The sequence below is a fragment of the Mixophyes fleayi genome, chromosome 6 (assembly GCF_038048845.1).
Source record: "Mixophyes fleayi isolate aMixFle1 chromosome 6, aMixFle1.hap1, whole genome shotgun sequence".
Lineage (NCBI taxonomy): Eukaryota > Metazoa > Chordata > Amphibia > Anura > Limnodynastidae > Mixophyes > Mixophyes fleayi.
In genome coordinates, this window is record NC_134407.1 from 102430119 (window position 1) to 103260118 (window position 830000).

At 41.5% G+C, this 830000-nt stretch overlaps 4 protein-coding genes across 4 annotated transcripts in view; all 4 read left to right on the top strand.

The window, feature by feature from the left end:
* Positions 1 to 3005: 3005 nt before the first annotated feature.
* On the top strand, positions 3006 to 57903 carry BMS1 (BMS1 ribosome biogenesis factor). Its single transcript, XM_075217137.1, has 22 exons — positions 3006 to 3197; positions 8447 to 8637; positions 13838 to 13917; positions 14848 to 15036; positions 15683 to 15825; positions 17593 to 17714; positions 18102 to 18298; positions 22024 to 22163; positions 22281 to 22984; positions 23113 to 23214; positions 23992 to 24149; positions 24809 to 24890; positions 27068 to 27144; positions 27306 to 27482; positions 28546 to 28734; positions 36851 to 37031; positions 37448 to 37506; positions 37708 to 37830; positions 38104 to 38251; positions 56614 to 56789; positions 56874 to 57035; positions 57206 to 57903. Exons 1-22 carry the CDS (start codon positions 3022 to 3024, stop codon positions 57434 to 57436), a joined length of 3807 nt encoding a protein of 1268 aa, XP_075073238.1. The 5' UTR covers positions 3006 to 3021; the 3' UTR covers positions 57437 to 57903.
* A 20101-nt stretch (positions 57904 to 78004) lies between these two features.
* Positions 78005 to 667716, top strand: LOC142095347 (heparan-alpha-glucosaminide N-acetyltransferase-like). Its single transcript, XM_075178300.1, has 20 exons — positions 78005 to 78071; positions 82802 to 82896; positions 95656 to 95792; positions 110854 to 110981; positions 160022 to 160091; positions 183221 to 183307; positions 185312 to 185464; positions 187356 to 187404; positions 195631 to 195713; positions 352882 to 352958; positions 354508 to 354538; positions 364169 to 364329; positions 457962 to 458074; positions 460087 to 460211; positions 462213 to 462339; positions 469334 to 469420; positions 546897 to 546974; positions 640835 to 640905; positions 665199 to 665311; positions 666625 to 667716. Exons 1-20 carry the CDS (start codon positions 78005 to 78007, stop codon positions 666804 to 666806), a joined length of 2034 nt encoding a protein of 677 aa, XP_075034401.1. The 3' UTR covers positions 666807 to 667716.
* An 18654-nt stretch (positions 667717 to 686370) lies between these two features.
* RET (ret proto-oncogene) lies at positions 686371 to 766848 on the top strand. The gene is made up of 20 exons (XM_075217138.1): positions 686371 to 687051; positions 717805 to 718032; positions 718792 to 719073; positions 720351 to 720592; positions 723676 to 723877; positions 726680 to 726879; positions 727902 to 728157; positions 728436 to 728561; positions 730190 to 730300; positions 733189 to 733305; positions 733430 to 733686; positions 734094 to 734241; positions 743626 to 743733; positions 745442 to 745656; positions 757394 to 757516; positions 758193 to 758263; positions 760169 to 760306; positions 760822 to 760921; positions 762734 to 762881; positions 766412 to 766848. The coding sequence occupies exons 1-20, from the start codon at positions 687006 to 687008 to the stop codon at positions 766567 to 766569; spliced, it is 3276 nt and encodes a 1091-aa protein (XP_075073239.1). The 5' UTR covers positions 686371 to 687005; the 3' UTR covers positions 766570 to 766848.
* Positions 766849 to 821597: 54749 nt separating this feature from the next.
* The window catches only part of CSGALNACT2 (chondroitin sulfate N-acetylgalactosaminyltransferase 2), an 81088-nt gene continuing 72685 nt past the window's right edge, over positions 821598 to 830000 (top strand). The window contains exon 1 of the mRNA XM_075217139.1: positions 821598 to 821824. The gene's annotated coding sequence lies outside the window, so the exon portion shown is untranslated. The remainder of the gene's footprint in view (positions 821825 to 830000) is intronic.

Genomic DNA, 830000 nt, shown 5'->3' on the forward strand with positions numbered 1-830000 from the left:
TAATGTTTTTGACTCATGATTTAATTTATAAAACTTGTTAGTTCTTAATTAGCCATCGCATTTTGCATCCCTTTTCCATCCATATCACTTGGCATTTATATGCAGTTTCTTAGCTCATCTCATGGTTCTTCAGTTTATTGACTGTTATAAAATCCCAAAAAGCTGGAAAGACAATCTGTTACCAAACATTCGCCCTATGTTTTCTGGCCATTCTTGAAACATCTACATAGGTGTATTTTGCTGACTTTTTAATATGTAACACATGTTTTTTTTAATATAAAGTGTAGTATGAGTGAATAGTAAAAGGAGATTAGGAGTATGGGGCAATAAACCCAGACAAGTCGCACAGCCATTACTTGTTCACTAATTTTAGAGATTTCATCTTTTACTATACCTTGCTTTTTCCTTTTTCATACATGTCTCTAACAACTTTTTATTTTTTGCTTTTGCATACACAGGCGTATTTGTAAAGTATATTTATATGCATTTATTTTCCTTTCAGTAGATACACATATTCGCTGGTTTCTTAACCTCTTCATGACCAGACCAATTTTCAGTGTTGCTATGAGTTAGCTTAATTGAGATTTTTTTTTTATAGCTGTGGTGTGTATGGTAGATGCACGTAAGTTTCACATATTGATTTTCTAGACAGAAATTAATAACATATTTCTAAAAAAATGCACCTTTCCATGTCTCTTTCCATAGTTACTTTTAGTTCAAACCTAGAAATATACCAAACATCAATCATCTAATTCTCCTGATTATAGGAATACCAATTATACACTATATCAGGCCTGGCCAACCTGCGGCCCTCCAGGTGTTGTGAAACTACATGTCCCAGCATGCCCTTCCAGCTATCAACTAGTTGTCTACTGGCAAAGCATGCTGGGACTTGTAGTTTCACAACACCTGGCGGGCCGCAGGTTGGACAGGCCTGCACTATATGGAGAAAAGTTTTTGGTCGCTTGACCATTACAGCAACAGGGACTGTAATGACATTGTATTCAAATACATATACTTTAATATGGAGTTGGTCTCCCTTTTTAGCGATAACAGCTTCTAGTCTTCTTGGAAGGCTTTCCACAAGATGTTGGATTGTTTCTGTGGGAATTTGTGCCCATTCATTATGTAGAGCATTTATGAGGTCAGGCATTGATGTTGGACGAGAAGGTTTGGTTCGCCATCTCTGTTCCAGTTCATCCTAAACGTGTTTGATGGGGTTGAGGTCAGGGCCCTGTGCAGACCAGTCAAGTTCTTCTACACAGAACTCATGAAACGATGTCTTTGTAGTCCGTGCTTTGAGCACTGGGACACAGTCATGTTGGAATAGAAAAGGGCCTTCCCCAAGCTGTTGCCACAAAGTTGGAAGCATAGCATTGTCCAAAATGACTTTGTATGCTGAAGCATTAAGATTGCTCTTCACTGGAGATAAGGGGATGAGCCCAAACGCTGAAAAACAGCCCCATACCATTATTCCTCCTCCACCAAACTTCACAGTTGGCATAATGCAGTCAGATAGGTAACGTTCTCCTGGCATCCGCCAAACCCAGACCCGCCCACCTGACTGCCAAACAAAGAAGCATGATTCGTCACTCCACAGAACACGTTTCCACTGCTCCACAGTCCTGTGTCGGTGTGCTTTACACAACTCCATTCGATGCGCAGCATTGGTCTTTGTGATGTTGGGCTTGCATGCAGCTGCTCGACCATGGAAACCCATTCCAATAAGCTCCCGCCGCCCAGTTTTTGTGCTTACATTAAAGCCAGTAGAAGTTTGGAACTCTTCAGCTATGGAATCAACAGACCGTTGGCGACCTTTGCACACCATGCGCATTAGCATTTGTTAACCCTGCTCTGAGATTTTACAGGGGGGGGGGGGGGGTAGGTATTGATGACCCTAATAACGACAATAAGGACACCGACCTAAAAATCGCGACGAGCACGAAGGCGACAGTCCATAAATATCTACATACCAATATTTAGATGAACTGTCTTTCCAGCACACATTATATCCGTCAGCTGTCAGTTGCAAAGAGAGATTATTCCGGCCACTGCTAACCCCGTCATTTACACAGGTTATAGTGCGATTGACGCTTTTAAGGCGGCAATGGGTGGACCCGACGGCTGTATAATGTATTCTAGCGCAGGGTCCACCCATTGCCGCCTTAAAAGCACCAATCGCTCTGTTGTCTTCTTACCATAGTGCATCCTGGTGCAATCTCTTCCCCGAATGACGCACGCACACCTGGTTGTCCACAAAGAAAATGTGATACATCAGATCAGGCCACCTTCTTCCATTGCTCCAGGGTCCAGTTCTGGTGCTCACATGCCCGTTGTAGGCGCTTTTTGTGATGGACAGGGGTCAGAATGGGTATTGCAACTGGTCTGCGGCTACGCAGCCCCTTACACAGCAAGCTTCTATGCACTGCGTGTTCTGACACCTTTTTATCATTTGTGCTACGGTAACTGTTCTGTGTGATTTGTACCAGACGAGCTAGCCTTCACTCCCACATGCATCAGTGATCCTTGGGTGCCCATGACCCTGTCGCTGGTTCAACGGTTGTCCATTCTTGGGTCACTTTTGGTAGGTTCTAACCACTGCATACCGGGAACTCCCCACAAGACCTGCAGTTTTAGAGATGCTCTGACCCAGTCACTGATTGTTCACTTACTGCCTAATATATCCCACCTCTTGTCAGGTGCCATTGTAACAATATAATCAATATTATTCACTTCACTTGTCAGTGGCTTTAATGTTGTGGCTGATCGGTGTATATAAAAAGTAATGTCCTTCTATAAGCTTAGTCTCTGGACGTCCAAGAAAGTCAATTCATTTTATCAAAATAAAAATAACAGAACATAGTCCTATTTGGCCATTCCTGCCCACTTAAATGTTATGGTTTATTTATTTTGCTTAACATTGATTTTAATTCTACTTAATTTAATCCATTCATGAATAGATTTATACAAACTAATTGTGCGACTATTCTTTATCCCATAGGTGTGAACAACTAAATAAAGATGGAGGAAAAAGACAAAAAAGCACATCGTAAGAAAAACAGTGGAGCAAAAGCAAACAAGAAGCGGAATCGACAGCAGGCAGACGGTGGATTCGGTACTGAGGAAGATGCAAGGAAAAGAAATCCCAAAGCATTTGCAGTGCAGTCTGCTGTGCGCATGGCAAGAAATTTTCACAGGTAATATAACTATTGCTATGCATTTTTTTTCTATTCGAATCTGAGAATTTCTTGACATCTATTGTTCTATTTACATTTACATCTATAGTCAGTATTTTTTACACGTGTCGCATAATTGAATCTGTATCCAATGAGCTATGAAGCTTTCAGAATCTGGATGAGCAGTTTCCAAAAAATAACGTAAATGCGCCAAAAAAGAGGCCGTGTCATAAACTGGTTTTGAAAGTCAATGGGGCCAATTGAATAAGTTCTGCGGTTCTGCAGCAATTACGGTATTTAAAACTTTGCTAAGTTTTCGCTCAACACCGCTATGAGCTGTGAGCAGAAATGAGACAAGATGTATAACATCTCAATGTAACATAGCCACAGGGTTACCATAGAACATTGTGGATAATTGAATCCGCCCCATTATTTATTATGCTTGGGAAGCATCAAGGAATATAATCTTGTTAGAATGCAATTATTTATTAACAGCAAAGCATCGTTTGTTTAACATGAATTAATGTAATTTTCCTTGTTTTTGAACATCTATAGTGTGCTTGCAATGTGAATCGTAATACTTTTTGATAGATACATTGTAGCACCATCATTTAGTTACAAAGTCCCCGGTATTGATACATATTATTTGGCTCTGTAACTGCTGCTAAATAACTAGTGCTCTTTAGTTTAGTATTGCTGCAGATGTGTTGTAGGGATGTGAAGACAATGACATTTCTCTATCCTTCTTTGGGGCACATCGGGGACATTGGGGTATAGAGTAGGAACAGGGTGAACTGGCACTTTAAAACTTCTGTTATCTAAGCCCTAGCTCCTCCCTCTCTATACCCCACTTCCTGTTAAACTCAGTCTAGTTTAAGTGCCCGGCGAACAGGCTATTTTATTTTACTTTCTTTTGCAATCTGAGGTGTCTGTCTCCTGCCATGTGACAGCCGACAGCTGTTAGAACCGCTGCCGTAGATCACTGCTGACAGCTTGCCCAGTTGGTGCGGTCTCAGTCTGTGGGCGGTCCTTCTGCTAATCCCCCTTCCTCTGTGGTTAGTGAAGTGGATGCTGGTTCGCTAAGTCAAGGTCCGGCTGAACCTGTGGCAGCGGATTCTGTGGAACCGGCCTGGGCACGGGGGCTGACGTCCTCAGTACAATATTTAGTTTGTTTCCTCCTCTTTAGAGCGGATGTTGCAATCTGCTGCACCGTTGTCCTCACGTAAGCGCAATCGGGTAGTCGCACCCCTGCACGGAAATCAGTCAGATTCTGACTGTTCTTCCCATTAGGAGGACAAATTACCGGTGGATTCTGACATGGACTCTGCTTCTGTGGTGGAGGAGGTTGATTCTGTTCATCAGTGTGTGGAGGAATTAATGCAGACTGTGCGTCATGTGCTTGATATTTCTGAGAAGACTGTTCCTGACGCGGCAGAGCCTTCTCTTTTTGCGCGATGGACAAAAAAATTCTTTCTTTCCCCGCTTCTTCTCCAATTGGAAGTTTTGTTGGCTGAACCTTGGGCTTCCCCCAAATCGGAAGTTCCAGGTGTCTCGGCAGCTGCAGTCATGTATCCCTTTCCTCCTGAAGTTCTTGCTAAATGGGAAGCGCCTTCATGTGTGGATGCTCCTGTTGCACGGTTGTCCAAAGTGACCACTATCCCTCTTCCCAATGCAGCCACTCTTAGGGATGGTGCAAGCTGTAAGGTTGAGGCCGTTCTTAAGTCTATTTTCGTCTCTGCGGCCCGCCATTGTGTCGGCGTGGGTCAACAAAGCTGTAGAAACCTGGTCAAAATAGCTGTCTGAAGGTTTGTTGACAGGGAGATGGTCTTCGGAACTGTTTCCGTTCATGGAGCAAATTCAGAGGGCAACAGATTTTTGAGGGGAGGCAGCCCTGGATGCGGGACCGATGGGGGCACGAGTATCTGCCTCTGCTTTTAGGCTCGTCTGAATCTCTGGCTTAAGTCTTTGGAGGCAGATGTTGAGTCTAAAAAGGCTCTTGAGACATTCCTTTCTCCAGGGTTGTTTTGTTTGGCCCTCAGCTTGACTCCATTATCAGTCAAGCAACAGGAGGAAAGAGCTCTTTTCTTCCTGTTAATGCTCCCAAACAAAGAATGTCCAGGTTCCGTTTCTTTCGGTCTTCAGGCAGGTCTCGGGCCAATCCTCCAGAGATCAGTTGTCTGCCCCCAGGGGTGGTTTGAAGCGTGGCCGTCGGGTCTGGTCTTCTCGACGTCCAAAAGCCAAGTCTGCAGACAAAAAGTCTGCGTGACAGGCATTTTGCCCCTCTGCGTTCATCAGTGGTGGGAGCCTGTCTTCTCTTATTCAGGGATCGGTGGTTTCAGTCTACCACGGATGCCTGGGTACAGGGTGTGGTGGACTGGGGGTACAGGATCGATCTGCTTGGTCATCCTCCAAAACGGTTCTTTACCACAGGGCTTCCCATATGCCCACGAAAGCCACTGTCTTTACGAGAAGCGATCCAATCCCTTATTTCTTCCGGAGTGATTATTCCGGGGCAAGATTCACAAAAAGGTTTGGGATTTTATTCTAACCTTTTTCTGGTGCCAAAACCAGATGGGTCATTCAGACCTATTCTGAATTTAAAATAATTGAAAACCCAGATCAGAGAGCCTTGAGGTTCCCAGTTCGGTCAGAGCACTTCCAATTTCAGGCTCTGCCCTTTGGCCCAGCGAGTCTTCATCTAGACCATGGCCATGGTGGTTTTGCTAAGGTCTAGGGGGATTACAATCATCCCTTACCTAGATGATCTTCTTTTAAAGGCAGAGTCTCCGGAGATACTTCAGTCTCATATCCAAGTAGTGATTCAGACTTTAGAATCCAACAGTTGGATTTTCAATATCACAAAGTCCAAGTTGATCCCATCCCAGCAGATGATCTTTTTGGGACTTTTAATCAACACCTAACAGCGGGTGTGCTTACCTCTAAACAACATTATTGCCTTGCAGAAGATGGTGAAATCTCTGACGGCAAAGCATACATCGGCATGAGAGTTCTGGGCAAGATGGTATCTACTTTCGAGGTGATTCAGTTTGCTCAGTTTCATACATGGGAGTTCCAATTGAAAAAAATCCCATCTGAATCTGTCGGGCCAGGTATTCCACCTGTCTCCGCATGTGCGTCAGTCGCTTCTTTGGCGGTTGCAGAAACAAAATCTCTGCAGGGATTGGACCTTGATCACAACAGACGCCAGCCTCTGGGGTTGGGGGGCCGTCTGTCTTCACACTCGCTTTCAAGGTCATTAGACTCTGAAGGAGTCCAAGCTTCGAATCAATGTATTGGAACTGCGGGCAGTGTTCCGTGCTTTAATAAGCGTGCAACATTTTCTGCAGGGAAGGGCGGTGGAGATTCAGTCGTATGTCACAGCGGTGGCATACCTAAATCACCAGGGCGGCACCAAGAGTCCCTTAGCCATCCGAGAGACGCACAAGATCTTTTAGTGGGCCGAAATTTGAGTTTCGGCGGTTATGGCCATCTTTATTCCCGGAATAGAAAATTGGGAAGCGGATTTCCTAAGCAGGCAGACTATGCATTCGGGCGAATGGTCCCTTCATCCGGAGGTGTTTCGCCAGTTGGTGGACAGGTGCGGTTAGCCGGACGTCTACATGATGGCGTCTTGATTGAACCACAAGGTCCACCTCTTCTGCTCCCGCTCAAGAGATCCTGTGGCTGTCTCAGACGCCATGTCTGTTTCTTGGAGGTACCGCTTAGTGTACCTTTTCCCACCGGTATCCATGCTTCTACGAGTTTTGAAAAAAGGTAAAGAGAGAGGGTATTCCAGTCCATCTAGTAGCACCGTATTGGCCTCGGAGGACCTGGCACACAGACGTGCTCTCCATGGCAGGAAGTTGGTCATGGCATCTGCCGTTACGCCCAGAACTTTTTGTCATCTAGGTTTCGAAAGTCTGGCTTTAATGGCGTGGCTGTTGAAGCCATGATCTTGCGAGCTAAAGGTTTTTCCGAACGTGTGGTCCAAACCATACTTCGGGCTCGTAAACCGGGTTCATCAAATATTTATCATAGAGTCTGGACGACATATATTGTCTGGTGTGAAAATAAGGGGTATCCTACCTCTTCTTTTCGTTTATCCAGGTTACTGATGTATTTGCAGGATGGGCTGGATGCAGGTTTGCGCCTTAGTTCTCTTAAAGGTTCGGTGTCAGCCCTTTCGGTTTTCTTTCAAAGAAGGTTCACTGTCATGCCTGATGTGCACACTTTTATTCAGGGGGTGCTCCATGTGCATCCTCCAAATATTCCTCTGGTATCACTATGGGATTTAAATTTGTTGAATGCTTTACAGCATTCGCCTTTTGAACCCTTGAATTCAGTGTAATTCAGTTTTCTGACCTGGAAGACTGTATTCGTTTTGGCCATCTATTCGGCCAGAAGAGTTTCAGAGCTTGCTGCTTTATCTCCTCCTCTTGTTTTTCATGAGGATAGGGCAGTTTTTCGAACCAAGCCTTCCTTTCTCCCTCAAGTAGTGTCTAGATTTAGTACTAAGCATGTGCGCAAGACTGATACACACAAGAGAGACTGACCAGCTTCCAAGGTGACTATTGCTCGGTAGATTGCGGCTGTAATCCGTCAGGCTTATAGTGGGATTGGGCAGCCTCTTCCAGATAATCTTTGGGCGCATTCTTCAAGGTCTCTTGAGTGCATCCTGGGCGGCACACCATGGTGCCACGAGTGAACAGCTGTGTAGGGCGGCCACGTGGTCTTCTGTACACACATTCACTCGGTTTTATAAGTTTAATGTGTTTGCATCCAAGGATGCAAGTTTTGGAAGAAAGGTACTTTGTGCCATTTCTTCTGAGCGTTCCCTCCCATGATGCGGCTTAGGGATGTCCCCAGCTTCCCCCAAAGGAGTATAAAGAAAATTGGATTTTTACACTTATGTAAAATCTGTTTCTCTTAGTCCATTGGGAGACAACGGGAGCCCACCCTTAACTCTTTGGTTTCTCTTACTGTTTCACATGTCTTGTTGTGAGAGAATGTTGTTTTTCTCTGTTCTTGTTTTCTCTACCTCCTGGTGCCAAAACCAGATGGGCTTGGTTAAACATAGACTGAGGCTAACAGGAAGTGGGGTATAGAGAGGAAGGCGCTAGGGCTTAGTTAACAGAAGTTTTAAAGTGCCAGTTCACCCTGTCCCTACTCTATACCCCAATGTTCCCAGTGTCCCCCAATGGACTAAGAGAAACGGATTTTACATAAGTATAAAAATCCAATTATTGTGACTAAATACTTTCTCTTCACAGAACACAGGATCTTAAGACAAAAAAGCATCACATCCCGGTGGTTGATCGCACACCCTTAGAACCACCTCCTGTGGTTGTGGTTGTTGTTGGACCCCCAAAAGTTGGAAAGAGCACCCTGATCCGTTGCTTGATTAAAAATTTCACCAAGCAGAAGCTGAGTGAGATCCGTGGCCCTGTGACTATTGTTTCTGGTAAGACTTGAAAGTGTTTAATTCATGTTTACACTTAATTTTGTAGAATTAAAGATAGGCTTTCTCTTTATAAATATTCTTATTAAACATTGTAATTTTGTCTTTTCTTTAATACTAAACTTGTTTCACAGATAGCTGCAGACAAACTTGTCCTAGTTGAAGTACTGCCCAGTGTTTTTAATTATTACCATTTTCATAACCATTGTAATGTTATGTTGATCTTAAGTTTTTCTGCATCTAATCGTGCATTGATTAACAAATCTACTGGTAGTGTAGCTTCAGATCACTACGAGGTGGTCCTGGATGCGGAACTCATTGGGACGAGGATCTCTGCCTCTGTGGACTCTGCATGTCCTCTGCTTAAGGCCTAGGAGGCTAATATGGAGTATTAGACTGGTGGTAGTCATTCCAGCAAACAGCATCATTCCGACACCACTTACAGCGACAGGAAAATTCCAAATGCTCTAATTCCGGGATGGAGTAAATTCAGACTTGATAAAAAAAGTGACTGAAGAGAATTCTGGCATTAGTACATATTGCCAGTGGGATTCACGTCACTCCAAATGGCGACAGTTACATTGATGCTATTAAGGGGGAAATGCGAGGCCCCACTGGGTGTCTACTGTCCAGGCCTTCATAAAAAAACATTGCACCCCCCTCCCCTCCTGGTCCTCGCTTTGCCCCCTTAATAGCATCAATGTAACAGTCGCCATTTGTTGTGACGTGAATCTCACTGGCTGTGTGTTCTGATGCCGGAATTCTCAGTCACTTTTTTTTTTTTATCAAGTCTGAATTTACTCCATTACGTAATTGGAGCATTCCGAATTTTCCTGTCTCTGCAAGTGGTGTTAGAATGATCGTCTTCACAAAATTGTACCCACCCTCTGGAGTAGCTTCCTTTTTAAGGGGGTGTATTGTTTGGTCCTGAGCTTGATACCATTATTAGTCAGGCAACAGGAGGAAAATGTGCTTTCCTTCCTGTTAATGTTTCCTTATGTTCTTACAGGAACGGCTGGATGCCAGTTTGTGCCTTAGCTCTCTTAAGATTCAGGTTTCAGCTCTTTCGGTCTTCTTTCGAAGAAGACTAGCTCTAATGCACAGACATTTTGCATGGGGTACTTCATGTACAACCTCCTTATGTCCCTCCAGTGGCTCCTTGGTATCTGAATTTGGTCTTAAATGCTTGCATCATTCTTCTTTTGAACCCTTGGACTTTTGATATGCCTTACTTAAAAACTGTATTCCTTTTGGACATTTATTTTCTTCAGAGCTAGCAACCTTGTCCTGAAAAATCGCGTCTCCTAGTTCTCCAGACCAAACCTTCCTTCCCACCTAAAGTATTGTAAAGATTACATATTAATCAGCACATTGTCATCCCAGCTCTGGTCGAATAGGTGTTCAGAGGAAAAGTGCTCTTTGTTCTCTGCATGTTGTCGGAGCTTTGCGAACTTATATGCTCAGGACTGAGGATTTTTATGGTCCTCTATGGTCCTCTAAGAGGGGCTTATCCATTGCTAGATGGATAACAACTATGATCCGTCAGGCTTATAGAGGAGAGGGGCAGCCCGTTCCATAGAACCTTCGGCTCACTCCACCAAGTTGATGAATACTTCTTGGGTGGCATGGTGCCTCAACTGAGGAGCTGCATTGGGTGACTACTTGGTCCTCTGTTCACACACTTACCAGATTCTGCCTGTTTAATGTGTTTGCATCCAAAAATGCCAGTTTTTGGTAAAAGATACTTTGCGCTGTTCTGAGTGTACCCATCCATGATGGTTACATTGGGACATTCCCAATGGATGCCGGAGAAAATAGGATTTCTCTTTCCTACCATTGGGGGACACTGTGAGACATTGGGGTATAGTAGGTGGGACTAGGAGTTTAGGCACTTATAGACTTGTTTGTTCCTCATCATTTAGGGGACAGTAGGTGCCCACTCTTAACGCTCTTATGTTTTAAAGTGTCTGGATCCTACACTGCACCCCAATCAATGTACCTGGTCTCCCCCAAGAGAAAAAGGATTTAATGTAAGTCTAAAAATCCTATTTTTGAGATTCAATTTGGCTTCAAGAGGAATTCTGAGTGCAGATATCTGAACTTTGAGTAGAAAGTAACAGATCTTTATCAAAAACATCTTTAAAAATGCCAAAATAATTTGGATACTGGCTGACGTGGGATTCTCTATCCTCCTTTTAGGCCTCAGAATTAATCTTTTCCAGACTCTGCAAAAAATGCAGCATTTTCAACAGAAAATAATGCCAGCGGGGTTGCATTAAGAAGTCGCCAGGTGGGGACAGTTGTAATACTATGCAATAATATTGAAAATTTTTGGAGGTTATTGGCCACACCTGCCAGACTGGTGGTCAGTGATCTAACACACACTGCTGGCTGTGGTGCTCACATAGTGCCTGCTCTAATAGGAGAAACAATGGTTTATTCTATTATAATATGACTTGTTGGACTCCCAAGTGCCGGGTGGCAAGTAAAAATAGTCGGACGGAGCACCCGGGAAATAGATGCTGTGGAGAACACTGAAATGATAGAAGAATTACTTTCTTACTTGAACTAATATTCTAATAACTTCATCAGAGACACCCTTGTGTTTTATAAGGGCCTGTGTAATCTCCAATTTCCATGCTATCAAAGAGATGGAGTCTGGATTTTGACAAAGAAATGGTCTCTGATGTAGAAGATCCAGGGGTAAATGTATCAAGCTGCGAGTTTCCGGCTGGTTTGTAAAGTGTATATGGAGCCCATAGCAACCAATCAGATTCTAGCTATCATTTTGTAGAAACTCGCAGCTTGGTATATTTACCCGGTGGACTGCATGGTAGAGGCAAAAGTTGTTCTCGAAGCATCCTCCAAGCTACTACAAATCAAGGACTGCAAGGCCATAATGGGAGGATTGCTACTCCACATTGCCTCTTTATTGATTTTATTCAGAATAAGAGCAATGATGGGAATAGGAGGGAACACATAACCCTGTTTGAATTTCCATGGTACTGATAGAGCATCTATTCCAAATGCCCTGTTGTACATATGACGGGGAAAAATTGAAACAGCTTGGCTTTCTGGACTGTTGCCATGAGATCTTCTGTATATCGGGGACACTGAACTTCAAAACCAGCAGGTAAAAGACGCCTTTGTGTAATGCCGTTTCTCCTGGATAGATCCGACACCTGCTGAGATAATCTGCTATGACATTTTATTTGCCTGCTACATTAAGAGCCAAGAGGTCTGTTTGTTTTCTGCCCATGACATCAGAGCTGTCACCTCTTACATCATTGTTTTGCTTTTGGTGATTCATTGATTGTTTATGAAAACAATTAATGTTCTGTTGTCGGAAAATATCTTTAGATATTTGTGCTGTGGGAAGGACCAAAAATGTTGGAATAGCCAAACTGCTCTCATTTCTAGATCACTCCATTGGAGATGTCTTTTGTTTTTTTTAGCCATGTGTCTTGTTTGTTTATGTATGCAGATGAGCTCACCAATCCACAGAACCTGAATATGTTGTAAGCACTATTCACTCTGGTTCTGAAGGAGTCGTAACTTGATTTTAATGTTTTACTCTTGATGTAGCCACAAGTCGAGTACTACGTTGTGATCCTTGAAAGACTCAAAATAAGGTCTAAAGAATCTGCGTTGTGATCCCATTTTGCAAGTAGATCCAATTTAAGGTCTCGCATATGCCATCCTGCCCCTGGAAGAATACCTATGGCTGAAGAAAACATCCCTAACAGGTTGAGAGAAGTCCTTACTGAAACTTGTCTTTGAGATTGGCCTTGGTGTGACAGGAATTGAATCTTGACAAGTCTTTCCTGTGTCCATTACAATATTTATCCAGAAACTGGAGTTCCTGTGAAGGCACAAGGTTATTTGCTATGTTGATCATTAAGCCATGTTGCTGTAGAAAAAGGATCACCTGAGATGCCATTCTTTGGGCAACATATTCAGAATTTGCTATGACCAGGATGTTGTAGATAAAGCCACAGGGTGATGCAGTGTTTTCTGAGAGCGGCCATAAGGACAACCAACACTTTGGTGAAGGTTCTTTGAGATATGGAAAGGCAGATGAACAAGAAGTAACAACACTGGACAAAGCATCTTGAAAACCGATGGTGCTGGATTGCAATAGGTAAGTGGAAGAATACATCCTAGCTCCCACACCTATTGCATTGACAATGAAGTTGACTGACTCAATTTGGAAATGCCTTGCGTGCTCAAATCGATTGAGAACCTGTAAGCCCAAAACAGCTATGAAAGCTAATGATTTTTGAAATAGGAAACATTTAAAAAAAATAATCCCAAAAAACCTGTGTTTTTATGACAGTAATAATGACTTTTGCTTTCAACAGGTTCTGAAGGTTTTCTTTTAAAGCTTGTATCTCCAGTAAGGAAGATGGATTTTTGGACACAATGGGGGGTATTCAATTGTTAGCGTTAACGGAAAAAAACGAGCGCTCAAAAAATATTACCGTTTATATGATCATTATCATCAGCTATTTATATAGTGCCACTAATTCCGCAGAGCTGTACAGAGAACTCACAACAGTCCCTGTCCCATTGAAGGTTTACAGTCTAAACTCCCTAACATATACACAGAGAGAGAGAGAGAGAGTAAGGTCAATTTGATAGCAGCCAATTAACCTACTAGTAGGTTTTTGGAGTGTGGGAGGAAACACAGGGAGAACATACAAACTCCACACAGGTAAGGCCATGGAATCGAACCCATGACCCAAGTGCTGTAAAGCAGAAGTACCAACCACTACAACACACACTTGATAGTCCAGCAGCCTCTTTAATATGTGTTCATTTTGCACCAGAAATCAGCAGAAAAGTTAATAACTTCTTATTTTCTTATTGTCTGGTTTTAATACCTTTTAGGAAAAGAGAGAGGTTGTGTTGAACCCCCCCTTAATTTACTGCAAATGCTGTAATACTTTTTTATTGGCCACCAGATGGCAATCTTCTATTTTACTCCATGGAACAAGCAACCACATAGCATCTACTCAATATTAGTAGAGTAATGTATACATGAGTGCGTTTGTTTCATGTCCATTTGATTTTATTGAACAGATATAGAAAGTTAGAGGAGTTTAAACATGGCATACTTGCAAGCATGAACGATAGTGTGGACAGATGTTAGTGTTTCTATAACCACTCTCTCACTCCCTCTGACGTTACATCCTTCCTTTAGGAAAGAAGCGACGGCTTACCATCATAGAATGCGGGTGTGACATCAATACAATGATTGATCTGGCCAAAGTTGCAGACCTGGTAAGGAAAAATGTTTCTGGACTTTTGGGGAGTAAAGTTAAAATGTTTTCTATGCAGCTGCTGCTTTTATCTTGGCAACAATACCTGTTTTTTAATGAACACAAACTAATTTCATGCAAATATTGCAGTAAAGCTAGATATTGTCACAAAGATAAATGCAGGGTAACTTGCTAAAGTCTAAATTTGCAGAAATGGAATTTACATGATCACTTTCTAGTCCCCACCACATGAAGCAATACCAGTTATGGAAAGAGGACACCAGATAAATCGCACATGGACAAGTTTGATGAGGATAACAGAGATTAGGGGAATTATGCAAAGTATTTTATACAGCCTGAATGCTGAACTAGCATAGCCAGCTACTGTCCCCACATTAGCCCAGGATAATATAGCAGACAGTGTCTCCTTATCCCTCCAGTGTGCATAGCTAAGTGCATTTCCCTACCCCACTAGTTAATATAGCAGTCAGTGTGCATGTTTCTTCACTTTACAATATGTTTAACAGTCAGTGCCCCTTACTGTAGTATAGCAGAAAGCGACTTCCCTATTCCTTACAGTATGTATAGCAGCCAGCAGCGTCCTTTCCCTTCACAGTGTTGGTCTCTGTCCTCCATTCACAGAAGCACATGCATCATCATAAGATTGGCGCAGGCACACAGTCCATGTAACGAGCTGCCCCTTCTATCCCTTAAGAACAACTGGTCAGCATCATTGAGTCTCTTGGTGACATCAAGTGGTTAAATAACTGCTAACTTGCTTTTCTTAACTGCTAGCAGCAGCTATGCGTGGCTGCTAGTTACATTTTAGCACTAGTGCATCATTGTGCCAACATGCTTCCAACTTCAGTGCCAAGATCCATTTTTCAGTTATGGCCACCTGGTTGACATCTCTTGGAATGTCCCCACACTAACCATCTATCTCCTCACCCAGGTCCTCATGCTCATAGACGCAAGTTTTGGATTTGAGATGGAGACCTTTGAGTTTCTGAACATCTGCCAGGTCCACGGTTTCCCGAAAATAATGGGGGTCCTAACCCACCTGGACTCCTTCAAGAACAACAAGCAGCTACGTAAGGTCAAGAAAAGACTGAAGCACAGATTCTGGACTGAAGTCTATCAGGTGCTTTTACATTTATCAGTTAAAAAGCAATGTAACCATTAAACTACAGAGACCACAGATTGTACATCCAAAACTCTGTGTTACAGTATTCTTTAATTGCGGCATAAAGTTTTTCAGACACGTTTAATGTATTTTGGGAACCTGGAACACAGAGAGATAGACAAAAGCATTTCAATAACTTTTAATAGAAAATACTGTACAGTAAGAAGGAAAGTTTAGTAATACGTTGTATAGATGCATCTGCAAGAATTTAAGTCACTATTTTCCTAATGTCCCCTTTAAGTAAACCACATGTATAATGTTGTGAAGATATTAAGCAATGGAAACGCATTTAGGGATTCTCTAGATAATAAGCAAGCTTAAATCGCTTGCACTTCTGAACCAACACGTTGGTGTATACTAGTTTTCTTCTTTCTCGCATAAAAATTGACTACAGAAAGAAAGTTGGATTCCCATCTTGCAGTGTCATGGTTTATGTAGATTTCAAATTAGCCATGTATGTAATTGACATTGGACATAATCACATCTGTTGCATTATATTTTGTACTTTGCCTTTCAGGCTTTACTGCTTACTGTAGAATCTGCTGTAAAATCAATGAATGGTCATTTTGTACCAGTCTAAAACAGGGATTTATTTGGTTTACAGGGTGCCAAGCTGTTCTACTTGTCTGGAATGGTGTATGCAGAATATCAGAAACAAGAAATTCGCAATCTGGGGAGATTCATCTCGGTCATGAAATTTCGCCCTCTGGTTTGGCAGACATCACATCCTTACGTTCTTGCAGACAGGTGAGGACCAGGTTCTTCACCCTCAGAAGGTCTTGATGTTTGCTGGGAAAAAACTGCCTGTAAAGGAACACCAGCTGCAATTTAGTGGCAGGCCACTAAATCCTGTTTTTCTATGTCAAGATTATCCCGTGCCAGGGAATTTCAGGTCCTCTTACAACCCCTGTGCCAAAGTCCCAAGATCATTAAGAAGGAGGGGAACAACATAACTGAAAAAGTTGAACTTGTTGTGCTGCTAAATAATTAAACTTCTATGCAGAGGTTGAGAGATGATATATAAAATGATTTGCTTTTTATTTTGAGTAGTACATATCCAAAAGTTACATTTTGCTTTAACAACATTAGGCTCTAATTAACAAACTTTTTTTATTTTTTTTTTTATTTTTTATAAAGGGTCTTTACACCACTACTGTACTGTGATGAGGTGACCCCTAACAAAAATCAGCTTGTCGGTATGAACCAAATCGGAGATAAACAGATAAACCTTTGTCTAGATTTTAAAAATACAAAAACTTGTTTGAATAAAATGAAGCTCTGAGTCCTGCCTAGGAGAAAGCATAAAGAAGTATACGGACTGCATGTTTTGTGTATGGGCACCAGTTTTGTTTTTTGTTTTTTTTAAATAAATTCATAAAGGAAAGCTCATCATTTTATATAGAGCTTTGTGCACTAAGGGTAGTGATGCCTAATGGCCCACATCAACAGCGGTCTGGTCACCCATTCACCATATGGAATTGGACCCTGGTAACCATGGGCGCCGGGTTTAAAGGCTTGGGGGCCGGTTACCCTTCAGTAGCATTTTCAATATCATTGGACTCCAGTGAAGACTGTAGATCTGATCAGAGCTCAGCCCATCCCGTGAGGAAGGGAGGTAAGAATTTATGCCAACAGGACTTAGGAGGTGTGCCGGACAGATGACCTTCTGTTTCTCTACGACACCCAAATGAGGGGCTGGCCAGCCTTCAAACATTGCCAGGTGGATTATGTTGGTAATCCTCTAGGTATACGCAAGGGTGGGTTGTTAGCCGATCCCCGAGAATGTGAGGGCTAATTCTGCACGATCTGTGGGTGACTCCTGGGCAGTGCTTCTAAGCAGCTCTGCAGGGCAGCCACATGGTCTTCGGTGCACACATTTATGGAATTCTACAGGTTTAACACTTCTGCGTCCATAGATGCAGTGCTCTGCACCAGAGCATACCTTCCCTGAGGGACAGCTTTGGGGAAGTCCTCTTGGTACTCCTGTATCCCCATTTGATTACGAAAGTAGGATTTTTACACTTATGTTAAATCCTTTCCTCTGAATCCATGGGGGACATCGGACCCTCTCCCTTCTTCTCGTTCTGTTTTTTTCCCTGTTCTGTTTCTTGGCATAGCTAGACAACAGTTGTTTGTTTCAATTCCACTACTCCTTGTTGGGGCTTTGTTAGTTGAAAGAATTTTTTTTTTTTTTTTAAACATTGGTATAGAAGGGCAGAAGCTTAAGCTTTTGGCTGTTATTTTAAAGTGTCCAAGCTCCCTTTTACCACACTGTATACCTCATTGTATGCCAGTGTCCCCCATGGATTCAGAGAAGGAGGATTTGACATCCAAAAAATGCTTTAGTCATTATGCTTGTGATTTATTTTGTTCAGCAACATCCTTTGTTTACATTTTTTTGAAACTAATCATTTGTCTCTGGCCATGGTTGTGCCCACACGTTGCTTTATGTAGTTTAGTAAACACTTGCCTTTGAAAGCTTATTTTACACTGCATTTGTCTTTTGATTCTTAGGATGGAAGATTTGACTAATCCTGAAGACATTAGACTGAATCCTAAGTGTGACCGTAAAGTATCACTGTATGGCTATCTGCGGGGGGCCCATATAAAGAATAAAAGCCAAGTTCACATACCAGGTTATTCCTTCACTCTACAATATATTAGCTATGTAGTAGTCTAGCTTGTTTGTTTTTATGTTTTAATTTTGATTGTTTTTGTTTTAAACTTTTTATATCCTACTGTTCGATGTAACTGATTGTATCCTTTCTGCTTTTCATTCTTTGATACAATACATCATCACAAAGTCTACATTAAGGAGCATATTCATTTGTCCGCGTTACTCGCAAAAGTAACACGGCTTGTGCACTATTACCATTATTTTGCGCGTAATTACCATTATTACGGTACCTTTAACGCCGAATTTCAGTTACGGTAATACTTTCAACGGTGCGTTACTTTTGCGAGTAGCATGGTCAATTGAATATGCCCCTAAGATGTCTAGTTTTTTTTTTTTTTTTTCTTAGGCATGGGGGATTTTGCACTCTCTGAGGTGAGCTTCCTTCCTGACCCATGTCCGCTCCCATCCCAACTGAAAAAGCGTTCTCTGAATGAGAAGGAAAAAATGATTTACGCTCCTCTCTCAGGTGTGGGAGGAGTTGTATATGATAAAGATGCTGTTTACATTGACCTGGGGCCACACCATATCCAACAGCAGCAGCAGGTAAGGGATAAAAGCACTGTCAAATGTAGAAAGCAACTGTAAAATAGCTTACTTAGAAAGTTGATTACATAATCTGCCTGCCAGCATCTCTAAATTTTGTTAGCCTATATCTGTACTTGTTTTTCTTTTGAGGGCAGTCATGACCATTTCTCTTTCTTGCTATTTGGGTGACATTGCTATCATTTGGATATAGAGGCTGGCACAGGAGCTAGACACGTGTCTACAAAGTCTGAAACTCCTCTCCACTATAGTTCCTCAATCACGGAACTACTCTAGTTTAAAAAAAAAAAAAGTGCTTGGATGCTATGTTATTGGAATACCTATGGCAGCCAACTTAGAGTATTTATATTTTATTTGTATTGTTGTTTTTTGCACAGCTGCATCTTAGTCTCACTCCCATACTGGAGCAGGTGACCCTGGGTTTGGCTTGACACCTCTCTCATATTGATCGAGGAGAGTGCACTACGGGATTCCTCCTCACTGACTTTGTAACATGTGACATTAGACTAGCATCGAATGGCGCTAGTTTTAAAATGGTGGCCATGCTTTATTGTCTCGATGCAGACTCTAGTAATTCACTGCTCCTTATAGGAGCTTTTGGAAGACATTTTAAGCTTCTCTCTATGCTTCCTCCTTGTAGCGCCATGTGGGTCCATATAAAGTAAGAGACGATTGGCTTTGTTTTTATGGCCTTGTTTGTCATTTTACTCTGCTAGATTAGGGTCTTCATAATTTGCAGGACTTTAACATTTGTTTCTGTTTATGCTATTCATAGCGTTGGTGGCGCTTTGATAATTTGCAATTATATTGCTGTTTATATATTCCTGTGGTTTTATACCAGTGACTTACTGATTCTTACAATTTGTCATTTTGCCCGATATGTTTCCAGTTAGAGTGTACACACTTACTAAAGTCTATAGATCATTTTAAGTTGATGTATACATGTTTTAATTGTTTTAATAAATTAGTCTTATTGGAAATTATATCTTAACCAAACTCTGATCAAATTCTAGTCTTTATTCAATTGAGCGCCTCTATATTCATTTTTAATCAGAGTACTTGGGCAGACAAGTAATTGTCTGATTGGATCAGGAATCTCTGCCCTAGCAGTGGTTGCTTGGCTTGCACTTTGCTCAGATCCTGGGGATGTGAATGTGGAATCCAAAAGGACTCTGGAATCCCTGCCCTTTTGAAGGTAGTGTGATTTTTGGACCAGAACTTGACAAGCAAATCTGTCAAGCTACAGGGCGAAAGAGCTCTTTCCTACCAGGATTGAGGTATTATCTTTTTGCTTTCCACTTAAGTATAACAGTTCTGCCCCTAGAGGTCAGTCCTTTACTCCATGCTGCAGATAGCATAGGGGAACGTAGGCATGGACAGCTAAGCACTCAGGACCTCTTATTAGCAAAATGCATGACAGGGTTTTTCCCCACCAAGCCTTGTCTGTGGTGGACTAATGGATAGCCTCCTGTTCCAATATGAGGGTAAGAGGCTTAATAGAGAGGTGTTATATACTAGACCTCCAGGGGCCTCCACCCAGAAGTTTTTTTTTTTTGTTTTTTTTTTGTACCCTAGTCTTCCTGTGAAAGAATCAAAAGAGTGGCTCTTAGGTAGACCACTTGTTTCCTACTGTTATCAGGAGTAATTGGCCCAGAAGATCAGAAGGCCCAGGGTTTTATTCAAACATTTTACTTGTTGAAAAATCCAACGAGACTTATAGACTGTTCAGCCTGAATTTCCTAAACACTAGGCTTCGGGTGGACAGGTTCAGTATGAAGCACAACACATTTAATTTCTAAATGGAAATGAAAGATTCATCTCTTCTCATTTCGGTCTTGGAGTGACATCATAGCCTCCTCAGATTTTCAGTTCAGGACTTAGATTTTCAATTTAGGGCTCTTCCCTTTGGTGAACTTTGGAGTTGTGGCTATCCCAAAGTCATGGTGATGAAGACTGTTCTGTTAAGATCAAGGGAAATCACTGTAGTACCTTATTTGGACAGTGTATCCATCAAGGCGGATTTAGATTTTCCTCCTCAAATTTAGCTCAGTTGGTGTCCCATGGGTGGATCATAATTGATCAGAAATTGAATCTGAATCTAGCCCAGTGTATGGTGTTTCTGGGTCTACTATTCAACACCATACTGCAAAGCATCAGAGGATAAGTTAAAAAAATTAGTTAAAACCATCTTAAACCTCAAAAGAAAATCTGTCCTTAACTGCATGAATTTAATGGGGAAGATGGTCTCCAACTTTGAAGCATTGCAGTATGCCCTTTTTCACCTTTTTCCATTTTGGACTCGACTATTGTAACAAAGGATGCCAGTCTTCAGAGATGGGGAATGGTGACCTTTCATCTTTTGTTTGCAAGGTCTATGATCCTGAGAGGAATTAAAACTCCCCATCAGCTTTCTAGAGCTCAGAGCAGTGGCAAGTGCTTTAACAATACTTCAGTCTTTTCTGAAGGAGCAGGGTCGCATATCCCTAGACAGCTGCATTTCAGATCAAGAAATTGACTGCTATTAATATATAGTTTTAGTTTTTAGTTTGTTTTTTTTAGAACACTGGGTCTTATACCAACTGTCATTTACTATTTTAGCTAATTAAATACGGTGCGCCAATTGGATCTATTGTTGGGAATTTACAATTTTGTTTTCTGAAGCACAGGCTGGTCCAGATTCAATTGGACAGTGCCAAAGCTGTAGCATATAAAAATCATCACCAGGAGCAATGATGGAGTCTTCCAGAATCATGAGATGGGGTGGAATTGTATGCCCCAGCAATATCTGTGGTATACATGCTGGGGGTCGAGAATTGTGAGGTGGATGGTGTCTCCACCCAGAAGTTGTTTCTAGTGGACGACGTGACTTTACCATGGAATTATTTGTTGATGTATCCGTTCCGCCAATAGCCATGGTTCCTTGTATACTTAAAAAGGCCAGAACCTCTAATGTTCGGAAGACTTCCTCTCATCTAGTTCTTTACGACACACAGGGAGGAAATGTGTCATTCCCTGGCAAATTGAATTACCCCCCATAGAAGAGAGGTTGACCAGCAACAAAACAAATTATTGCCAGGTGGATTAGAGCAGCTATTCATCATGGTTGCATCTATTCAGGGATCGGCTCACTGTACCATATTAGTGAATGCTTGTTGGGAAGTGCAGCATGGAGCCTCGGCCAAGCAACTACTGTATGTCAGGCAGCCACCTGGTCCTCTGTCCATACTTTTACCAGAGTTTGCTGTTTTAATATTTGTACATCCCAGGAGGCTAGCTTTGGTTGAAAGTTTATGCACACTTTGAACATACCCTTCCCTAGTGAACGTCCCCATGGTAGTGGTGGCCCACAAATTGGAAGAAAGAGAAAAGAGGATTTTTGTTCTTAAGCTTAAAGCTTTTTCTCTGATTCCATTGGTTGGAACACTACATATCACACTTTACGCACAGTTTCTATATGTTGTTAGAGAGTGAGGTTTTTGCTCTCTGTTTATTTTTACCCTATCCTTTATGGCTTTGTAAGTTATAAACTGGAGTAGTTCCTGTGGGGTACTATAGATGGGAGGAGCTTAATACTTTGTAGATATTTAACCCCAAAGTTTACAACTCGTATGCCAGCCTCTATATCCCCATGGTAGCAGTGTCCCCTAAATGGAATCAGAGAAATGGATTTAACAAAGTATAAAAATCCCAAAAAGACAAAGCAGTTGTGTGTTTTCTGCTTACAGAGAGCAGCAAAGCCCTCTCATGAACTGGTCCAGAGCCTTATTTCCACCAATATCACCATTGATTCAAAGATGTCCACCAGCAAAGTATCATTATTCACAGACTCCAAACCTCTGGGCATCGAGGATGTTGAAAAAAAAGAGTAAGTTCCAATGTGTTGTGCTATCTGCTTAATAATCATTTTTATCCATTGTTTTCTGTGGCTATTTGAGCTTTGACTTAACGCTTAACAATTTTTGTTTGTTATAATGGAAATTAGGTTTGAAATGCCCACTGAGGAGAAAGTGGTGGATGCTAAAACTGGTCGCATACGTCGCAGAGCAGTATTTAGAGGAGTCCAGGATGAAGTGTCTGGGGAGGAAGATGGGGATGATACTATTGGGGAAGGTGATGACGACGATGATGATGATGAAAATGAAGATATTGATGAGGAAGGTGAGGATGCTGAAACATCAGCTGGGGAGAGTGATGGTGAAGAAGAACCTGTAGAGCACCACCCAACTCCAACTGCTAAAAGAGTAAAAATAGAATTAAATAAACCTCCCATGTTAGAGATGCCAGCCTTTGCTGACAGTGATGATGACCTTGAGCACAGTGGAGATGAAAAGAATGCCATGGCGGAAGATTACGATGATGAAGAGGAGGAAGAAAATACTTCTGATAGTGATGAGGAAGCTGGTGTAAGTGTTGTGAAAAACAGTGGTTCTACAAAACAAGCACAGAGAGGGGATATTGGTAGGAAATCAACACCAGCACTGGACAGTGGGAATTGCACTGGAGAGGATGGGCTGTCTACTGATTCTGATGAAGTAGAAGACATGGACGCCGATGAAGAGTCTTCTAAAGAAAAGGAAGATGAATCTGGGGGGGATACATCTGAAGAGAAGAGTGGTGATGAAGAAGATTTACTAAAGGAAGATGATGAGTTTAATGAAGATTATGATTCCTCTGAAAACACAGCAGGTGAGTTATCCCACTGATTGCATAAAATAGTCTTTACTCAGCATCTTGCAAAGTGATTATTTTGATATTGTCCCAGAGCAGTCATAGAATTTTATAAATAATATTTATGATATATTTGCTATTTTCAGGTGCTTTAAAATGGAAGGAAGATTTGAAAAAGAAGGCTGCTGAGGTTTTCATTCGGCAACAACAATCTGTGCCTAATCTTCGAAAATTTGTGTATGGAACAGGTAAATAGTTGGTGCAGACACTGTTCAATAGATTTATTTTTAATATACGGTACAATGTATAGAAAATATGCAATATTATCCTTTATATAACTCCAACCTATTAAACAATACTTTATGATCATATAAAGTAGTATTTAGTATTAGTAATTTAGTAATTTTTAGCATATTTAGTAATTCACATCAGTTACTGCCCCAGTGGAACTTCAAATCTGCTTCACTTCCACAGACACACAAACTTTAGTAAGCATCAGATACCAACCTGGGATGATTTCATCCCAAGGCCCCACTTCAGGATGGCAGCAATGCTGACCACTGTGCCACTATTAAAGCATAATTAATTTTAGATGTTTGTTTATTGCATAGTATGTCTTGTAAACGATACTATTGAAATACATGCAATGTCTTTTTTTTTTTTTTCTTTCTATTTTTATGTTCCTGCTTCATTGCTTGGTGTGTAATTATATTTTTGCTTTAAATGACAAATGTTCCCTAATTATGGGGCAGTACATTGTAACAGCCTGTATTCACTAACACTTTGCTATCCAAAGAATGTTTTTCTGCTGTCAGTATAACCATTATACCTGCATGTTAATTGTACTATTACACATACTGTAGTGGGAAGATTAGCAAGAGACAAATAATCAAACCGTAGCAGTTTTTTTGCCATTACAATATTTTATGAAAGATTCTCTCATTAACAAAACTTTTTCCCCCTCATGTTACTCCCTTTATGTTAATGTAGTTACTGTTATAACGTTGTCTATATTGCACCCACAGTGGCTGAGACTGAGGTGCATGAGGTAGAAGATACTGGAGAAGAGCTGGGTGGCTTGTTCCACGTTAGTCGTCCAGACAAGGAATCTAAGAGAGCAGCTAATGCATTGGACTGCTCCAAGTTTGTGGTTGATAGTCCTCAGAACTGGGATGATGAAGAGGTATTCAGAAAGAGAAGGGTGCTGAGTTTCCTTGACCGTTTTGCTTCATTTTGTAAATGCTGCTTGAGGCAGATGAGAATGTTATCAAATAAGCACTTACATAACTCTTACATGTTTGTTTTGTTTAAGTATCTTAAGTACAGTTCTTCATGCAGAATAAAAATGTGGGCACTTCCTTTCTTAATGGGACGCCTCATTCTAAACATATTACTCTTGTCAGCCCCTCTACTCTGCCTTTGTCATGAAAATTTAGCTACTGGGGCAATTTTTCCTTTGAACTATATGGATGAGATTTAATTTCACCTCAATGGAGCAATCATCATGGCGGGAATTGCTCATTATAGTGAGCCTATGCAGGCAGACGATTTAAGAGCTGAAACCATATCGAGGAAAATAGTTTTTTAGTTCATGTCGGACCAGTAGCCAGGTAGGGAATTCCAAAGGTTGGTAGGGGCATGTGAAAAGTCTTGAAACAGGTTATCGGGGATGGGGCGAGGGGCAGATCAGACCTAAGGTGGCATAAGGAGAGAGCATTTCGGGATGATGGTTGAAAAGTATGAAGTGGTCATGAGGGCTGAGCAAATTGACAAGGTAAGCACAATGCAGCTTCTGATTTGTTCTGTAACAATTATGTTTTTATTTTCATGTTTGTTTCTTAGGTTATGGATTACATCCGTGATTGCTTTGTCACTGGAAAATGGGAGTCTGATAAAGATGCAGAGAAACTCCTACAAGATGATGGTGAAAATATCTTTTACTCTGAATAAAACACTTACACTTGCTGTTAATCTATCATGTTGGCACACCAAATGACCTGTTGTGGATTTATATAAAAGGGGAAGGATCACCCTTTTTAGTTGACTTATTTAATCAATGATCCTCCGATAGCTGAGAAATTCATCTTTCGGTTACCAAATCTGTAGAATCTATTTGTGTGCACTATAGGATCTGCCAATAATGGGCAACTTGAGTGAGCCGTTTTAGGTAGCTGCAAAATTAAGAGAAACCATTAAAATTTTATTGCATTTGAGTTGCTAATGCTACAGACATTTACTGTAACAAAACATGTACTACATGTCCCTACATTACATTTTACTATGTCTTAGCCCAACATATGTCTATTTGCATTTCATAAAAGAAAAGTAAATTAAAATGAAGGGTTGAAATAATCCCAGATGTAAAGAAAGCTAAGCTAAGGATATTGAGCTAAAATTAGTTTGAAATACCCTCTGGTATTGCCTGAGTACCTAGCTTTAGTAAGTGGTCAATCTCCTGCTGGCTGGTCCTATACCCAGTGGGATCCTGTTCTCCCAGCTTATTATGAGAAAGCTGCTTATGTAACTCTCATTTACGAGGTATGTCTATTAAATAACAAAACTGATTCCACCTAGTAAACAAAGCAGTCAGAACCGGTTTTAACTGCATACGTAGTAACCTTGAACCTGCATGACAAGTTGCTACACTCTATGACGTTCAGTTGATTGTGAGTCGCCATTTAGTTTGGTTGTGTTTTCTGTAGAGTGCTGAAAAAAAATGCTAAGTTTGAAAGTTGAACAACGTGGCAATTTGAATTTTTTGGAAAGTTGCACAAAACACCAACAGAATGTTTTCAAATGCTTACTATAGCCTATGGGAATGACTGCCTGTCTCGTGCTCGTGTGTGACACAAAAGTGACACAAAATATTTAGCAAGGAATGTGAAAATGTCGAAGATGATGAACGCCCTGGACGACCTTGCACTTCAAGAACCCCGAAGAAAATGTAGAAAATAATCAGATTGCTCGAAAACACCGCTGACTCTGTTCAAATGATAGCTGAATCCGTGAACATTGACAAAGACACCGTATGGAAAATTTTGCTTGAGGATCTTAACGTGACGAAAGTTTGTGCAAAGATGGTCCCAAGGGTTCTCACACCAGAGCAAAAAGAACGTCGCAAGGAATGTTGTGTTGACATTCTGCAGCAACTTGACACGGATCCAAACCTGTTTCATAAAGTAATCCCTTGTGATGGGACCTGGATCTTCCAGTACGATCCTGAAACCAAAAGACAGTCAATGCACTGGAAAACACCGTCATCATCAAGAATGAAAAAAGCTTGTCAAAGCAAGTCAAAATTCAAAGCAATTGTTTTTTTGATATCAAGAGTGTAATTTTGGAAGAATGGGTTCCAGAAGGCAACCGATTTAATCAGCATTATTATAAGGAAGTTTTGCAAAAGCTGAGAGAGAGAGAGAGAGAGTCAGAAAGAAACGGCCACAACTGTGGAAAAATGGTTTCTTTCTTCACCAGGACAATGCACTGCTCACACAGCACTTTTTGTGATGCAGTTTCTGACCGACAAACACATTACTACGCTTGAACATCCTCAATATTCGCCCGATTTAGCACCTTGTGATTTTTATATTTTCCCAGAAGTTAAATCGGTGCTTAAAGGGACATATTTTGAGTCAGTTGATGCTGTAAAGAAGAATACGGCAGATATGTTGAAACTAGTGACAGAAATTGATTTGCTCCATGCCTTCAACCAGTGGAAAACAAGACTACAGCGATGTATTAGTGCAAATGGGGAGTATATTAAAGGGGACAAACATTAAATTTGTAATACCGATAAATAAAGGCGAGTTATTTAGTCTCATTATTTAATAGACATACCTCGTATATCAATAAATAAACCATTTGCAGTGCAAATTGATCAGGACTGCCAGAAAATCTAGTTAGCCAATGATCATGACCTTATTGTGTACTAACCTCAGTAACTGGGCTGCTGCGTGTCAAACAACTGGCTCTATCTAGTTTGGAGACACAGTTTTGTAGATCACCTTTATCTGTATTTTAGGAAAATTGTTGTTTTAGTGAGACATTATGAAGTGTAGCCATTGAGATTAATGTTTATGTATTTGTACTGTGTGTTCTCAGAGGAGCTGTATGGTGATTTTGAAGATATGGAGACAGGGCAGGTACTCAAGGGCAAGCCTGAGTCCCAGGAAAAGGAGGTAATTATAGTAAGCGTTCTATTGTATTGCTGTTGCAGCAACTCTTGAAGAATCCAGCCTAGCTGGCTGCTGGAGACCAAACTTTGGTGTATATTAGTAAGATGAGGCCATGTTGAGTTCTTATTGGTCAACTTTTTTATTTTATTTATCGTATTATGTAGTCTGATGGTGAGGAGGAGGAAGTAGGAGAGATTGCTCCCGCAGAGGAAGATGAAAAGAAGCAGCGGCTGGAGAAGAAGCGGAAGCTGAAGGAGCGGTTTGACACGGAGTATGATGACGGAGATGCTGATGCTACGTATTTTGATGACCTTAAGGGAGAAATGCAGAGGCAGGCGGAGGTCAGGAATCATTTAGCACATCAGTGCATTTTTCATGTATTTTCCTCCTACCTTATATTATTTACAAGCTTTAAGTGTTGTGTTTTTTATTAACAATAAAACAAAATTCTTGGGGCAAAAATGGAAATAAGGACAAATGTCTACTGCTCGGGGTCTGCGTCCCTGTCAATAAAATAATATAACAAATAAAAAATGCAGTAGTACTAATAAGCCCTTCAAATACCAGCAAATGCAATGTGGATATTAAAAATTATTTAATACATATTTTAAAAATACAAATACATGATCATGTGCATTCCTATAATAACCCAAGGAAACTCATACATTAGGTGCACCTATGTAATAACAGCGTTTCCTGAATATATGATATCGTACATATGAATATTAATTCATGTGAGCTCACAACATTAATAGAACCTCTTAGTGACGGAATAGATCCGTACTATACTGGATATATATGGATTCACGATGTCTCCGTGGCTACACGCTTTTTGGTCCTCAATTTGAATAATAGCATAAGTGAAACAGCGTTGACAGAACCTCTTAATAACGGAATAGATCCATATTCAACTAGATATATGTATATATATCCAGTATAGTACGGATCTATTCCGTCACTAAGAGGTTCTATTAATGTTGTGCGCTCACATGAATTAATATTCATATGTATGATATCCTATATTCAGGAAACGCTATTACATAGGTGCACCTAATGTATGAGTTTCCTGCATGCACAGGATCATGTGTTTGTATTTTTAAAATATGTATTAAATAATTTTAATATCCACATTGCATTTGCTGGTATTTGACGGTCTTATTAGTACTACTGTATTTATTTGTTATATTGTGTTTTTTATTACCTTTCACACAAATTTACTTGTATATGAAGCACAGTGCACTTACTGTTTTTTTTTTTTGTCTGAAAAAACGTGTTTCAGTTTATTTTTGCTCATTTCATTATCTTAATAGCTGTTTAGTTGATTATTATGTACTCTTTGAACCATTTGTATGGAGCTAGCCTTATACTACTACTATATTCCCATACAATGACTTTCTCTCCTAGCTAAACCGTGCAGAATTTGAAGACCAGGATGATGAAATTCGTGTACAGTATGAAGGCTTTAGGCCTGGCATGTACCTCCGCATGGAGATTGAGAATGCCCCCTGTGAGTTTGTTGTGAACTTTGACCCCCATTACCCAATGATCCTTGGTGGGCTGGGCAACAGCGAGGGAAATGTTGGCTATATCCAGGTAAAGCAAAAGCACCAAGCAATGTGAAATCATTTATGGATTAAACTGTTTCTACTTGCTTTTATTTTTTGTTTACAATATTTGTATATGCCACATATAATTTTTACAACTTTACTCAAAACTGTACACAAAACTTGTTAATTACAGTTTTCCTGTTCAATAAAGGTCATAATATAATTTTCTCTCCAGGAGGTAGGACACTGGGAAAAGAAAATTCTTCTATCTCCCTCACTGCTACTCCTCACATAATTTCTAATGGACTGCGTGAGATTGGTGTTTTTAAGTGGTCGGACCCGCTGCCTGTATAATGTAATCCAGGCGGCGGGTCCTACCATTGCTGCCTTAAAACCAATCTTATTCTGTCCATTAGAAGTGATGTCATTACTACTGGAGAGATTTTACACGGTTGAAATTGACATGTGCTGTCCATATAGCCTGTGAACATTGTGGTATGTCTATTATCTAGTAAGTCTAGATTTACACACTCTCGCTTTTATGCTCCTCGGAATTCTCACATTGCTCAGACTTGTGTCGGTATTAGTGTTGCCTAAAAAATGACTACCACCAGAATATCACAGTTGCATAATCAACTACAAGAAGTCCCAAAGCATGGTCTTTCTGCAACTGCTGTCACCGGTCAGTAGAGGGTGTTTTTACCCCTGGAAGAAATCTTCTCCTTACAGGGAATTGTGAAGTCACCGTTAACTTGCAGAATGATATTTGTTCACTGTTGCAAGATGTGTTCCATTTTCGTGGTGGAGCAGTTTGCATTGTTTCACTTTGAGGGAGTTCCACATCGAAATTATTTTGAAATGCAAGAAATCTTAATCGTTTGACCAGACAGTTCATCAGGCCCTCTACTGAGGGCTAAGTGGTGACAACTTCAACAGGGGACACCACTTAACCATTTGGGAATGGACTCTGATGACTATGGACGCCTTTGGGGTTTGGGGGCTGTCACTCTTCTGTTGCGTTTCTAGGGTCTTCAAGTCAAAGCACTCGATAAATGTACTAGAACTACTCAGAGCTCAACCATTCTTTTGAGAAGAGATCCAGTCAGACAATTCCATGGTGGTAGCATACATCATTCAGTGAGGCACCACGGATGCCCTAGCCATGAAAGAAACCAGCAGGCACATACTGGTTAGAAATGTTCCAGCCATCGCAGCAGTCTTCATCCCAGAGTTGGAGAACTGGAAAGCAGATTTTCTCAGCAGGCAAGCCTTAACTCTGGAATGGTCCGTTCACCTGGATGTCTTCCAGCAGATAGTGGACAGGTGGGGTCAGCCAGATGTTGACCTGATTGCATCTTTGAACCACAAGGTGGAGTCCTCTTGCTCCATGTAAATGGATCCAAAGGCGTTATTGGTAGACCACATGTCGGTATCTTGGGAATTCATCTACCTCTAAGACTATGGTCACGTACAGAATGCTGGCTTATGCTAGAACTATCACAGGTTCTGTTAGTCCTACATCTCCTGGTGTGAATGGAAGGGGTTTCCTACATCGTCTTTTTATTTGGCCCATTTCCTTCACTTCTTGCTGGAGGGTCTGGATGGGAGCTTGAGTCTTTGTGCTTTAGAGGTTCAGGTTTCTGTCCTATTTGTTTTCGTTCAGCGAAAACTGGCACTTTTACCAGCAGAGCAAACTTTCTTGCAGAGGCATGCATGTGCAGCCTCCATACATCCCCAACCCCCCCAAAAAAATAAATATAAAAGCTTTGCAGCACCCTCCTTTTGAACCCTTGTTAATTCTCCAGGCTTACGTTGGGACCGTACAGCCGGTTTCTGAAAATGTGACTGCACATTCTACCAGATTGGAGGGAGCAGTTTTGCTAGGTGGGCACCTGGTCTTTGGTACACACAGTCACAAAATTCTACAGAATCAACATTTTTGTTCACAAAGATTTCAGTAATGGATGCAAGGTACTGCACTGAGTGTAGCCCCCAATAGGGATTGCTTTGAGATGTCCCAATGATTCCAATGGATAAAAGAAATGCGAATTTTATGCTTAAAGTAAATCCTGTTTCTTTGAGTCCAATGGTGAACACTAGACGCCCAGCCCACACTCTTGTTCTTGCTTCTGTTCTTCCTTGTCCTTCACTGTTCTTCTGGTTAGGTTCTCTTTCATGTTGATGGAGAACCCAGTTCCCTCCCCTCGTGTTCTATACTTGTGGTTCTGTTCTTTGGGCTTTGTTAGAAATATACTGAAGTCCCGGCAGCTTATAGAGAGAGGGAGGGGGGGGGGGTGAGTTAGCTTTTGTAGGGCGCCTCTATGCCCAATGTTTCCAGTGTCTCGCATTGGACTTGGAAGAAAATGAGTTGGTGCTATAGAAAATTGAATTTCTCCTTCATCATTCATCTCCAAAGACACTGTTTCATGCAAGTATAAAAAAAAGGGTTTTTTATACTTACGATAAACCCCTTTCTCTGATTCCATCTGGGGGACACTGGTACCATGGGGTTGTAGCTGGGGAGTGTGGAGTTGGCACTTAACTAGTTAAACTGTGGCTACTGACAGACTCCTCCTCTCTGCAACCCCCTGTAGCTAGTCAGTGTAGTCTAAGTGCCCAAGGAGTTGGGCAGACCTTTATTTTGCTGCTGTTTACTTTATTTCTATTGGCCGTTTTTCTTTCTAGGTTATTGTAGAAAGAAGATAGGAAGACTGGGACAGCAAGGCTGCATTACTGACGGGAGCTACAGCGCTGCCAGGTCATGAGAGTGGCGGCTCTCACAGAAACCGCCTGTCTTCTTTGTATGATGCTAGCACGCAAGAGCGGGGAGAAGATGTGGCCGCATAATTTCCTGGGGACCGGCGTTGCTCTGTGGAGAGGGGGAGGGTGGAGCTACATTGGATAATGCATTTAATGCATTAAGAAAGAGGCAGTCTGCAGGCTTAATAGGAGAAGCGCCGCAAACAAACTCTTGCAAGCACTCGGGAGGCCCGCTGGACGCTGCAGACAGGGAGGAGTTATAATAGAGCTCCCCCTTTCTTAATTGGCAAGTTGGTTTATTCAACAGGGCCAAAGCATCACCTTGGGTAGAAAACTTTGCAGTCAAACTCGGACAGACTTGGCTGCTGCTGGGCTCCCTCCTGCCTGCTCAAGATTAGCCTGGATAGGCTAAGTATTGTTCATTCTCTAGAATACACTGTACTTGCTATACAAGAGTAAGTATATTTTGTTTTACAAGAAATATAGTGTCGTTACATAATTGAATATATTGTTTTCTACTCACTAAAAAGAATACATATATAATTTGTTTATAAAAAAAAGAAAAGAATCTGAGATACTACTGGTGACTCTGTCAGGGATTAGTAGTATTGTTAGGGGTCGCTCTGTGCCTGCGTGTTTGTATACTATACTTTCTACCTATGTTGTTCCTATTCAGTAACTATGTCTGATAGGGGGAAATCTACCAAAGCTAAATTTTATAATTGTTCAAAATGTAAAATAAAATTACCTGTGCGGGCTGTGAGGCGGGGTCCCAGGCCGTGCAGGCTCAGGTTTTGGCTCCTATAGCCATGGAGGAACAGAGGTGGGCAATGTCTTTACAACAGTAAGTAGGTTCTCTGGTACAGCTTCTGAGCCGCTCGAAAGGGATTTCAGTGGCTGAACACCCTTCTACCTTGTTAGTAGGGGTAGTCCAAATGGAGATATTGTCCTAACAAGAGGAGAATGCAGGGGTAGGTCCAAGTGGCCTTCCATCTTCATTAACTCCTTCAGACCTTTCCCAGGGAGAACTGGCCTGGTCCAGTGCTTTGGTTAGCGGTATAGATAAATTAAACCTGTTTTTAGATTACCCAGGACCATCGGGCTCTAGAAACAAGAGACAGAGTGAGCCATCCTCTCGACCTGGAAGACTCCTATCAGAAACCAGGGTATTGACGACCTGGTTCTGGCAGTACGGCGTGCTTTAGACCTGGTAGATACTGACAAGCCTCGACCAGGTAACCAGGGGTTATTCAAAAAAGGTTAAAAAAACAAACAAACCATAATTTATTTTCTCCCTTATACAGAATTAAGAGAGATTGCTAAATCGGACTGGTCCCAGCCCGAGCGCAAAATGGTGGTTCCACGTAGGTTCATGACCCTGTCCCCATTACAGCCAGATGACCTAGCACACAGGTTCCTAGAGTGGATACTCTGGTGGCACGACTGGTGAGCCACACTACACTTCCAGTTCCGGGCACCGCCAGCCTTCATGATGTCGCTGATCGCAAGGTGGAAGGATTTTTAAAATCCATTGTAGATTAGCGGTGCCTCATTTAGACCCATGCTGTCTTCTGCATGGGTTGCTAGGGCGATGGAATCTTGGGCTGACCGACTGGCAGAGGGATTGCAGGATTCGGAACTTCTTCCCCTAGCTTTACACCTGATGGAAGCTTCAGGGTATCTGGCAGCGCAGAACACAGAATCCTTGTCATCTTCTATGTCAGCTGCTGTGGTGGCGGCTAGAAGAACTCTCTTGCTTCGGTCCTGGGAAGCTGACCTAGACTCTAAAAGGGCCTTGGAGGCTCTTACTTATTCGGGCTTGGTACTTTTTGGACCAGAGTTAGATAACGTTATCTGCCAGGTGACATGGGGGAAGAGTTCTTTCCTTCCCGTTAATTTGTAAAAGCCCCGTACTCCGAGGTTTAGCTCGTTTCGTCAGCCCTTTCAGGGAGGCCCCGCCTTTAGAGGTCAGACAAGCAGAGGTATGTCTTCTGGGTTTAGAGGTCTCTCTCCCACAGAGGAAGGTCCTCATCTGGCAGCAGGCCAGACTACCGGGAAAACAGGCAGTCTGACTTGCACCCTCCTCTCCTCGCGGCGGCAAGAGTGGGGAGGAGCGTCTGCGACTGTTAACAGAACAGTGGATCAAATCCTCTACAGATTCCTGCATTCAGGGGATCATGGCAAGGGGATATGTTCTAGATCTTAAGTTAAGCCTCTCATTGTTTTTTTTGCAACTGCCCTGCCCCTGGACCAGAACAGAAGGCAAGCGATGTTGTACTGTGTAGATTATCTTCTTTTAGCAGGAGTAATCTGCCCAGTCCCAGAGAATCAGAGACGCCAGGGATTCCATTCAAAAAAAATTTCTGGTCTCCAAGCCGGACGGTTCTTTCCGTCCCATTTTGATCTTAAAGTACCTAAATCTACATCTAAGAATACAGGCTTCGAATGGAGTCTCTTCGTTCAGTGATAAATGGATTGGAAGGGGGAGAATTCCTGGCGTCCATAGATATTCGGGACGCATATCTTCATGTACCTACCTGGGAAGGGCACCAACCATTGCTCCGCTTCACGGTAGGAGCAGACCATTACCAATTCAGGGTGCTTCCTTTTGGCCTGGCCACAGCTGCTTATCTCCGTTCTATGGGGGTGAGCATAGTGCCCTATCTCGAAGACTTGCTGATAAAATCCCCCTCAGATCTGCTTCTTCGTCAGCATTTACACCTCACTATAGAGACCATGCAGCTTCATGGTTGCTTGATAAATGTCCAGAAGTCCCAGTTAATACTGGTCCAGAGGATGATTTTCTTAGGGCTCATAACGGACACCAGAAGGCAGAAAATTTTCCGTCCACAGATTAAGGTATGCTCAGTACAAGACCTAGCGACAAGTCACAAACCTTCCATGCTTCTTTGCATGAGGTTACTGGGCAAGATGGTCTCGACTTTTGAGTCAATCCCCTATGGAAGGTTTCACTCGTGATGTTTCCAGGAGGATCTCCTAAAGAAGTGGTCAGGTTCAGTGGTCAGGTGGTGGAAGGGTCAAGAACACCTAAGCATGGGTAGATCCTATGCCCTGTGCTCCTGAATCATCATAACAGCGGATGCCAGTCTAAATGGCTGGGGTGCAATGGCACTACATGTGCACCTTCAGGGTTTTTGGTCGGAACAAGAAAGTTCCCTTCCAATAAATATCCTGGAGCTGAAGGCCATGTTTATTGCCCTAAAAGGGGCTCCGTCCCTAATTCAGGGTTTACCAGTACGATTGCAATCTGATAATGCCACGGCGGTGGCATATGTCAACAAACGGGGGGAACAAGAAGTCCAAGGGCAATGGGCATAGCAGCCCAGATATTTGCTTGGGCAAAACAGTTTGTCCCATATCTGTCAGCCGTATTCATTCCAGGTATTCTAAATTGAGAAGCCGACTCCCTAAGTAGTCATACAGCAATGCCAGGAGAATGGTCACTCCATCCAGATGTTTTTCAGATATTCGTCTGGAAGTGGGGCCATATGGATCTGATGGCACCCAGACACAATGTCAGGTTCCCAGGTTCTGTGCAAGAGCAAGGGACCTGGTGGCGGTGGACATAATGACAGTGCACTGGAGTTTTCGGGTATCTTTTCTAGGGGTATCTTTTCCCTCACATTCAAATGCTCCCTCGGGTACTGCAGAGGGTCAAGCAGGGAGGTCTCCCAGTTATACTGGTGGATCCCCATTGGCCCTGCAGGGTATTGTATGCAGACATCCTTTTCATGGTAATGGGACAAGGACTTCGTCTGCCTCTTCGCAACAACCTCCTTCTGCAAGGTCCCTTTCCGCATCAGGACCTGTCTCGGCTGGCTTTGACGGCATGGCTGTTAAAGCCAGCCTCTGGTGGTCAAAAGGGTTTTCCTCCAGGGTGGTGAATACCCTGTTACGGGCTAGAAAGCCAGTGTCAGCCCGCATTAACTATAGAATCTGGCGCATTTACATTAAATGGTGTGAAGACAAGGCACTCAATACAAGTACATTTCACTTGCCCCGGCTGCTAAGTTTAGTTACAAACGGTCTTGATGTAGGGCTCCACAGAGGTTTCTTAAAGGTCCAGGTCTTGGCCCTTTTCATCTCCTTGCAGAGGCGTCTGGTGGACCTTCCAGAAATCCGTACTTTTTTTCCGGGGGTTCTGCACATTCAACCTTCCTTTGTTCCTCCCATGGCACCCTGGGATCTGAAATTGGTACTATCTATGCTTCAGGAACCTCCTTTTGAACCCTTAGTCATCTGACCTTAGATTTCTGACATGTAAGGTGGTGGTCCTGCTGGCCATAGCGTCGGTCAGACGGGTGTCGGAGCTTGGGGCTCTTTCCTGTAGGGATCCTTTCCTGGTCTTCCATGATGGCAGGACTGCTTCGGGCTTTCCCTTCCTTTCAACCGAAAGTAGTTTCCAGATTTCACACCAATCAGAAAATGGTGGTTCCAGTGTTCCAGGATGCTTCTGCAGGTTCTTCCTTAGCATAATTAGATGTGGTCAGGGCAATAAGTATTTATGTTCAAGGAACTTCAGATATCCGACATAGGGACTCTTTTTGTCCTAATTGATTGCCAAAGAAGAGGCTGGCCAGCTTCCAAGCAAACCATTGCTAGATGGCTTTACCTTTACAGTAAAACAGGCATATCTTATGGCTAACCGGACTGTGCGTACCCACGTCATGGCACACACCTCTAGGTCTGTGGGAGCTTCCTGGGCTGCGCATAATGGGACCTCAGCTTATCAGCTATGCCGAGCAGCCACATGGTCTTCGGTCCACATATTCACCAAACTTTATCAGTTCAGTGAGTTCGCGCCCTCGGATGCTAGCTTCGGCCATAGCATGCTACGAGCTGGGCTTCCAGGACGGTCCCTCTCTTAGGGGGACTGCTTTGGTACGTCTCCCAGATCGGAAGAAGAAGAAAAAAGGATTTTTATACTTACGATACAAAGATACTTTCTCTGATTCCTTCTGGGGGACACTGCGTTCCCTCCCTTCTGTTCTTCTGCTATTTGCTTCTTGGTTGTTCGACTCCCTTTCCTTTATGGCTTTAGAATTACACTGACTAACTACAGAGGGTTGCAGAGAGGAGGAGTCTGTCAGTAGCCACAGTTTAACTAGTTAAGCCAACTCCACACTCCCCAGCTACAACCCCATGGTACCAGTGTCCCCCAGGTGGAATCAGAGAAAGGGGTTTATTGTAAGTATAAAAATCCCTTTTTTTTCTTTTTTTTTTTTTTTATATACTTGCATGATAGTGTCTTTGGACATTGCGTGAAACATTAAAAATTCTAGTGTCCTCTATTTTTTGCCAACAAGATTGGAGTGAGGCTACTCATCTTTAGTGAAGAGTCCTTGTTACCATTGCAAAGTATTCTTGGTCTGTATCCCTAGATGCGGCTGAAGAAGCACCGTTGGCACAAGAGAATTCTGAAGACAAGAGACCCTTTGATCTTTTCCCTTGGTTGGAGGCGCTTCCAGACTATCCCCCTATATTACATTGAGGATCACAATGGACGTCATCGGCTCCTAAAGTACACACCTGAACATATGCACTGTGGGGCCACTATTTGGGGTGAGCGCGTAAACCTTTATCTATACTGTGACTTATTGCCATTAAAGCGAAGGACTACCTCTATATACCTACAATGTCTTGCAGTTTATAACAGTTCTGTTAATGGGCTTAAGAAACTTCAGGAATTGCTCATGATTTATTAGACTATTAAGTAGCAATTGTCATGCCAATTCCCTACTAATTTGTTCACTCATCTAAATTTAATGTTGCATTACTATCTAGGAAACGTTTTATCCAAAGGGGACCTCACCCCTAGCCAGAGCTATGGGGGCTGACACATACATTTTGTTACCCAACATTAAATGGGTGGTGGTGGAAAAGAGCATGACTAAGAAACAAGCTATTAAAAGCCTTGTTTATACCACTTAATAATCTATGTATAATGTGGATAACCCATTTTTCTTGTTTCTATACAGGACCCATCACTCCTCAAGGAACGGGCTTCCTGGCTGTTCAGTCTGTTAGCAGCACCACAGTGAGTGAATGCCTGTATATGTAGGGATGTTAAATTACCACTGATTTACTATTAAGGGGGTAAATTATGCACAGATGTTTATTTTTCCAAGTTTACTTAATTATGTATGAAGTAATTCAACCTTTTTTGACCTTTCACTTCTAGGATTCGTAAACTTTTGTTGCCATTTGCAATCAATCAAGTTTTTGTTTACTCCCATAGGCAGATTTTCGGATAGCTGCTACAGGTGTTGTTCTAGATCTGGACAAATCTATCTCTGCAGTGAAAAAGTTAAAACTGATCGGTTATCCCTGCAAAATCTACAAGAATACTGCTTTTATTAAGGTAATAATTTATTTTACTACTTCTATAACGACTCATGTTTGATGCCTGCTTGGTGTAAAATTAGGTGGAATCTAAAACTCCTACTTGTTTTATGCGATATAAACAACTTTGTCATCCAGTATACATATAAAATGACCACAAAGTTGTGAATTTTAATTCATACTGTTTATATACATATTCACAGTGAAAATACACTTGGATCTCTGCTTTCCCTCACACTAAATGTATGTTTTAAACTTAATTACATATTTATTCTTTGAACTCCCTCTCCAGGGGATGTTTTCCTCTGTCCTGGAAGTGGCCAAGTTTGAAGGAGCCTCAGTGCGCACAGTTAGCGGCATCCGTGGTCAGATAAAGAAAGCCCTAAGGACACCTGAGGGGGCATTTCGAGCAACATTCGAAGACAAACTACTAATGAGTGGTGAGTAGCTAATGCTTCTGAGATAGCTTCACTGTGATCTGCCACACTCACATTTTGGACACAAATTATGCTAAATGAGCTTCCCCATCTCTTCATTCTGTGTATTAAATGTACCCTGTTTTATTATTCATGTATTTGAGCTAAAGGCCACCATCATCATCTTGGGTTGCTTTAGTTTTCACAACAAATGAACTGTTAATGGATCAGAAGGGAAAACCACATGTGATCTTTATTATCTGTTCTTGCATTATCAATACAGACTATTTAATTTGGTATAAATGAGCGTTTTTTTTCACAAATAACTACAAAGCTAAAGGCGCAATTGTTAATACTTTAGTACCAAGACATTTAAATCATGTAAATTTTCCAAAGTGATGTTTTTTTTGTTTTTTTTAAATATACCAGGAGTATTAATATTTTCTATTAAAGTACTGTCATTGGGTGACACTGTAGCAATGGGGGTATTATATGGTGGAAATGGAGCCCGGGCACTTTAATACTAAACATGTTGATGATAACTCCTTCCCTATTATTACCCTTTCCACCCCCCAATCATCCAGAGTCCTATTCCGTTTTAGTTAAGTGCCCGTGGAAATAGGGCACTTTTATTTTTATTTTTCTCTGTCTTACATATTACGGGGACACCTTCCCAGAGAGTGAATAACGTGTAAGCTTCTTTCACTTTGGCTCCTTTCTCCTGGGTGTGTAGCCGCTAGGCTTCTCTCCCTTCAGGTTGTTTGACAGGGCTCAAAAATGTAGTTTGGCAAAGAGTAGTTAACCTTAAAGAAGGGTACAGACCAGTCAGGGGATGTGCTGCCAGAGAAGAAACCCTGTGTAGGAGAGAAAAGTTTGGGTGGCCAAGGCAACAGATAACAGTGAATAATGGCAACAGAGGGGGACGGATCAGTTGAGGGAGCACCTCCTAGCCAGGAGTGTTATAATTGCGAGGGGGGTGCTTGTGTTCTTTCCTCTAGGGCTTGGTGGGATTTTTTCTAGGCGGGCGTGCTATTTTTTCTCAGTCATTACTCCAGTTGCTAGGTTCTCCTTGCTGTGCTCCTCTCATTCAGTGCAGTTTTCACTGTTGCTTGCCTGCAATTGATGACTAACTCGCACTGTACTTTTGTGTAGTCATTTGTGTATAGCCATACACTTTGTGACTTTATCGACTGTATTGCTTTTATAGCCTCAAGCTTCTCTATAGCACTTTCAGTGTTGCAGAATCCTTTTAGATCAAAAATATAGCTTCTTATACTTCTTTGGGTTGCTATAGTAAGTGGTGCCTTACATTGTTATTTCTTTCTCTGGTGTGTGTGTATGTGTTCATTCATATTTTATCACTATTTCTGAAAAATGGACTTCCAAGGTAAAAGGGCCCACTGGCAGGTCTGTGCAACAACATACTTGTACCAAATTTAATTTCAAATTACTTTGTGGGCATTGTGACCCGGTAGAGGACAGTGAGCATTGCTACTGGGCAGGTTCACTGGCAGCCATAGAAGAGCCGGTCTTGGCTAAGTCACTGGTGATCTCATTAGCTGAGCTTACTCGTGTTATGACTCAGGCTTAAGAGGTCTGTGAATGGAAAGCTGGTACGTGATTTGGAAGGGGAGGGTGACACTCGTAATGCTGAGGGGGCTTCCAGAACACAGTGTATTGAACTTTAGTCTTGGGAGTGCACAGACTTTAGGGTTTGCGGAACCTGATATTGCAGAGTTTTCTGATTTTTCTCTTTTTAGAAAACAGAAAAAGCAGTTAGTCTGTTTTATTCCATCGCCTTAACTCTTACAGATGGCTTCAGAGGGTTTGCAAAAACCGGACAAAAAATTCCAGCTGTGGGTAAATTTAGATCTTTTACCCATTACCGGAGGAAGAGTGTAACAAATGGGAAATTTCTCATACTGTTGGTCGCTTATCCAGGAACACCACTATTCTGGTGCTGGGAGTGGCCTTGCTCATAACATAACACACAACACATACAAGTAGTTGGGGACCTTGCTGTCTGTGTTTGAGGCGGTGCCTTTTGTAGTTTCACTCCAGAACGCTTCAGCGGGAAATTCTCAGAAAGTCTTCCCTTCAGCTGGGCAGGCAGAATCATTACTCTGTCCACAGCCACACAGCAGTTGCTGACTTGGTGGTTGATAAATAACAGTCTGGCCATAGGCCAGTCCTTCCAGAGCTGAGTTTGGACCTTTGTCACCATGGACGCCAGTCTGTCTGGGTGGGGGTGTGGTCATGGGTCATCTCTGGTTTCAGGGCCTCTGGTCTCATCAGGAGTCTTTATTGTCAATCAATGTCCTGGAATTGAAAGTGATATACAGGACGCTCTTAAAGGGTCTAGTCTTCTACCTTGAAGGTCCCGACAATATCGGCCACAATTATTCCTGGAGAGGAGAACTGGGAGGTTAATTTTCTCAACCGTAACAGTATCCACCTGGGAGAATGGTCCCTCCTCCCAGAGGTCTTTTATCAGCTGGTGCAGTGCTGGTGTCGGCCAGAGGTAAATCTCACAGCATCTCTTCTGAATTTCAAGGTACATTGTTTCTGCTTGAGGGCCAGGGAACCCAGAACAATTCACATGCCATATCGATCCCATGGAACTTTCACCTGGTGTACTTATTTCCCTCTTTTCTTTGCTTTCTGGAATGTTAAAGAAACTTAAAAGAGGGTATATGGCAGTCATACTAGTGGCTCCAGACCGGCCATGCAGACCATGGTACTCGGACATTCTGGGAATGATGGGTACCTTACCTGTTGCCCCTTCCTCCAGATCTTCTGTCAAAAGACCCACTTCTGTGCTGTTTTTTCAAGTCATCTAGATTTGACGGAATGTCTACCGCGATCATGAATCTTCTGGCTAGGGGGTCCCTTGATTGATACGAACTAGAAAGACTTCATTCTCTGCAAATTCCAGATATGGAAAATTTACATTCATTGGTGTGAGTGAATTTACTTTTACCTTATGTGCAGACTTTCTTGCAGGGCGTTCTACATGTTCAGCCTCCTTCATACATCCCTTAGAACCTTAGGATCTCAACTTACTGCTCAGGGTGCTTACCAAGACTCCTCAGTGGAAGGTAGTGTTTTTCCTGGCCATTTCTTCGGTTCTGCGAGTGCATGAATTCAGTTGTGTGCTGCAAACCGCCTTTTCTGTTTTTTTCACTTGGACAGGAATGTTCTTTGTACAAAAACTACTCTCTCTTTCACCCATCTGGGGGACACTGCTTACCATGGGGTTGTGTGAGGGGAGGAGGAGTTTGGCACTTAACTGGTTAACTTTGTGAGCTGCCGACAGACTCCTCTCCCTGCAACCCCCCCGGTAGTCCCAGTTTCTGTTGAGTGCCCAAAGGAGTTGGGCTTACTTTTGTGGTGCAGTGAATTAGTTCACTGTTTATAAGTTAATTTTTCTTTTATTCTTTTATTTCTTTTACTTTGTTACAGAGTGTGCTCTGTTCTACACAGAGCACGCTCGTTCATAGAAGCAGCTGTCAGACTGAGAGCCGGACGGCTCTCTGACAGCTGGAAGCTTTTTTTGTTTTTAAAGGATTGCTTCTAAGCAGTGGGACAGGCGGCTTATATAAGCCACTGTCACACTGATTATTTTCAGATTACCGGCGCTGCCACGGAGGCAGAGAGCGCCGGTAGTAACCGCAGCGGCGGCTGTCATATTGAATTCTTCCAAGTCCCCTCCTCAGAAAAAGAGGGGGGGGGGGGGCTTTGTTTTGAACCGCAGCGTTGGAAGGCACTGGTATGAGATCGGGGGTGATTACTGCTTAGAAATAAAGCAGTAAAATCGCCTTTGGCAGCCCCTTTTTGCTTATGAATGCAGCTAATGCAGGACGGGGAGAGCTAAGATAATAGAGCTCCCCCGTCTGCAGAGGAAGAGTAAACCTGCCCAGAGGCGCCAAATCTGCATGGAAAAAAGACATCAGCTCCTTCCGAAGATAGCAGAGCTGCTGACGGACTTTTCCTAAGTACCAAAAATCCTTTTCTATATACTCCCTATTCTATAGTTAGAGATGTATTAGAAAGCTAATGTATGCACATAAATATATTGGGGCATAGTATATTGCATGTGCTTTTGTTCTTACATATAACTTTTGACTCGGGGATACTATCTTTTGACCTTGTCATAGATCAGTTAGTATCTTCTGCTAATTTCTTGTGTGGCTGCCTGTTCACACTTTTGTGCTGTACTCTGTTTACCTCAAAATGTCTGATAAGGGAAAAGCACCTCGTGCTAAATATTATGCTTGTTCAAAGTGCAAGGCTAAATTACCTAGCGAACAGCAGGACCCAGGGGCGCTCTGTGCTGACTGCGGTGGGGCTTGCATGGCGGAACAACCACAGACTAATGCATTTGCCATAACAGAAACACCAGTGTGGGCGGCTGCCCTGACGCAGGGGGGTTACTACATTGGTACACCTGCTTTCTAAACCCACAAAAATTCCAGCGGTTGTGGCGGTACTCCCTTCAGCCTCTGGAACAATAGCCCTTCTTTATTCAGGGGTGACCACGGAGACTACAGAGTCCGTTGCTTCAGGACTAGCGGGATATCCCTCTGCATTACCATCTCAAGCTCCCCTTATGGGAGAGCCGGTTTGGTCTACATCGTTGGTCAGGGGTCTGGATTGGTTAAACCAGTTTTTGGAGACCCCAAGACATTTACCTAGAAAGAGGAGACATTCTCTAACCCCCTTTTTTCCAGAGGAGGATGGTGAGGTTTTGGAAGATTTCGATTCCGCACAGGCGGACCCAGAGGAGTCTTCCAGGTCTCAGGGGATTGATGACCTGGTGGTAGCAGTGCGTCAGGCCCTGGGACTTCTGGACATAGTGGAGACTAGATCTACAGATCGTAGTCTATTTAAAAAGGTCACAAACCGCGCAATCCTTTTCCCTCCATCTGTGGAATTGAAAGAGACCGCAGAAGCATCTTGGAAACAACCTGACCGTAGGTTTGTTCTTCCAAAAATGTACCTGTCTTTAAATCCTTTACAGGAGGAGGATGATATCCGTTGGGAACAGGTCCCAAGGGTACACCAGTGGCACGTTTAGATCGCAAGAGTACACTTACTGTTCCAGGAACAGCTTCCTTGCAGGACCCCACTGACCACAAGATAGAGGCTTTCTTAAAGTCCATCTACACGGCAGCAGATACTTCATTTAGACCCACGTTTTCATCAGCATGGGTCGCCAGAGCTATGGAAACATGGGCTGACCAGTTGGCTACAGCTTTGCAGGATTCTGACTTGCTTCCTGTTGCCCTGCACCTCAAGGAGGCTTCAGGGTACATTTATGAGGCTTCTCAGAACGCAGCTTCCATTTCCTCCTCTGTCTCTGGAACAGCTATGGCGGCTAGGAGGGCCTTGTGGCAGAGGTCCTGGGATGCAGACTCTGAATCTAAAAAGTCTTTGGAATCCCTCCCTTATTCAACGGAGTGTTATTTGGATTCCGTAATTTCCCAGGCTACAGGAGGCAAGATTACTTTGTTTTGCCTGTCAATGTTTCAAGGCCTAGGACTCCCAGGTTTGGTTAATTTAGACAACCCTTTTGAGGGGGCCTATCTGGCAGAAGCTAGACACCCAGGTTCAGATCTTCTGGCGCCAGGGGACACTCGCTGCGAGGTAGGTCTTTCTCCTCCTCCTCCACAAGCCGTCCCTCCTCTAAGCTCCCGGATAAGCCGTCAGCATGACGCTCCGCTACCCCCCCCTCCCCATTGGCAGCGACGGGTGTGGGGGGGGACGGTCTGCTACTGTTCAGGGATCAGTGGGCAGAGTCCTTGAACGACAATTGGATTTGCGGGATCATGACAAGAGGTTACATAATAGACCCTCGAAGCTTCTTTGCAAACAGCTTGCCCCGTCATCCACAAAGAAGACAAGCAACACTGTGTTGCTTCTCTTCTTTCAGCAGGAGTTATCATAGAAGTTCCGGAAGTCCAAAGGAGACAAGGGTTCTACTCTAATCTCTTTTTGGTCCAAAAGCCGGATGGCTCTTTCCGGCCCATCTTAAACCTACAGCAGTTGAACCTTCACCTTCAGGTGGTCAGATTTCGAATGGAGTCCCTGAGGTTTGTTATCAACAGACTGGAGGCAAATCAGTTCATGGTGTCAATAGATATCAAAGACGCCTACCTCCATGTCCCTATCTGGAAGACTCATCAGGCTCTTCTCAGATTCATGGTAGGATCTGTTCACTACCAGTTCAGGGCTCTTCCATTTGCCTTGCATCCGCATCAAGGGTGTTTACAAAAATTATGGCGGTAATGGCAGCTTACCTTCATTCCAGTGGTGTGCAATTAGTGCCCTATCTGGACGATTTACTACTCAAGGCTGCCTCGGGTCTCCTGCTTGAGAAACACCTTCAGCTTACCATCAGGATTCTGGAGAGTCATAGCTGGCTCATAAACTGCCCGAAATCCCAGTTAAATCCTTGCAGAGAATGACTTTTCTGGGAGTAATAATGTATAACAACAGTAAGAGAGTTTTCCTTCCAGAGGACAAGATAAGGTCCCTGCGGGACTCGACGAATCGAGTTTTGTCTTTGTCGGTCCTCCTGTGCATGCACTTGCAAGGAAAGATGGTGTCGACCTTTTGAGACTCTCCCTTATGGTCGAATTCATTCTCTGTGCTTTCAATGGGACCTCCTAAGAAAATGCTCAGGATCCCATCGGAAGTTAAAATGTCAGCTGATTTATTTGTCACCGGAAGCGAAAAAATCCCTGTTATGGTGGATAGTCTGAGACAACTTGCTAGTCGGCAGATCCTTTGCCCCTTGGCTTTTGATCTTAGTATCCACGGATGCCAGCCTTTGGGGATGGGGGGCTGTGGCTCTTCATCTGAGACTTCAGGGGCTCTGGTCCGCTCATAAAACCTCTCTCCCCATAAATATATTGGAACTAAAAGCCATGTTAAGGGCCTTGCAGGGAGCACAGTTCATCCTTCAAGGCTTGCCGGTCCGTGTTCAGTCCGACAACACCACGGCAGTGTTGTACGTCAACAGACAGGAAGGCACCAGGAGTGCAGGAGCAGTGGAGGTGACGACTTAGATTTTCACCTGGGCTGAAAATCACGTCCCCGCCATTTCAGCAGTCTTTATTCCGGGCATCCAGAACTGGCAAGCAGACGATGTAAGCCGGCATGCAATTCTGCCGGGGGAATGGGCTTTTCATCCGGAAGTTTTTCAGTCCCTAGTTGCCCGGTGGGGGGTTCTGGACCGAGATCTGATGGCGTCGCGCCACAACAGAAAGGTCCTACAGTTTTGCTCAAGGGCAAGAGATCCCTTGGCAGTAGACGTAATGACGATACCATGGGACTTCAGGTTGGGCTACCTGTTCCCTCCCATTTCCATGATTCCCTGGGTCCTTCGGAGTGTCAAGCAGAGAGGCCTGCCAGTCATTCTGGTGGCTCCAGCTTGGCCGTGAAGGGTCCGGTATCCAGAGATTCTGTTGATGGTGGTAGGTCCAGGTCTTCGGTTACTTCTTCACAAAGGCCTTCTACTTCAAGGACCATTCCTACATCAGGATTTACCGTGGCTGAATTTAACGGCATGGCTGTCGAAGCCATCCTTTGGAAATCCAGAGGGTTCTCTTCACGAGTAGTGGATACCCTCCTTAAAGCTAGAAAACCAGTCTCTGCTCGGATATACCACAGTGTCTGACTTACATATATTAAATGGTGTGAGAACCGGGCCTGCCACTCTGAATTTTGCCAATTCTCTAGGTTTCTCCAGGATGGCCTGATTGGGGGTCATCGCCAAGGATCCTTAAAAGTGCAGGTTTTGGCGCTTTCAGTGTTTTTTCACAGACATCGGACAGACATACCGGATGTCAGGACTTTCCTACAGGGTGTCCTACATATTCAGCCTTCATGTATACTGCCCACGGCTCCCTGGTATCTTAATTTGGTCCTTAATATGGTTCAGGAGCCTCCTTTTGAACAGTTGCAGATGGCAGAGTTACGGTTCTTAACATGTAAAGTTGTTTTCCCCCTTGCAATTGCCTCAGTCCGTAGAGCTTTCGAGCTGGGGGCATTAACTTGTCGAGAACCTTATCTGTCAAATGCCTGCTCTGGCCAAAGGCCCAGCAGGGGGTCGTTACTGTGAGGCCTTTTGTCACAGTGTTCAAACCTTTCTGAACATTGTAAACAGCATGTGATGCACAACACCACAGGGTCTTTAGAATTTCATAGATAAGTGTAAATATTGTTGGCTTTGCAATACATGTAAATCCATGTTTGTGTAAACACATTGCTTCCTGATTCTAAAAATAGCTTGTGTCCAAACTGTATAAAAGGCACTGGCTTGTATTGAAAAGTTGTTCTTCTTGTTTCTGACCTGATCACTGGTACCTCCAACCAGTGTGAGAGCAAATAAACATCTTGCTTCAAAGACCTGCTTGGAAACATCTTTAGTATTGCGGTGACCTGCAGATTAGACCCTAAATCTAATCCGTTCTCCGGCTGTTTTTAAGGTTGGACCCAGCTTTTCCAGTACCACTGCTCTGCCTGCTACCCTGCAGCCCTGGTCAGTGTGATAGGCCAGGGGGGATCAATCCACAGCATCCCTGATCTATAGGAAGGCGGTCAGGAGTACCAGCCCAGGGACACCAGCAACGAGATACGCTAGCAGCGTGAGTTACCCAGAAGAAACCCGGTTCTGGATGCCGGTATAGGAGTCCAGTGGTGGCAGCATTTGTAAGCCCCTCCTACTGCGGCAAGAGGGCGCATTTGGTATAACGAAAGGGAACGGTGACAAAGTAAGCCAGAATGCAAGTTTAAATTGCAAGATCGTGTGCCCAGCTGTTTTAGAATGATCCCACCCTTAGTCCACTTTGGAATGTCCCCCAGTGGCAGGAAAGAGAAAAGAGGGCTTTTTTTTACTTGCCATAAAATCCATTTTTCTGAGTCCATTGGGGGACACTGCGCTCCCTCCCCTCACTCTGCCTGTTCTGTTTATGTCATACTTTTTATAGTTATTCTGTTGTTACTTCTAATTAGGCACTTCTTTCTGGGCTCTTATAAAACTGAAGATGGCTCTGGATGGGGGTGCATAGTAGGAGATGAGCTACCTTCAACATGTTTACTATTAAAGTGCCCTGGCTTCATTTCCACCTACTATACCCCCATTGTCACAGTGACCCGCAATTGGACTCAGAGAAATGGATTTTATGGTGAGTGAGAAAAAGTATTTTTTTAATCATCCACTCTGGGGGCCACTGCTACCATACGGTTGTATGAGGGTGCATGGAGTTGGCACTTAAATAGTTACAGCTAAACTTGCTGCTGACTCCTCCCCTCTGCATCCCCTACAAGCATCAGTTTAATTTAAGTGCCAAAGGAGTTGGGCTGTATAGGTACTGCTCTGCAGTACTTGCTATAGTTAATAGTTTATTTTCTTGTTTTAAATGTTATTTTTATTTGTTGTTCAGGAGATTTAAATGCTGCTGGCAGCACTTATATCTATAGGCTAAACGGAGCAGCGTTCCGTTTTTCTTTCTACAAAGAGTCAGCATGAGCTGACAGGAAAATCTATGTAAACGATGGATGACAGTGACAACCGTATGGGTTGCGGCTGTCGCTTACTGCTCCCGACTGGTCTGCGCTACCATTGGCATAGAGTGTTGAGTCCCAGTCATGTGATCTGCTATGTTGAGAGATACCAAGTCCCACCCACACTGAGGCATAGGGTGGATTTGGATCTTATGCGTCCATACAAGGGAAAAGGAGGAGCAGTGTGTGTGTGCTGTAGAGACACACTGGGCAACTGTGGTTTGATCTATACAGGCCGGTAAAGGGGTGATTCAGAGAAGATTTTGCTGGGGACTAGGTACCAAATAGACTTCCCCCACACATCTTGGTATCAGCTGGAGCAAGAAAATATGCGCCAGTGCAGTGCAACAGAGATTTGGCACAGAAGCCGGGACCCTGCCAAACTGGCAGTTGTGGGCTGACTCCCTTCCTCTTATCCTCCTGCAAATCCTACAGGATCCTACATATATGCATAGATAGTAGTAATAGTCTATTCCATCTTATTAGTACTTAAGAGTTTTACTGTTAGTAATAAAACTATCCTAAAAGTGCTTAAAGAATCCTAAGTGCTCAGTCTTAAATAATTCTCTAACAGAGTTTGGTATATTACTGTTTTGGAGCTACTAGCCAGGGCCAATCTAGTAATTGTAGTCTGTTTTTGTTCTCCCTGTGGGTGATTGTACTCTACTCTGTCTATTTCCTCCAAAAAAAAATATTTTTTTTTTATATCTGTTCTGTGTGTGCTGCAAAACTTCCTGTGGCTCAGCAAGACCACAGTGCTGTTTGCACACAATGTGCGGGCACTAATGGCACGCAGACCTCGTGGAGTACCTAGATAACAGTGTATCCTTGCTGGCACAGGCATACTCACTAAAATGATTACCAGACAGGCAGAGACCACAGCTATGACTGCGTGCCCCTCTACAAGTACCATCCCAAGGGCCTGAGTCGAGGTGGGGGTGACAGATTCACAGGGAAATGGAGACCTGATTCAGTCCGGATTTCCCTTCTCTGAACCCACACTGGCAGAATCCGCTTGGTCGTCTTCCCTAGGGAAGCGCTTAGACTGTTCAAATAGGTTCCTGTATTCCCTTAGAATGATTTCACCTAGGGCTAAGCGACCACGGACCTCTCACCTGTTGCTGGCCTACAGCCAGGCTACAAGATTCAGCGCTACTGCCATTAGCGTTGCACTTGAAAGAAGCTTTTGGCTATTCATAAGAAGCTGCCCAAAATGCAGCGTCTATTTCTTCTGCCGTATCGGCAGTAGCTGCCAGGAGAACTCTCCGGCTTCGGCGGAGTCTAAAATGTCTCTGGAAGCCCTACCTTATTCCCGGTCTGTTCTATTTCGGACAGAATTGGATACCATGATTAGTCGGGGCATAGGGGGAAAGAATACTTTCCTTCCAGTGAACGTTCCAAGAGTGCAGACTCCGAGATTTGGCTCCTTCTGGCAGTCCTTTTGTGGGAACCCATAGAGGCAGGCCTTTGGCGTACAGGGGACAGGCCCATAAAGGGAGATGGTCTCACTTCAAGAGACATCTGACATCCAAGAGCTCGGACAAACAGTCAGCATGACGGGAGTCCCTTGCGGCGGCGGGGGTCGCCTACTACTGTTCCGAGAACAGTGGGCAGCGTCCTCTTGGGACTTATGGATCCTGGGGATTATGACCAGGGGTTATGTCATAGATTTGGCAGGACCTGCTTCTTTTCGGTTCTTCATCTCATTACCGCAAGATCGGGAGAAAAGGCAGACGATGCTTCAGTCAGTCGCTTTCCTTCTCTCAGCAGATGTGATATGCAGTGTTCCAGAGTCTCAAAGGGGCCAGTGATTGTACTCAAAGTCTTTTCTTGGTTCCCTATCCTGTATCTACAGGGACTAAATCAATGTCTCAGAGTGGACAAGTTCCAACTGGAATCAGTCCGCTCAGTAATCAACGGTCTGGAACCCCGAGAGTTTATGGCGTTTATAGAGATCAGGGACGCTTATCTACATGTCCCCATTTGGGAGGAACATCAAGCCCTCCTTCAGTTCACAGTGGGAAGCGCTCATTTACAGTTCAGAACACTACCTTTCAGACTGTCAACCGCTCCGACAGTTTTTACAAAAATTATGGCGGTCATGGATGCACTCCTGAGGAACATGGGAATAAATATTTTTCCTTACTTGGATAACCTTCTCCTCAAGGCCTTGTCAAGCAGCCAACTGGAGCAGCATCTGTCTCTGACCATTCAAATCCTGGAGAGAACAATATGGATAATCAATACTCCTTCCAAGTCTCAATTTGTTCCTTGCCAAAGGATGAACTTCTTAGGTCTCCTAATGGACACCATTCATCAGAGATTCTTACTTCCTGAACCCAAGGCTCACACAATGTGGGAGGCGGTAAGGAGAATGCGAGTTCATCTTGGAAGACTTCTGGTCATTCTAGTGGCACCAAAGTGGCCCAGGCGAGCTTGGTATGCCAATATTCTCCAGATGGCAGACAGACCGGGTTGGGCCCTGCCCCTTCGACCCAACCTGCTTAGGCAAGGACCATTTCATTACCCGAGCTTACCTCATCTAGCTTTAATGGCGTGGCTGTTGAAACCGGCCTCTGGCAATTCAAGGGATTCTCTCGCAGAATAATGGAGACGCTGATGCGGAAGCCATTTTCAACGCGGATCTATCACAGGGTTTGGTGAGCTTATGTTAGCTGGTGTGAGAGTCGCTTGCTCAGGGCAGAATCCTTCAAGCTTTCTCGTTTTCTTGCTTTCCTGCAAACAGGTTTGGAAGCAGGACTTAGATTAAGTTCAATGAAGGTTCAGGTATCTGCTCTCTGTGTTCTTCCGTTGTAAGCTAGCAATATTATCTGATGTTCGTACGTTTCTTAAGGCTCAGGCTCACTTTCTTCTGTAGTTTGTGTGCTGCTTGTTATCTGTATTGTGTATATTTCTCTGTACTGTATTTGTCCCATCTGTTAACATGTCAGAGGGAAAAATCTATGCGTGGTAGGGTTGGTGCTACTATGCTAAGTTTCACCTGTGCTGTCTGTCACGTTAAGCTACCGTCTGGGCAGCCAGGCGCGCAGGCTCTGTGCGTATCCTGTCGGCCCGCGGAGACTACTCCTGTTGAAACAGCTGCCGCTTGTTCAAACACTGAGGAGCCTGCCTGGGCTCAGTCTCTCTTTAATACGGTGGAACTGCTTGCTCAGAAAATACAGTCTCAAGCTGCTCAAATCTCAGATTCAGCTTCCTCAGCTCAGGTTTTGCCTGTTTCTGCTCCGGTGGAGTCTGCAGAACCAGCCTGGGTACAGGGTTTTGCATCCTTGGTACAAGGTTTGGTGGCGGTTTCTTCCTCCTTAGAGAGGATGATTAAATCGGCCGCACCGTCTTCCTCAGGTAAGCGGAAGAGGGTGGCGGCATCTCTTCAGGGACATGTGTTTGATTCTGATTGTGGTTCCGAGGAAGGGGGTGAGTTACTGCTGGATTCTGACATAGATGCTACTTCTCTGGTGGAGGAGGTTCATACTGATCGTCAGAGTGTGGAGGAGTTAATTCAGGCTGTCCGCCAGGTACTTGATATTCCTGAGGAGCAAGTGCCTGAGGCTGTTGAATCTTCTCTTTTTGTAAAGCGCAAGATAAAGGAGTTTTCTTTTCCTGCCTCTTCCCATTTGGAAGATTTGCTGTCTGAAACTTGGGCTTCCCCAGACAGGAAGTTCCAAGTGTCTAAGTGACTGCAGTCATGTTATCCATTTCCCCCTGAAGTTCTCGCTAAATAGGAGACGCCTCCTCAAGTGGATGCGGCTGTGACAAGGTTGGCAAAGGTGACTACTATTCCTCTTCCTAACAGGCCACTCTTAAGGATGGTACAGACCGGAAGGTCGAGACCGTTCTTAAGTCCATTTTTGTGGCAGCGGGTGCTTCTTTGAGGCCTGCGTTGGCATCAGCGTGGGTTAACAAAGCTGTTGAACGCTGGTCGGAACAACTGTTTGAAGGTTTGTTGGCAGGCAGGCCGTCCTCTGAACTGCTTCCTTTAGTGGAGCAGATTGAGAGAGCGACAGATTATTTAGGAGAGGCTGCTATGTAAGCGGGGCTGATTGGAGCGAGCATTTCTGCCTCGGCAGTTGCAGCGCGTCGGACTCTTTGGCTAAAGTCCTGGGAGGCTGATGTAGAGTGCAAAAAGTCTCTTGAGTCCATTCCTTTTTCTGGAGGTGTTTTGTTTGGACCTCAGCTTGACTCCTTTATTAGTCAGGCAACAGGAGGTAAGAGCACTTTCCTACCTGTCAGTGCTCCCAAGCAGAGGATGTCCTTTCGTTCCGCAGGAAGATTTCAAGGACAATATTCCTCAGGCCAATCTTCTAAAGGTCAGTAATCTGCCCCTAGAGGTGGTTTGCAGCGGGGACATCAGGCCTGGTCTGCGCGACGTCCAGCTGCAAAGCCTGCAGACACTCGGTCTGCATGACAGGCTTTTTGCTCCTCCGCTGTCGTCGATGGTAGGAGCCCGTCTTCTGCGGTTCAGGGATCGGTGGTGTCAGTCCACTACCGATGTCTGGATTCGGGGAGTGGTGAACAAGATCGATCTGCTCGGTCTTTCTCCCAGACGGTTCTTCGCCACAGGGCTTCTGTCTTGTCTGAGGAAACGATTGGTTTTAACAGAAGCGAATCAATCCCTTGATGTGATTATTCTGGTTCCTCATTCTCAGAGGTTTGGGGTTTTATTCCAATCTTTTTCTTGTGACAAAACCAGACGGCTCCTTCAGACCGATTCTCAATCTAAAGGATTTACGCTCGGTCATTCTCGGCATGGAACAGGGAGAATTTATGGTGGCTCTAGACAGGATGCATATCTCCATGTGCCTATTTGGAAGGGTCATCAGTCCCTGTTGAGGTTTGCAGTTCGGTCAGAGCACTTCCAATTTCAGGCTCTCCTGTTCGGTCTCGCCACAGCTCCACCAAGATCATGGCGGTTATGGCTACTCTGCTAAGGGCCAAGGGCATTACAATCATCCCTTACCTGGACGATCTACTTTTAAAGGCAGATTCTTCAGAGAGGCTTCTTTTGCATATTTAGGTAGTAATCCAGACCCTGGAGTCGCACGGTTGGATTATCAACTTCAAAAAATCCAGGTTGATCCCATCCCAACGGATGGTGTTTCTAGGTCTCTTATTCGATACCCATCTGAGACGGGTGTTCTTTCCTCAGGACAAGATCCTAGCCTTACAGAGGATGGTGAAATCCCTGTTGGTGGCAAGGAGACCTTCCATTCATTTTGCAGTGAGACTTCTGGGCAAGATGGTATCGTCATTCAAAACGATCCAGTTTGCTCAGTTCCATGCACGACCGTTTCAATTGGAACTCCTGTCGCAATGGAACAAATCTCATCGGAATCTGGCGAGTCATGTTTTTCGCCTGTCTCCGCAGACGCGTCAGTTGCTGATCTGGTGCTTACACAGGCAGAATCTCTCCAGGGGACGCTTGTTCTCAATTTGGAATTTGATTCTGATAACAACAGATGCTAGCCTTCGGGGTTGGGGGGCTGTCTGTCTTCAGGCTCGGTTTCAGGGGCTTTGGACTCAGAAGGAATCCAAACTTCCAATAAATGTCTTAGAACGGCATGCAGTGTTTCATGCTCTGAGTGCACAACACTTGCTGCAGGGAAAGCCAGTAAAGATTCAATCGGACAATGTCACAGCAGTGGCATATCTCAACCATCAGGGCGGCACCTGGAGTCCTTTGGCCATGAGGGAGACTCGCAGGATATTTCTGTGGGCCGAAGCTCCCGTTTCCGCACTCGTGGCCATCTTCATTCCCGGAATAGAAAATTGGGAAGCAGACTTCCGAAGCAGGCAGACTCTGCATCCGGGAGAATGGTCTCTCCATCTGGAGGTGTTTCAACAGTTAGTGGTGAAATGGGGTCAGCCGGATGTCGACATGATGGTATCTCGGTTGAATGACAAGGTTCCCCGCTACTGTTCCCGTGCAAGAGATCACGGGGCAGTCGCGGTATACGCTATGTCCGTCCCTTGGAGGTACCGCTTAGTGTACCTTTTTCCTCCGATAGCCATGCTTCCACGAGTACTGAAAAAGGTGAAGAGAGAGGGTGTTCCAGTGCTTCTAGTGGCGCTGAATTGGCCGCGCAGGGCCTGGTACACCGGCGTACTTTTCATGGCAGGAGGTCGGTCGTGGCGGTTGCCAATACGCCCAGACCTGCTAACTCAGGGTCCCTTTTGTCATCAAAGTTTGCAATGTCTGGCTTTAACGGCGTGGCTGTTGAGGCCAGGATCCTAAGAGCGAAGGGCTTTTCGAATCGGGTGGTGCAGACCATGCTCCGTGCTCGAATAAAGGCTTCCGCCAAAATATATCATCGAGTATGGAAGACATATATTAGTTGGTGCGAAAAGAAGGGATATCCTACGTCTTCTTTAAGTCTGGCGAGGTTACTGAGGTTCTTGCAGGATGGCCTGGATGCAGGTTTGCATCTTAGTTCTCTTAAGGGTCAGGTGTCGGCTCTTTCGATCTTCTTTCAAAGAAAACTTGCTGTCATACCTGATGTACAAACTTTCATTCAAGGTGTTCTCCATGTTCAACCTCCTTATATTCCTCCGATTCCGCCATGGGATTTGAATTTGGTTTTGAGGGCTTTTTAGCATCAACCGTTTGAACCCTTGAATACGGTGGATTTCAAATTTCTAACTTTGAAAACGTTTTTTCTTTTGCCCATTTCTACGGCACGCAGAGTTTGAGCTTGCTGCTTTGTCTTGCAAGCCTCCTCTGTTGGTTTTTCATGAGGATAGGGCAGTTCTTCGAACCAAGACCTCCTTCCTTCATAAAGTTGTATCTTAGTTTCATTTGAATCAGGATATTGTTATTCCGGCTCTATCGGATTCCTCTTCTTCCGATAACGATAAGTCTATTCGTTATGTAGATGTTGTTCGTGCCTTGCGAATTTATGTTAAAAGATCTCAGAAGTTATGCAAAACTGAGGATCTTTTGATTCTTTATGATGCTCACAAAAGAAGAGGCTGGCCAGCTTCTAAGGTGACCATTGTTAGGTGGATTACGGCTGTTACCTGTCAGGCTTACAATGGAGCTTTCTTTGGAGCCTGTCCCAGATAATCTACGGGCGCATTCTACAAGATCTGTAAGTGCTTCCTGGGCGGTCCGCCATGGGGCCTCCAGTGAACAGTTGTGTAAAGCAACCACGTGGCCTTCTGTACACACTTTCACAAAGTTTTACAGATTTAATGTGTTTGCATCTAGGGATGCAAGTTTTGGGAGAAAGGTGCTTGGGGCCGTTTTTTCTGAGCGTTCCCTCCCGTGAGACAGCTTTGGGATGTCCCCAAGGTCCCGGTGTCACCCAAGGAATGTGAGAGAAAATGGGATTTTTATACTTACGTAAAATCCGTTTCTCTTAATCCATTGGGGGACACCGAGCGCCCACCCTTAATGCTCTGGTTTCTCCTTCTGTTCGACATGTTGTCTGGTTGTTAAGAGAATGATGTGTTATTAAGTTTATTCTCTTTTCTTTGGTTTCTCTCGATCTCCCTTTCTGCGGGCTTGGTTAAACATAGACTGGCCTCTAGCAGGAGGTGGGGTATAGAGGGGGTGGAGCCAGAGCTTTGTTTAACTAAAGTTAAAGTGCCAGTGTTCGCCTGTCCCTACTCTATACCTAAGGTCCCGGTGTCCCCCAATGGATTAAGAGAAAGTGATTTTACGTAAGTATAAAAATCCCATTTTAAACCACTTGGTTCCGCAGAACTACGTCTTTTGACATGGAAGGTGGTTCTTCTGCTGGCCACAGCGTCGGCACGCAGTGTGTCAGAACTTAGAATCTTGTCATGCTGAACACCGTACCTGGTGTTCCATGAAGATAGGGTGGTCCTTAGGACGGTCCCTTCTTTTCTTCCGAAGGTGGTCTCTGATTTCCACAAAAATCAAGACATTGTGGTTCTGGCCTTTTAGGGAAGGGTCGTCCTCAGTGGGTACTTCCTCCTCTGCTTCCTTGGATGTAGTTAGAGCTCTGTGGATCTATGTGGATAGGACTACGTCTTGTAGAAAGACAGATTCCCCTTTTGTCCTCTGACTCCCAGAAAGGGGCTGGCTGGCCACCAAGCAAACTATTGCTCGTTGGATAAGGGCTTTGATAAAACACACTTAGGAGTATGATCCGACCTGTGCCAGACATACTCACTGCTCATTCCATGCGTTCGGTGGGTGTCTCTTGGGCTGTGTTTCTGGGGCTCAGCTTTGCCAGGCAGCCACCTGGTCCTGTCTGCATACATTCACAAAATTTTATCAGGTTAATGTTTTTGCATCCTCAAACGCTGGTTTTTGCGGCAGTGTTTTGCGGGCTGAGCTATCAGAGCGGTTGCTCCTTTAGGGGGCTGCTTTAGAAAGTTCCCATGGTAGCAGTTTTCCCAGGAGTGGATGATGGAGATAAGAAGATTTATATTAAAATCTTTCTCTGAATCCATCTGGGGGACACTGCGTTCCCTCTCCTGCTCTTCTGCTGTGTGGTCTTGGTTATTTGACACTCTTCTTTGGATCTTTAGTATTATACGGAGGCTTGTATGGGTTGCAGAGGGAAGGAGTCAGCAGCATGTTTAGTTAACTATTTAAGTGCCAACTCTATGCGCCCTATTACAACCCCATGGTAGCAGTGTCCCTCAGATGGATTCAGAGAGATTTAACGTAAGTACATAAATCTTAAGGTTTTGTTGTGTTTTTTTGTTTTTTTTGTAAAATGAAGTATACAATACACTGTGTTAAAAACTATTTCGTTTATAAATGTTTACTGTTAGGTTTCTGGGATTCACCTTTACAATTCATGTGTTTTTTCCACTGTTCTTTTCAGATATTGTGTTTCTGCGCACCTGGTGCCCAGTTACTGTGCCCACCTTCTATAACCCAGTTACCTCGCTGCTGAAACCTGTGGGACAGAAAGACACCTGGACTGGCATGAAAACTGTGGGGCAACTGAGGCACGAGCTTGGTATCAGACAGAAGCCGCGCAAAGATTCCCTGTACAAGGTATATATAAACAATAATACATTCAATAAAATATTTTTTTTTTTTTTTTGTTCTTTTTGTAATGAAATATGTGCTTCCTTGCAGCCTATTGTCAGACAAGAAAGACACTTTAATCCAATCCACATCCCAAAAGCTCTGCAGAAAGCATTGCCATTTAAGAGTAAGCCCAAAATGATGGAGAAGAAGGGCAAGGTGACAAGAGACAGGAAGCGGCCAGCTGTTATTCGGGAACCCCATGAGCGGAAGGTAGGTGCAATTTCTTTGTGGGCGTTGTTCCATAGAAAAAAAAATGAGAATTCCACCTTTCTTATCAGTGCAGAAGCCAGTTAATTCTTAATGTAAGTATGGTACAGTGTTTTGTGTGAGAACATAACCGTTTTTCAGTATCTAATTTCTTAATATTTGGCATCCCACAGATATCTGCTCTTCTCACTGCTCTGGGCACAGTAAATAATTACAAGAAATTGAAGGCCAAGACAAAGCACAAACAGCAGCGTCAGGCGTTTCTACACCACAAGCAGAAAGAGGAAGAGGAGAAGCTGAAGAAACAGAAGGAAGCAAAGAAAAAGCTATTCCGTGCAATTGGACAAAAAGAGAAGAAAAAGCAGAAGTCGAGTCTCAAAGGCAGCGAGGAGCAAAGTTTATAGCACTGACCTCTGCAGATGTACAGGTGCAAAGTTACTTGGTACACACTTCAGGTTTTTTTTTTTGTCAGGCAGATAGCTTCTTTTAAACCCAAAATGATTTCAGGGGAAAAACAAACAAACAACCGAACACAGCTTCTTTTTACATGACTCCTAATTTGGGATCTGGTTTCTTTAAATTATTTTCTATTTTTTAGGAAATTTTTTATTTTCTGCAAGTTAAATTGCGTGGACATTTGCGAGAAGCTGCTGCAGCTTGTTAAGACTTCTACGGATCCATATGTGCAGCAATTAATGTGCTCTATTCTTCTCTCATTTCCGCTATGGAGGCTATTTAAAAGACTGAAGATGTGTGATGTTTCTGTTTTATTATATTTTTTTTGTCCAGCACACACACAGTGCTGATGGTGTTAAAATGTTGAATACGCCATGTGTAAACAAATATTAAATATTATGAATTACTTTGTTAATGGTCTATGGCTCTTTTACTACTTTTAATATATCTGGAAATATTATATGGTGGCGTTTGTCAAAATAAAAAAAAAAAATGCTTTTCCAGTAGTAAGGGAAATAAATTGTTTAAATCGGACCCATGACAAAAGCAAAAGTCCAATTAGACTTCCTGTCTAACTTGTGTTCATGGCAAAGGATTGTTTCACATTGCAGTCTTTTTATAGTTCGGTCTTGTTTCTCTAATATGTTCATGATAAAAATAATAGAGAGCTGTATATTTTTTTTGCTATGGACTTCATGTTCAGTAGATCACCAAAGGTTAGAAAAGTGGCAAGCCATGAACTTCTTCCACCTATGTATTTTTTTTTTTATTATTATTATTAAATGGTTTCATTGAACATTTTTTCACTGCTGTTGACTGCCCATCAGAGAAGTATGATATAGTAATTTTATGGACTTGAAGCGTACATTACACTAGTTGCGACTCAAGGCCTAATGTAGAATTGGAATGCAGGTCCAATTTTATTTACTTAAAATATGCATTTCACAACTGTGCTTCAAAAATGCGTAGGAATAACTTGCTGTGTAGGCTCAGACACATGTTACACTTACTAGTCTATGTATTTAGAGAGATGGCACAGAGAAGGAATGTTAGGTCAAGTACAGTAAAGTTGTGTTCGAGAAAGCTGCAGATGTGCCTGTCTGGAGGCCTATCTGTTGTAGGTGCTCGACCCCTGGCGCAAGATACTTGCAGATGTTGATGGTCATCATATACTGGAGTCCCATGGTAGGAGGAGTCTCAATTACCAGGTTCCTACCAACAGACCAGTTTTTCTTGGTCTGCTCTGAGATACTTAACCACAGAGGTAATTTCTTCCTGGGGACAATTAAAAATCAGAGACTAGTAAAGTGTCTGTTTGCAGGTGGACGTCTTTTCTTTTCTGTATGAAAGTTTTTGAAATTATCTAGATCAAGCTCATCTCGAAATGGGACAAGTCTCGCTGTCATCGAACAAGACATCAAATTGATCTGTCTCCAAGAATACATTGGTCACTCCACTGGTGGTTGAGTGAGGACAACCATAACAGGAGGAAGCAGATTACATCAGCAAGTATGTCTAATCGTGGTCTCTCAATCCAGAAATCTTATAGCAGATTGTGGAGAGTTGGGGTTAGCCTGATAGCAACATGATGGCATCATGGTTGCATCGCTAAGGGCAGCGATTATTCTACAGGACAAGGGACCCACAGGCATTCCTTGTCAACGCTATATTGATACCATGGAATTTCCACCTGATTTATCTGTTTTCTCCTGTGGTGATGATTCCACACATTCTCAGGTAAAAAGGGAGAGGTCCCAGGGCACCAGACTGACCAAGGAGTTCATGGCACAGACATTCTCAGGCTGTTGATGGGTCCCGTTGTCTTCTCAAAGGAAGGATCTGTTCACTCAGTGACGGTTTTACCATAAGTGCTTAATGAGACTTGCTGGTAAGGTAGTCAAGATCATGCTCAGAGATGGAAGACCTGTTTCTGCAAGAAATTATCATAAGTTCTGGAAGACTTATGTTTCTTGGTGGGAGAGGAAGGAGTTGCCAGCTACTTTTTTTACTTAGTTTGTTTTTCCTGTTTCTGCGGGATGTCTTGGATAACCAATTAAAGTGAAGGTCCTTAAAGTTTCAAAAGTCTTATTTCCAGAAAAGGTTGGTGCTCTTACCGGAAGTGCAGACCTTTTTCCAGGGAGTGATGTATTTGAGACCAACATTTAGTCTTCCTTTAGGATTTGAAATTAGGACTCTCTTTGAACCACTTGGATTGGTGGAGGGGAAGTATCTCCTGTGGAAAACAAGATCAGTGAGCGTTTTGTGGGCGACACAGCATGGAGCTGAATCAGGCAGCCATATGGTCCTTGCTGCATAATTTTACAAAACTTTACAAGGTCAATGTTTTTGCAACCAAGGTCGCCAGTTTTGGTTGGAAGGTGTTGCACACTGCAACTGAGCATACCTACCTGAATAAGCAACTTTGGGGACATCCCATGGTATGAGGATATAAGAGGAAATTAGATTTTTATACTAATGTTTAAATTGTTTTCTCTGAATTCATTGAGGGACACTGAACTCCCACCGTTCTTACGCTCTAGTTTACCTGTAAAAAGTTTACCATAGTCAAATGTTTTTTTTGAGGGGTGATCTCTCTCTCGGTTATGAGTTCCCTGCAATATGTTGATATAGAAGAGGGACGAGCACAAGCAGATTGAATGAATTAGTTGTGTATTGAGTGCCAAGTCCTAATGAATTGTCTTCTATCCCCATGGTCCCAATGGATTCAGAGAAAAGGATTTAATATAGCTATAATAGTTTTTTTAGTACAGTCTTTATTTAGGAGATTTTGTAAGGAAGGATGTGGATATACCTAAGTAAAAAGGAGATAAGAGGCATAAAGAATGGTTGGTGTGGCCACATCCAAAAAGTGCATCAGTATACAGAAATTGTGTATTATAGAGAGAACTTTTTAGAAAGGGTATATATTTTCATTTTGGTAATTGTAATGGGACACTAGTTTAACACTGCAGGGTCAAAAAACATGTTCTGTATTCTACAATCTGTGGGATATATTTTCCATAAGCTAAAATTCCTGGATAGATAGAAACTTCTTCCACATGCTCAGGACGTCAGCAGACCTCCAGTGTCTCGGTATCAAAATCGTGGCATCTTTTAGTGTGGTGTAAAACACTTTATTATGTAAAACAGTGGCGTGTGTGCAATGGGAATGGGCAAAATTGCATGATTAATCTAAACACAGAACTTGTTTTGACTATTAATATTCCAATCTACGATCTTAGCAGGGGTTTCAGCTTGAAATATATTTATCTGACCAAATGTGGGACCTCCATACCACCTTGACTTAGAGCAGGGGTAGGCAACCTGCGGCTCTCCAGGTGTTGTGAAACTACAAGTCCCAGCATGCTTTGCCAGTAGATAACCAGCAGAGAGGTGGCAAGGCATGCTGGGATTTGTAGTTTCACAACACCTGGAGAGCCACAGGTTCCCTACCCCTGACTTAGAGGATGCTTGCAGGCCTAAATACATTTTGTTTGAGTGAAATTGGATGGGGGCAGGTGAACATGGCCTGTTTAAGATGTATTCTTCTGTATGTGTTAATACGAATTTGGAGACAATAGAACCTTTGAAGTGTATCTGCATTGTAAGAGGAATCATAATAGTGTTTTCCCCAGAAAATTTTGCTAGCGAGGTGGCATTAAGTAGATGGGTGGGGGCAGTTGTAATACTTTTTGGAGGTTAGTGCCCACACCTGCCAGGACTGGTGGTCAGTGGTCTAACACACACTGCTGGCTGTAGGGCTCACATAGTGCCTGTTCTAATAAGAGAAACAGTGGTTTATTCTATTATAGTAGGACTCTGCTGGGCTTCAAAAGCCAGATAGCAAGAGAAAACTGCTGGGTAGAGCATCTGGAAAATAGGTGCTGGGGAGAACACTGATGTAACATAGACTTGAATTACTATTAACACATTTTTTTTATTCAAATCTATATTGTATGTGCAACTGTTTTGAAGGCAGAATTTGCTACACAATATCACCTTTGATTTACGAACACATCATATAGTTCATTTCACTTTAACCTATGTTTTGCAGTAGTGGAAGCTCAATTATAATTCTGTATATTTGTAGAAGTGTGAATATGACAGTACTCCGGAGCACTTGAGAAGTTTTTTTATTTTTAAGAAGTGTCTGATATTCCAGAGCAAATTAATTAGCTGGATCAATCGGGATTAATGTGGGAGTGTTGCCATTTGATAGGGAATGTTTTAGCTATGTTCTCTGCGAGTTGTGGGGATAGTGTTTTGCTCCGAACCTTAGACTTCATAAAATTTTGACATTTTAATTTTGGCTAAACTTCTTTGGTTACTTATGCATTTCTCTTTCATCCTATCTGGAGGACACTGCTACCATGGGGTTGTATGAGAGAAGTGGAATTTGGCACTTTACTAGTAAACTTGTTAATGTATCATGTGGACAACCCATCTGTAGCCTCTCCAGTTTTAGTTGAGTGCCCAAGGGAGTTGGGTTTACTTATGCTAGGTGGTTATTTCTTATAGTTATAATTTATTTTATTTAACTATTTTTTTTACTATTTATTTATATTCCTGTAAAGGAGTGCGCTCTGTCCCATACAGAGCACACTAGTTCTGTGAAAGGGGGCAGCTGTCAGACAGTGAGAGCCAGCGGCTTTAACTGACAGCAGAAGAATTTTGTTTCATCTCTCCTTTCTCAGTGTGAAAGATGGCTTATAAGCCTCTGTTACACTGATCTTTACCCAATTACTGGCACTACCACGAGTGGTAGAGAGCGCCGGTAATCGGCGTCGGAGGCTGCCATTATGGAAGATACCAAGTCCCCTCCTCAGAAAAAGGAGGGGGGAATCTTGATTAACGATTACAGCAGCCGCAACAGTGTCCAGTGCAATAAAGAATTTAGCAATTACTGCCTACTGAAGAGGCAGTAAATCTCCTGTGCCGGCATTCTACAAAAAAAAAAAAAGGCAGAGGTGCAGGACGGAGAGAGCTAAGTAATGGCCATTTTTCCTCCTTTGCAAAGGGAAAGGAGGAAAAATGGGAAAAGGGGAAACAGCTCCGCACCAGGTAGTTAACAACCTCACTTTCAGTATTAATTAATTATAGTTTAAGTGAGGGGGTGCTTATGTCAACACAAATAATCACATGATAAGAGAAGACAAAAAGAAGTTGACAAAAGACAGCACTCCAGGTATAGACAGCTACAAAATCTTATAAATAAAATTTTACATTTTATTGATACGTTCATTAAAAAGGTTGTTTGAGTATTCGACCAAAAAAAGGGGAGAGCGAAATATTAACAATAAAGTTTTGAATACAGAGAAGAATTAAAATGAAGACGACCCTGTGGTGGAACTTAATTTTGAATAGATATCGCTACAAGTGTTGAGCCTACTAATGATGTGCCTACCATAGCATACAGACAGAACTATGTCTTATATAAAGTTTCTAAGTAATAGTCTGTCATATACTGCCTCTAATAACTATAAGCAGATCTATGTCTTGTTTGTATTATTATCAATCAGATGTTTGTAAATTTTGTAAATATCCTTATTGCATGTAGTTTATGATTAGCAACACTGTTGTACAATAGCAACAATGTTGCATTACATCTTGAGCAGAGATATGAGTCTTATGGTGGTATTGTTCACATACTGACTCTAGATGGTGGCAAAGCAGGTAATCCTTTAGGCTGCTTGTATTTATTAGCAATGGCTCCTCATAAAGCTTTTTCTATATAATTACTTTGAGATGACTCCTCATTAATGTTTTCCTGCATAAGGGGCACACTAATGTTCAAAGCGCCTACCTGTGGTAAATAGATTGTATTCAGCTTAATGGAAAGGATTATCGGTGCTTGAACGATTATGATATTAGGAAGGTTGAATGCCACTTAGTCTGAAGTGCATAGTTAGACAAAGTATCTTGCGGTCAAACGCCGCGATTAGCTCCACCTACTTCCGGGTCTGACGTCACCTATCGTGACGTCGGCCCGGCGTACGTTTCGCCCTGAGGCTTAGTCATGGGAATTACTGGACTGCTAACAAGGGGTCAGTTTTATACCGCATGTAGCCAATCGGTGTACTCAGAATTTGGTTGATATATGTTTCAACCAATCGTTGTCAACTCAGTATGAAATTGCAGAGTAAACATACCGTGCAGCTAAAATCTCATGTAGATTTATTATGTATGGTCCTGGTGGACGTGTTTCAACTAGAGATGGGCGGGTCCGGTTCTCCGAGAACCGAACCCACCCGAACTTTGGGTATCCGAGTACCGAGCTGAGCAGCTCGGTACTCTCCCGCCCGTTCCAAATCCAAATCGAGGCCGAACGTCATCGTGACGTCGTCGGATCTCGGGGCTCGGTTCTCGCGATACTTCAACTTTATAAATACACGCCTCCACAGCAATCCATTGCCATTTGACAGGGGGAGAGAGCAGAGTGTAGTCATAGGCTAATTAGAGCAGGGACAGAGAATACAATATTGTTCTTGCAATTGCTCTAACCAAAATCGCTAGTGCAGAGAGGAGGCTAGAGGTTTATTATTTTTTCTTAATATTTGGCACTCCCCAGCGCTTTTGGGGTGTCCCCCATAATTGTGCATAAATATTTCTGGCTGTCAAAAGTCATATCTGTCAGCAGTATCTACTAAATAATTTTTAGCACTCAGTGCTTTTGGGGTGTCCTCCCTAATTGTGCATTAATATTTCTGGCTGTCAAAAGTCATATCTGTCAGCAGTATCTACTAAATAATTTTTAGCACTCCTCAGTGCTTTTGGAGTGTCCTCCCTAATTGTGCATTAATATTTCTGGCTGTCAAAAGTCATATCTGTCAGCAGTATCTACTAAATAATTTTTAGCACTCCTCAGTGCTTTTGGGGTGTCCTCCCTAATTGTGCATTAATATTTCTGGCTGTCAAAAGTCATATCTGTCAGCAGTATCTACTAAATAATTTTTAGCACTCCCCAGTGGTTTGCGCTCAGAATGGATTCAAAGCAGTCCACATATGATCTGAATGAGCAACCAGGTTCTGTCACCAGTCCTGATGTTAGTGTTCCCAGTACGTCATCTGGCCAAGGCGATGTCAAACAGAGTGTTTCCAAATTAGTGCAAAAAAAAACAAAAACCCCCAAAAAATTTACTGTATTGAAGCGAAAAAGAAGTGTAACTGAGCAAAAGTTAAGTGACGATAAAAAAAAAATTGCAAGCATGCCATTCTACACACGCAGTGGCAAAGAGAGATTAGTGGCAGATCCCAAAAAGTTACCCAGCCTACAATTGGTGCACTTAGTCATACTTATTGGTAAAAGTGGTACATATAGTAAAATGAGGTTAAAAATAGAGTAAAATAATCCAACCATAAGGTACACTGATGTGTAACTTGATATAAATAGTACAGGCTAAAATAGTTCAATTGCGGATGGTGTGGCAAATGTCCTGATATTTTTACAGTCCAACTTGTCCTGGCTATTGTGAAGTGGAACACCTGATCGAAAATAGCGACCAGTATACTTGCGCTTGGTAGCGTTCAGAGGTGAATCGGCGAGTCCAGACAGGTCCAGATGTCGTCCTAAACCGCGGGTGAGTGTCCTTAGTAGGGAGTATAGATGGTACTAGTAGTTGTGCACTATCGCGGGGGTTTACGGAGGTCTGTTGAGGGACGGTGATCCAACCGCCCAGTGTACTGTTGGCGTGCGTTCCACCTTGGAGCGCACTGTTACCGGATATGACAAAGCGGATATGGAAAGACTGGATGTAGCTCGTCATTTGCCACACCATCCGCAATTGAACTATTTTAGCCTGTACTATTTATATCAAGTTACACATCAGTGTACCTTATGGTTGGATTATTTTACTCTATTTTTAACCTCATTTTACTATATGTACCACTTTTACCAATAAGTATGCCTAAATGTTAGATAAATTGATTAGTTACAGCATATATGCGGTTTTACAAAAATCAATGTATACATCCATGTGTATAAATTTATATGAGTTTGTACTATTTTATTAATCACTGTGTATCTTTATGTATTAATGTGCCTATATAAAATTATTTTGTAACACGTGCTTCCTCCAATCAGATCAACACATAACCATTATTTAGGTTTAGCGCAGAATATTTCTGTGTATTTATGTGTTAACAGGTTGGACTTCCCTGATATTCCGCTGCTGACCTATTTATCCTGTAGTGCGCTTCCCTTCCCTGTAATCTACAATTGGTGCACAACTACTGTTACACGTCAAAGCCGAGCTGCAAGATAACAGTGAGGCATTACAGGAGAATATTTGCTCTGATTCACAAATGACAACAATCCCTGTGGAGAGTCCATCCAACAGTGGGATGTCTAAACGTGAGCATTCTGCTGATGTGTGCCTTAATAGCCCGAGTGTAGCTGGTGATACCCAAATTGAGGATGCCACTTTGGAATTAGAAGAGGATGAGGGGGAGATTTGTGTAGGCGACGAGGGTGCTAATGAGGATGTTGATGAGGTTGTTTGTGTAAGTCCTGCACCAGTGGCAGCAGTTCTGGCACGTGACAAGAAAAAGGCCATTGTCATGCCTGGGCATAAAACCAAAAAATCCACTTCTTATGTGTGGAATTATTTCTACCCAAATCCAGACAACAATTGTATAGCCATTTGTAGTGTATGTCAAGCCACAGTCAGTCGAGGGAGGGACCTTAACCATCTTGGAACCTCGTCTATGTTACGCCATTTAACGAGAGTTCATGGCAAAGTGTTGGGAAAAGCTGAAAGTTCTTCCCAAAAGAATACAAGCACTCCCTCATCAGCTAAGACCCTCCGCATACCGACGGCTACAAAATACACCCACCACACCATCCTCATCAATATCCTCAGTAGCGCTCGGAGTTAGCCCGGCATCCCACTTATTAAGGCTGCATGACTACTGCACTATTATTGATTCCTCTGAAGAAAGCGTTAGTCCTGCTGCTGCTGCTGCTGCTGCTGCTGAATCGTCATCCCAGAGGCAGGTTAATAAAATGAGCAGTACTACATTTCAGCAATTAATTGTGAAACAATAATTTGCGAGGGGAAGCAAATATGACAGCAGTCACCCAGACGCCAAGCGAATCACAGACGCCATGGCTGCAATGTTAGTGTTAGATCTGCGTCCAATCTCCACAATAAACGCAGCTGGTTTTTCACAGTTAATTGAGGTTTTGTGTCCGCGTTACAGAATTCCATCGCGACACCATTTCTCCCGTAAAGCTATTCCACATCTATACCAAAAAGTGTGTAAAAATGTAGAGATTGCGCTGAAAATGCCATTCTGCCCACTGTTCACTTAACCACAGATATGTGGACAAGTGGAAGTGGCCAAACCAAAGACTATATGACTGTGACAGCCCACTGGGTTGGTCATTCACCTTCACCAGCAGGAACAGCAGCAGCATGTACACCACTACGTAACATTTGTCACAGGCAGGCCACTCTTTGTATCACCGGCTTCACTAACAGGCATACGGCTGACAATTTGTTATGCAAACTGAGAGATGTGATTGATGCATGGCTTATACCACTCGGACTCTCCCCAGGGTATGTCATTTCAGATAACGCCAACAATATAGTGCGAGCATTACAGCTGGCTGATTTCCAACATATTCCCTGTTTTGCTCACACCATCAACTTGGTGATGCAGAGCTTCCTACGAAATAACCGTGAGGTGCAGGAGATGCTTTCGGTGGCCCGTAAAATTTCAGGCCATTTCAGGCATTCAGCCACAGCATGTAGGAGATTACAGCAGCTCCAAGAGCAGTTTAACTTGCCCTGCCACCAACTTAAGCAAGAGGTGGTAACTCGGTGGAATTCCACCCTGTACATGCTTCAGAGGATGGAGGAACAGCGCAAAGCCATCCAAGCATATTGCACAAGCCATGACATTGGGAAAGGAGGGGGGATGTATTTCACTCTTGCACAGTGGGGAATCCTTTCAGTGCTGTGCAAGGTGCTGAAACCATTTGAAGTTGTGATGTGTGAGGTTAGTGCAGACTCTGCTAGTTTGAGCCAAGTCATTCCTTTAATTAGACTATTGGAAAAGCAGATTGAGAAAATGAAGGAGGAGCTGAAAGCAAGCAATTCAGCAAAGTATGTTGGCCTTGTCAATCAAGTACTTAATTCGCTTCACAATGATCCTCAAGTTATTAAGATCTTGAACTCGGATCAGTACATTTTGGCCACTGTGCTTGATCCAAGGTTTAAAACCTACATTGAGTCTTTACTTGTAAATGAGCGAGATGTGAACTTTTGCAAGGAGCTATTGCTCAGCAAGTTGGCCGCTGAACTGGGCCTCGGCTTGGCGACGTGTCCTCCTTCACTTTCTCAAGCTGTTGCTCGTAAAAAATTAAATTTACAAAAAAGAAGCAGGGAAGACGCAGGGGGCAGACCAGAACAATTTAACATCTGGGCTGGTTTGAAGGATTTTTCAAAAAAATGTGTCACTTTGCCCATAACTCCATCCAATATGAGTATAAACATGCAAAGGATGGCGGAGGATTACTTTCAAGAGGTAGTTGATATGGAAATATCAGACAGTCCCTTTCCTTACTGGGAAGAAAAGCAGGCCATTTGGAAACCCATGTACAAACTTGCTTTGCAATACCTAAGCTGCACACCCTCCAGTGTGCACTCTGAACGAGTGTTCAGCACAGCCAGGAACTTAGTCAGTGATCGCCGTAGAAGGTTACTTCCCAAAAATGTGGAGAAAATGATGTTTATAAAAATGAACTACCTCTTCCACGAGGAAGGCCTTCACCATCCAAGACATCCAAGCACTGACTGTTCTCTAATGGCGGATTCAAGCTGCGATGAATTGATAGTCTGTGATGACGTACACACGGATGAGGGTGAGGATTAAGCTGAAGATGATGCCGATAACATCTTTTTAAAACTTTCTATGTAAGTGTAGGGTGCAATCTACCCCCAAAGAGGAAAGGGACTTGTGGCATTTCCATATCACATACCATCTTGAAAGGCTGCTGTTAGGGCAATTTATCCTTAAGGGTAGGGTGTCATAGACAGAGTGACCCTAAACTGGCTTTGTCCATTTTTCATAATATTGTACAGTCTATAATGGCTGAATTTTTGGGTATTTTATACAAGTGGAGGGGAGCCTAGAGAGACAGAAACCAAACTGGCTTTCTCCATGTCAATTAATATTGTACAGTCTATAATGGCTGAATTTTTTGGTATTTTATACAAGTGGAGGGGGGCCTAGAGAGTCAGAAACTAAACTGTCTTTCTCCATGTCAATTAATATTGTACAGTCTATAATGGCTGAATTTTTGGGTATTTTATACAAGTGGAGGGGGGCCTTGAGAGACAGAAACCAAACTGGCTTTTTCCATTTTTTTACATATTTAACTATAAGTGTAGGGTGTAATATACATTCAAAGACGATGGCTGCATTGCCAATATGCATAGATGGAGAGGAAGACAATCTGTTTTGTGTGTAGAATAGGCCTACCAACGAAGAATTAAACTGTTTTTTTGGATGATTTATTACATCAACAATTAGATTACTTGTCTCTAAAACAGTTGGAGCACTAAATTGGGTTAATTTAGGCCCAAAAACATGGATTTTCCAAAAAAATAACAAAACCAAACAAAACCAAAACCAAAACACGCAATGGCGGTTTTGCAAAACCAAAACCAAAACACGACGGTAATCCAGATCCAAAACCGAATCCAAAACCAAAACACGGGGGTCAGTGACCATCTCTAGTTTCAACACTATATCAATTCAATATGTTGGTATTCAAGTATTACCTCATTGTGTCTTAATCTGTCTTTAATGGCACATATATTTCTGTCTTCCTATTGACATCCTTTTAGTTTACAATTCTTATAGTTATATCAGATATTACATTGTATGTTTATTATTCATCAAAGAAAAGGATATTGTTGGATTATATTGATATCAATTGTATATGCATATATCAGTGTTGGATTTTATATATTAATGTTTGTTTAGAGTTTGTTAATGTTCTCAATAACAACCCAAATAATCTACGCTTAACATATGAAATGCATCAGGAAAGTGTTAACTTTCTGGATTTGACCATCACGAAAATGCATGATGGTAAAATAACCACTGACTTATTTCGTAAGAAGACAGCTACCAACAGCATACTTCATAATGACAGCTCTCACTTTCCACCTGTAATTAACAAGATCCCCAAAGGGAGAATTACTGAGATTAAAACGTAACTGCTCGAATGAATCTGACCTTAAGAGGAAATCTGAGGAACTGAGCACGAGACTTTTACAACGAGGCTACAGTAAAAGACTCATTAAAAAAAGCTTTAAGTCAGGGAAATATGAAAGACAAGTGAATTAGTGTACGGCAAAATTAAACCGATAAATGATAATAAGAATAGAATTGTTGGGGACTTTTGTCAAGAGTGGAGAAAAATCCAGAGTATAGTACAATGACATTGGTCTATTCTCTTATTGGATGTGGATCTCTCGAAGTTTGGGTGTAAGACTCGACATTAGTTGGCGCATGTCGCCTAATTTAGGAGACAAATTGGTGAGAAGTCCTTTCTCCATGAGTAATACAATGGTATCAGTAAAGGGATCTTATAAATGTGGCCATTGCAAGGCATGCCCACACCTGATCAAAACCATAGATCTCATTGATAGATATGGTCATAAACATCATTGATCATTTTATCAACGCAGCTTCTATCTCCTTCTATGTTTCCACAAGGGCAGTTGCGGCCAGGAGAAACCTATGGCTGAAGCCCTGGGATGCAGACCCTGCATCAAAGAATTCTTTGGAGTCCCTCCCTTGTTAAGGTGGAGTACTATTTGAGCCTGAATTGGACAGCATAATTTGCCAGGCAACAGGAGGCAAAAGTACCTTCCTATCGGTCAATATCCCGAAGCCTAGGACCCCCAGGCTTGTCTAATTTAGACAGCCCTTTTGGGGGGAGGGGGCGCGCGCCTCATCTGGTCGGGGACAGACACACAGGTCCAGACCATCTGGCACTATAGGACACTCGCACCACTGTAGTTCTTCCTCCTACTCCACGAACCATCCGTCTTCCAATGACAGTTTGTTTGCTTCTGTTCAAAGATCAATGGGCAGAGTCCTCGGAGGACAGTTGGATTTTCAGGAGGGGCACTGGTCGTCACAGAGAAAGAAAGAAAAAGAGAACACACTTCTCTTTATCCACACATTTCCTTACCGTTAACCTTCCCTTTCCCTTTTTAAGAAGAGAAACAAATAAATAGAAAAGGGTAAAAAAAAAAAAAAGGATTCGAAGGCGGTTACTACCTAGGTACTCTGGGAAGGGAGACAGCATCAAGAGTCAGGCCACCTATGAACATAGGGAGTTCTTCTTAGGAGGAAGGAGTTGGTACAAGAGGTATGGGGTTATAATTAAAGCCAAGGAGCCCAAATCTGGTGAAATTTATCATCCTTATCATGCAGGTGGTATGTAATCTGTTCCATCTGGGTAATAAACCAAATATAGGATCGCAGGGCCGCCATAGTGGAGGGTTCAACCTGTTTCCAAGACTTAGCTACTAGACATCGCGCAGCAGCAAGGACATGGGAAGCCAATTTCGGAGACTGTCTATCATCTTCAATCAGAGGATAACAGAAGAAAAGACCATGGGTCTTTCCGGACAGGGCATTAGTCTCAGCTTTCTAAAGACACCGTTGCACCTCTCCCACCTCCCGGGGGATTTTTTCAATCACCATTTGCATGTTGTCTGAATTACTACCCAATTCTACTATGTGACCTAACTTTTCTGTGGAGCATCACACAGACCCAATTTTATTATTAATAGATCCCCTATGAATTTGTCCATCTTTTAATACCAGACAGGCCGAGATACAGTGTCTTAGTAGAGCTTACCCTAATTTCCTTAACTTCTCTGTGTGGCAGAATGCTTAATTTGGCATATGAGCTGCCCTTCAACATGCTATTGAGGAAAATGTGGTTGATCACTACTTTTATTAATTTTAAATGACATATTTTAAAATTGATTTCTTTTGTCTATATAAAATTATAGCCAAGTCAGTACATGGTCTCTTTGAGCCAGACACCCTGCTGAGCGGTTCCTAAAAGTTTATTCCGGTGTCCAAAAGCTAACTTGTGTCAGGATATAGCTCACAGCAGGGGCTTTTAGCAGTGTCACCTGTGGCAGCTTCAATCTTCTCACACTGGGGTGTGCAGAGCCATCAATTACACATACAAAAGACTTTCTGACTTCACATTTTACACTTTAGTAGCTCAATGGATTCAATTGATATACCATATTTACACTGCAGTTATGATTTAGGCCTTATTCCCCACAATTATGTGATGTGTTAACCCTTATAAATAACTGTAAGTTCTCTATGTTCATGACACCTCCCCTTTTTAAGAGATGGCATGGGGATTGACTGACAGGTCATTGCCCAGGCCAACTCCCACAGATTTCCTCTGGTTCAACTGGGATAGCTGTTAGCTGGGTCTCACTACGGTCCGTGGTGAGAAGGGTTAAGAAGGGGTTAAATACATCATTCAGCTGGGACTTCTGGTCCTTCAATAGCTGTGGGCTAACCTCTGCATTCTTAGCTACTCTTTCTGTACCTCTCACTGACTGCGTCTCTTTGTGGATGCTGCCTTTGAGAACGCCTCCCTCCTACAAAAACTCCTGTAAGTGGGAACCCCTTAATTCTGGCACAGCAGAATACCTACTTCCAATCTGCCCTGCTTCCCAGTTACGTAATTCCCTGTCAGTGGGACACACTAGGTAATTCTTATCCGGAGGGCTATTGGACAGGACTCTCCCCTCACCCTTGGACTCATCTATATGGGGGTGTAGTATAACAGGGAGTAATACATTTGCAAGCATATTATCTGATACCCCTACATCTCTTAGACCTCTTCCAGCACCCCATTCAAGGTAAACCTTGGCCACAGGCACAGTAAGGTGAATTCCACCCATCCCTTGCACAGTAATACACTTTCCTGGAGTGAAGTCCTCTAACCCTACCAGTTCTGATCGCACTAATGTAACATCCGCACCAGTGTCTCTTAACCCCACAGTTACCTTGTCACCCACAGTGACTGTTTGCAGGTTGTCTTTCCGGCCCCCTTGTGGTCCAGCAACACACAGGACAGCTAGAGCAGATTGCAGGGAAGGTACCCCCCCAGAGGAGGGTGAAGTGGTCTTCTTTTCTGGACAGACAGTATTGATGTGCCCTACCTGGTTGCACACAAAACATCGGCGGGTGACTCCCAAAACAGGCTTTGCTCAACCCGCCCAAAAGATGAATAAACAGTGGGTGATGATGTTGAGGGGGGTGGCGTTGATCATCCTGACGTCCCCCTTTCCAGGCAGACTGCCCTGGCATAAAAGTCCCTTTTTTAGCTGCAGGTAACCGAGTGACAGTATACTATGAGAATCATCCGAAATTAACAGTCCCTGGTTTTGAGCAATATCCACAGTCAGGTTTGCTTCTGACTTCTGGCTCTGCCCTTCCTGGGACACATCTCCAAGTTGATATGCTGATTTCTCTGCACAAGAGCTTCAATCAATTGCTCCTTACTTTTGCCACTAGTGGGAATTCCTCCATCCTCACAATGTGAAATCAGCGTCTCCTTTGTCATGCGTTTATATGCTGCAGCCATCTCCTCAGTTACGTTGCAAAATAAAAGATAGGAAAGAAAAAACAGAGAGGAAAGGCAACTGCTTTGCACCTATGTCTTAAAAAAAAATAATCATGATAATAAGCCCTGAGTCTTGTCCTTGTAAAACGATTGTATTCCTTGCACGGTTACAATCAGTTTATAAGTGCAAGGGTTAATTGCTTAAACCATGCACTTAATACTCTAAGGAATTAAATAATCCCACCACCATGCCACCAATTTGCCACAAACACGATCCCAGCTGCCATGACTTTGTGAGTGTTTGCTATATGAGGTCACACGATTCCAGCCTGCAGTCTCTCTTTAACTATCACACAGATTATAGACCTATTGCATCTCCCCCAAACAGCACTCTCACTCCCACACACTTCAGATTTTCCACCACCTATTGAATACGGGCAATAGGACCCCAATATACTGTCCTACACTGGCACACAAGGCTTCTAGCTATCCACAGACTAGCAAGACCCACAGCCAGCAAGCAAAGGGTTAACTCTTCACACCTCCAGACTGTTACACAAATGTAAATGCAAGCACACACTAAGCTTGTTAATCAAATGTATCAACAAATCACACACTGGCATTCCAAGGGTTAACTTGGTTGAGCTATTTCTTCTTATCAGGCTAATGGATTCGTTAGAATATCAAGGATGCAACATATTAAATTATATATTTAATATACAAAAGTACAGGGCATACAGATATAAAAAGATAATTAATAAACAATTATTAGATTGACATAACAAGCAAAACAGTTTAAAATAAAAGGAGTTACATTCAGAATAGCACTTACATGAATTGCATTCTGGCCAAGGGAAATTTGGCTTGGAAGATGGACAACTTATCAATGTGAATTCATTTCCCCAAAAGTCTGACACCTTCCCTTTCCCAACACATATTTTTTAAGCAAAATCAAATGGGACTGTCTTCACAGGGACAGGATAAATGCTAATAGGGGGGCAGGGATGTCCCCTGGGTGTCACTGTAGTTTGCCCACAAATATTCCCAAAGTCTTGACCTTTGGATGATTCTTCACAGACATCCCAATCCCAGAGACATAACTTCCCCTTTAATAAACCGATCATAACCTCCCGCACATTTAAATACCAAACATGATGGAATTATGACAATGTGACATTCCTTTTCCAAATATATGTGATTATAGCTGTTCCCGGATATGTCCGGTACCTGTCATTCACAACCCTGGTGGGATATCTGCTCCTCAGTATGGAGTGGCACACAGATTTCCCAAAATATAAAATTTGAAGACATCTTCTTTGAAGTTCATATTTATATATGCTTGTATATGCCTTCACATGCTTTCCTTGGCTGCAAAATTTTCACCTAGGCTGTCTCGCTAATTCACACATAATGGTTCTATGGTGTTTATACTACCTAATGAAAGGAAGTCAATTAGGATGGGGAATACAGGGTCAAACACAATGGATGTCTGTGATATGCATATTTTAAGCAGGTCTACTCACAAAAGGGTTTGCTCAACCTAATTACCTCCTACTGGGCTAATTGTTTCCTTTTTGGTCAAACATTTATCTGAGTTGAAAATCAGGTTCATTTATGTATCAATGCAATATTTTATTTGGGCCCTGACATTCAATGTTCTATTTCATCATATCGGATTTGTGCTCTCTTCCTGACAATGGGTATAGCAGAATTAACCTTCAATGTTGGCAATTAATTTAGCTAGTGAAGACAAAGTGAAACTTGTTTAACCCATGGGTGGACATTCCAGCTGTAGTTTTAATAGCATGACCAGAACTTAAATGATGTATGTGTATAAAAGCAAAGAATCATGTCACTCCTTCAGATGAAGAAGAGCATCAAGGCAGTAGTTGAAGCCATCTTGATTGTTTTATTGTAAAACAAACTAAAAAAAGGGGCTGACTTTTTTTTTTTAATGCTTTTGTTTAAAAATTTGATATAAAGAAAAAAAAAAAAAAAGACCAAAAGAAGAGAATTATATGTGCCTTAAAATTGAAAATCAAGTGGTATGCGGACATTGTTCTGTTCATTGTATAATTTGTATTATTTTGTGTATGGGTTTTACATCATCGAACATCCTATTCTGCTGACTTTTTTATTCTTTGTACACATTCTTTGTCATTTTAAAATAAAGTGTTTTAAAAAAAAAGAAAAGAAAAAAAGAGAAATATTGTTATGGGCAACCCTTGACAAAGCATAGAAGAAGGGTTAATAAGTAGGTTTTTATTTTAATAACATTTTTAAATGGGGGCATTCCATCTTCAGATACATTTTATTTTTATCTTACAAATGCCCTTTGTAACTGTTATTAATACATTGTTTTATTTTTCTGCTCTCCTTTTGTGTATTTTAACCATAGCAGACAGAGTAGTTTATATGCATTGTCCTGGGATAGAACACAAAGTAGCTCTCTGTATATAACTTCATCATACGCAGAGAGTACAAGGCTGTGTCTTATTCCAGGGCAACAAACAAACAGCTACCTGCTCATATAAGTATGTTGCTGAAAAACACATAATTGTGTTAAATATTAACGAGGAGATGCTTCTTTAACAGCTTGACAGACTTCCCGTACAGAAACACACTATGTGGAATTGGTATTTCATACACATGGACTTGTCCAGTGATGTCATAGTAACTAAAATGCCTGCAAGATCAGTTCTTTGACCTGTCTGTGATCCCATCAGTGCACTTTCCCAAAGATGTTGGTGAAACTCATCCCATCTGTACTAAAGTAATACTTTAGTATTTAACACAGCTGTGGTAGAAAGTCCAATAACACTGAATATTGTATTTAATATTTTTCTTATCTGAAAATTGCAATTTTGCGATTTAATAATCCTTTAAAGTATTTTGATTGTTGTGGTTTTGTTTTCTATTTTTTCCCTGCCAAAGTTTACTAATCAAAAACAATCTACCTAAACCTATAGCAATAGCCTATATCTGACTAGTTAATGGGAAGAACCCCTTAGGACTAGTTGCCATCTCTTGAGGCTTCATTTCATTATTTCCTAGCCCCACATTGCACAAAGGGGGTGGGATGGAATAATAGTACTGGTGGAAAGTTTAGTATTGTCTCACTCACATTTTGTGCCCTGTCTTCTATATAAATTGGTAGGGGCTGATGTATTTATGCATCACTGCAGACAAGGCCAAGAAGGCTTTGTGCAACATCTCTGGCTTATCAGTAATATTTACTTGCTGAACCTTGATTACTAGTGTATGAAGGAAAGGCACCAGATTCATAATGTATAATATTTATTATTCCCTGACTCCCAGGGGCTTTTTTTTACTGTTATAACAGTACCTGCTAAAAACTGCTTCTTGAACCTTAGGCCAGCTCCTGACTAATGTGCCCTATTTTGTTACTTAGCCAAACCCTACAACCAGGTATGCAGTACTGCACCACTTTTTATAAATGTCCTTCAGCAAATGCCCCATTGACTGTGCACAATTCAGCTTCTTTTCTTTAATTTCCCTCTCACACTTGTGCATTACCAGCTGCTAATCAGCATTCCAGTATATATTCAGCTATAATTATGCAGATATATATGGGGATTAGTAGCTATGCAGTATGCTTGCTATTAGTCAGCTATAATTCAAAGGACTCTAAATTAAAGTTCAAGTAGGCCTATGGAAAAACGTTACTGATAACATTCACAAATATATATGAAAAAGTTTCAGGAACTTATCAGAATAGTAGCTGTTTAAAATATGTTCTGATTGTGACCGAAATCTTTCATTTAATCTCTCAGGTCTCCAAAAATAATATCTCTCCTTTCCCCAGATATGGCTTTACTTCATCTGTATCCTAAACATCTCCAGCGACACAATCATTATGTCACTGGACATATTCTCATTGCAGCAAGAGCTGCAATAGCCCAGAACTGGAAATCACCTCTAATTCCAGTACTCCCTAAAATTATTAACAAGATCCAACATAGCTACAAAATGGAAACCATAGGTTTTAATCTGTCTACAGGGGCTTCCTCCCCGCTTGTTAAGTGGTTTATATGGTATGAGTACTTTACGAATCACAGCTCAATCTTTGATCCGTGAGTACTGTGGAATGGTTTTTGAGTTAAGTTGGGTACTTGGGCTAGACCCACTGGTACACTTTCTATAACCTGATAGTCTCTTGTCTTGTCTTGTCCCCCCCCTCCCCCCCTTTATCCGTCTGTTTTTCTTGTCTGTTCTCTTTGCCGTCTTCGGCTTATGTATACTGGGTCATAAGATGTGTTGTTGTCTGTACCAATATTTTTTCTCATTTTTATTTACTTGTTTGATTATTTATCTAAGCAGTGTGGATTGTTCAATATAACTGATCTGCTGTATGTACTCTGCAACCACTGCTGTTTGTAATATGCTTTTCAAAAAAATGCAATAAAAACCTTTTGAGTTAAAGAAAAATAAAAAAATGTTCTGATTGTGAAAGGATATATGTTTCTACACAAACCATATTTCCTGTCTGCTACTCCATTGAAGGGCACTGCAGTCAGACTCTTTTCACCACATTTAGCCAAAAAAGGCTGATAAGAATAGCGAGCGTTTAGCTGCAGAAAAAAAAGTTTTAACATTATGGGCCTGATTCATAAAGGAAAGTAAAGATACTACATTTTTTGCCTTACTTTCCTTAATGGATCAGGACCTTTATGAAGACTTTTCCCTGTTTATTTGTGGATGCAGCACAACAAAGTAAAATGTGTTAATTACTGGACTTCAACCCGGGATTATCATCTGGCATCCATAAACCTTGTTATGCTAAGTGATGATACAGCATTTATTCCATGTTCAGGACACATTGAGGTTCAGGCACCAGAGGGTACAAAGCTCAGTAACAGTTGTGAGAATGGGAGCTGTACGCAATAGCAACCTACTTCTTGTCCTTGGGGTGTCTGTGCTGTGCCTTACTACAGGTATGGCTAATTACTTTAATATGTAGTCATTTTTGTTGTAAATGTTTGTGGTCAGTGATACTGACTTTATATGTGGAAGAGTGTTAATGTAGTCTGTTTACACGCTGTATTGGCGGTTCATTTTGATTGCATGCAGTGTTTATGGCAACTATGTGCCCTCCAATTAACTACAACTAAGCAGATATGAACTGACACATTACAAAGGCATACATTGATAACGACTGTTAAATGCCACCCTGCTTTTTTCTTACATAGTCATATATATATATATGACTGTCACATAAACTAGGCATCACATAAAGGAGTGGAGTAGTTTTTCTTTTGGATACATCTTGGCTGTAGATATGAACTGTTCCTGTTAGTGTCTGACAAGAAGGGCCCACTGGGGGAATGCAGTAGTAGGGGCCCAAGAAATATTGTTTGTCCGCTAACCTCAAAGCAGGAGAGCACCACTAAAGGGAGTGGCCGACACAAAATAAATGTTGTTGTTTTTTTCTTTTGTCAATTGTTAATCATACAAATGCTACTGTACCTCCTCAGTGCTGCACAGCTTTTTCCACTTGAACTGCTTTTTTCAAATCCCCCTCTGCCGGTGAGTCAAGGTTTGAAAATACCAGCTCAAGTGCAAGTAGCAGCAAGACGCTTGCAAGCTATAGTGACATCCATATAATTAACAAAAAAACTATACTTTATTCAATTAAATAAGTTGAAAAAAACATTTTATATTAGTTATTCGCCGATCAGCCACAAAAATAAAACCACTGTCAAGTGAAGTGTAGTGAACAGTCATGTCTTGAAAGCAGGAAAAATGGGCAAGTATAAAGGATCTGAGTCTTTCGGCTAACGGTCTTATCATAAACCAGTAGAACCAGATGGAGAGGTCTTCATCTATAGCAGCCGCCTTTCCCGTAGAGCTCATTATGCTCACAGGTACTCGGATGTCCCTAGGTCTTATACTCAAAGTAGTACAGGTTTATGAAATACTGTAGCGCAGAGTAGCGGGGTGTACAATAAGCGTAGTCAGGAAGCAGGCCAAGGTCGTATGTCCGAAGCAGGTAACGTGGTCAGAAACAGGCAAGATGTCAGGGCTGGCAGCGATCAAGGGAGGTCCGGGTCCCAAAGCTAAGGTCAGGGCAACGAGCAATCAATCAAGGTCCAGGTTCCAGGCAGAGGGTCAAAAACACAGAAGTAAATCCAAAGATCAGCAAACAGCACAGGAGCAGGCAAGCAGATAAGATACTGAGCGCTATAACCAGTAGAGAGGCTAATCCCTCCCTGCCTTAAATACTTTGATGGGCAAATCAGAAAGGAGGAGGACAGGGCTGACAATCAGCCTCAGGAGGCTGCTAATTAATTACTAGCTTATAACTAGCATAGGTAATATCATAAACCAAGAACATGTATAAATATATAAATGAACAAATTAAAATCATACGAGAGCTCCCCCTGGAGTTGGAGGATGTCCCTACACCCTCCTACTCTATGCCACAAAGATAACCCCAAAGAATAATAACCGTGCATTGTAACTAATGCACGTGCCCTGCTGCTAGATCACGCCAGGATGTGGCGTACCGCCGCGCCTCGTGATACTGAGAGACTTTGAATAGAGCCAAATTGTGATGCCTAGACGACTGGGTGTTGACATGGCCTCCAAATTCTGAAGATGTTAATCCAATCGAGCTGCTGTGGGATGTGCTGGAAAAACAAGTGCAAGCCATGGAGTCCCCACCTTGCAACTTACAGGAATTAAAAAGGATCTGCTGCTAATGTCCTGGTGCCAGATACGACAGGACATCTTCAGAGGGCTTTTGGAGTCCATGCCTCGACGGGTCAGAGCTGTTTTATGGCACGAGGGGGATCTACATAATGTTAGGCAGGTGGTTTTAAGGTTGTGGCTGAAAGACTACTTTTTAACTCTAAAAAATAAAACCATATTATCTTTATAATAGTAATATATTAAATTACTATACAGTCATGGCCAAAAGTTTTGAAAATGACACAAGTATTGGTTTTCATAAAGTTTGCTGCTTCAGTGTTTTTAGACCTTTTTGTTAGATGTTGCTATGGTAAAATTACAAGCATTTCATAAGTGTCAAAAGCTTTTATTTACAATTACATTAAGTTTATGCAAACAGTCAATATTTGCAGTGTTGACCCTTCTTTTTGAAGACCTCTGCAATTCGCCCTGGCATGCTGTCAATCTACTTCTGGGCCACATACTGACTGATGGCCGCCCATTCTTACCTAATCAATGCTTGGAGTTTGTCAGAATTTGTGGGTTTTTGTTTGTCCACTCGCCTCTTGAGGATTGATCACAAGTTCTCAATGGGATTAAGTTCTGGGAAGTTTCCTGGCCATTGACCCAAAATGTCGATGTTTTGATCCCCGAGCCACTTGGTTATCACTTTTGCCTTATGCCAAGGTGCTCCATCATGCTGGAAAAGGCATTGTTCGCCACCAAACTGTTCTTGGATGTTTTTTGAGAAGTTGTTCTTGGAGGATGTTTTGGTACCATTCTTTATTCATGGCTGTGTTCTCAGGCAAAATTGTGAGTAAGGCCATTCCCTTGGCTGCGAAGCAACCCCACCCATGAATGGTCTCAGGATGCTTCACTGTTTGCATGACACAGGACTGATGGTAGCACTCACCTGTCCTTCTCCGGACAAGCGTTTTTCCAGATGCCCCAAACAATCTGAAAGGGAATTCATCAGAGAAAATGACTTTACCCCTGTCCTCAGCAGTCCAATCCCTGTACCTTTTGCAGAATATCAGTCTGTCCCTGCCATTCCTGAGCAAGCTCTGCACTGGTGGTGCCCCGATCCCGCAGATGAATCAACTTCAGGAGACAGTCCTGGCGCTTGCTGGATGTTCTTGGGCACCCTGAAGCCTTCCTCACAACTATTGAACCTCTCTCCTTAAAGTTCTTGATGATCCAATAAATGGTTCATTTACGTGCAATCTTACTAGCAGCAATATCCTTTCCTGTGAAGCCCTTTTTGTGCAAAGCAATGATGACTGCAAGTGTTTCCTTGCAGATAACCATGGTTAACAGAGGAAGAACAATAATTTCACCCTCCTTTTAAAGCTTCCAGTCTATTATCCTAACTCAATTAGCATGACAGAGTGATCGCCAGCCTTGTCCTCAACTCTGTCATCTGTGTTAACGAGAGAATCACTGACTTGATGTCAGCTGGTCCTTTTGTGGCCGGGCTGAAATGCAGTGGAAATGTTTTTGGGACAAAGTTCATTGTCATGGCAAAGAGAGACTTTGAAATTAATTGCAATTTATCTAAACACTCTTCGTGATATTCTGGAGTATATGCAAATTATCATCATAAAAACTGAGGCAGCAGACTTTGTGAAAAATAATATTTGTGTCATTCTCAAAACTTTTGGCCATGACTGTACATGCACTTACCTATAAAAACATTATTGGGATTCTCTCTCTCGTCTTCTTTTTTTCTGTTGTCTCTCTTTTGATGCCTACAGTTCAGCTATGAAAGTGTTATATGGAGACCAGCCTAAAGTCCGTAAGGAAAATTTGTGGCTAGTGAGGTACAGCAGCAGGGAATGTCTTGCAGAAGGGAGGAGCAATGTGTTTGTGGGGCCAGTGGTGGCATGGGGTGGCCAGCAATAAATAAATAGGGAGAGTGTGGCAGTTGGGGTGTCTGACAGCAGGGAGGGGTAGTGTGGCAGATGGCATCTCTGGCAGCAGAAAGGGGGTATGATGCGGGTAGGGTGTTGGGTAGAAGACAGGGGGAGTGTGGAATTTGCTTTGACTGGCAGCAGGAAGGGAGAGAATGACAGATGGGGTGGCTGGCAGAAGGAGTCAGTAGAGTGGCAGATGGGGTGCTGGCAGCAGGGAGGGGGGAGTATGGCAGGTGGTGTGTCTAGCAGCAGGTAAGAGGCCTATTATGCAATGCTTGCCTCACACTCCCTCTCATGCACATTGATTCAAACTCTCTCTCATATACACAGACACGTAAACTCCCTTACACTCACCTCTTCCTTTCTGCTTACGCTGTGGCTCTGGTATTGTGAGTAGGGGCATGTCTATGTTTCGATTGATTGAGTGAGTTTGTGATGTCACTCAGCCAATCAGAGCACAGCAGAGCTACTTTTCTGCCTGAGCAGGAAACTCCCAAGTTCTACAGAGCAACGGATGCTTCTCCTCTTACTTATCCCGAGCACAGGACGCTCCTCCATTAACTCCGCCTGGGCTCTAAGTGCATGCTTTTTTAGGGAAAGGTACCCTGGTGAGCCAGTCCAACACTGGTTCCTGTGATTAGGAGCTTTCATCATTTTGAAACAGAAAGCAAGGATAACCATATGACATGAGTTGTGTTTAGCTTATATCCCTACAGACTATCTTGTCAGATGCAGATATAGGATCTAATACCAACTAATCCTGACAAACCTTATGCTCAAAAAGTTTGAAGAAGTTTTTAATTTAGGATGTTGTTTTACCTATAATTCATTGATTTGAGTGCCTGGAGTAACAGTGCAGTTTCTTCAAGGTGGTTTCTATCCTAATGTGTCCTAAGCAAAATCTAATAAAACACGCTTGTCTAAATGAGCCCATATTGTTGTTACAGAGATACAATTTCCAGTGCCCATGAGAACCAGTATTAAAAGTTTCTGCAATCCTGTTTATTGTGCGCCATGTAAAACAAAAAGTACAAATAAATGCAAACAAGTCATACAATTCATTTTATATTTTTTTGTCTTAGCTTTTGAATTGAAGTTTGACGAAGCTTTATTAACCGTGAACAATAATCTTTCTGAACCCATAACTCTGGTCTATGTCTCTGATTACTGCTATCAGGTAAGGTAATGTTTCTGCTTCTAGGCATGACACCCAATTGTCTTTTCTTCCTTTGTTCTTCTTACAACTCCGCAACATCGGCCGCATCCGTCCCTTCATATCTCAAGATGCCACCAAAACTATCATCCACGCGCTCATCATCTCCCGCCTCGATTACTGCAACCTCCTCCTTACTGGTCTCCCCCACTTCCACCTCGCCCCCCTCCACTCTATACTCAATGCGGCTGCAAGACTCATCTTCCTCTCACGCCGCTCCTCCTCTGCCTCCCCTCTCTGTCTTGCCTTACACTGGCTCCCCTTCCCCTACATAATCCTTTTCAAACTCCTTACCACCACATACAAGGCTCTCTCCCAGTCTACTGCCCCTTATATCTCTAGCCTCCTCTCCATTCACACTCTTGTCCGCTCCCTGCGCTCGGCCAATGACCGCCACCTCTCCTCCACTCTCATTACCACTTCCCACTCCAGAATCCAAGACTTCTCCCGCGCGGTCCCCCTTCACTGGAACGACCTCCCTCGCTCCATCCGTCTCTCTCCTAACCTGTGCTCCTTCAAACAAGCACTCAAAACTCACCTGTTCCTCAAAGCCTACCAACCATCCACTTAACCCCCTCATCTTCTCTGCTCGTTCTCCCTTTTCTCCCCCATACTTCAACTGCCTCACCTTGTGCCTGTTTTGTTTAACCTCCCTTAGGATGTAAGCTCATATGAGCAGGGTCCCCTTCCCTCTTGTCTCCACTCCTGTTCTTCTGCTCCGCCTCTACTGCATTAGCCTGCCAGAGTTTCTAAAGTATTGGTATTTTTTGTTTATTATTCTGTACTGTCTCTCCCTGTATAGTCTACTGTTTGTTCTGTGTACGGCGCTGCGGAAATCTTGTGGCGCCTAACAAATAAACGATAATAATAATAATAATAAATTTGTTTTGATTTGTTCATTTCTCTTTTTTTCCCTCCAATTCACTTTTTTTTTTAAATACTATTAGGGCTAGATTTACTAAACTGCGGGTTTGAAAAAGTGGAGATGTTGCCTATAGCAACCAATCAGATTCTAGCTATCATTTTGTAGAATGTAACAAATAAGTGACAGAGAGAATCTGATTGGTTGCTATAGGCAACATCTCCACTTTTTCAAACCCGCCGTTAGGTAAATCTAGCCCTTAGTCTATGTAGAGAATGACACTACCTGCTAGACTCCTATTGCTGTTGATTTACTAATGGTATAGTTAAAAACTAATGGAATGCCTGTTCTGATCAGGGGTTGAACTGCTGATGCTAAGTCCCTGACACTGAATTGACAGTATTATAGCCTATATACGACAAATGCTACAATAGCGAATGACAGCATTGTGGGTAACAGGACGAACGCTGACACGCCCTGAGAAAACTATGTATGCAAAACATGCGTTGGTGTTCGCTCTGTTACTTACAATAGGAGTCTAACAGATAGTGTCCTTTTCTGAATAGGCTAGTAGCATACCCTAATTATTGCGTTAAGAGATAAGAATAATATATCTGTCCATTTGAGATCTTGTTTTCCAACCTATTTGTGTGAAAGTACACCATTAAGGAAATTAGCTGGATGCCAGAATGCTATATATGGTATCTCAATGAATTAGTCTGCAGTATGATCTGCACTTGCAGTAACTTTAAGTATTAGGTAATAAGAGTGTTCCTTGTGACTTTATACCTTGTCCTTATATATGAGTACCACTGTGACAGACCCGGACTTATATTGGGAATATCATGCCAACCCGGTCTGTCATCAGTAGGCCAATTGAACAACCATGGTCCACCCTGTTATTAAATGCCGCCTGGTGGCCAGATCTGTTATTGCTGTGGTGTCTGGAGAGGGAAGGGGGAGGCAGCACACAGGAAGTGTGAAACAGTTGTGGACCCTGTGACATCAAAAAAGAGTGGAAGGGGTTAAAAAAAGGAGGGACAGGACCTTATCTAAAATCAGAAGGTGGACTCTCCCTGTTTGGTAACTATTGTGCCAACAACTCTTCAACACAGTCTGAATGGCACCATCACCGCAGGTGGAAGACCACTATGTCATGCTCTACTTCCACTCCTGTTACCACCCAAACTCTTCGCACCACCAATCACAAGAGGACAAGGAGCGGGGGGTTGACCCAGGGAAGTGGCCAGGATCAGGTGTCTTGTGAGAAGGGACAAAAAGGAGATGTCTGGGTTGGGGAGGTGGTTGGAGAATCTTGAGACAGCAAGGACTTTGACTGATTGAGAGTAACCGTATTCTCTCAGGGCCAGAAAGAAATGCTTGAAGCAGGAGCTTCTTGAGACAGATTGGACAGTGTACCTCTAGGACTGATTCTGTCACCACTCCATCGGGAGACACTCACAGATTCTGGGGAATTGGTGAGCCTATATCGCTAGGGAGACTAATACCCAGGGTCCCACCAAGTTGGTGGAGAGTTGGTAGAGCAGCAGGAATCAGCAAGATACACAGACCCACCTTATGGTTCAGAACCCCTGGCCAGGGCCTGATTAAGGGTCACAGCCGCCCTAGGCTACTACACTGGTTACCGCCCCCCCCACTCCCCCGCACCAATGTGTGGGTAAATAAAAAAATAAATAATAAAAAATATATATATATATATATATATATATATATATAGATAGATATAGATATATGTAAACAAAATTGTAAAACATTAATTAATACATAAAACATACTTCATTATGCATGTCCTCTCTTACCTGATCTTGCAGCGTAGACTACCTGGTGTTCTCTTTTGCTTGTTCTTGGAGCGTTGTCCGTTGCCTGGCTTCTGAAAACTTGAGAGTCCTGTATTTAAAATGTGCAAAAATTGTATTATAGTGCCAAAATTTAACAAACCCTGAATGATACAAAACAACCCCCTAGTACAGACATAGACAATAAAATATATGAAATTTATTTACACTCATATAGTAACATTTACCAGCCCTGTCTATCTAGTATTTAGTATTCTAGTGACCGCTGAAACCACAGTCAGCATCCACATCACCGCCACACAATACAGAGATCCTCAAGCTATTTCATCACCTCCCCCACCAGCCAATTCATCCCCCCTATCAACCCGCACCAGACAGTGTATGACCCCCCTATCCAATTCATTAACCTCCCCTTGTAGCCAGTTCATTACCTCCCTATTGCCATTTCATTAATCCCCTCCCCTAGCCATTTCATAAACCCGCTCCATCCAATTCATAAACCCCCCCTATCCAATCTATAAGCTCCCCCTCTAGTCAGTTCATTAATCCCCATTTGCACTTCATTAATCCCCCCTAGCCATTCCATTAATCCCCCCATCCAATTCATAAGCCCCACCCTCTAACCAGTTCATTACCTCACCATTTTCACTCCATTAATCCCCCTATCCAATCCATACTAGTTAGTTCATTAATCCCCCCATATCCAATTTATAAGAGCCCCCCTCGTTAGCCACATTAGGCAGTTTATTGATCCCCCCCATTCATCCCCCCCCCCTCCACATCCGATGTGTCTCCTCCCCCCTGATATTTAACAAGCTGCACTTACCTTGCTGTCTTTTGTTCCTCCTCTCACCAACCGGCGCTTCTGTCATCTTCACAGCTAACAGCATCCGACGCTGTTAGCTGCACTGTCACTGTGGGCGCGCTCTCTGTGATTAGTGTGGTCACATGAGATGTGAGATCTCACGTGACCACACTAAGCAATACACTGACTAACAGCATCAGATGCTGTTAGCTGCGTGATTGGGTATAGGAACATGCGGGACTGCCCCCTTGTGGCCAGGGGCGGCCCCATCAGAGGAGAAAGAAGCCGATCGCCGGTATTTGAAGAAAAAAACAAAAAAATAAACAGCTTGCTAGTGTGCCGCGCTGCGCCCCCCAGGACTCAGCGCCCCAGGCTGCAGCCTGGTCAGCCTAGTGGTTGATCAGGCCCTGCCCCTGGCCCACTTTGATTGTCAGCTGTGGATTTTATTACCAGTAGATTGGGCCTGCTAGGACTCTGTGCTGGTAGGTAACCTGCTGGGGACTTTGTTGGGGAGTTTTTACTTGCACTGGTGATTTTCTGACATTTGTTATATTTGGTGGGTGAACAAGTTTCTCCTTGGGGAGCACTGTTGTATTTTACTAAGTGTGTACACTTTGTCTAATAAAAGGGATTATTATCTCTTTCCTGTCTCCTTACCTGTGTGACCTGTGAACCTGTAGGGCCCGGTATCTAGTGAGCTTTGGTTCCAATCCAGGTGTCCTCACAACCACTATTGACAAATCAAAAATATTTAAGAGTTTTGCTTGTAACTAATTAATAGAAATATCTTACAATAACTGATAGCAATTTAAGAAAGACACAAATATAAGTCTATATATGAAATCATTTGGAAAAACAGGGCCAGTGCAGTTGATCTGCAATTTTTATCTTTCACCATATCGCTATGTTTCTTTTAACAGAAAGTTGTTTTATTGTTTTAGAATGTAAGTTTTAAAATTACAGATATATTGTACAATAGCAACAATGTTGCACTGATTGATTGAACACAGTTATATAAATCTTATAATTCTGTTGTACACATACAGACTCTAAATGGCAGCAGTGGGTAATGTATTTCACCACTTTAATTATATGCTAAAATATGATCTTCATTAGTGGGGTTTGTGTATTACGTAAATAGAAGCACGATAAAATGATAAATATCTGTAACTAGGGCACTTAAATGATAAGAACGCTATAAGGATACAGATAATTCTATATGGATTATCTGTAAGCAGCTCTCTACTTATATATCACCATCTTTATTTATAATACAAGACATTAAGTCCTGTTTATATATCTTAAGGGGGTAAATCATCAGTAGGTTTAATATCTGAGGCATCATATATGTAAGATCATTTCCACCACACGGTCCACTATATTTTAATTTCTCTCTTTATTCAACACTTTATTTTAAATAATTCGCTCTTCCATTACCATGGTTGAATATCTGTATACCCACTTTTAGTCAATTACTAATAAAGTTTAATGTATTAAATACACCTCATAGCTAATTGTTCATACCTGGAGTGCTATTTTGGTCAACTTCTTCTTTTTTCTTTTGATCTATACACTTATTTTCTACTTTGTGCAATTTATTAAGTGATAGGGTGCACCTCTCAGGAAAATCAAATACAAATGTCATAACTCACAAATGAGTTATGAGATTCATGTGGATAGATTTATTAAGGAGATGGTTAAATATGTATCATACCTAGTGCAGTTGTTACATAACCTATTGCTCTATGATGAGTTGTTCATAAATCTCCAATCTGACTCCATGAGCCAGTGAAAACCTACAGTGCAGACTCTCCATGGCAAAAGCTTGGTCAAACCTGGGCTACAATCCAGTACTACTTCAAAAACTAAAGATGGGATATGGCTATGAAGCAATGCATTGTGACAAAGGTTTTCCACAAGCCTCCAAGAGAGAAATCGGCTATTTGGCTGACAGTCTGCAGGTAAAGGCTGCAGACAGGGTTACACACATATATAGCAGTGCACCTAGGTTAGGTATACAGGTGTAAGACATAAATGACAAAGTAAAAGTATAAAGTGTGATTTAACTTGTATGCTTTGAAAGTGTATTTTCCACGGCTACGGCAGGCTGACAGGGTGTGTCTGCGGTGAAGAGTTTTTACAGAGCATACACATGGAACTCCTTTGTAAAGGCAAGGTGGGAGTGTCGCCTGTCCATCAAGCTAGGACTGTGGGAGGAGTCTCAACTATATAAACCTGTTTTGTGAACTTATGCTTTTTGACCAATGTCAAATAGTGGCCGGTGTCTAGACAGGAGGATTATGTCTAGCCAGTGATAGGTTGCCTAGTGTCATCCTGATGGAAATATATCCTGTCTTACTGTGATGGAACAATAAAGGCACGGTTTTCAACAAGAAGTAGTTTGTGTGTGAACATGTCACAAGGGTGTCATCGTGGGATCGCAAAGGACAGCCAAAGCAAAGCTGTCCACCCAGCCAACCAAATGCAATGGCGGTGAGTGAAAAGAATTGAATACCACTATCACACACCAAGCTATTTATAAAGCTGTCACTTGCAGTGGGGAGATTGCTGTATTACAGAACAAGCAAATATTTTGTCTGTGGAGAGACATATAGGAGCAATATAACTATGAACTGTTCAGCACCTGTTTTTGTTTTTCAAAGAAAGTAAAAGTTTTAAAAATGGCTGGTTCTTGTAGTGCCACACCATGGTTATTCACAAAGCTGGGAGTTGGGTGTGGTCCTTACAAAAACCATGTGCACAGAAGTTGTTTGCCTGTGTGGGATGCTAAAGCACCTGTTTGTTTTTCTATCTGCATGCGGAAAGTGCTGGATATATGTATAAAGATCAAGTATTATAAAGGCTGCAAAAGAACAAGAGTAAAATGCTGCCAGTACAAATTTTCTTTACTTTGGCCAATATGGAAAAGAGAATAAAATGTTGTCAAAAAGAAAGTTTACAGACACGTGTGTCTGAAATTCAGTCCCATCTGGAAAATTTGGAAAACCTACACAGGAGTTTGCAGAGTGTAGATGAAGTTGAGAAATATCATGCTCTCTGCACAAACCTGGTGTTACCGGTACCAGATAGTGTGGCCAGGGAAGAGTATGATTGCTTGTAGAAATGTTTACAGAAGAAAACTGCTGTCTTGTAAAAGAAGTGTGGAAGTTCAACCAACAGTGTGCTGAAAAGATTAAAACCCAAGAAACTGTTTCTGAGTCCCTGAGAAATGGATTACATATGTTGCAAGACTTGTATGAAAAAAGGAGGACAGCAGTAGAGGCTCTTAAAAGCTTGTCATGGTTCTGCAAGAGGTGCAAACATCAAGAGAGTCTGTAAAGGAAATTGTGGAGTGCAAACTAGAGAGGCTTCAGCTAGCTGTAGAGTGCGAAAAGCTTATACAATTTGAAAAAGACTCTTTCTCTTAAGTATGCCGAGTAACTGTGAATGAGAGTGTCCAATTGTGTAAACCTGAAGTCCCAGTCCCCAAGGAGATGACTCATAGAACTGTTCAGCCCGAGGTGCCTCCCAGCGCTGTTCGGCCCGGGGTGCCTCCCAGCGCTATTTTTTCAGTGGTGCCTCTCAGCGCTGTTCGGTAAATGGTGTCTCCCAATGCTATTAATAGTATAGGTCCAGCTGTCAGGGTGTCTGACCGGAGGTGTTTTGAGTTTGGAGAGCTTGGACACTAGAAAGCCAAGTGCACTAGACCCCAAACTGCCAAGGATGGTTCACTAGCTTAAATTTGGCCTAACTTGCGAAGTTGCTTTTCCAGGTGTTTCGCAATCAGTGGACCCGCTTTAACTAATGAGACTTTGCGAGTGAATAACAAGATTGTCCAGGCAGTCGTGGGCTCTGGAAGTAAACCTAAACTGATCTCCAGCTGTGTCCTGGCTGGAGTCAAGATCTTGCAGTTGTCCAGAGTAAAATTGCGCTGCACATGGGGAAACCAAGCCGTTAAAAAAGACACTTTTGGCAATTGGATATAAAGCCCAAACTGCCCAAAGCACCCTATGCTGCCGTATCTTCATGTTCTGGGGAGGAGACTATGTAAAGTGGTCCTCAGTGAGCAAGTTCGGCCAGATATGCCGGCATCTGATACAATGGTCGGAAGTCCGGTCCTAAAGGATCTGTTTTAGGAACCACAACATCTGGACCTCGACCTTTGAAGGTGCCCAAACCGGAATGTTAGCCTGGAGGTCACGGCAAGACCTTCATGGAAACCTAGACAGATGAAGTCAGCATTGGCTGGTGATGTCGCGGAGGTGCCTGCCTCACCTTTTGGTGAGGTTATAGACTGGTCTGATTATCCAGAACTGTTGGGTGTGCACATAGCCAGATAAATGATGTGGCTTTACAGCATGTAAGTTGCCTGGTAATGTTAGAGATTTTACAAGACCTGTCAACATGGCAGGCTGTATGCCATCATATGTGGTCAAAAATAATGCATTGTTTTGAGTTGGTACTGTGAAGGGGAGGAAGATAGAACAATATACCCTTAGTGCTAGGAGCTGCACACACCCAGGTGGGCAGTAGACACTTAGGGGAAGGTAAAATGAGGGAACAAGTTCTATGCAGGTTTCACTGGCACGGAGTCTACGATGCTGTAAAAAGGTTTTGTAGGGCTTGTCCTGGATGCCAGAAAACCTAACCCATTGTTGCAGTACCACTATTCGTAAGAGCTCATAAGCTTCCTTTTACAAAAATAAGGGGCTTTGAGTGGAGAGAGAGGACCATCTGTTTCAGAATGGGGTTCTCAGGTGGTGTAAAGATAAGATCCATGTTAGTGCACTGGTAGGCGTGATTGTGAGGACATTTAAAAAGGCAGTAGAACATTCCTTATCTCAAGCCCTAAAAAATCAGGTGGACAAAACGATCACAGAGGCTCTCTTTCACAGAGATGCACTCCTCGTGAAGTCCGCGCCACCCTACTTGGTGATGCTAGGGGAAAGGATATACGACAAAGGGAATGGTTTTCCACAGGCCTCCAAGAGAGGAATCAGCTATTCAGCTGAGAGTCTGCAGGTAAAGGCTGCAGACCAGAGTAGGTGTACATGTGTGAGACATACACTGTTAGGACAAAAATAGTTGGCCACTCCTGTTAATTTTTGAATTAAGGTGTTTCAATCAGACCCATTGCCAGAGGTGTATAAAATTAAGTACCTGTCCATGCAGTCTTCATTTGCAAATATTTGTGATACAAAATGGGTCGTTCTGACAAACTCAGTGACTTCGAGTGTGGTACTGTGATAGGATGCCACCTTTGCAATAACACGGTTCATGAAATTTCATCGCTGCTGGATATTCCATGGTCAACTGTAAGTGATATTATTAGAAGGTGGAAACGTTTAGGAACAATAGCAATTCAGCCACGAATCAGAAGACTACGTAAATTCACAGAGTGGGGTCAACAACTGCTAAGGCGCATGGTGTGTTAAAGTCGCCAACGCCCTGCTGATTCCATAGCTGAAGAGTTCCAAACTATTACTGGCATTAATGTAAGCACAAACACTGTGCGGTGGGACTTTAATGGAATGGGTTTCCATGGCCAAGAAGCATGCAAGCCTCACCTTACCAAGACCAATGCCAAGCGTTCAATGGAGTGGTTTAAAGCACATCGAGACTGGACTGTGGAGCAGTGGAAACGTGTTCTGTGGAGTGACGAATCACGCTTCTCTGTTTGGCAGTCAGATGGGTGAGTCTGGGTTTGGAGGATGCCAGGAGAACAGTACCGTCTGATTGCATTATGCCAACTGTGAAGTTTGGTGGAGGAGAAATAATGGTATGGGGCTGTTTTTCAGGGTTTGGGGTAGGCCCCTTATCTCCAGTGAAGGTCAATCTTAATGCTTCAGCATACCAAGTCATTTTGGACAATGCTATGCTTCCAACTTTGTACCAACAGTTTGGGGAAGGCCCTTTTCTATTCTAACATGACTGTGTCCCAGTGCACACAGCAAGGACTACAAAGACATGATTTGATGGGTTCGGTGTGTGGAAGAACTTGACTGGCCCACACAGAGCCCTGACCTCAACCCCATTGAAACATTTGGGATGAACTGGAACGGAAATTGTAAACCAGGCCTTTTCGTCCAATATCAGTGCCTGACCTCAAAAATGCTCTACAGAATGAATGGGCACAAATTCCCACAAAAACAATCCAACATCTTGTGGAAAGCCTTCCAAGAAGAGTGGAAGCTGTTATCGCTGCAAAAGGAGGACCAACTCCATATTAAAGTATATGTATTTGAATACAATGTCATTACAGTCCCTGTTGGTGTAATAGTCAAGCGTCAGAATACTTTTGTCAATATAGTGTATGTGACAATGTAAAAGTATAAGATGTGATTTAACTTGCATGCTTTGAAAGTGTCTTTTCCACAGCAGGCTGACAGGGTGTGTCTGCGGTGAAGAGCGGTTACTGAGCATCTGCAGGAAACTCCTTTGTAAAGGCAAGCAGGGCTGCAAAGAGGAATTCAGGGCCCCGGTACAACAATTTCATGGGGCCCCCCTTATAGTCGAGCATGCTAAAAAAATTTGTGTGGCGGCGCAAAATTTGGTGTGGCCATACTATTGGGGCGTGGCTCTGCTTCATTGAGGCGTAGCTAGCAGGTGAAAAGTGCTAGGCCACCCTCTTACAGAAAAAAACCCTGCATTGATGTGTACACCATTGACACAAGGGTGCAGTGCCTGCTTGCCGGAGCGTGACATATGACCCAGAACTCCTGACTTTCAGGACATCTAGCACCATAGTGTAGTATAGAAAGAATGCAGTGTGTACATAAAGAGTTCACAGTCTTGGCCTGCCCTTTACATTGGGCAGAACACTCACCAAAAATTGGGATTGTCCCACTAGAATCACAACATTTCACAGACTCTCCTGCTCTCTCCTACCTGTTCTTCTCACTTTCACCACCTGTGGCTGCTGCTTACTTTAGTTGCGGTTTGTCTGGATCCTGGAATGTTGGGGGCCCTATTTGGAAAAAAAATGGGTACATTTAAAAAATTACAACCAGCCCCGGTGTTAAATCAATAGCACCCACAAATAATAATTAGGCCTTCCTACAGCCCCAACATTAAAATAATAGTATTCCCATTTAATAAATAAACCAATTTCCCTCCCTGCAAATTAATTCCCCAGCAATGAATTAATAGTATTTACATTTCATAAATATACCTATTTCCCGCAACATCACTGCCATTAAATAATTCATAGTCACATTTAATAAATAGACCTCATTATTATCATTATTATTATTATTATCATTTATTTGTTAGGCGCCACAAGGTAACCGCAGCACCGCACACAGTACGAACAGTAGACTATACAGGGTGAAACCATACGGAACAATGAACAAAAAATACCAATACTTCAGAGACTCCAGGCAGGCTACAACGGAGCAGAAGAATGGGTGAGGAGCGGGGAGGGAAGAGGGCCCTGCTCATGCGAGCTTACATCCTAAGGGAGGGCAAACAGACCAGGCACAAGAGGAGCCAGTTGAGGCAAGGGGAGAGAAGGGAGGACGAGCTGAAGGGAGGAGATGGGGTTAAGTGGATGGTTGGTAGGCTTTGAGGAAGAGGTGAGTTTTGAGTGCACGTTTGAAGGAGCACAGAGTAGGAAAGAGACGGATGGAATGAGGGAGGTCATTCCAGAGAAGGGGGGCTGCACAGGAAAAGTCTTGGATTCTGGAGTGGGAAGAGGTGATATGAGTGGAGGAGAGGCGGCGGTCATTGGCCGAGCGCAGGGAGCGGACAGGAGTGTGAGTGGAGAGGAGGCTAGAGATATAAGGGGCAGTAGAGTGGGAGAAAGCCTTGTAAGTGGTGGTGAGGAGTTTGAAAAGAGTTCTGTAGGGGAAGGGGAGCCAGTGTAAGGCAGGGCAGAGAGGGGAGGCGGAGGAGGAGCGGCGTGAGAGGAAGATGAGTCTTGCGGCCGCATTGAGTATAGAGCAGAGGGGGGAGAGACGGGAGTGGGGGAGGCCAGTGAGGAGGAGGTTACAATAATCGAGGTGGGAGATTCTCCCCAAACTCACCCCCACATTCAATTAATAGCCCCCAAACCACCCCATCTTAAATTAATAGTCCCCACTATTAAATTGCCTCACCATCACCCCACAAACAAAATAGCACCCATTAATTAGCCACCACCTACCTCTCACACACACTACATTGCAACAAGCCCCCTGTGCCATCACACACACACACACACACACACACACACACACACATACACATTACTGTGCCCCTTCATCACAACTACTCTGTGCCCCCTCATGATCACACTGTGCCTCTCTCCCCCTTATTTATCACTCTGTGCCTCTCTTCCCCCTTATTTATCACTCTGTGCCTTCCCCCCTTCTTTATTACTCTGTGCCTCCCCCCCTTCTTTATCACTCTGTGCCTCTCCCTTCTTCTTTATCACTCTGTGCCTCTCCCCCCTTCTTTATCACTTGGTGTCCCCCCCCCCCTTTTCTATCACTCTGGGCCTCTTCCCCCCCTTCTTTAACACTCTGGCCTCTCCCCCCCTTCGTTATCACTCTGTGCCTCTCTTCCCCTCATCTTTATCACACTGTCCCTTTCTGCTTTCCTCCCCTTGCCTCTCTGTTCCTTTTACTTACCTTTTGTTAGCTTCTTTCTTCTCTTCTTTTTTCTTGCTGGGTCCTCTCTGCGCCGCTCCTCCATAAATGTAGGGCATGACTTGATGATGTCACGCCCAACATTCAGTGTGAACGGAGCAGAGAGGAGGGACGCCGGCGCCGCGATCACGTGAGTATGTTACTTTTTTTTTTCTTTTTATCTATCCAGCTCCCCCCACCAACAAACGGGTCGGAGACGAGAGAAAAAAAAATGCTATTAAGAAAAGTGTAACATTTTTTTTTAAAAAAAATATCAGAAGTGAGGTCCCGGCCCGGGGCCCATGGCATGGCCGGGCCCGTGGCCCATGGCATGGCCGGGCCCGGGTAAGTAGTACCCCCCTCGGCGGCTCTGAAGGCAAGGTGGGAGTGTCGCCTGTCCAATAAGCTAAGTCTGTGGGAGGAGTCTCAACTATATAAACCTGATGCCAAACATACCGGTGTAACAATAAAAGCACTGTTTATTTTTAAGTTGTTCATCTATGAATCACCTAAGGGTGCCTGTGCCACAGTATATTATATTCATAATATATTCATATATTGTTGGCACACATTTGTGAGTGCTCTAGTAATACAGTACATCATAAATTTATGTTTTCACCTTTTTCTTTGCAGTGCCTTTTACAGCCACTCCTGACTTTGCCAGCTGCCAACAACTCCCAGTCAATAAACAATACAGTCGTTATCAGCACACACTTCACACTCACTATGCAGGTAGTGAAAGGAGGTGGAAATGCCGACCCACTGTGCAGGTAATTTGCAAAGCAAGCTAGTGCAATTGGTGTGCGATTTAAATAAAACAGTGGTGACGCCAGGGTGAACAATAGTCAAGGCCAAAATGAATAATAATCAAAAATGGCTTGCACATCCCAACAGGTCCGATTTCCGTCAGCTGAAATGGGTGTGGCCTACTCTAAAGGGGTGTCGTCTCAACCAAAATATCTGACACATCAGGGACATGGCCTAAATTATCCTGCTTTTGCGATCAGAAATGTTGCCGGCTATGGATTAATACTATAAAAGTTATTTTGAAAGGACACATTTGAATGTTGTTATAAGAGAATGGATTGTTCAAATAAATTTCTCTTCTAGGGAGCATTCTCATTGGGCCTCATTCCTTTAAATAGCAGGGAACGCTTATTCTCCCTGACAGTTACAGCATTGTGTCTGCACCTCGTTTACCTGTTTACCAGTGTTGCTGATTGCCTGGCTGATTTATTACCTGTTGCCAGCCCTTCTGCCTGCTCCTGGATATTCTTTGTTTGCTGCCCGTCTCGTCCTCTTGGCTTTGTTTACTGGGCTTCTCTTGTTCTATGCCTGCCCCAAGTCAGTTTGTCTCCATTTGTCCTTGTACACGCCTGCCTCGACCATTGCTTTCCCTCCGCTTACCCCCTTGTCTACCATCATGTCTATCTTCTCAGTTCGTTCAGTCCTCTACAGAAAAGGCGGCTTACTATAGGTGAAGAACTCTCATAGTCTGGATCTAAGAATTTATCCTGTTAAATGGTAGCCATTACAATCCCAGGAAGGTATATAATGTGATATATAATCTTCTTTTCCTTCCTTTTCTTTTTTTCCTGCTCTTTACAAGCCGAGTAAGGCAGTGGCAGAGTAGCTAGTTTTTTTTACATGGTCTTTGGATGCTTCCCCTGCAGGCAGATAACTTAATCTCCAGCATGCAGTGGGGAGGAAGAGCTTGTGAAGGAGCAGTTACAAATGGCAGTTAGTATTCTGAGAGAGACTCAGGGAGACAGACATCATGAGGGAGTCCTTTGCAGCAAGACAACTGGAGAGCTGTACCGAGGTCTGAGTGAATGTGAGACCCCAGAGAGGGAGAGACTCAGAGGGAGAGTGGAAAAGACTTACTACTGATAGAGCTTAGCGGACATCTGATCAGAGAGGAGCCATCTTGGATGCAGATACTGGAGACCAGTGGGGATAAGTAACCCACCTTATTATTGATTTGCTTGGACTGAATATTGTGTTACTAGTCAGGTAGTGAACAGGTGGGGAGACCTGAAGAATATTGTATAATACCCTTTTGCAGGACTGTGATATAATAACAAGGGTGACATGTAGGGACAGACAGTTAAGGGACAGAGACTTTAAAACTAAGAAAAAAACTGCACAGAACTCTTTGGCATTATCTGCTATTTGTGGGAAAGCCTGTAATTGTGTGTTGAGGAACCAGCTTTTATAAAAAAGTGAATGTATGCTTATGTCTAAGAAGAAAAGAGAGCAAGGGGGGGTAAATTGCATTCTACATTTGTGTTAAATTGGCGGAAAGATGGATAAGGGTGTGTGTTTTTTTTTCAAATCACCTGGGAAAGAGAAGAAGTGATCTGTATTTGAACTGCTTATTAACAAATACTGCATGATTGTATAGATTTGTCTAATATTCACTTACATTTGTGTAATATGTGTTAGCAAAGTTAAAGTAACAGTGATTGAGTTTAATGTATGTTACTAGTGATAGTTGTCGTGTTTATATAGATATATTAAAATAGTCATTAGAATGGATAGAGGTACATCTTAGTAGTTTAAAATTGTGTAAATTGTGTATGTATATTAGTATTGTTCTCAAGTTACCCTTAAACATTGTTTGAGCCAAAGAGATATTTTTGATATGCACATTTACAAACACTTTAGGAGTCCACGCCTCATTAATAAATGTGCCAGTGTGTCTTCTAAAGACCAATGTAATGTGATTATATATCCTTTGTGTGTGCCTGTGGTTCAGTGTAGGGTGGCAGAGGATTCCTTGGTCTCTCTGGTGTTTCTAACTCCAGGACACAACCCCACAAAGAGCCTACAGTACTTAGACCAAGGTGGAGGCACTGCACAATACAGAATACAAAGTAAAGAGTCCATTTACAAACAGGACACACACAGACTAGTACACACACCCTAGCTGAGGAAAGGAGGTGTTACATTATTTTATTCAGGATATAGCTTACTAGCTAGGTAGGTATCTTAGGTCCTTGTTCTATTTCCTTCTCAGTACTCTCACAGAGCCTGTGAAAGGAAAGACAAGATTGGGAAATTACATAACCATGTTTGTGGAGCTTGTGATAAACAGTTATCCAATTATTACAATGAATGTATTCCTAAGGGAAACAGTCTTGTACAACCCCCAGGCCAGTTTAAGGAATTAATATATTGGATGAAGAAAAACGTGAAGAAGACTTTCAGGCAACTCAAGAGATTAAAAGGATAAGATCCCAAATGGGCTTTGACAGGAATTATCTTCAGATGAATCTAGATTCATGTGGGGAAAGCTCAACTGATACTGAAGAAGGGGAAGCTAAAGCAGAATCGGAGAGATAAAATCCAGAAGTAGTGAATACATTAATCAAGCATGTCTAGAAGACTATAAGCATACAGGAGTCATTGTCTCCATCTACCTTGCAGGATAACTTATATTAAAGTATTTTCATCGTTTTCCAATAAGCATTGTCTAAGCGATTTCTTGTGGTTCCAAAGCACAATCGATTTATTTAGCAAAATCAAAAGTTTAGCGGTTCAATACATAATTATAATACAGTACAGCCGATACCAAATACATACATACCACTGCGCCCTTTGCTGCGCTCCGCTGGTACTAGCTACAGTACTTTACTCCAGAAGACTGTGGTCAGAGATGACTGAAGCTGGTCCCAGCAAAGCTGTATTATATACACTCAGTGTTACAGGGAAAACAATACAGATGATGTGGCTTGCTTCTATAGGTCCAGACTTCAGGAGGGTCCAGTGTAAGGCAGGTCATAGGCCAGTTCAAACAACCTCCTCCAAGGGTGGGGGTCAACATTCCAGATGATTCTCCCGCCCAGAAACCAGTTTAAGCTAGTCTATTTACAATACACAGTTAGTAACACTTTAAACATTTATTCCCTAACATCGCTAACTAGAGTATGCAATGTGCGATCCCTTCGGTGAATGAACCAGACAACTGCGGACACATAGAGGATTAAAATGATACTAAACATGACATGTTTCCTGTAACCTGAACCTTAAATTTCACTAAAGTGTACATATAACCTTAATATATATAACTATAAACTAAATACCATCTACTCATAAACGACTGTGGAATGGAACTTTTATAAATATGAAATATATCAATAAATGAATGCGAGTGTATGCGTGTGTATTTTATCGTCCGATCGCGCCATGCCACGTTTTACGTGTGTACTGATCGCAATCGCACGGTAAAACAGTATTAACCAATATACTTTCGTTCATCCAATTATACGACTTCGACACTTATTTGGAGAAAAACAACATAATCGCAGGGTTTTCATAGTACATAGCAGAATTAAGGAGTTGCTGGATAAAGAATAGAATCAGTTGGAAAAACAACATGTTAATATGAAAAGATTATACAGTATGTATCATTTTCAGAAAGATGAGACCAATAAACGTAATTCTGCTCACAATCTCTGTAAACGGAAGCATAATGCTCCCCTGTGCATCAAACACTGTTGGAGTAAGAAGTAAGTTGTCCAGTATCTAATAACAAGATGGGAATAGCCTTTTACTCCAAACTCAAGACATTTACACATGGAGACTGTAAGCTCTATTCTCAGAAAAGTAGAAAGAGTTTTCTTGACAATAAATTTACAGGTTGCCTTTCATCACATTCCAATTGCAAATCAACATCATTGTTTGCACAGATTCTTCAGTATGGGACACTATTTCCAGTTTACATGTCTAGCCCTTGACCACTCAACTTCTCCCAGAACATTCAAAAAGGTGCTTGTGGTCTTTATGGCTGCTTGCCTCAAATAGGGACTTGCAGTATTGCCATTTCTGAATAAGTTTCTAGTAATAGGAGATTGAAACACCGTGCCAAAATCAATACACTCAAAGTACTTCTGTTTTTAGAGTGGCATGGCTGGATGATAAACTTCAACAAAAGTCATCTTTTGCCGTCACAACATCTGCAATTCATCGAAGTACAGATAGATACAGCATAAGACAAAGTATCAGTGTCACAAGAGAGAATACTAAAAATTCAATATTTGACTTATCTAATTCAAGCTCAGCAAAAGTCTTCTGTGAGGGAATGTCTAAGGCTCCTAGGAATGTTTTCATCAACCATGGTAATTCTCCCATGGGTGAACTGACAAATAAGGAGCCTACAGCTAGTGATACTCAAACAATGGGATTGCAATCCAGAATCATCAGATCTCTAAGACTTACACAGTACACCAAACTGGTATGTGGACTGGTGGCAAAATTCAAAATTAAAGTGTAGGGACATTACCACTCTCTGGACCAGATTGGCCTGGGGTAACAACAGATTCAAGCTCCAAAGATGGGGGGGCTCATCAGATCACAGAAGTAGTGCATGGAGTCAAAAGGAAAAGAGACTACATGCAAATATTATGGAAGCACGAGCAGTGTGGCATGCAATACAAAGCTTTATACTTCAATTGAAATACCAACATCTAAGAATCTTGTCAGACAAACGGACAGTGGTATCCTTTATAAACAGACAATGAGGCACCAAAAAGCAAACACAAGATGGAAGAGATATCAACAGTCATAGAATTTTTTGTTAAAGAAAACAATTTAAAGGTGACCGATTATCTCAGTTTTTATCAGATCCATCAAGGAGAATTGGCAGAGAACAAAATGTTTTAGCAAATAATAAAGAAGTTTGGGATCCCACATGTTAACTAAGATTTTACCAAGCAGTATGAAGTGAAAGTCATAAGCCAAAGATCCAAATGAGTCTGAGGCTGAACATCAAATAACACATTTACACAGTCTTCTATACCTTTCTTGTTACTGGGCAGATTTCAGTAACACTCCTTGTTTTAGGACTCCCCTCCACATCTGGATTCATCTAGTTCTCTCACAATTTGTACAGTCAGGCACAAAAAAATGTGCGTTATCTCTTTCTTTCTTAGGCATTAGTTGAATAGACTATTCCTTCTGCATACTATGAACTCTTATTAACGCTTTAAACATAAGTATATGTACAAATGTATTATTTGAATTCATCCAAGTTCTATTAAATATATGACAGACAGATAGGTTTGTTGATAGATTTGTTGGTGACAAACCAAAACACCAAGGTTAAAAAGCTTCTATTCTTGTTACAAGGACTTAATAGATGCTCTATATTATAAAATTTTGGAAATTAAATATGGGGTGTTTATTCTTTTCACTGTATGTGCAATTAGAGGAACAGAAGGAAACAAAGAAGCAGCGGAAGTAATATCAATACTTCATTTCGGCCTCACAGACTGTGGTTCACATGGTAGATGCTCTTAGAACAACCATAGCATCTACCATCTCGGCCAGACCTTTTATATTAGGGTCCAGTTCTTTACTCAAATCCAGATAGTCTCTCTTTGATGGTGTGGACTCACTGTTGAAGAGTAAAGTTATCTCTGACAAAGTGGTTAAAGTATTACTACAGGCAAGAAAGAATATTTTTATAGTATATTATAGAGGGTGGAAAACCTTTATAGATTGGTGCAGGTCCAAGTCAATTACTGCTCCAAATGCTAGCATACATCAGATACTGGACTTTCATCAAGAAGGTTTATAGAAAGGACTTGCTCTTAGTACATTGAAGGTACAGATGTCAGCACTGAATGTATTCCTGGACACAAGATTAATATCAGACAATCTAATCAAGAGGTTCTTTCAAGCAGCAAAGAGAATTCATTCTTGTATGAAATAATTTGTGGCACCTTGAGATCTCAATCTTGTTTTGGCTCTAACATCAGAACCCTTTGAATCCCTACAGGAATGTATATATTTTATAGCTATCACAACTGCTAGAAGAGTGTGAGAGCAGTACAAAGAACCATTTCTGATAATACATTCAGATAAAGTGGTACTACAAACAAATACTACATTTTTACCAAAAGTAGTTTCATATTTTCATGTTAACAAGAAAAAATTGTACTTCCAGTCCTGTGTTCAGTGTCAACTAACGGAAAAAAGAGAAAATTGTGTAGATTGGATGTAGCCAGAGAAGTATATCTCCAGAACAAAGGATGCCAGAAAAACAGATCATATCGTTATCTGGGAGGTCCAAGGCAAGGTTAAGCTCCTTCCAAAAGCACACTTGCAAGATGGATTATAGAAGTTATTTAATTGGATTATAAGAGGAAAAGATATGAGGTGCCAAAAATATTGAAGGCACATAACACAAGAGCCAGTAGCTACCTCTCGGGCTCCCAGGGTGCAGGCTACAGCAGAAGATCTTTGCAAAGCAGCAGGATGGTCATCGATTCATACATTCTCCAGACACTATCTTCTGGATCCAGCAGTTGATCAACAAAATCTATATTATTTGCATGAATTGATCAGTGTTTGGTTGATTTATGCTGTTTTAACTACCCCATCCCCCATATATTTTGCTTGCTTGGGTATATGCCATTTGTGCCAAGAACTAATTAATAATTTTAATTAACTAAATCAATTTCAAAATTAATTTGTCAAAAGCTGTGAACTTAACCACAGCTCTCTCGATAGTTGAAAGCTTAGAGAATAGATTCCCATTTATCTGGCATCAATCTCATCTTAATTATCTTAGAATTCAATTGTTCAAAGACCTTTCCCAACTCTTTTATTCCAACTTCTCGACTATCATTTGGTCTTTAAAGACTGACTAAAAGTGGCATTTTAAATGACTATCATAGATTGGTAGAGTTAACATTATTAAAATGAACACACTGGCTAAAATCCTCTATAAAATGCAAAATCTTCTAATCCATATCCCCTGCAAAATGGTTCCAAGACATTCAAGGTTTAATCAGACATTTTTTGGGGGGGGGGGGGGGGGGGGGGTTAAAATCCTCATCGCATTCAACAAGAAGTTTTATTGAGATGAAAATACTTATGAAGACTTCAACTCCCAACACATATCTAGTTATTATAACGACATTATGCTAGATAGGATCTTGGAATGGACTAGGTCCAAAGATAAGCAGCAATGGGTCTCTATCAAGGAAGAATTGTACCTTGGTTGTGGGGCCTATCCTCAGTTGCTCATCCAACTATTTCACCTACTTTGAATTGTTTGAAGCAATTTCGAACCTTACCATATTGAAGGCACATAACATAACACAAATTTCCACACTTACCTTCTTAGCAAATCAAGTTTTCCTTACAGGTACTCACCTTCCCTCTTATAAAAATTGGTATCAGGCTGTTGTCTTCAGGTTGGGACAGTTGATGCTTACGAAAAGTCCTCTGTCCATTTACTGATATCAAAAACAAATGGGATATACTTAATGCTAACATTATTATTATTATTATTATTTTTATTATTATTATCATCGTAGACTTGTAAGGTGCCACAGTGCTCTACAGCTCTGTACAGTAGGGAAAACAGTAAATACATAAAACAGGGACATACAAGGTAGACAAAATAAATGCAGACATTAGAGAGCTTACATTCTAAGTGGAAGAGGGCACAGCTGAAACAAGAGGAGCTAGTGTGACTTAGAGTGGAGATTTGGATAGTTGTGAGGGTGCATTAGTGTGAATAGTGTTATCGAGCATAAGGTTACCTCTATAAAAAAAAAAGATGGGTTTTCAAAAAACTTCTAATGATTTGAAGGCTGTGGAAAAGTCTGATTGAGTGGGGATCAGCATGAGAGAAATCTTGTAGGTGCGAGTGAGAGGTGGTTATCAGAGATGTGACAAGGCGAAGATCAGAGGTAGATCTAAGAGGGCGGGAGGGAGAGTATTTTGATGTGAGATTTGAGATGTATGCAGGGGTAGTGTTGTTGAGGGCTTTGTAGGTAAGGGTGAGTAATTTTAATTTGATTCTGGAGGACACAGGGAGCCAGTATAGGGATTTGAATAGTGGTACAGCGGATGTGGAGCGGTGAGAGAGGAAGATCAGTCTTGCAGCAGCATTTAGGAATGGATTGAACTGTAGATATATGGATGCCAGGAATGCCAGATAGCAGGAAGTTGCAATAGTCAAGACGGGAGATGATGAGAGAATGGATAAGAGTTTTGGTAACATGTGGAGTAAGAAAAAGATGTATTCTGGCAATGTTTTTAAAGTGAGGTCGACAGAAATGGGAGAGAGTCTGGATGTGAGGAATAAAGCAGAGGGCGGAGTCAAGTGTGACACCAAGGCAGTGTGCTTTGGAGACTGAGGAAATTGTGGTGTTATTGACAGTGAAGGAGATTTGAGGGCAGGTGGTGACTCTGGCTGGAGGGAAGATAATAAGTTATGTTTTGGACATGTTGAGCTTTAGGTAGCATTGGGACATCCATGTGGAGATAGCAGAAAGACAGTTGATTAGATGAGATAGTACAGAAGAGGTCAGGGGAAGAGATATAGATTTGGGTGTCATCATCTTAGAAGGGTATTGGAGGCCGAATGAGCGAATTAGTGCCTCAAGAGAAGAGGTGTGCAATGAAAAATAGTAAAGGGCCAAGAACAGAGCATTGTGGGGACCCCTACAAATACTGTGAGTGGAGGGGAGGATGTGCCAGAGGTAGAAACACTAAAGAAGCGGTTTGATAGGAAGGAAGTGAGTCAGGAAGGAACTGTGTCACGAAGGCCAATGGAGTGAAGGGTGTTTAGGAGAAGAGTGTGATCAACAGTATCAAAAGTAACAGAGAGGTCCAGGAGAATGAGTATGGAGAAATTACCCTTAGATTTTGCAGTAAGCAAATCATTGGTCACTTTTGTGAGAGCAGTATCAGTGGAATGTTGATGAAGCCTGATTGCAGAGAGTCGAGGATGGAATGAGAGGAGAGAAAGTGAGACAGGTGTTTGTACACTAATCGCTCAAGTAGTTTGGAGGCAAAGGGTAGAAGAGAAATAGGACGGCGGTAGTTGGAGAGAGAGCTTGGATCGAGAGATGGTTTCTTTAGAATAGGTGAGGTGAGCGCATGTTTAAAGGAGGATGGAAATGGGCCAGTGGAGAGAGACAGGTGTGAGCGGTGAGATAGAGGTGGGCATGCAGCGGAGTAGAGGGAGCAGAGAAGTTGGGAGGGAATAGGGTCGAGTGGACAGGTTGTAGGGTGAAATGATAAAATGAGTGCAGAGACTTCATCTTCAGTTACTGGAGAAAATTAATTAAGGGTGGATTGGGGAATGTAGGTAAAGGTGAGTAGAGTGAGTGGAATTTGGCATGAGGAAATATCTCGTCGAATGGTGTCAATTTTGTCTTTGAAATAGGTGGCAAAATCATGGGCAGTGAGGAACGAAGGAGAAGGAGGTGCAGGTGGGCAGAGAAGTAAGTTGAAGGTGGCAAAGAGGTGACGTGGGTTAGACGACTGGGTGGATATTAGACATAATAGATGTTGTATGTATCACTAAAACCATTCTAAATTACGATCCAGCCTTCTGGCTCATCAATTTGTTTAAAATTCCAATAAACAAATTTAAAAAATCACTGCTATGCCATCTAAGCATCACAGTTTAGGCTGTAATCCCTACTACACTGGTGGAAATGTTCTAATCCACCAACACTTAAAGATTAGTATTCCAAAACAGACTACTCTATGTTAATGGATGATTTACTCTCATCTGAGACTGAGAAAATGTCAGAATTTACTACTACTTGGTTCTCCTGGTTAGAATTCAAGACTATTGACTGATATAAAGAATAAATGTTTGTGGCAAATAAAGACAATTAATATATATTTATCACATATATGCAGGATGTACCTTACCTTATCTTGCTACTTAACATCCTTCGATAAAATCCACATATACACAAGATTTATATTCATCTATTAATTATGAATAGACCTCCTCCTCTCTTCCTTCCCCCCTCGCTCCCTTCCCTTTTCCTCTCAGTCCCACTTTTTTTCTTCTGATAAGTTTCTATACTTCCTATTTTTAATTTTTCTTTATATTTCTTTATTACTATGAAAATTAAAGCTTTGTATCTTGTTACGTCAACACTGATTACATGTTTTTATTTCGTTATGAGCTTTCAATAAACAGAGTTTAAAACAAAACAAGACATTTCTGCCATGGAGTCTGAAAAGGAAATATGAAAATGATGTTTACATGATCATTTATTTTTCCTGAAGACCTCCATGGCAGCCCAAATATTTCTATCCAATGTTTCTTTGGATATATTCTTTAGAGATAGTGTAGAAAGTCACTCAAAAGACAAGGAAGGAAAGGAGGAGTTACATTATCTACCTTCTGGTGATATAAATGTGTTTCCTCTCTACTTACCCGAATAAAGATTACACATTCAAAAGGGCTGCCAGGACAACAAATTCTCAGGTAAACATAATTTGCAGATTGTTTTCCTTATTTCATTAAAATTAATCACTTGTCTCTATAAAGTCTCTTATTATATAAGTGTCACTCAAAGTAAACATCATCATTATCTCCAGACACTGAACAAAATACCTAGCAATAGTAACCAAATTAGCAGTAAACTTGATTGAAAATATACTTGTAAGTGATGTGTAAAGAGAAGTCATAAAAAAAGGTTGATCATCTACATTTGATAATTTGAGAGACCAGTGAAATATATTTTTGAAAATAATTGTATAAGTATATGTGCTGGCAGATAAAAAATAAATAAATCATGATGAAGTTATTACAATGATAGCCATTACAAAGTACGACCATAGTAGCTGTACCCCATGGGACTAAGCTTTTGGTGTGTTCAAATGGACAGTCGTCCTAATCTAACCTTTTCAGTCAGAATTCCAATCCATAAACTATTGTCGGCACTTAAATAATGTTAAAAAGACCCACATAATAAATTATTTGCTCTATGACAAATCTGTGAACATTGTGCATAAACATAGTGGTGGTTGAATATTTAAATATAAACAAACTCGCACCATTTATATATTTTTACTAGGATTGTATGTGCTCAACCTATCACACCAACCTCTTAAAGACATATGAGTCTGCAATAGGATATATTGCTGCTAAAATGTGTCTCTGGTGTCTTGACACTTCATTAATTACATGACAGTATTAATGTTCTCTGTTTATCATTTATTTGGTCTAGCTAGAAATTCTGTATAAGCTCATTTGTAGATCTTTGTAGGTCAATTGCATCAGTGTTGTATTAGGCTTCAATTTTGTGAACATCATTAATTTTAGGAACTGTGTTATGGAAGGAGATTTAGATTAGGTATATGATTTTATTGTGTTTAGAGTATATCGGCTACCTTAAAACTATTTGTACATTAATTATTTATGTCTGTGGCCAATTCCAGTGACTATTGATTGTGTTATTGCAAAAGGCTGTTTTCGAGCTGATTACATTGTATATCTTCCCTGGGTAATCAATACACTCAATTTTTGCTTCTTTTGCAGTGTCAGATATAGAAAATTATTTATGGGATGTTTCACATGGGCCTTAACTAAATGCATTATTACAAACAGTCACAAGATGGCACTGTATAGCTGCCACTTTGAGTACTGTAATAAATCCATATACTCACTGTATATAACCTGCCCACCAATGTGATAAAACTTCTTAAAGTAATGTATGCATAATGGTTTCTGGTCATTTATGATTAATTATACAATTGAAATCACTAAATATAAATTATGAATTATTAACAACTAACATTACTGGTATAGGTGTGAACACTATTCTTACTATGATAATGGTAGTTGTTCTAATTATTTAAGAGCTCATATTTGACCTGGAATCTGGTATACATTGCAGGCTTGCTCACTAATTATAGTGCAGCCGTTTTAGATACAATTGAATACAGTACTGACAAAATCACTGATACTAGTATGGTTTTGCTTCCTTCGGTTTAATTTGGTTGATTTGTGAACTGCTAAGAATCAAATGGGCCATACCCCAGATTATTTATTTTGGAATGTGTCCAACCCTTGGTAAAAAACATTATAGAGCCGCCGGGTCCTCACATTGCCCACTTAATAGCACCAAAGTAACTGTCGACATTTTAAATTATGTAAATCTCAGTGCCGGCATGTTGTCCTGTTACGCTTTATTGCAGGCTTGTCAGAATTCTTCCCTGTCACTTTTGCCTCAAGTCTGCATTTCATAGATGTCGCAATTACAGCAATCGACATTTTACTCTCGCTGTAACTGTTGTTGGAATTCCCATTGTCGCACCAAGGACTTCCGCCATTGTATCTAGTCAAACTAAATCTTACAAATTATTTTAAAGAAGCACTTTTAATTAATATCACTTTATTGCAGAAACCTTTAAATGTAAAATGGAGATATCCTGCAGACTATATAGAAGCATAATTCACAGTGGATAGAGTGCATTGAATAGCAAATCAAATATAAATAACCAAAACTTTTGTAATGCTATGAACTTCTAACTTATAAGTTTCTTTATTTTTATCCAATATTCCAAATTTAGTTGAGGTACAACATTTTATTTGTTAAACTATACTGCTAAAAAATACATTTGTTTTACCAAGATAAGATAGCGTGTTGGTAAATTGATAGATTTCTCTCCAGAAATTTTGAATAATCCATACAATTGTAATGTATCCTGACATGTTCCACGTTCCATTGATTGAAGCTGATGTTACGGTTATTTTCTTTAAAGAAAATACGCAGGTGGTCAGCTGACCTACCCCTGACTGACCCACCCACCAGTGCTTTAGTTATGACTCTTTACATAGAAGTTGAAACTCACCTCAAAGGACCTATTGTGGTGAGCTAGGTGAAAGGTCACTGCCCAGAAATAAGACATTTTCTGAATGGAATAAAGTGGACAGCCGACAATAATCATACAATAGAGTAGACAAGTTTTATTCCCAGGATATTCCTTTCTGGACACTAAATAGAAGTTCCTACAAAGTTCAACTTGCTTCTGATTCCTGATATTTAAAGAGGAACTTCACCCAAAGTTTGATTAATTTCCTCTGAAAAAAGCATTGTTTCTCGCCTTAATTCCCTTTTGCTTTGTACTTATATCTTTTATTGTTAAAAATCTATTTCTGTCTTGGGGGTATTATATGGTATCATTGCTTAAATAGATAAAAAATGCATACATATGTTTTCAGAATTTATTTCCCTTTGATTTTTAATTTCTACTATTTTAAATGTGGATTGTCTACAGACCTATTCAAGTATTCTGCTTACTATGGTGGCTCTAAGGTCTCATTCAGACAAGTATATGCAAAAAATGGAAGTAAGAATGAGAGAAACTGCTAAGAAAATACTGCTGCAGCTGTAAAAAAGGCAACAGTGTAAAGTCATGAGCACATGCATTGTTATACCTGTGGTTGATGAAGGTCCCCAAATGAAGAACAGACATGTGCAGACACCAGGAACAATGCTATCATTACAGTATTTTCTTTTGGAGGGCGAACTGAGGGATGAAGGGGTGGTCAAACGCAAAAGCGAGTTTGCATAATTAAGATTGAGATATAACCACATGGAGATATAGTTACTCCTACCAGTAGCTGTATCACTAATGGATGCCTGAGGGCTGATGCAAATACACACTAATGGCGATGAGGATTGCCAGCACTTGCTAGCAGCTTCTGATGGGCTAATTACGGATTGATCTCTGAATCTGATAGTGCTTTCTTTATTGCTTGTGCCTATATTATGTGATTTTGTTGGTGTGATTTAGAATTCATATTTTGTTACTTAAATTTTTACACAAAAAGGTAGGTTACACCTGTTGTATTATAGAATTTTGTTTATTTATTTAAATCATCTATTTAAACCAATTGCATTTTGTGCTATTAAAGCCAATCTTAAAAAAGTAAAACATTTCATGTGCATATGACCTGATTGGGCGTAAGTGTTTCTGATGTATACTTGACATAAACCTGGCAAATATGCTACTGGTGGAGAGCTGGATGTATCTTGAGTTACATTCAGCATATGAGCTTAAATACTCTTGCATCAGCCTCAGTTTGATTTTAAATTGTACTGTACATTTCTGTGGGATTACTAGCTCAGTAAAAATGGTAATTGGTAAGAACATGAAAAACATTTTTTTTTAAGACTTGTATCTAATTCTGCCAATAAAATAATATATCCAAACAAAACTAAATGTTATTTATATAAAACTTTACCCATAGAAAGCCTTATCTACCATAAAAAACACACATAAAACAAGCTATTCTCGATTAAAGAAATCCTCTCATGTGGAAGTATAAAGTACCCTCAGTCATTGAGGGGTTAAATGACCATCTTCATTATTGACAACAAACAATGGATGGCAGCACTGGCATACTATGATGGTACCCAGTGCAATGTCTGCAACTCTATTAACTCCTGTATAATTTCATAGACCTGTGGACAGCAAAACATAGGAAGGCACAAGATCGGCTAGAGCTTATATAGCTTTAATATTTTTTTAACACAAGGACCATGTAGTTTCCTTTCCCTTGGATATTTATTCTATTTTTATATATAATGTTTTTTAATCCAATAGAAAATAATGTGCTTAATTAACAGATATTAAAACACATTCTGCATCAATTAATTCAGTGCAGGTTAAATAGTTTGTAAATAAGTGTGAAAAACATATGTTGTGGTGGAATAAATCAAATGCATGGTGTGAGTCTGCATATTCAGAACTACCGGTGGCTAACCTGCATCTGACCTGATTTGTAACCGGACACGTATTCGAGAACACATGCCTAATTCGAATTAAAACAGATACATACATCTCAATAAATTGTAATGCAACATGTATGTTTCTTTGCTAACTTGGAAACTGTATGATCACTGATTGTTCAAAGGATTTGTATCTCATCTCATTATATGTATGCCTGATTATTTCTTATTATGGACTAGGAAAAACTTTAGAAATTTGGGAAATCACAGTGTTGGGGTTAATTTAATTACTGATAAACTCCTGTCTGTTTACACCTGACAGATGGAAACAGTTATATGGAGAACATGGCCATTACATAGTTTCTGTTCATTCATTGCTCAAGATGCAGGACAAGGAAGCAGTGCAGTGTGACCACTTTGTGAGCAGAACGCCCTCAAACTGCTATCTACGTAAGTTCATCTGTTTGATTTCTACTTAGGCTATGTCAATGGTCCAGCAAGTAAATAAAACTTGTAGAAGTTTGAAGCTTATGTAGGTCCAAGTGCATTGGTTACATTTGGGTACTAGCTGGTTCTTGCTCGTATATGTTTGTTCCTGGTACACTGGTCATATTAAACAGTAATCTGTTAAAATATACTGTTAGATATCACATATAATATAATTTGTTTTTTTTTTGTATAATTGATTTTGCTGTACTTTTAGGGAAGAACACAAACATGGAATGCTTATTTCCAGGGATGTGCGGCCCACAGTCAATCAAAACAAAGTCTAATTTTAGTTTACACAGCCAACTCAAACTAAAATAAACACATGCTCTTCTGAGCCTCTAACTAAACCTTAGATAAAACCCTGACTGTAACTGGTATGAAAAATAGAAAGAGAGATAGGAAGAGCAGGAGTCAGACAGCTTGGATGAACTGATCAATCTGATTTCCCAAATAAAACCAGTTCCAGTTCAGATTTTATAAAAAACATGTCATCTTCCCCAAAACACACACTGCTGCTTTCTATTGCACATAGGTAAGAAACTTACGGGCCACATAGTGTCCTTCCATTACCCTCCTGACTGTCACCTGACACATTCCAGGAACATCTTTGGGGGATTACTTTTAGCCATCAGACAGTGCCATCTATATTCCCTTGTTGTCTCCCTGGTCTATGCTCAACCTAGAACTTAATATTTCGTAAAATCATAACCACCTAGCTACTCTGGTATTCCTATCCTTATTTTGAGACATCCACTTAAGGGGGAGTGATGAGTGATTAACTTGAAACTAGCACCCCAGTAAGTTGTATATTAATAACTCTGGAGACCACTTTATGGCAAGATGTATTCTTTATACAATAGCATATTTTAATTACTCTGGTACTACATTTTGGCTATGGCACATGACTTGCTGTTTTCCCCATTAACTATTTAGGATATAACTGCTCCAAGACCTAAATTCTAAAGTCTAAACCAAACAATATATTTTTTTAATATTAGGGTAACCAAGACACTACTTTCACAGAATTGCCTTGAGTGCTTGAAAAGTTTTCGCTACTTCTAGGGACAATTTTATCATGGTGAATGTTGTCCCTTTGGTATAATTGCTGCCCCTCCTTACTGCTCTTATCACAGTTGGGAAAGAACCTTCTGTAATATTCCACTATTTCAATTAATTAATGGTGAAGTGCGCTAATTTATATAATTGCAGATGTACTGATTTTTGATATTGTGTTGTATTTTTGTATTGGAAATGTGATATGCCATGTTGGAAGAAATTCGTCTTTTGTAATTTTACTAAAAGGAAGTCTCATGCTAATTAGACCTTTTCATCTGTGAGTGTCCAACACTTTTTTAGCCTGAATACACAGCAGAGTGTAATTTCCTGTTATAAAGATAGACGAACTACAGGGTTAATGTAAACAGATTGATGTAAGTTTTGTTAAAGTTAAAATTGCATTATCTCAAGTTTAGAGGATATTACATCCTGAGGGTATATATCTGATGTATTATCTCAGACTTGTGGTGCCAGCTAGGAAGAGGGCTGCTTTACCTTGTGTCAGTTTATGTGTCGAAATCTGTATAAAAAAAGCCCTGTTTCACCATGTTATGTATTATACCACCTGAGATTCTGGAGATCGCTAGTACCGTAAACTAGCATTTAACTGTCCTTATTGAGCAATAAAACATCACTGCTTGAAGATGCTGCCTATGCCTATTGTCTGCTATATCCTGTGAACCAACAGATAAGAAATTACACTCTTATCCGATCCATGGCATTTGCCATCGGTTTGTGTCTGTATTTCCTTATTGTCACCGCTACATCATTTTTTGTGTCTAGAGTCTATTGCGACAGATCGTATAGAGCAGATTTTACTTTGTCAAAACTACGCAAACATATAGGGGCAGATTCAATTCGGCCACGTTAGTCTAGGATTAACGCAGCGTTAGTAGTATTACCTTTAATACTGTAATTTTAACCCAGATTTTTACTTGCGGCCCAAGAGGTGCTAGCAAAAATCAGCAGTAAAATTACTGTACTAACGGTAATACTGCGCACTTTTACCATACTAACGATAATAGTGCGCAGGCCGCGTTATTCCTAGAATAACATAGCCGAATTAAATTGGCCCCATAGGGGAGGAATTCAATTGGCCGCGTTACTTACAAAAGTAACGCGGCCTGCACACTAGTAATAGTGCGCATAAATACTGTTATTACGGTAGTTTTAACGACGGCTTTTAGCTCGCAGCTCCCTGATCTGCGAGCAGAAAGCCGGCTTAATATTACCATAATAACAGTAGTAGTTTTTACACAGCGGAACTTCGGGGGGAATTGAATTCCCCCCATAAAATCCATGTGTGATAAAGTAAGTGCACCCAATGATTAAGAACCACATTTAGCAGCAATAACTTAAAGTAATTGTATTCTGTATGAGCTTATTAGTCTCCTTGTATTATATTTGAGGAATGTTATCCAACTTCTCCTTACAACACTGCTACAGTTAATTGCTATTTGAGGGCTTTCATTCAATGGAGGTGAGGTCTGGACTTTGAGTTAACCATTTCAAAATCCTGATTTAATTTTCAGGTGTGTTTCGGAATCACTGTTCAGTTGCATAACTCATTTTCATCAAAGCTTTTGAAGGGGTCCTTTGTGCAGCATGTAATCAACAGCCCCCTGAGCAAGTTAAGGAGCTTTGATGAGTAAATCATTTGTGTGCATGCTATTCAGGGGAAGAAGTTAGCAAGGTCCCAGACAAGTATGGATTTAGAGGACACGTTTCTCCAGTCAGAGTTCTATTCTTTGGAAGATGTGGATGAATAATAATAATAGTCAAGAAAGTATCCAGATTATTTCATTTGGATAATGTGGAGATTCTGTTCAAGTATATATATATATATATATATATATATATATATATATATATAAATTAATGGGGATTAATGAAACACCTACCTCGGTGGTACTCGCTATTGCGACTCTGTGAAGCCTGACAATGAGGATATGGATACAAAAGATTTGATAACAATAACATAGACATTCTTTAAAAGTAGACTTACATTAACATACATAGAGGACATTTCCGACAGCACAGTAATGCAGACTGCTATCAATTGCGAACTGTCTGAAAGCCGGAACTTAACTTTCACATCATTAAAGAGGGCCACATTGACATTTTGGGATTTAAAATGGCAATGGCAGGACCTGGCAACTGGACAATATAATCTAAGGGTTGGGGTTAGGCGTCGGGTCCTGCCATTGCAAATATTTTAGGAAGTTCATGTGATCTCTCTTATTCCTCCAGCACAGCACAGGCTATTATTCCAGACTCTTTCTGGCTTTTCATGTTGCTATAGATTTAAAGAGACTAAATCAGTTTATCCATACAAGGCATTTCCGTATGGAGTCTGTAAATACAGTACTTACTGCTATAAGCAAAGGGAATTTTCTCTCATTCATATGTAACACCCCTTTCCTCGGCTAGGGTGTGTGTACTAGTCTTTGTGTGTCCTGTCTGCAAATGGGCTCTTTACCTTGTATTCAGTTTTGCGCAGTGCCGCCACCTTGATCTAAGTTAGGTAGGCTCTTTGTGGGGTAGTATTCTGGAATTAGAACACCAGAAACAGACCAAGGAACCCTCCGCCCCCCTATACTATACCACAGGCACACACAAAGGAAATATTATCACACCAAATTGGTCTTTAGAAGCCACAATGGTACGTTTATTAGTGAGGAATGGACCTCCTAAAGGATTTTTTTAGTAGATTTTATATAAAAAATGTACCCAGACTGGGTTGTGTCTCTGGAGTTAGGCTGGTGACTACATACACAAAGCTGGGTGGCCTGATTATGTTCCTTTACATGTAGTTGAAGGGACAGGAACAGGTGGTGATGAACTAGCATAGAAGACCTGACAGGAACTGAATTGCTAAACCTGGAATGGAACTGGAATGTTGGAACCGGAATGCAGACTGCACTGTCTGAATTGGAGCAATAGAAAGGATTGCAGACTGCTGGGAACCAGGGTGGCATTTGAAATAACAATGTTGAACTGGCAACAGATAAGGGCTCCAGGAAGTCCTTTTATAGTTGTTGGTTTTCCTGATTGGAGACTGTGGCCAGCTGGGCAGAAGCAGCACTCTGAATTGCTGAGATGGATCATGTGACTATATCCAAGATGGCAGCTCCCAGGAACTGGTTTTGGAGGGAAACCTGGAATGGAGGCTGCTAGCCCCTGATTGTCTGAGAGGAATCATGTGACTGAATCCAAGATGGCAGTGACCATACCATACCCTGATTCTGGAGGGATCACTGGAGTGGAGACAGACCGGGCAGCATCTTGCAGAGAGATCTGAAATCAGACTGAGGATTGCAGGCACAGCTCGGAAAGACAGCTTACAGGTAAGTGACAGGACCTGAGAGCCTGGTGTGTGACACACAGATAATTTGAAACAATACTTATTAGTATCTAATATATACTCTACACAGTCCTCACTAGTTTGATGTAGCTAAGAGGTACCTCTATAGCTTCTAATAACGATATTTCAATATCTCTCTCTAACAACGATAACTATCAATAACAATATACACTAAACTCTATCACAGCTGCTTTAACTTTGTAAACACATAGCATACAAGTACATTTGGATGTTAAACAGAGGTATATGGGTATGCATCATCATCATCATCACCATTTATTTATATGCAGTCTCTATACAGTGGCAGTTTAAACGTAGTTCACTTCCTCTCTTTCACAGTTCAAACAAACATTCAGTGGCAAATAGCATAGCGCAACGTCACAGCTCCCTGTATTCCTTAGTTTGAATTTAGCACTGATAATCCCATTCAGTGGAACTTTGCAATATTACTCTCCTCCAATGAACAGTTACTTTCTTCCAGGCAATTTGACAAAGCACGCTTCTTTGTTATCCCAATTACACACGAATGCAAAACACATTGTACAACCCCGCTGTGGTTTATATTCCTCTTAGCTGTAAGCATAGAGTCACTTTAATAAAAGCTGGCACCTTGCAGTTATATGGCTTTCTCATAGAGAGCAGATAATGCCAAAGTTAGTGCAGTTTCTCATGGTTTAAACTCAGTCTCATTCCACTAGCTGATTGTCTCTGCATTTCACCCTTATTATTACAGTCCAGGGCAGCACAGTGGCTAAGTGGTTAGCACTTCTGCCTCACAGCACTGGGGTCATGAGTTTAATTCCCGACCATGGCCTTATCTGTGTGGAGTTTATATGTTCTCCCTGTGTTTGCCTGAGTTTCCTCCGGGTGCTTCAGTTTTCTCCCACACTCCAAAAACATACTGGTAGGTTAATTGGTTGCTAACAAAATTGATCTCTCTCTCTGCCTGCAGGGGAGGTATCTAAAGCGCTCTACACATAGATCTTCAGGGTATGCTGTCCATGGCTAGACATTCATTTGGTTAACATTCAGAAAGTTGACAACATAAGTTGATATTTTAAATGTCGACAATATTATTAGGTTGACCGTTCACATGGTTGACCGTATTGTTATGTGGACACTTCGAAAGTAGACAGTTTTATTAAGTCGACAATTGACCCTTAAATAGGGAAGAGACAGGCTTGATTGGCTTGGGGGATTATTCGGACGGTCAGAGCATCCCTGATCGCTGATACTTAATCTTAAAGAACGTCCTGTTGCCTACCAACAGGATGTGGCGCCTTCTACGCGTGTCTCAGCGGAGAGCTAGGCCAGGGTGAGAAGGGGAGAGTCCCATTGCTGGGTAATGGGACACACCTAGCGGAAGAGGCAGGTAGCCGCCCCCGACACACAGCAGCAGTACAGGGATGGCACCTGACACCTTCATTACTCTGTGCCCTCCTTCATTATCCTGTGCCCCTCAATCACAATGTGCCCTCCTTCATCACTCTGTTTCCCCTGCTGTCCCTCTCTGTTTCCACTTACCTTTCTATGACCTTCTTTTTTCTGTCTCCTCTAATTCCTTTATTCTCTTTCTTCTGTTTCTAGCTCCTCTCTGCGTTGCTGATGACGTAACGCCTGACACTGTTAGCAAGAATGGACCAGAGAGGAGTAGAGAGCTGCTGTCGGATGCAGCTGTGATGGACAAGTGGGGAAGGCGAGTGGAGCACCTCTCCGGCATGGTGCTCCCCCGCCTTGCTTTCCCAGCTAACTGTTGACCCTGGATGCTCGTGAAGTGGGGCTGAGAAGTGTCGGTATTTCATACCAGCACAAACCGCTTCACTTCAAGCATTGGTTAGGGATATTTTTGTCGACTTAATAATACTGTCTAAATGTGAATTGTCGACCTAATAATACTGTCTACATTCGAATTGTCGACTTAACAATACTATCGACCATGTGAATTGTTGACCTAACAATACTGTTGATGTCATTATTGTCGACTTTCCAACCCTGTCTATTAATATTAACCCTGTAAATGTCGATCGTGTAACTGTCGAACATATGTATAACACCCATCTTCAGGATGCCTACTTCCATATTCCTGTTGCAGGTCATCCCTAGAGATTTCTCAGATTCTGCAGTTCACCTGTCTTTTCTTTGGTCTGGCAATGTCCCCAATTGCTTTCATCAAGGTATTAATAACACTGGTGGCATGGTTACGGGCAAAGGTAATCACTCTCTGGCCCTATCTTGATAACCTCTCAATGTCAGGAAAGTCAGAGCACATTGACAGGTCCAGGATAGCTCAAGTAACGGCCTTTAAGCAGGAGCATGGCTGGATTATAAACAAGGCAAAGAGTCGTCTTGTGCCATGGCAGCAGATAGATACAATATCTGGGAGTCCAAATAGACACTGTACAGAACAAAGTAATTCCACCAAAGGAGAGATTCATCAAGATTCGGTCATTGGCTTGCCAACTACACGGTCAACACCAGATTACAATATGAACTAGGAATGCTTTCCCTCACCATAGTAATATTTCATACTCTATTCAAAACCTACAGTTAGGCTTACTGTGTCAAGAACCACCAAGGAATCTCTCAACTGGTGGCAGAGTCCAAAACTAAGAGAATGGTGAGTGTCTCTTTCAGAACCAGATTGTATAAAACTTGCAACAGACTCTACATTACAGACATTACCACTGGATTGGGGGCTCATCTGCTTTTAAAAGTAGAACAGGGTCACAGAATGAAAATAAATTACACACAGATATTCTGGAATTGCAGGAAGTTTGGAATGCTATTAAGTCCTTTCATCCTCTCTTACAGTGAAAGTGTCTGAAGGTATTTTTAGACAACAGGACCGTAGTCGCCTTCAAAAATTGTAAAGGCGGTGCCAGGAGCAGGACCATGATGGCAAAAGTAACAAAAGTCATGTCACGGACAGAGAGAAACTAAGGTTTGTCTTGGTACGCAGACATGTGCAAGGCAGACAGGATATTACAGCTGAATATCTCGGCCAAAAACAAGCTCTTGAGAGTAAATTCTGCACCAATAAATATTCCACTTGCTAACAAGAAAGTTCGGCCTTTATTAAATATACATAGCAGTGACAAGTCAGAACACCAAAATACCCTAATTTTTCTCTTGCCACAGAGTTCCAGGAACAGAAGGGATAAATGCTCTGGCAATCCGATGATATTTCCAATTAGGGTATTTAAAAAAGATAAAAAAAAGTCATGGCAAAGCTACCATTCTGGTCCCAACGCCCATGGTTTGCAGTAGCTTGGGAGATACTTCAGGATCAACCATGGCCTCTACCCCTTCGACCAGACCTACACCAAGGTCCAATTATTCATCCCAATCAAGAAGGACTATTGTTGATGTCATGGAGATTGAACAGTTACTCGGAGGAGTTGATACTTCTACAGGCACAAAAAGAAATTCTTCTATTGTAAAATTGGGAAGAAGTTCACCATGTGGTGGGACCCTAAAGTGGGTCCAGCTTTGACTACTATTATATATATTCTTGATTTTCTTCAAGATGGCATTAGCAAAGATCTCATCCTCACAACTCAAAGTACAGGGATCTTGCTACATACCAAGTTTGCTTCAAAATACCTTATTATTTGGTTATTTCAAGCAGTGAAGATAATTCAACCTCGTTTTAAGTCTTTTGTGGCACCATGGGATTCCATTGTAGTTCTCAACACTCTGATAGGAAAAAGGGATGTATGGGTGAGGCCGCGCTTCCTGATATGTAGGGGTGCTGCCACAAATGGACCTATATGATGTTTGAGGGGAGTCCCCACCCTCCAAAAGAAATAATAAATGCAAAATTGGGTTAGGTACCTGGGCGCAGGGCAATATGTACATAAAGCTTTGAAAGGTTAAATACCAAAATTTTACGTTTTATTACATAATATGTCATTAACAGGTTCTGGCCGCAACAATAAAAACAATGATGAGGAAAAATATTGAAACATGCAAGGTGTATAATATTCAGCTGCAACAAGGTAAGTCCTGTATTGGTTGCAGATATAACAAGGAGCAAATGTACATTCAGCTGCAACAAAGTATATCTTGTATTAGTTGCAGATATGTCCAAGAGCAATTATGGTTCTAATGGCTCCAATACTGTGAACGATGGTAGAAAAGCAATGGCAAGTCTATATGAATTCCAAATGTGTCCAGTTTGTGTGTTTGGAGAAACATTAAAGTACATTAGAAAACTCACAATTGTGTAGCGTCGTAGTTCTGTCAGCTAGGGGTGTCCTTCTCATGCAAATCGGGAATCCAATTACTCATCCTGATCCGGGAAGATGTTTTCGTCGGTCCCGCTGTGAAGTGTAATAGACGGGTGGCGCATACACGTTCAGATCACCCGGACGCTGAGTGCGACTCTTCCGGTATTCTGAAAAAGTACTTGTAATGCAGAGGATATGGCTAGCATGCTAGCGGACCGGGACCCGCAGTTGTTGTAATTGAGCAGAATATTGAATGGTATTGTGAGAGTGAATGAATATTGGGGGGGAGGGGGGAAAATATATATATATATATATATTTTTTAAAAAAAAAATAATAATAATAATAAATAAATTAAATGTTAGAATGGAAATTAAATATAGGTCTAACCAATGCGTTTCACCTGTGGTATGTAACTGTGGGCTTCCTCAGGGGTTTCTAAAGGCATATTGGTAACCCTAGCCAGTATTTGTAGGTTTCAGTCATTGTTTGCACTAGATAAGAGTTATTGCCTGACAATTGAAAAATGTAATAAAGTGCTACATGAGTGAGAGAATAGTGTGGACAGTGTGAAGAATAAATTAGTAAAAATAAATAGTAAAGCCACATTTTCATTATAAAATGTAATTTAAAAAAACACAAGTTTCCCCTTTAAAAATTAACGGGAAAATGTTCTCTCTCGCACTAGTCCAAATGTAAATGTCAATTAAGTAATGCAAAGTCGCAACTTCATATAATATAGCAACCACACTAATGAACTACTATCAGTTGGAAGGGTCAATAACCAAACAGACAATCAGAAGTCACTAGTGTTGCAGATAGTCCTCCTCATTGCAAATCATTGTACAAGGAGTACCTGCAAGAGACAGGTCTTGTTATCTGCAGATATATCTACATCTAATTGTGTCACAATTACGGGAACATGCCCTTATTGTACTTTTTCTACATTTCCCCACCCCCTGAATGGGTATAAGGAGATGCAAGTCTTCACTATACACAGATATATGGGTTACATATCTGGTGCACATATGCAGTACAGAAATGTGTATCTTACAGGGAAAAGAAAAAACAGACAAATGTCTGTGTATTCAGCATTTCAGGTATGTAAAACACGTACACGTAAAAGGTCTTGACACAAACCCCCGGCACTGACTCACTGGATAAAACACAACTGTATCATCTGTTCTAGATAGCAGTGACTGTATACTAGGTCATTCTAAACAAACATTCCAAGAGGTGGACATCACCGAACATCACAGTGCTGCACTAGAACTTACTAAAACCTTAAAACACTAAGCATCTTTAATACTCATAGTAAACATTAAACTTTCTTTTTACCTTCTACTGAAGTCACAACACTATTATTGGTAAACACTACTTTGCGGTCTGCATCAGTCCTTCATATATGCATTTTCCAAACACTCTTCCAAATCATATTCCCATCCAAGTATTCACGAGAGAGTCTTCATCACACTGTGCCATGCTGCTCCCCCCTTCTTCCTCACACTGTGCCATGCTGCTCCCCCCTTCTTCATCTCACTGTGCCTTCCCCCCCCCTTCTTCATCACACTGTGCTATTCTGCTTCCTCCCCTTGTCTCCGTTCCTTTACTTACCTTTGTATTGGCTTCTTTCATCTATTTTCTTTTCTTTCTGTCTTCTTGCTTCTTGCTTCTTGTTGGGTCCTCTCTGCGCCACTCCTCACCGAATGTCAAGCGTGACTTGATGCAGTAATCATGTGAGTATTGTATACTCACATAATCCCGGCGCCGGCACCCCCCCTCCCCCGCGCAACAAAAAACCCACAAAAAAGTTAGGTTAAAAAACCCCACGTAAAAACGTTGTCAGTGAGGGCATGGGCCGAGCCCCCTGGCATGCCCAGGTAATTGGTACCCTCCTCTCTCGGCGCCCCTGAATATAATACTGTAATAAAGTCATATTTACCTTGTAAAATATAATTAAATACAGGCACAAATACAAAATAAAAGTAGAAATAAGGTTAACTACAAACATCTGTTAGTTTCATATTTCAGAATCACATGACAATCTTTTTTCCTGCTGTAGGACAAATGGATAGATCAATTAAGTAATGCAAACAGCAGCTTCATATAAAATTTCAGCCACACTAATTAAGTACTGTCAGTAGCAGAGGTCAAGACGCAATCAGCTAATCAGAGGCGGGTAGCTAATGCTGATGATCATCATCAGTGCATATATTTGCACCAGGTTTTCTGCACCCTCCTGAAAGGCATAAATGTGTCAATGTCCAGGTCTAGCTCAGTCGCATTTATGAGAACACGCCCTTACTGTATTTGGTCTTCATTTGCCTAACTGATTCCTCCATCTATTCTGCCCCTGTAAGCACAAGAAATCGTAAGTGTATGAAGGGATCGAATCTGCATAAAGACATAAGCATACACATTTTTATTGTGAATGTATGGAACTGTGTATCTAAAGAAAGCATACAAAAAAAACATCCAATTAGAATAAAATCATACTATATAGCATACCTTTCAACTGTCCTGATTTCAGCAACACAGTCCAGATTTTAGGGACTGTGTTGTCCCGTGGGTGGGAATATTGGGGGAACGAAGGTATATAATGGGCAGTCTAGTGATTTACAACACTAGGAAGCCGCTTCGGACATAGCTATGACCCTGTTGTGTCATGACCATGCTTTTTCGTGGTTTGGCCTCGCTCCAAGCCCCACTGCTGGGGATGGACATGGTGGGAGGTATAATATAGGGGTATTTTTATTTTGCAGAATAGATTTGTAAATACAAGACATTACAGGGAGCATAGATAGTAAGGTTTTCAGATGACTGAGAGTGTGCTAAAAAACTATGTGCAGCATGTATAGGTGTGGAGGTGTTCAATTGCTATACCTGAGTTTGTCTACCTGTAGCTACAATATAGTGCTGGCATATTAGATGCTGTTCTACATGGTATATCCTGCAATAAGAACATATCTCAGAATGCTTTCATTATCAACAAAATTAGTTTAGTTTAGGTTTTTTTGGAATAGGTGGAAATAATTTAAACTGTAAGTTCATGACATTCATGTGTGTATGAAATTTTGTAGCAGTAAATCTAATTATACCAAATAGGTATGACTTGAAAAATAAAGTCAGACAGAACTAGTGGTCTTTCAATGACCCATGAATCCCGTAGAGTCCCTTATTCAATATCTCCTGTCAAATACGATAGCAGCCGTTGACAAGTGTGTGATATGATCCTGAAACATCTGACCTCAATCAAGGGCCTTTCACTTTTCAAACCTGAAGCTGTCAGACCATACTTAGAATATGTAGATGGGTAGTCCCAATAGAGAAAGCCTTGGCAACAACTGATGCCCCTTTCATTTACAATATGTGCATGATGTTGTGTTTGGGAGTGTACACATCCAAAATCAGAATAAGTTATTGCTCAAAAAATCCTATGCTTTGGCCATCAGACAGGACGAGACACTTTTTTTTTTAACATATTATACAGTTGTTAATTGTCTACATAATAGCCTTCCTATTTATTAACTTGTGTATACTACTGACATGATTATTGGAAGTTGCTTGACCTCATCTAAGACCACCCAATTTTTGTTTCACTCCTACTCATCTGCAATAGACTATAGTAATCTTTTAGTACAGGTCTGAATGTAGTGGTCTGCTCTGGATTTTTTTTTTTTTTCCAAAGGTTTACCCTCAGGGGCAGAACAGTGTATCATCGGGCACATTGCAAAATTTGCCCCAGTGGTGCGGTTCCTCTCTGTTCTCTCTTGTAGTTATACTCAAATCAACCTCCCTTCAGGTTTTTGTACCAATCCTCCTTGCTCAAAATCCATGTGACAACCTCCACCCTCTCCAGCTGAACCCCATGTGCTCCCCACAATCTCAATGGTCCACTGCTAGCAGCAACAATAGCCTACCTCTGCTTCAAACCCTACACACACTCATTGTGACAGGATGGACCGCCTATGCCTCCATTTCTGTTGTTGCTGGGAACTGGCTGGGCTTACTTTGCCACTGTTCCCTTTTTTTATCCCAATTGCATCCTCGCTGTAGTAGGAGGGGCTTACAATGCTGCCACCACTGGACTCCTAAACGGCATCCAAAACCGCGTTCCTTCTGGATAACTGTCGCTGCTAGTGTACACCCTTGCTGGTGCACTCATGCTGGTACCCCTGACCTCTTCCTATAGATCAGGGTTGCTGTGGATGGATCCCCCCTGGCCTATCACAATGGCCAGAGAAGCTGGACAGCGGGCAGAGCAGTGGTACTGGAGAGCTGGGTCCAAACCTCAGAACAGCCGGAAATGGATTAGATTTGGGTCTAATCTGTAGGTCACAAGAAATACAGCAGGGAAGAATTTGTCAAAGCCGGATCTTGAAGCAACTGATGTTTATTAGTCCAGTGTCCTGATAAGGACAGTTCACACTGATTGAAGGTACCAGTGATCAGAAAGTCAGATGGAACAATAATAATACATTTCAGTACAAACCAGTGCTGTTTTATACAGTTTTGGACACAGTCTAGCAGGGGGTAAGCCAGCCTCCTGCACTCTTTGCTGGCTCCAAGAAGTCTGAGTTATTTTTAGTACCACAACATGGATTTAAATGCAATGCAAAGTTAACAAATCTTACACTAGTTTGCTATATTCCAAAACCTTCTGTGTGCATTATTCGACAGGATCTGAGATGCAGGATTCAAGCCACACAGACAGAGAGGCAGCGGCGCCCCCTTGCTGTGTATACAGGTCGAACAGATGTGTTGGCCACTGAGATGAATAGGTCTACTCAACATGAGGGACATTCTTTAGAAAAGTTATATAAATCCACTTATGACATCCTGTCTTAGAAGTTACAAATCAATATCTCAGAAATTAATGTATTTCGTATACAAAGTGCCACACAATATTATAAAATCAGTACAGTTGCAATGATATAAATATGTGCCCTGCGCTGTTTACTTTAAATAAATTTATACAATTATTTATATGTGATCCAGCCACACTCATCAAGCTGTGTTAACACGTTTCCTCAAGCATCATATGACAGACAACATTTTGTATAGCACCAGAACTTGTCATTGGAGCAGATGTCTTTGTATGTACTGTGCACTCCAACCCATGTTTGTATATGTACTAGATTATCTCCTTCATGGGCTTGGTCACCCACCACAGGGGAGTGACCAGTGCCAGAGTAGCTTGGCCAGCCACTAAAAGAGGCATGGCTAGCCCTAGCACATAGTGTAGTATATCATACTTGTCAAGTCTCTCGGAATGTCCGGCAGACTCCCGGATTCCGGGTACGTCTCCTGGACTCCCGGCAGAGTATTGCAGCCTCCCGCATCTGCCCACATCCTAGTGAAGTGGGCAGAATTAGATAAAAAATGCCGCGATTCTCATGGAATCGCTGCATTTGGCCCCCCCTCCCGCTGTTAAATGATGCGGTTGTGTCATTACGTCATGGGGGCGGTGCCAAAATAGCATGATATGCATAGCCCCACCCCCGAAATGCCCACCTCCCGAACACCGATGTTTGAAAGTCGCCAAGTATGTAGTATATAAATAATGCAGTGCATATAAAGAGAGCACAGTCTTGGCCCCATCCACTAGACCAGTACAATGTCCTCACTGCGTGGACTGTCCTGCTCTATTCTACCTGTTTCTGCTTGTATCTTAATTTCAGTTGCTGCTTGTCTGGATCCTGGTTAACCCATTTGTCATGATAGTGTTTTACTACCTGAAAGTAATAGAGTTAATTAATCATGTAGCTGCAGTAATTGCATAACCTCACAACAAACTGGGTGACAGAGAGACTATTAGCATAAACCACATACATTACATACAAAACTCAGTGTGAGATTGTTTGTGAGAGTTATAAAAAGGTGTAAATAATGATCAGGATACACTCAGTAAACTTGTTTGATGTCCCTTGCAAACATGATGCTGGAAGAATTGTTGACAAGATGTTTGGAGAGTAGATTGAGAGGTAAAGTGAGTGAGCATATATCACTGTATTTGTGCTTATCTTGTACAGGGGAGATTGGACCATAATTTAAAGTGCATTAAGAATCCACTTAACTGAAGAATTGATGGTAGTTAAAAGCCAAGTTTATGCAGGTCTGGCATTACTCAGAGCCCCTCTATCACAGGTGAGGAGGGGCGGCACTCAAAGACATCCGTGTGTCAGCTCACTGAGGGTTCTACAGATGACAAACACCCCTCTCAATTCAATCTTTAACTCAGTGAATATATTTCAAAACCCCACTCCTACTGAATTGACTGAATGGATTCTGATGATACAGTGTGAACTGGGTATAAAGGCATTAAATATAACTGGAGTGTTGTAATGCATATACATTTTGTTGTTTAAATGATAAAACCAGCCAGTAAAATATAGATGGCATTTCAAATTCCTGACCAAAATGTATCAAGGTCCGATTTTTTCAGTGTGTTAAAATCGCGACAAATTTGGTCTATTTATAGTATTAGGGGATTTTCCCATGCTGTCGTGGGAAACCCCTAATATTATAAATAGACCTAGCGCATGAACTAAGTTCATTGCATATTGGAGCTTCTACACTGTAGAAGCTGTTTGCGGCGGCTCGCCTCTTTTTATTTCAAGCAAGCTTGTTCCAGAGTGGATATTACAAACTGGGGCCCTCCTGGCTGAAGAGAAGAAGACTTCTATCAACCTTTTGAGGCTCCTATTCAAAAATATGTCTTGTATCTGCAATATCTAAGGGGACTCTTCTATTCAAAAACGATTCAATTATATGCTGAAGATGTTTTAACATTAATATACATATATATAAACAACAGAATATTTCTAAAGATACCTTTTGAGGCTTTTAATTCAAGAATATATCCTGTAAGTGGAACACCTAAGGAGGCTCCTTCATTAGAAAATGATTTTGTTTCATGCTGAAGAAGCTTCAACATTAATACACATTTTGAATTTTATTTATCAAGAATATATTTTCACTATAAAATTTAGATAATTTGTTTGTGAATTTACAGTTCCAGAACCTTTATTGCATATTTAAATTGATTGTATCACAGTATCACGCTATGTATGCTTTTTTTGTTTTTATTTCCATGAGTGAATATTCTTTTTCCAACGTTGGAGGAAAAGTCGTAATTGAACATAAGTATCAATATTATTTTGAGTGTATCATGTGCACATTATTGGTTTTATATCACAATCTTCCATGAGAGGTTAAACAGTGCTGGGTAGTATCATATTTTTTGTCACATTAGTTATTTTTACTTGTGTAAATTGCAAGTAAAACATACAGAAATATGACATATTGTGTCTTTAGTGCAATCTATATAAAATATGGATAAAATGCATTAAAAACAACATTCTCACTGTGTGTCACGTCTTGTACTGTGTACATATGTACTGTCTGTAGAAACAGGTGGGATAAATATTGACCCAGGAAAATAGATTAACTCACATTAACTGTTGGCAGCTCTTGAGGACTGACTTTGGGCATCTCAGACCTAAAGTCACTAAGACTTACTCTGGCAGTGTGATATATTAAATTGTAAACAATGAATAAAATATATATTTTACTATCAAGATTTCCCAATAGATAAACACAGAAATGACAGACTCCCACTCCTAGATCAATCAGTTATAAAATTGTCTACTTGTGAGATAATGCTTACTCAAATTGGTGATTTCCAATACCCATTAAGAATGAAGTATCTGAAATGAGGTTGTGGAAAATCATATCTACTTGTTATTTACCTCTTTGAAATGCAGTAGCATCCTGTTCCTTCTGTAAAAAAAGCTCAGTAATACATGTTGGTCATATAAAATAATACTGTAAATGTGTGATGAGTTCTCTTTTACGTCATTGTAACCATAGAGCAGGTTACACTGACGACCAGAAAGTCTCCAATCTGTCTGAGTTTGTTGACTTAGCAGCGGACTTGTCAAAAGATGTAGCACAGGTGAGATAAACAGACTACCTAACAGTGTTTAACAAGAACTCAGTGACAAAGTACAAAGATATACTCACATGCAATGTAGCATACATGAATAATGTTAATAGTGTGATGCATTATTATATTTATTATTATTATTATTATTATTTTTGTAGATTTGTAAGGCGCCACAGTACTCCCCAGCATTGTACAGTAGAGAAAACAATACATACATAAAACAGGGACATACAAAGTAGACAAAATAAACACAGACATGAAAACAAAGGGTATGGAAGACCCTGCTCATTAGAGAGCTTACATTGTAAGTGGAAGAGGGCACAGCTGAAACAAGAGGAGCAAATGTGAATTATATCAATTATATTACTTAATGCGGTGGTAGTCATTTCTGCGGTGCTGAAATGACTGACACAAGTATCTGCGACAAAATAATTCTGATGGCTCTAATGGAGACAGTTTGGAAATAGCAACTTACACAGAAAGTGACACACACCAATTCCAGCAACCGCGCTGTGAAGCCCGACTGTAGAAGAAGCCGGAAGGCAGAGTGACGTCACTTTACAGGGCGACAGCTATACTCGTAGTTTTAAGGGGGCAATGTGACGACCCGCTGGCTCTATAATTTTTTTTACAAAGCCTTTCACATTATAGAGCCTACGTGTCCACACATTGCCTCCTAAATACTACGAATGTAACAGTCGCCCTGTAAACTGACATGCCGGCATCTTCTACAGTCGGCCTTCGCATCGCCCTTGCTGGAATTGGTGTGTGTCACTTTCTATGTAAGTCGCTATTTCCAAACTGTCTCTATAAGAGCCATCGGAATTATTTTGTCACAGACACTTGTATTGGACATTTCACCATCGCTGTGGCGTACCTCACCCAGTTTATAGACCAATATGTTCAATAATATTCTTATATTTTTGCTCTGAGCAATGATGTACAGCCGCATGCAGTCCATGGTAAGCAAGACATATACAGCAGTATATTTGTTATTTCTGTCCAGGTTCCCCCAGTATCTGTCCTGTACTGGGTCTCACTGTGTTGGCCTCCCCCTCTACCTGCAGTGAGACTCTGCTATTCGTCAGTGAGGCCTGAGAGTGAATCACAATGAATGATCTGTTCTCTGATTCGTTGCATATTGTCACTGTACCACTGCAGAGCTTATTCTCATGAATCAGACATAATCAAGGCCTCACCTTGTGACTAAATTCTGATTCTTGGTAAACTTCTACAAGTAATATGCAGGGTATGCAGGGCCGGATTAAGGGAATGGAGGCCCCTGGGCTAAGGGGGCCTCCTTTCCCCCGTGAGGGCCCCCCCTGTGATCCGAGCTGCCCGCTATCCCTCCCTCTACCCCCCCCCGGCACTTACCTTCTTCTCCGGCGCGCTGTACTCTCTTTACTGAGGAGATCTTGTGAGAGTGACTCACGAGATCTCCTCAGTAAGGAGACTACAGCGCGCCGGAGAAGGACCGCAGTGAAAGTGTTCAGCAGCAGTGATTGCGCCGGGGGCGCCCCCGACCGACCAATACTGCTGCTGAGCACTTTCAAGGGCCCCCTGGATGCCATAGGCCCCTGGGCTGTAGCCCAATTAGCCCTATGGTTAATCCGGCCCTGAGGGTATGTGAAGGGGCCGAGGAAGAAATGTGTTGTTACAGAGATAGGGGGCAGGTGGAAATGCATTATGAGGAAGTCATTGAAAGAAATAAGCCAGTACATGGGTGAGGGTAAATGTGTTGCAGAGAAGTGGTGGAGGGTACAAATGTGTTGCTACAGGGGTGGGATGTGTTACAGGCAGGACCGGACTGGGACTAAAAATCAGCACTGGCATTTATAGCACACAGGACCACCTGTTGTGGGCTTCATGCACTATATTGTTGCACACTGATGCTGGCGCAGTGTGCGTTGCTGGTGCAGTACAACATGATGTAGCATGAGTGTGTGTCTGTGGGGGGTATTTATTTCTCCTAATGACCCTCAACATTACATTGTTAGCACCCATATTACATCAATAAATACCATGACAATACATTATTAGTACCCAAATTACAGCAATAAATAATCCGCCACACACACTCATACTACATCGATACCCACCCACATTACAGCAACCCGCATCACCCCCACATTACAGCAATCGGCATCACCCTCCACATTACAGCAACCGACATCACCCCCATTCCAGCAACCAGCATCACCCCCCACATTCCAGCAACCAGCATCACCCCCCCATTCCAGCAACCAGCATCACCCCCCACATTCCAGCAACCGGCATCACCCCCCACATTCCAGCAACCGGCATTACCCCTCACATTACAGCAACTGGCATCACCACTCACATTACAGCAACCGGCATCACCACTCACATTACAGCAACCGGCATCACCCCTCACATTACAGCAACTGGCATCACCACTCACATTACAGCAACCGGCATCACCACTCACATTACAGCAACCGGCATCACCACTCACATTACAGCAACCGGCATCACCCCTCACATTACAGCAACCGGCATCAGCCCCCACATAACAGCAACCAGCATCACCCCCACATTACAGCAATACCCTATCATACTTGTTAGCAATACTAAGGCCCAAACATACTACAACATTGCCACCACCACGCCACCCCATACTACAGCAATACCACCAATTATACAGGCGCCACTGTAGGAAACCAATGTTTTGCTTTTGTCAAATCTCCCACAAAATAGCAACAAACAGAGTACTTACACACACATATAGATAACAGGTACCCTTTTCCCTCAATTAAATAGTAATGGCAGAATTTTCATGAATCATTCCACATGAAATAAAACTAACAAATATATCAGAAAAAACATAACTATTGAATGATCATTTGAACCCACATGGCCGCATTACAAGTATTTCCATCTACAGCAAAATGTCAGAGAAAAATATTTTTTATACTACAGTAACTGGATATGCGTCTTTTCTATTCATTTTAAATAACACAGTATATTAATTAAGGGGGATAGAGGAGGTGAGTGAGAGATAATTGGATGTGATAGAAAATATTTAATTATTTACCTGGAGACATCTACCCCCTTGACTGACAGGGAGGGCCGACAAGAGAAATTTTGGGCCCAAGTACAGCAACTTCTTTGGGCCCCCGTTATATTCAACAATGAGAGACTTGCCTTTGGCAGAAGTTCATATTATGCCACACTGTAGTGCCCCCAGGTCATATTATGCCACACCGTAGTGCTCCCAGTTCATATTATGCCACATAATATTACCCTCAATTCATATTTGGCCATGCAGTAGTACCCACAAATCATATACCATACAGTAGTGCCCCTTAAATAACATTATGCCATAGAGTAGTGCCCCCGAATAACATTGTGCCATACAGTAGTGCCCCAAAATAACATTATGCCATACAGTAGTGCCCAGACAAAAAACTCATTCACAAATAAAAATTGGTACAGCATATCAGATACTGAGAATGTGAGTCCCTGGAGTAGCTTAATACACCATTTACAATGCAAACAAAAATAGATATATTGACACAATCACAGATAAAATTTATGACAAGCAGTGTTTTTTCCTCTTAATTAAAAGTCTCTGTACAGATAAATATGCAAGAAACATTACAGTGCAATAATGAGCAATGCATAGTGTTTTAAACGTCATTGGATACACAGTAGTGCCCCCAGTTCAACAAAGGATTGTTAAAAACACATTGCACACGCGAAAATATATGAACTTACCTGATTATGGCATTCTGTGTTCAGTTCTCCTACTGGGCGCGCTGGGCGATGAGGGATTAGCAGCTGTCAGCTCACACAGCCAGTCGGGAGCAGGGACCGAGGGCAGTGGTCAAAGTGGAAATTTAGAAGTGGGGGTATGGAAAATATAAGTGAATGGAGTATGAAGGCTTGATTTTTTATTTCTTTTAACACTTGTCCCCTCTGTGCACTCCCATTCTTCATTACTACTTGTGTTTTATGATGACTGCTTCCCTGACATTCCTATTCTTAAGATATCTCTCCCTTTACACTTTCTTTTACTTATGCCCCTGCACCATCTTCTCCTTTGTCCCTCTCACTTAACCCCCTGCACCCCCTTCCCCCCCTGGCTCTCTCACCCCTCTTTCTGCACCCCCTTCCCCCTGGCTCTCACCCCTCTTCCAGAACCCCCCCCTCCTGGCTCTCTCACCCCTCTTCCCGCACCCCCTTCCCCCCTGGCTCTCTTACCCCTCCTCCAGCACCCCCTTCCCCCCTGGCTCTCTTACCCCTCCTCCAGCACCCCCTTACCCCCTGGCTCTCACCCCTCTTCCTGCACCCCCTTCCCCCCTGGCTCTCTCACCCCTCTTCCTGCACCCCCTTCCTGCACCCCCTTCCCCCCTAAATCTCTCACCCCTCTTCCAGCACCCCCTTCCCCATGGCTCTTTCACCCCTCTTCCAGCACCCCCTTCCCCCATGGCTCTCTCACCCCGCTTCCAGCACCACCTTCCCCTCTGAGAAATGTTTTAGAGGTGAGAAATGGCAATTGTTTTACATGGAAAGGGGTGTGGCATGCACCTTGTGTGTCATGCCCATCCCCTCTCCTGCACTGCCACTAAATGGCAGCGCTACACAATTCTGTCCCCATAATCAAATACATAAGCCTCATTTCCTGTAATACATTCAACATACATTTTAACATAACTTAAGGTTTATTGCAGCTCCTTCAAATGACTTTAATCTCCCAATATACCTCTCAGCCCAAAAAAGATTGTACACCCTGCCCTGTAGTAAAAGATGAATTATGCGGATAATAATGAAATAATTAGGAACATATGATAAGAAAAGTGTAAAAGATCTTGTGCTTACTTATACATGGACCACTGATTTCTATGCCCATTGGGTAGGACAGGGTTTTTGCTCTTATTTTCCTTGTAGGAGACAAATCTCTCTATCCTTTGTAATTTGTGGTCATTCTAATACCAGGTACAAATTCGTACTTAATTGTAAAAAAAAATAATAAAACAATGATTTAGTACTATGCAGTTTAGGATTAAGAGTTAATTTTGTGTACTGCCCAACAATGTAACATATAGGATTTAAGGCAGTGATGGGCGCTTCATCTGCGGCCCCCTGCTCCTTCCTGCTTTTAACATTTCTTTAAAAAGCCTGCTGATGTGTTATTACAGATAGGTGTCCTTCCTTCATTACATGTACTTATTACTGAGATTAAGGCTAATGTGCTGCACTTTTGAAGATTAGAGGGGCACACCTGTAGTGATCTAAGGACTTGTTTTCACGAGAATTTGGTCCGCCATCATTGGCTAGTTGTCATGTGCTACATTCACAGGGAGATGAAGGCAGTGTTGGCTGTCCTCCAAAATAGTGTGGGGTAAGTAGGTGCAGTAATACTTGCAAATGTGCAATAACTACATGCGAGATTCACAGAAACAATATTTTATTTTTAGCAGGACAAACCTGCATATTTATCAATATGCCATTTCTCTGGTGATTATTACAGCAATAAACAAAAATCCTGTATTGCTGTGATTTACCTAAAAAATATTGTCTGGACGATTCTCTGCTGCCCCCAATCTACAGGCCTGGAGCAGATGTGTAGAATTACATTTTTATCAGTTCCACTAAAATAAAATAAAATAAATAAATAAAAAAAAGATTAAAAATGATTTTCATAGCAGAAGAGAATTTGTGGTGATAACAAGTACCACCACAATATTTCAAAGGCATGATGGAGCCATGGTCGGCAAATCATACCACCAGGCCAAGTTCATGTATTTGGTGAAGCAAGAAAAGACTCCCGGCAATAGAGCTTTCTTCCAATTGATAAATCAGCCTCTTGATATTTCAATGATCTAGCAGGGACTAGAATTATATGTATTTGTCTATATATTAAGCAACTACTGATTTTTAGGGATGCTCAGGCTCAGTTTTCTAAAAACCGAGCCACCCCGAACATCTCCAATCTGAGTACACAGAAACAAGAGGGGTAGTAGCTCTCCAGTCTCTAGTGCCATTGCTCTGTGCCATTGCTTACACAGAAACAGGAGGGATGACAGTGTTCTTGTCACTTTCTAGTGCCATTGCTCAGTGCAATTGCTCACACAGAAACAGAAGGGGTAGAAGTGTTCTTGTCCCTCTCCAGTGCCATTGCTCAGTGCCATCGATATGGATCATAATCAGTCGACAGAAGAGCAGGTGCACCAACTAGCTGCAGACAACAGTCATGATGATACTAGTCCTTCTACTTCATCTACTAAAGCCCATGGTCAAGGGCATAGTGGGTTTAAGTCAGGGAAACTGAAATCCAAAAACAAGCTTTTAAATTGATAAAGAAAAAAAAACCTCTCTTATAAAGGGAAAGTTAACTGTTGAAAAACATAAAATTGCCAACATACCATTTTACTCAGAAAGAAATAAGACTCCCGGCAATAGAGCTTTCTTCCAATTGATAAATCAGCCTCTTGATACTTAAATGATCTAGCAGGGACTAGAATTATGTCTATATACAAAGCAGCTACTAATTTTTAAGGATGCTCAGGCTCAGTTTTCTAAAAACCGAGCCCCCCCCCCGAACATCCCAAATCCGAGTACACAGAAACAAGAGGGATAGTACCATTCTTGTTACTATCCAGCCTCCAGTGCCATTGCTCACACAGAAACAGGAGGGGTGGCAGTGTTCTTGTCACTCTCCAGTGCCATTGCTAAAACAGAAACAGGAGGGGTGTCTGTGTTCTTGTCACTTTTCAGTGCCATTGCTTACACAGAAACAGAAAAGATAGTAGTGTTCTTTTCACTCTACAGTGCCATTGTTCACACTGAAACAGAAGGGGTTCTTGTCACACTCCATTCTCTAGTGCCATTGCTCAGTGCCATCGATATGGATCATGATCAGTCGACAGAAGAGCAGGAGCACCAACAAGCTGCTGACAGCAGTCATGATTATACTAGTCCTTCTACGTCATCTACTAAAGCCTATGCTCAAGGGCATAGTGGGTTTAAGTCAGGGAAACTGAAATCCAAAAACAAGGTTTTACATTGGTAATGAAAAAAACACCTCTCTAATAAAGGGAAAGTTAACTGTAAAAAAGCATACAATTGCCAAGATGCCATTCTACCCAAAATATCATCAAGCAGTCCAGCATCAGCTAGTTCCCTTCTTTCAGCAAGATCCCAGCACATGCAATCTACACTGTCATCATCCTCACCCTCATCCTCACTCTCATCGGTGTGTACATCATTCGCACACAATATTAATTCATCCCCGTTGGAATCCACCATTACAGAAGTCTCTGTACTTTGATGTAATCGCCGGTAAAGGCCTTCCTCGTGGAATTTGTAGTTCATTTTATGGCAAAGCTGTCACAATTTTTGGGCAAGTCTTTAAACCAGACCAGATGTCAAAATATTGTGCTGGCTCATCTGCATCAACACTGGGTGTCTTGGGAATGCTTGGGTATTTTTTCGAGCAGCTGTTGCTTGAGAAACTGAAGGAGGAGACGTTGTTGTCTCATGCACCACTTTAGTTGTCAACTTGCTCACAAGGAGCTCGTTGCATATCTTGAGATCTGGGTCATTTGGAAAGAAAAAGAAGACATAGCTCTTAATCCTAGAATCAAGCACAGTCGCCAAAATGTAGTAATGCGTTTTCAAGATGTTGATAACGCTTGAATTCTGACAAAGCTAATAAAGTACTTGATCTACAAGTCCGACATACTTAGCAGAATTGCTTTGGTTCATCTCCTCCTTCAATTTCTCAAGTTACTTTTCCAAAAGTCTAATTAAGGAAAACACTTGATTCAAGCTAGCAGTGTCTGAATTCACTTCACAGGTGACTACTTCGAATGGTTGCACAACACGGAAAGTATTCTCCACTGCGCTGGACTAAAGTACATTCCTCCTCCTTTCTCAATTTCATGGCTTGTGAGTAAGAGTGGATAGCTTTTCGCTGTTCCTCCATGCTCTGAAGTATAAAGGGTGGAATTCCTCCTTGTTATCACCTCTTGCTTCAGTTGGTGGCAGGGGAAATTCTATTCTTCTTGCAGCTGCTGCAATCTCCTACATAATATTGCAGAATGTCAAAAATGTCCTGAAATATTTTGGGACACAGACAGCATCTCCTGCATGTCACTGTCATTTTTTAAAAAGCCACCAAGTTGATTATGTGAGCAAAACAGGGAATGGGATGGAATTCACCCTGCTGTAATGCTCTCACAATAGTGGTGGCGCTATCAGAAATCACATATCCTGAGGAGAATCCAAGCGGGATAAGCCATGTTGCAAGACATCCCTTAGTTTTTCGAACACGTTGTCAGCGATATGCCACTTAGTGAAGCCGGTGATACACAGAGTATCCTGCCTCTGAAAGATCTGTCATTGTTTGTTAGATGCTGCTGCTGAAGGCAATTCACCAACCCAGTGAACTGTCACAGTCATATGATCTTTAGTTTGACCAGTTCTGCTTGTCCACATATCTGTGGTTAAGTGTACAGTGTGTAGAATGGCATTTTGTAGCCCATAAATTATGTTTTTTTGTAACCTCCTGGTACAGGTGAGGAATTGCTTGTCTAGTAAAATGGTGTCGAGATGGTATTTGGAAACGGGAGACAGGACCTCAGTTAACTGTCTGAAATCTGCTGCATTAATGGTGGATATTGGATGCAGATCTAATACTAGCATACTCGCCATGGCGCCTGTGATCCGTTGTGTGACTGAGTGACAGCTGTCATACTTGCTTCCTCTTGCAAAGGATTGTTTAACAGTCAGTTGTTGTTTTAAACTACTAGTAGTCTTCTTCGTGGTCTGCTTCTGGGATGAAAAGCCACCCCCAGCATGCTGCGGGCCTAACGCTCAAGGATTCTTCTGAGGAATCCTGGATAGGGGAGGAATCATCTAGCCTTAGCAGCTTGGATGCACAACTAACTCTGATCACTTGTGAGGATATTGATGATGAAGGGGTTGGCGGTGTAGATTGCAGGTGCTGGGATCTGAAAGAAAGGAGCTAGCTGATGCTGGACTGCTTGTCATCTTTTTAGCATAAGTTTCTGATTTTCCAAAAAGCTTGCCATGAACTTGCTTCAAATGCCATAAACATGGATGAGGTTCCTAGATGGTTAAGGTCCAGGCATGACGATGGCCTTCTTCTAATCACTAGCAAGAACTGCCCCACTGATGCATGATTTTCCACTGTAGAGTTCATTTGCAGCACTGTTGGGCTTACGACAGCTAAGCTATTGGTAGCCTGTTTTGTGAGAGCCCAAGGAAACCAAGCACTTCAGCCACAAAAGTTGCAGTCCTTGTTGCTGAAGTGCTTTGTTTGTTAAAGTGTACATGTCCTTTTTAATTTCTAACATAAGGGTGCATGGGAGGGCCCAAGGACAATTCTATATTGCACTACTTTTTTTTCTGCCATTGCTGTGTATAAATGTTTCCTACATGTTCTATGAACTGCCGTGTGTTTGTGCCGTTGCTCTCTCGATAAGTAACCAGCCAGCTCGCTGCAGTCTTAAAGTTCATTGGTTTATTACACTGTACCTGCTACCCCTCCTGTTTCTGTGTGAGTTTGTTAAACCTTTTTATCATATAAGGACAATTCCATTTTGCACTGTTTGATGTTTTGGCCTTGGTTTATCAGCTTGTTTAATAGTAGACAATTCAAGTGTCAACAAAATTATTAGGTCGCCGATTCACATGGTGGACATTATGATTATGTAGACCAGTGTTTCTCAACTCCAGTCCTCAGGACCCACTAACAGTGCAGGATTGCCAGGTGACCAGTGAAATAATTATACCACCTGCTACACTGTGTCAGTCAGTAATGAATACACCTGTGCTCCAGCAAGGAGATATGGAAAACATGTACAGCTAGGGGGCCCTGAGGCCTGGAGTTGAGAAACACTGATGTAGACTATTCAAATGTGGACAATATTATTATAAGGCTAAGGATACAGTTAAGGACAAGTCTAGGGATAAGGACAAGGACAGGTTTAGGGACAGATCTATAGATAGGGACAGGATTAGAGTTAGGGATAATATTGTCTACATTTGATTTGTCAACCTAATAAATACTATCTACATTTCAATTGTTGTCCTAATAACACTGTCAATGTTATTATATTGTTGACTTTATAGCCGTGTCTAGTCTGCTGACAATCATGTTATGTTGGACACTGCTGTATGGCAATGTTTCCTAGATGTGCTATGAACTGCCATGTGTTTGAGCCATTGCGCAGTCGATTAGTAACCAGTCAGCTCTCTGCAGTCTTAGAGTTTATTGAGAGCAATGTTAGTTTAGCTGCCTTAAACCCATTGGTAGCTTGCTTTGTGGGGGCCCAAACAAACCAAGCACTTCAGCCACAAAAGTGGCACTCCTTGTCGCTGAAGTGCTTGGTTTGTTAAAGTGTACATTTCTTTTTTAATATCCAACATACGGGTTTCTGCTACTGATGTGTGGCAATGTTTCATATGTGTGCTATAAACTGCTGTGTGCTTTGCAAAACTTAGCTTTCCTAAGAGACCCAGGGGTGATGCAGATGAGTCAGCACAACATTTTGACAGCTGGTGTGGTCTAAAATAATTGCCCAAAATTTGTGACAGCTCTGCCGTAACTCTACCTGATCCTACTATCAACATCCAAAGAATGGTGGAGGATTATTTTAATGACAGCGTACAAATAGATACATCAGGCAGTCGCTTTACATACTGGGAGCAAAAAATTTGGAGACCCATGTACAAACTCACTTTGCCATGCCTAAGCAGGCCACCCTCTAGTGTATACCCAGAAAGAGTTTTCAGCACAGTCTTGTCAGAGATCGGTGTAGGAGGCTACTTCCTAAAAAGGTGGAAAAGATGATGTTCATCAAAAGGAACTTCTAACTCCACGAGGAAGGCTTTTACCGGCAATTACATCAAAGTACACAGACTTCTGTAATGGTGGATTCCAGCAGGAATGAATTAATATTGTGTGAGGATGATGTATACACTGATGAGGGTGAGGATGATGACAACAACATCTTGCCACTGTAGAGGTTTTGCTCACAGACTTTTTCAAGGCCTTGATCAAACCTGTGAGAGAAACACGCGTTGGCTCACAGGCTTTTTCAGGGCTTTGAAAAAGCTTGTGAGCAAAACGCGCTTTGCTGTCTTTTGCTCTGCTACCTCCACAATTACCCGCTGCTTATGCTACTTCACCTGACTTTTTGATCGCTCACGAGTTTATTATAGACGGGGACTTTTCACATATCCAGGTGATATGATTTTGAGGCTATTATTTAACCATCTACTCTTTGGTGCCTGCAATATAGAATATCTGGTGTTTTGTTTTTGGATATTTTAGCCTTCTTGTATGGTGCCACAAGTCACCTATTGCTATTTAGAGACTTCCCTACTTCCAGATCGCTCCCCAGCTTACTGTATATCAGGCAGGGATCCTTCACATACATTGCGATCTAGGAGACTAAATTAGGAGAGCAGGTTATTTAATATAGACCTATTTTGTGATTACAATTGGCTACCCAGTTAAATCTCTGCTTCCATCAGAGAGTAAAATTAATATATCTTTTAGAAGCATTATATTATCACCATATTTACTATTACCAGCGGAGTGCACATATACCCTATTACAGAAATATTTTTTTGAATTGAATAGAGGTAGCAAAGCCAAGCAATTTTACTTAGCATTTTTAATTCACAACTAACACATTTTTATCTCTTATGTTTTTAACTATTTCGCTCCTGAAATCTGACACTTCTTAATTTTAATGTATAACTAATAAAAATAATTTTTTTATGAATTGTTATCTCGGAGTGCCCCAAAGTTACACACACTTTGTCTTGCTACTATGTATCTTTTTGTGTTTAGGGCGCACCCTTCAGGACTATATTGATGTTATATCCTAAATAGTCACACATTTGGATCTACTAAGGGATCTTAACTATTTAATGTACCTGGTGCGGTTGTCTTCCTTTCTTTTGCTCACTTAAAATTGTATTTATATTTTTTATCAACCAATTTACTTTATAAGTTACTGTTTACCACGATCACTATTGTTTCTGGCTAACTGATGCTGAATGGTCTCTATACACAATGGGAGAAATATATCAGTGTTTTATGGCTGCGTCCATTTGCTTTAGGTGTTTATGTGAAAATTCTGGAGTAATCCTATTTTAAGGTCAGACTAAATGCTGGTGTAAAGGGTTAATAAAACGTAGAACATTTTTTAATGAGTGTCATCTCTTCTCCATAGTTAACAAGTTCGGGCTACCAACAGGATGTTATACTGTTTGCTCTCTCTGAGTCATCAGCTTGCAGTTGCTTACTTTTCCATCCTGTTGTGAATATTTCATACAGCAGAGAAATGAGAGGCTAGGATATGAAGTCCTTGCTAACACTGTGCATGCTGGCTAAATGCGCTGCACATGCACACTTCATAATATTTTCCTAATATCATAGAGACAGAACAGTTAATAGTAGTTAAAAAGCAACCCACTGTGTACACATAGTGCAAATGTCCCTAGTTTAATGCTTTTGTCTAACAAGGGATTTATACCCACCAATCACAAGGGGCCCGAGGAGAGGCACAAAATGGACATAATTTACACACAAAAACAATTGTGCAAAAAAGTAGCATATCTACACCTGTATGAGGGCTCGCAAATTTTAGCCTGGAGGACAAGACTCGACTTAGCCTGTTAGGAACATTTTGAAGGAAAAAGACTGCAGGTGGCCCAGTGAGCCAGCCCCAGGTAGCCCACTATGGGGCCCCTGGGCCCCCAGCCCAGCCTGCCTCTGTCTGTGCCTACTGGCTCTTTTTGATCTTAAGATCCATGTTAATCTTCATATAAGTGTGCAGGGCCGCCCATATGAATTGGCAAATTTTGATCCTGGTCCCACCTCTCTTTGAGAGATGAGTTTATTTCCAAAACATCAAGCCAAGGTCCATGGTATGTACTTTGACTCTATGAGCTGCATGCAGAGTTATGATGGTTAAATGCCGGCAGCATTCTTGAATTCTTCTGTGCCCCAAAAAATTAGTTATAGTCGCAAGGCCCTGTTGTTTGCCCCCTAACATGTGTCCCCCTGACCCCCTTATGGGCAGCCTTGTACATCTGTATCAGTACGCCAGTCATCATCAGCTTGATTATCAAGACTGGTTTTAAATATAATTTAATTAAAAAAAATTATATGCCGCTCCCAAAAGTATTGCCAGCACTAGAGCTCATAGCCTAGGGTTGTAGTTGTCAATTGTCCCTAATATCCAGTGATAATGCCAGATTTTACAGATTTGTCAAAATGGTTGATCTATCATTAGTCTTTGGATTTGATTTGGCATATTCAATTAGCTTTGCGGTCCACGATTATGCGGCTGCTGCTCTTTACTCAAAGTAATACGTTACCGCATTACTGCAGATATCCCTTCACAACCCTATGGAGTACAAAAGAAAAACCACCGTATTGCGGTACCGCGTATTACTGTCACTGGCCATTCCGGCACATAATCGTGGACCACTAAGCTAATTGAATATGCCCCTATAAGTTAATATTTACTGAAGAAAAGTATTTAAAATGGAAAAAGTATGTTATAATCAAGTTCGGTAAACCTGACATAATGGGGATTGTAGTGCACCAACTTTCTCCAAGACTGCGCGTGACCTGATTGAGTTCAGAAGCAAAGTATTCCTGGAAAAAGGGACCTATTAAATACTCCATTTTTACTGGAGGAAAAGGTTATTGTGTGCAAAAGTGACATTCACACTCTCCTTATTCAATTACCTGACTTTTCATTTATGCACAGGAGAAAAATAGTATTTTTGCATGCATAGCCTCTGCATTAGCGACATATACTGCATAATTAAGAACTTACTCAGTTGCTGTTTCTTTCTCTTAAACTGAGAGTCAATAGAGGATAAGACATCCAGATGATAACTAGCAAAACTATGGGTAGAGTTACATCCAGCTGACTTGCCATGGTCTTTTGCTGAAACCTGAACTCTTCTTACCAGTTGTGTTGAATGGGACCTCAGAATCTCTGGCACCTTACCCCCAGGGCAAGTACAAGGTTTATCTGTGCCCTAGGCAAAGCTTCACCCTACCCCCACTCCTCCCTCCAATTCCCACTTTCTAGTCTCTCACACACTTGACATTTGTAAAATAAAAACAGTAACTATTACCTTCTCCTGACTGACTGTCAAGGCTGCAGTCCTGATGCACTGATGTCCAGATGTACTGATGTTCAGTGTCAGACTGGGACATGAAGGGCCCACTGGGGGTATGCAGTGGTAGGGGTCCACTACATTGGCCAACTGTAAGAGTGTGTGGTCAGCCCATGGATTACAACGTGTAGTGTGGTCCATAAAGAAAAAGTGGATATGGAAAATAAGGATAATTTCACATATATCATGTAAAAGAACTAGAAATGAAATGCGTATAATGTTTTCTAGTACGGTTTTTATTGTATTATTATTTGTGCACTAACTAGATTTTTTATTATGTCAGAATTCCCCTATCCCCCATTAACAGTATATAGTGTTATGTTTACTGGTAGTGCTTCTTTATGTCAGACATTTGAGGAGAGAAACAAGTGCTCAAGCTTTCTGGAGTCAAAGCGAAGTGTGAAAGAGATAACTCTATAGAGGATTTAATTATATAGTGCTAGGCCTGGCAACCTTTTTCTATCAGTGCGCCTGCTAATATCTAGTCAAACCCAGCTCCAGGTGTGCGCGCATGTGTACATATCTAATATTTCTTATTTTATGCTTGCTAATATCAAGATAATATTAATAGTAATGAGATCAAAAATAAACATTCATGTCATGCCACACAGTAGTGCCCCTAATTCATATTACCGCACAGTAATGCCCCCAGTTCACATTGTGCCACAGTAATACCCCCAGTTCATTTTATGCCACACATAAGTACCCTCAGTTCACATTATGCCTCACATAAGCACCTAAAATAAATATTGTGCCATACATAAGTGCCCCCAATTAATATAATGCCTCATGAGTTAGCTGTGTGTGCGACTCACCTCACGAGTCATCTGTTCTGCAATGAGGCTTGAGAGGAACTGCTGCGCATGCGTAGCAGTTCAGTTTTAGCGTTGTCCTGCAGTGACAGTCAGCCCTAGACTACAGAGTGCTGCCTGCCATGTCTGGCACGTATGCCGGTGGTTGCCGACCCATGGCATAGACTGTACAATACTTATATTTTGATAGGATACAAACACAGTATATGTATATGGGTAGCTCTAAATGTTAGATTTAAGAACAAAGCAAAAAAAAACTTGACATCACTCACCTTTTACATACTGACATGTCGCCTGCTGGCCACCAGCTTTTCTCACACACACACACCCTGCCTACCAGCTATTCTTACACATGCCACCAATACCCATCAACTTTTGTCACACATTCCCAATGCCAAACAGCTTTTTTCTCACATGTTGTCTTGCCCACCAGAGTTTAATAATTAAACATCTTAATGCTGTATCTATTTCATGGAGACTACCTTGTTTATGTGTTAATGTATTCTGCAGATATAAAATGAATTATACTAACATATAGCAGGTAACAGGTAAAAGGTGAGAGCCAAATAGTAGGCCAATGCTGAAAAAACAAAAATGTGCAACTCCTGGTGATTCCTGAACGTAACCCTCCCCTGCCCTCATTTTCTCAAACCATCTCTCTCCGTTATTTCTCCCGCTCCCTCCCCCCCATTTTTTGTAGCCCGCTTCCCCTGTTTTCTCAAGCCCTCTCCTCCCCTTTCTCTGGCAACTCCTCTACACGTTTTCTCCAGCCCTCTCTCCTCCATTTTCTCCAGCCATCTCTTCCCCCCCGCTTTCTCTAGCCCCTCTCCCTCCTTATTCTCTAGCCTCCTCTCCCTCTGTTTTCCATGTTGTAATGCAATTACCTTCTCTTCTTGTACTCTTCTTCCTTCTTCTATGCTTCCTGGACACTCTCAGCTCCACTCCGCTTATAGCGTTGTGACGTCACGATGCTGCCGGGAGCCAGGCAATTGAGGGCTACTGTCCTGTGGCAGCACTGTCTTTATTTATACCTAAGGACTGTGGCATGGGGAAATAGCAGACATTGCAGCACCCCGGCAACCTGCTATTAATGTCTCATTCAGAGACATTGTTAGTGTGTGTACCTACCACTGTGCCTCCCCCCTCCTCAGAGTCCAGCACACTAGGCAGCTCCCTAAACAGTGGGAGGGAGGGGGCTGCCTATACCAATCTATAGGGAGAGAGGGGGGCTGCCTATATTAATCTATAGGAAGAGAGGGTGGTGCATGCCTGTACTAAACTACAGGGATAGAGGGAGGAAGCCTGCCTATATTAAACTATAGGAAGGGGGTGAGTGGTTACCTATGCTAAACTATAGGGCGGCGGGGTTTGCCTATACTAAACTATAGGGAGGAGATGGGGTATGCCTAACTATAGGGAGGGGGGCTGCACAAAGAAAAGTATAGGGAAGGGAGCTATAATCTGTGAGGGCATGGGTGGGGTCTTAATAGTAAATGGGTGGAAGGTAGGCTATTAATGTAATGGTAGAGTTTATGTGGGGTGATAGTGGGGCAATTTAATTTATTTGTGGGGAAATTTACTTTATTGGTGGGGCTATTAAATTAAGATGGGGTGATGGGACCTTTAATTTAATGCTGGGGAGGTTTGGGTCTATAATTGAATATGGGGCTGAGTTTGGGGAGGAGGGCTATTTATTAAATTTGAATATTAATTATTTAATGGCGGGGTTGGTTGTGGGAAATGGTATATTAAATGTAAATGCTATTAATTTATTGCTGGGGCTGTTTAGGGGGAGGGTATTAGGTTTATTTATTAAATGGGAATACTATTAATTTAATGTTGGGATCGGTTGGAGGGAAATAGATCTATTTATCAAATGTGAGTACTATTACTTTGATTTTGGGGCTGGAGAGAGGCCTAATTATTAAATGTGGGTGCTGTTGATTTAATGGATGGGGATGGGGATGGTTGGAGTTTTCTAAATTTCATATACCTGTTGTTTTTTTTTAAATAGGGCCTCCAAAGATCCAGACAAGCAGCAACTGAATTAAAGAAACCAGCAGCCACAGGTGCTGAAAGTGACAAGACAGGTAGGAGAGAGCAGGAAAGTCTGCCAACTGTCCTGAATCTGGTGAGACAGTCCCCAATTTGGGTGACTGTCTTGCTTGGTCAGGAAATGGTCCTACTACAAGGACAGTTGGGAGGTATGTCCTGCTTCACACTGTACTGCTGGTGAAGGCAGAGCTGCATGCAACTAACAGTAGTGCACACAGTTTTGCCTGTGTATTTGTCTAAAATTTGCCTAAAATAATAACCCCCTGTCTTAAGTGCACCCGGCTCCCCAACACACCATTTGCAGTGCTACATGGTATTAGGTGGGCCCAAGTTAATGGTTTCCCCCGTGGGCCCTTCATGCCCCAGTCCGACACTGCATGACTCTAGTCCTTTCTAGCTATCTCTCAGGCGACCCCCATCTTCAAGAGGGATATCTATTCTAACCAAGCTCCACTTCTCATCACTGAATGGATAAATACATCTAATCTCTGAGTTAGACTGATGCCTATCCCGTATTAATAAGTTCTTACATCACTTGTGTTATACTTTGATCTCCTTCATTCCTTCCACAGGCCCTACAAGAGTACTAAAAGAACAGGATATTACTGACATTTAACTAATTACAGTAGAATACATGTACAATAAAGCTAAATTAGGATCTTGCCTAAAGTGAATACCCTTCAACTGTTTGGGGTTGCATTCTGCTGCAGATAACCGACTGCTGTACGCTCACAATGAAGGTATAGTCCTTTTTCCTCCAATACCAAGAACATTTAAGAGTGGTTCCGAGTTCTCTCTTTACTTAGTCCTTCATTTTGGTGCCCTTTGACCTGTAGTGCAGCACATGCATACACTGTCGAAATCCATGAACTGGCATGAAATTTTAATTATTACATCAGATCTGCTCCTACAAGTAGCATACTGGTGTTCCCCGAGTAGCCAGCCCAGTCCTCAGCTTGCACTATGGATTGTGCGCCGCTGGGACCACAATGAGAGTAAGCCGATGCACTACAGAAAATAACAAACACTACCTAACCTACCTAATTAGACACAGGAAAAAAACAGGGAATTAGGAGGAACTGCCTTATATACTGTCTGGGGGCTTTTTATATAATTTCTTTCTTCCAAAATTAGAAAGGGACTTGCCCATTGTAATGGCTGCCATGGAGGATTGAAAAGGAACATTCTTTTTCGGGTTTTTTTTTTATATTATTTTTTTAACAAGTGAAACCAAAATATGGAAAGTTAGTTATCTGCAAAGACTGGCTCGGTGAAGAGGTAAGTTAAGTTTCCCTCAGCTGTTCTGAAGATTTATTTATTTTTTGTGATAATTTGTGACAATAAGGTATTTTGTTTTTGTCATAAGCGTCAATAAATCATTTTGCATATTGCCATAGCACTATGAATGGGCTCTTGATAGGCCATTAAGAATTGACTCTAGTGCAATGTCTGTTTAATACCCTTCCTTAAACAGAGCTGGAAAGAGATTCATATGGCTGAATAATTATGTGAGTAAACAGAACCAGAATTGGGAAGTGAAGTAGTTTACAAAATGAGGGCATGTCTCCAGCAGCCATATTGGACTGAAGTGAAGTTCAGGACAGATTTAAAGCACCTTCATAAATGCAAAATAGGAAATCTACATGGAATTCCCAGGTGTTCTATATCTGTGTTAATCACTCACACTTAACTCATACTTGCCTACTCTCCCGAAATTTCCGGGAGGCTGACAAATTTTGGGGAGTCCTCCCGGACTCCTGGAAGAGTAGGCACAACTCCCGGATCCTAAAAAATGCAGAAATTAATGCATTGAATACCAGGGGGAGGGGCTTAATTGCATCATTAAGCCCCACCCCCGCTATTCAATGCCGTGAATGTCGGCATTTTATAGTGGAGGTGGGGCCAAAGTGATGCATTTTTCAATTTCCATCCCCGCACGCCCACATCTTCCCTCCCAGCTCCCGGAAGCCAGCTTCAAATGGTTGGCATGTATGACTTAACTGTACTGCTGCAGGATAGTCAACATGGTTTTTGAACCAGAAAGGGAATGTAGGACAATATAAAGATTTATAAATTGCAAGTCACCATTGTGACCTTTCTTAACACAAAGGCGGTAGTTATGTTATGTTTTTCTTATGGCACTGTAAGGGTTAAACTAGTACTAATGAACTGGAGGTTAGTTACAGAGTGGAGCAGTAATTAAAATATTGTATTACAAAGTGAGAATTTCAGTCTCTTTGTGTAATCAATAAGTATGGTGTCAGACAGCTGATATCAGCTTGGGATTAAGCCCCTTTTCTTTTCAAAAGGACTATTACACCCCCTTAACGGAATCAATGGGTGACATAGAGGAGGGATACTGCATTACTCTCTGGTCTGACAGGGGTCTTTTACCATACTGTCTGTCACTGCTGTTACATCCCCAGAATGGAGCTTTATTTTAGTATAGCTAATACATCAGTACAAAGCATTATCATTCCCTCGCTCTGACTGTTCGCACAACTGGCTTTATGTATAAAATACACTCTGAAAGTACATACGTTACTACACAACTCTGGAGTTTGTTCGACAGTCTACAAAGAAAAATATGTACTGCCACCACAACTCATCAGCAGTATCTTAATGTATATACCATGCATAATACGCAAGGTTAATAATGCCTTAATTTTTGCAATTATTATTATTTGTAATAAGAGATGTGTAACATCTGCTCTGTGCATGTTCAATGAGGAGTGACATCAAAGGAGGACAGGGCACTTTTCACTTTCACAGCAATAAAAGGTTATGGGTAATCATGTAGTTCAGTCGGGAATTATTCCAACTCCGAGAACAGGGTGGATGACTAATATATTCTTACTATCTGTGGGGCGGCAAACAAAAATAATTAATTTACATGATTGCCAAGCATAGTCCCAGGTCTTGAAGATTTGTCCTTGGAAATATCCTTTTTCAATATTGACCAACAATACAGTGCTCTTATTCTGTATGCCTTATGCATTAACAGTTATTGAACAACATTGTTTAAAACACACAAAAATATTGAATTGAAGGTCAGTAAACATGACATGATGGTGATTGTAGTTCATGGAGGTCCACATAGATTAAACCGTGTGTAATGTGCGGACATGCACATTTTTCAGCAAAGTGTGCCTGGAAATTATTTTAAAATTTGGGCATGTCTTTTCTGCTTCTATTAGCTGATGATACCGTATTTCCCCAAGTATAAGACGCACCCGTGTCTAAGACGCACCTTAATTTTGGAGCCCAAAATTTGAAAAAAGATGTATTACGCAAAGTTATTCCCGAGAGTTGCTGTGTTTTGTAAGCTCACCTTCCCAAACTCATTCGCATCTTGTGTAGGCAGTGCAAAGCTCTCCCTCGCTGAACACACCGAGCAGGAGGTGCCTGAAGGACCTTTGTTCTTTTAGAATACTGAAACTAGGAAACAAAAAAGGAGTTTGTTCACAGAGTGAGCTGATCGATTCTGCGGGTACAAGTACCAGGGTGAGTGAACGCTCTTACTTGTCTTGGACGAATTGCAGGCAGTAGAGCGGACAACACCATGTAGGACCCAGGCCATGTAAATCCCTTCGCTTCCTGTGAGGTGGCAGTGGCGGGGAGGCGACTCCTCTCTCTTATACTCACACCGCGATCAGCGCTCAGGTGCAGTGATCGACACACCGCGGAGACCCGAAAAGGTGTGTGGGAGAGGAAACTGTTAGATTGAGTAGTATTTATAGGGTGTATTGGGTACTCTTCTGTACCGGATCCATGTCACTGCAGGCGGAGAGTGGTGGGATCATTGTCCCGTTATTCCACTGTGGGTGGGGGTAGTAAGTGGTGCTAGTCCAACAGGGGTCTTCTTCTTCTTCATTCTGGAGGGAGGTAAATAGAGCTGGCACTGCGTCTTTTACATGGGGAAATACGATACATCACCAAATCAAGGTCCAGCCCTATACACGTATAGGTTATTCAGAACAATACAGAAATCTGGAAAACCTCAAAAATATCACCTGTCTCCCATCTCTTTCAAAGTTCTTTAAATGGGCTCTATGGAATGCACACTCAACCTCAACCTTCTGGCAATAACAGGAACATGGCTAAACAAACATATTTCATATATCTAATTTCTGCTCACGCTTTTAACCCCAAAAGCCTTTTTATACATTTATATATCTTTTCAAGTAACTGGCCCAGAATCTTGCTTCCTACTGCAAGGACAAGATTGATGAGTTCCAACTTGAAATGGTATCTTCTTCTTTGACAATCAACCAGCTCAATTCCTTCACAGCACCCTCTCTTCTTTTGATCCCACAAATGAAAATGAAGTAACTACTTCCATCTTATCTTTCTATTCTACTACCTGTCCTCTTGAACCTATACCCTCACAAAGCAATAGATCTCTGTCTTCTGTACTCATATGAACCTTAACTAAAATCTGTAATCTATCTCTCTCTCTCTCTCCTGGTATTTTTCTGTCATTATTCAATAATACGTAATATGCATAATATGCAGGTATAGATTCAATTGTCCAGTATATATATATTTCTATTGAGCCACTATACCATCATATATTTACTAAGAACAATCCCTTTTATTACACGGAGTTACCAGTATACTATAACCCCATGATAAATTGGGAGTATAGGGCCAATATAGCAGACTACAAAAAACAGAACGATAACACTTTGTAATATACATAGGAAAACAGCAGATATGATATATCGTGTTCAAGAATAACATTAGACAAAAAGTGACCAGAATTTATAGGTTAAAGAGCAATAGTAATAGTAGGTAATGGAAACAAGAAAGATGGGGGGGTTGGGGGTGGAACACCACGGCATTAAGCAATGTGAAAATTCAGAGGACAATCAGGGTATAAAGACCCAGGAGCAGTGGGGAGGGTGTATATCAGGGGAGGATATGGTCATCAGGCTAGGGTAATGGATGGTAGAGGCGGAAATGTGTGTTCCGCGTTTAGCCATGGGGTCCATACTTGGTTGAAAGCATGGCCTCTATCATGAAGGTAATATGTAATCTCCATGGTGGCCATGTGCCAGATCTGCTTTTTGAGGGCCGATAAAGACGGGAACAAGGTGTTTTTCCAATTGAGGACTATGAGTGACTTGGCCGCTGTCAGGATGTGGGCAGTTCGTTTTGGGAAAATTTGTCTAAGTCTTGGGGAGGATAACACAGAAGGAATATGCAGGGATCCTTCGGGACTGGGGCTTCGAATAGGGTGTTTAAGAATCTATGGACTGAGTCCCAGAAGGAGGTGATTGTTGGGCAGGTCCACCAAATATGAAGCCCTGAGGCCACAGCCCCGCCAACAGTAGGGCGAGGAAGAGGGAAATATTCTATGAAGTCTAGAGGAGGTGTAATACCAGTGGTAATACATTTTGTAGGAAGTTTCCTTGAGTTTAATTAAAATGGAGCTTTTAGCTATCCCCGGTCTCATGTCCTCCCAAGCCTCTTCATCCGGGGGAGGACCCAGGTCTTTATCCCAATCGCCCTCATATGGGTTTGGAGAGGGAAGGGCCGACGTGAGAAGAATACTGTAAATTTGGGAAATCATGCCCCTGTCCATGGAGTGTCGTCTACAAAGCGTTTAGAAGGGAGGGAGATCCCCTAGAACATAAGATGGTGGAAGGGATCGTAGGAAATGGCTCATTTGAAAAAAATCAAAAGGGCTGAGGATTTGGGACGGGGATTGGAGTTGGAGTTGGGGCAGCACAGTGGCCTAGTGGTTAGCACTTGCGCTTCGCAGCACTGGGGTCATGAGTTCGATTCCCGACCTGTGTGGAGTTTGTATGTTCTCCCTGTGTTTGCGTGGGTTTCCTCCGGGTGCTCCTGTTTCCTCCCACACTCCAAAAACATACTGGTAGGTTAATTGGCTGCTATCAAAAATTGACCCTAGTCTCTACCTCTCTGTCTGTATGTATCTGTCTATGTGTGTGTGTGTGAGTGTGTGTCTATATTAGGGAATTTAGACTGTAAGCTCCAATGCGGCAGGGACTGATGTGAATGAGTTCTCTGTACAGCGCTGCGGAATTAGTGGCGCTATATAAATAAATGATGATGATGATGATGATGATGGAGTTCTGCTAACGGAAGCCAGCTACCCTGTTTGGAAAAATCCACTGGAATTTTCAAACCTGCGTGGGTCTAGTTGCGGTGTTTCGTAGTGGAGGATCCAGGAGGGAACACATAGTTATGCCAAATAGGAGTTGAGGGGGATATCGCAGAGGAGAGTTTTAACTTGGAGCAGTGGTAATCCCAGAGCATGGTATCAAATTTGAAGGAGGGGAGCAGTTTGGCAATGGCGGGACGATGATTAGGAGCCACTCCTTTTTTAATTTATTTATTGATGACCTTGGTGATGGTTTAGAGAGCAAAGTTTCCATTTTTACAGATCATCATCCAACACATCTCCATCTATACATGTACTCTATTACAAGTTAAAAATTTGTCCTGTTAATTTTACAGAATATGGTCTTTCAAATGCATTGTCAAGACATGTTTTGGGCAACTAAGTCTGCATCAATGTGAGTATTATAAATATTTACATGTGTGGGAAGGGCAACTATAGGCTTATCTGTCTCTTTTACATAATTCTTCAATGTCATTAATAGAACATATAAATATTATTTATTTACATTCCATATTTATATACATGGGTCTTGGGGACCACCTTTGCTGTAAGTCTCAGGTAGTCCCCTTTACCTTGGGGTTGGATGAAATTTCCACTGGGGGGAATGATTTTTCAGCCCTTGCTACTCATAAATATATACAAACACCCTGGTAATGATGTTTCACCTCGTTTTGAGAACCGAGTTTGACAAGAGAAACCGAGTCACAACTCATTTTCACTCGGATCCCCGTTAGATTTCACTTAATCCGAACCAGTCATCTCTAATTATCAGTCATCAATATTAGAGCTACAATTTGCAATTGGCATTTCTGTGCAGCTACAGTTGTGATATGGTTTGACAGTGAAAGGTGGAGACATGAAAGATGAACCAGTCACAGTAGGAAAGTCAAAACAGTCAGCTGATGGCAACCATAACTGTCTTTCTCATTGATCTCACTGAACCTTCTTCCTGTTGTGTAAAACAACTTTCCCCCTTGTGCTGCATGGGTACTTTTGTGGTCATCTATCAGCCTAAGGTAGCTGAGTGCCCGGTATTTTTCTTTGCCATCATGGTCACTGCTGGACACAAAGCCAGAACACTTGTTTCTCATGTATGCAGATGCTGTGGCGGTAGTTATTGTCACAAAAGATGTCCGAAGAGCGCCAAAGGAAGAACAGATTTGCATACCTTACAACATTTAGAATCACGAAAGCTGGACAAAATAAACTCCACCTCTGTTCCGATCATACCCTGCCCACAATTGCTCATGTTTAGGGTAAATCCCACAACTTTTGCAGCCCGTGAGTCGGGCTGTACTGCTAAAATCTGGACATTTCAGAGGTATGGATATCGCAACAGCAAGGACAGTTAAGCTTGCTGGGTACAGGATTTGAATTGATATTCTGATATTCCAGTAGAGCGACAAAACAACCCTATCCTTAGGGAAGGGGTGGGGGTTAAGCTCTTTGGTACCTTGTAACTTCCAGTGGCCTTCACAAATATTTAACAGTTTTATATTTGTGAGAAGTTGCTTATATGGGAGTTATCGCACAGTAAACACACACTTTAGTACAAGTAGAATGCTTTATTAACCTATGCAATCTTCTTTGGCACTGAGCTTTAGATCAGCTACTGAGCTGATCTAAAGCTCAGTCAACTCTAATTGCCCTCTGTATGCCATGAAATCTATAATAATCTACCTCAACTAATAACAAGGGGTGGGGGGGGGGGGTTAATCCAGTGAAGGGGTTTTTGAATTGGGATTACATGACTATTGAGTTAATTCATAAACATTGTAAATAACAAATTGTGTGCTAGGAATGTGTGTTTTAAATCTTTTTCTCATCCACTAGAGTACCAAAAAAGCTTGCAGAGGTTAATAAAGCATTTATTTGTACTAAAGTGTGTGTTTACTACTGGGTGTCTGAGCAAGAAAGAAGATACTAAGTTATTTAAACACTTCACAGCACGCTCAGGTTACTAGCATCCATATTAGAGTTTAGGTTTTTTAGACACCTTACCTACTGCTCCAAAGTGGGTTTATACTAGAGATGGGCGGGCTCGGTTCCCCGAGATCCGAATCCATCCAAATTTCGCCTATCCGAGTACCGAGCCGAGCAGGCCCTTTCGGAATCGAAATCGAGGCAAATCGTCATCGCGACATATTTGTATTTCTGAGCTCGGTTCTCGCGAGATTTGAAAAGCATAAATACCAGCCTCCTCAGCAATCCATCGCCATTTGACAGAGGGAGAGAGCAGGGTTAGGTCACAGGCTATATTAGCGCAGGGACAGAGCAATAATTGTACACATTATTGTTTCAATTCTATTCTATACAATTCTATTATTATTAATACCAATTATATTAGCAATTGTTAGAGCAGGATGAGAGGCTTTTTTTTTATTTTTTGCACTACAAGTGCTTTGGGGTCTCCCATATTCCCCAGTGTTTTAGACTAATTTTTCAGGCTGTCAAAAGTCATATTTGTCAGCAGTATTTCTAAAATCTTTTTGCACTACAAGTGCTTTGGGGTGTCCCATATTCCCCAGTGTGAAACAATAATTTTTCTGGCTGTCAAAAGTCCTATTTATCAGCAGTATTTCTACAATTTTTTGCACTACAAATGCTTTGGGCTCATTAAAATGGATTCAAAGCAGTCGACATATAAGCAGGATCAGCAAGCAGGTTCTGGCCCCAGTCCTGATGGTAGTGTTCCCAGTACGTCATCTGGTAAAGCCTATGTAAAAGTACATAGTCTTTTTAAATCAGGGAAAAAAACACACACCAAAATTTTTTTTACCGTGTTGAAGCGAAAAAGAAGTATAACTGAGAAAAAGTTAAATGCCGATTAAATTTTTTTTTGCCAACATGCCATTCTACACACGCAGTGGCAAAGAAAGAATGAGGCCTTCGCCTTTCTCTATTACTGGCAGATCAAAAAATGTTACCGAGCCTTCTTCTTGTACGGTCACTTGTGACCAAGCAAGACCAAGTAATTTGGAGTCTAAAAGTGGTGCACAACTACTGTTACACGTGAAAGCCGAGCTGCAAGAAAACAGTAAGGCATTAGAGGATAATGTATGCTCTGAATCAGAAATGACACCAATCCCTGTGGAGAGTCCATCCACCAGTGGTATGTCTAATCGTGAGCATTCTGTTAGTGTACCCATAAAGGAGGGCCCTTTCAGCAGTTCTGCTGTTGTGTACCTGAACAGCCCGAGTGTAGCCGGTGATACACAAATTGAGGATGCCACTTTGGAATTAGAAGAGGATGAGGGGGAGATTTCTGTAGGCGACGAGGGCGCTAATGAGGATGTGGATGAGGTTGTTTATGTAAGTCCTGCACCAGTGGCAGCATTTCTGGCACGTGACAAGAAAAAGGCCATTATCATGCCTCGGCATAAAACAAAAAAATCCACTTCTTATGTGTGGAATTATTTCTACCCAAATCCAGACAACAATTGTATAGCCATTTGTAGTGTATGTCAAGCCACAGTCAGTCGAGGGAGGGACCTTAACCGTCTTGGAACCTCGTCTATGTTATCCCATTTAACGAGAGTTCATGGCAAAGTGTTGGGAAAAGCTGAAAGTCCTTCCCAAAAAAATACAAGCACTCCATCATCAGCTAGGACCCTCCGGTCACCGACATCCCGACGGCTACAAAATACACCCACAACACCATCCTCATCAATATCCTCAGTAGCGCTCGGAGTTAGCCCTGCATCCCACTTATTAAGGCTGCATGACTACTGCACTATTATTGATTCCTCTGAAGAAAGCGTTAGTCCCATTGCTGCTGCTGTTGCTGCTGCTGGGGGTGAATCGTGAGCCCAGAGGAAGGCCAAGAAAAAGAGCAGACCTACATTTCAACAATTAACTGTGAAACAATCATTTGCTAGGGGAAGCAAATATGACAGCAGTCACCCAGTCGCCAAGCGAATCACAGACGCCATGGCTGCCATGTTAGTGTTAGATCTGCGTCCAATATCCACAATAAACGCAGCTGGTTTTTCACAGTTAATTGAGGTTTTGTGTCCGCATTACAGAATTCCATTGCGACACCATTTCTCCCGTAAAGCTATTTCACAACTATACCAAAAAGTGTGTACAAATGTAGAGATTGCGCTGAAAAATGCCATTCTGCCCACTGTCCACTTAACCACAGATATGTGGACAAGTGGAAGTGGCCAAACCAAAGACTATATGACTGTGACAGCCCACTGGGTTGGTCATTCACCTTCACCAGCAGGAACAGCAGCAGCATGTACACCACTACGTAACATTTGTCACAGGCAGGCCACTCTTTGTATCACCGGCTTCACCAGCAGGCACACAGCTGACAATTTGTTACGCAAACTAAGAAATGTGATTGATATATGGCTTATACCACTTGGACTCTCCCCAGGATATGTCATTTCTGATAACGCCAACAATATAGTGCGAGCATTACAGCTGGGTGAATTCCATCACATTCCCTGTTTTGCTCACACCATAAACTTGTTGGTGCAGAGCTTCCTACGAAATAACCGCGAGGTGCAGGAGATGCTTTTGGTGGCCCGTAAAATTTCTGCCCATTTCAGGCATTCTGCCACAGCATGTATGAGATTGCAGCAGCTCCAAGAATAGTTTAACTTGCTCTGCCACCAACTTAAGCAAAAGGTTGTAACTACATGGAATTCCACCCTGTACATGCTTCAGAGGATGGAGGAACAGCGAAAAGCCATCCAAGCGTATTGCACAAGCCATGACATTGGGAAAGGAGGGGGGATGTATTTCACTCTTGCACAGTGGGGAATCCTTTCTGTGCTGTGCAAGGTGCTGAAACCATTTGAAGTTGTGACGTGTGAAGTGAGTGCAGATTGTGCTAGTTTGAGCCAAGTCATTCCTTTAATTAGACTATTGGAAAAGCAGCTTGAGAAACTGAAGGAGGAGATGAAAGCAAGCAATTCCGCAAAGTATGTTGGCCTTGTAGATCAAGTACTTAATTCGCTTCACAATGATCCTCGAGTTTTAAGATCTTGAGCTCGGATCAGTACGTTTTGGCCACTGTGCTTGATCCAAGGTTTAAGACCTACATTGAGTATTTGCTTCAAATTGAACGAGATGTGAACTTTTGCAAGGAGCTATTGCTCAGCAAGTTGTCCGCTGAACTGGGCCTTGGCTTGACGACGTTTCCTCCTTCAGTTTCTCAAGCAGCTGCTGCTCGTAAAAAATTAAATGTTCAAAAAAGAAGCAGGGAAGACACAGGGGGCAGACCAGAACAGTTTAACATCTGGGCTGGTTTGAAGGATTTATCAAAAAAAATTTGTGACCTTGCCCATAACCCATCCAATATGGGTATTAACATGCAAAGGATGGTGGAGGATTATTTTCAAGAGCTAATTGATATGGAAATGTCAGACAGTCCCTTTCCCTTACTGGGAAGAAAAGCAGGCCATTTTGAAACCCATGTACAAACTTGCTTTGCAATACCTAAGCTGCCCACCCTCCAGTGTGTACTCTGAACGAGTGTTCAGCACAGCCGGGAACTTAGTCAGTGATCGCCGTAGAAGGTTACTTCCCAAAAATGTGGAGAAAATGATGTTTATAAAAATGAACTACATCTTCCACGAGGAAGGCCTTCACCATCAAAGACATCCAAGCACTGACTGTTCTCTAATGGCGGATTCAAGCTGCGATGAATTGATAGTCTGTGATGATGACGTACACACTGATGAAGGTGAGGATGAAGCTCAAGATGATGACGATAACATCTTTTTAAAACTTTCTATTTAAGTGTAGGGTGCAATCTACCCCCAAAGAGGAAAGGGACTTGGGGCATTTCTATATCACGTACTGTCTTGAAAGGCTGCTGTTTGGGCAATTTCTCATTAAGGGTAGGGTGTCATACACAGACTGACCCCAAACTGGATTTGTATTGTACAGTCTATAACAGCTGAATTTTTTGGTATTTTCTACAAGTGGAGGGGGGCCTAGAGAGACAGAAACCAAACTGTCTTTGTCCATTTCAATTAATATTGTACAGTCTATAACAGCTGAATTTTTGAGTATTTTCTAGAATTGGAGGGAGCCCTAGAGAGACAGAAACCAAACTGCCTTTTTCCATTTCTTTAAATATTTAACTATAAGTGTAGGGTGTAATATACATCTAAAGATGATGGCTGCATTGCCAATATGCATAGATGGAGAGGAAAACAATCTGGTTTGTGTGTAGAATTAATGAAGGTCTACCAGGAATTAAACTGTTTTTTTGATAATTTATTAGCTTTACAATTACATTACTTATCCAAGAAACAGGTGGAGCACTAAATTTGGTTACTTTATGCCCCAAAACATTGATTTTTAAACAAAATAGCAAAACAAAACCAAACAAAACCAAAAACAAAACACACAATGGCGGTTTGGCAAAACCAAAACACAACGGTAATCCAGATCCAAAACCAAAAACCAAAACCAAAACACGGGGGTCAGTGAGCATCTCTAGTTTATACCAAGTATGGGATGAATATTACTATTGTGGAAACTCCAAAAACATACTAGTAGGTTAATTGGTTGCTATCAAAATTGACCCTAGTCTGTCTCTGTCTGTGTGTCTGTGTGTGTGTGTTAGGGAATTTAGACTGTAAGCTCCAATGGGGCAGGGACTGATGTGAATGAGTTCTCTGTACAGCGCTGTGGAATCATTGACGCTATATAAATAAATGGTGTAGATGATGGTGATGGATTCTGTGTACTTCCACTGGAACCAGTGAACCACAGTAGTAATATTCATTAATTTCTTGATAGAGACCTGGTTTGGTTGAGATGCACTATTAAACTTTTAATTTATTATTACACAGATGAGATACTCAAAGGTGACATGAGACCCATATAGGTCTCCCTTATTTCCAGCACAAGTAAATACTTTGTAGTATGGACCAGTTTATAATATATAGAGCAGGTTTTAAACTTATACATGAATCTATTAAAGCTGTCTGATAGAGGAGTCCTGATTTAAATGTCCCCCGTATCTCCCTGGTTAGACCTCCAATAGGGAAATTCTCTGTGACATCACATGCTGACATCACATTTTTTCTGTAATGCAGAACCACCTAGTGCTTCTGCATTAGCTGTTTAGTTTTGTCACTAGTATTTTAGGTTACCATTGAAAGCTAGGGTCCATGGATGGCATAGTGCCTGGTTGCTATCCTTTACTGGACTTTTATAACATCCAATACAGATGATATTGGTCTACTATGGATGTCCATTTGCCAGTAGGATTAAAGTATCACTAAATCTAAACTACAGAAATCTTCATGTATAATTTACAAACCTATATATATATATTTCCAATGTCATGAACTAGAGATATTGATAAGGTATTTACAAGCCATCGTTCTCTACATGCTAGACAAAAAAATGGATTGTGCAGCTTGGCAAGAATGAGAACATTTTGTCTGCATCATTTTCTCATGGTCACCTTCATGTTTCTGATTCCACATAGAAATCAGCTGGTTTCTGTGTTGCACCATTTGTTCAACTGGTTTTCTCACTTGCCTTACGTTTAGAATGCAGTAAGTGAGACCACTCACCTGGGCAAGTAGCTGACTTAAGTGTCCTTTAATTACTATCAGTGTATATAAATAAATATATTCCCAGACTATCAAGTCTTTATTGTAAATATATTAATTTCTGTTAATCTCTGGAATCTTATATATGCATGTATAGCTCTTTTATATAAGCTAAACAGTATGTTAAGTTTCATGGCCATTAAGATCAGACAAGATGCTGTCTCACAGGATATTTTATACACTGACTGATAAAACGTTCATGGTGACCTTTTCAGATGTTTATCTGATTTTGAAGTAGAACTTGGGGTTGAGACATTGACAGTCCATAGCCTGAAAACAAATCTAGCTCTGAAGAGGCAATCTTGTCTTGGCATCATTGATTTTTAATTAAACATCTACAAGCAGCTTAATCTCATTATGGAACGTTAATTGACATTCTACTTTACAATGAAAAAATAACACATTTGAAGCTTGGCTGCTCTCCTGTTGAACACAATCGATAGATTGTCAAATACATGTTGTAGATATTATAATAAGTCCACTCTTTAATCAAGAAGTAGTATAAAACCTGGGGGTAAATGTATTAATGTCCGGATTCTTCAACTCCGGCGTATCCAGCGTCTTCGGCGATTAAATTTAAAGCGGCGCTACATTGTAAAGGGAAGGTTCCCTTTACAATGCAGCGCCGCTTTAAATTTAATCACCGAAGACGCTGAACACGCCGGAGTTGAAGAATCCAGGCATTAATACATTTACCCCCTGGTCTCTGAGGCAATGTTAACTAAAAATGTCTCTTATGCTTGGTTTCAGGTGTTTGATAACAGGCAGCTAAGGACTGCTGTCCATTTTTTTTTACGAGTTCCTTTAGCTTGCTTACATTCCTAGCTACATGTAATGCATATTAAACTAGATTTAAGACCAGATATGTATGAAACGGGGTGACTCAACTTGTTGCTGTGGCCCTTTTATTCCCCTCCCAATTTATAGGGAGAACCCAATATGCTATAGACCTTTTCATAACAGGAATCAGGTGTCTCTTCTGGGTATTGTAGAAAGATTTGTCTATAATTGTTTTTTTTTTATTAAAAAGCACACTTGGAGTTTGTGCTTGGCTATGATGTCACAGCCAAACATCACACTCCCAGTTTAAGTTGCTGCACCCTCCTCCCATGTGGGCGCTACCTAGATTTCAAGAATGCAAAAAGGAGGCTGAGGCTGTATACCATATAAGCCATCTAGGCACATGCCTAAAACAGCACTATTTAGAAATATTTATATATTTATGTTAATTGTTGTTTATTTTTTTTATTTTTTTTTATTGCCACTTTGTCCTTGCCAACCTGTTTTCCCATTAAATGTAATGGAACGGGTGTTGGCCACAGCATTATAAGCATGTGGGGTTCACAATAACTAAGGACAAACTCACTCATAGCTAGGGCATCATTGACTCTTAAAACAGCCCCAGTTCAGCCCAACACAAGTATAATATTCCCGGCTGACATATTATTATTTTTTTAAATTGTCCCACATTGATTTGGTTTGTATAAATGTGTCATTGCATACTTGCAATGCATAATGTATAAGTATTTTACTTAATTTAAGTATTTTATGTACTTGGATAGAAGCCAAATGAAAAAAAAATGTTTTTCCTTTGCAGCCTTGCTGGTGGCATTTGTCTGTCTGCTATGTATCTGTGGATTATATTATTTTACATCATACATCTTCAGGTATGTTCAATGTTTTTTGCAGTTTACCAGGCAATTCTTCTATATGTATGTTTATATTTCTTCTATATTTCCTAATCCTACATGGCCGGCATTACAATGGGTAAGTTCCCTTATAGTTTAGGCTGACAGAGAAAAAACAAGAAATGCCCCCAGAGTGTATAAAATTTCTCTGCATCTTTTCCTGTCTCTCGTTAGGTAGTTCAGGTAGTGTTTTTTTTTCTTCTGTAGAGTAGTAGCTAGGCTTGCTTTGTGGGTCCTGGCTAGGCACCATCTGTGGTGCAAGATGAGGACTGGGTTGGCTACCTAGCTAATGCCAGTCTGCAGCCCTCGGGAGCAGATTTGATTGGTAATTCAGTTCATGAGCCAGTACTCCCACGTTGGGGTTCTGTGCATTCTCGCAATGCATATGATGTCACATAACACCAAGATGGAAAACCAGGCGGGAATTAGACTCAGAACTGCTCTTACCATTCCTGGAGGAAAGAGGGCTGTTATCCTCACTGTGTTATTGTACAGCAGCCAATACTGAACATGACTGAGCTTAAATGTAACCCCAAACAGTCAAAGAGTACTAGCTCTCAATAAGCCCCTAATTTATGGGCGTTTTATTATTCTTGTAGCTAGCTGTTCATAACAACCTATTATTTTAGTAATCAGTAAGATCATATGGAAGTAAAAGAAAGCAAAGTATAATCACAGAGTTTGTGGAGCATGTGATAAACCTGATAAACAACTGAACCTGAACAGGTCTTATGTAAAATATGTAATTCTCATACTAAAGGAAAAACTCAGCCCCTTGGCAGTCTTAAGAACTTATATCATAGATAAAGGAGGATGGGACCTTCAAACGAATATTTTTGGTTGATAACCATACACGATCTCCGATTTTAAGTGCTGGAATAGCCCGTCTCTTTTTATCTGCAAAAGACTTATATCTGGCAGATGTCTTCTTTAAACAGGTTTTGACCTGAGACCAAATATTTTTGAAGGTCTGACAAACAGTCTCTACAGCAGGAACTTGGGTGGGAGGGAGGGCAGGAAATTCCGGAAAAGACGGATGGTGACCGTAAACCACAAAGAATGGAGTTTTAGAAGATGATTCATGATACATGTTGTTATGAGCGAATTCAGCCCATGGAAGCAAATCTACCCAGTTGTCTTGGTTGGCTGAAGAGAACATCCTTATAAAAGTCTCAAGATCTTGATTGACCCTTTCGGTTTGTGCGTTTGATTGAGGATGGTAGGAGGATGAGAGTGATAATCAGATACCCAAGGTCTTACAAAGGGCCCGCCAGAATCTGGAAACGAATTGCACTCCTCTATCTGAAACAATCTCGGAAGGACATCCATGAATACGGACGATTTCTTTGGTGAAATAATCAGCCAGAGTAGATGAAGAAGGTAAACCGGTCAAAGGAACGAAATGTGCCATCTTGGAAAATCTATCCACCACTACCCAAATAGTATTGCACTTTTTACTAGATGGAAGATCAGTAACAAAGTCCATACTAATATGGGTCCACGGCTTGGAAGGAATGGGTAGTGGTTGAAGCAAACCCGCTGGAGTTCTGCGGGGAGTCTTGAACTGGGAACACAATTCACAAGCAGCCACAAAATCTTTGACATCTCTCCTCATAGAAGGCCACCAGTAACTTCGAGAAAGAATTTCAAAAGTCTTGCATTCACCAGAATGTCCAGAAAAACGAGAAGAGTGAAACCACGAAAGGATTTTCTTCCTAAGAGCAGGAGGCACGAGGGTTCTCCCAAATGGTAGCACCTTAGTGGAAGCAGCCAGAGAAACACATTTGGGTTCTAATATAGAGTGGTTAGGACCATCTTCAACGTCTGAGGACGTCACAAAAGCTCGAGATAGGGCGTCTGCTTTTTTATTTTTTGCACCTGGTTTGAAGGTTATGATTAGTTCAAAACGAGAAAAGAAAAGAGACTATCTTGCTTGACGAGGATTCAAACATTGCGCAGACTGTAAATATGACAAATTTTTATGATCAGTAAAAATTGTCACAGGATGACGAGCTCCTTCCAACAAATATCTCCATTCCTCTAATGCTACTTTTATAGCCAGCAACTCCTTGTCCCCGATGGTATAATTCTTCTCTGCAGGCAGAAGACCCCGAGAGTAAAAGGCAAAAGGATGGAATTTTTGTTGCTCCGATCTTTGGGAGAGAATGGCTCCTAAGCCAACATTAGAGGCATCTACCTCTAGGAAGAAGGGAAGCGTCACATCAGGCTGTCGAAGAACAGGAGCGGAGGAGAAGGACTCTTTGAGAAACTGGAAAGCTTGAAGGGCCTCAGAGGACCATTGTTTAGTATTGGCCCCTTTACGAGTTAGGGCCACAATAGGAGATGCAATCGAGGAAAAATATTGAGTGAAGCGTCTATAGTAATTGGCAAAACCTAAAAGACGCTGAATTGCACGAAGAGTAATTGGCTAAGGCCAATGTAATACAGCATTCACCTTTTCTGGATCCATCTGAAGACCAACTCCGGAGACAATATATCCCAGAAATGGAATCTGGGGCAACTCGAATGAACATTTTTCTAACTTGCAGAATAATGAATTTTTTAGGAGTCTGGATAGGACCTCTGCCACATGTTGATGATGAGAAGGCAGGTCCTGAGAAAAGATTAATATGTCGTCCAGATAAACGACGACACAAACATATAACAAGTCCCGGAAGATCTCATTAAAGAAACCCTGGAAAACAGCAGGGGCGTTGCATAACCCGAAGGGCATTACTAAATATTCATAATGCCCTGTCTCTGGTGTTGAAAGCTGTCTTCCATTCGTCACCGGACATGATTCAAATTAAATTATAGGCACCACGAAGATCCAACTTGGTAAAGATCCGGGCTCCCTTGATACGATCAAATAACTCAGTAATTAATGGAATGGGATACCAATTTTTGATAGTTATGGCGTTAAGTCCATGGAAATCTATGCAAGGATTTAATGACCCATCCTTCTTTTTTACGAAGAAAAAACCTGCTCCAGCGGGAGAGGTAGAAGGTCGAATAAATCCTCGCTGGAGATTCTCTTTGATGTACTCAGATGTGGCTTGAGTTTCAGGTAACGAAAGTGGATACACACGACCCCTGGGAGGAGTCTTGCCCGGTTGAAGATCAATTGGACAGTCCCACGAACGATGAGGAGGAAGATGTTCAGACTGACGTTTATCAAATACATCGGCAAAAGAAGCATACTGAGGAGGAAGTCCCGGTGAACAAGGTGAAATGGAGGATTGCTGTATCTTGAGAGGAACGACTTGAGAGAGGCAACGATGATGGCACTCAGACCCCCAAGATGTAACTTGAGGATTGTGCCAGTCAATCTGGGGAGAATGACGTTGAAGCCATGGAAGGCCTAATACAATCAGACTGGTAGTAACAGGAAGAATTAAAAATGAAATTTCCTCCTGGTGTAATACTTTAATAATAATTTAAAGGGTTACTGGAGACGTACTCTGGGTGATGAGACCATTAATAATGCGTGATCCATCGATAGCAGTCACAGTAATTGGTATTTTCAAAGTAATCACTGGTAGGGACCATTGATTCACGAGGGATTTAGAAATAAAATTTCCTGCAGCTCCAGAGTCAATAAGTGCTTGGGACATGAAAGATTTGGTAGCAAAGGAAACCGTAACATCAAAAGCACCAACTTTTAATTTCGTAGAACATGGAGAGGACTCCAGGGACCCTAACTTCACCTCTCCAGAACAGGTTAGGGCCTGGCATTTCCCGATTTTTTAGGGCATGATTTGAGCATATGAGTAGAATCAGCACAATAGATACAAAGTCTATTTTTTACTCTTCGGTCCCTCTCCTCAGAAGTTAATTTGGAGCGACCTTTCTCCATAGGTACTACCGGAGATGAAACTTGGCGAACTTGAGGACTTGAGCGAAGAGGTGCTTTATATGAAGTTGTTTTTTCAGACTCTCTTTCACGAAATCTCATGTCTACACGATGGCAAAGAGAAATCAAATCTTCTAGAGAAGTAGGTAATTCTTGAGTAGTCAGTGCATCTTTAATTTTATCAGAAAGCCCCTGCCAGAAGGCGGCAATTAAAGCTTCAGTGTTCCACTGAAGTTCAGAGGCTAATATCCGAAATTGAATGACGTACTGGGCTACAGTACGAGAACCCTGACGTAGACGGAGGATGCTGGATGCAGCGGAAATAACACGACCAGGTTCATCAAATACACTTCAAAACGTGGAAATAAATTTGGCACTATCTTGTAATAATGGATCGTTTCTTTCCCACAAAGGGGAAGCCCATGCGAGAGCTTGTCCGGAAAACAAAGAAATGAGATAGGCCACTCTGGAACGATGAGTAGAGAAATTGTGAGGTTGAAGCTCAAAATGAACTGAGCATTGATTTAGAAAACCCCTGCATGTTTTGGGGTCTCCATCATATTTTGAAGGAGTAGGCAGGTGTAGCGTGGAAGCAGTAGACACCTGGGATGGCTCTGGGGAAACGGATGAAGGCACAGGAGAATCAACAGTAGCTGTGATATTTTGCGCAGAAGTTCCTTGTGAGGCTAACGCCTGGCAACATTGCAGCAATTGTTGGCGAACATCCTGTTGTTCAATACGGGTAACCAGATACTGCAGCATCTCTTTAGCTGTAGGTTCCGATCCTGGGTCTGTCATGGCCTGATCTTACTGTCACGGGCACTAGGAGTCTTTGCCCAGGATATCACCAGATGATGTTCTTACCAGAGTAATATAGCTGGTACTATGGTCCTCTGGTATCAGGGTGACAACGGAACAGGAGATTCAGCAGATGGTGAGAGAATGCTCAAGGAAAGTCTATGACTAGCAGCAACTGGTAATGACTTAGATGTATGAACACGAGGAACCAGATGGACAAGTAAACGTGAGGAGAGTCAGTGGTCTGCGTACAGCAAGTTGTACCACTGCTATAGTGAGGAGGAATGTCCAGGAGTAGAGAGGAGGTAGTGAAAGTCAGTGGTCTGCGTATAGCAAGTTGTACCACAATCTATAGTGAAGGAATGGGTTCCAGGTGCAAGTAGGTAACGGGGAAGTCAGTGGTCTGCGTACAGCAAGTTGTACCACTGCTTATGTGAGAGGATACTTGAAAACTGGTGCCAATGGGAAACAGGAGTTAGTGGTCTGCGTTCAGCAAGTTGTACCACTGCTATATATATGTGAGGAGGGGCACGAGGAGATGAATGGAATACAGAGGATACACGGGCGGCACACGGAACTTGATCCCACGATGATAACCACAATACAATAATAACTGACAAGCGCTGCTTGAAGTATGCAAAGTCACTATAGAGATCCAGGTAATAGGAAACAAAGTCAATAGTAACAATAGCTTCAGTAGATGGAAGACTCCGGGGATGAACACAACACAGTCCAGACGGATATGCAATACAAATGCATACCGCAGTTCAGGAGAGCAGGCTGTCGAGGAGAAGTGCAGGGATACCTGAACGGCTGAACGCCGGCAGGAGGAGAGACCACTGGAGGATGGAAGCGGTAATCAGGTTGGTGCAGCGCACGAAAGGTAACCGGTAATCAAAGGAGCAATACTCAGGAAGCAGTAGTAAGTAAAACTGGAAACATGATGAACACGGGAGAGTTGAGGCGGTCTGGAATCCGGCAGCAGTAGCGGAGGCAGTGGAGGGGAGACACGCTGAACACAGGAGAGTAGAGGCGGTCTGGAATCCGGCAGTAGTAGCGAAGGCAGCGGAGGGGAGACACGCTGAACACCGGAGAGTAGAGACGGTCTGGAATCCGGCAGCAGTAGCAGATAGGAATCAGTGGAGAGCTGACACGATGAACACAGGTGAGTTGAGACGGTCTGGAACCCGGCAGTAGTAACGGAGGCAGCGGAGAGCAGACACGCTGAACACAGGAGAGTTGAGGCGGTCTGGAATCCGGCAGCAGTAGCAGATAGGAATCAACTGAGTGCAGACACGATGAACACAGGAGAGTTGAAGTGGTCTGGAAACCACAATCGTAGTAGACAGGAATCAGCTGGAGCTGAATACACGAGGAAACACAGGAACACCTTCAGAGGCTCATGGGGAATGAGACTCCAAGATCAGGCAACTAGGTAATGATCACAGGTGGTTTAAATAGGGAGGGTTGCCTGATCATCCAATTAATTAAAAGCAACAGGTACTGAAGGTTTCATAAGGGCTGCACATGCGCAGACCCTCGGGATGGCGGACGGCCACGGTTCCTGAACACAGGAGAAATGGCACTCACAGTCCGGTGAGTGACAGATACGCTCAGTCAGATTTGTTGTTATTAATAATAATACTTTTTATTTGTAAGGCGCCACAAAGTGTCTGCAGCGCTGTACAGGAACAAACATTAGGACAGTACAAGGTACAACATTATGGTACAATAAACAAGCAGCACAATAACTCGGAGGTGGCTCGGAGCACAGCTAATGAGTGCAGTGAAAAGCAGGAGTGGAGTCAGTGGGCAGGAGGCTAAAGAAGAAGGTAGACAGAGTAGTTGTAGAGCAGAGTTAAAAGTGGTGGAAACAGGAGGGGAGAGGAACCTGCTCAGAGGAGCTTACAATCTAAGGGGAAGGGCGGAGAAACCAAAAACACAGGGAAGGTGAAATGGGGACAGGGTTAAATGGAGCGAGAAGGAGGAAGGGAAGAGAGGGAGCGGTAACCAACAGGTGGGTAGTTAGGCAGGTGACTAAAAGGCTTTTAAGAGGAGGTGGGTTTTAAATGCCTGTATGAAACTGCTAAGATTGGGGGAGGTTCTAATAGTACGAGGGAGATCATTCCAATGGAGGGGGACAGCACAGGAGAAGTCTTGAATACGTGCGTGAGAAGAGGTAATCAGAGTGACGGAGAGGCGACGATTGCTGGCGGATCGCAGTGGGCGGGAAGGAGTGTGAATAAAGAGGAGGTTGGAGATGTAGGAAGCAGTGGAGTTGGTGAGTGCTTTGTAAGTAAGGGTGAGGAGCTTGAAGAGAATTCTGTAGGGGAAGGGGAGCCAGTGAAAGACATGGTAGAGGGGGGAGACGGATGTGGAGCGATAAGAAAGGAAGACGAGTCTAGAAGTGGCATTTAGTACAGAACAAAGAGGAATAAGATGAGAGTGGGGGAGGCCAGTGAGAAGAAGGTTACAGTAGTCCAATCGATAGATGATCAGTGAATGGATGAGAGATTTGGGCAGAAGAAGGGCCGGATGCAAGCAATGTTGCGGAAGTGAAAATGGCAGGATTTGGCAAGAGAATGGATGTGAGGTGGCAAAGGAGAGAGAGGAATCAAGGGTGACACCAAGGCAGCAAAGTTGGGGAACAGATGAGATAGTGGAGTTGTCAACAGTGATAGAGAGGTCTGAGGTGGAGGGGGTTCTAGATAGAGGGAAGACAATAAGTTCGGTTTTAACAATGTTAAGTTTTAGAAATCTGGAGGACATCCAGGAGATGATGCAGATAGGCAGGTGGACACTCTAGAGAGGAGGGGTAGAGAGACGTCAGGAGATGAGCGGCATAAAGGTGGTACTGGAGGCCGAAGGCCCTAATGAGATCACCCGGGTAGGAGGTGTATAGAGAAAAGAGTAGAGGGCCAAGAACAGAGCCCTGTGGGACCCCAACTGGAAGGGTGGAAGGGGGGAGACGGAGCCAGAGGTTAAAACAGAGAAGGAGCGGTCGGCAAGGAGGAAGTAACCCAGGAAAGGCTTGTGCCAGGGAGACCAAAGGGCTGGAGGGTTTGAAGTAGGAGGGGGTGGTCAGTGGTATCGAATGCTGCTGAAAGGTCCAGGAGGGTAAGAAGGGAGAAATGACCCCTGGTTTTAGCTGCGAAGAGGTCATTGATGACTTTAGCCAGGGCAGTTTCAGTGGAGTTGAGGGGGCGGAAGCCAGATTGAAGGGGATCAAGGAAGGAGTGTTCAGAAAAGTAAGTGGTGAGACAATTGCAGACAAGCCTCTAAAGTATTTTGGAGGCAAAGGGGAGAAGAGATATGGGGCGGTAGTTGTGGATTTATGCCTCCCTCCCTCAGCCCCCCTTTGCTGGTCATTGATGTTGCTGTTCCTGATATTGTTGTTCTCATTTGTTACACCTATTACTTTTCCTGTTTCCTGGGACTACTGCAATCTGCTAGCTTATATCCCTGTTCTTGGTTTTATTCTCCTCTGCCTATTCACCTGCACCAGCTGGATTCTCTGGGCCTGATTCATTGAGGAACTTAGGCAAGAAATTCTTACTTAAGTCTCTTGGACAAAGCCATGTTAAAATGCAAGGGGTGAAAATGAGTTTTCTATTTTGCCCATAAGTTACATACTGTCTGTTTTTTCATGTAGCAGACAAATACTTAATAGCTTATTCGAACACTGAAATTTAAAGTTGATATTTGCGTGCTTTGAGCCTCACCCAGAGATCCATTGTTCAATCTCAGCTATATTCAGTTTGTACCTTTTCCTGCACTATTTTGGACCATGTCTGCTCAATAAATATTGTTATGGTTTCACTATTTTCCATTCTTTAGCCTAGAAGTGTGCCAGTTATAAATCTGGAGAGATTAAGTAAGCATATAGAATGTTTAATATAGATAATGTGGACATTTTACTCAGACATCTTTTTTGAAGATTGCAGTTTTCTCAGTGAATCAAGTTGTGAAAGAACTTATTCATAAGGAATGGACAGGGGTGAAAAAACATCCATCTAACTCAGAGATTAGAATGTATGCATGTTCAAGAAAAGGTGAAGAGATGTTCAAGATAAATGAACAGACAATATCTGAAAAGTATTGAGAAAATTTAATTTTTGTGCGAAACATCTTTGGACACAATTGATTTTTCAGTGAGGTTGATGGCATCAGCAACAGTGGCTAGGTGAGTCCTCCGGTGGCACCCTCGAGCAGTAGACACTGGGTCTAGCCAATATTCTATTTGAAGGATACATGCGCTTTGGAGACAAATTAAATTTGATGTTAAGGAAATCTGATGGGTGTAAATGTAAATGCTTGCCACAGCATTAGAGGTCAAATTTTTCGTGTTTCATCACCATTTCAAAGATGTGAGTAGTAATAGGCCAGGAAGGACAGAATATTCCTTATATATCAAAACAGTCCTTTCTAGTGTTCAAACATAAGGAGGAGTGAACAACCACCTTAGGATTCCACAATGACTATTATCAGGATCAGTCCTGATTAATACTGGTAAGGTAAAATCAGACAATATGCGGAAACATGAACACATTCTATCACATATCAATGGGCTTTGTACATTGTAAAAATATAGAGCTAGAGTTCTAAGTTTCCCAGGGGAAACTTCTTTGTCTGATCCATTAGCACAAACAGTCTGCAAACTTTAATGAAAGTTAGCAGTTTCTCTTATTCTCTCAAATCAAGAGGGCACAGGTTTTAACCGAAAATCTTCAGGATCCTTTTGCAGTTTTGTGGACTTGAGGAGACTCAACAGGTTTGTCTGTGCCAGGGATTTTCATATGGAATCTGTGAATTCTATCCTCCTGGCCACAGAACATTCCTCAGGTTGGGGTCATGGGGCAACACTTTCAGTTTACCTGCCTGCCCTTTGACTTGGCAATGTACCCAAAAACTTTTACCAAAATATCCGTTACCCTGGTGGCAGAATTAAGGAAGTGAGGTGTCATGACCTAGCCCTGTATGGTTGACATTCTTGTGATGGGGAGTTCTGAACGCTTGGTTAATTACAGAACAGCTCAAAAGATAACCTTTCTAAAAGAACATGGCTTGATTGTCCCATCACAACAAATACCAAATACAGTTTCTGGGGGTACAGATAAAGAGAAAAATTATATCTCTGTCAGTAGAATGGTGTATCAGGATTCAGTTCCTGGCACATCAACTACAGATTTATCACCAAACAAAGATAAGGGGATTGTCTTTCTTCACCATAGGGGTCATCCAATGGGCAATTTGGCACATGCAGAATCTCCAAATGGAACTACTGATCCAACGAGATCATAAGCAGATTTCTCTGAATTGTGCCATAAAAATGCCAAGAACCTTCAAATAGTCTTATCTGGTGATGAAGTGCAAAATTAAAAGTAAGAGGAGTTTCACTTTTAGACCTAGAGTAGATTACAGAATTGCAGGCTGAGATGCCCACCTGCTGGCACAAATAGCACAAAGGACATCACAAAATCACGTAAATGTCTTGGAAATGAGAGCTGTGTGGAAGGCTATTCAGCTCTTTAATCCTCAAATAAAAAGAAGGAACCTTAGAATATTTTCAGATAATAAGATGGCCATAGCCTCCATAAATTGCCAAGGGGATACCAGAAAAAGAACCATGATGGTGGAAGTAGTAAAACCATGTCCTGAGCAGAGAAAATTCTAACATCGCTCCCAGTACTGCATGTGGCAGCCTAACAGAGCATAATAACTATTTACCTCAGCCAAAAACAAATTTACAATCTGCATCAGGAAATATTCCAGTTACTAATGGAGAGATTCCTCAAGTGGACTTTATGGCAACAAATAAGAATACCAGGTTTTCTCTCAGCACACAATTTCGGGGACAGAGGGAATAGATGCCTTGACATTTCTGTGGATATTTTATCTGGGTTATGTCTTGCACTTAGCTTGCATTCTAAAAAATATTCAAAGTGAGAAAGCAGAAGTGATGGTGATCCTTCCATTTCAGCCACCCCATCTGTGGTTTCCTGCAGCCAATGGAGATGGTCTGGGTACAACCATAGCTTCTAGCTCTTGCGCCAGGTCGCCTGTACCAAGGCACAATTTTTCATCTAAGTTTTAATGGCTTGGATATAGAGGGAACTCTGAGCCAGCGAAATTGGAAAAAGTTAATCATGTGGTTTGATTCTAAATTCAATCCAAGCTATTACACAGATCCTGCTGGATGGATTCAGCAAGGGTCTTGCCCTGTCTAGGCAAAGTATAAGTAACTAATTCTTACAAGCAGTGAAGAGGATCTGTACCTCTAATAGGTCCTTTGTGGTTGTGTGTAACCTCAATTTAGTTCTCCACACTCTATCTGACCCTTTTGAAACTGTTAGAAGAGATTTCTCTGTGATGAATGTTAAAAAAGTGGTTTTCCTGAAGGCAGCTACTATTGCCAACAGGGTTGAAAAATTACAAGCATTGTGGTTCAAGGAACCTTTTCTCAATAACTATGCAGCTAATGAAAGCCAATCCAGTGTTTCTGCCAAAAGTAGTATCTACATTCCACGTTAATCAGGATGTCATATCACTGTCCTTTTGTACACAACCTGTTCATGAAAAGAAAGTTGGACTTTGTTAGAGCAATTTCCGTATGTTTATCCAGGACAGAAAGATTTAGAAGCACAGAACAACTTTTCATGAAACTTACAGGACCTCAGAAAGGGTATGCTCCTTCTAAACAAGCTATTTCCAGATGGATCTGGGAGGATTCCCAATATAAAACAATGGAAAGAACGTTATGAATGAAATGGTTTTTATTAAACATACAAAAGGTTTCAAGATGCAGTACGGTAGGGTATGGCAGAAATGGTAAAATAATTCAGTAAATAACATATGCAGAAGGCAGTGGTTTGCAGGACTTTTAACGCAATAGTGAAGATGACACACTAGGTGTGATGGTCTGCGGAGCAAGGCACTGACGATATCGGACACAGGGTGCGATGATCTGCAGGATTTTACCACAAAGTAGTGAAGGTGATGTACCAGGTGTGACCGTCTGCAGAGCAAGGCACTGAAGATAACTGACACAGGATGGGATGGTGATGATCTGCAGATAGATGTGCAGCAGACTCAGAGAACAGGTAGCAATAATCTGCAGAGCGTTACCACAGGATACTGGAGTAGATACAGTGACTGAGATGATATGCAGATAGATGTGCTGGAGACTCAAAGAACAGGTAGCAAACAGGAGCCAGGGAACAGGACATCTGAACAGGAGAGTAGACCAGAAGATCAATCAGGATAAGACATGGGAACAGGCACAGCAACACAGGAAATGCAACAGATGATCTGGCAAAGGTTGCTGGGACAGGCAGGCCTTTATATACCAGAAGCAGGTGTTTAAGCTTCCAGGAATAAAGAGGCAGCTCTGGCAGATGAGAGAGCAGGCTGAGTACCACAGTGGCCCCTTTGGCGGAACATGGTACTACAGGCAGGAACAGGCCCGGCGCTACCATTAGGCAGCGTTAGGCCGGGCTCTAGAGGGCGCCACTGGTGTCCGCCTCTGCTCTGTTATCCTGTGCAGGGGGAGCTGAACTGAAGCTGCTACAGCCCCTGCACAGCTTCAGATCCATGGTGGGTGGGGCGAGTGATCGCGCCCCGCCCGCACTCTGCCGATAGGAGGCTGTGAGAGTCTCATCTCTCAGTTTCATTCACCCTTCCCCCCCCCCTCACTGCCTGTCAGCATGACTTCATCACGTCCCGACAGGGACAGTGAGAAATGCAGCACAGAGGAGCAGCTGTGAAAAAGAGATGACAGGTAAGTAAAGAATGCTAGGGGGGAGGGTCAGTGTGAAGGAGAGAGGACAGTATTAAGCAAGTAGAGGCAGTGTGAAGGAGAGGGGACAGTTTGATACAAGGGGAGGCAGTGTGAAGCAGGAAAGGGAACAGTGATGGAGGGGGGGGGGGGTGTGAGGCAGGAGGGGGAGTGTAATGGATGGGGGACACTGATGAAGAGGGGGGGCAGTGTGCTGGATGGGGCACATTATGAAGCAAGGGGGGACAGTGTGCTGGATAGTGGACATTTTGATGCAAGGGGGGGTCAGTGTGCTCCAGGGGGGGACATGGTCATCAGGGGGGCAGTGTGCTGCGGGGATGAGGACATGGTGCTGCAGGGGAGAGGACATGGTGCTGCGGGGGGGCATGGTCAAGCAAGGGGGCAGTGTGCTGCAGGGGGGTACATGGTCAAGCAGGGGGGTAGTGTGCTGCAGGGGGGGACATGGTCAAGCAGGAGGGGCAGTGTGCTGCAGGGGGAATATGGTCATGCAGGAGGGGCAGTGTGCTGCAGGGGGAACATGGTCAAGCAGGGGGGCAGTGTGCTGCAGGGGGTGACATGGTCAAGCAGCGGGGGGCAGTGTGCTGCAGGGGGGACATGGTCAAGCAGGGGGGGTAGTGTGCTTCAGGGGGGGACATGGTCAAGCAGGAGGGGCAGTGTGCTGCAGGGGGGGGGCATGGTCAAGCAGGAGGGGCTGTGTGCTGCAGGGGGGACATGGTCAAGCAGGAGGGGCAGTGTGCTGCAGGGGGGACATGGTCAAGCAGGGGGGCAGTGGGCTGCAGGGGGGTACATGGTCAAGCAGAGGGCGTGGTGTGCTGCGGGGGGACATTGTAAAGGGGGGACGGGGCACTGTGAGGGGGCATGGTCAAGCAGGGGGGGGCAGTGTGCTGCAGGGGGAGCAGTGTGATAGGTAATTCTCAAAAGTTTTTGATCCCACATCTAACACTTGATTACTTCCCCTATAGTAATCCTGTGCCCCTGGACAGCAGTGGAGTCTGGACAGCGTTCTACATAAAACATCACTGCATCCAGACCGCTGGAGGAGGTAAGGCTCATCTTTTTTTTTTTTAGAACAAAAGTGAAGTGTGTGAGGGTCTGGGAAGTGGGTATTTGGTGTGTCGTGGCAGGAGGGGGGGTTAGTTTGAAATTTTGCCTAGGGTGCCGAGAAACCTTGCACCGGCCCTGGGCAGGATACATCAATATACAAAGTTCAAAGAACCATGAACTGTCAAAAAGGTCAAAGTCATAGTTCAAATGATGCAGAGACACCGAAGCCCCTATCCTCTACTTCTTTTCACCTCTCTTTTTACGGCTCTTAGAGAGATGCTGGAAATGGATTGAAGCAAAAGACAATTTCATGGTTGGGGTAACTGGGGGTAAAGAAGATGATTTAGGAGAAGTGCTGGAGGTAGGATTGGTGAGTGGTGGAGAAAATTCTTCAACCACAGCATCCATAAAAAGTTGAAAGCTTGAGAGAATGAGATCTCTAGTTTCAATAAGAGAATTTGCCCATTTCAACGCTCTCCCTTTAAAATTGTATAGCAAGAAAAGGACTTGCTTGTATTGGTTGTTCAAAAGTTTTTGTATGGAGGGAAAATAGTCTAAGCAGAACTTTACAAGTGCAAAAAATTATCCTATGTCCCCATTGAAGGTAGGTGGTGGGTATTCAAAAACACAAGAGCAGTCAGCAGTCCTGGCGACTTCAGATGATGGGGTAATGGGAACATTGGGGAGGGATTTGGACTGAGAACAAGGATCCCCGACTTGGACGGTAGGAAGACTCACTAATTTTTCTTTAGAAGAAGTGAGCAAGTTTGGCTCGGGCTGAGCATATGTATCTGGGGACTCGGGCAGAACCACATTAATTGGCAATATCTCTGGAGCGGACTGGAGGGACGGGGCCCTCTCTGGAGTTGACTGGAGGGACGGGGCCCTCTCTGGAGTTGACAATGTCTCCCGAGCAGGAGACGGAGGCTGGCACCTTGGAGCAGGAGACGGAGGCTGGCACCACGGAGCAGGTGGCTGAAAGAATAAGGAGGAGACTAAACTGGAGACAGTTCTATAGAATGTCGTGGTCTACGGAGTGGACAGTCTTGTAAAAAATGTACATCGCTGGAGCAGTAAAGACATAGTTTATTGGTCTTTCTGCTCCATTGCTCTTCTTCGGACAGGTGGGGCCGTGGAGCACCTAAGAACCTGGTGTTTGCTACACTATGGCTCCTTGTTGCTTGCAAACCTGTAGAAACATTAGTGAGAGGTGCTGCTTGCACAGATACATTTGGTTGTTCACTGGGTGGATCCAATTCTGGGCAAATATATCTTGCTTCCACTTTCATACTAGGTACAGATTCTGGAGAATGTAATGCAGTGATGACTTTCTCCCTGAAAAAATAATTTGTTACTCCAGAACTGGTATTGGAGCATCAAGTATCTGCAATGGAGACTGGAAGTTGTTTAAGTACCTTACTAAGCAAAGAAGAAACTTGAGAAATTTGAGATCAGGAGCCAGGGAACAGGACATCTGAACAAGAGAGTAGACCATAAGCTCAATCAGGATAAGACATGGGAACAGGTACAGCAACACAGGAAATGCAACAGGTGATCTGGCAAAGGTTGGTGGGACAGGCAGGCCTTTATAGGCCAGAAGCAGGTGTTTGAGCTTCCAGGAATAACGAGGCAGGTCTGGCAGATGAGAGAGAAGTCTGAGTACCACAGTGGCCACTTTGGTGGAACATGGTACTACAGGTAGGATACATCAATATACAAAGGTCCAACAAAGGTCCTGGCAGACAGGAGCTGCAGGATGCAGATCATGACAGGATCACAGACGAGGAATGGGAGTAAGATGCCAGAAATAGTGAGAACCTACTCATCACAAACAGTAACAACATCTTGGGTAAGAAAGGGTCAGGCTTCAGCGACAGAGCTTTGCAAAGCAGCATGATGGACATCTATCATCTTAATGTCTCTTCTGTTGACTCAGTTGAGACCTGTTTTCCACGCAGCCACTGATTAAATTCTTAAATATGCTGCATACATAACTGATCTGCTCTGTGGTAGCCCTCCATTCAATTGATTGGTTATATCCCATTGTAATAGCAGCCATTGAGAATTGAAGAGGAAAAATATCCAATTATAATTACTTCAAAATACTCCTTGGCAACTTATTTTTTCTGAGACCACTTGCGAAGTTACTCAAATTCACACAGTTTGAAGAAGAGCAGCTATAATAGAAAATAGTATAAGAAAAATGTGAGATTTAAATAATTATTCCAACAGCTCTTAAAATTTACTATTTTTAATATCCTCTTCCAATTGTCATTAGAGATCATACATTTCCATCTATATCTAACTATCCATTGTATCATAAATGATATTAAACTGTAAATAACCAAAGTCAATCCCTTCTTAATCAAATTCAAGTGAATTATTGTTTCAAAAACAGTAGGCGGTGAAGGGCATACATTTCATTAGCATATATATTAACAATATGGTTATAAATATTTAGTGCTCACTAACACTTTAAATTAACATTTAATGTCTTTATATGATAATTATAATTTCCATAATAGTTTCCTTTGAGCAGATACAAAATACTTGACATAGTAAAGCCCACTAGATTTGACCAATGCTGCACAATATGTATCTTATGATGCATGATCTAAAGCAAAAAAAGGCTAACACGTATGAATAATATGCAAGAAGCTCTGTTTACAATCTCTCATAAGGTTACATTTCTCTTTCTGATAAATAAGGTACATTGACAAATTCCCCCAGCACACTGCTATAGCCAGCAACAGATCTGCTATTTCTACTGTAGATAAAAATGCAAAAGTCTCAGTTGCACACATTTGCAAATGTATGTTGAAGCCACCCACCACGCCAAGGTGCTTTTGCTAATAGGGTGGTCCTACTCTAAACAGTGAGAGACCCATATATTTGGGCCATACATATGTGTTTTTAAATTGAGAGCTAACTTACCAAAGAGGTACCCCAGAGACCTCCAAATAGCAATCCAATGTCAGTACTCCCCCTCAGCTACTGACACCAACATGCCTCTCAGACAAATAAAGGGCTGGTAGTTGCTCAAATCAATTTATAGGCTATAACAGGTGCATGAAAGGGTGGGGTTATCCTAAATAAGGTACATTTACAGCATATTCTGTAACAGCAATGCATTTACTGTAGTCCGTTGCAACAGTTTAAACTTTTATTATATAAACCAAGTCATACATTTTACAATGTACAGTTTTAACTTTTTTTTGACCATGTCAACCCAACATTGAAGCCCATATGGTCCACAAGTGAGTTGACCTGCCTGATCAAATCAAACTAGATTTGACTGGATGTCAGAAAACAAAACCAGAGTGTATGTGGCCTTTGTATTATCAGAATTAATATGTTGTTTGCAGTGTGGTTGTTTCAAACCCTTAACAACCAAATCTCTCAATGTTATGGCACTCTGTGATCATGCCACACCCAGTGGTGGGATTCAGCCAGTTCTCATCGGTTCGCCAGAACCGATACCTAATTTGAGTCTCGGTTCAGCGAACCGGTGACTAGAGCATGAGTCCGCCATTACATTGGTGGGGAGAATCAGGCAGACTCCTTAAAAAAAAAAATTAAAAAAAAATTCACCTCCCCACGGCATTGGCGCCTCCTCCTCTCTGTACGTCCGCTCTGAATGTCGGGCGTGATGTCATCACGTCATGCCTGACATTCCGTGAGGAGCGGCGCAGAGAGGAGTCTTCTAGCAAGCAAGAAGAAGAAGAAGAAGAAGAAGACAGCAGAAGACAAGACAAGAAGAGAAGAAAAGAAAGAAGGAAGCCAATAGATAAGGTAAGTGAAGGAACGGAGCAAGGGAAGCAAAGGAAGGCAGCATGATAGTATTCTTGAGAATGCAGCCACGATCTTAATATGATCTGGGGCATTTTACTTTGGCCTAACATAATCTGGGGGCATTTTACTCTGGCCTAATATGATCCGGGGGCATTTTACTGTGGCCTAATATGATCTGGGGACATTTTACTGTGGCCTAATATGATCTGGGGACATTTTACTGTGGCCTAATATGATCTGGGGACATTTTACTGTGGCCTAATATGATCTGGGGGCATTTTACTGTGGCCTAATATGATCTGGTGGCATTTTACTGTGGCCTAATTTGATCTGGGAGCATTTTACTCTGGCCTAATATGAAATGGGGGCATTTTACTCTGGCCTAATATGATCTGGGGGCAGTTTACTCTGGCCTAACATGAACTGTGGGCATTTACATTTACATCCTACAGTGAAAAGATGGTTAAGGATAAATTACACAGCCGTTGATGCTCGGATAAAAGCAAAGAAATTTGCAAGTGGGGGCGCCAATCAAGAAGCAATATGGAAATATCTTAAATAGCAGATTTTTGTCAGGTAAGGTATTCTTTAATATTTTTTCTTTTGTTATAACAATGTAGTTTTGGGTATCTCTTTTATTGTTCTTATTTGAGTATTAAATGCATGAAATATTAGAGTAGCTTTCGGTATATATTTTTGTATACTTTAAATGGTCATTAGGGCAGAAAACTGGTTGTTAATTTATTTGAATCCCACCACTGCCCATATGGCCATATTAACTTGCCCTATGCTGATCAAAGATGATGACATAATAGGCATTATTGGCAACTATAACATGGTGCAGCTTACCTATTATTAAATAAAGGCTAAAGAATGCTGTCAGATTCCAGTAAAATGAACAATTCCTAAATAAATAAAAAAACTAAAGAGGAGGGATGGTAAATCAGTTGTGTCAAGTGATTCTTTACTAGTTTAGAGTAATGAAGGAACTAGCATTACTATTCATACTGAGGGATATTTCTCAAAATTGGTGCACAGGAATGAGTTGCTGTAACCATAGCCACACTAATGAGATGTGCGTTATTTTTTTGGACCATAAAAATGACATCTGTTGAAATGGATTACATCATCTTTTTGTGTCTGCTTAAATATACAACATTGATATTCTACATTTACAAGTGTAAAGTTGTGTTTGTCTACTGTTGTGGTTATGCAAATGCATAAATTTCTAATTGAAACAGTAACTGTAGAACTGGCTAGCCTATATTAAATGAAGTTACAGGTTTTGTGTCATCTTTGTTTTATGCACAATTGAGTTATACATTCAAAGATAGGTGTACCAATCCATGTGCTGTATGTGTTGTATGAGTATGTACAATATTATCAGTGATGGATTAAGATTATCCAACGCTCCAGCCCCTGACACACCTTATGCCTTTCAGTAGTCACATACTGTATGACCCCTCTACTCTCCCTTTGTCACATATGACCTCCCCCACTCTTCCTTCCATTGAGACATATCATTGAGCTAGCTGAACCATCAAGGAGGAGAAGTGGATAAGTCCCCTGCCCTAACTGGCTGTGCACCATTTCGGACTACCTAGGCTTGCAGAATGGGAACTGAGCATATCAGTTGAGGGGATTGTCCCTGTTGTCAGTAGCAGGACCTTTAATATGGTAAATAGTCCATGGGGAATGGCCAGCCATAATTACTGGCTAGACCAAGACCACTGGCCTCTACCACCATTGCAAGTAACAAAGAAAGTTTAAAAACAGAAAGGAAAATAAAACCCCACAAATAAGTCAAAATAAGTGGCAAATGGGCCACAAACCATGAACCCTCCATTGCCCTTGGTGACTCTAAAAAATACCACTATCATGGGGACAAAACCCTACATGTTTAGTTCTCGAACTTTATCAGGGGTATAATTTGTCCTCACAAAGGTTATTATATGAACCAATCATATGTCACTTCCTTACTTTTAATTACTTTTAATTACTCCATTGCTGTTACTTTTCATTAATTGACTAATCAGATACTATGAATCTATTTGCACAGTGCTCCATAAATATATTTTCCCAATAAACAATTGTATATAAATGTTAATTGTGTTGTTATCAGGTAGGCATAAAGAAATCTATATCTAAATCTACTCGTAGTTAAGGTATCCATCTCAATACTTTCTCATACCTCTAAAAATAAATACAATAATGTATATAAACAATACAATAACTTTTCTTAAAGTAACAATCCATATACACTTCCAATAAATCCTTTTGAGACCCAACACCATACTATTCCTCAAGTGTTAATAGTTACACACTTACCAAAAATATATACACATAAGCACCTATTATTTCTATTGTATTGTAAACTGATGACTTTAAATTTAACTTAATTTTTCAGGTTGGGCTGCACTCGAAGGTTCATTCAACGCTTTAAAAGTAAGACATCACATGTGAGTACAAAACAACTTAATGAAACCTACATGCCTTCTCTCTTGTTATCAGCTTCTGGACCTATAACATCTTGTATGTGTTATTAAGATTTTGCAGTGTTACAGAGAACAATAACAAAACAAGTAAAAATAGGAAACAAAAATTAATATTACTTAAGCAAATCAATATTTTAGGAGATCACAACTATTGGGCTCCACACCAGATCAAATTAAGGATATCATATACATAAGAGAAAAGAAAACAGTACAGTGGAGTCAAGTATGCATATTTCACATCAAACAATAAACATTGGTTTAAAATAAGGGGTGCCATTTTCCACAACATAACATGACATTCATAGCAGCATATATGTATTGACAAGATATGTTCATATTTGATTTTGCAGTTCCTGCTGGTGTAAACAAAACACATTGACCGGTGTCACACACTTATGGAGGCTAGCTCTGTCCGTGGTCACCCAAGATCTCAAAAAAATTACTTTAGCCAGCAAGCATACTTTTATAATATTCTGACATAATGTGTATCCTACCCACTTATTCAGGGTGTGGCAAAGAGGGTCACAGGTAAGCACGTCCTCTATATACATTATGGCAACGTAAAACCCCTGTATTTTCAGGCACTCCCACAAAAGAGTCAAAAAAGATCCCACTTCACAGTCACACTTGAGTCAACCTGGTCTTGGTATCCTTCTTGAACTTAAAAGAGTGGAGATTTACACACACACACACACACACACACACACACACACACACACACACACACACACGGCAGAGTACAGCAGTTTGAGGCAGGTAGTGAAATTGGTACCAAGTGACATAACCATTGCCTCATCATAACCATGTGTGGTCTGCAAATGAATTAACGGACACCTAATATTAGTGTTGTAGCATAGGAACATCCATGTGGAGATAGCTGAAGACAGTTGGTTACACAAGATAGTACAGAAGAGGAAGAAATATAGATTTGGTTGTCATCATGCCCCAAGAGAAGAAGTATACAATGACAACAGTAAAAGGGCCAAGAACAGAGCCTTGTGGGACCCAAACAGATAGTGGGAGTGAAAAAGAGGATAAGCCAGAGGTGGGAACACTAAAGGAACGTTTCGATAGGTAGGAAGTGAACCAGGAACTGTGTCACAAAGGCTAATGGAGTGAAGGGTGTGTAGAAGAGGGTGATCAACAGTGTGAAAAGCAGCAGAAAGGTGCAGGAGAATGAGTATGGAGTAATGATGATGATGATGATGACCTTTAGACTTTGCAGTAAGTAGATCATTGATCACTTTTGTGAGAGTAGATGTCCCAACCAGTAGGGTCAGAGGAGTGCCCGTACAGTCTGCTCACGTTGGTACTACTTCTTAGAAGGCGCGGAGTCTAATGGAGAGGGAGGTTTTCGCCAGAGGCTCCAGCAAAGGAGTTTGAACTCCGCAGCTCCAAGAACACAGGTCGTGTTTCTCCTAGGAGCTGATGAGCGAAACTGTAATGAGAACCGAGACTATAACTGAGGATGCCATGGATGAGAAGTATCTGAATAGTTGAGAGACTAGGAGACGGTCCCCCAGGGAAACAGTAGGGCTGATATACTGGGAGCCAGGATCAGGAGAGCTGTAGGCTGGTTACACAGGAAGCAGGTAGCGATGGTCAGCAGAGCGATTACCACAAGGATAGTGGAGTAGACACAGAGGCTGTGATGATCTGCGGATTGATGTGCTGGAGACTCAGAGAACAGGTGGCAATAAACTGCAGAGCGTTTACCACAAGCATAGTGGAGTAGACACAGAGGCTGTGATGATCAGCGGATTGTCGCGCTGGAGACTCAGAGAACAGGTAGCAGTCAAGAGCCAGGGAACAGGACGTCTGAACAGGAGGAGAGACCTGAAGACCTGGCAACTAACACAGGTAAGAGGCATGCTTAAATAGTGAAGTCTTGCATCTGATTGACTGAAAGGAATGAATGGGGAGATTGCCGGTTCACGCATGCTCAGATCAGCTGAGATGATGGCGCTCCACCAGGAGAGCCGCGGTGTCCGTTCTGGAGCAGTACAACTGCCAGAAAGAGAGTGAGTAATAGCGGGGAGTCCGTCGATCAGTGGGTCTGATGTGTGACAGTACCCCCCCCCCCACCTGTTTAAAGGTGGATACTGAACACCTAACAATGGGCTTGTTAGGGTTTCTGGAATGGAATCTCTTCACCAGGATGGGATCATAAACGTCAGAAGAATCAATTCACGTGTGTTCAGGACCAAAGCCCTTCCAATCCACAAGATACTTAAGCCAGATCCTGGACAATAAGATTTCTCGTGGCAAGCTTATCTGAAATTCTTCACAATGTGTAGCAGGAAGAGGTGCTGGAAATGACCTAATGGGAGAGAACTGATTAATGATGAGAGGTTTGAGTAAGGACATGTGAAAGGTGTTGGAAATCCATGGAGCAGCAGGCAACTTCAATTTTACCAAAGCATGATTGATGACTTGAAGTATCTTGAATGGACCGTTAAATCGGGGTGCAAACTTCATGCATGGCACTCTAAGTCGGAAGTTCTTAGTGGACAGCCACACCTTATCGCCAATTTTTAAATGAGGAATGGTCCGACGTTTCTTATCGGCAAAATGTTTGTACCGGGGAGGAAGATTTCCAGAAACATTTAAGAGTTTGGGCCCAGATGGAGACAAACTCTGATGTGCCTTATTAACCACAGGCATCTGGGTGGGTCAGAGGGAAGCAAACCTAGGAAGGTTCGGATGTTGCCCTTGAGTAATAAAAAATGGAGTAGAAGAGGTAGATTCGTGGAAAAGGTTATTGTGTGCAAATTCTGCCCACGGCAGGAGATCAGACAAGTTGTCTTGAGAGGCTGAAGAATAGATTGAATAAACGTCTCCAATTCCTGGTTCACTCACTCAGTTTGTCCGTTAGATTGCGGGTAATAGGATGAAGACAAGTTGAGTTGAATATTAAGAAGTTTGCACAGGGATCTCCATAATTTGGGCGTAAATTGAACTCCTCAGTTAGATACAATCTCCAAGGGACACCCGTGTAGACAAAAATTTTCCTTCACAAATAACCGGGCCAGCTGGCAGCCAAGGGTAGACCAATAAGAGGTACAAAGTAAGCCATTTTAGAAAAGCGGTCTACGACTACCCAGACGGTGTTGAACCCTTTACTTGAAGGGAGATCTGTAATAAAGTCCATGGAGATGTATAGTCAAGGCCTGGTAGGTAGAGGCAAAGGGACTAGAGGACCAGCTAGTCTTACATGAGTAGTCTTTTACTGTGCACAGTGATTGCAGGCAGTTACAAACTGTTTTGTATCGGTACAAAGGGGAGGCCACCAGTAATTTCTGGAAATGAGCTGTCTTTCTTCGGATTCCAGCATAACCAGTGAAGCTCGAAGGCATGATATCATTGGAGTAATTTCTTCTGAAGAGTCTGAGGAACACAAGTTTTCTCAGGCGGTGGCGTAGGTGAAAAGGAAACTGATGTGGCCAACAGACAGGATCTAGAATAGGGCGCAACAAAAGTTCTGCTGGTTCGGATTCATGGGAAAAGACTTGAGAAAGGGCGTCAATCTTCTTATTTTGAGAACTCGGTTTAAAGGTGATGTGCAGGTTGAAGCGGGAGAAAAAGAGGGACCTGGCGTACCTGACTAGGATTTAAGTACTGGACTGTGTGGAGATAGAGCAGATTCTTGTGATCGATAATGATGTTAACCGGAAACTGTGAACCCTCCATTCAGTTTCCAGGTACCTCCATTCAGATAGAGCGAGTTTCATAGCTAAGAGCTCCTTATCACCAATAGCATAGTTTTTCTCTGCTGGTAAAAGTTTCTGAGAAAAGAAGATACAAGGATGGAACTTTTTCTCTGGTGGGAAATACTGTGAGAGCACAGCACCTACTCCGACCGTCGAGGCATCAACCTCAACAAGGAAGGGCAGAGAGGGGTTAGGTTGTCTGAGAATAGGAACTGTTGAGAAAGCCTTCTTAAGGATATTGAATGCTTCAATAGCATCTGGAGGCCAAGTTCTTGTTTCAGCTCCCTTTCGAGTGAGTGCCACGATTGGGGCTACAAGAGTGGCATATCCTCGTATAAATTGACGATAATAATTGGCGAACCCTAGAAGACGCTGTATAGCTTTAAGTTCAATTAAAAGGGGCCAATCCAGGACAGCCTGAACTTTATCTGGGTCCATCTGTAAGCAGTAGCCCAAGACGCTGTATCCCAGGAAGGTCGTCTGGGAAGTCTCAAAAGAGCATTTCTTGAGCTTACAGAATAGATGATTTCTTCGCAGACGGGTAAGTACCTCAGGTATTTGGAGATGAGGAGTAGTTAGATCTCAGGAGAATATCAAAATATCATCTAGGTACACCACTACACAGGAGTAAAGTAAATTCCTAAAGATCTCGTTCACGAAGCTCTGAAATACTGCTGGGGCATTACATAGCCCAAAGGGCATTACTAGGTACTCATAGCGACCATCCCTTGTATTGAAAGCTGCCTTCCATTTGTCCCCCTTACGAATACAGATTAAATTGTAGGCTCCTCGGAGATCTAGCCTGGTGAAAATCTGTGCTCCTTTTATGCGGACGAAAAGAGTGGAATAGGGTACCAATTCTTGACTGTGTTGGCATTTAAACTCCTATAATCAATGCCAGCATGTAAAGTCCCATCCTTCTTCTTCACAAAGTAAAACCCTGCACCTTCTTGGGTAGGTTGAAGGTCGAATGCAGCAGCGCAGAAGGTTTTCTTTCACATATTCAGCCATAGCTTGGGTCTCGGTTATGGATAACGGGTACACCCGACTTCTGGGAGGTGTTTTACCCGGTTGGAGGTCAAGCACGATGAGGTGGCAGGATCTCGGAATGGACTTTATCGAAGACATTGGAGAAGGGTTTGAGATGAGGAGGCAGGAGTATCCCAGGATCTACAGACTGAGTTGAAGCAGCCAGTAGGGTTTTGACCTGGACCAAGCAGCGGGAACGGCAGGAAGCTCCTCCCCAAGCCAAAATCTGAGAGGAAGACCAGTCAATATGAGGAGAATGCCGTTGGAGCCAGGGAAGGCCCAGAATAATTTGACTAGTGACCTGGGAGAGAATAAGGAAGGAGATGGTTCTGTTAGCAATACGATTGCCATCAATAGCAGTGATGGTAATGGGCTGAGGCAGACGTTCAGTAGGTATTGATAAGTTCTTGACTATAGTGGAGGAAATGAAATTCCCTGCAGCCCCTGAATCCAAAACGGCATAGGAATTGAACGGGACTGAGGATCCATGAATGGTCACACGACGAGAACACACAGAAGTTTTTTGAAAATTTGGAGAGGATTTTGATGTCCCCAGCCTGACCTCTCCAGAGCAGGTTAGGGCTTGGCGTTTTCCTGATGTTTAGGACATGAGACTATAAGATGACCGGACTCACCACAGTAGATGCAGAGATTATTGGTAATTCTTCTCTGCCTCTCTTCAGGAGAAAGTCTGGAGCGACCCAGTTGCATAGGTTCCTCAGGAGTGCTGGGTGGCCGGAACCAGAGAGCCAGTTTGATCGCGGACTGTCGGGTAGTGACTTTCCCGAAAGCGGGTGTCCACTTGATGGCAGAGAGAAATCAGAGTATCAAGGGAGGTAGGTAATTCCTGGGAAGCGAGGACATCCCTTAAACGGTCTGAGAGACCTTGCCGGAAAATAGCGACCAGGGCTTTGTTGTTCTATTGGAGTTCTGATGAAAGAGTACGGAATTGTATTACGTATTGAGAAACAGACTGAGAATCCTGGCGAAGTCTGAGGATACTTGAAGCTGCTGATAACACCCGGCCTTGTTCATCAAAGATTTTCCGGAAGACCGAAATAAAGGCTTTGCTATCCCAGAGAATGGGGTCATCTTTTTCCCAAAGAGGAGACGCCCACGCCAGAGCCTGTCCAGGCGTAGAGAAATAAGGAAGCTATCCTTCGGGCCGTCCGGAACCCTGACAATTCTGCTCATCTAGACAATCTTCAGTTGTTTCGTGATCTCTCCCTGACAACCATCAATTAAAGACGATCTTTTAAACAGATTACAGCTGCCCTACAAGCTCATGATTTTCCGTATCAATGGGGTTTTCCAGTCAAGCATTTGGTTCATCGAGAAGGTTCCACATACGTTGGTCTGAAACTCCTGGCTGAATGGAAGATGTCCCCTCCTGCGGGTCCTGAGCTACAGCACAAACCTCTTTTTTCAGATTGGGCTCAAGTCTCAAGAGACTAATCACTATTATGTTTCTCTCCAGGTCTATCCATGCTCCTGACTTGACCTGGTTTGCTCTGCCTGTTTATTAAACCATGTTTCTGGGGTCTGTTGGATTGACAATATATTCAATATTTTGTATACACTAGATATGGTCCAGATCTCCCGTATTACCTGCTTTGTCCCTCCTGCGGGTGTTGGGGGTGTGGGTTGATTTCTCCTACCCTCCTCCCTAGTGAAGGGGGGGGGTCGAGCTGTAGCTCTCTAGGTGGGCTTGTGAGTTTTGGCAGGTTATTTTTTGTTATAATGTTTTAGTTGCTATTTCTATGCAATAGTATACTATTTTTTTTCTCCCTTTACATTCCAAAAGTTCCACTTTTATTTGTTGAAATGGGAATGTTTATATACTTTTAGGTTAAATATTGCTTCTCTCCATTGACTGTATTACATATGTTCAATGTTAACTCGTCACATGGGTGGGGCCCCCACATGTAACCCATTTTGCCACTTCCTCTCCTCTGTGGAAAATGCTCTAACCCTATTCCTCGGGCTAGTTTTGTTTGTCCCCCTTTATTTTTCTTTATCTCCCCTCCTCCCACCCCTTCCCTCCTCCAATGGTTGCTCGTGAGAATCACCTTTTTGATCGATTACTTTCATAGCCATCTCTGTGATATACTGAATCCATAGTTAAATTTTTCTCTCTGAATGTTAGGGGTCTGAATTCTCCTAACAAACGCAGGCTAGCACTTACAATATTCCACAAATGCAGAGCAGGCGTAGTAGCTCTACAGGAAACCCATTTTTCTTCCCACTCCCCCCTCCTGAGTTTTGTGACTCTAGAATCCCCACAGTTTACTCTGCCAGTGGCCCTTTCAAGAGAAATGCGATCTCCATTTTATTTAGCACACATGTCGGTTTTTCCCTACAGACGAAGATAGAAGATAAATCTGGTAATTACTTGATTCTTGTGGGGCTACTGGACGAGAAAAAAGTAACTATTGTCTCATATGTCCCTAACTCCCACCAGATCTCCTTCCTAAAATTACTATGTAAGGAGATGTCCAGAGTCCAACAGGGCCATTTGATCATAATGTGACATTTTAATTTAACTCTCGATTCTAAATTGGATAAATCACAAACCTTGACCTCAAGTAGCACAAGGACCAACTTGGGACCCTCATTTGCATTCCGCAAATTACTGTCGGAATATGACCTCTATGATATATGGCAGGTTTTTTCACCAGGGGCCAGGCAATACACTTACCACTCAGCTGTTCATAATTCTTATTCCAGGATTGACATGATTATGACTAATAAGTGGACCTTACAGCACAACGGTTTGGTAAAAATTTGCCAATTACATGGTCTGACTACACCCATGTTGACTGGTCCTGGGACCTCCACCAAACTAGGATTTCCCCTAGGCCTTGGAGAATGCCTTCATACCTTCTCTCCTCCCTTGAACAGAGATCTGCTCTCACGGAGGCCCTATTGCTTTACACCCAGACTAATAGTCCAGAAGATACGTCCTTATCTACACATTGGTGTGCCTTAAAAGCAGATCTCAGGGATAAAGCTATAGAAATAGGCACCCACATGAAAAAACAATATCTTAATCTTCAAAAAAAACACTTGAGTCTCAACTAGCTACCCTAGAGGCTCAAAACCAGTCACACTCCTATAAATTTCTATAGAAGGAATTGAACAATGTAAGGAAACAACTAAACACCCTTTTTATTTCCCGCATGAATACTGCCTTAACTAAATTACGTAAAAAATTCTATGTTCCAGGGAATAGGGCAAGTAGGTTGTTAGCTTGTAGGTTAAGAGGGAAACAGGCTCGCAATAGAATTAAAGCTCTCCACGATTCTCGAACTACGAAATCTCATAACCCCGCTGAGATTGCAACTCTTTGTGGATTATTACACTAAACTATATAACCTGAGTGATGATAGCAGCACTCCCCAACCTACTCCTGATTTAATTTCTGCCTTTTTGGCTCATTAAAATCTCCCCATCTTAGATAATGATAGCCTGACATCTCTTAACCTCCCTTTTTCTCATCAAGAAGTGGAAGCAGTCATAAAAAGTCTCCCGAAAGATAAGGCCCCTGGTCCGGACGGATTCACTAATACCTTCTAGTCCACCTTCCCGGAAACCCTTGTTCCTCTTCTCACCTCTCTATGAAATAGTGTGATGGAAGGAGGCAGCTTCCCGGCAGAAATGCTGGAATCCCAGCTTATCACGATCCCGAAACCGGGTAAAGACCCCTCAGATTACAAAAATTATAAGCCCATAGCCCTATTGAGGTCCGACCTGAAGATTTTTGCCAAACTCCTAGCTACTCAACGAAACCTTTCCTTTCCTTTCTCACCTTATCCACCCGGACCAGGTAGGTTTGATTTCGGTCCGTCAGGCATCTGATAACACTAGACATATCTTGAATGTGCTGGACTCTATACAGTCTACCCCAGACAAACTGGTACTGCTCTCCATAGACATGGAGAAAGCCTTTGATAGGCTCCACTGACTTTATTTGTGGGAGTCTGAGTCAAATTTAGTTTCCAAGGCAATATTCTCCACTCAATATTTACATTATACCAGGATCCAACAGCTAGGATTTTTAGTAACGGTTTCCTGCCCTCCTCCTCTCCATCTTTAATGGAACTCGACAGGGGTGTCCTCTGTCCCCCCTTATTGTTTGCCCTTGCCATTGAACCCCTGGCCCAAACAATACGTTCTGCACCTGACGTTCCAAGGATCACGCTTTACTCAACTTCCCATAAATGATGCTTGTTTGCAGATGATGTATTTCTATTTGTCACCAGCCCGGAGACCTCGTTGGTGGCATTGTAACTCATCTTAGATCGATATAGTGCTGCTTCTTTTTATAAATTGAATGTCACTAAATCAGAAGCATTGCCTGTTAATATCCTCCCTCTTCCTTGCATCTTTGCAGCAAAGGTTTCCTTTTGTGTGGGTTCAGAAATCCATACCATATCTGGGTATCCAGGTTACCACTAAGATTGCTGATATCTTTGAAGCCAATTATTCCCCATTACTCCAACATCTGTCGTTACTAACTAAGAACTGGATCAACTACAAGGTTTCCTAGCTGGGCCCCTCCTGGCTTACCAACGTATGACTCTCCCCAAGCAACGGGGAGGATTGGCACTTCCCAACCTAGTCCTATACCAAGAGTCTTGTATTTTAACTTACCTTAGAGATTGGTTCCTCTCTCTTAATGCAAAGCCAGATCTAGAATGGGGCTCCTATTCGACCTTTCCCTTAGTAGACCTGGGGGTAAATGTATGAACCTCCGGATTCTTCAACTCCGGCGAGTTCAGCGTCAACAACAATGGGGGGGGGGGATTTACTATTTACTATTTACTTTACTTCACACCACATATCTAAGTGCATAAATCACACAGAGATGCACGTTTAATTGGTTAACAGATTATACCTCACCCCGGCCAGGCTCCATGTTATATGGCCCACCCAGACAAAATTATGCTGGCGTCAATGCGACCAAACAGCCAATATATTTCATGTCCTTTGGGCATGTCTTATCATACATCCTCTCTGGCTAGAGGTCTTTGATTTTTGTTCTTCTGTTATGGGTGGTCCTATCGACATGGATCCAGTCCTGGCACTACTTCATTTATTTCCCTCTTCTGTTTCTAAACATGACAGGGGCCATATCCTGATAGCAACCAGAGCAGTGATAGCATAAAACTGGAAGGTTGCTACTCCCCCTACGCTATCTAGAATCATTTCTAAAATTCAGCATAGTTTCGAGATGGAGCCGATCGATATGCCTTATTCTACCTCCGCTTCGACCCCCATCATGAAGTGGCTAAAGTGGCACATATATGTTACAAAAGGAGCCGGAGCGTCTGGTAGACCTCCTACCCCCTCTCCTACCCATTCACCACAAGCTCTACTTGAAGTCCCACAGGTCAATTAGTAGGTTAATGGTTCCATTTTCTCCCATCGGAAGGTTACTACTTCCTCATTTGGCTATGCTATGTCTATTCTTGTTACTCAGGTCAAATAATGTTTTTTCTTTAAAACTGTTTATTTTCATTAGCATATTATGTTATGTTACAATACTCATTGAGCAACTATTTCCCCTCCCTCCTTGTGGGGGGACTCTGTGGATCCCACCTCCCCCCTTCCCCTGTTAATTGTTTAACTCCCTTTTCTATGTTCTGTACCCCATATCTATGCAAAAATATTGTTCAATAAAAGCTTCATTGATGATAAAACATGATTACTAAGTACAATATTAGTAGCACACAATTGGTTTTCTAAGACATCCATGCGTAAGGGTCATAAAATAATAGGTCCTGCTGTATGACAGGCAAACACTACTATATATTTTACATAAGATGTGCTTGTTCAGTAGAATTATTTATCCTGTGGCAGCAAAACTATGAAATCTCCAAAATAAATTTATTTTATGGAAAAGTCTTGTATATTATATTTGGAACACCAGCAGAAATTATGTGCTTAGGAGGTTCTAGTCTACAGTTATGAACTGAATGTCTCCACAAAGACAAATGAGACCCCAACTCTGAAAGGCGGGCAGAAAGATGCAGCCCAGCTGGCCCGGAGAGTGTAATAATGATGAAATGAAATCAAGCTGCTTGCCAGCAAGCATCTGTCATTCATCACAGGTGGCAGGAATTGAGTTTACTGATGTGCGCAATGTGGATGCTAGTCTAAGTCTCTTAACCCTTTTAGGACAAATATTCCCATTCAAAGGGGATTAAAATGGCATTTTCTGTGCAAGCTATGTTCAAGATATACTGAGACACTTTTTTTTTGCTATTTGTCTTTGAACAGTTGTTGGCATAAGTGAATGATATGGTTTTTGTAAAGGAAGTATAGTAATCACCCGGAGAATAAAAAGAGTACAACCTTTTCTACTGATCTCGCAACTCAATAAATCGGTTAGTTCAGTGTTTCCCATACCCAGTCCTCAGGGACCCCTAACAGTGTATGTTTTCCATATTGCCTTGTTGGAGCACAGGTGCACTCATTACTGACTGACATTTAAAAGATCACAGGTGGTATAAATTATTTCACTTGTAACCTGGAAAACCTGCACTGTTGGGGCTCCCTGAAGACTGGATTTGGGAAACACTGGGTAATTCTATACATTTTAATTTACAATATTGAACATTTTCCATTTTCAATCTCCCATAGGTTTCTAATCCGCATGCTCTCAACTTCCAATTCGCACATAGAAAAGATTTATATGGTCTCTGAGCTATCATCCTCTCAAAGATTATCAAATATACCCATGACACTTGATTTTTCTCTTTCCTCCCCTTTGCTCAAACTCTTAGAGCACACTCTCCTCCCTCTCTTGATTTCCCCATACCCCTCCTCCTAGTCATTACAAACACTTAATAAAAAAGGGAGCATTACATGAGCATTTTCTCTCTCTGTTTTAATAAATTAAGGAAATAGAATATTTTTAAAAACCATTTCAAACATTTAACAGATGGCTTGTACTTACACTGATGCATTTTTTTTCTGCACATTGTATAATATGCTAGAAAAGGGGTAGTTAAAAGTGGAAGTTCATTAAAAATCTTATTTATTTTGCTTAATGATAAAGAACAATTAACCCCAAATTTTCAGCAAGTTTGACCAACAGGTGCTGATATTTTTGTTGTTGTTAGGAAATGGGCTTTTGTATCTGCACCAGTTCCTATCAATCTCTTGTGTATTGCTCTGCTGTCTGTATTTATCATCCAATCAGAACACTGCTGTCAACTGTATAATCTTTGAAGTCCTTTGGGCCAGCAAACACCCATTACTCACAAAAGACCCTTAATCCTGTTTGGGAGATAAGAGTCAATTTCCTGAAGTGCTCTCTTCATCCCCTGCAGTTCTAGGAATAGACAATCATCCATTTGCAATTCTTTCCTGGCTTGGAAGAGAAACGTTTAGGGTATTTTTTGCCATTGGGTGGTACAGATTTGCTCATACTTAGCTTTAAATGTAGCAGCTAAAGCGTTTAAACTGTATTGCAATATATAGTCTATGCGAGGGATACAATATACTACAGATCCTATACTACACTAGTTCTAAATGTGAAGTTGTGTTTTTTTTCTTGTGGGCTTTCAGCTGCTGTAGAATGGAATTCCCATCATGATATATTTTTCTCAGAAATGTTGATTTTTTTTTGTATGATTTTTTTATTTCCCAACACCATAAAATAATAGCTGTCTGTATAATCCAAGGACAGTCCTGATTTTTTGTAAATTTATATCCATGAACATGTCCTGTGTTTCATTATTGACCAATTGCACATTAATTATCTTTTATTTTATGCAAAACCACTTTAAAAAAAAATAATTGGATAGCCTTATGTTTATTTACTTGCAACCTACTAATCCCTGTAATCTGTCAGATTTCTTGATAAATCCTTGCATTATCCTAGCAGTACTGGTTTTAGAATATCTTTATATATTCATATATTCATATGATACAGGTGCACTGACCAGTGTCTGTCATTCTGTCTGTACCATATACTCTAGTGACAAGCATACTAGCCCTTTTCAGGAGATTCCAAGTTTTCTAGTGATTCTATGGGGCATATTCAATTGTCGGCGGGATTGCCGAAAATCCCGCGGTCCGCGCACGATTACCGTAATAACGGTAATTGTGCGCGGAAAAAATGTTAATACAGTAATTTTCTCGCTGGATTTCAGCTCACAGCTCCCTGAGCCGCAAGCTGAAATCCAGCTACAAATTACCGTATTACCTGTAGTTGTTTTTCCGCAGCGCGGAATATGAATATGCCCCTATGTATTGAAGACTTTCCTCCCTATCAGTGGTTAATATGATGTTTCCATGAGATTGATAATTATGTTAATATTTCAAGAATTTGGTGTCTCTACAAATGCATACTGCAAACATAATCAAAGCTAAATAAAAGGGAGTTATGCTTGTTGCTATTTGTCTCCTAACAGATGAGGATCAGCTTGCCAGTTTAGCTCCAGCTATCAGGCATCTGGGAATGACATGTAGATCCATCACAGGGAATTAGACAGAGCATCCTTCCTGCTCTGTTTACATAGTAATTCAATCTTTGCTGAGGCCCAGCAGTGTCTCAGGGTGAAAAGCCGCCTCATCTAATGAAGACTCTGCTTTATATGCTCTCATGCAAACATTAATAGTCAAACTTCCTGGGAAAGGAATGATGAGTAGTGCACCCAAAAATAAGATGAGATTTGATAGGTTTTAACCTTTTTTCTGGATACGGTGGATGAGGTTTTTCTGCCTTTTAGGGCTGTTTGCTCTCAGATTGCACCATCCAACTCATGCGTATTCTATTGGAAATACGTGTGTGTGTGTGTGTGTTTCGGAATATATATTTGTAGGTGCTTTACTTCAAAGAGGAAACACATTAACCTGTTGGACAATGTTGTATTAGAAAACCCTGATTGCAAAACCTCTGTGTACACTATTCTAAATTATGACATAAGAGCACAAGTGTTACATACTGTACCTAACTGAAAAAAATCCACAGTTAATGACTTCAAATCAAACTTAGAGTAGTACACACACCTTGCTGCACTACTAAAACAATATTTTTACTTTACTGCAATTCATAGCAAGCACATAGTACTGCAAAAATGCATTGTTGGCACTAGTGGGTTTACAGTAGTGGATATATATAAATTGCTATGTATAATATGGTAAAACAGCACATTGGTATGCATGTCTTTTAAAAATTTCTGTGAGCAGTACATCCAGTTGTCCAGGAAATTTTATTGTCTCATGTGTCTCCCATACAAAGACCACCTCATCATCATCATTTTTTATTCATATAGTGCCAGATTAGGTAGCGCTTTTACCCTATATAATTCCATACTCGTTACAACACACAGTATGGTATAACCACCATGTATAGTTCCATACACATGACTTGCAATCCAGTACCCACCATGTACACCCAGGGCTGCCAAGAGGAATTCAGGGCCCCGGTACAGCAACTTCATGGGGCCCCCCATTGTAGTGGAGCAGTGAAAAAAAAATTTGCGCCGCCGGAGTGGTCATGCAAGGTGGGAGTGGTCATACAATTGGGGGCGTGGCTACCATGTTAAAAGTGGTAGCCCACCCTCCTACCGAAAAACCCCTGCATTGCTGCGTACACCATTGGCAAAAGGGTACAGTGCCCGCTTGCCGGAGTATTACATATGTCCCAGCAGTCCTGACTTTCGGGACAGTGACCTAAAAACAGCTTGCTTTGTAGAGAATGTGTCAAGGAGCCTTATTGCCTCCAATCTGCTCCATTCTCACTTGTCAGCGACTTATTGCAAATCAAAGCAGGACATCTGAGACAGACAAAAGTGTGTGTGTGCCACCTTCTGTGGGGTCATTGTTCTGGGCCGTAACACAACCTGCACAACTTCTGCATTCTGTAAATGTGTGGGGCTGAGGGGACAGGAGCCTGCTCACCCTGGTAATGAGGGATAAGGTGAAGGGTCTACAGACTGAGGCTGCGATTCACAGCTCTGGTTCTGTGTATTATACAAATGTTTATTTGTCTTCAGACCACTTTCCTACACATAAACCTAGTTTTACACGTTACACCTGGTGAAATAGCTGTGCACAACATTGTTCAGTTTTACTCACATCAGCAGATGATCATGTCCCCAGCTGCAGCCTGCACCGAAAGCCAGCCTCATGACTCGCGCTCCTTATAGGCGCGGTCACAGGCTGCAGTAACCAAGCAGGAACACAAAGTCACACGAGGCACAGCAAGGCCCTCTCGCGTGACGTCATCGCATTGGCGGACCTGCAAGAAGGACATGGCGCCGCGGCCGGCAGAACCACAGCCTCCCCTCCCCGCCCAGGCACATTTAAAAAAAAAAAAAAAGTTTAATTTTTTTTTTACAATAGTCGGCAGTGCAGCCCCCTGTCAAACCCGGGCCCGGGTAAATAGTACCCGCTCCCCCCACCTATTGGCGGCCCTGTGTACACCCCAATGACTCAAATATATAGACTCCATAGATCAATATAACTATCAACCCAATATATGCAACTACATGCTGCCATAATAACCACATGATTCCAACATTACAGTCCAATACCCATCATATACAGTCCCATGCTAGCATATACAACATCGTCATCATTTATTTATGTAGCACCACGTATTTACTAATATACAGTCCCTTACCACTATAATCATCCCGTAATAAACCAGCAGTGTTCAGCCCTGGGTTGGCACACCTTTGATACTGCTTTAATAGAGAACAATCTCATTGTCATTGGTTACAGTGGAAAAAATGTTGTTTCTACATAGTAAATTCTGATTGCATGACTGGATTTCACTATATGAAGTGCTCTATCCAAACCTGGCTTAAAAGTTGATCCCTTCTAGTGTTTGTAAAGTTAACTCAGTGCAAAGCTATATTGTAGGTCCATTGAACGCGAGTTTAACTGACAGAAGTCCAGGAGACTTAATGCTTACTTGCTGTCTTATGTGCTAACATCTAATTTTACAAATACATAAGCATCTTCCTCTTTTATTTCAATATAGGACTCAGATGCAGCTGTTAACACAGAACAAAATGCCAATGTTTCCAAATGCAGACGCTTGCTCTCACTGGATACATTTCGGGGGTAATGTAGAATCAATCATTCATTGTACATATTTAAAGTCTATGCTTTTGGGTTGCTGAACAGAAAGCGTACCTGTAAACCCTGCTGACTGATTACTGCATGAAACAGCAAGGTCTATTTTAAGCTGATTCAGTGCCTTATACAACATTTGCCTTAGTGCTACTCTCTCCCTTGTCTCCCCTGCACTTACCTGGTCCATAGGACTTACACAAATATTTGCACAAATGCCAATCTGAAATCTTGGTGCCTGACTTGCATTCGGTCTTGTGGAAGTCATATATATATATATATATATATTATATATATATATATAGAAAATGATGCGTTGCATTTCAGGGGAGTTTGCAAAGTGCATAAAGTGCGAAACTGAGAGCAACCAATCAGTCACTTGCTTTCATTCTTAAAGTAAATCAGATTCACAAAAAAATATTACTTATTTGCTACTATAGAATACTGCACATTAACAAAAAACCTTTGAGAGTTGCACATCGGCAACAACACACCCTTATGATACAAGCTAATTTGAGAAAAGCAATTTACTTCTCAATACTGTAGAACAGCTATGCAATAGGAGCAAAGTCATTATTTTGGCTGTGAATAAGAACTGCACTCACGAATAAGATCTGGTGGCCAAAAAAATCTGCTTTTATGAATATTCATGTTCTCCAGTTATTTTATACTGCAGTTATGTACAGAAAGTTACATCTTCAGCTAAATGGACTGTAGAGGTGAAGGAGACAGTGTTCTGTGTTTTGCATTTTGTGTTTTCTGCAGAGCTCATTTATCTAGCATGATGCTGAGAAATGTATATGCTTTTTTTTAATAGTTTGCTGCAGAGATTTTCTGTCCAGTCATGGCACAGAGACTGTCAGCCAGGCTGCAGGAACTGCAGTTAACGTGGGACAGTGCCCTGTGCCAGCCTGGATGCAGAGCTCACTGTCTTATTCAGCTGGATAATGAAAGTTAAGAAGAAAATGTGGTTCATGTACATTTAGTGATCTATTTAACAAAAACAAGTGACAGTAGAGATACAAATCTTCTATAACAGCTATTTATCATTCAAAGGTTGCTGGGTAGCTGAGCATCACTAGCTAGCAGCCATGAGCAGAGGCTAACCTTTACTCTGGCCAGTTTTGTGCATTTGGAACATTTCTTGGTCTCGGGCTTCAAGTGGCAAATTCAAAGAAAATAAAAAATGAATAATCCTGATATGACAATTGCAATTAGTGGATTGCAATGGTACAGTTACCACTGCAAACCATCTTATATAGGCTCCCCCATGCCCAATTACAGGAGTTGGCTGGCAAAGGCAATCGCCGGTGATACCCGACAATAGCTGTCTCTGGCTTTTGGGGCTTGGTAAATAGGGAGAAGAGAAAATACAGGTAATATAGGTAAAGCATTATTGATATAACATAATAGCCTTTGCTTTCAGCATTTACAGCAAATTACTGCTTAACTTGAGAAAATGAGCATGGCAGCTCCCTGTCAGCAGAAGCTGAACGTCGCCAATCTTTTTGCTTATTGTCAGTTATCAGTATAAAAATATGCTTACAAAACCCCCTTTGAAAGGATCATGCTTCCTACACATGGAAAGTGCTTGTAGCAGGAATTTTACTGTAGATGAGAGAAATTTGCTAGGCCAAGACACTGATGGCTTTTCAAGCACAGTAATACTGTCAAAATTAGAAAGGCTTTTAAGATATGGAATAATTCCTAGGTATGTGTAAGTAATGTTTTATATAGTCATTTTTAATTGTTTCACATTGGAAGCATTTGATAAAAACAAACAGTCCTTTCCTTCTAAACTTAACCATTGCTCTTATATTCAATTAAATATTGACCACTCCCACTATTTTATTTATGGGTACTATATATTAGAGATGAGCGGGCTCGGATTTCGCTAATCCGAGCCCACCCGAACAGTGCGGATCCAACGGGATCCGAGCACTGTTCGGGAACTTCCGGGCGCCAAATGAAGCCAAACCGAGGCAATGACATCCAAGTCTCGACTCGGATCTCATAAATGCCCCGCTTGCGGCTGCCATCTTCATTCTCCCTGTGGTTAGTGAAGAGGGAGGTTGATGTGCTCTGTCCTGCTGATAACTTTACTAAAGTGGTGCTTTGTCCTGCTGAGTGCAGTAGTACTTTTTCCAGTGCTCTGTCCTGCTGATTCCAGTGGTGCTTTGGCCAGTGTCTGTGCTGCTGAGTCCAGTGGTGATTTTGTCCTGTATTTGTTTCTGATAAGTCCATAGCAATTTGTTAATCAGCAAAAAATCTTTTTAAAAAAATAAAAAAAAACCTCTAAAATATAAAAAAAAAAGCTTAAAAAAATAATTGAAAAAATATAAAAAATATTACAGAGCAATATATTCTTGCAGTCCAAAAAAAGAGGACCTGCCATTTCTATTACTACGTTCATTATTTCTGTAGTTCCAAAAAATAGGAACTGCCAGTTCTATTACTACAGTCATTGTTTGTGTAGTTCCAAAAAATAGGAACTGCCAGCTCTATTACTACATTCATTGTTTCTGTAGTTCCCAAAAAGAGGAACTGCCATTTCTATTACTACGTTCATTATTTCTGTAGTTCCAAAAAATAGGAACTGCCAGTTCTATTACTACGGTCATTGTTTCTGTAGTTCCCAAAAAGAGGAACTGCCATTTCTATTACTACGTTTATTATTTCTGTAGTTCCAAAAAATAGGAACTGCCAGTTCTAATACTACATTCATTGTTTGTGTAGTTCCCAAAAAGAGGAACTGCCATTTCTATTACTACGTTCATTATTTCTGTAGTTCCAAAAAATAGGAACTGCCAGTTCTATTACTACGGTCATTGTTTCTGTAGTTCCCAAAAAGAGGAACTGCCATTTCTATTACTACGTTCTTTGTTTTTATAGTTCCAAAAAAGAGGAACTGCCATTTCTATTGCTACGTTCTTTGTTTCTGTAGTTCCCAAAAAGAGGAACTGCCATTTCTATTACTATGTTCTTTGTTTTTATAGTTCCAAAAAAGAGGAACTGCCATTTCTATTACTATGTTCTTTGTTTTTATAGTTCCAAAAAAGAGGAACTGCCATTTCTATTACTACGTTAATGGTTTGTGCAGTCCCAAAAAAGAGGAACTGCGGCCTTAACAGCTATGTTGGTGTTAGACGTCCATCCAGTGTCCGCCATCTGTGCAGTGGAATTTAGACCAGTTGGAGGAGGTAGGAGCAGACATCTGTGCAGTGGAATTCAGATCAGTTAGAGGAGGTATTGTGGCCCCGGTACCAAATTGGGTACCGGGGCCACTCCACTACGCAGTCCAGATAGCTGCGTATCAGATATTAAACTACATTCAGTGTTGGGGCCAAATCCAAAAATAATTAAAATGCACTGTCATGATCGAAAACAAGAGGTATTGACACGCTAGAACTCCACCCTCTATATGCTGCAGAGGATGGAGGAGCAGCCATATGTGCAGTGGAATTGAGACCAGTTGGAGGCGGTATTGTGGCCCCGGTACCAAATTGGGTACCGGGGCCACTTCACTACGCAGTCCAGAAAGCTACCTCGGTGCAATGTTTTGGACTAAAAACAATATTGTGAGGTGTTCAGAATAGACTGGAAATTAGTGGAAATGACTGTTAGTGAATGTTATTGAGGTTAATAGCGTAGGAGTGTAAAAAAAACAAAAAACTTGATTTTAGTGGTTTTTTAAAAATAAATCAGAACCCAAAACCCTAAATCAGAACCAAAACCTTTTGTCGGGTGTTTTGGCAAAACAAATCAGAATCCAAAACCTCAAGCTAATCAGAACACAAAACACTAAAAGTGGCCGGTGCACACCCCTACTATATATGTTTGCATGGGTTTCCTCCCACACTGCAACGATATATTGGTTAATTGGCTTCTGACAGAATTAAGCCTAGTGTGTGTCTGTGGTGTTTATAATAAAAATATTATCTGTAAAGCACTGTGTAATATGTTGGAGATATATATATATATATATATATATAATTATATCTAGAACTGTAAATATATTACCCTTTAATAACTATTGATAAATAACTTAAATTATTTACCCTTTATTACCATTTTTCTTAATTTATTGTAATAACAGGCTAGATGGCGCTATTTGGCCACATTCAGTTATTGGAATGTAGGATCCAAAGGATTGAAAAGAGGTGTGACCACACCTATGGGCAGCTTGCATGTTAAGTATAGGCCTACATGAAGAATTAGCCAGTGTGTGTCCTGCAGGTGGCAGGAAACCTTAGGAGTTGGCTTAAAAACAAAGTTACTGTGCAGTACTGAAAAGCGCATTTTGCGCTTCAGAGTTGGACTCTGCATGAGGCCCATTGTGTCTAAACAAAAAATGATTTTATCAAGCAATTACAAAAATACACTAGGAATCCACAGATAGCACAAAATAATTGATCATTGCATACCTTTATTAACAGATGTCAATGTCTCGATACCAGACTTTGTACCTTGATGTGTGCTTTTGTCTATATGGTTTGTATAGAATTACAGTTTTCTCAGTTCAATCCTTCTGGGGTATGGTTCCATTCATATACCTTGTAGTTGTTTACTATCCTGAAATGTCCGAGTGACGCGCAGTTAGGGTGAGACCTCCCTGATTCCCAGAGAGGACGACATTCTCATGGAAAAGCTCTTGCCTGCCTGCAAGGTGGATGAGGACAGCCTCGGACTGGCCTGCCGGCCAGCCGGGCTAAACTCCGGTAGGCCCCGCCGCGATTAAGCTCCGCCCCCTCCGACGTTAGGGCGGAGCTTCCAGCGATCACTTGACTGCCCGACGTCTGCGGGCCTCGGCGGCAGTGTCAGTAATAAACACACTACCGCGCAGGTGCAGAGAGCCTGTCTTGGCTCTCTGCACCTGCGCGGTAGTGTGTTTTCAACTTCAGCAGGGAAGGAGGAGTTGTGTTTCTGTTGCAGCCGCCCAGAGGAGCAGCATGCCGGACCTTTTCAGAATCAGGTAAGTGGCTCTCTGGCATTACTCCATCATTGGCTGAGTCCTATATAAATGTACATATGTCCACTATGTTCCTTTTAAACTTATCTGATGCCTGCAGTAGGGGTCTATATAATTTATTTGTTTATGGAATATCATTATTTCTTTTTATCACTTGAACCATTCTTTTTAAAACAAAACTTTTATTGGATATAATATTAAAATAATATAATAATATATAATCGCAAAATATAAAATATCAATATAATTAATAAAATCAAAATTATGATAAAACTGGATGCACTGTGTATCTATACCTATATATCCAAACCAAATAATATATGGTAAGGAGGCTTATATGAATAATCAAAACCACCAGATATATTACCATAGTCGTCCTTATTAATCCTATTGAAGTGGTGGTTTTGATTATTCATATCAGTGGATGATAACTGACCACTGATCCCACAATGGTATATCTGCATATTAGCAATACTTATACAGCCTCCTTACCATATATCCTTTGGTTTGGATATATAGGTATAGATACACAGTGCATCCAGTTTTGATTTTATTAATAATATTGATTTAAAACGATGGTTCAAGTGATAACAATAAATGATATAGGTCCATAGTGCACCTTGTTGAAAAAAAAACTACTGTTCTTTCTTTTCTCTATCAAGTTATCCTCTAGTTTTTGCTTGCACCCCAGTTATAAAATAAGATTTTATCAATACTTATAAAATCCTAGAAGGGAGTGAAAGAATTATTCCTAGAGATAGATTATAAATAATCTTGCTGTCTTTACCCCTTTATATTATCTTTTCTATCAGCCTTCCTTCCTTATTCACTTTCTTTGTCAGCAAATTTTTATTTTCTTTATGTGATAGCAAGCACTGCATGGTAATTAGTGTTAAACTCATTTGCACAAGTACAGTTAATTGGCTCCAGCAATTAATTAATGTGTTGAAAATTTGGCACCAGAAAATAATTTTTTTTGTGATAAAACAAAGTGAAATGAGAGTGTCCAACATCATGTCTAGTCTGGGTCTGGAATATACCCCCAGTGTCCCTGAGGGATGAAAGGGGGAAATGGGGAGAGCCCTGAGGGATGAAATGGGGAGAGCCCTGAGGGATGAAATGGGGAGAGCCCTGAGGGATGAAATGGGGAGAGCCCTGAGGGATGAAAGGGGGAAATGGGGAGAGCCCTGAGGGATGAGGGATGGAAGAGGGAAATCGGGAGAGCCCTGAGGGATGAGGGATGGAAGAGGGAAATCGGGAGAGCTCTGAGGCAAAAGCATTTGTGATAAAATGTTCTTGTATATTACAATACAGAAAACACACTGGGCCCCATTTGAAAACTGGAAGATAATCAGAAAAACCTGACCAATCTTGAATTGAGCTGCACCCAGATTGAGAATCCAGGATCAATCAAAACTAAAAATACTCATTATTTACAGGTAGGAAAACATTTGTCCATACTAATCTTTAGAATGTTTCTAAATATTTGATTTTAGCCAGCCACTCTGAAAATGTAAACTATGTTTGCATGACATGATGAAAATGGCTTAGTTTATGGAATATCATGATTTACAGATTATATAATGTTCCTAATTATGTGATCATTGCATATAATTAGTATATTTTGAGGGAATGGCATGTTGAAGGGCATGGCATGATTATAACGAAGTAGAATGGCATGTATATGGTTGACAGAGGCTTGCATGATTCTAATGAAGTTGGATGGCATGATTATATTGCGGTGGCATGCCTTTAATAATGTGTATTTTGTCTTGCTAGGGTGGCATGATAATAAGTAAGATAGGCGTGTCTTTATAATACTGTGTATGTGTTAATAATAGTTATATATGATGGCGTAATTATATGGAGATCTTGCTAATTGTGCTATCTTATCATGTTGGCATGATTATATATGAGGTTGTTTATAATGAAGAGATTGTAGGACAGCATGATAAAGGATGATATTCAAGAAATTGTTATGCATGATTGAGGAAAACAGAGTTGGAACTATCTGCAGTCAGGGCATCAAGCAATCTTCAGTGGGCATCATTGATGTCCAAAATATTGTTTGTTATTGCTAGGCACTACAAAATGTCTTCAAAAAGAAGTGCAGTTTCCGAAGACAAAAGCCAAGCAGAAGTGCCTAAAAAGAAGAAATATAGTAGTGGCTCAGCAAAGAGATTGCAGGCGTCACAAAAGAGCCTGAGAGACGCAGGAAATGCACCAGGCCAACAAAAGCTATGGAAGTCTAAGGATGTTACTGTAGAACCAAAGGACTTAAGCCTTCAACATGTTTCTGAAAGCACAGTACAGAAGGATGCTGCAGCATCAGTGTCTAGTGCAGACGAAGGTCCGTCCGTTGTATTAAGTGAACCGGAAGGCTCAGGAGAAAATATTTGTGGGCTTGGCCTCACCGAGACCCATGGTCAAGATACGGACGGTTCTGCAGAAAGTGAGATCTTGTTTTCACCTATTCCATCTGTATCTGAAAAATGTAATGTTTTTGTTGCACCAGAAGCATTATGCAGTATTTCAGCCAAATTACATTTTATGAAAGCTCACCCTGTACAGCCACCTTCAGATGCTACTCATGCTTTGCCTTTTCAAGCTCATAGAGTCTACTTTCGACCGGTACCCGGTGGAAGTGCCATTCAGAGGAAATGGCTTTCTTACTGTGTTGAAAGTCAAAAAATATTTTGTTCAACTTGTATGGCATTTTGTAGCAATCGTAAAAGTAATTTTATTTTTGGATGGCAAGTTAATAAACACCATGTGTATGACAGAGTAAGGGAACATGAAGAATCTAGCCAACATCAAGTAGCTGTCAGTGCATATTTGCATGCAGAAAGGAAAAGTGATATAGAAACTTTAATCAATGTAAATTTAGTAAACAAACATAGAGAAGAAGTGCAGCACAATCGCATGGTAATTAGTCGCCTTATTGCTATTATACTCTACATTGCAAAGCAAGCGCTTGCTTACAGAGGGCAGGATGAGGCTGCTCATACTTTACTCAATAGTGACCTCAACCACGGTAACTTTCTGGGGTTAGTTCTGCTTCTGAGTAAATTTGATGGTGTACTGCAAAAACACATAGAGCAAGCAGTAGAAAAAAGTGAGGCCAGGAAAAGACGCCATCAGAAGAGTAAAGGAAGGGGTGGAATGGTGACATTTTTAAGCAAAACAACTGTTAACAAGCTGATAATAATAATGGGAAATATGGTAAAACAGAAAATAAGCCAGGAGGTGAAAGATGCTGTGAAATTTAGTGTAGAAATGGACAGTACACAGGATATTGGTGTTGTGGAACAATGTAGCATCATTTTAAGGTATACCAAAGACAGCATGGTTTTTGAAAGACTCTTCAGTCTTGTTGATGTCAGAAGCACTACTGGGGAAGCTCTGTTTTCCGTTCTGAAGGAACGACTTGAAATGTTCTCTCTGAGCATAAGTAACATTATTGGTTGCTCTTTTGATGGTGCTGCAAACATGAGTGGGCACTACAGTGGAGTACAGGCCTACATAAGAAAAGAGTCCTGTAATTCAGTGTACACTTGGTGTTATGCTCATATTCTCAATTTGGTCATTGTAGATATCAAACAGTGTATTACTCCAGTAAAGTCTTTATTTGGGCTTTTAGAAAAAACAGCATGTTTTTTTTCAGAGTCTTACAAGAGATCATCTGTGTGGGCAGAACATGTCTCCAACCAGCGTCAAGGGCAGGAAAAACTTTCTCGACTAAAGAAAATTAGTGACACACGCTGGTGGAGCAAACCAAGAGCATTAAGTACAATTTTTGGATCATCTTCTGAACAATCCAATGAATTGTACAGCACCTTGCTTTCTTGCCTGGAGTATATTTCAGTGTCACCACAGTTTGACAGTAAAATCATTAGTGAGGCAAAGTACTTACTCCATGCCTGGACAAGATACGAAACACTACTTGTATCATTTATGTTCATGCAGATCTTTGAAATTGCAACTCCAGTTTCTGATTATCTGCAGACTGCTGGCTTGGACATATTACAGGCATGGCGAATGGTTGATATTGCCAAGGGTCTGCTTCAGAAGCTTAGACCTTCATTTTCGAAATTAATTGAATTAGTGAATTCATTTATTGACAAAGTAGAGAGTTCACTTGAAGAGCATTCTGTAACTGCTGAAGTCCAAAAAAGTCTACCCGAAAAAAGGACAGCAAGGAAAAAAAAGATGCCTGGTGAGTTCTCAGGATGAGCCAATTGAGGACTCTCTAGAAGCTTTCAAAATACAGACATACTATGTTGTACTTGATCAAGCAGTGGAGAGTATTGATAGAAGGTTTTCGAAAAATGAAAGCCTCATTCAGAATTTAACCTACTTTGACCCAAGGCAGTTTAACCGAATGATGACCGATCAGTGTGAGATACCAACAGAGGCTCTGAGAACTGTTGCAGATTTGGCTGAGGTAGACATTGTCCAGCTTAAAGCAGAGCTTCTAAATTTTGTGCAGAATTATTCTGTGCTTAAAAAGCCATATTCTCTTCCGAGCACAAGTGTTAGTGTAGAAGAAACAAACATTGAAGAAACAATGTCCAGTCATATAAAAATGAGAGCCTGTGAAAACTGCCTGACCTGCTGCTACCGGCTCCTATATGATCACAATTTACACTCTGCTGCATATACCAATCTGTTTGCTGTGTACAAAACTCTTCTTACATTAGCTTGTACTCAGGTATCTTGCGAAAGAGTTTTTTCAAAGCTTAAAATTGTAAAAAATAGATTGAGATCAATGATTGGCCAAGAATTGTTAGAATCATTTCTGCTTCTCAATATAGAAAGGGATATTGTTGGAAATTTCATATTTGATGACATAATTGATACATTTGCACATTCATCTTCTCTTTTACAAAGATTGCTTCTGTAACAGCTTAATTGCTGTTAATGATAATGCTTCTTCAATACCACTCCAAAAAATTGAAGGAGGTTATATATGCGGGTATATTGCACTGTCTGTGATAAACACATTCTAAACATGTTTACGTTAAGTGATTGGAAAATCACTACTGTGTGATGTTGGAATATTAAGGAATGTTATTTATATTTTATTGCGTTGTTGTGTCAGATGTTCTCAGTGTTACACTAAATAGTTTTGTTTAAATTTTCTAATTTTCTAGTTCTAATTTATATTTTTGTATTCATACATATGTTTATTACTATTAATAAAGGTTATTTATTGATTGATAAACAATTTGTCTATAGTTTTGTGTACATGATATATGTGAAACTCGTCTAATTTGCAATGTACACTTTGTTCTTTAAGGACCACACTATAGTGCTATAAGTTGTCCTCCTTGGGCTGACCACACCCCCTTGACTGGCCACACCCACTCTTACAGTTGGCCACACCCCAACGTAGTGGGCCCCTATCACTGCATTCCCCTGGTGGGCCCTTCATACCCCAGTCCGACACTGGATGAGGATATGCAGAAATTAAGCAGATTGCATCATCACGCCCCATCCACCTCCGTAGAAACACTGGGTGGGCAGGGGTGTGATAACATAATTAGCATCATCTTACGTTTTTCAACTTTATAACCTGATTACATCTAGTTGCACCCACTTTTTTTTTCCATTCATCGCATCCATATTTCCAGGAACTAAGGCAGATATGAGCTACCTATCTGTCCTTACTGAGATTAACTTTTGCTTCGTTACATCCTTATCCCTTTGAACATTTTCCAAGCTCATCTGTTCTCATTTTATTTTCATGTTTATACTGGTTGTTCTGGTTTTCTCATTTCATCCATATGGACTTCAGTTGCAAGTCTCCTTTTTTTGTTTTCTGCATCTTTTCAATTCTCCAAGCTTTGAAGCAGGTGGAATTGCTGCAATATTCCATCTCGCTGCCACCATGACACATTATTGCAGTATATTCCTCATAAAAACCCAGGTGTATGTGTTTAACAAGGCTGAACATATCCTGGGCTACATTAAAAACACAGTTCCTAGACAAAGCCTTCAGGATAAATTAACTGCATTCCTGAAATCTGACGTTTAGCGTTTTTTTTCTGCCTTTTTTTTTTCTGCATCTGGTTTTCTCATAATGTTGGACAGCTCCTGATTTAAATGTCACAATAACCTGGCACTTTCTGGAAGGTTTTGCACTTTACTGTATCAACATTCTGCCTGTTATATAGTCACTAAACCCAGATTGCAAAATACCAGATACTTGTAATTTTCTCAAAAATGTATGTAACGCCCAAAGGTATTCAAAATTGGGTTGTGATTGTGGAAAAAAGTCAGGTTGAAAACAATTATTCTGCTAGTAGTGTGTTAAATATGTATCTTTTTTAGAGATGGTCACTGACCCCCATGTTTTGGTTTTGGATTCGGTTTTGGATCTGGATTACCGTCGTGTTTTGGTTTTGCAAAACCGCCCTTGCGTGTTTTGGTTTTGGTTTTGTTTTGCTATTTTTGAAAAAAATAAATTTTTTTTGGTCTAAAATAACCTAATTTAGTGCTCCACCAGTTTCTTAGATAAGTGAGGTAATTCTAAAGCTAATAAATTATGAAAAAAACAGTTTAATCTCTCGTAGGCCGTCCTTAATGCGAACACTTGTCTGCAAATTATACAGTCAAACCTGGTTGTCTACCTCCTCCATCTTTGATTATTGGCAATGTAGCCATCGTCTTTGGGTGTATATTACACCCTACACTTGCAGTTGAATATTAAAAAAGCAGCCTGCACAGACTGTGGAGCTAGAAAGTGAAATTAAATGGACCACGGTACTTTGGTGGCTATCTATGCCCCCCCCCCCCCGCCCTCCACTTGTAGTTGAATATAAAAAAAAGCAGCCTGCATAGACTGTAGTACTAGAAATTTGAATATACAAAGAAATGGACAAAGGCAGTTTGGTATCTGTCTGCATCAGACCCCCCCATCCACGTGTAGTAAAATAGAAAAAAAAGCAGCCTGCATAGACTGTAGAACTAGAAATTCGACTATACAAAGAAATGGACAAAGGCAGTTTGGTATCTGTCTGCATCAGATCCCCTCTCCACTAGGAGTAAAATAGAAAACCATTCAGCCGTTATATAATCTAGAATATAAATAGAAATTGAGAAAGGCAATTTGGTATCTGTCTGCATCATAATCATCAACATCCTCATTAGCGCCCTCGTCACCTCCATAAATCTCCCCCTCATCCTCTTCTCTTTCCAAAGTGGCATCCTCAATTTGTGTATCAACGGCTACACTCGGGCTGTTCAGGTACACATCAGCAGAACTGCTGAAAGGGCCCTTCTTTATGGGTACACTAACAGAATGCTCACGATTAGACATCCCACTGTTGGATTGACTCTCCACAGGGATTGGTGTCATTTGTGAATCAGAGCAAACATTATCCTCTAATGCCTTACTGTTATCTTGCAGCTCGGCTTTGACGCGTAACAGTAGTTGTGCACCAATTGTAGGCTCTGTAACTTTTTGGGATCTGCCACTAATAGCCAAAGGTGAAGGCCTCATTCTCTCTTTGCCACTTCGTGTGTAGAATGGCATGTTGGCAATTTTTTTTTTTATCGGCAGTTAACTTTTGCTCAGTAACACTTCTTTTTCGCTTCAACACTTGTAGTGGTAAAATTTTTTGGGTAAGATACTGCTGACAAATATGACTTTTGACAGCCAGAAATATTTATGCACAATTATGGGGGACACCCCAAAAGCACTGGGGAGTGCCAAATATTAAAAAAATAAATAAATAAACCTCTATCCTCCTCTCTTCTCTAGCGATTTTTGTTAGAGCAATTGCAAGAAGAATAATGGATTCTCTGTCCCTGCTCTAATCTGCCTGTGACTACACCCTGCTCTTTCCCTCTGTCAAATGGCAATGAATTGCTGTGGAGGCGTGTATTTATAATCTTGAAGTATCGCGAGAACCGAGCCCCGAGATCCGACGACGTCACGATAACGTTCGGCCTCAATTTGGATTCAGAATGGGCGGGGGAGTACCGAGCTACTCAGCTCGGTACTCGGATAGGCAAAGTTCGGACCTGCCTATATCTAATCTTTTTAGAAGTCAATCCCCCTTTAAAGGGCCTTTACAAAAAAAAAAAAGGTTCTTTCCACATAAGGACACACACATACACAGAAATATGTGTTTAAGTTGCATTAACTTGACAGGACTTGATAAACTTTACATTGTATACTTAATTTTAAATTGTGCTTTAAAAAACTGACCAGACACAGGCAAATCTGGTGACTTAGCCTGATAGGCTCATAAATTCATTAGTCTTGGCGGTTTCATCTAATACAATAAATTTACCCATTATATTCACTGTTTGCATAGACAGTGTACAGACAAGTGTGATGTTCTTGGGACAAAATTCTGCATACACACTTCTGTGATGCACAATTGATGGATTAAAAAAGACTATAAATCCATTGAAAATGTTTGGATGTGGGAAAAACGGCTTACAATCCCAAACTTCATGTAAAATCTCCCACTACACTCTGGACCTTCAGCTGATCCTCAACATCTTATGGGGCATCACGGTGGCTTAGTGGTTAGCACTTCTGCCTTACAGCACTGGGGTCATGAGTTCGATTCCTGACCATGGCCTCATCTGTGGATTTGTATGTTTTCCCAGAGCCGTAACTAGAAATTTTAGCGCCCTGGGCTAGAGAGAGCATTGGTGCCCCCCATCTTGCAGGTGTAGGTGGGCTCTGGCAGCTGTGACGAAAGCTCGGCATTGAGCCCTGGGAGGTCACTGCCCTAGCTACAGCCCAATGTTTATAATAAATAAAAACAAAACAAGAAAAAAAGTTTCTAACAACTAGTAATGGCTATCACACAGCAAGCCTGCACAACCGGTGGCTCATCTCACTGATGACAGTTCCACAAGTGTATTATGTGGCTGGCTGGATACAGTGTGGCATCTGGCTCTCCAGCTTTTTTCGAACGACAAGTTCCAGCTTGCCCTCTGGTAGGGCATGCTGTGCTTTGTAATTCCACAATACTGAAGAGCCAGAGGCACTGATAAGTCATTGACTGAAGGCCCACTTACCTTGCAGGTGGTATTCTAGCTTGTCTACTTCTCCTTTGTAGCTTCTCTGGAGCAGTGCAGGGGAGCGGAGTCCATCCATATGAGGAGCTTATATCGCTATGCAAAGTAAATAATGTTATGTAATCACAATCCTGATATTTTAAGGTCTCTCACTATATTAAAAAAGACCCCTGTCAAAAGATCAACACTTAAAACAATGTTTATTGATTATTTGTGTTTTTAAATCAACATAATATTGATAAGGCTAGCCTAAACTAGCATTATCAAATGGCCAGGGAGCTTGAATTTTATTTCTGTAAAAAGCAATAAAGATCCAATTGAAAAATATCGGGGCCCCTTCATGGCAATGTGTAAAATAAAAATTTAAATGACACTTATTACGGTGATAAAAAAAATCCCTTATCGCTAAAATTTATCAATACAGCAGCTAGTCTGCTAATCTAAAATATTATGTAAAAAGCTGGCGCATCTTACCACTGTCAGGTTTATCGCTGGTAATAAACCTTTGAAGTTGAAGGTGAAACAAAAAAAAAAAACCTATCGCCAGCGAAAATTCCCATTTTCGCTGGTAATAGGACTTTTCATCCTTAAATAAATCTGCCCTTCAGTATATGCAACTTCAATGAGGAATCCCTGTCTTAGAAGTGCATGTGCTATAGGGGTTATGAAAGCAAAGGGTGGGCAAAGAAACACAGAGTTGCACAAAATTAAAGACAGACACGAAGTGGGGGAAAGAGATGCACAGACACAGACAGATAAGACAGAGATACAAAGACATACATACAAAATTGCAGATGGAGAGGAAAACACAACAGGGGAGAAGAGACAGGGCAGGGGACACATAGAGTTTAACAAAATTAAAGACAGATACAAAGTGGGGGTAACAAAGAGAGACAGAGACAGACACAGAGAGTTGCACAGACACACAAAGGGTGGGGTGGCAGAGCAAAACATACAAAATTGCAGAGAGGAAAACACAAGAGGGGGGGGGGGGGGGAGAGGGTGGAAGCCTGCCGACAGCAGGGGAATCTTTGCAGGAACCTGCATCATGTGACGAGGAGCAGAGAGGTCAAGGGGCGAACCTGTGCAGTGCACATGAAGTGGCCACGCCCCCTGTGTGATGAGAGTGGTCGCATGCTGCCTCTATACAGGAACAGGCAGCATGCGGCCAATTGTACAGAGATACGGGGAGGGGGGGTGCGATCTTGCTAGCAGGGCATATTTTATAGTTTTTAGTAGTATAAATTGCAGGCGTCCGTAGCACCCCCTTGGCGTTGCGCAATGGACGGTCGCACCGGCCGCACCGCCCTCGTTATGGCTCTGTGCTCTCCCCGTCTTTGCGTGGGTTTCCTCCGGGTGATCCAATTTCCTCCCCCACTCCAAAAATATACTGGTAGGTTAATTGGCCGCTATCAAATTGACCCTAGTTTCTTTCTCTCCGTGTGTGTGTTAGGGAATTTAGACTGTAAGCTCCAATGGGGCAGAGACTGATGTGAGTGTGTTCTCTGTACAGCGCTGCAGAATTAGTGACGCTATATAAATAGCTGCTGATGATGATCTTCAAGTCTTCAGCCATCAATAATCGTGAGAGTGGAAGTGCTGGTATGGGTACAAATATCTACAGCTGTGAGGGTTCTGGGTGTGGAAGCTGCATAGTTGTACTATTGTGGGAAGATTTACATGACATTCTCATTAAAGATAAGTAGTCAATTGTTTATGGAAACAATCCTTTCCCCACAACATAATACATGTTTAACCCACTACAAGCAGAACAATTATTCTTTCCCTGGCTTTTTAGTTTTGAATTATGATAACTGTCACTTTAGAGCAAATATTGTTAAAGAACAGCACCAGACCAAGTGCCCTTCTATTGTGAGTACCTCTAAATCAAGGGTGGGGAACGTCCGGACGGTGAGCCGTATAAGGCCCACAAAATGAATTGGTGTGGCTCTCTGCCATCCCCCGCTTCGCCGCTGCAAAACATATAAAATAAATAAATGAATGAAAAATCTAACAGACCAGACTGGTGCACTCCTCCTCTCTCGGCGCAAAAAATGTCGGGCGTGACGTTATCACGCCCAACAGTTTCAGTGAGGAACCACAGCATGCGAAGAACACAGAGGAGGAGAAGAAGAGAGTTTGAAGAAAAGAAGAGAAGAGAATAAAGAAGGTAATCGAAAGGTACGTGAAGGGGAGAAAAAGAGCATGAGAGAGGAGGAAAAAAAAAAGAGCATAAAGGGCACTGCATATAAGTGGGGTGCTTGACTGTTGCATAGCTTGCCATATTCCAGAGCCCACGTGTATTCAGTGTCTTTGTCAACATAGACGATAACTCCAATCCAACCTTTATCCACACGTCCACGATCAATAATCCTTTAAGTGGTGTGACATCCTACAAGTGGTGACTACAAAGAAAAGAAAAGTTTATGTAGAGTGTCAATCTTACCAAGAGAAATGGACAAATGATTATTTTTATTTTTTTGTTGAAGTTAAAAGCAAACCTCTATGCTTAGTTTGTGGCGATGTGTGGGCAGTAATGAAAAAAGCCAAGCTGGAGCATCAAACAGTTCAAAACATGTTAACTCATTAAATTTGGAGGCCAAATCGCCAAGAGTCTGCTGCGCTGCAGACTGACCAGCGCAAACCTGGAAAAGCATTTGCAAGTAGCAACATCATAAATACCAGCTAACATCACATGCCTCCCCAAAGAGAAGCCGTTCCAGCCATTACATTAAGGAGGAGTTAATTAAATGTTTGATCAAATATAGCAGGCTAATTTTTAAGTTGATAATTTTAAATGGTCCCGAATGATGTTATAAATATCCAAATGGCCCTTGGCAGAAAAAAGGTTCTCCACCCCTGCTCTAAATGTTAGTCTCAGCTACTCACCTCCTTCTTGAGCACCTGGTAAATTTGTAATTCTTAGGTGTGCTGGTGTCTGTCATTGTACTGTAATCTATTTTTGTTTAGCAGAGGAGGTAGTGAAAACTATTTAAGTTAATTACTAGGACTAATTTAGGTTACTGATCATATAAGAGTGTTATATATTATGATCAGGAATAGACAAAATAAAGTTAGGAATAATTTAAGGAGGCAAGAGAGGTACAATTATTAACTGTAGAACATAAACTAGAGGCACCATTACACACTGTGTCCTGAGATATTTCCAGCCTGCAAAAATAACATATAAAAGTTACAAGGATAGGTAGGAGGACAACTTAATAAAATATTAGTTCCTTATTGTAGTATTAAGTATTTTAAAATAATGCTGCAACACAATTGCTTCCTTGTTTTCAATTTAGCTTTATTTTTCTCCTGTCAAATCTTTATTTTTATTACTACTATCCTTTCTTTATGAATAGCTGACAAATTATGTAACTATGTGCGTTAGAGAGTAAACCTTAATATGAGAGACTTACATTAATATACAGATATAGTAGGTGGTAGGGACACTTCTCACAAGGGCTTAATTGCTGGGTTGCATTTCCTACAACCCCACAAGGCATTGACAAACCCCTGTTGTCTGCATAGTACAGAGCAGGGCCGGATTTACCACTAGGCAACCTAGGCAATTGCCTAGGGCCCAGCGGTCCCCAGAGGGCCCTCCCAGGGCCAGCGGTGAGACCAACCTTTAAAAATGGGCCGTTACTTATGGGCCAGTGCTATGTGCTTTCCCTCCTGGGCTAAAGTCTGCCAGCCAGCCCCTGAATAGGGATACATGTTATGCTAAAAACTATAGTGCTATGGATTTTTTTCAGGGAGGGGGCCCCAAACCAGTATCTTGCCTAGGGCCCCATGAGGTCTAAATCTGGCTCTGGTACAGAGTATAATCATGGGTTCAAGGGCGCACCCAGGGGGGGTTTCCTAGTCCCCAGAAACCCCTATCCTACCTGTGATGCTGTATGATTACAGTGGCCCCCTTTCCGGGACCAGCCACTACTGCTTGTAGCTTAGGAGGATCGTCTCCCAGTCAGTCCCCTGCTGTGTGAGCACAGCTTTCTGCCGGCAGTTTGGCCCCGCCCCTTCCTCCCACGCAGCCAGCATGGGAGTAATGCAGGAGGCAGCAGAAGAAGGTAAGAATGTGTGTATGTGTCTGTGTATATGGCAGTTTACATATCTGTGTTTGTGTGAGTCTGTGTTTATCTGTGTATATGGCAGTTTACATATCTGTGTTTGTGTGAGTCTGTGTTTATCTGTGTATATGGCAGTTTACATATCTGTGTTTGATCCTGTGTGTGTTTGTGTATGTGTGTCAGTCTGTGTTTGTCTGTGTATATGACAGCTTACATGTCTGTGTTTGATCCTGTCTGTGTTTATCTGTGCTTATCTGTGCTTATCTGTGTATTTGGCAGTTTACATGTCTGTGTGTTTGATCCTGTGTTTGTTTGTGTATGTGTGTGTCTGTGATTATCTGTTTATATGACAGTTTACATGTCTGTGTGTTTGATCCTGTGTGTGTTTGTGTATGTGTGTAACTGTGTATGTGGCAGTTTACATGTCTACATATTTGTGTATATGTGAGTCTGTGTATGGAACAATTTACATGTCTGTGTGTTTGACCTGATGTGCGTTTGTAGCCACGCCCCTACACATGCTGGTCACGCCCACTGGTATTGTGGCGTGGAAACCCCCCTCATCGAATCCTGCGTTTGCCCCTGGGGTTCTAGAGAACCCAACTGCGTAGGAAATTGATTGGCCACAGATTAAAAGGCTGTGGCAAATGGTTCCCTTTCACAGATTCCACTTTCTGCTTATTGGGCATGTGCAGCACTGTCTAATAATGGGTTCAAACAGTTATGTATACTTGCATATGCAATAAATGTCAATATTAAAACCACTAGCTCTCTGCTTTGAATTTAATGCGATGATCGAGGGAGCAAATAATAGTTTAAAAAGGAGGCAGAGAGGTCACAAACAGGTTACAAGCCAATTTATGCATATCCAGCAGGTTTCCTGAGACACAGCATGCTAACACAATGAGCTTTTGATGCCATTGATTTAACTTTCCCTTAAACTTAATTGAGCATGTTAGACCTTTAACTTTTTCAGTACCAGAGAGATCCCTGTGACACATTAAAGTCCACTGTGTTCCAAAGCTCTGTGGCAACAGAATAAACTGAATTCTACACCTACATAGTATTTTAACCTACATAGAAGAGATTTCTATGTGTGTAGAAGTGGTTAGAGGCTGCCGAGTTCATTGACTGGCTTTTGCAAGGCCTTGAAAGTTATAAGAATCTGCCATGTAAGGGCAAAATTTGCTGAAGAACTGGAGGCATTTTAAAATATTGGTCTGTGACCTTCTACTGTGCCCCCTGAACTTATAACTGTCATTAGTCAATCTAGAAGTTAAGTGAATTATTTGCAAAAAAAACCCACTAAATGCTTGTTAGCAGGGTCAAGTCTGATAGTGATGTTCTGCTTTTTCGATCTTATTTCTAAAGACAATAACATGTAAGAAAAACACATAGGGCTAGATTTACTAAGCTGCGGGTTTGAAAAAGTGGGGATGTTGCCTATAGCAACCAATCAGATTCTAGCTTTCATTTATTTAGTACCTTCTACAAAATGATAGCTAGAATCTGATTGGTTGCTATAGGCAACATCCCCACTTTTTCAAACCCGCAGCTTAGTAAATCTAGCCCATAGTCTCCTTGGAAAGATAGAATTGTTGTCCAGAGTGTTGGGAGGATTGTGTGGTGGAGAGACACCCTCTTTTTAGGAACTATTTGTAGCATTATGATTGTTGCAAGGCAGTACTGCTTTGTACTACACAGTTGTGCTTCAAGGTGAAATTTAAATTTATCATTGTTGAAATAAAACCTTAAAGGCTAATGTGCAGGTGACTGCAAAATTAAAGCAGTTGTCTGCCTAGTGCAAAAATCCTTGTATACTGCATATGGTCAGTACATTTTAAAATGATAAGGTTTTCCTTAAACTCTATTGAAACATTGACTCCTTAGTAAAAATGAAGGGCACTTTCTTAAAGCAAAATTTGGGAATTGCCTTGATACTGGAGAATGAATAGTTAAAAACCATATATTTGCAGTCAGTCAATTGTACTGACAAACTGATCAGTCAATTGCATTAAAGTCCCTTTAATGGGTCACAAGTCAGATATTTCAGGAAAAAGGAAGCAGGAGGTCACAATTGCTGACCTAATAAAAACTAGTCTAATTTTTGCCACAGCACCCCCTCCCCTTAAATTCAATTTGTCTACATCCACAGTTAATGTTGTCTAAGATTTTAAAGCAATGCCCCTATGCTTTCTAGGCAAATTTTCTCTTTGGATCGGATTTATACATTGGCTATTAAAAGTATTCATCCCCTTTTCATATTTTTAACATTTTATTATCTTACACCATTGTCTCAAAATTGAATTCTTAACACTGCTCAGCAAATAATAATCTGTAATGTAAAATTATTATCGTAGATTTGTAAGAAGCCACAGTACTCTGCAGCGCTGTATGGTAGGGAAAACAAGGACATATATAAAACAAGGACATACAAGGCAGAAAAAATAAAAAAGATTTTTAGAGAACCTCTACAGATTTGAAGGCTGTGGGAAAGCCTAATTGGGCGTGGTATGAAATTCCATAAGTGAGGAGCAGCACGGGAGAAGTCGTGTAGGTGCAATTGAGAGATGGTTACCAGAGATGAGGCAAGGTGCAGGTCAGAAGTAGATCTAAGAGTGTGGGAGGGAGAATATTTTGATATGAGATTTGAGATGTATGAAGGGATGGTGTTGTTGAGGGCTTTTGTAGGTAAAGGTGAGTAATTCAAATTTGATTCTGTAGGACACAGGGAGCTAGTGTAGGGATTTGCAAAGTGGTGCAGCAGATGTGGAGCGGTGAGAGAGGTAGATCAGTCTTGCAGCAGCATTTAGGGTGGATTGAAGTGTGCATATATGGGTGTCGGGAATGCCAGATAGCAGGAGGTTGCAATAGTAAAGACAGAGATGATAAGAAAATAGATAAGAGTTTTGGTGGCATATTGAGTATGAAAAAGGTGTGTTCTGGCAATGTTTTTAAGGTGAAATCACCAGGACTGGTAGAGAGTCTAAATATAAGGACCAAGGCAGTGGGATGGAAGACTGTTGTTAACAGTAAGAGAGATTTGAGGGGAGGTGGTGATTTCAGCAGGAGGGTAGATTTTAAGCTCTGTTTTGGATATGTTGAGCTTTAGGCAGCATTGGGACATGCATGTGGAGATGGCTGAAAGACGGTTGGTTACACAAGATAGTACAGAAGGAGAGAGGTCAGGGGAAGAGATTTGGGTGTTTTTAGCATAGCTGTGGTACTGGAGGTCGAATGAGCGAATTAGTGCTCCAAGAGAAGATTTGTACAATGAAAAAAGTAATGAGCCAAGAACAGAGCCTTGTGGGACCCCAACAGATAGTGGGAGTGAAGGGGAAGATGTGCCAGAGGTAGAAACACTAAAGGAGCGGTTTGATAGGTAGGAAGCGAACCAGGAAAAAACTGTGTTACGAAGTGAAGGAGTGAAGGATGTGTAGGAGAAGAGGGTGATCAACAGTGTCAAAAGCAGCAGAAAGGTGCAGGAGAATGAGTATGGAGTAATGAACCTTAGATGTTGCAGTAAGTAGATCATTGTTCACTTTTGTTTCAGTGGATTGTTTGGGAAGGAAGCCTAATTGCAGAGAGTCGAGAATGGAATCAGAGGAGAGAAAGTGAGACAGGGCTTTGCTAAAGTAGTTTGGAGACAATGGAGGAGAGGAATAATGCAGCTTTTGGAGAGAAAGACTGGATCATTGATTTTTTTAGAATTGGTGAGATGAGCATATGTTTAAAGTAGGATGGAAATGTGCCAGTGGAGAGAGACAGGTTGAAGAGGAGAGATTATTCCTTTTCCAACTGTGAATCATTGATTATACCATAGTAATAAATACCTTATATTAATTAATCTCTGGTGTGGCTGATTATTATGCATCAAAACAGTTTATGTGTGCAGACTGTCACGGCAATAGGGTTTCAGGGATCCGTCTCGGGACTAGCTGTGGCAAGGATGAAGTGGAAACTAGGAGGTCGGATGAAGGTCTTGCTCATGGAGGATACTCTACTTCTGTACGCCAGATCTTAGGAGAAGGAATGCTGGGCTGGACTCTGTACTGAAATAAACAACTGGAACCTGGATGCAGGAAAAGAGGAACTGAACCGATGGCCACATACTCAGTACCTCCAAGAATCCAGAAATTCAGACGAATATAGTACTAAGACTAGGACTGGGAAGGCTTAAAACTCAGGCAGATGACTATCCGGGGTGACTACCTCCTGATCTGTATAAGGCTGGAACTGGCCCGGGCAACTCAGAATCTGAAACAAGCCTGGAACTGAAAGCCAGTACCCAGAGACACAGAGATGGCTTCAGAAGTTGGAAGACTCAGAGCAACCTTCTACCCCAAATAGCCTATTGGTGAGACAGGAATAGGCTGAAGAGAGCTGGATCCACACGAGGGGTGACAGCTGGAATCTGTACAGCAGCAGATAGAATGAATCTGAATCCACAAGAAGGGTTAATGGCTGAAATCTGTACAGCAGCAGGCAGAATTAAGCAGCAAAAAAACAGCAACAGTGGTAAGCTGAAACGGAAAGTGTTGCACTGGCAATTAGCTGAGTGTAGGAGGTGACATTTTTAGTCTGCAGAGGGAGCTAATTGGTAGATGAAGTAAGGTGCTCAGAATAAACAGGATGTAGCAAAATGTCTCACCCAAGATGGCAGCCTCCAGTACAGCAGACAGAAGTCACGCGTTCTCAGGATTTAGAATGCTGCATTCTGACGGGAGGAAGATGCATGGTGATCTGATACCACCGACTGGCATAAACAAGGCTAAAACCCAGATTCATGACACAGACTAGTGAGAAGGGAATAAGTGAAGGGGGAATCATAATAAGGAAGGGAGAAATAGGATGATGGAGAAAGGAGATTGAAGAGAAGTGTGGTGATAGCAAATAGGGGAGAGTGTAAATTGAGTAGGTGCATGACGGAAAATAAAACTAGTGCTTTTTCTTAATTAAATACAAATAAAAAATGGTATTTGAATGCAGAAATATTCAACCCTCTTGGTTAGATACTTCGTAGAATCACCTTACTCTTCAATTACAACTGTTTATGTGGGGTCTCCATCAGTTTTTTACATCTGCGCTGTGACTGGATTACTTATAAATAACTTATGGTTTATTTAAAGGAAATAGCGCAGGGCGCTTATATATATAATTGCACATGCACTTATTTTTTATATACTGTATATTTTGGTAAGGGAAATCTTTAATTTCTAAATCCAGGGGGAGAAAATTTGTTTTTTCTGTTTTATCCTTTCTAGAGGAAATGTATTATTTCTTAAGGTATATATCTGATACAATAAGCCTTTGTGAATGGAAGTCTTTTGTGTATTGTGATGTGGGGAAATGACTTGTTTGGGGTTTGTGACGTTCTGTGGAAATGTGTATTCTGAACTGTCTGAAAAAAGGCCCCATATGTTAGATCTTTTGATGTGTGAAGGTCCAACATTGAAGACAGGAAGGTTTAACTAAGACTGGCTCCTAGATTTTTTGCGTCTGAAAACCAGATGCAGGACATCACAGCATTTCTAGAATTTCATAGATAAGTGTAAATATTGTTGGCTTTGCAATGCATGTAATCACATGACATCCTGATTCTAAAAATAGCTCAATGAGGCTGTGTCCAAACTGTATAAAAAGCACTGGCTTGTATTGAAAAATTGTTCTTCTGATTTCATCTGACCTTAACACTGGTACCTCCAATCAGTGTGACTGCAAATAAACATCATTTGCTTTTAAGACCTGCTGGAAAATATCTTCCATGCTGAAAATCCTGTGACCTACACATTAGACCCTAAATCTAATCCATTCTCCGGCTGTTTCTGAGGTTGGACCCAGCTTTTCTGGTACCACCGCTCTGCCTGCTACCCTGCAGCTCTGGTCAGTGTCATAGGCCAGGGATTATCCATCCGCAACACCCCTGATCCATTGCAAGAGATCGGGAGTACCAGCCCAGGTACACCAGTAACTGGGTACATTTGCAGCGTCCGTTACCCAGAAGAAAACCGGTACTGGATGCTGGTAAGAATTCCAGTGGTGGCAGCATTTGTAAGCCCCTCCAACTGCGGCAAGAAGGCGCATTTTTGATAACGAAAGGGAACAGTGGCAAAGTAAGCCCAGCCGGTTCCCAGCAACAACAGACAGGGTGGCATAGGCGGTCCATTCTGTCACAATTACCCTCAACAAACTCCTTGCAAAAGGTAGTTTCTGGTTTAACCCAAATGCAATTACTTTTCTGTGCAACTCAACGCAAGATGGATAATGTAAACTAATAACTCATGTGAATACAAATTCCAACACAACCTAAACATAAATCCTTATAACTTCATTCTTATCACATACAACCACAATCTATACATATTCCATTAAAGCTCCATTTCAGTTCCTCATTATAAATAGTGCAAACTCTGTAATCTCAGCCATACTCTAACATAAACATATCAAAGTTCATTGAATATGGAAATACTAGTTGCTTCTCGGTCCAATACTGGTTCTACCACCTATATATAACACTGCCAATATGGCTGTTTCTAAAGCCAATATGCTAGAAAATATCCTTATCAGCCAGGAACCCCTACAAGGAGGTATGGTATTTGCTGCTAACTCCACGCAGGCTTTCGTGCAGGTACCAGGCAATAATGACAAGTAGTGAAGGAACCAAAGTCAGAAGAGGAGAATAGAATTGATACTGTAAGCTGATACCAAGAGCAAGACTGGAGCAGTTACATGGAGTACCGAAACTAATACCAAGAATGCAGGAACACTGATGCTGATACCAGGAATGATGCTGGAACAGATACTAGCAATGATGCCAGAATAGATATAGGAACCATGCAGAGACTCCAATATCTGGCACCATGTTTCCAGAGAAATGGGTTTAAATAACCTAGAGAATGAGGAGGCGGAGGTCCAGCTGAGATTGCAGTCATGTGACCGCATTTTCCAAAGGACAGCCGTGCTCGCTTCTATATGCAATATGGTGACCAGCAGAAGAGGAATTTGACATATGCCAGAAGACCCCCCCTTAACTCCTCCCACAACTGTCACAACTACACGCCAGACCCTATTAAGTACAGTGGATAGTCTGGCATGTCACATAAATGGATTTTGATACCTTGATGTAAGAAAGCTAAAATGTGAACCATACCAAAGTGAATATCTTTATGCACAAACTACTTTATTAATTCTCAAGTGTGTACTTGGTTCCAAAATGTATAATAACACCCCCGTTGTGGTCTAGGGAGATTGTTCCGAGGCAGGTCTTGTCACTTCCGTCTGTTTTTCTTTATTCGATTCAGGTATGCGCACTCTTGATGAATGCAGAATTCTTGCAGGAAGATGAGCAGTTTGGAAAATACAAAGTATTTGCAGAAAGTTGAGCAGTTTGAGAAGTGCAGGGTGTTTTGCAGAAAGATGATAACTAGGCAATGCAGAGCACTTGCAGAAAGATGTGCACTTTGGAAATGCAGAATATGTGCAGAGAGAGGATCACTAGCTAATGCAGAATACTTGTAGAAAGATGATCGCTTGGAACTACAGGGTGTACAGGAACAGTGCTGGAAACAACTGGCACCTGGAGCCAAATCCTGTTCTCCGGAGAAAACATATGTTGTTCTAGCAATGAGCAGATCTAAGCAGCAGGTTACATAGGGTGTTTCTTATAGATATTGGTTGCAAAGATCATGTCATCACAGCTGCTGAATATGTTAGTCTAGAAAGATCACTTGACTGAATCCAAGATGGCCACACCCATGCAGCAGAACAAACAGTATGGGCTATATTTACTAAACTGCAGGTTTGAAAAAGTGGAGATGTTGCCTATAGCAACCAATCAGATTCTAGCTGTCATTTTGTAGAATGTACTAAATAAATGATATCTGATTGGTTGCTATAGGCAACATCTCCACTTTTCAAACCTGCAGTTTAGTAAATCTAGCCTTATGTGTTTGTTTACAAATGAAGATGTGGTGGTCAGGAATTCTGCAGGCGACCAGGAGGGGCCCGGATAGCCTTGAGATGACAAACTAGTCCAGACTTTGTAAGCCTTGTACACACAAACATTAATTTTGAGTGTTTAATGTACTTTCTTAAAGCCTATTAAATATGCTTTGGCACAAACACACATATGGTGAACCGAGCACACCCGAATTTCGCTGATTCAAGTACAGAGCCAAGCCAACTCAGTACTATCGCGTGCCCTCAGAAGTGAAAATAAGGCAAAACATCATCAGTGTGTCGTCAAATCTTATGAGTTTTGGTTTCTATAAGTACCGCCCTCCACGGCGATCCAGCACCATTTCAGAGAGAGACACAGAAGGGGTAGCAGGCTTCTTGGCTGTCACTAGTGTAGTTCGGCAGCGTCCTATCTAAAACATAAAGAGGAGGGGTGAAAGTTTTCTTAAAAGTCTCCAGTGACATTCTACTGAGTTATAGCTCACACAGAAAAAGGAGAGGTCCATTGCTAATTGTCATTGCTGAAATCGAAATAATGGGGCTGCCCGTGTTCTTCAAAATCTGCAGTCACATTGTACTGTGCCATAGCTCACCCAGAAATAGGAGAGGTGGCAGAATTTAGTGCTGAAATTCAAATATTAGGGCTGGCAGTGTTTTTAAAAGTCTCCAGTGACATTCTACTGTGCAATAGCTCATACAGAAACTGGAAGGGTGGCAGTGTCCTTGTCACTCTCCAGTCTTCAGTAACATTGTTCTTGTCACTCTCCAGTCTCAGTGCCGTTAGTCACACAGAAACAGGGTATCAGTGTTCTTGTCATTCTCCAGTCTCAGTCATGATGATACTAATCCTTCTATGTCATGTGCTTAATTCTATGTTTAAGCGCACAGTAGTTTTAAGTCAGGGCAACAAAAATGTTTAAAAAAAGCTTTTTTAAAGAAAAAAACACCTCTCTAATAAAAGTGAAAGTTTACTGTAGAAAAACTTAAAATTGCCAACATGCCATTCTACCCAAATTATTGACAAGCATACCAACATCAGGTAGCTCCCTTCTCTCAGCTAGATCCCAGCACCTGCAATCTACACTGTCGTCATTCTCACTGTCATCAGTGTGTACATCATCCTCACACAATACTAATTCATCCCCGCTGGAATCTACCATTACAGAAGTACTATGATGTAATTGCTGGTAATGATCTTTCCATGAAATTTGTAGTTCATTTTGCGACTGAGCTATCACGATTTTTGGCCAATTCTTTTACACCAGACCAAATGTCAAAATGTTGTGCTGACTCACCTGGGCGCATCAGCTGGGTGAAATCAATCACATTCCCTGTTTTGTTTACACAATCTACTTGGTGGTACAGAGCTTTTTGAAAAATGACATGGACGTGCAGGAGATGCTGTGTGTGGCCTGAATAATTTTGGGACATTTTCAGTATTCTGCAACAGCATGTTGGAAATTGCAGCAGCTGCAAGAACAATTTATTTTTCCCTGCCACCAACTGAAGCAAGTGTGGATGGAGGTACAGCGAAAAGCCATCCACACTTACTTTACAAGCCATGACATTGGGAAAGGCGGGGGAATGTATTTTAGTCCAACGCAGTGGAGAATACGTTCCGTATTGTGCAAGGTGCTGAAACAATTCGAAGTAGTCACCTGTGAACTGAGTTCAGACACTGATAACTTAAGCAAAGTGATTCCCTTAATTAGACTTTTGGAAAAGCACCTTGAAAAATTGAAGGAGGAGATGAAACAAAGATATTACATTAAGTATGTTGATGAAGTACTTTAATCGCTAGGATCGAAGAGTTATCAACTTCTGAAAATCATATCACTACATTTTGGCGAATATGCTTGATCCTAGGTTTAAGAGCTATGTCTTCTCTTTATTTTCCACTGTCCCTGATCACAAGAGATGCAATGAGCTCCTGGTGAGTAAGTTGACAGCTGAAGTGGTACCTGACACAACGCTGTCCCCTCCTTCAGTTTCTCAGGCTACTGCTGTTAGGAAAAATATTAAGCTTTTCTAAGAGACCGAAGGATGATGCAGATGATTTAGCAGAACATTTTGACATTTGGTCTGGTCTAATGGAATTGCCCAAAAATCGTGACTGCTCTGTCATAAAATGAACTACAAATTCCACGAGGAAAGCCTTTACTGGCATTTAGATCAAAGTACAGAGACTTCTGTAATGGTGGATTCCAGCCGGGATTAATTAGTATTGAGTGATGATCATGTCATCATTCTCACCCTCATCAGTGTGTACAATATAGATTGCAGGTGCTGGGATCTAGCTGAGATAAGAAAGCTAGCTGATGCTGGAATGCTTATTAATATTTGGGTAAAATGACATGTTGGCAATTTTATGAGTTTCTACAGTAAAGTTTCACCTTTGTTAGAGATGTGTTTTTTTTTCTTTAAAAAGGTAAAAGCTTTTTTGTTTTGTTTTTGACATTTATTTTACAGAGACTTTTGTAATGGTGGTTTCATGCGGGGTTGAATTAATATTGCATTAGGATGAAGTTTGTTTTCAATCATCCTTTCAATTGCTTCTCTCTCGTACGTGTGACAACATACTTTGTTTTTCACTGGGATCACCATCTCCAAGCCGCCGGGGCCCCCCGGATTGGTCTTGGTCTGATAAATGCACACATCCCGGGGGTCAGCGCTCGTCGCCATGTATTAGCTGTAGAATTACCACAGTTATCCAAGTAACGGGTAAAGCGATCAAAGGAACCATAACTGCTTTAATGAGCCATTCGCAGTTTCACTGTATCGGCTGCGTGCTCTGAAGTTTGCTTTCAATCATCCTTTCAGTTGCTTCTCTCTCATACGTGTGACCACATACTTTGTTTTTGGGTTCATCTCCAGCTGTATTATAGGAGTGCTCTGGGTGACGTCGATCTCCTTGTCTTTATCTTCCAAATCTTCGCCTGCAGGGGCCGGTGACACACCCATTTGTTTTCTCAGGTGTCTTAGCTGTACTTTAAACTGGACATATTTAGCATCCTGCCTCAGGGCCCCCTTTGTATTATTCTTCTGAAGCGCAGTGTATCTCTTAAATCCGGGATCTCATCCGGTGGGTCACGTTTTAATTTAAGTACGATCTCCTCAACTGCATCTATATATTAGTTTAAATCTCTGTTCAATGAAGCGTATACCAACATGCTGCCCAAATGTTCCGTGTCACAGTCTGTCTGAAGCAGATGTAATTAGGGATGTGCACCGGCGACTTTTGAGGTCTCGTGTTTTGTGTTTTGGATCCGGATTTTCGTTATTTTTGGGGTTCGGATTTGTCTCGCAAAACACTTGACGAAAGGTCTCGGTTCGGATTTAAGGTTTTGGATTCGGATTTTTTTTGAAAAAAACATAAAAAGTTTAAAAATCAAGTTTTTGGGCTTATTTTCACTCCTAGGCTATTATTAACCTCAATAACATTCAATAACAAGCATTTCCACTAATTTACAGTGTATTCTGAACACCTCACAATATAGTTATTAGTCCAAAACGTTGCAACAAGGTATCTTTCTGGACTGCGTAGAGGAGTGGGTCACCACAATATATATTAAAAACCCTGAACTTTTATGATTCGCACCAATAAATGTACCTGGACTGCGTAGAGGAGTGGGTCACCACAATATATATTAAAAACCCTGAACTTTTATGAATCGCACCAATAAATGTACCTGGACTGCGTAGAGGAGTGGGTCACCACAATATATATAATAAGAAAACCATCAACTTGTTTGATTCGCACCAATAAATGTACCTGGACTGCGTAGAGGAGTGGGTCACCACAATATATTAAAAACCCTGAACTTTTATGAATCGCACCAATAAATGTACCTGGACTGCCTAGAGGAGTGGGTCACCACAATATATATGATAAGAAAACCATCAACTTGTTTGATTCGCACCAATAAATGTACCTGGACTGCGTAGAGGAGTGGGTCACCACAATATATTAAAAACCCTGAACTTTTATGAATCGCACCAATAAATGTACCTGGACGGCCTAGAGGAGTGGGCACTGGGCACCACAATAAAATATATAAAAAACCTTCAACAGGTCTGCATTACACTACACATACGGCTGCTCCTCCATCCTCTCCATCATATACATGTTGGAGTTTTAGCGTTTGACAACCTCTTGTTTTTGATAATGTCAGTGCATTTTGAATATTTTTCAATTTGCCCCACACCACTGAATGTACTTTATCTATGATACGCATCTATCTATCTTGACTGCGTAGTGTGGTGGCCCCGGTACACAATTTGGTACCGAGGCCACAATATAATTAAAAAACCCTCCACGTGTCAGAATTCCACCAAACAAGTATCTGGACTGCGTAGTGGGGTGGCCCCGGTACCCAATTTGATACCGGGGCCACAATAAAATAAATACACCCTCCACGTGTCAGAATTCCACCAAACAAGTATCTGGACTGCGTAGTGGGGTGGCCCCGGTACCCAATTTGATACCGGGGCTACAATACCTCCTCCAAACATGGTACAGACAATTCGTCATTGAGATCCCATCAAGTATGTTAAAGACAGACAGGGTCCAAGTGTTATTGGTTGACTTTGTAAACCAAAAAACTGTCCCTGTTGCACATAGTCGTGCAATGAAGACTGACTTTTTCATTTAAAGGCACCATCTTTCAAGTGTAGTGTTTGTAAGTCTAAGTCATATTATACTTTTGGTAAAATTGGTTTATTTTGTTCCTCTTTATGGTAACTACTAATAGAATTAAAGTATTAAATAGAAGCGGCAGTTACTCTTTATGGTAATTAGTAATAGAATTAAAGTATTAAATAGAATTAAAGTATGAAATAGAATTAAAGTATTAAATAGAATTAAAGTATGAAATAGAATTAAAGTATTAAATAGAATTAAAGTATGAAATAGAGTGGTATAGAGTTGTAGTGTGGTATAGATAGAGTGGTCCCCACAATATAATAATAAAACCCTCAACTGGTCTGAATTCCACCAAACAAGTATCTGGACTGCGTAGTGTGGTGGCCCCGGTACACAATTTGGTACCGAGGCCACAATATAATTAAAAAACCCTCCACGTGTCAGAATTCCACCAAACAAGTATCTGGACTGCGTAGTGTGGTGGCCCCGGTACACAATTTGGTACCGAGGCCACAATATAATTAAAAAATTGGGCATCAACTGTCACCGTTGTTTAATATCTGATACACCTAAATATGGACTGCACAGTGGAGTGGCCCCGGTAGTAAATTTGGTGCCGGGGCCACAATACCTCCTCCAACTTCCAAGTGTAGTGTTTATAAAGACAGACAGCGTCGAAGTGTTATTAGTTGACTTTCTTAACCCTAAAATTGTCCCTGTTGCAAATATTCGTGCAATGGACAGTTACTTTTTTATTGAAAGACTCAAGCTTTCAAGTGTAGTGTTTATAAAATATAAACAACAATACAGTAGTTTTAGAGCACGTCAATACCTCTTGTTTTAAATTATGACACGGTATTTTACTTTTGGTTTAATTTCTTGAATTTTTTAAAATTTGGTTTTACTTTTTGAACATGGCAAACGACTGTTGATTGGTCATATAATGCAAAAAAAAAAGTTCCAAGATGGAATTGTCCTTGGGCCCTCACACCCACCCTTATGTTGTTGAAATAGGACATGCACACTTTAACAAACCAATCATTTCAGCGACAGGGCCTACCAAACAACTTTGGCTGAAATGATTGGTTTGTTTGGGCCCCCACACCAAAAAAGCTATTCATCTCTCCCTGTACAGACTAAACAGGCTCTACTGAGGCAAGATGTCGTCCTCATCCTCAACCTCTGATTCCTCTCCCCCTACAGTGTGTACTTCCTCCTCATCACACATTATCAATTCGTCCCCGCTGGACTCCACAACCACAGGTCCCTCTGTAGTATCTGGAGGGCAGTGCTGTACTTCATTGAGGAATTGATTATTCATTTTAATAAACATCATTTTTTCAACGTTGTGAGGAAGCAACCTCCTTCGCCGCTCACTGACCAGGTTCCCCGCTGCACTAAAAACTCTTTCCGAGTACACACTGGAGGGGGGACAACTCAGGTAAAATAGAGCCAGTTTGTACAGGGGCTTCCAAACTGCCTTTTTTTCCTGCCAGTAACAATATGGACTGTCTGACATGTCTACTTGGATGGTGTCAGCAAAGTAATCATCCACAATTTTTTCTATTGTGACAGCATCCAATGCAGCGAGAGTAGACATGTCTGCAATGGTTGGCAGGTCCTTCAGTCCGGACCAGATGTTATCAGCATCCCCGCCAGTGCCTCTTTTGGGAAAACTGAGCTTTTTCCTCGCAGCCATAGATGTGGAAGAAAATGAGGGTGGAGCTGTTGGCATGTCACGGTCCTCTTCAGAGGACAATCTCCTGACCAGCAGGTCTTTGCACCGCTGTAGACTTGTGTCCGCCGGAAACAGAGACACAACATACGCTTTAAACCGAGGATCGAGCACGGTGGCCAGAATGTATTCCTCTGACTTTAAAAGAGTGACCACCCTCGGATCCTGGCAAAGCGTACGAAGGGCTACATCCACAAGAGCTACATGCTTGGTGTAATCGCAATGGCTTACCAGCTCCTCCCTCACTTTCTCCAGCTTCTTCTGCAACAGCCTGATCAGGGGAATGACCTGACTCAAGCTGGCAGTGTCGGAACTGACTTCTCGTGTGGCAAGTTCAAATGGCTGCAGAACCTTGCACAACACGGAAATCAGTCTCCACTGCGCTTGACTGAGGCGCATCCCCACTCCTTTGCCTATGTCGTAGGTGGCTGTGTAGGCCTGAATGGCCTTTTGCTGCTCCTCCATCCTCTGCAGCATATAGAGGGTGGAGTTCCAGCGCGTCACAACCTCTTGTTTGAGGTGATGGCAGGGCAGGTTCATGCTTTTTTGATGTGCCTCTAGTCTGCGGTAGGCACTGGCTGAATGCCAAAAGTGTCCAGCAATTTTGCGCGCCACCGCAAGCATCTCCTGCACACCCCTGTCACTCTTGAGGTAATGCTGCACCACCAAATTAATGGTGTGGGCAAAACATGGGACGTGCTGGAAATTGCCCATATTTAATGCCCGCACAATGTTACTGGCATTGTCTGACACCACAAATCCCCATGAGAGTCTAAGTGGGGTAAGCCACTGGGAGATAATTTCCCTCATTTTCTCTAATATGTTGTCAGCGTTGTGCCTCTTATTAAAGCCTGTAATACACAATGTTGCCTGCCTTTGCATGAGCAGCCATTTTGTAGATGCTGCTACTGATGCAGCTGTTGCTGTTGCTGCGGAAGGGGATGCATCTACCCAGTGGGCTGTCACAGTCATATAGTCCTTCGTTTGCCCAGAACCACTTGTCCACATGTCCGTGGTTAAGTGGACAGTGGGTACAACCGCATTTTTAAGAGCACTGAGGACACTTGATCGTACTTCTCTGTACATTTTTGGTATCGCCTGCCTAGTGAAGTGGAATCTCGAGGGGATTTGGTACCGGGGACACAATACCTCCATCAACCCTCTAAATCCCACTCCACTGATGGCGGACACCGGGCGCACGTCTAACACCAACATTGCAGTTACAGCCGCAGTTATACGCTTTGCAATAGGGTGACTACTATCGTATTTTGTGGTCATGGCAAACGACTGTTGGACGGTCAATTGTTTTGTGAAAGACTTAGCGGTCTTACGACTTCCCCTCTGGGAAGATGACCGACTAACAGCAGCAACAGCAGCAGTGGCAGTAGTAGGCGTACCGCTGCAGGATTCCTCGGATGAATCCCGTATTGAGGAGGACTCAGTCTGGCTGCTGACTTGGGCTGCAGGACTGAATCTGATGGAGATTGTGGAGGAAGTTGACGAGGAGGGTGTTGCTGGTGTGTATCCAACTGGACCACGGGATTTAGGTGTCCCTGTACCGATGAGGGTCCTAGCCCCAGTTCCTGAACTAACCACTGAACTATGAAGGTTATTCAGGTGACGTATAAGGGAGGATGTTCCTAGGTGGGCAAGATCCTTACCCCTGCTTATTTGAGCTTTACATAAGCTACATATGGCCATACATTGGTTGTCTGGATTTGGATAAAAATAACTCCAGACCGAAGAGGTGCATTTTTTGGTCTTCTGACCAGGCATGACGATGGGCTTTTTCATCCCATGGACATCAGCTGTTTCCCCCCCTGGTGCCTCATTTACAATAACCACATCACCATCCTCATCATCAAGTTCCTCCACAGCGCCAGCTACATCATCAATAGCCTCCTCCCGAGCCACCTCTTCCCGTACAGTGATGGGAAGGTCAGGCTTGACAACCACCAACATCCTTGGACTCGCCTTGTGGATTTGTGATAATTTCTCTTTAGAAGGCAGAGTTGTTTGCTGTTTTGTTGCTGACAGCATAACTCTCTTCAATTTTTTGTAGGGGGGGAGGAGGAGGAGGGCTAAGATCCGTGGGTGAAGCTGAACCACTAGTCATGAACACGGGCCAGGGCCTAAGCCGTTCCTTGCCACTCCGCGTCGTAAATGGCATATTGGCAACTTTACGTTTCTCCTCAGATGATTTTAAGTTTCTCTTTTTGCTACTTTTTCTTAACTTGGGCTTTTTGGATTTTACATGCCCGGTACTACGAGATTGGGCATCGGGCTTGGAAGACGACGTTGATGGCATTTCATCGTCTATGTCATGACTAGTGGCAGCAGCTTCAGCATTAGGAGGAAGTGGGTCTTGATCTTTCCCTACTTTATCCTCCAAATTTTTGGTCTCCACTATATGTAGCACAAGATACTGCAGAATGTGTGAACTTGGTAATATTGCAGTACCAATGGACTTATACTGCTGGATTGGTTTTGCAAATTTGGTTATAATTATTATATATATTTTTTTTTTTACATTTTTTATTTTTTTTTACTTTTTTTTATTTTTTAAAAACTTGGGAATAGTGGGGAAATAACTATGCCCTTAGAAGCACAGAGCACAGGACACAGCACCACTGGACTGAACAGGACACGGCACAGGACCCAGCAGCACTACGGAACTCAGCAGGACAGAGCACAGGACACAGCACCACTGGACTGATACTGCAGAATGTGTGAACTTTGTAATATTGCAGTACCAATGGACTTATACTGCTGGATTGGTTTTGCAAATTTGGTTATAATTATTATATATATTTTTTTTTTTTTAATTTTTTATTTTTTTTTACTTTTTTTTATTTTTTAAAAACTTGGGAATAATGGGGAAATAACTATGCCCTTAGAAGCACAGAGCACAGGACACAGCACCACTGGACTGAACAGGACACAGCACAGGACCCAGCAGCACTACGGAACTCAGCAGGACAGAGCACAGGACACAGCACCACTGGACTGATACTGCAGAATGTGTAAACTTTGTAATATTGCAGTACCACTGGACTTTTACTGCTGAATGTGTGAACTTGGTAATATTGCAGTACCAATGGGCTTATACTGCAGGATTGGTTGTGCAAATTTTGTGGTAATTAAAAAAAATTAAAGTAGTTTTTGGTATTTTTTTTAAAAAACTTTTTTTTATTTTTTTAAACACAGGGGAATATTGGGGAAATAACTATGCCCTTAGAAGCACAGAGCACAGGACACAGCACCACTGGACTGAACAGGACACAGCACAGGACCCAGCAGCACCACTGACCTCAGAAGGACAGAGCACAGCACACAGCACCACTGGACTGATACTGCAGAACACAGCACAGCACAGCACAGCACAGCACAGCACAGAACTAAACAGCACAGCACAGAACTAAACAGCACAGCACGAGATCTACCAGGACAGAGGACCACCTAACACACCCTCCCTCTACCCTGATCAATGCCCGAGTGAAGATGGCGGCGACTAGCGGGGAATTTATAGGATCTGAGTATCGCGAGATCCGACAACGGGATTATGAGTCAGAGCCTCAGTTTCACATTTGAATTTGGCGCCAATACCCGGATCTGTCTCGGATCCGACTCGGATCCGCAACGTTCGGGTGGGCTCGGATTTCATAAATCCGAGTGCGCTCATCCCTAGATGTAATGCCACTCCAGTTGTAATATCCATTCCTGTGTCTACATAAGTTTGGCAGTTCTTCAGGGATGCGAGGGAGGTATCCAGAGAGGAGAAAGAGATTAAAGATGCAACATGAGCAGACATGGTTTAATAATGTAGAGTTCATTGACAGCACTGTTGGACTTAAGGCAGCTAAGCTATTGGTAGCTTGTTTTGTGGGGGCCCAAACAAACCAAGCACTTCAGCCACAGAAGTGCCACTCCTTGTCGCTGGAGTGTTTGCTTTGTTAAAATGTACATGTCCTTTTTAATATCTTACATAAGAGTGGGTGGGAGGGCTCAAGGACAATACCATCTTGCACCACTTTTCTTTTCTGCAACTGCTGTGTGGGTATGTTTTATAGATGTGCTATTAACTGCCATGTGTTTGCGTCGTTGCTCTGTTGCTTAGCAACCATCCAGGTCGCTGTAGTCTTTGTCCAAAACTGGATGAAAATAATATAGTGACCTGTGAGGTGGTCAAAATTGACTGCAAATGACTGGAAATTAGTGTTATTGAGGTTAATAATATTGTAGGGGGAAAAAAGAGCAAAATTATGCGATTTTAGCATATTTTAACTATTTTTCTAAAAGATACAGATCCAAAACACAAACTTAATCCAGATCCAAAACCAAAACATGGGGTTAGCAAACATCTCTATTTTAAAGTAAGGTAATGGCATGTACATATACAATTTCTGCCAGCCATACACTCTGCTTTGTGACAGTTTTGATGTTGCTCTTAATAAACATGCTTCTGTCATTCTGCTAAAGCCAGGACGAAGTACAAGGTTTTGTGTACACTTTAACTCGGCGGTTCCCAAACTGTGCGCCGCGGCTCCCAGGGGTGCCGCGGTGCTGTCACTGGGGTGCCGCGGGCCAGACATAAAAAAAAACCATAACACAGAAACTTACTAATCCGCCGGACGCCGGGACCCAGCAGCCTCCTCTCTCCTGCAGCTGTCACTGAATATCAACGTCAGTAACAAGCTGCAGGAGAGAGGAGGTTGCTGGGTCCCGGAGCCCGACGGATTGGTAAGTTTCTGTGGGTTTTTTTTTTTATGGCTGGCACCTGGCGCGGGGCAGAGTGAGAGGGATCGTGGCAGAGGAGGGGGACAGAGGATGGTGACAGCGGGACAGAGGAGGAGAGCTGAGGATGGTGACAGCGGGACAGAGGTTGGTGACAGGATGGTGACAGCGGGACAGGAGGAGAGCAGAGGATGGTGACAGCGGGACAGAGGAGGGGGACAGAGGATGGTGACAGCGGGACAGAGGAGGAGAGCAGAGGATGGTGACAGCGGGACAGAGGAGGAGAGCAGAGGATGGTGACAGCGGGACAGAGGAGGAGAGCAGAGGATGGTGACAGCGGGACAGAGGAGGGGGACAGAGGATGGTGACAGTGGGACAGAGGAGGAGAGCAGAGGATGGTGACAGCGGGACAGAGGTTGGTGACAGCGGGACAGAGGACGAGAGCAGAGGATGGTGACAGTGGGACAGAGGAGGGGGACAGAGGATGGTGACAGCGGGACAGAGGAGGAGAGCAGAGGATGGTGACAGCGGGACAGAGGAGGGGGACAGAGGATGGTGACAGCGGGACAGAGGAGGAGAGCAGAGGATGGTGACAGCGGGACAGAGGAGGAGAGCAGAGGATGGTGACAGCGGGACAGAGGAGGAGAGCAGAGGATGGTGACAGCGGGACAGAGGAGGGGGACAGAGGATGGTGACAGAGGAGGAGAGCAGAGGATAGTGACAGCGGGACAGAGGTTGGTGACAGGATGGTGACAGCGGGACAGAGGAGGAGAGCAGAGGATGGTGACAGTGGGACAGAGGAGGGGGACAGCGGGACAGAGGAGGAGAGCAGAGGATGGTGACAGCGGGACAAAGGTTGGTGACAGGATGGTGACAGCGGGACAGAGGAGGAGAGCAGAGGATGGTGACAGCGGGACAGAGGTTGGTGACAGCGGGACAGAGGAGGAGAGCAGAAGATGGTGACAGCGGGACAGAGGTTGGTAACAGCAGGACAGAGGAGTGGCACAGAGGGTGGTGACAGCGGGAGAGAGGAGGGGGACAGCGGGGCAGAGGATGGTGACAGCGGGGCAGAGGAAGGGGACAGAGAGCAGAGGATGGTGACAGCAGGGCAGAGGAGGGGGACAGAGAGCAGAGGAGGGGGGCAGAGGAGGGGGACAGAGAGCAGAGGATGGGGACAGAGAGCAGAGGATGGGGACAGCAGGGCAGAGAAGGGGGACAGAGAGCAGAGGAGGGGCACAGTGGGGCAGAGGAGAGGCACAGCGGGGCAGAGGAGGGGGACACAGCGTGAGAGGGGCAGTGGAGGGGGACACAGCATGAGAGGGCAGAGGAGGGGGACACATCATGAGAGGGCAGAGGAGGGGACAGCGTGTGAGAGGGCAGAGGAGGGGACATTGTGAGAGAGGGCAGAGGAGGGGGGACAGCGTGACAGAGCAGAGGAGGGGGGACAGCGTGACAGAGGGCAGAGGGGGCAGTGTGAGAGAGGGTAGTGTGTCTGGATGCAGAGGGGGCAGTGTGTCTGGATGCAGAGTGCCTGAGGGCTGAGTGTCTGGATGCAGAGGGGGCATTTTTGCATACAACTAAATAAGTATTTATGTCCTGACCTAAATACTTATTACAATTTTTTGACCCAACTACTTCTAAAACAGGACTGCTCAATAATTATTTTGGAGGGGTGCCTTGAAAAAATTTGGAGTCTCTAAGGGTGCCGCGAACTGCAAAAGTTTGGGAACCACTGCTTTAACTGATACTGGTTTTCAATGCCTGTACGATTCCTATAGCTGCAACATGGTTAGCCACATTTATAGGATCTATTGAACTGTATGTAACCAAGTAATGCAGTAGCCTAATGATTAAATTAACCCCCCCCCCCCCCCCCTCACTGTGGTAAAGTAGCAGAGCCAATGGTTGGTATAAATTAAGTTTGCTGAACTAAACAGTAAGATAAGGATGAATAATGGAAGGGAACACTTTGCTGTTGTCTGAGGCACAATAGATCAATAGTGAAACAAAATGCTCTCACCTTACACAATGATGCTGTTTGCATGTGATTTTTGTTTAGAAGTCCAGATATTTTATTCAACCAAATATAATCTGTACAAACATGTATGGCCAATAGTTCCCTGATACCATCAGCTTTGTAAACATAGACGGAAAGTTGTGGAGTCTTAGATAAATAAATATAATATGCCTTTGGAAGAAGGCATAAAGGCATAGCCATTGTAAACACTTTCATCATTATTGTTTATTTGTATGGTTCCCCTGATTCTGTAGCTAGTAACATAATTTACATGGATGGTATTCATGAAACAAAAGCATAATGGCATGGGAACAGTTGATCATAAATGCATGCAATTAACTGAACAAATCACAGGCACACAGAAAGATTGAGCATTAGACATGGGTAGAGTTTAGCAAAATAATAAACACATGGATGCAATTTACAGAGCAAATTGCATGGTTTATGAATTGCAGACAGATGTTAGACAAACTTTCTATTGGTAAATAGTGCTTGAGCAGTTTGTTAAAGTAATCACAATATGGTGTTGATAGCATGCGGTTATGAGGGAGTCCAGCCGGAGAGAAGGTAGGAAACTTGCGTAGTGGAGTGAAGACCTGAGCATTTTATGGAGTCCTGGAGCATGATGCAGAGTGATTCAGTGCTGAGCATTTAAGAGATCAGTAGGTGAATATGTGGCCAAGTATATCCGCAGCATTGGGCAATGCAGTCGACTGTTTGTGCGTAGGAGGCTGGACGGTGAGTGGACGACACGATAGATGGTTAGTCAGGTTTACACAGGCTAAATGCTGAGTATGATCTGACACCAAAGTTGAGGAGACTGGTTTAAATGGTTGTGTAGAGCAGCCAAGAAATGGAGACTCCTGAGCTGGTGGTAGGCTGTGAGAATGTTTGTGCTTCAGGCCCAAGTTGGCTATAGATGGTTTAATTCTCAGATGATGGAGACACCGGAGGAGATTAGGCACAAAAGTATGTGTGGTGCAGTGAAAGCACTAAGAAACAGTTTATATCAAATCAAATTTGCATTCTTTTAACTGAAGTACATTGCTGAAATGAAGCATATGATTCCTTCAGGAGATCTTTCAAAACTCATACATGCGTTTGTGTTCGCACACTTGTATGACTTTTGACAACTGTAATGCATCACTTGTAAGTGGCTCAAAATGCAACAGCCATGCTGTTAAGTAAACAGCCAGATTTCTCACACATTACACATGCTCTTCATACCCTTCACTAGCTGCCTGTAAGATGGCAAATCTATTTCACTGCCTCATAAAGTCAGCAATATCTCCACTCTTAAACAGGCTAAAGACTTACCTGTTTACTCAAGCATTTCACAAATGCCTCTTTATTTTCTAAAAAAAAAATGCAAATGCTTGGCTCTCTTCTGTATACTCTGTTAAACCTTTTCCTTTTTATGTTTATTTTGTATGATATGTTTTTTAATATGCAAATGTAAAGCGCTTTTTGGAGAACTGCTATTTTAAATGTAGTATTATTATTATTATTATTATTATTATTATTATTATTACTACTGTATATCACTTATATACTTGCATATCACTATTATATATCACAATGATATATTCCTAAATATCATATTTTCTTATTAACATTTATTTATATAGCACCAGCATATTGTGTAGCGCTTTACAATTGGGAACAACACAATAATAAAATGAGACTGGGCATTACAGACAGAGGTAAGAGGGCCCTGCTTGCAAGCTTACACTGTATAGAACAAGAGGGGTTTGGTATATGAGGTTAAGTGCTACAAATTGCATATTAGTCCAGCCAGATTGCAAAGGTAGAAAGTGCTTAGTGGGCTATATGATCAGGTCACACAGCAATGTTGGTCAGGGGTCAACGGGTAGATTGAGTTTAGAGAGAACACTTGCAAGTCTTATGTGAACTGCGTAGAGGTTCGTAATAGGGTACTCTAGGGAGGTTAAGAGGTTGGTTGATGAATTTTATAAGCTATCCCGAAGACATGGATTTTCAGAGAATGTTTCTAGACTAGTGGAAAGTTTTGTTGTGCGAGGAGTGAATTCCACAGTGAATGCAACCAAAAAAAGTTTTGTAACTGGGAATGAGTAGATGAGAGATACAGATCTTGTGAAAAATGGAGGTGTTGAGTTTCGAGATATTTTAAGACAAGTTAAGAGAATGAAGTTGGTGCAGTTTTGGTGATGGCCTTGCATGTTAATAGGACTGAGCCTTGTGATAACTGATAAAGGAAGAGGAGAGGAGGTTAATCCAGAAAAATGAACAGAGCCATTAGATAGTGTGAAAAAAGGAGATGTTTGCCACATGCTTCTAAAGAAGGAGACAGGTATTTAGCTGGCTATCTGCAGAGAAAGGCTGCAAACAGAGTTACGCATTTGTTCAGTAGTTCACCTAAGTTAAAGAGAAGCATGTGGAGGATATATGTGTGATAAAATAATAGTAAAGAGTCTGATTTTAATTGCATATTTTGAAGTGGTTTGAAAAAAACATATTTTCTACAGCAAGCAGCAGCCTGACACGGTGTGTCTGTAATCAAACAGAGCACCTGCAACAAACTCCCTTTTACAGGCAAGGTGGAAGTGTCATCTGTCCATCAAGTTAGGGCTGTGGGAGGAGAGTAAACTATTGAAATCTGTCTGTTTCATTGCTCGGTTATGACCGATGCTATATAGTGGTCGGTGGCTAGGGAGTTGGGCTCTATCTAGCTTTAGGGACACAAGAAATAGTGTGGAACTCTGCTGTCAATTTACTTTACCATACTTACAAAAGAAGTAAAGTAAAAAAAAAGCAAGAAGGTGTTCATGTGTCCATTACCTGAACTGTGCCCGTTTCACAATAAGTAATATGAGAACAAGCTTAGGACAATGTCCTAGGAATTGCAGCGTTTGAATATTCAAGCACGCATTGATTACTCCTATTTTGAAAAAAACAAAATTCTGACACAAACGCTCTGTCAAATTACTACCCCATCTCTCAGCTCCCATGCTCCTCCAAGCTTCTTGAGAGAATTGCCTACACTCGCCTTACACACTTTTTTACAGCAAATACTGGATTCTATTCAGTCAGGCTGTCGCTCTTAACACTCCACAGAGACTGCTGTGACCAAGGTTGTCAATGATTTGATCACAGCAAAAGCTGAAGGTCATTACTTTTCCAATTCTCCTGGATCTCTCTGCTGCACTTGACACTGTTGACCACTTTCTCCTCATACAAAAGCTACAATCCCTAGGTCTTGAAGGCACTGTCCTATCCTGGTTCTCATCCTACCTATCTAATTGCTCTTTCAGTGTTAATTTCTCTGGATCCACCTCTGCTCTGCTTCCTTTGTCAGTTAGAGTATGACAAGGCTCAGTCCTAGCAACTCTGCTATTCTCTATCTACACCTCTTCTCTTGAAGCTCCTTTTGGATTTCAGTATCATCTCTGTGTGAATGATACCCAAATCTATTTATCCTCTCCTGATCTCTCACCATCTATGTTGTCTCGTGTTACTGACTGTCTTTTTGCCATTTCATCTTGGATGCTTGTTCGCCAACTCAAACTCAAACTTTCAAAAACAGAATTAATAATATTCTCACCCAAAAACAGAAGCTTCCTGCCTGACATTTCTATTTCTGTTGATAACATCACCATAAATCCCACCCCGCAAGCTTGCTGCCTAGGTGTAATCTTTGACTAGATTGTAAGCTTGCAAGCAGGGCCCTCTCTGTGTGTATGTATTACCCAGTATTGTTTTATTAATGTTTGTTCCCAATTGTAAAGTGCTACGTAATTTGCTGGCACCATTTAAATAAATGATGATGATGGGACAAAAGTGAGAACAGCCTCAAATGCAGCAGACATATCCAGGAGAATAAGACATGAGTAATGACCTTTTAGAGTTAGTTCTGACTAAAGGTTGTCAATGATTTGATCGCTGCTATCTCTGGAATGTTGGAAACGAAAGCTTGACTGAAGAGACAATTGGAGGGGTATGGGAGCTGAGAGGTGGGACAGTAACTGAATATAGAGATTGTGGCAAATTTTGTTTTTTCCCAATAGGAGAGATCACTGTATGATTGAATAATGACTGAAAGATACCAGTAGAGTGGGGGAGATTACAAATTTTAGTTAAGGTTTGCATGAGCATAGGAGACAGATTTGTGAGCGTATAAGATCAAGAGGACAAGTAATAGAGTGGGAAGATAAGTGTCACACGCTGCTCATTTGGCTTCCACAGACAAAGACTGAGACACTCACAGGTGTCTCATTAACAGACTTCAAACCTCTAAGTTCTGATCTGCACAGGTGCAGACTGATTACCTGTCTACTTCTAATCAAGATTCCTATTGGTTCCTGCATTGGCTCCAGACTTGAAAAGGCACTTCCTCCCTTTCCTCTGGGCCTGTTGATCAAGTTACCAGTCTGATTAGGTTCCTACCTATTCTGTGAGCTCTCACCTGGATCGTCAGTGCCTTGCTGTGTTGCTGTTAAAGACCATACAGATCAAACTGCAACTGTCTCTGCTGTGTACTATTCCACAGACTATTCAGCTCATGCTGCAACTATCTCTGCTGTGTGACACTCCACAGGTCGTATCATCAAGCTGCTTGTTGTTCTTTTCTCTGGCTGAACTGTTCATGTATTATTGAAAGCATTAAGGCATTATTTGGTTCCTGATTCCTGCCGCATCTATTGTGCATATACTGCTACCTGGACAGTTAATCTCTCCTCTGATGTGGGCTGCTCTACTGTGATACCATATACCTGCTGCCTTATTCTTTCCACCTTATTGCTGGACTGTGCATTCAAAACCATATCTAATTACATGCTGATTGTTCATATTGCATATGATATTGCCGGTGGCTCCGCCCACCTTGTACTACGCTCCTAGTGTGTGTGTGTATATATATATATATATATATATATATATATATATATATATATATATACATATATCAAGACTTTCCTGTATATTCATCCAGTCATCATTAAACCACTGATTGTACTTTTATCCTGCATCTGGCATCTATTGAACCTCGGGTTATCATTACCACTTACCAGTGTACTACCATATTCTCACTCCCCGAGGATCTGTTCCCACAACATCTATGAACAGATCCAGAGTCCAAAATACCAAACCGTGACAATAAGAGAGTAGATGCTTCATGCACATTTGTGGAATCAAATGAAGAGAAGGTGTCAAAGGGAGCGGGGAAGGATATTGCCGGTGGCTCCGCCCACCTTGTACTACGCTCCTAGTGTGTGTGTATATGTATGTATATATATATATATATATATATATATATATATATATATATATATATATATATATATATATATACATATATCAAGACTTTCCTGTATATTCATCCAGTCATCATTAAACCACTGATTGTACTTTTATCCTGCATCTGGCATCTATTGAACCTCAGGTTATCATTACCACTTACCAGTGTACTACCATATTCTCACTCCCCGAGGATCTGTTCCCACAACATCTATGAACAGATCCAGAGTCCAAAATACCAAACCGTGACAATAAGAGAGTAGATGCTTCATGCACATTTGTGGAATCAAATGAAGAGAAGGTGTCAAAGGGAGTGGGGAAGGAATTGTGCTGGTTGTTTGCCGATGAAGGTGATAACATTTTATAAGTTCTCATTAATCTCATCCTTGAAGTAATAAGCAAGATCTTGGGCACTGATAGTAATGAGAGGGTTTGAGGAGAGAGGGCCAAGAAGAGATTTAAATGTATTAGCAAAAGCATTTGGAGTTCTATGCCAGTGTTCTGCTTTGCAAGGTTTTTGAAGATATTATGTTCCTTTAGTGTGCCGCGGCTGACATATTAGTCTACACAGAGTGTGAAGAATAGCTGGAGCCACTTGATCAAAGACTGGTTCTAGAGTTTGGTTAAGATGTGCTACTGCTAGATCAGGAGAGGCAAATGTAGAAATTGTGGAGAGAAGGTGTTGCAGAGAGGTGGAAAGCTGTTGAAAATGAATAGTTTCTGTGAAGATAAGAAGGATATTAGAGTTTTATTGCAGAAGCCAATAAGTTGATAGTCGGAGAGGGGAAAAGGAGTGTTAAGGAAATCAGAAAATGAGCATAGTCTAGAGCGGCGGTTCCCAAACTGTGCGCCGCAGCTCCCAGGGGTGCCGTGGCGCTGTCACTGGGGTGCAGGTAGGGGCAGGGTAGGCATCTGGGTTTGGGGCCTGTGGGACTGGCAAAAATTCAAACATTGTACACACACCCGACTGCCAGAGTTAGAGTTAAAGGAGATCTATCAGAACCTGTTAAAATAGCCAACGGAACAAGACAAGGCTGCCCCCTCTCTCCCTTGATTTTTGTGTATGGAGGCACTCACGCGGTCAATTAGAGCAAACCCGGATATCTCTGGAGTCCGGATGGGAGGGTGAGAATTTAAATTAGCACTCTTCGCGGATGATCTTCTTGCTATCCTCACAAACCCAATTGTCTCTATTCCGAACTTAGTTTCGGAATTCCAGACTTTCGGAGAGCTATCTAATTTTAAAATTGACTTCTCAAAGTCAGTGATTTCCTCTCCACCTCACGTAATTGAAGGCTTGAAGTTGGCTTTCCCCTTTGCCTGGCACCCCACACATATTAAGTATTTGGGAGTGATCATAAATAAAGATAACTCGAAGATTTTTGCAGATAACTTCCTACCCATTACTGCAACTATACGCTCCAACTTGAGAGACTGGCTCCAGAAGGACTTTTCCCTGATAGGTAGAGTTAATATTGTAAAAATGAACCTACTCCCGAGAGTTCTATATCTCCTTCACACACTCCCAATACATCTCCCCACTTCATGGTTCAATGATCTACATAAGGCAATTAAACATTTTGTGTGGAGGGGCAGGAGACCTCGTTTCAAGCATGACATACTATATAGGCGCAAATGTGACGGTGGTCTTCAGCTGCCACATTTTTCAACATATTATGATGCTGTTATGATGAACAGGGTTCTTGACTGGAAAAGAGGAGGAGGAGACAGACAATGGGTTTGGATTGAAGATTATGTATTAGACACAGCTATAGATCTTCTCCCATGGCGGTCTTCTCTTCCCACGAGTGGTGAATACTTTACGTGTTGTGCAAGGTGTTAAAACCATTCGAAGTAGTCACCTGTGAAGTGAGTTCAGACACTGCGAGCTTGAGTAAAGTTATTCCCTTAAATAGTCTATTGGAAAAGCAGTTTGAGAATCTGAAGGAGGAGTAAAAAAAAAAAGTAATTCCGCTAAGTATGTCGGTAGATCAAGTACTTTATTCACTTAGCCAGGATCCAAGAGTTATCAAAATCTTGAAATCGGATCACTACATTTTGGCGACTATGCTTGATCCTCGGTTTAAGTCCTATGTCTTCTCTTTGATTCCAACTGACCCAGATCTGAAGAGATGCAAGGAGTTCCTGGTGAGCAAGATGACAGCTCAAGTGTTACGTGACAGGATGGCTCCTCCTCCTTCAGTTTTTCACTCAACTGCTGCTAGGAATAAACTTAACTTTCCAAAGAGACCCAGGGATGATGCAGATGAGTCTGCACCAAATTTTCACGTCTGGTCTAAAAGAATTGACCAAAAAATGTGAAACCTCTGCCGTAACTCCACCTGATCCTACTATCAACATCCAAAGGATGGTGAAGGATTATTTTCACAATGGCATCGAAATAGATACTTTAGACAGTCCCTTTACATACTGGGAGGAAAAAAAGGGAAATTGGAGACCCGTGTAGCAACTCACTTTGCAGTGCCTAAGCTGCCCACCCTTCAGTGTGTACTCGGAAAGAGTTTTCAGCACAGCCGGGAACCTTGTCAGCGATTGGCGTAGAAGGCTACTTCCTCAAAATGTGGAAAAGATGATGTTCATAAAAATGAACTTCAAGTTCCACGAGGAATGCCTTTCCCGCCAGTTGCTTCAAAATACTGAGACTTCTGTAACGGTGGATTCCAGCAGTGATGAATTTAATAATGTGTGAGGATTATGTACACACTGATGAGGGGGAGTATGAGGCTGAGGATGATGACAACATCTTGCCACAGTAGAGTTAATTAACAGCACTGTTACCTTAGATGGCTTAAGGCCATTGTTACCTTGCTTTGTGGGGGCCCAAACAAACCAAGCACTTCAGCCACAAGGAGCGGCACTTTTGTGACTGAAGTGCTTGGTTTGTTAAACTGTGCATGTCCTTTTAAAGATCCAATATAAGGGTGGGTGGGAGGGCCCAAGAACAATTCCATCTTCCACCATTTTTCCTTTCAGCTACCGGTGTGTCCCAATGTTACCTACATGTGCTATATATTGTTGTGTGCTTAGCAAAAATCTTAGACACCCATTGATGATGCAGTTGATTCGGCACAACATTTTGACATCTGGGGGTAAATGTATGAAAGTCTTTTTTTTTTTTTCAACTCGCCGGAAATCAGCGACTTTGCAGCTAAAATTTAAAGCGGCGATGGCTTGTAAAGCCATCAACGCTTTCAATTTTAGCTGCAAAGTCGCCGATTTCCAGCGAGTTGAAAAAAACGGACTTTCATACATTTACCCCCTAGTCTTGTCTACTGTAAAAGTATTGACCAGAATTAGTGACACCTGTGCTGTAACTCCATCTGATCCTACTATCAACATCCAAAGAATGGTGGAGGATTATTTTTAATTTTTTTGAAAGACAGCAGTTTTATTAACAAAGAACAATGTTGCTTGCAGAAGTAATGTAAGCATGGATGTCTAAATAGACGTGTATTTGTATTACCTTCCACTTTTCTGCTGGTTCAGAAAGTGTTTGTAATATGCACTTTATATCCAAGGTACTTAACTAGATTATAATGTTGTGGAAATTGGGGCTGATTTGAAGCTCACTGATGAACTTGCTTTTTGCTGGGAATTACAATGTCTCTTTTTAGTGCATTGTCTGGCACCCTGGATTGGTGTGTCTGATAAAAGCATGCATCCCGGGGGGTCAGCGATTGTTGCCATGTATTAGCTGTAGAATTACCTCACTTATCCAAGAAACACGTGGAACGATCAAATTAACCATAACTGGTTTCATGATCCAAGGACAATTCCATCTTGCCCCACTTTTCTTTTCTGCCACTGTTGTGTGGCAATGTGTCCTACATGTGGTAGGAACTGCCGTGTGTTTGATTCATTGCTCTGTCACTTACCATCCAGCCAGACTGCTGCAGTCTTTTTCCAAAAGTGTATGAAAATAATTTTGTGACCTGTGAGGAGGTCAAAATTGACTGCAAATGACTTGAAATTAGTGTTAGTGAGGTTAATAATAATGTAGGAACAAAAAACAAGCACAATTATGTGATTCTAGCATATTTTAGCAATTTTTCCCAAAAAATACAGATCCAAAACCATAACCAAAACACACAAGGGTGGTTTTGCCAAAACCAAAACACAAAGCTAGTCCAGATCCAAAACCAAAACCACTTCATGAGGGTCAGTGAGTATCTCAACTAGATGGGTTTCCAAAGTGCATATAAAAGGAGTTATTTTGTTGGCTCTATCTGATTCTTCAAAGACATGTATTTATTTTCTTTAGGTAATATTGTGATTACTGCTTTTAAAAGCAATTGGTTTGGAAGAAGTTTCCAAAAGGAGGACATTAAGGGGCAGATTCAAGTTGACCACGTTAGTGTAGGATTAACGTGGCGCTAGTACTATTACCTTTAATATGGTAATTTTAACCCGGATTTTTACTCGCGGTCAAGAGAGGTGCGAGCAAAAATCAGCGTTAAAATTACTGTACTAACGGTAATACTGGGCACTTTTACCATACTAACGGTAATAGTGCGCAATTGAATTCGGCCACGTTATTCTAGGAATAACGCAGCCAAACTGAATTGGTCCCTAAGTATGAGAGGGATCGTGCTCTCCAGTCCTGATTGGTTTTTCTATAGTTTGGCGCATTACTACTACAGAAAAATACATTCTAACATTACCCATCTCAATATACACCTCGCCTAGTATTCCCTGAAGCCTTTCCTTCTAATACAAAAGTGATTTAAAAGTGACTTAAGAGAAGGCGCTTAGTAATCATATCTGCATGTATGACATTATTATTAAGCTACAGCAGAGATGTGTTAAAGGTGGTACTGTGTTCTTGGTTTATTTTATGCTGGGTTTTTGATTGTCGCCAGGTCAAGAAGCATGTCAAATTTCTACACCTGGGGTATATTTCCTACAATGTGGGTTTTAAAAAGAAGGAATGTTGCCTATAGCAACCAATCAGATTCTAGTTATTTATTTAGTACATTCTACAAAATGACAGCTAGAATTTGATTGGTTGCTGTAGGCAACACCTCCACTTGGGAAGAAAACAAAAACAAACTTCTATTATGTTTCTGAGTATTTTTTTTTCAAAATTCTATTTAAGCAAATGTAGAGACAGTTTAGATATATTTTTGACACTTCAACCCCTTCCCTGATACTCCCATCAAGATATAACCTAATCTAAAAGCATTCGCTTTTTATAGTTAGGGGTTATCACTTTACGGTTCTTATTCTGCAATGAGAAATTATTCTCCTGTATAGCTAAATGTGTTAATGACTTAGGACAGTTATGGGGATCTGTTTATTAGTAGAACCCTGACACTGGCTATAAGATATATATATATATATATATATATATATATATATATATATATATACACACACACAATAATAAAAATGTTTGCTTTTCATTTTAACTAATGTGGGAAATATATAGTTTATAAACTGATTTTATTAATTTTACAAATTTATATATATTTTAAAACTTTCACGGATTAAAAATGTTTATCCTGAGAATAAAGCATCTTTTTTAATGTTTTTACTTGTTCCTGATATGGGAATAACAGAACAAGTATTGAGATGGTACAAGCAGTGTTATATCTGGCGGTAACCCCTTCCTTACTTGGGCTGAACACAAGCCCCATTCTGTATTTTCATTATCAGTAGTGGTCTTTGCCCAGACTGGGAGACTGGGCTGGGGGGGCAGGAGGGGCATCTGTCCCTCGGGCTGGTCCCATAGAATACCTTGGGCTGGGATACTGGGCCACCTGCCTTTTTGTTTTCCTTTAAAATGTTCCTAATAGGCTGCTGTGTTTCGGGTCTTTTCCCCCTGGGCTAAAATTTGCCAGCCCTCCCCTCTCTTTGCCTTTTGATAAATGTTTCATTATTTTGTCCCTTTAATAATATAGAAAAAATAACTGATTGCTTGTTTCTCCTCTGTGGCTTTTTGTTGCTATTGAGTTAATGAGTGCTATGTAGATTGTACTTACAGTCATCCTGCATTATCACAATCATCAGCTCCCTTGCTTGATATAATTTATGCCTCTTCATGAATGTGCAGCTGACAGGCCACCAGTATTTAATAAAAACATGGCCTGTTTATGACTGGGAAGACTAAAAGGTGACAGTATGAATCATTTATTCTCCTCTATACCTTAATGTACAGCATGCATGATATGGTAATGACCATCATAACTGTTTTAAAGATGTATAATTATTAAAGTTAGATTTTAATATGTACCAGTCCTTTTCAGATGCATTTAGTTTCTACAGGTTACTACTTTGGTGGTTATTGCTGTTACACTTTACTAAACATGTATTGTTTTCACAAACTCTTTTAAATGGAGGCCTTCAGGATGCTGTAGAAATGACAAAATATTAATTTATAGTAGAGATGAGCGCACTCGGATTTTGTGAATCCGAGCCCACCCGAACCTTTCCGATCCGAGTCGGATCCGAGACAGATCCGGGTATTGGCGCCAAATGAAAACTTGAAACCGAGGCTCTGAGTCATAATCCCACTGTCGGATCTCGCGATACTCGGATCCTATAAATTCCCCGCTAGTCGCCGCCATCTTCACTCGGGCATTGATCAGGGTAGAGGGAGGGTGTGTTAGGTGGTCCTTTGTCCTGGTAGATCTCGTGCTGTGCTGTTTAGTTCTGTGCTGTGCTGTGCTGTGCTGTGTTCTGCAGTATCAGTCCAGTGGTGCTGTGTGCTGTGCTCTGTCAATTTTGAGTTCAGTGGTGCTGCTGGGTCCTGTGCTGTGTCCTGTTCAGTCCAGTGGTGCTGTGTCCTGTGCTCTGTGCTTCTAAGGGCATAGCTATTTCCCCATTATTCCCAAGTGTTTTAAAAAATAAAAAAAAGTTATACAAAAAAATACAAAAAAATAATTAAAAAAAAAATTAATTACAACAAAATTTGCAAAACCAATCCTGCAGTATAAGCCCATTGGTACTGCAATATTATATTACCAAGTTCACTGATTCAGCAGTATAAGTCCAGTGGTACTGCTATTACAAGGTTCACTGATTCAGCAGTGTATAAGTCCAGTGGTACTGCTATTACAAAGTTCACTGATTCAGCAGTATAAGTCCAGTGGTAATGCTATTACAAAGTTCACTGATTCAGCAGTATAAGTCCAGTGGTACTGCTATTACAAAGTTCACTGATTCAGCAGTATAAGTCCAGTGGTACTGCTATTACAAAGTTCACTGATTCAGCAGTATAAGTCCAGTGCTACTCTCCTGTGCCGCATATAATTTTTAAAGGCTTTGCCGAGTGTGTGTGACTTAGGGGTACGCTCTCTTGTGCTACATATAATGGAAAACCAAAATTTGGAGGATAAAGTAGGGAAAGATCAAGACCCACTTCCTCCTAATGCTGAAGCTGCTGCCACTAGTCATGACATAGACGATGAAATGCCATCAACATCGTCTGGCAAGCCCGATGCCCAATCTCCTAGTACAGGGCATGTAAAATCCAAAAAGCCCAAGTTCTCAAAAAATAGCAAAAAGAGAAACTTAAAATCATCTGAGGAGAAACGTAAAGTTGGCAATATGCCATTTACGACACGTAGTGGCAAGGAACGGCTTAGGCCCTGGCCCATGTTCATGACTAGTGGTCCAGCTTCACCCAAGGATCTAAGCCCTCCTCCTCCCCCCCCCCCCCTACAAAAAATTTAAGAGAGTTAAGCTGTCAGCAACAACAACAAAACAGCAAAGAACTCTGCCTTCTAAACAGATGACATCACAAATCCCCAAGGCGAGTCCAAGGGTATTGTTGGTTGTGAACCCTGACCTTCCCATCACTGTAAGGGAAGAGGTGACTCCATCCAGCATTTGCAGCACACCCTCTGCATATGCTGGAAGGATCACCCACAGTCCAGTTACAGATTTGGCTAATGAAGGTGTGAATGTTGTACACTGGGAGGAGGATATTGATGTAGCTGGCGCTGAGGAGGATGTTGATGATTATGATGCAGACAGATACCAAATTGCCTTTCTCAATTTCTATTCATATTCTAGATTATATAACGGCTGAATAGTTTTCTATTTTACTCCTAGTAGAGAGGGGATCTGATGCAGACAGATACCAAACTGCCTTTGTCCATTTCTTTGTATATTTGAATTTCTAGTTCTACAGTCTATGCAGGCTGCTTTATTTATATTCAAAGTATTTATATTTACAAGCCTTGCAATCTAAATTAACTAGAGGCAGTGACGTGGTAGAACTCCAAAAGTCAGTTTGAAAGCCCCTGTACAAACTGGCTCTATTTTTTAACTGAGTTGTCCCCCCTCCAGTGTGTACTCGGAAAGAGTTTTTAGTGCAGCGTGGAACCTGGTCAGTGAGCGGCGAAGGAGGTTGCTTCCTCACAACGTTGAAAAAATGATGTTTATAAAAATGAATAATCAATTCCTCAATGAAGTACAGCACTGCCCTCCAGACAGTACAGAGGGACCTGTGGTTGTGGAGTCCAGCGGGGACGAATTGATAATGTGTGAGGAGGAGGAAGTACACACTGTAGGGGGAGAGGAATCAGAGGTTGAGGATGAGGACGACATCTTTCCTCAGTAGAGCCTGTTAAGTTTGTACAGGGAGAGATGAATTGTTTTATTGGTGTGGGGGCCCAAACAAACCAATCATTTCAGCCACAGTTGTTTGGTAGGCCCTGTCGCTGAAATGATTGGTTTGTTAAAGTGTGCATGTCCTATTTCAACAACATAAGGGTGGGTGGGTGGGTGGAAGGGCCCAAGGACAATTCCATCTTGCAACTATTTTTTTGGCATTATGTGACCATTCAACAGTCGTTTGCCATGTTCAAAAAGTAAAAGAAAATGCCAACAAATTCAATAAATTAAATCAAAAGTTAAATGCCCTGTCATTATTTAAAACAAGAGGTTTTGACGTGCTAGAATTAGTGTAGTGTTAATATGTTATAAACACTACACTTGGAACTTGGAGGCGGTATTGTGGCCCCGGTATCAAATTGGGTACCGGGGCCACCCCACTACACAGTCTAGATACTTGTTTGGTGGAATTCTGACCCGTTGAGGGTTTTATTATTATATTGTGGGGACCACTCTATACCACACTACCACTCTATACCACTCTATTTAATACTTTAATTCTATTTAATACTTTAATTCTATTACTAATTCCCATAAAGAGGAACTGCCGCTTCTATTTAATACTTTAATTAATTAGTAGTTACCATAAAGAGGAACAAATTAAGCAAATTTTACCAAAAGTATAATATGACTTACAAACACTACACTTGAAAGATGGTTCCTTTAAATGAAAAAGTCAGTCTTCATTGCACGACTATGTGCAACAGGGACAGTTTTTTGGTTTACAAAGTCAACCAATAACACTTCGACCCTGTCTGTCTTTAACATACTTGATGGGATCTCAATGATGAATGGTCTGTGCCATGGTTGGAGGAGGTATTGTGGCCCCGTGTCACGGGCACTAGGAGTCTTTACCCAGGGATCACCAGGTGATGGACTTACCAGAGCAATATAGGTGGTAATATGGTACTCTGGTAGCGGGGTGATCACGGAACAGGAGACAGCAGATGGTAGAGAATGCTCGTGGAAAGTCTATGACTAGCAGCACTGGTAATATATAGGTAATAGTACACGAGGAACTGAATGGACAAAGGAAACGTGAGGGTAGTCAGTGGTCTGCAGATAGCAAGTTGTATCACTGCTATAGTGAGGAGGAATGTCCAGAAATAACGAGGAGGTGATGAGAGTCAGCGGTCTGCGTTTAGCAAGTTGTACCGCTGTCTATGTGAAGGAATGGAATCCAAGTGGAGGTATCCGGAGAGTCAGTGGTCTGCGTTAGCAAGTTGTACCACTGCTATGTGGAAGGATACTGGAAACAGGTGACACACGGAAACCGGAATCAGTGGTCTGCCTCTAGCAAGTTGTACCACTGAAATATATATGTGAGGAGGAGCACGGGGAGATAAATGTAATGCAGAGTATACACAGGCACACTGAACTTGATCCCACGATGATATGCACAAAGTATTAATAACTGAGCAGCACTGCACAAATATACAAAGTCACAGGAATTATCCAGACTACAAGGTAACACAGTCAAATGATGGCAATAGTCTCAGTGGATAGGCAACTCCAGAGAAGAATAACTCAGTCCAGCAAGGTATGCAATACACGAGCACAGTCAATGATAAGTATGCATACCGTGGTTCAGAAGTGCAGGCTGTCAGAAAGGAGTGCAGGGATACCTGAGCGGCAGGAGGCCGGCAGGATGCGAAGTCCCAGGGAAATGGAAGCGGAATCCAAGTAGGTGCAGCGCACAGGTAGGTAGACCAGCAACGATGGAAACAATACTCAGGAAGCAGTAGTATATAGGACTGGTCGCCTGGAGATCACTGAAGAGTAGAAGTGGTAAGGCAGAGAAGACAGCAGCGGAGCGTTGATCCAATGCAGACAGGCGAGTTGACACAGGCGGGAACACTGTAGAAGCACGGAGAGCGGATCAGCTGGCTGCAGGCACGAGGAGTACTGGAGAGTAGCGATAAGCAGGACACTGCAGATACACGGAGGTAGCGGATAGGAATCAGCAGGTGCAGTCACGATGAAACACGAGAGAGTTGAGGTAAGCTGGAACTGTTGAACACGGAGACAGCGGATAGGAATCAGCTGGTGCAGTCTTGATGAAACACGGGAGAGTTGAAGTGAGCTGGTAACTGTAGTGCACGGAGGCAGTGGATAGGAATCAGCTGGAGTAGTCACGATGAAACACAGGAGAGTTGAAGTGGTCTGGAAACCACAAGGGAGTTGAAGTGGTCTGGAAACCACAGGAATCAGCTGGGCTGAATACACGAGGAAACACAGGAACACCTTCAGAGGCTCATGGGGAATGAGACTCCAAGATCAGGCCACGAGGTATAGACAGCAGGTGCTTTAAATAGGGAGTGTTGCCTGATCAGCCAATTAAGTTAAAGGAACAGGTACTGAAGGTTTGAAAGGGCTGCACATGCGCAGACCCTCAGGATGGTGGACGGCCACGGTTCCTAAACATACGGGAAGAAGCACTCACAGTCTGGTGAGTGACACCCCGATACCAAATTGGGTACCGGGGCCACTCCACTATGCAGTCCAGATAGAGGTGTATCAGATATTAAACAACGTTGACTGTTGCTGCAAAATTTTTAAATAATATTGGGGGGAACACTACACTACGCAGTCCATAAACTTTTTGGGTGGAATTCAGACCCGTGGAGGGTTTTTTAATTATATTGTGGTGACCCACTCCTCTGCGCAGTCCAGGTACATTATTGGTGCGAATCATACAAGTTCAGAGTTTTTAATTTATATTGTGGTGACCCACTCCTCTACGCAGTCCAGGTACATTATTGGTGCGAATCATACAAGTTCAGGGTTTTTAAATTATATTGTGGTGACCCACTCCTCTACGCAGTCCAGGTACATTTTTTGGTGCGATTAAGACCAGTTAATGGTTTTCTTATTATAATGTGGGGACCACTCCACTACGCAGTCCAGAAAGATACCTCGTTGCAACGTTTTGGACTAATAACTATATTGTGAGGTGTTCAGAATACACGGTAAATTAGTGGAAATGCTTGTTATTGAATGTCATTGAGGTTAATAATAGCGTAGGAGTGAAAATAAGCCCAAAAACTTGATTTTTGAACTTTTTATGCTTTTTTCAAAAAAAATCCGAATCCAAAACCTTAAATCCAAACCAAAACCTTTCGGCAGGTGTTTTGCGAAACAAATCCGAACCCAAAACATCGCGGAAATCCGAATCCAAAACACAAAACACGAGACACCAAAAGTCGCCGGTGCACATCTCTAATTTATAGAGACATAAAGATGAAGACATTTTGGAGGGCCCTCTTAAGAACATCTTGGGCCCCCGGGCACAGCAGGGCACTGGGGCCCCTATATATACAAAAAAATAATAATGATTATATATATATAGGCCCTGCAGCCCAGAGGGGCCTGTCGGAGGCAGCAAAAAAAAAAAACAACCTGGAAAAAAAAAAAAGACAATACTTACCTTGCGGTCAGCTGGTGATCCGGCTCCCTCCATGTTCTCCTCCTCCGTCGCGCTCCGCAATGGATGTCGGGCTGGCGTCATGACATCACGCCCGACATGCACTGCGAGCGCCACACGGAGCAATGGTAAGTATTGTCTTTTTCTTTTTTTTCAGGTTGTTTTTTTTTTTTGCTGCCTCCGTCGGGCCCCCCTGGGCTGCAGGTGTGGTAGTTTTGAACATTGCAATTTCACCTTGCTTATCTTCCGTATCTGGCCGTGGTATGGCTTATTTTATGTATGAATCATTCAGAAATGACCTGTGTTTTATTCACAAGGGATTTAAATACGATAAAATGGCACTGGCTAGGGGTCCCTATATTATGCCACTTTTGTTTATAAAGAATAAATGGAGGGAGAGCACTGTAAAGGAAAAAAGTTCAGAGAGTGCTGCAGAAGGATAAAGTCTCAGATCAAGCGAGTTCACAGTTTTATTAATAGAAACAAAAGATTGCACTTACAACCATACCTTTCTTACCTTGCTTCTTTGCCAGGTGAAATTCCAGTGATTTAATCATCAAGGGTTTTATTGTACTTTTTCCATTATTCTACCAAAATAAATTCATTTTTCTATGTGTCTCAGAAAAAGACAATTTAAATTGGGTTAAATAAATAAGTCCTCTGAAATCAAAGCATGGTATATGTGTGGACATTTTCTTCTTGACACAAAGTGATTTAATATAACTTATACTTTCTTGATGATTCCCTTTCAGTCAATTATAATCAAATTATTACTATTTTTATTACATGACGTGAGAACCACCCCCCCCATATTCAGTGGAGCAAACTTTAAAATGTAGGTAACACTGTATGTTCTTTGTCAGTAGTAACAGATTTTTCAAGCATGATGGGTTACATTAATAAATCTGGTCAGGTAAGAAACACTTCCAGGGTCTAACAAAAAATAAAAATCGGCAATAGGAAATCTTAATAAATGTACATTCTGGAATGTGCTATCATCCTGGTTTGTGGCTAAGACTTGTCTGACATTCTGTGACCTTTTCACACCTTATAATAAGTGTCTCTGTGAAGAGGCAGCTATGGAAGAGCCTGAAGAATTATAAAGAATGCCATTGGGGAGAGCAGCAAGCAGGTCTGGGATAGAGTGACCTCTCTACCATGTCATCTTCAATTGCACGCCATGCTCTGCTTTGGGGCATTAGTCACAACACTTCCAGAGTTACATTTTGTGACGTAAGTTAATGGAAAAGATGAATCAGGCACTGAATTAAGTCTATTTGCATTAACCTTGTAATTGCTGGGTACATTTTAAAAGTGTAGCTGCTAATTTTCTTGTTTTGTCTAAGACAAATATGTCCAAGACCAACATTGTTACTGTACCCTATGTACCTAGATTTAGATTATAAATGGGTCTCCCTCAATAATTGTATGTTTGCATAGTGTAGCAAGAGGCCATAGAATGGCCACTGGGCATTTTGTCCTCAGATTTGTGCTCTGAATAAGGGATTTCCCATTAATACAAAACACTTTCTTCACAAAATGAAGGCTAACCAGAATAAGCAAACTTGTTACATAATACAATTTGCAATAAAGCAAAGCACTAAATCTGACAGGGGGGGTTACTGTATTAAGCATTTTGTAGAATGTACTAAATAAATGATAACTAGAATCTGATTGGTTGCTATAGGCAACATCTCCACTTTTCAAACCCGCCGGAAACTCACTGCTTGATATATTTACCCCAGGTTTTTTTTCTAGTAACTCCTTAATACCTTGTGACCACTGCTGAGAAACCATTGTCAGTGTGTTTAGATCATACTTAACAATTTTATTTTTCTCCCAGAGTGGGAGCCTGACCAGGGGCAGGCTGGGCTGAGGGGCAGGGGGCATCTGCCCCCTGGGCCACTCTCATAGTGTGCTAACTTGGGCTGGGTTACTGGGCCACCTGCATTTCTTTCACTTAAAATAGGCTGCTGAGTTGAGTCTTGCCCCCCGGCCTAAAATTTGCCAACCCTCCCCTGAGCAGGGCACATAATTTTGGCCCCGCAATGCAATGGTGCAAATGCATCATATTGCCACAGGGGGTGAGTCAAAATGACACGATTTGTAGAAAATCACATGGATACCCTGATCCCGCCCACTTCACTAGGAAGTTGGCAGGATGCGGAAGAATGGCCTGTTCTTCCAGGATTCTGGGACATTATACAAAGAATTCGGGAGTCAAGTATGGTTTAGATGGCAAGTTAGTATGCTGTATATGACAAATACGAGGGCGCAGATATCTTAAAAGGCTAAAGGCCTATTGCTAGCTAAAACAGGTGTTTTTGCTGCAGAGGACACCATTTTATCTAAATGTGTAGACATCGCTCCCATCAGAAACTGTGGGACCCAGTACTAATTAATCTGTCAGTGTCCCCGTCCCTTTTCGACGCACATACGCCCCCCCCTCCCACATCACAGTAAATGCCTACCTCCACTTCATCCTTACAGTAAATGCTTCACTTTCTTGCTAGTCATTTTATTATGTTGAGCCAGTGGTGGATCCAGGGGGGGGGGGGGGGCGATCGGGGCGATCACCCCCCCTAGCAGGGGCTTGCTGCCGGCGGCTGCACAATATGTGCAGGTCCGCTCGGCAGTGACAGTGTGCTGCCCGGCTGCTCTGATTGTTAAAACACAATCAGAGCAGCCGGGCGGCACATTGTCACTGCCGAGCGGACCTGCACATATTGTGCAGCTTCCGGCAGCCTTGAAGTCAAAAAGGGGGCGGGGCCTAAATCGCCCCCCCCAAAATCGCCCCGGGTAGGATACTTTTCTAGATCCGCCCCTGTGTTGTGCATGGGACCTGTAGGTTGATCGAAATCAGAGCTTTGTATATGTCAGTCTACTAATGGTCAAAATAAAAAGTACCTACACTGTACAAGAAAGTTTATCTAACCACCATTGCCTACAAAGTCCACAAAGGTTTTACCCTTTAAAAATGCAACTTCAAACTCGCATGTATAGAGGGGTTACCATAACTATGAGTCTCTTCTTCTGCCTTGGTTGAACCCTTAAAAACTGTGTATCAAATGTTGGTGCTGGTGTAGAGAATTAAGACATCTCAGGATTACGCATCACTTCAACCAGGTCTGTTTATCGACTCCTCCTTTGTAGATATCCAATTTCTTAGTGGTTTGTTGTGCATAGAAGAAAGATTGCAGGGGAAGCACCCTGACTAAACTGCTAGGGGAACTGGGCACTGCATTACTAAACATTATGGGAATGTGTACATGTGCTTTTAAGGTTATGTATTTCATGTCACATGTGAATATGGAGAGTGTGGCTGACCTCCTGATGCTGTGTTCTCCCTGGGCAAAAAAGGCCTTTATTGCTAAAACCCTCAAATAGATTGCAATGTAAAATACCTATATATTACATAAAGTGCATACATGTGAAACAACAGGGAATTCAGTCATTGTAGAAAATTAGTATGAAGACTTTCACATATCAGTCTGCTATGGACAAGTACACACAGCACATGTTGAGTTTAACCTAACAGATGGCATGGTTAGTGCCTGCACATTCTTTCCAATTCAAAGGCTTTTTTGACTGCTGAATACTCTTATACGTCCAACATTCTATTGGAGCTGAATTTCTAAATATGCTAAAAGAAGCAATCAGTACATTCCACCATGACACACAACACCAGATTTAACTGTCTTACCTCATAATAGATCATGTTTACTATATGCTGTGATCACATGAGATCAGCACACTGAGCAGTACAGTGATATTGGGGAATCACATTTCATCATAAGACTATGAGCGATGTTACTTGTGCCAATATGACCTGCTTTACTTTAAAGTATTTAACCCCACAGTCCTAAGAGAGGCATGTAACGCCTTACATAGTACTGATGGAAATAATCTAGTTCACTTAACTTGCTGCCCGATCGCCTGTCTTCTGTCCCCCTCCGCGATGTGGTGGCTCCCAGTCACTGATAGGCTTAGAGCTTGCCGTACAGTCATGACGTCACCCGCCACACGCTCCCAGCCTATCAGTGTCTAGGAGCCAATTTCTCCGATGTTATTCCTTTGTTAAATAAAAAATAGAGGCGAAAGAGCTTATGCCTCTCCAACGCTTCTTAAATATAGCCCTATAGTAAATTTTGGACGTGTCCTTCAAGTGAAATAAACTGTATAGATAAATATTATGGAGCCTCTTTATTAAAGGACGAAAAGTCCTATCTCTGGCAAAACAGGTGTTTTTGCTGGAGATAGGGCTTTGACTAATACATCAAGGGGTCACTTAACAAGCACCTCCACAATCGTTCTTCTTGATCACCCTCTCATGGTAACAGAAGAGAACAAATGGAAAAAATACTTTACTCTTTGACTAAAGCATTTTTTTCACAGGATAAACGTTTTCAAATATATCATTTATTTATTATTTTAAAATATATTTTTAATTTATTTTTTTAATTTACAAAAAGGAACTGAAAACCCTAGGGTTTTCAGTTCCGCTGCACATTGCATGAACTGGTTAGCCAGGTCATTGATAAGATTGTGGCAATAGAAAATCAGCCTTATTGCTGAATTTTAGTAAATAGACCCTTATATGTATTTCCCCTGCTAACAAAACATGTGGCTGTTTTTTTTTATATATACTTACTCCCCTTGCTTTCAGTTTAATTATAAGCACTTACAGTGACATATTACAGGGTCTGTCAGAAATTGCAAATATGTGCAGCACACAATTTCCGCATAACACTCCTGCGTGCATCATAAAACAGCCCAGATGGCAATATTTACAGGTAAAAACTCATTTGTTCTTTGTGCTTAAAATTGACATCAGTACACAGTAAGGTAGTTAAATTGAACTCTAAGTGGAGGAAAATGGAAAAACAGCTCAGATTGAACCAAAATAATTTTAAGTTTTGATGAAGTAAAAGTGACAGAGCCCTCAGGTTACCCACACTCTGTACAGTGTGTGCAAGGTGTGAAGGAGTATTGAAAATGAAGAGTCCTGAGCCTCTGCTAATTGGAAGAGAAGGATTAAATGTAATTTTGGTGTACCAACAGCCACTGCAGGGGACCTGAACTCCTCCTCCTTGTGCAATAATATACATACAGCAAACAAAATCACACTAGCCCGTATCTAATTTGATAACCGCTTTACAAAAAAAAAATGTAATTACATAGAGTACCAGTATACCATATACAGTCAACTCCAGAATTATTGACACTCTTTATGGAAATAAGCTAAAATCAATATATGAAATAAACCACATATCTTATGAGTGATATTTCTGGCATAAAAAAAGGTGGTAAGCTGCATAGCTTTTATTTTCCCACTGTGTCTTGTAACCCAAAAAATATTTTCTTTGGTAACACCTTTAAAAACCCTAACATACCCCCATTATTATAAATTGATAAAGCATCCCCTGGAATGAATAACAGCACTGAGTCACTTTCTGTAATGCTTTACAAGGTTGGAGAACATTTGTTGAGGGATCTTGGACCACTCCTCCATGCAGAACATTTCCAGTTACTTGATAATATTGGGTCATCAATTGTGGACTGCCCTCTTCAATGCACACCACAGGTTTTCAATTGGGTTCAAATCTGGAGGGGTCCATTGCAAAATCTTGATTTTGTGTTCACATGTGTGTGCATTTTGATTTGTGTTTAGGGTCATTCTCTTATCTTCTTTGACCAAGTTTCAGCCATCTTGCAGAGGCAGACAGGTTTTGGCTCAAAATCTGCAGGTATAGAGTGGATTTCCTAATGCCATTGGCCCCTGGACCCTTAGCAACAAAATGGCCTCAAAGCATCAATGATCTACCACCATGTTTGACAGTGGTTATGCATGGCCAAAACATTACATTTTTATCTCATCTAGACACATCTTGTGATTCCATTTGTAGTTCCAATTACATATTTTGCAAAGTGCATGTTATGCCTTTTGTGTCTTGCTAGTAGGAAAGTCTTCTTTTGTGGAACACTTTTTCAAAAGCTTCTGGCCATGGAGATAGTGTCTGATAGTGGATTCAAGATTCAACTAACAGTGCAGTTCTGAAGCTGTGATCTTTGGGTTCAACTTTGCCCCTCTTAATAACCACCTCACTGTATATAGGGGCAGTAGGCTCATGGGTCCTCTTCAAGGCAATTTTTCAACTGTTGGATGCATTCCTTGCTTATTAATTACTGTCCTTAATGGTAATTTGGCAATTTACAACTGTGTAATAATTTTTTTTATAACCATTTCCTAATCTGTACAGGTCCACAACATTCTGTCTTATTTGAGATGCCACCTCTTTGGTTTTAGCCATGTTGATGAATGACAAATGGATTTTACATGTGTGTAAAATAAAGTGTTTTTGCACTAAGATGCACTTTGGTTTTAATTAAAATATTTTTTAGGGGTGCCAAAATTTTTGCCCTATGTTTTTGTAAGAATACATTATTCTTAAAATAAAACACTCTTTTAGGATTGATGTATGTTCTACACTGATTATTCACAATAATAAAACCACAGACAAGTGAAGTGAATAACATTGATTATCTTGTTACAATGGCACCTGTTAAAGGGTGGGATGTATTATGCAGCAAGTGAACAGTCAGTTCTTAAAGTTGATATACTGAAAGCAAATATGGGCAAGTTTAAGGACCTGAGCGACTTTGACAATGGTCAAATTATGATGGCTAGACAACTGTGTCAGAGCATCTTCAAAATGGCAGGTCTTGTGGGGTGTTTCTGATATGCAGTAGTTAGTTCCTACCAAAACTAGTCCAAGGAAGGACAGCAGGTGAACCCGCAACAGGGTCATGGGCACCCAAGGCTCATTGATGTGTGTTGGCAGCGAAGGCTAGCCATCTGGTCCAATACAACAGAAGAGTTACTGTAGCACAAATTGCTGAAAAAGGTAATGCTGGCTATGATAGAAAGGTGTCAGAACACACAGTATATGGGGCTATGTAGCTGCAGACCAGTCAGATTGCCCATGCTGACACCTCTCCACCACTGAAATTGTCTACAATGAGCACCAGAACTGGACCATGGAGCAATGGAAGAAAGTGGCCTGGTCTGATAAATTCACATTTTCATGTGGACAGACAGGTGCATGTGCATTGCTTACCCGGAGAATAGATGAAAGCATGATGCACTGGTAGGAAGACAAGCTGGTGGAGGCAATGTGATGCTCTGGGCAATGTTTTGCTGGGAAAAATTGTGTCCTCGCATTCATGTGGATGTTACTTTGATGCGGACCACCTACTTAAACATTGCTGCAGACCAAGTGCACCCCTTAATACTAACAGTATTTGCTGATGACAGTGGCCTCTTTGAGCAGGGTAATGCTCCCAAAAGTTGTTCAGGAATGATTTTAGGAACATGATAGTGTTCAAGGTGTTGATTTAGCCTCCAAATTCCCCAGATCTCAATCTGATCGAGCATCTGTGAGATGTGCTGGGCAAAGAAGTCTGAGCATGGACACCCAACCTTGCAAACTTACAGAACTTAAAGGATCTGCTGGTAATGTCTTGGTGCCAGATACCACAAGACTCCTTCAGAGGTCTTGTGCAGTCCATGATGGGTCAGAGCTGTTTTGGTGGCACGAGGGAGACCTACACTATTTTAAAGTTCTGGCTGATTACTGTATAAATGGGAAGCAATTTCTCTTAATTTTGAGAAACATTTGAATCATCATGTATTGTTTGCTTTTACCCAATTTCTTTATGGGTGCAAATAATTCTGGAGTTGACTGTACATAAACACAGACCCAACCTGCCAAGAATCTTTAGCCTGCATATATCTCAGGTTAGTGCTATCATTCGATGCAGGCTTGTAATACAATTAATTACCTTTCCAGTAAGTAGCAAATTCACTCAGTTGGATGCCTCTGTCACTTTCAACTGGCACTGGAAGGTAGATTAGGCAGAGTGTAGTCTCAGGCTGTTAGTGACAAAATGTCTGGTGTTATAGCAGAGCACAATTACAATGTATATGTATATATATATATATATATATATATATATATATATATATATATATATATATATATAATTATATATAATAATATTTCCCAAATATACTCACTAACAGGCATTGTCTCTTGACTATATAGTGAGAACCTGGCATTATAATAATAATAATAATAATTATTGCAGCTCTGTACATTGTTGGATCATGACAAGAAAACAACAAGTTACATACATTGACATGAAATGGAAGGTAAAGATGGCTCTGCCCAAATCATCTTACAATCTAAGAGGTGGTGAACACTTGATAAATATGTTGGCAGAATAACAATTGTAGCTGTTAGTTGAGAAAGTGTGTTGTTATAATCTGCCTAGTGGTTGATAACTTTTATGTTTAACATTATTTTACTTACCAACAGTTATTTTACTACTATGAAATAAAGACACAAGACACTTGTTTAGCGAATGAAAAGTCACAAATTTTATTGAAAATTTAATTGAAAGGGTGGCAAATAGAAGCAGGACCAATCAGCCTTCAGCCATATCCATAAACTGTAAACTTTGAACTAATTATTAGGACTCTTTTAGGCGGTGGAGCCCAACTCTATTTTGGTTCATTAACTGAGTCCTGCCTGACTAAGTGGTGCCCAATAAATCTCCCAAGGGGTAGTCTAACTAACTGCCTATTCTTGTTGAGTGGCATGCCCAACATGCTTCTCGAATGTGTCATTAATGCCGCTGATTTGACTGCTTTTCACCACAACTAGGTTCCCCAACACCAGGAACCTAAGCCTGACTCAAAAGTGACCTCTCAAAGCCAAACAAGAGAAAAAAATATCTGCTCCACAAAATAAACAACATCAACATCAGACAAGTGCACCCTTCTGCCCTATAGAATTGTGTGAAACAGGCTTTAATGGCTGGGTAGCTGTTTACGTCACCTTTTAAACTTTTTACTAATTTTTTCATGGCTCTGTTAATATTAGAATGAGCCTTGTCAATGTGAGCTGGGTTAGCAACCCCTTTCCAATTTATTCTGGGAATGATGTCTGACCAAATAAATGTATTGATGGTCATTGGAATTTAATGATCTCCACATCTGATTTGATATGGGCAGGCAATGAGATCCAGCCCCTTCAGCTTTCCCAAATCACTATCCCCCTAAGTGAATAACCAAAGTTCCTGGATGCCCAAATGAATCCTTTCTATGAAAGAGTATACCTAACAGTGAGTGTATGGGCAATTATGCTCAAGCTGCAAGCAGGACCACTTTTACTGGCCCAAAATATAAATGAATGGCCTACCAGCGACACCATCTTGACGTCCCGGCATGAACCTGTAATATGGAGGTAGAGTAGATGTGAGACAACATCCAAAGCAAACATATGAACAACACAGCCATGAGATATGCATGTGCAGGAGGTAAAACTGAAATACTCCAGGTGCCACCAGCCAATCAGGCCACCATTAGAGGAAAAAATAAGGAAAATCCCTCCTTTGAACAAAACAAGCGATGCATGTGATGGGTCAGCCTTTCTGGGAGCATTAAAACAGCTTAGGGCACTACAGACTGCCAAATATACTTTTTGAAATTCCCTGACTTCCATCTACCCATAGCCATGATATTCTGCACAGAACAACCTTCTGAAGCCGCTACTGTAGCTGCACCAATTCTAAATAAATGAGTCCCATAATCATAAAGTTCAAACCACGTTCAAATTCTCTTATTATCTCCCGTTTTGACTACTACAACCTTCTACTATCTGGCTTTCCTCTCACTTATCTTTACCCTCTACAATCCATCCTAAATGCTGCAGCAAGACTGATCTTCCTCTCTATCCACCCTTTATCACCACTGCACCCGTTAGCAAATCCTTACACTGGCTCCCTCCAGAATTCAATTCAAGATTCTCATGCTTCTCCTGCTCCCCTTCACAGTCCTCATTAACTCTTCTCCTTCATACATCTCTGAACTTCTCATATGATGCACTCTGTATTGCCCTCTTCGATCTGCCTCTCAACTATGCCTCTCCTCCTCTCTAGTAACCACATCTCCCTCCAACCTCCAAGGCTTCTCCCATGCTGTTCTCCATAGGAACTCCATAACCTGTTGACCAGACTATTCACCTTCAATCCTTCAAGCACTCACTCAAAACTCCCCTCTTCTCTATAGCCTATCCTACCTGATACTACTATCTCTGCCAGCTACAGTCCATTGTCCACTTCTATCCTACTAGCTTCTATTAGCTCAGTATTTCCCTTGCTCTCTAGACCAGTGAAAGCAACATGATGCACTTCAGGAGCTGAATGGACAGCCCTCTAACCTTCAAAAGGGCTGTACATTACATTTCCTTTAAATAATAAGTTAAAACAATACATTCAATGAAAGAAAGCGACACCTACCTGTAGCAAGGAGTTACAAATGAAGGCTTTGAGGGTCATATGCGGCCCATCACAGTTTTAGACTGTTTGCAACTCTTTTGTCAACATCATCTGTAATTCTGTTTTTATGTGCGATTAGTGTTTCATATGATATGTAACGCAAATTAAATGGCCAACACTGCAGAGTTTTGTGGTGCCTTACAAATGATGATGATTATTGACGTGACACATCACAATGGACATGGCCCTTGGAGCATCTAGTTCTTCTGAAATGCATCAGAGGCATCTGCCTCTGGCGTGGGATCCACCCATTCACCCTGGTGAGTGGGGACATACCTATTAGCTTCCTGCAAGTCAGGACAAACATGCTGACCAGGTTACTTAGGCAATATCATCATAATCATCCTTTATTTATATAGTGCCACCAATTTCATAGCCATGTGCAAAACATATTTTGTCATTCACATCACTCGCTGCCCCATTGGAGTTTACAGTCTAATCTAATAATATGTTTTTGGAGTGTGGGAGGAAACCGGAATATCTGGAGGAAACCCACACAAACAAGGGGAGAAGATACTTATCTTTTTACACCACTAACACCATTATCCTGCTCCCTCCACTATGCTCACTCTAACTACTGAAACCCCTATCAATTTGGAATGAGAGGGGGGTGCAGACTTGGAGTGGGGAGGTATGTGTATAGTTTTACACTGTGCGAAGGGGACTCCCTGTGTGCCTAGCGTTTCTGAAGGGCAAAGCTGCCACCAATTCCCTTCCACTGAAAGCATTAGTGCATGCAGTGTAATAGTGTTTCACTGGAAGGAAGAGGGCTAGGGGCGGCCTAGCACTTCAGAGATGCTGGACACACCTTCATTGGGAGCACACCATGCCCTATTCTTGAGATGGCCATGCTTCTGTCAAAATTTTATATATTGGGAGGTGTGCTAGTGGTCAGCGCTGGACAATGATTATGATATTAGTATGGCTGGTCTGTAGTACTAAAATACAGAACACTCTTTTTTTTAGAAATTTAAAGAAAACAAAGTTCTGTAAAAAATTGTGTACACAATGAACGAGGGAAGCACAGGCTCAGTTTTCTAAACACTGAGCACTCCCTCAAACATTAAATACATTTTGGTGACTGTGCTTGATCCTAGATTTAAGAGCTATGTCTTCTCTTTCTTTCCAACTGACCCAGATCTGAAGAGATGTAATGAACTCCTGGTAAGCTAGTTGACAGCTCAAGTGGTACATGACATGACAATGTCTATCACTTCAAGGACAAGATTGATAAGCTCAGAATAGAAATGTTATCCTCTTCCTCGACAAGCAATCAGCTCAATTCCTTCCCACTACCCACTGACACCCTCTCTTTATTTGACCCCACAAATGAAGAGGAAATTTCTACGCTCTTCTTATCATCCTACTCTACCTTCTGTCCTCTTGATCCTGTTCCCTCGCAAATTGGTAGATCCCTGTCTCCTGCGCTCATTTCTCCTCTAACTAAAATCTGAAATCTCTCACTCTCTACTGGCATCTTTCCATCACTATACAAGCACGCAGTGATTACTCCTATTCTAAAAAGACAAGATTCCGACCCAAACTCTCTCTCAAATTAACGTCCCATATCTCACCTCCCGTGCCCCTCCAAGCTTCTAGAGAGACTTGCCTACACTCACCTCACACACTTCCTTTCCACAAAAAACCTGTTGGATCCTCTTCAGTCTGGCTTTCATTTCTCAACACTCCACAGAGACTGCGTTGACGAAGGTTGTCAATGATCTGATCACTGCTAAAACTGAACGCCATTACTCTCTCCTAATTCTTCTGGATCTCTCAGCTGCAATTGACACCGTTGACCACTCTCTTCTCATACAAACTCTGCAATCCCTTGGTCCTCATCCTACCTTTCTAATCGCTCTTTCACTGTTAATTTCTCTGGGGCCACCTCTGCTCTGCTTCCTTTATCAGTTGGAGTACCGCAAGGCTCAGTGCTAGGTCCACTGCTGTTCTCCGTCTATACTGCTTCTCTTGGAAATCTAATAAGTTCCTTTGGATTTCAGTATCATCATGCGGATGATACCCAAATTTATCCTCTCCTGATATCTCGACATCTGTGATGTCACGTGTAACTGATTGTCTTTCTGCCATTTCATCTTGGATATCCTCTCGCCAACTTAATCTTTCTAAAACAGAGTTAATAATATTCCCACCCACCAACAAGAGCATACCTGACATTTCTATCTCTGTTGTTAACATGACCATAAATCCCACCCCACAAGCTTGCTGCCTAGGTGTAATCCTTGACTCACACCTATCCTTTGTTCTCCACATTGACTCTATATCTAAATCATGTTACATACATCTAAAAAACATTTCCAGAATTCGCACATATCTCACACAAGACACTGCAAAAACCTTAATTCATGCACTTATCATTTCCCGCATTGACTATTGCAATTCCCTCCTTACTGGTCTTCCCCAAAACAGACTCAAACCCCTACAATCTATTTTGCACGCTGCGGCAAGATTGGTTTTCCTTGCAAATCGTTATTGCTCTGTTGAATCACTCTGTGTGTCTCTACACAGGTTGCCTGTTTTCTACCGAATCCAATATAAAATACTTTTACTAACCTACAACAAAGCTGCACCAACATACATCTCCTCTCTTGTCTCAAAATATCTCCCAACTTGACAACTCCGTTCTGCACAAGATCTGCGTCTCTCATTCACACTCATTACATCTTCCCATTCCCGGTTACAGAACTTTTTTTTAGGGCTGCACCCACTCTATGGAATTCTCTCCCTCGCACACTAAGACTCTCCTCTGTTCTACTAGCTTTCAAGCGTTCTCTGAAAACTCACATTTTCAGACAAGCTTATAATATTCCTCAACCAACCTCTTAACCGGACTACATTACCCTATTACCACCCGTTATACAACTACCCCTTGACCAACATTCTTGTGTGACAGGATCATTTAGCTTATGAGTCACTTTTACCTTTGCAGTCTGGCTGGGCCGACTGCAAATGTAGACTTAACCTTATGTGTCAAACTCCCATTGTCCAATAGATTGTAAACTTGCGAGCAGGGCCTTCTCACCTCTTTGTCTGTTTTACCCAGTTTGTTTATTAGTTTACTATGTTTGTCCCCAATTGTAAAGCGCTACGGAATATGTTGGCGCTATATAAATAAATGATGATGATGATGATGGGTTTGGTTCGAAAGTACGACTACGAAAATTGCAACAAGAATTACAGTGACATTAAAATGCAGAATTTTGCAATCCCGATATATCAAAAATGGAGACTTAATGAAATAGTTATAGAACATTTCCGGCAAGGTTGCTATAAACGCAGACAGCAGAACAAGCCAGCAGTGTGATGGTCGTCACTTAAAATGACGACAGGTACATTGCTGGTATTAAGGGGGCAATGCAAGGACCTGGCGCCTGTACAATGTGTAAGCCTTAGTAAAAAAACATTATACAGGCGCTGGGTCCTCACACCGCCCCCTTAATACTAGCAGTGCACCAGTTGCCATTTTAAGTGACCGCTATCACACTGCTGGCTTGTTCTGCTGTATGCGTTTAGAGGAGAAGAGGCGAGGAGAGAAGAAGGAGCATGGAGGAGAGAAGAGGAAACTAATGAGCAAGGGCTACTGTGGTGATGAGAGAGACCACCCCTGTTTAGGCAGAGGAGAATGCTATAACTGTAGACACTGTAAGCTGGGCTGCTGTGAGAGGTCTGACCAGCGGAGCAAAGAGAGAAAGAGAGAGTCTGATAAGTACCAATGTTTCTTATCTTGTTCAAGTGATTGGACTGAGACATATTTGTTAGTTAGATAGGGTTGTGGTGGGAAGCCCTGAAGAAAATTAACTTAAACCTTTTTGCTGGACTTAGTTAATATCAACAAGCAATTAGTGCAGGGACAGGTAGTTAGGGAGCAGACAGAGCCGGATTTAGACGTCATGGGGTCCTAGGCAAGATACTGGTTAGGGCCCCCCCTCTCTTAAAAAATCCATAGCACTATATTTTTTTAGCATACCATATACTTCTACAGTTAAGTAGAAGGGTAAGCTATGTGCCGCCGCACATCACGCTGCTCCCCCTGCATCACACTTCGGCCCCACATTACTGTCGATCTAATCACACTGTGCCCTCCTTTATCATTACATTGCATCACACTGTGGTCCCTGCAGTTAAGAATAATATTTTGTCAAAGGATCTAGCTGAATTTTTAATTATACTTGTCATATACTCCATATGATGAATATTAAGCTCAGTGGTGAAAGTTGAAAAGTTGAAATTTAGAAGTGGCTGTATGAAAAATGTAGTGGGAATGTAAATAATTTAATGTAATGTGATAATTTTACAATGAAGGCAGTATGAGAAGTAGCAGTATGGCATACTACCATATACACGCCACTTCCACCACTGGTTACTTTTCAATTCACACAAATTGTACCTTATCCTTAACTAAACTTAGGTATTAATCATAACATGTCAAGAAGCTAAAGTTCAGGGTTAACAAGCCCAGTAATAAAAAAAAATAGCAGTCTCCTATCGCTACCACAGCAATTCCTACCACATCTAGGACACATTGGCACACAGCAGTGGCAGGAAAAAAAGTGGTGCAAGATGGAATTATCCTTGGATTATGAAATCCGTTATGGTTCATTTGATCGCTCCACCTGTTTCTTGGATAAGTGAGATAATTCTACAGCAAATACATGGCAACGAGCGCTGACGTCCCCGGGATGCGTGCTTTTATCAGACACAGACTGATTTTTTTGTTTTTGTTTATTATGCCGACGGACAGAGGGGGGTGGCAGGCGGAGGGGAGCGCCCCTCCTCCTTGCCTACCCCACTCACCGTCGGCCCTGGGGGGGCCCACTGGGGACCACTGGACCTAGGCAGTTGCCTAGTGGTAAATGCAGCCCTGGGAGCAGATATGTGTGTATATATATATATATATATATATATATATATATAAGTTAACCCGTGCATGATACTCATGCATTCTAGTCAAATCAAGATACTTAAGGTCTTAAAAAGGTTCTTGTCATGCATTTGGGCCTAGCCCAGGCCTCCTCAGGGGAAGATCGTTACTTCCCGACGCAAGCGCCCTTTTTAATGTGTGTTCATGAGGTAAAATTACCTCACGAAAATGAGTTTGACCTCTCAACTCGTAAATTTAGCCTTTACTACCCCTCCCACGGGGGGAAGGGGGGATGATGGAAGTTAACTGACTTGACTATTCTAATTTTTTTGTCAAATAATGTCTGTATACCAAATTTCAGGTCAATTGGATGAGCCCTTTCTGAGAAAATCGTTTTTTCCACACACACACACACACACACACACACACACACACTAACGCTCGCCTCTACACGTGTGTTCATGAGGTAAAATTACCTCACGAAAATGAGTTTGAGCCCTACCAAATTTCAGCCCTTTTTGAATTTTTTTTCCCACACACACTAAGAATTTAGTAGGTCAGTGTATAACTCTGCCCAGCAGGTGGCGCTGCAACTTGGTTTTTTTTTTCACACACACACAGATGCCACTAAGCATTTATATATTAGATATATATATATATATATATCTGAGAAACTGCACAGACTACCTCACTATCCTTACAGCCACATATAAGTGAAATTCATAAACCTGCGGTGTGAGGAACCTATGATATTCAAGTGACTATATGGTCAATTAGAGACATGGGGGAGACTCATATTGAAGCTACCTTCTAAAAAAAAAAATCTGCATTATCATTTATGTTTATTTATACTTTTGAACGTATCTCATGCTAGTTGTTGGATATTAGTTATATTTGGCAGATAATCATAAATAAAAGAGATATACCTCTTAGTTGTGGGATAATAAAGTGGAAATAATTAATATGTATGATACTATAGGTATTAGATAGTAGTATTTATCAATTATATACAATTGTTTGTTTAAGCAATAAATTATATTTTAGATTCAAAATATTAGAAAATATTTTTAGAAGCTCATACATCACTAATAAATGTGCCATTGTGGCTTCTAAGACCAGTTTGGTGTGATAATGTGTTCCTGTGGTCCAGTGTAGGGGGTGGGAGGGTTCCTTGATCTCTCTGTGGTGTTGCCAACTCCAGAACACTACCCCACAAAGAGCTTACTTAGACCAAGGTGAGGGCACTGCGCGAAACAGAATATATGGTAAAGACTCCATTTACAGACAGGACACACAAAGGGGTATATTTACTAAACTGTGGGTTTGAAAAAGTGGAGATGTTGCCTATAGCAACCAATCAGATTCTAGCTGTCATTTTGTAGAATGCACTAAATTAATGAAAGCTAGAATCTGATTAGTTGCAATAGGCAACATCTCCACTTTTTCAAACCGACAGTTTAGTAAATCTAGCCCAAAGACTAGTATACACAAACTAGCCAAGGTAAGGGGGTGTTACATAGCGACTTAGTGTAACAGGATGGCCTTAATTTAACACCCAGTGTTGGTCTTTGGAGAGGGAGGTCATACAGAGTATATCTGGGTTTTATTCTTACCAGTAATAACTAGAGATGTTCACTGATCCCCCGTGTTTTGGTTTTGGTCTTGGTTTTGGATCCAGATTAAGTTTGTGTTTTGGTTTTAGATTTGATTTTCCAAAACCACCCTCGTGTGTTTTGGTTTCGGTTTTGGATCTGTATATTTTAGGAAAAAAGCAACGAAAATATGCTAAAGTCACATAATATTGCTCTTTTTTTGTTCCTACATTATTATTAACCTCAATAAAACTAATTTCCAGTCCTTTCCAGTCAATTTTGACCACCTCACAGGTCACTATATTATTTTCTTCCACTTTCGGACAAAGACTGCAGTGACCTGGCTGGATGCTAAGCGACAGAGCAATGATACAAACACATGGCTGTTCATAGCACATCTAGAAAAAACATTGCCTCACACAGCAGAGCAGAAAAGAAAAGTGGTGCAAGATGGAATTGTCCTTTGGCCCTCCCTTCCACCCTTATGTAAGATATTGAAAAGGACAAAGGACATTTTAACAAAGCAAGCCCTCCAGCGACAAAGAGTGCTACTTTTGTAGCTGAAGTTCTTGGTTTATTAGTGCCCCCACAAAACAAGCTACCAATAGCTTAGCTGCCTTAAGCCCAACAGTGCTGTCAATGAACTCTACATTATTAAACCATGTCTGCTCGTGCTGCATATTTAATCTCCTTCTCCTCTCTGGATACCTCCCGCTCATCCATGAAGAACTGCCAAACTCATGTAGACACAGGAATGGATATTACAAATGGAGTGGCATTACATTTGCTTCAGACAGACTATGAAACAGAACATGTGGGCAGCATGGAATCCGTCATCTTGGAATACGCTGCATTGAATAGAGATTTAAAACAACATATAGACGCAGTTGAGGAGACTGTACTTAAGTTAAAACTTGACCCACCGGATGAGATCCCGTATTTAGGAGAGCTTACACACGAGAGATACACTGCGCTTCAGAAGAATAATACAGAGGTGTCCCTGAGACAGGACGATAAATATGTCCAGTTTAAAAAAACAGCGAAGAGACCTGAGAAAACAAATGGGTGTGTCACGTGCTCCTGCAGACAAAGCTTTGGAAGATGAAGACGAGGAGATCAACGTCACCCAGAGCCAGGGGCGGATTGGGAACTTAGAGTGGTCCTAGAAAAAAATCTGGAAGTGGCTGCACATGGGCGGGACCAAACTGTGGGCTGGTCCAACACAAAAGTAGGCGGGATTGACTCAATTATTCATAACCACATCAGTTATCAGTGGCAGGTGAGGCTAACAGAACACGCAGTGGTAGGCGGAGTCACAGTAAGCAGACACAAAGAAAGGTTATAAAGTATTGTGCTACACCCCAAGTATTTATTAATATAGAACTGAAAACTGCCATGTAAGAGGAGTGTGACTATATTGTGTAATCAAAAATACATTTGACACACCGCACAGACAGGCCATGCCAGCTTCCTATCTATAAGAAAGTCATTCATTCAGAGGTCCCTCTCCCCTTCCTATACCATCAAGCATTGAATTCTGACTAAATTGCTCCTCACGTGTGCGAGTATGTGGTAGGTAAATTATATTGTAATCTACACAGGGACTGATATGCATGAATAAAATGCTGGTGTTTCATACAGATGTACAACATGTTCATAATATTTAAACTATATATTGTAAGCTTGCGAGCAGGGCCTTCCATATATTGTAAGCTTGCGAGCAGGGCCTTCCATATATTGTAAACTTGCGAGCAGGGCCTTCCATATATTGTAAACTTGCGAGCAGGGCCTTCCATATATTGTAAGCTTGCGAGCAGGGCCTTCCATATATTGTAAACTTGCGAGCAGGGCCTTCTCACCTCTTTGTCTGTTTTACCCAGTTTGTTTATTACTGTGTTTGCCCCCAATTGTAAAGCGCTATGGAATATGTTGGCGCTATATAAATAAATAAATGATGATGATGATAAGGAGTTGAAATAATAAGTAAATGCTCTGCGGAAAGGAACTGTGAGTTTCCAAATTTGCAGGATAATCCATTCAATACCTAATGAATTTACTTACAGTACCTGCTTAAAAGTGACCAGGTAGAGAAATAAAAGAAAGATGCCAGTGCTGGAATATTGCAAGGACAGCAGCACTGTCAGATGTGAGAGTACCACTGTTCTGCAGTAGACTCAGATCATAAACGTGTAACATGGTCTCATAACAAGAATAAAATCCTTAAATGCTACCAAATAATGAGGATGAAATACAATTTTGGATGTTATAAGACATAGAAAGATGACGTAGTAGGCTGGCAAGCAGATTTATGAATGATCTGATATTAGCTCAGCACTCTCTCAGAGTGTTCAGTTCAGGTCACTTACCCATAGGAGTGCGCAGAACACTTTATTAGGGTGTGCACCCAGGGACACTGAGCGAGGGATACTATGTGCCGCAGCTTGCTGCCGGAAGGGCGTGTACAGCAATGTCTAGGGGTAGGGTGCCTAATAGTGCCCCCAGTTCATATAATGCCAAACAATAGTGCCTCCAGTTCATATTACACCAAACAATAGTGCCTTCAGTTCATATAACACCAAACAACAGTCCCTTCAGTTCATATAACACCAAACAATACTGCCACCAAAATAAATCACATTACACCAAACAAGTGCCCCCGGAACATATTATGCCAATCAATACTGCCCCCAGATGATAATATGCCACACAGTAGTGTCCCCAGATAATATTATGCCAAGTAGTGCACCCCAGATGATAATATGCCACACAGTAGTGCCCCAGTTGATAATATGCCACACAATAGTGCCCCCAGATATTATGCCACACAGTAGTGCCCCAATTCAAATTGTGACACATACTACAAACACTAAAAACTGCTCTGTAGCCCTATATGTGAGTCAACTCACCTCTCACACTGATGTTGTCTGTTCCTCATTGGGTAATAGAAGAGTTGTGAGCAGCCTATCTGAGCTCCAGGATGTTGAGCTACATGGGATTTCTCTCCCTCCTGCTTGTGCTGACCCTGCAGCCCACCCTCAGTGAAAAGCAGCCTGGTGATTTACTTCCAGCACTGCTTCACTGTCGGCCGTCGGGGCGCCCCCTTGTAGATCGGAGTAAAAACAACATGCATAAAAAACAAACAAATGAATGAATGAAAATGAAAATATAAGATAGCAGGCGGCCTCAGTAGTGCCAATTGATGTGTAAGTTCCGTCCCGGGTAGCAAGCTCACGATCCACGCTTGGTGAAATAACAGGAACTACAGGGAGGGAATCCTTGTCTAGTGCGCCTGACGTTACTCACCCCATCTGCCGACGCATTTCGATTGATGAATCTTTATCAAGGCATTAAAGCTAACAATGGTCTTTAGGCACCTAAGCTAACATCGCTGTTAACTCTACTGTGGCAAGATGTTGTTGTCATCATCCGCAGCCTCATCCCTCGCAGGTTAACTGTTTCAACAGTTAACCTGCGGGGTCACGACATTGCCGCTTTAAATTAACATTTATTTAGGTCGCACTGTTAACTGACGTGAAACTGAACTGCCGGAAAGGTGTGTATTTGGAATGAGTTGCTGTCAGCATGCGTGGATTGGAAATGTGCAGATTCGGTTTTAGGCAAGTCTGTTTATATTCCAGTCATATTTTTGGCAATCAGATTTTATTTGTAGGGATCCTGTTTGTCAGGTTTGTGGTAATCGTGAAAATGATTACCACTGGTTGTGGGTGTAGATTGCAGGTGCTGGGATCTAGCTGAGAAAAGGGACCTAGCTGATGCTGGACTGCTTGTTGTTATTTTTTAGCAAAAGTTTCAGATTTCTCCACAGCTTGCCTTGAACTTGCTTCAAATGGCGTAACATAGATGAGGTTTCAAGATGGTTAAGGTCCCTACCTCTACTGACTGTGGCTTTACAAATGGCTAGACAACTATTGTCAGGATTTGTGTAAAAATAATTCCACACATAAGAGGTAGATTTTTTGGTCTTATGCCCAGGCATGACAATAGCCTTTTTCTTATCTTTAAAGAACTTCTTCCACTGGTGCAGGATTTACACAAACATAATCATCTTCATCAACATCCTCATTAGCGCCGTCGTCAGCTACACAAATATCCCCGTCATCCTGTTACAATTCCTAAATGGCATCCTCAATTTGTGTATCACTGGCTACACTTGGACTGCTCATCCACACATCTGCAGAAATGCTGAAAGAGGCCTTCTTTATGGGTACAGTATCAGAAAGGTCAGGCTTACACATCACACTCGTGGATAGACTCTCCTCAGGGATTTGTGTAATTTCTGAATCTGAACATACATTTTCTTCTAATGCCTTACAGTTTTCTTCCAGCTCGGCTTTACATGTAAAAGTATTTGAGCACCACTTTTTGATTCAGAATGACAAAGTCTTGCTTGGTCATGACTCATGACTGACCTTATAAGAAGATGCCTCAGTGACAGTTGTAGAAGTAGCACTCATAGAGAAAGGCAAAGGCCTGATTCTATTAATGCCACTGCGTGTGTAGAATGGCATGTTGACAATTTTTTATTTTTTTCTGTTAACTTTGCCTGGATTACAGGTCTTTTTTTCTTTACCAAGGTAAAAAGTGTTTTTTTGCATTTTTGTTTCCCCAACTTAAAAACACTATGCACTTTAACATACGTTTTAGCAGATGACGTAGATGGATTAATATCATGACTGGTGCCAGCAGCTGCTTGGTGCTCCTGGTCTTCTGTGTACTGCTTTGAATCCATTTTGATAACACAGTACAATGTGACTGCAGATTTTGAAGAACACTGACAACCCTATTGTTTCCATTTCATCAATGATAATTAGCAATGGAGCAATGCCTGGCTGGCAACAACACTGGGACCCCTCCTGTTCAATGTGACTGCAGATTTTGAAGAATACTTACAGCCCTAATATTTCTACTTCAGCAATGATAATTAGCAATGGATCTCTCCTGTTTCTGTGTGAGCTATAACTCAGTAGAATGTCACTGGAGACTTTTAAGAAAACTGCCACCCCTTTCTGTTTTAGATGGTGCTGCCCAACTGCACTAGAGACTGCAAAGAACCGTGCTACCTCTTCTGTATCTCTCTGTGAAATAGCTCCGGATCGCCGTGGAGGGCAGTACTAATAGAATCCAAAACTCACGAGATCCAATGATGAAATGATGTGTTACCTCGTTTTCACTTCCAAGGACGCGCCAAATTACCGAGCCGGCTTGGCTCTCGGAACGGCGAAGTTCGGGTGGGCTGGGTTATCGGAGAACCAAGCCTGAGCATCTCTAGTAATAACCAGCTATTACTGACCATACTTACTGGGGTTACCTGCCACCAGACACTGGCTGACTGCGAATGCCAACTCCACACTAGTTGTAGGAGGATAGTACTGCCACCACCAGGCTCCATCACCAATACCTGGATCCCCTTACATCTGGGTGGTTGGTATAACTACATAAACAGGATGACCAAATTCTTCTTGCGGTTATTCACACAACAAATATACAGCCTTTTCTTTCAACTTATGTGCTTAGAAGATTAAATCTTGATTACTTGCGTTGTATGTTGGCACAAACTCACACTCTGCTCCAGTATTGACATCAATAGAGAATACACTTCCACCATAATGGATATTTGGAAAAAGGATTTAGAACTTTATATTGTTTTACCACTTTAATTACAAGATGTATAAAATACATAAATGAAACCATATTAAAAACATACATAAAAATCCCTAATTTTAAGGGAAAATGCCCGTACCAGAAGTCCAGATTTCAATGGAATGTAAGGAATACAGCCAGTGAAATCTGCACTTCTGGTACGGGCATTTTTTTGTAAGCACATAAGTTGTATATTCACTGTCCTCTTGGGAACTTTGTTGCCTATTGTTTGTGGTGAAGGATACTAATTTGTACAAATCTACTGCACCATATTAGTCTCCTTTGATTAGTACTTTTCCATGTATCTATATTGGTTGTGTTAATAACCGCAAGAAGAATTTGGTCATCCTGTTTATGTGGATAGCCATGAGCACTTTTGTACGTATAATTTTGCATATCTATTTATATGTTGGGATTGGTGGTTATTCTACGTATATGTTTGGGCAGTCTCTGAAAGTGCGCTATACTTATACCTACCATCTCTTTTATTGGTTGGTGTCACGAACATGCTCCCAGGTGCCGTGACTTTGGGGGTGTTTGCTGTGTGAGGTCACAAGCAAAGGGTTAACTCTTCACACCTCCAGACAGTTACACAAATATAAATACAAGCACGCACAGCTTGTTAATCAAATGTATCAACAAATCACACACTAGCATTCAAAGGATTAACTTGGTCGACCTATATTCTTCTTAACAGGCTAATGGAATTGTTAGAGTATCAAGGATGCCACATATTAAATTATAGATTTAATATACAAAAGTACAGGGCATTCAGATATAAAGAAAAATAATGAATAAACAATTAATAGATTGACATACACAAGCAAAAGGAATTGAATTCAGAGCATAACTTACAGATAAGTGATATATTCTGGCCAAGGGAAATTGGCTTGGAAGATGGACAGCTTATCAATGTGAATTGATTTCCCGAAAGTTTAACAATTTGTTGTAACTGGTCTAAGTTTTTTAAAGACACACCTGTCCCCGCCCCCAGGGATTGTGTCTGTGATACTTTTTCAATCACCATTTGCATGATTCCTGATTTACTACCCAATTCTACTATGTGACCTAACTTTTCTGTGGAGCGTCACACAGACCCAATTTCATTATTAATAAATCCCCTATGAATTTGTCCATCATTTGATGTCAAACATGATGGAATTATGACAAAGTGACATAACTTTTCCAAAGATATGTGATTATAACGGTTCCCAGATACTGCCAGTACCTGTCATTTACAACCCTAGTGTGATTTCTGCTCCTTGGTATGGAGTGACATCCAGATTTCCCAAAATATGAACTATGAAGACATTTTTCTTTGAAGCCCATATCTCTATATACCTGTATAGGCTTTCAAATGTGGCCTTTGTCTCCAAGATTCTCACCTAGGCATCTGGCTCTCTCATTTACATTTAGTGGTTCCTTGTGTTTACACTACTTATTGAAAGGAAGTCAATTTAGGAAGTGGAATACATAATCAAAAACAATGGATGTTTGTGATCTGCATATTTTAAGCAGGTCTCCTCACAAAAGGGTTTGCTCAACCTAATTACATCCTACTCGGTTAATTGTTTCCTTTTAAAAAACATTTGGTCAAACATTTATCTGAGTTGAAAATCAGGTCAATTTATGTATCAAAGCAATATTTTATTTGGGCCCTGGCATGTAATATTATATTTCATCATATCAGATTTATGCTCTCATCCTGACAGTTGGTATAACTGCTGTAATGTATTTTCTGAGGGCTGGCTGGTTCCTCCTGACTGCTTGCTATGGATCAGAACTGCTGGGTAGCATGCAGAGCATTGACAAAGAAATGCTGGGTCAACACATGACAACTAGGGAATGGATTAGAGTGTAAGATTTTATCTGTTGGTCACAGGGTACAACAGGCAATAGACGTTGGGTAGAATTTTGAAGCAGTGATGGTTTATTGCGCTTAAACTGTCCTCAGCCTACTATCCATCCTTGGTGCCACTAATCTAGCACAGGAGATTTATTCTTTACAATTTCACACTTAAAAATACGTCTGGGGACTGGCTCCTCTGTGTAGTTGAATTTGGCTCCAACATTGTGGACAGTCACACTCTTCAAGCTCCAGTATGCTTCTTTGCATGCTGGGTTCCTTAGCTTGCCTGCATATCTTGTATTCAATTGAATCAAATAGGTGCCTTTGAAAGCCCCTCCAGCAGTTACTGCACTGAGGCTGCTGGTGGGGCTGGCTCCAGGACTGCTCCTGCAGCCCCGACTCAACCACCAGGAATGAGGAACACCACTGGTACCCCAGAGCTCCAGTCCCCAGGAACGGAAACTGGAGCAGAAGCACACACACACCAGCGGAGCTCTAATCCCCACTGGACCACCAGGGAATAATTGAAGTAATTTATTTTGTTAAAATACATTTTCTTTTTACTAAATACACTTTTTACACATTTTACTTAAAATAGGCACACTTACCATATATTTACACTCCCGGTGCATAGCGCCAGCATGTAACCTTTTCAGCGGCTGAGCATTTTCATTAAATACATTTCAATTAATAAAAAAATGATTTAACCTAACAGTGAAACTCATTGTTGCACCCCAAGCTCATGGGTTAACCCATACGGCGCCACAGCATCGGGTGTTAAGCCTTGTAATGCTGCAATTGCCATCTTTACACCACATGGGTGTTGAGATGGGATTGAGGGGGTCTGACCACACCTGGCTACAGTGAGAAGTTGAGATTGGAAGCACCAGCAGTTCTTATAATCATTGAACCTTGGGATTTTCTTTTAAAATCCCCATCTCTTTTGAACTGAGGATGGTGGTGCGGGTTCATGGAAAAGCAGAAACTGCGAGTAGATATATTCAATAAAGGGATGTTTAAACATTGCCATCGCTATTTATTATTTTTGTTTTATAAAAAAGTTATAGAAGCTAAAGAGCCCAATTAGGCATCCTGGGAGGGCCTGTGTATACACTGATTCCTGTACTTTTTGAGTCTAATATTCTTTCTTTGGGACCTATTGCTAAGGACATCTTGTTTGTCTTTCAGGGTCTCAAGCTTGCACGAATGGTAGTCCAATCAATGTTTGTGGCTACTTGAGATCGGCACATTTCAAAAGTTTTGATTCCATGGATGTCTGTCCTGATGCCGAATGCCTGAGTTACCCTTTAGAAACATTATTATATTCCTATTGAAGTGGGCTGGGCTGTCAGTATTATGGCTTAAAACTGGAGATTGGACATATGAAGAAAAGCTCCATGGATTTCTCAGTAAGAAAAGTAGACAGATAAAGTGCAGCAGGCAGTAGTGGCGTCTCCTTGAGGCTGTTTCTTGAGCAGGGTGGACTAATATGGTTAGAGGAAATTGGAGGATCTGGTGAAGATGGGTGTTGGGATGGTATTTAGGCCCTCCAATGGCAGACTATGTATGCAATAGGCATTGTCAAGTAAGCAGGCCCTCATATTGGGCAAATGCAGTGTACTTTGCTATCCAGAGATAAAGCTACTAAAAAAAGTTAATACAACCTATCTTCGGTCTCACTGAGCACAATGCCTGATTTCAGAGTATGAAATTCCCAGTGTTTTATTCTAGCAGCACATTTATAAAATCAGCCAATCATACAGTAGCCTTGCATTCAGGCTGCAAGAATCTAAGACTTTGCTGTTTGCAGCAGTGTGGACAGTGACCTGAAGACCCAGAGGTGATGATTTGCAGAGCAACATAGTGCTGGGGTCACCCATATAGGGTGATACAGTTCAGCAGCTTAGTTATAACTGCTTCGCAGCATCCACATTAATGTCTGGTGGGGCGGGAAGGTGTACAGAAGCCCCAGATTCTTTGATCTGTACTGGGCCTTCCAGAATTTTGTCAAACAGGGTGAAAATTGGGTAGCAGTCAGGTGTTCAGGAAATTAGTGCTGTCTCCAGCAAGTGTACTTGGATGAATCTGTGTAGGGCCCCCGAAGAACTACACTCCACCGGATGAAAAGAACAGGAAAAGCAGGAGACCATGCAAGGCCTGTACTCATGGATCTTCTATGTGGTATTAAAGTTATGCCCCGATGGGAAAATTCAGATGTCAGCGTAGCCACTGATGGGGGTGCTCTAAAAACGAGGTAGTGATATGACTGGTAAGCGAAAGCCCACAGAAGGTCTTTATATGGAGAAGCTATGGAGAGACTTTTCCCAAGTGTGTGAGCCACTTGCCTTGTGCTGCTACTTCTTGGCTTTTCAGTCTCTCAGCATCCACATGGTTGAGATGTGGGATACACGTGGACCTTGGGGGCCTACTGGCCACACTAGGTAGACTTGGAAATTCTTTAAAAAGAGCCAAACTTGAGTGCTCACAAGGTGTACAAATGGTGGAGAAAGCTCTTCAGGTTGTGTTAGGGAATCTAAAACCCTGATTGAAGTAGTTGGAAATAGAAGCTAGAAGGACACTTGACCTGTCATATTGGCAAGCAAAGGCAAACATACTCGACTTCAAGAGGTTGATGTTGCTTTCACTCTGCTACAAGGAGCAACATTTTGCTTTGATCAAAAATGATTTGTTCAACTGCAAATATACACTGTTAATGAGGCAGAGAGATGCATAAGATATATTTGGCAATATAGCCAATTGCTGAATACACAGATATTAGTAAATGGAAAGTATCAAAACTCATATGTGAGCCTATTGCAGCATTTGGCTTACACTACAGATATCTTCTTACCAATATCTTAATCTTTACAGATCATTGCTCCTATTCCTACTCAGACTTTCTGTCCTTCAGCAACTCCTGACAACTGTTTAATCATATTAGTGCTACCCTAAGCTGTTACACTGTAAATAGGAGTCATGTAATATGTATATGAAACAAAAATAAACTAACCACCAACACCTTATTTTTCCTGTACTGTCACAATACATTGTATTCACTGTAGTTTAAAGCTGGCCTTACACACACACACACACACACACACACACGTGTTTCTTCTGCCCAATCCAGCACACAGGGCTATCTAATTTTAAAACATCAAATTGTTTACAAATTATTATTATTATTATTATTATTATTATTATCATTTATTTGTTAGGCGCCACAAGGTTTCCGCAGCGCCGCACATAGTACAAACAGTAGACTATACAGGGTATAACAGTACAGAACAATAAACAAAAGTACCAATACTTCAGAAACTCCAGGCAGGCAGATGCAATAGACACGGAGCAGAAGAACGGGTAAGGAGACAGGAGGGAAGAGGGCCCTGCTCAAGCGAGCTTACATCCTAAGGGAGGGTTAAACAGACCAGGCACAAGAGGAGCCAGTTGAGGGAATGGGAGAGAGGGGAGAATGAGTGGAGGAGATGGGGGTTAAGAGGATGGTTGGTAGGCTTTGAGAAAGAGGTGAGTTTTGAGTGCACGTTTGAAGGAGCACAGAGTAGGAGAGAGGCGGATGGAGCGAGGGAGGTCATTCCAGTGAAGGGGGGCTGCACGGGAAAAGTCCTGGATTCTGGAATGGGAAGAGGTGATCAGAGTGGAGGAGAGGCGGCGGTCATTGGCCGAGCGCAGGGAGCGGGTGGGAGTGTGAATGGAGAGGAGGTTAGAGATATAAGGGGCAGTAGAGTGGGAGAGAGCCTTGTAAGTGGTGGTCAGATCGTTTATTCAGAAATAATACATTAGAGACTACAATTTTATTTTGGGGGCCCTTTTGTTGAATCACATGATTATCAATCACAATTGTTTGATTACAATACATTTCTAACTAGGGATGAGCGCACTCGGATTTCTGAAATCCGAGCCCACCCGAACGTTGCGGATCCGAGTCGGATCCGAGACAGATCCGGGTATTGGCGCCAAATTCAAAAGTGAAACTGAGGCTCTGACTCATAATCCCATTGTCGGATCTCGCGATACTCGGATCCTATAAATTCCCCGCTAGTCGCCGCCATCTTCACTCGGGCATTGATCAGGGTAGAGGGAGGGTGTGTTAGGTGGTCCTCTGTGCTGTTTAGTTCTGTGCTGTTTAGTTCTGTGCTGTTTAGTTCTGTGCTGTTTAGTTCTGTGCTGTTTAGTTCTGTGCTGTTTAGTGCTGTGCTGTGCTGTGCTGTGCTGTGCTGTGCTGTGCTGTGCTGTGTTCTGCAGTATCAGTCCAGTGGTGCTGTGTGCTGTGCTCTGTCCTTCTGAGGTCAGTGGTGCTGCTGGGTCCTGTGCTGTGTCCTGTTCAGTCCAGTGGTGCTGTGTCCTGTGCTCTGTGCTTCTAAGGGCATAGTTATTTCCCCAATATTCCCCTGTGTTTAAAAAAATAAAAAAAAGTTTTTTTAAAAAATACCAAAAACTACTTTAATATTTTTTAATTACCACAAAATTTTCACAACCAATCCTGCAGTATAAGCCCATTGGTACTGCAATATTACCAAGTTCACACATTCAGCAGTAAAAGTCCAGTGGTACTGCAATATTACAAAGTTTACACATTCTGCAGTATCAGTCCAGTGGTGCTGTGTCCTGTGCTCTGTCCTGCTGAGTTCCGTAGTGCTGCTGGGTCCTGTGCCGTGTCCTGTTCAGTCCAGTGGTGCTGTGTCCTGTGCTCTGTGCTTCTAAGGGCATAGTTATTTCCCCATTATTCCCAAGTTTTTAAAAAATAAAAAAAAAGTAAAAAATAATAAAAAATTTAAAAAAAAAAAAATATATAATAATTATAACCAAATTTGCAAAACCAATCCAGCATTATAAGTCCATTGGTACTGCAATATTACCAAGTTCACACATTCTGCAGTATCAGTCCAGTGGTGCTGTGTCCTGTGCTCTGTCCTGCTGAGTTCCGTAGTGCTGCTGGGTCCTGTGCCGTGTCCTCTTCAGTCCAGTGGTGCTGTGTCCTGTGCTCTGTGCTTCTAAGGGCATAGTTATTTCCCCACTATTCCCAAGTTTTTTAAAAATAAAAAAAAAGTAAAAAAAAATAAAAAAATAAAAAAAATAAATAAATATAATAATTATAACCAAATTTGCAAAACCAATCCAGCATTATAAGTCCATTGGTACTGCAATATTACCAAGTTCACACATTCTGCAGTATCAGTCCAGTGGTGCTGTGTCCTGTGCTCTGTCCTGCTGAGTTCCGTAGTGCTGCTGGGTCCTGTGCCGTGTCCTGTTCAGTCCAGTGGTGCTGTGTCCTGTGCTCTGTGCTTCTAAGGGCATAGTTATTTCCCCACTATTCCCAAGTTTTTTAAAAATAAAAAAAAAGTAAAAAACAAAAAAAAAATAAAAAATATAATAATTATAACCAAATTTGCAAAACCAATCCAGCAGTATAAGTCCATTGGTACTGCAATATTACCAAGTTCACACATTCTGCAGTATCTTGTGCTACATATAATGGAGACCAAAAATTTGGAGGATAAAGTAGGGAAAGATCAAGACCCACTTCCTCCTAATGCTGAAGCTGCTGCCACTAGTCATGACATAGACGATGAAATGCCATCAACGTCGTCTTCCAAGCCCGATGCCCAATCTCGTAGTACCGGGCATGTAAAATCCAAAAAGCCCAAGTTAAGAAAAAGTAGCAAAAAGAGAAACTTAAAATCATCTGAGGAGAAACGTAAAGTTGCCAATATGCCATTTACGACACGGAGTGGCAAGGAACGGCTTAGGCCCTGGCCCGTGTTCATGACTAGTGGTTCAGCTTCACCCACGGATCTTAGCCCTCCTCCTCCTCCCCCCCCCTACAAAAAATTGAAGAGAGTTATGCTGTCAGCAACAAAACAGCAAACAACTCTGCCTTCTAAAGAGAAATTATCACAAATCCCCAAGGCGAGTCCAAGGGTGTTGGTGGTTGTCAAGCCTGACCTTCCCATCACTGTACGGGAAGAGGTGGCTCGGGAGGAGGCTATTGATGATGTAGCTGGCGCTGTGGAGGAACTTGATGATGAGGATGGTGATGTGGTTATTGTAAATGAGGCACCAGGGGGGGAAACAGCTGATGTCCATGGGATGAAAAAGCCCATCGTCATGCCTGGTCAGAAGACCAAAAAATGCACCTCTTCGGTCTGGAGTTATTTTTATCCAAATCCAGACAACCAATGTATGGCCATATGTAGCTTATGTAAAGCTCAAATAAGCAGGGGTAAGGATCTTGCCCACCTAGGAACATCCTCCCTTATACGTCACCTGAATAACCTTCATAGTTCAGTGGTTAGTTCAGGAACTGGGGCTAGGACCCTCATCGGTACAGGGACACCTAAATCCCGTGGTCCAGTTGGATACACACCAGCAACACCCTCCTCATCAACTTCCTCCACAATCTCCATCAGATTCAGTCCTGCAGCCCAAGTCAGCAGCCAGACTGAGTCCTCCTCAATACGGGATTCATCCGAGGAATCCTGCAGCGGTACGCCTACTACTGCCACTGCTGCTGTTGCTGCTGTTAGTCGGTCATCTTCCCAGAGGGGAAGTCGTAAGACCGCTAAGTCTTTCACCAAACAATTGACCGTTCAACAGTCGTTTGCCATGACCACCAAATACGATAGTAGTCACCCTATTGCAAAGCGTATAACTGCGGCTGTAACTGCAATGTTGGTGTTAGACGTGCGCCCGGTGTCCGCCATCAGTGGAGTGGGATTTAGAGGGTTGATGGAGGTATTGTGTCCCCGGTACCAAATCCCCTCGAGATTCCACTTCACTAGGCAGGCGATACCAAAAATGTACAGAGAAGTACGATCAAGTGTCCTCAGTGCTCTTAAAAATGCGGTTGTACCCACTGTCCACTTAACCACGGACATGTGGACAAGTGGTTCTGGGCAAACGAAGGACTATATGACTGTGACAGCCCACTGGGTAGATGCATCCCCTTCCGCAGCAACAGCAACAGCTGCATCAGTAGCAGCATCTACAAAATGGCTGCTCATGCAAAGGCAGGCAACATTGTGCATTACAGGCTTTAATAAGAGGCACAACGCTGACAACATATTAGAGAAAATGAGGGAAATTATCTCCCAGTGGCTTACCCCACTTAGACTCTCATGGGGATTTGTGGTGTCAGACAATGCCAGTAACATTGTGCGGGCATTAAATATGGGCAATTTCCAGCACGTCCCATGTTTTGCCCACACCATTAATTTGGTGGTGCAGCATTACCTCAAGAGTGACAGGGGTGTGCAGGAGATGCTTGCGGTGGCCCGCAAAATTGCTGGACACTTTCGGCATTCAGCCAGTGCCTACCGCAGACTAGAGGCACATCAAAAAAGCTTGAACCTGCCCTGCCATCACCTCAAACAAGAGGTTGTGACGCGCTGGAACTCCACCCTCTATATGCTGCAGAGGATGGAGGAGCAGCAAAAGGCCATTCAGGCCTACACAGCCACCTACGACATAGGCAAAGGAGTGGGGATGCGCCTGAGTCAAGCGCAGTGGAGACTGATTTCCGTGTTGTGCAAGGTTCTGCAGCCATTTGAACTTGCCACACGAGAAGTCAGTTCCGACACTGCCAGCTTGAGTCAGGTCATTCCCCTGATCAGGCTGTTGCAGAAGCAGCTGGAGAAAGTGAGGGAGGAGCTGGTAAGCCATTGCGATTACAGCAAGCATGTAGCTCTTGTGGATGTAGCCCTTCGTACGCTTTGCCAGGATCCGAGGGTGGTCACTCTTTTAAAGTCAGAGGAATACATTCTGGCCACCGTGCTCGATCCTCGGTTTAAAGCGTATGTTGTGTCTCTGTTTCCGGCGGACACAAATCTACAGCGGTGCAAAGACCTGCTGGTCAGGAGATTGTCCTCTGAAGAGGACCGTGACATGCCAACAGCTCCACCCTCATTTTCTTCCACATCTATGGCTGCGAGGAAAAAGCTCAGTTTTCCCAAAAGAGGCACTGGCGGGGATGCTGATAACATCTGGTCCGGACTGAAGGACCTGCCAACCATTGCAGACATGTCTACTCTCGCTGCATTGGATGCTGTGACAATAGAAAAAATTGTGGATGATTACTTTGCTGACACCATCCAAGTAGACATGTCAGACAGTCCATATTGTTACTGGCAGGAAAAAAAGGCAGTTTGGAAGCCCCTGTACAAACTGGCTCTATTTTACCTGAGTTGTCCCCCCTCCAGTGTGTACTCGGAAAGAGTTTTTAGTGCAGCGGGGAACCTGGTCAGTGAGCGGCGAAGGAGGTTGCTTCCTCACAACGTTGAAAAAATGATGTTTATAAAAATGAATAATCAATTCCTCAATGAAGTACAGCACTGCCCTCCAGATACTACAGAGGGACCTGTGGTTGTGGAGTCCAGCGGGGACGAATTGATAATGTGTGATGAGGAGGAAGTACACACTGTAGGGGGAGAGGAATCAGAGGTTGAGGATGAGGACGACATCTTGCCTCAGTAGAGCCTGTTTAGTCTGTACAGGGAGAGATGAATAGCTTTTTTGGTGTGGGGGCCCAAACAAACCAATCATTTCAGTCAAAGTTGTTTGGTAGGCCCTGTCGCTGAAATGATTGGTTTGTTAAAGTGTGCATGTCCTATTTCAACAACAGACCTCTCAACTGCAGCTCATCCCTCCTCTGCGGGGATAATGTCTCCTGTGCTCTGACACGTCACTCTGTGTACTCTCAGCCTCAGGATCTGACACTACAGCTACCATGCCTCTTGTAGCAGCCCTCACTCCAGGGCCTCTTCCATGTGCAGTGTCCCCCTCTCTCTTGGGTTCACTATAGTGGCATGGAGTTCTCCCCCTCATCCAGGGCACACATTCCTTGCCCTGGCTCAGTCACCACGCTCAGACTTCCAGGCAATGCTGGGGGAGCCTGGGAGCTTCCACCCCAGGTCCCCAGCTACAACTCTCCTCTCCTGTGTCTTCTCTCTCTTTCTGACACTTTAAAGATCGTGAAATGAAAAAGTCAGTCTTCATTGCACGACTATGTGCAAGTGCAACAGGGACATTTTTTTGGGTTTACAAAGTCAAACAATAACACTACGACCCTGTCTGTCTGGGGTCTGTCAATGACGAATTGTCTGGAGCATGTTTGGAGGAGGTATTGTGGCCCCGGTATCAAATTGGGTACCGGGGCCACCCCACTATGCAGTCCAGATACTTGTTTGGTGGAATTCCGACACGTGGAGGGTTTTTAAATTATATTGTGGCCTCGGTACCAAATTGTGTACCGGGGCCACCACACTACGCAGTCAAGATACTTGTTTGGTGGAATTCAGACCAGTTGAGGGTTTTATTATTATATTGTGTGGACCACTCTATCTATACCACACTACAACTCTATACCACTCTATTTCCTACTTTAATTCTATTTAATTCTATTTCCTACTTTAATTCTATTACTAATTAATTACCATAAAGAGGAACAAAAAAAACCAATTTTACCAAAAGTATAATATGACTTAGACTTACAAACACTACACTTTAAAGATCGTGCCTTTAAATGAAAAAGTCAGTCTTCATTGCACGACTATGTGCAACAGGGACATTTTTTTGGGTTTACAAAGTCAAACAATAACACTACGACCCTGTCTGTCTGGGGTCTGTCAATGACGAATTGTCTGGAGCATGTTTGGTGGAGGTATTGTGGCCCCGGTATCAAATTGGGTACCGGGGCCACCCCACTATGCAGTCCAGATACTTGTTTGGTGGAATTCCGACACGTGGAGGGTTTTTAAATTATATTGTGGCCTCGGTACCAAATTGTGTACCGGGGCCACCACACTACGCAGTCAAGATAGATAGATGCGTATTGCGTATCATAGATAAAGTACATTCAGTGGTGTGGGGCAAATTGAAAAATATTCCAAATGCACTGACATTATCAAAAACAAGAGGTTGTCACACGCTAAAACTCCAACATGTATATGATGGAGAGGATGGAGGAGCAGCCGTATGTGTAGTGTAATGCAGATCTGTTGAAGGTTTTTTATATATTTTATTGTGGTGCCCAGTGCCCACTCCTCTACGCAGTCCAGATACATTTATTGGTGCGAATCATAAAAGTTCAGGGTTTTTAATATATATTGTGGTGACCCACTCCTCTACGCAGTCCAGGTACATTTATTGGTGCGAATCATAAAAGTTCAGGGTTTTTAATATATATTGTGGTGACCCACTCCTCTACGCAGTCCAGGTACATTTATTGGTGCGAATCATAAAAGTTCAGGGTTTTTAATAGATATTGTGGTGACCCACTCCTCTACGCAGTCCAGATACATTTATTGGTGCGAATCATAAAAGTTCAGGGTTTTTAATATATATTGTGGTGACCCACTCCTCTACGCAGTCCAGGTACATTTATTGGTGCGATTCATAAAAGTTCAGGGTTTTTAATATATATTGTGGTGACCCACTCCTCTACGCAGTCCAGGTACATTTATTGGTGCGAATCATAAAAGTTCAGGGTTTTTAATAGATATTGTGGTGACCCACTCCTCTACGCAGTCCAGGTACAATTATTGGTGCGAATCATAAAAGTTCAGGGTTTTTAAGATATTGTGGTGACCCACTCCTCTACGCAGTCCAGGTACAATTATTGGTGCGAATCATAAAAGTTCAGGGTTTTTAAGATATTGTGGTGACCCACTCCTCTACGCAGTCCAGGTACAATTATTGGTGCGAATCATAAAAGTTCAGGGTTTTTAAGATATTGTGGTGACCCACTCCTCTACGCAGTCCAGAAAGATACCTTGTTGCAACGTTTTGGACTAATAACTATATTGTGAGGTGTTCACAATACACTGTAAATTAGTGGAAATGCTTGTTATTGAATGTTATTGAGGTTAATAATAGCCTAGGAGTGAAAATAAGCCCAAAAACTTGATTTTTAAACTTTTTATGTTTTTTTCAAAAAAAATCCGAATCCAATACCTTAAATCCGAACCGAGACCTTTCGTCAAGTGTTTTGCGAGACAAATCCGAACCTCAAAAATAACGAAAATCCGGATCCAAAACACAAGACCTCAAAAGTCGCCGGTGCACATCCCTATTTCTAACTCAGTCAATTCATTTTACATATGCATTTTTGTTACCCAACTACATTGTATATGTATCTGACATAAGAAAAGATAATCAATCATTCTAATAAAAAACTGCTGTTGAACAACTACATTTGTACACGTGGACAGCCTTATGGAAAGGCCACACTCTGAACTGCTGAACTAAACACTGACTACCCATATAAAAATGATTTTTCAATTAATTATTATAAAAATCAACATGATTTGTGCAGTTAGGTAAAAACTAATTAGGATAATATGCCTTTAAATATATATTTAAATCTGAATAGACCAAAAGTTAATTGTTCATGAAAAAAAAGCATTGGAGAATTATCACATATATAGTTTTGGCAAAGACGCTGAAGTGCTTCCGCACACTGAGCAAAGATGGCTGCTGCATTCCAGCACAAGGAAATCCAAGATGGTCAAAAGCTCCTCAGAGACTGATTCAAGATGTCAGCCACAAAGCCAGAGAGACTGATTCCAGATAGCATTAGTGGTAAGTAAGCTTCTGCATCTAATATGAAGCTTACTAATGCTCTTGCAGGCTGTCAGCAGCTCTATGCCTGTGTTTAATTCCTTGTTTCAATAAAATGAGGAGTGACAGTTAGAACATTTAGATAAATACTTTAGGACCCTGTGTTATATCCATTACAGAGCTTGCACAGCATAAACCAGGTCAATTCAACAAGTATTATTTTTTTGTGCTCATTTCCTAAAGACAATATATAAAACAAAAAGTGCACTTAAGGTAAGAATGTCACAGGAATTAATATTCGTTACTTTAAAAAACTTCTTTCCCTCCACCGATATTTACTTGCATTTTACAAACAATTGCCCTTTTTTCTGGCTTAAACTTTATAGCATTATAATCCATTACAATGGTTTTCTTCATTTCTAGACAACATTTCATTGCAATAATGACAATCCTACAGGAGAGGTTTTTTTTGATATGTTGGTTACAAGAACAGGTCAGAAGATTCAATTCATTGTAGGGATGTTCACTGACCCTGTGTTTTGGTTTTGGCTTTGGCAAAACCGCCCTCACATATTTTGGTTCTGTATTTTTTTGCAAAAATTGCTAAAAAATGCTAAAAATCACATGATTTGACTGCTTTTTTGTTTGTCACGTTTTTTCACTAAGAATATCACTGACTGGTATTTGGGCTACTAACCTGAGAGGCGCGGAGTCTAACACACCACCGGTGTTCACCAGGGACCCCCGCAAGGAGGTTTGGGCTTTGCTGCGTGTGATGTGCAGGTCGCGGTTCTCCCAAGAAGTCACCAGTGCAGCGAATGGAGGGTAGTCAGACAGGCCGAGTCGAAACCAAAGAAGCGAGGTACCACGAAGAGAAGACAAGAGTAGTCAGGGACGGTCCAAAGGTCAATACCAGTGCGGGCAGCGAAGTACAAAGGAGATCCGGGAGAGAGGTCACACAAGCCAAGGAGTCAATACACAGGAGATCAGGAACAGTAATAATAATGCTAATGCTGGAGCTGGATAGAACCAGTACTCTGGCACCCTAATGGTGCCAGAGTGAAGTTTAAATAGGGGCAGACAGGAAGCCCTGGAGAGAGGAAGTTCCGGCGATCAGTCTCAGCTGAACACCGGGAAGCGTCTGGGTTGCCTAGCAACCAAAGCGGCGCATCGCGCATGCTTGAGCGCCGCGATCATGTGATCTCGTCCCGTTGCCTAGCAACGGGACGTATCTTGCGGCCAGAGGGTGTCTGTCTCCGGCACCCAGCGGAGGTGCGGAGACGGCGCCTGACATTGTTCCTACATTATTATTAACCTCAATAACATAAATTTCCAGTCATTTTCAGTCAATTTTGACCACCTCACAGGACACAATATTATTTTCATCCAGTTTAGGCCAAAGACTGCAGCGAGCTGGCTGGTTACTAAAAGACAGAGCAACGGCACAAACACATGTCAGTTTATAGCACATATATGAAACATTGCCACACTGCCAGCGCCGGTGCAAGGGTCCTTGGCGCCCTAGGCACACTGTGAAAATCGGCGCGCCCCCCCGCAGGCACACTTTAAATATCGGCGCCCCCCGCCGCAGGCACCCTGTCAAAACCGGCGCTTCTCTCCCCTCCCCACGTCTTTCTTTATCTTACCTGCATTAAGCTGCTCCTCTCTGCTCTGTCTTCTCCCCTCCACTCACAGACGCTGTCGGGCCGTGATGATGATGCCACGCCCAACAGTCAGTGAGCGGAGGGGTGGAGACAGAGCACAGAGGAGCAGCTTAATGCAGGTAAGATTCATAGCCCCTTCCCCCCTCCCCTCCTTGTGGATTTCTCGTAATCGGTGCGGCGGCCGCCGCACAGTTTTAAACGACAATAGTCAATGTTTTTTAATTTTGAGGCGCCCTGCAGAGCCCGCACACTGCAGTGGCAGAAAAGAAAAGTCGTGTAAGATGGAATTGTCCTTCAGACCTCCCACCCACCCATATGTTGTATTGACAGAATATGATTGATGGGCAGCAGACTAGACAAGGTTATAAAGTTGACAATATAATCATCATTCATTTATATAGCGCCAGCAAATTCCGTAGCGCTTTACAATTGGGATATAATGACATCAAAAATATTATTAGGACAACAATTGAAATGTAGACAGTATTTGTTAGGTTGACAATTCAAAAGTAGACAGTATTATCCCTAACTCTAATCCTGTCCTTATCTCTAGACCTATCCCTATCCCTAACCCTGTCCTTAACCATAACCCTATCCCTATAATAATACTGCCCACATTTGAATAGTCTACCTAATCATACTGTCCACCATGTGAATTGGCGACTTAATAAATACTGTAGACAACAGAATTGTCGACTGTTACACAAGCTGATAGACCAAGGCCAAAATATCCAACAGTGCAAGATGGAAATGTCCTTGAAAATATGTTAAAAGGACATGTACTGTTTAACAAACCAAGCACTTTAGTGACAAGGACTGACACTTTTATGGTTGAAGTGCTTGGTTTGTTTGGGGCCCCCACAAAATAAGCTAACAATGGGCTTAAGGCAGCTAAGCTACAAGTGCTGTCAATGAACTCTACAGTGGCAAGATGTTGTTGAAATCATCCTCATTCTTTTCCTTATCAGTGTTTACATCAACCTCACACAATATTAATTCATCCCCATTGAAATCCATCATTACAGAAGTCTGTGTACTTTGATTTAATTGCCAGTAAAGGCTTTCCTCGTGGAATTTGTAGTTCACTTTGATGAACATCACCTTTTCCACATTTTTAGGAAGTAGGCTGGTTCCCGGCAGTGCTGAAAACTCTTTCTGAGTACACACTGGAGGGTGGGCAGCTTAGGTATTGCAAAGCAAATTTCTACATAGGTCTTCAAATTGCCTTTTTCCCTCCCAGTATGTAAAGGTACTGTCTGACATGCCTATTTGTATTCTGTTATTAAAATAATCCTCCACCATTCTTTGGATGTTGATAGTAGGATCAGGTGGAGTTACAGCAGAGGTGTCATGATTTTTGGCAAATTCGTTTAGACCAGACCAGATGTCAAAATGTTGTGCTGACTCATCTACATCATCCCTGGATCTCTTGGAAAAGCCAAGTTCTTTTTCTAGCAGCAGAGGAGGAGACATCATCATCATCATTTATTTATATAGCGCCAACATATTCCGTAGCACTTTACAATTGGGGACAAACATAGTAAACTAATAAAAAAAACTGTGTAAAACAGACAGAGTTGAGAAGGCCCTACTCGCAAGCTTACAATCTATGGGACAATGGGAGTTTGACACATAAGCCTAAGGCTAAGTCTACATTTTGCTTTTTGGCCCAGCCAGGCTGCAAAGGTAAAAAGTGACTCCTAAGCTAAATGATCCTGTCACACAACAATGTTGGTCAGGGGGTAGTTGCCTTGAGTGAAATTGTGTAATGAGTGGTAATAGGGTATTGTAGTGAGGTTAAGAGTGTGGTTGAGGAATACTATAAGCTTGTCTGAAGAGGTGGGTTTTCAGAGAACTCTTGAAGGTTTGTAGACCAGAGGAGAGTCTTATTGTGCGAGGGAGAGAATTCCATAGAGTGGGTGCAGCCCTAAAAAAAAGTTCTGTAACCGGGAATGGGAAGATGTAATGAGTGTGAATGAGAGACGCAGATCTTGTGCAGAACGGAGTTGTCAAGTTGGGAGATATTTTGAGACAAGAGAGGAGATGTATGTTGGTGCAGCTTTGTTGTAGGTTAGTAAAAGTATTTTATATTGGATTCGGTAGAAAACAGGCAACCAGTGTAGAGACACACAGAGTGATTCAACAGAGCAATAACGATTTGCAAGGAAAACCAATCTTGCCGCAGCGTGCAAAATAGATTGTAGGGGTTTGAGTCTGTTTTGGGGAAGACCAGTAAGGAGGGAATTGCAATAGTCAATGCGGGAAATGATAAGTGCATGAATTAAGGTTTTTGCAGTGTCTTGTGTGAGATATGTGCGAATTCTGGAAATGTTTTTTAGATGTATGTAACATGATTTAGATATAGAGTCAATGTGGAGAACAAAGGATAGGTGTGAGTCAAGGATTACACCTAGGCAGCAAGCTTGTGGGGTGGGATTTATGGTCATGTTAACAACAGAGATAGAAATGTCAGGTATGCTCTTGTTGGTGGGTGGGAATATTATTAACTCTGTTTTAGAAAGATTAAGTTGGCGAGAGGATATCCAAGATGAAATGGCAGAAAGACAATCAGTTACACGTGACATCACAGATGTCGAGATATCAGAAGAGGATAAATTTGGGTATCATCCGCATGATGATACTGAAATCCAAAGGAACTTATTAGATTTCCAAGAGAAGCAGTATAGATAGAGAACAGCAGTGGACCTAGCACTGAGCCTTGCGGTACTCCAACTGATAAAGGAAGCGGAGCAGAGGTGGCCCCAGAGAAATTAACAGTGAAAGAGTGATTAGAAAGGTAGCATGAGAACCAGGATAGAACAGTGTCTTGAGGACCAAGGGATTGCAGAGTTTGTATGAGAAGGACTTATTAGATTTCCAAGAGAAGTGGTGTAGATAGAGAATAGCAGTGGACCTAGCACTGAGCCTTGCGGTACTCCAACTGATAATGGAAGCGGAGCAGAGGTGGCCTCAGAGAAATTAACAGTGAACGAGCGATTAGAAAGGTAGGATGAGAATCAGGATAAAACATCTAGATCCTTTGACAAAATATTATTCTTTATCTTCTAAGGATCAATTTTAGTGACATCTTTATGAAGCAAGCAAAAAACAGGATTGAGCAGCATCCAAAAATAACAATTACTTCTTTAACAGTCTTTTTTCACCAAAGTAATTTTTAAATTGGGGAGAGGCAGTCTCCGTGACCTATTTATGAAGTGTGCAAAGAAAAGAGGTTTTGTGCTTGACTGTGAGCAGCAGTGTAGCTGCCAGGGGAGGGCTGGTATTTTTTAGCCAAGGGGTCAAGACTCGACTCAATAGCCTATTTTAAAGGCAAAATAATGTAGGTGACCCAGCCCAAGATTGCCCAGTATGCCCCCTGCGTCCAAACCCCCTCTGGCCCAGTCAGCCCCGGGTAGCAGCACCCCCCCAAAAACAATATATATTTCTTTCTTCTAAAATCTAAAGTTTTCACTTTTGTACTCAAAATAAATTTTGTCATAGGCAGTTAGTGACATCTTTATTAAGCGGGCAAAAAACAAACCCTAACTCCTAACTCCTAACCTAACTCCTAACCCTAAAACCCCTAACCCCCGAAATAATACTGACGCTATATGAATGCCAGCTGGGTCCGTCCCTCGCTGCTTTAAAAGGAAACTTGTTTTCACACAATATCATTTTGCACAGTCGGCAAGACAACGATTCATCACATAAAGTCATCTGGATCATGGTAAGTCGTTTTTCTTTTCAGGTCCGGGTTGTAGTTCTTCAGAATCCTCATGTCGTAGTACTCCATGTCGGGATAGTCAGTATCGTTAAAATAACTACCACCGATCCTGAAGTGGTACATTTTAATTAATATCAAAATGTGTGGCTATATAAAATTAGGATTACAGTTGAATGTATCGCTGTGCCAAACATCATAACTTTGGTCTATTAAAAACATACTGCATTCAGGTATGCCCTTGCTTTCCTATCAGTTTTCATTACAAATGATACACATAATAAATTTCTAAAAATGTTAGTGTGTGGTGGTCATTTCTTTTTATTACATATAATCGAGCTGCCAACACAACAAGATTGTCTTTTTAGTGCTAGTCTGCTGAAAATGTTGAAAATAGAGTTGAATTAGATTGGCCAACCCAAATAACAACTTAGGCGATTTATTGGTTCGACTCTAAGCTCATTCATACTTTTGAATTTTTATGAGTTTCATTATGTATATCCTGGAGTGTTACGTTGTAACCAAATTTTACACATTTGTGATCTATTGTGCTAATTATGTTTTGTATCAAATAATATGCATGCATTCTCTAACGTTAAAAGAGTTTTAATTCTTTGTGAGTGGGTTACTTACAGGGTGATGAGTTTCGCATATTTCCTCATAAGCTGTTTGATTATGTTACATGTAAAATAAATTGATATGTAAGAAAAAATATGTATTTTATATTTTACAGGAGATAAGAGGGTACTTTTATCCCCTTAACCGACCAACAAAAACTAAAATCTTTTGTTTCTTAAACAGAGCGTCTCTGTTTAAAATATATCAAATTTTTTTTTATGTCAATGAAGAAACGTGATTTGAGCTTTTACCACCTTTTTAAATTTGATCATCATTTGATGATTAATATGAGTCATAGATTATTGAGCTATGTTTGCATTGGTCACTGTCTCTTATGAAACCGAAACAGATAAGACCTGGTTTATTCAGTTGAAAATAAATTGTACTTAAACTACATATCGGTAAATGTTTGCATGTTACAAATGAATAGATTATTAATTGTATCATACACCTGTGTTTATTAAGTTTCATGTTTAAATCTCTTATGTAATGCTCCGAGTCATCCTTCCTGGTGAATTTCAATGACAAGGAGAATGTAGCATTTCTTTAATATGTTTGGTTGTATGCAATTTATGGTATGTGTCCATTTTTAAAGATTTTTGCAATAAATAGAAAAACATTTCTTCACCTTTCTTTTTTTTTTGGATATACATAATGCTTTTCTTTGTTTCCTCTCGCTCTCTCTCTCGCTCTCTCGCTTGCTCTCTCCTCTCTTGCTTGCTCTCTTCTTTTCTCTCTCTCCTCTCTTTCCTTCTCTTACTATTCACAATGATGTAAAGCAGTCTTGTCTGATATTAACCTTTTGCCTCCTAAATCCTAAATCATGTGACTGATGCTAAACTCTACACGTCGAGCTGCCACATGCTTACAAGCGCACTCTAATGAGCATGTTGCTTGCATGACCTTTTTGAGGACAGCCAAATATAATGAATGTAATTTCATTCACCCTGTTTATTGAATCCCATTGTCCATGGAACTAAAATAAAATGTTTTAATTAAAGGGATTGCCAATAATTTAGTAAAATGCTGTAATTTTCACTGGTTTCTTTCTAGCAAATGACTTAACCTTTGCCACTGTTGCTACAGTAACTAATGGATATAATTACACTACTGTGTGCTAAAGTTCCTCTTTAAGTAACTGCGATTAGCGGAGCTGCAAGATTAAAATCTTGTATGACACAGTCAAAATGTGTCCAAGAGATGTTTTGTGTCTTGTTTGTAGATTTTGATTGTGCTAACTGTTTTGGGGGTGGTCATTAAGAATCTTATGAAAATGTAACATTTTGCTGTCAGGAAGTCATATTGGGCTTGACAAGTAGGCCACAGTTTTAATCTGTAAATTGCACTAGGCAGGCCTGCTGGGACTCCCTATAATGTGTTTTGATGAGATCTTCCTTCTGAATTCACCCTGAAACCCTAGGATAGAACAAGCAATTATCAATTAGCTCATCAAACTTGGCTTACTGCCTGCTGCACTTCCAACAACTCTGTTCAGAAAAAAAACAAACCCTCTGTAAATCTTCTGGTATACACCAAAATCCTGCAATAGCTAAACATTTTTGGATAGAGAGCATGAATTAAATGTTAGCACATAATTGCCCTAATGTAAAAAGGAAAAAAAAATAATCTTTTTTTGAAAACACTATTAGACCTTTTTTTTGTAAATAACACATTTCTGTACTGCGCATGCGTACAGAAATGCATATCCATATGTCTGTATGATGATTTGGCTGCATCTTACACTGACGACTCCTTATAGAACGGTAGCATGGGAGAGGGAAGGGGTGTTCAAGTGTCAGCCACGTACAGTGGTGTATTCACATTGTGAAATTGAATGGAGTCTGACCTTGACACAGCTGCAGATAAACCTGTCTCCAGGCGTTTCTGTTCCAGACGCCCACTTCTCCCCCCAAACATTTTTTTTCTAAGCACCAGCACTAATATCCTGGGCTGGTTGCTGCTTTTATTGGATGAACAGTATGGAGTCCTCTCCACAATAGCAACAACCAGCACCAGGCTATGACAGGCTAGGCTGGTCACACAATAACAGGGGAATCCTAAGTGTGGGGTCACTCTGTCATAAGGTGACACAGCTTTAGCCTGTTAAGCTGGGAGCAAAATTCCCCAGGGCAATTGTTCGGGCCCACTAAAAAAAGCTGAAAACACGGGGGCTCCACCCAACATCTGTCAGCGAGTGTTGGGGTAATAGAGAGTTATTGTCAGAGAATAGCTGTCACAAACCACACCCACCTGAGCCTGCGTGACGAGTATGTGACATTGGGAAGATCACTATTAGACCACTTGGTCTGTCTAAAAAGTATCCAATAATACTTCACACTCTCTTTTTTTTAATCCAAAACTGCCACCACCAAGATTTGGTTTCAAAGATCACACTTTGGGGGAGTCTTGAATTATTCCCTTAACTCAAAAAACCATCACAATTTATATCCCAATACAATTAAACGTTAAATCAAGCAGAGTTATCGTTAACCAAGAAATCCCCTGTATTTCAGTTATATAGCCCTTTACTAATCAATCTATCTTAGCACATTCATTTGTTAAGAACACAAAGGCAGAACACTATTACATGGAATTTAACATAATAAATAACAAAATAGCCCCAATGGTTAAGGTATACAAAAAAATCAATAATATGACACACAGCATTATAAAATTATGAAGTGAGTTTCTTACAAATTTGAAAAACAGAAATAAAAAATAGAAAAAATATGAATGTAATTTTCCTCAAGTGGTGGGGTCAAAAGGCTCAATGAATTTATGACCCTGGCAGGGGGGGTGGGGGGGGGGTATTGGGGAGAGTCTCTTTTTGTTCCAAACCCTTTAGTCAAGGTCTTTTTAGATTTTTTTGTCTTTGGAACAACATAAAAAATCATTTTACCTTCAATGAAATGAGCATAAATGTACACAAAAATAGCTACCAACCTTGAATATGACATCCTAATAATTTTATACAATATTTAATTTCTATATATTAAGCTGATCTCTATTTTCAATATATATCATAAGCCTAATTGTACTGTGTATAAATGCATACAGAGCCCAAAGTAAATATGAATTATGACCACTATTTTTTTTGATGTATACATTTCTTATGTCATTCATGAGGACATGACTTCGAGTGATCACAGTCCTGTGACTACAAAGGGAATTTATAGCTTAGGGCATTTGGTCAGTTCACTAAACGCTATCTACCAGGCTGATATAATCTTATACTGGAGACATCAAGTCTGGCTGAATATGAAACCCAATGCTATGTAGCAAGATATTGGTATTACGAGAGAGCATATGGGTAGTATCCCCTCCTGCACTTGCCCAAAGTGAGTTACTGCAATTCATCTTTTATATTTTTATCCCTGACTATCATAACCACAACCACAGAACTTGTGTACATGGCACTATCGATCCCAGTAAGCCCGGCAGCCAGAAATTGCTTGGGAATGCTGGTGCTTATGGAGCCACAAATGGTAGCATACCATGCCAGAGTATGCTTACACTTTTAGGTGTCCAAAAAAAAAAATACTGTTTAAATAAAGTGCAAAAAAATCCTTTTAATTTAATCCAATCACTCTTTCACCAATTTATTATTCATGTTGTCTTTTTTTTATTCTCTTCAGGCCTTTAATCCACAGGGACATTTTTTTATTAAATACTTTTTATTAATAACATTGAGTTATAAGAATACAAAAATTCAAGAGAAGTCCAGCAACTACATGTGAACAAATATGGGACATGTAGCATTCCAAAGCGTATTCTATACAATGTCCGTAATAACCACTCCCCAATGGCGCTTTTTCATTATAAAATCAGCTGTGTGTGGGTCTTGTACTGTATTAATGTTATGTTTAACATTTTAACCAGGAAGGCAAGGGGCTATAGAGTGGAGAGTAAAAAGAGGAAAAGTACAAGGTTGAAGGGGGGGAAGGAGGTGAAAGGTGAAGGAAAGAAAGTTCACGCAATGAAAATGTAGAGATGTTCTAGGTTAGGAATCCAATCACAGGTTCGGCTCCAGTCAGAATTGGAACAGAGGTTATCATAGGAAGCCCAAGGGGACCAAATTTTGTACAAAGATACAGAGGAGTCCCTCAAGATCAGGGGTGGGCAAACCTGTCCTCAAGGGTCATATCCAGTTCATGTTTTTAGGATTTCTGTCTGTAGAAACAGGTGGGATAATTACTGACCCAGCCAAATAGATTAACTCAGTTGTACATGATTAAAGAAATCCTAAAAACATGAACTGGATATGGCCCTTGAGGACAGGTTTGCCCACCCCTGCTCAGGATGCTGGTGATATGCTCCAACTGGTAGGTGTGCTAAGTCCGACCGCAAACCATTTAAGGTGCCAGTGGCATGGGGTTCTTCCAAAAGGCAGTGATTTGGCAGGTCGCCTCACTAACAATATGTCTAAAATGTTTCTGAGCGTGAGATGCATTCTTCCAATGAATAGATTGTATCAATGTAGTCCATTGCGGCTTCCATTGGGTAAAGATGACTGACATCTCTATCTCTTCATGATATGCTCAGAGCTCATGATTCGCTTAGAGTGTAAGATACCATTAGTATATATATATGAGTCACAAATAGCCACCTCTAGCTACTCCCTGATTTAATATCTTATCATATGTTCACACAGTAAAACAATTTATCACCTCTAATTTGTCAGGAAACTGCTCCTGACCGCCTTTATCTGTCACAAACTGCACATGTGACTTAGACGCTTACTGTAAGGGAACACACAAGATTTAAGCCTAAACCTCACTCTCACCTATCTCTTAGGCTACAGATTTAGCTGGTACCTTTCCCAACACAGACACACGCTTCCACACTGCTCCGCAACTGCCACCAGCTACGTATAAGGCCAGTAGCAAACCTATGACTTCATCACCCAATTGCACACACTCATTGCTCTGGTAGCTAAACAGTTGACCCCTGACAAACTGATATCTAAAGAGTTAACCCAGCCAAGCAATCACGCTCTTCTAAACAGGCAGTAAATTTGTTTAGAGCAATAAACATCACTATTACATTTTTAGTTTTAATATACAAAAAGTACAATGCTTACATTTTATAAAAACAAGATGACATGACATAACCAAATAGAATAATTAAAAATGAAATTAAAGGAATTAAATTCAGAGTATAACTTACAGACAAGTGGTATATTCTATGCCAAGGGAAATTGGCTTGAAGATGGACAGCTTATCAATGATTGATTTCCCAAAAGACTGACAATTTCTTGTAATTGGTCTCAGCTTTTTAAAGACACAATTACACCTTACTCCACCTCCAGGAGTCGTGGTCTGTGAAACTTTTTACAATCACTATTTGCATGTTGCCTGCTTTACTACCCAATTCTACTATGTGACCCAACTTTCCTGTAGAGTGTCACACAGACTCAATTTTATTAATAGTTCCACTATGAATTTGCCAACTTATTGATGCAAAACAGGCCTATGTCCAGCATGTTTGTTGAGCTTGTACTCATTTCCTCAACTCCTCTGTGTGGCAAAATGCTTTGACATATGGGCTGCCCTTCATCATGCTATTGAGGAATATGTGGTTGATCACTACTGTTCTTGATTTTAAGTTGCATTTTGGAAAATTAATTATGTTTATCATCCTTGTGTAAGGCCAAAAGCTGTGATCGGCTCCTTAGTGTCTCTCTCAGTGTCAAATAACTCTCTGATGTCAAGTGCTGGCTCACCCCAGGGCCTTTTAAGCTGCTCAACATTCTCTGAAATTGTTGCTGTTATCTTTTAACATAGAGGTGGGCAGAATCACCAGGTAAACACAAACCAGAATCTCTGACTTCACACTTTACACCTTCATAGCTCAATTTATCAATGGATTTATTTGATATAACATATTTACACTGCAGTTATGATTAGGCCTTATTCCCCACAATTATGTTATTGGTTAATCCTTAACTGTAACTGTAATTCATCTCTGTTCACTATAATATAATATGCTTTAATTGCAGCAGACACATTTAAGATAGTATGTTGAGTCACACATTGGTTAGTAGGAGAAACTGTGATATTTCTCCTGTTGGAATATCAGGTCGAATTTAATGACTCTAAAAGCCTTGAGTAGGTGGATAAGAGATTGAAAGGGAGAGAGGGGGATGAGTTGTGTCATGTCCGGGTTCCAATGTTCAATAAAAGCAGAAGGCTTTCTTCCCAATTTTATGAAAATAGAAGAATGGGTCAATGTCTTGGCAGGCATTAATAGCAGATGCATTATGGAGCCAGGGGCTTAACAAGGGCTGTGTGAGAGGGGCATATATTATAAATAATATATTACATTAGTTTGGCTACAATTAGGGGTTTTGGGGACAACAAATTTCCTTCTTGCCCTAGTCGCTAACATTTCTAGTTACAACTAGCTTGAAGCTGCTCCTGAACCTAATGTCAGAATATTCTGCTATCCTGGGATTTATCCAACCTCAAAGTATATCAAATTAACTTGCGCTGTGTACACGACAATACCCTTTCTGCAAGCTCACAAATGACCTGGTATACTTATAAACTGAGTACTAACCCCTGGCCTAGAGCACATATTTACTTTGCTTACCCTATTTCTAGGGGTTTTTCCATCATACCAGCTCTCTAGGAGCCAGGGTCAGGGCCCACTTAAGACCATATTGGGCCCCCGGGCACAGCAGTGCACCGGGGCCCCTATAGATACAAAAAAACCTGGAAAAAGAAAAGAAGAAAATACTTACCGTGCTGTCAGCTGGCGATCCGGCTCCCTCCCTTGTCTCCTCTTCCGTCGCGCTCCGCAATGGATGTTGGACGGGCGTGATGACGTCACGCCCGACATGCACTGCGAGCGCGACAGAGGAGGAGACCAGGGAGGGAGCCAGATCGCCAGCTGACAGCACGGTAAGTATTTTCGTCTTTTCTTTTTCCAGGTTTTTTTTTTTTTGGCTTCCTCCGAAGGGCCCCCCTTTGCTGCAGGGCCACCGGGCACCTGCCCATTGTGCCCTATGGAAAAGACGGCCCTGGCCAGGGTATCACCCAGACCACCATAGAAATGGCTCTTTATGATTTGTTAGCCTGGTCTAGAGCCAGCCACCATGGCAGTCCAAAATTGAATTGGCTGCCATCTACCATCTAAACCAGTACAGGTGGCCCTGATCACTGGTATATACTGCAGAAGACCATTGGATTATTTGTAGTGGGATTCTATTCCTGGGAAGAATCTTAATTTCCTCCACATGAGACAAGCCTCGAAACTCCTGCCCCTGTCAGCTAGTGGTATGCTCCCACACATACCGCTCAACACCTTCTTCTCTCAATTATAACAAAATTGAGAAACAACAAAGTGTGCCTCATTTTTGAAGCTGCAACTAGTCACTGAGTACCTCAGAAGCACCTCTCAGAGAATTTGTAAAAACATCAGGGCTCCCTATCCGCAAAGGGGCTAAAAATTCCCAGACACTCTCTGTTAAAATTATATTCAGATGGAGCTGAATAACCGCCATGGCTCCCAATCTTCACCTCAGGACTGGAATTGGTCACAGGACACTCAGTGCTAAGACCTGCATCCCGCTACAGGGAACTCAGAGCTGGAACAATCCACAGGAGACTCAGAACTGACACCTGGCGAAGCAACGAAAGGGAGACTGAACCGACAAGTGCGTGAAATTTATGCAGGAGGATGATGCTGTGGCCAGGACCATAGGCATTTGGTACTGCTGACAGGGGACACCGCAGGCTTGAACAGAGCACTTGGTAATGCTGGTATCACGCATTTCACCAGTTTCGCCCCGTGTGGTTCACTGTGTGCGTTGGTTTCCCTTGGATACCGCTATCTGCTGTTCAGCCTGGTGTTCATCTATCATCGGATGCCATCTTGCCTAGAGGTCTGCACATGTGTTTCCTTGGGAACCTTCAAAACCTCTGCCCCGCAGTGATTGGATCATCTGCAGCCAGTTCCCTTTATAAGGACCCTCCTCCCTTTAATGGGTGTCAGATCATCATGGGTCTCTACCTTATAGGAAGCATTTCCTCTGACTCCTGTTGTTCCTGACATCGTGGATGGTGCAGCCTGTTGCCACTCAGAATACCTCTGCTGCTCACTGATTCACAGCAATTACCTGTGCAGCTCATCTCTACTCAGCAATACCTGTGCTGTTCACTGATTCTCAGCATTACCTGTGCAGCTCAGAATTCCTGTGCTGCTCACTGCTTCTCAGTAACTACCTGTGCAGCTCATCCCTACTCAGCAACACCTGTGCAGCTCATCACTTCTCAGCAGTTATCTCTGCAGCTCATTGCTTCCCAGAATTATCACCGCAGAGCATCGCTCATCATTGGTCCTGTTCCAGTGTTATAACACCTGTGTGGATCTCAGTGCTATTGCTCTCTGCAGCTCATTGCTTCCCAGCATTACCACCGCAGAGCATCGCTCATCATTGGTCCTGTTCCAGCGTTATAACACCTGTGTGGATCTCTGTGCTATTGCTTTCTGCAGCTCATCACTTCACCTCCATATTGGTTCAGCTTCCCTCACAGTCAAGATCTGTAGAGTCACTGCAGAGCATTGATCCTCACCGGTTCTGTTCCAGAGTTATACGCCTGTGTGGACCTCAGCGCTCTAGCTCTCTGCCGTTCATCTCTTCACCACTACAATGGTTCTGCCTAACAACTACTTGGTGGTTCTGCGTATTCTCTGCTCTGCGCCCCCTAGAGGACCGCGACGTGCGGTGGAGAGCAGCCAAGGCCATATTCCCTTGCGGGAATCCCTGGTAAACACCTCTTCAACGCACCACTCTGGGGGTAAGCTATCACTCTAGCAGCGATCAGGACCATTCCCATTATCTGGCTTTCGTGACAGCTGGTAGAAGGTACTTCAGACAGGAACAGATCACTTGGTAATCAGGTGAAACCGCCGGACCAGGTAAGTGGAGCTAAGACCCCAATGTGTGACACCCCCTTTATTTGTCTCTTGTACACCTGGGCTGGTATACTTGACCTCTTGCATTCAGATCAGGGTTGCTGTTGATGGCCTATGACCCTGGCCAGAGCTGCAGGTAGTGGGCAAAACGTTGGTACTGAAATGCTGGGTCATCCTCAGAACAGCGGATTAGATTTGGGTCTAATCTGTAGGTCACAGGAATTTACAGCAGGGTTAAGTATTTGTCAAAGCAGGTTCTTGAAGCAAAATTATGTTTTATTAGCTCACGTAGTCCTATCAAGAACCGTTCACAGTCACTAGTTGAAGTGACATCCAGAAAAGTACAGATTGTATGAACATTACATGCTCAAACAGCCCACTTTTTATACAGAACTGACATAACTCCTGTCAGGGGGTAACGCCGCCCCCTGATCCTCCCCTGACCCCAACACATCCAAGTTATTTTTAGTATGACTATACAATATGTTTTCCCAAACATGGATTTACATGCAATGCAAAGTTAACATTATTTACACCACTCTGTTACATGCTAAAACTTGCTGCTTGCATTTTCGGAGATGCAGCTACACCAAACAGGAAGGCAGCGGCCCCCTGTTGTGTATACAGGCTAAACAGACGTTTTGGTCACTGAGTGATAAACAGGGCTAATGAGCATGAGTTCACCTGTCTCTGGACAGTTTCAAAAACACATCCCCTCCATTCTATTGCTAACTTGGGAATTCTCAAAGAAAAGTTACAACCCCAAACAAGGTAACACAATCAATGCATATTCATTGGTGCCTGCACCATTAATTGAATTACATTTCAACAATACATTATTTCTACAAGAGCCATTCACAAATAAGTTATTTATAAGTGATCCAGCCTCACTATGGCTTATTGTTTATCCCTTGGAAAAAGACGGGAGGGAATGGTTATATTTGGAGGGGACTCTGGGAATTGGCTGTGTGGCATATCTGAAAGTTTCGATGCAATAGAATGGGTTATTACATACCGGTTTATACATGACCCTTGGTTTGGTTAGTAAGCATAGTTTTGTAGCCCTTGGGGGCACTTGGCTGCCCGGTATGCCCCTCTCCTTAAGTGTATGGTGAAATAAATAAATAATAATAATAAATAGATAGTCCATGTGTCACTTTCACAATTGTTTTTCAGACATATTTCTCTTAACAATGCACTCTTATTTTTCTATATTTTTGTATATGCATCTTTATGAAAATTATAGAGGCCCAATAATAGCTGCTCATTTCAGTGAACAGTTTTACATTCCAAGAAGGATATTGCAGAATATATATTGTATTCCTTAAACATTTATTAAATATTTGAAAATTATACACCTTGGGTCTGAGTCAGTAAGGCACGCATACATAAGGAGAGCAAATCATAAAAAAAGGAGTAACTTTGCACATGGCTAAAACCATGTTGCATTGGAGGAGGAAGTACATTTAAAATGTGGAGACAGATTTATAGTTGGGGTACGGGATATCCTAGATCTACTTTAAATTCCAGTGTAAAAATAAAGTTATCAAGTATTTGTGTGCTACATGAAAAAACAGCCAGTATTTAACTTATGTGCAAAATAATAAACAAATTTGCACCCCTTGCATTGTAACATGCTTTGTCCCGGAGTACATTTACTCTTTTTTTTTTTTTGCCTTACTTTTCTTAATGACTCAGGCGCACTGAGCGCAACATGTGTTTGTTATAAAATGCACTTAAATTGTCTCAGCATACTACCAAATTCATCAAGGAGTGAATGTGAAGATGCATGTGGTGGTGACTACAGGTGTAGCTTTACTGTGCTCTACTAGACAAGATACTGGAAGATACTATAATACCTATGTAGAATATAAACTCACTAAAGAACGCACAGAAAAGAAAAAAAAAAATGTGTGTTAGGATATAATATAGGCATTAGTGATAGAACATGTTAAAAAGTGTTTTAATTTTTTCCCCCAATTAAAAACATTTATTAGGATGATATTAATGTCTACTGACCACAAAATACATTTTTACAGTTGCTCCTGATTGCAGACACATGTTAGAGCATTCATACAATACCGACATAACTAGGACTCAGAACTTAAACTACCCCTGTAGCTGGAGCAAGAGACGGCAGAAAAACAAATAACTTTGATAAGTCCAGAGTTTGATTAACACGTGGCTGCACATGCTCGAGCTTTGCACGCCCTTACTGTAAATTGACTAATGCCAAACATACCTTCCCAGTCACTCTCTGAAATTGTAGGTTGTAATAAGTGTCCTTTGTGTGTCACGAGCCGCAGCGGTACTCACAGCCGCCGCGGCTCGCTTCTGGCCCCCTCTGGTGTATCTGGTATTGTTGTCTGCTGCCGGCCCCTGACCTCTGCTTGGATTCCACTCCGCTTGCCTGGGTTCTCCCCAGCCGGTACACACTTCACGACCCTCTGTCAGTCTGCAGCCCAGTCTGTCCCCACCATCAGGGGCTCCAGTGAACACCTGACTGGCAGAGTAGACTCCGGGTTGTGTTGTGCCGGCTGGAGGGGTTCCTAAGATTGTGTACGAAGACAGAGCAGACAGGGCTGCATTTACTGGAGTATGGTCCGATTCTGGGCATGCGCAGATTTATTTTGCGTACAGTACGCTCAAAATCGTCAGATTTGTGTCTTGATGACTCGGGTCCGTTGTGTTGAGTCTCACCAGTTAAAAGAAGTCTAGATAATACTTTGTGAAACAGTACATACGAGTCTGATAGAGGTGGGAAAGTATATTGTATATTAGAACCAAGACTGGGTGTTAAACCGTAACCTTAATTTGATTAATTGTTCAATTAAATCTGCTAGTAGATATTTATGTACCACTTTTGCTATTTAAAATCTCACATTTCCCCAGGTTCACTTGTGGTTATAATTATCAAAGCGGAACATTTCAGCTGGTAATCTCAGTGGTAATCAATACACCAATGCTTGGGATACTGATACCGAATACACCTACAAAAGGAACTTGAACCCTTAAATCAATGACCTAATTAAAATGTACACTTACCTTCTCACCAACGGAGGACATTACCGGAACAACTGGTATGCGACTGCTGCAAAATCCGAAGATGTTGGATGCCGGCGCTTCATTGTGAAATCACTGAAGACAGCAACATCTACATTTAAACAGGTATGATAACATTTAGGGTTAGGGGTTAAATGTTAGGAATAGTGCTAGGCTGCGACTGCGAGAAACGTCGCTGTCGTCGGTGACGTCCCAATGAAGCGCCGGACTCCAGCATCTTCGGACTTTGCAGCAGTCGCATACCAGTTGTTTCAGTAAATTTCCTTGGTCGCTGAGAAGATAAGTGTAGATTTTAATAGGTCGTTGATTTAAGAGTTTGGGTTTCTTTTGTAGGTGTATTTGGTGTCGGTATCCCAAGCATCAGGATACCGTACCCAACCCAGCTGGCCATACATTATCTCAGGTGCAAGACACATTACCAAATGCTGTTCTTCCGTAAGACAGCTGCAGCAATTGGTGGTTTGAAACTGGCGGTCTGTCTTACTTGGTGAACAGATGTACAAAATCAGTCACCAGAATAATATCAGTGAATCAGTCAAACAACAATTTGCATATGTATTTTACAGGTAACCACTAAAACTTAGGAAACACCTCAGTAATTTAGGGATACAACTTATTGTAAGCATAGATGTGCTTCTTGGGCTACCTAAGCAATCAATATCCCATCATTGTTATAGAGTAAAACACAGGGCATGCCACATTGCCAAATATTTTGACTACAATAGAGAAAAAGACCTCAGTGACTTAAAAAAGAAATGTTATTGTTGGAAGAAATTCAGCTGAAATTACAGTGAGAATGTATGCTAAATATGCTTATGTATTACCAGGAAAAGTGGTCAAGGTTTCATCAGAGTGTAAGTCCGAGGGAAAGATATCAGTTGGGACAATGAAAATTCTCGAGAGGTACTTACACTTGGGCCTCACAAGCGGTATGCAAAACACACTTTTCCGTACTGTACATGTGCAGTTAAATATTGTATGTTTAATCCGTATGCTGATGTAGATATATCTGGTCGAGTACAGAGGTAGAACAGGGGAGTGAAGGAAGGGAGTGAGGATTGCATAGCCCGAATAAAATAAGGGAGTTAGATGTGCATTACTTAGTATGTAGAGGTGGAAGGAGGTGCAGAAAGCCTCTTAGGATGTGTATCTGTTGCGGCTGCTTCCTCATTGGTCTAAGATCCTTGCTGATGTTCATGATTATCATCCTCACCTTGCCCCTCCTGTAAAAAATAACTTAATAAATGGAGGGGGGGAGAACAAGCTGCCCTCCCCAACCCCAAAAACCTGAAAACAGTGCTGCCAGCTAGGCTGGAAGTGGCAAAATCAGTAGAACAAAATTCTGGATTACCTCCAAAAATGCCAATGCCAGCACTAGGCTATGCTAGTCAGGGTTGATGGCACTATAGTGTGCAAACCCGCTGAGATAGTACCAGCCAGCATTAGGCCAGTCATCATGAGGCTGAATTTCCCAGAGGGATCGGGCCTGCAACCCAGAATAACCCTGACTTCAGAGCGTGGGACCCAGCATATAAATATGACTGCCTGTATTTTTGGCACAAATTGTATCCAATGCTGCACAGGGCCCCTTATATTTTGGTTTCCTTTAGTTTATCAGTTATCTGTTTGTACCATATAGCTGTGTGTAATAAAGTTTAAAGACAAGGAATGTTTTTAGTTCTATGATTCTATGATTTGACACAAGCGCATTTCCTGACTGACTATTCTCTGAGAGAGAATATTAGCTATTGTAGAAAAAACACCACTGATACACAGCTCCCTGAGCATTATAATTCTCCAGTTACACATTGTTACATCTAATTTGAGGTTGTCCACCAACTGAAGATTTACAGGGAGTACTTCAATTCTTCAAGTCTCTTCTTTATGTCTGCTAAATATTTCAAGAACTCTACAGTTGTGTTACTCTATTTATTAATATAGTTTAAAAATGATTTTCTCCTGGGGGAGCCTGGGAGGCGCCATATTGGGCAAATGTCTGGGATGTGAGCTCCATGCTTAGGACCGCCCCTTCTGTATCCTCCTATCCCTGGCTTCATCTTCCTATTCAAACCTTGCTCTGGCGCCATTAGGGTGCCAGAGTAACAGGTTCCTGTCTCCAGCATTGTTCTCATTCTATGTGTATTATTGGATTCTGACCTGACTCCTGACTACTCTCCTGGATTGTGCTTCCCTGTTGTAACCCGGCTTGTCGACCATTCTTCTGCATTCTGCCCCATTTTGTTCCTGCGATCTTGGCCTGTTTGACTACCCGTTTGGATCTCCCTTTTCTACCACGCATTGCTGATTGTCTTCTGACCCAGACCGTCTGACCTTCCTTACCACTACACCGGCAACTGGCTAGTAGGAACGGGACCTGGTTGTCGAGGATTCTTAAACCAATAATCTATCCAATTTGAACTCGCCTCGGAACTAGGTGGCCTACGTCATCTCTCTCCTCACCGGACAGGCTCTGGCTTGGGCCTCCTCTCTATGGGAACGGAATGATGTGTCTCTTCACAATTCTTTTACCTTTTATAGAAGTTTTTTCTCAAAGTGTTTGATGAGCCTGGTTGAGTGTCCTCTGCTGCCTCTAGTCTGCTCGCTCTCCGGCAAGGATCTCTCTCTGCAGGGCAATATGCCGTCCAATTCCAGACTTTTGCCTCTGAGCTAAGATGGAATGATGAATCATTGACAGCTACCTTTTGGCAGGGTTTGTCCGACTCTATTAAGGATGCACTAGCCACCTGAGAGCTTCCCTCAAAACTGGATGAATTGATTTCCCTTAGCATCAAATTGGACATTTGCCAACAAGAACATTCTTTGGAGAGGGACCAATGCCGCTGTTTCTTCCGGCTACCTCCTCGCTTTCAGTATCAGGTTCCTCCGGCCGAGGAGCCTATGCAGATCGGACACTCTCGTCTCTCCCGGGATGAACGAGAACACCGGATTAAAAACCATCTTTGCCTTTATTGTGGTTAGCCCGGTCATCTGTTGTCAGCGTGTTCCAAGTGGCCGGGAAACTCCACCTCCTGGGCGATAAAGGGGAGGTTGTCCTAGGATCTAGTTTCCATACTCATGTTCTCTCAAGGATGCCAACTTCTTGATGCCATTATGTTATCCTTAAAACTACGGGTGTCTCCCTGGAATGTTCTGCCTTAGTGGATTCTGGATCCGCAGGGAACTTCATATCCCCTGCTCTCGTGTCCAAACTTCAAATACCCTTCCATCTGTTGCCTCAACCTTTGGTACTAACCGCAGTGGATGGTAATCGCGTCAGTAAGGGTTCCATCATCTGTATCACCAGTCCGGTCCGGTTGCAGGTAGGGGTTCTTCATCACCAGTGGATCAAGTTCCTGGTTATTCCACAATCCGTCAATTCTATCATTTTGGGTTTGCCCTGGCTGAGAACTCACTCTCCTCAATTTCATTGGCATCATGCCCAGGTATCCTCCTGGGGTGCTTCCTGCTTTTCTAGCTGTCTCTCTAAAGTTTGTCTGCCTACTCACCTGCCTTGTCTCTCACTCTCCTCCCAGACTACGCTTCCGGAACATAACTTGGATTTCCTTGATGTATTGAGTAAATCGGCTGCAGAGAGTCTGCCTCCGCACCGTACTTGGGACTGTCCCATCGAGCTCATTTCTGAAAAGACCATCCCTAACGGTAGGGTATATCCTCTATCTTTACCGGAGACTGGAGCCATGTCCCAGTACATTTATGAAATTCTCCAACGGGGCTTTATTCGAAAATCCTCTTCTAATTACAGAATTATTTGACCGCATCCATGTAGTATTTAGTGATGCCTTTTGGGCTCTGTAACGCCTCCGCAGTTTTCCTGGAGTTTGTCAACAAGATTTTCAGAGATCTCCTTTATCAGTTTGTGATCGTCTATCTGGATGACATCCTGGTGTTCTCCCATCGCAGCCATATTAGGATTGTCCTCTCCAGACTCTGGGATCACTCCCTGTATTGCAAACTTGACAAATGTCTCTTTGAACATTCTCAAGTGCCTTTCCTCGGCTACCTTGTCTCCGGAACCGGTCTCCAAATGGACCCTCTAAAGGTGGAAGCAACCCTTAACTGGCCACAACCATGTGGTCTAAAGGCTGCTAAGCGGTTCATCGGGTTTGCCAATTATTACCGCCAGTTTATTAAGGGGTTCTCATCTATCATCGGTCCTATTATGGCCTTGACACGTAAAGGAGCTTGCTGTATGACCTGACCTCTGGACGCCGTTGCTGCCTTCAAAACCCTCAAGGAGGCTTTCATTTCTGCTCCCATTCTCAAACAACCCGATCAGGGGAGATCCTTCTTTCTCGAGGTGGACGCCTCCTCCGTGGGAACAGGGGCTGTCCTGTCTCAAAAGTCTTCTTCTGGTTCCTTTGAGACATGTGGATTCCTCTCTAAGAAATTCTCCAGTTGTGAAAGGAACTATGGGATTGGGGACAAAGAGCTCCTAGCTATCAAGATTGCGCTAGAGGAGTGGCGTTACCTTCTGGAGGGGGCCCTACATCCCGTGACGGTGATGACCGACCACAAGAACTTAACATATCTTCAGGAAACACAGTGCCTCAATTCTCGCCAGGCCCGCTGGTCACTTTTTTTTCCCCGCTTCCAACTAATACTCACCTTTCTTTGGGAGAGAGAAGGGGAGGGGGTACTGTCAGGCGCCGTCCCTGCTATTCCTCTGCTGTGCAGGGAGGGACACCTGATAAGTCTCGGTTGGGGCACCCTGCTGCCTAGCAACAGGCATGCAGCATCCCCGGCCATCTTCCTGCTGTCGGGCGTGTGCGCTCTGACTCGTCCAGTTGCTAGGCAACGGGACGCCTCTATTCGGCGGTCAGCGTGTCTGACCACCCCTTCTGTATCCTCCTATCCCTGGCTACCTCTTCCTATTTAAACCTTGCTCTGGCGCCATTAGGGAGCCAGTGTAACAGGTTCCTGTCTCCAGCATTGTTCTCATGCTATGTGTATTATTGGATTCTGACCCGGCGCTCCTGACTACTCTCCTGGATTGTGCTTCTCTGTTGTGACCCGGCTTGTCGACCATTATTCTGCCCCATTCTGTTCCTGCGATCTTGGCCTGTTTGACTACCCGTTCGGATCTCCCTTTTGTAGCATGCATTCCTGATTGGCTTCTGACCCCGACCGTCTGACCTTCCTTACCACTACACTGGAAACTGGCTAGTAGGATCCGCGGACTGGGTTCCCTGAGCAGCGATGTCCAAACCTTCTTGCGGGGTCCCTGGTGAACACCAGGGGCACGTAAGACTCCACATCTGCTAGTTCAGTTGTGCTAATACCGGTTAGTGGCCCTCTACACTCAAGTCTACGGCCGAAGCCTGACAAGAGTGACTTGAGAGAAAGATAAGTCTTGCTACAGTATTAAGGAGATTTTGAGAAGGGGAGAGGCAGTGAGGGGAGGCCAGTTAGAAGAAAGTTGCAGTTGTCAAGGTGAGAGATGATGAAAGAGTGGATTAATGTTCTTGTGGCATCAATAGAGAAAGATAGAAATGACAGGGTTGGATGTGTACTGAATGAACGAGAAGAGTCAAGGATAACACCAAGGCAGTGGGTTTGAGGAACTGAGAATATGTTTGTGTTGTCAACAGTAAGAGAGAGTTGGGGATGGGTAGTGACTGGTGAAAGATGATAATGAGCTTTGTTTTGGACACATTTAGCGTGAAAAAGCATTGTGACATCCAGGTGGAGGTGGTGCAGAGAACAAGAAAAATCTGCAAGAGGAGGTCAGGAGAGGACTTTAGACAGAGAGTTATTAGCACACCAAGTGAAGAGGTGTAGAATGAGAACAGCAATGGGCCAAGGATAGAGTCTTGATGGACCCCATTTGGAAGTGGGTCAAGGGGGAAGGAAGAGGTGGAGGTAGAGACAGAGAAGGATCAGTTAAAAAAATAAAAGGTAAACCAAGAGAGGGCAGTGTTACAAAAGCCAAGGGAGTCAAGGGTATGAATAGAATAGGAGGGTCCACTGAATCAAAAGCTGCAGAAAGATCCACAAGTCTAAGCACAGAATAATTACCCTTCAATATAGCGTTAAGAAGATCATTGGTGACTTTGGTCTGGGTGGTTTCTGTGGAGTGGAGGGGGCGCAAGCCAGATTGAAAAGTAATAATGAGGAAGTTGTCAGAAAGGAGTGTGACATGGTGGGAGAAGATGTGCCTTTCAATTATTTTTGAAGGGGACAAAGAGACGATGAGCAGTAGTTTGGCAGTCAGGTGGGGTTAAGACTAGGTTTTTTTTTTAGAATGAGTTAGATGAGGTTGGTTTTAAAAGAAGAGGAGAAGATGCCGATGGATTGGGCAAGGTGGAGGCAGATGTTAGGGGAGAGGGAGTGGAGAAGATAGAATAGTATGGACTTCAAGTGCCATGGTAGGGAGGAAGGGGCTCAATGTAGAACAGCTAGAATGGGGGAGGATGGAGGGACAGGATGGGCTTGGCTAAGATAAAATCCAATCTGTTTCTGTTTTTGTGGTGAAGAAGATAGCAAAGTCAAGAGTGGTGAGGAAAAAAGGGTGGTAGATGAGAATTGTAGGAGAAGAGAATGAATTTAGAGTGAAGAAAGTTTGATAAAAATGTATGACTTTTTCATTTAGCATCAGGCCATTGAATGAGCCAATCTCTGTAGGTACCTAGTTAGTTTCGAGTACCATTTTTGGGGTTTGGAGTGCCAGAGGCTCACTGAGTGGTAGAAGTGAGAGTATCATGTGCAAAGTGACAGCCTGGTCAAGGCAGACCACGGTGGTAATAAGAGAAAAGGTAGCAGGGTTGAAGATTTTGAGATTGTTTGTGGATTTGAGTAACAGGGAGGATACAAGAGCAAGGGAAGCGTGAAGGAGAGGAGGTGGTGATAAGAGTGTGGGAAAGGAGTGTTGGAAAAGTTAGACATGGTGCAAAAAATAGAGAAAACAAGGAAAAAAAAAAGAAATTAGTGTCACCTGTTAATAATATAGTCAAAATATTAAGAAATGAATAAAACATTTTTTTCCATCCCTCCTCCCCAATAATATACATTTATTAGGATGTTATTACTGTCTATAGTACATAAAATGCATTTTTATAGTTGCTTCTGATTGCAAACACATGTTCTAGGTCACATTCGCCACAGTCATCATTAGTAATCGGCACTTACACCTGCCCTGTAGCTGGTGCAAGTGATATGACAGCAAAACACATATATTTGAGATGCCCAAAGATTGAATTGGATGCTGCTGAGTGCGCTCGAGCTTGTCACGCCGTTACTGTACATTGACTACTTGTATACGTCCATTCCCCTCCCCGTTCTGCCCCTGAAATTGTAGACTATAGTAAGGGTCCTTTGCGCTCAAAGACGAATTGGTTGTTTGGTTGGTTTGTTTCTGGGCATGCACAAAGTTCTTTTGCACAAAATACAGCACTTATCGGCATTTACATGAATTAATGAATCAGACCCTTGTTTAAACCATTGCACATGACTTTTTATGGGTGATCATTTCTCTTTTCAGTCAAACCTCTACTTCTCTGAACTCTGAAGCTATGGGAATGCTGTATTGCAAATGTGCAATCTGACATTTCATCATCATCATTATCATCAACATTTATTTATATAGTACCAGCAAATTCCGTAGTGCTTTACAATTCAGGACAAACACAGTAATAAACAATATTGGGTAAAACAGACAAAAATGTTAGAAGATCCTGCTCGAAAACTTACAATCTATGGGTCAATGGGTCAGATACATGAGGTTAAAGCAACATATTGCATTTCAGTCCAGCCAGATTGCAAAGTTAAAATGTGATTCATATGCCATATGATCCAGTCACACAGCAATGTTGGTCCGGTGGTCAGAGGGTTGTTGTTTTGTGTGAATTGTGTAAAGGGTGATAATAGGATAGCCTAGTGAGGTTAGGAGGGTGGTTGAAGAATATTATAGGCTTGAACACTTGAAGGTTTGGAGACCAGAGAAAAAGTCTTATCGTGCGATTGAGGGAATTCCATGCAGTGGGTGCAGCTCGAATAAAAGCCTGGGAATGTGAGGATGTAATGAGAGTGGATGAGAGACACAGATCTTTTCCAGAACGCAGTTGTCGAATTGGGAGATATTTTGAGACAAATGAGGAGATGTACAGTCATGGCCAAAAGTTTTGAGAATAACACAAATATTGGTTTTCACAAAGTTTGCTGCTTCAATGTTTTTAGACCTTTATGTCAGATGTTGCTATGGTATACTGAAGTAAAATTACAAGCATTTCATAAGTGTCAATGTAATGCTCAATAAAAGCCTTTGATTTTATGCAACAAGTCAATATTTCCAGTGTTGACCCTTCTTTTTGAATACCTCTGCAATTCACCCTGACATGCTGCCATTCAATTTCTGGGCCACATGCAGGACTAACGGCCATCCGTTCTTGCCAGAATTTGTGGGCTTTTGTTTGTCCACCCGCCTCTTAAGAATTGACCACAAGTTCTCAATGGGATTAAGGTCTGGGGAGTTTCCTGGCCGTGGACCCAAAATTTTGATGTTTTGTTCTGCGAGTCACTTGGCTATCACTTTTGCCTTATGGCAAAGTGTTCCATCATGCTGAAAAGGCTACCATCAGTCCTGTGTCATGACAACAGTATGGCATCCTGAGACCATTCCTGTGTGGAGTTACTTCTCAGCCAAGGGAGTGGCTCACTCCAATTTTGCCTAAGAACACAGTCATGAGTAAAAAATGGTTCCAAAACATCCTCCAAGAGCAACTTCTCCCAACCATCCAAGAACAGTTTGGTGATGAACAATGCCTTTTCCAGCATGATGGAGCACCTTGCCATAAAGCAACAATGATAACTAAATGGCTCGGGGATCAAAACATCAAAATACATGGCCAGGAGACTCCCCAGACCTTAATCCCATTGAGAACTTGTGATCAATCCTCAAGAGGCGGGTGGACAAACAAAAGCCCACCAATTCTGACAAACTCCAAGCATTGATTAGGCAAGAATGGGCAGACATCAGGCAGTATGTGGCCCCCAAAGTTGATTGACAGCATGCCAGGGTGAATTGCAGAGGTCTTCAAAAAGAAGGGTCAACACTGCAAATATTGACTCTTTGCATAAACTTAATGTAGTTGTCAACTAAAGCCTTTGACACTTATGAAATGCTTGTAATTTTACTTCAGTATACCATAGCAACATCTGAGAAAAAAGGTCTAAAAACACTGAAGCAGCAAACTTTGTGACATTTGTGTCATTCTCAAAACTTTTGGCCATCAATGTAGCGACTCACAGAGTGGCTGTCACACTGGGGTGTGAAGCTACTTGCTGGTGTTAGCACTGCTGAAATTGGATGCGCGGAGTGTAACGTGCCCCTGGTCTTCACCAGGGACCCATGCAAGGAGGCTTGGATTTGGCTGTAGGGAATGCGCAGGTCATGCTTCTCCAATACAGCTGCGAGCAAAACAGAAGCAGAATGGTCAGGCAGTCTGAGTCAGAACCAGGCAGACAGAGGCGGTGCTAATACATGATCCAACAAAAGAGTCAGGAAACAAGCAGAGAGCAGGGAAGAAGGGGCAGGCAGGGAACAATCAGAGAGGAGTCAGAAACAGGCCGAAATCAAATACCAGGAGTCAATATGATGTACAGGAAACACTGGAGTAGAGGTGGGACCTGATACTTTGGCAGCCATAGGGTAATTAGTGTTGGTCCAGATCCTAGTTACCGGCGGCGGTAAGGTTCAAGATCACGTCCCATTGCCTAACATTGGGGAGCGCATGCGCGGTTCTGCAGGCTGGGTGGCCAGAAGCATGGCATCTGATTGCTATGCATCCAGCTGCAGGAGGAGCAGCGGCAGGTGGGCATTCCAGGGCAGCCATAGAGGGACAGCGCCTGACAGTGGCTCAGCAGAGAAAGTATGATTTGGAAGAAAAATCAGTCTAGCCGCTATGGGGAAAATAGATAGTAGGGGTGAGAGTCTGTTTAGGAGAAGACCAGTTAAGAGGGAATTGCAATAGTCAATGTGGGAGATGATGAGTGCATGAATTAAAGTTTTTGCAGTGTCTTGTTTTTAGATGAATAACATGATTTAAATATAGAGTCAATGTGGGGAACAAAGGATAGTTCAGAGTAAAGGATCACACTTAGGCAGCGAGCTTGCAGGGTGGGATTTAAGGTCATGTTGTCAGCAGCAACATAAATGTCTGGTAGGTAACTTCTGTTGGCAGGAGGGAATATTATTAACTCTGTTTTTGAGAGATTGAGCTTGAGTTGGCGAGAGAACATCCAAGATGAAATGGCAGAAAGACAGTCAGTAACGCAGTACAACACAGATGGCAAGAGATCAGGAGAGGTTAGATAAATTTGGGTATCATCCACATAGAGATGATATTGAAATCCAAAGGAGCTTATTGGTTTTCCAAGAGATTGGTATAAATAGGGAACAACAGAGGACCTAGTACTGAGCCTTGTGGTAACCAAACTGATGTGGGAAATGAAGCAGAGGTGGATCCAGAGAAATTAACACTGAAAGAGCGATTAGAAAGGTAAGAACCAGGATAGCACAGTATCTTCAAGATCTAGGGATTCTAGTGTTTGTATGAGAATGGAGTGGTCAACAGTGTTGAATGCAGCAGAGATCCAGGAGAATTAGCATTGAGTAATGGCCTTTGGTTTTAGTAGAGATGAGTAATTGACAACCTTAGTCAACACAGTCTCTGTAGAGTGTTGAGAGCGAAAGCCTAACTGAAGAGGATCTAATAGGTTGCTTTACAGAAATGTGTGAGGCGACTGTAGGGTAGTCTCTATAGAAGCTTGGAGGGGCATGAAGCTGAGAGATGGGACGGTAATGTGAGAGATAGTTTGGGTCAGAATTTTATTTTTTCAGAATAGGAGTCATTACTGCATGCTTGTATAATGACGGGAAGATACCAGTAGAGAGAGAGATTACAGATTTTAGTTAGAGGTGGAATGAGCACAGGAGATAGGGATTAGGGAGGGTATGGGATCTATAGGACAGGAGGTAGAGTAGGAAGATAAGAAGAGAGTAGATACTTCATCTTCATTTATAATATAAAATGAAGAGAGGGTGTCAGAGGGTGCTAGGAAGGAATGGAGCCGATTGCTTGTCAAAGAAAATGATGCCATTTCTAGTCTGATCTTATAAATCTTGCCCTTGAAGTAGGAAGCAAGATCTTTGGCATTTATAGTAGTAGGATGGTTTAGGGTGGGAGGGTTGAGAAGAGATTTAAATGTGTTAAACAGGCATTTGGGGTTACAAGCCTGAGCATAGATAAAATCTTGGTAGTATATTTGTTTTGCAGTGTTTAGAGCATTTGAATAGAAGTGGTAGATTTATTTGAGAGAAAAAGTATTTAGAAGTACTTTAGTAGAAGTATTTGCGAGAAAATCATTAGAGGTACAAGTATTTACATCAGGGACGTTCTGCTTTACGGGAAGTTTTTTCATGATATTTCAGTGTGCCACAACTGACATCGAAGTCGACAAGTATGAATATTTGCAGGAGCCACTTGATCAAGGGCAGTTGCTAGAGTATGGTGAAAATGAGTTGCTGTCATACTGCTATAAGGTGTTGGAGAGAGGTGGAAAACTGTTGAAAACTAATAGAGTTAAGATTTCTGCAGGTATGAGGAGGCTTGGTAGAGTTTGACAACATAGAGGTTAAAATAGTGGGGGTGAGCATGTAGCTGATAAGGTGATGATCAGAGAGAGCGAAAGGCATGGTAAGGAAATCGTAAACGTAAGTGATGGAACATTTGGTAGAACTGTGAATGTGCACTGAAATGGAGGCCATCATGTAAACAGGCTGCAGATGAGGCAGTGTCTGTGTAAGCCGGGTTTCAGTTATTGCCAGAAGGTTGAGGTTGTTTGAGAGGAAGAGGTCATGTATGAAGGCAAGTTTGTTATAAACAGAACGTGTATCCCAAAGGGCACATTTAATGTACTTTGGAAGAGAAGGGAGACAGGTGATGCATTTGAGGTTTGCTGTATTTTGGTAGCATTCTGATATATGTGTATACTCCTCCATGGGAGGAGTGTGGGAGAACATTTCCAGAATACGCACATATCTGACACAAGACACCACAAAAACATTAATTCATGCACTCATCATCTCCCGCATCCACTATTGCAATTCCCTCCTTACTGGTCTTCCCAAAGTCAGACTTGAACCCCTACAATCTATTTTGCACGCAGTGGCTAGATTGATTTTCCTTACTAACCGTTATTTCTCTGCTGAGCCACTCTGTCAATCTCTACATTCGCTGCCTGTATTTCAACGAATCCAATATAAAATTCTTCTACTAACATACAAGGCCATCAACAAAATTGCATCGACATACATTTCCTCACTTGTCTGAAAATATCTCCCAACTCGACACCTCCGTTCTGCACAAGATCTGCATCTCTCTTCCCCTCTCATCACATCCTCCCACTCTCGGTTACAGGACTTTTTTCAGGCTGCTCCCACTTTGTGGAATTCCCTCCCTCGAACAGTAAGACTTTTCTCTAGTCTTCAAACCTTCAAGCGTTCACTGAAAACCCACCTCTTCAGACAAGGTTATGATATTCCTCAGCCACCATCTTAATTTCCCTAGATTACCATATTACCATCCTCTACACTGCTAACGCAAGACAACAACCCTCTGACCAACATTGCAACACACACAGCCCACTCAATACTTTTACCTTTAGGTTCTAACTGGTCCAGTGTGCAATATGATGTAGCACATGCCCTTGTGTTTCTAACTCCCATTGTCATAAAGATTGTAAGCTTGTGAGCAGGGTTCTCTTACCTCTCTGTCTGTATGTATTACCCAGTATTGTCTTATCAATGTTTGTTCCCAATTGTAAAGCGCTACGGAATTTGCTGGCGCTATATAAATAAATGATGGTGATGATGATGGTGGATTAGGTGATATATCACCAGCTAATAGAAGCAGAGAGAGAGATATATAGGTAGGAGTATTGTAAAATGTGTGACCTTTTATATTCTGGCGAGAGAAGAAGGTTGTTCCAGTTAGAGAAAGTAAATAGGATAAAAGTTCATGAGTGTTGATGAGTGGTGAGTGGAGTAATAAAGGGGCAATGTGAGCAAATGTTTGTGTTGCAGTAAGGGTGAAGGATGATATAGTCCTTAGGATTATGCCATGAAAGGAAAGTAACAAAAGCAATCTGTTAAACATTGTGATTTAAGAGTAGAAGGCCACAAAGTTAATGGAGTTTAAAGAAATACCTAGTTGCAATGTTCAGTGCAGTTAATGAAGTGCAGAGGTAGGCTGCAGCAGATGTAAGTTACTCCTGGAAGTCTTCAGATGTTGTCCATTTTTTTTTCAACTGTGCATTTCCAAACACTTTGTGAGAAACAGACAGTCCAGAAAAAACACGTCTGACCCCTACTGTATCCCTTTAAACTGAATACTAAGATATAGTGAGGTTGATTTCAGGATACACTACATCTGTGCTCAGGGCCGGACTGGGACTAAAAATCAGCCCTGGCATCTAAAGTACACAGGCCCACCTCAGTTCCAGCAGGAAAGAAACTTTGTGCCGCCGCCCTGTAAAGGGTGTGGCATCATTGTGTTGTGGGTGTGGCCTACATTGGGGCAATGATACATACATTAAAATAAAACATTACATTTATCACGTCATCTCCCCAGGCACATTATGACACCCCCAGCCCACTGTACTTATCTATGCTTTTGGTGCTGCTGACATCCATCAGGGTGGGAACTTCCTGTAGAGTGAGCAGGGAAGATCTTTGTCTCATGAGATTACCAAATCTTGTGAGACTTAGAGGTCCTCGGCTTTCTCTGCAGTCTGTGTCCTATCCAGAGACTTGGAGCAGCTATCCGCTCCCTCCTGCTAACCAGAGATGGATTAACGCTTGGGGGGCCTGAGATATTTAAGACAGGGGGCCCCTATTATGTAACATGGTTATCATTTTAGACAAACGTTAGACAAATACACAGGCAATACTGTGTGCCCTACTGTTAGTTGCATGCAGCTCTGCCTTCACAAGCAGTGCAGTGTGAAGTGGGACATACCTCCCAACTGTCCTTGTAGTCAGACCAAATCTCACTAATCTCACCAAAACTCGGGACTTCTCCACAGATTCAGGACAGTTGGCAGACTGTCCTGCTCTCTCCTACCTGTCTTGTTACTTTCACCACCTGTGGCTGCTGGTGTCTTTAGTTCAGTTGCTGCTTGTCTGGATACTGGAATGTTGGAGGCCCTATTTGGAAAAGAAATGGGTCCATGTAATTTAGAAAACTACAACCAGCCCTGGCGTTTAATCAATTCAACCCATGTTTTATATTTAGGCCTCCCTCCAGCCCCAACATTAAAATACTAGTATTCACATTTAATATAAATAGCTGCTGCTTATGATAAATAAACCTATTTCCATCCCTCCAAACAACCCCAGCAATAAATTAAATAGCATTTATGTTTAATAAATATACCTATTTCCCGCAACCAACACTGTCATTAAATAATTCATATTCACATATAATAAATATAATTTTTTTCCCAAACAGCCCCACTTTCAATTAATAGCCCCCAAACCACCCCAGCAATAAATTAAAGGTACAATCACCCCATCTTAAATTGCTAGGCCCCAATATTAAATTAACCCAGATCACCCCACAAATAAAATATCACCAATTAAATAATTAGCCCCCATCTAAACTCCACCATTAAATTAATAGCCTACCTCCCACATTATATTAACATTCTCCTCCTTCCCTCATGCCTGAGTACATGCCCCCAACATTATACCACACAGTAGTGCCCCAAAATCATATTATGCCACACAGTAGTGCCCCAAAATCGTTATGCAACACAGTAGTGCCCCAAAATTATATTATACCACACAGTAGTGCCCCAAAATCATATTACACCACACAGTAGTACCCCCAAATCATATTATACCACACAGTAGTGCCCCCCAAATCATATTATACCACACAGCAGTGCCCCTAGTTGATATTATGCCCCAATAGTGCCCGCAGTTGATATTATGCCCCAATAGTGCCCCCAGTTGATATTATGCCCCAATAGTGCCCCAAGTTGATATTATGCCCCAATAGTGCCCCCAGTTGATATTATGCCACAAAAGTGCCCCAGGTTGATATTATGCCCCAATAGAGTCCCCAGTTGATATTATCCTCCAATAATGCCCCCAAGTCATATAATGCTACACAGTAGTAGGCCAAATCATATTATCACCCCCCCCTCCCCCCCACCATTACCAGTGAGGCACCCTTTCTCTTATCCTCCGTCTTGTGTCTGGCACCGTTTCTCTCCCCCCCCTCCCCCTCCCATTTTCTGTGTGGCACCCTTTCTCTTCTCCACCCCCCCTCCCCCCCCCCGCCGGTTTGTGTACTTACCTTCGCAGCTTCTTGTCTGTCTGCTTCTCTTCGCTCTTCATCAGCTGCCTTCCAGGACCTGTACTGGTCACATGTGACCATCGGTCCTTCTGGCATTTGCCAGACGTGCCAGATTACCAGTCTGGCTCTGTCTGTGCTAATTGACTAGCTAATCAGAGAATTTGCTTTTAATTATTGTGATGTTACTGTTTGAAAACTTTTTTTAATATAACACATTTTTTATATATTATGAAATTTTTCAAAACGTCTAAAATTATTTTGAAGAACAGTTCTTGATTTTAAACTTACTGTAATTTAGACACATTAGTTCACAAACTGTATTTATCTGAGTTTCAAATGCTGCAGTGCAGCGTAGAGGATATGAATCATAGCAGGGACTTAAAACCTATAAATACTAATAACAGAAGAGTGAAATAAAATAGTGTCTGAACAATAAGGAGCATTCACTTATGTTCCATATGTTGTGGGATTTTAATAAAAATAATTAAAATGAATAAACATTTGCATCTGTTTGCCTGAGGAACAAATGACTTGCATGTTGAAATTTAGGTGCAAATAGAAGTTATTGCATTGCAATTACAGCGACCAGGAAAAATATATGAGACATTTTCCAAAGAGCAGTCATAAATCTGGGATCGATTTCATTATGTATCGCAACTTCTCTCAGCTTATTGGGAAAATGGAATGGTTTATGATGAAAAATAATTAGAAAACAAAACCTTGATTTGCACATTTCCATTTGTGCAAATTGCTCATCTTAACCCTTCTGCTGCTTGTTTTCTTAATCTTGATGATATAGAAACTTATTAGTGACTTGGTACCTTATGAATCTTGTATTATTATAAAGTATTATTACAGGTCCTTATATTTTCATGTTTTTTAAGGATGGACACTATTATTTTATGGATGGACACTATTATGTCACTTCTAACCCTTTGTATGCCAGCAATGCAAATATTCCATACTTGCCTACTTTTGAAGGCAGCTGTCCAGTAGGGGGTCCGTTGAGGAGGGCGTGGCCATGCATGGTGCGCCGTTAGGCACCACCCCTGTAAATCTTAGGCAATTTTAGCCAATCGCAGTAGGGGACGGGGCCATGATGGCGCGTTTAGCCCTGCCCCCACCATCTTCAACAACGGCGACAGCTGGATCCGGGATTTTTGTCTGCTCTCTCGGGAGAACTCCCAAAAATTCGGGAGTCTCCCGGACATTCCGGGAGAGTTGGCAACTATGAAATATTCAGACATTATTTTTAGGATTTTAGACCAAACAATGCCTGCAGAAAATTAGTTCAATTTGTTTTTTTTTTTTTGTTTATACAATTTCTATTTCAGTCATTCCAAAATATACCATTCAGAATAAAGAGAGAGCAAAATAAAAGGGGAAATAATACACAGTAAGAGGATCAAAAAGATTAGGACACTGATCTTGAAGCATCTATGTATATAAATAAGAATCTACTTTGTCTGTGGTGATAGACCCAAGTGTGCAGTTGTAATGAAAAGTAACTAGCTTTCAGACTCTTTTTAGCAGTAGAAAATCTGTTAGTGCATTTGAGATGGTAACTCAGATGTCAAAAGTTGTTAAGGAAGGTTGCTAAATCTGTCTTTAAGGGACTACAAATCAGTATATGTTGTAAGCAGATGCTATCTCCAGCATCCTGTAAACTAGAAGATGTTAACATGTAATATCTGTTCTTGCTTAGAAATTATACATACATTTGTGTTCAATAAAAAGAGCCATGTGTTAAAAAGTGTAGAAATATGTAAACTAAATATAAATATATAAAATATAGTTCAACATCCATTATAACTTGCTTTTTTCTAATTCATTAAATATTATGCAAATGTTATCTGCTTGCTTTTTTCTAATTCATTAAATATTATGCAAATGTTATCTGTACTCCCAACTATAAATCTCATTAAAAAAAGCAATGTTTCTGAATATTTTTTTTTAGCTTATACCCAGATATGCAGAAAATGTTTACAAAGTGCCCTCCGATGTGATTTATGCTGCATATCCCCTGATATAAGTACATTTAAATTAATAACCCTTGATGGGTAAATTAGTTTTGATTACCTCTATAATGTATCAAAATATATATGAAATGATGACTCATTTGTCTAAATATTTTTTTTAACATACCTCCTTTAAATTTTATATGTATTTATCTATAACTAATACAATAAAATGTTAGATTAGTATTAGATAGATTTAGAGGGCTGATTTTTCTTCTCAAATGAAGTGTGTACTACAGGCTAAGGAAGGCAATTTTTTTGTTAAACTAATACTTTACTCATTTTGTTAATATTTAGTGCATACTTGCCTACTTCCAGTAGGTGACATCCGGGAGAGGGGCGTGGCTAGAGGGCGGGAGGGGGTGGGGCGCCTTGAATCGTGTCATTTTGGCCCTGCCCCCTCGAGTAAAATTCTTATTTTTGGCGGGGTGGGGGTGGTGAGCCAAAATGGCTCGATTCCCGGTGAATCGCGTCATTTTAGCAAGTTAATTTCGGGATGCGGGAGAAATGCGGGAGTCTCTCAGACTTTCCGGGACAGTTGGCAAGTATATGATTTAGTGGTGACTTTTAGCTAACTTCAGGTTTTATAATAAATTCTGTTTTTGCACTGTGTTTCAGTTAACATTTTGTTGTAGTATAATCTTAGTAGTTTACCCATTATCATGCTCCGGGTGCAGGCAGCGCACCCGACAGACTCACCTAGCTCCGGCGCTCCGCTTCCCACTGGGCGCCGCCATCTTGGATCCGGGTCTGCGCATGCGCAGACTCGGCGGTGACACTAATCTCCCTGCCTGCAGCTGATTGGTCCTTCTCCTTGGCGGCAACTTTAAAAGGCACCTCCTCCCTATCTTCAGTGCCTGTTCTTTGAGTCACCTCCTGGTGATAGAAGTGGCTTCCTGTTACCTCCAAGCTATTTACATCCATTCTGGACTGCAGAGCTGACGCTCATCTCGGGACAACTACTCTACATTTGTCTGCAGAGCTGACGCTCATTCTCCTGAACTTTACACCACATAGTGGTCTGCAGAGCTGACGCTCACTCTACTGAACTCTCTGCCACATAGTGGTCTGCAGAGCTGACGCTCACTCTACTGAACTCTCCGCCACATAGTGGTCTGCAGAGCTGACGCTCACTCTATTGTACTCTCCGCCACATAGTGGTCTGCAGAGCTGACGCTCATCTCCGGACATCTCCTCTACATTTGTCTTCAGAGCTGACGCTCATTCTCCTGAACTTTACACCACATAGTGGTCTGCAGAGCTGACGCTCACTCTACTGAACTCTCCGCCACATAGTGGTCTGCAGAGCTGACGCTCATCCCCGGACATCTCCTCTATATTTGTCTTCAGAGCTGACGCTCATTCTCCTGAACTTTACACCACATAGTGGTCTGCAGAGTTACACCGATCTGCATCATCTTCATTACCATCACTTATTGTATTGACCGCCCTTCCTACGGTACTACTGCCTGTAGTCTTCCCAGGGACTTCCGTACAGTGCTCTAGTAGGGACCGCGACCTGCGAGGTAGACGCGGCTAAGCCCATACCGCTTTGCGGCAGTTCCTGGTGAACACCGTCTCCTCGTTAGACTCCGCTCCCTGTTGGAGTAGGGTCAAACTGTGCAAATCTCTTGGGTTCGCTACATCTGCCGAGTTTCCTCGTAAGAACCGTGACAATAAGAACAGGCCATAAACGTTGTCATTAATATGACGGAACCTAACGTGGAACCCTCTGCTAAGGACATGCTTCAGCACTTGCTCAACCGGGTAGAGCAACAAGATGCGATGCAACGACAGCTATTACAAGGCTTCCAGAGTCTTGCGGCTCGTTTTGACTCACTACAAGCATCACCTCCTGTTCAAGCAGCTAGTCCGCCGGCACCTGTTCCTGCAGCTGCTTCCACTTCAACTCTTCGGATTCCAACTCCTTCCAAATTCGATGGAGATCCTGCAACTTGCTGAGGTTTCTTGAACCAGTGTTCAATACAATTTGAACTTCAACCACAGAATTTCCCAACCCAGCGCTCTAAAGTGGCATACCTGATATCCTTACTTTCCGGTCAAGCCTTAGCCTGGGCCTCACCCCTCTGGGAGCTGGATGACCCAATCCTGGCCGACAGTGCTGCCTTCATTACTGCTTTTTGCAGAATATTTGACGTACCAGGAAGAGTCACCTAAGCAGCATCTAGCATTCTCCGCCTGCGTCAAGGTTCCCGCTCAGTGGCTCAGTATGTTATTCAGTTTCAAACTTTGTCGGCAGAATTACGTTGGAACAACGAAGCGTTGGTAGCGACTTTCTGGCAGGGCCTATCTGACAAAATCAAGGATGCGTTGGCCTCCCAAGATCTTCCCACTACATTAGATGCCATGATCTCACTATGTAACCGCGTGGATCTACATTTCCGCGAACGATCTTCAGAGAAGGATTCCTCCCGGCGCAGTTCTGCCAGACTCGCGCCTCGCTTTACTCATCCGGTGACAATGGAAGAGCCCATGCAAATTGGGTGCTCTCGATTAACTCCAGAGGAACGTGATAGAAGACTAAGGAATAAATTGTGCCTTTATTGTGCGGATCCAGATCATCTATTGAATGCCTGTCCTAAGAGGTCGGGAAATGCCAGACCCTAACCTGCTCTGGAGAGGTCAGATTAGGGCTTTCTAAAACCTCTCCCTCCTTCGGTATCCATAATGTGTGCTCCTTCCCTATTATCCTTCACGGCCCGTGTGGTCCCGTTCACACTTCTGCTATGTTGGATTCTGGAGCAGCCGGGAATTTTATCTCTTTCTCTTTAATTTCGCAGGTTTCTATACCAACGGTATCGCTGGAAATTCCGGTCTCTATTACGGCTATTGACAGCTCCCGTATAGCCAATGGTACTGTGAAAACCCGGACTGAACCCATTGTCCTCCAAATAGGAGCCTTACATCGTGAAGTCATTACCTTCCACGTGCTACCATCTACTACTACTCCCGTCATTCTGGGCTTACCATGGCTCCAGCAGCACTCCCCTCAACTTGACTGGTCCACCTCGCAGATTCTGTCCTGGGGTTCTACTTGTTTCCGGGAATGTTTGACTCGTGTCCAACCCCTTGGCTCCATTTCCACTACTCCTAATAACACAGTCTCCGTTTTGCCCAAGCAATATCATTCCCTTTTAGATGTATTTGACAAGGTTCGCTCTGAGCATCTGCCGCCTCATCGCCCGTGGGACTGTCCTATCGAACTACAGTCGGGTAAAATACCTCCTCGGGGTCGAGTGTATCCCCTCTCCATACCCGAGACCTCTTCCATGTTAGAATATGTTAAAGAAAACCTATCCCGAGGCTTTATCAGACCGTCCTCATCACCGGCGGGAGTGGGGTTTTTCTTTGTTAAAAAAAAGGATGGATCGTTAAGACCATGCATTGATTATTGTGGGTTAAATGCTATTACGGTCCAAAACCGATACCCCATTCCGCTCATCACCGAACTGTTTGATCGCATCAAGGGAGCAAAGATCTTCACCAAATTAGACCTACGGGGCGCATATAATCTCATTAGGATTAGGGCAGGAGACGAATGGAAGACGGCTTTTAATACCCGTGAAGGGCATTACGAATATCTTGTAATGCCCTTTGGTCTGTGCAACGCCCCGGCCGTCTTTCAGAGTTTTATCAATGAGATATTTAGAGATCTACTTTACCTCTGTGTCGTGGTGTACCTAGACTATATTCTGGTGTTCTCTCCTGACATCACCTCCCACCGTAGGCATGTGAAGGAGGTTCTTTCCAGATTACGACACCATCAACTCTTTTGCAAACTGGAGAAGTTCCTCTTCGAGCTCCCTCAGATGCCATTCCTGGGCTACATCGTATCCGGATCCGGGCTACAAATGGACCCAGACAAAGTCAAAGCAATTTTAGAATGGCCTTTTCCCATTGGGCTGAAACCTATTCAGCGATTCCTCAGTTTCGCCAACTACTACAGGCGCTTCATCCAGGGTTACTCCACCATTGTGGCTCTAACTCGAAAAGGTTCCAACCCTAAGTCCTGGTCTTCAGCTGCTGTCGAGGCCTTTGAGTTTTTGAAAAAAGCTTTTATCTCTGCACCTATCCTCCAACAACCAGATGTCTCATCCCCATTCTTTCTGGAGATTGATGCCTCCAATGTGGGCATCGGGGCCGTCCTTTCACAGAAATCTCCCCTGGCCCAATTCCATCCGTGTGCCTTTTTCTCTAGAAAATTCCTCCCTGCTGAGAAGAACTACACCATAGGGGATAAGGAGTTGTTGGCAATCAAAGCAGCATTAGCGGAATGGTGATATCTCCTCGAGGGAGCACTGCATCCAGTGACTATCTTCACGGATCACAAAAACTTACTTTACCTCCAAACCGCCCAATGCTTGAATCCCAGACAAGCACGCTGGCCATTATTCTTTTATCGCTTCGAACTTCGCATTACTTTCAAACCTGGCATTAGGAATAAGAGGACCGACGCTCTTTCTCGTGCATTTTCTACTCTGGAAGTCACGGAGGAAGATCCTGTTCATCCCATTCTGGACCCAAAATGTCTAGTTTCAGCAACTCAGCTTAAAGTCTCTAAACCCCCCACCGGGGAGAAGCCTGGTCTCCCCTAATCTTCGCCACAAACTGCTGAGACATTATCACTCCACCATCTTCGTTGGACATACCGGCGTCCGCAAGACCATTGAATTGATCTCCAGAAACTATTGGTGGCCCAGTCTTCATACTGACGTAAGGGACTTCGTCTCCTCCTGTAATGTTTGTTCTCAGAATAAATCCACACATCAGTCGCCTGCGGGCTTACTACTTCCATTGCCCATACCTCATGAACCATGGACCCATATAAGTATGGATTTTATCACCGATCTCTCACCTAGTAAAAATTGCACTGTTATATGGGATGTAGTGGATCGATTTTCTAAAATGGCACATTTCACGGCACTTCCGGGTCTTCCATACTCTCCAGTCCTGGCATCCTATTTTGTCAGGGAGATATTCCGCCTACATGGCTGTCCGCTGAACATAGTGTCCGATCGAGGTGTCCAATTCGTTTCCAAGTTCTGGAGGTCCCTCTGCAAATTACTGGGTATCAAACTGAGTTTATCATCTGGATATCATCCTCAATCCAATGGACAGACCGAAAGAGTGAACCAGGATTTGGAGACTTACCTCAGAATGTTCTCTTCTACCAACCAGGATAACTGGGTTGATCTTCTACCTTGGGCGGAATTTGTCCACAACAATGTCTTCCACGAGTCCTCTTCTAAATCTCCTTTCTTGGTGGTCTATGGACATCATCCGTCCCTTCCTGAATTTTCACCTCTCCCCCCACCCAGGTGCCTGCAGCCAATTCTCTATATAACAAATTCCTCACCATTTGGAGACAAGTAAGGTCTTGCCTTAAGAAAACTTCTACACGCTACAAACTGGCCGCAGATAGGAAGCGTAGATTTCTTCCCATCTTCAAGGTTGGTGATAGAGTGTGGCTCTCCACCAAGAACATACGTCTCAGAGTTCCCTGTATGAAGTTGGCCCCGCGATTAATTGGCCCATACAGCATCTCTGGAGTCATTAACCCAGTCTGCTTTAAATTACGATTACCAGCATCTCTTCGTATTGTTAACTCTTTCCATGTGTCGTTATTAAAACCTCTGAGGATTAATCGGTTTACTTCTGTAGCTCCATCAAGAGGAGGAGTGCGAACTCAAACAAATCTTGGACTCAAAAAGTTGTAAAGGCGGCCTAAAATACCTGGTTGATTGAAAGGGCTTCGGTCCCGAAGAACGCTCTTGGGTTCGTGCCTCCGACATCCACGCCCCCTACCTGCTGGATAGATTCCACAAGAAGTTTCCCTTGAAACCTGGCAGTAGACGTGCGGTGCCCGTCTTTAAAGGGGGGGTACTATCACGCGCCGGGTGCAGGCAGCGCACCCGACAGACTCACCTAGCTCCGGCGCTCCGCTTCCCGCTGGGCGCCGCCATCTTGGATCCGGGTCTGCGCATGCGGTGACACTAATCTCCCTGCCTGCAGCTGATTGGTCCTTCTCCTTGGCGGCAACTTTAAAAGGCACCTCCTCCCTATCTTCAGTGCCTGTTCTTTGAGTCACCTCCTGGTGATAGAAGGGGCTTCCTGTTACCTCCCAGCTATTTACATCCATTCTGGACTACAGAGCTGACGCTCATCTCGGGACAACTACTCTACATTTGTCTGCAGAGCTGACGCTCATTCTCCTGAACTTTACACCACATAGTGGTCTGCAGAGCTGACGCTCACTCTACTGAACTCTCCGTCACATAGTGGTCTGCAGAGCTGACGCTCACTCTATTGTACTCTCCGCCACATAGTGGTCTGCAGAGCTGACGCTCATCTCCGGACATCTCCTCTACATTTGTCTTCAGAGCTGACGCTCATTCTCCTGAACTTTACACCACATGGTGGTCTGCAGAGCTGACGCTCACTCTACTGAACTCTCCGCCACATAGTGGTCTGCAGAGCTGACGCTCACTCTATTGTACTCTCCGCCACATAGTGGTCTGCAGAGCTGACGCTCATCTCCGGACATCTCCTCTACATTTGTCTTCAGAGCTGACGCTCATTCTCCTGAACTTTACACCACATAGTGGTCTGCAGAGCTGACGCTCACTCTACTGAACTCTCCACCACATAGTGGTCTGCAGAGCTGACGCTCATCCCCGGACATCTCCTCTACATTTGTCTTCAGAGCTGACGCTCATTCTCCTGAACTTTACACCACATAGTGGTCTGCAGAGTTACACCGATCTGCATCATCTTCATTACCATCACTTATTGTATTGACCGCCCTTCCTACGGTACTACTGCCTGTAGTCTTCCCAGGGACTTCCATACAGTGCTCTAGTAGGGACCGCGACCTGCGAGGTAGACGCGGCTAAGCCCATACCGCTTTGTGGCGGTTCCTGGTGAACACCGTCTCCTCGTTAGACTCAAATCTCTTGGGTTCGCTACATCTGCCGAGTTTCTTCGTAAGAACCGTGACACCCATACACTGGACTCTATGGGCAAAAAGCTCAGTTGATGTTAGTTTTTATAAAGAGTGTATATAAAGAGTACACAGTCTTGACCTGCCCCTTAGATTGGGCAGAACAGTCACCAAAAATAGGGATTGTTCCACTAGACCAGGCTTGGATAAGCTGTGGCACTCCAGGTGTTGTGAACCTACAAGCCCTAGCATGCTTTGCCAATATATAGCAGCTTATTGCTGGAAGGGTATGCTGGGCTTGTTGCCCTGTGCTATGCTGCTTTTGCTCCCCCCTTCTCCTGGCGCCTCTTCATCACCCTGTGCCATGCTGCTTTGGCCCCCCTTTCACACTCTGCCATGCTGCTTTGGCCCCCCTTTCACACTCTGGCATGCTGCTCTGGCCCCCCTTTCACACTCTGCCATGCTGTCTGTGTTCCCCCTTTTCACTCTCTGCCATGCTGTCTGTGCTCCCCCTTTTCACTCTCTGTCATGCTGTCTGTGCTCCCCCTTTTCACTCTCTGCCATGCTGTCTGGGCTCCCCCTTTTCACTCTCTGCCGTGCTCCCCCCTTTCACTCTCTGCCGTGCTTCCCCTTTTCACTCTCTGCCGTGCTCCCCCCTCACTCTGCCATGCTCCCCCCTCACTCCCCCTTGCTTCCGTTCCTTCACTTACCTTTTCTATCGGCTTTTCTTTCTTCTCTTCTTCTGTCTTCTGTCTTCTACTCTCTGAGGCGCTCCTCACTGAAGGTGGGGTGTGATGACGTCACGCCCGACATTCAGTGCGAACGGAGCAGAGAGGAGTCGTGGAGCAACGCGGTCACGTGAGTATTCTTTTTTTTTTTTTTTAAGTTTCCTGCTCCCCCAACCAACGACGAGCGGGGCGTTTTAGGGTCGGGGCCTACCAGTCGATAGCCCGGTCCCCCGGCGGACCAGTCCGACCCTGGCCACTAGGTTTCCACAGTGCTATGTAAAATACAGACTACAGTACAAACAATACTTCAATAGTGCCACACATTGCAAGTACAGTGACGTAGAAAAAGTAATGGTATTAAGTCAAAGGGGAAGAGGGCCCTGTTCATAAGAGCTTACATACCAAAAGAGAGAGGAAACAGACATCAGGCACAAGAGTAGTTGGTGGAAGAAATCAAGTGCAAGAGGAGACATAAAGGACATTTATAGCCCAACTCTCTAGAGGGTCCAGCCGATGTAAAATCCCTTTGAAATTATACACATAACATTAGCTATAAATAACAGAATGTCTTGTATGGTAATATAGTAAAAGGGATACGTCAAAGAAGTAATGTTCATAATTCATACTGGCATCAATGTCTGCATGTGTGTATCATTAGTGATGAAATGTATCCACCACATGTCAAAATTAAATACTGATTCCTTAGCAAAATTATTGTAATAACATATAGCCCCTAAAAATATCCCTAATATTGTCATATTTCATATGTATCTTTGTGTAAATTTGTGATCGGTTGATTAGAGATAAAATCATATTCCTATGATGTGCATACCAAGGAATGTGTCTTTTTATTTTTATACTTCCCCCTGAATTGCTGACAGAGCCACACTTATTAAGAGACCATTGTGTTCAAGATAGTTCCTTAATATGTAGCAAAATGTTTAATTGGTAAATTAGTGTATTTTTACTAAGTCCCCTGTGTGTATATGCAGATATGCGAATACAACGTGTCTGCTCCAATTAGAGATGGGCGGGTTCGGTTCCCCGAGAACCGAACCCACCCGAACAGCAGGCTCGGTACTCTCCCACCCGCTCGGAATCCAAATCGAGGCCGAACGTCATCGCGACGTCGTTGGATCTCAGACCTCGGTTCTCGCGATACTTGAAAATGATAAATACCTGCCTCCACAGCAAGCCATCGCCATTTGACAGAGGGAGAGAGCAGGGTGTAGTCACAGGCTGATTAGAGCAGGGACAGACAATACAATTTTGATTCCAATTCTGCTACCAATCGATATAGAAGAAAGGAGGATAGAGGAGTCTTTTTTTATTCAATATTTGGCCCTACAAGTGCTTTGGGGTGTCCCCCATTCTTTTGCATCAATATTTCTGGCTGTCAAAAGTACTATCTGTCAGCCGATATAAAAAATAATTTGTAGCACTCCAAGTGCTTTGGGGTGTCCCCCATTCTTTTGCATTAATATTTCTGGCTGTCAAAAGTACTATATGTCAGCAGATTGAAAAAAAAAATTGTAGCACTCCAAAGTGCTTTTGGGGTGTCCCCCATTCTTTTGCATTAATATTTCTGACTGTCAAAAGTACTATCTGTCAGCAGATTTAAAGAATAATTTTTAACACTCACAAGTGCTTTTGGGGTGTCCCCCATTCTTTTGCATTAATATTTCTGGCTGTCAAAAGTAGTATCTGTTAGCAGATTTAAAAAATAATTTGTAGCACTCCCAAGTGCTTTTGGGTTGTCCCCCATTCTTTTGCATTAATATTTCTGGCTGTCAAAGTAGTATCTGTCAGCAGATTTAAAAAATAATTTGTAGCACTCCCAAGTGCTTTTGGGGTGTCCACCATTCTTTTGCATTAATATTTCTGGCTGTCAAAAGTACTGTCAGCAGTATCTAAAACAATTTGTAGCACTACAAGTGCGTTGGGCTCAGAAAAAAGTTAAAGCAGTCCACATATGAGCAGAATGAGCAACCAGGTTCTGTCACCAGTCCTGATGGTAATGTTCCCAGTACGTCATCTGGGCAAGGTGATGTCAAAGTACACAGTCTTTCGAAATCAGTCAAAAAAACACACACCAAATTTTTTTTTACTGTGTTGAAGCAAAAACGAAGTGTAAATGAGGAAAAGTTAAGTGCCGATAAAAAGAAAAATTGCCAACATGCCATTCTACACACGCAGTGGCAAAGAGAGAATGAGGCCTTCACCTTTCTCTATTAGTGGCAGATCCAAAAATGTTACCGAGCCTACAAGTGGTGCACAACTACTGTTACGCGTCAAAGCCGAGCTGCAAGATAACAGTAAGGCATTAGAGGATAATGTTTGCTCTGATTCACAAATGACACCAATCCCTGTGGAGAGTCCATCCAACAGTGGGATGTCTAATTGTGAGCATTTTGTTAGTGTACCCATAAAGACTGACCCTTTCAGCAGTTCTGCTGATGTGTGCCTGAACAGCCCGAGTGTAGCCGGTGATACACAAATTAAGGATGCCACTATGGAAATAGAAGAGGATGAGTGGGAGATTTGTGTAGGTGACGAGGGCGCTAATGAGGATGTTGATGAGGATGAGGTTGTTTGTGTCAGTCCTGCACCAGTGGCAGCAGTTCTGGCACGTGACAAGAAAAAGGCCATTGTCATGCCAGTCCATAAAACCAAAAAATCCACTTCTTATGTGTGGAATTATTTCTACCCCAATCCAGATAACAACTGTATAGCCATTTGTAGTGTATGTCAAGCCACAGTCAGTCGAGGGAGGGACCTTAACCATCTTGGAACCTTGTCTATGTTACGCCATTTGACGAGAGTTCATGGAAAAGTGTTGGGAAAAGCTAAAAGTTCTTCCAAAAAAATTAAAAGCACTCCATCATCAGCTAGGACCCTCCGCTCACCGACATCCCGACGGCTACAAAATACACCCACCACACCATCCTCATCAATATTCTCAGTAGCGCTCGGAGTTAGCCCTGCATCCCAATTATTAAGGCTGGATGACTCCTGCACTATTATTGATTCCTCTGAAGAAAGCGTTAGTCCCACTGCTGCTGCTGTTGCTGCTGCTGGGGGTGAATCGTCAGCCCAGAAGAAGGCTAAGAAAAAGAGCATTCCTACATTTCAACAATTAACTGTGAAACAAACATTTGCTAGGGGAATCAAATATGACAGCAGTCACCCAGTCGCCAAGCGAATCACAGTGTTTCGGTTCAGGTACCTTAGTCAGTATTTTCGCAGGCTTACCTAGTGCGTGGAGTCTAACGGCCTCTCGATCTTCACCAAGAACCACCGCAAGGTAGGATGGGTTTTGCTGCCGGAGAACCGCAGGTCGCGGCCCCCAGGTTAGCCTACTGACGTAAGGAGAAAGTACTATGTGATGGATAGGCAGGGAAAAATATGACAGGTGGGTGCAAGTAATTTAAGCACACTAACCGTGGAATCCGGGGAATGGTAGTCTAGAACGGAAGCGGGTTCGGTACACGGTATCTGTCGTATGCGAAGTACTGGGCATGAGTCCAAGGGGTAGTCAGGTACACAGCCGGGTCAGTAGACAGGAGATGGTTCAATATGCGGTGCCAGGGAAGAGTCCAGAGGATAGCCAGAAACACTGCTGGGTCGGAACACAGGAATCGGTCCAATACGCGGTGCCAGGGATTAAGCCAACGGATAGTCAGAACACAGCCGGGTCGGTACACTAGAATCTGGAACAATGCAGGAGCACACAGGAAGCAGGAACACAAGGATCAGGTACAAAGGAGAGGGAGCTAGAAACAGGAAACACATTGCTCTGACACAGATAGTGTGTCAGAGCAGAGGAGATATAGAGTTTGAATTCCCCGCCCAGCAGTCACATGACCTGCTGCTGAGAGAACCCGGAAGTGCAGGGGCGTGAACAGAGGAAAGCTCTGACCCGCTGGAGAAGAGACAGCTGCCAGACATCGTTGACAGAGCAGCGGAGCGGGGAACAGGTAAGTTCATGACACACAGACGCCATGGCTGCCATGTTAGTGTTAGATCTGCGTCCAATATCCACAATAAACACAGCTGGTTTTGCACAGTTATTTGAGGTTTTGTGTCCGCATTACAGAATTCCATTGCAACACCATTTTTCCCGTAAATCTATTCCACAACTATACCAAAAAGTGTGTACAAATGTAGAGATTGCGCTGAAAAATGCCATTCTGCCCACTGTCCACTTAACCACAGTTATGTGGACAAGTGGAAGTGGTCAAGCCAAAGACTATATGACTGTGACAGCCCACTGGGTCGGTCATTCACCTTCACCAGCAGGAACAGCAGCAGCATGTACACCACTACGTAACATTTGTCACAGGCAGGCCACTCTTTGTATCACCGGCTTCACTAACAGGCATACAGCTGACAATTTGTTACGCAAACTAAGAGATGTGATTGATACATGGCTTATACCACTTGTACTCTCCCCAGGATATGTCATTTCTGTTAACGCCAACAATATAGTGCGAGCATTACAGCTGGGTGATTTCCAGCACATTCCCTGTTTTGCTCACACCATCAACTTGGTGGTGCAGAGCTTCCTACGAAATAACCGTGAGGGGTAGAAGATGCTTTCGGTGGCCCGTAAGATTTCAGGCCATTTCAGGCATTCGGCCACAGCATGTAGGAGATTGCAGCACCTCCAAGAGCAGTTTAACTTGCCCTGTCACCAACTTAAGCAGGAGGTGGTAACTAAGTGGAATTCCACCCTGTACATGCTGCAGAGGATGGAGGAACAGCGCAAAGCCATCCAAGCGTATTGCACAAGCCATGACATTGGGAAAGGAGGGGGCATGTATTTCAGTCTTGCACAGTGGGGAATCCTTTCAGTGCTTTGCAAGGTGCTGAAACCATTTGAATTTGTGACGTGTGAATTGAGTGCAGATTGTGCTAGTTTGAGCCAAGTCATTCCTTTAATTAGACTATTGGAAAAGCAGCATGAGAAACTGAGGGAGGAGATGAAAGCAAGCAATTCTGCAAAGTATGTTGGCCTTGTCGATCAAGTACTTAATTCGCTTCACAATGATCCTCGAGTTATTAAGATCTTGAGCTCGGATCATTACGTTTTGGCCACTGTGCTTGATTTAAGGTTTAAGACCTACATTGAGTCTTTGCTTCAAAATGTACGAGATGTGAACTTTTGCAAGGAGCTATTGCTCAGCAAGTTGTCTGCTGAATTGGGCCTTGGCTTGACGACATGTCCTCCTTCAGTTTCTCAAGCAGCTGCTGCTCATAAAAAATTGAATTTTCCCAAAAAAAGCAGGGAGGACGCAGAGGGCAGACCAGAACAGTTTAACATCTGGGCTGGTTTGAAGGATTTTTACAAAAAATGTGTCACTTTGCCCATAACTCTATCCTATATAAGTATTAACATGCAAAGGATGGTGGAGGATTACTTTCAAGAGGTAATTGTTATGGAAATGTCAGACACAGAGCCGTAACTAGGGTGGTGTGGGCGGTGCAGTCGACCAGGGCGCAAGCCCCAGGGGGCGCAGCAGCTGCCCACTACCTAGCCCTATCTTCTGCCTTTTGCCTCCGCAGTGGTGACTGCGGCGACACAGAGTATGTGAAAGAACTACAACTCCAGTCCGCGATTTAAAGCGGGTCTCTCCCCGCCAGCCTAACATCCATAATGAGTCCATGCCGGGGAGTGGAGAATTATTCCCTGCAACCACCGGGGTCCATAATCGCGCCGCGGAGGATCACGGGAGATGTAGTTCCGGCTGCAGCGCGTTGTCCGAGTGTTGTGTTGAATACACAAAACTTTAGTGTTCCCGTGCACAGCAAGCGGGGTCGGAGAGCCGGCTGGTGTCTCTGCAGCTGTCTTGTGTCAAAGTGATCATGAGGAGCTTGCCCGACGTCTCCTGCATCAACCAGGACGCGCTGATCCTCACCACCAATGCCACGGTACCCGGGGATGACGTCATTATACGATGTTATATGAATGTGTAATGGGACAGGTCATGTAATGTCACCGGGTGGAAGGGGTAGTATGAGGATTGGGCAAGTAATGTGATGTTCCCCTTCATAAAAAAAATAGTACCATAGTTATCCTAACAATAACAAGTTACTATGGCAAACAACCAAAATACAGTGGTACTAGTATTGTCAGTGCCAGGATGGGGCATGTTATGTCATATTGCCCAGTACATAAGATAGGGGTGGGGATAAATTATTTATTCTGCCTAGACTGTGTTCTATTTCTACATGCAGACAAAAATTGTCCCCCTAGAATTTTTTTTTAGGAGGGGGGTTATTTGGGCTACTACCCCTTTTTTGCTAAGAGTAGCAGTGGGCATCCAGTGGCAGCTTACTATACCCGTGTTACCGGTGGCTGACAAGCAGGCACAGTATGCTGCTCGGTCGCGTTGATTGTGTTAAAACACTAATCAGAGCGTCCAGACAGGATTCTCTGCCTGCCTGTCAGCCCCAGGGACCATGAGTATAGTGAGAAGAGTCGTAACTAGGGTGGTGCGGGCGGTGCCGTCGCCCAGGGCGCAAGCCCAAGGGGGCGCAGCAGCTGCCCGCTACCTAGCCCTATCTTCTGCCTTTTACCTCCGCAGTGGAAGTGATTGTTGATGAAGGTCGGTTTGCCCTTCCATACAGTCATCAATAAAGTTAATTTATTTGAATCCCACCACAATATATGTGTGTGTGTGTGTATATATATATATATATATATATATATATATATATATATATTTATATATAAAATCATGCATTTGCAAATATGTGTAACAGAATTCTTCCAGTAAAGTACTAGCCACACCCCCACATTAGGCTGGCCACACCCACTTGTCAAATGCCACTCCCACTTAGATGGGGGGCGCCGGTGCCCTGTCTCGCCCAGGGCACTAAAATGTCTAGTTACGGCACTGGTCAGACAGTCCCTTTCCTTACTGGGAAGAAAAGCAGGCCATTTGGAAACCCATGTACAAACTTGCTTTGCAATACTTAAGCTGCCCACCCTCCAGTGTGTACTCTGAACGAGTGTTCAGCACAGCAGGGAACTTAGTCAGTAATCGCAGTAGAAGCTTACTCCCCAAAAATGTGGAGAAAATGATGTTTATAAAAATGAACTACATCTTCCACGAGGAAGGCCTTCACCATCCAAGACATCCAAACACTGACTGTTCTCTAATGGCGGATTCAAGCGGCGATGAATTGATAGTCTGTGATGATGACATACACACTGATGAGGGTGAGGATGAAGCTCCAGATGATGACGATAACATCTTTTTAAAACTTTCTATGTAAGTGTAGGGTGCAATCTACCCCCAAAGAGGAAAGGGACTTGGGGCATTTCCATATCACGTACCATCTTGAAAGTCTGCTGTTTGGCCAATTTCTCCTTAAGGGTAGGGTGTAATACACAGAGTGACCCCAAACTGTATTTGTTCATTCCAATTAATATTGTACAGTCTATAACGGCTGAATTTTTTGGTATTTTATACAAGTGGAGGGGTTCCTAGAGAGACAGAAACCAAACTGGCTTTCTCTATTTCAATTAATATTGTACAGTCTATAACGGCTGAATTTTTTGGTATTTTATACAAGTGGAGGGGGGCCTAGAGAGACAGAAACCAAACTGGCTTTCTCCATTTCAATTAATATTGTACAGTCTATAACGGCTGAATTTTTTTGTATTTACAACAACTGGAGGGGGGCCTAGAGAGACAGAAACCAAACTGCCTTTGTCCATTTCTATTAATATTGTACAGTCTATAACGGCTGAATTTTTTTGTATTTACAACAACTGGAGGGGGGCCTAGAGAGACAGAAACCAAACTGCCTTTGTCCATTTCTTTACATATTTAAGTATAAGTGTAGGGTGTAATATACATCCAAAGACGATGGCTGCATTGCCAATATTCATAGATGGAGAGGAAGACAATCTGGTTTGTGTGTAGAATTAATGAAGGCCTACCAGGAATGAAACTGTTTTTTGGATAATTCATTAGCTTTACAATTACATTACTTATCCTAGAAACAGGTGGAGCACTAAATTTGGTTATTTTAGGCCCAAATACATTGATTTTTAATCAAAATAGCAAAACAAAACCAAACAAAACCAAAACCAAAACACGAAGGTAATCCAGATCCAAAACCAAAACACGGGGGTCAGTGAGCATCTCTAGCTCCAATAATTAGCTATCTGCAGATCTGCTTTTAATCTGATCACACACATCCCATTGTTTCTACCCCTTATCAGACTTTAACACCTTTTATGTGGTCAATAGTGTGACTGTGGTATAAAGTATGAAGAGGACATCTGAGCAGGATCAGCAGATTCCTCAGTGAGGAAAGTCCTTGCTGTAGGACGCCATGTGTCTGCTGCTCGTGTTAATTTGCAATAGGATCACGTACCTTCTCAACTCAATATTGGCAGTGCAGAGTCTCAGGCAGGGCTGCCATCAGAAACTGTGGGGACCAGTACGAATCAATTTAGCAGCCCCCCCATACATGCCCCCTCCTTCTTTGCCGTACATGCGTCCTCTCCCTCTTCGCCGTACATGCGCCACCTTCATTAATGTAAATGCTCCAATTCCCCCTTCACCATCCCATCACAGTAAATATTCAGCTCCCCCCATTGCATCCCAGTAATTATTCTCCTTTTCTCCCCCAATCACAGTAAAAGTTCATCGCTTCCTGCCCCAATCACAGTAAATGATCCCCTCCCCAATCATAGTAAATGTTCCCCTCTTCTTTCCCAATCACAGTATTTTTTTCCTCTCCTCTACCCTCCACATCACTGAAAACGTTCCTCTCTCTCCTATCATAATTAAATGAATTTACTCTTTTCTTGAAGCGATGCGGCAGGTCACAGTCACTGATAGACTGGGACCGTGGTGCACAGTAATGACATCACCATGCTGTGCGCTCCCAGCCTATCACTGTCTGGAAACCACTGCATCGATGAAGCAAAGGGGGAGGTCAGTCAGACTAAGGAGCCTGGAAATTCGAGGGAACCTGGACAGATGGAGAGGTCTGTCTGGGCCAGCTAGTCTGTCCGGGCCCCTTACATCTGTACTGGCCATGCCAGGCCAGGGGGTAAATGTATCAAGGTGCGATTTTGCAAAATCAGCGATTTTCTCGGGAGAGTTGAAACTCGCAGATGTATGAAGCTGAGATTTCATGTAAAATCGCCAGAGTTGTGCTTCTGTCAAAATCGCTATTTGCAAAATCGCTAGAGATCAAACTCCCGACTGTTTGCCACTGCAGCTATTCAAGTCTCAAATGTATGAAGCTGCGATTAAGCAAACTCAGGAGAGTTTGCTTTCAAACACGCCAGGTACAACACGCTGCTTGCTAGCAGCCTGTTGTATAAACACATCACTGTTACACTGTTCTGCAATAAAGCTGAAGCTCCTGCAGCTGTCAAAACTGTAAAGAATAGATCAAAGTTTAAAAAAAAAAAAGCGCGTGGGGTCCCCCCTCTATTCAGTCTTAACCCTAGTGCTGCCTGACTACTGCTGGTTCCGTGAAAATTGGGGAAAAATTTTGCGTGGGATCCCCCCAATTTTCATGGAACCAGCACTAGGCAAACCAGCCGGGGTTGAAGGCACTATAGAGGAGGACACTCGGCAGGGGTCCCCCTGCCATAATGACTTACCAACCCCAGACTGTTCAGCGCTGGGCTGGATTCCCTAGGGTGTGGGGTCCGCCAAAAAAAACAAGTAGGCCTGCCCCTAGGGACACCAAGCCCAGTGCTGATAGCACTATGGCCCTTCCTACACCCCTGGGCGGTGGGTGTAGGGCAATAATGGTGAAATAAGAGTTTAAAAAAACACACACGCCATGTTGTTTTGTGGAACTACAAGTGCCAGTCAGCCAGGTTGCCCTAAATAGTGTGGGCATGCTGCTACTTGTATAACTACAAGCACCAGCATACCCACGGCAGCCAGGGCATGTTGGCACTTGGAGAACCACAAGTGCCAACATGCCCTGACACCCACAGCTGGCTGGGACCTGTAGTTCCACAAAACAAAATGTTTACAAATCCACAACACCCTCGTTAAAACCACTAACATTTATTAAAAATAATAAATACCTTATACTCACCAATGAAGTTTTCTTCTTTTGTCAGCAGCTTTCAATCCAAAAATGGCTGTCACTAATGTCCAAAATAAATTTGTATCCAAAGTCCGGCTTGCCCCTGTCCCAAATAAATTTGTACTTCCAAAAGTCCGTCTTGCCCCTGTCCCAAAGAAATTTGTACTTCCAAAAGTCCGGCTTGCCCCTGTCCCAAAGAAATTTGTATTTCCAAAAGTCCATGCTTGTAATTATCCCAAAGAAATTTGTGTTTCCAAATGTCCATGCTTGTAATCTGTTCACTTCTTCTTCCCAGGGGGAAACCATTGTTGCTTGAAGTCTTCAGTTCTTTGCCCAGGGGGGGGGGGCCCATATTTGTAAGATCCACGATTCTTCTTGCTTGCTTGAAGAGAAATAAAAAACGTAGGAGCCGCCGCAAACAGCTCCTACCTAGTAGGAGCTCCGATACGCAATGAGCTTAGCTCATTGCGCTAGGTCTATTTACAGTATTAGGGGATTTTCCCACGCTAGTGGGAAAATCCCCTAATACTATAAATAAACCTAATGCAATGAACTAAGTTCATTACGTATCGGAGCTTCTACACAGTAGGAGCTCCGATGCGCAATGACAGTGATGTGTTTATACAACTCACTGCTGCCACACAGGAGAGTTAGCTATAACGGGAGTGTTTTACATGGCAGCAAATCACCAGAGATGACCAGCGATTTTGAAGATCAGGGTGAAAATCGCAGCTTGATACATTTCAGAAAATTTTGACTAAAATCGCGGGTTATCACCCGTAATTTGCCGCGATTTTAACACGCTGAAAAAATCGCACCTTGATACATTTACCCCCAGGACTCCAGTATGACAGGCGATGGGAGTTCCTAATTTAACATGTCAGCATGCTAGCGATTTTCTAATTGGATATCAACTATTCTTTGGAATGCCGGAGTGACATTACTCTAATACTGTAAAAGAAACTCATTCTATATTGTCTGGTCTGTTTTGGTACATTAGATATGGTCTAGGATGCTTATGTTCTGCTTCCCGTGACTATCTCCGCTGTATTTGTAAAACAGAGAATTGATTGATTGACCAATTACTATTCATACTCTCGTGTTAAGTGATGTATACTTAATATAACATAATACAACATTGGACATTGATGCTTTTGAATTAACATTTAGAATTAATAGCGCATCAGATCATCATCATCATCATTTATTTATATAGCGCCAACATATTCCGTAGCGCTTTACAATTGGGGACAAACATAATAAACTAATAAACAAACAAAGAGGTGAGAAGGCCCTGCTCGCAAGCTTACAATTTATGGGACAATGGGAGATTGACACATGAGGTTAAGTCTACATTTTGCATTTTGGCCTAGCCAGAATGCAAAAGTAAAAGTGACTCATAAGCTAAATGATCCTATCACACAACAATGTTGGTCAGGGGGTAGTTGTCTTGTGTGAAATTGTGTAACAGGGGGTAACAGGCTAAAGGCGGTGAGGTTGAGAGGGTGGTTGAGGAATATTATAAGCTTGTCTGAATAGGTAGGTTTTCAGAGAACGCTTGAAAGTTTGTAGACCAGAGGAGAGTCTTATTGTGCGAGGGAGAGAATTCCATAGAGTGGGTGCAGCCCGAAAAAAGTCCTGTAACCGGGAATGGGAGGATGTAATGGATGAGAGACGCAGATCTTGTGTAGAACGGAGTTTTCGAGTTGGGAGATATTTTGAGACGAGAGGAGATGTATGTTGGTGCAGCTTTGCTGATGGCCTTATAGGTTAGTTAAAGTATTTTGTATTGGATTCAGTAGAAGACAGGCAGCCAGTGTAGAGACATACAGAGTGATTCATCAGAGGAATAACGATTTGCAAGGAAAATCAGTTTGGCCGCAGCATGCAAAATAGATTGTAGGGGTTTGAGTCTGTTTTTGGGAAGACCAGTAAGGAGGGAATTGCAATAATCAATGCGGGAGATGATAAGTGCATGGATTAAGGTTTTTGCAGTATCTTGCGTGAGACATGTGCGAATTCTGGAAATGTTCTTTAGATGTATGTAGCATGAATTCATTATAGAGCCAATGTGGGAAACAAAGGATAGGTGTGAGTCAAGGATTACACCTAGGCAGCGAGCTTGTGGGGTGGGATTTATGGTCATGTTATCAACATAGAAATGTCAGGTATGCTCTTGTTGGTGGGTGGGAATAATATTAACACTGTTTTAGAAAGACAAAGTTTGAGTTGGCGAGAGGACATCCAAGATGATATGGCAGAAAGACAGTCAGTTACACGTGACAACACAGATGTCGAGAGATCAGGAGAGGATAGATAGATTTGGGTATCATCTGCATAGAGATGATACTGAAAGCCAAAGGAACTTATTAGATTTCCAAGAGAAGCAGTATAGATAGAGAACAGCAGAGGACCTAGCACTGAGCCTTGTGGTACTCCAACTGATAGGGGAAGCGGAGCAGAGGTGGCTCCAGAGAAATTAACAATGAAAGAGCGATTAGAGAGGTAGGATGAGAACTTGGATAGATCAGTGTCTTGAAGACCTAGGGATTGCACTGTTTGTATGAGAAGAGAGTGGTCAACGGTGTCAAATGCAGCCGAGAGATCCAGGAGAATTAGGAGAGAGTAGTGGCGTTCAGTTTTAGCAGTGATCAGATCATTGACAACCTTGGTCAACGCAGTCTCTGTGGAGTGTTGAGAACGAAAGCCAGACTGAAGAGGGTCCAACAGGTTGTTAGCGGAAAGAAAGCGTGTTAGGCGAGTGTAGGCAAGTCTCTCTAGAAGCTTGGAGGGGCAAGGGAGCTGAGAGATGGGACGGTAATTTGAGAGAGCGTTTGGGTCGGAGTTTTGTTTTTTTAAAATAGGAGTAATCACTGCGTGCTTGTATAGTGATGGAAAGATGCCAGTAGAGAGTGAGAGATTACAGATTTGAGTTAGAGGTGAAATGAGCGCAGGAGACAGGGATCTACCAATTTGCGAGGGAATAGGATCAAGAGGACAGGAGGTAAAGTAGGAAGATAAGAGCGTAGAAATTTCCTCTTCATTTGTGGGGTCAAATGAAGAGAGGGTGTCAGAGGGGATTGGGAAGGAATTGAGTGGATTGCTTGTCGAGGAAGAGGATACCATTTCTAGTCTGATCTTATCAATCTTGTCCTTGAAGTAGGAATCAAGATCCTGAGCACTGATAGTAGATGCAGGGTTTGGGGTGGGAGGATTGAGAAGATGTTTAAATGTATTGAAAAGGCGTTTGGGGTTAGAAGCCTGAGCATAGATAAGAGATTGGAAGTATGTTTGTTTTGCCGTGTCCAGAACATTTCGATAGGAGTGGTAGACAGAAGTATATGTGAAGAAGTCTTTAGAGGTGCGAGATTTACGCCAGTGACGTTCTGCTTTACGGGACAGTTTTTGAAGATTGCGTGTTGCTTTCGTGTGCCACGGTTGACATCGAAGTCGACGTGTAGTATGTAGTGTCGCTGGAGCCACTTGATCAAGGGCCGTTGCTAAGGTTAGGTGAAAATGAGGTACTGCAATCTCAGGGGATGAGAATGTAGAGATAGGGGAGAGAAGGTGTTGGAGAGAGGTGGAAAATTGTTGAAGATTAATAGAATTCAGATTTCTGCGGGTATGAGGAGGCTTGGTAGAGTTAGACAGTAGAGAGGATAGAGCAGTGGGGGTGAGTGAGTAGCTGATAAGGTGATGATCCGAGAGGGGGAAGGGTGTGTTAAGAAAATTAGAAACTGAGCATAGTCTAGAGAAAACAAGATCAAGGCAGTGGCCATACTTATGAGTAGATGATTCAATCCACTGGGAGAGGTCAAGTGAGGAGGCTAAAGAGAGTAGTTTGGAAGCAGCTTTGGAAGGTGGGTTAGGAATGGGGATGTTGAAATCACCCATGATGATGGTGGGGATGTCTGAAGATAAGAAGTGAGGGAGCCATGCAGACAAATCCTCAATAAATTGTTGGTGTGCTCCAGGGGGACGATAGATCACCGCAACACGAAGAGAGAATGGATTACAAATGCGAATAGCATGTATTTCAAAAGATGTGAACGTGAGTGATGGGACATTTGGTAGAACTGTAAACGTGCACTGTGGGGAGAGAAGTAATCCAACCCCACCTCCTTGTCTGCCTTCAGGTCTGGAGGTGTGGGTGAGATGGAGGCCACCATGTGAAAGTGCTGCAGGTGAGGCAGTGTCTGATTGCATGAGCCATGTTTCTGTTATTGCCAGAAGGTTGAGGTTTTTTGAGAGAAAGAGATCATGAATGGAGGTAAGTTTGTTACAAACAGAGTGTGCATTCCAAAGGGCACATTTAAAGGACTTTGGAAGAGAGAGGAGACAGGTGATGTGTTTGATGTTTGCTATAGAGCGGTAGTGCTCTGATGTATGTGTGTGTGAGGAGTGTGGGGGACCTGGATTAGGTGATATATCAGCAGCTAATAGAAGCAGAGTGAGAGAAAGATAGGCAAGGGGATTGTAAGATGTGTGACTTTTTATTTTATGGCAACAGGTGGAGGTTGTACTTCTTAGAGTTAATAAATAGGACAGCAGTTCATGGGTGTTAACTAGAGGTGAGTGGAGTAATGCAGGTGCAATATGAACAAATGTTTGTGTTGGTGGAGGGGTGAAAGATGACACAGTCCTAAAGATCATGCCATGAAAAGAGACTAAGAAAAGCAGTTTGTTATACATTGTGATAAAAGGAGTTAAAGGCAAAAGTTTAGGGGATTAAAAGAATTACCTATTTGCAGTGTTCCCTATAGATAGACAAGTAATGCAGAAATAGGCTGTGGCAGATGTAGATTCTTGCTGGAAGTAAAATCAAGTCAAATGTAGTCCAATGTTTGTCCAACTGTGTTGTCTAACTGTGCATTTTCGTCCACTTTGTGAGAAAATCCCACTTAGTGTAGAAATCACACACGTCTACCACGACATACGTCTCCCCATAGACTAGATGACTTATGAAGAACATAATTGTCAGGGTAATAAGATCGGACATTTACAACCCTCTGATTTAACAGAGATATGTAGATGACAGCAAGTGATGAACTCCAAAATTGGATCTTGCAGCAGGATGATATAATCATATTGGATGCATTTGATCCCCTTCTCCTCTGCCTGTCATCCAATTCCCTTCTCCTCTGCCTGTCCTCCGATTCCCTTCTCCTCTACCTGTCATCCGATCCCCTTCTCCTTTGCCTGTCATCCGATTCCCTTCTCCTCTGCCTGTCATCTGATCCCCTTCTCCTCTGCCTGTCATCCGATCCCCCCCCTCCCTACCCACAGCAGTATATGTGTGATCCCTTCCCCCACCAGCACTGTGTTTACGATCCAGATCCCCCTCCCTCCCCACAGCAGTGTATTTGTGATCCCTTCCCCCCAGCACTGTGTTTGTGATCCCGATACCACCCTTCCTCCCCACAGCAGTGTATTTGTGATCCCTTCCCCCCACTACTGTGTTTGAAATCCCGATCCCCCCCTTCCTCCCCACAGCAAATTTGGTGCACAGGGGTGACGTGAAAGAAAAGCTGGTGCGCAAGGTATGATATGTGAAAGAAAAGCTGGTGCAGAAGTGGTGATGTGAGATAAAATCTGGTGCATAGGCAGTGACAAGTGAGAGAAAAGCTAGTGTGAAGGGGATTGACGTGAGTGAAAAGCTGGTGCGCAGGGGTTGACATGAGAATAAAGCTGGTGCACTTGGCAATGGCATGTGTGCATGCGATCACAAAGCTGGTGGGCATTGGGGTATGTGTGAGAGAAAGCCATGCACTGGAAATGGAGGGTGCTAGGTTTAGAGGAAATCTTAGGAAAAATTACTTTATTAAAACTGTAGTGGATAGGTGGGACAGTCATCCAAGAGAGGTGGTAGAGGTTAGTATAATAAAGCAATATTAAAACTCTTGTTTTTTAGGGATTAAGAAAACTAGTGGAAATTAAATTGGCCAAGTTATTTTTAAAGGCTGTAAATTTTTAGGCTTATAAATTTATTATCAATATTTTTACTTTACAAAAAGCCATGAAATTCCATAGACAAAAACCTTACGGTTTAACATGTCCGATTAAGGTTCCTTACACACCATCTAAAATGTAAGAAAACTATTGAAACTCTTCCACTCAAACTCCAGAGGAAGGAATGCTCTGCAGGATTCTTTTGGGAGCAGATACTGTTTGGTGATGAGTTATGTACTGCAGGTATCTTCTAGGAGCATGCACAGTCTTGGAAGGAGGAATGCTCTACAGGGGTATGTCAGGAGCAAGTATTGTGTTTCGGGAGGAGGGATATTCTGCAGGGATCTGTTGGGAGCAGGTACAGTGTTGGTGGGAGGAATACTATGCAGGGATCTCTTAGGAGGGGTTAGTATGTTGAGTGGAAGGATGCTCTGCAGTGGTCTGTCAGCTGTGGGGAATGTTTTGGGTGGAGGGATGCTTTGCAGGGAGCAGATACTGTTTGTTGATGAGCTATGTTCTGCAGGTATCTTCTAGAAGCAGGCACAGTCTTGGATTGAGAAATGCTCTGCAGGGTTTTTGTAGTTCTACTTTTTTATGAAGTTGCTCTACTGTCTCTTTCAAAGACACGCAGGCCCTAAACTACGATAAAGCTAAACTAAGAAAAAGTAATAGTACTGCATGTGTGTATTCCAGTGAACACACAAATCTGTAAATTAGCAGCTCCACCATTTTGTGAGTGACAGCAATCTCACTCCATGATAATGCTGAATCTGGAGGTAACCACAGGATGTGATGGCAAACCATGTCTGTATTGCTCAAGTAACACGTCCATTAAGGTTTTAGCCTTAATCGTCGTAATTTCATTGCTTTTTGGAGGAGTTTCAATAGTTTTCTTACATTTTAGATGGTGTGTAAGGAACCTTAATCGGACATGTTAAAGCGTAAGGTTTTTGTCTATGGAATATATGTATATATATATATATATAATGTATGGACCGCTTATGCCAGCTAATGCCCTCTCTGTTGTTGCTGGGAACCTGCTGTGCTTACTTTGCCACAGTTCCCCTTGTTTATCCCAGTCGCGCTCTCTTACAGAAGTAGGAGGGGCTGCTGCCCCCACTGGACTGACTCCTTCATGGCATCCAGAACTGCGTTCCTTCTGGGTAACTGTCGCTGCTGGTGTACCCTCTTGCTGGTTCACCTGGGCTGGTACCCCTGACCTCTTCCTATAGATCAGGGGTGCTGTGGATGCATCCCCCCTGGCCTATCATACTGGCCAGAGCTGCTGGGTTGTTGGCAGAGTGGTGGTACTGGAAACCTAGGTCCAAACCTCAGAACAGCTGGAAACGGATTAAATTTGGGTCTAATGTGTAGGTCACAGAAAATTACAGCAGGGAAGAAGTTGTCAAGCAGGTCTTGAAGCAAGTTATGTTTTTTCGCTCAAGTGCCCTGATAAGGACAGTTCACCCTGGTTGAAGGTACCAGTGATCAGATTGAACAATAATGATACATTTCAGTACAAACCAGTGCTGTTTTATACAGTTTTGGAGACAGCCTAGCATGGGGTAAGCCTGCCCACTGAACTCTTTGCTGGACCCAAGAAATCTGAGTTATATTTAGCATCAGGATGCAATAGATTTCCCCAAACATGGATTCAAATGCAAATTATAGTTAACAAAATTTACAATTATTTGTGATATCCTACGTCATGTGCCTTTTATAATGTTCAAATATTTCCTTTCTCTTTATCCAGGCAGGATACAGGTAATGACTCCCTGTTGTGTATTCAAGTGTTGGTCACTCACATTGAATAGACTTAATTCGCCTTAATGAGGACTTCCTCTCGAAGTTACAGAAAGGACTTCTCAAACAATTGCTCATTGCTTCAGACATATACCTCAGAAATGAATGCAATTCATACACAGAAATATAACACAATATAATAAAATAAGTACATTCCTAATACACAGTATCAAGAATCAGTACATTTGCAATGATATAAATTGGCACACTGTGCTAATATTTTAAATATATTATTACAATAAGTTTTTTATAGGTGATCCAGCCACATATGTTTTGGTGTGTGTTAATTTTGTGTGTCATTGGAATCACACACCTGTGATTATTACAGTGTGTTCAAGTTTTGCATTGAATTGCATGAGTGAATAGGTTTCTTGTCTGTAGTCAATCAATATTGGAATATTATAACTTTAGACACCTACTAACATATAAAATGTTAGTATATTATTAAACATATTTTTGTTGTGACAGGATGGACCTTCTATGCTACCCTGTCTGTGCTGCTGGGGACTGGCTTGGTTTGCCTTATCACCGTCCCCTTTCTTTATCCCAAATTGCACCCATCTAAATGCAGTAGGAGGGGCTTCATACTGCCTCCACCTGACCTCTTCCTTTAGGACAGGGTTGCTGTGGGTATTTCCCCCTGGCCTTTCAAACTTGCCAAAGTTGCAGAGTAGCAGGCAGAGCGTCGGTACTGGATGCTGGGTGCCAGCCTCAGAACAGCTGGATAATCGATTATATTGGTCTAATCTGTAGGTCACAAGAATTACAGCATAGGTAAGTAGTTGTCAAAGCAGGATCTTGAAGCGGTGATGTTTTATTAGCTAACATAGTCCTAATAAGGACAGTTATACGCCAGTTTGTGATACTAGTGATCTTTCCAGAACTTACAGATAGAATGATACATTACATGATAAAACAGGGCTCTTTTTATAAAGATTCTGACACATGTTGGCAGGGTGTAGCCCAGCCCACTGATCCTAGTTGATACTACAGATAATTTAACATCAGGATGTGATTTTTCTCTACACTTGGAGTTAACACAATTATAAGCTTTAACAAAATTTACATCAATTTGTGAATGAATTGCCGGTTGCATTATTTATGTACTTTGTCTATCTTTTTAGCAAAACAGGATAACAACCTCTTGCTAGGCATTCATGCTAAAGCATGTGTTTGTCACTTCTGAGATGAAGACTTACTTAGCACTTCCTGCCTTCAGCAAAACAGATTTCCTCTAACCTGGCACAATATATTACAAATCAGTACATTTCTACTACAGAAATATAACACAGTATAAAAAAACCAGTACATTTGCAATTATATAAATTGGCGCCTGCACCACTAATTGAAATACCTTTCTTCAATAAATAATTTCTACGTGATCCAGCCGCATTTGATTATATACTTATTTTTTTTAATAATGGAAAATTTTCCGCTGCCTTCATAGTATTAAAACTCAAATGTGGTTCTATGCTTTTTAATATCCATAGATTCCAATGATGAATAAGTGTATATTTGGAGAGGTATATTTACTAAACTGTGGGTTTAAAAAAGTGAAGCTGTTGCCTATAGTTATCATTTATTTAGTACATTCTGCAAAATGACAGTTGGAATCTTATTGGTTGCTATAGGCAACATCTCTACTTATTCAAACTCGCAGCTTAGTAAATATACCACTGAGTGTCATTAAGTCACTAATACTGAGATAGGGATATATGTTGATTTCTACATTTAATCTAAGAATAGTTCTCTATTTGTTTCCTTTTAACTACTGAATATATCTTATATAGTGCTTGTCTGTTGTATATTATTTACAAATTATTCAGTTATTGCTTTTCTTTACTTTTTTCAGATATGTGCAAATAGAATCAAATAATCAGTAACTCATACCTACTCTCCTATGATTGGTCAGTGTGACTTTTTGTCTATTAATACTTGCTGTCGATCTGTGCTAAGTCTGACTCCTGATCAAGTTCTTTTCTGGCAAAATGCGTTGTGATGTGGCTTGGCCTTATACAAGTTTGTGGATGCCTTATAATAATTGCACGTTTTACTGCAAGCAAATGCACAATTAATATGTATTTGTATTTGCTGAATTGTACAGACTGAAAATAATACTTGAGGGAACCTATTTATGAAGCCTTAAGTCATGTTGAAACTACTTTTTCTGTATGGTTTAGGCATTTTTAAGTAAAATGGTAATTCAAGAAAAGCAGGAGATATTGGAGCTATCTACTGCATTGCACAAAGTACCGCACAATCCAGTTAAGTTTCCATAATACTAGGGGCCAATTTTAGCTTTTCGGAGCTCGACCAAGAAGTCTAACACCAGCTGAAGATGACATTAGCCATTCAATACTATGGGGAGGACATCGCAGGAGAGGGATACTCGGATACATCTCCGGCAGCCTCGCTGATCTCCCATGCGCTGGTTAACGGCAACTGAGCATTCACAACCCTATGTTGCACATGTGCAGTAAAGACTCCGGGCCAGAATCCAGAGTCTTCATTAGAAAAGATTCATCACCGGTACAGCACTGTCCCAACATGACTTTTATAGTAAATTGCCCCCCAAAAAATTATCTTTCATGGGAAAAATCTGAAAATTCCTGGTCAAGATAATTCCAGAGTTGAATAATCACTCTTTCCATTCGAATCTCTCAGGATGTTGTGCCTACTTTTAACAACCATGGTCTCCTATAAGCTGCTTATTGAGCACTTGAAAATAAAGATAACATCTGTTTTTTTACAAAAAAGAGAAATGCTTTAAAAAAATAGCTAAATTCCACAGTCATAAACATAATTTGGTAACAAAAATTATGGGGACTGTCATATGCAGAAAGGTTTAACTAACTCCAAAGTAACGGTCCACAGTACAATGCTGCTTGCACAGAAATCATATGCATGAGAGAGTTGTTAGATTTGGAACAAAAGGCTGTGTACTTGTGTAACAAACAATCTTCTTTATATCCACAACTACAAAAGATACTTGTGAAGAAAAACAAGTGTACAATTTAATACCTTTTCCAACCATTAAGCATGGGGATCTTGTATGCTTTGGATTTGTGTGGCAGCCAGAGGCACAGGAAAAAATGCCTGGGTAGAAGGAAGAATATCAACACATTCTAGAAGCCAATGTCCCATATAGTCAGTATGGAAATGACAAAAACTGTTGGAAGCTGTGATTTCTGTCAACTGAGATGTTACTAGAACCTGACCTTTTAGGGTGTCCAAACCTTTGCATGTGCCACATTCACTGTTTTGTTTTTTGGATTTGTTATATTCCACATGTGGATGGTAATTATGCATTAAATAGCAGATATATATCATATTCAGACTTGCACCCCGCACATGATGTATTCATTTATTTTCAGTTAGAGATTCAGTAAAACATGCAATTTGAACAGGGGTGGCCAAAATTTTGCATGTAACTAAATATGCGTGTATTGAAAAATATGCAAGTTATGATTATGTAAATATATGCTTTTATTTGGTGAGTAGTACTGTAATCTTTTATATTAGGAGAGTATTGATTTCACCCCTGTAAAATATAGCTTGTATTCGGAGAGTATCACTTCTCATTTGCAAGTGTTCCATGATGAAATAATTAACTCCCTAGTGTAAAATAAGAAGGAAAGTAGAAGTCACCTCGAAAAGGACTGCAACTCATCATTTTATATTCTCACTGAATTACTTTTTGGCTTCTATGTAATAGGGGGTACATTATTCTATACATGTTTGATTTCTACAGTGAACTATCTGGAAAAAAAAATGTCAATGTTCTTTTGTTTCTCAACAGCTTCTCCCTGACTTTAATGGTGTTTGTCAACTATGGAGGGGGTGGTTATTGGTTCTTCCAGCATGCTCCTTGGAATGGTAAGCAAAAAGTCTCATAAAAAAATAAGCAAAGCAGCACCTGCATCTAAAAACCTTTTAAGCAAATCAGCAATCTTCTTATTGATCCATAAGAGAAAAGGAATTAATATGGACCACCATCTGCTTAGTAGGTAGGGGTATATAACAATGAACTGTGCTGTAACTTCATAAAAGCCACTTCAACAAATCAGCAGGACCATATTGATCTTGAAATAAGCTGGAGATTGCTAAATGTATTTTCTCACTACACTGTGGACCATTATTTTTTTTGATTAGGAATTTATTTGTTTAACCCTTCCAGTGCCCTGACACCCGTTAAACAACAAAACTGCTTCTGTCAGTTAAGATCGGGGCACTGCTGAAGCCTCCTTAGAGAAAATAGTTAAACAAAACCATAAACTGCATGTTGCTGTTCATGAAATTCCTTATATTTAAGTGATTGTTTTAGTTTCTACTGAATTAATAGGTTTCATTTTCACAAAGACTTGTGAAAGCTGCCCTACCACCATATCGAAAAGATTTTACTAATGTAATGCTCTCCTCAGCTGGGGCTACTACATGCAGCAGTTTTTCCTGGGGCTCCTCCATTTTTCTTACAGCCCTGGCCAAAGATTCGGAGGCGGAGGTGTTAGCAGGAGGGCCACTCACAAGCCGCAATAAAGAGGTTGCTCTTGTCCACCATCAGTTTAAAGTGGCAAACAAAATTAATTTGCCAGTTATGAATTATTACCCAGGAGCTGCTACATGCAGCTATCTTACCTGAGGCACATTGGTAAAATATTTTTAGGTGTTATTGCAGCTTTAAGTAAAAAATGTACTATATATATATATATATATATATATATATATATATATATATATATATTATTTTTTTTTGCGGCAAAGAGGCCTATTTGCCATACCTCTCCTGCATAGGGACAGGTGAAGTCCATGGGAATCTGCAGCTTAAGGCTGCAGACCAGGTAACACAGGTATAGCAGTTCAATTGGGTTCCGTTATGTACAGGTCTGAGACATGTGACTAAGTAAAGGTAAAAATGTGATTCTTTTACTTGCATGCTTTGAAGTGTTTTATTTCCACAGCGAACAGCAGAGCTAATAAGGGGTGTCTGAACTGAATAGGAGTTACAGAGCACCTGTGGAGACTTCCTTTAAAGGCAAAGTAGGAGTGTCACCTGTCGTTCACCCCAAGGCTGTAGGAAGAGTCACAACTATAAGACTGCATTGTGCATATGTGCATTGCAACCGACGCCAGTTAGTGGCCGTCTGGTAGTGAGTGAAACTGCTGTATAGCCAGATGTAGGTTGCCTGGTGACAAAGTTGTTTGCTGATGTGGTGATGCAAATCAAAAAGCGCTTTATTGTTGTATGTATGTATATCATTTGTTTACACAATGAAAGTTTTACAAATATGCAAATATTACAATGCATCCTATCATATTGGAACAACCTGTACTCTTTGCTGTAATTTTAATCCTTTGACATTATTGGCAGTAGATCCCTTCCATACCTCTGTGTTTGAAAGCAGTTCTATCATTTGTTTTGTTGCAGGTCTAACAGTGGCAGATTTGGTTATGCCCTGGTAAGTAGTTTATTTGCCCTATGGGATTTAACTTCTATTGCTAAACTGCACAAAGAAAGAGATTGCTTTTACTATTGCTATATGAGATTGCAACATGACTCAGAAGGGCTATTTAGCATTTGACTTGCATATGGTTGATATATGCACTTTTGACAACTTCTGTTTTTATATTATATTCAAGTAAAACATACATTAATAAAAACTGCAACTGTTTAAACCCACATTTTTGTTCATGAAATGAGTTGAGGTGAAAAAAACCTGCATTTTACCTCTTAAACAATTGCAAGTTTTTGAGGGACAATATGATACATAATAGCTATATTTGCAGATTGTGTATGAACCACAATTCCATTCTAATGTTTTCTGCTTGGGAAACTGTAAAATATTATATAGAACAGCTAATCTTACCACTGATGGGGGTGATTCGTTGATGCATAAGGTGAAGCCATATTGCCCATGAAAACACCTTTGGGGTAAATTTATCAAGCTATGGGTTTGAAAAAGTGGAGATGTTGCCTATAGCAAACATTCAGAATCTAGGTGTCATTTTGTAGAATGTGCTAAATAAATTATAACTAGAATCTGATTGGTTGCCATAACATCTCCACTTTTTCCCACAGCTTGATAAATTTACCCCCCTGTTTTTTTAACAATTATTTTTGCCCTAGGAGTGCCCCTTTTAAATTTACTTACATGACATCTGAGTTTTAAGTGATATATGTGATCCAGTCCTGGTCCTTCACAAGTACTCCACACGTTACTGTGATGGCGACTCACAGCAGATACAGTTGTAGTTACAGGTGGCCCCTCCCTTCTTAGTTCCTATATACTCTCAGTCAAGTAAGACTGAGCACTAGAAGCCCTTGCTGCTCTTTCATTGTAGCCGATGCGTCTGCAGCCTGTGTCCTTCCAATAACTCTTCAGATGCTGGACTGGAAGTGCAATACTCATTCCAGAACACCCTTCTTTAATATAATTGTTATTTTTTATTAAAAAAAAAAAAAGCATGTGGCAGATGGACCCCTTAGAACCCAAAAGTCCCTAGGTGGCCATCTGCACTACCTAATGGATAGCCTGGTCCTGAATTGGCTTATAAACAATTAGTTTATATTAACTATGCACATTACATTTAACATTAGCTGGGGGCCCAGATAAACATTTTTTGCCCCTTGGTCCCAACCTTGACCATGTTTCAAACACAATTTGCCTGATTCATTAAGAAAAATCAGTAAATTTGTTCCTGGACAAACCATGTTACAATGCAAGGGGTGCAAATTAGTTTATTATTTTGCATGTAGCACACAAATAATTGATAGCTTTATATTTTACACTGAAATTTAAAGTTGATCTAGGACATGCCCTACTCCAACTATAAATCTGTCCCCACATTTTAAATTTACCTTCCCCTTCAATGCAACATGGTTTTGCCAGGGTGCAAAGTTACTCATTTGTTTGCTTTACTTTCCTTAATGAATGTTTAATTTTTATACTAGTAAATATTAGAAAAAAAAACATGATGGGGGAACATACACCGATTCCTCCCATGGTCTGTACCTATTTATTATTTCCACAAATGTATACATGGTAGCAGTTAAAACCTACATTTGACTGAAAGGAAAGGCCATAAGGGAGGATATGCCTACCTGTTGGCATCCAGCAGAAAGTAACAAACCCATTTTCTGAAATAAAAACGCACAGGCTGGTGTTAGTGTTAGTCCACTCAATACTATCCCTTCACTTCCTGTCCCTGCAAGTTTTTAACTTCCCCCACTTGATTTTCCTAGTAAGTCTCTTACTGGCCTTCTTAGTCCCCAGGTGTGAAAGAGCGACATGCCTCCCTGTCCGTCCTGTCCCCTTCCTGCTGCCTGTGTACGTGTTTCAATCCTCCTTATCAGTGCCAGTATGAGCACTCTGCCCCTTTTTTGCCAAGTTTAACAAATATATTAATTCCATCTTCTATGCAGTCAGTTTTATTTATTCCTTCATATTGTCATGACAAGACATTGCAACTTCTATTACTTGTAGATATGTATGGCCACTGAGGGAAATCTGCAAGTAGAAGTCAGTCTGTGGTTGTGCTCTGCATAATAGCACATGCTCAACCTTTGGTCATTACCAATTCTCTCGGGAACCCAGAAATCTGCTTGGAAATGTAGCTGGGAAGCCTGCCAGTCATTTGGGTGTAGCAGGATGAAGGTTAGATCAGAAGAATGCCAAAAATGCAGAGCTTTCATCTTCTACCTTAATGATCACTACCAAATATGACACAATAGATGAGTCCTTTCAGTGTGATTGCAGTTGTGCAATAAACAGCATTAAGTCAATAATGTGATTGCTGTTGATTGAATGGGTCAGTCAGAAAATTATTACCCACTTTACAACCCATTAACATCCAGGCACACATTACAGGGACAGGCCTGCCAATCTAGAAAGTTGCTTACTTCAATGCAATTTAGAGACATTTAACATCTTCTGGTATGGCATGCACTTTGTACTGTTCTGTCTCTGACATGGATGTGTTGTACATGAAGCCAACAAGCTATTTCTGCTTTTATTAGCCTGTGTTTTCAGTCTTATGTTGGCCATTTGATTTTAATCTAATCACAAATATTTTACTCAAATAAGAAAAAAAAACCATAAGAATCATGGCCCTCTTTCCAATATAATAATTATTTGGTATGTTTCTTTTTTAAAGTAGACAAACATTAAAAAAATCAATATTGGGGGGAAAGGAGAGATGACAATGTGCATTGACTGCAGAAAATACACAGATATTGCTGGGCATGACATGCCCCATATCATAATGATAGTCCCTAGTGCATTATTCTCATGAATATTGCTGGCTTTCGAAATTTAGCATGGACAACAAGCACATAGCACTGGCCCATGAGCAGCTGCCCATCCTTAATAAGTGGCTTATTTATTACCTGCAAAAATCCTTTTTGCTGGAGAAAACAGGTGTGTTGGCCAGCAATAAGGCTTTATCTTGTTTCACCTTACACAACAAAGGATTACCACTAGCTGTGTCACTGCTAAGATTTAGAAACTTTTACGTAGGTGTAATGGTATCCTGGAAGGGTGTGTCAACTGGCTAGTAGAACGAACCTATTTTTCTTGTAGGTTGTACCTGTTGTCCTTGAAGGTTCTGTTGGTGTTGTCCTTGTAGCTGGTGGGGGTTTTCCTGTGGAGGGGAGAGTAGAGTAGGGTGGGGTGTTGGGAAGGTAGTGTAGAGGGAGTGGCGGATATAGAGAAAAGAAACTGACAGCCCTGAGGGGTTAGTTACTGAGATGAATTCATACAGTTTATATCATTTTTAGCCCTGAATAGGGCAATAGGTAGAATATAGCTTAAGGTAAATGCATAAAGCCCAGTATAGAGTGACTCAGATCATATAAGCCAGCCAGGGTAGGTGGGAGTCTCTCTTAGTGATGTCCTGACTGTGGCAGTCAGGTGTGTAGCTATATTGGTTATATGAATGTTTACAACTGTTTACGGTGCTCTTAAAAGAGCAATTGAATGCAGTGCAGCTTGCTGTAGCCTTTGGTCTTCTTAAACTGTGTAGCTTAATAGAGGGGGCCCATTAGTCATGCCCCTCTCCCGGACGTCGCCTACTGAAAGTAGGTAAGTATGGTATAGCCTTTCACAATTACGCAGTATGTACTGCAAGTAAATGTGATCAGTGCAAGTCAACTCTAAAACCCTTTGCTGAATGTCTACTGCCATTGTGAGGCCTTCTGATTGGGCAGTACTATGCTATATAGTCTGTATGCAAAGACATTTCTTTTATAAAACAAATGCTATACTGTTACTCGGTGTACTATAAAAACTGTCATTTGCAAATGGATAAGAGAAGTTGAAAAATCTCAAAGGGCTATTTATTAGTTAGTTGCTTCACTTTGAAAATGGCAGAATGACAGCATGTGAGGACAAGATACTACATGCTAAGAGGGTTGAAGGTCTGTATTACAATTTTTTCAGTTTACTTACTTTTTGCACCCTGTTTATACTTGCACGTTTTCATACAGCAATTCTTTGGAGACGGTTAAATAATATTCTCACAGACCTCCTACCTTCTCCTATTCTGCGCCTTAGTCGCATATGCGCAATAGCTACCGAGGGTCACTTCCTCCTTTCACGGGCAGCCTTAGGTTTCCTGTGAAAAAGGTTTTGTGCTTCTTTAGGAGGGGTGATTTTTGGCAGGACTCGCCAATGAGCCCTGGCATGGTAAATAACACCTTTTACTATATTTTGCATAATTGCTACATGCAGCAAAACCAATTTTTTTTTTTTTTAAATATATTTTTATTCAGATTTTTGTCAAAAAGAAGCGGTACAGCATATGTTATGATCATACAACTCATAACAGTATAAACATTAAGAATTTATAATACAGGAGAAGCAAAGAACTCAGGACCATCGCAGACGGACTGGTCCTCAAAATTAAAACAACATACGGGTAGACAGGAATCAACAGAGTTATGGTTATGAGATATCCGGAGTACCATGAAGGGAAAATGGAGAGAGGAAGAGGAAATAAGAGAAAGGGAAAACCGAGGGGAGGGGACAGCTTGTAAGGGGGGGGGGGGGGGAGGGTGAGTTAGTAGGGGTAAAAGTAGAAAGGGAGGAGGGGGGAACAGGACCTAGCGAGACTCAGCGCAAACACTTACTGAAGTATCGGTATTTTCATTTTTCAAGAAGAGGAATTTGAAGCAGGGAAGTATTCTTGCCACCTATGCCATGTGGATAGAAATTTGTAGGGGTGATTATTAACTACACTAGTCATGTGCTCTAGGTTATATATATATGCCAAACACTTTGAATTAGTTCCGAAACAGAAGGGCTCTCTAATTGTTTCCACTTCTTGGCTATTAAGCATCTGGCTGCGGTAAGAATATGGCCTGGGAGCAACCACATTATTTTGTGGGTGTCAGGAGGTAGCCGAGGGAGGAGAAAGTAAGTAAGTAAGATAGATGGAATGGAGATCTTAGATTAGTTATTTTATAAATAAGGTCAGCTACCTCCTTCCAGAAGGGGATAATTTTTGGGCAGCTCCACCAGATGTGGGACAGGGAGCCGCGCTGGCCACAATTGCGTCAGCAGAGGTCAGAGGCTGTCGGGTAGATTGTTTTCAATCTGGATGGGACTAAATACCAACGGAATAAGAGTTTGTAGAAGTTTTCTTTTATCTGTGTACAGATAGAGGATTTAGTGACTGCCTTGCGAATCTTCATCCATTCCTCAGGATCCAAAGATTCAGCCATCTCCTCCTCCCAGCGGAGCTCATGAGCCTCCTTGTCAGGTAAATTGTGACTCATTAGCAGTGAATAGAAAGTGGATATTAAACCCTTAGAAGACGTTTTGTTTTTACAAAAGGATTTTAGGGGGGAGGGATTATGAGGAGCGCGAGGGTCTATTAAGGTGGCAAATTTGTAGATATTGATAGAACACAGAGGACGGGAGATGAAGACGCTCACGGAGATCAGCAAAGGTCGGAAAGAAACCCATTGGGACAATATCGGAAAGAAACAAGATATTCCGTTTTGTCCAATGGAGGAAAGATTTGGGGTTGACCCCTGGAGGGAATGAGGGGTTATGCCAGAGAGGGAACATCCGCTTGTGATTAGACAAAAGTTTAAAAGCGCGGGTGCAATATTTCCATATTTCTATAGAAAAGCGAACTGTTGGGGGGAGGGATTGCAGAGGGGGAAGGTCCTTAGGATCTAGCCAGAACTAAATACTAGGGGATAGCATCTGGAGGAGGTCCGCCTCAGTGTTGACCCAAAGCCTAGTTTGGGGGAGAGAATGAGAAAGAACGGCTTGGGTGAGGCGAGACGCCAGGTAGTATTTATGGAGGCACGGTAGCCCCAATCCACCATTACGGGCGTGGCAAAAAGAACTTTAAGGCGCACTCTAGGACACCGGCCGGACCATATAAATTGTGAGATGCTAGCCTGAAGATCTTTAAATAAAAGTGAAGGGACTCATACAGAAAGGGCCTGGAAGAGGTACAGAATCCTTGGTAGAATATTCATCTTAACTGAGGCCACTCTACCAATCCAAGAAATATACTTAGGGGACCAGGATTTGAGATCAAGTTTCAGGGTGATTGCTAGTGGAGGAAAGTTGGCAGCAAATAGACAATCATATGTTTTGGTGAGATTGACACCTAAGTATTTAATGTGATGTGGCTGCCAATGAAATTTGAAGGTGTCCTGTAAATGAGTTTGGGTGTTCGAAGAGAGATTGAGGGCGAGAGCCTCAGTCTTATCAGAGTTAATTTTAAAATTTGAAAGGAGACCATACTCGTTAATTTCTGCAAAAACAGATAGGACAGAGACATGGGGGTTTGTAAGGGTGAGCAGAACGTCATCTGCGTACAAGGCTAGTTTGGCCGATCTAACGCCTGTGGTTATACCAGAGATATTAGGGTTGAGACGAATTCTGGAGCAAAAGTTCCATCATTAGGGCAAAAAGGAGGGGAGAGAGAGGGCAACCCTGTCTGGTGCCATTCCGAATTGAGAGAGCCGCTGAAAAACATCCATTAGCCAAGACCGTTGCTGAAGGGTTGAAATAAAGAGAGGCGATTCCATTGAGAAATGGACCTTGTATGTTTGATGCTTTGAGAACCTCGCGCATGAAGGGCCATGACACCCTGTCAAAGGCTTTTTCAGCGTCCAACGCGAGCACTAGAGCCAGAGTTTTAAGCTTATTCGAAGCATAAATCAAGCTGATGACTTTCCTTGTATTATCGGCATCTTGCCGATTGGGGATGAACCCCACCTAGTCGGAGTGGACCAAGGAGGGGATCACACCGGCCAAGCGATTTGCTAAAATCTTAGCGAAGAGTTTTAGGTCTGTGTTTAGTAATGATATTGGGCGATAACTTGCACAAAGACTAGGATCCTTTCCCTCCTTCAGAATCACCACTATGTTAGCTCTGGTGGTGGTGCTGTCAAACTTTCGACCCTTGAGGACAGAGTTGAAAAGGTCTAGAAGCATGAGTGAGAGGACAGGAAGCAACTTTTTGTAATATATGGTCGTGAGGCCGTCCGGGCCCGGTGCGGAGGTATTTCTCTGTCACGGTCTCAAGCGATAGCAGGTCTTTACAATGCGTATCCTAGGGTCTGCTCAGTTTAGCGCTACACCAACAGGGCGCGGAGTCTAACGAGCAGACGGTGTTCGCCAGGAACTGTCGCAAGGCAGTATGGTCTTAGCTGCGTCTTGCTCGCAGGTCGCGGCCCCTGCTAGAGTACTGCGCGAGGCCTTCTTGGGAAGTTTGGAACCCAGCAGGTAGAATAGCAGGTATTAGAATAGAATGTCAGCCTTGCAGACGAGTAGTAGCAGGTACGAGAGTAGAGTGTCAGCTTTGCAGACTAGTGGAATAGATGGTTGGTACCTGAACGGAGTTTCAGCTTGCAGACGAGTATAGTAGCAGGTACGTGAGTAGAGTGTCAGCTTTGCAGACTAGTAGAATATATGGTTGGTACCTGAACGGAGTGTCAGCTTTGCAGACGAGTAGCAGGTACGTGAGTAGAGTGTCAGCTTTGCAGACTAGTAGAATAGATGGTTGGTACCTGAACGGAGTGTCAGCTTTGCAGACGAGTATAGTAGCAGGTACGTGAGTAGAGTGTCAGCTTTGCAGACTAGTAGAATAGATGGTTGGTACCTGAACGGAGTGACAGCTTTGCAGACGAGTAGCAGGTACGTGAGTAGAGTGTCAGCTTTGCAGACTAGTAGAATAGTTGGTTGGTACCTGAACAGAGTGTCAGCTTTGCAGACGAGTATAGAAGCAGAGTAGCCAAGTCTAAGGTACCCAAAAGGTAACTGAGGAACAGGCACTGAGGGTTTGGAGGAAGTGCCTTTTCTATTTGGCGCCAGGATTGCCTGGCCAATAGGAGGACAGGCATAGATTTCATAATTTGCGAGTCTGCGCATGCGCAGACCCGAATCCCAGATGGCGGCACCCGGGACGGAGCGGACCGCCGGAGGCAGGTAAGTTTGCCGGGGGTCGGGTGAGCTGCCCGATACCCCGGCGGGTGACATTCTCAAAGATTTAATCGTATGTTTCAATTCCTCAGCAGATATATCTTGACTAAGTGAGGACAATTGCGACTCGCTAAGCGCGGGTAGACGACAAGTATTTAAGAATGTTTTAATTCGAAGTCTGAGGTCTCTAGGTGGGGGCATGTCAGATTGAAGATCGTACAATTTAGCGTAAAATTCCTGGAACTGGTTTGCTATTTTCTGTGGGTCAAATTGCTTACAGGAGGAGGCATCTTGGATATGAATAATTCTGTTGCGGGTCCGTTTGGCGCGTAAACTACGAGCTAAAAAGGTGTCAGCTTTGTTTCCTTTGTCTTAGAATTTTTGACGGAGCCATTTCAGCGTGCTGGCCACTTTATTAGATAAAAGTTGCTGTAACTGAGCTTTTACAGCCAGAATTTTGAGATAGGTTTTGCGTTTTAGGTACCGTTGATGCTTCTTGGTAAGGGAATCAAGCTCCGATTCGAGATCTTGAATCCGAGCTAAATGGATTTTTTTCTGGGCTGACGACATGCTAATTAAAAGGCCTCGGATGGTTGCTTTATGAGGCTCCCATAAAACAGAATACGAGATATCTGGGGAGGAGTTGAAGATCTTGAATTCCTCGATTGCCTGCGACACTTTCTGTAAGTTTTCCGGTTTGGAGACAAGGGTGTCGTGCATGCACCAAGACCGATGAGGGCGGACTGCGGGAAGGATATCCACATTAAGAGAAACTGGGATTATATCCGCAGAGCGTAGGAAAGAAGTGGAGGATTTATCTGTGAAAATCATGTCAATGCATGTATGGACGTTGTGAGGAACGGAAAAGTGTGTGTAAGCACGAGCAGAAGAGTTCAAGACTCGCCAAGAGTCATAGAGATCATACAGCTTGATTAGGGAGCAAAGATGACGAGAGTCTCTAGAGGTCCGCAAAGAGGAGGGAGACGGCGGAGAACGGTCTAGCTTGGAATCCAACGTGACATTAAAGTCCCCACCTAGAATGACGTGTCCCTTAGCTGATTGAAAAAGTTTAGCGAAGAAATCCGAAAAGAAGGATCACTGTCCCACATTAGGAGCATAGAGAGTCGCTATGGTTATGGGCGTTTGGGAAATAGAGCCAATCAGTATTGTATATCTGCCTTGGTCGTCTGTTATTGTGGAATGTACAGTTAATGGAACTGACTGATGGACTAGGATAGTAGTGCCACTAGTTTTGCGAGGAGAGGAGGAATAGAATGCATGTGGGAAGGTTCTATTTGTAAGGCTTGGGTGCGAGTGCGTGAAATGTGTTTCTTGCAGAAGGACTATGTGAGTCTTAAGGCGTTTAAATTCTTGAAGCGCCATGGTGCGTTTCTGTGGGGCATTCAGGCCATTAACATTTAAAGATATTATCTTGATAGTCATGGTGGGTGAGGCAAGGGAAAGCTTAATGAGACGAGTCTGCAAGCTAGTAAAACCAAATTTAAGTGTTTGCGCCCACTGCTCACCAATGGTAAATAGACCCCTTAATTTTGAATATATTTTATTTTACTAAGTTGTCTACTTGAGAACCATATAGTTAAAATAATCTGCAGATGTGTATGCATAATTATATATTTTCTTCAGGTTTGTCTTCATCATTGGCACATCAGTAGCTTTAGCTTTCAGCTCCATGCTGAAGAGGGGAATCCATCGTTCCCAGCTCCTACGTAAGCTGATATGGAGGACATGCATTCTTATGGCCATCGGAGTTTTCTTCCTCAATTATGGACCAGCTGACGGTCCATGTAAGTATGTTTGCTGTAAGGCTGATTGTGTTATTACAGTTCTCAAATGATTACTCAATTCCCATGATAGACATTCAAGAGTACTGCACACTTTCCTACTGTAAAATATTTAAAGAAAATATATCTCCACAAAAACAAAAACATGCATGCAATGACAAATCAAGGGACATTATGGTGCTTTTTTTCCTTGTTTTTAGAAATGTTTTGGATAATTTTATTTTAATTGTGTATTTATCTAAGCATAGCTCGTGATTGTATTACGGAGCTTGGACTTTTTATTGTTACATGTGTGTTCGAGTGATGAAAAAATTATTTCCTCAAAATCTAATGCTGTTAGTGGCCCTGATAACTTTATTTAATGATGCCCATTACAGCAGTCATTTATGTGTTTTGGTAAACGGGTCATATTAACCCAGAATGCAAAAGCTCTCATGTTATGTTACAAACTGCAAGATTAAGCAAAGTGAATTAGTCTATTACAATGCATGCAGAATTTCCCATGTGTATGGCAGTTTCAAGCCTTCTTTATAGTGACTGCCACAATTGAACCAATCTTCTGTAAGTTTGGGTACCTGGATCGCAGCCTCCCTCTCTGTAGGGCTGGCCACAATCGTCCATCCAGTAAATATGTCAATTTCTTAGCTTCTCTCTCATTCCAGTGCTATTGGTCTTTTCAATCAGTTATATCATCCTGTAGCTCACCAAACTTAAAAAGGACAACTAACTGTCTCAGTTCAGCAATATAGTGGTGAATTATCTGTACCTCCACCTAACAGCATCTGGAAAATCTGACTCTAGCCAAAGTCATATTCACATATTTGTAAATTCTAAATGTTGATCAAGAGGAACTATTTTTAGTGTTAGGTTAAACAATATTGTTATTGACTGATCATAACTACAGGCAAGGGTGAAATTACAGCCATTTCCGCAGGGTAGAGTTGCTATGGGGTCCAAAGATAGGAGTGGCCTGGCATTGTTGGTTCATCTACTGCCGATGCGCCCACATTCTCCTCTTCTGAGCATCTACCAAAGGCCCAAACAGGGCTTCGCTGTGAATGTGCCATTCCACAGGCATGCTAATACGTTCATAGCAGGGGGGTTTTCTAGAGGATGGTAAGCATCACTTGCACCCCCTAACATTTTGCTATGGGGCAGGCAATGGAATGTTATGCCTCTTGCTACAAGAACCATTGTACATCATCTGGCAGGCCAGTTTGGTTGCATTTAGGAACATAATCATATTAGGGGGTGTCAGGGATAAGCCCCTCTAGCTACTCCCTGATTAGATATCTTATCTTATATTCTAACAGTCATACAATATATCACCTCTATTCTTTCAGGAAACCGCTCCTGAACCCCTTTTTCAGTCACGAACCTCACTCTGCGCACTTGTGACTTGGAAGCTTACTGTAAGGGAACACAGGATTCCAGACCCAAATCTAACACTCACCTCTTTCTCTAAGGCTACAGATTTCGCTGGTCCCGTCCCAACACAAACGCAGGCATCACACCTCTTGACAACTGCCACCAGCTACGAATAAGACCCGTAGCAAGCCTATGACTTAATCACCCAATTGCGCACACTCTGTGCACCGGTAGCTAAATAGTTAACTCTTCTCACTCTTGTATCTAAAGCCTTAATCCAGCCAAGCAATCCGTCTCTTCTAAACAGGCAATGGATTCGTTTAGAGCAATAAGCACAGAACTATTAAATTTTAGATTTAATATACAAAAGATAATAAAAACAATTAGATAAAGATTTGACATACAAATAAGAAATTGCAGCTATAAAAACAAATTGGATGAAAGTACAGAGCATTACTTACAAATAATAATCTGGATGCCTGGGACGGCCAGAAAAGATGGACAGTCCTTCAATTAGATTGATCCCAAAGAAGCTGACACTTTGTCCCTCCAGAACACAGATTTTTAAGCAAACTCAAATGGGACGGCATTCACAAGGGCAGTGTGAATGCTAATGTGGGGGTGGAAATGTCCCCTGGGTGTCACCTAAGGTTTGCTCAAACTATTCCTAAGTTTTGACCGGTCTTCGCTTTACTCAGATATCTCCCAGAGACATAACTTTCCCTTCAATGAACCAATCATAATTTCCCGCACATTTGAATACCAAATATGATGAGATTACAACAATATCCAATCTCATCCTGAAATACATGTGACTGTGGCTGTTCCCTGTGTAGTTGCTATCTATGTTTTAAGTAGAGATGGGCGGGCTTGGTTCCACTTCTGCTGCTGCTGTTGCTGCTGCTGGGGGTGAATCGTCAGCCCAGAGGCAGGTCAAGAAAATGAGCAGTCCTACATTTCATCAATTAACTGTGAAACAATCATTTGCTAGGGGAAGCAAATATGACTGCAGTCACCCAGTCGCCAAGAGAATCACATGGCTGCAATGTTAGTTTTAGATCTGCGTCCAATCTCCACAATAAACGCAGCTGATTTTTCACAGTTAATTGAGGTTTTGTGTCCGCGTTACAGAATTCCATCGCGACACCATTTCTCCCGTAAAGCAATTCCACAACTATACCAAAAAGTGTGTTAAAATGTAGAGATTGCGCTGAAAAATGCCATTCTGCCCAATGTCCACTTAACCACAGATATGTGGACAAGTGGAAGTGGGCAAACCAAAGATTATATGACTACGACAACCCACTGTGGTGATTTGCCTTCACCAGCAGGAACAGCAGCAGCATGTACCCAAGTACGTCTCATTTTTCAGAGGCAGGCTACTTTGTGTATCACTGGCTTCACTAAGAGGCATATAGCTGACAATCTGTTACAAAAATTAAGGGAAGTCATTGCAACATAGCTCTCCTCAGGATATACTTTTTTTCGCTTTGCAAGAATCCAAGAATTATCAAAACTGGGTTGGTCATTCACCTTCACCAGCAGGAACAGCAGCAGCATGTACACCACTACATAACATTTGTCACAGGCAGGCCACTCTTTGTATCACCGGCTTCACTAACAGGCATACAGCTGACAATTTGTTACGCAAACTGAGAGATGTGATTGATACATGGCTTATACCACTTGAACTCTCCCCAGGGTATGTCATTTCTGATAACACCAACAATATAGTGCGAGCATTACAGCTGGGTGATTTCCGACACATTACCTGTTTTGCTCACACCATCAACTTGGTGGTGCAGAGCTTCCTACGAAATAACCGTGAGGTGCAGGAGATGCTTTCGGTGGCCCGTAAAATTTCAGGCCATTTCAGGCATTCAGCCACAGCATGTAGGAGATTACAGCAGCTCCAAGAGCAGTTTAACTTGCCCTGCCACCAACTTAAGCAAGAGGTGGTAACTAGGTGGAATTCCACCCTGTACATGCTTCAGAGGATGGAGGAACAGCGCAAAGCCATCCAAGCATATTGCACAAGCCATGACATTGGGAAAGTGGGGGGGATGTATTTCACTCTTGCACAGTGGGCAATCCTTTCAGTGCTGTGCAAGGTGCTGAAACCATTTAAAATTGTGACGTGTGAGGTGAGTGCTAGTTTGAGCCAAGTCATTTCTTTAATTAGACTATTGGAAAAGCAGCTTGAGAAAAAAAAGGAGGAGCTGAAAGCAAGCAATTCAGCAAAGTATGTTGGCCTTGTCGATCAAGTACTTAATTCGCTTCACAATGATCCTCGAGTTATTAAGATCTTGAACTCGGATCAGTACTTTTTAGCCACTGTGCTTGATCCAAGGTTTAAGACCTACATTGAGTCTTTACTTGTAAATGAGCGAGATGTGTACTTTTGCAAGAAGCTATTGCTCAGCAAGTTGTCCGCTGAACTGGACCTCGGCTTGACGACGTGTCCTCCTTCACTTTCTCAAGCTGCTGCTGCTCATAAAAAATAAAATTTCCCAAAAAGAAGCAGGGAAGATGCAGGGGGCAGACCAGAACAATTTAACATCTGGGCTGGTTTGAAGGATTTTTCAAAAAAATGTGTCACTTTGCCCATAACTCCATCCAATATGAGTATAAATATGCAAAGGATGGTGGAGAATTACTTTCAAGAGGTAGTTGATATGGAAATGTCAGACAGTCCCTTTCCTTACTGGGAAGAAAAGCAGGCCATTTGGAAACCCATGTACAAAATTGCTTTGCAATATTTAAGCTGCCCACCCTCCAGTGTGTACTCTGAACAAGTGTTCAACACAGCAGGGACCTTAGTCAGTGATCGCCGTAGAAGGTTACTTCCCAAAAATGTGGAGAAAATGATGTTTATAAAAATGAACTACATCTTCCACGAGGAAGGCCTTCACCATCCAAGACATCCAAGCACTGACTGTTCTCTAATGGCGGATTCAAGCGGCGATGAATTGATAGTCTGTGATGATGACGTACACACTGATGAGGGTGAGGATGAAGCTGAAGATGATGACGATAACATCTTTTTAAAACTTTCTATGTAAGTGTAGGGTGCAATCTACCCCCAAAGAGGAAAGGGACTTGTGGCATTTCCATATCATGTACCGTCTTGAAAGGCTGCTCTTTGGGCAATTTCTCCTTAAGGGTAGGGTGTCATAGACAGAGTGACCCCAAACTGACTATGTCCATTTCTCTTAATATTGTACAGTCTATAACGGCTGAATTTTTTTGTATTTTCGACAAGTGGAGGGGGGCCTAGAGAGCTAGAAACCAAACTGGCTTTGTCCATTTTAATTAATATTGTACAGTCTATAACAGCTGAATTTTTTGTTTTTTTCAACAAGTGGAGGGGAGCCTATAGAAACTGCCTTTTTCCATTTCTTTACATATTTAACTATAAGTGTAGGGTGTAATATACATCCAAAGACGATGGCTGCATTGCCAATTATTATTATTACTATCATTTATTTGTTAGGCACCACAAGGTATCCGCAGTACTAACAGTAGACTATACAGGGTGAAACCATACAGAACAATGAACAAAAAGTACCAATACTTCAGAAACTCCGGCTAGTCATATGCAGTAAAGACGGAGCGAGAGAACAGGTATGGAGAAAGGAGGGGAGGGGGCCCTGCTCATATGAGCTTACATCCTAAGGGAGGGCAAACAGACCAGGCACAAGAGGAGCCAGTTGAGGCAAGAGGAGAGAAGGGAGGACGAGCAAAGGGAGGAGATGGGGGTTAAGTAGATAGTTGTTAGGCTTTGAGGAAGAGGTGAGTTTTGAGTGCACGTTTGAAGGAGCACAGAGTAGGAGAGAGACGGATGGAACGAGGGAGGTGATTCCAGAGAAGGAGGGCTGCACGAGAAAAGTCTTGGATTCTGGAGTGGGAAGAGGTGATAACGGTGGAAGAGAGGCGGCGTTTGTTGGCCGAGCGCAGGGAGCAGGCAGGAGTGTGAATGGAGAGGAGGTTAGAGATATAAGGGGCAGTAGAGTTGGAGAGAGCCTTGTAAGTGGTGGTGAGGAGTTTGAAAAGGATTCTGTATGGGAAGGGGAGCCAGTGTAAGGCAAGGCAGAGAGGGGAGGCAGAGGAGGAGCGGCGTGAGAGGAAGATGAGTCTTGTGGCCGCATTGAGTATATAGCGGAGGGGGGAGAGACAGGAGTGGGGGAGGCCAGTAAGGAGGAGGTTACAATAATCAAGGCGGGAGATGATGAGTGCGTGGATGATAGTTTTGGTGGCATCCTGAGAGAGAAAAGGACGGATGCGGGCGATGTTGCGTAGTTGGAAGCGACAGTCTTGGGCAAGGGAATGAATGTGGGGGGCAAAAGAGAGAGAGGAGTCGAGGGTGACACCCAGGCAGCGAAGTTGGGTGACAGAGGAGATGGTGGTGTTGTTGACGACAATAGAGAGGTCATCGTGGGATGGGAGTCTGGGCGGAGGAAAGACAATGAGTTCAGTTTTAGAGATACTGATTTTGAGAAAGCGCTCGAACATCCAGGAGGAGATGGCGGAGAGGCAGTCGGATACCCGAGCGAGAAGGAGGAAAGATCAGGAGAGGAGATATAGAGTTGAATGTCATCAGCATAAAGGTGATACTGAAGACCGAAGGAGGAGATGAGAGCACCAAGGGAGGAAGTGTAGAGTGAAAAGAAATGATGACACCTAAGGTAGAAGCCTTCACGGATGTGTTCCTTGCGCAATACAGACTTGGAATGCCATCACATCCTGTGGTTAGCTGCAGATTCAGCATTAACATGGAGTGAGATTGCTGTCACTCACAAAATGGTGGAGTTACTAATTCACAGATTTGTCTGTTCACTGGAATACAAACACACAGTCTATGAAGGTCTGAGTAGCTATGTGGGAAAAATAATAAGCCTTACAGCGCTAAAAAATGAGTGTATATAGTACTGGCTCCAATGAATGATGTAAAACTGGGAATGGTATATCCGATAATTTAATAAACATCAATTGACAACGTTGGTAAATCAAATACATATAAAACAACTAATAATCAAGAGACCGGTCTCCTATCAATAATAAAACAAAAATGAAAAGTAAAAAAGGTATTTTCTGATAAACACATTCACAAGAGTAAATATAGTCTCAAAGATAATATTTAACCAATTTAAAAAAAATCATTTTCCCATTGCATACTCCAGCCATAACATATAGCATTTTATTCAAATACTGAGAATAAATTTGGATTTATTGCTCTGACATTTTTTTACCTTCCGTTACACTTTGAGAGGATACATTAATTTAACCTGATTATTTTTATTACTTGCTACGCTTGTACGAAATACATTAACTTTTTTTAAAATTGGTTAAATATTATCTTTGAGACTATATTTACTCTTGTGAATGTGTTTCAGAGAATACCTTTTTTACTTTTACTAACGTTGTCATTTGATGTTTATTAAATTATCGGATATATACCATTTTACATCATTCATTGGATCTGCAGAGCCAGTAGTATATGCACCCATTTTTTAGCGCTGTAAGGCTTATCTTTTTTCCTATGGTTTTTATCTAGGGTTTGGCATCTACCCTATATCTTATTCAGCTGCTTATATTTACCTACGGCTCTTTTCAATAGCTCAGTGCAGGATTTTTTTGCTGTTTTTCTGAGTAGCTATGTAGCACAAAAGATAGTAAGTGTAGGAAGCCTTAATCGGACATGTTAAACCATAAGGTTTTTTGTCTATGGAATTTCATAGCTTTTTGTAAAGTTAAAATATTTATGATATCGAATTCAGAAACATGAACACCAAAAGTTTACGGAAGATAAGAACAACTTGGCTCATCTAGATTTCACTATTTTTTTAATCCCTACTAAGCTAGTGTTTTTAAATTGCTCTATTATATTAACCTCTACTACCTCTGTTGGATGCCTATCCCGCCTATCCACTACCGTTTCGGTAAAGTATTTTTTCCTCAGATTTTCTCCAAACCTAATACCCTCCAGTTCCAGTGTATGTCTTCTTCTCACACATACCCGACTGTTCACCAACATTGTGATTGCATACACACATGCAACCGCCAAGTGCACAGCTTTTTTTCCACGTCTCTTCCTGCATACCAGTCTTTCTCTCACATTAAACCCCATTCTCATCATCATTTATTTCATATGTAACCTCCCTGCACACCATCTTTATTTTCACTTGTCACCATTTTCGCACCAGCTTTTCTTTACATGTCAGCCCTGCACACCAGATTTTGTCACACGTCACCCAATATGTCAACCAACATTTCTCACACATGCCATCCAATATGCCCACCATCTTTCTTGTCATGTGCCATCCCATATGTCTGAGCTTTTCTCTCACATGCTATTTCAGTCTGAAATCTCTGTCCGTTCACAGACCAGACAGTTTTTATCAGTAACCAAAAGTAGGTTATTTTACAATTCACAAATGTCATATTACAATTGGCTGAGATGGCATATAGGCGTGTCTTGGTCCTTTTTGCTCCCCTGGATTCAATGGAGATTTTGGAGAAATTCTTGCAAGTCTTTGTGCACCATCTCTGATTAGAAACATCTGTTCTTTGAATTAACTCCTTCATTCCTGTTCATATCACTCTCATCAGCTCACACACAAGGATCCAATTGACATAATAAAACCACATCAAATCTAAATGATATACTAAAATAAGATAAAACAATGTAAATATTTTCATATTAATATATTGTCTTCATCCAAAATAAAACCTCTGTAACACTACCCTGTATGCCCACAACCATATCTAATGTGCCACACTGAGTGGTACAGTATGTATGTCCTGGCAGTAGTAAGATGCAGTATGTATGTATGTTCTGACAGGCAGCAGTGGGGTGCAGTATGATCTGAATGTAATGGGTGCATTATGTATGTGCCAGCATCAGTGAGGCACTGTATATATGTTTGTAGCATACTATGCGTACATTTACCAAAGTGAAACAGTGTTGCACCTTGAAGTTTAGGAATTTACCAGAGTGGCAGTGGCATTGGCATTGCTCTATGTCCAGCATGGAGGAAAAAGACCAAAAAAATGAGATTTTCAACTTTAGATTATTCCTGATGTGGAATTGTTTATTATTTTTCTGAAATTTGGCATGCAGCACTCATAGATGGTTCTCCATTGGCATGCAAAATTTCAGCTTAATACTTTTTAAAATGTAGCACCTCAAACACCACGACCCCTCTCACAAAATTAACATGCTGAAATGTGATTTATTAGAGTCAACCTTAATATAAGGGCACGACTGCCCTTATATATGCATACACAAGCACACACACACACACACACACACACACACACACACACACACACACACACACACACACATACACAAATCTAATATCTTCTATATGTACAGGCTAATGCCAGGTCCCCCACATGTACAACAATTCAGTGATACTAACGGCTGTAAGAGGAGACTGACAGCAATACCTACGGGAAAGAGGGGCACCTGAGGAGACAGGCTGCCAAGTGTAGGAGTCACAGTGAAGAGGAGAGATTGCCTCCAGAGAACCCATAACCAGCAGAGAGAGTACATGTTTGCTCTGGATGTAGGAAGTGTTTTGCCTGCAGTCCACCACCTGTCAGAGACCCGAGGAATAATAAGCTTTTAGAATAATGATTTTATCAAAATACAGTGCAGGAAAAATAACTGAAGTAGTCACCGGAGAGAAGCTGTGCGTGGGATCTCTCATGTTGTGTGCAAACCCTCTCAGCGATTTCCCCACATCCAACAATGTGCCAGGTGGAAAACATGCAGTTTTGTGCATAGTGGTTGCAGTAATATCAGTATGATGTTTGTCCCCTCTCACTGCCTGGTAGTGACTCACTACAGACCCCCAGCCGATATACTCTCTGTTAATGTACTTGGATCACTGCTCTGAGCAGACTGATCCCTGGGCTTTGAGCTGCACTTTTACAGCTCAACTGCAGAATGGAGACACTGTCTGGATGAATCTCACTCCCAGATGATTCCCCTAATGCTATGTGCTGGGATGGGTTATATGCTGTTAAATGTATCAGTGCTCGAAGTGGAGGTCTTTATGATGGTATGCCATATCGCCACTTCTCTTACTGCCTTCATTGCAAAACTATGAAATTCTATTCACTTACGTTTTCCATACCGCCACTTCTAACTTTACACTTTGACCACTGATATGGATTATACATTATCCCACATGCTCCTTTCTTGCCACTGCAGGGGCAGATTGGGAATTTATAGCAGCCCTGGAAAATATTCCCAAAAATGGCCTCAAGGGATAAGAGTGGCCAAATTGTTAGAGGACAGAGTTAGATCAACAGGAGTTGTGTCACCGGAGTAAAACCAGATGTGGGAGTAACCAGCATGCAAGGGGTTTACTTTCAATTTCTCCTCCAATCACATTCCCTTCAAACACCCTGGCAACGCTGTACACACCACTTCTAGGTGCATTTGGACGCTCCTAAAGCACACCAGCATGAAGAGGGACGTACCTCCCTGCATTTGGGACAAATTCCTATGTAGGAGACAGTCTCACCATAAGTGGGACAGTACCTCTCCTTGTTCTTGCAGCTTATTAGCCCAAGTATCTTCATATTACAGCCTACCCCCAGTCCCTCCACATTAAAGCACAACCCCCCAGTCCCTCCATATTACAGCAGGACCCCTGGTCCTTTCATATTACAGCACCACCTCCCAGTCCTCCACATTATAGCACAAACCCCCAGTCCCTCCAAATAACAGGACGACCCCCAGTCCCTCCAAATTACAGGACGACCCCCAGTCCCTCCACATTACAGGACGACCCAGCAGGTCCTCCACATTATAGGACTACACCCCAGTCCCTCCATATTACAGAACTTCCCCCAGCCCTTCCACATTGCAACTGTCACTCACCGGATCGCTGATTCCTCAGGCTCAAGATCTAGATCTCTATCTGCTCTGCCGGTCCCCGTGTTGCGGCTCGGCCGTCCACCTTCTTAGCGATGTGTCTGCGCATGTGCAGACCTGGGGACTGGTAAAACCTTCTCCCTCTCCTCATTGGTTGATTAATTGCCTCTCACTATTTAAGACACCCTCTGTCTTACTACCTTTGCCTGTTCTTGGTCCTCATTCCTCTGAGGTAACCAAGGAGTCCAGTGCTCCCGGATCGTGTTACCTGCCTGCCATGGAAGCCTCCTGTATGCCAGTGGTAATACCTGTCAGCCGCAGACCGCTCCATGCTACCTTGTATTATACCTGCTACTTGGACAAGTCTCTACTCCACGCCAGTGGAGTAGTGAGCTGAAATAAAAACTTGGTCTGAAGGTATAAAGCCAGATGTCGCTACATTTTTGTTTTTTATGTACAAATCATACTTCAACAATACGAGACCATAAAAGAAAAGGGCAATACCGGCTACAGCTGAGAATGCTTCATTATGACTAAAGGCACGGTTTTAAAAGCAATTTAGTAAGAGCATTGTAAAGAGGCCGCTTATTAAGAGAACCCACTTGTGGTGCATAAATGTATCCATAGCACACTCTCTGAGTACTCACTCTACCATTATATTGAGGGTTATTTGGTGTTAGAGTGTGTTTAATATATTTTTAATTGGCTACACTATTTGGTTGTTTTCTTATATTTTTGTTTTACATATCTGCAGCTACACCATTGGAGATCCTTACTTCGGAGTCATTACTCTATTTCCATGATGAACGTTTGATCGTTTTTTGATAGTTAGGGATCTATGGTATGCACCTGTGTTATACACATTTGCTTATTTTATTCTATTATATGTATTTTTGGACCAGGTGGTACCCTTATTGGTATTCAATAAGGCAGCAATCTGTAAGAAAGCGCTTTCAATAAGTTCACTTCTGTATATTTAGAGAACATGGTTTTGGGCTATACTGAGACTATCGGGTATCTGTCAATACCCCTTTGTGAGGTCTAAAGTGGTCAAATATCCAGCTAAGATCTCTACCAACTCATCTATTTGTGGAATGGGATAATTGTCAAACTTGGTGACCTTATTTAAATGTTTAAAATTATTGCAAAAGTGTATTATTCCATTTGGTTTCAGGACTAGTACAACAGAACTATTCCACTCGCTGGTGTATTCTTCCATAACGTCTAGTTGAATCATGATTTCAACTTCCAGCTGTGGGTATACGCTACTTACCTACTACCCCAGGGGGTGTGATTTTGTTATGTTCTATAAGAATGCTACACCCAGCAATAGGAGTAAATACATCCCTGTTTTGTGCTACCATTTACACCTTCTGCTGCAGTGTTAAGGAGGACTCAATGGGCACCTCTCAGTCCTCTGCTTTAAAACACAGTATTTTCCTTGTGCCAAGGTTTTAGTAAATCGACATGATAAATTTGTTCTTCCCACCTTCTACCCACTGGCGGACTCTTTAGTTAACTGGCCCCACGTCCTCTATGACCTCATAAGAAGATCCCTGCCAGTGTGCAAAGAGTTTACTTTCTTGAGTGGGGACAAGAACTAACACTTTGTTGCTCAGGTTGAAAGAATGATCTACTGCCCTAGTGTCATAATGCCTTTTCTAATGGTCCCTCAGTAAACAGTACTTCACACAACCATTTCTGTTAATTGTAGGGGAAGAAATTAAGCATCTTGAGGAGAGAGCAGCCCAACATCACACTGCAAGGAGCACACATCCACAACCTGGTCATTTGATCATGAATTACAGATCTGCATTCAACTTTTCTGTCACTGCAACTACAGGACAGGTTATGCTCTGTAGTCCCAGTTTTCCTGTAAGCCTCTTCCTCTCCGTTTTTCATAGTATGGGTTCTTGTGGCTGGTATTTTCCAGAAAGTTCCCCTGGTAGACAGCGTCTAAGATCAGCTCTGTCTAACAGTTGGTTGGGGGTTTTTTTCTGTGAAATTGATCCTCTACTGTTAACCAGCACAGCAGGATTTGATGGACTTGTCAAGTCCTCTGCTGTGTCTAAATCTATCACACTGTACAGGCTTGTGTAGGCCAGTCCATGCAATTGCCTGTGCATCTTACAACAATGCCCAGCACATGGAAGATGAATAAGTTAAAACTTTTGATGGTACCAACCTCCATTTTTGCCCCAACAACATGCACATTTTTATGTTAGTCTTTAGTCTAGCTTAGTCCTCTAAATTGTGAGTGTTTACATGGACAGGTGCACCTGCACGTTCAGGCTTAGCGACAAGTTAGCTGAGCAACCACAGGCAGCCTTTTCCTAGCGTGTGCTATGATTTATATAGCCTCCACACAACCACTGCACCTAAAGTACGTCTCCTCTTCTACCACATTTCTTATGACAAGAACTTCAAAGGGAGCAGCCAGAGTGTAAACTAAATATTATCTAAGTAAAATGTTATTGGTCAGTTCTATGGTTGATTTAAGCAAACATTTAGCAGTTTGGGCCTAAATTTCTTTCCTATTCTCAATCTACAAAGTCCTGTTAAATCAACTTCTCCTTGGGTTATATATTGCAAGCTGTTGAGTCATGGTTTATTACAGAGATAATGTGAGATGCTACACCCATGTGTTTGCTCTCTGTATAACTGCATCTTTCAGAAGCAAAGTAATTTGCAGAAACTGACATTTAATGGATATTAGTCTTCTGAGTGAGATGAGACACTATGTCCGGAATGCACTAGAGGGAGGATAAATATTATTACTGGTAATGTATTTACTGTAATATTCTCTGTTTTCAATTGGTGTCTTATTATTCCCTTGTATTGCTTTCTCTATTTTTTTCCCCTGAATTAGTCTGAAAGCTCTTGCAATTTTTAATTAACTTTTAAATTTTCCATGTGATGAACATGTATTGAAATAATTGGCACTTCCAATGTATTTCTTGGCTCCAGTTTTGAGGTAGCTGTTTTTGAAGCAGGATAGCTTTAATAAGGGGGACCACACACTGGGGTTCCTTCTGCCACAATAATGCCAATCAGCCATGTTTGTGTGGCACACAGAGCTGATAATGAAGTCTAAAAGGGCAAGAGGGAAAATGCTCGTCTGTTTTATTTATTTGTAAATGTGAGCAGACAGACACTCTGCACTTATAAACCATAAAAGAATGCATGCATTTATACATGCATTCCAGATTAATTTAGGTGCAATCTCCTAAACCTGTTTACATTTGCTTGAAAGTTGCATTCCCCACACACTGAATGCTGCCCAGTATCCTAAGGTGAGATTCATTGTTTCAGTGTGATTGCACAATGCTATTTTGAGGTGAGATTGGCATGTTAATTGCATAACACAGGTTTGATGAGGAAATAATTGAAGTTTTCATTTCCTGCAGGCTAAAGACTTATACCCTCTGGTGTTAATTATATGCATTTTACTAATATTTATAATACTAGTAGATCTCCCCTCGATCATTCTCGGTGACTTTCATATCCCCATCGACAACCCCACCTACCCTGCTTCCAGCAAACTGCTCACCCTCTCTTCCTCCCTTGGTCTCACCCAATGGACCTCCTCCTCTACCCACTGCCTTGGTCACTCCCTTGATCTTGTCTTCTCCTACCTATGTAATCTCTCCGACTTCTCCATCTCTCCCTTTCCTCTATCCGACCACCATCTTCTCTCCTTCTCTCTCTCCTCTTCTCCTGCTCCCCTCCCCCTGCCCAAACCTACTCTGTCCATACGCAACCTCGATGCTCTTGACCCTGCCTCTCTGTCCTCCTCTCTCGATACCCTCCTTTCTCCCCTTTCCTCCCAGGCCTGCCCCAACCAGGCGGTCTCCCTCTACAATCACACCCTCACCTCCGCTCTGGACGCGGTCGCCCCTGCCCACTCCGTCCACCCCCGCTGCTCCAAACCCCAACCCTGGCACTCCAAATTTACCCGCTTCCTCCAAAAATGCTCCCTTTCCGCCGAACGTCACTGGAGAAAATCCCGCTCCCTGGCTGACTTCCTCCACTTTAAATTCATCCTTTCATCCTACAGCTCTGCCCTCTTACTCGCTAAACAATCTTTCTTTAAATCCCTCATCTCTTCCCAGTCCTCTAACCCCCGCCGCCTCTTTGCCACTTTCAGCACTCTCCTGGCCCCCTCCCCTCCCCCCCACCCCCTCCTCCCTGACTGCCTCTGATTTCGCCTCCTTCTTCTCCTCTAAAATCGAGGCCATCCGACTTGAAATCTCCTCCTCCACTCTCTCTTCCACCCCTCCCACTCTTCTGTCCTCCCCCCCAACCACCTTCCCATCCACTCCTTCCATCTCACCACCGGCGAGGAAGTCCACTATCTCATTTTATCCTCCCCCCCACTACCTGCCCCCTGGATCCCATCCCCTCCCACCTTCTTCGCTCCCTTTCCCCCACCACCTGCTCCCACCTCGCTCACCTCTTTAATCTCTCCCTCTCCACTGGCATCTTCCCCTCCTCCTTCAAACATGCTCTCGTATCCCCCATTCTTAAGAAACCTAATCTCGACCCCACTTCTCTCTTGAACTATCGCCCCATATCTCTTCTCCCTTTTGCCTCCAAAATTCTCGAGAGGCTCGTCTGCAGCCGTCTTACCTCCTACCTTTCTGAATACTCCCTCCTTGATCCTCTCCAGTCTGGTTTCCGCCCCCTCCACTCCACTGAAACTGCCCTGGCTAAAGTCACCAATGACCTCCTCTCTGCAAAAGCCAGGGGCCACTTCTCCCTTCTCATCCTCCTTGACCTCTCTGCAGCCTTTGACACCGTTGACCACCCCCTCCTCCTTCACACCCTCCAGTCTTTCGGCCTCTCCGGCCCAGTCCTGTCCTGGTTCACCTCTTACCTTACTCACCGTTCCTTCTCTGTCACCACCTCTGGGTCTCTCTCCCCCCCATCCACCCTTCCAGTCGGGGTCCCTCAGGGCTCTGTTCTGGGACCCTTACTCTTCTCTCTATACACCTCCTCCCTGGGTGAACTCATCAGCTCCTTCGGCTTCAGCTACCACCTTTACGCTGACGACACTCAACTATACCTCTCCTCTCATGATCTCTCTCCCTCCCTCCTCTCTAGGGTTTCCGCCTGCCTCTCTGCCATCTCCTCCTGGATGTCCTCTCGATTCCTCAAACTTAACCTTGCCAAAACTGAGCTCATAGTTTTTCCTCCCTCTCATACCCCATCCCCTTCTGACCTCTCCATCACTGTCGACAACACCTCTATCTCCCCTGTCCCCCAACTTCGCTGCCTTGGTGTCATCCTCGACTCCTCTCTCTCCTTTGGCCCCCACATCCTCTCTCTTGCTAAATCCTGCCGCTTCAAGCTGCGCAACATCGCTCGCATCCGGCCCTTCCTCTCCCAAGATGCCACCAAATGCCTTATCCACTCTCTGATCATCTCCCGCCTGGACTACTGCAACCTCCTCCTCACTGGCCTCCCCCACTCTCATCTCGATCCCCTTCGATCCGTCCTTAACGCTGCAGCTAGGCTTATTTTCCTCTCTTGCCGCTCCTCTTTTGTCTCCCCCCTCTACCTAGCCCTTCACTGGCTCCCATTCCCCTTCAGAATCCTCTTTAAGCTCCTCACACTCACCTACAAGGCCCTCGCCAACTCCACTGCGCCCTACATCTCCACCCTCCTCTCTATTCATGCTCCATCCCGCCCTCTCCGTTTTGCCTCTGACCGTCGCCTCTCTTCCCCCCTTATAACCTCCTCCCACGCGCGTATCCAAAACTTCGCCCGCACTGCCCCCCTCCACTGGAACAAGCTCCCTCCCTCCATCAGAAATTCCCCTAATCTGTCCAGCTTCAAACGGGCCCTAAAAACCGACCTTTTACTTAAAGCCTTTCTGTCTCCCACTTAACTTCCTACCTTATCTTCTGCCTCTGTCCCCCTACTCTCCCTCTCTCCCCTGCGTCTCTCTGTCTGTCCACCCCTCCCCTTAGATTGTACGCTCCTCTGAGCAGGGCCATCTCTCCTCCTGTTTCCACCACTTCTAACTCTGCTCTCCAGCTACTTAGCCCTCCTCCTCGAGAGTCCTCCACCCCACGTCCACTCTCGCTCCCTCCTCCCCCCTGGGGGTCTCCCTGTCTTCCGCGCCCTCCTTCTTGGGCCCCGTCGTTTGCGGATCCTCCCTCCCCCTTCCCCGCCCTCTCTAGCTGTGCATTGAGCGTACTGAGTTGCTGTGTTTACTGTACTGTGCTGTCTCCCATTGTATTGTGATTTTGTTTGTCTCTGTACGGCGCTGCGGATTCCTTGTGGCGCCTTATAAATATTAATAATAATAATAATAATAATAATAATGCATGTAGATACTAGAAACCATTGCTTATAGTGTCTTTTATAACAGCTACCGCTTTTATTAGCATTGAGATAGTGTTCTGTGTTTCAGTTTTCAGAATACATCTTCTATCCACATGTGTTTATCACAATATACTTATCAGGGCCGGACTGGGACTAAAAATCAGCCCTGGCATTTAAAGCACACAGGCCCACGTGTTATGGGCTCCATGCACTATATTGTTGCACACTGATGCTGGCGCAGTGCACGTCGCTGGTGCTGTACAATATGATGCAGTATAAGTGTGTGTGTGGGGGAGAATTATTTCTCCTAATGACCCTCAACATTACACTGTTAGCACCCCAATTGCATCAACAAATACCATGACAATACATTATTAGTACCCAAATTACAACAACAAATACCCCCCCCCCACACACTCATACTACATCAATCACCCCCACATTACAGCAACCGGCATCACCCCCATATTCCAGCAACCAGCATGACCCCCCACATTACAGCATCCAGCATGATCCCCCACATTACAGCAACCAGCATCACCCCCCACATTACAGCAACCGGCATCACCCCCCACATTACAGCAACCGGCATCACCCCCCACTTTACAGCAACTGGCATCACCCCCCTCATTACAGAAACCAGCATCAACCCCACATTACAGCAATACCCTCTCCTACTTATTAACAATACTAAGCCCCAAACACACTACAACATTGCCGCCACCCCATAATACAGCAATACCACCAATTATACAGGCGCCACAGTAGGAAACCAATGTTTTGCTTTTTTCAAATATCCCACAAAATAGCAGCAACAGAGTACTTACACACATATAGTTAACAGGTACCCTTTTCCTCAATTAAATAGTAATGGCAGAATTTTTATGAATCATTCCACATGAAATAAAACTCTAACATATATCTAAAAAAAACATAACTATTGAATGGTCATTTGAACCCACACGGCCGCATTAAAAGAATTTCCATCTACAGCAAAATGTCAGAGAAAAATATTTTTTTTAGTAACTGGATATGCGTCTTTTCTATTCATTTTAAATAACACAGTATATAAATTAAGGAGGATATTGGAGGTGGGTGAGAGATAATTGGTTGTGATCCATCAGTTTTATGGAAAACAGATGGCAAACATTTCGATTATTTATCTGGAGACGTCTACCCCCTTGACTCACAGGCAGGGCCGACAAGAGGAATTTTGGGCCACTATACAGCAACTTCTTTGGGCTCCCATCATATTCAACAAATGACTTGCCTTTGGCAGAAGTTCATATTATGCCACACCGTAGTGCGCCCAGTTCATATTATGCCACATCGTAGTGCCCCAAGGTCATATTATGCCATAATAGTGTCCCCAAATAACATTATGCCATAGTTGTGCCCCTAAATCATTAGTAGTGCCCAGACAAAAACTCATTCACAAATAAAAATTGGTACAGCATATCAGATACTGAGAGTGTGAGTCCCAGGAGCAGCTTAATACACCATTTACAATGTAAACAAAAATAGATATATTGACACAATCACAGATAAAATTTATGACAAGCAATGTTTTTTCCTCTTAATTAAAAATCTCTGTACAGATAAATATGCAAGAAACATTACAGTGCAATAATGAGCAATACATAGTGTTTTAAATGTCATTGGCTACACAGTAGTGCCCCCAGTTCATGAAAGGATGGTTAAAAACACATTACACACAAGAAAATATATGAACTTACTTGATTATGCATCTTGTGTTCTGTTCTCCTACTGGGCGCGCTGGACGAGGAGGGATCAGCAGCTGTCAACTCACACAGGCAGCCGGGAGCAGGAACAGAGGGCAGTGGTTGAAGTGGAAATTTAGAAGTGGGGTTAAGGAAAATAAAGTGAATGGAGTATAAAGGCTTGATTTTTTATTTTTTTAACACTTGTCCCCTTTGTGCATTCCCATTCCTCATTACTACTTGTGTTTTATGATAGATGCATCCCTGACATTCCCATTTTTAAGATGTCTCTTCCTGTACAATTTCTTTTACCTATGCCCCTGCACCATCTTCTCCTTTGTCCTTCTCACTTTACCCCCTCCACCACCTTCTCCCCTGGCTCTCTCACACGTCTTCCTGCACCACCTTCTCCCCTGGCACTCTCACACGTCTTCCAGCACTGTCTACCCCCCTGGCACTTACATGTCTTCCTGCACCCTCTACCCCCTGGCTCTCTCACCCCTCTTCCTGCACCCTCTACCCCCCTGGCTCTCTCACCCCCCTCCCAGCAGCCCCTTCCCCTTTGGCTCTCTCACCCCCTCTCCCAGCACCCCTTTTCCCTTTGGCTCTCTCACACCCTCTCCCAGCACCCCCTTCCCCTTTGGCTCTCTCACCCCCTATCCCAGCACCCCCTTCCTCCCCCCTGGTGTTTTTTAGTTGTTTTCCATAGGTCCCTTCTCTTACCTTTTCTCTTCTTCCGTTTTGTTTGTGTTTTTCCCGCTATGGATTCCCCCTCCGGTGCTTCAGCACTGTCTCCATCCGGCGCTGGTCCGCGGCGCGCCTCTGCCCGAGGTCCCTGCTCTCCCTCCAGGCGGGTGAGCAGGTGGGCATCCCACCCTCCATCGCAGCCTGTGGCGGAGGGCTACGTCACCTCCCGTGGGTCCCTCGTTCAAACCAGAAGTGACACAGACATCGCTCCAGCGTCTTCCCTGCGCGGTGAGCGGGGTCAGGGTGTTTAGCGCAGAAGGGGGGTGACCCCCCTTCCGCAAGTCGGTACAATAGGTCACGGCGGCTGTAATCTGGACACAGGAGTCAGGCTCCGCACAGGCAGCAGCCTGCAGTTTTCCTCTCCCTTAGTGAGGTTCAGGATGGGCCCCTTGTGGATAGGCAGGAGGGGGGTAGCGGTGCAGGGTCCCTAAGGTCGCACGGTGTAGGTAGTGGGCTTTCAATGGCGGACAGCATGACTTCCAGACAGGGGATCCCAGCCATACTGGACAGGGCAGCCAGGGGTTAAAACCGGGCAAGCAAGCCTAGCCCCTTAGTGGTAGCCAGTTTTCGTCCGAGCGCAGTGTGGCGGAGGTTCCCATGGGTTATAGGAGCCTCAATTTCGTTCCGGGGTGGGTCTCCATCTCCCAGCGCAGCCAGCACTTCTTACGTGTTCAGCTGCCAGTGGGCATGGAGTTTCCCATGCGGGTGGATCCTAGTCCAGGAGCAGGTCGGCCCATGATATTGTTGCGGGAATCGGGGGCCAAAGTGTAAGAGCTGTTGTGGCGGCGCAGGTGTCAGCAATGGCGGCTGGTCACGGGCGTAGGTCTAGGTCTTGCAGCTCTAGGTCTTGGGCTTCTATTAGTAATGCATCTCTTACAGCAGATGGTGTGAATTTCGGTGGTGTACGAGTCTACAGGTCCGGGACTCGCGAGGGGCAGGCATTAGCACAATTGGACGATTAGTTTGGAGGCTCTAAGGGCGGTTCCGTGTCAAAGGTGAGATAAATATGTATGATTTGACGGATGTGCAACCTTTATTGTCAGACTGTTATAGCTCTAGTATTGCATCGTTGGACTCTTGAGACTGCCCACAGCAGCTGGTTATGCGCTTGCGGAAACATTTTGTATCCCGGCAGGGCGCTCACGCCGCGTCAAGTTGGCCCGGCCGTTACGGGGACTCACATTTCAGGGGGTCAGAAGGTCTGTCTGGGACAGGATTGAAAAGGGCAGGTATGTGAACATGTTTACCGTGTCCAAACAGGGCAAGAAAGTTGTGGCAGCTGCAATGTCAAGGGGGAGGTGGGCGGGGAAGTAGCGAGCTATAAGTCTTATAAGAATTGGCTTATGGGCGCTTATCTCTTTGCCACCTGTTACTTAGAGACCTGCCCTCAGGAGTGGATGGATATGTTTAAGTACCTGCACATGATGCACAAGATGTACCCGTCATCCCGCGCTGGGGTGTGGTTGGCCTATGGCGAGGTTTCATGAAAAGTACGATGGTCACACCAGCCTTATGCTGGGATTTCGGGATGTGGAACAATTGTTGAGGGTGTCCGAGGATGGTTGGGGGGTCGGTGCCTCAGCCACGACGTGGCGGTGGCAGCCTGGGCGGGGTAGGGTGAGTGCATCCTTTCTCAACAGGGGTCGCTGTTACCCGTTCAAATGAGCAATTTGCCCACACGGACCAGGCTGTAAGTTCTCCTACACTTGTCTAGATGCAGGGGAGGTCATCCAGATAAGTCATGTGACAAGCAGGACAAAGGGGAAGCAGCAGGTAGCCACCCCCTTGCTGGCACTGCAGAAAGTGTAATCACCAATTAATGTGGTTAACCTGAGCCGATGGCTCAGTCGTTACCCATGCAAGCATGAACCAGAATTTTTGAGGGTGGATCTTCTTCACAGTTTTCGGGTACCCACCAAGGGGCCTGTTCATGCGGATAGGGTGGGGAATTTGAAATCTGCCAGTTTCTTCCCTGAGGTGTTGGCGCCCAAGGTTAGCAAGGAAGTTGCGCTGGGTCGTATGAGCGGACCTTTCCGTAACCCTCTTTACCAGGAATTCGTTGCCTCCCCGGTAGGGGTGATTCCCTAGAAGGCTGCAGGGAAGTTTGAACTGATTCAGCACCTCTCATTTCCCATGGCTTTTCGGTGAATGATACGATCCCGGAGAAGTTTTGTAGGGTCACTTACCAGTCCTTTGAAGCTGCCCTGGACATGGTGCGTGGTTTTGGTGTAGGCGCATTGCTTGGGAAGTTTGACGTTAATTCGACTTTTTGTTTGCTGCCGCTTCACCTGGATTCTTATCCCTTCATGCGTTTCAAGTTGAATGATGGCTATTATGTAGACAGATTCCTCCCCATGCGTGGTATCCTGTGCATTTTTCAGGTGTTTCAATTCAATTCTACATTGGTGTGTCTGCGTGGGCACCGGCCATCAGGGAATTGCCTATTACTTGAATGATTACTTGGTGGTCAGGCCCGGAGGGGCTGGTACCTGCAGGGAGATGTTGTTTTCAGTAATTGCACTGTTCCATTCATTGCGTGTCCCAGTCGCTAGTGAAAAATAGAAAGGTACGACAAAGCAGTTGTCTTACCTGGGTATCGAGATAGATACGGTCTTGAGCCTTTGTCGACTAACACTGGGCAAAGTGATTAACCTGTGTGGTGCAATATAGGAGGTGCTAGGGCCAAGAGCTGGAGCTCTTTATGGATGCGTCTTGGGTGGTTGGATTGGGGCCTATTTTGTGGGGGAGAGTGGTGCGCTGCCCTGTGGCCTAGGGAATGGGTGCTGTCCGGCTGAACAGCTAATCTGACACTCCTGGAGATGTTCCCGATAGTAATGGCGGTTGAGTTGTGCGAAGGCGGGTTTGTTGGGAAACAAATAGTTTTTTGGTGTGACAACCTCGGAGTAGTGCAGGCCATCAATAGCCAGAGGGCCACTTCTCCTCCAATGGTTACGCTTCTGTGGTGGTTGGTATGGCGCTGCCTGTCCTATGACATAGGCTTCCAAGCGTGGCATGTGCCTAGCGTAGAGAATGGGGTGGCGGATGCTTTGCCTAGGGGCAAGTTGAGAGGTTTAAAACTTTAGCACCTGGGGCTTCCCTAATGGGTCTACCCTGTCCCGCTTATGTATGGCATATTGTCAAGCCGACAAAGAGGGGCTGGTCAAATTATCATCCCTTGCTCCTGTGACTCGGAAGAGGTATCGTGTCGCTTGGAACGAGTGGTGCACTTTCCGGAGCAAGTACCATAGTGGTGAGGAAGGTGGGGACAAGCGCACGCTTGCATTTGCTTCTACTTGGATGGGTACCGTGGATGTAAAGTGCATATTACAAACACTTTGTGCAATTCTGATGAAACAGCAGCAAAGTAGAAGTAAAACATATACATGTTTATTTAGACATCCATGCTTACATTATTTCTGCAAGCAACGTTGCTCTTTGTTAATAAAACTGTTGTCTTTATACAGTTCAAAAAATTCAAAATAATCCTCCACCATTCTTTGGATGTTGATAGTTGATAGTATAATCAGTTGGAGTTACAACAGAGGTGTCACTAATTTTGGTCAATTCTTTTACAGTAGACAAGACCAGATCTCAAAATGTTGTGCTCATATTGAGTCATCTGCATCATCAATGGGTGTCTAAGATTTTTGCTAATCACACAACAATTTATAGAACATGTAGGTAACATTGGCACACCGCAGTAGCTGAAAGGAAAAGTGGTGCAAGATGGAATTGTCCATGGGCCCTCCTACCCACCCTTATGTTGGATCTTAAAAATGACATGCACACTTTAACAAACCAAGCACTTCAGCGACAAGGAGCACCACTTTTGAGGCTGATGTGCTTGGTTTGTTTGTGCCCCTACAAAACAAGCTAACAATGGCCTTAAGGCACCTAAGGAAATAGTGCTGTTAATGACTCTACTGTGGCAAGATGTTGTCATCATCCTCAGCCTCATCCTCACCCTCATCAGTTTGTACATCATCCTCACACATTATTAATTCATCACCGTTTGAATCCATCATTACAGAAGTCAAAATATTTTGATGTAATTGGCAGGAAAGGCCCTTGGAAATTGAAATTTATTTTTATGAACATCATCTTTTCCACATTTTGAGGAAGTAGCCTCCTACGCCGATTGCTGACATGGTTCCTTGGTGTACCGAAAACTCTTTCCGAGTACACACTGGAGGGTGGGCAGCATAGGCAGTGCAAAGCGAGTTTCCCTTTTTTTCCTCCCAGTATGTAAAGGGACTGTCTGATGTGCCTATTTATAAGGTGTCATAAAATAATTCTCCACCAACCTTTGGATGCTGATAGTAGGATCAGGTGGAGTTACGGCAATTCTTTTAGACCAGACCAGGGGGTAAATGTATCAAACTGCAAGTTTGCCAGCGTGTTGAAATCGCATGCACTACGCTACTTGCGTAAGCTGTAATACAGTAAATACAACTTACGCAAGTAGCGTAGCGCATGCGCAATGTGCTACGTTAATTGCGTAAGCGCTAAATACAGTAATATGTGAATTCCCCACTAGCGTGGGAAAATGCCATAATACAGTACTTATCTCTTACGCAAACAGCGTAAGAGCATTGCGGAACGGACCTCCTACTAGGTAGGAGGTGTTTGCGGAGGCTCCTGGCTTTTTTTTTTTTTAACTTCAATCAAGACTAAAGATTCGGGATATTACAAATATGTGCCCCTTCTGGGTGAAGTGTTCCAGTTGGCAAAGATTCATTTATGGAGGTACAAATGGCTGGGACTGGGGCAAGCCGGCAAGATGGATGTACAAATAATAAGGGACTGAGGCAAGCCAGGAACATTGGATCAAGAAAGAAGACATCATTGGTAAGTATTTGGGTTTTATTATTTTTATTAAATAGTTGTGGTTAAAAAGAGAGTGGTTAGTGTCTTTATTGTGGGTTTTTTATTTTTAATAAATATGTGTGGTTTGTATGAGGGTGTTGTTGTTTTGTTAACTTTTTTCTTTGTGGAACTACAGGGCCCAGCAAGCCTGGAATGTCAGGGCATGATGGCACTTGTGGTTCTCCAAGTGCCAACATGCCCTGGCTGCCGTAGGTATGCTGGTGCTTGTAGTTATACAAGAAACAGCATGCCCACAGTTTTTAGGGCAACCTGGCTGGCTGGGACTTGTAGTTCCACAAACAAAATTGGTGTCAGTTTGTTTTTTTAACCATTTAGCGCCGTATTACCCTACTACCCACAGCCCAGGGGTAGTAGGAAGAGCCCTAGTGCTATCAGCACTAGGCTAGTTCTTTCTAGGGGGGGGCCCGCTCGTTTTTTTCAGCGGACCCCACTCCCTAGGGAATCCAGCCCAGCGCTGAACAGTCTAGGGTTGGTTAGTCATTATGGCAGGGGGACCCCTGCCGCGCGTCCCCCTGCTATAGTGCCGCCAACCCTGGCTGGTTTGCCTAGTGCTGGTAAAGTGAAAACCGGGGGACCCCACGCAAAATTTTTCCCCGATTTTCACGGGACCAGCACTAGTCAGGCAGCACTAGGGTTAAGCATAAATAGCAGGGGGACCCCATGCTTTTTTTTTTTTACTTTTATCTGTTCTTTCACTTTTTAACACTGCCAGGGCAGTGTAACAGTGATGTGTTGATACAACACGCTGCTATCAAGCAGCGTGTTGTATCTGGCATGTTTAGAAGCAAACTCTCCTGAGTTTGCTAACTCGCAGTTTCATACTTTGGAGACTTGTATAGCTGCAGTGGCAACTGTTTGCCACTGCAGCTATACAAGTCTCCAATGTATGAAACCGCGAGTTTGCAAACTCAGGAGAGTTTGCTTCTAAACACGCCAGATACAACACGTGAGTTTGATCTCTGGCGATTTTGCAAGTAGCGATTTTGACAGAAGCAGAACTCTGGCGATTTTGTATGAAAACTCAGCTTCATACATCGGCGAGTTTCAAATTTCCCGAGAAAATCGCTGGAGTTGCAAAATCGCACTTTGATACATTTACCCCCAGATGTGAAAATGTTGTGCTGAGTCATCTGCATCATCCCTGGGTCTCTTGGAAAAACTACAATTTTTTCTAGCAGCAGTTGACTGAGAAACAGAAGGAGGAGTCGTCGTCCTGTCACGTAACACTTGAGCTGTCATCTTGCTCACCAGGAGCTCATTGCATCTCTTCAGATCTGGGTCAGTTGGAAACAAACAGAAGACATAGCTCTTAAACCTAGGATCAAGCACAGTCACCAAAATGTGGTGATCTGATTTCAAGATTTTGATAATTCTTGGATACTGGCAAAGCGAAAAAAAAGTATATCCTAAGGAGAGTTAATTTAAAATGACTTCCCTTAATTTTTGTAACAGATTGTCAGCTATATGCCTCTTAGTGAAGCCAGTGATACACAAAGTAGCCTGCCTCTGAAAAATGAGACGTACTTGGGTACATGCTGCTGCTGTTCCTGCTGGTGAAGGCAAATCACCACAGTGGGTTGTCGTAGTCATATAATCTTTAGTTTGCCCAGTTCCACTTGTCCACAGATCTGTGGTTAAGTGTACAGTGGGTAGAATGGCATTTTGTAGCCCAATAATTACATTTTTACGAACCTTCTGGTAGAGGTGAGGAATACTTTTTATAGTAATATGGTGTCGTGATAGTTATTTGATAACGGGGACACAAGACCTCAAGTAACTGTCTAAAACCAGCTGCATTAATAGTGTGAAACATTCAGATATCCAATATCTCCCAACAGGAGAATACAAAGCATAAAGGTAGCGCTGGGAAATAACATGACTTGAGCATTTGAATTTCTGATAGTATATATAATCCAAAATATGTTGGTTTAAAAGGTAGCAATGTAATAGGTGGTGTCAGTCTACGCTGACTCCCACATATAGAGCGGGGAAAGATTGGATTATGTTCCCCTCGTGTTGAATCCGATACGATGCTGCCAGTTTCCAATAAGCAGTGTGAGTAAGCACAGCTATGTGTGCAGAAAGGCTGTCAGGGAAGAGTTCAGCCAAACTTCTTATACGGATAGTAATGAATAATTCCCGGTTGGGAGATATTGCATATTTGAATGTTTCATAATTGTTTTTTATTTTGTTTTGACTGTTTATGGCCATAATTACTTTGTATATTTTAATATGTATAATTTTCTAATAAATACCAATTAAGTGTTTTACCTAGCACTCCTTTTTTCTTCTATTGTATATTTTATATGTAATTAGGTCTGAATCCTAATATTGGAGCTGCTGGTTTACACTTTATAGGTCCACTAGCACCCAGCCTTTTCTGATTTTTTTTATTATATACTGTATACCAGGGCATCATTAAGATGTGTCTCTGATAGACTAGAGAGGAGGTTTATTCTTTTCTCCCAGCCTAACTTGAAGTTCAAGGAGATTATATCTGATAATGTGATAGATATGCATAATTTATTCAATAGACTGGAATCACTTTGTTTGTCTGAAACCAGACACTGGTGGGACCAGATCACTATATAGAAATATATAGATAACGGCATTATACCTAGAGGTTTACGTATATTTAAATCTTCTTTTTTTCAAGATGACACTGGTTTTTATTAAGGAATGGAATAGCATTCTTGATGGGTGCTCTTTTAATTTAATGAAACTTCTTATTAAATATAGAAACACTAAGGTGGAATCCATACAACATGAGATTGAAAAGATTAAAGAATCATTGAAGTCATATGAATCTATTGAAGGTTTTCACAAAAGGGATAACAAGATTAATAAATGAATAGTTGATTTTGAAAATTCTCTGATTATTCGGAAGGATACCAAATTGAAACGTGATAAAGATGATTTTATTCACAAGTAATAGTAAAAACAAAATTATTTAAGAATCTATCAGGCTGGTCCTGAGGAGTTGGACTTTCAACCCATAGGATCAAGGTTTAGAATACTTGATTCTTGTGATGAAACCGAGGTCCATGCTCACAATAGATCTCCCCCTGAATCATTTGGACAGTCTTTTTTAGGGAGAGGTTGCTCCCCAACATATCACCAAACCCTCCAAGAACTCAATCTGTCTAAAAGATTTAGAGTAAGCGAGATAGAGGATCCAGGGGAGGGGCCTTCAAGTCAGGCAAAAGTCTACGTCTGAATTAACCGGTAGGGGAATTTTCATTCTGTCCTCTAAGGTTTTAACACAAACTGAATTAAAACTTCTTCAGAAAGGTCTCAAGTTTGCTCCTACCACCAAACCAAATTTATTTAACCGTTTTGTTGACCTTAATAGGTATGTGAGAACCCATAGTAGTAAGTGATACTTTGCGTGTAAAGCAATTAATAAGTTGGAGAATGACACTCTACCTATAATTTTGGATGCAGATGATCATTTAGCTCTTATCGATTTGGAATCACTTCAGGCTGAGAATGCCAAATTTGATTCCACTTTGCCAGTCCATGTATATGATATAAATTCTTCCCTCCCTTTGGGGAAGATTAATTAGAAATCAAGTTTTTACCCTCTGCAATATAAGGGGCCTCTGATAGAGAGTTTCTATAGGAAAACTATGGAGGACTTTAGGGCGCTGTGTGAAAGATCATCACAGGAGCACATAAGAGACAGCCTAACAATCCCAGAAAGTTCTTACCAATCTGATTGCTGATGTTACTATTATAATAAAACCAGCCGATAAAGGGGGGGCTTAGTGGTCCAAGATAGATCCGATTATTTTGATGAAGCTATGAGACAATTAAAGGACACTCAATTATATATGAAGTTAGGCAGTGATCCTACTGTAGTATATCAACAACAATTAAGATGCCTATTAGAAGATGCTCTCGTAGAAGGTGTCATCACAAAAGAGATCTTTGGATTTCTGTATACACAATTCCATGTGGTCCTCACCTGTTACCATCTGCCCAAGATCCATAAGACTCTTTCTAAGCCACCTGGTAGGCCTATAATCTCGGGTATTGGGTCTTTAACCAGCAATTTATCCTCTTTGGTGGATTTTTATCTCCATCCGATTGTCTCAACTTTAAGATCCCATATTAAAGACACCACAAGTTTACTTAAGATGGTACATGGCCTGTCTTGGAAGTCATCATATCATTTTCTCACCTGTGATGTGGTGGCATTATACTCTAATGTTCCACACCACCTGGGCTTAGAAGCAGAAAAGTCTTTTTTTGATAAACAGGAACATTTGGATCCACCATTTTGTACATTTTTACTATCATCAATTGAATTCATTCTTTATCATAATTATTTTATATTTGATTCTGTTTTTTATCTGCAAGTGTTAGGTATGGCCATGGGGACCAGGTTCGCCCCGAGCTATACGAATCTCTACATGGGTCTCTTCGAAGTGTAATATGTATGGGATTCCGCGTTTGGGGCGAACCTGGTCCTCTATGGCCGTTACATCAATGACCTCCTCTTTTTCATTTGGGATGGGGACCTACAGTCCATGTCTGGGTTTATTGCCCATTTAAACTCTAATCAATATGGCTTAAGATTTACTAGCAGTCATCATTGTTCCAGTATTAATTATTTGGACATCACCCTAAAAATTCATCAAGAACAGGTGATTACTGAAAACTATTCTAAGGATGTGGTCACTTGCAGCTTTTTATATTTTAATAGCAGCCACTATAGGCCTTGGAAAGTGAACATAAAAAAGGGAAAAAGGAGAGTTGCGCAGAAGTACCTAATAGGTTTTTAATAAAAAATGTCAAACTGCTGTGTAAAATACATGTATCGCATGCTGACAACCACAAAGTTAAGGTGGAACGTATACTATGTATACACTAGCTTTTCTAAGAAACAAATAAAATAAAAATAAAAATGTAAAGATATAAATAGATCTCAATAAAAAACAGATCACATGACCTCATAATCATGTATATACATGCATATATTGAGATGCAACCCAATACACCTATTTATCACCAGCTGGTAAATATAATTGGGATATCCAGATTTAATTGGATCCTGCAGGATATAAGGAAGGCAGAGAAATAGTTTTTCCCTTTTTGCTCTTCAAATATATAAATACAGTTGAAATTGAACTATTACATGTACATGCAAATGATGTTTCTTATTGGAGTTTAGATCTTCAAAAAACTGTCCTTATAAGGATCAAATATAGATGTTATCCAGTTATCAAACAGTGCAAGGGAATAATGAAAATTCTGTTAATTATCCAGAAAGTAGAATCTCTTGTCACAGTCACTGTTAGAAAACAAATATGATCCTATATATAGAGAGAACCACACTGTGTGTGTGAAACATCAAATAGAGGCACCGCTTATTAGTGCTTCAGCGGCTATTTGCAATCAAATACCACATGTCTCCGAGAATAAAAACAGTTCCGTTATTGTGGATCTAATATGAATAATATCCAGTAAATAGACAGATGAAGAGAATTTGAATATTATAAATCATCAGTAAAATAAGATCTCCTGTCGCAGCCGTGACTGAAATTCAATAACAATTCGGTATATCGAACCATACTATGTATGTTAAGCGTCCAACAGAGGTGCAGCTTCTTTCCGCTTCAGTGGCTCTATATAATCAAAAGACCACATACCTCTGGGGATCCAAATCGGCTGATGATGAGTGTCTGCCAGCAATGGCAAAGATTAACCACCTTACCAGAAAGCGGGTCTGGATAAAAAACATACAGCAGTTCCTTCGGTGCGCACCAAATCCGGATCCAGACACACAAACGACGTGTGGATGATAGGTCCCAATAATAATAGCGTTTCAAGCTAAGTAATAGCAATCAAATTACTCAGGCACTCAGATAGTGGTAGGCAACATAAAACAAGGCAACGCGTTTCGTCTGATGAACAAACTTTTTCAAGCAGTATTATTCCATCTGTGTTATGTGCGTATTGTCGCTAACCAATAACGATTGTCGAACCTCAATTTGTGTTTCCAAAGCACAAAGATTTATTCGCAATAAGTAGAATAATATGCTCAAGCGAAGTAATAGTAAATACAGCCGTTACTTATCGCAGGCGCTCTGGATCCAGTGCAGTCATTCAATCCTGAAGTCTGGGGACAAGATGTCTGCACTCTGGATCACAAGCTGCTGCTTATATACACAATCACATACAGTAATACAATGAAGATGGAATAGCTTTTATCTATTGGTCCAGGTCTCAGGAAGGTCCAAGGGGTCATCATCATTGGCCAGTTCATACAAGGGAATCCAAAGGAGGGGGTCATCTCAGCAGGGGGTATGCTCTGCTCTTCCTGCCAAGATTCCTTAGTCTTAAGTAGTTCATAATTCCCTATCATTCATAACTTGTGTATGCATTCTGCGATTCCCTCGCAGAATGAACCAAACATTAGGATATGTGACAAGATTCATTATGATACCACTCATGATGTTATTCCTTCAACCCATTCCGTGTATTTCACTAATATGCATGTAACTCTGATATAACATATAAATACAACTATATTTCAACATAACTGACTATGTGTTGCAACTACCATTAATGTGTACTATTTTATAAGTATGCGTGTTTCTGCGAATGTGTGGTAAAAGACCGATTACTGTTGCTGCCACGTGTAGTGGATGCGCATGCCTTTTCACGCCGTAGCGTGCCCTGGTACGCCGTAGCGTACCATACGCATCTTTTCAGACAAAGACAACCAAGTTTGCTAGACTATAATTGAAATGACTTTATCCAATTTGCTGACTTCGACAGCTCCACCCTTTGATAGTGTAATAAACTATCACCCAATCACCGTTTCAAGCTCAGGATTATACAATACTTCTTCACAGACCATGATCTCGGTATCTGGTACCACCCTTTCAGTCTCTTTCTCAGTGTTACTCCTATGAGACCGTTTTCCACACTTCAACACAGTAGGAACACATTTGACAACTAAACCAATTGCTAAGATGACACCCAGTATAAGGAGAAGGAGCTTACCTACACTAGCAACCATTTCCTGTACCCACTCCCCCAGACCGGAGAACCATTTCACAGGGTTCAACCATGAGAACCAACCCGCCACCTTTTCCCCGACCTCATATAACGAAGAATTATGGCTCTTTCGAAATTCCCATTTCAGCTGCAAAATTTCATCCATCTTCCGGTCTATAACCTCTTTAGGGTCATCCATATTATTAGTAATGTACGTGCAACATTTGACACCGAACTGGGTGGCCAGTGTCACACAGTACCCACCAGTAATAGAGGTGAGATAATTTAGTACCAGTCTATGTTGCACCAACTCTTTCCTGTACGCTTGTAGCTCCCTTCCAGTATACCTGAAAGTGTCATCATACATCTCGGTGATATTATCTATTAATTTGGCTAGGTCTTGGATATATTTAAAGTTTAATGTTCCCCGAGCGGTCCTGGTGAGATCTAGAGCAACCATAACTTGGAAACCAGCAGTTTCACTAATCAATTTTGTAGCTATGGGTTCCTCACCAGGAATCATATTTCTCTTGCCACGGTGTTCATACTGTGTGTGTGTGTATGTATGGTGGTGATGTAGTCTTGTGAATATCAACCATTTCTTCATGAGTAATAGTCATGATTTCAGGAACCAGTTTAGCTAGGAAACACAAGCCCTTGGAACTCGGAGTCACCCAGGAATAAGCTTTTCTCCCACAAACAAAATACACATCCTCAGGGAGAACATAAGGAACAGTATGCCCATGAATTATATCACACAGAGTTTTGATAAAACTACCCATGCCTAGTGTCTCCATCTGCTCTAGACACGTGTCGGCATTAATGACACATTTATCTGTAGAGACTTTTCCAATGGATACCTTCTTATGTTTAGTTATACGCCCTAACTTGTGACTTCCATCAACATTCCTGCCTAGTAGTGACCTTGTGAGTCTTCCTCTAAAATGAGTGTGGCGAGCCATTGTCTGATCTGATAGGTCAGCCTCCCAATTCTCCAGGCGCTTTGCATGAGATATGTTTAGGCACAGCAAAGATCTGTCTATGGAGTATTGTCGAAGCGTCAGACTAGGGGACCTAGTGTTATTGTACCTCCCTTCTATGGGCCTCCCACCCCTCAATTCGAGTACTTCGGATATGTTTAGGGGGAATGGCACTAGTCCTATGTTATGCTGCCCTTGAGGCACGTGAGAGCACACCCAACACTCGGTTTGGTTTAGCACCTTACCCACCAGGGAGTGATAATCCTCCAGAGGATGCCCGCCTATATTCAGAGTACTGGGGGACTGGCATCGTTGGATGCATCTCTCTTCAACTAGGGAGTCACAGAACTTGCAGATACAATACTCATCAGACAATAGCCCCTCACACTGCCTCCGAGTTCCTGAGCTAGCAGACCTTTTCATAACCCCTGGACCAAGTTTGATAATGGGCTGTTCAGAGTATCCTATTAACTTTTCTTCGGCCTCCATTTCATCCGTATCACTCCCAGAACTCTCCTCCACCCTCCATCCTCCTTCACAAAAATAGAATGTCCTAGAAAAAGTAAAAACAAGGAAAATCCTGGAACAAAAGAAAAACAAAAACCGCCACTCCATCGCTGGAAAGATAGTTCTGAGGCAACGTCTCTGGTTCAGGTGTCTCAACTGCAGGCTTTAGGTCTCCCGGAACAGGCTCACAAGTGACAGTTCTATGTCGTCGGTCTGAGTTTTGTCTTGCACTTTCTCCGGATTATGGACTCTCCTGCAGTGGGTGGAATGGACCCAAGTGTCTCTCTCTGCAACCTTCAGTGATGTAGTACTGGTCAGCAGCACTTGGTACGGGCCTTCCCAACGGCCTGTTAAACAACCTGAACGTAAGAAATTGCGGATCATAACATAGTCTCCAGGTTCAACATCATGACAGTTCGTCTCTGGCATACCAGGTGACAGCATTTTTAGTTTTTGTTGTTGTTGTTTCAGCTGTCTACTCATTCTTATAAGATATTGTACAGTCACTTCATTATTACACTTCAAGTCGTCTTGTGGACTCACGATCTAATGAGGTTGTCGTCCGAACAGTATCTCAAAGGGGGACAGATTAAGAGGAGGTCTAGGAGTGGTTTGAATGCTATGGAGGACCAACGGCAAAGCCTCAGGCCATGCCAACCCAGTTTCAGCCATTATCTTACCCAGTTTGTTCTTGATAGTACCGTTTACTCTCTCCACCTTACCACTGGCTTTTGGTCGGTAAGGGGTGTGAAGTTTGCTACTGATTCCCATGAGTTTACACATATTTTGGAAGATATCACCAGTAAAATGGGTACCCCTATCACTTTCAATGATTCTAGGGATACCGAACCTACACACAAAGTCTTGTACAATTTTCTTTGCAGTGACCACAGCAGTATTAGTGGCTGCCGGATATGCTTCTACCCAACCGGAAAACACATCAATACACACTAACACATACTTTAGATTCCTGCACGGTGGTAATTGGATATAGTCAATTTGTATTACCTGAAAAGGTCCGTCTGTAGGAGGGATGTGGGATGGCTCAGTTGGAATAGTTTTCCCAACATTTTTCCTCAAACAAGTAAGACATGACATTGCTTTCTTACCAGCTTGAGAGGAAAATCCGGGAGCACACCAGTATGCTCTCACCAGTTTGCGCATACCTTCTTTACCCAGGTGAGTCAGGCCGTGTGCTGCTTCAGCCAGACTTGGATAGTATGTTCGGGGAGCTACAGGCTTACCTTGTCCATCCCTCCAGAGTCCTGAGGACTCTTGACCACATCCCTTCGCCTTCCAGACCGCCTTTTCCTGCAGGGAACACAAATCTTGCATTTCAATTAATTTCTGCATGTCTAATGTCTGAAAAACCATCATAGTCTCGGTCGATACAGTCATAGGTTGCCCTGCTGCCCATTTAGCAGCTTCGTCTGCCCTGTTGTTGCCCAGTGACACTGGGTCTTCTTCAAAGGTATGGGCTTTGCACTTTATGACGGCTACTGTTCTGGGTAACTGTATCGCTGTCAGAAGTCCTTTTATGTGTTGTGAGTGTGCCACTGGTGTACCTGCTGCTGTCGTAAAGTTTCTAAGATGCCAAAGGGCCCCAAAATCGTGCACTACCCCGAAGGCGTACCTAGAGTCAGTATATATATTGGCTGATTTACCCTCTGCCAATTCACACGCTCTCCTTAGTGCTACTAGTTCCGCCACCTGGGCTGAGTGAGGTGGGCCAAGGGGTTCAGCTTCTACCACATCCTGATCGTCTACAACAGCGTAACCAGTACATAGCTCTCCTGTCTCTGTCTGTCTATGGCAACTTCCGTCTCTATAAAACGTAAAATCTACATTTTCTAAGGGGGTGTCACGTATGTCGGGCCTTGCAGTAAAGGTCTGATTCAGGTGTTCCATACAGTCATGCGTGTCAGTATTCTTGCCTAACTCATCATCAACCAGGGTCTCCTCACCTCCCACCCTTTGTGTCTCTTGAGACACATACGGAAGGTATGTAGCTGGATTTAAGGTGTTACATTGTTTGATGGTGATGCTTGAGGGTGCCATGAGGGCTTTTTCCCATTTTGTGAATCTAGCTGAAGAAACATGTCTGGTTTGGGCTGAATTTAACAGAGCTGATACAGCATGGGGTGTATAGATGGTTGAATTATGTCCTAATACTACATCCTCGCTCTTACTTACTAGAAGGGCCATTGCTGCTACACTTCTGAGACATGTTGGGAGTGATCTTGCCACATTGTCTAATTGTGCACTGTAGTATGCTACCGGTCTGCTAGCGTCACCATGTTTCTGTGCGAGGACACCTGCTGCACAGCCATCAGCTTCTGTACAAAATAGCTCAAAAGGCTTTTCATAATCGGGTATTCCCAATGCAGGTGCTTTAGTCAGACTATCTTTAAGATTAAAGAACGCTTGCTCTGACTCTTCTGTGTGTACAACACGTTCTGGTTTTGAGGAAGAGACTAGCTCCTGCAATGGTAATGCCAGAATAGAAAAACCTGGGATCCAGGATCTACAGTATCCACACATCCCTAAGAAAGTACGAATCTGCTTCTGGCTCTGCGGCAGAGTCATGTGTTGTATGGCCTCAATTCTGTCGGTTGTCAGGTGTCTTAGCCCCTTAGTGAGGCAGTGTCCTAAGTATTTGACCTTAGTCTGACATGGCTGTAATTTATCCTTTGCCACCTTGTGCCCTGTTTGTGAAAGATGAAGCAACAACAATTAAGTATCATGTAAACATGACATAAAAGAATCAGAGCACAACAACAAATCGTCCACATATTGAATTAGAACAGACCCATTGTGGGGTTGAAAGGATTGCAAACAGTCATGTAAGGCTTGGGAGAAAATACTGGGGCTGTCAATGAACCCCTGGGGTAGTCTGGTCCATGTGTATTGCACTCCCCTGTAGGAGAATGCAAAAAGGTATTGGCAGTCAGGGTGAAGAGGGACTGAGAAGAAAGCAGAACATAGATCAATGACAGTAAAATGACTGGCAGTCGGTGGAATCTGCATGAGGATGACAGCTGGATTCGGCACTACGGGGAATTGGCTCTCAACAAATTTGTTAATTCCCCTTAAGTCCTGGACTAATCTATAGCCCCTCCCCCCACTCTTCTTCACAGGGAAGATGGGACTATTTGCTGTACTGGCTGTACGGATTAAAATCCCTTGTTGTATCAGCCTCTCAATAACAGGATATACCCCTAGTTCCACCTCTGGTTTTAATGGATACTGTGGGATTTTTGGAGCTATCCTACCACTTTTTAGATTGACCATGACAGGGGCTACGTTTGCCATCAGTCCAGTGTCCTGTCCATCTCTGGTCCATAGGGAACCTGGTATTTCCAGCAACATCCCCTTTACTTGAGATGGACTTTGTTCTATAACAGGAGAGTGTAACATTAACCTTTGAGGGGTGTCCAATATGTCCTGTACCTCATGTGCAACCTTCTCGGGTATATCTAGGAACACACCATCTGAAGTACAGTATATGACACATCCCATTTTACATAACAAGTCTCTCCCTAGCAAGTTAGTAGGAGCCGCTGCAGCTAAGAGGAACGAATGCTTAGTATGCAGAGGGCCTATAGTAACTTCAGCGGGTTTAGTTATAGGATAATGTAACACTTTTCCCGTCACCCCCATAGCTGGAATGGTTTTACTGGTCACCTGTAGATTGAAAGGAGAGGTTATCACAGATCGGGCCGCCCCTGTATCTACAAGAAAAGTTTGTTTCCTACCAGCTATGTCAACTATCATTGTTGGTTCTTCACTCTGACTCTCAGTTAACCTCACTGGCTGTAGACTACAGGTATGACCTGACCCCTAGCGCTGACTATTGATTTCCCGCGCAGCATTTGCTGCCCTAATATGCGCGGGTAGATGTGAGTCTTCTAGTCTATGTGAATCCCTCCTTGGAGGATATCTATGTGACCCACCCCTCTGTGTATTGAGTCTTTCCTTTTTACAATCTCTCATGTAATGTCCTTCCTTGTTACAGTTGAAACACCTGATCACTTTAGGTTTCTTGTTATATGGGTTGTATGCTGGTGGTCGTGTATGCACCCTTTCTAGAGCCTGTATACTTACCGTCATTAACCTATCACTTTTCTCCTCCCTTTTTCTAAAAAGGTTTTTGTCATGCTCCACAGCAGACTCCCTAAGAGAGTCTACCGTGACGCCTCTCCAATTAGGTAATGTGGTTTGTACTCTCGTCTTTAAATTTTCTCTAAGGCCATCCATCAGTACCCCTACAGCTACCTCTCTGTGATGTGGGTCCTCACTTATGTTGGATATCCCAGTAAACCGTGTTATCGCTGCCATAGCTCTAGTGAAGTAATCTGCTGCTGTTTCACTATCCTTTTGTTTAATGGTGAAAATCTTACTCCAATTTACTACTACTGGAAAATAGATGGCTAAGTGTTTGACAATCTGTTCTATATTCCTTTGGTTAATCTCATCAGTCAAGGTGTCATCTTCCTCCAACAAACAATCTTCAATGAATTTTTGTATGTTAGTATTGGGAGGATGACACGCCCTCAACACTACACGCCAATCCTTATTGGTTGGTTCGTGGGCATTCCCTAAGTCTTTAACAAATTTCTGACACTTAGCCAACTCTTTTCTAGGGTCTGGGAATTCAGTCATATTGGAACGTAATTCTGATCTAGTCCAGGGACAATGCATTGTAACATTTCTTAAAGGAACTACACCATCCTTATCCGGTTTCCCATGGGGAACTGATATTGTGCAGACTGGGATTGCACCCTCTGGTACACTGACTTCAGGGGACACTACAGGATTTGCTGGTTCTAGATTTAGAACGCTCTAACTCCTAGTGATCACGCTACTCTCACCTATCTCAGCCATTTTCTCATACTTGCGCTGAGCCTCTAGTACACTAACAGCATGGGCAATGGCTGAAATCACAGTGGGTTCATCTTCACTTTCAGATACACTTGATTGAAACTGGCTTAAAACAGGGTACAACTTAGCAATTTTTCTAGTTTCAGTTTTAACAACGGCTGTATTTACCCTCCCGCCACATAAGGTGGCGGGGGCGCGCCTGTGCTGAGTTCGCCACGTGTCGCAACGGTTACATCCGCCTTGCGCGCGCTTTTCGTCACGCCTACTTCCGGTTTGCATTCGCTGCTCTGCCACGTGTTACCTTCCATTTGCCACAATTTTAAACAATCATTATGTCTATTTCTCTTTTTCGTTGACTTGATCAACCATACTTTATCTTTTACAGTATTTAGTACCTCTGCATTAAAACTTCCTATTGTTGGGAAAGGCCTATCACAAGCTTTGGTCATCTTGACCCACGTGTCACAATACACAGTTGCGTATGCACCATATTTCTTACACATGAGAAACCTAGCTGAACCAATAGGGAGTACACTGGCCATCTCTAGCGTATGCTTAGCACCCATGTTGAACAATATACCAACTTTGTTGCTACAATCACAGCTAGAGATTTCTAATGCTCGGTGAACGTATTTCCTTTAGCCGCGTTCACTCGCTTTTCTCGCACCCGGCGAGGATCCCTAATACAGAAATATCACTGTGGGCCCCAAGGGCTATCAGCTCCTCGATACCCTGGCTCAACCACAAAATCTGCTGAGTTTATTATAACTGGGAGAACAAAGTCAATACAATCAACCAGCCTTTCCAATATAATTCCTCCTAGCTGCTTCACCAATCCGCACTCAAGATGCGGTTAGATCGCACTGCCTACCAATACTAATTATTAGCAAACTTTGCGATCTCTTGGTAGCGCTTTTGCGAAAAACACGTTTTCGCATTCAGTATACCTGCCCTGTATACCGTCCTTCAGTTGGGCAATCCGCCTCGTCAGACAGCAACTGAGTACAATGAATAATGAACAGTGTATCTACGTTACAACATCACACACTATACACCTTTTCTGCGCAGAAAATCAAAAGTTCCCAACAACAGTAATAATATCTCAGAGGCTTTCACAAGTAATTATACTATGCACATATAATAACTATCAAAACGATTGTTTAACCACGTGGCAAGTCTACCGGAAGTTCGCGTACGCACAGCAGGAAATACACATACGCTAAGCAATGCAATACAGTTAAAACGCACAATGACAGAAAAAAAAGAAATAGTTTTCTTTTTTGTCCCTAGGTTCTAGTTAGCGTGCCCTAGATAATGCAAAACGGACATTCGGTTTCGCAACACAGAGTAAAATTCAGGTTTTGAACACCATGCGTTCTTACCCGTTTATGACGCATCTCCACCCTTTGTTGAGGAACCGAAATCCGTTGGTCTTGCGTATCATCGGCAACGAAACCTCCAAAGCTAACGAGCCCCTAAATTGTTATGTGCGTATTGTCGCTAACCAATAACGATTGTCGAACCTCGATTTGTGTTTCCAAAGCACAAAGATTTATTCGCAATAAGTAGAATAAATATGCTCAAGCGAAGTAATAGTAAATACAGCCGTTACTTATCGCAGGCGCTCTGGATCCAGTGCAGTCATTCAATCCTGAAGTCTGGGGACAAGATGTTTGCACTCTGGATCACAAGCTGCTGCTTATATACACAATCACATACAGTAATACAATGAAGATGGAATAGCTTGCATCTATTGGTCCAGGTCTCAGGAAGGTCCAAGGGGTCGTCATCATTGGCCAGTTCATACAAGGGAATCCAAAGGAGGGGGTCATCTCAGCAGGGGGTATGCTCTGCTCTTCCCGCCAAGATTCCTTAGTCTTAAGTAGTTCATAATTCCCTATCATTCATAACTTGTGTATGCATTCTGCGATTCCCTCGCAGAATGAACCAAACAGTAGGATATGTGACAAGGTTCATTATGATGCCACTCATGATGTTATTCCTTCAACCCATTCCGTGTATTTCACTAATATGCATGTAACTCTGATATAACATATAAATACAACTATATTTCGACATAACAGACTATGTGTTGCAACTACCATTAATGTGTACTATTTTAAAAGTATGCGTGTTTGTACGAATGTGTGGCAAAAGACCGATTACTGTTGCTGCCACGTGTAGTGGATGCGCACGCCTTTTCTCGCCGTAGCGTGCCCTGGTACGCCGTAGCGTACCATACGCATCTTTTCAGACAAAGACAACCAAGTTTGCTAGACTTTAATTGAAATGACTTTATCCAATTTGCTGACTTCGACATCTGGATAGTTGCCCTTTTTAAAGGGAGTATTCCTTCATTTAATTACATTCATCTGTTCAAATCTTTGAGGTCTTAAAGGTACAAATGTCCATTAATGCACTTAGAAAGTGCATAACACTATCTGATCTTTAGTACATATATATGAATCCGTACATAAGGATAATTAAAAACTAACAAAATATAAATCATAATAATAACACCAAAAATTAATATAATAGGTAAACTAAATTAAATTAAAAAATATATAAAAATAAATACATAAATTAAAATCTAAATATCCCAATCGTTGAATTCCAAGGTTTCATTCAAACCTTCTGGGTGTAGTGTTTGTAATTTAAAAATCCATGATACCTCGCTTTTACACAATTTCTTATAACGATCCCCCCCCCTATCTGTGGGACAAAATCTTTCTATTCCAGTTATCTTCAAACCCTTCGGATTATTACCATGAGCTTCCGAGAAATGTCTAGAAACACTGTGTTTCATGTAGCCCTTCATAACATTTTGCCTATGCTCTCTGAAACGACTTTTCAGAGAGCGAGTGGTGCGACCCACGTATTGGAGTCCACAAGGGCACTCCAGCACGTAGATGACAAAAGTTGTCTCACAGTTAATGTATTGTGAGATAGGAAAAACCAATTTATTCACTGTAGACCTAATATTAGTGACTGCTTTCTGAATAAAGTCACATGTTAAACAAACATTCTTATTACAACCATAACATCCTGGTTTTTTAGATGGTAACCAGGATTGGGCGTTCTTCTTTCCTATTTCTATTTGATCATTTTTATTATTTCTATTACATCTCAAAACACTTGGTGCTAGTAAGTTTTTTAGGTTATTTTTCTTGTACACTACTATTGGAGTTTCATCCAGAACATTGCTCAAAATATTATCCTGATGCAGGATTTTATAGTTGTTAGTTATAATCCGTTTGATCAGATGAGATTTATTGTTATATTTTGAAATGTAAATGAGAGAATTATCAAAACCTTTTGATTTAGTAGAGTTATGAGATTGAGTTTTATTCTTTGAAACTAATAAATCACTTTGTTTTAATTTAGAAGCATGCTCTTTGGCTTCTTCTAACAAATCTGATGGATATCCTCTTTCAGAAAATTCCAATTGCATTTTATTGGCCTGTGTTTCATAGTCATTCTCAAGAGTACAATTCCTTTTAATCCTACATAATTGTCCCTTGGGGATATTTCTGATCCACGGTTTATAATGGCCGCTTTTGAAATGTAGATACGTATTAGAATCCACAGGCTTATTATAATTATTGGAAATAATTCTATTACTAGTTTCCTCTATCGTAAGGGTAATATCTAGGAAGTTTGCAGTGGAACAACTGAACTGATGAGTGAAAAATAAATTATAAGTGTTAGTGTTAAGAAAAGAAACAAATTCTGAGGCCAATTGAGCACCTCCATCCAAAATAATGAATAAATTGTCTATGTAACGGCCATAGAGCACCAGGTTCGCCCCATATGGGCCACCCCAAATGAGGTCGTCCTCCAACGCCCCCATATAAATGTTGGCGAAGCTAGGGGCAAACCTGGTGCCCATGGCCATCCCAAGTATTTGTAAGTAATACACCGATTCAAACAAAAAATAATTGTGCGTAAGAATGAATAAAATCGCATCAATAATGAAATCAAGATGTCTCCCAGAGATCTCACCTTTCTTAGTCAAAGCTTCCTTAACTGCCTGTGCCCCACTCTGATGGGGAATATGTGTATACAATGATTGAACGTCCAGTGTCAGGAACCCCCAACCTGGACGCCAGATTATATTCTGAATCAAATTCAAAAAGTGCATGGTATCTTGTAGGTAAGATCTCTGCGAGACAACGTAATCCTGAAGATAGTGATCCACATAATAAGACAAATTAGATGTGAGGGAACCAATACCAGAGATAATGGGACGCCCGGGGGGTGTAGTGAGGGATTTGTGAATCTTGGGTAAATAATAAAACACCGGTGTAATGGGGTGATGCATAAAAAGAAAGTTATGAACATCCTTAGTAATAACACCTTCCGATAATCCTTGACTCAACAGAATCTCAAATTCTTTTATATAAGAAATAGTGGGGTCTTTATCTAAGGTTCTATAGAACTTGGCATCTTGAAGTTGCCTAAGAGCTTCTGTATAGTAGTCCTCTCTATCCAGAATCACGACTCCTTCTCCCTTGTCCGCCGGTTTAATAACCACTGAGACATCATTTTGTAGGGAGAATAGAGCCTTTCTTTCTTGTAAAGATAAATTATTTCTCCCTATATCTCTTCCAAGGGACTTGCTACACAATGTCTTAAACTCATCCAATGTTTTTTTTATAAAATAATTGTATAGATGGACTCCTATGATGAACAGGATAGAATTCAGACTTATTCTTAAATTTGCTAGTACTTAACTTATTGTTAACATCATAAAGGGCTACAAGATCACAGTTTGTTGTATCCAAAACATTGTTATCTCTCCACAGATCCTCTAGGATTTCTAACCCCCTATCATCATGTCTATCTAGACATATGGGGGAACCCTCTGTACATTTCCTATTCAGATTTTCAGATGCAAAATACCTTTGGCGACATAAGGTTCTAATATATCTGTTTAGTTCAGTATATAGGTGTCACCCACCGGACTGTGAGTGCTACTTCTCGTTTATTTAGGAACCATGGCCGTCCACCATCCTGAGGGTCTGCGCATGTGCAGCCCTTTTCAACCTTCAGTTCATGTTCCTTTTAGTTAATTGGCTGATCAGGCAACACTCCCTATTTAAAGCACCTGAGGTCAATACCTCGTTGCCTGATCTTGGAGTCTCATTCCCCATGAGCCTCTGAAGGTGTTCCTATGTTTCCTCGTGTGTTCAGCTCCTGCTGATTCCTGTTGTTCGTTTGTGGTTTCCAGACCACTTCATCTTCCCTGTGTTTCATCGTGACTGCACCAGCTGATTCCTATCCGCTGCCTCTGTGCTACTTCAGTTTGCAGTCCACTTCAACTCTCCCGTGTTTCATCGTGACTGCACCAGCTGATTCCTATCCGCTGCCTCCGTGTTTCTACAGTATCCTGCTCACCTCAACTCTCCCGTGTTTCATCGTGACTGCTCCAGCTGATTCCTATCCGCTGCCTCCGTGTATCTGCAGTTCCCTGCTCATCGCTACCCTCCAGTACTCCGCGCGTCTGCAGCCAGCTGATCCGCTCTCCGTGCTTCTACAGTGTTTCCGCTTGTGTCAACTCGCCTGCCTGCATTGGATCAACGCCCCGCTGCTTTCATCTCGTCTAGATCATCTCTACTCTTCAGTGTTCTCCAGGTGTCCAGTTCTATATACTACTGCTTCCTGAGTATTTGTTTCTATCCCTGCTGGTTCACCTACCTGTGCGCTGCACCTACTAGATTACCGCTTCTACCCTCCTGGGACTTCGTATCATGCCGGCCTCCCGCCGTCCAGGTATCTCTGCACTTCTGTCTGACAGCCTGCTCTCCTGAACCACGGTATGCATACTTCTCATTGACTGTGCTGGTGTATTGCATATCTTGCTGGACTGAGTTGTTCTCCTCTGGAGTTTACTATCCGCTGAGACTATTGCCATCATTTGACTGTGTTACCTTTTGCCTGGATAGTTCTTGTGACTTTGTATTATTGTGCAGTGTTGTTCAGTCATTACTATATTGTGCATATCATCGTGGGATCAAGTTCAGTGTGCCCGTGTATACTCTGCATTGCATTTCTCTACCCGTGCTCCTCCTCACATATATATTCAGTGGTACAACTTGCTAGAGGCAGACCACTGTTCTCTGTTTCCTGAGTCACCTGTTTCCGTATCCTTTCACATAGCAGTGGTACAACTTGCTAATGCAGACCACTGACTTTCCGGATACCTCCACCTGGATTCCATTCCTTCACCTAGTCAGCGGTACAACTTGCTAACGCAGACCGCTGACTCTCATCACCTCCTCATTACTTCTGGACATTCCTCCTCACTATAGCAGTGGTACAACTTGCTATCCGCAGACCACTGACTACCCTTACGTTTCCCTTGTCCATTCAGTTCCTCGTGTACTATTATTACATATTACCAGTGCTGCTAGTCATAGACTTTCCACGAGCATTCTCTACCATCTGCTGTCTCCTGTTCCGTGATCACCCCGCTACCAGAGTACCATATTACCACCTATACTGCTCTGATAAGTCCATCATCTGGTGATTCCTGGGTAAAGACTCCTAGTGCCCGTGACAATAGGTTAAACAGATTGGGATTCGTGCTAGGAGCAAATGAGAGACCTTTCTTCAATAGTTGCAATTGACCATTATCTTTCGTTCTGTTGGAAAGTGAACATACCTAAAAGTCAATTCCTCTGCTTGAGGAGGAATTGCTCTAGGAAAGATGAATTTGAGGTACATTCGGCTAAACTCTATAAATCATTTGATGAGTTGGGCTATCCCTGTCATATTTTGAATAAGGCGTACAAAGAGGTCTTGAAGCTTGATAGATCTAGTCTTTTAGACCAACGACCGAAATTACAACCAAATGAATACAAGTCACTGGTTTTTGTGACCCAATTCAATAGCCATGCGAGGGACATCAAACAAATTGTGAAGAGGAATGCATCTGTATTAGAGCTTGATGATCATATTGGTCATCTAATAAATACGACAATATGATAGTGTTTAAAAGATCTAAGAATCTTAAAGAAAGATTGGCGCCCAGTTATTACAAAGGCAATAATACGTTACCCTCCCTAGTTAAGATTCCTCATACTGAGAGATGGCTGAGTAGAAGTAAGGGTATCTTCACATGCGATAAATTAGGATGCATTTCGTGCAGATATGCAGATAACAAAACTACAGAATTTAAATCTCATATATCTGGTGAAAGTTTTCCAATTGAGAAGACACTAGACTGTCAGTCAGCATATGTGATCTATATGATTAACTGCAAGCGCGGAATGCAATACGTTGGCCGCACCATAGGATCTCTAGGGGTGCGCTTCTTAGAACACCGTCGAAATATACTGAAGAATGTAAAACTCATACTTTATCAGGACATGTGAACCTATGTCAAGGTACCAGCCTAACAGGCTTACTGGTCAGAACTATTGAACAAATTGATATTATCAAGAGAGGTAATGACAGATTTAATCTATTGTGCAGAAGAGAAGCCTATTGGATATTTAGGTTAAAGACTTTATCACCATGTGGCCTAAATGATTGTACAGAACTTAATAACTTTTAATGATGTTTTCGACTATATTCCTTTAAACATGTTCATGAATATCGCTACATACATGTATATATATATATATATATATATATATATATATATATATATATAATGTTCAAACTTATATATGGGTTTAGGATACTTTATTGTACCTTATCACATGCATTTTATATATATATATATATATATATATATATATTTTTTTTTTTTTTTGGGCGTTTTTTTTTATATAGTATAATTTGATCATTACGTATTTATAGGATCATTGCTGACTACTGAACATGATTTGAATATATAGTCTGTTTTTAGAAATACTGCAGGGCCCTATTGGGCCAACATCTGATGTGTGGTCTTGTAAATATACCTAGACTGAAGATCTTGATCCTTATGGAATTGTTTATCCTGTTTTATTTTTTAAGTTGTTTTTTAAAAGATGAATGATTATATGATTTAAATATGTTTATTGTTAGTTATAGGTTATTAGTAGAAGTGACATCTTATCATTTATACTTTTGTATATGCTTTTATCACATTAGTGTTTAGTTACATCGATACTGAACAGTATGATCCGGAAATCTAAGCAAGGCTCTATTTGGTTTTTTTTGAGGATGGGAGACCTCATCAGACTCTCGAGCTGTGGAGTCCATTTTATATATATATATATATATATATATTTCAATAACATATTTTATGTCTTCAGTATTAGATCATAGTCAGATTGTTTCCTGTCGATATACATTAATACTTACAGGGACTTTGAGTCAATCATTTCTAATGTTGGTTATTGAAAATCTTTAGAAGTTAATATTACATGTTATATTTTATGATGTGTTTATATTAAGTTTTTTCTTTAATTATCTATTTTTATAATGGCTTGTTGCCTATACCACACGGGTCTATGTACACCATTTACGAGCAGAGACCACTATTCATGCTTGAGAATGAATGGGCTTATTGGATGATCCGACATTGAGTTCTGTCTAGGAATTTGCTTCTGAGGAAACGGCTTTTGTGCCGTAAAACACGTCAAGCCGCTCCATTTTAACTCATGTTCTAATTTTATTGGCATCTATATACCCCGGGGTTACTGAATGCATTAGCGCTCCCAGCTTTACGGACTACAGACCGGACACACAATCCAATAGTTCCTTCCACTTGCTGATTCCACAGGCTGGATACCTGGACCAGGCTGGACTCTGTTGCAAGGTATTTCACAACACTGGAACACTCTTTTGGTTATTGTACCGAGAATTATTCATTACTATCCGTATAAGAAGTTTGGTTGAACTCTTCCCTGACAGCCTCTTTCTGCACACGTAGCTGTGCTTACTCACACTGCTTATTGGAAACTGGCAGCATCGTATCGGCTTCATCACGAGGGGGACATAAATTAATCTTTCCCCGATCTATATGTGAGAGTCAACATAGACTGACACCACCTATTACCTTGCTAACTTTTAAACCAACATATTCTGGATTATATATACTATCAGAAATTCATATGCTCAAGTCATGTTATTTGCCCAGCGCTAACTCTATGCTTTGTATTCTGCTGTTGGGAGATATTGGATATCTGAATGTTTCATAATTGTTTTTTGTTTTGACCTGAGGGTGTTTATGGCCATAATCACTTTGTATATTTTAATGTGTATAATTTTCTAATAAATACCAATTAAGTGTTTTACCTAGAGCTCCTTTTTTCTTCTATTGTATATTTTATATGTAATTAGGTCTGGAGCCTAATATTGGAGCTGCTGGTTTGCACTTTATAGGTCCACTAGCGCCCAGCCTTTTCTGATTTTTGCATTAATAGTGGATATTGGACGCAGATCAAATACTTGCATAGTCACCATGGCGTCTGTGATCCGCTTTGCGACTGGGTGACAGCTTTCATATTTGCTTCCTCTTGCAAAGGATTGTTTAGCAGTTAATTGTTGTAAACTACTAGTAGTCATCTACTTGGTATGCTACTGGGATGAAGATTCGCCCCCAGCATCAGCAGCAGCAACAGTGGGACTAACGCTCAAGAATTCTTCTGAGGAATCTAGGATAGTGGAAGAGTCATCTAGCCTTAGAAATTTGGATGCAGGATTAACTTGATCGCTACTGAGGATATTGATGAGGACGGTGTTGTGGGTGTAGATTGCAGGTGTTGGGATCTAGCTGAGAGAAGGGGCCTAGCTGATGATGGACTGCTTGTTGGTATTTTTTTTAGCATAAGTTTCAGATTTTCCCAACAGCTTGCCATGAACTTGTTTCAAATTCGTAACATGGATGAGGTTCCTAGATGGTTAAGGTCCCTACCTCTACTGAAAGTGGCTTTACAAATGCTACAAATGGCTAGACAACTGTTGTCAGGATATGGGTTAAAATAATTCCACACCTAAGAGGTGGATTTTTTGGTCTTATGCCCAGGCATGACAATGGCCTTCTTCTTATGATGTGCAAGAACTGCTTCCACTGGTGCAGGACTTGTACAAACAACATCATCCTCATCAACATCCTCATTAGCGCCCTCGCCAGCTACATAAATATCCCCTTCATCCTGTTTCAATTTCAAAGTTGTGTATCACCTGCTACACTTGGGCTGATCATGCATACATCTGCAGAATGGCTGAAAGGGGCCTTCTTTATGGGTATATACTATCAGAAAGGTCAGGCTTATATATAGCACTCGTGGATAGACTCTCATCTCGGATTTGTGTCATTTCTGAATCTGAACATACATTTTCCTCTAATGCCTTACTGTTTTCTTCCAGCTCGGCTTTTACACGTAAAAGTATTTGGACACCACTTTTTTTCCGAATGACAAGGTCTTGCTTGGTCATGACTGACCTTACAAGAAGATGCTTCAGTTACAGTTGCAGAACTAGCACTCATAGAGGAAGGCGAAGGCCTGATTCTTCCCTTGCCACTGCGTGTGTAGAATGGCATGTTGGCAATTTTATTTTTTTCTGCTGATAACGTTGCCTGGATTACAGGCCTTTTTTTCTTCACCAAGGTAAAATGTGTTTTTTTACATTTTTGTTTCCCTGACATAAAAACACTATGCACTTAACATAGGCTTTAGCAGATGACGTAGAGGGATTACTATCATCATGACTGGTGCGAGCAGCTGCTTCGTGCTCCTAGTCTGTGTACTGCTGTGAATCCATTTTGATAACACAGTACAATGTGACTGCAGATTAAGAACAACACTGTCATCCCTATCATTTGTATTTCAGCAATGACAATTAGCAATGTAGCAATGGACCTCTCCTCTTTGTGTGTTACCTATGTAACACAGTACAATGTGACTGCAGATTTAGAAGACCAAGCCTGCCAGCCCTATTATTTCTATTTCAGCAATGACAATTAGCAATGGAGCAATAGATGTCTCCTCTTTGTGTGCTACCTATATAACACAGTACAATGTGACTGCAGATTTAGAAGACCAAGCCTGCCAGCCCTATTATTTATATTTCAGCAATGACAATAAGCAATGGAGCAATGGAGCTCTCCTGAATGTCACTGGAGACTTGCTATACCCCTCCTCTTTCTTCTCTACCTATGACGCTGCCCAACTGCACTAGAGACTGACAAGAACTGTGCTACCCCTCTGTAAAATGGCGCTGGATCGTCGTGGAGGGTGGTACTTATAGAATCTAAACCTCGCGAGATCCGACGATGTAACAATTACGTTTTGCCTCATTTTCAATTCTGAGGGCATAGAAAAGTACTGAGTTGGCTCGGCTTTCTACTTGGATCTGATAAGTTCGAGTGTGTTTGGTTCTCGGGGAACTGAGTATGAGTATCTCTAATTAGAATGCATGTTGTTGATGAAAATAGATTAAAAAAAAGATAATTTATAATTGTTTTATACACAGAAATAATAATTTATAGTACTCACTTCAACCCAATATAAAATTGGTATCACACATATGCGCTAGTTGTAACTATGTTATAAAATGTAATATGTAAAAATTTCAATTAAAAACAGTTAGTATGACGACATGATTGGCATTGATGAGAAAAAAAATGACTTTTAAAATACTGAAGAAATATATAAGTAATATAAATTCACAGTACACAATTAAAAAATATTATGTTAGTCTCCAACTTGCAATTCGATAACTATGGGAATAGGCAATTTGTGACTCACACTTACTTGGACTACAAAAAGGCTGTTGTAGGCTTAGATTGTTTGTGCTTTTCTCCTAAATAAAGTATTTGGAAATCTCCATTAAGAAAGTCTGTATTTGGCCCTGCTATATGGGATCCACATTGACTACTATCATTTGTTTTATGCAATGCCTTAAACACAGCTTGCCCCCCTCCAGTACATGAATTAAATGCCAATGGATATGGACAGAGCATCTCTCATAGAGTTCAATCATCACTAAGAGTAGATCCGTTTAAGCTACGGTCACAGTGCAGTGAATGCAGCTGAATGCCATCACATCAGAGCTGATGGTACCTGTAATTACAGTTATAATACCCTTTCTGATTATGGTTGAAAACAACTTGCTTATAACTGAATAAACAGAACATGCATATACAAAATAATTTGTTACTCTTTTTATTTGTTCACACAACTGACAACTTTTTTTTAACACAGCGCAGTACCACTAACATCATGGAAGATTCCAGTCAAATTTGAAATTGTAATAGTGAATGATACATGCATTGTCCCCTTTATAGCTTTAGCTGCTCTGTATACAATATGCTGAATCATTGGGTGCTTAGAAATATTAATCACCATATATATTGACAGCAAGGATATTATGGCAGTGGGAAGCATTTTTCCTGTAATTGCATATAAATAATTTGATGTTAGTCCAATGCCATAAACTGTCATGTAGCTGAAGCTTTACATCAGGGCTTTAGCTTCAGACAATCTCCTAATGGTAGAATATTGACCTGTGTGACAAAACGGGTAGCACAAATATTGCCAAAAACTGTGTCTTAGAAAAACTGGGTATTTTTCAAGTGGCACAGCCCAGGGAACTTCTAAGTGTTTATTTTCTTTGAATGCATAAGTGAGTTGATTTTTCTGAAGACCATACATATATATAAGGTTCCGGGGGAGAAGTCATGTGATATGGGGTAGGAGGGGGGCGTGGTGACATTGTCACTACACCATAGCCCCGCCCCCACTTTAACATGCCGAAATTCACGGCATTGAATAGAGGGGGCAGGACTTAATGACGAGATTAAGCCCCGTCCCCTCCATTCAATGCCGTGAATTTCGGCAAATGCGGGAACTTTGCCTACTCTTCCGGGAGTCCGGGAAGACTCCCCAAAATTTGTGAATTCCGGGAGAGTAGGCAAGTGTGACGTAAATGTCGATATGTTCAATATTTTGTGTAAAAGCACACTGAACATGCCCAGGATCTAATCATATGCCAGAGAACGCAGCAACGTCAAATTCATCTTTGAGTGCAAAGGACCCTTACTACAGCCTACAATTTCAGGGGTGACACGGGGAGGAGAATGGGTGTATGCATGTAGTCAATGTACAGTAAATAGGCGCCGCCTGCACAATGAACAAGGGTTTGTAAAAAAAACATTGTGCAGGCAGCGCCTATTTAAATTACTACCTTCATATCACGAGTGACAGTGTCGCGCTTTAAAGTGACGTCATTTTTCACCGACGGGATGTTCATTGGTCGAAGTTCTTGAAGGTCTATTTTTAAACGTGTCAGAATTACAACACTGTCGGGGAATTTACATTCATTGTCTTTATGTGTGGGTGTATGTTGTCGGTGTGTTTGTAGTCGGGGTATAGACTACCACTGAAATGAAAATCAATTAAACGATTCTGTTACGATTTAAATGCCTTAGTCAGTATTTGCACAGGCTTACCTAGGGCGCGGAGTCTAATGGCCTTCCGGTCTTCACCAAGAACCACCGCAAGGTAGTGTGGTCTTTGCTGCCGGAGAACCGCAGGTCGCGGCCCCCAGGTTAGCCTACTGACGTAAGGGAGAAGGTTCTAAGTGATGGATAGTCAGACAGGCAGTATGACAAGTGATGTAAGTACAGGCACTAACCGGTATACGGTGCCAGAGGGAAATCCAGAAAGTAGTTGATAACACAGCCGGGTCGGTACACAGGAGGTATCAGGTATACGGTGCCAGAGGGAAATCCAGAGAGTAGTTGATAACACAGCCGGGTCGGTACACAGGGAAAACAGTCCAATACGTGGTGCCAGGAATAAGCCAAAGAATAGTCAGGTCACAGCCAGGTTGGTACACAGGAGTAGGAGGAATAACGTAGTACACAGGGAGCAGGTTCACAGGAGTCAGGAACACAGGTACTGTTAGCCAGGAACAGGAAACCCATTTGCTCTGACACAGATAGCGTGTCAGAGCAGGAATAAGTAGTTTTTTAAATTCCCCGTCCAGAGTCACATGACCCCTGCTGCGAGAATCCGGAAGTGCAGCGGAGCCATCAGGGAGAGCGCTCACCGCTGAAGATGACAAGCTGCCAGACCCGACAGCGCAGCGGAGCAAGGAACAGGTAGGATCCTAACAGATTCACATACGAAATGAACATCAACATAAAAAGTTTACGTAAATTTGTCTTTTTTCGGAACTTGTTGAATTGCATTAGGGAGCAGTCCCCGTACTCTTTTATGGGGAAATGAAATGCAAAGGAGCAGATAACTTTCATAAATTTGAAGTATATTTAGATTTGCGGTGGACTTGCGTCAAGGATACTTTTGGCCCCTTATATAGCTTCATAGATCCCCAGAGCACCTATTTTTAGGCTTTCAATCTCTCTGTAGTTCTTCCTTTCCTCGCCTTTTCTATTCTGTTTGCCTTTTTTCCCAGTCCTTACACTGCTCCTCGTGTTCAACCCTCCTGTCCAGTTTCACCTGTTCTCCATCTCTCCCTTTCCTCTTTTTCTCATTCCCATTCAATTTTTTTATTCTGTCCCATGCCATGAGGTCTGCTGTCCTCCCTGCCAGGTTTCGCGATAGCTCCCATGCCTTTCCTGGGAGCTATCACTCAGTGTGCCTTCCTCACCCTGAGTCCTGCGGCTGGCCCTTGCAACGCCAGCATGTTAGGTGCTGATCACTGGAAAATGACCATGGCTGCCTCCTCCTCTGCCCCAGCACCACTTGGTTGCTTGCTGGAACTCGCAGGGCCCTGTGGTTAATGAGCAACCACCAGCCATTGCGCGCATCCGGCAGTCATATACTCTGGAGCTCTCCCCCTCAATGCCGGCAAGCAGGAACGGGATCTCCTTCCCCACAACCTGCCTGGCCTGCTGACACTAGCATTGGGGGACCCCAAAGTTCTTCCACCTCAGCCGGCCCCTTACCCACCACACCCCCTCAAAGCTCAGGTGGCCCTCAAGTTCCCAGGGTGCCTTCTATTTTCCATTCACCCTACACCCCTCCCTTTTGCCTTTGCATCTGGATTCCTTTCATTACATGGATTTCAGTTTTCTGGATGGGTTTTATATTGATAGGTACTTCCCTATGGTTGTTTTGTTTCTTGCACGTATTTTGAGAAGTTCAGCTCCTCCTTGCTTTGGTGTGTCCAGACAGGAATAAGTCATTCAGGTATTGCCCACTATCTCTACGGTTTTCTATTTATAGGTCCTGTGAACTCCTCAGGCTGTGGCGACTTGTTTTTTGCGAACTCGGCTTTGTATTCAGTGCTAAGCGTACCCTTAGCTCACAAAAAGATGGAGGGCCCCTCTCCCTGCTTGTCCTTCCTAGGCATTGAGATTGACACCATTGCTGGATGTTGTTGTATGAATAAGGATTAACCTTCTAAGCTAGTATTCTTAATTTTAAGCACACAGGGCTCTGAGTACAGTCCCTGTTATTTTAGTTTAACTTCGCTTTTAGCAGTATCCCTATGGGTAATGTATTCTGCCAGAAACTTCAGCTGGTTACAACCGTTTTTATGCGGCCTCACTCTCGGTTGTTATTGTGGGATGAGATCAAAGCAGGCCTTCAGGTGTGAGTTAGCCTTTGATCTAGCCCTCAGGTTTCCAGCCAGCAGTTAAATTTACACACAGATGCCTCGGGTGCAAAGGTTTCGGTGCCTATTTGCACGGGACTGCTTACACGGCCCACAGCCGGATTCATGGCGCCACAGTGGCATAATTCATAATTTACTGTTTTTAGAGATTTTCCCCATTATGGTGGCTATGAAACTGTGGTCGTCTCAGTTTTGGGGCCTGTAAGAGGGTTTCTACAGTGTCTGTGCTTTTAATCTCCCTAATATTCTGACAAATGTGTGGATGACCATTTAACACCGTAATATATGACTATTACTGTAAACCAACTCCTCGCAAAGGTAATTTTGATTTAACCTAAGAAATATAATTCTTATTTTCCCTTAAATCCACAGGATCAATATTCATATAATAACTTCTGCTTATCTCTTCCAAAAAAATTCCGCAAAAAATATAGTTTAATTTAAAACGTGTTGTATTATTAACATTCTAATTGTAATACGTATGTATATATTATAAAACAGTATACAGTGTAACAATATTTTACACAAAGTATAGATTTTGGTGCAATGCATTACATTCATTGCCTGTTATATAAAATATACAAGTCATTGTGTGTGTGTTTTGACTAACTATTGTCTATAGGTGTGCGAATGTGTGTGTGTGTGGAGGGGGAGGAGGGACCTGTGGGAGAGAGAGAGAGAGAGACAATCAAGCATACATTTTAACCTTCCAAATATTCTCACATTATCTCAAAACTTCTACCATTTATTCATTTATAATTTCACTCTCAATCTCAATGTCCAACAGCCATTATTCACTATCCACATTCCCTTCACATGAAATCTTCTAGATGGCAGTCGTTTTACAAGCTTGCCAGGTCTTCAAAAGTTCTATAGTAAGAGGTGGGGGAAGGGATTGTATGTGCAAAGTCACTGTCCTCATTAATTATGGCTGAATTGTGATATATATTATAAAATGAGATGTAAAGTAATAGATTATTTATATACTCTTCATCATTCCCCCTGCTGTCAGTTGTCTGTCGTTACAGTTATTCTGGCAGATATCTGTTGTCATCTCTTACCAGTGTTCCTAGTAATTGTATGCAACAAGTATGAGTGTGGGAGAACAGGTGATCAATAGGGCATATATATATATATATATATATATATATATTGTAACAAAAGGAGGCATTTAGCTGGCAATATGCAGAGAAAGCAGGGAAGTAGAGTAAAACATTGGCACAGTTATGTACCTAGGTGGAGATTAAACCAGGTAAAAACATATGTGTAGTTTAAAATTGGTTTACTTACATGATTTAAAAGCTGCTTCCTCTCAGCAAACAGACAGGGTGGGTCTGATAGTCTAAACAGAGCCAGGGATGGGCGTTTCCTTTTAAAGAGAAGGTGGGTGTGTCACCTGTCCATCAAGCTAGGTCTGTGGGAGAAGTGTCAGGTATAAAACCCTGCTTGTTTCATTGTTCAGGGAGATCAAAGCTGGGCTAGCTGGCTGATCTGGACAGAGAGCTGGACTATGCATCGTAAGCATTGAGGGTCTCCATAATTGCTGTGCAAGTATATGGTGTCAAAACATTATTACCATCCTGACAATAAAGAACTATAAAAAGGAAGAAGTTGTACGCGTGTGCTTCTGCAGTAGCGGGCTCTTGCCACAAGTGGTGTCAGGAGTGGGATACTCCGGGAAGCAAGTTTCCGCTACCCAACCCATGCAGACGTCAACATGGAGGAAGTACTGACAACCCTCGTGAATGTGGCCGCTGCGCAGCAACAGCAGCAAGCTCAGATGCTACAAGTCGCTGAGGCACAGGTGGAAAACACAAGACTCTTAAGAGAAGAGTTAAGCCAGGTGAGGCATAACAGAATTGAACCACCTGGTCCTGTTCTCCAGAAAATGTCACCAGCTGATGACGTAGAAGCATATCTGGTGTCTTTTGAGAGACTTGCAAAAAGGGCAAAATGGCCTCCTAAAGATTGGGCTGAGAGACTGGCACCATATCTGACTGGTGAAGCTCAGCGAGCTTATATGGATCTAGATGAGGTACGGGCCTCTGATTATCTGTGTCTAAATTCTGAGATATTGGCTCGCATTGGAGTTTCCGGGCCAGGCCGAGCCCAGCGCTATCACCAAAGGCGCTATGATAAAGAAAAACCGGTCAGAGCGCAAGTGGCTGAGCTTTCTAAAATTTTAAAGAAATGGCTGCAGCCTGAGGAGAATTCGCCTTCTCGGATTATTGAAGTTCTAGCGATAGATCACTGCATCCGGGGGCTGAACCTCGATTTGCAAAGGTGGGTGCTGCAATCAGACCCACAAACTTATGAAGAGCTTGCCACCGTGGTAGAAAGGTTTTGTGCGCTACAGGAAATGACTAAAGAACCTGCATTTGTGCCAAAGCCGCTGCCACGCCAAAAGCCAGGTTTGACAATCCTTGCCACAGGGCCCAATGGCAAAACTGCAACGGACAGAGAGCCAGGTGCAAAACTGTCTAATCTGAAGTGTTTTGAATGTGGTGAGCCAGGCCACTTTAAGGCAGAGTGTCCTAAACTACAGAAACCCATGGACTGTTCCGTGTCACATATTGGACCTGCATTTCCAAGCTGTTTTACCATGAGTCCCACATAAGGAAGTCCTTGTTTGTTCCGGGTGACTGTGCTAATCAACCAAAACCTTGTTCTGGCCTTGGTTGACTCGGGGAGTGAACTCTCATTGGTTTCCAGCTCTGCTTTACCCGAAACCATGACTTCTCGGTTGCCCAAAGTGAAAGTTCTTTGCGTACATGGCACAACAGAGGAGTATGAAAGAACAATACTACCAATCACACTCAAAGACAAAACTGTTATGGTGGTAGCTGCCATAGCACCTAAACTCCCATATCCACTCATTTTTGGGCGAGACTTCCCACTGTTTAATGATGTCCTCAGTGAGCGGATCCGGCCGGACATATCGGCAACTGATGCAACGGTCGGAAGCCCGGTCTTAAAGAAACCGCCTAAGAATCCACTACATCTGGACATCGATCTTTGGGAACCGCCAAACCGGAATGCCATCCAGGGAGTCACAGCAGGAGTTCCACAAAAGCATCCAACTGTGGGGAAACATGGACAGTCCAAACTAGCATTGGTCGGTGATGTCGCAGATGAGCCCACCCCGTCTGTCAGTGAGGATACGGACTGGTCCGCAATACCAATTTTGTTTCCTTTGCAGGACTTTGCTTGAGACCAACTTAATGATGCCACTTTGGAACATGCCTTTAAAAGTGTGACTGAGGTAAATGTGGTAGCGAAAGTCGCCCAGCCTGCAGAAGGTATACCATATTTTATTGTTAAAAATAATTTCCTGTATAGAGTTGTTAATGTACAGGGGGAAAAAGTAGAACAATTAATGGTTCCTCAGGTCCATGTAACCCTAGTGTTAAAAGCAGCACATACACATGTCTGTGGGGGACACCTAGGGGAGGATAAAACACAGGAACGAGTTCTGCTTAGGTTTTACTGGCCCGGTGTACACATGGCAGTGAAAAAGTATTGCCGGTCCTGTCCCATTTGTCAGAGAACCTGTCCCAAACCCATGTACAGGGCACCTCTCATTCCAATACCAAAAGTACAAGTTCCCTTTGAACGGATAGCTATGGACCTTGTGGGGCCCCTGGAAAAATCCGCACGTGGGCACCAATATATACTAGTGGTGCTTGATTATGCAACCAGGTATCCAGAGGCAATTCCCCTATGAAACATAAAGTCCAGCACCATAGTTAAAGAACTTGTATTGATGTTTACACACTTGGGAATACCCAAAGAAATTCTCACAGACCAGGGTACTCCATTCATGTCTAAACTGATGAAGGACATGTGCCAGTTGCTAGGGGTTACGGCGCTTCACACCTCTGTATACCATCCACAAACAGATGGCTTGGTGGAACGCTTTAACCGCACATTAAAGCACATGCTCAGGAAAGCAGTGGCTCAAGAGAAAAAAGATTGGGACACTCTTATTCCCTATTTGTTGTTTGCCATCCGTGAAGTACCTCAAGCTTCAACAGGGTTTAGTCCCTTTGAGTTATTGTTTGGGAGACAGCCCAGGGGTATCTTGGATATGTTAAAAGAAGGGTGGGAGCAGCAAGGTCCCAGGGAGCCAAATCTGGTACAATTTGTGTCCCAAATGTATGAGAGGCTAGGAAAGATAGGGCCCATTGTGCAGCAACATGTAAAAGAGGCTCAGGAACGACAGAAGAAAAGTTATGACAAAAGTGCTGTTGTTCGATCTTTCAAGCCTGGGGACAAGGTCCTAGTCCTGGTTCCTACCCTGGAAAGCAAACTTTTCGCCCATTGGCAGGGTCCATATCAAGTTCTAGAGGCTGTCGGTCCTGTCAATTACAGAGTCCACCATCAAATATATCATGTGAACCTCCTTAAACCCTGGCATGATGAGGAAACCTCTCCTCGGGTAGTGAGTACTGCCATTGAAAAGTCTGAAGTGCCCATAGAGCCAGACTTGTCCATTCAACAGAGACAACAGACTGAAGAAATGATTCGTCGGAACAGGGATGTCTTCTCTTCCATTCCTGGGTGCACTACCTTAATGGAACACGACATTGTCAGTGCGCCAGGAGTCATTGTCAAGCAGAAGCCATATCGTATTCCAGAAGCCAGACGGGTGGACGTGAGAAAGGAGGTCGAGAAGATGCTCCAGTTAGATGTAATTGAAGAGTCCACTAGTGAATGGCATAGTCCCATTGTGCTTGTCCCGAAACCCAATGGGACAATTAGGTTCTGCAATGACTTTAGACGCCTAAACAGTATGTCGCAGTTTGATGCCTATCCGATGCCACGTGTGGATGAACTAGTGGAAAATCTTGCTGGTAGCAATTATTTAACAACCCTTGATCTAACAAAGGGTTATTGGCAAGTTCCCCTGACTTCCACGGCCAAGCCAAAGACTGCATTTTCCACCCCAGATGGTCTCTATCAATATAAAGTCCTACCCTTTGGGTTGCATGGGGCACCTGCCACCTTCCAAAGGGCTATGAATAAATTGCTACGACCTCACACAGCTTATGCAGCTGCTTACTTGGACGATATAGTGATTTATACCCCAGACTGGGGATCACATTTAGCCAAAGTTGAGGCGGTCTTAGCTTCATTACGGTCCGCAGGGTTAGCAGCTAACCCAGAGAAATGTGCCATAGCCATGAGAGAAGCCAAATATTTGGGGTACATTGTTGGTCGAGGGCATGTAAAACCACAGCTAGACAAAGTGGAGGCAGTCAAAAATTGGACAAGACCAGAGAAAAAGTCACAGTTAAGAACCTTTTTAGGCTTAGTAGGTTACTACAGGCGGTTTGTAAGCCACTTCGCCACTAGAGCTGCTTCACTTACGAACATGTTAAAAAAAAGTTGTCCAGATAGATTAATCTGGTCTGACTCTGCAGAAACCGCCTGGTCTGATCTTCGGTTAGCTCTTTGTTCCTCTCCAGTTCTACAAGCACCAGATTTTACCCGGAGGTTCTTCCTCCAAACTGATGCTTTAGGTGTTGGCTTAGGTGCAGTCATGTCACAGGAGAAGAATGGAGTAGAAAATACTGTCCTGTACCTAAGTCGTAAGTTGCTTCCAAGGGAACAAAAATATACCACTGTGGAGAAAGAATGTCTCGCCATAAAATGGGCTACAGAAGCTCTGCGCTATTTTCTCCTAGGCAGATAGTTCACCCTAATAACAGACCATGCACCATTAAGATGGATGAAGAAAAACCGGGAGGTAAATGCCAAAGTAACCCGCTGGTTCTTGGCACTACAAACTTTCAAGTTCTCAGTAGAACATAGGCCTGGGATTCTACACAAAAATGCAGATGCATTGTCACGAAAATATGAAGTCCGCGTCCCCCTATTTGGAGACGCTAGGGGGAGGGATATGTAACAAAAGGAGGCATTTAGCTGGCAATATGCAGAGAAAGCAGGGAAGTAGAGTAAAACATTGGCACAGTTATGTACCTAGGTGGAGATTAAACCAGGTAAAAACATATGTGTAGTTTAAAATTGGTTTACTTACATGATTTAAAAGCTGCTTCCTCTCAGCAAACACACAGGGTGGGTCTGATAGTCTAAACAGAGCCAGGGATGGGCGTTTCCTTTTAAAGAATAGGTGGGTGTGTCACCTGTCCATCAAGCTAGGCCTGTGGGAGGAGTGTCAGGTATAAAACCCTGCTTGTTTCATTGTTCAGGGAGATCAATGCTGGGCTAGCTGGCTGATCTGGACAGAGAGCTGGACTATGTATAGTAAGCGTTGAGGGTCTCCATAATTGCTGTGCAAGTATATGGTGTCAAAACATTATTACCATCCTGACAATAAAGAACCATAAAAAGGAAGAAGTTGTACGCGTGTGCTTCTGCAGGAGCGGGCTCTTGCCACAATATATATATGTATTTATTTAAATTTGGAATTAATTATGGTAAGGCAATTTTTAGTACAGGTGGGGGAAGGGATTGTATGTGCAAAGTCACTGTCCTCATTTAATTATGGCTGAATTCTGAAATATATTATAAAATGAGATTGAAAATAATAGATTATTTAAATACTCTTCATCAGGGCCGTAACATAGCTTTTTGGTGCAACAACTTGGTAGTAGTACAATTCATTAATAACCAGAGCGCATTGTCTTTGCAAGCTGCAACCTTTTGCGACACAAAGTTTTGTGCTGCTTAGAGCATGACATTACTTAGAAGGCAAAACACGTTCCCAGTGTGGACAATGACTTAGCAGGTGCTAGTGGTGTCGTTTTAGGGCAATGATCCTGCAAGCAAATTTCATTTCAACCCCTTGTCCTTTTCATGTTTGGCAGATTGTCAAGCTAGCATAGAGGAACTTGACAAGACATCTTTGGCCCTTTCATCAGGAGGGCTTATCAGGCAGCCTGGCTGCAGTGGGTCTGCTTCTTCGGGTCACAGGGATGGCATGACGTAGGTCAGAGTGAGGACATACTTTCTTTTATCTGGCTTAAATACCAGTAGTGTACTTTGAAAATCTCCATGACAGCCTCCCTGGCAGGCATATCATTTATGACTCGGCTCCATGGAAGGGAAGATATTACCAACGTTTTTATCATCTCTAAGGCCCTTAGAGGGTGGGCTACGGAATGTCCCATAGGCGAAGATTTCAGGAGACTGGTGGATGCTAGAGTGCTAAATCAATTGGTGGGTACCCTTTAGAATGTCACTGCTGATGCTTACGAAGCCCTCTTATTTATCACTGCTATTTCATTAGCCTTCTTTGGTGTGTTTAAGGTTTGTGAGCTAGTGGCGAAGTCTAGACATGCTGAAGGGACTACCTTGCTTGCCAATCACATGCTTATTAAAGTTACACAGGTTTCCTGCAAGCTTCGAAGGTCTAAGGTGGACCAGAGGTGGAAGGGTCGTTGGACTAACATACTTGCTCACAGGGACTTGACCATCTGGCCGGTCCCATTGTGTACGCAATTTGCTGGGGTTAAACCCCATGGGGGTGAACTCTGGCTGGTTCATGCTGACAGGTCCCCCCTCACTAAATTTCAGTTCAAAATGCTCTTCAAGCGTTCATAAGAGTACCTGGGTCTAGACCTGGCTCTCTATGGCACCTATTCATTTCAAATTGGGGCGGCTACTGCTGCAGCCGTGAAGGGCTCTTCCATCGCAATTAAGTTCCTCTGTATATTGAAGTCAGATGCCTATAAATCTTACATCAGACCCAATAGATAATGGGTATCCACCCTTCCCCCCTCCCTTCTTTGGTAAGCCAAGTCTTCTCTGCTTGTCACTTTTAGCAAGGGCATGAAGGTATTTTTCATTACCCCTGATCAAGGCCTGATTAGTTACATTCCTCCAGGGTTTTAATGGGTTTTTATCCTCAAATGGGTTACCGTTCCCTCTCTCCACCCCTTTTTTTTTTGCTTCCACCCAGGTACAGTTGTGTCAGAGGTTCTGGGGTCAGGACATCTGCGCTTGTGATGTTGTGTTTGGTTGCTGCCTGACTAAGTTCACAGGGGTTCCGGGGTATGTGGCTGCTAGTTATGGGTTTGTTGTTTTTCCGTATTGCAACTGTGTATGTGGTTGGAGAGAGGTGTGGTAAAATAGATGTTGGTTTATCTTATGGTATGGGGGGAGAAAATACGGGGGATATGGTGGTGGGGTCTTTTGTTTAGCTAGGGGGAGAGTGGCTCCTAAAACTATTGAGGGTAGTGGGATTAGAACTGGTTTTACATGAGGCATACCAAGTCATACACCAAGGATGCTGTTAGGGAGGCCCTCTAATTGTGTGTACTGGGGTGCAAGAGCCTATTTGCATTGGCGGACTGATGGTGGTGTCACCTTAGGTTAGTGTTGGCTAACCCAGAGCCGGATTTAGACCTCATGGGGCCCTAGGCTAGATATTGGTTTGCCGCCCCACTTCCTGAAACAATCCATAGCACTATATTTTTTAGCATAGCATATACTCCTATAGTTAAGTAGAAGGGTAAGCTATGTGCCACCGCACATCACGCTGCTCCTCCTGCATCACACTGCGGACCCTCATTACTATCCCTCTCATCACACTGTGCCCTCCTTTATCATTACATTGCATCACACTATGGTCCCAGCAGTTAAAGAATAATGACCATGGACCCCATATTTTGTCAAAGGAACTAGCAGAGTTTTGAATTATACTGGTCATATGCTCCACACGATAAATATTAAGCTCAGTGGTCGAGGTGGAAATTTAGAGGTTGCGGTATGAAAAATGTAATGGGAATGTAAACAAGTGAATGGAATTTTAGTATTCTACAATAAAGGCAGTATGAGAAGTAGCAGTATGGCTTACTACCGTATACACCCCACTTCCACCACTGCTTTCCTTTCAATTCACACAAATTGTACTTTATCTTTAACTAAACTTAGGTATTAATCATAATTAACATGACAAGAAACTGCAGTTCAGGGTTAGCAAGCCCAGTAATAAAAAAAACAGCAGTCTCCTATCACTACCACGTCCCAGACCATCCGCCACTACAGTTACTGAATGCAGCCCTCTACCTACAGAAACATGAAAAAGTGCTGGAATATAATAATCATATTAATATGTCAGTCTTTTGCATCAATCACATAGTGCAACATTTAAACAAGTAAGACCTCCTCATAATATAAATCCCACCAGATTCAGGATAGTTGGCAGACTATCCTGCTCTCTCCTACCTGTTCTCGTCACTTTCACCACTTGTAGCTGCTGTGTCTTTAGATCTGCTTCTCTGGATCCTGGAATGTTGGAAAAAAAAATGTGTACATGAAATTTCGTAAACTCCAACCAACCCCAGTGTTAAATCAATATAGTACCCACATTTTATAAGTAGGGCTCCCTTTCAACCAAAATATTAAATTAAATTAATAGCATACACATTTAATGAATAGATCTATTTCCCTCCAGCCAGCTCCAACATTAAATTAATAAATTCCCTCCCACAAACAGCCCCTCTCACACACACACACACACACACACACACACACACATAATATACACACACTGGCCCCACACACACACATAATATACACACTAGCCCCTCACACACACATAATATACACACAGTGGCCCCTCACACACATAATATACACACAGTGGCCCCTCACACACCCACATGATATACACACAGTGGCCCCTCACACACACACACACACACACACACACATAATATACACACAGTGGTCCCTCACACACACACAATATACACACAATGGCCCCTCACACACACATAATATACACACAGTGGCCCCTCACACACACACATAATATACATGCAATGGCCCCTCACACACACACAATATACACACGGTGGCCCCTCACACACACACATAATATACGCACAGTGGCCCCTCACACACACACATAATATATCAATATACTATCCCCCCTCCAAATTACCTTTTTCCATCCACAAGCTCTGCGGTCTTCCTTCTCTTCACACATGGGACGGCACATGTCATTTGGTGCACGTTCCATGTGACACGGAGCAGGCCACACATAGAGGAGGGAGAGAAGAGACCAGGCACTCCTCCCCCCCCCCCAATTTTTTTTTCTTGTTCCCCCATCTGCTTTGCCGCTGGGCCCTAATATACACACAGTGGCCCCTCACACACACATAACATACACACAGTGGCCCCTCACACACACATAATATACACACAGTGGCCCCTCACACACATGATATACACACAGTGGCCCCTCACACACACATAATATGCACACAGTGGCCCCTCACATACACATAATATACACACAGTATCCCTCACACACACATAATATACACACAGTGGCCCCTCACACACACACACACACACACACACACACAATATACACACAGTGGCCCCTCACACACACATAATATACACACAGTGGCCCCTCACACACACATAATATACACACAGTGGCCCCTCACACACACACATAATATACACACAGTGGCCCCTCACACACATACAATATACACACAGTGGCCCCTCACACATACACATAATATACACACAGTGGCCCCTCACACACACATAATATACACACATTGGCCACTCTCTCACACACACACACACACACATAATATACACAAAGTGGCCCCTCACACACACACACACACACACATAATATACGCACAGTGGCCCCTCACGCACACATAATATACACACAGTTGCCCCTCACACACACACATAATATATAAATATTCTACCCCCCCAACTTACCTTTTTCCATCCACGAGCTGTGCAGTCTCCCTTCTCTTCACACATGGGACGGCACATGTCATGTGGTGCACGTCCCATGTGACGGAGCAGGACACACAGAGGAGGGAGGGAGGAGACCAGACACCACATCAGCATCAGGTAAATCTGTCCCTGGGTTAACCGGTGACACTCCAGGTGTTATGAAACTGCAAGTCCCAGCATACCCTTCCAGCAATAAGCTGCTATATATATTGGGGTAGTAGTGGGGGTGGGGGGGTAGGGTGGTGTCTGACACCATCCCCTCACTCTCTCCACTGTGCAGAGACGACCGACTTCTCTCCCCATCCGGACACGTCCTGTTGTCTAGCAGCGGGATGTGACTTCTGCCATCCCAGGAACTTCCGCCCCATTGCCAGGAATGGGGCATGATTCTCCTGTCCTTGTCGGCAGTCAGTGATGTCACTGGCCGCTGGGTCTCTTATTGGGAAAAGGGTGCCAGAGTATTAGTGCTGCAGAATTTGCTGGCGCTGTATGTATGTATTTCTCATAATGTGAACTTGAGGCACTTATATTTGGCATATTATGAATTGGGAGCACTACTGTGTGGAATACCATGAACTGGGGGCAGCAAACTTAAATCTACTCAGGGGGGGAAGGGAAATGTAATGTTCCTTTCTTTCTTGAGAAGGAAGTTACAGACAGTGCATGCAGAAGGAAAGAGCAGGAACTGGCTGGCAAGGTTATAGGTAAATGAGATGAGAGAGTTGAGGTGATTGATGGAGGATATGATGATATGGTGGAAGATTCTGTAGTACATAATAAGGGGGAATATTAGGTGGACGTGATGATGAGGGGGGATGGTGACATGAAAATAGTGCTAGACACATCCTGTCACGGGCACTAGGAGTCTTTACCCAGGGATCACCAGGTGATAGACTTACCAGAGTAGTATAGATGGTAATATGGTACTCTGGTAGCGGGGTGATCACGGAACAGGAGACAGCAGATGGTAGAGAATGCTCGAGAAAAGTCTATGACTAGCAGCACTGGTAATATACAGATAGTAGTACACGAGGAACTGAATGGACAAAGGAAACGTGAGGGTAGTCAGTGGTCTGCGGTAGCAAGTTGTACCACTGCTATAGTGAGGAGGAATGTCCAGCAGCAACGAGGAGGTGATGAGAGTCAGCGGTCTGCGTTTAGCAAGTTGTACCGCTGTCTATGTGTAGGAATGGAATCCAAGTGGAGGTATCCGGGAAGTCAGTGGTCTGCGTTAGCAAGTTGTACCACTGCTATGTGAAAGGATACTAGAAACAGGTGACTCGGGAAACAGGGATCAGTGGTCTGCCTCTAGCAAGTTGTACCACTGAATATATATGTGAGGAGGAGCACAGGGAGAGAACTGCAATACAGAGTATACACGGGCACACTGAACTTGATCCCACGATGATATGCACAATATAGTAATGACTGAACAGCACTGCACAATAATACAAAGTCACAGGAACTATCCGGCAAAAGGTAACACAGTCAAATGATGGCAATAGTCTCAGCGGATAGTAAACTCCAGGGGAGAACAACTCAGTCCAGCAAGATATGCAATACACCAGCACAGTCAATGAGAAGTATGCATACCGTGGTTCAGGAGCAGGCTGTCAGACAAGAGTGCAGAGATACCTGAACGGCTGGAGGCCGGCAGGATGCGAAGTCCCAGGAGGGTAGAAGCGGTAGTCAAGTAGGTGCAGCGCACAGGTAGGTAGACCAGCGGAGAAGGGGACAAATACTCAGGAAGCAGTAGTATATAGGACTGGACACCTGGAGAACACTGACGTGTAGAGATGGTCTAGCCGAGATGAAAGCAGCGGGGCGTTGATCCGATGCAGACAGGCGAGTTGACACAGGCAGGAACACTGTAGAAGCACGGAGAGTGGATCAGCTGGCTGCAGACACGAATAGAACTGAAGGGTAGCGGCAAGCAGGACACCGCAAGTACACGGAGGCAGCGGATAGGAATCAGCTGGTGCAGTCTCGATGGAACACAGGAGAGTTGAAGTGAGCTGATAGCTGTAGTGCACGGAGGCAGCGGATAGGAATCAGCTTATACAGTCACGATGAAACACAGGAGAGTTGAAGTGAGTTGATAACTGTAGTGCACGGAGGCAGCGGATAGGAATCAGCTAATACAGTCACGATGAGACACAGGAGTGTTGAAGTGGTCTGGAAACCACAGGGAGTAGAAGTGGTCTGGAAACCACAGGAATCAGCAGAGCTGAATACACGAGGAAACACAGGAACACCTTCAGAGGCTCATGGGGAATGAGACTCCAAGATCAGGCAACGAGGTATAGAACACAGGTGCTTTAAATAGGGAGTGTTGCCTGATCAGCCAATTAACTAAAAGGAACATGAACTGAAGGTTTGAAAGGGCTGCACATGCGCAGACCCTCAGGATGGTGGACGGCCACGGTTCCTAAACACACGGGAAGAAGCACTCACAGTCCGGTGAGTGACACATCCTCTGTCAGTGCACTGACATATACTATGTGGTAAATGTATGAAGCTCTGGGTTCTTCAACTTCCCTTTACAAGGCAGCGCCGCTTTAAATTTAAGCGCTGAAGACGCCGAACTCGTGGGTGTTGAAGAACCCGGAGCTTCATACATTTACCCCTATATCCCTTTGTAGATTTCCATGAGTGCACAACCTAATGAAATGTGCTGCATAAATGTCCTGCTTACCTCCATCCTAATATGGCGTTAGCAATTGAGTACAAGCTGTGAAAAGCTGAGCTAAATTGCATCATATTGCTTTATAAGCAGTTGAACGCATTAGGCTTCGATAGATCATTATGATACTTAAATTGGCCTTTCTCCTACAAAAATCATTTTTTAAGTGTTTTTTAAAGATAATTCTGTAGGAAATACAACTCGAAGCAACCAAAAATGAGCCTGTGATGTAATATTTCACATTTTCAAGGTGTGAGAGTTTTTCTGCGTGTGTGACCTGCAACACGCACATATAATTCCATGTTTTTCTATTATGCCAAGCACTGACCTTCTGATATCTTTCTAGATTTACAAATATACTAAGCAATTATTCACAAATTTAATTTACTGCTTCTGATGCCGGAAATGCCTTACAGTGAGTGTTATAGTCAATAATAAGTGAAAAGGTTTTATTTATTTTGCTAATGGTAAGTACGTGATGTTTTCATTTGAAATACAACCACTTGAAAAACCAGTAAATGGACAAATAATTTCCTCCTGAATGAAACCACATTGCTGATGAAGTGTCTCCTTGGCCACTAACTTTGTTTCAGTTTGCAGAGATGGCAGAAGGCTACAAAAGAAATATTCTGATTCCCAAGGGCGTGTCATGTGTCACTAACTGGATATCACTCTCATAGTTTTAAGTGATCATATGGGTCATTTAGAAAAAGCAAGGCTTAGTTATGGTCCATCAAATATTTTTCTACTTTTCTCGCTAGACCTCAGACAGTAAGAGGACAGTGTGGCTAATTTAATTTTAAGTAACATTTACATTTATTTACTTTTCCGAAATATATTGAATTACATCTGCATTATGTCTTACCTGAAGTGTACCTGTGCTTCCATTGTGCAAGGGGAGCTACAGGTTATGCACTATTAGTTGTTTTTGCATTGTCCTGTATATTCTGTATTCTGCTGCCAGCTCATACCATAGTCTGTTCTTGACCATTGTCATGTTACTCAAAAGCAGCATAGCAAATCCCAATATGGTCTGAAGATTACACGTTTTATGGTTTTTGTGCATTGTAATCATAAGCGCGCACACAGGGTATGTAGGGGATGCCCAGGTACACGGTAATGTACGGGCTGATTGTACACTACAGAGAAGCGCTGTGACTGCTTTTCTCTATATTCAAGCGGCTGCAATAGTACAACATGACTGAAATGCAACTGCTCTGCATGACCAGCCTCCCAAGTTCCTTTGCAAAACTGAAGAGCTCTGGACAGTGTGCAGACTCCAGAGGTGAGTCGCACTTAAGGAAATAGAGCCGCTGTCAGAGCCTACATTTGTTTTATTAATATATGTGTCTAATCATCATGTCTGTATGCATATTTGAAATTTAGCATACTACTGAGTGGCATAATGTGAACTGGGGGGGCACTACTATGTGGCATAATATGAACTGGGGACACTATTGTTACGGCGATTGATCGGGGATATGATGATATGAGGGGAGATTGGGTGGGATGATATGGACCGAGATTGGGGACTATTGATGACATGAAAATAGAGTGGGATATACTCCCTGGGTGGTGCTATACACCACAGCTAGACAATGTTAGATATGCCCCTTGGGTGGCGCGCCTGAGAGCTGAGTATCTATCTCTAAATTTCACTGGGTACACAGGGAATTAAATTTGCTGCGCACCTTGATGACTGTAATGTGCATTACTAAAATGTATGTATCACTAAAATGTATCTAAAATGTATCTTCCTGCACACATATATAGTTCCATAGAAATAATGCACAGTCTGCAGTAACATCACAATAACAGTGGGGCAAATGATGTGTAATCTTTTATGCCACTTAGACTATCAGTCTACTTAAACTATAATTTTTAGATGATACTCCTTAAGTGTAATAATAGATTTAACCTTTATTTTGTTCCTACACTTTAAAAACATTTGAATCTTTTTTTCCTTTGGTGTCCTTCATCTAACCACCCATCTTTAACCCACCTTATAGTTGTACACATTAGCCTTGTAAAACGGCAACAAAACCTTGTGTTATATCTTCACTTTAACATGGGGTTAGAAGCTCGTTTTTAAGGAGTATCAAAACGTACCTGCAGTACGGTGTATTATATGTAGAGATGGGCGAGCTTGGTTTCCTTGAAACCGAACACACCCGAACTTCAGGGATCCGAATAGGCAACTCGGCTTAGTACTCTCGCGCCTATTTGGATTCCAAAACGAGGCAAAACCTCATCGTCACATCATCGGATCTCGGATCTCGTGAGTTTTAGAATCAATAAATACCCGCCTCCATGGCGATCTAGCGCCATTTGAGAGAGGGACAGAGAAGGGTTAGGTCACAGAATAGAGCAGGAATAGAGCAGTATAGAGCAGGCATTTTTTGGAATTTGCACTACAAAGTGTTTGGGGTCTCCTATCCCCCCTTCTAAAAAAGCTGTATTTTGTTAGTGCTGAAATCCGTATATAGCACTGGATATTTCTGAATTTGCACTACAAAGTGTTTGGGGTCTCATATCCCCCCTTCTAAAAAAGCTTTCATTTCTGAGTGCTGAAATTCTAATATAGCACTGTATATTTCTGAATTTGCACTACAAAGTGTTTGCGGTCCCATATCCCCCTTCTAAAAAAGCTGTATTTTCTGAGTGCTGAAATTCTAATATAGCACTGTATATTTCTGAATTTGCACTACAAAGTGTTTGGGGCCTTAATAAAATGAATTCACAGCAGTACACAGATGAGCAGGAGCAGCAAGCAGCTGCTGCCACCAGTCCTGATGGTAGTTTTACCTGTACGTCATCTGGTAAAGCCTATGTAAAAGTACATAGTCTTTTTAAATCAGGGAAAAAAACACACAAAAAAACACCTTTTACCATGTTGAAGAGAAAAAGAGCTGTACTCCAGGAAAAGTTAACGGTCGATAAAAAAAAAAAAATTGCCAACATGCCACTCTACACAGGCAGTGGCAAAGAAAGAATGAGGTCTTCGCCTTTCTCTATGAGTGCGATGTCGAAAAATGTTACTGAGGCTTCTTCTTGTAAGGTCACTCGTGACCAAGCAAGACCAAGTAATTCGGAGTCCAAAAGTGGTGCACAACTACTGTTACGTGTGAAAGCCGAGCTGCAAGAAAACAGTAAGGCATTAGAGAAAAATGTATGCTCAGAATCAGAAATGACACCAATCCCTGAGGAGAGTCCATCCACGAGTGGTATGTGTAATCATGAGCATTCTGATAGTGTACCCATAAAGTAGGGCACTTTCAGCATTTCTGCTGATGTGTGCTTGAACAGTCCGAGTGTAGCCTGTGATACACCAATTGAGGATGCCACTTTGGAATTGTAAGAGGATGAGGGGGATATTTGTGTAGTCGACGAGGGCGCTAATGAGGATGTGGATGAGGATGAGGTTGTTTGTGTAAGTCCTGCACCAGCGGAAGCTGTTCTGGCATGTGACAAGAAGAAGGCCATTGTCATACCTGGACATAAGACCAAAAAATTAACTTCTTATGTGTGAAATTATTTCTACCCAAATCCTGACAACAGTTATCTAGCTATTTGTAGTGTATGTAAAGCCACAGTCAGTCGAGGGAGGGACCTTAACCATCTTGGAACCTCATGCATGTTACGCCATTTGATGCGAGTTCGTGTCAAGGTGTTGGGAAAATCTGAAAGTTATGGTATAAAAATAACAACAAGCAGTCCATCATCAGCTAGGACCCCTCTCTCACCTACATCCCAATGCCTGCAATCTACACCCACAACACCATCCTCATCAATATCCTCAGTAGCGATCAGAGTTAGCCCTGCATCCAACTTGATAAGGCTCGATGACTCCTGCACTATAATTGATTCCTCTGAAGAATTCTTGAGCGTTAGTCCCACTGCTGCTGCTGTTGCTGCTGCTGGGGTTGAATCTTCCTCCCATAAGCAGCCCAAGAAGAAGAACACAAGTACTTTACAACAATTATCTGCTAAACAATCCTTTGCTATAAGAAGCAAGTATGACAGCAATCACCCAGTCGCAAAGGTTATCACAGACGCCATGGTGACTATGCTAGTGTTAGATCTGCGTCCAATATCCACTATAAACGCAGCTGTTTTTTCACAGTTAATTGTTGTTTTGTGTCCCCGTTACAATATTCCACGACACCATTTTTCAAGAAAAGCTATTCCTCAACTGTACCAAAACGTTCGTAAAAATGCAATAATTGGGCTCAAAAATGCCATTCTACCCACTGTACACTTAACCACAGATATGTACACAAATGGAAGTGGCCAAACCAAAGATTATATGACTGTGACAGCCCACTGGGTTGGTCATTCGCGTTCACAAGCAGGAACAGCAGCAGCATGTACACCACTACGTAACATTTCTCACAGACAGGCTACTCTTTGTATCACCGGCTTCACTAACAAGCATACAGCTGACAATTTGTTATGAAAACTAAGGGATGTGATTGATACATGGCTTATACCACTTGGACTCTCCCCAGGATATGTTATTTCTGATAACGCCAACAATATTGTGCGAGCATTACAGCAGGGTGAATTCCATCACATTCCCTATTTTGCTCACACAATAAACTTGGGGGTGCAGAGCTTATTGAAAAATAATTGTGAGGTGCAGGAGATGCTTTCGGTGGCCTGTAAAATTTCGGGACATTTCCGGCATTCTGCCACAGCATGTAGAAGATTGCAGCAGCTCCAAGAACAATTTAATTTGCCCTGCCACCAACTTAAGCAAGAGTATTGCACAAGCCATGACATTGGGAAAGAAGGGGGAATGTATTTCATTCTTGCACAGTGGAGAATCCTTTCTGTGCTGTGCAAGGTGCTCAAACCATTTGAAGTTGTGACATGTGAAGCAAGTTCAGACTCTGCTAGTTTGAGCCAAGTCATTCCCTTAATTCGACTTTTGGAAAAGCAGCTTGACAAACTGAAAGAAAGCAATTCTGCAAGTATGTTGACCTTGTAGATCAAGTACTTAATTCGCTTCACAATGATCCAAGAGTTATTTAGTCGGATCACTATGTTTTGGCGACTGTGCTTGATCCGAGGTTTAAGACCTACATCGATTCTATGCTTCCAAATGACCAAGATCTGAACAGTTGCAAGGAGCTCTTGGTCAGCAAGTTGACTGCTGAACTGGGCCTTGGCTTGACGACGTCTCCTCCTTCAGTTTCACAGGCAGCTGCTGCTCGTAAGAAATTGCACTTTTCAAAGAGAAGCAGGGATGACGCAGGTGGCAGACCACAACAGTTTGACATCTGGGCTGATTTGAAAGATTTTACCAAAAAAGTGTGACCTCGGCCATAACTCCATCCAATCCTACTATTAACATGCAAAGGATGGTGGAGGATTATTTTCAAGAGTTAATTGATATGAAAAAGTCAGACAGTCCCTTTCTATACTGTGAGGTAAAACAAGCCATTTGGAAACCCATGTTCCACCTTGCTTTGCAATACCTAAGCTGCTCACCCTCCAGTGTGTACTCAGAAAGAGTATTCAGCACAGCTGGGAACCTTGTCAGTGATCGACGTAGGAAGTTACTTCCTAAAAATGTGGAAAAGATGATGCTCATCAAAATGAACTACATCTTCCACGAGGAAGGCCTTGGTGATGTACACACTGATGGAGTGAGGATGATGCTGAAGATGATGACGACATCATCTTGACAGCATAGAATTCACTTCACAGCACTGTTGGTCTAACATGCCTTTAGGCTGTTTTAGTGGGGGCCCAAACAAACCAAGCACTTTAGCCACAAAAGTGGCAGCCCTTGTCGCTGAAGTGCTTGGTTTGTTAAAGTGTGCATGTCTTTTGTAAGATCCAACATATGGGTGGGTGGGAGTCCCAAGACAATTCCATCTTGCACCATTAATCTTTCCTGGCACTGATGTGTGTTTCTGCCATTACGCTAACAAGCCCATTGTTAGCTTGTTTAGGGAGGGCCATGTTAGACTTGCACTTCAGCCACAAAAGTGGCACTCCTTGTGGATAAACTGCTTGGCTTGATCAATTGTACATGCTACCTCTCCTAAAATTGAATGGAAATCAATGGAAATTAGTGTTAGTGAGGTTAATAATAATGTAGGTACAAAACAATAACGAAATTATGTGATTTTACCCCAAAAAATGAAATTTAATAAAAAATAGTTAAACAAAACCAAAACACGCAAGGGTGGTTTTAGCAAAACCAAAACCCGAAGCTAATCCAGATCCAAAACCAAAACCAAAACATGGGGGTCAATTAGCATCTCTAATTATATGCGTAAACGCATGTTACCAAAGAATTCTATTATATTTTTACCAAGTGATAATGCTTCTGAACATTTCAGAGAGCATCGAAATTGAGACAAAGCTAAGGATATGCTTGTCAGAAACTGTGTCTACAGATCTATTCTTTCTATCAATTCAGGTTACATATATGTATATATGTATGTGTGTATATATATATATATATATATATATATATATGTATGTGTGTATATATATATATATATATATATATATATATATACATATATATATACATATATATATATACACACATACATATATATATACATACATATATATGTATACATATACATACATATGTATATATATATATATATATATATGTATACATATACATACATATGTATATATATATATATATATATATATATATATATATATATATATAAATATTTATTTTAAATACATTTTTTTGAAGTTTTTCCAAAGGAGATACAGAAAAAGAAAACGGGCCAAATCCCAGCTTTTAAGATCAGTACACAGGATGCATTACAGATAGGCTCAAAATAACAGCACAAATATTTTGCATATATCCGTCTAAAGCAATGCTGTGAGAATAGTCCAGACTGAACTAGAATCGTTGTGTGGCAGAATCTGTAGCGGGAGGGGGGAAGGGGAAGGACCAGGAAAGGGGAGAAAAGAAGGGGGGGGGGGTTAGAAGGGCTTGTTAGTATAGGGATAAATAGAAAAGGGAGTAGTAAAGGTAAGTAGAGAAAGACTCAATAAAGAAAATCATGTTTTCAAAACTTTTAGGTGGTGTAATACATTAAGAAATGTGCTGTGAAGAGTCTTGTCAGAGATGCCATGTTGAGAGGAATTCGTTTTATAGCTATTAAACATCAAACGGCTGTGAGAATGTGGCTAGGGAGTTTCCAAATAAGTTTATGAATATCAGGGGGAAGAATAGTAATTTTATGGATAAGATCAGCTACTTCTCTCCAGAAAGGGATAATTTAAGGACAACTCTGCCAAACGTGGGACAGGGAACCCAGATGATCACAATTAGACAGAGATCTGAAATTGTCGGGTAAAAAGTTTTCATAAGGGGACTAAATACCAACCAAATAAAAGCTTATAAGTATTTTCTTTTATCTGAGTGCAGATTGAAGATTTAGCAACTGCCTCCCGTGTCACTGTCCACTCCTCAGGGTCTAAAACTTCAGCTGTATCTACCTCCCAACGAAACTCATGCAACTCCTTATCAGGTAAATTGCTCTTCTTCAACAGCGCATAGAAGTAAGATATTAGGCCTTTAGGGGTTGATCATTTGACACAGAAAGACTCCAGAGGAGATGGGCAACAAGGAGATAGTAGATCTATCTGGTTGAATAGGTGACAAATATGTAAATATTGATTAAAAAATTGAGGATGGAAGGTAAAGACGATAATGGAATCAGGGAAGGTGGAAAAAACCCCATTGGAACTATATTGGGTAAAAACATAATGTTATGTTTAGTCCAGTGGGCAAAAGATTTGGGATTAGTTCCCGATAGAAATGCTGGATTGTTCCAGAGAGGGAACATTCGTTTAGGGTTGTCTATAAGCTTAAAGGTGCGTGTAAAGTATTTCCATATTTCAAGTGAAAAACGAACTGTAGGAGTGAGGGTGTGAAGAGGAGGATCAAGCCAGAATAAAATACTGGGAGATGACATCTGGACAAGATCCGCTTCCGTGTCAACCCACAATATGGTGTGAGGGCGTTTGTGAGCCAAAACAGCTTGAGTGAGATGTGATGATAAATACCCAACCCACCTTTTTTAGCGGACACTTGGATGTCTACAATCTTACATAATTTTTTGGGACTACCAGCATCAAAGTACATTTTATAAGCTGATTTGAGAATGCACATTAAACACTTTCTATTAATACCAGAGTTAATAATATTCCTACCCACCAACAAGAGCATACCTGACATTTCTATCTCTGTTGATAACATGACCATAAATTCCACCCCACAAGCTCGCTGCCTAGGTGTAACCCTTGATTCACACCTATCCTTTGTTCTCCATATTGACTCTATATCTAAATCATGTTACTTATATCTAAAGAACATTTTCAGAATCCGCACATATCTCACGCAAGACACTGCTAAAACCTTAATTCATGCACTTATCATCTCCCGCATTGACTATTGCAATTACCTCCTTACTGGTCTTCCCAAAAACAGACTCAAACCCCTACAATCTATTTTGCTTGCTGCGGCAAGACTGATTTTCCTTGCAAATCGCTATTCCTTTGTTGAATCACTCTGTATGTCTCTACACTGGCTGCCTGTCTTCTACCGAATCCAATATAAAATACTATTACTAACCTACAAGGCCATAAACAAAGCTGCACCAACATACATCTCCTCTTTTGTCTCAAAATATCTCCCAACTCGGCAACTCCGTTCTGCAAAAGATCTGCATCTCTCATCCACCCTCATTACATCCTCCCATTCCCAGTTACAGGACTTTTTTCGGGCTGCACCCACTCTATGGAACTCTCTCCCTCGCACAATAAGACTCTCCTCTGGTCTACAAACTTTCAAGCGTTCTCTGAAAACCTACCTATTCAGACAAGCTTATAATATTCCTCAACCACCTTCTTAACCTCACTACCTTTAGCCTGTTACCGCCTGTTACACAATTTCACACAAGACAACTACCCCCTGACCAACATTGTTGTGTGACAGGATCATTTAGCTTATGAGTCACTTTTACCTTTGCAGTCTGGCTGGGCCAAGATGCAAAATGTATACTTAACCTCATGTGTCAATCTCCCATTGTCCCATAGATTGTAAGCTTGCGAGCAGGGCCTTCTCACCTCTTTGTCTGTTTTACTCAGTTTGTTTATTCATTTATTATGTTTGTCCCCAAAGCGTAAAGCGCTACGGAATATGTTGGCGCTATATAAATAAATGATGATGATGATGTGTACATGGCCTAAGTGTTAAAAATCCAGGCAGACAAACCTTTATTCCCTGTACACAAAAGGTGCTTTATGTAGATGCATTTGTACTTAAACGTCAGGCTTGTCAGAGTACATTGCACTTACCTTCAGGTTGACACTGAGAGGGACAAAAAACTCTTTATAGCAGGAAGTTCTCTCTCTCTCTTTTGCTGCAGAAAATCCCTCCATCCTGCCCTGTCACGATTTGTCTGTTAATTATGCGAGATTTGTATAGTTTTTCTAACTTTCTCTTTCCCTATTTGGACAAGGCATAGTCGGTGGGAATGCAGTGCGACTAATACCTGGTGCAAGAGTTTGTTGGCCACAGGATTCTTACCCCCATTTATCTATGTCTCTTTTAGGGTCCTTTCTGCGAAGGCCCTGGGTATCGTTTCAGCGAATGTACCCTTTGAGGCCAGGTGTAATTTCTCTGACGCCATTAATTTAGCACCTGGGACTCTGGTCCGGTTGGACACCTTATGTTTGTATAGTATTAGCTGGTTAGTTGAACTTGCTTTCTTTGCCACCACCATTTATACAATTAAAACTGTGACCTTAGTGTGCCAAAAATTAAACCTGTGTCCGTGTCTGAGGTACTTAAGTAGCTATCTTTATTCTAAGGGCTAGAAGGTGCAGAGGGAGAATATCAGCCACTTGGCGCTTAATAACAGATTGTTATTTATCCAATCATGCTATTATAACAATGGTTACATCACATGTAAATTAGAACCTATGCTTGTTATGCCAAGACTCGAAGAGATAAAGGTGCACAACATTTTTTAAAACATTTGGTGGAGGATCCCTTAAAAGGATAGTCAGACACACACTCAGCTCTTCAGAAAAGTATATTTGATTCTCTTACAACCCTAACTTAAATAAAAGTATCAGCATATACTGAGCAATATAAAGTCCATACAATGAAATGTTCATATAATGAAGAGGACAGGGCACTGGTTGTAGAAGTAGTGCTGAACATAACTCTTCTGTTATTTGGCTAAGAATAATGGAATTTTAACAATTAAAAACACAGGGGCAAGCTTTGTAGCATGTTCAATCAGGAATATTTATGTGTGTGTATGTGTAGGTAAACCAGTTATAGCCATTAGAGAATGCAATTTTTAAACAGTCAATAGTTATGTGCTTGATTAATGAACCAGATAGTCTTTAATGTAATATTTTCTACCCACCTTTGTGAACCTACAGAAATCCAATGCATTTCCAGCTAAAGAATTCTATTAAATTGGAGAATGTTTTACAAAAAGCAGTATGGATCACCTACACTGAGTTAGCAATAATTATTATTTACAACTCAGGAAAAATACAGCAACATTAAAATCAAATCTATGTGACAGGATTCAGAAACATTTATATAGATGGATGCTGACAAGTACTCAAGTTAATTGAAAAACTCTTTACTGAGGAAAATCTTGAAAGAGCATAGCCTGTAATATATGTTCAAACCCTTGGGTCTACTAGTTTATCTAAAGACTGGCAGTTAGTTTTACCTTACAGTTACTTAGACTTAGAAAAACTTAACATGAGTATGTAAACACATTATATCTTCCATATAACATTTTACAGTACTGTACAAGTAAAATGAGCAAAATATTATTCCTCAAATAGTTTATCTGCTCACCGTACTCTTTTTCTATCCCTCAGAGAAGGCAGGAATTTCTTAGGAGGGTGGTATTTCCCTATCTGTGCAATGCTGTGAAAGTCAAATAATTGGATGAAATAAACCAAATTAATTTATATTGTTTTACCATGTGATTGCGATTAGTACGCCACTTAACACTTATCATAACACTTTCTGCGATCGCTAGTTATGGACGATAAAGGATTAATGCTCAAAATGACATTGTGTTTGGAATGCAAATAGGTTGGTGAAAACTGGATTACGTCAGTTCTCTTAGGCACAACATGTGCTCAGCTGTTGGAGTGAGCTGACCATACCTTATCAGAGGAATCCTTTGAACTGACCTATGATTTGCATTATACTGGACTGAAATAAATAATAGAAATGGTGCTCAGCGTAAAACAGCAAACAGAGAAAAGTGCTATATAACATGCAACAGTATGATAGAATCGATTAGTCTATTCTAAATGAACAGTCAATTGTCCATTGAATGTCCAAAGAACTGAAATATATGTAGAAACAATGTATTTTAATATGTGTTCATCACGGATGTGAAGTATAGTGATCTAATTACCTTGCACCATGTCAAAAAGCGTGAGGAAGAGTTTATCAGGAGAAAATGGCTAATCTCATGTTAATTAGACCTTTTCATGTGAGTGTCCAATACCCCTTAAGGGAAAGGAAGGGGTAATTAGACTTGCTGTCAGATGTCCACTGTGTCCAAAATAAGAAGCAGGAAATCACAGCAAGGTTTTAGGATATCACAGATAAGCGTAAATATTGTTAGCTTTGCATTGCATGTAAATCCATGTTTGGGTAAACAAATTGCATCCTAATTCTAAAAATAGCCTGCAAGCTTGTGTCTAAAACTTTATAAAAAGAGAGCCCTTGTACACTGATATGTATTATTCTGATGTTCCATCTGACCTGACCACTGATACCTTTAATCAGTGGAACTGTCCTTGTCAGGACACTTGAGTAAAATAAACATCACTCTCTGCTTGAAGACCCTGCTGGAGAACTTCTTCAATATTGCTGTAATTGTGTGACCTAAAGATTATACCCTAAATCTAATCCATCCTCCGGCTGTCTGAGGTTTGGACCCAGCTCCTAGTACCACCGATCTGCCCGCTGCCCAGCAGCTTTGATCAGTGTGATAGGCCAGGGGGGATCCATCTACAACACCCAGATCCATAGTAAGCAGTCAGGGGTACCATCCCAAATGTACTAGCACAGAAGTACACTAGCAGCGACAGTTACCCAGAAGGAACGTGTTTCTGGATGCCATGAAGGAGTGCAGTGGTGGCAGCAGGCTCCTTCTACTGAGGCAGGAGGGGTGTATTCGGAATAACGAAAGGGGGCGGTGGCAAAGTAAGCCCAGCCAGTTCCCAGCAACAAAAAACAGTGTGGCCAAGGTGGACCATCCTGTCACAATTGTCCTTTAAGATGTCTGTAACAGAAGCAAAATCCACTAATGTATATATTATTTATAAAGTATTTTACAAGGAAGCAATAAATTGAGAGCAACCTTTAGTTTTCAAGTATGGATACGTTTGTGACCTAGTTATAGAAGGCCTTAAGAATTACAATTACAAACATGCTTATAGAACTGAGTGGCAGAAATTTTGAAAGATCTTACAGAGGTGGAATTTTTAAGTGACTTTAAAGCAGAGCAACCAGATTCCTTATTGCATTTAAGAACAAATAGCTGGGTTCTGGAGGTAGATCCTGGTTTATGAATGATATAAACTGAAAGATTAAGAAATCTATTCATGTATTTGTGTAATTTGTCCAGAAATCGTTTCAATGATAAACAGGCTGTGTACTGTAGGCCTAGACTCTAAGGACAGTCAACCTATATCCGACAACATTTCATAATAGTCGGTTTTGTAGTTGCACAGCAAAACAATATACTAAATTGAGTTGTAAAATGTATCAAGCTTGCAAAGTTGAGTTTGAGGACTGTACCATGAACTTCATACCCTTCAACTATAATAGCTATTAACATCATCAGTGCAATGCTTTTCTGATCATAAGAGTTGGACAGGGTTTGTGTCTTTAGAGTTAACAGAGTTTGGAATACATTTTGGTTTATTCGCTGACTTCACAAGGGCCATATGAAATACAATTTGGATGACATGTTGCCTATATGCAAACCAAATGAAAGGCTAGGATTATTATTTATTATTATCTTTGACTTATAAGGCGCCACAAAGGGTCCGCAGCGCCGTACATTGCATATACAGAAAACAGAGAACCAAGACACAACATGATACAAAATTATATATAAACACAGGTGACAGGGTAAAGCAAATCAGATTATTTCTGGGCCAGATAGTAAAAGGGATGGTAGAAATCAGCGAGAAGAAGGCTGAAGCTTAAGAAAACAGGACTAGCGAAGCAGACCAAGAGGTACAGAGGATGATGGAATAGTAGAAGGAGCACACAAGTAAAGAGGGCCCTACTCATGAGAGCTTACATCCTAAAGGGAAGGAGGAGACACAAATAGGGTGGTACTAACTGGGGGAGAGAACCAGGACAAGGAAGTTAGGAGGAGGACTGAATAAAGAAATGAGTCTTAAGGGCACACTTGAAGCCTTTGAGAGTAGATGCTAACCTGATGGAAAGTGGAAGATCGTTCCACAGCAGGGGAGCAGCTCGGGCAAAGTCCTGAAGATGAGAGTGAGAAGAGGTGATCAGTGAAATAGTGAAGCGGCGGTCACAGGCAGAGCGGAGGGGGCGTGTAGGAGTTTAGGTAGATATGAGATTGGAGATGTAGGGAGGAGAACATTGACTAAGAGCTTTAAAGATGAGGGTGAGGAGGTTAAATTTAATTCTGTAGGGTATAGGGAGCCAATGTAGTGACTGTTGGAGGGAGATTGCAGAGACAGAGCGTCGGGAGAGAAAAATGAGGCGGGCAGCAGAATTGATGATAGACTTAACAGGGTCAAGGCGAGAATTAGGTAGGACAGAGAGAAGGAGGTTACAGTAGTCAAGGCGTGAGATAACAAGCGAGTGAACAAGGGTTTTCGTAGCTTCCGTGGTGAGAAAGGGACGTATCTTAGATATATTCCGAAGGTGGAAGTAGCAGGATTTTGAGAGGGACAGAATGTGAGACTTGAATGAGAGGGAGGAATCAAGGATGACCCCAAGGTTTCGGACTTGGGGGACAGAAACAAGGGTAGTGTTATTAACAGAAACAGAGAGAGGGGAGGTGGGAGAGTCCTGGAAGGGGGGAAGACTGTAAGCTCGGTCTTGGAAATATTGAGCTTAAGGAAGCGTTGGGACATCCAAGATGAGATGGCCGAGAGACAGGAGGAGACACGAGACAGAAGGGAAAGGGAGAGGTCAGGAGATGAAAGATAAATTTGGGTATCATCAGCATAGAGGTGGTACTGGAGGCCAAAGGAGTGGATGAGGACACCAAGGGAGGAGGTGTAGAGGGAGAAAAGCAGGGGGCCAAGAACGGAGCCTTGAGGAAGCCATAAAGCCAAGTATTTTTATTTGGACACCAATTTCAGATTAGTGTTAGAGTTAACTCTTATCAGTAGACCAGGGGGTAAATGTATCAAGGTCCGATTTTTTTTCAGCGTGTTAAAATCACGGCAAATCGTGGGTGATAACCCGTGATGTAAGTCTAAAAGTTGCCAGATGTATTAAACTGCGATTTTTACTCTGATCTTAAAAATCGCTGGTCATCTCTGGCGCTTTTTTGCGATGTCAAACACTTTCGTCTTTAGCTAACTCTGCTGTGATTCCTGCGTGTTTAGTAAACACATCACTGTTACCCTGCCCTGTGTATATAGCCAGAGCTCCGGCAGCTGTCAAATGTCTAAAAATAGATAAAAGTTCAAAAAGCGTGGGGTCCCCCCGCCCAGCTACTATTAACCCTACTGCTGCCAGCCTACTGCTGGGGAATATCGGGGGAAAAATTTGCGTGGGGGTCCCCCCCATTTTCACTTAACCAGCACTAGACAAACCAGCCTAGGGTGCATGGCCGGGGGCGCCACCGCGACTTTTCCTGCTTCTCTGGCTACGGCAACTGGGGCGTCACTTCCGGTTTCAGCGTCCCGGTTGCCTAGGCAACAACCGGGACGCAGGGGAGCTTCTGGCACCGCGCTCGGCCAGCTGTCAAACAGCCGGGCGCGTGCGCATAGGGGGAATTTGAGTCAGCCATGGAAGGCTGTTGTGGATCAGTCAATCAGGGCTGATTAGGGAGTTAGGTTACCGCTGGCATTCTGTTGTTTCCATTTGCTGCAGGATCTGCATTTTTATTATGCTGCAGCTGAGGACACATTCTGGACTGTGTCCTGATTGGCCATCAGTACTATTTAAGGCAGTGAGGATTTAGCCTCACTGCCGGTTATAGCGTTCTGTCCTCAGTCCTGCTGCCTGCTTGTACTATCCGTTTAGGTTCCTGCTACCTTAGATTTGACCACCCGTGTTTGACCCCTGCTTGTTATTGGACCTGTGACTCTTCTCTTCTGACCTTGACCTTTTGCCTGGAATTCGGATTTTGCTTCTCTGCCTGTGAGTTTGACCCTTCGCTTGCCCTTGGATATTGCATCTGTGCCTGTGACCTTTGGACCTTGGATTTCTCTTATATACAGTCCACCAATTACTCCTGGAAAACTCCTTTAAGTCAGTATACGCTACTCGACCCTCGGTCGGCCCGCAGCCAAGTCTGTCCCCACCACTAGGAGCTCCAACGATCACCTGGCCTTCTGAGTAGTTTCCGAGTTTCACTGTACTGACTTGGGAGTTCCTAACATTATAACCGGCCATGGATGGAGAGGAGTCAAATCCGTCCCCAGCCCAGATTCTGGCCAACCAGATACAGGTGGTTTCCCAAGTGGTGCAGACTTTATCCCAGCGCCTGGCAGTCCAAGAAGAGGCTTCCAGAGGCCGGCAGCCCCAGCAAGTTCCCACTGGTGACACACCAGAGCCTAAGATGAATTTGCCTGGCCGATTCTCTGGAAGCAGGCCAGCCTTCCGTAATTTCAAAGAGAGCTGCAAGTTGTACTTTTGTCTGAAACCACGTTCCTCTGGTTCCGAACAACAGAGGGTAGGGATCATCATCTCATTACTCCAGGGCGACCCTCAGTCTTGGGCCTTCTCCTTGCCTTCCACAAGTCCAGCCTTACAGTCTGTAGATGGCTTATTTCAAGCTCTAGGGTTATTGTACGATGACCCGGACAGGGAAGCCTCAGCTGAGGCTCATCTCCGTACGCTAAGGCAGGGGCGTCGCTCAGCGGAAGAGTATTGTGCGGAATTTCGGCGATGGTCCACTGATAGCGCCTGGAACGACCCAGCATTGCGAAGCCAATTTCGCTTAGGACTTACTGAGTAGATTAAGGATTCCTTAGTTCAGTATCCGATATCCGACACGCTGGAGAATTTGATGCAACTTGTTATAAAAATTGATCGTCGGATCAGAGAGAGGAAGGCTGAACGGGAGTCTTCTGCTCCTATGGACGTTTTCGCTAACCTCGATAACACTTTGCCCGATTCCTCTGAACCCATGCAGTTGGGCGCTTACCGGTTGCCTCCGGAGGAACGCTCCAGAAGACGCTCACTAGGCTTGTGTATGTACTGTGGTCAACCAGGCCACTTAGTTCGTTCATGTCCCAACAAGCCGGGACGTCTAACTTTCCGTGAGAGATCCATGGACTTGAAAGCTTTTCTTGAAAGTGGTGCGGCTGGTAATTTCCTGGATATACATTTGGCTCAGACGCTTGATATTCCGCATATGAAGTTAGGATCAAGCATCACCACATGTGGTTTGGATGGTAACCCCTTGCCTGGGGGAAGGATTCTCGCTAGGACTCCAATGGTTCGGTTGTCTGTAGGAGTCCTCCATACGGAGGAGCTCTCCTTCTATCTTATCACTTGTCCCTCTGCTCCGTTGATATTGGGGTATCCCTGGCTTCGCAGTCATAATCCCCTTATTGACTGGAAAAGTGGAGAGATTACTCGTTGGAGTCCCGAGTGTTCCACGTCTTGCTTGACCCTGCCGCTTAGAATCCTACAGCCTAGTCCAGACTTGTTGCCGGTACCTTACCAGGACTTCACTGATGTGTTCTGCAAAAGCAAAGCTGATTCCCTTCCACCACATCGAGAATATGACTGTGCCATTGATTTAGTCCCGGGTTCCAAGTTGCCCAAAGGGCGGTTATACTCCTTGTCCATTCTGGAGACTCAGGCCATGGAGCTATATGTGGAGGAAAACCTGAAAAAAGGATTCATACGTCCTTCTAAATCCCCCGTAGGCGCAGGTTGCTTTTTTGTGTCAAAAAAAGATGGCAGTCTTAGACCATGCATTGATTTCCGTGGACTGACTAACATCACTATCAAGAATATGTACCCGTTACCGTTGATTTCGGTCTTGTTTGATCAATTAAAATCTGCCACTATATTTTCGAAGATTGACCTCAGAGGGGCTTACAATCTTATCCGAATCAAGAAGGGGGATGAATGGAAGACTGCTTTCAATACCCAGTCGGGACATTATGAATATCTCGTGATGCCATTCGGGTTATGCAACGCTCCGGTGGTTTTCCAGGACCTGATGTCTTACGAGAGTTCCTGGGTAAAACAGTAGTTGTGTATCTGGATGATATTTTAATCTACTCTGAGTCTTTACTTCAGCACCGTCAGCATGTTCGCCAGGTTCTGCTGAAATTACGGGAACATCACCTATTTGCAAAAAGGGAGAAATGCGAATTTGAGGTGGCCACTGTGTCATTCCTAGGATATATCATCTCCTCATCAGGATTCGCAATGGACCCTGCCAAAGTTCGAGCAATCCAGGTTTGGGTCCTCCCTACTAATCTGAAGGCGATCCAGAGGTTCCTTGGATTTGCAAATTATTACCGTAGGTTTATTGACTCTTTTTCCTTGTTAGTGGCTCCTATCACTGCCCTCACTCGAAAGGGAGCTAACCCAGCAAAGTGGCCTTCGGAGGCATTGCCAAGTTTCTCGGCACTCAAAGCTGCTTTCATTTCTGCTCCAGTGCTGAGACATCCTGATCCGGAACTTCCGTTCATTGTAGAGGTGGACGCTTCAGATATCGGTGCTGGTGCCATCCTTCCTCAGAAAGACCCAAGGAGCAAAAAATTACATCCTTGTGCATTTTTTTCTAAGAAATTTTTGTCTGCCGAATGTAATTACGATGTCGGCAATCGTGAATTGTTGGCCATTAAGTTGGCACTGGAGGAATGGCAACATTGGTTAGAGGGAGCTACTCATACCATCACCATCTTCACGGACCATAAAAACCTCCAATACATCCAGGCCCGCTGGGCCTTATTTTTCACCAGATTTAACTTCATTATTACATTCCGTCCAGGTTCTAAAAATACTAAGGCCGATTCCTTGTCTCAAAGTTTTTTGGCCCATCATCCTCAGTCTCCTGACCCGTTGCCTATTGTTCCTACAACTACTGTTCATCTTGGACTCACCCAGGATCTAGGGGCAACTATCCGGCGTTTCCAGAGAATCGATCCAGTTCAGACACCTGTCAACAAATTATTTGTTCCAGTACATTTAAGGAAATCTGTTCTCATTGAAGGCCACAACAACCGCTCTGCTGGCCATCCGGGAATCCGTAGGACTATTGAGGTTCTTTCTCGTTGGTTGTGGTGGCCCACTTTGTCAGACGATGTGGAGAATTATGTTCGGGCTTGTCCTGAATGTGCTAAAAACAAAACGGATAGGAATCGTCCTTCTGGGCTATTGTTACCCTTGCCGGCGTCGAGCAGGCCTTGGACTCATTTGTCGATGGATTTCATTGTCGACCTACCAGTATCCGCAGGACATAACACCATCTTGGTAGTTGTCGACCGGTTCAGTAAGATGGCACATTTTATATCTTTGCCCAAGTTACCGGATGCCAGGACCCTGGCCACCTTGTTTTTGATGCATATTTTTCGTCTTCATGGGACTCCTGAAGATATTGTATCAGATCGAGGATCCCAGTTTATTGCCCGGTTTTGGAAAGCCTTTTGTAATTCCATCGGGATCTCTATCAGTCTGTCCTCAACGTATCATCCCCAGTCGAATGGACAGACAGAGAGGACGAACCAAGCTCTGGAACAGTTTCTGCGCATCTATGTGTCTAAATTCCACGACAACTGGTCCTCTCTCTTGCCCTGGGCAGAATTTGCGTACAATAATTCTTGCCATTCCACTATTCATACATCCCCGTTTTTCTGCAACTTCGGGTTTCACCCAAAATCCAACTCATTTTCTACTACTGTTCCCTGTGGGGATTCCGGAACGCCTGCTTTTACGGCCAGGTTAAGGTCCGTCTGGAAAAAGGTGCACATTGCACTAGGTCCCACTTCCCGAAAATCCAAGATCTTCGCTGACCGTCACTGTAGACCTTGTTCATTGAAAGTGGGAGATCAGGTTTGGTTATCTACACGGAACATCAAGTTGCGGCAACCTTGTAGGAAGCTGGGGCCCCGATACATTGGACCGTTTCCAATTGAGAAGAAAATTAATCCAGTGGCATTTAGATTAAAACTACCCACTTCCTTAAAAATACCTGCAACCTTTCATTGTTCGCTTCTGAAGAAAGTCGCTGCTCCTAGCAAGTTTAATCGGTCTCTCTCTAACAGGCCCAGGTCTCTGATGGTGAACGGAGACCATGAATATATTATTGAAAAAATCCTTGACTCAAGGAAAGTTCAAGGTTGAGTGCAATTCCTCGTACATTGGAAGGGTTATGGCCCTGAGGAGCGATCTTGGATACTGCAGAAGCGTCTCCACGCTGAGAAACTCCTTAGGGAATTTTTTAAGAGATTTCCTTCCAAACCTGGAAGTCGGGGTCCTTTGACCCCTCCTCAAGGGGGGGGGGGTACTGTTAGAGATCACGGCGGCCGCGGGCGCCGCCGCGACTCTTCCTGCTTCTCTGGGGACGCCCCGTCTGTTGTTATGGCAACCGGGGCATCACTTCCGGTTTCAGCGTCCCGGTTGCCTAGGCAACAACCGGGACGCAGGGGAGCTTCTGGCGCCGCGCTCGGCCAGCTGTCAAACAGCCGGGCACGTGCGCATAGGGGGAATTTGAGTCAGCCATGGAAGGCTGTTGTGGATCAGTCAATCAGGGCTGATTAGGGAGTTAGGTTACCGCTGGCACTCTGTTGTTTCCATTTGCTGCAGGATCTGCATTTTTATTATGCTGCAGCTGAGGACACATTCTGGACTGTGTCCTGATTGGCCATCAGTACTATTTAAGGCAGTGAGGACTTAGCCTCACTGCCGGTTATAGCGTTCTGTCCTCAGTCCTGCTGCCTGCTTGTACTATCCGTTTAGGTTCCTGCTACCTTAGATTTGACCACCCGTGTTTGACCCCTGCTTGTTATTGGACCTGTGACTCTTCTCTTCTGACCTTGACCTTTTGCCTGGAATTCGGATTTTGCTTCTCTGCCTGTGAGTTTGACCCTTCGCTTGCCCTTGGATATTGCATCTGTGCCTGTGACCTTTGGACCTTGGATTTCTCTTATATACAGTCCACCAATCACTCCTGGGAAACTCCTTTAAGTCAGTATACGCTACTCGACCCTCGGTCGGCCCGCAGCCCAGTCTGTCCCCACCACTAGGGGCTCCAGCTAACACCTGGCCTTCTGAGTAGTTCCCGAGTTTCACTGTACTGACTTGGGAGTTCCTAACAGCATGGCACTATAGCAGGGGTTTCCCATGCTCTTGTGGGAGACCCCTAATACTATAAATAGACCTCGCGCTAGAGCTGTAGAAGCTGTTTGCGGCGTCTGTCATCTTTTTTTATTTTTGTAAACAAGCATGTACCGGATTGGATCTTACAAATATGGGGCCCTTCTGGCTGAAGCTAAGAAGACTTCAATTAACAAGGGGGCCACCCTGGCCAGAAGAAATGAAGAATTTTTCAAGCATGGACTACAGGAATTACAAATTAATTTGGGATAGCCCATTTCAGTGTCAGAAAATTCAACTGGTCTACCAGAAAATTATTTTCACTGGAAGTCAGACCTCAGCTAATGTATTAAATGGGCCCGTGTTTGCTTTCTTGTTCTACTGCCCCAAGCCCATTTCCTAGCTGTCTATTTTCTCATTGAGATGAAGTGGGAAATTCTATGGGTCTCCAGTGCTACAGGATACTCCCATGCCATGTGGTCTGCACCACCACATACATAACTGCCTTCCATACACTCTACCCTTCCTTTATTTCTCCCCCGATTCAGTTTCTCTAAAGAAACTATCATCTGTGCTCACTTTGTTCCAGGCACCTACGATGGTTCAGTGGATTTCCATGATTGAACTGGTAGCAGCTAAGTTATGTGCTTTCCCTGCACCCTGAGCATCTTCATCAGCACTTCCTCCCATCTTCAGACTTCAGGTGTTGTAGTGACTATGGCTGGTTTCTTCACTTGCTGCTCCTGAGCATCCACTGCAACTTCCTCTTGTCCTATTTGCCTCATTAATTGGTTAAATAAGGGGGCTACTCTCTGAGTATTGTTATATCTGAACTTTTGAGAGAAAGGATCATGAGTCAAAGTTAGTGAAGTAGTTACTGCACATGATACATGTCGACATCATCTTTTCTCCACAATCTGATTTATTAGTATATCCAACCAGTATACATATATCCAACCAGTATAAATAGCTTTTCACCGGGTTGTTGGCTAGTGTATCTCAATTATTGGCAGAGCAGATCCTTTATGCACCCCATAGTCATTGAGAGTACTGAGGTAGTCTTGGGCAGTAGCATGAGTATCACTCCTTCTTGTCGTCTGAATAGTCTTTTTAGCAGGATCTTGTAGACTCTCAACAATTTGTTGCCACCATTATCCTCCTTCATGTTGTGTCTATCTCAACTGCTTGACCAGCTTATCTATGTCCACTAAAAACTGTTCACTCTGGTGGTCAGATGTCCCTTGACGCTTCTCTCTCTCCAGGAAAGCGGACCATCAGTATTCTCCCTAATGGGATTCACCTTCTGAGACATACTGGAAGGGGAGGGGGGATTCTTTTGGCCAAACTATATAGCCTTGCACATCATCTTCCTCTTATACTGCTACTATAGACGGGACAAATTCTCGCACTAAATGGCAGGCTGTCTTGATCAGTATGCTGCAGGAACTACCAACATTACTGGGGTTATGTTACTGATTTTAGGTCACTGTACACTCTGTACAATTTAAACTTTCCTTAATGAATCAGGCCCTAAATCTATAGCGTATGTACTAATTACTAGAATTTTAAATTTTCATCTGACTAGAATCGTCAAATATTACTTTTTCTCCACGTTAAGGAATTTCTTGACATCACTTATGTTTGCCCTCAATACTTTAAAATATTCGTTAAGCTTCTCCATCTTCTCTGCCACACCTGTGACATCATTGGTAGTCATAGAAATGTTGATACTTGTGCCTTCCTTCTCTCCTTTCCAACTATCAGAAATGACGATGATATATAAATAGAAGCAGGACAATTATACTACTTATTTTTAACAATGAAACGGTGTGCAATCTTCAGCTTCTGAGATGCTTGCTATCCATGCACAATCTAAGTTCCTGTATCCCCAGCTCTGCTCAAGCCTGATTACCTGTATTACTTGTACAGCTTTATCTTTCACTACTGCTTCCTGTCTAGTTAGCCTTCCAGCCATTGAAGTTAGTATTTTGAACTTTATATGCATAACCTATCTGTGTGTAGCTTGTATGTTCTCCCCATGTTTGCATGGGTTTCCTCTGGGTGCTCCGGTTTCCTCCCACACTCCAAAAACATACTAGTAGGTTAATTGGCTGCTATAAAATATGATCCTAGCCTTTCTCTCTGTGTGTATGTTAGGGAATTTAGACTGTAAGTCCAATGGGGCAGGAACTGATGTGAGTGATTTCTTTGTGCAGCACTGAGGAATACTGGCACTATATAAATAGTTGATGATGATGACCAAGTAGAATTTTAGGAGAAAAAATAAAAATTTAACAGTGGTCCTAAAGTGATATTAGGCAGTAGTTTTGAAGTAATGTGTTTTCTTTTTTTCACCAGACATATTTCCAGTCTAACCCACAATACCGCAAAAGTAGGTACAGACAGTTTATAAATTGGTAATGCAAAAGATTGGAATAGTAGATGTGCACCAGTGTATGTAAAAAGTGATAAATAGACACATTTGTGGAAATTCAAATGTATTGTCAGCAGGCCGGGCTGGGTGAGGGGGGCATCTGCGCCCCAGGCCGGTCCCATAGTGGGCTACCTTGGGCTGGGTCGCTGGGCCACCTGAATTTGTTTTCCTTTAGATGAGGCTGCTAAATTGAGTTTAAATTTGTCAGCCCTCCCCTGATTGTGCGTGTGCATCTTTGCACGTTAGTATATGATCATTTCTGTCTTAAAGGTATTAGAAAGCCATAAGCTGTCTGTTGTTATAGGATAATGATGTTAAGATAAAACCTTGAACTCTTTATTCTAGGGTATACATGATCCAGGCAAAGAAATAATGATCACTGAGTTCAGGGAATGGACTAGAATCAAAGATAAATACAGTGGCAGGAGTAATGCAAATATCAGGCTAAGGCTAAACAATGGCAGGGCTGATGATCGACTGGTATAGGGGTCATTGGAGTTAAGGATTGCATACAGGAGTACAAGGACTGGAGACACATTGCCACAAGAGTTTAGGGATTGCATATAGGAACACACCGGTAATACCCTGAGCAGGGAACAAGAACAAACTGAGCAATAGCAGAACTGAAGACACACTGTAGTCACAGCAGCTTAGAAACTGTATACATGAACACAGTGGTAATACACGGAATAAAAAACAAGGCTAGAGTCACTGATGCAAGTAACCAGCCTGAGCCCAGTCCTAACCCAACCATAGCATCATCTATTTAAATAGCGCCACTAATTCCGCAGTGCTCACAAGTCCTATATATTCTGAATTCAAACATGATGAAAAAGCAGAAGCTTGTGTCATTAGAACTTCTGAAATAGCCTGTTCTGTTACAAATTTTTGTTTATGCACAATTTGTTGCAGTTTTGATCACAAACACAAAGATTAACTTAGCATCTTAAATCTAGAGATGCTCACTCACCCCCGTGTTTTGGTTTTGGTTTTGGATCGGGATTGCCGTCATGTTTGGTTTTGCCAAACCGCCCTTGCGTGTTTTAGTTTTGGTTTTGGTTTTGTTTGGTTTTGTTTTGCTATTTTTGAAAAAAATCTATTTATTTGATCTAAAATAACCTAATTCAGTGCTCCACCAGTTTCTTGGATAAGTGAGGTAATTCTAAAGCTAATAAATTATGAAAAAAAACAGTTTAATCCCTGGTAGGCCATCCTTAATTCTAACACTTGCCTGGAAATTATACAGACAAACCTGGTTGGCTTCCCCATCCATCTTTGACTATTGGCAATGGAGCCATCATCTTTGGGTGTATACTTGTAGTTAAATAGGAAAATAATCAGCCTGCATTGACTGTACTTTAAATAGAAATGGCCAAAGGCAGTTTAGTGTCAGTCTGTATAGGCCCCCATCTTCACTTGTAGTTAAATAGAAAAAAAGCAGCTTGCATAGACTGTAGAATTAGAATATTAAAAGAAATGGACATAGGCAGTTTGGTATCTGTCTGCATCAGACCCCCTCTCCACTAGGTGTAAAATAGAAAACTATTCAGCCGTTATAGACTGTAGAATATAAATAGAAATTGAGAAAGACAATTTGGTATCTGCCTGCATCATCCTCATCAACATCCCCCTTAGCGCCCTCGTCGCCTACACAAATCTTCCCCTCATTCTCTTCTAATTCCAAAGTGGCATCCTCAATTGGTGTATCACTGGCTACACACGGGCTGTTCAGGCACACATCAGCAGAACTGCTGAAATGGCCCTTCTTTTTGGGTACATTATCAGAATGCTCACGATTACACATACCACTGGTGGATGGACTCTCCACAGGGATTGGTGTCATTTCTGATTCTGAGCATACATTATCCTCTAATGCCTTACTGTTTTCTTGCAGCTCGACTTTGATGCATAACAGTAGTTGTGCACCACTTTTAGACTCCAAATTACTTGGTATTGCTTGGTCACGAGTGACCGTACAAGAAGAAGGTTCAATAACATTTTTTGTTCTGCCACTAATAGAGAAAGGCGAAGGCCTAATTTTTTTCTTTGCCACTGCGTGTGTAGAATGGCATGTTGGCATTTTTTTTTTGATCGGCAGTTTTCTTTTCCTCAGTTACACTTCTTTTTCTCTTCAACACGGTAAATTTTTTTTCCCTGATTTAAAAAGACTATGTACTTTTACATAGGCTTTACCAGATGACATACTGGGAACACTACCATCAGGACTGGTGCCAGAACCTGCTTGCTGATTCTGCTCATATGTGGAATGCTTTGAATCCATTTTAATGAGCCCACACCACTTGTAGTGCAAAATATTGTATTAGTGTCACGAGCCGCGGCGGTACTCACAGCCGCCGCGGCTCGCTTTCTGTGCCTCCTGGTGTCCCAGCCGTCACCTTGACGACCGGGACGTCACTTTTGTTCAGTACCCGACCGCTGCCAAGGCACTGTAGCACCATGTCCCGGCAACAGGGGACAGCCGGGCGCGTGCGCTATGTCTGTTAATAGCCTGGAGGCTATTAAGCTTTAATTGGGTTTCAGCTGGGACCTGTAAGTAAAATCAGAGCTAGGCTCTGATTGGCTGGCTGAAGTATTTAGGGCAGTGAGGTCTGCAGCCTCACTGCCGGTTATAGTTTCTGTTGCCAGTGTGCTGACCTGCTCCCTGCCTTGTTCTGTCCTTTGGATATCGTGTTGGATTGCTCGTGTATGACCCCTTGCCTGGATTTGGACCTTGCTCGTGTTTCTCATGACCCTGACTTTCTTGCCTATATCTGGACCTAGCTACCGTGCCTGTGACCCTTGACCCCGGCTTGTGTATTGGATTCCCTGTGTGCTGCCGGCCCTCGACCCTTGCCTGGACTTTACTCCACTTTCCTGGGTTCTCCCTAGTCGGTACGCACTTCACGACCCTCTGCTAGTCTGCGGCCAAGTGTGTCCCCACTACTAGGGGCTCCAGTGAACACCTGACTGGCAGAGCAGACTCCGGGTTGTACTGTATCGGCTAGAGGGGTTCCTAACAATTAGATACTGCTGACAAATATGACTTTTGACAGCCAGAAAAATTACTGTAATACACTGGGGAATATGGGACACCCCAAAAGCACTTGGATTGCAAAATATTGTTTTATATACTGTTGACAAATATGACTTTTGACAGCCAGAAAAATTACTGTAAACCACTGGGGAATATGGGACACCCCAAAGCACTTGGGGTGCCAAAAATTAAAAAAAAAAAAAAGCCTCCTCTAACCTCCTCTCTTACTGCTCTAAAAATTGCTAATACAATTGGTATTAATATTAGAATTGTATAGAATAGAATTGAAACAATAATGTGTACAATTATTGCTCTGTCCCTGCACTAATATAGCCTGTGACCTAACCATGCTCTCTCCCTCTGTCAAATGGTGATGGATTGCTGTGGAGGCGGGTATTTATGCTTTTCAAATCTCGCGAGAACCGAGCTCAGAAATACGAATACGTCACAATGACGTTTTGCCTCGATTTTGATACCAAACGAGTGGGAGAGTACCGAGCGCACTCGGCTCGGTACTAGGATAGGCAAAGTTTGGGTGGGTTCGGATCACGGGGAACCGAGCCCGCCCATCTCTACTTAAATGTCATCAAAATCAAGAAAACTGTTAAAAATAACTGTAGTAATATCTGTCATATAATTTTAAAATATAATATAAAGACCATTAAAGATATATAAGAAATGGGAGCAAAGACATTTATTTTATACATACTCTACAAGATATAGGTTCAGCTGATGCATATTCTCGTCGTATTGCATTGATTTATTGAAAGCTTAATTCTGTCTAGAACATTGTATATGATGCACTGCCCTGCACAAGACGGTTGTGTGGGCCATTGACATGAAGATAATTCTGGAACATGAAAGGAATGAATTAAAAGACAACACAGTAATCCATTAATGACAGCACTAAAGGGAATACTTGCACTGTGATTAAAATTACAAGGTGCTAGAGAGCACTTTGATTAATCTAGAATCTGCTCTGCCTGTAATAATGAGCATTGCTCTTTAATGTACAGTATCTTAAAAGCATGTTGCCGCTTTGACACACATCTTGTACTGTTTGAGACTAGGATTACGTAAGAGTACAAATAACAGGCAGTTTAACTCTTTTTGTCACTAGAGTGACCCACAGTGTCCAATGTTTGGTCAGTTCACTAAATGTTAGGTCACCTTTACTTCTGTTTTTGTCATAAATGACATGCACATGGCAGGTATCTGAGTGTATTTGCATGTGACAATTAAACTTATGCATTAAAACAGAAGTATTTAATTGTTTGCATGCCCTACATTTATAATTTTAGAAGGATATCTATAGCATTAGTATTACAGTCTCTTTTTTTCTGCAGTGTCCTGGCGTTGGGCACGGATACCTGGGGTGCTTCAGCGGTTGGGCTTTACCTATTTCATTTTGTCACTGATGCACACCTATTTCAGTAAACGGAACCTGCAGCCGGAAGAGGTGAGTTGTTGAAACTTTGTAAAAGAAAATTAAACGTTGAAATACTATATACAGCATATGTGTGTGCATGCCTCTCAATACGAATGTGTCCTCAGGGCTTACATAAAGTGATATCAAGACATGGCTGAAAAACACAGAAAAAAGAGAAGGCTGAAAAGCAATGGGAGTAGTAAAAGTTGCTAGAAGGCATGCACAAGGCAATAAATTAAAGGCACCTGGGGGCGGAAACCCCATTTTTACATAGTGTATAAAAAATGTAAAGAATTTGTAAACCCTTTATATGTATTTCAACAGAACACTGTATGTGTTGCACCATTTAAAACAAATGTGTCCTTCACTAATTTGCATCTATTCAATTTAATTTTCATTGTCATTGAAGTCTGACATGTGCTAATTAATCATAAGCCTTTACATAGATTAAAACACTGTTGATTTTGGTTCGCGGCACAAAAGTGGATTTTTCTCATTTGTAACATAATTGCACTTTTTATGCGTTTGTGATGGCTTAGCAGATGCACATACATTTTTATCTGCCCATTTTTGGACTTCTCATGAAGCAAAATTCCAAAAAGAAAATGCTGGCTTTGAGAGCCTGATATTTCAAAGAACAGAACTGGGCGTTGGCTAGACATACTAGGCACTTTTTTCTTCCTTTGTATGAAGGGTTTTAGCGTTTTGCAAACAGAATACATTTTTATGTCTGTTGAAATATGGGGCAAACTTGGACTTTCAATAGAAAGCTGTACACTTTCCAAGAGGGCCTAGTTATTATTAGAAGCCCAATCGTGCTGATAAGTTTGTTTTTTTATTTAAATTTCATTTTTTTTATTATAGCTGAATGATGATAAAAAAAAAAAAATCGATTATCGACGGCACTTCTGAAAAATTCTGTCTGAGGTGATACTGGCCCAGCATAGTAAAGGTTAACTTAACAGTTCGTCAGGTCAGTCTTTTGCAGATGTGCACATGCATGATCTGGCTTGCCAGCTCACGCATGCACAATGGAACTGAAAGCCAAGATTTGGCTTTAAAAAAATGGTTTATCTTTCAAATATTATTTTCTGAATAAAGATTTTTTTTACTGATTTTGATCTGCTATCTCCACGCTGAGGTGCTTGTTAAATAGGCAATAACAATGCTATTACTGGTGGTGACCCTATGCATATATTCAGTGATAACAAGCCCTACTACAGGTGAATATGGAAATAGGGCAAGCATAGCACTCCGAGTAGAACTACCAACATGACCGACCCATTCCACTGCATACAAAATGCTCTGCTCCTGAATTTCCCATTTGATGTACTATTGCAGTTTGTTGTGTAGGATTAATTTGTGTAAAAAAAAACACCCTTCTCTTTAATGTAATCAGCACAGGTAACCGCAATAGTAAATTATGTGATAAGCTTGGGTGCAGAGCACTAGATGGAAGGGTCATGTTGGAGAGTCTGACGCTGTGGATTTTCACGCACTGGGAAGTTATATAGTTAAAACTGACTGAGACACAACCAATTTTCTGTTTTATTCCCAGTTGGTTGCTTACAATTTGAAGATGAAACAAGTAAGATATCAAGAGTCTGTGTGTTTTAGGCATGCACATCTCTATTTATGAAACATGTAAGCAAATGCAAGCATACCAAAAGACAGGAATTTTTGCACTGTGTTCTGTTAGGTTATTTGTGTTTCAAAGTAGAGGTTCAAACCACAATACATTATAAGCAACACAAATAATGTTGTGTATAATCTCATTAGCAATTTATTTTGCTAATTGACTGCAGAAAAAGAAAATGCAAATCTCAGTATTTCATCTCTTTAATCCTTCTAGCAGTAATGCTGGGATGTGCAGAACATCATGTAATTGCTTGTTGCACAGAATGCCTGTTGTTAAAAACAAGAGAGAATGATCCTGCTGACCAGCATGAAAGAGGAAAGGCTTTAAATATTGATGTTGGAGCAAAGTCTCCCTGAAGTGGCCCAAAGTGCTTGTCTGACTGTATATTCTCTCGTCTGCACAGAGCCATCAATGGAGTGCTGCCGTAAGGGATATTGTCGCGTACTGGCCAGAGTGGATCATCATTGCAGCTCTAGAGTCTATATCGCTGTGTCTAACGTTCTTCCTACCTGTGCCTGGATGTCCCATGTAAGCACTATCAATATTTGTAAGCGTAATATGTTTACTCACGATGCTGCTGCAGTGTATATTAAATTAACATCTAAAGCAGTCTTGGGAAACATATATTCTTCCGGTTCTTCTTCAGTTGACAATTCCCAGCATTCTCTGCCTGACCTCCTTAACAGTTAGCGCCTTCTTTAGTATCACATTTCCTATCTTCTTTATCAGATCAGTGATAACATATTTATCATTCAAAAAGGCATTTGTGTCACACACAGAAGTAATTTAGAACCTCCTTTTTTATTACCTTCATATTCTACATATGTGGTGCTTTCCTTAAGTACTTGTTAGTGCCAATGGTGACTTCCCTTTTCTGAGAGAGAATAAACCCAAATGCAGAGGGTGAGAAGTGAGTCTGCAGCCGGACAAGACCTGATAAATATTCACTTTTAAATGAACGTCTTTTATTAGGAATAGTTAAGGAATAATACTGTTTGAATTATTAATATAATTGTACAATGTATTACTTTTTTCCTATCTGGGAATTTCACAGCATCATGAAAGTTAGCTTAGTTTTTAGTAACATATTTATAAAGTACACTTATTTTCTAGAATGAACACATAAGAAAGTTCTCAATTAAGTACTTAAATGTTACATGTGGGATCTTTTCACGTTGCACTAATGGAAGATCAGCTATTTTATCAGTTCTCTATACTAGCTGTTGTTTGAGTTAATATTTTTTAAATGGCTTACACTGTCTTAGTTCTTCCAGTAAGTAGTGTTTGTGTAACTGTCCAGGACTTAGGTAGAACTACAAGCACCAGCAAACCCTGGCATGCAAGACCTGCTGTGACCTGTAGTGCACCTGCCAAAAATAAAGTAATATAAACATACTGTGAAATAGTGCTATATTAAAAATACAAGTACAAGTTCACGCACACACCCTTCTTCACCACTTTATTGTGTTCCTAAATCCTGGGGGATCCTCCTTTCCTCCTGCTTGTTGATCCATTTGGGAAAAAACAGAAAAAGCCATGTTGAGCAGGGGATAACATGCTCTACGAGAAACCACTAAACAACTGGCAGGCCTGTCAGCTTCTAGTCAATAGAGTGCACCTTCACTCTGCTTGCTCAGAGTGTGGCAAAGCCGCTCTGCATTGGGTCTCACTGCTAACTCAATGAGCTCCATCGTAACAATGACAACTGCAATGAGCTACATCATATCAATGCACTTCATTTATACATTTAATACATTTTATCAATGAACTGCATTGATACAATGTAGCTCATTGCTGTTAGCGGCAAGACCCCTTGTGGGGGCTCACAGCTACTAAACAATGCAGAGTGGCTTTCACACTATCTGACCAAAGTTATGCTGCTCTGTACTGATTAGTTGCATCGCAGTACACCAGTTGTGTACAGCTGTGGGCACACATAAAAAAACCTATATAACTGTATTTCCCATGGCACCAAATAATTACAAAAACATTCATGCTTTCTTTTGCAATTAGTTGTTAATACATAAATTATAACCTAAAAAACATACTTTGTATCAACTGCATATTCTGCAACACTCTGTGCAAAGATAGGTTTAAAGAGCTATATGGTTATTCAAAGTGGATTTGTAGATTAATAGACTACTGAAAAGGTAATGGGCCTTACTTAGCAAACTAGGAGCAAATTTGCAAATGCATTTCTTTATTTGCATGTAGCATAAAAATACTGGAAAGCTTTATTTTCACAGTGCAATTTAGGGTTGAGCTAGGAAATGTCCCCTCCAACTATAAATCTGTCCGCACATTTTAAATTTGCCCCTGCCCCCTCCATAGTGCAGCATGATTTTGACAAGGTGCACATTTTCTCTGCTTTACTCCAAACTCTAGATTGGGCCTAATGTGATGTTTTTTTATTTACATGGTTTTCAGGTAGACTTTATTGTATGAGATCTCTTTATATTAAGATTACATTGAAATATTGATTATGAAAATATTTCATAAATCTAATATTCTATATGTGTAATTTTATAGGGGATACCTGGGTCCCGGTGGAATAGGTGATTATGGTCAGTACCCGAACTGCACTGGAGGAGCTGCAAGTTACATAGACAAGTGGCTGCTTGGAATAGATCATATCTACCATTACCCAACCTGCAAGGTTTCTATTATTATTGTTTTATTGTATTACTTTCATACTTTTTATTATCTAAATTATACTCATCAAGCTGCTGTTATAAACAAATTGTAACAAAACACCTTCACACTTTATTTATGCAATGTGCTGCAGGTCAATTTAAGCAAATGCATTTCAAAAGACAATAATAGAATTATATTGCTTACTGCAAGGCTGAATAAACATACACTTATCATGATTTTGAAATGTAACCCAATCAAATAAATATATATATATATGTGCTGATTTTCAGATTATTTATATAAATATTTAGCATTTATCCCATCAGATATAGTACTAGAATGCCCAGGAGGGTTGATAAGGATTGCTGCGTCCTCATCACCTCCAGCTCCCAGTAGCAGTTGCAACCTCTGCAGGGATTGAAGTTCTGCCATTCGACATACATTTTCTGTTTCCCATCGCTGATATTCTAAGCCACTCTGTTATAAGCAAACACAAATGTATTCAAACAAAACTGGACAGTGATATGCACATTCCAGGGGGATGTTCTGCTGCAAAGTATGTGAAAAAACTAAAGGTACATTATTTATGAGTCAATATATTTAATTTCTTGTGTAGTACAAATGTAAGTCTGTTACATCTACACAAGTGACATATACAAGTAAGATCATACTTACCAACCTTTGGTAAGTTAATTCCGGGAGATCCCAAGCAGGGGGGCGTGGTTGGAGGGCGGGGCATCATAATTTGCATCATTTTGGCTCCGCCCCCGAGACAAAATGCCGTATTTGTCGCGGGGCCAACATGACGCGATTCACCGCAAGTCGTGTCATTTTGAGGAGTAAGATGCCATATGCGGGATATTTGCCTGCTCTCCCGGGTGACCTGCCCGAATTTCAGGAGTCTCCCGGACATTCCGGATGAGTTGACAAGTATGAGTAAGACATACCATATTATTTGTAACTTAAAGTTGGCCCTGCACTCTGTGTGTTCATAAATAAACCTTTTAGAAAAGCACTGAAGTCCAATGGTTAATAAAACAGAATGATAAGGAGGATTCGGATAGAGTTGTTTAATTAACTTGCATCTTTACAATAGTGTACCATAAGAGATGTTATGAAGCAATAGAAGTCAGACATTATGACGTTACATGGGAAATCCAAGTAAACAAAAACCTTAATCAAAAATAGTAATAGTAATGATTAATTTTACTGCAATATGTATGATAAAAAACAATATATAGTAGAAATAAAAATGTCTGTTATCAATCTGTCACTCATTATTTCTCTCTGTGCTTGCTGCATTATTATCAGCAATATAGGCAGGTGGGCCGATACTGTAGCATATGACCACAAAATGACCCTAGTGCCTGATAATAATCAGATCAAAATTAAAACGTATTCTTGGTTGTGTTGGTAAATGGGGCCAGGTGATGACAACTGTATCATCTCCTGTTTACCAGAAGTTATCCAGCTTCTTGGCCTGAGGGTTGAATGGCCAGTTTTTTCCAGTTTGGCCAAAGTGGATATTGAACAGCAGGATCTGCCATATATCTATTTTAGTTTACAGGCTACATATTACTGGGCAATGAAATGATAACATTAATTAAATAACTATGTCCATTTTGCTCTTTCAGTTCTTTACAGCATGTAGTCATGATAAAAGGAGGTTGACAGGCAGACAGTAACTGACAGCTTTACAGACTAACTACGTTGCACTGTATGTATTGGTGCAATCATACACAGGAGCAGAGAACGTGATGTCACATGAGCTTAAATTACTGCATTCTCATTTTATTGAATCGTATCCTCATTAATTCATCCTCTTAAAGATGTGGGAGTGGCTTCTTTCATGGAGTGGGGAAGTAATATTTTTCCTTGGTACACAGTACAGAGCTTAAGTGAAATGCCAGGTGAATACTTAAACATGCATTTTAACTTTGTGTTTCATTCATTTTTGGTATTTAAATGTGACTGTGAGTCTTAATAATAATAATAATAATAATAATAATAATAATAATAATAATAATAGTCTTAATTTGAGTCTGCCTGGTGGTAAGAGCATTTTGTATCTCTCTGACATGGTACAAGAAGGATTAACAACCCAGAATGTCATTAACACAAATTGTCCCTGTTCTCTCCGTGATCATAAATAACCCCTATTAATTTGCATGACCTCATCTATGCTTATGAAATGTAATTTTACATCTGTTTGACTGAATGAATAATTTAACATATTTTTGAGATTTGTAGCATATGCCGGCAGTAAACAGAAACAAATTTGATGATCCTTTTTATTAGAAGCGCAAATTATTTAACCTAATCGTGGTCTATAAAATGTTTTAAAAGTATCTTTGTTTTTCACTTGAAATGCAGAAAAAAATCAAGATTAATTATATATGTCTGTGTATCTTGTCAGCCCCTAACAGTCATACCACTACTTATTTTCACAAATTGTTGCATAATAATTAAGTTTCATATACCCACAAATGTAAGGATTTAATAATTTAACTCTTTGTTTCTTTTAAGGTTAGCAGGGTTACCTGGTCAACTCTTGAATATTGATCACATATTGCAATTAGTTCAGAGGAATGACATATCTACATTGTATTAATTATACTCATGTAGCATTCATCTGCGCTAATTTCAATAAAGGTATGCAGAAACTGCATGTGTAGGTTTAAGTTGTAAGTACTTCTTTAAAAAGGGAATTTGGATAGGGCAATCCTATTGCCTAGTTAATATTTTCTGTCTAATGTCTAAATCTATCAAGTCTCGACTTCAATTTGGCCCTTGTTAATTTTGTTGCCTGTTAATTTATTTTACGCACCATTCAGAGGTCTGGCAAGTGGAGGAGGGTTTGGCATGAGGAAACCCCTCCACCCTCTCCCCTTTTTTTACATTTAAATGAAAATGGACAACGCTTCCATCACTGCTTCAATTAATGTGCTCACTCTCTTTAGTGGGTCTCACTGGTCCGTGACAGTAGTTGGATCTCACTGAAGTTTCTTGAATGGCTTCAATCCTGCAGATCATTCATCATGTTTTGAAAAAAACCTAAACCTTTGTGGCAACTGAATTAATGGCTTTAAAACATCCGGTTTACTCTGCTATGATGTCCAGTGTTGGTTGTCCAGCATTGTTATTTCCTCTCTAATAGATGAGAGATGCTGCTAATTGCTTGTCTTAATCATTGTACATCGCTGGGCTATAAACAGAGGGAGAAACATCTTTGTTTACCTCCATAAATTATTAATTGCTGCTTTGCATTAGCTGTATCACTTTCCAGGATGATGTTTGGAGATGTTTATCACCTCTGGATGAGATTTGCCAACAGATCTTCTATATGTAAATCACTTTCAATTACTTGTCCAGTGTCTGTGCTAGGATTTAGCTAGGATCTAAAATGACTTGGTTTTTGTCTGCTACTATCCAGCTGAGCTCTTATTTAGCATGTTGCAAACCTCAAATGACCAAACAACCACACTGAAAATACACCTTTGCTTATTTCTATTCATATAGACAGCTTACTTATTATAAAAATCTACAAACACCATAATCTTAAAAACACAATTTTATGCTGAGATGGTACCGTGACATTGGATGTAGGAGCCAAGGAGACCCTTTCAGATTATGTAAATCAATTTATCCAGAGGTATATGTGTGTATAACTTTGCTAACAGATAACTTACATACAGTATATGCAAGATAACAGCAATTTGGGCTCTTCCTTTTGCTTATGTAACCGTGAGTAGTGTTGAATTGCACAGGTTAGGCAGTGCACCTCCTTCTCAGTCCTGGCTAGCTCCTGGCATGGATGTAGATGACCAGTGGGTCCCCGCACATGCAGGTTATCTCTGTGAAGATGTTGGAACACAGGTGATGTAACTTGCTGGTGCAGTGCAATCAGATGTCTCAATAATTTGAGCACCAGACCATCTCTATATTGCAAAATAAACTCTTTATTTACACGCATTCTTAAACTGTCGCAGTGATAAATATGTACAGTTCCTATATACATCTCCTGTCTCCTCCTGTACAGTTCTTGAGGGCTACATGGGCAGAATATCAAGGAGGCAGTCACATCCAAAATGGTGCCTCTTTAGATCACCCTCTTCTCTCTCTCAGAGCGGTGTTCACTCATCCTTCCTCTGCAGGGGTTCTATCTCTCTCCCTTCCTCTGTGGAAGTAATATCTCTCTCCCGTTATCTGAAGGGGTATTATCTCTCTCCCGTTCTATGCAGTGGTATTATTTATCTCCCGTTCTCTGCAGGGGTATTATCTCTCTCCTGTTCTCTGTGGGAGCATTATCTTTCTCCCGTTTTCTCTGGGGGTATTATCTCTCTTCCCTCCTGTGGGGATATTATCTCTCTCCTGTCCTCTGCGGTTGGCAATATCTCTCTCCCGTTCAATGCCTGCTGCCGGTGGTATGGTAGACGAAGGTCCCCCTAGTCCTGTTGGAATGAAACAAGGAACACAGGACTAAAACTACTGGGTTTATTCTCTTTGCTTGTGGCATAAGGCTTTAGCCCAGCAGCAGATAAGTAGCGGTAGTGTAGAAAAGTAATAGCACTATACCATCAACATGCAATGTTATTCAACATGTCACAAAATAAATAACATTTTAGAAATCTTGGTTCAACAATATGCAAACATTAATTGACTCAACACATAGGTCACTGAATAAATATATCTCACTTTAAACTTAGGCACCGTGCATCAGTGAAATGGATTTCACTGGATAGATACTTTAGGAGACAAACGGTTGCTACAAGTTAACTAAACCATAATACTAAATGCTGAGGCAGCAAATGATATAGACCAATCACAATACTTTTAGTGCAATTATAAAGATCATACTTATCACACAAAAGTCAGTAGAGATGCAACAAGAAGTAAGCTGGTTCAGAATTGATGCTTTCTAGTTCACTTTATGATATACAGAACCCAAGAGGTTAAATTATAAACCACAGGTTCAAGCGAAGTTTTAGCTGACACATGAAGCTTATTTATTTGTACAAAGTTAAATCAGTAGTCCCCTTAGCAATTTGTTTAATGGAATAAGCAGCTGTCTCCCAGCAACTGTAGGATTAAACAACTTGCAATTCTTTCATCAGCGACCATTTTAGGCAGTTTTACAATAGAATCAAACTTCTGATATAATATAGACAAACTCTTGTGATAAATGATTGCTCTCTATATCCCAGTCAGCTTGCAGATAACTTTACAGCAGATTTGACTGGAATAAACTCTTCCTTTAGCGAGTGCTATAACACCTCTCAATAGCAATATTACAGTTCCGGTCAAAGGTTTTAATAACACAGTTTGATGTCTCACTTAAATAACTTGAACATAGCAAAGCAAAAGAAACTTATCTGTCTTCTATGAGTCCTGCTGACATCTCCTGGGCAATGGCAAGTTAGGTCTTTTCCTTTACTGCAAAGGCGCTTCTTTCTGGGCTGGCTGCAAACATCCTTCAGAACAATAATTCAGCCATATCATTCAGTGGTGTTTTTGTAAGAAGATCCTTTATAAGCTCAGCCAGCAGTCACACACATCACTTCTCTCACTAACCAGTTTGTTTGTGGCTCATCCCCTTTTACCAAATAATCTCCTGTAGCCTCCTAGTACATTCTTGGGCTCTAGAGAGCAGCCTGGGCTGTAGTTTGCAGTCTGTCCACCCAAACATAATCGACACAATTTGCATTGCAACTTCTCAGAGGCACTCCGGGGGAACTATAGTTTTCTAAATGAGTGCATACAGTAGTATACCTGTGATTTGCAGGGTATTATATTCAGGGCCGGATTAAGGGAATGGAGGCCCCTGGGCTAAGGGGCCCTCCATTCCCCGCGAGGCCCCCAATGTGAGCCGTCCGCCGCCCCCCACCCCCCGCGAGGACCCCCCCAAGCACTTACCTGTCAGTGCAGTCCTCCGTCCCGGCGCGCTGTAAGCTCCTTACTGAGGAGATCTCGCGAGAGTTCATGAACTCTCGCGAGATATCCTCAGTAAGCAGACTACAGCGCGCCGGGACGGAGGACTGCACTGACAGTGCTCAGCAGCATCGATCGGGCCGGGGGCGCCCCCGCCCCCGACCGATCAATAATGCTGCTGAGGAGTTTGAAGGGCCCCCTGGATGCCCGAGGCCCCTGGGCTATAGCCCAGTTAGACCTTGGGTTAATCCGGCCCTGATTATATTACATTACATTATTTAAAATACCCTTGGGATCATCTTGGTCAAACAACTAATTTGAAAGACTATCCTTGTAGAAACAAGTAGTCTCTTGTTCAGGGCACTGAGATAAAAGCAATTTTAAATTATTTCCTATGAAACCTCAATTACTAGGTCTGATTGAAAGGGCTCAGTCCATATTTACAGTGTGACATTTTCAGAATGCAAAGATGTCCTCAAATTACACAGTAACCAGTTTTTTTTTAAATTAATATTAATTTACAGTACATGTCATACAAGTGGGTCTGAATAGTAAATCAAAATTACATGACTCAATGCATGTGATTGGTACTGCAAAATCAAAAGTATAATTGAATGAAAACTTACCATGAGAGAATATAATTGCCCATAGCCATCATCTGATTGAAGTAAACAGAATTTACTTGCCCAGATGCAATATATTGTATCACAAATAGAATATTTATAATGTTATAGTAGGCCTATCACCTTTGTTAAATTTCATTGGTAATTTTAAGATAATACCCAATTGCCTGCATAAACCCCATTTTAAGGAGACTCAATGATGATTGAACTTTCTCTTCCGACTGTTGTCGGTGTGCGGGAGAGAGTGTTATAACAGTGAGAGGGGAAAATTCTTCTGCAAGATTCCAGGTATTAGACCCTCACAGTTCTGTTTATTAGATGGGAGAGACTGTTAGAAAATAACTTGGTTTTAGTAGGAATTATCCATTAAGTTTACTAATTTATCACATTTAAAAGAATTGGAAGGAAGATATTATACAGCCAGATGTCAAACATCACATTTGTTTCTATTTTAACTTCTTTTAGGAGGTGTATAGAACAACGCAGCCATTTGATCCAGAAGGCATACTAGGAACCATTAACTCTGTGGTTACAGCTTTTTTTGGACTGCAGGTTAGTTGATTTAGTTTCCAGACAACTTTGCTAAATTAATATGTATATCGTGGCCCACTTTATTATCAGTTCTAATATTTTTAATATAAACATTTACTGTCTTTAGTTTTCCGAAAATATTCATATATGGTCTTTGCATCAATGATAAGTGCAATTGAAACATTTGCATTCCTTAAGTTTCAGGTGTGGTCTTGTATTGAATCTGCAGACATTTTTAAAGCATCAAGATGTATGTGTTGTCTTTTCACATGAGAGGCTTGCATCTGCTCTAGTAAGAGTTTCATCACAAAATATGAGGCTAAAATCCCCTTCTACATTATGTCACTTGAACTTTAATAATGCTAACAATCTATTATGTCAACTTTTGTTCAAGCCAGGTTTAGCAACAGACAAAATAGTCCTGTGCCTTAAGGGTGACAAAGGCGGGACATTCTTTTCCTGTTCTCTCCATACACAGAACTACTGTATGTTTTTAAGGTTTATTTTCAAAATGCATTGTATGCACTGTACACATTGAAGAGTTAATTATTTTGTTACTTAATGTATAATATGTAAACTTAATAAAAAGGATTATATTTGAAAGACTTTTATTTTCTATATTGTTAGCAGTTGCTAATTTATTTTATGATATGTATATACATGTGCGTATACTTAATTCTGTTATGTGAGTCTACATACGGAAAGTACTGTTTACACTGAGCATATTTCTACCCATATTTAAATCGTAATGTATCATAAATGCTTAGATTTGCTTGTGTTTAAACACGTAAATTACAGACAATTTGCTTTCAGACTTGAAGCAGGCCCATAATGTGTTAATCGGCTTACAAAGAAAGTTTCTTGGGAACTAGCCTTAAGTACAGTAGCAGGGTGAATCATGTTTTTCGGACTGTCCCATAGGTAACAAGCTAAATATGCTCTCACATAAAATTAATTTAAAGAGTCCTTGCCTCCATCAATTATAAACAATAGACTTTATTGCTGTAATAAAAAAAAAAAATGTAAGCTCCTCTGGGGCAGGGAAAGCTGTGAATTATTAAAACATTACCTGCAAATAAGAAGCTGATACCTGAATATATTATAATAACAATGGAGTGGAAGAGTTAGAAAAAGAGATTTTTCTATGCTTTGGGAATCTTTTGTTACCCACTACATGCATTATTCTTTTTAAAGGCTTTGTACATCAGTATACATTGAATTGCAATGAAAAATTTGTGTTATATTTCTTTTTATAGAATCAAGCTGTACCTATATTATTGCTGACTGCATGCAGAATTGAAACCGTTTAACTTGTTAGCACTGCCATTTTAACAGGCAGAAAATGGTATTTATGTTCTTTTGAGAGAATGGACATTACTTACCTGTGTTGTTAATGACAACTTGGGCATCCAGGGAAAATTTTGAAACAAATTTGATAGACGCCTGCCACACAAATATAATACAAGGACTTTCTCCAGCAAACGTCAGCCCCAGGCTAGTGCAGGGGGAACCTGTATCAGGTCTGTCCGACGTGGCAGCACTATTGGATCTATGTAAACAGGATCTAATAGAAATATGAAGGTCTGAATAATAAATATTCAGTTTAGTCTTAGACCTGAAGCAGAAACTATAGGGACATTGTTAATCCTAGTAAAAACACATTTAATGTTTATTTTACAAGCACTTTAGAGCTCCCAGTAGGCTTCCAGACTTCTTTACAGGTGATAAACACAATAATGAAACAAGTTGTTTTCCAGCACCAAAAAAACGCTAACGCAGCACAACTAAAACACCAATGAGTATGGTAATTCTAGAAACAATAGTTTCAAGTGTCATACCACTTTAAATGCCTATTTTTATGCATTAAAAACATATGTAAAATGGGTATGAGGAGTTATTTTGCCTATTTTCCTCTATAACTGGTACAAGAAAAGATATATTTCCATATACTGCCAAAATTAAGTTCTCTCTCTCTTCAGAAAAACAGTGTACACTTTAATTTGGTAAACAACAAGTTATTTCTGATTAAACAGATGCACATCAAACCTAAAAGTGGAAGGGCCTGTAGGACGGAGAACCCTCTGGTCATGAAGTATTTTGCGCTTACCCAATCTACCATGGGCTTGCAACCAAATCTAAGCTGAGTCATGCACGCGCAAATGGACCCACACTGGCGTGACAAACCGATATTTTAGCATTAACGCTGCCAGCCATTATTGCAGGACAGCTGTTCCAACAATATTTAATGGCAAATTAGGGCAATAATACATTTTCTATTGTGCAATGGAAAATCTATTATCTTATCACCGCATATTGATAAATATAGCAGTAAGTGGGGGTATCGACAAGACCATGAGTGCAATATGGAAGGGAAAAATAATGTACAGCATCCAAGAAAACCTGGCCTCTCACTTTCCAGGGATTGTTTTGTCACAGAGTATGCAGGTGCAAACTGTGTTTTATTAGCATAGTTATATTATCTTGGCTGTGAGCATAACAGCTACAGCAAATATTCGTTCTAAAGTAACCTGTTATGCTGACCCAATCCACATGTCAACAAGTGAGATTAACTCCAGTAATACAGCAATACCAGATGCTGGGGCACATGTTAAGGAAAAGCAAAATAAGGAAAGGGTTATGTTTATTAAATCCTATGCTTTTACATAATAATAATAATAATAATAAGGTTGCTCTGATTAATGCTTAATATTGTATTAAAATTGTAGTTTAGGTATATACTTATATAATTGTACAATTATTCTTTGTTACAGTAAGTAAGACACGTCTGGTCAGGTATTGGACATTTGGCACTGTAGCACATGTGGGTGTAGAATTCTGTATTCAGTTTGTTATAGGTCTAAAAGCTTGTGACTTCCATCATACAGTTATTTCACTGGTCATGCCTTAGTGTTTGAGTTCACCAATTTGTAGAAATTATTTTAGTCATCCTGGAAACTGCTTTGCAATCACTCAGACTGGTGTTGGTTATGCTTTTAAACTAACTGTCCCCATCCCCATTCCTGAGTGATTATGTATTTCAGTGACGGGCAACAGGCAGCCTTGGGGTCACATGTGGCCAGCCAATCCTTTGCTTACAACCTCCTGTAATGTCAGAAAATATCTATTTTGTTTATAATATGACAATCAAAAAAATTGAACAATTCCAACAGAGGCGGAACTAGCTAGCTGTGGGCCCTGGTGCACAGCAACTGCCGTACAAGTGAAAGTTCTGCCACCGAGTTCCAATGCATTAGTGCTGTGATTAGAGATGGGCGGGTCCGGTTCCCCGAGAACAGAACCCACCCGAACTTTGGGTATCCAAGTACCGACCTGAGTAGCTCGGTACTCTCCCGCCCGTTCCGAATCCAAATCTAGGCCGAACGTCATCGTGACGTCGTCGGATCTCGTGGCTCGGTTCTCGCGATACTTCAAGATTATAAATACCTGCCTCCACAGCAATCCATCGCCATTTGACAGAGGGAAAGAGCAGGGTGTAGTCACAGGCTGATTAGAGCAGGGACAGAGAATGCAATATTCTTATTCCAATTGCTGTAACAAAAATCGCTAGAGAAGAGAGGAGGATAGAGGTTTATTTTTGTAATATTTGGCACTCCCCAGTGCTTTTGAGGTGTCCCCCATAATTGTGCATAAATATTTCTGGCTGTCAAAAGTCATAACTGTCAGCAGTATCTAACAAATAATTTTTAGCACTCCTCAGTGCTTTTGGGGTGTCCCCCATAATTGTGCATAAATATTTCTGGCTGTCAAAAGTCATAACTGTCAGCAGTATCTAACAAATAATTTTTAGCACTCCTCAGTGCTTTTGGGGTGTCCCCCATAATTGTGCATAAATATTTCTGGCTGTCAAAAGTCATATCTGTCAGCAGTATCTACCAAATAATTTTTAGCACTCCTCAGTGCTTTTGGGGTGTCCCCCATAATTGTGCATAAATATTTCTGGCTGTCAAAAGTCATATCTGTCAGCAGTATCTACCAAATAATTTTTAGCACTCCTCAGTGCTTTTGGGGTGTCCCCCATAATTGTGCATAAATATTTCTGGCTGTCAAAAGTCATATCTGTCAGCAGTATCTACCAAATAATTTTTAGCACTCCTCAGTGCTTTTGGGGTGTCCCCCATAATTGTGCATAAATATTTCTGGCTGTCAAAAGTCATATCTGTCAGCAGTATCTACCAAATAATTTTTAGCACTCCTCAGTGCTTTTGGGATGTCCCCCATAATTGTGCATAAATATTTCTGGCTGTAAAAAGTCATATCTGTCAGCAGTATCTTACCAAATAATTTTTACCACTACAAGTGCTTTGCGCTCAGAATGGATTCAAGCAGTCCACATATGATCAGAATGAGCAACCAGGTTATGTCCTGATGTTAGTGTTCACATATATGTAATCTGGGCAAGGCGATGTCAAACTACAGAGTGTTTCGAAATCAGTGCAAACAACAAAAACAAAAAAAAAATGTACTGTGTTGAAGCGAAAAAGAAGTGTTACTGAGCAAAAGTTAAGTGCCGATAAAAATAAAATTGCCAACATCCCATTCTACACACGCAGTGGCAAAGAGAGAATGAGGCATTCACCTTTGGCTATTAGTGGCAGATCCCAAAAAGTTACCGAGCCTACAGTTGGTGCACAACTACTGTTACGTGTCAAAGCCGAGCTGCAAGATAACAGTAAGGCATTAAAGGATAATGTTTGCTCTGATTCACAAATGACACCAATCCCTGTGGAGAGTCCATCCAACAGTGGGATGTCTAATCGTGAGCATTCTGCTGATGTGTGCCTTAATAGCCCGAGTGTAGCCGATGATACACAAATTGAGGATGCCACTTTGGAATTAGAAGAGGATGAGGGGGAGATTTGTGTAGGCGACGAGGGCGCTGTTGAGGATGTTGATGAGGATGAGGTTGTTTGTGTAAGTCCTGCACCAGTGGCAGCAGTTCTGGCACGTGACAAGAAAAAGGCCATTGTCATGCCTGGGCATAAAACAAAAAAATCCACTTCTTATGTTTGGAATTATTTCTACCCAAATCCAGACAACAATTGTATAGCCATTTGTAGTGCATGTCAAGCCACAGTCAGTCGAGGGAGGGACCTTAACCATCTTGGAACCTCGCCTATGTTATGCCATTTAACGAGAGTTCATGACAAAGTGTTGGGAAAAGCTGAAAGTTCTTCCCAAAAGAATACAAGCACTCTCTCATCAGCTAAGACCCTCCGCTCACCGACATACCGACGGCTACAAAATACACCCACCACACCATCCTCATCAATATCCTCAGTAGCGCTCGGGGTTAGCCCGGCATCCCACTTAAGGCTGGATGACTCCTGCACTATTATTGATTCCTCTGAAGAAAGCATTAGTCCCCCTGCTGCTGCTGTTGCTGCTGCTGGGGGTGAATCGTCATCCCAGAGGCAGGTCAAAAAAGAAGAACTACATTCCAGCAATTAACTGTGAAATAATCATTTGCGAGGGGAAGCAAATATGACAGCAGTCACTCAGTCGCCAAGCGAATCACAGATGCCATGGCTGCAATGTTAGTGTTAGATCTGCGTCCAATCTCCACAATAAACACAGTTGTTTTTTCACAGTTAATTGTTGTTTTGTGTCCGCGTTACAGAATTCCATCGCGACACCATTTCTCCCGTAAAGCAATTCCACAACTTTACCAAAAAGTGTGTAAAAATGTAGAGATTTCGCTGAAAAATGCCATTCTGCCCAATGTCCACTTAACCACAGATATGTGGACAAGTGGAAGTGGCCAAACCAAAGAGTATATGACTGTGACAGCCCAATGGGTTGGTCATTCACCTTCACCAGCAGGAACAGCAGCAGCATGTACACCACTACGTAACATTTGTCACAGGCAGGCCACTCTTTGTATCACCGGCTTCACTAACAGGCATACAGCTGACAATTTGTTACGCAAACTGAGAGATGTGATTGATGCATGGCTTATACCACTTGGACTCTCCCCAGGGTATGTCATTTCTGATAACGCCAACAATATAGTGCGAGCATTACAGCTGGGTGATTTCCAACACATTCCCTGTTTTGCTCACACCATCAACTTGGTGGTGCAGAGCTTCCTACAAAATAACCGTGAAGTGCAGGAGATGCTTTTGGTGGCCCGTAAAATTTCAGGCCATTTCAGGCATTCAGCCACAGCATGTAGGAGATTACAGCAGCTCCAAGAGCAGTTTAACTTGCCCTGTCACCAACTTAAGCAAGAGGTGGTAACTAGGTGGAATTCCACCCTGTACATGCTTCAGAAGATGGAGGAACAGTGCAAAGCCATCCAAGCATATTGCACAAGCCATGACATTGGGAAAGGAGGGGGATGTATTTCACTCTTGCACAGTGGGGAATCCTTTCAGTGCTGTGCAAGGTGCTGAAACCATTTGAAGTTGTGACGTGTGAGGTGAGTGCAGACTCTGCTAGTTTAAGCCAAGTCATTCCTTTAATTAGACTATTGGAAAAGCAGCTTGAGAAAATGAAGGAGGAGCTGAAAGCAAGCAATTCAGCAAAGTATGTTGGCCTTGTCGAACAAGTACTTAATTCGCTTCACAATGATCCTCGAGTTATTAGGATCTTGAACTCAGATCAGTACATTTTGGCCATTGTGCTTGATCCAAGGTTTAAAACCTACATTGAGTCTTTACTTTTAAATGAGCGAGATGTGAACTTTTGCAAGGAGCTATTGCTCAGCAAGTTGGCCGCTGAACTGGGCCTCGGCTTGACGACGTGTCCTCCTTCACTTTCTCAAACTGCTGCTGCTCGTAAAAAATTAAATTTCCCAAAAAGAAGCAGGGAAGACGCAGGGGGCAGACCATAACAATTTAACATCTGGGCTGGTTTGAAGGATTTTTCAAAAAAATGTGTCACTTTGCCCATAACTCCATCCAATACGAGTATAAACATGCAAAGGATGGTGGAGGATTACTTTCAAGAGGTAGTTGATATGGAAATGTCAGACAGTCCCTTTCCTTACTGGGAAGAAAAGCAGGCCATTTGGAAACCCATGTACAAACTTGCTTTGCAATACTTAAGCTGCCCATCCTCCAGGGTGTACTCTGAACGAGTGTTCAGCACAGCAGGGAACGTAGTCAGTGATCGCCGTAGAAGGTTACTTCCCAAAAATGTGGAGAAAATGATGTTTATAAAAATGAACTACATCTTCCACGAGGAAGGCCTTCACCATCCAAGACATCCAAGCACTGACTGTTCTCTAATGGCGGATTCAAGCAGCGATGAATTGATAGTCTGTGATGATGACGATAACATCTTTTTAATACTTTCTATGTAAGTGTAGGGTCCAATCTACCCCCAAAGAGGAAAGGGACTTGTGGCATTTCCATATCACGTACCATCTTGAAAGGCTGCTGTTTGGGCAATTTCTCCTTAAGGGTAGGGTGTCATAGACAGAGTGACCCCAAACTGGCTTTGTCCATTTCTCTTAATATTGTACAGTGTATAATGGCTGAATTTTTTATTATATCCGACAAGTGGAGGGGGGCCTAGAGAGCCAGAAACTAAAATGTCTTTGTCCATTTCAATTAATATTGTACAGTCTATAACGGCTGAATTTTATTGTATTTTTACGACAAGTGGAGGGGGGCCTAGAGAGCCAGAAACCAAACTGGCTTTGTCCATTTCAATTAATATTGTACAGTCTATAACGGCTGAATTTTTTGGTTTTTTAAACAAGTGGAGGGGGGTCTATAGAGACAGAAAGCAAACTGCCTTTTTCCATTTCTTTACATATTGAGCTATAAGTGTAGGGTGTAATATACATCCAAAGACGATGGCTGCATTGCCAATATGCATAGATGAAGAGGAAGACAATCTGTTTTGTGTTTAGAATAAATGAAGTCCTACCTACCAGGAATTAAACTGTGTTTTGGATGATTTATTACCTCTACAATTAGATTACTTATCTATGAAATAGTTGGTGCACTAAATTTGGTTATTTTAGGCCCAAAAACATTGATTTTCCAACAAAATAGCAAAACAAAACCAAACAAAACCAAAACCAAAACCAAAACACGCAATGGCGGTTTTGCAAAACCAAAACCAAAACACGGCGGTAATCCAGATCCAAAACCGAATCCAAAACCAAAACACGTGGGTCAGTGACCATCTCTAGTTCTGATATAGATCTGAAAAGTTCGTTTCTTATGGTTCTGGTATTATACAGTCTTTCGTTGTGAATCCAGAATCTGTGGATGTAATGATTTGGATGCTTTTTTTCTTTTAGCCCTTGCATCACCTTGCTTCTTTCTGGTTCAAAAGGTCCAATGCAATTTATAGTTGCAAGGTCTAAGTGAGTATTCCTACACGTTTCGTCGTACTGCACGACTTCCTCAGGGGACAGCCGCATATAAACCTGACAGGTGCCATATCTAATGCAGCTGTTGAAGGGCTAGTGCAAGATTATCATCAGCCATGTACAACGCTTTGTACTTTACAAAGCGTTGTACATTGTCCATGCCCGCATACTTACATTACCCCCTTCACAGCACTGATGACAGCGTTGCGGTTATTGCTGACTTCATTGCCTGCTGCCGGCTCCTTCACTGATCGTGATGACTTACACTTGGTTTACACAGCAGTTGGCGTGCAGCCTGGTTGGGGAAGGAGCCCTTCGGTCTCAACACGTCGCGGTAAGTATTGTCGGAATAATGGATATCATTATTTCGTACCCAACCAATATAAACAGGTATATGTGTATATATATGTATGTATGTATGTATGTATGTATATATATATATATATATGTCTGTATATATACCTGTGTCTTCTTTTTTGTCCCTGCACTTTACAACTTTTCATGGGGCAGGGGTATATCTTCATGAATACCACAGTTTTTTTATTTTACATGACATTGGTTACATGTAAGGTCTATGTGTGTCTGAATGCTCCAGCGGGTTAGCATTTTATTACTGGTGCAGACAATAAAATGCTTGGAAGTAGTAGGCCCCAAAGCTTTTAATCTTGAATGATGTTGGTTTTTGAAGAGAAAAATGAAACCCAAACAAAACAGAAAGCTATATTTATTCCCATCGGATGTCTGCAGGTTTAATCTTTTAAACAGATGACTCCTGTCAGAAATGTGCGCGTGAGGGACACAAGTTGGTGTATTATGCCTGGCGGTCATTTTTGTATTTCTGGAAGTGTTTTCTGACCTCCTTTATTAATGTCTGCATTGCAGGTAAGCTATGTGTGCTTACATTTAACATGACATACACTACAGACAAACTGTCTAAAGGAGAGAAATGTACTGTTTGTTTGATGTAAAATCTATGTGATGTGCAACATTTCCCTTTGGGGTTTAAATACAACTTTTTTTATAGCCTTACAATGGGGGCCATCTATGAGTGGAGTGCAAGTTTTTTTTTCTTTTATGTTAATGTGACGTGGTTGCATTTATATGCAGTTGCGATTTACTTGACAAAATTGCACCTTTTGTGAAGCGGCATATGATTAGCACTCAAAACTATCAGACAGACACATTGATACAAAGCCTAGTTTACATGATTCATGTATGCACAGACATTAAAGCCTATTAAAGGTCTAAAATAAGACTAGAGTGGAATGAATGAAATAGTAGCAAGAAATAATATATAGGAGCTGCTGAATAACTATTTAATTTCTCAGCAGCAATAATTCTGGTCACAATAACACCTAGATAAATACAATAATAAAGTACTATTGGACTCTACTAAAAGACTAATAAAACCTGCTGCTATTCCCACTGTTACTCAACAGACTACTACAATGTATAGCCAGAATTTAGTATATGTCATGTAAAGGAAGTAGGATGCCTACAATAAATAAATATATATATATATATATATATATATATATATATATATATATATATATATCTATATCTCATCAAATAGATCAAAGGCATTTCATATTTTGCATAGTTTATGTAAAAATAATATAAGGATGCGATTCCATTTATAGTGCCGATTAGATTTCTCTGAATGTATGTACAATAAGTACAAGCATAGAATATCCTCAATAAGAGTATGAGCACATTGAGTTAATGAGAGCACAGAGGTCACCAGGCGCGGGCTGGGAGGTATCAGCCCGGGGGGGCGCACAGACGGCGCATGACATCACATGACACGCGATGCGGCCGCCTGTAATATAAAAAAATGTTTTGCATCCACGGCGGGGGATGGGGGGAGGCGGCTGGCCCGAACAGCCGCTAGACTGAGCGGCCCGGGTGCCCGCTGCCCCCCGGTCTAGTCCGCCCCTGGAGGTCACATTGAGGGGTTATTTTTTTAATTTCCCCCTTTTAATTCTATTACACATATTTCTAACTATAGTCACTGATCTCAGTTTTATTTTATCCTATGTTTGGCAACATCAATATAGTATAACCATGCTCATTTGGTTTCATTTTAAAATATTTGAAATAAAATGTAGCATTTTTGAAGAGTCCATATATTGGTATATACGAAAGTGCCTCCAATATCAGAACTCTTTTCTTTCTAGATAGATAAAAGGGAAAGCGCTCTCGCTATATTTAATGCAGCACCTCTTATACAACAGCAGAACATAAAAAATGGAGAGGGTGCAAAAAAATCTAAACAGTTTTACTGATGTCTTAGGAGTAATGTTTATAACTCTTCTCGTGATGTTGAAAAGCCAATAGCTTAAAGCCAGAAAAATTAGTGTTAAACACTGGGGAATATGGGAGACCCCAAAGCACTTGTAGTGCAAATTTTTTTAGAAATACTGCTGACAAATATCACTTTTGACAGCCAGAAAAATTAGTGTAAAACACTGGGGAATATGGGAGACCCCAAAGCACTTGTAGTGCAAACAAATTGAAAAATAAGCCTCCTCTATCCTCCTGTCTTGCTGCTCTAACAATTGCAAATAGAATTTGATTTAATAATACAATTGAATAGATTTGAAATGAAAGAATAATAGAAGGAATAAGGTGTGTAATTATTGCTCTGTTCCTGCGCTAATACAGCCTCTGACCTAACCCTGCTCTCTCCCTCTGTCAAATGGCGATGGATTGCTGTGGAGGCTGGTATTTATGCTTTTCAAATCTCGCGAGAACCGAGCTCAGAAATACGAATACGTCACAATGATGTTTTGCCTCGATTTAGATTCCGAATGGGCGGGAGAGTACAGAGCCTGCTCGGCTTGGTACTCGGATAGGTGAAATTCAGATGGATTCGGATGTTAGGGAACCGAGCCTGTCCATCTCTACTCCTAAGACATCAATAAAACTGTTTAGTTTTTTTGCGCCATCTCCATTTTTTATATGTTCTTTTCTTTCTGTTTCTACAATAAATGGTTATTGTTCTGGGAGAGCACCCATTATAAAAGTGTCAGAAATACAGATGAGGGATATATACCAATAATTAGAAAATAGTGGACATAGCTAGTGCGGTTATCTGATCTAGTAAATATAATTGCTGCCTATTTATCATTCTTCTTTTTCATTAAAATGCCATTTTTGGAGAGATAGTCATATAGTTAACAAATGTGTCAATTTATCATTAGGGCATCGCAGGAGATATCAGAGATTTCTGCTTCTGTCCCTGTCTCATCAAACGCAAAATCAGTCCCCATAGCTTTCTATAAGTATTGCTATTTTGCGCAATTGAATAAATCTTTGATTTCCCTAACTGTTCTCCTTACTATATGCCAGTGTTTCCTGACATTCATGGTAGTCTTCAGCTCTGCTCCACAGAACAGAGCTTCACAGCGCATGTGTAGAGAGATCATATGATCCCCCCCTCTCACATGCTTTCTGGAATGAACTGTACATAGCAGGGATGGTTTTGGACAGAACATGCGCACATCTTCTATCAGCGCTGATCTGCATTGCAAATCTGATTGGAAGTGAAGACACAGAGAAAAAGGCAAAATTGTCAGTTTGCAGGAACAGTAATTTATTGCGATAAGGAATGAAAATGATCAATGTTTGATAAAATGTCTCAAAGTAGCTAAAAAAAGATGCACTAATTAGCACACCACTGCTGAAACATAAATTTCTAATATATTTTAAATAACTATGACTAATACATTTTTCGTTAGGCTCTGAATTGTGGCGACTAAGTATGATTTTTTCATTTCATTGAGGAGACTAAAGCATTATTTAATTATTTTCTGTTATCTCCAATTTGTTAATTCCCCTAAGCAAAGGCAAACTTACAGCTGGCAAAAGTATTATCATTGTAACCACTTCTTTTTTAAAAATGTGCCCTATGGTCAGTGAAAACACACGTTTCCACAGGCAATATTTCTCTTCACCCTTTGATAAATAGGCTACTAAATGTTATATTTTTAAATAAGGATAATGCAGATACAAAGAGCCCTATTATCAATCATCTTTATCATTAAAAATTTTAAAGTATTGACAAAGTACAAGTAATTTCAGATGATAATTTCAGTCTAGAGGCATAACTTAAAAAGCACTTTTACCCATCACATAAAAGAAATCTCTGTTTCCTTGTGGGTACCAGCTCTAAAAAAATATTACAGTGAAAAATTAATGTATCCCATGTTCTGATATCACACAACTGCTCCTACACCTGTAAGACCATATTACAAACTTTGGAGGATGGGCAGATTGTGGTGTCCTTAAGGATAAGTACTTGGTAGCCACTTTATAGTAAAATCGACACAACTTTATTTGGGCATTTATGAGAGTCGTTAAAATAAAAAACTAAACTATAGATAGGGAAAGTCCATATTTTATCCCAAAGTTGGAAGTGGAGTTATCCACTACTTTTCATGGGAGTATGTTTGCTCATAATGGGCACAAAAATCCACTCTTTAGTCGTGTGTTTGAAGGCATCTGTATGCAAACATGAATGAGTAGAATCATGTGCCAACTAATTATGCCTGTCACAGATCTGACTGAGGCATCTGGATTTTGCTCTCTATATCCTTGTGTTTGTATCCAAGGTTAATGACTCAGATATTCCAAATCTCTCCTGTGCAATAAACAAAAATTACATTCAGTAAATCAAGATTTAATCTTAGATAGTACTTCGTGAACAGCTGATACTGACAGTTGTTTTTCTTTCTCATTGTTTTTATTTCTTTCTCTCTTTATTTAAAAGGGTGTGGAGGAATGTTGTATAATTACCATACTGTTGAAATAACTAATCATAGAAATATTTTTGAAAGTGCACCATGCACATTAGGCCTCATTTTCAGTTAGGACAGAGTTAGAGTTGGTAGGGGAGCGTATCCCTAGCTTAATACGAAATTGCAAAAAAATAAATCTGCTCAGTATTTATGTGCTACATACTAAATCAGGCAATATTTTTCCTGCATTTGCTTAACAACATTGTATGTCCAGGTGCAAATTTGCGCCCTTTAGATGTATTTCCTCCCAACTCTTAATTAGGCCCATACTGTGCAGACAAATATAGTGAAATGTCATAATATAGACACAGATAATCATACATTGCTTGGTCAGTTTATTAATTGCACTCAGTACCAATGGAACTTGGTAACACCAGTAAAAGTGGCAAGAGAGAGCCGCGCTTACCGAAGTTGCCAGCCTGGGGGTTGTAACACTTGTGGCTAACAGAGCAGATATCAGAAGTAGTGCTGGCATATAGGGGGCAGTGAATGGGCACTGTAGAGTGCTAAAGGGGCTTCATGGAGCATGCACCAACTATGGGCAGGGGGGCGCCAGAGTTCCCAGCACCGGCTCTGATTACATCTGCCAATCCCATATAATTGACAGCAACATGTGAAGTCAATACTATTTAAAGTCTATAGTCATGCCAGCAGATTGTGCATGTGCAGTTCAGAGGGAGAATGACAATTTTTGTTTTATTTTACCATAGCAACCTAAGCTCCTATCTAAGGCCCCCTCTGAGCTCTGAGGGGCCCAGAATATCCTAACCTGTTTTTTTGGGCAAATGGAGGTGAGAGGGGGAGGGGGGCAAACCATTATGATTCCTTGGGTCCCATTAGGTCTTAATCCAGCTCTATACCAAATCACTTTGACGTGAATTAAAAATTAATTGCCCTGAACAAGCTCCTAGAATCTGAATTTTATTAACCAAATCCACGTCCTATGTAAAGTGTCTCCTGTTTTCCACTAGTGGCCAGATCATTTGTATTTGTGTGCTGTGCCTGGAAAGCATGCTCTTGCTTACTGCTGTTGTCCTGGTTGCTCACTTGGCTCAGAAGTAATGATATTATTGGTGCTGATTACACCAACACTGACTTGATAAACAAAATATGCTCGAATGTGACTTCACCGACATTAAAAAAATCCAGACTTACCTCTTTAATGACAAGAGAACTATCCAACATCCCAATCAGAAGTAATAGCGGCACTGCGTTTTTACGTTATTGAAAATTAAATATTTTTAAAAATCAATCTAAAAGACTAACAGGATTATTTCAGTAAACTATCTGATATCTCTCACTGATATCTGCTTCATTTACCATTGAATTTGGAACAAGGAACCTGTATATACCACTAATGTCATCCTGCAGCAAAATGCAAAATGACAGGATTATAGCAAAATGTGAATTGTCACCGGGTTCCCTACACTTCCCCAATCTTTTTGCCATCAAAATGTCTTCTCTCCTGACTATCCTGAGTCTGATTTTTATTCTGCTCATAGGCAAGTGCAGATGAGAATGCCTGTAGCTCTATCACTATGCTTATCAGAGCGTTGCCACTTCACCTCCCAATGCATGGCACACTCCAACAGGCCCATGCAGTCTGAGAGAGCTAAGAAAAGACCAAAGAGTTCTCACTTGGCACAACAAAAGTGTATAATAATATTAGGAGTTGGCTATCCTGGGCCCTGATAATCCTTAGCAGTCTTTTCTAGGGATAATGTTCCATGAACTAACTTCAACACAACATGGCCAACCGCTAGCGTAGAAAGTCCAGCAAAGTCTTTCATCAGTAGATGGTGCAACTTCTTGGGGTGCATCAAGTTGGTTAGGTGCCCTGTTGACCAGAAGTGATAGTAGCTCAGTGAGGGAACACATTGTGTAATCTAGTGGTGCCTACAGATTCCACCTGGCAACATTTTAGAACAATACAGTACAATCCTTCATATCACAAATGTGACAAGCAAACAATGCATATCAAATACCACTGTACTGGCAAGAGGAAATGCCAGTCAAAATTCTGGGGGACTGTCCTGCTGCCTAAACAGACAATTTTCCTTTCCCCATACTGTTGGCAGGTGTGTACTGTGGCAAGCAGGTGCGATTTGCGCTTGTGGCTAGTATGCACAGGAGTGTTTTTAAGGGAGGAAAGGGGTGTTTACAATCTGAGGATGTGGTACACCCTAATGTGACCCCAGCGTGATACAAACCAAGCCCTCTCTTAGACAGCGTGGTCTCACTGTCCCAATTCCCCAACTTCAAATGTTGGGAGGCATAGACTATATAGTGTACTCAATCTTTGTTTACAGGTGGGGGCCAACTAGAGTAGCAGGGTTGTTGTTATAATTATTAGTAATAAGTGTTCAACCCATTGCTTCAGTAGTTGGTGGAAACATTCAGACATGTTAATCCTATACCATATGATAATGAGCCAACTTCTCAAAAGTAACACATTGCTAATTACCGTAATCACTTAATGTCTGTGGGCCTTTTCATCCTAGTTTTATTACTGGTCTACCCACTGTTTCAATTACTGTTCATAATGTGATAGTTAAATGCTGACATTTAGATTCTGGAGCTAGTGATACATTGTCTTCTGCTGTGTAATGTACTGGATTATTTTTGTTAGGCCTGGCTTAATGTTTTATGACACTAAGATTTGAAAACTGGAGTACAAATTATATCAGTCACAAAAAAAAAAGAATAATCATGTTTTCTCTTTGCACTCAGACTCTACTTACTTCTGGAACATTAATTTCATATTTTCCTGCTACATTCTTTACTCTTCCTAATGTGTCCTAGTTCATTATTCTAGACTGTTGACTCTGATTGCTCTTATAAAGTTCCATGTTAGTATTTAAAATGAATAGAACATGACACAATCATATTAAAAACAGAGAATACATTTTGCTCTGCAGCAAAGGCTGACTAGAACAAACTGTGCGTACAGCTAAAAGTTGTGTTATTAACCTCGTAGCTGCTGGAATCCTAGGTCAGTCACAGTATGCAGTATTATGAGGTCTGTTGTAGATATTCTGTGGTTAAATATACTGCAATTTTTGTGCAATTTTAGAGCACTGCTGATTTGTTCTGGAAGGCAAATTGCCTTTATTATTTTTTCCCTTAATTTGCCTTTTCCATCCTAATTCATTTATTTAGGAACTAATTTTGTTTGTGGACAATGCATCAGAAAAATGGGACATGCTTTGATTTTTAAACATGCCTAGGAAAAGATAAAATAAACGTGCAGGTTTCATATATAACTGTAAAAACTTGCACTATCCTGCTTCATAGTTCTGGCTAGAAATGCTTGAACAAGGGTAGGCAGTGGGGTATGGGTGAAGCCGCGCTTCCTTATGGATGTGGTGCAGCCACGTGGTAGAACCTATGTGGTGACCGAGGGGAGTCCCCACCCTCCAGGAATAATTGTAAAAAGAAAATATAGGTTCTTGGGCGCATAAGGGTAGTATGCTCATATGGGTACCAATATGAAAATCGTTATAAGGAAGTGATCTTTATTAAGAAAATATAGATTCTTGGGCGCATTAGGGTAGTATGTTCACATGGGTACCAATATGAAAATCGTCATAAGGAAGTGATCTTTATTCACAAATATAATTATCAATGACACAAGCATAAGTTTTGGCCAGAACAAAGAACAAAGTTATAGTGCACAGTTCTGATCAATAGAACAAAGGATAACAGCGCTAAATGACACTCTGGAATAAATGATGTAAATGGTAAAAAATATATCAAAAACCAGGGGAGAATAAATAAGTACTTCAAACATTTAATAATGCACATACATGTATTGAAATCCAGCAATATAATAAAATAATTTTCTATAGTGCACAGTTCTGATCACCTCAATGGGTGGTTGTAAAAAGTTTTTGTAGTATTGAAAACTATGCTCCCAGCAAGAACTGTGCGTCTAGCTATAGATGCAAATGGTATGTCACACTGAGGTTAAAAGGTCTCAGAAAAGAATGGTCCAATTGAAGAATTTCAATAAAATATATTTTATAGGTGTCATTTATAACTATATTTGTTAATAAAGATCAAGTTCTTATGACGATTTTCATATTGGTACCCATATTAAAATACTACCCTTATGCACCCAAGAACCTAGATTTTCTTTTTGCAAATGCTTGAACCAGCCTAATATCATTTCTCAGACCAGTTAGTCGAATAAATCAAAAAATGTTAAAATTTATCAGTATCTCACAAATTTTTTAAAAAAATGGTGAAACTGGTTTGACCATGTTTGAACTGGTTAACATGTGATCGAGCCAGCTGAAACACATTCATGCTTAAATCACTATTTTTTTTGTGAATGGTGAACTTTAAACTTATTAGTGTTTACAAAATACTTTTTTATTATTATTTAAATAGTGTTTAAAAATAAAAATTTAATTTTAAGCAAGCATTGACATCAAACTGCGAATGTCGATCATGAGCCACTAATTCAAATCAGGGTTTATTGACAATTTCACAGAAAATATATTCATGGTACAATTGAGCCTTGCTACCAGCAATTCATATCCATTAATCCCTCCCTTGCTCCTCACTTGCTTTTTCCTGCATCCTTCTTCCACGCGCTGGTCATTCCTGTGGTGAGAGCAGGATGTCGGGCTTATTGAAGAAAGATTAAGCCCCTCTCACCGAGTACTGTAATGTTTACCACTGATGTGTGTATTTTGAAGTGTGATTTTCCAATGTTCTTAAATGTCATTGGGTGGGTTCTGTAGTAGCTTCTGGCTTCTCCAACATATCCCCTAAGAAAGCTATTTTCACCTGGGTTTCATGGCACTCAGTTCCCTGAAGGCACCTGGAGAAGTTTCACTGACCGCTGGCTAAATATTTTGCAGGACTTCCTCCACTAGCAGTTGGCCATTTTGAGCAAGAAATTAGAGATGCTCAGGCTCGGTTCCTCGGAAACCGAACACACCCGAACGTAGGGGATCCGAGTACCGAGTCGAGTCGGCTTGGTACTTTACCCCTTTTTCAGATCTCGCGAGTTTTGGAATCTATAAATACCGCCCTCCACGGCGATCTAGCGCCATTTGAGAGTGTAGAGCAGTTGGGCAGGCAAAGTTACAGAATTGAAAGAGGAGGGTGATAGCAGTTTTAAACAAAGTAATGAGTGACATTCAGGAGAGCTCCATAGCTCCAGTGTTAAATCTCATAGCAGAAAAATACAAATAATAGTGCTTACAGGGTTGATTTAATTCTGCAGTCCAATTCTACAGTGTTATAGAGGTAACACACAGAAAGGAGAGCTCCATTGGTAACTTTCATTGCAGAAATACAACTACTAGTCCTTGCAGGCTTTTCTTCTAAATTTGCACAAAAAGTGTATGGTGTTATATACACCCAAAGAGAAGAGCTCCATTGCTCAATTGCTAATTGTCATTGCTGAAATAAAAATACTAGGCCTTGCAGGCTTTTCTTCTGACTTTTCTTTTCTGCCACTGCTGTGTGCCAATGTGTCCTAGATGCGGTAGGAACTGCCGTGTGTTTGGGTCATTGCTCTGTCGCTTAGCATCCAGACAGGTTGCTGCAATATTTGTCTGAAAGTGTATGAAAATAATAATGTGACCTGTGAGGTGGTCGAAATTGACTGCAAATGACTTGAAATTAGTGTTATTGAGGCTAATAATAATGTAGGATAAAAAAAAGAGCAAAATTATGTTATTTTAGCATATTTTAGCAATTTTTCTAAAAAAATACAAAACCAAAACCAAAACCCATGAGGGTGGTTTTGCCAAAATCAATACCAAAACACGAAGCTAATCCAGATCCAAAACCAAAACCAAAACCACTTCACGGGGGTCAGTGAGCATCTCTACAAGAAATGGTGATCAGCTGTGGATCCACTAATATTGTTGTAGGTTCTGCTGAGTGTCAGATGGAAGATGGGGGTAATTTGGACCAATTTAAGCGTACAGTTAAATTTTGTGTGTACAACACTGATATATTCCTGTCAACAATTAGACAATAAGGAACATACCATAGAAAGTAATCATCTTTAAATAGCAATGGTAAAAAATCAGGATATGCTCAATACATTTGAAATAGAGATATCTTGCATATGAATCATTTGTAATTCCAGCATGTAGCAAGAAGGGCAGTGTATTCTTTTTAGAGATGAGCGCACTCGGATTTCTGAAATCCGAGCCCACCCGAACGTTGCCGATCCGAGTCGGATCCGAGACAGATCCGGGTATTGGCGCCAAATTCAAATCTGAAACTGAGGCTCTGACTCATAATCCCGTTGTCGGATCTCGCGATACTCGGATCCTATAAATTCCCCGCTAGTCGCCGCCATCTTCACTCGAGCATTGATCAGGGTAGAGGGAGGGTGTGTTAGGTGGTCCTCTGTCCTGGTAGATCTCGTGCTGTGCTGTTTAGTTCTGTGCTGTGCTGTGCTGTGCTGTGTTCTGCAGTATCAGTCCAGTGGTGCTCTGTGCTGTGCTCTGTCCTTCTGAGGTCAGTGGTGCTGCTGGGTCCTGTGCTGTGTCCTGTTCAGTCCAGTGGTGCTGTGTCCTGTGCTCTGTGCTTCTAAGGGCATAGTTATTTCCCCAATATTCCCCTGTGTTTAAAAAAATAAAAAAAAGTTATTTAAAAAAATACCAAAAACTAATTTAATTTTATTTTAATTACCACAAAATTTGCACAACCAATCCTGCAGTATAAGCCCATTGGTACTGCAATATTACCAAGTTCACACATTCAGCAGTAAAAGTCCAGTGGTACTGCAATATTACAAAGTTCACACATTCTGCAGTATCAGTCCAGTGGTGCTGTGTCCTGTGCTCTGTCCTGCTGAGTTCAGTAGTGCTGCTGGGTTCTGTGCTGTGTCCTGTTCAGTCCAGTGGTGCTGTGTCCTGTGCTCTGTGCTTCTAAGGGCATAGTTATTTCCCCAATATTCCCAAGTGTTTAAAAAAATAAAAAAAAGTTATTTTAAAAAATACAAAAAACTAATTTAATTTTTTTTTAATTACAACAAAATTTGCACAACCAATCCTGCAGTATAAGCCCATTGGTACTGCAATATTACCAAGTTCACACATTCAGCAGTAAAAATCCAGTGGTACTGCAATATTACAAAGTTCACACATTCTGCAGTATCAGTCCAGTGGTGCTGTGTCCTGTGCTCTGTCCTGCTGAGTTCCGTAGTGCTGCTGGGTCCTGTGCTGTGTCCTGTTCAGTCCAGTGGTGCTGTGTCCTGTGCTCTGTGCTTCTAAGGGCATAGTTATTTCCCCATTATTCCCAAGTTTTTAAAAAAAATAAAAAAAGTAAAAAAAAAAAAAAATTAAATTTTTTTTATATAATTATAACCAAATTTACAAAACCAATCCAGCAGTATAAGCCCATTGGTACTGCAATATTACCAAGTTCACACATTCAGCAGTAAAAGTCCAGTGGTACTGCAATATTACAAAGTTCACACATTCTGCAGTATCAGTCCAGTGGTGCTGTGTCCTGTGCTCTGTCCTGCTGAGTTCCGTAGTGCTGCTGGGTCCTGTGCTGTGTCCTGTTCAGTCCAGTAGTGCTGTGTCCTGTGCTCTGTGCTTCTAAGGGCATAGTTATTTCCCCATTATTCCCAAGTTTTTAAAAATTAAAAAAAAAATTATAAAAAATATTAAAATAAAAAATTAAAAAAAAAAGTAATTATAATCAAATTTGCAAAACCAATCCAGCAGTATAAGTCCATTGGTACTGCAATATTACCAAGTTCACACATTCTGCAGTATCTTGTGCTACATATAATGGAGACCAAAAATTTGGAGGATAAAGTAGGGAAAGATCAAGACCCACTTCCTCCTAAAGCTGAAGCTGCTGCCACTAGTCATGACATAGACGATGAAATGCCATCAACGTCGTCTTCCAAGCCCGATGCCCAATCTCGTAGTACCGGGCATGTAAAATCCAAAAAGCCCAAGTTAAGAAAAAGTAGCAAAAAGAGAAACTTAAAATCATCTGAGGAGAAACGTAAAGTTGCCAATATGCCATTTACGACACGGAGTGGCAAGGAACGGCTTAGGCCCTGGCCCGTGTTCATGACTAGTGGTACAGCTTCACCCACGGATCTTATCCCTCCTCCTCCTCCCCCCCCTCCAAAAAATTGAAGAGAGTTATGCTGTCAGCAACAAAACAGCAAACAACTCTGCCTTCTAAAGAGAAATTATCACAAATCCTCAAGGCGAGTCCAAGGGTGTTGGTGGTTGTCAAGCCTGACCTTCCCATCACTGTACGGGAAGAGGTGGCTCGGGAGGAGCCTATTGATGATGTAGCTGGCGCTGTGGAGGAACTTGATGATGAGGATGGTGACGTGGTTATTGTAAATGAGGCACCAGGGGGGGAAACAGCTGATGTCCATGGGATGAAAAAGCCCATCGTCATGCCTGGTCAGAAGACCAAAAAATGCACCTCTTCGGTCTGGAGTTATTTTTATCCAAATCCAGACAACCAATGTATGGCCATATGTAGCTTATGTAAAGCTCAAATAAGCAGGGGTAAGGATCTTGCCCACCTAGGAACATCCTCCCTTATACGTCACCTGAATAACCTTCATAGTTCAGTGGTTAGTTCAGGAACTGGGGCTAGGACCCTCATCGGTACAGGGACACCTAAATCCCGTGGTCCAGTTGGATACACACCAGCAACACCCTCCTCGTCAACTTCCTCCACAATCTCCATCAGATTCAGTCCTGCAGCCCAAGTCAGCAGCCAGACTGAGTCCTCCTCAATACGGGATTCATCCGAGGAATCCTGCAGCGGTACGCCTACTACTGCCACTGCTGCTGTTGCTGCTGTTAGTCAGTCATCTTCCCAGAGGGGAAGTCGTAAGACCGCTAAGTCTTTCACAAAACAATTGACCGTCCAACAGTCGTTTGCCATGACCACCAAATACGATAGTAGTCACCCTATTGCAAAGCGTATAACTGCGGCTGTAACTGCAATGTTGGTGTTAGACGTGCGCCCGGTGTCCGCCATCAGTGGAGTGGGATTTAGAGGGTTGATGGAGGTATTGTGTCCCCGGTACCAAATCCCGTCGAGATTCCACTTCACTAGGCAGGCGATACCAAAAATGTACAGAGAAGTACGAACAAGTGTCCTCAGTGCTCTAAAAAATGCGGTTGTACCCACTGTCCACTTAACCACGGACATGTGGACAAGTGGTTCTGGGCAAACGAAGGACTATATGACTGTGACAGCCCACTGGGTAGATGCATCCCCTTCCGCAGCAACAGCAACAGCTGCATCAGTAGCAGCATCTACAAAATGGCTGCTCGTGCAAAGGCAGGCAACATTGTGTATTACAGGCTTTAATAAGAGGCACAACGCTGACAACATATTAGAGAAACTGAGGGAAATTATCTCCCAGTGGCTTACCCCACTTAGACTCTCATGGGGATTTGTGGTGTCAGACAATGCCAGTAACATTGTGCGGGCATTAAATATGGGCAATTTCCAGCACGTCCCATGTTTTGCCCACACCATTAATTTCTTGGTGCAGCATTACCTCAAGAGTGATAGGGGTGTGCAGTAGATGCTTGTGGTGGCGCGCAAAATTGCTGGACACTTTCGGCATTCAGCCAGTGCCTACCGCAGACTAGAGGCACATCAAAAAAGCATGAACCTGCCCTGCCATCACCTCAAACAAGAGGTTGTGACACGCTGGAACTCCACCCTCTATATGCTGCAGAGGATGGAGGAGCAGCAAAAGGCCATTCAGGCCTACACTGCCACCTACGACATAGGCAAAGGAGTGGGGATGCGCCTCAGTCTAGCGCAGTGGAGACTGATTTCCGTGTTGTGCAAGGTTCTGCAGCCATTTGAACTTGCCACACGAGAAGTCAGTTCCGACACTGCAGCTTGAGTCAGGTCATTCCCCTGATCAGGCTGTTGCAGAAGCAGCTGGAGAAAGTGAGGGAGGAGCTGGTAAGCCATTGCGATTACACCAAGCATGTAGCTCTTGTGGATGTAGCCCTTCGTACGCTTTGCCAGGATCAGAGGGTGGTCACTCTTTTAAAGTCAGAGGAATACATTCTGGCCACCGTGCTCGATCCTCGGTTTAAAGCGTATGTTGTGTCTCTGTTTCCGGCGGACACAAGTCTACAGCGGTGCAAAGACCTGCTGGTCAGGAGATTGTCCTCTGAAGAGGACCGTGACATGCCAACAGCTCCACCCTCATTTTCTTCCACATCTATGGCTGCGAGGAAAAAGCTCAGTTTTCCCAAAAGAGGCGCTGGCGGGGATGCTGATAACATCTGGTCCGGACTGAAGGACCTGCCAACCATTGCAGACATGTCTACTCTCGCTGCATTGGATGCTGTCACAATAGAAAAAATTGTGGATGATTACTTTGCTGACACCATCCAAGTAGACATGTCAGACAGTCCATATTGTTACTGGCAGGAAAAAAAGGCAGTTTGGAAGCCCCTGTACAAACTGGCTCTATTTTACCTGAGTTGTCCCCCCTCCAGTGTGTACTCGGAAAGAGTTTTTAGTGCAGCGGGGAACCTGGTCAGTGAGCGGCGAAGGAGGTTGCTTCCTCATAACGTTGAAAAAATGATGTTTATAAAAATGAATAATCAATTCCTCAATGAAGTACAGCACTGCCCTCCAGATAGTACAGAGGGACCTGTGGTTGTGGAGTCCAGCGGGGACGAATTGATAATGTGTGATGAGGAGGAAGTACACACTGTAGGGGGAGAGGAATCAGAGGTTGAGGATGAGGACGACATCTTGCCTCAGTAGAGCCTGTTTAGTCTGTACAGGGAGAGATGAATAGCTTTTTTGGTGTGGGGGCCCAAACAAACCAATCATTTCAGCCAAAGTTGTTTGGTAGGCCCTGTCGCTGAAATGATTGGTTTGTTAAAGTGTGCATGTCCTATTTCAACAACATAAGGGTGGGTGTGAGGGCCCAAGGACAATTCCATCTTGAACTTTTTTTTTTGCATTATATGACCAATCAACAGTCGTTTGCCATGTTCAAAAAGTAAAACCAAATTTAAACAAATTCAAGAAATTAAACCAAAAGTAAAATGCCCTGTCATAATTTAAAACAAGAGGTATTGACGTGCTCTAAAACTACTGTATTGTTGTTTATATTTTATAAACACTACACTTGAAAGCTTGAGTCTTTCAATGAAAAAGTAACTGTCCATTACACGAATATTTGCAACAGGGACAATTTTAGGGTTAAGAAAGTCAACTAATAACACTTCGACGCTGTCTGTCTTTATAAACACTACACTTGGAAGTTGGAGGAGGTATTGTGGCCCCGGCACCAAATTTACTACCGGGGCCACTCCACTGTGCAGTCCATATTTAGGTGTATCAGATATTAAACAACAGTGACAGTTGATGCCCAATTTTTTAATTATATTGTTGGCGCTGTAAAAAATTGTGTTCCGAGCACACTACGCAGTCCATACCCTTTTTTGGTGGAATTCTGACCCGTGGAGGGTTTTTTAATTATATTGTGGCCTCGGTACCAAATTGTGTACCGGGGCCACCACACTACGCAGTCAAGATAGATAGATGCGTATCATAGATAAAGTACATTCAGTGGTGTGGGGCAAATTGAAAAATATTCAAAATGCACTGACATTATCAAAAACAAGAGGTTTTCACACGCTGAAACTCCAACATGTATATGATGGAGAGGATGGAGGAGCAGCCGTATGTGCAGTGTAATGCAGACCTGTTGAAGGTTTTTTTATATATTTTATTGTGGTGCCCAGTGCCCACTACTCTACGCAGTCCAGATACTATTTTTGGGTGTAATTCTGACCTGTTGAAGGTTTTCTATATATTATATTGTGGTGGCCAGTGGCCAGTCCTCTATGCAGTCCAGATACTATTTTTGGGTTTAATTCAGACCTGTTGAAAATTTTCTATATATTTTTTATTGTGGTGCCCAGTGCCCACTACTCTACGCAGTCCAGATACTATTTTTGGGTGTAATTCTGACCTGTTGAAGGTTTTCTATATATTATATTGTGGTGGCCAGTGGCCAGTCCTCTATGCAGTCCAGATACTATTTTTGGGTTTAATTCAGACCTATTGAAGGTTTTCTATATATTTTTTATTGTGGTGCCCAGTGGCCAGTCCTCTATGCAGTCCAGATACTTGTTTGGTGGAATTCAGACCAGTTGAGGGTTTTATTATTATATTGTGGGGACCACTCTATACCACACTACCACTCTATACCACTCAATTTAATACTTTAATTCTATTACTAATTCCCATAAAGAGGAACTGCTGCTTCTATTTAATACTTTAATTCTATTAGTAGTTACCATAAAGAGGAACAAAATAAACAAATTTTACCAAAAGTATAATATGACTTACAAACACTACACTTGAAAGATGGTGCCTTTAAATGAAAAAGTCAGTCTTCATGGCACGACTATGTGCAACAGGGACAGTTTTTTGGTTTACTAAGTCAACCAATAACACTTCGACCCTGTCTGTCTTTAACATACTTGATGGGATCTCAATGATGAATGGTCTGTACCATGTTTGGAGGAGGTATTGTGGCCCCGGTACCAAATTGGGTACCGGGGCCACTCCACTATGCAGTCCAGATAGAGGTGTATCAGATATTAAACAACGTTGACTGTTGCTGCAAAAATTTTAAATAATATTGTGGGGAACACTACACTACGCAGTCCATAAACGTTTTGGGTGGAATTCAGACCTGTGTAGGGTTTTTTAATAATATTGTGGTGACCCACTCCTCTACGCAGTCCAGGTACATTATTGGAGCGAATCACACAAGTTCAGGGTTTTTAATTTATATTGTGGTGAACCACTCCTCTACGCAGTCCAGGTACATTATTGGTGCGAATCATACAAGTTCAGGGTTTTTAATTTATATTGTGGTGACCCACTCCTCTACGCAGTCCAGGTACATTATTGGTGCAAATCATACAAGTTGATGGTTTTCTTATTATATATATTGTGGTGACCCACTCCTCTATGCAGTCCAGGTACATTATTGGTGCGAATCATACAAGTTGATGGTTTTCTTATTATATATATTGTGGTGACCCACTCCTCTACGCAGTTCAGGTACATTATTGGAGCGAATCATACAAGTTCAGGGTTTTTAATTTATATTGTGGTGACCCACTCATCTACGCAGTCCAGGTACATTATTGGAGCGAATCATACAAGTTCAGGGTTTTTAATTTATATTGTGGTGACCCACTCCTCTACGCAGTCCAGGTACATTATTGGTGCAAATCATACAAGTTGATGGTTTTCTTATTATATATATTGTGGTGACCCACTCCTCTACGCAGTCCAGGTACATTATTGGTGCGAATCATACAAGTTCAGGGTTTTTAATTTATATTGTGGTGACCCACTCCTCTACGCAGTCCAGGTACATTATTGGAGCGAATCATACAAGTTCAGGGTTTTTAATTTATATTGTGGTGACCCACTCCTCTACGCAGTCCAGGTACATTATTGGAGCGAATCATACAAGTTCAGGGTTTTTAATTTATATTGTGGTGACCCACTCCTCTACGCAGTCCAGGTACATTATTGGAGCGAATCATACAGGTTCAGGGTTTTTAATTTATATTGTGGTGACCCACTCCTCTACGCAGTCCAGGTACATTATTGGTGCGAATCATACAAGTTCAGGGTTTTTAATTTATATTGTGGTGACCCACTACTCTACGCAGTCCAGGTACATTATTGGTGCGAATCATACAAGTTCAGGGTTTTTAATTTATATTGTGGTGACCCACTCCTCTACGCAGTCCAGGTAAATTATTGGTGCGAATCATACAAGTTGATGGTTTTCTTATTATATATATTGTGGTGACCCACTCCTCTACGCAGTCCAGGTACATTATTGGTGCGAATCATACAAGTTCAGGGTTTTTAATTTATATTGTGGTGACCCACTCCTCTACGCAGTCCAGAAAGATAGCTCGTTGCAACGTTTTGGACTAAGAACTATATTGTGAGGTGTTCAGAATACACGGTAAATTAGTGGAAATGCTTGTTATTGAATGTTATTGAGGTCAATAATAGCGTAGGAGTGAAAATAAGCCCAAAAAAATTGATTTTTTAACTTTTTATGCTTTTTTCAAAAAAAATCCGAATCCAAAACCTTAAATCCGAACCAAAACCTTTCGGCAGGTGTTTTGCAAAACAAATCCGAACCCAAAACATCGAGAAAATCTGGATCCAAAACACAAAACACGAGACCTCAAAAGTCGCCCGTGCACATCCCTAATTCTTTTAAACTTTCCATTCAATAATTAAGAATATGCAGAATAGGAAGCAGGCATGGACCTTGCATGTTCTTTAAAATTAATAAATAAAATAAAAAACGAGCATGACTAGCCATTGTTCTTTTAAAACCATGTGCTCTGTAGATTATAGAGTTAAAAATATAAACTAATGAAAACTCCAGCATGACAGGCTACATTGAAAATCTACTGTTCAGCAAAACCAGCAGTATGGACTTTTCCATGTTCAGTTGTTAATTTTCTGATCATGCAACTGAGAGGTAACTCTCTCCCTGCACATTAAATGAATGTACTATTACAGGTAAATGCTACACAAACATTCTACAACGACTAACCTAAACTGGTATAAACAAACTTATGAACCCACACTCGACATGTAGTGATTAGAGTGCCAAGTTTTGTTGAGCAGGATTAATCATTAAGTCATTATAAATCATCATAATTTATGATTAGGCTCTTGTCCTTCATTTTGCAATTATACACATTTTATTTTAATTCTAAATATTGCGTAGACAACTGACACAACAGTACTCACATCACTGTGCATGATCCTCATGTACAGATTCTTTTGTGCATAGTACGCGCTTGTGGTCAATGAAATCTCAGATTATGGGAATTATATTTGAAATGTTTTGAATTACACCAACTGTATGACTATTCTCCACAGTGATAACAGAGAGATAGATGCCGTGTGTATCAACACTTTTAATGCCAAGTAGTGTGGAGGCATTTATGTACCACATACATGCCAACTTCCAAGACTTCTCTCCCAGGGGATAAGTCATGTTACAGAGGGTAGGAGCGGCTGTGGTGACGTTATTGCGTCACCATACCCCTGCCCCCACTATAAAATGCCGAAATTCATGGCATTGAATAGTGGGGGGTGGGTCTTAATGAAGCAATTAAGCCCAGCCCCTGTCATTCAATGCCGTGAATTTAGGCGAGTCTGGGAGGTTTATCTACTCTTCTGGGAGTCCGGGAGGACTCCCCGAAATTTGGGAGCCTTCCGAAAATTCCGGGAGGGTAGGCAAGTATGATGTACCAGTATGCAGTGCTATAGTGCTAATCTTTGTTGCTGTTAATGTGTTCATACCAATTTTAAAACCACTCCCCACTAAGTTTAATTCATGCTGCACCTTCCTATTGAAAGTTTCTATCCAATGTCTTCAATAACTGTGGGAACCCATGATTTACAGTAATTAATGGCTCACATTTCCTGGAAGAAGATATAGAAGGGAAGGTTCACAGAGAGGAGTAGGTAACTTTGCAAGTGAGAGGGCTGCATTTATTTCCCATCTATGTTTTCATGCTGTTCCTGGGCAGCCATCCAACTTCATGTTAACCTGTGTGCTTCTGGCTCCCTTTCACCTCACTTTATGACACTGTGTAGCTTAAGCCTCCTTAAATACTCTTCTGGCAGACGTGCAGCATGTTGCAGTAAGAATTTAAAGCTTCACCACCAGTTCTTAACATTCTAGAAATGCAGCTAATTTACAGCAATTCATCCAAAAATCATTGAAATCCCTGATGACTTTGAATATCACAATTTATCATTTAGTATATCATTCTTACATAATCCATATTTTATGCAGCATTAGAAAATGTTATTGTTGTAATTTGTTATTTAAATAACGCTGGGTCAAGTGAGTACTACCGGCCAGGAGAGGTAAAGCTTTACTTACTGCTTTGCATATGTGCATGTGCTAACTGTCTCACGCATGCACAGTGGAACTGAAAGCCCTGGTTGGGCTATTAGTTTCACATTGAAAAACAAAACAGAAAAACTGTTTTTCGTCAGACATAAGGCATTTCTATGTTTACTAAGTAAGCCCATTATTATTATTATTATTATTATTATTATTATTATTATTAATAATAATAATTAATTAAAAAATTATTATTAATTAAAAAAAAAAAATCTTTAGTTTTAATTACAAAATATAATATACTGTTCCTATATACATCTATAAAAATGTTGAAGTGTTCCACTGCTTCCATCAATTTATTACTCTTGTATTAAAGAAACAAACAAAAAAAACAAAGAAAATCCCTTACTTGTAAAATACACATTCTGATTTCAATGTGTGCAAATTTTTGTATAGGTAAAAAAACTAATAATTGAGCAATTGTATTTAAATATGTTTATCCGGCATGGTAAACACAAGCTCTTATTTAAGTCATACTACCCTACTCTACCGGAATTTCCAAGAGGCTCCCGACTTTCAGACTCCTGGAGGAATAGGCATCCTTCCAGAGGTGATGGGGGTGGGGCTAAACCACCCCCTGCTATGAAAATGCCATTTTCAAGCAGGGGGACAGGGCTACAGTTCCATAATTTACACCATGCTCCCTCCTACCCCCTGTCACATGGCCTCTCCTCCCAGATATCCTGAAGGAATTTGAAAAGTGGGCAAGTATGTTTAAGATCTTACATGTGAATTTGCGGTTGGGACACAGTTTTAAAGATGGTCATTATTACCACTCCATACACTGGATTGCATTTGCAAGTTTTGATGTCAATTTTGAAGAGGTCCAAGATAACTGCATTGCTGCATTACATTATGAAGATCACTACTGCCGTCTCTTAAAAAGTCACATTCCAATATATTAGAGAAACCACTTGGTGCTGGAAAAATGTAATAGAAACAGTCCTGACATGTTTCTCTGATCACCTGCAAATTGGGTATGACATAACCCCTGCATCACCAGAATTCTAAAACATTCACAATCATTTTTATATATAAAAATGTATTTATAACTTTTGGTCTTTTTTTACCAATGCCTTAAATAACGTAGACTTTGAAATAGCTGAAATATTTTTTTTTATAGTGCATTTCTTGGTTAACATTGTTAACCGTAAAATAATCATGGATTATTATAGTACAGTTGTATTTTTTACAGTTTTTCCTAATTTTACGTATGTAAACTGAATAAAATAAAACAATATATAATGTATTTGACTACCCTTGCAATTTAAAAATGTATTGCCCATTTTTCATGGATCACTGTATTTATACAGTGGACCATATAGAATTTTGATTGCTAAATGAGGTGGAGGACAATTCAGCAGTATGGAGGTCCTAAACATTTGTTTCTGCTTGTAGCAGAAACAGTGCTGATGCCACTATCTAATACTGGACACAATTAAGTGCTTTGATGGGTTGAGCACTACTCAACTGTGGTATGTGGATTTCAGTTAACATCCTGCTCAAATAAAACAACACATATGTCTTCAGAATAGCTTATATCCATATAATTTTGTGGACAGTTTTCAAAGCAAAAATAGCATGTTGAAATTGGGGTATTGTTCTCTTTAAGCTGACTCTTTGGTAGATTTAATTATTGCAGCTGAAAGCCTATAAACGGAAATATGTTATAAACACTACACGTGCACAGGGCCGGAGCCAGACAGCATGAGGTAAGAGAAATGTATTCTGTAATCATAGTAACTAGACAGGTCCTTGGGAATTCACTAGGGCATTTTGTGGGAGAATGCCGGAATGATCTAATATTAACATGATTACAAATGACAATAGCCAAGGAAATTGTATTACCTAGGACAGATTTTACAGTGGATTTGTGTCCTGAATGTGAAGTAAACATAAATAGTTTTGTTTTTCGTTCCAAATCCCATTTTTTATCGCTATTATTTTATAATAATTTTATATCTACATATTCCAAGCCTGCGGGACTGGTTATATTGGCCAGTACTATAATAGCTTTGTCTAATGAGCTATGTTCTAGCCATTAAAATTCTAGGGACTGATTCATTAAGGATCTTAACTTGAGAAACTTCTTATTTCAGTCTCCTGGACAAAACCATGTTACAATGCAAGGGGTGCAAATTAGTGTTCTGTTTTGCACATAAGTTAATTACTTACTATTTTTTCATGTATTTGTGTGCAACATGAAAAAACAGTCAGTATTTAACTTATGTGCAAAACAGAATACTAATTTGCACCCCTTGCATTGTAACATGGTTTTGTCCAGGAGACTAAAATAAGAAGTTTCTCACGTTAAGATCCTTAATGAATCAGGCCCCTAGTAATTTTTTCAAGGCTGGATAATTATAAGCCACTATGACAGCTGAAAAATACACCCCTCTTCTGTTAGTCCCCCATTTTCCAGCACTAGAGGTGACCTGAGGACAACATCCTCATATCCAGTGCATCTTCCGGGAACCATTAGAATTGTTTGCCAGCATTTAGAGCTTCCAAACAGTGTTCAGCATTCCTGGAAGATGGAATGTAGGGTGAGAAGGAGGGGGGGTGGGGGTGCGGGGCTGGTGTGATTTTTGGTGGGGAGCTCAAAGGTTGATGTTTAATGCATTTGTGGGGTAACAGGTTGGTGTGCAATGGTTTTGTTTGGGCATAGGCTGGTGTATAATTGTTTTGTGAAGTGCAGGTGAGTGTACTCCGGCGCAGGCTGGTGTAAACATTGAGCGGTCTCTTTATCACAGGGAGAAAATTGGTGTTTTTGCTGAAGATTGCACGTCTGCCTATTTACCAAGCCCAAAGCTGGCAATAGCGATCGCCAGTTGCCTCCTTTGATAGTATCCCCTTGCAGAGCACAGTGTCATACATGACATTTACAGAAGTATACAATAAACAGAAAGCAACGATCCATAATACAAACACCTACTGATTAAACAAATAATACACAGATAACTTGGTAATGCAGATCAAGTTACACAGTATAGTGAGTGAGAGTGATGGTACAGTCTATCGTGAAGTAGGCCTGGGTGCAAGAAAGCAGGCATAAGGAATCAGGTCCAGAGGTACAGAGGGCGATGCAATAGTAGAAGGAGAACACAAGGAAAGAGGGCCCTGGTGAGAGCATACATTCTAAAGGGAATAGGTAAGACATAAATAGGAGTGATGCCGAGTGAGGGAGTGGAGGTGATAGCCGAGAAAAAGGAGTTAGAAGAAGGTTTGAAAAAAGAAATGAGTTTTAAGGGCATGCTTGATGCCTTGCAGAGTAGATTCTAATCTGATGGGTCCTGGGTCCAGAGTGGGAACAGATAATCAGTGTGGTACTGAGGCAGCGCTCATTCGAAGAGAGAAGACAAGGAGTGAGAGCAATGATGAGGTTGCAAATATAAGTAGGGGATGATAGGTTGAGAACTTTATAGGTGAGAGTGAGGAGTTTAATGAGTTAATGAGATGTAGAAGGAGAAGATAGGGGGGTATAGAACGGATCTACTCTCAGATTAGTAAGGGAAAAGAGGGGGAGGTGGAGTCGGGTGTATTTTTTTAACAATAGAAAGATTCGTCTATTACCCCGTAGAGCGCCCCGGCCGTCTCCTAAGTGACCGGGACGTCACTTCCGCCAACTGGTCCAACCGTTGCCAAGACAACGGCCGGACGTCAATTCCCTGCACAGCGCTCCTCGGCAGACAGGACAGCCAGGCGCAGGCGCTATAATCTCCCCAGCCTGTGGGCTGATTAATGTGGATTTGTTTAATTAGTCCAGGCATGTGTATTGTTACAGGGCTTAGCCCTGATTGGTTGCTCTATGTATTTTGGCCTGTACCTTGGACTCTGCTACTTTGCCTTTGACCCCGACCTTTGGCGTGTTGATTGACTACCTTGCTTGCCTGTGACCCTTGACATCAGCTACCGTTTGACTATCCGCTGCTTTCTACACAGTCTCCTGGTCTGCCGCTGTGGTTCTGCATTACCAACCCACACTACATCTGGAGCTAAGTCCTGGGGGCATCTGAGTACCGGTGAGCACATCAAGCTCTAAGGGAAAAGCGGCTGCTATAGGTGAAGACCTCTGCCATCTAGTTCTGTGGGTTGGTGATCAGACTAGCAGCCTAACATTATAACTGGTCTGCAAATATTCCGGAGAAGAAAATTTGGAATGGATGAAAGCGGAACCAACTTGTCTCCAGCTCAAGTTCTGGATGGTCAAATTCAGACTGGCACAAATGGTCCAGGGATTGTCCCAGCGTTTGTCCGCTCAAGAGGAGACCAAAAGGACTACACAAGCTATGTTAGGTCCTACCGGTGAACCCAAATTAAATTTGCCGGATCGGTTCTCCGGAGATAGAGCCCTGTTCTGGAACTTTTAGGAGAGCTATAAACTCTACTTTCGGCTGAGACCTCGGTCTTCTGGTTCGGAACAGCAGAGTCGGGATTGTCATCTCCCCTCTTCAGGGTGACCCCCAGTCCTGGGCTTTCACTCTGGCTCTGACGAACCCTACCATGCAGTCTGTGGAAGCCTTCTTTAATGCATTGGGTCTGCTGTACGATGACCCGGATAGAGTGGCCTCCGCTGAGGCTCATCTACAGGCTTTAAAGCAAGCCTGGCGTTCTGCAGAGGAATACTGTGTGGAGTTCCGCCGATGGTCGCCTGGCAGCGAATGGAATGATCTAGCGTTATGCAGCCAGTTTCGCTTAGGGCTGTCAGATCAGATCAAAGATTCAGTGGTGCAGTATCCTTCTCCAACCTCATTGGAAACCCTTATGCAACTTGCCATCGAGAATTAAGGAGAGGAACGAAGAGAAAGAGACATCTTCCTTTTCTTCTGCATATATTCCTGTTCCTACAGATATTGAGGAGCCCATGCAGCTAGGGGCATATCGCTGTCTCCTGAGGAAAACGACAGAAGGCGGTCACAAGGTCTTTGTCTCTATTGTGGTACTAAAGGCCACTTCTCCCCCTTTTGCCCCAACAAACCGGGAAAAGAGCATGCCTAGGAAACGAGGGGAAGGTTCACCTAGGTCTGCAAATTGTTTCCCCAAAAAAGGCTGTCTTGATTCCCGCACAAGTCACCTTCGGTGCCTGTTCCCTGGCCCTGTCGGCCTTCATTGATAGTGGAGCTGCAGGCAACTTTCTCGACATTGGGTTCGTCTGCTCTGCTGGAAATCTGACCGTGAAGCTCAAATCTGCTATTACCGTCTGTGGCTTAGATGGAAGTCCAATGCCTGGTGGCAAGATTATCTGGGTGTTACGGCTCACACCCCAGGTAACAGCTCCTAGAACCGCTTCAGAGGTCTTCACCTATAGGAACCGCTTTTCCCATAGAGCTAGATGTGCTCACAGGTACTCTGATGCTCTCAGGTCTTGTACTCTAGTAGTAGGAGCTGATAACCTGAGAACGTAGCGCTGGTGTACACGCATAGGTGGAGTGAAGATTCCGGCAGAGGTTTTTAGGGTCGCCGGCAAAACGGTAGCGTCTAGGTCCAGGCCGGGGTGTCAAACTGGGTACAGGCAATACGGCAGCGTCAGTATCCGAGCATTGGGTCAGGGTCACAAGCAATAAGGAACGTCAGAATCAAGGCAATAGGTCACGGGTCACAGGCAATCAACGAAGTCAGTATGCAGGCAAGGGGTCAGCAACAATAATCAGGATATCAATAGCAAGCAGGGAGCAATGACACAGCAGGGTAGTATGCAGGGTAGCAGGGACTATAACCGGCAGGGAGGCTTTGCTCCTTTCTGCCTTAAATACTAATAAGCACCAATAGGAAATGTTTGGGCACAGCAGGAGGAGATAATTCAGCTGATGCTAATTCCTAATTGGCGCACACGCCCGGCTGCCCTAGATGGGAAGCGGTGCTGCAGTGAGTGATCGTCCCGACCGTTGTATTGACGACGGCCGGGACGCTGGGGCAGAGAGTCGCGGCGGTGTGGCTCATGACACTGAGAGACCCCTGTGCTACAATTAAACATAGGAGCTCTCCATTCAGAGTCCATCCATAGAGACGGAATATGTGTGGAATGAACAGGATGGCCAAATCTCGAGCACTGGCATGCCTGGTTAGCGGAATGGAGTGTGACATCTTGTTAAAGCGGTCTACAACCACCCATATGGTGTTATGTCCTGCAGAAGGTGGGAGATCAACAATAAAGTCCATTGATAAGTGTGTCCAGGGTTTTGAAGGAATGGGCAATGGAACCAACTGGCCTGCAGGATGGGTCCTGAGGACCTTATTCCTGGCACAGCCTTCACAAGAGAGGACAAAACTTTTGACGTCAGCGGATAATGATAGCCACCATACAGTACGAGAGAGGATTTCCAAAGTTTTATGGATTCCAGGATGTCCAGCAGTCTTACTGTTGTGTGCCTCTGAAAGAACCGCTTTCCTTTGCGGGTCAGGGCGAAAATAGGAGCCACAGTATCAGAAAAGCCACGGATGAATTTCCTATAATAATTGGCGAAGCCCAAGAACCTCTGCACCGCCTTGAGATTGTTGGGTTGTACCCAATCCAGGATAGCTTGGACCTTGGTTGGATCCATGGAGAACCCAGCAGAAGAGATAATGTATCCCAGAAATGATACCTTCTGAACCTCAAACTCACACTTTTCCAGTTTGGCATAGAGCTGGTGTTCTGGTAGTTTCTGTAGAACCTGCTTGACGTGACCCCGATGTATGGATAGCGACTGAGAGTATATGAGGATATCATCTAAGTAAACAACCACAAAGTGGTCAAGGAATTCACAAAGAACTTAATCAAATCCTGAAATACTGCAGGTGCGTTGCTAAGACCAAATGGCATGACCAGATATTCATAGTGGCCAGAGTGCGTATTGAACGCCGTCTTCAATTCATCTCCTTCTCTGATACGGATGAGGTTATATGCTCCACGGATATTGATTTTAGTGAAGACAGTAGCGCCTCTTAATTGGTCAAATAATACAGAGATGAGAGGAAGGATATAGGTGTTCTTGACCGTGATTAAATTTAATCCTCTATAGTCGATACAGGGTCTTAGTCCACCATCTGTCTTGGATACGAAGAAGCATCTGGCTCCTACTGGAGATTTAGATAGCCTGATGAATCCTTTCTCTAAATTCTCGTCAATATAATTCTGTATGGACTTGGTCTCAGGACCAGAAAGAGAATACAAGCGCCCCTTAGGTAATTTGGAACCAGGAATAAGCTTGATGGCACAGTCAAAGTCACGATGAGGTGGTAAAGCGTCAGCAGCTTTTTTTAGAGAACACATCCCAGAACTCATGATATTGTGAGGGAAGCTGCTCAGGAATTGATTGTAGAATTCAAAGAGGTAAGGTTAAGCAAGACTGTGAACAATAATAGCTCCACTGGATAATTTCTCCTTTCACCCAATCCACAAAAGGGTTATGACGGGAAATCCAGGGATGGCCCAGAATCAAGGGGACAGACAGGCAATCGATAAGGAAGAAGGTCAAGGACTCTGAATGGAGAGCTCCTATGTTCAATTGTAGCACCAGGGTCTCCCATATAATCTTGCCACCAGGCAGTGGACTTCCATCCAAGCCACAGACAGTAATAGCAGAGTTGAGCTTTACTGTCGGAATTCCAGCAGAATGGGCGAACCCGATGTCCAGGTAGTTGCCTGCAGCTCCACTATCAATGAAGGCCGAGAGGGCCACAGAACAGGCACCGAAGGTGACTTGTGTGGGAATCAAGACAGCATTTTTTGGGGAAACAATTTGCAGACCTAGGTGAACCTTCCCCTTGTTCCCTAGGCATGCTCTTTTCCCAGTTGTTAGGACAAGAGTGGGAGAAGTGGCCTTTAGTAAGACAATAGAGAGAAAGACCTTGTGACCGCCTTCTGTCTCTTTCCTCAGGAGAGAGGCGATATGCCCCTAACTGCATGGGCTCCTCAATATCCCTAGGGATAGGAATAAATTCTCCTGTCAATTTTAATGGCGAGTTGCATAAGGGTTTCCAACGAGGTGGGAGCAGGATACTGCACCAGTGAATCTTTGATCTGCTCTGAGAGTCCTAGGGGAAACTGGCTGCGTAACGCTGGATCATTCCATTCACTCAGAGAGATCCCCCAGCACACTGCTATAGCCAGCAACAGATCTGCTATTTCTACTGTAGATAAAAATGCAAAAGTCTCAGTTGCACACATTTGCAAATGTATGTTAAAGACACCCGCCTCTCCACGGCGCTTTTGTTAATAACTCTAAACAATGAGAGTCCCATATATTTGGGCCATACATATGTGTTTTTAAATTGAGAGCCAACTTACCAAAGAGGTACCCCAGAAGTCTTCAAATAGCAATCCAATGTCAGCACTCCCCCTCAGCTACTGACACCAACATGCCTCTCAGACAAATAAAGAAATGAAAGTTGCTCAATTAATTTATAGGCTATAGCAGGTGTGTGAAAGGGTGGGGTTATCCTAAAGGGAACAAACACACAGAGAGAAATCCCCCAGAGTAAGGACCACGCTATTAGCAAAAGCGCCGTAGAGAGGCGCGTGGCTTCAACATACATTTGCATATGTGTGCAACTGAGACTTTTGCATTTTTATCTACAGTAGAAATAGTAGGTCTGTTGCTGGCTATAGCAGTGTGCTGGGGGATCTCTCTGTGTGTTTGTTCCTTTTAGGATAACCCCACCCTTTCACGCACCTCCTATAGTCTATAAATTGATTGAGCAACTTTCATTTCTTCATTCCATTTACTGTCAGGCGACCATCAGCGGAACTCAGCACAGTATTCTTCTGCAGAAAGCCGTTCTTGCTTTAAAGCCGTAGATGAGCCTCAGCGGAGGCCACACGATCCGGGTCATCGTAGAGCAGGCCCAATGCGTTAAAGAAGGCTTCCACAGACTGCATGGTAGGACTCGTCTGAGGGAGAGTGAAAGCTTAAGACTGGGGGTCACCCTGAAGGAGGGAGATGACAAGTCTGACCCTCTGCTGTTCCTAACCAGAAGTCCGAGGTCTCAGCCTAAAGTAGAGCTTACAGCTCTCCTTAAAGTTCCGGAACAGGGCTCTAATTCCGGAGAACCGGTCCGGCAAATGAATTTAACTTGGGTTCACCGGTGGGACCTGATCTAGCTTGTGTAGTCCTGGAGTTCTCCTCTTGAGTGGACAAACGCTGGGCCAATCCCTGTACCATTTGATACAGAACTTGAGATGGAGACAATTTGGTTCCGCTTTTATCCATTCCAATTTCGTCTCCGGAATTTCTGTAGGCTGGTTATAATGTTATGCTGCTGGCCTGATCACCAACCCACAGAACTAGATGACGGAGGTTTTCACCTATAGCAGCCTCATTTCCCTTAGAGCTTCACGCGCTCACCGGTACTCAGATGCCCCCAGGACTTATCTCCAGATGCAGTTTGGATTGGTAATGCAGGACCACAGCAGCAGTCCAGGAGACTGGTAGAAAGCAGCGGATAGTGAAAACGATAGCCAAAGTCAAGGGTCACAGGCAAGGAGGGTAGTCAATAAGCACGCCAGAGGTCGGGGTCACAGGCAAGGTAGCAGGGTCCAATGTACAGGCCAAAAGGGTCAGGGTCACAAGAAAACACGCAGAGTCCAAAATCCAAGGAGAGGTCATACATGGGAAATCCAACAGGACAGGGTACAGCAAACATGAGCAGTTCAGCAAGACTGCGTCAGACACTCTACAACCGGCAGGGAGGCTAAGCCCTCCCTGCCTTAAATACTTAGACCAACCAATCAGGGCTTATCCCTGAAATTACACACAAGCCAGATTTGATTGCACATAAATCAGCCCACAGGCTGGGACTTCTATTGCACATGTGCCCGGCTATTCAGCCTGCCGGATCCCGTAGAGACTGTTTCCGGAAGTGACGTCCCTGTCGTCATAGCGGCTGTCTAACAAGGATGTGTGATTTCTGATAACGCCATCAATATTGTTAGAGCATTACAGGGGGGGGGGGAATTAAATCACATTCCCTGATTTGCTCACACATTCAACTTGGTGATACAGAGCTTTTTAAAAAATGACAGTGACATGCAGGAGATGCTGTCTGTGTTCCTAAATATTTTGTGTAATTTTTGTTATTCTGCAACAGCATGTAGGAGAATGTAGCAGCTGCAAGAAGAATTGAATTTGAGGGGGAATGTACTTTAGTCCAGCGCAGTGGAGAATACTTTCCGTGTTGTGCAAGGTGCTGAATCCACTCGAAGTTATAACCTGTGAAGAGTGCAGTCACTGTTAGCTTGAGTCAACTGATTCCCCTAATTAGACTTTTTGAAAAGCAGCTAGAGAACTTGAAGGAGGAAATGAAACAAAGCAATTCTGCTATGTTGGACTTGTAGATCAATTACTTTATTTACTTCGCCAGGATCCAAGAGTTATCAACATCTTCAAACGGATCACTACATTTTGTCAACTGTGCTTGATCCTAGGTTTAAGAGCTATGTCTTCTCTTTCTTTCCAACTTCTTTCCAACTTACCCAGCTTAAGTGGTATATGAGACAACAACATCTCCTGTGGTGATGCAGATGAGTCAGCACAACATTTTGACATTTGGTCTGGTCTAAAAGAATTGCCCAAAGATCGTGACAGCTCTGCTGTAAAATGAACTACAAATTCCACGAAGAAGGCCATTACCAGCAATTACATCATAGTACACAGACTTCTGTGATTGTGGATTCCAGCAGGGATGAATTAGTATTGTTTGAGGATGATGTACACACTGATGAGGGTGAGGATGATGGCAGTGTAGATTGCAGGTGCTGGGATCTAGCTGAGAGAAGGGAGCTATCTGATGCTGGTATGCTTGTCAATATTTTGGGTAGAATGGCATGTTGGTAATTTTATGATTTTCTTCAATAAACTTTCACCTATATTAGATAGGTGTTTTTTTCTTTAACAAGGTACAAGCTTTTTTTTACATTTTTGTTTCCCTGAATTAAAGCCATTATGCACTTGAACATAGGCTTTAGCACATGATGAAGAGGAATTAATATCATCATGACTGAAATTGGAGAGAGACAAGAACACTGCTACCCCTGATTCTGTGTGACCAATGGCACTAAGAATGGAGAGTGACAAGAACAATGTTACTGAAGACTGGAGAGTGACAAGAACAATGTGACTGGAGACTGGATAGTGACAAGGACACTGCCACTGTATGAGCTATGGCACTATAGAATGTCACTGGAGACTTTTAAGAACACTGACAGCCCTATTATTTAAATTTCTGTTTTAGCACTGAACCCTGCCACCTCTCCTGCTTCTGGGTGAGCTATTGCACAGCAAAATTGACTGGAGACTTTTAATAACTCTGCCAGCCCTTTTATTTGAATCTGTTTCAGCACTAAACACTGTCATCTCTCCTATTTCTGAGTGAGCTATGGCACAGTAAAATGCCACGGTAGACTTTTAAAAACACTGCCAGCCCTCCTATTTCTCTGTGAGCTATACCTCTGTAGAATGTCACTGGAGCCTTTGAAGAACACTGCCAGCCCTATAATTTGTCTTTCAGCACTGAAAACTGCCACCTCTCCTGTTTCTGTGTGTACTATAACTCTGTAGAATATCACTAGAACATTTGAAAAACACTACCACCCCTCCTCTTTCTGTTTAAGCTATAATGCTGCCCAACTACACTGGAGACTGCCAACAAGCCTGCTACCCCTTCTGTGTCTCTCTGTGAAATGGCACAGGATCTCCGTGGAGGGCGATACTTATAAAATCCAAAGCTTGCGAGATCAAACGAAGCGACAATGATGTTTTGTCTCGTTTTCAGTTCCGAGGGCTCGTGAGAGTACCGAGTCGGCTCTGTACTCAGATCAGCTAAGTTTGGGTGGGCTCGGTTTTCCGAAAAACAAGCCAGAGCATCACTAATTTAAACCCATTCCCTTAAGCTCCCTCAGCACAATTTTGTGCTTACATTAATGCCAGTGTAAATGACATTTGCAGTGTAAATTATAGGGCAGCCTCCTTCTAAAATTTGTCAACAATTTGGAAATGTGAGGATGAGTAGCAATGATGATATTTAGACATTGAGGATACTACTTTGGAAGTTGCTGTGGTGCAACAAGACAAGGGGGTTAATTGGGTATATGAAAATGATGAATATGTTGTACTTAAACAAGATAATTGTCACGGGCACTAGGAGTCTTTACCCAGGGATCACCAGGTGATAGGCTTACCAGAGCAGTATAGGTGGTAATATGGTACTCTGGTAGCAGGGTGATCACGGAACAGGAAATAGCAGATGATGAGATGCTCAGGAAAGTCTATGACTAGCAGCACTGGCAATATGGAGGTAGTAATACACGAGGAACTGTATGGACAAAGGACACGTGAAGGTAGTCAGTGGTCTGCGGTAGCAAGTTGTACCACTGCTATAGTGAGGAGGAATGTCCAACAGAAACGAGGAGGTGATGAGAGTCAGCGGTCTGCGGATAGCAAGTTGTACCGCTGTCTGAGTGAAGGAATGGAATCCAAGTGGAGGTATCCGGGGAGTCAGTGGTCTGCGTTAGCAAGTTGTACCACTGCTATGTGAGAGGATACTGGAGCAGGTGAAACTGGAAACAGGGGTCAGTGGTCTGCCACTAGCAAGTTGTACCACTGAATATATATGTGAGGAGGTGCACGGGGAGAGACTGCAACACAATATATACACGGGCACCTTGACTTTGATCCACAGTAATATGCACAATATAAATGTATAAATGACTGAACAACACTGCCAATATAGAAAGTCTCTTGAAGTAATCCCGCATGAGATAACACAGTCAATGATGGCAATAGACTCAGCGGATAGTACACTCCAGAGGAGAACCAACACAGTCCAGCAAGGTATGCAATACACAGCACAGTCAATGGGAAGTATGCATACCGTGGTTCAGGAGAAGGCAGTCAGACAGAAGTGCAGAGATACCTGAACGGCAGGAGGCCGGCAGGATGCAAAGTCCCGGGATGGGTGAAGCGGTGGTCTAGCAGGTGCAGCGCACAGGTAGGTAGACCAGCAGGGAACCCAGGAAGGCGTGGAGAGCGGATCAGCAGTAGATGGATGCGTAGCGCTGAGAAGTAACAGCAGCGGGTCTCTGCGGGAACACGGAGGTAGCCAATAGCAACCAGCAGGTGCAGTAACGATAGGACACCAGAGCAGAGTTGAACTGGAACAGTTGATCACGGAGAGTAGCGGGTAGCAATAGTGGCAGCAGACTCAAGGAAACACGGGAGAGTTGCCAAGGACTGAAGACTGAAGCGCACAGAGGCAGCGGATAGGAATCAGCTAAACAGTCACGATGAAACACAGACGGGTTGCAGGTTGAAGACTGTAGTGCACGGAGGCAGCGGATAGGAATCAGCTAGCAGTCACGATGATGAAACACAGACGAGTTGCAGGTTGAAGACTGTAGTGCACGGAGGCAGCGGATAGGAATCAGCCAAACAGTCACGATGATGAAACACAGACGAGTTGCAGGTTGAAGCCTGTAGTGCACGGAGGCAGCGGATAGGAATCAGCTGGCAGTCCCAATCATGAACAGGTGAGTGGATGTGGATGAAGGACTGTAGTGCACGGAGGCAGCGGATAGGCATCAGCTAACAGTCCCAATGATACATGGTAGAGTTGAAGTGATTAGAAGACTGTAGTGCACGGAGGCAGCGGATAGGAATCAGCTCACAGTCACGATGATACAGTAGATGGTAGAAGTGGTATGGGAACCACAGTAGTAGAAGTGGTTTGGAAACCACAGAGGTAGAAGTGGTTTGGAAACCACAGGAATCAGCTGGGCTGAATAAACGAGGAAACACAGGAACACCTTCAGAGACTCATGGGGAATGAGACTCCAAGATCAGGCAATGTGGTGATGACCACAGGTGCTTAATATAGGGAGGTTGCCTGATCTGCCAATTAAGTTAAAGGAACATACACTGGAGGTAAGGAAAGGGCTGCGCATGCGCAGTCCCTCAGGATGGAGGACGGCCACGGTTCCTAAATGTCCGGGAAGAAGCACTCACAGTCCGGTGAGTGACAGTACCCCCCCTTTTAAAGGTGGGCACAGAACGCCTGGAACCGGGCTTGTCCGGATTTTTGGAATAAAACTTCTTCAGAAGGGCAGGAGCATTAAGATCTTCAGCTTTGATCCATGAACGCTCTTCAGGACCAAAGCCCTTCCAATGAACGAGGAAACGGAGGACTCCTCGCGAAATTTTTGCATCCAATACCTCAGTAATCTCGAAATCCTCCTCCTGATGAACTTGAACTGGCTGCGGTGCTGAGGGAGGAGTCGAGAAACGGTTGATGATGAGAGGTTTGAGCAAGGACACATGGAAGGCATTGGAAATCCGAAGATTCTTAGGAAGAAGAAGTTTAACACATACTGGATTGATAACTTGAATGATCCTATATGGACCAATAAAACGAGGGGCGAATTTCATAGATGGAACCTTCAAACGAATATTTTTGGTAGATAACCAGACACGATCTCCAATTTTTAGTGGTGGAATAGCCCGCCTCTTCTTATCTGCGAAAGACTTATATTTATTAGATGTCTTCTTTAAACAGGTTTTGACCTGAGACCAGATATTTTTGAAGGTTTGACAAGCAGTCTCCACAGCAGGAACTTGGGTGGGCGGGAGGGCAGGAAATTCCGGAAAAGACGGATGGTGACCGTAGACCACAAAGAATGGAGTTTTGGATGATGACTCATGGTACATGTTGTTATGGGCGAATTCAGCCCAAGGGAGCAATTCTACCCAGTTGTCTTGGTTGGCTGAAGAGAACATCCTAATAAAAGTCTCAAGATCTTGATTGACTCGTTCCGTTTGTCCGTTAGATTGCGGATGGTAAGACGATGAGAGTGCTAATCGTATGCCCAAGGTTTTACAAAGGGCCCGCCAGAATCTGGAAACGAATTGTACTCCTCTATCGACACAATCTCAGACGGACATCCATGGATGCGGAAGATTTCTTTAATGAAATGTTCAGCCAGAGTAGACGAGGAAGGTAAACCGGACAGAGGGACGAAATGGGCCATCTTCGAAAATCTGTCTACCACTACCCAAATAGTATTGTGATTCTTACTTGGTGGCAAATCAGTAACGAAATCCATACTAATATGGGTCCAAGGCTTGGACGGAATGGGTAGTGGTCGCAGCAACCCTGCTGGAGTTCTGCGGGAGGATTTGAACTGAGAACATAAATCACAGGAAGCAATAAACTCTTTGACGTCTCTCCTCATTGAAGGCCACCAGTAACTACGAGAGAGAATCTCAAAGGTCTTGTGTTCACCGGCGTGTCCAGAAAAACGAGAGGCATGGAACCACGAAAGGATTTTCCTCCTCAGAGTAGGAGGCACAAGGGTCTTCCCAAATGGTAGCATTTTGGTGGATGAAGCAGCCAGAGAAATACATTTGGGGTCTAGAATAGCATGGTTGGGAACCTCTTCTACATCAGAGGACGTCACAAAAGCTCGAGATAGAGCGTCAGCTTTCTTGTTCTTAGCGGCTGGTTTGAAGGTTATAATTAATTCAAAACGGGAAAAGAAAAGAGACCATCTTGCTTGACGAGGGTTCAAGCATTGAGCAGATTGCAAATATGACAAGTTCTTATGATCCGTGAAGATCGTCACCGGATGGCGAGCTCCTTCCAACAAGTATCTCCATTCCTCTAATGCAGCTTTGATGGCCAGCAACTCCTTGTCCCCGATAGTATAATTTTTCTCTGCGGGCAGAAGACCCCGAGAGTAGAAGGCACAAGGATGTAATTTTTGTTGCTCCGAGCGTTGGGAGAGAATAGCTCCTAAGCCCACATTAGAGGCATCTACTTCTAGGAAGAAGGGGAGTGTCACATCAGGCTGTCGCAGAATGGGAGCAGATGAGAAGGCCTCTTTGAGGATTTGAAAGGCTTGGAGAGCCTCAGATGACCATTGCTTAGTATTAGCCCCTTTCCGAGTTAGGGCCACAATGGGAGATGCAATGGATGAAAAGTCTTGAATGAAGCGTCTATAGTAATTGGCAAAACCTAAAAAACGCTGGATGGCACGAAGAGTAGTTGGCTGAGGCCAATGTAGTACAGCATTTACTTTGTCTGGATCCATCTTCAGGCCAACTCCGGAAACTATATACCCCAAGAATGGAATCTGGGGTAACTCGAATGAACATTTTTCCAATTTACAGAACAACGAGTTTTTCCGTAGTCTGGAGAGGACCTCTGCCACATGTTGGTGATGAGAAGGCAGGTCCTGTGAGAAGATCAATATGTCGTCTAGGTAGACAACGACACATACATATAATAAGTCCCGAAAGATCTCATTGATGAAACCCTGGAAAACAGCGGGGGCATTACACAGCCCGAAGGGCATTACTAAATATTCGTAATGCCCATCTCTGGTGTTAAACGCGGTCTTCCATTCGTCACCGGAACGGATTCTAATTAAATTGTAAGCACCACGAAGATCCAACTTAGTAAATATCCGAGCTCCCTTGATGCGATCAAATAGCTCAGTGATCAGCGGAATGGGATACCGATTCTTGATAGTAATGGCGTTGAGTCCACGAAAATCTATACAAGGGCGTAATGATCCATCCTTCTTTTTGACGAAGAAGAACCCAGCTCCAGCGGGAGAGGTGGAAGGTCGAATGAACCCACGCTGGAGATTCTCCTGTATGTACTCAGATGTGGCTTGAGTTTCAGGTAACGAGAGAGGATAGACCCGACCCCTGGGAGGAGTCTTGCCAGGTAGAAGGTCGATCGGACAATCCCAAGAACGATGAGGAGGAAGACGTTCAGACTGAGCTTTATCAAACACATCGGCAAATGAAGCATACTGAGGAGGGAGTCCCGGGGAGGAAGATGAGATGGAAGATCGCTGTACTTTAAGAGGAATAACTTGAGAGAGACAACGATGGTGACATTCAGACCCCCAAGACGTAACTTGAGGGGTGCGCCAGTCAATCTGGGGAGAGTGACACTGAAGCCATGGAAGGCCTAAGACAATCGGACTTGTCGTAACTGGAAGAATTAAAAACGAAATTTCTTCATGGTGTAGTACACCAATCTGAAGGGTTACTGGAGACGTACTCTGGGTGATGAGACCATTGATGAGGCGTGATCCATCTATAGCCGTCACAGTAATGGGTGTTTTTAAAGTGATCACTGGTAGGGACCATTGATTCACTAGTGATTTAGAAATGAAATTTCCTGCTGCTCTGGAATCAATCAATGCCTGTGACTCAAAGGATTTGGTAGCAAAGGAAATCGTAACATCAAAAGCGCAGACTTTAGATTTCATAGACAATGGAGAGGACTCCAGGGACCCTAACTTCACCTCTCCAGAACTAGTTAGGGCCTGGCATTTCCCGATCTCTTAGGGCAAGAGCTGAGCATATGCGTGGAATCAGCACAATAGATACAGAGTCTATTCTTTACTCTTCGTTTCCTTTCCTCTGAAGATAATTTGGAACGTCCTATCTCCATGGGAATCACAGAGGATGGAGCTGGACGAAATTGAGGGTTTAAACGAAGAGGTGCTTTGACAGCTGTTGTTTTCTCAGACTCTCTTTCACGAAATCTCATATCTACACGATGGCAAAGAGAGATCAAATCTTCTAGTGACGAAGGAAGCTCTTGGGTAGTCAGTACATCTTTAATTTTATCGGAGAGCCCCTGCCAGAAGGCGGCAACTAATGCTTCAGTGTTCCACTGAAGTTCAGAGGCTAAGATCCTAAATTGAATGACATACTGTCCTACTGTATGGGAGCCTTGTCGCAAACGAAGAATGCTGGAAGCAGCGGAGGTCACACGACCTGGTTCATCGAACACACTTCGGAACGTGGAAATGAATTTGGCACTATCTTGTAGAATTGGATCGTTTCTTTCCCACAGGGGGGAGGCCCAAGCCAGGGCTTGTCCCGAAAACAATGAGATAAGATAGGCCACTCTGGAACGATGGGTAGAAAAATTTTGAGGTTGGAGTTCAAAATGGACTGAACATTGGTTAAGGAAACCTCTACAAGTTTTGGGGTCCCCGTCATATTTTGACGGAGTAGGCAGGTGAAGCGTAGGAGCTGTAGACACCTGGGATGGCACTGGGGAAACGGAGGAAAGCACAGGAGCTTCAATATTAGCTGTAACAGTCTGTCCAGATGTTCCTTGGGAGGTTAATGATTGGTAACATTGAAGTAACAGCTGTTGGCGAGCATCCTGTTGCTCCACACGGCTGACCAGATGCTGCAGCATCTCTTTAGCGGTAGGTTCCGTATCTGGGTCTGTCATGGCCTGATCTTACTGTCACGGGCACTAGGAGTCTTTACCCAGGGATCACCAGGTGATAGGCTTACCAGAGCAGTATAGGTGGTAATATGGTACTCTGGTAGCAGGGTGATCACGGAACAGGAAATAGCAGATGATGAGATGCTCAGGAAAGTCTATGACTAGCAGCACTGGCAATATGGAGGTAGTAATACACGAGGAACTGTATGGACAAAGGACACGTGAAGGTAGTCAGTGGTCTGCGGTAGCAAGTTGTACCACTGCTATAGTGAGGAGGAATGTCCAACAGAAACGAGGAGGTGATGAGAGTCAGCGGTCTGCGGATAGCAAGTTGTACCACTGCTATGTGAGAGGATACTGGAGCAGGTGAAACTGGAAACAGGGGTCAGTGGTCTGCCACTAGCAAGTTGTACCACTGAATATATATGTGAGGAGGTGCACGGGGAGAGACTGCAACACAATATATACACGGGCACCTTGACTTTGATCCACAGTAATATGCACAATATAAATGTATAAATGACTGAACAACACTGCCAATATAGAAAGTCTCTTGAAGTAATCCCGCATGAGATAACACAGTCAATGATGGCAATAGACTCAGCGGATAGTACACTCCAGAGGAGAACCAACACAGTCCAGCAAGGTATGCAATACACAGCACAGTCAATGGGAATTATGCATACCGTGGTTCAGGAGAAGGCAGTCAGACAGAAGTGCAGAGATACCTGAACCGCAGGAGGCCGGCAGGATGCAAAGTCCCGGGATGGGTGAAGCGGTGGTCTAGCAGGTGCAGCGCACAGGTAGGTAGACCAGCAGGGAACCCAGGAAGGCGTGGAGAGCGGATCAGCAGTAGATGGATGCGTAGCGCTGAGAAGTAACAGCAGCGGGTCTCTGCGGGAACACGGAGGTAGCCAATAGCAACCAGCAGGTGCAGTAACGATAGGACACCAGAGCAGAGTTGAACTGGAACAGTTGATCACGGAGAGTAGCGGGTAGCAATAGTGGCAGCAGACTCAAGGAAACACGGGAGAGTTGCCAAGGACTGAAGACTGAAGCGCACAGAGGCAGCGGATAGGAATCAGCTAAACAGTCACGATGAAACACAGACGGGTTGCAGGTTGAAGACTGTAGTGCACGGAGGCAGCGGATAGGAATCAGCTAGCAGTCACGATGATGAAACACAGACGAGTTGCAGGTTGAAGACTGTAGTGCACGGAGGCAGCGGATAGGAATCAGCCAAACAGTCACGATGATGAAACACAGACGAGTTGCAGGTTGAAGCCTGTAGTGCACGGAGGCAGCGGATAGGAATCAGCTGGCAGTCCCAATCATGAACAGGTGAGTGGATGTGGATGAAGGACTGTAGTGCACGGAGGCAGCGGATAGGCATCAGCTAACAGTCCCAATGATACATGGTAGAGTTGAAGTGATTAGAAGACTGTAGTGCACGGAGGCAGCGGATAGGAATCAGCTCACAGTCACGATGATACAGTAGATGGTAGAAGTGGTATGGGAACCACAGTAGTAGAAGTGGTTTGGAAACCACAGAGGTAGAAGTGGTTTGGAAACCACAGGAATCAGCTGGGCTGAATAAACGAGGAAACACAGGAACACCTTCAGAGACTCATGGGGAATGAGACTCCAAGATCAGGCAATGTGGTGATGACCACAGGTGCTTAATATAGGGAGGTTGCCTGATCTGCCAATTAAGTTAAAGGAACATACACTGGAGGTATGGAAAGGGCTGCGCATGCGCAGTCCCTCAGGATGGAGGACGGCCACGGTTCCTAAATGTCCGGGAAGAAGCACTCACAGTCCGGTGAGTGACAATAATGAGGATGATGCTGATTTTGTCCAAATAAGGCAGCCAACAGTGGTACCACTTCATGCTCATGATAAGCGATTTGGCAAAATACAAAAGAATCCACCCCTTGCATGTGGAAATATTTTTATACTAACCCAGACAACATTTTTGAAAGTATCTGTAGCCTTTTTGACACCACAATAAGTAGAGGTAGGGATGTTGACCATCTAGGCAACTCCTCCCTGTTTTGTCATTTGCAGCAAGTTCGTACAAGTAGTTTATCAGAGACTGGAAAATCATGTATAGTACCCAGCAGTGCAGCATCAGCTAGCAGCAGAATGGATAGGTACCTCATGCAATCTTCACCGCCAGCACCTTCATCATCAACCTCCTCACTTTTAGTACATAGTCCAGCATCCAAATTGCAAATGTATACTGACTCCCCTAATGCAATACATGATTCCCAAGAAGAACTTGCGGGTTAGCTGCTAGTATATAATGAATGCAGTGTGTATAAAGAGTACACAGTCTTGGCCTGTCCCTTTGGGCAGAATAGTCACCAAATATCGGGATTGTCCCACCAGAATCAGAACATTTGACAGACTATCCTGCTCTCTCCTACCTGTTCTTGTCATTTTCACCACCTGTGACTGCTGGTTTCTTTAGTTGTGGCTTGTCTGGATCCTGGAATGTTGGGGGCCTTATTTGGAAAACAAATTGGGTATATTTAGAAAATTCCAACCAGCGCCGGCGTTACATCAATAGTACCCCAAATTATATTAGGCCATCCTTCAGGCGAGCCCATTTATTATTCACATTTAATAAATAAACCTGTTTCCCTCCCTGCAAACAGCCCCAGCAATAAATTAATAGTATTTACATTTAATAAATATACCTATTTCCCACAACCATCACTGCCATTAAATAATTCATATTCACATTTAATAAATAGACCTCATTCTCCCACCCACATTCAATTAATATCCCCCAAACCACCCCATCATAAATTAATAGCCCCGACTATTAAATTAAATTGCCCCACCATCATCCCTCAAAGAAAATAGCACCCGTTAATTAGGTACCACCTACCTCAGACACTACATTGCCACAAGCCTCCTGTGCCATCACACACACACACACACACACACACACACACACACAACAATGCCTCAAGCCACCTGTGCCATCACACACACATTACTGTGCCCCTTCATCACCACGCGGTGCCCCCTTATGATCACCCTGTGCCCTCCATGCTGCTTTTGCTCCCCTCTTCACCACACTGTGCCATGCTACTTTTGCCCCCCCTTTTCCTGGACCTCCTTAATCACCCTGTGCCATGCTGCTTTTGCTCTGCCCTTCTCCTGGCCCACCTTCCTCACACTGTGCCATGCTGCTTCCCACCTTTATCACTCTGTGCCAGCCTGCTTTAACCCCCCTTCATCATTATGTGCTATCCTGCCCCCCTTTTATCACTCTGTGCCATTCTGCTTCGCCCACCCCTCTTCACGCTGTGCCATTATGCCCCTCCTTCATCACTCTGTGCCATTATGCCCCCACTTCATCACCCTGTGCCATTATGCTCACCTCCTTCATCACCCAGTGCCATTCCGCTCCCCCTTCACCATTCTGCTCCCCCCTTCATCACTCTATGCCATTCTGCTCCCCCCTTAATCACCCTGTGCCATTCTGCCCCTCCCTCTACATCACCCTGTGCCATTTCGCTTCCCCCAACATGCCTCAGTTCATTTAATTACCTTTATTGACTTCTTTCTTCTCTTTTCTTCTCTCATTCTCTTCTGACTTTTTTTGCTTGCTTTCTGAATGTTGGGGCGTGGTGACGTCATGCCCGACATTCAGTGCACAGGGAGAAGGCGCGCCAACACTGCGATCAGGTTTTTTACCCACAGCCAATAAAGAGGGAATACCCTGGCTCCATGGTGGGCCAGTCCAACCCTGGCAGTACCTGGAGGTTGCAGGAGGTTAATCAAATAGTAATTCAGTCCCTAGAAAATGCCATTGGACTGACTATCCACTTAACTATGGGTATGTGGACATGCAGTACTGGTCAAACAAAAGACCACATGACTGAGGCAGCCCAATGGGTAGGTATATAGCCTTAAGCAGCAGCAGTGCTTGCAGCTTCATTTTGATCCTCCTCCTTTCAGCATAATAGTGCTAACACACAATACCAGTTCATTTACGGGTATGCTGCTTTCTGTATTGCTGGCTTCAATAAGAAACAATGGTCAATCTATTGAAAAAAAACAAATGGCTCACTCCACTACGGCACTACTCAGAATTCCACAGAGCGAACACTATGTGTGCAATTCGCCTTGGTGAATTTTAACATGTACCATGCTTTGCACACACAATAAACTATGTGGTTCAGATTTTCCTAAAAAATGAGAGGTCAGTGCAAGAGATGCCGTCTGTGGCCCATAAAAATATCTGGGCATTTAATGGATTCAGCAACCACTTGTAGAACATTGGAGCAGCTGCAGAAAAATATGATTTGCCATGTCCCCAAATGAAGCAAGAGCTAGTAAAGAAGTGGAATTCCATACTTTTTTTTTTTGCTTCAGTGAAAGGAGGAACAGCAAAAAGTCATCAAGACCTACACATCAAGCCATTAAATCTGAAGAGTGGGACAAGTTACCTTACCCTAGCACACTGGAGAATCCTTTCAGTTTTATACAAGCTACGCAAACCATTTGAAATTGTAACAAATGAAGAGAGTTTGGACACTGCCAGGTCATATCCCTAATCAAACTGCTGGAGAAGCAGCTAGAGAAGCTAGAGGATGATATGAAAGTAAGTGAATCTGCTATATGTTGGCCTTGCAGATCAAGTTCTTTATTAGCTTCACCAGGACCCAAGAGTTTGCTGCATCTTGCAATTGGATCATATTTTGACAACCATGCTTGATCCTAGGTTTGTCAAATGTAATGCCTTTCTTTCCAACTGATACAAATCTTAAGAGATGCAAATAGCTCCTTGTGAGTAAGCTGCCCACATGACACTGCTCCAACTTCTCCTAAAAATGCTACTGCCAGGAAAAACCTTACCTTCTCTAAGATTCACTATTAAAGTCAACACAGTGCACCAATGTTAAAGATGATTATAACATCTGGGGCTAAATGTATCAATATGCGGGTTCTTCAACACCCGCGTATTCAGCCTCTTCCGCGATTAAATTTTTTAAGCGGCGCTGCATTGTAAAGGAAAGTTAACCCTTTACAATGCAGCGCCGCTTGAAATTTAATCGCGGAAGAGGCTGAACACGCAGGTGTTGAAGAACCCGCATATTGATACATTTACCCCCTGGTCAGACTTAAAAGAAATGCCCAAATATATTGACTCCTCTACCACATTTCAATGAATGGTAGAGGATTACTTTAATGCTAATGCACAAATATGTATTTCAGACAGTCTCCTTGAATTCTCGGAGGAGAACATATTTTTTGCAGCCATCTGTACAAACTTCTTGTTGTGTACTTAAACTGCCTATGCTCCAGTGTATACTCTGAAAGAGTGTGTAGCACAGCCGGGAACATTGTTAGCGATCATTGTAGGAGGCTACTACCCGAAAAAATGTTGAAAAACTGGTGTTCATCAAAATGAACAACAAATTCTATGAGAAATACCATTATCGCCACCAATTACAGACAGAATCTGTACAGCTGGTTTCCAGTGTGCATGAAGTAATATTGTGTAGTGATGATATTGACATTAGTGATGGCCTAAAGCCCATTAGTAAATAATTAAAATTCAACAACTAAAATGTTTTCTTTTGTGGGGCCCAAACAAATCATGTACTTCAGTGACAAAAGAGGCCTTCCTTTTCGCTGAAGTGCTTGGTTTGTTAAACTATGAATGTCCTTTAATTATCATCATCATCACCATTTATTTATATAGCGCCACTAATTCCGCAGCGCTGTACAGAGAACTCACTCACATCAGTCCCTGCCCCATTGGAGCTTACAGTCTAAATTCCCTAACACACACACAGACAGACAGATAGACTAGGGTCAATATGTTAACAGCCAATTAACCTACCAGTATGTGTTTTTTGGGAGTGTGGGAGGAAACCGGAGCACCTGGAGGAAACCCACTCAAACACAGGGAGAACATACAAACTCCACACAGATAAGGCCATGGTCGGGAATTGAACTCATGACCCCAGTGCTGAGAGGCAAAATTGCTAACCACTAAGCCACCGTGCTGTAATTATACAATATAAGGGCGATGGAAGGGCCCAATGACAATTCCATCTTCCACTGTGCGCACAGCCGAAATATTATTACAAATAATTAGATATCGTGCTAGTTCGTAGTAAATCTTTGTTTCACAAGAAATCCAACACCAGTAGTTTGTTCTGCGCGTCCTTCCCTTCTACCACCCGATCTCCACGGGGGAACCATCCAGTCCTTTATGAATTGTAATACCATGTTTGTGGTGTATCTACTAGAATGTGGATGCGGGAAAAAATATGTAGGGAAGACGAAGAGAGCTGTTAAAATACGAGTGTTTGAACATTTGCGTAATATTAGTCGAGTGGGGAGATTATGATGATGATGATGATGAGATTAGAAGCTAGCTGTGTTGACCCTTATGCCTGAAACCTTTTACTATCTGGTACGTGCAATTGTATTCTTTTGAATAAATCGTATTACTTGGATAATACACCATGGAAGCGCCCCTGTCTGTTTGATGTTATAGGACTTTAAATGAATGTTAATAATATAAATACTAATGCAAGAACAAAATCAGCTCAAAATGACACAATATTAAATGTTGGTGACTGTTTATAATGAAAAAACAAACCACGTCAGGTTTTTTTTTGGTTTTTTTCAAAAACCAAGCCACGAGATCAAAACACAGGGGTGTGCACACAGCTCTAGTCATAGAATCATAAAAGTGCATTGCAATGTCCTGGTTTTGTGTGGGTGCATCTGGATGGCCTACTCAGCACACCTTAAGGTGCATGGATACCCTTCACTTTTTGGTGTGTAGAGTTGAAACTCTGATATATCTCCTACTACTTTAGAATCACTAGTATCAATAAAATAATCTTTCTATTTTTTTCCAAAAAATACTGCTTGGGTTAGCTTGAATAGCTACATTTAATCATGGGGAGTTATGACTGTCTTTATTACATGTGGCAATTTTGGGTGAAGTTTCTATTATGTTGATCAGAGTGGTCCTGGAAATGTGCTTCTGTGCAAAAGTGCAGAGGTCCCATTAAAAAATAAAGGACCACAAATTCTGAGCAGGTGGAAAATTTGTGTCCTGTAAGAGAGGAAATGTTTGTGTGATCTCCAGACAATACCACTCACTACAGAAAACATTAAGAAATCCAGTGATAGAGGAGGAGGGCATGAAGCCCAGATCTCTCCCTTCCTGGAGGAAATAAAAAATTGCGAGAACCAGGGGATCAGGATAGGGTACTAAAAGTGCATGTTATCCCCCATCCTTAGACCAAGAGATCACTCAGGACTACCCTCATTTGAAAAAGGGGAGTCCTCTTTTCAAAATGATGTGGCCCATTAGTAGCTACTGTTTGGTGATCATCAGACAATAACACTCTACACTTCAAAAATCAATAATAAGTCCATAGATGGGGGGTTAAATGCCCAGATCTCCCCCATCATGGCTTCAATTAACTCTGGGGTGCCCTCATTTGATGCTGTAGCTTGTCTACTTTTCAAAATGTTGCCAAAGCAAGAACCACAAAGTTTTTATTGAAGGTGTTTAGAAGGTGCATTTAGTTCACTTTCTTGCAATTTTAATGGAAAAAATAAACAGTTTTAGGCCATTTTGGGTATAAGCAAACTAATGGTATTTTCTGGCAATTCAAACAAGGTATTATTTCAGGGGCAAACGCAGGGTTTGTGGAGGGGGGTTTCCACACCATGTCTCCAGTGGGCATGATCAGCATGCATGGGGGCATGGCTATAATATTAGACAGTGCTTGGCTGCTCTCCAACTCTTCCTATCCGATTAATATACATGGGCAATGCTGCATGCACTACTGTTAGGTGCACGCAGCTCTCCCTTTTCAAGCAGAGCCATGTGAAGCGGGGGCAGGGTCCAGCCACCTCCATTATACGGTGCCCGAGGCTTGGAGGGGGGTTTCCAGACTCTAGGAAATCTCCCCTCGGTTTGCCTATGCATTTGTATGGATACTGCCTAAACAAATGACTGATATTGTTGCGGAAATGTGACCAGCCCAAAAAGTGCTAAAGTAGTCTCAGCGACAAATGGGTTAAACTAATTAGGCAGCTTTCTGAGAAATGTCATCCAGTGTCCCGTGATCATAAATATCCGCAACATGTTCTTGCATCTTTACAAGTAACATTGTTTCTCCTTTTTATAATACATGTTCTTTTGTGCAAGAGAAAATTCTATGAAAATTTTATGAATGTTTTCCAAGATTCGATGCTTTCCATATGACTTGGATAACTCTTCAGCTGTTTCAAGAAGCACGCACGTTTAGATTCTATCTTAGATTAATGAGGTCCTGATAAAAGGACACCATTTTCTGAGAAAAAAAAAATCTGTTTTCACCTTTTACATTGTGTTGTTTTATAGGCATGATGGTATGCTGGAAAAATTCTAGCACTTTATCATCATCATTTATTTGTGGAGTGCCACATATTCCGCAGCCCCCGTCAGTCAGTTTAAAATTCACATGAATACAGGTTAAATAAGTCAAACAGTGCCAAACAAGTGAGAATACATGTACAAATACAAGTAACAGACAGTCAAGTATGAATTCCATCAGTACAGGTTAAACATAAAACCATAACACTCACAGGAATGAAGTTAAGTGGGAAGTGTAGCAGGTAAAATTGAGGTAGACAAAGAGAGCAGACATGAGACAAAGAATCGAGAAGTATGTATACAGAGATAAATCACCTCAATGTGCGCTACACAATACCGCCATATAAGAAACCAGAAATAATTCCAATACAAGGTACATCCAATAAAGATCCAGAAATTCTTCCGTATAGTTGATTTCAATCAAAATCTGCCAAACATGTAAACAAATACAAATATACATAGGGGCAGATTCAATTTCCAATAGTGGGAATATTACATTCTCAATAAATACAATAGTGCACGGCCCACGTTATTCTTTAGAACAACACGAGCCACACACTATTAAATCTATTGGGAATTGAATCTGCCTCATAGTTTTGTATGTAGATACATTTTTTTTCAAGTGAAAAAGGTGCGGAAAGTGATATAGTATTACATAGAATAAATAACACATTGCACACTAGTGTTTAAGATAGCAAGTATTTAGTTTTGAAAATCAATTAAAACACTAAGGGAATAATACAAAGGAAACAGAGGAGATATAGGAGGGCCAAAATTGAAATTATAGGAAAACAAAGGAGGCAACAGAACGAAGAGTGAGACTGGATGTAAAATACAAACATTTTTCACTAGTATTAAATTAATCTAAATCACTATAAGTCAGGCCTGGCCAACCTGTGGCTCTCCAAGTGGTGTAAAACTACACGTCCCAGCATGCTTTGCCAGCTATCAGCTGGCTATGTACTAGCAAAGTATATAGGGGTTTGTAGTTTCACAACAACCCGGAGAGACACAGATTGGTCAGGCCTGCCATAAATCATCAAAAAAAAGCATGAATTCATTGTCCAAAGTCTCTAATCTAACAGTGTTTTTCTTTCAAAATCAAGTGTACCTTGGTGATTTGATCTATTTTTGGTAATTTAAAAACTGGAAATACTGTCAAAATATCTTAGTTTATTTTTTTGTTCATTTCAATGGCCCATTCAGTTCAATAGGGATGTGCACTACATATAGAAATCCCATTGAAAAGATTGTCCCACAACAATAGATATTAAGATAGTTTGTATTTATGTGGGGTAAGCATGGAGTCCCTTCATCGTCAACAATGATTGGCTGGAGTCTAAAGGGAATACAGGGACTTCCTGCTTTGATCATTTAGTGTTAGTAAGCGGTCACAATGTTTTCTTTCTCTGCCACACCCCTTGACAGATTAAGAAAGAAGAAATATTTACCCCATTGGACTACAACGGATCAAGAACTAAGAAAAAGGAAATCATTTTATTTTCCATTTCACTACCACTAATCAACAAAGGAGAAAAGAGGGATTTATTTTATTTTTAATAGATTTGTAAACAAAGGTTGTTATTAGGAAAACACTACTTGCACATTTGCACTATTTGCACATTTATTACAGAGGCAATATATGTAGTGCAAACTTGTGGCACTACAAAATATAGAATGCATACTGGCTCTGCAGCTGTGACTAATAATTGTCATGTTGAAATTACAGCAAGTTACATGATTACTGTGGCCTGGGAGGCTGAAGTGCATCCCCTATTTTAGTATAAAGGACCCTCTGTTAAACCTAATTATGGGAATGTACTGCTGAGTAAAGCAATTTGCTTTGTTCAAACTAGTGCAAGTTAGCAAATATCTGGTTATTCTGAGGTTTTGGGTGTTTTTGTTTTATACTTTTGCATTCTGCTGGAAGATAACTCCCACTGTACATATTTGTTTTATCAATTCTACTGGATATACAGTACAGGGGAGGGCTGGCAAAGTTTAGCCCGGGGGCAAGACTTGACTCAGCAGCCTATTAGGAACATTTTAAAAGAAAAAACTGCCCTCCAGCCCAGCCTGCCCCTGATACAGTATAATCTAGCAGAAAAACTGCATTGTAGTTAAAAATAAAACTTTTAAAACATATGTTACTCGATCAAGTAATTTTGCTTTGTTGAAAATCAGACAGAAATGTAACGCACATGTATTTTGTCTAGTGTAGTCTCCCCCTTAATGCCTTATGGTAATAAGCCAAGTGGGCTATCTGAAGTCACGAGTAGTATTCCCAGGCCTTTGACAGCCCTTCATCTACTGAGAGCTCTGATTATAGGACTCTTCAGGACATTTCAGCAGCAGCCATATGTTTTCCTTACTAGTCCTTGCTGATTCCTGTTTGTTGAAAGATGGATTTCAGCCTGTGCCTAAGAAAGATAGCACCAGAGAGAGGGGAAGATTATCTGCTAACAGCTCAACCATGAGCCAGTGGACACCTGGCGGGTGATGTCAGCTCTTGGGATAGTGAGAAGACTTTTCAATGATGCATTCATTATCACAGACATTGTAACCAAGGCACTTCCATTGGGTGTCACACTGTATTGTTGCTCAGTAAAGCAGCCTTTGCAACCTCTGAGGGAGGTTGTCTCATATCCCGTCTTCGTATGAGAAATAACTGCTCTGTAATTGAATGCTTTAAATAAGGCTTGCTAACTTTATTCTTAGAAGGACAGATATCATTTTACAATAGATTTTTAATATGGAGTATCAATGACTTTAAAAAGGACGTTGAATAAACAGTTTGAGCCTGATTCATTAAGGAAAGCAAAGCAAAAAAAAAGAGTAACTTTTCACCTTGGCAAAACCATGTAGCATTGGAGGTGAGGTAAATTTCAAATGTGGGGACATATTTATAATTGGGGTAGGGCATGTCCTATATCAACTTTAAATGTCAGTTTAAAAATAAAGCAAGTATTTGTATTCAAGTATTTGTGTCCTACATGAAAACACAGCCAGTATTTTCCTTATGTGCAAAATAATAAACTAATTTGCACTCCTCTAATTGCAACATGGTTTTGCCAAGGTGCAAAGTTACTCCATTTTTTGCTTTACTTTCCTTAATGAATCAGGCCTTTTATGTTTAAATGCTTAGGATGACAAACAAACTTGTTTTTGCTTTAGCAGATGTTACTCAAGTGTTTATGCAGCATTTTATTGCCTGTATTTAATCTTTATTTAAAAATGTACCTCATGATTTCAGAAAAGATGAAGTTAGATGAGGTTAGTCCTATGTGTTGGTAAACATGTTATTGATGTATGTCTGATTGTCCTATATGTTACCATTAAATATATTGTATACCAGTGACAAATTATTATAGAGTTGTATGACAGGGTCCAAAACTGTAAGGGGACGAGTATTTTCCTATACAAGTTCATTGAAAGTCCATCCATTACAAAATATAGAGTAATTTGGGCTAAGGGGCTTACTGTATCTTCCAATATCTTGGGGAAATAATATTGCCGAGTATGAGGCTTGCTGAATATAACACTCAGGGTAAAAGATGTAATGGAAATTTTAACCCAAACATTTGAAATGAGAATATTTAATAATTACGAATGTTTCAATGAATTATCAGGCACAGAAAATGTGGATGGGTGGCCATTGGTAGAATTAATCTACCACTGCTGTGTACATTTGGTAATACCGCACTTCAGGAGAGCTTTATTGCATCATTATATTAATTCTAGTATGCATAGCAGTCCATTTCACGCCACAATCATCTTGTATCAAACAGTATGCAAGATAAATAAGGTACACATGCATGAGCATATGAAGAACGACTACAGTAAGGTGCACTGATCCTAATCAAACGCACCTTGAAAGCAAAAAACATTTGCAAATTCCTAATAGAGACAAACATTACCAAATGCCATTGCCATAGGTGTTCCCAACACTGCCCCTGTTATTATAATTTCACTCCATCACGCTCTCACATTTTCAACTCATTAATCACTGATTAATTCCTGGTATTCCATTATTACCCTCCACCATTAACCTTCAAGACGTCAAACTATTTGCCCATCTGATTGCTAATCACCTCAAACTGCTCTTGTACTGATTCATAATGACCAGGTGGGTTTTGTCCCTGGGAGGGAAGGGAGAGACATCACTAAAATTATTCATGTAATCCATTCACTCTCTACCTCCTACTCCCCCTCCATCCTTCTATCTACAGATGCCGAAAAGGCTTTTGATAGTGGATTGGTGCTTTATGACCATGGTGCTGGGGCACATGGGGATTTGCCCTTCTTGTTATCATAAGATCTTGCCTCTATATAAATCCCAAGATTAGAATTAATGGCATTAATGGCATTCTGTTGGACATTGTAGCTACTGCCAATGGTACTTGCCAGGGTTGCCATTTGTCCCCGTTAATTTTTGTCCTCTGCATGAAAGCCGTAATCCAGATATCTCATGTCTTCAGTTAGGGTCCAGGAATATCCTTTTGCTTTGTTTGCTGATGACCTGTTGGCCATAATCACCAATCTGACCATGACTTCCCAGTTTGATGGAGGAATTCTCAAAATATAGCTGTTTGTCTAATTTCAAAATTAATTATGCTAAATCCACTAACATTTCGACTACTGAGCATACATATTAGGACTTCAGTCTGCATTCCCGTAGAAATGGCAATCCTCCCATCTCCATTATCTTGGAGTCTCAATCTCCAAGGAAAATACTCACATATTCCAGTTAAACTACTTCCCCTTTTTGTCTAAAGTTTGTAGAGAGCTGAGGTCTTGGTCCTCCTCTGCAAACTGTCCCAATTAGGATCCCTTCGCAGTTCTTTATTGATCTTCAGAGATCCGTTCACAACTTTGAGTGAGGGGTAAGGAACCATGGTTTAAACACTCTATCTTGTATAGGCGCAAGCACCAGGGTGGAGTGCAACTGCCAAAGTTCACAAGTTATCATCACATAGTGTCCCTAAATAGACTTATGGAATGGATGTGGAAAGTGCCTCTTTGAGCGCCCCCTTGCATGCTTTACCTTGGCTTTCCAAAATCCCTAGAGTATCTCACCCCACTATTGGCCCTATCCTTTTGGTGTGGAGACAAATTACTTTTCTGTGATTGTGACACGATCCTTCAGTCTCTGCAGTCCAACATTGTTTCTAACCCAGATTTTCTTCAAGGCCTTTCCCAGAATATGTTTGAAAGGTCTATAGCATGGGTTACCAGACTTGGCCAACTGGTGGTGATGGTAAGCTTTGCTCCTTCCCAGAACTCCAGGCTAAGTACTCTGATGGATAGGGAACATTGGGGATATATACAGCTAATACATTTTATTAGAAATGTAGGAGGTAATAGGACTTTGGGTAGGGAACTGTCTCCTTTCAAGCCTATTCATGCTATATCTGGCATTTACAAGATCCTTATGGAAGAGCTTTTCCAATCTTCACAGAGCCTTGGGAGAGAGACTTAGGGCTAGATTTACTAAACTGCGGGTTTGAAAAAGTGGAGATGTTGCCTATGGCAACCAATCAGATTCTAGGTTTCATTTATTTAGTGCATTCTTCCAAATAAAAGCAAGATTCTGATTGGTTGCTATAGGCAACATCTCCACTTTTTGAAACCCGCAGTTTAGTAAATATACCCCTTAGTCATGAATTTAACACAGTTGTCTTGGTTCAAGATCTCCCAGGCCACTCACAGTTGCTCCTTAAGTATCTCAGTGGTAGAAACTCATTTCAAACTAATGACTAGGTGGTACAGATGTCCTTCATCCCCCTAAAAAATCACGAATGTCGATTTGTTGAAGATGTAGCGGAGTCTCTGAAATGCTTTTTTCACATATGGTGAGACTGTACATGTATCACTTCTTTTGGAGGGAAGCTGTCCGATTATCGGAAAAGATAGTTGGCCATGAGGTTCCCAGGCTTTTGGCTACTCTCTTACTCCACCATCCTGATCTCGAAATACAAAAAGTCGCTACTGAAACACCTAAATAATGCAGTGAGAGCTGTTATTCTAGTGCATTGGCGCTCTAATTCACCTTCCTCAATTAGCGAATGGTTCCAAAGGGTGGATTATTACATGTCAATGGATGCCATTTTGTCAGCCATCGATAAACACTCTGGGGTATATTTACTAAACTGCAGTTTTTAAAAAGTTGCGATGTTGCCTGTACCAACCAATCACTTTTTCTTAACTGTGTAATCAGAATGTTCCAAAAGAAAGAATTTATAACAATGACAAAAAAGTATCATACTACAAAACACAAGACCATGTAATATCACACATCTCAATGTATCATATGTTGCACTGCATATTGCAGAATTGCAGAACTCTACAATGTGTCATATGTATTACACTGCATTATAAAGATTCTGATATCACACTGCAATGTCATATATTACATTACACTGCATTATATAATTCACTCACTAACACTCACAGTTGGTTTATATGAAAGCACTGGTCACATGAGCCTAAGACACAGCAAGCATACCTTAAAAAATGTGATCACTGATCAGCCCTTTGCCTGTTTACAGCTTAGTGTGCATCAATGTCCAGCGCACTTAAATGCTCTATGCAGTGTTTTACACTCTATATATATATATATATATATATATATATATATATATATATATATATATATATGTATATGTATATATTAGGACTTCATAATAATATATATATATATATATTATTATTATTTTTTTTTATTTGTATCCGTATGGTTAGATTATTTTAATAGGATGGGAAGAACACTCCTAAGTATTCTTTTCTGGCTACAAAAGCTTATTTGTGTTTTCTCGGATTAATAGCACAAGCAATATCTAATAGAACAAGCATCAACATGATGGGGCATATTCAATTGTTAGCGAGTTTCAAAGTTCGAGCGCGTTAAGTCATTTTTTGGCTATTTTTCCTTATTTTCAAGCGCGGAAACTTCTCCCGCAATTCTAATCTTTTTTTTATTTTTACTGAAACGGTGTTATCGCGCTCCAACCGTTTGTCAATGTTAAAGCATAGGCTGGATGCGAACCCTCAGCGGAAAAAGCCTCCTTGGTCTGCTCAAAGAAATTTTTTGTTTATTAAGTTAAGAAAAATATACAGTAAACTGAAAAAATAGGTGTAAAAGTTCATAAAAATAACCTAAAAACTGAGAAGTACTTAAAAAAGTGTAATAATAATTAATAATTTTTGGAAAGTTCCCCCTTTAGAAAAAACCATTAGTGGTGCATGTATTTAGAGGGGGGGGGGGGTGGTTGTGCCTGACCTCAGTCAGCTCTCGGTGAAAAGTAGCATGTTTTTTTGGGGGTTTTTTTAAGACCAATATCGTTTGCTCCCCACTCTATTTAGTCTGAGCCCTAGTGCTGGCAGGCTATTGATGTGTGAGTTAAAATCTTTGAAAAATTTGGCGTAGGGTTCCCCCTATATTAATTGAACCAGCACTAGGCAAACCAGCCGGGGTGATAGGCACTATAGCAGGGGGGGGGGAAACGCAGTTTGGGTCCCACGGGCATAATGACTAAACACCCACAGACTGTTCAGCGCTGGGCTGGATTCCCTAGGGAGTGTGGTCCGCTGAAAAATGTAAGCGGGCCATTCCCCTAAGGACACCCAGCTCAGTGCCGATAGCACTAGGGCTCGTCCTACTACCCCTGGGCTGTGAGTAGTAGGGTAATAAATGGGGATTTTGTATGAAAAAAACCCCCCAAAAAAATTTTGATTTGTGGAACTACATGTCCCAGCCAGCCATGTTGGCCTAAATAGTGTGGGCATGCTGCTACTTGTCTAACTACAAGCACCAGCGTACCCATGGCACCCAGGGCATGTTTGCACTTGTAGAACCACAAGTGCCAACACGCTCTTACACCCACGGCTGGCTGTGATCTGTAGTTCCACAAAGTAAGATGTTAAATAAAAGCACAACACCCTCATTCCAACCACAAATCTTTATTAAAAATAATAAAACCCCAAGAAATACAGTAAACACCCTCATGTACACCATAGATTTTTATTGAAAAAACCCCAAAACAAAATACTCACCATTGACGAAATCCTCAGTTTTATGATGCTTTACCTACACGCACTCATTTACGCAAAGTCCCAAAAATTATTTGTACCTTCGAATAAATGTTCGGCTAGCCCACTGTGCCACAAATATTTGTACCTTACAAATGTCCATGCTTGGCCAGTGTTCAAGAAATGTTTGTAAATGGCAAAAAATGTACCTCCTTGTAAAATCTTTTAATCTGCTGTCCAGGGGGGGGGGCATTGTTGCTTGCAGTGCTGGGCCCTTCTTGATTGCAGTGTGGGGGCCCATTCTCTTGTGCAGTGCTGGGGCCCTTCTTGATTGCAGTGTGGGGGCCCATTCTCTTGTGCAGTGCTGGGGCCCTTCTTGATTGCAGTGCGGGGGCCCATTCTCTTGTGCAGTGCTGGGGCCATTCTTGATTGAATTAATTTGCATTCATTTTTTTATACTAAAATGACTGCCTTAACCACTCCTCATTTCAAACTCGCTAGGACCAATAATAGAGCGCGAGGGGGTGGATGCAATATAACAATTGAATTGAGCGAGGTTTTTTTTAAAATGAGCGCTCAAACAGGAAAAAACGAGCGCAGGGTTTTTTTTCGAGCGCGGGATTTTCACCCGTCTCGATTACAATTGAATATGCCCCGATATGTCCTATAACCATTCATTTTGGATAGCTTGAAAAATTGGCATAATCTAGATCTTGCAAGCCAAATACAAGGCAATGATAAGTGCTTTACCGTCACTCTTTGTTGACTTGCAGCTGTCATTATATATTACAAAGAGTGATGAGAATTTTTTATGATATAATAGAAAAACTTGGCTATTTAGATAATAATAATACTAATAAATGGCCAAACAACGACTGGGAGCATATTCAATTAAGTGCGAAGTGCCACCGGAGTTGACTCGAAGGCATTTTGTGTTACCCAACATTGCGGCTGCATGTTTGTTTGTTTTATTATTGTAGTGCAACATCAAGGATTTCCCTTCGCAACCCTATGGGGGATGAAGGGAAATCCATGATGTTGCGCTACAATAATAAAAAAACAAACATGCAGCCACGCGAAGACACGTTGTCAGTGGCTAATTAAATATGCCCCCTAAAGTCTAAATAAGCATCTGTGAATCATTTGCAAACATCTAATTACAAGTGGTTTGCTATTCTGGGTGTTCATCATCATCTACTACTTATACTTGCCTCTGACCACCTCCTAATACAAAAGTTTCTCAGCCATATCTGTGACTTTGTCTCAGACTGAATCTGTACACAGTTGCTCAAACACACCCTTGCTGTATATTGCCTATGTTACAGCACCCCTTCCCTTCCCCCTCACACCCCCTCAGGTGTAAGAAGTCCTAAGTTGTTATAAATGTCAGCAGTGAATGATCTTACTAGCCGTGCTAGTGCTGCTCCTATGAAGCACATTGTATAGATAGGGTAAATTAAGGAGCTGTATAAAAATTTGTATCTGCTGCTGCTGGTATAAATAAAGAGTCTATAACATCGGTGTATATACACCAGCAGCAGCAGATTTGTATTTTTAGTGTAATATTTCTTTATTAAATGGTACAATATGGTTAACAATAGATTATATTATCATAGTCAAATTGAACAAACCACTAGAGTGGCTATGTTTTTCTACAGAGATTATCAGTTATGCCATTTTTACCAAAGTAAAGAGATATTAAGAAAGAGAAGATAAAGAAAAGATTCATATTTTTATGCCCTACCTTTATCTATCCTCTATTTTTGTATTCATACATGACAGTTTCATATTACATGTGTTTTTAATCACATATCATTCCTTGTTATTTTTACCATATTGCAATGCATGCTGCGCTCCTTCATTTACCCTATCTAAGAAGTCGCAAGTCCCAAAAAGTCACAGCTCTGAATAGCAGCAGTTTCATACATTCACTTTCTGAGCATGCGCAGAGTGAAAAACGCAAAGATACAGTACACAAACGTCCATACGTCTCACTCTATATCAGGCCTACTGTATGTAAGCATTCAAATCAGGTTTTCTACCAGAAGAACTACCGAAATGTATCCTGATAAAGAATAGTAGGTTATGCATTTTTAAGTGGTAGGCAGCAAAGACAATTTAAAAAGACTCTCAGTGATGAGCCTAGGAAGATTAATTATGTTTACATTAGAAAACAGATACATAGCTGCAAGAGGAGACTTCAGTGATATTTAATGAGGTGTGATTTTCGGGGTGTATTTGGCAGGAGCTTCAGCTCAAGTTGTTAATGTTTCATGATCAAAGGTGTCTAAAATGATGGCAGAATGGAACTCTGAGGGGAATAGTTCATCAGCAATGGCAACAGTGGGTGAAAGCGCATATTCCAGGATATAAATAGCTGATGATGATATAAGTGAATTTTATTTTAAGTGTCAGGCAAAATACACAAGCAATTGCAGATCAGTTGACTGCAAATTTCAACCTGTGGCATGAGTAGTTAATTTAATAAAAAACAAGAACTTCACAGAGGAGGATATCTCAGCCGGGATACAGTTCACACATTTTTGATCACACCTGGCAATGCACATTTGTTCACAAGTTCAGTGGTGTAGGAAGCACAACAGTGGAGGAACATGATTTGGTTAGACGAATCATCCTTCACCATGTTTTTGACAAAAAGATGAGTGCACATGTGGCACCAATATAACAAACTGTACATCCCTTAGTACTTGTTTCCAACAGTGAGCAGTTCTGGTGGTTACATAACATTGTGGGACACATTTTTCTTGCATAGTTTGGGTGCAGTCATTCCTTTAGAAGGCAAGGTTAATGCTAATCATTATGGTGTGGATTGATCATATTCAATTAGTGTTGCAGCATTTATTTTCTGACAGACTGGGTGTCTTCCAGGATGACAATGGCCCCATCCAAAGAGCATTTGAGGGTCAGTATTTATTTCTAGTAAAGGTTTTTTCAATCCATGTGTTTAGTTCAACAAGTGCCAGTATGCTCTGGCCGCCATTGGTATGCTGCCATCATGCCCAAAGGACTTGCAATTTAACACACACTTAAGTAATGATTTTCTAACTTTTACACATTATCCCAACACTCACCAATACCACAATACCACTACTGCTATTCAGCATTGGGGCTCATTAAATTGTAAGCTTTCATGAGTAATGCCCTCTCATCTTCTTCCTCCTCCACCTTTGCATCCTTGTAATATGCCTCCAACATATTCTGCACGACACTGTGAGATGTTTGCTGTGCACCTTACCTGTTATATTTTAAGTACAGTTTTATGCCTAATTTCTTGCTATTCCTGTATTTTGCCTGTTGGTCCTCTAAGTCTTTGTTATATACTTTATTCCCCGCTATACAGCAGTGCAGAATTTTGTGGCACCACATAAATAAACAATAATTATTATTTAAACATTTATTTAACTAGTAAAGACACATGCTGATGGCTATCTTACGGTTATTACCTTTAAAATGTATGCCTTCTAATAGGCATATCTAGAGAAGCCGCATGAAGGCAGCTCACCTTTACTGTAAACACGTTGCGCTCAACCTCCTCCGACCACCCTCTCCAGGCGTAGGGTGCAGCAAGTGCAACTTGTGCTTCACTCGAGTTTTATTACATATGCAGTAAAACAAAGCAGGTTTTTCCACCCTTATCCCCTTAGTCTTATCAAACAACATTACATGTACTTTAGCACCTCTACTAGAACATCTCCTCATCTAAAATCTATGGCCTCATCCATTGAGTGAGAAAGAAGAGTGTGGTGTTACTGAATTGGGATGCAGGTGCCCAAGTATCTCTGAAATTAATGCTCAGCAGTGGTCTATTATTGATCAAATAGCAGTTTTATTAAAAAAGTTCTTAATGGTTGATGTTCATACATGACACGTCCCTAGGGGCGGATTGGTCATAGGCCTTAAAGGGAAATTTCCCGGTAAGGCCGATGACCTAATGATGCCGCCTGACGGGGTTTTTTTATTGCATTTTTTTTTTCAACAAGGAAGGTGAGTGGTCCCCTTCCCCGGGACCAACCAACAGGGGCGGGGGGCAGATGGCACCCGGGCCAGACAGAAGAAAAGTATTTTGGGCCGCCTGGTGGTCCAGTGGTAATTCGATGAAGACAGCCTTTGCAGGGGCTGTCACATTGCGTAGTACTCACAGTAGCCGCATCATTCATTCACAGAATATTGTACTACAGCTTGTAGTACAATATTCTGTGAATGGATGATGTCCCTGCAGTGAGTACTACGTGATGTGACAGCCCCTGCACAGACTGCAAAGGCTGTCTCCATCGCATCTCGGTAAGAGCTTCAGAGCTTCAGATCACTGTGTCATGTGACCTCCGTGGTCACATGGTACACAGTGTAGGCAGGGCTGATGGAGTTCTGTGCTGGAGCTGCAGCATGTCTATCTATGCCTGGAGTCAAAGGTAAGAGGAAGGGGTACTGTAATGGCGGAGCTAGTGTGTGTGAAGGGGGGGAGGGGTGGAAAGGTGGACATGTGTGACTAAAGGTGCTGGGGCAGAGGGGGGACATGTGTGACTAATGCATGTGGGCAGAAGGGGGAGGCATGTGTGACTAATGCATGTGGGCATAAAGGGGGATCTAAGTATAAAACAAGGGTTATATATTGATTTAATGCTGGGGATTGTTGTTTTCTAAGTTTTGTAAATTTTATGTACCCATTTTTTTTTTTTTACCATATAGGGCCTCCAATATTCCAAGGATCCAGACAACCAGCAATGGAACTAAAGTAACCAGCAGCCACAAGTGGTGACAGTGACAAGAACAGGTAGGAGAGAGGAGGACAGTCTGCCAACTGTCCTGAATCTGGTGGGACAGTCCCAAATTTGAGTGACTGTTTCGCTTAGGACAGTTGGGAGGTATGTCCAGCTTCACCGTGTACTGCTCGTGAAGGCAGAACTGTGTACACCTAACAGTAGTACACACAGTATTGTCTGTGTATTTGTCTAAAATTATAACCATGTTACATCATAGGGGGTTACCCTGTCTAAAGTGCCCAGCCCCCCAGAGCCTTAATCCAGCTCTTGGCCTGGGCATAAAAATATATATATGGATTAAGCAACACTAAAATAGCCTCTTTTTATATAGATAAATATATATTGTACCAAAAATATATATTGTACCCTTTAAGGATGGGCCGCTACTTGTGGGCCAGTGCTGCATGCTTGCCCCCCAGGCTAAAGTCTGCCAGCCCTCCCCTGCCAACCAACTTTCTTCAAGTGGCCATGGATCTGCTGTCCCTCCCCCCCTATGTGCGGCCTATCAACAAAAAGTAGATATCACATGGAACACGCACCACATGACAGGTGCTGTCCCATGTGAGCAGAGATGTGCGGCTGTAAGCTGCTGAAAGGTAAGTGTAGGCACAGCGGGGGGGCTGTTGACATGTGTGTGAGCAGCAAGGGGGGCTGTTGGCTATGTGTGTGTGAGCAGCAGGGGGTAGCTGTTGGAAATGTGTGTGTATGTGAGCAGCGGTGGTGGGCCTGTTGGAAATGTGTGTGTCAGGGTTCCCAAGGTAAGACCATGGAGAGAAGGTAGGTGAACAAAGTGGTTTATTAGAAACACAGGTAATACTGGTTCAGGATGCAAAACTGGTAAGGCAGCAATATAACCACAGTTCTTAACAGTGGAATAGGCAATGCTGGAAAGCGATGGAGAGATGCAGTAGTCAGAGGGTTGCTGGGTGGATACCTCTGGAGGAGTTGGAGAGATGAGTAGCCTGCGGATTGCAGGATTGGATACCTCTGGAAAGGTGGTGAGAAGAGTAGCCTGCAGATGCAGAGTTGGATATCTGTGGAAGAGGTGGAGAGATGAGTAGCCTGCGGATTGCAGGATTGGATACCTCCTGGAAAAGGTGGAGAGATGAGTAACCTGCGGGTTGCAGGGTTGGATACCTCTGGAGAGGTGGTGAGATGAGAAGAACAGGTATCAATAATCTACAAAGTGTTACCACAGGAAACTGGAGTAGACACAGTGGCTGAGATGATCTGCGGATAGATGTGCTGGGAACTCAGAGAACAGGAGCCAGGAACAGCAACACAGGTAAATGCAACAGATGATCTGGCAAAGGTTGCTTGGGACAGGCAGACTTATATAGGCCACAAGCAGGTGTTTAAGCTTCCAGCAATAACGAGGCAGGTAAGAGCAGTTTAAGTACCACAGTGGCCCCTTTGGTGGACAGTGGTACTACAGGCAGGATACAAATATATACAAAGGTCCAACAAAGTACCTGCAGAGAGGAGCTGCAGGATGCAGGTTGTGATAGTGTGTGAGCGGCAGTGGTGGGCCTGTTGGAAATGTGTGAGCGGCGGTGGTGGTGGGCCTGTTGGAAATGTGTGAGCGGCGGTGGTGGTGGGCCTGTTGGAAATGTGTGAGCGGCGGTGGTGGTGGGCCTGTTGGAAATGTTTGTGAGCGGCGGTGGTGGTGGGTCTGTTGGAATTGTGTGTGAGCGGCGGTGGTGGTGGGCCTGTTGGAATTGTGTGTGAGCGGCGGTGGTGGTGGGCCTGTTGGAATTGTGTGTGAGCCTGTTGGAAATGTGTGTGAGCGGCGGCGGTGGTGAGCCTGTTGGAAATGTGTGAGAGCGGCGGCGGTGGTGAGCCTGTTGGAAATGTGTGCGAGCAGCGGTGGTGGGCCTGTTGGAAATGTGTGCGAGCAGCGGTGGTGGGCCTGTTGGAAATGTGTGTGAGCGGCGGTGGGGGGCCTGTTGGAAATGTGTGTGTAAGCAGAGGGGGTGGCTATTGGAAATGTGTGTGAGCGGCGGAGGGGCCTATTGGAAATGTGTGTGAACAGCGGTGGTGGGCCTATTGGAAATGTGTGTGAGCAGCAGGGGGGGGGGGGGGACTGTTGGCTGTGTGTGTGTAAGCAGCAGGGGGGGGGGCAGTTAGCAATGTGAGTGTGTGAGGGCAGTGGGGGAGGTGATGGCAATGTTGTATGTGTGTGGGCAGCAGGGAAGGGCTGGGGTACTTTTTACGCTGGGCATCTCTTTGATACTGGATACGCCGACAAAAATACTTGCACACAACCATAAGCGGCATATTGGGGCATACCTGAGACCCCAATGAATCCCCACTAGAACTGGAACAATCAGTTAAGTCAGGTATAAGACATAACATCATCTTCACCCAGTACACCGGAGCCATCCTCAAAACAGAAAACACCAACTGGAACCTGGTCCACTGCCGCCTTTCCAGCACTACTCGCCTGCTCCTGCAGATGCAATTCTCCATTCACTAGCAGGGGATGACAGATCGATGAGGCAAACAGATAGACACAGGAGGAAAGTAGAATGTAAGAAAGACAAGAAAAAAAAACCCACAAGGCAAAGAGGGACAGATAACAGCAGACAGCTAAGAAAAGGTGAGGGCTACTTATCCTTTCCAACTCGACCAAGGCAAATGAAGGAATGAGAGAAAAATATATATATATATATATATATATATATATATATATATATCTATCGGCAGAGATGAACACACAGCAGTTGGTCAGATTACAGAGACAAATCACATATGCTAATTCATAGTTGGTAACCCTTGGCAACAGCATGAGATGAATAATACAACAGTTCAATGCAGAGATGATGAATAAGAATACTTGGATCCAATAGAGAAACACACAGCAGATGAATGTGAATCACTGGTACAGCTAAAGTCCAAACAGAGTAGTATATAGAACTTGGCTGATCCGAGAATAGAGATGATTCAACATAGCAGGTGGTTACTGGTATCGTGGTGATTCTTATCTAGCAGAGCAGTAAGCGTTAAACAACATCCAAGGACTTGGATGAACACAGACACATGCAGCAGAATGTTGCCTAGAAGTAGCAGCAAAGTGAGGAGTATCTGAACCGTGCGTGGAACTACAGGTAACAGGTATTCCAGTCTTCGATGCAAAGGTAAGTTCACTGTAGTATGAGGCAGCTGAACAGAGACACGCAACTTGAGCTGAAGTAATAGCCACAGACACAGCAAGCAGTTCACAATAACAGTCCAGCAAACAGGTTAACAGCAGAGTGAGGATAAACCGTGAAAGACGTGGAACTACAGGTGACAGGTAACTTGATAGTAGCTCTATCAGCGAGATGTATGCGATATAGCCAGCCAGATAGAGGTGAACTTGATCCAACAGATCAGGCACAGGTGTAGCAAACAACTCACGATAGTAGTTCAGCGTGCAGATGAACAGCGGAGAGGAGTTTCAGCTGAGCCGACCAGGAATCAAAGATGACAGGTAACTTCGGCAGCAAGTATAGCCCAGGGAGGTTAAAATAGTGCTCCAGGACCAATGAGATTTGGGAGGAGGTCCAGATCAAGGTAACAAGGAACACCTGTGTGAAAGTAATATCTCTGAAGCAGAAGCAAGCACAATCATGGTTCTTAAAGGGAAAGTCACAGCGCCGGCACCTAGCTATGGGACCGGCGTGTGACACTTCTACAGTGTCATACCATGGGAGTGACCCAACAAGCCTACCATGGCCACTTAACCTCATCAGGAAAAGGAGCCATTTATGGTTTGAACACAAATGTTAGCCTTTTCATTTCCATTGGGCTGATGACATCCCTCACTTGTAATTCCATCTCATTTTGGTTTTGGAGCAGGATAAAGTACTGGGACAGGGTATTGATTCCAAGCAACACATATTAATAACTGCATTATATTCCCAGATAATCTGAATTAAAATAAAAGTGCTGCGAGTGTTTGTTTTTTTTAGTTCTGAGAGGTTTTTATTTTATTGTTTTGGACCTGTGGTAGCTAGTGAACCAGTTGAGTGAGCTCACCATGTAAAATATTCTGTATTTAAATAATCTCCTCTTAAGTTCCTTCCAGACCACATGTTAATTACCTAGAGAAAAGAGCAGAACTTTCCCATAAATATTGTTTCAACAAATATCACAATCATTTATAATATTTCATTTCATGCAGGAAAAGTACAGTTCATTAGAATGTTTACAAGTCCTCCTGCTATTTAGTTGCTTTGGAGAGTTCAAAGGAGATTGAGCAACCTCCCTTTCATACATTGCTATTTCTCTGCTCTAATTACATCTCCATTCTGATGCCTTGTAACATAGTTATACAATAACACTCTGATCTTATCCTCTAGGGCTAATGGGTAACAGCTTTTAGTTGATTTTTTTCTCTCTCCCTCCTGGCTGAAGGATGATACATTTAAACCAGTGTACCCATGCTTCTTTGTTGAGCCATTAACCGCTCAATTAGACTATTAGCCTATTTTTAGTGCCATGAAGGACCACCTCCTTATCAGATTTGAAGAAGAAGTAATTGCATTTGGCCCATCCATGGGCTCCTGGGCTGTCATGGGAATTCTTTCACAAGTCTGGAGAATGTTGGCAAAGGAGAATGTTAACATGTTCACTGCTGAAGCTACTTGCCACCTTTCAGTGAAGCATAAAACATAGCACAAAATAAATACTGAAAGGTCAACACACTTGGTAAACTGTTTGAAAGTGTCCTATACTGAAGTTAACAAATAACCCAGCCTTTGTCTGACTTACTATATGTGTAAATGGCAACTATGTGTGGTACCCTTAGGAATTTGAAATCTTGTATGTATGTATATATTACATAAGTGACATGAATATATGTATATAAGATATCCTGTAATATATTTTTGTATTTGGTGAGTAGTGATTTTACTACTGTAAATTATAGTTTATATTGTTGTGTTCAATTATGGGATGTATAACTCTTACTAAAAACAAAACACAGACGTTTATGAGGATTATCTCATACAAGCAATTTCAATTCTTTAAAATTGTTTGTTGCAATAAAACAGGGATATTACAAGTTACATAGATTCATGATCATATAAAAAGCTCACCACCTTATAATGCACTGTAGAGGGTACATCACCAGAATTGCAGCATGCCATGCATATGTACCTACTAAGTAGTTAATTCATGCAATTTAGTACTTAGCCAGTATTAAGATCCAGAAATGTATGATTCAAATACATGTTAAAGTGGTTGCTGCATGGAATTCCACATGTCTCTCTGACAGAATTCGGCTTTACGTTTACATAGTGTAATTCCCTGATCATTTTATTCTACCTGGAATTCCCAATCCTACCCCAAACACACCTCAGAGCAGAATGAATTAACCGTTGTCATCCCCGTTCTGTTTATTGCATACTTGCCTACTCTTTCAGAATGTCCCGGAGACCCACAGATTTCTTGGAGTTTTTCTGGACTCCTTTGAGCGCAGTGCACCCTCCCGCGTCCTGCCCACTTCCCTAGTGGATGCAGCATTCTGGCCCAGTTGTGTGATTTAGTGAATCGCAGCATTGCGCACTCGTGGTGGTGGGGCTGTGATGACACGATTCGCATGTATGATTTATAGGCTATTTGTTCAACTAAATCATAATTTACAAATACAGCCCAAAATAATAATTCCATGAATTGGCAAACCTAATGTTGAACTAGAAGATAGTATTGATGGAACTTTGTACCTCTAAAATCCACAGTGTTTGCAACAGTTCAATGTAGCTTTGCTCATCTCTATGTGTAGCCCAGTGTTTCCCAAACCCAGTCCTCAGGGACCCCTGACAGTGCAGGTTTTCCAGGTGACAAGTGAAATAGTTAGTACCACCTGTGGATCTTTCAAAATGTGTCAGTCAGTAATGACTACACCTGTGCTCCAGCAGAGAGATATGGAAAACTTGCACTGTTAGGGGTGTCTGAGGACTGTCTTTGGGAAACACTGGTGTAGCCATTCTAGTGCCTGAGGTACCATCTAAAATACCCCCTGTCAACACATGATATCAACATAGTCTGTATTGTTTGTGTACCTTAGAAAACACATTACCCCTTTAATACCCATCAACAAGTAGAATACTCATTTTTAGACATTTGCAGCAAGAAAAATTATATGTTTTGTAATTAATGCTCCATGTTTACTGCCTCTCCAAAGCTGTTGCCATAGACAGCTGCCTCAGTTAGCCTCATTACAGACACACCTGTAGCAGCACAAAACTTACTCTATCAAGATGTCATGTGGTAAGACAGGTGCAATTAAATATATTTATTATGGTAGCCTAACACTTTTTACTGCTATGATAAAGTGGTCATTCCATGCAAAATGTCTTGTGTGACTCAAGTGTGAGGATTTGTATAAATATTGTTCTTGTACATGTCTACATAAAAGTATTTTTACATGTAATGTGATAGAAATGTTCTTAGGTATACCTGGATTCTAATTACAATTAGTTTTTGTACTTCATTATTCCATAAGGTGTTATAACCACTGGTATGTCTTTTACAGTACAAATGCTTTCCACTTGTGGTTGATATTTTTGATTTTCCTCGCATTTGTGAGGTCATTTGAAGTCGTCTAGGGTTCCCCAATGTGAGATAAACACAAGTGAATGGAACTGGCAGCATGAGGAAAAATGTGAACATAAATAACATTGTGAGTGGGTATAGGGTCTTTGGAAACAATAGTTTCCATTTCCACACACATTTTCACGCATTGTGCTAGAGTAAAAAAAACTGTAGTACAACGTACAGAATTGATTTCAGAGGGTATGAGGCTTTAGGCCTTCAATACAAACTAAGTTGTTTCTATTTAAAACTCTAAATATATCTAATCCAGATTATTTTTAATCAAGCATAAGTAATGTGAAGACGTTATATTTCAGTGCTATGAGATTTCCAGGATGCTGAACTACTATTTATTTTTTTGTACGTGTTCTGCACTAAACAAAAGGTCTGGATACTTTTCCAATAATTGATATTGGCTTCAAGTGTTTTTACAGAGGTTTGTAACTGGAAACCTAAGTTTTAGCATACTGCAGAACAAATGTGTATGCATTAAAAATGTGCAAAGGAAAATAAATCCCACTTAAGTAAGTGAATAACAAAATATTGGTGTAAAAATACATTACACTGGAAGCTTCTACATTGGAAACATCTCAATTGGTTTGTAGTAACAAATAAATATCAAAGTATATCCAGAAGCAGCAGCAGTGAAACATGTGTTAAGTATATTTTATAGAAAAAAAAACAGTGAAATTAGGGAAAAACACTAGCACAGTCATAGGAAATGCAAATAGTAACGTAACACAAGACAAAATAACTACAGTGGAAAAATTATTGAAGCTGAAAAGTATAATCAGATCATGTACAGAATTATCAAAGTGTTCCTCTTTTAGATCTAATCTATACAATGGATATAAAATGTCTTCACATTCTTATTGTAAGTGTTTGGGATATATAGCCTGAAATCAAGATAAATCATGTCAGACCTTTGGTCACCTTTATGTGACCTTGTAACAAATAAGATGCAAGTGAAAAACAATTAAAAAATACAATACATAAGTGTGGTTACATAAGTGTGCACAACCCTAAACTAATTCTCTGTAGAAGCATCTCTTGCTTTTATTGTATCAGTGACTTTTAGTATGAGTCTCTCGCAATGTGATGTACCTTACTAGGGGGTTAATGTATAAAGCATCGGTTTTTCGCCGGATATCTGCGAGTTTGCAGGGAAAATTTAAAGTGGCGATGGTTTTTAAAAAACGATGTTTCATACATTTACCCCCTGTAATTCTATCCCACTGCAAACAAAGTTCAAGGTCCATCGCATTGCAAGGGGATACTTTTTGGCCTTTTCTCTATTAATTATAACTTTTTACTTTTTTCCCGTAGACTTTTATGAGATATTTTATAAGTTGATGGTTGTGGAAAATGTCTCAAGCTCCACTCCAGAATCTACAGTTGCCTCTAGTTGATAATATTTTCATTTCAGAATTCCATGCCAATATCATCTGAGACTTGTTCACTTAAAATATCAGCAACTTGAGTAGTCCTCTTTAGATCCTGCCAAAGTTGCCCCAAAAATCTCTTCTTCTAGTGATGGAACCCAGAATATTGGATAACTGCTACTGCCTTAATATGTTAAAAAATGATGCTGATGCCAATAGTTATTAACCTGCGTTAATAGCATAGCCTACTCTCCCCGAATGTCCTGGAGACTCCCAAATTTCTGGGAGCAGGGTAACCTCCACTTAGTTAAGTGGTGGGAGCAGGGCTTAGGACGCGATTCAAGCGCCATCGTGACATTGTCCCCTGCTGTAATAGGCAAAAATGGTGACACCCATTAAGGGGGCAGAGCTAAATGACGTGATTTATCTAGCCCTGCCTCCACATGCCCATCTGCCCCCCAGAACTACCAGAACACAAATTGCCAAAGTTGGCAAGTATGGTTAATAGTGTTACTGAACAGAAAAGTTGTTTAGATAATATAAGGGTCTATTTATCAAGACCCATCCATTATGAGACAATAGAAAAGGCTTCTATCATGCGACTTAACAAAAAAAGTCACCAGAGCAGCTGGTGACACTTCGTGGCAGAGGTAAGTTGAGTCTAACCGCTCACCAGACAAGTGCATGCTCCTTCTGTGCATGCATGAGCCATGCCAATGGACATAGTCTTCCAGTTCTCAATGTATGTGTACTCATTTTTGAGGCATGTGCGCAGTATGGAAATTTGTGTCTTATGCAAAAGAACAGACTTTTGTCCAGCTCAAAATTAACCACATAGTGTCAGAATAACTTGATCAGAAAAACCTACAGCATCTACATCTTGTCCTGTTTTATATGCAGTTTGCAAAAATGATGTCTCTTATATTCTGCTTTATAGGCTGGAAAGATTATTCTTTTTTACCGCAAGTCCCCACACAACATATTAAAGAGATTTATCATCTGGAGTATCTTGCTGGTGAGTTCTTTTAAAACATTTTTTATATCCTTGTCATGCTATATTATCATATTATATGGTATTATTCAGTGGCTCTCATTAATACAGGAGTCAAGAAGGACCCTAATATTTAACAGTATCTAATTCTAAAAATGAAATATAATAAGTAGGGGCCTGATTAAGGATCTTATATGAAGAGGATTCTTATTTCAGTCTCCTGGACAAAACCATGTTACATTGCAAGGGGTGCAAATGAATGTTCTGTTTTGCACATAAGTTAAATACTGACTGTTTTTTCATGTAGCACACAAATACTTGATAGCTTATTTGTACACTGAAATTTAAAGTTGATATGTGTGTGCTAAATGAAAAAACAGTCAGTATTTAACTTATGTGCAAATCAGAATACTAATTTGCACCCCTTGCAATGTAACATGGTTTTGTCCAGAAGACAGAAATAAGAATCCTCTTCATTTAAGATCCTTAATGAATCAGGCCCTAGATTTCTATACTTCACTTTGGTCATATTGAATATATACAGGGGCTTTACAAAACCTCCCCTTTACCCCAGACAAGTATATCGAAGGTACCCTCCCTGACAGGATCACCACTATTTTTCCAATGCAGCAGTCCCCTGTAGTCAACCGCTGCAGAGGGGGACATTAATCTAATTCACTGACTCATTTTAAAGCTGGATTCTGATTGCATGGCGATGGAATAGACTGGAGAGGCGTCCTCTCTTTCAGTTCTCCTGCAGTGGTCCATATTATTGGGGACTACTATGGAAGCAATGTCTGGGACATGACACCCAACATTGTATTTGTCTAAAATAAGGAAGGTTGTGTAAGCCCCCTCCCCATAGGTGAGTCCTCCAAATCTTTTCACATTGGCTGTTTGTGTAATTTTTTTATGACTATAGTCTTCCATATGCTTTGCTTGTACTTTATTTTTATGTGCATTCTGTAGTTCTGAAAATCCTGCTTTTTTTTTTTTTTTTTTCCAGTTTGTTCTATATCAAGATATTGATTCCATCTCATTAATCTCCTGCACTCCTTAGATTTTATTTTCTGCTGAAAGGTTACATCCTTTACCCTATATTTGAAGTAGAATGACTAATTTGTCTACTAATTTGTGAATTCATACCACAATCTCTTTATTAAATAATACAGTAACTTACAGAACAGGTAACATGAGAAGAGTGCTATGCTGCATCCTCAATGTGAGTTGTATAAGCATAAAGTACACTTCTTGGCATGTATGCAAGAAAATGCAGGTGATTCAGAGCAATAGTAATATAATATGTATTTATCACACAGCCTGAATGTTTCCCCAGACAAATGCCACGGGACCTTTACTTTCAATTTCCTGTTTAAATACTTTTCCCCTGCTGTTCATTACATTATTTCAATTCTGCAGTGTATAAGTGTTTGGTTTTTAATTATTTCTTACCTAAACACGGCACTGTACAAACCGGAACATTGCTGAAATAATTGGGGTCATTGGGAGAGCAGGTCTCACCATATCTGCACCTGTCAAGATCTCTGGTAAATTTATCTATATATACTATTAAGTATGTTGAAAAGTTGGTCATCAGGGCTGAGGTTATCTAGTAACTGAGGACAGATGATTTTTACACACTAAGCACTTCAGCACTTGGCTGTCCTGTTCTGTGAGCTTGTGTGGCCACTGCTTCTCGGCTGAGATGTTGCTGCTCCTAAATGTTTTAATTTCACAGTAGACGCGCACGCAGGGTGGTTTCCAGTTGCTTGGAACCGCCCGCCCCCTTTGCATGACCAGAAGCTTAATTTTCACATCTATGGGCACGGCGCTGACCAGACCATAAGAAGGTAAGTAAAGCGTGTGTGTGTGTGTGTGTGTGTGTGTGTGTGTGTGTGTGTATATATATATATATATATATATATATATATATATATATATATATTAGTAAAGTAATTCTATCATTTTCAAATAAGCATTGCATAGGCGATTGTATTGTGTTTCCGAAGCACAAAGTAATTTATTTTAGCAGATGCATAGTTTAACAATTCAATACATTATTATTATATAATACAGTACAGTACAGCCAATACCAAAAGATACATACAAACCGCTGCATTCGCAATGCGCTTCGCTGCGCTCCCACGGGTACTAGTGAACAGTAGTTCACTCTTGAATACTGTGGTCAGAGTAGACTGAAGCTAGTGGGAGCACAGCTATGATTATATACATTCAGTGTTACAGAGAGAACAATGTAGATGACGTGGCTTGCTTCTATAGATCCAGACTTCAGGTGGGTCCAGGGTAAACATGTCATAGGCTAGTTCAAACAACCCCCTCAAAGGCTGAGGTCAACATTCCAGATGATTCTCCCACCCAGAAACCAGTTACAACTAGTCCATTAGCATTTTACAGTTTGATATTACTTTGACTATATATTCCCTAACGTCAATAACTAGAGTATGCAATATGCAATCTTTACGGCGAAAGTACCGGACAACTGCTGATGAATAGGGGAATAAAATGATATCAGACATGACACATTTCCTATAACCTGAACCTTAAATAACACTAAAGTGTACATATAATCATAATATATAAACTAATAATAAATTAAATACTATCTGCTCATAAATCACTGTGGATCGGAATCATTTTATAAATGAAATATATAAATAACTAAATGTTGTAGTGCGAGCGTGTGCGTATTTTACCGTGCGATTGCAGTATGCCACATGTAGCGATCCCACAACAAAACAATATTAACCAATATACTTTCGTTCATCCAATTATACGACTTTGACAGTATCTATATATAATATAATATGTGCGCAGTCAAAGCTACCTCATTTTTTGGGGAAAAATTTGGAAGCCCCCCTTTAAGATGCTTTTGCCCCAAAGTAGCAGTTACAGTTGACTGGGGCAGCTCTAGCAGGGCAGAAAGTTGACAAACTGATTTGGTGGCATCCCATTACAGTGCCACACTGAAAGTCACTCATCTCTTTTTTCATAAAAGGACACTTGGTGACTCCTTAATTGCTCTGAACCATAGGATTTTCCTTTAAAATTGTTTTTTTCCTTTGCTGAGCCACTCTGTCAGTCTCTGCATTGGTTGACTGTTTTTCAATGAATCCAATATAAAATTCTTCTAACATACAAGGCCATCCATAAAATTGCATCAACATACATCCTCTCACTTGTCTCAAAATATCTTCAAACTCGACACCTCATTCTTCATCTTTCCCTCTCATCACATTCTTTCATTCTCGGTTACAGAACTTTTTTCGGGCTGCACCCACTTAGTGGAATTCACTCCCTCGCACCACAAGATTTTCCTCTAGTCTTAAACCTTCAAGTGTTCTCTGAAAACCCACCTCTTCAGACAAGCTTATAATATTCCTCAACCACCCTCTTAATCACCCTAGGTTGCACTATTACCAACCTCTACACAGCTAACACAATACAACAACCCTCTGACAAACATAATTGTGTGAATGAGCATGCAGTCCACTAAATACTTTGCAACCTTTGCATTCTAGCTGGGCAAATATTCAATATGATGTAGCACTTACCCTTGTGTATTAAGCCATTGTCCCATATATTGTAAACTTGCGAGCAGGGCCCTCTTACCTCCACGTATGTATGTATCACCCAGTATTGTTTTATTACTGTTTGTTCCCAATTGTAAAGTGCTATGGAATCTGCTGGCACTATATAAATAAATGATGATGATGTAGGCAATTGCTGAGTTTGACCTCTCCTCAAATAGTCCTGGTTCTCAACTAGGTCCTGGATATATCAGTGTACATAATATGTAGTTTTCCATTGATTGTGGAATTTAGTTCATGTAATTAGAGCTTTACAGAGAAGCAGAAGAAAAAGAATCATCCACTTGTTGTGTCTGTGACAGACATGGCCTGTTTTGAACATAGGATATGATCATTGCAAACAGATTTTGGGTTACAAACTTTTAGTCTACTTTCAGGCCCACTTTCTAACTAGAGCTTTGGTCACAGCTATGTAGCGCCTGCGGGGAACAGGACAGACGCACACAGATGAACTTACCTTACCAACGATGGTGACCTCCCGTTCGCTTCCGATGCACCCCAGCCGCTGTCCTACCCCAGCAGACCAGCAACTGAACCTCTGTCACCCCCAACCACTTCCCTCTGAGGAAGAAACAGAAATTAAGGCCGGGCTTACCAGGAAAGGGCTGTCCGAGACCACGGCAATGAGCAGAGACACACTAGTCAATCTCGCTTGCCGCCATTGCTGCCACCTTGTTTTACTCTTGCCAAGGTTGCGGGACTATGAGTACTTGAGACCAGGAACAGTCCTGCCTCAAGTACCCCACTCACCTCTTGGTGAGGGCCTAACTGAAAGAAGGAATAGAGCGTTATACTCACCAGGCACTCCAACTTCCGGTCCCTGCTCTCCTGCTACTCCCCGACACCTGTGGATGACAGACACCACACAGCCTCCCTCTACTCTACCTCATAGGGCCTTGTGCCCAATTACCCTAAATGTGGCCACAGGCTTTGTGCCGACTGTGCCCACAGGCCTTGTGCCTGACCTAATGGCTGAGGCTATAATTACCTGCTCTGCGCAGGATACTCAGCTTGACTCGCAGTCTTCTTTTCCATGTCTTCCAGATCCTCCAGCTGGCGGCGCCTCTTCTCCTGTTTGGCGCGGCGTGTCCGGCGATCTTCTGGACGGGGCGCTTTTAGCCCTTACAAGGGGTCCCCGCCGACGTCTCCGGCGTCTTCCGCGCTGTTTTTCAGTCTTCTGGGCGGGGGCGCTTTTAGCCCTTACAAGGGCTCTCCACCAACGTCTCCGGCGGTGATTTCTTCTTGCGGCAAGGTAGCTCCTTGCCCTGACAAGGGCACCCTGCCACCTGCCAAAATGATCAACTTACTTTAAGATCTGGAATTTCAAAAACTAGTCTGATGATTACAGGGTATGTGGTGCTAGGTTGCCCATTTGTTCATGCTCTGGAGTGTGGGATCCTTCGCCACAATATTTAAAAGGAGCAGCTCAATAATGGGTCTGAAGGCTCCTCGAGGAGCTAAATAGAGGTCCCAGTGTGAGGCCTTTGTGTATTCTTCAAGAGGCAGGAGTCCTGAAAAAACTCAGAGAGGAGCTGAGTATACAGCTTAGGTAAAAGCTCATGAGACAGCTGAGTTAGAAGATCTGGGGGTAAATGTATCAATCTGCGGGTTCTTCAACACCCGCGTGTTCAGCCTCTTCCGCGATTAAATTTCAAGTGGCGCTGCATTGTAAAGGGAAGTTAACCCTTTACAATGCAGCGCCGCTTGAAATTTAATGGCGGAAGAGGCTGAACACGCGGGTGTTGAAGAACCCGCAGATTGATACATTTACCCCCTGGTGTGACATGCTGGAGCATGTAAGTGAAGATGCAGGGGAGAGACACTGCAAGCCCAAGTTGGGGACAGAGAGGTGGACTATTAACTGAGAGTGGTTTGTGCAAGACAGAAGCTTGAGCAGGTTCTGTACTACAGAGAGAGAGTGACCACAGAGACTGAAAGAGGTGGGAATACCAGCTGTATTAGGACTTTGTTTTCATGTGTGCAAAGAAAAGTGGTAAGCGGCCTAGCTGCTCACTGGTTATAGAGGGGCTGAGAAGTATGGTAAGGTCCTGAAAGGAGGCTAGGTGTTTGTTATTTTCTTTTACTTTTGTTGCTGACAATTAAAGAACTTTTATGTTCAACCTCTGAGTAAGGGTGAAGATCCTTATTTTGCACCTAACCATACCTCTCAACATGTCTGTTCCTAATTGTGTAACACGGGGTGTGGCCACTGCAAAATGGGGGTATGGCCACTGTGAAATGGGGGCATGGTCTTGTCACGCAAAGGGGTTCAGCGCTAGGCTGCCCATTACATACCTCCTTCCCTCCCAACGTTCCCGCCCGCAGTACAAGCATGTCTCTGCAGGATAGAGCCCTAAAATCAGACTGAAATCGGAACAGTTGGGCGGTATGCCTAAACAATAAGTACTGATGAAAAAGCTGCTACTTGGAGCTACTCCTGTCGCACTTGTTATATAACTTTACTATTATAAATATAACAATAATATTATTGAGAGAACAGTTCAATACCAAACAGTGAAATCCAGCAAGTTAATATGTTCTCTTTTTCTTTGTAGATGGCAGTTTGAGTATAGTGATTTCCTGTGTTCTGTGATGGAGACTTAGGGGCACATTTATCATTTATCGGGCAAAATGAGAAATACTTATCAATCCTTATCGCATGGATAAGGATTGATGTATTTCTCAAATTTATGAAAAATGTACCACAGAAACAGCAGTTCCGAAAAACTGCTGTTTCTGTGATAAAAAAAACCATACTCACCACTGCCTCTTCGGTCGCGCTGGCTCCGGATCTCCTCCTCTTCGGTGTACTTTCTCTTCTTCATGCTACTGCGCATGTGCCGTCCGGAGAGCTTGAGGCTGTGACAGGGAGGGATCACAAGATCACTCCCTGTGCATGCGCTGTCCAGCTCGGCTCTCCGGAGCAGAGCTGGACATAACGAAGAACAGAAGTTTTACCAGCATTTCGGATGATGCTGGCGTACATTAACACAACAAGTTCCCAAAAAAAATAATTTTTCGGGACTTGTTAGATTGCGGCCAGGAGCAGTCACCATTCTGTTGAATGGTGACTGCTCGCAAAAATGATCAGGAGTGCAAAGCAGCAGATATCAATATCTGCTACGATGCACCTTTAATAAATTTGCGGAGAGCACATCGTGGCCTAATTTACATGGTAAGTGCACGATAGTGCACTACCGTGCTTTCTAAAATATACCCCTAACTCTCCTGAAGTCTTGAAACAGCTTCCCAAACTTCAGGACAGCAAATGGTCTCTTAGCCAGCTTTTGCTGAACTGGCGTGGACACCTTCAGCAGGAGGGGGGGAAGGGGGGGGTGTAACTCATCCACAAAGTCTCTACTATATTAGTCAACCTAAATCTATAAACTGATTGTTGTGCAATGTAAAATAATAACATAACTGAACTGGACATGAGGTGTCCATTGTGTAAAATGACAAAACTATACGGTTCTACAATCTGATGTATGTGGTATCAAATTTCTGCAGAAAACTCTGATCTCTCAGACACGACTGGCTCTGTATAAGCAACTAACAAATCTGCTTACTAAGGGTTAATACAGAGAAAGCATAAATAAAGCATTCAAACACCATTTGCAAGTACTGATGGATATCACTGATCTCCACTTACATGTCTTTCTGTAAATGCTTTTAAGTAAAGTGTCTTTTACTACATTTCACTCACTTTCTAATTGGCGAAGTGAACCAATATTTCTTGCATGTTTCTCTGTATTCCTGTTACACAAGTATGTTTGTTTTCAACTCTCTGGCCTATGCTCAGATCCTAGATATACTTAAAGGCACAGCCCTACTTACATAGCAAGATCCATGTCTCTATTGATAGAGCCTTATAAATTGATTTCCCTTTTTCAAATTATTAATGAAGACTCCACTGATTTTTTTTCTGTCTTAAAATAATATATATTATTTAATGCCATCCTAGAATATGACTGTTAATGTATGTATTTTTTTTTATATCTTTTCACATGTTATATGCATTTAGGAAACAAATTAAAATAGTTCTATAGTGTACAGCTCAAAGAGTAAATATTCACTTTCTCTATTGCATAGATATAACACAGTCCTTAGTATAGTATATATTATTACTAGTTATAATATAATATACTTGCCAACCTTTAAAAAGTGAATTCCGGGAGATCCCGGGCAAGGGGCGTGGTTGGAGGGCGGGAGGGGGCGGGGCAAAATGAGGCGATTCACCGCAAACCGCGCCTTTTGGGGAGTAAGTTCCAGTATGCGGGATACTTGCCCGCTCTCCCGGGAGTCCTGGAGACCTACCCAAATTTCGGGAGTCTCTCGGACATTCCGGGAGAGTTGGCAAATATGTAAATATCAGCGCCCATGTTTTGTGGCACTGTGCTGTTTTAGAATATCTTTGTAAAATCTGTATATGTAACATGTAGATTTGAGGGTGAGGCATCTCATAAAAGCTTAAAATCTAATGTGAATTAGAGTTGAAGGTAAATATGCAGTGCATGTTTGTATGAGAAGATAACATTTTCTTAGTAGGGAATACATTTGCTTTAATACCTAAGATTTAAGTGGCTTGTTTAAATGTAGACAAGATATATGCAAAAAGAGAGAGCAAGGTAAAGTCTACTGGGGATCACCAAAGATTTTGCAATTTTACCATCTTAGGGTTAGATGGTAGAAATTATTGGTAGATAGCAGATACTGAAATAAAGACAGCAGATCTTCCTCACATATACTTTTTAAATGTGTGCAATCTTCTTAAAAAGAAATAGTGGTTTCATATAGTTTCATTTCATTCTGTACTGCTAGGTCTTATTGAATATATGTGAAAAGTAAACTTTAGTGTTTAGTAGTCGCTGTGTTTGTATTATTTCCAAACACCAGTCAGGAACTTCTCAGCCATAATAGCTCCAACTGTTTATATATAAATCTGTTATTCTGTATTTATTCCACTTTATAGTAATAAGTATGTACAAGAGGCATGGTGTAATTTCAAAGTACCATTGTTCTTGCATCAGAGACATTTGTCCTTTTGGATGCTCCAGCATAGTGTTTTTTACTTTATGTCCTGGTGGAGTAAACTGCAAACAAGCCCACTAGGCTGCAGTCCCAACATGATTGTTTTATAGGATTAATATAGTACCTCACTAGTGACAAAAGGCGAAAAATGTGTTTGACTCATATGTTTAAGTCATGTCACCTTTTTATAGGGCTGCCTACTGAGCAGTTAATGCTAATTAATTACATAATTGATTCCCTGATTATTTAAGAAGTTGTAAAGATTTGTAGTATATCACAGAGCCAGCAGATTAAACACAATGGGCTTGATTAATCAAGGCACCTATCTACCGAATTTGAGCATATTGTATGCTAAATCACTCTGCTCATGCCCAGAACCAGGACATACCCCAGCAAACGTAGCCCTGTTCACTCCGTCTTCGAACGCAAATTACACTTACTTCAGCCTACGATTTTTGGGAGTGAACACAGAGGAGAAGGGGCATTTTGGTAGGAGCGTGCCAAACTCAAGCACATGCACCCACGTCCAAATCAAGCTCTGAGCGTCTCAAAGTTACTTGTTTTTATGCTGCATCTCTTGCTCCAGCTACAGGGAAAATCTAAGTCCTGATCACTAGTGATGACAGTCTTGTATGCATGCTATAATATATGTTTGAACTCAGAAGAAACTGTAGAAATGTATTTTATGGTCAGTAGACATTAACAGCATACTAATAAATGTGTTTCATGAGAGAGAAAAAAAAGCTTTCTTTACTGTTTGATCATTAATGCCTTTATTTTTAACTTAAATAATATAATTTTGTGTGGGTTCTTTTGCAAATTGCAAATTTATAATCCACACAGGCTTTGGATGTATTGCGCACTGTCTTGTGTAGTAGACCACAACAGACCTACACTCAAACTCAACAGCGCACGTATCTTGAGATCCGTGCCTTAATGAATTTGGGCATACGCAAAACCGAAATATATGCATTGTACTAAACGCAGGTTGCGATCTTGCTTTGATGATTCAGGCCCATTGTCTTACAATATATATCCTGTAATATAACTGCTGAAATTACCAGCTCCAGGTTTTCAAAGGGTTAAGAAACTGCAAACCCCTGTCCTCTGACACAGCAAGGTAAGCCTGGATCTTGTGGCATCTCTGCAATTTGCCAAGTGAATTTATGGCATTGCTAGACAACAAAAGCTATTGATCAGCAGACATAGGACTCCATTTTTCTAAAGTTAATCAAGTCCAGCATTTGATATTCAGCCTCCGAACTGTCAAGGAGAAATGAAAGCTAAAGGGTCATAAATAGCCAAGTTGGCAGCTGAGGCAGAGCTTTAAAAAGTTAATGTGATTTTCTATAGTTCAGTAGGAGAGCAATGCTTGGCCAGAAGACTATATGGTCATTTCAGTGATACTTTCTATACACTTCTATGGGCACGATGGTGAGTGTAAAATTGTGGCCTGTAGTATGAAGTGATGCTGTGATTTTGATAACATTTATTTTGCAAGTATACATAGCTTTGATCTCATTCTTACATAAGTTAACTCTATATACTATATTTCAACTAAACATCTTACTTTCAAAATACTCATTATTTAAAACTCTGATCATTGGTGTCTGAAGTTCTGTACACAAGTCTTATTTGTAATCTTAATACATATGAAGTCTGCGGAGAGATTTTGCATTATGTGGCATGTAGGCATAGCTCCCAAATGTCCAATTTAGGCAGGACAGTCCCAATTTGAGGGCTCTGTTCTGCCATCCGATTGGGACATCTTTGTTCAACGGGTGGGAAAATGAGGAAGTATACCTATATCCCATTCACTGCTGCTTTCACTCACACCGATGAGGCCATGGGTTAAATTCCTAACAGGTCCCTATCTAAATGGAGTTTGTATGTTCTCCCCATGTTTGCGTGGGTTTCCCCCAACACTCTGAAAGCATACCGATAAGTTAATACGTTTCTGTTAAAATTAACCCTAGTATTTGCGTATGTGTGTGTGGTGGAAATATAGATCGTAAGCTCACTGGGGAAGGGGCCGATGTTAATGATTTAATATTGTATGCAAAGTGTTTGGTAATAGGCAGGCGCTATGTAAATAACTGATAATAAACAGCATAGCAGCGGTGGACAGGTGCCTTGTACTCCTTCCACTGGTCACATACAGTGAGGCATAGTCCTGGATAAACCTGAAAACATTTAGTCTGAATGAAGTGAGCTGCAGAGATAAGAATTGCAGACCCATCTCTAAAATACAAATATGCAAAAAAAAAATTTATTTTGAAATGATTGTATATTCACTGTAACAATATAATTGTGTGACAATATCAATAAGCTACCAAAGTTATCTTCAGTATTATTTAAAAATAAAGGAATTTTTGCTTATTACATACAAGTACCATCAATAACTTGTTAATGCCACTTATCTTGACTAAAACTAATCAGTTTATAGTTTTGAAAAGGACTCCATCCTGCTTGTGTCTCCATATATGCCATAGGAGATCCTGATGCCATACAATTACTGGCCCAGTCAAAAGTGAATTCACCTGTACCTTGCAAAGGCAATTCTTAAAAAACTTTTTGAAGATACATCAGGTACAGAAGTTGAGAGACCCTAGAAAAAAGTGCTGGTCTCTTGGTGTGGGCTCTCAAGTAGTTCAGTCTACACTGCCACTTTGCTGTGCATCATAATGCGCTGCTTGTATCTGTTGAAAAAGGACATATACACCAAACACTCTATCCTACCTAACCTTATACTGAAAACTAAAGTGGAAACCTGATCAGGCAATAGTCTGTCCCTACTACAAGACTGAGGCCTACGTATTAGTTGCTAAAGCAACAGGTTAATAGAAGTTGTTATTTTTTTATCTGTAGTTGTCTTGTAGCACACCAATACATTATCAATAAACCACAAGTCTTTTTATAGAGAGCTAATTTTCAGCATATATAGTGCCCAGAAGGCAATGTAATTATGCACCTGAGTAGTTTCTGTTAGTCTGCAGAATTTTTTTTACTGAAACTTACAGTATTTATAGTCAGTTGTTAAATTATAAAACAGTTCTGTACTGTACTGAACGATATGCTATTCATGGTTAAATATCAAAAGTAACTAGTGGTCCAAGTGGAAATTTAGAAATGGTGGTATGGAACTTTCACTCTGAAATGAACTGGAGGGAGCCTGGGGGCCACCTAGGCTCTCAAAGGTTTAGGGATTTTGATAGAATTAAATTAATTGTAGATGCATTTTAACACTATATAGTATAATATAAATCAAATTAAATGATACAAGGCTATCCACCCTGTGTCCCCACCTGTCCTGTGTCCAGTTACCTTTCCGCTGTGTCCTTCCAGCTCTCCCTCATGTATCCTTTGTGTACTTACTTACTCATATCTCCATAATATTATAATAAAAATTTCCAAAATAGCTCCCTTATATCTTTCATGTTACCCTTACTTTTTCCCTTATCTGTTTCCTTTCTCTGTTACTATGTGCCGCTCTCTACATTGCAGGTATTTCCCTCTCTCCCTCCCTACCTGCTATCCCCTCTGCCTCACAACTGTTTCTCTCACTCCTCCCTTACTCCTTGATCCTCTCTATCTGTCCCTGTTCCTGCTCCTATATTTCCCTCTCATTATTGAATTCACACTTTTACCACTCCTTTATCACACTGTGCCCCCTCCTCTATCACACTGTGCCCCTCCTTCATCACACTGCGCCCCCTCTTTCCTCACACTGTGCTCCCTCCTTCCTCACTCTGTGCCCCCTCCATCACACTTTTGCCCTTTCATCACTGTGCCACCTCCTTCATCACACTATGCCCCTCCTTCATAACACTTTTGACATTTCATCACTGTGCCCTCTCCTTCATCCCACTGTGCCCTGTCCTTCATCATACTCTGCCCCCTCCTTTAGCACACTATGCCCCCTCCTTCAGCACACTATGCCCCCCTTTAATCACAATTTTGCCCCTTCATCACTGTGCCCCCTCCTTCATCACACTGGGCCCTGGTTCATCACACTGTGCCCCTTCATCACACCCCTCTGTTCTTTGCTTACCTTTCTATGACCTTTTTTTCTTCTGTCTACTTCTATTCCTCTTCTGTCTTTTCTTAAGTGTGCTGGCTCCTCTCTGCCCCGTTTCCCATTGACTGTGTCGGGATTTGATGATGTCACACCTGACAGTCAGCAAGATGGGAGCACGGAGGAGGGCGCTGCTGCCAGTAACAAGTGTTTATTTATTGGGCCAGGGGACAAGTGGGGAAGGCAGGCAGAGAGCCTCTCAGACTTGGCGAATCTTGCTTACCACATTTGCGCCGACCCTGCTGCCTGTAAGGAAATGGGGCAAAGAAATGCCGGCATGCACATACCGCCCCACTTAGAGCACTGCATGCAACATCAGACCAATGTGAGGAGTGGACTAAGCCATGTGTAAATAAAAGGGTACTATAGGGTAGTTTAGCTATGGTACTTCAGAACTCCATAGATCAAACAGTGGTGTCCTCATGCTAGCGCTAGTTACGGTGAAATTCTCAAGGCTCACCCCAGTATGAAACAATGACAGTGTACATGCCAAGTGCAATAGGACAAGACACACATGTAGTCAGGGACAGGCCAGGGGTCAGGATTGTGCAGTACAGTTTCCATTTTAGTATTTAAGCTGAAATCCGAGGTCAAGAGGTGATAGAGATGGTTAGAAACAATAGTAGTAAATCATCCATACAACCATTAGGTAGATACTCTCCAGTTGGGAAGAAAATAAATGTGTGTTAAATCCAACTGAATAATTGTTTTTTGTTTTTATCATATTTTTTTGGGGATGGACAAGGAATGCTCTGGGGACCAACCTTTCTTCATGTGGTTACACCACATGAAAATGTAAATCTGTATATGGTTAGAAATAAGCCAGGTAATTAACGGATGAGAAGACTGCAGACACATGGGTAGTCAAGGGCAAATCAATTCAGTGTTAGCCAATCAGATAAGTACTTAGACAGTAGTATAGAATATCTACATGGTGATGTTGGGTGGATCTGGCTGTTCGCACTAGCACACATGTGGCTGGTTTAGCTCTTAGCATGGATGTGACGAGTCTATAAAACTTTTGAAATTGCTACCATTCAATTTTCACAACAGGTGGTAATCAGGTTGGGAATAGCACCTGAGACCATTCTGATTGTTACCCGGTTAACCCTCCCCCTTTACATTCTTGTTAGTACAAAATGTGGCTGTTTTTTTTCATATTTTTATTCCTGTGAGGCTATTTTTTATGGATTTCTGAATTAACTTATTATATTGTTGGTATGTCCAGAATGTGGCTATCTCCTCAATCAATGTTTTTGTCGGAAAAATAACAAGCTTTGCCAGATAGTTGCTGGGAAGAGTTATCCACTGCAAGTAGAAATATAGTATTAGAACATTATTTCATCAGGTAAAATAATAAAAAAAATCACTGATTTATTTTTGGTATCCTGTTATAATTATGTGCTATCTATTTTATTGCTGTTTTTTATGGATGTATCTGGGAAAATAAATTGTTATTTGAGGTTGTAAAGAGTAGGTTTCTACTCATTGATTTAACACTCTAGATAAAGACAGACAGCAGTGCCCTGCAAACATGATGTGTACATGGCTGTTCAAACGTATACACAGTGACATGTCTCTGCTGCTGGGGAAATAAGAAGCACAAACGTTTTAAATCATCATTCCCACTTACTAGTAAAACTTTCCTTACCTAGAAGATTGGTATGGAGGCCAGAGGGCCAAATAGGACACGCAATGGGATATGTACCTTTTATTTTTTCATATATTTGGATATTTTACTAGTGATCCTTCCACTGAGCACAATACTATTAATAATGTTTATGTTGGCACTGTTTAGATTGTAGGAATGTATTTTCACATTTCTTTTTTTTTTATAACATTTTTTTATCGGGTTTTACAAGAGGAAATGCAAAGATAACATAATAAACCAAAAGACCATGTTCACATGAGAATTGTATAAAAGCAAATAACAGAGTAATCAGTAGTAGAGTAAAAAAAATGAGCCTCCACAAGTGAGATGACAAGTATCATGGAAAAAGTTATGCATGGTCAATGGTGCAATGAAGGAGAGAGGAGGAGAGAGGGAAAGAGAGATAGAGAACTAGGGGGAAAGGATAGGATAGGAAAGGAGGAAGTCACTGAGCACTATAGGGTAGATTGGTGAGAGGGAGTAATATGAGAGAGATTTCGACTCTTGTCAGAATGCCAAAGGTGGAGGAGAGCTATGGTATGTGGTCCAGCGGCTCCAAACTCAAGTGAAGGGAGCAGGGGTGTGGCGCAATATGCTCGTAATATATTCCATATGGTAAACCTGCCAGATATGATTAATAATGGAGGGAAGAGAAGGGGATTCCGGATTTTTCCAGAATAGTGCCAGCAGACATTTAGGATATGTGTAATAAGTTTATGCGCGTGATTTGGGACACCAGGTATGGGACAAGGCAGTAAAGAGTAGGACATAGAGAAATGAAGAGAAACACGTGTAACAGCAAATATGAAGCATTTCTAATTAAGGTATACAGTAGTAAATGCAGAAAGTTCAATGTAGTGATCAATAAATAATTATTTTTATTGTCGGATATAAGAATGTTTATTGTTATTTGACTTATGCCATAGGAGGTGAGGCACTGTAGCAAACTTCTTGGTTTTCTGTCTCTACATGGTGCCCACTAATAGTATAGCTCACAGGCTACCTATGGCTCTCCAGCTGTTGGAGAACTGCAATTCCCAAGTCTGTCAATGCATGCAAGGACCGCATGCTGAGTCTTCAGTACAATGATACTTGGAGAGCCACAGGTTTCCTAAATATGGTGCAGGGCAACTCTAGTCAGGGTCGTAACTAGGCTTGTGTGAGAGAGGCGACCAGCCAGGGCGCAACACTGAAGGGGCGCAGTTTATGAATGTTTTAGGTTCATTTATTTAACATTGAGGGCTGGGAGGGTGGCAGTTTTCCTTTTTGCCTCAGGCGCTAAAATTTTAAGTTACGACTCTGAATATAGGCTTATCTGACTTTGATTCCAGTTAGCAATCTTTAGTATTTTTTAAGCCAGATGACTAATACCCCTAAATATGCCCTTTGTGCCTTTTGCAAATTGTTTATGTGATAGAGCTTTGATACAAGTATCAAAGATGCTCTTTCTGAGGATTTTATTCTCTGGAACATATTTCATACTACTTAAGAATTTGAGAAATTACATTAATTATTACATTTTAACTGCTTAATGTTAAGAATGTTAATGGGCCTTTATAATGTTTCTAAGGCCAATTGGATGCAAGCATGAGTCATACAGAATGGACATTTAATTATATTTCTATTGGCAAACCAACCAAAGTAACTGTAGTTAAAAACATTTTACATTTCTCTGAAAATGTCATGTTCAGAATTTTTGTTCCTTAGATTGATCCAAGCACACACTTAAAACACATGAAAATGCATTTGAGTTGTTTCAATACATGTTTCTTTACAAGTTCTAAAGAAGATGACAAGAAATAGGCGGATGAAAGGATTCTATTTTGACATGCTTCTGTGGAAAGAGACCCATTAAGTTCCTGCATTCATCCTTATCTCATTGTTTTACTGATTAGTTCAGCAAACACAATTTGTACCAACCACTGACTGTTCTGCTTTAGCACATGGAGGGCCTGAGGGGTTCAAAGAGCTTTAATTTAATTTCATGACTAATGGAACACTTTCTATAGGTCTCTGAAACACCTAACACTTGAAACAAGGGACTATTTTGCTTTTTGATCAGTGTTACCATCAGCCTGTCTCTATACCTGCCTCAAGTGAACAGTATTTCAACACAATTTCAATCTTCCTACCAGAGTATTTCTAATACTGTCTCCCCCTTTGGACTAGCTTTGACCTCTTTTATGTAGAAGACATTGAAATTGCCTTAAGGTTATGCCCACCATCATGCGACTAACTATAGACTAACTATAGATGGGTGTCCACACTTCTCACAACTTCTCCGCTCCATCTCCTCCTCACCTCTTCAACTTGTCTCTCTCCACTTGCACATTTCCATCCTCCTTTAAACTTGTGCTCATCTACCCAATTTTAAAGAAACCATCTCTTGATACTGTCTCTCTCTCCAACTACTGCCCTATTTCTCTCCTCCGCTTTGCTTCTAAACTACTTGAGCGATTAGTGTACAAATGCCTGTCTCACTTTCTCTCCCCTCATTCCATTCCCAATTCTTTGTAATCAGGTTTCCACCCCCAACATTTCACTGAAACTGCACTCACAAAAGTGATTAATAATCTACTTACTGCAAAGTCTAATGGTCATTTCTCCATACTCATTCTCCTGGACTTCTCTGCTGCTTTTCACACTGTTGATCACCCTCTTCTCCTACACATCCTTCACTCCATTGGCCTTCGTGACACAGTTCTTTCCTGGTTAACTTCCTGGTTCACTTTCTACCTATCAAACCTTTAGTGTTTCTACCTCTGGCACATCCTTCCCTCCGCTCCCACTATCTGTTGGGGTCCCACAAGGCTCTGTTCTTGACCTTTTACTTTTTCATTATATACCTCTTCTCTTGGGGCACTAATTTGGTCATTCGGCCTCCAATACAACCACTATGCTGATGACACCGAAATATATATCTCTTCCCCTGACCTCTCTCCTTGTGTACTATCTTGTCTAACCAACTGTCTTTCTGTTATCTCCACATGGATGTCCTAATGCTACCTAAAGCTCAACATGTCCAAAACAGAGCTTATTATCTTCCCTCCTGCCAGAGTCATCACATGCCCTCAAATCTCCTTCACTGTCAATAACACCACAATTTCCTCAGTCTCCCAAGCCCACTGCCTTCGTGTCACACTTGACTCCACCCATTGCTTTATTCCTCACATCCAGACTCTCTCCCAGTCCTGTCGACTACACAGTAAAACATTGCCAGATTATGCCCTTTTCTTACTCAACATGCTACCAAAACTCTAATCCATTCTCTCATCATCTTCCGTCTTGACTATTGCAACTTCCTGGTATCTGGCATTCTCGACACCCATATAGCCACACTTCAATCCATCATAAATGCTGCTGCACGACTGATCTTCCTCTCACCGCTCCACATCTGCTGCACCACTTTGCAAATCCCTACACTGGTGTCCTGTGTCCTCCAGAATCAAATTCATGGTATGCACCTCTCACTCCCGCCTACAAGAATTCTCCGTGCTGCTGTCCACTTATGGAATTCTCTACCATGCTCAATCAGACTTTCCCATAGCCTTCAAATCTGTAGACGTGCTTTGAAAACCCATCTATTTTTTAGAGGTGACCTTATCCCCAATAACACTATTCCCACTAGTGCACCATCACAACTGTCCCAATCTCCACTCTGAACCACAATATATATGATCCATTCCAGTCAGGATTTGGGAGATGACATAGTACTGAAACAGTCCTGATTCGTGTATTTAATAATCTTCTGATGGCAAGACATAGAGGCAATTGTCTGATCTTAATCTTCCTGAAGCCCTCTGCATCATTTGATATAGTGGACATAGAATTTTTTTTGTGTGCTAGATGGCACAGTCCTCAGTTGGTTTAAATAATTTCATACTGACAGGTCACAGTTTTCAGGAGTATACCAGTAGCCCTGTCATGCGACATTCCAAAGGAAGCTAGCCTATCCCCCTTGCTTTTTGTAGTATACATGCTACCACTTTGTGAAATAATCAGACTACCACTGCTATCCAGACGATACTCAATTGTGCCTATACTTTGCTATGGGTATTAAGAATCCAATACCAATCTTAAATGGCTGTTTAGCTGAGCTCTAGGAGTGAATGAGTAGCAGTTAGCTGAGTTTGAAACCTGATATAACAGAGATTCTTATGATATGAGTTCAATTCCAGATAGCAGCTGGACCAAGCAACTGGGCTTAAGATTGGGGATTTAGGAGTTGCAAAACTATGATAATGTGAGGAATCTTGGTGTTGTACTTGATTGTGGTTGGACCTTTAAACATCAGGTTTCAGCAATTATCAAATCTTCATTCTTTCATCTGAAGTACATAGCCAGAATCAAGCATTTGATTCCCTCACAAGATCTCGCTACACATGTGTTTGTATGTTCACGTTCGGACTACTGCAGTGTACTCTACTTGGGTCTCCCAGAAAAAAGAACTGCACCACTTGCAGCTGGTTTAAAATGCAGCAGCCAGGATTTTAACTGACCAGCCCTGTTCCTGCCACATAACACCTTCTCTATTCCTTTTAATGGCTGCCTCTAAGATGGTTAATCTGTTTCAAGGTTTACTAATTGACAATCAAAACTCTACACAACCATGGTCCTGGGTACTTGAAGCAGCTTCTGATTCTCTATACTCCCACTCGCTTACTTCAATCTGGAGATAAAGGACAACTAACGTTTTCCCATACTTGATTTGGAACTAAATTGTTTAGCTTTATGGCTCTACTCTCTGCAACTCACTGCCTTGCACAGTCCAAGAGGCTTCCTCTCTTCAAAAACAGACAAAAGACTTTCCTGTTTACTCAATCATTTCATTAATGCCCCTTCATTTTCAAAAAAAACAAAACAAATGCTTAGCTCTCTTCTGTATCCTATAAATCCTTTGTTTATTTGTATTATGTGTTTTTTTTATTCAGTATATATATTTAGAGTTGTGACTCCTATTGGGAAAACAGTGCTATGTAAAGAAAGTGATTATTATTACTATTATTATTATTATTATTATTTCTATTATTATGTTAAAGTAATTCTATCGTTTTAAAATAAGCATTGCCCAATCAATTGAATGTGTGTCCAAAGCACAAAGTGATTTATTTTTAACAGATGTAAATAGTCAACAATTCAATACATTATTATATCATGATAAAGTACAGTACAGCACAGCCAATACCAAAAGATGAGTACATACCAATGCAATCGCTTGCGCACGCTGCGCACCCACCGGACCCGATGGACAATATTCTGTATAGAATATTGTGTCAGAGTTGACTGAGGCCCCAGTGAGATGCAGCTAATATATATACAGTCAGTGTTTCATTGTGAACAATAGAGATGACGTAGATGGTTTCTATAGGTCCAGACGTTGGGTGGGTCCAGGCCAGACAGGTAATAGGTTGATTCAATCTAAGGAATCCAAAGGTGGGGGTCTTCTCTCCAGGGGGTCTGCTCCTTTTCATAGCCAGTATCATACAAAGGTTTACTCTCTAATATCAATAACTAAAGTATGCAATGTGCGATCTCTTCGCCGACTGCACCGGACAGCTGCTGATGATTAGGGCTTCAATATGATATCAGGCATGACACCTTTCCTATTACCTAAACCTTTAATAACACTACAATGTACATATAATCACTATATATATATATATATATATATATATATATAGACTAATAATAAACCGAATACTATCTGCTCCTGAATTACAGTGTAACAGAACCAATATGAAATTATATAAATAACTAACTGTTGTAATGCGAGTGTGTGCGTGCGTATTTTACCGTGCGGTCGCGTCACGCCACGTAACACGTGGCGTACGCTTCGCAACACGCACGGCAAACCAATATTAAACCAATATACTTTCGTTCATCCAATTATACGACTTTGACAGTCCACCCTTTGGTAGTACAATAAACTATCACCTTAAAGATGTTATATGAAGGATCTCAGTACCATATTTCATTGTTATGTAATACAAATCCCCCTTGGTGTATGTCCACGCTGTTTGTAGATCTAAACAAGTTATCATAAGAGAGAGTCTTAATCCTCTAAACGACTTCTTCTTTTACTATAAACCGTACACTTCTGGAGCTTGGAGATAACCTTTTGTATGCCCTTCAAGGGTGCAATAAAACACTTAATACATTATTTGGAAAGGTACATGGTACAGTAGAACGTGTATCAGCTATACAGAATTCTCTACTACAGTTCTTCAAGTTTTACAGGTTCTTCTGTCCAACGCATGTCTTTAAGCTCAGAATACATTTAAACACTTCATGTTCATCAATAGCATCATCCTATGTCTATCAATAATGTCATATGCAATCTCCTTCAGCTTACGTTAATATACACACATCTAATAATGTCACCAGTTCTTTTCATCAACACTTGTGGGCGGGCTATTGTCTGTTCATTCTTCCCAGTCTCTCAATACTCAGATTTAACAGTGATCGGCTTGCAAAGCATTGGGAGACTTCAGACTAAGGGACCTAGGTGTCCTACTTTTTCCCTTAGTGACCTCCCGCCTATAGTTCGGGTACCTCAAGAATATTTAGTGGAAAGAGAACTAATCCTACTTGATATAATCACTGAGGCACGTGTGAGCACGCCCAGCACTTTGTTTGGTCTAAAACCTTACCCTCCCAAGAATGATAATCCTTCTCAAGGATGCCTGCTCAAGTCCGAATATTACTGGACTGGCATCGCTGGGTGTGTCTATTTTTAACTATGGGGTCACCGTACTTACGGACGTAATGCTACTCAGACAATAGCCCCTCGCACTTTCTTCAAGCTCCAAGGTTTCCAAATTTTCCTTTACCCCTGAATTGAATAGAGTAATTGGCCGGACTGATTATGCTACTAACTTCTTCCTCCCCAACACCTCCTTATCATTACCTGAACCAGTCTCTGTCACCTGCTAATGATCAAAAGAATTAACCGTCCTGAGAAGAGAGTGAAATGAGAGAACACAAAACAGGAAAAACTACAACTTCATGCTGGACAACAGTCTTAGCCTTTGGCTCAGGTGCTACTAACTGCATTCGAGGCCTTCCAGTACAAACTCATGAGTGCCCTTGGACCCTTCTCTGAGTGTTGGCCCCTCTTCAGTGGGTGGTATGGGCACCAGTGTGTCTCTGCTACCCTTGAAGCCGTGAGGCTGGTAGCCTACACCTGGTACCTGTCTGGCAAATAACCTAAGCTTAAGAAATTACTGCTCCACAACTTACTCTCCTGATCCAACATCCTGACAGTTAGTGTGACCTTTCAGGAAACAGTGTTTTGGACGTTCTTGGTTACTGTCTCACTATTTACCTTCTCTCAAGGTCTAACCTAGCCTCCCAGTTACAATCTCATCTCACGATGGGTCAAGAACATTTCAAAAACTGACAGGTTAGGAGTCTGCCCAGGGGTGATCTTTTGGTAGCGGGAAAGGACTAGTGGTACTTCAATCAAGTTCCAACTCTTATTCTATTCAATTCATTCTACCGAGTACCACTACTTTATGTTCACACTGGTTTATGGCTAACTGAAAGTATGTGATTTGTTACCACTACTCATACATTATACATCTATTATCAATAACATGAATACCCCTATCATCTATTATAACTCTAGGACTATCACATTAAATAACAAAAGCTTTGAGTATGATACAGTAATACATTAGACACATTTCAATACACCTCTACCCAGACATATTTCATTGGTACACCTGTGTATACTTGAGGATTCTGCATGGTGGTAATTGGATGATGTGCATTTGTTTTACCTGGAGGAAAACCCATCAGCAGGAGGGATATGGGATGGCTCTATTAGTCTACCTTGTCCACCAGACTCCTCACCACATCTCTTCACCTTCCAGACAGTTTATCCCTCAGGTAACACAAATCTTCCTATATTAACCAATATGTGTATGCGTGCATGTGTGTGTGTGTGTTCACCTTTTTAAAACTAAAACAATACAACGAAAAACAAACAAAACATAGATTTGTTAGCTGTCACATAAAACCCTGTTGTCTATTTGACAGCTATGTTCTCCCTGGTGTGACAGCCCTGTATGGTTGTGCGTGTAAGTGTGGACCTTACTAGCAGCTACTTCAGTTGGTAACTGTGTCACTGTATAAAGTCCTCTATGTAGTGTCCTTATCATGTGCTGGTATTGCCATACAACGATTTCTCAGTCACCTCAACATCGCCCCCTAGACTAGAAAAAAATGCTGAAGACCAATGTATATCAATCTATTTTCCCTCTGCCAACTCACATGTCATTCTCAGTACCTCATATTCAGCTACTTGACTAAGTGGGAAAGGCAAAGGGGTCTCTTTCTATAACACTTCCTTCAAATATAACAGTATCCAGTACATGCCTGTCTAGCAGTGAAAAAAAAATATAAAACATGAAAATTCTACATTTTCTAGGGTTTCACATTATGTCGTATCTTGTGGTAAAAATCCTACTCCAATGTTCTGTACAGATATGCATATCTGTATGCCTAACCTCTAGCATTCTTCTGTCCTCCTGTCCTGCCCACCCTTTGTGCATCCATATAAAGGCACATTTTTGTACAGGAGGCACGAGCCAAAACAAAAAAACAAAACAGATATGCAATCTATAACTCATGAATCGTATTTCCACAACAGAACCTTTCTGCTTAAAATCAGCAGTTTCTATACACATGAAAACAAAACCCCTGACTGTTTCGGTAACTCATGTCAATCTAGTGTGTGTATCTCTGAATTTGTCTTATGTAAAAACATAAAATATGTTTTAGCCCCATTGTTGAGACTGTGTCTGATTTTATCTCTACTAGAGCAGAGAGAGAGAGAGAGAGAGAGAGAGAGAGAGGGGGGTAGAGAGAGAGGGGGGTAGAGAGAGAGAGGGGTAGAGAGAGAGAGGGGTAGAGAGAGAGGGAGAGGGAGAGAGAGAGAGGGAGGGAGGGAGAGAGATAGAGAGAGAGAGAGGGGTAGAGAGAGAGAGAGGTAGAGAGAGAGGGAGAGAGAGGTAGGGGGAGAGACTAGCGCTTGTGTTAAGAATGAGAAATAGGAAAGCAATGAATGATGGGAATACAAAGGTTTGAATACAAACATACATGTAGAAAGGGAGATTTTTACAACAAAATGACAGCTGGATTGGACTCTGACTCTATGGGGAAATGGCTGTATTCATTCCACTGTTCCCCTTAGCTATTTGCTAACTATGACCCCTCCCCATACTTGACTAGGGGGTCTTAACAGTGCCATCCAGTGTCGTCCGTCATTTGTTCAGTAAGAACTCGGTATCTCATTGACTACATACCTTTTCAACGGACTTTCCTAACTTATAATAGAGAAATGTAAAAATGTACTCTTAGTGACTCATATTTTCTCTGAAATACATAAAACGATATTTTGGAGCAAAGTATGTACATACTTCATTGTTGGATAATGATTCTCAGCCAAACAAATTATCATGAGACACTGCAGCCTAAAACAAATGAGTGTTCCAATTGTCTATTGTTAATTTGTCTTTCAAGAGTGATTCTTCTATTTCTCTATCTCCCCTTTTGATCACTAAGTCTATACTCCTTTTGTGTCCCCTTTACCTGTGAGAAGAAAAACAAGATAGTTATCTTAAAACATCAAACACAACAAACATTTCTATTCTTTGCCGTCGGCTAGCAATTTAGGAAAACAAACATTTCACAACATAAATGAACAAACAAAATCAACAAAGATTACCTTTTAAAAATCAGTTTCCTGCACACTACTACTTACCACAGTTTAAACCCTAGAGTCGGCTATATTTCTCCCCCCAGGCATTGGCTGCTATGAGGTGCACAGGAAACTGTTGAGAAGTCTCCGAGACTTGTGTGCGCCGTCTCTGTGGGTGTCTATGTAATTCCCCCTTAGATGGGCCAAGTCTCTTTGCTTCCGCTCTTGTCATTGTACAGTCCTGTGCTTGGTGTCCCATTTTAGTGCATCTAAAACACTTTCTCAACTCATGTTGTTTCTCTTCTTTTTTACAATCTCTTGCGAAATGGCCTTCTTCATTACACTTAAAACACCTGATTTTTCTATGTTTCTTATTATGTGGGTTGTATGCTGGTGGTCGTGTGTGGAGTCCCTCTAGTGCTGGGATACTTACTATCATTACCCTATCACTTAGTGTCTCTTTCTGTTTATTCATACTTCTATCATGTTCTATAGCTGACTCCCTGAGAAAACTTACAGTACTTCCTCTCCAGTATGGTAATGAAGTTTGCACCCTTTTTTTCAAGTTTTCCCTGAGTCCATCCATTAGAACGTGAACAGCAACCTCTCTGTAATCTTCATTATCTTTTATGTCTGGTACCCCAGTATATTTGACCATCTCCATCAGAGCCCTGCAAAAGTAGTCTGTTGCATTTTCACTATCTTTTTGCTGGATACTAAAAATTTTACTCCAGTCCACTATCACTGGGAAATATGTGGCCAACCGTGTGATTATTTGTTTAATATTGTCCTGATTATCATCCTCGGTTAAGGATTCATCCTCCTCCAACATACAATCCTTAATGAACTTTTGTATATCAGTATTGAGAGGAAGACAGGCCTTCAATAATACTCGCCAATCGTTATTAGTTGGCTCATACACATTACCATAATATCTAATAAACTGCTGACATTTGGTCAAATCTTTCCTAGGATCAGGGAAATCAGACAAAATTGAAAATGTTTCAGACCTAGTGCATGGATCATGCTTTGCTACATGTTTTAAGGGAACATCACTATTCCTGTCTGCTTTCCCATTGGGAACTGCTGTTGTGCAGACAGGATGTAAGTCTACCAAATCACTAAAACTAGTTGCTGAAATTGCTGCTGCAGTACAATGGATGTCTCCCCCTGTGTTAACCTTTTTATTATTCTCACCACTTTCAGCAGCTGCCCCTGCTGGTGGGACCGTTCCTCTTCTTTGTCCTGAAACATTACTTTTAACGTTACTTAAAACAACATACAACTTACTAGTTACAGTTTTTACATTTTTGGTATTGGCTGTACTTCCCGCCCCGACCGAATTTATCGGGGGCGTGTTTGCGCTCAGTTCGCCACGCTTTGCAACGTACACTTCCGGAATGCTTGTTTCTGGTACGCTTACTTCCGCTGAACACGTGTTTTTCCTTACACTCACTTCCGCTGTGCGTTCGCTGCTCTGCCACGTGTTACCTTCCATTTGCCACGATTTTAAACAATGATTATGTGCATTTCTCACTTTCGTTGACTTAATCAACCATACTTTATCTTTTACGGTATTTAGCACCTCTGCATTAAAACTCCCTGTTGTCACAATACACAGTTGCGTATGCACCATATTTTGCACGCATGAGAAATCTCGCTGACTCAATAAGACCTTCCTTAGGCAGTAAATTGGCAATCTCTAGCGTATGCCTAGCACCCATGTTGAACAATATATTTTCTACCCGGAACACAGACACACCTCAATGCTCTGTTCCTTCCGGCCAAATGTGAAATACAGACACACCGCAATGCTCTGTTCTTTCCACCAAATAATTTCAACTCTGTTGCTATACTCACCGCTAGAGATCTATAATGCTCGGTGAACGTATTTCCTTTAGCCGCGTTCACTCGCTTTTCTCGCACCAGGCGAGGATCCCTAATACAGAAATATCACTGTGGGCCCCAAGGGCTATCAGCTCCTCGATAGCCTGGCTCAACCACAAAAATCTGCTGAGTTTATTATCGCTGGGAGCGCAAAGTCGATACAATCAACCTGCCTTTCCAGTATAATTCCTCTTAGCTGCTTCACCAATTCGCACTAACGGTGCGATCGGATCGCACTGCCTACCAATGCTAATTATTAGCAAACCTTGCGATCTATTGGTAGCGCTTTTGCGAAAACTTCGTTTTCGCATTCGGTATACCTGCCCTGTATACCGTCCTTCAGTTGGGCAATCCGCCTCGTCAAACAGTAACTGAGCACCTCAACAATAAACAGTGTATCTACGTTACAAAATCGCACACTATACACCTTTTCTGCGCAGAAAATTGAAAGTTCCCAACAACCGTAATCATGTCTCAGACGCTTTCACAAGTAATTATACTATGCATATAATAACTATCAAAACGATTGTTCAACCATGTGGCAGTTTGCGTACGCACAGCAGGAAGTACACATACGCTCGGCAATGCAATACACTTTAAAACGTAAAACGACCATAAAAAGAAACATTTTTCTTTCTTGTCCCTAGATTCTAATTAGCGTTCCTTCAGTCTATGCAACAACGGACATTCGGTTTCGCAACACACAGTGAACCACAGGTTTCCTGCTTTATGCGACGCGTACGTCAATCCACCCTTTGTTGAGGAACCGAATATCGTAAGCGTTGCATACCTGCCGGTAACGTAACTCCTAACTCACAAGCCCCCAAATTGTTAAAGTAATTATATCGTTTTAAAATAAGCATTGCCCAATCAATTGAATGTGTGTCCAAAGCACAAAGTGATTTATTTTTAACAGATGTAAATAGTCAACAATTCAATACATTATTATATCATGATAAAGTACAGTACAGCACAGCCAATACCAAAAGATAAGTACATACCAATGCAATCGCTTGCGCACGCTGCGCACCCACCGGACCCGATGGACAATATTCTGTATAGAATATTGTGTCAGAGTTGACTGAGGCCCCAGTGAGATGCAGCTAATATATACACAGTCAGTGTTTCATTGTGAACAATAGAGATGACGTAGATGGTTTCTATAGGTCCAGACGTTGGGTGGGTCCAGGCCAGACAGGTAATAGGTTGATTCAATCTAAGGAATCCAAAGGTGGGGGTCTTCTCTCCAGGGGGTCTGCTCCTTTTCATAGCCAGTATCATACAAAGGTTTACTCTCTAATATCAATAACTAAAGTATGCAATGTGCGATCTCTTCGCCGACTGCACCGGACAGCTGCTGATGATTAGGGCTTCAATATGATATCAGGCATGACACCTTTCCTATTACCTAAACCTTTAATAACACTACAATGTACATATAATCACTATATATATATATATATATATATATATATATATATATATATATATACATATATATATATATATATATAGACTAATAATAAACCGAATACTATCTGCTCCTGAATTACAGTGTAACAGAACCAATATGAAATTATATAAATAACTAACTGTTGTAATGCGAGTGTGTGCGTGCGTATTTTACCGTGCGATCATGTCACGCCACGTAACACGTGGCGTACGCTTCGCAATACACACGGCAAACCAATATTAAACCAATATACTTTCGTTCATCCAATTATACGACTTTGACAATTATTATTATTATTAATAATAATAATACAAATATTAACAATAATATATATGATATGTGGAAACCAGGTTAATGTGCAACTCTTTTTGGACCTTGTTTACCATTGTGTCTTGATTAGGGCCTAATCACGGGTCAATAAAATAAAATCTGAACCTATAAATGTTGACACTCTCATGAGATGCGTACCTATGAACTTTCTTGCGCAGGTACATTAGGGATTAATCTAACTATGCTGATATGTCCAATGGCCACTTGCTCTAACCTAGCATTCTACTGTGCTTGTGTCCTGTTTCCCAGCAGGTGATGTTATGTTCAGGATTTATATTTTATAGTGATGTTTCATGTCTACATGTAGGTAAATCTATATTCTGTTGATTGCATTTATTATGATGATTGTGTGATGTTTGAGAGGAAAATTATGACCTGTATAAGAATGTCTGGTTATTCTTTAAAATCAAGTTGTGACAGTTGCCTCTATTAACATATACAGTGCCTTTCTGAGTGACCGCAAAGGAGTGGAGCTGAAGGGGGAAGCTAATTTTTTTAAACCACAATGAGGTTAAATTATTTTACCTTGACACCAATCTAATTGGATTATAACCATACTGTATATCAATTTTTATCTTGATTATTATATACTTTAAGATTTGAGGCTATTTTGCCATATTAAATTCTATGTTCTGTCTGTGTTCTCAATAAATTCATGTGCTAGTCAAACTTCGTCATTTATTAAGCTATGTAGCGGAAATAAAGGGTATTATTTGGTTAATGAAAACTTTGATTGATTTAAATTGTAGTGGGATGTAAATTGTGATGATATATTAAGTTTAGGGAGAACCTAAGAGATCCTGCAAACTGCTCGCATTGAGACAGTTAGTAGACTATCCTACTCTCTCCTACCTGTTCTTGCAACTTTCACCACCTGTTGCTGCTGGTTTCTCTAGCTCAGTTGCTGCTTGTCTTAATCCTGGAATATTGGATGCCCTTTTTGGTAAAAAATGGGTACCTGAGATTTAGAAAACTCCAACCAGCCCTTGTGTTAAATCAGTAGCACCTACGTTTTATAATCATACCTCCCTCCATCCTCAACATTAAAATAATAATATGCACATTTGCTAAATTTGCTAAATATATTGCCTCCTAACCAGCCCTGACATTAAAATAATAGCAAACACATTTAATAAATAGACCTATTTCCCTCCAAACAGCCCCAACATTAAATTAAATAGCATTTAACTTTAACAAATAAAAACAATTCCCACAACCATTCCCAACATTAAATTATTCATATTCGAATTTAATAAATAGTCCTCCTCCCCAAAATCAGCCCATATTCAAATAATAGCACCAAACCCCCCCCTCCCCCCCCAACTTTAGATTAAAGGTCCCGTAACCTCACCTTAAATTAACAGGCACCACTATTAAATTAAATATCCCCGCCAATAAATTAAATTGCCCCACCATCACCCCACAAATAAAATAGCACCCATTAAATAATTAGCCCCCACCTACACTCCATCATTAAATAGTCTACCTCACACACTATATTAAGACCCTTCCTTCCCTCACATATTATATTAACACACTGCCCCCCCTTACATAGACTATATTAACAAAACACACACTATATTAACTTAACACATACTATGTTAACATAACGCACACTATATTAACATAACACACATACGCTATATTAACATAACACACATACACTATATTAACATCCGCGGCCGGAAAAAAATTTCTTTAAAAAAAAAAAATTAACTATGGAGCTCCAGAAGGTAATTTGTACCCGCTCCCACCCTTTCAGCACCCTTGACCATTGTGTATTCTCAGAAGAATAGGGATTACTAAAATCAAAGAACATGAACAGCCTACTTGTAGAGGTTCATTCTAGGAAAAATCACAATATTTTTGTTTTTTAATTATATATTTTTATTTGAATTTCAAACAAAGAATACCAATAAAAAGCAAAAAAGAAGGGATACAAAAGAGGAAAAAGGGTGATGGGGAGGGGCTTTGAGATACAATTACAATGCAAAATAAAGCTACAAGACATTGTAGCTATCTATATTGATAAACCATTAAATTGTTCCACATAGCATATCTTAAATAATAAGCTATGTAAGAAGTTGGCAAGTCTATGTTAGGTATTTTAAGAGAGTCTCAAGGAGAGGTGAGAGGGTGGAGACAGGGGGCACATTAGTACAAGAAAGAGAGGGGAGTAGAAGGGTGAAGAATTAGACTGGATGTTGCGTATATGCATTTTTAAGTATAGCTCAGAATGATCGGGCCAGAAATTCAGGGCATTAGAACTTAATTCAGTTGTTCATGTATTATGCTGGTGATATGTTCAAACTTGAAGATCTGCTAAACTTAAAACAGGACAGGGATCATGGGAAATCTGCTTTCACAGTATTTTATAATAGCTACTGTATATTTTGGTCATACAAATTGGCTCCACATGGTAAACTGGTGAACAGAACTGTGTGTAAACTGGGAATCAGAATGGGGCTCTGCCTGGCATATTGGTCACCAGAATTGGATGTGCACAGTCCACTGTGCCAGTCTAATATATTTAAATATATTTTGCAATTTAAACTTTTAGACATTTTCATTATTTTTGTAATTGTGTTATGTACTACTACACTTTCTATACTTGGAGCATTTCAATTTGCTTTGACACTAGATGAACAATGTGTAGATTGATATCAAGATCATTAGAAAAAAGGTCAAACTCTGCATATCTTTTTAGGCTAGGTACACACTGAAGAATTTTGTGACCGACATGTTATCTACAATAACTTTTCCTTCTATCAAAGCTCCGATCGCTCGGACGATTAATGCGTATATTCTAGTCACGTTTTAGACGATTAACGAAAGGCCGGGCAGCGACTTTTCACCACCATATTGTCGTGTGCAGAGATTAGAAATTTGTACACACTGAAACGACTATGTAACACTATCCCCAAGAAATTTAAATAAGGGGCAGAGCATGTTCAATAGTAACCACCCCACACCTCATAAAAAAGCAAAGGTAACATGTTTTCTTCATACATTCGAAGGCACGTGTACAGTGTACGTTCATCCTCAACTGCACATAAAAATTTTTTTTACTAGTAAAAGAGCACCTGCTCTTTTTCTGCTCACTGTGGCAAGAAGACTGCAAGTACAGACCCGAAGGAAAAGAAGGAGAAAGAATAGATCTTGTTGGACCAAAGAGTGCTTCAAGAGGAGAGACTCATTCTCTCATATGCCCCTACTGCAAGAGATACAGGACAACAGCCCCAATCACTTCAGGAATTTCTTGAGAATGAATGAACCCACTTTCCAGGAACTGCTCCAACTAGTCACTCCCATCATCCAGAAGGAGGACACCTGTTTAAGGAGACCTATATCTGCAGAGCAGAGACTGGTTGCTACCCTAAGATTTCTGGCAACAGGAAGGACACTGGCTGATCTGATATACAGCAATATCACCGCAAGCTCTGGGTTTGATAATACCTGGGACCTGTGATGCTATCATTGTACTTCTCCATGAACAGTATATGAAGGTTGGTAAACATAAATAGTCTTTTTTAAATACAAATGTATAAATTTATTAACATATATACAATTTACAACATATATTAAATTAATAAAGTGCAAATCAATAAAAGCAGTCAAATAAACAGTTTGTAGTTGTTCATATTGCAACACTTCGCTATTATCCATTTGAGATGAACTTGCACTGAACTGTTGCATGTTTGAGCTGGGTATAGGTGTAGAAGTTAGGAATGGTTTTGGCATTAAATATTGTCCTCCCATACTACCATGCTCCATCTGTATAAGCCAAAATGTGTACAAAGGTGCCTGTGGTTTGCTGGCATTAGAATTGTATCCAGGTACAAAGCCCTACAGAAGAGGTCACACACCAAAGGCTCAATTTCCACTTGTAACGGTCTACTAGCACTTTTCATTTTGCGTGCTAGAGTTTGTCCACGTAGGTCAAAAGTGTGTGTTTCAGTTTTTTTGGCCATTAAAGTGTTTGCGCATTTCACCATCTTTGTAGTTAGCGCATCACTTTCATCAACCTCACAGAGCCTTTTTTTTTTGTTTATTCTGTTGCGTTTGTGGTGGAATTACAACCTCAGGTACATCCTGGCTGTTGACTTTCACCTGGGTTCCCTGTAAAATAGTTGTAGTTGTCTCTTCTTTGTTAGCAAATTCCATCATGAGTTCTTGAGACAGGACAGGAGGCGGAATAATGGAAAAAAAAGAAGAAAAAAAAAGACTGCAATATTAAATGCATGTAATTAATCTATTTCACTCATCTTTATGTTTCAGTTTCCTCCAACGGTAGAACAATGGCAAGTTATTTCGGAAAAATTTGAGAAGCACTAGAATTTTCCAAACTGTGGCGGTGCCATTGATGAGAAACATGTCTGAATTATGCCTCCATCCAACAGTGGATCTTTTTATTATAATTACAGAGGATTTTTCAGCATCATTCTAATGGCCATAGTGGATGCGAATTATGAATTATTTTTTGTGGACATTAGTAAAAATGGGAAAGTGTCTGATGATGGTGCATTGGAGCAGACTCCTTTTCATGCAAAACTAAAAAAATATGAACTTAAAATTTCAACCGGAAGTAATACAAAATATGGACTAAATTTTCTGTTTGTGGCTGAGGAAGCATTTGCATTGCACAACAATATATTGAAACCTTACCCGCAACGCAATTTGTCTACAGAAAGGCGAATATTTAAATATAGAGTGTCACGAGCTAGGCGTGTTGTTGAAAATGCGTTTGGAATTCTCAGTAACAGATTCAGAGTTTTCCATTCTGCTATTAATCTACGTTTGGACATGATAGACAAAGTGGTGATGGCCTGCCAGGTTCTGCATAACTTTCTTAGACGTAAAAACCTCCTGTGTACGCAATTTACATATGTATGAGGACAACAATGTTGAAGAAACAGGTAGTTAGCTTGACACCTCTAGAGCCGGACCACCATAGAAATGCAAGTGCCAGTGCATAATTAAACAGGGAGGCATACCTTTAATAGTTTAACGGTGAGGGTGCTGTGCCATGGCAGAATGAGTGTGTGTAACAATTGTGCATAAGCATTTTAAGTGTGCAAACTTTATTGTTATCTATTTCTACTGTAATAAACTGCAAAATATACTTTACTTACAGTTCCACTAGGAGGTATATCACCTGCTTGGACCACATCAGTAGGAGAACTACTGTCCGTATCCAGGCTGCAGATGGGCTGCCGTGTAATTTAATTTTCACGAATGAAGTGCAGAAGGTCAAAGTACCGCAGCTTTGGCACATAAACATCATCTGCACCTGCCCCTGACTTTTTGGAGGCCTCAACCTTATTTAGTTATTTCCTGTATACAGTATGAAGGTTCTGTATTTTGCTCTTTGCCCATTCCACATTTGCTCCAGGGTAATGTGGCAGGCATGCTTTCACAAGTTCTTGCATAACCACATTACGTAACATTCTGTTACAATATTCCTTTGATTTTATTTTCCACAAACAGGGGTGTGCCCTATAAGTCTCAATGAAATCCCTCATGAATTCCACATTACGGTCATATGACATTTTCAGGTTCTGTTTAAAACTAAAAAGAAAGAGTCATGTTCATCTTTTGTCCACCGATAATATAAAAAAACCTGTATAATATATGGTACTATATTTAAAAAATATTTTCACTATTTTAGCCAATGTGTGTATCATAAATAATACTAATAAGTATAACACAAGTATTTTGCATATACACATAACATTCACAAAATATATATTTATGCAGTTGTTGCGATAAGTACAAGGGTACAAATAAACTTTCATAATCACAACTTACCTTGTATGGCAATGGATGTAAGGTGTAAAACAATCGAAGTATCCGTTTGGATTTCTCGGATCACTAGGGGTTATATATTGGGATTAAATATATTGATGTATTCACCAAAACGAGGTTATTATACACGAATGGCCTTCACCCGCAAAAACTCCATTCTGTACAGGTACCACCACAGATTGGTCCACAACTGAAACAAATGCCCATGTGTGAGTGTATAAAATTACAAAGGATCCTGTCTGATGCTGAGGGACATGAGAAGAAAATTTGTAGAAGTAGTGGAGGGGGATGGAGAAGAAGAAGAAATACAATTAACGACATGAAAAGAGCAAAGGCGATGAGCCCTGAGAGAGGTGGAGATGATGGTAAAAGGAATGGACCAGTACGACTACGACTGCCAAAAGGGAAAATACTGAAGAGTTAATACCAGAAAGGAATTAATAATACCATCGTCATTTCAGACGTAAGTTCTGAGGGAGAAAAGAATGTTGGTAGTCCTTTGCAGGCTGTGGGAGGGAAAATGGAAAAGCTTAACAAATATTTTAAAGAATTAAGGGAAAATATCAATGATGAATAAAAATTATCAAAAAAACTAGAAAAAAACTTCTTGGAGATGTTTCAGTTTTTTTCAGAAGCTTATGCTACAAAGCACTAGCCATTTTCACCATTAAAAAGTCAAATGTTATAGTATTTTTCAAATGTTATGTTTTGAAGCATAATTCAACAATAAATCTGTTGGATGTACAATGTGTGGTTTATTCAGTGTATTTTACAAATATATGCATTTACAGGTAGTTTGATTATAAAACAACTTTAATGTACATGTAAAGGGTTTTACAGAACATAGGTGCAAGATGCAGTATAATTTACACAGCTGTACTGATCTGCAACCAGACATATATAAATTTCACATCTATACACATCTATAGGAAACACAAAAACGTGTGTTATATACAAAAATGTATTTAATTACGCAGGCAGACAAATGTAATACACATATTTAACCTTTTCATTTGTATTGAGTGTACAATAAAGTGACACATAGCTATAATTAAGAAGGCAGACATAAGCAATAAACATATAAATAAAACATTGCTTTTTATAACACTACACTGACAAAGGTTTATAATTAAACTGGCAGACATATGCTATACGCATTAATGCAATAGACACCTGCTACTGCTTTACCACTTGAAGCACCTAATTACCAAATGAGTGACGTGAGCACGCCACACCACGTGGGACTGGTACAGGCATCAGAAATTAACGTACATACGCCCCTAAAGGAGTCGGACTATCGGCACTTGGTCGTGGATCCATCTGAAAATTATACACACTACATGGTCGTTAGGTGAATTGGTCGGAAAATTGGTCGGAAAATAGTAAACAGTACGACCAACCAAATGAGGCCACAAACGACACTTTGGTACGACTTTCGACCATTGTGTCACTATACACACTAAACCGAATTCAGAATGAACTGTCATATGTCGGCTGATTTGACCGATTATTGGACAAGTGCGCTCAAGTGTGTACCTAGCCTTACAATGAAGGGAACATTTATCAAGATCCCTTCATTGCTCTATTGTCTTCCAGTGTTACAGACACTAAATCTGTATTAAATTGTCTCCCCCTCCCTGTATGCCCACACCCCTCTGAGAATTAAAATGTCTTTTGGAGGATTTTTCTGTCTAATTAATAACTGCGGCAAGAGCCCACTACTGCAGAAGCACAAGCGAACAACTTCTTCCTTTTTATGTAGTTTTATTGTCAGGATGGTAAATGTTTTGACACCGTACAGATTTCACAGCAATTCTTGGAGACCCTAAACGCTAGCTAGACATAGCTCAGGTCTCTCAAGACCAGCCAGCTTCCCCAGCGTTGGTCTCAGTGCACAAATGATACAAACAAGCTTTTATACCTGATACTCCTCCCCCAGCCTTAGCTTGATGGACAGGTGACACAACACCTTCTCTTTAAAAGGAAACGCCCATCCCTGGCTCTGTTTGCACTAACAGACACACCCTGTCTGTTTGCTGAGAGGAAGGATTTCAAATCATGTAAGTTTAACCAAACCTAAACTATTGCTTTTCATACATAAGTCTTTATTTTCAATCTAGGTGCATTACTGCACAAATGTTTTACTCTACTTCCCTGCTTTCTCTGCATATTGCCAGCTAAATGCCTCCTTTAGTTACATAACTCAAATACAAAATGCAGAACATGAAAAAAAATGTAGAGCAATATTTTGTGCTACCTATTACCTAGTACTGAAGCACCGTCAACAGTTAAGAAAGACATATAGAGGAGGCCATTTATCACAAAAAGATGCAGTGAATAAATGATTGTCTTATGTTTTATTTTATGCTTAATTTTATGCTATGCACATGGATATCAGCAGTATTTTAATTTTCCCAGGATTTGTTGCTGTCCAAAATGAGTGTGTGAACCCTTTGTTCAGGATCATTCTTCCCACTTATGTCACCTAAGGCACCACAACGCTCCCCCTTAGCTCCTTCCTTTTCCCAGTATATATGATCACAATCTGCAATAACTGACTGTAGGAAGAAGCCTAGTGTCTGAAACCTTGAGCTGAGTCAGGGCAACAGAGGGAAGATATGTGTTCTTCCTCTCTTGTCCCTACTCCACTGATGCTGCCAGTGACCATGCTCATAATAAAATCATTTAAAAGAGAAAGAACAGTCTGATTACCACCTCTTACTCCTGCTTCCAAAGCTTCTCCTGTGCTGCTCCTAAGTTATGGAACTTCCTACCCCACCTGAGCAGTCTCTGCCCCCCTTTTCAATCTAGAAAGCACTCTTAAAACCCACTTCTTCACTATAGCCTATCATGCCCCACCTGATACTATTCCCTCTGGGAACTACCAGCTAACATTCCAATCTCCAAAATCCCACAAGTTCCTATTGTCTCAACATAACCCTCTTCTTCTAGATTTTAAATTCTCACGAACAGGGCCCTCTCTACTCTCTGCGTTACTGCCGCACCTTCTTCCTCAATATTATATGTATTTGTTCTGTTTTCATGGATGATTTTTTGTTATACCCACTGCCCAGCATTTCAGGATATTATGAATCCTTTAAAAAAACAATGATGATGGAGCAGGTGTATAAATACAGCCTGTTTTTGCTAAGGAAATTATTTGTGCCCCAGGGAACAATTTTGTAACGTCAACTCCACTTTCAATATTTTAAGTATCGTCATATTTTTGTGTTTTTCAGATGCTCTAGATATATGCAGTCCCCCAGTGTCAAAGCCAATATCTACATCTATGTGAGCATAGACATATTCCATTGCATACAAGAACAAGCAAGCAGCACAGTGAAGTTGCTGTCTGTGTTAAATTTCCAGAGTGGTAACTATACATTTTACTGCCCTGAACAAAAAGAACACTGGCACCCCAACCTCTTATATGTTTACAATAGGCAGCTGGCCATAGGTGAATTACCCACAGTGTTACCCACAGCCAAAGCATTTTAAAACTGCTAGTAAAATGCAGGTTTTTTTACCGATCATTGATCACACAATTTTATGTTCACAACTTAGCATGTGCTAAAATCTGAGGGTGTTCTCATAGGGTTTGATAATCCATAAAACAACAGCCTTTTGCAAGTGACTAAAAGGTGCCTGGGCTCTAGGTAATGGTGTGATGTAAATGGATGACATTGTTACAACACCATTTGAATATTTGGAGGTTTGAGTTTCCAGACTTTGACTACGCACTGAAGAGAGGGTGCTGCAGTTGCATTAGCTGTATGTGTTCTAAAGCACATGAGGCTAATCTGGAGTGAAACCGGAGAATGCGCAGCTTGAACTGGAACAAAGACCTGTTGCATGGGACAGTTTCCCAAACCTGGGACAGCTGTAAGTTTGTCCTGTCCTTTCCTTCCTGTTCTTGTAGCTCTTGTAGCTTTGACTACCTGTTGCTGCTGGTGTCTTCACCTACAATTGCTGCTTGGCTGGATCCTGGAATGTTGGGTCCCTATTTGGATAAACTTTTAAGTAATTTTCCTGGAGCAGGTCTTTCTTCCAAATCCCGTCCACTTCTAGAGAATATGGTGGGACAGGGGGCCTCATTGATGCAATTTGCTGTAAATTACAGCATTTTGATGTGATTTGTGGCAAAACGCCGTGCTCTTGTCACTTGATCTTCCCTCTGGAATCTCTCGGAGAAGAAATCCTTAATGTTGGTGTAACAGGACCTGTATTTACGCCATAATTGCCCACGCTATCTTCTTCTTTTATTTCTGGATACGCTTGTTACATTACCATACACATTTACTCTTTCCCTCGTATGACATGCCTACTTCAGACCTTTAAACCTAATTTACTGTATCACACAAATTTATATATATAATATCTCCTGTATCAAGACATTATAAATTCATAACCACAACGCAGATATATATGTATGAAATAGAATATTTACTTTTATTGTAATAATATAATAATAAAATTATTAGTAGTTATAATAATGTAATAATATAATTTCGATAACATAATTTTACACACGGTACATATAATAGATGGCATTCTGTGTGTAGGTACAATATCTTTTTAATTTCTTGCTAATTATGCAAGTGTGTGTATGTTAGAGATGCTCACTGACCCCCGTGTTTTGGTTTTGGTTTTGGATCTGGATTACCGTCGTGTTTTGGTTTTGGTTTTGCCAAACCGTCATTGCGTGTTTTGGTTTTGTTTTGCTATTTTGTTTAAAAATCAATGTTTTTTGGGCCTAAAATAACCAAATTTAGTGCTCCACCTGTTTCTTGGATAAGTAATGTAATTGTTAAGCTAATAAATTGTCCAAAAAACAGTTTAATTCCTGGTAGGCTTTCATTAATTCGGCACACAAACCAGATTGTCTATGAATATTGGCAATGCAGCCATCGTCTTTGGATGTATATTACACCCTACACTTATAGTTAAATATGTAAAGAAATGGAAAAAGGCAGTTTGGTTTCTGTCTCTCTAGGCCCCCCTCCAGTTGTATAAAATACCAAAAAATTCAGCTGTTATAGACTGTACAATATTAATTGAAATGGAGAAAGCCAGTTTGGTTTCTGTCTCTCTAGGCCCCCCTCCAGTTGTATAAAATACCAAAAAATTCAGCCGTTATAGACTGTACAATATTAAGAGAAATGGACAAAGACAGTTTGGGGTCACTCTGTCTATGACACCCTACCCTTAAGGAGAAATTGCCCAAACAGCAGCCTTTCAAGACGGTACGTGATATGGAAATGCCCCAAGTCCTTTTTCTCTTTGGTGGTAGATTACACCCTACACTTACATAGAAAGTTTTAAAAAGATGTTATTGTCATCATCTGGAGCTTCATCCTCACCCTCATCAGGGTGTACGTCATCATCACAGACTATCAATTCATCGCCGCTTGAATCCGCCATTAGAGAACAGTCAGTGCTGGATGTCTTGGATGGTGAAGGCCTTCCTCATGGAAGATGTAGTTCATTTTTATAAACATCATTTTCTCCACATTTTTGGGAAGTAAGCTTCTACGGCGATCACTGACTAAGTTCCCTGCTATGCTGAACACTCGTTCAGAGTACACACTGGAGTGTGGGCAGCTTAAGTATTGCAAAGCAAGTTTGTACATGGGTTTCCAAATTGCCTGCTTTTCTTCCCAGTAAGGAAAGGGACTGTTTGACATTTCCATATCAATTTCCTCTTGAAAATAATCCTCCACCATCCTTTGCATGTTAATACTCATATTGGATGGAGTTATGGGCAAGGTCACAAATTTTTTTGAAAAATCCTTCAAACCAGCCCAGATGTTAATCTGTTCTGGTCTGCCCTCTGCGTCTTCCCTGCTTCTTTTTGGAAAATTAATTTTTTTACGAGCAGCAGCTGCTTGAGAAACTGAAGGAGGACACGTCGGCAAGCCGCGGCCCAGTTCAGCGGACAACTTGCTGAGCAATAGCTCCTTGCAAAAGTTCACATCTCATTCATTTTGAAGCAAAGACTCAATGTAGGTCTTAAACCTTGGATCAAGCACAGTGGCCAAAACGTACTGATCTGAGTTCAAGATCTTAACAACTCGAGGATCATTGTGAGGCGAATTAAGTACTTGATCGACAAGGCCAACATACTTTGCGGAATTGCTTGCTTTCATCTCCTTCATTTTCTCAAGCTGCTTTTTCAATAGTCTAATTAAAGGAATGACTTGGCTCAAACTAGCACAATCTGCACACACTTCACACATCACAACTTCAAATGGTTTCAGCACTTTGCACAGCACTGAAAGGATTCCCCACTGTGGAAGAGTGAAATACATGCCCCCTCCTTTCCCAATGTCATGGCTTGTGCAATACGCTTGGATGGCTTTGCGGTGTTCCTCCATCCTCTGCAGCATGTACAGGGTGGAATTCCACCTAGTTACCACCTCTTGCTTAAGTGGGTGGCAGGGCAAGTTAAACTGCTCTTGGAGCTGCTGCAATCTCCTACATGCTGTGGCAGAATGCCTGAAATGGCCTGAAATCTTACGGGCCACCGAAAGCATCTCCTGCACCTCACGGTTATTTCGTAGGAAGCTCTGCACCACCAAGTTGATGGTGTGAGCAAAACAGGTTATGTGCTGGAAATCACCCAGCTGTAATGCTCACACTATATTGATGGCATTACCAGAAATGACATATCCTGGGGAGTGTCCAAGTGGTATAAGCCATGTATCAATCACATCTCTTAGTTTGCATAACAAATTGTCAGCTGTATGCCTGTTAGTGAAGCCGGTGATACAAAGAGTGGCCTGCCTGTGACAAATGTTACGTAGTGGTGTACGTGCTGCTGCTGTTCCTGCTGGTGAAGTTGAATGACCAACCCAGTGGGCTGTCACAGTCATATAGTCTTTGGTTTGACCACTTCCACTTGTCCACATATCTGTGGTTAAGCGGACAGTGAGCAGAATGGCATTTTTCAGCGCAATCTCTACATTTGTACACACTTTTTGGTAGAGTTGTGGAAAACCTTCACAGGAAAAATGGTGTTGCAGTGGAATTCTGTAACGCGGACACAAAACCTCAATTAACTGTGAAAAACCAGTTGCGTTTATTGTGGATATTGGACGCAGATTTAACACTAACATGGCAGCCATGGCGTCTGTGATTCGCATTGCGACTGGGTGACTGCGGTCATATTTGCTTCCCCTAGCAAATGATTGTTTCAAAGTTAATTGTTGAAATGTAGGACTGCTCTTTTTCTTGGCCTTCCTCTGGACTGACGATTCACCCCCAGCAGCAGCAACAGCAGCAGCAGTGGGACTAACGCTTTCGTCAGAGGAATTAATAATAGTGCAGGAGTCATCCAGCCTTAATAAGTGGGATGCAGGGCTAACTCCGAGCGCTACTGAGGATATTGATGAGGATGGTGTGGTGGGTGTATTTTGTAGCCGTCGGGATGTCAGTGAGCGGAGGGTCCTAGCTGATGATGGAGTGCTTGTAATTTATTTTGGAAGAACTTTCAGCTTTTCCCAACACTTTGCCATGAACTCTCGTCAAATGGCGTAACTGTTACAACTCACCTGTCCTTGCTCCACCGCCGCGATCCTCTCTCTCTTCTGGGTCGTGGCGGCGCTGTCACGTGACAGTCGGGGCGGGGAATTCAAACTTACAAACCTACTAAAGACCTGCTCTGACGCCTGGGCAGCGTCAGAGCAACTTCGTATGTTCCCTGACTAGGTGCTTCTCGTGTGTCTCCCCGTGTACCAGTTCCCTGCAGATTTCTCAGACATTATCTCCACTCCACGTGTACCAGACCCAGGCTTGCTGACAACGTATATATCTCCACTCCACGTGTACCAGACCCAGGCTTGCTGACAACGTATTATCTTCACTCCACATGTACCAGACCCAGGCTTGCTGACCACGTCTTATCTCCACTCCAAGTGTACCAGACCTCGGCTTTTCCGATACTACCTTCGAGTTCCAGTGTTATCGTGGGCTACCTCCTACATCCTTACCTCTAGAGGCAGACCAGTGGACCACGACCTGCGATACTCTGCAGCAAAGCCCATCCCGCCTTGCGGCGATTCTTGGTAAAACACCAGGGGGTTCGTTAGACTCCGCCCACCGGCCGGCCAGCGCTGATCTAGAGTAAAGCAAGTACTCCATATTTATTACCTACCCATTACATAATTGTTACAGTAACATAGACGAGGTTCCAAGATGGTTAAGGTCCCTCCCTCGAATGACTGTGACTTGACATACACTACAAATGGCTATACAGTTGTTGTCTGGATTGGGGTAGAAATAATTCCTTACATAAGAAGTGGATTTTTTTGTTTTATGGCCTGGCATGACAATGGCCTTTTTCTTGTCACGTGCCAGAACTGCTGCCACTGGTGCAGGACTGACACAAACAACCTCATCCTCATCAACATCCTCATTAGCGCCCTCGTCGCCTACACAAATCTCCCCCTCATCCACTTCTATTTCCAAAGTGGCATCCTCAATTTGTGCATCACCGGCTACACTCAGGCTGTTCAGGCACACATCAGCAGAACTCCCACTGTTGGATGGACTCTCCACAGGGATTGGTGTCATTTGTGATTCAGAGCAAACATTATCCTCTAATGCCTTACTGTTATCTTACAGCTCGGCTTTGATGCGTAACAGTAGTTGTGCACCACTTGTAGGCTCGGTAACATTTTTTGATCTGCAACTAATAGACAAAGGTGAAGGCCTCATTCTCTCTTTGCCACTGCGTGTATAGAATGGCAAGTTGGCATTTTTTTTCTTATCGACACTTATCTTTTCCTTAGTTACACTTCTTTTGCGCTTAAACACGCCAGATGACGTACTGGGAACACTACCATCAGGACTGGTGACAGAACCTGGTTGCTGATTCTGCTCATATGTGGACTGCTTGGAATCCATTATGAGCCCAACGCACTTGTAGTTCTACAAATTGTTTTAGATACTGCTGACAAATATGACTTTTGACAGCCACAAAAATTAATGCAAAAGAATGGAGGACACCCCAAAAGCACTTGGGAGTGCTAAAAATTATTTTTCAGACTGCTGCAAACAGGACTTTTGACAGCCAGAAATATTAATGCAAAAGAATGGGGGACACCCCAAAAGCACTTGGGAGTGCTAAAAATTATTTTTTGAGACTGCTGACAAACAGGACTTTTGACAGCCAGAAATATTAATGCAAAAGAATGGGGGACACCCCAAAAGCACTTGGGAGTGCTAAAAATAATTTTTCAGACTGCTGGCAACCAGGACTTTTGACAGCCAGAAATATTAATGCAAAAGAATGGGGGACACACCAAAAGCACTTGGGAGTGCTAAATATTATATTTTTAGTCTGCTGAAAAATAGTACTTTTGACAGCCAGAAATATTAATGCAAAAGAATGGGGGACACCCCAAAGCACTTGTAGTGCCAAATATTGAAAAAAAAGACTCCTCTTTCTTCCTCTCTTCTCTATCAATTGTTATCAGAATTGTAATCAGAATTGTATTCTCTGTCCCTGCTCTAATAAGCCTGTGACTACACCCTGCTCTCTCCCTCTGTCAAATGGTGATGGATTGCTGTGAAGGCAGGTATTTATAATTTTGAAATATCGGGAGAACCAAGCACCGAGATCCGACGACGTCACGATGACGTTCGGCCTCGATTTGGAATCCGAGTGGGCGGGAGAGTACCGAGCCTGCTCGGCTCGGTACTCGGATACCCTAAACTCGGTAGGATTCGGTTCTTGGGGAACCGAGCCCGCCCATCTCTAGTGTATGTGCATGTGACTGTGTGTATGTATCATGAAATTTCTTCTTACAATGTAAAGTCACCATCTAAAATGGCTGACTTGCAATGCTTTGTTACAAACACATGTTGGCTCACAAGGCCTCACTTACTAACAATGTAAAGTCAGGACAGACCCTTAACTCATTACAAGCAGTATTAGCCAGTCCACCACAAATAGCTCTCTATTCAGCAGTTATCACACAACGTCCACTAGTATTTCTTGTCTAACAGGGGAGGAGATATCTACAAACTTCCCAGCAACATCCAAAGAAGTCTTTCCATCTTATCACACATCTGTTTAACTAGTAGCAATTACACACATAGGGGAGAGGGGATAAGTGCACACACCAGTCAGAAAAGCTACCAAATACAGTCAGTATTAAAATCAAAAACCAGAACTTCAATATATATTTACAGTGTTACACAATACAGTATGAATCTTTATATGGTCGATATTCACAGAGAAGCCACACTATTGCTACATTAAATACAATACTATTCAAGTATGAGGTCTATTGCATTGGTACAATAAAACTCCTAAGGTATTACTAATTTCAAAACCTTAAACTGCATCACTTCTTAAGCACACTAACATTTACTATAATAACATCTAATTCTATGACTCTCCCATGCAACTTCACTTTCTATGCTTACAGTGTTACCCATACTTGCCTACTTTGGGTAAGTTCTTTCCTGGAGGATTCACAGCGAATCACGTCATTTTGTGACGGCACTAGCAGGATGCGGGAGATTTGCCAGCTCTCCCGAGAGTACGTGTGACTGACCTGAATTTCGGGAGTATCCCGGACATTCCGGGAGAGTTGGCAAGTATGGTGTTCCCCTAAACAAAACCCTTCTTAAAAGCTACACCACATGGTCTGTGACTTTTTAACAAAGTTTACTACACAGCCTATTGTAGCTCCTATAGTCTATAGATAAACCATTTAAAGCACTAACAATATACAGTGTACATTTTACTTATATTTAAGTCTATTTACTCATGTTCACAATGTTAGCAGAGCCCTATTAAAGGGCTCATATATACTTTACTATTTTTCAATCCAAACAGGGTGATAAATCCTTGGTGTGTGTCTGCATAACCAGCCAATCCTTTTGATATGTAAATGTACCTAGCCTCACAGTTCTCTTCAGACAAAAGCTATGTACTTTGATATAGTGGGAGATGAGAGACAATAGTTAAGGAAGGAAAATCAGTGTATCACCAATGAAGGGGCCATGGACAGCTGTGAGGCGGGGTATGACAAGTGTAGTACCAGCATAATTTCCCCATTCACTTAAAAATTCAGGTGCCCCGGGCAGTGATTCTTCTTTCGTTCCGACATATCACATGGGTGTATGGTGGGGTGTGGTGGGGTGGGACAGGGATAGAGCAAAAGCAGGGTTTCTATAGGGGGGTTTCCATGCCACGCCATCATTATGCAAGTGGCATGGCTATCATTTTAGCTCGTGCAAGGCCACTCTCTAACCACTTCCCATCCGTTTTAGATGCATGTGCTGGGCTGAATATTTTGTGCACTACTGTTAGATGCACATAGATCACCTTTCATGAGCAGAGTGACATACCTCCAAACTGTTCTTGCTGTGGATATAAAGCTAAAATTGGGACTGTTCCACCAAAATCAAGACAGTTGGCAGACTGTCCTGCTCTCCCCTATCTGTTCTTGCAGATTTTGCTATCTCCTGCTGTCTGTGTATTAAGCGCAGTTGCTGCTTGTAAGGATCATGAAATGTTTGGGCCCTGTTTGAAAAAGGGGATAGGTACAAGAAATATTGAAAGTCTAGCATTGATGATCACCTTAGGCCTTCCTTCCCTAAACCTGCCCTGACATTATATCAGTAGCACCCATGTTTAATAGATAGGCCTCCCTACCTACAACCAGCCTGACATGAAATAATAATATTCACATCTAATAATAGCCTTCCTTCTCCACAAGCTCAACTCCACATTCAATTATTTGCCACCAAATCACACCAGCAGTAAATAAATACATAACCACATCTTATATTAATAAACACTATTGTGACCTCAGAGAAAAAACAAGCCTGCGCTTGGTATATCCTATATTATATATGGTACCAGGTGCATGGCAATATGCCCGTGTTAGGTATATCCCATATTGTAAATGGTACCAGCTGCGTAGCAATATAAATGCCCATGTATGTATACAAAACAAAGAAAAGATAGTTATCAGCGCTTATCCTTAACACTGCATATCTGTGTGTATCTAGCAAAATGAAAAAAAAAGGTATTAGTTTATATTTTGATCAAAACATTTAAGCCTGCATCCCAGTGTCAAGGGCACCTCATTATATTCAAGTCCTACACTGACCTATATGCTTTAAACACCATTAAAATGCAGTTCAAATCAGATGCACTCACCTACCAGGTATAGGGATTTATTCGAGCAAGGGTTGGCCTGTAAGCCACACCCAAATTATCGTGACTCCCCCTATTAAATTATATAGCCCTATGTGATAAAATGGGATCCCACTGGACTGAGGACTTTCTATTCATCACCCATTTCTCACAGTTTAATGTATTTTCTATTCCTTGGACCAGTCTAAGTAAATACACCAGAGCTTCTGTGTATTATCTGTATTATTATTTCATGTTAGCCGTTACATTTTGCCCTTGCTAATACCTGCAATATTGTATGTATTAGAAATATAATGACCTGTTGCCGAATTGTGTGAATATAGTTGGACAACAGAAGTCTTTTTGCTTGTGTTAGCCAAGGTAATTACCATTTGTCTAAAAAAAATTTGAGGTGTGGCTTAGATCTGGGTTGTTGTAAGCAGAACGATGTCTGAGTGACTGTTAAGACAGTTAAGGTTAACAGGTAATCCTGGAGGTAATTCGGTTAGAACTTCCAGATAATGTGCAACACACTACTATACAGGCTTAAATAGAATTGGGAAATGTATTAATATGTATCAATATAAATGTTATTGTATCAAAATGTATCTCAGACTTCGATTGTGTAATGCTGCAGATACAATGCATCAAATGTCTTAAAGTTTCACGCAAACGTGAAGTTTCAGTTTATTCCCTGATGTAATATTGTAACCCTTCATTAAGTGTATCCAGCCAAATAGCTAATTCAGTCAAGCTATTACATTGTATAATTAAGGTAATAGAGACTGAGGATAAATATATCAATCTGCGAGTTTCCGGCAGGTTTGAACAGTGATAATGTTGCCAATAGCAACCAATCCGATTCTAGTCATCATTTATTTAGTGCATGCTACAAAATGATAGCTAGAACCTGTTTGGTTGCTATAGGCAACCTCTCCACTTTTCAAACCCACCGGAAACTTGCAACTTGATACATTTACCCCTGTATGTCTATCAGTTAAATAATTTAACTTTCCACTGTTAGACCCCTGCTGAAACGGAGAGGATTGGACCATCTTGATCCTACTCCCTGAGTAGACAGCCAGGAATATAAAGAGAGCAGTATGTCAATGGATCCATTCTATCGTGGAAGATCCTGGTGTACAAGACATGAGCATGAATGACTTGCGGTGCTGCTGGAGGAAATCCTGCCAGGACAGAGTCTATGTGAGCCAGTAGCCCAGGCTGGGGGACACAGGACTTTCCAGTTAAATAGTGTTACGGCAACCAGTGCGGCATAAACTCATAGAACAAGTAGTAGAGGTCTTCACCTTTAGCAGCCGCCTTTCCTGTAGAGACTGGTTTTGCTCACAGGTCCTCGATGTCCCCAAGACTTACACTCAAAGTAGTATAAGTTTAAACTCACACGGCCACCTACATGTACAGGAGGTAGCACACAGAGCAGAGGCAGGCCAGAGATATGCGGACTGGATGGAGCACCGGAGGAGATGTTAGGTACTAGCAGGGTCAGGGTCACAGGCAAAGGTTTAGCGTCCGGGGACAGGCAAAAGGTCAAGGTCACAGGCAAAGGCTCAGAATTCAGGTACAGGCAATTGGTCAGGATCACAGGCAAAGGTTCAGAATCCGGGTACAGGCAATAGGTCAGGGTCACAGGCAAAGATTCATAATCCAGGGACAGGCAGAGGTCATACACAAGCAATCAATCTAAGGTTCAACACCAAACAGAAGCTTAGGAGCAGGCAGCAGTACTGGAAACAGGAAGCTATAACCAGCAGTGAGGCTCAGTCCTCACTGCCTTAAATTGTAAAGATGACCAATCCGAACAAGGCCCAGAAAGTGCTCCAGCACTTGCATAATTAATTTGCAGATACTGCAACCAATGGTATTGCAGAGCGCCAGCAATGAACCTAAACCTAGTCAGCCTTAACTGGCTGATCCTACACAGCCCTGCACGCATGGAGCCTGAAGCGTCCCGGTTGTTGTCTAGGCAACCGGGACGAAGAAACCGGAAGTGACGCCCCGGTCGTCATAGCGATTCCAGCTAAGGGTGGTGTCCTCACACTCTAACCATCAAATAAACTGCCCCACCATCACCTCACTAATAAAATGACATCTCTCACCCACAGTTAAATTTCTGTCCCTCACCTTTACCTTTAGATTAATAGTCCATGCACATCATCATCATCATCATTTATTTATATAGCGCCACTAATTCCGCAGCGCTGTACAGAGAACTCATTCACATCAGTCCCTGCCCCAGTGGAGTGTCACGGGCACTAGGAGTCTTTACCCAGGGATCACCAGGTGATAGGCTTACCAGAGCAGTATAGGTGGTAATATGGTACTCTGGTAGCAGGGTGATCACGGAACAGGAAATAGCAGATGATGAGATGCTCAGGAAAGTCTATGACTAGCAGCACTGGCAATATGGAGGTAGTAATACACGAGGAACTGTATGGACAAAGGACACGTGAAGGTAGTCAGTGGTCTGCGGTAGCAAGTTGTACCACTGCTATAGTGAGGAGGAATGTCCAACAGAAACGAGGAGGTGATGAGAGTCAGCGGTCTGCGGATAGCAAGTTGTACCGCTGTCTGAGTGAAGGAATGGAATCCAAGTGGAGGTATCCGGGGAGTCAGTGGTCTGCGTTAGCAAGTTGTACCACTGCTATGTGAGAGGATACTGGAACAGGTGAAACTGTAAACAGGAGTCAGTGGTCTGCCACTAGCAAGTTGTACTACTGAATATATATGTGAGGAGGTGCACGGGGAGAGACTGCAACACAATATATACACGGGCACCTTGACTTTGATCCACAGTAATATGCACAATATAAATGTATAAATGACTGAACAACACTGCCAATATAGAAAGTCTCTTGAAGTAATCCGGCATGAGATAACACAGTCAATGATGGCAGTAGAGTCAGCAGATAGTACACTCCAGAGGAGAACCAACACAGTCAATGATGGCAATAGACTCAGCGGATAGTACACTCCAGAGGAGAACCAACACAGTCCAGCAAGGTATGCAATACACAGCACAGTCAATGGGAAGTATGCATACCGTGGTTCAGGAGAAGGCAGTCAGACAGGAGTGCAGAGATACCTGAAGGGCAGGAGGCCAGCAGGATACAAGTCCCTGGATGGGTGAAGCAGGGGTCTAGCAGGTGCAGCGCACAGGTAGGTAGACCAGCAGGGAACACAGGAAGGCGTGGAGAGCGGATCAGCAGTAGATGGATGAGTAGCGCTGAGAAGTAACAGCAGCGGGTCTCTGCGGGAACACGGAGGTAACCAATAGCAACCAGCAGGTGCAGTAACGATGGGACACCGGAGCAGAGTTGAACTGGAACAGATGATCACGAAGAGTAGCGGGTAGCAATAGTGGCAGCAGACTCAAGGAAACACGGTAGAGTAGACAAGGACTGAAGACTGAAGCGCACAGAGGCAGCGGATAGGAATCAGCTAAACAGTCACGATGAAACACAGACGGGTTGCAGGTTGAAGACTGTAGTGCACGGAGGCAGCGGATAGGAATCAGCTAGCAGTCACGATGATGAAACACAGACGAGTTGCAGGTTGAAGCCTGTAGTGCACGGAGGCAGCGGATAGGAATCAGCTGGCAGTCACAATCATGAACAGGTGAGTGGATGTGGTTGAAGCCTGTAATGCACGGAGGCAGCGGATAGGCATCAGCTAACAGTCCCAATGATACATGGTAGAGTAGAAGTGGTTAGAAGACTGTAGTGCACGGAGGCAGCGGATAGGAATCAGCTCACAGTCACGATGATACAGTAGATGGTAGAAGTGGTATGGGAACCACAGTAGGAGAAGTGGTTTGAAGACTGTAGTGCACGGAGGCAGCGGATAGGAATCAGCTCACAGTCACGATGATACAGTAGATGGTAGAAGTGGTATGGGAACCACAGTAGTAGAAGTGGTTTGGAAACCACAGAGGTAGAAGTGGTTTGGAAACCACAGGAATCAGCAGGGCTGAATGAACAAGGAAACACAGGAACACCTTCAGAGACTCATGGGGAATGAGACTCCAAGATCAGGCAACGTGGTGTTGACCACAGGTGCTTAATATAGGGAGGTTGCCTGATCTGCCAATTAAGTTAAAGGAACATACACTGAAGGTTTGGAAAGGGCTGCGCATGCGCAGTCCCTCAGGATAGAGGACGTCCACGGTTCCTAATAGTCCGGGAAGAAGCACTCACAGTCCGGTGAGTGACAGTACCCCCCCTTTTAAAGGTGGGCACAGAACGCCTGGAACCGGGCTTGTCCGGATTTTTGGAATAAAACTTCTTCAGAAGGGCAGGAGCATTAAGATCTTCAGCTTTGATCCATGAACGCTCTTCAGGACCAAAGCCCTTCCAATGAACGAGGAAACGGAGGACTCCTCGCGAAATTTTTGCATCCAATACCTCAGTAATCTCGAAATCCTCCTCCTGATGAACTTGAACTGGCTGCGGTGCTGAGGGAGGAGTCGAGAAACGATTGATAATAAGAGGTTTGAGTAAGGACACATGGAAGGCATTGGAAATCCGAAGATTCTTAGGAAGAAGAAGTTTAACACATACTGGATTGATAACTTGAATGATCCTATATGGACCAATAAAACGAGGGGCGAATTTCATAGATGGAACCTTCAAACGAATATTTTTGGTAGATAACCAGACACGATCTCCAATTTTTAGTGGTGGAATAGCCCGCCTCTTCTTATCTGCGAAAGACTTATATTTGTTAGATGTCTTCTTTAAACAGGTTTTGACCTGAGACCAGATATTTTTGAAGGTCTGACAAGCAGTCTCCACAGCAGGAACTTGGGTGGGCGGGAGGGCAGGAAATTCCGGAAAAGACGGATGGTGACCGTAGACCACAAAGAATGGAGTTTTGGATGATGACTCATGGTACATGTTGTTATGGGCGAATTCAGCCCAAGGGAGCAATTCTACCCAGTTGTCTTGGTTGGCTGAAGAGAACATCCTAATAAAAGTCTCAAGATCTTGATTGACTCGTTCCGTTTGTCCGTTAGATTGCGGATGGTAAGACGATGAGAGTGCTAATCGTATGCCCAAGGTTTTACAAAGGGCCCGCCAGAATCTGGAAACGAATTGTACTCCTCTATCTGACACAATCTCAGACGGACATCCATGGATGCGGAAGATTTCTTTAATGAAGTGTTCAGCCAGAGTAGACGAGGAAGGTAAACCGGACAGAGGGACGAAATGAGCCATCTTCGAAAATCTGTCTACCACTACCCAAATAGTATTGTGATTCTTACTTGGTGGCAAATCAGTAACGAAATCCATACTAATATGGGTCCAAGGCTTGGACGGAATGGGTAGTGGTCGCAGCAACCCTGCTGGAGTTCTGCGGGAGGATTTGAACTGAGAACATAAATCACAGGAAGCAATAAACTCTTTGACGTCTCTCCTCATTGAAGGCCACCAGTAACTACGAGAGAGAATCTCAAAGGTCTTATGTTCACCGGCGTGTCCAGAAAAATGAGAGGCATGGAACCACGAAAGGATTTTCCTCCTCAGAGTAGGAGGCACGAGGGTCTTCCCAAATGGTAGCATTTTGGTGGATGACGCAGCCAGAGAAATACATTTGGGGTCTAGAATAGCATGGTTGGGAACCTCTTCTACATCAGAGGACGTCACAAAAGCTCGAGATAGAGCGTCAGCTTTCTTGTTCTTAGCAGCTGGTTTGAAGGTTATAATTAATTCAAAACGGGAAAAGAAAAGAGACCATCTTGCTTGACGAGGGTTCAAGCATTGAGCAGATTGCAAATATGACAAGTTCTTATGATCCGTGAAGATCGTCACAGGATGGCGAGCTCCTTCCAACAAGTATCTCCATTCCTCTAATGCAGCTTTGATGGCCAGCAACTCCTTGTCCCCGATAGTATAGTTTTTCTCTGCGGGCAGAAGACCCCGAGAGTAGAAGGCACAAGGATGTAATTTTTGTTGCTCCGAGCGTTGGGAGAGAATAGCTCCTAAGCCCACATTAGAGGCATCTACTTCTAGGAAGAAGGGGAGTGTCACATCAGGTTGTCGCAGAATGGGAGCAGACGAGAAGGACTCTTTGAGGATTTGAAAGGCTTGGAGAGCCTCAGATGACCATTGCTTAGTATTAGCCCCTTTCCGAGTTAAGGCCACAATGGGAGATGCAATGGATGAGAAGTCTTGAATGAAGCGTCTATAGTAATTGGCAAAACCTAAAAAACGCTGGATGGCACGAAGAGTAGTTGGCTGAGGCCAATGTAGTACAGCATTTACTTTGTCTGGATCCATCTTCAGGCCAACTCCGGAAACTATATACCCCAAGAATGGAATCTGGGGTAACTCGAATGAACATTTTTCCAATTTACAGAACAATGAGTTTTTCCGTAGTCTGGAGAGGACCTCTGCCACATGTTGGTGATGAGAAGGCAGGTCCTGTGAGAAGATCAATATGTCGTCCAGGTAGACAACGACACATACATATAATAAGTCCCGAAAGATCTCATTGATGAAACCCTGGAAAACCGCGGGGGCATTACACAGCCCGAAGGGCATTACTAAATATTCGTAATGCCCATCTCTGGTGTTAAACGCGGTCTTCCATTCGTCACCGGAACGGATTCTAATTAAATTGTAGGCACCACGAAGATCCAACTTAGTAAATATCCGAGCTCCCTTGATGCGATCAAATAGCTCAGTGATCAGCGGAATGGGATACCGATTCTTGATAGTAATGGCGTTGAGTCCACGAAAATCTATACAAGGGCGTAATGATCCATCCTTCTTTTTGACGAAGAAGAACCCAGCTCCAGCGGGAGAGGTGGAAGGTCGAATGAACCCACGCTGGAGATTCTCCTGTATGTACTCAGATGTGGCTTGAGTTTCAGGTAACGAGAGAGGATAGACCCGACCCCTGGGAGGAGTCTTGCCAGGTAGAAGGTCGATCGGACAATCCCAAGAACGATGAGGAGGAAGACGTTCAGACTGAGCTTTATCAAACACATCGGCAAATGAAGCATACTGAGGAGGGAGTCCCGGGGAGGACGATGAGATGGAAGATTGCTGTACTTTAAGAGGAATAACTTGAGAGAGACAACGATGGTGACATTCAGGCCCCCAAGACGTAACTTGAGGGGTGCGCCAGTCAATCTGGGGAGAGTGACATTGAAGCCATGGAAGGCCTAAGACAATCGGACTTGTCGTAACAGGAAGAATTAAAAACGAAATTTCTTCATGGTGTAGTACACCAATCTGAAGGGTTACTGGAGACGTACTCTGGGTGATGAGACCATTGATGAGACGTGATCCATCTATAGCCGTCACAGTAATGGGTGTTTTTAAAGTGATCACTGGTAGGGACCATTGATTCACTAGTGATTTAGAAATGAAATTTCCTGCTGCTCCGGAATCAATCAATGCCTGTGACTCAAAGGATTTGGTAGCAAAGGAAATCGTAACATCGAAAGCGCAGACTTTAGATTTCATAGACAATGGAGAGGACTCCAGGGACCCTAACTTCACCTCTCCAGAACTAGTTAGGGCCTGGCATTTCCCGATTTCTTAGGGCAAGAACTGAGCATATGTGTGGAATCAGCACAATAGATACAGAGTCTATTCTTTACTCTTCGTTTCCTCTCTTCTAAAGATAATTTGGAACGTCCTATCTCCATGGGAATCACAGAAGGTGAAACTGGACGAAATTGAGGGTTTAAACGAAGAGGTGCTTTAGCAGAAGTTGTTTTCTCAGATTCTCTTTCACGAAATCTCATGTCTACACGATGGCAAAGAGAGATCAAATCTTCTAGTGACGAAGGAAGCTCTTGGGTAGTCAGTGCATCTTTAATTTTATCGGAGAGCCCCTGCCAGAAGGCGGCAACTAATGCTTCAGTGTTCCACTGAAGTTCAGAGGCTAAGATCCTAAATTGAATGACATACTGTCCTACTGTATGGGAGCCTTGTCGCAAACGAAGAATGCTGGAAGCAGCGGAGGTCACACGACCTGGTTCATCGAACACACTTCGGAACGTGGAAATGAATTTGGCACTATCTTGTAGAATTGGATCGTTTCTTTCCCACAGAGGGGAGGCCCAAGCCAGGGCTTGTCCAGAAAACAATGAGATAAGATAGGCCACTCTGGAACGATGGGTAGAAAAATTTTGAGGTTGGAGTTCAAAATGGACTGAACATTGGTTAAGGAAACCTCTACAAGTTTTGGGGTCCCCGTCATATTTTGACGGAGTAGGCAGGTGAAGCGTAGGAGCTGTAGACACCTGGGATGGCACTGGGGAAACGGAGGAAAGCACAGGAGCTTCAATACTAGCTGTAACAGTCTGTCCAGATGTTCCTTGGGAGGTTAACGATTGGTAACATTGAAGTAACAGCTGTTGGCGAGCATCCTGTTGCTCCACACGGCTGACCAGATGCTGCAGCATCTCCTTAGCGGTAGGTTCCGTATCTGGGTCTGTCATGGCCTGATCTTACTGTCACGGGCACTAGGAGTCTTTACCCAGGGATCACCAGGTGATAGGCTTACCAGAGCAGTATAGGTGGTAATATGGTACTCTGGTAGCAGGGTGATCACGGAACAGGAAATAGCAGATGATGAGATGCTCAGGAAAGTCTATGACTAGCAGCACTGGCAATATGGAGGTAGTAATACACGAGGAACTGTATGGACAAAGGACACGTGAAGGTAGTCAGTGGTCTGCGGTAGCAAGTTGTACCACTGCTATAGTGAGGAGGAATGTCCAACAGAAACGAGGAGGTGATGAGAGTCAGCGGTCTGCGGATAGCAAGTTGTACCGCTGTCTGAGTGAAGGAATGGAATCCAAGTGGAGGTATCCGGGGAGTCAGTGGTCTGCGTTAGCAAGTTGTACCACTGCTATGTGAGAGGATACTGGAACAGGTGAAACTGTAAACAGGAGTCAGTGGTCTGCCACTAGCAAGTTGTACTACTGAATATATATGTGAGGAGGTGCACGGGGAGAGACTGCAACACAATATATACACGGGCACCTTGACTTTGATCCACAGTAATATGCACAATATAAATGTATAAATGACTGAACAACACTGCCAATATAGAAAGTCTCTTGAAGTAATCCGGCATGAGATAACACAGTCAATGATGGCAGTAGAGTCAGCAGATAGTACACTCCAGAGGAGAACCAACACAGTCAATGATGGCAATAGACTCAGCGGATAGTACACTCCAGAGGAGAACCAACACAGTCCAGCAAGGTATGCAATACACAGCACAGTCAATGGGAAGTATGCATACCGTGGTTCAGGAGAAGGCAGTCAGACAGGAGTGCAGAGATACCTGAAGGGCAGGAGGCCAGCAGGATACAAGTCCCTGGATGGGTGAAGCAGGGGTCTAGCAGGTGCAGCGCACAGGTAGGTAGACCAGCAGGGAACACAGGAAGGCGTGGAGAGCGGATCAGCAGTAGATGGATGAGTAGCGCTGAGAAGTAACAGCAGCGGGTCTCTGCGGGAACACGGAGGTAACCAATAGCAACCAGCAGGTGCAGTAACGATGGGACACCGGAGCAGAGTTGAACTGGAACAGATGATCACGAAGAGTAGCGGGTAGCAATAGTGGCAGCAGACTCAAGGAAACACGGTAGAGTAGACAAGGACTGAAGACTGAAGCGCACAGAGGCAGCGGATAGGAATCAGCTAAACAGTCACGATGAAACACAGACGGGTTGCAGGTTGAAGACTGTAGTGCACGGAGGCAGCGGATAGGAATCAGCTAGCAGTCACGATGATGAAACACAGACGAGTTGCAGGTTGAAGCCTGTAGTGCACGGAGGCAGCGGATAGGAATCAGCTGGCAGTCACAATCATGAACAGGTGAGTGGATGTGGTTGAAGCCTGTAATGCACGGAGGCAGCGGATAGGCATCAGCTAACAGTCCCAATGATACATGGTAGAGTAGAAGTGGTTAGAAGACTGTAGTGCACGGAGGCAGCGGATAGGAATCAGCTCACAGTCACGATGATACAGTAGATGGTAGAAGTGGTATGGGAACCACAGTAGGAGAAGTGGTTTGAAGACTGTAGTGCACGGAGGCAGCGGATAGGAATCAGCTCACAGTCACGATGATACAGTAGATGGTAGAAGTGGTATGGGAACCACAGTAGTAGAAGTGGTTTGGAAACCACAGAGGTAGAAGTGGTTTGGAAACCACAGGAATCAGCAGGGCTGAATGAACAAGGAAACACAGGAACACCTTCAGAGACTCATGGGGAATGAGACTCCAAGATCAGGCAACGTGGTGTTGACCACAGGTGCTTAATATAGGGAGGTTGCCTGATCTGCCAATTAAGTTAAAGGAACATACACTGAAGGTTTGGAAAGGGCTGCGCATGCGCAGTCCCTCAGGATAGAGGACGTCCACGGTTCCTAATAGTCCGGGAAGAAGCACTCACAGTCCGGTGAGTGACATGGAGCTTACAGTCTAAATTTCCTAATATAGATACACACTCACACACAGACACAGACAGAGAGGGAGAGACTTGGGTCAATTTTGATAGCAGCCAATTAACCTACCAGTATGTTTTTGATTTGTGGAGGAAACCGGAGCACCCGGAGGAAACCCAGGGAGAACATACAAACTCCACACAGATAAGGCTATGGTCGGGAATGAACTCATCAAAATAGTGAGGTGTATAGATACACTTAAACACAGATTGTCACCATAAAGAATAGTTAATTGAACTAGAAGGAATATCTACACCCAATGGAGTGTGTATTCAAGAACTGGCAAGCAGTGCACACCATTCCCCACTCATGTGAATCTTCGTACCAGATATATAACCTTGTAAAGCTTATCAGGATAGTTAAGCTGTATCAAACAAGTTTCCTTAAAATCTAAGTGGAATCAGAGAGAATGCATCTCAAACGTGGTAAACCTTACACACCATCCCCACTTAGCTGCGTACCAGATATACAATCTTTAAAGCTTATCTATATGAATGATCTGTATCCAGGAGTCCTTCAATCTCCAGACATATACCTCATAGAAGTGATCAAGAAAAATCCAGATAGCATCATATTGTAAACACAGCAGGATTTAATATATACAGAAAGTAATACACTCACATTTGGATATGAATAAAAAGACTTATCTGTAAAAGCACTCGAATGGTGACCCAAATCCAGAGAAGAACAGTGTCCTGGTGGTATCACATAACATGTCCAGCAATATCTCAACGCGTTTTGTCTGATAATAACACAGACTTCATCAGGAGAAAGAAATCAGCATGTACTAACACTCGGTCAGAGCTCCTTAATGTAGCACACTGCACCATTTTGCGCGTGCACGCTACAAACATCAGCTGTCTTGTTATGGGATCTCATTAGAGAGAATATCGGGCATCTCGCCCATGCGCTTGGAGAGTGTATACCTTGCCCTCCACTGCGCATGTGTTAAATAGGGCGAACGTCATCCCGTTCAAAGCATGAAACTTTAATGCTAAAGACAAAAAAACGAATGTATCGGACTAAAAGGTATATCTTAAAATATGTAACAATGTGCATTGAAGGCCTACAGTCTCCATCATCCCGAATAAACATGATACATATAAGGTGGTAATAATATGATGAGCATTCATTCCTCTCCATTGTGCCATCCTTTTGCTTATTACAGCATTAGAAACAGTACCATAGCAAACATATCAAACAAAAAAGTATATGTATACCTCATAACACACACTATTCCAATTAAAGGGCATAGTGTACATTATTTTATGCCCTATATAATACATATATGGCAACAATAAGAACAAATTTCAACACAGTAGAAATATAATAATATAATATAATATTAAAATAGCTCAATGTAAACATACAATAAAATGCCTCAATATACAAACTAAACCATTAACTATAAATTCTAATAAAGGTTTCATAAAAGTTTAAAAATTATAAGAATGGGGCTACCTCATATCCCTCATTTAACCTTTGTGGGGATAGTGTGCCCAATTCATAGATCTAGAACATCTCTCATTGTGCTAATTTTTTCTTGAAATCACCACCTCTCGGGCCCAATAGAACATGTTCAAAGGATATGAATTTGAGGAATCTGGGATCTGATCGGTGAAAATCCCAAAAATGTTTTGACACAGAATGACTCGCTATCTTGTTTTTTATATTTCTTACATGCTCTTGAATCTGCAGTTTGAGTAATCTTTTAGTTTTTCCCACATATCTAAGACCACAGGTACATTCCAAAAGGTAAATCACAGATGATGAAACACAGTTCTTCAAATCTTTAATACTGCAGCTTCTACTATTATCAAAATTATAGAATATTTTACTAATTACACTGGTGTACTTACAAATATTACAGTATTTACATTTAATACTGCCTTTAGAATCTAAAAAATTGATTATTTTTCTTTCTTTTCACTTGAAGCATACTTGGTGCTATTAGATCCTTTAAATTTTTTGTTTTCTTAAATATAATTTTTGGTTTATCGGGTAATATAGTACCCAGTATAGGGTCTCTTCTGAGGATATTTCAATGCTTCGAGAGGACATATCTAATTCGGTTTTCCCCACTATTATATCTAGTAATAAAATGTACCTCATTACTATTGGTATTCTGCTCTTTCTTTTTATATTTCAATAATTCAGATCTATCAATATCTGTGATCTTATTTCTGGCCCCTATCAGGAGATCTTTTGGGTAGCCTCTTTCTAAAAACCTATTATTATAAATGGTCAATTGTTCCTCACAAACACCAGAATTCCGTGCCTTTTCAGCTTACAGCGTCTAGACCCAAAAGTCATCAACGACTCTTTTCATAGCTATTACAAATCCCTATATAACCTGAATAAAGAGGGTGCCCCTCTACCCCCCTCACCGTCTATTATCCAACAATTCTTAGAGACATGTAACCTCCCAAAACTAGACAAGAATATAGCTTCTAAACTGAATAAGGATATCAGTGAGGAGGAGAGTATAATAGCTCATAAATCCCAAAAGATTTCCAAGGCTCCTGGTCCTGATGGATTTACCACTTCATACTATAAAACTTTTTAACATATTCTGTCTCCGCACCTACTCTCTATTTTCAACTCGATTCTTCGAGGGGAGCATTTTCATAGAGACACCACACGCTCCAATATTATAGTAATACCCAAGCCCAACAAGGATCCCACAATTTGCGCTAACTATCGGCCCATCTCGCTACTAAACACGGATATTAAGCTGTTTGCTAAAATCCTGGCAAATAGGTTGAACAATCATTTGTCACAACTTATAAATCCAGATCAAGTTGGATTTGTTCCTAATAGACAAGCCCTGTACAACACCAGGAGGACTATAGACTTGATTTCCTACATAAACCAAACCAAACTCCCTTCTGTAATTTTAGCGTTAGACGCAGAGAAGGCCTTTGATAGGCGTTCCTGGCCATTCATGTTTCAAACCCTTCAATCCTTTGGATTCTTTGGTAATTTTCTTCAAGGTATTCAAGCTCTATATCATAACCCATCCTCCTCGATGGCTTGAGCTCATCCGTGTTTGGCATTAACAATGGGACGAGACAAGGGTGCCCTCTCTCTCCTCTAATTTATGCACTATGCATTGAACCACTTGCTGCTCGGATCCGACTGAATCCAGATGTAAAGGGAATCCAGGTAAAGAGTAGTCAATACAAGATTTAGTTGTTTGCAGATGTTGTTCTCCTCACTTTATCATCATCTCAAACTTCCCTTCCTAATCTATTTGCGGAACTGCAAATTTTTCTCTCTCTGGTTATAAAGTGAATAATTTTAAATCCGAGGCGCTTGCGTTACACCTTCCATCTCACACAAAGAAGTTATAGGAACTCAACTTTGAGTTTCAGTGGCGACCCCGAGCAATTCGGTATCTGGGAGTCTTTATAACAACTTCCTATGAAACTTTGTCTCAGACCAATTACCCCCCTTTGCTATCTACAATTAAACAACACCTGATGTCCTGGAATTCTCTTTGCATCTCGTGGTTCTGGAGAATCAATACCATTAAAATGAATGTCTTACCAAGGCTACTGTACCTATTCCAGACCCTCCCGGTCAGAGTCCCTGAGTCTTTCCTAAGCTCTATCCAATCTATATGTGGCAAGTTTGTGTGGCAGGGTAAGAGACCCAGACGTAGTAAAATTTTTCTAGCTAAATCCAAATATAATGGTGGCCTGGGCCTCCCCTTATTTGACAAATATTATCAAGCCACACAATTGACACACCTAATTTCTTGGCTCTCACCGGTTGGACTCAAGAAATGGGTGGACATCGAAGAACTGCTATCCCCAGATATAGGAGTACGCTTTTTACCCTGGATCCCCAGGGGTATCAGACCAGCTTCAGCCTATGTGATTCCCTACATCCGTTTTACACTGGAGGTATGGGACAAATTGAACAAAAAATACGCACTGGCCCCCTACCCCTCACCTCTTACCCAGCTGTGGAGACACCCTCGTTTCCCTCAGGGCTGCATTAAGGCTTTTGCTTACTCTTGGAGGAAATTGGGATTAGATCGATTCTTCCACATGATGGGTGAACACGCACCAAGATCCTTCACAGACATGAGGGAAAGACACGCTCTTCCAAGCAATCTATATTTTCACTATATGCAAATCAAAAGCTTTATACAAGCCCAGACGCAATCGTCTAAGCTGCGATTACCAACACCCATTGAGAGACATTGCATCAACAGTCCGGGTCGCCACGGCTATATATCGATCCTGTACAGTTCTCTAGTGTCTTCCTCATCTACTCCCAGGGAACCGTTTGAGCAGGCATGGGAACAGGATCTTGGGGTAACAATGGACAAGGAGGGAGGGTCGCTCATCCGTGAGAGATTTCAAGGTCTTCTATTAATACAGCCATTCGGGAATATTCATACAAGATTTATACCAGATGGTACATGGTTCCTGAGAGATTACATTCTATCTTCCCCCACACCTCAGATCTTTGTTGGCATAATTGCAGAGAGGTGGGTTCTTTCCTCCATATTTGGTGGGAATGCCCTCTAGTGTCCAGATTTTGGGATGATGTAATTTCACTGGTACGTCAGGTTACCTAAATCAATGTGCCTAAGAATCCACTTTCGGTGCTACTGTACAAACCTATCAAAGGCATCACTAAGGCATCGGATAAACTTGTCCGACACTTATATAATGCAGCTAGTGAGTGGAAGAAAGCATCACAACCTTCTGGAGAGGGTGTTGTAAAGAGAACTTGGCACACTACATCCATGGAATATGTGACTAGTCTCCTCCATGAGACAGTTCCCACGTTTCACAAGGTGTGGGATCCTTGGTATAGCTTTAACAACAGTTCTATGCCTGCCTCTAATAAGCTCTATATGCTCTTCCTCCTTCTTTTTAGTCCCTACTTCCTCCTTCCAGTCCCCTCCCCTCTTTACCCCCAACAAAAAATAAAAAAATCCAGCAGTTTGTTCCACTCGTTTTATATCTACAACATTACATGATCCACCTCTGGTTTTGGGAAAATGCATTACTCCTATAACCGCCCTGTAGATCTTTAACTCCCAGCTTCCCCCTGGAATGTACCATGATGTGAAAACTATATTTATATGTTTTTTATTGCTTTTCTATGTCTTTTATTTTCTTTACCAGAGTTTTTATATTGTGTATTGTTGGTACTCGTTTACTGTCAGTGGCATGTACTGTTGTGCTTTATATCTACCAGCTGTTATAAATAAAAAGTTTAAAAAAAACAAAAAAACGGGACTACCCGGTAATTATTTTGGCTTAGGGGTGCCTTGGAAAAATTATGGTGACCCTAAGGGTGCCTCGAACTGAGAAAGTTTGGGAACCACTGTGTTAGTCCGATACATTTGTTTTTTTGTCTTTAGCATTAAAGTTTCATGCTTTGAACAGGATGACGTTCGCCCTATTTGACGCGTGTGCAGTGGAGGGCAAGGTATACACTCTCCAAGCGCATGGGCGAGATGCCCGATATTCTCTCTAATGAGATCCCATAACGAGACAGCTGATGTTTCTAGCGCGCACGCGCAAAATGGCGCAACGTGCTACATTAAGGAGCTCTGACCGAGTGTTAGTACATGCTGATTTCTTTCTCCTGATGAAGTCTGTGTTATTATCACACAAAACGCATTGAGATATTGCTGGACATGTTATGTGATACCACCAGGACACTGTTCTTCTCTGGATTTGGGTCACCATTCGAGTGCTTTTACAGATAAGCCTTTTTATTCATATCCAAATGTGAGTGTATTACTTTCTGTATATATTAAATCCTGCTGTGTTTACAATATGATGCTATCTGGATTTTTCTTGATCACTTCTATGAGGTATATGTCTGGAGATTGAAGGACTCCTGGATACAGACCATTCATACAGATAAGCTTTAAAGATTGTATATCTGGTACGCAGCTATACATAAGTGGGGATGGTGTGTAAGGTTTACCACTTTTGAGATGCATTCTCTCTGATTCTACTTGGATTTTGAGGATACTTGTTTGATACAGCTTAACTATCCTGATAAGCTTTACAAGATTATATATCTGGTGCGAAGACTCATATGAGTGGGGAATGGTGGGCACTGCTTGCCAATTCTTGAATACACACTCCTTTGGGTCTATATAATCCTTCTGGTTCAATTAACTATTCTTTATGGTGACAATCTGTGCTTGAGTGTATCTATACACCTCACTATTTTGATACGCACATTTTACACAGTACTGTATCACTGTGTTACTTAAATACTACACTATTGTGCGCTTTGTCCTTCTGTTTCCATTTCAGATTTTTTCCAACTACACCGTCTGATATCTTTTGGGGGACTGGCAGCCGCCTGTACATTGGAAGTATATATGAGAACTCTATTTGAACTATAAATAGTTTTCCATTGAATTTATATTCCTGATAATTGGTTTTTGTGCCTTTTTGTATCAGAATTGTTATATATATATATATATATATATATATTTATATGCATATATATATATATATATATATATATATATATATATATATATATATGTATTGTGGCAAAGAGGGATATTTGCCACAGTCCCTGTAAGGGAACAGGTAGGAACCCAGTTAGTCTGCAGGTTAAGTTTTCCCTAGGTTCCTCTTTGAGAACACACACACACAAGTGTTTCACATGGGTGTGATTGGTTTGCTGTGGTTTGTTTGTAGTGCTTGGGGTGGAGGATAAAGTCACTGTCTGTATGTGTGGGTGGCACCACCGATGCCAGTAAGTGGCCAGCGAGTAGTCTGTGAAGTAATGTCTAGCCAGATGTAGGTGGTGGGGATTTTCATGTACTGTTACTGGATATGATTGCTGTACCAGCATTGGAGCTGTTTTACCATCCTGACAACTGCTAATAAACAGCTAAATGGTTCAGCATACCTGTGCCCGATCCAGAGATATTAACACTGAAAGAGCGATTAGATAGTTAGGATGAGAACCAGGATAGGACAGTGCCTCCAAGACCTAGGGATTGTAGCGTTTGTATGAGGAGAGAGTGGTCAACAGTGTCAAATGCAGCAGAGAGATCCTGGAGAATTAGAAGAGAGTAATGGCTTTTACTTTTTGCTGTAATCAAATCATTGACAATATATATATATATATATATATATATATATATATATATATATATATATTTATGTATGTGTATGTATATATATATATATATATATATATATATGTACAAGTTAACCCGTGCATGATACTCATGCATTCTAGTGACATCAAGCCACTTAAGGTGTTAAAAAGGTTCTTGTCATGCATTTGGGCCTAGCCCAGGCCTCCTCAGGGGAAGAGCGTTACTTCCCGACGCAAGCGCCCTTTTTTAACGTGGTTTTGTCCACATGTCACCACCTCATAATTTTTCTCCATCACCTCATCTTTCATCTTCACCGCCACATCCTTCATCAAGCTACTTAAGGTGTTAAAAACTCCCCACTGTCACCCCCGGCAACCACCAACCACTCCCAACTGTCACTTCTCCTTCAAGAAATATATAGGTCAGTGTATAACTCTGCCCAGCAGGTGGCGCTGCAGCTTGGTTTTTTTTTTCACACACACGCCACTAGGCATTTATATAGTAGATATACTGAGCAGGTGAAATGAGTATTGAGCACATCAACATTTTTCTCGGTAAATATATATTTAATGTGGCTATTGTAATGAAATTTACACAAAATGTCAGCAACAACCCTTGCAATCCACATGTGCAGGGGAATCAAACCGTATATGTCCATAATTTAAGTTTTCTGTAATAATGTGAAATGACACAGGAAAATGGTATTGAACACAGTAAGAAAAGAAGGTGCAAAAAGGCATGGAAAGGTTGAACTTGATGGACTGCTGTCTTTTTTCAACCTCATCAACTATGTTACTATGTAAGACACCATCTGAAATCTATCAGTAATTAGAAAGCAATCCTGCCAGCTGGTTCAGACACAAATAATGGCCTATAATAATCTGTCTCATTGTGAAGGTGTCACACGAGAAACATCTCATGATGGGTAAAAGCAAAGAGCTCTCTCAAGACCTTCGCTACCTTATTGTTGCAAAACATACTGATGGCATTTGTTAAAGAAGGATCTCTAAACTGCTGAATGTTCCAGTGAACACTGTTGGGGCCATAATCCGGAAGTGGAAAGAACATCATTTCACCATAAACTGGCCACAACCAGATGCAATAAGTACTGCACTCAACCGCCATGGCTGGTATGCACGCTTACCACACAAGACTCCTTTGCTGAAGAAAAAACATCTTGAAGCTCGTTTAAAGTTTGCTGCACAACAACTGGACAAGCCTGTGAAATACTGGGAGAATATAGTGTGGTCAGATGAGAGCAAAATTTAACTTTTTGGATGCCATAATACACACCATGTTTGGAGGAGAAATGGCACTGCACATCACCCCAAAAACACCATACCAACAGTGAAGTTTGGAGGTGGGAACATCATGGTGTGGGGCTGCACACGGTACTGGCATACTGCATGTGATTGAAAGAAGGATGAATGGAAAAATGTACCGAGACATTCTTGATAAAAAATTTGCTACCATCTACCAGGATGCTGAAGATGAAACAAGGGTGGACATTTCAGCAAGGCAATGATTCCAAACACACAGCCAAGGACACTCTCAATTGGTTTCAGAGAAAGAAAATAAAGCTGCTAGAATGGCCCAGCCAATCACCTGACTTGAATCCTTTTGACAATCTACGGAAAGAAGGAAAGATCAGAGTTCATGGAAGAAGCCCACGGAACCTTCAAGATTTGAAGACTATTTGCGTTGAAGAATGGGGCAAAATCACACCTAAACAATGCATGCAACTAGTTTCTCCATACCGGAGGCGTCTTGCAGCTGTCATTAACAACAAAGGCTTTTGTACAAAGTATTAAATAAATGTCAGGAAGTGTGTTCAATACTTTTTCCCTGTGTAATTTCACATTATTGCACAAAACTTAAATTATGAACATCTACTGTTTGATTTCTTTGCACGCGTGGTTTGCAAGGTTTGTTGCTGACATCTGGTGTAAATTTCATTATATTAACCACATTAAATATATATTTACTACTAAAAATGTTGATGTGTTCAATACTTATTTCACTCACTGTGTGTGTGTGTGTGTGTGTGTGTGTATGTATATATATATATGTATATATATATATATATATATATATATATATATATATATATATATATATATATAATTACACACACATATAAAGATATTGCTCTGTACTGCCAATGATTGGTTCATTAGTAGACAAGGAGTTATGTAGCCATATACAGCCTCATGTGTATATTCACCTCTAAAGAAGTAGCAGTGTGGTTTATATCCATGGTTCTCTCCACCTTCACCCCCCTGTATACAGTATAATAATGGATGTGGTACACACTGCCTCTATATACTGATGCATGCCATACACACTCACTGAATACAGTATATTGATAAATACAGTGCACACCAGGGGCTGGTTGGGCTGGTGGGCTTCCTTGGGCTGGGTTACTGGGCCAACTGTATTTTCTTTCCTTTAAAATAGGCTGCTGAGTAGAGTCTTTCCCCCAGGGAAAAAAAATTCTACCCCACCCCTGGTACTCACGTAATGCATGCAGTGATACATGCTGTAATCTCCCTGCACATGTCTGATTTAGCTTTGGAATGTGTCCTTACTCTAAGTTACATATTTACACCGATCAGCAACAAAATTAAAACCACTGACAAGTGTAGTAAATAACATTGATTATCTTGTTACAATGGCACCTGTCAAATGGTGGGATATATTAGGCAGCAAGTGAACAGTCAGTTCTAGAAGTTGATGTGTTGAAAGCAGAAAAAATGGGAAAGTGTAAGGATCTGAATGACTTTGACAAGGGCAAATCTATCTGAACAGGATCTGCTGCTAATGTCTTGGTGCCATATACCACAGAACACCTTCAGAGGTTGTGAAGTCCATGCCTCAATGAGTCAAAGCTGTTTTGGCGGCACATGGGTGACCTACACAATATTAGGAAGGTGGTTTTTATATTGTGGCTTTCTGGTGTATAGAAGTGTTCACTTGACCTTCCAATCCAGATCACAAGCAAGTAGATGGACATTGCAGAGGCAGCTGCAAGACTATTGGCACAGATTAGGTTTGTTGAATGATGTACAAGTAATACTGGAGATAGTCTATACCCCCTCTCCTGTTATCTCTACTCTGCCCCTCTCCACATCCCATCCCCATGAATGTGAATCTAACGTTGTTACAATGCTGTCATGATCAGCCCTAAGGGTGTATGACACCATGCACTGTCTGAGCTCATTCCCTAGAGTAGCACCATCATGCAGTGGAGACCTCTAGGGCCACTCTAGCCCTGCATTCACCTACTACTACTCCTAAGCCAAACAAGCAGTGAAATCCTAGGCCTCCATCTCCCCTGCAATCCCTGACATTAAATAAATACTAACCATATTTAATAAATAGCACTCCTTCTAAAGCGTGGGGTCCGAGTTTTGCCGCTTTAAAACCAGCATTTTCACTATGTCCATAGTAAATAACGGCATTTTGCACTGTACCTGTTTAGCCCATACAGTTCACGGTCATTTAAAGTTTCGGAAAAACGTCATGTATGTTATATGGTAAGTAGTAATTTTATTATTGTAGGGCTTATAGCCATCGTTATTCTCCCATCGTTGACAACTATGTCAGCATGTAGATCGCCATGTAAATAACTACCCCCGGTGCATAGTTGTCTGTCATCTCCCATGCTCAACCTGACTTTAATGTCCTGTTGTTACTTGACTCCACCCATCGTGATTGATGTTACTTGGACATAACCGACTTGATAACCAAGCCTGAAATTGTAGAAATGCCACTAAGGATTAAGCCTTTGGATAAAAAGAATTCACAGGTGCCATAGAGCCATTTATTTTATGATCACTTTGCCATTATGTATGCTTGTCAGCATAAATAATCCAATAGTCATTTAAATTACTAGTAGAATACATGTGTTTGTCTCACTTACATGGTCTATGAAATGTGATAGATTTTGAGCAATAGAGCTCAGTAGGGATGAAGAGTAGGGTGAGTGCTGGTGATACAACACAAGTATCCTAGGGGAGTAAAATAATTAAATATGAGCCTGCAAATACCTAACTCGATGAGACATGAACAATGTAGGCAGATTGATTGGGGGTGGGATTAAGACTAGCAACATTTTGTTTTTCATCCCAAATGCTTTAAACAATTCTGCTTCTATTGATCTTGAATCTCCTTTTCAATTGAATATTTTTCTAATGGAATGGTATCACTATTTTAAATACATGTTCAAAAATTATAGAGTTATCCCCACTGATTAAAAAAGCGTACTATGTCACAATGTGATGCCTTATTCAAAGGTCACCCACAAATCCGTAAAACTTTTTTTTTTTTATGCTATAGACTGAAAATGTTACTATTTACATGTATAGGGAGAGATCTAATTTCTACCCAAATGCTTTTTATGGATAACAAGTGTAACAGTGGCTTCTATAAGAGGCTGAAAGAAAGAGTATTAATAAATATACCCAAAATTATTCTTACTTTCGAATAGAATACTTTGCAAATTAATTTTTAAATAGAAAAATCAAGATGTTCTTAATGCACAAACTGTACATACAATGCGTTTTTAGGGTCTATCTCACTTACATACACATGTTCTGTGCTAGTTAGTGGCATGCATAGGCGTACTTGCCATCCCAGTCATCACTTTCACCTCCACTGTAGCTGGTGCAAATGATACAGCTGAAATAAGTGTACCTAAAGGAAACCCAGGACTTGAATCGGCCACATGGGAATTGGCACACACTTCTGTACACCCACCCCATTACACCCTCCAAGATGTAGGCAGTTGTAAGTGTCATTTCCGATCGGACATGAATTGCATGTGATTACGTTCATTGGCATAAGGTCCATTTCTGAGCATGCACAGAGCCATTTCACGCAAGATAGAGCACGCAAACGTACTTGCGTCCAAACATGAATCAGACCTTGTAAGTAAAAATGTTTCTGGGGTAGTGCGGCAAGCACAGGAAGGCAAATGTGTAAATTGTAACAATTTAATTGTAACAATTGTATTTAGAAACAAAACACAACTAATGTAGTACCACTATATTCTACAGGAGGTAAAAAAAGAGACTCCCAATTCTTCTATTCATTATTGACTGGATACAATGGGTTTCATGTACAAAGTTCACAATCCTTTTACATCACACATTTCAATTTGAACTGGTGTACATAGGTTTCTGTATATTGGTTTGTGACGTGAAAGAAAACATTCAATCACTAGATTACACAGTTGCTCTGTGCCTCCTCCTGCTTCAGTATATTGAGGAAAGAACTCATGACAACAGAAGACAATCAGGAGGGAGGAGGGCTATGTTGAAAGAAGAAAGAAGAATGGGGAGATCTTGGTGTCTTAGTATAGTGGGAAGGAGAGGAAAGTGCAAAGTATACCATGAGCAGTTATGAAAGACCTAGTGGGGAAAATTATTTCTTTAAAAAAAAATTACATTTAAAATTCAGGTTTTCGCCTGCCAAAATGTGCATATTTTGCCATCTGAGGCAAACTACATTCTTCATCTCCATCCACAAATACTACTGCTTTTAAGGAATACTTAACATTGCCTTTGTTATCTCTGTACTGTTTGCTTTTTATTTACCACATTTCCTTAGTCATAACATTTGTATTTTTCTTCTTATAAATTATTCATATATTCAATTGTTTATTGTTCTTAAGAACAATGCCAGTATATTATATTTTTTTATTATTTCCAGTGAGACAAAAAAATTAGCAGAAGATGTTGGATGAATATTTCCTTCTTACAAACAAATTAAAGTTGAAATACAAATGTTTAAAACCATCAAAACAAATACAAAATGAATTAAGAGAATACTGTCATCGGTGTCTGTAGTATGTTTTGGTTTTATGTTTTTTTTTTGTTTTGATGAAGTATCCAAATGGACAGAGGATCATAAAACTGTTTTAAGAAATTCGTTCTTATCATTACACAAAGCTTTTATTATTTTATTGTATTTTTATTACACGATTTTCATTTTACATTTTTTGCTGTCTGGTGGAAATACTATTCGATACTGATGCACCTAACATCTAGTTAATGGGCTGATTGGGGCTGAATCCAACTGTTACAATATTGGGTTAATTTCAGTGTAAAGGTTTGTGAAGTAGGGTGGCAGTGTTTGCGGAGAAGCAACATGGGAGGAGTTGGATAGACACGGAGGGCAAAGTATGGAGTAGGTTCTTACTTTTGTTGGAGCAGTGCAAAATGAGATTTCAATTTGCAGAATATGATTATGAAAAGAATATAATGGGGGGAGAGGTGCATTTTTTATGTGTTCTTTGCTGTGAAGAGGGGAACATTCCCTTTCCATTCTGAAAAACGACTTCTTGACCTTTGCACCAATCCTTTACTTTTAATAGGTTGCATTTAGCACCTTCGGAAGCTAAATGAATTTCTAAGTCATTTGGCCCACAGAAAAAAAGTACACAAGTGCGACATGTAATAAGAAAAACAATCCCAATGTTCCCTCATTCTCACAGTTACTTTAATCAATAAATGAGACTAAACAAAACAGTTTTATGAGAAAAACAAGTTTTACTTAATGAAAGGAGTGATTGTAATATGTAGGAGGTTGTACTTTTGATGTGAATGTTACACATTTGCAAAGTGTGGCTTTTTGGATTTTTCCACCTCTTCACACACGAGGTGCACTTTTAGTTTGTTAAGTCATTGTAATCCAGTTTGCTTTCTCACTTTCTGACAATGTCATGTAGTACCGGCGGACATGATGGCCGCACGTGTGCACTAATGTCAGGGATTGATAAAGCTCTGCTTACAGTGACATCACAGAGACCAAGGGAGCGAGGGAAAAGTGACAGGTGAGAGGAATGACTGGAAACTTAGAGCTTACTGTCTGAAGACCGAGGTGGAGGCACTGCGTACCGAGAATAAAGATAAACTAGTGGGCCAGGAGCCGAAACACACTCACACACACACCCATACCCATACACGCCTTAATCCTAGGAAAAAGGGGTGTTACATCATTGACTTTTTTTTAAGATGACTTTAAATGTAATATGATTTTGCATTGCCAAGTAGTTCCCCGACCTCTACAAGAAGGAAGAAAATAACAGTCCTAATAGAACCACACATGTATCCTTCTTTTATTCTGACATACTGATCATTTAAACAAACCAATTGTTGTCAACCAAGGAGCTGTTCAAACCCGTAATCTCACTCTGGTCATTGTCACTGACGTCATTTCTCGCATTTTATATCTGACGGCAGTGTCGGACTGGGGCATGAAGGGCCCACCGGGGGAATTCAGTGATAGGGGCCCACTATATTGGGGTGTGGCCAACTTTAGGAGTGGGTGTGGCCAGTAAAGGGGGTGTGGTCAGGCTATGGAGGACAACTTATAGCACTATTTTAAATGTGCACCTTTTGCATTAGACCCTGCCCATTCTACTGGTAGGGAACTACATGGGACCCATTAATAAAACACTTGTGGTTTGGAAGAAACTCCAGTACCAGCTCCTGTCGTCTCCTAATGCACCAAGACAGTTACTTATGATAAGTGCATCATTTGGTTACCTCCAACCCTCGCCTCATATGTTGTTATTGCCCATCATGTATTGAGCTTATTAAAAGCCATTACAAGGGCTACACAAACCAAATAATAACATCATCAATTAGAAGACATAAACTGCACAATTAATTTTTTAGTACAATGGTTACCAACCTGTTGTTGCTGTGACATGTCCTGGAATAAAAGTCAATTCATAAAAAAACAAGTGATTGTAATTCTCAACTAATCTCAGTGAAATCCATCTAATTTCATTTTAAATACGGTTGATATATGCCTATAATACTTTCACTATATCACCCCTAAATTCTAAACAGGACAACCATCAAAAAGAATGCACAATAGGCAAAAGGAAAAATATATAAATATAATTATGTTCTCCTATGCATGTGCCTTTCTACACTAACATACAATATAGACCAACATATTATACAACCCTGAATGATTATATTTTCAACTGGATGCAATTGGAATACTAGACTACATGAAAAGCACCCTTCATTTGCCAGATCTTGTATACACAGTCTGATTATTAAAATGACTCTTTGTTATAATTATTTTTTAAGGACTCTTACAGAATATGCCACTCGTCAAAGACCATACACACAGCATCAGTGCTACTACGGTTGCGTACTTCACCAATGAATGCTTGTTGAGAAGGGAAATTTTAAAAAACAAAAAAATGAACAGAATACAGCCCATCCAAAGCCTGTCACATTTATTCCATATATGCTGGTATGCTGCCAGTGTTGTATGAAAGAGAATATAAATATCAAAGGACGGGCGCAAATGGGGGAAGGGTAAAGAAACACAAGGATTGGGTCAATGAATAAGTCAAGGGGAAAACGGTCCCAAAGTCATTAAAGGATGTTGGTCTTCTAGTTCCACCTATACCGATGTCCCAGATGGTAAACTTACATCAATGTGACCTTTTCTATTCCATACAGTATTTGAATAATGTGTCCTCTTGCTTCAAAAAGCACCACCACGATGTACTTTTACTCCCCTCTAAACCTGTTTCTTCTCCTCACCAGAGTGCACATATGGGAGACCAGGGAGAGAACAGAGAAAGATCTCATGGTGTTTTACGTTCTCTATTTATTAAGTTAAAACATGGGGTTAAAAACACTCACATTTTGTATGTTAAAAAGGTATCTTTCAGTCCATATGTTTCCTCGATCAAACGGCAGTATCCAGCTTCTGTATCCCAGCCACGATCAAACTGGCTGGGCTTCAGATAACCCGGGGAAACTCTGCAGCGTCAGAGGGGGCGTGGTCTATTGCGTCCAGTGTTGCATGAACCTATGATGACCAAACTGACCTTGGATCAGTATGTTGATATCAGGACGTCCTCCTCCCCTGCTCAAACTGCTGAAAAACACACTACCGCGCCTGGGCTCTCTGCATCTGCGCGGTAGTGTGGTTACAGGAGATGTGACCGCCGCCGCCATCTAAACAAAGTTCAACATCAAGCTCCGCCCTAACAACGGAGGGGGCGGAGCTTCAACCCCGCTGGGCCTACCGGTGGATTGACCGGCTGTCCGGCGGGCCAGTCCGAGGCTGTCTGACGGCAATTAAACATGGGGGGAAATGTTGAATGTCCGTTATATAATAAGTCTGTTTTTACTGCGTGGCGCTCTTATACTAATCACAATTTTTACATCGCTCTAACTTATGTCACCATTCTTGTAGCCGGAAAAACCTAAACCACCCGTTTCTTGAACGTGCCCTGTGCTTATATGTAATATTTTTAGAATGGCATGCCCTTCTCTCTTTTACTTTGTTTGTTGTGTCTTTGAAGAGGTGCTGCCTAACATTATGACCTGTATTTTTAAGCATAAAAGTGAGTGTGTGCTTTTCACATTAACAACATATTTGGGGTCATATTATCAGATGTGGTACTTACTATGTGTGTGTAATAACCTACAATGTGGTTTATTTGTTAGGTTTGACTTGTTAGCAGAGCCCTCCTCTTTTCTTTTTTGAAAGATTTTATTTTTGCAACATTGAACATCAATCAGTGACGCATTGTGTTACAGTAGACTTATGTATATTCAGGAGATAAAACAATCAGCGTATATCAAAAACTGTAAAATCAAGATGTTGACCTAATTTTACTATAGAGACAGAGGGGAGAAGAAATAGAAGAGAGAAGTTAGACAGCAGTAGGTAGGCAAGATAGGATAGGGGGTGGTGTGGCAAGTCGCCATAAGATGAAAGGAAGAAGAGAATGGAGCAAAGGATCGAAAAGAGGAGGGAGAGGTAGAGAAGGTCAGATAAAGGATTGAGGAGAGGTATCAAGTGGAATGATGTAGAGAGGTCATGTGACAAAAGGAGTTTGCCATCCTCTTTTATAAATTATTTGCTCATTCAATAATGCTTTTTCTTTTAATGCAAATCATATAATAAACTTTAATAAAGAGAGTAATATAAATAAATACATTAAACAGCAAACATAAATTGCTACATGAATAATATAAATAAAGAATGTATTGTTTGTAATAAAATTTTAGATTTTTGGCAAATTAGTTTGCTTGTGCCCCCTCCTTTATCATAGTGACCCCTCCTTCATCAAACTGTACTCCCCTTCAACATCATACTGTGTCCCCATTAACAGCACACTGTGCACCCTTATACTGTGCCCCTTCATCATCACTGTGCCCTCCATCACACTGTCACACGCCGGGCTTTTAAGTCTCTCTATCCGAAGCCTGGCGCACTTACATGCTCGCCAATGACCAGCTCCTGATGGTCGCCATCTTCTGCTGATCTTTTTATTTTCTCTGCTGCCCATTAATTCGTCCTCTCTCCAGCACTCCCATTATAATAGGCACCTCCTCCTATGTTACGGTGCCTGTTCTTTGGGTCACCTACATGTTAGGTGCTGGATCTGGCTCCTGTTGCTCTCCAGTCCTATTGCTGCTATTGACAGATTGTTACACCTATCAGCTCTCCACCATTCCAGTGGTATTATCCTGCTGTCCTCATGCTATTGCACCTGCCAGTGGTATTCTCTGCTCTCCACAGACCAATCATACCTAGAGTATTTTACCTACTATCAATTCCTGTAAGTCTCACTTAGTACTCCTTAAGGGGGACGCAAGCTGCGGAGCAGAGGCCGCAAAGACCAAACCTCCTTGCAGGGGTCCCTGGCGAAGACCATGTGCTTCGTTAGATTCTACGCCTCTGCAAGGAGTAGCACCAAACTAGGCAGACCAAGTATCCAATTACCTTAGGAACTGTGACACATACTGACACATTGTTCCATTTTTATCACACTGTGCCCCTTCAGTGGCACACCAAATCATCTTGGGATATCCATGACTCACTGTCCACATTCCTTGGTTAGATAACTTCCTGGAGTTAATCTTGTCACCAGTCTTGTATCTCCTTGTCCATACGATTGGTTAATTCATTGGAGGCAAAAGTTCCTACATAAATACAGTCATTGCCATAATTGCTGGTGTTAGATTTACCTAGGCTTGTTTCTGTATCTTTTTCTATATAGAGTGGAATATCTCTTTCTGCTGGATTGACCTTGGCTTTGTTTACTGGACCTTGCTGTTGGATCTCTCCCTGCCCTTGAACTCTCTGCCTGTTTATTGATCTCGAGTACCTCTCCTATCCTCTGACTTGGCTTGCCATCTGACCATCCTCTTTTGTCTTCTGTTTGTCTTCTTTTGTCTGTGTTGCTCCATAGCGCCGAGTTTTCCTAACTCTACCTCACGCACGGCTGTTAACAACTATACACTACTGGGAACAAGTCCAGGGAGCACCCAAGTACTGGTGAACAGTGTAGTTCCATGAAAGGCGGCTGCTAATGGTTAAAAACATCCCGCGCCATAGGTTCTGTATAGGGGTTATCAGTCCTGATTGTGGGGTTCATAACAGTTGAAAGGTTGAAGTTTATTCCTACTTTATATATGCATTGTTCATAAACTTATTGTTGCAAATATCTGTTTCCTAGGTGACCATCTAGATGCATTTCCAATCATAAACTATATTCTTGTAGAGGGCTAGTCCTGAAAACTATATTCATTTGGTTAAGTGTACATCCACTGAGACACCTCTTTAAGTAATGTGAAAAAACAAGTAGAATTACCACTTTATGGGGGAAAAGCATTGAACACTTAATAATTCATTGTCTGAGGCAAGCTCTTACCGATAAAACAGCTACCTTTTCCACTTTTGCTTTCATTTGGTTGCAGCGAGCATATATCCTAAACTCTGTAAGCACACATGTGAAAGATAAAAGGTCTAGGTGGAGCATTTGATGGCAGGGACCTAATTGAAACCCTATGGGCCCTCTCAATCACAATAGGCAATTAGTGAAGACCTCAACTCCTGCCTTCTCCTCTCCCACTGAGAGGCCAAAAATTCTTACCCTGCTCTATGGCACCAATTTCCTCATTTTCCGTCCTCTCCTCCAAAGTTTGAGCCATGGGGGGTCCCAGATCAAGTTCTGTTGGGCAATCTTAAATCACACCACTGCAGCCAATACAGTTTTCACCTAATGACTCAGAGACCTGGACCTGTAAATTGCAGGGAAATATCAGCAACAAGGGGAGTTAAATCAGACCAGCTAAAACCAGGTATTAAGGGTTTTAGGCATTTTACACTGCATGTCTGCTCTCCTTCAGCTCATAGCCACACCCACCGGTATTATTATTATTATCATCATCATCATCATCATCATCATCATTATTATTATTATTATTATGTAAACTCCCTCCATCAGTTCTGTAAAGCAGCCCTGGACAGTCTTGAAAGTATAATTTTAATGGATAGGGTCAGAGCACTTATTGTCACATGGTTTCAAAAAGAAAACTAAACAGGATAAATACACTAAGTCCAATATCTGAAGCTTAACCAGATACCCAGATACTGTCACATGTCACATAGGACAAGCTTAAAAATATCTGTAATACTAGTTGAGATGTTAAACAGGAGTTGGACTTCATTTACTTTGAATGCTGAGGACTTGGATTACTATAAAACATGCTCCTATTACGAGCACTGGTGTTTTATATTTGTAAAGGACAAGCTTTGACACTTTTTTTGTGATATAATAAAGTGAAACATGATTTCTAAAACTAGAAAAAAAATATAATGTTTTCATAACACATCCTGGTTGTTTGTTTAGTGTCCTATAAAGGACATATATCCAACTTGTTTTACAAGAAAACCAAACAAAAATATGAGGTGCAGGAAGCAGGTAGGCCCTGGTAAAATTATTTGCAATGCCATACAGGTTTAATTAAAATATATGCTACATCTGTTGATTACAAAAAAGTAATACCGGTACCTCATAATTATTCCTCAAGTCCAGGTCATCTTAATAGAAGCTAAGATGAAGAAAGTAATTGGCATTGTAAAGTGATTTCAGGTTTTTAGTTATATAGATTTTCAAATATTTTATTTTACTTTTCTGCCACTTCAATTTGAGTACCAAAAGCTTTTAAACTTTGAGTGGGAAGAAGAAATCTAGAATGTTGGCTAAATAAATTGGGTTGTGTAACCAGAGGCTTAGGGGGAAATTAAATTGCCGGTGATGTGGCACGCGGATCTTGCATTGCCCACATTGCTGGCAATCACGGTAGAAATATCCACTCATTTTTCCTCGCGTGTCTATGGGATGAGTAGAGATTTCTGTCAAATCTCTGCCGTGAAGTGTCTCGCGGACGATCCGGAGACACTTTGCGGCTAATTGAATTTCCCCCTTAGTAGTAGAAAAGAGAATCTCAATGGCAGGGAGCATTAGTTATGTTGTGAATTAAGAAGTGTTTCATCACCTCTGCTACTTTAGTGCTTGTAGATGAGTATAAGTAATATATTATTGGCAGTGTGCCAGGAGAATTGCCATGAGGAAATATTTGCTTATTCTATGTGAATTAGGATCACTGCATGATCTGCACAGGTGGATGGTAAAATGTCTGCCCTCAGGTTTGTTGATTAAAACAAGGAGTCTGAGAACAAAAAGTCTACTCTATTCCCTTGCTGTTCACAAAGAAGACAAATTTTGGGGCAACTCTGGCTACAATTTGAAATCCCCAGAGCATATTCATCAATGCTTAAGAGGCCAAACACTTTTCTCTTCTTGGGTGGTTGATACTGAACAATATAGTTTACCTTCATGGTTCATATCTGAACATTTTAATTTTGGGGATAGTGGCTCTGTAAACTACATCTATAACATTTTATCAAGTGGCCTATTAGGGAATGTTAATCCAGAATAACACGTATTCTCTTTGTTAAGCTATTTGAACACTAATTTGTGCAAGGAGTGCATTTCCTGGAAACTAATTTAACAATTTAGACCAATTTCCTCCCTTTAAATAGGATTATCAAGACGGAGGGGGTCTTTATAGTGAAATTCTGCAAACTGTCTTAATGCATTGTGCTTCAATAGCCATGTTTAAATTAAGATTGTATTATGTCTTAAAACAGTGCAGTAAGGGAGTGTTTGTTGGGTATAATATGCAGCATATGTGTTATAATCCATGCTTTCAGGACATATTTTATTTATTCATCAAATAAATTTTACAAAAATTATAAATGCGACTGAAATTCTCCTAGAAGCTTTGGGGAAGAAAATAAAAAATAACAAACTTTTTGAAGGACAGCCCATTTAGAAAGAGTTTTTACTAACAGAATGTCCCACCAGTCAATGCATTCTTCTATGTTGTATTTCAATTCTGTTGACCTTTCCAGTCACTAGAATTTATGGAACTTTCCATCTTAAAGTGGGGAATTCAGTCTGCAGATATTATATTTTTGTTCTGTATTGTACACATCATGTAAACATTTACTATGTTTAATTCTTTAAAAGAAATAACTTTCACGGCATGGGGCAACTTAATTATTTCTTTTTAATGCTTAAACTCTGCTAGCTTCCCATTTACCTAGTTAAGACTGCTGTGTATGGTGTGGGACATTGTGTTGCGACCATGTAGAGTGCATAAAATTGCCAATTCGGATGGTTATAAATGGAGAAATGCTGCTATATTTAAATATGTGAGGAAATGTTTTGCTAGGATAGTGTTTGCATAATTGCAGGCGCTCCCATTATGCAAGGTTAGGCAGTTGCCTAGGGCGCCGGGCTCTGGAGGGCGCCTGGAGGGTGCCACAGAATGAAAATTACTTTAAAACTGTGCGGCGACCGCTGACCATACCTTTCACGGCCGCCGCACAGCATTCAGATAAATCCACGGGGAGGGGGGAAGAGGCTATTGCTCACCACCGCCGCCTCTCTGCTCTGTCTCCTCCCCTCCACTCACTGACTGTCGGGCGTGACATCATCATCACGGTCCGACAGTGTCAGTGAGTGGAGAGGAGCAGACGGAGCAGGGAGGCGGCGGTGTTGAGGCAAGGTAAGGAAAGACGTGGGGTGGAGGGAGGAGGGCGCCGATTTTCAAAATGTTCCTGCGGTGGGGGTGTGGGCGGGGACAATTTTGGCAAAGTGCCTAGGGCGCCATGGACCCTAGCTCCGGCCCTGCATAATTGTTTGGCTCATGTACAGGGCCGGTGCTAGCCTCCATGGCGCCCTAGGCATTTTTACAAAATCGGCGCCACAGCCCCCCCCCCGCAAGAGTGAACCAAACAGTAGGATATGTAACAAGGTTCATTATGATACCACTCATGATGTTATTCCTTCAACCCGTTCCGTGTATTTCACTAATATGCATGTAACTCTGATATAACATATAAATACTACTATATTTCAACATAACTGACTATGTGTTGCAACTGTAACGCCCCCTGCGGGGAAAGACAGGGACAGACGCAACACAAAAGAACTTACCTTGTAAACGATGGTCACCTCCAGTCCGCTTCCGATTTCCCAGCTGCGATCCAATCCCAGCAGATCCGCAGCCGCAGTCACCTCCAATCACGTCCCTCTAAGATAGAGACAGAGATTACGGCCGTGCCTACCAGGTAAGGGCTGTCCGAGACTACGGCAAAGAACAAGGGCACAGTCAGTCCAAGCTCCTTGCCGCCTCCTCACTTTGTTCTTGCCAAGACGCGGGGGACTACAGGCACTGAAGGCCAAGACCAGTCCGAGGACTAATCCCGCCTCAAGTACCTCACACACCTGCCGGTGAGGGCCTAACCGAAAGGGGGAATCGAGCGTGATACTCACCGGGACACTCCCACTTCCGATCCGGTTCTCCTGCACCTTCCCGACTCCTGCGGATGACAAGAACACACAGCCTCCCTCTACGCTCTCCGTGAGACTAAGATGGCACCCACGAAACTGGACTAACTACAACAGCGACCCGACCCTAACAACGTTCTAATGGTCGGCAACGCAACTAAGTCAAACCACTATGACTAACTAGGTGCGGTGCACTAACGGAACTGCTCACTTACACACTACGGGGAACACCAGCCGGTGTTCACAGCCTAAACCGGAGGGCGGTTCCTAACCCCCTCACCCAGGTCGTACCAAGAAGCTGCCTTCTTGCTATGGGGTCACCCACGGACCCTAAGGACCGGTTCTTTAAGCCCGGCTGAGGCTCAGTAGAACAGCACACTAACCCGCGGGCCGACTGCCGCACGGAACAGCCGATCGAACTGAACCGCCCGACTGCCTGTACTCGGGTATCTCACACGTGTCCCTACGTCCGGAACCACAGGTCCACCTGCACGGAACCGGCCTTGAGGACCCTTGATCAGAACCACGGCCGCCCCTGGAACTGCCTCAAGGTGTGCTGCACTGCCACCGACTCACTCAGCCACCCCCTCTGGGTACCAGTGTGACCCCGGGGACCTAAGGGACAGGGAAACTACGTGTGTTCTCCCCTGACTATGTGTATGCTGGTAACTACACTTGTCCCCACAACACGGGTTAGCACAGGAAACACAGGGAACAAGAGCCTACCTTTAATGGGGGCCTGACGTCTTGCCCCTGGACACAGTTATGTAGCACACCCCAAAATACCGTAATGTAAACTACACTCGCCGCACAGACAGAATAAATACAGTATACGGTACTTTGCACGCTACTTACCAGAGCACACCGCTGGTAGCCAACCAGCAGGTTGCTACAGCACCACAGGAGCCTCCGCTCTACTGTACCTCCTAACCACGTGTGCTCACCTCACACAGGACCGCGCCTACACTCACGAGGCTCTCACGCCTCTACCACACACCACCAGGGCCTTCTGCCCTTCACACCATAGGCCTCTGCCCAGCTACAAACAGAGCCTTGTGCTCTGATTAATGGGCCTCAGCCCCCTCTCTACCTCAGGGCTCTGAGCCCACTAACTAGGGCCTTGTGCCCTGCTACCTAGGGGTCCTAGCCCCTGCCTACCGAGGCCTGTGGCCTCCCTAGCTATCTACTAGGGCCTTGTGCCCTTAATAGCCTACGGGCTACTAGCCCCTAACCAGGCCCTGTGGCCTTCCTATGGCCTCTAGGCCACTCACTACCTAAGGGCCTTGTGCCCTTGTACACCGGGGCTCTCACGCCCCCTGTCTAACTAATAGGGGCTTGTCCTCTTTATCATCAATACTATGGCCTACTGGCCCACTAACTTCGTTGGGGCCTAGTGCCCAGGTCCCTGGGCCTTGTGCCCCTAAGTTAGTGCCCACGGGCCTTGTGCCCGAATGTGGCCCCGGGCTTAGTGCCCGAATTAGCGCTGAGTCACTTACCTGCTCTGCGCAGGAATCTCAGCTTGCCACGCCGTCTCCTTCCTCTTTCTCCGGATCTTCCAGACCCTCCAGCCGGCGGCGCCTCTTCTCCGGTTCGGCGCTGTTGAGGGCTGCTTGGCGGGGGCGCTCTCAGCCCTTACAAGGGCTCCCCGCCGACGATCTCCGCCGCTTCTGGCCTTCTTCTGCTCCGGACGTCCCACGACGTCCTTCTCCCTCCGCCGCCGACTCTCTTTTGTCAAAATGGCGCCACCCGGCGACTTATATAGTCGCCGGCGTGACGTCATTAGCTGGCGCGAGCGCTGATTGGCTCGCGTCGGCGCCAATCTTTTGAATGGCCGGGCGCGAGCCGCGATTGGCTCGCGCATCCGGCCGCTGATTGGCCAGCGGGGAAAGATGAGCCCTGATTGGCTCATCCCTCCCCCGCGCACAGGACCTGCAGGAAAGAAGCCACGACACTCACCGCTGGATCGCTGGACGGGTGAGTACTTCTCCTCTTCTTTCTTCCTGCTGGGCACCATCGGGGACCTCTTCAGCCCCTCCAGGGGCACAGCACTGGCGGACATCTTCGCCCTCTTCACGGGCACCGGCTCCAGCATCTTCCGTCCCTCCAGGGACACAGCGCTGGTGGGGGTCTTCACCTGAGACACCCCTACACAACTACCATTAATGTGTACTATTTTATAAGTATGCGTGTTTGTGCGAATGTATGGTAAAAGACCAATTACTGTTGCTGCCACGTGTAGTGGATGCGTACGCCCTTTCACGCTGTAGCGTGCCCTGGTACGTCGATGCATACCGTACGCATCTTTTCAGACAAAGACAACCAAGTTTGCTAGACTTTAATTGAAATGACTTTATCCGATAAGCTGACTTCGACACTTACCTCACCACCGCCGCCTCTCTGCTCCGTCTCCTCCCCTCCACTCACTGACACAAGTGAGTGAAGGGGAGGAGACGGAGCAGAGAGGCGGCGGTGGTGAGCAATAGCCTCTTCCCCCCTCCCCCGTGCATCTGAATGCTGTGCGGCGGCCGTGACAGGTATGGTCAGCGGTCGCCGCACACTTTTAAAGTAATTTTCATTCTGGAGGGCACCCTCCAGAGCCCGGCGCCCTAGGCAAGTGCCTTACCTTGCCTAATGGGAGCGCCGGGCCTGCTCATGTAACAATGTAGTGATGGCGCATATGGTTACTTGCTAGCTAAAAAATAAAGCCATCAGCAGTAGGAAAATAACGCCACAACTTGCATGGTAACTGGGAATACTACTTTTCAAAACGAAATGACAGATTTGCATATTTTTTATTGAGAAACCTGTTATCCTGAGAATTCCGAAAGCAGAAAGAAATAAAAAGAAATAATTGATGCTGGGGCTTGGCAGTTTTTAAATGTAATTTAATAGTTGTAGGCATAGTGGTCTAATTACAAAAACAATTGTGCAGAATCTCTAAGTTCAAGCACTATGGTAATAGGATCCAGTAGTACAAGTGGAAGATATTGCTTCACTAGTTTTCTTTAGTGAGAAACACATCTTTTTGTCAGAGCAAACTTTTGCCTGCTGTGATACATGGACCTCATACGGTGAATTCACCTTTAAGTCACAGCGTACTCGCAGACTTCTCACCTTTCTAAGATGCCTCAATGCGCAGTGATAATTGTCTTATTAACAGCACAGGCTGCATAACCCATCATAGTGACAGGAAAACAATATGATCATATTTACAGCAAAAGTCACAGCTGCCCCATCTAAAATAAAATTAACTTTGATTTTGTGCCATGGGCATGTTCATTAGTGACATGCTGGGGGCTCAGCAGAGCACATGACTCATCACCTCACTTGTCACATGATATCTGGCCCAGGCATTTAGCTGAATGGGAGTCGTGCTACCGCAAAATGCCAAAACAAGATTGTTACAGAAGTGCATTCATATAGTTTGTCAGTTTCATTACAAATTAAATAATTATTACCTGTGTTTGTTAGGTCTAATGTCAGAAACTTAATAATGGTCAACATTAGCTTGGTTAGCACTAAATACTTCATTGTGGACCACTGTGAAAGCAAAGTGTAAACACTGAATAAGAGAGTTAATGAAAAAAATGTATAGAATGAACAGGGCCGGTGCTAGGTTTCTGAGCACCCTAGGCAAAGATTCAGCCTACCGCCCCCCCCAAATACCCTCGATCCACATTCATAAACTCATCAAAAAGAGAACTGAAAGCTTCAAATATAATAAAGGTATTTATTTAAGTGTGAACTTATTGGGAGTAGAACATCCTTCTATATAATTTCTACATTTCTGTGTACATTAAGTATAAGTGGACATGAGTATAGTATATGAGTATAGGTTTTTGTTTATGATTGTTTATTTAAAGACAAAAGTCAGTGTATTACCTAAAAATTAAAAATTGATGTATACTGCCTGTCAGGTTGTCCCAAAGCTGATGTCTCAACTGCTGCTGTTCAAGGGCTACATTACATAGGCATCATCAGAGCTGACTTAAGTCTTTAGGGAGCCCAAAGCACACTCAGACAGGTGGGGGGTTCCTATTGTCTAGTAAGAGTGGAATACATTCAAAGAGGAGGGGGCGCCACACATGGGCAGGAGGGAACAGGCACACATGGGCAGGGGGGGCAGGCACACATGGGCAGGAGGAGACATTGGCAGGAGGAGACAGGCACGCATGGGCAGGGGTAGATATGGGCAGGGGGAGGAGACAGGCACGCATGGGCAGGAGTAGATATGGGCAGGGGGAGGACAGGCACACATGGGCAGGGGGAGGACAGGCACACATAGGCAGGGGGAGGACAGGCACACATGGGCAGGGGGAGGACAGGCACACATGGGCAGGGGAAGGACAGGCACACATGGGCAGGTGGAGGACAGGCACACATGGGCAGAGGGAGGACAGGCACACATGGGCAGGGGGAGGACAGGCACACATGGGCAGGTAGGGGAGGTAGGCACACATGGGCAGGGAGGGAAGACAGGCACACATGGGCAGGGGGGGGGGGCAGGCACCTGTGGGTGTCATGGTGTTGTCATTCTGCATGAAAATCTCCTTACCTTAGATTTCAAGTTTCTCCATTTCCGTAGTCCAAGGGCAGGGACAGAGTTGCTCCTCTTTCACAGTAATTCTGAGCAGTGCAGCTACCACAGCACCTCCCCTGCCGGACTTCAGCTTCCTGGGCTGCCTTCAGGCTGCAGCTGAATGCAGCAACTCCGGAAATTCATTAGGTGCTTTGAATGTACACACAATCGTGCTTCCCCTAGAAACTGCTTCTAAACATGCCTACAACTTTACAGAACCTCCCCCCCTTACTTCCGCCACTCTCAAAGATTAATAGAAGGGGAGTCGCGCTGCCACTGACACCAGGAGAACATTCACCTGACTGTGAGTGTCTATCCATGATCCCGCCTATAGTGAGGCTATGGGCGGCATTATTTCTTCATGAACACTTCCGTGGGTGGGGAATAGGTGTGCGGAAGTGAGACAGAAGGGCGCCTTGCTTCCCTGCTGTGATTGGCTGAACTACTGGTTAATTCAAAGATGTGCGGCGATGAGCTTAATTATGCCAGCGGTTGCCGCTAACATTATCAGACATTATTAACATTTATGCCTTGAGTCAGTGGCGCCCTCCAGAGCACGGCGCCCTAGGCAGCTGCCTAAGCTTGCCTAATGGAAGCACCGGCCCTGGGAATGAACTGTCCTTCTTGCCAGAAAAACCAAAAGAGTCACATTCCTGGGTGCAAATGTGTTTTTAGGCTCTTTCTCTCCCCCTTTCCTTTTATAAGACATATAATAGATAATAATATAAGAAAACTCCCAACAACATGTATCTAGATAGTAAAAAATTGGGCCACTCTAGATAGTCCCTCAGTATCTCTTCAGGTTTACTGATGAGGTCCTTATTTTTGATTATACTAAAGGGAACATAATTTGCTTGTGGTACTAAATTTATGCTATTGTTTTGTTTCATTTCCAAACTGGCTAGCTACCCAAATAACAATACTATATTATACAGTATCATAATGTCAGCCTGCGCCCATTGGGAAGAGTGACCATTTAGACTTAATGTTGTACCACTGATGCTGAAAACTTGCTGGAGACCACTTTTAATATTCCCCATATTGATTCGTTGTGTCCTTGGACAAGACATTTTGTTTCCCTGTATCCTAGGCGGCAAAATTAGATAATAAGCTCAACTATGCAAAGTAAATATGCTTAAAAACTCTGGACCCGATTTCCAGTGTGCACTGCTTTGCTATTGCACCTCTGCATTTAGTTGGTCTGCCCTTTGCACACAAAGATGTACACCTACTGTCCACTCTCCAGTAAGCTGGGAGTGCGGAAAGTTGTATGGACATCTGGAAAATCTGAACAAGTAAAAGAAGAAACAAAAGAGAGTGCAAACTCTGATACCTCTAGGGATCACATTACATCAATTAAACAAATTAAAACAAAAACACACATCACTGAGAAAAAAAACACAAAAATAATCTCCTTAAATATCTTTTCCTAGAATATTAATATTAAAACAATAAAACATAATTATTAACCATCTGTTACAGATTGATTTGATACTGCTATTACAAATATCTATGCTCTCAAAATTCAAGTTTAAAAAGAAACACTCCTCTTATTGGCTCAGAGTTTTACCATATTTAAGAAATAAGGAAAAGTACCCTGTACAAAAGTGTAAAGGTCACATCAAAACCCAACCTCCTACCAATTTAGAACCACACACTATTTTATTAAATCTTTTATTTTATTGTCTAAAATATAATCAAGGACTGTCTTTATTGCATGTCACTTTTATGTGTTTAAAGCTTTGGCCAAAGTGTGTCTAAAAATCACACAACTCATCCCATCAGCCAGTGCAAACATCTGCTTCTCTGCAAACACTGCTCTGTAAACCCATAAACCCATGCACTTTGATACCAATCAGAAATGAGGCCCTTCGTGTTCTGCACTGCACAAAATGATAAATATTATACATAAAAAGAGAAAGATGAATTACAATACCATTGCTCCTTTTTTGAAAAATTTGGGTATATTCACACATCCACGTGTTAGCTTCTGTCTGTTCACATTTGGACAAACGGCAAGCTAAGAGTAAAGGGAATGAAAAACAAGCTGGATTATGCGATACCTGGGTCATTAATAACTCTGACATTGAGGATGTACTCTTTGTGTGTGACACCTTCTCCTGCAGGCAACAATGGACAGACTGCACTTTGTCCCCACTGATGTTGCCTATGACTATATATTCAAAAATAAATACTGATTTATCTATTCCCTTTTACTACCCATGAAATTATAAAGGCTCATTTAGAGTTGGATTTGCATGATTTATTTTTGTGTAAGATACGCTTTTCCACACTGCACGTGAGCATCAAATATGCCTATGCAGGCCTCCATATACAGTATTTTGTGTATCGTTGACTTACACCAGTCAGAATCGAGGTGGTCAAGCTAAGGGCATGTTCACGTAGTTGTGACAATTGGACGTGAACACATCAGCAGTTACATCTTTTAGGATCCATATCAAAGGAGGAAAACTACATTAAAGATTTAAAAAAAAAAAAAATTGTGTGTGTGGTAAAATAAAAACGTTTGGTAAAAAGACGGCAGTCATTTTGTGAATTTTTCACAGAGCAAAATCTAATTTGTCTTAAAATCTATTTTGTTCAGACAGCTCCCTCTTTAATAACAGTCCCCTCAGTATGGCTCTTCACTAGAGGTCTCCCAACTTGAAAGAACTCGCTAGAGATAAGAGAACCTGCCTTCATTTGATTTGGGTACTGTTATTTTACTGTCATTGTTAGGATTTTTGTGAAGTAACAGAGCATAGTGGAAGCCTCAAACTTTTGTCATATAAATGCTACATGTATTTATTTTACTAACTCATCATTCCTTGCTAAATGTCACATAAAATAACCATGTGATTTCACAGTATTGTTATCAAGCTTTATTCTGCGACACTCTTTGAGCCATATAATCTGTTCATAAGAGATCAAAAACTTTCATATACACATAACTTGCAATTGTCTGCAATTAGGCGGGATACTGTTTTTAAAAGACCTTTGCCTCAACTGCCGGGGATATGGGGAGGTATGTCTGTCTGCCTTGTACTCTTGCCACTGATGCATGCTGCAGTGAAGGGGTGTAGTTGTTTAGTGCTTATATGAGAAGTGCTGGCAACGCCCCCAGTGTTCTGACACACCCACAATGTGACCCAACCACACCCCAACAGGAAAAGGTTGTTGGTGTGTAGTCATGTGCCAATTCCCAAACATAGGATGTTGATAGGTAAAAATATATGCATACATGTTTACATATTTCTGTGTAGAATTGTTGGGAGTAGATGATTCCTTTGCAACATTCAAAAGCACAAATAAATATCAAAATAGTCTTTATTTTGAATGGAATTACCTTTTTTAAACCAAAGTTTTACAGTCGCTCTTTCCTACCAAATCAGATTTGTATGCTTAGAAAAGCATGCACTGATTGGATTGCATTTGCTCAGTAGCTCAAGCCAACCACAAAATGACCATTCACTCCGGTGGTAATTGTTAACACGATTACCACAATTACGACACCCACGAGACCTACGAATAAAAACTAATGTATTCAAAACCGATGTAAATATTAAGAGACTTACCTTAAAACCGACTGTGCAGATCACCGATGGAGCAGCATGATGACCGCAAATGATTTCGAATGACTGGAAAGGCAGAGTGGCGTAGTGGTTTGCACTTCTGCCTTACAACACTGGGGTCATGAGTTCAATTCCCGACCATGGCCTTATCTGTGAGGCGTTTGTATGTTCTCCCCGTGTTTGCGTGGGTTTCCTCCGGATGCTCCGGTTTTTTCCCACACTCCAAAAACATACTGGTAGGTTAATTGGCTGCTAACAAATTGTACCTAGTCTGTCTGTCTCCGTGGGTGTGTGTTAGGAAATTTAGACTGTAAGCCCCAATGGGGCAGGGACTGATGTGAGTGAGTTCTCTGTACAGCGCTGTGGAATTAGTGGCGTTATATAAATAAATGATGATGATGATGAAGAGCTGTCCGGCACTACAGTTTAGTGTCATTGCGACTTCTATTAATGTTAATTTAAAGTGACAATGTCGGGTTAAGTGTTTAAACACTTAACCTGCGGGGTCCCGACATTGCCGCTTTAGATTAACATTAATAGAAGTCGCGATGACACTAAACTGTAGTGCCGGACAGCTCTTCATTCAAAATCACTTGCGGTCATCATGCTGCTCCATCGGTGATCTGCACAGTCGGTTTTCAGGTAAAACTATTAATAATATTGGTTTTTAATACATTCGCTTTTTATTTGTAGGTCTGGTGGGTGTCGGGTTTTTCGCAATTGAAAAACCGTACCCAACCCCATTCACTCAGGTTACATAATACTGCTCTGCTTCAGTTCTTCCAAGTAAGTTTTACTAAAAAATGTAAACATATTAAAAAGAAATGTTTATTTTTAAATGGTAAGTTTCATGAAAAATGCTGTACTCAACCCTGATCTAAGGTCTCACTATGCCAATGCCCACCTAGCTTATTGTGAGTTACCATTACTACGGTAAAATTTCCGCTCATCTTTCCTTGCACCTCTATGGAGTGCGAGGATAAATCAGCAGAGATATCTGTAAAAACATTGCGGCTAATTGAATTCTGTACAATGAGGCTGCTTAACAGAACATCAAAGGAACGTGTGCTGAGTCCTGATTGGCGGAACTCCGCACAGTATAACACGTTGACCAAGCACTTTATTATAAACTATAGCCACTATCTAAACTGTAATGGCACTAGCACGTGGACTATTCGCCCTCCCACAGGCATGGGCTTTTTAATATTTTGTGTTTGGTTCAGGTTATCAAGTAATATTAAAAAGAGCACTAATTTGTTTCTTTCACTAGAAAGTTTACATCTTCCTTGCATATAGTGACATTCTCTGCTTTTACATTTTCCAGTATGCAGTGATCTTTTTGCCACCCATCTTGGGCACTGTCTCCAAATATTATATGCACACCCTCTACCCACATTTTTGAAATATAAATAAGCCGTTTAGGCTACTGTGCTGGTAGGTAGTTAATTTAAAAAAAAAAAAAAATTTACGTTTTTAAGAACAAGCAGTATCCATTTCAGCTGGTAATATTGTTATTTTGTAGAACAGCATACATAATGATCACCAGAATATATGATCATACCCAACATTTTATTTCCCCCAAAAAATTCTACGCCCAAGATATATTTAACATTGCACAATTATCAAGTCCTGGGAGTAAGAGGACTGTCTTTTTCTGGTGTCACAGGCTTGCATTTTATTTTATTGTTATCTAAATTGATTTCTGTACACTAAGCAATGTACTTCTATTGGGAAATGTGCCTAAACAGTTTACCTGGGTGAGGCCCCATTAATTCTGCCTCTGATGTCAAACTCTGATCCATCCATACCAAGACCAGCTCTTTCAGACATAAGGTTAAAATTTTTGTTCCCCTTACAACTGGCACTGGAGCTAACCTTGCACGTGTCCATAAAAATGGGAACTGGTACATCATATCACAAAAGGAAAAAAATGGCTTTTTCATAGTTCCCACCTTTCTTCCCTAAACATTCCATTCTGGTTTACCAAACAACTATGAGACAACTTCTTATTTGATGCTTTAATGAAGCAAACTTAGATCAATCTTTAAAGCTCTAATGTTTTACAATATTAAACATAGAAAATATGTTATAATGAAAAAACAAGGTATTTCTTTCTCGTGTATTACCATTTTGAGCTTTGTCAATCCACTTAACACTTCTACTGTTCTTCAAACTAATTAATCTCCTAGTATTTCTCATGGCTGTGACCAATAACAATAAATGGACTGAGGAAATGATTCTACAAGCATGATTATAGACATGTCAGTTCATTCTTAAAAAAAAGATTTATCTTGTTAATATATGACCTGTGCTTGCAGAAGGAAACCGATAGCTGTGGACTGATTGTCAGAAAAGCTTAGCAGGTGACTGTGGAGAGGAAGGATTCTAATGACGGTCCTTCATTCTTGAAAGCAGTTCTGTTATTTTTAATCTGACATCTGTAAACACAAGGCTTTGAGGTTTCCACACCACTCACATTTTTTTTTTCCCCCCTAGGAACCTTAATTAAGTGTTTTGGAATGTGCCCTCAAAACAGCTGCTCAACGTATGTACCTTTGTTTCAAATTATGCTCAACCTTAAAGCCTAATTTGAAATGGTTGAGTGATGGTCATGAGCAACTGAATGCTTACTGGCTACTGCTCTTTTAGATCGACCAAAGCTGACAAGATGTAGTACTCAGGAGATGGTAATAGAGATATTTGGAACAGCGGTAGTTCAACACAGGCCATGAGCTGAGAGCAGACTGAATCGGTGGTAACTCGGGATAACAGCTGAGGAGTCACAGGAACAGTAGCAGCTCTGAGAGGTAGTGTTGAGAGAGCCGAAGCTGACACGATGCAGTACTCAGGAGATGGTATTAGAGATACTTTAAACAGCGGTAGTTCAACACAGGCCACCTGCTGGGGCAGCACGGTGGCTAAGTGGTTAGCACTTCTGCCTTACAGCACTGGGGTCATGAGTTCAATTCCTGAGCATGGCCTTATCTTTGTGGAGTTGTATGTTCTCCCTGTGTATGCGTGGGTTTCCTCCGGGTGCTCCAGTTTCCTCCCACACTCCAAAAACATACTAGTACGCTAATTGGCTGCTATCAAAATTGACCATTATATCTCTCTCTCTCTGTCTGTCTGTGTCTGAGTGTGTGTTGGGGAATTTAGACTGTAAGCTCCAAAGGGGCAGGGACTGATGTGAATGAGTTCTCTGTACAGCACTGTGGAATCAGTGGCGCTATATAAATAGATGATGATGATGATGATGATGATGCTGAGAGCAGAATGAAGTAGAGGTGGTAACTCGGTCAACAGCTAAGGAGTCACAGGAACAGTAGCAGCTCTGAGAGGTAGCGATGAAAGAACCAAAGCTGACACAATGTAGTACTCAGGAGATGGTAATGGAGATATTTGGAACAGCGGTAGTTCAACAAAGGCCACGAGTTGAGAGCAGACTGAAGTTGCGGCGGTAACTCGGTCAACAGCTGAGGAGTACCAGGAACCGTAGCAGCTCTGAGAGGTGATGCAATGGTATGCCGGTTTCATGGTCTGTGAGAGGCAGGTAACGAGACAGGTGCCCGTATGCGAGACTGGAGCGTGACACCTTGTAGACAAAGGCAACACATGGGGGCTCTCTATGCTCTCTATTTCATATTTTGGGAAATCCGTGTGCCACTCCAGACTGAGGGACAGAAACCACAACAGGTTTGTGCTTTACAGTACTAGAGGTAACATGGAACAGCTTTGGTCACGTGTCTTTGGGAAAGGTATGTCAAATTGCTATAATTCCATCGTGTTTGGTATTTTAATGTGCGGGAGATTATGACCGATTTATTGATGGGTGAGTTATCTTTCTCGGATATATCTGAGAAAAGTTAAGACAGGTCAAAACTTAGAAGTAGTCTTGAACAAACTGTAGCTGACACTCAAGGGATATTTCCGCTTCCACTTGGTTCAGCTATACCTAGTCTGTGCCTGCATGTACATTTGTGTCAATGAGCCTTAAAGGGGTTAAGTGTTAACCCTTTGATTGCTGGTGTGTGCGTGCTGTGTGAAACAAGGAGTGCTCAATGTGTGCCATTGGGAGGCAGTATATTGGGGCCCTATTGCCCTTATTCAACAGGTGGTGGCAAACCGAAGTGAGTGTAGTTGTGTGAGTGCTGTTCGGGGACGATTCAGCAAATTTGTAAACTGTGCGTTGAGAGAAAGATTGAGTGCTGGAATCGTGTGTAACAGCATACAGTAAACACTTCCAAGTCACAATTGTGCAGAGTGCAGGTTGTAACTGGTAAGGGCAGTTAGGAGAGGTTTCCTGACAAAATAGAGGTGATATATATATTATTTGACAACTACCGACAAAAATATATAGCAAATTTCACTTAACCAAACTTAAATAGCGAGAAGGGGATCTGTGAACATGAATCTCTTGATTCTGGTTTGTGATTGGTCCACTTGCTCACAAACCTCCCCCCTCCCCTACCAGTTTTTCAGTCAGGTCTCTCAGAGAAACTTTGGCTAGGGGAAAGGGGTCACCTTAGAAAAAAAAAAAATTCTTGTACTGCATCTTTAACATATCATTTTTTACCAGAAAGCACCAAAAGATAGTAATTTGCATCCAGTAGGTATATGGTTTTCTAAAGTAACAAAAAATACATCGGGCTTGAATCATCAAAGCACTCATACGGAGAGCAAAGTGCGTTAATTTTAAAACACATGTAAATAGGCGCTGCGTACTGCAGAATTCATCAAGGCATCTCAAGATACATGTATGATATGCCCAAATCCTATATGGATCCTATATGGATTATAAATTTGCAAAAGAATGCACAGAAAAAAAATATGTATAGAGAATTAATGCCACCAGTTAATAATAAAGGCATTAATGATCGAACAGTATAAAAAATATATTTTTTTTTGTTTCCAAATACATATATTAGGATGTTGATGTCTACTGAACATAAAATACATATTTAGCATTTTTTTTTGCTCCTGTTTACATATAGTATGCATACGAGGCTTTCATCACTAGTTATTAGAATATAAACTAGCTTTGTAGCTGGAGCAAGAGATACGGCAGAAAAGCAAGTAACTTTGCTGAGCTTAGAGCTGAATTCGCACGTGGCTGTGTGCGCTTGAGTTTGATACTAGCTAAATTGGCTACGAACAAATATCTTTTTCCGCCTCGTTCACTCCCCTTAATCATAGGCTGTAGTAAGTGTCCTTTGCTTTTGAAGACTAAGTGGACAGAGCTGCGTTTACTGGCTTAATTCCCAGTTCTGGGCATGCGCAGAATGATTTTGTGTACAATACACACAAAATTAGCAGATTCGTGCCTTGATGAATCTGACCCACTGTGTGGGTTCTCCTTTTAAGTAGGCCTCTATACCTAAAAATTCTTGGTAGGCTCTTTATGTTCCTGATCAACATGTCCTTTAATAATGAATGATATAAGAAGCAGACTTAGCAATAATAACTTTTATGTAAGGATTTTCAAAACTGTTGCATGAAATATTTGCCTCATTGCGCATTTGGGTGGGAGATTTTGCATGTTTCTGAGGTGGAATTTGGCCTTAAATGTGCTGTGTGGAGTTATTTTTTGCACCACCTTGAATTTAAACCCCACAGCAGAGAATTAATTGACATCCTCATTGCCCCAGCTCTATTTATGGAATATAAAGTCCATGAAATGTAACTACAATGCTAAATGGTCATTCCATGGATCATGAACATTGTATTACAGGAACTTTGCACCTTTGTAAGACAGCCTCTCATGCAATGATATTCAATTTGTGCAAAATTCTGCCCCAGTTTTGCTCATCTACTGTATATGTGGTGCTTTTCTGCTCAATGCTCAAGACTAAGTAAAATGGGTTATGGTATTTGTAATGATATTATTCCCAGGATACAGTCCCTGGAAAGAATTCTTATCACTACACATTGTCTATTCTATTATTTGTGAAAACTACAATTTAGAGAATAGTTAAAGTGTGTTTAAAGAGGCCATAAAATTCAATATAGCCAAAGTTATTTAATATTTAATGATATTTTTTAGCTAAATGTGGGGAAAATTATTTCCTCTATTTTGCTGTAATTGCTTTATTTTTGAGAAGCCATTATTTTGTTTTTACTGAAATGAATACAGAGTTTCTGAGCTCTTTATCTGTGTGGCCAAGTACAGTAAAGGTGCGTTCGTGCAAATGCGGCTCATGCAGACCTGCAGAAACATACAAATCTGACTTGTAGAAGAAGGTCAGGTGCAAATAATCACAAATGGTGATGACTTTTTGCACACCAGGAACATATGATTTACATGGCTCTGCATGTGGTTGTATATAAGCTTTTTTCTTTGCTTTTTTTTTTAAATAAGAGCAATTTATTCCCACCTAACGACTAACTCTGCATCAGCCCGTAACTTTATAGATTAGATATAGTCATCTTTGACCAGTGTATGTTGGTCAGTAGTAACCTTTCTACCTCCTCGTGTCCCATTTTGTGAAAAACATAATAGCTGTTTACTTAATTGTTTGTTTGGATTAAGAACATCCGTAATCAGCATAAAATGTCAAGTACCGGCAGGCCATGCAAGGACTAGAAGGTCAATTTTGTCTATGCTCTTGTGGTGACAAAGAGGTTAAACCATTCATTTGTACACAGTGTAATCAATGAAAACACTTAGGATCATAGCATGACCATATGTCCCTTTAGTTGCACAGTACAACCATCCATCCTTACCTCTATGTATTGTTTTTCCTCCAGGGGATTATCTCGGCCATCTTAACCAAGTGTGAAAGGGACGGAGGATTTATTCCCATCAATAAAAACCTTTGGTAAGTGCATTGGAACCCAACTGGAACATTTGCTATAACAAATCCTTGTTGTTTTTCAGATAAAACTTTTAACATGATCAGTTCCTCACATTCACCCTTTTTATAATCAAGAGGGCTTGATGTGCCCAGAGGCAGTGTTAAAGTTAATAAATGTGTTATATCTCAAGTAACCATATTAATTTATTTCTACAGCTTCTCACCTTTTTCCTTGTAAATCATAGAAATAACTTGCATTACAGCTATAAGAAGAAGACTTTATGACATTTACAGAACATCTGCCCTCTGTCTCCTCTCGTTTCTCTCCGCTCCCCTCAGTGACTCTCAACCTGTCATCCGTGCCCACCCTCTTGGGCCATAGTTACCTGCCTATACTCACTTTTCCCCTCCCTCCCTCTCTTTCATGCTGTGCCTGAGCCCCCAGAGTTATAGTGCTTACTGTTACTTGTACTGTGCTGTTTCACCTTGTACTGTGCCATTGTTTGTCCTTGTACGGCGCTACGGATACTTTGTGGCGCCCTATAAATAAAAATTAATAATAACAATTATGTTTGCTTTTATGGGGGGGTTATGCTTCCAACACTGTTGGAAATGGTAAACCACAATTTCAAGTGATAATTGTGTCAAGGCATAAAATTTTTTAAAATGTTTATATGCATCTTAATATGCTACAAATGATGCATTTTATTCATTAAACTATACTTTATTGTTGAATTTATTTTGAAAAGTTAAATTTATTTTGAACATGATATATAGTTTATAGTGATAAGTTCTACTTGGAGAGCTGTGATTGCTTTCTAACCTCTTAGCACCCTCCAACAAACTAACTCTGTGATAGGTTTCCAGTGTGGTGTTTTGCAATATTGTTAGACAGTGATAGTAAGATTAAGTTATTATAACATTGTATTATTAAATAAACATCAGTATGATCAATCACTATCCAGAAACCTTTGTTTGTGAGTGCGATGTACAAGGCTGAATTTCATATCTGTGTGCTCCAGCGTCCTACTTTACTTATCTACAATTTGCCCACTTCAACTTGCCACAATATGCCTGATCAGTAAAGAAATTATTGGGACTTAATGTGACCCTGGAAAATATTCTGGAAGTGGCCTTATGGCGTAGACATGGTAAAATCAGCAAGAGGTGGGACAATGCAATAGTGTGCCGCTGGTGTGGACACAGCAATGATACTGGAGTGGCATGACCAGCTTCCAAAGGAGTGTGGCTTTCACTTCAGACACTACTAGTTCACCTTTCAACCCCTTCCCTTACAACACATTGTAGAGCAGCGTAAAGCAGGACATAACTACCGATGCTCACTGCAGTCGGCATAAAGTCCTGACTGTGTTACCCAAAATCGCTGCCTGTACTGCTGACTTAAGCTCAGTTACTTTTTTTTCAAGATCCTGGGATATTGAGGCCCTATTTGGAAAATGGATAGGTACTAATTGCCTCCCGGTGAGCTGAGCAATGAGTGATGCTATGCCTGCCTCCCACCAACTAGCTCCAACATTAGCTTAAAAAAAAAAACATGTTTAATTATTACCTCCTCTTAACCATCCTCAACATTAAATAATATGACTCACAATTAATAAATAAGCCTATTTTCCCCAATAAATAAAATAAAACCTAAGTTAACACCCTTCATAGGTCACAAGTAGGCATCCTTTCCCTCTAAGCAGCCCTACTCGCGCTCCATCAGATGCTCAATGACTTTTTTTTTTGGGCCATACATATTGCGATTTGTGGATGAATATGTTTAAAATATCCTTATTGGCTGTGAAAACACAGTGTGGCTCCCTTAAGACAAAACATAATTCAGGTAAACATTTCTTTGTATATATGATGTAATGACAATAGATAATATACAGACAAGTGAATCAATATCTTTATTAGAAGTTAAATTATTTATATTCCTTTGATTATAGACTAGTCGAAAGATGAACGTACTGCACACATTAAGTCTTATACCGTATTAGAATGAATAGTTGTGCAGGAGACATACTACATGCCCTTTATTTACTCTTCTGTGCTTTATTGCTGGTATGTGCTCCAGAAACAATCAATCTCCATTAACTGCAGAAGCCCTATCATTAAGACCCTGTAAACAATGTTTGTGAGGTTAACATCAGTTGATATTTATATGAAACAGATCAAATTATGAACTCAAAAGAAAACTATAATGAAACAATTTGTATAAATTGCAATGTGGGAGCTGCTTATCGTAGATATGTAAAATTACTCACAAACAGTACAAACAGGTATCTTATAGGATTCTGCCTAAAACAAAAAACATTATCTGATGCCAAATAAAGATCCTATTCTACGTATCTCCCTAGCAATGCAATTCTCTCATAACAGAATAGCATAGAGTTTGAGGCACAATTACCCTGTATTCATTTGTTTATATTAGTGGACCTTAGGAAAGATTACATTAACAGAATCACAGAGCATGCAGGACATGAATGTTCTATATAAATTGGCTACAGAATGCACCCCTTCCACCTACTCAAAAGAAATGATCAAAATGAACCTCTTCCACCTACTCGAGGCGTTAAAACCATTTAATGTTTTTATTTTATTTTTACAAGGGTGTGGCTCTTTGGGATGTCACCTGTCCGATTTTGACCTGGGCAGTACAGATTTACAACTTTCCCGACCTCTATGTTCCCCTTCCCCTCTTCATCCTCTCTTCAATTCCCTCATCTTCTAGCCTATAGTCAATCAGAGAACGAACTTATAAGACCTGGTAAGCATGAGTTAAACAGCATCCAGTCCGTGTTGTGAGGCATCTGCAGAGATCACCACTGGTAAATGCACATTAAAGTACTGGAGGGCTTGTTAACATGTGTTTTAATTTTGTAACTGCAGCCTGCTGTGGCTCCTGCCAGCACCATTCTGTATCTTGGTGTAGGAGCTATCTTTGTAGTCCAGTTTTTACTGTAGTTGGGAACAAATTTTGATAGGTAGTTTGTCATTCCAAAGAGTCGCTGAAGACTGAGGTTGCCCTTAGGGAATGACATTTTCTGAATGGTTGTCATTTTTTCAGGGTCTGGCTTGACCCCCTTGTCAGTGGGGAGATGACCCACATATCAAATTTCCGACATGCAAAACTTGCATTTGTCTGGGTTGAGCTTTAAGTTTATGACACAGATCTTTTCGAACACCTGACAGAAGTGCTCATCGTGTTCTTGCATGTTGTGACCCCAGATGAGTATGTCAGCACCAATGATTTTACACAGGTATCCTGCTAACAGCTTTTCCATACATTGTTGGAGAACTTCACTGCCGGTGGTCAGACCATAAGGCATACGCAAAAAAGCATATAGTCCAGCGGGTGTCATGAACGTGGTGAGCCTGGCTGACTCTTTGTCTAAAGGTATCTGACAAAATCCGCATTTAGCATCAAGGTTGCTAAAGATTTTTGCCTCAGGCATGTCAACAAGAACTTTTCACTGCAGCTACCATGGCTGAGACCCACTGTGTTGCTTCCTCTTTTAGGGTAATTATACTTAGCCTTGTCATGCAGTCTAATTCAGCAAGCAGTTAGTTTGTCCTTCATGGAAATGGGATGTGTTGGGGTGCACAGACTGAGGGGACAATTGACTCATCCAATTGCATGTGGTAAATGACAAAGAGTTTACCAATGGTATCACAGTTGAACAGATCTTTGAACTCCTTGAGTTCTGGAGTTTCTTCTTGTACCATATGGACTTTGGTTCCTAGGTGTACCGAGCCCATTTTAATGCTATCGAGAAGGACTAGTAGTGGTCAGACGTGACGATCAACAATGTGAAACTGTAGTGGCACACACTTGAACTCTAGTGTGGCTGTGCCCATAGTTTTAATGATTTGACTTCCATATGACATAAGGTTTACTGAATCTGTCCCGTCAATTAGTGCCTCTGAGTTTGATCTGTGCAAGAGTCTTTGACATGATGTTGTACTTGGCACCAGTGTCAATTTTTATTTTCAGTATGTTTCCGATGTGTTTAACACAGAGGCTAGTAAAGATTTCTCCCTTTTCAGCCACCAGATCCACACTCTCACAATAGATCGCATTGGCGGGTTCTGATACAGACTCGTTCTCCACTTTGTTGACTCTATGTGACTGCCTTTCCCTCAGTGTTGGGCATGCTAGTTGCCATTATGTATTTGTATCTGCAGCATTTTCCAAAGTGAATCCATTAATAGCAGGAGTTACAGCATTTATTAAAGGCTGGGCATTTTTTTTGCGCAGGTGGGTGGTGCCGTCCACAGTTTTGGCATTGCATGTATTGTGGTGGTGTGTGCTACATACTTCTTACGACTTCCTTAATTCCCTTGTACTCCTCTCAGATTGTTCATTAAGCATGCAGATGTGAAAGGTAGTTTCTAAAGTAAAATTCTTTTCTCTTAACAATTGCGTGCATACAGTTTTATGATGAACACCACAAATAATTCTGTCTCTGATTAGTTTGTTGGTGATGGTGTCAAAATCAAATTATTTGTCCATTATTACATTCCTTACAGGTAAACATATCATATATCCTTCCCTTCCTCATAGACAAATGTATTTGCTTTATCTACTGCCTCTGCACCAGCCATATTTAATATAGTATATGCTTGTACCTTTTTTGATTTCTCATACTTCTTTGTTGACTATACTGCCCAGCGATGCAGTATACCTTCCATTCCTTCCTGAACTGGAGCCAGTTGTCAGCAGAGCCGTAACTTAGAATTCTAGCGCCCTGGGCGAGAAAGACAAATGCCGCCCCCCCAGACCTCAATTTTAACCAAATTAACCTAAAATATTCCTAAATTGCACCCCCCTTCAGCGTTGCGCCCTGGGCGGTCGCCCCTATCGCACAGCCCTAGTTACGGCCCTGGTTGTCAGTAATGTTTTTTCATCAAATAAGAGAGGGTTAATGTAGCGTAAACCTTGAGCCATGACTACCAACTTCGGACAACATGCAGATGTAGGTTTAGAAAGACTGGAGTGACAATTCAGCATAACATAAATACCAATAATGCAGAACAGAGAACAGGAACTTCCAAGAATGCATAACCAACCACCTCACTTCCTGCCAGGCTCTGGCAAGTCATACATTTACACTCACAATATCCTGGAGTAGGGGATATCTCTCTAAGTTTGTCCTACGGCAAGAGTGCTATCACTGACAACAGACAGAAGTAGCCACACCAGCCTTGTATCCATCATCCTGCCTACTATTAAATTGGTGAAATACTACTTAGACATACAGCAAAATATAATTTTAACATTATTATATTGAAAATAAACTTATAAATCACCACATTCTAGGACTACTTAAAACATAATAACAATATTGAACAAAATGATACACATAAATGATAGACATACGACACTAGAAAATACTTTATCTGTGACTTGGATATTAGGGTTGGTCTTCTTATGACTGGAGCCTAGAATATCCTGATGTCCTACAACCGAATGCTCAACTTTCAGCTGGAACATAACAGTGCAAAAACCTGTAGACCAACTGTACTTGCAGTTCTAAACTCATCTTCCACAGTATTCCAGGCCTGCAGCAGCTGTATTCCTCAGCCAGTCAAAATGATATACCCTGCTATAATATGACTCACTGGGAGTAGCTGTGTGACTGCCCCACAACTAGAATCATTGGTTGGTATTATGTTTAAGAGGCTGACATGGGTTATGAGAACCACCTGTCTCCTTCCTTTTGCATCCTGTTGTGATCAGCTCCTTTGAAGCTGGTAGGCGTTCCTGGATAAGGAAGAACAAACTTGGAAAATACAGAAAATCATCCATTAGTAGCCTCATCAATTGAGTTAAACTGTTATATAAAACACTGTTCTCATCTTTTGGGTCTCCAGACTCAACTGTTACACCAGTGTGCTACATAGCCATTGTTGGCTGACCTGACTGTAGGGGGTAATCAAAGGGATAGGTAATCAAGGATAGGTATGTTGAAACATATGCTATCTCTGAGGGGGGAGAGGGAGTTGGTAGGAATGTGGAGTGCAAAGAAATGTATAAAAATATATTTCACATACAATAAAGTTGTGGGTATGACATAGGAAATCACAATTTTAAATACATATTACCAGCAGGTGGGCTTAACCTTTATTAACACTGCCTGGTATCCATCTCTGTACACAGCCTCATAGACCAGGATTACACACACACCAGAGGGATAACTTTACCTGCCATGGAACTGCCACTTACTAAGACCAGAAATCGAAATAGCTGCCAGATACAGTTGCATATACTAGCACCCTGCATTTTTATTGACTAATAAATACGCTAAAGCCTGTTTTTCCTGGAGCAGGAGCTAAATGGTAATGATAATAACTTATTACCATCATGGTTCATGTGAGCCTTGTTGTAGTTTAGATAATATTCACACTATGGCTGCTTCTCCTTCATTTAGCTCCTGCTCCAGGAAAAACAGGCTTTAGTATGACTACAAAACCCCTCTTTTTCACTGGACTACTATGGCTGTCATTTGTCAAAACAAAAGTATAGTCCACAGGGCTCTACATTACTGAACTGGTGCTTATTACTAATAAGCACCAGTTCAGTAATGTAGAGCCCTGTGGACTATACTTTTGTTTTGACAAATGACAGCCATAGTAGTCCAGTGAAAAAGAGGGGTTTTGTAGTCATACTTGTTGAGTAGCTAAGTCGCTGTACTCCACACATCAGCCTCCCATCTGGCTCATTAAGTGCTAAAAGTTAACATACCTGAGCCATCTTACTCCATCTGCCACTCTATCCTTTATAACTCCCACCTACATATGTCATGTTATACCAAATACTCTGTATTTTTTTTAGTCCCATGTGCAGCAAATAAAACAGCCAGTTTCACGTATGCCCCATGTTTCCTATATAATAAACCCGAAATACAAAAGGATTTTCAGTAACGGCAGGCAGTAAATATATAGACGGCTAAGTACAGAATGAGAAGCCAAATTCAAGATTAGTACAGAAGCTATGCTCAGGAAAAGCAATTACATTCAGGGGTCTGACAGGCAGGGTATAGATGAGTAATAATCAAAGCACTATAATAATTCAGAGAGGACCAAACACATCATAATACAAGTGTTAGACTAGGACATATATACATATACCATAATACTCTATAGGCTGGTTTAAAAAAGCCTTTGGGTGTGCAGATGTTTGTACATTTGCCAATGCAACTTTATTTGTGACATTTCTATGTAATTTTATGACAATTTGAACACATGCATACAAACTTAAGTGACAAACTTGAGAATTCAGCAAGGCACGCATGATGCGTTAGTTGCGCAGTGATTTTGCGTACGGTACGGAAAAAAAAGGCAGATACGTGCCTTGATGAATCTGGCCCAGTATGTTAAGACATGGTTTTGTAGGGAAGTAATATAGAGTCCACTACTTTACAGAATGGCATAGATCCCATCTGTCCTACTTTAGATGGACACTTTCCTACTGTCCAGACAATCAAACATTTTTCTGTGACTACCGGGCCAGCCTGTTTTAGAGAAGGGGTTGGGGGTGGCATGATACTTCTAAAGTGCTAGGCATGTTCCTGGAGAATGCTATGTATCCCCACAATAACACTAAATTCAAGTGCCTGTTAGAGCAGTGATGGGCAACAGGCAGCCCTAGGCCACATGCAGCCCTTTGAGTCTTCATCTGCAGCCCCCAGATTCTTCCTATGTTGTCAGATCTGTTTGTTATATAATGCCTGCTGATATGTTATTACTGATAAGTGTCAGTTTCTTTCATTAAACATTTATTTTAACATTCAATTACTATGACTAACGGTAATATGTGGTCCTTTTGAAGGTTAAACGGCCTGCAAAGAAAAGGGCTCAACCCAGGAAAAACAAGCCACGTGCTGATAACAGTGGTGCTCCTCCCGGCCTGTCATTCACATAGAGGCTGCGCTAATAAGTTTTGGTCGTCTAATACCCCGTTCAAACTACTTCAAAAACCTGGGATTTTGCCGGGGGGAGCCCCAACCACCTGGGTCGAAGGCTGAGTATGAACGGCAACCCTGCATCTACCCGAGTCGAATGACCCAGGAATTGAACTCGGGACTTTTGCAGGGCTATTCCCGTGTCTGACTCGGGTAGCCTTCAATCTGAATGGTTTTTTAACCCGGGTCTCACCGAGACCTATTGAACAGTTTAAAAAAAAAAAAAAAATAATCAACATCACAAGAGGAGCCAATCAAAGCTCATCTTGTGATGTTGCCAGGGAGACCCGGGCATACCTGGGTTCAGTGTGAACCCGGTTAACCCGGGAATTTGTCGGATGAGAGGCGTAAATGTTTATTTTACGCAAAGAAACAGATGTACATCCAACTCTACATGAGGTTTACAGGCTCTTTTTAATAATGTGTTCTGCAGGGTTGCACTAAGAGATTCATGGAGTAGCCCTCTTGAATAGCAGTGACATAAGGAGCTTATTTTAACTCATAGATTTCCAAAAGAACAAGTGGCAGATTTGTCTAGTTTCTCCTCGTACTCACAATTCTTACACCCAAGAAGGCACTTGACAGCTTTACAGGAGAAGTGAAAATCAATACACAGTTACTTACAAGCATTCAGTATGCAGATGGTGTAGGCAGCCCTTCAATGGAGAGATAAATGGCTTTTAGGGAGTATTAAAATAAAGTATCACAGATGAATACTATCAAGGAAGAAGTATATGCTGGAAAGGTTCCCTTACTTGATTTATTTAATTTATATAATGTATTCACTATGTGCAGCACTTGGAGGAGTATGGGAGGATCACAGCTGTGAATTTTTTGACCCCAGAGCTTGAAGTTGTGGAATGCACAAAAATTTAGGATACAATATTTCATTCATTATGGCAGAGACTATAAACTGACACAATCTCATGTTGTGTCAATTGGTCAAGTTATCATCATACCCACATCAGTTTTACAACACTGTACTCTCTGAGTATGCTCCTCATTTAAAAGCATAAAATGTCCGTGGTGCAGTGCAAATTACTTTGGTGGTGCTGTGCAACTCAATTTACGCAATGGCTATATTTCCGCCAAAGCATATGAGTCTGTTGAACAAGATGTTGAGGTTTTTATGGAAACAGAAGTTTGCACTGGTTGGCGTGAGGGTTATGCAGAATGAAGGCTTTTCTTGCTAAGTAAGGAATAGGTGCCTGATGTACCTAGATTTGCAAAGCAGTGAAGAAGTTAGGTAGAAACTGTTACAGATTCCCAGTGTGAAAACCACAGAGTGTAGTAGTACTTTAAACAAAGTGTCTTTATTACAAAACAGGGATCACAGAGGTATAACTAGGAGCAATCAATGGTTAAACAGCTAGCATAAGTCCATAGAAACAGCAGGTAGCAATTGCAGAGATCAATGGGATAAATAACACAGATAAATGATGTAGATACTGTGCAGCTTTGAACAATCACCGGAGATAACAGGAAATCAGGATACCAGGTTTAGCAGTGAAGCTGAAGGTACACGATACCAGGATACAATGGGTGAAGTGCAGGCATAGGACAGCAGTATTACCAGGTTTGCTGGGAAACTACAGCAGGAAAGACTGGTGTCCAGGAATAACAGATGAAGTGCAGGAACAAGGGACTGTATTACCAGGTTAGGCAAAAGGCACGAGGCACTGGAAGATGAGTGGGAGAATCAAGCAAAAGCAGGGTCAGGCAAGTAAGGGGTCATAAGCCAGAAGCAAGAAATATTAGCACAATACACTAGAGAGTATTAATACAAGATGCTAAAACATCTAAGTTGTTCTGAATACCTCTATTAAACACCTATCTATCACAGCATTCAGTTTTACTGCACACTATCTACTCTTCAAAGTCCTCTCACCTATTGCACTACAGATAGAAAGGGTGCTGGATCAACGAGATCTCTCACAGTCTGTTCACGGACCGCTATACAGATTGGAAGGGTGCAGCATCAAAGAGATACCATACCGTGAATGCAAGCGCTGTATAGCGCTAACGCTTTGCCCAGCCGTGCATCTGTGTATACAGACTTTTATTCTGTCTAAATTTGGCCCTTTATAACATAATACCTTTGAGTTGGACCGAAAACAATATTTTACTGATTAATTCATTGTCATCTATGTGTGGATATATTTCCTATTTTTACATGGAAAGTGTGTTGGAGAATCAGGTGACTATTTATATTGTTTCATTATCCTAATCCTATTGGAATTTGGATTGAAGGAACTACTTGCTACATATATATTTGTTTCCTTAACTTTGAACACTCTAGGGATCATAATTATATACAGTTATTTTTTATTTTTGATTTACATATCTATTGTTCAGAGTACTGCCTCATTTTGATTTATATATGTTATATATGTTTATTGTAGAGGTATTATTACAATGTTGCTATTCAGTTTATATTTTTTATTTTTATGAAATTTTATATTTTAATAAGTTTGTCATACATCCATTTATGTTTATGTTCATGAATATTTATTTATCTATACTTTTTGTGAGCTTTCTTGCATTCAGCGCTGTTTATAGTGTTTGAAAGTAAGGGGTCATAAGCCAGAAGCAAACAATATTAGCACAATATACCAGAGAGTAAGCAAGAGCAAGGTCAAATGAAGCCAGGGTCTGGGTCACAAGAGGAGGGTCAAAATGTAGGAACAAAGCAGTGTCAAATGCCAGGAAGAAAGTCAGGATCCAAATTGGAGTATCACAGAAAGCAGAGCAGACACAAATACAAACAAACTGGCATTAGTCTGTTGGAAAAGGCAATCTAAAAAAGGCCAGACACAGGTGATTACGATCCAGCTCAGATGATGAGGACTTATCCTCTTATAGGCAAAGAGAAACAACTCAGGTATAACAGCAGCACCTCTGGTAGCACAGAGGTACTGCATGCCAAGTTCAGAATATGGACAGAGAGTCCTAATGAAAACTAGGTAAATGTAGAGCTGGATGGAACAGTTTTAGAGATGTTCTTTGCTGTGGAAAAGGCCCTTTTTGATCCACAAAATTATTATTATTATTATTATTATTATTATTATTATTATTATTATCGTAGATTTGTAAGGTGCCACAGTGCTCCACAGCACCATACAGTAGGGAAGACAAGGACATACATAAAACAGTACATATGTAAAACAAGAACAGACAAGGCAGACAAAATGAATGGAGACATGAAACAAAGGGTATGGAGGACCCTGCTCATTAGAGAGCTTAAATTCTAAGGGGAAGAGGGCGCAGCTGAAACAAGAGGAGCGAATGTGGCTCAGATTGGAGATTGGGATAGTTGTGAGGGTGCATTACTGTGAATAGTGTTATCAAGGATAATGTCACCTCTAAAAAAGAGATGGGTTTTCAAAGAGCATCTAAATATTTGAAGGTGGTGGGAAAGTTTGATTGAGCGTGGTAGGGAATTCCATAAGTGGGGAGCAGCACATGGGAAGTCTTGTAAATAAAGGACCTATACTTTTAGTAAAACACTTTGCACCTTCCAGTTTTACTTTGGCATTTTTCTTGGACATGCGTTGGCCAGTTGTCCCTTCATTCTCATGATTAAATGTAACCCATAAATGAAACTAAACTGAGCAGTATTTTAGGAGAAAAACAGAAATATCTAACTTAATGGGGGTAAAGTGATGTGTGGTTGACTTTGATGAGGTGGTTGGACTTTTACACAGTGCGCCTTTTCACTTTTTTTCGTCTCCCCACACATTTAGACACACTTCTAGTTTGCAAAGGCATATCCTGAGAATAGGGGGGTAGGTGTGTAGCTGGATGGGAATTAGCTGGACCATATAGAAGCAGTCGTGCAAAACTAAGGGATTTTACTCTGTGCAGCATAATTTACAGCCCCAAAACGTACTTGCAAAAATAACGTATATCAGCCCATATGCTAAGTCAGAAGCATCTCAAGATGCGCCCAGCTCTGCATCTGTAGCATATGCGGCAGGTTAACGACATGCATACTTACACCCACATACACATATACAGAGCCAGCTTGTAAGCGCAATCAAAATTTATAAACATTTGTTTTCATAGGGGGAAAACACATTTATTATTTGACTTCATATAATACAGCAGACATAACCTTCCTTCTCATGTACATATGGAAGTAAAAAAAAAATCTATTTTGTAACTACACACACAAAATCCTATAATATATGCATAATCGACAGGGCCGGATTAACCCGAGGTCTAACTGGGCTATAGCCCAGGGGCCTCGGGAATCCAGGGGGTCCTTCAAACTCCTCAGCAGCATTATTGATCAGTCGGGGGCGGGGGCGCCCCCAGCCCGATCAATGCTGCTGAGTACTGTCGGTGCAGTCCTCCTTCCCGGCGCGCTGTAGTCTGCTTACTGAGGATATCTCGCGAGAGTTCATGAACTCTTGCGAGATCTCCTCAGTAGGAAGCTTACAGCGCGCTGGGACGGAGGACTGCACTGACAGGTAAGTGCTTGGGGGGGTCCTCGCGTGGGGCGGGTGGCGGCGGACGGCTCACATTGGGGGCCTCGCGGGGAATGGAGGGCCCCTTAGCCCAGGGGCCTCCATTCCCTTAATCCGGCCCTGATAATCGATGAAGAAAGCACCCAACAGCTTCAGAGGTGAAATTGCAATCTGCCAATCAAAAGCGGTGCTGGTGATCGTCATCATCATCAGTGTATATTTGCCCTTAAGCTGGTTCAAATAATACAGCTGTGAAAGGCGTACCTGCATTCAGGTCTGCAGCGGCTCACCTTTTCATGAACACTCGGTCTACTTTAGAATGCCCCTTCCCTCCCTGTCACACCTCTTCAGACGTAAGAGTGGATGCGTGTAGTTCTGCATAGGTGTTGCTATCTGCAGTTATTTTTGTGGACATGCGCAAAGAAAAGTCTTGTAATTTTATGCTACACAAACGAGTGTAAGTTCAACTCTGCATCAGGCCCTTAGTGTTTATATTTTGTATCATTTGTAGCTTTTGGCAGCCCAAAAATAAAACTCAATCGTAACTTCCATTTTCAGGGGTTACTTATGTTGTTTTGATGTCAATGCTTTATTTAAAGTTAGAACATAACAAGACTGAAAATTATCCAATCAGAATTATTAAAAGTATAGATTTGTTAGAGTTATGCCAATAAAGTAGTAGTTTACTTTACCAACAAACCTCAAACATGCACTAACCTGTAACAACCAATTAGGTTTGCTTTTAAATTAGATGATGGAAAAAAAATGTCTGGTTGCTAGGTGTAACTGCACATTTGGCCATTTTGTATTTTACACATATTGTATTACTTACTAACATACATACAATTTGCCCATTATGTATTGCCATGCACTCGTAGTATTTAGTTTGTAGTTGTAGTTTTTACAGCAATACCATGGATCTATGTAAAAATTGGTATTGTATGTGGAAACATTTTGCATTTTCTGATGGGAAGAGATGGGCAGATTAGGACACATATCTAGCTAAATGTGGGCTGGGCGCAACACAAGATTATGCTTTGCTGGATGAGATATTTAAATGAGATTCAAAGACTTTAGGTGGTGAATTTACATGGGCCTTTTCTGATTAGCGCGGCTACAAACCACAAAAGCTATTAGCTTTTCTTTTACCATAAATTAATGAAAAGATAATGTGAGTGGACCATGTTTATTATCACTTTGATGTGTAGATATTCTTTGCTGTTTAACAGAAGTGCAGTACACAGGAAGAATTTTCCACTCAAGGTATCACTAAATCTTCCCTAATATGCTAAAAACATAGAAACCGGAAAAAGTCTCGCTAATGTATTTTCAGCTAACATAGCCCTTAATGATATGTATAAACAGGAAAAGATGTGTGTAGTATTTGTCACTTCTAAGGATCTGTCTGTACCCAGACTGGGTGGTGTCTCTGGAGTTAGGCTGGGGACTTGATACAAGCTAGGTGGTATGATTATGTTCCTTTGCATGTATATGAAAGGACTGGTACAGGTGGTGATAGACTAGCAGAGGAGACCAGGCAGGAACTGGATTGCTGAACCAGAATAGAACCGGGATGGGACTGGAATGATGGAACCGGAAAGCATACTGCACTGCCTGAGCTGGAAGGATAGAAAGACTGCAGACTGCTGGAAACCCGGTTGGCGTTTGGAATCACAATGTTGCACTGGCAACAGATGAGGGCTCCAGGAAGTCCTTTTATAGTGGATGTTGTTTCCTCAGCTGAGCAGAAGCAGCACTTTGAGTTGCTGAGATGGATCAGGTGACCATATCCTAGATTGCAGCTCCCAGGAACTGGTTTTGGAGGAAAACCTGGTCTGGAGGCTGCTATCCCTTGATTGGTTGGGAGGAATCATGTGACTGAATCCAAGATGGCAGCGCCCATACCCTGATTCTGGAAGGATCTCTGGAGTGGAGACAGACTGTTCAGCATCTTGCAGGGAGATCTGAAACCAGCAGAGCCTGAGGACCACAGAGACAGCTTGGAAAGACAGCGGAGAGGTAAGTGACAGGACGTGAGAGCCTGGTGTGTGACAGTATTAAAGTGAACACTTGGATTGTCCAGTATTTGGGTTTCTTGTTTAAAAAGTATAACAAAAATTATTTTAAAGACGTTTAACAAAGTAAGGTCAAAATAAAATGACCGTTTCACAGTAAAAGTTTACTGCTAGCCTTCAGGTGCGAAAGTCTAACATATCTTTCTGTGTAAGGCGTTTAATAAGCCTTAGTTAAATAAAAGAAGGTTGTAACATTCAACATCAGGGGGTAAATGTATCAAGCTGAGAGTTTTGCAGCGGGTTTGAAAAGTGGAGATATTGCCTATAGCAGCCAATCAGATTCTAGCTTTCATTTTGTACATGCACTAAATAAATGATAGGTATAATCTGATTGGTTTTTCAAACCCGCCGGAAAACTCTCAGCTTGATACATTTACCCCCAGGTGTCCATTGCGTAGCAGTATATGTAAGCTGTTAACTCTTAATGAAGCAAAGCTGATCTTCAAACAGTGCCTCATGTCAGGTCACACTTATGTCCGAATCGTAAGCGCAAAAAATGCTTTTGTCTATTTCACTATCCCGTTCTGGTGGCACTATAGCAGGGAAGCTTGCAGCATGGTGTCCCTCTGCCATATTGACAAACCATTTCTAGGCCGGACATCACAGAGCTGGATTCCCTAGGGAGATCAAGGCCGAAAAAAAAATGTGCATCTTCCTCCCTAAGTTTAACCAACCCTGTGCTGATAGCACCAGCATGCCCAGGCTGCCATTAAGTGTTTGGGCATGCTAGTGCTTGTAGTACTAAAATCATCAACATACTGTCGAAGTCGTATAATTGGATGAACGAAAGTATATTGATTAATATTGTTTTACCGTGCGATTGCGATCAGTATGCACGTAACACGTGGACGGCGCGATCGCACGATAAAATATGCACGCTTTACACATTTGCACTCTCACATTTAGTTATATATATATTTCATATTTATAATGGTTCTATTCCCCAGTGATTAATGAGCAGATGGTATTTAGTTTATAGTTATATACATATTAAGGTTATATGTACACTTCAGTGATACTTAAAGTTCAGGTTACAGGAAACATGTCATGTTTAGTATCATTTTAATCCCCTATTCATCAGCAGTTGTCCGGTTCATTTACCGAAGGGATCGCACATTGCATACTCTAGTTAGCGATGTTAGGGAATAAATGTTTAAAATGTTACTGGCTGTGTATTGTGAATAGACTAGCTTAAACTGGTTTCTGGGCGGGAGAATCATCTGGAATGTTGACCCTCACCCTTGGAGGGGGTTGTTTGAACTAGACTATGACCTGCATTACACTGGACCCTCCTAAAGCCTTGACCTATAGAAGCAAGCTACGTCATCTGCATTGTTTTCTCTGTAACACTGAGTGTATATAATACAGCTTTGCTGGTACTAGCCCAGTCATTCTCTGACCACAGTATTCTGGAGTGAAGTACTGTAGCTGGTACCAGCGGAGCGCAGCTACCGAGGGCGGGCGCAGCGGTATGTATGTATCTTTGGAATCGGCTGTACTGTATTATAATTATGTATTGAATTGCTAAAACGTTTACATCTGCTAAATAAATTGTTTGTGCTTTGGAAACACAAGAAATCGCTTAGACAATGCTTATTGTAAAACGATAAAATTACCTTAATAATACCCATGGCTGCCAGGGCATCCTTGCACGTAGAGAACCACAAGTGCAAGCATGCCCTGTCACCCAGGACCCGCTGTCACCAAGGAGAAATGTAAATAAAACAAATACACACAAGTGTAAAAATAATTTTATATGAAATAAAAACACCCCAACCCTCAAACACCTAATGGCAGCCTGGGTATGTTGGGACCTGTAGTGCACAAAATGGATTTATACATTTAATAAATTAATATTACCCCACACCCACCGGCCCAGGGGTCTGCAGTGGCCCTGTAAAGCAGACAGTGTGTCTTAAAAAGTGTGTGCAATTTACATAGTAATCCAATTTGCATGGATCTAAAAATACGTGCGACTCGAAATCCTATGTAAGTTACAGTTACAACTCTACATCAGGTCCACAGTCTTTTAATTGGAAAAGAGTTTTGTAGATCTCGATAAATATTGCACAAGTTTTTCTGCTGTCGCCACTTGTTATTGCAAAGTGTAGCTTAGGAAGGAGACTAAGTAACATCTACAAGCAGACAATTTAGATTGAAGTATACAGATAAAAGGAATTGTGGTTAAATGTCTGGAAAAACATGACTGTATATTCAGGCACTGATTCTTATAAGTTACCAGTTTGGAAATTACCTATATGTCAGCTAAGCGTATTTTCCACATATAATATCATAGCTCCCAACACTCAGAATTCCGAAAGCGTGGCAAACTAAGCCCTGTCCCTGTTACTCAAAACTCCGCACATGAACGACCAAATTCCCCCACAAATTGCCAAAATTGCTCAAAACCCACCCAATTTATGATTAGCCCCACCCCATGCCACAATAGGGCCAGTTGGGAGGTATGTAATATTGCTTCTTAAAGGTAATGCAGCATTATTGGCTCCACACAATTTTACATTGATTGTACATGTGATTTCCAACATAAAATATCATACATACAATTATTACACTTTGACAGTAGATATACTGTACATAGTGAGCCTGATTTAGAGTTAGAAGTAAATACTGCTAGAAGGTACAATTTTGCACCTTGGCAAAACCATATTGCACTACATGGGGCAAATTTAAAATGTGTGGACAAATTTGTGGAGACGTGTCCTAGCTCAACTGTAATTCATGGTGTAAAAACAACTAGCTGCCCAGTAATTGTGTGCTACATGCAAAAGCAGCCTGTATGTTCTCTGCATGCAAAAATTACCTTTGCATCCTGACTCTCTTAATGATGCCCAGTGTGCTTATGATTAGAAACAATTAATAAAAAACATGAATAGCTTGATGCATTTACTTCAAGCACCACATATAAATTAGGGATGTGCACCGGCCACCTTCAGGTTTTGGGTTCTAATGGGTTTTGCCAAAACACCCCCCTCAAGGTTTTGGGTTTTGGGTTCTGATTTTTTTTTTAAAATACATAAAAACTGCTAAATCCAGATTTTTGGTTTTTTTTTTTTCACTCCTACGCTATTATTAACCTCAATAACATTTATTTCCACTAATTTCTAGCCTATTCTGAACACCTCACACCTCACAATATTGTTTTTAGGCCAAAAGGTTGCACCGAGGTAGCTGGATGACTAAGCTAAGCGACACAAGTGGGCGGCACAAACACGTGGCCCATCTAGGAGTGGCACTGCAGTGGCAAACAGAATGGCAGTTTGAAAAGCTAGGCCCCAAAGAGCACATAATGCCAAAAAAAGAGGTGCAAGATGGAATTGTCCTTGGGCCCTCCCACCCACTCTTATGTTGGTGAAATAGGACATGCGCACTTTAACAAACCAATCATTTCAGCGACAGGGCCCACAAAACTGTGGTTGAAATGATTGGTTCGTTTGGACCCCCACAAAACGAGCTGGCAAAGAAAAAAAAAAGGTGCAAGATGGAATTGTCCTTGGGCCCTCCCACCCACCCTTATGTTGCGGAAAAAGGACATGCATACTTTAACAAACCAATAATTTCAGCAACAGGGCCTACCAAACTACTGTGGCTGAAATGATTGGTTTGTTTGGGCCCCCACACAAAAACAGCTATTCATCTCTCCCTGTACAAAGTAAACTGGCTCTACTGAGGCAAGATGTCGTCCTCATCCTCATCCTCATCCTCTGATTCCTCGCCCCCTTCAGTGTGTACTTCCTCATCCTCACACATTATCAATTCGTCCCCGCTGGACTCCACAATCACAGGTCCCTCTGTAGTCTCTGGAGGCCATTGCTGGTCTTCATTGAAGAATTGATTATTCCTTTTGATGAACATCATCTTCTCAACATTTTGCGGAAGCAACCTCCTTCGCCGCTCACTGACCAGGTTCCCCACTGCACTAAAAACTCTTTCGGAGCACACACTGGAGGGGGGACAACTCAGGTAAAATAGAGCCAGTTTGTACAGGGGCTTCCAAACTGCCTTTTTTTCCTGCCAGTACAAGTAAGGACTGTCTGCCATGTCTACTTGGATGCTGTCAGCAAAGTAATCCTCCACCATTTTTTCAATGGTGACAGAATCCAATGCAGCGACAGTAGACATGTCAGCAATCGTTGGCAGGTCCTTCAGTCCGGACCAGATGTCCTCTGCATCCCCGCCAGTGGGTCGTTTAGGAAATCTCAGCTGTTTCCTCGCAGCCACAGGTGTGGAAGAAAATGAAGGAGGAGCTGTTGCCATGTCACGGTCCACTTCAGATGACAATCTCCTGATCAGCAGGTCTTTGCACCGCTGTAGACTTGTGTCCGCCGGAAACAGAGACACAACATACGCTTTAAACCAAGGATCGAGCACGGTGGCCAGAATGTATTCCTCTGACTTTAAAAGACTGACCACCCTCGGATCCTGGCAAAGCGTACGAAGGGCTTCATCCACAAGAGCTACATGCTTTGTGGAATCGCAATGCTTTACCAGCTCCTCCCTCACTTTCTACAGCTGCTTCTGCAACAGCCTGATCAGGGGAATCACCTGACTCAAGCTGGAAGTGTCGGAACTGACTTCTCGTGTGGCAAGTTCAAACGGCTGGAGAACCTTTCACAACACGGAAATCAGTCTCCACTGCGCTTGACTCAGGCGCATCCCCACTCCTTTGCCTATGTCGTAGGTGGCTGTGTAGGCTTGAATGGCCTTTTGCTGCTCCTCCATCCTCTGCAGCATATAAAGGGTGGAGTTCCAGCACATCACAACCTCTTGTTTGAGGTGATGGCAGGGCAGGTTCAGGCATTTTTGATGGTGCTCCAGTCTTCGGTAGGCAGTGGCAGAATGCCGAAAATGTCCCGCAATTTTGCGGGCCACCGCAAGCATATCCTGCACACCCCTGTCACTTTTAAGATAATGCTGCACCACCAAATTTATTGTGTGGGCAAAACATGGCACGTGCTGGAAATTGCCCATATGTAATGCCCGCACAATGTTACTGGCGTTGTCCGACACCACAAATCCCCAGGGGAGTCTAAGTGGGGTAAGCCACTGCGGGATGATTTCCCTCAGTTTCTCTCAGAGGTTGTCGGCGTTGTGCCTCTTACTGAAACCGTTGATACACAACGTTGCCTGCCTTGGAATGAGCAGGCGTTTCGGAGATGCTGCTACTGATGCTGCTGCTGCGGAAGGCGATGCATCTACCCAGTGGGCTGTCACAGTCATATAGTCCTTAGTTTGCCCTGAACAACTTGTCCACATGTCCGTGGTTAAGTGGGCAGTGGGTACAACCGCATTTTTCAGACCACTGAGGACACTTTTTCGTACTTCTCTGTACATCACGGGTATCGCCTGCCTAGTGAAGTGGAATCTAGATGGGATTTGGTACCGGGGACACAATACCTCCATCAACCGTCTAAATCCCACACCACTGATGGCGGACACTGGACGCATGTCTAACACCAACATAGCTGTAAAGGCCGCAGTTATCCGCTTTGCGATAGGATGACTGCTGTCGTACTTCGTGCTCATGGCAAACAACTGTTGTACGGTCAATTGCTTAATGAAAGACGTAGCGGTCTTACGACTTCCCCTCTGGGTAGATGACCGACTCCCAGCAGCAACAGCAGCAGCGGCAGTAGTAGGCGTAGCGCTGCAGGATCCTCCGGAAGAATCCCGGATTGAAGAGGACTCTCCCATGTCGGTGACATGGCCTGCAGGACTATCTCCGATCCAGATCGAGGAGGATATTGTCGAGGAGGGTGTTGCTGGTGTGGATACAACAGGACCAAGGGATTTAGGTGTCCCTGGACTGCTGACGGTCCTAGCCACAGTTCCTGAACTAAACACTGAGATATGAAGGTTCTTCAGGTGACGTATAAGGGAGGATGTCCCTAGCTGGCCAAGATCCTTACCCCTGCTTATTGCAGCTTTACATAAGGTACATATGGCAATACATTTGTTGTCCGGATTGGGATAGAAATAATTCCAGACCGAAGAGGTGGATTTATTGGTCTTATGGCCAGGCATGACGATGGGCTTTTTCATCCCATGGACAACAACTGTTTCCCCCCCTAGTGCCTCATTTAAGGAAACCACATCAGCATCCTCCTCGTCAAGTTCCTCCTCAGCGCCAGCTACATCAATATCCTCCTCCTGGTGTACAACATTGACACCTTCATTATCCAAATCTGTAACTGCACTGTGGGTGATCCTTCCAGCATATGCAGAGGGCGTGCTGCAAATGGTGGAAGGAGCCACCTCTTCCCGTCAAGTGATGGGAAGGTCAGGCTTCGCAACCACCATCACCCTTGGACTCTCCTTGGGGATTGGTGATGCCATGTCTTTAGAAGGCAGAGTTGTTTGCTGTGTTTTTGATGACAGCTTAACTCTCTTAAATTTTTTAGAGTAGGGGGGAGGAGGAGGGCTTAGATCGTTGTGTGAAGCTGAACCACTAGTCATGAACACGGGCCAGGGCCTAAGCCGTTCCTTGTCACTCCGTGTCCTAAATGGCATATTGGCAAGTTTACATTTCTCCTCAGATGATTTTAATTTCTTTTTTTTGATCATGTTAGTGAACTTTGGCTTTTTGGATTTTACATGCCCTCTACTATCACATTGGGCATCGGCCTTGGCAGACGACGTTGATGCCATTTCATCGTCCAGGTCATGACTAGTGGCAGCAGCTTCAGCATTAGGAGGAAGTGGTTCTTGATCTTTCCCTACTTTATCCTCCAAATTTTTGTACTCCATTATATGCAGCACAAGAGAGCGTATCCCTAAACCACACACACCCGGCAAAGGCTTTAAAAATTATATGCGGCACAGGACAGTACCACTGGACTGGAGTTATACAGCAGTACCACTGGACTTATACTGCAGGATCAGTGAACTTTGTTATATAGCAGTACCAAAGGACTTATACTGCAGGATCAGTGAAGTTTGTTATATAGCAGTACCAATGGACTTATACTGCAGGATCAGTGAACTTTATTATATAGCAGTACCTCTGGACTTATACTGCAGGATCAGTGAACTTTGTTATATAGCAGTACCAAAGGACTTATACTGCAGGATCAGTGAAGTTTGTTATATAGCAGTACCAATGGACTTATACTGCAGGATCAGTGAACTTTGTTATATAGCAGTACCAATGGACTTATACTGCAGGATCAGTGAAATTTGTTATATAGCAGTACCAATGGACTTATACTGCAGGATCAGTGAACCTTGTTATATAGCAGTACCAATGGACTTATACTGCAGGATCAGTGAACTTTGTTATATAGCAGTACCAATGGACTTATACTGCAGGATCAGTGAACTTTGTTATATAGCAGTACCACCTGATTTATACTGCAGGATCAGTGAACTTTGTTATATAGCAGTACCAATAGACTTATACTGCAGGATCAGTGAACTTTGTTATATAGCAGTACCAATGGACTTATACTGCAGGATCAGTGAACTTTGTTATATAGCAGTACCAATGGACTTATACTGCAGGATCAGTGAACTTTGTTATATAGCAGTACCAATAGACTTATACTGCAGGATCAGTGAACTTTGTTATATAGCAGTACCAATGGACTTATACTGCAGGATCAGTGAACTTTGTTATATAGCAGTACCAATGGATTTATACTGCAGGATCAGTGAACTTTGTTATATAGCAGTACCAATGGACTTATACTGCAGGATCAGTGAACTTTGTTATATAGCAGTACCAATGGACTTATACTGCAGGATCAGTGAACTTTGTTATATAGCAGTACTACCAATGGACTTATACTGCAAGATTAGTGAACTTTGTTATATAGCAGTACCACTGGACTTATACTGCAGGATCAGTGAACTTTGTTATATAGCAGTATCACTGGACTTATACTGCAGGATCAGTGAACTTTGTTATATAGCAGTACCAATGGACTTATACTGCAGGATCAGTGAACACCGCCGAACTGAGTAACAAGAATCGCTGGGGTTATGTGAAATACCCTACCTAGTAAAAACTGGGGAGCCATTCTTGATTGAAATAAGAGGCAATGAGAATAGGTGAAACAAAACGCCAACACTTCTTGGCTTTTTTCAAGGCAAAAGTCTAAAAGCTGATTTCAATCCAAGCTCCAATGCCCGAGTGAAGATGGCGGCGGGCAGCGGGGAATAATATTAATCCGGATCTCGCGAGATCCGACGGCGGGATGATGATGTTTTGCCTCGTTCTGAGTTTTGCGTTGGGCGGGAATCCCCGAACAGTGCTCGTATCCGGGCTCGGATCGGCACTGTTCGGGGGTGTTCGGATTTCGGGAATCCGAGCCTGCTCAACCCTAATATAAATGATGTAACAACCATAAAAAAGTAACTGTTGTTTGAAAATCTCACATTCAACAAAAAAAATTGTATAAACAACTTTCAATATGGACGAAATAGAAAAAGAACAGGACACTTCCTGTATTCAGCATATTGACTGTCATATCATTCTATATCTATAACACTGAAAATCCCAAATATTTCTGGTCCTCAAATTTACCTCACCTATGTGGTGGTGTTAGTCTATCAAACCATTAAAACGGACAAGAGGTAAATTACATCACCTGCATGACAAGAATGAAAATGTTTAGCCACATTTGATGGCATCGGTATCTTTACATTCTCAGGGGGGAATTCAATTGACTCCATTACTCGTGAGATTAATGCGGCCCCCGCACTATTATCATTACTACAGTATTAGTGCGCATTATTATTGTTAGTGCGGTAATTTCAATGCTGATTTTTGCTCGCAGCTCTGACAGCCGCGAGCATAAAACCACAGTAACATTACTGTACTAACGGTAATATTGCGTGTTAATTTAATGAGTAATGCAGTCAATTGATTTCCCCCCACTTGAATCATTAATATTTACAATTATTGCAGTTCTTAAACATTTAACTGGACATCCAACTTATTGGGTGTTACATTTAGTAGAGGTGATCAAATAATAGTATTCTAGAACTTAAAATTGATTTATTTCTTTAGCAGAAAAATCTTACCAGTGATGCTAGATTTAAATTGTTTAGATAATTTAAGAGAATTAAAGCACATACAACATATAGAACCACATTTATAAGGTGTCTTGCAATGTCCTTGTGGCATCAGTGATATGGAATTAATGATAAAGGATATCCCAGATTTGCCACTCGGCACATTAGGTCAATACCTAGAGGCAGTAGTATCTGAATGTTGGTAGAGTATGACACTGGTATGTAGTAGGGTGCTCTCTAGCCACCCCAGTTCTGCCCTCTCTCCCTCATACAGTCTTAATTACTCACTGGTCTCCAACTAATTTGATTGGTGCTACTCATAATGTATGCTGCCTAGAGACCTACAAATTCTGCCTTTGTGACCCATGACCACCCATGTCTGCTACTACCTGGACAAGAAATAGATGCAGTTTATATGGAGTTTTAATTTTTAATTATATTATTCATGTTAAGTTATGCCTTAAATATAAAATCAACATGATATGTATAATTATTGCTGTGTAGTCCATTTGCATGCTAACATATTTGTGAAATCCTGATCTCCTCCCCTCTTGGAAAATATTTGTTTATGTACAGGATAGGCAGAAGCTAGAAAGATTAGTTGTTGTTTTCAATGGGATAAAACACAAGTCATTTTACAGGACATTATAAAACATCACAGAACCTCATTAGGTATTTAAGCCTGGCTTTGTTTTAGATAACAGAATGAGTAGGTGCGTAAGACAAATTGGTTTTTGGATAAATTACTTTATGCTTCTCTACATTTTTAGGTCTCTGTCCTTCGTCACCACACTCAGCTGCTTCTCCTTCCTCTTACTGGGACTGCTATTTTATGTGATTGATGTGAAACACTGGTGGGGTGGACAGCCATTCATCTACCCAGGTATAATATCTCACTATGCTTATCTCAGGGACATATGTACACTTTTATTAGATAATTGCAATATAAAAATACCTACCTCACTTATTTTTTATTATTTTATTTTCATTTATACGGTGCCCCAAAATTACAAAGCACTGTAGTGTGGGACATAAAGCCATACTAACACATGACGGAATACATGCAGCATATAAGATGAAGGGACAGGAAGATAGAAGAGGATTTCGGCCTATGGAGCTTGTCCTTTTCAGCGCGCAATAACACTGACACATTAACAAAAGTGACATATGATTTCTAGAGTTCTTCCCACCACATGATGACATAGGGAGCTGACAGTGTGACATAAGATGAACACTTCAACCAGCAGGGTTGCATAATAAATAGATGAGGCATCTAGTTCCTTCCATTTTTCTCACTGTACAATGAAATAAGGGACAGATTTGGCTGAGTCACACACTCACACATGGCCCATATTTCACTGCTTGTTGCCCCTAGTGTATTTAGTATATTAGTATGGAGCAGAGGTTATAGCACTCTTTACATAGAGAGCTCGGAAGAAACTCTTTGAGCCCATTTGACATTTATTTAGCTTGGTAAACGCTAGAATTCTGCAGCAAATTCTACAGCGTCTTATCTTTGATGTTACAAACACCATTGTGAACTGCAGTCACTCTGTTATTTTTGTAAAATGTGGGATATCTCCAAATATTTTAAGCCAAGTGAATGAAGTATCTGTTACATAAAGTTACATCATCATTTTAAAGTACTTATACATTTTTACACATGTATTTGGGTTTGTGACATTTGACTAGATTATTATAATCTCACTACTAAGAAGTAAAAATTATAATCTCACTATAAAGAAGTAAATGGCACACGTGAAAATCTGTTTAAAGGGGAACGTGGTTGCTAGAACTTTCTCTCTTTGTGGTAGCATTGTTTTCAAGCTATTTTCTGGTCAGCTATAGTTAACGGGGTTGTTTGACATAATTTCTCCTTATACATACCCTCCTACACCTTTTACAAAGCGCATAATTCCCCCCCCCCCCCAGAGCATCATTCTGTGCTTTTCAGTTATGTCTTTATATCATCAGAGTAGTTTATTTATTTTTTTCCTCCCTGGTTTACACCACAGTTCTGCTGTATCCAGAGAGCAGTTTTGTGACAAACTAATGACAAATAAGCTGTTTTGTGTTTTATTGTGGCAAATAGCAAATGTGCAGTATCTTGTCATAATACAACAGCAATAAACTTTAAAAAACATGTAAAGTCACTACTTGATATTGTCTTGCTTATCTTTTCTATATTGCATTCAGGAATGAATTCAATCTTTGTATATGTTGGGCACTCGCTCCTGGCCACATATTTCCCGTTTAACTGGGAGGTGAAGAACTGGACTTCTCATTATGAATTCCTTGCTCAAGATCTGCTTGGTACCTCCATCTGGGTGTTTGTCTCCTTCTTGCTTTACAAGCAGAAGTTCTTTTTAAAGATCTAAAAATCTGTTACCACTCTTGACACTGTACTAGTTATAGAAATGTACATTCACTGGATTTTTCCTCCAATGTTAGATTTATACTTTTGAGAAAAATGCGGTAGCAAACTGCAGAAGAAGGAATGATAACCACACACACCCCTCAGAAAATACCAACAAACCACAACAGTAAGAAAACATGTACTTTATAAAACTCTTGGGTACATGTAGTAGACATCCTACACAGTAGCACAGTGTAGCATTGCTGATCTGCACTGCTGGAACATTGGGTTCAGTTCTGACTTTAAGTGCCATTTTTGTAAAAGCTGCTGCTGCAAAATTTCATGTGAATCAAGTTTCTTGTTGGAACAGGTAGTTTTGAAAAGCTGTGATACAATCATTAGCTTTACATTGCAAGAGTAATAAATACAACAGATGAAATTCATACAACTGTTCTTGATTTGATTTACCAGAATTAATATTACTACTACTATTTACTAGTACACTATTGCTAGTAGGCTGGTTATTTATTAGGTTACCCACTGGATAATACACCTATTGATCACTGTGTGAGAATTACGATGTTCTGTTGCATTTTCTAATTCTCCTTCACATATTGATAAAGGGTTGTCTGTGGTCTTTTGCCATTGGTGCTGGTTGTGGTCAGTGATCAATCAGACTGTGCAGAACACAAACTGCAATTTATTACTACTGCCAGTTTAGAACTCCATAAGTACACTATACAGCTGTATAATTTAGCAGCTGAAACTCATAAAATGTATTGTAATTTTGATTTGGTGTACCACAATTAATATTATATGTATTAATGCTCGGGTAATTATTTTGGGGGGTTTACTGGCTTACAGACCTATTAATCACTGTGCGGAATTGCTTTCTTCTTTTGCATTTAGTAATTCTTTTTTTACAAACTTATGAAAGGGTGTTTGTGGTTTGTTGTATTTGCTAGTCTGGTCATCATCACTCAGACTTTGCATGCACATAATGATATTTAGTAATACTGAGGAATGTCAGCTGAAGTTCATATAATATATATTTACCTTAATTTGGTGTACATCAATCAATATTACTTTCATACAGTTTGATTATTATACTGGTTATTAATTTTAGATCACTGACAAGTAGTTAACATCTATTGGTCACTGTGAGAATTGTTCTGTCATAATTTTGTATGTGGAGTTCATAATTAATAACATTAATTAAACTTGCTGATACAGAAAAAATATGGTAAAAAAATACACGGCCCTTAACATGGCGGTTAATAGAAGATCAAATAGAATTTAAGCAATAAAACTGAAATCTTGGATGCAGCTACTGTATAGGTACTTTGAGCTGTCGTAGCAGAAATCCATCTAGCCTTTATGAGATTAATAAGGAGGAAAATAATAAAGCTGAAATGAGCCTTCCATGGATCAAGCAGTCTTGTGATCTGAAGGCATTAAAATATTGAAGAGCGTCCCTCCTCCTTCCTTAACAATAACACCTGAACTTCATATAGATATATTGCCCTCATGTTGCGTGCCTGTGATGTTGATAAACACCAACAACCAACAACAGCAGTATTTGGTCAAAAAGCAAGACATTTATGTGCTAGTGTCATTAGTATAGACGACCACACTTGTCAGTGATTAAAATAAAAATAACAACATTCCCCAGTTCTAAAGAGCTAATGCAAGATCCTGATTCTGAAGATAACTATAATGGAGATGTTGAGTGGGGGCAGAGCAAGAGGGGCAAATAGAGTTGTTTTTACATTTGATCAAAGAAAATAAACAGATATTGAATGTAGAGGCTGTGGTGATGACAATAATGCATCTTTTAGTTTGCAATTTCCTCCCGAGTCATTAACATGGCGGACATCCTTCCCAATTCCACCAACATTCAGTGCTTCTACATCTCCTCCAATACAATTCTTTTTGGGATGAGAATGATGATGTTATTAGTGGTGTAGATTTGCCTGCCAATGCCACCAATGATGACAATTATGAATTAGTTAGCCTTACAGTTGATCACTGCAAACACTTCCAAATCAATAGCAAATTCGTGTGCTTAAGTGCCACGCAAAAAAGTGAGTCATGTACTGTAACCGGTACATATTTTCAGTATACAAGCATTGGAAAATTCATTAATAAGCCTGTTTTAGATATCAATTTATAATGAGGGTATATTTCACTTTAATCTCTTTCTCTTTCTCTCTTTCTCTTTCTCTCGCTTTCTCTTTTTCTCGCTTTCTCTCTCTCGCTTTCTCTTTCTCGCTCTCGCTTTCTCTCTCACTTTCTCTCTCTCTCATTTTTAGAATTGTTCACATTTTAATTTGTTACATAATGGGATATAATTAGATTTATTCAGGAATTGTTACCACTGAACAATTCAAAATCATGGATATGTTTCTTATGCAAAATAAGAGACCGTTAATTATGTTATGTGTAACAAAAAAAGACGAAGAAGATAAATGAAGAAAAAAAAAAGAAAACACACTTTGTGTGATCTGTGATTCCTACAGCACTTGACAAGAGATTCCCTTAGTCTTGTTATAAATGATCAGTGCACAGAATTCAGTTTACAAATGTTTTCAGTGACCGGTAGTGATCGTGTGATATTGGATGAGGTTTGTTTGCAATTTCTCCCCTGTTGTTATCCCCAAGGCTGACGGACTCCTTCCCTCCAACATATAGTGCTTAAGATGTATTAATTATTTTTGTTGCTAGCACACAAAATATGCTTTCACTTTATATTGAGAATGGACTTTGACTTCATGGCAGATGATATAACAGAGGCAGAAAAGTAGAGCTAGCGCGGTAATGGAATGTTGAAACCAGTTAGAAGAAAAAGTAATAAGGGTATAGCAGAAGCTATACTAAAAGTCTGTTAGAACTACATATGTATGGTGGATTGCCAGCATAGCCTTTGATGTATGACATATCTCTAATAGACACCTGCCTATTAAGAAAATGAACGAGATAGGTGTGCTACACCCTATGAAATAAAAGTATAAATACAAGGAAGTACTTTAAAGATTTGCTTGTACGTTAAGTTCTGAATCCCTCTGACTATACACACCCACTACAGAACAAAGAAGAAAGCTGTATGTCAATAGTGAAAACTGAGTTCTATAATGTACTATATAACCTTTGATGCTTCTAACATGGTCTAAATGGTAAGCAATAATCATATAGCGGCTCATTTATAGTTGGATGCTTATTTTGTATAAGAAACATGTCAGAAGCACACAGGAATAGCTGAATCAAGACAGTTACGCTGGTTTAACGTGGTGTAGGTTTTCACCAAGGACCCCTGCATGGAGGTCATTTTGCTGATAGCACCACACAGGTCACGGCTTGCATAAGTATTCTACAAAGAGTAGTTTCTAGTTAAAAATACACAGGATAGATAAAGATATCTGGAATATGCTGAATGATACCAGGAATACGCTAGATAGATGGTGATACCAGGAATACACTAGATGATACCAGGAATACGCTAGATAGATAGTGATACCAAGAATACCCTGTATAGGTGATAATAACAGAAATACACCCCAAAAAGGTGATGATACCAGGAATACACCAGATAGGTGATGATACCAGAAATACTCTTCAACAGTTGCCAAACAGTTACATTTAAGACAGGAAGGCGCAGCTAACATAGACATGGCAATATTTTGCAGCTTTATCTGCTTAAATAGTCCAGGGAAAATGAGGGGGCAGAGAGGGATCAGTAGCCACTGAGAGGGAGAGAAAGTTTATAAATAGCCAGTCGCGCATGCTCCCGAAAATCAAGATGTGTCCGACAGCATTAGGAGGCATCAGGTGATGCAAGGGAAGGACTTGTCCCCCTTGGAAGACTGAATGCAAAGCACTGGATCCCGATAAGTACACAGGAAGGTCCGGTACATGACAATACGTATCTGTCCACATATTTATCAATCACTGACTTGCATGCCCTAAAGCCTGGAGGGCGGATGATGGGTGGGAAGGTGCAGGCAAGCATAGGCCGAGTAAAGTGAGGGTGTATTCATGCAATTGCACAATTAGATATGGACACATGCGCATATATGCCCTTTAGGTGGAATATCTCTTGCGGGTGTAGGATAGCAGGTGAAGCAATACGTAATGATGATGATTATGACGATCAGCAGCATTATATAGCTGCTTCTAAATGACTGATTGCTTATTGTCACCGTTAGCTCATAGCAATTTATCCATTAGCGTTGTCACTATATTATATAAAGCTATGGCAATCTATTCACATAATGCAATTGATACATCCTTTTAGACTACTGCAGGAAAGAAAATTCACATTTGATTTTTAAGGGGAAAATCTAATCTCAGCTGTCATCTTAGTAGTAGCCTTTCATACTAATTTTTAGAACAGAATTTTTGACAACAGTTATTTGCCACTCAGAGCTATCATAATATTAAACGGTACAAAGATGATGAGATGCTAGAATCTAAAGTCTGGAAAAGTGGCATATTGTAGCATACATCACATTGGTTTAAGATGTAGTGACAAAGTGAAAATACAGTCCTGGCAACAAAAAGGTCAACAAAGTGCGAATCTGCCCTCCAGGGCAGCATTACAGAAGGCAGTTCCCTCCGTGACTGAATGAGCATCATAAAGCTTGCCAATTAATATACAAGAACAGTGTGTGATTTATGGGTGTTTGGGACGTGCAGTTTCTATGCACTTCCCTGCCTCCTTACAACAGGCCTGGTGTTGGGTGGTATTCATTTCTGCTTTCTCCTGCAATCTCTGTATGTTTTAATTAAAGATGGCAAATAAATCTTAATATATGACTTTATGTGCAAGCACTGTCCTGGATATAAAATCTGAGAGTGCTTAAAGAGCAGATTTGTCAGATAATGTACTTATTACACACACATTCAGAACATTCAAGCAGCTGCCACAATTAACATTTACTTTTGTAAAATTCATGTGTTAAAAATTAGAAGTTACGTCAATAGTGAACCACAATAGGGTAGAAATCGTAAAAGGGAGGTTACATTCATGTCTAGAATGTGTGATTAGGCTTCATGTGTTAAAATAAACCTACTATATATGAGTACTAAAGATGTTCTACATTCTTCTACTTCTACCTGCTCACCTGCTGCTTAGGTAAGAATTTGAATGAGATGCCCATTGTATTTTGTTTCATATAAATTCCTTGATTGAAAATAAGATTATTTGCAAACATTGTTTTTTATTTATTTTCTATTCCCATGGTTGAAAAAACATAGTTAACATTGAGAAAAATATTAAACATTTAAGCCATTTTCTCTGCAATAATAATGGTTAACTGTTCTGCAGAGAGCAGTGACACAGTATCATAAAAAAAACTAAGGGTATTTACAGACTGGGTGAATAACTTATAGTTAGCTGATGGGATGCTTTTCATTATAGAGAATTGATCTTTATATTAAAACGCGACCTCAGTATACACTAAAGAGCAGGATGCACCAAAAAACAATATTTGCTGCATTTCAGGTGTGCCCTCCTCTTGATAAGTAGAGATTACATGTTTACTATAGAGATTAGAGAACTTTCTACAAATAGGCATTACAGTTGCCATCATCGTGTGGTGGACACATCTAAGTGAGTTTGGTTTAGTAGTAGTTGTGTCTGCCTGTCAAGTTTTATTGTAGTGAGGAGGATATGGAGTTGATGTGAACCTTTTCAAACACAATTGTTACACTTCAGCTGAAAAGTTCTAACACACAAGTAGATGGGTTAGAAACAAAATAAAATTTTGAAGAAAATAAAAAATACTAGCACACTGATGACTCTTAGGGGTATAATTACTAAGCCGCGGGTTTGAAAAAGCGGGGATGTTGCCTGTAGCAACCAATCAGATTCTAGCTTTCATTTATTTAGTACTTTTTACAAAATGACAGCTAGAATCTGATTGGTTGATATAGGCAACATCCCCACTTTTTCAAACCCGCAGCTTAGTAAATCTAGCCCCTAGTGGTATTAATGTACTGGTGGCATTGTCTAATTTTCAAAAATGTTTTCAGCACTATTTAAAATGTGTTAATCCCAAGTGGTGCTGCAGGTAAGCATTAAAGCACATAGAAATGTTAACACATACAAAATACAGTAGTATATACTAGATTGTAATTATCACACTGTGCTTTCCACAGAGTTATGTCTACTCTTGTTTTGAGTCATATAGTTATAGTTCAACATTCTAACATACACAGCTCACTGTTACAATCCAGAATATAGATTAATATTATTTCAGAGAAAATTTTTGAACACTCCCAAACTCCATACATGATTTGTACCATATAAGATTCCACTTACCACCAGAGCAGTGAGCTGTCCAGTCCTGAATTGCACTGGTGATCGACACTGGATTAAGTCTTGTGTTTGTATGGTCATACAAATTGCAAATAATTATTCTAGTTATTATATAGTTCGTATAAGGCATCTTAAAGGAATGTTTTATGTGTACAATTATATTTTGCATTTAATTTTGAGACACAATAGCATATTTATATAATTGTCCATCTAAAATGAAAATGAAATGAATGCACATCTGAGAAAGGATGTGCCATTTTAGCTTACAACATTGTTTATTAGAATTATAATTTTAAATTTATGTTATATGTCTATATAAATCTTTTATTTGAGGCTAATTTATTAACTCCAGAGTAAGACACAAAAATCACCTTGGAAATAAGCAGATAATTAACTACCTACTGTGTTATCTGAGGGTAGTTGGGTAATATCAGTGTTGTCCAGATTTCTACTTTTAAAACATTGCTTAAACAGCTGTTATATTTCTTAATTGTGGTTTACTGAAATCACCAAAGAAATCACAATAAGTAACCACTCAAAAAATCCAGAGAGCTGTCCAATGACTCTTAAGCATACTCTCTAAGGAAATAAATGTGGGTCTTATAGTGCCATAATCTTCATTGATTTTTTTTACATAAGGTGGGAGGGAAGAGGAGTAAATCAGACTAAACAGAGCATTTAAAGTCGAGACTAGAATGGGAATGATAGGGTGATGTTCTTTGTAATTCCTGATATTTCACATTAATATCTTTATCCTGCAAATTAATTTTTTATTCCTTTGAATGTTATCTTTTCTTTATTAACTTGAAGCTGTCTTTACACCTTTTATATTCTAGGGTGAGTGATTAACTCCTCTAGTAAAGTCGCCTCATTCCTATTAAAAAAAAAAAAACTGTAGTGCCGAAGGAATGAGTTTTATCAAACAAAAACTGGAAGTATGCTGCCACTAATAACCTCAAAACAACTCTGTATTTGGTTATCCTGTCTGATTATTTTATCCATTTATTTATGAACCATTTTTTACCTGATGTTATGACAGACCCTCGATATTGCCATGTCAATACATTTAATCAATATAAGATCAATTGCATATTTCACAAAAGCTTACATGGGTCCGACAATGACTCAGTATAATACATCTAGAAGCAATTTATGACTCTTGGTCAGTAGGCAAATTTCCAGGAAGGGTTTGAAATTGCTGGAGAATCTCTAAGACAATCTAACCAAAGTATCCATGCTTTTAGCATCAGCTTTTAGTCTTTAGAACATTCTCTGGGAAAGTGTTAACCCTTTAGCAATTATAACAGTATTTACAACCTATCAAAGAGAAATGTTCACACCAGTAGAGCTAATGTTGCATACAGATCTATTGGGTTCTGCCATCCTCCCTCTTGAAACAATGTATGCAGGCCCGGCGCTCCCATTAGGCAAGGTTAGGCACTTGCCTAGGGCGCCGGGCTCTGGAGGGCGCCACAGATTAAAAATTTCTTTAAAACTGTGCGGCGACCGCTGACCATACCTTTCACGGCCGCCGCACAGCTTCAGATACATCCACAGGGAGGGGGGGAGGGACTATTGATAATCACCACCGCCGCCTCTCTGCTCCGTCTCCTCCCCTCCACTCACTGACTGTCGGGCCGTGACATCATCATCACTGCCCGACAGTGTCAGTGAGTGGAGGGGAGCAGATGGAGCAGAGAGGAGGCAAGTTAAGGTAAGAAAAGACGGGGGGGACGCCGATTTTGAAAATGGGGCGGGGGGCGACGATTTTGAAAATGTGCCTAGGGCGCCAAGGACCCTAGCACCGGCCCTGAAAGTATGTGATCTAAACGTTTGCAACTGAGGAGGAGTCTCCACATAGTTAGGAAACATTCATACAACAGAATTGAAACATCCCCTTTCAACAATAGAATACTTTTTTTCCTTACATTTAAGTCATATTTGGTTTACTTGGATAATAATTGTGCAGATTGTTTAAATATACCAGATTTTAGATCTTCATATATTGATCTTTGCAGTGAACTCCATAGAATTTACATTTGATCTGTGAGTACAGTAGCAAGTTAGCAACCCTAAGATTTTGCACATACACGTATAAACCTCTTTGTATATGTCTAAATGTCTTAATAAGAGGTCTGATGTAATCAATTATAATTGATGAGTTCTGATGTCATCATTTCACCATGTTCATTAGTAAAACCCCTACTGGAAATTAGCCTGTGACATGAATAAAAGCTCTTTGTCTACAATTTAGTTCTTTTCTATGGTCACAGAGCTCCTCTGTCACTTCTAATATCCTTTTAATTTACAGTAGGGAGTGCAATATCCAGTATTGTCTTCTGACCGGGGTTTGTATGTTCTTCCTGTATCCACAAACATACTGTTCTGTCAATATTAATGTATTAATGTCTTAGACTATATGTATGTGTGTGTATATATATGTGTGTGTGTATGTATATATATATATATATATATATTGTAACAAAAACTGTATATGCCTCCATATCATCTCTCTGTGCCTCTCTCAGCACTTCTCTGCAGCCAGGCTCGAATCGCACTGATTGGATACTCACCTGTCACTTGTTCCAGCGTCTTTCTGTGATCGGCTCTCAATGTGATTACATGATCAGGTCCCCGGGGCGGGAGTTTTGAACTGCTTCCTATTTAAACCTGCACTGACACTTGCTCTGTGTTTGCTGTGCTTCTGACTTCCAGTTCTCCTCAGCAGCTACCTACTGCCTCGGATCACTGTGTACCAGTATCGGCTGTCTGACCAAGTTCGTTGCCTGATCTGTGTACCAGTAATCGTCTGTCTGATCAAGTCTGTGGAACATCTTTGCGTATGTTGCTGCCTAAATCATGTACCAGTAATTGTCTGTCTGACCAAGTCTGTGGAACATCCTTGCGTATGTTGCTGCCTAAATCATGTACCAGTAATCACCTGTCTGACCAAGTCTGTGGAACTTCCTTGTGTACCTCACTACCTGATCTCCGTGTACCAGTTCTGGCATGTCTGACTACTCTTGGTCTGATTCTCATGTACCAGTTCCCGGCGTTTCTGACTACTCTGATCTCCGTATACCAGTAACCAGCATGTCTGACTACTCTAATACCTTCTCTGCATCCTTCCGGTTTTGCTGTTCTCTAATGACTTTCTCATGTATTAAGATCCAGTGATACATACTGAGGCAATCCTGAGGGCCGCGACCTGCAGATTGCTGGCTGCTAAGCCCATCCCGCCTTGCGGCGGTTCTTGGTGAACACCAGGGAATCCATTAGACTTCGGGCCTCTGGTCTGCCTGCACTAATCAGGATTAAGACAGATATCAGAATCGTAAACTATATATACACATATACACATACACACGTACACATATACAGTATGTGTGTGGCACATGGATGCCAATTAGAGGCAGTTACCTATAGTTTAGCTCTCTGTCCTACCCCCTACATAATTTTACGCTCACAACTGTAAAGCATCTAAAATATTCGGAAACCAGTGGTAAATAAGTGGAGGAGTGTCATCTATGCAAAAACAAGTTTGTTCCAAGGATTTGCTGAACTATTATATCTAGTCAACTGCTCGACACAATGTGCGTCTTTTTTAAAAACACGTGTAATGCACGCACATCCCTGTTTAAATACAAGCGGATCTGAAGAAACGTCTTTTGTTGAATACCGGTGTAGGTAGGATTTGCCTATACAGCACTTGCCGTATTGAGACAGATACAACACACAGCAGGATACGTACAATACATATGTGGAATATAAAGTCCCAGCAGAACACACAGAAAAAAATAATTAAATTATTGTCATCTGTTAATAAAATAATTATTATTGAAGTAACATTATCTGGATGTTATTAATGTCTACTATACATAAATGCATTACCATTGCTCTTGATTGCAAACATATGTTCTGGCATGCATACGCGACCATCATCACTATCAATCAGCACTTACACCCGACCTGTAGCTGGTATAAGTGATATGACTGAAAAACACATACTGTATCTTAGAGATGTATCTTAGAGGTGCTCAAAGATTGAATTGGGTGCTGCTGCATGTCCTTGAGCTTGGCACACCCTTATTATACATTGATTACATGCATGCACCTCTTCCACTAGTCATTCTGCTTTCCAAATTATAGGCTGAACATTTACGTGTGAACATGAATTGCGCTCTTCGGCGTTTGTTTCTGTTTTGCGCACGCGCAGAGTGAAAAAATGCAAAATACGCCATAAAAATGAACTTACGTTCCTTAATGAGTCAGGCCCAGTGTGCTCAATTGTATTTATGATTGACATGTCTGTTCGGCTGCAGGACCCACTGAGCTAGGAAGGCTGTTTATTCCTTCACCCCAGCAAGAGGGCAGGAAAAAAATCAATTATTCTTCCCCACTCTCTCAATACCTACTCCAATTAATCCACATTCACCCACATCTCTCATATCACACCGCCATGCACCTGCTTAATTCTCTGTTTCTCCTAATCACTTTCATTACACTTCTCTTCAAACTCCTCTTCTCTCTCCAGCATTCCCTAATGCTCACTAGCCTGCACCTGTGATCTGTTTTAGCTTTCTTCATATTTTATAGAGTTTTTTTTATACGAGAATGCTGCATGCGAAGGTGGGCACGCTATATGGCCTCTAGCCATGTCATGATGGAATGTCCCATTTTTCCTAGGGGTATTCCCAACACTTCCAAAGAGCTGAGCTGCCCCAAACCTCCTTCCCCCTACCTTAAAAACACCTATTTAATACCTGCTGTGGGGGAAGCATTTCCCTTTAGTGGCACACATCTCCCACCTGTCCTGGAATCTTAACACAAGTCTTTATCCACGGTACAGTCTCCTCAAATCAGGACTTTCCTGCCTAAATCTGGACAGTTGGGAAGTATATTATGTTCTGTGTATATTTTATTAGTAAGTACAGTTATCCATAGCTCAAACTAACAATATAAATTCCTGAAGACTCGTTCTTGGCTAAATACTGGGGAATAATTAATATGTTTTTTATTTATGTATCCAATATTTTCGTCTCTACAAGCTCCACATTTGTCTCTCAGCGGTTTTCTTACATCTGTATTCCTTCCTTTTTCCATTGTTAAGCAATCAGTTTATACCTAAATGCAACTTTTTTCCTACCAAAATGTGTAATAGCTGAAATGATTTTCCCTTGCGTGACTTTTTTAGGCAGTCTCTGACTTTACATAAAATCAGTCCATCACTAGCATGAAGGTAACCAATGTTCTTCTAAAATGTATTAAAACTTTGTATAAGTAATATGTTCCTTTTAATCTGAAAATATCAACCAAACTGTTCTCTGTAGACAGTGTAATAAATTGGTAGGAGAATATGTTTTATGGTTAGGAAGTGGGCTGTTAGCAGACAAACAAGGTGTGTTTTATCATGGTAAGAAACTGTTGGCATGCCATTAAAACATGAGATGAAGATAAATACATACATTCTTCCATGACTTAATAAATTATTCAGCAAACTGCATGGTGACTGTATTTCTGTGTATTCAATGATGGTTCATTTGGGTGATCTGATTCTTAAAAGCTGGTTTTCATACTCCCAATGACTCAGTAATTTTTTTTAATTTTCACAATATAATACATACTTTTTCTATCTCATGGCTTCATCTGTGGATTATTAAAAAAGTGAAGTTCACAAATTCGCAAATTGGAGCATAGCTTTATGACTGGTAGTATTTTGCTAATCAATTCAACATACATATTGTATATGAGAAAATAATTATAAAAGAATAGACCAGCCCATTGGATTGCAATACAGTCATAAAAAATAACTTAGACTATTATAATTATTTCTGTCTAGTTAATTTTAAACTAACGGGGATAATTTACAAATACAAAATAAGAACAGTGATAGACAAAAGCTGATTTCTTTGTGTTATAACATTCTGTGACTGATTTTGCATGCTCCACCACTGTAAACTGGTTCATCATGGCAAGATAGCAATTTGTTGCTCTTTATGATAGGCAGACTGTGGAGAATTGGAGCATTTCTACAGTTTATGATATGTCATGTTTGCAAACCTTCCCACAACTCACAATCTATACATTTTTGCCACTGTCTGCTAAAATTAGATTTTGTTGCGCACGCATCAAATTTAAGCTTCATTTTTCTGGAGGTAGGGTAAGCTGGATGGTATTGTATGTATTGCAAAAACAGCTAGACCTCTCAGAGCTGGAATGCTAGAATACATGAAGAACATATAAAACAACAGACTCTCCCAGAATTTGATCAAGCACTTCAATAACTATGACAATAGCAAGATGAAGGACTTCGGTTTGATAGGAATTGACATCCAAGAAGAAACAAGTGGAAAAGATGACAAACAGAAACTCATGTCAAGAGTCCGAGTTTATCTACAGATTGAATACATTAACCCAAAAATGGTCTAAATACAGTGATAGATCTGTGGAGTTTTTACTATGGCATAAGCTGTCAGAACAAATGTAATACCCCCTCTGTCATTGCTATTCACACCTCCCATGTGTGGCTCCAGCACTTTGACCCAGAGGAGACACACCAACAACAGTTGTTTAGCAGCATAAGGCTGGCATCAACTTATTAAATCTGTGTGGGGAAAGACTGATAGCTAGGGACCTGGGACAGAGGGGAGGAGGCACTGGGTTCCCAAGGCAAATTTGGAAATGGGTCTGTGACCTGTTGCCATGAGTAGCCAAATTACATACGAACTGAGAGGATATGAGGGAAATGGGACAGATTTGAGGGAGAAATTGCCTAAGAGTGTGGATGCATATAAAGAGGGGAAGCAGTATCCAAGTTGAGAGCCACAAGAAAAGTAAGGTGTCCCCATAATAATAGAGAAGAAAGATAAAATAAACGGTTCACTCCAATAAAGATAGGACGTTGCTGCTAAAGCAGTGTGGAGCCAATTAATATTGGTAGTGTTGTGGATCTGCCATATAAAGTCCCTATATCTACAGAGAGGAGAGCATGTAAAGAGACCCCATGAAGAAGGTTGCTGCAGAGGGGCAGAGAGGACAACAGATAAGGTGTTCCAGCCCAAGGGGTGAGTGGGGAGGCTGCAAGAGGACACTAGTGAAAGTGTCAAGTCTACCAAGCAAGGCTGAGAGTGCAACAGACGGAGAGGGTGTTGAGCTTGCACAAGTTACAGTGACTGTGAGAATATCAGGAGGGTAGAGAGAGCACAGCAAGCATGTGTTCCAGCCTAAAGGATAAGGTCTACGCAGAGGAGGGGTGATTAATTGTACTGGAGTAAAAATGAGATGTACATATTTATTTTAGTGTTATTTGCAACTCAAGTATCATCCTGGAGTGAAGAGAAGTGTAAATAGTTTATTTTCCAATATAGAGATGGTCTGATGCTCAATTTATTGTGACTTTTATTGCATTGTGCCACCTACATCACCTGTGTCCCAACACTTTTGTTGACTAAAACCTGCATCTGCAGGGACCCTCTGGACAGTTATACCCATGCCAAAGAGCTAGCCAGGGCGTAGAGATGATGTGCACTACCTAACAAATGCACCTCAACACCACACACATAGTGGCAGAGGGTTTCACAAGAATGACAGCTTCATGACTCTATCCCTTATGTAATGCACACTAGACAATTGATGCAAACATATTTATTGCCAAAACCTCCCACAGAAACCAGCCCCATGAGCACACAGGTGGCAGCATCTTTTCCCATGTAGGATGTAAACAAACGGCAAAGTCAAAACGGAAGTAATGCCACCATTCACTACACAGACCAGACTGCAAGACCAGGAGGCATCTTCTCTAGAAGCACTAAAGAACACTGTCAGTCATTACTTGTATTGCTAGAACAACAACTCAAATGCAAAAGATATCACATGCTAGTACACAGACCCAGTAACAACACCAGGAAGTGGCTAATCACAGCTAATATGTGTTTTGAGTATGTTTAACAAAAATGGCGTAGAAACTGAAAGGGATGTAATTTCCAGGAAAATACCAGAAACAGATTAAGGGATGAAAGGGTATAAAAAGAAAGAACATACTCTAGTATAAACACCCACTGAGGAAGCTGTATGTTGGCAAGAAAACACATTTGCGTTATTACTTTGAATCAAGGATCACATTGGACCACAACCTGCATAGAGCAGAACAAAGCACACTTAAGACAACAAGGTACTCTGGACATAGATGTCACCGTTGGAAAACAGCAACAGGTTTCAAGGAAACTGAACTGAAATTAGTACCACTACCCATTTTTTTTCTGGCTGAATTAAGGTAGTTATTTTATTTTTTATTTTTAATCTTGAATGTAATTTATATTTTTAACTATATTGTTTTTTATAAATTATTCCACTTTATTTTATTTAACATTCCTTTTAACAAAAGACTAATGTCAACACATATTTTGTACTCCAAGGAGTTTGAAACAAAATAAAACTTATTACCTGATTAACTTAAGACCATCAGAAATGCACAATTGAAACTACCATAATTGGCCTTTTTAATGACATTTGTATTAAAAGCACCACTGAAGTCCCATTACTATCCTGGGCATTAGAACTTTCATCTAGGTTGACCGAACATCATTTTTTTTGTTTTTTAATAAAGCTTTGCATTACTTGCAACCTGAGAATTGCTGATAACTGAAGGTTTGTAATGAATGAGGTTTATGACCATTTACTCTTTTGATACATTGCAAGATTTGTATTTTTCTGTGTAATGTAATGATACAAGACAATAACTTGTAACTTGTTCGAGCCTACTGGCCATACTATAAAGCATCAACAATGGTTTTCCATGTGAACTGCAAAATTTGAACTTCAAACTCAAACACAATAATTTTTGCTGTTTAAATTAAAAGAAAACACCAAAAAACCATCAAATATTGTCATTCAAATTCAAACAGGTGACATTTTGTAATTTTTTTTACATTTTTAATCATGTTTTTTATTAACTTGGACCGCAACAGCAAATACAAACCACGAGCCTCAAAATGAGAATGCGAGTTCAAGGATCTCTGCTTGAAGGCAGGTTTAAACCGCCAGCTGAACCAGAAAAGCACAAATTTAATTTTATTTCGAACCAGTTTAATTTATACCAGTATCTCTTAATTTGTTTTTTAGAGAGCAGTAGTCTGTTCACTTTCTACCCCTCAAATAGCTTGGACCTTGTTTTGCATGCATAAAACTTGACTTACTGCTTTTAGAGACTCCAATTAGTTGTTTCAGAACCCATCAACAAATAAGTTTCCAGTACAAGTTTTCAAGAACAAAATGACTTCAATTTTCTTTCTTCCTGGTTATTTACTGGTTCCATGTGTGTGATCAGAGGTATATTTTATTATCTCTAATCAATCAGCTGTGTCCTTTTGAAATGTGTTCTTTTATTCAGCTTCACTGAAGCCAATTTCTTGCATCCTCTCTTATCAAAGAGTTTTCCTGGAATGGTCATTTCCTCTTGTGGTTTACCACTTTCTTAATTCTCCCTCTCCTCTCATCATTCATGGCTTTTTCCTCTTGTCTTTTTACAAATGTAGGTTACCTTTACTTGGAGAATACATATTATTACTCACCTTTACAGTATTCTTATATACATCTACATCTATTTAGAGTAAAATCAGCCACCGTTCTGCACCTCCATTGTATCTTTTGATAGAAATTCAAATAAAACACCAGTTAAAATACAGAGCTTCCAACATCAAAATAAACTGCAATAAATAATCATTTGCAGTGGACAAGGGGATACTAATATCCAGATTTCTATGGCCAATTCTTGAAGTTATTGAAAGATTTGCACTTTCTGATCACTTTTTACTGCATTGGTGTTGGCATAGCCAGTATTAGGGCCTTACCAGTTTTATATTATTAAGTCCAGTGACACACAGGTACTTTGCGCAGCTGCATATCAATCTCGGCATTGACACACTATAATCTCATACATAGTAGGAATTGTGAACACTGCGGGGCTGATGCTTTGAGTTGGCTGCAAAATGGGAGTAAATTACTGTTATAAAAACAAGCACATTCCGTTTCATATGTAGAGCCGCACATAACGTGACATGGGCCCGTCTCTGCATCAGCAGCACATGCAGATGTATATATGTGCATCTGCAGGAGCCGCATTTGTGTAAACACGCCTTTAGTGTACGCAGTCTGTTTTTGCACACCTCTTCCCTCGCCCGTACCGCCTCTCTAAGTGCAGATGGGCGTAAGTTTCCCAGGTACCCAGATGCCCCTAGCCTCAAAATCACAGCAAATAGTGGCATAGTAACATATCTGAAAACTTTCGCGCTGTCCAGCTCTGCTCTGAAGAGCAGAGCTGGACAGCGCATGTGTGGAGGGATCATGTGATCCCTCCCTGTCAATCATCCTGCAGTTTGCTGGCCAGGATGTTACTGCGCATGCACCAACTAGTCAGTCGGTGCATGCGCACTAACAAAAAAAGAAAAAAAAAAAAAGAGAAGATCACCGCAGCCTTGAAAAATGAGAAAAGACTGAGATGATCAGGTGAGTCACTTCTCAGGGACAGCAGGTTATCGGCACTGCTGTCCCTGAGAAGTTTTTTAATACATAGCCGTTACTTTTCAATCCTTATCAAGGAGATAAGGATTGAAAAGTATCAAGTCAAAAAAATGAAGGGTCATAAATAGACCCCTATGTGTCTTAGCAGTCATTGACGCCGCTCTGTAATTTTAAGTGGTCTTCTGCTTCATGGCTGAGTTGCTGTTGTTTCTAAAAGCTACCACTTTCTAATAATATCGCTTACAGTTGACCGTGAAATATCCAGCAGGGATGAAACTTCATGAATCGTCTTATTGCAAGGTTTGTAAATGGAGACTGCATGACTAGGTACTTGATTTTATGCACCTCTTGCAACGGGTCTGATTGAAACACCTAAATTCAATAATTAACAGGTGTGGCCAAATACTTATGTCCATATAGTGTATATTCACACCTAGGTTTGAACAGTTTTTGTGCATTATTGGATAAAATGGCAAAAAAAAACAACTTCTGTCTATGAATAAATGTCTTTTTACTGAATGAAAATTCATCACTCTGTATGTATTCACGACTGAGGGATTTTGTAATAAAACATTGCCAATGGCTTGAAAATGACCAAGATCTGCATTTATTACAGTTTCCTGAGTGTCAGTGTGACATCCTGTAACCATCTGGACATCAGGTTTCAGTGTAGTTGTTAGGTCTGGCTCTGATAATTGATCAAGAAAATTTTACTATATTTTATAGAGTTATTGAACTGAATACATATTAGAGGCACCCCATAAAGTTCACTAGAACATACTATAAACATGCACGCTGTTTGCACTGCAGCAATTACAAATGTAGTGGTGACAAAATACATCCCTGATTAGTTTTTTAGGAAATGCTTAGCTAGACAACCAGCACTGACTCTTGTTGCTTAGTTGGACTGTTTTGGACTGTAGTACAGTGAGACTGTACTTTTTAGAGCCAATAAAGGAATTTAATCATAAAGATCTATATCCAGGAGAGGGACACTTTGGAAGGGAGGAGGGATGGGGTCCAAAATGGGAACAAAAGGTAGATATGTATTTTATATGATAACCCAAATATCCTAAAACTTATATTTCTAAAGCTTTACCTGTACATAAACTAGGTAGTGTACAACAAAACTCTTCCATCCATACAGTAACTCAGGTACTGTAGCTATAAAGCATACAGATTTGTTTAACTCTATCACCAACGCTTTAAAGCAGGGGTGTCCAACCTTTTAGCTTCCCTGGGCCACATTGGAAGACGACGAGTTGGTTTGGGCCGCACATAACATACACTAACACTAACACTAGCTGATCATCCAAAAAACCATAGAAAACATAGTTAACATATTAAACTTACTTGGAAATGAAGTTAGTAAGAGTTGCAGAATCATGATTAAAGCAGTTGTCCCATTACCAGCTACAATTTAACTTACCTGCATCTGCCCCTTAGTGGAGTTTGGGGAATTAAATGGCAAAAACTTTTTTTTCCTCTCTTTCTGCACCCATGAATCATTTTTTTATTGACCAGTTTGAAATGGTCACTGATATAGGTAGCATCAGGAGGACTAATAGAAATCTACAGAGATTTAAAGATAGGGTGGCGGGAAAAATGGCTCATGGAGCAGCCTCTGATGAGGGTTCCAGTAGGTGATAATTTCACCCTACTCAGCACTGCACATTTAAAATGGTTTAAAATATTAAAAATACAATTATCTCTTAATATTTATATTAGATACATACAGAGAACACAGCTAGTTCATAATTGCATGGTGCAGAAAGTCCAAATTCAGAGTAACAACAATAAGATACTGGATAATCTTTCACTGCTGCTGATAGTTCGAGCGGGTGACTCCTCTGTGCTGCGCTACGCAATGGATGTCAGGGATTGATGACGTCACCCCCGACATTCACTGTGAGCGCCACACGGAGGAGGAGACCAGGGAGGGAGCAGGAGCACCAGCTGACGTGACCGCAAGGTAAGTATTTTTTTTTATTTATTTTTTTTGCAGGATTTTTTTTTTCATTAACAGCGCTGCCCCCTTGCCACAACCGCTGGGCCACATTTACAGGCGTGCTGGGCCGCATGCGGCCCGCGGGCCGCGGGTTGGATAACCTTGCTTTAAAGCATTGTATTGTCAACTTTCCACAAACCACGAAAGGGTAATGTTTCCTTAAAAACGATTAAAGCAAACCCTTTCCATGCTTATAATAAAGAATAATAATACAGAATGATAGATAAATATCTGTACAAGTTGACAGTGTTTTTAGTGTGAGGTCCATAAAATGATTTGCATTCAGTCCTCTATTACTTCTGTGCAGGTGTTCCAGGCAGGCAACGGGTTAACGCCACCGAATCCAGGCAGCCTGCGGGTTTGACAATGCATTTTCTGGCTGATTGGCTTTGATGGCTCTGTCTGCTGCTTACTTTTGCCCTTTTCACTTCAGCACAGTACATATGTGAATTTCCCCCACTGCCTACCCCTCCTCATTTGCTCCTGGCTGCCGTTTATTAATTAAACTGGGGGTAGCTGAATGTCTATTTGCTGCTGCCTTCATTAGAGCTCAAGGATCCACCCAGAGGCATCAGCTTTAGTTAACAGCAAAGAGACAGCATCCCTAGACCCATCTCCACTTTACAGGATACTAATCTAGAGAGACAATCTCCTCAATGTCATTGTTACCTCGGCACTCCCAGCTGACATTTTCAAGTTCTCTCTATACTGTATCTTATATTTAGGAAGTCCCATAACCTAGGACAATATACATGTGTATCTGAGCAGCAGAAGGACCCCTTAGAATCACCTATTGTAAAAGGAAGAGTGTCCGTGCACTCTTAACAAAAGGTGCAGCCATTTGAGGGTTAAAATGTCGTTCTGATCATCTGTTTCTGAGAATCTTTGGGAGAATGTAACTCATCGGGGGAGTGAAAGTGTTCCCCCTCTGCAGTAACTTTTACTTGTGTGGATTTCATTGTCTTCTGATCATTGCGAGTCGTGGACTTCAAGGAGGGGTTTTCTCTCCTTCAGATCCATTTCCCAAAACCAGATAGGCAGGGACATGCAGCATGATCAATGACAGTATACAACGCGCATCCAGGCTGCATGCTGAACACACTCCTGATTGCGGGCTGAGATGAAATAGACACCCCCAGTACTAAACTGTGGTCTGCTTTGATACACCTACAGCCACCCTCTATTTCTGTATTGGACACCCCCTCCCATAGCTGGGAAGGGACTGGGCAGCATGGGTCAATCTTGCTGAGGAATTACAAGCACCAAAAAAATAGAGATTTTCTCAGTCTCTAGCCAGACACGCCCTGGAGACAAGAGAAGTGGATTATTGCAGAGGATCAACTTTCTACCTCCTGCAGTGAGCCCACTGTCAGAAAACCATGGCATGTGCCAGGTGGGCACTATACATCCTTTGCCTTTCTCAAGGTAAGTTGTGCCCTGTCTGTAATGGTAACTGTCTTTATAGGAAATGTCCACTCATAGGTAAATAATTATAGCACTGAAGCCCCATACGTCTTACTGTCTCTCAATCCTTTGGTATTATTGATACTATATTACTATTAGCTTGTGGGTTTATTTTATACCACAAACTGCAATATTACAGCAACGTCAAAACACTGAGAGGGTAGACTTGGTTCGTCGCCTGCACACAATCTTAAAACATGTCCTATTATTTTTAAACTAAATGATATGTATCCTTTAGTGGTAGGTGACAGTTAACCTCTTCGCTGCCATATATCTTAAGCTCAATGCCCCCTTCAAGTTCCTTTATACCTAAGGCAGATGGGGTCGTTTGTTCTGGAGTGCTCAGCTGTATAAATTGATGATTATTCTAACAACAGACACTGAAGTTCCATGTAGTTTCCACAGGTTTTAATGTATACTAACTACAGTTTGAACATTGATATGTAACCTAGTATAAACTGACCATAATGTTTCAACGTCCAATATAGATGTACACAGTTCAGTACTGACTTAATATTTATGTAATATACAATAAGTAGTTAGATCAGCGTGCAGGTAAGCTAGTGGGGTTGGAAGTTTGATAAAGATCCGAGCAGCTGCCGTTTTCTGTAAGGTAAACAAAGTCTTGCCGTATAATTCTTATCGCCATATGTCAGTGTTTGCTCATACTGCACAGGAACAGGTGATCCAAATCAGAGCTCTTTAATACAAAGTTACAAAAGTGAAAATACTGCACCCAACTTTGTTACATTAAATGTGAGGCAATGCCCTATAGTGAAACAGCGTAGAGAAGTCGTGTTTTTTTGATTTTCAGATATTGAATTCTTCTAAATCATCCTGTGGTTTTTGTTTTTAAAAGATTGGTATCTTTTTGACTCAAGAAAACACAACAGACATGTGCATGAAACATTTTGATGTTTTGGCTCTAGTATACTAGATTAAAGCAACAAGGCGCTGTGATTCATTAACAATAGCTGTTAAAAAATAACACTTTGTTCAAAAGGCCATAGCAATAGATCATGCACATTTGTATTCATATGAAACTATCACCCCACAATACACAATGTAGTTTTATTTAAGTCAGAATGAGATAGCATTGGAAATTTGCTGGAAATTTTAACTAAAATATATAACTCTCTTTACCTGGCACAAAAAAATGTTTATAGGCTAAACACTGTTTGGTGGATAGGGGTGTGTTCAATGAATGTTCAAATGACTGAACATCATTTCAATCAGTTTTTCTGTGAGTTGACTTTCATTTTACCCTGTTCCATTAGTAATTTTATTGTATGAAATTAATTTTATGTTCCTTGGAAAGAGATTTCTGTTCTCTTCCTGTTGCAAATGTGCATTGCCCTAGTGATTTCATTAAAGAGGTGCTTTAATGTTCTGCAGTCAATTTAGAGGCTAATTTGTATGAGACCATTGTCACAGGATCAGTCATACAAATACACAAATGACATGTAGAAGTTAGTAGCCAGTTAGTCAAATGAAGTATCCAACTGAGACTTTTAAAAATGCAGGGGAAATTTGTTAGCCATTGAAATTCATAAGACATGCCTGGCAACATGACTTGGTGTGTCATAATAAACTGTTTCTGATTTCCCAGTTATTTTCTGATTTTAAAAACTTGGCATTAATTATTTGAGGACCCAAATATTATTTTCAGCTCTGGCTCTGAGCTTATCTGTTTTGGCATAAGAAGTGTAACTATAAATGTGTGCAATATGTTGATTCTCTAGTTTCTCTCAACATACATTGCTCCAACCTTAATGTATTGACATATTCACAAAATGCATGAAAAGTATGGAGATATATTTAATTGGGTACCTCAAAATGCAATGATGGTATACATTTTAATTGAAAGGTGTTTTTTTAATGATTTGTACACACATATTTTTATCTAGATCTGAACCATGATATATTGATTAGGCCCAGGGAAAAGGTTGCATAATTATGACTAATCAATCTGCTCACACACAGTAATACAATTGTATCAAGTACTAGGCAATCAAAATAAACTTAAATGTTCATATTTATTAACAATCATGTCCATTAAGATCTTTTGTGTGCCACACAGATAGGGACAGTGGTAAGATTGAGCTTGTGAGAAAAAAATAATTACCTTTTTGGGCTCCCTAAATTATATGGTAAATGTATGTCATGCTCCAGGTAATTTGCTTCAGCAATGTTATTGCTCATTTTCTACATATAGATTCTACTGCATGAAGGGAAGACCTGTTGTACATTGTAGCATGTTGTAATTACAGGATAGGTGTTATGCACTATCATAGGTACATAAATGCATTTTACTTTATCAATGCGTACACACATGTGTGTGGCTGGGTGTATTACGGCAGAGTTTTTGAACCTTATTTTTAGATAACATAACTTTCTTATGTAATTATTTTACCAAGAACCAACTATGTGTGTACATAAATACCAAGTAATTCTACTGTCTGCAAAAAATACTGCATACCCCTTTTTGAATTAAGTTTTTGAACTAAAAACACTAACCTTTAATTAAAATAATTACATATATATTATTACGTATATAGTTACATGGACTTTAAATGTGTCTGCCATTCCATTAATATTAATATAGGAGAAGACCCCTGATTTTTCCTTATTGTTTGATATCAGAATGCTTATTATTTTTTAGCAGTATCCAGGATGGGTGTCATACATTAAAAATGAGTAATACAGCAAGATCCTAAGGCTGTATGCCACCTGTAACATCAATAAAAGACCTATATATGCAGTCTTATATGCTGCAGGGGTTCATTTTATGGGGATCATGTTGCCAGTGTTATGATCCATGGGCTTCAGTTCTCTCAAACTGTTTAACATTAGCTTGAGGTTCCCAAATGTAGCCAAGTCATTGTGCTCAGCGCTCAAATGATTAATTGGATTGACTCTGGGGATATTGCACATGCCAAACCCAGCTCAATTTGCTGGAGTTCTAGAGCAGAACCTATTCTATCCATTATTCCAAAACCCCTTTTGGTAACATATTATTGTTTTCACTGCATCTCTTTGGAAACAATAGCATCAGCTTGCCAACATATTAATTAGCTATTATAAGCTTTGAACCATGCCCGGACATGATTTTATGCCACAGAAGAATGATTAGTATTTAACAGACATGGGCAGTTTAGAGGGTGGTCAGAAGTATTTTGAGTAAATGAAGCGGATCAGTGGTCAAAGGAACTGACTTTAAAACAGTGCAATTGAAAGACTTATAGTGGAATCTGGATTGAACCCCTGTGTGGTAATGGGCCCTTCTTCCCAGCCACAGACTGTAAATCAATAGGAACATAATATGTATGTGTAATGCCAAATAAAGTTGTTGTTTTTTCATTAAAACTAACTTATGAATTATCTACTGTGCAGAGCAATGCAAAGATAGACAGACGGATCTATAGGTGGTTATAGATAAACACATTTTTACATTATTGCCCATGTGTAATGTGCATATTTGTGCATATTTGTTACTGATGTAATGGATAATGCTTAGTTTTAAATATAAATATGATTGTATATATTTTAGTAAAATCTTTGTTTAATTCTTCCATTATTTTAGTTTAAATTCCCTGATATTTAACTACTTACTTTTAATGTGACCGCAAAGTTATAATACTTTGTATATAGTGCAGTCATTATATAGATATGATTTCTAGATATAAGCTGTAGTGTGATTTCTTCTTTCCCTATGACTTGTGCAAGGAAGTAGCTTGTACATAGCAATGAAAGCTCCAACAGAGCTGAGGAAGAAAAATACGGGACCTCTAAAGACACAAAATACAAAGGGCGGTAATTAGTCCTCTCTAGAGTGCAGAGTTCAACTATCCAAGCCTCAGAAATCATTCATCCACACAGGGAACACAATTGTCGTGCTCACTCTAAAATACTGTATTTGGAACTTATATCTGAAGAGTTGTGTAAGGTGCATGTAAAGTGCAAAAATCTAAGCAAGTTATTTATACAGACCACATAATGACCTTGCTTTACGTAGGACCTGTATGATTCTGATTCTGTTCTTAGTATAAAAAATATGAAATAAATATGAAAAAAGCCACCATGAATTCAATGTAAACTTGTGTACATATATTTTCAGCATTTTTCATGGCAGTGAATTAATAATTGTCTAAAAATTGTTTAAAAAGACTAGAGGCAGAGCAAGGATAATAAGATTGTATAACTCTCAGCTGTATGCAGAATAGAGCTGGAGCAAAGCTGAAATACAAATGAAAAGAGCTCTGGAGATTGGGGCTGGTGCTTTATGAAATTTTAAATAAAGATAATTTGTCTTCAGCTAACATTGGTGAGATAATTTCATCAGATATAATTCCTTTACTATGCTAAACCTACACTAAGCCTAAACATATAAATGTATTAATAGTAGCTGGAGCACAAGTGTAGAGCTGCGTTAGAGCCGGGGATCCAGGAGCTGAGAGTTCTCTTTGGCTCTGGGGCCAGAGCTAGGCTAATGGAGCCAGTCTGGAGCTGGTAAAACTGGGACACTGACAAGACAAGGAGAGAGCAGACAGCATGATTTTGTGAGAGACATAATTACTAATTAAGAGAGTGTTTTTTTCTTTCTGATTGAGGACAGCACATTCCCTAGCTACTCTTTATCTAAAAAGCAATTTCTCCAGAAGGTGACAATATTTGCTGTTATCTCTCATCATGACTTTGTTGCATGTCCTTGGGAGTTGGACTTTAATTTGACAAGCCAGAGCCCAGACTAATTACATATATTATTACAATATAGAGTAATATCTGCAAATATTCAGTTTCTAATTTTAGTGAAATAAAGGTCATCCATGCCAAAAGGTGGAAACCCCAGTTGAATTCCACTTTCTAAAATGGTGTTTTGAATATGATGACACAGTTAGAGGTAAGCCCCAGATTATGCTGCTCTGTGGCCTGGTCTGCATATAGGTTCCTCCTTTGTGGTGGTCCTATTTATATAGGGGTTCCCTCTGGAAAAGAGGAAGTATTCAAGTAAGGAACCTTCACCATTCTTATAAGGGGACGGGATATCTTTGAACCACTTTTAGAAAATATATTTAACATTTAACTAGCTCACTGTCGACCATTGTCCTTTGTAAGCAGTCATTATAAGCCAAGAAAGGCTCCTAGCAGCATTTTTCTATAAAGTTACTGACTGTACCTCTAGTGCTAACAGGAAAAAAGCCCCTCCCCATAATCAAAACTTTATCTAAAAAAATATATTCTGTATAGTTTACATCAATAATTGTCAGTAGTGTTATTATAGATGGATTTTTTAAATAATCATCCATTGCATGTTTAATGATTCTTTAAATTCTGAATTTTAACTCATGGTGAAAGGTTCAAAAGGAATGAAGAATGATCCAAAGCAATATTACACACAATATAAGAAATATCCTGTAGACGTCCACCAAACATCTAATATTAATAGTGACTACAGGGCGTGCAGAAGACCTATCTTCCTGTTACCTATATAGTTTCTAGTTTTATTTATATAAAGCATACTGCACCTGCTTTCCACCTGCCTGTTTTGTACCTAGCTTACTGCTAGCACAATGAAAAGCTTGTTGTTCCTGGAAGTTTGCCAATTAAAAAGAGATTTTCTAAGTCCTGGACTCCAAATGTCCACTGGAAGCTAATAACAGCAACAAAGGAATCAAGATCTTATCAATCTGTCCATTTATTTACCCCACCACCACAACTGCTGTGTGGTTACAGAATTAGGAATTTGAATGTGAATTTGGCTGCACACAGTCTCAATTACTTTAGTGACAGCATATGTCTTTACAGATTCAATGATCTTAGAATTGCAAACTTTTACTGACCCCATAAGCAGCTAATATCAGGGAATTGTAGTATATATGGTCTAAAAATGACTGCAATGCCCAACTGAAATCATTGTAATCATTATCCGTAATGTTTGTAAATGCGGTGACCAAAGGGCAAGTGCGGGGTGTTACGTCAACATGGCTCTGCACCCCGCTATGCAATGATGCAATCTTGTTCCGGGAGACTAGGTAAGTATGATATTAATACTAGGCACTCGCTGGAGGTAGAGTCAGGAATAGTCTGTGTATAGCCATTGTAGAGTTGTACAAACATGAAAGCACTCTACTGTATAACAGATATCATACCAAATAAGTAGTTTATTCATAAAAGGTATATTACTACATGCAAAGCATAGGCATACACAGCACATGTAAGGCACAACATAATGTGAAAATAAAAATGCAGAATTTTAAACTCCTATCAACTATGAATGCTGAATACTGCCTACATTCACAGGTAGATCAAGATTATAATGGTATTACAGCACTAGTGATATGTAGCCTTTTTATTTATTCTATGTCATCTTTCTCTTTCTGTCCTCTGCTGCTAAGCTTGCCAACTACTTCCAACCTGTTTCTCAACTACAAAATAATGTGTTATCAAAGTATTATTTAAATAACAGAGAACATCAATTCATCAACAGTTCTTGCATAACCTACCATAAAGGATAAATCCCTGGGCATTCATGTACTATTTGAGCAACTGAAAAACTGGGTCGACCATCAGCACCAGGTCTATCAATCAATAGAAGCCTATATTTTTAGTAAGATACAATTGTTTAATACAGAAGTTATTCCCTCAGGTAAATAACAGGCATGTGCTTACATAACAGTCAAAAGAAGAGTAATGCCTCTTTGGTTTTATCCACAGGACGTCACCTACCAAAACCGTCATACTATATTTCATATATAACAAGAAAAGCCTTAGGTCAGCATTAAAAAAAATAATTAAGGGTTAAAAAAAATACCAAAATATTAAAATCTAGCACTGTCCCTGGCAACGTGGGACATGTTGACAAATAAAGCATATGAGGGAATGATATTTGTTTACACTTTAAATCAGTTTTGAGAGGTAGAAACAACATGGAGTAGTTAAAAATCTGTAAAGTAAATAAAAAGGTTAATTCAGGAAACCCTGATGTTGCTCCCAAGAGATGAGCTGAAATGATGAGTGAAGTAAACCATCTGGTGCGTGGTATTTTATAAGGTTGTTTTGTGCTAATTAGTGGAAGGTGGCCTTGTAGTTGTTTTGCAGTCCACTAGTTGTTTATAACATGAAGGTGTACAAATAATATTGTTATAAATGATGAGTTCTGATTTCGTCTCTCAAGTGTTCTTTAGGAAAATATATTAATTCTAAGGAATAACACCCCCTTACATAAAATTATTACATATCTAGGACTTTCTTTATCAAATAGCAGAAAGCCTCATTGCCAATGAAAAACACTTTTTCTGCTTTGCCCTGTATCTCAATGGGATTACTGTCTGCGCTGACATTATTATTGCCTGCAATAACTATGCAGGCAGTACTTGTACATCTCAGGATGGCATTAACAGGCAGAGAAACTAGGAAAAATGTATTTAGTAATACATTTTTCTCTTTATTTATTTATTTTTGTTTATACAGTGAAACTAGTAGCTGAATCCCAACTTACAGTCCTATGCCTTGGCCAGGACCCCATGTATGAGTGTCGCTTACATGCTACAACAATAAAGTAAAGGTAAATTCTGGCAGTAACATTTTATTGCTACGATAAGTGGCGATAAAAATTACACTTTTTGCCACCGTAAGGACAATAAGGATAAATAGAGCCCCGCTTAGCAGAGCATTTAAGAAAGATCATGACGGGTACACCAATCATTCCGCAACTGCCCACTTTAAATTACATCATAATTGTTCTGCAAAGGGTTTAAAGGATTTTTGTGCCATAGAAAAAGTAGACAATAATTGGAGAAGAAGAGATGTACTAGTAACCCTAGCTAAATGTCATATTCGTACATCATCTCTGCAATTGATGTACCTCCTCTCTGCCTCTACCTAATGCCGTTGGCATCCACATCACTGTTTTATAACCTTTGCATTATTTGTACTGTCACCATTGTTTTAATATCCTTTTTGTCATACCTCTTCTAATTAGCCTTTGTATTTTTGCCATAGCCATACCCTGTCTCAGGCTGTATACCTTCTTAACTGCCATTTTCTCACCTCATTGCAATTGCCTAATTGCCACTGTCATCCTGTCCCTACCCTATCTGTCGCTATTCTGCTTTCCACATATTTATTTGCTTCTTCACTACTGCTTTTACACTGTCTTAATCACCTTCCCCTCACTCCTTGGCTCCCTTACAAATACTTCAAAATTGTTTTTGTTGTCAGCTCCTAACCCCTTATTTCCCTCTGCCTAACCCTGCCCCCTTCCCCCAAGTTATCGCTCTCGGCCAAACTGCACCTGCAACCTCCCCCATCCTCTTCCCTCTAATCTCTGCCTTCCTCTTGACATTTTTCCCTCCCCTGTCCAATAGTTTCCCTCACCACCAGGTCCTCACTTCTCACATGATGCCTTGTCCTCCCTTTCTGCCCAGGTCTTGTTCTCCACCTCCTACACTCTCCCCCTCCTTACAGCTCCTACCACAGTGAGCTGCACACCTACACCTTTCCCACTCACATCCTCCTCCTCAAATCTCTCCTTGTGACTGCTGGGGACATCTCCCCTAACCCTGCGCCTAATCCTATTCACATCCTATGGCCCCACTGTTCCTCCTGTCCCAAATCTAGTCCCTCACGCACACCACTAATTCTGCCAATATCATCTTCATCTCCCCACTTCCCTCTCAGATGTTGTTACTTATTTTCTATACATGGCTACTCTCAACTAGCACTCTGTGTCTGTCCTTATTCCATGCATCTGAAGCACAAGTTATACAGCAAGTGCCCACATAGAAATATAGTGTAAACACCATTTTGCACAGTCCAGGGTCGGAGACTTTTAATATAGGATTGTGCTATTTTGCAGCTACATTAAACTTGCTTCCAGATAGCATTTTATTTGCACTTTGCAAGTAATATCATACATGATAGACGTAATAGTTTGTGACTTTAGTATACAACTGTTAATAAATTATTCTTAAAATATTTTACAATAAAAATAAACACTTATTAAAATGTTAAATCATTGTAAGTGCCCAACCAAGTAATACATTACAAATATTTGGTATCTAAGTAATTAGTAGAACATGGTGGTTGTAATCATTAGTTAACAATAACCAAATAGGAGACAATTGTATAATTCAATTTATTGACCTTTGACCTCCAGTACTTTAACTGTTCTTTTGGGACAAAAGCTCTAATTGGTGTCAATAACTTGATGTTCTAATCTAGAAAATTGTTAAATTGATTAGTATTTTAGATATAAACTGTTATCCCAGGGTTGTGTGGCTTGGCATACTATGGAATAGAAAGCAACTCTCCTACAAAATCCTGCATTAACATTTTCTACAGTAGTTAATGCTACTGCAATTCAAATACTCTTGGCTCCACATGACCTACAGCTACCTGGGATCAATTTGACCTCACTCTTGGTCGTATGTTGGCTCCAGATTACCGGAATCATGACCTTGCTATCATTCTGGCACTCACCACCAAATACCACCGACACGGGCCCTGGATTCTTGAAAGGACCTGTGGCATCTCCCCCCTCTGGAAGGACAAGTGGTGGATCATTGAGAGATTGTTCCCCGTGCTGTGAGTATATCTCATCATTGTAAATCAATGCCATATTGCAACTTGTCCCAGAGAAGCCACCATGCGCACCACCGTGTTGACTGCCTAACATATTTACACCTGGCTTGGATGAAGCCCAGTGACTGAGTGGATATTCTTGCAGTGAATTTGCCTGTGATTACTTATTGATAGCTTTCTTACCCTCTGGTGAGAATCCAAAAAGCCGCAGCCGCCATCTTGTCCTGATGTCTGATCAGATAGCAAAGCTAGTGAACTTATTTTATACAACTGATCAGCTGCATCCACCCGGGTTTCATTGCATTTAGACAAGGAAACTTACTTTATCAACTGGATCACAGATTGATGTGTCCCTGACAAATCTTATCAACCAGTTTGTTCCTTAGCCCAGTGGGAAAATAGTTAGCACTTCTGACTCTCAGCACTGGGGTCATGAGTTCGATTCCCGACCATGATCTTATCTGTGTGGAGTTTGTATGTTCTCCCTGTGTTTGCGTGGGTTTCCTCCGGGTGCTCCGGTTTCCTCCCACATTCCAAAAAAAACACACTGGTACGTTAATTGGCTGCTATCAAAATTGACCCTAGTCTGTGAGTCTGTCTGTCTATCTCCCTCTCTGTCTGCCTGTCTCCCTCTCTGTCTGTCTGTCTCCCTCCCTGTCTGTCTGTCTGTCTGTCTGTCTCCCTCTTTGTCTGTCTGTCTATGTCTGTGTGTGAATGTGTGTCTATATTAGGGAATTTAGACTGTAAGCCCTAATGGGGCAGGGTCTGATGTGAATGAGTTCTCTGTACAGCGCTACGGAATTAGTGGCGCTATATAAATAAATGATGATGATGATGATGATGATGGGAAAATGGAAAAAAAATCTGTTATTATATATCTGAATACTGATTGCTCCTTCTGTGCTAACTGGGTCTGAGTGAGTACTGTACAAGCTGCATCTACATTATTCTATATGCATTGTCCCTTTCTATGCCTGCCATTCCAGGAGTATCTCATTTAATGTATATGCTGTAAGCAAATTGTTAAACTTCATCCTGTCTGTGCTGTTCACTGTTAGTCCTGGACTTTTGTGATTCATGGCACAGTGCCCTCACTGCAGTGGGAAGAGACAAATGGCACTGCTGACATACCTTAGCTTACTAACAACCAGCTTTTAAGTGCACAGCCCAAAACTCTTAACCAGTGTTCTATTATTCTCACAGTCACTTTGAGTCTCCGCTGCTTATACTAGATGTCAGCTGACATCTGAAACATAGTGGCTGGACTGTGGTAGAGGGTACCGTTGAATTCTCTGTTCCGCTCATATTCTGTCATCATAGGGAAAAGAGGTCAAGCAGCTGCTGGCAACCTCGACCATTGATCCTGATCAACAAGGCCAGGAGGAAACCCCAATTCTGCAACAAGTGTTAGAAGCAATTACTACTTTGGAAAAAAGGGGCACTGACAAAATTGGCGAGGTGCATGGCGACCTGTCACTGATCAGACATGACCTACAAAAGATGCGTGATAGAGTGGGAGAAGCAGAGCACCAGATCTCCAAGTTGGAAGATTCCACCACCCCTCCCTAATGGGAATTTACTAATCGGGCTTAACTCCAACACTGAATTATTTTTTAAGACCTGGCTCATCAGAGAATTTGTTAAAGAGTCTTTTCCCCCCCACTTTGCAGTGGAGGAGGCACATCGCTTTCCACCTCAGGCACCTTAACCAGCTGCACCATCTTGCACCTTTATTGTAAATATTCTGCACTCCAAGGATGCTCTTGTGCTGCTGAGGCAACATAGTCCTCTCAAATTTGAAAAACATTCTATATTAGTATTTTCCTGATTCCGCATTAGATGTTAAAAAAAAAAAAGATCTCAGTTCATTCAGATTACTCGTAAACTATGTGACCTGCAATTTCCCATATTCTTCCCGGCTAGACTTCGGGTGGTCACAGATGTACCATCCCAATTTTTCTCCTGTCCACAGGAAACTACAGTGCTTGGAAAGGTTTCCGCATTTAGAGCTCAAGACATTTAAAATTGTTTTTCTTGAAGAGTAAAATGTATTTTGATGTTTAATATTGGTGGAGCCATTATTATTATGCTGTATATGATTTTTAATAGCAGAGGCTATATGAAATATTACACAGGAGAGTTCAAGCTCAAATAGGAATGTTTCTGTACTATCTCGAATTAGGAAATATGACCCTGCCATCACGTGTCTAGTAAAAACGCACCTATATATTAGCAGAGTGTTGACTCTCAAGAGACCATGGGCATATCATTCAGTGCACTGCCAAAATGCTTGGAGTGTCTCCATTTTAATGAAAAAACAGTTGAATTTTATATTGAAACAAATTAAAATCAACACATATGGAAAGTTTATATTCTTCAGAGTGGTTATTAGTTGATCACCTCTTATAATTCTCGCTCTATATATACCACCGTACTACAGCAGTGACATCCTAAAAAATACTGAGCTTTAATGGCACTAACAACTAATACTCTGGTGGCGTGTGTCTGGGCGATTTTAACAATGTCATGGACAGGTGGAGGGAGTCAAGCATCCAGATCCACTCCAAACCTACCCCTTTTTCCAGGCTCATTGATGAAATGGAACTGGTAGATATTTGGAGTCTTAGGCGTATATTTACAAAACTGTGGATTTGAAAAACTGAAGATGTTGCCTATAGCAACCAGTCAGATTCTAGTTATCATTTATTTAGTATATTTTACAAAATGTCAGCTACAATCTGATTGGTTGCTATAGCCAACATCTCCCCTTTTTAAAACCCGCAGTTTAGTAAATATACCTCTTAGACATCCAAAAGCGCAATGTTTCTCATGTCAGTCCCCCACCTATCATACATTTTCTCATATATATTTAATTTTTATATCATATTAGTTGGCTTCTCTGGTAACCAGCATAGATTATGTGGCTAGAGCATACTTGCCAACTCTCCCGGAAAGTCCGGGAGACTCCCGAAATTCGGGTCAGTCTCCCGGGGAGCTGGCATTTCTCCCGGATCCTGGATATCACCGTGAATCACGCCATTTTGGAGGGCGGGAGGGGTCCGGGCGAGGCCAATCGCCTCATTTTGGCCCCTCCCCCGCGATGTTAATTACGGTTTTGCGGGGGGTGGGGCCAAAATGACGCGATTGGACTCGCCCTCCTGCCCACCAGTCACACTCCCTCTCTCGGAAACTTGTTTCCGGGAGTTGGCAAGTATGGGCTAGAGCAGGGATCCTCAAACTACTGCCCGCTGGCCACATGCGGCCCGCTGAGGACATTTATATGGCCCGCCGGGTGTTTATACCGCCGCTGCCTGTCTGTCATTTTTTTTACATGAGAAGGACGGTCATTGGTGGAAGAGGGAGAAGGGGCGCTGGATCATGAGAATTGTTGTCGGACTACAACTCTCATCTCCCAGGATTCAGAGGAAGCCAGGGCATTTGGGAGGGCCGCCTGAGCAGTGACTTGTGGGCAGTGAAGGTCGGAAGCGGGAGCGCGAAGAGCGGGAGAGAGAGTGCGGGAAACGGAGGCATCACAGTGCAGAGGCAGCTTGGAGGAAGTTGGGAGCATTATTACCTCAGTGTGAGCCTGAGGTAAAAGCGGAGTTTCACCAATCAGACTGCAATGATGGGCATTGCAGTCTGTATGTCTCTGTGTGGGCAAAGTTATTGCTGCTATATTGTTTTTGTAGCGCTGTATATATATATTGGTATTTTACTAATAGCAATTTGGAATCCCTAGGAAACAATGATGTCAAGAAAAAGAAAAATTGACTCGGAGTGTAGGATATTCAAAGAACAGTGGACTTATGATTACTTTTTCATGCAGTACAAGGAAAGAGCTGTATGTCTGATATGCCAGAATATAGTGTCTGTGTTCAAAGAATATAATTTGCGTCGACACTATGAAACTCAACATAAAGATAAATATGATTGTTTGGTTGGAGAAGTGAGAAAAGATAAAATATTAAAACTGAAAAATACATTGACAACTCAGCAAAATACTTTTGTGAAGCAGAAGCAGCTAAATATTTCATCACTGCGAGCAAGTTTTCAAGCTGCCAAGCTAATAGCACGCACTGGCTGACCATTCGTGGATGGAGAATTTGTTAAAGAATGCCTTCTTTCTGTTGCCAATAAGATGTGTCCAGAGAAGGCCGATTTATTTAGTACAGTGAGTCTTTTAGGACCTACAATTACACGGAGGACAATTTGCATCAGCATTTGCAAAACTCCACAAAAAAAACTTTCATATTTTTCCTTGGCACTCGACGAAAGCAATGATGTTCGTGATTCTGCACAACTTCTAATTTTTATTCGTGGCACGAATGATTATTTCGAAGTCACAGAAGAGCTTGCTGCATGCAAAGCATCAAAGGAACAACTACAGGAGAGGATATCTATGAAAAGGTTTGCCAAACTATGAATGGTTTGGAGCTGGACTGGGCTAAACTAGCCAGCGTGACAACTGATGGTGCTCCTAGCATGGTGGGGTCTAAGAAAGGAGTAATTGCTTGCATTAACCAAGAGATGGACAAACATAACCATTCTCATCCAATAGCCATACACTGCCTCATCCACCAACAAGCGCTGTGTAGTAAATCACTGAAGTGGGACTCTGTTATGAAAATTGTGGTATCTTGTGTTAACTTCATTAGAGCTCATGCACTAAACCACAGACAATTTCAGAAATTTCTGTCTGAGCTAAATGTTGACTATGAAGATGTTCTGTATCACACAGAAGTCCGTTGGCTGAGTCGAGGGAGAGTTTTGAAACATTTCTATGACTTACTTTCACAGATTCCAACTTTTCTGCTTTCAAAAAACAAAGAAGTACCAGAGCTCAATGATGCAGAATGGAAATGGCACCTTGCCTTTCTGACAGATATAATAGAGCTACTCAACAATTTCAATATGCAACTTCAAGGAAAGGGGAAGCTCATCTGTGATATGCAATCACATGTCAAAGCATTTGAAGTAAAATTAGGCCTCCTCATCAAACAAGTGAAGGAGGAAAACTTCTGCCATCTCCCCACAACTCAAAATCTGTTAGCGGAAAAACCATTGATTGCATTCCCAAACAAAACATGTGTGGATTCACTGGAAAAATTGCAAAAGGAGTACCAATTTAGATTTAAAGAGCTTCATCTCCATGAACAGGACATACAGCTTTTCCGTAACCCATTTTCTATTGACATTGGAAATGTGGATACAATTTACCAAATGGAACTGGCTGAACTGCTGAATTGTGACTCTCTGAAAGACGCATTCAAGTCAAGCAGCCTTCATAACTTCTATGCATCTCTCCCCTCTGAGACATATCCTCATCTCAGGAACCATGCACTCAAAATGGCAACCATCTTTGGCAGCACTTATGTCTGTGAACAGACTTTTTCTAGAATGAAACATTTAAAATCTCCAACCAGATCAAGACTAACGGATGCACACTTGCATCACTTGTTACGACTAGCAGTGACAAATATGGAACCAGACATTGACCATCTCATTAGCCAAAAGCAGGCCCATAGTTCCCATTGAAATACTGGTAAATTTGTTGATTTAACTTTACTTCATTTTAAATATTGTATTTGTTCCCGTTTTGTTTTTTTCACTTCAAAATAAGATATATGCAGTGTGCATAGGAATTTGTTCATAGTTTTTGTTTTTACTATTGTCCGGCCCTCCAACGGTCTGAGGGACAGTGAACTGGCCCCCTGTTTAAAAAGTTTGAGGACCCCTGGTGGGGTGGGGCCAAAATGATGCGATTGGCCTCGCACTGCCCCCTGCCGCCCTCCAGCCATGCCCCCTCAGTTGGCAAGTACGGGCTAGAGGGATATCAGACCATTCTCCAGTAATGATGTCTATGGAGCACAGTGGCTTAGTGGTTAGCACTTCTGCCTTACAGCACTGGGGTCATGAGTTTCATTCCCGAACATGGCCTTATCTGTGTGGAGTTTGTATGTTCTCCCCATGTTTGCGTAGGTTTCCTCCGGGTGCTCGGGTTTCCTCCCACACACCAAAAACATACTAGTAGGTTAATTGGCTTCTATCAAATTGACCCTAGTCTGTGTGTGTGTTATAGGGAATTTAGACTGTAAGCTCCATTGGGACAGGGACTGATGTGAGTGAGTATAGCACTGCAGAATTAGTGGCGCTATATAAATAAATGATGATATAGCTGCTGAGAAGAGTATTAGATTCTGGAAATTGAATCCTTGTTGGTTAAACATGTGGGAACTGGTTCTGATTTCATTTATATGTGGCAAGGTTTCTTTGATAATAATAGCCAGATTTCTAATTGGGCTATCCTCTAAGATGCCTTTAAGACTTTTCTTAGAGGAAGATTTAGTAAAAGAGCCTTTAAAATAAAAAAAATACAGTAGTAAAAAGCAAACAGAACTGGACCAAAAATGTAGAGATCTGGAGGGTAAATGTATTAAGTTGCGAGTTTTCAGCGGGTTTGAAAAGTGGAGATGTTGCCTATAGTAACCAATCAGATCCTAGTTATGATTATTTAGTGCATTCTACAAAATGACAGCTAGAATCTAATTGGTTGCTATAGGCAACATCTCCACTTTTCAAATCCGCCGAAAACTTGCAACTTGATACATTTACCCCCTGGAATGCCTATATCTTAACTCAAGCACTAGGGAACATAGGGATATGTGGCTGCATGCACAGTTAGATTGGTCAGACCATTGGTTTGACAAGTCCAAGACTTCTTTTCTCTAGACATTTCAAATACATTCAGGTGGATATGGGAGGGAACTATATAGCCTGTTTAGACAGAGATTAAATGAACAGTACAACCATCCATTGCAAAAGGGTTCCTGACAGCACCTGAAAGCCAAAACATTCTTAGTTTTGTCAAATAGAACTGTCTGGGTGTACCCCAATGAAACCAAGCTAGGACCATATTAATGATGTGAAACTGCCTGGCTTTTATAAAGAAGCTAACATGCAATTTCACTGATGAATACAAGTGCTTTTTTAAAATCTATTTTTTAGGGATACAATATTTGTAAGAGATGATGCTGGCAAACTGCAGGTTGGTCACACTGTATTTTAGTGCCCTTCATTTGTACTTGACCAGTATAGTAGGCCTACTAGAATATGTATAATTAAGCATATTCGCGTTAATATACATATTGGACCTCATTTAGAGTCGGACGCAAAGCCTGTTTTAGGCGCAAGTGTCCAAGATGCAGGCGGATTTGGTGCTTTCTGCACATGCATGATAGTGTTTTTTTGTTGGAAGCGAATAAAACAGACTTTGTGTCCGACTCTAAATGAGGTCCATTATGTGTAAGTTCAAACAATAAACAGAATATTTGAGAAGAGAGCTGCAATATTTGTACATTTGAATAAATTCTACTTTTTTTATTTAATTTTTTTGAAGTAGTGCCTACTTTTTTTTTTAACACATTATAGTTCTTCATGCTTTTTAATTTAACCTATAAAATAGGTTAATTTGATAGTAAAACGCAAGTTTTTGTATTCCTTTTCTAAAAAAGACACTTAATTGATTACGGAAATATGATGCTTAGTTGCAAATGGTGTAATAGTGTCTTTCTCCTATGATTGTCTGCACATCATTAATGCCTCCAACTAATGAACGCCTCTTATTTTTCTCCAGTAGAAAGTGATAGGTATATAATTACATTAATAACATGCAGGTCATATTTTTTTCTTCTTTCCTTCTTTTTCCAGTAATGCACACTGCTAATTATGTTCAATGGGTTTTATCCCACATCCCAGTAACACTATCCTTTGACTCTAATTGCTAAGAGTTTTGAAGGACATTTTTGTTTGGAAAGCAATGTAATCCCAGTTAAAGCAATACTACACTCACTAAATGTGTTAAAAAAAAGTGTAGTTTCAGCTATCACAAACAGACTGGATAACTGAGGCATTTATCAACAAAAAGTACTGCAAAAGATGTATTGGCAATAGATAGAGAGGTAAATCAAACCTTCTAAAAAAGAAAAAGTGAAGGTGCTGCCTATTGCAATCAGACTCTAGCTATGAAATGAATATAAAGTTGCATTTTACGTATGGTGTTAATTATTACTGTTGTTGGTATTTTTAATAATATCACCTTTTATAAAGTTCCAACATATTATACCATTTTTTTTCTTTTAGTCAAAACCGCCATCAAAACTACCATAAAAAAGATAGTTGTTTTTTTAATACCTGTTTCTGATTGGCTAGATAGCTCAAACATGCTGTTTGAGCTATGTTGCCATTTAAAACATAAGAGAAGTCACTTATAAATTATGGGGCAATCATTATTTATTGATCAAGAGGCAAATTTAATATAAAAATAAATTATGGGGCAAATTATATTTTCATTATATTAAGGGGAAATATTACTGTATTATACTATGGGGCAGTATGAATATATAATTATATTAAGGGGCAACACTATTTCATTGCTTATGGGGGTAATTGGTCATGATGTGCACATGTAAAATACATAACGTTCCTTTAATATAAATAAAAATACAATTTACCCCAAAAGTTAATTATACATTAATTTTGCCCCTTAATCACTAAATAATGATTGCCCCCATAATTAATATGTCAATGGTGCCTCCTCTTATCTTCTGAACAGAAACCCAAGTGTTCGTGGTCTGTATGACATATTTGGTTCTGGATAGTGATTCAGGCAGGAAATAAGAGTTAAGGAAGGAAGGAGAGTATAATAAGGTAATTGGGGAGGTAGAGTTGTTAAGGGTTGGCAGCTAGCCCTGCTTTCAGAATGTGGGTTTAAAGGTGATTGGTGGTTGTGTTGAATGAGTTAGAAAATAAATATTAGATTTAAAAAACTTATTCTTGCCTACCCAGTGGTCGAAGTGGAGATTTAGAATTGGTGATATGAAAAACTTAACTGAATGGTGAAGGGCTATTGAGTTTCATAGGTTAAAATTAATTTAAACCTAATTTTATATGCTTTAAGTACTATTTTAGTAAAATACAAAACAGTGATGCAAAGCTATCCACTCTGTGTCCACTATCCTTCCCATGTCCCACACACCCACACACAGATGCACCCACATAATAGGACACACAGATATACACACAGAGCAGATAGTTGTTTCTCTCACTACAAAAGGTTTATTGTATGGCCAAACCTGGCTGTGTCATGAGATGAATAATCAATGACATTGAGTAATGTATAGGAAATAAACAGGATAACTCTAAGTTTTGTTTACTCTGCTGAGTAGTTCCTAAATAGATCCCAGAACATCAATGTCAGGTGACTTATCTTTTATCTTACAAGTATGTATTTTATTACAAACTGAGTTCAGATGGCAGCCTTTTTTCTTGGAGATGAAAATGCACTGAGGACAATGCAAATAATTCACCCACTATGGCTTCTTCATTGCAGACTTTTTTTTGTGACAATTGATTATCAATTAGTGGTAATCAATTGTGGGGAGAAGTGCCGGTATGACGTAATGCCTTATACCAGCCCACTTCAACCATCTACTATACAGGACAGCTTATTTGTCATAATCCAATTCAGTTTGCATTTAAGTAGTTGAATGACAATGTAAGAGGAACTCCAGGATATGGCAATTGCAACTGCAGTGGCCAAATATATATGTGAATTCAGTTAAGAGTTGAGCTGGAAATCCAAAGGATTCTTGTTTCCTAGTGTGGTTTCTGTCACCATAATCCATCCCAGCATATATGGAACTTCTTCCTGATGACATCCCATAAACATGAGGGTGAGGCAAAGAACAGAGAGCAGCGATGGAACATGTGACAGGCTACCCGCATTGGTTATGTCCCACTGGCTAACTTCTTTGGGTGCTGTGTTTTTCCTGTATAGAAAAATAAAATAGCATTTGCACCCGTTGCATCGCAACATGGTTCGTCCAGGGAAAATTTGCACCCTGTGCTAGATGTATTCTTAACTCTAAATGAGGTTCTGTAATACATTCTGTATTGTTGTTTTTGCCTTTCTGAAAAATAATGTCACTGGTAAGAAATGCAATCTCAGAAACAAGCAAAACAAATGCATAGTTACACTTGAGCATCATAAATCTTCCACATCTGGCTCCCAGTGGGAGGTAACCTTGTATCACCCAGCTGTCAGGATGTGTAACAATATAAATCCTCTTCCCTGGTCATGTACCATGTAATTACTTAAGATAGGGACCTGTTAAATACTCATTATCCTGCTTTTTAACTTTCCACAGTTTTTCTTTAGCTTGTGTAATTAATTACACTAATAGGATCTTAATTAGAGCCTGTACAGTCAAATTGTATTTTAAATACATTGCTTTGAAAAAAAGATTATATTGCTGCAGAGGGAAACTGAGACATTTTGGGGTAGATTCAATTCCCTGTGTTGTTCTTCAGAACAATGCGGGGCGTACATTATTACTGTTAGTACGGTAAAAAAAAAACTCAGGGAGCTGCGAGCAAAAATCAGCGTTGAAATTGAAATTACCGTACGAACAGTAATAACGCGCATTAATTACCATAGTAACAGTAACATGCATGTCCTGCATTGTTCTTTAGATCTCCCCTTTTGCAGGAATTGAATCTCCCCATTTGAGAGGCACTTTATTCAAATTGTATTCAAAATTTGCTAGTGCCATTTTAGATGCACCTATTGCTCATATCTGAAGCTCTTGTTTGGCTGTGTGTATAAACTGTATAAACTCTCCTTACTTACTTTCACAAGTGTACATTTGAAATGATTTTATCATAGGTATGAGAGCATTTTTTATTAGCCAAATCCAAAGGTCACTTCTTCCTACTCATCCTCCTCAACCTCTCTGCGGCCTTCGACACCATTGACCACCCCCTACTGCTACAAACTCTTCTCTCTCTTGGTCTCTCTGGTTCTGTCCTCACCTGGATCACCTCATACCTCGCTAACCGCTCCTTCTCTGCGTCCACGTCTGGCTCTTCCTCCACCCCCTCCCCTCTCCCTGTTGGAGTCCCTCAGTGCTCTGTTCTCGGCCCTCTACTGTTTTCGCTCTATACCTCCTCCCTTGGTGCTCTCATCTCCTCCTTCGGTCTTCAGTATCACATTTATGCTGATGACATCCAACTCTACATCTCCTCGCCCGATCTTTCCCCCACCCTCCTCTCTAGTGTATCCGACTGCCTCTCTGCCATCTCCTCCTGGATGTCCTCGCGCTTTCTCAAAATTAACATCTCTAAAACTGAACTTATTGTCTTTCCTCCCCCCAGGCTCCCCTCCCACAATGATCTCTCTATCACTGTTAACAACACCTCCATCTCCTCTGTCACCCAACTTCGCTGCCTGGGCGTTACCTTCGACTCCTCTCTCTCTCTTTTGCCCCCCACATTCAATCCCTTGCCCACGCCTGTTGCTTCCAACTTCGCAACATTGCCCGCATCCGGCCCTTCCTCTCTCAGGATGCCACCAAAACTATCATCCACACACTCATTATCTCCCGCTTCAACTACTGCAACCTCCTCCTTACCGGCCTCCCCCTCTCCCACCTCGCCCACTTCCACTCTATTCTCAACGCGGCTGCTAGACTCATCTTCCTCTCTCGCCGCTCCTCCTCCGCATCCCCTCTCTGCCTTGCCCTACACTGGCTCCCCATCCCCTACAGAATCCTTTTCAAACTCCTGACCACCACGTACAATGCACTCTCCCAGTCTACTGCCCCCTATATCTCCTACCTCCTATCCATTCACACTCCTGCTCGCTCCCTGCGCTCGGCTAATGACCGTCGCCTCTCCTCCACTCTGATTACCTCTTCCCACTCCAGAATCCAAGACTTCTCCCGTGCAGCCCCCCTTCACTGGAATGACCTCACTCGCTCCATCCGTCTCTCTCCCACACTAAGCTCCTTCAAACGGGCACTAAAAACCCACCTGTTCCTCAAAACCTACCAACCTTCCACCTAACCAGTTCTCCCTTCCCTCCTCCCGCCCCCTTTTCTCTCCCTTATACGTCAACTGGCTCCCTTTGTACCTGAGTTTTGTTCACCCTCCCTTAGGATGTAAGCTCATTTAAGCAGGGCCCTCTTCCCTCCTGTGTCCATACCTGCTCTTCTGCTCCATCTTTACTGCATTAGCCACTTGGAGCTTCTGAAGTGTTGATATTTTTGTTTACTGTTCAGTAATGTTTTACCCTGTATTGTCTACTGTTTGTGCATTGTACGGCTCTGCGGAACTCTTGTGACGCTTAACAAATAAAGGATAATAATAATAATAATTTTTACATTAGCAATATGTTTATTGATATGGCTTCTTTATTCCAATTTAAAACTGTTATGCAAGCCCAGATCACGTTGAAGTAAATACATAGACCATTTTAGAAAGATTTTACATGCAGAAAACATTGCTTTGACTGAAGGGTGCACTTTTAACTTTTTTTTTTTTTGATAGATTTTAAAAGCAAATCCACTGTAAAATGTGATATGCATTTCCTATTTGTGGTATTGGAGTATGTTTTTGCTTTTGGAGAGATTATAGTGATATAGGAACTATATTTTATGCCTCACATTTTGCAACACAAAAAGATAACTAATGTGGCTTCAGAGTGTGCATACTGATGTCATCAATTCACAAAGCATAGTTTGCTTATGTTGAATAATAAAAGTATTAAACATTTAATCTCTGTGGTCATTCTTACTACAAAGGCTAGCTAAGATGTCACTACGTTGAACCAGACATTCATGACTTATTAGTACTGTCCCCAAATAAAAGGTGTCAGGATTATCCCTAACTAAACGGTGGCTTAGTGGTTAGCACTTCTACCTCACAAGACTTGGGTCATGAGTTTGATTCCTGACCATGGCCTTATCTGTGTGGAGTTGTATGTTCTCCTCGTGTTTGCGCGGGTTTCCTTCATGTGCTCCGGTTTCCTCCCACACTCCAAAAACATACTAGTAGGTTAATTGGCTGCTATTAAATTGCCCTTAGTCTCTCTCGGTCTGTGTGTGCATGTGTGTGTCTGTGTGCAGGAATTTAGGCTGTAAGCTAGAATGGGGCAGGAACTGATGTAAGTGAGTCCACTCTACAGCGCTGTAGAATTAGTGGCGCTATATAAATAAATAGATGATGATGATGATGATGAAAAGGTGTCACCAAATCTGTGACAGTATGGTGTTAAGTTAGTGGCACACAGGTGTTTTAGAAAGTCACAATTTTGTGCTCAGTAAACTGAGGTTTTGCAAAGAGAAAATACTCTGAGATACGATCACTCAGAGTAACAATAATGTTAATAAGGATTACTGTTTCCCTATCACACAAATACAAATTACATTGTTAGATGCTTGGACAATAGGACCAATATGTCGTTCCCTTTCATGTTAAACAGAGTGATCATGTACCAGCTTATCCTCTCTTTAGATTGCTGCAGTTTACTGGTCAAAACAATGACCATATGCTTTGAAATGCACATTATGACTTGGCCCTTACTGTTGGCTGAACATTGGCTCCGCTCTATTTCTGCAGGAGACTGGTTGGATTCAAGAAAGGTAGCAACCTGTAAGGGGCTTGCTTTTGCCTACTTCCCCCAACTTTAGTAACTGTTTTGTAGATCTGCTACCATATTTTTTGCCTTTATAATAGCAACAAAATTGGACTCTGTTTTACCACCATATCGTAGTCTTTTTGGTAAACTTAAGAGCTACTTAATGTCTGCATTGTACTAGCCTAATGGATTGGAGTCTATTTTTTACAACAAAATGCCTGTATTGTACATTTGATTTTAGTGTCTTTGTATACTAGCCTCCAAATCAGTCCTTGCTTTTTGTACTAGCCACCAGAGTGTTTTATAAATGTGATGTCACCACACCTGACACACCAATTTCAGTCAAGCCACTTAGTCCTGAGAGGACTGGTGGTGAGGTACAAGCTGAAGTCAAAAGATTGTAGAAGGTAGATTATTGATGGGCAAAGCCAAAATCATGGGATTGGAAAAAGTAGTATAGTGGGGGATGAAGCTGAGGTGGAAAGATTGGAATTGCGATGTAAATTCAAATGAAACAGCTTGTTCTCAGCCAGATAACATGTCAAACATCTTCTTGCCAAACTATGTTATTGTTTTGCCTTACTGTACTGTGTCTATTTTAGGGCTATTGTGTTTTTAAAAGTGATGCTCTCCAACAAATGTGACTTAAATAGCAGAAATCAGGATGGAAAGAATATAAAACTCCCTTTAGCCTGCTAAGAGATTGATCATTTCATTAACATTATTATTTTTTTTTTTTACCTTTGTTTTAATGGCATATGAATGGATAGTATAGCTATAAACACCATTATTACTGCAGCTTGGATGTAAATGTGAATCAATATTTTATCTTCGCGCTCTGGCCAATACCAACAGTCCTGATCCAATATAATCAGTCAAGAAGATTTGCCCAGAATAAGCAGTTGCTGCTGATGCTGCAGCTCTACACACTGCCCAAAAGCAACATGTTCCAGGTGCCTGTGAAGAAGCCTGGTGGTGGAAGCGATACCCTCCCACAACTGCTGGCATCAAAGTGGTGTTGAGTTGACACCTGTAGTCAGTCGGAGTGCTAAGTCACAGCAAGTTGCTCACATCAGTGAAACCCCGCACATACATTTAACCTGTCATGGTGACAGAGTAAGACTAACCTGTCACATGTGAGGATTCAACATTAGCTCCAGATGACAGCTGTCAGAAAACAGTTCACATTGACAGCTACAAACACCTTCTCCCAATTCCTGTAATCAGCAATCTGCTAAGAACAGTAATCTAGCCAGTCACCTCACCTGCACAGCTTTCCTTACACTGCAATCAGCCCTTCAGTGAATAGGTCAGGTCAATCAGAACATTAATCTCACTTGCTTGCAACCTTTATAACATCTCTCAGTTCTATCACACCTTTTCAGGAGAAAAGTTTTGTTTTGGGTTTCTCTGCTTGTGCTTTAAAGAAGACTTGTTGCCACCTGAAATCTTGGCGTACACTACATTATGTAGCAGTCATGGCACTAAAGCCATAGCCAAGAGTTGATGATTCTCATTTGTTTTCACAAGCTAGACGGGTAAAGGACTTTAAGGATGGGTTATATGCAATGTGGCATCTGACTGGATTGGCTGTAACAATTGTTCAACCACCTGCCACATCCACTACACACCTATATTGCGTCAGATTTAAACTGCCAGCCTAGTGGTACTGCATTCACCTTTCCCTGCTATGTGAAAGACAGTGTACAAAAGAAATCAACCCATTTAAACCTCTTGGGAAAAAATACAATTTGTATTTTTGATAGGGCCTACTTTTATTTGAAGTGAGGAAATTGTGACAACATTGTCGGTATCCAGTTACAAATAAAATTAGTACTTCCGTTTGTATTACTAGCTATGTATATGACACATGTGAGTCTGTCTGCATACATCCCTATAAGCAATATGTTTTTATAATGGTGCTTAGTGATGTCATCCTTTTATAATTGATGCCTTCTAATGTGATTGCATTAGTGTTCCTTAGTAATACTTATATTAGGAGGATGTTTCATGATTCCTAGGAATTGCTTGACCATATAAAGGCATGCAGACAAAGAGCGGATATTATGTGATGTTTAGCATGAGTTTGTTTATTAGAATACATAACAGAAATAGTTGTTATCCAATCTTCAATAATTATTTAAAAATAAACACGTTTACTTCATCATATTAAAATGTTCCTACTGCACTGCTTAACATCCAGTGCCTTTAAGACATTAATGTTATAATACGCCCTTTATTAATACATTGGGAAAAGTGTAACCCTTTGTTCTGAAGTGTGGAGTCATTAATACCATAGCCTCTCACATGTCACCGTATATATTTCCATCCCTAGCAGGATATTCCTATTCTCAATCAATCTGTTCCCAGTGGGGATGTTGCTTATTGATATTATGCCAGATCCCATACATAGATGCTGACGAGTTACAATTGCATAGAAGTTCGAGCTGGCCACAACCCTGCGGCGGTTTTCATCCCTCCCTCTCTCTCTTCTCAAACTAATAGGAGTGGCTGTCATAAATACAAACCTAGCAGCTGACAATTAATAAGGGGGAAGTGTATGTATTGATTGATACTTAATATGAGATGGATGGAGAGGTCTCCAATTGCATGCTTTATTTCACTGTGGTAAAAATGTGTCCTTTAAGAGATATGAAGAAGCAAAAAGTTATGTAATATATAATAATAGATACAATAAATAAGAAAATACAATATTATTAGTTTTGGAAACAAACCAGATTTAATCTTTAGGTATTGATGACTATGCCCCTAAAGAACTTACAATACAAAGTGTATAGAACATTTTAAATAACAATATATAGGAAGACATCAGAAGGACAACCACTTGATGGGGAGATTATAAACTCATTTCAGTTGAGTCTAAAGAAGGTGTTTTATTGTAGTTTTCAATAATAATCAAATCAAATAATTGTTAGGCTTCAATAAAAAGTCAAAAAATACGAAGTGGAGCACAAAAGTCATTCTACAGCTCAGTTTCGGAGAAGAGAGAAGTGCTGTATGTTGGAGATGTGTTAGATAGAAACGTAGTTTGAAGGCTAGGATTTAGGGGGGTGTAATTTTACACAGCCCATCGGGTTTTGTCTTAAATAAATATTGCAGTCTAAAAAAAAACACCCGCAGCTTGATAAAAAATACCACTATATATTTAATTTGTAACGGAAATGAGAACTAGTGCAGTGGTTTACAAAGTGGAGTAGCAGAGGTCAATGTATGAGAAATAGAACTTTAAGCAGCATATTGGATAGCTAGAAGTGGGAGGGTTTGCAATATGATCGTCCACCCAGCATGAGGTGTTAGAGGCAGGAGGTGATTAATGACTAAAGGCAAAATTATGTTATGCAGTTGTTGGGAGGTGTATTATTATTTTTTTGCTTTGTTTATACAGAATGTGTTATGTCTAGGGTCATTACTGTTTCATTACAAAAGCCCACTTTTGCAAATGTTAAATGAAGCAAGCAAAACAGACACATATTTGCCATGCAATGTTTACATTAAAGGAACAAATGCACTGTAAATTAGTAGCTTTGTACCCTGCATGCTTAAGTCGCTATACGGCAATCAAATGTGCTTCATGGCTTTGTCTACAAGTCAAAATCCAAAAAAGTAACTTAACCACTGCCATTAAAAGGTATATCTAAAAGTCTTGAGTCCCCTGCACTCCCCTTACTACCAGTATTAAAGGGGTTCTTCACCTAACATACAAATACCTAATCCATCTGTGAGCATTACATAGTCATTTATAAACCAGAACAAAATGAGATACACAGTGCCTTTCATTGAACACAATTAAAACTATTTGTCAGCTTTGTGCATAAAACAGATAACACCTACTTTTGGAAAATTTGCAAGTTCAGTTGGTAATGGTGTAGAGACTGAGTAAAAACGTCAGCCTAATTTCTCTTAAAGACAATCCCTTTTTTATATTTTTTATATTTTTCCTCTACAATACTACTTGAAAATAACCTTTAGTGATGTAGTAATATTTGCAGCCTCTTGTAGCCTTTGATTCTTGACATGAAATTGCATACAGATAGGTGGATTGTAGGTTAAACTGCAGCTAGCTGTCATGACTTCCACATACAAGCTGAGAGGCCACCACTGGGAAAGAAAATAGTTTCCTGATTTGCAAAGTATTGTGGAGACAAAAGGTAAGGAGTCTTTGGGCTAGATTTACTAAGCTGCGGGTTTGAAAAAGTGGGGATGTTGCCTATAGCAACCAATCAGATTCTAGCTATCATTTTGTAGAAGGTACTAAATAAATGAAAGCTAGAATCTGATTGGTTGCTGTAGGCAACATTCCCACTTTTTCAAACCCGCAGCTTAGTAAATCTAGCCCTTAGTGTTTTACCATGTACTGTCTACAGAGTGTACAATGGTTTTTTATGGGGTTTTTTTTTGCAAGTGGAATATTTCTTTAAACCTTTTTAGCTAAGCACATTTATAACATAACAGACTGTAATTCATCTTTATTGTGTATACAATCTGTAATTCATCTTTAAGCAGGGTATACTACTATCCTTCATTTAAATATTTAAATATACATCTATATGAAGGATACACTCAATAAATATATAATATTAATGTATAATATATGAGTAATGTGCATACATGTATAAAACAGTTGTGAAAGAAATCCTTATGTTTTACCCACTGAACGGTCCTACAGTGCAGCACCTTATAAATGAATAATAATAATAATAATAATAATAATAATAATAATTGGCAATATCTGACATCCCTAGTCATCAGTGATTACATCATACCTCCCAACAGTTCTGATTTCGCCAGGACTGCCCTAATTCGTGAACCCTAAAATGGGCGGGGTTTACAGAAAAGTATGACTTTGTTGGTATGTGAGTGTTCATAAAGACAGATTTGGGGTGAACTGCGGGTAAACATATACTTGTCTACTCTCCCAGAGTTTCTGGTAGGCTCTCGAACTTCGGGGAATCCTCCCGGAAAAGGAGGCAACCTGATGGAAACTTGTGGAGACGGGGCTTGGTTATGCGATCACACCATTAAGCCCCCACTTGGGGCTCTGGTGACATGATAACGACACCACATCCCCCTACACTTGTTACATGATTTGTCCTCCGGGTTCTTGGACAGGTTTGAAAAGTTTGGAAGTATGGGTTTACACAGAGCTTAACTGGGTTTATTTTGCCTTAATTTTTCCTGGATAAAAGTGGTTAGGTATATAGAGGTCTATGCATCAAGCAAAAACCTACTTGAAAGATGCGGAAACGGCTGTTTCCACATCTTTTAAGTAAGTTTGCTATTTATTAACTCCTTGTTTAGGCTGACACCGTGCAGCATTGCAAATCCCCATATATTACTATGGGGACTGCCATCTTCTGCAATGTATGAAGCTTTGATAAGCTTCCCATTGCACGGACAGGTAACACCATCTCTGGATGGCGTTACCTGTCATTTCCTATGGGATTCTGCTGAAGCCTCTCTGGCTTTGCAGAATCGGGTACAGTAGAAGTGCTGTGCGCATGTGCCACCTAGATCTCCCATATGTACCATAAAACTGCCCTCATGCCATCAGATCCCCACATGCTGTTAAGACCTCACCATGTGCACTATATTTGTCCCTTGACCTCCCCACATGCTCACCAGGGGTCCCTACCTGGCCATTCTTTTCCTCATTCACAGATATAGTTTTGCATGTAATTTAATCCCATTTAATCCTCTGAATTAAATAATAGCCAATGTTTGTACAGCTTCATATGATGTTCATATGAGCTCACACATCCCCCACTGTCCCTCTTTATCACATATCCCCATCCCTGTCCCTCTTCACTACCTATCCCTCTTCTTGTCCTTCTTTATCACACATCCCCCCTCCTTGTCCCTCTTTATCACACATGCACCTTATTGTCCCTCTTTATCACATATCCCCCTCCCTGTCCCTGTCCCTCTTCACTACCTATCCCCCTTCTTGGCCTTCTTTATCACATATCCTGCCTGTCCCTCGTTACCACAAACTTCCTCCTCCCCAATTAACTTGCCTAAATATTGTTGATGTGATGTTGACAGCTCCAAGACACTGATAGACTGGGAGTACGCACTGCGCAGTGATGAGGTCAATGCATGGGGCACTCTCAGTCTGTCATTGACTCTGAGTGGCCATATTGGAAGACATTTAAAATAGTAATTAAAAAAATGGTTAAATTCAAGAGGCCTGATCAGGATTGGTTACATATTTAGTCCGGGCCCTCAAGTCTGTCTGGGCCCCTTACAGCCATACACCCTTGATGGCTGCCTTGTGTGACTGGCTGACTAAAAACTAGATTGTGTTTCATTAGCCATAGTTCATTTGTAAATTCTTGTAAAGTCTCCATAGGGCATACCTTTACTTTTTGGTTCTTGAGACCTTTATTGAAGCTGCTGTTTGTGATGGCATGGTGTTGTAATTTATTTTTTATAACCAAGCCTGATCATACCCATTTCAACAGGTTGTACAGCTCACGGGCATGTAAAATAGATTTGGTGCAAACTGGGCGGGCAAGGTTTAACAATAACAGAGAAAATGGCATAAATGCTTAGTACCTAATTCTGTGCAACAATGCTGAGGGTGACTAGGTACATCCTCTTTGAAAGTAAAATCTCCAAGTATGTATTTGTGTCTTTAGTCTCTCTACCTGGTTAAAACAACCCTTGGATCTCTGGCTGTAGATAATGTACAGTTCTCAACATGCAAATTCAACACCAGATTCTCAGTGGCTTATACTATCACATGTTTTCTTCCCCATTTAATGAGCTTTTGGAAATGTTGCATCAAATAAACATGTATGCTGTTTGTAAATCACACTTATAAGGTTGTACTAAAGTAAAGTTGATATTTAAAAAAGGATGTTTTACTATTTATATCACCTGTATGTGTATACCACACTCTTTCAAATCATAAATTATAATTTATTCTTAAATTCAAAAGTGTGTGAACAGCGACCCCTTGTGACCATTTCTCATAATAGCAGCAGTCAACATGCAAACACATTGGGTTGTGCATCCTGAACCCTTCATCAGTTGTGACCACAGTGCACTGCATGGTTGATTGTCTTTTCTGATCCAGACAGTGGTCTCCTGTTTTTCAAAGCCTAACTTTGTGTGATATGCATTTTCTGCTGTTAGTAGTTCTATGAGTAATCTTCTGTCACATTGCTGCTTTCATTATTTCTCAAGTTTCGATTAAGGGCATGTATGGACTGTATTTTTTGGGATGAATACACAATTATTAAAAAAGTAAAATGAATCTTATTTTCAAAATGATTGTCTCTACTGTGAATAGGTGATGGGTCCTCTACAACAGAAAATAATTGTCCACCTGCAAATAAAAATGGTGGTGATGTATCTGGTTAATTGATAGGCTGCATTCTAAACAATATTGGTTCAGCCTTCAAAATGGCCACTGTGTATAGAGAACAGGAGCACATTAAGTAAATATTGCTGTATTTTTGCCCCTTGCTTAATGTGTGATTAGGAGTACTGTATTTTTTTTTTTTTTAGAATCCTGACTAAAACCCAATTTTAAAATCTGCAATAAAGCAATCACGCCAAATGTTTTTACTACTGTTGATTTAACCAACCAGCAAAATGTAAAATGGTACTAGATATGTACTTGTTTTTATCAGCTGTTTCAGCACTGTATTTTCCAAGAAAAGATTACTTCGAAAGAATATACCCGGACCAGCCTGCTGGCTCTGTAATCTTACAAGTCCATGCAATGAGTGACATCCCAGGAGAAATTCCACACTACAGACTATGCCAAAAGAAGTTTTCCCATTTCTTCCACATGGATGAGCTGACAGGAATTCTGTACCTGAACAGAACCCTTACAAGGAAAGACTTCACAGAATTAAGTAAGTGTATGATGTAGTAGTAGCTTCTGATTGATAGAACCTTTTTGAGGCATGTTAAATAAAGTGATATATATGTACTTCATACATTAAATGACAATTACATGTAATTACCCATCTCAACATAGAGTTTTGTCCAATCAAATTCCATAGCAATAACAATCATCTTGACCCTTTGTTTTTTTGGATTTACTTCATACTTGCCAACTCTCCCGGAATGTGCTGGGCACTCCCGAAATCCAGTTAGGTCTCCCAGACTCCTGGGAGAGCAGGCAAATCTCCTGCATCCTGCCCATTTCCTAGTGAAGTGGGCAGGATGGGAGCCTTAATTTGCGGCAAATTGCATCATTTTGGCCCCGCCTCCTCCCACCGCACTCCCTGACCGAGAGCTTCCGGACTTTACAAATGAATAGATGGCAAGTATGATTTACTTAATAAATTGAAAGATTTGAAGGATTGATAAATATGTTAAATTAATTAGCAGGTTGGTTTGGTGCTATATTGGGCACAGTATTCTACACAGATCAAGATCTTGAAATCAGGTCCTCAATGAAAGCTAACATGCATATTTTCCAGATAGCCTTACAGAATCGCAAGGAAAAAAAATAGTAACATATCTTTTAAAATGTGTCAGTAGCTAATACAGCTGTAATCTAGCGAAGAGTATGGGAATCTGAGGACCAGATTTGAGATCCCACTTTGTGAGAATATATCAAATGAAAATGATTTAAAACAAACTATTTTCTTTATCAATTTTCCAAGGAAGCTCAACATCCACTCTGCGGTTCAGACTCAAGGTGTTCCCTGCACCATATCAAGATAAGGGCTTGGAAAAAGCCCCCTTCGCTGATGTTCATCTTTCGTTTAACAACATCACATTTCCCAGTTGCTCCTCTCTACAACCAAGAGACTTGTGCTTTAGTGATACAGACCTTTCTTACCACATCAAGGAGAACAGACCTGTGGGCAGGTTCTACCAGTTTCACCCACGCTTCACTGTACAACAGTGCCCAAATATCTCTGCCAGCTATACATTGATATCAGGTAAGGTCTTGTGAAATGTCTTTAATCACCATGGATTGTAAACCCTATTATGCTTATTGCAAGCTCTGTGAATTTTATTAACTGGTCATTTTTGTGTTACAAAATGTTTTTTTTGTTGATTGTTCAATATTTGTCCAGCATACTTCAATGTGCATGCCTACTGTCTGCTTGCACCTATGCAAATTAGAAGTGCAGCTCTATCTGCAGGGAGGCTACACATCTATAGAGGCTCCCTCTCCAAACCTTTAGTACACCCCTTTCACTCAAAGTTTTATTTATTTTTTCTTCCAAAATGATACTTGGTTTAGCATATTTTTATGGCTTATCATGAGGGTGTGGGGAGATGGGGACTGTTTATTACAGGTGGTAATTTTGTCTGTGTGAGGATCTTTATTACTTTGCCTGCCACCCACCTAGAAATGCGCTTCTCCACCTTTGTGCAGCATGAAGTCGTAAAGTGCGGCTCATTCAAAATATAGAATGAGACTCATTCATTCATATTGGTCAGTCTAGATACAGCAAAGCGTTGTCATCACAACTTTCCCTGTTATAGACCCCTTCAAAGCTGCAAAAAGGGGTGTGGGCCCCATAAGAGGACAGTTGGGAAGTTGTAGAGGAGTGTGAACAACATTCCCCCCTCTTACCTTCCTTCAGGCCCCACAGCGACCAGATCTTCTGCACCCCTCCTACAGTTCTGCTACTATATAAGGCTATGGGACTCAATGAGGGATAACTGGCGAGTCTATTTCATTATCTTTTACTATTTTTCATGTGCTAGCAGAAACAAATCTAATTCCCACTTATATCTACCCCTAAGCCAATTGCTCTGCTCACTGTACCTGAGAGATGTTAATATACCAGAATCATACTTCTACTGTAGCTAAACCTCCAAGTTGTTTTTTTATTGGAGTAGCCGTTTGTTGTAGTAGTTATTTATTAGTTGTGGCACCTGTGTGGTTTTGTAAACTGTGGTCAAAGTGGACATTTAGGAGTGATGGTGTTAAAAATGTAATGGGAATGTAAGTGAATGGAATTTGATAGTATTACAATTAAGGCAGTAGGAGAAGTGGCTGTATGGCATACCACTGTGTACACCCCCATTTCTACCCCTGCCTATGACTATGATTTTACTTTAGTTATAAGGAATTCATTCATTTCTCTTCTTTAACTAGTTTTGCATCAAGCAGTTTCAGGTGTGTTATTTCTGAAAAAGACTTTGTCGCCAGCTGTGACAAACATGAACGAATAATTACACTGTCGTGGTTCTTTCTGTACAGACCAACATTCCCCTTTCCAGTATAACCAAGAGACATCTGAAGTACATCTGTCTCGTCCTCTGGACCGAGAAATGGGAGAGAATTATGATCTTGTAGCAAAATGCATAGTGAGAGATGGCATTAAGGAGGTGGAAGTTGAGCAGCCATTCCTGATCAAGGTGGACGATGAGGACGACAACCCCCCCTTCCTTCCCAATGGAACTGATACAGTGGATGTTGTGGTGGAATATGAAAGAAAAGAAGTAAGTGATCGCAATATTGACATGTGTTGGTCAAAAAGGAATATGTATCGCATCTCACCATATATTTAATATTTCTGTAAATATATTTTCATCCAGGGCCTGAATCATTAAGGAAAGTATGGCAAAAAAAGGAGTAAATGTTCTCCGGGACAAACCATGATACAATGCAAGGGGTGCAAATTAGTTTATTATTTTGCACATAACTTAAATACTGGCTGTTTTTTCATTAAGCACACAAACATTTGATAGCATTATTTTTACACTGAAATTTAAAGTTGATCTAGGGACATTACCTACCTAAACTTTAAATCTGTCCACACATTTTAAATTTACCTCCCAGGCCAATACAACATGCTTTTGATCAGGTGCAAAGTTACTTCTTTTTAATGCTTTGCTCTCCTTAATGAATCAGGCCCCCAGTTGTTGGGCAATTCAATATGCCCTATTTGTTTTTGCTAATGAAAATTAAAAACTGGGCAAACAACTGGGAACATTTCTAAAACAAATATGTGAAACAAGAGCTGCTGAAAACTAATCGACAAAGATGCCCAACATTATATAAAAACTGTATTGACTTTATTTAACTAAATGTCTCCCAAATAGTACAATGCGCTTGTATGGCTCCAGTTCTGACCTAGTGTAGGACAATCTCCAGGTTTTTGCTACAATTACTACTTGCCTTTTTTAAATACTGCACTGCGATCAAGTAAATACACTTTGCCACTTTTTGGTAAACCCAATCCCTTTCCATGCCAAGAATCAGGGGTAGCAGCAAATTCATATTTACTATACAGCCTGTCTTAAAGCACTGTCTTATAATTGCCCTTCATTGTATCATGGTGCACAAGCACAGACATATGTACAACAGGCAAACTGTCATTTTACATGATCTGATTTTGCACTATCCTGGAATTTACATATTTCCCCACAGTCCCTTCATTCCATAATGTTTTTCAGTGGGGCAATTACCCTGATTTTAAACTAGCCTTTCCTGCATTTTACACCAAAAACAATTAATCATATACAGTATTTTGTTCTCGCCTTGTACTGCACAGTGAGATTTTTGTTTATTACACAAATTGTTCTGCACAGTAACTCATGTTCTAGCTGCACTCATTTCCGTGTACTAGGTTACCCGAACATCAGGGATTTTCCTACCCACCTGTATGATGTTACAAACCCTGCGGAATGCGTTCTGGAGGCACATCACAGAGAAATGCATCCATCCCCATCTGTAGACATTTTACATTCTTGAGCGTCCGTGTTTCACATATTTTACTTTAAATTTGAATTGTGTGACTCATTTTGTACCAACTTTTCCTGGTATCTAGAAAAATGTAAAATGGGGATTAGACTATGTGACCTTGTGCCAGAAATTATATAAAAATTGTTTTTCAAAGTTCAAAGAGACACAATCAAGGTAATAAGAAAGAAAAATACATTACTGGTAGAAAGTACAATGCTTTATTTTTAAAATATTATTTATTTTCTAATACATATTTTAGTTTCAATTAGTTTAACAAGTGAACAAGCTATTCATTAAATCCTAAGTAGTTTATTCTATATACAAATGGCTTGGTATGCTCACTGATGCTCATGTAAATGTCCAATTAGTGTATAATTTTTTAGTAAGTGCACAGTTCTCCATTAAATAGGTTGTTCAATCTCCCTCTGTGACAGCTAGTCCCTGCTTTTGAGAGGGATCAGAGGCAGAGCTTTGAAAAGGAGAGAAGGCATTTCATGATCATGAACTTTGACAGAACAACCTTTAAAAAATGATTTTAATCATAAATCTAATTTTAATTTTTTCCTGTGTTTTGCATGCTTGTTAATTGCTAGCATATTGTTATATATGCATAGATTATTTTTATTATTACACAAATATTATTAACCTTCATAAAGTGTCAACATAGTACACTGATGTGATCATGATGCAAACAATTATGCTCAGTGACAGGAAGGAATGGGTAAAGATTGTCCTGTCCAAAAAAGCTTATGTAAGAGGTGGGGGGAACAATTGATACATAAAGTAGTGAAATAACAATTGTAACTGTTGGTGGGGATAGTATATGTGGCAACTGCTAATTGCTAAATATGCAATTTTTAAAAATATCTAGCAGCAGGTGTTATTAAACTGTTAACCTATTGAATTATTATTATAAATTGGCAATTATTTATGAAACAAAAAAGGTTCATATATAAGATTACATTTTGTTCACAGATTGGTGGTTGTAGGTGTTGAAGAGGAGCGCTACGCTCTCTGATGCTCTAGCGGTCAAGTGCTGGGATCCTGTCCGCAATTTCCTTTTGCGCATGCGTGGCCATCTCTGCCCGATAATGCCTAATGTGCATGAACGAACCCTGTGTGCGTGGTTTCCAGCTCTGTTACAGAAGCAAGTAGCGTGTCTATGAGCTGCGTATGTCCCCTGCATGAATGCTACTGCGTAGGATGTACACAGGGGGCAAGAAGAATTAATTGTTGGTAAATGTCTCCTTTGTACTCACTGAAGAGCTGGATCACCTAACACAGAATATGCTGCCATCCAGGTGCATTGAGTAACATCCAGATAAATGATTTCTATCCAAATTGACACATTGTACAAGCAACTGTCTGTGTAGCAGGTAAAAGCTCCAGTTTACCTAGTGTTAAACTAGTGCCACCGGGTAACACAATGGCACAGTGGTTAGCATTACTACCTCACAGCGCTGGGGTCATGGGTTTGATTACAACCAGGGCCCTATCGGTGTGGAGTTTGTATGTTCTCTCAGTGTTCACGTGGGTTTCCTCCAGGTGCTCAGGTTTTCTTCCAAAGTCCAAAAACATACTGGTAGGTTAATTGGCCTCTGACAAAATGGACCCTAGTGTGTGGTAAGGAATTTTTAACTGTAAGTTTCATTGGAGCAGGGACTGATGTGAATGACTGTATATACTCTGTACACTGATTCCTAATATAATTGGTGCTAGTTACTAAACAATAATAATTTTTAGAACATTTTTATAATTGCAAAAAAAAATAGTGATATAGTGAAATAGGATAACTCTTAATCTTATATCAGACTTACACTGTTTTTTTTCCACATAGGGAACCCTACTTGGGTCGCTGGTGGTTTATGATCTTGACTCCACTCCTGTCTATCCTCTAGACAGCAATCATAACAGATATACAGAGACCATCATCAACAGTGACCAATTTGTACAGGATAAGTTTCAGGTGAAGCGTGACCTCAGAGAGATAACATTTTGGCCAAATGGCAACAAGGTCCGAGGAACACTTCATGAGTTTAGTAAGTAAATCAAGACATACTGCAATGATTCAAAGTAAGGATTACCGATGTAACAAAGTCTGAACACCCAAAGGGCAGGACTGGCATCATATTTAATAGTTTTTCCACCTTGTATGTATAATGCCTATAAGCCATAGGGGAACAGAAAATGTTGAAAGGGGAACTATGTGGAATTCAGGGGTGGTTTTGGGGAAGTTCTGCAATTGTGGCTCTGTTCAACCACGGGCTATGTTCTCCAATGTTGCAACTACCCCCTTTCAAACCTCCCAAGAGAATATGGAGTTACAGCAATTGGTCATTATGTAAAAAAAGGTGACACGTGACCTTCAAGGATTGATGGGTCTGAAAATTAAAATTTAAGGGCTTTTGTCAAAGAAAAAACATTTACAAAATCAAAATAGCATTTTATAAAATTAAGATTTTACATTTCATTGATTATATTGATTTATGGTAATATGTACATAGCGCCCAATATTTAATCCCCACAAAAATACAGATATGCACCATGGTAAAATCAGCAGATAACCAGATATCACACTGGTATACCTCTCAACTGTCCCAATTTTGGTGGGTCAGTGCATACTCACGGACATCATAAGGGGCAGAGCTTACGCACAAATCGGTCAGAGTTTCACCCAAAAGTTAACTTTTTGGAAGAGGATATGTGCACGGTTTTGTTGGATAATGGACAGGGCTTATTTTGGCATGTCTCAGTGTTGGGAAGTGTGCACTACTGATCTGTTAAAAGCTAAAGGATTACTACCCGACTCCATTACAGACAGCTGAAGCTCCTTCCACATCCTTAGTACAGCGTTTTGATGGGATCTCATCCAGTTAAAAAGCTGAGATTAAGTTGCTATAACATCACTGGCCCTGTTCCTGTGTATGAATCAACCTATCCAAACAGAGGTTTTCTGCAAGGCCAGCGTACCAAACAGTCAGTCACTGTTTGCTTGTTAAGCTAGAATAGCACCCCTCTCTTAATATGGCAACATGAAACAGAGCTTTATGGACATATATAGTGAAGTACAAACACTCCAGCTATTTCATGTGTATTATTTAGCACATGAAGCTCCACACAGCTTAACCCATTAAAACCCACCAGGGGCAGGCTGGGCTGGGGGACATAATGGGCTGCCTTGGGCTGGGTCACTGGGCCGCCTGCACTTTTTTTTCCTCCTGACACCTGCCCAGTGTATTGCCATAGGTTTTAAGCCTATACATATGTGTTTCACTGGGGCCCTCCCTGCAGGAGAGATAGCTAATTGGTTTAAGAAAATCCAGATCTCAATTGTAAAAACAAATAAAACGTTTGCTGACATGTCAGCGCTACTTGAGGTTGCTCTGAAAATCAAAATATATTTGTAGTGTCCCATAAGATTGATTCAGACATACTGGGGCCCATTCTATTAAAAAAATAATTTTTATTATTTTTTTTAAAAAAAAAAGTAATAATAATATAATAAAAAAGTTTAAAAAGACCACTTGAACCCCAATATACATAAAATTATACATATTGAATATCAAATTAATGGATGCACTAACTATATGACAATAATCATAAGTTTTATAGAAATCTGTTTTTGTTTATTTTTTATACTACATATAACTTAGCTTTTATAACCCTAAAAAAATAAAACTATTTAAAACATTACTAAAAGGAATCCCTGTCTCTCACAAACAATACACTATAATTAATTAGTTATTTTACTAGAACATGACAAAAATGCTAAAGAGTCGAGAGGCTTCTAAGTGCCTCGTTCAATAAGGGGCACAGTCACTATATGCCCAGAAGTGAGGGAGGTCGGCAATGCCTGCTCACCCTACCAAGGTCCCCACTCTGCTCCCAGAAGCGAAGTCTGAGGGCCTCTTCTGAGCATGCAGTGAAGCCCCAATTGGGGCATCGCTCCACATATACAGAGCCATGTATGATCAGAAGAGCAGATAACTCTACTAAGCATGTCCAGTCAGGGCTTTACAGTGCATATAATGGACCCACACATGCTTAAAAGAGGCCTTTGCTCTGCTGTTCTGAGAGCAAAGTAGGATCCTGCAAGACTGAAGTGGCATCGCTGTGTCCTTTTCTTAATTTTGCTGTGGGACCCAGTAATGCCATGGTATGCCCCCTATTTATGCTATAAAGGCTAACTTCTTCTAAAAGGGTTAAAAGTTAAACCAAATCCCAGAGGATTAATCACCCGAAATCCAGCATTCATTCAATACAGTGGGTCACTGAATGCTTAATGCTGTTTGTTTGCTGTTGTTGCAAGCATGTTGTCTGTGGTCAGCAGGAGTGAGGAGTGTCTCAGAAATCGGGGTACTCCCTTCGTTCCTACAGGTCCAGTCTTCTTTCAAACAGCCAGTGTGTTGGCCCTCGCCAACATCCAATAGCAAGCCAGTAGCGCCAGCATCTGGGCTAAGTTTAACTTTCACGCAAAATTCAATTTTCAGTTTTGGGTAGTGTTATATTATTATTTTAACCTACAAACACAATGAAATACCGTAGACATAATGGATGAATGCTGATCTACTGTTAGGAGCCAAACAGATACTAGACCAAGTAGAAAAAATAATTAATGTAACTGATCCATGAGATCCAAAGAAGGGACAGTTTTGAAGAAAAGTCTTCTTGCTAATACGACCCTGAGCTAAACATCTCCAGTGCTCGCTTGTTCTTCTTATAATGCTAGTTTTCTTCTACTTAGCAGAGAGCTAAATCTTTTAATATGTATTGTTGTTTTGTAGAGTTGCCAACTTTGCCTGAAGACATAATATAATGTGACATATTTTCTTTTGTGGTAGAGCTACTGTTGAAACAAGGTATTTCCATAGCCAGAAATACATCCATACAAGTCATTCTTTTGGTGAATGATACGGAATATCATGGTCCAGAGGGAGAGTTGATGCTCTACTTCAACGTAACAATCCGTCCCGTGGAAATTCGCTTCCCTAATATATCTTACCAATTTACTCTCAACCGCAATGCCAACCGATTTGCCCAGGTAACTGTTAAAATATGTAGAAAGATGCACTTATTTCATTTTTTTAAACTATTTTTACAGGAACACAAATGTGTATTTGTAACTGTAGAAAAACAAACCCATTTAAAATAACATGAATTCAGTAGTAGTGGTCTCTCCACTTTTTCAAACCCGCAATTTAGTAAATATACTCCCTAGAGTCCTGTCCTAAACTGCGTTTGAAAAAGTGGAGATGTTGCCTATAGCAACCAATCAGATTCAAGCTCTTATTTTGTAGAATGTACAAAATAAATGATAACTAGAATCTGATTGGTTGCTTTAGGCAACATCTCCACTTTTTCAAACCTGCAGTTTAGTTAATATACCACTAGGACCCCAGGTAATTTGAATACACCATTGTATTTCTGGCATATGGAGGAGAGATGCTGGCATGGTAGGGATCGTAGATCCCTGTGAGATAAGGCAAGGGGGGGTATATTTACTAAACTGCGGGTTTGAAAAAGTGGAGATATTGCCTATAGCAACAAATCTGATTCTAGCTATCATTTTGCAGAATGTACTAAATAAATGATAGCGAAAATCTGCTAGATTGCTATAGGCAACATCTCCTCTTTTTCAAACCCGCGGTTCAGTTAATATACCCCTAGATCTGTGTACACTGACTTCTTTGCATAATGCACTGTGGGGTATTGCATTTTACTAGCTAAAATGATTGTTAAGAACTTCAGCATGTATTGTGTACTCTTTGTATTACTCTGTGTTTGTATAGTTGATGCACTTGATATCCCTGTTTGGAAAAAATGCAGGCAAAGCTACAAGTGACATAAATTAATTCCCAGCTTATGCATAAATGTTATAATTTTAACAAGCAATCTCTCAGACCCATTTGCACTCATTTGAAAGAATATGCATATTTTTCTGTGCCATTCTTCTTTGACATTAACACTTGTGATAATGTGTAGATAACCTATAACATTTGCTTTGTATTGCAGCATGAGTGCAAGTGAGCTGAACTGCCATGATGTCTTCTTTTTTTGCTTCAGATAGGAAGAGTGTGCATTGAAAACTGCTCACGGTTCAAAGGTGTCAACGTGAATTATACGCTGCAGATTTCAAATTCCACACACGCCATTGGCATTCAAAAGGGAGCCGGTGACATGTCTGCCGTTCTCTATGTTAATGACAGCCTTGCTTTGGCCAGCCAAGACAGCAAAGAGATCCTGTGTACTGTGTCAGTCTCCAATGCACAAGTCAAGGAGCCGGTCAAAACACAAGTCACTATCATAATAGAGGGAACACGTAAGTAACAGTATTACTTTTTACCCAGTCTATTACATGGAATCATAAAGCAATATTGAGGATATTTTATATTTACATTTGGATGCAGACATGGATAACTTGTAAAATTGGTACCTTGTTTAAGGCCCTAGAATAAACACAACTTTTTGTCCTTTAAAATGTATATTCGCTGTATAAACACTTTGTAGTCCTCTCATATTGAGATTACGGCATAAAATCATAGTGCGTTATGTGTAAACAATATTGACCTTTTGATTTCTATCTTTGCCTTCTTCCAGCTGGTACAGATGAAGAAGAGTGTCCAAGTTCCTGTTCAGAGAGCAAATACAGATTAGAGTGTGAAGAATGTGGGGGACTGGGTTCTCTCACTGGAAGATGCCAATGGAGAGAGGGATATGGGGGAGGTAAAATATATGTAAACTGATTACACAATTTAAGACCTTATACTCACAGGTGTTAGTATTGTTCTAAGGGGTGGGGGGATTCAGTTAGCCGTTATGTTCCTCAGAACATCGCCTCTGCACATTTTTACCATTACTAAGGTAAAATCTCTGCTCATTTTTCCTCACACCTCTATGCTGTGCCAGGAAAAATCAGTGGAAATTTCTGTAAAAATCCCGCGGCCGCCATGTTCCTCAGAATAATTGAATTCCCACCTAAGTGTGTTCAGAAACCTATAGTTCCTTTAATCCTTACAAGCAGCCTTATTGGTCTCTTAAAATTCTCTAATCCAGTCTTTCTTAACTTATTCCTCAATATGCAAAAAGTGCATGTTTTCCACATATCTGGAGCAAAGCCGTATTCATTAGTGACTGTCCAATTCTAAGAGATCCGCATGAGGTACAGATAATTTCGCTCATGATTCTGTGAGGAGACATTGGGATCAGAGCTAATAAACTCTATTTGTATCATATTATTTTGGCATTAATTAGCTTATATTTACTCTTTTGGTGTTTTCCCATTCACTATCTGCATGAAACATCAGATTATTGAGAAATCTGGATATTTACCTACTTAAAAACAAAACAAAACATTGTCATCGTTGTGTAAGCCTCCCATATTCTTCATATAGAATAATTGGACATCCATTTGCTATGGAGTTTGAAAAGTTCATAATTCTACATGAATCTATTATCAGAATTCTTGGACATTAATTGTTCTAAGAGGTCTATATAACAAGAGTCCTTGGTTATGAAGATTTTCTATTGTTGCTTAGTGCAGTAATAGAAAATCTTCACTTGTGCAATCTACAAAAAAATTCTTTGAGACAGGTGAGAGAGGTGCAGCCAGCAGCGGCAACAGGAGTCTTGGGCTCACAGTTTCAGAATCCATTAAAAACCAAATAATAATTTTGTTTAAAAATATAAATCTAGATAAAATGTTACAAAAAATGGTTTTCTTTTAAAAATTAATAATAAAAAAAGCAAAAATTCTTTATTTTAGTAATAAAGCATTTTTTCCCTGCAATCACCCCGGCTCACCCCATCCTGAGATAGCGTTAGCAATCTGAGGAAAGTAGAGGTACTTGTATCACTGCTGCCCATGATAAGTAGGAAACTTTTGTTTCGCTGGATGTAGAGATTTCTCCTATTGATATGGTATTCTACAAAGATCCACAATGGTCAACAAAACTATAATTGTTTTAATGTGTAGTGCATGATAAGCATCGACTCCTAGCAGATGTGGTAACAATTGTTTTGGAATATGGAATAAAAAAGTGTTGGCAAGAAAAAGTAAGCAGTCCATGACACACTTTACATTAACATGCAATCATTTTTTTTAAAAAAATGCAATGGTAACAGCACATGATGAACCAGTAGCCGTGTCCTCCTGCAAAGTTGACAGCCAGGCACCAGTTTTCAAAAATATATTTAGATGTCTGGTCACACTGTGAAACTTTGTGTAGTCAGACATGCATGATTTAGCTTTCACAATATATAAAGTGGAAACAAATTAGAAAAGTCTGTGCTGGAGTTTCTTGGGTATTTTTGTTTCTGTCACACCAATTTTGTTCTCCTTTTTTTTTTTAAAGGTATCACCAGAAATTATTCTACCTGCACACCAAGTATTCTAACCTGCCCTGATGGTATCTGTGATGCTGTGGAGCGCAAAGATATGGCAATCTGCCCTCAGGACTGCACAAGTGTGTTTTCCTTCCTTACTTTATATTTTAGTCTGTATAACTATATGAAAAATTGGCAAGTAAAATAGTGTTTAATATTTACTCTGTCACCAAATAGCAAACTTTTTGTAATAGGAAAAGATACTCAATAGTACAAATGAAAGTATTGCTCCATCTTTACAAAATTGATTTATTAATTTGTATTTTTTATGAATACCCCTTCCTTCCTACCTACTGCAAGTCACAACTCCCTTTGGTTTCTCTAATGTCTCCAGGGCTTGAATGAATTAACCTGTGTACATAGTTTGTCCCTTTTGAGAACTTGAGTTGGTTGATTTTTACATGATGACACAGGGTTGTGTTGGTAGGGTGTAATTCCTATTCACTTCTAGCTTCCCGACAGTAAAGGCAAGTTATATCCAGCCCAAGAGCAGGTAAGCTAAGTAAGGGAGTTAAGTTATAAAGCTAGGTTGGAGGTAGCATTGAGAGAAAAACTAATAACTAAAAACTATATATATATATATATATATATATATATATATATATATATATATATATAAATATATATATATGTGTGTGTATATATATATATATATATATATATATATATATATATATTGTTATGTACGTTTTGTCGCTATCCAATAACGATTGTCGAATCTCGATTTGTGTTTCCAACGCACAAATATTTATTCTCAAAAAGTAGCAGAATAATTCAAGCGAAATAATAGTAAGTACAGCCGTTACTTATCGCAGGCGCTCTGGATCCAGTGAACAGTCATTCAGGTCTGAAGTCTGTGGTCAATGTGACTGAACACTAGATGAGAGCTACTTCTTATATGCAGACAGAAATACAGTGAAACAATGGAGATCGTATGGCTTGCTTTTATTGGTCCAGGCTTCAGGAAGGTCCAGGGGGTTGCAGATCATAGGCTGGTTCAATCTAAGGAATCCAAAGATGGGGGTCATCTCTCCAGGGGATGAGCTCTGTTCTTCCCGCCAAAACTCCAATTACAACCAGTCCATTAGCATTTTACAGTCAGCATCATATTAAAGGTTTATTCCCTAACATCAATAACTAGAGCATGCAATGTGCGATCTCCCGAATGCACCGGACAGCTGCTGATGTAAAGGGGATTAATATGATATCAGAGATGACACCTTTCCTTTAACCTGAACCATATGTATCACTAATATATGTACTATTTACAAATGTGTGTGTTTGTGCGAATGTATATAAAAGTGTAAAAACTGTTATTGCCACGTGTTGCGGCTGGATACGCCCTTCCACGCCGTAGCATGCTCTACGCATAATTTCAGACAAAGACAATCAAGTTTGCTCGATATTAATTGAAATGACTTTATCCAATTTGCTGACTTCGACAATATATATATATATATATATATATATATATATATATTACACAGTCTTTGCAGTAATATATCAAAATATAAAAACAGTATAAAACTATAAAAACAGTATATTATAATATATACTATCAGTGGCAACTTTGTTAGGTACACTTTTCTAGCGCTGCATAAGACCTGCATGGATCCAATAAGGTGCTGGACACATTCACAGATTCTGGTGCATTTCTGGAGATTCTGGTCCACGTTGACATGGTGACATCACTCAGTTTCTGCAGATTTGTCAGCAGCACATTTATGATGCAAATCTACCTTTTCAGCACATTCCAAAGGTGCTCTGTTGGATTGAGTCAACTTGAGATGACATGTGCTTTGTGATATGGTGCGTTATCCTGATGGCCATGAATGTACATGGTTAGCAACAGTACCCATGCAGGCCGTGCCATTCAAACAATGTGTGCCAAGAAAACATTCCCCACACCATTACACCACCCACATCAACCTGCAACATTGTCACAAGGCTGGATCCATGGATTCTTGTTTACACCAAACTCCGATCCTACCATATGCATGTTGAAACAGGAATTGAGATTCATTAGACCAGGCAACATTTTTCCAGTCAACTGTCAAATTTTGGTATGTCTACTGTAGCTTCAGGTTCCTGCTCCGAGCTGACAAGAGTGGAACCCAGTGTGGTCTTCTAAGGCTGTAGCCCATCCACTTCAAGGTTTGACAAACAGTGCCTTCAGAATGCTCTTTTGTATACCACTGTACCACCACATGGTTATTTGAGTTACTGTCACCTTCATGTTGGCTTAAACCAGCCTAGCTATTTTCCTCTGAGCATTTTCATTAATAAAGAATTTTTGCCCACAGAACTACCACTCACTGGATGGTCTTTGTTTTGTGCACCATTGTATGTAAACTCTAGAGACTGTTGTGCGTGAAATTCCAGGAGATCAGCCTTTTCTGCAATACTTAAACCACCTGTCTGGCACCAACAATCATTCCACAGTCAAAGTCACATAGCTCACATTTTTGTCTGATGATCTGAACAACAGCAGAACCACTTGACCATGTCAGCTGAACCTCTTTATCATAGTTTTTAAAATAGTTTCAATGTACAGTCCTCTTACAGACCCACATACAAGAGTACAAAGCATACTATAGCGTAACACATGTGACATTAAAATGCACAGCAAGACAGGTATAGCAAATGTACAACAATACACACTAACATTATCTCCACAGATTCGCTATAGGTTTTACATTAGTACAGTTTATAACTGGCCCACTGGTAGGCCAGCTTTGAAAAACACACAGGTTTTGTGCAACTGGGACAGATCCACCCATTCCTGCTATCTTTACATGTTTAATTCACTACTCATTCTACTGTCAACTCTTCAAATGCAATAGCCATGACAATATCGGGAACCTTTGGCTCTTGCTCAGTTACAATGTCCAAACAATATCCAGACTGTTTGTGTCAGTCTTTGCTTTTTATTTTAACGTTCTTTTTGTTATTTTTTTTTCTTTTTAAGAGTTAAAAATCATTGGTGGTCATGAGAGAGGATATCCCACAGGAATCAAGGCAGGCTATGGCACTTGTTACTGCTACCTTCCTGACAAATGCTATTGTGAGAAAAATATTGTGGAAGGTAAGCAATTTATTTTGTTGTATATCAATTACACCTAACTGATGATAAATACTCTTAATAGAACATACATCATTAATAGTAGGCATGCAACAATGTGTTACATACCTGTCCTTTTCTTCTGCAGCATCTCTGTGTGATGACACTTGCAAGACAGTTATCGCATGTGGAGTCTTCTTATCCTTCATAATCTCTGTGCTATTATCTTCGTACTTTATTCACCGCTATCATAAAAACTCACCAAAACCCCCAATAGCTTCTGCTGAGATGACTTTCCGTCGGCCTGCCCAGTCTTACCCAGTCAGCTACTTCTCAACCAATCCTCGACGACCATCTCTAGACTCTATGGAGAACCAGGTCTCAGTGGATACATTTAAAATACCGGTAAGGTTTAAAGACTAGTGGTCAAGCATAAGGTGCTTGACTTCTTTTCATTGTTTACAGTTGTGAATGAGTGACTGTATTCTCTCATAAAATCAGTGATTATCAATTCCTGTTGCAGTCTTATTGACATTTTAATAATGTCTTGTAATGTGCCAACCCAACAGGAACCTTGTGAGAACTGCGTTTTTCAAGTGATAGTCTTATCTTAAAAAATATGTGTTAAAATAAAAGTTGTGCTAGAATCTGTATCTGTGGTGGTGCTCTACACATTTTTTGTTGTTGAAAATGTGGTCCTCAATCAGTACCTAGTAATAGCTATTGCTACCCATAAATTATGGTAGTCCTTTCATTCTATTAGAAAATTAACAGTTTAATTGATATATTCTTCTCTTTTTGACTCTAAAAAGGAGGATCCGAAGTGGGAATTTCCTCGGAAAAACTTGGTCCTGGGTAAAACTCTGGGAGAAGGAGAGTTTGGGAAGGTGGTTAAGGCGACAGCATTTAGACTGAAAGGAAAAGCGGGTTACACTACGGTGGCAGTAAAAATGTTAAAAGGTAAGAAGTAATATTGTAACATATTAACAAATATGCTAATATACACAATGGGTAGGGAACTTCAATTCTTTAACAACTTCTTGTACTTTTTTGTTTTAAGTATTTTTTTGTGGTGATTTCATAATATAATTGTAGTGCTCTACAGAATGACCCCCATCTCAGATAGTAACAACATTTTGGTTAACAAGAAAGGAGGTACAGACAAGTGATAAGTTACTAGATAGAAAGAAAGGGCAAATTAAGGTGACAGAACCTATTTTAAGAAAAAGATGGAAAAAAATATGTGGAAATCAGGAAGAAGTAAGACATAGTGAGAGACAAGTGGAAATTGAGTAAGACAAAGGATTCGAGCAAATAGTGACAGAGCCAATTACAAAATCTAGAAATAGATAAGAAACTTCGGATAGATACAGATTAGTCAGAAAAGTGAGTGGTTAAGCAGAGTAGCAAAAAGAGAGATGGTATTAGTAGGAGAGAGAAAATAACAGATTTTCAGAGTAGAAAGTAACAACAGTAAGCAAGTGACAGTTACAGAAGAGAGTGTACAATAGAAAGAGTGGAGCAGAGACAACTCGGACAGCAACCCTACTCCAAAAAGAAATGTTAGCTGTGACCATACCGGTATCTGGGAATAAAGGTACGCCGTCTTGAATTCTGGCACTGCAGGGGTCATCATCCAGGACAGAGGTCTAGAGGCCATCAAGAAATGTTTCATAACTCAAGGGCTTCAATATTCAACTTAGGCCAGGTGAACAACCTCAACTGTGCTCACAATAAGAGTAGCAACAAGGAACCAAGAGAATCAAAAAGAATAAGACAGAAGTAAAAAATTAAACCAAACTTGATACTACAAGATATCGTCCTTTATTGTTATGGTGCATTTGACAGCCCAGTCAATTGTGATTATTGCTAATTAATTTAGTACTACTAAAGTGCCTAAGACCATTCAACACTGATAACAGACAGTTACAGAAAAAGTGATTTTATATATATTTATTTAATGAGAAATAATTAGTAGAATAGTAATGATCTAATTATTACAATAATTTAGTTTAAATGTAAAGTGATCACTAAAGTCCAGAAAGGTATATGGACTTGTACTTCTAGAATAATATCTAATCTAATCTAATAATAACTTATTTAATTGTTTAATAATTTATTACTAAGGGACCAACTTGATAGCATTATTTATTTAGTGACTTAATCATATTGTCATCTATCAAATTTACTGAGAATATCTTTATTATCACCCATTCCCTATCCTTATAATTTCTGCCCAATAATCAATTCCTTAAAAGTGTCAAGTTATTTTGGGTCTTTCTTAAGTGGGGGGGTCTTGCCTCATTCTCCGTCTGGTTGACAATAATATCTCTAGGAGTAGTCACCATTAAGCATTATCAACTAGAGTACCACATAATCAAACTTAAACCTGGAAACATGGATACAGGTTACTAAAGGAAACTCAAGATTAGTAAAATGGAAAGCAAAAGAGTTATTAAGACGGTGTTAAGGGCAGAGTAGCATGAGATCCTTAACTGCTAGAACCCTGTCGTGAGATGTTCACCTTTAGCAGGCTCCTTTCCTAGGGACTTTTTATGTTCCACAGTACCCGGTTGCACCAAAATTTAGGCTTGGGTAATAGCATACCCAACAAGGAAGAGCGCAAAGCATCAAGCATATTTAAAATTACAATTTATTTTAAAATTTAATTCAGATAAGACATATAACCATAACTTATTCTTATATTGAAACAGACATAGACCGCTAATGGTATCAGCAAGTCATTGACGGCAATCAATCCAATTCAACCCCGGGGTTATAAGCTGGTCACCACCTAGTTATACTCTGTGAGTATCGCTTCTCTGGCCACCATCTAGTTATACTCTGTGAGAATCTACCTCTGATGAAGCGGCAGCACGCCGAGAAACGCGTTAGGGTTGATTCTCACAGAGTATAACTAGATGGTGGCCAGAGAAGCGATACTCATAGAGTATAACTAGTTGGTGACCAGCTTATAACCCCGGGGTTGAATTGGATTGATTGCCATCAAACAGTGCATCTTAGACTCTACTTATCGTATTGGAGATTTTTGGATCAAGATTTTTATGGCAGTTTGGAATCTATGGGCTTAGGAAGACAAGCTAAGTACCTAATATCAATCAAGTACCTGTTAATATCAATTAAGTGCTGATTGCACTATTCGGTGTATACATCATTGGGACACTGATACAGGTTCTCTAAGTATCCGTTACTGCATAAGCCCAAAAGGGCTAAAATATCCTTATTAATATCCAATTCTCCAGTTGGTGTATGGACATTATAAACGGCAATATTTTACATATGGTACCATATTAACAACAATAATTTTTTTTGGCCATTTTTATCTGATATATAGTTGACTTGCTGATACCATTAGCGGTCTATGTCTGTTTCAATATAAGAATAAGTTATGGTTATATGTCTTATCTGAATTAAATTTTAAAATAAATTGTAATTTTAAATATGCTTGATGCTTTGCGCTCTTCCTTGTTGGGTATGCTATTTTGTATTTTTGACAGATCCAGATTCTGTCTGTGACGAGCTGCAGCACTAGCTTTTTTTGTGAAGGGTAATTGCAGCGCCTTACAATTATATCTATGTTCTATTTGGGTAATAGCAGTTGTTGATCTAGCACCTGCCCAGTGGAGAAGACAGAACACACTAGGAGGTAATGAGCAACCAGGATATATTAGTAGAACTCTGAGCCAGGCAAGGGTTAATGTGGAATAGTCTGGCACTTGACTGATGGAGTGGACAGTACATGGCAGCAGGTAGTGAGCAACTTGACTGTAAATAGCAGACTTCTGAATGAGACAGGCAAGGGTTAATGTGGAGTAGTCAAGCAGTTTTCTGATGAAGTGGACAGCATACGGCAGGGGTTAGTGAGCAACCAGACTGTAAATAGCAGAACTCTGAGCCAGACAGACAAGGGTTAATGTAGAGTAGTCTTGTCTGATGCAATTAACAGCTCATGGTAACAGGTAGTGAGTAACCAGAATGTATTTGGCAGAACTTAGAGTCAGACAGGCAATGATCAGGAGTAGAGAAGACAGCAGAATCCTTTAAAAAAGCCAGGGATCAGGGAAGGTAAATATATGAGAGCAAATCTGTTTAACAAAACCAAGAGTGAGGAGTGAATAAGACAGTAATTCCTATAAGCAATCTTGGTCAAACACTGATAGCAGAACAGGTCAGGATACGAGGCACACTAGGTCAAGCAGGAACTATCACCAGCATTGGTATGCTGCCAGTAAGAGTTTTATACAGCTCTATTCAGAACTGCAGAATGATTATCTGCATGAGTGTGGTAGATGATTACACATCTGAGAGTGCCAGACTGAGAGCTGAATAAAGCTTGTAAATCTTTGCCTAGCAACCAGCTGAATCGGTGAACTGCAGAAATGATCCTACACATAGTAGTAGCAGTAATTGCACAGATGATATATCAAACAAACAGGAGAGCTTCTGTTTCTTAACAGACAGTGACATCCCTAGCAGCGACTGCACAGGAGCAGCCACTGCTTCACTGTGCAAAATGTAAGGATGACACAAGAAACCTCTTCCTGCATTGTGCTGGATATTTTATTGTTATTTTATTTGTGTGCAGCCTGCCAGTCTTGGATTGTATATCATATGCACCAGTGGGTTCTGGTTCCGATAACTCGGCTGAGCGGCCTGGGTTTGGACAGTGTGCCATTCTTCTATAAATTCTCCTGCCTCTGCAGCAAGTGGGGCGCATTCTGTACCCGGTTCCCTGAGCCAGGGTCCGGCTGTACCTGTGGTCGCAGATTCTGCAGAACAGACAGGGTTTGGTTTCCTTTTCATTAGAGAAGCTGTTGCAATCCACTGCGCCATCCTCCTTCTGTAAGCACAGTGAAGTGAGTTACATTCTGACTGTTTTTCCCAGAAGGAGGGTGAGGTGATTGTTGCATCTGATGTGGAGAACTCCTATTTTTGTGGAGGAAGCTCATCCTGACCATCAGGAAGTGGAGGATTTGATACGGGCTGTGCGCCAAGTGCTGGGAGATTCCTGAGACAGTAGTCCAGAGACAGAGGAGCTGTCTATATTGCAAGGCAGTCAAAGACTTTTCCCTCTTCTTCCCAGTTGGAGGATTTATTGGGAGACCCTTGGTCGTCACCAGATCGTAAATTCCAGGTGTCCCATCGGCTACAGACTTGTTAACCTTGCAAAATGGGAGGCGCCTCCATGGATGGATACAAGGTTGTCTAAAGTCACTACCATTCCTCTTCCCAACGGGGCCACTCTTAAGCACAGTGCGGGTGAGGGTGCCTCCTTGTGGCCTACCTTGGCAATCGGCGTGGGTTAACAAAGCTGTGGAGCACTGGTCAGAACAGTTGTCTGAGGGTTTCTTATCTGGGAGATCGTATTCTGAACTACTTCCTTTGGTGGAACAAATTCAGAGAGCTACGGATTATTTGTGGGTGGCGGCCCTGGACACGGGATTAATTGGGGCACATAACTCTGCTCATCATACTCTCTGACTTAAGTCCTGGGAGGCTGATGTAGATTCTGAGATTATTAGGTGAGAACTGCAGGCTGCATTATATTCTTACCAGGTGCGCACTGCATGACTGCATTATATTCTTATTAGATGAACACTGCTTGACTGCATTATACAATTACCAGATGAGCACTGCATGCTGCAGTATATTCTTATCAGGTGAGCACTGCATGGCTACACTATACTCTAATCAGATGAGCCCTGCATGGCAGCACTATACTATTATCAGAACTCAATATAAATAGGGGTTAAACGCTAACCACACCCCCGGAACAAAATGGTATAAATGACACCTATATGCAATTATGAGCACTTGCCCTGAGGAAGCCCACATGGATGGGTGAAACGCGTTGGATATATTATTTCAACTATAATTTTCTATTTTAATTGCGAGCTCGCTTTTTGACTTTTTATAATTCACGGAGGTATCTTTTGCCAACTGCACATGCGCAGAAGCAATTAGACAATAGACGCAGGAGTGTGACGGACAATCACCCGCGCGGACACCAAATTCCGAAAGACTGGATCTATTGAAAAATTATCAGTCTTCGAGAAAACATAACTTCAAGCATGAAATTTAAAACTCATTATTTGGATGCACGAAGAGTGAACGAACGGTTGTGAGTCCAACAGAGTCATCACCTTACCATAGAGAGTGTGTGTTTTTCACGGGACCTCTACCAAGAAACATCGCAACTATATGTATCTACAGGCTATTAGTAGCTATCCCTGTTGAGATCACATAATAACTCTTTCATTCCCATTTGGGTCTTGCAACATTATATATTTTGCATACGTACCTGCAATAGCAAGACGTATGTTACATAACGGTTATTGATTAACCATTGTCTATTTGTCTATACATTGATTAGTGGCAATTTTAATTATATTTCAGTGCACTGATTTCTTATGTACATCTGTTTATAAACATAACTTTCATTTTATTCATGTCTTTTCTTCTCTTGGTTACCTTATTTTGCACCCAGAATTGTTTTATATAGATTCTGAGAGTGTTCTATTTGGGTCAGAGCTTGACTCTATTATTAAACATAGAAACATATAGAAACATAGAAGTTGACAGTAGATAAGAACCACTTGGCCCGTCTAGTCTGCCCATTGTTTTATTAACTTATGGTAACCTTAAACCTTATTTGATCCCTTATTCTTTCTAAGGATATTCTTATGTATATCCCAAGAATGTTTAAACTGCTCTACTGTATTAGCCTCTACCACATCTGATGGGAGGCTATTCCACTTATCTACTACCCTTTCTGTGAAGTCGTTTTTCCTCTGAACCTACTTCCCTCCAATCTCAGGTCATGTCCTCGTGTTCTAGTACTTCTCTTTCTTTGAAGAATGTTTCCCTCCTGTACCTTGTTCAAACCCTTGATATATTTGAAAGTTTCTATCATGTCCCCCCTTTCCCTTCTCTGCTCCAAACTACACATATTAAGTTATTTTAGTCTTTCCGGGTAAGTTTTGTGCTGTAGGCCATGCACCATTTTAGTTGCCCTTCTTTGTACAGTTTCTAATGTATTTATATCCTTCTGGAGATATGGCCTCCAGAATTGAACACAGTATTCTAGATGAGGCCGTACCAATGACCCATACAGTAGCATTATTTCTTCTTTCTTTCTGTTACTGATTCCTCTCCTTATGCAACCAAGCATCTGACTTGCCTTGCTCATTGCTTTGCTGCATTGCTTACCTGCCTAAAATAGTAACTCATAGGTCCCTTTCCTCCTCAGTAGTTTCCATTATAGTGCCATTAATACTATATTTAGCATTAAACTGTAGTTGACACTCTCTTGACCATTCCTCTAGTCTATCTAGATCATCAATCATTTGTTTTACCCCTCCTGGTGTGTCTACCCTGTTGCATATCTTTGTGTCATCTGCAAAAAGGCATACTTTCTCTTCAATACCATTTGCAATGTCTCCAATAAAGATATTAAAAAGTACTGGTCCAAGTACAGATCGTTGGGGTACTCCACTGGTTACCTTTCCCTCCTGTGAATGTACTCTATTTAATATAACTCTGTTTTCTATCCTGCAACCAAGATCTTATCCATTCCACCATCTTTGAATCAAATCCCAAGCTTTCAAGTTTATTTAACAGTCTGCGATGTAGGACAGTATCAAAAGCCTTACTAAAATCTAGATAAGCTATATCTACAGCCCCCCTTGATCTATTACTTTAGTCACCCAGTCAAAAAAGTCAATAAGATTTCTTTGACATGATCTCCCTCCAGTAAATACATGCTGTTTGGGATCCTGTAAGTTACTGGATTTGAGATATTCTACAACTCTTTCTTTCAAGAGTGTTTCCATCAATTTTCCTACTACTGATGTAAGGCTCACTGGTCTGTTGTTGCTGCCTCTTCCTTGCTTCCACTAGTGGGATTACATTCACTTTTTTCCAGTCAAAGACTGTGCCTCCTTAACCACAATGTGTTAAAATATGAGGCCTTCGGTTATGTTTACTAAACAGCGAGTTTGAAAAAGGGGAGATGTTACCTATAGCAACCAATAAGATTATAGTTATCATTTATTTAGTACATTCTACAAAATGACAACTAGAATCTGATTGGTTGCTATAGGCAACATCTCCACTTTTCAAACCCGCAGTTTAGTAAATATACCCCCTTGCCTAAGAGGTTTGGAGGCACTAATTCTCTTATCACTGTTTTTCTATATAAGCACAAAAACAGAACAGTACGGCATTGCCGTACATTCTATAAAGCATGAAAGTTATAAACATTTTCATTTCTTGCAAAGCTTACTTTCATTAAAGCTTTAGCATATAAATACAATCATGGCTGCTAGACTCTATTTTGTAATCCATATTCCATTTTGTAAGCCAGACTGAATATTCAAACAATTCTGCATCAGTACATAAATGAGCTGTTTTTTGTAGCTTACATAAATGGTCTTTGTAGTGTAGCTCTTATATTTACCTGCTAGTATGGGAAAGCATCCTTTACCTTGCTTGGTGTGCTCCACTCTGCACTTTCTGTTCAGAGAGGAAAAGAACACCAATGTTCCCCCTAATCTCTCAGAAGAATTTAGTTTTGGATCCTCAAAATGTCGATTTGTGTGCATGGCATTCTGAAGCTTCTCTTGCCTCAGCAGTGTTCACACATCATTGAACTCATTAAGGTTTCTGTTGACTGAGGACACCCCAGAGGTAAACAAAGACCAAGGACAGCACAAGTGGCAGCTACACAGGGGCTGGCCACTGTTACCCCTTATGCTCTTATCTTTCATCTCAATTTAGCAGCATTGAAGTCAATAAGTCAATTCAGCGGGGTTGTTGTACTTACCTTTATTGTTAACCTCTGATAGCCAGACTCTATAATGAACTCTGAGCATCTAGAAATTATAGCTGTGTGCAGTGGAGGGACCCTTAAGGAGTAAAAGGTTTGTTTAAAAATAAAGAAGTTATTCAGGTGGAAAAACCACTAACCCCTGGACTAAATTCCCTCCCATCACAATAATAGTTTTGGAGTCCCTTGGACCCCGCCATTCATTCCCTATTTAGCAGGGTCCCGGCATTCACAAATAGCTGAAGCCTCTTGCGATTACCTTTGGGGCAGCTAAGGCTTTCAGTTAGAGTCATTTATTTAGGCCTCCCTCGCCCCATCCAGCCCTGACATTACATTAAGAGCATTCACATTTAATAAATAGTCCTATTTCCAGGCGCTGGCAAGATGCAGCCCAGGGGGCGCACAGGCGGGCGCATCACATGACACGCGATGCGGCCGCATCATTGATGACGCGGCCGCATCGCGTGTCATGTGACGCGCCCGCCTGTGCATTGAGGCGGGCACGTCACATGACATTTTTACCGGCGGCCATCATGTGATGTGGCCGCCGGTAATAATTAGGTTATTGTGCAGCTGGAGGGGGGGAGGCGGAGCTGGGCGGCCAGCCCTAACAATGGATAAACTGAGCGGCCCGGGGGACCGATGCCCCCCTGCCCCCCGGGCCAGCCCGCCCCTGCCTATTTCCCTCCAATTAGCCCCAACATTAAATTAAAAGCATTTTGCATGTATAGAAAGACCCCCCCAACATGCCCTTACATTAAATTAATGGTACTCATGTTTAATAAATACACACATTTGCCAACAAATAGCCCCACTGTTAAATCATTAGTATTCACTTTTAATAATCAGACATATTTCCCACCAAGCTGCTCTAATATTAAATAGTTGGTATTCACAATTAATAAATAGCCTTCCTTCTCCTTAAAGTCTGCCCCACATTAATTTAATAATCCCCAAACCACCTCAGAATTAATTAAATCACACCACCTTTAATAAATAGTCATTACTATGACTAAGTCCATCATCAACTAATTTGCCCCCTACTAATAAATTTATATTTTCCACCCACTATTAAATGATTATCCCCCACCCTCACAATTACATTTTTACACAGGTCCCAACCAACACCCCTATTACAGTAAGAGCCCTCCCCATACACGTACCTTTTACCATCTGGCTCTGTAGAGTTCAAAGGCAGACTCTTCTGTCTGCCTCTCTTATGGGACTGCACTACAACAGGCTGCTCGCCCCAGGGAAGAGGGGGATGGGACAGACCTTTAGATCTGCTGCAGCAAACTGGCTGGTCCCTAGGGACTATCATTTTCTTACTCAAGTGCTTGACTAGGCTGGCATTTGTCTATTACCCTGGTAACTTTTCCACAGAATTGTACATTCCTGATATTAAATGTATCACTATATGAATATGGTTTATATTCTGGCACCTACTGCAGAAGCTGAAGCAGCCAAATAAACAGACGCCTGATCTCTTTTCTCAGAAAGTGCCTCTCAGAGTGAGTTGCGGGATCTTCTCTCAGAGTTCAATCTTCTGAAACAGGTGAATCATCCACATGTCATCAAGCTGTATGGGGCCTGTACACAGGATGGTAAGTAATGCCGATCACTGTAACAATAGATGAATACTTACCACTGTACAACATATTCTTTTGTAGGATATTAGCCTATCATTTATTTTCGGACAGCAATAATTGCTTGTGTATGGAATGCTATGAAGTATTAAGGATACTTGGGTTGCTTAACTCTTTTGCTAGCTTGCCCTAACATCATCATCATCATCAATTTATATAGCGTCACTAATTCCGCAGTGCTTTACAGAGAACACAATCACCTCAGTCCCTGCCCCAACAGAGCTTACAGTCTAAATTCCCTATATAAGGTGTGAGGGAAGAGAACCAAATCAGACTAACCAGAGCATTTAAAGTCAAGACAAGAATGGGAATAATAGGGTGAAGTTCTTTGTAATTCCTGATATTTCACATTAATACATTTATCCTGCAAATTAATTTTTTATTCCTCTGAATGTTATCTTTCCTTTATTAACTTGAAGCTGCCTTTTATATCCTAGTGTGCGTAATGACTTCTCTAGTAAAGTCGCCTCATTTCTATTGAAAAAAAACCACTGTAGTGCTGATGGAATGAGTTTTATCAAACAAAAACTGGAAGTATGCTGCCACTAATAACCTCAAAACAACTCTGTATTTGGTTGTCCTGTCTGATTATTTTATCCATTTATTTATGAACCATTTTTTGCCTGATGTTCTCTGACAGACCCTCGATATTGCCATGTCAATCCATTTAATCAATATAAGATCAATTGCATATTTCACAATCGCTTACATGGGTCCGACAATGACTCAGTATAATACATCTAGAAGCAATTTATGACTCTTGGTCAGTAGGCAAATTTCCAGGAAGGGTTTGAAATTGCTGGAGAATCTCTAAGACAATCTAACCAAAGTATCCATGCTTTTAGCATCAGATTTTAGTCTTTAGAACATTCTCTGGGAAAGTATTAACACTTTAGCAATTATAACAGTATTTACAACCTATCAAAAAGAAACGTTCACACCAGTAGTGCTAATGTTGCACACAGATCTAATATTTGTGTTCTGCCATCCTCCCTCTTGAAACAAACAATGTATGTGATCCAAATGTTTGCAACTGAGGAGGAGTTTCCACATAGTTAGGAAACATTCATACAGCAGAATTGAAACATCCTTTCAACAATAGAATACTTTCTTTCCTTACATTTAAGTCATATCTGGAATACTTGGATTAGAATTTTGCAGATCGTTTAAATATATCAGGCTTTAGATTTTCATTTATTGAACTTTGCAATGAACTGTATATATATTACACATGATCTGTGTGAATTACAGTAGCAAGCCTAGGATTTTGCACATACGTCATCATCGTTATTTATATAGTACCACTAGTTCTGCAGCGCTGTACAGAGAATTCACCTTTGTACACTCTGTTCACTCTGAATTCACAAAGAGAAAGAGACTAGAATCAATTTATAGCAGCCAATTAACTTACTAGTATGTTTTTGGATTATGGCACTTCAATTATTTTGTGTTAGTTGTGAGATTTTTAAGCAAAAAATAATGTTCAGTTGAGTAATTTCAGATTCCAACAAAAGGTTTACTTACTTTAAATGCAATGTTATAAAGTAACATTTCAGAATAAACAGCTCCTAGATACTGTATAAAGCAACTTACAGTTCGATTTATGTACATTTTCATATTAATTATTTTTCCTTTTTTTTCTTTAATGTTTTCCTTCTGTATCTAGGACCCTTGCACCTTATTGTGGAATATGCAAAGTATGGTTCTTTGCGCAGTTTTCTAAGGGAAAGTCGCAAAGTGGGACCCAGTTCTGTGGGTGGTGACTCAAATCGTAACTCAAGTTATCTGGACAACCCGGATGAAAGAGCCCTGACAATGGGAGACCTCATCTCCTTTGCCTGGCAGATATCCAGAGGAATGCAGTATTTAGCGGAAATGAAGGTAAGCATAGCTTTGATTTACGGTAGTTTCATACATTTCCATTACATCACTATAGCTATATCTGACTGGAATTTGCTGCTTATCAAAAGTAACCAATCAGCCCACTAAAACATTGTTAATTTAAAAGCTACATTAAGATCTGGCTGTATGGCTCAATTGTTGATGTTCTGTATCTATATCAAATATGGCAGTTCTTCATGTCACATTTTTCTCTGCTGGTTCCTTGTTAACGTAATGCACACAGCAGTTAAAAGATCCAAACTTTATATGATGGTATAGTAAAGCACTTTAGTGTAAAACATAGGCTGGTCCCTCCTTAATTTTGTGCATGTGATTTATTTTTATTTTTTTCATGTACCAATGTATCATTTTGTACTATAATTGTTTAAAGTACTTTTTATATTTTGTTTCTACATTTGTGGAATTTTTGTTTTGCATTTTTGCATCCACACAACTAAACACTGTGTTATGCTTGCAATTATTAATATTAGCCTGTTTATTGGAATCACTGATGTAATAGATTCTACCTCACTTGACGCGCCGTCCTATTGAGAATACCAACCTGTCACTGGGGATTCCAGATGCAGGGTCTTCACATCTGCAAAGATAAAATAGATGGAACTCTGGGATGAGCTGGGCTGGGTGTGTCTGTGACATATAGCTGGGGTATGCACCATTGCCACACCCCGTTGCTGTTGCTACGTTCCTGGTTATGTTAACCTTGGCACAGGGGACTACAGGTGTCCACCACAGAAACAAGGGCAAGCCAGTACCATCACAACACGGGCCCTACTCAGTGTGGATGGGCAGCGCGGTGGCTTAGTGGTTAGCACTTCTGGCTCACAGCACCGGGGTCAAGAGTTTGATTCCCATCCTTGGCCTTATCTGTGTGGAGTTTGTATGTTCTCCCTGTGTTTGCTTGGGTTCCTTCCGGGTGCTCTGCTTTCCTCCCACACTCCAAAAACATACTGGTAGGCTAATTGGATGCCATGAAATTGACCTTAATCTCTCTCCGTCTGTGTATATGTTAGGGAATTTAGAGTGTAATCTCCAATGGGGCAGGGACTTATGTGAGTGAGTTCTCTGTACAGCGCTGCGGAATTAGTGGCGCTATATAAAATAAATAGATGATGATGATGATGTGGATCACACTGGCTGTCCTTGATTGTAGACCCACCATAATCTCACCTACAGTCTGTTATGCTTCTAACACAAGTAGTGTATTCCACCCACAATAGTTAAGTATAGCATAATGACCCTAAAAACAACTATGAGATCACTATGCTGCGCAACTAACAACTCAGACTAGAGGGTAAATGTATCAAGCTGTGAGACCTTACTTGTTTTGTTTCTGATAGCTTTTGGTGTCAGCAGGATGAAGCTGTGATTATTCCTTGTTTTCCCCTGTTGTCTTTTTGGGCTTGGCGTCATCTTCTTGGTTGAGCCTGGCGCATTCTGCCTTGTCACTGACTGCTGCTGTCCTCAAGGCTCTGCTGCAGCTCTCTCTGCTAGCTTCAATGTTGTCTTGCTTCATCTTGATGACTTCTCTCTGGAGCTCCTCCCAGGACTGTCTCCGTCGTCCGACTCTGTCTCTGTCAAAGACTAAATAAGAGACTTGCAAGGAGGTGAAGTGCTATCAAAATGGCCCACATTCAAAATTGGCTCACGACAGCGACCTCTGATTGGGCAGCATTAGTCCACGGCCAGAAAATGAGGATGGAGTCTTTACCTGCATCCCGACTCTTGGCGGATCAGCTGGCTACCTCTTTACATTGGCTGTTAGTTACAGAATAGCTACAGATGTTTTGGGTTGGAACAGTACATATTACAATACATGTTGCCATCACTTTAAATGTTATTAAAATGGCATATTAACAAACCCCACATAATATTTTATTTGTTGCAGCTTTTTGTTTTTCTTTAATAACTTTATTTATAAAGTACCAACAAACACTGTATGCATACAGCCTAGAGAGCCAAAGTAGGCCAGAATAGGTGACAGTGTATACGTCTGGAAGGGGCTGTAAACAGAAGAACATACAAAAAGGGTTACAAGAAGACAAATAAAGTACACGTTCAATTAGATGGCTTGAACTGTATCAAAGTAATAAATACAAAACCATTGAATGATATGTCTAAATATGAGGTCTATTTTCTGTAATATAATGAGTGAGTGAGGGAAGGGGCATAAGGGGGAGGGAGGCCGGGTGGTAGACTGAGACAAGACATGGCTCTCCCGGCGGCCAACGTTCCTCTATTTGAGGAAAACAGAATCAACATATAACATCAAATTTAATAGGTATAAGAAGAGGGGTGAAGTATCCCGAGGAAGAGCGCTGGTGTCGTGTGTACTGAAGGGACTATTATATATAAACCAATCACACCAGAATTGGGAGAATTTTTGTGATTTATTGTTCAGGTATGTCGATTTTTTTTCCATTGATGCAGAGAAACAAATTTTTTTTATGAGGTGTTATCTAGATGGGAGGTGCTGGGTGATTTTTTCCAGTTCTTAGGCACTAGGCATCTGGCTGTTTTAAGGGTTTGTTTGGACAGCTTCTCTGCATGCTTATCAACAGCCTCTAGTGGAGAGCCCAAAAGGAAGGACCAGGGGCATTTAATGATATGACTCTGTGTAACTTCACTGAGTAGAGCAGCCACATCATCCCAAAACAGACCAATCTTTTGGCAGGACCACCAAATGTGGTGGTCCTGCTACATCTGGCAGTCCAATCCAAAAGCCTCCTCTCTCTCTCCACCTAATAACAGTAGAAAAAGTAACAAACTGTGCAAGCCTCTGAAACAAGACCTTACAGTACTGTAATGAACATGAGTTAAGTTCCCCATAACTTAATCTCTACCCCCCTCAAAGTGCCCTCTCCACTAAGTGGGATATCTAGAATAGACCACTTCAGGGATCATTCCTTCACCAGATGTGAAGGAATGAACCCCGTTTGCTGCACTCCCGTCAACATAGATCAGATGTGGTCCCAAATATTGTTTTCAACCTAGTCTGGACGAGGTACCACATAAAATAGATTTTATAAGCATTTTCTTTCACAAATGAGGAGATAGAGGTCCTCGAGACCCACTCTCTGACTGTTGACCAGGTGTCCTCATCTGGTGGCCTGCCCAAGTCGGCTTCCCACTTAAGTTAGTGAGCTGGGCAGTTGGTGGATGTGAAAAGTAGGTTATATAAGTTGGAAATAATACCTCTCTGAAGGGGACCTCTAACACAAATAGATTCCAGTGGAGTCAGCTCTCTCGCAATGTCAGGTTTTGAGAAGGATTAGACATAATGTTGTACCTGAAGGTACGCGAAAGGGCTGACTAACAGGAAATTGAACTTTTAATTTAAGGACATCAGAGCAATACAATGACGAAACTCAAGTACAACTCTAATCAACTTGATACCCCTCACATGCCATGATTGAAAATGAGAGTGGTATAATCCTGCCTTCTCACCAGGGCAATGCCAGAGAGACGCTATGGGAGAGGGTATTGAGGTGGTCTTAAAATGCAGTCTACAATAGTCCCAAATGTGATAAGTAAAGGAAATGACAGGGTGAAGTTCCTTAGTTTGAAGCCTATCGCACGCTGGCATCCCCAATGTCGAGCCCAAGAAAAACACCTTGCAAGCGGAGGATTCCAGATCTATCCATCATGGGCCAAGTCCTCCTGAGAGCCATGCCACGGCCTGGCCCAGGTGGATAGCGTTATAATAAAGGTTAACATCTGGAAATACCCTAGCTCCATTGTGTGTAGCTCTACGCAAAGTCACAAAGCTGGTATGTGGAGGCTTGTGGCACCAGACAAATTGGGAGAACCAGCAATGCAGCTGTAGCAGAGTAGATTTAGGTCCCTTCAATGGGAGCGTTTGAAATAGGTAGAGTAAACGGTGTAATATGCTCATTTTAAGGGAGACAATTCTGCCCAGCCAGGAAATAATAATTTTTTGCCATCTGATCAGATCCAGCCTAATTGTGTTAATAACATGTGTGAAGTTTGCTGAGGAAGTAATATAGACTCCCAAGTATTTTGGTATACTCTTAAGGAGATCCAGGGTAGGATGCAGCAGATGAAGTGCAAGGGCCTCAATCTTGGAAAAGTTAACTTTATACCCAGTGAGAGAGCCGTAGTCATTGAATAAGATTGGAATGGAGGTATGAGGTGAGGTCAGTAAAAGCTGGATATCATCTGCGAATAAACTAAGTTTATACTCGTCAGGCCCGACCACAACACCTCTGATAGCAGTGGAGAGACGTATCCTGAACACCAAGGGCTCTATCACAAGAGCAAAAATCAGCGGTGATAGTGGGCATCCCTGTCAGGTGCCATTTAAGATCGGGAGTAAGGAACAGAGTACTCCATTCACCGAGACCTTCGCCGTGGGACCACAGTAAAGGGCTTGGATCCCATGTAAAAAGTTACCACCAAATTCAAACTTTTCAAGAGTTTCCAGCATGAATGGCCAACTGATTTGGTTAAAGGCCTTCACTGCATCCAAAGAGAGCACAATGGCCAGGGTCTTGGAGTGGTTAATACAGTGTATAAGATTGATAGTGCATGTCTGCCCGGTATAAACCGACTTGATCTTTATGGATTAACTGAGGTAACACTACATAAAGACGCTCCACCAGAGACTTTGTGTATGTTTTAACGTCTATGTTTAAGAGGGAGATAGGTCTGCAATTGGCACAATCTGAAAGATCTTTGCCCTCCTTAGGAATAACATTAATTCTAGCTTGAAGCGCTTGTTTGGAGAAGGATCCACCCTTAAGCACGCTATTGAACACATCAGTAAGATAAGGCGAGAACAAGGCATTAAATGTTTTATAGTACATGGCGATGAAGCCACCTGGGCCAGGGGCTTTATTTAGTTTTAGGCTTTTTGTGACACTGGAAATTTCTTGTGGAGTGATATCTGCACCCAGCACCTCAAGCACACAAGGTAGGGTTCTAGGCATGTGGCATTGGGACAAGAAGTCTCAAATAGATTCCACAGGCACCAGGGGGAGAACTACCATTAGGTGAAATGTTATAGAGTTTACTATAGAATTTCCAAAATTCCTCTGTAATTTGGTCAGGATCCTGTGTGGTGACATCTAAATGTGATTTGATTCGAGTAACATTGTTACGGGATATCTTGGCCCTCAGCCTGGATGCCAGCAACCTGTCTGCCTTATCACCCTTTTCATAAAAGATCTTATTCATACATTTCAGGGTGTTTTCAGTTTTGATAGAGAGCAAAAGGTTGAACTCACCCCTTGCCACCACTATTTTATTATAGTTCTCTGGTTGACCTGTAGATTTGTGGATAGCATCGAAGTTGGCAACTTGCTCTGAGACCTCAAGAAATTTTTGAGTTCTCATTTTTTAGCGAAGGAGGCCACTCTTATTAGGCTACCATGAATCACAGCTTTATGAGCATCCCAGAGAAGCATAGGAGAAATCAATTGGTCGGTGTCGTGAACATAGAGAACTTACAGTTATTTATAAGGGTTAACCCATCACATAATTGTGGGGAATAAGGGATACATCATAACTGCAGTGTAAATATGTTACATCAAATAAATCCATTGATAAGTTTAGCTACTAAAGTGTAAAATGTGAATACAGAAAGTCTGATGTAAATGTATTTGATGGCTTTTCACATTCCAGTGTGAGAAGATAGGAGTGTCACCTGGGGCAGCTTCAAAGAGCTGCTGCGGTGAGATATTCCCTGGCCTGAAATGGAGTTGTGACACCTGAATAGACTTTTAGGAACCACTCAGCATGTTGTCTGGCTCAAAGAGGCCATGTGCTGACGTAGGCTATATGTGATATAGACAAAAATAATTCAGTTTTAAAATATGCCACTTAAAATCAATAAAAGTAGTGATCAACCACATATTCCTCAATAGCATGATGAAGGGCAGCTCATATGTCAAGTTAAGTATTCTGCCCCACAAAGAAGTTAAGGAAATGAGTGTAAGCTCTGTGAATACACTGTATTTAGGCGTATTTGGTATCAGAAGATGGACAGAGTCATAGGGGATTTTTTCATAATAAAATTGGATCTGTGTAACGCTCCACAGAAATATTAGGTCACATAGTAGAATTGAGTAGTAAATCAGACAACATGCAAATGGTGATTGAAAAAAGTGTCACAGGCCACAAACCCTGGGGGATAGGAAGAGGTGTGTAAGTGTCTTTAAAAAGCTGAGACCAGTTACAGCAAATTGTCAGACTTTGGGTAAATCAATTCACCTTGATAAGCTGTCCATCTTCAAAGCCAATTTCCCCTGGCCAGAAAATGCTCATGTAAGTGCTACTCTGAATGTAACCCTTATTATTTTAACAAGCTTTGCTTGTATATCTTATCTCAATCTAATAATTATTTATTAATTACTATTTATATCTGAATGCCCTGTACATTTGTATATTAAATCTATAATTTAATATGTTGCATCCTTGATACTCTAATGAATCCATTAGGCTGTTAACAAGAAATAGCATGACCAAGTTAACCCTTTGAATGCCAATGTATGATTTGTGATACATTTGATTAACAAGCAGTGTATGCTTGCATTTACATTTGTGTAACAGTCTGGAGGTGTGAAGACTTAACCCTTTATTTGCTGGTGTGGGTCTTGTTAGTCTGTGGGCAGCTAGAAGCCTGGTGTGCCAGTTCGGTACAGTATATTGGGGTCCTATTGCCCGTATTCAATAGGTGGTGGCAAACCTGAAGTGTGTGGAGGGTATGAAAGCGCTGTTTTGGGGGCGTTTATAGAGTAATAATTTCGGATTGCATTGGCAGTTTGTAATTTTGGATTAAGCAGGGTCCTGTCATTTAAGCTCCAGGTAAACTACCATTGTCCAGACCAAGGGCCTGCAACGTCCACCACAGCCAGGCTATGGTCCGACCAAGTGCTCGGGAATATGTCAACATTGAGAATATGCTGAGTTAGCTCAATACACAGAAAGTCCATGTTCAGGAGGGTGTACACCCTTCATACGTCAAACAAGAGGGAATGGTAGATCTAGGGGGAGGGTGGGATCTGTCCAGATGGTTATCTAGTGTGGCATTGAAATCTCCTGCCAAAACTACTCTACCCTTGCAATGTAAAGATAGGAGGTCACCTATAGTTTGGAAAAAGTGGGACTGATTTGAGTTGGGCGCATACACACAAAGGCACACACGTATCAACTTTAGATTTCAGTGTACAAATAAGCTATCAAGTATTTGTGTGTTACATGAAATAACAGTCAGTATTTAACTTATGTGAAAAACAGAACACTCATTTGCACCCCTTGCAATGTAACATGGTTTTGTCCAGGAGACTAAAAAATAAGAATCCTCTTCATTTAAGATCCTAAATGAATCAGGCCCAAGATTTTAATTGCCATGGGGGATAGATGGAGATATTATGCAGAAGTGAGGCCACCAGGAGCCCATGAGGTTGGTCTCAGGGGAAGGGGATGGCAGTCTGTAGTGAGGTGGGAAATTGAGGGCTATGGTCATCAATATGAATATGAGGGATCGGACTGAGGTAAGCGGACGGCTAGTAAGCAAAAAGTGTCAGAAGCTGGCCCTAATGACCAGAAGGGGGTGATGTGGCACTGGCAGCCACTAGGTGGTTAGATGTGTGTGTTGAAAGCAATGGTCCAAGGTGTGTGGTAGGACCAAAACAGTGAACACATATAAATGTATATGAGGTGGAATATGCAAAACATATATAGTAGTATAGAAATCTCAATACCAATCTTCGTAAAAAATAATACAAACTAAACACAGTAAAGTACAGCAGAAAACTTAGCTGTGGTAGAGTATAAACAAATAACAGTTTGCAGAAGACTTGATCAGGTAGGCCCATAAGTTGGAGGTGAGAACAGTTGATGACCATGTTGGTAGGGGGCCAATTGTACCTGCAGAACAAGAAACAAAAAGACATGGACAAAAAGCACAACTGTCACGATATCAGATGTTAGAATAGACCTTGAACCCTGCTCAGGTGATGACTAACCTCCAAGAGGTGCGGAGTCTAACGGAGAGAGAGGTATTCCCTTGGGATCCCCGCAAGGGGATATTTGCTTCACTGATGTCTAACCGCAGGTCTCGGTCCTCTAGGAGGCACAGAGCAGGGTACGACAACCCGGACACAAATGAGACGGGAGGTTGAGCTGGAGCATCGGAAGGTAAGTAGATAGATAGATCTGAGGAACAAGATGGAATGTCAACAGAGCACTGGAGAGCGGAGATCCTAGTAGAACACAGGATCGATGGTGATATGCAATGCTCTGCAAATTAGCCAGTGATCTTGATTGTGGAGCAGGTAACACGAGTACAACCGAGAGATGACAGCTGCAGGTAACTGAAGCGCTGAGGTCCTGATGAGCTGTATAGCCTGGAAGCAGGATCGATGATGATGCGCAATGTGATACGGATTAGCCACAGTCTTGACCGTGGAACAGGTAACACAAATACAATGGAGAGGGGGAAGCTGCCGATAACTGAAGCGCTGAGGTCCTGAGAGGCAGTATAGCCTGGAAGCAGGATCGTTGATGATGCGCAATGTGCTGCAGGTTAACCACAGGACTTCATCGTGGAACAGGTAACTCGAGTGCAAACAATATCAATAGAAGCTGACAGGAGTCAGAGAGAACAGCGTCCTCACAGGAGGTGAGACCTGAAGATCTGACAATGGAAGGTAGGAGGGGGTGCCTTAAATAGTGAACTGACCTACCGTCAGCCAGTGTGAATCTAGGAGAAGTTTGAAAGTGCCGGGCTTACACATGCGCAGCGACTACTAGCCAAGTGTTCTCAGAAAACGCAGAGCAAGCCAAACGGTAACGGTAGTCAAGGGACACCACGATATCGGTAATCCCGGACAGAATAGCAGGTGAGATGTGTGATAGCAACATAGGCAATGTATGTGGCTATACTGGGTGGGACTGAGTTCAGAAACTATATTTGCACTGATGAGCTGGTATGCCTCCCCTGAGGACCTTAGAAAACTAGTAGTTCCCAAGTATGCTGTGCTTCTCTGGTGTCTTATTAGAAATTAACACGAGTTCTTGAGAAGGGTAAACGTAGATGACTAACAATTGTTCAAGCGATGGTAGGATTGCTTGACTTGGATGAAACTGTACGCCAAACTGATCTTGGCACCCCCTGAGGAAAAGCTGTGGCTCCTTCCTCAGATGTCCCTGTGGGAGATGAAGAGGTAGATATCTGTAGGTTCAATTGCTGCAGAAGTGACCTAGCATCAGCGAGGGATTTAGCAGACAGCATCCGGCCATCTTTTTGGACTTGGAGGGAAACGAGGAATCCCTACTTATATTTAATGCTATTTTCACGTAGGGTTTGGGTCACTTATTTCAGTTCTTTATGTTTAGTTAAGTGGAAGCTAGATCTTGGAAGATGAGAATTTTGACACCATTCATCAGAATCTCAGTGCGTCGCCTTGCCTCCCAAAGAATTTGATCCTTTGTATTGCAGACGGCGGATAACATTTCTCAGAGTGTTGGAATCTTGAGAGCGGGGGCAGAGCGCCACATGCGCTCTATCAAAGATAAACATATATTCCGATATGGAGGGTGCTAAAATACGGAAGAGGCGAGGAAGATAGTCCTCCATTTGGGACCCTTCAAAGATTTCTGGGATGATCTAATTCTAAGGTTGTTATGTCGGCCTCCGTTTTTAGCGTCCTCTTGTTTATCCGCGAGAGAAAGGAGGCTATTACAGATGCAAACTCTTGTTCGGTTGATTGCTGAAATTGGATGATCTCCTCTTTCGATCTCTCTAGTGTGTCAACCCGGGTGCCAAGATCCGCGAGTTCCGAGGATAAATTAGACATGGCCTTGGTGACCTCCTTCTTAATGGTTTCTTTGATGTTTTTCATTTCAGCAAGGAGGGTAGCAATGTTCGCTTTAGTAGAGTGAGCAGAGGGATCCCAATTCTGAGTCACTTCCAGGAGCAGATGTTGAAGATGCCCTCCTAGATGGAGTGGATGACTTGAAGTCAAATATTTGATCAAGGATTGTGAGTTGATCTTTTTGTTCTTGGACATTTTTGTATGATATGGAAATAGAGTGAGGGTGTCTAGAATGAGATTGGTATACAGGTAATGTTCCAACGGCGGGAGGACCACGCACCAGACCAAAGGATGGTTTTACAACATTTTTATAGTCATAATACAGATTGCCCTGTGAGATGGGTAAAGTATGAGTGGTAATGCAATTTGGTGAGTTGCAATGCAAGTTTGAGGTATCAGCACAAGGCGCTGTGGTGACAACAACAGCAGGTTTCAGCATGAATGAGATTGTATATGGGCAATTGCCTGTATGGCCTATTTTCCTGATAAACCAGAGTTGGCCAGATGTGTTGACAGCACTATGAGAGTAAATTTTGGTCACCGCTTTATAAGAGTTGGCCTCTTGGAAGATGTTGTCTTGATAGAAAATAACAATCTATATAATATATTTAATACACACAAGATGGCGGTTTTCTGATAGAAGACTGAATATAATACAGTATGCAAAGTGGACACAAGGTGGCATTGTCTTCCTGATAGAAAAATTAAGTATGGTGTATTTTGTGAAATTACCACAAGATGGTGATAGAGCATAAGAAAACTATTAGGTAGTTCAATGCAGTTTGCAAGGTGAACGAAAGATAGCAATGTTTTCTGTATGCTTTTTTGTTTGAAAAGGGATGTCAATGTCTAATCTGCGATATTTGGCATCAAAAGACAAGTATGTGGCTTGTCACACTAATTTTTATTGATTCTTAATATCTGTCCTATATATATATATATATTTAGATAAAAGGGTGTCTCTGTTTAAAGCAGGTCAGAATTGAATTGTTGGAACCCTTATCCCACTTCTCCCTGTGTAAGGTAAGCCCCTAGCAGATGTTGTGTAATCGGGTGTTTGTAAGGATGACACTTCAGACTGCCCGATTTATTAGCCCTGGTGAGGATAAAACAGCAGACCCCATCCACTGACCTGTGAGTATACAGCAGCGGTTTTGTGCAGCTCAGCCTCGGATGTAGGGATGCAGCAGATCTCAATAGAAGAGGTGGGTGGAAATCAGGCACTGTCGGCACAAAAAGCAGGGTCTGGTCAGCGGGATGATCGCTGCCACTCTGTGTCAGTCGGGGCCTCCACGGTAGAAGGAGCCCAGAAAGGGGACCATGGAACCGGTTGCTTTCTGTTGCGAACTCCGTCACACTCCACCACTGTGAGGATAACCACCGGATGCCAGGAGGGCTTCGGGGACACGGTGCCTCCGTATAATGATTAGTTATGGGCCCCAGGGTTTTTCACGCCAAAAGCGAGAAGGAAGCCCCGATCAGAGGATATTTCAGCTCCAGTTCCAGGTACAGTAAAAATATTACCCTCAAATACGTAAGTGAGGTGTTCGACAGCCAGGGGTTTCAGTTGGCACGGGTTACTAGCAAACGTAAGCGTGAATGCAGTAGGGAGAAAAAGATCTCTGATGAAGCTTTTGGAGAACTAAACCAGCCATCTTGGCCACCAATCCAGGCACCTTCTATTTGTTGCAGGTTTTGTCTGTTTTGTTATGTTAACGTGAACGATCAAATTTGTGATCTATTTTTCTGCGATCTCTAATTTGCAAAGCACAGATTATACACTGTTACCACTATTGTTTAGAACCTTGTTATGTAAGAATATTCCTAATTATGATCATACAATAACCATTTATAATATTTACATTTTCTACCATTCCCAGCTTGTCCATAGAGATCTGGCAGCAAGGAATGTCCTTGTGGCAGAAGGTCGCAAAATGAAAATATCTGATTTTGGTCTCTCCAGAGATGTATATGAAGAAGACTCATATGTAAAGAGAAGCAAGGTAATGTTCCAATCCATAACTTCTCCCACAATGCTTTTCTTGCATTAACTGAAAATACACTTTTATCTAATAAGATTGATAGTGTCACCAACTTTTTTGCAGGTGTTTTGTATGACACCTGCTTTTTTTAGCAAGTAAGATAATAATCCCTAGTTCATGACACATGTAGAATTGTTCTCTAAACTGTAGCAACCAATCAGACATTTTCATTTTAATAGTCTGACCTGCATCAAACTGATTAAGCAAATATTAGATCACTTGCTTTGCTATGGGTTACAGCATGTTTGTGCTATTTGCACCATGTTATTAAGGAAGGAATGAAACCTAAGGTTTGAACTTTTAAAGCAGGGGTGGGCAAACCTGTCCTCAAGGGCCATATCCAGTTCATGTTTTTAGGATTCCTGTCTGTAGAAACAGGTGGGATAATTACTGACCCAGCCAAATAGATTAACTCAGCTGTACATGATTAAAGAAATCCTAAAAACATGAACTGGATATGGCCCTTGAGGACAGGTTTGCCCACCCCTGTTAATTTAAAGCATTGTGACTGCTTGAGTTGGATTGAAAGTATAAACTCTGCCAAGCTGATTTGATTAAAATATGTGGCATTAACCCTCTGGTTGAAGCCATCAGTACAATATCTGCTTTGATTAAACTCTATTCTGTAATTTTTCAGGGAAGAATACCAGTGAAGTGGATGGCTATAGAGTCCTTGTTTGATCACATATACACAACACAAAGTGATGTGTAAGTTGTTTTTTTTTAAATTTTATTTAAACTTCTCAGAAAAGATACCTCTGTGACCCCCTTATTTCTGTGTGTGTGTATATATATATATATATATATATATATATATATATATATATATATATATATATATACATATATAATCTCATCATCACCATTTATTTATATAGCACCACTGATTCCGCAGCGCTGTACAGAGAACTCATTCACATCAGTCCCTGCCCCATTGGAACTTACAGTCTAAATTCCCTAACATACATATATATATATATATATATATATATATATATATATATATATATGTATGTATAATATTTTGATTTGTAAGGCACCAGGCAGTGGGAAAAACGGGAACATATAAGGTATACAAAATGAGTGAGAATGCAGGCATGAAAACAGAGGGAAGGGAGGGTCCTTGTGAGAGACATTACATTCTAATTGAAAGAGAGCACAGCTGAAACAAGAGGAGTCATTGTAATTCAGAGAGGAGATTCGGATAGTTGTAAGAACACATTAGTGTGAGCATGGAAGGAAATTCCATAAATGGTTGTGGACACATGGACACAGGAAGGAAGTATTGCAGATGGAAGTGAGAGGTGGTTACTAGAGACGAGGCGAAGTGCAGGTCAGCGGTAGATTTAAGGGGGTGAATATTTTGAGATGAGATTTGAGATATATGAGGGGGTGGTGTTATTGAGGACTTTGTAGTTAAGGGTGAGCAATTTAAATTGGATTCTGGAGGACACCATTAAATTGTTTTGGATTTGCAAACTGCAGTGGCGAGGTAGATTTGCAAACTGTAGTCTTGCTGCAGTTTTTAAAATGGGTTGAATCAGGGATAGATGGGTGAGGGGAATGGAGAGAGGTGAGGGGAGAAGAGGTAGAATTGGATGTTGTCAGTGTAGAGGCGGCAATGTTGGCCGAATTAGTTCTCCAAGAACAGCAGTTTACAGAGAGAAAAACAAAGGAGCAAAAATAGGCCCCTGACAGATAGTGGAGGAGAGGAGTGCTTTGATAGGTTGGAAATGAACTAGAAAAGGACTGTGTCATTATGGCCAGAGGAGTGAAGGGAGTTTAAAAGAAGAGGGTGATCAGCAATGTCGAAAGTAGCAAAGGTCCTGAAGTATGGAGTATGGAGACGTGACCCTTTGCTGTGAGTAGATCATTGATCAGTTTTATGAGTGCAATCTCAGTGGAATGTTGGTGATGAAAGCAAAATTGCAGAGAGTTGAGAACAGAGTGAGAGGAGAGAACGTGACATAGGAAGTTGTACACCATTTGCTCAAGTACTTTGTAGGAAAAGGGGAGGAGAGAGATGGGGTGGAAGTTGGAGAGAGATGCTGGGTTGAGAGTTGTTTTTTTTAGGATTGGTGAGATGAGTGTGTGCTTAAATGAGGAAGAAAATGTGCCAATGGAGAGGCACAGGTTGAAGAAATGAGATAGTGGTGGGCAAGCAGTAGGGAAGAGGGAATGGAGACATTGGAAGGGTCACGGATGCAGGGGGCAGGTTGTAAGGTGTGATGATGTGATTAGGGGCTACACTGCAGTAACTGTATATACAAAATACAAACCAATTTGTTATATTACATTTATAATACTACGACCATGCTAAGCACAATGGGAATCTGTGTAACATTGCTATATTGTATTTTATTTCAAACTAAGGTAAAGCTCCAAGTATGCATTTTGATCAGATTGTGAAATTTCATTACAGATTGCAAAACACAGATGCGGTCATTTGGCCATCAGGTTAAATTACCAGATCTGTTCCTGTGTGAGCCCCTTAAAGAAGGCCACTAAATAAGGAAGCAGATTACAATGCGTTATGTTTCTACAAAATTGTTAACTTGACTGTGCCATATTATCTGCTCTCTTTTATCTTACATTTATATATGCAATGAATAGGTGGTCCTTCGGTGTTCTCCTGTGGGAGATTGTTACACTTGGCGGAAATCCATACCCAGGTATTGCTCCAGAGCGACTATTCAACCTGTTAAAAACTGGCTACAGGATGGAAAAGCCAGAGAACTGCAGTGACGAAATGTAAGCCAATTAATTTGTCTGTTTCCATCCCATACTTAATGAATGTACACATTAAAACAATAACCTTATGCCAGAAGAAGCTTGTGCCCACACAACTATTAAAGAGAGGTTATGCATAGTGTAAATATATACAGTAAATCATAACACTGTTATCATGTCAGAGTGCATTAAATAACACTTTACTCTGTTTTAATATGTAAGTTGTAAATTTAAATTCATACATATGCCAATTGGAGCCTATTTTATAACTTTGACCTGTAAGAGCTAAATCAAAATGATATGTAAGGACAGAGTATAAAACAGAATTGTCTCTCTCCTAAGGAATCACCTATGTTTTTTGTTACTTTCCTTGAGTTGCTTTATTCCCTCCATATAATCACTGAATGAGAGCTGTTGCTATAAATTAAGACAGGGCCGATGTGTGAAAGGGCATGGACTAAAATTCTTTCTTGCAACATTTATTTATATGATATGCATATAAGATAGGTCTGAAGTAAATATTTCCTGGCTTTCAGGTACAATCTTATGCTGAAATGTTGGAAACAAGAGCCAGACAAGAGGTCAACATTTGGTGAGATCAGTAAAGAATTGGAGAAAATGATGGTGAAAAGCAGGGTAAGTATGATTGGGGTGCCAACAATGCTGTACTCACACTCACTTGTCAAAATGTACATTTTGAATCTCTCTATAAGGTTTACAAATGACTAAAAACTATAATTAAAAGTTTAAAAAAGACAAGCAAATCAGCAAATGATAGAGGCACACTGGAAAGGATTAAGGAAAGTACATTGAGCTAGTATTTTATATACAAATGGAAAGGCTACTTTGTAAAAGGGATGTAAGCTAGTGCCATACATTTAGCCACAGTTGACACTCAGTGGCCATATATTTTCAGAAAATAGAACAGTATAGTGTGAAGCATGCTTCATTTTGTAGCTTATTCAACTTAGTATACATAGTAAATTTTAGTACATATATATTGTTGGGACCGTTCTTAGTAGGCAGTATATTGGACTTTGTCATGAAAAGTTTAATGAGTAATTACTACTAGAATACTGACAGTGGCCATAAATACTGTACTACTTCCGAGTAGATCTACCTGACCCTGTTATCACACTACATGCAATTGTGCATGAACCTCAAATAAGAGAGCATCAATAAGGAAGGTTGAGGCGACTAGACACAAATTGTCAAATTGCTCTGCGCATGCTCAGAAACAGACCTGACGCCAGTGAGCGCAATTGCATCGAATTCATCTCTGAGCTCAAATGACACTTGCAACTTCCTACAACTTAAAGGGTGTAATGAGGGAGTGAAGGTGCAGGTGCACATAGGCAATGTACTTTAAGAGTACGCCAAGGTCAAGCGCACGTACATTAAAGCAATTCAAGCTCTGCGCATCTCTTAAGGACTTGTTTTGTAATCATATTATTTGGTGTAAGTGCAGACTGATAGTGATGACTTGACACGCATGCATGCCAGAACACGTGTTTGCAAGTAAGATAAACTCTAAAAATGCATTTTATGTACAGTAAGCATCAAAAACATCCTGATTTATGTTCAAGTAATTAGCCAAAACAATTTTTTACATGTATTTTTTTTATTAACGATTATACAATTACGGTAAGAGTTGTTAATTTATTTGCTTTGGTATGCATTCTGATGAGACTTCATAATGCACATATGTGTCTATACTACAGTCTGTTCTGTCTGTCTGCATACAGCAAATTCATTATAGCCAGAGCGTTCCAATATACAAATGGAAACATTTGCTGCGATTGGCTTGCACTTGAATACGAGCAGACATGCCTGTAATTAACAATTTTGTTTTTTTAAACACAAATTGCATTCACATTGTATTCCAATATGAATTAGGGCTATAGTGGTTCATTTCGATTTTTCTAAGTGCATTTACGCAATCTAAAAATGCATCTTCTACACGGTTTGTGCACTGCTCATGCACACAACAATGGTCCATATTTAGTTGCACATATCTTGCAGTTGCGGCTTCTTGCACTCACAGAGGTGGATCAGTGTCGTTAGCGTGCAAGTGCAGTATAGTGAAGGCAGGCATGCAGATACAAAATTTAAATATATAAGTAATGTAAAAAATAACTATATATCATTTGTCCACTAGGTGTTACCTTGGACTACTGGTAGAAAATCATTTTGACATTTTTTTAGAACCAGAGTCCATTAGCAGTTCATCAGATTTTCAACAGATCAGTCAGTTACAATCACACTTTTGTTAGCAAAGAACAAAGCTTCAAAAAAAACACTGATATTTGCAACAGCAACAAATTCTGCAGAAAAGCGCTTTTGCCATACAAAAAAAAGTAACACAGATTTCTTCACAACCGTTTCAATGTGTGAATTTTCTTGATAAGTAATTTAAATGTGTAATTTGTCTACTTTATAATTTCTTAGGATTATTTGGACCTTGCTGCTTCCACACCTGCAGACTCAATGCTCTATGATGATGGCCTTTCTGAAGAGGAAACCCCTCTGGTGGATTGTAATAACGCCCCACTTCCCCGAACACTTCCCTCAACCTGGATTGAAAACAAACTCTATGGTAGAATTTCCCATGCGTTTACTAGATTCTAGCTACGCTATCACGTAGGACAAGTGCAATCTCTCTGAACGTCTCTAGCACTCTGCTTCCCAACCCCAGGGGCTTGTGTCTGAATGAAATCAATCAAACTCTGCTTGAAAAGCTGTTTAATTTCATTTAAAATATTTTTATTCTTTTGCATATTTAAATGCTAATGGTTGCAGAAAACATTTGCAGTACTGTTCAAAAGAAGCATAAGAAAATATACTGTATAACAATGTATACAAACCTATAAACCACAAAACACATCTCAACAGTATAGCCAAGGAAAATATTTACAGAAATCATTAACAAACTCTATTTCTAGTTCATATTTGGCATTAACCAGCAGCATTTACCTTGTATAACTTACATATATATGTCCATATTTTCATTTCCAGAAAGCTTCCTGTTTATAAGCTATATCATAAAAGTTTAATAGGCCCGTTTAGTGATTGGTTCCATTTGAGTTTTTTGGTCCTTTAGTGTATTCTTTACATAAGGGCCACTCTTTAATTATAAGTGTTCATCTAGTAGTATATCCAGTCAATGATAGAGTTTGAGACATATTTTGGGTAAAATCTAGATAATTAAGTATAGTGCCACATAGTAATCCATCTACCCAGCAGTAAACGTCATTGTTACTCTATGCTGGTAAAAGAATACATCCAACTACCTTCTTTTTGCCTGGTCCTGAGTTAAATTCATATAGCGATAAAGTAAAAGTGTCTTCTAGGGACACTACAATTAGTATGCTTATAATTTGCTATTGTTGCTAAAACCACAGTAAGCAAACAGCTATTAACTTTAATCTGTCTGTTTCAAGTTAGTCAATGAAAGCAAATGTATGGTTACTAGTTTTAGTGTATATATGAACAATTATGGTAAAAAAAAAAACCAACCTCCTAGACTTTTTGTCAATGTGAAGCTGTCTTTTTTAAATTAAGTTAAAGGGTACCCCCTTTAAGAAAACTATATTGTTTATATTCATTGCCCTTATATATGACAAAACTGCTCTGTAGATACAATTGTACCTCATGCACAGATGAGAGAAGCATCTTTGTTGTATCAAAGGGCAACAAAAATAAACACATCTGCCTGGAAAATAAAGTTGTGTGATAAGGGGCTTCTAATTTAAATTAATTGCAACATTTGACCAGTTTTATTCCTTCTCTATAAAAATGAATTTGTTCTACATTAGTGCTGTCCAGGTATTTCCATGATGAGGGCCGCATTCCTGTATTAAGTATATATTTTTCCGGGCCAAATGCTAATCGAAAAAATGTCATTTAAGAGGTCTATGTAGCTTTCAGAGAGACTGGGTGGGGGCACAAAAAAGGTTTGGATGGAGGGCTGCATCCAGTTGGACACCTTGAGCTAGGACACACCCTGCATATATTTGTACCACCATAGTACAATCTAAAATATTACTTCTTTATAAACCTTGCCTAAATGACAGCTGCCATAATTTTAATAACACTTATTAAATGTAATAACAAATGTAGGGTCACTTGAAATAACAGAATTGGATTTATACATTCACCTGTTTATATCTATTTACTATTTTTGAGATATATTTGATGCATATTTGTGTAGGTCAGAGAGGTCACATTACCAGTACATTTCATAAACCTGTGCATTATTATTAGGATGACACAAAGAAACTGACATCATGGTGATGACCGTACACTAAGCATGGTCATATTACCAGCAATCAGGCATTGCCAAATTTGTCTTCTCAAAGTTTTTTGTGTGAGAATTACTATGGTAGTATGGTAAGCAGGTTATGTCTAAGTCTGGCCGCAAGAAGCTATTAGTAGATACAGTATTCCATTTGTCTGCTGCAATGTCAAGTGGAACAGAAGGTCTTGGATTTTTTTCCAGTAAACTAATGGGATAGCTTTTCTCCACATGACATTGCAATCAAAAACTATCTTATATTCTATTGTATTGGAATTGTACATATTTTGCTAATGCAGTCTTATGAAAATACTTCTTCTCTTTTATCAGACCTTGCTCTCCAGCTGCTGTTTCAACGCAGTTCCTTTGTTGATTATTCTATAATTGATGATGATGTGTTGTTATAACTGCTGGTGGAGAGCCAACGTTGGATATCTTTGGCCTAACTAAACTATTATTTTGACAGTGACACACAAAAGGGTTATTTTTACATTGTGCTTTGTGAACAATTCTTTCGTGTTGTCTTTTGATATGTCTCTGGTATAAATGTCTTGTTGTGTTGGTGACCTGAGACAGTAAGCATAGTTCTTGCCAAAACTCCTTATTTTTTGTCTCTGATTTTCCACAATGAAAGAATCAGACTTGGGATTTTCCATTATTCTGTGTTAACAAATGTATACAAATTAAGGGGAACAGTCTTACCAATGCATGGAAAAATATTAATATTGATTTACACTGGTTTAAGCCAAATGCATTGACCTTTTAGCATCACAGAACCTCAGTCTTAATTTGCAAAACTTACGTGGTGGACTTCCTCTTAGTATATCCTGGTTATCTTCCTGTTTTAGAAACGCTTCTTGTTGCACAGACATTAGCCATTGCTGTTGTCATGGAAACTGCATTAAAAACTCTAGGGGGTATATTTACTAAACTGTGGTTTTTAGAAAAGTGGACATGTTGCCTATAGCAACCAATCGGATTCTATTTATCATTTATTTAGTACATTCTACAAAATGACAGCTAGAATCTGATTGGTTGCTTCAAGCAACATCTCTACTTTTTCAAACCCGCAGTTTAGTAAAAATACCCCTAGGAGTCCTACTGCAAATACAGTGGCAGATTTTGGGTCCAATGTCATATTATTTTAAAAACAAATGTATTAAAATATTGCTGATAATTATACATGATGAAAAAAAATCTCACAGACATAAGACTCAAATCGAATAAAACTGACATGATAGAAGGGAAAGTAGATAGCGACTATCTTGATTTGAAGTCTTCCTTTAATTTCATTTCACTTCATCTTCATTCGTATATATATATATATATATATATATATATATATATATATATATACTTCATATTGTACACTTTATTTTGCAAGGTCCACACAATAAGTGATGGCATATTATCAGCACACAAATGGTAAAAGGGAGAACGTTAACTTGATTGATTATTAAAAAAAACTATATTGGATATGAAATCATCTTTGAATCATGACCATTGCTTTTCTTTGAATATTAACATATTAACAGACCATAAACAATCCTGAATGTTCTGTTATATCCTATTTGGCAGGGCACTCGGAAGGAAGTATTTAGCAAGAGGCTATAGAGCTCATGATAGTACTCTGCTTAGTGTTCATTTCAGTTAGTTTCAGTCTTGTACTTCTATATAATTTTGGTTATGTGTCTCTGTAGCAACACCAATGGCTTGTCTTTTTTTCTCATTAAAGGGAGTTTTGCCAAGGGCCTTACTGTCTGCACGTGAAGCTATTAATATATATTTTTGGGTTCTTCAGTGCAGAACAAATGATGTCTTTTCATTTTTAGGCATGTCTTATCCGAACTGGCCTGAAGAGAGCCCCGTTCCAATCCCGAGATTCGATGCCAATAAGTCTGTTTTTTCAAGATATGCCAATGACTGTGTTTATTCTAATTGGATGATTCCACCCGCAACGGCAAAATTTATGGACAAGTTTGATAGCTAAATATCAATTTTATTTCCCCTAGAAGGTAAAAAAATTGTGAATGGGGAAGAAAAAAGTTTAGATAACACAACACGCAAAGAATAAATGGAAAGTCCATTGGCTGGTTCTTTGTGCCAGTGAAAAGTGGTCAAACCAACGTTGCTTTTGTGTGTCAGTTGCGCCAACTCTTTTTGGCTTCACCTACCTCTAAGTTGGCTGCACAAGTCGCATATATATATATATATATATATATATATATATATGTATATATATATATATGTGTACATATATATATAGACATAGTGTATGTATGTATGTATATATGTGTGTGTATATATATATATATATATATATATATATATATATATATATATATATATATATATATATATATACATATATTGCTCTCCCCTGTGGCAGCAGAAGAGGGGCTGTGTATTTTTTTTCCAAAACATATCAACTCTGTATACCAAACTCGGTCTTTTTATATATGCTGTTGTTGCACAATAGTCTGTATTCAGTACACTCATGTATGTGTTGCTGTGAAAACAAAGTCAAGTCAACTTTATTTTTATTTTTGATCTCAGTTAAAAATAATATTTTTAAGATGTACATTGCCTATTAATAATAGTTTTTGTTGGGTTTTTTTGTGTGTGGAAGGTCCAGGGGAACACCCTCGACCTTGTTTACTGGATACATATAGAGAATTTTTTTTTGAGGTGTATATGTATGTACATATTGCATCTGTTGTATATGGAGATAAGAAATGTCAATTTAGACATACAATATTACATGAAAAATAGTGAACTGATTGTCACTGATTCTCTTGAGAGTTTGAGCCTTTAGCTGAAGTGAAAGTACACACAGGCAAAGTAAACTTCTAATTCTAAACTACTTATTGCTGGGAACTATATTGGACAGTCCTGATCTTGTGAACCCGGAAAATTATATTCTGACACCTAGAAAATACGACTGTTTTTAATTTGTACAAGTTTCTAGGGAATTTATTTTTTTTACTTTTCATTATTTCTGCAACATGCCTACATTACAATATAGCACAGATATACATACACACAAAAATCGCACAGTGCACTTAACAAGCGCACTGCAGAGGATCATGTTGCTGACCATTAAACAACAAGGATTTGGTTCCGAGTATGGTGTCTTCTTGAAAGATGTCAAATCAAAACAATTATGTATTATAAAAAAAAACTAAAAAATTTAATTTGCTAGGAAAAGCCAAATAGCTGTTTTTTTTCTCAAATAGTTCAGTTTCCAATTTTATATTCCTTTTATATGTATTTTTTTAAGTACAGAAAAGTGTATATTTTGGATATTATTTCAGTTTCTAACATGAAATGTTTGGGGATTGACGGTCCATCACAATGGCCTATTGAAAGATGCCTTATTGAGTTCATAGTCATCATCATTTTATAAAAATTAGTGAGTCTCCTAATGCTGTAATATTTGTTTAGCTTTGCTAAAGTTTGACAAGTTCTGCCAAGCCTGAGCCTGCAGTATATGTGGTTTTGTGTCTAATATGTGAGGAGCCTTTATAAATAGGTTCAGTTACATTTAGCTCCTCACATAACCATGGTTGTCAGACTGTCACAAAAATTTGTGATTTAAGATGCTGCACAGTATAAAATGTTATCATTTACCTGCTCTCCCATGAACCATGCCACTAAGGTGCTGTATTACAATGGAAATAAATAACTATGTCATTTGAGAACTGTACCAAAGAAAGATGTTATGTTGTGCTTTTATAATTAATTAATATTATATTTATTTTTCTTCACTAAACTTAATTTTATTGTCATCATAAAGTTGTGTTTTGTATGATTCACACATGTCAAGTGTTTTGTAAGTATGCTGTTGTATTATAAGTTGCCATCTACGTTCAAAGATGCTGCCTGAGGTGAAAAAGAAGCTGACATAACTGTAGCAGCTGAAATGCTGTAGTTTGTTGCATTTCAAAAAAAGCTTTACTTATTGACATTGCTCAATTGTTATGCTTGCCTCATAGAAAGTAGGTAAGTAGGTAAAATTTGTTCTAACTAGTTATAGCCAACTGTGTAATGCAGTTCTATTTGTGTTTAATACAAAGAACAACAAATACATTGTATGACTGGAGCAACTTTAATATAAAGTTCACTAATGAATATATGTATGTATGTATGTATATATATATATATATATATATATATATATATATATATATATATATATATATATATATATATATATATATATATAGATGTGTGTGTGTGTGTATGTATATATATATATTTCCGTATTTTCCCATGACCAGTTTTATTATGTGTTGTATTAAAACCCCCAAACTAGATATTTGTGGTAGATATTGTATTGCTTTCTACTTACTTTCTTACATAAAAGATCCAGTAAGACTACCTACACAAGTAATCTATCAAACCAAGGCTTAATTGTATATGGCTCAGGATTCCCTTTCGGTTTTTAAGGAATTGTACATCAGAGAACACACAACTTACTTCAACAAACAATGCAACATTGTTTTTTTGTTTTTTTTACATTCAGCGGACAGTAAGTGTTAAGATAGCAACCAGCCATAATATATTCCTTCACACAACAATATATGATTGCTTTGCACAAGAACCTGTGTTTGAAAAATGCTGAATTGTGTTTTTAGTGTATATATCATTTTTACTACCTATTTAAAAAGCTTAGAAACCAAGATTGAATATAATATAAAAATGACAAAAAAAAGGAAAATATTAATTTCCAAAAATATTTCTGAACGCAACCCCAAACCATGACAGAATGACTCTTCTGCACTGCCTCCCTACAGTTTTCATTCTTCAGGAAGAGCTGCTCCACCTGGACAATATTACCATGTATAAGCAATTTCATTGGTCTGTTCTTGCATAATTTTAAAATCGTTTCCTCAGAAACATTGCTGCTGAGTTAGTATCGCACACGACATGTTTAGATGCATTTGGCAGCCAACTTTCTATGATGTCATAATTCCTCAATTTCAATTACTTATTTTTTGCACTCTAATTCATAAAATACAAACTTCTAATGGCCAGGAAATAAAACTAGATTGTAAAGATTGCATTTTAATGCAGAAATAAGTGAATGTTAGTGTGCAAATAGCCAGAGTTGAAAATTAGCGATATTTTCACAGGATTAAATTACCATGGACAAATATATAAACGTTGGGACTGGCCTTGGGGATCAGGGACAATTGGCAACTATGTTCAATGGGGTTATGTGGGTTTGTGACTTCACTTTTTGGAAATCCCTGGAAAATAATATATTTCCATATCCATTCCTGTGACTGATGAAATTCAAACTGTAATATATACATTTTCAGTGTAAATATCAGATTCGTTTTCACAAATGCATTATCTTAAATTGAAATCTGCTCTTTGGTATTTATTTTATATGTATTTATATTTCTTGGGGTTGCAATGATTGTTTTTGGGCACACACACATACCTGCCAGTATAACAAAGTCATGATCATTTTTAATACAAATGTGGCATGATAGAGTATTAATGAGGATGGGGGCTATATAAGTGGTCTAGGGGGATATTAAATTAAAATCCAGGCCTGTTAAAATCTTGCAATAAAAATAATTGGGTTAATTATCCTTGTTGTTTTATAGGCTATGCATGAATCTTTTATAGTCATGGCGAAAAGTTTTGAGAATGACATAAGTATTGGTTTTCACAAAGTTTGCTAATTCAGTGTTTTTAGAACTTTTTGTCAGATGTTGCTATGGTATTCTGAAATAAAATTACAAACATTTCATAAGTGTCAAAGACTTTTATTGACAATTACATTAAGTTTATACAAAGAGTCAATATTTGCAGTGTTGCCCCTTCTTTTTAAAGACCTCTGCACTCTGCCCTGGCATGCTGTCAATCAACTTCTGGGCCACATACTGATGGCCACCCATTCTTGCCTAATCAATGCTTGGCGTTTGTCAGAATTTTGGCTTTTTGTTTGTCCACCCACCTTGAGAATTGACCACAATTTCTCAATGGGCTTAAGTTCTGGGGAGTTTCCTGGCCATGGATCCAAAATTTTAATGTTTTGATCCCCGAGCCACTTAGTTATCACATCAGTCCTGTGTCATGCCTGCAGTAAAGCATCCTTAGCCCATTCATGTGTGGGGTTGCTTCTCAGCCAAGGGAGTGGGCTCACTCACAATTTTGCCTAAGAACACAGCTATGAATAAAGAATGGTACCAAAATATCCTCCAAGAGCATCTTCTTCCAACCATCCAAGAACAGTTTGGTGATGAACAATGGCTTTTTCCAGCATAATGGAGCACCTTGCCATAAGGCAAAAATAATAACTAAGTGGCACAGGGATCAGAACATCGAACTTTTGGGCCCATGGCCAGGAAACTCCCCATTCCTTAATCCCGTTGAGAACTTGTGGTCAATCCTCGAGGCGGGTGGACAAACAAAAAGCCAAAAATTCTAACAAACTCCACGTATTGAAAAGGCAAGAATGGGCGGCAATCAGTCAGTATGTAGCCCATAAGTTGATTGACAGCATGCCAGGTGAAATTGCAGAGATCTTTAAAAAGAAGGGTCAACAATCCAAATATTGACTTTTTGCATAAACTTAATGTAATTGTCAATAAAAGCCTTTGGGGGGTATTCAATTGTTAGCGTTAACGGAAAAAAACGAGCGCTCAAAAATATAACCGTTTATACAGTAATATTGCGCGCGAAAAGCGTTAATACGGTAGTTTACTCGCGGAATTTCAGCTCGCCGCTCAGGGAGCAGCGAGCTGAAATTCCGCGAGTAATTACCGTATTAACGCTAAGATTTTTTGAGCGCTCGTTTTTTTTCGTTAAACGATAACAATTGAATACCCCCCTTTGACACTTATGAAGTGTTTGTAATTTTATTTCAGTATACCATAGCAACATCTCAGAAAAAGGTCTAAAAACACTGAATTAGCAAACTTTGTGAAAACCAATATTTGTGTCATTCTCCAAATTTTGCCCATGATTTTCGATGTCACATTTAACTTCAAAAGAAAATAAACAAAAATACCAATTTGAACTCTTTATTTGCATTCAAAACACTATGCCAAAGGAAAAAACCTAAACCTCAAACCCGTGTCATTGGATTCCTAATTTTCATAATAATGAAGAAAAATATATATATGATTAGTAAAATGCTTATACTATATAAAAAAAAGTTGATGATCTCCATTGCACTCTTTAGGCACAGACTGAGCATTGGTCAATTGTGGCAAATTACACTGACCTGTAAGCTGCATTACAAACCTTCATGTCACTGCAATGACTAGATTTATTGGTGAAGCAACAGATACCACTTATAAAGTGTGCTAATACCACCAGTCAGACTTTTTCTCTAGTGGTTAGATAGGTATTGTTATACACTTTGTAGCTAATATACATAGTCTTTTATACAGATCTGTACACAAGAGAAGAAAACAAGGATATTTGCAGTTGAAAAGTTGGACCATTGTTCCAAATAAGGAACACTACACTGATAAGCACATGTTAAATGAAGTATGTCACTGTTAACTGTCATTTAATATATATTGGGATGTTGTTGCATGGAGTCAGGGGCGTATTGGGAACTTAAAGTGGCCCTGGGAAAAATTATTGAAGTGGCCTCATGTGGGCGGGACCAAAATAACTGTAGGTGGGGCCAACACAGAAGTAGGCGGGATTTAGAACTACTGGAATCTGGTTGTAGTAACATTTAGGAAAACCTAGATGTGATGACTTTACACACAGTGGTCATTTCTAAAGCAATGCAGGGCAAATGCTGCCAGTCCTGTGTCATAAAATTACATGAATCCTTTTACATTATCTGCGACTGGTTTATGCCTCTGTGCTCCAACTTGTTCAGTTGCCTACTAACACGTACTTCCAAAATTCCCTTCATAGAAACATACCTGACTTTGTTTAATAAGTTTAACTATTACGAAAGATGTTGGCACAATCGTATTTGATCAGTCTGCCAGACCAGCATATGAGCAACTCACACACTTAATAAAATAGCCCACAAATAAATTAAATTGCCCCACCATCACCCCACAAATAAAATAGCACACATTAAATAATTAGCCCCCCACCTAAATGTCTCCATTAAATTAATAGCCTACCTTCCACTGATGTGCTATTAAGACAACCCCCCTTCCTTCCCTCATATGACATATTATAGCAACATAACAAAACAAATTGTAGTAGCCCCTCCCTTTCCTTCACACTCCCTATAGTTTAGTATAGGCATCCCTCCCTTAGTATAGTATAGGCAGCCCCCCCTTAGTATAGTATAGTATAGGCAGCCCCACCTTAGTATAGTATAGTCTAGGCAGCCCCCCCTTAGTATAGTATAGTCTAGGCAGCCCCCCCTTAGTATAGTATATTCTAGGCAGCCCCCCTTAGTATAGTATAGTCTAGGCACCCCCCCTAGTATAGTATAGTCTAGGCAGCCCCCTCCTAAGTATAGTATAGGTAGCTCCCCCCTTAGTATAGTATAGGCAGACCCCTTAGTATAGTATAGGTAGCCCCTCCCTTAGTATAGGTTGCCCCCCCCTCACTTACCTTCAGTTACTCTGGCCAGCGTCTTTTCTCAAATCAGGCAGACAGGAAGTGAAGTCAGACTTCCTGTCTGCCAAACAGCAGCCTGGGAGCCCATACAGCAACAGGCAACCCAGCGATTGGCTACCTGTTGCTGCCCACTGAACACCAATGGTTGATATTGCTTCCCTGCAAAAAACAACACATAATGGAAGCACAAATGAGAAAAGCAGTAGCAAAAACGAGGGGGAGATCCTATTGGGGAAAGCAAAAAAAGTCTATGAACTAAAATATACAATCCAATGTTTTGAATCATCTACAGGACAAGTCTTGCTGGTGCCAATTGAGAGAAGCACTTGCTGCATCAACAGCACTCGTCTTCCCACTTTACATGAAGTAGCATGAGACGGATACAGACAGCTTCTAATTTTTCACAGGTTGCAACAAATTTGTGAGGTCCCGTTACATTTGTGACACACTGTCGATGTATCAGTATTTAGATAAACTAGCCTCGACCCCTACCTCTCAAAATCTTGTACAATAACTCATGCCACCATATGACATCTCTGTTTTCAGGAAGGGTACAGATGTGCGTGTGAAAGCCAAACTCTGAATATCAGTAAGAACTAATATTTTTAGGAGAAAACATTTAAATGAAAATGTTAAAATATAAATAATCAAATATTTTTTATGTGCGATATAAAAGGTGGTCTCCAGTGTAAATGAGTAAACGGGAAATTATCCAGTTGTAAAATAATATTGAAAAAGTAAAAAATAACATAAAAGATTGTCCTGTTTTGTATATGTGTTAAATAGAGTGTGTACATGTACTGTAGATTTATCTATCACACTATCCTACAAAAGGTAGTTTGTTTAACACCATTTTTATTTATTTATAACTGAATCTTTTATATAATATTTCCGTAAATTTTTGTAGACGCACATCAAGAATCTATGTTTTAAAGCATATTACATAAAGAACAGGTTATTCATGATTATTTAAAACTGTTTGGCTGTAAACAGAAGAGGCGTTTAGCAGTAGATTTTTGTAACTAGAATGGCTTTAGGGAAAAAACGCATGCACATAGAACCAATTTTGCGGCACAGAAACCTCAAGTACCACAAAGAAATAACACCCAGAACATCCTACGTCTATCATTGGCATCACCCACATGACAACACCAGCAGGTAAACTCTCTTCAAAAACAACCAATTTAAATAATAAAAGAGGTGTTTTTTTCCTATTGCTTTTTTTTTTCCTACTGCAATTTCTATTAATTCAGTTGTAATGATCTGTTGATGCCAAATCTGCAAAAATAAAGTATATTTATCCAGCTTTCAAAATGTGCAATAACTTCAAAATGTGCTAACAATTTTATAGTATCATTATTCCCTGTTTTGGTATGTAAGAATTGTACTACAAGTCTGTATAGTTTGGGGGAATGAGTCCAATCATTGTTCACGTCTTTGTAGTCCTTACAAATTCAGTATGTGTATGTTAGGAACCCCTCCAGTCTGTACAACACAACCCGGAATCTACTCTGCCAGTCAGGTGTTCACTGGAGCCCCTAGTGGTGGGGACAGACTGGGCTGCAGACTGACAGAGGGTCGTGAAGTGTGTACCGGCTGGGGAGAACCCAGGTAAACGAAGTGAAGTCCAAGCAAAGGTCAAGGGCCGGCAGCAGATAGCAATTCCAATAAACAGGCCAAGGTCAAGGGTCACGAGCAGACAGGAAGGTCGGTAAACACGCCAGAGGTCAGGGTCACGAGATACACAGGCAGGGTCCAAATCCAGGCAAAGGGTCATATCATCATCATCAACATTTATTTATATAGCGCCAGCAAATTCCGTAGCGCTTACACGGGTAATCAGCAGAATATTCAACGGACAGTAACAAGGCACAGAGCAGGTCAGCAGACTGGCAACAGAAGCTATAACCGGTAATGAGGCAGCAGACCTCACTGCCTTAAGTACCCAGATGGATCAATCAGGGCTTGCCCCTGGACAGTGCCCACTTGCAGGCTAATTGCCTACTACACTAAACACCAATCAGGGCTTAGCCCTGTCACACACACCTGCAGGCTAATGCCTGATAATTCAGCCCACAGGCTGAATCTAATAGTTACAATATGCGCGTGCGCGCCCGGCTGCCGGGACGCCGCGCTGGAGTAGCGTCCGGCCGTTGCCCAGGCAACGGTCGGGAGTTGAGAGGAAGTGATGTCCCGGTCGTCATGGTGACGGCCGGGACGCCGGGGAGGACAGGAAGCGAGCCGCTGCGGCTGTGAGTACCGCCGCGGCTCGTGACAGTGTAGAGAACAGATGTAGCTATAGTGTGTGTTTCTTTCAAGTGTATGTTACAGGTGTGTTAAGAATCAGAGTATGGTTAGAGTTATAATCGAGTTCAACAAGAGATGAAGATGAAGTGAACATTCTACCTGGAAACACTCCAATAAGAGGACAAAACCCAATGTTCTCCTGTTGAGGACCTGTTACCTTCTTCCTCATTCAAATGAATTGTGCACTGCATGGTCACTCTCTAATCATAAATCAGTTTTTTCACACCCCTTCTCCCAGGTACACACTTTCTGTTATTAACCATGGTTAACCAAAAGCCTATGCAATTTCTGGTTAATATTCTGTGTAACCACTTAATCCCTCTCTAATTAATGCTTAACGATCTCCCTGTGGTCAGCATCCCACCTTTTACTGCCCTGTTCTGCCTGATCCAGCAATGTTCATCAATTCCCTCTACTTTCACCCCTCATTCCACATATATCTTCTTCTCTTTCACCACCCCTCCATGCACACATTAACCCCCTTCTTCTACTTGCATTCATTTCCCCTCTCACCAATATCCTAGCTCTACCTCTCCCTTTTGCTACTTCCCCCCACTAACCACTTTCTTGACTGCCTACACCTTGTAAATGCTCTGTGCCTTGCACCATCCTCACTACCTAGCTTACACAAGCTGAGTACCCTCAAATCCACATACACCTGTCCCGATCTTCTTGCCCCTTAATCTCCACCTCTTGGCTACTGGTGACATCTCCCCAACTCTGTGTTCCACACAATTTACAAAATCTACGAACACATCATAATTCTAGAAATCATTTTTTTTTTTCCTACGGAACACATACCTTTGGAGCTCGGAGTTAACCTTTTGTATGCCCTTCACCCACATATGTAATACATTATCTGGAAGGATACAAGATACAATAAAATATGTTACATCAATACATAATATTCTAGGCATAGGCAAGGCATGTCTTAGCTTGTATGACATTTACACAATAAATTTTCACAAATAGCACCATCTTATGGCTGTTAACATAATCTCATTTATGATATTCTTCAGCCTTTTTAGTTAAATGCACTCTAATAATATCAATAGGTTTTTCCATTAACACTTGTAGGGCGGGCTATTGTCGGTTCATTCTGTTCAGTCTCTTAATACTCAAGTTTTTTTGTATGTGAAACAGTGATCGGTCTACCGAGTATTGGGAAACTTCACGCCAAGAGACCTAGCTGTATTATACCTTTCCTCTATTGGCCTCCCACCCCATAATTTGAGTACCACAGAAATATTTTAGTGGAAAGTGAACATGTCCTACATAATTTGAGACACATAAGAGCACACCCAGCATTCAGTTTGGTCTAAAACCTTACCCAACAAAGAATGATAATCATTCTCATGGATGCTCACCCAAGTCCAAATTATCACTGGACTGGCATCGCTTGATGTACCTCAGTGGCACACGCAGGGGGGTTTTCTAGTATAATACAGCACTGCCACGGATGCTTCTTGACAGCGCCGCGGCTGCTGTAGAATTCAGACTCGCCGAAATGGAGCTGCTGCGCATTCGCAGCAGCTCTCTCTCGCTCTTTTTTTTGGGGGGGGGGGGGGTGGTGGAAACCCCCCCTTCTAAATCCTGCGTTCGCCCCTGTACCTCTCCAACTATGGGGTCACAGTACTTACAGACACAATATTTTTCAGACAATAGCCCCTCACACTATCTCCGAACTCCAAGGTTCGCAGACCTTTACTTTATCCTCGAATTGAATAGTGTAATTGGCTGGACTGATTGTGTTAACAATTTTTCCTTCATCCCCACATCCTCAGTATCACTACCTGAACCAGCCTCCATCACCTGATCACCATTGCAGAAATATAATGTCCTGGAAACAATAGGGATGAGAGAAACACTGGAAAGGGAAAAATAGAAAAGCTGCTGCTCCATGATGAGATAAGTCTCTCCGAAGTCCTTGGCTCAGGTGTTATTAACTGCGCTCTTAGGTCTCCACGAATAGATTCACGAGTGTCATCCTCGGCAATATTTTGAACCTTCTCCGGGTTGTTGACTTTTCTGCAGTGGGTGGAATAGGTCCAAGTGTCTCTTTCTGTAACTTTCAGAGATGTGGTGCTGGTCGTCAACACTTGGTACGGGTCTTCTTACCTGTCTGTCAAACAACTTGAGCATAGCAAATTACAGTCCATAACATATTCTCCTAGTCCCACATCATGACATTTTTTGTATATCATATCAGGAGACAATGTTTTGAACGTCTTTTGTTGCTGACTCACTATTTGCTTCTCTTTATAATATTTTTAACAGTCTCATTATCATTACATTTTAAATCATCTCGGGAATCTACCATCAAGTGAGGTTGCTTGTCAAAAGTATTTTACAGTAGGTGACAGGTTAAGAGGCTGTTTAGGAGTGGTTCTGATAGTACGGAGGACTAGTGGCAAAAGCTTCCTGCCATTCCAATCTAGTTTCAACTATCACTCTATTCAAATCGTTCTTAATAGTACTAGGGATACAATATCTGCATATATGTTCCTGGGTATGAAACAACAGTATTAGTGTCAACTGGAAATGTCTTTACCCAGTTATAAAATACATAAGTACACACCAATTGAGATTCCTGAAAGGTGGCAATTGAATGAAGATGATTTGTTTTACCTGGAAAATGTCCATCTGTAGAAGGGGTATGGGATGGCTCTATAGGTATTGTCTTTCCACCATTTTTCCTCATTTAAGTAAGACAGGACATTGCCTTCCTATTAGCTTGAAAAGAAAAGTCTGGTCCACACCAGCTTGCACATACCTGCTTTACCCAGGTGGGTCAGACCGTGTGTTGCCTCAGCTGGGCCTGGAAGATATACTCTGAGAGTCCCAGGCCTACCTCATCTATCTCACTAGAGTCCAGAGGACTCCTGACCACATCCCTTCGCCTTCCAGACTGCCTTTTCCTGTAGGGAACACAAATCTTGCATATTAATTCTTGTGTGTTTATCATTTAAAAAAAAACATTATTTTGTCAGTTGTTATAGATAAATCTGCTACCCACTTGGCAGCTTCGTCTGCCCTGATATTACCCCCTAATATCTTTTTATCACTGTCAAAAGTCCTATTGTGTGTCATGGCTATGGTACTGATGTCTTGTTACTGTCATAAAAGTTCCTAGGTCACCAAACAGCGCCAGAGTCATGCATTACCTTAATACATACTTAAAGTCAGTGTACATGTTAACTCTGCCAACTCACATGCCTTTCTTAATCTCACGAGTTTGGCTACTTGGGTTAAGTGAGGCAGGCCAAGGTTCAGCTTCAATAGTGCTTTCGTCATCTATATAACATTATACGCAGTACATGTCCGCCTGTCTATGAGAAATATAGAACATAAAACTATGCAAAAAAAAATCACATTTTCTAAGGGGTGTCACTTATGTTAGGTCTTTTCGGTAAAGGTCTGATTTGAATATTCCATACAATCATGCATATCAGTTTATCTGCCAAATTCACCCTCAGCCAGAGTCCCCTTTCCTTCCACCCTTTGTGCGTCTGGAGGCACACTTTGTACACCTTGCTGAGGAAACATATGTAATTTAGGCAGGACTAAGAAGGGCAGATACTGCATGCAATGTATAAAAACCTTGACTTGCCCCAGTACTACGTCAAGGACTCCAGCAGCTTCAGTAAGTAAGCCATGTCAGTGTAGTGTGTGTATCCTTAACTCTGTCCATTGTCAAAAATGTCTTGGGTGAGACAGCATCTCAAGTATTGGACCTTTGTCTGGCTTGTCTGTAATCTATCCTTTTGCAACCTCATGTGTTATTGAGAAATGATGAGAACAAGTATTTACAGTCAGGTCCATAAATATTGGGACATCGACACAATTCTCATATTTTGGGCTCTACACACCACCACAATAGATTTGAAATTAAACTAACAAGATGTGCTTTAACTGCAGACTTTCAGCTTTAATTTGAGGGAATTTACATCCAAATCAGGTGAATGGTGTAGGAATTACAACGGTTTCTATATGTGCCTCCCGCTTTTTAAGGAACCAAAAGTAATGGGACAAACTAAGCAATCCTACATCAAACTTTCACTTTTTAATACTTTGTTGCAAATCCTTTGCAGTCAATTACAGCCTGAAGTCTGGAACGCATAGACATCACCAGACGCTGGGTTTCATCCCTGGTGATGCTCTGCCAGGCCTCTACTGCAAATGTCTTCAGTTCCTGCTTGTTCTTGGGGAATTTTCCCTTAATTTTTGTCTTCATCAAGTGAAATGCATGCTCAATAGGATTCAGGTCAGGTGATTGACTTGGCCATTGCATAACATTCCACTTTTTAGCCTTGAAAAACTCTTTGGTTGCTTTTGCAGTATGCTTCGGGTCATTGTCCATCTGCACTGTGAAGCACCGTCCAATGAGTTCTGAAGCATTTGACTGAATATGAGCAGATAATATTGTCCTAAACACTTCAGAATTCATCCTGCTGCTTTTGTCAGCAGTCACATCATCAATAAATACAAGTGAACCAGTTCCATTGGCAGCCATACATGCCCACGCCATGACACTACCAACACCATGCTTCACTGATGAGGTGGTATGTTTTGGATCATGAGCAGTTCCTTTCCTTCTCCATACTCTTCTCTTCCCATTACTCTGGTACAAGTTGATCTTTGTCTCATCTGTCCATAGGATGTTGTTCTACAACTGTAATGGCTTTTTTAGATGTTGTTTGCCAAACTCTAATCTGGTCTTCCTGTTTTTGTGGCTCACCAATGGTTTACATCTTGTGGTGAACCCTCTATATTCACTCTTGTGAAGTCTTCTCTTGATTGTTGACTATGACACATATAAACCTACCTCCTGGAGAGTGTTCTTGATTTAGGCAACTGTTATGAAGGGGTTTTTCTTCACCAGGGTAGAAATTCTTCTGTCATCCACTACAGTTGTTTTCCGTGGTCTTCCGGGTCTTTTGGTGTTGCTGAGCTCTCCGGTGCATTGTTTCTTTTTAAGAATGTTCCAAACAGTTGATTTGGCCACACCTAATGTTTTTGCTATCTCTCTGATGGGTTTGTTTTAATTTTTCAGCCTAATGATGGCTTGCTTCACTGATAGTGACAGCTCTTTGGATCATATTGAGAGTCGACAGCAACAGATTCCAAATGCAAATGTCACACCTAGAATCAACTCCAGACCTTTTACCTGCTTAATTGATGATGAAATAATGAGGGAATAGCCCACACATGTCCATGAAATAGCTTTTGAGTCAATTTTCCCATTACTTTTGGTTCCTTAAAAAGCGGGAGGCACATATAGAAACCGTTGTAATTCCTACACCATTCACCTGATTTGGATGTAAATTCCCTCAAATTAAAGCTGAAAGTCTGCAGTTAAAGCACATCTTGTTAGTTTAATTTCAAATCCATTGTGGTGGTGTAGAGCCCAAAATACGAGAATTGTGTCGATGTCCCAATATTTATGGACCTGACTGTAGTTCCAAACACTGATTATATAAACAAATCAGGACACAGCAATACTATTTTTCATACTGCACCCATTATTTGGTTGGAAAGATTGAAAATGGTCATGCCAGGCTTGTGTCCAGATATTGAGATTGCCTATAAACCTTTGGGACAATGTCTATGTATTTTGTTCCTCATTTTAAGAAAATAATGAGGTATTTACAGTCAGAAGTGTAAAACGGAGAAGAAAATACAGCAAAGAATAATAATAATGAAATGAACTGCAAAAAATCAGGATAGCAAAAAAGAAAATTTACAGCAAGACGACAGCTGGATTGGGCACTGTGAGGCATTGGCTCTCAACTATTTCATTAATCCCATTAAATCTTAACTAATTTATGACCCCTCCACCATTGTTTTTAAACCTAACAGGGAGTTACATTACCCATCCAATCCAGTGTCCTGTCCATCGTTAGTTCATAAGGAACCCAGTATCTCTGAGAGCAATATTTCTGCAACCTGTGATGGACTTGAAGTTATAACAGTGAAGTGCAGAATTAAACCTTGTGAAGCATATTTTGTACCTCCCATGCGTGTCTTCCTGGAATACCTAAAAACACCATCAGAAGCAAGTATATTACACACTTCATTTTAAATAACAAATCTCGGCCAAATAAGTTCACGAGCCACCGCAAGTAGAAGAAAGAGTGTTAGAATGACCCAATGTTAACTTCTGTCTTTAGGAGAAAATGTTGCACTTTTCCTGCAAAACCCATAGATAATAAATATTGTCAAAGCAATAAGTAACAAAAACCCTATATTACCAATTAGTTCAATAGAATGAACAAATGAACTTGAATTTTGTTTCTGTGCTGTAAGAGAACGTGTTGCACAATACACATATTGCATAACAAGAGACACAATTTTAGTAAATTTCCATTATTGCACAATTCATGAACAAAACAACAGATTATATAATTGTCATGTGATTGTATTTCACAATATCGCTGGATATGGCCAAAGAAATGACCGTCCAATAGAACATGTTACTTTAATGATAGAGTGCCAGCAGGGATGTAAGCTGGGAAGGTGTGTTTTAAAACATATTCTAATTCAAATATAGGGTGTCAATTGGCATTTGAGACCCTGGGCGTATGTCTGCTTCATTTAGTAGGGCTGTATCTATGTATAATATAATTTTAATAATAAACTATAGAAATATTATATTTTGGAGACCTGCTGATCTCATTTATTATTTAAAGAGACGGAAAGAGAAAATTCTTATACAATATATATACATCTCTGGCCGTCCTTGTCTAAAGAAGAGTAAAAAAAGTTTAATTAGTATCAGAAAACAAACAACACATTTTCATTTCTTTACTTTTGGACCTTATCATCAATCAGCAAAAACCTCACACTGTATCCATTCAATGGCAGCAAATGTTTCTTATGTTAATCTATCTCTAGCAAATGTTATCTTTAGTCTTTTGTAGGGATGTGCACCGGCGACTTTTGGTGTCTCGTGTTTTGTGTTTTGGATTCGGATTTGCTTGAGGTTTTGGGTTCGGATTTGTTTCGCAAAACACCTGCCGAAAGGTTTTGGTTCGGATTTAAGGTTTTGGATTCGGATTTTTTTTGAAAAAAGCATAAAAAGTTCAAAAATCAAGTTTTTGGGCTTATTTTCACTCCTACGCTATTATTAACCTCAATAACATTCAATAACAATCATTTCCACTAATTTACAGTGTATTCTGAACATCTCACAATATTATTATTAGTCCAAAACGTTGCAACGAGGTATCTTTCTGGACTGCGTAGTGGAGTGGTCCCCACAATATAATAAGAAAACCATCAACTGGTCTTAATTACACCAAAAATTGTACCTGGACTGCGTAGAGGAGTGGTCCCCACAATATAATAAGAAAACCATCAACTGGTCTTAATTACACCAAAAATTGTATCTGGACTGCGTAGAGGAGTGGTCCCCACAATATAATAAGAAAACCGGCATCAACTGGTCTTAATTACACCAAAAATTGTACCTGGACTGCGTAGAGGAGTGGTCACCACAATATAATAATAAAACCATCAACTGGTCTTAATTACACCAAAAATTGTACCTGGACTGCGTAGAGGAGTGGTCACCACAATATAATAAGAAAACCATCAACTGCTCTTAATTACACCAAAAATTGTACCTGGACTGCGTAGAGGAGTGGTCAACACAATATAATTTAAAAACCCTCAAATGGTCTGAATCCCACCAAAAATTGTACCTGGACTGCGTAAAGGAGTGGTCCCCACAATATAATAAGAAAACCGGCATCAACGGTCTTAATTACACCAAAAACTGTATCTGGACTGCGTAGAGGAGTGGTCACCACAATATAATAAGAAAACCATCAACTGCTCTTAATTACACCAAAAATTGTACCTGGACTGCGCAGAGGAGTGGTCACCACAATATAATTTAAAAACCCTCAAATGGTCTGAATCCCACCAAAAATTGTACCTGGACTGTGTAGAGGAGTGGTCCCCACAATATAGTAAGAAAATCGGCATCAACTGCTCTTAATTACACCAAAAATTGTACCTGGACTGCGTAGAGGAGTGGTCACCACAATATAATTAAAAAACCCTCCAAGGGTCTGAATTCCAAAAAAAAAGTTTCTTGACTGCGTAGTGGGGTGGCCCCGGTACACAATTTTTTACCGGGGCCACAATATAATTAAAAAACCCTCCATGGGTCTGAATTCTACCAAAAAAGTTTATGGACTACATAGTGTAGTGTTCCCCACAAAAATTTTTAAAAATTTTGCAGCAACAGTCAACGTTGTTTAATATCTGATACACCTCTATCTGGACTGCATAGTGGAGTGGCCCCGGTACTAAATTTGGTACCGGGGCCACAATACCTCCTCCAACTTCCAAGTGTAGTGTTTATAACATATAAACACTACAGTAGTTCTAGCACGTCAATACCTCTTGTTTTAAATTATGACAGGGCATTTTACTTTTGGTTTAATTTTTTGAATTTGTTGACATTTTGTTTTACTTTTTGAACATGGCAAACGACTGTTGAATGGTCACATAATGCCAAAAAAAGAGTTGCAAGATGGAATTGTCCTTGGGCCCTACCACCCACCCTTATGTTGTTGAAATAGGACATGCACACTTTAACAAACCAATCATTTCAGCGACAGGGCCTACCAAACAACTGTGGCTGAAATGATTGGTTTGTTTGGGCCCCCACACCAATAAAACAATTCATCTCTCCCTGTACAAACTAAACAGGCTGTACTGAGGAAAGATGTCATCCTCATCCTCAACCTCTGATTCCTCTCCCCCTACAGTGTGTACTTCCTCCTCCTCACACATTATAAATTCGTCCCCGCTGGACTCCACAACCACAGGTCCCTCTGTACTATCTGGAGGGCAGTGCTGTACTTCATTGAGGAATTGATTTTTCATTTTTATAAACATAATTTTTTCAACGTTGTGAGGAAGCAACCTCTTTCGCCGCTCACTGACCAGGTTCCCCGCTGCACTAAAAACTCTTTCCGAGTACACACTGGAGGGGGGACAACTCAGGTAAAATAGAGCCAGTTTGTACAGGGGCTTCCAAACTGCCTTTTTTTCCTGCCAGTAACAATATGGACTTTCTGACATGTCTATTTGGATGGTTTCAGCAAAATAATCCTCCACCATTTTTTCAATTGTGACAGCATCCAATGCAGTGACAGTAGACATGTCTGCAATGGTTGGCAGGTCCTTCAGTCCGGACCAGATGTTATCAGCAGCCCCGCCAGCGGCTCTTTTAGGAAAACTGAGCTTTTTCCGCGCAGCCATAGATGTGGAAGAAAATGAGGGTGGAGCTGTTGGCATGTCACGGTCCTCTTCAGAGGACAATATCCTGACCAGCAGGTCTTTGCACCGCTGTAGACTTGTGTCCGCCGGAAACAGAGACACAACATACGCTTTAAACCCAGGATCGAGCACGGTGGCCAGAATGTATTCCTCTGACTTTAAAAGAGTGACCACCCTCGGATCCTGGCAAAGCGTACGAAGGGCTATATCCACAAGAGCTACATGCTTGGTGGAATCGCAATGGTTTACCAGCTCCTCCCTCACTTTCTCCAGCTGCTTCTGCAACAGCCTGATCAGGGGAATGACCTGACTCAAGCTGGCAGTTTCGGAACTGACTTCTCGTGTGGCAAGTTCAAACGGCTGGAGAACCTTGCACAACACGGAAATCAGTCTCCACTGCGCTTGACTCAGGCGCATCCCCACTCCTTTGCCTATGTCGTAGGTGGCTGTGTAGGCCATATTAAAGTAATTCTATCGTTTTAAAATAAGCATTGCCCAATCAATTGTATGTGTTTCCAAAGCACAAAGTTATTTCTTTTTAGCAGATGTAAATAGTCAACAATTCAATACATTATTATATTCTAATACAGTACAGTACAGCACAGCCAATACCAAAAGTTACATACATACATACCGCTGCAATCGCTGCGCTTCCATGGGTCCCAATGGAACAGTGTATCTGTTAGATAACTGTGGTCAGAGTAGACTGAGAGCCAAAGGAAGCGCAGCTATATTATATACAGTACAGTGTTACACTTGAACAATAGAGATGACGTAAATTGTTTCTATAGGTCCAGACGTTGGGTGGGTCCAGGCCAGACAGGTAATAGGTTGATTCAATCTAAGGAATCCAAAGGTGGGGTCTTCTCTCCAGGGGGTCTGCTCCTTTCATAGCCAGTATCATACAAAGGTTTACTCTCTAATATCAATAACTAAAGAATGCAATGTGCGATCTGTTCGCTGACTGCACCGGACAGCTGCTGATGATTAGGGCTTCAATATGATATCAGGCATGACACCTTTCCTATAACCTAAACCTTTAATAACACTACAATGTACATATAATCACTATATATATATATATATATATATATATATATATATATATATATATATCTATATATATGTATATATATGGACTAATAATAAACCGAATACTATCTGCTCCTGAATTACAGTGTAACAGAACCAATATGAGATTATATAAATAACTAAATGTTGTAATGAGAGTGTGTGCGTGCGTATTTTAACGTGTGAACGCACCACGCTACATAACACGTGGCGTACGCTTCGCAATATGCACGGCAAACCAATATTAAACCAATGTACTTTCGTTCATCCAATTATACGACTTCAACAGCCTGAATGGCCTTTTGCTGCTCCTCCATCCTCTGCAGCATATAGAGGGTGGAGTTCCAGCGCGTCACAACCTTCTTGTTTGAGGTGATGGCAGGGCAGGTTCATGCTTTTTTGATGTGCCTCTAGTCTGCGGTAGGCACTGGCTGAATGCCGAAAGTGTCCAGCAATTTTGCGTGCCACCGCAAGCATCTCCTGCACACCCCTGTCACTCTTGAGGTAATGCTGCACCACCAAATTAATGGTGTGGGCAAAACATGGGACGTGCTGGAAATTGCCCATATTTAATGCCCGCACAATGTTACTGGCATTATCTGACACCACAAATCCCCATGAGAGTCTAAGTGGGGTAAGCCACTGGGAGATAATTTCCCTCAGTTTCTCTAATATGTTGTCAGCGTTGTGCTCTTATTAAAGCCTGTAATACACAATGTTGCCTGCCTTTGCACGAGCAGCCATTTTGTAGATGCTGCTACTGATGCAGCTGTTGCTGTTGCTGTGGAAGGGGATGCATCTACCCAGTGGGCTGTCACAGCCATATAGTCCTTCGTTTGCCCAGAACCACTTGTCCACATGTCCGTAGTTAAGTGGACAGTGGGTACAACCGTTCTTTTTTAGAGCACTGAGGACACTTGATCGTACTTCTCTGTACATTTTTGGTATCGCCTGCCTAGTGAAGTGGAATCTCGACGGGATTTGGTACCGGGGACACAATACCTCCATCAACCCTCTAAATCCCACTCCACTGATGGCGGACACCGGGCGCACATCTAACACCAACATAGCAGTTACAGCCGCAGTTATACGCTTTGCAATAGGGTGACTACTATCGTATTTTGTGGTCATGGCAAATGACTGTTGGACGGTCAATTGTTTTGTGAAAGACTTAGCGGTCTTACGACTTTCCCTCTGGGAAGATGACCGACTAACAGCAGCAACAGCAGCAGTGGCAGTAGTAGGCGTACGGCTGCAGGATTCCTTGGATGAATCCCGTATTGAAGAGGACTCAGTCTGGCTGCTGACTTGGGCTGCAGGACTGAATCTGATGGAGATCGTGGAGGAAGTTGACGAGGAGGGTGTTGCTGGTGTGTATCCAACTGGACCACGGGATTTAGGTGTCCCTGTACCGATGACGGTCCTATCCCCAGTTCCTGAACTAACCACTGAACTATGAAGGTTATTTAGGTGACGTATAAGGGAGGATGTCCCTAGGTGGGCAAGATCCTTACCCCTGCTTATTTAAGCTTTTACATAAGCTACATATGGCAATACAATTGTTGTCCGGATTGGGATAGAAATAACTCTAGACCGAAGAGGTGCATTTTTTGGTCTTCTGACCCGGCATGACAATGGGCTTTTTAATCCCATGGACATCAGCTGTTTCCCCCACTGCTGCCTCATTTACAATAACCACATCAGCATCATCATCATTAAGTTCCTCCACACCGCCAGCTACATCAATAGCCTCCTCCGGAGCCACGTCTTCCCGTACAGTGATGGGAAGGTCAGGCTTGACAAACACCAACACCCTTGGACTCGCCTTGGGGATTTGTGATAATGTCTCTTTAGAAGGCAGAGTTGTTTTCTGTGTTGTTGCTGACAGCATAACTCTCTTAAATTTTTTGTAGGGGGGGAGGAGGAGGGCTTAGTTCCTTGGGTGAAGCTGAACCACTAGTCATGAACACGGGCCAGGGGCTTATCCGTTCCTTGCCACTGCGTGTCTTAAATGGCATATTGGCAACTTTACGTTTCTCCGCAGATGATTTTAAGTTTCTCTTTTTGCCACTTTTACTTAACTTGGGCTTTTTGGATTTTATATGCCCTGTACTAGGAGATTTGGCATCGGGCTTGGAAGACAACGTTGATGGCATTTCATCGTCTATGTCATGACTAGTGGCAGCAGCTTCAGCATTAGGAGGAAGTGGGTCTTGATCTTTCCCTACTTTATCCTCCAAATTTTTGGTCTCCATTATTTGTAGCACAAGATACTGCAGAATGTGTGAACTTGGTAATATTGCAGTACCAATGGACTTATACTGCTGGATTGGTTTTGCAAATTTTGTTATAATTACTTTTTTTTTTTATGTTTTTTTTTATTTTTTAAAAACTTGGGAATAATGGGGAAATAACTATGCCCTTAGAAGCACAGAGCACAGGACACAGCACCACTGGACTGAACAGGACACAGCACAGGACCCAGCAGCACCACTGAACTCAGAAGGACAGAGCACAGGACACAGCACCACTGGACTGATACTGCAGAATGTGTGAACTTTGTAATATTGCAGTACCACTGGACTTTTACTGCTGAATGTGTGAACTTGGTAATATTGCAGTACCAATGGACTTATACTGCAGGATTGGTTTTGCAAATTTTGTTGTAATTAATTTTTTTTTTAATTATTTTTTTGTATTTTTTTTTATAACTTTTTTTTTATTTTTTTGAAAATGGGGAATAATGGGGAAATAACTATGCCCTTACAAGGACAGAGCACAGGACACAGCACCACTGGACTGAACAGGACACAGCACAGGACCCAGCAGCACCACTGAACTCAAAATTGAAAGAGCACAGCACACAGCACCACTGGACTGATACTGCAGAACACAGCACAGCACAGCACAGCACAGCACAGAACTAAACAGCACAGCACAAGATCTACCAGGACAGAGGACCACCTAACACACCCTCCCTCTACCCTGATCAATGCCCGAGTGAAGATGGCGGCGACTAGCGGGGAATTTATAGGATCCGAGTATCGCGAGATCCGACAGCGGGATTGTGACTCCGAGCCTCAGTTTCAGGTTTTCATTTGGCGCCAATACCCGGATCTGTTTCGGATCCGGCTCGGATCGGAAACGTTCGAGTGGGCTCGGATTCAGGAAATCCGAGTGCGCTCATCTCTAGTCTTTTGTCACCTACTTGTTAATTTACTCTGTTATTTATTCTCATTCTGTAGCCTCAGTGCACCCAGAATCAATTTGTTAAATTCATTGTCCCTACACAATGGATATTGCTTGTCTACTAGTATTATCAATATGTGGGACCTTATTTCTCCTTTTTTTATTTCAGAAAATAAGCCATTACAGGGATTACAACAAACTTCTTTCACTAATATTAATACATGGCACACTACTTTTCACTGAATGCACTTAGTTACTATCCACATAAGGTGAGGAATGTCACTTTTATTTATTATGATTTTACATGTTGGGCTTGCCATTGAATGGAATACTAGCCTGTCTCCAGACTGTTAATTTCTAAAATAGGTCTCACTAGATTCAATCACTGCCCCTTGTATTGCCTATGTGGCACTTACTGTATATCTTTGAAACAAAATACAAACACACAAACAGAAACAAAACACACAAAAGAAATCATACATATTATTATTATTATTATTATTATTATTAATTTTTATTTATAAGGCACCACAAGGTGTCCGTAGCGCAGTACAGGCACAAAAAATTACAATACAATGGGAGACAACACAGTACAGTAAACAGTAAGCACAGTAACTCAATAAGCTCAATGCACAGCTAGAGAGGGCTGGGAAGGGGGAGGGAGGATCCGCAAACGACGGGGCCCAAGAAGGAGGGCACGGAAGACAGGGAGACCCCCCCAGGGGAAAGGAGGGAGCGAGAGTGGACGTGGGGTGGAGGACCCTCGAGGAGGAGGGCTAAGTAGCTGGAGAGCAAAGTTAGAAGTGGTGGAAACAGGAGGAGAGATGGCCCTGCTCAGAGGAGCGTACAATCTAAGGGGAGGGGTGGACAGACAGAGAGACGCAGGGGAGAGAGGGAGAGTAGGGGAACGGAGGCAGAAGATAACGTAGGAAGTTAAGTGGGAGTGTCACTCACCGGACTGTTAGTGCCTCTAGGTTGGGACATGGGTCTCTCTCGCTCCTGCCGGCGCCTCTCCTGAGCCGCGGCCTTACGCCATCTTGACTAAGATTGCGCATGTGCAGAAACCCTAAACTGTTAATACCTCGCCTCTAGTCTCATTGGTTAATTAATCACGTCTCAGTACTTAAGGCACCTGTTGCCCTATTACCTTTGCCTGTTCTTGGTTCTCATTCCTTGAGACTCTGAGGTGTTTCCTGTTTCTGCTCGTGTTATCCGTTTGCTCTGGACAAGTCTTCTCTCCACATCGGTAGTAGAACTTACCCGCTGCAGACAACTCTCGCTACCTCCGTTACCTGCCTGCTTCTGGACAAGTCTTCTCTCCACATCGGTAGTAGAACTTACCCGCTGCAGATTACTCTCGCTACCTCCGTTACCTGCCTGCTTCTGGACAAGTCTTCTCTCCACATCGGTAGTAGAACTTACCCGTTGCAGACTACTCTCGCTACCTCCGTTACCTGCCTGCTTCTGGACAAGTCTCCTCTATACATCAGTGGTACAACTTGCCTATTGCAGACCACTCACGTTACTCCGTTCCATGCCTGCACCTGGACAAGTCTTCTCTACACATTAGTGGTAAAACTTGCCTATTGCAGACAACTCACGTTACTCCGTTCCATGCCTGCGCCTGGACAAGTCTTCCCTTCACATCAGTGGTACAACTTGCCAATTGCAGACCACTCACGCTATTCTGTTACACACCTGCGCTGGACAAGTCTTCTCTACATATCCGTGGTGAACCTTACCAGCTGTAGACCATTCATGTTTCCTTGTGATATAGCTACTACTTTGTATGGTACCTATTAGCTGGACTAAAGTCTACAAGTGCCTCTGTATTGTAGCTGCAAGTCGCTGACTCTTCTACTATATTGTTGATTGGTCTTTGCCTAACGTTATCCAGTTATCAAGTACTGGCCTGCTATATGCTACCTGCGTGCTAAGGCACTTGGACTCTTTCTTCATTTTATCCTGTTTACTAAACTGCTGTACCATCACAGTTCCACGGTGCCAAGACTCAGCATTTATACTATTAACATTCCTTTCCTCTATTCTACTGTATGGTTCCACTGATTCACCACACTACCCAGAGGTCCGCACTTCTGGTAAGTGTAGCTACACCTGGTGAATTCTGGGTAAAACTCCTAGTGCCCGTGACAGGGAGACAGAAAGGCTTTAAGAAAAAGGTGAGATTTTAGGGCCCGTTTGAAACTGGACAGATTAGGGGAAGTTCTGATGGAGGGAGGGAGCTTGTTCCAGTGGAGGGGGGCAGCGCATGAGAGGAGGTTATAAGGGGGAAAGAGAGGCGATGGTCAGAGGCAGAACGGAGAGGGCGGGATGGAGTATGAATAGAGAGGAGGGTGGAGATGTAGGGCGCAGTGGAGTTGGCGAGGGCCTTGTAGGTGAGTGTGAGGAGCTTAAAGAGGATTCTGAAGGGGAATGGGAGCCAGTGAAGGGCTAGGTAGAGGGGGGAGACAGAAGAGGAGCGGCGAGAAAGGAAAATAAGCCTAGCGGCAGCATTAAGAACAGATCGAAGGGGAGCGAGATGAGAGTGGAGGAGGCCAGTGAGGAGGAGGTTGCAGTAGTCCAGGTAGGAGATGATCAGAGAGTGGATAAGGCATTTGGTGGCATCTTGGGAGAGGAAGGGCCAGATGCGAGCGATGTTACGCAGCTGGAAGCGGCAGGATTTAGCAAGAGAGAGGATGTGGGTGCCAAAGGAGACAGAGGAGTCGAGGATGACACCAAGGCAGCGAAGTTGGGGGACAGGGGAGATAGAGGTGTTGTCGACAGTGATGAAGAGGTCAGAAGGGGATGAGGTATGAGAGGGAGGAAAAACTATGAGCTCAGTTTTGGCAAGGTTAAGTTTGAGGAATCGAGAGGACATCCAGGAGGAGATGGCAGAGAGGCAGCCGAACACCCTAGAGAGGAGGGAGGGAGAGAGATCAGGAGAGGAGTGGTATAGTTGAGTGTTGTCAGCGTAAAGGTGGTAGCTGAAGCCGAATGAGCCTATGAGTTCACCCAGGGAGGAGGTGTATAGAGAGAAGAGTAAGGGTCCCAGAACAGAGCCCTGAGGGCCCCCGAATGGAAGGGTGGACAGGGGGGAGAGAGATCCAGAGGTGGTGACAGAGAAGGATCAGTGAGTAAGGTAAGAGGTGAACCAGGACAGGACTGGGCCGGAGAGGCCAAAAGACTGGAGGGTGTGAAGGAGGAGGAGGCGGTCAACGGTGTCGAAGGCTGCAGAGAGGTCAAGGAGGATGAGAAGGGAGAAGTGGCCCCTGGCTTTAGCAGAGAGGAAGTCATTGGTGACTTTAGCCAGGGCAGTTTCAGTGGAGTGGAGGGGGCGGAAACCAGACTGGAGAGGATCAAGGAGGGAGTGTTCAGAAAGGTAGGTTATATAGGTTACTCATCTTCCTCTGAAAAGTTACATGTTTATAATAATCAATATAGAATGTAAGTTACATTTGTTATTTTTATTAGAGATGAGCGGGCTCGGATTTCGCTAATCCGAGCCCACCCGAACAGTGCGGATCCGACGGGATCCGAGCACTGTTCAGGAACTTCCGGGCGCCAAATGAAGCCAAACCGAGGCTATGACATCCTAGTCTCACGTCGGATCTCGCGAGACTCGGATCTCATAAATGCCCCGCTCGCGGCCGCCATCTTCATTCTCCCCGTGGTTAGTGAAGAGGGAGGTTGATGTGCTCTGTCCTGCTGATAACTTTACTAAAGTGGTGCTTTGTCCTGCTGAGTCCATTAGTACTTTGTCCAGTGCTCTGTCCTGCTGATTACTTTAGTCAAGTGGTGCTTTGTCCTGCTGAGTGCAGTAGTACTTTTTCCAGTGCTCTGTCCTGCTGATTCCAGTGGTGCTTTGGCCAGTGTCTGTGCTGCTGAGTCCAGTGGTGCTTTTGTCCTGTATTTGTTTCTGATAAGTCCATAGCAATTTGTTAATCAGCCAAAAATCTTTAAAAAAAAAAAAAAAATATATAAAAAAATATAAAAAAAAAAGATTAAAAAATAATTGAAAAAGTATAAAAAATATTATAGAGCAATATATTCTTGCAGTCCAAAAAAAGAGGACCTGCATTTTTATTACTACATTCATTATTTCTGTAGTTCCAAAAAATAGGAACTGCCAGTTCTATTACTACGTTCATTGTTTCTGTAGTTTCCAAAAAGAGGAACTGCTAGTTCTATTACTACGTTCATTATTTCTGTAGTGCCAAAAAATAGGAACTGCCAGTTCTATTACTACGTTTATTGTTTCTGTAGTTTTCAAAAAATAGGAACTGCCAGTTCTATTACTACGGTCTTTGTGTAGTTCCAAAAAATAGGAACTGCCATTTCTATTACTACGTTCTTTGTTTCTGTAGTTACAAAAAAGAGGAACTGCCATTTCTATTACTATGTTCTTTGTTTTTATAGTTCCAAAAAAGAGGAACTGCCATTTCTATTACCATGTTCTTTGTTTTTATAGTTCCAAAAAAGAGGAACTGCCATTTCTATTACTATGTTCTTTGTTTTTATAGTTCCTAAAAAGAGGAACTGCCATTTATATTACTACGTTCTTTGTTTCTGTAGTTCAAAAAAAGAGGAACTGCCATTTCTATTACTATGTTCTTTGTTTTTATAGTTCCAAAAAAGAGGAACTGCCATTTCTATTACTAGGTTCTTTGCTTCTGTAGTTCCAAAAAAGACGAACTGCCATTTCTATTACTATGTTGTTTGTTTATATAGTTCCAAAAAAGAGGAACTGCCATTTCTATTACTACGTTCTTTGTTTCTGTAGTTCCAAAAAAGAGGAACTGCCATTTCTATTACTATGTTCTTTGTTTTTATAGTTCCAAAAAAGAGGAACTGCCATTTCTATTACTACGTTCTTTGTTTCTGTAGTTCCAAAAAAGAGGAACTGCCATTTCTATTGCTATGTTCTTTGTTTTTATAGTTCCAAAAAAGAGGAACTGCCATTTCTATTACTACGTTCATTGTTTCTGTAGTTTCCAAAAAGAGGAACTGCTAGTTCTATTACTACGTTCATTATTTCTGTAGTGCCAAAAAATAGGAACTGCCAGTTCTATTACTACGTTCATTGTTTCTGTAGTTTTCAAAAAATAGGAACTGCCAGTTCTATAACTACGGTCTTTGTGTAGTTCCAAAAAATAGGAACTGCCATTTCTATTACTACGTTCTTTGTTTCTGTAGTTACAAAAAAGAGGAACTGCCATTTCTATTACTATGTTCTTTGTTTTTATAGTTCCAAAAAAGAGGAACTGCCATTTCTATTACTACGTTCTTTGTTTCTGTAGTTACAAAAAAGAGGAACTGCCATTTCTATTACTATGTTCTTTGTTTTTATAGTTCCAAAAAAGAGGAACTGCCATTTCTATTACTACGTTCTTTGTTTCTGTAGTTCCAAAAAAGAGGAACTGCCATTTCTATTACTATGTTGTTTGTTTTTATAGTTCCAAAAAAGAGGAACTGCCATTTCTATTACTACGTTCTTTGTTTCTGTGGTTCCAAAAAAGAGGAACTGCCATTTCTATTACTATATTCTTTTTTTTTTATAGTTCCAAAAAAGAGGAACTGCCATTTCTATTACTACGTTCTTTGTTTCTGTAGTTCCAAAAAAGAGGAACTGCCATTTCTATTACTATGTTCTTTGTTTTTATAGTTCCTAAAAAGAGGAACTGCCATTTCTATTACTACGTTCGTTGTTTCTGTAGTTCCAAAACAGAGGAACTGCCATTTCTATTACTATGTTCTTTGTTTTTATAGTTCCAAAAAAGAGGAACTGCCATTTCTATTACTACGTTCTTTGTTTCTGTAGTTCCAAAAAAGAGGAACTGCCATTTCTATTACTTTGTTGTTTGTTTTTATAGTTCCAAAAAATAGGAACTGCCATTTCTATTACTATGTTCTTTGTTTCTGTAGTTCCAAAAAAGAGGAACTGCCATTTCTATTACTATGTTCTTTGTTTTTATAGTTCCAAAAAAGAGGAACTGCCATTTCTATTACTACTTTCTTTGTTTCTGTGGTTCCAAAAAAGAGGAACTGCCATTTCTATTACTATGTTCTTTGTTTTTATAGTTCCAAAAAAGAGGAACTGCCATTTCTATTACTACGTTCTTTGTTTCTGTAGTTCCAAAAAAGAGGAACTGCCATTTCTATTACTATGTTCTTTGTTTTTATAGTTCCTAAAAAGAGGAACTGCCATTTCTATTACTACGTTCGTTGTTTCTGTAGTTCCAAAAAAGAGGAACTGCCATTTCTATTACTACGTTAATTGTTTGTGCAGTCCCAAAAAAGAGGAACTGCGGCCTTAACAGCTATGTCCATCCGGTGTCCGCCATCTGTGCAGTGGAATTTAGACCAGTTGGAGGAGGTAGGAGCAGACATCTGTGCAGTGGAATTCAGACCAGTTAGAGGAGGTATTGTGGCCCCGGTACCAAATTGGGTACCGGGGCCACTCCACTACGCAGTCCAGATAGCTGCGTATCAGATATTAAACTACATTCAGTGTTGAGGCCAAATCCAAAAATAATTAAAATGCACTGTCATGATCGAAAACAAGAGGTATTGACATGCTAGAACTCCACCCTCTATATGCTGCAGAGGATGGAGGAGCAGCCATATGTGCAGTGGAATTGAGACCAGTTGGAGGAGGTATTGTGGCCCCGGTACCAAATTGGGTACCGGGGCCACTCCACTACGCAGTCCAGAAAGCTACCTCGGTGCAACGTTTTGGACTAAAAACAATATTGTGAGGTGTGAGGTGTTCAGAATAGACTGGAAATTAGTGGAAATGATTGTTATTGAATCTTATTGAGGTTAATAATAGCGTAGGAGTGTAAAATAACCAAAAAAACTGGATTTTAGTGCTTTTTATGCTTTTTAAAAATAAATCAGAACCCAAAACCCTAAATCAGAACCAAAGCCTTTCGTCAGGTGTTTTGGCAAAACAAATCAGAACCCAAAACCTCAAGCTAATCAGAACCCAAAACCCAAAACCCAAAACACTAAAAGTGGTCGGTGCACACCCCTAATTTTTATAAGGTTTTTTTTTGTATCGGTTATACTCCCCCCGCCCCCCCTCCCCCCCTGTTCGCATGGCGGCAGTGGTAGTCTTGTGCTCGCTTCTCTTTGTTTCGCGACATTACCTTTCGCTGCGCATGCTTTTTCGTGCCACATACTCCCTTCCTGTTGCCAGTTTTAAACAGTCAGTGTGCTTAATTCTCAGCTTTAGTGATTTACACAAACATATTTATCCTTAACCGTACTCAATAACTCTGTACCAAAAACTACCAACTTTAGAATAAAGGATTCACACATTCAATGGTCATTTTGACCCACTTATCACAGTACGCCATTGCAAACTTACCCTATTTTATACATATTATATACTTGCCCTGAATCAGCCCTTGCTTAACCTATACATTGACCATCTCAAATGTTTGTTTAGCACCCATGTGGAAGCAGAATACTCACGCTTCGCAGTGCAAATCTCCCACTAGAGTTTGGGGTGGCCGTGGACGAATTCTGTAAGCTACATTCAGTCACGTCTACTCCACTGTGTACCACTAAACAATACATGTGATTGCCAACATACCCAGGAAGGCCCCTAACACTTTCAACTGGGAAAATGGAAATATACCCTGCATTTCCAGTGGAGTTCCTACTGAGTAATTTACAACTGGGAGTACTAAATGTTGATCTCAGTAATACCAGCCTTTCCAATGAATTTTCTCTCACTGTCCACAATTTGCACAATCGTGCGGTCCAATTGCACTGCTTACAGGTAAAAAATATCTGTATGCTGTATGATTACAATTGGGACTACCTATTTTCACCGTATACCTTGTATACTACCTTTTTTCACCGTATACTATCTTTATTCACCGTATACTACCCCTTTATTCTAACCAGTTATACTTTCACAATCAGGCAATTCACATTTAACATACACCTTTGTTTTCTGTACAGAAAAATATTTTCCAAATGTTGGTAATAGCTTTAACAATTCATTTCACTATAAAATACAACAGCAAAATCTATCAATGCAACCATTTAAACATGTGGCAAATATACAAGGAAATATATGTGTACGCTATGGAAATAAACCACATTTAAATTGCAAAATGACATGAAAAATAATTTTTTCTTTCTTGTCCCTAAGTCCTCACCAGCTCCTCTCAGATTACACAAAGCAGATATTCAGTTTAGCAACACTGGATGATATAAAGGCATAGAACTATTTGCATTCTTACGTGTATATGACGCATCTCCCACCCTTTATTGGTAAACCGAAATCCGTAGGTTTTGCGAATTCCAGAGCAGTGTGGCACCTTTTCGAGCCCCCATCTGTAATGTCCATCTTGTCACTACCAATAAATATTGTCCAATGCGATTGATGTGGTTCCAAAGCACAAAGAGATTTACTAGCAAAAGATAGCAGGATTACAGGAAACCATGATGATGCATAAAAGGTATAGCATTTTACAGGAAAGTATACATTACACAAGTGCTCCCCCTGGGCCCAGGTCCAGATTCAATCTTGTAGGCTGCAGTCAAAGAAGATAGATTTAATACTGGCCCAGGGACTTCTTTAAGTTAACAAAAAACAGTGATGATGTTACAATGTATCCGAAGATAAACTAAGGTCTTTCTTCATTGATCCAGGGGTCAAGTCAGTCCAGTACAATGCAGATCATAGGTCAGTTCAAAGGATTCCTCTCCAAAGGTGGGGGCAGCTTACTCCAACAGCTGAGCACATGTTGTGCCTAAGGGAATCAACCTAATCCAGTTTAAACCAACAAATAAACATGTGCTGCCTACAGTATTATAGAGTATCAATCTTATTTTATTCATAACTAGCGATCTCTAGGTTCTATCACTACTCTGTTAACACCATATTTCTACTGTTGAAATGAGCAATGATATCAGTCCAAACACCATATATTTCTTAAGGCCTGAACCATAAATACCTGTAATGTAAATTTATGTTTGCATAAATAACCTTTAAGTTTTACTAATAAACTGATGTTAGCTGGAACTTTATTAAATGTCTACTATTTACAAAGGTAAATGTAAAAGTAAGTGTGTGTGTTGTTTTCCTGTGCAATTGCATTATTTAATCGTGGTGAATTAATCACAATCACAATATGTAACGGCTTAGGCTGGATCTTAGTGCTAATCTCGATTGACGAAAGCCTACCAGAGGTATAGAGTTTTATGAACTCCCCGGTGTTCACCAAGAAGTGTCGCAAGGTTGGATGGGCTTAGCTGCCAGGAGCTCGCAGGTCGTGGTCCTCTGGTCTCCCTCAGAATGTAGCACTAGCGGATGAGATGAACAGATAAGCACACGTAGTCAGACTACCGTATCTGGTACACAATTGGGCAGCGCGGTAAAGAATCAGAAGTCAGTCTCAGCGTGAGGGAACTCCTAGGATTGGTACACAATCGGGCAGCAGAGGTAGAAAACAGCAGGCAGAAGGGAGATCATACAAGCCGGGTCGAGAGCACAAGATATCAACAGCGGATAGTCAGCAAGCCGGGTATGTACACAAACTAAGAGGAATCAAAGTAATCAAACAGGTAGTACTGGTGCACAGGAATCAGATCAGGAACAGAATAGCACAAGGATCCACGAGGAATCTGGAGCCAGGAAGCATACAAGTTGCTCTGACACTCACCGAGTGTCAGTAAGTGAGGTTTAAATGACCAGCAGTCCCCGCCCAGAGCTTTGCCATCATGTGACTGCAGATACCCAGAAGTGCGGCTTCCAAATGCAGAGAGGAGACACTGCTGGATCGGGGACAGGTAAGTTTATGACAGTACCCCCTGCCATAAGGGTGGACTCCGAACACCCTAAAAAGGATTTGGGGAATTTTTTTATGAAATTGTTTGAGAAGACTGGGAGTGTGAAGATCAGAGGCTCTAACCCAGGAACGTCCATCAGGCCCATAACCCTTCCAGTAAGGAATCTCTGGATATATGGGAGCCTAGAATCTGTTTTACTTCATATTCCAGCTGACCCTGATTAACAATTGGTGGTGGGGTTCTGGAGGAAGTGGAGAACTTATTAGTGACCACTGGTTTCAGCAAGGAGATGTGAAAAACATTGGGTATACGCAGGGAGCGGGGAAGTCTCAACCTGAAGGCCACAGGATTGATAACCTCCGAGCATTATGATCTGCCTTGTAGCTTTGTGTGCATTTTACCCTGTGTAATTTTTTGCCATGTTTTCCTGTGTGCATATTACCCTGCAGTACCTGTGATCCTCCAGAGGTGCTGTTGTTTGGCCTTTCCTATCAGGGGTTAACCAGCACTGCTTGTTAATCATCCACACCTGTCTGTGGCCTATATATGCCTGCGTTTTCCTGTATCCTTTGCTGGACATTGAAGTTCCTAGCCTGCTCATGTGTCTCTGTTCCTGGTTTCCCTGCTTGTCTCTCTGCTCCTGGTTTCAGTTAAGTTATTTGCTGCATTTCATTATTATTTTACTTGTTTGCCAAGATCTGGAAATCCGTTGTTTCCTTCAGCTTGAACTGTTTACTGTTTATTTGCCTTCCCTGGACTATACCTTTACTCAGTGCTTTTTTTGTAAGAAAAAAGGTGCCGGAACTCACCTCTTTCTGCCCCCCTCGTTTTTCTGTAGCCCTCTCTTTCTGCTCCCCCTCCCGCACTCTCTGTAGTCTGTACTTACCTTCCATGCTTCTTTTCTCATTTCTCTACTTCATCGCGGGTCTTCTCACTGGCAGCGTCGTGACATCACAACGCTGCCGGAGCCGAAAGCAGGACACACACTAAGATGCGGTGCTGCACTGTAGCAGCACCGCAGAAAAAAAAAATGTTAAAAAGTTAATTAAACTTTGAAAACACATGGAAAAAAGGTGCCGGAACTCCGTTCTGAGCGTTCTATGACAAAAAAAAGCCCTGCCTTTACTGCAATAAACAGTTTAAACTTTTATATCATGTGTCTGGCTCCATGGCTGTAATCAAGGAATTGGTTTTGAACAGAACCATAACACTGAGATTACAAAAGGCCTTGTGAACCTTGGAGCTAACTGTTTACTGGTAACTTTCAAATGGATGTTTTGGGTGGATAACCATACCCAATCTCCGATAGCCAATTTTGGACCAACTCTTCTCCTCTTTTCGTACGATTCTTTAGAATGACTGGCTGATCTCTCCAGGTTAATCTTGACTTGTTCCCAGATGTGCGAAAAGTTTTGAAACAAAGAATCCACTGCAGGAACCTCGAAAGAGGGTAGCTGAGAGAAGGTGGGTAATCTGAGGTGACAGTCATAAAGAACAAAGAAGGGTGAGTTGGAAATGGCCTTGTGGTAATGATTATTGTGGGCAAACTCAGCCCATGGAAAAAGATCCACCCAGTTATCTCGATTAGCTGATACATACATCCTTAAAAACTTCTCTAACTCTTGATTTGTTCTCTCCATCAACCCATTGGACTGACTGTGGTATGCGGAGGAAAAATCAAGTTTAATTCCAGACTTGTTACAAAAAGACCTCCAAAACTTGGATATGAACTGGGATCCTCGATTGTAAACAATGTGTAATGGACAGCCATGGAGACAAAAAATCTCCTTAATAAAAATATCGGCCAATGAGGAGGAAGGCGGGATGTCCTTGAGAGGAATAAAATGGGCTGCTCTAGAGAAGCCATCAGTGATGACTCAAATAACTGTACAAGATCGGGAAGGAGGGAGGTCAGTGATAAAACCCATAGAAATTTGAGACCAAGGATACTCAGGAACTGATAACGGAATTAAATGTCCATAAGGTTTGTTCCGAGAAGTTTTATGTCATGCACACTCATGACAGGCTGAGACAAATTTTTTAACATTATCGTATAAGGAAGGCCACCAATAATTTCGAGATAGCAGCTCACAGGTTTTACAAATGCCTGCATGGCCGGAAAAAGGAGAATGATACTCCCAGCGTAGAAGCCTGGTATGGAGATGACATGAAATGAAGGTCTTGCCTGGAGGGCATCCTATGTTACCGATGTGTGCAACCGCTATCATACGACTAGGGATCAGAATAGATTTCTTCTCCTTAGAAGGTTCCGAATCAGCTGTATCAAATGAGCAAGACAGAGAATCCACCTTGATATTCTTGGATCCAGAACGGAAGGTGATGTTCACGTCAAAGCGAGAGAAGAATAAGGACCATCTTGCTTGCCGTGGATTTAAACAACGAACTGAACGTAGATATAACAGATTTATGATCTGTATAAAAAGTTATAGGAAATTATGAACACTGCAATAGATGTCTCCATTCAGAAAGAGACAATTTAATGGCCAGGAGTTCCTTATCAGATATTTCATAATTCTTTTCGGCTGGTAACAGGCGACGGAGAAGAACCCAAATGGATGGAGTTTACCAGAGGAATCTCGTTGTGATTAGAGATGTTCACTGACCCCCGTGTTCTGGTTTTGGCAAATCTGCCCTCGTGTTTTGGTTTTGGATCTGTATTTTTTAGAAAAATTTATTTTTTTGCTCATACATTAACCTCAATAACACTAATTTCAAGTAATTTGCAGTCAATTTTGACCACCTCACAGGTACAATATTATTTTCATACACTTTCAAACAAAGACTGCAGATTTAGAAGACCAAGCCTGCCAGACCTATTATTTGTATTTCAGCAATGACAATTAGCAATGGAGCACTGGAGCTCTCCTCTTTGTGTGTAACCTATTTAACACCGTACAATTTGACTGCAAATTCAGAAGACCAAGCCAGTCAGCCCTAGTATTTGGATTTCAGCAATGAGAATTAGCAATGAAGCAATGGAGCTCTGCTCTTTGTGTGTAATCTATATAACACCGTACAATTTGACTGCAAATTCAGAAGACCAAGCCTGCCAGCCCTAGTATTTTTATTACAGCAATAACAATTAGCAATGGAGCAATGGAGCTCTCCTCTTTGTGTGTTACCTATATAACACAGTACAATGTGACTACAGATTTACACGAAGCCTGCCAGTCCTAGTATTTGTATTTCAGCAATGACAATTAGCAATGGAGCTCTCCTGAATGTCACTGCAGAGTTTGAAGAACACTGCTAACCCCTCCTCTTTCTATTCTACCTATGACGCTGCCCAACTGCTCTACAGACTACCAAGAATTGTGCCACCCATTCTGTGTCCCTCTGTGAAATGGAGCTGGATCGCCGTGGAGGTCCAAAAATCCCAGGGTTCCGACGACGTAACAATGATGTTTTGCCTCATTTTCAATTCCGAAGGCGCGCGAATGTACCTAGCCGACTTGTCTCGGTACTCAGGTCTGCTAAGTTTGGATGTGTTCAGTTCTCAGGGAACCAAGCCTGAGCATCTCTAGTTGTGATAGAACAGCTCCAGTACAACAGATGATGCATCCACTTCAAGGATGAAAGGACGTTGACAAGGTTGTTGGAGGATGTGCGCAGAGGAGAAAAGAGACTTAAGTGTCTTGAAAGCCTCAACAGCCTCAGGGGCCATACTTTGGCGTTGACTGTTTTACAAGTTAATGCTGTGATGGGCGCTACCAGAGTGGAGTGTCCTATTATAAACTGGCGATAATAATTGGAGTATCCCAGAAAATGTTGATTGGCTTTAAGACCTGAGGGTTGGGGCCAATCAAGTATGGTTTTCAACTTGGTTGAGTCCATCTGAAGTCCGGTCCCAGAAATGATATACCCCAAAAAGGGTAACTGCTTCTGTTCGAACATGCATTTCTCCAACTTACAGAATAATTGATTCTCCCTAAGATGAGACAGATCCTCAGCTACCACTTTACGATGGGTTAATAAGTCTTTGGAGAAGATGAGAATATAATCTAAATAGATGATCACAAATTGATAAAGAAGATCTTGGAAGAGCTCATTTATAAAGCCTTGAAATACTGCTGGAGCGTTACATAGCCCAAAGGGCATGACCAGGTACTCAAAATGGCCATCTTGAGTGTTAAAGGCCATTTTCCACTCACCCCCTTCCTTTATTTTTATTCATATAAGATTATACGCTCCTCTGAGATCAAGCTTTCAAGAAGGTGGTACCTCTTTTAATGCGGTCGAATAATTTAGAAATTAAGGGTAGGGGTATCAATTTTTCACTGTGATGGCATTGAGTCCTCTGTAGTCAATGCCAGGGCAAAGGACCCCATCTTTGTTTCTCACAAAAAAGAACCCTGCATGAGCGGGTGAGGAAGATTTACGAATAAAGCCCCTCTTTAAGCTCTCTTGAATATACTCCTTCATAGCATTGGATTCAGGAATGGATAGAGGGTATACACCTGTTCACAAAAGACATCAGAGAAAGCTTGATACAGAGCGCGCAGACGGGGAATGCTGTGGTAAGAGTCTGGGAATCACTTTCTAAAGACAGTGAGAATGGCAATGTTGCCCCAGGACAATATATGGGCAGACGGCCAGTCCAAAGTGGGGGAGTGGAGACGTATCTAGGGAAGCTCTTGAATGACCGGATTGGTAGTCCTCTGAATTACTAGAAAGGAAATAGCCTCCTGATGTAGTATACCAATCTGTTGGGTTATGGGAACTGTACAAACCAGAATGGGTCCCTAAGAAATCTCACTCCCATCTATAGCCATAAGAGAGACAGCTTGCTCCAGAGGTTGGGTGAAAACAGCGAATTGCTTCACCAAAGTGGCTAAGATAAAATTACCCTGTGCTCCAGAATCGAGAAGCGTAGATTGGGAAATAGTAGAGGATCCTATTCGCAAAAGAATGGGAAGAATAAGGCTGTCTTTATTTTGATAAGTAGCGAGAGTCTGACCAGGAAGTCCCAATGATACCTCTCCCGAAGTCGTTAGGTCTTGTCGTTTCCCAGACGCTTAAGACAGGTCCCTAAGATGTGACCGCTCTCCCCCTAATATAAGCACAGTCTGTTCCAAAACCTCCTCTCCCTTTCTTCAGCCATCAGGCGAGTTCTTCCTAATTGCATAGGTTCTTCAGGAAGGAGTGTGGGCGCCTGAAAATTGGGGGCCAGACAAATCAGACTACGATGGGACTGCTCTTTCTCAGATTTGAGTTCCTTGAAAAACAGATCAATCTTGACACAGAGCGAGATCAGGTCAGCAAGAGTTGTGGGGAGCTCCTGTGAAACCAGCTTATCTTTTATACGGTCTGATAGACCTTGCCAAAAGGTAGCCACGAGGGCCTCGTTATTCCAACAGAGTTCTGCCGCCATTGTTCTAAACTGAACAGCATACTGTCCCACAGACTGAGTTCCCTGGAGTAGGCGTAAAATACCGGTAGCTGCGTTGGAGACCCTCTCGGGTTCACCGAATATCTTTTTGAACTTAGACGGGAAGGTAGCGTAATTGTGTAAGATGGGATCATTCCTTTCCCACAAAGGTGAAGCCCAGGCCAAGACTTGACCAGACAATAGTGAAATCACATTGGCTACCTTAGCCTTCTCAGAAGGAAAATTCCCCAGCAGAAGTTCGAACTGTATGGAAAATTGATTCAAGAAGCCTCTACAGAGCTTGAGATCCCTATCAAATTTAGGGGGTTTGGTATACGCAACTGGGAGGTAGATGCGGCAGCTGTAGGAAGAGGGTCAGGAGCAGAGGCCACAGGTGCAGATGATCCGGAAGCTGCTAAAGTATTCTGGATTGCATCCATACGAACACATAGACTCTGGAGAAATTTTAAAAGCTGTTCTTGATTTGCATCTTATTTTTACACTTTTCCTGCCAGATGTTCTAAAAGATACCTAGAAGAGGGATTGTACACTTGATCCATGGTCAGAGCAAATTGTAATGGATTAGGATGGATCTTAGTGCTAATCTAGACTGACGTTGGCCTTCCAGAGGTGTGTAAGTATTTAACTTATGTGCAAAACAGAATACTAATTTGCACCCCTTGCATTGTAACATGGTTTTGTCCAGGAGACTGAAATAAGAAGCTTATGAAGTTAAGATCCCTAATGAATCAGGCCCTAGATTCTTTAGTAGATGAAATGCGCGGGAGCTGTAATCTGAAATCTGGAGGGAGAAACGGGTAGTAGACGGAGGTTGAGAGGGGGTGGGCGATGTTTGATAGAGATCCACAGGAGAGTGTAAGGGGAGAGCAGATGTAGAAAAGTGGCCTCTATTTGGACCCAAAACCTTGTTGTAGATGGTGAATGAAAGAGAATCAATTGTGTGAGATGAGTGGCCATGTAATATTTTGAAATGTTTGGGAGGCCCAGACCCCCTTCCGAGGCCTGGCGGTATAGCGTTCAGGCTCACACTCTGGGGCGTCTGCCCGCCGAAACAAAATGGTCAATCTGTTTTTGCTGGGTCTGAAATGTCGTGGAAGGGACCCGGACCGGCAGAGTCTGGAACAAGTACAAAAGCCTAGGCAACAAGTTCATTTTCACTGCCGTTATCTGCCCAATCCAGGAGATATACAGTTTATCCCAAGCACAATGGTGTATTTCATTGAGTGTATGTGTGGCATTATATTTATGTGTCTTCCCTATATATTCCACACACCCCATTGCCAGCTGCATTGCACACATCCCACTACCAGTCTCACTGGACAGACTACATTGGCAGATGCATTGTGCAGCTTCCACTGTTAGACACATAGGGCCTGTGAAAAAACAGTCAGTATTTAACTTATGTGCAAAACAGAAATATAGTTTGCTCCCCTTGCACTGTAACATGGTTTTGTCCAGGAGACTGAAATAAGATACCTCTTCATTTAAGATCCTTAATGAATCAGGCCCATAGTCCTAAACTCATTTCCACTTATTGCACAGCATTTCTCGGATAGACCCCATTGGCAGAAGCACTATACATATCCAATTACTATCAAGGTACAAGTTGCCTCATGGTAGTCCCTATACCCAGGAGAGGATCTAGATTTTGTAATATTTTTGTATTTTTTGAGGGGGAAGTTATTTAGTGCCCTGTCCCCTTTATCTCTTCTAGCAGTAGTGGGCTGCAGGCCCCTGCTCTGCTGCTTCAAGTATAAGCGCACACAAATCAACGATACACATACAGATATATGCATTTGCTTGGTCCTGGTATAAAAAATAAAATTGAGCACCCAACTTTAAATTAGCTTTTCTATGCAAATTTCATTTTTTTAACTTCTACCTTGTACAACTTGTGCTCTTAAGCAATGGCTTGTGACCTAAAAAATGGTTACCAATTCAGTGTTGTCTGGAGAGCCCTTTCTGAACCCAGAATATAGCCTCTCCAGCAAGTTAACATTTATCCTCTTTTCTTATGCCTGCACATCGCCAGCAAATATACGTTTTGTCATAAATACAGTAAACCACATTACAGTTTAATATTACTTGCACCACACCTATTCCTTTGCAGCAGACTATATATAAAGGATATAACAAACAAAGTGTCTGTTTTAGCAGACACGACTAACACATGCTTTATTTCTGGAAAATATGTTAGCCAACCAATGCTTTAGGCTGGATATTATTGATCTTTTCCAGAATTCTGCAATCTTGTTTTATATAATTTTTTACCAGGATCCCATAAAGTAAATACATTCATTTATGAAAGGCTTGCTTGGGAACATATAATGCATGGGTCCTTTGCTTTTATGGTTGGTGACCCTGATTATATCTGGGAGCTAGGTTCAGATTTAATGGTTGAGTTTTTCATTTAATAATGTATTACCTTTTCATTACTTTACTTTTGGGTATGAATTAAACATATTTTTATTAATATATGCAGGGTTGAACTGGGGCCACTCGGGAAATTGTAGATGGGCCCAATGCATTGGTACTCCGCCCTTATCGACAGGAGATGGGCCTCTTCTGGGGTCGCCAATCCAGTACTGCTCCCTGCCACCAGCTGGTGAGTGCAGCTGGGGAAGTACATACACTGCACTGCCCCAGTACTCAGTAACTATTTTTGCTGATCTCCTCCAATGAAGGGTTAGTGGACACACACTCAGTCTCAGTGAGGCTGAGCCACAGATTGGAGGAGCTCAGCTCATGCAGCTACTGAATGCCAGGGTAGTGCATGTACTGTCCCAGCTGCATTAATTCATAACGGAGAACTAGGATGACAGTGGAGGAAGGGGAGGATGGGGGAAGTGGAAGAAGAGGCAGAGAAAAGAAGCAGGAGAGAGGAGGAATGAGGAGAAAGATGAAAAGAGGAGTAAGAACACTCTCCGATGCCTTCAGCATCACCTTACCTCATTCCCTCCCATCTACACCAAAATCAACATGTATACAATGAAACCTAAGTACTCTTCATCATCATCATGTTATTTCTAAAGCACCACTATTTACTCTTAACCTAATCCACCTCTCATTTTCATTCAGACAACTATTTTCTCCAATGACTGCATTGTCCTGTCCTAATCAGGCTGCCCCATTCTATAACAAAACACTCACTTCAGCCATAGACAATGCAGCTCCAGCTACTACATATAATCTCCGACAATCCACATCCCAGCCATGGCACACAAATCAGACCCGCTACCTGCAAAAGTGTTCCCACACTGCAGAGCGTCACTGGAGAAAATCTCCTTCATATCCCGATTTCTTCCATTATAAATTAATCCTTTCATTTTACAGCACTGCCCTTCCAATTGCCAATTGACAAACAAACATTCTTCAAATCTCCATCCAGTTTTCTAACCCACATCACCTCTTTGCCACCTTCAACTCACTTCTCTGCTCACCTGCACCTCCTCCCCCTTCCTCCCTCGTAACCTATGATATTGCCACCTATTTCAAAGACAAAATCAACATAATTTCTCAAGATATTTCCTCATACCAAATACCACTCACTCCACCCACCTTTACCTACACATCACAATCCACCTTTAGTTCATTCTCGCCAGTAACTGAAGATAAAGTCTCTGCACTCATCTCATCATCTCACTCTACAACCTGTCCCCTCAACCCTATTCCCTCCCAACTACCTCTACTGCATGCCCACCTTTATTTTACCTCATCAACTTGTCTCTCTCCACTGGCACGTTTCCAGCCTCATTAAACATCCACTCCTCTCACCAATTCTAAAGATATCCTCTATCGATCCAGCCTCTCTTTCCAATTATAGCCCTATTTCTCTCCTCCCTTTTGCCTCCAAACTTATTGAGTGATTAATGTATAAACTCCTGTCTCACTTTCTCTCCTTTCATTCCATTCTCGACTCACTACAATCAGGCTTCCATCCCCACTGAAATTGCTCTCACAAAAGAGATTAATGATATACTTATAGCAAAGTCTAAGGGTCATTCCTCCATTCTCAGTCTCCTGGACCTCTTTGCTGCTTTTGACACTCTTGATCACCCTCTATCTTTGGCACATCCTACCCTCCACTCTCACAATCTGTTGGGGTCCTACAAGGGCTCTGTTCTTGGCCCTTTACTTTTTTTTATTCTACACCTTTTCTTGGGGCACTAATTCACTCATTCACCTCCTTCTATCTAGGAATCAAATTAATCACCCTTATCAGCAAAGCCCTCAACAACACAATCCCTGTATACATTTTGAATTTCATGTCAAAATACTCTACCTCCCGCCCACTTAAGTCTACCTCTGACCTGTTTCTTGTCTCATCTCTGGTAACTACCTCTCGCTCCCGCGTACAAGATTTCTCCTGTGCTGTTCCCCACTTATGGAATTCCCTACCACGCTGAAGCAGACTTTCCCACAGCCTTTCTTTAGACGCTCTTTGAAAACCCATCTCTTTTTTAGAGGTCACCTTTTCCCCAATAACACTATTCACACTAATGCACCCTCACAACTGTCCCAATCACCACTCTGAACCACACTTGCTCCTCTTGTTTCAGCTGTGCTCTCTTCCACTTAGAATGTAAGCTCTCTAATGAGCAGGGTCCTTCATACCCTTTGTTTTCATGTCTGCATTTATTTTATCTACCTTGTAAGTCCCTGTTTTGTGTATGTACTGTTTTCATGACTGTACGACTCTGCGGAGCACTGCGGTGCCTTACAAATCTATGATAATAATAATAAAAATAATAAGAGTTAGGAGGAGGAAGAGGAACTAGGAGGCAGAACCGGGTAACTGGGCTTTGGGGAGCGTTTTCCATGGAGCAGATGATGGGGACTATAGACGTATCCATTGTAGTGGAGAGAGGAGGAAAGCAATGACATGGGTTTCAGTCATAGAATAAAGGGGCTTATTTTAGGTACCTCAGCAGGCAGGCAGCGGTGTGAATATGTACACCACTTTCAGGTGTGTAGTCTGTGTGTCTCTCACATGATGGAGGAAACATGTGTAAAATGCAACTAGAGTATAGGTTGCAGAGCAGAGTCATATGTGACTGTGCACTGGTCTCTGCATTATGTGACAGAGACCATTGCATTGTATTGTGGTCAGAGATGCTTTCTGTATTATATGGTGGTCACCAGGGCTGCCATCAGAAACTATTGAGCCCAGTACTAATTAATCTGGCAGTGCCCCCCACGTCCTTCTTCGCCATACATGTCCTTCCTCTTCATTGTACCTGCCCCCATCCCTCTATGGCGTACTGCCTCCCTCACAGCCATACTGTCTGTTTCCCCTTGATGTTGGCCCTGGCGGTCACCAGAATGGTCTCTACATTTATATATTATTATTATTATTATTATATTATATATATAATTTCCTAGAATACTCTCTGTATTGTATGGCGGTAAATAGGATGCTCTCTTCACTGTATATGGATCAATAGGGTGACGTTACAAATCATGCTAGCAGTAGCTCATGTGCGTGTACAGCATGGTAGGGCAACTGATGTTGATAAAAGCTCTCTACATAAAACTGTCCAGGAGTCATATACGATTGTTACACTAACTTCCAGGTTGTGACAGTTTAACAGAGTTCCCTAACAAAGAGTGATGTCATCACAGGTGCTGGATAGTCACCTGTGTCTAAAAGTATCTGGCAACTGCAAGCACAAGTTGCTAGATTATTGATGTCCCATGAATAAATGTCTATGGTTTTCAAATACCTTGCATTTCTGTATCAGACCTTGGCTATGAACTTGACTATTGTATATCAGATGCTGGCTTTGAACTCTGACCATTACCTGTAATTTGAACACTGGCTATGAATAAACTGCCATTGTTTAATCCTTGCTTCAATACTGGACTTCTAGACTTCTAGGGTCTGGCCTATATTTTAACATAATTCACCACATTGCACCATTTGCCGCTTACTATTATCAGAACTCTTGTGCTGTGGTACCTGCATGAATTCTGCTGTTGCAGACCGCTGATTCTCGTTTGCAGGCCTGCCTTTACTACTTGTTATTTATATTATATCATTATAATATAAGGAATCAGTTGCCACCAACCATTGGGTCTATGTCACTGTCTGAGCACTATTTGTGACAGATGCTCTCTGTATTATATGGCAGTCACTAGGATGCTCTAAGTATAGTATATTGGTCACTAGGATATTCTCTGTATTGTATTGGTCAATTTGAAGCTCTCTGTGTTGTATATTGGTCAATAAGATGCTCTTTGTGTTGTATAATGGTCAATAGGATGTTCTCTGTTGGTCACTACGATGCACTTTGTGTTGTATATCAGTCACTAGGATTCTCTCTGTGTGTATATTGGGCAATAGGATGCTCTCTGTATTGTATGGCAGTCACTAGGATGCTCTCTGTATAGTATATTGGTCACTAGGATGTTCTCTGTATTGTATGGGTCACTATGAAGCTCTGTGTTGTATATTGGTCAATAAGATGCTCTTTGTGTTGTATATTGGTCAACAGGATGCTCTCTGTATTGTATGGCAGTCACTAGGATGCTCTCTGTGTGTATAGCGGTCAATAGGATGCTCTCTGTATTGTATGGCAGTCATTAGGATGCTCTCTGTGTGTATATCGGTCATTAGGATGCTCTCTGTATTGTATGGCAGTCACTAGGATGCTAAATTATTATGCATTGTCTTGTTTGCTATACACCCCTGTTATTTCTTCTCGAGGATGCAATGTGCAGTCACCTATCTATATTAGTATAATTTACTCCAGGAACAATAACAATAATTAATAATTATCAGTGCTGTACATATGTATGTACACTGCTATGGTTGACAACCATAAGGTGGCCTGGAAAAAATCAGTGCTGCAAATAAATTTATATAAATCATTTTTATATATTTATCTGCAGGACTGATTTCTCCCATACCTCCATATGGTTGTCAGCCTTATAAGTGTACATATCTATCTGCAGCACTGATTCTTCGCCATGTCAATATATATATATATATATATATATATATATATATACACACACACACACACTCTTCCTCCCTGCTACCAGAAGATACCCAATCTGCCACAATCCCCCTCGCCTCCACACCCCATCTAAAACACTCTCCCTCCCTACAGCCACAATGATCCCAGTTGCCAGTCACCCATGGCCCTGCCAATACATTTCCCCTCCCTTCTGTCTAGACATCTCCTGCTGCTTAACCTCACCTGCCACCATTCTCCCCTATCAATCTCTAGGTTGGTTTCCTTTCACTGCTTTCATAGCTGCACTCTAGACATCAGAAGAAAGAATAATTTACAAATGCCAAAAGAAAAAACATGTTATTCTGTGTGCTGACCACATCCACTCTAGTGTCTGGCCTTGCCTCTCTGGTTCAACATACACACAATGTTTCATGGGCCCATTTCCCAATAGGCCATTAATGCTGTAGTCTGACACTGATTACATGCTTTCTAAAATATTAGGCACTTGTGCGACATATTATTAAAAATTAATTTGTTAATTGGTAGTTTTGGAAAATGGCCTTTTATTTGTATTACAAGCTATAAGTTAAGAACCCCTACTCTATAAAACCTTATAACCATGTATTTTTCTTAGTATTCCTTTGCTTTGTAAGTGGAATTTTATTGAAAAATTTTAATAATTTATGTGCTTCTAATGCCTCTCACACGCCCAAGAGATTCATTGTTTGGTCAAATTAAGAAATTGGTCTGTGGGTGGCACTGTCCTAATCTCTATTGTTAAGACTTAATTTCATATATTTTAGGACACCTATTGTTTTCATTCTTCAAAACGGTTTACACACTGATATGCAGAAGTCAAATGACAAGCGTTAGTTTTTTATGTCGCCAATAAGATTATTAAAATGCTAACTTTATAATAAATGGTATCGCACAAGTCTAGTGTGCTGATACTGGATTTTAATTGCAAGCAGGTCTCTAAGTGACAGAGTTGTGTCATGACTTTGTGAAGGGAATGGAAGTTTGATTCCAAGAGGAAGGATAGCGTTGTAGATCACAGACTTTGGATCCTGGAACACAGGATCCTAAGCAGAGATACAGATAAACGGAGAGGTGGGCTAAGAGATAACTGTGTCTGATTGCCTCATCTCCTAAGGCATTTTAAGACCAGTTACTCCATGGCATTAAAATCGTGCTGTAACCAATTATATTGCCACATTCCATTGTGTCACTTACCTGGATGGTGGCCGCTGTATAATATCAAGAGTAAAAATGCAGACAGACTACCTAGGACGTGTTTTGATCTTGGGAATAGTGGTACTGTCTTACGAGCCACAGATTATCTTTCCACTTATTATAGAGAACTTGTACCCTATAAATTAGCCTGGAACATGCTCAGCTCAGCCCATTGCCTACTTACTGTCTGTAGCCATTTCCTTGCATTCTCGGAGTCAATTGCACAAACTACCAAATTATTCTACTTCTCAGTTGTGATCCAGAAGTACTCTGAATTCTGATCCTTATGTATGACCACGACTATTCCTGACTACCTTCCCGGCTTTCTCAAATTCTCTAACGTCCACTCTAGCTATGGACATTCCCGGCTTATAGATTCAAACAAGGTTCTTCGATATTGGAGTCCTTAACTCCTCTTTTTCAGGCTCCAGTTTCCTTTAAATTCAGGGAGTTTCTAACAAACATGGTTTTAAGCATTATACACTGCCCTGGAGCAGTGGAGCACAGACGTGCATATGACCACAGCTGAGTCTGTACTTATCTTTTCTTAGTCATGAACTTAAGTACCAAAGTAACTGGATAAACAAATAACAATATCTTTCTTCTGGCTTCTTACCGATACTGAAGAATACAAATTATGTATAAATAAGTACCATTCTTAAGAGGAAACTACAGTTTTAAATATAGGTGGCAGGCGATCTGCAATATCAGATGGCTATATTTGCCCTCATCTGGTCATTGCTCTGAGGAATTATAATCTTTACAATACTGATAGTCTCCAATAGTTTTGATGGCCCTCAACAGTACATGTTGAGGGCCATCAAGCTGCATGTATGATAGCAAGTACAAGAACATGCTTTAAAACTGTCTTAGTTGTTGTTGTTGTTGTCGTCCCTCTGACCAAGTGGGATTTTAACTGTTAAGTGTCAATAACCATATTTTGCTGTTAGTACCCAACTTTGGCTTCTATGGGGCTCTCTGGGTGTGATGAGTAGTTCAGAGATGTTCTTTCTCAGAGATTCTGTGAACTGTTTATAAGTTTTAAAGGTTTACACAATAGAAGGAGAGCGATCACGAGAATCCATTATAATAGAGATGTTCACTGACCCCTGTGTTTTGGTTTTGGATCTGTATAATGTTTGAAAAATTGCAATAATATGCTAAAATCACATAATTTGGCTCTTTTTTTTGTCCCTACATTATTATTAACCTGAATAACACTAATTTCCAGTCAATTCCAGTCGATTGTAACCACCTCACAGGTTACAATATTGTTTTCATCCACTTTCATGCAAAGACTACAGTTGGCTGGATATTATGCGAAAGATCAACGGCACAAACACATGGCAATTCATAGCCTATCTAGGTAACATTGCCACACAGCAGTGGCAGAAAAGACAAGTTGTGTAAGATGGAATTGTCCTTGGGCCCTCCACCCACCCTTATGTTGCATATTATTAAAAAGGACATGTACAGCCATGGAACAGATTACCTATTATCTCCAGGATAGAGGCCATGTTTTTAACCAGGTTTGGGCTCATTGGCAGTTTGTAGAAAGCTCGCGTCCCCCTAACAATTAGCCCCGTGATGAGGACCCATGTGTGGTAAAGCCGGCTCCCTTACACGCTTTTCTCCCTTACCGTCTTGAGTCATCTACACACTTTCCACCCCCTGAGCTCTTTCATATCCCTACTTTGTGGTCTCCCCCCCGCCCCCCCTTCCCTCCAACTCCCTTCCGCCCACCCCATTCCCATATTTCACACTTTCACTACAGTTATGTACAATTTGATACTGCATATAAAATTGTAAAAATGGTTGCCTTTTATTATAAGATTCTATGTTGATTGGATTGTTCTGATTGTTTCTATACGTCTGTACAACAATAACAGTGTTATTCCCTGTATTTGCTTATATAACCAACCAAAATAAAGATTTTTTTTTTTTTTAAAAAAGGACATGTACAGTTAAACAAACCAAGCACTTCAACGACAAGGAGTGCCAATTTTGTGGCTCAAGTGATTGGCTTGTTTGGGCCCCCACAAAACAAGCTACCAGTACCTTAGCTGCCTTAAGCCCAACAATGCTGTCAATGAACCTGACAGTGGCAAGATGTTGTTGTCATCATCCTCGTCCCCATCAGTATGTACAGAAGTCTATGTACTTTGATGTATTTGGCTGTAAAGACTTTCCTCATGGAATTTGTAGTTCATTTTGATGAACATCATCTTTCCACATTTTTAGGAAGTAGCCTCCTACGCCGATCACTGACAAGGTTCCCGTTCAGCTGTGCTGAAAACTCTTTCTGAGTACACACTGCAGTGTGGGCAGCTTAGGTATTGTAAAGCAAGTTTGAAAATGGGTCTCCAAATTGCCTTTTTTTCCTCCCAGCATGAAAAGAGATTGCCTGACATGTCTATTTATACGCTGTCATTAAAATAATCCTCCACCATTCTTTGGATGTTGATAGTAGGATCAGGTGCAGATACAGCAGAGGTGTCACGAATTTTAGGCAATTCTTTTAGACCCGACCTAGATGTCAAAATATTGTGCTGACTCATCTGCATCCCCAATGGGTCTTTTGGGAAATCTAAGTTTAACAAATCACACGGCAGTTTATAGCACATCTAGGAAACATTGCCACACATCGGTAGCTAAAAGGAAAAGTGGTGCAAGATGGAATTGTCCTTGAGCCCTCCCAACAACCCTTCTGTTGGATATTTAAAAGGACATGCACAGTATAACAAACCAAGCACTTCAGCGACAATGAGTGCCAGTTTTGTGGCTGAAGTGCTTAGCTTGTTTGGGCCCACACAAAACAAGCTACCAATGGGCTTAAGGCAGCTAAGCTAACAGGGCTGTCAATGAACTCTAACGTTGCAGTGAGTTGCCTGGTTGCTCTGTCGATTAGTATTGGCACAAACACATGGCAGTTCATAACACATCTAGGAAACATTGCCAAACAGCAGTGAGAGAAAAGAAAAGTGGTGTAAAATGGAATTGTCGTTCAGACCTGCCACTCGCCCTTACGTTGGATTGACATAACATTATATATATTGATGGGTAGCAGAGTAGACAAGGTTATAAAGTCAACAATATAATGACATTGATGGTATTATTAGGACATCAATTGCAATGTAGAGAATATTTATTAGGTTGACAATTCAAATGGAGACAGTTTTATCCCTAACTCTAACCATGTCCCTATCCCTGTCCCTATCCCTAGACCTGTCCCTATCCCTGGCCCCAGACCTGTCCTTAACCATTGTCACAAAAGCCGGATAATGGGAATGGTCCTGATTGCTGCTCGAGTGAAAGGTTACCCCCAGAGAGGGGAGGTCTAACGGTGGAGAGGTGATCACCAGGGATTACCGCAAGGGAATATGGCCTTGGCTGCTCTCCATCGCAGGTCGCGGTCCTCTAGGGGGCGCAGAGCAGAGAATGCGCAGAACCACCAAGTAGTTGTGAAGAGATGCACGGCAGAGAGCTGGAGCACTGAGGTCAACACAGGTGTATAACTCTGGAACGGAACCGATGATGAGCGATGTTTTGCAGTGAATCTACAGATCTTGATTGTGAGGGAAGCTGAACCAATATGGCGGTGAAGTGATGAGCTGCAAAGAGCAATAGCACTGAGATTCACACAGGTGTTATAACGCTGGAACAGGACCAATGATGAGCGATGCTCTGCGAAGATAACGCTGGGAAGCAATGAGCTGCACAGGTAACTGCTGAGAAGCGATGAGCTTCACAGGTACTACTGGGAAACAGTAAGCAGCACAGGTATTGCTGAGTAGAGATGAACTGCACAGGTAATTGCTGAGTAGAGATGAGATGCACATGTAATTGCTGGGAAGCAGTAAGCAGCACAGGTATTGCTGAGAAGTGATGAGCTGCACAGGTAGTTGCTGAGAGGAAGTAAGCAACACAGGTATTCTGAGTTGCACAGGTAATGCTGAGAAGTGGTGAGCTGCACAGGTGTTGCTGAGTAGTGATGAGCTGCACAGGTAGTTGCTGAGAAGCAGTAAGCAGCACAGGTATTCTGAGTGGCAACAAGCTGTACCATCCACAATGTAAGGGGCAACAGGAGTCAGAGGAGATTGTCACGGTTTGGAATTCTGGACTCTTGGATCCACCCAACAGATGTTACCCCAAGCAGGGCGCGGAGTCTAACGTGCGAAAGGTTTTCACCAGCGGTCACCGCAAGGTGACTTGGGTTTAGCGGCGTTTGCCCGCAGGTCGCGGTCCCTACCAGGGGTGTTGGCCAGAGTCCTGGGGGAGTGATAGTAACTGGTGTGAGGTAGGTACACTGGTAATGTCAGTTCTATACCCAGACAGTGAATAGACAACAGATGCAGGATAAAAGTACAATCAGCGATTTAATGATGATTGGTTGATCACAGAACAGTCTTGGTATATTGGCACATGGAACATAGGAACAGGGTGAGCAGTGCCACCGGCAATGTAGTATGAGTGAATACAATATAGTGGTATAATCAGAGCAATCAAATATAGCAATAGCATGAACAATCCAGCAACAAAGTGGGGATGGTAATGCAGCAGGTATATGAGACCACAATGAGGCAGCACGATACAGGAGGTACAAGTAACAGTCCAGCCAGAAAGGTAATCACAGTAGATGCAGCCAGAGTGGAATACCCCATTATGCCATTATATGCCATTATATGCATAGATGAGATAGGAACAGTTCAGCCAGCAGGATGAGATAAGAACAAGCAGCTTAGATGATACCACCTGTAATGCCACTGAGCCACCAAGACAAATGTGGAGTAGATGATCTTGAGTGGTGCACTTCGTGGAGGGGTAACACAGTAGAGTTAGATGTAACTTGAGCAGCACAACCCATGTAGTAGCAGCACAACAAAGATAAGTGTAGCTTAAGCGATCCAGCTCGTGGAACAGCAACACAGCGGAGACAGGTGCAGCTTGAGCAGTATAGCCCATGGAACAGCAACACAGCGGAGACAGGTGCAGCTTGAGCAGTATAGCCCATGGAACAGCAACACAGCGGAGACAGGTGCAGCTTGAGCAGTATAGACCGTGGAACAGCCACACAGCGAGGCACTGACGATCCAGGTGGAGGCTCACAGAATAGGAACCTACTCAATACAGGTAACTTGATCAACAAGCCCAGAGGAACGGGAGGTGCCTTTTCAAGTTTAGAGCCAGAACCAGGAACCGATAGGAATCTTGCCAGCAACAGACAGGTACTCAGTCTGCACATGTGCAGATCAAGACTAAGGGTTTGAGGTCTGCTAATGAGGCACAGGTGAGTGTCTTAGTCTTTGTTTATGGAAGCCAAATAAGCGCCGCCTGACAGAAATGCTTCCTATCAGGTAGAGAGACCTGATGATCTGACACCCATTAGAGGGAGGAGGGCCCTTATAAAGGGAACTGGTTGCAGATGATCCAATCACTGCGGAGCAGAGGTTTTGAAAGTTCCCAGGGAAACGCATGCGCAGATGCTGTACGATGATACAGGAACGCCAGGCTTAACAGCAGAAATCGGTAACCAAGGGAAACCAAAGCACACAGTGAACCACACAGGGCAAAACTGGTGAGATGCGTGATAGTATCCCCCCTAAAAAAGGTGGGCACTGAACACCTAAGATTTTGGTTTCCTGGGATTTTCCTTATGAAATCTTTTCATCAGAGCTGGAGCATAAACATCGGAGGTGTCGATCCAAGACCGATCCTCCGGATTGTATCCACTCCAGTCGACTAGATATTTTATTTTGCCTCGTGAGACCCTAGAATCCAATATCTGTGAAATCTCAAATTCATCTGAATGCTGCACCACCGGAGGAGCCCAAGTTGCCGGAGTAGAGGTAACACAATTAAAATAAGAGGTTTAATGAGAGACACAAGAACAAATTAGCAATCCGTAGTGAATCTGGTAATTTCAGCTTGACTGACACAGGATTAATCACTCGGAGGATTTTATAAGGACCGATATAACGGGGTGAAAATTTCATTGATGGGACTCGAAGACAAATTTTCTTGGTTGATAACCAAACTTTGTCTCCCACTTTCAGTGGAGGTATGGCTCGGTGTCTTCTATCTGAAAACCCTTTATATTGATGAGATGCCTTCCTAAGCCATTTGAGAGTCTGATCCCATATGGACAAGAAATGTCGGTGGAGGTTATTGGCAGCTTGAACTTGAGTTGGAGAAACGGTTTTGAAGCTGGGTAGATTAGGATGTAACCCATACACAATGGAAAATGGAGTGGATAAAGTGGATTCATCATAAAGATTGTTATGGGCAAACTCGGCCCATGGTAGAAGGTCCACCCAATTGTCTTGTGAAGCAGGTCCGGCAGTGGTAATGAATGCTTAAATTCTGAGACTTCCATTCCGGTACCCAAAATGGATGGCTAAGGTGTTCAGAACCTCATTCTGGATGCCAGAAAGGATGTCTGAGCACCTTAATCATTCATTCCAGGTGCCGAAATGGATGCCTGATTACCTTAGTCATGCATTCCGGCTACCAGAATTGGGCTCCAAGTATCTTAGACAACTATTCCAAGTGCCGGAATGGTCCTTAGGAGTACCTTAACCATCCATTCTGGGTGCCGGAATTGAAGTCTGAGTACGTAAGCCATCCATTCTGGGTGCCGTAATGGATGTTTCAGACCTTTAGTCATCCATTCCGGGTGCCGGAATAGATGTTTGAGTATTTTAGCGATCCTTTCTGGGTGTCGTAATAAGGTTTTGTTTATATTAATCATCCATTCTCGTTGCCAGAATAGAAGATTAATGAACTCAGAGATCCATTACTGCCGGAATGGATGCTTAATGTACTCAGACCTCCATTCCGGCAACTGGAATGGATGGTTAAGGTCCTCAGCGCTCCATTCCAGCAGCTGGAATGGATGGGTAAGGTACTCAAAATCCCATTCTGGGACTCAAAATGAATAGCTATTTTACTCACAGTCCCATTGCGACACCCGGACTAGATAGCTATGTAACACTGAGACCCATTTCAGCACCCGGAATGGATAGCTATGGTACTGGCAGACCCATTTTGGTACCCGGAATGGATGGCTAAGGTGTTCAGAACCCCATTCCGGCACCCGGAATGGATGTCTCAGAACTTTAGTCATGCATTCCGATGCCGGAATAGATGTTTGAGTATTTTAGCGATCCTTTCTGGGTGTCGTAATAAGGTTTTGTTTATATTAATCATCCATTCTCGTTGCCAGAATAGAAGATTAATGAACTCAGAGATCCATTACTGCCGGAATGGATGCTTAATGTAGTCAGAGCTCCATTCCGGCAGCTGGATTGGATGGTTAAGGTCCTCAGAGCTCCATTCCGGCAGCTGGAATGGATGGGTAAGGTACTCAAAATCCCATTCTGGAACTCAAAATAAATAGCTATTTTACTCACAGACCCATTGCGACACACGGGCTAGATAGCTATGTAACACTGAGACCCATTTCAGCACCCGGAATGGATAGCTATGGTACTGGCAGACCCATTTGGGTACCTGGAATGGATGGCTAAGGTGTTCAGAACCCCATTCCAGCAGCCGGAATGGATGGTTAAGGTCCTCGGGGCTCCATTATGGCAGCCGGATTAATGTACTCAAACCTTCATTCCGGCACCCGAAATGGATGGTTAAGGTACTGGCAGACCCATTCTGGCAGCCGGAATGAATGGCTAAGGTGTTCAGAACCCCATTCTAGCAGCCGGAATGGATGGTTAAGGTCCTCGGGGCTCCATTATGGCAGCTGGATTGGATGGCTAAGGTGTTCAGAACCCCATTCTGGCAGCCGGAATGGATGGTTAAGGTCCTTGGGGCTCCATTATGGCAGCCGGATTGGATGGGTAACGCACTCACCTCTTCATTCCGACACATTCAGTCAGGTTGAACGTATAACTAGAATATATAGCTATGATATACAGAAATATATATATAAATATATATTTAAACACATACACACAAAACATTATATATGCAATATAATATGTGGAACAGTTGTTTCACATCTTACAGAGAACATATCTGTTGCATTCTGCTCTTCTGTAGAAGAGCAGAATGCACTGTATAGGGAGAGGGAACGCTTCACTCAAGACACCAAGCAGCAGAGGGCGCTGCAGGGAGCCAAATCATTCCAGCGTTTCGGCATGTCTGGTTTTTACCCATACCCCAGAACAGGGCCGTCTTTTCCGACTGGGCACGATGAGCAGGTGCCCGGGGGACCAGCGGACAAGGGGGCCCCAGGCATAACTCCCAAAGAAAAAAAAAATCAGTAAAAAACAAACAAAAAAACCCTTACCTTTTGCGTTCAGGTCAGGTAGTGATCCGGCTCCCTCCCTCTTCCATGCTGCGATCGCAGTGAATATCGGGCGTGATGACATCATCACGCCCGACATTCACTGTGAGCACAGCAAGGAGGAGCGCAGAACGGAGCGAGGACTCAGAAACAAGAAGAGAAGGGGATCGGACTCGGAGAACAAGGCGATTGAAAGGTAAGTTAAGGGGGATTTGATTCTCTAGCTGAAGGGACGCTGAGTGAGCACATCTAAAAAAAAAGTGATATATATATATATATATATATATATATATATATCACTTTTTTTTTATATATTTATATAAAATATAAATATATAAATATATATATATATATATATATATATATATATATATATATATATATATATATATATATATATATATATATGGGCCCCGGTGCATTGCTTTGCCCGGGGGCCCATAATGTTGTTAAGATGGCCAGCAACACAGCAAGCTTCACTCAAGACATCAAGCAGCAGAGGGCGCTGTAGTAAGCTTACTCATTCCGGCATTTCGGCTTTTATCTAATCCCTGTTTGATGTTACAACTAGTTAACGTTGCAGAACACCTCATCTTTTATAGCAGGAACAATTGTGTATTGAAGGTTCTTGTTCCTAACAATATATTCCCATATATCAGCAACGGGACAATTTTTGCTTCCGCTCTCGTTATATCTCTTCTGTGTGTATTACTATAATACTGACAAAGAGCATTTTAATTTCTCAAGGTAGCTACATTGAAGATGCTCGTATTTAAGCAAAAGGCAGTCCCTAGTCAACCTCACTAGCTATTGGCTGTCCAGCTGCTCTCATGGAAGCTATGGGCTGTCTTTAGCAGTCTCCTCCTCTCTCCTTGTGTCTCATTTCCTTAGTCACAGGAAGTGTCGGCTCTTGTAGGTTTCATAGGTTTGTGTTCTAATGCACAGTCAGTAGACTTCATACATCTGTGCATATGTATTGTTATCAGCACAGCATATAGGTCACACACATATTGTCTATACAATCCCAACAGTATGTGTTACCCATGCACACTACAGCTTCCAAATAATTAGATCTGCTACATGGTTCTTTGCTGTGGATGAATTCTGCCCGCAGGTAAGATGTTTATTGTAATAACATTAGTGATTATACAAACAGCGTGAAAATGATTGTGTAAGCAGACGACTCAATGGCTTTAGCAATGTACAAGGGTTAGAATCTGTGTAGAAATGTAACAGCTACACGAGCTTTTGCAAGCCACATTCTATGCATTTATGTACTAAAGTATATCATTATGGAATTTACATACTTAAATGACAAATTCTGTACAAATGCAAAAAAATTTAAAAACGTTTTCCGAGCTGCTGTTATAAATATGACTAATGCTTCAGTTGTGATTTGTACAAGGTGATAAATACTCATTTACGATCAAGCTTGGCTAGCAAGGTCTTGTCTGGGGATTTAATCATACTGGCTGTCATGGTCCCCCCGGATCGAGGTGTAGATATGAGCAGTCTGCATCAAAATAAATAAATAGAGAATAAAATACATATATTAACTGTTTTTCTTCTGTCCTGTAAGAAGTCACTGAATTTACACAGCATGCAGCAGTCTGAGTGGTGTTGACAGCAAGAAATGGAGCAAAACAGCATTAAGTTGATGTCAGTGCCTAACACACCGTCCTTTGTGCACTTTTTCATAAAGAACAATTTGTTTTATTGAAAGATTTGGAGTACCATAGATGCAGAGAGAAGTGTAAAAATAACTAATCTTTACCTCCTGTTTTATGTTGTTGTACAGTCATGGCCAAAAGTTTTGAGAATGACACATATTGGATTTCACAAAGATTTTGCTGCTTCAGTGTTACTAGACCTCTTTGTCAGATGTTGCTATGGTCTACTGATGTAAAATTACAAGCATTTCATAAGTGTCAAAGGCTTTTGTTGACAATTACATTAAGTTTATGCAAAGAGTCAGTATTTGCAGTGTTGCCCCTTTTTAAAGACCTCTGCAATTCGCCCTGGCATGCTGTCAATCAACTTCTGGGCCACATACTGACTGATGGCCGCCTATTCTTGTCTAATCAATGCTTGGAGTTTGTCAGAATTTGTGGGTTTTTGTTTGTCCTCCCTCCTCTTGAGGATTGACCATAAGTTCTCAATGGGATTAAGGTCTGGGGAGTTTCCTGGCCATGGATTTTGATGTTTTGATCCCAGAGCCACTTAGTTATCACTGTTGCCTTATGGCAAGGTGCTCCATCATGCTGGAAAAGGCATTATTGGTCACCAACTGTTCGTGGATGGTTGATCAAGTTGCTCTTGGAGGATGTTTTGGTACTATTCTTTATTCATGGCTGTGTTCTTAGGCAAAATTGTGAGTGAGCCCACTCCATTGGCTGAGAAGCAACACCACACATGAATCGTCTCAGGATGCTTTACTGTTGGCATGACACAGGGCTGATGGTAGCGCTCACCTTTCCTTCTCTGGACAAGCGTTTTTCCAGATGCCCCAAACAATCTGAAAGGGGATTCATCAGAGATAGTGACTTTACCCCAGTCCTCAGCAATCCAATCCCTGTACCTTTTGCAGAATATCAGTCTGTCCCTGATGTTTTTTTTGGTGAGAAGTGGCTTCTTTGCTGACCTTCTTGACACCAGGCCATTCTCCAAAAGTCTTCACCTCACTGTGCGTGCAGATGCGCTCACACCTGCCTGCTGCCATTCCCGAGCAAGCTCTGCACTGGTGGTGCCCCGATCCCGCAGCTGAACTTTAGGAGATGGCACTTCCTGGACGTTCTTGGCCGCCCTGAAGCCTTTTTCACAAATATTAAACCTCTCTCCTTAAAGTTCTTGATGATCCGATAAATGGTTGATTTAGGTGCAATATCCTTGCCTGTGAAGCTCCTTTTGTGTAAAGCAATGATGACTGCGCGTGTTTCCTTGCAGGTAACCATGGTTAACAGAGGAAGAACAATGATTTCAAGCACCACCCTCTTTTTAAAGCGTCCAATCTATTATTCTAACTCAATATGCATGACAGAGTGATCTCCAGCCTTGTCCTGTGTTAACGAGCGAATCACTGATCTGATATCAGCTGGTCCTTTTGTTGCAGGGCTGAAATGCAGTGTAAATGTTGTTTTTGGGATAAAGTTCATTGTCATGGCAAAGAGGGACTTTGAAATGAAATGCAATTCATCTAATCACTCTTCATGGCATTCTCAAGTATATGCAAATTGCCATCATAAAAACTCAGGCAGCAGAAATTGTGAAAAATATTATTTGTGTCATTCTAAAAACTTTTAGCCACGACTGTATGCTATGTATTTATATGTTGATCCCCTCAGTGTATAGCTCTAATTAATATGCTGGTGCTTTATAAATAAAGTATAATTAAAAATAATTTAAACTGAATTGATGTGTGTCGGCTAAAATCAGAGGTTCACAATCGTATAAGCTTGAAACCACTTAAATACATTTTGTATTTTCCTATCAGAAAGTATCAGAAAAGGTCATAAGTTGGGGTTTTGCTTTATGAGCAACCAAAATTTAGTTTTGGGAGAAATTATGTAGATGGATAAACCAAGAAAATGTCTTGTGTTCCCCTGACCCTGCAATTTAGTGGGTCCTGTGGTGCCTGTTACATTCTGTCCAAGTGATCCCCCTCTTGCTTGAAGATAAAGACTACAGCTGATATGCTGCAATGTTGCAGCTGATATTTGGCAATTGGCTCAATATTGCAGCATTTGTGGCCTGAAACCACAATATCTGATAAGATTCTGATTAAAATCAAGTAAGTAATTATTGGATATGTTGATTGCTGTTGGAAGATATTGGCCCGTGTGCATGCTTGTCTTCTGAATTCATTAACAAGCCTCAGTTAAGTCAAAAGTTATGGGGTCATTGGACACTTAGCAGAAGAACTACATGATCTCCTCATTGCTCTGAGTTCTTCATAGAATTATAATCTAATACTTATTTTTTATAGTAGAAGGTAAATAAAGTGAACTCCCCAAAAATGAAGAAAACTGCTACGGAAGCACATTCATCATTCCCTTCAGCAGATGCTGAGTCAGAATCACGTCTGCTACTCGCTCAACTACAACATCTTATTTGTATGTATTTTAATATGGCACTTGTGGCAGTACTAACACATTCTGTTCAGTGGTGGTTGTATGTGCACCTTATACTGTCTGTTTTATTTGGAATTTAAACTACGGTTTGTCATGGGATTCGTTCTTTCTTTGAATTAGCGAATATAATATACGGAGTAATGTAAGTGGCATCTTTAAGCTGTAGTAAATGTGACTGGCATGCTGGGTATAGAACCCCAAGGTTCTATATCATGAAACATTTTGAGGAAGTGCAAAGTCTGAGTGACAGCTTTTACACCTAAGGATGACCGAGATACTGTAGTCATGGATTGATGCATACTACGATGTCCAAAGGTGTTATAGTATGCATACCTCACATGTTGCTTTGATGTTTAAGATTTTTGTCATTTACCCATTAGCTTATTTCAATTTCAGCCATTAGGACTTATTTACTAACATTACTTTTGCACATATAAAATGTGCATTGAGCTATCATAATCAGACACTTTGATTTCATTGTCTATCTTTCATTAGCCAGCCAAATGATTGTTGATTGGTTGCTGTAGTACAGTGCTCTCATGCCTAAGACCTTTAGACTGTTGGCTTTTGAGGACTGTGATGGAAGAAAGGGGAAATGTGTCAACTGCTACCCCCTTTGGGACACATTTAGAGTTAGAAGTAAATTCAGCCAATAGGTGCAATTTCTCACCTTGGTGAAACCATGCTGCGCTGGTCAAAATTAAAATATACGGACAGATTTAGAGTTGGAATGTGGATGTGTCCTTGGTCAATTCTAAATCGGAGATGAAAATAAAGTTTCCAGTATTTGTATGCTGCACGCAAAAGCATATTGTAACTTCTCTGAATGCAAATCAAAATTCATTTGCTCCTCTTGCATTGTGGCATGGTTTGAAAATTGTTTTACTTTACCTAGATTTGATCCTAAACATAAATGAGGCCCTTTTATCTTTAGCATACAGAAATGGAAGTTTAAGATGACACTAAACAGTGTATTTTACCTATTAGGTTGGTTAGAATAGCCGTGAGGCCCTGTTGGTACCTCCCACCATGTGTCTTCTTGTCTCTTTATGGTAACAATCTTTGCTCTTACCTCATAGATGTGTGTAAATATGGTACATATGCACAGAAAGACATTGAAGCTAATTGAATCTCCACTTTAGACTCCATATGGTGCTTAATTTTTGTTTTAGTAGAAGTTATAGTCCTTCAGTTTACACAATTGTACATAAATATTTTATGTGAAAGAATGTTTCCTTGAGCAGTATGGAAATGAAAGTTTTACAAGCTTATTCTTAGGGGGGCTCGTTAAATGTATTTTTCCATAGTTGTTGTTTGTTAAATTACCCCTTATGGTCCATGTCAGGATGAGAGCATAAATCTGATATGATGAAATAGAATATATATTAGTGCCCAGATAAAATATTGCATTGATACATAAATGAACCTGATTTTCAACTCGGATAAATGTTTGACCTGATGTTTTAAAAAAGGAAACAATTAGCCCAGTAGGAGGTAATTAGGTTGAGCAAACCCTTTTTATGAGGAGACCTGCTTAAGATACGCACATCAGACATCTATTGTTTTGATTATGTATTCCACTTCCTAATTGACTTCCTTTCAATAGGTAGTGTAAACACAAAGAACCACTTAATGTAAATGACAGAGCCTTATGCATAGGTGAGAATCTTGAAGACAAAGGCCACATTTTAAAGCTTATACAGGTATATAGAAATATGGGCTTAAAAGGAAAATGTCTTCATAGTTCATATTTTGGGAAATCTGGGTGCCACTGCATACCAAGGAGCAGAAATCACACCCAGGGTTGTGAATGACAGGTACTGGCGGTATTCGGGAACAGCTATAATAACATATCTTTGTTAAAGGTATGTCACATTGTCATAACTCCACCATGTTTGGTATCTAAATGTGCGGGAGATTATGACCGGTTTATTGAAGGGGGCGTTATGTCTCTGGCATATATCTGAGAGAAGCTCCCAAAGGTCAAATGTTTAGGAATCGTTTCCGCCCCCCACATTAACATCCACACTGCCCCTGTAAATGCCGTCCCATTTGATTTTGCTTGAAAACCTGTGTTGTGAAAGGACAAGTTATCAGACTTGTGGGAAATCAATTCACATTGATAAGCTGTCCATCTTCCAAGCCAATTTTCCTTGGCCAGAAAATGCAAATTCATGTAAGTGTTTCTCTGAATGTAACCCCCTTTTATTTTAAACTGCTTTGCTTGTGTATGTTATCTCAATTTATTAATTGTTTATTAATTATTTTTTTATATCTGAATGCCCTGTACTTTTGTATATTAAATCTCTAATTTAATATGTTGCATCCTTGATACTCTAACAAATCCATTAGCCTGTTAGGAAGAAATGGCTTGACCAAGTTAACCCTTTGAATGCCAGTGTGTGATTTGTTGATACATTTGATTAACAAGTTTAGTGTGTGCTTGCATTTACGTTTGTGTAACAGTCTGGAAGAGTTAACCCTTTGTTCGCTGGTGTGGGTCTTGCTAGTCTGTGAGTAGCTAGAAGCCTTGGGTGCCAGTGTGGGACAGTATATTGGGGTCCTATTGCCCGTATTCAATAGGTGGTGGCAAACCTGAAGTGTGTGAGGTGTGAGCGCAGTTTGGGGGTGATTCAGTAGGTCTATAATCTGTGTGATAGGTAGAGAGAGACTGGGGGCTGGAATCATGTGTGACCCCTTACAGCAAACACCCAAACTCACGGCAACTGGGAGCGTGTTCATGACAGTCCCCCTCCTGTTTTTACAGTTCTGTGAGTTAGTTCACTTCTGGAGTGACAAGTATAACAAACAATGTACAATAATGGACTTCTGGCAGCTATCATTTACAGCAGCTGTGTCAGATCGGTTCTGCACCAGGAAGGACCTCTGTGGCACCACAGGCAAGAGTAAGGGGACCCAGCTATATGTAAGTGCTGGGACTCTACTGAATGCAGTGATAGGTAAGCTAGGGTACTGCATCCCGCCAAAGTGTTATTGTAGCAAAGGGATTTACTAAAAATTGTGTTGTAGTGTGAAAACTCCCTGGGAGGAATTTAGCAAAAAATAATTTGACGTAATTTAATTTCCTTATAGTATATATCTATCTGACATTCTCTTTTGCAGTGGAATTTGAGAGCAAAGTGACATGACATAGCTGTCAAAGTCACAAATATGAGTCATGCCACATAAGGAAATCGGAATCTTTTTGTCATAACTCCTATTTTTAAGGGTACTGGTTTTAATTTTATTTATTTGTTCAGCACCACCATATTATGGCTTCATTCACACCAGTCCCTGCCCCCATTGGATCTTACAGTCTAAGTTCTTTAACACACATGCACACACACACCCCCACCAACATCAATCCGCATCCATTTTCGTCAGAAACCAATTAACCTACCAGTATGTTTTGGACTTTGAACAATTGTCATGGCCTGTAAAGTTTTTCTACTAGCTGCTCACAGGATAACACATTAACTATTTGGAGTATCTTTTGTGTAATCTATAAAACATTATTTAAAACCAAGGTGTGCTTGTCTCCATCGTAAAGAGAATAGTTATAGCAAATAATAATTTGTAAACCTTTAATTCTTGTTTCCCTGTACCGGCCAATAGTAATGTGTATGAGAATTCTGAAAGGCTGATATATGATCAAACGGGGATTAATAATATCATGATACACATTTCTGATAATGGATGGCCTTTAAAAGTGTTTTAATGGTAGAGCAATTATTGCATATTGCAGACTTTCCTGAATCATGTAAGAGTTGATAACCAAAATGAGAAGTGTAGGCATGACCTGCTAGACAGCAGAACATTCTAAACTAGGGGTCAGGGAACTTTTTTACCTTTTACCCCAAAATATATTTAGATATGCCGACATTACCCCCTTGATTTGAAAGGAAGGAAATCGTATATTATTAATTATTGGAATTCAAAATTGTATTGAATCTATTCAAAATTTCTTTGAACGCTTCCACTTCAAAACTTCAGGTTTTGGAGAAATCATGTTGCTTCATTTTTGAAACGAGAGCATCATTATTGGGGCATTTTGATATCGGAGCAATTTGGATACAGTCTTCAGCGTCCAATCGATTTCTCTGCTTTGTTTTTATGTTCGTTAGAGTGGAAAATCCTTGTTCGCAAAGGTAGGTTGTTGCAAAAGGCAGCAACTTTTTGACTGCCTCCTCATGTGCAATTTTGAATGCCTTTGCAGCTGTTGACATCCAAAAATATGACATATCTGCTTTGTTTTCAAATGCAATACGTGCTTCATTATTGCATCGAAGCTCAAGAAGTGCCTCTGCCGACCCTTGAGGCTCTTCTGGTACATCAGCAATTTCACATTTAAAGGGGTCTACAATCCAACTGACAGCATGTGAATCAGCAACATTACCCCCAGGAATTTCATTTTTACCATTTACCATTCGGGGTAATTTACCCCTGTTCCCTGACCACTGTTCTAAACCAATGATTTGAAACTGGACACTCTTCAGAGTCCACATCTAACCATCAAAAGGGCCACACATTACCCTCAGTCTCTGTAATAATTTAAAACAATACGTTTAATCATAGAAAGAACACCTATCTGTAATAATATATAAGCAGACATTTTAAACAAGTGTTACAAGCTATAACAAACTAATCTTGCAATAAAGCAGGAAGAAGCCCACCCCTGACTTGGAATTTGCCATGATAAAAGCAAAAATGATTTTAATATGTGGTGAATTTATAACCTCTAAAACAAACCACATCTCTGCACAACATGCAATACATAAAACATTTTTCGATAGTACTTACTAAATTTCGGTAATATTAGAATGCCAAACCCAGTGGCTATGTGACCAGGGCCATCTTTTCCATTGGGCACGATGGACAGCTGCCCGGGGGCCCCACGGCTGTTAATGAGAATAAATAGACCTGCGAAAGAAAAAAGCCTGCAAAAAAACCTACAAGGGTCACTGAGCAAGTACATCTATCTATCTCTATCTCTATATCTAATATTTACAATTCTCAGCCAAATACACCCTTATGCCACTTGGCCTTCCTTTTACTGGTAGCCATGCTTCAGCTGAAACTGTTGTGATATATATTATGCTGTAGATGACTTTATTATCTAAAAATAGTGTTTTTTGTGAGTCACTCATTGACGTTCAGGCAGTC

What these genes read in the sequence shown, in the direction of transcription:
- BMS1 (XM_075217137.1), top strand. Translation starts at nt 3,022, where the DNA reads ATGGAGGAAAAAGACAAAAAAGCACATCGTAAGAAAAACAGTGGAGCA. An exon ending in AAATGCAGAGGCAGGCGGAG is followed by an intron (nt 27,483 to 28,545) that starts GTCAGGAATCAT and finishes TTTCTCTCCTAG; the next exon opens with CTAAACCGTGCAGAATTTGA. An exon ending in AGAATACTGCTTTTATTAAG is followed by an intron (nt 37,831 to 38,103) that starts GTAATAATTTAT and finishes CTCCCTCTCCAG; the next exon opens with GGGATGTTTTCCTCTGTCCT.
- LOC142095347 (XM_075178300.1), top strand. Translation starts at nt 78,005, where the DNA reads ATGGGAGCTGTACGCAATAGCAACCTACTTCTTGTCCTTGGGGTGTCT. An exon ending in AATGCCGACCCACTGTGCAG is followed by an intron (nt 95,793 to 110,853) that starts GTAATTTGCAAA and finishes TACACCTGACAG; the next exon opens with ATGGAAACAGTTATATGGAG. An exon ending in ACAGCCATTCATCTACCCAG is followed by an intron (nt 665,312 to 666,624) that starts GTATAATATCTC and finishes TATTGCATTCAG; the next exon opens with GAATGAATTCAATCTTTGTA.
- RET (XM_075217138.1), top strand. Translation starts at nt 687,006, where the DNA reads ATGGCATGTGCCAGGTGGGCACTATACATCCTTTGCCTTTCTCAAG. An exon ending in GAAAGACTTCACAGAATTAA is followed by an intron (nt 718,033 to 718,791) that starts GTAAGTGTATGA and finishes CAATTTTCCAAG; the next exon opens with GAAGCTCAACATCCACTCTG. An exon ending in GGCAGTAAAAATGTTAAAAG is followed by an intron (nt 734,242 to 743,625) that starts GTAAGAAGTAAT and finishes CTCTTTTCTCAG; the next exon opens with AAAGTGCCTCTCAGAGTGAG.